Consider the following 1,125,980-nt stretch of genomic DNA (forward strand, 5'->3'; position numbering starts at 1 on the left):
TTTATTATTTTAGATAATTAAATTGATTGCTAGGGAGTTTGAACATCTTTTTATACACTTCTATTGGGAATTCATAGCTTTGGTCTATTTCATATTAGGTTGTTTTATATATTCTGGGCATTGACGTTTTTAAGTATGTTTATTAAAATGACTCAGTTTTGGCTTGCCTACTATTTTGTTTATTATTATTTTGCTTCTTAAGAAATATTTATGTATTAATTTATTCATGAGAGACACACAGAGAGAAAGAGGCGAGACATAGACAGAGGGAGAAGCAGGCTCTTCGCAGGGAGCCTGATGTGGGACTCAATCCTGGATCCTGGGATCACGCCCTGAGCCGAAGGCAGACGCTCAACCACTGAGCCACCCAGGCGACCTTATTTTGCTTTTTTTGCACACAAGTTTTATATTTTAACTTATCCATCTCTTAGTTACAGATTCTGATTTTTTTCATATTGTTTAAGAAATATTTCCTTACCCCCTAGGTCAAAAAGATTCTTCCTTAGATTTTCTTCTAATACTTACAGCTTCATCCCCAGAGTTTGGTCTTCGGTGTGCCTGAAGCTTATTTTTTCCAGAGACGTGAGCTGCTGACACAGGCTTTGCTCCTGTGCATAGCCAGCGGCCCCAGCCACCTGCTGGACCGTCTCCTTCCCTCTGACCTGTTATCACCACCTCCGCCGTCTCTCACATTCTGTAAATACGAGTGTCAATTTCCAGACTATTGATTTATGTTTTTAATCCAGCTCGGGACTGATTGCAACAACGTTGTCTCTTAGGCAGGAGATGAAATGGGAGGTGTTTGCTGATGATCCCAGACAGGGACCTAAGTTGAAGAGGCAGGAAAGAAGCACATAATTATGGCAACGACATGTTTACGTAGCTAAAAGGGTATGGGCACCCATGTGGGGCTATGCACAGCTAGACATAGCGCAGCGGGCCGGTGGTAAGGATAAATCAGTTCTCCTTAGCTCATTTCCACTATTTTCTTGGAGAAGGAGCAAGGTCATTGACTGTGAGCATGGAGAGCGTTGGAAGTAGGAAGAGAGATTGAGTGGTCGGGAGGAGCGCAGAACTTCGGGTTGGTGGTGATGGTTCTCTTGAGAGTTATAAACCTTATGTGTTTGTACCTACTGGCTTTTACTTCCAGGTCACCCTTCATCCAGCCCCATTTGTGGGCCTACAGGTCCCTTGAGATTTCACTATTTCACCCTCTGTTTTACTTTCCTACAAAAAAAGAGGTGGGATTTGTGAATGGTGATGGCTTTCTGACCTCAGCCTGTAGCTTTCCTTTTCTCAGAAATACCAAAAAATAAATACAGATCTTCCTGGACTCATGGTGGGATTACCTCTCGATAAACCCATCCTAAATCGAAAATACAGTAAGTCGAAAATGCAGTAATACACCTAACCTACCACACGTCACAGCCTAGCCTGGCCTGCCCTAAACACGCTCAGAATACTCCCGTTAGCCTTGGGCTGCGCAGAGTCATCTCGCACGAAGCCTGTTTGCTGACAGAGTATTGACTGTCTCTCAGAATTCATTGAATACTGTCCTGAAAGTGAGAGACAGAATGGTTGTACGGGTGCAGGGTGGTGGCGCACGTACTGGGTGTTTACGCTTGTGGCGGCGTGGCAGGCAGGGAGCAAGCACTACCGGCATCATGAGAGAGGATCAGACCTCACATCTCTAACCCAGGAAGAGAGCCAAATTCAAAATTCAATGCATCCAGTGCCTACTGAATGAATAAGGCTTCTGCACCATCGTAAAGTCCAAAGATCCTAAGTCAAACCATCATAAATGAGGGACTGTGTATTGTGCCCAAATCCCTGCGCCTCTTCGGGGATCACATGGCCTGCCTTCTCGTATCAGAACAGGAAAAACAAGCCCGACTCTGCTCGTGTCCAGCACATGAGAAAACCTGATGGGTCACTAGGGGCTCTTATCTCTGTACTTCATAAAGTGCGTATAGGCTTCCTGGCCCCTCATGGTGCTTTCTGGGCCATATCTGTGGGGCTGGCTGGGTGTTGGGTGAGTGGAAAGCCCTCCGTCCTACAACTAAGAGCCACCCTGGCTCAGAATCGCACTTTGGTAGACGGCCAAGAAGTAGAGGAGGGGATCCGTGTGCCGTTCAGCCTGGATATGAAACAAAGGGCCAACAACGTATCTCCCACTGGTCTTCGTCTCCAAAACTCCCTTTCATTAGTATTAAGAGTCAACATATGGCCTCACCCAGAATGCTATCGTCCTTAACTGTCGTGTGTCATAAGAGATCCAAACAGTTCTGAAGACCCCGTGGATGTCAATACGTGATGGCTAGTGCTGGGCGAGACCCAGAGACGGTGAGGTCCGTTCCTTCTCTAGATTACACACCCCTTCCACTGAGTCACCACTGACTTCGCCTGTGGGCACATGTTGGCCTCAAGTACCCCGTGGTCCCCACAATGAGAGTTTCCACTAGCCGTAACCAAAAAGTTGTGGTACGAGGTAACCAGGACTCTTCTGGGATCATGTGCTGCATGTTTTACGTTTCCAGTAAATGCTCTATTAGAGGTGACACATTTGTTATCACACTTCTACATACATGCTAAAGAAATATTTTGCTACTCCTTGGTCTTCAGAATAACTGCCTTTCAGATGTTGCTGAGAAGGTGAATAATCTGAGATTTATTTTGAGCATGATATGCAATAATTTTAAGTTGTGTGCCAAACCGTCTCTTCCTATTGACAAACTATAATCAGCCTTCAAAATAAATAAGGGTACACACCTGGACAATGAAGTGAGATGCAAAGCCTTAATTTCCCACAGCTAGTGGGGAATGGAATCTTGCTCGGATATGAATAGGGAAGCAGCAGGGCCATTAAATCTATATATTTAGCTCAGAGGAACGTAGAAAAAATTGCCGTGCAAGATAACCGCCCTTCTCATTTCCCACCTGCATTTGCCAGTCCCTTTCCCATTAATGGGGAAGAAAAAACATTAATAAATATGTTTCTGCAATCTGTATACAAAGTTCTGAAGTCTTCAAAATTCACTTACAGCGCGCACTATCAGAGAAATGTGAGCGTGAAAAGTAATGGAATGACATCGTGCTATCAGATGGCCATGTGGCGGCGGATGCTAGGGTGGGGGACGCAGGGGCGGGTGAGATCCCCGAGGAGGCTGCTGCTCCTCTCCCCCAGCCCTGAGCAACGGGGAAGGTGGGACCTACGAGGAGCCCCTGGCTGCTCATCTCCATCCTCCCCTCTTCCTTCGCATCACTCCGATTAAGACAAAATCCTCTCTGAGAAAGCCTGTCCCCCAGGACCTGCCATTCCCCTGGAGGAATTAATCAGGGATTGCAAGCGCTCTGCAAATAATCATCATTCAAAGAGACTAATGGCCAATCGGCGAGCCCTGCAGTCAACACCGGCCCCGTTTTATCCCTCTGCAGTGCCTGGTAGGGAACGTAGGGATGTTATGTAACCTTGTTGGAAAATTCAAGACTGTGTTCGCTTAGTGGATCACCTTGGGGTTGAATTCACAAATGCACACACACAAAAATCCCTCACTCGGTCCCTGGCACACCTCTGCAAGGGCTAATGTCACACCCAGTGTCACCCCTCTTGCCGCTTCTCCACGTGCAAGAGCCCTTTCGGATTTGGAGGCATTTATCTCTCTGGGAAACACTGTCTTCTCTTCCAAAGTAGGCCCTCAACACAAGACACGCCATTTTCACACTCACCAAAGTGACAATCCCAGACCCTTTTATGCATTTATTGTTTAACATACACAAGTTTTGTTTCCGATAAAGGAAAGGTCACTTGCACATAAACAGTTTATGTACAGAGAATAATGGAATGAGGGATAAAGCCAAGAGGGAGATGGGCTTTTTGCTGCCACTTCCCTGCAAGGTAACGAGACACATTAAAAATGCATTTGGTCCTGATAGGTTGAATTCATTTTAACTGGCATAAATAGGACAGATGAGCTATTCAAATGTCTGAAGAGCACCATATAATGAAATATTGATCATCTTCTCATGGCTCCAGCAGGAGGGGCCCATCATTTGTTCCCTCTCAGCACTGGTATTTGGTGGCACCAATAATGAATTATATATCGCGGGCTCATATCCTGGACCCGGCTGTATTTACCTATCCAGTCCAAAGTCTTATTTATCAAAGTTGAGATGGGGGGAAAGGCTATAGCTTTAAATTCATCATCTTTAATAAACTCTGAGCCAATAATATGTATATTCTTTGGGTACTGGTGAGTAGAACCTATGTTTGAGTCTTCTAGGATTACCGATCATAAATAATGTTTATTTGTAGTACATCTTTTGTTTTTTAAAATCAGAGATATATGGAGCCTGGCCGCTCTTACCATTTACCTCTCAAGTAGATTGTGGAGCGCTCAGGCCGGCCTCGGCAGGTGCGGCCCTGGGGTGGGTCCGGGCCAGTGGGAATCAGCGAGCGCCCGTCCTGTGCAGAAGGCACACCTGTCGCTGGGGACTTCACTTCCTGGGGTTCCGTCTGAAACCCAACTTCAGAAGGTTTCTCTTTCACTTCAAACCAGAGGAAACACATCTTCGGGCGATGGATGCTCCCCATCTCCAAAATGTAACATGCGGATGTGCCCGGACTTTGTTGTTTTCTACTCTGGAGAACTCTGACGCTCTGGATTTTCAGCTCACATAAGAGTGAACCCCTCAGTGAAGGGATCAAAGCCTCAGCTGGGGCCCCATATCTCTGCCCCTCTGGTGGCTCCTCTCCAAAGACACGCCTCCCCCAGGTCTTTGGGAGGCTCCCTCCATGGTCCTATCCCCTCAACCATGTGACTCTTACCCTCTCGAATATTCTCTTTTTCTGTCCCCTGCTGCTGCTGCTGCTGCTGCTGCTGCTGCTGTGGGGCCAGCACCCCCCAGGCACCGCTGCCTTCATCCTGTCCGCACTTCAACCGTATCAGTCAGATGAAAGGGTCGTCCTCTAACTCCCCTCGATGATTCCCACAGTTGAAAGTCCTCCCCATGGCACACGGGCCTGCCTGTCCAACTGTCTGTCTCCAGTTCCTCCAATGAGCCATGAATGCATTCCTTCCAGCACACCTGTTCCCCTGAGGCTTCCATCATTCCTGCTCATCCTCGTTCCACATAACCCTCACCTCCTCAGGGAGGCAGGTCTTCTCCAGAGCACTTAGCACGCCCCGCCCTAAGCTCTGCAGGGTGCTGGACCCTACTACTGGCATTTCTGTGCACCAGATGAGTACCGATTCTCCTCTTTGCTCCAGCAGCTCCATGCTCAGGGACAGGGCCCGGCCGTTCAGAGCTGAGCTGTCCCCCCTCTTAGGGCAACACCAGGTATACGCTCAGGGCCCCACTGCCAATGTGATAAACATACCGACTTTACACTGACCTCTGCTTCTTCCATCCTCAAAAAGAATCTAAATGAACATAAATACCTTATTAGACATCTGCTAAAATTCAATTTTTGGCCCAAATACATGTTCAAAATAATCTAAAATCCACCAAGAGTGATTTTTCTCCAAAGAGCTATATAAACAAGCCACCAGTTGAAGAAAGAGTGGGCACATAGTAAAGAGAAGAATAAAGGATTTTTTTTCACCCAGAGATAGCCCACAGATATTTAAAGAAATGTGCTGATTTACAGACAGGACCCACTCGAGGATAGTTGAACTGCCACTAAGACCCCTCCTGTCTGCTCTCAGCCGTTCCCTTACTACCCCTTCCAAGTCTGCCTGTGAAACCACTCAGCACATTTTTCATTTAACTTGCTGAAATCTTTAAAGTCTTCAGCCTGAAAATGCTCCCAAGCTCCTCCTTCACACAGGAGTGTTGATTTCGTCTCATGATTTTATAGCTCATTGTTTACCTGGGTGTTTTCTGTTGTGATAGCAAGTCCAAGAGACATTCTATCGTCTCTGTTCAGCATCCATAGCTCGCCACTTCATCCGGTGCTTAGGGGTCAATGCTAGGAGTCAACAGGGAAAGTTCCAGGCAGACGGTTTGACTTGTAAGGAAGTGAAGACTTTTGGGGGAGCAGAAACACAGGAGGGAAGATGCCACGAGATCCCTCTGGGAGGTGCACCCGGAGATGCAGACAAGGACCACGGCCCCAAGGGCCCTGGGGCCATAGAAACACTGTGGGTTTTGCCCTGGTGTCAGTGGGGCCCATGAAGAGTGAGAGCAAAAAGAGTAACATGATCCTATATGTATTTCGAGAAGATGATTGTAGCTGGGGTGCCTGGGTCCCCAGTGGGCTAAGTGTTGGGCTCTTGACTCAGGTCTCCATCTCAGTGTCGTGAGTTCAAGTCCCACATTGGAATCCATGCTGGGCATGGAGCTTACATAAGAAGAAAAAAAAAATAGAAAGTTGACTGCGGTCAAAATATACAGAAAGAATTTTGAGAGATGAGGATAAACGCATGAAAACCAGTGCAGAAGCTTGTGCATTCAGTCATAAAATGTTAGGATGTTTGTCTCTCTCTCTCTCTCTCTTCTCTCTCTCTCAAATGGATAAATAAAAAATCTTTTTAAAAAATTTAAAAGGGGCACCTGGGTGGCTTAGTTGGTAAAGCATCTGCATTGACCTCAGGTCATGAGCCCAGGGTCCTGGGATCGAGCCCCACATCGGGGTCCCTGCTCAGCAGAGAGTCTGCTTCACTCTCTCCCTCTGCCACTCCCCTTGCTTATGCTCTCTCTCTCTCATAAATAAATAAATAAATAAATAAATAAATAAATAAATAAATAAATATTTAAAAGCAAATTTGAAAAGTGTTGGGATGTTGGGATGCTGGACAGGGGTGGTACGGTGATGGAGGTGTAGGGAGATGGCCCATTCCAGAGATGACCCCAACACAGATGACAAGGAGGGTAAAATTGTCATCACCAGCATCACCATCCTCATCACCCGTAGCTGGTACTTCCCGAGCACTCACTCAGTGCCAGGCGCTATTTACATTCAAGATGATTTTCAGATTTCTGGCTTCTGCATTAAGTGCACAGCAATACTGGGATTTGTGGGGACAAGGACAAATTGGGGGCTGTGGGCTCTGGGCTTGGTTGGGCAACAGGAAGTTTGAGACACCTTGAGCCTTGTAAACAAGTGAGTATTCAGGTAAGATTTTGAGAATCATCAGTATATGGAGGGAGGTTGAACCCGTGAAAGCAGGTGACATGATGATGCACCCCGAGTCCTGGCGAGGAGCCACGTGGCATCACAGGAGGTGACACATCCTTCACATGTGCAGGAAGTTGGAGCCAGACCACCCCTGGCTCAAATCCCAGCCCTCCGTCTAATTTTTTCATGTGACATCAGAGAGCTCACCTTCCCTTTCTAAGCCAAATACATGTGTTTATCTGTGAAATGGGAGCGATAGTATCATGAGCATGACCATCTGTGGAGCACAGAGTCTCCCAGGGCTCTGTATGATGTAAGGTTATGTCAATCCCCCACTGACTCCGAGCATCAGGTACTCTTGTCCCCAGTACACAGATGAGGAAACTAAGGCTCGAGGTAGGACTGGAGCCAAAGCCTAGTTTGAGGCTGTTGCTGACTGAAGCCCCTGCTCCTAGCTTCCATGTGATGCTGCCTCAGTGACTTAACCAAAGGAAAAGTAGGATCCAGCAACCCACTCAGAACAATGTAATATCCAGTTGCCTGAGCCAAAATACTGGTTTTGTAGGGTTGCTGAGAGGTCCAAGAATACAATGCTGAGCGCAGTGACTAGCATACAGTAGGTGTGCAATAGCTGATGGTCACCGTCATTACTCAAATCAAGGATTTTAACGGCAAGCTCAGTAAAATCCAGTGATTTAATTGAGAAGGCTGGGTCAGGACTGGAATTCATCATTTCCTAATATTGGCAGGAAAAGCCAGGAAGGAATAAGCTTTTCCTGGAGCGGAGTCTTTCCAAATGCAGGAAGTGAGAGGTGAGAAGTCAGACCACCGTCCTGTGGTCTCTACCCAGTCCCGACCCACAGAAGCGGAGCGTGGGCCGCGGCGAGCAGAGAGCACGGGGTGGACTCGCTGGGCGTCCGTACTGACTGCAGGAGGCTCTGCAGACCATCCCGACTTTAGGATGATCATCAGGACTTTACAGAAGAAGCACCCTCCAGGCCTCCAAAAGATGCCGGTGAAAACACGACAGACAGAATCCACCCATGCCCTGGTAAGGGATGGCTTGTTGCTACGGTAACAAGTCTGGTGTTTTCTTTGGTGTTTTGCAGGTTTTGCAGGTTTGGTGTTTTCTTCTTCTTTGTGGAAGCCAACCCAGCTGGGTTTTCCCTACTGACCGGGGCAGACTGGGTTTCTAGCCGCAGGATGGGCAGGCAGAGGGAAGTGAGCTGATGCCGCCTGGCGCGCACCTGCATCCCCCGGAGGGGGACACTGAGGTCAGGTGTCTATCGACTCAGTGCACAAACCCTGGATGTGCTTGTGCTGCGGCGGCACGTTCTCTGGCCTCAGCCACCCTGGCCGCCATGCAAAGTGGGTGACAGTGAGTTTTAGCTCATTTCCTTCTCTTCCAGATGACAGGGTGGGTCAGAGCCCATGTCCGGGCCAGAATCCAGTCTTCTTCCCTAACGATGATTCCTTATATTAAGAGTAAAAACTCAGATTACCTACTGAGTAGCTCCCAAGTTAGTAATCATGACATTTTTTTTTCTTTTACCGTTTTACTTTGCAATGTGAGACATAAAAGTCAGTGAAAGGCTGATATTTTAATAGAAGGACCGAATGCACATCTCCACACGCCATGTCGTTTTTATCTTGCTTGTGTAAAGTGTAAGTGCACAACCATTAATAAAACATGTCACGAATGAAGGGCTCATAAAGAATAGAGTTTGCTGTAAGGCTAGGGACGAGCTCCCACTTTCACGTAACCCGGCACCTTGAACGAATCTCGCATCTTCTTTCTTTATAAAACGGTTTCCTCTGGTGGGGGAGGGGCATCGGATGCACCAGGCCTTCCTTCCCGGTCTTGGGCTGGTGGTTGAGAATTAGTTCTCCGAGGTCGGGAGGGTCGTGATGGCCCTGTCGTTGCCCCTGGCCCGTCCTTCCCTTGGGACCCCTCCTTCCTCTGTCACCTGGCAGTGGTACCTGTCCCCTAAGTGGGCTTTCCAGAACGTTCCCAAGTGAAAAAGGGCAAAAACTTCAGCCGGAGTCCCAGCAGATGGCACTGTTCCCTCTGACTTGCACCAGCCCAGAAGAGGGGCCTGGTGGGAGGTCAGCGGACTCCCTGGGGTCCGCCTGGGGTCTAGTGGCCTTGGGCTCTGCCAGCAGAGGCAGGTGCATGCATACGGCAGCAGGGTAGAGAGCTGGGGACTACCGTATGCTCCCCGGCATGACTCTTGCAGGTTGAACGACGCTGTGGTGTCCCGCGTATATTGCCAACAAAGATCAGAAATTTTGCCCAGGGGCAGAAAAGAGAACCTTCAGCAAAGCCTTCATGTGCATCCATGATTTTCTGGAAGATCAACCATATTAGGTGAGACAGCTTCTCAGGAAAATCCGGATGGTGGCCACGTGATCTAGCGCTGCGCCGCTCTTGCCGTTGTTACGATCGTGGTTACTCTATTCCTTCACGCACATGCCCGGGGTTTGCTATGGGTGCCAGGCTCTGGAGAAGCCCGAGGAGTCACACACGCTTTCGGGATGTGGATGGTCTCTAACTTCAGGGAATATACAAGTGATTTTTGTTGTTGGGGGGGGAAGACAAATAGAACAAAAGCATCAAAATGGCACAATGAGTAAATACCAAGTGACGGATGCAGGCAGTACTCCTCCAGGGCTGAGGGGCAGGGGAGGCTGGGAAGCCAGAGCAACGAAGCCAGAAAAAGGAAGGAGGAGAATTTACCTAACGTGTAGAGAGGAGTAAGAAGGGCCCGTGTGACTGGGACAGAGACAGGGGATGTGAAGTGGGAGTGCCTCCAAGGGAGTGAGGCTCCAGGTGTGCCTCGGACCCGCCACGGGGGCTCTGAGCCACCCCAAGGCCACGCACTCTCTGGGCAGGACAGTCCTTGTAACCTTGGCCGCCCCGGCCCATCCCGTGGAGGCTTGAGAGCAACGCAGCCCCCTCCACCGAGACAGCGTCCCCACCCCTCGCTCTGCTCACCAGTGAAAGCCGACTTCTCCAGGTTTCACACCAGTCCTGCTGGAGAGGGTCCTGCTCCACCAGGAGGAAGGGGACTGGCCCCTGGGGGGGCCGCAGTGGGGGCTGATGTGAGAGCTTGTTCGCCGCCTGCACCTCTGCTGCTGAACCAGCTTCAGCCTCATCCTCGGGTCGGGGCCGGAGACACGCAGAAGGGCGGCAGGGAGGGGGCTCGGGGCCGTGGGTCAGGGGGACCCCGAGGAGGCCGGGGAGGGGTGTAGTCTTGCGGGGCAGACTGGCCACAGGCGGGACCAGGACGGGACACAAACAAGACATCGGAGAAGTACAAAGTACAAGTGGATTCTTCGTCACCAAGAGGCTCCGAGTCAAGACACAAGAGTCCGAGATGACTCCGAGCCACCGGCTCCTCCCCGGGGTCTGCTTGTGAAGGCCTGTGGTGCTGCGCGCCTCCCTGCACGCTGGCCTGGAGCAGCACCACACCGGCTGTCATGACGCCCTGGTGGCACCAGAGCTTGGGCAGCGGGACGTCCCCAAGGTGTGCCTTCCCCACCCGGCCGCCGCCCGACAGCCTCATTTAGTGAAACATTTTCTTTCTTTCTCTTTTATTTTTGTGCTCTTCCAAAGATGGCTATTGTGGACATTGCTGCTATGAACATTTTCTTTAACTCAACCTTCCATTGAATATTTTAAAAATATTTAATATTTAAAGATATTTTTTAAAAGTAGCCTTATCTTGGGGCGCCTGGGTGGCTCAGTCAATTAAGCATCTTCCTCCGGCTCAGGTCATGACCCCGCAGTCCTGAGATCGATTCCCACGTCGGGCTCCCTGCTCAGCGGGGGCGTCCGCTTCTCCCTCTGCTTCTGCCCCTGCTTCTGCCCCTGCTTGTGCTCGCTCTCTCTTTGTCTCTCTCTCCAATAAATAAATAAAATCTTTTAAAAAATAGCCTTGCCTTGATAAATAATAAACCTAAAATAGTGAATTTGGTAATAACAGGTAAAGCATCTTTCTAATACACATTATAATTGATACGTATCTCATTAAAAATTACTTTCTCACGGGCCACCTCCCCCCCTCCACAAAAAAAAAAAAAAAAAAAAAAAGACAAAAACAAAAGAGACAGACCTCTAGCAATCCGTATCCCAGACACAGGGAGACAACAGGACACAAGACAGGAGGCCAGAGTTCACCTTTGTTTTTCGTGTCTATGGGGATGAGCAGTCAGGATGTTTACACTGTAGCAGAACAAACACAACCTCACCTTGTGGCTCGACGGCTCCTAGAGATGACTCTGTTTACCGCTGTGGCTCACCGTGATCTCTCACAGCTTGTTTTGCTCACTGACCTCCTTGTTCATAAGGTTCCAGACTCCCAGGGTCCAGACCCCAACTGCCTTCCCCAGACCCTCTGGGTTGGAGCGTGTCCCACTGGCTGCAGTTTGCGGTCGGGTCAGGAGCCCCAGGTCCAGGGCACGTGCGGGGTATCGTCTGCCAGGGGAGAACCACCTTGCCTGCGTCTGGGCCCGAAGGACCATCCCAACCCAGCCGCCACCCGCTCTCACCTCTTAGCCTTAGAGCAGGAGACTGTCCTCAAACTAGAAATATTTTTAAAATAACAGTTGCAGGTAGAAATCTTCAGACTATGGAAAAACAAGTCGAAGAAGCCTTCATTTCACATTTTGAGAGACCTGAACCCAGGCTGGGGTCACACGGCTCACCGCGCAGGGAAAGTGTTTAATCCCAGCCTCTGCGTTGAAGTCACTCTAATTATAAAGAACTGCACTTAGAGGCCACTGTATAAAAATAGCTTATATTAAAAAAATAAATAAAATGGTAACTCCCCAGTGCTACTAAGGCTGCAGTGAAATGAGTTTACTCCTTCACCGTAAACATAGAATAAGCCCTTTGGAAAGAAATGGGCTCTCCCGACCAACAACTCTCAGGATTATCAGAACCTTTGATGCAGAAATTCCACTTCTCAAAAATTACACACCATAAATAATTCAACAGACCAAAAAAAAAATTTACACAAAATCATTCACTGCAGCGATGTCTTTAAAGGTAAAAATTACGAATAACTGGAATTTTTAGGAGAATACTTTCAGAAACTATACCCATTTCAAAATGAGAGGATGTACTCTGTCCATTAACCGGACCATTATAAAAACTATAAAAAAGCAGAAATGCAAGACGGCATGCCTGTACTGAAAAGCATGCATTCACCGATTGCCATAGAGCCAGAACTGATGACAAAATATCCAAGAGCAGAGACTCCATTGGATGGAGTCTGTTCTGTCAGTTGGATGGGCAGCAGACAACCTGTGAGAATAAAAGAACAATGTTGATGGTGGAACCGGTTGATGGTGGAACCGGTTGACCACAAATCACCAATGAAGTAAAACAGGCCACACCCACTTGTAAGGAAAATGTGCATGCATGCGTGCAGTCAGAGCTGTATGCTCGACTCCCAGAGACGAGGCTTGTTAATGTGTAGGGTGCTTCTCTTTTTTTTCTCCTCCGCATGTGTTTAATTATCTCTGAATCAAGCCCATGATTATAAAAATATTTTAAAAAATAAACTGCAGTGAGAAAATGGTGATAGCTACTTATCTTTTAAAATACACATGCACCTAAATCCCAAGATTGGAAATGAAAATATTTGTGCTAATGTGATTTTTTTTAAAAAAATGGGAATAGTAGATTTAATATTGCTTTTTAACTTGTATTTTTAATTAAAAGTAAAAAATGGATTATATGCATTGTCTTCCCTCTTAAAAAAAATAGAAAGCCTTCCTAGGAGTTCAGATTATGCATAAACAGTGTATGTGGGTACATGTGAAGTGCAGATAATTTTATTTGAATTAATGTAGTTAGGAAGCTTCTTTCACAAACAGCTATCACACCATAGTGGAAACATTTAGAGCATAAATGGCATAAATAAGCAAAATGAAAAAAATATTATTGTACTGTTTACCAACAGATCTATAATTACAAAATAAATTAACCATGAAATGAAACACTTTGGGTTTTCTGCAATATTGTTATGAGAGATTGGGTGTGTGCATGTGTGTGTGTTTTCAAATTTATTCTGGTAAAGCTTAAAAGTGAAATATTGCAAAGAGTATTACGATTTTTTTTAACATACCAGCAGATATCAGTGCTGTTTAGAGAGGTACATTTTCATTTGCAGAGTCAAAACTGCAGGCCGGGTGGTGGCTCTGAAGAAGAGGCTGGGAGGGCACGAGAGGAAGCATTTGCAGGAATGCAGAGTCCCAGCTGTCTGCAGGTGACAGATCAAGGTTTGAAGAGCATCGCCTTCTTATTCTCCTGTGAAGCCAGAACCCGAAACCTCAGCTCGGTTCCATGGAAACAAGAAGGCTCACCTGCTCCTTTTTGAACCAAATTCCAGCATCCAGCCAACTGACAAGGAGTCGGCCATGGGGAGCAGGGCAGGAGCCTTTGGGGGAGTTTATGAGATGCAGCGAAGGTGCTCCCCCGTCCACCCGCCCCCCAGGAAACGCAGAAGGGAAACATGTGGCACCTGTGGCTTTGTTTCCAAGAAGAAAAGACACAAAAACAAAATTTCATAGGGAAAGAAAATGCAACCTCCTCTCTGAGAACTCTCAATGCCTGCTATGGAATTTGTCACTTAAATCCGTTCAGTGTTGGCCTTTTTCTCCTCTTCGCCTACGTAGATTTTCGCTTTTATTTGGTGCTAAGCTTTTGGCATTACTACGCACGTGGTTTTGATTGTAAGCAGAATGTGCCTGAAACCCCCTTGAACCTGCTGTTAGGAAGAAAATCAATCTGTGGAGGATGCTCTTACTTATTAAGGTGGCAGGAGCCCGGCCGGGAGCTCAGCTCCAAGGAAGCGCCGTCCTTTACAGAAGGGTGTTGGAAGGGCTCGCCATAGACACCCCTGCGGAGGCTGCAGGTAGCGGCTGCATAGCAGTCGACGCAGATCTTGAAGTGCTTCTCTGCCCAGCGCTGAGCCAAGTGCTCCTTCTACACCTTCCTGCTTAATTCCTCTGAAAGCTGGGAGACAAGTCCTACCTGGCACTTGCTCCCTTAGGTGACAATGTAAGAAGGGACAGGGGGCACTTGTTGGGATGAGCACTGGGTGTTATACTATACGTTGGCAATTCGAACTCCAATAAAAAAAAATATAGATGAACAAAATAAAAATAAATAAATAAATAAATAAATAAACAATTGTGAAGATAAAAAAAAGAAGGGACAGTTGCAAGTAGATTAATTGGGAACGTCAGTAAAATGAGAACTCACTAAAAATTATGCCATCTAAAAATATTTGTTTTAATGTGAAACATGCAAATGCACATTATTTTAGCCAATCTTTTGAAATGAAGACCAAAGTCTTTTCTTTAAGTATGGTAGCCCTGATTGCACTTACACGCTTCGCTTCCACAAACCTCTAACCACCATCGAAATGCGTGGTTAATTTGTACAATCCAGTTTCTTTCTGGCAGAGCGATAACTTAAACGCACATGCAAATCAACCAGAGCGCACATCCTTCTTTTTAATGCACGTCCCCCAATCTTTGACAGCTTTTGCTTCCATGCCTGATTTGACAGCACTTTCTCTTTGGCAACTCACTTTCCAAAACATTTAACTTAGTTTTCATAAAAACAACCCTCTTTTTGCATTCTCATTTCATTGGCTCACACGGTATTTAGTCAAATCACATAATTGTGATAAGATGTACAATTGCATAAATTGATTTGGGAGCACACTCAAGTGAGCCCGTGAAGCAGACACTGGAGGAAGCTGAAGCGCTTGGATGACTGGAGCATGGACTGCTGGCCGGGGGCATCCAGGTGGGGCTCTGTCCCTGTGTTTACAGGGAGGAGGATGGTGGAGTCACCTGGCACATCAGGTAAGGAAGAGCAGACTCCCTCCTGCATCTCCCCCTGCAGCAAAACCCAGGTTGGAACCCAAAGAACCCCAATCCGCTGTACCTACTCCACCAAGCTGGCAGCTGCTGGCCATTGTGTACCTCACATTTTTCTAGGTTACCCGAACCAACCCTCCAACCACACAGCACCAGAGGCCCCGCTGCCCTGGTCACCACCGCATCCAGTGCATCTTGGGAGGCAGTAATGGATTTTGAATAACAAGTGGCTCTGTGGTCATTTTTTGCCTCAGCCTGAGCCTTTTCTATGTTCCCCAAAATTCATGTGTTGAACCCCTGACCCTCAGCACCTCAGAATGTGACTATATTTGGAGATAAGGTCTTTAAAGAGGTGATTATGGTGGTGGTGCCTGGGTGGCTTAGTGTGTTAAGCATCTGCCTTTGCCTCAGTTCAGATTCCCAGAGTCCTGGGATAGAGTCCTGCATTGGGCTCCCTGCTCAGTGGGGGATCTGCTTCTCCTGCTCCCTCTGCCCCTCCCCTCTGTTTGTGCACATGCTTTCTCTCTCCCTCTCCCCAATAAATAAATAAATAAAATCTTTTAAAATATTTAATAAAATAAAAATAAAGAGGTGATTACATTCCAATGCAATGAGCCCAAATGAGGTCTGACTGTCATCCTTATGAGGAGCTTAGGACACAGACACCAGGGTGGGAAGATTGTGTAGGATACTATGGGAAGGCAGTCATCTGCAAGCCAAGGGGAGAGACTCCAGAAGAAACTAAACCTGCCACCACCTTCATCTGGGACTTTTAGTCTCCAGGACCATAGGAAGGGAATTTCTGTCCTTGAAGATCCCAGACTGGGCTATTTTGATAGGAAGCCCTCCCAAACTAATCCTCCCTGTTAACCTGCCTTCAGACCAGTCTTCAAGGGCTCTCACCTAGATTTTAGGGCCCTACCTCCCAGCTCAATAGGCGTGAGAAGTGGGGTTGCTGAGAAGAGAGTCCTCACGCCTTCCTGAGTGGGAATCACCTGGGGTGATGGTTGAAAAATGCAGATTCCTGAACCTGATTTCTGGAAGGGTACATAGGACTGCTCATTGTTGGAACCTTGTTACACGACTGTTGGGGCATCAAAGTCTGAGAACCGAGTCAGCACCCTCCAATACCCACTCTTCTATCTCCAGCTAGATCTGTGGAGTCAGATCCCATCTCTTGCATGTACCTCCCTCACTGAGTCTGCCTCAGCTGCATGCAGATGCCAATTCTGGGACTCACCAGCCAGGTGACCTTAGGGAGCTTTGTGACCTTTCTCTGTCTCAGTTTTCTAATTAAGAAAGAAATAATATCAACCCGATGTGCAGAGTGAAAATGGAATCCATGAAAAGCACTAGCAGAATTCCTGGCACTCAATAGGCACCTGATAAATAAACAGATATGATTGGATTCTGTGTTATAAAAACACAGTGATTGCCAGACTTGATACTGGCATAAGGAGAATAATGTAAAATATAAATAGCTTAGCAATAAACCTTAGTATACATAAAATATCTTACTTGATAGTAGTAACTGTTAAATCTGTACAGAAAAGGACAGTCTGGAATAAAAGACTAATTGCAGGGGACAACATGCAGCACACCCTCATTTTCACCAAAGATGCCCCAGGGGGAGTAAAAAGTAGAGGCAGAAAACCATTACACAGCTGTAGAAATTATGAGGTGTGCACGTCTGCTTGGGCCACGCAGAATGCTCGGAGCAGACCAACCGTGTCACTGGAATCGACTATAAACACTGCATGGAAGTTTTTAAACAGAAGGAAGGAAGAAGGAAGGGAAAGAGGGAGAGAGGGAAGGGAGGAAAGAAATTTGACAGCAACAGAAACAACCAGAACTTCAAACACCAAGACAGCTGGACGCACACCGTGGGGAGCCTCTCACTGGCCTTCGCTGCTTCTAGAGTCTTTGCTAGCGGCAGATACTGCAGGGCAGGAAGCCACAGAGACTGAGGCTGGAGGACTCTGCAGGCAAGTTTCCTTCAGGATGTTTATCAATTCAATTCCTTCTGGAGGTAGGAGAGGACACTCCCAGAAGCTGGTTGGAAAGCAGCAGCTTAGAAGCTAAAAAGTCCAGCAGAGTTTCTGATAGTCTCGCAGCTCTGGGAAGAAGTGGAAATGCAGGGCCCACCATGTTTTGGAGACCCTGCTAATCTGTGCCAAGCACACACAAAGACATATATGTGATATGCTTATATGGCTATGATACGATGTATGCATATATGTACACACACACATGTATGGGCAGACCAAAGCCACAGATTACTATCTGGTGAAAATATAATTGCTCACTTATAGTTTTAGACTACACATTACGTACATAGATGGCAGAAGGAAGATTAGCCAATGGTGCCAGCCCCTGTGGTCTCCATCCCTCACATGAATCTGGGTGACACCAAGAGCCAAGGGGCCAAATATCATGGGTAGAGTGTGGGATGGTCCAGTGTTGATGAAGATGGGGCTATAAATCAATAACAAGGAAATAACTGGAAAGTTACCAAATATTTGGTGAAAAAATTAAAAATAATATCAACAAGTCATTTGTTCACAAAGATATCACAGTAGACTTTATAAAATATTTTGATCTGAATACTGCTAAAAAATTTGCATACCAGATCTGAAATGCAACTAAAGCTGTGCATAGAGAAAAATGTATAATGTTAGGTATATGTATTAGAAAAAGGAGATCCCTGGGTAGCTCAGCAGTTTGGTGCCTGCCTTTGGCCCAGGGCGTGATCCTGGGGTCCCGGGATCGAGTCCCACATTGGGGTCCCTGCATGGAGCCTGCTTCTCCCTCTGCCTGTGTCTCTGCTTCTCTCTCTTTCTCTGTCTCTCATGAATAAATTTTAAAAAATTCTTAAAATAAAGAAAAGAAGAATTGAATTGAATTGAATTGAATTGAATTGAACTGAATTGAAGAACTGAATCTGAAAGTTAAGAATTTAAGTTTCTATCTGAAGCAGCTAGGGAAAAAACACCAACTTAAGATAGAGAAAGAAAAAGTGAAAATAGGAATTACTACCAATGAGATAGAAAAAAAAAGTTAGAGAAAATCTTGATAAAGTTAAAAGTTGATTAAAGAGATTAATAAAACTGTATCATGAATAAAACTGATATATCATTACTCAGACAGTTCCAGGAAAACATAAGGTAATCAGAACTGAAAGAGGGACATGATCACAGCATCTATAGGCACTATAGATTGTATGAACAATTTCTTGATAATAAAATTGAAAATGCTTACAGACTGCAGCTTAATTAAAATTGACACAAGAAGAAATAGAAAATCTGAATAATCCATCATATATTAAGTAAATACAACCTATCATTTAAAATCTTCTGTAAAAGAAAGCTCTAGAATGTTTTCATCAGTTTATGCTATCACATCAGTCATAATAAATTCTTGATAATGCATTATGGACTAGCACAAACTTCATATAAAACTTGACAAGCAGATTGCAATAAAAGAAAATTACAGACTAGTTAATTTCATGAACCTAAAGGCAGCATTCTAAACAAATCACTAGCTAGTTGAATCCATGATTTATTTCAGTAATAAAAAATATTGGTTTTACATTCAAAAACCAATTACTAGCAGCAAAAGTTGGAGGAAGGGAAAACTATGTTATCTCAATAGATGTCAAAAAAGTATTCAAAAAGTATCACCACCCACTCATGATAAATATTTCTGTAAACTAGCAAGAGGAGAACTTCCTTCATCTGATAAAAAAGTATCTTTTTAAAAACCATGTAAAAAATCATATTGGGTGGTGAAATACCAAAATCAGGAACAAGTAACAATACTCATTGTTGTGATTATTATTCGCAATGCACTGAAGTTACCAGTGATGCAATAAAGTGAGGGCATAAATTGGTAAAACCACTTTGAAAGCTGGGAGTATTTACTAAAGCTGAACACGGGCATATTGGTCTGTGTCCCAACCAACGTATGTACGTGTTTGTACAACAGTAGTACACACAAGACTGTTGAAGTCGGTACTGTTCATTACAGTAAACAACTGGGAACCATCTAAATGATCGCTATCAGTGGAAAAGTTCAAAGTGGCCAGTATACTCATGTAGCAGAACAGTACAACACAAAGTCAATTAATTTCTTCTAAACATGGTCAAATTTTAGTTTTTGTGAGCCAGTAGGCAAAACCAATGATAACAAAGCTACAAAAAATAATCACTTATTAATATAAAAATATTTTTAGTTCGTGGGCCATATAGAAACAGATGGTGGACCAGATCTGGCCCCTGGGCCATAGCTCGCCAAACCCTGCTGCAGAATAATAAGAAATTGCCCTGTTACGTATAACAGTATGGGGAAATTTCACAGACGTGGTCTTTAGTGATAGATGCCAGATGCAAGAGATTATGTGTATGACTCCATTATATGAAGCTCAAAGCAGGCAGCACAAATCTATGGTGGAAAAGTAGGAGAACGGGATATTTTGAGGGGTCATCAGTCCATGGGGGGACAAGACGGGCTTCTGAAGCAACAGTAATACTCTAGAGTGAGCGGTGGTTACGCAGGTATATTCATTTGTACAAATTCATCAGATGCTAAAAACAAAGGTGGTGCATTTCTTTGCATGCATATTTAACTTCAGTTGGAAGGTTCACTGTAGAAATCACAGGTGAATATTTGTTTGTATATTAAGAACAGGCTTCGTAAGCATAGAAGAAAAGGAAGAAAATGCGAAGTAAGAGACTCCTCCTTGCATTCTGTTACCAGGCTACCGCCATGGAGACACAGGCACAGGTCCCCCCCCCCCCCCCCCCCCGCCGTCAGGCATTACGTAACAGGTAACTGTTTCAACATCAAATAACACAGAAATGGGAAGAAACTTAGATGCGCCCAAACTTGAGTATTATTAGTGGTATGTGCATATGATGGGATATCATACTCGCGTTAGAAACAATGCCACGAAGAAGGTTAATTAACCATGTGGGAGAGTTTTTACATTGGAAAACACCACAATGTCAGCTACGGCTACCTCTGCACGAGAGAATCACCGGTAATCTGCCTCTGGTTTTCTTCTTAAAAGAAGAAACACTCTCCCGTGTTTCTTTTTTCCTGATTTTTACAATAATATGGCATCGATAGCCTGGAGAAAAAGAACAATATTTGTAAAGAGACCAGATTAAGGCGAACTTTAAAAATTACTATGATGATTTATAGGCTTTGCCTTCGGAAATACACTGTTTCACACCCTGAGAGAGAAATGCAACCATCCTGACTTCCTTTTAGAAGAATGAATTTTAAAAACAGATTTTCAACAGCCTCGTGCATAGGATAACACTTCTTATCGCTACGTCATGACTGGACAAAAAATCTGGAGGCTATCAGTATAGACATGTACAGTGAATACGATAGATATGCTGATAAACATTTTTATGGTAGACATTCTTTCAATAAATACACTGGCACCTGTGCTGTGCCTGTCACTTATAGGCGGCAGGTATAAGGGTTGAATAGATGTAGCTAGTCACACCCTAGAGGATCATACAGACTAGCAGGAGATATAAACATAATCAGATAATCACATAAATAAAACTCCTATTCTGATACCTGCTGCAAATGAGAGGAGAGCAGGTCTTAGAGCACAAACAACAGGCTTCCAGCCATTTACCTAAATCCACAAAGCCATCTTTGAAGTGTCTTGTACACCTGCCGCCTAGCCTATAAATCTGACACATGTGTTTTACACCTGGCCAATTCCCCTATGTCTAGCTGCATTGTGTTGGGGAATGGATATAATCACCTAGGTTTTAGAGCTGTTGGACTCCAGACCAGTGCTCTGCACCTGCCAGGGGCTCATAAGGGATGGATTATTTTCCTTTATTATTGGAAAATGAGGGCCCAAGGCCAGAATTCAAGAGTAATTGTCTCCATCTTCATGGGGCCCAAGGGTGGGGGCAAGGCTAGAGCACCAAGCAGAGGGCACCGGTAGCATTAAAGCCCTCTGTCAGAGAACAGCCAGCCAACTGATAGTATTGACACTGACTCTGGGTCCGGTAGGTAAACTGGTGCATACGCTTGGTCTCATTAATTCATTGGTTCAAATATGTGGGGCATAATGCCATAATGCAGGGTGCATCCTTATGGCTCTCGTGGTTTAGAGAGAAAGACCTTCAGAGTCACAGTAGGATGGCAGTGATCCATAGATAGGGGTGGGTCATGAGCCAGAGGGACAGCCACTCCTACGTGGGTGGCAGGGGCAGGTCAGAGAGGCCGTGAGCCTTGAGGAGTAAAGGAGGGTGGAATGGAGAAGTCGGTCATCAGCCTCCACTGCGTGAGGTCCTGAAGCCTGAAGCCGGAAAGCCAGGAAGCCTTGAAGCCCTGATGTCATGAAGCCATGAAGCCTTGAAGCCATGAAGCTATGAAGCCATGAAACCATGAAGCCCTGAAGCCATGAAGCTATGAAGCCATGAAACCATGAAGCCCTGAAGCCATGAAGCTATGAAGCCATGAAACCATGAAGCCCTGAAGCCATGAAGCTATGAAGCCATGAATCCTTGAAGCCATGAAGTCATGAAGCCATGAAGCCCTGGAGCCATGCAGCCATGAAGCCCTGAAGCCATGAAGCCCTCAAGCCATGAAGGCCTGAAGCCATGAAGCCATGAAGCCACAAAGCCAGGCTTGAGCACAACCCCCTGGGCCTTGGGGAAGCACAGTTGATCATGCTCTATTGCACGAGGTCTACAGCACGGCTTTAGAAATGAACTCTGATTAGCAAGGCCAGTTTCAGAAGCCACGGGAGGTGGCGAGGAGGGCAGCAACACGGCCCATCATGGTCGGTGCATGGGGAGAGACGTGGGCATTAACCCCTTGGAAGCAGTGCTTTCTTGGAGGCCTGGCCTGGTCCCAGTCTCGGGTATGGCCGCTCATTCCCAGGTGGAGGTTACCTGAGAGACTCGGCCTCCCTGCACATGCCCTCCGGGTCTCTGCCTGGGGACAGGACGACTCCCACCATCCTCCTGCGAGCCTGAAGCCCTCTCTTTGACCACGGCATCTCCCGAGTCTTCAGACACACCACCCCCTCCCCAAGCCACAGGCGTGCCCCGCATGTCAAGTCACCGGTGACCATCACCCCGTGGCACAGGCCAGAGAAGACACCAGAACGGGTTTTGTCCATTAATGTAACTTCCACGCCAGTGACTCTGGACCTCTGTGTGCATTGGGAGGGAAGTGTGTGACATGCCGCGTTCCCGGGAATCGTCCCTGTTGGCAACACAGAACAGAAGGTGACAAAATTGGAGGTAAATTATTCAGTTTCTTCTCCTGGCCTCTGAGAGGGCTTCTGTGCTGCGTGGGAGCTCAGGGCACTTGTCCTGAATCACTCGCCCCAGGCTGCCACCGCGGGCCGACTGACAGCCTCTGACAGAGCCTGATGATGTGGAGAGGCAGCAGGCACCAAGCCCAGCGTCGACAAGCGGACTTTGATCCGGCGTCGGCTGATGTATTCTGAGGCTCCTCCAGGGCTCAGGCCAGGCGGACCTTTCCTGGCAGCCGCTGAGGCCGCCCCCGGTCCTGTGAGCTGCTCAGGTGGGCTCGCGTGCACACATGCACACACTTGCACACACATACACACACATGCACACACGCACACACATGCACACACGTGCACACCCGGCATTTGTGAGGGCACCCCATTGCCAGCGAGCGGTAGGGAGGTGCAGATCACATATAGAAAAGTAAGTGAGTGCTCCCTTCGGCAGCACATGTACAAAAAAAAAAAAAAAAAAAGAAAGAAAAGTAAGTGAAAGGGATCATTTTGAATATTAAACTCAGCTGTTCTTAAAAGCCCCTGATCCATCCTCCTCCACCTCCTTCACAGGCTGCTCTTCCGCTGGGCTCTCCTGAGCCCCCACAACCTCCTGCATTGCTGATGCAGAGCAGAAGCTTCTGCCGACGGCACCTAGGGCCGAGCTGTGATACTCACACTCTACTGGGACACGAGCCAACAGCCTCGGAAGGTGCGAAGGACCAGACGACGGGCCCTGCGCCCCGGGGAACAGCGGCGGGCCCCGGCCTTGGACACCCCGACGCCTTCCCGGAGAGAGCAGTCCTGCAGCCTGGGGGGGCGTCGGGGCCTCAGGGCAGCGCTGCTGGCACCGCCTGGTGCTCTGGGGTCTGCATCCCCCTGAGCCCGGCGCACCTTGGGCCCGGCAGTGGCGGCGACTGGGGAGGGGCGGAGGGACAAGGCTGAGCTGGGTGGCACACGCCGGGCCACGGGCTGCTCTCGTGACAGTGGCAGAGGCCTGAGCCACTCCACACCACCGACGGCTGGCCAGGGCGAGGCTGGCTCAGAGGCAGCCGGCCGTGCTCTTACCTGGAGGCTCTTACCTGGGCGCTCTCCAACCGGGCAGGCCTGAGCCTCCCTGCATCACGTGCTAACACCCCCTGGCCCCGGCCTCAGGCGGCAGCTCAGCCGGCCGTGAAGCCAGCACCCTCCTGAGCGCATCGGCGCCCCACAAGGCAGCCTCCCATTTCCTGACGGCTCGACTGCTCCCTCCACTCAGGACTTGGATGCACAGGCCGGGCGCCTCCTGGGATTCACAGGTGCCCACGGCTGGAGCGCAGGTGTGAGAATCTGTCCTAGTTAGGCTTTTGAAACTGCTGCCAGAATCAGTGATTCTCTTATATAAAAACCCCGGGAATGACAGTAGGTGGACATAGACTCGGGTCCCTTGCATGAGGCTCTCAGGTGCTCTGGCCCCACGTCCCTCAGCAGGTGCACGGACAGGCAGGAGGAAACACAGACGCCGCCTCGGGGGCCGCCTTGAGGGTTGCGTGGTGACCGGCTGCAGGAAGGCCGGGCCGGCTCGTGAGGGGCACAGTGGGCTGCCCGCTGCCCCTCAACCTTGCTTCCCTCCCTCTGATCTCTGTATAAAACACAAAGCTCCTCCTGGTTAACCTGCAGCCCTGCGCCACCAATCCTGCTTTCCGTTTCGCCCACTCCAGCCCACTGTCAGGGGCGCATTTTCTCTAGAGGGGTCGCTATGGAAACCTCAGGAAAAAGTAACTCGGAAGGATTTTCACAGCATGGAGAGTCACTTAATTTTTTCCCCTCAACGGGGCTCTCGTACGTTCAGAATAGCCCTTGGGTAAAAGCCCAGATTTGTTTCCTTAAGATGAATAAGTTCCAGAGACAAACGTGAATGAGAAGCGTGATGGAAAAGGTGGCAAGGCCTCCAGGTGGCTCCACCTGCCTAAAGGTGTCCCCTTCCATCTGTCAGAGGACCCAGGGCTCCCACTTCGCTGCATCATCCCTACCCGCTGGCTCCTGATGAAAAGCAAACGTCCCTGACTCTATTGCCCCCTTAATGGAAAACAGGGCTCCTCCAGGACAGGTGAGCTTGTCGGGAGCAGGTGCAGAGGACAGGTGCGCCCCAGACGGAGGGCAGCCAGCCCGGGGACCGGCATCGTGAGCTCACCGGATACTCGGAGGAAGAGAACTCTCTGGAAAACCAGTACGGTGAATGTCCGTGGGGTCTGCTCCCTACGTGTCTGGAACTGTGCTGAGGCTTGGCATTTACTGACTCACGCCATTCGCCCGCTGGCACACGCCAGTCCTGTCGTCATCTGAACTGTGTAGACGAGGGGGCGTGGGGAGTGCTGACGGTGGCCGCAGCCCGAGCCAGGGCACTGGATGGCGAAGCCCAGATCTGCACACAGTGTGCCCTTGAAAGCAAGGATACTGCACACAGTGGGGAGCATTCTAGATAATTTTTTTTTTAATCAACCTCGAGTTTATTCAAAGTAACTGCAAGTTACAGGTCGCAGAGGGCAGCTCGGAAGCAAAATGTCCCCAGCGGCTGTTGAAGCGCGTGTTGTAATGTCTGGTCCGAACAATACAGTCCACGTGAAACGCTGCCTTAGACCGGCCGTTCCTAACCCCAAGAAGTGCTAACAGCAGACAACAGCGCGACTGTGGAATTTAAAGTGTCCGAGGCTCCCTTTCCGGAGAGGAAGCCTCTGTGCCTGCCACTCCCTCGGGATACCCTAGTCACTGCGCCTTGAAGACATTCTGGTCTTAAAGTCTTCCCATTAAATTACAAATGTCCCAGGGAAGGATCCCGGTTTATGCCCCGTCGCTTAATAAGATCAGTGAAACCTCTTAGGGAGGATGACAAAGCCAGGTGTGCAAATGTCACCTGTGCGCCCTTGGGGATAACGCAGTCCTCCCGGTAAGCTTCCCACCAAAGCTTGTCACCGTCTCTGTCACTTCTCATTCACGGTCGTCTCTGGAACCCATTCTTCCTAAGGAAGCAAGCCTGGGCTTTTACCCAAGGGCTGTTCTGGACCCACGCCCGCCCGTCGAGGAGCAAACGGTCTCACAGCCATTCAGTTACCTTCTTCCTTGGGGTGAGGCTCCATCTCCGGTGGCTGCAGGAACGAATTACACCAGCCTTAAGCTACGCACGTTCCTCGCTGTGCTGTTCTGGAGCCCAGAGTCTGGAACGGGTACCCCGGGCTACAGCCAAGGTGTTGGCGGGGCTCTGTGCGCCGGGGAGCTCCAGGGGACGATCCGTTCTGCGGCTCCTGGGGGGCCTCACCCGCCCTGATCGCGGTGCCTCCTCCATGGTCCAAGTCAAGGCGGCTCCACCTGGTCCCACATTGCATAGCTTTGACCTCTTCCCTCTTATAAGGACCCTCAGGGGACGTCGGACCCACTTGGGTGATCCAGGATAATCTCCTACCTCGAGGTCTTTAACTGAATCTCATCTGCAGCCCCTGTTGCCTCGTCGGATAATATTCTCACCGGTTCTGGGGACTCCGGTGTGCACATCATTGGGAAACCATCATCCTTCCACCTTGGAGGATTTTATAGTCGTGGGTATGGGTGTGTGGGGGGGTGATATTGAGGTAGAGATTACATTCTTTACCTTAGGATTATTTACTATTAGAATTTATATAATCTTGGATTTGGCCGGGCTCCTGCTGGTGGACTCGAAGAAAAACTCTACGTCCTGAATGGTACCCTTGGGCCAACCATCTGGGAGACCCTGGCCCGCTTCCTATTAATTTGATGCTGATTCTCGTCCATAGCGAAGACCCGAGAGTCCAGTAGATGACGTGAGCTGTGAATGTGGTGTGAAGTCTAATTAGTTTTACCTGAGACCCCAGTATTGCTCATCACGGGGTGGGTGTGAACCGGAGGGGAGAGGTGAGAACCTGCCCAACAGCTGCTTTAGGAGATGCACGTGGGATGTCACCTTAGCCACATGTGTCTGAGTGCACCGTCCGAGGCCAGAGCACCTCCTGGATTCTGAGACAAGTGCTCCATGGATGCCTGTCCCTGGGGGCGGTCGGGACGCATTTGGGGACTACAGCCCGACCACTAGGGGCCACGCTGGTTCTCCTGAACAACATCCTGACATTTAGCAGGAACTGACAGGGATAGAATTCAGAATTGGTCCAGAGAGACGAAAAGAGGGAGGCAGAAGGCTGGAGAGGAGGAGGGAGAACGAAGGAAGGTGTTTGCATGGGCAGCGAGCGCTCTACTCAGTGACGACACCAGCTCTGCCTCCCGACAAGTCAACTCAGGGCACAGCCAGCCCCTGAGAGCTTCCCAAACGGAGCCTTTTAGCCGGGAGGCAGATGGCAGCGTCCTGGAGACCCTCTGCTCCCTTGGACGGCGGGTGTGTTGATGCAATCCTGCCAAGCTCTCTGCTCTCCGAGGACCCACGCTCCAGGCACAGCCTTTGCATTGTTTGGGGAAGGTGCTCAGTACAAGCGCATACACTCCGGCCGGCCAGATACCGCTTGTTCACTCAACAAACCTAGAGCGGAAACAAGTTCTCTGCTACGTAGGCATGATTTCACCCCCGACCTCACTGAACGTCTCTTCTTTTAATATTTCTATGACACGTACTGCGATTTAAGGAGCTTCTTTTTGTGGGCTTCTTTTGTGAGCTTCTTTTGTGAGCGATTTAAGGAGCTTCTCCCACAATTGTTTGGGTGTTTTCTCTCTTAAGCATTTTCTCCAAATGTTTCTAGTTAGAATGATTGTTTAGATCATTATGGACTGAGGCAAACAGTAATAAAATGATTTTTTTGCCCTTTTTCTTTTCAAAAAATTTTTTTTCTTTATAAGAACACAGTGTTATAGTTTTACAGGGATTCCATAAAGACCATCTTTCATGTTGTTAAAAAACTCACATATAAATCATGACAATGGAATTTGTCCCCTCCTCAAGCCCTGGAGGACCTAAAGAAATTCAAATGTTTAATTCCAAGACTATGGGGATCCCTGAGTGGCTCAGTGGTTTGGCGCCTGCCTTTGGCCCAGGGCGTGATCCTGGGGTCCCAGGATCAAGTCCCACGTCAGGCTTCTGCATGGAGCCTGCTTCTCCCTCTGCCTGTGTCCCCCCCCCCCCTCTGTGTTTCATGAATAAATAAATAAAATCTTTTTTAAAAAATTCCAAGACTATGAAAGAAGAGAGGAAGGTCTCACTTCCTTCAGAAGATCATGCAAAACATTTTACCAGGCTTTAGACTCCTGTAAGTGCCTCAGTGAAATCCTGCTAAAAATACTGCAGATGCAACACAAATTGCAATCAACCAATATCATTTGCATAATTTTATTAAAATATGCATTTAAAATAATGCTTTAACAATAGGAATTCTGACATGCAATTAGCATCCAGCTGGCCCAGTTTGAATTCACCACCGTTGGACATCAGGGGCCGGGGCACCAGCGGGAGCCTCACAGGCGTGGATGCTGCTGTCACTGACGTGTCCAGAGGGACGGCCGCTCAGTGCGAGCGCAGCCAGCCGGCTGGAAGCTGGGCCACCCACCTCCCCACCTAATCTCCAGCAGTGCGTCTGGGCACCAGAGGATGTAGCAGCTCTGATCCTCTCAATTACTTTTCTCAAGCAGACCTGGTTCTCTGCTTTCATCCTGTGCACATTTTCACTGCTTCTGAAAGCCGGTCTCCAGATTCCAGGAATCCATTTAAGAAGCTGCTTTCAGGTACACCTGGGGGGCTCAGCCGTTAAGCATCTGCCTTTGGCTCAGGGCATGACTCTGGAGTCCCGGGATCAAGTCCCGCATCAGGGGTCCCTGCAGGGAGCCTGCTTCTCCCTCTGCCTGTGTGTCTCTGCCTCTCTCTGTGTGTCTCAGGAATAAATAAATAAAATATATATATTTTTAAAGAAGCTGATTTCAATATTTCAACAGTGAAACTGAGTCAAGTGGTGGGAACCGGCCTGCAGCCAGAAGCTGCCTGCTGAGCCACACCCCGGGAACAGGGGGCCTCCACGGAGCAGGACTCTGGACCTCCGACCCCTCCGACCCCTCTGACGGCCTGGTAGGGACGGCGACCCCGGTCCGAGCCTGCACTTGCTCAGCCCCGCACCTCCCTTCCAGCCGGCCCCCCGTGAATAGCAAATAGGCCACCAGGTCCACACCCACAGGACCCTCGTGCTTCTGTTCTCGAATGGTGGGACCCCAGCCCGGTGCCAGGTGGCTTGACGTCTCCGCAGAGAGTGACGTGTGGCAGAGCCAATTACCTCAAGGATGTAGCTGCACAGCCTGATGTCAGCCAAGAGCCTTGTTGGGGTCTCAGGGGCCCGCCCGATGCCTCTTCTCCGTCTCCAGAAGCCACGCCACCTGGGCATCCTTGAGGCGCAAGGACAGGAAGAAGCCAGGGAAGAGCCAAGTTTCCCATGGCCCGGGAGAAGGTCACGGGGAGTCTGGCGAGGCCAACGGAGCCAAAGGGGCCTGCGGTTTGCGCGTGGAAGGAGCGGGACAGCCTGGTGGGGGGCACCGGGGCCACAGAGGGTGCCCGACGCCTGATGGGGGGGGTGGCATGGGGCAACGCAGATAGAGCCCAAGAAGGCACATGGAGTCCACTGGGACACATTCCGAGGTCCCCCGGGGAAAGAGATTAACCCTGAGGTGAGGAAGAGAGAGGAACCTGAGGGGGTGCCGGGAGCTTGGAACGTGACTGGCTTTAATCCGGAATTAACTGACACGTTACATTATTGGATAAAACCCATTTATAAGTGACTCCATTAATTTTCTGTTATTAGGAAAATGTGGGCTTATGATAGATTCAAATTGAGTTAGGCAAAATGTAATAAAGTTAAACTTTTGCACACCCACGTTCTATAAAGTTCTTGACTGAGTAAAATTCCTATCCACCACACACCTGACTGGCATATCCTCAAAGCTCTCAGCCTTACGTACCTGAAAATTTAAGGGTTTACAGAGGAGTGAGGGGTTCCCCCCGGGGAAACCAACACTTCTCAGGATAAGCATCAAAGTGATTCTCGTTTTAGACCGGGTCTCCGGTGAAGTAGGTGCAAGCACCTGCTCAGAGGGCGAGTTGCGGGAGCCGGGTCTCCGCTTCCTAGGAGTCACACCAGAGCTGACAAATGCTCTTTTCAAATGATTGATTCCCCAACATGTGAGAATCTGAGTTAAATCTGGGCCTCAGAGCACAAGTTCAGAGCCCAAGATAAAGAGCTTACATCGACGCCCCGCCTGGCCTTCTGCCTGGGTTTGAGACGGTCTAGTCTCCGGTCCAGAGCTGGCTTTGTGGACCCAGAGAAGCAAAGGATGGTCTTCTGGCAGCTCACCCAGTGGCGATGGGCCCTGTAACCATTGAGATAAATGATGTTTATGAGCTATTTTAGCCTCAAAGTGCTTTCCAAAGTGGCAACCCACCCATTCGAAAACAGCCCTCTCAGAGGAAGAGATCGGCCAGCAGCCCCAACCAAAGGCATCACCTTACCCACAGCTCAAGGAGGGCCTCAGGGAATCTCCTAAGAACCACATGATGGGCTGAGATGCAAGTATGTTCAGGAAAAGTTTATGATCTTAAATCCTGTACTTCTTATTTCAGGTAGTGAATGCTCTGTGACTCGAGTATCGAAGGAAATCATCCCAAATTGGCCTCTGTAGGGGCAGCTACAGGCCTCCCGGAGGAACATCCGTGCAGCAAGTTCACGCCTCTGCAGCAACTCTGTGGCCAGAATCGAAATGATCTGGCCACGTTCTCCATCGTCCCCTTCTCCTTAATTCATTTGGATTTCTAGTTTACAAACAAAGTGCATGAAGCATTAGCGTGAGGAGCAGAAATGTTAAATGGAGCTGTTGAGAAGGGGAAGAGGTGGCAAGTATTCCTGGACCAGAGACATGCTGTGGGGCCTGACTTGCAAACACGGTTGTGATGTTTTCTTGATGTCGATGATCCGCTGTCGGGAGAAGACCCGCTCGTGAGTCCTATAGACTGACGTACAATCAGCCAGGACAGTCGGTCTATCGCCTGAGCATGTCACACGGAGCTTCGGCCAATCACTTGGAACTTTCCCCAGAGAATGAACAGTTCACGGGGAAAAGCGTCCTCTGTTTGGAATCATATAAAACACTGTCTCAATACTGGGCCGTCATCAGGAACAATTTGGGTTGATTCCTCCCCATTCTTGGCCAATATTCCCCACATGTATCTTCAAAGATTTTAGGGTCAGAGAGCATTTAGCCGATTACCTCGAGGTGGTGCAAATGAACAGGAAGGACCCCCGCAGCCCTAGGACTCAGCCGCCCCACTCTGACCAGCCCTAAAGGCCTCCTGGACGACGCACCTTCCACAGCAAGTAATGGAGCTGCGCCCTGCCTTGCTGGGGCTGGGAGGACAGATGCCAGGACATGTGTCCTCAGGAATCCACACGCTTCCTGCAGTGAAGCACATAGTTGCACAACTGCAGTGTGGCTTCCCGGACCTGTATGGGTTTGAGGCAGGGGCTCCAGCTCCAGCGTAGAGGAGTAAGGCTCAGGTTGATCTCAGGGAGAGGACCCAACTCAGAATAAAAGGCTGGGAAGGCTCTGTGATGCTGTGCCAACCGTGTCATAATCAGTCTTCTTAGAGAGTGGTTTCCCGAATGCAGGCTGGTGCCACTGTGGAGCTTGGGCTCCCTAACCCGGGGCCCATGGGGACCAGACCACGCCTTACCTAGAGCAGGTAGGTGCCTAGTGATGACATGCTGGATGGACTCATGTACATGCATCCCAGGGCACACTCTCCTTCCACAAACCCTAGACTCTTTCAAGATAACTCCACTGTTGTTAAGCAGCTTGAGCATTAGAAAATCCTTCTCTAGATCCAACAAAAATAAAAACCCACAAGGGGCAAAGGATGGACCAATTATTTCTACTGAGCAGAAACTAAGAATTAAATACTAATGTTATTGCTCTAAATGGTAAGAAATGCTCATAGACCTTTCGTTTCTAAGGAAAGTGTGCCGAAGGTCACTGCATCCTTTCCGAGTGAAGCCATATTTCTGTGCAGGAAAAAGAATAACATATATAAGGTCCTTGCTTTTGTTGGGAAGTCTTTCCAGTTCAGCCTGGAGGTCACATTTATTTAAAGAGAAGACCGGCTCCATGTCTTGGGCTAATAGGATTTGCCTACGGGAAGACGTTGGCAGGGTAAGGTATAATGTGGTGGCTCTCAGGCCTGGCTGCTCATTAAAATCACCTGGCAACCAGTTTGGTTGCATGCCAAGGGCTCATTCCAGAACGACTAAACTAGCATCTCTGTAGGCAAGGTCTGGGCATCTGTGTGCTTTAAAGTTTCTCAGGTGATCAAGGGCTAGCAGGGCTGAGAGCCATTGTCCTAATGGAAGGGAGCATTGGGGGAAGTTGTGAGTTAATTTTGTCTCCAGCGCTGCCTTTGGAAATTTTGGAGTAGATGGAGAGCTGGGGATGCATTCAGCTGGAGAACAGACCTCGTCCCCTCTGTGGATGACTCCTCGCACGGTGAGTCACAGCTGCTCGGGCTCAGGACCACTCACGCAGTCCAAGTTCCCAACGCCGGACAGAAGGCTGGGGTTATGTGGACAGAATCTAAATGTGATCAAATGCTCATTCAGAAAGGAGCCAAAGAGAGTATGATATCTTTATGGATCTTCAATTCTTGATGCCCTGAAATGTTCGTGTTATGTTAAACAGAACTAGGGTGTGGCCTACAGAAGAGAGTAGGGGTCATCCCTGGTTTTGAGAGATTCCAAAACTCAACTGACCATCAAAATGTCCACATAAAGCACTCCCTTGGATCCCATATAACCTGTTCCTCCTCCTGAAGTCTCTCTCAGAAGATGGTGCCATGCTGATCTTCACAAAGAAGCTGGGACCCGCTCCTCGCCTCCCAAATGTAGCCTCTATCCTTTCCCCAGATCTCCCCTTTCTCCTGCATCCCCCCACCATATCCTACTTCTTGGGTGCCCCTTTGCCCCTTGTCCTGCCCCCGAGGCCAGCATCACATTAGGGAAAAATACATCGCCTCTGTCACTGCCAACTGAAAATGCTTCCAGACTTTCTAGGTAATGAAAATCCCCTGGGGTGCTCATTAACAGTTCGGATTCTTTGGCCTCAACATAGACCTACTGAATCAGAATCTCCAGGGAGGGTGTCTGGAAATCTGACTTTTTGTTTTCACCCTGCCCCAGGTAATCTCATAACCATGCTTCTTGAGGAACTGTGTCATGAATGACAGGCCAGAGGAGGTGACCCACAGAAGCAGACATGGGACGACGGGGGGCCATGTCAGCTTCTCTGCAACTTCTACCTCTCCTCCCTGGATTCCCACACATAACAGGTGTTTGGCTAGATAGTTGTTCAATGAGTTAATAAATGAATCACAATTTGTGGTCCAGCAACGTGGATCTATTTATATTTCTCCATATAATCTTTTTTTTTTAATCTTCGCACTCATAATTTTTTCTCTGTATTTCATGCATTCCTAGCAACCATACTTGGATTATGCTTCCTCTGTGCTCTCATAGTATATGAGCTGCCTCCGTGCTAACTGGTTATGTGACCGCTCATGTGACATTTCCCATTTAAATGAGCTTCCTCCAGACAGGAGCTGTCGCCCTCATTTGTCCTAGCACAGTCCCTGGCACACAATAGATGACCCTAAACACATGCTTTAATGGGTGGATATCCAGCACATGCCCAGCCAGTTCGCCCATGCCCATGCTTCCAGTGGAAACTATAGCCCAAACTGGTTAAAATGACTTGCCAGATGTGACACCACAGAGGAAAAGAATAACCAGCATTCAACAAACAAGAACAAAAAAAGTGGGATCTTTTGTGCTTTCAAGAGGCTCCCAGGATTCCTAGCAGAAAAGACAATGGCGTATAAATAACTCATGACAAAATGGCAGACCCTGGGCCGTAGGTCCAGTTACCAGGCACAAACACCAGCAGAGAGAGAGGGCTTTCCTCCTACTGAGAGCGAGAGGCTGGGCCAGCAAGCCACGAACGCCCTCCGCCTCCACTTACCAAGGTGGGCCGATCGCCTCTGCCAGACGCTGGTCCTCCAGAGCCACAAGGCCTGCATCCTCCTGCAGACAGCTCATGGCTTGCCCAGCCCACGGCTCATCATGCAAGACAGGAGCCCGTGAGAAAAGGAAAGGGGACTGGGGATTTTCAAAATATCTCCAGGTTAATAACAGCAAAACCAGCTTAAAATTTTAAGGGTTTATAGTGTTAAAGCATGATAGGAAAAGCTGGTTAGGACCCGCACATATATGTGTATGTGTATAGGTGTATATATTACATGTGTTATATAGAGAGATATAAATTATTAATTGAGTGTATATATAATATAAATGTAATTACTAAATAATGTAGAATATATTGACATAATTATCAAATAATTGTATATTGATAATAAAATATTACTATATATTGTATGTATAATAATAAGTAATATATTTATATATAATTATATATACATTTGTGTATATATAATTATACATAAACTCAATTAAAATATATATCATACATATGCATATATAGCCCTATTGATATATATTATGTACTACTATAATATTAATATTATTAATATAATCATATCTTATTATACATTACTATATATATTGCTTATTAAGCACTTGCCATGTACCTGGTACTATAATCAACACATAAGGGTCATTAATTTAATCACTAGAATAAGCCCCTTCAGAAAGGTGTTATATGCTATTTCATGGAGAAACTGAGGATAAACTTGCCTAAGATCTCACTACTACTGTGCAGTGAACCTGAGATTTAAACCCGAATGTGTCAGAGTTCAAAGCCCGACCTCTTACCCATACCATCATCAGTGTGATGGTGATGATAGTGACAGTGATGATAATGATGTTCCACTGATGACGATGACAGTAATGATGTTCCACTGATGTGATGGGACAGTGATGCTGGTGATGGTGGTGATGGTGATGATGACAATGGTGATGGTGATGGTGGTGATGGTGGTGGTGATGGTGGTGATAGTGATGGTAATGATGATGACGTTGGCAATGATAATGATGATGATTATAACTAACATCTATTAAGCACTTATTTTGTATTGGGCACCATTCTAAGCATTTTAAATGTAATAACTCATTCAATCCTCATAGTGACTTATTTTTGTTCCCAATTAGACATGAGGAAACTGAGGCACAAAGCATCGATAACTTGCCAAGTTTGCATAGCTGGTGAGTGGCAGAGCAGGTATTTAAGCCTAGGTTGCCTAGCTCCAATGCTTGGCTCAAATGTTGTGCTGCATTCCATCTCACAATTTGAATGTAAACTAACAAGTGATAGGAAAAAAATAAACTTAAAACACCCTAATAGAAACAAAACAGGGAAGAAGTTCTTTCATGTCGGTCTTGGCAATGATTTTTTTTTTTTTGGAAAGGACACCAAAAGCACAGGCAAAACAAGAAAAAAAGATCAACGTGTGGGACTACATCAAACTAAAAAGCTTCTGCACAGCAAAAGAAACAATCAACAAAATGGAGAAATCAACCTAGAGAATGGGAGAAAATACTAGCAAACTATGTACTAGGTAAGGGCTTATTATCCAAAATACGGAAAGAACTCTTACAACCCAAGAGCAAAAAACCATATGATCCAATTTTAAAAAAATGGGCAGAGGCTCTTAATAGACATTTTCCCAAAGAAGACATCCAAATAAATGGCTAATGGGTGCATGAAAAGATCCTCAACATCACTCATCATCAGGGAAACACAAACGAAAACCACAATGAGATATCCCCTCACAACTGTCAGAATGGCTACTGTCAAAAAGACAAAGGATAACAAGTATTGGAGAGGATGTGAAGAAAATATAAGACTGGTGCACTATGAACCAATGTAAATTGGTTCATAGAGTATGAAAATATGGAGATTCCTGAAAATCTTAAAAATAGAATGACCGTAGGATCTAGCAATTCGACTTCTGGGTATACATTCAGAGGAAATTAATATAGGCCATTGAAGAGACATGTGCACTCCCATGTCCACTGCAGCATTATTCACAGCAGCCACGACGTGGAAAGAGCCAAGTGTGCATCATGGATGAACAGGTAAAGACCATGTGGTGTATATATACAATGGAATATTGCTCAGCCATGAGAAAAGGAAATCTTACCATTTGTGGTAACCTGGATGGATCTCATGGGCACGATCTAAGTGAGATAAGTCAGAGAAAGACAAATACTGTGCAGCATCACTCAGATGTGGAATCTAGAAAAGCTGAACTCCGGAAACAGATTGTAGAATGGTGGTTACTGGGGACTCGTGGGCGGACGAATTGGGGAGATGCTGTTTAAGGGTACACAGTTGGAACGAGAAGATGGACTCAGACATCCGATGCACCGCATAATTATTATTGTCAACAATACTGTATTATAAACTTTGAAGTTGCTAAGAGACTAGATCCTAATTGCAATTGTTCTCACCACAAAAAAGAAATGATAATTATGTGATGTGATAGAGATGTTAGCTCACACTGTGGTGGTAATTATATTGCAATATATAAATGTATCACATCAACACGTGACACACCTTAAACTCACACAGTGTTATGTGTCAATTAGATATTGATGTAAAAAATCCCTGATAAAATGTATATGGATGAAACAATGTCTGGTACTGAGACCAACCTTTCCAAACCATAAGAGAGGGTCCAAACTCGGAGAGCTCACACCTGGTGGTAGGGATCTTCCAAGAGAAGCTGGAGTCTGTGATGACTGCCTCCCAAAGAACCCTGTGGGCCAAATGAGAAAGGACTGGGAAGAGCTGGTAGACAGAAAGGAAGTTGTTCTGTTCCTCTGCTCCTTCCAAAGTGGCTTTTGTGGTAACGTCCAAGTTGGAGCATTTTTTCCCTACAAAGCCTTGCACTTGGGTCTATGTGTGCTCTGTTTAGGGATGGGCAGTGACCGCGCAGGCTCTGCGGCTTCTGAGGCAGCAGGTATTCTGGGGGGCCCAGGCTGGTGGCTGTCCACTCTACGTACCCCTGGAATCCCAGATCCTTACCCCTGTGGAGATGATGGAGCCCAGGCTCCAGCTCAAGGACTAGGCACAGGGAGGAACAAGAAAGGAAGGGAGAGTGTCCATAGCAACCACTGCCATCATGTCTGATCACTGTGCTGACCAAGGCTGGCAGGACAAACTCGGGCACCTGCCAGGGCCCTTCTCCAGGTGACAACTTGTTGCTTGTGAGGCTTGGACTGGAGGAAGCGCTGGGATGTGGGCACATGCATGCATGCCGTGTGCAGGTGTATACATGCAATGTGTATGTGCCACATGCCCTGGGACACACACAAGCAGCTTCCTAAATGGGAGTCTACAAAGACTTTTCACATGGCCTCCAGCTTTACAGAAGGTCAGAAAAAAAAATTAATATTCTGATTAACCTGGAGTTTGAGGGCTAAGGTATGGAATTTGCTGGTAGAAGAAATCTCTTTAAAATGATGGTTATATACTACTGAATGTTTCTTGGCCTCTATGGTATTTTAAACACAGTAAAGATCTCATGGGCACGATGTTAAGTGAGATAAGTCAGAAAGTGAAATATGGTTAATAAACACATCTCAGAAGAACAAAAAAAGGAAGAAGATAAGAATGTAGGAAAAGAGGAAAGAACAGCAGGGAAAGAAAAACAATGAAAAGAAAAATGCGAAACTAAGCGCGCGGCCGGAAGGGTCCCAGGCATTGGGTATTTTCTCTTCCTGTTTGTATTTTGTTTGGTTTGGTTGAACAACGGTCGCAACCAGCACGGATATACAACTTCGCAACAGGTTCCTTTCATTAACACACTGCAAGTATTTTCTAAGATGTTATATGCTCCATAAATATTATTTTAGTACATTCTATCTTTTCATTATTATACACGTAATTGCTTATTAACTCTAGAGAAAATAGGAAAATGTTTAGCAAAAGGAAAAAATACAATTGAATTATAATGTCAACACTTAAAAGTAAATGCTATTACTGTTTCTGCATGTTTCATTTAGTATGGGGAGAGGGGGGCTAAGATAAAGACACATACACGGCCGCAGACGTAGGCACGGGTTTTACCGTTGAGTGTGTTTGCTGGATGGGCAAAATGAAGCCATAAGTTATACACTATCTTCATCCTATTAAAACATCATTAAATGTTGATTTTTGTTTAATGGCTAACTCCACTTCTGTTTCTATCAGAGGAAGACAAAATACGAATAAGGGATTAAAGAGTGGCTCATTTGCTCTATCATGTATCATCTATCCATCTATCCACCTATCATCTATCCATCTATCATCTGTCTGTCCATCCATCCATCCATCATCTATCCATCATCTATCTATATCTATCCATCTATCTATCCATCCATCATCTATTTATCCATATTATCTATCTATCTATCTATCTATCTATCTATCTATCTATCATCTATCTATCTATCTATATCATCTATCCATCTATCATTTATCTATATATCTATCCATCCACCCATCCAACTATCCATACTATCTATCTATCCATCCTTCTATCACCTATCCATCAATCCATATTATCTATCTATCCATCAATCTATCCTCCATCCATCCTTACTAGCTATCTATATATCTATCATCCATCTACCCATCTATCATCTATGTATCCATCCATTCATTCATCCATCCATCTATTCATCCATTTGTATTATCTATTTATCTATCTATCTATCATCTATCTATCTATCTATCTATCTATCTATCTATCTATCATCTATCCATCCATCCAAATCTCCTCAGGCTCCAGCGTTTTTATTTTATCGATTCTCTTCCACCCCATGCAAGAGATAAAGAAAGACAAAAGCCCTAACTTCTGTTTAGAAGCCTTCACACGTGCAGCATATTGACTCTGCTTTCAGTGTGTCCCCAGCTCACACCTCTTGGGAGGCAGATGTGAAATCTGAAGTCACCATAGGTGAGGACCCTGTCCTGGGTCACTTGGCCTGGCAGTGGCCAAGCTAGAGTTGATTTATTTAAAAGGTCAATTTCACTTCCAAACCGTTCTTTCCCCATGAGCCCACTCTGCTTCTCCATTATTCTCTTTATCCAGTCTGTTCACGGAGGGGAAGGTGTATGGAGGGTGTGCTCTGTGTTCCACACTCAGAAGATGAAATAACAGATATCTGAACTTTGGGTTTTGCCCATCAGTTCTTTTTATCTCATCTTTTGATGGATAAGTACTTGACATTGGAATTTACAATGTAAATAACTGATGAAGTATTCATATGTGGAATACAGAGGAAACTCTAGCAAATCAGCAAGAGAAGGGAGAGAAGACCAGTAAAGAAACAGACAAATGTTAGGAAAGCACCAATGAAGAATAAGCCCTGGCTGACAGGGATCAAAAGGCTGGGACACACTAGTGAAGAAAGGAACCCTGACACAGTGTGGGATCAGTGTGGGATCCCACGTCGGCCCAACTGGCAGAAACGAGAAGTCACGTGACAAGGGCTTGGAGGAGCCCTATCAGCTGCCCGGCGGTGAAGATCGTTGCCCCTTTCACGGACACAGCCAGTGACATTGAGAATGTCCCTCCAGACCCAGACTCAACCCCTGTGTCTGCTTTCACAGAGATGCAAACAGCAAATAACCACAGGGATGTCCACTCGCAGTGAGTTTGGTGACTATGAGAAGAAGCCTTCTTGGCAGCTGTTAGGAGAGGAGGGATGAGCCAAGTGTGGAAGAGACGAGCAGCCGGATGTTCTGTGCCAGGGAGGAGGAGGTGCGTGGGGCATGGATCAATGCGGAGGAAAGCAGGGGAAGCAGGATGAAGTGCACGATGACATGCGTTGGATGATATTTAAACGGGAGCAGAGGAGCCTCTTTGGAAGGAATCTGGGATTGAGGGCAGAAGATCAAGAGATGAGGGTAAAAGCTGGTCCTTGCATGGTGGCAGTGCTGTGTCACACACTGGGGATGGTAATCAATCCAGTCCTGTGTATCTAAGCATCAGGGACGGGGATCAATATTTGATATGAATTTGCTGCCTCTTTCCTCGCCTCTAGCTAGGAAAGCCCATATGCTCCTGGGGGAGGCGGGTGGGGAGTCCCGATCCATCACCTGCTCCTGAGTGAGGAATTCTGCTCAATTGACATTTCTCTGCCTTTCTCAACAATTGCATTTGAAGTTTCAACTTAACCTATTATGTTTCCAAAAGAACAAAAAAGAATAATAAATGCCAGACTAAATTGCAAGGAGCTCCCTCAACTTCTGTCTGGGCGCTCGCTGCAAAGACTCTGAGGCATCCATTTGAAAAGAGTACCAGGAGCTAATGACTATGATTTGATCCTGCCTTTGCAGGGCCTCGTTATTGGAAGGATTCATCATGCATAGAAATTATTTGGGCTTTCGCTGGAGGCCAAATGCTCTGCACTCAGCGCTCGGCAAGAAGCACACGGACGCCATTTCTACTCACTTACCCAGGAAATAAATGGCGGCATTACTGGGACAGATGCAGTCTGTTTGCTGCCTCCCATCTGGTTTTTAAATCACTCAAAGAAAGCTCTAAAGACATGTTTTTAGGCTGCATAAAACACACAGAGCAGGAAAGGGGCTTGGGCTTCACACATTTGTTATTTTAGTATTTGTGTTGCCTTCATAAGAGAAAAATCACGAAGGCATTTCCCAATTCTTTTGACCTCTGAACATTCATTGCAACCTCTTACATCTGATGTCTTCTTCCTGAATGTCCTCTCTGAAATTGCCCGATAAGTCACTCTCCACGAAGCTCTGACAGGGAATGGGAGCATTTCTGCTCCAAAGGGCTCGGGGTGGCTGAGGAGGGAACGCGTGACAACAGGCACTGAATCCGTTTTGAGAAGAAAATGCAGGGCTCCCGGCTAGCCCCGTGCAGCCCACAATGACTCTCCTCCCAGTGAGGGTGGAGAAGGCATGGCTGCGTGCTCGTTCCCGGGCCCCGTGGCCTTCACCCCAGCTCTTCCCTAAGTCTGGCCCTCCTCCCACTGCCGCACCCTTTGGCCCAGCCAACCGCTCTGTTTGGGTCAGCCCACAGCTATGGGGATCCAGCTCTGAGCAAAGCCCCCTTCCGGGGCTCTGCGTCTCGTGTTTACCTCTCGGAGGGCGAGACACCAAGAGAAAACGAATAAACTAGTGAACAAGATAATCAGCATTAGCGATCATGCTCTAAGAGAATGAAGAAGCCTATGTGACTTATGGTGGCAATTGGGAGACAAGAAGCAAGAAGCGATCAGGTGGTCAGGCACGGCCTCTGTGAGCCACAGATATCTGAACTAGGGCCTCACAGATGACAAGAACCCACATGTGCAAACACATGGGAGAAAGTGGATTCAGGTAGAGTGAACAGCAAGTGCAAAGGCCCTGAGGTGGAACCAGCTGGTCACAATCAAGAGACAAGAAGGCCAAAGAGGCTGAGGTGTCGAGTCACGAGTCCTCCAGCCTCCCGGGTCTAGGCGCTCCCCCCTCCCCTTGAGTGGTTTGCTGAGAATAATAAAAATCGCTGACACAGTGGAGCAGGTGCTGTGTGCCCCATGCTGTGCCCGAAACATCATTTTCTCCTCTGATCCTCCCTATCACTACTCTGTCAAAGATGAACAAAAACCAGAAAAAAACAAGTAATTGGTTCAACGCCACATGACTCAGGGGCTGGCATGTTTTCCTGACTCCTAAGGGCGGGCGCTTGACTCCTACACCTCACATTGGGAAGCATCGTGGTGTCCCCGTGGTGGGGGGGAGGCTGGGAAGCAGCCAGGGTCAACTGGGGGATGGAGAAGAATGATCTAGAACTTGCTTCTCAGCATCTATAGACAGCTAGCTTGCACTTGGCTCCTGGTCCTAGGGGTCTGGGTCCCTTGAAACACCAGGTCCCTGGGCCCTTGGGGCAGATGGGGGGGCTGGCGGGGCACATCCTTCACAGCCGAGCCCACAGTCTTCACCCTGATGGCAGAGAAGTTTGTTGTGGGGAGGAGGGGTGCTCTGGGAAGCCCTCGGCAAGTTTCCGCCCACGATCCGCCCACGTCTTCACCCCTCTGAGCGCCCCCTCCTCATCTGCCCCTTGGTCCCCCCACCCCCCGAGTCCGGGAGGCAGAACTAGAACCCCGCAGCTGTGCACCAGCCTTCGCTGCCCCACCGTGATTCCTCCCGCCCATCGAGGACTCAGAGGCCCGACCAAGGCTTTTTATTTTGCTTTTCTGCAGAGGACCGAGAAAGAGGAAGGACGATAGCAAACAGCAAAGCCCAGTAGTAGTAACGATAAACAATTTGGGCTTTGCATGTCCTCTAGCCTCTATTGGAGCTGCTCAGTGCTGCTGCTGCGGCGTGAAGGCCGCCATGGACAACACGCACCTGGACACACCTGACGCACTTGAACGGCACCTGGACGCACCTGGATGTGTGACTGCTTCCTGTACCACCTGGCGTGTGTGGACTTGCTGTGGGAGGGATGCGACTCTCAGGCCTCAGCGGTCCGACCCGGGCCCTGCAGCAGGTGTCGTCCCCATAGAGAATGAGCCCGGACTCCCTAGTTACCTTGTGGAACGCCACCTTCCCAACACCTGCAGGGTAAGAAATCACTTTCTTGGGGTTAAGACCCTGAGATTTGCTATGGAACACATCCAGTCTTAACCAGGACTGTTTACTCTCAGAAGCCCCGTTACACTGTTTGATAGCTTTTTATTTTCCTTCACACACACACACACACACACACACACACACTTTTATTAGTTTCATTCCTTGGGATCTATTATTTGCTGAAAGAGGAGTTTCCATTTTAAACAGCCACCTTCTTAGAAAACCCTTGATCACCAGAACTTTCCAAGAGTGAGAAAATGAGCCGCCTTCTTCTGCATTCTTCCTGCATCAGCCGACACCGTCCCATATGCTCCCCCCTCTGAAACCCCCGTGTTTTTCAATGATATCATGCACAGTAACATTATTATAATTAGGACTGAAGAATAAAAAACATGGTTCCAACTTTAATTAAATTTGAATTAAATGAGTTTGTTTTTTGCTGAACTGTTCATTTCTGCAAAGGGTGGGGGAGTTTCTGATATACCAAACTAATGAGCACCCAGGGAGTCAGCAGGGAAGATCCTCTGATGATATGGGACCATTTCCACCAGCCATAAATACGTCTCCTGGCTTAAGAAGTAAGTGATAGTTCTCGGGGGACCCCAGGATGCCTCAGGTAGGAAATGCGCTTCCATCAGCAAAATCGACCAACTGCAGAAGATCTATCATTTTCCTCATTCTCCAACTCAACCCCCAGAAGAGACGTGCAATTTACACCCACTCAAATGCTGGGGCCCACGGGGGCTTATGGAGAAAAAGAGAAGCTGAGTAGAAGAACACAACGTGAGCGCTTGCAGGAAATGATGCCTGTGTGCTGCTTCCACGTGGCCTCTGAGCCTGGGACTTCGGGGCTCACTGGTTTTCCCACGAATCCCTGCAGAACCCACCCAGGTGCAGAGACACAGCATGCCTGCTTCAAAGACTGCAGCTTCTTGCTGCAAGTTGTTTTGTGTCTTTTGCAAAGCACATGGCTATGGCCTCTCTCCTCCCTGTTTTTTCTCTCCTCCCTGCTGCCTATGGTGGGGATCCTCTGCGTGGGCCCTAAATGCTATCATACGTGTCCGTACAAGTCAGACACGCAGAGGAGAAGACAACATGAAGACAGAGGCAGAGGACTGGAGGTGAGGCTCACCCTGAACCAGTGAGCACCTGTAGCCATTGGAGGCTGGAAGCGGCAGGAAGGATCCTCCTCTAGTGCCTTCAGAAGGAGCACGGCCCTCCTGACACCTTGGTTTTAGACTTCTGGCCTCCACACTCTGAGAGAATAAACATCTGTTGCTTTAAGCCGCCCCTTTTGGGCTTACACTTATAGCAGCTCCCAGAAAAAATGCACTCGCACCCACCCCCCAAGTACAGAAAATTGCAATTATTCAATCAATAAATGCGTTGCTTCCACTGCTCCCAACAGGCCTTGCTCCATGCTGAGCGCCTCCCTCAGAGCTTCCCGACTGCATGTAACCCTTCCCAGTGTAAGAGCGGCTGGCACCCCCATTCCACAGCCCAGGAACAGAATTCAGAAAGTGGAGGAGTAGCTCAACGTCACATGGCGGAACCAGTGTTCACGTCAAAGCTGGCCTCTCTCCAAAACCCCATCCTCCCCACCACACGGCAGCTCTGCACCCACACTAGGCTCCGAGCTGTGGGTCTCCAGGATGCGGTTCGGAGAACTTGCGCCCTGGCTGGAGCTGGACTCAAGCACCCATCGGGCTGGTCCCTTCTCCTCTAGTGTGCACCCTGCCTGGTTTAAAGGGCTCCTATGGAGCCCAAACAGACACTCTAGAAATGCCTACTGTGGACATAAAAGACGAGGATGGTAGAGATGGTCTCTATCAATCCACTGTTCCTCCCTCCTCTTTTTATCAAGTGTCTTCTGCCTCTTGGATTTTTTCTGCCTGGTCAAGAGTCACATTACAGAAAAAGACTCAGCAATTGCTCCCACTATTGTGGGTGTCTGTGGATAATGTCAGGGTAAAAATTCAAGGAGGCTTTAGCGCTCACTGGTCCAGTCCCTTCCTGTGAGCTGGAGTCCCAGGGGCTGGTGAGGAAAGGAACGTGGGCATCACAGAGGAAACACACAGGCTCTGGGTGAAGGTCCCCACTGCATCCCACAGCTTGGCTAGGTGACCTTCATCAGCTTCAACAAAATAGGAACAGAACTAACATCACGTATACCAAACGGTGGTGTGCATCTCATGAGAAAACTTGTGGGAATACCCCACAACTTCAGGCACAGTGAGTGGTTAAGAAGCATAAGTTTCTTTCTCCTCTGGACTCCTAGAGAATCTAATTAATGTCACTGACATTTTTCATTGAATTTTAAGGGATCTGTATCCATTAAAAGGTGACCAGCTCTGATTCTTGAAATCATGCCTGGGTGACGGGGGTTGGGGGGGGGAATCTCATGGGAACAGAGACATCCCCAGATCGTTGATTCTCCTCTAGTTGTCATGGCAACTGAGAGTACCATGGTCCTCTCTACAAATGCACAAGCAAACTTTGGTAAGTATGTAAAATTAACCAGATGCACCTTTTTAGAGCAATATCCATTGAGCAGTATTGAGCTGAAGGGTCAGGTTATATGCATATAGTGATGCTCAAATTGCTGTGAGCAAGAGCTAATCAATCACAAGAGAACCATTAAGCAGGCACCACAGAAAGATGGAATGTAGAAAACTGTCTGATGAGTACATAAAAAAGCACAGTCAGGGAAGTTAATAATTCTGTTCAAACAGCAATAATACCGAACGCCTTTCAGTCCAAAGCTCAGTGCTGGTATAGACCATGTGAGGCATTGTGGTGGCATGGTCAAGATCTCACTGAGTACTTGTTGACTTCTTTCATGAGGCTTTGAGATTTTCTTTTTTTTTTTTTTTGAGATTTCTTTTTTTTTTTTTTTTACTTTTTTTATTGGAGTTCAATTTGCCAACATTTAGCATGACACCCAGTGCTCATCCCACCAAATGCCCTCCTCAGTGCCCATCACCCAGTCACCCCAACCCCCCACCCAACCCCCCTTCCACTACGCCTTGTTCATTTCCCAGAGTTAGGTGTCTCTCATGTTTTGTCACCCTCACTGATATTTTCACTCATTTTCTCTCCTTTCCCTTTATTCCCTTTCACTAATTTTTATAGTCCCCAAATGAATGAGACCATATCATGTTTGTCCTTTTCCGGTTGGCTTTGAGATTTCAATTTCTTCCCTTGAAGATACCAAAACTTCCAGTCCCCTGAAAGTCCTGAGGGGAAACTCTTTGAAAACATTTAGATTTTGTATCACCTGAGCTGAGGGAGAATTTTCTCTGGCCATGTGCCAGCAGGACACATGGAAGTGCTCAGATGTGCTGTCTGTAAGGGGGATGGAGTGGGTGATCCCCTAAGAAATGCCTAATGTGCTACTTGAATTAAATGTCTATTTGTTCATTCAAGAGAAAGAAAGAAAGAAAGAAAGAAAGAAAGAAAGAAAGAAAGAAAGAAAGAAAGAAAGAAAGAAAGAAAAAAGCAAGCCCCCTTGCATGGGACGGGGGCTGAGGTTGGGGGGTTATAAATGAGAAACAAGATGATCTTGCTCATAGAGTCCCTCCAAACAACTCAATTACAAAGAATTTGACATGTAGGCTCAGAAGGTATCCTGCATAATGACATGAACAAAATTTCCTTAATATTTTTGGGTCAGACCAGTCTGTTTTCCAGATTAAATCTCATGGCCTTGAAGAGGATCCTCTCATCTATTCAGAGTAGCTGACTACAATTTGTAGGGGAGGGAAAAGAATTTATCTATCACAAAAAAAGGAACATGACCTAGAAGAGTATCCTGAGCAAGAGTAGTAGCGCTGAGCTCTAAGAACACGCTATCTCCACTGGCTGTCGTGGCCGTTACTGAACACCGATGGTAATCGTAGATGGTGCTTGGGTGGTTCAGTGGTTGAATGTCTGCCTTTGGCTCAGGGCATGATCCCGGGGTCCTGAGATCGAGTCTTTCATCAGGCTTCCTGCAGGAAGCCTGCTTCTCCCCACTTCCTGTGTCTTTGCCTCTCTCTCTGTCTCATGAATAAATAAATAAAATCTTAAAAAATAATTGTATGCTGAAGATGGTGATGGGATGGTGATGATGATGGTGATGGGATGGTGATGTTGATGATGGTGATAGGATGGTAATGGTGGTGATGAAGTTGTTGCAGCCATTGATGATGACGATAATAAGATGATAATGGAACAATGATGATGTGACGATGATGATGGCGGTGGTGATGGTGGTGATGGTGATGATGATGATGATGATGGTGATAATACGAAGCTAAAGTCCATGTGATGCTGCCTGTAGAGTAGGTTGTTGGTAATCTATGGCCCATGGACCAAATCTGGCTCACTTCCCATTTATGCAAATAAACTTTTATTCTCACACAGCCATGCCCATCGTTTTACATATTGTTTTTATCTATCTTCAGACTACAACGGTAAAGTAGTTGCGATACAGACTGTATGACCCACAAAGCCTAGAATATTTACTATTTGACTCTTTGCAAAAGAAGACAACTCCTGCTGTAAAAGGAAGGAACATTAGACTCCGTGTATTCATCAACATTGTTTTCCTCAATTTAGTGCCCTTGAGAGCCGCTTAGGGGTCTCCTTATGATCAGGCTCCCGGGCAGGTGGTCTGTAGGCAAGTCATTGATAAACACTTCACGGGGTCCAGATACAGGTCTTCCAAAACCAGACATGATTTCAAGACTGCTTTAAGCATCTCTAATCCTGTAGTCTATTAAGTGAGGATTATATTTGATCTGGAGGTGTTGGGAAGTAAACTGATAAAAAGTATAAAGTTTCAACATTACATAAATTTGAGCAGAATTAAGCCAGTTCAATCCTCCCTAACAAATAAACATCTTCAAGCTTCCTGCACAGAACATGATATGGTCTTTTAAGTTTGTCAGTCGTTAAGTAGACCCACTGGAGAAAATTTTGCTTTGCCTTTAAGTGATTTATTGCTGTGATTTTGGGGAGAGCTTAAGTGCTCACTATTGTCTTGGGCAGCTAATGCTCTGATTCTGAAACTCATTCTCTCAAAGAACTACTATTTTCAGTTTGTGGTGTTTTTTTTTTTTCTGGGATTTTTCTAAGAAGATAAAGCTAAATTAAATTCTTCTTCATACCATCCAACATGAGTTATGGTCTCAGTCTAATTTAGCAACTTTGCCCATTTATCACCATTAAAAATGGTCTAAAAGGGCTTAATTTGGGTAATAGTTTCCTTTGCTTTAGCATCTGCTCCCTCGCGATTTGAACTTCTTCTCATGCCACAGAAAGACACAGGGTCTCCCTGAAACAGATATTACTGATTCCCAAATAATGCTCCTGATGTCTGAGTGGCTTTTTCGTGAAATGAGACAGATGCACGGAGCTAACACCAGCCACCTGTGATGGCTTCAGATCCGCATTTTAAACGAGAGAGGGGAAATGTTAGGCAGAAATCCCTCACCATTCTCTGGGAAAGAGGAATTTTGGCCACGAAGGCTATCCCATCCACTTTTCCGGGCTTCTGTTACCACCACGTCCACGGGCAAAGGCGAGACAGCATTCTTGGATTAGTCGGCAGTAAATGCAGAGATAATGAGACGGGCGTAAGACCAGAAAAGGTTGGTTTTGATACTTCTATCAGAGTTGACAGGTGCTGAAAGATGGCAGACGTGCTTGTGGAGAACACAGCTCGATTGGATGAGCAGCTTTATGGAAAACAACTTCAGGGTTTGAGAAGATAAACACGGTGCAGAAGAGCCGGGCTCCCCGGAAGGTTCACTTGCTCTGTTTTCTGCTCATATGCCCATCGGTGTGTCCTGTTGCCTCAATGTGGTCTTCCTGGTAATATTTAGAGATTTATTTTCATGTAAAACGTGTCATTTTTGTATAAGATCAAGGTGTTTACTGAATACAAAAAGTCATAAAAAAGAAAGTAGGTATATCCCCGAGTCCTGAAACACAGCTGTGACCATGTAAATTTTTCATTTCTACACCCCTTTTTTCTGTTTTCTGTGTACAAATAAATACCTAGATGGGGATGCACACAGATTACCAAATTAGATCTCATGCTTCTTCACAATTTACTTTTTATCTGAATAATATTTTGTGAAAGCAGTTTCTAATCACTAAGTATAGACCTTCATGATCATTTCTGAATGGTGACATGTCATATTAGATAAACAACGTCTAATTTATATGATCAATTGCTTATCTGGGACACTTTAGATGTTTCCAAGTCTTTTGTTTTTGTGAGTAAAGCACTGATGAGCCACCTGACACGCGCACTTGGAATCTTTGCCCCATCCTGCCCTTGTTCTAAACGTCCTAAACCTCCGTCAGAGTGAGGTCACTGCTGTCTCCAGCGCTCGCCCTTCCCTTCCAGCCCCACCGCCAGGTGCAGGCTCGTTGCTTCTGCACAAGGAGGGGGCACACCGAGCAAGTTAGCCCCCATCCTGCTTGGCTTGCCTGTGTCTTTAGCACATTGCTCCAGAGTAGGGGAGGTTCCAACTCTTCCTCAGTTTACCTCCAATCCTGGCTACCTCCTGAAGCCTCTTTCTTCCACTTGATCCTATCTGCATGTCCTTTATGAGAAATGCTGCACACTGGGTGTGTAAGAGCACTCTCAGCAACTCTGTGAGTCGGTTGTGGGGAGGGGGCTGCCTGTCTACAGGCATGGGGCCACGTGGCTTGCTAACATCACACCTTTAGGCGGAAAAACTGTAATGTAAGGTGTGAGAGCTCGTGACTCAGTTCCCAAATGGCTGCCAAGGTGTGACTGCTGAACTCCCCATGAAGGAGAGCAGGTGACCTCTGGCTGACACTGGGAGCCTAAGGTACCCAGGACTCTTTCTGTTCAGGCCTCCATCCTTCCAGCATTCTGGCCGTTCTCCAAAGAGATGCCATGGAGCACTTCAGGATGCAATTTCCCCTTTGGTTTTCAGTTTTAGACACAAATAAGAGAACAGCAGTTGGTGGTTTAGGCTTTCGACTATGGTGTGAGCTCATATTTAGGGAAGACGTGGAGGCCCCAAGCAGAACAGTGGACGGTGCTGTTTGACCTGATTTAAGAAGGCAGCCTGAGAACTTTAAAATTAAGTCCTTTACAAATGACCCAAGTACAATCATGGAGGTGGGATGATGGGCACAGGGGGATCATTAAACTATTCTCTCTATACTTTTCTGTGTATTTTATGTTTTCCATACTAAGAAGTTAACCAAAAAGTAATCCAAATAAACTTAGCTTTAAGAATGTAAGTGCCCTAATGGATTTAAGAACAATTCTACTTTAAAACACACACACACACACACACACACACACACACACATCCAGTTTCAAATCGCATCTTAAAGCATGTGAACATTAATTTCTGTTCTCCATTTCATCCCAAATTATTCAAAATTTTGCGTTGCAATTTCCTTCTCCCCCTGGAGAATGCGGCTCAGTGGAGGAAAGCTCATTCTATCCTCGGTGCAGGGAACTAGGATTTTCTGCAGTTGGTCGTGTTTCCTGGAGAGAGGGAGAGACAGCACTCTTCACTTTCATGTCCCAGACAAAGCTGGGGAGCAGCAGAGAAGGGCGGTGGACGCGGGCCAGAAACACAGGTGTCCCTTCCTGGGGGCGGGGGGACCCCAGCAGACCCAGCCGGCACATTTCTCCTCCCTTGCAAACTGTTCTCACACTGAGGTCATTAAAATGCTCCTGATTTATGGCCAGTTCATGGTAACTTTACTGAGGCTTCACAAAGAGTCGCATCTGTGATGGTTTCAGCAGAGCGCGTACCAGGGAACCACGCGGCTGGGCCTCCGCGAGCGGCTGCTCCCCAGCTCCGCAACTTGCTGAAAGATGGATTATACGGGAACTGCTGTGGTTTCACAGCAGGGTCGAGAGTGGGCCGTGGCCAAGGCGGCTGCAATCCAGAGCTGCTTTATGAGACAGCGTCTGCACACCAGGCGGCCTCCGCTCCGTTCAGCTGGAAACCAGGGAGCTGGGAGCCTGCGGAGCTGAGGGCTCCCGAGCCCGTCGGCCTCCTCTGTGCTCATCAACAGCCTCAACACTGTCCATCGCTGGCTTTCCTGGGGTAGGTGATATTTTTGACTCACCCCACAGGGGATCCCCTCCCAGATCGCATGCTGGAAATACATCGCTAAGTCCCAGTTGTTTCAAAGGTGGGCTTCAAATGCACACCTGCATTATTTGGAAGGAAGGTGGAGAAGAGGTGTGCGTGGGAGGAAGGGAGCAGCCCTCGCTGTGCACGATGTGATGAGGCATTTTCATCCAAAAGAAAGATGGATTGCTAACCAAGCACCAGCATCTGACATGCAATTACGTCTATGCACCTGCAGCTTGCCCCATATGCAAAATCCACAGGTGCAAACCTAGAGTCCAAAGACAGCCCTCTAAATCACCCTGCTCCAAATTAGCTGGTGGTTCCTGCTGGAGCAGGGAGCCGCTCCCAGGGAAAGTGCGTGAGAGACGCCTTCCTGATGCTCCTCACACATTGTTGTGTTTCCTTCACCTGGGAGACTTTTCGGTGCAGAGAGATTCCAAGTCCTTCCCTGGATCACTTCTACAGCCTGTTCTCCCTCCCGACCAGGGTGAGAGGAGGTGTGTTTGTTTTCTGGGGGTTGTTTTGAACGTCGGATTCCAAAGAGAGAAGCTGCGCTGTGTTATCAGACTTCTCTGACGCTCACACCCCAGCCGCAGCCCTCCTGCATCTGCTTTCTGGGGCCTTGGTAAGGGGGCCTTCAAAACACACACACTCTCCATATGCCCACCAGACTCTCCACTGGCTTTTCCCTCTGTCCTCCCAGCAGATTCACGTGCAGCCTCGCCCGGGGTGGGGGGTCATCCTGCCTCTCTGCCCCATGTCTCTCCCTGCTGTTCCCACCCCCTCCTGCACTCCTGGCCTCACCCTGCTGCCGTTGGACCCCAATTGTACTGTGTCTTTCTTTGTCACTTTCTTCAGCTGGCCACGTAGCGTGGGTAATGGTGCACTTCTCTCACCCACGTGATTAAGGATGAGGTTAGTGGATTGAGCCCCCAGATGAGCCCCTGTGCCACGTCTTCACGTCTTGCTCAATTCGCTTCTCATGAAAATCCTGAGTCACAAGTGCTGTCATTTATCCCGCTTTGCAGATGAGGAAACAGGCTTAGAAAGATTTATACTTTCATTGAACAAATATACCTTGGGTCCCTGCAAGGAGTCAGATTCTGTCTCAGGTGCTGGAGGCCCAAAGATCAAACAAAACGAACATGATGCTGCCCTCATGGAGGATGCGGTCCGCTGGGAGGAGAGAAGCTGGCCGCAAAGGAACAAGTGACCAAGATGATTCCAGATGACAGCAGGTGCTATAAAGTAATAAAATACATAAACATGATAGAGAATCACGGGGCGGGGAGGAGGCCCCGGGGGGCAGGGCAGGGAAGCGGCAATGTTTGAGCTGAGACCTGAAGGGTAAGAACGAGCCATTTGAAGATGAGTCGGGGAGAAGAAGGGGTGAAGGCAAGGATCAGAAGACCAGAGGAAAGGGAAGGTGAGGGCGAGGGGAGCCGAGTGAGCCAGGGAGAGGCAGGAGGTCACAGGAGGTGGGAGGGGTGAGCGGGCCCCGGATCCCATAGACCCCCGTGGCGACATCCACATGCACATGGGTGATCAGTTAGGGCCACAGGCCTGATATTCCAGTGCCCGGTGACTACCTCTGCAACATCTCCCATGGCTCAATAAGGTCCAACAGCCTTGGGGGCTCATGCTATTGGAGCACTGGCTCCTGGAGTCCTCAGGACAACCCCACAAGGTGGTCATTCTGCACACAGCGATCCAGGACGTGACCCCACGCAGTCTGGCTTGCTCCTGACTGCGCCTCTGCGGTCGGAGGCAGTGGCGTGCAGGTCACTAATTCCTGAGACATGTGTAGCTGGCATCGCCCACCTAGAGATGCTCTTCTCCACCAGCAGCTCCATCCCGGAGCACTGTTTCCAGAAAGTCGCCTATGAGGGGCCGCTACAGTGAGAACTGGCACATCGGTGCCGCGAGCATGGAACGCCTTGACCAAGTGCAGTATTTCTTCCCAGAACTCCACGGCTGTGTTCCACAACCAAGCGGGGGGCCTCACAGCCCACGCTGACGCCCTGCAGACCCCGGCCCCAGACAATTCACTTAGCTCTTATGAACTGCACGATGATGCTGTGTCATCCCTGCATTAGCATCCTCCGTCTCTGGGTGGCCCCAGCTGTCATCGGTAATAGGTACCGCCATGTCGGCAGGGGCAAGGGGTGAGAACTCTGCATGTTTTTAAAAAGATTTTGTTTTCCTGAGACTCTTCAAAAATGAGATGCCCCCGTCACTCCCGACAACGGGAGACGGTGTGCCACACAATTATTAGGTTTTATTTATGAGACAAGCATCTGAGTTTTCTGAAAGCTGTCACTCTGCAGGTGTAAACTGACAGAGGGGTCTATCCACGTCCACCCTGGAGATGTCCAGCCAGAAAATTACAGCAACGTTGCTTCCGTCAGGACTTTAAAAATCAAAATAAAGTGATCGACAGAGAAGGTGCTTCCAGGCTCTAACTCCTACCTAGTGTCAGCTTTAAATGTTTGAGAAAATATCATTCAGTGCATAAAAAAAGAGCTAGGAGGATATATACCCGACAATGTGTCAATATGAGCAATGAGGGATTCTAGGTGGCTATTGTTTATTCCTCTTTTAAAAAAAAATCAATCTGTGCATACTAAAATTCATGACAGGAGTGTAAACACACACACGATAAACAGAAGTCTGTGGAGCACAGCCATGCAGGAAAATCCCCACTATGCCTGTGTCAGGATGTCCTCATGCCCGGGATGGGAGGGGTCACGCCAGGCACCAGCCTCCACAGCAGCTCGTCTGTGCGTTGGCAGCCATTGCACAGGCATATGGCGTTCTGGGTGCTTCTTTGGCTGCCTATTAAATTCTGGTGACAATACTTCCAAATCCTTTTGGAGATTTCCTGAGTTTAGTGAGGTAGGACTGGGACCCATGTACCTTGCTCTCTCTGACCACAGGTTCCCGCAGGAAGTCTGCGCAGGGCCGGTCGCAGGCTCCCAGCCTAGCGTGTGGCTTACAAGAAGAGGCATGAGACGGCAGGAAAGGCTAAATGTTATAATTAAGAATCATTGGAGTATAATAAGTATGGAGATACATAGTTTTTTTGAGTTAGGGGCACCTGCGTTCCAGCAGGGTCTCTCAGACGGGGCTGTTAGTTGGCTCCTGCCAGCAGGTTCCTCCGGAACAGAAGGTTGGCCCCCTTCCCCTGGCCATTCTGTACTTTCCTTTGCCCTCCCAAGTTCCTCCACATTTTCCCAAAGATTTCCTTCCTGGCTTGATTCAACCTGTGCTGTTGACAAGCAAAGGTCCCTGCATGATACTACCACCTGGTGTGATTCCAGGCTCCCAGGAAGTTATAGACGTAGCACAGGGAGTCCCTTGAACTCCTCCCCCAGTGCTGGCATCCTATACAACTGCAGCACAACATCAAACCAAAACTTGACCCTAGTGCAATGCTATCAACTACGTCACAGACCTCATTCTGTTTAGTTGTCACCAGTCGTTACGTGAACTCTGTTGTTTGGTCTCTGCCACGATCCTATCATGAAGACAGACCCCACTCTATTATCCCAGTTTATGCATGAAGAATCCAAGGTCCCAAAAAGCCTGACAAATGGGGCTGATGTTCAATTTCCTTTGACGTAGGTAAAAGACAGAGTGCGTCCCGTCCACACAGACACAATTACACCGAGCGGGAGTTGGGTCAGCAAGCTTGCGTCCGTGCAGGGAGCCAGCTGTGAACGAATCTTCCATTAGGATGAGGGCATGGTTAGGTCTAGCAGATATCTCATCCGTAACTCCAATTCCAAGGAGAATTTTCAACCTCCAGCCCTCCATGCTACTCTGGAAACACTGGCCATGAGTCCTTTTGCTTTGCAAGTGCAAATAGTTGGTAACACCTGCCCCCAATACATTCTGAACATTGCCTATGAGAGTGGGACAATGGTAGATGAGTCTTAACGGGTGTCTTGGCCCTCCGTAGGACCAAGCCACAGGCCTGTTTCAGATGTACCTCTACACAAGGACAAGGGATGTGTATCTGTATAGTGCTTCTCAGACTTCAATGAGCTCTCAAATCACCTGCACGTGAATCACCTGAATTAAAATTCAGATGCTGATTCTGTAGATCTGGGTGGGGTCGGGGCTTGAGAATCAGTATTTACATTAAGAGCTCAGACTCTGCTGCTGCTGCTGCTGTTGAGAGACTATACTTTAAAAGCCAACTCTGGGAAACGAACTAGGGGTGGTAGAAGGGGAGGAAGGCGGGGGGTGGGAGTGAATGGGTGACGGGCACTGGGGGTTATTCTGTATGTTAGTAAATTGAACACCAATAAAAAATAAATTAAAAAAAAAAGCCAAGAGCCTAGGTCATATTATTATAGCTGATCTTTCTTTGAAAACTTAGTCCAAATGAGAGGAGGATATTCAAACTAAGCCATAAAGGAAACTGACTCTTCCCTTATCCAATGGAATCAAGAGACTCAGACCCTCATATAACCTTGAGTAAGTTACTTCACCCTTCTGTGCCTCAGTTTCTTTATCAATGAAATGGAGGCAATAATAGCACTTACCTTGTACCAGAATTATGAGGTCCACTCTGAGCAGAATGTCCTACTCAGACTATTCCCTGAATGCCAGCTGACGGGATGACCCCTGAGAAGAAAGATGTTGGTGATGACAGAGGTGGAGAGGGACGTTGGTGGTGGTGGTGTGTCTGGTTATGATGGTGTAAGGTTGATGGTGACCGTGATGATGGTGGACTTTCTCTCTATTCAGTGGAAAGGGATGTCACCAGAGAGGAGTGAAAGATTCCATCACCGGCATCAAAGAAGAAGCGATTGGCGATGGCCTTGCTGGGGAAGGAAAGGTAGAGGCCACCAGACAAAGGAATGGAGTAAAGGAATCAGTCAAGGCAAAGAGAACAGTCTTCACACTTAACAGAGTTGCACAAAGCCTGTGTTTGGGTGGTACGACAGGAACTTGTCACTCTTAAGGGTGCAGACCCCTTGCCCTTGGCTCGTTGATTGGACCCGACGAAGGCTGAGCTCTCGTTGCAGCCAGGTCTGTGGTTGGCGGCCTTGCTGCAGCGGCCTGGAGAGAAGCCTGCTGCCGGAGCCTCTGAGGAAGAAGGGGATAAGCCTGAGATTTCTCTCCGGAGCTGTTGAGCTTGATTTATTGGTTTGGCTCTTTGCGTACATTTCTCGGAGTTGATTTATTGAAGGTTATTTGTTCTCCTTTGTCACAGAAGTCACCTCGCACCAGCCCTTCCTTCCAAGTCAGGTGGGACATTCGGGCTTTGCTGACACACACAGCCCTGCAGAAATACTATTCCTAGAAGCGCAGGCTTTAAATAACATGGGTGGGGCTGTTTGGGAACTCAACTCATTTTTGTTCTAACCAAGTACACTTTTGGATTAAAAAAGAAATGCATTTCTTTTATAGAAATGAAAAATTTTAAGAGATTTTATTTATTTATTCATGAGAGACACACACAGAGAGAGAGAGAGAGAGAGGCAGAGACACAGGCAAGGGGAGGAGCAGGACCCATGCAGGGAGCCCGACATGGGACTTGATCCCAGGACTCCAGGATCATGCCCTGGGGTGAAGGCAGGCGCTAAGCCATTGAGCCACCCAGGCATCCCTATAGAAATGAAAATTAAAGAAATCACACAAAAATTACTACAAGACTCAAACACTAAAACAAAATAAAACTCTCACCTGAGGGCTACAGCAAAGTGAGGTTAATATGTATTACAACTACTTTATCCCATTAATGGCGAGATAGCGCTCAAAACCTACACAGTATTGTTCAGAAAGGGAAAAAATTGGGAGAAACTTTGTCAGTAAGAAATTGACTAAATTAACACCAGTCTATTTTTTTCAGTGGAAGACCACATGCAATTCAAAATGAAAGAACAGCATCCATCCTTTAGCAGGGATGGGTCTCTAAACATCACACAGAGTACAAGGTGGGGGGGGGGGTGTTCAGATTGATTCAGATTGATTAAAGTATGTATTTTTCTATGCAAATACATAATGTATATAAAATATTTTTAAACCTTAAGAAATACAGCGGTTTTAGTTTTATTCGGAAGATCCTCTTTCTCTCTCTCTGCAAGAGAATTTATGCATTTCCTATTTGTGTAATTAATTTTTTTGAGTACCCAACCTGTAGCTGAAATGTGTGATCATTTCAATAGAAAATGATCCTCTTCTAAAAAAAAAGAAAGAAAGAAAGAAAGAAAGAAAGAAAGAAAGAAAGAAAGAAAGAAAGAAAATGATCCTCTTCTGTAACCAGCTCTCCTTGGAGGCAGCAAGGAGGCATCTTGCCGTTTCAAGTAGGTGACGTGGCTCAGCCACTTGAGTACCTCTGTGAGGTGACCAGACACATCTAGACAAGACACCAGCATCCAGAGAAGAGAAGCTGGCCTTGAGTAAAACAGAGAAAACTGAAATATGTGCCTTAAGGCCTTCCACACGAAGCAGAGCCCACCCTCTGTGATCCCTGCCCCCCAGCTCTGCTGTTACCTCCACAGGCACTCGAAGGAACTCTTCCAATTTTCAATTCTCTAAGAGCCTTATAGGTGGAAGTGCTAGCTAAAATATCACTGCCTAATCCAGGACCCTTTCAGACACACATTCAGATATTGATGGATGATGTATGTTATGAACTGAATTGTGTCCCCCTTCCCCCAAATTCATCTGTTGAAACCCAAATGTCCAGCATGTCTATATTTAGAGATGGGACCTTTAGGGAAATAATGAAGGTTAAGTGAGGCCCTAAGGGTGGGCCCCTAACCCAATGGGACTGATGTCCTTATCAGGAAAGAGAGACAGCAGGGAGGCATGAGCACTGAGAAGGAGCATGTGACACACAGCAGGGAGGTGGCCATCTGCAAGGCAAAGAGACACGGCTCAGAAGCAGCCAAACCTGAAGCTGTGTGTGATAAGGCTTCCGAACGGGATATCACCTTGGGTGGCTCCATTGCCTCACTGCTCTGGAGGTTGGAAGTCAAGATCAAGGTGTGGGCAGGGTGAGTTCTTTCTGAGGGCTTCACAAAGTATCTATTCTATGACTGTCCCCAGCCTTCTGGCGATCTGCAGTGTTCCTTGACTTGTAGATGCGCCTCCATCTGGATCCCTGCCTCCACCATCACATGGCTTTCTCCCTGCAGGCGTGTCTGCATTCACATTTCCTTTTTTCATGAGGACACCAGTCATATTGGATTGGGGCCCATTCTGGTCCAATATGGCCTCTTCCTAATGAATTACATCTGCAGTGACCCCCATTACCAAATAATGTCACATTCCAAGGTACTGGAGGCTAGGATTCCAACATAGGGCTTCCAGGGAGACATAATTCCATCTGTAACAGATGGCTTTTCAGAACATTCCACATCCAGTGGAGTATAATCTCCAGGAAATCATGCTTCATGCACTCCAGTGACACCGGTAACTTGCACCAAATATCCGTTAAATAAAATAACAAGCACAAATCACACATAAAATACACATACACAAATCACACATAAAAATATGTCATCTATCATTCATAAACATATTGGGGATCTACTGAGTTCTTATAATTTGCCAGCCAGAATCAAGTGCTAGAAATGCACAAAAGACAACATGAGCTTGTTCAGCATCTCTGGGAGCTTTTAGCAAGAGGAGAAAATAATTAAATAAGTAAACACAATGAGATGTTATCAGTGACCTGATACTGAAAACCTGAGGATACCAGGTTTGAAATGGGGACACTGACTGTTTTCGAAATGCAAACCCTACTCAATAATCTATTTCCAGCCGGATTCCTAAGATCGATTTTTTTGAGGGAAAACCAAACAGAATATTTTCAAATTTCACTGGGAAGAATAAACGTCAGGAATAGAAATGCTAAAAGAAAAAGATAATAAAGCGTCTTATCGGATCTATTTGAACATAAAAGCATGGGAAAGTTTTTGTAGATGAGTGGCGGTAATCATCCTACAACCGAGTGACCTACTTAACGCCTCTCACCTGTGCATTGTAAAAAGGTTAAGGTGGGGGTGCCTCGGTGGCTCAGTCAGTTAAACGACCAACTCTTGGTTTCAACTCAGGTCATGATCTCAGGGTCCTGGGATAGAGTCTTGTGACAGGCTCCATGCTCAGCTCAGAATCTGCTTGAGACTCTCTCTCTCTCTCCATCTCTCTCGCACTAAAATCAATCTATCGATCTTTAAAAAATAAAAATAAGATACAGTAAAATGGTTAAGATGACAAATGTTATATGCACTTTGCCACAATAAAAACAAAATTGTGTTGGGCAGCCCGGGTGGCTCAGCAGTTTAGCGCCGCCTTCGGCCCAGGGCGTGATCCCGGAGACCCTGGATCGAGTCCCACGTCAGGCTCCCTGCATGGAGCCTGCTTCTCCCTCTGCCTGTGTCTCTGCCTCTCTCTCTCTGTGTCTCTCATGAATAAATAAATAAAATCTTTTTTAAAAATTGTGGCAAAGGTATCAAAATATATGGATCAATGGAACAAGATCTCCTTGCATATTGGAAGGGTTTAGTGTCTGGCTTAGCAGCCATGTTAATGGAGGAGGTATCATCATGTAAATGATGATGGGATTAATCAAGTTTTGGGAAATAAATAAAATTACTTCAAAATCTCATTCTTTACATCAAATTAATCCAGATACATGAAAACTTTAATGTAAAAAAGAATTATCAAATAGCTAGAAGAAAATTTAGTTTTAAAGTATGCAGTCTTGCCAGAAGAAGATATTATTCTCAGCATGACATTAGAAATCCTAAATACAAAATACCGATAGAGTTGACAAAACCAAAGCATTGTATCACACACATAGGCGTAAAAATGCTTCAAGTTAAACGACCAATTTGGAACTTATTTGCATTGTATATGACAAATGCAAACACTTGTTTGACAAAAGAGGAAATGCATTAATCAGTATTAATCAAGAACCCATTAATCAGTATTAATCAAGAAAATGTAACTTCAAACAAAGTGAGGAAACTTTTTTAACTCATCAGATTGGAAAAATCAACAGGGAATGAAAATAAGCCTGCAACTTTCTTTGAATGTGGTTTTGTAAAATGTTATCGATGTCTAAAAACATGCATTTATTTAAATAATGTCACTGCCCGTGGCCACGATGGGGACAAAAATGCGCAGAGATTAAAAGTAAGGAATGGAAGCAATCCGAAAGAACATATGGCATTTTGCTCCAAAGGTTCTAATGTCCCTGAAGACTTCTCACCAAGAGAAAATTTTTTTTTCCTGCGTGTGCTTGTTTTCACAAACACACACTTGTCCTCTCAACTTGCTCACGAGAAGACACAGAAAGAACCCCTCTTGTGCTCCTTTCTGTCCTGATTTCCTTTGAACCCCCGAGAGCTTCCCTCTGTGCAGCGCATTCTCAAAGACTGATTTCCATGAAACAAACCTAAATCACACAGCGCACCGTTCCTGCAGGAATTTCAGAGTGATCTCCGCCACTGCTTCTCTACCCTCTGTTCCATTTATTTCTGCTCTAATTTTTTTTTTTTTTAGGAAGAAAATCAAATTTTATTTTTTTATTATTTTTTATTTTTTTAATAAATTAATTTTTTATTGGTGTTCAGTTTACCAACATACAGAATAATACCCAGTGCTCATCCCGTCAAGTGCCCCCCTCAGTGCCCGTCACCCATTCACCCCTACCCCCCGCCCTCCTCCCCTTCCACCACCCCTAGTTCGTTTCCCAGAGTTAGGAGTCTTTATGTCCTGTCTCCCTTTCTGATATTTCCCACACATTTCTTCTCCCTTCCCTTATATTCCCTTTCACTATTATTTATATTCCCCAAATGGATGAGAACTTACACTGTTTGTCCTCCTTCCCTCTGCTGGCTCTGAGCTTGCCTTGCTCTGCTTTCTCTAGCTTCTTCAGGTGGAAGGTTAGGTTGTTGACCGAAGATCTTTTTTCTTTAAAAACTTTTAAGAACTGTGCTGTGTTTTGCTTTCATTCATTTCAAAGTGTTTTCTAATCCCCCCCTCGAAAGGTCTTCTCTGACCCACTGGTTATACGGAAGTGTGTGGTTTAATTTCCATGTGCGGGCAAATTTCCCAAATTTCCTTTCGTAATTAATTTTTGTCATCTCCGTTGTGGTCAGAGAGCCTGCTTTGAATGACTTCAGCCCTTTAAAATTGATTAAATCCTGCTTTCTGGCCCATGATATGGTCTACCCTGGAGAAGGTCCCATGGCTCTGGAATGTGCTCTGCGGGTTTACGTGAGGGTCTCACTGGTGTATGGTATTGAGACTCTCTCTGTTTCCTCCTCAGTCTTCAGCCCATTAAGGTTGTCCCCGGGAGGCTGCACGGATCGCTGCATCGCCTATTTCTTGCCTCGATTCCCTATATCCTTCGTGTATTTTGAGACCCGATTGTGAAGTGTATATATGCATTTAATCATGATTCCTTTCTGGTCAACTGACCCTCTCAGCACGATAAAATATACCTCTTTGTCTCTAGTAACAACTTTATATTTATTTATTTATTTATTCCTTTTTTGCATTTTGGTGAATTTTGAGTGATATTAGCAGAGCCACCCCAGCTCTGGTTTGGTTACTGTTTGCATGTTAGTAATTTGCCATCCTGTGTCTTCCATTCTGCTTATGGCTTTGAATCTTCAGTAGTGTCTCATGTAGACAGCATATGCTGGATCTGACTTTGTCTATTTGGCCTCTGGATTTGGATTGAAGTGTTTAATCCATTTAAATTTAAATTCAGGGCAGCCCGGGTGGCTCAGCAGTTTAGCGCCGCCTTCGGCCCAGGGCGTGATCCTGGAGACCCGGGATCGAGTCCCACGTCAGGCTCTCTGCATGGAGCCTGCTTCTCCCTCTGCCTGTGTCTCTGCCTCTCTCTTTCTGTGTGTCTCTCATGAATAAATAAATAAAATCTTAAAAAAATAATAAAAAATAAAAAATAAATAAAAATAAATTTAAATTCAGTCTAATTACTGATAAGGTATAATTTGCCATCTGCCATCTTGCTATTCATTTCCTATATGTCTTACGTCTTTTTATTCCTCTGTCCTGTCTTTATTGACTTCTTTAGAGCTAAATATATATATATATTTCCTAGCATAATATTTTAATATCCCTACTATTTCTTCTACCGTATTTTAAAATTATTTTCTTAGTGCTTTTCCTTCCGAGTATAATTAGCATCTTAATTTAAAATAGTCTACTTTGGGGGCAGCTGGGAGGCTCAGCCAGTTGGGCATCTGCCCTCGGCTCAGGTCACGTTCCCAGGGCCCTGGGATCGAGTCCTGCGCTGGGCTCTCTGCTCAGTGGGGAGTCTACCTCTCCCTCTCCCTCTGCCTGCAGCTTTCCTTGCTCGTGCTGACTCTCTGCCAAATAAATAAATAAAATATTTAAAAACAATAATCTACTTTGAGTTAGAGCCGAGTTATTTTCAGTGGTACTCAGAAACTTTGCTTTATTCTCTTCCCCCTCTTTGCACGGTTATTGTCATACAAATTATATTTGATACATTATACCCATCAACACAATTTCACAATCATTGCTTTTTTTTTTTTTAAGTTGTCCTTTAAATTAGATCAGAGATCTTAGAGGGAAAGCTTTTAGTCCTTGACATTGAACATGATGCTTCTCACTGTGGGTTTTCACATATGGCTTTTATTATGTTGAGGCAATTTCTTTCTCTTCCTAGTTTCTTGAGGGTTATTTTTTTTCTTTTTATCATGAAAGGGTGTTGAATTTTTGTCAAATGCTTTTTCTGCATCAATTTTGATGACCATGTGGGTTTTTCATCCATTCTTTTAATGTGGTGTATTACTTTGATTGATTTTCATCTGTTACAACATCCTGGCGTTCTAGGAATAAATCCCACCTGGTTGTGGTGTATAATGCTTTTAATATGCTGCTGAATTAAGTTTGACAGTGTTCTGTTGAGTATTTTTGCATCAATGTCCATGAGGGACATTGGTCTGCAGTGTTTTTGGTTTTTTTCTGTTAGTGTCTTTGCTGACCTCATACAATTAGTTAGAAAATATTTCCTCCTCTTCAATTTTTTGGGAAACCTTGAGAAGCATAGGTAGTAGTTCTTTAAATGTTTGGTTAGAATTCACCAGTGAAGCCATCTGGTCGAAAGCCTTCCTTTTCTTTCTCTTTTTAAGTGAAGTATGGTTAACATCCAGCGTGATAGGAGTTTCAGGTGTACAACAGAGGGACTCAACAGTTGTATATGTGACTCAGTGCTCATCCTGACAGATGCATTCTTCATCCCTGTCCCCTCTTCCCCCATCCCTAACCCACCTCCCCTCCGGTGACCAGCAGTGTGTTCTCTGTATTAAGAGTCTGCTTTTCGGGATCCCTGGGTGGCGCAGCGGTTTGGCGCCTGCCTTTGGCCCAGGGCGCGATCCTGGAGACCCAGGATCGAATCCCACGTCAGGCTCCCGGTGCATGGAGCCTGCTTCTCCCTCTGCCTGTGTCTCTGCCTCTGTCTCTCTCTCTGTGTGCGACTATCATAAATAAATTTAAAAAAAAAAAGAGTCTGCTTTTCATAAGTCTCTTTTATTTATTTCCTAAATTTCTTCTTGGGAGATTTTTGATTATGATTAAAATCATAATCCTAATGAGTTCTAGGTCTTTTCAGATTTTCTACTTCTTTATGGGTTAGTGTTGGTGGGTCTCATGTTTGTAGGTAGCTGCTCCTCTCACTTAGGGTATCCAAATGCTTGGCACACCGTTGTCATCGTAGTCTCAGAATAGTTTTCATTTCTGTAGAATGGTTAGGAATGTCTCCATTCCCACTGCCAATCGCGGTAATTTGAATTTCTCCTTTTGTTTAGTGCGTCTAAGGAGAGGCTTGCCAATTTGTTTGATCTGTTCAAAGAACCAATCTTCAGTTGCATTAATCGGTGTTTTTCTTGTCCCTATGTCTCGTCCCTCTTGCCTCATCTTCATTATTTCCTTCCTTCTGCTGGCTCTGGGTTTCGTTTGCTCTCCTTATTCTAGGTCAGGCGGTTGGTTTGAGACCTGTGCTATTGTAGTGTGAGCATGGGTCGCTGTACGCTCCCCCCTTGCTGCTGCTCTGCTGCACCGGCCAGTTTCAGCCTCTTGTGTTTCATTTTCATTGTTTCAAGGCATTTTCTACCTCTTCTTTGCTCCTGCACTTCTCCCGTGGTTGATCGGCTGTTTCAGAGTCTGTTGTTTGATCTCCACAAATTTGTCAGTTTTCTGGCTTTCTCTTCTGCTGCTGATTTCTGACTTCATCTCGTTGCGGTCAGAGGAGAGACTTTGTATGAGATTTATCTTTTAAAATGTATTTCCTTAACTTGAGTCCTAACCTATGATCTGTGGTGCAGAATGTCACGTGCCCTGGAGAAGCGTGTGTGTGTTGTCATAGTTGAGTGGCGTGTTCTGTGCGTGTCTTTTGGGCCAGTCCGTGAGCTGTGCTGCTCAAACTCTCTATATTTACACTTTTCCTTCACATCTCCTGCCTGGGGGTTCCCTCCGTTACTAGGAGTGGGGAACTCACGTCTCCAACTATTAGTGGAGATCTCCTTCCCCCCTCAATTCTGTAAGTCTTTGTGTCATATATCTTGCTGGTCTGTTCTTGGGTGCGTAAATGTTGATAACTGTTATATCTTCCTGCTGTGTTGCCATAAACCTCACCTGGGTCCCACCGAGACGTGACTTCCCATGCCCATGACCCTCATTCAGGAAAGTCGGATATCCAAAGGCTTTGACCACCATGCCCCAGGACATCCCTGTTTGGAATTTAAGGGATGAGTCCTGGGCCCATTGCTCCACAGGAAGTGGAGACAGAAGCTCAGGAATCTGCCAGGAGCCATGGGATTGTTTCCACCAAGAAAGAATCAGCCTACAACTATTAAAAATAGTTTGTTCACAAAACACTACAAAATAGCTCTTCATCTACAAAATCGCCATGGCAAATATCACCCCAGTGAATTAGGTGTTTGTGTGTTTTGCTGAAAACGGTATCTTTTCTGAAAGACCGCTACCTAAATAAGAATGCTCTGGAGATCCTAACACGAAAATAAAAGGATGGTTCTGTCAACGTTGGTGTCTCTTTTAAGGAAGAGAAATGCGATGCTCTGTGCTGTCTGCCCCCCACCACCTCTCTCTCTCTCTCTTTCTCTCTCTCTCTCTCTCTCCTGCTCCTCTTCCCTCCCTCTTCCTCGCTCTCACATTGTTTCCAGTGCTCAAACTGTCAGAAAATCCTCAGATCTGAGCAATCAGCCTGGAGAGCTCCAGGCTGTGCATTCTACATGAGGTTGTGACATATTTACATATTTTAAGGGGACGGCGCCACAAGGGTTCTCAATGGGGACCTGGTGGGGCTTTTAGCTTTCCAAGTCAACCTCCCCTGTTCCCGGAAACAGTTGGAGTTTTTCACAACAGCCCTCATGCACGCTCAGCAATGACAGGAAAATGACAGGGAACAGCCGGTGGCTCTGTCGTCTTAGTCACCGTGGACAGTGGGAGAAGGTGGACTAACCACCAGGGTGAACACCTCCAAGGGGCTCACATCAGGAAGCGGCCAGCCAGGCCTTCACGAAGATGGACAAAGCCCTAGGAAGGCAATGTTGTGAGATGAGCTTCACGTATTAATTGTGTGGTGTTGGCGAGACGGACCAGCCTGACCTGCCCCGTCCTGCGTCCAGGCCGCGCTGAATGCAGTGTAGCAGGTTAGGAAACAGCGGGGTTTTGTTTTTGTGTTTGGAGGCAGGCACGTTCTGTGGTTGTGACACGTGCAATGAAGTCCAACCAACATTCCCCTTCTGTGCCATGCGCAGTAAGGGTGACATATGTTGTGGTTTTGGCAAGATGGGCCGGAGAGTTTGGGAAGCTGGAGCCCCTCCCGAGGGCTCATGCAGGCTCTCGGGCTGGGTGACAGCCGGGTGCCAAGCACTGTGCCAGATCCTCCGTGAGCATTATTTCTTGGCCTTTCCACAACCCAACAGTTGAGAAGGATGATGAACTTGGAACTGGAGGAGTCATTTTTAACTGTGCTTTTATTAATTATTATCTTACTTTCGTCTCAAAGCCAAACAGCTGGTGGGTGGCGGAGCTGGGAGATGAGGCCAAGTCTCCCTGGCTCCAGAAGCTTCTTCCACAATGAAGTGGTATCTCAAGCACGGGAATGCACCTGCACCAACTCTGCAGGATGCCCCACGTCCCACTCCAGACATCAGCGTCCTGTGGAGCCCTGCATCGTGCAAGAGGGTCCCCAGCCCATTAGCCGGCTCTCAAACAGCGTGTAGCAAAGTGAATGATTAATTGTCACCTGTGTCAGAAACTGAGAGCTCAGCGTGGGCGGCACTGTGTTACTGGCTGAGCCTGCATGTCACCCCATGAGTGGGTGCTACTCCTTTAGAGGTGGAAAGAGTGGTCCTTTCCCATCTGTCCGGGCCCTTGGCTCCCAGGAGCTTCCCAAGGTGCTAAGTGGATGCTGCTGTTATGAGTTCCATGGGACTTCCACTTGCCCTGAACCTTGCCCTCCTGGCTTCACCTGCACACATGTGGCTGACCTGTCCCTCCCTCTGCCCTGCCTGACCCTGGCTGATTGCAGCCAGCTATCTACCCCTGCTCACATCCCAACTAATACTCGCTCTCCACGTACCATTTTTCTGGCCCCAACTCAGACCCACATTCCGGCTTCTTTGCCAAAGAAAATACAAATCTCACAGAAGTTGGTAGAGATAATGAATTCATAGAACAGTTCTAATATAGCTGGAAATGCCTCAGAGCTGCACCCACAAGTGTACTCAAGGCTGAAACCCAGATTTCTCACCTCCAGAGCCAGGAGGAGTCAATGCCTACACGGAGATTATTGGAGAAGCCTTTGCCAAAGAGACAACATCTAATCCAACAGCCAAAGGGTGAGAAGGAGCTGGGGTGGTGAAGGCGATTCCAGGCAGAGTGAACTCCAACACTGAAGACTCTGCGGTGGGGGAGGAGCAGCGTGGTGCGTCAGGTTGAGGAGGAGCCGTGGTGGGGTTAAGCCTCTGAGGGTGGGCAGGTGGAGGAGTGGGTGGGATGAGGGTGATCAAGAGCCAGGGACATGTAATGACCATCCAGGGAAGGGACTGCACGGGGAAAGATAAGGAGCGATGGCTTCATCCAAGGTGCTAAGTTGGTGGTCATAGGAAGATGTCTAATACTAGTACTAAAAACATTCATTACTTGCTTATTGGATCATTTTCTATCTTTCCCAGTAGACTGAAGACTTCAGGAAGGCAAGGATATTTTCCTCATGGTCCACCTCACTAGTTATCAAATGAGGAAGTGAAAAGAGTGAATTATCTGAACATACCTTGACGCCTAAATGATTGCTGGTAAACGGATCGATCTCAAAATTAAGGCACGTGGGCTGGTTTACGGGGAGAATGTGGGGTGGGGAAGATCATACTGGAATCAAGCTTCCCTAATCCCGCAGTTCTTCCCATTCAGATATGGCCCTTTCTTGACCAAGAGGAACGAGGGGGCAGTTAATGTGTGGGGTTTCTCCTCCTCTTCTTGCCTTCCTGAGTATCTTCAATAATTTAGAGCTATCTTGCTCTTATTAGTGTAAGTTATATATGACAAAGTCATTATCCAAACAGCTCACTACATTTGGGGGCATGGCATGCCGTGAATGCCTAATTCTCTCTGCGTGGAAATTATCTGCATGCATATCGTTTCCAGAGGCATTTGGCACAAAGCCGCACCTGGTGGTTATCCGTCCACAGGTCGTTTGCGAGCATGTGTGGTGTCCCACGGGGAGGAGTTAGGTGGTGTCTTCAATGCCTTCTGGCCCTAGGTTTTGACCTAGGGCAGCGTCCAGCACAGAATAGACATTTAACAAACCTACGGGAAATGAAAAAGGGGATTTACTAACGACATGTTTTCTGTCAGATGCTTCCCTGGGCCAGGGACTTTGGAGCTGAGTATGGCCAGCTGAGGGCCTCCAGGTGGGTAGCGCATCACTAGGAGAGGGTAAGGCAAACGCACGTGCCTGAAAACACCAAGCAGAGCACGCTTTGTGTCACACAGAAAGGTAAGAGCAGCGCCACCACAGAGGAGAAATCTTGAGCATCCTGAGAACCTTGTCTCGTTGTTCTTTGCTCTGTTCTCAGAGCTGGAAAAATAATCAAAATTTACATCTTTCAGGAAAATCTATCTGGCCTTGAGCAATCTCTATCTTGAGTATTCGAAATAGAGAATTTTTTTTTTTTACATAGCAGACTTTATATTTTAGAGTAGTTTCAGATTTACAGAGAAATTGAGAAGAATAGTACAGAGAGTTCCCATATGCGTTATATCTAGTTTTCTTTCTGATTAACCATCTGAGATTACTATGGTACCTTTGTCCCAATTCGTGAGCCAATGTTGGTGCACCATTAACGACAGCCTATGCTTTATTCAGATCTCCTTAGCTTCCACATAATATCCCCCCACACACACTTCTTCTGCTCCAGGATTTCATCTGGAAATGACATTGAATTTAGTCATCATGGTTCCTTAGGCTCCGCTTGGCTGTGACAATGTCTCCAACTTCCCTCGTTTTCAATGACTTTAGCAATTTTGAGGAGTATTGGTCAGGTGTGTTGTAGGATGCCCTCTCTTGGGATTTGTGTGATGTCTTTCTCTCAGTTTCACTGGGGTGATGGGTTTTGGAAGAGTGCAGAAGTAAAGCGCTACTCCCATCAGATCCCAGGAAGGATCTACAATGTTGGCATGACGCGTCCCTATCTGGGCCGAGCTGATCACCTGGCTGAGGCCGTGTTCGTCAAAGTTCTCTGCTGAAAAGTTACTGTTTCTCTCCCTTTCTGTTCTGTGCCTTTTGGATGGAAGTGCTGGGCACAGCTAACACCGAGGCAGTGGAGAGTTACGATCTTACTCACAAAGACCCAGAGCATCTACATAAACTGCTTGGAATTCTGCGCGGGAGATTTGTCTCTTCTCTTTTATTCATTGATTCCTTTATTTAATCATTAATTTATATCCTTACAGACTAATGGACCTTTATTCTATAACTTGTGTTTTAGTCCAATATTCCCTTATGCATTTTCTTGCTCATATTGTTCCAGCTTCGGCCACTGGGAGCTTTTCAGCTGACTCCTGTGCTCTTCCACACACTTCATCAATGAGTCGTTTTGTTTGTTTGCTTGTCTGAGCACTTCCTTTCTTTCCTGCATGACAAGATGCTCCAGGCACATCCCCAGAATAAGCCATTCTCCCAAGGAGAATAGTACTGGGCACTAAGCTGCATACTAGGGATGCTCACTTCTAATAGAGTGCATGGTTTCCGGGTCTTCCCAGCTGACCGAGGAAAAAAATAGATGTTCATATTACTAATTCGTGTGTCTGCACGTATCTGTAGATATCTCTAAATGCACGCCTCTGCTTCTATGTGAAGCTAAACATGGGTTCACACTGTGCCTCCAACCCTAATCCATAACCACATGGGTCATGCAATCCTGCTTCTCAGGAGTCTCCACCCTCGCAGTGGGAACCTGAATCCCTCCATCTGACACCCATTTGTTTAGGCGGTTAACTCTCAGTGTAGATGTATAGTGATATCAGGATTATAATCCCACATCCCCACGGAGTGGGGGAACTTTATTCACTAGGGAACAGTGCTCATGTCCAAATCCTCTGCCTTTGGTCCTACAAACTCCCGTTACTTAGCTCAGCACCTTGTCGCATCCCCTCCAGGGAGGTCGTTCTACGCCGCTGGTACACAGTGAGATTCTCTTTATTTCTTCCTGGGATCCTTCAACCTCTTAATGATTCTTAAACATTTGCATATTAAGGCTGAATCTTTGTTCTGTTAAGTTTTTATGGCTTTTGACAAATTCATAATGTCACGTATCCAACATTACAGTACCACGCAGAGCAGTTATATTCCCCAAAATACCCTGACTTCATCTGTTCCCGCCCCCTCCTCCTTAGCCCCTGGCAACCGCAGGTGGATATACTGTCAATAGGTGCCTTTTGCCTTTTACCAAAATGTCATGTAATTGGAATCATACAGTACGCAGACTTTTCAGACTGATTCCTTTCACTTAGCGATGCATCTAAGTCTCCTCTTTGGCTTTTCCTGGCTTGACACCTTATTTATTTTTATTACTGAATAATATTCCACCAGATGCCACAATTTGTTTGTCCCTTCACCTACTGAGGCATGTCTGGGTTACTTCCAGTTTTCAAAGACTGTGCATGAAGCTTCTGTAAACATTTATGTGCAGATTTTCTCGTGAACAGTTTCCCAACAGTTGGATAAATACCTAGGGGTACAATCACCGGGTCATGGAGCGGAACTTGCTTTGACGACCCCGGCGTCTTCCAGGGTGGCTGTACATTTTGCATTTCCACCAGGGGTGAGCGAGAGGTCATTGCTCGGCATCCTTACCGTGCTTATTGGTGTCTGTTATTTTCAAGTCTGGTCATTTTAACAGGTGTGTGGTGGTATCTCATTGTTTTGACTTATAATTAGCTGGTGAAAAATGACACTGAGCACGGTATTTTTACATGTTTATTTGCCACCTAGATATCTTTACTTGTGAGGTATCTGTTATGATCTTTTATTCATTTTTTTAAAATAATTTTTATTTATTTATGATAGTCACAGAGAGAGAGAGAGAGAGAGGCAGAGACACAGGCAGAGGGAGAAGCAGGCTCCATGCACCGGGAGCCCGACGTGGGATTCAATCCCAGGTCTCCAGGATTGCGCCCTGGGCCAAAGGCAGGTGCCAAACTGCTGCGCCACCCAGGGATCCCTTTTATTCATTTTTGATTCAGTTATTTTCTTATTGTTCTAAGGGCTTTTACACATTTTGGGTACATACATTGATGAGATATATGGTTTGCAAATGTCTCTCCCAGCATGTGCCTGTCTTTTCACTATCTTCACAGTTGGTTTCACAGAGCATGTGGGGGGCGGAGTTTGAAGATTTTATTTACTTAGAGAGAGAGAGAAAGAGAGAAAGTGAGCACAAGCGGGGGTGGGGGCAGAGGGAGAGAGAGGATCTCAAACAGACTCCCCCACTGAGCTGAAATCAAGACTCAGAGGCTTAACTGGCACCACACAGGTGCCCCAGAGCACGTGGTTTTAAAGAAAGTTGTTGCTATGTCGAAACCCATCACCACACCTCACGATGATGAAAACCAGAGTTTTCTCCTATGTTTTCTTCTGGTTTCTAAGTTTCGTAGTATTTTATTTCATTTTTATTTTAATCCACTTTATTTTTTAGATCTGTGATCCATCTTGAGTTAATTTTTGCGAAAGCTCTAAGGTCTGTGTCTACATTGATCGATTGTTTGATTGGTTGATTTCTCACATGTGGACATCCAACTGTGCCAGCCCCATCTGTTGGAGGAAAAAGACCATCCTTTTTCCATTAAATTGCCTTTAATTTTTTGCGAAAGGTCAGTTGACCATATTTCAGTGGGTCTATTTCTTGGCTGTCTATTCTATTCCATCAACCCACACACCTACTCTTTCATCAATACTATTCTGTCTTGATTACTGTAGCTCTATGGTAAGTCTTGAAGTTGGGTAGTGTCAGTCTTCCTGCTTTGTTCTTCCCTGGTATTGAATTGGCTGTTCTAGGTGTTTCGCTTTTCATATGAAGCTTAAAATCAGTTTGTCAATTTTTAAAAAATAAAGAAATATAAATCAATGATTAAGACAAGAAAAAAGGAACGAATGAAGGAAAGACAGATGCTCTGTGTAGAAGAATTTTTTAAATATATGTGTTGATATTCCGCCCTCAAGTGAGTGGAGCGCAACTCCCCACCACTTAGGTGTGAACTGTGCATAGCAACTCTTCCAAAGACTATGAAAACCTGGAGACAAACAACACCTCAGCCGGGTGATCAAGGTCAACACAGACAGTGATCAGTCCTGTCAGTAGCATGTACCCTTGATGTGCTGTGAGGAGAGAGGCAATTTACCTCTGCAGTCTTCCTTCCAAAAACCATAACCCCCGGGTAAACCTGTGAAAACAAAATAGCAGACAGACCTAAGTTGAAGGCTGTCCTACGAAATGCTGGAGTAGAATTTCTAAAAACCGCCTTGTCAATCAGAATCCAGAGAAGCCTAAGAAACCATCTGTCTCTCGGAGTCTAAGGAGACATGATGAGTGAACGTAAGGCGTTACCCTGGGTGGGATCTATGAGGCAGAAGGAAGGGCATTGGTTAAAATCTGAATAAAGTACAGACTTTAGTTAATAAGAACGGATCGATTTCAGTCCACGGGTTGTGACACGGGCAGCCGACTCCTGTAAGATGTTAACTGCATGTGGGATATATGGGAGCGTCCTACTGTCCTGGTCACTCTTCTGGAAATAGAGTGCTGTCACAGAGTGAAGAGTTTATTTAAAAATCAGTGTGTGAGCAGCTGGGACTCATTCCAGCAGAAAACCCCGGGATGCAGCAGTGAGCACACCTGGGGATGACCTCACCTGCGGGGCTAGGAAACTGGGACCCTTATCCCCAGGCACAAGTGTCTGTGGCGAGGGGCTGCCCAGCACCTGCAGCCTACCCCCCCCCATGTGGGCTGAGAGAGAAGGCTGCTCCCCGAGTGCCGAGCGCCAGTGCCGGGCATGGGCACCTGGAGGGGCTCAGCATCTCAGCACGAGAGCTCACCTGGAGGGGCCCTGGCTCCTCCCTACTCCCCCCTTACGGAGCAGCACTGCCGTTTCTGAAATCTCCAACAGGAAGAATTTTCTGAGGCTGTTTTTGTTTCTTTTTAAGCAGCACATCCGGAGCAAAGGTGGCCCAAATTACATCTAGGTTTGTGGAAACTTTCTTGTCGTGATAATTTCAAACCCACACTGTTCAACTTTGTCCTAGGAATTTGAAACAACTCTTATGCCCCCTTAGCAGACAAGTGGCCCTCCCACCCCCAGCTGGGGACTTGGGGAGGGGGAGCCCTCCAGCACATGGGCATCGCCCTAGGGAGCAGGGCTCCCCGCCCCAGGCCACCTGGAGTGTTTATGGATTCAAGCAGGAGAGGCACCGGGACTTCCCACACTAATCAGCACCTGGCTCCCCGGTTGGCCCGTTACAATGTGGAGAGCAGGTGCCGTGTCAGTCCTGCTGATGTTTTACACGAGTACAACTGACTGGCTTGTTTTGGAGCAAATCGCAGCACGGCCGTGGTTAAAAGGGCATCCTTCCACTCTTTAGGGAACATAATTGGGGCGGGAAGAACAGCCTCGTTCCCAGGAAAATGTCAAGTGACTATTCTGAAAGGAAAATGGAAGCAAATCTTAATTCTCAGGAAAACGAGAGGTTCAGGATAGAAGTGCCCTAGTCTTTAGGGTGTAGGTGAGACTTTCCCCGTGAAACCCTACTCCACCTGTGTATGGAAGCAAAATGACCCACAAGCCTGGCTCTCCAGCCACCCGAAGCCACTCCCCCAGACTCTCACTTTCTTTTTTTTTTTTTTTTTTTAATTTATTTAGGATAGTCACAGAGAGAGAGAGAGAGAGAGAGGCAGAGACACAGGCAGAGGGAGAAGCAGGCTCCGCACCGGGAGCCCGACGTGAGACTCGATCCCGGGTGTCCAGGATCGTGCCCTGGGCCAAAGGCAGGCACCAAACCGCTGCGCCACCCAGGGATCCCAGACTCTCTCTTTCTGACCCACTTTTAATCTTTCTAACTTCACCTGTCTTCTCCAACTCATTCTGAATTCATGCTCCAAGGTCCCCAAATCTCTGCTCACCTGACCCCTCCTTCAGGCTACCCACTTTGTCTCAAAGTCATGTTTTCTGGTTCAAATTGCTCCAGTCTTGGCCAATCGGAGCTCTTTCACCCGCTGCCTGCATCCCTTTGACTTATCCCCATCACTGGGGGTGGGGGGTGGGGGGTGGAGTTGAGCATATCTTTGCTGTCTAGTGCCTCAAGATGCTACAGGTTCATCTTGAATATCCCCCGTTCTGGTCCTGGAACAGATTTGAGGAATCCCGGTGCCTGTTGCTGGAGACTGCTGGCAGAGGCCAACAACAGGTGGCAGAGATGCTCCCCATTCCCGAGGTGTCACCGCATCTAGGACCCTCAGGTGACAGCACAAGGACATTTTGTGCGAATACCACATTGACGACGTATATTCACGCCCCCTCAAGTACTTCTCCAGGCGTGCGTCTACATCGACAGGAACTCAACACGAGCTCACACGGCGTCTGTCCTGTAACTCACCACCACAAGGATTGTTCCAGCCTCCTCCCCTCGCTTACCTGTAATCTCCCACCCCAACAGGGAGCCACCCAGCGTCACCACCTGCCATGCACGTGGGTACAGACACAATTCCAGAGAACACGCACAGCGGTCTCAGAATTGCAAGACAGTGTATCTGGGGGCTTGAGATAGTTTCTAGGGCACCTCTCATTCCTAAAGATGACCTGGAGTCCTCGGTCTGGATCCTGGTTCTAACCTGTCCCTTCAGGCTTCTCTGCCCTCTCCGGGGGCTGGTTGGGGCAGGGCCTCTGGAGGGTTTCCTCGGTGCGGTTGGCTCTTTGGCTGTCACTTGGTTATGCTGCAGGTTCACAGCCACATTCCTCATTTCTTCCCCTGGACATAAGTCCTCCAGAGCACCATACCATCAGCCCCTTAGTTGCCTGGAAGCAGCTCCTGACTTCCTCACCGTGTCTTGACTCTCCTGCTGAGCTCCCATGTTTTCCCTCATCAGCTCCAACTGCACACACTACCCCCCTGAACTGCACAATCCGTGACACATCTGGACCTCTCTCTGCTCCCTGCGCCCTTTCTCCCACCCTCAGCGGCTGCTCACCCCTACGGAAAACCCTGCCCTCCCTGCCACCCAAGTGCACCTGCTGTCTCTCCAGGCTCAGCGGCAGCCTTCTCTAACCAGCACTCCTCCCCACAGTAATTCTTGTCCTCCAAGGGTCTACAGAACCGATTGGGCACCAAAAGTCTTGGCGCTCGATGACCCTCTACTTCATGAATGTGATGCTGAACGAGTGCAGATAAGTATGTTGAAAATTCTGAGGTTGCCCTGGGCTTCCCGGCATCAGTTAGAGGACCGCTAGAGGGTGAGCAGTAGGATCCGTGGCGGGCATTCCTGGCCTCTCTGGTCCACTTGTTCATGTGCCCCTCAGTCTTGACCTCTTGTGAGCCAGACAGTTTGGTCATTCTACCCTACACCTTGTCCTCCTCCTTTGTGTCTATGTGACTCATCAATCTAAACGTAGGCTCACTAATCTGAACCTAAAACTGAATGATGGGGTTCAAATTCATGCCTATTTCGGGAGCTCGTGGACCAACACTGCCATACACATTATACACATTTGATCAGCTGAAAATGGGCCTGTGTCGGGTGGAAGCGTGTGGATGGTGATGCATGTGACCCGATATGCAGGACGTTAAGCCATTTCCCATTCTGGTCTTCGCACACTCTGCTACATAAACCTTCCTCTTGTGCCATATCACATTTTATTATCCACCTTCTACCCAATTTTCTTTAAAATCACGAAATAAATCAAGAGGGAATGGGCATGTGCACTTGATTCTTTGGGGACATGACCAGAATTGTCCTGGTAATATATGAATGGAAGTTGTCATTTGTACACTTGACTAAACCCAGCAGCAGCAGTGGTCAATGACATTTGATTTTATATATATATATATATATATATATATATATATATATATATATATTCGAATAAAATGCAACTGATTGCATGCTTTACTTAAAGGAAGATTTCAGTGAAGAAAAAAAAATCCAACATGTTCTTAAAGCCTTTACTAAACTTGTATTGTGGTTTGTGAAAATGTGATCTATGATGATGTATTAAGTATATATTAAGTATATATACCAATATATGATTTAATCCAAACTTATAGGATAGCTTTGCTTAATCTACTGCCTATCATACAATTTCTTTTCTTTTTTTTTTTTAAGATTTTATCTATTCATTCATGAGAGACACAGAGAGAAGCAGAGACACAGGGAGAGGGAGAAGCAGGCTCCCCTCGGGGAGCCCGATGTGAGACTCCATCCCGGGTCTCCAGGATCATGCCCTGGGCTGAAGGCGGCGCTAAACCGCTGAGCTACATGGGCTGCCCTACAATTTCCTTTCTAGATAGCTCTTAGCATGCTGCAGAAATAACACAGTGGTGCCCCCAGACTTCCACCGTCTTGCCCAGTCTGCTGTCAAAGATGAATTGGCCAACACTGTATTCCCCGTAGTTTGGGTCCCTCTCTCTTTCTTTCATCTTCCCTTCACCTGGGCTACCTTCAATTCCATCATGACTCCATGGGTTCAAGCATGGCAGCCGGAGGCATTTTTGAGAGTCAGGATCTGGGTTTGACGTGACCTTGAGCACTTTCTGGGTGGCGAAAGGGTAAGTTCTTGTCAAGGGCACGTTCCGAGGACCATTCAGGGCAACAGCATCAGGGAAAGGAAAAGCTAGCGCCCTTCCTCTTGCCTCTTCAAGACTCTCACCTTCAGTAGTCAACAGTGGGGCTACTAAATTCAGTTTCTTTTCAGATTCCCCTGAAGCGGATCCACCCATCATGTTCCTGGGTGGGTGGAGGACAGAGGCGCAACTCGAGGGTTCTGTCCATCGGGGAATTTACTGACGGTGTTGACTTGAAATTTTCCTCGTAGCAGAAAGGCACTAAAACATTGGAAGCCCAAAGTCTCCCTGGCCAAGGAGACATTCTTATCCACTTGGACAACTTGGTAGAAGCTGCTGGGAGGAGGAGACAGGCCCCTAGGCCAGTCCTGGAGGAGCAGGTCTTTGGTAACCTGCTGCATGAGAGGGGACATTTCTGGACAGCCAGGAAGGGGCTGCCTCCTTCTTCCTTGCCCACTCAGTGCTCAGAGGACCTGGCAATGTGAACCAGAGGGGAGATAGAGGGGCAATCCCCATCCCTTTCACAGGTGCTGGAGGGAGTGGACACACAGCAGGGAGGAGAGGCGGAGGTGGCGAAATCAGCAGGTGTTCTCTGCCTGGGGACTTAAGGAGATACCTTCTGGGTCCACCGCAGACCAGCTAAGTCATAATCCTTGGGAAGGTGAGAGAAACAAAGGTAGAAGGTAGAACCAGGCCCATCTCAAGGCCAAGGGATGTGGGGATGACGAGGAGGCAGGGAGGGCTTCATGCAGCATCTGGAAGAGGCCGCCCGCAGTAGAGCGAGCCTCCACCTTCCCAGGTCCTTTAACTGAGGCTCCGCAGGAGAATCTCCACCCCGAGCTCTCCAGAACGGGGAGAAGACACGTGGTCCGGGCTGACCTCTGTCCCCGGGCCCTCTCCTTGCAAATTCATCCTCTCACACAGAGTCCACAGCATTTCCTGAGCACCCACTGCATGCGATGCCAGCACTGAGATGACCCTGCAGGTTTGGGCCAGCACCTGCCCTGCGCTCTTGCTGTTGACAAGCCTACAGGGAAACAGAGTCAAATGGGTAAGGGCCCCCTTGATGAGCGTTCCCAGAGAGGGTAGTAAGTATGATGGCGCTGAGGCTCCAGGCACACTGAGCCTGACCCCCAAGGGAGAGAGGGCACAGAACCAGTAGGAGGGTCCTCAAGAGGTGGACAGGGCCCGGGGACCGCCCTGAGTGAGAGTGCGCTGTGGCCTGGAGGAACGAAAGGAGCCAGCGTGACTGGGGCCCTGCCCAGAGGGTGCCACGGCCTCCAGAGGGCACGTCCCCCCACCTGAGGACCATGGGAGAGGCCAGTCGAGGCGCCCCTGGTGCAGCAAGGAAATGAGCACAAGGAGAGTTGGGGAGGCTGCAGGGAGGAAGAGAGGAGCGGAGCCGGCTGGTGCAGGCCGAGCCCCTCCTGGAGCCTGAGGACCGGACCTCAGCCCGTCCCTGCAGCAGCCCCTCCTCAAGTCTGTCCGTGCAGCCGGCGGTCAGCTTCCTGATGCCCTCTTCACTCCGACCCCTCCTCCGTCCGCCGGTGCTACCCACCTACCCTGACTGCGTCTCCGTTGCTGTTTCCTCCAAAAGCAGAAGGGACTTGCCAGGCTCAGGACGCTAAATACAGGATCGGAGGCAGATGAGTAACTGGCTCCCTTCCAGGAGCCTGAAAATGCCACTTGTTTTTGTTTTGGTTTGGTCTGGTTCCTGTTTTCCTTCCCGTTCGGGAAGCAGTGCTGTTCTAGGAACCTTCTCTTGCTTTTTCCGGCTGAGTGTAGCTCCGCGATCGCAGGCACGGCCTGTGGGCCCGATGGTCCGGCCCTGGTTCGGCTCGCCACTCGCTGGCCGTGACGTCGGCTGAGGGACTCAAGCTTCGGTGTCTGCACCCATGCAGTTTGGGCGTCACGGTGACTCCTCCCTTCACAAAGACTATAGGGGAGTCAGGAGCCTGAACCCAAACACCGCTTACAGTACCGCCCGGCGCACAATCTGTGCCCGCAATCCCTGCTTTCACGCGCGCGAGGAACCCAGTGCTGAGGTCTCCGCATCCTCCACGCCAAGTAGGGCACGTGAGGCACCCGGGGTCCACCTGCCGCATGGGACGAAGCAGAGTTGAGCGGACCCCCGGCCCCGCCAGCCCCAGAGCACACTCTCGTCGAGGAGACGATGCCTGGGGCATCTGGGGTGAGGTCCAGGTCCTGCCACCCGGCGCCCCTTCCGACAGAGGACCCCGGAAACGGGTCAGGGGCACATGTCGTAAAGCAAATCATGGTTAGACTTCTTACTTTTCTCCTCCCCAGAGCTGGTTCTCCCCCAAACCCCCTTTTTCTTCCTCTTTGGACTCATTGATATCGTCGAAGACGTAAGACAGGCCAGGACGCAGGGAGCGCGCTGGGCGGGCTCTTCTCTGTGACCTGCACATGTTGGGGACCACCCGCAGGCCAGCTGTTGGGCCAAGGTGCTGCTTTGGCTTCTGTCTTTCCTCAGACTGTATTTCCCACCCATATTCCCGAAAGGACCGTGAATCATGAGCTTCCTGATGGAACAGGACGCTCCTCCAGCGCTGATGTGAAGCAGGAAAACAGAGAATGAAGGCGTCAGAGAAGTCAAAGGAGGGAGGAAGTCGTAGGTGCCAGGAGGACGTCATCGCGGCCGGCGAGCGCTCCATGCACCCCGCACGAGGCTCAAGTGTCATTAACCTTCCACGGGCAACTCAGGAGTAACAGTTTAGTTCATCCTGGAACCCCGTCCTCACCACGGAAGGGCCTAGGACACGCTTTCCATGCACGGCTGACCCGCAGCGGTTCACAGTCCCGACCCCGGCCGCCCTCGGAGGCTTCCACCCACAGGTGTGCGGGGACCCGGCGAAGCACCGCCCACGCGGCTCTGCTGCTTGACTCTCCAGTGGAGTTTGGAGCGAGAAACGCGTGGGAAGGTGCTTTGCTGGCCCGGACTGCACCTCTTCCTGCCGCCCCAGGTGCGCGGCCTCGGCGGAGAGGAGTGCGCATTGCCCCGTGCCGAGGAGTGCATGGGGTGAGAGGTCAGCGAGCCTCGGGCCTCACTACTTCCTTTCTGTTTTTTTAAGGCTCATTTATTCTTGAGAGACACAGAGAGAGGCAGAGACCCAGGCAGAGGGAGAAGCAGGCTCCCTGCAGGAGCCCAGTGCAGGACTCGATCCCAGGACCCCGGGGTCACGCCCTGAGCCAAAGGCAGACTCTCATCCACGGAGCCACCCAGGCACCCAGTCCTCACTATTTTCTAGTTACCTTCTGTGGGTTCCCAAGACCTCAGGCACCGGCTGGACGGTTGGCATCTGGAGACGCAGAGGAAGAAAGCAGATCCCTGCCTCAGGATTGCTGTGGCCTCTGAAGAGGAGCCCCCACCCAGTGATGATGTCGTGGGGCTGAAGGGAAAGGATGTGGCTCCCATCCGGGGACGAGGAGCGAGACGAGGCCGAGTGACAGCCCCAAGCCTGGGGCAGGAATAAGACAGGCAGGGATAGAGAGCGGGTTCACGGGCCGTAGGTGGCTTGTGCCAAGGCACAGTCAGGATGAGGATGAGAGACGTGTAGGGGTCTGGACTCCATGTGCGTGGCTGGGACACAGGGTGCAGTTGGGGGTGTTCAGAGGGGAAGAGGGCAGCATTTGGAGGACCAGGCAGGGAGCGGACGCTGAAGATGTTGCAGTGGGGCCGGTGGGATCAGACTTTATCCCCAGAGCTTCCCCGCATGAGGCATCTACACCGGATTGTCTTCTCCAATGATGTCCCCAAATGTCCTTTGTTGCAGCCCCAACCTCCCACGTGGCTGGAGGTCATTAGAGTCACATGAGGTCACAGGGGTGGGACCCTCATCGGAGCACTGGAGACCATGAAACAAGAGGAGACACAGGGATGTGTGTGCAGAGGGACAACCACGTGAGGACCAGCGAGAAGACGTCTGTCTGAGACCCGGAGAGAGGCCTTGGGAGCCACTGGCCCCGCCGGGACCCTGACCTTGGACTTCCAGCCTCCAGGACAATGAGAAGTATCTGCGCCGCCACCCCCCCCCCCCCAGACTGGCTCCTAAGAAGACCCTTGAAGACTTTATGTGCAGAAGTGATGTGAGATGCACACTAGAATCCATCTGGTGACCTTAAGGAGAGGGGGGTTATGGGGAAAACGAGGCAGGGGGCTCTCCACGGAGCTTATTAATGGATTTCGATCAAGGAGGGGATGAGCACGCAGGGAAATGGCCTGGGGTCCGGACCCGTTTCCAGAGCTCGGGGTCCCCACACTGTCTGCAAGGATCCCGGCTCCCTGACGGTCACCCCAACCCTGCGGGGCAGGCAAGCGGGGACCCAGCCTGCAGATACGGAGGCCACGTGAGCGCCGGCCAGCCGTCTGCAGAGCCAGGGATCGACCCCCTGACTGCGGGGTGGCTGGGAGTGTCACCGAGGAGCCTGATACATGAAATCCCATGACCATCAGCGACGTTGGTCCTGTGTTTTGAATACATGCTAACAAGAGCAGAGGCAAAAATGCAAACCGTGACAACCATGCCTTCAAGAAACCTTCTGGGGTAAAGAGGACGGGAAGCCAGGCTGCATGCTCTGCATTCCCCTTCCCGGGGCGCCTGCCTCCCCGCCTGAGCAGTCCCCTCCACACGCTCTCGCAGGGGAGTGCTGAAAATCGTAAAGGATCAGCTTTGCAGTGACAGAAATGTCTATGGCACCTGCTTCTCTCCTGAGCTTCCTGGAAAAAAATACCTTACAGCAAAGAGATCCAAATTTGGGTAATTACCCAAGAAGCCAAAGGGTGTCCTCTGGCACATCCAGCTCTGACTTGTAAAAGAGGCCACGGCGGAGACAGTCAGGACTCCTCCGTCCCTTGGTCCCTTGTAGCTTGAGTGAACGAAACCGGCCAGGAGGTGGCCCCTCCCTCCCCACGTCCCCTCCAGCCCCCGACAGCGACCCCGGCACCACCATCCTGAGCCACTACCATGTTTTCACTAAAGGCCCTGCACGTCGTGCCGATCACCCGCGTCGTGGATTCAGCCACAGGTACGGGGAAGGTGCTCTTAGGTCACATGCCTACACGGCCGACCAGCCGAAATTCTAACCAGGTTTCCAAACCTACCCAGAGGCGTGATTTTGCGACTGCTGGAATCCACCCACCATGACGGAGAGAGTGTGGCCCTGGCCTGGCCCGAGGGAGGGGACGCTCCGCACGACGCAGCTGGGCTGCAGAAAGGCTGGCGACGCTCGCGGGCAGGCCAGCGAACGGTCGGCTCCCAGCACCTCGGCAAAGGCCTGGCCAAGGGCGCCGAGTGTCCCGTCCTGCCGTGAACATCCCAGCCTGGGCTTCGAGATCCAGAGACCCGGCTCGCGCCTTGTCCCGGGCCGTCCACGATGCTGATCCTCGCGAGGTCCTTGACCCAGCCTGCCCCTTGTGAGGACTTCATCCTGGATCCCATCCACCGGGGAGCGGGGATCCCCGCAGCATCATCATGGCAGCAGGACATGAGAAACGAGAAACGGGGCCGATTGCAAGATGAGGGCTGGCGAGGGCATGGCGTGCCGGGGTGGCCACGAAGCGAGGTGTTGACCCGGGTGGCTCTCCGGGCAGGGTCTGACCTGTGGAAGTGGTTTAAAGAGAGGCAGAGACTACCATGCATTTCTAGAAGGAATTGCAAAAACAAAGGAAAGCTCCTGATGGGCTTTAAATAAAGGCCAAGAGGAAGAGGATAAAGGGAAGAGGATTTGGGCCTGGTGGGCCGGGGCGGGGCAGGGCGGGGCGGCCCCAGGGACTCGCTCTTTCTGCACACGTGTGCTTCCTGGAAGCGTCTGCCGTTGTGACTCGTGGGGCCGTGACCTGTTCATCGCGTGTCTTCCTCTGTCGTCATGAAACAACGGTGCAGTAGCCCAATGAGGCGACTCTCATCATTTTGACTTGTGCCCCACGTGCATCCTCACACGTGGGCAGCCCTCATCGGCCTGGGGGTGCGGGACCAGCGGGCTCCATCCCACACCCGCCGCTCTCGCTCCTGCTGCTCCCATGCTCCAATCTCTTCCTCGGATCCTGCCCTGGGATGCTCTTCCCCGCTGGCTTATGTCAAGCCCTAGATACCTGGTCAGCAGCCAAGTCCCCTGCCCGGGCGAGGACACCTGCTCAGAGCAGGAGGGGGAGCTCAGGAGGAAACATCGGATCACCTTCCCTCCACTTTGATGTTAAATTCTATGCCTGACTGTCTAGAAGGGTCACCTGACATTTCCAGTGCTCCCCATCCTGACCCACAGCACGCCCGCTATGGGGACATGAGAGCGAGCCCCTGGGCTTTAAAGCCAAGACGCTCCCCTTGTCACTTTGCAAAGCTCTCATCTCCAGACGATTTACTTTTCAACCATGTCCAGCAGTTCAATATGAACCCAGTTTTATACTTGCCTTGATGGTCAAGATCACTTTTTCAAACACTCTGTGCCAATTGCAGAATGGAGGCCTCTGCAAAAGTGAAATAAAAAAAAAAAAAAAAAAAAAAAAAAACAACTTTGATGGAAAAGCAGCATCCAGAGAAGAGCAAAGGAAGGGACGTCCCTGAGTTAGAGAAGGCTCCCTGACACCGCATCCACCGCGCCCAGTGTGCCTTCCACGGGGCGTCCCTGCAGGACCCGCAGATCCGTACCTCCCGTGAGCCCCAGGGAGGCTCGGGTGACACATCAGCTCCACCTTTGCACAAGCCGTCCTGTCTGAGGGCCCTGTTCGTTCCTCTGACATGGCTGTGCTGCCAGCAGTCAGGAGAAGGGGGGCAGGCAAACGAGAGAAGCGCAGGAAGGATGTCAGCTGGTGTTACCCTCTGCTTGTGGACAAACTGGACGTTCCCCAAACCTGCCAAGGGTTCCCAGAAATGCAAAAGAAAAAAATGCACCCCTTCCCAACATGCGTCTCCTCCATTCACCTCGACGGGACAGCGGAAGGGAAGTGGTCAGAGGGAAGGAAAATGAGAACTGCTTTTGGAGTAGAAATGAGTTGCTCGAAACCTTCTCTTTATTTCCCAGGTAAGCGGCCCGGACGTGGAGGCTGCCAGATCACCCGGCGCTGGAGGGAGCTGAGAGGGAGCAGAAGCCCGCTGCCCGGCCAATCGCTGCCTTCACCTCGCTGATCCTGTTCCCTCCAGCTCTAGCTGGCTTAACTGCAAAAATCATTAAATTCAAAACCGCCGTATATACTTACTCGGTACCTGCCGATAGCCGCGGGCAGAGCTAATCAAATGCGCTGCACATTTCATGCAATTTCACACAATTATGAATCTCACAAGGATGCAAATAAAGAGAAAGCCAGGAGCCTAGGGGGTGAGTTGGGGGGAGGGCCTCAGAGGGCCGGGAGGTCTCTGGCTCTGCCTAAGCTCCTTGAAACCACAGGAAACGTGCCAACGGCCCCCCAGCGTCCCCTCCACGAGCGAGCGTGTGCAACGGGAGAAATCCCTGAGGTGCGTTCAGAAGCAAGTGACCCGGCGTCAAGAGGCATCTGGAGGTGACAGCGGGACCCTGCCTGATTCTTGGAGCCCCTGCAACGTGCCCCCCCACCGCCCTTTCCCCACTCCGTGGCATTTACTGAGCACCAAAGGTGGTCCTGAAGGCGGAGCTGCTGAACGCCTCTCGCTGTGACGTGCTCGCTGCCGTATTTCTGCAAAGGGCCAGACAGTCGGGACTTTAGGCGCTGCTGGCCAGGTGTCCCCACCGGGAGCACTCACTTCTGCTGTCGCCGCCATAGATAATGCGTGTCCAAGTGGGTGCGGCTCTTTCAATAAAACCCTGTTTACCAAAACGGGTCTAAGGAGCATCATTTGCCAAGCCCTGGCCTAGGGAGGCATTGGGAGAGTGTTTTAGAAACACTGGACCATTGTGCTTTTGAGTTGTGTTTCCCACAATGAGATCCCACCTCACACCAGTGAGAATGGTGAACATTAAGAAGACAGGAAACAACAAATGTTGGAGACGATGTGGAGAAAGGGGAACCCTCCTGCACTGTTGGTGGGAATGTGAGCTGGTGCAGCCACTCTGGAAAACTGGGTGGAGCTTCCTCAAAGAGTTCAAAATAGAGCTGCCGTGCGACCCAGCAATTCCACTGCTGGGGATTTACCCCAAAGATATGGATGCAGTGAAACGCCGGGACACCTGCACCCCGATGATTATAGCGGCAACGTCCACAATAGCCACACTGTGGAAGGAGCCTCGGTGTCCATCGAAAGATGAATGGATGAAGAAGATGTGGTCTACCTATGCAATGGAGTATTACTCAGCCAATAGAAACGACAAATACCCACTATTTGCTTCGACGTGGAGGGACCTAGAGGGTATTATGTTGAGTGAAATAAGTCAATGGGAGGAGGACAAACATTATATGGTCTCATTCATTTGGGGAATATAAAAATTAATGAAAAGGAATAAAGGGAAAGGAAAGAAAATGAGTGAAAATATCGGTGAGGGTGACAAAACATGAGAGACACCTAACTCTGGGAAATGAACAAGGGGTAGTGGAAGGGGAAGTGAGTGGGGGGTTTGGGTGACTGGGTGATTGGAACTGAGGGGAGCACTTGGTGGGATGAGCACTGGGTGTTATGCTATATGACAGCAAACTGAACTCCAATAAAAAATATCTTAAAAAAAAAAAAGGAAGAAACACTTGACCACATTGACTGGGGGGAGGCGGAGTCAAATTGCAAAAAACACAACATCCCAATGGCGACATCAATGGACCAGTGGGGTAGTTAAGGGGTCTGGAACAAAAGGCCATCTTGTGAGGACTGCTCATGGGGTTGGCGAGCCAGCTCTGGCGCAACCGCCACCCACATCCAGGGGCCCGCGATGGGTAGGGGGGGACGCATCAGTTAGTGGGAGAGACTCATGGAAGCATGAATGTCAGGTGCTCCCCTGGACGGTGAGCTTCAGGGGATCCCTGGCAACGGCGCTGTGCGGTTCTGCTGTGCTCTGAGCCTCCCGTATGTCTGCGGGGTTTTTTTGTTTTTGTTTTTCTGGAACATAAAGTGATTATTCCACCGCAAGACCATCGTTGTGAGCCAGCGTCACCAAAGCCACAAGGTCTGTGTCTTCCTTCCTTCAGCAAGCAGAGCTTTCATGAGCTCACAAGAGCAATTGAGTCAGAAGGCAAATATTGCTGTGAGCGCGGAGTGAGAGCCCCGAGGGACTGCACGACCTGCGGGGCCAGGAAATGAGGTTCAGCCATTACCAGGGGCGCTTAGAGCAAGACCCAGCACTCAGCTTCATTTGCCCTGGAGGGATAAACGCCCAGCCACGGACGCGTCCACTCCATCCCACACAGGGGCATTCACTCCTGGGAGCCCTGGTCCTCATCTAGACCATGGACTTAGTCTTGGCAAATAGATTTTGCTTCCATGACCAGCTGAAAGAAGCACTGTTTCTGTTGCCGTCTAATCAATGCACATATGGATCGCTTATTCGATAAAAGAAACCAAGTAGGAGATATTTAAGGAGCTAAGAAGTGGCCAGAACTATAAAGCAAAAATGATTTCACTGCAACCCACTGGCATATAGTTCTTGAGGCAGGCAGTTAAGGGAAAATTCTACAGTAATTATGTCGATGGATGGGAGTTCCATGTTGAGCCGCTTCACTGGCGAAGCCTAAGGATTTTTCTACTGTTCTTGCCCAACATCACACAATTCTTGGTTGGAGCTGATTTATATGATGAAGTGTCAGACATTTCTTGTTGGACTGATGTCTCCTTACTGGTAGAAATCCGACAGATTGTTTCGTTCAGCAGGTGTGTTTCCCAGCTGACTTCAGTGACCACAGCCAGTCTGTGGCTGAAAGGGGGGGGGGGGTGGAGGGCTTGGACAGTGCAGGTCCTGGTCAAACTCAGACCAGTTTCCTGCTTCACAAGGTGGGGATCACCATCGTTTGACCTGTAGCTTCAGTTTCCACACTCCCACTCCACAATCACAGGCTACTTTTGGTGTGAGCCTTCTGCTCTGACTGGCCTGGTTTCCCCATCCCAACACCCCAGTGCTTCAACACTCCCTTCCCCCACCCCCCATTGCCTCATCACCCCATTGCCCCATCACTCCATCTCTATCACTTGGCTCCTAGCCCAGAGCACCCCAATCACCCAACCCTAGACCCCATCACCCCATCATCACATCACCCCAATGCCCCATCTCCATCCCCCATTGTCCCATCACCACATTGCCCAGCTTCTAGCCCCCATCACCCCCATCACCCCAATGCCCCATCTCCATCCCCCATTGCCCCATCACCACATTGCCCAGATCCTAGCCCCCATCACCCCCATCACCCCCATCATTCATCCCCCATCACCCCAATGCCCCATCTCTATCCCCCATTGCCCCATCACCCCATTGCCCTATCACTCCATTGCCCGGCTCCTAGCCCCCATCACCCCCATCACACATCATGCCCTGCTCACACCTGCCCTTCTCAGGTGGACCCACTTTCACCATCTTCTCTCCCAGTCTCCCTTCCATACCCAGTGCAAGCCCCACCTCTCTCAAGTGGACCCTCCTAACCACATAAAACTCCATCTCCTTTTTATTGGTGCCCATTTTCAACAAATTATGTCTTTAATTCTCTCTCTGAATACATTGGTGTTGGCTTTTCAAAACAAACACAGGACCCCTGGGCAGGGACGGGATTCTATATGTCTTCCACAAGTACTTACTAAGTAACCAACAGGAGTCGTTCATTATCTGGTAGTGTAAATAGTATGAGATCTATTGGTGTAATTAAATCTCCATCATTGCGCCTGTGCACCAATAGCAATGATCAGACAGGAATTATTTACCCTAAACATAACGTGGAGGACAGAGTTGGAAGTGGCCACCACCAGGGTCTTCGTTTGGGGAGGTGCCTGCCACACCATTGCTATTATCCTAAACTAAACTGGATGTGGCTCTTCATCTGGAATTTTGGGAAAGTGTTAGCTGCAGCATTGGAAGTCCCCATTTCTACCAATACTCCCAACTGTGTTTATCAGGCTGTGCAATTCCTCCTGTACCCTCTCTTTCTCTCCACGTCAATACATAAGACAAATAAGAGCAGCAAAATAAAAATGTAAGTGGACACTTCACCCCAAAAGATGTGCAAATGGGAGGCAAGGGCATGAAAGGTGCCCGACATCCATAGTCTCTAGGGAAATGCAAAGGAAAACCGCACGGAGATGCGACTACCTCCCATGAGAATGGTCAAGTGAAACACTAGCCAGCAGACAGTACCAAGTGCTGACAAGAGCGTGGCACACGGGGACTCTCACTGGCCCAGGGAGATGGAGAGTGGCCCAGCCACTCTGGACAGCATTTGGGAGTTTCCAATAAAGTTAAACTTGCCTAACAACCCACAGTACCAGCCCTAGGAACTTAGCAGAGTAAAATGAAACTCTCTGTCACAGAGCAACTGTATTCAAGTATCGGTGGCTGCTTCGATTTAAAAATCACCAAACCTCTCCTCCCACAAGAACCAGGTGCTTGGGTGGCTCAGCCCATGCAGCATCTGCCTTGGGCTGGGGTCATGATCTCAGGGTCCTGGGATCGAGTCTCTGTGTTGGGCTCCCTGCTCAGTGAGGTGACTGCTTCTCCCTCTCCCTCCGCTCCAGCCCCTGGTCATGCTCTCCTTCTCTCCCTTTCTTTTAAATGAATAAACAAAATCTTAAAAAAAAAAAGAAATCCCACAAAATCCAAATGTCCCTTAGCTGGGGAATGGGTAGGCAAATTGATGGAAAACCAATCAGCAATAAAAGGAAGGAACTCTTGACACGCTCAACAATATGGATGAATCGCAAATGCTCCTTGAAAGAAGCCAGTTTCAAAACACTGGATACTATATGATTCAATCTATAGGACATTCCAAAAAGCAAAACTACAAGGACAGGGAATAGATCAGTGGTTGCCAACAGCTGGGGGTTGGGGAAGGAATGTTCTATCATTTGATGTTGGTTGTCGTTACGTGATGGTATGCATTTGCCCAAACTCACAGAACTGCGGACTAAAAAGGTAGAATTTTACTGTATCTAAATTATATCTTTAAAAAAAAAATTAAGCCAGCAGTTCTGATTTCAGTTGGGTTTGGAATCTATCCCTCCCTGGTGTCCCTGAGCGGCTCCAGGCAGGTTTTGAGTCGCCCTGGGGAAGCTCAGATCCCTCAGCACAGCTTGGAGTCTGCAAGCCGGACCCTCACTGGGCTCCTCCGTGCTCCCCCTTGTCGGTCATCCCTGGGACACTCACAGCGGGTGCATGGCGCAGACTCTCTGAAAACCTGCCTGCAAGTGCCGTGACTTTCAGCAGCAAAACCATTTTCTAACTACATCTATGTCCAACAGCCAACTCCCCAGCCGGGACCAGGCGCTCGGCAGGATGAGTCCCAGCTCCACTGCCCTGCAGGACCAGTCTGAAGGGAAGGACATGCATGAGCTTGTCCTGCTTCTTGTCCAGGAGAGCACAGCTCCCTATTGGAGGTAGGGGCAGAATTTCCCAAAATGTCACCCCGATAGTGCACATTTGTGGAAGTCAGAGCTCAGACATCTTCCTCCACAATAGTACTGCCTTAAAATAAAAATGAATCCTGAGCACAAAACACAAAGCCAATGATTATGGTCCCTCAGAATTTGTTTTTTCCTTTTTTTTTTCCCCCTTCTCTCTAGCACAGGGCAGCATTGTCTTTAAAGTCATCAGCTGGTATAGCTGAGTTTCTATTTTCCAGGCAACACACAGATATATTCCTACCTGGAAGGAGGGCAGTATCTATGGCAACAGTGTGCAAAGGCCCCAGCACCTCATACTCTGCCCGCCAGATGAGGAGCTATGTCTGTGGCTTGTTCTTCAGGGCTGGCTAATTGGAGAGCTTGCAACAGACTCTGGGGGGTGGGGGTAGGGTCCCTGAAACACTGTGAGCTAGGACCGTATCCATTCCTGGAGGGAAGAGAATGGAGTGGAGGTGATCCAGCAACGCCAGGCCTCAGAGGCAGACTGCATTGATCTGACTCCAGACGCCCTCATTCACAGTTGTAGGACGCTGGGCAGACACTTAACTCCTTTAGGCTCATCTCAGTAAAGTGTGGATTGTAGCACTTGCCCTTAACTGTGTCAAAATGATTCCACATGATGTGAGTATAGCGCTCAATGCCCTGCCAGCCCCATGATGAGGACTCAGTCGAGGGTCGTTCTGTAATAACACATCGATGCCCACCGGGGTCATCTGAATGGCTGCCGCCACTGGCTGAGGTGGGCTGCACACTTCTCCTGCCTTCCCCACATACAGAGCACCTTGGATACCTGGATGAGTGGGGGAAGGGACCCTGGAAAAGGCACTTTAGGAAGGTGGCAAGGAGACAAAGTGAACGAAGGAAACCTGGTAGGTACGCATGTGTGGATGGATGGACAGATGGATGGATGGATGAGGATGGATGGATGATGGATAGGTGGATGGGTAGATGAATGGATAATGGATGGATGGACAGATGCATGGATGGATGATGAATGGATAGACAATGAATAGGTAGATGGATGGACGGATGGGTGGATGGATGGATGGATGGATAACGGATGGGTGGATGGTGGATCAGTGGGTGGATGGATGGGTGGATTGGATAGAAAGGTGGGCCTAGATGGAGTTGGAGGGTGAATGGATTAATAGATGAATGGGTGGGTAGGCTGACGGAGAGGCTATGGTTATGCCGATGGCTTAGTCAGAAGGAGGAGACGCTGCTCACCTAAAGCTTTCATCTTCCTGCTAAAATGCCTCAAAGTTGTTGTGCTGCCAGTCATCACAACAAATGCAAATTCATTTTATTGCCTGTACAGGACTTCATCTTTATGGGGAAAAGAGGACATCCTTGGCTTCACTCACAAAGATCCTCAAGACAGGCTGCCCAGCAGCTGTTCCACACCTTCAGTTCAATCAGGCCCTTGGAGCCGAGCAGTGGGAGCAGCCCCTGAGCAATGTGGTTATTTCTAATGCCCGCTCTCCCTGCCTGTGCTCACTGAGCTTTTATCTTTGTAATTACACTGGGACACATTTCTCATTACAGGCACCGGGAGAAACCATGAGCGAGCAAGCGGCTGGTTAAGCAAGAAAGAGAAAAGCAAAGATTGACCTAGTTTGGATAAAATGGGATCTTACCTGAACCTTTCCCAGACGGAAATCTCACTAAACGTGAGTTCTCTGTGGCTCAGCATAGGCATATTGTTTTCCTTCACTCTTTTTTTTTTATTATTATTATTACAATGATTTTATGAGTTTCGTTCTTTTTTTGAATTGAGTCGAATTACAAAGGATGAAAATAACTGTGAAAATCTTAATGTTCAGCATGAACAAAGCCTGAGGCGTTCTTGGAGCCTCTACTCATAGGTGCGGGCAACATATGAACATCTCCGGAGCGGACGGAGCCCAGAGCTGGGCACGGGGAGGCTGAGCATGTCCACAAAGCTCCTGTCGCCCTGTGACCGCCGCTGTGGTGTCGGCTGTGGGCAGGGTCCCCAGCTGGAAGGGAGCCGTTAGGGAAGGAGAAGCTCAAAACACAGGCAGGAGATATTGAAAGGATGAGTAAAAAGGCTCATTTGACAGGAACAGGTGTTTATCTACTTGAAGAGCAGTAAGGTGAGGGAGACTGGCTCTGCGTGACGTCAGAGCCCAGAACTCAGACTAATTGATAAAAATGTCATTGAGGGACAGGTGCAAGGTCCAAGCTAAAATCCGAAGTTATCACACCCTGTGTAGACATGCCTTTTCCCTTACTATGTTGGATCCAGTATAAATATTGTTGACTTGGGGGAGACTTCCCTGACCAACCTGGCTGAGGACGACTCCCAGAATCACTCTTTGACGTAATAATCACCAGGTTTTATTTAGTTTGGGTTCTTGCCATTCTCTAAAAGTAACTTTTGCATTTGTCTGAGGACAGGGCTGTATCTCTCATACAGGCCACGGCAGAGCGCCTGGCTCACAGAAGGCGCTCAGCCAGCACATTTTAAGTGAACGCATGAACGTGCAAAGGGATGAGACCCTCTGTGGGGTCAGAGCAGTTCTCTCCCACAATCTAGAAATCGAAGGGCCTTCATGCACAAGGAGCGCATCTCTCCCACAAAGGAGACGGGGATTCTCCGGCACACTTCCAAGCTTGAGCCACTTCTCCAGCCTGGAGGGCCACAGAAGCCCAATGCTGTTCATTTCAATCATTCCTTTGTTTTTGAAAATCCTGAGATTTCTGGCAATTTTGTTATTATTTGATGCATCAAACAATAGTCAATATCTCTCTTTAGGGCAGTTTTAGACATGACTGTATCTTAACCTATTTTCTTTAAACATGCATTTTCTCTGGACTGAAAATCCATAGTGTTTCTAAATTCAGACCTCTCGGGTTCCATGCTTACAAAACCCTACAAAGTCTAATTAACCATGAGTTGATAAAGTGATAAGCATCTGGCCATCTTGGGTGGGCCCAAGTAAGCACTTCTCCCACGGGGTCTGGGTTGTGCCCTGCTGCGCTCGAGGCCACCAAGTGGACAAGGCCTGTCTTCAATTTTACTCCAGTGTTGGAAGGAGAGGAAGAAAGAGCTTATTTAGTGGGTAAGTACTTAAAATATTATTTTTGTATTAAGACAAATACAAACCCGTAGAGTAAATTCACTAGATATTTGAAGCTAAAACTTCCATTTTCAAGGAATTCCACAACGAGGTGGGTCACTTTCATGCTCTATTTAACCTTCCACAAATCCATGGAGCTCAGCACAACCATATGACATAACTCTTGCCAGGGAGCTTTGCCCGGAGGTCCATAAAAAGGATGTCACTTCTTGAATGAAACATCAAAGCCGTATCGTCCCCGGAAGGCGGAATGTGCCCACAAGAACAACAGCCGTCTTTCCCCCAGGAAGATGGAAATCACATATGAGGAGAGAGAAGCAGGAAGACTGAAGGGCCCTGGGTCCCATATGTCATTGGCCTCACACCACCAGCCCAAGACCTTCCATCCTTGACCTTCTACAACATGAGAAAAGCAAACCGTTACTTGATTAAGGCATGAGAGTAGAGTTTTCCATTACTGAGAATTGAATGCAATTCTAAATACAAGCTTCTGATTTGGCCTCCTGAACAGAAGATATGGCAACGAGCAGTCGGTCACCTTTATCCTGTAAACCAGCACCAGCCACCAACTCTTCCAGGAATCTTCCATGCTCGGGGCAGTTGGAGCATCACGCACATGACAGAGGCCAGGACAGATTTGGCTTTGAGGAGAAAATGTTCCATTTTACCTGAGCCTTGAGCTTTGGGAAAACAACAGCAGTAAAAGAAACTCCCAGCTTCTGTGTTCCAGGAAACAGCTCACGACTTAGTCAAGGCTCCTGGGTGCCCCCCGTATGCCTATGATGGATCAGACACGGACCTTCCAAAGTCCCATTCTTGGTCCTATAAAAGATTAGCCAGACTGGTCTAAGCAGGCCTCCTCCCCACATTACAGTGGTCTTTTCAAATAAAAGCTCCTGAGTCCAAGATTTGTTTTTCTTTAGCAGAAGAAACAAACACACAGCGAGGAAGCCTGGCTCTTGACACCTCTGAGCTGGAAGCGTGATCAGAAGTTATCAGAAGTTAGAGGTCCAACCTCTTTCATCGGTTGCAAGTAAATGCAGTCCAGAGGAGACGAAGTGATTTTTCCCAAAGCTACATAGTCATAGAGGTGGGTTCCAGGCCAGATCTGACCCCCACTTCTCTGACCTTTGCAGAGCATCCCCACCTCTGAGGGCGGTCTCAGGTGAGTCCTGTGCTCACCTGCTGATGCAGACACACCCCACATACACACAGCACCGCACGTGTGCATACACATGAATGAGAAAGTGCACATACCCGTATCCCCCTCTCCCGGTCAATCTGAGAAAGAGTAAGTTTTGCTTTCTTGACACCCTCCTATAGCTAGGTTGACAGATCAAAATGAAAATTAATCAGGAGCCTGCAGCCACGAACGTGCCCAGCCATGCACAAAATCACCAGGCCCTGCAGAGCGTTCCTGGTCTTGTGCCCCTCGTTCCTGGAGAGTCCTGCTCCTTCCGCATGGCCACGGCCGCCCCTGGCCGCCCTGGTCCTGCTCTGTTCCGCCAGCAAGGACGGTAATGGCAGTGGCCACCGAGAGGGCGGTGGAAGCACCAGCTGTCCCTGTAGGAAGGGACAAAGGGACTTGTTCCAAGGACATTTTAGTGTTCCTAATGCAACTCTTCTCCTCCTGCAACTCAAGTTAACAAACAGTGACTGAAGACTCACTTTGGGCCAGACCCTGTGCCAGACATCGGAGACGTAGCTCCACCTCCCAGAACCTCGCAGAAATCACAACAGCAATGGCATAAATGAAAATGCGTAATTTGCGTACGTGCACACACAATAGACACACGGGTATGCACACATAAACACACAGATATAGGTAACAGTTGTGCAAGTGGTTGTATATGTCCATACACGTCACACACGTATATTTTCACATGTGTGATTTACATAGAGAGAAATGCGTGTGATATTTACAGGCCTGATGGCGCAGAAGCCGCGGGCAGCCCCGCCAGCCCCCTTTTACAAGCGAGGAGACTGAGGCATAAAGACGCCAAGCGGAGTGACTCGAGCGGCAAATGGAGCCCACAACCGAACGCCTCAGAATCGAGCTGTAGCTGTCTTATTCCAGACCCAGAAGTACCAATCAGCTCCCTGCACGGAAGACAGGTGCCTAAATTACCAATTCCGGGAGAAGGAAAATGGCTTTGAAGATTCATACAGACCCTAAGTCCATCCCGAAAGGTTTGCTTTGAAACCCAGTGGCTCCCGAATGTGGGCTCGTCTGAGGCATCGCAGTCGGAACAGTGCGAGTTTTGCAATCTCAGCTGTGAACTGGACGGGAGATGTCATGCGTGCTCAGTCCATTTTGCACTTGGGAAATCTGATGGTATCACTTGTAAACAATGAAGCCGGAGGTGACTTTGCACAAAGGATCACGTGCTGCGAAGCCTCCGCTGCTGTTCCTGGATTTTATTTTTATTTTTTATTTTTTTTATTTTTTTTATAATAAATTTATTTTTTATTGGTGTTCAATAGCAGCAATGTCCACAATAGCCAAACTGTGGAAGGAGCCTCGGTGTCCATCGAAAGATGAATGGATAAAGAAGATGTTCCTGGATTTTAAAGAGCTCTTCCTAGAAGGAGGCAAGCCGGAGCCACGTCAGCCTGACTCGAAGGCCAGGGCGAGGGGACTAGAGCTTTATGAGGCAGGAAACCCGAGTTCTCCCTTTACGTCCGCATTCAGTGTGTTGTGAGATGTTACTTCCTGGGAAATGTATGAAAAAAATGTAGCTTCACGTAGACATTCGTTTGGAAAAGGGAGCTGTATTTTAATGGTCTTTTCAGAAAATCGCGGGCCTTCTTTTGATACTGAAAACAACAGGTAGTTTCATGCAGCGTAGACGCAGTTCTCAGCCGAAGGTCCATCCACGGGCCCCCCATACTCCGGGAAAAGCCACCCGTCTACCTCGACCTTTAGGTGAATCTCTCACCCGTGCGTGATTTGGTTACATCCCACTGGTGTGAATTGGGAAACAATGATTCCAAATGTCATGCATAATTTTCACGATAAAACATTTCGAAAAATCGCATTTGTGAATATCATCGGCTTTCATCAGAAGTTAAGCTTCTGGGAGGCTTCCAGGCTCAGGAGTGTCAAGACGAGTTTTCCAAAATTCTAATTTGAACCTGGAAGCTCAAATCTTGTCACTGGCAACAAATACCATCAGTTATTCTCCTTGAAGTGACAGGCTCACTGGTTCATACACTTAAATAAACTTTTCTATTTTATGAAAGTTTTAGATTTACAGAAAAAATTGTCAAGAGAGTGCCGAGGCCCCCTGTACTCCGCGCCCAGTCTCCCCAGTAACATTTGACGTTCTCCATGGTCCTTTTGGTACAACTGACGGGCGAGTATTGATACATTATTATTAACAGAAGTCCCCATACTTTTTTGAATGTTCTTAATTTTTACCAAATGCCCTTTTTCTGTACCAGGACAGCACACTGCATTTAGTTGTCCTGTCTCCTTAGGGTTATCAGAAACTTGCAAGAAGCTCCCAACTTGTTGTCCAGCGTGGCCGGGCCACCCTCTGTCTCACTGGGAATGAGCGAGAGTCCCCGGGTGCCGCCTTCTTGTCCACATTGCATACTATCTGCGCGTTTCTCAGACTTTCCTCGTTTTGCGTGACCTTGACAGTTGTTTGGATGACCTTGACAGTTTGGATGACCTTGACAGTTTCGACGAGCACGGGTCAGGTGTTCTGTAGAATGTCCTTCAACTGGGACTTGTCTGACACTTTTTTTTTCTCACGATTAGACTGGGATTATGGGTTTTTGGAACGAAGACCAGAGAGGTTAATTAGCGACTCCATCACATCGCACCCACATACTAGACCTGTGGATGCTGACTTGGATCCCCTGATTGAAGGAGCTTCCTCACCGGATAGCTGCCGCCTTCTGTCCCCGGCCACACTGTGCCCTTGGGAAGGAGCAGCCTCCCCACAGCCCGCGCGTCGTGCGGGGGCTGAGGCATCTGCCTTCAATGTCTCGAGTTCTTCTCCACAGGAGATCCGACTCAGTTCACTCGGGGGAAGATCTCTGCAAAACACCCAGGTCTGAGTAACCCTCGTTTACCCGGCCGACACCCCTCCTTTCACGTAAGCCTGCTGCTTGGAAACCGAGGATAAGTCATCCCAGCCATCCAAACCCCACTGAGCTTCTCCCTGAGACGACCCTCCTACTTTGGTAGGTAGGAGTGCTCCACGCCTCTTTCCCGTGTCATCACACAAGATATTTGCTAAAGAGCACTCAAAGGTCAGGATTTAATAAAAATTAACTCATTTGACCACCGCAGCAAGGAAACTCTTAAGTGCACTCTGCGCACTTCCACTTCGGCGAAGTACGTGGATGTGAAGACTACGGTAGCCGCCAGCGCCACGCAGCCCTTGAAGGAGCCAGGGGGTCCCCGAGAGAGCTGCGGGTGCAAGATGACCGGGTAGCTGCCCCCCGACAGCGGCCTGCTGTTCCCCACATCCCTACTGAGCCTCCCCGCCCGGCTCCGGCCCAGCTGCTCCCCCCGGGGGAGCCTTCCCGTCCCGGGCCGCGGGTCCACAGGGGCCGGGCCCAGTCCACCTCCGCGTTCCCAACTCAGGAAGTCCCACTGTCCTCCTCTCGATCCTTTTGTATAAATTGCTCCCATATTTCGAAAATGTGTCTGCCTCATTATTTATTAATCCCTGAAACATGTATTAAGCACCCGGATGAGCCAGGCCCTGGGCTACTTAGCTGCGGTGGGTGCCCTCTTCTTTAGCACGGAGACGATGCATCCAGCCATCCGGGGCAAGCAAAAAAAAAACCTTTTTTTTAAATTAACCCTTTGCCGTGAGTCTCAAAATTTTTATTTGAAGCCAGAGTTTATTTATTAGCCAACATAAGCCTAGTCATTAATCATGTTATTTCTAATTAAGGAAATAGTTTTCCAAGGTCAAGTTTCCAACTGAAGCTTCCAGGCAGTTGGCCCAAGTAAGTGCTTCATTAAGAACCAAGGCAAAAATCAAAAGAATGCAGGGAGCTCAATGGGGAGAAGGAGTTGCCTGGGGAGGGTGGAGTAGCCGAGCTCCCCTGAGCTCAGGCTCCCAGCCTTGACTCACTCTTTCGTGCTCCCAGACGCCGAACGCCATCACTGTGGATGCAGAGGGGCCCGCTCCGAAGGAATCTCCATCGTGCTTCTCTCCAGCTGTGAGCACAGAAGTGATTCTGGGAGAGAGGCTGCCTGGCTAGAGAAGAAAGGTTGGCTTGTGTGATTTTACACGCGATCATCCCCTGCAACGAGGAGTCTGGAAGGCAAGCCCCAGGAGCCATGCAGAGGTCCACCAAGGACCCAGCCTCTTCCTCTGCTGTCTCTGCATCTTTGGCAGGTTGGCAGCTGGTCCTGCCTGGGTTTGCTGCTCTGTGTTTTCACAGTTTCGAGTGACCCATCCCCCCACAACCATGTTTACACAGGGTCGGCATCCTTGTTGAGGGCACTGGGGTCTCGCTCCTCGTTGTACACTGTGGGCTGCAAGTCAGTTTGTAGCCTCCGCCAGGCCCAGCTGTAGCAAAGGGGAATGATGATGCCAGGATGGGAACGCTTGGCTCACCGAGGGCCCATCTTCCTGGATGCATCGTTGCTGGAACAAGAGTGGGGGTGTCTGAACTGGGAAGGGGCGTTACAGTGACCACGGGAAGGCAGGCAGTGGCGCACAGCTCCATTGCACCAGGTGGTGGCTTGTGTGGCAGCATCAGGCTCCCCGGGTGCTGCTGTCGGGAGCTGCGCCCTGGGGTCCACAGTCCTCGTGTCTCCTGCCCGTGAGGGGCTGCTTGCCGCTCCCCCCAGCAGGTGAAGAGGTTCCAGAGCAGCAAAGAGACTTTCCTCCATCACAAGCCAAGGTTCAAAGCCTGGTCCTCCTGGAACCAACACCCACGCTCGTAGCCCTTCCTCTTCCTCTGACGATGTCATGGAGACGACAGAATGGGGGCCATAGGCTGCCCATCCCTTAAATGGGTTGGTCCCAGCCCTGAAATTTGGTGACTACCCAAGCTCCGTGACACAAAATTACAAAATACAAAAATTCACTGGTCTTGTTGGGTCGCTCAGCTGGGTCTGCGGACGCAGATGGCACCAGCCAGGCACGGGCTCACGAGCCTGAACGGCAAGAGTAGCGTTCAGGGGGAAGGCCCGGTGCCAGCTCCCCGGGAGGGGGTTCCTCAGGTCAGCTCATTAGGAAGGTTCTAGGTCACTTCCAACAGCTGCCAACGCGGTTTGAAAAGCCAAGAATACGGAGACGCATGTGAGTGAAGGTTGTGATGGGCAAAACCCCGCTGGAGGAGCCCCAGCTGCGGGAGCCCCACCAGCCTGAGGCCAGACACCCGCACGTTTGCAGACGGAGCTGCCCCCAGAGGGGCCGCCGCCAGGACATGGCCCTCTCGTCCAGGCTCTGCTGGCGCGGGAGGAACCGACTCCAAGCTCTTTAGCAAATCGCTGCTCGAGAAGGGCAGGAAAAAAGACAGTGAAATCAGAAGTGTTAGCTCCTGTGGCTTCAGAAGCCACTCAGGAGACAGCAAACGTTCCCGGCTGATGGCACAATTAATGATTTCTGGGGTGTTGCTTGCGTAGAAATGGAAGGGTAGCGAGAGAGGCGGAGGACCCCACAGGAATCTTATATTCCCACCTCATGTATTTTTATTCTCCAGCATTCACACTTCGCCCCAAGTGAGAAATTCTTGGAAATATTGGCCTTTTGTTTTGCTTCCCTTGAAGCACGGTCCTCGCCCCACTCGGAGCCCGGGCGCCCCGCCTCTGCCCCGACCCCCTGGCGGCGCCCCTGCTCTGCATCCGGGGACACCAGGCTCCTCGAAGGATGTTCGGTTAAACGTTATTCCCTTATTCCCAGGGGTGTCTGGGGGGAGCTTTAGAAAGAGATTAGCATTTGCGTTGGGGCCTCATCCAACCCACCAGAGGCCCCAGAAGAACCAAAGCCTGGAGGAAGGAGGTTTGCTTCTGCTGCCTGACGTGAGCAGGGGTGCCGCTCACCTCGTGCCCTCGGGCTGGGACCACCCGCCCTGCGGTGCTCAGGGCTCCAGGCTCAGACTGAGCTCCCCCTCCCCCCTGGGTCTCCGGCTTGTAGAACGGAGGGTGTGCAACTTCTTGGCTTCCCTAATTGCGTGAGCCGGGTCCTTATGACAAATCTCTTTATATATAAACCTCATATGTATATATCTTGTCCATAAATCCCATAGGTAGAAATATATTTGCGAATAACAGACACCTGCATGTGGTAGGGTTCTGTGTCTGGGGAACCTCCCTGCTGGGCTCCACCGCCGCACCTGCGAGAAGGTGGGGCCGCCCTGCAGGCTTTCTGGGATGGCCCCCCTTCCTGGACAGCAAAGCCTTAGAATGACCGTATCACCAACCTCATCACTGCAAGTGGCACCTGTCACCCGCTGGTGTTGTCAGCGGACCCAGAGCACAGCAAGGGCATCGGCTCCCTGCAGCAGGATTCAAAGGTGACCGCAGGGCATCAGGCCCTTCCCTCCAGTGTGGTGGATAACCGACACCGACACCGGGTCCCCCGCAGCCACACGGGATCGGCCGGGTGGATGCAGTGGTTCTCAGAGCCTGGTGCTCAGACCAGCAGCAGCCGCACCCGCCCCCGGGCCTGCTGAACCGGGGCCCCTGCGTGCGGGGCCTGCAATCTGTATTTAAGCAAACCCTCCAGGTGACCCTGAGGCAGGCTTACGTGTGAGAACCACTCTTCAAAGTCGCAGGCGGGGATCCCTGTGGGAGTCAGCGGTTTGGCACCTGCCTTTGGCCCAGGGCATGATCCTGGGGTCCTGGGATCAAGTCCTGCATTGGGCTCCCTGCAGGGAGCCTGCTTCTCCCTCTGCCTGTGTCTCTGCCTCTGTCTCTCTCTGTGCCTCTCATGAATAAATAAATAAAACCTTAAAAAAAAAGAAAGAAAGAAAGAAAGAAAGAAAGAAAGAAAGAAAGAAAGAAAGAAAGAAAGAAAGAAAGCCGCAGGCGATGAGAACCTGGGCCAGACCCACTTAGGCACCCAATAGGGAGTTGACCAGTTTGACTAATAGAAAAATGCAGAGAGATGCTGGCTTCAGGCTCAAGGAGATCCAGGTGCTCAGTGCCGTTCACTCACTGACGGACTGGCCAGGGTAAGGACAGATGCTCACCAGGACCTGTGAGCAGGTCATTTGTCATTCCTGCCCCGCAGCAGGTGCATGTAAGCAGGGGCTCGAGCCAGCTCAGTCAGTTCCTCTGGAATTACAGGTGAGTGTGGGGAGGAGGGGCTTCCACAGGCTGTGCTTGCCACCTGCACTGAGGGCCCCAGGTCAAGGCCAGCGGCCAGGCTCCCAATCCTCACCTAATGAGGAGACTTCGGGACAAGCATCCGTCCTCTTCAGCCAACCCTGTGCAGCTTTGGGGGCCCCACGACCTATTTCCTCGCTGGACGTCTATGCCTGCATGTGGCTGTTGGCTTCCCAAGGGGAGCAGAGGAGCTCCTTGCACCAGCACCCGGGACCTGGGAGTAGCCTCCCCACGGCGCTCCCTCGGGGCCAGGACCAGGGCTGGGGGGCCTTTTTCGGGAGCAGCCCCGAAATCAGCATTTCCAGGCGAATCCATCATATCCAGGCTTTCATCCATCTCAGGAGAGGAAGGGAGGATCCTTAATGAAGGTGGCGATTTTCATAATAAAGAGGTTCTCGGGAGCAGGTGTAGGGGGGCTCTCCAAAGGCAGGGCGGAGATGAGATTTGGGCAAAGTAACTCACTTGCAACGTGAGGACCGAAGCCAATTAATGCCACGGCAGCTCAGGGGCTACCACACGGCCCCAAACCGAAGCATCAGCAAATTCCGTGTAACTTGTTAAGATAAAGGATCTACATTTAAGGCTGGAGAAGACTTTTTCCTCTCCTGGTCTCAGATTCTCTACAGATACGATCATTTTCTAAAAGCCAGTAATAAGAAGAAAAAAAAGAAAGTTTTTCCTAGGCTCTCCTCCCCGCAATGCACCCAGTGACTCAGTATAAAAAAAAGACATATTCAAAGACAGATACAATAAGGAGCCTCAAATATTTTTAGACACTATGCCATGCCGGGAAGTGGGAGTGTTGAGAGAAGAAACTGTTTCACGATAAACCCCAAGAAACATCCCCCTTCAAACAAGAAGTCAAGCCGGAGTTCTGCTGAGGTCTGGAAATATCTGGAAAACACGCCGAATGAAACCAATCTGTGCGGGGCGCGCCCAAAATGTCCATTAGGAAGTGACGAAGCATCTGATTCAAAGGCTCATGTTTCAACTTTTCGGGGGGAAAACTGGGATCTGTTTTATCGGTTTGCTCTTCCCGGTGAATTTGGGGAGCAGGTGAAATGCAGCCCAGGTGGCTCAGTGCTTTAGCGCTGCCTTCGGCCCAGGGCGTGATCCTGGGGTCCCGGGATCGAGTCCCGCGTCGGGCTCCCTGCATGGAGCCTGCTTCTCCCTCTGCCTGTGTCCCTGACTCTCTTTCTCTCTCTCAGTCTCTCATGAATAAATAAATAAAATCTTAAAAAAAAAAAAAAAGAAAATTCTCCACCTCGTTCTGCTGTTATGTTTGGATTCTGGCCCTCAGAAGAGAGAGACAATTACTCTTTATTGGGAAATCATCTCTTGCGAAGACGTTTATTACAGAAACAAGACAGACCCACTGTATTTCTATTGCTAAGCAGAGCACACAGATCCTTAAGTAGTGTTTACACGGCGGGAAGCAGGCCGGGTGCTCCCGGGCACGTTGCGGTCTGCCCGTGTCTGTAGGAGGTTTGCGGTTATGATTTTTCCAAATGTTAGAAAACTTCGTAAGGAGCGGCCGCCCTTCTCCATCCAGGTGCGAGATGCACGTGTACACACACACTCGAGCCGTGCGGTTGTGTTCTCCTTTCACGATTTGATTTCATGTGCAAAGTGATGTGTAAACACTAACACCTCCGATTTCTTCTTTCTTTCTTTTTTCTTTTCTTTTTTCTTTCTTTCCGATTTCTTGTGAGTCGTCTTGAACGCTGCACTTCACTTCAAAAACCAAAATTACAGAACACTCGCTCGGTTCCAGCTTTCTGCACTTTCTGCACTTCATTATCAGCAGGGGCCAACCTCCCCCTCTCCGCCCCTGGTTCTCGTGGAAGGATTAGAGAATGGAGTGAATGGAGCGTCCCCCCAAGCCCTGCAGCCTCCAGCAGCTCCCCGGCGCCACCCCCACCGCACCCTGTCTGCAAGGCCTTCTTCAGGGAGGCACGGGGGTGGCTTCTGCACACACATCACGCTGGCAGGTGAAGTCGATAATGCTGGTTTTCCTCCAACATGCACTTACTTTTCCCGATGCAGAGATGCACCTGGATGTTGGGGTGTAGAATGATCTTCCCAAGAAACAAACAGGTGCTGCAGACGGAGGCGGCGACACCAGCGCCCGGCAGACCCGCCTGGAGCGCCCACCGCCGCCTCTTCGGCCTGCGAACAGCTTCCACCCCAAGGCAGAGACCGCAGACCTCGTGCCTTCGCTCTGCACTTAAATATTAATGCACGTTCTCTGAAGGAATGGTCGATGAAGTATAGATGCTGGAATGAAATGGGAATTCCTCGCCGCTTCAAAAATGACGGGCCGATCCCAGATCGGACCGACCGCTTGATTTATTCGTTCAGCTTTTGAGAAAATAACCGTCAAGGCTGATTGATATCTGGGATGAAAATACGGCCCAAGGAGGGCATGACAACGAATCGCTAACTGAGATCAAAATGGGGGTGTTCAGTGTGGCCAGTTAGTTGTATTGGAAGTGTGTGTGTGTGTGTGTGTGTGTGTGTGTGAGAAGGAAGCTTTTGTGCAAAGGTGGAAATCTGTACATCTTAATATTCTTTATTTTTGGTAGAAGTCTCACTGTAGCGATGCTCCTGGTTAACTCTGTGGTTGCAGGGACAGAAACAGAAGGAGTCATTGGCTCATAAACCTTGAAGATGGAGGGATGGACCCACCTTCAGGTATAGCTGGATCCAGGGGCTGCACCACTGGCATGCTCTCCCCTCTGCATATCTCAGCTCAAGTCTTGCTTCCTGCAGGCTCTCAGGCTTCTGACGTAGGGGACACAGTAAAAACAGCAGCCCAAGTCAGCAACCTCCCCGGATCGGCCCCGGCAGGAAGTGCAGCCTCCGCTCCCAGCTGAGGGAAGATGCCCCATCCGTGGTCTTCAGCAGGGTGGCAAGGCCCTCAGAGGCATCTTGCATCACAATAGTTGGAGGGGGCTTCCGGCGTTGGCAGGGGCAGGGGGATGTGAGGATGCCCGATGTGTTCAGGGAGCACCCTTAACCACAGAGACCTGCGCCCGTCACCTCATTTAACCTCCCGCCAGACAATCATGTAGAAAGAAGTTTGCTAATAGCCATCTGAGCCTAGAGTCCTAGTGTGTTTTCAGATAACACACAACATGTGTGATACATGCATAACCTTCCAGGGACATCCCCTCCATTTGAACGTCGGGGAAGATGCAACGGGGGCCAAGGCTGCACCAGGAGCCATCGCTAGCTTGCAGGGTCCCATCCTTGATAGCAGCACACGGCCTGTGGCTTTGAGTTGCCAGAAACGAGTCTGCACCTGTTTCTGCCTTTTTTTAAAAGATTTTATTTATTTATTCATGAGATACACACAGAGAGAGAGAGAGAGAGAGAGGCAGAGACACAGGCAGAGGGAGAAGCAGGCTCCATGCAGGGAGCCTGATGTGGGACTCGATCCCAGGTCTCCAGGATCAGGCCCGGGGCTAAAGGCAGTGCTAAGCCGCTGAGCCAACAGGGCTGCCCCGTATCTGCCTCTTTTTAGGGGCTGTCTTCCACCCTGGGAAGAACCTTAACTATTCGCTCCTCCCCAACATTTACATTTTAGCATACGTACTTTGTTATAAATAGCTTTCTCTTCCATTGACCTTTATAGTACAGCTAGGGCATCAAATTGATTGTTTATTAAATTATGTGTGTAGGTAGGTTCTATTATTTCATGTTGGGAGTAACATATCCTTGACTAATCGCCATGGCATGATGCTGATGGGACATGATGGAAGCCCCGCCCCCAAACCACAGTGAGTGGAAGGTGGTTCGGTCTCCCACAGAAGGAATCCTGCCTGGCAAAAACAACAATTAAAATAAAAAGGCCACCCTGTCTACTACACACGGTCAGATAAAATATGATAAAAGACGGAAGCATATCCTGATATCAGTGTGGGTCTAAAAAATTAATACATGTGTATTAGCCAGAGTTCTCCAGAGAAACAGAACCTACAGGACGTGACCATATAGCGAAAGAGATTTATTATAAGGAGTTGGCTCTCACGGTTTTGGAGGCTGGAAGTCTCATGATTGCAGTTGATGAGCTCGGGACCCAGGGGGACAAACAGTGTGGTTCCAGCCTGAGAGCCGGCTGGCCAGACCCCCCCAAGAAGAACTGATCCGTCTGCTTGAGACCAAAGGCCAGAAGAATGATGTCCTAGTTTGAAAGCAGTCAGACAAGGGGAGCTCCCTCTGTTTAGATGCAAGTTCAGCTGTTCTGCTCCTCCCAACCTTCAACTGATTGGACGAGGCCCACCCACACGGGGAGGGCAACCTGCTTCACTCAGCTCTGCATCACTCTGCTTCCACCACTCCAAAGCTTGATCTTATCTGAAATCCCCTCACAGACACACCGGGGACGTGTTCGACGACTATCTGGGTGCCCTGTGACCTGGGCAAATGGACACGTAAGATCAACCCTCCCAACGTGTAAAAGTCATGGAGTGTGTCGATGGGGGAGAAAAACTTCCCTTTATGAAAGTCTGTGCAATTGAACAGCAAGACCCACTGCGGCGTCATCGGGGAATGTGGTTCTCCAACTCGGCTTTGCACAAGATCTTCCCGGGGGTTAGTGTTGAGGAATAAAATGTGCCAGGAGAACCTCTGCTCAGTAAAGTGGCTGGAGATCGATTTTGTCTAACGGGATGGGGACGTTCCCACAATCACGTCTGTCACGCTGTAAATCCGTGAGCTCCCAGCGGTCAGCACTCCTAGTGACACTTTGCAGCAGATGATGCCTGGCCGTGGGAGCTGTCCTGTGGTCCGGAGGGGCTTTAGCAGCATCCCTGGTCGCCCCTCTATGTGCCGGTCACCCCCGTTGTAACAAACAAAGTCTGCAGACACCGACACGTGTCCTCTGGGAGACAAACAGCTCCCTGACGGGCTGAGGCCAAGTGCCAATAAGGGAGCACAAGAACCCACACAGCGCTGCCTTCTGACTTTGCGTTTAATTGAACGGGGACGATGGGCGGTTGTGCGGCTAGAGACGGGAAGGCTTTCCAGCTCCTCCGTGCAGAGACCCATGTGCATGCTGTCACCCCATTCATCATCCTGCGGGGAGAGGGGGGCACGCCTCGGCTGGGGGGTAAGAGCAGCACCTGGTCCCACACTGCTTGGCACCAGCTGAAGGGTGAGGGTCGGAGGTGGTTGACGAGGTCGCTTCTCAGGGCAAAGAGACACGCACCCCTTTAAGCCCACCTGACGATGGTGCAGAGCAGGAATGACAGAGTGAGAGATTTAAGACTCATGAGCAAATTGGATCCCATTAAAGATTAATATAAAATTAGATTCAAAAATAGCTTTAAAGGACCTTTACATTCAAAAGAGTTAAGCAGGGATTCAAAAGTGGACTTTGCTCCAAGGCACAGAGAGAGCACTCCTTTTGTTCCTTCTGGGCCAGGAAGTGCCCAGCTCGGCCGCGAGAGCCTCTGATCAAGAATGAGCACTTCCAACTGCTGCAGCCACCCTGGAAAACAGTGCGGAGGGTCCTCTAGAAGTTAAAAATCCGTCCCAGCAACTGCACTGCTGGGAATCTACCCCAAAGATACCGACGTAGTGAAACGACAGGACTCCTGCACCCCAATGTTCACAGCGGCAATGTCCACAACAGCCACACTGTGGGAGGAGCCTCGGTGTCCATCGACGGATGATGGACAGAGAAGATGTGGCCCATATATACAGCGGAATATCCCTCAGCCATCAGGAAGGACGAACACCCACCATTTACATCAACGTGGATGGAACTGGAGGGTAGGATGCTGAGTGAAGTAAGTCAATCGGAGAAGGACAATCATCACATGATCTCACTCATACGGGGAATATAAGAAATAGTGAAAGGGATTATAGGGGAAAGGAGGGGAACTGAATGGGGAAAATTAGAGAGGGAGACAAACCATGAGAGACTCCTGACTCTGAGAAACGAACAAAGGGTTGCAGAAGGAGAGGTGGGGGGGTTGGGGTGACTGGCTGACGGGCACTGAGGGAGACTCCTGATGGGATGAGCACTGGGTCTTATACTATATGTTGGCAAATGGAAGTTAAATTTAAAAATGTAATAAACAAAACAAAACAAAAATGGTGCTTCCTCTGAGCCGTGCGTGGAGAGTAAAGAGAAGATGCCAAAGGACAAAACAGGACAAAGCATCTTTCCCAAGGTGTGGCTGGGAGCTCCTCATGAAAGGCGTTTCTCTGTGAGGCCCGGGCACCGAGGGCTCGGGGGTCCAGCTCTTCCTCTGCTTCCCCCCACTCGTCATGCTCAAGCGCAGAGCCGTCTTACATGGGAAGCCCTTCGTGTTAGCGACGCTGCTCACGGGGACCCTGTTGGCCAGGGACTTGGCTCACCGCCTTCTTTAGGTGGTTGCATTTAAATCTCAGAAGACCCGCCCAAGGGTTGGGTCCTTTGCCCCTTCTGCAGGGGAGGACACAGCAAGGGGACATGCATTGTGCCCAGGTGACATGACCCAGGGAGGAGCACATGACCGGACACCTGGCTCAGGAGAGCACACCTTCACCAGCTTACCTGGGGGGCCCTGTCCGTTGCTCACCCCCGACACTTGCTGTCCAGAGGTGTCCCCAAGACGAGGAGGTTCACTTTTCCTTCCCAAATCTATACTGGACAGGACTGCCCCCCAAAGCCTAGACTGAGGGTCTTACAGCAGGGAACTCTGACATCTTCACAAACACATCCTGAGCACCATGCCTTCTTTCCCTCCTCGTTTTCCAAAATATAAACCAGTTTGCACAGCGCCGCTGCTCAGAACCCACCAGGGACTAAAAGTAAAACACCGACCTGGGATGGAACCCACGATCTTAGCTTCCACCCTGAGAAGCTAGAAAACAGAAAAAAAAAAAAAAAAAAGGAACCCAAAGCAATCAGAGAAAGGAAATAACAGAGATGAGAGCAAAACCCAGGAAGACAAAACAAGTTTTTAAAACTGTTCATGAAATGAATATAGTTCTGGCTATGAGGAAGACAATAAAGAAAATTAAAATTACCTGTAAGATCATCAGTAGGACTCTGCGGTCATGAAATGAGAAGGAGACGTTATGAACGAATAAAGGCCAATTGTAAGCAGAGACAAAACGACAAATTCTTGAAGCAAGTGACTCATCAGGACTTAATCCAAGAACACATGGAAACTGACTTCAGCAGAAATATATAAATCCCAAAGTCTTGTGTCTTTTGAAGAAGCTGAATCTGTTATTCAGAAAGGTTCCCACGAAGGAAAGTCCAGGCTGGGGTGTCACGTCCCGGTCCCCCGCCACCCGCTATGGTCTCCCCTCTGCTCAGCGGTGATGTGTGCCCATTAGCGTAACGCATCCCAGGGCCACCGAGGCTCCACCTGTCATCTGCGACGTCCCTCTCCTGACCACCAGCCAGCCCGTGACCGGGCTTACAATCCTTTAGTCTGTTTGCTGGCGGGGGGAGGTCATTCCTGGTATCAGTTGTCACAGGTAAGCGTCCCTCGATGGGAGACGGGCATCTCCCTAGATGGGAGGGAGAAATCGCTGCTGTGGGAGAGCCAGGAGGTGGGAGTGACGAGGGCAGAGGCCAGCTGGGGTGCAGCCACCCCCCGGGGCCACAGCCAGGCTCTGCAAAGCCCTCCCACACTCAGGCCAAGATCCCAGCGCTGGGCCCCCGGGTGCCCGAGGGCGGAGGGGAAGGCCAGCTGCCCGGCCAAGAGCCGCCGCCACGAGGGCTCCCAGCACCCCGGGAGCGAGTGCTGCTTTCCCTCAGGGGAAGATCGGGAGGTGCGTCTTGCCGTCCGCGGCTGCCCATACGCACAAATCCACAGAGCGCTCATGCCTGAGCGGCAAACCGTGCGTGACAAATTATTTTTAAAATACCGTTTATATCATAGCTTCAGAAAACATAAAAAGCCAAGGCACAGATTTGATTAAGGTGCAAGAACTCTACCCCCCAACTGGAAAACATCGCAGAGAGGCAACAGCAGACTTACATAAACGGGACGTTGAGTCAAGGGCATGGGGAGGACTCAGTACGTGCATCCCTCCGGGTTGACTGCAGCCCATGCGATTCTTGCGGAAACCCTCGCCTGCCGTTTTGGAGAAACTGAGGCTGATCGGGAAATGCATACGGAGGTGCAAGAACCCGAAAGAGCCAAGACGGCTAAGAAGGAACAACTCTGGAAGTCTCAGTGTGTCTGTCCCCTTCACGTTTAGTATCCTGGAGAAACCATGACGGCGTGGAATGTGCGAAAAGGGGAAAACCATATCTGGGGGCATCACAATGCCAGATTTCAGGTCATGCTACGAAGCTGTGATCATCAAGACAGTGTGGTCCTGGCACAAAAACAGACACATAGATCAATGGAATAGAATAGAGAACCCAGAAGTGGACCCTCAACTTTATGGTCAACTAATATTCGACAAAGGAAGAAAGACTATCCACTGGAAGAAAGTCTCTTCAATAAACGGTGCTGGGAAAATTGGACATCCACATGCAGAAGAATGAAACTAGACCATTCTCTTGCACCAGACACAAAGATAAACTCAAAATGGATGAAAGATCTAAATGTGAGACAAGATTCCATCAAACTCCTAGAGGAGAACACAGGCAACACCCTTTTTGAACTCGGCCATAGTAACTTCTTGCAAGATACATCCACGAAGGCAAAAGAAACAAAAGCAAAAATGAACTATTGGGACTTCATCGAGATAAGAAGCTTTTGCACAGCAAAGGATACAGTCAACAAAACTCAAAGACAACCTACAGAATGGGAGAAGGTATTTGCAAATGACATATCAGATAAAGGGCTAGTTTCCAAGATCTATAAAGAACTTATTAAACTCAACACCAAAGAAACAAACAATCCAATCATGAAATGGGCAAAAGACATGAAGAGAAATCTCACAGAGGAAGACACAGACATGGCCAAGATGCATGTGAGAAGATGCTCCGCATCACTTGCCATCAGGGAAACACAAATCAAAACCACCATGAGATACCACCTCACACCAGTGAGAATGGGGAAAATTAACAAGGCAGGAAACCACAAATGTTCGCGAGGATGCGGAGAAAGGGGAACCCTCTTACACTGTTGGTGGGACTGTGAACTGGTGCAGCCACTCTGGAAAACTGTGTGGAGGTTCCTCAAAGAGTTAAAAATAGACCTACCCTACGACCCAGCAATTGCACTGCAGGGGATTTACCCCAAAGATGCAGATGCAATGAAACGCCGGGACACCTGCACCCCGATGTTTCTAGCAGCAATGTCCACAATAGCCAAACTGTGGAAGGAGCCTCGGTGTCCATTGAAAGATGAATGGATAAAGAAGATGTGGTTTATGGATACAATGGGATGTTCCTCAGCCATTAGAAATAACAAATACCCACCATTTGCTTCGACGTGGACGGAACTGGAGGGTATTATGCTGAGTGAAGTGAGTCAATCGGAGAAGGACAAACATTATATGGTCTCATTCATTTGGGGAATATAAAAAATAGTGAAAGGGAATAAAGGGGAAAGGAGAGAAAAATGAGTGGGAAATATCAGAAAAGGAGACAGAACATGGAAAACTCCTAACTCTGGGAAACAAACTAGGGGTGGTGGAAGGGGAGGAGGGCGGGGAGTGGGGGTGACTGGGTGACAGGCACTGAGGAGGGCACTTGACGGGATGAGCACTGGGTGTTATGCTATATGTTGGCAAATTGAACTCCAATAAAAAAATAGAATAACAATTTTTTTACAAAGGGGGGTGGGGAGAATAGATTAATGGGAGAGAATAGAGACCGGAAATAGGCCCACCCGTGTGGACAGAATAGAATGGATTCTTTTTTTTTTTTTTTTTTTTTTTAACAAAAGTGTCAAGATAATTCCTTTGGGAAAAACTCCTTTCTGCTGCCGGTACCAGAATAACTGGATATAAAGGCTCATCCTCATCCTCATCATCACGCTACCCTCATCTCAACCCCCGCCTCACACCATACACAAAAATCCCCAGGAGACAGACCACACACTAATCACAGATGCTAAATCTATGAAATTTCTAGAGGAACACAGCAGAGATGAACTGTGTGAACCCGGGAAAAAGGGCCGATTTCCTCAACAACCAGGGAGCATCACGATAATGAATAAAGAAGCACTTCTGCTCTTTAAAAGAAATCACAGCAAAAGCGAAAAAGATGAGCTAAAGACCGGTTCAGAAATATTCATAGCACGCAGCTCTGAGAAAAAGCCTGTACAGATAAAAACAAAACAAAACGAAAAAAACCCTCTAAATCAATAATAAATAGACAAACAGCTCAAGTCTTATAAACAGGTAAAGACTTGAATAAGCATTTCTTTTTTTTAATCTTTTTTTTTAAGATGTTATTTATTCATGAGAGACACAGAGAGAGGGGGGCAGAGACACAGGCAGAGGGAGACGCAGGCTCCATGCAGGGAGCCTGACGCAGGATTCGATCCCAGGACTCCAGGGTCACGCCGTGGGCCGAAGGCAGATGCTCAACCGCTGAGCCACCCTGGCGTCCCTTGAATAAGTGTTTCACGAAAGGAGACACACAACTGTCCTGCTGCACAGGAAAGGGGGCTCCGAGTAGTGAGTGGTCGGGGAGAAACACATTAGGTCCACACCGAAAGCCGGTTCCCACCCCCGGGACCGGGGCTCTTCGGTGTTGGGCACGTGTGGTGCGGCCCCAAGTGCCACACTGTGGGTGGAAACACACAACGGCAACAGCAGCCCTTGAAACACACTCTGGCAGCTTTTGCAAGTTCAGAAAGAGGATCCCGTCACCCAACTCTTCGATGTCACCGCAGAGAACTGCAGACATATGTCCACAGGACTTGCCCTCTCCATCGCTAGGCTCTGGAGGCGACCCAGGTGTCGGCAGGTGAAGGGACCACACAGGGAAGCCGCTGCACCCACAGAACGGGCCGCCGTCTGGCACCCGCGGCAAACGGAAGCAACCAGGAACCAGCGTGTGCAAGCTGCCCGGCCCGGTGACACCTGCTGTCCCACGTGCGTGAGATCCCGAACCGCGGAGCCCTCCGCCGTGACAATAGGAAGCAGGCCTGGGTCCTCACGCGGTGGGGGCCGCGGACGGTTGTGGAGGCGCGCGAGGCAAATTCTGCAGAGATAGAGACCTTCTGGGTCTCGCCGAGAGTGTCCGTGTTTTGCCGAAGCGCGTGCGACTGCTCCCTTGAAATCTGTGCCTTTTGTGGTGTGTAAACCATACCTCAACCACGGTGATGAAACTATGAGCATTCGAGGGGGAGCATTAGTGGCAACCAAGACGCGGGATTGCCTAGTGGGTAAAGATGCTCCCTTGGGGCCCGGCTTCTTGCCCTGGCTTCCCATTCCTCAGCCTGGCCCTCCGCGGCTGCACGGTCTCTCTGCCGGTGGCTCCTCTGGGACGTGGGTGAGACGGCGGTGCTACCTGGTGGCGGGAGGCTTGTAGGAGTCGGGCGCTACACATAAAGCACGTCCAGCAGCAACCACGCGCGTCCTGTGTCCAGGGGCCACTCGATGTTGGCCTTGCCGAGGCTGTGGTCCTAACAGCACATCAGCAGGATTCGAGGTGATGACGGTGAAGTCGGGGCGAGGTGACTACGGCCCTTCGGGCAGCCTCAGGAACGTTGCGGCCGTGCCCTGGCCCTTCTCCGCACCTGTCGAGTGAGGTCGAGCAGCAACCTTCACGCACCACTTTCTCCGCCCTTTGCCTTTGCCCGTGGAACACGTTATTTTATTATTCGCGGAATATTTTCCTTTAAGCCAACTTGCTCTCTTAAACTTGAGTATATCTAGCCTCGTCCTAAGTTATAATATGAATCAAATTAAGGGTCTGATTTATTAATTGACTTTTTTTTCTAAGATGTTTTAAGAAGTCATTTTTTTTAAGAAGCCATTATTTGACCCCTGGGGGATGGGAACACACAAATATCTGTGTGTGGGCTCCTTAAAATCCTTCTGGGTGCCTCCAGCTGTATGCACATTGATACAGACAGGCTGAGTGGTGCATGGACCCTCCCCTGCTTGAGCTCCCGGACCCAAGCCTGGCTGTGCTGGGAAGGAACAGCCACCCACGCAGCCCCACGAGGCAGCTGTGGGTCAGGACGCCCAGCCTCTGGGTGGTGATGAGGATGGGGTCTCCACGGGAGATGCTAGGGAGACGTAGAGGGAGCAAGAAAGATAGTCTGCGTGGATTTCCTGTTCAGGACACCGTGTCCTCTCCATCAAGGTGTTGCCTGCGATTGCTCAGTATTTCCACTGGGGAAAAACTATGGGAATCGCAACTCGGGGCCCGACTTTTCCCATGAGTGGTCATCACAATGCACGGCTATTAAGCTAAATCCAAATTGGCAGAGAGGCCACAAACGGAGGCTCCCTGAAATAGGTATGGCACAGCCGTGGCCTTGCCTCCTGAGCCAAAAGCGCGGCCCGATCACCTTTACCCCAGTAGGCAAAGTGCTCCTCCCAGGTGGAACACCCTCGCCCCAAAACTGCACACCTCGTTCCAAGACGTTGGCATCTCTGTGCGGGTTACTGAGCTCTCAGCTAAGCTTGAGGGTAACGTGGTGTGAGGTCGGAGGGAGGGGTGAGCGCGGGCTCATCTAGAATGGAAGTCGGCAACCTTTTTTCTGTAAAGAGCCAGGAAGGGGATATTTCCATCTTTGGGCGCCACGGGGCCTCTGTCACGACCGCTCACTCCGAAAGCAGCCACGGACAACGTGGGAAGGGGGGCGTATCTGGCTCCCAGTTAGCCTGGAGTGGGGCCGTGGGAGCCCATCCTGTGATCCCGCAGCACAGCATGCGAGGCCACTGCCTGCGGACGGACCCAGGCCTCGGGGGCTGGGGGACCTGGTCCTCGATGAATGGAATGGGCCCCAAAATGAGGGAGCAAAATGCTGCCTAAGCTGCCGTCGACTTTGCTTTTCTGGCCCTTGCACCCGGACCTGTTCCACACTCAAAACCTAGAGCTCCGGGGCACACGGGCCCCGTCCCGCTTCGTCCCTGTATCTCCCACCCGCCCCCGCCCCCCCATTTGTAGCCCGGTGCTCCGTGAAATTTCGCAACTTCTCGGTGAGACGTGACATCGTTTTCAAACCTTGCGGATACACAGTCAAGGAACAATGTCGTCTTGCTCCTCTGTGACCCCGGATGTAACGCTGGTCGCGGCCTCCGTGAACACTGCGGCTCTCACACGGCAGTGCCGCCCGGCAAGGGACACCCCCCCTCCAGCTTTAAGTCGGATTTGCTCAGCTAGCAACAGGCCCGTGCCGCAGACGCAGCCCCAGACCCTGCTCGCTCTTAAAACACGACGGCGATGATGATGCGTAACGAGGGCGCAGATGCCAAGCGGGTGTAGGGCCCCAGGGCCCGTGGTGGCTCGTCTGAGCGAAAGCCCTTCAGCGCGTCATTGTGTGCATCTCCGATTTGCAGCTTTTCAAAAGGTAACTGAAGTCTAGACCAGCTGTTTGGGCTGCAAGTACAGGCGGAAACAGAAAGGCGTTGGGGTTTCCAAACGTTTCCCAAAGTCCGCGGCCCCCTCTGGAATCACATCGCGGCGTCACCAGACCTTTTAAAGTAAAAACCAAAACCAAAAAAGTCGAAACACCCCCCTACACACACGTAAGGAGCTGGCTGTCGAAGACGCTTCTCCGCATCCGTTTCTTGTGCAAAGAGACGCCCCGAAATCTGTCCGTCCTCCAGGTCAGACTCGGGGCTCAGCCTCTGCCGTTCTTTATGTCACCTCAGCCTGAGTTTCCATTTGCCTTCTGCGTCGTGATCGAAATGTGGGTCCGTCTGTTCGGGGGGGGGGGGCGTCCTTCGTCTGGAGAGAGCATCAGCGGGACACCAGCCGAGAGCTGAGGCCGGGCACCGGGTCCCCGGACCGTGGGGCGTCCCCCCTCCGTGTGCCCGCGCCCAGGACTGGTTGGACTCCGGGTCACACTGAACACCTGCTGGGACTCAGAACAGCCTTGAATTGGGCATAAGCGTTGTGGCTCAGGTGGCGGGGCCCGGGGGGAAGGGTAGCGGCGGGGGTGGGGGGGGTCCGGCCCCTATGAGGGATGTAGAGCCAGGACTGGGCGCGACGGTGCGGGGCCAGGGCCAGGGATACAGCCGCGGCCTCTGTCGTGCAGTCGCATGCCTTCGGGGTCACGGGAGCCCACTGCTGGCTTGATGCCCGCGTCACGGGCAGGTCCACACGTGCCCGGCTCACCCCAGGTGCTTTGCTCTCAGAGGACAAACGCTTTCCCCCCCGGAAGCTCCTTTCCCCGACCAACAGGTCCTGGCCCTCAGGCCACAGCGAATGCCCAGGACGGCCGGGGACCCGTGCTGGGCCGAAGGGAGCCCTGCCAAGACCTGTGCGCAGTGCCGGGGAGCCAAGGCCACCTTTCTCCATAGGGCGCTCCGTGCACACGCCCCACGTGAAGCTCCTGCCCGTCCCGTCTGGGGACATTGGCCGCATGTGGCCTTAGTGGCATTTCACCGCCACCCGGTGTCCCTCCTACTTTCTCTCCAGAAGGTCCCAGCCGGAGCCACGCTTCTCGCTCCCGTGGCCTCCGGTGATTCAGGCGGGGGCTGAGCAGTCCCCTCTGCTGGGCCTGGCCCTCGGGAGCACTGCAGCCCCCGGGTTCAGAGAGGGGCCCCCAGACTTCCACCAGACGTCGGCTCAGAGAGGGGACCACCCGACGTCACGGCTACGGAGGCCTGTGGCCCCGGGGAGAGTGTGACTGAGGATGGAGCCCACCCGTGGGACACAGCTGCGTGCGGTGGGGCATCCTGTGGCCCGAGCTGCTTTCCCCGTGTGGACGTGCCAGTCATAGGTGCCTACACACGCCTGCGGTTCCGACCCAGGCAGCACTGGAAGGGCCCTGTCTGGTCTCCGGCTCGGCTGTCCCGCAGCTTTGAGTCACATGGTGTCCCCGTAGGGACCTGCCAGCCGTCTGCCTCAGAGAAGAGGGGACGTGGCTGCCCACGGTCTGGACACTTGCGACGAGGGACAGGGCCAAGCCCACAGAGCATCAGCCTCCGCCCCCACCCTGCAGGCGAGGCCGAGGGGCCCCATCCCCCCCAGGCCGGGGGGCAGGGGCAGGGGTCAGGGGCAGCTGCTGACTCACGCCGGCCAAGCGTGACTGGACGGTGCCCCCGGCCTTTCCAGGTGGCCGCCTGCCCAGCCGGCGACAATCGGGTGGGCTTTAGCCGCCTCTGCTAGAAAACCAGGGACACGCCTCCGTCGCTTCTGAAACAGGCTGAGGTTCAACCTAGAAAACACGACCTCAGACGCCTTCGCGTCCCCTGTGGGGCCGACTCCCTGCAGCTGGAGACGCGGAGCCGGTCGGGGTGAGGACGGGCGGGCGCGGGGCGGGCGGGGGCGGCCTGTCAGCCTGCCTTGTCGCGTGGGGCCTGGCGCACTGCCTCCCAGGAAATGTCAAGAGACAACACCACACGAGAAGAACGCTATGTTTTATTCATTTTCTGGAACCTTCTCGGGAACGTCAGTGAACTGCCAGTAGCCGCCACACCTCAGCTTGGAATGAGGAGTGAGATCCTGCAGGGCCGCTAATAGGGCCTCACCCAGTGAGATGGAGCCCCATGTCACCTGTCATCACCCCCGGTTCAGGCCTACGTCTCCATGATCCCCAGTGACCCCACCGGGGGCGGGGGCATCACCATACATCAGTGTCAGGCGTCCCCAGCCCCCAGAAGATCCCCGGGCCCCCTCCAGGCCACTGCCACTGTGCTTCGTGTCTCTGTAGACGGGCCGTCGCTGCACATCCCAAACGACGGACTCGTGCCACACGTGGTCCTGGCGTGGCCTCCCTCACCTTCCATAACTGGTTCGAGCTCATCCGGGCATCGGAACTTCATTCCTGTTTACGAAAGAATCATCTTCCCTTGCAGGGATGCGAGACATTTTGTCCGCACATTCAGCCCTGGGAGCTGTTTGGGTTGTTTCCCGTGGGGCTTGTTGTAAGTCTGTAAGCACGGCTACGTGTAGACAGGTTCCTGTTGCTCTGGAACAGAAACCAAAGACTGGGGTCGCCAAATGGGTCACAAAAACAAGGGGCCAGGTCTTCCTACTAAGAGTCCCTGTGGTGTGCACGGGGCCAGGGTCTCCCTGCTAGGAGTCCCCATGGTGTGCACGAGGCCGGGGTCTCCCTGCTAGCAGTCCCCGCAGTGTGCACGGGGCCGGGTCTCCCTGCTAGCAGTCCCCGTGGTGTGCACGGGGCTGGGTCTTCCTACTAGATGTCCCCGTGGTGTGCACAGGGCTGGGGTCTCCCTGCTAGATGTCCCCTTAGCGTGCATGGGGCCAGGGTCTCCCTGCTAGATGTCCCTGTGGTGTGCACAGGGCCAGGGTCTCCCTGCTAGGAGTCCCCACGGTGTGCACAGTTCTGAGCCGACATTCTCGGTCTGAGGCCTGGCTCAGCCACTTTCAAGCAGGTCTCAGCTCAAGCAAGTCCTCTACACCCTCTGCACCCCAGCGGCCTCATCTGTCAGGTGGGGTGATAGCAGGGCCCTCAGTTGAGGTTCCTCGTGCACAGAACAGGGGATGAGCACACCTCAGCGCCCAGCACCTGTCCCCATGGCAAGCACCCAGAGCCAGAGCCCATCACGATGACCAGCCACTCCAGGGAGGGGAGGTATGGACGGCAGGGGACTGTGTCCACACCTCCATCTTCAGCCTTTGGAACCTTCCATGGAGTTCCACTAAACCCACAGCCGTAACGGAAGCGAGCTGCCCAGCGGGTCAGGGGAGGTGGGCATCCACCCTGGGCTCGGCTTTACCCTCTGAGTGAGAGCTCACGGTCCTGGTGTGCTCATCATGGACAGGTTCCTGCCTCTCTCTGGGACGTGTGTCTCGGGGAACCCCGGCCGCACTCATCCCTCGCCACCCTCTCACCTGGCTCTGCCTGTGGCTCCTTGGGCTCCAGGTTCATCCTCGGTTTCTCCAGCAGGAGCCCCTTTGTCTGCTGTCACTTGTCTCTTTGCATGATTTCCTCCCTCTGCTAACACCCAGCTTGTGTTCTGAGCGACTTCTGGAAAAGAGCCCTGTTTCTGTTTGCAGCCGTTTCCCCTGCTGTTTTGTCTTCTGCCAAAGAACGCCTGGCTTTCTTTTTTGTTTGTTTGTTTGTTTGTTTGTTTTAATTCTAAGTAACTGAATCTCAACCTCTATCTGGTGTCAAAATTAACACTTCTTAAAAAGCCAATATACTTAGATCTTAAAATTTAACATTCCAAATCCACTTGATGGAGCTGACCCCCAGACAGTAGAAGGGAAGAGCCGATAAATGGGGACATTGAGTCGAGAAGCTTTCCTTGAGTCTAAACTCTGAATTCTTAGACTCACAACAATGTGTTTTCAGTCCCAGGTAAACCAGAAGCCTCTTCTTATTTTTCAGCAACAACAGGAAAAAAAGCTGGTGTGCCACGCGCGGTTCTAAGCCCTGCCTTCATCTGCACAGTCATCCTCCAGCACATTATCACCTCCGTGGTACAGATGGAGACCCCAAGGCCATGGAGGATGAAGTGTCTGCCCAAAGTCACACAGCTCACGGCCCAGCGTCCTGACCCGCGGCCCACAGGCCTCACCCCTCGGGCTCCTACCCCCGAGGTCTGCAAACACAGAAGCCTATGGACCTTTCTATCAACTGGAATCCTGCAAACACTCCAAACACCCACAGGCTGGTAGTCTCACTCCTGCCAAACAGGAAATGTTAGCTTTACCAGAGAGTCATTTATTCTATAAGTTTTTCACTTAGACTATTTTCTCGTCTTGATTGAAAGCACCCGTATAAAATAAGTACCACATTGGACAGACCAAACGTCACTGCACAATACATGCGTATTCAATCAGAAACTGTCATTTCACGCTGAGATTAATTGCAGAACACTCAAAGCGGAACCAGGAACTCGGCTCCGAGGGAACCACCACTTGTCCCGTCTGTCCTCCTGCTGACGGATGCTTCCGGGAACGTTCTTTGTGCCGGAGCTGTGTTATTCCTGGGTCAGCTCTGAAGTCAATGCCAATATCAGGATCCCTTTCAGAAAGAAGATGTCGAAACCCAGTGGGGAGCTTGGGTTTGCGTCGGACACTTGGGATCAGGGGCTATAGGCTCAAGGTCACCCCGTCACACAGCCGAGCCCCTGCACGGGGGCGGGCACCTCCTCTGCCAACATCTGCTCCCTCGGCACAGCTTTCCCCACTTCCCACAGGAGCTGGCGTGTTGCTGGGGGTGAGTCGTGGACGGCCGACACCCCCCGGGCCCCCGCGGGCTCTGCACGGTGCCGGGGGAGCCTGCGCATCCCACGGGTGCCTGTGTGGGCCGAGGCTGGATGGATGACAGTGTTGGTGGCTGGCAGGCCTGAGGGAGGAAGGGAGGGTGAGCTGGGAAGCAGATGGGGGGAACTGGGGTTTGGGTGAGTAAGGAGGGTAGGGTGGGGTGAAACGGGCTGGAAAGATTTGGAGCCTTGCCAGAAACCACCACCAACGCCTCCACTCCACCTCCAGTTACCCTGATCTTGAATCCTGGATTCAAGGCTGTTCTTCCAAACCCTGCACACGTCGCAGCCCCGGCCCAGAGTCCTGGGACGACGCCCCACTGACCCTCAGAGTCCTCACTGCTCATGCAACGCCCAGTCCCCCGCCCCCTTGCTCCCCACCCAGCTGTCCCCCATCCCCTAAATGTATACTCTGTATTTCCCACATTTTGCAAGTGCTGGGCATGGTGACCGGCGCAAGCAGACGGCCCCTGCCCGTCACCACACAAACTGACGCCCGATGTCACAGAGACAGGAGCTGAGAGAGAAGGTGCCAGCGCCCTGGCAGGGGCACAGCAGAGGCAGGACTGACCCGGCCAAACACCATCGCCTCCCACCTCACACCCTGCCCCAGAGAAGCGGGGCTGCATCCCCCACACGCCTTCTGCTTTTCTCCTCCATGTTCCGCCCGCGATCACAGGCCTGCTCAGGGCTGCCCGCAGCTCCCATTAGGTGGTAGTTCTTTACTCTCCTGAAAACCCATCATGATTGATAGTATCCATCTGGGAGCCCTAGGGATGTCACAATCACATGTCTGAGATGGGTGACCTTGGGCTAGGAGCAGCATCCCTCTGAAACTCCATTTCCTTATCTATAAAATGGAAAAAGCAGTAGAAACCATCCCTCTGAATTGCTGTGATAAAAATTAAAAGGGTAACACATATCAGTTGTTTGGCACAGAGCGGGCGCTCAAAGGACGTTCCCTCTTATTGTTTATTATCATCCCGTCCCTTGTGCAGAGCATACTCAGGGCTGACCCCTTCAGAGGTGTGTTTATTTTGTGAGGGGGGAGACTCGGGGGCAGGTGCCCTGATGGAATCCAGCCTGTAAGGGAAGCCGTTGGGCCCAGAGCCGGGGTCCTAGGCTGTGGAAGCTGTGGACAGGCCGCTTTCCCGTGGGAGGTGGGCCATCTGGACCTCGGGTGCCGGCTGACCCGGTGTGACCCAGTTCACCGAGTCTCGCCCTCACACAGGCTCCCACTGACGGAAGTAGAATTAGCTACCCCCGACTTACAGAGGGAAAGCGGCCCTGCATTAGTTAGGTCTTCTTCAGCAGATCGTGATGCTTCCTGCAGGGACAGAGAGCTCGGGGAAAAGCGCATTGCAGTTCCCTTCCGTATCTGTCCGCCAGCCAGAACAGGTGTTGCCTCCCTCCCGGGGGGAACCCAACGAAGCTGGACTCCCTCATAAGCCCCCGAAGCTTGTGGTCAGAGGGGCGTCTGTGGCCTGATTAGAGGGCAAGGCACATGGGGGGCAAGGACTGAGCAGAAACGACAGAGTCCCATCCACCACCTCCCGGGGTGCGTGTGCCCACAGTTAACGCATGCTCCATGCTGGCAGTCAGCACTCAGGTCAGCGTAAACACATCTGATATCATTCACGCTCAGGACCTCACGGACGGGCAGAGCACTTTGCAATCCATCACTTGGACAGTTGATCTCATTCGGTATCTGACTGGCTACGTGGTGCCCAGATTGAACATTGTACTGGGTGTCGGTGAGGATGGCTCCCAGAGAGATTAGAATTGGAACTGGGGGACTCAGGAGAGGAGATGGCCCTCTCAGTGTGAGTGGGCCCCATCCCTTCCACAGAGGGCCCGGGCGGGACAGGAGGTGGAGAGGGGAGCTCCCTCTTGCAGCCTGCAGGACTCCCCAGCTTCCACAATCATGTGAACCAATTCCTTGCCATAAATCTCTTAGATGATAGATAGATAGATAGATAGATAGATAGATAGAAGGTCAATTGATCCTATTGGCTCTGTTTCTCTGGAGAACCATGACTAATATAGTCCTCACCTTACATTCAGCTTTTCCTCCATAATTCCATCCATCTATCCACCCATTCGTTCATCCATCCATCCATCCATCCATCCATCCATCCATCCAACCATCCTTCCAACCAGCCAGCCAACTAGCCATCTATCCATCCATCCATCCATCCATCCATCCATCCATCCATCCATCCAACCATCCAACCAACCATCCATCTATCCATCTGATCTTCCATCCAACCATCCATCCAACCATCAATCCACCATCTATCCATCCAACCTTCCCATCCATCCATCCATCCATCCAACCATCCAACCATCCATCCAACCATCCACCCATCCACTCATCCATCCAAAAATAGTCAGAGTTGCCTGTTATGTGTTCAATTCTGCAAAAAGATGGAGATAAAATGTGAAGAAACATCAGACTCAAATTCTGCCCTCACACAGCAGACAACTTAGACGGGGAAGAAAAACATGAGTGCAACAAGCAAAAGACACAATGACTATGACTAGAGATACCAGGGAGAGGGACTTGGAGCCCTAAGGACATGATATGGGGACTTGACCTAGTCAAGGAGGTTAGGGAAGGCTTCTTGGAGGAAATGGCATTCGATTTGAGATTTGAAGAATCAGAAGGCTTGAGCAGGTGAAAAGAAGAAGGAACAGTCCCTGAGGGAACACTTATTCAAAGACCCTGCAGCAGGAGTAAAGGAGGGGCTGACCAAATCCGTGGCTAGAGGGGGGGCCTCCTTCTGGAGCCATGGTCTAGCGACCTAGGCACTACACATAGTTTTTGCTCCTTTAATTCTCTCCCTTTGGCCTAGATCATCCCTGCAAATTCCCCAAATCATCCTTGTCTGTGGTCTTGCAATGGCACGTGCAGAATAATTCCAAAAGCGAGAAGCATTAGGTATCCCCCACCAATGTACATGGGGATGAGTGAGTGTGAAGCGGGGGTCACAGTGAGAGCCTTAAACGTGACCTTGCAGCTTCATGTGGCTTCTGGAGCTTTAAGGGAGAAGTAATACCTTCTCTAAGGTACGGGAGTCAGCTCCAGCTTCAGCCTTCCTGGATCACAGTGGTCAGGCTGCCCAGAGAACCAGGTCCAGGGCTGACCCATCCCGTCACACAGACACTCATGCCTTCAGCAAAACCTTTCCTGTGCCCCTACCATGTGTTAGGCCCTGTTCAAGGCACCAGAATTACAGAAGTCAACAAACCTAATAGGAAGTCCTGTCCTGTTGGGACTCATGGTTTCAGAGGAGGCGCCCACAAGAAACCCAGTGAGTAGGTTGAATACATGATGCACAGGACAGTAGGAAGCCCCAGGCAGGAGCTCGGGCAGGCGGGCTGGGGCAGGCACGGAGGGCCTCACTGCGAGGATGAGCGTGTGTCCAACGGGATTGTTTCCCCACATACCACAATTTCCAGCAAGAATCACATGTGGGCAATGGGAGAGGACAGTGTATGAGAAATGCTAACTTCATCCGTTCTAACACTTCTGAAGCACCTCTTTGTTCTAGGTACTTAAGATCCATCAGTGGTCAAAGCAAAGACCCCTGAGTCTCACATCTTCTGTTCAGACGGACAGACAGGAAGCCATAGGCATAGTCAGCAACATCCCCAGGAAGCAAGGTGATGCATGGCATAGATGAAGAGCAGGGACAGGTACACGGAGGGTCCAGGGTGGGCAGGGGCTGGGCGAGGAGGCCTCTTTCCAAGATGGTAGTTGAGCAAAATTCTGGAGGAGAGGGAGATAGGCACGTGGGCATCTGGGGAGGGAGGTTCTGGGCAGAGGACAGAGCTGGTGGATGGGCTGCTGGTGTCCCGCGTGCTGTGGATTAACCACAGAGCCGGAGAGATGGGGCAAAGCGGGAAGGTCCTGGCGGCAGACAGGAGGTGTGGCCACCTGCAGTCCTCAGACGCCAAGCTCAGGGCGCTGAAACGGTGACCTCTGAGCTTCAGTGACCCCTTCCCACCAGGATCCCAGGCTGGAGTGGACTGTCTTTCAACCCTCGTAAAAGTAGATTAATGCACCGGACAGTGACTGAAGTTTACAGGGCAGGCTTGTGTATTTGAAAGTTGCTTAGAGATTAGGTCCTAAAACTTCTCATCTCAAGAGGAAAAGATGTTACCTGTGGGGCGCCCGGGTGGTGCAGTCAGTTAAGCATCTTGGTTTCGGCTCAGGCTCAGGTCATGATCTCAGGGTCGTGAGATCGAGCCCGTCTGGCTCGGCACTCAGCAGGGAGTCTGCTTACAATTCTCTCTCTCTCTCTGTCTCTGTCTGTATGTCTCTCTCTAAAATAAATAAATCTTTAAAAATAAAAGATATAACTATGTATGAGGTGATAGATTTTTTTCTATTATTCTTTTATTAATATAGGATTTTTTTAAAAGATTTTATTTATTCACGAGAGACACAGAGAGAGGCAGAGACCCAGGCAGAGGGAGAAGGAGGCTCCATGCAGGGAGCCTGATGTGGGACTCGATCCCAGGACCCCGGGGGCCTGACCTGAGCCGAAGGCAGATGCTCGACCACTGAGCCACCCAGGTGTTCCTAGTGTCCTAAGATTAAGGTGTACATTCTTGAGCTATTATAGTCTAACCTTTTCTTTAGTTCAGTATTTTACAAAATGAAGGAGTCTCACATGTGTATACATCCTCCTGTAGCTACTCCCTTTCCACACCTTGTGGGGTCCCTGCCATATGGATACACGCCCTCACGAAACGCATTACGGCACCATCCTGAAATCCATGCACGTCCCCACCACCACGCGTACACCTGAAACGCTCACCCTGTTATATGTCAGTCACAGCACAAAAGTAGGGGGAAGGAAGATGAATCTTTGGACTCACTTTACGGATGAGGAAACTGAGACTCGGGTTACGTGTCCCAGTTGGGTTTTCACAGACGGCGGGAGCGTAGCCGACTCTGGGCACGTGGGGAAGTCCCCGTCACAGCCTGGGTGCCAGTCCCCAGGCGGGCCTGGCCTCCGTGGTTGCACGGCCTGTTCCTTGGGCCCCAGAGAGCTGGAGCAACACCAGTCTAAGCACATAACACAGCCTGGCAGGGTGGCTTGGCTCCCGTCGGGAAGGTGATCCCATTGACCCCGGGCCCCCCTGGCAGGAGGCAGGCAGGGAGGGCAGGCGACGCCCGGGCCTCCGACGGGAGAGGCCTGTCTATCAGCCCACTGCCTGCTGGAGGATTTTATCTCTAAAATATAGTGTTCCTGTGAGAAGGTACACATTTTCACATCTATTAAATTGCTTTGCATGAAAGTGTACTTTCCCGGTACCATAGCAACCGTGCTTCCTAATCTGATTTAAATTTTTTACCTTGTGCTGCAGAAGCTAACGCCACGCTTTCTGAAGTCGGCGGCTCTGACACGCACATGATGTACAATTTTTAGAAAAGAAAAATAATCTTAGGCTCAAAATCCCCCCCCACCCCCCACGCCCCGCTGGCGGGCGTCCCACACTAATGGTTACAGATGGGACACCGGCACCCCCTCCCCGCCCCGGGCCGGGCGCCCTGAGCCGGTCACCGGAGCTTCCTCACCGCCGGCTTCTTCCTCTGGAAATCGGGACTGTAACGTGCTACCCCACAGGGTGTTGGGGGGATTAAATGACACAAAGCGTGTAGGACCCGAGCTCCGCGTCTGGCACTGACTAGCGCTCGCCTCACTCCAGGCTCTTCCCTCGTTGGTGGTGACGAGTGAGCCCCAGGGTGCTCCCCGTGGCTGCTGCCAGGTGCTCTTGCACCCACAGCCTGTCCCCTTCACTGTGAGCGTCCACGTGGGGGCTCAGCTGCTCCTGGGAGAGACGCCAGGGCAAGACCACCTCCCCCGGCCCCCTGCGGCTCCTCCTGGAGTCAGCCCCGCGGCTTCAACGGCACCGCCCAGCTGCGGTCCTCCCTCCCGGGAGAGCAGCCCCAGGTCAGGGAAATGCTCGGGACACGGTCCCCCGGGACCTCATAACTCCATCCCTCAGGCTCACAAGCAGCTTAGAGCCACAGGCCTCTGCGGCTGTAGGGACGGGGCCTGGAGCTGTGGGCCCCTCCCACGGGGACCCAGAGCAAGGGCTCCCGGGTTCTTGACCCACAGGGTGCACCAGATTCCCGGGGAGGCGTGTTAAATGCAATCCCAGGACTCAGGCCGCAAATTCCCACGTGGTGGGGTCAGCGTGGGGCCTCGGGGGCAGCGCTTCTGTCCATCGCCCCGCCGTCCCCCACCGTCCCCCGCCGTCCCCCGGAGAGCCGCGCTGCCCTAGGGAATTACGCTTACTTTAGAAAGTGTCCTGGAGGGATCCCTGGGGGTTTCGGCGGTTCAGCGCCTGCCTTTGGCCCAGGGTGTGACCCCGGGGTCCTGGGATCCAGTCCCACGTCGGGCTCCTTGCAGGGAGCCTGCCTCTCCCACTGCTTGTGTCTCTGCCTCTCTCTGTGTGTCTCTCATGAATAAATAAATAAAATCTTAAAAAAAAAAAAAAAAAGTGTCCTGGATTTGGAAGCCCTTAAGGAGGACGTGTGGTGGTGTCCGTGGCACACCTCCTCTACCGCAGGGGGAGGCGAAGCGAGCGTGGGACGGCAGAGGATCGTTTGGGGACCTCTGGGTGGTAGTTCGTGATACTATTTACTCTTCTGTGTGTTTGAAATTTTTCATCATAAAAATGCTATTATAAGCTCGAGATCTGAGAGACTTGGAAATCCCTCCGGCTCTTCCCGTCTTCAGCTCCAGCCAGAGACTCCAAGTGTTAAAATATCAGTGTTCACCTTCTTTTATACATAAAGAAAATTCTGTTTCTAGGAAGTCTCACTTCCTCAATCCTGAGCAGTCATGGGGGTCTTGCTCTTCCTTCTCCTTCCCGCGGACCCACTGGGGCGACGCCCCCCCCCCCCCGGGGTGAGGCCTGGTCAAGAGACGTGGCAGGTGCGGCCCAAGGTCACCTGCGATTTAGCAGCTGGGGATTCTGAGGGTCTCTCCCCGCTTCTCTCTCTAAGCTGTGGTTTCCGGCCCCTCAGGGAGGATCTGAAGGAGGAAACTGGCCTTTCCCAAGGGATATGTGCAATGAAACTGCAACTTCACACAGCACAGTCGGGGCCTTCGTCCCACCTACACCGGCGGCCGGGTGACCCCCTTGACCTGAGGCCTCCCCGTCTCGTGGGTCGCAGACGGCACCTCCCCCCAGAGTCGAGCAGCAGGTACAGGCGACAGATCTCCTCGTGTCCCTGCTGACCCGAGAGCTGCCCTCCACGTGACGACAAAGCCCCTCCGAAAAGTCCTCCAGGAGGGAAAAGAAGCACAGATCCGAGTCCAGTGGACTTAAATATTTTAATGCCTGAAGATTTAAGGCCCGAATCGGGAGTCACGGTAAGGAGATGGGGGGACTGCCACCAGCCTGGCCCCCCGCTCCACCACTCACTGTGCACAGCCTGGAAGGGGCTTCCTTCTGTGTGTGAATCTCAGTTTCCCCTTTTGTAAACTGGGGTGTGTGTGTGATAATTTTAGGGATACTTTTGGGGGTTCAAATGAGAAAAGCCACGTGAAGCATTGACCTGGCACGTAACTAGCATTCGGTAAACGTAATAATTATTTCTGCATATTCATGCACATGCAGATGCATCAACCATGAGGCGCCCCCCGGGGACCCCGAGCCCAGGGACCAGACAAATGCACTCACAGAAATAGAAACCATAGAATTTTAAGCTGAGAGGGGCCCCAGGGGCACTAGGTGTCGGCACACACACACTGGCACATGGGCACACTCTCGCACAAGCACACACATGTGTTCTCACACGTGCACACACGTATGCACATGCACACAAATGCAATACTCACACACGCACACGAATGCACATACTCACAAACATGAACACACGCACACACTCACACACGCACACGAATGCACATACTCACACAGATGCACACACTCTCGCACATGCACACACACGTTCACACATATGCACATGTACACAAATACATATACTCACACACATGCACACTCGCACATGAACACATATGCACACTCTCACACATGTGCACACCCACATTTCCTTCCTTACCAGTTTCCAGAGGCTTCCCGTGGCACCTTGCTGGGTCTGGCCCCGCCCACCTCCTGCCCTCAGGTAGACTTCAATCCCACCTGCTCATGGCCTTCCAGCCACCCTGGGTCCCGGATCCCCCCGCACCCAGTGAGGGCCTGAGCCTCTGCCACAATGCCGCTGCCCCAGCCCGGCCCTGCCCTGCCCCCCAGCCGGGAGGACCACACACTGGAGGACCCCCCACACCTCATGTGACCTCCTCTGTAGGCTCTTCCAGCCCCACATTCTAGCCCCACCCCACTGCACCTGCCCCTCTATTGTCATGCCCGCACTGATTTCCTGCTCCCTTGCCCCAAGGCTCTGAGCTTCTCGGGAGCCACGAGAAAGGTGGCTCACCTGTCTGGGCCTGGGACTTGTCATCCTTTGGCAAATAAGGAGGGTTCCCAGAGGCCCTGCTTACCTGTAATAGTCTCATCTTTCTGATTCTGAGTTTCTTTATCTTTAGAACCTTAATCCATTTGTGTTATGAAGATGTTTGGGTTACTCATAGGAAGAAGCAGAGCTCACAGCCTCCGGGACCCACTACCTGGCGTTAATGCCCTGCCTAGAAACACAGACGTGAATCGGAGCTCGGTATCTGCCGGCAGTGGCTTGTTTCGGCCTGGACCACACGTCTCCATCTCCGCAGCCTGCCCAGCAGGTCCCTCACAGGGGGTCTCAGCAAACTCACCCCACCCTCCAGGTGCTTCCCGGCTTCAGTGGCTTTGGGCTCACCCTCTGGCCGGCGAGTCCCAGGATCTGAGACTGGGCTGGGACCTGCAAAGTGACCCGTCCAAGGTGGGCAGTCAGGCCACAGCAGGGATTTGGGGGTCACTCTGTCCTCCATCCTGGCGTGCACTGAGCACTCAGTAAAACCTGGATTGACTTCGAATCTAAATCTTGGGTGATAAGACCCACGTACGCTTTGCTTTTTGGAAAACCGCAGGGAATTTAGTCCTGGGACATCGTTCCTCATTCCTTGTTGTGAACTACGACTCAAACACCTGCCTTCCACTCAAGAGCTAAGTCCTGGAGGATGCAAACAGTGCCTACCCTGTTCATGCTCCTTCCTGAGGAAAGGAGAAGAGAGAGAGAAAACAACTACCGACTGGCGGGAGAGTGGGTGGCCACCGTGCCCAGAGCACCTGCAGTGTTCCAGGCCCACACTAGGGGCTTTGGGACAGAACCCTGGTAAACATTCACGGTGAAAATTTTAGCAAACACCACAGAAGAGAGGATAGCATGATAAATCTCCGCAGACCACTTCGATTTAACGATTATTACTATTTAGCCATATTTGCTCAACTGCTTTCTGTTCAAGCATCTTAAAAATGAATTACAGGCAGCATGACATTTTGTCTGTACTTCAATCCTTCTGTGCACATCCCTTAAAGACACAGGCGTTTGCTTATCACAACGCCATTATTAGCCTTAACAAAATAAGCATCCTTCCTTCATCTCATCTAAATCACAACCGATCTTGTTCATATGTCCCCAAACCTCCCCCCCTCCACCAAAAAAAATCTTCCTACCGTTGGCCTGTTCAAATCGAACTCAGACAACATGCACCACAGATATACTTGGCTGCTATGTCGCTTGGGCATCTTCTACTCCAGAAAAGCCCGTCCCTTTCTATCTGTGTCACTGGCTGGGAGGACAGGTCTCATTGTCATCTGTAACCTACCGTAATTACAACCCTACCGTAATTACAACCCTACCATAATTACAGCCCTCTCCAATGAGAGAACCAACCAAGGAGAAAATCAAGTCTCCAGTTGCTCACAGGGCTCTCGAAGCACCTGCTGATGATACAGAGTCATTGGCTTTAAACACGAGATATGTTTTCATCCCAAAACCGTGCTCTTTCTGCCACTGTGTCCGTGTGAAAGGAGGAGCAGATACTAAAAGTTTTCCTTTAAATGTTAAAAGCACCTTTAATATTGACTTTCAACACATTTTTGACAGAGCTTGGCTATTTCTGTGAAAGAAAGAAGACTGGCAAAGGGAACTGTGAGGATCCTACCCCAAGGGATAGGGAGTGATATTTTCTGCGGCTGGCAGAAACTATCTAGTAGATAAGTAAATAAAACTCCAAGGTTTTATCTCAAAAGTGTGGGGGTTTTCAGCCTCCTCGAACAACCAAAGACTGGACCAGCTTCACTATTTACAAACGGAACATCTAATAAGTGATTTGCAAAAATGACCTCGCTCCCTCGGGTTCCTTTAATATGCAAAGGCATGTTTCTGCTTCTCTACCTCTTTGCTCCTTCCAAAGGGCATGTGCTGGAGAACTCTTTAATAACACAGGGAAATCAGGGAAATTGCCACCAGGTGAATTAGGGTTTACAAGGGCTCTTCCTTCCTGCAATTTCTTTCAGGCAAGGCTGCTTTGCAGAGAGAGATTTGTAGAGCAGTTGCTCTAGAAGCCCGTACTGGCTGATAAAAGCTCAGTAGCTCTGAGGTTTACAGGCCCCCTTTGTAAGCATGTGCCAAGGGGGCAACTGAGCTTCCAAATTGTATTTCTTCCACATTGCCAGAACTCAGGAGTTCATGTCGGAAACCCTGATGCCTGATGAATGCATTTTTAAAATATATGTTCCCAGAATATCTCCTGGGTATTAAATAGCAGATAGGCAAACTCCAGATGTCTGAATGCTTCCTTTTAAGACCTAGCAGACTCTGACAGTGCACTGGGGGAGATCACCCATAAAGGGGGTCTTCCAGGAGGACGTCTGGACAGAAGAAGCAGGACCCCAGACGTGGGTACCAACGAGGAGCACACACGTGCTCAGGAACCTCAGAAATCTGAAGCACATTGTGTGGATCCTGTGAACACGGAGTCGAAGGCTACCTCAGAAACGAGGCACAAAATTCCAAAATCTCCCTGCTCAAAGGATTGTGTAAAAAGCAATCCTTCAATCTTTAGTTCACATTTTCAAAGTTCTCCCAACGAACATTTGCTTTTATAAGTAGACACTAGGAAATGGCATGAGAATCTGTTTAATAAAAATATAGGAGACAGAAAAAAAAATGTGTTGGAAGCCGGTGCAAGTCTAATAACCACCAATGACTGGGCGTGGAAGGGCTTGCAGACCAAAGCCCGCGAGAATCTGCAGGTTGGTTTTCCCCTGTAAAGGGAGAGATGCACTTTGCCTGGTGATGCTGCACCCATGCACCTGCTAGCGGGAGGGCGAGTCTCTGTTACAGCGGGCAGACCTGTTTCGTTCTCCTCCAATTTTACAACACAACCCATTTCCAAACAGGACCCAAAGACTAATATTCCCTGACAACAGTCTAAGAAGTCCAACCAGAGCAGTTCTCAGGGTCAGAATCCCAGAAAAGCTGAATCGACCCTTTCAACACCCTGAGGCTCTTCCAGTTTTTCCCAGCACTCAGTCCACGTGGTACGGAATGCTCACATGTTAGAATTTTTCACTCACGGGTCTTTGGTATGCAATGGGATAATTTTGAGCTAAATCAATGAACAATCATAATACAGAAAATGCTTTATGGATGCCGTCTTTCCAGAGAGCCCTAACGTCATGGTCAAGCATGACCTCGCCCTTGCCCACCCCGTCCCCGCCGTCCTTCCCTCCGCGGCAGTCAGTCGCACCAACAACAATCGGTCAGCCCTGATAGTGAGCCGCTGTCACAGAGAGTGACCCCGCGGGTCTCCAATATTGGCAAAGTGGTTCCTTTGCACCGCATCCCCAGCCTGAAGACCTATCGCTGAAAATGCAGCCTCAGATTCGTCCGTGGGGAAATCAATAACAAATCAAGCAGCCATTCACTCAGATTTATTGGCATAACCAGGTGAGGCAGCCCAAAATCTCCAAGAGTGGGTTGTTGATTACAAGTCAGGCGGTGGGAAACAAGCTAGTGCTGGGTTTCATGCTGGTGTGATAAATTCACCCACTGCCATGGATCGGACAAGTGGTAAGTCAAACGGATGGTTCCTGAAGATGCAAAGGCATATTTCATTTCACTTACAGCTTGATGCAGCTAATCAGTCTTAACCTCGGCATAACTCACGAGTCCAGGAGAGCCTTCTGGAAGGCACAGGTATGATGCTCCTTTTGAACGGGCTCATAATTTCTGTGCACTAACATCCTGTGGGGAGTTTGAAAAGTGGTTCATTTCCAGGATATTTTTATGGACTCTCGTAACGATACTCCAGCAATTAGCATCCAGGTTGCTGCCACTGGCACTTTGGGTGCTTATCGGAGCTGAATGAAGGCACAGAACGGCTCTGAGGTTTAGATGCTCAGAAATCCGGGAATTGGAGAAAGTGGTCTGATGAGAGCTAACAATATGCTGCCTTTACAGATGCTAACATTTATTTTCATCTCAAACATTCCGATTTCGAAAAAGAATACACAGAAATAATGACAATTAAATTCTTTTCTTTTCTTTCCTCAAGATTCTATATTCTCCTTCTACAGAATCACCAGGGCACTTTGGGTCACATCATCACTTTAGGACAAATGCCATCTGCTCGATGGACATTACTTTTGTTTTTGTTTTTTGTTTGTTACTTTTTTTTTAAAGATTTTTATTTATTTATTCATAGAAATGCAGAGAGAGAGAGAGGCAGAGACACAGGCAGAGGGAGAAGCAGGCTCCATGCAGAGAGCCTGACGTGGGACTCGATCCAGGGTCTCCAGGATCACGCCCCGGGCTGCAGGCAGCGCTAAACCGCTGCGCCACCGGGGCTGCCCTGGACATCCTTTTGAACGGAGAAAAGAACCATCCCCTTCTCCCAGGTTTTACGTTTCCCTAACCACTTTTACAGGTGCACTCGTGTATTGACAATTATCTGAAAGTGGCGAAAGCCAGTCAAACTTGACGCCGCTGTGGCTCTGCGGGCCCTGCCGCCAACTGTGTGAATGGGGAACGTCCGAGAGCGCATCGCTGGGGAACGCTCAAATTCTCTCAACACAAAGCGCGTTTCAGAGAGCAATCCAAGGAACCTGAATTGTCCTTGATTCCGAGAAAAATAGGAAATAATTCCAAACAGCTGCTTCTTAACAAGTAGCACCACTTTAACGAGAAGTACAGAGTTCACGCTCTGAGGATGAAATCTGATGTTTGCCTCAAGCAAGTGCCCCGCACAGAAAACGCCCACGGTGAGGGGGATCGCCCGACGGCGCCTCTTGGGAGGTCGGGGTTGAGGTCGGCGTGAACAGCAGAGGGGCCCGTGTGACAGTGGCTCGCAGTGAAGCCTAGTGGCGGACAGTTCGCAAAGATGGCCCCACTCGGTGCGGCAAGGATGCTCTTTGCCTGGTGACTTTGCAGCCCCGCCGTGCCAGGTGGGACCTACATCCTTGGCCAGCGACAGTGGACGGGACTGGTGGCTGGCGGGGGCCAACCGAAGGTCTGCTCCGACGGCTTACAAGCCCTAGGGCCTCTGCTCTCCTGGAACCCTGCCCTGGCCCCGGGAGCAAGCTTGCTGGCCTGCTGGAGGAGGGAGCCCAGGTGTGTCCCCCTGGACCCCTGCGGGAGGACAGCCCAGCTGACACCACCCAAGCCGCCCAGCTGAGCAGCCCAACCACTAAGCCTCAGAATCCAGAACCGGCTAAATGGTTTTAAGCCTCTGAGCCAATCGGGGATTTTTCTTTAAGAAAAAAAAAAAATTTTCACCCAACCCTTTCCCTCCTCCCCCTCTGGCAACCACCAATTTGTTCTCTGTATAGAAGAGTCTGGGATTTTTGTTTTGTGTTGTTTGTCTTTTTTATTTGTTCATTTGTTTTGTTTCTTATAACTACACGTGTGTGAAATCATATGGTATTTGTCTTTGATTTATTTCACTTAGCATTATACCCTCTAGATCCATCCGTGTTGTAAATGGCAAGACTTCGTTCTTTTTATTGCTGAGTAATATTCCAATATAATATAATATTCAAATATATATGTGTATATATTTAATATTCATATATTAAATTCTCATATATTTACCACATATATATACCAAATATATATGTGTATATGTATAATATTCATATATTAAATTCAAATAAATATATAATATTCATATATTAAATTCTCATATATATGAGAGCTAGAGATACAGGGATATATATATATATACCACATCCTCTTTATCCATAAATCACTCGATGGATACCTGAGGTCTTTCTGTAATTTGGTTATTGTTGATAATTATGCCATAAATATCAAGGTGCATTTATCTTTTTGAATTAGTGCTTTCATTTTCTTTGAGTAAATACCTAGTAGTGGAACTACTGGATCACATGGTAATTCTATTTATTTTTATAGTCAGAGTATTTTTTATTTATTTTATTCATTTTACATTTTTTAACTTAAATTCAATTTGCCAACATATAGTATAACACCCAGGGTTCCTCCCATCAAGTGCCCTCCTCATTGCCCATCACCCAGTAATTCTATTTTTAATTTTTTGAGGCCCCTCCACACTGTTTTCCTGAGCAGCTGCTCCAGGGTGTATTCCCACGAGCAGTGCATGAGGGTTCCTTCTTCTCTGCCAGCACTTGTTTCTTATTTTGTTGATGTTAGCCATTCTTACAGGTGTGCAGTGGTATTGCTGTGGTTTTGATTTGTATCTCCCTGATGATGAGCAATGTTAACCATGTGTTCATGTGTCTCTTGGCATTTCTTTGGGGAAATGGCTATTTGGGATTTCAGCCCCACTTTTCAATCATCTGAGGCAGTTGTTTTAAACCATTAAGTAAGTGTCAGAATGGTTTATTGCATGGGAAGGGTTAACTAGGGCAGACCCCGTAACAGCCCCCAGATCTCTCTGCCTCATCTCTGTCTCTCTCTCACTGCCTCTGTCTCCACGGTTCTCATCCTCATCTATATCTCTCTCTATCCCTGTATCTCTAGCTCTCCACACAGCATCCTAGAGCCAGCGAGCCCCTGGTCTGCTCCTGCACCTCTAGGGAGAGAGCACATGATATCTGGACACTTTAGGTCACATTTGCAAACCTTATAGTCCGAGTCTTTTTCACTCTTAAAATTGGCAAGAACTCCAAAGAGCTTCTGCTTGTGTCGATCAGTATTTACCATATTAGATGTTAAAACTGAGAAAAGTAAAACATGAGAAAATGCAAGCACACATGCCCTTAACCGTCAGGGTGACGATGTCATCTGAGCTGACGAGTCCCCCAGAAAACTTCACCATACACTCAAAAAAAAAAAAAAAATGCGAGACAGGCAGATGACCTTTGGTGTCGTCATGAAGGTAAGTTTGTCCTCACCGATCCTGAGCATCTGTGATCTAGACCGTTGACACAGATGTCCCCAAGATCCCACATTGCTCTACAACTCAGTCCGCATGATTTTGCTTATGAGCATAATAATCGGAATACAAACACTAGAAGCCTAGCTCACTGGAAGGCTTAGGGCTCTATCACACAATGGTGAGTGCATATGGTTACAAAGCGTTCATATAGAGTAAACAGTCTAAAATTATTATAATCATTGCATCTCCATGGTAATATTTATTTATAATGAATTATAGGCTTATAGGAGAGTTTATTGAGCTACATGGAGAACTAATTATGGGAAGCATATTCAGATCTCAAATAAAGTAGCTTCTGCTCTTTCTAAGTGATTCTTGTCTGAAGAGCTTCCATTCGTTCTTCCTTCTGGCCAAGCTACATGGCCAGTTATCTTTCCCAGGAGGTCCCACGGGGTGGGGAGGGTGTCTCTTTCATGTTCATCTAGCACTTTGAACCTCTTCCTCCACTGCCCCCCGTCCCATCTCCTGCAGTTCAGACAGACCACACCCAATGAATCCATGCTCTGTTCCACCTGCCTTTCCATAGGTCGTGGCACTGATGCTTCACCAAACCTGTGATTTGGACATTGTCATCGCCCTTGACAAATCAAAGCTGTTGAACAACCTGCTCGAAATCGGGCAATTAGAACAAAAGACCAAGAAGATGTCATTTTTTTTCATGTAGTCACTCCCTGATGAGGACTGTGTTGCTTACCTGTCTGTCCTGCCAGGCAGCAGCTTGCAGGTGGGGGCAGGAGCCGGCCAGGGGGGAGAAGCTGACCTATGAGGAGGATCTCGTCGGTGTGTGGTGGGTGTCCTACAGAGACGAGCGCCGGGTCTCCCGGGAGCCCCGAGAAGGCGCAGTCATCTGGCTGTGGAGGAGGGTGAGGCTTCGTGGAGGAGTGCGGCAGATGGTACTTTCCAAAACTGGCTGCGATGATATCTCCACATGCTCCTCTCATAAGGTGACTTGGAGGCTCTTACCAGCGAGTAGGAGGGTCTGTGTTTCCTCCCTCTGAATCTGGGTGGATTGGTGACAACCGGGGAAGGGATGCTTTGTGACTCTCGAGGCCAGGCCACAGAAAGCGAGGCCGTTTCCACCCCCTCTTGGAAGCTGGCCGCCATGCTGGGAGGGGGCCCAAGTCACCCTGCGGAGACCCAGGGGCAGGAGGCAGCACCCAGTGCAGCTCGCCCGTGACGAGATCAGCCGTCTTAGAAGTGAGTCCCCTTGCCTGGGTCACGCCACCTCCGCTGATGCCATGTGCAGCAGGGATGAGCTGTCCTCTCTGGGTGCTTCCCAAATCGAAAGTTCATGAACGAAATAAACAAGTGGCATCATCCAGAGCCCTCAGATCCAGGCTGGGGGTGGGGGGGTGCTGTACAGAAGTGGGTAACTGGCAGGAACTCAACCAGGCCTTGGAGGATGAGGAGTTAGCCGGGCGTGGGACGGGTCAGGAGGCCCCTGGGGCAGGGGGAGCCACGCGCACAAAGGCAGGCCGGCAGCCGGGGCAGCGCTGGCGGGACGTGTTGGGGCGCAGCCACAGGCCCGGGGTACCATGAGCGCCGCTAGGTAGCTTAGACGGTACCGTTCTGGGTCAGCAGTCCCCAAATATTGTTCTCAGGGTGTGAAACCTGGACCCCAAAGTCAGGGCTATTTGCAGTTACAACATTATTTATTTGCCTTTGCAGATAGCAGCGGTGTTTGCACTGGCGATGCGGAAGCTGCCGGTTTGCTCGCGCGTCTTTGTAAGCACACACCTGTGCCGCTTAGGAAGAAATGTCAATTGTACTTTTAAAAGTCCTGGATGAAGCAGGAAAAAATATTAGTTTTATTAAACCTGAGCCCCTGAGTACATGTCTTCATTTTTTTTTTTTTTTGTCTTAGAAATTAGGCTTGTTTCTTCATGGAAACAACAACAAACGTTATATTAAACTGTACTGAGCTTTTTACTTTATTTTTAAATAAATATTCTTAGGGTGTCTGAGTGGCTCAATCGGTGAAGCATCTGCCTCGGCTTAGATCATGATCTCAGGGTCCTGGGATCGAGTCCCGCATCTCGCTCCCTGCTCAGCGGGGAGTCTGCTTCTCCCTGTGCCTGAGGCTCCCCTCACTCATGTGCTCTCTCTTTCTCTCTCTCTCTCTCTCTCTCTCATAAATAAAATCTTTAAAAAAATATTTTTAAATGCCACTACTTTAACTTATAATATGATAAACATCAAAAAATATAATCCATATAAACTGAGAAAAACATAGAACCCACATAAACAAAGTCTCTCTGGGTCTTAAATAATTCCTGCGAGTGTATGTGGGTCCTGAGACAGAAGTGTCGAAACCAGTGCTCTGTGCTACCTGGAGCGTCAGAAGGTTGTAAACACAGAACCCAGATGTTCTGGGATTTGGAGGAAATCATGTCAGTGTCCAGTGTCCATCCTGGGTGGTTTCCCGGGGGGATGGTTTTGTGCAGGATGTAACTGGAGACAGAACTGAGCTTTTTAAGAGACTCGAGCAATCCAGCAGGTGGGTTAAGAATTAGGGATGTCGGGCAGCCCCAGTGGCTCAGCGGTTTGGTGCCGCCTTTGGCTCAGGGCCTGCTCCTGGAGTCCCGGGATCGAGTCCCACATCGGGCTCCCTGCATGGAGCCTGCTTCTCCCTCTGCCTGGGTCTCTGCCCCTCTCTCTCTCTCTCCCCCCCTGTGTCTCTCATGAATAAATAATAAAATCTTAAAAAAAAAAGAATTAGGGATATTGAGGGGCACCTGGGTGGCTCATTAGTTGGGCTCCTGACTCTTGATTTCAGCTCAGGTCATGGTCTCAGGGTCATGGGATCGAGCCCCATATCAGACTCCGTGCTGGGCATGAAGCCTACTTGGGATTCTCTCTCTCTCTCTCTCTCTCCCTCTGACCCTCCCCATACCCTGCTCTCTCTCTCTCTCTCCCCCTCTCTCTCTAAAAATAAGGAAAAAAGAATTAGGGATGTTGAATCAGCTTTAATGCCTAGCCACACACATGCACACACAAACACCTGAACATGCATGTACACACAGGAACATATGAACACTCACACCCAAGGGTGTACACACACATGCACACGCACACCCAAGCATGCACACACACACATGAGCATGCACACACACATGCACACACACACACCCCTGAGCATGCACATACACAGGCACATACACACCTGACCATGCACACTCACACACACGAACATATGCACACACATACCTGGGCATGCACACACAGGAACATAGCTTCTGGCTGAGAGAGAGGGAGGGTGACCCTGGTCCTGGAGGGGGAGCTGACCCTGCCCAGGAAGACCCGTGTGAATCCTGTGGAGCAGAGCAAGAAGACAGGAGGGCGGGAGCAGATGACCATAGATTTGGGAGCTCGAGAGGTTGAATCAGGTTTCCTCGGAGGGCCTACAAGTTTTTCTGAATTTCACTGAAAAGTAACAGTGGGAGGTGCCCTCTGCCACGACCTTCCCACCTGAGTGCCCCATAAGCATCTGCTCCTGGACCCTGGCAGGTAAAGTGGTACTAACCTCCACCACCCTCTCTGGTTGGATTTTCTCCTCCTGAGTGACGAGGGCCTGACGATACTGATGACCTTGGTCAAACAACACCATCCACCTCCTCACCTGCTTTTCTGAGCTGCTGTCTGGGGTCTGTTTGAACCCCTTACACCCAGCAGGTGTGGGCATCCTCTCCACCATGGACAACTGAGCTTGCCTCTGGGAAACCAACTCTCGAAAGCCACCGGGCAGTGCCATCAGGTGGAAAGAAAGAGTGTCTGGACTCCTCTCCAGAATAAGCAGGAGCCAAGCTACACGCCTGGGTGGGAAGGTGGCGGCGCCCGTGGGGCATCCTCCAGGGTCCTGGAGGTGACGTGGAGTAGAACCCAGAGCAGATGAGAGGGGGAGCCCCGAGGGAGGGCTGGGAAGGAGGAGTCCCAGAGAGGGAAGGGGAGAGTCCAGTGCCCTGGCGGGAGCATCGTGCTTGCATGAGGAACAGCCCGGAGGCCAGGGGTGCTGGTGGAGGAGGGAGGGGGAGCCGGGGACGTGCAGAGGGAGCAGGATCAGCCCCTCAGGGCCTTGTACTCTCTATCCTGGACTTGGAACAGGGTAGGCCCACCGGGGCCTGTGCAGAGCAGAGACGTGGCCAAAGCAGCCAGCTCTGTAGTCATCACAGTATATTTATGAGCTAAAAATCAGTGTGAGAGAAAGAACACCTCTAGGTCTCTATTTTTCCTGGGGAAGTTTTATTCAGGCAAATGAACTTACCCACCTTCAGATTTAGGATCTTATCTTAACACCAGTTAGCCATGTGGTCAATGATCAAACAGTCTCAGAATTAATTTGTATACTAATTACATTCACAGAATAGAGCCAAATGCCGTATTAATTAAAAACTAGGACCCAAGTGTTCAGGGGACTTGGGTTTAAAACATGACACGGCCTCTTCCCAACCTCATCGACCCGGGTTTCCTTCGTCGTAAGGTTGTTCTGATCTTATAGGAGGTTCCTTACGTGAGCACTCAAGGCACAGTGGGTGCCCCAAAGAGGGAAAGACAGACAATCATCCTCATCAACATCTCTGCTGAAATTTTACTCCTGAGAAAATATCGTCGATTTAGGATTATGTCCCCAGAGAAAAAATACTGTTCTTGAAATAATAGGAACTGAATGGCCCCTTTGCTCCCTCACCGCCGACCCCCGAGACATTGATGACATTAATGGCTTTGCTAAAACACCGAATCTGGGGCACTGATCCTCACTGGAGGGGGGTCCAATTTCCTGCTGGTTCTGTAAACAGGACAGAAAGTTCATAGTTCCAGAGTTCATTTAATTACAGCTGTAAATAATTTGGACGTTAGAAATCCATTTATACCATTGGCTTTTATGGTGGATTTTTATACTCCCCCCCCCCGTCCCCTTTTCAATTAAGAAATTTCAAGTTTTACAATAGATCAATGGGTGGGTAGCACACCATTAATTTAATGGGAGAGTTTATATGAGCTGGAAATCTCTTTGTCAAGCCCTCTCCTTTAATTTGTAAAACTATTAGGAAAAAGGTAAAATTCAAATAGAGATAGAACACTTAAAAATATGAAGAATAAAACCGTATAGATTGAATACACACACATACAAACAAGTGAGCGAGACAGGCAAGCGCGGGAAAGATGTGGAAAGATGGGTGGATCGTATCCACGAGGGTATCTTGGCTGTGATCTCGTACTGTGATCGTGCAAAGTGGTACCATGGGGGAGACGAGCGAGGGGAGTGTGGGATCTCTTGGTGTTACTTCTTAGCCTGCACATGAATGCATTTAAAAAAAATACAAAGCAGGGCACATTCTTTTTTGCAAAATATCAAATCTTTGATAAGATAGAACTAATAATAATTTTTAAAATTGGGGGGAAATGCAGACTTTCTTTTTTTTTTTTTTTTTTTTCCCAAATTAAGTCAATTAGATGGCCACGCGTTCTAAACACTCCCCTTTACCCTCCCGCTATCCTGGACTGGATGGATTCAGTTCTCGTATGCCTCCCGAATCAGGACCCTGGGTTGGCTTCCTCTTTCAGGAAGCTCAGCATCCTCCTCTCTAGGAGCCAGAAGCCCAAGGCTGTCCGCCTGTCTCCCTCCCCCAGGCCCCGTGACAAATCCCAAGTCAGTCTTCCGCACCTTCGCCCGTGCGGGTGCCCTGCAGGTGCCCACTTCTGGCTCACACCCACCCACCCACCCACCAGGCTGAGACCACCTCCTCCCCAGAGGCGTCTCCTGCTTCCACTCGGTGCTCCCTTAGCTCTCAGGAGCCAGGACCATCGTTTTTTAAAAGTAAAAATCTGGCCACATCCCCTCCGCGCCAGAAGCATGCATTCCCGTGCTGTTTATTTATTATGATTTTTAATGTACATTCGGTTAGTTAACATACACAGTAGCTTTAGTTTCAGGGGCAGAGTTCCAGCGATGCATCGGGTGCAAGTACAGGCTCTTCACCAGAGCCCTGGAGGGTCAAAGTCGGCCCCGCTGGCTCCGTTCCCTCCAGCAGACATGCCAACCTTCCCTGTGCAGGCCGCTAGACGCTTCCCCTCCCCGGGCGCCTGGCCCTGTTGCTGCCCAGCCCTTCCTCCCGCGCTCGGGGACGGCGGGCCGGATGCCCTGCTGCACACTCCAGGGGCACACTCCTTTCCCCCCCAAAATGCCACCACTGTACGTTCGTCTATGTGCCTCTCCTTTTAATCGAGGTACATCGTACGCATTAAAATGTGTCCCACTCGCTAAGTTTTGATCATTGTGTGCACCCATAAAGCCACCACCCCGAACAAGCCCTGGGAGGACTTTGTCACCCGGAAAGCTTCCTATTTCCAGACTAGGCCCCGCCCCCGACAGCAGCTGGCACCCTGACTCCTCTCCCCACCGATCCCTTTACCGATTCCCAAATTCCGTATAAATGGGGCCACGCGTGATTTGCCCGCCTGCCCCGGTGCTGCTGCAGGTGCTGGTGGCTTCTGCTCGTGAGTGGCGGGGCCGCTCCGTGGGCGCACAGCAGGATCCATTCTCCAGCTGCCACGTCAGTTTGTCCCTCGCTCCTGGCTGCCAGGAACGCTGCTCTGGAAATTGCTGCACAAGTTATTCCGGGGACGCATGTTTTCATTCCTCTTGGGTAAATATCTAAAAGTGAAATTGCTGGGTCACAGGGTTGACACACATTTAACTCTACAAGAAACTGCCAAACTGTCCTCCGAGGGGCCGTAGGAGTCTGCACTCCTACCAGCAGCGCGTGAGACTTCCCATTTGCTCCACGCCGTCACCGGATCAGGGTCTTCTGTTTCTTTCACTCGAAGCTTCGGACACATGTGCCGTTGCAGCTCATTGTGGTTTTAATCTGCATTTTCCTGATGACTAACGATATTGAACACCTATTCTGCGCTTATTAGCTATTTATACAGCTCTTTCCATGAAGTTACTATTAAAATGTTTTGCCCGTTTTTATTAGGTTGTTTTCCTTGTGATTGTTGATTTACAAAAGTTCTATATATAGTGTGGATATTAGTCCTTTGTCAAGTGGAGATACTGCAAATGTTTTTCTCTGTTAGTGACCTACCTAATTTTTACCTTAACAGTATCTTTTGATAGGCATCTTTTTTCACTTTGATGAAATCCTTAAAAATCAAGTCTTTCTTTCATGGTCGATGCTTTTTCAGTGTCCTGCTTAAAGAATCTTTGCCTACCCACTTTCTGAGGATTTTCTCCCGTGTTTTCTCTAGAACCGTGCTATCCAATGTGCTGGCCACTAGCCACATGTCACTGTTCAGCACTGGTGTCCCAAAGTTAGTTGCTTAAGACAACCATTACATTTTTTTAAAAGATTTAATTTTATTTATTTATGATAGATTCACACACAGAGAGAGAGAGAGAGAGAGAGAGAGGCAGAGACACGGGCAGAGGGAGGAGCAGGCTCCATGCGGGGAGCCCGATGCAGGACTCGATCCCGGGACTCCAGGATCGCACCCTGGGCCAAAGGCAAGCGCAAAACCACTGAGCCACCCAGGGATCCCCCAACCATTACATTTTACTCGTGGTTTTGTATACCACAAATTGAAGAAGGGTTTAACTGGATGATTTTATCTCTGATCTACATGGTAGCAGCTTGAGAGTCTCACACATTTGGCATTTGGGGACTCCTTCGCATCCCTTCTCTCTTTCTCTGGCTCCATAGCATGACGTCCTCTGGTGCCTTCTATATATGGTATGGTCTTCTCACAACATGGGTCTCAGGGTGCCCGGCCTTTTGATGGTGGTTGGACACCCCAGTCCCCCCAGAGAGAGCACTCTTCTTATGATCTAGCCCCAGGATATCATTTCCATTTTATTTTATTGGCCAAGCAAACCACTAAGGCCAAGCTAGATTCAAGGATGGGGAGCAATAGACTTTACCTCTTAGCAGGGTCAGTTAGGAGGAAAGACATTGATAGTGGCCACATCTCAGAACAAGAACAAGGGCCCCACATTGACCTTGTATCCTGGGCTGCATTAACCCACATACCAGTGTTAGTAGTAACTCTTTTTTTTATTTTTTATTTTTTTAGTTGTAACTCTTGCAGTCATATTGTTTTGGATGTACACAATCGTGTCAACTGCAAATAGCAACACCTTCTTCATTTTCATTCTGTGTACCTTGCATTTCTTTTTCTTGCCTTATTACACTGGCTAGGACTTCCAGTAGAATATTCAATAGAAGTGGCAAGGAGGACACACCTTGTTCCTGATCATAAAGGGAAAGTATTTGATGTTCATTTGTATGACTGTCTGATTAATAATTGACTCCACTAGGCTGAAAAGCCTTAGAACTATAAGAACCGTGCTAATTTTGGCTCCTCTTTGTATCTCCAGAGCCTAGATCAAAGTCTATCCACAGTAAACACTCAAAATACGTGTGCTGAATAAAAGAACTGAATGTTATCTTGGTCTAATACTAAAATGCTAGTCAAGTTATTTAACTCTCAGTTAATACCCTCAGAGGTTTTAGTGTTTTTTATCTATAGATTAGGACTTTGGATAGCTTGTGTTTCTATAGCACAAAAATGAAAAAGAAATATTGCATATACTCCAAATGGTTTATGTTTTTCCACTTGAGAGGAGACATCTACGACTTTTTCCCATGCTCTGACCTCCTGCTGAGGAGTATAAATGGTACGTCCCACTTCTACTATGTCTAAATACCAGCCACGGTGGAGTCCCTTCTACTGTGAAGATAGATGTCTTTCTGCCTGCCACCATGTGGAGACAGGCACTCATCTTCCTAGGTAGGCATTACAGGCAATGAGACTTCCCAATTCATCAGCTGGAAGTATAGCTCACACCAGGTTCACTCCAGCCCAGAAGCCAAACCAAATGAGCTTTGAAGGATGATTGAGGACTCTGCTTTTTCCTGATTGTTTTTTTGTGTGTGTGTGATGAATTTATAGTTGACAATATGAAAATAAGTCAGACCATAGACTATGAGACTCCTGCAAAGTGGGCACAAGACACTCTTACCCTGGCAGCCTTGGGTCTCTGGGCCTGGGCGATCTCCTCATGAAGCACATCTGGAGAGTGGCAGTGAAGTATGTGGGTAGGAGTATGAGCTAGGACTTCCTGAAGTTCGGAGTTTGAAGCCCACGTTCAGCACTTGGTAACGTGAATTACCTGATTTACGTAACTAATTCACTTGCGTGAATTTAGGGACCTCTCTGAGCCTCCATTTCTTTAAATTAAAATGAGGACAATTACTGCGAATTGAGTGGATTTTTGAGGGATGAAATGCTGTTGCCTTTTTTTTTTTAAGATTTTATTTATTTATTCACATAGAGAAAGGCAGAGACATAGCCTGATGCGAGACTCAATCCCAGGACCCCAGGATCATGCCCTGAGCCAAAGGCAGATGCTCAACTACTAAGCCATCCAAGCATCCCTTCTGTTGCCTTCTTTAAAAAAAAAATTATCATGTTCCACACATAGCAGGTACTTGAAAAAGGGCAGTTTGTGCTCTTACTGTCATTACTGTTGTGAATTACTACGAGGCAGATACTGATGTCCCTTACTAGGATTGTGTTTTGTTCCTTCTCCTTCCAAAATCTCTCTGATTAGGAGAGATGGGTGGTCTGCTCTGGACCCTGAATGCACTATTACCGCCCCCTCGTGTTTATGTACCTCCTTGAATTGTTCATGATGGTTCACGTCCCTTCTCTGATTTGCCCTGATCCGCAGCACAGGTGGCCCACGGGTTCACTGGGGGAGGAGTCGTTCAAGCCTGCTGAGCTAAGAGCCAGGGAGCTGCCCCCAAGTCCTGACCTTGGATTCGGCTTCTCCCCCATCAGCCCAACAGGAAAGCCAACTTCCCAAAGGGTGTTAGCAAACACTCTTCCCCTTTTCACCTGGGTTTCCTTTTTATTACTATTTGCAGGAAATTTCCTGTCCTCTCCAGAGAGCCTGCCTCTCAATTGTGAAAATATGGGCTCAACAAATGGAAAATAGACATCATAAACACAAACACATTCTAACTAACTGGCTGCCTGTGGTCAGGGCTACAGCTTTTGCTTAGAGGCTTTGCTGGGGCCAGTGGCAGGTCAGCAAAGCCACAGAGTGTGTGGTCTCTGCCCTCTGAGCTCTGCAGGGGAGGCCTTGTGGGCATTTGGGGGGGTAATCCTCCCTTAGGCACAGAGCAGAATGCTGAGCACCCGTGCTGTCAAAGGTAGCACCTGCCCAAGCCACCACGAGGACATTTGCAAACACCCTCGAGTGAGTGAGGGCCACCCCCTGGGGGGTCCCTGCTGAGGGCAAATGTGTTTTCCTTTTTGACATATTCCTCACCTTTACTATGTCCTTTTTTCCCCTCAATCTTGTCTTTTGTCTTTTAAGGAGATAACTGACTAATTATTCTATGTATGCTCTGGAAGTATGATAAGCCAGCTTTCAAGTCACGCAGTGAATCCACTCGCTCGCCCCTGAAGTGCGCTTGAGCGCCAGCTGCGTTCTCCGGGAAGGACACTCAGCCTCACAGGCCTCCTGGCCAGCCTTGGAAAACAATGCAAACGCCAGTCCCGGTCACCCAGCAGCCAAGGTTAATCACCTTCTGTGCAAAATCAGGTAACAACGTAGGGCAGGCAACAAGGAGGAAGGTCCCGCAAATACTGCCGAGGAACGTGCTTCCCTTTCCAAGTGATGCACACCAACGCCTCCCGCGTGGGAACGTTTGCCAACCAGCTGGCACAGCCTCTGAAGCTGATCCCCAGAGTCCCCAGGAGCTCCCTGTCATGAGCACCTTCCTGAGTCTTCCAAAAAGGGATGCCCAGGAGAGCACTGTGCATGGCCCCAGGGGGACCCCGCCCTGCCCTGGGTTTCTCCCCACTTGGTAAGCAGCCCAGAGCTCCCTGTAGCCCCAGTGAGGACTTCCCAGCTCTCCACAGTCCAGCCCTGCTCGCCGGCGGTGCCTTCAGGATGCCAGGTGCCCCGTGCTCCCCGCCGGGTCAGCGAGGCAGGGATGCCAAGATGCCTCACCGGCTGAGGCATTTTTATGAGGGTTTAGCGATGTGTGTCTTCTGAGAGCTCTGCTCCTTATCAGAGAGATAACTTTGAATCGCATCTGCCTTTTAAATATTTTACAGTCCTGCCAGCCGCCCCGTCAGATCCCCAGAGACCTCTCTGCCGGCCCCCTGTGCCCACACTTCGCTGGCAGACGCTGCCCCTAAAAGATTTGTTGTACGATATAACTCAGTCAGAGGACATTGCTTATCGGCCACCGGACAGCTACAAAGTTGGCCCAAATCGTCACACGTCAGCCCGATTTTCTCTGAGGTTATAACCTGTTTATATCTAGATCTTTCACCTTGACGGCTGGCTGCTGCACTCGGTGGGACTGCAGGGTAGGGGGCACTCTGTGGGCTGGGGTACAGGGCACGTCCTTCTTTCGGAGAAGGCAGTGAAGGTGCCTCCGCACCCTGACAGCTGCTGGTTGGGAGCACCTCTAAACCACCCTGGAGCTAAGCCTGCCAGATGAGCACATTACATACAAGACACCTGGTTAAATCTCAAGTTCAAGTGGATGACACAGACTTTTTCAGGGATAATATGTTCCAGACGCAACCCTTCCAGAGCCAAGGCCCAAGGATCCCCGTGCAAATTTAGAGCATCCGTTAGAGCCATACCTGCCTTACCCCCTCCCCATGCTGCCGCCAGAGACAGGGAAAGCTTTCTTTCTTCGGAATGTTCCAGGCTGGTGCAATAACTAATAGTAATAACACCCATAAAACACCCATGGGCACCCGCCCATCTTAGCTCTGCTCACAGCGTCTCCTCTGAGAAGAAGCTAGCAGTCGAATCTTCGTGTTTTTCATTCTCTTCTTCCGCTTCTTAACTTTACTACCTCTACGTGGACCTGTCAGTGTTAACTTAGTCTGTGTGTCATTGAACTTGCTATTGAGAAGACATGTTGTCATTTCTTGGGCCACTTGCTGTCCCCAACAGCGTCTTTCCGGTGGTCAGCCGTGTGGCTGGGACAGCCGTGGGTCACCCGTCTGCACTGGAAGCCTCCCCATGGTGCTGGCGGACGTTGGGGCCATCCTCAGGTTTCTGCTATTACCAGGAACGTGGCTCTCCAGGGGATGGTACCTCTCCTGCTCCATGTAAGCAAGTGTTTCTCCAGGTGTTCGCATAGGAATGGAGATTCAGAGTCACAGGTGGGTGTTTGACTTTACCAGGTGGCACTAAACTGTTTCCAAAGGGGTCATTCCCGCTTACATTCCAGCCAGCTGTATGTGAGGACACCGGTTGTGACACAGCCTGGCCAAAATGATCTGTCACTGCCATGGGTAGTCGGGAAAGGGGATGTGAAATTAGATTTCATGGTCGTCTTACTCTGCATTTCTTTTTGATCTATTTTTTTTTAGGACTAGATCCTTTTCCAGGCGTTCTTCCAATTTTTAAAATTTCAAAAAGATTAAAAAATCTGCTCTATGAAAGACAGTAAGATCGATGAAGAAAAAAGGAGCACAATGAGATTGTTAACAATATTAACATTAAATTAATTAAACAGGAGACAGAGCTAGAAGTACAATATAAGTTGGAAAGATAATAAGAAAGTAGTGCAGTGGCCCCATCCTGATGCATCTGAGCCCCAAAATCACCTGGGATGGAGTATGGCCAGGATTCTCCGTGGTCCTCTCCTTGCATTCCCTCTATGCAGAGCCGAGCCCAGGACACGCATCTCCCTGGATGAAGCGAGTTCTTGTTTGGTCTCCTGTGTGAGGACGTTATTTTCCAGTGTCTGACGTTAGGCTGAGTGCCCCAGCTGACATGGCTATTCTGGGGGTGTGAAATGGGTGCATGTCCCCTTTGCCGGGGTCCTCCCCTCAGGACTCTGGGCTGCAGGGGCAGGTGTAGTCCGAGGGGAAAGCGGGCTCAGGATTCACTTACCTCTCAGGATTGCTCTGTTGTTGTGCTTTCTGGCATCCACAGGTTTCCCTAATTTCCCCACTAATACCAGGACACTGAAGAGGTTTTTTGGATATAAACTATTTCCTTTGATTTACTCTGTAACACCTTTTTCATGCTAGCAAAAGCTTTTCATCATTTAAAAAACATGAAATGCAGAATCCAGAAGAGCTAAAAACAATCTTGCAAAACCAGCATAAAGTGGGAGGATTCACTACTCACTATTAAGACTCACTACAAAGCTGTAGTAATCCAGACTCTATGGTTTTGGCAGCAGAACAGACACACCCAGATCAATGGAATGGAAAAGGGAGCCCCGTAGAAGACCCATTTAAATGTTCCCAAATGGGGTTTCGAAAAAGGTACAAATACAATTCAATGGAGGAAGGATGATCTTTCCAGCAAGTGATGCCACAGCAACTGGACACCTCAGGCAAACACAGAGGCTTGACCTGAGCCCACACCATGTGCACAGATCAACTCCGGTGAATCGCAGACGTCAGTGCAGAACATCAAAGTAGGAAGATTAGAAAAAACAACGTGTAGGGAGGCTTCAGGACCTAAGGTTAGGTGAAGTGTTTTTAGACTTGACACCAAAGCACATTCCACAAAAGCATAAATGGATAACTTGGATCTCAACAAAATTTGCTCTAGGAAAGTCCTCATGAAGGTGACGGAGTGACAGGCTATGGAGTAGAAGAGGACTTCTATCCAGAAAGTACAAATAAGTCAAAATTCAAGAGTAAAACACACACACGCGTGCGCGCACGCACACACATACACACAAACCAACTGTGTTCGGCATCACTGACCATCAAGGAGATGCTGATTACAGCCACAGTGAGATATGACTACCTATCTATCAGAAGGGCTACTATAAAAAAATAATGATGCTAATATCAAAAGCTGGTGAGGACGTGGAGAAGCTGGATCTCCCATCCATTGCTGGTGGAAGTGTAAAATGGGTTAGCCTCTCTGGAAAACACTTTGGGTTTTGTTTTTTTACAGAACTAACCATGTTCTCTATCGTAGGACCCCACAATTGCATCCTTAGACATTTATCCCAGAAAAATGAAAATTTAAGCTCACACAAAAATGCATACATCAATTTTCAAAGGAGCTTTAGACACGATACCCCCGAATTGAAACAACCTCCAGGTCGTTCACGAGTGAATGGTTGAGCAGACTGAGAATACATAGATCCATGGAATACTACTCAGCAATTAAAAGGAGTGGAAGGTTGACGCAGTCAACAACTTGGATGAATCTCAAGGGAATTTGGTAAGTGAAAAAATGTCAGTCCCAAAAGTTTACCTATTGCCTGATTCTATCTATAAAGCTTTCTTGAAATGACAAAATTATAGGGATGGACAACAGAGTAGTGGTTGCTAGAGATTCTGGAAGAGGAGGGAGGGATTTTCGACTATAAAAAACTAGCACTGGGAATCCCCGTGATGGACTGCTCTGTTCTTGACTGTGATAAAACTGCAAAAATATAAACATGCGCATGCACACTTACATCTGTGCATCAAAACTAGTGAAATCTGAATAAGGATCTATCAACACCAATATTCTGACATGACCTAGTTTTGCAAGATGGTCTCATTGGGAAAACTGGGTGAAGGGCACGTGGAATCCCTTACGACGACATCTGAATCTATAATTACTTCAAAATTAAGTTAAATGAAAACATGAGCTATCACCCAGAAGATTATCATTAGCATCTTGACTGTTTCCCTCCCCTCTTCCAGACAGAAGGATGAATTTTTTTTTTTAATGAAATGAAACATTTCACACACTATTTTGAAATCATGGAGTCAGAGCATCCTTCCTCTACCCTACCCACATCATTTCCTGTTTGTCTCCATTACAAAAGGTGCCTGTGATTCCACCTGCCAGCGCATCCATGATGCCTCCCTTCAGATGAAGCCACTGGTTTATTCCTGACACGTGCTTGTTGTCAATGGGTACCATGTCCTCAAGAAGTTTAAAATATTAAAAAAAAAGGAAGTTTAAAATAAAAAGCTTGACAAATAGGTGGAAGTTTGAGGATGGACTGCTCTGTGGGATGTCTGGGCTGCTTCCTTTTAGATGGGAGACAAGCGTTCCGTGTGTGTCGCAAATACTCACAGAGACAGTCTTATTGATACGCTCTTTGGCAGGTGACTGCGCTGATGGATAGGCCTCAAGTGGGCGCCATCTTTGTTCAATTTCCAATATCTTCTTGGAGGCTCTGGAGAGGTGGATATGGGAAAAAACACAACATAGAATTAGCACAGAATTTATAGTTCATAAAGAATGAAATGTTGGAGCACTTGGCTGCACATCCAGGCCAAGGGAACAGGGAAATGGTTAGATGCCTTTTCTCACTCTGGCGCAAGAGCACAGACAGACTAGCTAAAGAGAGACAGTCGCCAGAGGCCAACGCGTCCTTCCCTGTTCTCCTTGAGGGACCAAGTGACCAAGGGAGAGGATAGAAGGGAAAGACAGGCAAGAGAGTTGGAAGGACAAAAGGATACGACCCTTGTGTGGAATCCTGAAGTTGTCTAGCAATGGTTCCCGTACAAAATATGAAATGTTTAATAATTTAAAACATGCTTTGCTCATTCACACAATCTTTATTTCAGGCTTTATTATAGTGAACTGATTTTTTTAATGAAATTAAAATTAAAATAAGATGTTTTTGCAAGCAACTGACTGCCTAATTCTAGGATCTGTCTGGAGCATAATAAACAAGGAGGAATCTAGGTCCAGATGGTTGGGAATACATGCACGCTCGAATGCAGACTATCTCCTCTACCATCAAACTTGCTAGACCCGTACCTTACCCTTAACTTTGACTTCATTCCATTTAATTCTCAAACAGGGGCTCTCAGGTTCCATCACCACCCCCCATTTACAGACAGAAACAGAAAAATGATTCAGAGGAAAGATTAGTGACAGTTCACTTGGAGGAGAGTGGAGAGCCTGGGTCATTGACCTTCTTGGGAGCAGCTTTTCTGGATCTGACGTGCACCTGCAGGTGCTGTAGAATCAGCCCAACCAGGGGGAAATAAAGGAGAGGATGTGAGGCAACAAAATCAGGAGCTCTCCCAGCAGAGAGAGGAGGAGCCTGGGTTTTAACCGAGTAAGGGGTTGAATGAGAATTTCCTCCGTTCTCATGGCAGGCCCAATTTGCAGGAGCCAGTGTCCTAAGCCGACATGACACTCCCACTTGGTGTGATTCTCTGAGACCAGCCAAGATGCCATCTGGGACTCAGACACAGGCTCCGGGGTATGCAGCAAGCATACAACAGAACCAGCAAGCAAGGCCCATGGGAGCACAGGCTCAAACGCAGAGCTTGGAAACTCATCTTAGGGCTCTCTTGGTGGATGTTGAGCCACGTGGCTGGTAGGGGACAGATATTGAGGTGAAGTTGATCATCTACTAACAAGGAGCAAGATTCCATTTCCACTCGGCATCTCTCGCTGGGTACTCACGCACCAGTGCCGACATCCTCACCGGCAGGCACTCACTCCTGGGTATCACTCTGACGGTGCACACTCTCGAGGGGGGAGCTTTGGGAGGAATCCCATGGAATTTCATACCCTCGGCTGATGGAGAAATTGAATCCCCTATGCTGACCCTGAATGTTGTTCCTGGCTTTGTTTTAAAAACCAGGAAAATAGCACATCCCATGACAATGCCTATTCTCAGAGGCTGCAGTTTTATTTATTGGTGAATGCCACACCATCTATTTCTTTTTCTCTCTTTTTCCTTTTTTAAAAGGAATTTAACCTTGTGCTCTTAGTCTCTCTGTAAAATCCCGTAACAAAGAATTGCAGCTGTATTTCGTTCTTTTATCTGCACTTAAGTGCTTTTGATCTGTTACCTTGGAGGGGTTATTTATCCACCACCGTAGGCTCCTCGAAGGGAGAACAGTCCAAGGAGGGTGACCTGGAACTTCCTGTACCTTCTGGAGGAGCCCGGCTCCCATCCCACCCCCCTGAACAATTTGCATTTTCTTTATCTTTCACGCTGTGGCTAAATGGTATTTCATAAAACTGTTAGCTTTTCACATTTTATCTCCAGAGAGATTACTCATCTTCTGGGCTTCTGGTACCTTCTGTCCTCCAACTTTGGAATGAACAGGATGTAATTTCTTTCCTAGCGGCAAGCAGGGCCAGCCCCTACCTCCAGAAGATGAAGAAGATGAGGCAGCGGTCTTAGTGTCCTGGGACCTTGGCAAATGGCAGTTCCTGGGTTCCGTCCCCAGTTGGGGCACGTTGCTCCAGCGAGTGCTTCTGGGGTGGGGCCAGAAGCAGCCTTATTAGCAGCTCCCGGGGCGTCTGGTGGAGCTGATGCAGGTGGTGAGTGCATCAGTGAATCCCTTCTAGTGGCTCTGGTCTACACCCCTCTGATGGGAACATGCCCGCTCTGTGTGTATCACCAAGAATTCTTTCTTCACCTGCTATTACTGAACTATCACCGGTAAATAACCCCTGAACGCCTGTCTGGAATCAAGCCCTGGAGCAAGTCACATGGGTCTGACGTATATAAATCTCACACGCATTGACACTAACTTTGGGAGGCCTCAGCCTGTGGAGTTAGACCGTGGGCTCAGGGGTTGGCCAGTGTAAGTTTGTATCTTGAAGCCTGCACTTGCCAGCTGCAAAATTCTTCAAGAGGTGACTTCATCTCCCTGGGCCTCAGTTTTGGCATCCGTGAAGTGGGTGATAGGACAGCACCTGTCTCGTGGGGCTGCTGTAGTGCGACGAACAGGAGACAGGAATCACTGGGCACTTGACACGGCACAGCTGTTGGCATTGGCCCGGTGCTGCTTCCACGGCTTTGCAGCACAGGGAAGTTCAAAGTCGTGGAGTCGGGCAACCCCCCTGAGTGCTTTGCAGTGTGCGGCCGTGTCCACCCACGGAAGGAGGCCCCTCGCCGGGCATAGAGAAGATTGGGGCGCCTCTGCAGGCTCCAGGCTGGAAGCCCGTGATGGCCCCAGGGCACAGGCAGGCTTTGAGAAGGGACATGCTCTGAGCTTCCTCCGCCCCCTCCCGGGGCGCAGCAGCCTCGGCTGGGCCTGCCAGATAAGGCGTGGAGTTGGCAAGACGTCTCTTTTGTACTTTTCCCCATTTCCACCTATCTGATCTCCCAGATGATTCAAACCCAAGGGGCGTCACCTTTTAGCACGAAGACAGCAAGACCGCAGCAATCCTGCCAGGAGGGCAGAGACAACCGCCCCTCGCCGCTCCCCGCCCAGACACAGGTTCACCAGACACCCGGGGCCCGGGGTGACCAGGTGGGCCCCACCTACACGGGAAGGAGAGCGGGACCCAGGACATCATTTGCTAACCTGGCACCTCTGGGGGTATGTTCGTCTCCAAGAGCTTCCAAACCAAAAATGCCACAAACCGGGTGGCTTAAAGGAATAGAAATGAGTTCTGGGGAGCAGCAGTCTGGGGAGCAGAAGTCTGAAGTCAGGGTGGCACAGAGCTGTTTCCCTCCAGTGGCTCCAGGGGAGGGTCCTTCCCATCTCTTCCAGCTTCCAGTGGCTGGCAGTGTTCATTGGCCTGGGGTTCATCCCTCCCACTGCTGCCTCTACCCCCACATGGCTTCCCTCCATGTGTCTCTCCTCTTCTGTCCTCCATAAGGACACTAGTTATTGGATTTAGGGTTCACCTGGTTAATCCAGAATGACCTTATCCTGAGATCTTTCATGTAATCACATCTGCTCGCATCTTTTTGGGCGACGGGCACCGTCCCCCCAACAGAGGGCTGCCTCACCTCTAGGAGCCTCAGTTTCTGTATTCCAAGAGCGGAAGCAATCACGATGCTCTCCTCACCGAGTCTGCCAAAGTCTCTAAGAGATCTTGTTTGTAAAGCCCTAGAACATCATTCTCCAAAGTATGGAAGACAAGGAGGTTCTGCATCACCTGAGAGCTCGTTAGGAGGACAAACCTTCAACCAGCCCCAGACGTGCCCAATCACAACCTCCATCCTAATGAGGTGCCGGGAGGCTCTCGTGAACCCCGAGCAGTGTGCGGGCACCTGGTGAGCCCTCACATCGGTGGCTTCTGTGCTACGACAGTTCCATAAGGGATTCTAGTCATCGTGGAGATTCTCCACTTAATAGAAGCCAACTGACGTGTCCACCCTCCCAACATGAAGCTACCAGAATGGATTCTTCTACAGCTGTCCATATTTTTGTGGAAACAAACTCAACTACTTGTAAAAGTTCTCCAAAAGAAGAACTTATTCTGAGTTACCTCGTTTGTAAGGGCTAAAAAGATGTATTTATTTGCTTTTATTTCTTATCAAATACTTTCTGCTTTGAAAGTATCCCTTCAGCAGTGGATGAGTTGTCTGGCACGAGCATCCCTTCCCATAGGGGAGACCTTCTCCATGAAGAAAATCACATTCTCCCTAGTGGGTGTGTTCTGGGCTTGGGCGACCTGTAGGCAGGTGAGACCCACCCTGTACCTGGGAGAGATGCATCTGAGGGCTTCTCCTAAAGGCCTGGAGCGAAATAGGCCAACGCATCTTTAGACTCAGAGCCAGCCATCTGGTCAACCTGATTAAGTAAGAAAGTTTTAAAAGAATTGGCATATTATCCCTAACCCCCCAATTACTTCCATCATTAAATGTGTTATACTCAGACCTGAAGTTATTTAAGTATTTTGGTTGCTGTTGGAACGCTTTATACTGTCAACAATAAAAAGCTGAGATTTTTTCACTACCTACATCATTTGTCTCTTGATAAAAATTTCCAGCCTTTATCTCCTTCTCAAAGGAACATAATTTAAATATGAATAATGAAAAATACTTCCAGACACATAAACCCAATAATGCTTTCTGAGGTGCAAAGTTGGATACAACACAAAAGAACTGAATGTTAGCAAATTGTGCTTTCTAACTTGGCAAGTGATAAAATCCTCAATGGGCCTGGCGTGCAGCCGCGGGAGGGACGGTGCAGATGAAGGGAAGCGTGCTTTTTAGGCTACCGGTGAGGGCGAGCGCGGGCAAGATGTTCTGGCAAGGCTTTGGAATCAAAATGGCAATGCTAAATACCTTTTAATGGCATGTTTAATATTATACACATGCTTACTCTTTTTATGGAGATGAATTTTCAGAGAGAACCAAGAAGCCGAAGTGTAAATTTATTCCTTTGCTATAAAAAAAAAAAATTTAACTTGCATATAAGTTATTTATGGGGAAATAAGGAAATTCTAATCTAACTTAGGCATTTGGGTCTCAGATGACACTTTGTATGTCTCTCTCTCTCCCTCTCCCTCCCTTCTAAAATAATAAACATGCGTGTGCTTTCCAGGCATGGGATTTAATTCTGCATAAAACTGAATAGTGCAGTGATTTATAAAGTCTTTTGTTGGTTTGTTTTGCTGGGGTTACAAAGCAGCTGTGATAGAAACCTTCTGGGTCGGGGCGCCTGGGGGGCTCAGTGGTTGAGCGTCTGCCTTTGGCTTAGATCGTGATCCCGGGGTCCTGGGATCGGGTCCCGCATCGGGCTCCCTGCATGGAGCCTGCTTCTCCCTCTGCCTGTGTCTCTGCCTCTCTCTCTGTGTGTGTCTCTCATGAATAAATAAATAAGATCTTTAAAAACAAAAAAAAAGGAAGAAGGGTTCTGGGTCATTTGCCCCCGGGGTCTTGGACGGCTCGCCCTCGCCATGCTGGGGTTCTGCTGTCCTTCCTCCCACTCACACTGAAGGCAAATAAGCCTGGACTGGAGCCTTCGAAATCCACTCATCAAAATATGTTTGCCATCTCTGCTTTCTGAATTCAAGCAAAGAGGAGAAAATGCACACTCGACCTAAGAAGGTGATTGTCGTGGACACAAGTGGCGGAGCAGAAGCCCTAAGAGCTTTGCTGTTAACAAACCCGCGTTCCCCCCTGCACGGTCTCCGGGGGCCCGCGTTCCTCCCCACGCGGTTTCCCAGGGCTTCGTGTATCCCGCCTTAGAGTTAATCCCATTGTTTATGCAACAGTTATGAGAGCGAGGATTCGCTTAGTGCTAAGTGTTTCACACCTTGGGTAAGGCGGTTCATGTTCAAATTCTATTTGGGGCTTTATTTATGAATTTGCAGCTTTCAAAGGGTTTGGGGGTATGAGAGACAGCTGTGTGCCTCTTTTTAACAAGGCAAGTCTCCGTCGCCGGGGACGCTCGTTGAGCAGCCCGTGATGGACTGTGTGCCTTCCGACGAGGAGCGGCGCAGCTAACCGCGCCGCAGACGCACGGTTCTTTCTCCCAGCAACACGCAGACATTTGCAGCTGGTACAGAACGTTGGCTCAGAAGATGGATTCAACGTGAGATGTAATGACGGAGTCGAAACAGCATCGACAAGTTAGGAAGAGTCCAACCCTCCTCGCGCCGCGGAAGGAAGCCAGGGTCTCTGCTCCGCAGGATGGCAGCCGCCTGGGTGATGGGGTGCATCCCCCTGCAGGAGCTGCTCTGCGAGCCCCCAGCTCCTGCAGGCTCGGAGGTGCACGGGATCTAATCAAACGAAAGCTCAGCCTTTTCCAGGCCTGTCTCCAATCCCCAGGATCCTGCAAAGAACACAGGGGTTTTAGGAGGAGCAAAGGGGTTGGAGAGACCCCTCCCTGGGCTTCAGACTCTGCTGGCCATGGCTGTCGAAGCGAGTGAATGAAAGCCTGGGCACCCCTGCCTCTGAGCCACATGGATGACAGGTACGATGACCCAAGATGGGAGCCACCAAACCAGGGACCTCCCTCCACCACCAAGCCTCAGCCGCCACTACCGTCCTCGAGCTATGGCCCAGGACGCCCAGGCCTGCGGCCCTTCCTCCCTCCCTCTGTGTCTCTCTACCATCTCCCTGCCCTTCCCTCTCCGACCTCCTCCCCCCACCCTCTGGTGACAGCTCTGTCCCCTCCTCTCTGGGCCACTCCTTGCAGAACCTTAGAAGCTGCTCAGGCTTTCATGCTGAGTCCGAAACAAAATGGTCTTCAGACTCTTTGTGCTTGCAGGCCTGCAGGTGCGGCTGGAGAAGGAGACACACGGGCCTGACCCCGTCCTCGGGCCTGTCAATGCGATGTCCACGTGAAGTCAATGTCCGACGAGCCGAGGACCACCAGGCACACCTGTCGGGAGCATCTTCCAAGGGACACCGGACCCTGGGGAGCCAGGACACTGCCGTGAGAAGGTGACCAGAAGACCCTGCCACGGGGCTGGGAGCCCGTGGGGGTCTAAGGAAGGGGTCTTGCTCGGGACTGGGTGCAGTCACAAAGGGGGCGAGTCTCCGGCTGGCAACCCGGAGCAACAGCATCCGCGGGTAGGAAGATCAGGATGAGGATGAAGCTCGGCCTGCAGGGTGGCTGCCGGGTGCGTGCGGGCACAGGGCACGTGGGCAGGGACCGCCGGGGCTGTTTGCGCTCCGTGGGGCAGGAGAGCACGGCGGTTCCATGTTCCCAGTGCGTCAACCTGCCGTGACACTGAGGTCAGGTCGGTCCCAGCACCTCGGCAGCTGCCGCTTCTGCAGATGCAAGAAGGGAAATTTTAAAGACCGGAAGCACCGCTTAACGTCCCCCTACAGTCTCCTGCGGCATCTACTCTGTTAGCCACTTTGTAGGTTGAGGAGAGTGACTGTCCCCCCAAGTCCCATCCTTGTTTTTACGCCACAGAACGTTCAAGAGCAGGAAGACCAAGTGGCTCCTTGGCTGTCAGGGGCAGAGCTCCAGGGAGCCTGGCAGCAGGCAGCACCCAGGTCTGCCCGGGCCCCACGGCCTCGGACCGTCCCCCCATCCCATGGGTGATTGGGAGCCCGAGCTGACCCCCACACCCTCATCAGCACCTTCGGTCTGGGATGTTAGGGACCCATGCCGCAACCTCTGCCTGACTCTTTCCGGACTTTTCTGTTGAAAACACCAACAAGGGCTGAAAAGGACAGAGACAAGGACATATACTGACCTACAGGCGCATCATGGGGAGGAGGTGACATGGGAAAGGATCCGGAGGGGCAGGGGAAGGAAAGAAGGCAGACAGACACAGAGATCCCGTTGGCCAACAAGGGCATCTCCATTGCGTGGGGGGTTGGAAGCTCCCTGTGACTTGGGATCGGAGGCCAAGGAGATCTACCACCAGAATCAACGAGGCGCCCGCCGCCCCCCTGGCAGGTCCGACTGCAGAGACAGGTGCAACCAGGCGAGCGTGGACTTCTACGGGGATCTTCCACGGCACCCTTTCTAACCTGGGGGGAAACAGAGTCAAGGCTGTTCGGGGCACTTCCAAACCAGGCTGTGCGTGTCTATCTAATCAGGTCCGTGTCCCGTCTGCTTCCACCGCAGGGACGGCCGGTCATAACTGCAGCAATCCATGGGGTCGTACAGAGTTACTACGGCAACACCGTAGCCCACCCAGGCCGGCACCCTCATCCTCGTCCCTGCTTACAGTGGACCCCGTGGGCGCCTCCGGCCTTCGAGGGACGTTCACGGAGGGGAAGGATCAGGACCACACTTGGTGGAAACGATTTCGGGTTTTAGGACAGTATATTCACCTCTGGGGTTACTCTGTTGCTTTGTCCACGTGACAGTTAAAATGCAAATGTGTCCCAGGGAGGCAGGGGGGACGGTGAGAAGCTGCTTTTAATTTTGATTTTCTGTCTCACATCGACAGACCTTTATTTCCCTGCCTCCTTGCGTCTTCATTCCCAACCAGAAGTGTTTCTGTTCCGGACTGAATTCCCTCCGTGTCCTTGTGCTTCCCAAGTGGACTGATCATGAGACGTGCCCGTGCCCGGAGCTAAATGCACTCACTCCCAGGGGCGCCCTAGACCCCCTTGTCGGGGCCCATGGGGAGGGGGTCCCGGAGTGCACATCCTGACGGCTCCCTCCGCCCGCTGGAGGGGCAGCAAGCGCTGCGACGCAGGGAGAAGCCGTCTACTCATCACCCAGTGGAATTTTTAGCCAGAGGAAATATTAACTGGGTGGATTCTCCACGGAATTAAGGGTAGAGGGTCGTGTATTTGCCACTTGAAGCCACAGCCTTAAATGGTAATTGGGTGAGAACTCCGGGCCAGCTCTGGTCACAGGGGTGGCTGCGGGATTTTGTCAAGCACTTTTCCCGCATTTTTTGTTCTTCAGCCCTTTGATACGATGGGTTCCGTTAATTGGTTTTGAACTGCGTCCCTGAGCTCCATGTCCCTCCGTCATGTGCATAATTCTTTTTATACCTTGTTGGATTCAACTGGCTCACACTTGGTCGAGAATTGTCGCGTCTGTGATCATGACAGATGTCGACCGTCGGTTTTCCTGGGCCGTAACGCCTTTATTTGGTTTTGGAATTAGGGTAATGCTGGCCACACAGCGTGAGTTGGGACGCGTTCCCTCTGCTTCTACAAGAGATCGTGGAGAATTGGTACCATTTCTTCCTTAAGTATTTGGCAGCGTTCGTGCATGGACCCACGTCCGCCTGGGGCGCTTTTTTTTTTTTTTTTTTTGAAAAGTCAAGTATGGATTCAGTTCCTTTTATACGTAGAAGCCTATTCACATCATCTCTTCCCCCTCGCGTGAGTTTTGGTTAGTTGTGGGTCTCGAGCAAGCGGCCAGTGTCCTCTGAACTATCAAATCTGTGGGCAGCGTCGTTCATAGCATCTTTTCAGTGTCCGCGGGACCAGTGACGGGGCCCCTCCCTTCTTGCTGACGTGCGTCCCTTGTGACTGCATCTGCAGCATGGCAGCCTGGCTACAGATTGATCTGTTCTGGTCACCTTTTCAAAGAAACAGCTTTGGGTTTTATGGATTTTCTCCATCAGTGTTCTGCTTTGAATTTTACTCAGATCTGCTCTAGAACTTATTATTCACCTTCTGCTGCTTGCTTGAAGCTGATGGTGCTCTTTTGATCTCCCTTCTTAGGATGGAAGCCTCGATGACCGATTTCCAAACTCCCTTCTTTCCCGGCACACGCTGGCACCTGCACGAACTGCCCCGAGGGAGGCACCTGCACTTCCCCGGGCACTGTGGGCCCGCCTCCCCTCGCAGCGGCGACAGCCCAGGTCCGCCCTTGGGGGTCGGTCCGCTGCCCAGGGGGGACCTGGGCTCTCCGGGACGGCATGAAGCCCTGTGAGCCAGTGTCCACCCCCTGCCCCAGCTTCTGTTTGGAGTCTCCTGTCAAAAACACTGGGGTTGAACTGCAAGGTTGTTTGTTTAAACCTGGTTGGGAAAAAGGCCAAATCAGAGTTGATTTATTCCTCAACAATAAGAGAACTGCATCGAGCCAGCGCATTGATATGTGCATATTCCTCCCGGCTGGGCGAGCTCCAGGTCAATAAAGCAAACCTGGAGTCTGAAAAGACAAAATGTCTACACACAGGCTCATATGAGGAGGGGACGCATCCGCTTCTGCTCGGTGCAGTCCAGCCCCCCCACCCCCATCCCGCGCCGGGCACAATGTCTCGGCATTCAGACGCCCTTTCAAGTCCAAGGCCCGCCGGGAGCCCAGACCCACAGTTTGGCAGCAGGCCCAGGGGGCTGGAGTCTGGGGAGAGGCGGCCACCCTCCCGAGGGGCACGGCCCACCCCTGGCTCAACACACCACCATCCTGAAGGTCAGGACGCAGGGACACAGAGGGAGGAGGGGGAGTGGTCCTGCTGCGGGCAAGCGGGCTGGTCCACTGGACACGCGTTCACTGCACATCTCAGGCCCACTGAACTCTGCACCTGTGAGTCTGAGCCTCGCTCTGACGCCGAGACATCCCCACCCCAGGTGCACAGCACACATTCGCTCCGTGAGCCATAGCAGGACCTGCTGCAGACGGTAGTGGTGGGAGCATCGGATGCGATGGTTCACATAGAGCACAGCTGTGAGCTCCTTAGTGCCCCCAAATCCCTGCACGGGAATCCCAGCTCCCAGCACCCCACGAATCGGCTGTATATGAGGTGGGGCCAGGTGATGAGGTCCGACAAGGTCACTAGCATGGGCCCTAATGCAGTAGGACTGGTGTCCTCACAAGCAGGGGAGACAGGACATAGACACACGCAGAGGGAAGACCATGCGGGGGAAGCACACGGTGGTCTATGCGCCCAGCAGAGAGGCGGCAGGAGAGGCACCCCGGCCGACACCCTGCTCGTGGCCCTCCAGCCTCCAGACCGTGAGACAGGGTCGGTTGCTGAGGCTGCCCGTCTGCGCTCTGTGTCTCCGCATCCCCCGCCGACCGGGCCCGGGCGCCCCCGAGCACCCAGCACGGTGCCTGGTGCAGAACAGCTCCAGGGCCGGCTGGGGACGCGGCCCCTACCCATCCCGAGCAGGATCCGTCCGTCCTCCCGGCCGCCCAGCCACGCCTGTTAGTGTCCTTCCGTACTTCCGCACGGTCCCCTGTGGACAAAGGCCCATGGCCCGTTCTCCGAGGCAGGGCTGGTGCTCTGCTGTGATGGATGCCTTCCATCCTTCATTCCAGAGATGTTTGCCGAGCACCCAGCAAGCACCACACCTGCTCCAGGCCCCGGGACACCTGCTGCAAACCGAGACTGCTCACAGGAGGGACAAGTGACATGAACAAGCCCTGCCGGCCGTGCTCGGAGCAGAAAGGGTTATTCCTGACACCTGCCAGGGCACTGGCTCTGCCCCTGGGCCCTAACCCCACATGAACAGAAGGGGCCCCTCTTGTTTGAATCTAGTCCTGGGAATACTTTGTGTCCTTGGATGCTTTCTCTCATCTAAAAACAAGAACTCGGTACCGTAGCTGCTGGAAACCCAGCGGCCTGGGTTCTCCCGTGGTCGTCTGCTTGCCTCAGGGCCCAGCCTGCAGCCCTACGGCCTCCCTGCCTCCATCCTGACCAGTCTCCTCTCTTCTGGCGCTGGGTGAAGCCATCATGCACCCAGGGCCTCCAGGGGCTGACGGATGTGTCAGCTGCATGGGAATCACACCCGCGGCCCTTGGGGCTACGTCTGGGCTGAGATGAGCATCCGTCCTGCAGAGTGACCACGACACGACGCCCTGCCTGGGAGGCCGAGCGTGTGGGGAGGAGGTGCCAGCCCCAGCTCTGTGGACACGTTGGTTGTGTTCACTACTCTTGTGTGGCTCACGTTCCTCCAATGGGCCAGACCTGAAGGAGGACACGCTGTGTCGTGGGGACAGACTCCGGGCACCCTCCTGGAGCTCAGAGCAGACAGAGGACGGAGGGAGTGACAACAGGGCAGGGCGAGGGCTATGCAGGGGGAGCCAGCAGCAGGGGCCCCCCACACAGCTTTGGTGGATCAGGAAACACCAGGGCCCCACCAGGACCCCAGGGAGGGAGGACACGGGCAGGTTTGAACCCAGCTATAAAACTGGGATAAGAAGCTGATTGTGCACAAGAGGCTCTGCAGATGTTTGCTGGGGAGACAGCGGACTAGGTGCCCCCATCCTGGTGGGGTGCCCAGGAAGCTGCATTTCCCTCTATCTTGGGCTTCGCTGCAGGGTCGCAAGAGACCAACAGGGATTCAAAGTCCTTCTCCCTGGCTGAGGCTCATAGAGGTCACACCAAAGTGGGTTTCCTGCTCTATCCCTGGCACCAACGCCAAGGTCTGGGGGCCCAGCCAGGCTCCTGCTCGCTTCCACGTGAAGCTTGCACAAGATCCGATCACAAACTTGCTCCTGAAAGGCTTGTGAAGGGGGGTGGGGGGCAAGACGGGGGCCGGGAGGGTGGCAGGGAGCCCAGGGCCGTGGAGGCCTGGGGCGCCGGGAGGAAGGGCAGGCCGCCCACGGGCAAGGGCTGTCCCCCAGCCTCCCGCTGCTGCTGTGTGCCCCGAATAGCACTTCTCTGCTCCTTCACATCACAGGGCAAGATTGGAAAGACCCCTGCCTGCCTGAGGGGCCCCATTGCTCAGCCCTGGACGCGCGGGCATCTCGAAGGAAGTGGAAGGCTTCCCTGACTGCTGACAGGTGATCGCGGCAGGTGGCAGCGGCCCACGGACGGCCCCTGTGCCCCCGGCAGTGCAGTCAGCGCCCCCGTCACACAAGGGGGTAAAGCTGCTGTCTGAGCCCCCAGGCCCCCCGGCAGCCCAGCCTCCCTGGGGTGCCGCCTCCCGATCCCCGCAGGCCCTCCCCACCACCCTGTCCCAGCTCCCTGCTGTCCAGCTGCCGAGCAACTCCTGGGCGTCCAGGGTATCGGGATGTCAGCTCCCCGCCCCCAGGGCCATGCAGCAGGCTCTCCTCCCCTCGACACTGCTGGCCTTTGGGGGAGGGCAGCTCCCCGTGTGGGGCTGTACTGTGTGCTGCATAGACTGTGGCAGGATCCCCGGCCTCTGTGACACCCCGCAGCCGGGATGCTAAGAATGACCCCAGACATTTCCAGATGTCCCCTGGGGGCCCCGTTCCCCGAGTGAGATCCACTCCACTGTGTGATCGGGGTGCCTCTTCCAGAGCATGTGTATTAGGTGCTGGGGACAGAGCCCTGCAGACACCCCTGGGAGCCATCCGCACGCGCATTTCCAAAAGGCTCCACAGGGGAGCACACGGGGGGCCGCGATGCTTCAGGAGGTGGAGGTGGAGGGTGGAGGAAAGAGCCGTGGCCCTGAAGCTGGGCTCTGTGGGGCGCAGGGGTGGGGCCAGCCTGGGTGGAGCAGAGGGGACCTGGCGGGGGCAGGGTCCCCTAACTCGCCTTGCCCCTCCTGCTGCATGTGCCCGTCGGCACTGAGCTGGCCCAGGGCTGTCCCTCCCCAGGTGGTGGCCCCCCACGCGGTCCCGTGAGCCCCGGCTGACCACTGAGGGTTACCGTAGGTGTACGTTAGGTGCCACACTAAGACCGCTCTGTGCAGGAATCTCAGAATAACCCGTTCCCACCCCTGCTTCAGTGACGGGTCTTGCCAAGGACGGCATTCCCTAACAAACTGGAACTATCCACATGGTGCTCTGAGGATGCGCGACACAGCAGACGGCATCCCGTGCCCCAGCTGCCCCCCGCCCCAGCTGCCCCCCGCCCCACCTGCCCCACCTCACGGGGCGGCAGGAAGCCGGCTGGTTCTGAGCATTGCTCAGCAATGGGCTCCTGTGCGCCTTCGACCCCACGGGGACAGCCCGAAGACCGGGCAGGACAATCCAGGAGTGGGGCATCCGGTGTGCCCCGTCTGCCCGCAGCTGTCCACTTACCCATCACAGGGAATGGCTGCTCAGCCCAGCCTAGAAAGCGGATGGGGCCCATACGTCCCGGGCAGCGGGACCCATCTGGGGGCAGGTGTGCCCGGGAGCCCTGAGGAGGATCAGGGCAGACCTGCCAGCTGGGCGGCTGGGAGCTGCGGCCTCCTGGGCCATTGCACCCAAACTGAGGGGAGAATCCAGCCATGCTGGGGAGGCCCAGACGGGAGAGCTGGAGCCGGGGCTGACTGGCAAGGACACCTGAATGCATGGGTCCTACTGCACCCAGGTACCTGAACGACCAGGTACTGACCCCACGTACAGCTCCCAGGTACCTGAGCAACCAGGTACTGATCCCAGGTACCTAAATGACTAGGTACTGACCCCAGGTACAGATCCCAGGTACCTGAGCAACCAGGTACTGATCCCAGGTATCTGAGTGACCAGGTACTGACCCCAGGTACAGATCCCAGGTACCTGAGCAACCAGGTACTGATCCCAGGTATCTGAGTGACCAGGTACTGACCCCAGGTACAGATCCCAGGTACCTGAGCAATCAGGTACTGATCTCAGGTACCTGAGTGACCAGGTACAGATACCAGGTACCTGAGCAACCAGGTGGAGATCCCAAGTACCTGAGCAACCAGGTACAGACCCCAGATACCTGAGTAACCAGGTAGAGATCCCAAGTACCTGAGCAACCAGGTACAGACCCCAGATACCTGAGTAACCAGGTAGAGATCCCAAGTACCTGAGCAACCAGGTACAGACCCCAGGTTCAGATCCCAGGTACCTGAGTGGCCAGGTACAGACCCCAGGTTCAGATCCCAGGTATCTGAGCAAAGAAGTACAGACCCCAGGTACAGACCCCAGGTACCTGAGTGACCAGGTATAGACCACAGGTTCAGATCCCAGGTACAGACCCCAGGTACCTGAGCAACCAGGTACAGACCCCAGGTTCAGATCCCAGGTACCTGAGTGACCAGGTATAGACCCCAAGTACCTGAGCGACCAGGTACAGACCCCAGATACCTGAGTAACTAGTTACAGACCCCAGGTACCTGAGCGACCAGGTACAGACCCCAGGTATGTGATCAACACAATGCACTTCAGACACAGAGCTCATGATTTGGGTTTTTTCCTTCTACACATGAGCACCCATTTTTGTGGCAAAAGGCAGATCTCTTCTCAAAATCTCTCATCCTCTGTGCTACCAGCCAGGACAAGCCCCACGTCGTGTTTCCCACCAGTCAGTGCAGCAGGGAGGTCTACAGGGAGGGCCCTGGGACCAGCGAGCTGGGTGCTGGGAGGACGCCGAGCACCTGGCAGACATGGAGTGAACAAAGGGAGGAACGAACGAGGCACCCTCCCCCGTTCATGGAGCGCCTCCCTCCGCGGCCCTGCCACTCCCCGCAGCCCCACATCCAAGAGCCTGTTCGGAGACACAGTTTTGCTCGGCGTGTCCACGGCCACACGTGTCCTAGGCAACAGAGACCGCTAGAGACCCTGAGGCCCCTCGGACCGTGCGCATCACCAAGCTCCCAGCACGATGCTTGGCCCAGAGGAGCCCTCAGGAAATCTCTCTCCGTGTGGGACCCGGCTTCCCCCTGGGACTGTGGAGACGCCCCCGGCAGCCCCGTTGGAAGGTGAGGACCACAGATGGTGTCAGGCGCAGGTCCTGGGGCGGCGGCTTTCTGGCACGTTCTCCCAGAAGCCGTGTTTGGCAGGTCGGGATGGGGCCGGGGCCTACATGCACCCGAATATTCCCTGTGTGACAGCAGCTGCATCCGGGGTGGGGGGCAGAGCTAGAAAAATGGAGGTGCCCTAAGGGGCTTGGCGGCCGTCCTGCTTACTGAAGGCTGTCCCTAGAGCACACCTCGAGGCGCCACCCGCCCTGTCCCCGTCCCCTGCCGCTTGCCTGGGTGCGGACTCTGAAGGAGTGCTCGTCGCATTCGTGAGCAAAGCAAGTGTGAGAGGGGTGGTGACTCAGCACCACACAAGCAAACACATCGTCCGACAGGCCGATGGCGAACAGAAACGGTGGGAGGGTCTGAGTGTAAGCCTGAAAACTCCCAGGCAGCCAGGAGCAAAAAAAAAGAATTTGTGGCCAAGGATCAATGTTGGAGAAGCATCTTCAGAGCCTCATTCAAGTCACCAATACGATGCGGCTGCCAGAAAATTAATTAATGGGTGCTGGGCTGCCATCAACAGACGCATGAGCTTGGGGAAGCTGGAGATCAGGGGGACGGAGCGCTCGCTGAAACCCCTGAGAACGCTCCACAAATATCCAAGCAAGACGATCCTCATGATGCCACCGACTGGCCAGTGGCCTACCTGGCATGCCCGGGGCAGCAAGGGGACTGGGGTCGTGTTATAAGGAGCAGTAGGAGGGAGTGGGGGTTGCCTGCAGGAAAGTCTCTATGGGAGAAGTAGGGGACTCTTCAGGAGGCAGGAAGGGGGCTGGCGCAGGTCGCTCGAGGGAACAGCGTTGAGGTCAACGAGGGGGAAAGAACGTCAGAACGTATTCGGCCCCGGGTGCTCCCGGCAGACGGTGCCCTCCCCTTGCTAGAGCTGTTCGTGTAGAGCTGGGGGCTGCCAGGCAGCGTCAGCGTCAGAAAAGGGGCATCTGGGGACATCCCGCAGATTGACCGTCACAGAGCGTGTCTGCAAGCGGGCGTGAGAAATGGATTTCTTGGTGAATGACCTCCCTTGGGACACGCGGCCTCCTGTGCTCTCCCTGGAAGATTCGAGCTGCACCTGTCAGCTTGAGAGAGGCTCTGGGAAGTCCTGCCACCATCGCCTCTGCCTTCCTCCGCTTGCACTCCCAAATACATCTGACCAAAACACTTTTTATTTTTATTATTTTATTATTTCTATTATTTATTTTTTTTATATTTATTTATTTATTTATTTATTTATTTATTTATTTAGTGTGTGTGTGTGTGTGTGTGCGAGACTGAGAAAGAGAGGGAGGATGCAAGCAGGGGGCGGAGCAGAGGGAGAGAGACAAAGACTCCACACTGGGTGTGGGTCCATCACGGGGCTCGATCCCACAACCCTGAGATCCTTGTCTCAGCCAAAATCAAGAGTCGGGCATTTAACCAACGGGGACCCACCAGGGCCCCCTGAGCAAAACACTGTTTAAGAAAAGACGTATGCGTCCTATGCAACTCGAAACCCTGGTGACTGCAGCATCCTCTTGGACCGCGGCGTTTGCAGGGAGCGACCAGGCATTGGGGCCATGAAGGGACGCAGGATGCCATCCTCAGGCCCAGCGCGACCCCATGCACAGGCCCACCTGCTGCAACCGGGGCACTTCAGCCCATCTCCAGACACGCACACCCAGGGAGGGCACACCTGCCCCCCAACCATAAACCGCACAAGGCTGGCCAGCACAGCTCACCCTCCAGCACCAAGCTGAGCGTAAAATTTAAAAATCTATATATTTGCTTAAAGAAGAACGGGGAGACCAGGGGGCAGGCAAGTCAGCGCTGCACCTGGTCCTTGAGAGGCTGCACAGCCTCGTTCTGGGGATGCTTCTTATCACCAGCGACATGGGGGGGGGGGGGAGTTTCATGTGAGGTTTCCGGAGCCCCTTTTGCACAGCGCGGAATATCCTAGAGGAGCGCCTCCAGCCACGGAGGGGGCTGGCTATCCGTGAATGTTTTTCAGCAGAGCCGTGGCTCTTGCCTTCGGTCCCAGGAGACCCTGGCAATTTAAAGAGGCAATTGCTTCTGGGGCTCACCCTGCGAAATTGGAACTAATAGAGCCACGGTCTCCATCGAGAGAGCTCCGGGGACCTGGATACGATCCAAGAAAGACTTATTCCGGACAACATCAATATTTGTCCCATTAAAAAGTGTAGTGTAAAAATCAGTTACGTTGTTGACAATGCTCTTCAGGTCCTCCCCGGGCTAATCCGGTTATGAGACCTGGTTCTTCTCTCTGGCCCAACGGCTCGGCAAAGGAGCCTCACAAAGGAGCCCCGGCCCCTGGCCCGGGATCCCCTTCTGGGGTTCCGCTTAGAGGCCCCAAAATGACAGCGTGTGCATCCCACCCTGCTTCATCCTTTTCTCCCCCAGGACCCCGCCTTCCTGACACTCTCACCAAATGCAAATTACCCACTTAAGTTCTCACACAAAGTCCAATTGCCAATTTGTCTTTTTATTTCTTACACTTAAAAGTAATTTGCCCTCAAATAATCCACGATGAATTGTTCGTTTTACTACCACAGCGAGCCATCCACCCGTCCAGGGAGCCACTCGTTCCGAGACGCCTGGCCAAGAACCTGCTCTGGGCCGAGAGAGTCCTCAGGGGGCTGGTGGCCGGGCCGTGCAGCAGTGACCCGGAGCCCCGTGCCTGGAGTCGTCAGCTGGCCTTAATAGGGTCGCTGGCACGCCGACCCAGGTGGGTTTGGGCTTTGGAATCCCTCGTGGCCGACGTGCATGAGTTTCGGGGGAAGGCGGTGGCCCGGTGGAGAAGCAGCGCCCCGTCCTGATCCACGTGACCCCCCACCCGTCCCTGTCCTGCCCGTCTGCATGTGGATCCTGCAGGAGGGTGGCAGGCCCAGCTCCCAGCGAGCCCTCTGCAGGCCGCAGGAGCCTCGACCTCGCCCTTCACGAGGGGTCCACGCCTGGCTTTCCTGCACCGCAGCAATGGGAGAAATGCAAGGCCTCAGAATCCCAGCCTCTGCCTGGAGGTGGGGCTGCCCGGCTCAGCAGGCTGGAAAAGCAGCCCCCCTGGGCTCCAGGACACGGTGCCTCACGGGGACACCTGTCTGGCCCCTGCTCTGTCTCCGGGAAGCTCAGGGGGCATGACCCGCCCCACCAGCCACCGAAGCCCTCAGCTGGGAGGACGCTGGGGAGGGCGGACGCTGGGCGAGGGGTTCCTGGGCTGGAAAGCACCTGGAAACTTCTGGGCAAGGCGCTCCGCCCCGCCCCCGCCCACAGAGTCCAGCCGGCCATCTCGCCACCGTCTTCCAGGGACAGAAACCTGGCTGGAGTTCTGGAAGCAGGTGACGTGGGGCAGCGGGGCCACCGGGAGCCACAAGGATGGAGCCGGCGGGGACCTCACATGGACACGGGGACGCTCAGAAGCACCATGCATTATTTATTGTCATAAAAGGCAAGACTGAAGTTTTATCATAAAATGTATGTCTGCATAAAAGAATCTGACAGGGCAAATCAATAAGCAGGGCGATGGCTTGTCTGGAATGGCCTTTTCGATTGTTTTTGTTTATCAGAATAAAGCTGAAGAAAGAATGATGAGCCCCGAGCTGGCAGGTCAGGGGAGGCTCGGACGTGGGTCTGGCTCGCTCAAACTACAATATACAGTAGGAGCCCGGCCACCCGGCCGGCCGGCAACGAGGAAGCAGGAGCGGGAGGGGGTGTCTGGTTCCGCGCGGGTGTCGGCAGCGCTGGGGGTAAGAAGGGGGGTGCATGTCAGCCTGTGGACCTGCTGCGGCCTGGGAGCCCGTATCCCCACACGTCCCCCCCAAACCAGAAAGGCACACGCTTCCCTGCAACCATCTGGGCCCTGTCCTTGGCTCAGTTTCCGGAGGCTTCACGTCAGCGTCGCTTCACCAAATCTTCATAGAGGTTCCTTGGGGTGAGAGCATGACACCCACCCCACTGAGACCACACGGCCCCTGGGGACACCTCCTCACCCTTGCTATGGGCACCAGAGGGGACACGGTCTCTTCGCCCGGGACATCGTGGGATGGGGCAGTTTCGATGGAGAAACTAGGCCGAGCCCTGCGGCCGCCCCGACGTGACCAGCAGAACGAGACCGCCTTGCTCGGGTGTTCGCCTCCCCCAGCACCGGCCGCCTGCGTGCTGCAGCCTTAGCCCTGTTCCCTGATTTGCAGAAAGGCCAGGGGTGCTCCCTGGGATGCAGGAGGCGGGGGCAGAACCTCACGCTCAGCAGGGCCAGGCACGTGGTGGGCGTCCCGCGGGCTCTCGGCAGCCCGGCCTGGTCCACTGCCCACACAGGCCTCTGCTGGCCGCCCTGCTGAAGGAGCCAGGCCCCACCCCTCAGCATCACCCACGCCGGGACCCCGTCCTTCCCTTTCCTGGGGCTTTCCACAAATACCTTTATTTCCCAGTGTTCCTTGACCTCCCCCCACGCGGTTTCACCGCCAACGAGTGAAGGAAGCTGCAGATGAGCAGCAGGTGTGTTACCAGCACTCATTGAATGAGTGAATGGATGAATGAATGAATGCATGCACGCAAGCCCTGTGTCAGACCATGCGCTGGGGACAGGGCCGGGAGGAGACGCCTGAGCCCGTAAGGACCGCATGCATGACGAAGGGGACCGTCGGGGTCTGATGGAGAACGTGGGCGCAGGCGCAGGAGGAAGGCGGCCTGCGGGCGCGGCGATGCCCGAGCGGGTGCGGACGAGCAGCGGGCGAGGCTGGGGCGGCAGGAGCTTCACGTCAGGCTGCAGAGCTAGGTCGCGGGGGCTCCGCCATCTGTGGCCAGGCCGGGTCGTGTCGCCGGGGCGGGGCCCCCTCCGCCAGCCCCCCACCCCGGCTCGCGGCCCGCGGGGGCGTCGGCGCTGCCGTGGGGATCCAGGCCCCGCGCCCCAGCCGGGAAGCGGCGCCAGGGATTTTGACAGTTGGGCGGCATCTTCAGCCTGAGGAGGCCGCAGCCGGAAAGCCTCAGCGGTCTGTCACTAATGATCATTTAATACTGTTTGGTACCCGTGTGTGTACACACTCGCGGGCAGAGTCAACGGCATGTGGGTGTTTACACTGAAGGAGCGTTTCTAGGTTCTAATTGATAGAACTTTAATTTCCATGTGGTCTCAACAGTAAACATGCAAATGGCTCTTCTCGGCGCTACCGAGCCTTCGTTATTTTTAGGGAAGCAAAATGTTTTACTTTGGCCCCCGGACTGAAATAGAATGAAAAGCAAATGCAGATCGGACGAGAACTGCAGACACGGGGCTCGCGTCTCCCTCTGCTCCTGCCCGGCCCCCCGGAAGCCTGACCCGCGGCCGCGGCCGATGCGGGGACACCTGTGCTGATCCTCCGTCACATCAGTAAGAGTGAGCTCGGCTCCCTGTCGGGGAGAGAGGAGCTTTGTCTCCTGCAGGGGGATCCAGGACATGGGCCTGAGGGCCCACGAGGCGCCAGAGGTCTCTCCTAACACCTCCGAGTTCACCCAGGAGGGAGGCAGGGGTGGAGTGAGGCCACAGCTCCGCACCTGCGGCCTGAGCTCAGGGTCCCTGGCTGCTTTGCTTGCACCCAGTTAGTAGAGGGAGTGGGACCCCCCCAGCCCTGCTGTTGGCTGTCACAAGAGTGAGAAAGGGTGATGCCTTCGAACCAGCCAGACCGGCGCTTCTCCTTGGGGGGGGGGTTTGCCCCCCGAGGACACGTAGCACCATCCAGAGACCTCTTCGGGGTCACTGCAGGGCACAGGCCAGGGGTGCTGCTGCTTGTCCTACCATGCACGGGCAGGACAGCCCCCAGCAGCAAATGTATGTACCGTGGCAGGAAACTGCCCTGGAGAGCACAGCGGTGAGCCGGGCCCCCATCGGGTGCCCCGTGGAGACACACAGAGCTCCTGGCCCCCAGGCGGAGGCTGGAGCTCCCTGCAGACTCAGCCTCTCAATCTACTGAGCCAAACATGTTCTGCTGGTCTATCCACACCATGACATGGAAAAGTTGGGGCGCGTGGCTCCCCAACACAGGAGGCAATCAAGAAATTAGTTAACTGTTCTCAAGACCTCACTGCCCCCAGGTGTCACGGGGGCATGACACTCTCCGAGAGCTCGATCGTAAGGACAGCAGAGATGTCTGCACCCACTGAGGGCCTGGTGCGGACTCTTCTCCACATCCCTCGGGGAGAGGACAGTCGCCACCGCATCCCACGGTGGAAACTGAGGCCTAGAGAGACCCCACGGCTTGTCCAGGGTCAGGCAGGCCCGCACAGACCTGAAAATAACTGGTCCCTCCAAGGTCTCAACTGAAGAAACAAGGGCATGGCTAGCCCGGTGTCCCAACCAAAGGCCAGCGTCCCCTACCCCGGCTTCTCTTGCTCTCAGATGCACACTGGGAGCCGAATCCAAGGACGCCCCTGGTGTGGCTGGGGCTGAGTATTACTCACGGGCCAGCACGCTGAGCAGTCTTAGAGCTGGGGACGGGGCAGCGGGGACAGGCTCGCATCTGGGGCAGCCCGCCTGCAGGACAGGCCCGGGGCCCCACAGAGCCTGGGGGAAATGCTTCTCAGTCCCCCGTGCAAGCCTGCCTGCTGGCCACATTGCTGGGACGGGAAGGGGCCCGAGGCAGACCGTGTTCCTGGGGTTCTCAAGCAAGGACCACTCCTCAGGGGCCCCAGGGAACGGGCTGCCCCCGACGCAACAGCTTCAGCGCCAGGAGGATTAGTAACGACACATCCAGGCCTTGACTCTGCAGAGCGGGAACTAGGAACCCCACCAGAATGTGTTGGCACAAGGCCCCGGTGGCTGCACTGGGAAGGTCGCTGGATCAGCCAAGGGCCCCGTGGGACCTCGACCTGCCAGGAGGAGTCGCCGCCACCTGGCCATGAGGACGGCCACCGAGGGAGCCGGCTATTGGGAAAGAGCCACAGAGGTTCTCTGCTTGGCGCCTTGGGCCAGCAGGTGCGAGGGGCTGTGGCAGGAACCCGGCCCCCCCTCAGACGGAGCACCGCGGCCCTGAGCCTGCTCTCTGAATAGGGCTGGAGAGGGAGACACGAACCCCTGAAGGACCGGGGCCGCTGACGCGGTGGCCCTCACTTGCCATCTTGGGAAAGGCAGAAAAGGAAAGAAGGGGTGGAGGCCGGGGCAGGACACCAGCGCGCAGCTGTCATCATTTACCCACGGGGTACGGCGCTCGGAGGGGGCAGCCTGGCGTGGGCCCCATCTCAGGGGAGCTGGAATCCGCGGGGAATGCAAGGAAAACGCACATAAACTGGGATCATCGATGAGGCGGCCTCCAATATCATCTTCCTAAAAATCGGGAGAGCAGACCGTGAGAGCTCGGCCCCCGGTCTCATCTGTGCGGTGGAGCTAATGATGGTGAACGTCGTGGGACAGCGCTGACCCTTCCCTTCTTGGGAGGACCTTCTCCTCCCCCCTCTCATGAGGCTAAGGGTGCCGTGATGGGGAGACAGAGCGGCCGGGGGACCTGGGTCTCCTTATCTCCCCAAGTCCCTGCGTAGGGGCAAAGGAATCCCAGGGAAGCATCCTCGAGGGGAGCAGACCTCCTGCCCGCTCCAACCAGGAGAGTCCTGGGCTGGAGGGGGCCAGGGGGCAGGGAACGTGCGAGAAGCTGAGAGCCCGCTCCCCCGCAGAACCGCAGTGCAACGTGAGATGGACTTTGCAGCGGCCGCGCTAAAATAGTAACAAAAACAGACAATATTAATTTTAATACTGGGTTGTATCTAACCCGGTGTATCCGAAATGCTATGGCTTCAACATAGAATCAATGCAAAAATAGTAATGAGATGCCTTACACGTTCTTTTCTGCACTGAGTCTTCAATGTCTGGCGTGTGCTTTACACTCAGAGCATCTCTCAATGCGGACGAGCCACGTCCCAAGTGTCGCCCAGTTGCCCGTGAGTGAGCATTGGCCACCGTAGAGGTGGCTCAGGCGTGTGCCGCACCCAGGATCCCACCTGCCGGCCAAGTACACAGCTGAGGCGCCAGGGGCCCCCGGGGGCCTGGGTCTCCCGTAGGAATCACCACCTCCTGGGAGTCCGTGGGATCCTGCCACCAGACTCTCTCTGCTCCAGGTTCCATTTGGAGTCACGGGGAGACGTTCCAACGTCCTTGTTCCACGGGCAAAGGTCACACAGAGTGGTTTAAAACTTTCTGTGGAACCGTTAACGTTTTTAACATATCTGCAGTGAACTTTAATGGGATTCCATAAAAATGGAACAGACCTCGGAACTAAGCTGGAAGAGTCCGTGAGTGACCTTGGTGTTTTTAATTAAATCCAAAGTGAGATTCAAGATTGTGGGGGTTTTATGTGGCCAGCTAGTCAGAAGCAGTCAGGACCACGTCAGATGGGACAAGGTGAAGGACTGGGCCCTTCCTCCTGCCAGCTGACTCCGGGCTGATCTGGACCGGTTCGTTCCCAAGTGTGGGGTCAAGTAATATTTCAGTGTGTGATGCCCTAAGAGCTAAAGAATTTTCCAGAAAAGCTGAAAGTACTTCTTCTGGACGACACCCCCTTGACCTTCATGCTAGTCCTCAGAGATCTTTTCTTGTTCATGACAGCAGAGCCCACACATGCCGTCATCATCGTCTGTTAGGACACCCGTAACCCCTGTGGAACCGCGGGCCCAGGTGAGCTAGGTGTGTTTGTGGGGGGCGGTGGGGGCAGAAGGCTCTCCGCGAGGAACCGCTGGTCCCCGGGTGGCAATCACGTATGTGAATGGCCTATTTCATGGTAGGACCCAGCCTGAGTTATAAAAAGTCACAAACGGTTCGCGGATTCCTTCTTTTTATTTTTTTATTTTATTTTATTTTATTTATTTATTTATTTTATTATTATTATTATTTTTTTTTTTTTTTTTTGCTGATTCCTTCTTGTTAGTAAATCAGACTCTGCAATCCCTCCACCCAGGAAACATCCAGAAACCCTCACCCATCAGCCACGGGGCATCAGTCGGAACAACTGTGTGCACCAGATGCAGCCCCCGTGCGGCCCCCCAGGGCTCCCGGCCCCAGCAGGGATGTGCGCTCGGCTCTTTGAACCTGCTGGTTGTGTTTTCCCAACCTTTTCAGCCACGTGTTACAAATATGGGGCGTGATGATGCCGCGTGTGCTTGTATCCTCCCTCCTGCCGGGTTAGACGTTGAACCCGTGTCTTTCCAGTTCCTTGCCTTTCTATCTCCCAAAGTCCCCGGTGCACAGCCTTAAGCGAAGGAGAAATTCAAAACCACTTGTTGAAAGGATGAGCGGGTGCCCTTGAGCACCTGTCCCCACAGCGTGGCCCCGACCCCGTCACCTGTTTCGTTGGAGTCCCTTGGGCTGGGTGGTCCCCCTCCTTCCCATCCCCTCTTACATTTTCTTTACTGGTTTTGCAAGAACCACAACGGAAAGTCTCAAATAACTGCTTGGCTTGGGCAAGATGTTCCAGTTAAGTAAGTGAACAAATGATTAAAGGTAACTGGAGAGTAATCAGCAAACATTTTTCCGGTTGCTTCTGAAAATCCCCATTGTCGATCATATTTCTAAATATAGAAGGGCCCATCTGTCTACGGAACAGTCACGGAAGGAACATAGCTGAACTGCCGCGTGTTGGTTAAAGATCGTTCTCTGATCTTTATTTCCGGTGACAGGTGGTTCTCCGGGCTGTCCCACCTGCCCGCCCCGTGTCATCGGTGCCCACCTCCTTGCAAACGTCTTCTCCTAAAGACTGCATGGCTGTCGGGCACTTCTCATCCTAAATGTAAGTCAACAGGACCTTTCCCACTTTAATCCGAAGCTCTCTGACAATGTGCCAAATGAAGGACCAAAAAAAAAAAAAAAGTCTATAAAATTTACTTTGTAAAAACCCCCAAAGAAATGGACAGGTCCTGGGGCACCGGGATGGCTCAGTGGGTGAGCATCTGCCTCCGGCTCAGGTCGTGATCCCGGGGTCCTGGGATCAGGTCCCACCTCGGGCTTCTCTGCATGGAGCCTGCTTCTCCCTCTGCCTGTGTCTCTGCCTCTCTCTCTCTCTGTCTCTCATGAATAAATAAAATCTTTTTTTAAAAAAAGAAAAAAACAGGTACTACGGACCTGGATACACCCCCCATCTCTTCCAAACCTATTTTGTTCATGGATCAAGTGACCACGTAGTTTAGAAGAGCGGGGGGCCACTCGCCAGCCCCAGGGAGGCAATAAATCTTGATCGGTTAAACCAGTCCTCTTGGCCGTGATCAGTTTGGGTGATCCTAAAACGATTGCCATGCGACGACCACACAAATCAGGATTGAGGCATGAAGGGCAGTCGTCAGCTGAGGGGCTCCTGGAGAAGGTTTCCTACCTCTTAAGAGGAGGCACAAGACTATTCTTTCTTTCTGCCCTGGGGTGATGTCAAAGGATGAGAAGGTTGGTGCTGTAGCAACCAGGGTGCAACCGTCGGGGGCAGATCCGGGAACTGAAGCCAACAGCGCGGTGGAAGAGAAGGATGCGAGAGAGTCTTGTCCCTAAGTACACCACTGGTCGCTAGATCCGCCGTCCTGAAATCTCTAGAATGTTCCATTTTGATTCAGGTTACTAAGTCAGTCCTCCTATGACTTAGGACTCAAATCTTCGATGATTTGCAAGACCCTTCCCCCTTTCTGGTCTCCAAGTGAAGGGTAGCAGAAAATAAGAAAAACACAGTCTGGTTAATTAGACACGCTACATGGCCTGGCTCTGGGTAATCACAATTTCATTTTATAGTTTTAACCTTTTTTTTTTTTTTTTTTAATCTTGTAGGGGAATTTTGCAACTCTGGTTTCTAACCTGCAGGAACCCACCCACACTGCCTTAAGGGGGCTTCTGTCTCAGCCTGTTTTCCTCACCCCAAGAGCCTCCACGCGGAAAGGTCGACCTTAGAACCTCACACCTACACCCTGCACAAGCACATGCATCCGCCCCGACCTCTGCTTTCATCATGAGGGGTAATTCCGTGCCAAGTGTAAATAAACATCTGAACAATCTCAGGGCCCGCTAGACAACCTAGCGGGTTGGCGATACCCGAGCAACCAGGAGGCTCCTACCCAAGCATGGAAGTCAGTACTGGTCACTCTGCTTAAGCGGAAGGGGTTGGAAATCTAACGAACCGTTAGAAACATTTTTTTTCCTCTATCTTCCTCTAGTTTAAAATTTTCATTTGAATTTATATACCGTAAAATTCACGTCTTTAGGTGTACAATTCAACGGGCCTCCCCACATGCACGGCTTCTGCAGCCGCCCTGACAGTCAGTACGGGCCGTCCACACCCGCGTGCCTGGATCTACATTTCGTTCCTATAGCTTTGCCTTTCTAAGAATGCCACACGAGGGGTACCCTATGCACGGAGTGTCTTGTGTCTGGCTTCTTCCACTCACCGCGACGCAGTGAGACTCCCCCTGGCTGCTGCTGCACCAGGAGTTCGAGCCTTCCTGCCGCCGAGCCGCGCTCCCCTGCGTGCTGAGTCACGGTGGGTTCATCCAGTCGGTGCTCCCGGAAGAGTGTTCAGGCTGTTTCTAGTTTGGGGTGATCGTGAAGAACCCGGCTGTAAACCCCCATGTGCAGGTTTTACGCAAACATTAGCTTTTATTTGTGCTGGGCGGTGCCAAGAAATAGAGGAGTCCAGCAAACCAGCGTCTCTGACGTGCCTCGTCCTCGCCAACACTTGCTACTGTCAGTATTTTTTCATCCTGCCCGTTCGAATAGATTTTTTTTTTTGAATAGATATTTTGAATGATGTTGTATGATGGCTTTGATTTGCTTTTCCCTCCCGGCTCTTGCCGTGTGCTTTTACCTTCCACAGATGTCCGTGATGCGTCTGTTCAAGCGGCCTGCAGGAACTTCGACCCTCTTGTCATCCTCCAAGGTCATCCTTCGTGACCTCGCCTGGACCGGAAGCGCCTGCCTGTGATCTGAGCTCTCTTTGATCCCGGAGCGGAGCCTCGGGGCTCCCCAAATGCCCCTGGAGGACTTCTGTAAGCATCCCGTCCATGTGATTGATGGCTGGGCGCCCCCGGGGGACACAGGGAGACCTTAACGGCAAACTCCGGTGCAGTGGGAAAGGCTCAGGAAATTCCTACACTGCCGTGTTAGGTGCTGTAAATGGGAAGGTAGCAGGAGAAGGTGAACACCCCCACCTTTGGGGGGAAGGTTCCAGGGCAGCCTCACCCTCCCGACGATGTGCCCACCCCTGGTCATGGCACATGGGACTGAGGTTGTCGTAGCAACAGGAAGACCTGCCCTGTGAGGCCACCGTGAAGAGGTTGCCATGGGAGAAGGTTGGTTGTTTTTTTCTCTTTTTTTCAACCTTCATAGGTTTTTGCCAAATCTCTTTGGCTTGAGGAAAGCTCATTCCCTGCACGATGGGGGAAAATGCAATTTCAAAAAAAAAAAATAATGATAATAAAACTGATTACATCTGATTATTCATTTTAAAAGTGGATGAATTAATCTCCACTGTGGATGTTTTTAATTTAGGAAATGTTGTAAATGGACCTGTTCGCTGTGAAAGGAAAGGCCCAGGACTGTCTCAGTGGAGAGGCTGAGACAAACGGGCATCCCGTTGTTCCTAAAAGGCTGTCAAGGGTCAGGGCCTCTTGGCCACTGACAAGGAGTGTGTGTGTCCTGGAACCCAAGAGGAAGGGAAGGTGGGAGGAGGGTCCTGATGGGCAGAGGCCCAACAATGCGGGCCTGGAGGCTGGAGGGAGAGGCGGGCGGGAGGCCGGGTGGGAGTCAAGGCCCAGGCAGCCTGGTGGCAGGAACGCAGAGCACGGACTCCACTTGCCGGGCCTGGGCTGCAGCTCCCAAGCTACCATGATGACTTGGCTCTGGTTACGGTGTTTCAGGAATGGGTGTGCGTGAGCTGGGGTAAGTGTGGCAGTGACGGAGGTGGAGGTGGGTGCAGGAGTGCAAGGGAGGAGACTGGCCTCGGCAGGGGTCTCGCAGAGGTGGGGAGCACTGCCGTACCCAGCCTAAGTTAGAATTTTCCACAATGCTGGACTCACTGATGAGGAAGGGGCAGGGAAGGGGCAGAGGAGGGGGCAGGGAGGGGGCAGGAGAGGGGAGGGAGGGGGCAGGGAGGGGGGAAGGGGTGGCAGGGAGGGGGCAGGGGGGGCAGGGAGGACACAGGCTGCTGGTGTGCGCCCCGATCATCAACCAGAGGGCAGGGTCCGGGACACATCACCCTGGCTGTGAGCACCACCCCCAAGGAGTCCCCCCGACTCGAAGCCTGAACCAGCCTGTGGTCCCCACCCCCCGCTACCACCCCCACCCCCCACCAGGCCCCTCCAGGAGACACTGGCTTTTCTGGAACAGGACTCTGATGGGAACAAGTCACAACCCACCCCCAGGTCCACTCCAGAAAGCACATCCTTCCAGGGCTACGTGGCCGCCGGGGTGTCACTGCAGACGCTGGCCCCCGGCCCCACCTGAGGCCTCTGCAGGCCCCTGGGCTCCGTCACACGTGACAACCCAGGGCCGGGGGGTTAGGCCCTCGTCCACCTCACAGACCCGCGGGGCCACACCGGGATGCCAGGTCAGGGGCCCGGGCCATGTCCTCGGCCCTTTCCATTGAGCCAGGACACTGGCTGGGACACAGAGGGGACCAGGGGAAGGATACAGGGGCCGAGAGCTCTTGGATCTGTCCTGGAGCCCAGATGCACGTGCGCTGACCACACTTCCACCCAACACCCACAGGGCTCGCGGGCGCACACGGGGACAGGCACACACGTTGGCACACGTGCACACGCCTCCTGTCCCCCGGGCCCAAGCAGGGCAGACCTCTCAGAGCCCAGCAAGCCTGCCACGAGCAGAGAAGGGCAGCGTGTCACCCGAGTCTATCACTGGCCGCCCTGCCCTGTTCCGGGATGTGTGGCATCCAGGCTCCGGGGCCCCCAAGGTTGGCTGAGGCCAGGGCCTGGGGTCCTGGGTACAGCTCTCTTCACTGCTGGTGGTTGTCCCCCGGCTCCCCGACCCCGGGAGGTCACCAACCTGCAAGGACACGCATACTTCACCAAACAGAGAGCCTGTACCCCGGCCTCAGAACGTGCCCCTGCCTCAACCAGCCGCCCCCGAAGAGCCAGGGGCACCTGCGGCAATGGTGAGGCCATGACAGGCACAGGGGACATCATGCCCTCATGGCACAAGGGGCTCAGAAAAGGTGCACACAGTGGTATTCCTGAGGAATGATGGTGCCAGGTTGCCAAAGCGTGTGCCCCACACCCCAAACCCCGCATCCAGGAAGCAGTGATGCCCGCTCACGGATCCGACGAGGCCCCGAGTGTGGGCCGCAGACGCTCCCTGGAATCCGGGGCCCAGCTCCACCGGCCTCACGAGGGCAAGTCTGGTCCCGACACCAGGCTCCACGGGCCTCCAACCCCACGGGCCTCGCCTGAAACATCGGGGCCGACTCTCGCTCGTGCACGTGACAATCCAGACCTCCGGGCCCGGGGCAGCCCCCCAGTCTCTCTGCGGCTCAGAGCCCGGCGACTCGGCCGCATCAGGAACGGGCCCACTGCCGGCCGAGAGGAAATAACGCCACGTGGCTTACGTGAAAGACAAGAGGGCAGGTGTGGGGGGGGGGGGGGGCGCTGAGGGACCGCTTGCCAGCTGGGCTCCAGGCTGGGCTCAGAGACGCCAGCGGACCTGGCTGTCCCACCTGCTCACGTCCCTTCCTCCTCGGGCGCACCTGCGGGCCGGGCAGCTCCAGGCTCACCTGCCCTAGGTAAACCCCCCTGTGAAAACAAACACGAGAGCAAGAGCATCTCGTTCTGGGATCCAAGCAAAACCTCGTGTGGCTGGCTCCGGTGAGGTCACGTCATCACCCTGATGAGCCACCATGTCCGGGGACTGTTTCCTCAGAGGTGTGGCAGCCAGTGCCCGAGATCTAGTCCCAGAAGGGGAAGGCGGTAAAGGGAGGAGAGGCCCCAGGGGAGCCCCTGTCCCCCGTCTCTCCGGCAGCCCGAGCGGGTATAAGCCCCAGCTCGGGGCAGGTGTCCCCCGGGCAGCCTCTCCACTCTGGGTCAGCTCAGCAGCGCACCGCCCTCGCGGCGGGGACCACGACCAGGAGCTGCTGTCCCGCCCCCGGGCGCTCACTGCGGGCGGCCAGGCCCCTCTGCACCCCGAGATGCGCCCCGAGGTGAGCCCGGCCCTCCCGCCCACGTCCTACCTGGAGCCCCCGGCCGCCCTGGATCTCCGCGAGGGCCCGTTTCTCGTGCTCAGAGGAAGGCGGCGCCCTGGACCCCGCAGACCCCCGGGCGTCAAAAATAGAAGATGTGTGGTCCATGAGGAGCTGTTTGCAGCGGGAGAGCTCTGGCTCCGCCCCGCCGGCTCTCGCGGCTTCATTACTGTCATCAGAGTGTGGTTCACAAGGGACGTGGCAGCCTCGAGGCGCGTCGACCTGCCCTCGTGTCGCAGGCGTTCAGAGAGGACTGCCCGCCTCCCCCTCCCAGGCCGTATCGGGGACCGTCAGCCCATCGCTCGCAGCCCCCCAGCATGGATGCACCCGGGCCGCGTGGTTGATCATCACACCCTAACCAGGCGCCCAGAAGGGGAAAGTCGGGGCCCCGGGGGGAGGGGGGTCCTCCTGCAGCCCGCGGGGCAACCATCTGTCTTCACATCCACGTCCCTTGTGCTTCTGCTTTCTCGGGGCCCGTTTTTTGTCCTCAATTAATTACAGTCGATGAGACGATGCACAGAACGACTTTGCCGAGTACCGAGTGGACCTCCTCGCGGCGGGGCAGTTGCCGCAGGTCAGCGGCCCGCTTTCGCCTCCGCCGCGGAGACCCCGGGTGCAGGGGGGATGCGGGGGCCGCGACGCCTTCGCCCTCGGCCTCCGGTTTCTAGACGGGGCGTCCTGAGCCCAAGCAGGAAAGCTCTTGCAGCGGGCGGACGGTCCACAGACGGGGGTTCCCAGGCCCCGGCGGGAGAACCTGAGCCAAACTCCGAATGGCCGGGAAGACGGAGGAAGAGGGAGGCCCGAGTTTCAAGGAACCAGCTCTGCCCGCATCGTTTTTGCCTCAGTTACGTGTCCTGTGTTACGTCTCTAGGAATACTCCCTTGAAACAAAACGGGGAAATCCACTGAAACCTCATTAGGATTCATTCTTCCAGTGAGCACTTAGTGAGCACCTGCTGTATGCACAGAGCTGCAGGAGGGGCCCCAGGGGCTGGGGATGGGGAAGGACCGGAGGACCCGTTCGGTTGACAGGACAGTGGGTACGGAACAGTCTGGAGTGGAACTCATGGTCCTTGCATCTGGGCAGGGCAGCCATGCCTCAGTTTCCTCATCTGTGCCTCACATGGTTGTGAGGACTCCATGGGATCATCTTGCACCTGAGAATCCAGGACGGTGGTGCGAAGAGAGGTTCCGATAACACAGTTCTCAGGGGCGACCGGCAGCTAGAAATGCAGATTCCCGGGCCCCGTTCCAGGCCGGCAGGTTGAGGAACCCCGCAGCAGGCCCAGAGCCAGTGTTTCCGCAGCCCTCGGGGCTGGGCGGCCTGCTACACCCTCGCACTTGGCACCCCCGTGACCGCGGGCCGCCGGGGGTGGAAGCAGGGCGTCTGCAGACGGCGGAGCCAGCAGGGGAGCTGCGGGAAAGGGGGCCTGGAGGCTCCGAGACAGAGATACGCCAGGTTTGTGTCCGAGTGTGTGACGTTCCGGGCGGGAGCCCCGAGGGGAAGGTGGTGTGATGCTCCCGCGCTCCTGACGCTCCGCGGCGGGGTCCCGTCCGTCTGTCTTGCCTGCAGGGCGCGAGCCCGCTGGGGACAGCCTCAGAGACTGCGTCCGTTCCGTGGCTGCCGTGACAGCTTAGCACGGGCAGCAGGCTCCAGCCACGCACATTCACTGTCCCCTGGGCGGAAGTCAGGGGTGGGCAGGGCTGTCCTGCTGGAGGCTCGGGGGTGGGCTCGGGGGTCCGTTCCCTTTTCAGTTTAGGGCTCTCTTCCTCATCAGAGCCCCAGCGTTGGTGGGTCTCGGGGGTCTTTATCTCCCTGACTTCCTCCTGCGGCCCCTCCTGCCCCCTCCTCCCTTTTCAGGGCGCTCAGGATTCCCCTAGGCCCACCCGGGAAATCCAGGACCACCTCTCCATCTCCAGCTCAGAGGACCAGCAGCCTTGCCCATTGCTGTGTGATGGAGCATGTTCGCGGGGTCTGGCCCTGGGACGTGGGCATCCTTGGGGAGCCATCATTGTGACAGCCGCAGGACAGCCTGTGTCTCTCCATCTGTCCCCCTGAGACCCCACAGCATAGCCAGCAGTTAAGAGCAACAGGAAGACCTGGGTTCAGTTCCTGGCTCTCCTGCTCTCTCTGCCGTGTGACCAGGGACAAGTTCCTAAATCTCTGTGGGATTCCATATGGGCTCCTCTGGAACCAGCAATGGTAACAGCACCCCGAGCACAGAGACGTCGGTGCCGAAAGGGCTCTCACACCTATTCCTGCCCCTGAACCACGGTCACGTCTTCACCGATATGACCGCTGCGGTCACTGTACCGTTGGCAGGACAAGGAGAGCTCTGAGCCTGCTCACTGTGCCATCACGGCCTCGTCTCCGGTGGACACGGATGGGCTGTGGCCCTCTCGCTACACCACCCACGCTCCCCTGGGAAATGTGTGGCGGCTGAGCTCTGAGGTGAGCCGATCAGCAGACCCCAGACCTCTGTCCACAGGGACCGTCCCAGGTGGGATCACAAATATGCCCTGGGGCCCGGGGAGCAGAGGAGGTATTACGGAGGCCCTGCTGCAAGGGGACACCAACCTTGGGCTTCCAGCCTCCAGAGTGTGAGAAGGAAATACCTGTTGCTTACAAGGTCCCTGCCTGCAGTCCAGAAGGATGGACTACTCTGCTCTCCCACAGGTGTGGAGTCCTCCACAGGTGGTTCTGGGGTGTGAGCCCCCACATGGAGCCTCACAGAGCTGAACACAGCACATCCTGTGGCTTGAGCGGCAAGTCCGGCCGACACCCAGCTACGTCCAGGTGTGAAGCCACGGCCCTGAGGTCGATGGATGCTGGGCTGGTGGTGGGGGTGGGGACTCTAGTAAAGAGGGCTCTGTTCTTGCAACTATATGACACTATTCCCTACTGAAGACTCTGGGACCACAGGTGAGCCACAGATGAAGCACAGGTGAGCCACTGTGGGTGAAGCACAGGTGAGCCACAGGTGAAGCACAGGTGAGCTACAGGTGAAGCACAGGTGAAGCACAGGTGAAGCACAGGTGAGCCACAGGAGCCACTGTGGGTGAACCACAAGTGAGCCACAGATAAACCACAGGTGAAAGCACAAATAAACCATGGGTGAGCCACAAGTGAAGCACAACCGAGCCACTGATGAGACACTATGGGTGAACCATAGGTGAGCCACAGATGACCCACCAGTGATGCACAAGTGAGCCACAGGTGAACCACTGTGGGTGAACCACAGATGAACCATAGGTGAGCCATAGGTGAAGCACAGGTGAGCTATAGATAAACCACAGGTGAACCACAGATGAACCACAGATGAGCCACAGGTGAACCACAGATGGACCACAGGTGAGCTACAGGTGAGCCACAGGTGAGCCACTGTGGGTGAACCACAGATGAACCACGGATGAACCATAGATGAAACACAGGTGAGCCACAGGTGAGCCACAGATGAGCCACTACCAGGGGCAGGCAGGCGCCATGTAATCACATTCTTTCTGGTCAGCACTCCTGGGTGACCTATGGCAGTGACCAGGCTGCTGAGTTGACAAAGTGCTTGGTCAGCGAGGTATCAGCTTGCATTTCTCAAAGTGAGGCCCCCTCACCACCTGCCCCTGGCCCTAGGGGCCCAGTGCCACCTGCTGAGTGTCTCTTGGGCCCACCTCACACCGTGCAGACCAGAGCTTACACCTGCCTGGAGAGGCCAGGGTCGTCTCCAAGCAATACCTTGTGTCCAGGTGCCGAGCCTCTTGGAGCCTCCATCCTGGCGCCAGAACACACAGGTGAGACGCGCCATCTCACGGCCCGCTGCGGTCAGAGCGAAGTGGGACTTCACCTGTCTATGTGTCACCTGGCCCAAGGTCAAGCAAGGTTACTCTCAACCTGGCCCCTTCTTTCTTGAAGTAGCGAGGGGAAACTTCTGGCAAAATGGGGCAGGGGGGTTCTTTTTGTTGTTTTTATCCGAACCAGTAATGCACACGTGTGGTGAAGCATGACAATTCCCGAGCCCATCTGGGTGGGTCCCCAGGCCGTGTTCCTGACCAACCACCTCGGCTGCTTCTGGACTGAGGTCTCGGCCTGCCCGGGGGCCCCGGGGCCGACACGAGGCGGACACAGAGCTTAAATTGCATGACTTCCCTTCCAGACTCTTCTGAGCGGCTGCCTCCTGAGGGGCCCAGAGCAGCTGGAGCAACCGTGGGGACCAGATGGCCCTGAACAGGTTGCAGGTCTGCAAACATTCCCCCTCCCCTCGGGGCCCGCAGGGTGCCCGGCCCCGCTACGGCGGGGCTTGTGCGCGCCACTTGTTTAGGCTGAAGGGGCGTAAGCAGAGACAGTGAGGCCCCCGGGCGAGCCGTGGAGGCGGCTGGCACGTCCTCGTGGTCTGTTGCCCGATGACCCCTCGTTCAAGGGGGACAGGAAAGCAGAACTCAAGCAAGCTGCAGCCTGCCTCCCCCGCCAGGGAGCCACACTACTCACCTGTTGACTCAGGTGAGAAGGGAACCCTTCCTGCTCCCAGCCTCTGGGGTGGGGGAGGTTGTTACTCAGCACTAGTACAGCAGCTGCTGACGGACACAGGCCGGTCTCAGCCTTTTTATCCCGTCGCGTTTTTCCAGGGTAACCCTTTACATTAAAAGCAATTTATATTATTTAAAAAAAAAAAAAAAAGCAATTTAATATTTTCCTGCTATGTTTCAACTTTTGTAACTCTCTCCGCCCTCTGTCACGTTTCTCATCAGATTTCCCCTTTGTGTGCTTTTGTCGTAAGGGCTTACTTCCTCCCCCCCTCAGCACACGCTTTGAACTTAAAAACCCGAAAACCGTGTTATTCGGAACAAAAGAATCTGGAGTGTCACACATTTGTCGGCGCATGGGTTGCTCCTCGTGTTTTGCTTTCATTTCTCAGAACGACTGTTTATGAACGGGGCCCCCATGTCTTCGAGCGCGGGCTGGTCTCTGGATCCACTCTCCGCGTGAAGTGGGAACCGCCTGACAGCACAGGTGGCACACGGCAGGCGGAGACGACGTCACGGACTGGAGCGTGACTGCCGCGACCCAGACTTTGGCATCCTTCATCCGCTCCTGGAGCCCGGGAGCCCCCGGGAGCCCCCGGGAGCCTTACTGCGGAGCACACGAGGGGCGCCGGAGGGCTGCGGGGTGGGCTCCCGGGCCGAGGCCGCAGGGTCGGACACAGCGTGTGAAATCCAAACCTGACGCCGCTCTGCAGCGCCACGCACGTGCACGAAGCAGAACGGATTGCTTTTTGGTTTTATTCAGTGGTGTCTTGTGTTGTCCTGCCCCCTCTGTCACCGCACGGGAGGAACAGTATTTCAAAACACAGGTTGGGGGCCCCCAGGTGGCTCAGCGGTTGAGCATCTCCCTTCGGCTCAGAGCGTGACCCTGGGGTCCCGGGATCGAGTCCCGCGTCGGGCTCCCTGCGTGGAGCTTGCTTCTCTCTCTGCCTGTGTCTCTGCCTCTCTCTCTCTCTCTCTGTCTCTCGTGAATAAATAAATAAAATATTTTAAAATAAAATAAAGTAAAGTAAAACAAAAGCACAGGTTAGCATTTCTCAGGGGACTGGCAGGCTGGGTTGGGGATCTGCGAAAAGCTGGGGAGCAGCTGGCGGACCAACCAGCGGGAATCAGCGCTGCCCAGCCAGCCTCAGGGGACCGCGGTGTGGGATCCAAGTCTGCTCGAGAGCCCCAGCTCTGGCCTTTGACCGACTGCCTCTCAACTTCTCCTTTTGACCTTTGATAAGTCACTTAACTGACTAGAGCCTCAACTTACGCCAAGAAACAAAAGAGTGCATGTTATGGTTTTTTATTCCAATTGAACCACTCAGCGCATCCAGGAGGCCAGCAAAGGGGACCCCAGGGAGGGGAGTGGGTGCAGGCTGACGCCCGGGCATGAGTGCTCATGAAGTCCACAGACACCCTCATATTCTCAGGGTCACTACATGGTCTTCCAGGCCTCCCCAGGGGGCGCAGGGGGGGCAACCGCCCATTTCACAGAAACCAAAACCAAGGCGTAAGGAGTTTCCAAGAAGCTCCAGGTCACCCAGCTGGAAGCACCAAGGTAATGGTTCAGACCCAGGTCTCCAGACTCAGGCCCTGGGCCCTGCACCCTGGGCCCTGACCAGAGCATCAGCTGACCCTGGAGGACGGTGCAGTGGGGCGAGGGCGGGATGTGACCCCTCCTGGGAGGCTCATTGGCCAAAGAGGGAGGGAACCAGGGAGGCAGTTGTCCTCTTCCCACCCCCCTGGTTGCACTGGGGATCCCCTTCTGCCCCTGGCATCCTTCTTTACCATTTCTAGGGCCCGCGGTGGCTGAGACTGTGGGCCGCCCGCACGGGAGGCCTTGCACTGCCACCCACTCACAGCCACCGTGAGGGAATAATCCTCCCGGCTGTACGCAGAATTCAAGGACGATAATTGGGTCTGCTTCAAAACAGTAATCCCCACAGCCTTAAAACATGCAAAATAAAAATAAATTAATCACCCCCATCAGCATTTCACGGTACGTTTATAATTTTTTATTTAAATGCTTAATATCATAAAACAAGCTTGGCACGCAAGGGAAACTGTTGATTGCATCAGAAGAAATTTCTCTCTTTTAAGTGAAAGTAAATACTAATTAGGGCATCCCCAGAGAGGAAATTAAGATGAAGGAAGCAGGTCCCAAGTTGGCCAAACTGGGCAATTATTCCCTCAAAGGTGGCAACGCGTCATGATAAAGCCTAACGATTCCCGAAGTGATCCGTGGGACTGATTTATGGGCCAAAGCAAACACGTCGTCCCCCAGGAGGCCTGCAGGTTAGAGACGCCTGGGAGTGCGGAGGAGAGAGCAGATGGAGGGAGGCTCTGGGGTCCTCAGGAGCCCAGGAGCCCTTCCTCGGATGCGCCTCCTCCTAACGATGGATTTTCACCTACAACCCTTCCTCGGACCCCTCCTCGGCCACGCGCTCCACGGGAGGGACGGGCTGCCCACGAAGACCCATTGTTCCGACTCTGAAACGAGAGAAAGGGAAGCAATTAACATCTTGGCAGTGGGCAGACTCAACCACGCGTGACCACTTTCATTTAACTTCTCCCCCAAATGCAAGACTGAAAGACATTTATTAGTTCACACAAAGGGCATCTCTGAACAGCAAACATTCAATTATTTCAATGTTTACTGTTGCGAAAACTGCAAGAGAAAATGTACGTTCAGCAGACACACTCTGAAAGGTCTTCTGAAAATGAGGTTTTTCCACCATTTCGAAGGCACATCCTATAATTTTGTTTGTTAATCACTGCAACTCACTGGATGCAATATTAGATTTTTTTGTTTCTGTTCCTGCAGGCTCCCCCTCCACCCACGCGCCCCCCACCCCGTAGGTCCTGGCCGTCTGGTCTGGGCTGGTGTCTCACAGTCTACGTTGCAATGCCTCACCACCACTGTCCCCAAATTAGGTATCAAAGCACCTCTGGGCAGGATGAGGCTCAATGACAAATGGAATTTGTGGAATATCTTCCAATTCGGAGCCCTTTTCTCCAAGAACACATGATAAAGCAGTTGCCTTAACAGCCGGCTTGGTGGCCTCCTTGCGCTCTCTGCGTCCTCTGCCCCACAACCTGGTGTTCCCACCAACTCACTCAGGGCTGGGCCAGGTGACTCGCTTTGGCCACTGAGATGCCAACAACTGTGATTCAAGCCAAAACTTGAGAAATTTCAAGCATTTCCCTTCACTCTTTGACCCTGGCCACCACCTTGAGCAAATATCCCAGGGTTTCCTACCAGGAAAAAACACGAAAGACTCCTAGGGAGACACTCCTGTCCAGCAGCACTGCCCCCCACCCCCAAGCATCCCACGGCTGACTACAGACAGGACTCCCCCCCCCCGACAGCTGAGCCTGCCTTGGATCAGCATCACAGCCCAACAACTCACACACTCATAATGCACATTAGTTCCCTCCAGTTCTCAGGAGTTGGGACGGTTTGTTACACGGTGTCAAGGCTGCAGGTAGCTGAGACAAACATAACACACTGACCGATCATCAGGCACATGTGTCAGCCGTGGTGCCTGGTGCTTTACTGGCTTGGCCCTGGTCTGCCCAGTGACACCAAGATGCAGGTGTCATGACTCATATTTTCATAGACAAGGTACCTTACACGGTAGAGCTCGTGAACAGGAAAAACTGAGTTTGAACCCAGAGCAGCCTGTCCCCCAAGTCCCTCCCCACAGGCCACCAGCCTCCACACAGCCAGGCACTCCCCCTAAGCATAAACGGGTTGGCCAGTCTCCATCCATTCAGCTCCGCAGGCTCTGAACCATGCCTCTGAATCACTGCCACGTCACGCCCTGGAAATGTTCCCTGGAAATGCTCTAGGAACAAAACCACCTTGAGTGTCTAAAAGCAGACATGCGAGCTCGGCTATCGGTAGCGGCCCACCCGTGCTTCATCGTGTCGGCTCATCCTCCCATTATGTCGTGTAATAGGATCTCTCCAAACAGCCCCACGCACCAGATACCAAATCCCCCCACTCATCCTTCGGGATTACAGGATCCCCGACTGTGGGGGAGTGGCTGTCGCCCTCCATTGCTAGTCTCCAAGCTGCAGTCACCCGCCTTGGGGCATACACAGAACGTGCCTGGGACGGATCGGATTCATCCAGTTGCTTTTGTTCTGAGTCGCTTCCCAGGCGGAGGCCGGCTACTTTGAGCTGAGCATGAACGTGGCTGCACTTGCCATGTTTCCCGACGGGGGGATGAGCTGGAAGCCATGCCAGGGCCGGCAGCTGGGCAGCCGCTCGGGGACCTTATCGGGCGTGGTAATAGATATGGTAAGTAAATACCTGTTGATGAACGAATAAAAACACGTATGTACGGGGAGATTCTAAGCACACATTTGCGTTTACCAGCGCTTCTCCACGTGGGCCGCCTATTAGAGTCATCCGGGGTGTCCAGAAAAATACAAATGACCAGACTCCATCCTGGACCTATTAAGCAGAGGAGCTTTAAGCCCAGCTCTTCGCTGACACCCGTGATGTGATGATGTCATCTCCCCCGGGGAGGTCTTGTATGGAGTCTCCACCGGAGGGTTCACCAAATGTCCTGTGAGTGGAAGTGAAGCCCCAGCCCCACCTGCCAACCACCAAGCTAAGTTCTGTTTTCCCTGCAGCTGTTCACACATATAAGGACGTTAGGGTGACAAATGAGCCGGGATCACTTAGACACGGCTTGAGGAGGGGCCTTCCCAACCCCTGTCGCAGCTGGAGACTGTTCCCCTGCAGGTCACACATTGACTCGGCTTCTCGCCAGCCCCGAAGCACACCTCAAGGGCCTGGCTTGTGCACTCCCAAGCACAGGGGCCACCAGCCCCGCCCAGCCGGCCTCAGCAAGCTTGTAGGACCATTAGTCTCTGAGCAAAGCCACAGCCGGCAGGACACACCCACCCCCGACAGCCCGTAGATTGTGAATGTTGTCCCTTTCAGCCCAGTTAATGAAGCGTCCGCGTGATGCCAGCTTTCATCTGTCAGATAAACACCAGCAAGCAGGGTAGAGAGGCCAAGCCAAACTCTTGCTTTGAAGCATGAACTTCATGTAAATCAGGAAACAAGAATTGGTAGCTTTCTCTAGTGCAGACTCAATATGAAATCAGCTGACACTTGGTCCAAGCATCAGGGCCACTTTCATCAAATCAGAGATAGATGCATGGCTGTGCCCCCGACCAAGAGGCCAGAGGCTTCTACAGACATTGGGTGGCCGACCCCACCTGTGCCCAGGCAATCCGGCTGCTTGTCTCCCACACCGTGTGAACCAGCCAACAAGCAGCCATGTTAAACCACTAAAACAGCAATTTCCTGTGTTTCTGCATAAATAGGAGAAAGGCTAGTCTGTTTTACTGGAAGTATCTTCCTTGGTTGGGTGTCCAGGGACCCAGCTTCTAGGCCCACCTTTGCCATTAACTTCCTCTAGGTCTGTTTGGTCACTGAAAATCCATGTCACGTTAGCTATCTGACCCATTTCCTCTCTGGGAAAAGAGGCATTGGGCTGCCAATCGCCCACATCTCTGAGTATTTACCATTTCGTGGATATAAGCAATTATCAGCGCTGCACAACCCTAGAAGGTACAGACTATCATTACTCCATTTATCAGTTAAGGACACTGGGGGCAGAGGAACGAACCATGCAACGTACAAGTGGAGACTCCAGGTCTGGAAGGATTGCCCAGGACTCCATCATTCCGCCTCCCTCCAAAAGCAGAAGACTCCTTCCAGCCGTAGGGCGCTATGACTCTGCCGTTGACAATCTGTCGTCTTACAACCTGCTCACTGTAGATGGCTCCTCTTCAGTGGCATTTGTACAAAGTAACATCTGAGCTGCCTCCCAGCCCACAAAGGCCTGCCTGTCACCAGACATACATAGAAGGACGGCCACTTGCTTCATTACATCCAAGGTCTTCTTTTTTTTTTTCCCAAGGTCTTCTTTATTCCCTGCAAGTTTTTTAATCTCCTCCTGCCGGCTGGATGAGGCCAATTGGCACTTAGCATCTATGTGCTCCTCCTTCTTGAGCCTTCTTGTCCTGCCAAGGTTGACAAGCTGAAAACTATGTTTCCCAGAATCCATACTATAGGGACCTGATGCTCAGGTGGCCTCCAAGGACCCCTTGAGGGTGCAACAGCCCAGAGGAATGAATTCCAGCAATTAAGTAAGCTTGGAAGCAGGTCCTTCCCCAGGTGAGCTTGCAGATGAGACCCAGGCCCTGGCTGGAAACCAAGCCAAGCCCACCAGGATGAACCCCAGATCTACAGGAACTGTGAGCTACTTTGATAAAAGCAGCAACAGGAATGAATTCACCTCGCATCCAGAGTGGCAGATGAGATCCAGTCCTGCCGATTGGACGCTCTCATGGAGATGTGGAAGAAAGAAGGGAGGTCGTCTTCTGGCTTCCCTCGGCTGGCTTCAGCCAGCACCTGTGTCAGGTCACCAGCTTGCCATTGCAGTGATGGTGGCAGTCAGGACATAGTCTGAGTATCCTCTTGGTTACAACAGTGTCAGCAGATTCCTGAGCACCGATGCCCCAACCAAGAGATCACAGTTCCCACGTGTTGTTGGGATCACTAGCCCTGTGGTGGCCTCCCAATTTCCCACCTTCTCGAGGGTAGAAGAAGCGGCAGCTGCCCAGCAGCTCACATCTGCAGAACATGCTATGCTGTCCGTGCAGGCTGGCAGCTCTGCGAATCTCTAGTGCCCACCTCTCCCACCATCCAGAGCTTTCACAAGACCCGCTTCCCCGTGTTAGGTCACTTTATGCTTTCACCACCTTGAGAAGTTTCTGTTTCTTTCCCTGAGCCCTAACAGATCCCCCTGGCATCTGGAGTGTTTCTTGGAAAGTGAAAAGAGCCCTTCAACTTTCTTGCCATGTACCTGAATGCTTCTTCTCCATGTAAATTCAAGATACTGTGACTCTTGGCCATATACGAATTAGACGACATAATCCTACCTCAAGTACATATGGAGCCTTGTAGTTTACCAAGCTGTCCTAGAGAAATAACTTCCTTCACACCTCACAACAGCTCCCTGAGGCGGGTGGACACCCCTCACCTTGCCACATGCTAGAGACGAGGAAACCGACACTCGGAGGCAACACACGTGCCAGCCAGAATCAGAAGTAGCAGAGCCAGGACTCCAGACTCGGCACCAGCATAGCCCTTTCCTCCATATGATGGCATTTCCTATTATTTATTATTCTTGTGACTTGCTGAATTAGGCCACACTTAAAGCATCCAGTTTCTACAAACACGGACTGCAAGGTGAAAATGTCCATTAGATCATTCCCTTAAATCCATTCCCACGGGGCTTGCATGCCTGCCCAGTGAGTAAAACCCTAATGTGCTCATCCATTTGCTAATTTCTGGAACGTGAGTGCCCATTATTGGCAAGTTCGGGGACCATCCAAAGACCTTGACCAGTGGAGAGAATGAGAGTTGAAAGATACCCACACTCTCTTGCTTACCTCCTCTTTGCACAAAAATGTCCGTTAGCTCAGCCTTATGCTTGTGGATCTGTGAGCACCCAGAAGTGCCTGTCCCTGTTTATCCAGATGAATGTTCTTGTCTACTTTGTACCAAGGCTACTGTATCAGTCAGTGACAGCCCTGCCCAAGCTGGGGTACAGATATGAACAGGATCTTTTGGAGGCCATAGAGGTATGTTGCCGTCTTGGCAACAAGAAGGCTTCCCAACGTCATGAAAGGTCAAGGTCAAATGAAAGTAACAAACTCAAACACTGACTCTGGAAGAGAGTTTATTCATAATCCAAGTGTTGTAGAGACCAGAGCTAGGAGCAATGAGTGGAAATGTCTGGGAGACCGATATCGGGTACTATTCAGTCCTCTGCAAAGTCCTTACCCTAAAATTAATAAAGCCCCTGTCTCTAGAGGTGACCAGGTCACTCGGACCACCTGATGTCAGCTATGACCTCTATAGGAAGCAGAATCTTAGCATTGATGACATGGGATCCTTCTAAGCCCCCCTTCCTTGACCCTTAGTACCACTTGCAGTCCCAGTGACCACTGATAGAGCAGACTTTCTGGATTAATTGTCCTCGTTTCCACCCATTCCACTGTGGAGGCATACAGCATGATGTACTAAAGCCGAGCTCCTAGGCCACCGACGTCCCCTTACTGCCGATCTGTGCTGGGAGGCAGGTAGGCCCAGAGACATCTTTTCCTTACAACCAGGCAAACGTGAATAGCAAAGATGGGAAAGAGATTCATTTTTAAAGCAAAAGCTACATAGGAACATATCATGAACATTTTGGAAGCCAGTAGAACGTAATTGGGTTTTCTAACCACCTTGCCATCTCATCTGCCTCAGCCTTGGAGGGACAATGCAGATGGATGTGAAATAAAAACCAGCCGTGCCCCGGAGCCCAAGCCTAGTGCAAGCAAACAAGCCTAATTACCTGCCGGAGCTAATTGTTCCCATTCGAGCTGGCTTCTGGACCTCTCCACGAAGGCCTTGGGAAGAGACGCATCAGAGACTCACAGGCCAGAGCCCAGGGAAGCAAGATGCACTCACACAAGCAGTGCACGGGCAAGAAGGCTTTTTAAGTAACTTCTCTTTGAGCTGCTCCAAACGAGGCAGCCAGAGCGAGAGGGCTGCTTCCTCTGAAGGTGCCCGGAACAGCTCAGAATCTCGTTCAAAGTGGCAAGAGGAAAACAGACCCGGATAACATGATGCACACACGCACTTTGATCTCAATCAAGGCGCTCTGCGAGGAGCGCCCTGGTGTCGATGCTCCGAGAAGCTGACACCTGGAAAGACAACCCCTGCCTCAGAAGAGAGTGCCCCCGCCTCTCCTCCTCCCTGCAGATGCTGCAGAGAACTGGTGTCTAAGGGGCCACATCTACACATCGGCAGCGTCCATGGGTCACAGTCTGTATCCCCAAGGGACACCTTGAATTGTGACAGCTCCTCTTAGCAACGTGAGCCGGCCTCCCTCCTCTCGCTCCCTGCCACTCTCCCCGGTTCCGGTCTCCAGGAGATCTCACTTTGTCTGGGGAGAGCTGCGCTCAGCAGGGTTTGGAATCTCTGAGGCATAGGATGCTGGATGAAAGGAAATGGGTCCCAGCTGCACAGCAAAGCTCCCCAAGTCAGCATTGGTGATTCTCTTTCCCCACACTCACCTCCAACTTAGCAGCCAATCTGGTCAGCACTGTCTGTGAAGTATATGGAGAATTCAAGCTTTTCACCTCACTTGCACCATCACTTCCTGGGCCCAGGCACCCAACACCCTTGGCCAAGCCAACTACAGTCAGGGTTACAGAAAGTCTTTCATGGGCTCTAATCAATCATGCATGCCTTTATGAGCATTCCATTATATCTATCTATCTATCTATCTATCTATCTATCTATCTATTGATCGATCGATCTATCCATCCATCCATGTGTATCATCTGTCTATCCATCTAGCCATTTACCATTCATCCACCATCCATCCATCTATCCATCCACCATCCATCCATCTATCCATCCACCATCCATCCATCTATCCATCCACTCATCCATCCATCTATCCATCCACCATCCATCCATCTATCCATCCACCATCCATCCATCTATCCATCCACTCATCCATCCATCTATCCATCCACCATCCATCCATCTATCCATCCACCATCCATCCATCTATCCATCCACCATCCATCCATCTATCCATCCACCATCCATCCATCTATCCATCCACTCATCCATCCATCTGTATCATCTATCTAATCTACCTACCTACCTACCTCCCCATTCAACCACTCCCCTTCCTAAGATCAGTTGATCATCTACCTAAGTATCTATCTATAAAAACAGTTGTTAAAAATTTTACATATATAGATACATATCATAACCTATATCAAATATGTAACACTCATTAAAATATTTTATATATGACATATTTTATATATCACAAAAACTCAGTCATTAAAATTGTACATATGTGTGTGTGTGTGTGTGTGTGTATGTGTGTGTATGTCTTGTGTTGGTATAAAGACAAAACTGTTGGCATAAAGAAAGAATAATGGGGGCACCTGGGTGGCTCAATTGGTTCAGCATCCAACTCTTGATTTCAGCTCAGGTCATGATCTCAGGGTCATGAGATCGAATCCTGAGTCAGGCTGAGCTCAGCAGGGAGTCTGCTCCTCTCCCTCTCCCTCTGCTCCTCCCCCTGCTCACACTGTCTCTGTCTCTCTCTTAAAGGAAGGAAGGAAGGAAGGAAGGAAGGAAGGAAGGAAGGAAGGAAGGAAAGAAGGAAGGAAGGAAGGAAGGGAGGGAGGGAAATAAAGAGAAGCAGTCCCTCAACTCCCTGAAACTGATGCCAGGGCTGAACAGGAGGCAGATCCCAGCTCCCAGGACGTAAGTGTGCAGAGATGTTCAGGACAGAACCACGGCGCTGAGACGGGACAAGCGGGTGTGAGGAAACCTAACCAATTGATTGACTCTGCAGGGAGATTTAGCTGGGTCAAGTTTCCCAGGGGTGGGTTCTCTGCCAGCCTTGGATTGGGGTTTTAGGTCCACTCTGCACGAGTGCCTCTGGGGAGTCCCAGGGCAGGACTTCTCCTTGGCTTCTGGTGACCAGGCTGGGCCCCGCACAGCTTTCCCAGCGCACAGGCACATTGCCCTCATTCTGCAGCAAAAACGTCAGCTCCCCACTGTGCTGTGGCCGCGGGCCAGGACACCTCGTTCCCTTCCTTATGTTTAACCCAGTGGCTTCCCCGCCCCGTGCATCACACCTGCTGCTGGCCGTGGAGCAGGTGACATCACGTGGCACTTTGGGGCAGGCACGGCCGCCGCCCTGCCGGGAGGGTCTTCCCACCAGCCACTCCTGGATGCTCGGCGCTCTGGACCGCTTGGTTGCTTGGTAACAATTTTCACGGCTGCATTATAAGGAGATTTCTGAACAGAGGATTGCTTAAGACCTGACAGCAATTACAGAGAAGCCAGACCGCGGCTTTCATTCCAGAAACCAACACGCACACGGGCCTTCCATTCAGATAGTGGTTTTATTATCATTTAAGTGGGCTTCCCGTGCCCCTCGACGTGGCTGATTCCACACCCCGCGCTTGCGAGCATCTCACAGAAGCAACGGCAGTCACGGACGAGAGGGGGTCCCTCCCAACACTTTTCTGACTTACTCTTGGCTTCAGAGCTTGTGGTGAGTGGGAAGCAGCCACCCCACCAGCAGGTCACGGCCCCAACGCAGAAGCGCCACCCCCCGAGGCCTTGCCCCAGCCCCTGCCCCTCTGCTCTCAGCCACCAGCGCACCCATAACCTGCTGCCGTGGTGGGCCCACCTAGGCTGATCATGACGCTTTAAAGGAGGCAATATTGGGGCGATCACCTCTCCAGGAAGCCCTGTGATGTCCCGGGCCCAGAAACCACTCTCAGTTCATGTCCCTCTGTTCATGCCGATTGGTTCTCATGGGCAGAGGTGGCTCATAACTTTAATTTCTCCCTGTCGGATGGGACGTCTTGATGACGAGATCGAGCTTGCAGAGACATGTGGGCGTGCCAGGCTTGAAACCAAAAAATCCCCCACCCATTTCCATGCTCCTCTGTTTGCTCAAACTGCACACGGTAAGGCTATAGAATTATGCTGCAGGGACACCTGGGTGGCTCAGGGGTTGAGGATCTGCTTTCAGCTCACGGTGTGACCCCGGGGTCCGGGGATCAAATCCTGCATCGGACTTCTTGCATGGAGCCTGCTTCTCCCTCTGCCTGTGTTTCTGCCTCTCTCTGTGTCTCTCGTGAATAAATAAATAAAATCTTAAAAAAAAAAAAAAGAATTCTGCTGCACCCATGCCTCTTAGGGCGCCCACGAGCACACGTGCGTGCGTGCGTGCGTGTGTGTGTGTGTGAGATGGGATCTACAGGAACCTGCCTGTATCCTGAGTTAGTCAGTAGACTACTGAGTTTGCAGATCTGCCCACACTGCTTTGCCCACATCAACCGTGGCTGCTAGTCCAGACTCCGTTCCCTCCCCTAGTGATGAATACTTTGTTTTCCCCAGGATTTCCCTCCGCGCTGACAAAGCTGCCGGGGACAGACCCTCAGCCACCCTGCAGGTGGATGGGCACAAACTCCTCCGCAGGGTAGGTGTCAGGTGTGGAAACGCCGGGTGCACGTTCGTGTTTCTTCAGTTTTCGTAGGTGTCCTCAAGCTGCCAACTCTTCCAAGGAGTGAGAGCCCTGCCCGGCGGGACGCCCCACATCCTCGCCTTCACGTGGCCCTCTCACACTTTTTCTTTTTTGCTGTTTGCAAGTCTGATTGGTATAAAATGCTGTTCTGTTTCTGTTTCCGTGGTATTTCCCAAGATTCTAATGTAGTCGAGTGTCCTTCTGTCTGTTCGCTGATTTCCGAATACTGATGGCATCGCCCGATGCCCCTCACCCCCTCCTTCAAGCCCCCCAAAACATGCATTGACGACAGGACCAGGAGAGTCCAGGGACCGCCTCGGTTGTCCCCCACCCCCAACACAATACTAGAAGAGGATAAAATCACCGTCACTGACGTACGTGGTACATATTAATCTCTGCCTTTGGTGCCGGGGTGGTTTACAAAGATACGAGGCTGAAAATGGAAGAAATCCGTCGCTGCTGGATTGGTTCCACTGGTTCCACACTGACAGTTTGGTTCCCTGCTCTTTTATGAAGCAACGAGAAAAGTAACAAACCATCGGCGTTGTTTTCCTGTGTGTTTTTTTAAAGGAATAAATAAAGAAAAAAATGAACAAAAGAAAGAAGAAGAAAAGGCAAGAAGCAAGCCACTGTCTCCCACTGGCGCCCGCCGCCCTGCCAGCCCCGCTTCCCCGCGTCACCTCCCGCGATGCCTGGGCCACCTCCCGGCAAAGCAGCACGGCCCCGTCATTGATTGGCGAGTCATCGAACACTGGTCAGGGGCCTTTCTTCCTCTGTTTTCATTCCCTCCGTCTCCCGTGGGGCCTAACTATTCCTTATAGAACTGAAGGTCGCCTCCGAGGTGAAGACTGTCTTCATCCTCTGGTCCTCCCTCCCTCCCTGGGTCATCACGTGCCCACGACCCCCCAGGCAGCCGTTTATCAGGGGTCCCCGGGCAGAGACGGACACAGAGCACAGGGCCCCAGCCTCAGCCAGCACCCCAGGTGCCTGGAGGGCTTCTTCAACCACAGATGCTGGTGGGCTCACCCCAGACTTTCGGATTCAGGAGGTCTCGTGTGGGGTCTGATCATTTGCATCTTCTAAGAAACCCCCTGGCCATGCTAGCCCATGCTTGAGAACCCCGGATGACCTATTAACGGCTCCTCTGCCTCCTGAAGCTGAGGGCTTCGGATCCAGGGGAGGGCGAGAGCGGCGAGGCCTCCACTGTGTCTTCTGCCCACACGCTCCCTGGGACCACCCTGCATCCCTGCAGCCCCGGCTCCTCACACCTCCCACAGCTCCTGTGGTTTTGAGATGCAGGAAACTAATAACTAATAAAAATGGTAACATCCAACGTTGACAGCTCACTACCTGTGAAGAACTAGAAGGTTCCAGTAGCTATCATAGTAATAGCCACATAAATAACAGTAATGATCCAAACCTTGTATCCCGCCTTTGGGCCAACACCAAGCTCAGCGAGTTGGACGTGTCTTCTGATTCATTCGCACAAAGCTCTTGGTGGCTGCGCCCTGTTTATTAGAAGAGAGGAAGTAACTGGCCCAGGGCCACGCTGCAGCTGTTCCCGGAGGTGAAAGTCTAGTCCAGGGCCCTCCGAAGGCAGGACCAGAGCACCGAGGGGCCACCCGGCCAGTGCAAGGAGCAGACCCGAGGGAGGCTGGGGGTCCTGATGCACGCTCCAAGCAGCATCAAGGCCATCCTACTTCCCCTTCACCCCAGGGACCAGCAGGTGCATGAGATCCCGGGCAGAGAAACTTCTGCTGCTCCCAGGGAGAAACAGCTCCAGCCTCCCCGTGTCCCGCCTCATTTCCCTCTTACACCTAACGCCCCACAAAATCTCGCTTACCCACCCAGTACCCAGACTTTTGAGTCAGCAGAGAAGTGGAAGAGAAAACAGAGCCCGGCTGCCACATAGCAAGGTGTGCTGCAAGGACGTGCCCAGCCCGACCAACTCCTTCCTTCCCTCTCGGCACAGAGGAGCCCATTTGTGGGGCCCTAAGGGAAGCCTTCCGGTGCTGCCCCCTCCCTTGTCTCGGTGAGAGAAAAGGAGCCCCTGATCTAAGGCAATACTCCAGCAACAGGACAAACGGACTTCCTCTTGGTCTTGCCCAAGCTACTTACTGTCAACTCCTCAGCCGGTCAGAACCGACCTGGGCAGCTCAGCAGGGCTTGTCGGCTCGCGTGTCCACAGGAGAGTCCCCAAAACTCTCCCATTGGGGCTCTCTCTTCTTCTTTGCTTATTTTGAAAGGAATATGTTTCTCCCAGGAAGTTGGCAATACTCGTTAAAGTACGATTCCTCAGCTTGGGGTCTAGTTACAAGCAGTACCTTCTAGAACTTGAGGAACAGAGATGGGCACGTGGAGTTGTCCAGGGGCTGTATAAAGGGAGACCAAGGGCCCGTAACGTAAGGAGGCACTCCCAAGATGGTCTAAGCGCAGGCGGCCTTCGGGAGGAGCATCTCCTGGCCCGGAGCCGGAGAGGTGGCTGGGTGACAAAGCTGGGACAGTAAAGGTGCAGGCCTCAGCATCGGCTGTGAGTTTGCAGCTACCTGGGCTGATGGACAGGAGCAGAGCCAGTTTATCCAACGTAGATGCAAACCCACCTGTCCCGGGCACTGGGGAGCCGTGTAGACCCTGGCTCTGCCCTGGGCGTCTGCTCAGCCAGGGAGGGCGGGTGCAGGAGACTGAGGCCGAAGAAAACCCTGGTGAGTCCTGCAAACCTGGAGAAACGCTGAGTGCGGCTGGGATGTTCAGCATCATTTTCTCTCAAACTGTTTTTTTCACCAGCTTTATTGGGGTGTAATTTACCACATGATTCACCTTCTTAAGTGTGTGGCTCCATGACTTTTATTAAACACGCCGGGTCGCCCAACCATCATCCCAACCTAACTTTACAGCATTTCCATCACCCCCAGGAAGAGCCACTCCCACCCCAGACCCAGGCACCTCCTCAAGTCCTTGAAATGGAAAAATCACAGTTCATAGTTACAGACTTGAGGAAGAGCAGATTGCACCTGGTTTTTGTTTTTTTTTTTGTTTTTTTGTTTTTTTTTTTAATGCCCAACCAAGAATTGCTGCCATTTCTTAGACAAGGGACAGTACTGATGTTTTTTTCAAATCCACCTACCTCCATTCAAGAAGGGGCAACATGCTTGGCTTGGTTGAAGGCCAAGCCCACCTCCCCTTTTTCTTTCTGGCGCCTTTACCATCCCTGGAGACGTGGGGTGCCCAGGAGCCTGGGGGAACTGAAAGTCTGAGGACTCTCACTTGCACGGCCACTTCCAGGGCCCCACGAGGAACCCTGGCAATACGTTCATACACTCCATCATCTTTGTAGAATTTGCAAAAATGAGGCAAACCACCTCTGACCAGTGGTGGTTTAAGCTGTTCCTTCCCTCCGGTTAAGTCACCACCAGCCATTCCAGTGTAGGCTGTCTTTTGGGAATATTTGTCCTCCCCCATATCAACCCATCCAACATTTTGACCCAATGTGGCAAACCCAGGAGGGATAGCGCGATAGAAACAACCGCTCTGGGCAACTCGAGTGGCTCAGAATTTAGCTCCGCCTTCAGCCCAGGGCCTGATCCTGGAGACTGGGATCGAGTCCCACGTCGGGCTCCCCCATGGAGCCTGCTTCTCCCTCTGCCTGTGTCTCTGCCTCTCTCTGTGTCTCTCATGAATAAATAAATAAAATCTTAAAAAAAAAGAAGAAGAAGAAGAAACAACCGCTCTGGCTCTGGACACCAGGAGCCCAGGGCCCATGGAGGAGAATGTGGAGGAGTCAGAAGCTGGTCTGTGGAAAGTTCTTCCAAATCTTACAGTTCGTATAGGAAATAAACTCGATGAAATACCTCCCAAATTTGAAAATGATCCAAAAGCAGTATGTGACATTAATAAGAACATTTTGTGATGTGAGATGAGACTTCCTAGCTATTAATAATAGAATATCAAGTTTTGATTGATGAGCATAGATTAAAGGCTGAATTCCCTTCGGCCCATCTGTCCATCGGCTCCTGTAGGATGAGCTCCTCGCTGACTGCGGTTCTGCCAAAGGACGCCGGGGGCGTGGGGCTGCTCGCGGACTCGATGGCCCCGGGTCAGCAGGGGGTTGTCATCCCCCTCATCGTCGTTATTAACAACCTGAAATCGTACTCGCTAACTTCCAGCTTCTGGAACATGATGGTCACCCAGCTGACCGTGGGAATTACCTAACTCCGCGTGAGTGAGTTGCAGGTGTCGCCGTGGGTGGGGAGGTGTTCCTAAGTGCAGGTGTGGCGACGAAGACAGGCAGGGCCCGCCTTTTCCTTTCCTTTCTGCGGGAGGTACGTCTTCCCCGTTATGTTCTGTCCACCTCATTCCTCCCAGGAACTGTGCTCAGAGACCGCCCTGGGGTTGCTGGTGCTTCCCGGGTCCCCCGTCCCCGGCCACATGCCCTTCCGGGCCCGGGTCCTCTCCCAGGACCAGCCGTGGGCCCCGGGCACCCGTCGGTTCCTCCACCGGCTTCCCCAGGAACACAAGGGAGGGAAGGTGCACCTGCCCCGGGGCCCTTCCCCCGTCCCGGGGGACGCTCTCCCGAAGCTGAGTTAGGCGGCAACCGTTGCGCCTCCGCGGCAGCTTCTCTGCGCACCCGGCCTTCCCACGGCACCGCTCATTTCTGTCGCAGAGAATTCATTATCTGGACTTGCCAGAAAGAGCCTTAGACCTCTCGGCGGTTACTCCCACCCATTACTGAGAAAGTGGCTGCAGCCTTCCTCTCTGGAATTATTTGTGTGACGAGGTCAAGGATGGCAAGAGGAATGAATAGCCATTTGCGTTGGCGCCATTAGTACACTTTGTAGATAATTATACAATGTTTCAAGTATTCCTGGGGATTCACTTCAACTGCCCAATCTTATGAGTGAACTTTGACAGCGGAAAATTGTGGGTAATCTCTGTTTGTTTGAGTACCGTTTCTATAGCAATAAAAGTAATTATTAATAAAGGAAGAAAGTTGTGCTATGGATTTCAGTCAATAAATAGCCCTATTTTTTTTTCTTTTTTCTAAAAAGTGCTCACAATAGAGATCTAAAGCAGAAAGAAACAAGTAAAGGGCATCTAATAGCCTCCCTCTCTCTTTCTCTCTCTCCCTCCCTTTTTTTTTTTTCTGACTTATCTTGCAGGTGAGATATTCTCAATTTAATTAAAGTCACAAAGAACAACTGCAAGGCTATATTTCTAGCCGCAATCCCAAATGCCGAGGAGCTTGCGGATTTCTCTAGCAAAAGAAGAGGAAAGATCACCCTTGTGTGTGTTTTAAAGACAAGTGTCTACCTTTGTCCCCGTCCGTTTCCGCCGGTCTGTAAGGCCCGTGAAGGGCTCGGCACATCGCACACCATCGTGGGGGGAAGAGACAGTCTACTGCGTCTCTGACAGCCAAACAACCAGGGGCATGAGGCCCCCCCGAGCCAGTGGCCCCCAGAGGACAACCGACATGTTTGCGTTCGCGGGCTGACTGAGCAGCCTGCCTGCCTCCACTCACTGTGCATTTACTGAAGCCTGCTGCGTGCCAGGGAGCGGGCTGCAGACGGACGATGCCACCATTAACGTAGTAGGCGAAACCCTTGACGAAGCCCTGCAGAGCCCACACACCCAGTGGGGTAGGCGTGCGAACTACAACCATATGACAAGGGACTCTGCCTTCATTTAGGTTCCCCAGAAGCAGAGCCTGAAGCAAGGATTCAAGGGTAAAGAAGCTTATGCAGGAGGGAAGCCCAAGAAAGCCCAGCAAGGGAGTGGAGAAGTGAAACAGGGAAGGCAGACAGTGAAGACGAGTCACGAAGCCAGCTGCTGCCACATGGGATGGTGGAGCTAATCCCACAGGGGACACCCCCGCCAAGAGCCAGCAGAGAGCTTGCACCTCGGAGACATACCGCCTGAAGGAATGTTTCTGACCAGTCTCCCCAGCTGGACCGATTGAGGGCTGCTCCTGCACAGCACTACTTCTCTGGCTCTTCGGGTCTCTGGGCTGTGCAGCTAGAGGAGGCTCTGGGCACAGAGATGCTGATGCTGGTGCAGGTGGATCAGGCTACCGGCAAAGAGGAAATGCAGACATAGTGCCACCAATGTCCATTCCAGTCTCCAAAGGGGGACCGGGAGTTGGGGCGCCGTGGGGACAGAGCAGGGAAGGTTTCCTAGTAAAGGGAAGGGATGTCTGTGCTGAGCCTGGAAAGGTAGGTGGGCATGCTCCAGGGAGGTGGGCTGTGTTCGCAGAGGCCCGGGAGGGTGACCCCAGGAGGGTGACGACAGGGAGTGTCATCTCACCAGGGGTAAGGTTGAGAGGGAGGGAGGCAGGGAGATGATGCAGAGAGCTGCACCTGGGTCCCAATACAGGAGGGGCCTGTAACCAACAGGGTGCTGGGGAGGAATTTTAAGAAAGGGAATGACAGGGTCCAATGCAATGCTTTGAAAGAACCTCTGACCAACAGACACAGGAAATAATGCTCCACATCACTCGGCATCAGGGAAATATAAATCAAAACCACCATGAGATCCCACCTCACACCAGTCACAATGAGTAAAATTAACAAGTCAGGAAAAAACAAATATTGGAGAGGATGGGGAGAAAGGGGAATCCTCTTACACTGTTAGTGGAAATGCAAGCTGGTGCAGCCACTCTGGAAAACGGTATGGAAGTTCCTGAGAAAGTTAAAAATGGAGCTACCTTGTGACCCAGCAATTGCACTACTGAGTATTTACCCCAAAGATAGAAAGGTAGTGATCAGAAGGGGTACCTACACCCAGTGTCCATAGCAGCAATGTTGACAAGGGCCAAACTATGGGAAGAGCCCAGATGTCCATCGACAGATGAAAGGATTAGGAAGATGTGGTCTAGGGACACCCGGTGGCTCAGCGGTTTAGCACCTGCCTTCAGCCCAGGGTGTCATCCTGGGGTCCCGGGATCGAATCCTGCATCAGGCTCCCTGCATGGAGCCTGTTTCTCCCTCTACCTGTGTCTCTGTGTCTCTCATGAATAAATAAAGAAAATCTTTAAAAAAAAAAAAGAAGAAGAAGAAGCGGTCTATATATACAATGGAATATTACTCAGCCTTCAAAAAATGAAATCTTGCCATTTGCAACCATGTGGATGGAACTAGAGGGTATTATGCTGAGTGAAATAAAGACAATTATCATGTGATCTCACTCATGTGAAATTTAAGAATCAAAACAGAGGCTCATAGGGGAAGAGAGGGAAAAATAAAACAAGGCAAAATCAGAGAGGGAAACAAACGATGAGAGACTCTTAGGAAACACACTGAGGGTTGTTAGAGAGGAGGGGTTGGGGGAGGGGGTCACCAGGTGACGGGCATGAAGGAGGGCAGGTGATGGGATGAGCACTGGGCGTTCTATGCAGCTGATGAATCACCCAACTCCACCCCTGAAAGTACTAATACTCTATATGTTAATTAACTGATTTTAAATTAAAAAGGAAGAAAAGGAAAGAACCTCTCTATGTCCAGTGAAGGGCAGCCTGCTGCCGAGAAGCCACACGGGTTGCTGTGGCTGCAGCTCCGGAGACAGTGGGGCGGTGGCAGTGAGGCCCAGGGAAGGTGCTGGGTCCGCAGAGAAGATGGGTCGTCGTCAGGGTCCTTTCTCGGGGCGGGGGCGGCAGCTGAGTCAGGTCAGATGGATTCCCAGCTGCACCTGGGAAGGAGGGTTGAGGCTAGCCAGACCCGGGGACCGGGGACCGGGGACTGGGGACCTGTTCGGCCGAGGTGTCGGGCCGCCGCCCTCCCAGGCCCGGGCTCTCCTGTAAGACGCGGCGGAGCCGACGCCGCAGATGAGACCGAGAAGCTCCACTTTCACGCCTCCCTTCAAAAGCAACCATCTGACGACGAGGCTTAGCTGCTAATCCGTCTTCCCTGCATGTTCGCCGACTCTCAAAGGCAGCTGCCAGCTTGGTCTCAGCCAAACTCACCTCCCAGACACCAATTTTATTTTTAAAATGACAGTTGGAATAGGATCCGGCCTAGCGGCTTTGTTCATGTCGCTTCTTTTCCCCTCCCCGTCGGCAGAAGTTCAACCACCAAGTCCTCCCGTGAAACAAGCCCAACGTCTTCTTTCCTGTCTGTGCAACCATCGGGGAACTAGCCCAGAGCGCTTCCCCGAAGCCCTCTGACCAGACACGAGCCCAGAGCTTACGGGTGCCCGAACCGATCCCCCGGACGGCCCGTGGGAAACATCAGGTGCTCGTCTGGCCACCGCCGGCCACCAGCCCGCCTACCGCAGCGGTCACCCCGGGAGACACAATAACAGCAACACGACGCACGACATTCAGGGAGCTACGCGTTGCTCGGTCACGTGTAGGATTTTCTCCTGCTCCTGATGATGCTTATTTAACACCCGTCACTGGGGGAGGATCGGGTGAGCAAGTCTCAGGTGCGTTGGTTCAGCTCGACTGAGGGATCTATGACCCGGTCCCTCGTCCCAGGCGGAGCTCTCCGGTTGTCACGCAAACCCCGGAAGGGAGGGCGGCCCGCCCAGCCGTCTTTTCCAAAATTACGGGAAGAGGGTTGGAGTTTCTCAAGAGGCTCTGTGCTGACTCAGAGCGCGAGCGGGAGAGAAAAGCCCGTGACTGGGTCCCAGAACAGAAACGCGGGCTGAGCTGGGACCTGGAGCTGGGGCCGGTGGGTGTCTCGGTGTTTCTGCACCTCGTTTGTGGGGGACCCTCGGCCTTTCCACCTGCAGAAAGACTCACCCTACGCCGGCCTCTCCGGGGTCACCAGACGGCACCTCCACCCCATCCCGGCCCCTGCTCCCTGTCCTGCTCGCTCTCTTGTCCTCCGGGCCCAGCACAGAGCCCAGCGTGCACGGGCCCCACCCGAACCCATAGTCGCTGAATAAAAGATTGAAACATCCCAGTGGATTGTGTACATTAGAGGAGACGTGACCTTCGGCATCACTGATCTTGGTGTTTGTTTGGTGAGACGAGGGGAAGACGATTCAAGAAAGAATTATTTACAAGTTTCTTGTTTTCATTCAAAATGAAAAAATATATATAGAAATTTTATTGAAATGCATGGATGCAACATATACTTCACACCGGGGTTACCTACATTTTCGTCTAGAGAAGGATTTGGCAATCCGTGGCCCGCTGGCAACATTCGGCAGCCCCGTGGTTTTTGCGAATTATGAGTTTTTGTGGGCAGATGAGCACAGGGTTTGTTGATGGTCAGGCCTGCTTTCACCCCAGGGCGGGGTGGACCTGCTGGACACGGGCCTCCGGGCCTCCAGACGGAGCGTATTTGCTACCTGGTCCTTGAAGGGGCCAAGTCAGCCACAGAAAGGAACCGATGGTGGACACGTGACTGTGACTTAGCGTCTGGACAGTGTGAGATCCAAGCACAGCCTCGGGGAGGTGGGGAGGGAGGGAGGAGCCCGAGCACCGCTGGCAAGTGCCCTTAGCCTGGAGCAGACACACGCCCCCCTCCCCCCGACCCCGCCCCGGGCCCCAAGGGGCTCAGTTCCTCCCCAGGCCCCCTGAGGGGGCGCTCAGCACTGCCACCCAGGCCTTCCTTCTAACCCCAGATCCTCGTAGCTGCCACCCAAGCAGCTCGCCAACCTCGTCGGGGCCTCGGCGTCCCCATCTGAAAAGTCAAGACGTTAATATCGGCTGCTCAGACTGAGGCCCTTGGTGGGATTAAAGGTAACCGTATCTGTGAGAAGCAAGCACGGTGCCTGCCTGTAGGAGGCACCCCGAGGAGTAGTTTCATACGTCATCACATCCCCAAAGTCCATAACATGTTGGTAATTGTTTAACAAGGAGATTTCTGGGGGATGGTGGGGGGCTAAGCTCTGATTATTGCTGTGGCGCCAATGCCCCAGGCGTGGCCATGTCGACCACGGGACGTCCCGCAGCGCCCAGAGCGGAGGAGAAGCTGGCCCTCGGATCTCCTGAGTGGTTTCGGCCACTGGCAACACTTCCCTTGTAGGCGAAAACACCCCCATTTCCTGGGGTCCCTCTCGTTCGCTGTCACCCCGCGGCCTCCATACGACGCTGCCCCAGCAGCACAGATGGCAGCTTCCGTGCCTCTTTGTGCCCCATCGCGGCCGGGACCCCATCGCCTACATCTCCGGGCTGCACTGGGCTTATTTTCTGCAGATTTGGAAGGAGACAACCTAAGAAGTGACTTATTCCATGGATATTTTACATCAGTCCAGCTCCGTGGCCTCAGCTTCGGGTTTGGGGCGTTCGGTCCCAGTCTCAGATGCAGCCTGCTGGGTGCCAGCACCCTCCCTCCTGGTCGCTCCCAGGGCGCCGGGCGCCCATCCCAGGCTTGTGACCCCAGGTATTTCCCACTTATTTTTTTCTCTTTTCCCCTTTATTCCCTTTCACTATTGTTTATATTCCCCAAATGAATGAGACCATATAATGCTTGTGACCCCAGGTATTTTCCAGGGAGGCCGCGTACGGCATCTCTGTGGCGCTCACTCCAAACGGCCATACGCTACCTCTGAGAACCCGGCTCGGCTAATGTACAGTTGATTTTAATTTTTTTAAGGAATAAGAATAATACCTGGTAGGGTACGAGTTACACCGTTCTTCCCCCCGCCCCCCACCCTCTACAATCTGCATGTACCGCATTTTTCATCCATTCAAAGAATTCAAATAAAAATCATGCAGCATACCTGGGATAATTATGTCCATCAAAGAACACTCGCGGGTGTCCAGAGCCCGGGAGCCCTGCGCGGACTCTTTGTTTAGAAGCGCAGGGAAGGGAGGGGGTCTGTGGGGGAGCGGCGTGCGGGAACTCAAACACTCCCGTATTTCCCGGTAATGGCCCATTAGAGAAATAGCAGTTTGATTTTCAATCACGCTTAATGATACCTTTTGTGCAACCGGCACCCTCCCTCTGTCCCTAATGCCCACCAGGCCGACGTGTTGGAACAGGACCCTCACAGGTGGAGGCACGGGGTGGGGAGGGGTGAGGCGGGTGGGGCCACCTCCCAGGCGGCTCGGAGGAGCACCTCGCGGTCACAGCCGTGACAGAAAGGGCCGCTGCTGCTTCAGATCGCTCCGTGGGTCTCGAAGCCACCGTCGGGCAGTGGGGGAAGGGGAAGCGCCAGACAATGGGCGACCAAGGCCAACAGGCCAGCTTCTCGGTCACTGTCGCGCGCCGTGTGCCGGTGAGACCTCTCCCAAGATGCGGGAGCGCACGAGGGGGCCCGTGTGTGGTCCTGGCAGGGGACGTGGAAGCACAGGCCATCCCGCCTCCCAGCGGAGCCCAGCGCCCTGTCCCCCCGCAGAACTTGTCGTTGAGACGGAGGAAGAAGTCCCGCTGCCAGCGGTTTGGTCCTCCGGGGACGCCGTGTTGGTCTGGTTCCCGGGAGAAGCAAAGCATCGGAGCCAGGGGATGGGATGGAGAAGCCCGGGTCCCCGTGAGCCCCCCTCCCTGGCTGCACCCCCACGAGACGTCGCACTTCCCCTTCTCGGCTTCTGTAGTATCTTCCTGGATCCGCATCGTGGATTCCCCTTCTTCCCTGAGCCACGGGCTGCAGGGGACCCCTACCTGAGCGACCCGTCCCCATCCTGGGGAAGCAAGTCTTCAAAATGTAAGTCCCAGGAAACACACCTTCTAACCAAGATCCTCTGCCCCGAGCTTTGGGGTCACGTCCTGCCCGACTGTCTCACCCTGAACAGCTGGTGTCCCTGGGGGGCCTGGGATCCCCCTCCCTGTGTCACACGCAGTGAACCAGGTGGCGACGCTGGGCTTGCACCTGCAGCGCTGGGGGTCTTCCTCTTCGTGACGGACTGTAAGTGACTTTGCTGAGACTGTCCCAGCCTCTGTCCTCAACTCTCTCCCAGTCTAGTCGGGGAAAGACACAGCATGAAGCCAGAGGAGAAAAACCAGCATTTTGAATGATACAGGTATCACTTTGGATCATTTTTTTTTTCCCTCCCAGTTAGAAATGGATAGTGGCATGGGACGTCCGGGTGGCTCAGTGGTGGAGCACCTGCCTTTGGCTCAGGGCGTGATCCTGGTCCTGGGATCGAGTCCCGCATTGGGCTTCCTATAAGGATCCTGCTTCTCCCTCTGCCTATGTCTCTTTCTCTGTGTGCCCCTCATGAATAAGTAAATAAAATCTTTAAAAAAATAAAAGCAAGAAATGGACAGTGCCATTCCCAGCCTGTCCTGTCTGGGTTGACATCTCTAAAAATGCTTCCTTTAATTTGGAAGCTAGCGTCGCCCTCATCCTGACGGGAGGGTCTGAGACCAAAGGCAGCCACGAACTGTCCAGAAATCCTGCCTCTCCGCCCCACCTCATTTGTGGGCTACGCCCCGATGCCCCCCCGCAGCCAGGAGCGAGACCCCACCCAGAGCGGGGTGGCACCTGCCCAAGCAGGGGGTTCAGGCAGCGTTCCCCGGAGCCTGGTCCCTGAGCCCAGAAGCACAGCCAACGTCCCTCCATCTAGAGCGTTGGTAGATTTACCCCAGAGGACGAGGCTGGAGACGTGCGTACAGGATGTGCCTTACAGCGCGGTTGATCACAGTTAACTAGCGCCAAAATGTCCTACAGTAAGAGACCAGGTGTAAAAAAAATTCGTGCAACAGCCACATGATGGAATGTGCCACAGTTAACAAATTCCTTCCCAACAAATATTTTGGGAGGGTGGGAAATGCTCTTGCTATGTGAATACGAGAGAAAGGGTGAGACAGAAATTCGTGAGTAAAGGATTATCTCACACACACGCAGACACACATGAGCGACCGTAATATTGGTGGGAGCCGCTGAAAGGAGGCCCGCGGGAGGGCGGGGATTGCCAGACACTTTAATTTTCATCTGAAGAATTCCCTGTATTTTCCAAAATGTATAGACAAACGTGTATTTCCTTTGTAATTAGAAAAGACATTGGATGGGGATCCCTGGGTGACTCAGCAGTGTGGCGCCTGCCTTCGGCCCAGGGAGTGATCCTGGAGTCCGGGGGTCGAGTCCCACCTTAGGCTCCCTGCAGGGAGCCTGCTTCTCCCTCTGCCTGTGTCTCTGCCTCTCTCTCTCTCTCTCTGTGTCTCTCATGAATAAATAAATAATATATTTTTTAAAAAAAGAAAAAGAAAAGACATTGAGGCCCCTGGGTGGCTCAGCGGTTTGGCACCTGCCTTCGGCCCAGGGCGTGATCCTGGAGTCCCGGGATCGAGTGCCACATCGGCTCCCTGCATGGAGCCTGCTTCTCCCTCTACTTGTGTCTCTGCCTCTCTCTGTGTCTCTCATGAATAAATAAATAAAATCTTTAAAGAAAAAAAGAAAAGACATTGGGGCCCCTGGGTGGCTCAGGGGTTGAGCGTCTGCCTTCGGCCCAGGACATGATCTTGGGGTCTGGGATTGAGTCCCGCATCAGGCTCCCTGCAGGGAGCCTGCTTCTCCCTCTGCTTGTGTCTCTGCCTCTCTCTCTCTCTTGTCTTTTATGAATAAGTAAAATCTTAAAGAAAAAATTTTAAAAATCATATTTTTATAACTAAATAAAAAATAGGAAGTCCAGCATGGCATGGAAGGCCAGGCCGTCAGGAGATTCGGACATGCTTCAGGGTTGCCAGGAGGGGCACCTGCCACGGCACCAAAATCACATCTTGGAAATCCACGTGCAGAGCTCACACATTTCAAACCCAAGGGAAACCTTAAATCAGTGGTCTTTCCCCAAACATGCTCTCACTTCCTGGCGTGGACGGCTGCCTGTCCCCCAGGATGAGGCTCGTCCATCTGGAGGGTGAGCTCCAGGTGTCCACCCCAGGGCTCCCTGAGGACGAGCCTGGGGACCTCGGGGTCCCCACCTTAAGGGGAGGTCAGGGGTAAGAGTGCCTCAGGTGCAGTGCAGGGTCTACTCGCCAAGGCCATGACCCATCGCGTGGCTCCACCCTGGGGACGGGGGCCTCCGCTGGTGGACAGAAGGGGACAGAGGGTCCGAGATATTCTAAGCTTTGGATGACACACGAAGGCTGCCTCCATCACGGCATGCGGTGCTTCCTCGTTATGCCTAACCGATGTAATAAGGAAAACCAAGAAGGGAGCAGGTTTGGGGAAAACATTTTTAAAAATGTAATATCTCCACAATTTAAAATGTTTCTCTGACTCCGACTTAAGAGACACATATATATATTTTTTCCTTACGGGTTCTGGTACTCCTTAACGGAGCCACCGTCTCACACAGAATTGGGTTCTTCTTGGATTAATATCTTTGAAAATTAAGTTGATTTATAACCAATTTTCTCCTCATTTAAACAGCGACCCCCAAGGGTTCCTCTGGGGAACCCACAGGATCCGAGAAATGATGGGTTGCCAGGAAAGCTCAGTGAAGCTTTGCAAACGTGTACATATGGCGGTGGGTGCTTAGGGGAGCAAAATAATGTATTTCCGTGTTTTGCAGTCCTGCCTTGATTTTGGAGTCACAACATGCACTTTGCTGGGGACAGGGAAGCACTAACCGAACAATTACCCAACAACCCCATCGGAGGCCCCACTCTCAACAGAAACCATTCGAGTTTCTCCCCGTCCTCGGGGTACACGTGGGTCAGCGTCCTCAGAACGTTGGGGAGACTCCCCGTCCTTCTCCGCGCAGCCCGGGACGCACCACCTCCACCCGGAGTTTGGAAGGACGCAGGGGTCCCCGCTCCATGGTCAACGTTGAAAGGTGGGATGTGCGGAGGGTGGGCGGCCGGATGCTGCCGACGGATGCAGGAAACACAAACATTGGTGGAGCGGCACCCTCCTCCCCTCTGCTGGGAAAACACCGCACTGTGTTATTTTGCTATCGTTTGGGGTAAAACGCGCTCAGTGTGTGTGCCCCACAAACGCGGCAGGGACGAAAACGGGTGGATGATAACCGGGTGCGGCGGAGTATGAGCGTGGGCCGTGTGCCAGGCCCCGGCCAATGTGTGCCATCCCGCAGACCCCCACCCCGTGTCCGCAGGCGAGGGCGCAGAGACTCGGGGTGCAGGTGCCTGAAGGGTCAGCGGAGCAGCCCCACGGTTGTCTTTGTTTTTCCATTCACGCGGCCCCCGATGGAATCTGTATTATTTACGCAGCTCACCGTCCCCCCCGAGTCCTGCCAAGGCAACACGAATTTCTCTGGCTGTTCACGGGGTGTCCCGGTCCCCAGGCCGAAGCCGCGCTCCACGAATCCCTGCTCTGGGAAGGAATGCACGCGAGCTCCCTCAAGCATCGTAGGCCACCTGGAGTAGGTCATTCCCGCCCCGCGGACGCTTCCCAAACCGAGAAACGACTTTCCAGAAGTATTTTAACCCAGCCGCCAAGCGTCCCGGCTCGGTTTGCTGCAGTCAGCAGCGCTGTGCTCAGATTTCCTGCCTTAAAGACTCTGCTGGATTCTGGGGCGCCCCGGCCACCGTGGCCAGAGCCACCGCGGCCGGTTGTGGAGCTGCTCTGCAAACCATCGTGAGGGCTGCTACCTTCCCGGGGCCCCCGGAGAGCAGCACGTCGAGGTCCAGGAGTAGCTCCAGCGGGTGGAGCCAGACGGCTCGGACCCACAGATATCCAGGACGCGTTATGGGGACGAGCCGCGACCCTGAACTCCTCCAGGGTCCCCTCCCCAGCTCCGGGTTGATAACCAGAAGGAAAGAGCAATTTGGAAATAATTTAGGCCCGCGGTAATTGCGTTGTCCTGTGGGTAAGACGCAGAGGCCTCCTCCGCCCAGAGGACGCAGCCCCGCGATGAGAGCCGGAACCTGTGCTCTAGGCAGAGAGGAGACCCCGCTCAGTTCCCGGGGCTCGGGGTGAGCCTCGACCCCACTGCCAGCCGGGCCCCAAACAGCCTGTGGCAGGAGGGGCCCATGCGCCCTGGCCTGGGCAGAGCCTGGGTGGCCCCGACACCGTCCCGCTGGGCCGAGCTGCCCTGGAGCAAGGCCCGGCCCCCCCGCTGCCCTAGGCCTGACCCGCACCCCGGCTTGGACCATGAGGACGCAGGCACTGGGCCGGCAGGCAGCGCACCCGCGTGTCCTCCACAGAACCCAGCACCCACAGGAGCCGCTCTCCAGCCCAAACTGCACTGGCCAGCAGAGCCTCATTTTAAATGAGGAGAAAATTGATTATAAATCAACTTAATTTTCAAAGATATTAATCCAAGAAGAACCCAATTCTGTGTGCACCTTCTTCACTCCCCGGAGCTCGCAGCTTGCCCTGGCGTAGGGACCATCGGTGACTCAGGATGCAGGACCCGCCTTGCTATGTGCCCACCAGCGACCCGGGCTCACCAGGGACATTTCCAGGGACCCAGGTCTGAGTGCAAAGCCCTTCCAGCCTCCCCTGCACCCTCTTGCAGGGGCCTCTGGGGGGCCCCTGCCTACCTGCCTGGTTCTGCAGGACCAAGGGGCCGGGGCCGCCCCAGGGCCTCACGAGCCCGTCCATGCCCCCTTTACTGGGCGGTCACAGGACAGCACTCTCTGCCCCCAGGGGGCAGGAAGCCCTCTGTGCCCAGGGCCTCATGCTCAGCAGGGCCTGCGATCCCCGAATGTGAGTGGGGCCCCACCGGGAAGCCATCCTCTGGGGCTCTGCACCCCGACAGTGCTGGCTCCGTTCTGGTCCCCACGTCACCACCGAGCCACAGGGTCCTCCCCGGGTGCACAGAGAAAGCAGCGGCCTCCCACCTGCAACCCCACAGAGCCGCCGGGAGAGGCCAGGACAGGGTGAGAGCCTCGGGGGGTGGCGCAGTCTGAGGCGCCGTGCACAGGCAGGGGCAGGACCCTGAAGCAAGCTCGGTCGACACCAGAGTTTTTCCAGAAGACCCTCCCCTGCTACTCAAGATCGTGGCATTGAGTCGGACAGCCCCAAACCAGAAACATCCACCCCAAGGTAAAGGGCGCCTGCTTCCTGGTAAAGACGTTTCTCTCTCCCCTACTTGAATGCCTCGACCGACCTGGGACTCACGACTCCACGGGGCACGCTGTCCCATCTGCAGCCAGCTCTTCTTCTTGTGAAGTTGACATCCACAAATTCTGTGGTGACACGCGGGAGGAAGAGGCGTAGTTGGGGTTGAAACCTTGAAGCCTCAGCTCTGGGGTCGAACTTGGTGGAATTCGGAGAACACGTGTGACCTCCCTCTGTTCCCGTCTCCTCGCTTTAAAGTGGAGAAGCTTCAATGCTCTAAGCGTCACATCTGTTTCGATACTTTGTATTAGAAGAAATAAAGGCTAAGTCTTGGCTTACGGGGGTGGGTCTGGTTTCAGGTCCGGTTTGATCCAGGACACGAACAACGCCCAGCTCCTGCGTCCCCCAGCTCCGTGGCCACCTGGGTGCTGGCCAGATCCTCCAGCCGCTGCTCACTTCTGGCAGCAAAGTGACCATAGGCCCCTCAGATCTCGCATCTGCGGGCCTCACGTCCTGGCACGCACATTCTCCACCTGCCCTTGTGTCCGAGGTGGGGCCAGTCGGACCCACCACTGGCTGAGCATCAGAGAGAGGCGCTCCCCAGGAAGAGTCGGGATCTGCAGAATGAACAAGTTGCTAAGCTTGAGCGGGAGGCACTAAATGGTCGTCAGGAATGAACATTAACACACCTTCTCCCATTTCCCTAATCGTCCTATGAGATCCACACAGTTGCCTGGGGGAGTTTAGAACAGCCACCGCCACAGCCCACGCTCCCCCGGGGGAGCCCGTAGCCGTCTCTCAGATCCCCCCCCGCCCATCCTGAGGGTCGGCCCCGGTGGACCCCAAAGGCCCAGGCCTCTCCAGGTGCCTGAAATGACGTGAATGGTGCGAGGCCACGGAGACCCAGCGAGCGATCCACGGCGATCACGCCGGAGAAGCCGGCACCGCTACCGGCGGGGATAACGTGCAGCTGAGCGGATGCGCTTGACGGAAACGTTTAGGTTGTTGGGCTCGGCCCCGGGCGCCCGTAGGATAGCACATCCCGCTGTGCTGGGCCGAGGAGGGAAAACTCGGGGAGAAGGGGCGCACTGGAGCCCGGCTTCCCGGCTCGGGGGTGGGGAGAGGGCACAGACGCGCTTTATTCCCTTGGTTTTATTTCTCCTTGATGTAGGTCAAGTGACATCACCGACCCGATGTGGCCAAGAGTCTGGCTCTCCCTGGGGACTCAGCCGGACGCTGTGTGTCCATCGACAAATAGTCACGGAGCGACGGCTACGGGCTCGGCACGTGGCACTGGGCAGGGTCGGGCGGGAAAGGGGGACACTCTGCAGCAAATAGACCGAGTCTCTGCTCTCCAGGGGTCCCGGGCTTCTGGAAAGCCCAGCACACACGCCCGGCCTCTCACGTGGCCAAATGGGCAGCTGGAACCAGTAAGGCCGGGCGGGGAGGCCTGGGGACACGTGTGCCGCCCCCTCTGCTGGCCGCACGTCTCCCGGGCCTGCTGCGCCGTCGGATGGACAGGCTTCTGCTGCCCCGGCTCGGGGGGCCAGGGGCACGAGGTCGGGGTGTCAGGGGGTGAGCTGCTGAGGCTCTGGAGAAGAGTCCAGCCGTGCATCGTCCCCGCGCTCCTCAGGGGCAGTCGCCTCACCTTCAAGGCCGCCTCCCAGTGATCCCGGTGACCCGACCCTCCTGCCAGCCCCTCGTGACCGTCTGTGCCGGTGTCCGGGCCTCCGGGGCTCCGGGGACGCCTCCCGCTCCAGGGCCCTTGCTCCATCCCATCTGCAAAATCCCTGCGGCAGGCGACGGAGGCTCAGGTTCCAGGGACTGGGACGGGCCCCGGACTCAGCCAACCACACACCGGAGAGAACCCTCTCTCTCTGCTCAACGGAGATTTCACATCTGGAAATACCATGATGTGCACACACTTCCGCTCCCCCTGTGGCAGGAAGAAGCACATTATTCAGGGAGTTTGTTGTTCGCCTTGCTAAAAAGTCAAAAAAAAAAAAAAAAAAAAAAGCAACGGCTTAAGATTTGCTTGTTTTCACAACAGGGAGAATGGATACCTTCAAGTGGCTGCACTTAGTCTGGGTCTTTCGAAGTTGGTGAATCCTTTTGGGTTTAGAACTTTCTAGGGCCTTCTCTCCAGGAAGGTTTTCCGACACAGATTGCTTTGACAAGGGTCACCTGCTGGGGTCTGGGGGGAGGACGGATGCGAGTTTACTTTGCATGTGTCATCACTGATCAAGAGTGATCACCAGGAAAGCCCACCTTGTTTACCCCGTCTCCATGGGAACGGCCTGCACCCCCTCGGCTTCGCCTCTGGGAACTGGAGACATTTTCACAAACTGCCGTTAACCTGTTCGCAGTTTGATGTGCTGCCGAGTGGGGAAAAGCAGCAGCTGCCGAGGTGCAGGGAGAGCCAGGAGGGAGGCCGGGAGGCGGGGAGGCGGGCAGGGGGACAATCTCTCTGATGGGAACTCGGGAGCTGGCCGGAGGGGAAGGAGCAGCGCCGATGCCCCCCCCCACCCCGTGTCCCCACTGTGCCCACAGGTCCCTCCTACGACCCTCCAGCCCAGAGGTCAGAAGTGACAAGTTGTGAAAAGAAAACCCCATACAGGCCAGATGGGCCACGGTGCCACCGTCTCTGACCAGCGCCCTTGAGAGTGGCCGTCACCGGCTGTGGCAGCGGCCTGGCTTCAGGGGATGCGGAGTGGAGCCCGTCTGGACCGCGCCAGGTGACACAGAGACCTCAGGAGCTGAGGGTCAGGTCAGGGCAGTGGAGGACACCAGGCTGACCCTCCCTAGGCCCCTGGGGGTACAGGGGACACCGGGCTGACCCTCCCTAGCCCTCTGGGGGTGCAGAGGACACGGGGCTGCCCCTCCCTACCCTGGGGGTGCAGAGGACACCGGGCTGACTCTTCCTAGCCCTGAGGTGCAGGGGACACCGGGCTGACCCTCCCTAGCCCTCTGGGGGTGCAGAGGACACCGGGCTGCCCCTCCCTAGCCCTGGGGGTGCAGAGGACACCAGGCTGACTCTCCCTAGCCCTGAGGTGCAGGGGACACCAGGATGACCCTCCCTAGCCCCCTGGGGGTGCAGAGGACACCGGGCTGCCCCTCCCTAGCCCTGGGGTGCAGGGGACACCAGGCTGACTCTCCCCAGCCCCCAGGGGCAGACCCAGCGTGCAGGAGGAGCAAAGCTGAGCCTCGTGTCTAGTGGTCACCCAGGAGACTCACCAAGGTGCATCTGGCCCCAGAGGCTATGCTGCTCCGAGCTTGGACTGGAGAGAGCGCCCCACATCCTGCCCCTGCGTCCCTCCCCGGGGGTGGCTGCACCTCCTCCCTGCCCTTCTTTCCCGTGGACTCTCACAAGCCCATCTGAGCTGGGGGCCAAGGGTCTGTTTCCCTTCAGGGAGCTGCTCTCTCTCCTCTCGTCCCTTGTCCTGCGGCCTCCGGAGGCAACTTCTTACTCTTCTGGCCTCTGGCCCAGACTGTCCTCTGTCGGTCATTCCCTGTGCGCAGCACAAAGAGGGGCGCTGGGGCTCCAGGGGCTGCCTCTACGGAAGTGCGTAGAGCTGGGCGGGTGCCCCCGGCCCCGGGCCTGTGCCCTTCTGTGCTGCAGAAGGCCAAGCCTCAGGGGGCCCCACAGCTCACCTCCCCCGGGAAGGAAAGAGCAATTGCCAGCAGGAACCCAGGTTGGGGCCTGGATGTCCGAGGTGGAGGCCGCAGCGGGGCAGGAGCCTCCCGAGGACCCGGGCGGGGAATCTGCGCCAGCCTCTCGCGCTGGAGTCTGGTGGCGGCTTCGCTGTCACTCATACATGTGCATCCTGCTCCCTCCCCCACTTCACATGGGGCTCCCCCTGCGTGCCCATCTGGGGCCAAATCCCCCTTTCAACAAGGACGTGCCGGATGAGGCCCACCTAGTGACCCCCGCCTAGCTGGACCCGTCTGTAAAGACCCGGCCTCCAAATAAGGTCCCGTTCTGGTGCTGGGGCCAGGAGTCCCGCGTACGAGATGGGCTGGGGCAGGGGGGACCCAGTTGGCCTCATAACCATAATAAGCAAAATCTTACTTAATCCTCAAAACCCGACAGTATCATTGTCTCCAACTGACAAATTTTAAAGGAAGGCTTCAAAAGATTAAATAATTTGCCCAGGGCCGTGTGCCTTGTGAACGGGGGAGGCGGGACCCAGCCCCGGCCCCCTGGGAGCCCCCGTGTGCCTAAACACCCACTGCGGTCCCCTTCGCGTCAGAACACGGACTCCCACCCAACCTGGGCTCCTGGAGAGCAGCCGTGTGTCCGGGCTGGGGGAGTGGGGGAGCGCCGGGAGCTGCACCCGCCAGCCGCCTGCCCGGGGTTCCCCAGAGCATCCCCTCCAGCCCCGCATCGAGGCTGCGTGTCCGGGATTTAAGACTCAGAACATGGTTGAAAGCAGAGACTCCACTTATCGACGTCCTCAGGGAGCTCGCGGGGGATGTCGACGTGTTTCTGCCTGTGCTCCAACGACAGAAGGGGAGTAATTAGGATTTTTGTGGTTGCACAAAACAGAGAGGACCCCGGTTGGGCCTAAGCCAGAAGAGGGAGGACTCGTCCTGAGAATCCCGGGTCTCCTGGGCCCCGGTCCGAGGCTGCGGCAGGGCTCTGGCTTCGATGTGTGGCGCCGTGCCCCCTGCACGCTTCCGGCGACCCACACCTGGGCCCCAGCTGACACCTTCTTGCATTGGAGAGACACTCACACAAGAGTCTCTGGAGTCCAGGGCCCCAGCACGCGGATTCTGATTGCCCAGCTCGGGCGAGGGTCCGTCCACGGCAGGGCTCATGCAGCCACGGCCGCGCGTGAGGTCACGAGGACGGGCCCTGGTGGCCAGGTCCAGGCGGGCTGCGGGGGGAGGGTTGAGGGAAGGGGCCGTGTGCGGTGAGCAAAGACCCCACCGCCACCCGCCCAGAGAGCCTTCCTCCCCAAGGGCCAACGCAACAGCGTCCGGGTTTAGGTTTCACCCTTTTCCGGGGACTGGGTTTAGAAATAAGGGGACCGTGATAAGAAATTGTAGACATCTTCTTTGTTTAAACAAAAAACTGGGTGTGGGGAGAAGGAGCTACGCTCTCCACAAATCAAGCACTGCAAACTCCACGGCGTGCGGCATTTCCTCAGTCGGCTCTAAATGGGGCCGCCTGCTTCTGTACTGGTTTCTTAGCAACTAAATACCTGACTAATATTCAATTTTTCCAGGGCTTTAAGAGCTGCAAGATATTAATTCCAAACAAGACATCTAAATTGTTACTCTGGAAACTTGCGTACGCAACCCTTCATGGATTAGGTGATGAAATGCCATGTTAGAAATCTCCTCGATCATTTCTCGAGCTTCCCCACTAAGTGGGATCCTAAGCCCCCATCCACCCCCCTCCCCCGGCCGCCGTGTGGCCCCCACACCGCTCCACGTGGCCACTGCAGGAAGGGAGTCCATCAGGGGTCTTGCGCTCAGGCTGCAAACTCCTGCACAGCCTGCTTGGAGCTCCAGGTGACCTTGAAGCATCCAGAAGCTTCTCCAAGGCTCCATTTGCTCCTCTGGAAACTGGGATTACAGTAGCGCATTCCCACGGCGCTGAGTCGGGGATGCCACATGGTCGGAGACTGAGGATGGTTACCCACAAGGGACAGTGAGGGACAAAGGGAACGCGGCCCCGTCAGGATGTGGCCGTTTGTCCAAGGGGTGCCTGCGGCCAGGAGCACAGCTTCACATGCATTTATTGGGGGGAAAAAATTAAACCAAAGAGCCACTGTTTTCTGATTCCACATGTAAGGAGCTTGGAGGTTGCCACACCCACCCAACAAGTGAAAAGCTGAACAGAGAAAATCAGCAATTCTTCTTGGCTTCACAAGAGACGGGTGGGGACGTCTGGGGGGCCGAGTCGGTGAAGCGTCTGCCTCTGGCTCAAGTCATGACCCTGGGGATCCTGGGGTCGAGCCCCGTGTCGGGCTCCCTGCTCAGCAGGGCGTCTGCTTCTCCCTCTCCCTCTGCCGCTCCCCCTGCTTATGCCCTCAATCTCTCCCAAATAAATAAATAAAATCTTTAAAAAAAAAAAAAAAAAAGAGAGAGGGTCACACAGGGCAAGCCACTGACCCGGAGACTGGAGACAGGCAGGCAGACGAGGGACGAGAGGAGAGAACTAGGATCTTCTTGTTATTAGAAGCCACATACTATCTGTGCAGCAGGACGGTGTCATTTCAAAGCGGACCTAAATTAGTCGACTCGTCACCGTCAGGATGGCAGCCCTCCCAGCCTGAGCTGCGGATTCCCCGCAGGCCCAGCCACGCTCCCCGCCAGTTACCTCATGGATATTGACAGATGATAACGCGCGTGGAGAGGACGGAAAAGACCCAGGGCGGCCACCGCGGTACAGAGAAGAGTTGGAGGGTGGGATCGAGCCCCTGCCCGCCCTGGGGCTTCCTGCAGAGTCACAGCGATCACGACAGCGCATCCCGGATGAAGAGACGGACAGGCCGGTGCAGCAGAACAGAGCCCCGAGATAGGCCCCGCGAATACGGTCGACTGACGTTTTGTTTTTCCACTTTATTTATTTATTTATTTGAGAGAGAAAGAGAGTCTTCAGCAGACTCCCTGCTGAGCGCAGAGCCCGACCAGGGGCTCGATCCCATGACCCTGAGATCATGACCCAAGCGAAAACCCAGAGTCTGATGCTCAACCAACTGAGCCACCCAAGCATCCCAAGAAACATCTGAGAAAGGGCCGTCGTCCAAAATACAGAAGAACTCCTAACACGCAGCAACAAAAACACAAACAACCCGATTAAAAAAAGGGCCAAAGCCCTGACCGGCCCCTCACCACAGAGGACCCGCAGGCGAGCCCCTGAACTCACGCCCCTCGGCCTGTGTCACCAGGAAATGCCGACGACGAGGACCAGCGAGACGCCCGCACGCCCGTCAGAAGGGCCCAAGCCCACCGCGCCCACGACGCCAAGCGCAGGCGGGGACGTGGGCCAGCAGGGCTCCCTGCGGGGCCGGCGGGAAGGCGGGACGGCGCGGCCACCTGGGAGACCCTCTGGAGGGCGACGCTGACAAGCCCGAGCCCCCTCCTACCCTGCGCCCCAGCGCCCGGGCGCCCTGGGATTTGCCCGCAGGAGCTGAGAGCCCACGTCCACGATCCCGCTCACGGATGTCCACGCGGCTCTGCCCGGAACCGCCCACACTGGGAAGCGGGCAAGGCGCCCCTGGGCAGGGGGGATGAGTCCGGGGCGGTCCGTCCAGACGACGGGCTGTCACTCGGGCTGACGTGAGAAGACGCGGAGGACGCGTGTCCCCAAGCGAAGGAAGCGCACGCGGCGTGACTCCGACCCCGTGACCTTCTGGAAGAGGCGCAAGTACGGAGACGTGGACCGACCGGTGGGCGCTGGGGCGGCGGGAGGCGGGGTGTGGGCAGGGGGAGACGAGCGCGTGGCGCGGGGGGACTCAGGGCAGGGAGACGGCCCTGCGTGATGCGCTACCGCCGATGCCCGTCACTGGATGTCTGTGCAAACCCGCGGCGCGCGGCGCCCAGAGGGACCCGAGGGCCAACCGCGGACTGTGGGTAATGACGACATGAGTGTGTGGACTCATCCTGGCAAAACCAACACGACTGTGGTGAGTGATGAGGACAACGGGGAGGCCGTGGGGGTGGGTGCAGAGAACCTCCGAGCCTCCCTCCCCGTTCCCTTGTCGACCGACAACTGCTCTAAAACATAAAGTATTTTTTAAAGCAAAGAATTACGCTTTTAGCTCAAAAAATGAGGAACACCTCAGGCCTAAACTGCTTCGAGCCCTCGCTCCTGGCCAGATGTGTCCGGCGTGGTTTCCTGCAGCCCTCGGGATGGCTGCTTGAGCTCGGGGCTCGTCACCCCCATTTCCAGCCACGGGAAGCGGGGCTCCAGGTCACTGCTGACCTACTGGGGCCCCTCGGCAGAGCGAGGGAGCAGGGGGCGCACAGGGCAGCGGGTGCAGGGCCCGTCTCCACGACCTTGCCCCGGGATCCTCCCCAGATGCAACCCCAAAGGATGGGAAGCCACCACAGCTGTAAAAGAAGAGAAATAACAAAATAAAGAAGCAGAAGTCAGAGTTGACCGGTACAATCCCAGCTTATGTTGGGGCGGTGTCCACGCTCCGAGCATCCTTCCTGGCGCCCCGTTGGCCCTCACTCCCCCCACATAGCTGGACCCTCACGGCCCTGTCGCCAATGGTGTCTTTGGACCGGAAGGGCCCGGCCCCAACCCAGCAAGAAATCATGGAAAGAAACAATGAGATAGGATGGCAAAGGTCAGGCTCGTTCTCTAAAAATCACAAATGTGGGATCCCTGGGTGGCGCAGCGGTTTGGCGCCTGCCTTTGGCCCAGGGCGTGATCCTGGGGTCCCGGGATCGAGTCCCACGTCGGGCTCCCGGCATGGAGCCTGCTTCTCCCTCTGTCTGTGTCTCTGCCTCTCTCTCCCTCGCTCTCTATCATAAATTAATTAATTAATCAATCTTTAAAAAATAAAAATCACAAATGTGTATTTCTTAAAAACAGAGTAAGATGCAAGCATGAGGAACAGAAAGCCGGACATAAGAAACGAAGGTCCTCAGTTCCCAGCGCAGCCAGCGTGCTCCCTGTGGCCTCTGGGGCTTCCCCAGGGGTGGGCCCGGGCGACGTCCCAGGGGTGTCGGGGTTGAGAGGCTGCCCGTGAGGGGCTGGGTCCCCCGAGCATGGAGCCAGCAGGAGGAGACACACCACTGGGCCCCCTCGGGGGCTTTGGTCTGGGCAGGCCGGGGGCTGGGACGCCGGGGAGCCGCTGGCCTCCAGCTGGAGAAACCACACAGAGGCCGGGGACCCAGAGCCCCCCACGCCCACCCGGCTGCTCGTGCTGAGCCCCCACCTCCTGAGGCCTCACAGGGGGCGAACGCGCGAGACGGGGGCCGCAGCTGGCAGCCGCTCCGGGATGCTTGTCCAATGATCCTTCGGGTAGAAATAGGGAGTCACACGCCTTTCGGGGCGGCCGGGCCCTGGGTACAGTAAAGCTGCTTACTTTGGCGTTTTGTCAACTGGAAATCCTTATTAACTAAGGATCGTACAATACGGTGATAATTGATATTCACAAGGAACTTAATTGAAATTAGGTTTAAAATAGCTCTAGTGTTAAGTGTATTTTATTCTAATTTCTTGAAAATTGGCGATGAGTGCAGTAGACGAGGTATCGAGAACTCTTGCATACTCCGACCGCTCAGCTCTGACCCTCCCCGACGCCGAGCTCTCCCGGGGGAAGAAGAGAGGCTCCGCCGAGCAGGGTCAGCCCCACCGCCCGCCCCGCACGCCGGGGAAGCTGCCCCCCTCCAGACTCCCCCCTCCACGGCGGGTCCTGGTACTGTTCCCCCGATGCACCTCATCACCGCAGCCAGCGGTCCCCACCCAGCTTAGGGGTCGAGAGTGGGCCCGAAATACGTCCAAATCCTGACCCTCAGAACCTGGCAATGGGACTTTATTTGAAAATAGGGTCTTGGCAGGTGTGATCAAATCAAGGATCTTGAAGTGGATCCTCCTGGATTTAGGGCCATCCTACATAATGAATAAGAAGAGCGGACACTGAGAGACACGCAGGTCAGTCAGGAGACACCACGTGAAGACGGAGAACAGGGCATGGAGGGACAAGGCCACAAGCCCACGAACACATGGAGCCCCCAGAAGCTGAGAGGCAGGAAGGACCCTCCTCTTGATGCTACTGGAGGGAGGAGAGCGTCGCCCGGCCACCTCTGGGCTTCAGATCTCTGGTTCTGGAGCTGAGAGAGTCCCTTTCTAGGAGGCCACGGTCTGCAGAGCTCTGTTGCGGCAGCCGGGAGAGACCGACCCAGGGTCTACAGTCCAATGGTCTTTAGGCCTCAGGATGAGTGACCGACGTCACTACGGTGGCCCTCTGCACGCATGACTCCCTGCACCACCACTTTCACTCCTGAATTCTTTGTTCATTCAATCATTCACAACCCCATGGGGCTACCCTCGGTGTCACACACTGGGCCAGGCTCTGGGCACCTGTTGTGAACTCGGCAGGGCTGATTCGGGCCCCTGAGGACCACTCCCCTGGATGGAGCTCCTGATGGGGACAGACCATAAGCTGCCCCAGGTGCTGGAAGACCAAGGAGGTACATGCACGTGTCTGCTCCAGCACACCTGGGCACCCCATCGGGTGACCTCCCACAGGTGTGTGAGTGGACGGCAGGGGCCTGGGAGCTTGAAGGCTGCCTTTGTGCACACGTGAGCAAAGCCCACGGCCCTGGGCAGAGCCAGCAGCCCCCACGATCGCAGGCCGCAGGCAGGAATCCACCTCTGCTCCGTCCTTCCCCTAGACCCTGACCACGTCAGGGGACCCGAGGAATTCAAACACGGCTGTGAGTGACCAGCCCTACAGTTTTAGAAATACACGTGAAATGTGCCCACGTTCTCAGCCGCCGCACAAGCGCCAACCGAGAACGTAGCCCAGGAGAACAGCCTTCCCATGACCTTCAAAGTTTAGCAGCAGAGGTCCCGAAATGTGTTCCCGACCCCACCCCACTCCTGCCCCCAGCACCCCGAGGTCCAGCCCTGCGGGATCAACGCGGCCCCCCTGAGGACAGGTGCAAGCACACCCCAAACCAGCCAGTCTAATTATCTGGGAAGCCCATGTGGAAACTCAGCTTGCATATTGAAAATATGACAGGGCAGGGAGGGGGCGCGCTGGCATTTCTCTACCTGCCGGTGTCATCTTCCGACGGCATCACAAGGCACTCTCCTAATGTAGTAATAAAAACAATGTGAAATTTAAAACCACCCAACGACATGTTTAAATGGCACCATCTCCTCTCTCTCTCTCTCTCTCTGCAGTGAAATTACAGGAATGGCTCAGAAAACACAGACCACAGAGCGCCCCCGAGGGACCCACCACCACAATCCCACCCTGCGGCTACTGCCTGGCCGCCACCCCGCCGGAACCTGGGATGCTCCCCGTCATCGTAGCAACTTCCGTGTTCTAACCCCTTGGTTACCTGGTAAACTCCTACAAACTTTTAGCTGCTCAAGTCAATGTGCAGATTACTGATATAAAATCTGCTGTGCTCATTTTATCCTCAAAAAAAAAAATGTTTAACTAAAATATGTGCAACTGTGAAGACAGCCAGGTGCTAGAGGGAGACTTTCCTTAAACAAAGACACATCCTCCAGCTACTGCTCTATTTACTGCATGCGTGTTTATATGTGGACGCCACATGGCACTCTGCAGGCAACAACGCGGCTTCTAAGGAAAGTGCACAGTCGAGGAAACCGGCTCACGGGACTCTTCAAAGCCAATGCCGTGGCTCACAGCTGTCCCTTCCGGGGGAGGGAGGCGGGAAGAGGAGGGTCCCTGTGGTTGGGCCTGGAGGAGAGCTTTTCCTGGGCCTCCCCCCGCCACCATGGGCAGTGTTCCTCATCCCCCGACCCCCCTGGGTACTCTGAGCTGCTGCCCCTGCGTCATACTCATGTGCTCTCGGCCCCAGTCTCGGGGCGCTGCTAGGGACAGCCTGGCTGATGTGAAGTCACCCCTGAGAAGCAAATGCACGCTGGGGAGGGAGGGGCTTTGAGGCGGTTTCCAACCGTGTCTACACACAAATCTTGCTTTTAGGTACAATTTATCTATTTTTTTATGGGGTGGCACAGTTTATTCTCCTTCATGATACCATGTTGAATTCTCACGGTGGGAATGAGCATCCTTGTGTGGCTCCTGACTGTCCCTCGCAGCATCCCAAGACTGGGGCCGAGAGCAGGTGAGTATGACGCAGGTGCAGGAAGGCTTCAGTTTTTACTGTTCAATATGGTGTCGGTTGTAGGCTTTTCATAAATGGCAACTATTTCGCGGTGGCAATCTCTTCTGCCTCCATTTTAAGATGTTTCGAAGATAAAAGCGTGTTGGATTCTGTCAAATGGTTTTAATCATCAAAGGAAAGGATGCTGTACACCCAATCCTTTACTCTGTCAAAACTCGGGGTCCCGTTTACGATCTGGGCATATTGAAGGTACCATTTAAATGCTTGTCTCAAAGGCCCTGGGGAGGGGGTCCTCCTTGCCGGGCTTGAGGACCTCCTTGGCTCCTCTTCCTTCCCGTCTCCAGTGGTTTTGCACGGCTGGGCTCCACCAGCTGGAGATGCATCGCTGCAAGGTCAGTGCCCGGAGATGTGTCCCGGAGCACCCAGCCACAGCAGCCACCCATCACCGGAGTCACCCGACTCTCAGAGCCTTGGGCACCTGACTCTGCTTTGTCCACAGAACTGCTCTGCAAGACTGTACTTTGTTGCCTGAAGCACGTATCATCCATCTAGGCCCCTCGCCAACACCGCGATGCTAAGTCCACACGGTGAGGACCATGCAGTCCCCCTCCTGGCCTCTCCTGCTAGCACACAAGCACGCGGAGAGCTCCCTGGATCTGCACTGAACAAGCCAATGACTGTGCTCACACCGTTGGGAACCCAAGATGGGGAAAAAGGCGCTCTTGGGAACTGTGCCCCTTCCAGGGAGAGAGCCCTGGTCCTGTCTCCCGGGGCCCAACATCAGCCGTGGTCGATTCATTGCTCCAGAGCAGGCTTCAGATCTCCAAGGCCCCCCTATAAGCGTGTGCTGACCCAGAGACCAAGGCTTAGGTGGTCAAGGCCTGCTCTGTTCTCCGGTCTATCCGCTAGCCTAGCAAGCTTCCTATGATCATGATTTTAAAGAGAGGGTGACAGGATTCCCCCAAGTGATGGACAGCAGGCTTGGAATGCCCCATGGAGGCCAAATGGGCAGCATGGAAAATTCATACATCTTGGTAGTGAAGCCAGAACTTGGATGGTGTTGCTGAGCATCGAACTGAAGGTAGGAATGCGCAAACATTGACTGAGCTCTCATTGTGCTCTGGGCCCTCTGGCACAGGGTCCCGCTTCATTCCTAGGATAATCCAATGAAATATGCATGGGCCTCCCAACAGTACAGCATTTTCCCAGGCTCAATTTCCAGCCTGCAAGTCAATCCTTTCTCTCCCCTCCTAAGAATCAAATCCATGAATGAAGAGGAGCTGGAAAGTCCAGTGAAAAACGCACCGGGAGGGGAAATCCACCCAACCATTCACAATGTGTGCATTCACGATACGCGCACCACGCCTAACGCTCAAAACACCCAGGATGCTGTTATTTTTCCCCATCATTGAGAAATCCCCTCAAAGGCTGCTGAAACCAGCAGCAACTGGAATTGCTACACGTTCTATTAGCAGTTAAGAGAAACGCATTTTTAGCACATAGGTAATCCACCCCATTGATACGTGTGCAAACCGATTTCAGTGAATCGAATGATGTGAGATTTCAGGAATTTAATCCTGCAGCAAATTGTGCATTCGGTGGATTGACTGACCACGAGTTAGTTCCGCCAGCCAACACCTTAGGTGTGAAGCTTATCACCTCCTGCACCGCCCCACCCCCACCCCAGCTGCAGACCCTCTGGACCATGTGGTTCTTCCGCAAGGAGCCGGCCTTCTGCTGTCTGCGGACACGGGAAGTTCTCCTCCGACCCTCATTTCATTGCTTTGACTTTTCCAACCGTGGGCTGCCCACGTGAACGACCGCTGAGCATTGTTTCCAACACTCCGGGGTTTAGGAAGATGTGGTCAAGGAGTCAGGGCTTCCTCTCTTCCTGATGAGACATGAAATGCGCTGGTCCAAAAAAAAAAAAAATGCGCTGGGTCGCCCTGTCCCTCTTCTCTCCACCATGAGGGTTCGCCATCAGACGTGGTTTTTCCTACCGCGCTGTAGAAACTTGGATCCGTGTTTGGCTGCTGACAGCTGTTTTTCCGCCAGAGTTCACAGCCCGTCCACCCTCTGTGCCCATACAGATGTGATTTAGGGCATCGCAAATCAATCACCACTTTTGGAATTCTAGCTAGCAGATGTCCTCTTTAGGGATTCTAATGTTGTTAACCCACAGATTTCTTTGGCTTCTTTAATTTTTTTTTTTTTTAAGATGTATCAGTTGTCTGTGAAGACGCCAAACGGCATGAACACGATTTGGACATTGGACTTATGGACAGGTCTTCCTTGAGTGAAATAAATGCATCTTAGGGAAGGACGTGGGTGAGGGCGTGCAGCAGAACCCTGAATCCAGCTTGCTCCGGGCACAGCAGGCGGCTAACAGATGCACCACAGAGCATCAGAAATTAATCACTGCTGTTGGCATTTTAATAAACAGCTGTTTTTGAGAACGTTTTGGAACGAGCACGGTCGTGACCACCAAATCTTCCTGAAAGAGGATCGGGGGTTGTAAAGCTGCCTGCCGCGTAAGCCAGGCGAGAAGAACTGGAACATCATCGTCAACCAGCCTCCTCCAGGCGTGAGCCGCTGGGAAGTGGACCTGGATGGGGCTGCAGCAGACGCCGAGCAGCAGGATCCATCCTGCGGCCGCACAGGCTTGCCCCGTGACCTTGAGGGCACCCTGCGGGGGCTGCTTCCTCTTCCACCAAGTGGGGGTGCAGCTTGCACACTCCCCCGGGCTTCTGCACTGCTGAGGAGTTGGGGGGCGAGGCCGTCCTCCAGGTGTCGGCTCGCGTCCATGCCCACTCACTCGTGTCTTTCCAGAACAGGAGGGAAGCCGCTCCTGAGGCAGGGTGAAGGGGAATCTAGCAAAAATAAACCCGTCTTTCTGTGGCCACGTACCTGGGATACGCTCCCAGCACACCGTGCCACATCCCCATGGTGACAATTAGAAGGTTGGAAATGACTCAGTGCGACAGGAAGATCCGCTGGCTGGCTGGCCTTCCTGGGTTCCCTCCGTGCTGGGAAAGCGCTCGAGGGGACGGCGAGGACAGAGCTCTGCGGGGCCAGGACCTGCGCCCACGTTCCCTCTCCGTGCCTGCCCCACCGCCCCTGCCACAGGTTCCCCCTTTCACTGCCATCTCTGTTGCTTGAGCTTGTTTCCCGCAGACAAGGACGACAAAGACCACGCTCACCCGGCAGGGCTCCCAGTCCCCGGGACGGTCCCCTCCCAGGTCCAAACAGGAAGACCCGAGAGGGAGAATGTGGCTTCGGGTGCGGGTTCCCTGCAGGCTCAGAGGAAGGGAGGCTGCCAGGCTGTCCCGTGCCCCAGGGCCACCGTCTCTGCTGGGGCACAAGGCCGAGGTCACTCCAACAGGCTTGGCCGCAGCAGCCGGGAAGGGAGATGCTCCGATGCACCCGGCCACCGCGGGAAACCCGCCCACCTGAACACCCCGTGTGCTCCCCGGGGCCTCACCTCCCCTTGCGGGGGCCGGACCGGGCCCGCAGCCCCTTTCCCTCTGAAGGAGCAGCCCTGGCCTTTGTCGCTTTGGCTCATCCCACGGACGGAGAGGCCGCCGTGCCCACGGCACTGGCCACTGCCTCCGGGGCTGAAAGCATCGGGCGCCGTGCTAGAGACGCGAAGACCTCTGCTGGACCCCTGCCCCAGCGTGCCCGTGTCAGGGGACGCCTGTGGGTGGGGACAGACGCACTGCTGGTCGGGGAGCGGCCCCCTGCGAGGAGGGAACGGTTGGCCGACTTGGGGGGACGGGCATTCGGTCTGACCGTGCTAACGTCCCCGACAAAACCTGCTTCCCGTGCGTGAGCCTCTTCTATTCCTACAGAGCAACCAAACAAGTTGCCCAAACAGGAAAAGCCAGAACCTATTAATTAGCTTAAATGTAAGTTTTAAACTGTAATGTTAGCAACATTGAATTCGAAAGTTCACAGGCCAGAAAGAAAATAATATCTCAGAGGCTAAAATGCTGATATTTATCAAAGTCCGGACAAAATCCAGCATCTGACATTTGCTTTCAGGGATCCAGGGAGGGAGGGCTGGGGCGGGGGGGGCGGCAGGAGACGGCCAGGCATCCGCGATTACGGAATCCAGGGACGCCTGTGGGGCGCGCCTGTCACCATTCTCTCCATCTGTGTGTGGTAGAAATGTTCGATAGTCTAAGGGTTTTTCCTTTGTTTTTGTTTTAATCTCTGCAGGCACCCCGCTCCAGGCCTTTTGTGCTTCTAGAAGTCAGGTGTTAAAGAACGGTTTAGGAACAGGTGCGATCAGTCAGGGGACAGTAACAGGGAACCCGGCCATGCCTTCTGGAACCATCCGCCACTGTTGCGGACGTGAGCCTCCTGCTGACCAGCTCTCACCGCCAGGGCAGGGGTCGAGGTCGGCCTCACGGTGCCCTACATGGGCTCGCACAGCCTCGCTCTCCGTCTGTCTGGCCTCCAGGGGACTCTCAGGATGGGAAGGACTTGGTCACCAATGAACCCAGGACGACCCTGCCTTTCCAGCCGGGGCAGCCCGGGATCCAGCAGCGCCCTTCCAGCCCTTCCCCGCCGGGAGCAGGCCCAAGGCCGGTGCTGTGGCAGCCGTCTTGAGTCCAGGAGGGAGGAGGGCCCCCGTAGAGGAGAGATCAGCCCGTGGACGAGCCCTGAGATGCCCTGTCCAGTCCGCCGACCCCTGAGCCCTGCGCGAGTGGCACACACCCCTCTTTGGGTAATTCTCCTCTGGGCGAGTGTTTGCTCCCCAGGGACACAGTTGAACGATTGCCCTGAACCCTCCTGTGAGTCCCCAGGCATCTGTCCCACGAGCATCAGCTTTGTCCCTCAGTCACCTGGTGGGCTCCAAGGTCGTCCCCCGTCGCCAGGGCACCCGCGTGGCCGCCCACGCCAACCCCCACATGGAGCACCCGGGGGCCGGCGACAAGATCCAGTGTTTCTCACCATTGGGACTGGGCGCCTACGCTAAGGCTTTTGTTTCCACAGACAGGCTGTTCTAGGACAGAAGAGGCCCCTCGCGGGTCCACCCCCACCAGGGAAGGCGCCAGCGGCCGCCTCTGTCGCCGGCCGGCCGCTCCCTCCGGTGGCAGCGCCCTCCCCAGGACACGGGGTGCTGGCGCCCCATGGAACCCGGGCATTTACCCAGCCGCGCCTGCCATCAAAGGTGTAATTCAGCGCCGCCTTGGATAAAAAGGAATTTCAAAGGCAGCTTTCTGTCGCTGACTCCTTTGAATCCGCGTATAAAAAAAAAAAAAAAATCAGAACTTGATTCCAAGCTTGTTCTCGGGGACAGCAAATTAATGAACTGTCCTCGTGTCTCTAAAGACTCGGCTCAGAACTCAGGTTACCAGGCGGGTTGGTTTTTATTAGTCGCCGTATTCTGGGCTCTTTGCAATTCCAGTCTTTTATTGTTGCGCCGGAGGGTGTTGTATGAGGCTGATGAGTGTTTGCTGCGCAACGCGGAAGGAGAATCAGGGATGCGTGGCTGGTTCCTCCCCGCTCCTCTCCTCTTCTTCCACAGTCAAAGGCTCCGGGAAGCAGAATTCAAGGGAAAACCAAGCGGTGCATAATTCTTAAATGCGAGAGTTAAACGCCCATAATAAGTACAGCAGCGATTAGACCAGTGCTTTCCACAAAAGGATCAGATGCTTGTCTGCCTTTGAAAGGATCTGCTCCTTGAAACCTGACTTCAGGGATATTCAATCAGCATGAATATCTCCCCCAGTGACGCTCCCCGTAAGCTAGCTGTCAACTCTTCGGAACAAAGCGCGCCGTTTACAATATATTTACGCGGGAGTCCACGTGGAGAGCCCCTGAATACGTGCATTGTGTCCCCTTCAAAGTGGAGTGATGAGGAATCAGAAGATGTTTTATAAAGCGGGAAGAAGGCAATCTCGCCTTCATGTGACACCTTTCAGGCTCAGAGGATCCCAACAGAGAGACACTTAGGAAGAGGAGGTGCTCACGGCCGCGGGTGATGCGGTGGGAGCGAGGCTGGGGTGGGAGGGAGGGACTCACGCAGGGCAGGGCGGAGGGCCGGCCTCCACGACCTCCACGGCCTCCACGGCCTCCACGGGGCCTGTTCAGACATTTGGGGCGGCCCCAGGGAAGCCCCCCCCCCCGGAGCGGCTCTGCTTCGCGAGAGCCCTGCGGCCCTGTGGGCTTCCTCGGACTCCCGGCCTGCCGCCTGTTTGATGAACTTGAAGGTCTGTTTCCTTTTCCTTTACTCACGTTTTAACTTCATCCGTCAAACACAATTAAGACGATATTAACTTGTCCTTTGCGGTCTCGGTGGCAGTCTCACTGCTACTGTCCTTCCGGGATTCCCTTTCGATCCTGATTCGTAAGGATCCAGAATTCTGCTCCACCACGTCGCTGGCTGGGGTAGGATTCAGGTAGGATGCCGTGTTCGGGCCCTCACGAAGCCCCCGCTCCTGCCTTGGCCTGGGGAGCAGCCCAGGCATCACAACGGGGTCTTGCGGCCGCCGTGTCGACGACAGACAATGGGGCGGCTCTGAATTTTTGTTGGTCAGGCAACTTCCTCCTTGGGGGAGATTCCTGGGAGCTGTGATTTATTGTGTCTGAGGTTGTTTGTATTTTTGTGGTTATTTTTCAGAGAATACAACTATTTTCTTAAGGAGCTACACCTGTTCATACTGCCCTCGGCAATTTGCGATTCTAGTGCATGGCATCCCCGTGAAATGATTATGGGTTTCTTAACGCGTTACTTTAACAGAAAATTTTTAAGTTCTATTAATTTATTGGAGAGAGAGCACGAACGAGGAGAGGGGCAGAAGGATAGAGAGACTCTCCAGTGGACTCCCCACTGAGCACGGAGCCCGACATGGGGCTCGATCCCACAACTCGTGAGATCACGACCTGAGCAAAACCAAGAGCTGATCTCCTAACTGACTGAGCCACCCAGGCAGCCTTTAAGGTAACAGGTTTTAATACCACTTCTCATTATTTTGCTCAACCTTAGGGAGGTCGTTCCATCCTTACCCACGTGATGATGGTGTGTGTGTGGGACTCAGCCATTCGCAATTCTTGTCCATTTCCCCAAACAACCATGAGCTCATTTCTTTAAGAGAGGGTTGTCCGAAGTAGCAGGAACCTGGCTAAATTGGAATTTCACATAAATAGCGAATAAACTTTTAGATTCGTGTGTCTTGTGCAATATTTGGCACAGTTATCCTGAAAAGTTATTGGTTGTCTTTCAGCAATTCAAATTTCACTGGGCTTTCTATATTTCATTAAGATGCCCAACCTAAAAGAGTGTCTAGGACAGATTTTCCACATACCAGGCGCTGTCCCAGGTTCCAGGGATGCAAAAAAGTGCCACCCCCTTGACGTTCACCCTTCACGTGGTCACGTGCCACCCTTCACGTGGGTCTCCTCTGTCTTCCAGGACGCTGTTCCTTTACCTTCTGTTGGAGTTATTTCTTATGATATGAGAGATTTTAACTTGTGATTGATTTTTTTCCACTTAGTTTCTCTTATCTTTTATTTCTAAGTTAGGAAGACATAGCACCTCCCACAAGGTGACTCTCAAACATCCGTCCGTGGGTCTGGTGACACCTGCCAGTATGTTTCCTGGACCACACACACTCGACTGTCCCTATGATTCCCAGTTCTGAGAGGCACAGCTTGTCAGACAGACTGACGTCCTTCAGACTCAGTAGGAACGTTTCCTCCGAAAACCCACCCTCATCCCCGCACGTCATCCAGTTTCCAGCACAGCAACTGAGAAGGGAAAGCTTGGGCGCCTTTGTTGAGCTCATACTGAGGACCAGGGCTGTGGGCGGCGTTTCCCGTGAACCAATGACCTTCCCCACCCTACGCCTCTCAGTGGCCCCACGAGGGAGAAGTGACAGATGTGTCACAGGAGGCTCAGAGAAGTCATAAAACTCAAAGAAAAGCAAAAGTGAAGCTCTGTCCATTGTAGACCAGGCTTGGCTGCGAGGGCTCCTGAGATTGGAACTGGACTTTGTAGCTGCCATGAGATGCACTGGACGTGATCACAGTGAATGCACCACACCTAAGCTGCGACCACATTCCTAACTAAGGCACCCAGCCTCATAGGGGTTATGGGAACGAAAACGTACATGAAACCTAGGGAGCTTCATCGGTGGTACACGTGGTCACCTTGTGCTTTATCAGTGGGTACATGTGGTCACTTTGTGCTTTATTGGCAGGTACACAAGGTCAGTTTGTGCTTTATTGGTGGGTAGACATGGTCACCTTGTGCTTTATCAGTGGGGACATGTGGTCACCTTGTGCTTTATCAGTGGGGACTTGTGGTCACCTTGTGCTTCATCAGTGGGTACACGTGGTCACCTTGTGCTTTATCAGCAGGTACACGTGGTCACCTTGTGCTTTATCAGTGGGTACACGTGGTCACTTTGTGCTTTATCAGTGGGGACATGTGGTCACCTTGTGCTTCATCAGTAGGTACACATGGTCACCTTGTGCTTTATCAGTGGGTACACGTGGTCACCTTGTGCTTTATCAGTGGGTACACGTGGTCACCTTGTGCTTTATCAGTTGGTACACGTGGTCACCTTGTGCTTTATCAATGGGTACATGTGATCACTTTGTGCTTTATTGGCAGGTACACAAAGCCATTTTGTACTTAGTAAAGAAACGTGTGTGGATGTACAGAGGTTTGAAACCCCTTTTTGAAAGGCCTGTGCTACAGGACCAGGTGATCTGCAATGTGTGTGTTTCACGGACTCCCTTTAGAAAACACACCACAATCAGCTAAAACTTTCCTTCCTGTTCTCTGTCATCCACTGACACTACTCTTATAGAAAATGTGACCACTGTGCCATTCTTTCTTTTAATTAAAGGATGTGTGTACAAATGAGAAAGTTGGGTCTGAGGTTAACTTTCATGACAGTGCAATGCATACTCACGTCGCTGATCTCAATGAGATATATGGACGTATAGACAGGAAGAGTTCCACACTCCGTGTATTTAGTGACACAAGGGTCTGAAGCCACTGGAAACTGGATCTGGTCATTTTACTTTCTGCTGCTGATTAAATGGCTGCTTATTTGTAATGAAAATAAATATTGTGTGCCTTCAACACATGGCACAGGTAAGACTGGGTGTCCACGTGCAAAAGAGTGAAGTTGAACCCCTACCTCACAACATATATAGCAATTAACCCAAAATGGATCAAAGATCTAAACACAAGAGCTAAAAATCATAAAACTCTTAGATTAAAACATAGGGATAGATCTTGAAATCCTGGGGTTTGGTATTGATATCTTTAATATGATGCCAAAAATAAGTAACAAAAGAAAAAATAGACAAATTGGATTTAATCAAAATTTAAAATCTTGTGCATCAAAGGAGAGTATCAAGAATGTGAAATGAGGGGCACCTGGGTGGCTCAATGGTTGAGCATCTGCCTTTGGCTCAAGTCTTGATCCCGGGGTCCTGGGATCGAGTCCCACATCGGGTTCCCTGCAGGGAGCCTGCTTCTCCCTCTGCCTGTGTCTCTGCCTCTGTGTGTGTGTGTCTCTCATGAAAAAATAAATAAAATCTTAAAAAAAAAAAGGTGAAATGACAACCCATTGAATGGAAGAGAATATTTGCAAATCATGTATCTGACATGAGTCTGGTATCCAGGATAGATAAAGAGCTATGATCCAATGGATACTCGGAGTGAAATGTTGATAGGTCTTTGATGTCTCCAATAATCGATTTGATTTCAACAAGAAGGAGATCCTTTGTGTTGCCTTGCCTGTCACATTGGCAAATATCCAACAATTGATCATATCCGTTTAGGAAGAAACAGGAGAAATGGATATTTTCCGGCATCGGACTGAAGAATGTAAATCGGTAAAGACTTCTAGAAGGAACTCATTGGCGCGGATGTAAACACTTAAAAATATTTAAGACTTCTGAAGCTCTTCCGGGAATTTATTCACAAGAAACGATCAGAGAGAGTCAAACAAAAATTTGTTTCTAAGCAAATCCATCACAGCATCACGTATAATTGCAAAATACTTTAAATAATTTAAATATTAAAATTTGGTTAAGTAAAGTATGGAGCACTGATAGGATAGAATAACATCCAGCCACCTAAAAACACAGCTTCAGAGAGCATTTCATAATAGGACGAGACTTTGATGAATGAACAGTGGGCTACGAAGCCTGGTGCCGTATAACAGCGGGATGTATTATGTATAATACCAACGCTGTAAAAACAAGGTAAAGACATTAGGACTCAGTATCAATTCCCAAAAGCACGGTTACCATCAGTCAGCATAGCCCAGCCTCTCGCTGACGTGCTCGGTTGAACAGAAAGATTCAACGGTTCCTCAGAAAGGGAGCAGAAACCCACATAAAGAGACAGGGCTGGGGGCACCCGGGGGGCTCAGCGGTTTAGCATCTGCCTTCAGCCCAGGGCGTGATCCTGGAGGCCCGGGATCGAGTCCCACGTCGGGCTCCCCGCATGGAGCCTGCTTCTCCCTCTGCCTGTGTCTCTGCCTCTCTCTCCGGGTCTCTCATGAATAAATAAATAAAATATTAAAAAAAAAAAAGTTTGCTTAAAAGAGAAGGTGCATTCTGTTTTGGCTGCTCGAACAAAATACTGAGGCTGGGTGGTCCCAGGAGAGCCCCACGCGGAGCCAGGCAGTGCAGGGAACCACTCACCTGGCTGCACCCCGAGAACCTGGGGCAGCAGAGGCTTGGGGCGAAGGTAATCGGGTCGCCTACATCTCTGAATGGACGACTATGTGAGCCGATGGGGGAGGCTGGTGTGTGCAGATCCCGAGGAGCTGCTGCCATCGTCCAGATGAGCAGCGACGGGTGACAGGGGAGGACACGCTCCACAAAGCGAAGAAGTCTGTGCCTCCAGGGCCCAGTGGTCGGGGTGCCAGGCACGGCCCGAGGAGAACCCCTGGAGATGACCGTCCACACATTGCGTGGCTGGAGGCACGCAGGGCTCCGGTCCTGTGGCCCCACATTCCCAGGTGAAAGCTCTTGGACTCTATTCCAAAGGTGGTGGGAATCCATCACCAGATTATAGGAGACAGTTGACACGATCAGATTTAACGCTTAGACACTTCACCCTCTAGGCTGGGGGGCGGGCAGGGGGGTGAGCTGGCAGGTTTCTCAAGGCTTCTATAAAAATGAATGTGTCAAATCAGTTTCTTCATCTTTAAAATGATGTTAAAAATAACTCATTTGGGGCTTGGGGAGCATATAAAATAACTATCGTAATATCTATCATTCACAGCTTGCTTAGGCATCATGCCAAAGGCTTCATCTACAAAATCTCATTTAATTTAATCTTCAAAACAACCTGCAAGATAGATGTGATTGCCTGCCTTTCACGGATGAGAACATTAAGTATCAGAGTTTGAACATTTGCCTAAGACCATCCAGCTATTAGGGCCGAGCGGGGTTCCGAACCCTCTTCAACTCCTCACGCCCTAAGACACGTGAGGACAGTGACTTCGGAGCCCGAGCAGGGTCCCCTCACATGTCACAGATGAGATGCTGGGACTCAGAAATTCGGCAACCTTACCAGCCCCGGGAGAGCTGCTCCTAGCCCCAAATTTGTAGACATACGTCCGAAAGCGAGACGCAGGTGATTCTTATGGCACCATCGCCTATGACGTCCCAGGTCCTGCGAGTTTCTTCTGACCCGGGTGCTGCTGAGAGGCTTCCAGTCCTTGGCGACCGGCAGCGATGCTGGAGCCGGCCAGACCCTTTGCCTCCTACAAGTGCACGGACGCACGTGCAAGGGGACCCACGGCTCTGAGACATGAGTCTTCCCGGTCAGCCTCCCTCGTGGCAGCCTCCTTGCTCCTGCCACGTGGTAATGTGTGTTTCCAGAAGAACCAAAGCAATTTATTTGGGAGATGAATCCAAACCCTTGAAAGGGGACGCCTGGGTGGCTCAGCGGAGGAGCATCTGCCTTTGGCTCAGGGCATGACCCTGGGGTCCTGGGATCGAGTCCTGCGTCAGGCTCCCTGCAGGAAGCCTGCTTCTCCCTCTGCCTGTGTCTCTGCCTCTCTCTGTGTCTCTCGTGAATAAGTAAAATCTTAAAAAAAAAAAAAAAAAAACTTTGAACGCACCACCCAGAAAGCAGAAACAAGACAGCTGATGGAAGTTCCTGGAAGTCCCTACATCTGGAGCTCTGGCCTGTCCCACAGGTAAGGGGAGAGAGCCCAAGCCTTTGCCTTTGCAACCAGACACCCCACCCCACCCTACAGCTGTTCACCCACCCCTCCCTTGCAGGGTAGGGTAAGAGGAGCTCGTGGCCTGGCCAGAAACAAGGAGACCCCAGCTGGTTTCCCCCTTCCCCTGTAAGCTCTCACCAGGGAACTGCAGGCCACACTGTGTGCCGCCCCCAGCTGACCCGGGTCGCAGTGAGGACGCTTTTTCCCACTATTGCGCTAAACCACCGAGGGGACATAACTGCTCCTCAGCCCTTTGCCACTAAGAACTGCAAACAAGACGTTGTAAACTCCAAACAACCTCCAGGGGAGGGGCGCTGTATTTATTATACAGTTTTACTTTTATGGCACAGCCCAGTTTCAGGAAAACATAAAAAAGAAAAATGTGGATCTTTGAATCAAGCCTAAGGGATTTGCCCAAAAGAGCATTGCGTCAACATTTTTCAATAACGCCTTGGAGAGATCCTTAAATAATCCCAAGGCCTTTTTCTTGAGTTTTCACCTTAATTTGGCTACAGAACACTTTTCAAGGGGTGGAGCAGAAGAGGAGGCGGGTCCCGGGCAGGGCTGGGGAAGGCAGGGGTCCTGCCTGCAGACTGCGGGACCCCAGCCGGAGGCCGAGCCCCGATCCTACAAAGCTGCTCTTCTCTCTGGGTTTTCTTCCGGGGTCTCTCTTCCAGATCGTCACACCCAAACTGGCAGCAAACCTACGTGGAAGGCAGTGGAGACCATCCCTTTGTTGTTGTGCACATTCTGTTATGTTTCCCTCTGCCTGGCTGCCCGACTTACTCTGACCTACTCGGCTTCTCTGAGGATCCCATGCCATGAGCTGGAGTGTTGGGTGCGTCAGTCCCACACATGTTAGTCAGATGCTGTATTTCAAGGTGCTGGGGGTGGATCACAACCTCGTAACCCGGCCTTGGCCCCATAGGACGTCAGCCTGGTGGGAGGACCAGGCACTCAGGGGTTGGCTAGGACCCCAGGGGGGCAGATGGCATACGAGTGGGTCAGAGAACTGCCCTGGGGCAGGAACAGCCCGGGTGGACGCGAGAGGCCAGGGGGCCACGGTGGGGAGCAGTCCGGGCCCGTCACGAACGACACGGACAGAGGGAAAGTGCCTGCGAGCAGGCGAACATGACGGGAAGGACTCGGAGATGAGAATCGGGCAGGTGTCTTCTGGCGGAGAGCAGACGCTGCGGGATGTCGCATGATTACAGAGGGTGATCTGGGCCACGTCGGGCAGGGTTGGATTTGATGCTTCTGAATCCAGCAGTGGGTGTGAGGACTCCACCCCGTAACTGGGGAAGCACTCAGGGGGGATTTCAGAGAGGGAGGTGGTATGATGGTTGTTAAGCTGGCCCGGGAGGGGCGGTGGGAGCAGGGCCTTCGCGGCCCACGTGGGAGGCCGGCCTGGGGAGCCAGGGGTGCTGAGTGGGCGGCAGAGGGATGGAGAGAAAGCGCAGGTGCCCGTGCTGGAGCCCCTCCAGGAGGTGTGCTGGGGGGCTCCTGAACGAGGTGGGCTGAGGACGTCGCACGAGGACAGACGGGCCTGAGGACAGCCTTGGCCGGAGACGGGAAGATTCTTGAATCCACCGGTCACCGGCTGAGCATCCTCAGCTTCCCGGCTGATAACACGGACACACTCGAAGCGGGTGAGCCCCTGGGTGCGGGTGGGAGCACTGCACATGAGACATCAGAGCCTTTTTTGTGCAGAGTCCAGTGAACGGGCCGCATCGCTGAGGGTACGCACCCCAACACCCCCAGGGGGGCATCAAGGAAGAGGGCTTATCTTCTAGAACCTGCATCACGGCTAACAATCTTCGCGGTTGGTGGAGCCCCAGAAAGTTGTGGAGAGATCCCATAGCATCAGATTTAAGAGTCACACCTAAAAGACGAGACCGATGGATATAAGGGGTGAAGCATCATGTGAAGTTATGTCAAGCTGCCAAAACAAAACTGAAAGACACAACGATTCTTAGGAGAAAACACAGCATAGCAAGAAAAGAGAGCTTCTAGGATTGACCAGCCCCGTGGACGGGGGGGGGGGGGGGGGGGTGCGGGGGAGGGTCCGACTCTTGATTTCAGCTCAGGTCATGATAGAGTCGTGAGATCAAGCCCTGCGTTGGGCTCTACACCGGGTGTGGAGTCTGCTTAAGATTCTCTCTCCCTAAAAAAAAAAAAAAAAAAAAAAGATTCTCTTTCTCTCTCCCTCTCCTTCTGCCCCTCACTTCTCTCCCTCTCTTTCCAAATAAATAAATAAATAAATAAATAAATAAATAAATAAATGCAAAGAACTTCCAGTTAAGGTGAGCAGGAAAGGGGTTACAGTTGCTAGAACCCTTGCTCCTCAAAGAAACCCCTGTTCTGATGCCCGTAACTTATGCATGGATCACCTCACACGGTAAACGGGTGGGGTTACGTGAGGGATTTCAGATGGGAGATCATCCCGGGGAATCACCCGGCCGGGCGTTCTCACAAAGTGCCTGTAGGAGGGAGGCTGGAGGCCAGAGTCTGAGCAGGTGATGTGAGGACAGAAGCAGAGGTTGGGGCCAATGGATGCAGGTGACCCTAAACGGTGGAGAGGCCAGGGGGCGGACTCCCACTAGGAGCTCCAGAAGGACCCAGCCCTGACCATGCCCTGACTTCAGCACATAAAACCCAGTTTGGACTTCCGACCTCCAGAGCTGTCAGATGACAGGTTTATGTTACTGTAAGGCCCTGCTTATGGACACATTGCGACATTGGGGATAGCAGGATAGGAATGCAGGGTCCTGCTGAGGATGTCAGCTGGACGCTGGAGAACCAGGCTCTGGGCGCAGAAGGAAAGCAAGTGCCCCTGTCCTCATCACCAGAACCGCCACCCCAGGACCCTCATTCCAGGGGCCTCTGTCCCCCCAGCTCCTGACAACAGTCCTTAGACCCCGGACTCCCACCCTCCCGGCAGCTGCCCCAAACACCCCCCGACGGACCCCAGGCCATTGTGGTCTCTGCCAGGAGTTCACACCCTGGGCAGAAGCCTCTCACCGGCCTGGGCTCGGGGCTCCTGGGGCCAGGTCAGGGGGGAAGGGGCCTCTCCCCTCCCTGCAGGGCTGAGACCCCTACTGTCCACCTGCTCCCGATTCCAAGAGTGGGAAGGTCCTCCACATGCTCACAAGACAAAAGAGCAGTTTCAAGAGCTGGGTGGTTTCACTTCACCGTCTCCCCACGCCAAGAAGTATTTTCCTACGACGTAATTTCCCTTAAGCTCCTCGATGCAGATGAAACATTGAGGTTGACACCACTTCCTCTGTCGTTGTGTTAGTCAACACTACAAGGAACATATGTCTAGCTAAATCTTGGGGCACATCCGTGATGGTTTCTTTCAGGTAAAATATTCACAATTAAATATCCAGACCCGCCCACAGTGTTGCAAAAACCTGAAGGCTTTTTTGTTGTTGTTGTACGCATGGCAAAGCCCGCGTGGTTGACCTGCAGACGGCGTCCAAGGTTCCCGCAGCCAGGATACCTCCGCGGGAAAGGTGGACACTTAACAATTTTATGTGCGGCAGCAAACGTTAAAATAAAAGGCTTGATTTATTAAACATAGTGTTTCTTCTGGCTACATGGTGGCATCTGTGGCTCTGCATTCCGTCTTCATTTTAGAGACACAGAGTACAGGAAATTGAAATAGCAATTTCACACTCCGGTGTTGGTATCAAGAAAGGTTATTATCTCAGTGATAAATACTAAATGTTCGAGCATTTCTTTGGTGTAGCACATGCATTCGCCGGCACCTTAATGGGCCTCCGAGTCCATATTGGAAGCACGTGGTCAGGGTATGAGGGGTCCCATTTCTTGTTTGCTCTCCGTGGTCCCGTGGTGGGGCCGGAGAGTCCCAGCGCTCTCCTTGACACAATGCACACGTACACAGGAACAGGTTAGAGTTTCAAGCCTGTGCATTCCCGATTAAAATATTTTCCATCCGTCGTGCAATGCGGGGCAGGTGAAAGTCCTGGGCCCACCCACCAGATGTTGGCAGTGGTCAAGTGTTCGTGCAATTTCTTCACCGCGGATATATTCCCTTCCTTGGTCCATTTACACCATCTATTTGCTCAAAGACAGCATCTCCTTCCTTTCTGCGTGACTTTTCAACTCTTACCCAGGCGACTTTCCTAATTAATAAGAGGGTAAGGAGCCATACAGCTAATACACGGGGACCTCAAAGGGGGAGGTTTTGTAATCGATTAAAAAAATTCGACCTGAATTAGTATTAGATTTTTCCTTATGTTTAATTAAGTCTAATTAAACAACGCTGACATCTTCTTGGCACCTGTGGTGCGATTATGTTAAATATTTAATGCTTGTGAAGGATTAGGCTGCTCTTCTAATCTATAGCTAACAATCTGTTCCCTCTCTGGAGTATTTTTTATTTAGTTCTGCTTTTGTATAATGAGTTACATTTCAAAGGAAGTTGCGGAACGTTCCGGCATGGCCGAGCCAGGTTGGCGCCTGGCGAAGGGGAGAGCGAGGCGCCCGGCCAGACCACCTCGGTGGCATCCCCGGGCTCGGCTGGACCACAGCGGAGCCGCCCCAAGATGACGGGAGGAAGGGAAAGGCACCCCGAGGCTCCTGGAGGGTCTTTGGACCCCGCGCCACCCCGGATTGAGGACTCGGAGCATGAGGACGCCAAGTCCACCGTGAAACACCCCAGACCCTCTCGCATGGGTCACAGCGGCGTGTTCCCCTCTTTCGCTGCCCAAAGGGCTGTCACCTGTACAGTGACAAATGGATTTGGATGTTTTTACCCCTTTTTGCTCCCCCCCCACACCCTCCAGAACACACACAGCCATCCTCCTGTGGAAATACAGCCCTCTGCAGAGCTGAGCACCATTTCAAAGAACTCATTTCAAAGAAAAGGCCATGGATATTTTTGGAAGCAAAACTGTAAATGCTGAGTAAGGGTGTTTATAGAATGTCATGCTTCTCCTCCAAAGGGAAACCGGTCCCTCATTATTCATCTTGGCCTGAAATGCTTCTCGTAGAAGAAATTCAGCGTTCTTTGCCCATGAAATAATTGGTACAGAGACTCTTGAAACTTGAAGCTCCATTTCATTCCCCTAATGATTCCTGATATTTTTAACATATTTAGGAACAAAAGACAGATTTATGTAATTAGTTTTCAATTGGCTGAATCTGTGTCATCAATTTCTCGGGGTTTTTAAAGCTTCTCCCTCCCCAGCAGAGCATGGCGGCGAGTGGATACTCCTCACTTGCAAGTTGGGAAGGAGATCGAGGAACTCCATTTGTTAAAGCAAGTGGACTCAAAAAGATTAAATTAGCACAGCTGATGCAAGCTCCGGTGGCGAGCGAATGACATGCAACACTTTGGGGCAGAGATGAAAATCAACCCCGTTCCTCGCAGCTCAAGCTCCAGGGCCTCTGCACGAGGCTGGAACACGACTCCCGCAAAGGACGGCTGCCCCTCGGGGCCTGCAACCATCACTCGGCATCCCTCCTCAGGCAGATGAGAGGGAGGGGGCAGCCGGGAGCCAGGTGGCACGTGGTCCACAAGCCAGCTTCGTCCAGCGACAAGAGATGCTCGTTCGGCCGCATGTCGTGGTTGAGGCGTGGCAGCTGCTGGGATCTGCAGGTCCATCCGTAGATTGTTGACCTACCAAAGCGGCGCCGTGCTCTGGAGCGGGCGGGCACAGCGGGATTTTGAGAGTTAGCGGCGTGGGGAACCTCCACTCTCATAAAATTGCCACCCAGATGAGAACGGGGCGGTACCCTGGGCAGCAGCGACAGGAATCAGGAGACTGCCCTGTGCCACCTGTTGAGAAGGCCAGATCATGTATATTCAGGAGCACAACTGGATTTTCAAAAGTAACGCTACTCTTATGTAAAATTAATAGGGTGTTCATTATAAAATCCACGCGGCATCTTATTAACGCTTCTTGTCACTGGAAGCAGAAGGTGGAGGTTCCTTAAGCTGGGGTTCTGTTGCCCTCTAGTGAAAGAGGTCAGCATTATGCATGCAAAATTATTGTGATCACTGCATAATTAATGTTTACGAGGGTAGGAAAAGGACACTCGGGCCCCAGCCGGCCCGGGAGTGCCAAGTGTGTGTGTATATGTACTTGTGCGTGCGTGCGTGCGTGCGTGCGTGCATGCATGTCTGTGTGTGTGCTTCCCCACACCCCCCCCAGACAACCCCCACCCCCAACTTGACTCAGTGAGCATATGGAACCCATTTCTCCTTTCCTGCCACTTTTATTTTTTGGCATGGAAGTTTAGTTTTATATGGCTATCAACAGGCAAAGATCCAAGCATAAAGAATAAATCAACAGAGCTGATCTGAGACACAGAGCTTTAATGCATAAGTATATATTTAATGTGTCTGCTGAAAGAATGTCTAATTACCCTGTCATTGAACAAAGCACATGTTCAACTGTGATAAATTATGCCATCCTTTACTTCTGCACAACATATTGAGATTCGGGAAAGCTGCAGCAGAACCACTCACCACCTACCCGACAGAACGAGCCGGGCCCGGCCCATCACGGCAGCAGAGGACGGAGCAGCGAGGCGAGTGGCGGCGACCCCAACGCTCGGCCTTAAACCCGGGCTTCGGTCCGAGCGGCGTCCCTCGGATGTCCGCTGCCCCTCTGTCGGGCTCCCACGTCACCAACTCGTGGTGTCTGTGACCTGCCGTGCTGAATTCCGTCCTGCATCCAGCATCCGAAGAGAAGCCAGGGTACGCTTCAACGGAAGGAAACGGGTGGCCACCTGCCGGGCACCTCGGCCTCTTACCATATGAGGCTGGATCTAAACCGCATCCCTAAGAATTTCGGCCCCCAAAGGGCAATCAATATTGTCAATCAATAAGACAGTGATGTGCTCCTCGGAACTGCCCAGGCCTCGTCAATTTGGGGGAGGGATGAAGCGGGGAGTTAATCGTGGGTTATAAGAGACACGGGGAGCATCTCACTGGCGTATGTAGACCCTCATAGGCGGGGATGCGGCCAAGGGGGGGACACCTGGGGAGCGCTCTGGAGCAGGTGCCGGGCAGGCGCCTGCTGCTAGCGTTCCTCTACCCTGGGCTCATCCCACTGAGCAGGTGCCCGCTTTGCACGCCCGCCTCCGTCCCCCCCACCGCCCACCGGCTCTCACCCCGCCAGTCTCGGCGCCGACGCCTGTGCCCCTCTCCCCCACGGGCTGGTCATCACTGGCCCCGGATGCTCCTGCTCCGAAAGCCCGAGAGGAGTTGTGGCTGAGAGTCCCGCGAGTCAGCACTTTATGATGCAACGGCAGAGCGGAAAGCGATTTGTGCTGCGCCCGGGCCCACGGACACAGAAGCACCGGGTTTCTATTTATGTCAGCAAGAGACATAACAAACCAGGGAGAGGAAAATATAAATGAATCCCGCGCCGGTATCTGTTCTTTCCCGAGAGAATGCCCAGGGTAGCAGTCTGTTTCCTCAATGGCGATTATATTTATTTCTTTGATTACCTCCTGTAATAGTATTCTTTTATTTACTGACATATAAGAGGAGGCTTTACCGTGATGTCTTCATCATGTGTAAAATATGGAGCCGGTAACATCAGCCCTTTTATTTGCTTTACTGAATTGTGATCTATAGACCGAGGGGCACATGAAAAATAGAGATAAAAAATCTATTTCTGATACCATATTGGCTCTAAAATGTCAAAGTTTTCTTTACTGCTTTAGGAGATTTGTATCCTTATTTATCTTTCTTGGTTTGTTTTCAAAGGCTGCTGTCTCCGCATTGTAGGGCTGGATGCTGCGCGCGCACAATCAGGGCCCTCACTTGCTGCCTCCCCGTATTTCCTCCCGGCCTCCTGAGGCAGCTGAGGAAGACGAGCCAAGGGACGCAGGCCAGCCGGAGATGACAGGCCGGATGGCGGGCTTGTCGCGCGGCCAGCCCTGGGCCACGTGCACGCGGGGTGAGCTCGCTTTAGTAAGTCGGGGGAACCTGCTGGCCACTCAGAATCTGCACGCGGAGAAAGGGGCAGACACACCGACTGCGTCCTTGGGAGGGGACGTCTGGAGTCGGGCTGATTCGCCGGAGTGAGTGGCCCGAGCTGTGCCCCCCGCGGGGACGCCGCTGAAGGAGCCAACCTCCCGGGCTCGCGGTCAGAGTGGGCACCAGCCACCACGTCACCGCCGGCAAGTTGGCTGCCACCCGGGTCCTCAGATTCCACGTGAGAAAATGTGGCTGACGGTCCCCGGCAGTAGGTCTCGGGAGCGGGGTTCGGGGCCCGGGGTGTAGCAGGTGTTTACGCCTGCCCAGCCCGCCCGGGGCCTCACTCCCACGTGCCTGGTCCGCCGCTCCCCGTCTGTTCCAGGTCCCGATTTCAGAGCTGCAACATCAGACCAACGGTTCCAAGCCTCGAAATCGCCTTTCTGGCTCCTGCCGCTCGCCGATTCGGGGAGCAGCCGGGAACAGGGCTCTGGGTGCACCCTTGCTCGCAGTGATGTGTGGTGAGTTGGCGGTAACCTGCGGAGGTGACGACCCTCTGCCCCACGGGCAGCCCGGGACTTCACGGCCCACACAGGGCACTGGAGCCCTGACCTCTTTCCTTTAAAATCTTTATTCTTGTGCAAAATGCACGAACTCCGGCTGGCTTATCCAGCCAATATCATGATCACTTGCTGACAGACTAGATGCTGCTGCTGCTGCTGCTGCAAGAACATGCTGGAGCCTGATCCTCAACATCAGACAAAGGGAACCCCAGCCCGCGGTGGGGGGGCCTACACGCATCCGGCAATATTAGCACGATGTACGTCTCTGCACAGGTGAACCACCTGGGTGATGACTGAGCTTCGGTGAGGCGCCCAACATTTTATAGTAATCAGTGTCCGGCCCAACCATCCAGCCAAGAGACCTCTTAGTTGTTGGCGATCGATCGAGTACACAGCTGCAGCCCCTCACTTCACCCCTGCCGGGGACAAGGAATGAGGCGTCCAGCATCTTCCCGGGAAGGATGTCACACAGATCCAAGTCCCTAGCAACCGGGTCTATTGATAGAACAACTGGATGGGATTTCAGCGTCGAATGATCACAATAAACTACCCTTGGCATTTTTCTCTCATTGAGTAATATTCATGGGATCACATTTACATTTTCTATGTAATAAATCAAAAGCAAGATACCACGGTTCCTAATTTATCTTGTAGACTGCTCCAGTGATATCTTGCTGCTGTGAATATTGCTAATATTTCTTTAAAAATCATAAGATAAACGGGTTCTGAATGTTGAATGTGGCAGTTACCTTCGCGCCCTAAAACTTTATTTCGAGAGGGCTGCATTCTTTACTTTTCCGTTCCTAAAGCAAGTAATATACAAATGATGTCAAGCGAGCATTAACTGTCGACATTAAAATATTGACTTTGCTCAAACCCTGTCTTACAAAGAGAGAACGTTAACAATTGAGGTCATAAGTAGACCCAGCATGCCGAGCATATGAATTATGAATCAAAAGACAAAAATGTGAGATTTTTTTTTTTTTTTACTTTCTGCATAGACCTAGGACAGGATATTATAAGCCTAAGGGAAAATAAATGTTTGTGCTCTAGAAGCATTTTACCTGTTTATTCAGCAAAATGAATGTCCCCTCATTTGTTCTTCCTCTGAGTATGCAGCACACAGAACAGAGCCAGCAAAGAGTGACCGATTCGTTGACCGATAATAACTCTAATTGCAGGAAATTGTCATTAATTTGGACTCTGCTACTTTAGAATTTGTGATGCCGGCAGGCTTTGGGCTTAAAAATATATATCTTTATAATCTTTATGAAAAAAAAATTCGATTTAGTAGAGAAGCCTGAGTACAAATACGATTACGAGGGACATGTGGACCATGCTTTAGAGCACATGCTATTTCTAAGCAGGTTTGGGACATTCGTTTCCCTGTGAATTCTTATTATACGCTAATTATAAACCATATTAACCTGGGTTTAATTTCTATTATGAAATAATGTAGTTTCTTATAATAAGAAACTAGTTCCAAAGTATGTGAAATAAAACGTGAAATGTTCTCTCATTGTCCTTCTGAGACGGTGAGCATGGCTTTCCGCTGTCCCCGCCTGTTTTAGTAACTGGATTCCGAGAGGCACTTTCCTCTTGGCCGAACTCAATCTGAGGTCAACTTGGAAGTGATACAGCTGTTTTAAAATAAGTGTTCAGAAAAAATAAATAAATAAATAAATAAATAAATAAATAAATAAATAATAAAATAAAATAAATAAATAAAATAAAATAAATAAAATAAAATAAAATAAAATAAAATAAAATAAAATAAAATAAAATAAGTGTTCAGTAATTCAGCACCTCGGATACAATGAGAGGCTGGTCGTCTGCCTGATTATGCTCTTCTGCGGAGCCCTCCTGCGCTTTAGCCATGTCACTGGAAGCCCACACCTTTGGGAAAGGACAGGATTTGGGAGACGGCACTCTGCGTTGTCTTCTTGCTTCCTGAGAGGGCCTGTGTGGCCCTTGCCCCAAAGCCAGGCCCAAGGGAGGAGCAGCATGGGGAGCACCAGAAGCCAGGAGTGAGGAGAGCCCGCGTCACCGAGGAACCCCAGAGGGGATGAGAAAGAAGTGATGCCTTTGAAGTGGAAAAATCCAGGCAGACAAGGAGAGGGGGAGGCCCACACCTGGAAGGACGGACGCCCGCAGATTCCTGGGCCATCAGGAGGGTCTGTGTCTTGCTCTAACATGAGTCGTGGCCACAGTGATGCTCCTGGGAGGCCGGAACCCAGACAGTGGAGATCCCAGTGCAGAGATGCACATCCGTGAGCTCGGGGTGGAAGTGCAGAGAGCCTCGCTTCTGGGGACCAAGGCCCCCGGACGAAGGTGCCTGCACAGGGACGTGGAGGGGCCTCCCCGGCTGAGCCCTGCAAGGCCCCCCCACTACCCGTTGCCAGTGACTTGGCGTGTAGGTGGAGCCTCTGTAATGACACCGTTGAATTTCCCACCATGAGGGCTTGTGTTCCTCGTGGTTCTCCAGAGAAATAGAACCAATATTGGGGAGAGAGAAGGAGAGAGAGATTTATTACAGGGAATCGGCTCACATGACAAGAGAGGCCAGGCAGTCCCAAGATCTACAGCTGGCAAGCTGGAGACCTAGAAGAGCTGATGCTCCAGTTCAAGTCTAGAAGCAGGAAAACCAGGGTCCCTGCTGGGCAGTCAGGCAGGAGGCCTCCAACGCGGCCTTTCTGCTCTTTCAGGCCTTCGACTGCTTGGGCGAGGCCCACCCTCACTGAGGAGACAATCTGCTCTCCGAAGTCTGCCAATTTAAATGTTTATCTCACGAGGAAACAGCCTCACAGACACACCCAGAATCCTGTTTTTACCAAGCGTCTGGGCACGCCACGGCCCATCAAGTGGACACATAAAATTAACCAGCACAGAGCTCACTCCTAGTTTCCCGTGTCTCGGTACAGGATATGCTGCATTTCACCTGCCCTCGTTCAGGTGGAGGAGAATGAGCCTTTCCCAGCAGCCGTAGGTGTGCAGGTGCGCGGCCCGCTTCCTCGCCCGTCACCTGTGCCACGCCTTCCCCCCGTGTGCACCTGTCCTTCGCGCAGTCCATCCCCTGGGATCCGCTCTACTGTAGAAGGCGACAGTAACCAAACAGCCTTGCGCTTTGTGAATCACCGAGCCCGGGATGCTGCGGCGTGTTTAGCCCACAGCTTGCTCAAATTCTGACCATAAATCATCTGCTCTTTGTAAGAATCCTAAGCATAACACAGGTCTGCTCGTGAGATGATTGGAGCTGCCGGCCGGAGTGCTAGATCACTCTCTATTGGTGACCGTTATCGGCAGGGCACTGAGCTGGCCTGATGGAAGGCCAGAGGCTTCCCTTTCATTTCCGGACACTCTCTGCAGGGCGCAAGAGCGGATCTAGGAAGGAGGGGCCCGAAGAGCCATGTGCCACCTTGTCCACCCGCCCACTAATGAAATCGTTCGCTTACTCAGTGATTGTTCGCTAACAGAGGTGCTCCAGACGTGCCTGGCACCGGGCAGCTTGAACAAAAGCAAACACGTCTTTGCCCCTGGGAGCTAATGACCATGTCCCGGCGATCCAGCCGGGAGCTGCTCCAAGCCCAGATGTTGGGGTCCGGGCCTTCTTCCCTGTAACCTTGGGGTCCCTCTTCCATGCATCTAGAAAGCCCCAGGGCCCAGTGTGTGCTCACAGGACTTGTGTGGAGTAGGAGCAACGGGCTCCCCACAATACCCCCTGGACTGGAACTTCTCCTGAGAGGGGGCCTGGTCCCCAGTTAGACTTGTAGACGATCAGAAGTTCCCGTGGGGTCCGTTCTTGCCGCCGCACCTACGGGGACTGTGGTTCCCCCCAACCTGTCCCAACTGGGGGCCAAGTGTCCCCTGCTGGCATCTGGGACGGGGTCTTCGGAACTTCTCTCTGTGTGTCCAGCCCAGGCCCCCAACACACAGGCAGTCCATGCTCCACACCTGCCACCAGAGTGGTCTGGTGGTGACAAATTCTGACCGTCGGCCACCCCTGCCCTGTGTCTGCGCAACACACTGAGGCAGAGTGGCCGCTGGTTCTCGTCTTTCCACCCCCGGCCCCTTCTGTCTCAGGGGGCCTCCCCGTCCTTGCAGCAGACTGACCTTGGGTCACTCCACACGATCCCTTTAGGGAATGGGAACCACGGAGATGACTGTGGGGTGGTCCTTCCCAGCGTGTGCACAGGATCAGTTTTGCAAGATGAAGGCTCTACCGAAGAGACTACGGGTGTCCCAACGGCCACTCACTGCCACACCCTAGCCTGGAAGTCCCGAAGCACGGGGACCACCAGACCTGCTCTGAGCAGTAAGCGCCTACTGTCACACCCTCAGGTGCCATGTGCCTGGGGATGCTCCAAATGCATCCATCAGTACAAGAAAATGCCTATGTTAACGGCTGTTCTGTTAAAAGCCACCTCAGGGACACCAGGTGGCTCAGCGGTGGAGCATCTGCCTTTGGCTCAGGGCATGACCCCGGGGTCCTGGGATCAAGTCCCGCTTTGGGCTCCCTGCATGGACCCTGCTTCTCCCTCTGCCTGTGTCTCTGCCTCTCTCTGTGTCTCTCATGAATAAATAAATAAAATCTTCAAAATGAAATAAAAGCCAGCTCAGCTCATGTACAAAACTGTGAGGGGTAAAGTTTTGGGGACAGGATGCAGTCCAAGGGAATCAGGCCCCCCAATACACACTTCTTTGCAAGCCACTGCACCCCTCGGACAAGCCCGGGGTCGGGGCCCAGGCTCCAGGTGGCTGGGGGTATGCATCTTCCCAGCTGGCCACAAGCACAGGCCAAAGAACGGAGTGTGGACAGATCTTGCCTTTAACTGGACCCATCGAAAGCACTTCACTCTCCTACAGGGAGCACCTAATTCCCGGCTTCTGCGCGGGACGCTGTTGGTCTGAGCACAGAACCCCCGCATCTACTGGGAGGGAGGAAATGAAGCTGTCTCCTTCATAAACACTGTCTCCTCCGTAATTAAAATGAAGAAGTGGCCTGGCCGCCTGTCAGGCCCTGCTGTCGGGGAGCAGGTCTAAGCACCAGGCTGAGGCAAGGCCCTGAATAGCCAATAAATCACCCCAGGGACGATGATTACCATGATTAACGAAAAGGGATCCTAATTAAAGTGTGCACTTTGGCGAGAGCAGCGTCCAAAGTGTCTGAAAGTACCCTGCCCACCAACGACACAGATGTGCCGGTGCTGCCGCCCGGCAGGTGGCGGGGGATGCACAAGTGGTTGGCGGGGAGGCCCCCACCTCCGGGCTGGGCGAGGGCAGGGGCCGAAGACACTGGCTCTCGAGTCTCAGGTGCCTGGAGAGCAGGTGCCTTTGGGAGCGAAGGCCGGGTCCGTCCGGAAGGGAGGCTGCAGGGCTGAAACAGCCCCCAGGCCGTGAGGTCACTCTCCGCGGGCATTGGCTTTGCCACCTGCCTCCCCCGTGGGATGACGGCGCCGTCTTCCTTTGGAAAACCACATTCCCCTTTCTCCATCTCTTTGGCTTAAAACAACGGGAATTTTACTCTTTCACAGTCGAGGTGCTAGAAATCTGAATCTAGGTGTTGACAGGCCATCTCCCTCCAGAGCTCTGGAAGAATCTGCTCGCTCCTCCCCGGCCTTCCCACGTGGCCCCAGAGCTGCTGGTGCTCCCGTGCGCGTCCCCGAGGCCCCTCCTCCTCTGTCCATCTGACCTCCCTGCCTCCCTCCTGCAAGGCACCTGTTGTGGGATTTAGACTCCTGCCCCCTGGTAATCCAGGATGACCCCTCACCTGCCCAGACCCTCCTCCCAATCAGGTCACGGCCACGGCTGCCGGGGGCACCAAAATCTCAACCCATCAGAATGGCTTGGTACAAAGTCCCTCTTTATCCTTTTTTTTTTTTAAAAAAAAGATTTTATTTATTTATTTCATCTTCTTTTTTTTAATTTTTTTATTTATTTATGATAGTCACAGAGAGAAAGAGAGAGAGGCAGAGACACAGGCAGAGGGAGAAGCAGGCTCCATGCACCGGGAGCCCGATGTGGGATTTGATCCCAGGTCTCCAGGATCGCGCCCTGGGCCAAAGGCAGGCGCCAAACCGCTGCGCCACCCAGGGATCCCTTATTTATTTATTTCAGAGAGAGACTGGGATAGGGACAGAGAGCACGAGCGCCAGGAGGGTCAGAGAGAGGGAGAAGCAGATGCCCCGCTGAGCAGGGAGCCTGACGTGGGGGCTCGACCCCAGGACCCCGGGATCAGGACCTGAGCCCAAGGCAGATGTTTCACCCACTGAGCCACCCGGGTGCCACCCCGGTATCTTTGTCCCCATTGTTGTTCTGGCTTCGCTTTAGAAAACCCAAGGACGATGGGAAAGTGCTTCTCCCGCCGGTGGGCTGCCGAGGGCTCTCCTTCGTACGTACGGATGGCGTGCTATCGGCTGCGTGTAAGTTCTACACCGTGTGCACACCCGCCAGGCCTCCACACGTCTACAGCACACGGCGATAGCATCACAGGTAAGTACGTAGAACGTATTACGTATAAACCATCTGGATACACGTAGTGGTAAAACAGAGACAACGTAAAACGTTCCCCCGGGACGGCGCGCGAGTCAGCGGCATCAGGTGCCCTCGTGACACTGTCCGATGTCACCACCACTCGTTCCCGAGATGCCCCAGCTTGTCACTCATCCTCAGCATTGACATCTTGGTGGAAATGCCCCTTTGTGAAGCCCCCTCCCCCATCCTGGGCCCTGTGTCCGTGTGTCGCATGTCAAGGACTGAACGCTCAGAGCCACCCGGAGCGCATCGCTCACCTGGGTGTTTATGCCGCGGGGGCCGAGGCAGCGTCCGCTCCGGGCCAGGCTCCCGGGGCCCAGCACGGCGTCCCACCTCCACTTGGTGCCCGAACTTGGGCTCAGGACTGCGTCTTCAGTGAGTCGAGTCCCGCCAAGGTTTCAGCCTGGCGCTCAGCAACCTGCAAGGACACAGTGTCATCCCTTTGTCACTTCTAGGCTCTTAAATTGTTCTGCTTCTGTTGAGCCTTTGGCCGGTGAGCAATGGAGATTGCACTTGAGCCCACCTGGGTGCAGGTTCTGTGCAGGGAAATTGCAAAGAAGGCCACGCACGAGGAATCCCAAGGAGATGGAGGTGCCAAGGCTGAGAGGCCGGCTCTCGCGGGGCTCTCGGGAGCTTGGCCTTGAGTCTGGACGGCTCGCCCCCACGTGCAGCCCCAGAAACTGCTCGGCTGCAGGCCGGGCCCCAGTTCCTCCCGCAGCACTTCCGCTGGCCGACCCGATCTGTGTTCCTGGTTGAACGTGCAAGCAGGAGGCTCGCTGGCTCTGTGTGCAAGCCGGGCACATGGGGTTTGTGTCTGACTCGGCCAAGGATTGGAGGCTCCTTGGCCAAGGACCCATCGGCGTGGCTGAGAGAGGCAGGCTCACGGGGCCCCAACGTCCCTGCTGCCCCCTCGGCTCTGGGTGGCAGGCCAGGCATTGCACACTCGCCTTTAAATAGGGAAGCAGGACTGCTGCTCACGGGCGGGCTGACCTCTTCCTAAGCCGCACGCCCAGTGCTGGGCTGGTGCAGAGATGATGGATTTCTAGGAGAGGAGAGCCAGCTGCTCCCCCTTCCAGGGGCCAAAGGTCCTGGGGGGAGCGTGTTCTCCCCAACTGAGGCGAGGCAGGTGCGGCCCTGGTGGAGGCCCCGATGGAGGAGCCAGGCGTCTGTACCCGAGCCCAGCCCTGCAGGCGGTCCCGGGAGCCAGAGGAGCAGATCTTGCAGCTGCAGACCTAGAGGACAAGACTGCTTTGCTTGCAAATGTGTTGACTCTGCAAAATGGAGAGAAACAGTCGGGAGGTGTCGGGGAGTGACAACATCTGGGCCTCGGTGGTGTGTGTTGGAAACAGCGCTGACGGGCCGCCCTCCCCTGCTCCCCAGCTGCTGGGCCGGGGCGCCGAGGACGGTCAGCAGGACTCCTGGGAGCACAACAGGCTCTGGCTCCCTGTGGGCAGGACCTCTTCAAACTCACAGGAGGCCACGTAGGACAGACCCAGGGGAAGGGCTCACCCCCGGAGGGGATGTGCTCACCCACTGGCACTGGTGGGGGCCTCCCCAGCGCTGCCTCCCTGGAGCGGCCTCCAGGTTTACAGCACCTTGAGAAAGGTCAAAGGACTTCCACGCTCAGGACCGTCCACTGATTTCAACCTTCGGTGTCCCTCACCCCAGCCCCCCCAGAGGATTCGAGAGCCGGCACCGTGACGTCCACCTGAAGCTTCAGTACCACATAGACACGTGCCCATGCTGTTAACACAGCTCACCAGAACCCAGGGGAGAGGGTTCCTGCTGCAGGACCGGAGCACCTGCAGGGTGAGCGTGGGCTCAGCCCTCATTGGCCACTCGTGCAGCCACCAGAGGTGTGCAAGTGTGTGCGGCACCGTGAGGCCAGGCACCCTGGAACAACTAAGGTGATGGTGCAGGTGAATCTTTACTTCACGGACTCTATTGAGAGAAGGAAATTGAAGCAATTATCCTTAAGGTAAATCAGAGCTGGGATCCCTGGGTGGCTCAGCAGGTGAGCATCTGCCTTCGGCTCAGGGCGTGACCCTGGGGTCCTGGGATGGAGTCCCGCATCGGGCTCCCTGCAAAGAGCCTGCTTCTCCCTCTGCCTGTGTCTCTGCCTCTCTGTATCATGAATAAATTTTAAAACTCTTAAAAAAAAAAAAAGATAAATCAGTGCTGTGCAGAGGGCCAGAGGGTATGTACTTAGAAACAGAAGAGTGGCCGTGGCTGCCGCGGGAGCTGCAGGGAAACCAGATGCTGCGTGGACCTTGTTACCTCGGGGGCTTGTCTATGCGGAAGGTCCAGCACGTCTGCCACACGGACAACAAGGCGGCATCACCTCCGCGCCCCCACCGAAGAGGAAGCGACCCCACTAGGAGCTGAAACGCGCCTCCCCTTCCACGTAGCCGTTCCACTCGCCCGTTTCCCATTTCCGGGAGACACACGTGAGCAGGTGCACGAGGCAGCCCTCGGAGGAGTGCTCAGAGCCGAGGGTACGGAATCAGCAGTGACGTTAAAGTCCAAGTCAGGGGCCACTCCTGCGTGCACACCCCAAGCAACTGACAACAGGAACCCAGACAGTTGCGCACAAATGTTCGTGCAGCATCATTCACATCAGGCAAACCCCGGGAACGACCCGGAGGTCCATCGGCAGGTGAGCAGAGAAACTAAATGGGGTCTATCCCGGACGCTGCAACGTGACGCGGCCACTGCAAGCCGTGGAATCCTGACCCCTGCTACCTCCTGGACGAGCCTCGAGGACGTGCTGAGTGACAGGAAGCAGGCACAAAACAACAAGCGCTGCATGGCTGCACTCACGGCAGGTACCTGGCATAAGGACACTCGGAGAGAGCAACAGGGGAGAGGCTGCCAGCGGCCGGGCCGGGGCGCGGGAGGGGCTTATTGGCATTATTGGTGAGCTGAGGTCTGTGATGAGCAGGTTCTGGAAGTAGTGTGCTGGTCCCCCCACGCCGGGGGGGGGTGCGTCATACAGAGGCCTGCGCCCTGACAACAGTGAAAACGGCAAGTTTTGCATGATGTGTTTTACCACAATTAACAAAATGAGCTCGGAACAGCCCAGAAAGTTCCCCAGGAGGGAACGTGCTGTTACGTTCTGGGACGTCTAGACCAGGAGTCGGCACGCGCTTCCTGTAAAGGCCACGTTCAGTGTTGTGGGCCATTGGGTTTGGGGCTCATATTCTTGTTTGTATTTTTTTTTTTTTTACAACCATTTAAAATGTAAGCGTCGTTCTCGGCTCTCAGGCTGCGCAAGAGTGGGCGGTTCGCCAGGTTCAGCCTTTGGGCTGCCGTTTGCCAAACTCCTGGTCTACATGATGCAACACTACACGGATCACCGAGAATTCAGTGCTTTTGTTTAAGTACTTCTATTGACACCGAGAGACTTCAAAATGTATCACAATAAAAACAATTTGCAAGTGTGACATGAGTATATTTACAGAAAAAAAGAAAATCGTGTGTTTCTATGTGTGCGGATCTGCTTGTAAGAACACGGAAGTCTGGGGAGATGCAAAGCCATGGACGGTGGTGACCTTGGAAGGGGGCATGAGTGAAGGTCAAGGGAACTTTGCATTACCTTTAGTTTTGAAAACTTTTTTTTATTAAGATTTTATTTATGTATTCATGAGAGACACAGAGAGAGAGAGGCAGAGACACAGAGACCCAAGCAGAGGGAGAAGCAGGCTCCCTGCAGGCAGCCCGACGTGGGACTCGATCCCAGGACCCCGGGGTCACGCCCTGAGCCATAGGCAGACGCTCAACTGCTGAGCCACCTAGCTGGCCCTAAAAATTTTTTAATGAGCATATATTTACTGGTGAAATTCAAAATAATATTCACAAATAACACCAAAGAGGGGATCAAGGTGTTTCCCACACCCCAAACTCACACCATAATCATTCTTTTCTGCTTAAGAAACTCTGAAATCTCTGGTCACCCCCTAAGACGCCAACACTCCCCCAGGACAAATCTTTCCCACCCCAGGACGTGCCCAGAGAGTCGGGAGGTGACAGCAGCGAGGGCTCTAAGACCTTAGGAAAGCCCCGCAGACCCCGCTTCCGCATCCTCCGCTCAGACTCGGAAGGACGATGTGCAGGGACAGTCCGGGGTACCGCTGCCGAGCGCTGGGACACCCGAGGGTGCGGGGGCTCCACCCAGCAAAGGCCCCAGCTGACCACGTGCCCTCGTGTGCTGAGGCCGGGGTGTCCGGTGAACAGTTTCACAGCCAGTTTGAGCCACGGGCGGAAGGGCAGGTGGAGGTCTCACCGGTCTCCCAGCGGGGGACACTCCCCCTGGGAGGCCCCCCCAGGCCGAGGTGCCTCTGACCGTGTGCCCTGCGCCGACGGGCCACCTTCACCAGCCATCGGTCCCTGTGGGCAGGGGAGAGTCCCCTCGCCCGCCGCCCTGGTGGACAGCCCTGTGCCCGCGCTCCTGGCCTCCAGGCCTCCCGCCCATCCCGGCCTCAGCGCACACCTGAGCCCCGGAAATTCTCCGCAGAGAGCTGTGGCACACGGGACAGGGGGTGAGGGCCCGATCCCTGCTCTGAGTCGCAGACCAGTGACTGTGAGCCTGCTGGGTCCTGGGCCGGTCACCAGGAGACTCCGGAGTGGTCACCGTAGGGGCCGTGGCCTTTCGGAGTCCAGCATCTTCACACTTGACTCTCCTTGGGACCGCCCAGGGCCCTGCGACGAGAGTCACTGTCCCCATTCAACAGAGCACAAAGCAAAGGCTGGGCATTTCTGCACCTGCACGAAGCCACGGAGAGGGCGGAGGGGGCCCCGCGGTCAGCTTTTCCTTGGGCCGAGCTCCGTCTATGGCGGGCAGAGGGCACCACGGCAGGAGGGCGCAGCTCCAGGATTACCTGCCAACAGGCCGATTTCCATGAACAAGTCTGCGCTGCTCTGTTTCCTGCCTTCACTCATAAATTCCTGATAATAATATCTCCTCAAACTGTTTTACTGAAGATTTGGTGAGCACTTCCCAAACGCCCATGACCATTGCTAAGGAGATGATAGTTATTATTACAGTTATTATCACAGAGTCTAAATTCCTGTCACCTTTTTGCAAACTAAAGGACACTTAGGAGCCGTGCCCAGCCTGTTCTCTGCGTCGGCTTCTATGCCGGCAGATCTTCCCGCGTGTAGCAATGTCATTGTCCAAGGGAGTCTGGCAAAACACTGCCACCTCCTTCCAGAAAGAACCCACAGCGGTGCTCGGCGGAGCTTGGCCAGGCACACCGCGCGGGGGAACCCGACGGAACGGTCACTCGCTCTCCCTCACGGGGCGTGTCGCAGACTTTGCCTCCACTCCGGGACGCCCGTGCACTTTCTGTTTCCTGGTGTTGTCGGGTCCGGTTGTTTGCATTTATTACAAAGTAATCCGTGTCACCTGTGGTAAATGCAGACCACATGGAGCACGTACCGTGAACACCCCACCTGCGTGAAATACCACCTACAGAAGTAACATCAGAAAATTGACACATGTGTGGTCTTCGGACATATTTTGATGTGTGCATACACACTTGCACACATGGGTGCACACGGCCATACGTGCACACACATACACGTACAGAGAGATACACACACATGCACACATGAGTGCACAGCCATACGTACACACAGAGAGACACACACACATGCACACATGCACACATGAGTGCATACCCATATGTGCACAGACATACACATGTGCACACAGGAGTGCACACGGCCATACATGCACACACATACACACAAAGAGACATACACACATGCACACACGAGTGCATGGCCATACGTGCACACACATACACACAAACATGCGCACATACACACATATTTGCTCACAGAGAGACACACACCCTCACACATACATAGGAAATTAGGTTTTCTTTTTTTTGTTGTTTTTTCAAAATTAGGATTCTACAACCACATCATCCAAATTTGCCTTCCACACCTAATACACTCGGGCCCTTCCCACGTCCGCACGGAGTAACGACCACGTTCTTCCCACGGCTGCTTCCTACTCCGTTCCTGACCGCACCACCCGGGATCTGCACTCCCGTACACGGAGCTGCGGACTCTCAATGGTTTCCTCGTGCCAGCGACGCTGCAGTGAGCCTGCTTTTTGGTCCAACGTCGCACACTCATGCTGCTTTTCTGCAGAATGGAGCTGATCCCTGAATGTAAGGAATGAGTGCCAGGATAAGAGCAAACATCGAAAACTCATAGCATGGGAGAAACAAAGTGTTCCCTTCACTCTGCATTAAATTCTTCTGGATAAATGGGCACGGGGAGCCAGAGCATGCACGGACCCGCGTGGACCTGCGAGGTTCCCACAGGCCGTCACCGGTCGTCAGCCTCAACGGGTAATTGTTTGACAAGCCACATGTTGCCATCATCGCCTCCATACTTTGGGAGCAGGTGACATAATATTGTGACAATGTACTGTAGCACTTATGAAATCTTAATAACCGGTGCACGGCGAAGGTCGTGAATTCCCAGCCAAGCCCAAGCCCCGCACGTGGCCGCATCTCTGCCGGAGATAGATTGCCTCCCCTCAGGTGCAGCTGCAGTTTTAAGCAAGACACTAAATCACGTTGCTTCCCACCTTGCCGCATTTGTGAACAGGATGGCATGTTCTTGCCTTTGAAATATCCAATTAGAAATAGAGAGGGGGGGGGATTAAAGCTGGATTTCCCAAAAGCTAGATGATTCCCCCTCCTCTCTTTAAGGAATAAAATATTCCAATTAAGACTTGGCAACTAAATAACATTGCCTAAGGAACCGTGCATGAGCTTACCCTTCACGATGACAAAATGTGCTCTGACCCTTAGCGGAGAGCATCGCTCGAACTCTCAAAGACAGGGTTACACTTATTTCCTTGCAACCCCCTCGGCACCGGATCCACGCATGGGAAGCTTGATATATTTTGCAAAGTGAGTGTCATCCACAGCCTGAAGTGTTTAAAAATCACTCATTCCGTTTAATTAGATCTTCAGTAGCTCTGAAAATTAATATCACGCCGATTGTGACACTAATGAGCTCTGTGATCTTGGGAGTGATGGAGACAAGGGTCTTTGCAGGCACTTTGGGATCCGGACATTCGTGTGGTTTCGTGATACGGCTTTGTCTCGGCCTCATTTCTGTGACTTAATCCGGGAACAAGTAGCCCATTTTAACAAGACCACATGGCGTCCGTGTGTATGGTTATTGAGCCTGCTGCATGGGAGAAGGAAAAGGAAAAAATATATAACCAGCTATGATTTAACGGAACTGACATGCCATTTTTTTTCGACTTTTTTCAAAACCCCATTTTTGCAGCATCGACCTCATTAAAAAGCCTCTAAGCAGGATGAGGATCTGGGTCCTGTATATATTAATAAAATCATCGATTTTCCCCGAGCCAACTTTTCACTGGCACCGAGACACCTCGCAACACTGCGAAAACATCGCTCACGTCAATTTCCAGTGTACCGCTGTTAATATCCAATTTCAAGAGCACATCTTTTATTTGTAAAAGCAAATTGCTAGAAAAAGCAATTGCCACTGGCATCCCATGTTTCTCGTTCCAGCACGTATCTTCATGGAAAATTTATAGGAAATAGTTTCTAAATTTCTCCAATCCTATATAGTACGGGTGTTTATCATACATTTAGATACCTATGTGACCTGATTATTTTTTTTAAATGACAACCCATATGAATTTAAAATGAGGTTACTTTAGGGTGCATAAATTAGAGTAAGTCGCACTGAAGGATTAAAAATAAAAGGCAAGAAAGAGGAGAAGCTACAGACCTACTGAAAAGCCCAAGCTTAGATCATCTCTCGCATTTCGAACGAGTCCCGCTCAACCACTGTCGGAAGTGGTGAGGTTGCAACCTTACTGGATCGGGGAGTTAATACACATGACTCTGGGAATTACAGCAAGGTAATTAAGGGCATTTGTGAGAGAGCTCAGGGAAACCAATTGTTCTCTGGCATTATTGATTGAGTGATAAGTCAAGTAATGTTAGCATCAGGTAGAGAGTGCAGACCAGACCAGTAAATAAAAGGGCCATACATTTTAAATGCAATTGTTGCAAAGGGCACTTTGCTTGGTGCCGAGTGCATTCAAAGCTCTAATATGTCTCTGTGTTTGCATAAAGTAGAGCAAGACAGGAAAAAAAAAAAAAAAGCCCAAGTAGAATAATAACCTGCGCTATATAAACTGAGGTAAGCGGTCCAATCAGGCTGCTGATAGGAACGTGTGGGTGACAACAGACCACGAGGCAAAGCCATAAACTGGGTGACTAGACATAGACATAAAAACACAGAGAAAATGTGGGAACGTAACAGCTGTGATGCCCCTAATAGGTGCTCAGGGTACTTAGCCTGCCGAGGACACACTTCAAGGTGGTGCGTAGACCTGGCCTGCCCTCAGGGCCGAGGCCATCCTTCGCCGGTATGCATGGGCTGCCCTTTGGTTTCACTTGGCTTTTGCAGTGCCTTTCATTTTGCCTTTGGAAAATGACCTGCCAATATTTAAGACTTGGGAAGTTCCACCCAAAAAGTCGGATTCCTGGCATCTCGTGAAAAATTAAGACCTGACAGCCTTGCGGCCACCTTTGCACATAATTGAGAATTTGTCCTAGCTGCAGGGATGAAGAAGAGGGAGTTTCTCTCCCCACTCGGCACGCGCCCTGCCCAGCCCCAGCCACGTGTGGTCCCGTCACGCATGGGTATGAGCTGAGTCTTCTCCCCTAACAGACCAGGCTGACGTCCAGTGCCACGGGGTTCCGGAGGTAGAGAATACAGGCTGCCCTGGTCCTCACGGGTTTATATGCAGCTGTGGCCTTCTCCATACATCACCGTAGAGATCATATAAAGATTATAAGAGTTCGTGTGCTCCATGCTGTACGGGGAGAAAATCAATTTCTCATTCTTCCAAAAGGCTCACAATGCGACTGGAATTTTACCTGAACCAAGTAAACAGAATTGTCATCTAACATGAACGGGGGGAGAAAGGTGTTAGAAAAAGACTTTATTGTTCTATTTTCAACTCTCCTGTTATTATCAAGGTTCAACCGATTTTTTTCCCAGGAATGGGATTGTTAGGGGTCAACTTTACGATGAACCCTACAGAAACCATGCCTTGGGCTTTATAATAGAAACATTTTAACATTTAAATCATTGGTGAGAGATTGAAGCCTTGCAGCTAGGAAGATGTGATTTTTTTTTTTGTGCCATTTATTTTCCTCGAAAAGTACAGCCTGACTCAGCGTCGGCTCCTAGCCTGTCTCATTGCAGGCCAATGAAGCAATTGAAAAACAAATGAGTGACCTTGGGCTTGCAAAGGTCGTGGTAACGAGCCTTCTGTCCCCCTGGGTATAGACCTAGGACAGAATACAGAAGATGCTCCCGGGAGGGAGGAGCAAGCTTCTTACACTTGAAGCTGAGGACAGCATCGCAAGGTGGCCTGGAGCCTATCTCTGCTATAATGAGACCCCTCAGAAGACTCTTCTACATCTGGGAGAAAACAGGCTTCAGAAGCCACCTCCTCAGCCATGATCACTCTAGGTCCCTGATGTGCAATGGACATGACACACTCAAGTCATCCTGAGCATTCAGGGGTGGTGACACTCCACACAGCGCGCTTAACGCAGTGTCTAGCACAGAGCAAATGATGGATGCATGCTGGCTCTTGGTGCTGAGAGTCTGGAGGATCAGTTAACAGTCAAGGGGTGAGGAGTTCAAATCCTGGTGTCCCCTCTTGTTGCTGGGAAAGTTATTTGATTGCTAATCCTCATCTATAAAAATCAGAATAATAACTCCTACTTTGTAGGAATTCCATAAAGTAACATGAAAAATATAGCTCAAGGTGAGCAGATATATTATTAATTATCGCTATAGATGACCTACGTTGTTCCTAGGACCCGTATTTCAGGAGCAGATTGGACACGGCCAAATGAATCAGACAGCGATTGGAACTCGCACCAATACCTGACAACGACATTTCTCAAACAGTGATCTGGGAAATGAGCGGCATGCAAAGTAGTGTGTATTGTGTGTGCAATGCATCACCCAGTCCTAAGTGCCCTCTTGGGTGTGCTCACAATAGGAGCATAAAGCCCAGTACTTGTCCCCGCGTGTGCCCACCATGATCTTAGGAGACCGATGGCTTATTGCACATTCTTCGCTCATGTGCTCTTTACTCCAGGCAGACGAAGCTTTTCCTGATTCATGCAGTCTCGTAGACCTTCGTTTCCTTCACACAGACCTGGCTGTTATGATCATCCGTACTCTTGAGGAAGGAAACATGAATTTCACTAAGTTAATGAAGACAGCAGCACAGTAATAAGCCCGCTGTCCCCCTGGGTATAGACTAGGGCGGAAGACAGAAGATGCTCCCAGGAGGGAGGCGCGGCTCAGGCGATGTCAGGAGGATACGATGATGGCCTGTGTTTTCTTGGTATTTGCCATCAAGATCCACAGGAGCCACAGTTCGGAGTCATCGTGCCCAGTTGACAACATTGTCGTGAACTCGCACACCATTTCGGGCAGGCCAGCAATTAAGTGCAAGCCCTGCTGGAGCTGTTGGGGTCTCCTTTGCGACCAACTATGGGTCATTAACAAGACCACCTGGTGCACTAAATAATCAGAATGTTGGGGGAGCTGCAGGGGCACCAAGCAGTGGAGGCATGTGCATGGGGGCTCCTGGCTAACTCCGGGTGCAGGAACGAGCTCTGGCTCTCTGTTTGGGACTCAAGGCATACAGCATCCAGAGGGAAGCTGAGATCCGGCTCTTGTTAAATGACATCCACACGCTTCTGAGCACCCCACTTGTACATCCTAAATCCACCAAACGCAGGGAGAAGCAAGCCTTCATTTTAGAGAAGAGCTTGCCCGTGGGACTCACCACTCACATCTCCAGGCAAACAGCCGCCCACCCAAGCTTGGCACGCTCGACAGCGTGCATTTTGCCCTCACACTTCTCCTTCTCATCAACAAGTGTTGAGGACTCCTCTGGTTGTCTGGCACAATGAGGTTTTGATCCGGTTTTCCATCTGATGACTTCATCCTTGCAGAGGGAACACTAACTGCTTTGAGCTTTTCTGGAAGTTGCTTCGAGTGGAAAGCGAGAACGTATATGTTAAAGCAACAAAAGTTCATGTCGTGAGTTATTGCTTTCTCAGTGTATTTGAGAAATACCCTTTCATCTGAAGTCTAGGATTTTTCTCTTGATCAGCAAGGAGTTGGCGACCAGCTTCTGGGCAAACGGTGTCCTGCTCAGCTGGATGCTACGAGGCCGCTCCCTCCCCCCCACCCCTGCAAGCTCTTTTGTGACTTTTTCTTGTTTTTACAAAGACTCACCACCTGCTTCCAGACAGTCCAAGGGGACAGCCCGTGTCTTCTGGGTGTTTATCACATGTGTGCCACTTCTGTGAGTGCAGAAGGACTTTGAAGGTTGCCAAGTCTACCTTCTTCGTTCTCAGTGTATGAAAAATTCACTGAAGTTGCTATTTCTCAAGAGACTGTAAGGATTGCCTCTGATTTGCCTCAATTCATGCTTGCATCCCAACACCCATCTCGGAAACCTACAGTCTCTGTTGCTTCAACCCTGTGTCCAACTTCTCTTTCTTCTCAAAACTACACTGTCTACCATTTATCGTCTAAGAATAGAAAAAATGTCACTGCATTTGGCTCTCCGTCTATACAAGGATCGTGTAACTAACGGGAGGGGGCATAATTTTTGCCAGCGGAACTTTATTGTAGCACTTTTGGCTGTAATCTCAGAAGGATAAAAGGCAGTCTGCTACTCAGGATGCTGTTTACATCTTCACAAAATGCATTTGGGCGTGCGATGGTCGTGAGAGCCGTGCAGAATTTGCCTGGTTCAGCCTGTCCCCGTGCAGTATCTGAACACACACATCGCTCCACGGTCGTGCAGCCGAGAGTCACTTGGTCTGATAGCCAAACCCAAAATCCACGGGTGGTTTTGGGTTTTTTCCTCTCTTTTTAGCATTTTGGGTTTTTTAAATCATTATTCGTTTTCATTTTGCTTCTCCACTGCCTGGAAAATTCTGTCTTCGAGTCCATAATAATTGTCTTAAATCCTCCCTCGTTGGTAGAAGCAATCGAGACTCTCACTACAACCAGGCAGGCGTCAGAACAGCTTCTTGCCAGAGAGCTTGAAGTCTCCTTGTCATTGAAATCTCAAACTCCATCACCGTAAAAAGGCAAAATAAAAAGGAACTGGCATATCCATTTCCATCTGTTTTACCCTTTCATTATACCTTGTTATTTAAAGAGAACATGATCAAGTCACGTGACTGGAGCCTAACAGTAAAACTGCACAAGCGAAGCCCCTACCCAGACACCTTGAATAAAGAAGATGATTCCTGGTAAGGTGTTGCGTTGTCTGCACAGAGCTGCACGGTTCTAATGTCACCCACAGAGTTAAGGGAGTGATTAAGGGGTTAAGCAGGACCCACCCTGTTAGTGACATCTGTCAGCCAACACTAGGGAACCCGGGCCATGGGAGGGGCCCCTTTCCTCCCAGGTCAGGCCACCCCTGTCTGTCAGACAAATACAATAGGAATTACTTAATTTAACACCGTTTCGGTTCTAATTGAATTCCATTTTCTAAATCCTGAATAAATACATTACAACTGCCGCTTCGGTCAAACGGAGAGAAAGAGCCATCTTTTAATGACTCCCCTGTGGGTTTAATGCCTATTCTATCCTGAGAATAATGACTCCGACAGCCCTGGAATACATTGAAGGGATAATGGTTATTTAAACATGTCAAGTCTTTACAGAGCAGATAAGTATTTTAATTTGCATTTATGAAAATCAAAAAGTAAGCACGGGAAACAGGTGCCAGTTTATCTACTTCCTAAGCCACAGAAAACACGGAGCTGCAGAATCAGGAAGTGAGAGGGGAGGACCGTCCACCCTACTTCCATCCTTTCCTGAGGGGACCTGCCGCCAGCCAGCATCCCGAGCACGGCGTTCTCGTGAGTGTTCGTTACAACAGCACATCTGATCACACACCTGCCTGGCTTTACACCTTCAGGGCTGCCTGTTGCTCTACCATCAAGACCAACAGAGCCAAGAGGAGGGTCAGGGCCCTGCTCAGCCTGTGAGGCTCTGCACGACCACATCCTTGGCACGCTTCAATTTCCAGCCCCAGCTACTCACTGCTTCCCCCAGGACCTTTGCACATGCTATACTCTGTAAACCTCACACTCACATACACCATAATTTGTAATTATCTAATTATTTATGTCATCGCCGGATTAATGTGTGTCTCCAGATAGGCAGTAAACTAGCGGCCTTATCTAATTTGTTCAAGATCATAACCCCAGGCACATTTTGCTGAGCACACAATACACTCTCCACAAGTTTCTGATTGAATAAATGGGTAAATCAATCAATTGACATCTTACTTGTGGCGCCTAAAAATAAATAAGCAACTTAGTCGAGGTATTTCTTGATTACTCCCATAATCCAGCACTTCTTAGATTCCGAGTTATTTCATGTTCATTCATTTCCATATTCTTTCCTCTAATCTCCTTTTATTCCATCCCTTAAAATTGTCAAGTGGGCTACCCCATCACAGTGTACCCAGGAGACCCTGGACTTGGTCCACTACTTGGGCCGGCGCCCCTTCATTTTCTGGGTCTGTTTCTTTTCCTGGGGCTGCTCTGAAAGCAGCGTAGCTCTGTCTCCCTCCCAGGTCCTGCCCGTCCCAGGCAAGGACGAGCCAGCCTAAGACATAGCACAGATAGGCCCCTCTCTGCAGGCGTGCCTCGCTCCCTCCCTGTCTGCCCCTCCCAGGACTCTCTGAGGACATGGCCATGGATGGCCCTTGCCTGCCTGAGCAGGCAATAGACTACATGGAAACTCCCCCTCCAAAGGCCGGCCTCCTCCTTCAGCCAGCAGCTCACCTTGCACCTGGTGGAGGCTTCAGGGGCAGAGAGAGCTGGTGATGGGCTGGTAACTGTTCAGCAACCAGCTTTAGGAGAAAAGGGTGGGAAGGTCCTGACTTGTAGCCCCTGCCAATTTCCCTGGTGCAAATACTTTCAGTGCAGCTGATTGCAAGTCACCAGGATGATGTGCAAGAATGAAGGTACAGGGAGGTGTGCTTGAAGAAGCCTGGGCTAGCTACCCAACGTTGTGAGTTTGGTTAACAGCTTTTATTTCCTCCTTTAGTGGAAGGTGGTCCCATCTCCAGCTGCCAGCACCTGCAGGAGGGACAGGAATGAGCCTCTTTCCCAAGTGCTCATGAGCCTATGTTCTTCCCGGAGGTCTTTGCCAGTACATGGAAATACCTACCTAACTGTTACAATGCCTAATGAAATGGATTTTAAAAGCCCGCACAATTACTTCAGATATTTTATAGACGACATCCCTGCAGTTTTAAAAACTTGAATTTGAAACATAAGCAAAATTCTAGAATATCTGCCTGAAAATAATTTCCTAAAATAAGAATAACGGTAAAATGTACAAATGTAAGAAGAGGGGTATAAACATGTGTGAAGCCTCAAATTTCAAGTGTTTGCCACTGTTCACCTGGGGGCCTTGTGAACCTGACTCCTCTGCCTTCAAGGGCAGGGAGCCGGCTTTGCCATTTGCCTTGGGTTTTGCCTTGAAGAGCAGAACAAAAGGGCTTGGTTGCTGGTGGAAGGGAGAGGATCCTGCATTTTGTTATGGGGATGTGTGCAAGTCAGACAGGAGAGGGGAGATAGAGAAGTGAGAGACAGAGAGAGAGCAGAGGCAGAGAGAGAGAGAGTCCCAGTTACGGGTGGGGAAGAACAGCGTCTTTGTCTGATGAGCTATAATCCAAATGTGGGCAGCAGCAGAGCTCGGAGCACAGCTGGTTCTACAAATCTACATCTCAGACATTTGAGTCAGAGGTCAAGTGCGGCCAGCAGAATCATGCACAACAAGGACAAAACAGCTCCCTTCCCGAGATCCCTCACAGCTGAGCATCTCCGCTCACCACCATCTCTGACACTCGGCACCCCGGCACCCTCGTGTGAGGTGCTGGAGCAGATGTGGGGCCCCTGCCCGACCATGTGTGCAATAGTCTGGAAATAGAACTCTCCTTGACAGTGGTAATTCCTACTTGTCACTTTACAAATTGAGCTACTTTTTAAATGCATGATTTAACCACCCTCCCCTTCTCTGCATGGATCTCTTAGGACCTGTCCACATGGCCACTGGCCCCAAACGCTGTACTCTTAAGATGATAGGTCAGAAGCAGCGGGATTGTCAGCCCTGCTATCTTTGCTTTGTTGCTGAGGGTGTGGGTAATGAGCCCTCTCGCTGACTGTTGATAGTGTATCTATGGAACACCTTCATGTTGTTTTCTGTTTGTTTAGTCTTATTTTTTTTAATTTTGGGGGGCAGTCGGACAACACCATTTAGAAATTAAATGTGCATAACCCTTGACCTAATTTCACTTCTAAATCTATCTATAAAAATAATAGCACGAAGATGTACATATATGGATAATCATCATGAATAACAGTGAGAAATTAGAAACAACATGAACACTTACCTAGAGTGTTCTGTTAATTTGGGGACATCCATATAATGGCATGCTCTGTGAGTACCTCTAGACCTCAGTGTTCCTGTAGGCTTGGTGTGTGTGAAATTGCTGTTAGAAACAGTGCCGAGCACATGGCAGTGTTGTCTACTGTAATTTGTCTCTCAAGTCTGATCCCCTTTTCCACAATGTAAAACCCCATTCATTCATTGATATGGCCAATATTCACTATGTGCCTACTATGGGCTGATGGCAAGACATCAGCTAGTTGTAGTGAACAGAGCAAGCTCGGGTCAGGGATCAGAGAGAGGTGTGATGTGGAGGTGCAGGTGCCATGGGGCAAGCCATGACTCCATTCCAGGAACAGCATTTTGGCTAAGAGTGGAGAACAGCTAGAGGTAGCAGCTCCAGGTGGCGCACAGTTTGAACAAAAGGATGATGGTAGTTTTGGAAGGAAAGGTAGTAACTCTGGATTCACTGAGGAAGATAAGTTTTAGAGATGAACTGAATTTGAGGGTGGAGGAGAAAGAAGCACCAGGAATAGTTCCTAGATTTTGAGCTTCAACATCTGGCAGATGGTGGGATTTCAGTATGGTATGTGGGACACTGGACCAGGAATGGCTGTGTCTTGTGGGAAGGGGTGATGGAGATGTGGCCTTTCTGGGATGACAGGGGATTTGGTATCTCATGGATGCCCAGTGAAGAATTTTTCCTAAAGAAACAAATGGCCTTGAGGCTTTCATTGAGTTATTCAATACTGATTATTTAATAGAAGTAACTATACAAGATAAAGCAAAATGATGGCTACATCGTTTGTCATGTATCTGAAAGGAGTGATGCATAATTATACATCGTGATCAACCCTCTTCAAGACCTAGAGAGATCGAGAAAGTTGACTTTTTGATCCAACCAGAAGTGGTGGCACGTGAATTTGAACCCAAGTCTGCCTGATTCCAGGTGTTTTTGCCATTCTAAGGGCACCTTGCAAGATTCCAGAGAATTCTTCTGTGGAGATTAAAAGAGAGAAATTTTGAAAGTAAGGAAAACGTGAGATAACACCTTGCAGATTTCCAGTGTGAGATACAACTGGCAGGTGTTCACAAGCCTTGGCAGGCACTCAGATAGTTTCTTAGAAGATGCACCAGCCAGATAGCCAGATAAGATCAAGTTTCTATAATGGAACTTTTGTACACGGAGAGAGAATGAAATACAATTTAAGCAAAGTGGAGTCAAAGACTTCAGATTTTTTACTTCAGTGATGGAGAGTCCTGGAGAGATTATTGCTTCCACCTTTACAACAAGTAAAGAACCAGACAAACTGCAAGCCACTGACTTTTCTTGAACCCACTGAAGATCTAAGGTTGCAGAGCAAACAACAACAACAAAAAAACAAACCTGGGGAGAAACAGATGTTTACAGGGAAAAAGAAGACCCAAGCATTTGCTTACACGGGGCAGCTGTTACCTGATTGCACATGCACCGGCAGGAACTTTCATCTGTAAACTGTTGACTAGTTGATAAAGGCCACGTGAGGGCCAGCAGGAGAGTCGAGCGCACGGGGATTACCACCCAGGTAGAGGTTTGCATCCTCTCCAAACACACCAGGTGTTGTGTGTGGAGAGCAGATGTGCCCATGGGATGTATGTCAACCATGGCATGAAGGATGGGGGGGGGAATTAGGAAGTTCTTGTCAGCCCTTACCCAACATGTGAGGCAGTATGATATTAACTGAAGGTGAACTTGGGTTTTTTTCATGTATATTTTGTAAATACTAAGGAAAACACTTAAAAATTAAGAGGTATAAATAATTAATAGAAGAAATAAAGTAGGATCATAAAATGGTCACTTGTGCCTAGGAAAGGCACAGCAGAAAGAGGGGGAATTTTTAGAAAAATAAAATAGAAAACAGCTAACAGAACGATGAAGTTTAATCCAATTACATCACTTATCACCTTAAATGTGAATGGTCTCAACACAACAGTTAAAAGACAGAGATTGTCAGGTTGGATTCAGAAAGAGGAAGGCTCAGCTGTATGTGGTCTAGGGGAAATCAATTTTAAATATAAAAACATACAGGCATTACAAGTAAAAGGATGGTGAATGCTATGCCATGCAGACACAAATGATAGAAAGCTGGAAGAAGTCTACCCATTTCATACAAAGCAGAATTTGGAACAAGGAATATTATCAGAGAGAAAGAGGGATATTGCAGAATGATAAATGCATCAATTCTCCAAGAAGAGGTAGTGCTCTTAAATATTTATGCAACCAACACCACAGCTTCAAAATACTTGAAGCAAAAGAACTGATTCATCCAACGGAAGACGGAAAAATATATAATTAGAGCTGGAGACTTCAACACGTCTCTCTCAGTCACTGCTATCACAAGTAGGCAGAAATCAGTTAGGATCCAGGCAACCTAAACACCACTGGCACCATGTGACCTGATTGACATTTATAGAACACCCCACGCAACAAAGGCGAGATACGAACTTTCTTCTAAGTTGTCCGTGCAATATTCACCAGGGGAGACCAGGCTCTAGACCATGAGACAACCCTTAATAAATTTAAGAGAACAGAAATCACGTATTTCACTGGACAAAGACTGAACTAAACTAGAAAATCGATAACAAATATATCCGGAAAATCTCTACATATTCGGAAATTAAATAATATATTTCTCAATAAGACACGAGGGAAAAAGGAATTCTCTGAGGGAATTAAAATGATTCTGAGACAAACGACAATAAAAATACAACATAACAAAATGTGTGGGATGCAGGTAAGGCAGAGGTTAGAGGACAATTTGTAATGTGACATAATTAAAAGAAGAAGAGGAAGAAGGAGGAGAAGGGGAGGAGGAGAAGGAGAAGGGGGAGGAGGAAGAGGAGAAAGGGAGGAGGAGGAGAAGGAAGAGGAGGAAAAGGGGGAGGAGGGGAAGGAAGAGGAGAAGGAGGAGGAGAAGGAGGAGGAGACTGGGGAGGAGGAGAAGGAGGAAGAGAAGGAGAAGGAGGAGAAGGAGAAGGAGGAGAAGGAAGAGGAGGAAAAGGGGGAGGAGGAGAAGGAAAAGGAGAAGGAGGAGGAGAAGGAAGAGGAGGAGGAGACTGGGAGGAGAAGGAGGAAGAGAAGGAGAAGGAGGAGGAGAAGGAGGAGGAGAAGGAGGAGGAGAAGGAGGAGGAGAAGGAGAAGGAGGAGGAGAAGGAGAAGGAGAAGGAGGAGGAGAAGGAGAAGGAGAAGGAGGAGGAGGAGAAGAAGATTTAGAATCAATAACCCAAGCTTCCACTCTGAGGAATTAGAGCTGGAATGCCAGTTAAGCCCGAGGCAAACAGCAGGAAAGAAACAATAAAATTTAGAAAGGAAATCAATAAACGTGAAAGCAGAAAAACAATAGACAAAACCAGAAACCAAAAGCTGGTTCTTACAGAAGATCCGTAAAATTCATAAACCTATAGCCAGGCAGACCCGGAAAAAAGAATGAATCCCATTTTATCGGCATCAACAATGACAGCGTCATCACTCCTGGTCCCCCAGATACTGAGGACAGTAAGGAAAGTTTACGGCCCAACGTCAGCAGTGCAGTGGGATGCACCAACTGCTTGAAAGACACAAACTCCAGAAACATACTCAGGACGTAGACAGCCTGCGTGGGCTCATGTGTATTAAAGAGATTAAATTAATTAAAAATCTTCTAGAAGAGAAACCTCCAGGTCCTGGTAACTTCACTGGAAACTTCATGAAACATGTAAGAAAGAAACAATAGAACATCTGTACAAGATCTTCTAGAAAATCTGGAAAAGCGAAGACTTCTCAATTTACGTAATGAGGCCAGGTTCGTTTTCCTACCGGTGCCAGCCGAAGACATTATGAAAGAAGAGAGAGAAAGAGAGAGAGAAGGAAGGGGAAAGGAAGAAAGAGCCAGACCAGGAGGAAGAAGCAGATGTTTATTCCTCATAAACATAAATGCAGAAATTCTCAACAAAATAAAGCAGCCTGAATCCAGCAACATGTGAGAAAGTTCGTCCGTCGTGGTTAAATTAGGGTCTATCCGAGGGATGCAAGTCTGGTTCAGTAAAGTAAAATAATAGAATTGGCCGTATTAATAATGTAAATAAGAAAAAAGTAAGGACGTAGGTACAGAAAAAAGAATCAGATAAAATGTAACACTAATTCGTGATGAGGGATGTTGGCAAACTGGGAACAGAAGGCACCGTCCTTGACCGAATAAAGGGGCATCGGCAGGAAACAGCACACGGGACAGCGCGAGGCCGGGGACGCCGGGCCATGGGCCAGGACCGGGACCCTCGGCCACCTGGGGCCACCCCACGCAGGGGCCCTGCCACCGCCCGGCCGGGCAGGTAAGCAGCTGAGAGGCGCGGGGGTAAAAGGGAGCAAGTGAAGCTGTGCCCCTCGGGTGGCGGGATTGTCCACGTGGGAAATCTTAAGGATCCCCGAGAAGGCTCCAGAACCGGGGGCTGTGGTGGATCCTTCACCTCGGGGAGGCCAAGGAGCACCAGCAGCGTCCCCCCGACACATGAACGCACACCTGTCCCTGCACGTGTGTCCCTGCACTCACCCACACTCGGGCACACAGGGCACAGGCGCTCGCGTGCACGCGCGCTCCCACACCCACGCATCCTGCTCGGGCACACAGCCAACACGGGGGCGGCGAGGATGGGAGGGAGCAGGGGCGGGCGGGGGGGATCCTGTGGCACCAGCCAGCCCGGGCCCTTCGCCCCACTCCACGGAGCACACCTGACCTCCCGCAAGCTCCCGCCGGGACCGGCCACCAAGAGGCCAGAACGTGTCTCCATGGTGACCTTCTGGTGATCAAGGCCTTTGCTGGTCACCAAGGTCGCTGCCAGCACCTCGGCCTCCGCACCCCAGGGGGCCACCACCCCCAGCCTCTCCTGGGGGAAAACGAGCTACGTGTTCAGGTTGCGGGAAGGGGCGTTTGCTGCTCGCTCTCCCGGACGGATGCCAGCACGGGGCGGGCACCCTGGTCCCCGGGCTCCCCCGAGAGCCTGTCACTGCACTCGGATGGGCCCCGAGGGCCTGCGAGGACCCCGGCGGGAAGGTGAGGCCGGGCACTGTCACACCCCCAGCCGCCTCCCTCCAACCGGGAGCCAGCCCGGGGCACACTGCCCGCCGACAGCCGTCCCCTCATAGGCTCTCACGTGGGTGTCTGTTGCCAACATTTTGAAATTCGTTGTTCAGCTTCTTTATGCTCGAGGCGAAACACTTGACGGGAGACGACGACAGCGTGTTCTTGAAACCACGCTGATAAATTCTACCGAGACGTAATCCCCCCGTGGGCTGCAAGGAACCTGCGCACACCTATACCGGAGCTTGGCAAGTGCACGATCTCAAGGACCGTATAGTTTACCGAGTTTGGAGCCCCCAGGGATGCCCCAGCACCTAGCGCCGCACACCACGTCTTCGGGGCAGACCGGCCCCGCTGCTGATCAAACCCCGGATGTGGGGGCCGCGGGGCACCTCCTGTGCAGAGCTCGCTGGGCCCACCTTGCCCCCTTTGTGGGCACCGCCAAGTGGGGTTCCGCAGGTCCCCCTGGGATCCCGCTGGGGCAGGTGTGCTCCAGGAAACAGGCCCCGCTGCAGCCCCGGGGATAAGGAAGTGCGGGCGTCGGAGGCCCTGGCACGGATTGCTTTTATCTGGAGGCAAATCCAGCACGCTGAGCGAGTTAACCGCCTTCCAGGGAGCCCCGCAGAATTTGGAGACGTGGGCGGGTGTGAGCAGACACTCACCAGCTCCGCACACCCCGGGGCAGGGGTTCACACCACCAGGGAGCCTGCGCTCCGGTGAGGTCCTCTCACTCGGCCCCTGCTCTGCTCTTAGTGACCTCCCTGAGCTCTGCTCTCCTCACCCCTGCAACACAGGTCGCTCCCTCCCTGGGGTTGAAGATGAAATGAGGTCAGCAAAATGCCCGCATGAAAATCAGCTCTGTCTCTCCGCGGGGACATTTGACGCCTAGCAGCTCAGGTCCCGTGGAGCACGCAGGCCTTTCTGGAACGAAGCAGAAGCAAAATTAACAGTTCACCTCCCACCAAAATCGTCTACGTCCAGAGGGAGTCCGCCTTCCGTGGTCGCGTGAAGAAAGGCCCCAGCAGTTCGAAGTCCCGGGGTCCCGTTCTCAACGGGAGCAGCTGAGGGAAACTGCAGGCCACGCGCTGGAAAGCTCTCGGGCTTACCCTCGGACCTAAAACCCTCGGGGAAATTAGTTCTCCTGAGCCATCAGGAGGATGAAGGGGGCTCTCAGCCTGGCAGCTCCGAGTCCTGCCCTGGAGCGTGGGCCGGGGTCTAGGTCCCCGCCTCGCAGAGCATCCCAGCTCCTGCTCCTCCCGCGTCCTCTCCCGCTGCACCAGCTTATTCCAGGAGGCAGCTACGCCCTCCTCCCCTCATTAAAAGCAGCTGTTTTATTTCTGATTGACTCTCTTTTGAGCAAATCTTCCAGAATCAAGTTGCTTGAAGGGTAATTGTTTCTGACAAACATCTTGTTTCTTCCTCTCCACAGCTGTGGCTCTTCAATGGCTGGAATACCATCTATTGACTGGCGTATTTATGGCTTGACTTTTTTCTCTCCTTTTATTGTGGTTCTGTGTTGTTTAGTCCTCTTAGTTTGGGGGGATTGTGCTCTTTAGGTTTCGGGGGGAGTTATTTTTTTTTTTTGCTTTAGTGTGCTCCTAACAAATAGCATAAAAATTTTTGTTTTTTATTTATTTTTATTATTATCATGTTTTTAAGTAGGCTCCATGCCTCGCATGGAGTCCAATGCAGGGCTTGAACTCGTGATCCTGAGATCGAGACCTGAGTTGAGATCAAGAGTTGGATGCTTAACTGACTGAGCCCCCGAGACACCCCTGTTTTTAAATTATTTTACATAGAAATATCTCTGGGAGGCCTGGGTGGCTCAGTGGTTGAGGGTCTGCTTTTGGCTCAGGGTGTGACCCCGAAGGTCCTGGGATCGAGTCCCGCATCGGGCTCCCTGCACGGAGCCTGCTTCTCCCTCTGCCTGGGTCTCTGCCTCTCTCTCTCTCTCTGTCTCTCATAAATAAATAAATAAAATCTTTAAAAATAAATAATGAAATGTCTCAATAAAACATCCTAAAACGTGGGCATGAGTCCATTAACTGACAAAAATCTGCGTTTCAAAGAGAAGCTGATCAGTCTCAAATGTTCAAAGATCACCTTTACAAACCCCGGAACCGCGTGTCAACCCGTTCCATGGAACTCAGGGGATACGTTTCACACTCACCTGCATATTTAATCCCTCATCAAAACCGTCTAGGAGGAAGCTATGGTCCCCTTGAACATGTCTAGGGATAGAATTTCTGTCATCTGACATGAGTCATGAAGACTCCCGGGGCTTCCCTCTGGATCCCCTGACCTCTAAACATCCTTGTGTGGGGGGGCAAAGCCCTTTGAAGGGAGGGGTCCCCCACACGGAGCCTAACAGAACCAGGAGGCCTCCATCAGGCTGAGGCACGGATGGGGTGGGGGCGGATGGAAGGCACTGGCCATCTGCCCAGGCGCCTGTGACTGCAGACCACCATGTCTCTGGTGGGGTCATCGGCTCCTCAACCACAGTCCTGTCCTAGAGAAGCTGCCCCCATTCTGCCCTGTAGGACCTCCCACGGGCATGAGGGTGACCTCATGCTCACCATAGGTGGTGGGGCCACGGGTTCAGAAAGCAGTACCTGGGTGGGTGAGAGTGAGTGTCAGGGACACGGCTTCCCAGCTATTTCTGCTCGGAGCCAGGGTCCAGCCACGTGTCACTCAGGAGCTCCCTACTCATTGTTCGCATTTGGGGGCGTCCCCTCTCTGGATTATAAACTCTGCGAGGTCTAGCCTGTGCCTGTCCTGTTCAGCATTGGTCCTCAGGACACAGCTCCATGCCTGGAACGAAGGGCTTCTGGAAGAAACAACGAGTGCGCTTTGGGTCAAGAAAGGAGTAGACCAGGTCAACAAGGTGACCACAGCACAGTGGTCGATGGCCCGTGTAGGAATTATAATTACAGGGAACAGGTAGGCAACCATATTAAAGGCAAAAAAATAAATAAATAAATAAATAAACAAACAAACAAAAGAAACCCTTTTTAATATTAGAATATAATGTGTTTAATAGATGTGATTATTAAAACTCATGGTGTGATCATTAAATTGTGAACTCCTGTTTTAAACAATAAGTACTCTCCTCATGCTGTCACCAAGGAGCCATTGGGATTCACGCAGGGCACCCTGACACATCCAGGTTTTGATCTTGAAAACTAGTCTTCCATGAGAGGAATCCGAGCTCCTCAGAGAGGAATTGATTTGATGTCCAGGGAAGAGCAAAGTCAAGATGATCCTGGAATATCTGATTGCCAGAAAGTGAGAATCCTTTCTAAAAATGTTTGGGAACAGTATCAAAAGGACAAAAAAAAAAAAAAAAAAGCTAACCAAAGTGGCTCCCAGTGGACACTGTGACAATGTAACCATCACCAGGAAAGTGATAATTAACAGGTAGTAGGAACGACCCGATTCAATGAAAAACCACTGGCCGATAACGACACTCCAAATGGGGAAAGAGGACGGAAAGTCTTCAAAACCTTCTGTGCAAGATTGATGGGGTGTTGATGACGTGTGGGTCCAGATTACAACCCCGCAGGCTGCTTGCTGGTTAATGGGAGAAAATGTAATTACACATTGGGAGGATCTACGATGCCCCTTTGCAACCCAATGACAAAACCTGTCGTCGCCAACGTCACGTGAAGTACGCGGCGTCCCTACCTGTTCCCACCAGTCAGCCCCTCGTTCAGGCCTCTCAGTTTTGAACCCTTTATTGTTTAACCCAATCTGAGTTGATTTTTTCATGAGTCAGGTAAGAAGCAGCCGGTAACTAAAGAGCCAAGTACACAGCTGGGGACTCCAGAGGAGGCTCATCCTCCCATCTTCCTGGTAGTGAGGAAACTCTGCGAGCGTCCACCTCCTGGGACTCCGATCAAAACCCGCCTAAGAGAGCTGGGTTGTCTGAACCTTTAGCAAACATGGGGTTACTTCTCGGGTTGGCTTTACCCACAGGGATGGGAAACCAGTTGGGTGCCGCCATTTTGGTCCAGGGCAGGATGGCACAGGAAGGGATGCTGTTGGCCATTGGGCCTTCCTTTTGTCTTGGCTGATTTTCCAGGCAGGTTTCCCATTCTTTGAAATTCCTCAGGGATGTGTCTGGGATCTCAGCATCTAAATCCTCAGCTCATCCCTGTGCAACTCCCCTTGACTGATTCCCAGGGTGTCACCTCACTTCTCAAACCTTAAAATGTCTGGCACAACACCATGTGTCACTCGGAATGGAATGATTTGCCGGACCAGTGGAATTTGTCATTATCTTGGTACCTTGGATGATGGATTCCCCCGGGACTCGCATTGCAACTGTTGGTGGGAATCATGGCATCACCATCTCTCAACGATAGCAACATTTTATCTGCTAAGAGGGAGTGAGGAGGTTATTTCATTAATCTCTCAATCTGCGTCCTAGATGCCAGATTGGCTGTGACCAGTGGGGCAGTTCCCTGCACCGGTTACTTGGGGCACCTCTTCCTCCTGTGCTGGACCTCCTTGCTCGGCGTTCCCCAAAAAGCTCAGTTTTATCAAAGATTTCTCTCCACCACCTCCACAGTATTCAAGGGACCGAGACACGCATGTCAAATATTTCAAGCCATTTGCAAAGGTGTGGAGATTGCCTAATGCTAAACTAGCAGAGTGAGGCTGTGGATGGCAAAATTACCCGTTGCACACAGTCATTCGACGCTTGTCTATCACCCGCGTGAGACACAGTGGAGGGAGGACCGGCTGATTGAGCTACTCAATGGATGCATCCAGAAATACGGCTCAGAATTAGTATTTATTTTCCGTAGCAAAGAACAACCGCGCTGTTTCCTGCTGGGAAATTTACTATGCCTTTATTCTGTTTAACCAATAATACCTTATGGGCTCTTGAAAATTATATTCACTTAAAGATCAAGCAGCCATTTTCATCTGTCCTGACGGGAAAGGGAAAATTGCAATTGGGTCTACGAAGCTCAGGTTCAGTCCATGATTTGCTGGAGTGACTTCTGCGCAACCACAGCCACGGCTGCTCACACTTGCCTTTGTCACATCTCCCGAGGACGCGCGCTCACAAGGGAAGACACTCCTGGGAAGACTCTGCTCCTTCCTCGATCATGTCCAGTCTTGCTCGTCTTCATGCGTGTCTTCCCAGACTCACGTCTGCACTGACCCCCCCTCCCCACAGCCCTCGTGGCAGATGGAGCAATTGGCCTTCCTTCCCACCTCCCCCAAAGCCGAGCTCCTGTCGCGTGGCTTTTCAGCCGCTGTCCCTAACAAAGGGGCCACTGGCATGCCACCAGGCTGCACGTGTGGGCAGGGTGGGTGTCCATTCCGGACACTGGGAAGCGGGCAGGGGGGACAACTCACTAGTTTCCAGCCAAGGACAGGAGTTTAGAACTGCCAAGCGGAGCCGACGCAGAACGCGTACACCCGCCCCGTCCACACCCAGACACGGGAGAAATAAATGCTTATTCTACACACAGCTGAGATTTTGTGGTCTGACGTAGCAACACCTGACTGTACGACCTCCTACGGCATATTTTCATGGAGCCGAGTGAGTGTGGCAGGTAGGAAACTCAGCCAGCTGATACACAGTGTTAACACGAAATTTTCTTCATTTATTTAAAACTCAAAAAAAAATAAAAAATAAAAAAATAAAACTCAGCTCAGGGCAGCCTGGGTGGCTCAGCGTTTTAGCGCCGCCTTCAGCCCAGGGCGTGATCCTGGAGACCCGGGATCGAGTCCCACATCGGGCTCCCTGCATGGAGCCTGCTTCTCCCTCTGCCTGTGTCTCTGCCTCTCTCTTTCTCTGTCTCTCATGAATGAATGAATGAATGAATAAATAAATAAATAAATAAATAAATAAATAAATAACTCAGCTCTTCCCCCAGCTCCATCCTCCGGGGGTGGAGAGAAACCAACCCCAGCCCATCTAGTGGTGAACACCTCCTTTCCCCATGGACGTGGCTAAGTTCTACCCGTTGGCCCAGTCGGGGGACAGAGAGGAGGCAAGGGTCCGCATGCTTCTCAACGTGGGGCCGACAGCCTGCTACATAAGTGTCCCCGTCACGGTCCCTGAGGCCCCCTGCAGACACCTCCTCACACGGCCACTCATCACGTGGGCCACTGTTCGGTTCCCGCCACGGGCTAGGATCTGGGATGCCCTGCAGGGTACCCTTGGGCCTTTTCTCAGCCCCAGAGCTCCCACATTCTTTCTAAGGCATCCCCAGAAGGAGGACATGGTTTCTCCCTATTCTGAGACCCAACCAGCTTCTCCGGGCTCGGCTTCCTTTCCTGGTGCTCGGTTCAGGAAGCCACGGTGCCCGCTGGTGACTGTCCCGTCAGACTGTTCATCTCCCCACCCGGGGATGCCCATCTCCTCTGAGGACAGCAGAGTCTGTCCTTGGTTTCCTCCCAAATTTACCAACGATTCCCAAGTCTTTTGTTTATCTAGGGACCTATGCTTTTGAATGCAAAAGCTAGGAAGAGACGCCATGGTTCCGTACGTTCTGATGTCATTTTTCTCGTTTTGGTCCAGACCCCCAGACAACCTTAGTGAGTGTTGGAGAGGGACAGAAGAATCAGTCCGTGTCTGTGTGCTGGTTTACGGAGCTTATGATCCAGTCCAGCAGCAACAAAAGACAAATAAGAAGCAATTCATTAATTAGCACAAAAAGACATTATATAGTTATTCAACTATATTTCATGTGTTAAAAAAACATTCTGTAGAGATGTAGAAACTGTAGAGGTGACCTGGAAGCTCTTGAAAATGCCACCCTGAACGCCTAAATCGGAATCTCCAGGAATGGGTCCAGCTATAAGGAGATTTTCGAAAGCTGCTCTGGGGAGTTGAGTTGAGAAATGCCGTTCTAACAAAACCCTGGCATGCCCCAAAGTCTCCCAGCTTTGCAAAGACCCCTCATCCACCTCCAAGGAATTCCTTCCAGTTTAAGAATCGGTTAGCCAAGATCCCTCTAAAGGAGAAAGGGGGACCCGTGGCCTCTGTGAACCCTCCCCACACAGAGCCCTGGCGCATCATGAGGAGAAGGGCTAGCAAAATGACAGTCCCCAACGGCAGCAAAATAGAGCAAACAACACATCCCAGATCCTGGAGAAATGTGCGCCGTGACCGTGGTCTGTCTCCGTGGTGCATGAACACGGAGTGATTTCCGTGCAACCGGATAGAGTGTGCCGGGTTTCAAAACATCCCCAAGAGCCAGCTCTCTTCATTTCTGGCTGGAAGGCGCTCACTCTCACCCTGCTGAGCACCTGGTAGGACTCGGAGCTGTTTCCAACAGACACTTAAGAAACACTTGCTGGATGGGTGTAAGATGGGTGATACATGGCAAGTTGTCTCGTAAACAGACCTGGTTCCAATCACAGGCACAGACACACACAAAATCACAGGTGCTGGCTGGTACGTAGAGGGTCTCCTCACTGTGGAGCTCTGCAAACACCCCAGTGCTTGGATGCCACCCACACCATTGAAGTCGGAATGCCTGGCAACTGCCTCAGGGCACAGGTTTTTGTTTTTGTTTTGTTTTGTTTTTTTAGAAATATTCCAAGTGGTTTTGGCAAGCAGCTGAACCATCATAGGGGGCACGGGGCTAATGTTGGTGGTGCTATGGGTGTGGGGGTTTATATAACCACAGATTTCTTTTTCTTTTCAAGATGTATTTATTTAAGGCAGGAGAGGGAAGGACAGAAGGAAAAGGAGAAACAGAGTGTCTCCAGCAGACGCCCCACTGAGCGTGAGCCTGTCGTGGGGCTCGATCTCACGACCCGAAGATCAAGACTGGAGACAAAACTAAGAGTCAGATGCTTAACCGACTGAGTCCCCCTGCCCCAGGCCCCCCGGAGTAACAAGGGATTTCATTCCATCGTTGACTCGGGGAGAAAGCCGTGGTTCAGTGTTGGTAGGACTGGGGACACGCACCTCCGCCACGTGGGCCTCCAGCTCGAGCCTGGGAGGCTCGTGGTGTCTTCTCCACATGTAATAATGTTTTCCTGGTTCACTCAGGCTCCCAGCGGCTCCCAGACTCACAGAGTTGGAAGAGGCAAGGCTAAGACTCAGGCCTTGGTCTGTCTGGCTCCAAAGACATTATCATACACACGTCTTGACAGGAGTAAAAAGGCGGCGTAACGGTGCGACTCACAGGGAACGGGATGCGCATCGTGTGGCCTTGAGGTGTAAGGAAGGTTCCACAGAGGAGGCATATGGGAGGTGAACCTCGAGGATGGAACCGTGGGCACAAGGGACATGTCTTTCAAGCAGAAAGATCGGAAAGTAAAATGTCAGTGTTTAGACGTGGCGGGGTTGGCACGCAGAGTAGAGGGTGGTCCCAGCAAGAGGTGGGATAGATGAGTCCACCTAGTACCCGTGGTACTGATCCAGAGATGAAGTGGTGCCAAGGGAAGATTTTATTAGAAGGGATTGTTTTAGGATTCCCCGGGGGAAACACAACCAATGGGATGTATACACCCATGAAAAGAGATGTATTAGAAGCGCAGGCAGGCCCGACACCCAGGAGAGGCACTGGGGCAGATGAGGCCACTTGCTGGAGAATTTTTCTGTTACATGGGAGACGGTCCATCTTTTGGTTCTCTAATGGGCCTTCAACTGATTGGATGAGGCCCACCCTCATTGGGAAGAGCAATCTACCAACTGAAATGTTACCCTTTCCGGAAACAAAAATGTCACCCTCACAGAAAACACCCAGAAAAGCGTTTGACCAAATATCTGGGTACCTGTGACCCATCAAGTTGACTCGTAAAGTTAACCTTCACAGGAGTGTTCAGATCAGACCTTCATTTTGGCTTCAAGAAGCTTCTGGATGCCACTGGAGAAGGGATTCAGAAAAGAGAGTCTATAGGTATCCACGAAAGGATATCTGGGATGTGAGTGTAAAGAATCACAAAACATCAAGTGCTCCAGGTCCCAGCAACAGCTTAAGAAAAGAACAAACAGACCTATTAACGTCGGAGCCACTGGAGACCCCCCTCATTCTCCCAACTTCCCCCACCAGTACCCTCTCCCCCGGCTCTTTCCCCCCAGAAGTAACCCCTGACTTGTGCTCTTGTTTTCTTGCATAAATATTTATGCAATCTTATGCAAACTCCAAGCAATCTTCTCCCCTTTCTCACGTTTTAAGTTTTCCACATGTTAAACGTTCCAGGAGCCAAACGCACCATGTGCATCGGTCTCTAGCTTGTTGGTTGGCCACACAGCACACCCCCCGGCTTCGTCCGGCTCATGCCCGCAGCCGTGAGTTGTCCTCTCTCACGCTGCACGATGTCCCGCTCACGAGCACACCGCGCATAGCTTCTCCATTCCACTGTGGTGGCTTCGGGCCATTGTCTCCTTCTCCCTGCATCACACATAACGCCTCTGTGAACGTGCGCGTCCACACCTCTTGCTACTGTGGGTGCAGAGCTCCTCTGGGATGAACCCCTGGGGGACGTGCTATGCCAGAGGATGTGTGTGCCTCCCCCCAAAGCTGTTCCTAATGCAGAATACTTTCCCGGAGCCTTAGTGTCAGGAACGCTGCCTCCACTTGCTGCCCGTCGTCCCACATCCTCCCATCCCCGGCCGAGCCCAAGGCTCTGTCCTTGCTGGAGCTGTCGTCGGATGGGCTGTTGCCCACAATTCCCAGCACTCTCCTTGCACCAATTGGCATTCAAAACTCCTCTCCTGTAAGGTCTTTTCAAGCTGTGGCACCCACCCTTTATTGGGTTACCTTTACTTTATCGAAAAATATATTGTGAGACTTATTTATATATTGTAAATACTTAACCTTTCTGAATGATGTGTTGTGAATACCGTCTCCCATGTGGAAGCTGGTTTGGCGGGGGGGGGGCGGTTGTTATGATTGGGTTGCCCAACGCTTTCCACATCACAGTCCATGGGGGAAATTGTATCACCCAGATGTCCATGTACCTCCCTGGGCGCGCTACGTCCGATAGTCATAGACACGTGGTCTTTTCAAGGACGCATAGAACATTTATGCAGAGTGACCTAAACACTGAGACGTAAGCTCCGCTGAGGATATTTCGTATTGAAATACATTGAGGGCACATCCTTAATGCATTCCAAAGGACGAGTACCACACGGATCAAATTTATCTCTGATGAAAATGGGAATTGGTCATTTTTAAAAGATAACTAAAAATTTCATACGTTCACACATTTCTGAAAACATATGATTCACTGATGGGATGAAGGATAAATCAGGCTAAAATTTCAAAAGCGTTTCGAACTGAATGGTGACAAGGATCCTACGTGTCAAAACCCGTAAGATGCAGCACAGCAACATTTGAGAGAAAAATCTGTAGCCTTAAACTGTCACGCTAGAAGAGAAGGCAGGTTGAAAATAAATGAACTATCATGCACATTATCAGAAGATTACAGATGCAAGCAAAACTCAGTAGAAGGAAGGAAGGAAGAACAGAAAGAGGAGCAGAAATTGATGAAATAAAATAGGAAACTACCCTCGAACAGAAAGAATCAACATGGGAAGAACTAATAAATATGAAAGGTTTGAAAACAAAACTATCAATAATTGTGAGTAGAATTTCCAGATAAATTACTTGAAGTAATAAGACAGTTTATTAAAAGATCCAGGAGGAAAAAAGAAAAAAACAGAAGTACTTCCACAAAATTAATTTCGTATCACTCCACCAGCAACAAACAGAAATGAAAATTGAAAGCACGTTCGTTACACAGGCACCCGAACACTGAAACCTGGGAATAATCTAACAAGAGCTCTGCGACACCTGGGGGAGGTAAAATTATTCAGTTTTACTGGTGCACGTAGAAAGTTCCAGTAACTAAGAAAGTGTACGACGTTAATTATTTTTTTTATTTTTTAAAGATTTTATTTATTGACGTTAATTAATCCGAAGATTCACTGTTTCAAGATACGTTGATTCTCTCCAAACGGATAGATCGATTCAGTGCGATGGCAGCAATTCCAACCGGTTCCCCGATGGAGCAAAAGTGCGGGTGTGACGTGACAAGCTCCTCGACCACTTAAACAGTTGTGCAAAAGCTCAAGAGGCAATACATGGGGAAGAAGTGAGGAGGGAGAGCTTTTCCTACAGTAATTAAGGGGCCTGAGAACCACCCAGGAAACCTACGACCTGGGAGAGAACCAGAACCAGAACCAGAACCAGAGCCAGAACTAGGGTCCATGGAAGCTTCATCGGTGACCAAGGTGGCATGGCAGCGGCGGGGGGCGGGGGGGGGGGGGCTCAATGGATGGGGATGAACAGTGGGGTTTCCTGCACAAAAAAATAAATCATGCAGGGCAGCCCCAGTGGTGCAGCGGTTTAGCGCCGCCTGCAGCCCAGGGCGTGATCCTGGAGACCCGGGATCGAGGCCCACGTCAGGCTCCCCGCACGGAGCCTGCTTCTCCCTCTGCCTGTGCCTCTGCCTCTCTCTCTCTCTCACTGTGTGTCTCTCATGAATAAATAAATAAAATTTAAAAAAATAAATCATGCAGCAACCCTTTCAACGCGGATTAAAGAAGTAAATGTCAGGGGCGCCTGGGTGGCCCAGTCGGCTGAGCGTCTGACTCTTGGTTTTGGGTCAGGTCACGATCTCAGGGTCGTGAGATCGCACCTGTGTCGGGCTCCACGCTCCACAGGGAGGCTGCTTGAGATTCCCTCTCTTTTCCTCTGCCCCTCCTGCCCCTGCTCTCTCTCTAAAGTAAATAAATCTTAAAAAAAAAAAAGAAAGAAAGAAATGTGGGAGGCAGTTCCTTTTGTAGATTGTAGGAAACTGTGGAGACTATGTATAGTCCCCGTTGATAAGCCGGTTAATTGCGTATCTAATCGTCATAAACCCGGAGCGGCCCCTCTTTTCCTTCTGGTTGCTTGAAGACGCCGTCTTATTTTTAGCTTCCTGCAGTTTCACCAAAACGTGTCTAGATGTGTGAGTTTGTTTGGGGCGGGGAGGGTATTTATTTGCCTATTTATTTACATTCTGCTTATGATTACTCGAGCTTCCCGGATCTGTGAACTGGAGTCTTTCATCAGTTCTGGAAAGTTCTAGCCTTAGTACATATGTGTCCTTGTGGGTTTACGACCGTTGAGCGAACTTCGGTTTCCTTGTCGCTTCACCTGTGGGAAGTCCCTGGGATCTCTGTTGATGGCGAGGTTATCTCCTTCTGCAGATTTCTAAGAACATTATGGACAAGGATGGCTTTAAACTCTGCGTCAGGTTTTGCAGGCTGGGTTGTAATGTAAATTCGGGACACAACAGTGAATTCTCGGATTATCAATTTCAGGGTAGATTTTCCATGTCCAATCTGCCTCGAGGACTGAAAGGACAGTGTCCGTGCAGCCCTTGAGGCTGGATTTGCTTCCACTTCCCCTTATATTGGGGGGAGCCCTTTGGGGGGCCCAGCTTCAAGGGGGAGGAACCCCCGGCAGACTTGGCACCTTGGACAGACCTGAGCTTTGCTTTGTCTCCCTGCACCTGCAGACCGTGAAGCTGAAGCCCGACATACCTGGCTGTCGGATGCCCTCGTCCCTGCTCTTATCACCTCTCTGGGCTCCCAGTAATAGCCAATTGCTGGACGCCAAGGTTCATTTACTTTCTTGCCAGCCCATCACACATTTTATAGGTGTGTTTTTTGTTTTCAATCCAGCATTTTTGGTTGGTGTCCGCGGGGGAGTTTGTTGTATCTATCCCACCACTCTGCCAGAAGGCATTCTTTTTAATAGTTGCATAAAATCCCACATCATAAACATCCCACTTTTTAATCATGAATGGAGAGTCGGTTTTCTGAATGTTTTGTTTGTTTCTGATGCACAGTGTTGAAAGCGTGCATCTCTACGCGTGTGCTCTCATCTCTGCAGGACGGGATCAAAGTTTCGGAGTAGCTGCGTTCCCATGTGTGCGTTTACAGATACACAGATTGATGGATTCACAAATGTACCTCCTTTGTCTCAGAGTGGGCACATTTGCCCCTTCTTCCCCCCCCCCGACTTTTTATTTTGAAAAATAAATAGTTGCAAACCTTGTACAAAGGGCACATGCATGCACACACAGGCGGAGGGTGATCCATATGCTGAAATACGCCCGGTTTTATTGCACCATTTGACTCGAGCAGCCAGCAGGACGCTTCATTACTAAATGTATCAACAGGTGTTTCCAAAAACAGCAACATTCTGCTACAATATGGTTCTCAGACGCAGGAAGTGCAACACTGATATAATTTTATTATCTAAAATAACTGTTCAGGGACACCTGGGTGGCTCAATGGCTTAGCACCTGGCTCCGGCCCGAGGTCCTGGAATTGAGTCCCGCATCAGGCACCGTGCATGGAGCCTGCTTCGCTCTCTGCCTCTCTCTCTCTGTCTCTTATGAATAAATAAAAATTTTTAAAAATACTGTTCATAGTCATATTTCTCCAATTATCCCAATAACGCCTCTTAGCATTGTTTTACTTTTTAACCCAGAAAAAAAAAAAAAACAGAATCTAATAAGGATCACAAATTGCCTTTAGCTGCAAAATTCCCTTAATCCCTGGAAAGGGGGACCTGGAAAGGTCCCCCCGACTTTATTTTTATTTTTGTCTTTCATGGCGTGGGTCTTTTTCATGAGTCCAGGGAAGTCATTTTGCAGAGCCTCCCTGGGAGGTGTGTATCTGACCACTCCTTCATGATTGGGTTCAGCATAATCACTTCTGGAGGGAACACTCCGCGGGAAACGTCTCCCTCCTGGGACATCACATCAGGGGGCACGTGGAGTCACTTCTTCCCATCATCGCCGTATCAAGTCTCAGCTCTGGGTTCAGTTTGGGTGAAGTGAAGTCTGCTGGGTTCCCTCTTGTCATCATTTGCCCCTAGAGATAAACGAGCACTTCGTGATCCTAGACGTTGAGGCAACGTGGGCACCCTCTTTGCCAAGAGCTTCCATCCGGCGATCTCGTAGCCGGTGCTGATTCTCGCCCGACTCGGTCATTATTACCGTGACCGTCAAGGGATGGCTCCCTGTTCTATTCCTCTACATTTAGTTATTGATATTTCTCTGGAAAGAAGAGCTTTCTCGTGGACCCTCACTTTTAAGACAACCGTTCAGTCCCTTCTGCATATGAGTGTGGATTCGTGGGGTCTTATTTTTTTTCTCTTATGCATGTGCTGACGCTCACTCCTGTCATTTCTGTTTTGATGCTGAGGTTTCCCTGGGCCAGGCCGGTGGGAGCCCTCAGGCCACAGGGCTCTTTCGCTCCGTCTCCGGCCACAATGCCTGATGTGGGCCCGAGAGGCTGCAGCCATCTCCCCCGGCTGGCCCAGCCCTCGGGCCCACAGGGTTCCGCACGATGGGATCTGGGATCTGGACGCCAGCGGCCTGCCCTTCCACTCTGAGCCTGTGCTCCCCTGACTTCCTGCCCTATCCCCCCACCCCCACCCCCAGCACTGCTCCCGCCTCTGAGCGCACCTTGAATGCATCTCTTTGACGCTGCTCCTTCCCTTGACACCAACACAATTCTCTTCCCGTCTCTCCAGGGATGACTCCCCCACTCCCAAGGCTCCAGTGATCGGTCATGCTGTCACTTCTGTGCCACCACTTCCCGGGGAGCCATCTCCCGAGCGCCAGCCCGCCAGTTACAACTGCACACCCTGCTGAGCGTCCGTGCCCCATGGGCACCTCAACCTCGCTGCACGTTCACTCACACACGGCGGCACGGCCCGTCCCCCGGACCCAAACAAGCCGCCGTCTTTCTCAGTCACCCAGTTTCTCCAGCCACCGGATTGCGCCAGTGGACCACCGAGGCGCCGTGCACACTGCCTTCTCCCTGCCACCCCAGCGCCGTGTAGACCGCAGCTCCTGCTGACCTACCGACTCGCACTCTGCAGCTCCTCCCTCTCGCCTGACTTTTTTTTTTTTAAGATTTTTTTATTTATTCATGAGAGACAGAGAGAGAGAGAGAAAGAGAGACGGGGGCAGAGAGAGAAGCAGAGGAGAAGCAGGCTCCATGCCGGGAGCCCAACGTGGGACTCGATCCTGGGTCTCCAGGATCAGGCCCTGGCCTAAAGCAGCTGAGCCACCTGCCCTTTCACCTGACTTCTTTTTTTTTTAAGCCTTTTTTTAATAATAAATTTATTTTTTATTGGTGTTCAATTTGCCAACATACAGAATAACACCCAGTGCTCATCCCGTCAAGTGCCCCCCTCAGTGCCCGTCACCCATTCACCCCCACCCCCGCCCTCCTCCCCTTCCATCACCCCTAGTTCGTTTCCCAGAGTTAGGCGTCTTCATGTTCTGTCTCCCTTTCTGATATTTCCCACACATTTCTTCTCCCTTCCCTTATATCCCCTTTCACTATTATTTATATTCCCCAAATGAATGAGAACATACACTGTTTGTCCTTCTCTGATTGACTTACTTCACTCAGCATAATACCCTCCAGCTGACTTCTTGCTCCTGACTTCTTGCTCCAGATTTCCTCCCCGAGCGGTGAGGCAGCCCGGGCGGCACGCCCCCTCCAGCAGGTCCCCCTCCCTTCCTCGGGAAGCCCCGACGTCTGTCGGCACAGAGAGCCCCCGGCCGCCCGCCTGGCTGGGTTCTCTAATGGGACTAGAGAAGGTGTGCGGTGGGACTTGGATGACAGCTGGCGCCCCGACGGCCTTCCTCCCCTGCCCACCTCCAGCTCAGTCTGTGGGCAGCTGCATCATCACCATCCGGAGCAGGAGCTGGTCTGCAAGAAGAAAACCCTGTTCTGGCTTGACGGGCAGAAGGACGGGAGTCAGAATCCCAGATGACCCTGTGGGACACTCTCCTACCCCACCCAGCTCATACCTGGAAGCTTTCAACTTTGATTTTCTCTGAACCACTGCTCTGGGCCGAGGAGGTGCTTCCTCTTATCAGCAGGTGTCCCTAATCCAGCTGACAACACACTACAGCTCATCGCCTTGGGGATTAGCCTCCCATTGGCCTTAGAATCAGCTGCGAAGCCTTCATCAAGTTACCTGGCTGCCTGCAGATTCTTCTCCTCCACCAGCCATGCCCCTTTCTATTCCCTTCAGTGGCCTTTTCCATCCCGCTCCAGTCTGGGTGCTCCTCGTGTTATGCATCTGGTACAGATATGGTTGCAAGCATGTGTTCATTGGAAAAAGTTGCATCTTTAGGGTCTATATTCTCTGTTATCTGTTTATGTGCATATAGATGATGGAGATGGAGGCACAGGTGCGGGATAGGTGTGGGTGTAGGTGTAAGTAGAGAAGTAGATGTAGCTGTGGTGTAGATACAGGTGGGTGTAGGTGTCAGTGTAGATTAAGTGCAGGCGCAGGAGTACCTGCAGGTGTACATGCAGGTGTGTGTGCGGGTGTGCATGCAGGTGCAGGTATGTGCATGTGTGTACAGGTGTGCATGTGCGTGCATGTGCAGGTACAGGCATAGGTGCAGGTGTGGGTATAAGTAGAAAAGTAGAAGTAGATGTAGTATAGGTATGGGTGGATGTAGGTGTCAGTGTAGATTAGGTGCAGGTGTGGGTGCAGGTGTGCATGCACTGCAGGTGTAAATGTAGGTACAGGTGTGGGTGTACTGCAGGTGCAGGTATATGTGCGGGTGCAGGTGGAAGTGTAGGTGCAGGCGTAGGTGCAGATGGAGGGGTATGTGCAAGTGCAGTGTAGGTGTATATACGTGTGTGGAGGTAGACAGGTGAAGAAATAGATGTGGATGTAATCACGACCCCAACCACCTCAGGCAGAATCAGCACTCGGTTCACATCCCTGGTGTTTTACACCTTCCATACCTACCTGGGACTTCCCGGCAGCCCCGCAGGCCAGTAAGCACCTGCATCCCCAGGTCCAGCCACATGGGAATACACAAGAAGCACTCAATGAGTGTTCATAGACACGCTAGTGAACTGGAATTCTCTCTGCACACACGTGTATTTTGGGCCCTTAAGAAATGACTTCCGCATGCCTAATTCCAAATGCATATGATCATACTTCCTTTATTTAGTCTAAGACAATTTTCTGAGATTGTACAAAAATACCTCCTGAATTTGGGGATTGGGATTTGGAAAACAAACTCTTCTGTCTCCTTCCTCTTCATTCCCTTCATGACTGAATACATTTAATTCACGTCCCCTTGACCTTTCCATTTGGAAAATGACTCATCCTTTGGGCCTGGATTCTGTAGCTGTCCCTCCCTCTGCTCCATCTCAGAGTAACTGCTTCATACACTCCCTGAGCCCAGCGGGTCTGCACTGCAGACAGCTTCCGGGGGTAGAGACCACCACCTTCCCAGATACCAGGAGAAGAGAGGAGGCAAAGACCCAATGTGTTTTAGAGTAAAATGTGTTGGTCTTATGTAACAATTATGGGAATGTTTTCAGGTTTAGCAAAAAAAAAAAAAAAAAAAGACAGCTAGTGATTTTGAATGTCAGATAATCAAATGATTTTTTGGTATATGGATGTCTTGTGTAATAAATAATTTTTTGGTATTAGTAAGTCACAAATATTATAGGAAACATATTAGAAAATCTTTCATTGCTCATCTGAAATTCAAAGTTAATTGAGTGCTTTGTGTTTATGGGGCAACCAGAGAACACAGTGCATTTTGCCTAAATTGTCGTCTGCGATGGAAAATGCTGTCTTGGATAATAACATTCCACTTACTCCTCACAAAAGTCCACTGAGGTAGGCAGAGCAAATGTCATTAGCTGCACTGAAATTAAGATATTTAACAAAACTCACAATGTCAGGTGGTGAAACTTTAAGATCTTAACCATCTGGCTTTTATTTTACCCATCCTAGCTTTACTGATGGGACAGGTGGCCCTTCCCACAGAAGAAGGGGACTCGTGACTCGTGCCTGCTTCCCTCAGTTTATCATCAGGGCACCACTTGTCCTTAGGGGGGGGCACCCTGCCCAATCTGGAGTCCATGTGTTTGGGTGAGATTGATCCCAGACCCCGGCAGGGAGGATCTGCAGAGCCCATCCCTTTGGCCATATCAGCTCCTTGCACACACCCAAGACAGACCCATGAGACACAATCACAGGACTTTGGCTGGAAATTAATTACTGGCAAAGAGCACTCTCTTTTGGGTAGGCTCCAACTTGGGAGGCCATCATAAAGGAAAGAAAAAAAGAGCACGAGAAAGCAAATCCTGAAAAGTAATTTGAGCACCTGGGTCATGGTGCCCAAAGTCTAATGGCCCTAGACTCTGCACCTGCATATGAGTCAATGCATTTTCTTTTTTGTTCAACCTGGGTTTAGTTGGATCTCTGCCACTTGCCAATAAAAGGGTCTTGAGCACCTACTTTCACATTTACATTTCGGTCTTTTGAAATCTGTCCTGGACCGGAATCTGACAGTTATTTATTGAGCACTTGCTATATCTTGGCACTATGTCAAGCACAGAGACCCAGCATGGACAAAGTAAGCATGACCCCTGCTCTCACACAGCTGATTTTGATGGTCAAATCCTCAACCTGCCACGGCCATCCAGTGCTGCTCAGTCCGAGGGGACGTTCCCAAAGCTGTATCAGATGCGCTTGTACCAAACGTCTGAAACCCAAAGAGCCAATTCCTCAGGTGGCCTCGGTAATTCTCTGGTCAGAGATCAGGGCACACCGCCTTGTGCTCTGTTAGAATCCTGCCACGTTCCCCCCTGCTCCTGTTAGCGCTCACACCGTCCTCAGGCACCACCCGCGGATCTGCCCATTCTCCAGCCGCCTACTCGATGAATAAACCATCTTGTTAAAATGCATAAATGCCAGTACTAAGACCCCAGAAGGCAGTGACTCCTACCTATTCCCAAGATTTACATTCTGAGTGTGAAAGTCAATAAAAACTAATTAGATGTTTACCTCATTTCCTTGGTAATGACCCTTACATGGCACTGATTGTTGAACTGAATCCATCTGCGGGCACTACCTCTATTGGGGTCAGGACTAATTTCTGCATACACCAAGAAACATCACTGCAGTTATTTATACCTGGGGCCGGTATGTACTGTGCAGATGCTCATCAGCTCATTTCCATAGGAGGAGGAGCTGAAGCCAAGATTTTAGCGCACCGAGCAGGGAATTAGGTATGCAACAACCATTAACAATAATGAGAGTTATGCACCTAATTCCCCAGCATCGTTTTAAAATTTGTTTTATTAAATAATGCTGTAATGTTATGGTAAGTAATGCAATGTTAAGTAACATTGACTTCAGCCTCATTAAATCATCTCCTTAACTATCATAGTGGAAAACGAGTATCATTAAACAAATGTGGTTTGTCATCGGCCATGATGTCATTGTTGCAGAAGGTTCTCTGCAAAGGAATTCATTAATAAACAAGGCACCGCATATATAGGGCCACTAAAGGGGTGCAAAGTCGAAAGCGAACGGGTCGGGAAGATACCTTCGGAGAGAGAATTCATAACCCAAGTAAAGAAGGAAGAAGAAGAACCCGTCCCCGCCGTCCTTGGGTGGCTCCCCTCTGTGCCTGGGGGAGGGACGTGAGCTGATGCGCTGTTGGGGAAAGAAGAAGAAGAGAGGAAACGAGCCTCTGGAGGTTTACCAGTCGACCTTCCAGAGCGCAAGGGAAAATCTCAACATCTCTGCCTCCCCTTGTCGGGACTCCATTTCACAATGAAAGCCGCAGGACTGTAAAGGGAAACATTGGGATTTGTGTGCGTCTTTTGCTATATGTTATTCTCAGTTGTGGTCAGTAGAGTAACTGCCCCACGTCCTGATGCCCCAAGCCCATGAATCTGTGAGATTATGCAGCACCGGGATGGACTAGAGCTGGCTAATCAGCTGACCCTAAGATAAGGAGCTTGCCCTGGATTGTCTGGTGGCCCCAGTGTCATCACAATGATCTTGGAAGTAGAGGGGGAGACAGAAGGGAGAGGTCAAAGACAGAGGAAGGGAGTTAAGGAGCAGAGGCCAACCCTCTGGGTGCAGAGTGTGCTCCGGGGCCCTTCCATCGGCCAGCTCTCTGTGCGTGCCCGGGCTTAATGTTGAAGAAGGTTTTGTTTGACTTCAGGGCTGAGAAAATGACTAGTTAGCTGGTTAGATACAGGCTCAGAGCCTTTCTTGGTGAGAACCCTCAAGAGCAGGATGTGATCCCCAAGCCACATTCTACCCACTGTCCCACAGCACCTACAGCCCTGATGCCAGTAAGCAGCTGTCGCTTAGAGGTGATCAGAAGGTCGGTCTTCTGGATGGGAAACATCTGCCTCAACTTGTGGTTTGTTTCTTACATTATCCCTGTTAATGGGTCTTTCCCAAAGAGATCTTGAATTTATATCAAAAATTTATCTCTGGGACAGAAGAATAAGCACGAGGGCACTGTATCACTTTGCCAGGCTCATGGTTGTGAAGGGTTACTAATGATGTAAAGCTGAGAGGCACTCTGGGGTTTTATTTATTTATTATTTATTTATTTATTTAGATTTTTAAAATTTATTTATTCATGAGAGACACAGAGGCAGAGACACAGGCAGAGGGAGAAGCAGGCTCCATGCAGGGAGCCTGATGTGGGATTTGATCCCAGGACTCCAGGATCACGCCCTGGGCCAAAGGCAGGCGCTAAACCGCTGAGCCACCCAGGGATCCCCTGCCTTGGGGTTTTAAATCAGGCTTTGCCACCCGACAGTGTGCAACCCACTCATTACCCAGTGACCCACAGCTCTCACCCCTGGGAGCCCTCGGCCAGGTCTTGTGTGCACTCTGTAACAAAAGCCAACAGTGGTATTTACATATGAGACATTCTCCCCTGCGTTGGCAATTGCCCACTTTATTACACTTGTGTAAGATAGAAGTGCAAAGATTCCAAAAGAAGATAAAAGGGCACGGCCGGGGGGTTAGCTCTCAGTGTCCAGTAGGGTTTTCTGTGCGGCTGGCCATGTTCTGGAGCTATTCTGTGCAATAAGGTAGACTCTAGTGACACGCGGCCACTGAGCACTGTTAAGGTGGCTCATGCAACCGGTGAACTGACTCTTGGAGTTTAGTTCATTTTAATAAACCTAAATGTAAGCATCCACAACTGGCTGGTGGCTCTTGTCTTGAATGGTACAGAGTTGAAGGAAAATTGTTGAATGTGTCCATGACACTCTGGTAGCCATTGGCCTTGGAATGGTCAGCCATGTGGACAGGTGCGTCCCAGCCTCCAGGACCTAGAAATATAATCCCTCCGTGGAAAGTCATGCTGGCTCATCCATCATCCTGCCGTTTTTTAAAAAGACCTTTAGTCTGCACGTCTTGTATCTATTTCTTTGGTTACCGTACCTATCAATTTATGTTTCACATCGTCCCTCGACCGAAATGCATGCCCTGGAGGGGCTCACTCTTGGTGCTTTTTTATTACACATGCAGAATTAATAAGGGACTAATTATTCCCATCAATTAAAAATGGAGCTCATAATAAAAAATACCCTTGAACTTTTTGGAGTTAACAAAACCACATGTAGACGGTTGTCATGCTGGGGAGACGGCCCTGGGTGTGCTGCCCAGACCCCTCGCTGGGAGGACTGGCTCCTCCAGGTCACCCGCAGAACCCACTGAGGAAAGGGCCTCACGGCCTTGCCATTTGGGCCCGAAAAAGCCCAATGGAGACTCAGATGTTCCCACTTCCCTTCAGCACTCCGGCATCTCCTGATGCCTCAGAACACCCAGACCACGATCCAGATTGAACGGCCTTGTTAAATGAGGAAAACAAGATTTATAGATTAACTTGCCAGTTTCAGCATTTTGATCCTCACAGTAAAAACTGGGCATCTGACAAGTGTTATTGAGGACACTGTCTGAGTGGGCTTCGCGGGAAATGACAGCCGCAGTCCCCGGCCCCAGCGCGGGGTCACTGCCGTCAGCCAGGCCCCCGGCAGCGCCCAGGGGATCTCGCCGGTTCCGTGAAGTGGCTCCAGTGCCCCCTGGGGACCGGGGGTCCTGTGGCATCGTGAGCGGCAGCGCGAAATATTAGTTCGGCTCAGGCCGCCTCTGCTCTGAAGGCCAGTTAAAGGGCCCAGGGTGAGCCCATGGCCGGTCCCACAGGCTCCCGGGGCCTCGGAAGGCAACCAGGGGCTGCTGCCCGAGGCCGGGAGGCCACTCCCTGCGAGTCAGGGGCGCCAGGACGTCAGCAGTTATCACTCCCGAGGGAAAACAGAGAAACAACACGAATTCTCACTTTCCACAGGCGCGTACATTTACCTACAAACGCCGGTTCCCAATGTGGGTTCCTGGGCACGTTGCTGTGGCCCCTAGGGTTCCGTATTCACAAGTTAGCAGATGCTGAGTCCAACTATAGAAATGAAAAAAATGAGGGGGCGTGTTTTGGTTTTGTTTTGTTTCTTGAGTAGTCTCAACCCTGGCTGTATGTTAGAATCACCTTGGAAATTTCGTAAAAAAATTCCAATGCCTGGATCACACGGTTCAGTTAAATGATATTTTCTGGGTGTGGGCTGGCAGGAATCAGGCTTTTATTAAAAAAAAAAAAAAAAAGAGAAAACAAAAAAAAACCTCCCTGGGGGATTTGAACATGCAGCAGTGTTGGACACCATGACTGGCGATCTAGGAAGTTCCAGGTCGGAAGTGGCTGGAGGAGCAGCTCAGGCAAGGGAGCCCCTAACAGCTGTGGGGGTGGCTCCCCTCCGCGGAGACAGCTCCCCACCTGCTCTCCACTGCCGCAAACCAGAGGCTCCAAGGTCAGCATGTCTACACAGCACGTTGACTGCCCCCCCCACCCCAGCAGCCCTGCTCCAGTGGAGAAATGAGGCAGCCGTCGTCCTCCGCCCAGATCCCTGACGGGGCAGGTGCCGGTGCCACCTCCCGCTGCTGCTCCCCAGCAGGAAGCCAGACAAGGACCCAGGATGGCCCCACCACCGTCTCCTCTGGGTAGCAACAGGTGTGTGCTACGGGGTGGAAACAACAGCTGTTAGTCAGTCTGCAGGTAAGAAACAAATGCAACCTTCTCGAATGCAGAAGAAGATATGCTTCATTTTTTTCCATGAAGTACTTTAGGTCACCAAAGCCACTGTCCCCATCATGTTTTTTTTTTTTTTTTCTCTACTGGTTTAATCGTTTTTAAAAATACAACTCAGTAGCATTCAGTGCATCAGGCTGTTTGGCAACAGCAGCTCCATCTAATCCCGGAACGGGCCGGTCACCCAGAGGGTGATCCTGCCCCCAGGAAGCGGTCACTGCCTGTCCCCAGCCCCCAGCCCCGGCAACGACTGGTCTGCCTGGGTCTCTGTGGACTCCCCAGTCCTGTGCGCTTCCTGTCCAGGGAAGCCACAAGGCCTGGCCTTTGCGTCTGGCTTTTCTCACTTGGTGTCGTGTTTGCATGCGCATCCACCGCAAAGCCAATGTCCATGCTCCCATCCCTTGTACGTGGATAAACAAGCGCGGTATGTCCGTACGGTGGGGGATAAAACTCACCCAGGTTTTCTTTAGAGCATCTTGCAGGAGTCGTGGGCATGACACTCAGGTTTCCAAAGCTGGAGACAGGGAAACAGACCAAGCACACTTTACACGACTAGCAGCAGAGGCAGGGGCCCGAGTTCCCCTCGTCCCTAAAGCCCTGAGTGTCACTAGCAGCTCCCTGGCGGTCAGCGGCCTGGCCTGGCGTGTGCTTTCCCTGCTTCAGGGGTCCTCAGCCCCGCACTCCCAGGAAGTGAGCGAGTTTCCCAAAGGAAACCCCCGTGTGGCGCCAGGGGGAAGGGCCAGAGATGTGGGGCAGGCACAGACGGAGACGCTTTGCAGACACGAAAGTGTCCCCGCTGGGGGCTCAGAGACCTTGGGCCCTCTGTCTAGGGCTGGCGGCCTGATATTTTGGGAACCGTGACAATAACAAAGCACCTGCTTACTATGCCCCGGGTGCCAGACGCTCTTCAAAGCGCTTCCTTGGCCTCATTCAAGCCACATGGGAACAGAGAGAGACGCATGTCGAGGGGGCCCGCTTCAACGCCTGTGCAGCTCAGGAAAACAGCTCTGCCCGTCTCGCCAGAGCCCCGGGCCACACGGAGCTGGGGAGCTCCTGAAAGGCGGCTGTCGGAGTCGAGCCGAGCTGGGCCGTGAGGGTACAACACACGTCAGCTCAATGGCTTTATGTGAGAAAAGGCACAGAATGTGCCTACTTGATAGTATTTGTATCGATTATATGTTGCAATGATAATATTTTGTATATATGTCGTTAGAGTCCATTTCACCTGGTGTCGGCTTGAAAATTTCAAATTTCACACCAGGCTCTGGGCACCTGGGTGGCTTAGTGAGTTGAGCAGCTGCCTTTGGCTCAGGTCATGGTCCCAGGATCCTGGGATCGAGTCCCGACCTAGCAGGGAGTCTGCTTCTCCCTCTCCTCCTGCCCTTCCTTTCTTCCCCCCACCCGCAGCTAGCTTGTGCTTGCTCTCTGTCTCTCTCTCTCTCTCTAATAAATAAATAAAATATTTTTAAAAATCTCACATGTTGCCCTTGTTAACATTTTAATTGGACAGCGATGGTCTAAAATGTGGGCTGTGCATACAAGGTAAGCACCACGGAGCTGAGAGGTGGAGCTCGCTCTCAGCCTTGCGTCCAGCCTGGCTTTACCACGTGCGAGCTGGGCTTCCTGAGACAGATCACTTAATACCTCTGGGCCTCACCTGCCTCCCCTTTCAATGGACGACAAATCTTAGCAGACCCATGGCGTGATGGGACAGTCCGTGTCTGCAGGGACCAAGCCCAGGAACCGGCACGCAGGCAGGTGCCGGGCATCACTGCTGCTGCTTCTGTGACACCATCCTTCCCTCCAGGCGTGGGAGAAGTGGGTGGGAAAGGCAGAGAGAAATAAAGCTGCAGAAGGTCCCTTCACAGAGTCCCAAGTTGAATCTCTCCATCACCAGGAAACTACAAATCTTGTCCTTTTGATCCTTATTTACAGAATGTGTATCACAGCCAAGCCCCACACAAGACTCCAGGAGCCCGGGAGCGCCGATCTCAGGAGGGCGGACGCATCACGGAGCATCCATCCATTTCCCCAGGACACCGGCCATTCCTTCCCGGGCTCCTTTGTCTCTTGAAGTTAGTGGGTGACTTGTTTACCTTTAGAAGTCGTGGCCTCATATTTGGGTTCCGCCAAAGTCAGGGTAGATCATGGGGGGCAATGCGTGTGTTCCCTGCTGGGTGATGAGCTTGTGGGGGAGAGGAGAAGGGAGTCCGGTTGCAGTGGGTCCCGTCCCCTTCACACACCTGCTGTCTGAGCACAGACAAATCTCACGTAGGAGACGGGGATGCTTCCCACGTCACGGGCTGGTTGGGAGGCTAATTAAGTTAATGAACTCACAGGGTGCAGGCGGTGAACATATGCGTCCATCTTGATTACCAACATGTCGCGCGTCCTACCGCAAGGTCTAGCCATGGAACAAGTGCTAAGTAAATTATGGGAGAACAGTAAGCTGAATCGCTTTCATTGTTGCAAGGAATACCTTTTACCCTTTTTTATTGTTGCAAAATGTCACGCAATTAAAGCTAAAACAATTCATTAGTGACAGTTTGGGTGGCTGCATGTGTGTCTGGGTGTACGTGCATGTCTGCACGTGTCTGCACGTGCGTGCATGTGTGCGTGTGCAGGGGAGAGGGGATTCAGCACTATGTGCACGTGTGTGTGTGTGTGTGTGTGTGTGCATGAAAGAGGCTCCTTCCCCGCCTCTCCTCTGCCGCTCCCGGCAGGCCCAGCCCTTCCCGCAGCCTTCTCGCCTCCACAGCCCTCGAGCCAGCGTGCTCTGGCGTGACGGAGTGTGGGACACGGCATCGTCGCCGGCTGGCTGAGCACGGAGCTGGCGTGGGGGGAAGGCCACCGGGCCTCGGCTCAGCAGAACCACCGGGCGCCCCCAGCCGGAAGCCACGCCCAGGCGAAGGGGTTACCAAGTCTCAGCTGCAGTGGGTTCGCGTCCACCTCGCCCCTCCCCTGCCCTCCACTCACCAGGCCGCGCTGTTTACTGCTCAGAACACGCTCAGGATCCACGCGGCAGTTTCTGTTTAAAATCTATCTCACATGCTCAGAGCAAATTAAATCGGATGGAGCAGAAATCGCCTTGAAGGAAGTGAATGCGGTGACTAACTCCCCGGTTAACGTGTCTGGGTTCCTGCCACACTTCACCTGTCATCCGGGGCAGGCCCGGGGGGCAAGCCGCTGGCCCCTTGGGTGTCCTCCGGGATCCGGCCCTGGGAGGTCCCACTCACCCCGTAGCTCTGGATTTCGATTCACGGTAGAGGTTGGCTGCTCGTGGAAATAAGGCGGCGTCTTGTTTCGAGTGGGTGGATGGATGAGGTTAGGATATTGCCTGTTCAGGATGGGAAAAATGCACACGGTGTTTGGGGAGCATGTGAAACAGAAGCAGCCACTTCTGGGCTAGAAATCGGAAGACGCTCAGAAGCCAGTGGGAAGGGATGAGGGGGCCATTTGGGCAACGTGGAGAGGAAGTGAAGTTGCCCTAGGAAATGATGATGGGCTTGTGCGGGGACCCAGGGCCGCTACAGGCTCTTGCGGTCAGTAGGGCAAGGCCCCCCCGGGGGTCGGCCTCCTCATGGCCCAAACCTGGGAACCCGGGACCTTCCATGCCAGAAGGGACTTTGCGGCTGTGATTATGGTTATGAACCTTCAGAGGGGGGATTTCCCTGGATTATCTGGGTGAGGCCAATTTAACCACACGGGTCCTTAAAAGCAGAGGGCCTTCCCCACCTATGGTCGGAGAGAGGCACACACGTGTGGGAGACGGATCTGAGACCTGACCTGCCGTCACTGGCTCCGAGGATGGAGGAAGGGGCATGAACCGAGCACCTGCAGATGCTGGGAAAGGCACCAAGGGGATTCTCACCTGGAGTCTCTGAAGGGAGCACAGCCCTGTGGGGCCCAGGGAGACCCAGTGCAGGCTTCTAACCTCCGGAACCGTGAGGCGATGCACGCGTACTGTGTAAGCCACGAAGTCTGCGCCACTCGGCTACCGCCGCCCCACAAAGCTCGGGCTGCCCGCTCACAATCACTCCCCGAGCCCCAGGCAACTTCTGCAAAGTGGGAGCATCAGCAGACCCACCCCACGCAAGGGCTTTAGGGGTCAAATACGGTTCTGAGGGGAGAAGTACTTGCCCCTTGCCCGTACTCCACGGTTGTGAGCCTAAGTTGGAGTAAAGAAAGGAAGGGGCCGTGTGCCACGAAATGCGAAATTTAGAATTCGTAATGATGGCAAGGGATACGAGGCATGATCCTGTAGCTAGGAGGCTTCTTGCAGCATGTTTTTAACAGTTGCAGAGAGTCACTCTGCTTGTAAGTGGGTGGGATGACTTGCAGGTGCCTCCCCTTCACGCACCCACAGCTCCAGCAGCCTCGTGGGCCCTGGGTGCTGCCCCCGGGGTGGGGGCCTGGGGACACACATCTTGCCGAGCTGCATACGGTCCCCCCGCAGGGGCTCGGCGGATGGGGGAGACCCTAAGTACATGGAGGAACCAGACTCGGGCCTCGGGTCCAGCTTAGCCCTCCGCAGTCTCGACGACGCTGGGAACTGTGGCCGCTGCTCTGTGACTCCAACAGCAAGGAGGCCTCGTTCCCGCACGCCTGGGCTTCCTGAAATGGGAACTGGTCTATTTTCTTCTTACTTCCCAGGGAGAAAACCAAAGGCTTTTTATTCCCGCCACACAATCTCAGTACTTTATTCTCCCTGTAAGTAAATTCCTGCCTCTTTCCAGCTTCCCAGCAGCTCCCGCCCCCCCCAACCCCCACCCCCACCCCACCCCCGGGCCCTGCCTTGGGCACCTCCCTGCATCTTCTTTTCCCTCCTGAGCATGTCCCCGCCCTCCCTGCCGGCTGGGCCCAGGGAAGAATCAGATCACTCACTGATCAGATCTACCTGAATTACCCCCACGGGAAACTCTCCTCCCCCAACCGCGGGGGGCCTGCCCCCCACCCCAGGCCCCTCGCCCCACAGGAGGCCCAGCCGTGCACAGCGCCGCTTAGTGGCTGCGAGCCACAGGCGCACCCTGCTGGGAGCCGGCGAGACTTGGGGTGATGGGGAAAATCAGGGTTTTATGAAAATCATCTTTTCACTCTGTCCCCAGAACTCTGTGTGGATCTGAGAGCCGGGTAGGGATTTGCAGACAGTGGCAAACTATGAATGAAAGGGAATGTAAGACCGCACGCGGGTGTGAGGGTGAATTCAGCAGAACCATATGACGCGGGGAACGATCCGGCGTTCAACCTCATGTTTGTGCGTGGGGACCTGGGGACAAAAGTGAGATCTGTCATCACCTATCTATCTTCCAACCACCTACGTATCATCTGTCATCTGTCTATCTACCTTCGTCTATTTTCATACATAGACACATTTCACAGAAATACGGATCATGTGTTTCAGGAAAAGTACTAGAACTACCCTCTCCTGAGCTTCAAGAGGGAGCGCTGGACCCGGGGGCCGGGCGAAGTATTGTGCTGAGAGCCTCGCTGCGTGGATTTTCCCACTTAGGACACGTCTGCAGAGTGAGTGCTGAGAGCCCGAGCGGCTGAAGACAACGCGAGGTGCCACAGGGGTGGGGCGGGGACGTCCCTTCGCTGTGGGGACTCAGCAACAGCCAAGGACGTGGTGGCCGATGGACGTGGATGCGGTTAGTCGTGAGCGTGGGGCTGATGGCGGCCACCAGCCTTCTAACGAGGCGCTCCCGGCCCTAGATTTGACCATCGGCCCTGCTCTCCTCTCCCATCGATGCCAGGCTCCTGCTCTCTCTGCTTCCCTCCCAGTCACCCCTTGTCCACACAGGACAGATGGGCTGCCCCACGCCCACCGCATGTCCTACAGGGTCCCCAGCCACCGGCCACTGGCGCTGGTCTCTTCCAGACCCTGTGGGAGATCACGACGACTGCTCCAGCCAACGGGAATGTCCCCGCAGGTCACATGGCCAGGAGAGTGGGCCCCGTCCCCCAACAGGCCAGCGCAGGCCTTGGCCCTGGGCACCCCTCGTGCCCGCGGTGCTCTGAGTGTCCTCCTCGGGGGCCTCCCCGCTACGTGCCAGACGCACTGTAGGCACAAGTGGCGTCTGTCCAACCGCGGCGAGGCTCTGGGGGAGTGGGGCCCTCGCTGCCGGGTGCCTGGAGGGACAGGCGGGGAGGACGGCTTCCCTCCGGGCTGTCGCAGGAGGTGCGGAAGCTATCCCAGCTCCAAGCACTTCCACCCACCGAGGCTGGCCGCACATGTGCTGTTCGCCAGCATTGCCCACACTCCCCACTCTGGCATTTGCAGCCCAGTGAGTCTCTCTAGTGGGGCCGTGCGGGGACTGGAGGCTGTCCAGCAGCACACGATGCCGCTAGCATCCCCAGCGTGCCTACCCTCGCCCCGTGGTGACAACAGATACACCCGAGATGTTGCCGAATGTCCCCGGGGGCAAACTCACCACTGCCTCCCCTGTATCGAATTCTCCATCCTCGCCATCTGCCTGCCAGGGGGCCATGATCATTTCCTTACAGAACAGGAAGTTGAGCTCTGAGATGTTGACACACTTGCTCAAGGTCACACAGCCAGTAAGTCAAGGCGTAGAAAATTGAACTCATACGCTAGCCTTTCTGGAAGTCTCCAGAACGGCATCTATTGTCCTTTACCCCTGTGGAAAACACTATCACTGAGCACTCGGTGTCTCAACCATGGGAGCTGGGATGACCCACACCCAGTCAGCAAGTACCAAGTCCAGATAGGAAGTTACCTTGATGCTGAGAGTCGCTGCCGCGCTGCAGGCCCAGATCAGCAAGCAAGCAGGGGAGCACGGGTCTCTGGTGAGTGGGGTTGGAGCCTGGCTCCTGCCTCCCTGAGAACCTCCTTCTGCCCTCATCAGAGATTCACAGTGTGCAGGGGAGGGGAGCTGCATGACCAAATGGGCTCATCATTTCTCATTAATTTGGGGGCAGGTGTTAGCAGGCCCAGGACTAGGGTGAGGTGCACCAGGCACCTAAGGGCTGACCCCTACTTGCCCAGCCTTGAGAGTGATGCTGCTGCATACCTGCACCCTGGGGGCCTCTTGTGCACTCCCTGCACACATGCCCCAGCACCTCCTGTGCCCTGACTGGTTCCAGTTCTGGCTCTTCGTCTTGCCCTCATGGCCCTTAGATTCATATTTGTCCCAGTGACCATGGTGGACCCCTCAACGTCTCCCATACCCTCTCCAAAAGCTTTCCCAGTGTGTTCAGAGGAGGGTGTGTAGCCCCCTGGCAATCCTTCCAGCAAGAAAGACTCATCCTACAAGACACTTTGTCAAGGGAGCCTAGCCTGGGGTGAGCCATCAAATGTAGGCCAAAGCAGGCCAACCCCAGGCCAGCTCAGGTCAACCCAGGTCAGTCCAGGTCAGCAGAGATCTACTGGGGCAGCCCAGGCCCAGTCCAGACCCAACCCAGGCCCAACCCAGGTCAACCCAGGCCCAACCCAGGTCAACACAGACCCAACCCAGGCCCAGCCCGGGTTAACCCAGGTCAACCCAGGTCAACCTAGGCCCAACCTAGGCCCAACTCAGGCCCAACTCAGGTCAACCCAGGCCCAATCCAGGCCCAACCCAGGCCCGACCAAAGTCAACCCAGGCCCAACCAGGTTCGCTCACCTCAGGCCAACCCAGGCCAGTCCAGGTCAGCAGAGATCTACTGGGGCAACCCAGGCCCAATCCAGGCCCAACCCAGGCCCAACCCAGGCCCAACCCAGGTCAACCCAGGCCCAACCCAGGTCAACCCAGGTCAACCTAGGCCCAACCCAGGTCAACCTAGGCCCAACCTAGACCCAACTCAGGCCCAACTCAGGTCAACCCAGGCCAGTACAGGTCAGCAGACATCTACTGGGGCAACCCAGACCCAATCCAGGCCCAACCCAGGCCCAACCCAGGTCAACCCAGGCCCAACCCAGGTCAACCCAGGTCAACCTAGGCCCAACCCAGGTCAACCTAGGCCCAACCTAGACCCAACTCAGGCCCAACTCAGGTCAACCCAGGCCAGTACAGGTCAGCAGACATCTACTGGGGCAACCCAGACCCAATCCAGGACCAACCCAGGCCCAACCCAGGTCAACCCAAGCCCGACCCAGACCCAACCCAGGTCAACCCAGGCCCAATCCAGGCCCAACCCAGGTGAACCAAAGTCAACCCAGGCCCAACCCAGGCTCAACTCAGGCCAACCCAGGCCAGTCCAGGTCAGCAGAGATCTACTGGGGCAAACCAGGCCCAATCCAGGCCCAACCCAGGCCCAATCCAGGCTCAACTCAGGCCAGGCCACACCTAGCTCAGTGGACTCCACTCTCAGAGAAATAGGTTGCTGATGTCCAAACGCAGAAGAAGTGGAAGTTTTGGCCCAATTCTACCCCATCCCAGGGTCTCTGAAGGCTGATAAAAGGCACAGCTTTCCTGATGAAACACTGCCTACAAAACGGCCCGACAGACATTAGCATCCGGGAGCCGCCCAAACAAAAGCCCTGCCAGGTCCGGCACCCGGAGCTCAGCTGTTTGACAGCATGTGCTGCCGCCGAGGCACAGAGCTGCTAGCTCCTTGACATCACTTTCAAACCACTGCTTTATTTCAATAATTATAAAGCTTCCTGGCCTCTGACAAATAAACGGAAAGCCTTCCCACGTGCGGGAAGAGCCGGCAAAGGGAATGGTATCAGAGCTGGGCCTCGCCCTCCCCTGTGGGGTCTGTTCTTCCTAATTTGTGTTTGCCCAGAGCAATGGGGATTCCAGAGGCTGGCAGGCTTGTTACTCACTTTCCACCCCCGTCAATCTCAGTGAGGTTTTACATTATTGGATAGGAGTTTGGGGTGAATTATTCAGGTTTCAAATTTTGATGAATGGAGGGGAAAATGCCTGTAGAGAACACAGAACTCTGTCAAACAGGCACAGGTGTGTGTGTGTGTGTGTGTGTGTGTGTGTGTGTGTGTGTGTTGAGAAAACAAACATCACCTTTGCCAATCCCCACTTGTCCTTCCTGTAAAGCCTTCCCTGCGCATCCCGCAGGCCTGGGAGCAGAGCACCGGGCGGTGGGGGCCCTGTCTGCGAGCCCACTGGGGGCCGCTCGCCCATTTCCCCGGGCATCCGCTGTGTGTGTGTCAGTAATAGTAACGATCTACGTGCCGTCGGGCACTGGGCCGACCACAGTGTGCCATGCCCTCGCCCAGGGAGCCGGCACCAACTGCGCATGGCCTGGGGGACCGTCTGCAGTAACGCACGGTACCCCGAGAGACCGGGGCCCAGGGAGTGCGCCGTCACTGTGCCCCCCACGAGCACCTCTGGGACGCTCTTGCCGGCAGCTTGGCAGCGGGTGGTGTGGCTATTTCTGTGTGAGAGCCAAGGGTCACCAAGCTGCCCCACGGCCACCTCGAATAAATTGGGAAATTTGCCTGATGGTACCGTCCCTGCGTCACCTGTCAGTAAGAGGCGCCCCTGGTTTCGTGAAAGCCTCCTCGGAAGGAAGGCGGGACGTGGAGGAGCCGCAAAGCGCTGTGACGGAGCCATGTGCTTCTGCACGGTCATGACCGTGACCCGCGGCCTCCCGGAGGCACTTGCGGGCCGATCGCCTGGGCACGGCCGCCAGGTCAGCGGGCGGGGCGCCGCAGCTGGGTGCACACCTCCCTGCTTGAAAGCTGATCTCTGGTCTCCGAGCTTAGCTGGCTTCGGTGATGTGTTATTACGACACCTCCTCCACCTCGTATTATTAATTTCATTTATAGCAGAACCAATAACTCATACATTCAAGGCAGTTTGTCATGCATACCTGTAAATAGATTGAAAGTTTACTGAAGCATGCTGGGTAAACACGAATCTGGTGTCTGCTCGTCTCCTGGCCCCGCGCCAAGTTCTTTAGATTCGGGCCATATTTTTTATAATGCATATGAATCTATGCCACAAAGACAGCCTCGCCACCCCCAGCCCCTGCCACCATCACCCCTGAAATTCCATTTAGTTTCAATTTTACTGCTCAAAGCGGCTCTGTTGGAGCTGCATCCTCTGAAGGTGATATGTCGCTGCGTCATCGTCGTATTGATTTAGAGGAGCCGCCTGCAAGCGCCCGGGCTCCTATCACTGGGCAGGACCCACCTCACCCCTCACGAGGTGAGTAAACAGAGGCAGGGGTCCCCCGGAAGAGGGGCCGCCGGCAGCAGGGGCGCAGGACCGGCCCGGCAGGCTGGACCCCAAGGCGGCCTGGAGTCCCTGACAGGGGTCCCGGTGCAGGCCGTCTGAATAATTAAAGAGGCAAGCTGCTTGCATAGAGCAAACCTTCTATTTCCCCTTAAGGCTGCAGCTAAAGAACGTAAAATGGGATGTGCGAATATTACCAGTCTATGGACCTTTTTTTTTTTTTTTTTAAATTTTTACTTATTTATGATAGTCACAGAGAGAGAGAGAGAGAGAGAGAGAGAGGCAGACACACAGGCAGAGGGAGAAGCAGGCTCCATGCACCGGGAGCCCGATGTGGGATTCGATCCCGGGTCTCCAGGATCGCGCCCTGGGCCAAAGGCAGGCGCCAAACCACTGTGCCACCCAGGGATCCCCAGTCTATGGACCTTTTGACGATCATTTCCCGAAATTTGTCCTAGAGGGCCACCGGCATATGTGCTCACGGATGACACATGTTCAAGGTAAGGAGTGCCCTGGGCTCTGGGGGCAGGACCCCAGGCCCAGGCTGCAGAGCTGGGCTCAGTTTAACCCGTTTCATGGAGCTCTGTGTTCGCTGCCTTCCGAGCACCCACCCCTCAGAGTTCTCGGCAGGAGCGGGGGCGGGGGGACATTCCACTCCCTCATCAGGGAGGCAGGGTGACTGACTGCTCCCCCCCATGTGGGCAGGCATGTGACCCAGGCATGGCCAATCCGAGCACTGGGTCACCCTGGCACAGAGACTAGTTCAGAGGGCTACAAGGACCAGGCTGGCCCAACGAGGCTCCTTCCAGGACTTGTACTCAGATGACTGATGAGCCAGGTCTCCTGTTGCTTGCGTTCCTGACAAGGAAGGGCATAAAAGTGCTGCCAGTGGCCGTTTTCCTAGTAGAAGGAGAACCCTGATTCATCATGAAGCTAATATGTGCGATACAGAAGGGGACAAGGGCTGGGGTCAAAAGAAATCTATTCAGCACCTGGATCCAGCCGTGCCTGAAGACAAAGTATGTCTTGCCTTTTGAGTGACCCGAGCCGATATACATTATTCTATTTTCTTTAGCAGAAGCCAGCGTGAGGTGGAATTTACTCTCTTCTAACTGGCAAACAATATCCTGGTGATGCAACTTAGACCCCGCGAAGAGTAGCGCGAAGAGCCAGTGTCTCCCCATCCCTTCCTGCAATTGTTTGGCTTTCCTTGCAACCGCAAGAGTCTGATTCCAAGCTAATGGTAGTCTTTGAATTCCTTCAAGTGCTATCCTTTGTAAAAGCAATCTCTCAGGCTGTCAGAGTGCGAAGTGATCCGATTGTGTGCAGGAAATGTATCATTTTAAAATGAAAACGGAAAGGCGGGTTTTCTCTAAGGTCTTTTCTTTGAAACCGTGTGTCACCTATTCCAGCATTTTCAGTCCCCTCCCCGCTGCTTTACTGCTTTAGAGGCAACCAGATATTCCTCCAGCGTCCAGCCAGCCTTGCCCCCAGCTACGTCGAACTCCAGTCCCCGGATTCGGACTCTGCGTGCGAGCTGCCCTGAAAGCCACTGACCGAGCCCTTGGCCCAGCTGCCTGCCACCGGGTCCCCTCTCCCAGGGGCCACGAATGATGCCCGTGAATATGCTGGACTTCAGTTGAACTATTAATTTTACTGTACAAAGCCGGGGTCAACGGCATTTGGAACACAGCAGGAAAATCTACGTAAATGAACACACACAAGTATGCAGAAGGCTCTGCAAACACATGTCCCCGGAGGTGGCCGGGCTGCCACCGAACCGTGTCACACAGGTGGCCCGAGTCCTGATTTCATTCCCGACCTCAGGGAAACAGCCAAAGCTCCGACAATCCTTGGGTTTCTGATTACAACGGAAACACTGTCTGCGCTGGAGACCCCGTGTCTCCCGTTGCGTGCGAGCTTCCCCGGACTCAGATGGTGCCGGAAGGGCGGGAAAGGCCCAATGTCAGCTGCAAGGTTCGAAGCCAGGGCTTGGTTTCTGATTTTATGTAAATGTGGGTAAAACTTTCTGCCCGCCTTCTGCCTAGATGCCATGTTTTCCGTGACTTTCAGGGAGGAAAACAGAGTTTTCCAGGTTCTGTGGTGTGGTTGTGCCAGACGTGGGGCCAGTCTCTCCGGGTGTGGGGATGCTTCCGGGAGGAGGTCCCGTCTGAAAATCCACTGGGTCCCTGGCCTGAAAGTCGGGCCTGACACAGCCGTGGCTGCACACAGTCCACCGAGGGATTCTCAACTGCTTTCTGCATGTGGACTTTTTATCCTGCAACTTTTACTTTGTGTGTGTGTGTGTGTGTGTGTGTGTGTGTGTGTGTGTGTGATCTCTAGACTTTTCTACATATAAGATCATGTCATCTGCCAACAGATAATTTTACTCTTTTCTTCCACTTTGGGTGACTTTATCTCTTTGTTTGGCCAGTTGCTCTGGCTCGGGCTCCCCGTGCCATGTTGGGTAGGAGCAGTGGCGGGAGCGGGCGTCCTTGCCTTCTCTGTTTTCTACCACTGAGTGTGATGTGAGTTGTGGGTTTGGCATGTGCAGCCTTTGTTGTGTTCAGGGACATTTCTTTCCATTTCTGGTCTGCTGAGAGTTTTCTCTGATGAAGGGACTTGAATTTTGTCAAATGTTTTTTTCCCAAGTTTATTAGGATGATCATATGACCTCAACTGTGAATGCGATGTGTCACATCACCCGCTGTCTGTATGCCAAACCATCCCTGCATCCCAGAGACAAACCCCACTTGGTCGTGGTGTCCTGTCCGACCCTCTCAATGTGTTGTTGTATTCGGTTTGCTAATCCGCATTTGTCAGGGATACTGCCTGATGAAAATAACTTCCCTGTGTTTTTCTCTGGTTTTGCTGTCAGGGTAACGCTGGCCTCATACAGCGAGTTTGGAAGTGTTCCGATCTCTTTGGAGAGGTTTAAGAAGGATTTGGAACTGATTTTCCTTTAAACATTTAGTGGAATTCACCAGTAAAGCCGTCTGGTCGGGCGCTTTTCTTTGTCGGGAGATCTTTGATTGATCAATCTCCTTAGTCACGATCGATGTCTTCAGATTTCTTCTTTCTCCCTGATTTGGTCTTGGTGGGATGTACGTTTCTAGGAATCTAGCCATTTCTTCTAGGTCGTCCTATCTGCCGGCATAAAATTGTGTGTAGTCTCTAATGATCCTTGGTTTTCTATGGAATCAGTTGCAATAGCTCCTCTTTCTAATCTTGAGTCTTTTTGTTGCTTAATCTAACTGAAGTTTTGTCGATTTTGTTTATATTTCAGAAAACAATTCTGTTTTGTACGGGTTTTTTTTTTTTCAATTTTTAAAAAATTCTCTTATCTCATGTATTTCTGCTCCAATCTTTACTATTTCCTTCCTTCTGCCAACTGTGGGTTCAGTTTGTTTTTCTTTTAGTTCCTGGAGGTGTAAAGTCAGGTTGTTTATTTGAGATCTTCCTTCCTTTCTATGGTAGGCGTTTATCACTACAAACTTCTCTCTTGGCACTGCTTTTGCTGCATCCTATCATTTTATGTTCTGTTTTTGCTTTCATTTGTCTCAAGACATTTTCTAAAATCCTCTTTCATTTCTGCTGATTGTCCAAGAATGTGTTAATTTCCACGTATTTGTGAATTTTCCCGTATTTCTTCCGCTATTTTATTTGCAGTTTCATTCAGTTGTGATGAGAAACGATACCTGATATGATCTCAGTCTTCTCAAATGTATTAAGACTAGTTTGATGACCTAATAGGTGATCTATCTTGAGGAATTCTCCACGTGTGCTTGAGAAGAACGTATACACACTCCTATCTTCATTGCAGTGTTATTCACAGCAGCCAAGAGGTGGAAAAAATCCTCAGTGCCCATTGATGGGTGGATGGATAAATAAAATGTGGTGTATGCAAACCATAGAACATTATTCGGTTTTGAGCAGAAGGAAAAACTGCCATTGGCAACAACGTGGATGAACCCGGAGGATATCGTGCTGAGTGAATATGCCAGACACAGAAGGACAAAACGTGGATAATTTCAGTTATGTGAAAGGAGCTAAAATAGACTCTAAGAAACAGAGCATAGACACTTGGTGGTTTCCAAGGGCTTGGGGAGGGGAAGTGGGGAGCTGTCCTTCGATGGGAATAAAGTTTGAGTAAGTTCTAGGGATGCTGTACGACTTGGGGACCATAGTCAACAATACCTTACTGCGCACCTACGATTTTGCAAAGAGGGTAGAACTCATGTTAACTGTTCTTATCACAGTAAAAGGATAAATGAATGAATGAATGTTCACTCATAAGAAAATACGATGCTCTCAGGAGTAGGGAGACGGGGAGGATGGAGGGTGCTTTACCAGCTGCTTACTGACCAGGCACCTGGAGCTCCATGCAGAAAGTCACTTTTCAATGTTATATTTCTGCCCTACGGTTGGGTCACTTTGCTCTCCGATTACCTGAGAGATTGGTTTTACCAACGATAGGAACGGGGGTCCTCATCTACTAACTCCCACCCACCACTGGTTGCAGGGAATGACCCTGTCCTCCCTGTGTGTGTGCACATGCACATATGTACACACCCCTTGGGTTTGGCTTGTGCAGGGGTGAGGCATGCTCGAGAGGCAGAAGGAGGTACTTCCAGGGCCTCAGGTAGGCAGCCACCTGGTTGCTCAGCACACCTTAGTGATGTGATCTACCTGGAGCAACAGCTTCATTGCAGAGCCTGCCCTGGGGCCCCCAGATTACCCTGGCCTGGGCTGTAGAGGGGTTTCAGCTACTCCAGGGTCTGGGGCTGCATTTGGCAAACTGCACATCCCGAATGTCACTTGCAAGATGAGCTTGTGGAGCAGGGCCTATGTGGGAAGAACCTCTCCTGCCTGCTGCTTGTGGGACAAGCTACCTCCACCAAGTATACTTGTTCTGGCCTCAGCTGTGCATTATCCCCAGCCCCCCCTTGCTCTGTGGGCTCTTCATGTGCAGCTGGATGATCAAAGAGTGAGCCTCACAGAGGCCCCGCTCCAATACAGTGTCACTCAGCAGAGGCCCCGGGCTGGAGTCATCATGCCTGGCCTCTGATGTCAGTGGGACCAGGGAGATGTAGAATGACAGAAGCACATCACACATTTACCATCTTAGAGGCAGTTTATATCCACTTCCCCTGCCTACCCTCCTGGGGAGCTCTGTTCACACAGGCGACAAATGTCCCCCAGTGCCCTTTGCATGATCACCGAGAACCCAACGCACACACAGCTGAGCCCACCTGAAAAGAACCCTCCAGCCACAGCCCAAACTGCTCAGCCTGAGGAAGGACAGGTAACCTGTGTTCAGTCTCTGGAAATGCATTGTTTTGCTCGTTTTCTTTTGTTTTCTCTCTTTCTGCTTCCCCTGCCTCTTTCTGACATTGGAGAAAATAGGACTTGAGATGCACAGTGCCTGTCTTGCCTTCCCCCTGCAAACCGAAATGTGAGCAGAATAACGCAGTCCATGTGTGAAGGGAGGGTGTGGAAGGGGCTTGCATGCTGAGCCAGGGCCTCGTGGGGCTGCTCCTTCCTTCCAGCTGCGTGAGAGAAGCAAACCTCTTAGGACGGGGTTGGGATTTTCAGCTCCAAGTTCTGTGTGTAAGGCTGGAGTCAACTAGACATTGGGCCAAATCAACTGGCTGGGATTGGCTGTTCCCCGTGAGCTGCTGGAAGAACACCCACCTCCCCCTGACCCTACAAGACCAAAGGGCTGCCGGGATAGCTCACCAGCATCAGGGACAGGCTTCCTCCCTGTGTCTTCACCATGACTTGCTAAGCGAGCAGGCTTCGGAAACAATTATGTGGGTCTGAATCCACACTACCTCTTAGGCTGGGCTATGCTACAGTTCGTTATCTATTGCCGTGTAACAAATTTTCCCGTAACTTAGTGTCATAAAACATCCACTTCCAGTTGTATCTCAGTTTTATGGGTCAGGAATTTGGACAGGACTCAGCTGGGTGAGTTCTCCACAGACGTCAGTGGAGGAGACTCGGTGGTCCTCAGTGGTGGGTGGGCTGGTCTGGAGAGTCCTGGAGAGCTTTGCTCACAAGGCAGCATGCGGCAATGACAGCGCAAGGCACCCTGCACCTGGCCACTCTGGCATGGTGGCCTCAGGGTGGTCAGATAGTGCACAGGGCAGCTCAGGGGCCCAGCGAGGATGCTTCAAGAGGTGCCCTGGGGGCTGCAAGGCTTCCTATGACCTAGTCTCAGAGAGCCAAACATCCGTTCTATCACATTTGGCCACTAAGGCCAGCCCAGATTCCAGAGAGGGCAACGCGTGTCACCTCTTGGCGGGAACGGCAGCAAAGAACCTGCTGCCACTCCGATTCTACCCCAGGCCAAGCTGCTGCTTCTGACACAGGTCTTGATTCTTCCTGAGTGAATGGCAGTAGTCACGGGCCTGACTTTGGAAAATGGGCGTGAGGATAAAGTGGGGTGATGCGCAGAAGCTCTCTGTCTTTGGCCCTTGAATAGGGTCTGTGGGGAAGGTGGCTCCTCTTTCCTCGGTTCATCCCAGACAGAAGCTTCCTGACCACATGCGCCGGGGCTGCCCACCCACGACGCCAGCCCTCTGCCTCCCAGTTGCGCCATCTCCCCGGCTCTTGTACCACATTCCTCCCCACACTGCCTCTCAAGTGCGATAAACCGGCTCCTGCGTAGCGAAGGCTGTGGCGCTCGGCGAAGATCATTATCTCTTAAGAGCAATGAGTATTTGTTGAGAATATGCCTTCCCCAGCAATAATTTATAAATGAAAGAGAGAACAATCATAATAGTCATTGAAATCCCAAAAAGAAGGAGACTATTTATAAATGCAGAGTGCTTCATCCTTGCCAATTCCCGAATCTTAAGTACCTAAGTGGGAGAGAGTGAGGGCAACTTTGTTAATTGGCATCTAAAAATCTGTGTTGTGAAAGGTGCTCACCAGGACTCAGAAGAGATGAGAGTGCTGCCAGCAGGCTCCGGGGCAGCGTGGCTCAGCCGGGGCGCAGGCGTTGTGGGCACGGAGGCGGCGGCGGCGGTGGGAGGGAGGTGCCGGGGAGCGACACCCCTGGGCCCACCCTCAGCTCACTGCCAAGAGGCCGGGGGCCTGGGCTGGAGGCCCCGAGGTTGGGACCCCGGGTGCCAAGAACCCTGGAAGGCAGGAGAGAGACTTACTCAGGATTCATCTAGGGGACGAGCCTATAGTCTTCACTGTCTGAAAACCCAGGGCTTTCGGGAAGCAAATGAGATGTCCTTAAATAGGGGGCTGGATAAACAAACTGGGGTACATCTGCACAATGGAACGTTAGTCGGTGCTAAAAACACGGCGGGGGGGGATCAGGGCACATGGCGAAGTGAGAGAAGCACCCTGAACAGGCGACACACCGTGCGGTTCCAACTATATGACCTTCTGGCAGAGGCAGAGCTGTGGAGGTTAAAAAGCGCCGTGCCTGCCAGGGGTTGGGGAGCCCAGGATGGGCAGGGGAGCACCTGGGACTTTGGGGCAGCACAAGCCGCGTTCCTACCACAGTGAGCTGGTGGGTGCATTTGTCAGAACAGCCCATGGTTGGCCTCACCCTGGAACAACAGCCCCCGGGGCCTGGGTGCAGGGGCTCTGGAGGAGAAGGTGCCCATCTTCAAACCCCACAGCCCAAAGTGGTGGCTTTTCTCACCTGTGCATTGTGGCAGCTGCTGCCTGTCCCTCCTCCGGAGCCGGGGTATGGTCGGGATGAGCCCAACACCAGGCAGACACACATGGGACACTGCTGCCCCCCACCTTGGGGGGCCTCCCCACCCTGGTCCTGCACTGTTGTCCTAGGTCTACTCTCCCCACTGACGGTGAGACCCATGGGGGGAACACAGCACAGCGCTTGCTCAGGGTGGCAGCCCCCGAGTGGATCCTGGATCTGGGCACATGAGACCCAGCCCACTAGGCAGGGACGCAAGCTGCTGAATCAGACTTGCCCGCCTCACCTTTGGCTCAGGAGATGGCTCTCTGGGGACCCATACGGTCTCTGACCTAGATTAGACCCCCAGTTTCTCGCCGCTTCTTCCTCAGTTTGGGAATGCTCCAGAAGAAACGGCTTTCTGTGGAGCTTTCAACTGTGGAGCTGAAATGCCCCCCAGGGAGGAGCCGGGCTGACTGACCTGCGCTCATCTCCTGGCTCTGTTTGAGGAGCTGCACCCGTCAGAGCAAGCCACGTCCCTCTCAGAGCCTCGTTGAAATGCGGTTGTGGCGAGTGGGCCCGGGTCCGCGCTCGTGAGTCTAGAGTCCACGCGACCCTCCCAGCAAGCAGCTCCCAAGTGCTCCAGGCTCGCGCCTTCAGCTGGAGACCTTCCCAGGGACCCGGGGCCTGCCTTCCGCAGCACGAGGCACGAGGCCTCTGGCACCCACTGGGCTCTTCTGAGCCCTCCCCCTGCCTCCTCCATGTCTCGGCACCTGCCTCCACTCTTGCATCCGGGACTCCCCTCTCCTGCAGCCGGAGACCCAGGCCTAGGCCATTTGCTACGGCAGGAACCTTGTTCCTAGGAATCAATTCTATAGGTTTTAGCTTGACAGCCGGGTCGCCTGTGGAGTAGACTGGGCGGCCACGTAGCATGCCCACTTCTGTCTTCTGGGCTCTCCTTCCCACACGCAGCGCCCAGCAGCCTTGAGGCCCCTGGCAGCTGTCCCGAGAATCCCGCTCTCGTGCCCCACCTGGACATCACTGCCACTCTGACCGCCTGCCACATGTCCCTCCATCAAACCAGACGTGTGTTTGCCCAATGCACGTTGGGAAAGATACAAAAAATGAAGTCACAATAGGACACCCAAGATGGGAGTGTTTGGAAGTGGTTTAATGCCTTAACCGCTGGTGTGCATTCTAAGTCACCTGGGGAATGCTGAGAACACAATTGCTCAGGCCCTGATATTTGCTGAACCTGAATCTACGCGGCTGGGCTGGGGTCCAAGAATCCCTATTTTTAAGATGTTTGTCAGGTGGTCCTGTTGCACAGCTAAAGTTTGAGAATCCCGGCCTTATCCCAAAGAAGGCAATCGCTAACGGGGGCGGGAGGGGGGGTGTCATATTTTTAGGCAGGTGGCTTCATCCATCTGCCTCTGAGTCTTCTTTCCCATTACAGCGTCAGCCTCAGACCCAGAAAGCAGAAGGAGGCTGGGCTCGGAGGGCACCCCGAGGGCTTGCTTCTTGAAGACAGGCGGGCATCTCTGGCCCCCGCGCTCAGCAGAGTGCCGAGCTTCGGCCTGCACCGCACATCTGCCCCCCGCACCCCAGCAGCCTTCACGGGGCTGGAGCTCCAGCCACTCCCAGTGCCCCGGGACCCCGTCCTGGAGAAGGGGATCGGCGCTAATCCCCCACAGTTTGATAGCACCACAGGCTATGGGTAACTTGAAAGGATCCAGGCAGCCCCTCAGCAGGTGCAAGCGTCTCCCCCAGGGGCCCCCAGGGGTGCTAAAGCCCAGCGCAGTGTCCCAGCGCAGGTAAAGCCCGCGTTCACCTGCTTTCCATTTCCCTGGTCTCTGTTGCTCTGCTTACCTTCCAACGTCCCCCCTTTCCTGCTCTCCCTCCCTTAAATCTAATATTATCTATTTTACTCTATAAACTGTTTTCATCGCCCTCCTTGCAGACCCCTGCCCCACCTTCCGAGCATCCTTGGTCCCACTGGAGCAGCCTCCTCTGGCCCCAGTGCTCCTGTTCCTGCCCTTGGAGATTAAGAGCAAAGGGAAGAGAAGCCGCCGGCGGGTGTGGGCAAGGAAGGGTTCAGGTGGGCAGAGCGTTGCAGGGCGAGGTTGAGTTTCAGAGACCCGCCTCGTGTCCTGCCCGCTTTCCTGTTCATCTGCTCGGTGCTGGGCCTGGTGCCCCGAGGGAGAGCGAGCAGTGGGTTGGTAGAGCTGTCCCTGCCCCATGCAGATGTTAGATGAGCCGAGAAGCAGAGTGACAGGTGCGAAAGGTCCTGGCTGAGTGGGAGGTGTGTGAGCAGCCTCGTGGGGGGTCTGGTGGGGCCTCTCTCATCAGGAGCCTGCATGCTGAGCCGCAGTCAGCCATGCAAAGACCTGGGGATAGAATGTTTGGAACAGCAAGTGCGGAGACCCAGATGCAGGAAGCAGCTGAGGAGCGAGGCCAATGGGAGTGGGGTGGGGGGGGGGGTTTGGCGTCTCTGTGGGGGCCAGATGGCGTAGATCCTTGTGGACCATCATCGAGGTCCAAGAGGGTCCAATCTGAGGGCTTGAAGCAGAGGCATGATGTCACATTCTCTGATTCACATTTCTAATGGGCCTGGTTTGCGGGGAGAACAGAGGGGGGGAGGTGGCTGTAGGGGTCCAAGTGGGAGATGAGGAGCTTCAGACCCCAGGGGGAGGGAAGTATTTGCATATGCAATACGCTTTGCCAGAAGAACCAACAGAAAAAGAAAAAAACAAAGTAAATGGATAAAAAGATCACTTCTCTGCTCCCATCCTGATGCTACGGGGACACAGGGCACCCATGATACAGATGGACACAGCTCCAGCCCAGGTGAGGAGGTCCCAGGGAGCAGGAGCACAGGGCACCGCCACGTTCCTGGGACCGGGGCCCGTGCGCCCCCCGGAGACGCGCTAACAGGGTGCCCTGGCGCTCTCTCGCTGACATTTCCTCGTCCGCCCGCGCCAGCCGAGGTCACCCTGACCTCTTTCCTCCCTCTGTCAGCTGCTTCTAAGAACCAGCCAACGACAAGTCGGACATCATGCAAGGTCGTGAGTGAGCACTCTGTTATTGGCGTCCTTGTGACATGTGTCCCTGCTCCCAACACGGGGGCTCCCCCTCCTTGTAAAGCAGACAGGAAACAAATGAGCGAAGCAGCAACGCAGAACAAGAAACCCCTGGGATCCGAGGCGGCCCATCTCCTCCTTCTGTTGCCAAAATGCGTCTTCTTTCTCCAGCGGGTCCTAGGCCCTGGGTTGTCACCCGGCTGCCCCGTACTTTTCTCGATCCTTCTGAGCTGCACCTCCTGCTTTATACAACACCTCCCCTTTATACAAAGGGCCCACCTGAACCCTTGCCCACACCCGCCGGCGGCTTCTCTTCCCTTTGCTCTTAATCTCCAAGGCCAGGAGCGGGAGCACTGGGGCCAGAGGAGGCTGCTCCAGCGGGACCAAGCCGGGGACAGGATGCTCGGAAGGCGGGGCAGGGGTCTGCAAGGAGGTCGATGAAAACAGTTTATAGAGTAAAATAGATAATATTAGATTTAAGGGAGGGAGAGCAGGAAAGGGGGGACGTTGGAAGGTAAGCAGAGCAACAGAGACCAGGGAAATGGAAAGCGTCAAAGTCCCTGCCTCCCACCCCAGTCCCGGAGGAGCAGCACCCGAGAACATAGAACCATAGCAGAGCCTTGGCTTCCTCCAAACACGTGGGCGTGGCCAGGCTCTTTGGGGTGCTGGCCCAGGTAAGGGTGTGGGCCTGGACCCAGGCAGCCCTGGATCTGGGAGGAGCGTTGGAGTGCAGCCCAGAGGGCCGTAAGCTGCCCTGAGAGCCATCACTGTGGCCACAGCTCTGCCCACCCATCCCCCGGACACAGGGCTCCCGGCTCTGCAAACGGGCGCATGTGCTGTGCCCCTGCCAACAGGGCTCTCAGAGTGTCCAGGGGCAGGTGCAAGGCAGCGGGATGGTGTGAAGACAGAGGTGGGCAGGACATCCTAGGGCCGCCAGACCAGGCCGCTGCCCCTGAAGAAAGGGAGGCATGAGCACCCCGACAGAGGAGCACCCCGTCCCATGCAAAGGCAGCGTGTGTCCTGGCAGGGGGGTGCGGACACACAGGAGCCGGGAGGGATACGTGTGCACCTGCTGGGATCAGAGGTCAGACTCCCCGGGGGCCGGGTGTGGAGGGTAGGCCTGCCCCCTGGGTCTCTGCACTGGAGCCTGGAGGTGCCCCCCAGGCCCCCCACCAGGCTGCCTTGTGCACCGGCACTGCGCTCCCCCCCCACCCCGGCCTGTCTTCTGTCCCCCAGAAACACCCCCTTCTTCCTACACGGCCATGACGAGATAAGGATCGGAAGAGCTTTAAGGCAGGGCCTGCCCCATAGTAATATCAGCAAATGTTAAAAAGGGAACAATGATATTGTGGAAAACAAAAGCAGTCGTTCAGCTTCATGGCTGAGCATCACTGGAACTGAAGGCAGAGAAATACTTGTGCTGGCCTCTCTCTCTCTCTCTCTCTCTTGCTTTTTCCTTCAAGATTGTTCTCTGCTCCACACAAGAAGGGTTCCTTTGAGCCTGGTGTCAGGATGATTTTTTTCACTTCTGCTTTGCCTTGAATATCTTCGACTGCCCACAAAGATTCCGTTACGTTCTGGGAAGACACCTTTTACTAACATCTCCTTGCTTTCTTTACAAAACAGCTTTTATCTAACACTGAAGTGTCTAAAACGTAATGATGAGTGGGGAAAGCAAATTAACATCAGCTGAAAAGGCAGGGAAATGGAGCCCCGACACCAGCATGTGATTTGCTTCTAGACATGAGCCCCTTCCCAGACTCACCTCTGCGAGTGGGAGAAGCCGGAAGTCGACCGCGCTCGGCAAACATCTGCGGACCACTTACAGTCAACAGTTTACAGGTGTCGAGAGGAACAGCTACTCACATGCTACCCTCCCAAAAGAGTTTTCTTAATCTCTCTTAGAAACAAAAGCACACTCTCCTCTAGTGCTCTTTATCTAGCAGGCGGAGAGCACAACTCCTCCTCCAGGTGGGCTGGGGCCCGGGGAGGCTGGGCAGAGCAGGGCTGGCTGGGGTCCTCCCTCCAGCCCGTGCCTGCGTCGGGGTCTGACCCACGTCTCATGCTGATTCCCAGGCCCTGCCCCCCAGAGGTCCAGATTCAGTAGATCCAAGGCAGGGGCCAGGAACTAGCATTTTTATGAAGCTCTCGGGAGCTGCTTATTAGCTACAGGATAGACCAATCGTTCTCAAACACTAGCATCTACCCAAGAGGTTGTTAAGAGGCCAGGTCCCAGGCCCTAGACCCCAAAGCCCCCCGTCATCAGGTCTCAGGTGGCGCCCAGGAATCTGAATTTCTTGGGAGCCTCTCTAGGATTCTGCAGCAGAGGATGTGAGGACAGAGGTAGAGTGGAAGGAGAGGCGGTTCACACGCAGATCCCCATACTGTAGGTCTGGGGTGTGGCCCAACGTTCTGCATTTTAAACAAACTCCCAAGGGGTGTTGATGCTGCGGGTTTGGGGTCGTATATCATGCGACCTAGCTGCAGACCATCTTTTGCACTCCGCTGCTATGTATTTCAGATCATATTTCTGCTTCCTCTCCAAATGCATCCTCACTGCTTCGTTCACAGCAAGCGTGATAAACCAATGCTCCCTACTGGACTTGCCTCAGTTACTGCAGTGCTTCTGAAACCACACTCCTGAAAATGTGCGTTCCCATAAGACATCAGACACTGTGTCAAAAGGCTTCCTCCAGCAAACGAGTTTGGGAAGTGCTACCTGCCAGGGTGGCCGGGGGCCTGGGTGAAAGACAGGCTGGCCCTGCAGGCCGAGCCGGGGCCTGCTGTCTGCATAGCTCCCCTCGCTGAGCTGAGCAATGTGGATGTTAACGGAGCCCACTTATGGAGTGAGGACGCCTCTGTGAGTTCATTTACCCAAAGCTCCTGCATCTGTGCCTGGCTCAAGGCTGGACGTTCTCAGAACGCATGTAGCCTGTCTGGAAGTCACGCTGCGCTTCCATAGCATCCAGACTCTGAGGCACTCAACCGTCTGAGACGGGGAGATGTGTCATCCAGCGTTTGGGCCTCAGGACCCCCACCCAACGCCACCATTTTTGTTGTTCAACTTGCCATGCGTGTTTGCAGTCCAGCGGGTTATGGAGCACAGTAGAGCAAATGCTGAGTTCTGGAACACATCCCCTAGGAACAGTTTGCATTATGCTCTGGCCTTCTGAAGACAAAGGCAGGTCCCAGCAATGGACAGTTGAGGACCGCCTGTGTGAGCTCTCCAGACAGTGCTGGAATACACTGAGTAAGGGGGCGGGAAGCAGCGGGGGTCTTTCCGCGGTGTGAGCTCAGGGCTGAGGAATGCAGTCCCCCCCACCCCCGCCCCCCCGTGTGGATTTCGGGTGGATTCGTCCCTGAAACCTCACTGGCTACGCAGGACCTCTGTGCAAGTGTGAACATGATGAGCCCGGCACATTCGGCCATGTAAACCTGTAACCTGTTACTCTCCTACCAGGTCAGGAATGTTCCGAGATGCAGGGCGAGGTGTGGCAGGCTGCTGCAGATGTGCGCTTCTGTTTACTAGTCGCACACACTTGCTTTCCGGACGAGAGGCCGCAGGAAACCTCACGGGTTTGCATATAGATCTTACCGCGCTCTTCCTGCCTTATCAGATGACCTGAGGTCCAAGGCAGCTGGGGAGCTAAGCTGCAGACCGCCCTGCCCAGGTGGGAGGGGGCTGGGGGGGGAAGCAAAGCCCTTGGGCAGGTCTTCTGCCCTCCCGCCCAACCTGACTCTGACCTTGGAGCCCAACACTCGCACTCCATCCTCTTCCCCCTCCTTTGCAGAGCGTTTCTTAAACCAGAACTAATGTATTCTGGACACAGAGCTCCTCCAAACCGAGACAAAGAAATTTCAAATATCTGAGCAAACAACATCACTTTTTCCTAAATCTCCGAGCCGAAAGGAAACGTGCAAACACATTTACTCACTTTCCAGGCTGTACATATTTTTCAGTTGATGATCCCTTAACGAAGTGCTCCCCGCCCCCCCCCCCAACCCCATCCACCCACCCACCCAGTTCAGAAATCCCCCAAGCAGAGCAAATGGAGCCGGGGCCTGGGCAGCCTGCGCGCTGCTGACATTCCTGACAGCTCTTCTGTGGGGGGGTGAGGGGTGGATAATTTCTTCCTTTCCTTTCCCGGGGCCTCTAATTTCTTTCTTGGCTTCTCTCGGGCCTGAGTGTGAGTGCATTCTGATGCACGAACGAACGGGGATCAGTCGGGTCCCCAGCCCCCGGGGTGCGCCGCGGCCGGGACTGCGCGGGTGGGGGTCTGCCCGGGGACCTCCCGCGGGGCCGGCTCTGGGGCTGAGTCTGGGGCGGGCGCCCACCGTGCGCGCAAGGCCTCGCTCCCGGGGCGGAGGGGGCGGTGCGAGGACACCCCGGCGCAGGGAGCAGGAGGGGGCGCCCCCGCCGAGGGCCGCGCAGGAAGTTGGCCCGAGCAGGGGGTCCCCATCCAGAGGGGGCGCACGGGGGCGGGGCCTCCCCCACCCCGCGCCCCGGGGTCCGGGCCGGTCGGTGCTCCGGGGTGGGGGCGCGGGGCGCGGGGCGCGGGGCGCGGGGGGCGGCGCGGCGCCTTTAAGGCCCGCGTCAGGCCGAGCGAGCGAGCGCAGGGGCCGGGCTCGGGGCGGGGCCTCGGCGGGCGGCCGCGCGGCTTCACCTGCAGCTCGGAGCGCGCGGAGACAGGCGCGGGCGGCTGCGAGGCCCGCGGACGCACCGGCCCGAGGAGCGCGCCGCGGCCCCTTGGCCTGGCTCCGGAGCCGGGCGGCGACCTCGGGGCGCGGGGGGCTGCGGGCGCGGGGCCCGGCCGGGCGGCGGCGGCCTCGGGGCGGCGCGATCCGGCGGCGGCGGCGGGCGCGGGAGCGGGAGCGGGCGCGGGATCCCGGCTGCGGGCTGCGGGCTGCGGGCTGCGGGCTGCGGGCTGCGGGCGGCGCGGCGGGAAGATGACGGCGGGCTCCGGCGTGCTCCTCGTGCTGCTCTCGCTCTCGCTCTCCGGCGCGCTCCGGGTAAGTTGCCGCCCGGCGTCCCGGCCGCTCGGAAGCCCGGGGCCGGCGGGGCGCGCGCTCTCCCCGAGGGGCTCCCGGCTGCTCCCGCCGCCTCTGGAGGGACCCGGGGCCGCCCGGCGGGGGCGGGGCGGGGCGGGGCGGGGGCCGGGACCGGGACCGGGACCGCCGAGCATCCCCGGCCGCGGCTCGCAGCCCGCGCCCCCCCCCCCCCCCCGCGCCCGGCCCGGCCCGGCTGCCCGCTGGTGGAGCCGGTGCGCCCTCCGCCGCCGGGAGCCGCGACCTCCGGAGTTGGCGAGCCCAGCGCGGGCCGGGGCTGCGGGCGGGGGTCTGGCCTGGGTGCCCCGGGGTGGCCGCCGAGCCCCCTGCGCGGCCGGAGCTGGGCTGGACCGCGGCGAGGGGCGAGGGGCGAGGGGCGACCCCCCCCGGTGAGCCGGGCCCCAGGCCGGGGGCGGGCGGGGCCGCGGGACTTGCAGGAACCCCCTCTCGTGGCCGCTCGGCCTCGCTGCTGCTCCGGGCAGCGCCGCTGGAACCGCGGAGGGAACCGAGCGCGGCGCCCCGGGCCGGCTGCAGGCTGCGGGGCGCTCGGCGGCGCTGGCCGCTCCCCCGGGGCCGAAACTTTGCGGGGCGAGTCCGGCTCCGGGGCCGCGGGCGCGTGTCCTGCCCGGATCCCGAGCAGCGGCGCCGCGGCGGGGACCGTCCCGGAACGCGCCCTGCCCCGGGCCCCCCCCGCGCCCTGCCCCGCGCCCCCCCGGGGCCCCCCCAGGGACCCCCCTCCCCGCGCCCTGCCCCCGCCCCCCCCGGACCCCCCGGGACCCCCCCCCGGGACCCCCCCGGCGTCGGAGAGCGGAGTCCGGGCTGCGTCCCCGCCCCGCGCGCGCCGCCGGGGAGCCCTCCCGGGATGCGCGGCCGCCGGGCTCGGCGTCTCTCCCCGCGGGCCTGCGGCGGGCGGTCCCCTGGACGTTGCCCACCCCGAGGCCGAGCCGGGGGGCCCCTTGCGCCGGGCCGCACCCCAGGGCGCCCCAGGACAGGCGCGCACCCACCCGCTCCGGTCGCCCGCGGGGCTGCAGGCCGGGCTCCCAGGGCGGACCAGCTCAGCCCAGTGGCGGAGGGAGGACGGGAGGCTGGAGCCCCATCTTCAGGAAGCCTGTGTCCTTGCCAGGCGCTGAGCCGCTGCCGCCCCTGGGAGCACCTCCCTTCTTGCCCTGGCCCCTCCTCCCTCCCTGGGGACCCACAGAGAGGACGGAAGCCCGCCCGCCCTGTGCACCCTGTGCACCCAGAGCCCAGCTCGGGGCCCCGAGGGTGCCCTGGCTGCACCTCCCTCCTGTCTGTGGCTTCCCTGGCGGCCTGGCAGCGCTCCTCACTCCTCAGGTGTGGCCCCGCCAGAGAGGCGGTCCCCACCCACCGCCAGGCCCCGGGGCCAGTGCAGCGGTGCCCTCTTATCCCCTGGGCTTCCGTCTCCCCGGAGCCACCAGCGAGGCTGGGTCAGAAGGTCAGGTGCACCCTGGTGCTGCGTCACCTGCCCTTGTCGCTCCTGTCACTTCATCCCATCACCCGGGCATCTCCTCACGTCCCCTTGTCACAGGAGGGTGAGCGCAGGACAGGAGGTGTTTGCAGAGCGAGAGGCCACGTTCACACAAGTTGTACGGCTGCGCATTGTGACAGCTGTCCTGGGTCACAGGGAGTTCCTAACGCTCCCCGGCTGTGCCCGGTCCATCGGTTACACTTGACTGCGTGTGTGTGTGTGTGTGTGTGTGTGAGGGAGAGCACCCGGGGCGTGCAGGGTGTGGCACTGCCCCCGGCTTCGGGCATCCACGGGGCCTGGGGCGCTGCTGAACCAGGTGCGGCCATGAGAGCTCAGGAGCAGCAGAGCAGCGGGTTTGGGTGGCGGCTGTGGCTCCGGTGTTTGTGTCATAGCCGGAGGCAAGACCCGGCCTGCAGCAGCCCCTAGTAAACATGGGTTTTGGATTAAATTGTGTCAACTTCACATTTGTTCCAACCTCTTTTCTTTCTGTTCTCAGGCCCATAATGGGGATCTTACAGCCAGAGAGACCTGCAAGGCCGGATTCTCTGAAGAAGACTACACGGCATTAATCTCGGAGAATATTCTGGAAGGAGAGAGGCTACTCAAAGGTAGGGGGCCGCGGCGGGTGGGGAGAAATGGCACACGGTACTCTGGACAGGGGAGACGTTTCCAGGAACAGGCGAGGCGGGGCTTGGGGCTTGTCTTGGAGGCAGGCTCTTTGCAAAATGATGGCCGTGAGGTCAATGAGATGCGGATCTGTGGACCTCGAAGGCATGTTTGCATCACAGGTGAATGATTCAGAATGCCTGTCATTTTTGAGTGAGGTGAATCATTTCCTGGGCAACAAATTGGAATTCGGATGTAACGTCACCCAAATAATGTGCAGGGAGAGACTTTCTTGCTAAGTATTTTTATGTATGAAATTCTGGATTCTTAAATTATCCCTGCTTTGAAATGCATGATAAAGCAGACGATGTTGTTGGAAATGCGGTAAATAAGCCCACAGACGTTCTGTTCACAAATGTGGCATTCATTTTCATTACTGCCCCACTGACAACACGAAAACACACATGCAGGAGGGAACTACCAATTAGCTTTATCGTAATTGTAGGATTATATCCACATTTGTGATGGGAACGTCAGAGGCAGCCTCAAAAGTCAAGTGACAGTAGATCATTCTGCATGTTGATCTGTTTCCCTTCTGAGACAAACTAATTAAACTTTCCATTTGCTTGGGAGGGGAAATAAATCAGCTCTTCCTTCTGAGGATTCCAAATCCTACCACGAGCACGGTGGCTGTGCGCCTTCCCAGAAGTAGCAGCTTTTAGCTGATTTCGGAGTGATGGAGGGAACAAAGTTTGGATAAAGCTTCAGAGCTAAATTTCAGCACTTGCGACTAAATAGTCCTCGTACCGCTGACTTTCTCCCCAGTTTTGTGTTTTAGGGAATCTAGGATTTTCCCCTAAGAGCTGACAACAGCTTCTTTGGCGGTATGTGTGTGTGTGTGTAACACACACATATCATGATGTGATTTTCAGATCCTCTTCCTTGGGGATGGAGCTTGTTGACTTCTCTTGTTTGTTCTTGGTTCTATAAATCAGGATTTTGACTTGGTATTTAGTCCAGCTTTTCTTATTTGTTTTCTGCATTGACTGCTTAAGGGTATGACACTAGTGAATCTTTCATTGATTACCAAAAAAAGTTAAAAATAAAAAAATCCCCAGCAGTTGACCAGAAGCAGGAGGGGTGTGTTGCATGAGTCGTCATATATGGCGAGAGTTTTCAGGAGATGCTCAGTGAATTGCACCGTGCATGTCATTTTAGAGGATCTCTCAGGATGTATTAGGCTGCCTCGCATACTTGTGTGCTCAGGGAAGGCCTGGAAGATTCTTCGATTCTCAGTGTGTTGTACTGTCGCACAGAGTAGGGGACGCAGTGCGGCACCCCTGCTTGCTTGTCTGGAAGCTGGCATCCTGCGCCTCTCTGGGTACGAGCTACACTTGTGAAGACCTTGGATTATCAATTTTACTCAGAAATGTAAGAAAAAGTGTCTCTATTCCAGGAATGACAAGTGCTACCGACTGTGGAAGAGAATAGCAGGTTCTCGTACCTTTTATGATGAGATGTGGGTTTTCTAAGGGACTCTGGTCTCCCACCTGGTGGGGGTGTGGGTCCAGGCGGCACTGGCCACTCTGCTCTTGGCCAGGGTTGTGGGGAGGTCTCGATCGCTGGCTGAACGCTGGCCTGCCCCATGAGCCCAGCGGCATTCACCCAGTGTGGGGTGAAAAAGGTGAACTCAGACTTGGGGTTGCATGACCCATTTTCTGGGCACTTATACCTGAGATGATGCCCAGCCCAGGTTGAGGGGAGCATCGCAGGAGTCTCCCAAGCATTGGGACCCTGCTCGTCCCCTCCTCTGGGGTGGGCTAGAGCAGCATTGCTTCTCCTGCACCTGCGTGCCCACCCACCTCCCCGCACACACAGAGCTTTTGGAAACAAAGATCTTTTACATCTTAGAAGTAATTTTACACATATGAAAGCAAAAGCCAATGCTGACACACGCTGAAACCAGGGCAGGTAAAAAAAAAATCCCCCTTTTTGTGTACAAACTCTGTGAACCACAAGACCACGGTGAAGATGTGCGCGTCCACAACAAAAGCCGCGATATTTCTGTTACTCTGGTAGGAATCGACTTAAATAGATAATGACTATTTATAATTGACTTTTTCCAACAGAGAGAGCTTAACCTTAATTTGACAAGTGCGGCTCCACAGAGTCACCGTTTTATTATAAGTGCCCCGAAAGCCATTAACGACTGCTTGGTGGCTCCTTCGCCTGAGTCCGCTTACCAGCCGCCCCAAACATCCAGATTCCAGAAGGAGTGATTTGTTACCCAGTAATTAACTTATTTATGATAAATGGATGGAAGAAATGTCGTGGCATTTTGTTTTATGTCTAAACGAAAAGCATTTGCATTCTAAAAAATTTCATGCTAATTAGGCTTAAAATAGTTCTCCCCAACAGGGTGGCACATGCGAACCTTCCGCGCAGCGATGCGGGGCGCCCGGCCGGCCGAGCCCTGGCGTTCCCAGATCCCCTCCGCGCCGTGCCTCCCCTGTGTGCTCTTCCTGGCCGCCAGGTGAATGCGCTCACGTCCTCTTCGTCTTGTTTTCAGGATAATTCGCTTATGGCCATGATCTCTGGTGCGTGGTAATATCCAAAGGAGGATGGCTAAGCCGTTTTCCTTAGGCCAAGATGGAACGTTCTGTGAGCCATAGTTTAGCGTGGGGCAGTTGCTGAGCTGGTGTCTTTTTCTCAGCTTTGTTAATAATTAACGGTCAGCCCGGCAGCTGATGCAGTGACCTGCATTGCTCTCTTGTGGCGGGCAGAGTTCTGGAAAACCCAGACCAGCTTCACCACAAACCCTCCCCCTGCCAAGGATGGGAGAGCGGTAGGCTGTGCAGTGGGCGCCCAGGCCGCGTGGGTCCCAGCTCCCCCCGGGGGCCCGGAGAGGAGGCGGCGTGTGAGTAGAAATGTCTGCTGGGGGCAGGACAGAGTGGGGTCTGGGCGTCACCTGAGGGAGGTGACCTCGACTGATAAGAGAGGAGCCTTGTCTCTGATGATGACGGCTTCAGAAGAGCTCCCATGCTGCGTTCGCTGCGGGCCCTCGGGTGCACCCCCAGCCACGCTGCTCCCTCCTCGGGGAACTTTTGTTCTCTGGGCGATCATCCCTCTTACCTTAAACCCTAAGGCTCATGAGGGCAGCAGCTCCCGCACGCTGCTCTACTATTTTAGATCATTTCAGGATGCGCTCAGCTGACAGGATAAAACCCGATCACCAGGATCTTAAATGAAGGGGGGTCAGTTTTTCTCACCTGACAGTGAAGCGCGAGATGGTGGTGGTGGCGGGGGCGTGGCTGAGACCGCCCCTGAGCGCCAGCATCACTTGCCTGGTCTTTATTCTATCCTCTGTCTCTAACTGGTCAGCCCCGTGAATTGCCTCATCGTTGTAAACTGGCTGCCGCGGCTCCCGCCCTTGCATTTGAGTTTGGAGCAGCATAAAGGAAGCGCCGTCTGCAGCCCTTCCCTGTATGGGGAAAGCCAGCACTTCCTCAGGATGCTGGCAGTTCTCCTGGGCTAGAACTAGGTCACAGGCACTCCCTGCCTCCGAGAGGGACGGGGAGGCTGAGAGGCGGGAGCTGCGTTGTCGTATTTGGGTTAGAGCTATTATGATCCGCCACCTGGTCGATGCATATCCTGGGAGCCAGTAGGATTCCGGTCTGGGAAGGAGGGAGGGAGGCATGGGTGCAGAGGGGACCCGCCTGGCATCTGGCCCCTCAGGCTGCTGCTCCCAGCTCCCTCCCGGAATGCACGGGGGCATGAGTGCCTCATTTGCATATAAGGCTCCGTCCCCTGGGGAGGTAGGTGCGAGTCGGGGTAAGAATGGCCCGTGGTATAGTGGATGCAACCCTCTGCGCTCGCAGTGTGGCCTGACCCTGCGCTGCATGGACGGGTCACTGTTACCGGGGCCGAAGGCGCATCCCTGGCCGCAGGGCACGGGGCTAAACCAGGCCCGCCACCCACCCGGCGCCCGTCACTGCGTCTAACTCGCTAACTCGCGGTGTGGTCGCTGCACAGTGACAATCCCACGTGAAGCCCCGAGTGTGCCCGACAGCGCTGCATGGGCTGCAGGAGCTGCTGGGAATGCTCGGGTAGGTGGCACGCTGATGATCAGTGTGGACGAGGCAGGCGCGGTCGGCGGCCCCTCCCAGGTCATCCTCCGTCCTCCCCCTCTTCCTCGCCGTCAGGTCTTCTGGGCTGGCCCATCTGGCATAGGCTGAGTCCCGTTTCAGACGCTCACACATCACGTCTGGGGCAACATGGCCCCGTTGTGGTTAGTGGGATCTAATCAGGTTATTTTGTTAGATGAGGCTCCTGGGAAAGATGTTTTTTTTTCTTTCTTCCTGGTAGAGAGGAATCTATTCTGCTGGTCATGCCTTGTGCCCTTTCCCCTTACCGCTTCCTCCCGCCTGGAAGACAGACGTGATGTCTGAGGCAGAGCAGCCGTCTTGTGACGATGAGAATGGTGCAGCCGGAACTGGATCCTGCTTGAATGACATCCACATAACCTCTGGGCTCCTTGTCCCCCTAAGCGATGAGAAAAACAAAGCTAAAATGCCACAGTTGAGTTTCTTGTCTGCAGGCCATTGTGACCCCTGACTTGGGAAGCAAGCTCTGTGCACGTCAGCAAGATGTGCCTGTCCTTCCCTCTGGAAGCTCGGAGCGCATTCCAGCCTCTCACGGGAGCCCAGTTTTTCTCCCCATCCTTTGTTCCGTGGGCCTTGGCCTTTCTCTTGCTTTAGTAGCCTCTGCTCCTCGTGGACTAGAGTCCACGTCCAGCACCCGGGATGGCAGAGTGCGCGCTGTGGGCGCTCCGTATTTGCCGAGTGGAGGAGATAAACAGTCACCGCATCCGAGTCCGGGCCAGAGTGTGGATGAATCATTAACTGTATGAATCCGGGCTGCGTGTCCGCCCCGCCCGTCGTGGAGGGTGCGTGCAGGGTCTGCTGGCTCCCTCAGCCGTCCTCCTCCAGGAAGCCAGGAGAGCAGGCCCGGTTGGGACTTTGTCCGCAGGACTGACTGGCCTGGGAAGCCGTGGTCTGTCTGCGCAAGAGGTGGAGGGAGGGGCAGCCATGCAGGACGGCGTGTTCCCTGCTCTGGAAGCCGGGGGAAGGCTCCCCTTGGGGCGCCACGACCTCCACGGGCTCTCCCGGCAGCCGCCTCTGGGGTCCCCCAGGAGAAGCACCCAGAGCCCGCCATGCAGGCCTCGCTGCAGGCCGTGATGCCCCTCTGGCTGTCTTTGGGGCCACCCTTGACTTTTCAGCCTTGCCCCACGCTCATTTTGCCTGGTGGCTGAGGTAGGAGGTTTAGAAGGGAGGTTTCTAGCTAGGGACGGCGGCTTCAGGCGGAAGCAGGGTCCGCCTGGGAAGGCGCCACTGCCCGTGTTGTCCGCAGAGACAGGGTCCCGGTGGCCAGAAGGAGGCAGACGGCTACAGCCCTGCGGCCCACATGGCCCGAGGGCGTGCTGGTAGCCACGGGGCCCCTGTGGCCGTGTGTTGGGCCCCACCCCCTGCATCTTCCCGCTTCTGCCCCATGTGTCACCTGTCACCACCCCAAAATCCTCGCTGCAGAGAGCTCACACGCCAGTCAGACAGGAGCACGACAGACTCATCGGTGCCCTGGCTTAAAGATGAAGATTTTTGCATTTCAGAGCCGCGCCTTTTCACGGCGCCTCAGGATGCAGAAACGCGAGGCCTCGTGTGATTGTCGCGGCCGCGCTGCCTGGCCGCCCTCTGCGGACACCGCCTGTGTGGTCTCACGAGGCTTGGCCGGCGAGGTAGGACCGGTCCGGACGCACGGCTCAGAGGCTGATGTCGGACGGGGAAGTGGAGCGATTGGCCGGAATGCGTCGACTCGCTCTACCTTCCCTGTTCGTCCAGACTCGCGCTTGTAGCTCATTTACGTCTCCCACGTGCTGCGAGCGAAGATGGTTTCCGAGCACCGAGATCACGTGCACGCAGGATACCCCAGATGCTCAGGGCACCGTCATAAGATTAGCAATTAGCAAGCATTTGGACGTGCTAATTGTCTCTCGTCTTGGACGTTTGCAACCAGCAGAGGCCCGGCGTGTCAAGAGGCGCCTGATGGCCGTCAGTGATGCGTGAGGGCTCATCTGAAGTGGGTCCAAACTCTGTGGACACCTTGGGTTTGCAAAACCGGCCCTGGGATCACAAGAGCCAGCATTCTGTGATGCCAACAGGAATTTGCAATTCTGGGCATAGAAGCGGATGGTCCAGAGCGCGTTCCTGGCTCCCAGGCTCCACCAGCGCGGGGGAGGCCTGTGCTCCGGGAGTCGGCACGCCTGTGATGCAAGCACGTGAGGCCATGAGAAGGCCCGGGATCGGGGGCCCCGAGAGGAGTCGGCGACTCTGCCTGATGGAGGCTCCTGGCACCCTCTCGCGGCGCCGTGTGCGTGTCCCCCGTCTGTCCCGGGTCTGGGGGCCTGGGTGTCTCCAGGGGCCCCTGATAGGTTTGCAGGCCTGCTCCCTCGCTCCCTCCCTCTCTCTGCATCTTTGAAGCACACGTAAGTCGATGCCAGAACTAATCACCAACTGAGAACAAGTAAACGTGCGAGCGTTCCTCTTTCCGAAGGATGGACTGATTATCCTGAATCCCACTGTGAAAAAAATACCATAATGTGCTGCGTTCCTGCGCATCGAGGGGGGTGGAGTTCTCTCCCGTGTGTTCTCGCAGAACCTCGTGGCACGCTGCTCCTTGCTTTTCGTCCTGGGGAGGGATTGAGGCGTGTTGTAAGCTGGTCCGGTCAATCGTTCGCTTTTGTCAGAAGGCTCAGAATTTGGGTGGCTCTCGGCTGCCGTCTCCTGCTGTTTCAGGCTGGCTCCCTGACTCCTACGCGGAAGCAAAAGAACAAAACAAAGCAAATCTACTTAATTATCTGTGACCAGTGTGTCCTTTCTTCCAAAGCCTGCCCCCCTTCCCGCCTCCACCAGGGCACACACTGTGTTTTGGGACCTTCCGGGTGCTCGTACGGCCGCTCCCTCCAGGCCTCCCAGGCACCTGCGGGCTCGGGGCGCTCGTGGGTGGGACTGCAGCCTCGCTGGCTCTGCACAGAGCTCTCTGACTTTCCATGGCCCGCACGCCTTCTGCAGGGAGGAGCTCGCTTGGACCATGGACCGGGTTAGTGTTTCCCTGTTGTCCAGTGGCCTGCATGGTTAGGGGCTTAGAAGACCCAAATTCATCTCCTCCTCACTGCTCTGCACACCGACATCCAGTGTGGGCCGGCCCTGCAGGCTGAGTCGTCCTGGAGGCCCCAGGGCAGAGTCCAGGCCCTTGCCGGCTCAGCGTCACGCGGCGCCCTGTTTCCCCAGGCTTGCAGCCCCGGGCTCGTCCTCACCGCCACTCCAGTGCTCCTGCCCACGCCTCCCCGGTGCTCACACGGCCACCGCCAACTGGCCACCTTCCCTTTCCAGTTACGAGGACCCCTGAGATGGCACTGGGCCCACCTGGCTAATCCGGCCGGCTGTAACCTCGGGCTCCTTGCCTTGGTCACTTCTGCAGAGGCCTCTGTGCCCGCCAGGTGATGCTCACAGGCATCCCTGGGGTGTGGGGTAGGGGCTCCCTCAAGCCTGTGCTGTCGGCCCCCACGTGCTGAGGACGGGCAGCATCTTGGGCCCCTCGCCGTGTTCTTCATTCAGTTCCTGGGGGTGCTCAGCAGGTCACACAGACACGCCCCTTCCCTGTGGGAGGAACAGGGGCCCGGAGCCACTGAGAACCCCGTGGAGTCAGGGTCCGGAAGCGCCAGCACTCAGGCACCGAGCAGCTCGTCCAGGCCCAGCCTTGTTCCTGGAGCCCCCGCCCGCCGTGGCCTGTGTCTGTAGTGGGGGGGGGGGGAGGGGGGGACTCTGGCCGGCAGCTCCTTCATGGGTCCTGAGATGTGATTTGCCGCTTGAGAGTCTGAGGCTGAACGGAGGCCGTAAAGCCCACGGCAGCTTCCGATCCGGCTGCTTCGAACGTAGCCTTGTTTGGCTTCACTGTTTTCCTGCTGACAGCGTGTGGGGATTTAGGAGGGATTAAGGTAAGCCTCAGCGACAGATAAATATCCACAGGCACGAGAGTGCCACCCCTGCCTCGTCTGCCGGAGGATGGTCCTCGTGGAAGGACGGGCGCTTCCCTGCCCAGCGAGAGGCCCCCGGAGAAGCCACCCTGCGGGGGGAGGGAGGCGTCCTTGGCCCGGGTGCATCTTCCATTTGGAATACAGTTGAATAAAGTTCCAGCCCCAGGGTGGGGGCCACAGACCCATGTCTGTCCTGGAAGGAGCTCTCTCTCTCTCTCTCTCTCTCTCTTTGAACAGGACGGAGGAGGGCGGCTCACCTCCTGGGTCCTCCCTCAGGACTGTGCGCCTCTGCTTGTCCACGCGACTTGGAAAACTGTTGGATTATTGTCTTGCATTGGGTTTTGCTGCCCGAATGGAAGTTTGAACATTGTTGACGTTGATCTGCCTGGAAAGCTGCGGGGAAGTGAGGCCTCGGTGTACATGTTTGCTAAGCACGCGGTCCCCCGGCTTCCGCTTCCAGCAGGGCTGAGGGAGAAGTGCAGGCTCAGAGCCAGGGGATTCAGGGGCTGGGGGGGCCCGACTGGCCTGTCCTCCTTCCTGCGGGCCTCCGATTCCTTATGTGAAGAGCAGAGGCATAGCACATCCAACGGGGGTGGAGGGACTGCCTGCCTGGGGGACACTTGGGAACCCTGGCAGGCCCCCGGTCCCCTCCCAGACCTACTGTCCTGGGTCGAATGGTGAGCCCCAAAAGTTACATCTACCTGGACCCTGTGACTGTGACATGGTGTGGAAAAGGGGTCTTGCAGGCATAATTCAGTGAAGACATGGAGGTGAGATGATCCTGGATTATCCAGGCGGGCTCTGAGTCTAGTGACAGGTGTCCTTAAAAGAAACAGAAGAGCAGAGACAGACACAGGGGAGAAGCCATGGGAAGGGGGACAGACGGGGAGATGGAGCCATGAGGCCAGGGTGGAACCAAACAGGCAGGAAGGCCCAGCCCTGGAGCCCCCGGGGGCAGCACAGCCCTTCCCACACCTCGACTTCAGACTCTGCCTCCTAGAACTTCAAGAGAATACATTCTTGTCATTTTAAGCCACCAAGTTCGCGGTCGTCTGTTACAGGTGCCCCGGGACACCCAGACCCAGTGCATCAGATATCCTGGGGCTGTGGCCGGGGACACTGCCTGATGGACCCGCGTCCCCGGGAGGCTGGTGCTCGTAAAGCTGAGGACCCTGGGTCTGGAGGACTTTTAGCTTCAGAGTCCTGGGGTCAGCATCCGTCCTGAGGAACCGTGTTATTCCTGATGGTGACGGCATCTGCCGGGCGGTTGCCGGCGGCGGAAAGTGCGCCTCGGGGGCGGGGGATGGGGGGGACGGGTTGGGGGGCGGTGCTGGGAGCGTCCACCTCCCCGGAACGGCGGGCCAGGCCCTTTGCTGCAGAAACACGGTGTTCTCATGTGTAAAGCGTGACACGGAACAATGTCATCGGAACTAAAACGTGCGTGGAGCATTTGCTCTCCTCCCATTATCTTCCCTTGTCAAATGCCATCTTAACAAGGATTATAGCTCAGATGATACCACGTAGACACGTTGTAAATATTGTGTTAATCCGGAGGTCTGCATTTGGGCCTGGCTCGTGGAACTGCTGCCTCCAGAGGAGGAGAGGCTCGCTCCCCCTGCTGCCCAGATGTGGAGGCACGCGGGAAGGCGCGGGGCGCGCAGGCAGGGAGGCATTTATAGAACGTGCCTCTTCTCTCCCCAAAACTGCTTTGCCGTGCAAATGCAAAAAAGGCATTATTTCTGGCTCCAAGTGTCAAGTTTCTTGTGTTTTGAGCAGCCGCGTTTTTGCTGCCTGGCTGCTCAGCTCCTCCGAAAGCAGAGGTTAGCATGCTTGCTGCGGGGAGCAGCTGCTCAGCTGTTTCCAGGGACCCGTCCCTGTCGCTGCCACTTCTTGACCGTTGGGGGCGGCCTCATGTATCCCTGGGGACAGCCACGGCCCTGTCCGTGGGTGCACAGTTGCCGGGGAGCCCTGGGCACCCCGTGGGAATCTGCTGCCCCGGGTCCCGCAGCCCGGGCATCCTGACTTCCTGGGCGGGATGGGCAGCCCTGGGCCGGCGCTGGGGTGAGAATTCCTGTCCCTGCCAGAGGCCTGTTGCCGCTGGGCTCAGGATGCCCCAGTCCCCAGGCACCGCTCCAGCTGGGCCGCCTGCCCACTCCCCACGAGTGCCTGTGACAGCCGGGCCGGGTGGGGAGGGGCCCCTCGGGGGAGCTGCCAGGTGAGCTCTCCCTTGCTTCGTCCCGATGCTCAGCTGGTTTGCACTCCGTGGGGATTTCAAGGAGAAAGACACCCCTCTTTCCTTCCTTTCTTTTTTTTCTTCGATGATACAGTGACAGAGGGCCTTGGCAGGCTCGTCAGAGGGGCACCTCTGATTAATGAGCGCCGTGGGGAGGACGAGCTGCACGTGCAGCCACCTTTGGCGAGCACCAGAACCCCACAGGAAGCCCCGTGCCAGTCCTGGCGCCCGGCCCTAATCCAGAAGCTGGTAGGACAGTCATTCTAGTCTGTTGAGATTCTTCTGTGCTGGGCACTGTGCTAGGTGCCTCACCGGTGCCAACTGGACTCATCTGCACAAGCACCCTGTGAGGTAGGTGCATTATTAATCCCCCTTACCAAGCGGGGGGTGCTGATGTGCGACGCTCTAGGGCCCCTTGTTCATGCTCCTGCACCAGTGCTGGTAGAGCCTGGGGGTGAGGGGCAGCCTGTCATCTGAGGCCATCCCGCTTGCCCTGTTCACCGAAGCTTCGGATTTTCCCGATAGACACTGGGCACCCTGAGGGCCAGGTCCAATCAGCTTCCAGGGGTCCAGACCCAATGCCCTGTCATCTGCTGCATGATAGCAGGCGCGTGTCGTGACCTGCATGACCTTCTGTAGCACCCTCCATAGGAGGTGATGAGCATTCCGATTGCAGGGGCGGGCCTGGAGGCCCGGCAGGATGATGCATGAAGCTGTACCTGGCCTGTTGAAGGCGTGGCCACTGCTCGCTCGCCCTGGGTCACCGTTGATGCTGCCGCTCGTGAATGCAGCAGGCCCCACTCAGCCAAGTGGAGCCCGGGCCTGCAGCATCTCTTTCCTGGAAGCTTTGGGGATGTGAAGCCCATGCTGCATTCCTGATGCATGACCGGGACACCCATGGCTGCGGGCACCTCTCTTTCCACGCAGCCCTGGTTGTCGGTGGATGACCTCAGACAGTCCTCTTGAGAGTCTGGCCCTGGGGCACGGGGAGCAGGCCTTTGAGGTAGTCATTTTTCTGTTAGACGGCAGCTCAATTTAATAGGTTTTTATGGTTTTGTTTGGGAACTTCTCCCTTCTTGGCTTTTCCATTCTTATGTGTGGCCAGAGACCTTTTAGCAAAAGGAGTGTTCTTAAAATTGAGCAAATAAATTATGGAATGGCTTCTTTAAAGCTCTGTAGGCTCATGGAGAGGCACACACGAATGTAAGTTATTCACTATGGTTATTTATGAACAGGGCTCTGGTGTGGTTGGATTATGTCGCCGCGTTTTAACGCCGGGGAGGGAAGCTTCAGTGAGGTCGGAAGCTGGCTGAGCGAGGTGGCCGGGCTGCATGCTCTCCCCTGTGTAAAACGGGATGTTTGTTTCCTAAACTACTCTCTTTCCCACCTTCCCTCAATATGAAGAAGAAATTACACCACTCGTCTTACCTAGTCCTTAATACTTTATAATAAAAACAGGAAGGGTTTGAAGGTGATAAAATTGTGATGAAAAGTCTGTAAAATTATAGAACCTATGTATTCCTGAGAACAGGGAGGCCTCGCGATGACTTTTTTTTTTCCCCCTTAAAGGAGCTGGACAGCTTCAGGATTGATCTGCAGAGAAGTGTAAGATATACTTCCATGTGGGAAAAAAAAAATACTTACATGCTTGAAAGGTTAATGGCTGGTAAACGTCAATTTTCTACAATCCTGGCTAATAAAAATACCTTATAAGACATAAAATGTCATGCTGCCAAAATTACAGGGGCCTTTGAAATCCATTTGAAGTCTCGGATCCTTTCAAAATGATTGGGGGTAAGGGGGGGGGGGGTGTGGAGTGTGAGCTTCAAGTATTTTCCTTCATGGTTGAGTGATGGCACCTTTGCAGGAAGGTATAAGCATCTCCAAAGAGGTGGAGTCTTTTTCTCGGATATTTTTGGTGGAAACACTGAACAAGTGCTCTGGATTCCTAGTCCTAGAAACCGCAGGCGGCTCTTTCCTTAGTCCTGTCCACCTCGATAAACCTGCCCTGCATTTGTGGGTCTTTGAGAGGGCCCTGCTCTGGGGATTTGCATTTGAAACACTGTAAGCGTGATATTCCCTGAAAGTCTCTGGTTTTTTAAACATGATGACAGCGACAGCCTTTTGTGGCAGCCCCTAAAATTAGAATGGGCTTGTCTGCACTCTGTGGGTAGGAATTCCAGGGCACAGAGATTCTGGAACTTTCTAGAGTCTCACAGAGATAACTTGGGGGGGGGGTGCTGGGGAATAGCCTCTCCACCTTCCCTGTCTTGAGTGTGCAGGGCAGATGTGTGAGTACCTAGCGAAAACCCTAAGGGCCTCGTGGCGGGTTACCGTCCCGGTGCCCTTAGGATCCACGTCTGCTGTATTAAATCGAGCCCCTGGACCAGGGTGCCCCTTCTAATGAAGTGATGGAAGACAGCCCTCACGTCCAGCCTGGATGAATCAGCATGACGGAGGGGCCAGTGGGCTCCCTTCCTGACTTCTTTGTGAGTGGGATTACATTCCCTTCGGGCTGGCGCGGGGCATGGACTTGGCTCCAGCATCTCATGAGGCTGCAGCAAAAAAGGCTCACGTGTCTGCGTTTAGATTCTGAAAAATCTCCCGTGCTCACCTGATGCTGCACCGGTGCTTCCCCCCCTGTTCTCCTCACACGGTACGTGAGGCTGTGTGAACCCAAAATAGGGATCTGATTTCCCAGCAGGATGAGCCCAGAGGTCACGCCTCCCACCAGGGATGTGAGAGAAGGTGCCACTGATGGGACGGGTCTATCACGACATAAGAGAATCTTACTTTTGCCATTTCCCAGTCGAAACATTAAAATAGGGGGCAGCTGGGGTCTCACAGCAACGTGCCACAGTTTGAGTGGGGGCAGGCTGGGTCTCTGGGACCGGCCCGATGGGTTGGCCGGGGCTGACTGGGTGCGGGCAGAGGGAGAGCGAGAGCGCGGGGACGCGGGAGCAGGACGCCAGGCTCCTACTCGCTTGCTTCCCTTCCCTTGGAATTCTGCCCTGAGTGGTGTCTCCTCCCCTTACAGAAGGGGCACCGAGAAGACAGTTCTTTCTAAGCCAGACCTCCGTCCTCCGGGAGCCCTGGCGCGGGTGCTGGGGACTGCTGGAGACGTGCCCCATTGTTGGGCTCTAAAAGGAGGATTCTGGAAGGATACAATTCTGTGACGTGCACATAAAAGTCCCCCAGTGGCTTCCTAAGGTCGCCGCCGCAAAAAGGCACTAATTAATCACTTCCTGCAACCGCAGTGGGGCAGGGGCTGCTCCCGAGACCAGGAGGCTGCCGTCTGTGCTCTGTTTCTCGATGCGGGCAGAAAAATCACATTGTTTCCTCACTTTGAAAGGTGGTTATTTCATCAGAAGCCATCCTCTCCCTGCAGTTATCTAGGAATTGTCTTATTGCATTTCTCCCTTATCACTTTCGAAATAATATTATTTCCTTCTTGTTTAAATGCCACGGGGGTTCAAACTTTCGTTGTTGGAAATGGCACCATGGATGATGGCCTTGTTTATTGCCAGAGTTCCCGGTCACTCTGGAGGAGGGCGGCTGTGACGGGAAGGCCGCATGCGGCTCCGGACGCTCGTCTGTGTCTTCCCGCAAGAGTCCCGAGTTCTGAGTGTCAAGCAGTAGCTGTGGAGGCAAACGCTTATCTATTTATTTCCGAACATATTGTGCCGTTAATCTCCACTCACCGTCTCCCAGTGGAACTGCTCTTCATGAGACTGTAGCCTCTCTCCAGAAAGTTATTTGATTTTTGATGTAAGGAAAGGATTAATGCAGTTGGATTTTGATAAGGCTGGCCGTCTAGTGTGGCACAGACACGCTCGTCCTGCGCGTATCGCTGACAGTTGGTTCGTTACGCGGGAGCACTGCAGAGCGGCGATACAGGGCGTGCAGAGATAATTGTAGTTTTGCTATTTAAAAAAAAAATAAGTCTAGTGCTTTACAATGTTAAAATGATAACCCGTTTAGGGGAACTCACAGTGCCTGTCTTTTGGCACAGGAAAACCTCTTCTAGCAGCTTGACTTGGATCCTATTAATCTATTTTTATTTTCCTAAGCATAAATTAAAGCCTCATTTTTACTTGAACTTTGAAGCTAGAATGTGGGGCCAGAGGTGCGTGTCTGCAGTTTTGAACTGAACATATTTCCAGGACTCTACACCAAGACGAGCATGTGCCTTTGCTTTTAAATGATCTCCACTGTTGAGGTGAGATGTACTTGGTTACACTCGACATTAAGTAGCTTGATCTGTGGGGGATGCTCCTGACCCAGGTGCTCATCTTGATGCTGCACGTGGGAATTGGGGGAGAGAGGGCTAAGTGGCTGCACTTGTACATTGGGTCAGTGTGATCCCATATTCCTGCCATCCCCCTCTCCCCAGAGGATGATGACAGGGCTGGTGTTCACACCCGCTCGCTCACACTGCTGTTTCCCACGTGGCCGCGTTTGATGTTTCTATGGGATGGACGTTTGTGGAGGTCCCGATGGTGGTTCAGGGATGCTGTTGTTCTGTTACGGTGGCTCTGAGAAGGCCACAGGGTCAGAGGCTGCTGGACAGAGAAAGGCATGGGGGCCCCAAGACGCCGCACATCATTGATACATCAAATTGTTCATTTTGCCATCAGTGGTGATGTCTTGCTTCAGAAACGTGTGAATCTTTGGCTCCCCAGATACCAGAGCAGCTGCACTGCTCTTTGGCCCATGAGCCACTGGTCCTGAGGGTCAGGCCCTCCAGGCCATGGTCCCCGGGCTCCATTCCCTTTTTCCCCACGCCACGCCCACTCCTTCCAGGGGCCAGCCCTTCCTTCCTGCTCTGCTCCTTTGTTTTGGCTGCACCTGCCCCACCCCCCAGCTGCCCTTTGATCCATAGGAATCTTCTAGGGCCTCCTGCCTCAAATCCCATTTCTCTGTGGAGCTCCTTCTGCCGCCTTCTCCCATCGTCCTGCCTGCATTAAGTGAGATTAATTACTTCCATCTCCATTGTCTCAGCTTTATTAAAGTATGTGATGATGTGGGTGTTTATTATGTTGTTCCTCCTGTCTGCCCAAGTCGTGGTCATACCGTGTGAGTGCGTGTGACTGTATGTGTGACTGTGTGTGTCTCTATGTATGTGTGTGTATGACTATGGGTGTGTGTATGTGTGACTGTGTGTGTGACTGTGTGTATCTCTATGGTTGTGTATGTGTGTGTGAGACTGTAGGTGTGTGTGTGTCACTTGTGAGTATGTGTGAGTTGTGTGAGTGTGTGTGTGACTGCATGGCTGTGTGACTATGTCTTTGTGTGTGTGTGACTGTGAGGGTGTCTGTGTCAGCGTGTGGGACTGTGTGTGAGTGAGCATGTATGAGCGACTATATGTGTGTGACTGTGTGTGTGAGTGCATGTGTGACTGTGAGGATGTCTGTGTGACTGTGTATGTGTGTAACTGAATGTATGCATGAGTGTGAGTGTGTGGACGGTGTGTGTGAGTGTGGTTTTGTGAGTATGGCAGGGTGTGTGACTGTGAGGGTGTCTGTGTGACTGTGTGTATGTGTGTAACTGAGTGTATGTGTGAGTGTGGCTATGTGTGTGAGTGTGCGACTGTGAGTGTGTGTGGCATTATTGCTTGAGTGCCGCAGGAGGATGTGTGCAAGGGAGCTGGAGGGTGAGGCCGATGCCCGGGGTCACCCGCGCAGCCTCCATCCCAGGAAGGCATCTTTGCAGGGAAAGGAGATGAGCTCGCTCCCCGCTCTTGGAGGGGCAGAGGCTGGAACTGACAAGCAGGGAGACATGAAAGCGTGATAATTAGGGAAGGATGGGCACAAAGTGGAAAAGTCACAGTAGTTTTCATTTTGCACCTCTGCATTAGGGCTTACTCAGCTTATTTATTAAGCTGTTATCAAAGCAAAGGAAGACAAGTGGGTCTTACTGTAATGAAATTGTCTCTCCGTGGGCTGTGCTGGCTTCAGGTGTCCAGAGCGTAATTGGATGACATTGGTGATTATTGCATGAGCCCTAGGGCCGGCAGCCCCTCCGTTTGTGCGCTGTCCACACCGCACAGCTCACGGCTGTCCTGGGGGAGGAGGGGCGGGGCTGATGCTCCGGGTTCCAACCAGGACCTGCAGGGTGGGTGCCGGCCAAGCCTGATAGAGTCTTCACATTTCAGCCCCCAGCGCCATTCCGCAACTCGGGGCCTATATTACAACCCAGCTGAAAAGCACATGGGCTGCCATTTGGTAAACTTTCCCTCCTGGGGTATTTGGCCGGCCCAGGCATCGGCAAGCGGGCAGTTCCTTATCGGGTGTCAGGGAGCCGAGGAGGCCTACCTGTTAATTTCTGATTTATTTATTTAACTGTCTGACTTTTTCTCTGTCCCTGCCACCACCGCCCTTCACCACATAGCACCGTCTGCCGGTGTCACTTCCCTGCTGATCGTTAGCTCTACAGCATCCTGTTGCTCTCAGGGAGTGGAGGCCTGGAGACGCCCATGTGCCTGAATGTGCACAAGTCAAGCTGGTTGGCTGATGGGTTTATTGATTATCCTCTCCTCTCCTGGCCTTGCCAAGCTGGGGGCCTCCCTGGATGAGTTGGGGACGTTTAGGTGCTGTGGACATGCTCATGCTAGATACTGAAATGTGTTCCTCGTACACCAAGGATGTGCGTGTGGTCACTGCCTGCAGTTACCGCCGGGTCAGCGGGGCAGCGCCTATCCTGGTGCTCAGCCCTCAGGGAGACGCCCGGTGCTTACTCATTGTTCCCAGAGGATGAGTTCAGAATGTGCGAGAGCCAGGCAATTTGGAGGGGAGCAGGGGTGCCATGAAGTATGTTGTCTCCTTTGGAAGCACGGAATCGAGGCTTTACTGGGTGTCTGATGATGGGCCTGTGGGGTGCCACAGACCTCCGAGGATGGCAGCGCCTGGGCCCTCACGGTCAATGATCAACACTGAGTTGATGAACTTCACTTCCCAAGTGAAGATCCCAGAGGCAGGGATGCGTCCTTACTGGCAGAGGTTGGATATCACTGGTAGAGCCTCTGCAGCTTTCCTGTGAGCAGCAGAAACACTGTGACTCACGAGAGCCAAGGGCCTGAGGCCAGGACGGGGACCTCCCTGCCCCCCTCCCAGGGCACCTGCATTCCTTTACTCCTAGGGTGAGAAGCCATGTGGCTGTGACTGCCGTTCCCAAGAGTTGTCCCTCTAAAATAGAGACTGCAGCCAGAGGCACTTTCAGGAACATTCTAGGAGGTGGGCAAGGGCTGGCACAGGTGAGCACATCCTCCCAGCGGATGGCGTGGTCCTCACAGCATCTTGCTGCCTGCACGCTCTCACTCTCAAATGCATCCTTTGCTGAGACACCAGATCGAGTTTCAGAGGCAGACTGGTGTGGGGCTCAGCACATTGAGGCCACCACAGGGCCTTGCACACTCCTCACCCTGCTCTGCCAGACTGCAAAACCGAGTGCCTGGTGCTTTCCGGTTTCTTGCTTCATATTGTGCTGGGGCCTCTGCTGGGGCTGCTTCCTCAGCTGAGCACCCTCTGCCTCTGCTCAGAGCTGTGCTCCCTCCATGTCCCCTGCTTGTACTGGGGGACCGCTGTCCAGAGCCGCCAGTGACGTCCCCTCGCCCATTACCCTTCCTCCACTGCGACGTGGCTCCCAGAGTGCACAGACTGCTTCCTGCATTGCCCCCTGGCCTGGAGCAGTCCAGGCCTCCAGGGAGGGCCAGTCAGAGCCAACTGCTGAGCAGGTGATGGGGCATGTCCTCCCCAGGGGGTCTGTGTGACTGTCACAGCTTCCCTGACTCCCTCTGGCCTGCTCGGCTGGAATTGCTTGGGCCTTCATCCCATGTCTCTGCTCTTTTTTTTTTTTTTTTTTTTAAATTTTTTTTTAATTTTTATTTATTTATGATAGTCACAGAGAGAGAGAGAGGCAGAGACACAGGCAGAGGGAGAAGCAGGCTCCATGCACCGGGAGCCCGACGTGGGATTCGATCCCGGGTCTCCAGGATCGCGCCCTGGGCCAAAGGCAGGCGCCAAACCGCTGCGCCACCCAGGGATCCCGTCTCTGCTCTTTCTTGGCTAGTTCCCACCTCTTATTTCCTCCTCATCTTGGGGGCAAGTCTCCTCCAGAGCCCCGCCCCCCACTAGCAGCCAGGATCCCTTCCAGGCTCCCGTGGAGAGGGTGCTCCTGCTGTCGTGGGGCTGCCGTGGGGCTCAGCATGGGGCCGTCAGCAGCCGGCTCCTCTTTCTCCCCATTGAGCGCCTGCAGGGGCCGGCCACCCGAGGGTGGAGGGAGACAGTGGGAGGGTCTGAGAACCGGGGAGCCTCTCCTCCTCTGAGGCTGGCACCCTTGCCTAAGCCCCGTGGGAACACAAACTTGGCCTGTACTCCCAGTGCCCGAGAAACGTGGGCAGTCAGAACCCTGATGTGAAAACCTCTAGTTTTGTGAAGTTCTGTGAGTCAAGCACACAGCAGGTCACTGGGCTGATTTCCAGGCCTCCATGCATGATTGTGGGCTTGGCTCTGTTTCAAGTAGCAAGGCGGCCGTGTGGAGGCCAGCACTAATGGGAGGCTCTGACGCTCTTCTTGAAGACAGGTAACTGGAAGGAAGGGGACATCTTAGGCAGGGCCCATGGTTGCAAGGAAGAAACCCCCCTCCAGGAGGTAAACCCCCCTCCAGGCCTGGGGTTGTAGAATAGTCCTCCATGCCGGTCGGTAGCCCCAGCAGGGCCCTGAGCCAGGAGGCAGGTCTGGGGATGTCCCCGCCCTCTGCTATCCATGAGCCTTGGCCTTGACTGCTGGGGCTGGGTGGGGTGGGGGGGCTGTTCCGGGGGCTGAGTATGAGAAGGGGGTGAGTGTGAGACGCTAAGCACAAGAAGGGGCAGGGGCTGTGGTGCAGGTGACCAGTGTGAGATGGAGCCTCACCCCACGAAGGTGGGAGTGGGTTTTAACTGCACTTTGTTCAAACACAGGCTGTCAGCGCCAGAAGACCCCCAGAGCATCAGGCCCCGCGTTGCTTCCTGCAGTGCATGTGGAGGATGGTCGGGGTTCCCATGGCACACATGGTGCTAGGGATGGGGTCCTCCAGGGACAGAGACACCCTGTCTTTCTTCCCAGCATCAGGGCCTCAGGATGGCACCCCGATGTCTTGCTTCTTGCAAATCTGGATTTTTCAGAGAAAGCAAGCACCAGGTGTGAGGCAAAGATTTAATCGCATTATTTTGCTTTTCCTGTGCTTATTTATAAGCAGAGGTTTAGGCATTGATATAAAATCCCCTGTTAAGCGCATGTATTCCCATAAGTTGAAGGCGTCCGTTAAGACAGAAGCAGAGGTCTGACCTGGGAGGGGGACGTGGAGAGACCGCAGCGCCTGGCGGCCGTGTGCGAAGGCCTGGTGACCTTCACAGGAGCCCACCTTGCTTCATCTCGCTGTTCCCCGAAGCGAGGGCTGGGCGGGCAGCAGCGTCCAGACAGGCTCGTGGCACTGTCCTGTCTCCATCGCTCGCGGTGGTCAGTATCCCTGGCTGTCTTCTCCCCGGTGGTGAACCGCTTCCCCTGCAAGTCCCGAGTTTCATAGAGAATCGGAGGGATGATGGCACCGAGGGTCTGCAGGTGGGGCGGGGCCTCAGCTGGGATCAAGGGCGCACACTGTCCTCTCCTCTCAGACACGTGGCTCGGAGCCGTCCACGTGTTCTGACCTGGTTTATGGTGGGTGGGGCTCTCCCTTGCACCCCTGCTTCCAGGCAGCGGCGGCGGGCAGGCCTGTGTGTGCCCGTCACCCCCTCCAGGATGGCACCGTAAACCACGGTGGGGTGTCCACGCAGCCAACACCAAGGGGGCCACCTGCTTGTAATCCGTGCCAGGGGACGGACCCCAGGCCTGTGCATTCTTCTTGGGGGCCCCAGGCAACTCCGCTGCCCTGACTGCCAGCGTGGTAAACACGGGAGGACACCCTGCACCTGCAGATTGAGTAGGCTCTGTCCACACCTCCCATGTATCTGAGTGTGTCTTTGAAAACCCCAGCTGCTCGGGAGAGAGGCAGTGGAGCAGAAGAGGCAGTTGGTGTAGACGCTAATCAGGAGCATAATTAATGAGGAAACAAAGCAAGAATTAACCTTTGGGAACACACATTACATAAGGTAGTTTCTTTTCAAAACATATCATTCATCTGTCCCTTTTGTATTAATATAACATTTTGTATTTTTACGATGCCAAAAAAATTGTTTGAAGATTTGAAATTAGAAAAATACAAAAAAAAAATTCAGTATGATTTTATCTACCTCCCCTGAAGAAACCATGGTTAATCATTTGTCGTGTTATTTGTGTCTGTGTGTGTGTATGTGCGTGTGCATGTATGTAGCGTGTACACAAACTTGGCATAGGTTGGCTGTGTTATAATGTAGGTGCACATGCGTGCTGTGTGTGCAAGCGTGCACGTGACTCTGATGTGTGTTCTCGTTTCCACATGTAGCATGTGCACGAACACATGTACAATCTAATGCAGACGTGTTCATACCCACACATATGTGCTTCATGCATGGCTGTGCACGTGTGGGTACGTGGGTTTGAATGTTAGTGTATGTGCAAGGATGTGGGTGCTGTGTGTAGTTCACACAAGCATGTGTACCTGTGGTGTGGTTGAGTGTGTGCACACACGTGGCTGTGCTCCATGGACACATGTCATGCGTGTGCTGGGACAGGATATTTCCAGTGCTTGGCGACTGACTGGCAGTGACGGCGTGATGAAGATCCTTGTAAACCCAGCTTTTGGTACTTCTCATTATTTCTTCATGATGAATCATTAGGAGCAGAATTCAGAATTTCTGGTTCAGAGGTTGTGTTTGTTACGCAGTCCTGGATCCACTTGTCCAAAGGATGTTTCAGAGGGTGGTGCTGATTGATGTTCCAGGTGAGGACATTGGGGATGTGCATGTCCCCATGCCTCACGGTGCGGAGGTACTAACGAGGCCATGACGGGGAAGGTGGCGTCATCTGACCTGCGTTTATTCATTCGGTGGAGAGGCTGGGCATTTAAAAAAAACATCTATTTTTCCCTCTTCTTTTTTCTTTTGCAAAATTGCGTGTTCGAGTGTGCTCGTGTGTCTCCTCGGGGTGATGGGCGCGGCCGACACACATGTAGAGATGCATTTGGGGAAATCTCACATCTGTCCTTAGCTGTCAAACACGCTCGCGCGTCTGTGCCCGGTTGCTGTTGAAATCCCTCAGGGAAGTTTTGTGATTATCTTTCAGGTAGTTTTGTGCATTTTTAGTACTTACCATGTGCTAACGTGTGCAGAGCGTGTACTCAGCACGGAGGTGCTGAGATGTGTGGTTGATGGGATCTGTTTTCTCCAGGGACCATTTGTTTGTGTTGATAAGTAAGCAGAAGCCTTCCAAGAAGGTCTGAGATTTCCGAGGCCTGCAGCCGGGGGTTTAAACAGCCGCCAGGACCCGGGCAGCCCGTGTGTTCGCTAGAGGGCCTGGTCATCATTATTTCAGGCTCTGCAGGCCAGATGTTGGCGGGACCTACTCGACTGCCCTCATAGCAGAAGAGTGGCCGTGGACGGTTGCTAAGGAAGGGGTGGCTCTGTGCCAGTAGGACTTTATCCACAACCCCAGGCCACGGGCCGGATTTGCCATGACGCGGCCCCCCCACTGCCCTGCGCCTTCTTTGCCGGATTCTCCCGTTGTTGCCTTCAGCCAACCCGTGCCCTGAGTGCATCCGTCTTTGGTCTTCACAGCAGCCATCCGCAGCTTGTTCACAGTCCCATTCAACAGATGAAGAAGCGGAGACCGGCAAGCTGGGAGGACACAGCCAAGGTCACGGGGAACCCATGGCTGCCCGTGGAAAGTGCAGCTCACGGTGGGGTCCGGCTTCGGGGCCAGAGGCCACAGCGTGTGTCCCCGAGGCCGAGCGGGCTGGAGGGGCCCAGAGGACATGAGGACACGAGCCGCCGCCGCGAGCCCGGCCCTCCAGCCCTGCCTCGGAGCACTTTGTGCCGGGCAGATGATAATGACGCCCATAACGGCGGCCGTAACGAGGAGAGAGAGAGGAAATGGAACATTATTAACCGCTGATGGATAGTGTATTCAGTTTTCAATTTAATGATCTGCAACTGCAAATCTAGGGTTAAGGATGAACCAATTTCTCACTTCCTTTTTGCTCTGTTCATCCCAGATAAGGAAATGAAAGGATTACTCCGCAGACGTGCAATCCAAATGTCAATGTTCTGCCTCATTAGAGAAACTGGCACGACTCCCCCGAAAGCCGGCGCGGTTGGGGTGACGGCGCGCCGCTCACCGGCTCAGAGGGCGCCGAGGGCCCCGCGGGCCTTTCCAGGCCGTTGTTCCTGGGCCCTGGGAGCCTCTCCAGTGCCCTTGCCCCTCTGTTCGGAGCCTCCCTCCGCGGCCGCGCACCTGCCTATCACTTCCACCCCGGCCAGCGGGGTGCAGGCGGCCGTCCGGAGCCCCTGGGGGTGGGTTCCCACCTGTTCCCGCCATCCTGGCAGGGTGCTGAGGCACCAGGAGGCAAGCATCCGAGTTGACGGCTTGTCGACCAAATTGCTGCAGTTCGGTTGCCTCCTTCCCAGCGCTCCTGCGCGGAGAGCAAACGGGAGGCCGCCTGAGCTCGGTTCCACCGGGCGCCCCCTTCCAGAGCCAGGACTCCAGCGGCACCGCGGGGGGGGGCAGGGGCTGGGGACGCCACGGCCCCCGGCCCCGCAGCACCACGTGCCCGTCCCACGGCTGTACTTGACAACGCCGGTGTTTTCAGTTCTGCACAGAACTTGATAGAACCTTCCAGATCAAGTGTTCTTTTCACATGACTTGAGATGGGGTGGGCGGGGGCTGCTGGTTACAGTTCAGAAGCCAAGAGTGTTTGGTAGCTAATGCTTTGACTCAAGGAGAGAAATTATGAGCAAACACTTCTGCTCGGCAACTTTGTGAAAACAAACATATGACAGCGTAAACGCTTCTTAACAGCCCTGCATATTGGTCTGGTTCACAAGACACTGAAAACCGAAAATAAAACAATGAGAAAGGATGTGTGTGCCAGCTTGCAGAGAAGAATCCCCGAATAGCTGACGGGTTCGTTTTCACTGGTTTATGGGCAGATTTCAGAGCTGCATCTGTTATTTCTTTGTGAACACTCAGACGTCCTCTGGGCTTGTTTCCTCGGATGCTTTGTGAGCGACATCTGCCCAGGAGTCGCCGTCAAGTGGCCCCGTTGGAAGGAGGAAGAGTCACCGCCAGAAAGGCTGGCCCCCATCGTTTTGAATGCGTCTGATGTCACACTCCTTGACGGTGCTTCTTGAAACGTTGGGTTTGTTGTAGAGCCGTCATTCCACATGGGACACAGAACCCCCCCCGTGTGCGACGGATGTGGGGCACCCGCTCCCTGCTCCCCGCTCCTCGGCCCTGACACCGAGACCCTCCATGGCATGCCTTCTCGGGAGTCCCGGCAGCCTCGGCGTCCAGAAGTGAACGGCGTGTGTGCGCGCCACTGACCTGGCCACGCACCCAGCAGGCATCAGGTGGTCATCACTCAGCCCATGGCAGCTCTTCTTGAAAATGAAGACCATAAAGGGCGCTGCTGGGGGCGGTGAGCCCTGAGCCCTGCTCGTTTTCCATAGCGGCATGTGGTCCCGGGGATGCCCAGCGCACTCCTGCTCCCTTTTGGGGCATCCGGCGAGTGTCAGAGCTTAGAGTCCAGTGGACAGTCACGGGCTTAATTCCCAGGCTTCTTAGGAACCTGCCCTGCCTGCACATTCTCCCCGTGCTCACTGGGCGGCTGCTGGAACTGTGCGTCGGGTACCCGGGCATGCCTCTGGGCCTGCATGTTAGTGTCCTCGTGTCCAGCCGCCTGGCTCCGCGGTGGATGAGGCTTGTTGGGTAAACCCACACCACGGCGGCCCATGAGGGAAGCGTGACCGTGAAGCAGGCTCCTTTGGTTTCCGGGGTGGCTCAGAAGGATGGTTCAGAAGCTGAGATGCTGAGGCCCAGGCACCCGGTTGGACAGGTGACGTGGCCTTGAGCTGTGTCCGTCGGGAAACAAGTGCGTGTTTGCTCCTCCAGCTATGGTGAAGCTCCGTTTGGGCGCCACCTGTTTTCAGTGAAATTGAGTTTCCCAGGATGAAGAGAATCACAGCCAATAGGATTTGGGAGGACAGGGATCAGCCTTTTAAAAAAAAATCTTTTTATCCAAATGCGTTTGTTGAAAGAAGCCTCCGGCATATTTTCATTCTCATGATTTTGTTTTTCCCAAGTAGAATGCAGTCCTCAGTGGAGTTCTCTGGTTACGTGTTCCCAGGAAAGTCCCCTTGCATGGAATGACCATAGTTCCTGGCCGATCCATAAAAATGGGATTTTCCGATCTTTGGTTCAGGCCCTGAAAGTTGAACTGTGTAATGTGTTTTAGTGGAAAGAATCACATTTGTCCTTCTTGATTGACAGCCTCATTCTCTTGCCCACCAGTGTCTGAGGATGTGGCCATGCACTATGGGGCGACCGGGGTGACCTGCAGGCACTGAGACAACTCTCCCCGGGGCCTGGGCCTGGGGCTGGGGAGGTGGGCAGGCGGGGGCTTGCTTGCCGATGGCATCCTGGGCACAGAGCTGCAGTGGCAAGCCCCTGTCCCAGGGTGGGTGGGTGGACGCAAGCCGGCATCTAATTAATGATCCTGCCTGTCCAGCAGGCCCAAGGCACGGCTGGCAGGTGGAGCTGTGGTTTCCATGGGCCCCGGTGGCAGGAAGAGGTGACACCGTCCTCGGAAGCGCCGTCAGAGGTGGTGGCAGCCACGGCCGGCCGCGCCACAGGTGAGGGCGTAGAGCCCCGAGCACGCCCGCCCGGCGCTCACGGTCTCGGGGCCGCCCCACGTGGGAAGCAGGGCGCCCGGCACCACCGGGATAAGCAGCTTCAGCTTCGGTCTGTGTTGCAGGTTCAAGGGTGTCCGTTGTCTCCAGGCGGTAATAAAGTCATCGTGTTCTGAGGCGAGAGTCAGAGACTCGGGCTCCTTGCAAGTACGCTGCAGCTTTGAGGGAAATGGCTTATCCAGATCCTATTAGGAGAGGACCAGAAACGTTTTAAAAAGCCGGGAACCCGTTTTTTCTCTCCAGCACAAGAAACGGGCGAGTGGTGTAGGGAACATGCTCCTTTTGAAGGGGTGGCAGTTATTTTTGCTCCCAGGCCAAATGGGGACTTCACGGGAGCTCCCGTGCACAGTGCTGGGGTGATGGGGGAGCGAGGAGGGGGGTGGCTCCCTGCGCGCTGTCCTGCGTGGCCGGCCCGCTCCCGTCCTAGCAGCAGCTGGTCCTAGTGGTGGCCTGAGCATACCAAGCAGCGAGCGTGCCAGTGGCCGCCCTGTCCTTGCCTGCGCACAGCCAGGGCTTGGGGCTGGCGACTCTGCTCTGGGGGGATGACTCTGGCTGAGCTCTCCATCCTCTCCAGGGCAGGCTCATTCTGAGCCTCTTTGCCTGTTTTTCTGCCCGTGTACTCCCACAGCATGGGGCACAGGAGTCTTCCCAGCCAGCAGTGCTTTGGGGTTGTGGGGGGTCGGGGTGCATTCCCTGCCTTTGCCTTCATGGGACGGCTGAGGCTTGCGTGGTGATGTCCTGTCAAACAGGAAGTGACACCAGAATGTCCCCTAGCCAGCGGGGTCCCACGTGGCCCTGTACTTCCACGGACCGCTTGGCCCATCTTTCTAAGTGCTCTGTGGGGAATCACTGCCCTTACTCCCATTAGCTGCCTGCCGCACCCCTTTTGTGAGTGGGTGATGTGGTCTGGAGAGGCTGTGGAACCTTCCCAAGGGGGTAGACCACATACTCACACTCTAGATGCTCCCTACTCCTGGGACCACTGCACACAGAAGGACGTTTCAGGCTAAGTTGAAGGATGAGTGGATGAAATGAATGGATGGTGGGTGGGTGGGTGGGTGGATGGGTGGGTATATGAAATGGATAGTAGGTAGGTAGATGGAGGGGAGAAGGGTGGGTAGATGGGATGGATGGATGGGTAAGTAGGTGGGTGGATGGGATGGATGGATAGGTAGATGGGATGGGTGGAGAGGGGGATGGATGGATGGATGGATGGATGGATGGATGGATGGATGGGTAAGTAAATGGGTGGGTGGGTGAATGGGATGGATGGACAGGTAGATGGGATAGGTGGATGGAGGATGGATGGATGGGTAAGTAAGTGGGTGGGTGGGTGGATGGGATGGGTAGATGGGTGAATAGGGGAATGGATGGATAGGTAGATGGGATACATGGATGGGGGAATGGGGGGATGGATGGACAGGTGGGTCAGTATGTGGTGAGGGGATGAAGGGACGGATGGACAGGTAAATGGGGAGATGGGTAGATGAATGGGGGTAGAGGGTGGGAGGGTGGATGGAGAAAGGATGGATGAGGAGGTGGTAGAGAGAAGGAGGCAGAGAGAAGCGGGGTGGGATGGGTTAATTGGAGTTTCTTCATAATGGCTATTACTCAGCAGATTCTTCTGGAGCTGTTGGGTGTGACAGGCTGGGGCACTGAATTAAGCGAGCAGGCCCGGGAAGCCCACCTGAACTTCGGCTGGATCCTCTTTGTTTTCCACGTAGGGTACTCGGGGTTTCTAATGAGAGTCTTTCTCTTGAAAAAATCACAGAAAAGCACGGGCCTCGCATTGTGAGGAATGTCCTGTGTTGTGCGTAAAACAGCGCCGTGGACGGAGGGCTCGCTCACTGTGAAGCATCACTTGTAAGGTGGTGCTCGGCGATCAGGCTGGGGCGTTGAGCAGATGCGTGTGATCCCACGGACGGGCCAGCCCTGGGGGTGGGGGTGGGGGTTTGTCTGCCCCGGTCACGGCGTTCCCGGCGCCAAGGGCAGTGCCTGGTGCGCAGCAGACACCTGAGCCTCCTGCTCCCGCCAAGGCCAGATCCTGGAAGCCCCGCGGCACGTTTTCCGTCGGGTCTTTCTCGCGTGTGATAGAGACATTAGTGCACGTCAGACCCTTCACCGGGGCTTTCCCATTGTTTTAAGCGTGTTCCTTTAATCTAGTGCGTTCGCGCCCTCGGCTGAACTTTCATGAGTCTGCGGGGAGACCGGGAGTGCTTCGTCGTGCTGTGGTTTGAATGACAATCAGGAGGTGCTTCTCCTGGCTGTGGAGGCTCTTTGCAGCGGCTCCATCTCCTTCTGGGTCTGGGGTGTCAGGCCAGCTCCGGGGGCCCATCGTCCCACCCACGGATGCCCACCCAGGAATCCCAAGAAGGCTTTGGCTCTCGCGAGGTGGCGTGTGTGCGGTGACTCCAGGAGCCCCGGGCCTCCCTGGAGCACCCTCCGCCTGTGCGTGGAGACGTGGCAGCGGGGTGGTCTGTCCCAGCGCCGTGCTCCTGGCCCGTGTCGGGCAGCTGCCTGGCCTGGGACACCCGCGCAGAAGGGTCTCGACCCTGGGCCACCGCAGGCCTCCCCGCTGCCGGCTCCGAACGGGCAGGGAGATCGATGAAGCGAACTGTGCGTGAGTGACAAGGATTAGAAGCGAGCCCGGGGCTTTATGGATCAGCTGCCCTCGAGAGTCAGCGCTCCCCCGGGGAACTGCGGAGCCACAGCCCAGCCCAGGCCCGGGCTCACCTCTCTCCCTCGCCCCTTCCTCGCCGACCTCCCCATTCCCCTCACCCCTGGGCTTGTTTCTGGAGCCTTCTTGTGCACCGGCTCCTCTGCAGCCCCAGGAATCCTGCACGATGCCACGCCCTGTCTGCAGTTACTACAGCCCGACCGAGGATCTGGGTCCGGTGCTTACCACGTCTCCTTTGAAAAGTCACTTTTATCTATGGCAAATGCTGTGAGCCTCTGGCAACTACATTGCCCTCGAATCCTGCAGTAATCATCATCCCTTTCTGTTGCCAAAAAAAAAAAAAAACCCAATTAATTAAAAATACATTTAAAAGTACGTGTATTAAAGGAAATCATTAACAAGCCAAGCTGCAGAGGAGTCAGAAAAGTGAGAGCTGGTGAGAGTCTCCTGTGTTCATGGTAACGAGAGAGCAAGTGTGGCTGCGTGTCTGTGTGTGTGCTAAACAGAACAGTCTGCCTAAATTCTGGGGTGAAAAATGCTTTAAAAGAACCAAGTTGGTTCTGACGACAGAAATTGGAATGAGAACCTCGCCGAGTGTAGAGGGTTGAGCAGAGCCTCCCGGGAAGATATGTTACAGGCCTCACCTCCCGTGAGCGCAGCTGTGTCGGGGCGAGGGACGGGGTCTTTGCAAATTTACGTAGGCAAGAGGAGGTCATGCTGGATGCGGACGGCGGTTCTGGGAAGCCTTCCCAGTACGTCCCTGAAGGGGCTTCGTGCAGCAGACCCTGTGCCCGGGGGGAAGTGGCCCGCTCACTCCACGCCGGAGCCGGGCAGCGCCGTCCCAGATGCAGGCTCACTGTCAGGGGCCTGCGTCTCGGCGAGCGGCGCAGTATTCCCCAGAGCCCCTCGGACCCTCGCAGCACCCCGTCCTGCAGGAAGCTCATAAATCCCCGGTCTGCGAGCGAGGACTGAAGCCCACGATGGCAGCTCGGGGAAAGTGCCCAAGCCCTTTGAAATCAGCCATAAGACCGGCCGCACCGTCCTATGGGGGCTTGACCTGCAGCGAGCATCCGGGGCAGGCTGTTTGACTGTGGGAATATTTGACATATTCAGCTCTTAGGAGGACCAGCTTTGGGGCTGGTTTGTACAAAGGGACATTAGTAAAAATGATTTTTTTCTTAATGTGTGTCCGTTCGCTAAACAAGCACAGCATGCTGTCGGTCCTGACAGCGGGTGCCCAGACGGGGGCGTCGGTTCCTGCCTGCTTGGAGCATACCCCACCCCCGTGGGGAAGGGAGGGTCGAGAAGCCATGCATCGGTGAGATCCAGGTCATGCTTGCAAGTGCAGTAAGTTACAGAACATAACATGCACTTGCCGTAATAATATCTCAATATGGAAAAAAGAAAAAAATAAAAAACTCCCAGGGAAAGGATCTGTTGCTCCAAAGGTAGACAACAGGTGACGTTGGAGTTGGAAGGCGCCTGTTGGGTGAAGTGACATTAAGGGGACACCTGCGTGATGAGGAGGAGAGAGGCCAACCACATCTAAGGGGAGAGAATCGCACGTGCAAAGGCCCTGAGGCAGGAGGCCCCCGGGGTGGAGGTGGACAGAGCCCCTAACTGCGGACCCCTGCAGGTGGGGACAGCTGAACCCCAGGCCTGCTCTGCCCAGACCCGGCCGGCCGTCGGCCTGTAGCTGGGAGCTCTCAGCAAGCTCCTGAGAGCCGGGGCACCTTGGGGCTGATTGGGCCGCGGCTGGGCTCCGGCCCCCGTGGGTTCTCTCCATGGTGATGCCTGCCTGGGAGGGGAGAATGCTCAGCTCTCAGCCTGGTCTGAGGCCCCCGGCTTCCCCCACAACCCACAGATCCCCCGCAGGGGCGAGGCCGGCTGCCTTCCAGTGCCCAGATGTCATTTCTTTTAGGTGGAAATGCCCTGCTTTCCTGGGACCTTGTCCCAGGGCATCAATTTTCCTCTTCGTGTCCTTATTCTAGAACGTTCTCTGGCTGACCGATGGCCGGGCACTCCCACCTGTGCACGTAGCTGCAGGGAAGCCCCAGATCCTTCCAGCTCCTGACTGGTTGGACCCCCCGGAAGGTTTCCACAGCGAGGGGGGGGACCTCCGTGCGGCCTCATCGTGGCCGTGGGTTGTGCCAAGGGCTGTGTGTGCAATGTTTCACGGAAGGGTCCCAGGCCCGCTGCCGCCAGCCCGCCTTCCGGATGGGGGAGCCCCGACCCCGCTGTGCCCACGAGAACGTGAAGGCGCACCATGGAGCCCGTCGAGGATCATGTGTCCACGATCCCGTAACTGCTGTGGGCTCACTGTGCGCTCTGGGGATTGAGGAGGAAGCAGCGGTGCCGTTATGGGTGTTCAAGGTCACCGGCGTCCCCGCACTTGGAGCACGTCGACTGTCCCACTTGGGAGCAGAGCCGCGGCATCCGGACACGCGTGTCCGTAGAATTCAGCTGGGGCTGCTGCTGCCCCTGCCCAGGTGCGCCAGCTGCCGACGCCGGGGTCCGACCCCGTGGCCGCGTCCGTGCCGCCCCGGCCGCCCCTCGCCGTGGGCGCCCGACCCCCAGGGAGTTCTGTTGCCTCTTTGGTTCTTTCCAGGGATTATTCTCAGACAATAAACCTCATCTCTAAAAATAGGTCACATAAAAGGCTCGAGTATTTTTCTAATTAGTGCGAGAATTTATTGAATATACATCACACGTATAGATCACAATATTATTAAAATTACTATTAAGACTTTACACATCAAAATATTTCAGGCGACGGGGACACGGGAAGCCTGATGCTCCCTGAGAATCATATCTGCATTAGCAAGATAAAGGACAATTTAGGACGATTACAAAAGCAATGATTTAGCGTACAACATAAAACTCTGCTGAGAACTAACTCCTAATGCCAGCTGCTGCTAAGCTGCTTAATCTTTATCTAGTTCAATTAAAATCTGAATGTTTGGGATTTCATTAACAACGAGGGGTTTGGAAATTACATGCACTTTTACGCTGGATTCCATTGCTGATGCCCGGTATTGGAAGTTTCCCAAGGCGTCTTCAGGTAGATTTAGGTAGAATTAAAACTCGCGTAAAGGATAACGCAGAGGTAAGAGAAGACTCGTTGAGTTTTTCCGTCAGATCCAGCTGACAGGAGTAGGACCGCACCCAAACCGGCGCAGAGGGCCCGGGCCGGGCGGCCGCTGGCCACGGACGGGTTGACGGAGGGGGACGGCGTGGGCCACCCCGGCTGCGCGTGCGGCTCCGGCCTGATCTCCGCTGCAGGGTCTCTCGGTTCATTACGAGTTTCCCGGCTTTGCAAGCGGGTCTTTGTAAAATTCGACCAACGAGGGCGATGTCTGCACGATACCCGGAGATCAGAACCTGCCGGGGCGGATGCTTCATGGGCACGTCCGCCCCCCACCCCCACTGGGCGGCAGGTCTGGTGTCGCCGGCCCTATGCTTACCCCGAGGACCCGAGGACCCTTGGAGGCTCTGACGGAGCGAGGGGTGGGACCCGGAATCTGTTCGTCCTGCCCCCCCCCCTCCGCAGTCATGCCCCACGCACCCTGACCAAGAGCTCACGGTCTGGGGGGACACGCCTGCTGCCGCACTAGCTCGGCTGCCTGTCGGGGGAGGCTGGATGATGGGCGCAAAGACGTCCATGCCCTGCTCCCCGGAGCCCGGATTCAGTCACCTCATGGGGCAGATGGGACTCGGTCATGGACCCGGTGGTGGGACAGAGGGAGGAGGGCCCGAGGTGGGCGGTGTGTGCCAGCGGCCGCAGAGGCTGGATTGTGCAGGAGGGGCCGCGTGGGGTGCAGGTGCCCCCGGAAGCTGGAAGAGGCGAGGAACAGCTTCTCCCCCGGAGCCCCCGGTGGGCGAGAGTGTGCGCCACGGCGGCCCCGGGGGCCCGACGGGCTGTGTGTCCTGAGCAAAGCCGCCGTGTCCTCACCCCGCTGCGTCTCCCTGTGTCCCCGGGAGGCGCCTGGTTCCCCGGGGCAGAAACAGAGCCCAGGCCAGTTGTCCCATGATCTGGGGGTCAGGTCCCTGCTTCCTGGCACCCTGGGCAGCTGCAGGCACTGGCTACCTAATGTCCTTCCCATCTGTCCATCTGAGGTCCCCTGTCCCCTGCCCTCCTCGTCCTGGTGCGGCTCCCTAAGGGGGTGCCCAGGAGCTGAGGGGGTGGGGGCTCCCTGCGCAGCGCTGTGCACACCTGGGCACACCCAGGCCAGGGAGGCCCCCGGAGGGCCATGACGGGTGTTGTGTTCTACTTCTGGATGGGGCCAGAGGCTTCCTAGAAGTGGGCATTTTGGATGAAGAGTAACCAGCTCCGTGTCTTGGGTGAGGACGCGCCTGTGATAACTCCCCTGGGTCATCGGGGAACTGTTCAGTATTCATCACTTTACATGATTCTGAAACTGGTTTTCTGTGACATTTCCTTATCTCAGATTTGCATCTTCCTGCTTCCTTGTCTTCTCTCGAAACTATGAGTTCCTGGAGGGCAGGAGGCGCGCGTGTGTGTTGCGTGTGCAGGTGTGTGTGTGATGTGGGCGTGTTTGTATGCATCTTCTAGGACCCCCGACGTGGAGCCTGACAACCCAGGAGTACGTGTCATGTGTTTTGTGTGTAAACTTGTCTTTTCATTTGTGATGTTCCCCCCACCCCCCCGGGGCGAGAGAGCAGCACTGTATCTGTTACCCCTGCTGCCGTGCTGGGGCAACTGGGACATCTGCAGCCACAATCTTACTTTCTTCGGCCTTTGGGAATTTAAAGTGTCCACAGATCATATCAGAATCGGGTTAAAATGCTGGTTCTGACTCGGAGGGTCTGGGCTGGGGCGTGAGGTCTGCACCGCCTGCCGCCGCCGTTGCACTGGGGACCACACCGTATGGAGCAGGGATCTCGAAGGCTCCACCCTCACACGTGAACCCCCTGGCGTGTTCCGAATCCCTGCGCCAATTCCTGGGACCGTAAATGCAGCCCGATGCCTCCGATTCTCCTGCCTTCTCTTTTCGGCAGCTTTCCTCTTCCCCTTGGTCTGAGGGCATTCGCACGCACCTCGAATGGCCGTCTGATGGCTCGGGACCCACCATGTGGCAGGGGGCACGACAGGTTAGAATGAGCCACCGTGATTTGGTATCGTCACATCCACTTGTCAAGAAGAAGGCAGAAATAAATAAATGACGGGTGTGCCCACGTCCCAAGTGGGTTTGGTGCACGTTTCAGCAGGGAGGTGCATGGGAGCTCGGAGCTGAAGGGTCTTCCCTTCATTGCTTAGGTTTCATGGCGCCTGTTGATTTGCAGAGTCTTTCAGAGGTTGTTGGCAAGGATGATGATTGTGCATCTGGATGCGACAAGCCACCTTAGCGTATCGTAGGCAAAGCATCCCAGGTTCCTTGGAAACTCGCATCTGCCAGAAGTGGTCGATTTGCTGTGTGGCCGTGATGTCATTAAGGGTTTGAAACATTTGACCCATGGATCACTACACACAAAATTTAAAAAAAAAAAAAAAAAAAAGGCCATGAGTCCTGAGTGTCCAGGTGACAAAACCTCTCTGGCTGAGCACCAAGGTGTCAAGGGGCCAAGTGGGACCCCCTCCCCGCCCCTGCCTCCAGCCTTTCTCTAGGGTTTTCCCACCTGGCAACCTCCGTGTTGCCTGTTTTGAACTTCAGGTCACTGGAGCCCATGGCCTGTACTCTCCTGTGTCCAGCTCCTTTGGTCCCGCTCCGGATCATTCAGGCAGTGGCTCTTGCATGCTCCGGGTGCCCCCTCCTCACGTGGAGCCTGCCTTCCTGCAGAGGCACCATGCTTTGCTGGCCCCGTCTACACGGATGGTGCCGTGGCAGGTGCATCACGTGGGGCCCACAGCCTCGTGCCATGCCTCTGCAGTGGCCTTTGGGAATCCCTTCCTTGTGTTCGAGGAATGACCAGAATCTTGAAAGCACAGTGCAAGTTGCACCAGTGGAGGGTGTCAGTGTTGAGCTCAGTGGCCAGGGGAAAATGCAGACATCATTGTATGTTTCCATTGGTGCCACGTGAGCCTCTTGGTTTTAAATGTATGTAGCATAGGACGGCACTTGATGGGATGAGCACTGGGTGTTCTACTATATGTTGGCAAATTGAATTTAAATTTAAAAAAAAATGAAAAAAAAATAAATGTATGTAGCATAGTCTCCCATAGGCTTGGACCACGCCGGGGGCGTGTGGTTTTCCAGGGTTCTGCAGATGGGTTCTTTAGTGTTAAATACTATATGTGTACACGCTCAACCAAAGCTGTCACAAAAATCCTCGAGCCGCAGGCCTGGGTGGGTGGTTTTGTGGAGACTGAATTAGTGGGACCCAGTGTCCTTTGTGGGGAGGGGAGGCGGGGGACGGTGACATCAGTGGCACCCTCCTTCCCACCCCATTATGCAGTAAAGCTGCGCAATTAATCTTTGTCCACCTGCAAATCCTGGCAAAAGTCAGACACGCCAGCAGTGTCTGGGATTTTTCTGCTGCTTTTATTCATTGGAATAATTGCGAGCCGGGGGCTGGGTGGCGGTGGGGAGAGCCAGGGCTCACCATTTGGCACGAGCCAGACAAAATGTGCAGCCCATCCCGTTAGCCGGTGCCTGGGCTTGCATTGCCTAGCGGGAACCAGTTTGGGCAGCTCCCCAAGGTCTTGCCTTAAAAGTGCATTTGATGATTGCTGGTGGAGGAGAGGCTGGTGCTCTGACTTCTGGAGGTTAGACTTTGCTGCCAGGAACCTGTCCCTGTGCCTGAAATAGCCCCTCTGCACATCTGAGGCCTCTCAGAGCCTGATCAGAGGCTGGGCCGTGCAGCGGGCTTGCAGCCCGCAGTTGGCGGGAGAACTGATCCCTGCTGGATCTGGATTCCAGCAGGTGAGCGGGTACCTGGACTGCTCCCCTCTGGCAGCCCTTGGCTGGGGCAGGATGGGCTGCACGTTGGTGGGTCCGGGGATAAATTGGGGTCCCTACTTATAAAATTGTGAAGAGTTTCAAGATGACGGAGCCTTGAACCAAGCACAGCGCCGAGGACTGTACACCCCAAGCCCGGCCATATGCAGGCCAGCTGGGGCCCAGGAGACCCTGTGCTTCCCTTGGATCTTCTGGCTGGGTGCTGGGGTGCAGGGGAGCTCAGGGGAGCATCGCCAGCACATCTCCTGATCCCTGAGATGTGGGTGTGGGGCTCCCAGCACTGGCCACACAGTGCAGGGCCCTTGTCGCCCCTTTCCCGGTGCCGTGGGGGTGGGCACCGCCTCGCTCTCCTCTGGACCTTTATTTGAGGTGCCTTCAGGAAGGGTGGGCAGGCTGTCATGGACAAGACAGCAATTTGGAGGCAAGATAAAGCAAAACAAAGAAATGTGACAGAGAGGAAAGGAAGTGAAACCATTGTGGACACCGCAGAACATCCGGACCATTTCCCCCAAATGGTCCTACCTCTCGCTCCAGCACGTGACCCCAGTGATAGTATTTGGAAGATCCCAATAGAAAGATTAATTTGTAGATTGCCTTGTTCATTCATTCCACAAGTACGTCCCGAACACATGCCAAGTGCCAGGCCCCGAGTGTGGCAGTGAACACGACAAAGTCCAAGAAAGATCTTTAGTCACGAAGCGCACGTTATGTGGGCATCTCAGGGCTGATCGTGGCTTTTCAGAGGCCTTTGGAAAGAAGAGAAGGGGGCTGACGTGTGGAAGGGAGGTCCTGCGAAGGGCCAGGTCAGCGTGGCTGGAGCCAGCCCCGGCTCTCCGCCTCCCCACCACCCAGGCTGCACCTGCCCTTCCGGGAAGACTGTCTGCAGGGCTTCTTGGCCACAGGGAGGACTGAACTCCCTGTCCCAGGCCTGCCCTGCAAAGATCCCGAGGCTCATGCCAGTCGGATGGCTTAGGTCACTGCCCACGTCCAACTGTCCATGGAGTACAGCCTGCAGGACAGCTCCGGCCTCCAGCCAGCGGGGCCCAGAGTGTTGGGGGGCGGCGGTAGCCCTGGGGCTGCAGCCACTCGGAGCTCTTCGCTAGGGAGGCAGGTTCACGTCCTACAAGCCAGATGAGGAGTCTGCTCAGGCTGCCGGAACAGGGGAGCACAGACGACGGGCTTACACAATAGGAACGTTTCCCCCGCAGTCTGGAGGCTGCATGTCTAAAACCAAGGTGCGGGGATCCCTGGGTGGCGCAGCGGTTTGGCGCCTGCCTTTGGCCCAGGGTGCGATCCTGGAGACCCGGGATCGAATCCCACGTCGGGCTCCCGGTGCATGGAGCCTGCTTCTCCCTCTGCCTGTGTCTCTGCCTCTTTCTCTCTCTCTGTGTGACTATCATAAATAAATAAAAAAATTAAAAAAAAATAAAAATAAAACCAAGCTGCGGGCAGGGCTGGTCTCTCCCTGGCGTGTAGATGGCCGTCTTCTCCGTGCACGTCTGTGTCCTGAGCTCTTCTTATAAGAACACTTGTCACGTTGGATTAATATCCATTGCTATGACCATTTTATCTAAATTACTTATTTTTAAAGGTCCACTTTCTAAATAGAGTCCCAGGTGCTGAGGCTTAGGACTTGAATGAGGATTTTATCGGGGGTGGGGGAAGGAGGGACAACTCAGCCCCTAATGGTTCTCCTGCCTCCCACCAGGGGATGGGAAAGAGCCTGCCCCCTTCACAGCTGGGGCTGGGCGTGTTCTTGTCCATCCTCTTGTGTCCCTCAGACTCACCCTGTGGTGGCTCAGGGCCAGATGCGTATTTAGTGGACTTGCACGTGGGTCATCAGACACTTAAAGGTGGCCCTCTAAGAAAACAGAACCTGGGAAGTTGGAGGGAGGGATGCGTGTTTGTCTACACTCTGAATGGGGATGGCAAATGCTTGCTGAATAGCAAAGCCTGGGATGAAATCAGAAAGAAAAAATGGTTGGATATGGAAAAAAATACAGATGGGGGAAAAAAGAAAAACACCCTTCGATGAAAAAAATATTTTCACATCGAAAGGCAAACAGAAAAAAAAAAAAAAAAAAGAAAGGCAAACAGATCCGGGAAAAGAATCGTGATAAATATGACGGGGAATTTCTCACCTTTAAATACAAAGAGGTGACGTGGGTCGGTGGGAAGAGTGCCCGTGAGAGGCGCGGCCAAGCAGGAAGAGGAAACGGACAGAAAGCAGGTATTGACTAAGGGGGGGGGGGGGGGGTGCGGTCCTGCTGGTAACCAAGGGAATGAAAATGGTAAGTGTCCCCTTTTGCCGTAGCAGTTGAACAAACTTTCTCTTCCCGTCGTGAGTGACGCTACTTAGAGCCGACCAAGCACCTGGTGAGTCGGCACTTTTACCCGGTCTGCAGAGATTCAAGTGAGATACAGAGGAACCCACGGAATATGTCAAGCGCCAGAGAAACGGGTGTGCGCCTTGGCTCCCGGCTTCCAGATCCAGGCCCTCCTAAAAGGAGAAATCGGGAATGCGGGCCGGGCTGGTGCGGGCGGGCCGGGCGGCGGGCTCGGCGCTGCACTGGGCGACTGCGCCCACCGGCGGCCTCTCCTGCGCCCCAGCCCGGCCGGGCCGGCAGCTGGTGGTCTTTCCCACCCACCTGGTTCCCCCGTGTTCGTGTCTCCCCTCTGACCGCGTGGACACTGGGACTGAATGAAGGCAGGGCCTGTGCGCACCGGACGCGACTCTCGTCACGGGTGGGGGAAAGCCGTGTCACAGGCTGGCCTGCTCGGGATGGCTTTCGAGTGCCGGCTCTTCGAGGCGCGGTGGTGTTTAAGGTCGGTTTACTTCACCCTGGTTAATCCCGTGTACTGCACGGGGCCTGGTGCAGCCCGAGGGGCAGATGAGGGCCCTGCTGAGGCCTCATGGTGCCTGGGGCCCCCCGGAGCGGCAGCAGGGGCCCCAGGGCCGGGCCGGGAGCGGGTGGATGCAGATGCCTCTGCCTCCATCACGGGCCCCTTCCCTCCGACTTGCTAGCTCGCCCCTGGACTGCCCTCGGCTCACTGGTTTCAGTGTAGACAGACCCCGTGGGGCAGCCACCAGCCCCTCCTCACGGTGCCTACACCTCCATGTGATTATGTTTTGAGAGCCAGAGACAGAGGGAGCTCTTAATTTCATGCACAAATTAAGGGAGCGCTGGTGGCAGCCGCGAGATGAGCCGGGACTGTCCACCCACCAGGGCCGTGAGATGTCCGGGAGGCGGTTTCCTCTTCTTTTTTCTTTTTAAGTAGAGGAGCCTTTTTCTTCCAGACAGAAGTGATGAGTGGCAGCCGACCACTCGTGCCGGGAGCCCCAGCACGATTCCAGGCTCTGGCCAACCTACGTCTCTGGCTTTCTCTGGCTGATTAGAAAGACCACAGGGGGAGGGAGCCAAGAGATATGGATGCTCCCGTACTCGGGCCCCCCGAAAAGCAACGAGTTTACCTCTTGGACCTCAAGGAATCTGAGTGCTGTCTGGAAAAACAGGAGTTAGTTTGTCCCTTACCCATTTGCTGACCTTTTCCTCGACTTGTGTCAGAGGAAAGTACCCCCTGCCCACAGCCCGTGTGGTCTGTGGAGGGTCCCCCCCGGCTCAGGTGCTCGTGGGGCCAATGGGACACCACCTGGTGCAGCAGCACCTGTGTTTCTGGGACCATGGGGGTTGCACGAGGCCCATGACCGGCTCCAGCTGCCCCGATGCCTGGGCAGGAAGCTCCTGCTGGAGTCTGGGGTCCAGGAGCAGGGAGGCCCCTGCAAGTGGTCCTCTCGGGGAGCTCAGAGCCGTGAAAGTAAGCTGGTCCCGGGGACAGGTGGTCACAGCAGACAGGCCAGCCTGACTTGGGTTCGCAGAAGCTTACCGTGTCGCTGAAGCCAGCTGGAATCTGGTTTCCCATCTCGTTTGCAGAAACAGCGAGCAAGGAAGTATTAGCAGCAGCTGCCCCGGGCCGGGCAGCGGGAGCCGGGCCTGGAATCTAGGGCGCCGGGGTCGGCCCTTGGGGAAGGCCGAGCGTGTCTGCGGAAAGGGGCTCTTCCAGAGGCGGCAGGCGGCGAGGGGTCCTCGCAGGTGGCGGGCGGCACACTGCTCCTCGCGCCCCCTCCCTCCTGGGTGCCAGCCAGGGCCCTGTGGGTGGGGACGGGCGCGTTGCAGGGAAGCCGTGAAACGAGAAACAGAAGCTCGGCTTCCACACGGAAGGGTGTTTTCGGATAGGTTTTTTGATGCATCTGCATTTTTTCAAAATCCATTCCATCAGGAGAGGTTAAGAAGAGGAAAATCTAATTTTCTGGAACATCGGAGATGGAGAAGACCCTGCTCCTCGCAGATGGAGGCTGTGCTTCACTAGGTCTATAATTTGAAGGCACTAAGGAGTTTGAGGAAGTCCACTTGTCCCCCTAAATCAGGTTCAGGCAGCAAAACAAATGTGTTGCTCCAGAGGGGATGGAATAGACCTTTGGCTGGAAGGGGGAGTAAGCCGTCAGCTCAGTTTTACCGGGTTTCCGCCTCCCCCCCCCCCCCCCGTGAGTGTCCACCGTGCGCCGCGTCTTCTCAGGGGGACCGCGTGGTCTGAGAAAGGAAAAGTGGACACTTTTCGGTGCAGTTAATTCCGTGGGCCCCAAATGCCGCGGACTGCTGGGAGCGGGTCTGATCAAACAGATGGGTCCGTCGGTGCCTCGCCAGCGCTGACCGTGTTATGGGGGCGGAGAGGGGCTGTCCCGACGGCCTGAGCTGGGCTGAGAGGAGCTGCTGCCCAGCCTGGACCCACCGTCCACCTGCTTCTTTCACGGCCGCTGCCCCGCGGGCCAGGGGGTCACGGCGGCCCTGCCGGGCCTGGACGCCGGGCCTCGGGGCCCCTGGGTGGGCACGGGCCACCTGCACCCCACAGCTGGCCTCCGGGCACCTGCACCGTGCATCCTGTCAAGTCCTGCTTCAACTGGAGTGTTTGCAAGGCCTGCCCCCAGGCCTGATGGAGGGGGGCCCAGAACCGCCCACGTGCCCAGAACCCTCCGTCTTTGCTCGAGACCAGGTTTCTCAAGCTGGGGGTGCTGGACGGCTCTGGCTGGGGGTGTGTCTCTGTAGGATGCTCCGCAGCAGCTCCGCTTGCTCCATGCCAGTGGCCACCCCTTCCCCAGCCATCACAACCAAAAGTGCCTGCAGATGTCACCCAGCGTCCCCTGGGGGCAGGAGGTCCCCTGGTCAAGAACCACGGCTCTACGCAGAGGGCCCGTGTTGGTTCGGAAGCCGACCCCGTCCATGGAAAGCAAGGAAAGCGCAGGTAGGTGGCGGGTTAATAAGCACGGGGACTTCCTTGCGAGGCCCGCGTGGGCTGCAGGGAGACGAGAACCTGAGGTTTACAGAGAGGCCTCAACGAGACCTGGTCTCAGGGCCGCACGCTCTGTCCAGGTGGAGGCCCTGCAAAGGCTTCCAGGGGTGGGCAGGGTGGGCCAAGCCCCCTCCCAGGGAGGGGACGGTGAGCAGCCTCCAATGCCCCGGGCCGGGGGGCAGCGGGCGGGTGACGACCCTGGGTGAGCTCCTTGAGACGGGGAGGGGAGGGGAGGGGACTTCCCGTGTCTGCTCGTGGCTCCGTCCAGCCAGGCAGGGGTGCATTTGCTTGTTTTCTGTGAGGGGCTGTGTCTGAAAGTGCCATCAAAGTGGAATGCCCCATGGCCTTTGGGAAAAGGAACAATCCAGCCGTCCTCGCAAGGGGTGGTGTTGCAAGCACTTGGCTGGCTGGCCGGCTCCCTGCGAGCCTAAAAGGACCGGGGCTGCCCCGCGGGAGTCGCACGCTCTTAGCTGCGGACAGTTTTTACCTAGACCTTGCGTGTGGGATGAGGGCTCCCGCGCCCTGCTCCCTGGGTCTGCACGACCTCTGCTCTTGCGGACCTGGGTGGGGGGCCGTGGCCAACGGGCGAGGCCAAGCACACTGAGAGAGGCTACGTAGAACACAGGACCCCGCAACCTGCCTTCTGAAGCTGCCTGAGGCAGAGCCAGTGATGCTTGGCTCCTGTTGACATGGTCGCGTCTCCCGGGGCCCGACACCCCGTGCCCGGCGGCGGCAGCGATTTGCCGAAGCAGCCAGTGTGCACGTGGGTCGAGCCGCCGACTCCATTAAGCAGCCTGAGCTCGTTCTGGGTTCCTGAGCCGATACTGTGGGGTCACGTGGACTGTGGGTGCCTTTGGGTCACGGTCCCCACAGGAGGCTCCGGCACTAGGAGTGGTTCGCCCGTCGCATAAGTAACAGGACGCCGTGACCTTTGGGACGTGCAGACCATTCACAGACCTTTGGAGTGCGTCAGACAGGCTTATTGCAATCAACTCCTCCCTTTGGGCAAATAATGAACTCAGGACGTTGAGGCAGAGAGAGGAGACGATCACGTGACCTACCCCCAGACAAGGCCTGCGTTTCTGAGATTATGGGACGACGGGCGCTCTGACGTCGGCGCATCGAGGGGAGATCGCAGGGGCCGTTTCCAGCAGGCTGGAGCCTCTTGCCTGCCTCTTACTCCACTCACCTTCGTGGGAAAGTCCATCTGTCTGTCCTCGTTGGCTGCCGGGTACCTGTGAGAGTGCGAGGCTCTGGGTAGGCGTCCAGGGGTCCCAGTGTGACCCTGGCCCGCAGGCGCCGGTCCCGGGGCGGTTGTGCACGGTGGCTTGTGGGGACTGTGATGGGGGCTCTCTCTGTGCCGTAGGCCCAGGAGGCCTTCCTGGAGGAGTGTGGCATGGAGACCGATTGCCTGAGTGTCCTCAGGCTGCCGTGACCAATTACCATGAATTGGGTGGCTCTGGGGGGCAGATGCTTTCTGTCTCCGAGCTCTGGGGGCCAGACGTCAGAAATCAAGATGTGGGCAGGGCCGCCGTCCCTCTGCTGGTTGCGGGGGAAGATCTTCCTTGCCTCTTCAGCTCTGGGTCCGCCGGAGGCCCTGGCACCCCTCGGCCTGGTGACCAGCCCTCTGCTCCCTGCCTCCCTCATCACCCGACCTGTGTCTGAGAGGATGCTGCGTGCAGACTTCCCTCCTCTCCCGGGGGCACCGGTCACTGGAATAGGGCCACCCTAAGCCCATTGTGGCCTCGTCTCTATTCAGTTCCGTCTGCAAAGACTATTTCCAGAGGGGGGACGTCCTGAGTTTGCAGGCGGGCGGACAGGAGTTTGGGGGGGGATGTTGACCCAGCGCCCTGACCCTCAGCGCTCGTGAAAGAGGAGCAGCGGGAGAGAGGTTAGCACCCAGAGAGGGTGCTCGGTTCGTCCTTGAGGCCAGCGGCCATGAGGCACCTGGATGAAACAGTGGCCTTGCACCTGTGGGCAGAGCCCTGGGACGTGGGACCCTCCGGGGCGCCCTCAAACGAGCAGGTGCAGGACCATCACTGAGCTTTTCTCTTAAACCTAGAGCAAGCACCGTGGTGAGTCCTGGCTCCGGCCACGGTGCTCCCGGGATGCAGGGCAGGGGCAGAGCCTGCCGGGGCCGCAGGAGCACCGTCCCCCCCACCCCCCCACCCCCGCCCAGGCTTCTGCGGAAGTTGAAGGAGAAGCGCACAGCAGGTGCTTCACCCGGTGCCTGGCGGACAGTCGGCTGTCAGAAAAGGCGATAGTGGGTCTTTGGCATTTTTTTGGCTTTTGTAACATCTTTCCTTACTGTCCTGGGTGGGTCGTCAATAAGCGATCATTGAGAATAGAGGTCTCAGCTTTCATGCTCCTTCGTGGGGCAAGTCTCCCCCATGAAGCTCTTCGGGGGAACCTGACATTCCCAGATTTTGCCTCAAAGCCCCAATGAGGAAAATCCAGTGACATCCTTCCCTGTCAAGCGTGGAGGTGCTGTGTTAAATTCTGTGACGTTCCCTTGCCTGTAGGCAGCGGGGCCTCGAGGTTTCTCACTTGTCAGAGAAGAGGTGATAGAGGAGTAAGACCCGTATCAGGCTGCGGCGGTGTCAGAACGGGAGGAGGCGTGCATTTGGGGACCGAGAGGACGGAGAGGACGTTCCGGGGGAACGTGGAGGGAGCGAGTGTGTGCTCCTCGGAGTAAGTGCGAAGGCCCAGGAGCGGTGCTCCGGGATGGGGTGCGGAGCGTGGGCCCGGGCAGGCGGGTCGCGTGTTCTCTTCTCCGCACGGTTCTTCCCGCAAGGATTCCGTGGCCGTGGACTCTGCCTCCAAGAGCATCAACGGTCCTGGTCGGGAAATTATCAGAAACCCTGGACAAGCTCTGTGCTGCTGTGACAGCTGCCTGATCGGGCGGGTTGGATCTCTGCCACCGGGTCATCCTCGTCAGCACGGTGTCCCGTCCCCGCGTGTCCCCGTGCCGGTGCTGGTGGCACCGTCGCCCACCTGTCAGGGTATGAGACGCAGCCGTCCTGGACGTACAGACAGATCCCGGAGAGAAGCTAAGTCGAGGGGAGCTCGCTGTGACTCCGCGGTCCCCTTCTGTTTCCAGACACTGACTTTAGGGGACAGATAGAGTGAAGGGATGAGGTCACCCCTTTGCATTCCCCTCTTCTTAGAATCTCTATTTAGGCAGGTAATTAGTACTCCTTTCCAGACTCCTCACTTAAGTGACTTGTTTTAGGAAGGGCTTCGCCCAAAGTTGAGCGCGTGGAAGGTTTCCATGAATATATATCGAAGGAAGAAATGAATGAGTGACATGTTTTGAACTATATTGGCTCACTTGTACAAAACTGCATGCATAACAGGAAGCTGGCTGCGGGGGGAAAAAAAAGGATTATTCTTGTGAAATACACAATTATCTCTCCAACGTGCCGTGTGGTTTGAGAACCCCGAGGAAATGCAAGCACATTTGTTGTCTGGCCCGGTTGGGACGGGTGGGGGCACGACGGGCGTGTCACAATATGTCAAGGAGATGACCGTCTTCCTGAGATTCCGTATGAGGGAATATAATTAGGGTTAGAATCGCACTGTCTATGAAACACGTCTGCTGGGTCCAGAAGGCTCATATTCCGGAAGGTGCCGGGACCGCCTGCGGGGGACGGGCTGCAGACCCGGTGCGGCTGCACACGGCGCGGGGCACACGTGCTTCCCGGGAGCATTTCGGGGTGAGATTCCACAGGACAGAGGCTTTTCTGTATTAGGTCACGTGAACCTGGCAGCAAAAAAAAAAAAAAAAAAAAAAAAAAAAAAGCGGCTTTTCATGTCGTGGGAGGAAAACTATTTGGTTTTCAGTGGCGAGAAAGCCCCGCTCCACGCATGACATGTTGCTTCTTAGGACTTTTCGTCTCGGTCATCCGGGAGCATCTGGAGGCCTGGGCCGCGGCCAGCCGTGGAGGGCCTGGGAAACACGGCAGAGCCAGTCCTGGGTCGCCTCCCTGTGTGTCATTTCCCGACAACTGGTTTGTCGGGCACAGTTTTACTGGCTGGAAGGCTTAGGATTGGCCTCCCCCGGGCGAGAATGGGCTGTCCTGCTCCTCCTCTCCCCCTGAGGGGTCCTGCGGCAGAGAGAGGAAACGGGGAGCGGGGCGGGGAGGGGGCTGGGGCCCTGTGGGTGCCGCCTGCCGTGGTCCACTGCAAACCTCATATTTTATCTGAAAAATTCATGTGCCCAGGAGCCATGTGAGAACAGACAGTTATGTTTGATTGTGTAACAATTAAAGTTCCTGACTGTCGAGAGCGTATCGTTTAAATTTTACAGAAAAGAACGGACACCCAGGGAAAACAAGTCTTTACCATATCTGACGGTTCTTTTATTTTTTTTTATTTTTTTAAAAGATTTATTTATTTACTTATTTATTTATTTATTTATTTATTTATTTATTTATTTATTTATTTATGAGAGAGAGAGAGAGAGAGAGGCAGAGACACAGGCAGAGGGAGAAGCAGGCTCCATGCAGGGAGCCCGACGCGGGACTTGATCCCGGGACTCCAGGATCGCGCCCTGGGCCAAAAGCAGGTGCAAACCGCTGAGCCACCCAGGGATACCCTGACAGTTCTTTTAATAAGTAAAGAGCTTTTAAAACTCAATGAGAGGTGACCGGGGGCTCATACTGGTGCTGATAGGTGGGGAGTTGAAGAAGCCATGGCCAGGTTATGTGAACGCCCAGTTCACGGGAAAGGACTTTCAGAAGGTGCTCAGGTTCACGGCCGTGCGGCACGGAAACCGTGGCCACCTCCTCACTGATTAGGTTGGCAGGGATGGAACGGTGGCGCCCGGGGCTAGCAGGGGTGGCGGCTTCGGGCCTCGTGCAGGCCGCTGCTGGGGGATTGATAGTCAGCATTTGGAGGGTTTTTTGACAGCACCCGGTACGATGGAGTGGACGCGCCCCTTGACCCAGCCGTCCCACCTGCAGAAACGGAGTCCGTAGCGTGCTCCGGGGTCTGAAGAGTCGTCTCTACTGGGAACCGGTCTACACTGGCCAGATTGTCGGCCTCAGCCAACACCGAGCAGGAAACCAGGCAGCCGTCGTAAGGGCTGAGGTCCGATTCCGTGAGCGGCCATGGAATTCTAATAGTTGATCTTACGTGAAAAAGCAAATTCACCAGGTAGCGTGTGTGCTGGGGACTCTGCGTTCGATAACATCTGCGCTTAGGTAAATAGTCACAGAACGTTTTTAGAGGCGGGTAAGGAGAAGCTGACATTCCCACGCGGCGTGGGCGTGGGGAGCAGGGCGGGACGGGGGTTTTTACCTCTTCTTGTGGGATATTGACGGTGGCCTTCAGATGCGTTTAAATAAAATCGCTAGGGGTGGTGGACGGGGAGGTGGGCAGGGGGTGGGGGTGACTGGGTGACGGGCACGGGGGGGGCACTTGACGGGATGAGCACTGGGTGTTATTCTATATGTTGGCAAATTGAACACCAATAAAAAATAAATTCATAAAAAATTTATTAAACAACAGGAAAGAAAATATAAATTAAATAAATAAATAAATAAATAAATAAATAAATAAATAAATAAATAAATAAATAAAATCGCTAATTTAAGCGACAGTTTGCTGGAGGAGGAAGGCGGCCTTTTCTCTTAGGTGCCAGCGATGATGAGAGTTCCCCTTACGCTTTGTAAGTGACAGTAACAGTCGCGTGCCTGGAGCGTTCGGATTCACGCTGTGTCCGTGCGTGTCACAGCGTGTCGGTGGGTGGCCCAGAGCTCGGGGGTGGGCGGACGCCTGGTCCCTGGTGCGTGCACGGCTCCTGGGCCCTAGGACTGGGCGTAGGTGGCAGTGAGGCGGCGATGAGACGGGAGGACCCCTCTCTCTCCTACACCCACTCTCAGTGCTGGCTCCTCCGAAGGCATCGGAAGGTGGGGGTGCGCTCACCTGCTGGACGTCGTCCACTCACATCGCACACACCCTGGACGGTCAGAGCAGCCTGAGCTTCGGCTGAATGAGCTCCGGGCTGCAGGGGCAGGTCCCGTCAGAAAAAGCACCGATGGCGCAGCCCCGCCTGCCTGCCCCTGGGCAGTGGCACCTGCTGCCGGGGGTGGGGCCCGGGGGTTGGGCTGCGGGCCTGTGGCGCTGCTTGGACAACCGCGTGTGCGTGACACAAACACGCCCCACAATCGTGGTCACCACGTGCAACGCCTTGTGAATTTGCTTTTTTTCACTTAAGATTAGTTATTGATCAGGGGGCACCTGGGTGGCTCAGGGGTTGAGCATCTCCCCTTAGCTCAGGGCGTGACCCTGGGGTCCCTGGATCGAGTCCCGCATCGGGGTCCCCGCAGGGAGCTGCTTCTCCCTCTGCCTGTGTCTCTGCCTCTCTCTCTCTCTCTCTGTGTCTCTCATGAATAAATAAGTAAAATATTAAAAAAAGATCAGGGATCAGTTATTGATCAGTGTTCCACGGCCGTTCATAGGCTTGTGCCCTGCTCTCTTCAGTAGCTCCTGCTCCATCGAGCTCTGTATCTGGCCCCAGCGGCTCCCACCGGAGCGGGGCTTGTTGTTATTAGTTTCCTGGAGGAAATGACCCTGTCAAGTCGCAGAATCGGAATGGCTGGCTCCAAGGGTGTGCTCTCCGTCTTGGTGGATGTTGCCCGTGGGCATGGAAAGCGTCACGTGGTTCACCCTCCCGACCCTCGTGGTGGGAGAGTCTCTGCCAGAGGGGCCGTGGGGAGGGCTCGGGGTTCGTCGGGGTGCACCTGCCGTGGCTGCTTCCACACCACCTCCAGGACTGACCTCCTCTTTGTCTCCCCCTCCCCTGGGGCGGCCACATGCCCCTCAGCACATCCCTCCTGCCCCCCCCCCAGTCCATTGCCTGCAGACGTCCAGGGGGCATCACCTGCTGCTCTGCTCGGCCAACGCGGGCGCACGTTCACCGTCTGGCCTGGCCCTGGCAGGCTGCCCCCGCGTCCCTGTGTGCCGGCCACCTGGTCCTGTCAATTCCTCACACTTGTCCAGCTTGTCCCCAGGAACTGGAATGTTCTCCGCAACCCTGGCCGCAGCTGGCCCTGGGCGTTCGTGTCTCAGCCCACGCCTCACCCCACATGAGACCAGGGGTTCGTCCTCTGTCCACCTGTTTTTATTTTTTTCACAGTACACGCCCCTGCGTGGAACCGTCGGGCTTAATTAATCTCTCTCGTCCCCCTGGCCCGAGAGCCCGGGCTGTCGTCCTTGGCGCCGAGCCGTGCCCGGCTCTGGGACCACGGGTGAGCATTTGTCCAGGGCGTGAAAAAACTCTTCCAAGAGAGGCGAGACTGTGAGCCCCGCGTGGGGTGGTGCTATGGTCTGTCCGCGTTCCTGCCGCGGATTGGCGGCGCCAACACCAGGGCCAGGCACAGGGTGGCCCCGAGTGCTCCTGACCGGTGGGCACGGGCGGGTCCCCGATGGGAACATAGACACCCACGTTACGCCATCTGTGTAATAACAGGGGCGAGAGCCTTCCGGCCACCCACCGTCCCGCGGGGCCGTCTCCGTGACCTTCCGATCGCGGCAGAGCCTGCGGGAACGTCGGCGCGTCTTGGGGCTTCCCTGCAGCCAGGTCTGGGGCGGGCAGGCCTGACGTAGGGAGGTGCTAGAGGAAGGCCCCACAGTTCCAGGGCGGCAGGGGGTTTCCATGTGCCTGTGGGATCAGAGGCGCAGGGTCCAGCTGTGGGTTCTTCTGTAAAGAATCCAAAACCCTCCTGCGATGCTGGCCCGCCCGGCAGGGTTCCTGACCCGGGTGCTTCCGCCCCTGCCTGGGCAGGGGGAGAGTGCAGAGCACCCAGACCACCCGCGTGGGGTCAGCCGGGCCACCGTCCCCTCCCCAAGCCATGGGGCAGCCTTGCTCTTGGCTCGCTGGCCACTCGTGCATCTTGCGGCGAGACGTGTGCCGCCTTGGGGGGGGGTCGCTGCCCCTCCGCCCGGCGGCCCCACCCTCCCGGGCCCCACCCTGTGGCTCAGACACCCAGCTGTTTGGAGACAGGCCTGTGATCTCCGCGCTCCTCGCCACAGATCTGAGGCCCCTGCCGTCCTGCGACCGCCGGCCCGGCCTCACCCTGAAACAAAGCCTCAGCCTCTCTCTCCGCGCCAGGGAGTCTTTATTTTTGGAACCGGCCAGACCTGTATGTGGAAAGGGCGGTGCCGTCCTCGGGAGCCCGCCGGGGGCGGGAGCGGGGGGGCCTGCCGGGTGGCCTCTTCAGAGCAGGGGTTAATTTTTAGGGGCATTTCAGCAGCTCTGATAAAGAGAAGAAACAAGAGCAGCTGTGACCGCCACACAGTGTGAGCTGTGGTCCCTCGGGGGGGACGCTGCAGGCGTGTGGCTGTCGGGACCGCGTGCTCCGGGACCCGCGTCATGAACCCCCGGCCGTGGCCTGTGCACCACTCGGGCGGTGGACCAAGCAGGCCGGGCCCCCTCGCCTGGCGACGGGAGACGGACGGGGTGCGACGCCTGAGAAGCGGCTCGTGCAGGTGGCCGCGTGTGCAGCCCCGTGCCGGTGGCGGCAGGACGGGGACGCGGGGCCGCCTTCCGTGATTCCAGACGCCTGGCACGTCTGCCAAAGCCCCAGGTCGACACTCGAGGCGAAGTGTGTAATAATGTAGAGTTTATTGCCCCAGCACCAGAGTGGCTCAGAATTAAAGTCTGTGCCGTGTGCGCGGCCTGCTGTGACAATGCCCTCCGAGCGGCTCCGGTGCCACCATTGAGCTCACACTGCCCCAAGGCCTGTGGACCCTCGGCGACGGGGGCCGTGTGAGGTGACCGGGTGGCGGGGGCATCCAGCTCGGTGAGGACAGCGGGGGTGATGGGTGAGCCTGACCCCTGCTCAGCCCTCCTGCTGCCCAACCAAATGGGGCTTGGGTTCACTCAGCCCAGCTCGGGGCGGGGGTGCCCTGCTGGGAGCTTGGGCTGTTTGGCCAATTGTTTGGGTTTTGGGGAATTCAAGGAGGCAGGCCTCCCACCCATCCCTCGCCGATAGAATGTTCTTGCCTTTGTTGTCGTCAAACCTGCTCTGTTCCTCTGTTGCCTCCTCCTGGAATGCCGCCCACAGCCATCGGCCCTCCCGCTAGCCCCTCCTGATCCCCAGACCCTTGCACCTGCAGGCAGGGCACCTGTCCTTGGCCCCAGAGCAGTTGCTATGGTTACCCTTTCCTCCCCGGGGTCCTCTTCCCCCGGATGGCCCGAGCCGGGGGCGGGCACCTTGCCTGCTCTGTCCTGCAGGTGCTCCCAGAGCCCAGAAGCTGCGGACGGACGTGGTGTTGGGTATTGAGTGGGTGGAGGCGGGCCTGCTGCTGCGGCGGATGGCAGCCTGGTCGTCACTGCCCCGGGCCCAGGGCCCACAGAGCTTCCGCGACTGGAGGACACGGGCTGCCCAGCTTGGCCAGGGGGAGGAGCAGCCTGGCTCGGGCGTGGGGCTGCGGCTCAGGGCACAGGTGAGCACAGAGGGAGGGTGGGGCAGAGGAAGCAGAGGAGTTCCAGGGACACCCCCCACCCCGGGCCCCCCAGCAGGCCTGACCCCAGGATGCCCTCCAGGCTGTGCCTTCTAGGGGCCCATCTGAGCCTTTCTCCAGCCAGCCCGGCCCAGCCTCCCTCCTGCTGCTACCACTTCTTGAAACCATGTCCTGTTCATGATAAAAACTCATCTGGCTCCATAGCGGGGCTTTTCAAGTCCTGGCTGTGTCACATGTCATCTTAGGCAAGACTTGCCAACCCGAATGACAGGCACAGTGGCCGTCCCTACTCTGCGGGTGACGTCCAGGCTCCCAGGGCCCCACGGGTGAGGGAGTGGCATGTGGGCCTGGTGCAGCTCGGCGGGCAGGTGCAGGGCACACTGCACGGTGGGTGGGGAAGGCACCTGGTGCCCAGGGCTCCGTGTGAGGAGAGAGAACAGCATCCGCTAACTGCATCTGTATAGAGTACACGTGTCAGTGACACTACGTTGGCTGCATTGGGCAAAATCAGAGTAGTGACGTAATCCCACCTCTTCAGCTTTAGTACCTTTTAACTTGGTGCTGAAGCATTTAGGACCGTGCACGAGGTTGGTGCTGTCTCTGCTGCTGCACCTGATGGGCCAGGCTCAAGGGGGACCTGCCTCAGATGCCTGCAGGTGCGACCCTCCCTCTGAGAGCCTTGGGGCTGGTGAGCGCTCCGTTTCCCTCTGCCTCTCAGTTCCCCCTTCTCTGCTGGGGTGCCCCTACCGTGTCTTTATGCCCTCCCTGCCTGGCAGCACCCCTGAGCTCCCCAGCCTGGCTCTGCACCTGAGGTCCAGCCATCGTGTCCTATATGCCATGGGCTGTTTAGGGCAAGGCTTGGCTGACCCGACAGCTCATTCACCTGGCCCGTCATGGACAGAAGGGGGCCTGGGGGCATGCCCTAGCCCCAGACCATCTCCTGTCACCCGCAGGATGGCACATGGCTCCCATGCTGGGCTGCACTTGACAAGCCAACAACATGGACTCCAGGACCCTCACAGACCCTCTGGGTTAGAACTCATCAAGGATGGATCTGGGTGTGTGTGGGCACATGTGTATGTGTGTGCATATCTGTGTACATGTGTGTATGATAGGCACCCGTGTGTGCATCTGTGTATGTGTATATATCTGTATTCGTGTGTGCATGTGTGTGCATGTGTCTATGTGCATGCATGTGCACATGTGAATTGTGTGTATGCATGTACTTGTGTGTGCACGTACACACAGACACACACACAGACACACACACACACACCTAATCTCCCCTAGAGTTGCTGATCTGGGCTAGGGACCCAGTGGGCCCACAGCCTCCGGCTCCCACTAGCCCACACGTAAGAACCTGGTTGCCCGGGTGCTGTCCCTTTGCCTCACCCCATGACAAACTTCCAAAATGTGTTTGAGGGTCACACCATTGGCCCTTTGTTTCCAGACTGAAAGGCAGGACTCTGAGCAGGGGTCTGGCCCCATATGCACCACCCGAAGCCAGTCTCCACCCAGCAGCCAGAGCTCCAGGGCTTCCTAAGGGTAAATCAAGAGGCACCTGCGACCCCTGTATGCACCCAAGACAAGGAAGCCCCGTGAACATGGAGACTTGCACACGGTGCTCATAACATCATGGGAGGAAACCACCCAGATGCTGTCAGCGGGTGCACAGGTAGACAAAATGCTATGAATCCACACAAGGGAACACCATTTGGTCATAAAAAGGGGTCAATCCTGACACGCACCATAGCATGGGTCAAGTGTGAAAACATGCTCAGTGAAGTCAGGCCATTCATAGGCATGATGTGGGGTTCCTATGTAGCCTATGATGTAGGGTCCCATTCCCATGAAAGGTCCAAAACAGGAGAGTCTGTAGAAAAAGAAGATAGGGAAAAAAAAAGAGAGAGAGAGAAAGAATATAGATCAGTGCTGACCAGCAAGGGGGTGTGGGGAGATGGGGAGCTACTGTAATGGGACAGTGGAATGTTCCAGAATTAGGTAGTGATGATGGTGGCACAGCTCTGTAAATGACCTAAAAACTACTGTAGCGTACACTTCTTCCTTAAGATTTATTTATTTATCTTAGAGAAAGAGAGAATGTGTGGCAGGGAAGGGCAGAGGGAGGAGAGAGAGTGTTAAGTAGACTCCGCTAAGCTCAGAGCCTGATGAGGGGTTTGAACTCACGACCCTGAGATCATGGCCGGAGCCGAAATCAAGAATCAGACGCTTAAGTGACTGCAGCACCCGGGTGCCCCGGTGGTGTGTGCTTTCAAAGGGTGAGCTTTATGGTATATAAGTTCTATTTCGGTTCAGCTATTAGGAAGAAGGCCTGGTGGCCAGGCCCCCGGCTCCCACCACACGGCAGCGGGGCCCGCAGGCCCCCTCAAGTGCACCGTCTCACCCCTGCTCCCCCGCCCCCTTGCCCGTGCAGTGAGTTGCCATGCCCAGGGGTTCTGCATGGCCCCCGCGTGCCCTTCCACTGACCTCCCCGAGCTGATGGCCTCTTGGGTCTCAGCTGAGAAGCCGCCTCTCCGGTATCAGTTGTCTGAGCCCCTGCACCTGTTCTGCTCCTGCACAGATGTTCTTCCTGAGGCTGCGGAGCACTCACCAGCCTCTGAAACCGTCCTCTTGTTGGTATGTTTGTTTGTTGTCTGTTTTCCTCCCTGAGAAGGGGTGCTCTGTAGCAGGGAGGCATCCGTGGGCCTGTGGGCTTGCTTCTCCGTGCTCAGCGCCTGGCACGTAGCAGGCCCCCAGACCTTGCTGGATGAATAGGCCTTGAGTGGCAGCATGATTCCCTGGGCTTGCCCCACCTCGTCTTGTCCGGGACTCTGGAGCTTGAAATGATCATGAAGGGGACGCCACCCACAGGGCATTTACCTTGAGGTGTGGAAAGGAGACATGCCTTCCAGGTGCACGGCGAAGGGCTGTACAGTACCCAGGAAACACTCCCAGAAGGACAATGAGGATGGACCCCCAGACCGCCCTTCCTGCTCGAAGCAGGTGCCGGAGCCGCCTGAGCCTTCAATCACCATTAAGCCTCAAAGACTTCTCAGTAGACGCAAGAGGCATTGCACGTCTTATTAATAAGCGTGGTGGCGGCGATAATGCTGCTACAGGAAGCTAATGAGATAAAACGTATCTGACAATTCCCTCTCCCGTTGGGTCTGTTGTTTATCACGAGCACCTTCGCAAAGACGGTGAGCAGAGGCTGCGTGGCTGTGGACAAATGTCAACGTATTTATATTGATTCTCTCCCTAACGGCCCAACCAGTTTGGGAACGTGGGTGGGGCCGCGTCAGCGATCTTGTCTGTGGTCCACATAATAGATACAGTTGCCACTATCTGGTCTGAGGGAGATCGAAGGTAATTATATTCACTTTGTTCAAAAACTTAGGACTAAGCCGCCTGAAAAGCTCTTTAAGATTCCAGACAGATCGATTTGATATTTAGGAATTTTAATTGCACCTTTTCTGCCATTCACAAGGTGTGATTTCTGGAGCGCACGGGGGTCTCCCCTGAGCATCGTCCTGGTCCTGGCCCAGGAGCCAGAGGTTCGCGGTGTCCTCCTGGCGGCATTTGGGAACAAGGTGTAAGGGGTTCCTGCCTCCCTGTCTGGGCTGTTGCGGGCACTTACAGGGTGACTTTGGTAGAAGCTGGTCGCCCGCTGCTGTCTGTACCTGCTGGTGACTCGTCTCTATTTCTCTAATTTGATTAGCGTCGCTGAGCCAGATGCGAGTGTCTGTTGTTGACAAGCGGCCCCTACCTCGTCAGTCTGCTGATGAAACCAGAAACGCCATCCCTCTGTGCCACGGTGGCCCCTTAGCTCCTGCCTGCCCATGAGGGTCTCAGGCTTTTCCTCCTTCTCTGGCCCAGTTCTGATGCTGTCCTAGAAGAAGTTGCTGCTCTGATGTCTCCCCGGCCAGGAGCGTCTCCTTTTTGGGGTGCCTTCCCCATCCTTGCCTATCTGAATCCCATGAGACCCAAATGGACCCCCTTCCTGGCTGTGAGGTCCAGAGGACCAGTTAGCTCACTGGGCCTCGCCTCTCTTATCTGCCCAGCAGGGATCACAGCAGATCCACCCCACCCGAGGGTTAGCTTGAGGATGCAGCGTGATGATGTCTGTGTAAAGCAGGGCACTGTGCCCAGCGCATAGTAGGTGTGCTTCCTCCTCCACCGTCAGCGGTGGTGTTCTTAAATCCAAGCGTGTCACCAGTTCTCCTCAGGGGCCTGTTATCTCCTGGCACCTGTTCCCCAGCACAGCACCTGGTCTTTCTTCTATGCCTTCGCCCCCTTCCACAAAGGCCTTTTCACGGGACTCTTCTAGTCTCCCTTGGTCAGTGGCAATCCTGTGTGCACAGTAGGTCCTCAGTAAGTATTTGAGGGGAGGAGGCCAGTGCCTCCCAGGATTCTGCACATGCAGAGACCAGCTTCTTTTTAACCCAAACCAAGGGAGGTCATTGGGCTAGAATCTCCAGTCCTTCCTGCAGAGGGCAGGGGGTCCACGTCACTGACACTCAGCTGACTCTGTGGTCCTGGGGCCTGTTTGCCCTGTGTTCACTGTGGGACCTTATAGGTGAGGGGTCTCTCTTTCCTCCCCATCTCTTCTGTGGCAACAACACCCCTTAGAAGCGAATCCACTCACATGTGGAGCAGTGAGGACAGGTAGTCTGGGCGGTACTGAGATTTTGGCCTCAGTCAGGCTGATAGGAAATAGCCAGGCTCCTTCTCTCTGTGAGGCTTGAGAAAATGGGTGAGGGGTAGAATCCCGGCTCAGCTCCTCTTGCTCCGGGTGAGCCACTGTTGCTCTCTGAGTGGCGGAGCCTTCACTGTGCAGTGGGGGTAGTCCAGGCAGATACTGCCCAGGGGTGCCAGGGCCTGATGAGTTGTTCTCCTGATATGGCTGGCAGAGTGCTTTGTTAGGTGTTGATGGTGATGGTCATGATGAAGATGGCGATAATGAAGATGGTGGTGATAATGATGATGGTGGTGATAATGATGATAGTGGTGATGGCGGTGATTAAGACGAAGATGGTGATGGTGGTGATGATGGTGGTGGTGCTGGTGATGGTGGTGATGAAGATGAAAATGGTGATGAAGATGGTGGTGTTGATGATAATGATGATGGTAATGATGGTGGTGCTAGTGATTGTGGTGATGGTGATGATGTTGATGGTGGTGATGAAGATGGTGATGATGATAGTGGTGATGGTGGTGATGGCAGTGATGAAAATGAAGATGGTGAGGATGAAGATGAATATCGTGATGATGATGACACTGGTGATAATGATGGTAGTGATGATGGTGGTGATGAAGATGAAGATGGTGATAGTAATGATGCTAGTGATGATGATGATGATGATGGTGATGGTAGTGATGCTAGTGATGAAGATGAAGATGATGGTGATGATGACAATGTACAGATACCCCCTGGGTCTAACCTTGAATTTTCTCCCATGTTTCAAGAGTCCAGAGTCTGTCCCCTAAGGGTGCCCCCCACTCCTTCACACCACATTGCCCTTGCTCCATGTTTGGGAGGTTTGACATCCCGTTCTGTGACCTCTGTCATCTTTAATATTTCTATTTCTTTGACCTGTGATTTTTCCCTTTCTGTATGTGCTTTTTCTTATTCTCTAAACCCATGCTGCACTGATGATTTGCACTGCTGTGAAGATAGAAATGGCGCTTCCTTCCTTCCTTCCTCTGGTAATTTTGAAATGTGTGAGTTTCTGCCCTGGAGTTTTTAGTTTTCTCAAACTGCAGGGGGCTAATTAGTTTGGTTATTTCACAATGGCCTTTACTGTTTTGTTATTAACCGGGCAGATATCCAAGGACTCCTACTCCTCTTTGGGGGCTTTTGCGAGGTTTCAGTCGTAGGGCTGGGTGGGAGAGTGATAGGGCTTGCAGAGAAGCCAGGACAAGGAGAGAGTTGATTGCTGGAATCAACTCTAGCTGTCCCCAAGAAAGCCACAGGGCTAGGTTTGCCTTTTTGGTTTGACCAAGTTGAGAAACACCAGCCATTTTGTAGAGCAGTGGTTCAACCCTTGATTTTCTACACACTTTGCTTCAAAACTCTCTAAAAAGATATTTTAAGAAAGGATGTTGGGGTAAGGTTGAAGATAAGAAAATCAGAGGTTTAGAACCAGAAAAAAGGATGCTTTTCCTGCATCTAGGACCTCAAAGGAGGGCGTTTTGTCTTGGCAGAATGAATGGTTGTAAATAAGACTTGAGCAAAAAGAGAAGCAGGAGAATGAGGAAGGTGTGTTTTCTCTCTGGAAGACATGCTCTCCAGAAGAATGAGAACCAGAGGATTGGCCAGGCTCTGCTGGGCTCCCAGGCTGGGCTCTAACTGTTTGATTTGCCTTCCCTCTTGGCCTGGGTTCATCTGCTCTTCTCTCGGGAGTCATCCATGACCCTCCGCACTCACTGACCATTGCCATTAATTTTTAATAATCCTCTCAAGATTTTTTCAGTGCAAAGGTTTTAGTTGTAATTGAAGGGAGAATTTTTTTTTAATTATACTAATGGTTCTCCAGAAAGTGTTTATTTTTTCATCGTTTCATCATCCTTAAGGCCAAGATAACATCATCAGGAGACTGAGAATCAAAGAGAAAGTCTCATCCTTCATTTTATGTACATGGAAGTCCTAAAGTGAATTTGGTGTTTCTATGTATATTCCCTGGAGACATTCTTGAACGTGTCCCCAAGGAGAACACACACAAGGATATTTACTGCCGTATTATTCAAAATGGGGGGAAAAAACCCGAAGCAAACGAAAGAAAACCAAAATGTCCAGTAATGGGAGAATAAATATGAAAATTGTGGTATATTCCAACAGTGTGATTCTGTGATAAACCATATATCCGTATCCCCGTGGATAAACATCTAACGTAATAGTATACAAGAATTGCAGAGTGATACTTACTAAATGGTACCATTTAGATGATGTTTCAAAATATTCTCAGATACGATATTTTGTTTATGTGTCCGTGTGGAATGAAAGCAGGAGAATGAAGAGAGAAGGCACACAAACCATTTCCAAGTAGTGGTTTCTGCTATGCAGGAAAAGGCCAGGATGGAGGAGGGTGAGCCAAGGGAGTTTCCATTGCGACACGTGATGGTTCCTGAAGATCCGAAGCGGATACGGTGTGTGCCCTCATTTGTGCAATTTTGGTAATGTGTGTGTGTGTGTGTGTGATTATTTTTTGTAGGTTTTTTAAAATTTTTGTTTATTTATGATAGTCACACAGGGAGAGAGAGAGAGGCAGAGACACAGGCAGAGGGAGAAGCAGGCTCCATGCACCGGGAGCCCGACGTGGGATTTGATTCCGGGTCTCCAGGATCGTGCCCTGGGCCAAAGGCAGGCGCCAAACCGCTGCGCCACTCAGGGATCCCTGTAGGTTTTGAAATATTTCTTAGTTATATGTTACAGACTTGATGAAAAGATTTTACATAATTATTCTTAAACGAGGTCCTCTCAGCAGAGGTGGAATTTGGGGTTCTAGCTAAAATCTGGGTCATGTTGAACTCTGTACGAGAGACTGTGGGATTTTAGAAAGGATTCCCAAGAGGATGTACCCCATCTAGAGCAGCCAATTTAGGATGTTTGAAGGGAAAAGCCCTCAGAATTAGTCACAACCTTTAAAGAGTTACTTGCTTGCAGATTTTAAATGCCATCTCATTGCTTCCGAGTTCATTTTATGAATATAAAGAGTATTACTGAGTTTAAGAAGATGAGTTAATTAAGAAATCATAATTCCCAGAAAGCCTCTTTGACATAATTTAGAATCCCAGGTAAGTGTAATCCCATCATTAAAACCTGAAATTGAATGGGAGACTGGAAAATACTATGTGACTGCACAATATGAGTAATCCCAACAAGAGGGTCCAGAGGTGGGGAAGAAGGGTGAGCAGGGGTGGGAGACCAGCTGTCTGGAGGATGCAGGTGGTTGGAGGAGGAGACTCGTTCTGGCCCGGCAGTCATGGAGACCAGTGGCTGACTAATGTCCAGGAGATGGTTTTCTGTGAACACAGAGACGAGTCACTCACCCCAGAGCCTCCCAGTGTGGACCAGCTGCCAATGCCCCTGTTTACCACATAAGGGAGTCAGTCGTGGGCAAGGAGACCAAGGCTAGGTCCCGTCTGTTGGGGATATTGCCAAAGGGGTCTGCCCACGGGACGGCATTTTGGATTTTCTAGATCTGATTCTATGATGACGTAATAAAGTCGCTCATCCTAAAATCATTGTTGGGCCAAGAATAGAGTATGCCATAAAAAGCCCCATGGTTTCTCATCCTTTTTGGTTATGTTTGCTGCCTCTTTGTTCTAAAGCCATGCACAATGGGTACAGATCGTCCTGTCTAGCCTAGCATTTGGCCCAGGGAGGGCTAACCTGGCCAAAGCTCCGCGATCAAGTTTAGACTGTGAACTCCAAGATGCTTCCTTGTGTCTTCCATGGAACGGTTTCCCATTGGGCAGCAGCAGCAGGTGGCAGCGGCTCGAGGAGGTCCTGTGAGGAGGCGTAGCATCAAACCCCAGGTCGGTCCATCCCCTCCTCCGAAAGGCAGGGTCCCGCGCTTCTGTGCTCAGGGTGATGAAGGCGAAACACCGGGCGAGAGCCCTCCGTCGAGTGGCGGGCGTCGCAGGCACCTCTGTGAATCTGCCCACGGTTCCCAGGAGGAGCCCGCGCTGGTGGGGTGCTGCCGTTGGCGGTGACCACGGGCGGGGGCGGCGCTCCGCGTGGAACGGGGCACATCCCTCGCCCCCCAGAAACGTCAGTTGTTGTTGTTGTTGTTACTTTTATTGACCTTCCACTTCAGCTGAGTAAACTCGGGGCAGAAATGAATGACTCCAGTGACAAAGAAAACAATCTTGTGGCTTAATATTGACCAAATCGGGGAGCTGGGAAGTAGCCCAAACGTGGCATTACCGGTGTTTGCTGAACTGCCAGGAGAAGGTTGCATGCGCTACTGTGTGTACATATTTATTTAACATAAACTTAGGTGGAGGAAGGAGCTCGGATCATGAATGCCAGCAGTCTTGGAAACCGGCAGATGAGTGCATTGGCAGATCCATCATCCGCAGCCGAAGCTCGCTCTTCTGCAATGGTGAACCCCGTGGCTGGCTAATCCCTGTGTGCTATTAATAGGGAGCTGAGTAATTGGAAGGGACTGGCCGAGGGCTTGTAAACCCATCTGTCAGCCACATTTTCATGACTGTTTTTGGTACACGGCATCTCGGAGGCGAGAGGTGGGGGCTTGCCTGGTGACAGACCAGAGAGCCAGTGTGCAGGGCTTGGACGGGCCCACGTCCCTCGCCGGCCCCGGGAGAAGTAGTTCCTAAGATCCGCAGCCTTCTCCTGCCTGGGGCTCTGGTGGAAAGCGGGTTGCACACCGAAGCCTGGTTGTGTAAGCCGAGGGTCTAGGGCTCATGACATTCTGTACAACGCAGAGGCCGCAGTCTGTAAGGCCCGCTGGCCGCGGTGACACCAGGGCAGGATTACGGATGACGGCCCACTCTGGGCCTCGGGCCTGGAAGACAGGGAGCGTCAGCTTCTCGGGAGGCCACGGACTGTAACGACTGGGCGTTTCATAACCGCTCGCTTGGGAGTGGGGAGGGCCCCCCACGACCGCCCCTCTGGTCAGCTCCGGCCTTGAACGTGCTTCCCTCAGAACCACCGGGCCTGGGGGTGCCTGATGAGGCATGGCGGGTGAGTTCCTGGATGAACAGTCCGGGGTTTATAATTCTGTGAAAGTTACCCAAATGTACAGTAGCCTTTTTTTTTTTTTTTTTTTTTTTTTAAGAAATTAAAGAATCCAGGGATCCCTGGATGGATCCGCGGTTTAGCACCACCTTCAGCCCACGGCATGATCCTGGAGTCTCGGGATCGAGTCCCACATCAGGCTCCCTGCATGGAGCCTGCTTCTCTCTCTGCCTCTCTCTCTCTCTCTCTCTTGAATAAATAAATAAATAAAAATATTTTAAAAATTTATTTTAAAAAAAGAATTAAAGAATCCTAAATATTTGAAATCATGCAGCCGTGTCCTGATGCTATCAAATTTGCATCTCCTCTGAGCCTCATGGATGACCACACGGGTCACTAAGGAAGTGATCGCACTGCCTCTGGGGTCCCGTAGGTACTGGTTTGTGCTGTCACCCCCAGCTCCGCGGGAAAGGCAGGGCGCCCTCGAGTAGGCCTTTGCTGTGGAACGTGTTGTGTTCCTGAGAGTTTTCACTCTGCAAGTGCGATGTGGAAAAGTAGATGGTATCTGGTCTAGGCCGGAACACGAGACAGAAAAACGGTTATGAATTAAGGTGAAAGAAACTTCAGGTTAGTAGTCTTTGCCAAAAAATAATTTTCATTGAGATTTCAATCAAGAGATTGGGAGCCACGTCCATAAAAGAACAGTATTTAGCTAGAACTCTTAAACAGTTACGCGGGAAAGCACGTACGCGGGCACGTGTACATGTACGTCGTGTGTCTGTGTCAGAACCCAGAGGGATCTCAACCAACAGGTGGGATGTGTTCACGGAATGGGAGTGTGTGTGGAAGATCCTGCAGCCAGAACCTGCATCATTATTCCCCAGCGCCCCTGCTTCCTGCACCCCCGTTCCAGCGTAAAACCTGCCGGCTGTTCTGATACGAGTCGGCATCAGTATCAGTCACTTCTGGTTGCAGTAACAAATGACCCCAGGCTCTCAGTGCTTATGAAAAGGTGTCCGTCTTACAAACCAGTTGCCGTGGGCCGGGCTCGTGTCTTCTCTATTCTGTTGTCTTGGCTGAACACGTTTTTTTCTGGTAGCTGTGCCTTTCAAAGGATTGATTTCCTTTTAAGATTTATTTATTTTAGAGATTGAGAGAGAGTGTGTGTGTGCATGCACACACATGTGTGAGGGAGGGAATCGCTAGCAGACTCCCTGCTGAGCACGGAGCCCAATGCAGGGCTCGATCTCACGGCCCCAAGATTATGACCTGAGCTGAAACCAAGAGTCAGACGCTCAACTGATTGAGCCGCCCAGGCGCCCTGTCAAAGGATTGATTTTTGATGCACGATTTCTAGGCTTTACGCCCCAAGAAGGCATGGGCCCTTGGGTCTGCATCATGCGGCAGAGTGCCCGTCACAGCAATGACGGTCGGTCACCTCAGTGGGAAGAATCCCTGAGGCTGGACTCTGTAGGGGCAGCGGTGAAAAATACGCCAACCCCGAGAGGCTCCCTGAAACACAGACTTGACGTAGATGTCGAGTATTATATCCGTGTGAGGAGTGAGGAGAGCATAGTCCAGGCAGAAGGAGGAGAAAGAACTCTGGATGAAGCCACGGAGATGTAATAACAGACCTTAGCAGGCGCCCAGGACTGCCCGGAAGTTGTACGAGAACAGCAGGAGGGCCTGATGGAGGGTGGGGAGGCACGCTGGCCTCGTAGGTCGGGTAGGACGGTGGCGTGCCTTGCTCTTTGCTCCAAGGCAAGGACCACTCGGAGCAAGAATCCAATCGTGCCCTCAGTTTACGTGCTGGTCCTGGGATTGCTTGGCGAGTCTGTTGGGTTTTCCATATTTGTTTATCATTCTTCTGTCTACATTCTGAAAGGATTTGAGGTAATTTGCAACAAAACAGATATACGTTAAGGTTCTTAAAATGGAAAGCCAGAGAGCGGAACTCAGTGAAATTTTTTTTTTAATTTTTTTTTTAATTTTTATTTATTTATGATAGTCACAGAGAGAGAGAGAGAGAGAGGCAGAGACATAGGCAGAGGGAGAAGCAGGCTCCATGCACCGGGAGCCTGATGTGGGATTCGATCCCGGGTCTCCAGGATCGCGCCCTGGGCCAAAGGCAGGCGCCAAACCGCTGCGCCACCCAGAGATCCCAACTCAGTGAAATTTTACGTCTGTTCTTTTCTTGTGAACGTCCTCCGGTATCCTTGGTTTTGGGTTTGCCGTTTTTCCCAGTGACAAGGTAGCCAGAGGGCCACATGGCCAGTTCACGAAGAAGGAAGGGGTTGCTTTTCCCTGTTGCCCGTTAATTTGTAAAGTTCCATACTTTCTGACATTTCTTTTTTTTTTTTTTTTTTTTTTTTTTTTTTTTTTTTTGACATTTCTTATATTAAGTTTTCACTCTGTCATTTTTGGCTGAATCTTGTTTCCTAGGGTCTGGGATTTGACATTTGTATTCTGATTTTTTTGGTGATAACTGTAATGTTAACACAAATTCACAGACACATGCTCAGAGTAAGACCTTCCTGAGTCTAGAATTGGTTAAGTCAAGGTTAACATCGCCAGCACTGCGGAACTTCATCACTGGATGTCGAGATGCGGGGTAGAGAGGGCAGCAAGGAGTCCGGGTGCCGTTCTTGGAAGGTCTCAGGCAGCAGCATGCCATCGATCGGGATTTGGACAACCCCCTGCTGCCCATGGAGGGTGGGTTATAGGAGCGGGAGTGGAGCGGGAGCCAGGCTCGCCAGCTGAGTCTCACCCAGGCGGGAAGCCACGTGCGCTGCGTTGGGATAGGATGTGAGTCCTGTTCAGTCCGTAGCCAGGTGCCTGGCCCGTCCCCCTCATCTCCATCCACATCCCAGATGGTGTCATTCAGCAGCTTTCCTTGTTCCCCGAAAGCATGGCACCTGCATCCAATAAACCGCATATCACATGGTCTCATACTTTGCTGCCAACATCAGGAGCCATGATTTTCCTCACGTTTCATCCCCAGGACTCCCTTGAGGCCCTGACCTCACAGTCAGAACCCACAGCACCCCTGACTCACTCCTGTTCCAATAAGGGACCTGACACTCAGGGGGCCAACCCTAAAACTTCATCCCCTGGGTGGCCCTGACACCCTCTTGCGGGCAAACCCCTCCTGACCTGCCAGCACCTCGGTGGGCATGCCTCATCGGTGCCGATGGAGTTTGCGTGCGACGCTTACCTGTTTTTACCGGAATACATGCCATCAGGTGAGCAGCCTTCTCTTTTAGATTGTTCTAAATGTTCTCACTTGGATTTTGCTTAAAGGCAAAAAAAAAAAAATACCCCAACTATCAACACATTTTTCCCTTTTCATACTTTACCAAATGTAACAGGATATTGACTCCCACGATTTTTCCTGGGGTGACTCAGTATAAATATCTATGACAAATCGCAGAAGGGATTCTTAATGGCAGCTGTCAGTGTTTATTTAAAATGAATTAGAGCTTTCCAGTTCTCTGCAATAATCAGGTCTGCGAGAGACGCTGGAGGCCGCTCCCGTTGCTCGTGCACCTGGAGGTCCACCACCCAGCGAGGTCGGGAATCACAGGCGCTTGCAGAGCAAACCGAGCCCACCGTGGGGGTTCGTGAAACGTCAGCTCGCCTCGCGTCATCTTCGCACAATTGTGTGTGTTGTGCAAACCCAGGCTGCGTTTTCTTGGTTTGGAACAGGCCATCGGCCTCCTAGACTGCAGCTGATGTGGCCGATCGGGACTTTGGACTGGATGTCTGGGGTGTGCAAACACGGGCGCTCACGTTGTATGGTGGCCGGACTGTCCCGTAGCCCTCCCGTCGTTAGAGATGACCGTGATCAAGGGAAGTCTGGAAACCCACGCGTGTGCTTCTCATGGAAAAAGCTCCCGTGTGCACACCAGATCCTGGAGTTTGGTGACTTCCCATGGGCCCGTTTTGCAAGGGGTGATGCTAAATATTTCTGCATTCAGAGCAAGCGAGTCAGGAGAGAGCAGAAGCCTGCTGGTGTTCTCCGCAAAGGAGTTATTGCCAGCAGTTCTCTTTGGCAAAAATGTAGGAAGATTGAATTCCGCCCAGACTTTCTCTAACCTTAAAACCGAACTTCCAGTGAGAACATCGTTTTTTTGTTCTCTTTAGTTTCCTTCTATTTCCCGTGTTTAGATAATCCAGAACCCATTTATACTTCGTGGTGTCCTTTGGCTAAATCTCTCCAAATGGCTTGGAGCCTGGCTCCCCGGGCGGGGTGGACGAGTGTGGGAAGAGACGTCAGGGAGCACGGGAGGACGTGTCATTTCAGAGGTGACTCGCGCGGGCTTGGAATAAGCCATCAGATGACGGCGAGTGACTGCTTCTCGCCTCTGGAATGAAAGAGAGAGAAAACCGTTTGGTTCTTTTGATGTAATTGACGCAGCGCCTTAAAAACGCTTCTGTTTTGCTTTTTCTTTGTGTTTTCAAGCTGCATTTTTGGAAAAAGAGTACAGGGATGCCCTGCCTGCCTCTGGCTCCCCAGGAGGGACACAGCCGCAGTCCTTTCTTGGCCGCCCGGGCCTTCCGTGGACGGGGAGGCAGGCAGGAAGCAGGGCCACACTGTATCACCGTCTTTCTATTACGTGTTTGATGCTGTGTGGCCCTGGCATCCGGGATTTTGTGTACGGAAGTCGTACTCTGGGGTGGGACCGAGTGCCTCTCTATGCTGAACATGGACCAAATCTCGAGCCGGGTGGGTCTAGAGGGACAAACCGTTGTCATCAGGAGAAGGTAGCAGGGAGCCCAGTGCCCCGCCTGTCCCCCACCAGGGGCTGCCTGCTACGGGGGGAGCTGGTGGTTCTCAGGAGAAAGGACAGAAGCCACATGCACCCCACCTGTCCTCAGAGCAGGGCTTTGTCCGGCTCCCGCGTGGGTGGGGTGTACTGTGTCTACCGTGGTAGCTAGCGGTCGTCTTGAGTGCTGGCTAATGGTTGCTGTGAATCGAATCACAGGGAAGAAACACCCACTTGAGGTGTGAGCCAGTTAATTTACACGGTAGGTGAGGAAAAATCCCTCTGGGCCACGTGGAGGCTGAGCAGAGCGATGTCCTGCTGTGTCCCACCTCTCCGTTGGCCGTGCCAGGATCCGCGGCGCTGGCTGGGTGCTGGGCTGGGGGCGCGGGTGTAGACTTGGGGCGCAGACCCCTCCGTGGGGGCTTGTGGGGTAGAGGACTGTGGCTCTCCAGAGCTCTGTCCCGTTTGAGCCTCTTGTCCCGCGGTGAATGGGGAGCCCTGCTCTGAGCAATAAGTTACCTCTGTAAACAGCATCGTGGGGGAAGGCCTTGCCGGTTCCCCTGAGCAGGGAGGGAGGCCCCCCAGAATGAAGCACCTGCTAAGGTGGGCGGGGACCTCATCAGGGCACTTGCAGAGGACGCAGGATGCACGGGCCAGCTGAGCCCTCAGCAGGCCCCGGGGGACCCCAGTGCTCAGAGCCCACCCGACCACCTCCCTGCCCTGCGTGGGGGCCGTCGTCTAAGAGGCGAGGAGATGCCCCACTGGGAGGAGACCTCTGACCCGGGACAGCCAGGCCCCGTCCTCCCCCAGCCAAGGTCATGGAGCCTGTCCCTGGCCACCGGCCTTGGCCTCTGCTGAGCTGCCCCCTTCACATGGCCTCAGGAGAGCCTGTGTCTTGAGCCAGGAAACCGGGGTCCTCATAAGGGACGTGAAACTGGGGACCAACTTGTAGCTTTTCTTTATTTTCTGGAGATACTTGTGGAAGGAAACTCCGTACAAACCAGGGAGTGAGTCAGGAGGACGGCGCTCACACTCCAGGCCCAGGTGGGCCCGACACAGGCCACGTTCCCACAGGAGACACCGTGCTTGGACAGGGTCACCTCTGCCGTCGGGGCGGCTCTGATGGTGGATGGGCCCCAGGGCCCATGCGGGGAAGCCTGTCCGCCCCCTCCATCCTGGTGGATGGGCCCCAGGGCCCACATGGGGAAGCCTGTCCTCTCCCTCCATCCCGGTGGACGGGCCCCAGGGCCCACGCGGGGAAGCCTGTCCACCCCCTCTGTCCTCGGACCAGCCCCATAGCACAGCTGGGGTCACGTCTCTTTCAGACCTGGGGGCCGGGCCTGTCTGCCCACCACCCAGGTCACCGTGCCCTGCCCATCCACACGACGGGGCCCTGGCTCTGGCCGTCCTCCGCGGCGCGGGCTGCGTAGCCGCCTCTCGACGGCTTGCTATAAAACTATGCACAGTCACTTCAGGCCCCGCGGAAGACAGATGTAGAGCGGGGCTGTCAGGAGTTTCTGGACATTCTTAGAAATGACATCTCTTCCATCTCATCTAACGCGTGACTAAAATTTCTTTAAAAAGAAAAAGAAACAGCCCACAATTTAAATGAGACCCAAAATGGGTGCCGATCAGCCATTTGTGGCCTGAGTTCAGCAACACCTCCCTGGCCGGTGTCAGGGCACAACACGTGTCCTTTCAGGGAGGCTCCATCCGGAAGGATGACCCGCGACCCCTCAAAAGGGGATGGCACACAGGACATTTCATAATTCTGTTCTCTCTCTCTCCTACCCCGTAAGTCCTATGGGAATGCATTGCCATTGTCAAAGTCCAGTCCAGCAAACCCCGAGGGTCCCCATCAGCCCCCCACTCCCCTTGGCACCTTTCTGGGTGTTTCCATGGATATGCAAATGTAGGTAAATATTTTAGCACAAATGGAATTGATTTTATATATATATTTTTGTTCAACTTGCTTCTTAAATCTCATATGCCCTGGAGTACATGCGTTATAGGAACACGCGGGTTTACTCACTTTAAAAAATTACAGAGTATCCCATAGACTGGACGTCCCACTGATTGGTTTAATTAGTATTGATGACACATAGGTCGTGGCGTGTGTTGCCGCTCATTACAGCACGTGTTTTTCTACACTGTGGTGAAGTCATCCAAACGTGGGAAAGACATTAAGTTGCCTTTAAAAATGACTTTACTCATTTAAATCCCCACCAAGAGTGTGCGCATTCTGGGCAGCCTCTCTAGTACTTGGTATTTTCAGTACCAATTGGGGGTGAAATTTCTGACCATCTGGTAATTAAAACATTATATTCTTAAAAATTTTTTTAATTTCCCTGATAACTAGTAGAGTTGAACGTATCATGTTTTATAGGGACCATTTGTATATCTGCATAGAAGACTATATTCTTTAAGGTATTTGGCTTTTTCTTATTGATTCATAGGAGCTCTTTATATATGTGGCACATTAATTCTTTTATTTGCTGCATGCACATCTTTCGGGCAGCGTGCCGCCTGGTGCTTTTTTCTGCTCTTCTGAGTTCTTCTGAACAGCTCAGCAAGTAACCTGACACCCTATGAATGTGTGAAATACCGAGGGCAAGGAATGGGGTCTGTTTCCCACTCAGGGACACGGGTCCGAGGACTCTGGAAGCCTCCAAACTTCCAAGTACAATGTGCCGAGGAGATCGGTTCGGTCCACGTGTGTCCTGCTGGGCTGCCAGGGCCCCGGGTGGGAATCAGGCCCTGGGGACCCCAACGGTGTCTTCTTGCCCTCCCACCACCTCAGGGGCAGGGCGCTGCCTTTCCTTGCCCGACTCTGACACTCTTGGCTCCTCTGCTTCTTGAACCGCCTGAGACTCTCTGTTTTACTTGCCCCACAGAGCTCCACATCTGGACTCTGCTCCGATGCCTCATGGGCTTCTGGAGCCCGTTATGATGAATTGGCTTCTTCCACCCCCAGAGGCAAAGCTTGGTGGGCAGGGCTGGGGCCTCGGGGTTGGGGATGTGGCTCCTGGCGGTGTGTCCTCGACTGTGTGGCCGCCGGGTCCTCTGAAGCTAACGTGCTTCCTCCATTTGACATAATTCCTGCCGCCCTGGCTATGTGCCGAGTCATCACAGATTGCGTGACACCGGCCACCTTGGCCCGTAAATTCATGTCTCCACCGTGAACTCACTCATCACCTTGTAAACGGCCTTAATATACTGAGGCCCCATGGATGGGTCTTCGTGGGAAGCCAGATTTTACTCGGCAGCGGTGGGCGCGGGCCCGTTCCCGACACCCGTCCTCCTGCGGCCGGCCTCGCATCCAGGCCCCCTCCACTCCCTTCTTATTTTCTCTCTTCTTTACTCGCTTTCTTTTCTTTATGATTTGCCCGTAGAAGGGGCTGATTAGTTCACGTTCCTGCGGACAGGCGGCACTGCACACGGGACCCTGCGAGGGGCCGCTCTGCAAACAGCTGAGAAACAAAGTTGTGTTGTAGCTCGGCGGCTTCAGTGGCGCTGACCTCCGAGCACGAGAGAGAGCAGGGATCTCTCCACCCCCTCAGCCCCGCCTCGTGTGGAGAGGCTTATTTTCAGCTTTACTCTTGGAAGACTTTGTTTTTCTGCTTTCACGTGTGGAGAGCGAAGAATTTTCGGCCACGGCGGTAGCTCACAAGATTGTGTGATGCTGGTTTTCACCTGCGGGTGATCGTGTCCCCGAGGGACACTCAGTGACGTCCGGGGATATTCTCGGTTGTCATGACCATGGAGGGGGCTGCTAGCCGCAGCGCACAGAAGCTGCAGTGCCACCAAGCATCTTCCAGGGCTCGAGACAGCCCCCCGGCCAAGGCCCCCGGACCAGCGGACCAGGGCTGAGCAAGGCTGCCCTGCGGAGCTGGGCTGTTCTCCAGGTGGTGGTGGGGCGTGAGAGCACAGACTCTGCAGGAGGGTGCTCCCCCAGACTCGGAGTGGAGAGGGTGCTCCCCCGGACTCAGGGCAGAGAAGTTGCTCCCCCAGACTTGGGGTGGAGGGTGTGCTCCCTAGGACTCGGGGTGGAGAGGATGCTCCCCAGGACTCAGGGCAGAGATGATGCTCCCATGGACTCGGGCAGAGTATGCTCCCCAGGACTCAGGGTGGAGAGGGTACTCCCCAGGACTCGGGGCAGAGACGGTGCTCCCATGGACTCGGGGCAAAGAGTGTGCTCCCCAGGACTCGTGGTGGGGGCCACATACTTGTGCTTGAGCTCCCAGCCTGCCCTCTTATGAGTATCTTCGTCCCCCTGAGACCACCCCCGAGTGCTGCCAGGAGGTGAGTACCCCTAGGATGGATCTTCGTGGGTGGTGGTCCAGTCTGGCTGTGGAGCAGGTGCCTGCACGCGGCAGGTGCCCAGAGCATGGCTGCTGCTGCCGCTGTTGGTAGAAACCAGAGAGCAGAGTCCAGAGAAGAGATGAGGGAGCTTTCAGACCCACCCTGCCCCAGGCCCCAGATGTGACGCACCGTCTGCTGCATCCTAGTGCTCATCTGCCTCTGGCCAGCCTCCACCTTCCCTCCTGGCCTGGCCGCAAGTGGCCAGTGGCCCTGGGTGGGCTCCCCACGGTGGCCTCGTCCCATGCCCGTGCAGGCCTTCCTGGCCATGTCAGCCCCCACCCCATGTTTGCCCCCCACACTCCTGGTCTCAGGGGAGCTTGCCACAGGTGCGCAGGCTGGGGGTGAGGACGGCTGGGGGGCCCGGGCCACAGCCCCTCACTGGCCATCAGGTCTGGCTCCCACACCTACGCGGGCCCTGTTAATTAGGCACTGTTGGCCACACTGGGAGTGACGCGTTAACATTTTATAGGCCATTTTCTCATAAAGAAAAGCAAAGCCGATGTAATTCTTGCTGGCTTTGAGGTTTTGGCTTCACAGTCAGCACATCTGATGCAGCCACTGTGGGAATAAAACCCCTCCAATCATCGTCCGCGTCGTTGAGGAGCGAGGAAAACACTCCATTTTAGTTCTTTGAGCAAAGACCCTGAAATCCTTTAATGTCCAGGCAATAAACAGTGAGCACATCTTCCCTGCAGCCTGCAGACCCTGAACTGAGGTCTGAGTCAGGAGATCACCAGCAAAACAGAAGTTTGGAAAGGCTGGAGCGGGGACTATGCTCGGTCTGCCTCTGCCAACCTAAGGAGCGTGTGTTTGGAGGGAAGCACGCTCCCGTCAGCCCTCGTGCAGGCTTTCCATACCCTCAGGGCTCAAAGGGACCTCTGTGGGACCAAGGGGGTTGGGGTGGGGTGCACATACATCTTCCTCTTGCAGAGATGTCTGGATCTGAGACAAACACCAAAAAATGCAGAACACATGCATCCAGAATGGAGATGACAGTCTGTCCTGAGCTCTTGCACGGGCCTCACCACCACCACACCATTGCACATACTCCAGCTCTCTGATTTAAGAGAAGAAACATGGAGACTGATCAAGATGTGACTATGGAGAACACTGAGGAATAGTAGCTGATAGCTAAGACAGGGGGAAAGCATGTAGACGTGTACACGTGTGTGTGAGCACACCTATGTTCTGCACATGTGTCTTCTATCTACGCATCTACCTGTACGTTATATGTGTATGTATGTATCTGTCTTCCACCTCTGTCTACCTATCCAGCCAGCCAGCCAGCCATCCAGTCATCCATCCATCCATCCATCCATATCTGCATCTGTCGATCCACCCAATCATCCATCCATCCACCCATCTATGCATCTATTGATCCATCCAGTCATGCATACATCCAACTATCCATCTATGCATCTGTCGATCCACCCAATCATCCATCCAGCCATCCATCTACGCATCTATCAATCCATCCAGTCATCCATCCATCTAATCATCCATCCATCCATCCATCCATCCATCCATCCATCCATCCATGCATCTGTCAATCCATCCAATCATCCATCCATCCATCCAGCCAGCCAGCCATCCATCTATGCATTTACCAATCCATCCAATCAGCCAGCCAGCCATCTATCTATGCATCTACCATTCCATCCAATCATCCATCCATCTGTCCATATGTGCATCCGTCCAGCCATCCATCTATGCATCTGTCATTCCATCCATCCATCCATCCATCCATCCATCCATCCATGCATCCAGCTATCCATCTATGCATCTGTCGATCAGTCCAATCATCTGTCCATCCATCCGTCCGTCCGTCCATCCATCCATCCATGTATGTGTCAGTAAATACACATACATGCACATACATAGAGCAGTCATAAGAACTGAAAACCATCAGGAAGTTTGGAAAATCCCCTGCATTCCTCACAGCCCATAAGGACATTGACATCTATGGAATTAGACACCAATGGGTTATTCTGGAAATGACCAGGTGTCAGAAGAGCATCCTGGTGTTTTGGAAGGGATAAAGTTTATCATGCACTTGCTAAAAGTTCGTTTCCAGAATGGTCATACTTTTTTCCACAATGCTTTTCCTTCAAGAATTTGTCTTTGCCTAGGTGCGCTGCTGAGGGAGATTGATAAAATACAGCAATGACATTTATAGAGCATCCGTTGTGTGCCCAGTGGTGAGCTAAGACTTGTGCGTGCATTCTCACACTGGGATTTATCACTATTCCCACCAGACTGATGGGGAGCTCGTCTAGGTAGAGGGTTTAGCACTTTGCCTATGGTCCTGCAGCTGGAAGGTGACACATCTGGGGCCTCACGTGTTGTTTTGTTAGGGCGCCTACCCGCTCCCACCTGCTGGCACAGCCATTCCCTGAGCTGAGAGCCACTGTTTCCCAGGAGACCTGGGGAAATGAGGTCTTTGGCATTAACCCCAGCCCCGCTCAGCCAAGAGCCCCAAGAGTCTTTACGCCCAATTGTTTATGAGTTCAGCCAAGCAGAGAAACACCATGCCCCCTACCTGCTTTAATCCCCTCACCATTAATTGTCTGGCTGCATTTTCTTCAAGAGGTAACAAAGAGTAAAATCCATGCAGTTGCTTTTCTGTTTAGTTGGTTGTAAATATTCAGCCAGAATTTGAGTGACAGTGCAATCTTATGTTTCCCCAAAGCTTGTGCCGTATGTGAATATTTTAATTAGGATTGTAACAAGCTATTGAGAAAGTTTGAGCTAAATTGGTTCAGCTGTTTTTGCATTAGTGAAGCATGAAAAGAAATTTTTTTCATCTATTAGAAAAATATCCCTTAAAAAAAAAAAAAAAAAAACAAGCCAAACCAACTGAAAATCAGCCAGTTCAGGATACTTCAAAGTCAGCAGATTGGATCTCGGTTGGGATTAACTGTACACTTTCAAAAAATGTGAAATTTAGTTCAAAAAGGTTGTCCGTGTTTCGCCTCTTCCCCTCGGCAGCTGCTTGGGAGGGAGAGATGGTTCTGATGAGGACCACGTGTTTCTAAGAAAGGAGGAAATTACTGGCAGGTCCAGATTCCTCAAGCTGTCTCAGCTTAGGGTGCACCATGAAGGTGATGTGCTCCCCCCTCAGCGAGGTGCTGGGGTACGTGCTTCCCCCTCGGGTGCTGGGGTGCCCCTTCAGCACGTGACCCTACCTCCACCAAACAGCTGGCTGTGCAGGGTGCACGTGGGGGAGCTGGGGGCATGGCCCAGGCTCCCCTCTTGGGCTGCTCTGTTAGAAACTCCGCCCGTATTGAGCGGTGACCTGCCTGCTTGGCGCTTTCTCTCATGCCCTGCGTCTCCTTGGACGTGGAGCATCTCTCTCAGCTCCATCAGAGAGCTGGAGGGGGACGGGAAGGCGGGGGTGGCTGGCTAAGGTCTGGCGACATCTTGCCCGCTGCCACCCCTGCTGCGGGCCCCATGTGCGCGTAGGTGTCCACCCTGCTGGCGAGGGCCTCTCTGGGTCTTACCCATTCGCTGTGGTCCTGTGTTCCCGTTCCTACAGTTCAAATGTGTGCTGACACACAGCGCAGACCACACACGGCAGCTCCGTCCCCAGCAGGACTGTAAGCCCACCCGTCATTCCTGACCTTGAGTTCATGATCCCCAAGGGCGGGAACCGGGGCTTCCTGTTGGTTTGGGTTTTGTTTTGTTTTTTGTTTTTAACCCCCCGGGACCCCCTACAGCACCTACGTAACTGACCACTTGGTAGTTGTTTTTAAATAATTCTTTGTGAGAAAAAAAAAAGTCTGATTTTGTAGGTTCAAAATCCAGAACAGATTTACCGGGTGCTTGGTTTCTCCCAAATGTATGTGCTTTAATTGCCAGTTGCAATAAGATGCGTTAATAATTGTGACTTGGGGGATCCCTGGGTGGTGCAATGGTTTGGCGCCTGCCTTTGGCCCAGGGCGCGATCCTGGAGACCCAGGATCAAATCCCACATCGGGCTCCCGGTGCCTGGAGCCTGCTTCTCCGTCTGCCTGTGTCTCTGCCTCTCTCTCTCTCTCTCTGTGACTATCATAATTAAATAAAAAAATTTAAAAAAAACTTAAATAAATAAATAAATAAATAAATAAATAAATAAATAAATAAATGTGACTTGTCCTCACTGTCTTCCGTGTGGATGAGAGAAGTGTGAGCCCAGCTAGGAGGAGTGTTTCCCACGTGGAGGCCTCGAAACTACTGGAAGGGTCTCCTCGGCCGGCGCGCTGGGATGATGAGCCATGTCTGCTGCCCTCCGCACAGCCCGCCGTGCACCGAGGCGAGCTCAGCAGGGTCCGAGCCCTTCGTCCCGGGGCAGCAGGCCTGCAGCTGGCTCCCAGGGACACCGGTCCGGCGGTCCCCACGGCCTGAGGCTGTTTCCGGTTCGCTGCGGGCTCCGGGCGCGCAGCCCCAGCCCCACGGTTTCCCTGCCCCGCTGCCTCCCGAGGGGCCGGAGCAAACAGTCCATAAATCCTGGCGAACAAAGGCGGAATGAGCGGTGGCTTTCTCGCCAGCTCCCTTCCAGTTTCCTTGCCGCTAAGCAAAGGCATTTTTAATCAGCCTCATTATGCTGTTAATGAGGAGAACCTGAAGCCCAGCCCCTTGCGAACAGGCGCCCCTGTGTTCCTGCAGGAGACAGGGGGACCCACGGCCCTTCCCAGCTCTCTGCGCAGACCTGTCCCCCGGGGGTTTGCAGGCCGGGGTGCCAGAGGCTACGGCGACGGGGGGCCTGGCCTGGGACCGAGACAGTCCTTCTCACCGGAGGGAACCATCCCATTAACGCGGGAGCTGAAGGAGAGGAAGACACATAAAACCATACAAAACCGTTTGCCCGGCAGGGAGTCGTCCTGCCAAATGCTCTTGTAGATCTCTGCGCGGGGTGGCGGGAGGGAGACGGCTTCCTCTGTAGTGCACCGAGCCCCGGACGGCAGGGCGCCCCGCCTTCGGACGTGGGGCAGGGGGTGTTTCTAATCCGAAAGTTCCACACGGATGTCCCTAAACCTGTCAAGGTCAGGAGGGGAAGCCAGGACGTGGAGGCAGCGAGGCAGAGGTGCCGGGCATCAGCCGGCAAGGAAGCACGCCCGTATTTTACTTGCTGGCAGCCCGAGTTCATTAATTCCAAGGGAAGTTTCTGGGTCAGTGAGTTCTCATCTTGGCTTTCTTTTCCTAAAGAAACAATGGACTCACACATCGCTACCAGGGGACGGGCCCTCCTGAGCCTGCCGAGTGACGGACTCTGAGTCTCGCGGGCACTTCCCAGGGGGGAGGGGGGTGCTCGTTGCCAGGGTCACTCCAGCACATGCCCCCAAACTGCGTGCCCACGCGTGTGCACCCGAGGGTCCGCGTACATGTGCTTCTCCCCCCCTTTCCTGGGAAAACCAGCAGTAAGATGAGCACAGGCCCCAGTGCCAGGGTCATTCTAGAAACACTGGCCTGGAGAAGCCCTAGTTCCCAGCACGCGGATGGCCCGTCAGCTGAGGCTGCTGTGTTTTGGCCGCCCCGGCGCTAGGTTCCAAGGGCTCCGGGGCCTGGGCTGGGGTCTTGGTTCTGTCCCACAAAGCGGTAAATGAGGTGTGCAGCCCGTGTCCCCGGTGGAGCAGAGCCCCGGTGCCTTCCTGGGGGGGGGGGGGGGGCGGGCGGCGGGGGATCCAGAGCCACCACGGCCTTTCCCCACATGCTTCATCTCTGGGCTTTGGAGAGAAAGGCGAAAGGGAAGGAGGAATCCAGAGGCTTCGATTTGCACTAACTGCTCCCGTCAGAGTCTGCGGCGCGTCCTGATGAAAGCTGGGCTCTGATGGAGCGGAATCAAAAGAGGCAGACAGCGACTTCGCCCCCACGAGATGACACTTTAAAGGGAAAGGCCCAGGAAGGAAGTTCTTTATTGAGTAATTAGCCATAATAAGCTCAGATAAGACAACAGATCAAACAAATCCTCGGAAGGAAAGTGAACAGAGACGATGCCTTTCTGGAAGGAATAACAAATAATATCCCCACCCCGAAATCTGGGACTCTTGGCAAGATGCCGGTTCCAAATGGAAGTAGCCGCCACACGCGGCTCTCTCTTCTCACTGAACCCAAGTCATAACCAGAGTCGTCAGAGCCCGAGCCAGGCCGCCCGTGGGGCCGGCTCTCTGCGCGCCGCTACCTTGCAGAGGCGATCTCAGCCAGACCTTCATCAGAAAGGGTGGCGGAGGCTCACGTGCACCCCGAGTGTGCAGAGCCTGTGCCGGGCACCCCCGGGGCTATGCCGTGGGGAACAGAGGAGTTCCTTATTTCTGAGGGGCTTTCGGAGAGGAGAGCGCTGGGTGGGAATGAGGACGCGGAGTGGGGGGCCGGCGGGTGGCAGGGACGGGGCTGGCGAGAGCTGCGGCCAGCGTCTCGGGGCTGCTTCTCAGCTGGGACTCCGCTCCTTCCGTCAGCCGCTCGTTCCCAGGGGTTGCCATTTGTTCGTGTCCCCCAGGAGCCAGGCAGAGGGCCCTGCCTAGGAGCTCACAGTCAAAGCCACCAGGATTCAGAGCAGCGTGTTGGCGAACACGGTGACAAAGGTCCAGGCGGGATGTTCCTGGGGTGGAGAGAGGCCACTAGGGAGGGTTTCCAGGAGGAGGGAAGTCAAGGCACAGAGATGCTCTTAGGGCCCAGTTGTGGACCAGGTACCGGAGCCTGCAAATCATGAAAGTTTCTGAACTTAACACAAAATAGAAAAAAAAAAAAAAAAAAAACTTTATAGAATCTGTTGACAAACAGCCAGAATGATCAAAGGCGTAGAAACCCAATTTTGAGACGGTGATCCCGATGCGTACGGGCTGTGTACACGTGAGCCGATGCTCCAAGCCTCAGGAGTGTCGGCTGGCCGCTCCCATCTCCGCGGAGGTCCCAGCGGAGGGCGCGGCATCACAGTGCCCCAGGAGGAGTTTGGGGAAAGACTTGGGGGACCTCGGATCCCAGGAACGGGAGCCCCGCTCTAACGACTTAGGTCGGATACTTGGGGAACACGGGCTGGAGAAGCAGCGGGCGTCGGAGAGTTCGGGAGGCGCAGCGTTGAGACCGCAGCTCTGCCTGGGGGTCCGGGGGTGCTGGTCCCGCTGCTGAGTTAGAGCCAGGAGGCCGCGGAGCACTTACATCTCCGTCCGCGTGGAGCGTGGGGCTGCGCTCTGGAAGCCTTCTAGAGCCTTCTAGGCTCCTCCGGCCACGAGTGTGGATGCGTCCGTTTGCCAGGACATGTGCGCTCCCGTGATCTTCTGGGCAGGGTGCGGCGGGGGAGAAAAATCATTCCTTAGCTCTTGTGATGACGTGTGTTGGAAAGAGAAAAGCAAACCTGGGGAAACGGGTACACGAGCGAGGCAGCTGCCTCCTCGGCGAGGACGTGTGCCCCGCGGCCAGGTGTGGTCTCCCGGGGCAGGTGCACGAGCCGTGGCGAGCCCGGCCCATGCGGCAGATGCGCGGCTCGGGCCTCGTCCTTCTAATCTGCTCAGTGCCTGTCGTTTCCAGAAGGAAGATGCTCCCGCTAGGATTTGGTTTGTGACGATCGTGTGTGCGGGACCCCAGCGCGGATTCCTTCCAGGGGTGCACATGTGCCAAAGAGCAGGCGACAGAGCCAACACTGCGAGGGTGGAGCAAGGAGTCGGAGCCAGCGGCCAGGACAGGGAGATGGTGCAGGTGTGAGGTCGGGATGGGGACGTCCCTGTGCCGAGGCAGCCGGCTCCCAGCGCCCCAGGCCAGTGCTCAGGGTGGGCAGAGGGGGCACCGTGATGTCAGGCCGGCCGGCCCGGCTCCTGACTACCCCCTCACGGCCCCAGCCCTGGTCCCGGGGCGGGGAGGGGTTTGTTTTTCCCACGTGGCGGGGGAGCCGAGCTCCGACTTTCATGGAGGCCACAGTCTTCAGGGCACACAGGTGACCAGCAGTCCGTGTCTCACCAGCAGGAGTGGCTCGGGATGGGTCTGGACGGTGGAGCCCAGGGGCTGAGGTTGGCAGGCGCCCCGTGGGATGCCCAGGGCCACGCGGCGGGGAGGACGGGTGGGATCACGAGGTCGTGTTGGCCCAAGGACACGACCCAGCAGCTGGCCGCAGGACGAAGTTCCAGAGAACGCGCACGGTAGCCCATGGAGCAGATTCCAGCTCGTTGAAGAGCCGCCAGGAAGGAAGGCGTTTTACGTGCCTCCCGCGTGTCCCTTTGCCGGTCACGCAGCGGATGGACGGCCTCAGTGAGTGGAGGCGAGCCCGGGGGCGCTGCCACTCTCACCTGTGAAGTGGGGCAGCGGCGGCCCCCCCTCCCCGCCCTCCAGCCCCAACGCTCGGGTCACGTGTACACGCCTGTGCCGCGAGCCCTGCCTGGGGCCGTGTGACCTGCGCGTGCAAGCTGACCGTCTCCTCCTCCCCCGCTGCCCACCCGCACGTCCATTCATTAGCTCGCTCATTCATTGCTTCATCACACAGATCTAGCTGGGCGTCTGGTGTTTGCCGAGTGCTGGGCTGGGTGATGGGGATGCACCGGCCAAACAGACAGATGGGCCCCGCCTGCCGGGTTTCCATCGCTCGAGAAGCATCGGAGATCTCCCTCCCTCGCACACATGCACGCACGCAGACACGCACACGCGGGCGCAGATAACATTCTGACACACGTGATGAAGAGGTCCCGGGCCCGCCGGCGGTAAGCGGGGGTTTCGGGCCCAGCCTGGCCGGTCACGGGGGCCCCCGGGCGGGGAGAGCCGGGGATGGAGGCCAGGCCGGGCCCAGGGCCCAGGAGCTCCGTGCTGGTGCCCGAGGCGGCTCAGAGAGGGAGGCAGCGCGGAGGGAGGCGTGAGCAGACGCGCCGTGCCAAGGTGTGGGGAGAGGGAGCCACAGTGCCCAGATCTAGAAAATCTACCGTGGCTTCCGAGTTGCCCGTGGCGGGCATTTCCACCCATCATCGTACCCTCACCGGGAACAATCCAGCAGGTCCCGCCTGGAGCAGGGCTGGGACAGGGGCCCTGACTCCGCCGCCGCCCCTCTGCCTGGTTCGCAGGGGTCTCCTGACCAGCTCCCCACCCCCACCCCCCAAGTGCCTTGTCCCAGGAAGGCCTGTGGCAGCAGGCGAGGTGGCAGGTCCCCGGAGCTGCTCCCGCCGGCCCTTCTGATGCCTCTGAGCCGCCTCCCTGAGCACCTGGCCACCTTCCGTGAGGCTCGGGACTGTTCACGGTGCCCCTGGCACTCCGGGCACCTTGCGGCCTGGCCTCCCGGGAGGCTGGCTTGGCCCCTTCTGCCTCGGGGTGCGCTCAGGGGCTCAGCCGGATGGGGTACAACCCGTGTGCGGGCGGAAGGGCTCCCGGGGAGCTCGGGGCCAGCAGGCTTACATGGTCATCCCCGTGGCACACGTGCCAGCCGTGAACATGTGCACGGACAGGAGAAAAGGTGTTGCTTTTTAATTATTTATTTTTTTAAAGGATTTATTTATTATTTTTAAAGGATTATTTATTATTTATTATGAGAGACACAGAGAGAATGAGAGGCAGAGACCTAGGCAGAGGGAGAAGCAGGCTCCCTGCACAGAGCCCAATGTGGGACTCGATCCCAGGACCCCGGGGTCACGGCCTGGGCCGAAGGCAGATGCTCCACCGCTGAACCCCCCAGGCGTCCCAACTGTTGCTTTTGTAAAATCCCAGGATTTTCACCTGGCCTGTGTCTTGCTTCTAGCTGAGTGGACTTGGAATGAGGGACTCTGGTTCAAGGCCAGGCCACGGTGAGGCTGATGATGAGATGGTGAGAGGCAGGGAGGGTCCTAGGGGCCCTGTGCTTCTGAGCGTGGCCCCAGACCACTGTCACCAGCACCCCCTGTTGGGAGCTCAGATTCCTGGGGGGACTCCACCGAGGCAGGTACTCGTGGAGCGGGGACCAGGAGTGGGGTGTTAGCAAGCCGTCGGGGGATTCTGAGGCCCACTGATGGGTGGGGGGCCACCGCCCTTGCCCCTGCAGGGCTGCCGCCCATGTAGCTCAGGGGACAGGCTGGCAGCCTTCTCTCTTCTATGGGGTCGTGTTCTGTGTTTTTACTTTACGTATTTATATGTTTTACTTTTTTTTTCCCCTGAGATAGTTTCTAAACCTATGAAATATCAACACAAGCACGTATGTTTTAAGAGATGGAACAGTAAGCTCCCAACGTTAAGACAGAACCTTCCGGTCGTGGAAGGGGCGTGGATGCCCCTGTGCACCCTGCCCCGTCACACACCCACCCGCCCCTCACCGGTCATCGCTCCCCTGAATTTTTGTGCTTAGCGTTTCCTGTAACACATGGTTTTGTTTTGCTCGTTGATTGAGCTTTGTAGAAATGGGAGACCGTACCCTGTGCCCCCTGAACTGGCTCCTTTCACTGAGTTGAGAACCAGCCTAGACAAAGGGTTAACGACGTCGACCCCAACCCAGCTCTGCCACCGCAGCCTGGAGCCAACCCGTCAAGATCTCTGTGCCCGAGCCTCTGAGCCTGGAAAACGTAGACTTTCTTGGTGTCTCTCCAAAGCATCGAGCCCGGTAACGTGCATCTGGTTGTGCACGCGGATTTTTAACGTTAAAAAATAAGATGTGCGTCTGTGACGCATTCACGTTGCTGCTCGCGGCTGCGGCGTCTCGCTGGTCCCCGACGCAGATGGTTCTGTTGTATGACTAGAGCGTCACGTATGCACCTGCCGTGCACGGGCCTCGATTGGTTCCCAGGTTCCTCCTTCCGTGACTGGTACCCCTGTGAACTTGCTTATTTAACTGTTTCTGGTGTCGATGAGCACGAGCTTCCCGAGTGTTCAGGTCCACGTGAACTTGCTGGCGTGGGGAGGAGGACCCCTCGTGTCACCCTTCCTGGAAAATGTCACTAGTTGACATTCCCACCAGTGATGTCTAAGAATTCCTATGGCTTCAAATAGTTGCCAGGGGTTCGGGTCAGATTTTTTAAAAAAAAAGTCTTTTACCTTGCCGTTGTGATTTTTATGTCCGTTTCGAAATTTCTCGACGACGTTGAGCATCATTTCACGTGTTTGCTTGACGTTCTTTTATTTCTGTGGTTTAGGGGTCATTTGGATCTTTTACCTGTTTTGCTGTGAAGTTGCTATCTTCTCGCCGAGCTGTAAGGGTCACCTATATGCTCTAGACACTTGTTCTTTCTTAGATTTGAATGTGGCAAATAGTTCCTCCTAATTAACGTCTTGTCCAACTTTCCTCGTGACGTCTTTTGGCAAACACAGGCTCCTTACTGCCTGCCAGGAGGTGATCAATTGTTTTCTATGTATATTGATTTTTCACGTGTCTCACAAAAAGAAACACTTCCTTAACCGAAGATCATGCAAGGACTCTGCTACGTTTGCTGCTAAAATTCTTCTAAAGTCCCCGTTGAAGCCCTTCGACCTTTGGGGCCTGCTTGCGTAACTGATGTGAGATCGAAATACAATTTCACTTCATTTATTCTCCGCAGAAGTAAATGTGATTCTTCAGATGGTTCAGCGGGTAACTAACTGTTCGACTCCCTGCTGGTTTCCAACGCCGGTTCTTCGTATGGAAATTTCTCACACGTGTGGTGGGTGTGTTTTGGGATTTTCCATTTCTCAAAACCCGCAGCACTGCCCTGCGTTGATGTGGGCTTGGTTCTGAGTCTGGGGCGTCCGTCGGGCAGTTTGCCACCGTGTTCTCATCAAGACACTCTTGCCTGTTCGTGATCCTTTCTTCTCCCATATACACTTGGAAGGCATTTGCCTTCCACAAAAATATTCTGAAATTTTGATCGGAATTCTTTTGAACCCAGTGCCCAACTAGGTGAGAACAGATATATTTGCCCTAAAGATGTATTTCTCCGTTATGCAAGTATTTAATGTCTTCCTATAATATAAAATTTTCTCCAGAAACTCTTTGCACATTTGTTAGAGTTACTTATAGGTACTTCATATTTTTTGTGTGATCAGAAATGTCATCTCCTGGGACACCTGGGGGGCTCAGCAGTTGAGCATCTGCCTTTGGCTCAGGTCGTGATCCCGGGGTCCCGGGATCGAGTCCTGCATCGGGCTCCCCGCAGGGAGCCTGCTTCTCCCTTTGCCTGTGTCTCTGCCTCTCTGTGTCTCTCATGAATAAATAAATAAAATATTTTTAAAAAGGAAATGTCATCTCTTAGTAAACTCCATGGTCTTTACAGTCTAGAGTATTGAAACGCAGTGGACATTTGTAAATTTATCTGGTATCTAGCAATCTGTTCAGTTTCTAATTTCTAATAAATTACAGATTCTTTGAGGCTCTTCCATGTGGATAATCATGTCATCTATGAATAATGTTATTTTAAGTCATTTCTTTGTACCTTGGATTCTTCTTTCTTGTTAATCAGTCATTGTTAAATAGAGATGCTAATAGCAGATAACTCTGTTCCTCATTTACAAGGCAGTGGCTCTAATGATTCGCCACTAAGAACGAGGTTTGCTGTAGATTTAAAAGATACTCTTTATGAGGTCTAGAAAGTTCTCTTTCATTGCTAGTTTGCTGTGACTTCGCGTTGCAGTTTTTTCTTCTGCTGAGACAGTCTTATCATCTTCCTCTTTAATCTGTTCTCATAGGAAATTGTGTCAGTAAACAAACTTGCGTGGCGAATAAACTTTGCTGGGTCGTGAGAGACAACCTCATTACACCTTGCTGGATTTATTTGACCAATGTTTATCATCAGTAATTTTTAGCTCTTCAGAAGTGAGATCACCTGTAATTTTTCCTTGTGCTTTTCTGGCTCTTGATTTTGGAATTAAGGTCATGCTAGTTTCATAAACCAAATTGGGGAGCGGTGGTCCTTGTTTTTCTGTCCTCTGGGAGAAAATACACAAAATTAAAACCATCTCTTGACTGGTTGATAGAACTTACCTGTACGTGTCCCAGGCCGTGTGTGTGCACGCGGGCATGTGGGCACTCGCGTGTGTAAATGTGTGTGCGTGTGTGCACACACGTGTGTACAGGCATGTACGAACGTCGTAGGCGACTCTGCTGTTTACTTAGGGGATTAGAGAACCTGTAGGGTGTCCTACTTATTATCAAGTTGATTTTGATAGTTCATGTACTTTTTATTTTTTTAATTAATTAATTTTTTAATAAATTTATTTTTTATTGGTGTTCAATTTGTCAACATACAGAATGACACCCAGTGCTCATCCCGTCAAGTGCCCCCGCCCAGTGCCCGTCACCCATTCACCCCCACACCCCGCCCTCCTCCCCTTCCACCACCCCTAGTTCGTTTCCCAGAGTTAGGAGTCTTCATGTTCTGTCTCCCTTTCTGGTATGTACATTTTAAAGGAGAAATCTTTGCTTTTCACACGGTCAGCCAAACCACAGGCTGAGCTTCAGTTTCTTTCCCCAGACATCCCGCTTCCTGGGTGACGTGTGCGATCTCCGCACCACAGTAACGCCCCTCCGCCCCGTGACGGCAGGCCCCGGCCCCACGTGGACGCAGTCTGCATTCGTGAGGTGCTCACCGTGTCTGGACACGTGTGTGGCAAGGCAAGGAGCTGTGGCCCAGGAACTACCTGAAGCCACATCCTTCAGGAGGAATGAGAGTGCAGCTGCTGGTCCACTAGGACCTGTAACTCACTTACCGGTCATGAGCAATTGTGGGTTTCTTTCTTTTTCTTTTTCTTTTTTTATTTTTTATTTTTATCATTTTCATGACTGTTAAACCCTGTCATGATCCAGGATGATCTTCTCATGCACCATATTTGACCTAAAGTCTCCATAATTATTACTTTCTTCCAGCACCTTAGGTAAATCCACTATGCTGAGACCCAGATACCAAGCAATTAGACCTTGGCAATTGCAGTCACCCCATAACTGTCCCCAGGTTCTCCTTGCTCACTTGGCAGCCTGAGGGATGTGAGAAAATATGAACCAGGTCGTGACGGCTTGAAGTCTTTCCTCTGAACCCCAGGCTGGAGGAGGGCATGGCCTCCGCTGGGCACAGTGTCCACTAAGTCTCAGCTTCACAGTCTTTTAAACTTGTAAATCCACGGGCCACTTTCCTGCCCCAGGACCTTTGCACATACAGTTTTGGCCGCCCAGGACGTTCTCCTCTCTTTAAACGCCAGCACCATCTCATCCCTCAGCTGTGGTAAAAACGTCACTTCTTCGGACAGACCTGCACTGACCACTTGCTTGTGGTCGGTCCCCCCGCCCCTCCCACTAAGGTCTCCACTTCTTGTTTCCATCTGAGCACTGCCACGGTTGATAAGGATTTCGATCCTTTGTCTTCTCCACCGAGTGTAGCTGTGCAGTAATGGGACCCACTGGCCTTGCTCACCCTGGCATCCCTCCCCAGCTCAGCATAGAGTAGGTGCTTAGTGAATACCGAGGAATGCCGTGGAGCCACTTACTGTGCTGCACGTCCTCCTTCAGACCTGCCAGCAGCCTCAGAAGCTTGAGGTCCCCAGCCCGGCCCTGCCCTGGATGTGGCTTGTGAGGCGGTGCCCCTGGTCCTATTGTCCTCCCATTGGGCACCTTATCCGCCCCTCCTGCTGCCAAGTCCCTTCCCTTCCTCTGAGTTCCAGCAGCGTCCGGACAGGCAACCGTGTACTGGGGCTCCAGTCCTGGCCCGGCCGCGAGGGTCTCCCAAGCTTCCTATCTGCAGAGGGGGCTTAATGCCATCCTCCACCTCTGGGTGGGGGAGCTGCCAGGATAACGGGTCAGTGAGAGCCAGCGCATGCTCAATCCTGGGCATCCAGGCTCCCTGGGGACACTCTGTCCTCCTCCTCCACACTCACTCCCTCTGCACTGCAGTGTCCTCCAGCCTGAGGATGGCTTCTTCGTCTCTGGGCCCTTTGGGCAGGATTCGCAATTTTTCTGTGGATGATCTCAATAATCCTCATCCCATCTGGGTCCTTGGCAGGGCTTGGCACCTGCTTGTGATTGTGTGCAACTGTTGGGAAGCGTTCAAGGGCAGGATGGTGGTGGGTCCGGCCGGGAAGTAGACAGTCCCTGCCCACAGGTCCCTCCCGAGGGTGATGAGGGAGGACTGGAGTTGGGGGAGCAAGAAGGAGCCATGGGGAGGGAAGCAGCCCTGGACCCCACGTGGCCCCATATGTCTGGGAAGATGAGCCCTACCCAATGCAGTGATGTCCAGAGTGTCTGCGAGGCCGAGGCTCCCAGACGCTGCTGCGCTCTGGGCGTGCCTGCACCACTTTGTAGAGGACGGTTGTCAGGCTCCTGCATGTGGCTTTTGAGACCCATCAGATCAGAACTCAGCCCTCAGGATCTGCAGGCATCATATCCCTGCTTATTGGCTGCATCCTTGCATCCAGAGAGATGTGAGCCTTTCTCTCCCTGCTGCAACGCACCCCCATGGTGGTTCCCCTTGCATAAAGCCTTTCTTACCACCTTTAACGGGCATCAGAATACTTTTTTATTTAGCAGATCCAAGACAGACCCCAAATAAGTAAGCAGGACAGGAATGCTACTGAGCTGGAGGGATTAGGATGCTGTTTCCTGTGACTGTGCACGCATGAGCTGGAATAAGGCTGGAACCGGCAAGCTGCCCTAATGCAGAACTCGTGTAGGCACGTAGGCATGAGCCCGGGTGTCAGAGATCCAGATAAGAGGGTTTCTCATGGTTCCCAGCTTCCCTGACATTGCAGCATGGGGTGGGGGGTGGGGGGACGGGAAGCATTGACTCCCTGTGGGGCAAGATCGTCTGAATTGGAGCACTAGCTTTGCTGGGGAAATGCTTGTCTCTGCACTTTGCAATCCTCCAGGTTTGAAAGCTGAACCTCCAAAGAGATGTTACTGAGCTCCTGCATTTAGTTGGCTTCTAGCTGGTCTCTGCAGCACTGGGGGGCTGTCTTAGCTTAGGATGCCCTGAAAGTAGATCCTGCCGGGGTGGGGTGCCAGCAGCTTATTTGGGGAATGATGCCGGGAGACCTGTGGAGAGAGAACAAGGTAAAGAGGAAAACCAAAAAGAGGGGCTTGTTAAGGGGGATACGGCCTCAGGCTACCACAGCTCAGCCCCTCAGGGGATCCCCCTGCGGGACCACGTAGGACCCACTGTGAGGAAGGAGGAGGCGTGTGTGCTCCAATCAGCGCCCCCCCACACACACTGGCTGGGGTCCACGGCACCGTGCACGTCGCCAGGGAGAGCTGCATACGCAGGAACTGCTCATCAAGGCCACCAGCCACCCCCGTGGCCCAGGAGCTGTGGGCAGGGCAGCAAAGTGTCGACCAGGGTCCTCGGAACACCTGCTCCCTTGGGCTCACCATATCCCGGTACATCTGATACTTGTCTCTGGCTAAGTGCTTGCTCTGTACCAGACGCTTGGAGCTGAGGACACAGCAGTATTGAAGCCGACAGTGAGACACGGTGTAGGAAGTAAGGAGAGACCCATGAGGAAGCCTCAGAATTCAAGTTCTCAGTGACAAGAACAGCAGCGTAGACAGGGGGAGCCCTGCCATGATGGGGACATGGCAGAGAGACACAGGACCCAGCCTGACGGGCCCCTACCCACCCAATCCAGGGAAATGCCAGAATTGGGAAAAAAGACGATGGTAGTGATAGTAGCCTATGGAATAAAGTAAGAATTTTGAAGTCCACGCTGGCACAAACAATAGGACTGGGAAGGGCGGGGCCTCCTTCCAGCAGAACGGCCCCTGACACGTGAGGCATCTGCAGTGGAGCCAGAGAAGCACCATTCCTCAGGCAGCGCTGATGAGGGTTGGTCCAGGCGAGAAGCACTGTAGGTACCGCAGCTAGTGGGGAAGAGTTAAGGCGCGATGCGATAGATAGCCTCGGAATATCCTCCTAAGGAGTCTTAATAATTGCCAAGGTGGAAGTAAAGCTGATTTTATGCACAGAGATTATGGTGGACACATCCTTGTGAAGCCTCCAAAGCCACTCCACCTCCGGTCATGGGGCGCGTGGATGCCGCGTGCCTGCTCATGGACCCTCGGCCCTGAGAGGACGCAGCATCGGCTCTGATTGCCCGAGTACCCGGGGTCTGTTGGCGGGGAAACATCAGAGAGACCCAGACTTCAGAGCTGCCTACAGTAACCAGCCTGGCCTCCAAAAATGCCGCAAGTCACACAACACGGGAAGCAATTCAAGACAACTTGAGAGCGGATGACAGGTTCCTGCAGACGACCTGGGGACTACTTCTGCACAAGATGTTCTAGGGACAGGTGGCGAAATCTGGGAAGTCCCTAGGTTAGGTCGGGGGCATCGTGCAGCGTTATCATCCTGATCTTTGAATTCAAACTGGGATTCGTAGGAGGAGGTCTTTGGCTTTGGAAAATAAGTATTAGGGTATTTATCAGCAATCGAGAAAATGGGGTCAAGGGAACGTACACGAAGGGAACGCAGGCATGTGTCATGTTCTTGCAACTTTTCTGCGAGTCTGGGATCATATTAAAATAAGAGTAGCAAGACAAACAAGCAGCATAAGACCAAGAGAAGGGACGGTCCAGGGGGCACATGTGGAGGCGGAGCAGGTGGGAAGCTCAGAGGTGACCCTGCTCTTCCATGGGGAGCACCGGGGTCGCTGTGGGCAGGGGGAGGGCCATGCTGGACACCTCTCTGCGCCCTCAGGGAGCTCGTGGCTCCGAGATGAAATACAGATGGTGGCGCATGTGGCGTAACCCACCCCGCCTTCGCCAACACCCCGGCTGCTATCTCCTCCCTCTGACTGCCGGGCCCCTGGCCTCACGGGGTCATCGTGTCCCCCACAACGGGGGATCTTCCCCCTCAGAGGACAGACCGCCGCTCGGTTCTAAGTCCTGGAAAGGGCTGCGCGGCCGCTGCCAGCCAGGGCTTGGGGCTGTCCGCCAAAGACCGATCCTTCCAGTGGGAGTGTAAGTACTGATTACATCTCCTGCTTTGTAAATAACTCAATGGTAAATTTTTACAATTTTGTTTTTACAGAGACCCGTAATGAGAAGGCTGTTTTTCCCCCTGTCACTTGGATATTAAGCTCTTTAATGGAAGTACACAAAATGACTCCATAAAACTTGGTACGGAGCAGGCTGCCGTGGGCTCGGCGCGGTGGAGAGTGGAGGGGCTCCGGCCCCCGACGGGTGAGCCCCCTGGCAGTGCGGGAAGCCGGCGGTGCCCACAGGACGGGTCCTCGCTCCCTCTCTGGGGTCCGGTCCCTCCCTGCTGCGTGGGCGGCGGTCACCCCGCGGCCTTCTCGGAGTGGGCGGGAAGGCGCAGCCTGGGGATTTTTGTGATCTGGGAGCCTGCCTACTTTTTAATTGGCCTCGGTGTTAATGAATGGCTCCGCTGTGTGTGGAGCGAGCAGGGCTGGGCGCTGGAGCGTGGAATCTGATTGCAGCCTGTGCTCTGAGCCCCGCGGAAGCCTCTGGAGCCGCCCGGATTGGTTTGGCTCCGGGCTGCACAGTGCTTGGCAGCAATGGGGCGGGAGAGGGTGGAGGGGGAGAGAAGGCGGGCGCCCCCGCGCTGGCGGGCCTCCGCGCTGGGTCTCAGGTCGTGGGAGCCATTTGTCATCGTCGCCCAGGCAGGCCAGCTCCGGGGCCCTGCCCGCGGTCCCCAGGGGCAGACGGGGACGTGGGGACTCTCCCCGGGAGGCGGCCTCCCTCCCGCTCGGGACCCGGGAGAGGACGCGTGCTCATCCTGCCATCCTGCCAGCTCTCGCCCGGCGGGAAAGGCCGACAAGCTGGTGGTCCCGTAGCCGCCCACCTGCCTGTTCTCCAGCCACGGTTGTCTTGCTGCGGCTCCCGGCGCGCCGGCTCCCGTGCCCCCCAGCACCGGAGGGCCGGCCAGGGCTTTGCCGTCCTTCGCCGCCACCGTGTCACTGGATGCAGGCCCGGAGAGGGACCGCCAGCTCCCCTGAGACCCCGGGGTCGGGCCCAGAGCCGCGCGGAGCCGAGCCGGGCTGAAGACGCAGCAGAGCGGGAAGCGGGTTCACCCGAGGTGCTGGGCGCACCCTGGAGGCAGGTCTCGAATCCGGAACGCGCTCCCACGGGGCCGAGGCCGTCCCTCCTGCTCGTACCCCTGCCCCTCGCCCCGGCCGGGCACGTGTTGCTGTGGCTCGGGGAGCTCGTCCCAAGCCCAGGCTCGTGAGGACGACGCGGAGGTGGTGTTTGGTGGAGCCGCAGGCAGCGGCCCGTGTCTGCAAACGCCGCGCCCGTTCCAGGTTCAGGAAATGCTGGTCTAAGTGAATCCGCGTTTTCAGGATTCGGCTTTCGTGGTTGAACTCGATACGTTTGTTCCGCGTCCGTGACCCCGTCTCTCCCTCTGCCCCTTCTTGCCGGGCGGGCAGCTAAGCACCAGAGTAAGCACGTGGGTGCCCGGCCAACCCGGAGGGCCAAGAGCCACATCCTTCCCTGGCCCGTCGCTCATGGGTGACTCAGCCACTGGTCCTGATGTCACGTGTTGGCCTGGGCCCCACACAGATGCAGACCCGGCGGCGGCAGCATAAGTACTGGGGGCCCCAGGCCTTCCCACCCCGCGTGACATCTAGAGGAAACCAGGGCACGCATCTCCAAGCGTGCACTCTGCCCATCATGCTCATGCAGCGCGTCCCCGTGGGGCTGCAGGGCTCCGTCCTGTGGCCTCTAGTCCACAACATCTGCTTGTGGGTGCACCATGCTGGCTTCCTGGGACCAGCGGTTGGGGGTTCCTCGTCCATAAAGGAGCAGCCCCCAAGCTGGCCGGGCCTCTGGCACCCCCGGGGGCACTCATGGGTCCCTCCACACGGGAGGTGGCAGTGAGAGGCTGCAGAGGGGACCTCGGGGGACCCACGCCGGCTGCCCCATCCCACCCACCGACCAGCCAGGGGCCGGTTTTGCCTCAGGTGAGGAGGAGTAGCTGTGTCTCCCCCGCTTACGCTCACCCAGGTAGAGGCGTGGCCACGTCAGTAGCAGTAGAACATGCTCACCTGGGGCACCTGGGGGCTCAGCGGTTCAGCGTCCACCTTCAGCCCAGGGCGTGACCCCAGGGTCCAGGGATCGAGTCCCACATCGGGCTCCCTGCAGGAAGCCTGCTTCTCCCTCTGCCTGTGTCTCTGCCTCTCTCTGTGTCTCTCATGAATAAATAAATAAAATCTCTAAAAAAAAGGACACACTCCCCAGCTTAGAGGTTCAGTCCCCACTATAGGAGGCCAGAGCGTGCGCGGTCACGCTGGGGACTGAGGCTAACGGGGTTGAGCCTGCAGCACAGGGACGGTCATAAACGAGCCCAAGGCCTGATCCTACCACGCATGACGCTCCAGACCTCTGTTTTTACACTGAGTTGTCACTGCTTAATCTTATTTTTCATAAATAGCATGACTTCTGCCTTGTTTCCTAACAAACTGGAGGCTTTGGCTGCCCGGGGCCCATGCTGCAGGCACGTGCTCTGAGTCACCCGCGTTCCCGCCGGGGCCCCCCAGCCTGTCTTTCCCGCCGGCCCTGGAGCCCGAGGGTTCAGCAGAACCCACAGCCCCGTGTGGGGCCCAGGACGCTTCCCAGCTCCCAGCCCACGGCCGCACGGATCCGCCGCGGGGGCAGGTGCCATCCCGCACGGGACATGCGAGATGGGCTGTGCCTTCTCGCTGCTCACTTGGAGTTGCTGGCGACTCACTCAAGGCTCCCTTCATCGCTCTGGAAACAGCGACGGTGTTCTCCGGTCACCGCAGATACCGTGGCGGGGGGGGGGGGTTGGGGGTTCTCCTGCTTCATCCCTTGTAATGAAGGCCGTCCTGGGCCTCTCAGGACCACTGGGCCCTAACGGAGGAAGAGCAGCAGACACAACTAGAGAAATCTCTCGCTGTCGCTGACCTCCCCGTAAAGCAGGAGCAGGAACCGGGGCCGTAAGCTCCACCACTCACACCTCAACTGTCGCGTGGCCCGGGCCGGTTGTGTGGGGTCGCTGGGGCTGTTTTGTCAGTTGTGCAATCATAGTGATGATTCCTCATTTCTGGGCACCGTTGGGTGTGCTGGTGGACACGCTGTACAGTGACCTGAAAACGCCGAGGGTCACAAAAAGGCCAAGCGACTTGAAGAAACAGAAAGGTGTGTATCTGCGTGAACTCTGGACTGGCTCACACCCAACGTCTGGGGCACTCTGTTCCCTTCGGAGACGATGGAGAGGGCACGGAAGCTGCTAGGCACAGAGCAGGAGGGGTCCCTGGGCGCGGGGGTGCCGGCGTGTGTGGGCCGGGTGCACGTGTGGCTGGGAGAGAGTTTGCACGGAGCTCCTTGATGGTAGTGAGTCAACAAGCTTTGACAGATCAGCCACTCTGAGTTTTAAAATATTCGTCAAACACCCATCAGGGATCAGTCACGGAGCTCGGGTCTGGTGGGGAAACAGCAGTAAAATATGGTCGCTCCTGAGGGGCTCATGTCTCAACAGGGAGGAAGGTGTAGGAAGGTGAGCACAGCGCATGTGACGCGGAGGACACGGATCATCCCCTGTGCAGGGAATCTGGGAAGGCTGCACAGCGGAGGTGATGGCCAGGGTAGGGAGGGGATGAGACAGGAGATTGACCAGGGCATCCCTTCATGTCTGGCGTGTACGTGTGGCATACCTAGGGGGTTCCCAGGAGGCCTGCGAAGCATGTGGGGGCAGTCTGGGATGTGTTTAAGAGAGTTGACGCAAGTCAGACCGCCTGGGCTTAGGTCCTGGCTCCTCTATGTGGGTCCCTGTGGCCTTGGGCAAATTGCTTAAGTTTTCTGGGCCTTAGTTTTCTCAGCTATAAAATGGGATAACAACACTATCTACTTCAGAGGGGCTTTATAAGGCTGGGAAGAGTGCTTAGAAGAGTGTTAGGTACCTACTAAGTGCTCGGTAAAGTTAGATGATGATGGTGGTGGTGGTGATGGCAGTAGTGGTAGTGTTGGTGGTGACGGTACTGGTTGTGGGGTGATGGTCACCATCGTGTTGGTGGCGGTGGTGATCATGATAGTGGCGGTGATGGTGATGATGGTAGTTGTGATGATAATGCTGGTGGTGATGGCAGGGATTATAGTGATAAGGATGATGCAGGTGATAACAGTAATGATGATGGTTGAGATGTGATGGTGGTGGTGGTGGTTGTGGTGATGATGATGGTTGAGATGTGATGCTGGCGGTGGTGGTGGCGGCGGTGGCGGTAGTAGGGTGGTGGCGGTGGGAAATGTGGAAGCAATGGTAGTAGTGCCGGCGGCATCAGCAGTGACATCTATAGCGCGGACAGTACAGAGGGTGGTGATGCCTGCCGTCTGTTCCCCCTTAGTGTCGGTGAGATGAGCACGGATCGTGTGACGTGAGGAAGTGGCCGAGGAGTGGATCACCCGGGAATGCTGTGCTGAGGATTGTGGTTGCTACTGGAAGGGAGCACAGGGGAGGGAGCGCAGGGGCAGCTGGGCTTCTGTCGGCGGAAGCCAGGCTTGGAGCAGCTTCCCAGCTTAGAGAAATGGCAGCGGCACAGCCGTGGAAGCGGGAGAAGCCCGGGGCAGGTTCCTCCCAGAGTCGCTGGAGGGCCCTGGAAGGGGTGCTCCTGTTTCCATCTCACAGGTGAAGCACGTGAGCTCGGGGATGTGGCAGGACCACTCAGGGTCACCCGGGCGGAGGCAGCGAAGCCAGGATCGCAGGCGGCACGTGGCCCCACTCACACCCGCTCTGCCCCGGCAGGTCACCGGGCAGGTAGCCTGTCCACAATCTGCTGGTCATCCTAGCACAAGGGGCCTGTCTCTTGCGGCAAAAGCCTAATCGCGTGCCTTTAGGGCCACCTCTCTCGTCCCCACAGCGGGCCCTCGCAGGGCAAGCTTGGAACTACGGGGTGGTGGGATACCAATGCGCTCCCACCACTGATACGTGATGGGAGGCTGTCGTTCACGTCTGCGTTGCCAAGGTAACAGGGGATTTGGAAGGGACGGCCCAGCGACACATTTTGCAAGCAGTACTCTGGGTTATTGAAGACTTGGTGGCTCGGGCTAGCACTGCGGAGGTCGGGAGCGCGGAGGCCCCAGGAGCACGGCCATCTTCCGTGATGGGCGAGGAGCTCCAACCCCTTGGAAAAAGCTGCTCTGGGGGCTCCTGGCCGGTGGCAGATTGGGGTCCCCTGCCGTGTCGGGGCATCCGCTATGGCTGAGGTGCCTGTGGTTGCACGGCCGGGGGTTTGTGCCAGGTGTCCCTCCCGGTCTGCGCCCTCCATCCTCTCTCCCACTTCCGTCCCCGGTCCGAGTGCAAAACCCTCTATCACCAAGACAGCCCCGCATGGCCCGAGTGACAAGTGTCACCAGGACTCAGGAGTTTTGGGATCCGCTGCCGGCACTCGGCCCAGGGACCCCTCCCACCTCCACCCCAGCCTGCCCGGCCACCCTGCAGGCAGGCGCTGCGTCACCTGCATGGGGACCTTGCTTCGCTCCTTTGTGCATGTGGAGAGTGACTGCAACCCCGTCTGCATTCCCCGGCCCCGTGAGGGTTTGGGAAAACCTGACGTTGTGCAGAATCTGAACACGAGTGTCTGGAACGAAGAGAAGCTGGTCTGGCTTCTCGACTCAGACACGAGCCCAAACCCCCCGCCGGACGGTCCCTGCAGTCCCCCGATCGTGTTGGCTTGGAAGCAACCTCCGCGTCTTTCATACGGTCCAAAGGCGCGACCGGGATGCCCAGGGAGGCCGTGGGCGTCGGGCTCAGGGCTGGTCCCTTTCAGAGCCAGGCGCAGCCCAGGCCGCTACCGCATCAGAATCGCGTTCAGAGCAACCCTTTGGCGTGACGTGAATGGGCTCCGCGGCCGCCCCCTGTTTTTTACTTCATAAGGTTTCTGGACCTTGCGAGGGCAGCTCCTGTGATTGACTGAGCAGTAGATGGATGGGCCCTCGTGACGCGTTCCAGGCAGTTCCAACATCCTTCGGCGTCCCCCAGAGAGAGGGAGTAACGTGACCTCCGGAGCCTTTTAGGTTTCTTAGCGTTGTGTTGGTGTTGCTTGACCTAAATAAACATATTCAGGAAGAGGCGTTTTAAAGGCTTCGTTGGGATATGGATTTGGTTCCTTTAAAAGTTGGAGAGTAGTGTTTTGGGGTCATGTGGCTACTTGAACAAACGGGTCTGAAATCGAAATGTCGGGCAGGGCTGTGTCCGCGCTGGAGGCGTCGGGGGCGGTGGGGGGAGCCTTCCTGCCTCCTCCAGCTCCTGGCAGCCGTGGCCGCCCCTTGGCCTGTGGCTGTGTCTCTCCAGCCTCCTCCCCCACCTTCACGTCCCTGCCTCTCCCCGCGCTCGCTCTCCCCTCTTCTTCTAAGGACACTGGTCACTGGATTTAGGGCCCAACCGGATAATCCGGGATGATCTCTTTATCTCAAGATTCCTAATTACTTCTGCAAATATTCTTTCTCCAAACAGGCTGACATACACAAGTTCTAGGGATTTGGCATGGACTTATCTTTTTTGGGGTCACCATTCCAGCTTCTTTGTATAGCTCTGTATGGTTTAGCATGATTTACAAACTTTTTGCTTTGAACATAGGTTGATAAGGAGTTGGCGGAGATAGTACACACAGGTCCCTTGGCCCCGTCCCCTCCTGGTGTCACACCTAGCGAAGTGATGTTGATACAATCCACAGATTTTAGACATCATTTTCTTTTTTTTTAAGGTATTTATTTATTTATTTATTATTCATTCATTCATTCATTCATTCACTCATGAGAGATGCAGGCAGAGGGAGAAGCAGGCTCCATGCAGGGAACGCGACATGGGACTTGATCCCGGGTCTCCAGGATCACGCCCTGGGCCGAAAGGCAGTGCTAAACCACTGAGCCACCCGGGCTGCCCTAGGCATCATTTTCTTTTGAGGATCTAATTTCAAGTCAGAGAGAGGTGTGTGTACACCGCAGACCCCCTCCCTTTTTTTTAATTTATTTATTTTTTATTTATTTATGATAGTCACACAGAGAGAGAGAGAGAGAGAGGCAGAGACACAGGCAGAGGGAGAAGCAGGCTCCATGCACCGGGAGCCCGACGTGGGACTCGATCCCGGGTCTCCAGGATCGCGCCCTGGGCCAAAGGCAGGCGCTAAACCGCTGCGCCACCCAGGGATCCCGCGCAGACCCCCTTCCTAGCTGGGGGACTTCGTGCAAGCTTCTCACCATCCCCAGCCCAGGGCTCTTCCTTCCACCAGGGAAAGGGGCGCCTGAGAGCCACAGACGTGGGGGTCCAGAAGGTGGGTGGCCTGCGCCCACATGGTGAGCGCTGCTCCCTTCAGTAGACTAAAGCTGCAGCTCGGACACAGGATGCGCTTCCAGGTTTGCTCCTTGGAAGGGTCTGGAGAGCAGACTTGGAACATGCACGGGTCTTAAAAAAAAAAAAAAAAAAGGAACATGCACGGGGCTTGGAGTGAGCTCCCCAGCAGGGTCTGCGCTCCCGAGCACCGACGGCCGAGCCCGCGGCCCAGAGCAGCTGTCACTGGCCGGCAGCCACGCAAGGTAACCCGGTACTTCTCGCCGTGAATGCCAAGCGGACGGGATAGTTAGCGCCGTGGTTTTTATCGTTCTGGGAGCTAACCCAGCGTTCGAATCCGAGTAGGAAAATCATGCACGAGTCGTTAAGAAATGCGGAGCCTCGTCTTCCTGACGGAGAAGGCAGTGGTCGTGGTGCGTCGAGTGTCGGCGCTGCAGTCTCCAGCCTGCTGCTCCCCTGTGACGGGACGGCCATCAGGTTCCGTGACCTAAAAGGGAGGGGAGGGCTGTCCCTCCTCACACACACACACACCCCACCGGTGAGGTTTCCAGAATGCATCATTTAAATGCACTGAGTCGATTAAGAATCCTTCGAGGAGCAGCAGAAAAATCACGGCAACACCCCGTCCTGTCCCCAGCGCTTGACCAACCCCACTCACCGCCCCTGTGCTTGATCATTAAGTTCCGACTGCAAGTTTGGGGAGTGAAATGTCAACTTCAGGAGTGTGGAGCAGAAAGGAGAGTCCGTGGGCATCGTTGTTTGAACCGGGGACAAATCATTCAACGAATATCAGATGGTAATTGGCCTTTGTTTAAAGTGGAGCGTCATGCAGGTAAGGACTGTAGATAATTTTGTTGCAGATCTCTTTTTTTTTTTAAATTATTATTACGCAGACTAATTTGATATTGTCCTGGGAAGCCGTCCCTTTGAATATTCAACAAAAGCAACAATGCGCCGGAGAGATGATAATTTATGCTCGGTGACAGCTATCACCTGCTACCCTTCATCACACGTTTACGGGGAGACGCTCGACGCTTCCAATCTCATTAAGCTATTTATTCATTGTAATGAATGATTTTAATGTACTGCATTAAGGTTATGCCACACTGAACTGTTAAGAAAATCCATCTTACTGTACACATGTTAATGTTTGCAGTTAAATTAATGCCTTTATCGCCGCCTCGCCGGTCGAACGGACACCACGTGCGGAGTGATCACACCCGTCTTCCCCCCGCCGTCCCGTCCCGGGTCACTTCTCCATACAGCTGCGGCCACCTCGCCGGCGCGGTGTCCGTGGACAGAAGCGCCACCTGTCTCGCATGAGCTCATGCATCGCGGGGGCTGCTCGCCGCAGCACCCCCTTCTGCACCAGCCACCACGGGGCTGCCGGCACAGCCTCCCGGGCTGCATGCCACCCGTCCGTGCCCCTCCCTGGATCCTTCAAGATGCTGTTGGCACGTTGCAAAGACAGGAAGATAATATCTTTCCTGACGATGGAAGGCAGCTCTAATAAAAAGCTGTCATTCACAAATCCAGATCCACTGTCACACGATATGCATTTTAAAGACCATATGAACTGTTAAGTGGCTCAATATGGACAGCCCGCATGGTTATTACAACTCGGAGATTTTTAGTGGTGAGAGAAGGGGGTGTGGGGCCCGCTACAGCTTTTGGCAAAGGAAAAGTTTGGGGTTCTGCAAAGAAACACGGCACCTGCGCTCTGTGACATCCCAGTTGTCTATCCTACACCTGCTTGAGGGGGCCTCGCTGAGGAGGGTGGGACGTGGGCAGGGGGTGCATGCAGCCACAGCCCCGGACGGTCGTCCTCAACCATCTAGCAAATACTTGAAAGCTGCAAGCTGCACCGGGTGACAAAGTCCCCATCTGAAGGCAGCAGATGGGAATTCAGAATGGCACTTTGCAAGGGGAAGGTTAGGTGGGGCTTGGCATGTAGCATCGTAGATTCGGAGAGGAGGAGGAGGAGGAGAGACCCGCTCACACCAGGGCCAGGGTGAGGTCTGGGACGCCAGCACCCTCCCCAGTCCGTCTGTCCGAGAAGCTGCCAGCGTTCTGCCCCGTAAGATCGCTGGGACGTTTGTGATTGACATTTGCTTCGAGCGCCTGCTTATTTTACAGATGATATCACCAGGGCCCAATCAGGGACGCGGGCTTTGAAATTTAAGGAAGAAAAATACGTTCTTTGGGAGAAAGCAAATGCAGAAAATTGTAGACAATTATTCTGGGCTTCTTTTAGACCGTGCGGAAATAATTAGCCCATCGCACTCAACCCAGCAGTTTACGATAAACGAAAACATCCACTTAGCGAGAATTTTTAGTTTTAGAAGAGAAGGAATAATGTGGGGAGAGAGTGTGCCACCCTGTCCCCACCCACCCCCCAGGCGTGTTTGGTTTCCCGAGAAAGAAAATAGCCAGAGATCATTCTCGAGGAGGGTGCAAGTGGACATGCCGTGACCCCCCGTGCATGCACGCATGGCGGGCGGCACATGAGGGTGGCGTCCGCCGGGAGGCTGGAGGCGGCGAGCCTCCCTTCCCTCTGCCTCGTCCTCGGGGCGCAGTGCTTGGCGTCTCCGGTCGGTCGGGGTCGTCTATCCCTCACACTCGTCCGCACGTGGCCCCATCTGTGTCCCGGTGAGCGCTTAGGGCTCTGCACAAGTTGTAAGCGGCTGTTTGTCCCCTTGAGGGAGCAGGCTCGTCTCTACCTTGCCTGAGTCCAGTGCCTGGCACGTAGCAGGCGGTTCACAAATGTTCATGGAATGAATATCTGACCTGGTTTGAGGAACACGTGGAGGGCACTTTGGCAGAGTCTCTGGCAGCGTGCGAGCGACTGTGGTTGCAAACATCGACCTGGGTGCGGGGGACACGGAGCCCACGGGTTGGGGGGTGCTGCTGAACATCCTGCAGCGCCAGGGCGGCCCCCACGGCAGAAGACGGTCCGGCCCAAGATGTGGGGCGTGCCACGTTTGAGAAACCCCAGTCGAGATCGTGAGATCTCAGGTCATCTCTCTTCCTTTCCATTGTAACGATTTCCCAAATTCTCTGAAGTCGTTTTGTAATTAAAAATTACTTATTAAAGAGGTATTTTTAATTAGGACCAACGGGGGAATTAAAGAAGCCGTGGCTGTCAGGACTGGCGTGGTCACAGCACGCTGTTGCCACCTGCTAGTTTTCATCCCTGAGGAAATTTCTGGGGCCAGTTTGCATACCTGCACATGCCCTCAGGCCTCAGAATCCCTGGAAGCTCAGAGAATATTCTAGAGAACACCCTTGAGATATGCCCACTCTGCGATCTGCCGGGTAAGTGAGCCCACAGAAGCAGCAATTTACCCAAATGGACGGAGTCAGCACCATTTAGGGGCAGAGGGGCCGAGCCGCTGTGCTGCTGCGTTGCAAGGCATGGACGGCGTCGGCTGCACCGGTCGGGGCCTGGTGTGCGGCCAGGACGCACTGAACATGATGCTGGCAGTGGACGGAGGTCTGGGCCGGCCGGTTCCTACTGGTGCCCCGTCACCCCAGGCATTCTTGTCGTGCACCATCGGCCTGGCTGACACGCTGCACGGGCTGAGGGATGTGCACGGAGCAGCATGTGCAGCCCCGTCTCCATAAATGCTGTTCCTACAGCCTTTTGGGGAACCCCCACTTGGCGTACAGGGCTCTGGGATTGCCTGAGCCAAGGCTCTGCGACGGTAAGAGGTGTGAGTACTGCCCATCGGGGTACGTCCTGGGACTCTCCCTGGCCCTGGCATGTTTGTGCGTGGGGAGCAAGACTAGCTGACCCAACTTCCTTCCTCTCTCCCTTAGGTAATAGAAGCAGAATGATCCTTAGGTTAAAAAAAAAAATTGGGAAACCATATTTCTGCATTGGCACGTTGTCCTCTGAGGACACCGTCTGTCCCTAATTACCAGTCCTGCTTCCAATTTGCCCTGGCTGGGCAGCCTTCCCGAGGCGTGCCCTTGGGTGCACCGCGCCGGCAGCAGGGGAAGGCCGTCGGCTGCCGCCCTCGGGGAGTTCTTTCCTGCCGGGCTCCTCTCCCTCTCCGGGCGCTGAGCAGAAGGTGACGATGAGCCAGGGGAGGGAAACCGCTCTCGGTGACCAGTGCGGAGGCAGCGACGGTCAACGGGGACCTGGGGAGGGCTGGCGGGGTCGCCTTTCCCAGGCCTGGCAGGTGAGGAAGCCGCTGTGAGAACGTCTCATGTGCACTGGGGCCCAGCGCGAGGTCCCGGCTCAGCACGGCTTTCAGCGTCACCCTGGGCTTTTGTAAAATGTCCCATTTCCTCTGGGGGGTGAGCACCTCATGCTGCAGGAGGTGGACGGGGGGACTTTATGCTGCATAAAACTGGCCTTGCATTCCCAAGGGATTGGGAAATTCCCCTTTGTCTGGTGTAGAGTCAGCGGCCTGGCGTGCTCCCCGTGGGCTGGGGGCCGAGGGCGCCGGAGCTGGTGCTCCCAGGTCCACCCTGCGTGCTGGTGCGCAGGTGCTCCCTGGCCCCCCGGCCTGCGAGGCACAGGGGCGGGGACGGTCCGTGCCCCCCTGACGTTCTTTCCAGGGAAGTGAGTTCCTTGGGCACGAAAATTAGCCTCCTTTAATGACAAAAATGATATAGTCCATTGAAGTAGGGCTGGATTTATCTCATGACGGCGCCTGCCACGGCCTGGAGTATTTATTGAGCAGTTTCAAAGTTCATTAAGTGCCAGAGATTAGAGGCTGCCCCGCGCGGTGCCCCGTACAGGGGACGTAAGGCCCTATTACTTGGTAAAATGTTTGCTCTGTTGTTAATTCAACTCCCCTGACTTCTCATCTTCGGACTCAAAAGACATTTTCCCGTGCTGTTAAATTTGACATTTTCAAAGGACCCGGGACTGTTGTTCACAGCACTCACCAGAAGCCCGCGACAGCACATTTATTTCATGGGGGAGGAATGCTCGCCCCCCACCGCTCTCTCAAATGTCAAACGCATTAGCCCTGCCTTTTCCCCACACGCTCTCCTGGGTCCCCTGACTCAGCCCGAGCCGCTGACCGCCAGCACGGCTCCCCGGCAGGAGGGAAGTGCAGGTGGACCCTGCTCCCCGCAGCGGCTGGGCCCCGCCCCTCCGACCCGCCGTGCCCTCGGCACCCACCCGACGACGGCAGGGCAGGACACGTGGGGACAGGGCCCCGTCCGCGTTTCATGCTGTGTGTTTCACTTCCGATTTCCTTCCGAGCCCGTTCCCGCTGAATCTCCACAGGAAAAGACGTTTTAAGAGCTCATGTGACCGAGGGCCTCTGTTTGCTGGATTGTGCAGCGAGGTCCTGCTGGCACCGACCACACTGGGCAATGGGTCCTCCCGTGAGCTGGCCCGGGACGCGGACGTGAAGACGGCGGACGGTGGAGCCCGTCTGCGGTCCTGGAGAGAAGAGCAGGACAGGCCTTTGGTCTCCCCCCAAGAAGGAGGGGGCCGCGGGTGGGCCGTTTGATGCGCGGATAGACAGCCGCCCGCCGTCTGATTTGGGGCCCCCGGCCCTGGCACGTCTAAACCTGGAAGCTTTCGTTGGCAGCATGAAGGAACTTCCTTCATGTTCTCGAGACGAGATGAGATGTTCTCAGGAAAGTAATTCTGAATTACCGCCCGGCCCGGGAGTGTCTACGGAGCACACCCGTCACGCAGAGGACACTTCGAGCGCAGCTACTGCAGCCGCGCAGCGCGGATCGCTGAGGGCCTCCCGGCGGCGTGGCCGGTCACTCCAGGCCTCAGACTCCCTCCGTCCGATCAGGGGAGTAAGAGTGTGTGGCTTGCTTGCCGCCTTCTCCTGAGGATTAAATAAGATCACGCCGGGGATAAGAGCTCAATGATTAATAATAATAATCAACACCACCCACGGAAAATGCCAATATTTATTAAATCCTTGCATGTCCCGGGCACGGATCCAAGCAGCACGTGTCTGGTACCCGCACATACAGTGTTCAGAGCAGTGGAGCGACTCCCACCGGGTGCACAACAGGAGAACGGTGGGCCCAGAGAGGTGATGTGACTTGCCCAAGGATACACAGCTGAGAGGCAGCCGAGCTCGGATTCAAAACTAGCCTGTCTAAACCTGGGGATTGCGCGGCTGACCGTCACAGCACGGTGTTAGCGGCTTCCCACGGGATGTGGGTGTGTAATGCACCTGGCGGACTCAGCCAGCCACCGTCACACGCGTGGTCGTCACCGCGGGAAGAGTGATTGCCTGTGTCTCACTGCATCGGTATCGTCTCTAGTGTTGGTCCTCGTGGGTGTATCACGTACAGAACAGAAAATACCGAAGTCACCGCATGGTCATCACGCTCAATGGCCTAGGACGGTGCTGGGCGTTGGACACCCGTGAGGCAGGAGGGGGCCGTCCCACCTGGAGGTACTCAGAGGTCATGTGGGTGTGTGTCTCGAGGGAGCCAGCGCCTCCTCGGATCCCCCACCCCACCCCGAGCGTTCCGCCTGATTCCCCTCCACCGTCGGAGGTGCCTGGCTCCCCTGACGGCCTCTTTGTCCGCGTCAAGGCCCAGCTCCAGCATTTACTCCCCGCCGCCGAGGGTGTCCCGCCCCCACCTGCCGTCTCCGGAGAGGGAGGGACGAGCCCAGGTCTGGGGGTGTAAGGGAGGACTTTGCCCCGAGCCCTGGAGTGACTTGCCCCGGTCCATGCTGGGACCTGGATGGAGACAGATGCAGAGGACGGGATGTTCCTGTGCTCTAAACGCTGCAGAAGGAGCCGGGTGCCTGGAAGCAGTTATGGGAAGATAGGGGGTGGTGGCTGTGCACCCCATCTCAACGGCCAGGCCCTGCCCCCCAGCGGGCCATTGAGCCAGACCTACCACGCCTGCCAGCTTCTCAGGAGCCCGATCCAGATTTTCATGTGAGAGCTTCCCATTTTTAAATGTTGGAAGCTTCATATTAAAATACAAAGAAAGCTCCGAGCTGCCATGTAGGCCAAATCAGACGCTTACGTGGTTGGACATCTCTGTGGCCGCTGCACGATGAACACCCGCACCCCCACCTCGGGCCTTCCTGTGCGCTCACCATGTTCTAGAGCCTCTCCTGGGCCCGTCATGAGATCTGCCCGCTAGGCCCCAGCCACCTGCCTGGTTGTCGGCCACCGACCCCAAGCTCGGGGGGCGGACCTCCCGAGAGCTCTAGATCGGATGCTGGCTCTCCTCTTTGGCGACTGGGCCTTTTGGGGGATCCCTGGGGGGGTCCTCCTCCTGCTTCTCAGGCCCTCGCCCCTTCCGAGGCCAGAAATCTCCAGGCTTTGTAATAGTTTCTGGGGAACTCATCACTGGATCAGTGGTTCCAAACCCCCGAGAAAAAGATTTGGCCACTTAATCCCAGAAGATCGACATTTGTCATCCAATGAATCATATATGAGAGCCACCGTGTTACTTAGTGTGTGTTACTGAGTGAAAACACACAATGAGTATGTTAAAAGGTGAGAAAAAAATAAACGTTGACTTATTAGCAGCACAGGAACGTCTGTGCTCGTGTATATGGCATTATTGTACGTGTGTGGTGTTATTCGTGATGTTACTAATTCTAAACACTGAATTTTAAAAGCTAACTGTGCTGTCAAGGCACAGCAACCACTTAGACTGAGCTCCATCCCTCATGAGAGTGTGCGTAGATATTTCATAGTCTTACTAATTTCAGAAATTTTGGGTGATTTCATCAGATCTACCTACGTCCTCTGTGGCCTTTGACCTCATAGGGTGACTGACAGCTTGGATTAGGGCTAGAAGTACTGCCTCCACCTCTGGCCCTTTGCTTGTTTTTGTAAATAAAGTTTTATAAGAACACAGCTACACCTACGTGTCCTTCGCAGAGCTGACTGGTTGAGCCAGAAACCATACATGGCCCCCAAAGCCGGAGATATCTGCTAGCTGGGCCTTCCCAGAAACGGCAGTGATTCCCAAACACAAGAGGCGCCGTCCCTGAACCGCCAGGGGCCTTTGTCGGAGATCCAGATCCTCGAAGATCCACATCCTCAGCTCCTCCTCCGGAGATCCAGCAGGCAGGGATCCAGAGCCTGTATTTTCATGAGCTCCTCGGGTCATTGTCATGGGCAAGAGCAGGCTGAGGAAGAATCTAGAAAACAGCTCTGCTCTCTCGATTACATACGCCCAACGGTAATAATGGCCAGTGAGCTCTCAGACCTGTGAGGCCGCGGGCTGAGAGACCGTGTCTCAGGCCCACCGGGCCGGCGTTCCTCTGGGTTCCTCGTAGACCATCTGTGTGGGGCCGTCCACTCACCCGCGGCGCTCGCAGGAGGGGCACATTCCGCCCCTCACCCCACACCCATCCTGTTGTGGGATCTGAGCCATGGACAGGCCGTGGGCAAGTGTCCACACCACCCGCAGAGTTGGAACCACCTGCTTTCTTGCTGGCTCCCTCCGCAGCCTCAGTGCTTCCACGTTTCCCAGGCTCAGAGCCCTGAGGTCTCGGCAGAGGCACCTGTGCCCCCACGTCGGCCCTGGGACGGGACTGGATGCCCCCAATGGCTCAGAAACAGGTGTCAGATATTTGGCGGTTTTTGTCATACACTTTTTAGAACTACTTAAATCCTTATGGGAAAATTATTTCAATAAAAACATTTATATAAATATGAAATAAGTATAAAGTCTATAAAAATGAGGCCTCTTCTGGGGGTGTTTCCTCTGGGAGGAGGGGTGGTCCTAGGAGGCTGTCGGGATCCTTCTCTCTAGCCAAGTGGTGGTTTTGATGGTGGGCTCGCTTTGTGAGAATCCATCAAACTGTACGCTAGTGACTTCTGGGCTTTTCTGCGAGATGCTATGGATTGTATGCTTTCCTAAACACGTATATTTTTCTTTTTTTAATATGTTTTTCAAGATTTTATTTATTCATGAGAGACACACAGAGAGAGAGAGAGGCAGAGACACAGGCAGAGGGAGAAGCAGGCTCCCTCGTGGGAGACTGATGTGGGACTCGATCCCCAGACTGGGATCACGCCCTGAGCCGAAGGCAGATGCTCAACCGCTGAGCCACCCAGGGGGCCCAACACACTTATTTCTAAGTACGGGCCTTCGCGGACTGGCCCGAGGTGACCCACAGTCACCTGAAGGGCTGACGAGGTGGACCTCGAAGTGTGTGTGTCCCGTGCCTGGGGGAGGCCACTGGGCTGCGAACCACTGCTCCTCATAAATCCTGCCACTTTCTTCAGAATGATGTCGCCACGTGGCTTTGTATTGGTTACCTGTTTGCTGAAAGTGTCGGCATGAGATAGAACCAGTTAAGTTACATTAGAGTTTTCGTTAGAAAACTAAACAACATTCTGCCTGGGTAGGGACCCCATGGCTTTCCTGGCGTCTGTGTCGTCCTCGCCGGGCATGGCACCTGCACGCGCCCCGGGAACGGAAGGAGCCGTGAGCAGGGGCTCACCTGTGCACTGGAGAAGGCGGGGCCGAGTGTGGGGCACGGGAACCGTGTGGCAAGCTGTGCACACCGCGCACCCACGCCGAAGGCAGGTCATCGGGGGCGCGAGCTCCCGGCGTCTCTGCGGGACCCACTTGCTGCTCTCATTCACAGAGACTCCCGTGCTCACGGTGGCACCAGAGGAGCGCTGCGGTGTATCGGTCTTGGCTCCGTCTTGGAGCTGATGATGTACCTTGAAAGATGTGGAGCTTTAAGTATTTACGGGGGCCTGATGCTACAGGAGGGTGGATTTGCGCTCTGGGCGTTTCCGACCTCGGAAGAGAAGAGATGATGTTCTTACGGGGGCCATTTGTACATACAGAAGAAGGAGAGGACCCAGAAGAGAATAACGTTGGGACTTACCACCTCCTAGGGGCTCGGGAGCGGGCTGGACCTTGCGTAGTCGTGGTTGGCGGGCGGCGAGCAGAACCGGTAGGTCGTGTGTGTTCTGGGGGAGACGTGCTTTCGGGAAACGGCTCACAGGCTCGCGGGGCTGGCAAGTCTGAAACCCTGAAACCTGCGGAGCGGGCCACAGGCTGGAGACCCAGGGCCAAGCTGGAAGGCAGTCTGCGGGCACAGGCCTCTCTTCTCCGGGGCCCCTCAGTCTTTCCCTTAGGATTTCAAGTGATGAGATGCGGCCCACCCAGATGATGGAGCGTGATCTCCTTTGCTCAGAGTCTGCAGGCTTCAATGTTAACAGCATCCCCAGAGGAAATACCTCCAGCCACCCGCAGGTTGGCCTTGGACCTTCTGGGCCGCAGGGGCTACGTGAGTTGACACATAACATTGACCTTCACACACCCGGCGACCTCTCAGGCCTCGCTGATGGGCCCCCTTCCCCAGCAGGCTTCTCTGGAGAGAGGCAGGCGGTGCTGCTGTCCAGGAGCCGCGGCGACTCGAGGTAGCGGAGCGCGTGTTACCCGCTGGGTCGGGAGGCAGCTGAACTTGCCCCTCAGGACCGTCTGTTTCTCCGTGGAGAGTAAGCGACGGCAGCCAGAGGGGTGCAGAGGCCCTTCCTCCCCTGGCCCCGCGTCCTCTGGCGACTGATGTGCTTTGAGCCTCCCGCAGGAGGCCCGGCACCGAGGAGTGCCCGCATGCCCCCGGCGGCCTTGCGCTGAGAAACATGCCCCCGCCGCGGCCGGAAGCCCCCTGCCTCGGGCCAGCAGAAGCAGCCGAGGGGAGATTTATTCTGACATATTTCTGGGGCATCGTACATTCTGTCCCGATGTACTCAGACACAGGTTCCAGGAACACAGAGGATTTGGACGTGTTCCCGATTCGCGTTCCTGCCAGATGACGTCCCGCGCTTGGACAGGTTTGGAAGCTGTCCATCTTCTGGTTTGGTTTTCTCGTCATGAACTTGTTGCACATACTTTTCTCTGCAAGGGAGCCGCGGGGCTGTGGCCGCCGTTCCTGAGCGTGATGGCTCTGGGTTGGTGGAGCCAAGTGCTCTGAGTCTCACGGCGAGGCTGTTCTTGACGGTCTCTCGCTCCCTCTGGGCCCTAACTGGACCACCTCAGGGCAGCTGTCAGCCTCCCAAGAGAGCCGTAGGAGAACGGGGTCCCCTGTGGGACTCTGACCCTATCCCTTCCCCTTGCCTCCAACCACTGACTCCTTTCTGAACAGGGGACAGCGGCCACACGTGTGTCCAGTCATGGTAGCCTTGTGCACAAAGGGAGAAACCTCTCCCCTCTCCACGGCTCCCTTGTTTCTGGGAAGAATATTTTATGTGCATCATCTGTGGGTGTCCCTCCAGGCTCTCCAACAGTTGTGAGCAGCGTGTCTGGGATGGAGCACAAACCCGTGGACCCATAGCCAAGTGCACACCCGCAGACACACAGCTGAGCGAGTTCCCCGCAGACCCAGAACTTAGGGTGCACCCGTGGACCCACAGTGGAGCGTGCACTTGGGGACCCACAGCGGAGAAGGCAGCGTGTATGTCCCTTCTGGCTTCCCTGGCCTACCCGGCCTCTGCTTCTGGGGGCGTCACACTGTGCTCTACTGCCTTGACTTTGTTGCCCACTGACCCCGAAATCCTCACTCACAGTAACTCCTTCGAAGACCAGACTCTTCAAACAGTATCTTCAATGATTTTTTTTTATAAATTTTTATTTATTTATGATAGTCTCACAGAGAGAGAGAGAGAGAGAGAGAGGCAGAGACACAGGCAGAGGGAGAAGCAGGCTCCATGCACCGGGAGCCCGACGTGGGACTCGATCCCGGGTCTCCAGGATCGCGCCCTGGGCCAAAGGCAGGCGTCAAACCGCTGCGCCACCCAGGGATCCCAGTATCTTCAATGATTTTAAAGAAAGAACCTGTCGTTTCATAAAAGATTACTCACGGAGAATTCCAAGCACAGGGAACAGCGTCCCCAAGCCCCGGGCCCCTCTTCTACTGTCTCTCCACCCACGTGGGTTCTTCTGCGTCCCAGGCAGCCTGTCATCCTTCACAAGAGGAAGGGGTGTCCCTGTGGGAATGGGGAGGGCCAGCGTGCCCGTCACCCACATCTGACATCCAGCACTAAGTGTCGCCAGCTTGTAAGCACGTTTTTTAATTGCCCTTTTGTGTAGGACGTGCTTACCTGTGTGCCGTTGTGTTGGGGAGACTGAACCTGCCCTCCGGGCGCCTGGACGGGGAGGGGGTGGCCTTCCAGGCAGGGGTGGAGGGCTGGGCTCACAGGTCACCTGTGCCGCTCAGGGTGCAGGAGCCACAAGCACGCGGGGCATCCCCCGAGCTCAGCGGGTGTCATGCAGCTCATTCTCTGGGGACCTCCCTGGATGGCTGCTTTTAGAGATGAAGGGTGGGGCGGGGGTTTGCAGGCCCATCTCACCTACGCGGCCAGAAGTCGCCCCGAATGTCTGCCCTGGTTACTTGGCTCTTGCCTGCAGGATGGATGTTTAGCGTGGTGAGCATTTGCAGAGAGCTTCAGTTGTCGTACCTGGAGGGTTGGACCAGTTAACGCACGAAGACGGAAGGCCCAGCGAGGTTCCCAGTGCTCACCACGGTGGAATCTGTGGTAGAAAATCCTTTTTTTCCCCTTTCTCCCTTAATTACCGAGCTACCAATTTACTCAGGACAAAGTCTCCTGAACAAAAGCTCATTTGTCAGACTCCCTTGCAGCTAGGTGTCACCCCGCAACTAAGTTCTGACCCAGTGCATTTACGTGGGATTATTTGAGGGACTTCTAGATTTTTTTTTTTTTTTGGTGCAAACTTTCCCTTCTGCCTCCCCGTCAACCTTCTTCCCTCCTCCTTTTTCCTGTGTGGAACATAGAAGTGATGACTGGAGGTCCAGCAGCTACCTTGGACCACGAGGTGACCTTGAAGGTAGAAGCCACAGATGCACAGACCAGAGAAGTAGAAACAGGCCGGGTCTGTGCCCCTCTGCCCACCACCGTGGCCCTTCTGGACTGCCACCCTGGGCTTCGTGACGTGAGCAAATATCTTTATGAGTTCGAGGGAGGCTCTGCATGAATGGTTGATCCTAAACCTAATGCAGCTTTTCACGATGCATGACTTTTCTTCTCTTTGGACGTACTGGGAGTGTGTGTAGGGGCGTGGGTCCTGGCTCCCAGTCGTGGCCTCGCGCATCAGGCTGCTGTCTTACTCTGAGGTGTGTGGCCACCTCCCCAGAAGTCAGGACACTCAGGAAGGTGACCACCTGCTGCCCCCACCTCCCTGTGGGTACAGAGCCTCCTAACTCATCATCTCATGGAAAACATGTAAGGTGCAGTCAGAGGGCGGGAAGGGCCCCTTGCACCCCGCTTAGCTGGGCCCGTACCCCAGAGTGTGTCCTTCTCTGAGTTAGTCTCCTGGCAGCCGTGTGCCCACGTGGGCTGTGTTCACGACGCACGTTCCCGCGTCCACATCTTCGTGCCGTCAACCCACGCCCACGCTCCTGCTGCCTCACGGGACGCTTCTCTACGTACACAGACCCTACTTTGTCTTTATTCCTAAAGCCAAAGGGCAAACGGGAAAGCACCATCTCTGGCTTTGGAAAGCTTCCCGCTTTGTCCAGATATAGCAACAGGGAGTCTGGCTGGACACGGATTATCAGGAAAAATCTAGAAACCGCAGTGTGTGATTTCCGGCTCATGTAAATATCTCCACATGTTATTCTTAATTAATTATGTTTTATTGAAGCAATTAGGTGACTGACAACCTCAGTTAAGTGGTAACAAGAAGACCATGTCTTTTCACAGCTGCTGATCAGACGCTGCGGCTGGGCAGCCCTGGGGCTGGCGGTGGGTGAGGCCACAGGCGGGGCTCTGGGCCGTGTCCCCCCACCCCCGCCTCCGCCCCTCGCCGAGGAGAAGAGGCCCCTGCACCCCGTCCCTCCACTTCCCTTCTCTTTCTTTTAGTTTCCAGAAACAGTGAGGACAGCTGCTCCAATCCCAACCGTGGGGCTTCTCCGGGAAGTTGGGTTAATCTGTCTAATTTTACACCTTTCACGCCGCTCCGCGTGGTCAGAGCATCAGATAAATCTCATGCTTCTTGCCTTTTCGGAAACGGCCAGTGGCGTTCCAAGCAGCCAGCGCACCTGGCTCAGACCCGGGGCTTCGGGACGTACCGGGGATTGTGCCAGCAGGTGGGGTGGGTGTTCCCGCCGTGGCTCATGCAGAGAAGCAGAGACCACCCGGGCAGGGGCTCCGGTGGACACGGCACTGGCTTTATTTCAATCAGATTTCCCCTTAATTGGAGCCATGTCTTCGGGAAAATGCCAAACGTCCGGGGGCTTTAGAGATTAGGAGGCAGGTGGCCGTTTCGTGCTTCAGAGGAAGCACATTGTACGGGATGTGGTCAGTACACCCTCAGGGCCGGGTTTGTATGTGGGGCCTGGAGATGATGCTGAAAGCGGTCAGGTCAGCCACGCTGTCTCCTCGCCCCTGCCGTCCTAGGTCTCAGAGGCCAAGGCCAGCCTCCTGGTCCTTCTGCCCCCCGCCGCCAGGCCACCATGTCCCTTGCTGTGTCCCATGAGCTACGGCCCATGTGCTGGGACCCGCTCCAGAAACCACTTGACTCCCCTGCACTGATGCTTCACAGCTCCTCATCCATGAGCTGGACCCCAAGGCCGCTTACAGTCTTGGGGCCGGGCTCCCTCGTGTTCATCTTAAGAAGAAACCAGGGACGCCCAGGTGGCTCAGTGGTTGAGCATCTGCCTTCAGCTCAGGGCATGACCCCGGGGTCCTGGGATCGAGTCCCACATCCCCGCAGGGAGTCTGCTTCTCCCTCTGCCTGTGTCTCTCATGAATAAATAAATAAAATCTTTAAAGAAGAAGAAGGAGGAGGAGGAAGAGGGGGAGGGGGGAGGGGAAGGAGGAGGAGGAGGACCACCGCTCACGGAGTCAGTGTAGTAGAACCACGCACGGTCCAGCCTCGGCCCTGATCCCCCGCATTCACGTTCATGTAGTCGGTGTCCTCACATCGGCAACAAAGAGGAAAATAAAGCCACGGCTGCAAGAGGAGTTTAATCCAAGGGTCTCAGCAACAGATCCTTTCCCTGATACGTATTTAGACGAGACGCCGCAGCAAGTAAAGTTGCGCCCTTGACCACTTGTCAACTTGCCGCTTAAATCCCGCCCTGGGTTCACAGCAAATCTTGCCATTCTTCATCTGGAGAAGAGACCTTGCACTTTTGCCTCTAGGGCTTCAAGTTCTCAGGAAGGGTTTTAGGAGTTTCCAGACACTGGGATGTGGTTCCCTTGGCCGTGGGGAGCGCACAGAGGAAGTGGGTTGGTTCCTGGACTCGTGCAGGTGCTGCACTGGGGACCCTGCGGTGCCGTGGCCGAGGGGGGCCTGCCTCGGGCTGGAGCCGGCGACCTGGGGACACACATGCCAACAAACGTGCTGCATGGGACACAGCCCTGAGAACGTTGACACAGGGTGGTGGGGTCACTGTGCATTATGGGGGCCACAGCCAGCCTCCCTGCTCAGGAGAAATTTGGGCTGAGACTGGACAATGCGCAGGACCCAGGCTGCAGGAGACAGCAGAGGAACATTCCAGCAAAGGGATAGGAAGGAGTGCTGCAGGCACAGTGTCAGCCCCAGCTGCTCTAAGACAGACCAGGCTGGAAGCCGCAATCAGGGCGCCAGCCTGTGTGGTTCCTGGGGAGGACCTGCTCCCAGCCTGTGGCTGTGTCCTTGCATGGTGGTGGGGGGTGGCGTCTTCCTCTGCTTGGAAGGGCACTCATCCCATCACGGGATCCCATCCCCATGACCTCATGTCACCCTAATTATCTCCCCCAGACCCTACCCCTTTACCATCGCTGGACCCTCAGCAGGAGATGTGTTGGGGACACACACATTCAGTCCTCGGCCGCCAGGCTCAGACACCCGCCTGGTCTGCCGATAATATCCTGTTTGATCCCGGCCCCCGGCCCCTCTGCCTGGACTCAGCACCCATGAGACAGACACAACCCACTGCGCTCACTCCCAAAGGGGTGCCCCTCCCAGGCATCCGTGAGGTCCCGTGCAGACGCCCAGGCCAAAAGGTAGTCACCATCACCAACTACTTCTCCCTCTTTCCAGAAGGTTCTACCCCCAGTGCCTCACAGGGCTGGCTCAGCCCCACTCTGTGAGGACGCCCCTGGAACTCCAGCTCCGTGAGAGGCCATCCCCGTGTGTCCGCCTGGTGTGAGGGCACCTGGCCTCCCCACGGGCTCCGCCTCGCGCCTAGCTCCCGCGCTCTCCACACCCTGCCCCTTCACGCGGCGGCCGGCGGCCCCTCAAGAGCGGACGCCCAGCTGCCCCGGCTCGGCACGGGGAGGGCGTGCGAGGACCGCTGTGGCTCACGGCTCGGGAACAGCGGTAGGACTGTGCACAACCGCTCCGGACAACGGTCTGCTCTCTTTTCATAAAGCTAGACATGAACTTGCTTATGAGGTCTCCAGAAGCTCGACCCCTGGAGATGTTCGCAAGAGAAATGAGTGCTTATGTCACAACAACAACAAAAATAATAAAAAACGTGCAGGAATGTTCATAGGAGCTCTGCGCTTTCTGGCTCCAAATCGGAAGCTGCCTGAGTGTGTAGACGTAGGAAAATGGGTGAAGAGGCCACACACGCTCCTGCGGGGTGACGGGCACGGTGATGGTGGGAAGGAGCCGGCGCCGTGTAGACGACTGTCACAGACATTAGGTTGTGCACAAGGAGCCAGATGCACAAGGGTGCACGCCGTGCCCGTCCGCCTCTGGGAGGCTTGTGAATGGGCCAGGCTAACCGTCGGCTTCTTACAGCTGCTGTAACAAATTAGCCCGCACCGAGGGGCTTAAACGACACACATGTACTCTGGCAGTCCTGGAGGTGCGGTGTCCGCACAGGCCAGCAGGGTCGTGTCCCTCTGGGCACCACGGGGAGCCTCCGTTTCCCGGCCGTTCGCAGCTTCCGGAGGCGCCCACACTCCCTGCCGTGGCCCCACATCACGCTGTCCTCTGCTGCCACCAGCCCGTGTCCTCCTCTGATGCTGACCCTCCGGCCTCCCTCTTACAAGGGCCCTGAGACAACCCGGGCCCCCCAGAACCCTGGATACCTTCCCCCCTCCACGCCCTAATGGCCTCTGCAAAGCCCCTTGGTCAGGAAGCCTCGTCTGTACAGAATCAGGGGATTGGGACGCAGTGGACGTCTCGGGGGATCGTTGCTCTGCCCACCGCACTGATGACGGGAGAATGTGGGCTCCCCGGGGGGTATCGGCTGTGAATGGACGTGGGGAGTATTGCGGGGTGCCGGCGGTGCTGTCGACCTGCACGTCCGTGCCGTTCACACGGGCGTGCACCTACTGAAGAGCTCCTCGGGCTGCAGCCGGAGGGTCCACCTTGGCACCAATTCCGAAAAGAAGACAGAAGTTAAGTCAGCCCTGGGCCTGGGGGGCGAACAAGGAGCCAACACGTCTGGTGATCGTTCCCAGCACGGCCGCATCTTAGCACCTCGAGGGGGCCTGGGGACGGGGCACAGGGCGGGTGGCAAGACCATGCAGAATGGCCCCCGGGCTCCATGCGTGTGGTGCGCGTGGAAGGAGCCCGCGCCAGGAGACACGTGTAACTCAGTCAACAGGCCCCTGACAGTCTACACAGCGAGCAGGCCTCCTACGCGGGTCTGGAACCGAAGCTCTCGGCCTGCGATCCTCGGTGCCCCAGGCCCTTGCCGGTCTTCATGAAGCCCAGCCAGTGGTCGCCAGGGCGATGGGCCCGTGGGACCAGGGTTCCACACACAGGCCCGAGTTCTTCTGGAGACGTGGACTCTCATAGGCTTTTGCACTCGAAGGCTCTGGAAATTGAATAGTTTAGAAAACTGCCAATAATTTTGCCAAAAGGAAAGCACCGGCATTTTCAAGATGCTTTTTCCGTCCGTGGCCCAGCGTGGAGGACTGCCCAGCTCCATCCGTGGCTTGGACGGCGCTGCGGCCCCTGCCGCCATGGGGGGTGCGGTCGGGGGGCCTCGTCCCGGACCTTGGGCTGCTCCCTCATTTGGTCCCAGAATCAGAACTACCCAAGAAACGTCGAAACAGCTGGGACTCGCAGAGAGACGCGCTACGCCCCCGTAACGCTCTTTAAATAACTACAACGTTAAAAGGGGTTCCCTCCCTCTCCAGAAGGAACTAAAATGTGTTCTTCACAGATAAATACTTCAGACTAGACCAACTCATCTGGAGCAAATGTTACCTTTTTAAAGATGCAAATTGAAAATTAAACATCAAAACCCGCGGGTTCACTGGGGCCACCAGGAGGGGCTGGGGTGCTCTCAGAGCTGGTACACGTTGGAAATCGGGCTCACAGCCCCTACCGACCTGCAGGATCTGACTTTGTACCGTTGTTTCACTTTGTGTGTTTTTGGATTATTTTAAAGAGGAAATAGGATAAGAACTATCAGGCATATCATCAGCAGGTGGAAGCTGCTGTGCATGAGAGAAGTGAGTCCCCAAGATCATTCTAGAAAGATTTTGGCACTGTTGTTCCCTGCAACTTCACTGTGGCCCTAAAATGTCATTTATTTTTTAATGTTCCCAATTTGGAAACTCTGAAAGGGGATCAGTCACAGCTGCCAAAGAGATAGCATTCGGTGGCTAAGAATACCCAGTGTTTCAGAAAACTGATAATCATCATTAATGTTCAGGGGCTCACAGCACCACACGCCGTCCCTTATCCCAACCGATGGACGCAGTGGGTGCAATTTCATCTCCTTTCTCGGATGAGAACTAGGGAGCTCAGGGGAGGGAAGTGACTTGCTCGAAGGTGCACAGCTCAGGGCTCAGCGGGGATCTGAACCAGTCTGGCCAAGTCCTGAGAACGGCCAGCTGTACCTCAGGAGTGTTGGCTTTTTACGTGGAGGCTGGAGTTGTGGGAAAGCCCAGTGGCGCTTTAGGGCCTTTCCTGTAAGTTATTAGGGAAAAGAAGAATATCTTGTGATCATCCATCCATCCATCCACTCATCCAAGCATCCACACATCCATCCATCATATATCCATCCATCCATCTGTCCATCCATCCACTCATCCACCCATCCTCCCATCCACCCACCCATCCATGCACCCATGCACCATCTGCTCACCCACTCCTCCATCTGTCCATCTATCCATCTACCTACCCGTGCATGCACCCATCCGTCCTTCCTAGGTTTGAGGATTCTGGGACCAGCAAAGCTGATGAGAGCCCTGCTGTCATGGATCCGATGTTCTTCTTCACCATCCTATACTGTCATCAAGATAAGGAGCCACATCATGCCCTCATCAGGCCCCCGGAGCTCCCACCTCTGGGCTCGTGTAGCGAGACTGATTTCAGAACTGCATCAGTCACGCCCATGCAAGGAAAGGCTGCATTTATAGATGTGAAGACCTCAACAGAGACTGTGCCCGGGTAATTGCCTGGCACAACCTCGAGTGAGACCCTCTTTATTTTAGTTTTCAAACGGGCAGCGTTCCCACGGGGCCAGACGGCCCAGCTTCCACAGGGAGGTTCAGCCGCCGCCGGGCTGCACGGTGTCACCCGCCTCAGAGATGCCTCCGCAGCCATGTCTTAGGCATGGCCCGCCATCTGCTCTGCAGCTACACTGAGCAGCTCATTTCATTGAGCTCTGCCTCATACGGAGCAAGTTTTGAGCTCAAAGAAATAAAAATACAAATGAGCAATGAGTGCCAGAAGGGAAGGCGTGTGTGCATGTTGGGGGACGTGTGGGGAAGGGATGTGTCAGCACCGTGGGCAGACCACAGCAGGCAGCCCGCCGGTGTGGACAGGCTGGACAGCAGCCTCAGTCCCGCAGGATATGTGGCCGTCGGCATGCTCGCTGTCGGCTCGCTGGGCCCCCTGCCCCATCCTGGCACACAGTAGGTCCTCGGCGCGGTCCTGCAGGGGGACCACGGTCTGCCACTTCACCCCCTGAGCCTCCCGCCTCATCCAGAAACAGGTGACTGCGGTGTCCCTGCCCTTCCGGCAGAGGAGCCTGGCTCTGGTGGACCTTGGCTGGCCTCTCCTTCCCTTTCACTCCACCCCACAGAGCAGATGAAGGGTGCCTTTCGGTCACTGATATAATTCACTGTCCCCTGCAGAAAGCAGCCCCTTTCTCTCCTGGGGCTGCCCCAGGTCTGGTCCTTCATCCCCGAAAGTAGATGAATGTCTCTGTCTTCAGCAGAGTCTACACCGACACAAACCAAGGGGAATCTCAGTGAGTGTCGATAAGAAATCCGGGCTCCCGGGCATGACCCAGGCCGGCTGGAGCTGGCTCCTAACCGCTCCCCAGCGCCAACTGTGCCGTCCTGCCCCCGACGGTGTGGGCACTAATGGGCGTCCTCCACGGATGCTCCCAATGGCCTGTGGGGGCTTGAGAGTGGCCGTAGAAACTGGGAAATGCTGCAGGTTGGCCTCCGTCCCGGAGAGCTGGTGTTTAATGTTCACCAGCACCCCACGGGCTTGCACTCCTGAAGTCTAGATTCCTAGCACGGCGTTCAAGGCCCTCCTTTTCTCTAACTCAGCTCAGAGTGCCTTGAGAACAGGAAAGAGGGGGACGCCTGGGTGGCTCAGGGGTTGAGCACCTGCCTTGGGCCCAGCGCGTGATCCTGGAGACCCGGGGTCGAGTCCCACGTCGGGCTCCCTGCGTAGAGCCTGCTTCTCTCTATGCCTATGTCTCTGCCTCTCTCTCTCTCTCTCTCTGTCTCTTGTGAATAAATATAATCTTTAAAAAAAAAAAAAAAACAGGAAAGAGGGGCAGGGGAGGGGATTTGTTCACTGGCATGCCCGGCGTTCCCATGGCACATCGTGGCAGAGATACATCCAAGGACTCCGACTGTGCCCTCGGACTAGGCCGGCCCCTCCCCGCCTGCCTTCTCAGCTCTGACCTTGCCCACGGCGTAGCCCACGGCAAACTTGGAGAAATGGCTTTTCCTGGCTCGGAACTTGAGCAAGAGCTTGGGGGCTGCATCTCGTTGGCTTGCTCTACCTCTTTGTTTCCCCTCGAACCAGCCCATCTAAATGGAATGTTCTGGTTGAAGGAAGGCAGGGAGGGAGGGATGCAGGCGGGGGGGAGGGGCAGAGGGATGGGGGACAGGGCAGGGGGCTCAGGTGCAGAGGACAGAGAGGGAAGGCGGGGTGCTGTGGTCCCCTTTGAGCTGGAGGGGCGACGCAGCCCCGTCAAACCTCAGGGGCAGAAAGAGGCTGGGGCCTGATCCTGAGGACCCGGAGTGGGTGCTGGGCAGGCCAGGCGTGGGCTCTGTGACGTTTCTCCCCCACCCCCCAGCCCCGCGGCCCCCGCGGCCCCGCAGCTGCGTGGAACCCACCCCTTCTCATTCCTGTGCTCCTGGCTGCTGGTCTCTCCGGGACTTCTGTGCAGCATGCGCTCCGGTGTTGGCCGTGGTCTGAAAGCACCATTCCCAAGCGCCTTCCCCATCTGTCCTCTGCACCTGAGCCCCCTGCCCCGTCCCCCTGCCCTGCAGCACCCCCCCCCCACCTGCATCCCTTCCTCCCTGCCTTCCTTCTGCCAGACTGTGAGCACCTGTGGAGTTGTTGGACTTGCCCCGTGCCCCCTGGCCCAGCTGCCCCCCAGCCCAGCTGCCAGCACAGGCCGTCGTCCCGGGTGGGAGCGGGAGCGGGAACCAGGCACCTGCTCTTCGTGCGCCGAGGCAGCCCCGTGCTGGCGGGAGGCGGCCTCTCCTCACTCTCCTGGCCGCCTCACTCAGCCTGGGGCTGTGGGGCCCGCGTCCTCGCAGATACCAGCACCACAGCAGCGCTTGGAGGGATGCACGCCTGCGCAGTAGCAGGGCCCGGACCATGGCTGTCACCACCGAGAGGATGTGAGTCATGTGGGATCACGGCCTGGCACACAGTAGGTGCTCAGACCGTGTGCCTCCCTGCCCCAGGGACTGCCCCCCACAGGTTCTCCCCTAGGTCACTCGTTGGTGAAAGGTGACGGGGTGTCTCCCCGTTGGCACCCCAGGCAGTGCTCGCTCCCAAGCAGCTCTCGGCGGGTCATCCCGGTGCCCGTCCTGTGCTGTGCGGCTCCGGCCGGGGTGACATGGAGCACGGAGGGGGCAGCATCAGCGACACCCATGCATGCGTCTCTCACGGCCTGGACGCTGGAGGTCCGAGAGCACGGCGTGGGCAGGTTGGTTCTCCTGCGGCCTCGCTCCTTGGCTCGCACATGGTCCCCTCCTCCCTGTGTCCACATGGTCGTCCCCCCATATGTCTGTCCTGGTCTCTTCTTATAAAGACACCTGTCAGACTGGATGGGGGCCCACACGGGTGGCCTCATTTTAGCTTGATCACCTCTTTAAAGACCCTGTCTCCAAATCCAGTCCCATTCCGAGGTCCTGGGGGTGAGAAGTCCAACCTAGGAAATGTGAGCAGACCCAGGTCAGCCTGTCACACTTCCCATCGGCCTGTGGGTGCAGACGTGTCCCCAGGCGTGAAGGCACCATGCTGCCGGAGTGCGCGGGCCTGACGCCAGCAGGTGGGGAGCACCCCCGAGTGCTCCCCCACCCCCCCGGCCTCGGTCAGCTCACGCTGCCGGCTGCTTCGGCTGCGCCGTCCCAGGAGGGGCGGGAAGCTGTGGCCACCGCGGAGGCCCGACCTGCCGCTGCTCAGCGCGCTCTCGGCGAAGGAGCCTTGCACCATCCTTGAGCAATTTGATGGCACTGACGGTGCCCTTGCAAGCGCAAGAGTAAGGGGCAGAACGTAGGGCCCGTTCCCAGAACTGGGATTCCCATTAGAGCCACAGTCGGGCATCGCCCTGGCGGGGAGGGGTGGCGACGCCCTTCAGACAGCCGGGGACCGTCCTCTTGCTGGAGGCAGCTCGTCTCCTGTGGACCCGCACCGCCCATGCGCCCTGGTGCTCAGGCGTCTTCCGGCGGCCCCGGGGCAGGTGGCGGTTCCCGTGTCCCTCACTGCAGCTCCGCAGGCTCAACCGGACACAGGCTGGGCCCTCTGCCGCGCCCCCTCGGCAGTGGCTCTCAAGGCGGGGTCTCCAGACCAGTGGCATCAGCATCTCCCCGGAAAATGGGGGAGGCACGTCATCAGCCCCACCCCAGACCTGGGGACACACACACGTGCGTTTAGAGCTGCAGAGCTGGCTGGCCAGCCGAAAATGCTGCCGGCCGCAGGGAGTGGGTTTTTTGTTTTGTTTTTTAATTTTTTTTTATTTTTGCAGGGAGTGTTAAGTAGTCTCGTAGCCACGTTGAAAAGTACAAAGAGGGATCCCTGGGTGGTGCAGCGGTTTGGCGCCTGCCTTTGGTCCAGGGCGCGATTCTGGAGATCCGGGATCGAATCCCACATTGGGCTCCCGGTGCATGGAGCCTGCTTCTCCCTCTGCCTGTGTCTCTGCCTCTCTCTCTCTCTGTGTGACTATCATAAATAAATTAAAAAAAAATTAAAAAAAAAAAAGTACAAAGAGGGACGCCCAGGGGGGCTCAGCCAGTTAAGCGCCCGACTCTTGGTTTTGGCTCCGGTCCTGATCTCAGGGTTGTGGGATCGAGCCCCATGTCGGGCTCCACACTGAGCCCTCGAGGAGTCTGCCTTGGGAACTCTCTCCCTCTGCCCCTGCTCGTGCACGCTCTTGCTCTCTCGTAAATAAATCTTTTTGTTGTTGTTGTTTAAGTGCAAAGGAAAAGCTAAGGTTGATTCTTTAACGTGGTAAATATACGTGACATAAAATAAAATAAAATAAAATAAAATAAAATAAAATAAAATAAAATAAAAAAATAAAATAAAATAAAATAAAATAAAATAAAATAAAATAAAATAAATAAAATAAATAAAATAAAATAAAATAAAATATAATATATATATACGTGACATAAAATTTATCGGCCTAAACCGTTTTTATGTGTACGGTTCTGCGGCATCCAGAACACTCCCATCGTTGTGCACTGTCCACCTCCAGAATTGCCTCACTTTCCCGCAATGAGATGATGTCATGAATCCCTCCTTCCCTTCCCCAGCCGGATAGCCACCATTCAACTCTCTGTCCCTGGAAGGCGACGGCTCGGGGTCCCTCGTGTGAGTGGACTCGTGCACGATGTCTTCCAGTGCCTGGCTCGTTCCACTCAGCAAGGTGCCCTCCAGGTCCACCTGTGCGGTATCAGGTGTCACATGTCCTTCCTTTTTAAGGCTGCGTCTCATTCTGTCGTGCGGCTGGACGATTTCCTTGACCCATTCATGTGGTGATGCACACCCAGGTTCTCTGCGCGTCTTGGCTGTTGAGAATAACGCCGCAGTGAACACGGAGTGCAGATGTCTCTTGGAGACCCTGTTTTTGTGCTTTTGGATATATACCAAGAAGTGGGATTGCTGGATCGTGTGGTAGTTCTGTTTTTAATTTTTTGAGGAAGCTCCTTCTGCTTTCCACGGTGGCTGCACCGGTGTGCGTCCCCACCCACGGGGCGCGGGATTCCCTTCTCTGCAAATCCTCACCAGCATTTGTTCTGTGCTGTCTTCTTGATGATGGTCATTCTGACGGGTGTGAGCCGACATCTTCTTGTGGTTTTGATTTGCGTTTCCCTGATGATGAGTGATGTTGAGCATCTTTGTGTGCACCTGTCGGCCATCTGCATATCTTCCTTAGAAAAATGTCTATTCAGGGACACCTGTGTGGCTCAGCGGTTGAGTGTCTGCCTTCAGCTCAGGGCGTGATCCTGGGGACCCGGGATCGAGTCCCACATTGGGCTCCCTGCATGGAGCCTGCTTCTCCCTCTGCCTGTGTCTCTCTGCCTCTCTCTGTGTGTCTCTCATGAATAAATAAATAAAATCTTAAAAAAAAAAAGAAAAATGTCAAAAAAAAAAAAAAGAAAAATGTCTATTCAGATCCTCTGCCCGTTTTTTAATTGGATTGTTCAAGGGGATTTTTTTGCTTTTGAGTTGTATGAGTTCCTTATATATTTTGGACATCACCCCCTCATCAGATCGATGGTTTGCACATATTTTCTCTTAATCCTGTAGGATGTCTTTTCATTTTGTTGATGGTGTCCTTTGCTGTGCAGAAACTTTTTAGTTTGATGTGGTCTCACTTGTTTACTTTTGCTTTTGGTGACAAAAAAAAAAAATCATTGCAAAGGCTGATGTCAGGATGCTTACCATCTGTGTTTCCTTCTAGGACTTTCATGTTTTCAGGTCTTATGTTCGAGTCTTTAATCTCTTCTGAGATGATTTTTGTGGATGGCGTAAGATAGAGAACCAATTTCATTCTTCTGCATGAGGCTGTCCAGATTTCTCAACGCCAAAGAGACTGTTCTTTCCTCATTGAATATTCTTGGTTCCTTTGTCATAAATAACTGGCCATATAAGTGTGGGTGTATTTCTGGGGTCTCTAATTCTGTTCTCCTCTAATATCTGCCTATTTTTATGATGCCGGGACCACACTGCTTTGATAGCTGTAGCATTGTAATGTAGTTGGAAATCAGGACATCTGATCCCTTCAACTTTGTTCTTCTTTCTCAAGACTGCTTTGGCCATTTGGTGTACTTTGGGGTTTCATATAAATTTTAGGGTGTTTTTTTTTCTATTTCTGTGAAAAATGCCTTTGGGGTTTGATAGGGATTATTACACTGATCCATAGATTGCTTTGGGGAGTGTGGATGTTTTAACAGTATGAATTCTCTGGGGATCCCCGGGTGGCTCAGCAGTTTGGCACCTGCCTTTGGCCCACGGCAAGATCCTGGAGTCCCGGGATCGAGTCCCACGTCGGGCTCCCTGCATGGAGCCTGCTTCTCCCTCTGCCTGTGTCTCTGCCTCTCTCTCTCTCTCTCTCTCTCTCTCTCTCATGAATGAATTTTTATTTTTTTATTCTTTTCATGAATAAATTTTTTAAAAACCATATGAATTCTCCCAATCCATGAACGTGGAACGTCTTTCCATATGTTTGTGTCATCTTCAGTTTCTTTCACGGATGAATCGTGATTTTCAGTGTGCAGGTCTTCACCTCCTTGGTTAAATGTATTATAGACATTTTATTGACTTTGTTGCAGTTTTGAATGGGATCGTTGTCTTAATTTGTCTTTCTGATAGTTTAACAGTGTATAAAATCATAACATACTTTTTGTGTATTGATTTTGTGACCTACAACTTTACTTGAATTCATTTATCCTAAGTTTTTTCATGAAATCTTCAGGGTTCTCTATGTGTAATTTCGTGTCATCTGCTAATAGAGACAGTCTTACACACCTTCTTTTCCAATTTGGGCGCTTTTTAGTTCTTTTTCTTGCCTCCTTGCTTTGGCCAGAACTTCAGGTACTGTGTGGAGTAGGAGTAGGGAGAGTGGGCATCTTGTTCCTGATCTTAGGGGAAGCTCTCTATCTTCCACCACCGAGCGTGATGGCAGCTGTGGCCTATATTGTGCTCTGGTGTGTTCTCTCCATGCCCAGTTTGTTGAGAGTTTTTATCATGAATGGATGTTAGACACAAACTTCGCGGAGTGTGATTTTAGGGACTGTGGGCTTATCCATTTTAATAAAAGGCAGTTTTTCTGAGACGGGAATGTCTCTCGACAATTTTTTCCTGACTCACTGCCCTTGGGGAGCATTGGACGTCTGTACACAGACATGGGGTACGTGTCTTCGGGCCTGGCCCAGGTGTTGGTTGGATGGGTGTTTAGACCCCAGGAGGGGCTGAATCGGGGAGAATGCAGCAGGACTGGCCCGGCCTTAGTTCTTAATAGAATAACATCGCCGGCGGAGCTGACCAGGAGTGCTCCAGATGAGACCCAGACTCTGCGGCCTATGTCCTTCTCCGGAAAAGGCCTGTGTTGGGGGCCACGCAGTTCGGGTGCCCAGAGACTTTCTCTCTGTTTCTTAGTCTCATGTGTTCTCCTCCCTCTCCCCTTCCCCCATCTCTTCCCCTCCCCCTCCCTCATCCTTCCTCCCTCTCCCATCCCCTCCCCTCCCTCCCTCTCTACCTGCACACCTGCTGCGGTTGCCTCTTCTACCTTGAGCCAGCTGTGGGATGTGGGACACACACACACCAAAGTGCCAGCTGTTACCTCTAAAAATATCACCAGCATGCGCCAGCACCTTCAGGTGCCAGGAGTCAGGCCATCAGAACATTTCCCCCTCTGAGTTGATTATTATCAACACCTGTCAGCACACCCCAGGCCCGTTTCAGGCCAGAGTGCCTGTATATATTGATTGCTCACTGCGCTATAGATTAGCACCGGGGTTGGGGAGGAAGCTTCCAGCAGTGCGCGTCTCAGAATGTTCACTTTGCATTTAATGGATGCATCACCTGCATCCTCCAGGGCAGCAGGACAGAGGGTACCCACAGTGACCCGACTTGGTCCCGGAGTCCAGACTCGGGTCAGACGCAGAGAACCTCGGTTCTGAGGACGCAGCGGGGTGTTACCTTCCTGCGCGCCCGAGACAGCCAGGCCCTTTCTGTCCCAGCGCATGTGGGGAAGGAACACCGTGGACCCGTTAGGTTTCCTGCCTGGACACAACGGCCGCAGGTGGCACTGGGTCCCCAGGAGGCCTCAGAAGTGGGAGAGCCGCGTCTGCTCACAGCGCGTGGAGGACTCCTCTTACTGCGGTTTTGCTGTTAAATAATAAATGCTGATCGGGAAAATGAAGATGCCATTGGCTTCAGGCGGGCCCTTTGGTGACGCACATCTGAAGGTGTCGGATAAGAGTGACGTGGTTCAAGCTTAAACTCCTGCTTTTTTTCCTACTAAGTGAAGTTGTTAGATAACCCTATTCGGTTCCCTGATCCTCTAATTTCCAGTCTGTAAAGTGGGCCCAGAACAGCACGTGTGTTACCGCCACGTGAAGTCACGAGTGGACGGGGCCGTCTCCCCATGTTGCCATCGGCAAGTGCCACACGCTGGGGGTGTTAGCATCACTGGATATGGTTCCTCGCAGTCTGGGAGCCTGGACGCCCCGTCGGGGTATCCACAGGGCCGGCTCCTTCCGCAGGGGTGAGGGAAGCCGTGCCTGGACTGCCGACGACCTTGGGGGACCTCTGCTCGAGGACATGTGATGCCCGTCCCTGCTCAGCCGTCACGTGGACCTGTGGGCGCCTCTCCCCTTCACTTCTCCTGTCACCGTGTTTAGGGCCCCACCTAATCAGGGGCCCACATCCTTAATCACATCTGCAAAGACCCCTTTTCCAAATAAGGTCACCTTCACAGCCCCGTGGACCTGCCTTTGGGGGGACGCCATCCCGACCTCTCCAGCGGGCCCACACTCTGTCAGTGCAGAAGGGCCTCGTGTGCAGCCTGGGGGGCTGCTGGTCACCACGAGGGCTCAGTACCGGGTGCCTCGAGCTCGCACCCCCATCCCATGTGGCAGGATGTCTGATACCACCTTTTTCCCTGAGGGTAGCGCCTTGATGGGCTGGTTCTTTTTTCTTTAAGATTTATTTATTTATTTTAGAGAAAGGGGGGCAGGAGCACATGCACGCACGCAGGGCTGAGGGAGAGAGACTGTCTAGCAGACTCCATGCTGAGTGCGGAGCCCCATGCAAAGCCGTCTCACCACCCAGGATCACGACCTGATCTGACACCGAGAGGTGGACGCTCAGCCGACTGCACCTCCCAGGCGCCCACGGGCTGGTTCTTATCTTTACCTGCTCATTTCTGGTTTCTCCTGTGCCGAGTGAGCGCTCCCCTGTGTCTGGCTGATTGCCGCTGACGCGTCATCCTGTGGAGGTCTTCCCTTCACCTGGTGCCCGATAAATGCCCTACTGTGTGTTCTGCACATACTGTGCATGATCAGGCTCTGAACTACACAGCCATGGTGTCACCCACCCCGTGGTGAGGGTGTCATTGTCCGCAGCTTCATGACAAGCACCCAGCAGGCAGGAGGCTCATGCTGAGGATGCTGTATGCAAAGCCTGAGTTGCATATTCTCAGATTCTAACCATAACCCTCTGAGGGGGTGTCCATGAGCCCCATTTTACCAAAAGAATGTGGACAGGTGAAGGGTTGTCTGGACCCGCTGTTGGGGAGAAGGTGTCAGGCTCTCACCCAGGAGCGTCTGATGCTGAATCCAGGAGCACCAGCCTCGGCCTGCGTGGGTCACAGGAGTACAGGAGGCCACAGGAATCCTAGCTCCTCTTGCAGCACAGGGACCTGTGGGACCCAAGGCCTAGTGGTGGCTACAGGGGCTGGAGCTGAAAGTGATGGGAGCCAGAGGAGAGACAGTGACTGTTGGCAGGTGCCCCTCACCCGGGAGGCATGACGTCACCAAGCACCATGGAATGAGAAGTCTCAGCAGAGAGAGAGGTCATCTCTGTCCTGACAGAGATGTACCAGACTGTAGGGCACCAGACTGTAGGGTAGCCGACCCTGCATGGGATGCGAGAAGGCAGGAGGAGCTCAATGCTATTTCTATTTACAATTTCTTTTTGCCATGGAAAATAAAATAAATGGCCCAAATCATTTCGGAAGATTCTGCAGCAGGTCTTTTAAAGCTGGACATAAAAAAAATAAAAATAAAAAAAATAAAGCTGGACATAATGCATTCCCTGTGGCCCAGCTGCTCCGCTCATAAGATGATGCCCAATGTTAATGCACAATGTGTATCTAGAAGGTTCTAGAAGGTTCATGGCAGTCCAAAGTTGGGAATGACCCAGATGTCCATCCACAGCGGGATAGGTAAATGAATTGGGGTGTATTCACACAGTGAAGTGTACACAGGAGAGTGAAGAATGTGCTGCCCCAGCCTGGAGTCTGGATGAGCATCAACACGACGCTCCCGAGCGCCGCCAGCTGCAAGAGCAGGTCCTCGTCCTCCCATCATCGGGAGCTCAGAATGGGAGAATGGGACAAACCCCAAGTCCACTGTGAGGGGACTCGCTACACTCCTATTTTGGGAATGGCTGCCTGGAAGGGACGCGGGGGCTCCTCGCATACCAGAAATCCTCCCCCCTGGACTGGCTGGTGGTTACATGGGTTGTGGTTGAGAAAGGCCGTCAGCCTGTTCTTCACTCTGAATATGTTCCACTCAATTTTGGGAAATTACCATGGAAATCACCAGGAAGACTTTATTTGATGCAATAACAGGAAAGACTTCACAATCCTGGACAAAATAGGAGCCGAGAGGGACCCAAAAGGGATGTAGATGAAGCGTGGAGATGTTCTTTTGATGAACGCAGCCAGATACCTGAGGGAACATTCTGGATGCTTCCACTGATACGAAACACTGAGTGAGGTGGAACTCGTCTACACTGCCGGAAGCCAAGGCAGTGGTTCACTCTGGGGTGAATGGTGTTTCAGGATGAAAGGGAATCAAGCAGGGGTTTTGGGGTGCTGGTCACACGCAAGTCAGTGGTGCAAACCCAGGAGGCTTGTACACTCATGATGCACAAGCGTCCTCTGGAGAAGGAGCCAGAAAGAAGACACTGGGTGTGACTGGTGTTTACGGCAGGGACTGGGGAGGACCGTCCCCCTGTGCCTGGGTCCGCAGGAGGCGAGAGGTGGTGGCAGGGAGAAGAGACGGGGCTCATTGGGGTGGCATGAGGTTAAGTGGGCTTATGCATTATTAACTAATTTTAACTCCACTCGCCTTCACAAGATAGACAGATGGCAGGGAGGCCCCGGGCTGGAGACGGTCCTCACCCCTCAAGCATTAAGCCAACAAGAAGACTGCCAACTGCCCCCTCCCGCCCGTGGGCCGGGCCTTTTGCCAACCCACATCAGAGGCTCGAAGGCCAAAACAAACAATCTGATGATCTAATGACATCCGGGAGAGGCCGAACAGTCCCGCGGGGTGACCAGAGGACGTTTTGGGTGTAAATCCGCACGCACCGTCGTGGGAGACGAGATGGCTCCCCGCGCCCGCCGTGCCTCGGGGCTCCCCCGACGGCGGGGGCACATTTACAGACGCGCGTATCTCTGCGGTGGGGCCGCGGGCCGCGCGGTCCCCCTGCTGTAGGGGCGCCCACTCCGAGGTCCGAGACCTCTCAGCTGCGAGGGCTTCCCCGGCTGCAAGTTCCAAATTCGGACGGCAGCTGCGGCGGGTGCCAGCGGGAGCTGCTGCCCGGGGCCCCTCACATCCTGCACGAGCCCCTCCTGCTGCCGCGGGCCCTGCATCCGCGCCGCGCTTCACGCCGCCTTGCTTCCCGAGTGCAGAGCGCACAGTGAAGGTGACAGGGACCCGGCCTCTCCTTCTCTGGTTTGGAAATGACTCCGTGGCCTTAGCATCTCTCTCCCTCTCTGCATTTGTGAAGCAGTAGCTTCTCTGCCCATAACGTGTGGTGTCCCTTCTGTTACTCGGCAGGTACATTTGTCATCTGCTTTTTTCCCCCCATTTTGAGATAAACACCCTCAGACCCTCTGATTTCAGCACCATTATGGTGCTTTCCTTGCTCCTAATGAGATGTGTCCTTACCTGTCTCTGCATCCCAGCCGTCGCTAAGGGATGGGCCTCTTGTAACTGGGTTCAGGCTTCCTGCGTATCTTCTCACACCTCCACCTCCTGGCCTCTGCCTGCGTCCTCAGCTTCATCACTCCCTGCACACACGTACACACGCGTGCACAGATGAACATATGGGTGCATACACCACGCATCTCCATATGCACACATCACAGGTGCTCGTGTGCATACCTCTATGTGTGAGCACACAAACGCACGTACAAACCACGGTGTGTGTGCACAGGCACAAGGATGCACATGTCAGCCTCATACATACGTGCACGTGTGTGCCCAGATTACCCTGCGGCTCTCAGCTGCAGCCGCCCCCTGTGGCCCCCATGGGCTCCTCCTCCCCCAGCCTCCCACAGCTGCTCCTGGGCCAGGCAGGCCCTCGGTCCACAGCTCTCCCTTCTGCACTTGGGGCCTGATCGGCCCCCTGGGCCTCAGTGGCAGGCCACCTCTCAGACCCTTCCCTGACCCCTGTTCTCCAGGGCGCAGGCCTGGCCACGTCCTGACTCAGGCCCCAGGCATCTGTGTGCTATGGGTGCTCCCCCCGCCCAGGGAGAGCCCCATGTCTGCCCTTGTTGGGTCCTGGCACAGGACCCCAGGCATCTTGCGAGTGTGCAGGGTTGGCAGGGCCACTGCAATCTGTCCACCTGAGGCCAAGCTGGAACCTGACCCACCACCTGAAGCCCAGGGAGCCCACTGCGGGAGAGGAGGCTGCAGCCTCGGAGTCTCACCTGGGCCGGCTCATCCGAGGCAGAGTTGCAGAGGGGTGGCCCTGTGCCAGGCCCTGGGCACCAGAATCAGACACCCCTGCGAGAGATGGATGCTCAAAGAGATCCCCACAATAGGATAAGGCCCCGCAGGGCTGGAGAACCAGGCTGGCTCCTGGGGGCCCAGCACAGCAGGCTGGAGACGGGGAGGGTCTGGAAGAGGGCCCTGCCCGCTGCGCCCCGAGTTGAGATCTGCCGGCGGGAGGTGCGGGATGGGAGACAGGGTCACAGGTGGGCGGACACAGCAGAGGTTGGGGGCAGGGAACGCCAAGGGTGGACCTGGGCTGCTCTCCCTCCTTGGGGCGCTCATTGCTGCGACTGCTCCCCCCGCCATGCAGGCGAGCGCCCTGGCGCACCCAGCACAGCCTGGCACAGCCCCCCGCTGTGGTCCTGCAGGCGTCCCTGCTTAGCCCTGAGGTCTGGGCAGCCAGCGTGCACAGCGCGGCACCCCCTGCAGGCGGGTAGAGGCCCGGGAGGGGCGTCTGGGAGCCGGGGTCAGGGGGCCTGGGCAGAGCACCCAGGGCGGGGCAGGGAGCAGCTCAGGGTGCCTGAGGGCAGGGGTGGGGGTCCCCTGTGAATGCGGGGCAGGTAGCAGAACCCGCCCTGCAGCTGGCACCTGAGTGTGATGCGGTCACTGAGGTCAGGCCAGGGGCGGGCCCGGCGACCTGGACGACACTGGACGACACTGCCGCGGTTGCCTGGGCGGTGACGGAGGCCTCGCTGCCAGAGGCGCCTTTGGGGAGAGCGGGAGAGCCGAGGAAGCAGGTGACACCGGGAAACCTCTCGGGCAGGGCCCTTAGCACAGGGGCCCACCCAGGGCGGGACTGAGACGTGGTGGCCTCGGGCCATCCCTAAGGAGGCAGGTGCACATCCTCCATCTGCTAATGCAGGGAAATGACCCCACGGATAATTAGCCGCGGGTCCCTCTGGAGAGAGAGCGCAGGGGGATTTCACTCTGCTGTTAAACAGGTGATGAAGAGGTATTCATTTTATGGGGGAAAAGCAATAAAATAAATAGGACAGAGGAATGCATAATATATTTAGTGGAGGTGGCTCACGTTGGGTCTTTTTTAATCTGACATTTGAAGCAATGATCCCATTTTTTTGACAGAGCAGGGTGTTGTAATCAAGCTGTGATCATGGTTTTGCTCGGAAAATACTCCAGCTCCAGGTACGAAGATGAGAAAGACAGGAAAACTATCACAAGCGGTGTCCTGTGACGTGTTATCTGTGACTCACGCACACTGTCATCATGTGACCGAAGCTCGGTGTGTGTACATTTGCACGGCGCTGGCGGGATCGTGGGCGGCGTGGAATCTGCTGTTCTAGGCAGAGGCCGGCGGACCCGGTGTCGTCCTCAGTTCTGGGCGCCGGAGGCTGCAGGGCGTGTTTGCCTGTTGGCCAGCCCTGTCCCTGTCCCTGTCCCTGTCCCCTGCGTCTGTGGTCTGTGTGTGAGGGACCGTAGCCCCTGCAGTGATTGCCGTGGCGTGTGGGGCAGGTGGAGCCTCCCACGGCATCCGAGGCCACGCGGTGCCTCACTGTCCGGGTGACCTGGGTCTTTGGCCCCAGTGCACGTGATGGAGGGCGATTCCCCAGGAGGACTGAGGCCGGAGCCTGTCTCCCTCCGCGTTATCTTTCCGGATGGTCTCAGGGTACAGGATGCGTGTGCAGGGCTCTGTTTTGGGCAGTCAGGATTTCAAAATAAAGATTCTTCTGAACAAAGACCTTGCTTGTGACCTTTTATGTGAAGCCAGCACAGAGTCCGGGCTAATTGTTAGTAATTTTTCTCGGATCCGTTACTGTGTTCCTGACGGATGGTGTTTTCTTTCACAATGTTTGTGTCACTCACTTATAACTAAAGTGAGCAGCGTATGTACCACGGCAGCTCCCGGTCTAATTAGGGAGGAGAAAAGTCAGAAAGTGATTGACGGGCTGGCGTCTTTGGAACAAGCAATTAAAAGCCACCTCGAAGCCTAGTGCGTGGCTTCCCGCTGCATGTTTCATACTGAGGCTGCAACACACGTGTTTGCTGAGCTCTTCTTCATGGCTCTGTGTCCCCAGTGCCAAGCGTGTAAGGGGCGCTGGTTGTGCACGGTGGCGGCCGACCGTGCTCCGTGGGGCTCTGTCTGTCGCAGGCTGATGGGGCCTGGCAGCCACTTTCTCAGCAGGCCAGGATGGAGGATGGGTTTTCTTCCAGTACAAACAGATCCAAGGCCAAAGGCATGAACAGTTTTCCTGCGGGGATTTTAAGGTCTGTTGCATGGAACTGGAAGGCTGTCTTCTCTGATCCCGATTTCCGGGCCCTGGGTTCGTGAGAGCGGTCCCTCTCCACCACAACGGAGCAGCTCCTTCTGCTTTCCCAAGCAGGGTCCCGTATGTGGAGCCTCTGGGGTGTGCAGCCTGTGCTCTGCCTTCTGCCTGGAATGCCACCTGCAGATGCCAAATTTTCACGAGAGTCATTGTTCACGTCTCTGCTAGCAGCTCTCCCCACCCACCCCCACGCCAGGCTGTCATTCCACACACTCGGACCGGGACTCTGGTTCCCTTAAAGCAAATGGCTGGGATCAGACCAACTCTGGAATGGAAGCTGCCTTAGGTCGGAAGCAGGGAGGGAGGAGGGACAGGAAAAAACAGAGAAGGAAGGAAGGAAGGAAGGAAGGAAGGAAGGAAGGAAGGAAGGAAGGAAGGAAGATAGGTTAGTCTTGAAACATCAGGAAACAACCAAAGCAGCTAGGCCTTGAGGGCCAAACCTCAGAGAAAAGAGACCTGCTGACAACGGAGGCCAGTGTCCCCTGCGGTGGGGTCGCTGGAGTGGGTGCTGACCTCTTGGCTGCAGGTTCTCAGGCAGGACAAGACAAGAGCCTGCTCAGGGGCTGAGAAGTGGGGCAGAGCGGGGATTCTCACCACTGGGGACTCTGGCTATTTAAGGCTTGTCTGAAGGGGAACCTCTGATGCTGCCCCATTGGCAGAGATGAGCAGCCCCTGGGACCCTGACTCGCTGCTGGTGGGGATGTAAACTGGCCTGGACGTTAGGAAAACTGTGAGCAGCTGCTGCCAAAGCTGAATGTGTGCACGTCCAAGTCCCAGGAATTCCGCCCTGAGATGGATCCCCGACGGAGACACAGACAGGTGGGCACCAGGAGACAACATCGCTGGTCACATACCCCGAACTAGAAGCCATCCAAATACCCAGCGATAGTAGCATGGACAAGTAAATCATGGGCTACCCATAAAGAACGCGCTGCTACCTTCACAACAAGCATGACCGCCATAGATAGGATGTCAGAAGATGGAGTACCTTTGGGGGTGGGCCCTGGGTTGGCGCATGAGGGAAGCTTCTCTGGTCCTGGTGATGGTCTCATCCCAGTCTGGATACTGGTCACGCGGTGGGGATGTTCACTGGAAATCCATCAAGCTGTACACTTAGGATTTGTACATTTTGTCATAGGTATACTTTGTTTTTAAAGATTTATTTATTTGAGAGAGAGTGTGTGCATGTGCATGAGCAGAGGCAGGGTCGGAGGGAAAGGGAGAGAGAGAATCTCAAGGAGACTCCCCACTGAGCGCAGAGCACAAAGCGGGGCTCAATCTCATGGAATCCAAGATCATAACCTAAGCTGAAACCAGGAGTCAGATGCTCAGCTAACTGAGCCACCGAGGCGCCTCGACCGTATGCGTATTTTAACATAAATCTTAGCTAAGTAGATGGAGGATGGACGAGCAGGTAGGTAGGTGGGGACAGAGAGAGAATATGAATGAATAAAAATGGTGACTTACGATGTGTGTGTTCTGGGGACAGTCTTCACACACAGATCCGTTTCTCCCATGTTCTCAGCCTGTTTATATTCTTCTGTCCCTTCTAAAAAATTATTTTATATTGTACTTGTTTGCATTTTCCAGACTATGGGTTTCTTGTTCTCAGGGGTGACAATAAAATGATGATAATGATGGCCGCTTATATTTGACTGCTCACTGTTTTCAGATACTGGTCTCCATTTATTAACTCATTTAATCTTTACAAACAACCCTCGAGGTAGAGACCATTACTATCGCTGTCTCACAGATCCAACAAAATTGAGCCTCAGAGAGCCGATTCAGCTTCCCACAGTCGCATAGCTAGTCAGTGGCAGGAGCGGCATTCCCAGCCTCCAGCACCCACGCGTGCTCCAGCTGTCAGGCTCTCTTGCCTCTCCTAGTGATGAAGGTGTCCGTTTGTGTAACATGACTATGCGCTAGAGACATACGGAGCTCAGCACCCAGTACAGCCTCTCATCTTTGTGTGTCCAATATGAGGCAGTGTCTAGTATTTGTCTGTTGGGTGGATGGACGGATGGATGGATGGATGGATGGATGGATGGATGGATGAATGGATGGGTGGACAGATGGATAGATGAATGGACAGATGGATGGACAAATGGATGGATGGATGGATGGATGGATGGATGGATGGATGGATGGATAGATGGTTGGGTGGATGGGTGGACAGATGGATGGATGGGATAAATGGATATGTGGATGAATGGATGGATGGATGGATGGATGGATGAGTGGTTGGATGGATGAGTGGATAGATGGATGTAACAGATGTGTAGATGGATGGGTGATTAGATGAATGGACAGATGTGTCGATGGATGGGGTAGATGGATGAATGACGGATGTGTGGGTAGATGGGTGGGTGAGTGGGTGGATGGATGGGTGGGTAGATGAATGGGATTTTCAAAAAGTATGCCCTCAGAAAATTCCCTCTGAGTCTTTGTGGTGTCTGGTCTGTAGGTAAGCGATTCCCAAGATAAGCACGAGAGGCACAAGCAAGCTTGGAACTAGGCTTCTACCTGGAGGTGCCCCATTAATACAGATTCCTGGCCCCACCCGCATAGATTATGAGTCAGTAGGTCCCCAGTCGGTCTCGGGACCCTGAATTTCCAGCAGACTCCCAGGACGTGCTGCTCTGCTGGGCTGCGGGCCCCACAGGCGAGGCCGGGCTGTGAAGCGTCTCCGGTGGCCTGGTGCCGTGTTTCTTGCAATGACGCTGAAGACTATTTCCCTAAGCCCTCTGTTAATTGGACTAAGCAGAGATAACGAGAGAATGATTTCTAGGGCATGTCTTCAGGGCTCTGCAGACTGGGTGTGTGCATGCGGGGAAGGGGGCGATAGGGTTTTCCGCAGCTTCCCCCGAACGTGAGTCTGCACTCAGCTTTGAAGCCCGCTCATCAGTGTGCCAGGCGGCCTTCTGCCTCGAGGCCATTTATAGTGCCGAAGCTTGTGAAGCTAAAACAGTTTGATGTGTAATTGCAGGAGGAAATGGGAAACCTGCTGAGCATGGCAGGATATAGTGCCTTATCACCCTTTATGTGCAGCGGCTGCTTGCCGGAATTGCCAGCAGATCCGCACCATCGACAGAACGGTGACATTTTTCATGGGCCGCCGTGTTCTGAATCAACACTGCAATGGTGTGATTAGAGCAGGACGGGAAGGGAACAATCGCCGTGGCCCTGGTGACAGATCAGTCGCAAGCCCTGCCTCCTCCTTATTACCTGCTGTCTGGTGTGATATGCAAAGCAGCTTCTCCAGACGCATTACACCTTCACATTACCTGAAAATTGAATTTTATTTGGTGGCCTGCATATAATTTATAGCACTCCTGCAATACACTTCAGTTCTCATTTAGCTGAAAGTGTATTCTTTATTTCCTACTGGCCGAGAGACCGAGAAAGGAGCCTGGGTGCCCGGGTGCCCGGGTACCTACAGCCCCCCGGCCGCCCGCGGAACGGGGGTTTCAAGCTGCGTTGGCAGCTCATGGACGAGGGTTGCCCACGCTCCGCGGTGCCTGAGACACCCTCCTCCTGAAGACGTGCCGCTGTCAGCGTGGCTCGAGGGGTGCTCTGCAGCCGTGGGTCCCTGCCTGGCCGGAGGCCGCCCCCGTGTCCTGAGGCCGTGCCGGACACGCGCCGGGAACCCCCGTGCCAGGGGAAGCGTGTCAGTAACGGATGGACTGGATTTTAGCTCCGAGGGGTTGCCGGAACTCCCCTTACCCCCCATTTCAAGTCATAAACATTCTGTGGGGAAGATCTATGTGACAAACCTTGGCTTCTGGGGTTCCCGTGCAGGACAACATCTCACATGGTCACAATTGCTTTTTTTTTTTTTTGATTGAGTTTATCAGGGCTCAGATTTACATACAGTAAAGCGTACCCCCTTTAACGTGTACATTCCCATGAGTTTTTTTTTTAATTTTTTTTTTAATTTTTATTTATTTATGATAGTCACAGAGAGAGAAAGAGAGAGAGGCAGAGACACAGGCAGAGGGAGAAGCAGGCTCCATGCACCGGGAGCCTGATGTGGGATTCGATCCCGGGTCTCCAGGATCGCGCCCTGGGCCAAAGGCAGGCGCCAAACCACTGCGCCACCCAGGGATCCCCATTCCCATGAGTTTTGACAGATAACTACACTCACGAGACCACCATCATCGCAAGATTCAGAGCGTCTGCCTCCCCTAAAAAGCGTTCTCTGCCTCTGTGCAGTCAACCCTTGTCACCCCAACCTCTGGCAGTGGTCCCTGCATGTCAGCGTCCCATCCCTGGGGGCGACGTGGCATTCTCCACAGCTCTCCAGAAATGGGATCATGGGCCACATGGTCTCCTGGCTTCTTTGCCCACGTTACCGTGCACACGTGTGGCCCCTTGCTCTTGCTCTGTAGCATTCCACTGAACGGGACACACGTTTTGCATATCATTCACCTGTTGATGGGCATTTCGGATCATTTCTAGGTTGCTGGGACAAAGCTGCCATAACCACTTGTGCCTACGTCCTTGCACGTCTCACCTGCCCGGGGTGAGCGCCTAGGAGAGGAATGGCAGTGTGCGAGGCAGCTGTTGAACGTGCTAAGACATTGCCTGGTGGTTTTCCAAACCAGCCGCATGAGCATTCCACCCCGGCCCACAGGCGGGGTGTCCAGCCCTTGGGGTCGTGGCCACCGGGGTGAGTGCGCAGCGGGGCCTCGCTGTGGCTTACTCCCCCTTTCCCTACAGACCGATGGCGTTGGGCGGCTTTACACATTCTCATTGCTTGTTCACGTGTCTTCTGTGAAGTGTCTGTTGAAATCCTTTATCTGTTCTTAGATAGTATTGTTTATCCCATTACTGCATCTTCATATACCCTGCACGTAGGGTACCCTACACGTAGGTGACCTTCATATACCCTCCACGTAAGGCTTCCCCAGACAGATAGATTGAAAATCTCCTCTGCCAGCCAGTGACCTGCTGCTTTGCTTGGGTCTTTCAAAGAGCAAAAGTTGTAATTGTGATAGAATCCAGTTTGCCAACGTTTCCCCTTACGGGCCACACCTTCTATTTCTATCTAAGACCATCTTTCCTCATCCAGAGTCTCGGCCGTGTTTCCCCTGTGTCTTTGGCACGTTGTAGAGCTTTCGCCCCCGCGTTCAGATCTGGGATCTGTTCTGAGTTAACCTCTGTGAACGGAGCGAGTTAAGGGTCAGGGTCTGTTGGCCACGCGGATGCCCAGTTACGCCAGCACCACTTGTTGGAGAGACTTTTCTTTTCCTGTTAAATTATCCTGGCAGTTTTGTCAGATTCCAGTTGACCCTCTCTCTGTGTGTGGTTCTCAGTTTTCCATTCCATGCGTGGCTCTGGATGCTATTCGTCTACCAGCAGCAGCGATTCCTGTCCCTTCATAGTAAATCTTGAAATCCAGTCGCTACGTCACTGACTTACTCCTTTCAGAATTACGTCGCCTCTTCAGAGATGTTGCATTTTCATGTACGTTTTTTAAAAACCCTGCTGGATTTTTTTTTAAAGATGTTATTTGTTTATTCATGAGAGACACAGAGACATAGGCAGAGGGAGAGGGAGAAGCAGGGTCCATGCAGGGAGCCCGATGTGGGACTCGATCCCCGGACCCCAGGATCACGCCCTGGGCTGAAGGCAGATGCTCAACCGCTGAGCCACCTGGGCGTTCCCCAATCCTGCTGGAATTTTGATTGGGATTGCCAAAATCCCTCTGGAAGATCACTTAAATGGGCTCTCAAATGCAAGAGTTTGGGTGCGTGGCCCTGGGCATGTGTGGTTCTCATGCCTATAGAAGCACTTGGGCCGGGGAGGTGGGAAGGAGAAGGCTGTGGTGCCCTCGTGCAAACCCCTGTGCACCCCGAGGAGTGAGCAGCAGAGGGAGTGGGCTCTGGGGCGTCCTGCGGGGCACGCAGCACCACCTCCCTGGTGATCCTCGTCAACTTTGATATGTGCAGAAAGAGCTGTTTGCTGTTGAGAGGATTGAATGAAACCTGGCGGCTCGTGCATGAGCTGCACGTGTGTGGACTTCAGTCTCCACCCAGCTCTGTCCACCCAGCCACCCAGCCACCTGTCCCAGTTGGTATTTCCAGCAGCGGCTTTCTTGTGTCCTGGCCGTCACTGCCGTGACCCGCGGGGCGGGGGTGGTTGTACCCTGTGCAACATGCCGCTCCGGCGACTTCCATGTAGAGGCCAACGCTACAGAGCTACTCTTTGGAGACTTCTGCCTCCAAAGATCAGGGGGCAGGGCGGCCAGGAGCTCACGGGACTGACACGCCAGTGACATTTGATCCCTGGGTAACTGCCCAATTAAGAGTTGGCTGGCGGTTCGTAGCTGCCCTGGTTCCATCGTTTTTGTGAATGATCCTCGTTAGGCTTTGCATGATCTGATTTAGCCCGGCTCTGTGAAAGCGCCGTGCAAGCCCAGCCCCTCTCTCTCCCTCTCTGCTATTTGAGAGAATAATAGATCCATAGGAGAATTCATTTGTAACTCTAAGCCCCCAGTTAAAGACGTCTCGGGGGATAAACGTGGGTGATTTGTAGAACATTGCGATGCATTTATGAGATAGATTGCACGTTCGCTGCACACAGCGGGGCCAGATGCATGGGAGGCGTCAGGCTCTTCCCTACCTCATGTGGCTCTCCTTTGGGGAGAGAACGCAAGCTTTACTGAGTGCTAAGTGTGAAAAGCCGCCGTGGAAGTGGCTTCTGTGGCAGTGGTCCTGGGAGCAAGTACCTGCTTGCTGCTCTTCCAAGCGCATCGGGGAACCCTGAGGAGTGAAGTGCTTCCCGCTGAGCTGAGTTCCGGGCCCTGCCCCACCGCCTCCGCTGTCACGGGGAGGTGGTGAGTGTGACATGGGCGGGAGGGCGGTGCTACACCGAGGCAGCGTGTCGACAGCCCGTGCCCTGGGTGCTGGTGCCCCCCACCCTGCTGCCCATCGCCCATCACACCCCGGGGTCCTGTTTTCCGCTCCTCCCACCCCTCTCTCCCTAACGCTTGATCCTTAGGGACTCTGCTACTTTATCCCCGCCGCCGCCGCCACCGTGGCAGAAAGTAGACGACAGCCCTAGCTCTCTCTTCTCTTCTCTTGTTCTCTGTGCTCGCATCTCGGGCAGCCTCACCCCCGCGTACAAAACCCAATTAACTGGCTCTCTGCTCAAGCCAGGCTGTGTAGACAAACTTGGTTTTCCTTCTAAGACTGTAAGCCACGGGACTCATGTCGATCGGCTTTGCGGTTACTGGGACCTACTGTGTCTGCAGGAATCTGTGACTCTGCAGCACACCCAGGGGCTTGGATTCTATCTTGTGCCATTTACCGGGGGCAGAGGCCCTAAGGGGCAGTGTGACCTGCCCCCATGACAGGTGTCAGACGGGGAGGAGGGAGGAGAGCTATCTCCGGCCCGAGCTGTTGCAGGGAATTCATTTGCGAGGCTGCTGCAGGGTGGAGATGGCCAGTAGGCTGCGCTGGGCCCCCTGGCTCTCCCAGGATGGGCAGCCTCTTGGGTAGCCCTGCCCGCGGGCAGAGGGGTGCAGAGGTGCAGGCCAGAAAGTGGGTTTTCAAGCCAGAGTGGAGGGGACGTGAGAACAAGGAGCCCGGGAGGGAACCGGTGCCGGGAGTTGCCTGCAGCTGACCGTGCGCCAAGTCCTCACCACACGTGCCCGCCGAGCCCTGCCACCTGGGCTGCCCTTCCCTCCGGTGGTCAGGTGTGAGGCCTGCTCCTTCACCCCCAGTCTCACCACAGGACCTTTGCACGAGCTGTTCCTTGGCCTCTTTAGCCTTGAGACCTGGAGGAAGCCACCCCCAGCCTCCTTGGCCACATCAGGCCCTCCGAGCCTCAGCTCTGTCCCACCCGTTCCTGTCTTAGAGTCACTCTGAGATTCACACAGGTCCGTGTGGATTCCACTTCAACTCAGCCCCGTCCCACGCCCGCCAGGGCTTCTGTAATTCAACCCTGACATTGGCTACACGGTGCAAGCTCAGACCTCACGGGCTAACGGCACATTCCTCACAACACTGCCCCCACTTCAGACCCCAGCCACAGGTCTCGGGGTCCCCAGACCCCCGTGCTTCTGACCAATAGGTTACAGATTCCAGGTTTCCTGTGATGCTCCTGCCCCTCCCCTTCCCATCCCCAATTCGGTATTTTGGGAGAAAGGCCACACTTGTGATTATAGTGTTACTATAGGCGTCAGGGCCCCGGGGTGGGACGCTCCAGGCACACCCGTGTGTCACCAACCAGGAAGCTCTGATATCTTTCTGCGTGCAGAGCTTTTCCTGGGGGTTGGTCACGAGGCACGGTGGGTTACGGCTTGGCTGTGTGACGGCCCTCCTGTCCCTGTCCCTGGCGGAGCAGGCTGGCTCGCTCCCCGCCGGCGTCTGCACCCGCTGCATCTTCACGCCCGGCACCCAGCCTAGGACACGGGGTAGGGGCTCCCCAAAGAGCAGAGATTGAGGGAGGGGTCGGCCTGATGCGGGTGTGCTTGGGAGGAGGCTGGAGCAGCCCGCCGCAGCCTCACCAGGCGCGAGGACAGAGCACAGGCCCGTGCCCCCGCGCCTTCCCCGCCTCCGGCTCCGCGTACCTGGTCCTGCAGGAGCCGCGGCTCTCGTGGCACATCCCAGACTCACGGGAGGACGCTGTTTATTGACCTTGGGTCCTCTCGGCTCTCGCAGGGTGGTGCGCGACACAGGCGCTCAGCTGCTGCAGGGCAGCTTGCTTCGGGCTGGGAGAGCCGAGACCCTGCTCCCTGGCTGCATGCGGGGGCGGGGGGCACTGGCTCAGCCTGCAGAGCCGCTGGCGTCAGAGCTTCTGCTGCGGGGACCACACCGGGTCGTCCGTGCGCTCGGGGAACAGGGAAGCGAGGGCTTTCCTTTTGCTCCCAGCGTCACTGCCTGGGGGCTTCCGCCCTGCGACAGAAGACCAATTAAGTGACCAGGATCCCCGATGGCTGCTGTCCTATCACAGGTCATGGTGCTGACACCCCCCCCAAGACTGGCAGGAGAGCCCACCAGGCCCACACTCGTCCCCCCAGACAGCGGACGCCATCGGCGAGCAAGGCTCCGGGTCCTGCAAGGGTCCTGCTACCTGGACTGAGAATGGAATTGACAGGAGCAGAGAAACAGCAGAGGAGCAAACTTAATTTCCTACAGAGGGGAATCCACACAGACAGAAATTTCCAAGATGGTCGGTGAAAATGAGGCGACTGGGACATCCCGAACGACGGGGACGGCGTCGGGGACGAGGTCTGGGCCCGAGAGCGGAGGAACGCAGTTCACAGGGCGCCACGGAGAGCGGGGCTCCGTAACTAGACGTCTGTCCCCCACGGAGGGGCCGCTCGGATCAAGTCTGTCTCTGCGAGTAACCCCCGTCCTGGGAAAGGCTCCCAGTTTAGGTGCTTGTGTGGAGATGCGGGAGGGGCCGGAGTTTCTCTGGAGCCTGCAGCTCCGAGTCACCTTCATGCCAAGTGGCCATCTCGGGGTGACCTGCCCTCGGCCCCTACGGAGCCACACAGACAATCCCAAAGGGACCGGCCATGGTCAGCCACTCGGATGTTACGTGTGTTGTCGAGGGCCAGGCACGGAGGGTCCTCGGCGTGGTGCTCCGCCCTTCACGGAACCCACTCCGCTCTGCCCTCAGAGCAGGAAAGCCTCCACGATGAGCGGTCTGGACCCCAGCAGCATTTCCTCTTCCCAGACAGGAGGGCCCCCCCTGGCCTGGGGCTGTAGGGCACCACCACCCAAGCCCAGCCAGACAGGATGTACCCCACATCTCTCTAATCGATGGATCAAATGTGACCAATTATGCCTCGAACGAACGAAAGGTCCAGCATGCGAGGAGTTTTACTGTTTTTAAACATTTATGTTATCTTAAAAATAACATACCCATCAGTAGGAAATGCAGCTTCCATGAAGAATTTACATTAGGAAATATGAAAATCCATACCCCGTACCATTTGAGTGTTTTTTTTTTTTTTAGAGAAACCAAGGTACCTTTCTGACTTCAGTTTTGTAGTGTGTGTTTTGTTCTCCTTGAGAGGACCTCATAAATCAATTGGACACATTTTGCTCTAAAAGAAATATTTTATGTGTGAAGTACTTTCTTCAAGATTTTCTCTTTTATCAGGGGTTTGTAAAAGTGCAAAATGACACGTGGGTATAATTGGTTGGCCGTAGTCCTTAACTGTGGGCATCGTATATCTCTGCTTATGCAAAATTTATTTGAGTGTCAGAACTTTATTTAAGTGTATAAAGTGGGGAAACGCTTCCCTGAAGACATTGCATATGAAAAAGAAGATTCTGTGCTTCAAAAAACTTCTGGCAAAACTCCGCAACCCCGTACTGATAGGACTCTACCCACAGCGTCCTAAAGCGTGTCCTTGGCAGAAACCAAATCTTAAACATTTTATTTAATCAGTACTATTCCCCAGGAATCCTTGGGAAGAAGCCCAGTTCATTTTCAGTGTCCTACACAGTAAAAATTAGTACAAAGATTTAACTCACTTTGAAAACATCCAAAAAACCTCCCAAAATTTCCATTGTTATGTTTGCCGTGAAAACACTAGGCGCCTTGTGTCAACGCTTCTTTTATTTTTCCTCTCAGTGACGCACATGTCTTCTGTGTTGACTGCTCTGACTGAATATATTTTTAACTTTTAAAAGACTTGTCTCTTCACTGAAAAATAGTTTGACTTTTTGTCAAAATGGTCAAAACAATCTGGGTGTTTGAAGTCGTGTTATTTGAAGACGCGGGCCTGTCTTTGAGAAGCCAGCCCCCGAGGAGAGTGTTGACATGCATGCTTCAGTTGTCTGTGACTGCGTGACCACCCCCCACACTCAGAGGTGGAGGACACCAGTGCATTAGCATCTCCTCGGTTCTGCAGACATGTGGATGGGCTCAGCTGGGCGGTTCATTCAGGGGTCTCCCATGCACCTGTGCTCAGGTGGTAGTTGGGGTTGGAGTCATCCCAGGCCACGAGTCGCCTGGATATCCAAGATGGCGCACTCATGTGGTGGCTGGCAGTGGATGCTGGCCATCAGCTGGGAGGTTGGCAGGGATGGCAGGTAGGACATGATTCAGGCTTGTCATAGGTTCTGAGTTTCACTAGGTTCACTAGGTTCTGAGGCCTATGTCCCAAAAGAGAGCATTCTCAGGACCCACGTGAAAGCCAGAGGGTTGGTGACCCACCAGTGGACGTCCCAGAATGTCTGTCCCGCTGCGATCTGTTAGTCAGTATGGTCAGTAGCTGGTCCACATTCGAGGAGAGGGGATTGGCATCTCCTGTAGTGGGAAGCAGAGCCTCTAAGGAATATTCCTCAGCCATTAGAAACGACAAATACCCACATTTGCTTCGACGTGGATGGAACTGGAGGGTGTTATGCTGAGTGAAATGAGTCAATCGGAGAAGGACAAACATTATATGTTCTCATTCATTTGGAGAATATAAATAATAGTGAAAGGGAATATAAGGGAAGGGAGAAGAAATGTGTGGGAAATATCAGAAAGGGAGACAGAACATGAAAGACTCCTAATTCTGGGAAACGAACTAGGGGTGGGGGTGACTGGGTGATGGGCACTGGGTGTGATTCTATATGTTGGCAAATTGAACACCAATAAAAAATAAATTTATAAAAAAAAATAAGTGCAGAGAAAGAAGGAATCAATGAGACCATCGTTGGAGACCACCCAGTGCAGCCGTCCTGCTGTAGCTCTCTGAGTCACCCCTACTGTGCGCCTGTGCACAGACCGTGCATGCGGTGAGTTTCCAGTAAAACCTGCCTCTCTGCTCATCGCTCATCGCTCAGCCCTCTCATCTCTGCTGGACACACCACGGCTTTTTAGATCGCTCTTCGCTGATCGTCCAGTGTTGCAAATGGCCCATAGTAAACCCCAAATGCGGTGTAAAATGATCGCCGAGTGGGAGTGCAGATAATGCAAAAATACAGCATTTCATGAAGATGATGAGCATCTTTCTGGAAAACCGCAGAAGTTGCACTCACGGTTGTTGACGAGTGAGGAGGTGGCGCTCCTGCAGGTAACCATCGAAGAGGCAAAACTCAGCTTTTCGCCAGTGATAATATATGTTCACCTAAGAGAGTCATTAAAACAATAAATAATTAAGAGAGCATCTCCTGGGAATTCATGGAACCCTAGACTTTTTTTTTTTTTTTATAAAAATCACTCTCTGAGAAAGGGGCTCTGAAAGTGTGAGCTGCCACGGATTTTGTTAGCGAGCAGCGCTGCAGGTGCCAATTTCCGACATCAGTCTTCCACTGAAAAGCCAGGCGTATAGTTGCAATTAGAACTGATATTTTATTCAGTGTTAGATAAAATAGATGTATTTTCAATTGGTTTTAGTTTTGTTCTTCTATATAAAGTGTTAATCAAATAATTTGATGTGCGTTGTTCACTGTAAAATGTTGACCTCGGTGTTCAGTGGATTTACTTTGTCTCTTGGAGAGTTTGGACTGCCTCGTGTGACAGAGGTCTCCTGGGGTTTGGATCCAGGTGATCAGGGCTGGGATTCCAGGTTTCCGCTCACCAGTGTCGGCACCCTCCGACAGGTGTCCTAGTGTCCCCGTGGCCATGGTGCGTTGCTGACATGGGGTGAAGAGCGGAGAGGTCTGGTGTCCGTGTGGGGAGGCTAAGCACCGCTCTTAACAAGGGTGGAGTGACCAGGAAGGGCCTAGGTGCTCAGACCTGCCAGCAGGTCGTCCGCGTGCCGGCGTTGGAGCCATCCGCACCGAGACCTGGCTCTGAGACAGAAGTTTCCATTGAGTTCAAATAGAACTTCAAAGACATCTCATTTCTCTAGCTTCATTCTTAGGGCGACAGAGATACAGTTCTTCTTCCCACGTTTCTGAATCAGGAGCGACTTCTTTGAGCCTGCGAGCCTGTGCTCTGCGCGACTCAGACTTGCAATGCCGCATCAAAGCTGCCGCCCGCGGTGGTCCTGCCCGCCGCAGGGGCCATTCTCTGGGCAGAGTCAAAAGAGATAGGACTAAGTTTTAGAAAGGGGAGTTTTAGAAGGAAAGGAGGACCAAGGGACGCCCCCCCCCCCCCCCCCGCCATGCACATACCTGCCGCACCAGCCTCCTACTCTAGGGTGGGCGTGGTGACCCAGTGGGCCGGGCCACACCGCCAGCCAGGCCGAAGGCAGTGAGGCCCTGGGCCCGTGACCACAGCCCCTGGCACCAGCCGTGCCCACTGGAGCTGTTTGCCCCCATTTGGTCCACGAGAAAGAAGAGTCATGCAGAACCATTCACTTTGCAAGGTGTAGTCACTCAAACCTGGTGTCCTTCTTAACAAAGCTCAAGCTCCATGCGGTAGAAATTCCTGCAAGAATTTTCAAAACCCACGTTTGTGAATCTGCGCATCCTCCTGGATGACGCAGCGAGCGTGAATGTGACATGAAGACCGCCGAGACGCAAGGGCAGCAGCCCGGGCTTCCAGGACCAGTTACTCTCGCCTTCACTGCTGACGGCTAGCAGGAGGGGGGCCATCGGGCTCGCCAGACGCAGCAAGTACTCGAGGTTGCTCCCAGCTGTAACCTGTAGTTTCGCAGGAAAAGGCCGCGTGCGGGCCGCCGAAGCTCCGTCACTGCGAGCGAGCTGGGGCCAGGCCTCCCCGATGCGGAGACCCTCAGACATGCCATGTTTAGAGCATATTTTTAAACAAACATCATCATTGTCAGGTCGATGAAACAGCTCTGTCCTTTATGCTTATCACCCTGCTGTGAAAATGTTTATGGCAAAAAAAATAATAATAACAGATTTTGAGGGACGCCTGGGTGGCTCAGCAGTTGAGCATCTGCCTTCGGCTCAGGTGGTGATCCTGGAGACCCGGGATCGAGTCCCGCATCAGGCTCCCTGCCTGGAGCCTGCTTCTCCCTCTGCCTGTGTCTCTGCCTCTCTCTCGGTGTGTGTCTCTCATGAATAAATAAATAAATCTTTAAAAAAAAATTTAAAAAAAATAACAGATTTTGAGAACTCCGATAAAATTACTGCCTAACTAGACACCATTTTAAGTAAAAGTGGTATTTCTAACCGGCCCACTGGGGTGTGTCAGGGCTTCACGTGGGAGCTAAACTCCACTCCAGGTACCCACAGCCTGCGGTCGAGAGCAGGTGTTTGCTTTCTGGGGAATGAGATATAAAATGTTAGACACTGACCCGCGTTCACAGGAGCCCCAGCGACCGTGGTGACTTCCAGACCGAAGTCAGGGTGTCCAGAGGCTCCAAGAATCTGCAGATGGAGCTGCTTTGATTAAATAAGTAACAAAGATGATTTTTAACCCTCTTTTTGCTGACTGGGGAAAAAAATGTACATTCGTAAGTATACATTTCTTTGGCTTGAGCCCTGGTCCCCAGAAACAGTGCAGTTTCTAAACGTTGGCGCCGCTGACATCGGAGCCAGATGGTCTTCTGTGGTGAGGACATCCTGGGCACGAGGATGTCCGGCAGCAGCCCTGACCACACCCACGGGCACCCTCCTTCCCCCACCTGTCCAGTTAGCACAATCAAAAGTGTCTCCAGACTTTGCCAACTGTCTCCTGAAGACCCAACGGCCCCTGAGTAGGAACCACTGCCTTAGTAATATGCTTTAAAAAAAAAAAAAGTGCTAGATGCCGTGAGCCATGTCCAAAGCACCTGTGTGCAGAGCCTCACGGTTTGCCTGGAAAGCTCTTTGCATTTAAACATCGGTGCCCGGGACTCTTGCTTGCCCCAGGAGCTGTTAATGCTGCTTAATTGATGCAGTAAATATTCCAGAGTCTTCCTTATTCCGCCAGAGTCATTTGGAAACCGGCTTTGGAACGCGGCTGCTATTTTAGGGATCGTCACACATCATCTGCTGTTTGGTGTCAAACCCGGAGTCGCTGTTATTTAACACTGATTAATAAATGGCAGGTTGTCAGTACCGGATGTGAAGAGACTTCAAGGCGCCATTGTTCTTTTAAATTAAAACATTTAAACATTTAAATCCAGGGCTGGTTCTGGTGGCTCATTTTAATTATTCCTTTTGTCTTAGCATACCTTTCTTCTGATCACGCAGCTGTCACGCCAGCAGTACCTGGCGTCGGAGCACATGACACCCTCTCCCTATTAACTGCCATTATTTTTATAAGGAAAGCTGGAAGCCACTGGAGCAGATATTAATTTCGAGAGAAGACCGCTGGCTAAGTTATTAAAATGGATGTATCTGAAAGCTACAACTCATTTCATTTATATCATGGGCGGGCCGCAGGGCTGGGCCGTGCGTGCACGTGTGTGGCGGGGGGGGGGGCATTTTGCACCGGGAGTGCTCCCCCCGCTGTGGTCCTGCCGTCCCTTCTCTGCTCCCGACTGCAACAATCACAGCCCAGCTCCGCCCATCCCTAGCAAGCAGGAGTGTGTGCAAAGACCGTCGATCCCCGCATTGACGGGCAGTCGGACAATCAGGTGGGGAGCAAGGGGGGGCCCTGTCTGGAGCCTTACGTTGTGCCCCCAACCCTCCCACACAGGCACCAGCATCCGTGGGCAAGACTCCATCTCTGGAGGAAGGGTCCGGTTGGCCGACCCCAAGTTGAGCCCTGCCTTCCCAAGTCAGCGGGCTCGGGGACCGTGGCGATGGTGCTCTTCACTCTATAGAGATGCGGTTTTCTCACCAACTTTCAATCCACCTGGTTGGTGTTATATTTAGCTGTAAAGGGTGGGGAGCCATTGCAGAAATCAAACTCCTGCAAAACACAGGACAGTTTCCCTCCCTCGCAGGATGGATATTCCCCGGGTCCTGGGTTAAAGCCACAGGTTCTCAATTTGGCGTGCGGGTGGGATGCCTGGCCCTGCCCCTCATCCCCCGCGGAGGGCATCTGGGCAAATGCGGGCGTCTTTCTCCTCCAGAACCCTGACCCCACACATATGGTTCCCTCTGGTTCCCACTGGCTCCGGTGACTGTTCATGGTACCACGGACGGGCGGGTAGTAAAAACCCAGAGGGAACCTCTGGCAGCTCATTTAGACGTGCTGGGTCCTGCCTCGGGGTCGACTCCCCGACAGACCGTTAACTCTTTACATATCTGCAAGTATATGTGTCAGTTATTCCCAGTTGCTTCTCAGATCTTTTTCTTTTTTTTTTAATTTTTTAAATTTATTTATGATAGTCACAAAGAGAGAGAGAGAGAGAGAGAGGCAGAGACACAGGCAGAGGGAGAAGCAGGCTCCATGCACCGGGAGCCCGACGTGGGATTCGATCCCGGGTCTCCAGGATCGCGCCCTGGGCCAAAGGCAGGTGCCAAACCGCTGTGCCACCCAGGGATCCCCTCAGATCTTTTTCAATAAAAGGTAACAAATACTAAAACCAGTAAAACCCACGTGTCTAAATAAAATATATTTAAAAAAGACAGTGGGACAGATACAGATACTGCAGTTCTCTGGGTTGCATTCTGGGTCCTAAGGAGGAAAGACCAGGAGCGAAATGAAAGCTGACAAACTCTCAGACTTTTTTAACGATGCAGTCCATCTTCCCCACGTAAAGATGATCACCGTGTAAAGTCTTTTTAGATCGGGAAAGTAATTTTCATAGGCAAAGCAATTAATCAGACGCTGACGTTCAGGACACACACGCTTTCCATAGTAAGTACACCCAAAAAGACCAGAAGGAGTGGGTGATCCTTGTGAAGGACGAGTTTTTACTGAGATTATCTTTTTTTAAAAAAAAAGAGAGATTTATTTATTCATAAGAGATGCAGAGAGAGAGAGAGGGGGGCAGAGACATAGGCAGAGGGAGAAGCAGGCTCCTCGCAGGGAGCCTGATGCGGGACTTGATCCCGGATCCCGGGGTCACGCCCTGAGCCGAAGGCAGGCGCCCAACCCTGAGCCACCCGGGCGGCCCTACAGAGAGCATCTTGAAGCCCAGACAACTGCAACCTGGTGGGAAGGAGAAGAGGGGTTGCCACATGCCAGGCACCAGCGGCCAAAGATGGTCATTTAAAATCCACTTTCCAGACCAAGCAGCCGACTGCAAGTGTTCTACAAACCTCGTTTCCGTGAATCTACCCTGGAGTCAACTCCATGCTTGGAAGGAAGTAGGAGCCCAAACCTTAACGCTACGCAAGTGAACGTTTGATTAATTGTTCTGCCTCTGAAAGTTCCCTTCCAGTACAAAACGACGCCTCAGCCGTAGCCCTACCTGCAGGGACAACAGTTATGCACCGAATCGGCGGTCACGCTTCTAAGCACTTCCACGCCGCTCGCCTCACGCACACGCCTCCCCGCCGCCAGGAGTTCGTGGCTACGGAAATATCCATCGTTGGGATGATTATTGTTCAACCAGGACGCCTCGTGGACACGTGCGCTCAATTGCCTTTTTCTCGTTCCCGACAATGGCACGGACAGGGGCACCCGAGCGCGTGTGTCCCTCCTGCGCTTCTGATCATCACCTTCGGGGTGAGTCAGAATTAAAGATTTAGAACATTCTGGAAAAGGCTTTTGGACACACTGCTAAGGTGCCCTAGGAAGCTCCCCGCCCCACCGCTGCCCCGCATGCCGGGTTGCACATTCCCTGGTGGCAGGAATCCACAGGCCAGGCGGCCGCCCCGTAAGCCAGCACCAGGTGAGGGCGGGCGGGTGGACGTTGACACGTGTGCACTGGCAGGTGTCATTTATTGAGCATTTGCTTTTCCTTTGTAAGTGCATTATCTGTGGGGGGTTACTTGCTGGTTTGCTTACTTTTATCCACCGAAATGCTTGCCTTTTCCTGTTTGCTGCATAAGAAGGCCTCGCGTGCGTGGGGACCTCCATGCGGCCACACTCTCTGCAGACATGTTCCCCCCGCCCCGTCTGTCTTTTGCCTTCGGCCTTATCCGTGGTGTTTCCCAACTTGAGGATTCGCGCTCAGTGTTGTGACAACGTCTGTCTCGCCCCCAGCGTGCATGTTTTCCCCTCGCGATCTGCTGCCTTCCTCTCTGACCCACTCACCTCACTTCCTCCCGCGTGTTTCCCCGATTAGGCCTCTTCCTTCCTGCGTCTTCCTCCCTCGTCATGGTGACACGGGCACGGTGAACTCACAGACGTCCCCAGCTGCCTGCGCGTCTGTGGCCCGCACTCCCCTCCCGCCTGGGACCCCCAGTCCCCTCCCGGAGCAGTTTAGGGACAGACATGAGGATCTAACGTGGGCTGGTGGCGGGGCGAGCTGGCTGGGCCTCCAGGAGCCGCCACCCCGGGAAGCTGGCGACCGATACCTCTGTGTCCCCGGTGCCGTGGGTGCCCAGCGACTCGTCTTACCTTCTGCTGACTATAAAAAAGATGCTTTTATAGTTTCCATTAGAGATTTTTTTATTAAGCAAACTTGCACCCTGCCAGACCGGAAAGGTATTATGTGAACGTTTTATGAGCAGAATGTAGAAATTAATGGAGAAAAAAATATTAGAAATTGGGATTGTTTAGCGTTGCTTGCTGCCCGCACCTGATGGAATATGGTTAATCGTACATCACATTGCAGGTTCCTCTAATCTCCTCCGTAATGTGTTTTTTATTTCCATTTGTGTTGGGGGTTTTTGTAAAATAAACACATATTGTGTTCTCTGGAGAGATAATGGACGCCTTTAAACGGACAAAGACGGGCCCGATTCCGTGGGCTCTGAGCTGTGCGAGGCGGGGAGGGGGGCTTCGTGTCCTGTCTTATCACACTCTGCCGTAGGAAACGGCTTACACGGACCCGGCCTCGGAAGCTGCAATTGTGTTGAAAGGCGTTGCGGTGAACCTCGTGCGTGGACGCGCGGTTCCATATAATGAATCTACAAATAGGCACCCCCGCGCATCCGAGGGTTTCTTTCTGATACTCTGAAAAAGCTATTCTTTTTTTTTTTTTTTTTTTTTAGGCCAATCTTCGAGTTCAGTGATGGAGAAATAGCAGTAATAACGGCACACACACAAAAACAAAATCAAAATGCCCTGAAAATATTTAAATTTGCATCAGGAGACAGCATGGTGATGTGATTCTATGCAGCAGGTCGTCGGGTGAAGGGGCCACTCGGTGGTCACTGTGCCGTGGTTTTCTCTGCCATCTTTAAAACCTGGGTTCTCGTTAATGCTGTCACATCATGCACAGTCCCTGGGACATGCTTGGGGATGGGGATGGGGATTGGGGTGCAGCTGCCTCCTGTGGGCTGCGTGGTGGGGGGTGGCCAGGGGACCCCAGCTGTCCTGGGAGGCCCGCAGCATGGTGCCCGCATCTCCTCGGCAGCAGGGGTCAGTGTAGACGACTGGGCAGGGGGACATTCAAGCCAGTCTTCCCATATCTCCCAGTTTTCTCACCTGCTCTGCGCAGGACTGGTCCTCACTCTCTGTCATGAGATTGGGGACATCATTTCATTGACCCTATAGCCCATCTTGCTGAAACGATCCTTTTGCACAGCCCCCCGATAGGGGCAAAGGAAAGGATTTCAACAAGTTTTACTGCTTTCTAAAATGTATTTTAAGTGTTTGTTGATGGCGGAAGATTTTCATGGGAATGGGTAAAAATTAACATAAAATTACCCCTGTTACTATTTTGATCTATAAATATCCCTTCTAGTCTTTTTTTTTATTATTATTAAGCCTGCAAAAGTGAAATTATGCCGAATAATTTTGGTTTGCCCTCAACTTCCCCATCTCCGGTGGCTACTTCCCGTGTTCCGCGTGGCTTCCTGTACCGTTCCCAGAGTTGTGCTGGTTCTGTGGTGCTCCGGAGTAGTTCGCACAGCTTTTTCACAGGCAGTTCCGAGTGTGCTTGGTCTCCATTTTCCTGTCACTTAAGGGAAAGCAGTTCCAGCAGGAGATGCTTACGTTCTATTTGCGGGGACGGGCTGGTCTCTGCCCCCGTGACTGACCCCAACTCTGACCCAGAAGGGGAAATGAGTGTGTGTTAGTTTCTACAGTGTTGACAGTGATCGCGGGATGGTCAGAGCTGTCTTGGGGGATTCCTGGATGATCCTCCGAGTGCCCGGTTAGTGGACGTTAAACCCCATCTGTGGCTCAGGGCTGCGTCTGGATGAGCCCCTTCACAGGGACATCTTCTTCTAGGACGGGCCTGGGTGGGACCCTGAGCTGCAGGCTTCGGGACCAGCTGGGGACAGGGAATGATGCCTCCCAGGGGGCTGATGACCCGGAGGCAGGAGGCTCACACACGTGCAGTACCCATGGACCCTAGACACCCCGGGCGGAGGACCGAGGGCTGGGTCTTCTCCCAAACTGCCCTCGAAGCTCTTTCACAGCGGTCTCCCCTGCACCGAGGGCAGGATGCCACGTGGGTTACATGGGCTTCTGACCTCTGGAAGCTCGATTTGTGTCAGCCAAGCCAGCCAGCTTCCAATCAGGAAGCTGATTCTTCACTTGGCAGAGGATGGGCCGGGAGGGCTTCAGACACACAGTCTGCTTTTATACCAAAATATGGTTTCAAATGTGAAAGTGTGTCTAGGAGCCCAAACACGTCCATTACTGTTAACACCTCAGCACCTTCACTCTTGTCCCACACTGCCATGGTGTCTCAGGCACCTGGCTGGAAGCACCCAGGCCCCGCTGTCCAGAGCAGCGGCCCTTGGCTACACCAACACCTCCCTCCATCTGAAGGACTGCGGGCATGCATGGCTCCTCCCCTAGACCCGGAGTGGGCGCCCTGCAGTGGGGTCCTCCCCGCATTGCCCCGGTGTCTTCACTGCCACCCAGCCCTGGGAAGGAATCGTGGCTCTGTGAGCCCAGCCCCCAAGGGGTGCTGGACAGCCCTGCACCTGTATTAAATCCCACATGGCCAACTCAGGAGAGATTCTACGTGTTAGGGCCACAAGCTCCCGTAGAGAGGGGACTACAGTGGTCAGGAGAGACTTGGCATGTCCTCGGCGGTGCTTCCCTCCCTCCTCCCCTCACCCCACCCTGCTTGTCTTTTGCTGTGTCCTTGCCCACTCCACGTGGAGGGAGCGTGTGCTCCGTGCTAGGTGGGTATCACACATGATCCTGCCTTTGAAGGCTGCAGATTCAGGACGACAGCCGTAGAGAGGGTGCCTCTGAGCCACATCAGAGCATCTCAACCATCTGTGCCCCAGGACATGACTAAGATCCCAATATGACCACTTAGCTGAGGCCAAGCCACACAATCCTTACCAAGCCCTGGTTTTCTGATCTGCACAAAAGGTGTAATAACAGTTCCTGGGATGCAGGGGAGCTAACAGGTGCAGTGAGCACACACACCTGCAGTCCAGCCTGAAGCCACGGCGCTTCTCTCGCCCATCTTCCCTGGTTTGTGGGGAGGGAGAAGCCAGGGCCCCGTGGCCCCAGCTGGATGTGGAGGCAGGAGGGTCACCCTGAGCATTGAGAGGCTGAGAGGACTTCTTCGAGGAAGGATCTGGAAGGTGGGAGGGGCAGGGCAAAGGGAGAAGAGGGCCCTGGGAGGTGGTGTCTGGGCAAAAAGGCCTGCCTGAGCCTGAGCCTGGCTCCTGAAGCTTGATGGGATGCCATGCTGAGACCATGTCACCCGGAGGACAGCTAGGTGGGGACAGGGCCCGGGCAGACGCGTCAGCCGGCTCCTGGCCACAAGATTGTTGTCATCGCTGCTCTCTGTTGTTGGACGTAAACCAGCACCAGAACAGTGTTGCTTCCCCAGCAGACAGAGTCACAGAGTTCACTCAGGTCCCGTACCCGTGAGGTGTGAGGCCGGGATTGGCCCCTGACCCCGTCCCCATGCAAGGGGCCGTGGAAGGAGTCTCCTGAGGTTGGTCAGGGCCTGGACGTCTGTGGACATGGAGACAGATGGCCTGGACCTGGGGGACGGTTATACATTGTAGACCTGGACCCATCTACCTGGACAGGGAGGTGACAAGTACAGGTAGGCGAGGAACCCAGAGCTTCCATCAGGTTTGTTTTGTGTGGTTCCTGCAGCATCTGTAGAGACAAAGTGACTGCCCACCTTCAACCATCATGAGACTTCACGTCAAAATCGAGGTATTCCCCACTGTCCAGAAGTCAGGGGGGTCTGGGCTCTGGCATAGCAGAGAAGTGAGTCCACCCCTTGGAGGGAGGACAGCAGCACAGTGGCCACTGGGTTCTCACAGGTCCCCGATGCCCGCCAACCTGAGGCCCAGCGTTCCGGCCATCTGTCCCACCTGCAGCCCTGATGTTCTGAGATGTGCACCCTCGTAGCTCCTCACCCTTCCCTCTGTCCCCTGCCAGGCTCCTGCTCCAGGCCTAGGGTGCAGAGGCCTGTGGGATGTGGGCAGGGGGTCAGGACAGAATGACCCAGAGGGCATGCAGGGAGAAGGCAGGCTCCTGCAGGAGGGAAGGCCCCTCGGCCCCCGGGCCTACCTGAGGTGAGGCCTCCACACGAGGTTGCTCTGGTCCATCAATAAAACTAGCAAGGGCCCAGAATGAGTGTTTTCCACGTAAACACCACCCCTGTGTGGGCCTTGGAGGCGGTGGTGTTCCCACCTGCCATTTGCAGGCTGATAATGAGAGGGTCACAGAGACGGACGGGACCCTTGCCCAAGACCTCACAGCAAGGCTAGGACCCTCCACAAGCCAGATCTGGCCTGGGCCCACCCTTCCCCTCGAGAGCACGTTCTCCCCATCGGCACTCAGCTGTGACATGAGCGTCCCCCACCCAGGCCCATCCGCCCTGAGCCACCTGCGCTCGTCTGCCCAAACAGAAGGCAGTTCACGCGTTGGCGTGAGCAGGGTTTCTCGGCCACGTGCGTCTGCGGATGGGGCTCACCCGTAGTAAATGATCGCACGCTACGGTGTGTTTCTGGACCAGCTCAGCCCAGATTCACAGGGAGGTCAGACTTCTCCCCCAGCTTCTCCCTCATTTGTGGGCATTTAGATGATTTAGGCAGAAACCATTTGAAAATTAACTATCCAGATAATTGCCAGCCACTTAGGTTCACTTTAGAAAATGCCAGCCTGACGGTAAGTCAGCCCCACTCATCTCGTGTCCTCCGTCGGGGACGCAGCTCTGGTCCTGGCCTCGGACCCGGGCGCTCCGGCCTCTCCTGCGGTCGGTTTGTGGATCGCGAGCTCTGTGGCTTCACATGTTGTGCGGCTGCCATCAAATCCAGGTTGGGCCCTGCAGAAACAGGTGGCAGGTTTACAGGTGGAGCTCCAGGCCACTTCAGAGTTACTCTTAGGTGTCAAAACATTATTTGAGACGATGCCCGTCTCCACCGGCCCGTAATGGATCTTAGTCCTTCACTTAAAGATTTCCCTGCCCCGCCTGGTGGGGAAGAAAAGCCCACGTGAAGTAGCTCTATACACGTCGCTTGATTTCTGAAAAGATTGCTAATCCCGGTGGGAATTTATGTAAAAGCATTCAGACCCCGCAGAACAGCCAAGGCTTCCATATTTATCAAGCTTCGCTCTTCTCGTGTGAATAATGCATCCTGGGCCAGGCGCAGCCAATTGCCTTCGTTAATGAATTTCAAAGGTAGAGACGGTTGTTGAAGCGTCTTATCTGGTGGGCTTGCTGGTGGAGTTTTGTGATTTATTCAGTTTTTAAATTTCCGTTGATTGTTGAAGAGTTTTCCAACATTTTGTAAGAAGGAAGACAGGGAAAGCAAGAGATATGTTATTTGATTTTTTTTTTTTCAGTTAATCCTCTGGATGCATTCGCTGGTACAAGCCAAGGCCTCGTCGTGCACAAGTCCTGGTGGGGGAGGGGGACACGGAAAGAGAAGACCCATGACAGTTACCCTGTTCCTCACCTTTCTTCCCCCCCCCACCTGACCACCCCCCGGCCCCGGGTCCACCTGGCACACCTGCTGAGACGACACCCTTTGGGCAGCGTAGCTGGCATTTCGTTTAGCCTTACAGTTTCTTCCACGGCAGACTCATGGCGGGTCTCCTCCCAAGCTCACCGTGTAGTAAAAGGTTTTCATAAGAAGCAGATGAGGAGATGAAAATCAAACATCCAGGAACTAATTACACTAGTTTAGGATAAAGCCAGAAGAACTCTGAAAGGAAGGGGGAGAAAGCCAGTGAGGGCGCATATGGAGGGTATTAAATTGATTTTAATGTCGTCGTTTGATATCTGGGAACACGAACAATTTATGGTTCTCAGAGCTGTCAAATGGAAGCATTTGTCTTCCCGTGGTGGGGCGGCGGTGCTCATGAGGATCAGGACCCAGTGCCCCAGGAAAGAGCTCGAATTTCATTCTGGAAATGCAGGTGCCCGAGGTGTCCGGGCTCGCACGTCCCCTCCTGGCTCTCCGCAAGGCCCTGGGCACACGGCTGGTCCTCTGCAGGTGGGTCCGCGTGCTGTCCCCGCTCACAGGAGCATGCGAGCAGCACTGACTCCCGGCTCGTCGGGCACGTGTGGAGCATGCTCCGTGCACGTGGGCCAGATCTCGCGAGGTGCTCAGCAGCATGGAGAAAAGGAGGTGTGGGCGGCAGATTTGTTTGTTTTTGTTTAAAACCCAAACCTTTTGCGTGTCTTCCTTAATGGGATTACAGTACAGGTCTGGAACGCCTAGCGAGCCTCAATGCCGCACATGCGGTCCCATGACCTTCATGAAGACCCCTTGAGGTAGAGCAGGGCCTGTGGGGCCTCAGGTCTACCACGTGGGGCCCTTGAAGCCAAGGGCCTGCTTCCCTGCCCCACACAGGCCAGTGGCCTTTGCAGAAACACACTCGTCTTCAGGACCCCACATCCCCTTGGTTGGCCTGGCCCGGGGCGACCGTGCGCTCAAAGCCTCAGCTCCCCGGGGACCCCCATCCCCCTGGGGGTCAGGCACCCGTTCAGGATCTCCACCAAATGTGAATCAGCAGCGACCTCCTCCCAGCGACGCTGAGATTTTATCCAGACTTTGGGCTTCACCAGCACGTGAGCACACATGTGCTGTCCCAGAGCCGGGGCCACAGTGTCACCATGGTCCACAAATGGTCCTCAGGTGAGAGGGCGTGTCTGCTGTGGGGCCACCCAGCCGTGACACCCAGGCGGGGAGGGGGAGCAGAAGGTGGAGGGCACCTCGGAGGCCCGTGTTCAGCCCTGGAGGCAGCTGCTCTCTCAAGCCTGGTCATACTTAGAGACGTGTCTTTTCTGTAACTGGAGGTGGCAGATGTGCTCAATATGCATTGCAGGCCTTCCCGTCACTCCCCCAAGGAAACTCTGTGTCCAGCAGGGAGGCCTCTTCTAGGGAGCGGCGGCCTGCGTGCAGCCCCTGACCCTGCCCAGGCGGCCCACACCTCGCTGCCTGCCAGGCCCTCTCCCGAGCTGGGCGCCTGCCTGATGGTCTTCCTTGCCCTCTTTGTCTGCAGATGTCATGTTGTCAGGCCCCGGGGTCACAGGCCTTCTCTAAGCTTCGGTAACGCGTTGCCTGTGGCCATGGAGAGCGCTCATGCCTCCTTCAGATGTTTGCAAAAGAGCATCCACTGGCGGAAAACGTGGTGCCGGCTGCTTGGGAGGCGGAGGAGGCAGCGGCCTGTTCGCCCGGAGCTCACGGTCTTGGGGGGCAGTGTTCCCTTCTAGCATGATGAGTGCTCGAAGGAACCAAGTGGGGTGGGGGGCTGCAGGGCAGAGGAGGGTGCCCGCCGCTCCCTCTGGGGGGATGGGCGCTCTGTTCTGGATGGCACCCCTCACTCTGCACAATCACAGTTATCACATCCCTTATCCTGTGTGATGCTTTGTACACGTCTAGACGGCGAGCACCATGCAGGCCGGGGCACACCCGTGGGACATCCTCACAAGGCTTTTGTCAAATGCAGAGAGAATGAGAGAAGCGGCTCACTGTGATCTGTTTTCTGCCCCACACAGCACCTCTGACATGGTTTGGACTGGTGGGGGTGAGAGCCGACGGCCAAGGAAGAAATCTTGGGCTGTTTTTTGGTGCAATAAAGGTATTTTTATTAAAGCATGCAGACAGGACCCTGGGCAGAAAGAGCTGCTCTGGGGTTGTGAGGAGCAAATGATGAGACACTTTGGTGTCGGGGAGTGAAAGACAAAGGGAAGTTTCCAAAAAGGACTTTCAGATTCTAAAGGAGGCTCACAGGATCCTGGAGGCCTGGCTCTTGTCAAGCTAAGGCTGTTTTCCCCTCTAGCAAAGCATTAACACAAAGACAGTTGGGAGTTTCTGGAGGAATGTCAAACTCTGCCTATCTCAAGTATTTGCCGGTGGGCTACGGGGTTATAAGGAAATTTTATTTTATCTACATTTCCTTCTTGCCTTTCTTCGGCACGTCACCTCCAGCCAATGAGAAAATGCCTCTCTTTGCAGGAAACATTGGTAACACCCCTGCTGCGTCCTGAAATGGAACCAGAGATAATAGAAGGACCTAGACAGACGCTCGTTTGACTCTATCTTGCAGGTGTCACGAGTCCCAGAGAGTTGCAGAAAGCCATGTACAGAGAGGTCCTGTCCACCCTCACCTACTTCCTCCGGTGGTGACATCGTAGGACAGTGTCACGGCCCACAATGTGGCCTTGGTACAGCGCACAAGCCCCACTCCCACGTCGGCAGTTGGCCCTGCCCGTGTGCGCACACGCATGTGGCTCCATGCAGTTCTCTAAGTGTTTGAGCATTTACGTACCACAAGCTGTCGCAACCAATCTGTTCTTCACTTAATTCCTAATAGCTCCTCCTCATCAGCCTGTAGGGAGGTGCCGTGCCCTCTGCTGCCAATCAGAAATACCTTCCTCCAGCCACCCAACAGGGGGCCACTGAGGTCTCAGCAGGTGGTCACTGAGGACTCCCCTTTCTTCCAGCCTCTGGGCTGGCTGCTGTGGACATAAAGGTGACCAAGGTGGAGACAGTTCCTGTTCTCATGGAGTTTATGGCCCAGAGCGGGAGTGGGCAAGGGAAACAGGCTGTTCAAACCAATGGCGGAGGCTGTGATGGGAGCGTGCTGCCGGCCTGTGCACAGGGAGGGTGCAGGTCGGGGCAGAGCAGGGGCTCGCTGGGCATGGGTGGAGGGAGGGGCGTTCAGGCCACTCAGGGGTCCACGGCACGGTCAAGGCTGCTTGGGTGACCCCCCACCCCGTGACTGGGGGCAGTTGCTCAGGAGTGTGCAGGGGCAGGTTCCACTTCAGGAAGCCTATGTGCAAGGCAGGAAGCTTGGACTTCACTGGAATTGTAGCTGGGACCCATTTGCGCACTGAACAGCTTTATTGAGGTAAAATTCACACACCATACAGTTCAGTCTTCTAATGCAGTTCAGCGGTGTTTGGTTGACTCAGACTTACGCAACCGTCGCCACCGCCCAAAAAAGTTCTTTGTAATTTTATCTCATGTAGATTCGTTTTACCCCCACAATCCAAGTCGCAGACTGTTTAACCTTGATAAGCATATGCCTAAAAAATCCCTACATGGTGTCACCATAACATCAAGGAAGATGAGAAGGATGGCCCCCACAAAGCATAGGATTTTCGCACCCAGGCAGGACTCTGCTAGAAAACCCGGCCAGGGCTTGTGGCTTGTTGGTGGGGCCTCTGGGAGGGTGGCAGCTGCGGCGTTGGACACAGCTTAGATTACTGACTCGAGTGCCTCAGGCCAGTGTTGCAGCTGGGGATATAATTCCCCAAAATGGTGAAGAGCTCTTGGAAGGTGCTGAGCAACATGAAGGACAACACTCTTTCTCTTTATGTGATAATTTCACTCCTGGAAAAATTCATTGTGGATTAAAATCCTGCAATAAGGTGATATTTCTACATAAAGCAAAATTAAGATCTGGGCTAAAACAATTCTAAACCTATAGGATGAGCTGGTGGGCCGTGTCAGCTGGACGCACACGGAACTTCTAATGCTTTGCAGGATGACTTGGCATCCCTGGCCCTTGTCCACAAGATGCTAATGGCACTGGGGCATTGTGATAATAAAAATGTACTTTGCCTTATTTTCAAAACTGCCCCTTGGGGTAGTACCACCCCCACGAAAGCCACTATGCTTGACTATGAGTTTCTCATGGACCCAATAGCTAGTCCTTATATTTCGCCTGTTTTACGGGGCCTAGCAGATATGAAGTAGCCAAATAAACATGGATGCATGGAGAGAGAAATGGATGGGGTGGATGAAGAGATGAATGGATAGGTGGATGGATGAATAGATGGAGAGAGATGGATGGGTGGATGGATGGATGGATGGATGGATAGATGGAGAGAGATGGATGGGTGGATGGATGGATGGATGGATGGATGGATAGATGGAGAGAGATGGATGGATGGATGGATGGATGGATGGATGGATGGAGAGAGATGGATGGGTGGATGGATGGATGGATGGATGGATAGATGGAGAGAGATGGATGGATGGATGGATAGATGGAGAGAGATGGATGGATGGATGGATGGATGGATGGAGAGGGATGGATGGATGGATGGATGGATGGATGGAGAGAGATGGATGGATGGATGGATGGATGGATGGATGGATGGAGAGGGATGGATGGATGGAGAGAGATGGATGGATGGATGGAGAGCGATGGATGGATGGATGGATGGATGGATGGAGAGAAATGGATGGATGGAGACATGGGTGGATGGATGGCTCTGGAATATCACTATACTTGAAAAACCCTCAGGAGCCTGCTGTCCAGCATATGTGCTAAGTTCACCATCTCTGTCCTTGGACATGATTGGGCCTCTACTCTGAAGTAGCATATGGTGGTAACTCAGTGCGTGAGAATCATATTTGGCTGCTCTAAGAACACTCAGTTATGTAAGAATCTGAGATTTTACGGTAAGTCCATGATTCTCAACAGCTGAATTTGATTTTGCCCCAGGAATCATTTAGTAATACCTGGGAACGTCTTTGGTTGTCACAACTTCAGACAGTATGGTGGCATTTCGTGGGTAGAGGCCAGGGATGCTGCTCAGCCTCCTAATGCGCAGGACAGCCCCTGTGACAGAGAAGGACTCAGGCAGATTGTCAGAAGTGCTAGGGCTGAGAAACTCTGCCACAGGGGATCAGCTATACTATTTTTAAGGCACCGTAATGTGAGTCCATTGAATTTGGGAATACTAAAGATGGCCTTGAACAAAATGGATGCAGAAAGAGCTCATGCACGTATGGAAGACAGGAGGCAGGGGGGAGGCAGCTCCAGAGACGAGCTCTGCCAGGGCTTTCCTCCAGGTGTCTTTAGAGCAAGGAGTGTGCCCTGTATGTTGGACGTATCATTAGTGTGATTATATATACTTATGTGAAGACACAGTTGTTCTATAAACGCAGCGATGCTTCTGAGAATAATAGGAAAACTTCTCCTGGGGGTGAGCAAGTTAACAGACGGAGAACGAGAAGCCTGGATTCACAATGGGGTGATAAATGGAAACTTGCTGCACAAAGGAAACTCGGTGTTTTAATTTGTCAGAAAATTACTGACTGGCAAGAGGTGCTTTGTACCAGAGCTCTCCCTTCAGAGTGTGAATTTTCCTTAAAAGAGAGCAAACCTCTGTTTACTGTCTCTGTTGAACAGAGTCATTTGGAAACAATGAGGACCTACATGGGGTTCACGGACCAGCCGCCGTGTTGCGGTAACCACACGGGCCATTCTGGAGACAATTAGTTGTTGCCGACATCTGCTGCTGTGGCTGCTACAGCCGGTTTCTCTACGTACCTTGGAGGTTGGCAAAAGCTCCAATTAGTTTCCTTGTTCACTGGAGCTTCACATCTCCCTGGGCCATCTCTGGAGTGAAGGAGTGACTTGCTTTATCCTCCTTCAAGGAAGTCTGTTAAGGGTAACCCCAGTGTAAAGAGAGCCAGAGACATTAGGATACGGAGCTATCCTGGGAAAGTTGACCAGCAAAGCAGCCAAAATTTGGTGATGTAATGGTGTTGACGACTGTTATCTGATGATGAAAGTGGCTGTGATGGTAATGGTGGTGGTGATGGAGATGATGGTGATGGTGGTGACGGCGGTGATGGTGATGGTGATGGTGGTGACGGTGGTGATGGTGGTGACGGTGGTGCTGATGATGGTGGTGACAGCGGTGATGGTGATGGTGGTGACGGTGGTGATGGTGATGGTGGAGATGGTGGTGATGGTGATGGTGGAGACGGTGGTGATGGAGATGGTGGTGGCAGTGGTGATGGAGATGGTGGCGATGATGGTGATGATGGCAGTCATGACAGTGGCAGTGACATACGGTGGTAATAGTGATGGCCCAACCCTGGCAGGGTTAGCAGAACTGGCCTCTGGCCCTGCTTGCCCCATCCGTGATCTGCACACACCCCTTGGCCTCAGCTCCTGCCGCTCCTCCCCTATTCCTCCTGCCTCTGAGCTCTGGCCATTCCCATAGTTCATCCATCCTAGGGTCCAGCAAGCTTGGCCCAGCACCTGGGACTTTCCAGTTTCTGTTCCCTCTGGAAGTTTTCTCCTTTGAGTGTGCAGCTCAAACCATCCCCTGGAGCCCTGGAGGGGCCTTCCCTGATGTCCCGTTGCCATCTCAGTGTCCTCCTGGGCTTCTGTCGTCTGATGGACAGGTTTCACTTCTCTCTCTGGCCAGGTCAGCTGTCACCTTCTCTAGAAGGTCGGTCTCATGAGAGCAGGTGCTGGCACTGGGCATCACTGTACCCCAGTTCCTGGCCTATGGGGGTCCAACAGGAAGTCACCATGGAGAATCCCTGATGCAGAGCTTTCTGTGCACCTGTGGGATGGGGTCAAAGTTTGGGGGGCTGTTAGGTCTCTAGCTGGGAACGGGCACCATAAAACAACAGTCCGAGGACACCACCCTGGAAGTCCATAACAGAGACCGTGTTGTGCACGTGCCAGAAATCACGTCTTTGAACTTCACACCACCAAGGTGGGGAAAGGGGCACAGAGGACCCCAGGGGCCTCCCAAAGATTTCAGCATCGTCACAGCCCATACTGACCCCAGGGCCCAGTGGGGGAGGGGTCTCCAGGCCAGCAACCACCTGCAATGGCTGGAAGCGCCGCGCAAGTGGAGGCCAGGAAGTTACCCCTGTGTCAAGCCGGTGGCTGGCGCCAGAGTCTGGGACCACACTTTGCCAATCAGTCAATATTCTCTGTTAGTAGAAAGTCAATCAATGTTTGCTAAATGAATGTGCACAGGTGTAAAACTCAAGGAGAAAAGGTGTGAGGAGCGTGTCACCCACGCTGGCACGTAATAAGCCCCGAGCAACCACGTGCCCTGCTACTAGCACCGTCATTGCTTCCCGGCACCCAGCTCTGTTACCGACAAAGGGAAGCCTGTGATCAGTGTGACGCCTCCTCCTGCCGTCATTGTCGTTCTGTAGCAGAGAGCGGGTGCTCTTCCCCTTCAGGGAGCAGAGGTGTGCAGGTGATTGGATGTGAGACCTGCTGCCCTCACCTGGGCCTGAGAACCGGCTATTCCATTCTTTTGATGCCTGGCCTTAGAAGCGTGGCTAGGAGACTCGGGCACCAGTTTCGCTCTGAAAGGGACTGTCGGAGGTCCCAGAACCCTGGACTCACCTGCTCTTGGGGGGACCTGGCTTCCCAGGGACCTGCACATACGGTTTGGGACTATAGTGGCAGCAGGGCACCTACCTGCATCCAGGTTTGAACGGAACAGGTGGTGAGGCAGCACCCGTAGGTGGGAAGCGTGTTGAGTGGGTGTCCCTGGGGCCCTTGAGGGGCGGCACAGCTGGCTGGCTATCCTGAGGGGGTGGATCTTGCCGTGGGGAAGGGGCAGTGGGTGCTGGACTTGGCTTCCAGGGTCTGGGGGTACCGATGAGGCCCTTACAGGCATTGCCCAGCCCCACGAATGGCACTGACCACTGTTTACTGTTACCATGAATAACAGCACCGTTATCCGTGCCGGCCTGCTTGGCAGCAGGGGGCATCGGCTCCAGCTCTCCCAAGGCCCCCAGGGGACCCCTGCACCTAGGTGGCCCCCTGGCAGCAGTGGCCTGCACCAATCTGTTTGCACCTTTTCCAAGAGGCATTACTAGTGCAAATTGCAGGGGACCGGGTTCCTAATGCAGAACTGGGCCGTGTTTATAGATCCTGAACTTTAAAAAGTTGTGGGTGCCTGGGTGGCTTGGTCGGTTGGTTGGGCTTCTGACTCTCGATTTCAGCTCAGGTCATGATCTCAGGGTCGTGGGATCGAGCCCCGCATCGGGCTCCACACTCAGCACCGAGTCTGCTTGAGTTTCCCTCTCCCTGTTCCTCTGCCCCTCTCCCCGCCCCCACGCGAGCTCTCTCTCTCTCTCTCTCTCGCTCTCTTTCTTTCAAATAAGTAAATATTTTTTAAAAAGTGAATGTTGTATCACCCCCTCTTTCCTCCAATTTCATGCCAATTATTGTAAAGGGAGTATTGGCAATCTCAGAAGCAAATTGGATTAAAAACTGCAAAATCCCTAAGCTGGAGCTTCCGCAGGGAGGCCAGCCGTGCCTCCAGCCCCTTCCACGTTTCCTGCAATTAAGAAGGGCATTAAGGAGGGCGGCACTTCTCGAGCACTCTCTTAATTGTCAGCTGTGCGGGGTTAATGAACTACATTAGTTCACCGAAAAGTAACGTACGGCTGGGCTGTCAGCACCTGACGCATCGGCAGTGGGAAGGAGCCTTCGGAGACTATCTTTGGAGAAACTGCAAGTGACTTGCCTCCCTCGGAAGGATGAGGAGACCGGAGGCCGTGCGGCGAGGCAGGTCCACACCGGCTTCCTGGATGCAGCCGGCTCCGGGAGGGAAGGTGCTCACTCCTGCGGCCGCGGGCACCGGGAGGGGGGGGGGGTGCAGAGGTGTCTGGGCGGGGGTGGGGGAGGCACCTGCCGTGGGGGCGGGGGTTTGGTGACCTTTTTCCCAAACTGCCGCTCCCTGGAAGTGGTGTCTCGTCCTCCTGTGTCATTTCTGCATTTGCGAGGTGGTTCACTTAACCTGTGTGCCGACCTGGAATCGTCCCCGCCGGGGGTGCGTGCTGTTTGCAGAAGAATCTTATTGAACAAACACAGACTCTTTACACTTGACTAGCAGGTGCCTTGGGAGGGGTTAGGCGGCGCTCGGCTGCCCAGGGCCCTGGAAGGCCCGTGGGTTCCCAGGGCCGAGGAGTCGGCGTGAAACCCGGGGGCAAATCCATGAAAAATTAAGACGCCCATTAAAAATTGAGTTGACAAAAGGATTGTCGCGCTCGGCACTCCCGGCTCGGGCCCAGCGTGGCCTTGCACGCACGAGAGATCCTTACGCGCCAGTTAGACTCTTTGACCAGGAAATTGTCGGGGGCACCGTGTGCGCCGGATTCCTGATCAAATGCCAGGATTAACCCAGGACTTGGGGTGCTGTGGCCTCGCGAGGCTGCAGATGGGGTCCGTGGTGGGAAGGATGTGCGAGGCTCCTGCTGGCGGGAACGCTGCCGGGGCTCTGTGGGAGCTGCTCATTAGCCAAGGCCAGGCTCGCCCCTGATGAGGGGACGGCGATGGAGCGCTGGAGGGGAGTCTTCAGAGGAGGAGAATCAGGGGGTGAGCACTTCCTGGGGGGCAGGGGGCACCAAAGTCAGAACCGAGGTCGGTGAGAATCCCTGTGCCCAGGCCCCCGCCCCTGGACTGTGCTCAGGATCCTGGGAAGCCGGGGGTGCTGACCAAGCTCCTCCAGAGCCCTGGGCTCACCGCTGGCTCCGGCCAATCAGTCAGGAGCAAAGACAGGCGTCCAGGGTGCACACCTGGGCTCCCAGGTGACAAGTCTGAGGGCCCAGCCAGGAGTCCTGTCTGAGTCACGGCCCCAGGATTGTAAAAGAAACACCACGGGTGGCAAGGGGGACTCCCGCACACTGTAGGGGGACGAGAGTGAACCTAATTCTGCTGAAGCCAAAGGTGGGGGGCTCTAGTCGGGTGAGCACGAGATGGGGGGGAGGGGGCTCTAGTCCTGGTGAGCTCAAGGAGAGGGATGGGGGGGAGGGGGCTCTAGCTCAGCTGGGGTGAGCAGGAGGAGAGGGGCTGGAATTGAGCCGCCTGGCGGGAAGCCACGGCAGGTGGGCCTCTCCTCGGCCGTGGATTTCCACCCGTAAGGCCGCCGCTGCCCACAAGCTTTATGACGGCTGCTTCTCATAAAACTTGCTGGCTCAGGACACATCAGTTTTTGGGAAACTTGGTGTGTGGGAGCCTTGGTTGGAAAGAAAGTGCCAGAAGGGCAGGGTAAGCCCTGCTGCAGTCAGAGACCAGTAGGAAATTAATACTACGCCAGAATATCGAATTGTTCAACAGTCCCGCAGGTGTGTTACCAAGTGTCATTATCATAGATGTGATCGTCCGAACCCCCACTCGGAACCCAGAACGAACGCGAGGGGTGAGCGTTTGGCGTATGTTCGGGGCTGTTTTCGGGCTGTAGGAGGAGAGACGGTAAAGCCACCCCTGGAATCTAGTTGAGAAATGACAGTGCGGCGCTGGGCTGTTGACCAGAACATCCTCGTGTGTTATTACCTCCGAGGGCCCGGCCCGATGACGGGCCAAGACATCGTTTTGCTTTCGCACGCAGAATGTTGTCCCGAGTGGTGGATAATACCGGAGAAGGTTAATTGATTTGGGCAAATTTGGACACAAACAGCCTCCCTGGATCTTGGAGTGGAGGTTGGAGCCGCCAGCTGGACCAAGAGGACTCTCGGATGGGCTTTATTAACAGTCCAATAACGAACTTGGACATGTCTGTTGTCCTCGGGGTGAGAAGCAAATCAATCTTCACGCGCGCCGAGCCCGGGTCCCCTCCCGCGCACGCGGGCGCTCGTGCCAGCACCCACGGCTCGCTGTGGACTCAGAGCTGCTACCAAACTCATTTCCACTAGAACAAAGAAGCCGCTTCAAACCCAGGGGCTCCGCGCAAAGGACGGCTCTTTTATCCAGGTCACGCATCTTACGTTTTCCCTGTTCAACAAGCTAAAAGTCTGAAAATGTCGCATTTGGATCCTTTACGACGCGGGTCCTGCGAGCGCGCACAGGCCGTCACAGGCGTGTGTGAGTGTTACATGCCTACAAATTGGAAAGGTGTGTTTGAACATCCCAGGTGACCGTCGGTGGGGACTTGGAACAGGCGTGCCGAATGCTAAAAGGAGCAGCATATCGTGTGTTTTTCTCTGTCCCTCTGGGAACGGGAAAGGGGTTTGTCGGAGAATTTGCTGGAGATTCTGGGTTTTGATTATGTGAGAATAGCTAATCTGCTGCTTTCCTATTTTTATCAGAGCAGCCAGGAAGACTGGGACTTCTGTCGGAATTACGTACTAGAAAAAACTCGTCCAGGGAGATATGATAATGGGGAGGGACAGGTGGGGAGCAAACCGGGGGTTTTTTTTTTTTTAAGATTTTATTTTTTATTCATGAGAAACAGAGAGAGAGAGAGAGGCAGAGACACAGGCCGAGGGAGAAGCAGGCTCCATGCAGGGAGCCCGACGCGGGACTTGATCCCGGGACTCCAGGATCAGGCCCTGGGCTGAAGGCAGGTGCTAAACCACTGAGCCACCCGGGCTGCCCATTTTTTTAAAAAAACCTCTCCTATTCCCTCTCAATACAAACACAGTAAATATATCCTAGCAGCACGTACTCAAGATAACGAAGTTACGCTTTCATCATCTTAAAAATGACAATTCTTGGCATGGCGAGGCCCTGACGGTTGACCTCCGGCACCTCTCGCCAGAGGGTGTGCATGTGCCGATTGTGCAGAGACACCTGGATGCGTCTGAAGCGCGTTGCATCTTGGTGGATGTGTTTTTTTTTTTTTCTTTCTTTTTTGAGCTGTTGCCGGTAATGAAGTAAAATGGCTAAACGTTAATTTTGAATATTTATCTCCTGGCTTTTGTTTTTGTCCATCCTTGCCGTTTTTAAATTTCATTTTCATGTGTGTTTGTAAAGATTGCATTCAATTCTGACCCTAGGGAATGATTAAAAACTATAAACCGGAGAAACAGATTCTCGAATCCGGTATATCTGTTTACAGGGCTATAAAATACAGCCTTCCTTTTTTTTTTTTTTGCTTTTTTTTGTTTTTGTTTTTGGACAAATTTTGACTTTGCCTTGTTCCCCAGAGATTACTTTCCAAATTACTTTGCCGGCGTGAGCTCACGGACGAGGGAAGCATTTCGGGGGCCGTCTGAGAAAGAAGATCCAATCTCCCCTGGTAACGGGCTTCAATTATGAGAGTGCATCCAATTGAGCTCGGTGTGCGGGTCGCGTGCCGCGCGTCCCGTCCACCAAAGGAGACCTGAACTTGCGTGTCTCTCTCTGTCGCTCTCCTGGCTGCCCTCCCGAAAAGGAAAGAGGTAGACATTGGCTCAGGAGAGGCGGCCTCTATGCATGTAGGCCCCAACGTCAGGCGGCTTGAGTCAAGTGGGGTTTTTTGTATGCTTCTCTCCAGATGTTTGACAATATGTGAACACAGCTGTATTATCTTTACCAAAATAGTAGATTTTGCTGCAGTCCTGTTAGATGACGTTCCCTCTCCATCTTCTGTTTTGTTTCATTCTAAAATACAGCTAAGACGGAGGACGCGGGGTTGTAGGGAGGGACCCCGGCGGGAGCGTGCCGCGGGGCTGGAAGACGCTTGCCCGAGGGAGGACTCGGGATGGCCCAGGATCACCGCGGGGACCGGGGACCCCGACCGGCACAGAGGACATGTTGCAGGGCCCGGCTGTGGGGTGAGGGCCTGAGGGTTAGCCCTAGTCCAGTTGGCGCGGCCCCGGGGGGCTCACGGGTCACCCTGTCCTTCCTTAGTAGTGGCTGCAAACATGCATGCGAGCCTGAGTCCCATCCCGCCCCCTTGTCTCCCCCTAAGCAGTGATGTTCGCGGTGATTTCAATAACCTGTGCCGGTCGGAGGGTGCACGACGCACCAGGCTCATCTGTAAGTCGCTCGAGCTGCTTCCCGCAGCCGGCCTCCTGCCCAAGGGCACACTCACTCCATCAGGGATTCCCCAAGCCCCTGCCCCGCCCCCCGTTTTACCTCAGTTGGGCCCAACCCAGACCACAGAGTGCGTCTCCTCCGCTTTACCTCGCCGAGCTGACATCTGTGAAACCCTAGGACCGGCCTCCCGTCTCAGCGGATTCTTTTTGAGAGCTTGCGTTTGTGAGCTCTTGGTTCTCCACACTCGCTGACCTCGTGGGGACTCAGCGGCTGAGTCTCCGGGCCTCGGAGCAGCCCCGGCTCTGCCCTGACCACGTGCGGCCCCCCGAGCGCCACGTGGCATCCCCGCCAGCCGGGCCGACCACACACATGACCACAAGGTGGACAGGCCTCTAGAGCACCCACCCTCCCCAGCCCCCCCCCCCCCCGGGGTTTGCTCACTTGCTAGGATGCACAGGACTGAAGCCCATCAGAGTGATGCTCAAGGCTCCTTATGGCGAAAGGACACAGGTTAGGATCAATGAAGGGAGGGGACGCATGGGGGTGTCCAGGTGAGACCGTGTGGGTGGTGTCTTCTGTCCTCTCCCTGTGGGGCTTGTGTGACACACGTGGAGTGCCACCAACCAGGGAGCCTCCCTCGAACCCTTCCCGAGTCTTGGTGAGGCCTCCGCCACCAAGGCACCGCCCCCACCCCTCGGGTGGCCGACTGCCAACAGGGCCCCAGCCCCCCCGCCCTCCCCCCACGGGGCTCCTGGTCCACCCCAGACCCCAGCAGAGAGGGACGCTCCCATCAGGCAGGACGTCCCATGGGCCTCAAGGTCACCCCTGGAGCAGAGGGCCAAGGCCACGCTCTGGACGAGGCAAACTTGTGACCACACAGCTCGGCTGCCAGAACTGACCGGGGGCTTCCCAGGCTGACGCTGGCCACTCCAGGGGCAGTGGTCGGTGCCGAGTCGTTCTGTGAAGCGTCCGGCATCGACTCTGGAGTCTGTTCCGCAGATGCATCCCCCCACCCCTGGGTGGTACTTTCCCAGGAAGCAGAACTGAACACGTGGGTGGGTGCGTGACGCTCCCCCGTGGATCCCCTTTGGCGTGTGCTGGAGAAGAGGCTTGGCTGGTTCCCGCCACGTTAGGTCACGTGGAAAAAGTTTTCACTTAACGTCCTTCCGGGGAGAGAGTACGATGCGCTGCCACACGGGCGAGCTGAGTGCACCTGACGCCGGGTCCTGACGTCGTGGGACGGGGGTGGGGGGCACAGAGTCCCCGCCCGGCGTTCGCCGGTTACTGGGGTGCATCCCGGGGTCTGTTTCAGGCTCTGGACGTGGAGCTGGAAGGGATGCGTGTTTGTGCTCCTGGATCCGAGAGACCTCGTAACCCGCGGGTTCGTGTGAGCAGGATGCAGCGAGATCATCAGGAAGTGAGAAATTTTGAGGATTCGGTGCCCACGTGCTCATCATGACTTTATGCCTCCTGGTTTTTAACCGTGGCTGTGTTTACCAGCAGGCTGACACCGGTGTCCTGGATATTTAGCAGCGGGCTCTGTCGGGTGGGTAGGAGTCCGCAGCGGCCGTGGGGGCTGTGGTCAGGGCGCCCGCCAGCCCCTCCTGTGAGGAGCCCTGCGCCTCCCTGTCTCATCTCTGCCGGCACGTTTTTTCCATTCCAGGGTCTTTATTTCCAGAAATAACCTATTTTAGGAGCTCATGTTTGGACCAGTGGGCCCTGTAACTTGATTCATAAGCAGAAAGTTGAGCTGGTGACCAGCTCTGAGCACGTGGCCGCACCCCGTGTCCCGTTGTTGGCCCCTGGTCCCCTGTAGGCCGGGTGGTGTTTTCACGCTGCACCCATGGATTCTGCTGCCAGAAGCGCCGCCGAGTATTGGACGCTGGGGATCCCGGTCGAGATCCAGGCTGCTCTGCGGAGGGTCCCGGGCAGGAGGGGGGGCGTGTTTCCAGCTTCCTCCACCTCCTGGATCTTCAGGAAACATCCTCCCGGCGAGGTGCTCCTGTGTCGCGGAACAGTACGTTATCGTGGGTGTTCCTGGACACGGAAAAAGTGCAGCGCCTTAGGGCTGCGAGGTATCCTCGGGTCCCGCAGTGGGAGAGATGCCGCAAGATTTTCTAGATTATTCAGAAGCCTCCGGTACCTAAGATGCAGAGGGAGAGGAGTTTCATAACCACTGTGCCCCGGGTGACGTGGGTGAAGCAATCAAATCCTCTCTTTAAGACATAATTATGATTACTTCCAACGTTCTTTTTTCTGGAAATATCCTCTCTTTCTTCTTTTTTGCTTTTTTTTTTCTTTTGATACTGCCTGGGGCATTTTTATATGTTCTATTAAGAAAATTCCTGCTGTGGCGGAAGCTTCCAGCAAATACTCTAGAGCCTCTGTTGTTTCTGCCTCAGACGAGGTTTTACGGCATCACTGAGCCCTGCAGAGCATCCCGCCAGGAGTGCAGGCCGCGGGGTCCGGGTGTCAGCGCAGGGGCCCTCGTTGCCAGCCTAGGACCCTGGTTCCAAGCGTGACTTGTTGCCTGAATCTCTGAAATATCAGACACCCAAGGCCCGTGCTGCACGAGCAGGTCTCTGGTCACCTTTCCTGGGCGATGCCTTCGGGTGAGGGGAAGCCCGCGTCATCACCGAGGGGCTTTAGTTGCGGAGCCTGCGGTGGACGAAGCAGCTGGAGGCTCGCAGAGCCGGGCACGTGCGTGCGTGATCGGGCCGTGCGAGTGAGAACGCGGGGCCTGCCGACTGGCGACCTGCAGAGAAGGCCAGCTGCACCCCAGGGTGGCATGAGACCTGCCCCGGCTCCCCCGACTCCCACGCCTCCCATGCCCTCAGGCATCCATGCACCTGCCCCGGCTCCCCCAACTCCCACACCCAGGCACCCATGTGCCTTCCCCGACTCCCCCGACTCCCACTCAGGCACCCACACCCACCCCAGCTCCCCCAGCTCCCACACCCAGGCACCCATGCACCTGCCCCGGCTCCCCTGACTCCCACGCCCTGGGGCACCCACACACCGCCCTGGCTCCCCTGACTCCCATGCCCTTGGGCACACTACCCCAGCTCCCCTGACTCCCATGCACCTGCCCCACCTGGCCCCCGACTCCCACACCCCCAGGCGCCCACGTCGGAAAGCTGAAATCCCGCTCCACCTAAATGACTGTGCAGAAACATGACTTCCAATCTGTGCCCTCAGGGGTCTGCCCCCGGCCCCTCCCATCTTCCCCTTTTGTCTCCCTCCCTCCTCCTCCCTCTCCTCCCCACCGCTTCCTTTCTCTCCCCTGAAGCCCCCTGCCTCACCGTAAACCTCACTCACCCCTGCTTTCCTGACCGGCTAGACGTGTTTGCGCACTGGCTATCGTACGGCAGACGACCATCAAACACCACGAGATAGAATTGCAATGTGTTAGTTTGGTGACTTTGCAAGAAGCCTTCATTCCCCGGCAGCACGGTTCGCCTTTGCCCCTGAGTGTCGTGGCCCAGGACAGGCTCGCAGGTATCAGGAGCATCGGCGCAGGCACAGCACGCGTCCTCCGGGCGGGAGCGGTCCTGGTGGTGTCGCCACGAGAACAAGGACTCCGGCGACGGCTAGGTTTTACCATTTTGTTGGGGTTTCCTTGAGTTCTCCTGTTCCACACATTTCACAGATTTCAGCCCCGTGTCGAGTCCTGGGCTATGAAAGTCCCGGGGGAGCGGGGAGCTGAGCGCTGGCCCCCACCCTGGGGAGGACAGAGACGGAGACAGAGCGACCGTGTGTGCGTCCCAACAAGCATCCTAAGCATGCACGTGCGTCCGGGTGTTCCTGGGCATAGACACACTACACATGTGTGTACACGTGTGCGTCTTACCCCCGCAGCAGGGCCGCAGGGCGGGTTCCGTGCCGTCCCCATGCACAGCGGGCAGAGCGGAGGCTCGGGTCATGTCCTCTGCCAGGGAGACGCGGACACTGGCGGCCACTCTCACCCCACCCAGCGGCCACCAGCCCTGCCCAAACCCCACCCTGCGGGGCTCCGCGCGGTGAGGGCTCCAATGAGGCGCTGGGCTGGGGAGGCCGACCGGGGAATTTCAACTGCTGTGTGTATTTGGAAGCTTTTCCAAAGCAAAACAAGATTTCAGGACGTGGTTGAGGAGATGCAGCTGGGGACAGATCAGGTCTGTGCACTGGCACGGACGGGACCTGGCTCTGCCCCCTGGCACGGACGGGACCTCAGGCCACTGAGATGAGGTCATGGGCTCAGCTCAGCTGAGGTCATAGTACCGCGGGGCCCTCCTTGCAGGTGGTTAGTGAGGAACTTGGGCTCAGGTGTTGGGAGACCTGAGCGGCACCAAGGAAGCAGAGGTCCAGCCAGAGATGCATGAAGGTGGAAGACGCACCTGTTCTCAGCAGGAGGATAGGGCCCAGGGCCGGGCAGCCTGGGGGCCTGAGGAAGGGGAGAGGTGTCCTGGCTGCTGCCCCCACGCCTCCTCCCACTGGCCGAGGCAGGTAGGCCAGCAGTCTGACCAGTGCTCGCAGGGGCAGGTCCTTGCACAACTGTCCAGGGCAAGGGGGTGGGTGAGGCCACAGGGCAGACGGGCAGATGCAGCACGGAGGAACAGTAAGAATCTGGCTTCACTTTGATGATGGGGACATGGGCCAGGCTCCACGAGGTTGAGTAGAGGGAGGGAGAGGAGACAAGAGGACGGTGGTCTGGGGGAGCAGTGCCAGGGACATGAGGGCTGTGCTTGGTGCTGGGAGGGGGTGAGTGTGGGTCAGAGGGCCAGAGGCCAGAGCAGGGGTTGGAGGGATGGAGGCCAAAGCAAGGGTTGGGGGGATGGAGGCCAGAGCATGGGTCAGGGGGATGGAGGATAGAGCGAAGGTCGGGGGACAGAGGCCAGAGCAGGGGTCGGGGGATGGAGGCCAGAGTGGAGGTCAGGGGGATGGAGGCCAGAGCACGGGTGAGAGACACAGGACACAGGGACAGAGGACAGAGGGGCGAGGAGCGTGTTCGGAGGGTGGGGGAACCCGCTCTGTCCTGAGGCCGATGGCAAGGAGGCCCCTGTGACAGCCAAAGTGCTCAGGAGCGGGAGTCTCCGGAGACAGATCCACACCTGATGCCGGGTGACCCCCAGCACTCCTGACCTCCCCTGTGTCCGAGACACAACCAGTAGCCACGTGGAGATGTGGGAATTTAAGTGAACTAAACTCAAACACAAGGAAACTGTCGGTGCCTTAGTCATGTTTCCGGTGCTCCGTGTGCATGCGTGGCTGGGGCTGCAGGACCGCTTGGGGCACGTGCATAACGCCCCTGTCCCCGCGGAAGGCTCTGGTGGACAGGACGCCACCGAGGTCCCTCGTTCTCCCTGCTGGCTCGGGAGGAGTGGCGCGGTGCAGACGTCTTTGGTCAATAGTTACGTTCGATGCTCTTCCGCTGGGAGGACGTTTCTACTATAGAAACAGGATTTCCGGCAATCTCGCTTCCTGGTATTTACCCAGAGGAGGTTGAAAACTTAGTGTCCGCCGCACAAAGCCTGCGCACAGATGTTTGCAGCAGCTTTATCCATAATCGTCAAAACTTGGAAGCAAGCAGGGTGTCCCCCCGGTAGGGGGTGGATAAACAAGCCGGCCCATCCAGACCGTGCAGCACCGTTCAGCGGCAACAAGAAATGAGCTATCAAGCCATAAAAAGGCGTGGGGGAAACTTAAATTCAAATCACTAAGTGAAAGAAGCCAGTCTGGAAAGGCTACACACTGTGCGATTCCAACCATATGACTTTCTGGAAAAGGCAAAATGACAGAGCCCGGGAACAGATCAGTGGCTGCCCGGGGGGTGGCACGGAGGACTTCTAGGGCTGGGAATCTAGCGGGGTGGCGCTCTGTGGGTGGATCGCATCGCTGTCCGTTTGTCCAGCCCCGTAGGATGCACAGCACCGAGAGTGAACTGAAGGTAGACTGTGGATTTGGGGCGGTGAGGACGTGTCCACATAGCTTCATGGATTGTGGCGAATGCTCGGCTCGGGCAGGGTGTTCGCAGCAGGGAGGTGTGTGTGCGTGTAGGGCGGCGGGTGTGCAGGAATCTCTGTACCTTCCCCTCAATTTTACTGTGAACCTACAGCTGCTTAAAAAAAAAAAAAAAAGCCCTATTAGGACACCTGGGTGGCTCAGCAGTTGAGCACCTGCTCAGGGCGTGATCCTAGGGTCCCGGGATCGAGTCCCACATCGGGCTCCCCGCATGGAGCCTGCTTCTCCCTCTGCCTGTGTCTCTGCCTCTCTCTGTGTCTCTCATGAATAAATAAGTAAAATCTTTTTTTAAAAAATGCCCTATTAAAAAGAAAAAAAAAAGGATTTCAAGTTTAGCCCTTCTCCAGGTTGGCCCTCACCTAGTCTTCTGTAAGCAGTTTACCACTTTTGGGGGGAACGTGGAGCGAGACCTGCAGACACTGGTGCTCACGCTGCGACTCTGCCCTTGGACCCCGCGTGGTTTCCCGGTGGGTCCCGAGTGACCCTGCGGTTCACACACAACGAACCACGGACCTGAACAGGCCGGAGGGAGGCTCGGCTCTCCCCAGGCCCACCCTGCCAGGAGCAGCCCTCCCCACCCTGTCCAGCCCACTGCTCCCCACGAAGACTACGTGTCCCCCGCACCCCGCAAGGAAGGATGACCCCCTCCTGGAGCCTGCTGCTGGGCGGAGGCTTTAAAGGGTCATCCTCTCCAACAGAACCCTTCCACCCTGTAGAAGGTTCCGTGGACTGGGAAATAATTCCTCTCTCCCACCTTACACACAGACACAGAGCTTTCGTTGTTTAAAATAAAACACCAACATCGTTTATGGGATGTAAATAGAACTTCTGTAAGATGAGGAGCCGAAGCTGTCTGTAATTGTGCGAGCAGTGACATTTCCTTCCGTCTATTGGCAGGGATCGTGGCTGTTCTGAGTACAAAAATATGCCTCTAAATCGGGAACTGTAACTGGCGCCCCAGACAACAGGGAGGCTCGCCCAGAGCTCCGGGGTCCCAGATGCTGCCCACCCTGCTGGACCGCGAGCACCCAGGTGCCCAGAGGTGCAGCCGGGAGGGGACAGGGCGCCAGCAGCTGCCGTCTGTGCTGGGACGGGAAAGTCCAGGCAGCCAAGCCAGGCCAGGCCTGAGTGTCCCATCTGCAAAACCAGTGCCCGAGTGGCCCCTGGTTTGGGGACAGCTGCAGGCAGGCACACGGGAGCAGTGAGGACTCTGCTATGTTTCAAGTGTGACCTAATTTGCATTCCCAAGAGCAGACCTCCCTTTCCGCGTGTCAGAGTGTGTTTGAGCTGCTAGCACAGCCTGGGGCTCCGATAACAGTCACGCCTCACAGTTCTGGGGGTGGGGAGCCCAAGACCACGGCTGGCGAGGGCTGTCCTCCCGGCTTGCAGGTGGCCACCTTCTGGCTGCGTCCTCACTCGGCGGACATGAGAAGCTCAAGTGTCTCTTCCTGTTCCGGCGTCTCTTCCCGTTCTGCTGAGGACACTAACCCCATCATGGGGCCTCCACCCTCGTGACTCCTCTACCCCTCATCACCTCCCAAAGGCCCAGATCACAGGGGTGGTTAGGGCTTCAGCATGCGTGGGGGACACACGCATTGGACCCATAGCAATATGATGAGTACCCAGGGCTGCATCTGGTTGCCATCCAGCAGATGACCCAGGTGTGACACAACTTACCGTGGTGCCGCAGGAGGCACACGTAGCCCTATAACAAGCGTACATTAATGCATCCAGCGTGTATTAAGTGCTTGTTGCATGCTAGGTATCCTGTGTGTCCTGAGGGGACAAAATGAATACACATTACTTTCCTCTGTCGGGGGGTCAAAGACCAGAACGTAGCAGGCAGGGAGGCAAACGACCTCTGAGATGCGATGCACGTGTGACGGAGATTACCTGCGATTCCTTTACCGCTTCACAGAGCTGAGCCGAGCAGAGCGTTCTCTGCTGGCAGCCGTCTCTGGAGCTTGCGATTCCCTTGCGTAGGACCCGACTTCCACCTGCTGGCATTCTCCTGCCTGGAAGATCTCTCACAGGCCTGATGGGACAGCTCTGCTGGTGATGAATTCTCTCAGCTTTTGTATTTTTGAGAAAGATTTTATTTTGCTGGACATTTTTTTTTTCCTCTTAAGGGATAGTTTTGCTGGGTATAGAATTCTGGGTTTGAGGGCTTGGGGGTTTTAGTTTGTTTTGTCTTTCACTTATTTTAAATATACGTTGCAAGGGTTTTCTGGCTTGTATCATTTCTCAGACGAAATCCACTGCCCCCCTTATCTTTGTTCATCCGTAGGTCGTGGAAACCCCCACCCCTCCCAGCTCTGGCTGCTTTTAAGATTTTCTTTGTATCACTGGTTTTAACCAGTTTGATCATAAACTGTGTTGGCCTGGCTTTCTTGAAGTGTCTCTTGTTTGGGGTTCTTTTGTCGAGTCTTCGGATTTATAGTTTTTGTCAGACTTGGAAAATTCCAGTCATTATTTCTTCAAATACTTTTGCTCCCCTGCCCCCATCTCCTGTGGAAGTTCTAATGATGTATCTAACGAGCTGCTACAAGGCATCCAACAAGTCACTAATGCTTTGTTCTTTTAAATTATTTCTTCTGTGTATTTTCGTCTGGATGCTTCCTGTCAGCGTGTCTGCAAGTTTGATGGTTTCCTTCCCCCTGCGATGTCTGGTCTGCTACCAGGCCCCGTGCACTCCCCATCTCAGACTCTGTGGCTTTCACCTGTGGAAGTGTGATGCAGGACACGCTGCTGCTTCCCCGCCCCTGTGAATGTGTGGAATAGAGCTGTAATACCTCCCTACTGTCCTTGCCGGCTAATTATCTCCTTCTGATCTTTTTTTTAATCAATCACTATTTTTCATTATGGGTCACATTTCTCTGCAACTTTGTGTGCCTGGTATTTTTTATGAGATGCCAGATGCTGCGGATTTTGTTTCCGTGTGTGTAGGCATGTTTGCATCAAGATATTCTTGATCTTTGTTCTAGGACCCAGGTAAGTGAGTTGGCAACAGTTTGATCCATTTGGATCTCACTCTTCAGTTTCAGTGAAGGAGGACCAGGGCAGTGTTCAGCCTGGGGGCTAAGTGTGTAAGTGTGTCCCACTACTGAGGCAGTTTTCATTTGATTGTTTTGAGCTATCTGGTCAGTGCACCATGAATGATGAAACCTGCCCCCCCCCCCCCCGGTGCAGACACAAACATTTCCAGCCCTAGGTGAGTTCCCCTGAGGCCTTCAGGGGGTCCTGCTAGATGAGGGTGGTTTCTCACATGCGTTCTCTGATCATGTTCAGCCCATGACTGAAGGAAGCCCCTCCACACACCTCTATGTCTCTCTCTTGTGTGTATATTGCACCTTATTACTTTAAGCTCCTTCCCTGCTGACACCCTCACCCCATCTCAGCCCAGGGCACCCTTGGGCTCAGCCTGGTTCCCACAATGGAGCCGCACCCATCCTCGGTCTAGAACCCCAGTGGCTTGATGGCAGCCTGAGTCCCTTATGCCCTGGCCTCCCTGCACGGAAATGTGCCCTGGTAGCACTGGGCATAGTCAGGGGGCATTCACCATCACCGCTCAGGCAGGAGGCAGCATGCTGCAGGATCCCCGGGGTGAGGGAAGCTGCTAACACCCTGCAGTACCCACGGCAGCCCCACATGTCAGGGCTTGTACATGAGTGCAAAGCCCTTACTCAGCATTCCACAGGTCTGGAAACACTAGAGGGTGCAACCCGGTGCTTGTCGTCACAACCCCCTTCCCCACCTTTGTCCCACATGTCTACGGAGAATGCATCTCTTCAACCCCCCTCTGTCATCTGCACACTCACAGAGGCGAATTCGAGCACAGACCTCTCCAGGGGTCCTGCAGGGCCTGGGGGAAAACAGGAACTTCCCTCCAGAGGCGTGTCTCCCTCCCTGCAAGCCCAGACCCTGCATGGAGCACTAGTTTGGTGTTAAAATGCAGAAACAACGTAAAAGAGGGCTCTCTCTGTCTCCCATTCCAGCTCTTTGTCCTTCTCTGTGTATCAAAGCATCAGAATATGTGAAGTTTTTTTTTCCCCAGGAACCAAACCACTTCAGCAAATGGTTTTCAAATACAGTAAAATTCTTCCAAATGTTTACTTATGAGACATCCCATATGATATTTTTTCTCAGTTCCATACATATCCATGGACTTTCTGTTTCTCCTCTATGAGGGCTTTGTTTCTCTCCCCTCTTCCTCTCGAGGTTCAGCTAAGCTGGGCCCGAACAAGAGGCCTGCAGCTTCACCTTCCTAGAAAATGTGCCTGCTGCTCCTGAGAGCCAGCACGTGGGGGTTCTGCTCTCCTTCGGCCCCAGCGCTGCTGCTCGTTCCGGTGGCGTGAGTTCTCTGCAAGGTGCAGATTAACCAAGCAGTGGTTCTGCAGGGCCCCGGACGTGCCAGGTGTCATCAGAGATCTGGCAACGGGATGATGCCGACGTGCATGCGAACCAACATTTTCCGAAATATGTGTATCTGTCTGTCCCCAGTTTGTGTTTCTTTTATTCATACGGAGCTGCTTATGAAAACAATCGCCCCATTTCATCAGCACAGATTGCAGTCAGAGCTGCTTCTGTGCGTTCTGGCGGCGGGAGGGGTGTCGTGGCTGATTTCTCCGCCAGGCCCAAGCTCTGCTCCCTGGGGGCCTCTCAGGTTCAACCCGCCCTTCTGCTGGCAGGGCCTAGACGTTGCTCAGCTGCCTCCCACCTTGGGGGGGGTGGTGCATGTCGTGTGACCTGGAGCCGGCCAATCAGTGTGTTCATTGCCCTGACACCTCTCCCTGTAGGGAAGGACCGTTGCCCACATGCTTGATGCAAGAATGCCAACGGCAGTAGCACCAATGCAGCACTTATCCCATGCCAGACACTGTCCCCATGTCCACCCATGAGACAAGTCATGCCATGTCTGGCATTCTACAGATAAAGAAACTGAGGCACAGAGCTTCAACCGCTAGGGAATGGTGGGGCTGGGATCTGAACCCGTGTCCATCAGCCCGGACATGGAGCTGGTCCAAAGCACTCCTTCCTGCTGCCATAAACTTGTAGGAGAGAGAGGCCTTCTTTCTTCTGGGTCTCTTCAGCCCACTGCTGGGGGTCAGCCAGGTAGCAAGGTAACAGGGCTCCAAGCTTAGGCCGAGGAAGGCAGAGCTGAGAGCCGAAGAGTGAGACCTTGATCTTGGATTAGTTCCGTGCCTGGACCCAGCTGTACCTGAAGGGGGACGCCCAGACATGACATTGTAGCTGAAGCCAGGCCCACTGCATTTGTGACTTTTCCACCAGACTCCTCTAATCTAATCTGATCTGCTCTAACCATACAACCTCAAGGCCATGGGCATTGTCCACGCCTGTCCTTACCTCTGCCCCCAGGAGTCCTCACACCTCTGCACACGCTCCTGGGTATGACAGTGATGGTGCTCCTTCCAGGGGCCGGCCTTGGCCAGGTGACCTGCTTTAGCTCACGAGATGTTGGTGCATGTGCCAGGAACAGAGGTGTGGGCCGCGCCTGGGAGCCGGGTCTCTTTGGCTGGGGTCAGGACCTAAGCTCAGGATGTGAGCCCGTGCTGGGTGGAGGCCTGGGGAAGGAGAACCTGGGCAGCCCACCAATGGGTATGTGCCGCCCAGCAGCCAGGTGCATGGTGGCTTCTCAGCTGACCCCAGGCGAAACTTGCCCAAGGCCCATCCAGATTGCTGGCCCACAGGTATCCTGTGGAGCAAACCAAGCAGATCAAAACGTCTGCATCCTGGCCTTGTCCCACCACGTCCTGTTTCTACCCACTTGGCCTTTCCAGTCTTTCTGGTGCCCTGCTCACCCCATGGCTGACCACACTCAGGTACGTCCCTCCCCTGGCCTCCTCCTTGTTCCAGACCTGCTTCCGATGCTTCTCCTTCTGTGCTGCAGACACATTTTTCCTAAATCACGACCTTCACCTTGCCCTTCCCTGTGGGTCCTCCCGGCCTCTGGGACGCGGGGCCAGGTGCCTGACCACACTCGGGGTCCCAGAGCCCAGGCTTGCATGGCCTCTCCAGACTTGCCACCCACCGGGCCCCCATTTGCATCCTCCCCTAGAGGAAAAAGGTGCCATCGTGCCATGTTCATTCCCACAGTTTTCTCTTTTGCCCCAATACTCCTCAAAATTGTACACTTTTGTCTTTCCTGAGCCTACCAATTCTTGAAGACCTGCTTCCACTCCCAGCTCCTCCACGAGGCCTTCGAAGAGCACAGGGCACCTCCCACGTTCTGAGTGTGCCCCGGCCGGGAGCGCGTCCTCATTTCTCCATCCTGCCCACCTCGGCATCCGTACCCCTGGTCTCCTCTCATTTGCCACCTCAGACACGTAGCAACCTCTGGCTCTTGTTCCTTTTATCACCACGACCGGGTGATAAGCGGCCCGAGAGCCAGAGCAGCTTTGCCCATAACAGGACCGAGCTTTGGAAGGCTGCGTGTGCAGAGCAAGCCGGCCCTGGCAGGCGTCCTGGGCCCGTGTGCGTCCCTTCTGGTCAGTTCCCTGAGGCTCCACGGTGTGGGAGGAGCTGGAATGGTCCCCTTCCCCTGAAGCACAGAGAGGGGCAAAGTGACTCGCCGAGTCACACGGTGGGGTTTGAACCCGTGGCCTAGGTGTGTGGAGCCCGCCCTGAGCACTCGCCCACCTGCCTCCCCATGAGTGTTTTTATCCTGTTTTCAGAGCAGGTGTGATAAGATGGGAGCGTGAAGCTGTCCGAGCCTCCCCCGGGGCTGAGAAGAAAGCCCTGCTGCGGAGCACGTGTGCTTTGGGGACGGGTGGCCGTGCAGCAGGTCCTGCTGAGAAGCAGGAAGGCCGACCCCTCCTGCCGGCGGACTCCGTTCTCCAAATGAACTGGCACACGGGCTTCGTTTTGATGATGTTGGCAGAGGAGCCGGGCTCTTCAGAACGGAAGTCAGCACCCCTGTTCCGCGGTGGGATGTGGTTGGCAGCCCCGGGCTTCCACGCATCTCCCTGGTAGACGATTGTATTCAATTTACTTTTTTTAATGTCACGATAGGGTGGCAGGGAGGCCTGCCCGACTGGTGCGCTACTCTCCACGCTCCGACACGTTCCTCCAGGCTGGATTCCGGGGGGTGCTGTGCTGGGTCCCAGCACCACATTGTCTCCCAGAATATTGCACGTCCTGCAAGGGGGTTGCAGGTGATGTAGATTTAGGGATCCGGGCGGCAAACGGGCACTGAGCCCGGCCACCTGGCCAGGGTGGTGTTAGATCCTGGGGACGTGCAGCTGCTGGAGACAGACCCCAGGCTTCGCAGAGCGGCCGCCCTGAGGGAGATCTCCACGGCGGGCTGCCAGACACGGGCCAGGTGAGCACCTGGGGACATCCAGGGTGCCGGTGGCAGGGCCGTGGGCCTCCCCGTGGCCTCCGTCAAGCGTCCTCGCGACGATAATCAGGGATGCTCCTGCCCCTGCGAAGGGCAGAGGGACTGGCATGAACTAGCACCAGCTGCGTACCCCTGCCCCGCTGGCGGCCAGACAGCTGTCCGGGCCTCGGTGCCCGGGACGCGTTTCAGCCGACACCCAGCCTCCTGCCAGCTGGGCCGCTGGGAGTGGACGCTGCATCACGTCACTCGAGTCCCGGTCCCCACGCTCCTCCCGGTTCTCCCCGACACAGGCAGCCAGCACGCGTTTCCCCTCCTACACCTCCCTCCCTCTGAGCCGAGACCAACAAACCAACGTGTGCACCACTCACACGCTTAAATAATGATCTTCACGGGTTTGGAGTGCCAGGGAGCCAGGATAGGCCATCCGACAAATAAGGACAGAGTGGGCAGCGTTCGCCTCCACGGGTGAGCAATGCTTTTCTTTTTCCTTCATGTCTGAGATATGGTGGACTGGAGAAATCCATAAACACACAAAGAAACTCCACTAAAGGCAGAATGCCTGATTCTGCTGGGGTTTTAAAAATATTTTATTTATTTATTCCTGAGAGACACAGAGAGAGGCAGAGACACAGGCAGAGGGAGAAGCAGGCTCCATGCAGGGAGGACTCGATCCCAGGACCCCGGGGTCACGCCCTGAGCCAGAGGCAGATGCTCAACCGCTGAGCCCCCCAGGTCCCCCCTGCGGGGTTTTGCCCCATGGGGCCACCCGGATCCTGCCGTGAACCTCAGGCGCCCCGGAAGTGTGGGCCGTGACACGGGCAGGTGCTCGGGCCCCGCAGCGCGACGGCCGTGGTCGGGCTTGTGAGCGCCAAGGGGCTGAGGGGTCAGTGCCCACCGGGCGGGAGGACGTCACCGTCCCGGGGTCCCAGGCAAGAACACGCGCTGCCTGATGAGTGTGTGGCTCTGGCGTCACGTACCGGCGTCGCGGCTCCGGCCGTCGCTGGAAGTCAGTACCGGACGGGGCTCCCTCTCTGTAGAGATCTGCTTTCTGAGATAAACGTTTATTCCCCGGAGCATCACAGTGCTTGGATCGGGCAGAATCAGACTAACGGGGAGCGGGGGTGGGTGCTTGAGGTGCATTTGGAGACAGAGTCACCCCCTCCTGTGGTGGATCCGGGGAGACGCCCCGACCGGTGCTGCTTGCTGGGCAGCAGTGTGTTCAAGGGCAGGGAATCGGGCAGGATAGACAGTGCGTCATGGGGCCGGGGACATCAAGGTCCCTGCGGGGTCCCCGGGGGGTCACATACATGCTGGAGCTGGGAGAGAGGCCGGGCGCAGAAGAGCGTGGCCTGCATCGCCCATGGGGCGCTGGGTGTCGGGGCGCCGGCATCGGGCATCGGGAAGGGCTGGCTGCAGCGGAGGCATGGGGTCGGGCAGGACACCTACGTACCCGAGGGCCGCTGCCCATCGGTCCCCCTCCCGCCCCGACGCTCAGTAGCCCGGGGACAGGGAAGGGTACAGGAAGGGGCGCCGTCACCGGGCTGCGCAGGCTGTGGCCGCCCGTCCTCACCCCGCCTTTGCAAGAACGATCTGGCCCCTCCGAGCCGTGGACGGACTCAGTCCTTCCCTCCTCCCCGTAGTCGCCCCACTGCGCCCTGCACGGAGCCCGGCACACGCGCAACACCGGCCGCCGTCACGGGGGCTCATGCTTTTGTAATGGAGCAGAGCCACTTTCAATTTCATAAGAGAACATTCTAGATTAACTCGTTTGTTGAGAGCCTCCATAAACAAACGCCTGGAATTCACGCGGAGCCCCGTGGAATGATCCTTCTAGTGGCTTCGGCTAAAAGACATCCCGCGGTGCTGATTGCTCCACGATTGTTTCCGTTGGAGTGAATTATACTTGTGGTAGGGTTTGTACCGGGCTGATTTATTTTAAATTGTAGGATAAGTTCTAAAGCACAAGAAGTACCTACTCTATAAAAAAGTGTCGTGGGGCCCGACTGGCAGCCAGAGAACTGAGTGATAAGAGGCAAAAGCAGGAGTCGGGCTCGGGCGCCGTCGATATTTGGTGACCCTGACTCCTTGCTTTCCCGAGTCTGAAGGTGGAAAGGGTTTTTGATGACATCTTTAGAAATCAGCGGCCGTTCTCCTGCCGGCTGTCCTCTGTTCCTGGCGCATCCTCTAAAAGACCGTGCGGACTCGCAGGGGCACACAGAACCCTAAGCGTGGCCCTCGCCTTCCACGCACGCCGTGTCCTCGGAGCAGCTTGACCTAGAAGCGTCTCTCGTGTTCAAAGATGCAAAGACAGGGAATCGGGACGTCCAGCGGTTCTGTGTCAGGCAAGTGTGTGTTTTTTGTTCGTCAGTTTGGAAAGAGAGCCTCTGCTCACGTTGTGCTTTTGTGCGTTGCCTCGCGATCATCCCTCGGTGTCTGTACCATGCGGGATCGGGACTTCCCATTTCCTCGTCTGGAGGCTTCTTCTGGGTGTCCATGTCCTGTCCTCCCCTTCCAGCCTCACGAACGTGTCACCTCTCATCAGGAGATGGAGAAGGGTGTCCTGCGTGCTCTAGACCTGCCCTTCTCTGCATCTCCGGCAGCTTGACAGCCACACTGTGCAGCGCCCGACATCTCCTGTGTACGTAGCGGGACCCGGGGCAAAACCCAGGCCCGGCCAACGGACCACTGGTCTCATAAACAAAGTCGTGACAGAGTGGCGTTAAACTAGAAGTGAATTGACTTGTCCCTCGCCGCTCCCCCAGGGCCGAGCTCTCCACCGGGGGTCCACGCAACAGGCCGGTTGGTCCTGATCCCAGTAGCCAAGCCGGGTCCGTGCTTCCTGCCCTCCACGCTACGTGCTGCACGCATACAAAGCTGTTTCATCTTCTCCGCAACCCCGGGCACAATCGCTGCCGTGACTTCCATTACGGGTTGACGCACTGTGCAGGGTGGTTGAGCAACTGGCTTTTGGGACCGGACCCGTTTGGTCTCGGAGTCAAAACCCAGTGATCTCCAAATGTAGCCCCCGAGCAGCACTATTGGGGGAAATTCCTGGAAAATGCAGCTCCCTCGGCCCCCTCATGGAGGTTCTGAGTCGGTAGTTGAAGGGTCCAGGAATGTGCATTTTAAAAGTTCTCCTCAGATTGTAATGATGGACCACATTTGGGGATCTGCTATTTTAGATCACGGATTTCTCACTGGCGACAGTCACATTATTTGATTTCAAGAAAGAAAATCAGGGGCCCCTGGGTGGCTCAGTTAAGCATCTGCCTTCGGCTCTGGTCATGATCCCAAGGTCCTGAGATCGAGTCCCCACATCAGGCTCCCCGCTCAGCGGGGAGTCTGCTTCTCCTCTCCCCCTGCCCCTCCTCCCTGCTCATGCACTCATGCTCTCTCTCTCTCTCTCTCTCTCTCTGTCAACTAAATAAAATCTTTTAAAAATTTGTTTTTAAACTTAAAAAAAAAATAAAGTCAAACCCATGCTCACCCTACAGCTCAGTTCTCCCCTCCCAGATGTTATCTAAGGGAAATGAGAGACTTGTACTGAGTGTTCAAAGCAGCTTTGTTCACAACAGAAACCAAGGCAGCCCAGGCGACCGACAGCCGACAGGTGCATCGTGCAGTGGGATTCTGTTCAGCAACGGGAAGGAGCACACCGCTAACACCTATGGCAACGGGTGAATCCAGAAAGCGTGTGCAGTGAGAAAAGACTCACGCAGCGGAATACTTACTGTACCATTCTGTTTATGTGACATTCTAGAACGAAGCTAATCGATGGTTTGAAAATATTGTCACGGCGTCTGCTTCTGGCAGTGGTGGAGGAGTCAGGGTGAGAGTGGGGGTGAGGGGACAACACCCACGATCTCGATAAGGGCCGTCCTGCAGAGTATGCCTGTGTCACAGCTGAGATCTTTGCATTTCATGCCACGTACATCTCACATGAAAGGAAAAAAAAGAAAACCTAAGTGAGTTTTGCCCTCTGCTAATGACATGCACGGTGACATGTTTGTGGGTGAGTTATTCTCACGTCTGTAGCTTGCTTTGGCGTGTTGCAGAATGACATGGCCTGGTGGAGGAACGAGGGACGGGTAGATATGTGGCACAACAGACACAGGCTGTGATTCAGGAGCTTTCAGGCTGTCCTGTGATGCGGGGATGAAGGGCCTTCCCTCCCGTGGAGCGGCCCTGAGATGCAAGATGGTCACTATGGTTACCTGCCTGCTGAAAGTCTGACAGATGCTCTCGGACCAGGAGCCATCTTCCGTAGCTTCTGGCATCGCTAAGATACAGGAGCTCGGTGGGGATCAGAGGGACCACTTCATCCCCCGTGAGGCTGGCCTGGAAAGTGGGGCCATCTGCCTTCCCCTTGTAGCCCGGACGTGGGTGCAGGCAGGATGCTGCAAGATGGTGGGGTGGCTCTAGAGTTTTCCCAGATCCACGTGGCAGGTGCCAGAGAGATAGGAGGCCCCGGGACACTTTGGCCTACAGCATGTGGTTGGTTCAGGACAGTGAACTGGCCCCAGCAACACGGCCCAGGGAGCAGCCCACTTTTCCTCCAGTCCCAGTCGAGTCCTCCCATTGAGGGAAGCACGTCAGCACCGTCCTTGCAACAGGAACACCTCCAAAATGGCTTATTCCCAGGGCGGGGGCGTGGAGGGAAGTCGTCACTGACCCTCCCACGAAGACTGGCTGTAACGTGGACTTACTTCACTTGAGGTCCACGTCTGAGGTGTGAATACAACCGTTTAGCAACAACAAAAGAAGATGGTGGGAGGCGGGAGTGGGTCTGGGCGGTGGGCACAGGACTCAAGCTCACCGGCTCCACGTGGCCACTCTCATGCGTGCTCACTGGGCCCATCCAGCTCCCGTGTGCTGCTGCCCCGGGGAGAGCTGCTGCCACTTTGTAATCATAGCAATTTCAACCAACAGGGATGACTGGTTTTATCTGAGTAGGTCGCTGTGGCGTGGAAATTACCTGCTAGCAGACTCCCCTGTGCTTATCCTAGAAGTGTTTCTTGGTGGCTCCTTAGTGCCCACACTTGCACAGCACACCTTGCAGCCACGTGGAGCAGGCGCCAATGCCCACTGTGTCCGGGCTCAGGTGACACTCGTGTGCCCACTTCTTACAAGGAGCGCCGGACTTGCCGTGCCCCCCTCAAAGAGTGAGGTGTATCTGATGTAGGTTCACTTACTGATGACACTCGAGGAGAGCCGCTGGGTGACATCAGGGGGATTATGGTTTGGGAGACGAGTCTTTGGGAGAACGTTCTTTACTTGTCAGATAAGAACTCAGGGCTGTCAGTGACTGAAGCCGTCTGGTCTAGAAGGAGCCCTTTGGGCTGGATGTTGTCATCACCCGGGGATAAGCGCAATGAAAATCCTGGTACACTTTCTTCCAACGCTGTGGACTGTGTCTACACTCGTTACATGAATCATGAATCTATGCTTGTTCTTGTTTACATTGGCAATAGTGAGCTCACGCTCTCGGGCGTTTCTTGACCAAGGAGCCCTTTCCATGCCTACTGCACGTAATTGTCACGTAACATCCAACATGAGGATCTTAAAATACCCCCTGGATTGTTAAAGAAATATAAAATGATATTCAGGATATCGAAGTGCTAACAAGGATGGTTGACTGTACTTTAATGGTCCGACGATGGGCAATTCATGTAAGATCTGTATGGTTGCACTCGAGATATGTTTCAGTAGTCAGAAATCTTTCCCTGTGCTGCATGACTGTTTACCAAACTCCTACTGTCTCAAATCATGGGGAACGAAGTGCCTTGTAGAAGAATAACATAATTTTATTGGCGGCTCCTTTGAAGTACAACATATGGCGCATGAGATGACCAACTGCATGTTAACCTCACAGCATTTTTACGCAGGGTTTCCCAACCACGGTGTGTGCATCCTGTGAATAAGCCCAGAGCTAGCATGTCAGTTTTTAGGAGTTTGCTGTGTGACCAAGTAGACCATGGTGGCTCAGCCCCAGCACAGCCGGTCCTATATGGGGCACTGTAGTGCCCTAAACTTGGTCCTTAGGGTTCTCACTTGCACAGCAAGGGGAACCATCTAGATCTCCTGCCTCCAAACCTCTTGTAGGACAGGTGGCTCTGAGTAGCATGTGTGTGACTCTCGTGATGCTGGCAAACTTCACCACCAAACACTGATGAAAAGCAGAAGACACAAAAAAGAGGGACAACACAGAATGACTTAGGTGACTGTGTGTCATGTGGGGCTTAGGTAGTGGATAGAATCTTGAAGGTCCATAAAAACTGTGATTTGGTTGTAAAGAACAGAGAAAGAATTTCCTTTAGGGCAATTTTAAGACAAGTGCACATTTTTTTAATTTTGACCCCACGTGTATGTATTTTTTTCCGTTGTGTTGGCAGTGTTGATGTTGATGGTGGTGGCATTAGCGTGTTGGTGATGGTGGTATTGATACTGGTTGCTGTGGTGTTGCTGGCAGTAGTGGCTTTGGTGGTGTCATATTGGCAGTGTTGATATCAATGGTGGTGGTGGTGGTGGTGGTGGTGGTGGTGGTGGTACTGTTGGTATTGGTAGTGGTTAGTGTTAACAGTAGTGTGGGTGTTGGTGGTAGTGATGGTGTTGATTGGGTTGATGCTAGTCTTGGTGGTGGTGTTGGTGGTGGTAATATTGGTATTGGTGGTTAGTGTTGCTGACAATGGTGTTGGTGTGGATGGTGGTGGTGGTGATGGTATTGATTGTGATGTTGGTGTTGGTGGTGATGGCATTGGTGGTGGGTGTCAATGTGGTGGCGGTGGTGGTATTAGTATTGGTGGTAGTGTTGCCAACAGTGGTGTTGGTAGTAGTGGTGTTGATGGTATTTGTGTCAATGGTAGTGTTAGTGGTGGGTAGTGGTGGTGGTGGTGGTGCTGATTGGGTTGATGGTAGTGGTGGTTGTGGTATCGGTGGTGGTGGTATTAATGGTGGTGATGGTATTGATTGTGATGTTGGTGTTGGTGGTAATGGTGGTGGTGGTGATGGTGTTGATGGTAATTAGCGTTGCTGACAGTGGTGTTGATAGTGGTGGTATTGATGGTGTTGATGGTGTTGAGGACGGTGTTGGTATTGGTGGTTAGTGTTGGTATTGATGGGCCTCTTTGTGAGTTCTTGCCTTCCCAGTGGAAGGCTCTGTAGAGAGATGGCTACCTACCGAAGCATCACTGGGACTGGAGATGCCGAGGCAAAGAGGTGAGACAAGATGCCTGTCCTCGTGCAGCTCACCCGCCATCTGAGCAGCGCAGGCGCATGATGACCAAGTCAACACCCAGTGATGATATCAGAAAGCAAGTAGTGCTGTGGACACAGTAAAAATAGTAAACATAGATCAGCGGAGAGCTGGGCTCCTTTAAACTGAGTGACAGGACAGGTGACTGAGGCACAGGGACAAGCGAAGCAGCTGGAGGCTGCATCGGGACCACGTCCATGCTGAGTGCAGGGGCAGGAAGGCACGGGGCTCTGGTGGACGGGTGTGGAGCGTCATGTCTGGCGTGGAGCGGCCACAGTCACCCGCCAGGGGGTCATCCAGTGGCTTGGATTCAGCCCTGTGTGGGGGGCCCTGCAGGAGGAATGAAGTATGTGAATTCACCTCGGGACTCAAGCAAATCACTCAAACCCACGTGCTTTTAGCTCAGACGCTTTCCTGGAAATCCAGCAGAGCGGATCTTTCCCTCTCTGGACCTCTTTCTGGAAGAAGCTGAAGGTGAGTCCGCTCCGGACCAGCCGCACACCTTCAGCGTGGACCTTCCAGCGCCCACGGTCCACAAGACGGGCCGCGCTCAGTTTAGGGTCTGTCTTCCCCACTCCCGCCTGATACTCAGAAGTAACCCCGTGGTTCTCCGCATTTTTCTGCCTCTCACAGAGCAATCTTCCCTTCTGTGGCTCGTTGCCTCTGTTGCCCATAAAAATATATTTTGGAAAAACAAGCTGCATATTGAGTGCTGCTGAGCTGCCGTAGGAAAGGCCTTGGTGGCCACAGCCCTGCGCGCCACGTCACCGGTTCTCCTTCATGACGGCAGAGGTGTGGCCGGAGCAGATGGCACGGAGCACCTTTGTGCCTCCCTGCGAGCGGTGCTCCCACAGGTGGCATCACGGTGTGGAGGCTGCGTCCCCACCCCGTCCACGGAGAGGCTGGTGGTCTAGCAGGTTCTGCTGGTCCTCCCTTCCCCCATAAGCCCAGTCCTCACCCAGTCTCGTTGGGTGTCAACTCTCTGGCCAGAGTCATGGCCCCTCCCACCCCACCCCCTCCAGGGAGAGAGCGGATCCTGCATGTGTCCTGCAAGGAGGGAAAGCAGAGAAGCCCAGCGGGTGGGCTCTGGAGGCAGAGGCGGCCCTGCCAACCCTGCTCTGGGGCCTCTGTGGTGCCCGGGCTCTCCCCCGAAACAAGACCTAAAAACCAGCAAAGTGAGACCCCAGGTTCTTGTTGCTGAGAATGTGCACCCGCTAAATTCCCCGCGTGAAACACAGGGTGGGAGGGAAGCGTGCATCTGGCTGAGCTCATCGCCCACAGCCACGGAGGAGCCTGTCAGAGGTGTCAGTGAGGCCCGCCGTGGCGGGAAAGTCCCCACGGACTCTGCGCACCAGCCCCCAGGGGCCCCAGAGCCGCCCTCCCAGCTCCCGATTGTTTAAAACATTATTACTTATGTTCATCCTGAAAGTTTAGAGATTTGCATAAAATGCTGCCTTCATCTTCCTTGTTTTTTTTTCTAAACTTGATAACGAAATCTCCGTCTCTGCCCTCACATGCTGTGTGCAAATCACTAAAATCTATAAACCTTGAATAGATTTAGAAAATCATATGCTGCTATGAAAGAAACCCATAAATGAGTCTTTGTATTTGAAGTTCTGTCATTTAACAAATGCATTGTTATCCATTATCCCTTCAATACTTAATAAACAGCTCGTAATGAAATACAGAGGGGCACGATGGGAAGGGCTTTCTTCCCTTCCTTTTTTTCAAAAACAGCTATTTCCTTGCAGGTAGTAATTTTGTTTTAAGAAGAGCGATGTTTAGCACCAGGCCTTTTAATAAAGTATGTGTGAGAGAATAATTCTCCTAAAACATTCTGTATCTACAGAAATCTATATGTGGGAGAACTTGAATTATTCTCTAATAGATTTTATTACATAGCAGTTAAGAATTTGTCTAAGAGACATCTAGTCAGAGGCATCTATCTTGGCTAACGAGGCGCGGGAGAGAAAGGAACTTACTGGAAACTGGTGTCATTCCCTACTCGGGAGAATTCTTTGCCTGCTCCGGGCTGCCCTTTCCTTCTGGAGGATCGAGCGCTCCAGGCCGCCGATTGCTGGAGCATGGGGCGTGTGCGCACACCGAACACGATAAGCCGCAAATAAGGGAATCAGCACGTGTTGGCTGAATCCACACTTTCTGGGGGTGTGCTGGCTGCCAGTGCGGAGTCTGCCCCGGGGAGACCGAGGCACCCAGAGGCCTGTCCTCAGGGAGCCCACCTGAACGGCAGGACCAGCAGGCAGAGCCTCGGTCTCAGGAGCCAAGGGTGGAGGCCCAGGTAGGGGCACACCTGCTATGTTAATAAATTAACACCCGCGTGGAGCGTCTGTTAGGAAACTGATGGAAGGTGAGAGGGGACGCGAGGGAGCCAGAGGCGGAGAGCGGGAGAGGGAGGGACACCCCCAGACCCCTGCGGCGTGGGCGAGAGCCACGGCAGGATTCTCGCCCAGTATTCATCGTGAAATCTTTCGGACTTACAAAAGAGCTGGGCGTGGAACACCTGGACACCCCCGTGTAAATCCTGCCCTTCATGTGCTGCCGCGCGTGCTCCGTCCCACGCCCACCCCTACATCACCGTCCTTGTCCCGGTTCCAGAACGGCAGTGGGGGTGCCAGCTGGCTGCACCCGGACACCCCAGCAGGATTTGCTGACATTTTTGAGGCAGACGGTCACAGAGAGAAAAACACACACGTTCTAAGTTCAACAAACACATACACGTGCGCAACCAAAACTCCTATCAAGGCACAGAACATTCCAGAAAGTCCTCTTGTGCCCTGGTCAGCGCTCCCCACACACCTGGCCCCAGAGGCAGGTGCTGCTCTGACGTCTCTGAGTTGCCCGCCTGTGTGCGTCCGCCCGCAGCGCACCTGTCCGGGCTGTACCGCGGCTTCGGTTTGGGTTTGGGTTTGGGTTTTGCCGCCCACCAGACGGCGGCGCTGCCCGCGTGCGGCTGTTACGAATGAAGCCATCGCAACCACCTGTAAACGCCCCGCCGGGGCAGGTGTTCCCGCTTCTCCTTGGTGACCGCTCTCGGCCGCGGTCCCTTCATCTGGCATCAGAGCGGCGGCCCCGGCGCCTACCGTCCGCGCAGTGCCCCCCGCCCGTGTCAGGTGTCTCCGTGGACCGCGTGTTCGGGTCCCGCCTGATGTTCGTCTGTGTTTTCTGTTCCTGCCCTGGAAGGGGAACGTGTGTGGTCCCTCCAGGTTTATTATTGACGCAGTTGGAGTCGGATCTCCCCCTTGATGTTTGTGGTTTTGTCTCCCTTTGTGACCTCTCTCTCTCTCTCTCTCTCTCTCTCTCTCATCTTTCTTTTTATTTCAATTGATGCCTTTTTTTTTCTTTTAGAATTTTGAGTTATTTATTGGAGTCTTACTTCTGCCCTTTAAGTTAGTTTAGGGTTGTTGTAGGGATTGCGGTGGACACCACAGCCCACTTGAGGCTTCATTCGGGGAGAAGCCGAGGCAGAGCCGTGGGAGGGCGGGCGGCGGGGGCCAGCCCGTCTGCAGTGCAGCGAAGGAGGATGTTCAGAGTGTCTGGCACGGGCGACCACAAACGTACGCTCACGCTCTCCTTACCGTGTAAATATCGATGCTTTAATAATTGATTGTAAGCAAACTCAGGGGATGGCATGGCTCCAGTTTTTATTACCTCTTTGAAGATAATTCAATTTAATAACTGCTGGATTTCTAAATCCCCTTACTATTTATAGTAAGCATTGAGTGTTAAGATCAACTCCCGAGAACCAAACAGCCACGGTGGGTCTCGTCACCTGCCCCCCCTCTGCAGGTGAGTCGAGGACGGTCACAGGAGGACCATCCCAAAAATGGACATGGTTTTTTGACCCAGGATCAGTGGAAACTCTGTCCTACTGGCTCTGTCTCCCCTGTGAGGAGGAATTAAGCTGAGTGAGGGCCCCAGGGCTGTCTGGTCCTCAGGAGGAGCCTCCTCCAGGGTGTGCATGGAATCCTGTGGGCCGGGAGCCTGGGGCAGAAGAGGTGGACGTGTGGTTGAGCGAGGATCCGACTCGGAGCCAAGTGTCGGGCTGTGCAGGGAAGGTTTCTCAGCCCACCCTGTGTGGCTGGAGGGTGCCTGGCTGGAGGGCAGCCTGCCGTCCCACAGGCCTGCATGTGCAGGGACCCCATGGGGGCAGTGGTTTGGAGTGAGGCCCCAGGGCCAGACGCCTCTGATTGATCCTGGTTCCCCCAACACCTCCAAGCCTCATGTGCTCATCCCCAGATTGGGCAGGGGGGACAGATCTGTGTCTGGGAGGGTCAGTGGGGTCATGCACCCAAAGCTCTTAGAAGAGCACCAGCCCATCCCAAGTGTCACGGAGTCATCACTGGGCCATTATAACTATTATTATTAATTTTATGATGGCTCTTGTTGCCGTGACAATGGCCCTCAGTGTGAGGACCACCGCTTTCCTGTTGGGAGCCACCGGGGTGTCCTCCTCGGATGTGGGGTCGCCCGGCTGTGCATGGCCTCCTCTGGCCTCAGCATGGGGGGAGCGGTCAGTCGTTCATCTATATTACCGCCGGGTTTGTCAGGTAATGAAGACAGCACGGGCTGCGCTGGGAAATGGAAATGAAATTTTTAATAGCATCTCCAGCAGTGACGAAGAAAGGAGGGCACAGGAAGCCCCAGCTCAGCGGCCACAGATTACAGAGTTGTTACTCACACTTGCCTTTGGAGGCACGAAGTGCATTAAGATGCTGCCTTGGGAGTGAGCTCACACTCAGGACTCGCTTGTGAAAACCGCACATTGTCCGAGCCGAGGGCAGTGCACACACGCTGCCCGACAGGGTCAGGGCCCGCCCCGCCCGAGCATCAGGTGCCGCCTCAGACCACGACCCAGCTCACCCCCAAGGGATGTGCGGCCTGTGTGAGCTTGTGAAGGAGAGAAAGTTAGAATGAGAGGAGACCAGTGGCTGCAGTTGTATTTGTGTTCTTGCCCCTGGAGGTGTTCGGAGGCCCAGATGGCGGGAGCTCCTGCAGCCGCCTGCCGTGGGCAGGTGTTGTGATGAGATGTGACCCTGGTTGCCAGGGTGACCGCTGGATGGGTCGCCATAGGGTGAGTGGGAGCAGTTCCTACAAATGTTCGTGGTTCGTCTCTGTGAGCTGTGTTGAGTCTGTTGGCCAGTCGAGCGCCTGTCCTTCGGCCCCGTGACCCGGGATCCCCAGAGAGCCTGGGTGCAGGAGGCTCACTGGGAGTTTCAGGCCCCTCGTGGGCACAGGCAGGTGTTCCTATGATCCCTCTTGCCACAGAGTCAGGAAATGCAAACTCATTATGTTTGAAGATCTGGAACGGTTACCGCTCTGCAGCAATCCACCGAGCGTGACTCTCCAGGAAACTAATGCACTCAGGGAAGAAAGAACTTTCTTCTCCCGTAGATAGCAGATGATCTCCATTTTTTGTAGAGCCCTAGACTGGTCATACCTGGTCACGCTTGGAGCAAGAGGAAAGCCCGAGTGGGGAGGCGGCACCACATTCCAGCATCCTCACTCGAGCTGCTTCTCTGTATTGGATGCTAAAGCTCCAAAGTTTCAGGGTCAATGACTCCTTCCCCCAAAAAATAAATAAATAAATAACTCCGTCCTTCCCGTGAGCAGCTGAGCGTAATTTGGACACTGTTTGGCCTCTCTGCAGAAGAGCTGATGCAGCTGGATGGAGGAGGAGGACCCAGGGAAACTGAGAGAAACAGAGTGTGGCCCCTAGGAAATGCCCCTGGTTATTGCTACTTACCTGGCTCCCTGTTCAGGGCGTTGAGACTCAAGAATGATTTTATTAGGTGAGCGGTGCAGTCAGGAAGAGCCGTGGTCCAGACGTCAGGAGCCTCCTTCAGCCTGCTGACCCCACTACTTCTGAGGGCACCTGTCTCCACGACCTGGAGACGCCACTCTGGTTGCCCGACTTGGGAGGGGCTCAGTAGTGGGTGGAGGAGCGTGTTCCAGAAAGTGTGCCGCGCCGTGTGGACTAACGGGGTTCCAGGGTACTTGTGGGGATAACCAGAGTCCACCTGTCGCTGTCACCACCATCGTTAGGGAGCCAGAGGGGAACGCAGCTAGACCCCACTAATGAAGCTTCTCTGTTCTCTTCTTCCTAGGTAAGTGATCCCGCCGCCGAGCTGGACGCGCGTGCCCGTGACACACCCGCCTGCCTGCGAGAACGTGTCTCCGCTCCCCTGGTTTCCCCGGGGTGCTGAGCAGAGGGCCCGTGTGAACTGGGAGGATTGGTGAGCGCATCCGCCGCTCCAGCCGCGTGCGAGCGACACTGGTCACACCTCGGGGTCTGTGATGCGCCGCTAACGTGCACGTGAGGAAGGGGCGGAGATGAGGTGGCCAAGCAGCGAACCAGTTTCTCTCTAATTTGAGAAACCAGCATAGAAAACAGTTAACCTCGGGGGCGCCTGGGTGGCTCGGGCGGTTGAGCCTCTGGCTCTCGGTTTCCACTCAGGTCGTGATCTCAGGGTCGTGGGATCGAGCCCCACGTCGGGCTCGGCGCTCAGAGGAGAGTCTGCTTGGGATTCTCTCCCCCTCTCCCCCTGCACCCTGCACTCATGTGCTCTCTCTCTCTCTCAAATACATAAATCTTAAAAAGGAAGAAGGTGGTTAGACTCCACGGGGATGCGATCCGCAAGGCCCAGGTGATGCAGAGCACAGGATTCCCGCGTGAGCTTCAGGCCTAGCAGCCTGGTGGTGGTCGGTCTGTCCATCTTGTTGCGTGTGACCTGAGAGCACAGACACTTGCCGGGAGTCCGTTTCCTGCTTCTCCGGAGTGTCCGCAGGTTGGCTCTTTTGAGGCTAAGGTGGTTCTTTTGGTTTGTGGCAACCAGTTCAGAGGTGTTTTCAGGTTTTTTTAAAAAAATTAACAATAAGTCGCTAATGGTCTGTCCTGCTCACTGGGAGGCAGCGTTAGGTACACGTACATCGGCGTGATCAGGAGATGCAGCGGCTGACCTGAGCTGTGCAGGGAAGTCCTGCCCCGGCCCTGAGTGGCGGACCTGTCCCTCCCCTGAGCTCATCTGGAACCGTACCCGTGCTGCTCTTCCACAAAGAGAACAGCAACGCTGAGCCGTGAGCTCTCCCAGGCCGGCCGTGCCGTGTGTTCGTACACTCCCACCTCGTGTCGCGTTGGGTCGGACGTGGGGGGAGCTCAGGAAACCAAGGGATGCCGGGAGCCAGGGTGATGGTCGTCCCTGCCTGAGCGCGCCCGGCCCGCCTGCTGGGGGGGCTCCCCGAGCGCTACAGGGAGCCCCTCCCCCTTGGCGTGAGCTTCCCGGTGTCCGGGGAGTGGAGGGAAGTGGGACATCAGGAGAGAGAAGCCGTCCTCCTCCTGTGTCGTCCCTGGTGGCAGCTACTGTGGTCAGGAGACCAGCAATACCCCCGTCCGTACCGGCGGGTCCTAGCGGACGACAGTCCCAATGTGCTGAGACAAAACACCCGGAAGGTTCTGTGTGGTTGTTTGGCCAATTCACTTATTAAGACAGTGGGGTGACGTTGAAGTTAAACTCACGGACTTCCTCTAGGCCGCAGATGATTTGGCCTCGGGAAAATTCTCAGTGGCCGGGCGGGACCCAGGGAGAAGGCAGCCGGGAACAGCGTGGGCGGTACGTGCCCCGGGGAGCGCGGGGGAGGACGGGGCAGTCGTGTTGCATGAGCCCGGGCAGCCAGACCCCCGGGGTGTTCGCTCTGCGTGGAGGAACCGGGTCAGGAAACGGGGCGCGCCGTGGGGCGGAGGCCCTCTGGGGAGAAGCAGCGGCTCGCCGCGGCCTGGGGGGGTGGGCATCGCTCTGCGTGGTCTCGGAGCGTGGCGAGGCGGCCCCAGTGCACACACCCGATTGTGAACGTGAGGGACTGTCTTTTAAAACGACCAAGGAAATAGGGGAAAAGGTCACAAGATAAAGACTGGTTTCCCTAAAAGGGAACCCAAACCCTCCTTTGGAAACGCAGCCGGGTTGTCTTTGTGGGTTCGAGGGAGCGTGAAGGGGGGCGTGTTCTGCAGGTTCTGGGTCGGGCGGGGGGAGCCGGCCTCGCCCTGACTCCGGCGTCTGCAGGAGGACTTGGGTCACAGGCCATGTGAGGACGCAGGTCAGAGTCCCCTTGAGTCCCAGGCCCGCCTCTGGCCGGAGGATGCCGATCCAGGGGTGGAAGTAACCACGTTGTGAGCGAATTGGCCGACCTTCCGTGTCATCGGCCTCATGGTGCCCAGCCCGGCAGGTGAGTCTGTGGGTAAAATGCGCGGCGCTCCCCGTTCGCTGTGAGGAGGGCCACTTAGCCCCACACGGAACTGTGTGTCTTTGGCAAGAGACTTTCCCTGGACGTGCCCCTTCCTTGCTCGCTGCTCCGCTCCGGGCCGGGTCCTCTGGCTCAGTGTGGCCGCAGCGAGGGCCGCTCCTTTTGTCCTCCCTCGGATCAGGGCACCGCCGCCTCTGGGACGGGGACCTCACTACTGACAGGTGTCCTCAGGGCTCTCAAGTCCCTGGGCTCGGCGTTCGATGCCCCAGGCGGCGCCCCGCACGCGGCGCTGCAGAACACCCACTGCTCCGTGGGGTCACTCCGTGGCTGGACACCGGTGGGGCCAGGACACGTGACCCTCCTGGGACACCCAGGCCTTCATTCGTCCCGAGCCCGGCTTGGTCTGGGGTTCAGGAGGCCAGGTCGGCCTTTCGGAATCCAGTTGTAGAGCCGTGTTTCCAGCTTCACCTCTAGAGACGTGTTTGCTGCTGAAATGAGGCTCAGCATCGGTGAGTCCGCGGGAGGACTTCCGCCCCCGGGCTGTTTGGCAGCACCCGTAGCTCAGGGGCTCCCGGCCGGGGTGGCCCACGCCCAGGAGGTGTTGGGCAGTGTCTGGAGGCATTTTGGTTGTCGCCACGCCCCGGGGGGAGGCATCCACTGGCGTCTGCAGGGGACAGTCAGGGGCGTGGCTAGACGTCGCATGGGACAGCCCCCAACGCAGACACGTCCTGCCCCAGGCATCACCGGGGGCCAAGGTTGAGAGACCCTGACGTCACCAGTGACCAGAATGTCAAAAGAATTAACGTTAACACCACAGGAACATTAATTTAAGGCATATTAACGCGACAGTTGAAACAGATGGTGTGCAAAGGGGATGCGCCATGTCATTCTCGAGCCTGTGAGGTCCGCGGGGTGCTTACGCCCCCCTTGTAGATGGGGACAGAGCCCCGAGGAGCCGGGCAGCGGCCAGGCCTACAGCGCGTCGCCGACAAAGCCGCCTGGAGCCGCCCCTGCAGCAGCGCCGTGTCCTCGGCCGTGCTGTCCACTCAGCAGGGGTCGGGCCGTGGGGCCTCCCCGCCGCCAACACTCGTGGAGCCAAACCCCAGGCCCCAGGCCCCCGCCCGGTACCTGGCCTCCCTGCGTGCCTGCCGCATCCTTGCCACGTGCCAGTCTGACCGATGACCTAATTGGTGCCAGAAACACGGTCACAGCGATTCTTTCCCCGCAGCTCTGCGTGGCGACGTTCACCTCGATCTGGGCCCCGAGTCCGGGGGAAGGAGGCGCACGCCCCCCTCGTCCCCACACACCTGCTCATCGCTTTCCCGGCTCCACCCCGAGGGCTTGACTTAGAAGAAGTGTCTGGTTTGATGGGGGGAAGAAAAGACGAAACCACAAAGTGGGCGTACGAAGCACCGCGCGCGGGGAAGGTGTTCCTCTTCCAGGCACAGCTCAGCACCCCCGCCTTCACTGTTGAACATTTGGCTGAAGATACAGGGCTTGAGGCTATTTTTCTTGCAGAAATTGTTTTTGATTCCACTTCTGCTTTCATTCACGGCTTGGAAGGAAGGCCTGGGATGTGAGGTGTGCGGGGCGTGCCAGCGGCTGCCGCAGGTGGGGGTGAAATGCGAGGGGAAGGCAGACAGGGCTGGGCAGGGCCAGGGGCAGGGGGAGGGCAGGGCCAGGGCCAGGGCCAGGGCTAGGGCCAGGGCAGGGGCAAGGCCAGGGGCAGGGCAGGGGCAGGAGCAGGGCAGGAGCAGGGCAGGGCCAGGGGCAGGGCAGGGGCAGGGCAGGGGCAAGGGCAAGATCAGGGGCAGGGCAGGGGCAGGGCAGGGGCAGGGCAGGGGCAAGGGCAAGATCAGGGGCAGGGCCAGGGCCAGGGGCACGGCAGGGGCAAGGGCAGGGGCAGGGCCAGGAGCAGGGGCAGGGCAGGGGCAGGAGCAGGGCAGGGGCAGGGGCAGGAGCAGGACAGGGGCAGGAGCAGGGCCAGGGCAGTGGCAGGAGCAGGGGTAGGGCCAGGGGCAGGCCAGGGGCAGGAGCAGGGCAGGGCCAGGGGCAGGGCAGGGGCAAGGGCAGAGGCATGGCCAGGGGCAGGGGCAGGGCCAGGGGCAGGAGCAGGGCCAAGGGCAGGGCAGTGCCAGGGGCAGGGGCAGGGGCAGGGGCAGGAGCAGGGCAGGGGTAAGGGCAGGGGCGGGGCAGGGCCAGGGCCAAGGCCAGGGCCGCCGTCGGGACTGTTACCGGGCTGCCTGGGGCAGGGAGGCTCTAAGTCGGTCCCCCCGGCTCGCCGGGGGTGCGTTGTCCCCGCACACAGGGTAGCGGCTCTGGGATCCCGTACGCCATCCGGGAGGCAAGTGTATTGAAGAAGTAATTCGGTATTTGTGTGCCTTGCGGCCCGAGCACGTGCGCTCGCCCACAGGTTTGGGGCAGGGAGGGCAGCCTCGCATGTGGCCAGGCCTGTGGTCTGCAGAAGGCCCCGGGGGGTCCAGGTGAGGATGCCCGTCCGCCAGCCCCTCAGCCCGCGGGGAGCTGCTCTTCTCAGTGGGGGGACCTGCTGCAGGGCGGCTGTGCGTCCCGGGGCCTTCGGGTCACCCAGAGAGCGGGCCAGCCACGCGGACGCAAGGCCACGGCCCGACTCGGTGGCCCGCCACCACCCGTTCCCCCCCCCACACTGCGGCTTTAGTGACCCGCACCCCGCTTTCAGGGCGTTGGCTTTTCTCGTTTGGCCGGGTGAGTTCGCAACATGTTGTGTGAGTTTTTCAGTAGAATATAGTTTCTTAAGTCAGATGCAACAACTAAAAATAAATATATGTACACACACATACACAGACATTTATAAATACAGGCATTTTCTCCAAAGGTAATTTTTCTAAAAGCCAGAATAGCTTTTGGGACCACATCTAATTAGGAGATTGTAGAACAACGCAGAGCCATCTTGATTATAATAACCGTCTTCAGATAATGCGGTGTTAAATTAGCTCACTCAACATCTATTTTGTAAGTAGATTTGGTTTATTTTAGTTCTTATTTGAAGCCAGGAATCCAAATGGAGGCGAAGGGTTTCAGCGAGCGAGCGTGTGAGACCAAGGGGAAGGCGCCCGCGGGGCCGGGCCTGGCGGCTCCTCCACCAAGCTCCGTGCTTCTCGGGAGGAAGTTTGAAGAAGAGGCGCCGTCGGTGCGGGCAGGGCTCGCTCGGCCTCAGAGACGAGCTTCCACGCGAAGGAAAGCAAGTGGCGGACGCTCAACACCGGCGGCGCGCCCTGCACGCGTGCGAGCGCGGCCCTCAAGTTGCCAAGGTCGACGACAACAAGGGGAAACCGGAGGCCCGCCCTCACCTGTTGGAAGCTGGTCCGACGGGCCTCGCGCTGGCGGGTGGCTGAGGACGGGTGGCACAGTAGTTACTGCTGATTAAGGAGCCACTGCGTCTTGAAGACGCGGCTCCGGCGTTCAGTTAATCTTCCAAAGCCGACACCGGAGCGTTCTCTAAAGTGATTGCTCCTAAAATGCTTTTCGGCCCCCCTCACCCTCTGCATCTCCTTCTGATGACCTACTAGGGGCCTCCGCTCCCCGCCCTCGCGGAACTGGGTCACGCGGGGAGGCGGGCGTCGTGATGTATGTTCCCGTAGCCTCAGCCACTTAACCTGCCGCTCCGCCGGGCCGGAGACGACAGGAAGCTGATTATTCACAGCGCAAGCAGGCGGCGGCTGGGGCAGAGGATGGTCAATTTAAACGATCGGGGCTCGTTTCTCCCTGTGTTTGAGAATCTCTGTGGCAGGCCTGGCGGAAAAAACCCACCCACCGGGTCTTCGGAGTTCACACACTCACTCACGCACGCACGCACAGCCCAGCTGCCACCGAGGGGACGTGCGACAGCGGAGATCTGACGATCGTAGATCGGCGACAGCCTCGGACACCCAGCTACCCGGGTGCGGCGCCGAGCCAGGCCCTGATTAGGACTGTGCCATCGCTCGGGGACCGCGGGGCCTGATGACAAACCCAGGGTCGGCGGAAACGAGACTTTTTTTTTTTTTTTCCGATGCAAACACACGAGGGAACGAGTCTATTTCAATGCAGACGAAGGGTGCCTTGGTGAACGTGCAGCTTCCCAGCGCACCCGCGTGGCAGCTCTCAAGGGCATAAGAAGAGAACTCACTCTCCGTAGGCATCCTATCAGGAATGGGGAAATTTTGCAGGTACTTACCCTGCAGTATATCCGTGAGGGGGGGAAAAATAAAATTGAGTTGCACAGCTAGCGTGTTGGAGGGCTTCACAGTCAAGGCATGGAAGTAGAGGGTAGCGGAGGAACAGAAGGAAGGGTGAGGTGTCCTGTAGGCTGGGTCCCCGGATGTGGATTTGTAGGCTCTGCCTCGGAAAACGGCAGCGTGTGGTGTAGACCCGGGCTGGGTATGGGGTCTCTGCACCCCGAGGCGATTCCAGCACCTGCCCACCCGCCAGCCGCAGCCCAGCTCCACAATAACCCTGGAGGCGGAAACTTCCAGCTCAGTCGCTGACACCTGCCGCTGCCTCCCGCCTCGCCCTCCCGAGCACACAGGTTGCGCACACTGTGGTTCGTAATCCCCCGGACGGTCCAGTGACCACGACAGATATCCAATCCCATGGCGGAGATGGGGCCGGCCACCCCCTGCGCCCCCGCACCAGGCAGCAGGACGCCCCCCGTCCCTGCGGGGGGAAGTCACCGGCCCACCTGGCAGGCCAGCGCATTCAGATAATAAACGTGCACCGTCGCCCGCCTTGGACGGCAGTGACGCCCCACGTCCGTGCCAACCCCCTGAACCAGGCCTCGTGCCTTCGCTCACAGTCCCCCAGGGGCGATCGGGGCCCCGCGGAATGCACGGCCGCGGCCCGTCCAGGAGCACACCCCATGCGCCAAGCACGCCGCGCCCGGAGATGTCCTTCTGCTAAACACCCCTCAAAAGAAGCACCCGAGAGTATAGACGCCGGCAGATTCCAAATCACTAAATTTCTGGGTTGAAGATCTTTCTGATCAGATTTTCAAACAACTTTAAATGAATAACACTCCACTGAAAAACACACACAAAGCTATACAGGCTTCAATAAGGAAATTTCAAACGCTGAATATAGATGCAGCTGATATTTACAATGATTTCCAAATGATGTTAACCCAGCCATTAGCGCAGTTTACAATTGATTTTAATGAGAACCTTCACCATATGGAAAAATCCCCCCGCCCCCTCTCTCTCTCTCTCCCTCCTTTCTTACCCCTAAAATACGACGCTCGCTCCGTTAACATCCTGAGATACCAGCTGCGTGCGAAAATCTCGCTATCAGCATCTGGGAAGGGTAACATGATGTCCTTACCTCTGAAGTGCGAGATGTGATGCTGCGGTGGGGGGCGGGGCCCGGCCCTTCCCCTTCCCCATCCCCTTCCCCATCCCCTTCCCCATCTCCTTCCCCATCTCCTTCCCCATCTCCTTCCCCATCTCCTTCCCCATCTCCTTCCCCTTCCCCATCCTCTTCCCCTTCCCCCATCCCCTTCCCCTTCCCCATCTCCTTCCACATCCCCTTCCCCTTCCCCATCTCCTTCCACATCCCCTTCCCCTTCCCCATCTCCTTCCCCATCTCTTTCCCCTTCCTCATCCTCTTCCCCTTCCCCATCCCCATCTCCTTCCCCATCTCCTTCCCCTTCCCCTTCCCCATCCCCTTCCCCAACCCATTCCCCTTCCCCATCTCCTTCCCCTTCCCCATCCCCATCTCCTTCACCTTCCCCTTCCCCATCCCCATATCCTTCCCCTTCCTCATCTCCTTCCCCATCTCCTTCCCCATCTCCTTCCCCATCCCCATCTCCTTCCTCATCCCCATCCCCATCTCCTTCCCCATCCCCTTCCCCATCTCCTTCACCATCCGCATCCCCATCTCCTTCCCCATCCCCATCCCCATCCCCATCTCCTTCCCCATCCCCATCCCCATCTCCTTCCCCATCCCCATCCCCATCCCCTTCCCCTTCCCCTTCCCCATCCCCTTCCCCATCTCCTTCCCCATCTCCTTCCCCATCCCTTTCCCCTTCCCCTTCCCCATCCCCATCTCCTTCCCCATCTCCTTCCCCATCTCCTTCCCCATCTCCTTCCCCATCCCCATCTCCTTCCCCATCTCCTTCCCCTTCCCCATCTCCTTCCCCATCCCCATCTCCTTCCCCTTCCCCTTCCCCATCCCCTTCCCCATCCCCTTCCCCAACCCATTCCCCTTCCCCATCCTCTTCCCCTTCCCCATCCCCTTCCCCATCCCCATCTCCTTCCTCATCTCCTTCCCCATCTCCTTCCCCATCCCCATCCCCTTCCCCTTCCCCATCCCACCACCCCCTCCTTCCTGGCCCCGGTACCCCCTGCACCCTGCTGTCCCCCCTCCTGCCTTCCTGGCCCCTGGTGCCTGTCACTCACATCTCCCCTTAAAGCCAACCTCAATAGCCACCTCCTCCAGGAAGCCACAGGTGATTATAGTTCCCTTCCCCGCACATATAGCTGAATCTCAGGTCAGCCTCCGTGCCTCCCTCATGTGTCACTTGAATCACAGCAACTGCCGTGCGGCCCCCTGCACGAATCTTCCCTCCGTGCGGCTTCCTCCAGGCAGGAGGCAGAGCCTGGGAGCTGGTCTGCGGCCGGGGGGCAGCACTGGTGGGCGTCTGTGAGGACGGCTGCCCCACCCCGCTCACCCCTCTGCCCCCGGCTCCACCCGCCTCCATCCGAGCAGGGGCAAGGGCATTAACTGAGTGACCAGATTTTTACTGAGGCCGCGTCTTCACGGGGCCTGGAGTTGGCTGGTGATGTATCGACACGGTCCTCAGCAGGGGAGCCGCGTTAGGAGCGACAGGTTGATTTAGCCTCGGAAAACACAGATGGAAGCTTGGCTCAAATATTCATCATCTCAAGAGCAGCTCTGGAATCGTGGTCCAGAGGATTTAGGGGGTCGTAAAGAGGACATCAGGAAGGGCTGGCCTCACGGAGGCCTCCAGACAGCTGGCCTCGAGCCCGGGGCGAGGGGCTGGTTCACAGCCCGGGCGACCCTTCACCTGGAGACCAGGTGCCGTCGTCCCTGCGCCTCCCTCCACGGCGCAGCACAGGTTCAGAATCGTGTGTTGAGATGAGAGAGCTGTTCAATGTGGCATTTTCTTACTTTTACATCCGGCAGCCCACGGGAAGGTTTAAAACCTCAGGTGGCCCAGCGCCCCATCCCCCTCGGCTTGCACCGCGCTATTAGACGGGAACGGGGTTTCCTGGCTCCCTGTCCGGCGTCCCTCTTGACGACGTGATTGAGCCGTGGGCTCCGTCACAGGGACTGTCACCCTGCGTGGAAATTCGAGGAGCAAATGCGCGGCGAGTGCCCGGCTTCCGTGCCCCAGTGCAGTCCGCCCACCGTAGGGCACGATCCCTCTCTTAACTACAGCCAGGAGCGGAGAGCACTGTGCACGGTTACAGGCAAAGACAAAACAACTGCATCTGACTTTTTTTGTCTTCTCAGAAGGCTCATCTCAGTGCCTCCCCCCTCTCCTCCCTCTCCCTGGGGCTGGTCCAGTTTTCACACAGACTCCCTCCCCTGCACCTGCTCCCGGGCGAGCCCCAGAGCCCCTGTGCCTGTCAGCCAGGCCCTGACCCTCCATCTGCAAGCCGCCCCCTTGCTCGGATGCTCCCCATCATGGGACCATGCACTGGTGTCGGGAGGAATGGGGGCCCCCACTCTGGCAGCCAGCCTCTGGGCCACGGGCTGGAGAGTGGACACGGGCCCCCTCTTCCCACAGCCCTGGGGCCTCAGTCCGGCAGGGACAGGCCCACAGACCTGCACATCCCGCCCTAATGGAGTGGCCTGTTCAGCCCCTCCCCTGCCCTGCCCTGCCCTGCAGTTGCTCCCCAGGACGACTGTCATTTATGGAACCTGCATCGGACACTATGTGACCGTCCCATCCCTCATCTCTTGGACCCCTCGAAACTATAACCTTGAGGTCGATACGATAACACCTTCTGATTTACAGAAGGGGAAACCAAGGCACGGTGCCTGAGCTGCATCACACGCGGGAGGCAGGATCTGTGCTCTCGCCACCCCGGATACGAGCCACAGCACCACGGAACATAGTTCACAAGCTCATCCAGCAGACGGCTCGGCAGCTGGGCTGTTTCAAAGCACAGTGTCAGCTGGTGGAGAGCCCGGCTGGTGGTAACAGCACAGAGCCCGTGCTGGCTTGGGAGGAAATGTCAGGCCACCGTCTTGCCAAGAGAGGTCACCACAAATAACCGCGCACTGTTCCCAGGTCAGGAAGAGTGAGGTTGGCGCTCACGCCCAGCTCCTTTGCAGAAACTTGCCTTCAGCATGCCTGCCTCCCCGTCCAGAGCACCTCGTCCTGGTCAGGACACCAGGCAGGGCTCCTTTCAAAACCTACAACCACTCCTGTTTTTATAACTCAGGCCTTCCTCCCTTTATTGAGATATACCACCCCGAAGATGCACAGGTGACAGCACCCAGCCGGGTGACTGTTCACAGACAAGACCCCAGTGTAGCCAGCACCCAGGTCAGGTCACCCAGAGCTCTGATCCCACTATCCCGAAGGGTGGCCAAATTCCCAAACTCAACCTTTTTGACTAGTTTGCCGGACTCTGAATGTGAGGTACACACAGTCTCTTGTGGCTTGAACCTTGAGTGGGGCAAGAGGCTTGGAGTCCGTCCGCGGTGTCATGTGCAGCCCAGCGGGTCCATCGTGCATTTGCTTTTCCTCTGCAGACGGAGACCAGGATTGTTGACCCATCGCCGGCTGACAGCGCTGGGGAGATGTCCAGGATCAGGAGACAGGGCTGTGGGGACTCCCGGGCTCGGGCATTGCCGGGGCCTGGCCAGGTGTGTGCCCCGCCTCAGTGGAGCCCTGCAAATGGCCTTCCAGGGGCGCTGGCCCACAGCCCTGGGGCCGCCTAGGAGCCCCCAGTGTGACTTGCTCCTCGGCCACTCCTGACCCCGGAGCTTGTTGAGTGGCTAAGCCCCTCGGGCTACAGGGGGAGGGTGACGCCCGTGCCACCCTCACAGGATTGTGGAAGGAATTGAACGAGCGGGTAATGACGCCAGAGTGCTGGGAACGGGACCGCCGGAATTGGGTTCCCTCTTACTCCCCTCACCCCGTGTTTCATCCCAAGCAGCCCGCTCGCTGCCAGCCCGGGATCCCCCCTCAGAGCCCGCAGGCCGCTCCCGTTTCACCCACTGTCGCTTCAGGTATCTGCACATGGAGTCCAAATCCTGTGTGCCTTTCAAGGTCTCTTCTCCCTAAATGCACAGGTGTGGCTGCACAGCTTCAGGGGGACTTCCCGTGGTCGGGACCCCCGGTCACCAGGAGGGTGTGGCGTGCGTCACCTGTTCACTCTCAGGGACCATGTCCTTTTACTCATCAGATACAGCCCTTGGGTTCCAAAAGAACTTTTAAGAAGTAATGATTGTGGGGATCCCTGGGTAGCTCAGCGGTTTAATGCCGCCTTCAGCCCAAGGCGTGATCCTGGAGTCCCAGGATCGAGTCCCACATCGGGCTCCCTGCATGGAGCCTGCTTCTCCCTCTGCCCGTGTCTCTGCCCGCCCCCCGACCCCCGTCTCTCATGAATAAGTAAATAAAATCTTAAAAAACAAAGAAAGTAATGATTGTTACTGCAGGGGTCTAGCCCTCCCTCCCTCATGTGTCCCAGGCACTGGGCAGGTACTCATGCCACCATCATCCCTGTATTGACTATCCCTAGTTCCCAAACCCAGGAAGCCCGTGTGGCCTCCACAGCCAGCCTGGAGGGCTGCTGTTGTTCCCATTTTAAGAGCAACCCAAGGTGCAGGGGAGGGTCCCTAACCACAGCCTATGCTAACTCTGCCCCCCACCTCCCCAATAGGAAGAGTACCCTTGAAGGACAGACTGGAATCTGGACAGAACTAGATTCCCTAAAATGGTGGGGCTACATCTATCCGCTTCTCTACTTATCCACCCACCCATCCATCTATCCATCCGTCCACCTGTCCATCTATCCATCTGTCCACCTGTCTACTTATGTATCCATCCATCCGTCTGTCCATCCACTCCTCTACCTCCATCCATCCATCCATCCATCCATCATTCATTCATTCACTCACTATCATGGGGCCATCCATTCATCCATCCATCCACCTGTCCATCTATCCATCCGTCCACCTGTCTACTTATGTATCCATCCATCCGTCCGTCCATCCACTCCTCTACCTCCATCCATCCATCCATCCATCCATCATTCATTCATTCACTCACTATCATGGGGCCATCCATTCATCCATCCATCCATCCGCTCATGTGATGCAAGCTCCCGGGACCCCATCGTTGGGGTGATGCCACCTCTTGCTGGACTTTCTAGAAGCTGAGTGTGAGCATCACCCGTCATGTGACTTAACCGGTGAAGGTGTCCTGTTGCACTGGAGGCACCACCGCAAGATTCTGGGCTCTTGGACCTTCTTTCACTTTCCTTAGTGGAAAGGGCTTCGTGTTTAGTGACATTCGGCACTGTCATAGGTTGGCATGCTCCTCTGTCTTTGAAAGGTGACTTCAGCTCACTCTTATCAACACTTGGTGACTCTTTGGAAAACGCGATGCTTCCATTCTGGACACAGAGCCGATGTCTCTAAGCGATCGCCACTGTTTCTCGCCTCCGGGGCTTTGATTCCATTCCCCGGGATAATGGTCCAGTGGCTGGTGCTGGGAGATGGGCAACCGCAGGGAGGCCTGTTGGTCATTCTTGGCAAGAGCCTTTGTGACCAAGGGGCGGGTGCAGGGCGGTCGCAGCTGCTCTCACGCTCCCCGAGCAGGTCTTCACGAGGGCATCTCCGAAAGGCTTCTCGGCTCCCATTGAGAGGACACACCATCCTGCTGCGCTGCCCGCCGCCCCTCCCTGGGAGACCCAGGCCCATTTGTGAGATCCCTCGAGACCCTGACAACGTGAAGGCGCAGGGGCACAGTTGCTATACTGTGGAGCATCAAGACAAGCGTGCACACGGCCCACAGATGCATCCACACACTTCTGCCGAGCATCTTCTTCAGTTATTCCGCTGGAGGCTTGCGAGTGGAAATAGTGGAGACACTGACGTGACCCCTGCCCCCCCCCTCCTGCTGCAGAAAGGGGTGATGATGGGGCCTGACCCCCTGGGCGGTCGGGTGGGATCCGCCCCAGTGAGCGTTAGGAGCCTGACCCTGAGCCCGTGGCCAACCCCTGATGTCTGTGTGGCCTCAGGAAGTCGCTCTACCTCTCTGGGCTCCGTGTCCTCAGCTGCGCATGGCTTTGTCCACGTCCACGTAGACTTGTCTACGCAGAGCGCTCAGGACGACGCACAGCACAGAACGGGCACCGCGCACATGCCGCCCGTCACCGTGATTCCCTGCGGAGTTGGCGGGTCAGCCGGGCCCTTCTCACGGGTCAGGCCCCGAGATCAGCGTTCAGCCTTCGCTTTCTTCTTTAATCCTCCGCCCAGCCCTGTGAAGGGGTCGCCGACGTTTGCCACCTTCCCCGGTTCAGAGCTGAGCGGCGAAGCAGAGCGCACACCCAGGCCTCCCCGGCCCCGGAGGGGCTTCAGGACTCCTCCGTTGTGCGGGTTAGAAGTCATTAACTTGAAGGAGCTTTCAGCCTCGTTGGGAAAATAGGATTATAATCACCCAAACTGTGGCACGAAAATGAAGAGGATAATTAAGTGTTCAGATGGGCGATGGACACGCTCACCTGTGCCGGAGGTCGACGAGACTCCGTGGACAGCTTCCACGGGGCCTTGCGGGGAGCGTGGAACAGACGCCGCGCTGGGGACGCAGGAGGATCCTTCAGGCCAGGAAGGGCATGTGCCCTCGTCAGGAATTAGACGTGGCTCTTACACGTTTACAGGATGGTTCCTTTGCCGTCGTTGATGTGAGGAAGGACTTCCGATCCACCAAAGCCAGGCTCGGCCCTCCGCTCCCTGCGGTTCCCCCGGCCCCGGCACCGTGGGCAGCCCGCGCACGTCTGCACATCCCGCCGGACTCTGGGCTCCTGCGGGACGAGGACAGCCGGGCCCATCTGTGTCCGTGGGTGCCACGTACAGTGCGATGCTAAACAGCCTCCGAAATGAGGGCACTCAGGGCAGCATGACCAGGTCAGACACATCTCTTGGGAAATGTGCTGGGGGAGGAGGCGACAGGCGGAGGGGCAGGAACAAAGCAGGAGAGGCATCGGCACCACTCCCGTGCCCTCGACACCGTCCGAGCTGAGTGTCAGGCAGGCGCATCCCCGAGACGGGTGTCGGCACACACGCCACACACACTCGCTCGCTGGTCTCGGGCGGACCTCTGGCTGCGAGCACCGTCCCCACATCGCAGAGGGAGAGACCCAGGCACAGAAGAGCAAACCCGCCAGGTCTTGGAGGGACCAGGGCTCAGACCAGGGGTACCTAGTTGCTCAGCTCAGCCCCTGACCCCCTCTCTACCCGGTTGAGCCAGGTTCCCCGGGTTGACCTGACTCAGTTCCCCGAGAGCAACTCCAGGCCCAGACCCTTGCCGTGCAGGAGCACAGCAGCACCCTGGCCCCTTGGAGCATCCTGGGAGTTCAGCTTCCTGGGAATGGGGAGCACAGATCTTGGTACGACCGGCTTAAGGCCAGTCCCTTAGCTTTTATCCTTTCCCCGAGACGGAGCAAAGCCACGTGTTCTGGGTGCGTGTTGGGCTTCTCGAGTCTGTGTGCGAATTTGACCCGAGTCCCAGGAGCGGGGGCGGGGGGTGCTGAGGAGTTCCGGGCCTTTCCTGCCCAGCCTAGGTCTCGTCCCGGCAGAGGCCATCCTGCTTCTCAGCATGTGTGCTCCCTGCCTGCCCGTTCACCTCCCTCCCTGCACCCCTGGACCAGGGGGGCCCACGCTGCCACCCCTGCCCCACCCGAGCCCCCATGCAGGGAGTGGGCGTCTTCCCACCCAGTGATGAGGGAGCAGGAGCTGGTCAGGCCTGGGGCGGTGCTCCCAGGCTGCAGGGGGAGGAGCCAGGCGAGCTGGGCTGCAGGACCAGGCTCCCCCCACCAACACCCCTCCCCGCCGCCTCCGGAAAGTTGATGCAGGTGGGACCACAGTCTGTGAACTCCGTGAAAACGTGAGAGAGGGGCCCCGCCGCTCCTGACACCAAATGTTGCGCACATTAAAGTTTAATTCGATCTTTTTTAATATCACATTAAAACGTTTCCATCCAGGAATGGAATGGTTATAGCGCATATAAATCTGCCATACACACAGTGTTTCATTTATATTAGCTTTTATTTAACTTGGTAAAAGGTAATTTGCTTTTATTAATTGATTCCTTCTCCTCCTCCGGTCTGGCAGGCCGTGGGGACCCTGGGTGGGGACGCATGCGGGGCAGCTCCCCCCGGCCCCCAGGGCTGCCCCTCACCTGGTGCCAGTGCTCGTCTTGCAAGGACGCTGCGGGACGGCCAGGGCGCCTGCTTCCCCCACAAGGCCTCACCTCAGGGCGCCCTGGCCGGTACTGACCGCTCAGGGGGGTCGGAGCCCTTGTCAGCCTCCTGCCTTAGGGGGGCACGTAGAAAACGACCCCCATGCAACTGCTGACTCGTGGGCACACCTGGGCAGCGGTGCTGGCATCTGGGATGCGTGGCCTGCGTCAGGCTGGCCGCCTCCGTCGGCCGCTGGTGCCCCGAAGAGACTCGGTGTAACGAGCCCCTGCCTGAGCTGTGTCCTGATGGTCCCTCGGCCCACCTGCCTGTGTCCGTGACCCAGCTCCCCCGCGCTGGCTGGCACCGTGCATTCACCCACCTTCCTCCGCCCATCTCTCTACCCTCAGAAGTGTGGGTCCCGCTCTGTGCTGGGACCGTGCCTCAGTTTCCTCATTTGTGCTGGGACCTTTGAGCCGCTGTCGGGTCACAGTCTGGTGCATCCCCAGGTGAATTTCTGGGTAGGTTGACACGCGGGGCAGTACGGAGGCCGCCAGGTTCATCTAGAGCCCATCCTCTGCACCGCGTCCCCGTCCTGACGCACGCAGAGCGCCCCGGCACGGATGGAAGGCTGCCTCCAGGCTGAGAGCTGTCATCGTCAGCAGACTCCGCTCTAGAAACGCCTCGGCATGTCGCAGGTGCCACGGGCGGCGGGCCGCAGACCGGGTGCCAGGCGGCTTCAGGACGGGCGGCTGGGGTGGGATCGGCAAGCGAGGGTCCGCCTTCCATCCCGGGAAGAGACAGCATCCGCGTGGCCCCTGGGTCACCGGCACCCGCGCTGCCCCCGTCACCTGCAAGCAGTGGGCTGCTCGCAGGACTGGGAAGAGCCATAGTCCCTTCCCCCACGGAACCTTCGTGCCAACTTCACTTTGCTACAAAAGTAATATTGAAAATGGCTGATGTTGGGGAAAAGGTATTTATGACAAGAGCCAAGAGCTACTGGCGGACGCGTGCCTGGCGTTTTCCCACGGGAAAGGCGACACTAGGCCTACCTGCCGAAGGAAGAGCAAGGAGCTCTCGGCTCACGGTTCGAGACGCGCCGTCTCCGTGGGGCCGGGGGGCGCGGGTCGCTCTGCAGACAGACGCGGGCTTTGTAATGACTTAACCGCGCAAAGACCGCATAATTGCAATTGGGACAAATTGTTTTCCGTGGTTTGGATGATGATGCTTCGTATGTGTGCAGTGCTTTAAACCCTTCTCCAAGCTGTTTCATACCCACTCTGCCATGTCCTCCGCCTAACTGAGCTTGAATTGGAACAAAGAAACACACTGATAAATTAACTAAATCCTGCCCTTTTATGGGGGGCAGGAGGGGCGAGAAACACAGCTGCGTCACAGTTGGTTTGTGGGTGCCCATGAAGAAACGTGGAAAAAAATAAGGGGGAAACGTTATGCTCTGCACCCCTCCCTGGCTCAGAAATAGGGAAAAAAAAAAACCACCAGGAAATCAATCGGATTCATTTTTTTAATATGAAATATTTGAGATGAGATACTTGTTCCTTGTTCTCCTGTTCTTTTCTCTGACCCTCCCATCACCGCTGCTCAGAACACGTGTATTTCTGAAAGTTTCACAATTGGAATTTTTGGTAAGAAGCCGTGACGGGAAGAAACCGTTCAGTAGGAGGGTCAGAGACACAAAGCGTCGGGGGGTCTCCCCCTGGGAGAGACGGACGGCGGAGCCAGAGCGGCTCTGCCGCAGGCTGTGCCGCACATCGTGGGATGCAGCGTCCCTGGCTTCGCCCACTCGATGTCACATCCAGAAATGTCACCCGGCATGGACTGCCCAGGGCCCCTGGGGTGGGCGTGGGCTGGACAAACTGCCCCCGGGTTGAGAACGGCTCGTAAAGAAGCCCCATTGCTGTGAAGCAACAGACCTGTCTGCAGGAAAGCCTCGCGCGGAGGACTCATCCGGGAATCAGGCACCGCGTCCGCAGGGCCGGCTTGGGCCAGAGTGACGGGCCGTCCCCTGGATCTTCGTGTCCCCTCGTGACCACTGAGGGCCACCTCTGTTGTCAGCAGGGAAATGGAGCTGGTGCTCCCAAGGGCAGGGACGATGCTTCGCTTCAGGCAGGCCTTCATCTTCCCCAAGTTCTCAGCATCTGAAGAAGAAAACCAGGATATTGGAGGAATGACAACTAAGGAAACATCTAGAAATTGCTTCTCAGTTTGCACTGTGAGGTTTGTCTGCCAGACCTCCTCCCCGCCTGCCCCGCCTCCTCCACTGGAGACGCTGTGTGGCCCCCAAACAAGGAGCTGTCGGGCGGTGAGCCAGCCTCCTCCTCTGCTGCGTGTCCCTGGGGGGCAGGAGGGGAAGGACTTTCAACCATTTTCAGGAGATGGCTCCGAGGGGCCAGAGGTCCGCCCCAGGGACACGGAGACCAGGGCTCTCCTTTCAGGGGAGGCCGGGGCAGAAAGAGCCCTCCCTCCCGGCTGTGGCCCAGAGCAGGGACACCTGGGGAGGTGTGTCCCATGCATGGTCTCAGGGAAGCCGCAGAGAAGCCAGCGCCGCAGCCGGGACGCAGACTGGGCGCATGAGGACAGCTGATGGGCGCTCTGCCTGCCGTCTGCGCGTGGAGCAACTGCAGAGGCACCGAGCATCCGCGCTTCGGGCCCTGGACCAGAGGGAGGGGTGCCCTCGGTCTGTCTGTACCTGCGGAGCCCCGTTACGGAGCGAGTCCACTGAGCATCCCCACGGCTCCAGGGAAGGGTTTAGGCATGCACGTGAACAGGAACACGCCCATGCCCACACACACGGTGCACTCATATGCTGGTATGCATGCATGCATGCACACACCTGCACACACCTGCATGCAGGAGTGCATGCGGTGTACTCACGCAACTGCCCTCTAGTCTGCATAAATGCATTGTGCATGCACGCACACAGACATGTGCATACAGTGTGCACACATACGTGCACCACACATATGTGCCTTCACACACAGATGCACACTGTGTACTCACATGAGCTCACACACACGAGTTTTCTTTCACATGGACTCTTCGGCAGATCCTGCAAGGTATAGAATCATTTCGTTTCTGATGGTGGCAGGTGTTACAATGCTGAGGGACCAGGGGAGTTCGGGGATGGGCCTCTGCTTTATCAAGAGCCCAGGAAGCCCCCTGAGGACCCCCCGCAGCTGGTGGAGCTGCCGAGTCCTGGAGGCAGAGGGGAGCAGGCGAAGGCACAGGCCAGGGGACCCCGGTTACCGTGTGGATTGTGTGGTCCTACTTGTTTTCCGGAACTCGCACCAAAGTTTCTGGAGAGCTCTTCTCCCCAGCAAATGCAGCACTCCCAGAAGGCAGCCCCCTGCCTCCCAGGGCAAAGCTCTGAGAAGCTGGTGGGGAAGCAGGAAGGGCCGGGGACCCGTGCAGCTCAGCGGTGCTGGGGAGAAGGTGCCATCCGCTTCCTCCCCTGAGGGGGGCCGGGCCCTGCCGGGGGACCCTCCCTGGAGGCTGGTGCTGGGGGCGTTCCCGGGCGGTGTGTCCCTCCTGGTGCCGGCATGGGGCACCGTGTGCTCTCGGGGTGAACGAGGGGCTTCCCCAAGCCCGGCAACTGTGCGTCAGTCCGAATCTCAGCACCCACCTCCACCGTTCTTAGCGCCGTCGATCACAGCTGTGGGAGGAAACAAGCCAAACTCCAATAGCTCGTTTCTCAATGCGCTACCCCCTGTTTACGTGCTGGGGTTAGGATCTCGCTGGGCGAGAGCCGTGTTCCCTCCCGCCTGCCTGGGAAGGAACACGTTCACCCTGGAGTCTAAAACGAGGGTGTGGGGAATGGCGTTATCCAAATGCGGCCTGTGCCCGGGGCCCCAGCGTCGTGCCGACGTCACGTTCCCGCTCTTGATCGCGGACTTGGGTTATGTAAGCCGTTGTCGTCGGGGAGCCTGGGGGAGGAATCCTCGGGAACTCTGCCTAATTTTGCAACTGCTGTGAGTCGCAAACTCTTTCAAACTTAAAATTAAAAAACCCCATCTCCATAGCATTCAGTTCTCAGCCATCAGCAGATACCTCCGTTATCAGATATCTTGAGTTGAACAACAAACACATTCTCCAACCCATGCTTTAACAATAAAGAAGGCAGACTCTTGAGCACAAAGTGGCTCCTCTTCGCCTCTCCTCATCCTCTCCACCCCCAACACCCTTCGTTAAAAAAAAAAAAAAAATCCTCCTTTCTAATGTGAACACTGAAATGTGCATTAAGATCACAAGGCTGGTCTCAGCGCTGGCTTCTTGTTCCCAGATCAGAACCGCCTTAGGGCGATCACTCTCTGAAAGATAGTTCTGTCCTTGCAAAGCTCCAATGGCACCTTGCGCAGACCTCAAGGGGGTGAATCCCTGGTCTCAGCCTGTGCCCATTTGCTCGGCCGTCCCCCATGGACTGTAACGCGATCGGAAGCTGGAAGAGCAGACGTTTGGCTGGGGGTGTGGAGCAGCCACAGCTGTGTTTCAGCTGAGCTTTCCCGGGAGATGGAGTGAGTTTTGTGGGAGTGAGAAGGCTGGAGGGCTCGCTTCCTTCACCCCAGTCTGGGGCTTGCATGGTGCACCCCGGATGCTTCCCATTGCTCGGGGCCCGCACACCTGCCCCGGATGCGAGGCTGTGGCCATCCCCGGGAGGCTCCTCGGGAGATACTGAGGATGCATCGTGAGGTGTCTGCAGGCTGCCCAGAAATGGCTGTGCCCCCCAGAGGAATGTCCTCTGCACCCAAGATCTGCTTCTGCAAAAACCCCTCCACATGCAGGAGCTAGCAACGTGCTTAGAAGGAAGAGGGAGGGAGGGAAGGAGGGAGGGAGGGAGACAAACATCTGTGGCATCTCTGCTCTGTGCCTGGCGCCACGTGATGGCCAGCCCTGCATCTCACCTTCTCCGCACGGTGGCTGCTGTGGCTCCCAAGGTCTCCACGTGTCCCTTCCTTGCTCAGGTCACGGACCACGGCAGGTGTCCCCCACCGACTCTCATTCAGAGACGAAGGCCGTCTGCCTTCAGCTTCCAGTTCCTCTGAGTCCTCAGGCCCTCTCCACCCAACCGTGGGCCTGTGAGAGACGAGGAAAGACTCATCCGTCTGCCTACACGCAGAGGGGAGGTTCCAAGGCCCGCCCAGGGGAAGCCGTCCCCGTGGGCGTCTGCTCCCCGGCAGCCACCTGTTCCCGTGGACAGGCGCGCGTGTTCGGTGTTAGCTTTCAGGTTTTGCCATGACGTTAGTGCTTTTATTACCCCCTTTACACAGATGAGGGACCAGAAGGTTCAAGGACTGAGCTGAATTGCTCACGAGCATGTGGCTCATCGACGGGAGCGGGGACTGGGCCCCAGCCACCACTCCCAAGGTCTCCTTGTGTCCCTCCGCCCGCCCCCCCTTTCTGGCAGTCGCTGCCCGGGTGCTTCTGTTCTGGCTTTTCGGGCGTCCCCAATGAACACGACACGGGCAGAAGGAGGAAAATCTTCCTTTTCTAAGCTTCCGTGTCAGGGAGGGCCTAGCAGGGCTGTGTTGTGACGTAGGAAGCAAAGACCTTTCTAGAACCCGTGTCCTGTGGTCTGGATTCCCTGGCACTCCTCTCAGAGCAGGCTCCTCCTTGGCACCCTAAATGACTCCCCGGAGTTGGGAGCGCTCCTTGCATGATGGACGCATCTTTTAAAAGTCTAGATAAAGCCTGCAGCCCGGTGTTATGGGAAAAGATGGTTTGCTTTGTGATTCTCAGATGTGAACGATGGAGAGAGTGCTCTCAATCTCATTATTGCAGTTGTCATATTTCAGAACTCCCTAAATTTAGCTGTATTTAAAAAAAAATGCCTACAGTCTTACATCAAGATAAAAAGGTTTCTGTCAAAATCAAATGACATGTCAATTTTAATGAGCAACTGAAAAATTAACAAATGTAACGTTCTAATCTAATTATGTTCTTCCGGAAAGCTCCTTGAAAGTTGACTCCAGTCTGATTGGCAAGTGCTCTGCCGCCGGGGCAGCAGCGACCATGTGTGGGAACCCCCTGGCGTGTGCAGAGGGGTTTGCCCCTCACGGCATTTCCAAAGCTTCGGGGTCGTTGGCTCACATGCTCACGCTTGTCGTGGACTACGACGTACACACAGAAAAGCAAACAAAGTGTACGCGTGTCTCTCTCAATTTTCCCAAGAGAGTCACAACCACATAGCCAGCACTGCAGATGCTCCCCTAGGGCCCCTCCCAAGTCACTGTCTCCCCACGATTTTTAATAAACAGCAGCTGTTTTTAGAAGGAGGGGATCTGGCCTCTCGGCTCCCGAAGCCTCACCGTATAATTGGTGCACAGAATGCTGCTCAGAGTTAACGTGCGCGGTTTGCTCAGTTTGGACCTATGTGTAGAGTCATGTGACCGTCATCATCATTCAGGTAGTAAACCTTCCATGGCCTCCAAAAGCTTCCCCTCCGTCCCTTTATTGTTTTGTGGGGTGGGGAGAAGGTAACAACACTAATATGAGCTCTACCCTTGCAAAGATTTTCAAAGTCCATGAGACCTTACTGTTAACTCTGGGCACCAGGCTGCAAGCGGAGCTCGAGAATACAGTAACCCTGTGCCCATTAAACATCCCCGTCCCCTCCGCCGGCCTCTCGTGACCGCCTTCTGCTTCTACATCCTCGATGTCCTTCGGTCCTCACGGAAGAATCCGAGCTTTTCAAGCAGGGATCTGTGCTTCCCTTCCCAGAGGACAGGTGGCTGTGTGCAGTGAGGGAGGAGAAACGGTGACATTTGTGCATCCCCTCTCCTGCCCAGCGTCCCTCGTGGTTTGAGAATCCCACATGCTGCTCTGTGTGTTTCTGGGGAAGGACGCGGAAAGACCTCTGCCCTGTTGTCTCCAGTGAGTGAGAGCTTTGACGAGATGTGGCTGTGCTTTCCAGCTCCCACCCTTACAGAAGGGATTTTATTTCACTTCCCAGAGCGTAGGGTGCTGCGTCAGTAGGACGTGACCTTTTATCACGGGCGTGGACCTGGGCGGAAGAGCATCATGAGCTAATAACTAGAACTGGCTCAGCAAATGCCTCCCTTCCCTTGTCTTGCTTTTATTTGGTGGCACGTTGGGTGTGGGAGAGAGTGATGGCGTCTCTTCATGCCGTCCAGCTGGACACTCCCCAGAGCGTCATTCTGGGAGCTGGAGACAGTGGAGACCGGAGTCGGCCCTTTCTCAAGGACGTATTGATTAGCTGGGAACAGGGCACACCCAAAAACAAGCAGTGGGGAGGGCAGCAGGTGCTAAGTACCAATGTGGGAGGGAAGAGGAGGCCAGAGATGGGAGATCAAGAGATGGGAGGCAGGTTATCTGGACGATGTAGAAGTCACCTGACGCAAAGCCAGGATACAGGCAGGACAGGTGATGCGGGCAACACAAGGCTGGTCTACCTTCATCTCCTCTTTTTTAAAAAGGAAATTAAGGGGGGATCCCCGGGTGGTTTAGCGGTTTAGCACCTGCCTTTGGCCCAGGGCACGATCCTGGAGTCCCAGGATCGAGTCCCACGTCGGGCTCCCGGCATGGAACCTGCTTCTCCCTCCTCCTGTGTCTCTGCCTCTCTCTCTCTCTCTCTCTCTCTCTGTGTCTATAATAAATAAATAAATAAATAAATAAATAAATAAATAAATAAATAAATCTTTTTTTAAAAAAAAGGAAATTAGGTTGGCCTTGTTTTTTTATTTGTTTTCTTTGCATTTTTTTACAAATGCATGATCTCGATCCTTGGTTATTAACGATTGTGTATGTCCACATAGTGTACTTAGTAAAGCAGAAAATTAGACGTTTTAGAAAGATTTCCACCAGAGGCCAAAGTAAAAGTAGTTTTCTAGTTTTCAGTTTCAGTTAGATAAAATATCCTATCCCTAATAAAGATTTAATCCTGTAGACTTTGGATTTCATATCCCAAGAATGGAATGGCCATTTCCATGGTGAGACATTCATATTTGATTCCTGAGACCCAAAGCCACATTTTTAACCTTTTATTGAGATCCTTTCTGACCGTATAATCTTAGGAGATCTGGAGATCTTAGATATCAGGAAGATAAATTTACATAGACCTATACCATAATTCTTGTTCTTCATATATTTTATATTGCATCATTTACATATGCTTTAAATATCCAATGAATTGTAATAAATGGGAACTCATAATAAAACTGGTAATAAAATGGATTATTCAGGTAATGCTGTTTTATTACAGTCTCATTATGATTATATAATCCTTATTAAAATCTGGATCAAAGATGAATTTCTCACTGGAGGCATTTCACAAGTACTTTAATAAATTCTATTTATTGCACAATCCCGGGGTGAATATTGGTTTTTATAATCTCATACAAATGTGTTGTAACATGACATGGAATCCATCTACAGGAAATCTGCAGCATGATTCCTTGATAATTTGTAGCTTAGTTTCAGAACTTCTTGTTCTTACTCTAGATTCTTTCATTAGAAGCAATGTTTGCTGGGTGGAATGTATTCATAGCATTATTTTTCATCTTTAGCTGCTATGGAAGTTGCCCCCAAGTGGCCCTTTTCTTAGAATCTTATTCTGACAGCATCTGGGGTCGTCTGGTGCTGATTAAAGCTGCACATGGCAGACGGAATCAGGCTGAGCGAGCGCCATCCGTGTGGTGAGCCCTATCCTTGTGGTGGGGGGTGCAGCCATTTACTAACAGGAGCCTACACATCTGGGAACTGGCAAAGCAGCCCCTTGCCCCGGCATCTCCAGAAAGATCTTTGAAGGCTGGACGAGAGCCAAAACAAGACAGCAAGAATGATCAAGGGAAAGGCATGGAGCCTCTCCGAAAAGACTGGCAGCGAGAATGCTTTGGCTGGGAAGAGACAACACTGGGAGTATTTAATGTCATGAAATAGTCAGATCTGTTCCACCAGACTCGGAAGGCAGGGCCCAGGAGCATATGCGCCCGGTCTAAGAACCAGTGAAGGGAGTCCAGCTTTCAGCCTGATCTAACAGGTAGAGACAAATACTGGAAACATCCTGTGACTTTGTCATCTTTGGTATCTACAGGTGGGGCCTGGTGCTGTCCACCTGGGGGTGCTGAACGTGTGCCTGAAGATGGAGCTGCTCTGACATCCTTCAGACGCAGATGCAGCACCCCCTTGGTGGACAGCACGGGGCGGACACATGCGCTTAAGGGTTCGTTTCCAGAACCCCACATGCGTGGGTCAAGGAAGAAATAGGACTGACCTATCTTAACATCACTGGAATTCACTACCCACAGCTGCTGCCTCGGAAGACCCTGGGCCAGACCTCTGTGTCCACTCTGGTCTCCTTCCTCTGGAGTCTGCTTCCCCATCTGTACAACAGGCAGCGCAAGGATCTACCATGATGTTGTTACAGGGATAAAAGAACCCATGTTAAAATCATAGCGTATCTGGTACATGAAGATGTGTATTGTAAAAATGTTTGCTAAATTAAATAGATTTTTTTTCTGAATGGGTCTCATAGGCCATCCTGGAGGGTGAGGTCATGGGTGGGGGGCGGGTAGGGAGTGAATCCTATGCATAAGAAACCGAGACACCTCCTCATTCTTCTAGGCGTGCCAGGTGTGGACAGTGGAGGCAGCACTCGCCGAGTCCCAGGTTGTGGGGACCAAGGATCTGTTTGAGATGAGGCAGCGCAACGGGCCTTCAGGCCTGGGTGCAGAGCCCAGGGGTTAACACCCTCTGAATGCAGACTGGAAATTGGATGTGGAAACTCGATTTTACCAGCATCAGTTGGGGAAGCACAATTTTAAAAGCAGGATTTAGATAAAACTGCTTATTAGTAAAGTGAGGATTATCCAGGATTTAAAAGTTTGGTCTTATCTTCCGCACCGCTCAAGTGTGGGAACTTGAGGGGATTTTGGCCCCTGGCCGGGGATCTTCAGCTGTAAAAGTGTCAGACAGTCTTGAAAAAGTGACACCTGCTGCTGGTCCTGAGGTTTCCTGCCATCCCGGGGGGTGGGGGGTGATGCTGATAAATACGTGTGTGAGCAAAACCCAAGCACGTGGCCGACCGACTCCGGGTCCTTGATGGCAGAAAGCCCTTGACACCATAAGCATCTGGGACCATCCACGGAGCACAGACCCCACGGAAGGTTCCACTTGAGAGACGATCCGGTGCCACCAGCACCACAGCGTGGTGGGCCTTTCTCTCCGCCTGCCACCTGCAGGCAGGACGGCACCCAGACAACCATGGGCCGGCTTCCCTGTTCTTTCCAGACCTTAACACGTTAAGGACGTTCCATAAGTTGTTCTGATGGGCCCTGGCAGCCTGACAAACAAGGGCTATCACCAAAAAAGACGCACGTAGTCTGGGCCAGGAATTACGATGGATCCCTAAACCTCAGAGCTCCCCCAGCCTCTGCCAAATGCAGCTCATCTTTCGAAGGACCTGCTTCACGTACAGATCAGTAAGGGAAAAACCACTCAAGAGAAACGAAATGGGAAAGTGGGCAAAGACATAAATGGGAAGAGACAGAGACGGTGGTAAACAGACATACAGAAATATTGCACCTGCTAGTGGTCAATTTAAGACAAACCAAAGGGCAAATCAAAGGGCCACCCTTGCTCGTCTGATTAGCAGAATCTGAAAGTTGGCAGTTGAGGCCCTGGGGACGTGGGGTCCTGCAACATGTGCATGTGGGAATGGCGCACGGTTGGCTCCTGTGTTAGTTTTCTGTTGGTTTAGCCAGGTGTCCGCTGGGGCTGCACCCTGTCCTCACCTAGGGCCTCGCCCGGGCTCCCCAGGTGCAGCAGAATGAGTTCCTTCTGCTTCCCACGCAGCTTCCTCCACAAGGAAGGCCGCCCGGCAGGTGGGGTGAAGGAGAGACAGTCCCCGGGGCGAGGACCCTGGAGATCGTGGAGGGTGGGCTGCCAGGAGGTGCGGTCTGGGGGCACTGTCACTGAGCTCAAGGGAAGAGAGTTTAAGGAGGTGGAGGCTCTGCAGCAGCAAACTCCGCAAAGCAGCCAAAGAACATGAGGGCAGGGGTGACATAGGGCAGGTTGGGGCCCGCAGGGCAAGAGGCTGCTGTGGGAGGAGGAGGGAGCCACCCCGGGGCTGCCCGCTGCTTCCGGCAGTGGTGAGAACACGGTCACCAAGAGTGCCAGCACCCTGCGGCAGGGACAGTTCAGCAGGCTGTGCCCTGGTGAGGATGCTGTTGTCCCCCGGGTGTGGGAAGACCCAGGGACCTGCAGGGCCGGCTCCAGGTGGGGGGCCCTGGCCGCTCCCTCGTTTCCGCCGCCTTTCTCTGCAATTAGAGATGCCTCGTGTGCAGGGACCATTAACGCTGCGTCTCCTGCTGCATTATTGAGCAGGCGTCCCGAGGGGCCGGAGCCGGTTCCCACTCTTCAAAGGGAATAAATAGGGTGAGGACGTGACTGTGGGTGTTAACTGTGGGGAGCGTGGGCTCTGCAGACCTGGAATGTGCCAGGCCTAATTACCCTCTGCACTTGTGGAGAGGCAAGGAGCCTCACCAGGCCTTCGGACCTGCAGGGATGAAACCGAGGATGCTTCCGGAAAATTAACCCCAAGTCTCCTTGACGGGGGAGGACAAGCCACAGCCGGCCTCCCAACACCCAAATAAGCCTCTGGCTGGGCAGTATTTCTTCCAGAATGTACCCTGGGAGGTGTTTCTCACCATCCTTTTGCTTTTCAGACAGGAATCCCCACCTCTTTCTGTTTCGGGAGATAAATTGACTGAATGCTAACAAATTTGTTCCATTAACATATTCAGCGGTAGGCAGGCATGAGATAATATAACTCAATTTCTATCTTAAATCATTGTTTTAATCTTGCACTTGAATATCATCATTTAATTTGTACATCCAGCTGGAAATATTGATTTTCAGAGGCATTTATTCTGTGCATTATGTAAAATTCTATTTGCACTCTGCTATAGAAATATTACTTTGTGGCTTAAAATATTATTGAGATTGTTCCTTTTTTTTTTCTCATTTCCCACCTGCATCATATGCAGACAGGGCATTTGAGGGCCTAACCGGGGCGTCGGGAGGGGAAAGGAGCTCATTGAACCGCGTGGGACTGACTGACTGTGGCCTAGGGGAGAGACGGGGGAAAATTGTGTGTGTTCCCTTGGTTTCTAGGACTGTGCGTGTGCCTCGGTGTATGTATCCTATGTTAGTACAATTGTTTAAAAGCTGGTGGATAGCAAACGGCAGGCTCCCAGACTTAACCCAAGGCCAGGCACCCAGCCAAGCTCCAGGCCAGCTGCCTGTGGGTCAGCGAGGGGAGCCCCCAAGGCTGTTGTTGGGTTGGGCTCCGGGGCTGGAGCTGCAGAAGCAGCCCCTCTGCTTGCACACTGATCAGGTTCTGCTGCTTTTGAGATCTCTCCCTAAACTTGTGCTTGCTCTCGTGTCCCAAGGCCTCTCTCACTGAGACACCCTAGAGAAAACATTGGTAGCCTCCAGCGTGGCTGTGGCAGGAAGGGAATGTTCATCCCAGATGCATCCAGAAGTCGGCCAGTCGAAGGCATGAATCCCATCCACCCTCGTGATGCAAACAGCCACAGCCTTATGCATTCAGAGCTTCTGACCTTTAGAACTGAGCATCCGCGGCTCACGTTGTGGAAACCCACACCATAGCTGATCTCCCGGATACCCGCTGACCCGGGCCGGGCGGTTATAATTATTCCCATTTCACAGATGAGGACGCCGAGGCTCAGAAGTGTGATCTCACAATTCACTGACTTCAGTGGCAAAATAGTGGCAGGTAGACAAGAAAGATCCCAGGCGGCTCACCGGGATCTCCGGCAGCCCGCAGAGGGGGGCGCGGGTCAGACGGGGACTCTGGCCATGGGGACGCCCCTGCCCGTAGGGCTCAATCGTGTGTGTTTAGGATCCATCCACGAGCCCGTGAAACAGGACCGCAGGTGCATTTGCTGATCTCTGCTAACTCAGAGAAGACAGAAGTAGATTTAAACTAATGGTCGTTATATCAGGCTTAGGGAAAAAAATCAATACGTAGTTGTCCAAAAAAACCTTTTAAGGAAAATGTTTTAGGAATAGATTCTATGTAGGGGAAGTCTAGAACGGGCGACATAATTTGTGGGGCTCAGTGCAGAACAAGAACACTGGGCCCCTTGTTCAGAAAGTATGAAGAATTTCAGGACCATGACAGAGAGCAGTGCCCGCGGGATGGGGCCCCTCTGAGCGGCGAGCAAGGTTGCGGCTGAGCGGGCCCAGGTGGAGTGCATGGGGCAGCTGGGGAAGAGCTCCTGGAAGTCCTGCCCTTGGCCTTGCACCTGCCACTGGTCAGACGACCCTGAGAGTTCAGTGCTGGGAGGCAGGCCGATCCCTGCCAGGAGGCTGAGTCACTCCTGAAGGACTGGAGTATCTCCACCTCGAAGGACCCCCATGAATGCTTCCACTTTCTCCTTATTCCCTGGAGAGACGGTGCAGCAGACCCTCCCTCCCACGGGAGCCTGGAAATCACAGCAGCTTCCCAGGAAGTGGCCTGGGCTCCCCATGGGTACAGACCGCCAGACCGGCCAGAGCCAGAACTGGACCAGGAGGGGAGTCCTGCTTAGAGCATCCTTCATGCCAGTCTTCATTCATTCATTCATTCATTCATTCATGGGATGTAGGCTCCCCTGGGGGGACCCCCGCACAGAGCCCTCCTCCATCGTGGGGGCGGCTGGGCTGGCACAGGGCCTGCAGCCAGGGCACAGCTTCCCTGAGACGGTGGCTCCTGCAGGAGAGAGGAGGGCGAGCAGGCTGGCAGGGAGGAAGGGCTCTGCACGGGCGGCCCACAAAGATCACCCCTCAAATACCCTCTCCTCCTCCTCCCTGAGGTCTGTGCCTAAATTCAGTAGGGAAACAGCAAACCTCCTTGGTGAACTCCATTAAAAAAATAAATAAGATAAATTGAAATATCTAACCGCTAACACCCGTAAGGATGCCCGTTGTCATAGGCATGCACACGGGCGCAGGTGTACACACACGTACATACACATACAGGGGACGCTTGGTGCACCCAGGAGGGTCCCGCCGGCACCGAGTGGGTGGGCGTCAGGGGCACTGCCAGGCGCAGCCCGCACGCCCGTGAAGGGGAGAATTTGCCAGAATTGCATAGGGCAGAGGCTGATGGGCTTTGCTGAGCTATGGGCCTCCCCCCTGCCCCCCCACCCTGCCCCCCCTCCCTGAAGGCTTCTCCTGTACCTGCACAGAGGTGAGCTCGAGCCCCTCCCCTGACAGGAACTCCAAGCCAGAGCCTCGTGGGGAGAAACCAGCCGGGCCCTTGACAGCACAGGATGAAAGACGGCCTCCCGGAGGGCGAGGCCAGGGCAGCTCTGGACTTGGATTCGGAGGGAGTATCCCCCGTGAGTGACCGCGACGTCCCCGCGCCATGAAGGGGACAGTGCCCTCCAGGCCAGACCTGCCAGTTCGCCCCAGTCCTCCGGAGCCGCCGTCGGCCCCCCACTGGCCTGCCCCCGGCCCTTCCCGGGGCGCCCACCTCACCACGTGGCTCCGAAGGCCGAGCCCGCCCCCCAGCCGGGGTCACACACAGAGGGGCCCTGGCGCCCAGCTGACAGCTGAGGGTGAAGGGGCCGCGTGCAGGTGGCGTCGAGCGGCGTGGCCGGGTGTCGCGTAAACCCAGGAAGGCCAGCTCGTGCACATATCAGGCACCACGTGGGCTCCCCGCTTTCCCGCGAGGAACCTCTCCTCGCTCTGGCAGCCTTCTCGAGGGCAGGTGGCTTTAGCCTAGTTCCCTTCACCCCTGCCCCCCTCAGCCCTACCTGTGCACCTGAGAGAAGGACACGCGCCACGTGCACTCCGCCCCCCCCCAGGGAGGCCAGCGGGCAACGGGGCTCGGGCATTTGTCCACAGACACACCGGGCTTTGTTCTGCGCTGGTGTGAATTATTACGTCTGAGCCCCAGCCTGGAGGCCGCAGCCCACGAGAGGCCCTGAATTTGCCCAGTGGGCGTGGGGTGGGCGCCGTGACGCCGCGGCTTCCTGCCAGGGGTGGGGTGCCTGGCCCTCGCCGTCATGAAGTCCACACCTGTGCAAATGCTGTTGGGGCGGGAGGAAGACCCGAGAAGGTCCGGGGCTCAGGTGGGTTGCCGTCCGGGCTCCTGGTCCGCATGGCCTGGGCCGTGCACCCCCGGCCCGGGGCGTACCCCCCCTCCCTGGGTCTTCAGTTCACCTTTCTCCCCAGACCCAGGCCTCACCTGCCAGCGCTCACTTCCCACATGGGCTGCGGCGGCTGCAAGAGCCAGGTATCTGCACCCCGGGGCGGCTTGAACAGCAGACCCTTACCCCTCGGGGTCGGGAGGCTGCAAGTCCAAGAGGAGGTGTTGGCAGGTTGGTTCCTCCTGGGGCCTCCCTCCTGGGCACATGGCTGCCGTCCTGTCCCGTGTCCTCACCTGGTCATCCCTCTGTGTGCGAGGACACAGTCCTATGGGATCGGGGCCACCCTACAACCCTTGTAAAGAGCCTGTTTCCAAATACAGTCAGATTCTGTGCAACTGGGGGTCAGGACTTCAACATACGAATTTGGGGGGACACAGTTCAGCCCATAACTGTGGGGCGTATCCCGGGTCTGGAGCTGCCTCCTGGTTCCTGGGGGTTTCCGTCCTGCTCCTCGTCCCACAGCGGGTACCTGTGGCTGTCCTGCTTTTAACCACCATCCCCTCTGCACACATCTCATGGGCTGCGGCCCTTCCAGGTCACACCTGGTTCCAGGGGCTGGAGGTGGGAGGGGGACAGTCAGTCATATTCGCCTGGAGACCAAGGGGAACAGCGCCCGGAGAGCAGCCCCAGGGCTCAGCACCAGGCCCGCCCTTTCATCTGCTGCCCCTCCTGCCCTCGCCCCGAAGTCCCCAGCAGCCCTGGCCGAGGAGGGAGGCTAGTGGGGTTGTGGTCAGATGTGAACGTGAGGATAGACACAGGGCAGGTAACAGGCCGGGCAGGACCTCAGAGGCCCGCTCACCACGTGCTGCGCAGGTCAGGTCGCCCCCAACGTGCGGGCACCTCCCAGGGGCCTCCCAGGGCAGGTGCGCAGGAAGTGGGTGGGACACGCGTGAACAGCAGCATATTGCTTCTCCGGTTTTAGAAACGGCGGTTAGAAAGATCTTGCATGTGGCAGCACATTTAAGAAATTGACTTTATTGAAAGGCAAAGAGTTCTATGAAAAGATGTAGGAAACCCAGCAAACACACACACACACACACATCCGTTAATAGGGTGCTTGTGCTCTGGAAATTGGGAAGCATCGAGAAATATTCATGAAGCCACCAAGGGCCGTGTTTGAAACAGCTTACAGGGGAGTGAATATCCCAGATTTTGACGTCTGACTCGCGGAAGATTCCCCCCACCCCCACCCCGCCACTGCGATCGGTGACACAAGCCAATGTGCCTCCCGGCACGTAACCTGCAGCATCTGGTCTTGGGGCTCCGGTCTTCCTAAACCCTTACTGGGGGGTGTTCGGCGCACCTGCTAAAATGCTGGGTGCCGTGGGTGCCAGCAGGGATGCTGGGCGGGAAGGTCTTACAAGCCACCAGTAGTGAGAGATGACGATGCAGAGGGACCGTGGCTCTCCATAGGCCTTTCCATTCCTGAATCTGACTCTGGCATGAAGTTTGTTTTTTTTAATTTTTATTTATTTATGATAGTCACACAGAGAGAGAGAGAGAGGCAGAGACACAGGCAGAGGGAGAAGCAGGCTCCATGCAGGGAACCCGACGTGGGATTCAATCCTGGGTCTCCAGGATCACGCCCTGGGCCAAAGGCAGGCGCCAAACCGCTGCGCCACCCAGGGATCCCCTGGCATGAAGTTTCCCAGGACTTTGATGGAATCCACGTGGTACAGATGGGTGCCGGCGTGTCCCAGGTACCTTCAGGGCCAGGGGCAGCGTTAGGAACCTTGGTTCCTTTGGCAGCGTCTGATGAGCCAGAAGCTGGTGGTTTCCGACGATGCCGCGGCCCCGAGCTGTTCCACTAAGGCGGTCGTCCCGCAAACGGGCACGCAGGTGGAAGCCCCCGCCGCACACTCCACAGGCGCCCAAGCTCAGCACACCCTGGGATTTCTCTCTCAACGTGTTGGGCACAGACTGTCGAAGACGGGAGGACGGGTGGGAGGACGAGTTTGGCGATTCCCCGTCGCTGCCTAAAATATGCGTGTTCGCTGCCCTCTTACCCATGTGCCCAGAAGGGGTCTCAAGGGAAGCGGAATGTCTTTTCCGTCTTCCCCCAGAAAATAATTAAATACCGCGGTCATCGTTCATTCTGTATGTATTTGCTCAGGTTATTCATCAAAATACGGAATTCTCGATCATCTGCCGCCGTCGTCATACCAGTGGAGTGGATACGTCACGCGGGTGAGCTAACGTGTCCCGAGTGTGTGTCAAGTGATGTACGTGGGGAGGTCACCCCTGGAATCAGCGGCAAGGCTCTGGGGTTCGCCGGCGTCACAGGAGCCCGGCCACCGTCGCCCTCTGCTGCTGCTTTGTGCGTCGCCACGTGGGATGCGTCTCCCTGTTTTCAATACGCATATTCCTTAGTTTCGTATCTTTAAAAAAAAAAAAAATCTACAAAGCACTGAGAAGTACAGACGACCTAGTGAACACTGAGGTGTCCGCCACGCAGGATTGACAGACGTTACTAGACTCTTACAGAAATGAGAGCGTTGGGATCCCTGGGTGGCCCAGCGGTTTGGCGCCTGCCTTTGGCCCAGGGCGCGATCCTGGAGACCCGGGATCGAGTCCCACGTCGGGCTCCCGGTGCATGGAGCCTGCTTCTCCCTCTGCCTGTGTCTCTGCCTCTCTCTCTCTCTCTCTGTGACTATCATAAATAAATAAAAATTAAAAAAAAAAATAAATGAGAGTGTTATATAAAAGGTGACCTCCCCTTCCGTACCCAGAAGCAATGCTATCGAGGGCGGCGTCTCTGCATCTGTGTGTTGTGCCTTTTCTGTACGGTGTGTAGAATGGTACAGAAATCATGCTAAATTTTGCACAGACTTATCTTTCTTTTTTTATTATTTTTTTATTTTTTTATAATAAATTTATTTTTTATTGGTGTTCAATTTGCCAACATACAGAATAACACCCAGTGCTCATCCCGTCAAGTGCCCCCCTCAGTGCCCATCACCCAGTCACCCCCACCCCCCGCCCTCCTCCCCTTCCACCACCCCTAGTTCGTGTCCCAGAGTTGGGAGTCTTTATGTTCTGCACAGACTTATCTAAAACGTGTGCAAACGGGATCGTGCTGTGTTGTCCCGGAACTGGCCTTGTTTTACTTAATACCATTTTGCGGTCTCTCTTCACTGGCACGTATTAATCTAGTGCGTTTTAGCCGCTGCCCGCCCACGAATGCGCCACAAGATGTTCCCTGTGCTCGTAAGGAGGTCGGGCGTGGGGTCATTGCTACGTCCCCCTTCCCGCCCCCCACGTCTCACCCCTGCTCCCTGCAGGGCACCTGGGAGGGTTGCTCCTCAGGTGAGGTATAGCCGCGCTGCTTGCTTTGGGCAATGAGATGTGAGTGGGAGCGGCGTGAGCCACCAAAGGTCAAAACATGTGACCGCCCAGGGGAGGTGACTCGGGACCCTCTTTGTCATCTGGAAATCCATCCAATCAAAGCGGCTTGGGGCGCTGAGCCAACACCGCAGGGCAGCGGGCAGCGGCCTGGAGGGTTACCTGGGCGGGGAATAGAGTGATACTGGGTTAAGCGACTGAGGTTTGGGGCCTGGCTGTTACTGCAGCAGAACAACATCCCATCCTGACTAAAGAGGCCGGATCTGGTGTTGTGCCATCATGAGCAGTGCAGCAACGTACAGCATCATGTGCATCTCCTCAACTGCCTGGATCCGCTGGGTCCGGGGGCAGCTGTGCTTTTAACTTGGTGTTGCCGACTTATTCTCCAAAAAGGCTGCTCCAGCTCGCAGCCCCGCCCGTGGCGAGAGAGTCCTTCCCTCCACCCCCAGCGCTTTTGAGACGTTGCACATTTGCCAGGCTGAGGAGTGTGAAATTAATTATTTCACTGCTTTAATCTGCGGCAGGTGCTCTCTTTATAGATGTAGTGTTAGTTATGGGGCTCTAAAGTATTATATTCCATGATAATCAACGTAACAACCCTTTTAATGAAAAATTCATATTTTGCACAATATTGGGGCATTTTCCATGTGGGCATCAGTGAAAAAACAGCCGTCACCAACGGAGTGGACTCTTGGAACCACATAGGGAGTATTTTATGAGCAGAAAGGGTTTTTCTGTTCCTTTTAATAAACAGCTCTGGCACTAGGAAGGGTGTGTGCTGGTGGTGACGAACATCAGAAGGTGGCCCGGCCCCCCTGGAACTGTTTGCAGGAACCTGTGAACCATCTTTCAGGTTCCTGTGACGTGGAAAGGCGACAGTTTCTTTTGTTAGTGAAAGTTTGGCTGGCAGTGTTTGGTTGAGCAATAAAAACGTTGCTAAATCCGCGAATGTCACTTAGCTCTGCTAATTTCTCAACCATGATAGGTTTCGTTTGTCACTTACGACATTGCCAAGCGGAGCGATTTTTTTTTTTCTTTCTTTCTAACTTTGGTTACAAAAATTTGTGAAAAGCAGAAAGTCGACGGCACATCTGGGACGTGTGGGTGCTGAGACGTGAGACGTGTGCCCAGGTGACCGCACACCACGCGGCGGAAGCGCCCTCCTAAACCTTGCGTTGATTACGAGTGATTTTGCGAGTGTAAATGGGCCTTTGTGATGTTTGTTTGACAGAGTTGGTACCTTCCTTGCCCTAACACCGCCGCCGCCGCCACCCAGGGATGGCAAATAGAAATCCGTTTATCCGGGCCGGAGCTGCTAACAGAACAGCTCTCCAGTAACTTCCCCGACCCTGGGGAGCGGAGCGTCTCACTCCAAGCCCCACTGCTGGCCTGTGTCTCTGCAGACAGGGGGATCCCCCAGGGGACTCTGCTCATTGCCTCCCCAAGGCCATGGATGACATTTGGGGACTGCTTTTGTCCTGCTCGCCCAGACGGTGGGCACATGCCTTCTGCTGTTGGCTCCGTGAACATTCTGCCATGTTCTGGGAGACAGGACACCAGATCTTGGAAGGAAAGCATGTGGGATGCACGTCCATCCAGATGGATGGGTCACGGGGTCTCTGTGCTGACAGCGGGGTGACCCACGTCAATGACGGGACTCCGCGGGGACAGGCCGCCCGCTGACCCCCGGCTCCCACTGCCAGCACCTGACCGAACTCTCACCTTCTCCCACCGGGGAGATGCCAGCTTGGGAGCGTGTTGGAGGAGGACGCTGGAGAACAACGTGCGTGACTGAGCCGTGGCCGTGGGCTGCCATCCCTGCTCCCGGGAGCGTGCTTGTGAGATGGGCCAGCCTCTCTGCTCCTGAGGAAGGAGGGCTTTATGAATTATGGAACTCAAGTCTTACATTTAGGGAAAGGACGTAACTGCTGGGATCTTGGGATTTGGCAAATACAGTCTCTGGGTAAAGTCAAGTCAATGTGAGGAAGAAATCAAACGTGCTGATGCGTCATTTGGGCCCGTTAGGGAAGGATTCGTGGGCAGGCCCGAGGTGGGTGCCGGCGGACACGCAGCCTGCGCCCCTGACCTCGGCTGTCCCAGAAGAGGGGGGTGCGGCCACACAGCCCGTCTCGGGGGGTCTGTCCCGGTGGGCGGCGCCTGGGGCCACCTCCGGAGCTGGCGGGGTGAGCCAGGTAGGAGACCCCGCTGCAGGGAGCAGCACACTTTGGGGACAGCGTGGCACCTACTGTTCCCACGGCAGCCGACGCAGCTCTTCTGAAAGGCCAAACAGCTCTGTGCCTTGAAAAATTACCTTTAAGAGGCTAACGTTGTGGCCGTGTCCAACGAGCATACGTTAGGGAAGTGGCAGTAAGTTATGGGACATTTCAAAACGCTGCCCGAAGCACCCAAAAACCGACGGCGAGGCACGACGATTAGGTGTCCTCTTGCTTTGGGGTCACGGTGTCGGGCTGTCACGAGCACATGCTCATGGACTTCCCACGTGGGCTCCACGCCCCGGCATCTAGTGTGAGAACATCCATGTGGCACCCCCGGCCCCCTCCCTGGCCTCCCACTGTCTCATAAAACCCAGCTGGTGACCAGGTTTGCTTTGCACAATCACGGCACAAATTCTCTTCTCATCATCCTCCACCGTCCAGCTGTGGGAGCCCCCGGCAGCGCCCTCGGAGACCATGGGCCTAAAGGCAGGCGTTCACGTGTGTATGTGTGTAGTCTGGTGTGTATGTGTGTGGCCTGATGCATGTGCACGTGTGTGTGGTGTGTGGTATGCATGTGGCCTGGTTCGTGTGCACATGTATATGGTGTGGTGTGTGTGTGGCCTGGTGCATGTGCACATGTGTGATGCGTGTGTGTGTGATGCATGTGTGTGGCCTGGCATGTGTGTTACACACGGGATGTCTGTATTACATATGAACCCAGGAGGCACGCACGCTGTGTTGTCCGCGTGCCAGGGACTCCCAGCGCCTGCACCCCCTGTGACCTGCAGTGTCGGCCACGTTCTTAGGCGTCCCCCGTCCAGTGCTGGGTCAGCAGCTAACTAACGGGCTGCAGGTGTGTATTTCTCGGGGGGTTCACCCCAGAGTCTAGGTAGGCAGGGTGTGTCTCCGGCTCTGCTGCAACAGCAAAGGAACACACTGCACGTGTGATCGCCGAGCTGCTGGCCTGATTTGCCTGGAGGCCCGTCCTGAGCGGGCTAAGTCAGCCTGTCCAGGAGATGAGAGACGCGGAGTTGGGCAGCAGGCCCCCCGGCACCTGTCCTGCAGGAGGGGTGCAGCTGGAGCGTGTGGCCTGGCCCCGCCAGGGAGCGCACAGCCCAGAGACGCGCCCCAAAGCTTGGAGTCCGGGCAGCCGTCCGAAGGCTTAGAGCGGGAGGCACGGGGCTCGGAGGTGGCAGCCGGGCACCTGCTAGGACGCCGCTGCTCCCCGCGCCCCCCAAACACACAGCCGTCCTAGGTTAGCAGAGTTCTCATCTGCTCGTGGAATTATTGCCGCAGGCGGCGTCTCCGAGGCTCCCAGCCAGGCCACAGCAGGGCGACACGCTCGCCACCCGGGAGCACCTGTTGTCCCTGCCAGGTCGGGTGAGGGAAGTCCCAGCGCTCGAGCCCCCAGTGCTAATGGCCCGTCACTCGCACGCTGGATGCGCCCGGTGGACACAGTGTAGTGTGTGTCGCTGTGGGGTGGGCAGGGACAGCCCCTCTGTGTCTGCGTCCCAGGGCTGGCATCTCAGAGGCTGGGGACAGTTGCAGGTGCCCCCCCCCCCCCCCCCCCGCCGACAGCCAGGCAGCCAGGCAGCCAGCCAGCCGCTCACCGAGTCTGCGGACGGGCCCCCGTGGCCCTCGGTTCTCACGTGAGCAGCTGGAACCTTCTCACGGGCTGGTGGCCTGGAGGGGAGCCTCTGCAGGGTGGCTGGGGGGGGGCTGTGTCAGCGCTCGCAGGGTGGCGGCTCTGGACGGCTCCAGGGAAAATGCCGGACGCAGGACGAAAGCCATGAACCTGTTACACCTGCAAACACGACCAGCAGGAGAGAAGCCCGACTGTGGGTAAACGGCCGGGCCACAGGCGGGGTGAGGGGCGGACGGCGGCACCCGGTGCCCCCAGCCTGGCTCTGGCTTCCGAAGCCCACGGCCCCTCGAAGATCCCGCTCTGCCTTCTCGGGGTGAGCTGTTGCTGCAGAGACCCGGTGGCGGGATCCCAGCGCCAGGGCGGCCAGCACGAGGGGCACGGGCCCCGCTCCCCACCCACCCGAGGGCTCCGCGGGACAGAAGGGCACCCAGTTGGCGCCTCTCCCGTCTCAGCCCCTCTCAGCCCGCAGGCACTTGCAGGCTGGTCTCCTGCTGTCGGGCCAGGGGATGTTCACTCTGAACCTGGGGTTCGAGCTCAGGGTCCTGCCACGGGGGCTCCGTCAGGGAGAAGGTGATCTTCCCCTGCGCCCCCTCCCGCAGGCCCGCCGGTCGGGGACATCTGGCCCCGCTCCTCATTGGGATCTTCTCCTTGACAGCCGGGGGTGCCCTGGGGGGAGCTCCCTCCTCCACCCGCTGTGGATCCCGAGCTGTCGGTGGGGGGGTGGGGGATGCACCTGCCAGGGAGTCTTGGTGACTCATGGGGACGAGGCAGCTGCAGCAGGCCTGGCCCCGTGAATCCGGCATCGGTCCTCAGGCTGTTCTCCTGTCGAATGAGAGAAGACCACGATTTCGCTTCTCCATGCCGGTCTGCGTGCAGAACCTAAGAAGAAGGCACCCCCTTCCTGTGTCCGCCCTTCAATCCCCCTGCCAGCCCACCTCGCAGCGCTTGGGTCCCAGGAGGGCCCGGGGGCCAGTGCAGGACCACGACCAGGAGGCTGGCGGCGTCTGGGGCCTGGCGCAGCCACTCCGGGGGGGCGGCCCTGGGGCATCCTTGTGGTCCTGGGGCTCGAGCCACCTCCCTCACACACGGGCCCGCACGCAGTTGTTCAAGGCCTATGTGCATGTCTGTGCGTGTGCACGTACCTAAGCTCCATGGGTTCACAGATGTGAATGTGTGCACACACGTGCATGTGTATGTGCACCTGGACACGTGTGCACAGGTGAACGACTCGATCTGTGTGCGCATGTGTGCATTGCGTACGTGTTTCTACATACAGGTATTTACCAGACGTGTACCTGAACGCAAACACATGCATATACTTATGTGTGCACACGTCTGTGCACACACACATAGGCATGGAGACGTGTTTGTGTTTTGTTACACATGCACTCGTGTGCACACAGTAACATGTATGTGTGTTTGTGCATGCACAGGGATGCATATGCGTGTGTGCACATGTGTGCACGCTTACACAGATGGACTTGTACCTTGTATTTGTGCAGAGAAGAGGAGCACAGGTGCCCGACAGGGAGGGAGGGCTCGGGAGGGATCCGCTGACGTCTGCTGTGCTGCCAAGCCGGGGCCCTGCACCAGGCAGAGGCGAGGCTCCGGGGATGCCAATTTAAAGCCGTCCCCTTAGCTTACGTGATACGCCCCGAGGTGGGTGCTCTGGGGTGGACCGTCCTGTCAGGTACACGGACAGAGGGGGTGGACCAGAAGCAGCAGTGATGAAGTGTGAGGGGCCCCAGGGCAGGGGTGCCCCCGGGCAGGGGTCCAGCGATAAGCTGGCCTTTCCAGCACAGACAACCTCAGAGTCTGCAGAGAGACCCTGGTGCTGACACACTTACTAAATAGGCTCCTATTTGAAAAGCTTTCCCAACAGTGCCCTGGCTCGCGGTAAGCTCTGTATACACACAATTGGTAAAGTAAATAAAAAATAAAATACGGTCTGCCATTCGCGTTCGGGGGGGCGGGAGGGAGGCCTCGCTTCCTGGGTCGCCACCTGCGGGCGGGCTTCCTGGTCTGCGTGAGGCCCTCGGGCGGGAGCCGATCATGTGGGGGGTTACGACGCCATGAGCCCCGCGGGCTCCCAGAGCTGGGGTGGTCCGTCCACACCTGCCGGCCTCACGTCGGTCTGCTTCCCGGCATTTCCACGAGCGCGTGCAGCTGACCTCCGGGGAGCCGGTGGGCTGTGTCGGCGGTGGGCCGCCGGGGGCCAGCAGGTAGCCGGCCAGCTGCAGGCAGCCTGGGGTCGGGAGCCTGGGCTTGTGGGGCGTCCTAAGCTCGGATCCCTGTCCGGCAGCAGCGGGGCCCACGGGACGTGGTTCTCTCTTACTGGAAGGACCGGGTGATGCGCCTGCAAGCTCTGGAGGTGGCGAAGCAGAAGCATGAGCGTGCAGAGTGGGGTGGGACCCCCTCCAGCCCCAAAATGTGCCACCTTTTGCTCAGAAGGAGATTGAGCACCGCCGGTTAGGACTGCGGGCCCCAGATCCCTTTGGACCGGTTATTGCAGAGGACCGAGGGGCGGCTGGACGTCATAATCAGACCCCTTTCCTGGGAGGTAAGCGGAGAGTTTAGGCAGACGGCACCGCCTCCAGCGCTTGGTCTTTCCCGTGTGGCCCTGGCCGGGGCTGTGCCCAGGGCCGTGCTGCATCCCACGCTGCTCTCTGCTCACAGAGGGCACATGCTGTGGAGACATGTGGGAAAGTGGATTTTTAAAGTCGTCGTGATGGTTAACCGGGCATCGGGTAGGAGCACGGTACCTGCTGATTCCCACAGGGCTGCTCAGAGGCGTGCGACCTGCTTCCTCACTGGCTCCGGGTCGTCCGGCGAGAGCTGCAGGCGTCGGGAACTGGGCGTGGGCCTGGGAGTCCGGGGCCCTGCCCAGCCTGGCTGAGCCATCAGCGGGGCCGTCTGAAGAGGCCGGGTGCCCTCGCTGAACGTTCCTTCTGGCCAGGCTCACGGCCAGCTCCAGGGCACCGCGGTCAGCACGGCCAGCTCGCGTGGCCAAGCACAGTTTGTGGGGAGGGCGGTCCCCAAACGGCACCGGCTAGAGGTCACTGGTTCTGCTCGGGGCCGCTGCAGGTGTGGGCTCGGGGGCCCTCACCCTGGCTTCCCTGGCCCCCGCCTGGGCCCCGCACGGAGGGCCCGCCGGAAGCCTGCCTTGAGGAGGAGCGTTGCACACGGGAAGGAACCATGCAGCTTCCGTGCACACCCGTCTTGAGCCCTCGGTGGTGCTCTCCGCCCGCGCCCCTGCACCTCACAGCTTCAGGCCCTGCCTGACCTGGGGCCTGGGCCAGCGGCTCTCGGGGCTCGACCTGCGTCCGGGTCAGACCCTCTGCACTGTTTCCCTCCTGGCTCCCCCGCCCTTCCGGGGACACGGCTGAGCCGGTGCAGGCACGCTGACCCAGCCTGCGGCCGTGTGCCCTGCCGTGGGTGCCGGGTCGGTCCCCTCGCGAGGTGGGAGGCCATGGGCTGGGAGTTGCAGGTGACTTCCCTGCTCTTCCCGACAGTGACCGCGCGTGACTTCGGGGCAGTGAGTCCAGAGGGGCAGACCTGAGGCCCCCCGCCAGTGCCTGGCCTGACCTCTACCCCCTTTTATCGTGGAAACTAGCAGCCACGTGCAGGAGGACGGAGGGGCGTGGGAGCAGGAGCTGTCGCCGCAAGGGCCAGCCCGGTTTCTCCCGCCGCCTCGGTCTGGATAACCAACCACACTGCCGTCCGCCTGGAGGACTCGCAGTTGTTCCCTGATGTCTGCAACTGGCAGGGAGCGTCCAGGTGCCCCGGGGTCTCAGATGACGGCATCTTTAAAATTGGTTGGTTTGAGAGGCACCCAGGTGGCTCAGCAGGTGAGCATCTGCCTTCAGCCCAGGTCATGACCCTGGGGTCCCGGGATCAAGTCCTGCACCAGGCTCCCTGCATGGAGCCTGCTTCTCCCTCTGCCTGTGTCTCTGCCTCTCTTTCTTTGTGTCTCTCATGAATAAAAAAAATAAAATCTTTTAAGAAAAAAATGTTTGAGTTAGGATCCGGATGGAGCCACAGTTTGCAATCAGCTGATGTGCTGAGTGTCTTCTGACCTGTGGGTTCCCCTCGTCTTCCCCGTCTGCTGGTGAGGAAGCAGTGGTCAGGCCTCAAGGGCCTCTACCTGGATTTGCATCTGGTACCGGGTGGGGTGTAACAGGGCCGCAGAGATCGGACCCACGCAGATTCATGGGCCACTTGGTTTTGGTTTTTTTTGGGGGGGGGGAGGGGAGGGTTGTTTTGTAGAGAAGTCACACTTTCTGAGGAAGCCGGGTCTAGTCCCTCACGCACTCTGAAAACGAGAAGATGGGCCGAGCGTGCTGGGCCATGGGGGCGATTCAGGTGCACGGCCAGAGGCTGGGCTTCACTGCTTCCAGAGCTCAGGCCCAGGCGCAGCGGGTCCCGGGAGGCACAGGCAGAGGCTCTGGCCGGAGGTGGAGGAAGTGGGTACATCACCAGGAGGCCCAGCAGACGGGGGACGTGTTTGCCAAGACGTTGACATCAGTCTGGCCCCATTTTATTTATTTTTTTATTTTTATTTTTTTTTAATTTTTTTTATTTATTGATGATAGTCACACACAGAGAGAGAGAGAGAGAGAGGCAGAGACACAGGCAGAGGGAGAAGCAGGCTCCATGCACCGGGAGCCTGATGTGGGATTCGATCCCGGGTCTCCAGGATCGCGCCCTGGGCCAAAGGCAGGTGCCAAACCGCTGCGCCACCCAGGGATCCCAGTCCGGCCCCATTTTAAAATTCAATTTTTTTGAGCGATTTGGCCATGTTCTTGGGGCAACAGTTTATTCAGATTGGTTGCATTTTAGTGACTTGAAACCTCTATTAAAAAATCAAAGCATGTTTATAGAAATTCAAGTTCTTAGGGTGCCGCAAATAAATTGCCTCTAGGAGTGCCCGTTTTTTGGCAATTCAAAGAGAAATGTTGGAAAGTAGCCCCTTCTGATGGCACAGCCCCACCCTGCAAGGTCTGCCCCACGACGCCCGTCCTGAAGAGGAGTATCCGAGGAAGGAGCGACCGGCAGGTGATTGGGTATCGTCCTCGACCCGCTGGGAAGAGGGGGCGCATCCGGAGGGCTGGGGAGCACGGCGGGTCTCGTTCCGGGACGTCCCACGCAGCCTCGGCTCCTGGGCGCGGGATGGAGATCCGGGGCTAGGTGGACACACGGGCAGGGGGACGGGGACGAGCAGCGAGCTCCTCACTGTCCCACTGCTCAGACCCCAAGGTAGAGCCGCCGGGAGCCGCGGGTGTGAGCAGCAGGCGTCCGTGGGCACGGGGTGGGTGACGCAGGGGGCCCCGTTGCCCCGCCACCCGCTCAACCGCAGACGCCCCCAGGGTTGGGGGACTTCAAGCCCTCGCCATCCCCAAACAGGAGCGTCAGGAAGGCTCTCGGGAACCACAGGCTTCTTCCAGCGTCTGTCGGGGACACCCTCCAAGCTCGAGGACCGCTCTCTGAAAACCTTTGGAAATGCACACGGGGGCAATCCCTTAAAAAAAAAAAAAACTGGGTGATGGACACTGAGGGGGCACTTGGAGGGATGAGCACTGGGTGTTATTCTATATGTTGGCAAATTGAACTCCCAATTAAAAAAAAAAAAAAAAAAAAAACAACGCTCCAGTGCTCTGAAGGACGGCGGCGCGGGCTCTACGGGACGTGCCCGACTACAGTTTGCCGTCGTCCTGGACAACCTCGTAAATGCAGAACTCCGGTCACGTGTGTAAAGGATACGCGGCCCTCCGACCCCACCCCGCGTCGCCGCGAGGACGTCATCCGCATCCCGAGCCCCTGGACGATGCGGAGAGGATGTGGGGGGCGGGCGCCGGCCCCTCGTGACTCACCCAGGACGTGGGAAGGTGACGGCTGGGACCACAGCCTTTGGCAGCAGGCTGACGTAGGTTCAAATCACGGCCTTGGTGCTCCGGTGCTGTGTGGTCTGGGCTGGTGGCTCTGCCTCCCTGAGCCCAGCCCCTCATCGGTCACGAGAGCCCCTGCCTCCTTCGTGAGCGCGCTCAGGTTCTGGAAAGATGTTCCGCGGTGCGTCAGCCTCCCGCTTGCCCCGCGGCGCTTTCTCCCTCGCTGTGGTGCCCCTCCTGGGGGAGACTGTCCCGCTCCTCACCCTGGCTGCGATGCTGCACCGCTGCCGCCCCATCGCATCCAGTGGGGACAGCGGGGGCCCCCAGACATGGTCCCTCCAGGGTGAGTCCCGGAGCCGTGGTCTCTGAGCTGACGCTGGGCCACGGCGGCGATGCTCCGCACGGTAGGAGCCCCCGTCCACCCCTGTGGGAGCTGGGGGGCCCTGAGGGGTGCTCAGTTGTTTCAGGTCCCTGAAGGAGCCCCGTGCACGCCCCTCCCCAGCACAGGGGCCACCCCCCCCCAACCTCATCCATTGCTCGGAACAGCCCGGCCCATCTCCATCTCAGTCTCCGGAGTCCTCTGTGTGCGTGGCTGCCCCTCGGGAGAGACGCCCCCTCCTTTCCGGTGCCCCAGTGGTTTGCTCGAGCCCCCATCTCCTTCGGATGCGCATCTTCGCTGGACGCCTGCCCCCAGGGTGATCGGCTCTGAGACCCGGGCGTGGCCGGCAGCCGGGAGCCACGCAGCAGCATGTCCACGCCGGCGGCACCCAGGGACCTGCGGTGTGTGTGTGTGTGCACGTGAGGACGTGTGCATGCGGCAGTGCATGTGGAGAGCTCTTCCTGTAGGGGCTGTGTGTGCAAACACGTGTAGGTGGGTTCGTGTGCAGGTGTGTGTTCCTGTGTGTGACCCACACATGTGCAGGTGCCCTTTCAGTACGAGCTGTGAGTATGGGTGTGCGCACCTCGCACCTGCGTGCGCTCAGGGCACCCTGATCTAAGCGGCTCCTTCGTTGGCTCCTTCCCGAGCCCCAGGCAGCCTCGGGGTGAGCGACCCCCGTGAGCGTGCACGGAGGTCAGTCCGCGAAGCTGTGTGGATCCTTCATGGGGTGAGGAATGCGGGCCCGTGAGTCCCCGTCCACGCGTGTGGGCGCCAGAGCCGTGGGGCACGTGGACGGGGTCCGGCCCTCCTCATGGCGGGTCCTGGGGCGGGTATCTGGGCGCGCCCCTGCCCGGGGACCTCGGGCGCTGGAGCCGCTGACCTGCTGCGCCCCGCGGCTGGGCTCGGCCTCCCGTCCCCTCCTGGTCCCCGCCCGGCCCACCCCGGACGGCCAGCAGCCCAGCGCTCTCCCTGATGACATTCACCCCTGCAGCCATTTGTGCAGAAACTAAAGCGGATTTGATGTGATGAATCACAAAATCGCACCCTTTATTCAGAAACCCCGCATAAATGGCCGTTCTGTTTGGGATGAATGGGGCCCGTGCGGTGAGTTATGGGCTCATTAGAGGAGCAGAGCACATTCCTTTATCATATTAGGTTTATTTAAATCACACAGAACGTTCGTTTTTAGAAACAATTCCCTCCCACCTCAAGGAGCCATCAGCATTGCTCCAGGAAATATGACACCATCCCCTTCCGCACGGGACGCACACGGCTCGCGATTGTGCGGAACTTGATTCCATTACGCCTTCCCCGTGGGGACAGCCCATGAAGATGGATTATACGTTACAAATGCTATTAGAGAGCGACACAGCCTGAGTCTCCTCCTGCCTGTGGCTCAGAGGTCCCCACCGCGGCGGGCTCGCCCTCGCACCCCAGCCCCAGGGAGCCGCACGGTCCTCCCGTCTCGGGAAGAGCGCGTGTGACCCCAGCAGCCCAGCCGGGAAGGCTTGGGCTTTGGTGGCGAGAGTGTGTATTTGGGTTTCACGGAGTCTAAAAAGTTTGAGTAGGTCCAGAATGACCCGGGCAGAAGGCAGCGGTGCCCTCGTACAGGACCACCAGGATCCAGAAAGCGGAGAAGAGCCCCTCACACGTCCTTATGACGGACAAGAAGGGACTCGTGGAGAGAGGGTCTCCGGGGGACGGGCTGTGTCCAGTCCTCCATGCAGAGAGACGGTCGTTGTCACCATCAGGCCCCCGGGCACCCCCCGTCCCCACCCCTACCCCCGCCGCCGCCGTGGACCTTTTTTTTAAACACGAGGAGAGCCCTGACGGTGACGCGGCCAGAGTCCAGCCTGAACCTGAATGTCTTCTTCACCGAGCCCCAGTGGTGAGCACAAGGACCCCAGCACACAGCACGGCGGCCGTCGTTGGGGGGTAGCGCCCCGGCTACGAACGTGCGGTCTGCGGCTTGCCCACCGCGCCACGGTTCCCGGCCTCCGGGGCTGCACACGCCTCGGGTGTCTGCGCTGGGACGAGCGGGTGGCGGCTTGGCTCTGCTCCCGGGGCGGGGGGGGGGGGGGGGGGAGTCACAGACCCTCAGAGGCAGCGCGCGCCGGGGCCGCGGCCGGCCCGTCTGGGCGGCGACATCCTCCTCGTGCTCTTCTGCCTCAATCTGGGGCCTGATGAATAGAAATGTCACTGGAAATTGATTTTCCATTTAATCAAAAGAGGAATTTATTTCTGGGTCTCTCCCGATGTAAGGTCATCCTTTGAGGAGTCACTGAGCATTTTATTAAGTTTTAACCTTCCTGTTGCGCGTCTCTGGGTGCTGTGTCCACGGGTCAGCGGGCGCCCTGCGAGCCGTAAGCTAATACCTGCAAAGGTCACAGCTGCCCTGCGAGGGCACCGGGCCGGCGGGCTCGCTGGCAGAGGCGGCGCGTGCCCCTTCCGATTGCCGGGCAGCCGGCTCCGGGTGAGGGGGGCCCTGTGGTCTGAGATGGGGCAGAGATTCTTTCTGTAAAAGGGCCAGATGGGTGGGGGGAGCACGTTGGGCTCTGTGGCCGCGGAGGCCCCGGGGCAGCATCACCTCGTGGGCGGTGAGTGACCGCCTCCCCCAGAACCACCAGCGGGACCGGGGACAGGTCTCCAGGGCCGCAGCTCCACGACCTCTGCCCTGACACACCCCTAGGCCGGCGGGACCTCATGGAGTCAGCCCCGGGGCGTGCAAAGCGGGCTCCTCCTGCCGGGCTGAGTTCGGGTGCTGGGACCCCACGGCCCGCTGACCACAGACGTGCATTAGGTGCTGGAGCTTCCGGACGTCGCGGCTGCAGGTCCTGCGGCTCAGAAGGCGCGAGACCGGAGGGAACTCGTGGAAATCCATGGTCTTCCACGTCGGGCGTCTGCCTCCACGGGATGCCCACGCGTTGGGGTATTGGGGCGCACCCGGAGCCCCGGGTCGCGGGGGGCCCCGTGGGATCCGCGGGGGCCGCACTTGCTGGATGGACGGCCCTGCTGGAATCTGCAAAGTCTTGTTAACGACATTAATGTGCAGCTACCTGCGTTTTAATCACGGAGACACAAACCCGGGCCGTTCCTTTCTGGTGGAGCATCACTAATTCCAGCCACACGGTAACTGTGCGGCGCCGGGTTCTAGAAATTAGGCCTCCGAGATCCATTAGCTGTGTGGTGCGCCGTGGCTAAGTGAAGGGCTGTATTATTATCAAGGTAATTCAAAACAAATTTCAAGCTGTGACAACAAAACGGTTCTTGTAGTAGGTTGGGGTTTGTACAGCAATTGCCGGCTAGACGAGGACGGTTATGTTGCCGAGTTGGGATTTTGGCGGGCCCATCTTACTTGCTCGTTTGCAAACAGAATTTTCCCGATGCGGTGCGGGCGGGCCCGTGGTGAACTGGCACCTCTCTCGCTCCGTGTAGCTGGTGGGGGGGGGGGGTTGGCGTGAGATTGCTCCGTGCCCACGAGAGACAGGAATTCGCAGCAGGAATCCTGGCCCCGGGAAGGGTTGCCCCGAATCTGGGACGGTCTTTTGGGGAGGGTCACGCGGGCTGAGCCTTGCTCCCAAAGCCCTCTTTCCGTTCCTCTGGCCCATTTTCAATGCAAACAGTGCCCTGGAGAAGTTAACTTCGGGGGCCGAGTGGGGGCACTTAGGTTCCCTCCTAGATCCTCTCTCTGCTCTAAGGCTAAAGGGGCAGGAGCAGGCGTGTTACAGGCCATGGCCCTAGGACCGTCCCCTGGCCCCCCCACGGGCTGTAACCCTGGGGTCTGCTGGCTGTTCCTCCCTCCGCGCTGCGCACCGCGTAGTAGATGCTCAGTAAATCTGTGCCGTGGGGATGAGGGTCCCACAGTGCTTGTGAGGGCGCGCCGTGGCGACAGGACCCCCCAACAACATGGGGAGAGCGGAGGCACCGTTGGCTGTAATGGTGCTCAGAGAAATCCACCCTGACCTGCAAGCCGTGCAGGTTCCCTGCCACGTGCACCGCTGTGTCCCTCCCACCCCAGGCTTGGCTGAGGGCAAGGGATCCCCAGGGAGAGAGTGGGGCCTCCGGAGAGAGGGGGGTCCCTAGGGAGATGGTGGGAGATCCCCAGGGAGAAGATGAGGTCCCCAGGGAGAGGGCAAGGGTCCTGGGGAGTGCGACAGTGCCATGGCAGGGTGACCGCAGCCTGGTGGCCCTTGGCTGCCAGCTGGCCCGGCCTCACGGTCCCCTCACTGGTGAGTCACCAGCTGTGCCAAGTGGCTTTAGAGATTCGCTCCTTCTCCCGTCGGGTGGCTGGGAGCTCAGGGGGACCAAGCGTGGCTGCTCCTGGGACACTGACCATCTGACCTGTGCGGGGCGAGGACCCTGCGTGTCACCAGCAAGAACCAGATGCAGTGGGGGTTGGGGGGGCGTCACCGCCGTCGCTCCAGCAGCTGAGGGCCGCCCGTAGTCGCCCGTGCACACGGCGCGTAGCCGGCTGCCGGTCCTCCCCGGCCACGGCGCCGCTGGGAGAGCCGAGACCCCCGCACACGCGCGTCTGAACCACGGCACCTTCGCCCGGTGGCGCCAGCTGATCCGCTTCCCGGAGAGCGGCTCGCGGACCGGCTGCCTTCGCTGTTCCCCCGGGGCCTCCGGGAGGAGCTGCCCGGGCCTCACGCCGCGGACACATCCCTTCTCCCGTGGCTTCTGGTTACCTTTACAGGTTTATTTTTTTTTTTAATTTTTATTTATTTATGATAGTCACACAGAGAGAGAGAGAGAGAGAGGCAGAGACACAGGCAGAGGGAGAAGCAGGCTCCATGCAAGGAGCCCGATGCGGGACTCGATTCCGGGTCTCCAGGATGGTGCCCTGAGCTGAAGGCGGTGCTAAACCACTGCGCCACCCAGGGATCCCACCTTTACAGGTTTAAAGGGCAGGTGCCTTTTTAAAAAATACGTTTCGGGAGCAACTCTTAATGGATGCGGCACTTTTGAAAGTTGGTGAGCGCACCTGACGGCGGTAGCAGTCGCTCCGTAGGTGTTTCCAGATGTCCTATGTCCGAGCGGTCGAGAGCGGTGGCCCCACCGTCTGGGTCCGGGCTGCCGCCCACCGCTGTCCCTTCCGTGCGTCGGAGGAAGGCGGCAACGTCGCCGCCCTGTGGGGCTGGAGGGCCCGCGGCCTTTGTCCTTCCCCACCTCAGGTCCCCGTCCAGGGGAATCGCTCCAGCACCTGAGCATTTCAAGAACAAACAACACTTCCCTTCACTTCTGGACTCGGCTGCGCCTCCGCCTGGGACCCTGGGTGCAGACAGACCCACAGACGAGGGAGACTATCTCTCTGGCGTGAAATAGGACAGTAAATGAGAGTCTCGTCCTCGGGACCTGGCGGCCGGCACAGACCACACCTGCGCCGCGGGGATGGAGACGAAACCTGCTAAGTGCTCGGCCAGGCTTAGGCCCCCGCAGCCCCACGAGGAGCCGCATGTCATCCCCACGTTACGGATGAGGCGCCAAAGCACAGGGCAGGTGTGCGGCGGCCTCAGGGCCACACAGCTGGCGGGATGCAAACCCGGGGGAGCCGTGGCCGTGGCCGCGTCCTCCCGGACTCTCCGGCCTGCCGACCCCGCTCCGACAACGTGGACAGAGCGCGGAGCAAACAGCGACGGGTGCCGTCTCCGGAGTCAGCCGGCCGCGCTCCCCCTGCCGAGCCCCCTCCCTCCGGGAAGCGGCCGTGCCACCTCCTCGGGGTGCGGCCTGCGGAGCCGAGAGCCGCCGCGCAGGCCTCGTGTGCAGGAACGCACCTCCCCGAGCTACTCCCACCTTGCCGTGGGAACGGTCCTGTGATTTATTATTTTAATTAAGGGCTTTTAAGCTTTAATTTAAAAAGTTAAATAAGCTGTCTTTTTATGTAAATTGCGGCTGAGCGAATGATCACCCAGGAGCCCTGTGGGCTCTCACCTGCGGAGATAACCGTCTCCTGGCAGGACCCCAGGCGTGGATCCCAGGCGCCCACGGAGTAAGTCTGCACACGGGGATCTCGGCTCCGGGCGGGGGTGCCTTCCCTGGGGGCAGCCGGGCCGTCTGCTTGGTGACAGCCGTGTCCCCCTGCCCCGGGCACAGCCTTTATTGCTGCCCTGTGACATCTGGCCGAGAACCCGTGGGATCCCACGCCTGGCATCGCCTCGTGCCAGCTCTTTACTACCAACACCCTCTTGCTGCCCCAGGAAGGCGACATGCAAGCCGCTGTTTTCAAAAGGCAGACACATGTGGAGCCACAAGTTCGCTTCCCACCAGGAAGGAGGTCCCCGTGGGTGCAGCTGCCACAGCAGGGGCGAGGCTGCCCAGTGCAGCCTCCCGCTCTCCTGCCTCCCCCCTGATGTGCCCCAGAGCTGTCAGCATGGAGGAAACATTTGCTCCCGTGGTTCTCTGCCCTTTGGGTAGAGGGGTGCAGGCTTGGGGGAGGGGGCTGTGCCCTGGGGCTCAGCGGTGCCCCCACGCAATCCCCACAGCCCAGCCGCCCTGCCCTGTGTGCAAGCAGTGCTCCCCACGTCCAGGGGGCAGTGGCAGTGCAGCCGCCCACACAGGGCCACGTTCCAGGCCCGTGATGACCTGCATCTAAAGCGCTTTGCATCCGCGGCCTGGGCAGGTGGGAAGCAGGCCGGGCAGGTTCAGCACCTGTGGACAGTCTGCTGGCAGCCCAGCCGGTTGTGCACTGAGCTCCAGCACCTTCAGCAGTGCCCCCACCTGCCCTCATCCCCTTCCCCCTCCGTGTGTGGCCACCTGTGCCCACGGCCTCGGAGAGGCCCCATGTCCATCTCCAGGTCTCCCCTTCCCGGACACTGGGTTTAGGGCTGCTCTGATCCAGGCAACCTCATCCTGGGACCCTTGACTCGAGCCCCTCTGTGAAGACCCTGACCCCAAACAGGGTCACGTTCTAAGGCTTCCAGATGTGCCTGCAGTCGGGGGACACTTTTCACCCCTTACACCTACTTGTAACGATGCCTCAGAGAGCTTCGGAGCTGCACTCAGGAAGGCAGGTCCGGGGCAGACACAGCATCACTGGAAGTGCACCTGGGAGTGGGCACCTGGCTCACTGCTGGTATGCACCTGGGGGTGGACACCTGGGAGTGGGCACCTGGGAGGGGACACCTGGCTCACTGCTGGTATGTACCTGGGGGTGGACACCTGGGAGTGGGCACCTGGGAGCGGAAACCTGGGAGTGGGCACCTGGGAGGGGACACCTGGCTCACAGTTGAGGTGCACCTGGGAGTGGGCACTTGGGGGCAGGCACCTGAGTCACAGTGAGGCACACCTGATGGTGGACTCCTGGGAGTAGGCACCTGGGAATGGGCATCTGGCTCACTCCTGGTGCACACCTGGGAGTGGACACCTGGGAGCAGGCACCTGGCTCACAGCAAGGCACACCTGGGAGCGGGCACCTGGGGGCAGGCACCTGGGAGTGGGCACCTGGGGGCAGGCACCTGGCTCATGGTGAGGCACACCTGGGAGCGGGCACCTGGGAGCAGGCACCTGGCCCACAGTGGGTCTTGCCACACCTCTGCTGGGCCCGCCGCCACTCCTGCTCTCATTCCCACGTTGTCCCACGTTGACATGCCGTTGCTCTTGCACCAAGCAGACCCGCGTAACAGCCTTGGGGAGGATGAAGCTCTTCGGCACGTGCTCAGTGCCCCCAAGGGCTGGCATCTCCTGAGACCGCTGGGCGCCCGTCCGACCGGCCCACAGCCCTGGCTGCCTGGGGGGGGACCTGCCCATGACCCCCGGCCAAGGTGAGGGAGGGCCACACGCAACAGACCCGCTGCCCTGTTGGTCCCACCGTATTTGACCTAGACTCTCCTCTCTAGGGAAGAATTTCACCTCTGAGTTATTTTTGGTTCTTCCAAAGATCTTGAAAGAAGTCGAAAAATAGCCTTATTTCCTTACGATTCATTCTGCGCCGATGCTGAAGAATAGGATTAAAAATTGACTATAAACCGACAGAGTCAATACCCACCTGTTTACCCAGCGGGCAAACCGTGGCAGTTGCCAGCGCGCGATGCTGTATCGCATTTAACCACGTCGCCCTGCGTGGAGACGGGTGGGCGCCAGGCGTGCGTGTGCGCCGCGGGAGGGCTCTGTCCCTGCAGGGTGAGGTCTGCAGTGCCCACGCATGCTGTCCGGAGGGCCTGGCCCGTGGGGAGCCGTGCGCACCCCTGCACCCTGCGGGGTTGAGGTTGGGGCCCACCGGTTCCATGAGTCCGGCCGCAAGTGGCGTATTTCCAACACCCAGAAAAAGCACGGAAGCCAACAGCAGGCGGTGTGTGGGCGCTGTCTTCAAGGACACCCCCGCGGCCCCCGGCGGTGGGGAGGGAGGAAGGCAGAGGGAAAGCAGGCTGCAGGCACGTGAGGCTGTGCACAAATCTGCATTTTTCATGGAAGTCACTGGAGAGATGAAGTAACACAATGAACGGTACCTTGTAAATAAATACTCGACGTAGGAATAGAAAAAGTCCACGAGCGGCCGTCAGAGTCTCCTCGGAAACGGAATGAGCCCTTCCTGCCGAGATACAGTGCTGTGGGTCCGAGCGGACACAAGGATCATCTTCCTTCTCATGTCTCCTGGAGGAGACCGTGACGGACTCTCGCTGGTTTACAGACATCCCCGCCGAGCTCCTGCCTCAGGGCCTTTGCACCTGCTGCTCCTGCTGCCAGGAGCGCTCTTCTCCACACAGCTTGCTCCCGCACTTCTTCAGGTCTTGGCCCAGACCTCACCCGCCTCATGGTGAGTGAGGCCTCCCTGCCCCCTTACTTGGACTTGAACCCCATCGTCTGCCAAGATAAGTTCACACTTAGGAGTTACAAGAGTAGTGCAGAGCCGGATTTTCCTATTTTCGACACCCAATTTTGCCGCCACGTGTGTAGGGGTGGAGGGGGGGTTGCTCTGCTTCAATCTACCTATAGATCTATTACTTATTACCTGTCTATCACCTATGCGTTATCTATCGATCATCTGTCTACCTGTCACCTATCTTTTGTGTGTTTGATCTGTCATCTGTACATCGATCTGTCATCCATCTAGATACACACACGCCGAGTTTTTCCTGAACCCTTTGGGTTTTTTGTTGTTTGTTTGTTTGTCTTAAAGATTTTATTTATTCATGAGAGACACAGAGCGAGAGAGAAACAGAGACACAGGCAGAGGAAGAAGCAGGCTCCATGCAGGGAGCCCGACGTGGGACTCGATCCCAGGACTCCAGGATCGTGCCCTGGGCTGAAGGCAGATGCTCAACTGCTAAGCCACCCAAGTGCCCCTTTGCTGAACCCTTTGAAAACCAGTTGTTGACATCACACCCTCTTACCCCGAAATACTTGGGTGTGTGCGTCCCAGGAAGGAGGATGCTCTCTTAGCTAACGTGGTTATAAACGCAGACGCTTACCAACAATCCTGCAGGTTCTACAGAGCATGTTCCAGGTCTGCCAACAGTCCCGACGGTGTTCTCTCGCCCCCGGCCTGGCCACAGCTGGCCGTCGTCCCTGCAGGGATCGCTCCCTGCGTGTGGTTTTCTTGTCCCCTGAGTCTGCCACAGCTCTGGGCCTGCTTCGCCCCTCCCGACACAGGCTGCCTGGCTTATAGGATGCCCTGGATGTGGACTCATCCGATGTCCCTTGATGAAGCTGGTACCATTTGCTGCTGCTGCGAGAGCAGCATCACAAAGTCGGGGGTCTCCTTACAGCAGAAGGTGAAGATCAGTTTTTTGGGTAGAAGAGGAGCAGCTGAGCTGAGCTGAGCATCTTAGCTCCATGCCCTTGTGCGTCCTATTGCTCTCAAGCAGTGGACGCAGGGCCTGTGCTGCTGAAATGCATGGGGCGTTGCTGGAGGAATAGGCTGCTCGCCTGAGACGAGTGCAGCAAAACATGGAGAAATGTCTGGGGCCTGCCACGGGGGGGCCTCGTAAGGGCTCGGGGGAGGCATCGTGGGACCGCGACTCTTCTCTGACCAGCTGGGCTCCATGCAATCCGTGGGGCAGCACCAGAGGACGCTCACAGACACAGGTGTGTCTTACATAAAACTCAGGAAGAGAGTCTGCAGGTGCCAGGATCACCCGTGAGGGGCGAGCGATGCCCAGCCAGGCCCCATCCCAGGCCCGACGGGAGGGACCGCTCCCATCGCAGTCCGATCGCAGTCCGAACGCATAGACGGCAAGAGGCCATGCATTTGGGGTCTGGGCGTCGAGTCTCGCCAGCACGGATGCCTCGCCCCCTCGGGGGGGGTGGTGTGCCCGGGAACGTGACGATTTTGCTTCTAACGACGGTGGCGGGCAGCTGCTCCGGACCTCACGTCGCCGAGGAAAGCAGTGCTGGCATAGAATGGGAATGCTTAATTGAAGTGGAAAACATGCGGGAGTAGAGTCTCTTGAACTGCGGTTTGTGGAGATGCTGCTGTAATAATGCTAATTACCTTCCCTGCCGCCCGTGGGGCCGCGGGCGCTCCCCTCCTCCTCCGAGTGCCTGGCGTTGGGATGTGTAGTGGCTGTTAAGAAGTTTAAAAAAAAAAAAAAAGAAGAAGTTTGACAAGCTTCTCCTAGGAAGACATCAGGCCTGGGTACTTAAGTGGGTCCGTGTGCTGGTGCGGGTGCAGGGAGACGTGCGCCGTGTGGCCGGAGGCTCGGCCGCTTTGTGTGCGAGGGTGCAGGGCGAGGGCGGCATCCCCGGGGGGAACCCCCTGCCCGGTGCCGTCCCTCCGGGGTAAAGGCTCGAGGGGTGCGTTTGCCGGCAGGTTCCTACTGCGTAAGCTTCGCGTGTGGACCCCAGTCCCTCAGCGGGACCCCAGGCCGCAGGGGCTGCGACCGCTGTTGGCTCGGGGATATTTGTCGTGAGCCGAGGGATGGATGGTGCTGGCATTCCTTTGCCTTTTGCGCTCACCTCCCAGATGGTCAGGAAAGCTGCCGGGCTTGTCCGGGGCAGAAAGGCTGGCGGCCGGCGGGGGCTCCTGGGCTGGGGGGTGAGCGCAGGCCCGGGGGTTCGCTCATGTTCCTGCAGGAGCCGGGACATGCAGGCCGGGGGTCCGCCCTTGACAGGCCGGCACCCGCACCCTCTCCCAGGGGCTCCTAAGGGATGGCACGGTGGTCTTTACCCAGGCACGGGGCTCAGCTGACGTGTGGGGTCCGGGCTGAGCCCCAGTGGGGTGCGGATGCCCCCTGTCCCTGCGGTAGCTGAGGACTAGGCTTTAGGAGCTGGAATGAGACCCAAAGACGCGGGCTCAGGGGAGATAGTGCCTAAAACACATGCGAAGGGGGGGGGGGGTCTGGTGAAAAGATCCCTCGTAAAAAGTATACACGTGTTGCTCCATTTACAGCTGAACAGATAAAGCAACGTGTGGTATGACTCCGCCTTAAGGAGGAAGGACATCCTGACTCCTGCTGCCACACGCGTGAACCGTGAGGACGTGCTCAGTGAGCTGAGCCCGACGATGAAGGACGCATACTGTGACTGCCCTCACAGAGCAGCCAGGTGTCGACGGGGGCCAGGCCTGGCGGGGGAGGGCTCAGTGGGTACAGACGTCCAGTTTTGCAGGATGAGAAGGTTCTAGAGACCAGTCCCACCACACTCAGGATGGTAAACCGTGTGTTACGTGTTCCGCGATGGTTTTTAAAGCCCCGTGGTAGACAGATGGTTGGCAGGCGGGGCAGCCGGCGTGGCGGGAACACCCTTTGCAGGTCTGCGCCTTTGCACATAGTCAGGGGCAGCGAGCTGGTCCAGGGGAGGGTTTCCAGTTTCGGCTGAGCTCCGGGCCCCAGGGAGCCAGAAGCCACCAGAGGGGAGCCCAGGGGGACGCCACCCGGCCACCAGCAAGGAGGAGGTGAAAGTCCCCATCGCTGCAAAATCCCAGACTCGTCAGTGCTCATGACTCATTTTGGCGTTTGCCTTGAGATTTGTTCATTCCAGAAGCAAACAAACAAAAAGTTGAGCATTTGGAGGTTCTTGTGGAAATGTCACCTGCTGTGGGGCCTCTTGGGAGGGAGAGAGCATCCCTGTTCTCAGACCCGACACCACGGATGAGAGCTGGGGCTTAGGTCTGGAGGTGCCTCGGCATGCTCGAGGGGCTCCCGGAGTGTGACCTCAACCCTGTGGGGTGGCGGGGGTGTGGTCCTGTCCTGCCACAGACGGGGAGCAGGTGGGTGCAGCCCCCGCGTGCTGGGGGCAGTGGTGAGCACCTCCAGGAGCAGGGAGGGAGCCCGAGCACGCACCGTTCAGGGCCGCGGGTGTTCCCCAAGCTGGGAGCCGGAGCGGGAGGCAGCCCACGGCACGCCCCACGTCCGTTCACTCGTTCACGCGATCCTTCCATTAGCAGCAGAGAGGCAGCGGCAGAGGCCGCGCGTCCCGGGGCGTCACATGGAGAAGCAGCCGAGGCCGGACACGCAAACTGCACAGAGACACGGCCTCGATAAACTCAGATCCCGCGCACGTGGGAGGGAAGGCGGTACGCGGGCAGCACCCCGAGCGCCGACGGCACCCCAAGGCCGCCAGCAGCCCCGCCTCCCCGCGGCGTCCTCGCTCTGGAAAAGCAGCAGGTGCAGGTTTAACGGCTGCAGCCGTGGGGGGCTCAGGGCGCACGGGGAGCCGGCGGCGGCAGCTGGACGTCACAGCCCGTTACTACCACCGCCCGGGCCGTGCTCCAGGATCCGGTTCTCGGCAGCCCGCCCCGCAGGCCCCCGTGGCCTGGCACCCCTCGCCAGCTGCCCGTGGGCTCCGAGCTCTCCTGGCGGCGGCCGCAGAGGTGGTGGGAGCCCAGCCCACGCGTTAGATTCCAGAGAGCATCTCGTGGCTTGTAACCGCGCCAAGGTCGATATTTTCACTGGGGATCTCGTGCGGGCGGCGAGCATGTGAGCCGGCAAGCGCCACGTCTTCCCCACGCAAGGCCGTGCCGGAGAGGAGGCACGTGAGCCCCGAGTCGCGGATAGACCGAAGGTGGATGCAGGCATTTCAGTGCGGTGGGGGGACCACGGGGCACGCGGGAGGGGCAGGAGGGGCGGCCGCTGGATCGCTGCCCGGAGCTACGTGCACACGCGCTTCACGTGCCCAGGTTCAGCCCGGCCGGCCGCCCCCCCCTTCCCTTCCCCTGCCCTTCTTCCCCATTGTGAATACCACTGAAATCGTGCATCCTCTTCCATCGTAGAGAAAAAAATAATTTTCAGTTGATGTAAACGTGCACACCTATTTCAGAGCTCCAGCCACTGAACCGCACCAGAGGAGAGTAAATTCCGCTCAGGTGAGGCACGGGGCGAGGTAGGCGTGAATGACGCCCGGCTCCTCGCTGAGGGGCGTGTTCACCTCGGTGTTTCAGAGCTAGATCGTGTGCTCCTCTCGGCGGGCTCTGGCCTCGCCCAGACAGGGGGGCCGCGTCCAGGACGCTTAGACATGTGCCAACCGCCATGCGCTCTGGGCGGCCTTCCAGAGAGGGGTGCGCTCACGTGGCGGAGCCTCAGCTGGGGGAAGATCTTCCCGGGATCGGGGAGGGGGCAACCTTAGCAGCTCGTACACTTAGCGCTGAACTCCCGGGGAGTTCTGCACGTTACAAAATGGGGCCCTGGAAAAGCATTGCAATGGGGTCAGGGCTTTGGTTTTTTTATTAAGCAAGTTCTTCATTTAGGACTCTTTCGGTTGCAAGGGGCCACATGGACCCCCAAAGGCTATCACACACACACACACACACACACACACACACACACACACACACACACACAAATGTTAAGTAACAGAGAAATCCAGGTGACAGCTTCAGGTATGGCTTGATCCAGGGGCTGAAGCTGTGATCGTATGATCCCCTCCGCCTCCAGGAAGGCTCCCTTCATCAGGGCTCTCCCCTCATGGGAAGCAAGCTGGCAGCAGTCGGTACAGGCCTGCATGTTTGCAAGTTTGAGTACAGGGCGAAGGAGAGAGGATTTTCCTGGTGGTGTTAACCAGGATGCACACTTCCGGGCTGCCGGGCCCAGGGCCACATTACAGACGCGTTTATCGGGGGGGGTGGGGGGGCTGTGACGGTGGTAGAAGGACGCAAATGTGTACCCCTGGAGTTTAAATCTGTTAGTGAGAGACAGACAGTCATAGAATCTTGGAATGAGGGAAGGAGAGCGAGGAGAGAGGAACGTGAGTTTGTAGGGCGGGGGTCTGCACACCGCGGTCCTCTGCCTGTTTTGTCAAGTCTTCTCGGAACTCAGCCAGGCCTGTCCATTTGCACACCGTCCGTTCTGCCCTCACGGGCCAGCAGCTGAGGGATGGCCGTCGCGACCGTCCGCGCGCCCCACAGACCTCAAGGACTTACTCTCTGGCCCTTTACAGGGAGGGTTTGCTGATCCCCGTGGAGCCTGTGATAAAGGAAGTGCCCCTGGTGGGCCGGGGTTGGAGGATGCTGCGGGCTCCCCGGGGCTTTTGCCCTGGGACCTCAGGCATGAGGGGGATCTAACCCCGAGAAGGGCTGGGGCAGGGGCGAGGCGCGGAGGTGGGACGGGGCTGGGAGGGGAGTAGGGGTGAGGGGTTTGGGCTGTGAGACTCAGTGTCCCTCTCAGGACGGGGGGGGGGGGGGCAGAAGAGGAAAGAGGGAGGGAGAAGGGCCGGAGGAGGAGGTGGCCCACTCCGGGGAGCCCGGCCTCTCCCCGCGGCTTTTCTCTCTTTGTTGTTCATGCGTGTGGCCAGGAAGCAGCTTCTTCCTGCGGCAAGGCGGCGCCTCAGACTCGTCCTCACCGGTCCCGGGCCGGTGGTGTTCTCCGTGGCCGCTCGAGGTCCTGAGACAGCACAGAACACCTTGGTGCAGGGGTGCTGAGCCCAGGTCGCCCCGGCCAACTCCCGGCCAGCGCTGCGCGGGGACGGGGACCCAGCTGGGGCGTGTGCACATCCAGGCCGCCGGCTGCACGCGAGGAGGCTCAGAGCCCCAGAGCCCGTCCGTCCCCGCGGGCGGCGTGTGGCCAGCGTCAGCACCGGGAGCGCCCGGGCCACCCCAGCCCGGAGCGCAGGGCTCATGGGCGCGCCCCGACGTGGCCCCACAGCCCGCGCGCCCCTGAGCCTCCACGGGAAGGCTGGAAACACAAATGCACAATTAGCTTCACTGAGTCCGGGGGCCCGGGGGTCTCGGGAGGTGCATTTATTTTTAATGCAGACGAGGATGTCGTTGCGAGGGCCGTACAGCGGGCTCGGGTATTAAAAATCACCACGGAAAAGGCTGCATCTGCTGCGAGAAGCAGGTGAGCGCAGTCGCCTGCGCCGTCCACGCCGGTGTCTCGCGTGTGGACGGATCTGGGCCCTGAAGGTACTTTATCATCGTCCACAGGGGCTGAGCTGAGTCTCTCACCTCCTTGGATGTGGCCCCGGGCCTGGGGTCTGGGTCTGGGTCCGGGTCTGGGTCCCGGGGAGTCGGTGGTCTTGGCCCTTTGAAAAGCAGCCTATTGTTCTAGCACATTCTGCCCACGAGGATGGTGGTTGGAGGCACCTGCGGCGTTGATGAAACCTTCCTGGTGGTGGCCCTGGGCGCCCCGCGGGGGCGGACAAGAAGATGCTCAGGAGAGGCGTGTGTCTCGACATAATTAACATTTCTGATCACTGTCTTCCCTCCCAGCGAGCTAGCCTGAGGGGAAGCTGCAGGAAGGCAAAGCAGGGCCTCCTCCCTCTCCCCACTCCCCCCTCCTAACCTCCTCCCTCCCTCCAGCGCCTCTCCCCACCCACCGGGTGCTGCACGGCCTCCCCCTGCGCCGGGGCCCCTGGACGGGGGTCCTCCCTCCGCCTCCCGCCCCCGACTCTGCTCAGACCAAGACACTGCCCCCTCCACTGTGTCGCCCGGGTGGGGGGTGACACATGCCACGTGCCCGACACCCGCACAGGGGACCCGCCCGCAGCCAGACGCTGTCCCGGGGTGTGTGGGGCACCGGGCGGGCGGGGGAAGACCTTCACTGCTGTGCAGCGGCTCCGAGCAGACCCCGGTTCTCGGGAGGGATGTCATTCGTGGCTTTGTCAGGAGTTCCCTGTGCTCGGCTCGTGGGATTTCACGGGCGGCGGCCGGGCTGCTCCAAATTAACGCTAAATAACTGGGATGTTCTCCTTCCCACTGGTTGAACTAGGAGCGCGATGAACGGCACCCAGGGGCCCTTTGCAGCCATCAAGGGAGGAAATTCCTGCGGCTGAGAACCTGCCGCGGTGCCAGGACCTCGGGAGGCGGCGTGCGTGCTCAGGACGGCCTCCTGGGACCCTCCCGGGGCGCCCCCTCCGCCCCCCCAGGCAGGCCGCTCCCCTGCCGCAGCCTGTGCTCATCTTGCGGTGCAGCTGGAAGTCTGGGGTGGGAGGGACCCAAAGCCAAACTCCAAGTCGGTTCACAATCGAGGACGTCACCAAAAATAGACTTTCTCTCCTTCTCCCCGTTACAGTGTATTTCCAGCCATCCCTTTGGGGTTCCACATGCTTGTCCCTGGGGGAATCTGCAGGACGACGGTGGCCGTCCCTCCCAGCCAGGGGGAGACAGGACAGCGCCTCCCGCAGGCGCTTCTCTTTCCCCGGATCCCTTGACCAGGCCTGAGTCCGGGCCCAGAACCACAGGGCGGCTGCAGGGCGGGCGGTGCTCCCCAGCCCCGACATTGGGGTGGGTGTGTCCCCGGCGGGGGTGTCAGCCCCGCTCTAACCCCAGCCCCCACACAGTGGGGTGGGCACTTCCCAGGGGGGGCACAAGTCCTCACAAATACGCACTCCCCCCGGGACTCTTCAGACTCGGGTTTATAGGACCCCCGTTCTGGGTCCCCGGGTCCCCTGGAGCCACCAGGAGGGTGCACGTTGGCTAGCAGCTCCGGGCGTCATGTCCCGATCTCTCCGGACGACGCGGGCGGTAACGTCCATCCTTCCCGGGGGCGAGGTCTCAGCCGGGTCCCAGCAGAGCAGAGCCTGCACGTGGCCCAGTCCCCACGAGCCTGACGCGGACACGGGGAGCCCCGGGGAGGCACCTCGCCAGTGCAGGCCGAGCCGAGCCGAGCCACGGACCTCCACGCCCACCAGGGACCTTTGCCGACCTGTGGCAACGTCGGGGAAATCAGAGAGCGGGCCCGGGGCGGCGCGTCACGAATGCAAATGGCCCTGCGTATTAGGAGTTATTCAGAAGCTCTTAGAGCCAAAATGTACCTTTTTTTTTTTTTTTTGGTGAAATAAAATGGCTGATTAAATTGCATGCACTTTCTGAATATAAAGAAAACTATAAAATAAACATCTGTGCACTTGAGGTTCATGGAGCGCCTTCCGTTCGCGTGGCGTCTCCGTCAGCCAGCAAACAGCTAATTGGCGGCAGCACAGCCTTTCGGGTCGTAACGCAGCCCAGGGTAAAGGCCTTGATTTACAGACTCTTATGTTGGTATCAAAAGGAAAAAGGAATCCGTGTGAAGTCAAGGCAAGCTCTATTTAAAAAAAAAAAAAGAAAGAAAACAAAATTTGCCTGCATTTTCTGGAGCACTCCACGAGCACGTGCCCCCCAGACCTGGTGCCCCCCAAACGGCGCGTGCGCGGCCCGCTGCAGCTGCTTCAGGGGCCCTGAAGGAGACGTGGACTGGGAGCTCGGCAGTCGGGAGCGGAGATCGGTCCCCGTGTCTTCGCCAAGATGCCTCGTGGCGGGGAGACTCCGCGCCTTCGTTTGCAGACCTTCGTCTGCGGAAGGTGGGGGGCATGCAAGAGCAGGGAAGACCCCTAGCGGGCAATCATGGGCTGAGCCCTGGCCCTCCCGACCCCCCACTTTTGTTCATGCCTCACTGAGCCCCGAACCTCCGTATGTGACCCGAGGGCCCAGGGCACGGGTCCCAGGCCTGGCGTCTCTCGGGAGCCATCCTCACGCCTGTGGCCAGTGAACGTGCCCAGAAGCAAGCTGAGCCCGGGTTCCTGCTGCCCTGGGCTGGAATTCGGGGGCAGAGGGGAAGGGGGGCCGTCTGGCCGTCCTACTGGCCTGGTTTGCAGAAGAGACAGGACAGTCAGAGCGCAGGGGGGCCGTGGAGGCTGTCGCGGGGCCCAGCCCCACACCCCCCGAGCAGATGCGTCGTGTGCATGTCCGTTTCCTGTTGCCGCTGTGACAAACGACACCTGGGAGGCTAACGTGGCAGACGTAAGCTCAGAGTCGGGAGGTCAGAATCGCACGTCGGCAGGGCCGGTTCCCGCTGGGGGCTCCAGGGAAGAGCCCCTTCCTTCCTCTTCCGGCTGCTGGAGGCCACACGCCCTCCTGAGCTTGTGGCCTGTCCCCATCTTCCAGCCGCAGCGTGTTCAGACCGCCTGCTGCCCCCGCTGGCACGTCTCCTCCAGCCTCCCGCCTCCCTCTTATGGGGACCTCCGTGGTGACGCAGCCTGCCTGGGTGACCCAGGGCCCTCACCCATCGAGTGTCCCGTCCATCACGTAAGGTCACATATTCACACTCCAGGACTCGAACGTGGACAGCTTTGGGGCTGCTGTCGGCCTCGTGCATCGTGACCTCCCGTGATGCCGGAGTTGCTGGGAGGATCGTCAGGAAGGCGGGAGGTCAGGGGGTCAGGTTGCCCTTCACGGTGGATGGTTTGCCTGAGTTCCTACGGTGTCAGCAGTGTGGTGAGCCCAGGGCAGGGACCCTGGTGGCCTCCCTGGCCTCCACCCCTCATCTGTATGTGTGTAAATCAGCACACGCACACGCACACATTGCCAGGCCCCGTCTGCAGGCAGGCCTTCCCCAGCCGTCGTTTGGGGAGAACCAGTGTCCCCACCTCCCGCCAGCCTGCCGCAGGGAAGCCCACTCCCCCGTTTGGTTTGCTCACGGCATTTATCTCTGGCTGCACGTCCTGTTCGCCGACCTGGTGCATTCGCCCAGTTGTCCCTACTCACCTGTTCCCCCTGGGCCGGGAGCCAAGCAGGCAGGACCTGTCACCTCTGGTGTCAGGCTCCTCGATCGGTGCTCCGTGAACTTGGCTGGAGGGGGGCCCGGAGGCTGGTCCCCTGTCGGAGGGACAACCTTCCAAGTCACTCCTTGGGACCCCAGAGAGCTGCTGTGTGAGCGGCGACCCATCGCGGACACGACCTTCACCCGGGACGTGAGAGTCTGGGCTGTTGGGTGATGCCAGGCTCCCCTGCTGTACGTTGGGAAGTCGTCCGAGAATCAGCTCCAGCGTCAAAGCCCACACCGGCCCAGCCTGGCTAAGTTAAGCTTGGAATCCGAGAGGAAAGAGCACCCTCCACATGACCCTTGGTACCCCTCCCCTGGATAGTTAGCACCAGGGACGTCAGCTTTCCCGGGGCGGTGGCCAGCAGGTGCCACATCCCAGCCACGCGCCCGCCCTGCCCTGCAGAGCTTGTGCCCGGCGTCCAGTGGTGACGCAGACACCTTCCAGGAGGCTGGGCCTAGGAGCACCCTGGCAGGAGGGGGGACAAGCGAGGGGGCCGGGGACACGGGGCCTCCGTGACTCCTTACTCCTAGAGCCACGCTGGGCTCATCGCGATACCGCCGCTACCTTCCCGTGCACCTTCACTGTCTCACACAGAAAGCTGAGATCGGCACTTTGGGGACGATGTGTGCGTGGGGGAGCTCACCTGGGGGGCGGACCTTCCCCCGTGACGTGGGTGCTAATTGAACAGCGTCCACCCTGCTCCCCTGAGGGCTCTGGTCTCCGAGGACGTCGGGCAGGCTGCTGGAAACATCTCACAGAGAACAAAACATATGTCCCCATTCCTGGCCACCCCACCTGGCCAGCGAGGTGTTCTAGAATCCTCCTGGAGCCGGCGTCAACCCTGAGGCTGCCATTGTCAGCATCGCCCTTGCTGCCTCTAAACCTCCGCGCGCCTCTAGGCTGTGCCGTGCGTGCTCTGCGGTTCGGTTCCTCAGAGATGCCCGAGGGGAGCGTGGGGGGCGCACACACCCCGGGTGCCCCCGGGGCCTGGCGTCTCAGTGTCCACATCAGGACGGTTCACCTGACGGAGAGCCGCGTCCCCTCCCGCCGGGCCTAACCCTACAGCCTCGTGCCCCTGTCACTTTCCCAAACCGGCGCCTGCACCCAGAGCCTCAGCCCAAACACAAGCAAGCGAGGTTCTGTTTTTCAGAAGTTCTGCCCCGGTCGTGGTCCGACCCCACTGTGGGTGCCCCTCTGCTCCGTCCTCCTTTCCCAGCCTCACATGTGACACAAAATGACCGTATAGCCGCACAGGCCTCGGAAATAATGGAGTGGCCTTTTAAATATGCATCAGGTCTCGATGCGCCTCTGCTTACACCCTTCCAGCAGCTTCCTTGGTGCTCCCGGAATAAAACCCTCACTCTTCGTCGGGACTCTACATGGGTGGCCCCGGCCAGGCCTTGAGCCAGCCTTCCTGGGCCTGGAACATTCTGTCCTGGGCTCTGGGCACCCACGGGTGCACCTGCCCCTGCAGGTCTCCGCTGAGCAGCTCTCAGAGCGGCCTCGCTGTCCACCCCCCGGGCTGCATTGCCCGCCCCATCACCCCGCGTGTTCATTTATTTGCTCCCGCGCTCTGCTCACGCTCCGTAATTGTCTACTCTATTAGCGGATTGATTTAGAGACTGTTTCTCCTGCTCGGGTGCCCACTCGGGGAGTGACAGCTCCTGTCTCACCCTGGGTTCTGTCTCCAGTGATAGCACGTGGCCTGCCCACTGCAGTGGGAAGGTGCTAGGCTAACACCTCTGGATAGATGCACTGATGGATTTTCACCATCAGTGATAGCGAAATGCGGGATAAGCCAGAGATGCCTGTGGGAATGTGTGTGGGTGTAGGGGTGGGGCCCTCGGACTTCGGGGGGCTGCGGGAATGCATTTGGGAACACAACCCCAAGACAGTGGAGGCCGTGACCCAGAGCCTGCACAGCCACCACCTCCAGACAGCCGCACCCCAGGAGCCAGTGCCCTGAGGCAGAGAGCACAGCGCGGCTCTGCCCCCACCTCCAGCTCTGGCACTTGCCTGCCACCGGATCACCAGGTCACCGTGAGACTTGATGAGAAGAGCACGGAGGAGCAAGACTGGCACTTCCCCATAAGGAGTGACGGCGCTTCCCTGGGAGGTGGCCTCGGAGCTCCCCCTGTCCCCTCCACTCACCTGCGGGCGGGATCCCAGCACTGCGAGCTCCCACAGGCCGGCACTGGGCACCCTCGCTCCTCCGCCTGCACAGCGCAGATAAGAAAAAGGGCCTGGAGCTCAGGAATCTTGGCTTAGGGTGGCCAGCGTGGTAAGCGGCGGGGCTGGAGCCCAGCCACAGGTCTGCTCTGAAACATTCCAACAAAACGATTCTGCTGGAAAACACCATCTGCCTGAGCCAGTGCTGTGGGAGCAGCAAAGGCCCACAACCTGGGCCTGAGTCCCGAGTCCCGTTAGCCAGCTCCCCTTTGACCTTGCAGAAGTGCCCCTGCCCTGGGTCTCCCCGCCCACCCACGCCGCACCCCCCCCCCCGCCCCCTTCTCTTTCCACCCTGGCCCTTGTGAACCACCATCAAAATCACTTCTGGATTTTAGGCTCTTGTTTTGGTGCAGGCTTCTTTTTTATTGCAAGGGCGTTTATGTTTTACAAAATCTATGTTACTGGGATCCCTGGGTGGCGCAGCGGTTTGGCGCCTGCCTTTGGCCCAGGGCGCAATCCTGGAGACCCGGGATCGAATCCCACGTCGGGCTCCCAGTGCATGGAGCCTGCTTCTCCCTCTGCCTGTGTCTCTGCCTCTCTCTCTCTCACTGTGTGCCTATCATAAATAAATAAAAAAAAATTAAAACAAAAAAAAACAAAATCTATGTTACTTAGGTATCATTTCCCCCTTAATTTTCAAGCTTTATATTCGGGGCATCTTTTACCTTTCTGATCATTTGGTCAAATTCAATTCAATAGTAGTTTATCAAAGATCAAGTACAGGATCCTCCTGGAAATTGGTGGAACATTTGAGATATTGGTAATGATGGTGATAATGATGTTGCTGATAGTGATGGTGACGGTGATGTAATGGTGGTGGTGATGGTGGTGGTGATGGTGATGTGATGGTGGCAGTGGCAGTGATGATGGTGATGTGATGGTGACAATAATAGTAATGGTGACGATGGTGATGGTGGTGACGATGGTGATGGTGGTGACGATGCAGTACATGATGAAGACTGCGGCTAACCCCCTTCAGCACTGATGGATTCCATGGCCCACTCCGAAGCCCTTCACACACATTAATTCATCTGATGCTCACGGGAGCCTTATGAAACGTCTTCCTTCTGAGACACGGAACCAGAGACATGGGAAGCTGGAGTGACTTTCCAGAGATGCCCAGCCAGTGCTTGGCAGCCCTGGAATCAGAACCCAGGCTGCCTGGGACCACAGGTCATGCTCTATACCGCCGTCATCCCCACTACTGCACAACTCACCAGGTGGTGAGAGATAAGACACACAGAAAACAATGAATTAAGAGTTCTAAAATTATCTGCTCTGCCGCATTAATTCACTTATTTGTCGAGCAAACCTCAGAGTGCCTACTGTGTGGTAATGACCCTGGGGATGACAGTGGACAAAGCAGGCATCCCCCGTGGAACTTGATCGCAGGAGGGACCACCCAGTCTCTCTCTCTCTCTCTCTCTCTCTCTCTCTGTCCTGGGTGCCCCACGACCAAGGAGGGAGGTGCAGGGAGGGGGGAAGGTGGACATGGCTTCTGGGCATCAGGGTCTTCATCTGATTGCTGAAGGAAGACTGATAATCGAAGATGGTGGAGGGGGGACAGGGAGGGGAGGCACCCCTGGGGAGACCTGGATACTTGGCTCCTGGGAGGGCGGAATGAGACATCCCCGAGGAAGGTGAGGGAGGCCAGGCAGCCTGAAAGGGGCACCAGACACCTGGCGGCACTAGGCAGGTGCACCTCACGCTGCCCCTTTTATTGCTGCCCTCGTCTCCTCTGCAGAGCCCCACGGATGCCTGTCCCAGCGGGCGCAGTGCCTCCTCTGCTGGACTTTTACATTGATCTCCAAATCGGTTCAGCCAAGATGACATCGACCCCGAGGCCTGGGCCGAAGACTCCCATCGTGTGACCAGAGTGAGCGCTGGCAGGGAGCGAGGGAGCCGAGGGCCGCCCGCGGGCGCTTCTGCTTCCGTCCATCTCCTTTCCCCGCCCCCAGCCGGTGGCCCTGAGCCGGTGCCTGGTGTGGGAGACACGGCCCCGCGGGGCCCCGAAGGTGGACGGCCTCACAGCCCCCCACCCCCGGTTCTTACCACCTTTTCTGAAGGAAGATTAAGCAGCAGAAAGCAGCTGCTTTCATTGATATTTATTGTTTTAAATTCATTTTTAATTGCACAGGTAACACATGAGTGATCTCCCATTGCTGAGCAGTGGAACTGTGCCGTTCAGCCCACAGCCCCCGCCACCCACCCAGGCGCGAGCGATGCTCCCCCGGAGCCCACCAGCCTTTGCAGCTTTGTGTGCCCGCTTCCCTGTGCAGTTAAAAATACACGTAAGGGTGTACAGATTTGTTTTTCATTTTAGGACCCTAAGTGATGTAGCAGCGCTGTTAATGCAAAACTGGCTTTTCTCACTTGGCAGTACGCATTGGGCGTCCTCCCGGGATGTGGTGTGCGAGAAGCGCCGAGCCACGCGCCCGCCGAGCTGCGGCCATCCTGCAAGCGTGACGTTTTGTTCTATTAATTGCAGCCAAAATCGGGAGGGAGGCCGAACCAGGAAACGGGGGAAGTTCCAGGCTTTTAGATGGGTTTCCGAGATGGTCTAGCCTGGTTCACGGTGACTCGCTGGGAGGAGGACAGAGCTCTTCGTGCGGCCGCCGTGGTCTCAGGCCCACGGTCAGGAATTCCAGAAGCAGGGCCTGGGCAGAAAGCAGGGGGCAGTGGCCGGGCAGCAGGTGACTCTGGCCCTGGTGCTTGGCGTCCACGCAGAGGACCAGCCGGCGGTACTCAGGGCGGGGGACACAAACAGCAGACGGCATGAACTCCGGGAGGAGCGGCCCATTCCGGATGCGAGTGGCTCAGTGTATAAACCTGCGCGGCGCACGTTCTCTGCAGGGGAAACTGAGTCATCTGGCCTGCACCCAGCGCCAGCGCCCTCTCTCCCTCCCGGCTCCGGGCGCTGGCGTCTCTCATCCCGCTCTCCCCTTCATCACCCTGGTCCACGGCAGCTTCAGTCACTTGGCCCCCGCCTTGCCTTCGCCGGTTCTGCGTTTCCCCGGAAAAGCCAACAAAACCTTGCACCTCATAAATTTTAACAGGCCTTTCAGCTGATGTATTTCATGTCTGGATTGTTTTATCTGTCTCACTTTGATTGTGCGCCCCGAGGGCTGAGACCTCGTCCCGTTTCATCTTTTGTGCGGCTCCGAGCACACTCTTGGCATCCGGCTCTAAAATCACACGAGAAGATAAATATATGCAAACATCTATAATTGTTTTATTTAGCGCGTTTGACAATAGATCAGAGGTGAGCGCGCGCCCGCACGTCTGAGACTTGAACGTAATTTCATCGCTCGCCTTAATCTGTTCCTTGGGTATTAGTAATTTGTAAAACATGATTTATTCGCTTAGAATTTTTCTTCATAACTTTAAGTGTGTGCGTAACATAAAGGAAAACGTAATCTCCGATTTCTGATTAACTTTTGCCGCACAGGCTTCCTAGAGTTACCTGTGCTTACGAGGAGACATAAATAAGACTCAGGGCATGTCGCAAAGACACACGTCTTCCTTCTGCCCAAGCGGTAAGTGATGTTAAAACAAAGAGGTTCAAATTGGATTTAAGACAGATTCAAGTCCATCGGGAATGATTTCTCCGTCTGAGTTTTCAAACGTTTGCGGAAGGGAGGTGCTCTCGCTGGCTTGTGTTATCCCATTCGTTTCACCCTGTTTCTAACGCGTAAGCTCTCAGGTTCTTTCTTCTGCCGGGAAAGTGCTCTTCGTGAAAATAATACACCTGTGGCGGATGTAACTCGGTACGTGACGTACAGAAACGAAGGGGAGCCCGCTGGAATAATCGGGAACTCACTTCGTTCTTTCAGAGCTATCCGTGGAATGCCAAGTAAGGTGCTGGAATACAAGAATTTGGGAAAGACAGGGTTTCCAGCCACAGGGGCTCCCGGCCTTTAGCAGGGAGGTGGAGCACAGGCCAGGCAACTCCGTGCAGAGAAACCGCGGCCCCCAGAGCTGAGACGGCCGTGGGGGGCGCAGGAGGCGGGAGAGCTGGCCTGCGAGCTGGGACTGCGGGCCTCGGGCAGGGGGGAGGCAGGTGCAGAGGGGCGGGCGGGAGCTCTCCGGGCTCCTGGAGGACACCGGGGTGAGGCACAGGCCCGAGGGGCGATGAGCAGCGGAGGCTTCTGTGCCGGGAGCAGTTACCTCAGTGATTTGATGATTGTGAGGATTGTGGTCGCTCTGGCTGCTGCAGGAGACAGGTGTGGAGAGAGCGCAGGGAAGCGGGGAGGCCGCCCCATTCCAGGAGAGCCGCAGACGTGAGGATGGGTTGGGAGTCCTGAGCGGGGTGCCCCGAAGGCTTGCGTGTGATCACAGGAGCAGTGTCGCCCGTGGGCAGGAGGGTGAGGGGCCTCCACTCACACCCTGAGGAGAGGCTCTTCAACCCCATCGTCCACGGTCGCTCGGGGATCCAGCTGCAGGGACTCAGGGCAGCCCCTCCACCCTCTGGACTCGGTTCACCTTATTCCTTGGGGGGCAGGGGAGAGTGCTCCACCTTCTGCTCAGGGCAGAAGCTCTGGTTAACATGCCACCCGCCACCCTGCCGAGGTTGGGTCAGGATGTTGGGATACTGTTCAAATACTTAATCTTTAAAAATGCAGCATTTTCAATAAATCGGTGTGTCCTGAGCCCTGTCTGAGGCCTGACAGCCAGGGGTCTCGGGGTCTCCAGGCCCCAGTCTGGGGACCAGGGCTGGTCATGGAGGACCATCAAGGTCTGCCCTGCCCGTGCTGAACACAGAAGTGCTCCAGGACAGCATCCTCCAGAGTCCCAAGGATGTGGCTCCTTTGTTCGGAGGGGGACATGGCACAGAGAAGGCCTGTCCCTCCTTTCCCGTCTATGCTCGCTCGCTCAGCAAACTGTGCCTGCTGCCCTTCCGGGACCCCTCCCTCTCTCCCTTCCCGCCCAGCCGTGTCTGTGACCTTGCTTGCACTGGACACCTGCTCACACTTGTCCCCTGCTTGCACTGGACGCTTGCTCACACCTGTCCCCTGCTTGCACCTGATGCCTGCTCACATCTGTGCCCTGCTTGCTCCTGATGCCTGCTCACACCTGTCCCCTACTTGCACCTGATGCCTGCTCACATCTGTGCCCTGCTTGCACCTGACGCCTGCTCACACCTGTCCCCTGCTTGCATCTGATGCCTGCTCACATCTGTGCCCTGCTTACACCTCACACCTGCTCACACCTGTCCCCTGCTTGCACCTGACACCTACTCACACCTGTGTGCCTCCAAGCAGCCGGGGCAGGGTGGCCGCTAGTAAAGCTCAGCCCAGGCCTGGCCCCTGCTCTTATCAGGCTTCCACTGCTTCTCCCTCTGCTGAGGACAAAAGCTGGAGTCCTCCCAGGGGCCTCAAGCTGTGTCCCACAGGCACCCCCTCACCTGCCCACTGGCTGCCCTACTGCTCCAGCCTGGTGTCTCTCGTGTGGCTCATCAGCATCTGAAGGTCTAAATGGCCCCTGTTTGTTCACTTTCTGCCCTCCTCCTGCAAGAGCCTGTGCTGGGCCCTATGTACTCGTGTTCCCCAGGGGCGCCCGGCACAGCCCTTGCTCACCAAAGGATCATTCAGATCCAGTGGCTGCACAGGGGTCTTCCGTGCTCCTGTGCTGGTGCTGGGGTGGGGAGCTGGGTGTCAGCAGAGTCCCTCACTCCCTGCCTTCCCGGAGCCTGCAGTTTGAGAGGGATATTAAGCAAATGGCCCCACTCTGCAAACTGCAGGGAGAATGAGCACAAGGAGGCCGCCACAGGTGCTGGGAGGGCTCACTGTCCTGGGGAGACGCCCATGGGAAGCAGCATGAGATCTGAAGGAAGGGAAGGCTTTGGCAAAACAAAGAGCTTCCATGTCAAGGAAAACAGCCTGTAGGGAAGACTGAGATGAGCAAGGGGGTGTGTTCCAGGAGCAGAAAGAACCAGAAAGGTTCTGGGAGAGCCCATGAGTGCCAGTAGGGAGCTGGCTGGAAACCCAAGTGAGAGCCCTCTCCAGGGCAGGCGGGAGTCAGAGAGCAGGGCTATAGGGGCAGAGGGAGAGGGAGGGGACAGGGGCAGGGAAGAGGGGGGATGAGGCAGGAGCAGGGAGCTACACACGTAGACTCACTGGAGCCCTGCGGGGAGCTGAGTCTGAGCTGCCCTTATAACTCAGGGGCCCTGAGTCCCAAGAGGCCGGGAGGGAGCAGCAAGGACCCCGAGCTGGCTGGGACCCAGGAGCAGGGCAGAGGAGGGGGGACAGCTTTGGCATCATTGTCGTGGCAGCAGGTGGCCCTGGTGTGCAGGAAAGTGACACAATCGAGGAATGTTCTGGAAGGATGGTTCTGGCAGCCCAGAGACAAGTGCCTGAGAGGAACACACTGAACTCGATCCCTCACCACCTTGTATGTGTCCAACAGCACAGAGCCACAGGGAACAGCCGGCTCCCGGAGGAAGGTGGTCCTGCAGGATGCTTTCTGACCACGCATAGGCCTGTCGCCCCACAGCCCTTCTCTGGGACGTGAGGGATTGGCTCACCTGTCAGAGCAATGGCTCCAGGAAGGTGCTAGAGTGGGACCTGCAGGCAGGCTCTCGGCACCATCTCGCTCCTGAGCATACTTTCTACTCACTAGATGTAGGTCCCTTCATGTCATTCTAAGGTCTGTTCATGATCCAGCTTCAGGAGGTTGGCTGTTTCCAGGAACATACCCATTTCCTCCAGGTAATCCCCTTTGTCGGTCATCGTGTTCTCTTTCTCCCCTTTTTATTCCTGTGACACCAATGCTAACACCCCCTTCCCACGTCTAAGTCTAGGTATGGGTGTCTTTTCTCTTGTTATTCTTGGCCCAGCTCAGGAGAGGTCACTACAGAAAAAAAACAAAAAAAAACAAAAAAACAAAAAAACAGGAAAACACAAAAGAAAGAAGCAAGAGAGGGGAGGAGAGCCCAAAAGCTCTACGACATCCAGAAAACAGTGAACAAAATGGCACCTGTAAGTCCTTCCCCATCAGTAGTTATCTCAGTGTGAACGGATCAAACTCCCCAGTTAGAAGCCATGGGTTGACTGAGTGAGTAAAACCAAAGGAGACACCAGAATCCAGCTGCGTGACGTCTCTAGAGGACTCACGAAGATCTGAGACGCCTGGTTTTTGTACCAACCTGTTTAGATCCTAGTTTGCTCCAGAGACCTTTCCCTTGTAGTTACTATCTCAGTTGCATAAAACCTCACAAAGTCTTAACAATGTAATTTAAACTGATAAGAACTGAACCTCAGGCACATTAAAAACTCCTTTACATCTCCATCCCCCACTTTATGCGGCCATGGCACAAATTACCTCTTTGTATATTGCATGCCCGTTAGCATGTGTAATCACCATGTAGGCTTTTATTGTTTTTTTTTTTTTTAATACTATGCTAGAATTGAAAGGGACCTGTGTGCCTGCATTACAGTATTACGGGTTTCTTCGTTTGTCTATATGTGTACCCCTCTCAGGTAGTTCTGTATCTCCATGTGGTTTTGTATTACCGTTGAGCCTCTTTTTGTTTCAACTTGAAGGACTCCCTCCAGTGCTTCTTGCCAGACAGGTCTAGTGGTGATGAACTCCCTCAGCTTTTGTTTATCTGATAAAGTCTTCATTTTTCCTTCGTTTTTAAAGGGCGGTGTAGCCAGATAATAGTTTTCTTGGTTAAACAGGCAGGTTTTTTTCCTCTGTCACTTAGAATATGTCACACCCCTCCTTTCCCGTCTGCAGTGATAATCTTATGGGGCCTCCTTATGGGCAACAAATCACTTTTCTCTTCTTACCTTTAAGATTGTGGCATTTGAGTGTGATTACGACATGCTTCAGTATAGGGCTCTTCAGGACTCATCCTAGTTGGAGTTCGTGAAGCTTCTTGAATGTGCCTGTCCATCACCTCCTCAGATTTGGGAGGTTTTCAGCCCTCGTCTCTTCAGATCGACTCTCTGCCCATTTCCCTCTCATTTCTCATCCTGGGGCTCCCATAACACATCCATTGTTCCACTTGATGATGTCCTATAAGTCCCTTAGGCTCCTTCACTTTTCTGCATTCTATTTTATTTCCATTCTCCTGGTTGATAATTTTGAATATCCTGTCTTTAAGTTCACAGATTCTTTCTCCTGTCCTTCTGAAGATTAATGCTGAACTGCTCCAATGAAATTTTCAGTTCAGTTATTGTATTTGTCAGCTCCAGAATCTCTGTTTCTTCTTTGGTATTTCTGTCTCTGTTGATATTTCATTTTTCTCATGCATCATTTTCCTGCTTCCATTTAGTTGTCCTTTCATGCTGTCTTTAGTATTAACTAATTAACATTAATTACTTAATATTACTGATTATTTAGTAATTAAGTATTATTAATGATACTTAATGATGGTGTTATTTTGCATTCTTTGTCTGGTAGTTTATATATTTCCAGTTCTTAAAGGGTAATTTTCAGAGATTTAATTTATTCCTTCTATTGAGCCATTTTTCTCTCTGTTTCTGTCTCTCTTTCTCTCTCTCTCTCTCTGTTTGTTTTGTTATCGTCTTTGAGACTTGAGCATTTGGGGGAGAAGCTACCTTTCCCAGTCTTTACAGTCTAGCTAAGTACACAAAGACCTTCACCAATGTAGGTTGGTAGAGAGATTCTGGAGACCTCTCAAACTTATTCTGAAACAGCATCTTCTCTGGACTTGCACATGCAATTTCCTAGTTGAATTTTGCTTGTTCCTACTTAGGATCTCCCCAAAATTTCTGTCTGTGGCACTTGAGCCTTTCTGGTACTGGACTGACATGGGATCTGTTTCCATCTCAGTGGCTTCCAGCCTGGCTCCCATACCTGTCAGGATTTAGAGTCAGGTGAGACAGAAACCAGTCTCTCAGTCCATGCACCCCAAAGTCAGAACATTGGACTATGTTCCATTCTTCTTTTTCCCTCCCAGGGAGAACCAAGAGTTGACAGTTTTCCTCCCATCACATTGCTCTGTGCCATGGGTAGTAAGTGTCATGAATTTTCCTACCACTTTTGATGTGGTTCTTCTTGAGTCATCTGGGATGCAGGAACTTCTTATCTTTACTGGTTTCTGGATTTTCCTCAAAGGCAGTTTATCTATGTACTGTCTGTAAAGTCATTGTCACCAAGAGGAAAGTAGTATCTGGGGTATCCTATTATACCACCTTGCTACACTCACTCCCAAAAATAGGAGTTTTGAACACACTATGCATGAGGGATGAAATCACCTTCTGACAGATCTCCCAGCCTTCACACTCATCCCCATGCACAATACCTGGGATCCACAGACTTGTCTCATCAAAGGCTAGATAATAAATATATTCACCTTCGGTGCCCATACCATTCTGTTGTAGCTACTCAGAAGCATCATTGTAATGTGAAGCGCCCATAGACAATAATGTAAATGAATGAGTGTGGCTGTATTCCATTAAAACTTTATAAAATCAGATGGTGAGCAGGCCAGAGTTTGCAGTCCTTGCCCCATGTGGCAGACTGAAGGATCCTACCAAAGCCCAAGCCAGGTTACATTACTGGTCAGCCCCAGTACTGCAGAGTGTCCACATTTCACTCAAAGCAGAGTGTGGTCTTTGTAGCAGCCTCCACTCACTGCATATCCTGCCCCCTGTTCTTGCCATCGCTCTGTCCTAGCCACCTTTCTGGATCTGTGGCTTAGTCACATGAGCTGTTCCCACGTTAGAGTCTTTGCCTTCAGTATTCCTACTGCCTGAAATACTTTTCCTCATATCTACCTGCTTAACTTCTTCACTCCCTTTGAACACTCTGTGACTCTCCCTGTATCACTCTGCTCAGGTCCCCTTAACAGACTAGGGGCCTAAATGACAGAGGTGAGTTCTCTTACCAGCAGGAGGCTGGAAGTCCAAGATCAAGGTGTGGGCAGGTTTGTTCCTCCAGGTATGTAGATGGCCATCTCCCTCCTATGTCCTCATGTGGTTGTCTCTCTGTGTATACCCGTGTCCTAATCTCTACCTTTTTTTAAGATTTTATTTATTTATTCATGAGAAACACAGAGAAAAGGCAGAGGCAGAGGCAGAGAGAGAAGCAGACTCCTTGCAGGGACCCCGATGTGGGACTCGATTCCAGGACCCCGGGATCACACCCTGAGCCAAAGGCAGATATTTAGCTGCTAAGCCACCCAGGTGTCCCCTAATCTCCACTTCTTATAAGGATACCAGTCATTTGTATTAGGGCTGACCCATATGACTTCATTTAACCTTAATCACCTCTGTAGAAGCCCTGTTTCCAAACACAATCACATGTTATGATCCTGGAGGTCAGGGCTCTAACATATGGACTTAAAGGGACACGCTTCAGCCCACAGCACTCCCTCTGAGCCCGTGCTAACTGTCCTGTTTAAATGACAGCCCATCTCCTCACCCCAGTGCCCTGGATGCTCTCGTTCTGCTCTTTTCCCACTTAGCACCATCTCTACTAATATCCCACAAGACAAACCAACACTTGCACAACATTCTCTTCTCTGGGATCCTTTATATTCTTAAAAATCATGGAAGATCCAAAGAGCTTTTGTGTAGAAGGGTGAAATTTTTATATTTCCCATAGTAGACGTTAAAACTAAGACATTTGAGAACTAGTTATTAATTCATTTAAAAATAATAATAAACCATTTACATGCTAACTAACATACATAGTGTATTTTATGAAAACTAACCACATTTTTCAAAAAACAAAACCATTTTAATGAGAAGAGTGGCAGTATTTTACATTTTTACAAATCTCTTTATTGTCAGGTTTCTGCATCTACTCTGTTGTGATATGTTGTTCAGGATGAAACATAAAAAAAAAAAAAAAAAATCAGCCTCACCCAGATGTGTAAGTGGAAAAGGAGAGGCATTCTAATACACTTTTCAAATAATGATGGATCCTTTTCTTTGATATTATACCAAAAGTTAACAGGTGTTAGTTTCCTAAAGGTCAGTTACAATGTGGAAGCTAAAACCATTTCATTATACTTTTCATACTTTGTTCAATTAAAATCCATTGATTTATCTTGTACTTTGAATGGATCTTTAAGGCATGCATAATTTTGTAACATCATGGATTAGTCTTCTGAAATTATTGATTTTATGTGTTATATATGTCTTCCATTTTATATTTTAAAAATCCTACTTGTTAAATATCACCACCAGTCTCATAAGAAAAACATGTAATTGTTGGGAAGCTGTCAAGCTCACAATGGCACACATGAGTTTCCAAAACTCTAATTTTTACTTGAAAGCTCTAATTTTATCATTGGCAATAAATATTGTCAGTTGTTTTCCTTGAAGTGACAGACTCACTTTGTTAATTTTCAAGCAAATGTCTGCCAAACATTCAAATGTGACTAACTATGGTATGTCTGTCAGTTGTTCTTTTAAGTAAAAATAATTTTCCATGAAAAAAAGTGGCTAGTTCAGCTTGCAACTCACAGTCTCACAAGTGCCTTGCATCTAGACCCACCTTACTCAGGTATGTGCTTTATCTCTGCTTCCCCTTTCCTCATACCAAATAATGAAAAGAAATGTGTTTGAGTCAAAATTTAATAAGATAATTTCTGCTGGTTGTTTCATTAAGGGCATTCTTTAGAGAAATGATTTTCCTCCATAATAAAGGCTTGGTGATAAAGAAGTACTGAGTTCTAATTACTGTTTGGGGCCCCTGCCTGGGTTATGCCACAGCACCCACCATTCTGCCACTAGTGCAAAGACATCATGGTGAAAACAGCAAATAACATCTTTTTATCAGCTTATTGCAGTAAAATTCACATACCAGAAAATTTGCCTTTTCAAAATGTAAAATTCATAGTTTTTAGTATATTCAGAGTTGTGCAACCATCATCAATACAACTTTAGAACCTTTCATCACTCCAAAATAAGCCCAATTCCCATTGGCAGCTGCTCCCCATTCCCCTTCTAACCACCCCCTCACCACATGTGCACACACGTACACATATGCACCCTACACGACCACCAGCGTGTTTTCTGCCTCTGTATATTTGCCTATTCCAGAATCATAAAATAGTGGTCTTCTGTGCCTGGCGTCTTTCAGTTAGCATACTGCCTTCAAGGTTCATACACGTTGAAGCACGTGTCAGTGCTTCCTTCTGTTTTACTGATGACATGTAGCAGCAGAATAATGGCCTCCCAAGGAGGTCCACATTCTAACGCCCAGAACCTGTGTGTGTGTGACCTCACATGGTGAAAGGGATTTTGCAGATGTGATTAAGCTGAGGACCCGGAGATGGGGAGATGATCCTGGATTATCCTCATATAAGAAGGAGCCTGAAGGTCAGAGTCAGAGAGTCAGAGAGAGAGAGGACAGTGCAAGCAGCAGTCAGGAGGGTATGAGCACACAGACACAGGTGACCTCTACAAGCTGGAAAGGCAAGGACAGATTGTCCCCTGGAGCCTCCAGAAGGAACCAGCCCTGCTGACCTATTTCAGACTTCTGACCTACAGAACTAGACTCAGTTTGTGGTCACTTGTTAGGGCAGCCATACAAAACTAACGCATGTGGCCATCTCCCGTCTTGCTTATCCACTCACCCCTGGATGGACATCCAGGTTGCTTCCAGTGTTTGGCTACTACGAGGAGTGCTGCTAGGAATGTACAATGGGTTTGTGTGGACATATGTTTCCAATTCTTTGGGGCAGACACCTAGGAGCAAAACTGCTGAGTCATATGGTAACTCCATGTTTAACATTTTGAAGAACTGCCAAATTATCTTCCAAAGCAGCTGCACCGTTTTACAGTCCACTAGAAATATATTAGGGTTCTAATTCATCTGCATAGTCACCAACACTTGTCATTTTCTGGGTCTTTTATTATTATTATTATTATTACTATATCCATTCCTCACAGGTGTGAAGTAGTATCTCGTGGTTTTGATTTGCTTTGGTTTTAATTAGTCCATAATGACTGAGGACAATGAGCATCTCTCCATGTGTTTATTGGCCATTCGGATATCTTCTTCGCAGAAATATCTATCCAAGTCCTTGGCCCTTTTTAAATTGGGTTATTTATCTTTTATTGCTGGAATGTAAGAACTCTTTATACATTCTAGACACAAGTCCCTTATCAGATATGTCATCTGCAGATATCTTCTGATATCTTCTCCCTGTGGCCTGCGTGGTGGTGAGGAGGGAGCCCAGCCCTCCAGCCACACTGGCCACGAACAGCACTTCTGCGGCACAGAGTATGGGGGTGGGGAGTGAGAAATGCTGGGGCCCCACTCGCCTGCCCCCCAAACCAGGAGCTGAAGCAAGGGAGCCCCACCTCCTTGGCCTTACCCAAAGCAGAATCTTCCTCACACTGACCTGGGGGTTGGGGAGGGTGGAGCGGGTCTTGGCTCAAATGCCCGGACTCATCTTGCTGATATTTAGTACGTTTCCCTGAACGAGCATTTCTCCACTTGTTTTGTGTTCTTGGGACAGTTTCCAGAGATGTTAAAGGGTTGTTTTTTAAATAATCCTTATCCACTGTGTTTGTCTCGCTGGGAAGGGATCCATGGCTCATCTGGAGCCTCCATTCCAGAAGTCCCTCGGTGCAACGTCTTGGTATGATTGTAAAAATCGTTGGCCGAGCAGAGCCCCTGAGCCATCTTGGGGGCCCCCAGGGCCTGTGGCCCCGCTGAGCCCCAGTGTTGAAGACATTGCAAATGGCATGCAGATGCTCATGGGTCTCCCGTCTGGATACATCCCCAGCACGCAGCAGACACTCGGGCTTTACTGAAGGAAGGCGCTAAATGTGCAGATGGCACTTGGAAATGCAAGGTCAGGGGTCAGAAGCATGGGCTGAGCTGTGCATGCCACGCAGGGCCTCGTGCTGGCTCCACGTGACCTCCCACCCCATCCTCTCCAGCTTCAGGGACCCAAAGCCATGGTCAGCCTGAACGCATTCCCGCCTTATCCCAGGTCCAGGTGTGCCCCCACCTAGCTGTGCCTGCCACACTGTGCACGTGGGGAGGGTGAGACTCTGGGCAGCATTCACAGACGGCCTCGGCCTGGACCCCAGTGTGGAGGCTCCCAAAAGCCACGGGAAGCTCCCTGAGCGGGTTTGCTCACCCCGAGTGTGCACTGAGTGTGCACAGGGCTGTCTTTCTCAAGGCTTCCCGAGCTGCCTGCATGTGTCCTTCACCTTCGGTGCCCATACTGAGAACTACACGAGAGTTAGTCCTCCTTTATCAGGAAGATCTTTTTATCAATCTTCTGTAGTGTTTAAGAAACGCTGGATGAGGCACGCGTAGAAAGGGAGAAGCAGAGCCTCATTGGGATTCCAACGGCGTCCCGTCTGTCTGACCTGCGTGGTGTATTATACACAACAGAGCTGTACCATGTGGATTAATTCTGCGGACTCCATTTGAGGAGCGTGTTGGTGGGAAAGATTGAACATTTGAGGACCCGGCTCAGCCTCTGACTTGAGAAGTCGACCGTGGGCTGGTTTGTTATGAATGTCCCCATAACGGCTTCCCATAAAACCCTCCCCCGTATAACGTCTGCTCATAAAAATCCAATCTCCATTGGCCCAGGGCAAGGAGAGGCCAGGCGTTCCCGACCCGAATGCGTGAGCTGGCGGGGAATGGTCCCTGGGGAACACGCGCCTCTCCATCACAAAGGACAGCCGCCGAGCAGACACATCCCGCCGGTGGGGTTGGGCTGAGAAATCTGCGGGAACAGAATGGCTCTAAGCACCGGGACAAAGTAGTTTTGACCTCAGCCCCTAAATTGCTCTTTCCGTTCCCCCAGACTACTTACTTCCCACCACCACAAGCAGGGGAATAGAAGGAGTGTGCATGGACTCGGGAGTGTGTGCTTCGCAGGAGGGGGGCCGGCGCGTGCTCGGGGCCTGTCCAGGACGTGTGCTGTGCTCCTGGGGCCCCGGAGACCGATGCCCCCACTCCGGGCTTGCTGAGATGGGGGTGGGGGGCAGCTGGGTGTGCGAGAGGTTCAAGGCTCGTGTGCAGGTGGAAGGCGACCAGTCTCGGGAGCTGCACACAGGGTCTCACAAGGGAAGCTGGTCTGACCGATCGTCTCTGAGCCTGAGTGTCAGTAAGGAAGGGGTGGTTGGACGGGGGGTGGGGGGGACATAACAGTGCTGGCTGTAATAAAACCAGTGGCTAACGTTTAATTAAAGTCATTTAACATTTAACTTGAGAATTAAAGTCATAAACATTTCTTGGGTCTTGAGCACCACCAGCTCTGGTGTGGGTTGGGGGACACAGTCGTGAGCTCCATGGAACAGGTGCCAGGAACTCCCACGCTTAGTAATAATGATGCAGAACAACACTGGGTGGGGATGTGACTCCCCGCGGGGCCCGCCGGGCTCCCCGCACACTGCGTCCTCGGCACTCCACACCCCGGCTTCTGCGCCTCTGGTTCTGAGGCTGCCCTGTGCCCCTGACCCTGTGGGGCAGGCGATACAGCCTGAGCCGGTGACAGAGCAGGGCCTTCAAATGCATAAAATCAGATACATTGAGTCACAAGGGTCCCTAATCATATTGGAATGTAGTCACCAAAACGTTGCAAAATCCATGACGAAGTGTGTTTTTGTTAATGTGCTAAGTAACAAGGTCCGGGGTGGCCTAAGCAATGCTGAATTCCCAGGGGCGCTGACTCAGTGGTCTCTCAGGCTCTCCTCAACCACCCTGAGGGGTGAGGGGTCGCGGGCCGTGCCACGTGGCTCCCCCAGCACCCACCCCATGACGGGTGCACCCCTGTCACCTCGGGCGCTCCTGCGGAGGTCATGCACCCCAAAACTCTCCTGCCACAAGACCTCATTTCTCCCATCCTGGGGCGGCCTCCTGCCTGAGGCCTCGACATCTCCCGCTTAGAGGGCAGGGGGTGGGCCGGGTGGCCACAAGGGCTGGACGGCTCCTGCAGCCGCTGGGCAGTGAGGCGGGAGGTCCCACGGAGACTCGGGTCAGCAGGTGTGCCTCCACCCGGCACCCACGTTGGGTGTCACAGAGCATGGGGCGGGGTCAGCCCCCGAGTGACTCAGGCGTGTGTGAGCTGTGCCGAGCATGCGGCGGGATAGCCCAGGCGTGTGAGCAAACTCCTGCACTCCTTCCCCGTTTGCCCAAGATCCGCTGTGCCGACGGGCTGGAGCTGAAAGACTTGGTTTTCTGAGAGTCCTGCATCGGGCGCTGACCTCTGGTGCCAGATGGCCTGTGCGGGTGACCCGTGGCCAGCGTCCTCCCGGGGAAGGGGGGGTTGCAGGGTGGCCCTGCCTATCCTGGCCCCTGGCACTGGCTGTTCTTGGGGACCTGCACCTCTGGTGTCACTGTGAAGGTTAGGACACACCGTGGGGCCCCCGCAGCACACATGTGGAGCCCGCTGGGGACGGGGAGAAGCTTAGGGACATGTGAGTGTGCCCGTGTGCACTGCAGCTGCTGTGGCCGTGCTGTCCTCTTTCCTCTTGTTCCCATCTGCCCCTCCTCGTCAGCGTGACCCGCCCGCGGTGCCCTCAGAGCTGCTGCATAAGAACCAGCTCCCCTCCTGCCTCCTCCTTGGCTTTTCCAGGGAGGGGGGACCCTTAAGGACGATGCCATTCATCCCGGGGCCTCGCAGGAGAGTAGAACATGGTTGCATCCTGAGCTCAGTGGCAGTGGCTGGGGAACCCGATGCACCAGGTGAGGGGACAGCTGTGCTGGGTGTGCAGCTGTGGTTCCCCTTCTCTTGGGGGCATGGGGTGGCCCGTGGGCGGCAGGGGGGTAGTGGGCAGGTGCATCGCCGGGCGGGCAGGTGTCTGTGCAGGGATGCTGGGCCCTGGGCCCTCCCCTTCCCTCTGGTGCTGTGCAAATCACTGTTTGAATTAATCCATCAGTGCCCTGCGCTGTGCACCCAGCAGGTGCATGATTAGTGCTTTTTAAAGCCCCCCGTCCTGATTCTTCTGTGCCGAGCAGCAATGTGTTAAATAGAAACTCAACCGGAGCCTGCAGCCCCCTCTCATCCCCGCCCGGGCAGGGGAGAGGCACAGCTCTGCTGGGGGGCGGGGGGGCCGCTCTCAGAAACCGCGGAGCACAGCCTCACCAGGGCACCCACCCATGGGACACCTGCTGACCCCGTGTCCCTAAGACAAGAGACTCCTGTGAACACGACAGCCCCGTGACAAATACCAGGAGAAGCATCTAGAATCTTTTCCCTACCTCCCTTCCCCCTAAAGGCTCCCAGTCTCCCCCCTTGCCCCCACCGCCTCCTCCTTTTCTCCCGATGACACTCTGCCCCTGATCCTGGCTGAAGCGGAGACAGGCCTGTGTTCACCACGCATAACCCCGGAGCCGTCTCGCACCGCTGTGCTCGTTGCTTAAAAAATAAAGGCAGAGCCTTCGCCACGGGATCGAGGAGCAGCCTCTCCCAAGAGATGCTACTGGTTCCTGAGTCGAAGTGACAGGTACACCGTTTTAATGACGGGGAAAGTGTGAAGGGTTTATTATAAGTTGAGAAGGCTTGTCACGCGCACAGACTGGCGACGCGGCGGCGCTGCTCGGGAGCGGCCGGTGCCCGGATGCCAGGGCCGGTGCGACGGGTCAGGCTGTGGAATGAGCCCGGGCCCGGGCGCCCACCCACCAGCGCGGCCGAGAGCAGGGCGCCGAGCGGCAGTGGCGTGAATCCACGGGGGCTACGTCATTGAATTTCTGGAAGGGACGTTCCGGTGAAAGAAGGTGACAGGCTCGGCCATGGGTCCTGGATTCCAGCTCTCGAACTGCAGAGGCTCCCGTGGCTCAGGGCGGGAGGACGGGACTTCGGGGTGCACACGTGTAGTGATGGGGGCGCAGGCCCCGGTGCCTCCACCTGGCTCGTGAGCCGAGCCTCAGTTTCCCTGTCGCCGGCATGGGAAGCCCAGAGCTCCATGCCCCCGGGCTGCTGTGAGAGTCCAGTGCAGGAATGCCCCGGAGCACCCAGCGTGGGCCCCGCACGGAGAGGCTCGCAGCCCCCACGTGTACCTTCCTGCACTTGCTCTTAACCCTGCTTGAGGCTCACCCGGCCACACCCGCCTCCCCGAGCGCCCGCTGCCCCCACACGCCCCTGATGTGACCCTGACATCTGTCCTGTCCCCCGAGGCACCTCCAGGGCCTGGGCCGAGCTCACGGCCGGTGCTTTTGGTGCAGACCACGGGAGGTGACCGGGTCGTGCTCTTGCCCGGCCTGTGCAGAGGCAGCCCCCCTGCCGCCCGCCCCCCTGCACTTCCCCAGGGACCCTCACCCCTGCCCCACCACAGACGCAGCCGCGGGGGGCGGGGTGAGGGCAGAGACCCACCTCTTAGGGGCATCTCCCTGGTGGGAGTGGATTTCCACCAGTTTGTGGGCTGTGTTCCACTTACCGCAGGGAACTTATCCGCGTTCACCTGCCTAGTCCCGGGGCCTGCTGTGCCCACGGCAGCCAGGAACCCGCTCCTCAGGCTCGGGGAGGGGACTGAGCCGGTGACTTGGAAACACTTTTGCAGAAAGCTCAGACTTCAATATTAGATACGAGAGCCGATCCTGCCCCCAGCCTCTCCCCCCAGGAGGTCCCTGTGCCCCCAAAACCCTCCCTCCAGGAGGTCCCACCCCAACCCCCCAGGAGGTCCCAGGCCCTCCCTCCAGGAGGTCCCACCCCCAACCCCCCAGGAGATCCTTGTCCCCCCCAAACCCCTCCCCAAAGAGTTCCCTGTCCCCCCCAGCCCCTCCCCACAAGAGGTGCTGTCACACAGCCCCTCCCCCCAGGAGGTCCCTGTCCCCCCCAAGCCCCTCCTCCAGGAAGGTCCCGCCCCCCAACACCCATCAGGGGGTCTGTACTCCCCCAAACCCTCCGTGTCCCCATGCCCCCAAGGCAGAGCTCTGAGTGTGTCAGGTACATAGGGCACCATGAGACCTCCCAGGAGAGAGGACAGTGGAGCGGGGCCAGGAAGCCCACCGAGGAACTCTCCAGCCGGAGGAGTGAAGAACTCAGGTCCCATAACCACCTGGAGACTTGAATCAGGCGACGACACAAGAAAAGCGCTGAGTCCATCGTAAGCCGCAGGGCGTGTTTGCATATACGTGTGGTTATGCAGCACCTGCACGTTCGCACGTGGGCACAGGCATCCACACGTGTGTGCCGGAGCCTTCCCTGAACACCAGCCCCCCGTGCCCGCCCGAGGCCTCCGCTCCCCCACCTGCTAGTGGAGCCTGTTCCCCCTCCACGTGCTGTCGTTCCTTTCTTCCCAACGACCTCTGTGTCTGAAGCCAAGGGTACAGGACGTGTAAGCCGGGGCTGGATGGGGGGAGCACCCCGAGACGGCCGGCCCGTGTGGAGGATGAGATGTGGAGTTCACGCCTGCTGCCCGGGCGGCCTAGTGAGCCCTCCTGGACCTTCACGCTGATCTCCAGGAGTTACTGAACGGGACCCGCGAGGGGGAACATTTGGCCGCTGAAGATGTGCTTTTCTGGCCTCCCCCTCGGACGTGTTCCTGGGCAGAAGGCCACTGGACAGCGATAGGGGTTCTCATGGGGCGTTTCCAGCTTTGGGTCCAATAGCAAGTCTTCCCTGCCCGGGGCAGGGGGCAGGGGGAGGAGCCTAGGCCGTCCAGTTTGCACCCCCTCCCTGCATGTCCTTGAGAGCGCACGTGTGCGTGCACCCCCAGCACACATGTGTGTATTTTTATTACCGTTTTCTGGATGAGGCATTTCACAAATGTGCTGCTTCTCAATCCAGCAGCTTGCAGTAATGGCCTAATTACGAAGCTCCTGGTGAGCGTTGCTATGGGCATCACTTGGGGAGAAATGGAAGTAAACAAGGGGTCCTCGTGTGATCTGGGGGGATTGGGCAGTGGGAGAGAGAGGTCTGGCCCTGGAAGGGCAGACCCCACCGCCACCCCCACCTCCGCCAGCCGGGCCTGGGTGCAGGCTCGTGGGTTCTGGTGAGGTTCAGAGCGCTCTGTGCCGGAGAATTCTGGCGTGAACCATGTGGAAGGCTGCGGCGGGCCTGCTGCCTATTTTCACTTCTCCATGAAATGCAATTCCACACGGTTGGGAAGATGTCAGCCTTCGGGTCAGGTGATGAGCTTGAGTTACTGTTATTGGAAGTAATGAGTCCTGCCTGCCACTGGGCATGGGTAGGCAGCGAGGCGCCTGCCACTGAGCAAAGTCGGCTTTTGATGGAGGCCCCCGGGGCGCAGGCAACCAAGGCCCCTCCACGAAGGAAGGCATGAGGCTCTGCTGCCACCTGGATGGCATGAGCTGGTGTTAGTCTCTGCCCCTGCCCTGCCTCCCGCCGTCCTCCTGCTGTGCCTCTCCCTCCCTCCACCCCACACACATGCACACAGGTGTGCGTGCATGCACACGGCCATACTTGCACACATGCACATGCCCATGTGTGCACTCATGCACACACCCATGTATGCACGTGTGCACACAAAAATACACACATGCACACACTCCTAGGTGCACTCATGCCGTGCACACATACATACATACATGCACACGTGCATGCACACATGTGTACACCCATGCATGCACCCATGTGTGCATCCATACACACGTGCACACATACATGCACATACACATGCATGCACGTATGCATGCACACATAGTACACACATGCACACATGCACACACCCATGAGTGCACACATACATACATGCATGCACACACCCATTGTGCACACATACATTCACACATACTCATATGCGTGTACGTATAGTACACATATGCACACATACACACATGCACACACCCATTGTGCACACATACGTGCACACATAATACACACATGCACACATCCACTGTACACATACATACACACAGGCATGCACACATCCACACACACGCACACACTCATGCACACGTTTCTCCCATCTGTCTTCTCCCTATTCCTAGTAGAACTATCACACAGGATACAGCTTTTGTGCACAAATAAAGCATCATTGCACCATCTTGACGATCCCTATTCAGAAGGAATCAGCATGTGAGGTGAAAACAAATGCCCGAGCAGGGGCAACACCATGGAGATAAAGCAGCAAGTGGGGCAGAGGGCAGGGGGGCTGGTGACGCCCAGGACTTGGGCCTGACCTGCCATCCAGAACGAAAAGGCCCTGGCACCCCGGGCCCTGGGACCAGACCTACCTCTTGTTAGGAGAGAGGAGTCTGGCTATGGCAGTGCCACTGGCGCCAGGACAGGAGGGCCGTTTGGAACCCACTGAGGCCAGTGCTGCCGGGTGCAAGGTAGAAACGGACGCACCCCCACCAGCCAGCGGCAGGACCCCAGTGGCTTGAGCCAGCCTCACACCCAGTGCAGTGCCGAAGCTGCGCGTGGCCCTCTGTGGCTCAGAGCCCATCTGCTCTGTGTGTCACCCGCCACCCCGATCCCTGGTGCGCCGGCAGGAGGGTCCCGCACGGACACTTGTAAGATGCGGAAACCAGCCCTGGAGATACGGCCACAGGGCAGCAGAGCACAGCGCCTTGGCCTGCGTGCTGCCTCCCAGCCTGTGAGGGGCACGAGCCAGCGAGTCCCCGGTTGCGGACGGGCAGCCTGTGGCACAGATCCCGGAGCAGCTCCGCCAGAGTCACACGGCGGCAAAGGTCTGGGGCAGGATCCGAGCCTGTGCCCCGAGCTCAGCTCCTCTTACAAAGCTGGCTGCTGCCCCCGTGGCTCGTGGGCTCCCACGCGTCCGGGTCTGGCTGCATTCGGAGGGCTCTCTGCCGCCGTGAGGCTCCCGTGTGTACTGAGGAAGAGACGTGATGCATCGGGGAGTGGGTGCACCCGCTGCGTCCCGGGCCCTCTCGGTGGGGACAGCCTGGCCGCGCTCCTCCTCGCCCGTCGCCCACGCACACGTCCAGTGTCCTATCTGTGCCCCGCGTGTCGGGAATGGAGAGAAATGAATTTCCAACCGAGTGCAGCTGGGTGACCCCGGTGACCTTCCCTGAGGAGCCGTGCGGGGAAGGGGATGCGCCCGGATGCCGGCCGGCCCTGCCTCAGCGGCCTGAGGGCCCCTGTGATTGTGGGGGGCCCGCTGCCAGGGTCTATCCTCTGCTGGCCGCCAGAACCGGGCCCAGAGCGGGCTGAGACCGGAGGCAGGACGGGGACGGGGACGGCGCGGCGGTGATTCGCCCGTTTCCTGGTCCGTTAGCCTTTACGATCTCGTCCTACCACGGTTGCCTTCCACTCTGCCTTCGCCGCCGACCTGAAGCCCAGATGCGCAGCCAAGTGGGCAGGCGCCACGGAAGACAAACGCGCCCCTCGGCCGAGGCCCGAGTGGGCCTTTACACGTCCGTCCGTCCGTCCGTATCCGAAGGTGGGATTTTCGTCCGGGCCGACAACGCACTAACCGAGATCGTTTCCTTGTGAATGTTTGTTTGCTTTTTTCCCTTTCATCAAAGCGCTAAGTAATACCATGACCTTCTGGGACGCCGGAAGATTTTTTTAAAAATCCAAAAAGCTTTTTGATTCCATTTAAGAAGAAAAGGCACTACTTTGAAAACACGTTTGATGGCCTACACCCATTATTTATGATTTTCTCATAAATTATTTTTGTCATAGACTTTTTAAAAATGGACTGGGTGACGGGCACCGAGGGGGGCACTTGATGGGATGAGCACTGGGTGTTATGCTATATGTTGGCAAACTGAGCTCCAATAAGAAAATAAAAATAAATAAAAAATAAAAATGGACATAAAACCTAACACAGCAGTGCAACAGGGGGGAGTAACACACACAAGATGGTTGGCAGCCCTGAGATCAGTGCGGATGTAATAAGATGGGCCAGAAACATGTGGCTTGTTTAAAGGGGTTTGGGGGCACGTGGACCCTGGTCAGCCCCTGCAAGGCCCGAGCTGCAGGGCATCAGCCTTTGGGCCGTGTCTGCGGCCGGAGCTCTCTCACCTGGGCCGGCTGCCGTCGAGCCGCGCCAGCTCCTGGCCAGCTCTGGCCTGCTTTTCACTCTGGCCACAAACAGGTCAGTTTGGGGGGATTTTTGTTAAGAGTCAGGAAGGGTTCCTCTGGCAGGTAGCTGGTGTGGTGTGTTCCTCTCACGGCCAGCTTGGGGCCCCCAGACGGGCTGGTTCTGTCCCGGTCTGACGTGCTGGGTCTCTCCGCCTCTCCCAACCCCAGCCCCGGAGCTACCCCTGCTCCATCCTCCTTCCCTCCTACTGCTGCTCCTCATTCAAGGACCTCTTCTTCCCTTGCAAGGCTTCAGACTCCCCCTTGAAGATGAATTTCTTAAAAATGAGCCTTCCCCTCCTGGGTCCCTCCATCCCCCTCCTCCCCAAGGATGCTGGGGGTGTGAAGGTCCCGGGCCACAGCACAGGGATCCAGCCCAGATGCGCGTGCAGCTTGCTAGAATGCCAGATGTTCAGTCCAACCAGCGTGCATAATTTGGGTGAGGACGGGTTTCTTTTTAAGCCACATGGGTGACAGGTCATTGTCTTGATCACATCTGGGAAGTGCTAACAGGAAATTTGCCCAGTGGCTTTGGTCAAATGGGAAGTTGTTGCTGTCATCCTGAGAACAAGGAGAATCCTGTCAGTGGACACGACCCCTGGAGACCCTCCCTGGCCAACACGCGGGCCCTGTGACCGTCCAGATGGGGCGCCCTGGCCCCCAGTCGGTGGTCGCCGGCACCTAATGTTGCAGCTTGGAGCCAGCAGCACCGTGAACAGAGTCCCTGGACCCCGCAGCCTGGAGCTGCGGCCTGACTCTGGGGCACATTGTCCTTTGCTCCGTATTCTCACAGTTTTGATCTGTGGTCTAGGAACGTTGGACACGGCCCCAGACATGGCCTGTGGCAGCTTCCCTCACTTCCTCTTATTTTATTCAGAGAATTGATTCTGCAGACCTGGGTGCCAGACGGGCCGCTCTCCCAGCCACAGATCCAACACCTGCACTTACTCGTTGTTCTGTGGCAGCTGGTTGTGGTTGGCAGGTCCCAGGATGACCACTGAGGGCATCTGGAAGGACCAGCCAGTGAAGCCATCACACACCCAGCCAAACTGGGGTACAGGCGTGACCCCTAGTTCGGAGAGCAGATGTCCATGTTCCACACAGTCCAAGGCTGTAGCATTCGCTCTGCGGCACCTCTGGGACGGTGTGCCCGTGGGGGGCAGGCTGCACACCGCACTTCTCAGGGCAGCGCCGATTTCCAGAGCCATGTCCAGCTCCTTTCATCAACATCCAAATCCCCAGCCAGCCCCCACTCTCAGGCTTCAGGGCACGCGTCCAGGGCATGCAGCTATGGCTTACCATTAGTCCCGTCAGGCCTCTACAGGGAGGACGTGTCGTTCTGTCTTCCTTAATTATTACTATTAAAACAGGGCATGAAATAAGCAACCCAATGGCCAGATGTGGTTACGTCTTGGTCTCCTTTTGTTTTGTGAGTATTTTCCTGAATTCACGTCGTTTCGCATGCCTTAGTTACTGTTGGAATTACCTTAACTGGATTCTCTCCACTCATATCCTTTGCAATCTTTAAAAAAAAAAAAAAATTATCTTCTTGCCTTTTTCTTGTGGTTTTGCAAAAAAAAAAAAAAAAAAGGTTGTTTTTTTTTTTGTTGTTGTTTTGTTTTTCATTTTTTTGGCTATCATACACATTGCTGATTTTGCTAGATGGACTGTCTCCACCCCGGCACTTTTAGGGTGACTTTGCAAATTAGGGACTTGATGCAGTGGAAATCCTTTGCTCCAGGGCCATGGTTTAGAGTCTTGGGTCCTATTTAAAGAATCTGGCACTACCCCCTTTACTAACAGCCCCCTACGTCGTCCATCAGCGCTGTGGTTTTACACATGGCCCTGAGGGCTACAACCTGTGAGGACCCTGCTTTTGTGTGTGGTGTGAGGTAGGGATTGCACACTCATGGGTCTGTTTCCGGAGACTCACTTGCCCCCACGGGTCTCTGGCCCTTGGCCAGTCTCTTCTGCCTAATTTCTACTGCAGAGAACTCAGTGCTCAAGGACCTCCACCGCCACGTCTGTGCTGCGTGCAGAGCAGAAGATGACGTGGAAACAGCCCACACACCTCTAGGAGGGCGGGAGAAGGTGCAGCCCAGAGAGAGCAGGTGCTCGCCACTTCTCCTTCATCTCATCTCACCTCCCAGCGCTTCCTTGACAAAAACCAAATGGGTTTTTCTTCTCTCTCTCTCCCCACCATGCTCTGTCTCCCCGTCCCCGCCTCCGCTGCTTCAGAAAGCACACGCGCCTGTGGAGGGAGCCGGCGTAGACACAGGGCTGCCCTCCAGGCAGAGCGAGCCCGAGGCTCTATTCCGACTACCAGAGCAGCTCCCCTAGAAGCGGTGCGGACCTTCTCCCCTCGTGACGGATCCGACCAGACAGCCTTTGCGTGTGTCAGTCAGTGGGAGAACCTCCAGGGCAATGTAGCAGTGTTCTCACCCCTTAATATTTCCCTAGAAACGTGCTGCCTCCGTGCTGAACACACATTTCTTTTCATCACCTCCACACTGCTGTGAGTAATAGTCATTTATAAACTGTCCTTCTCTGAGCAGAATCCAGGATGTGATACTTAAAAAAAAGAAATCTGAAAGGAAGGGCTTCAAAAGAAAATAAATCTAGTGAACTGGATACCTAAACCACCAGGGAAATAATTAATTCCGAGAGATTAAACGAAGGAGAGGAAAGCTTGTACGGGGGTGTCTTTAGCCGGGGCTGCCTTCATCCCCCGCTCGCCGCACATCTTGGGCCTCATCCACAGGCTGGCGGTCAGCATGCTCCTGGGAGCAGCGGGCTCCGTGGCCTTGTGCCCTCTGCACGAAGATGTTTGTTCCCGGCATCCTTGAAGCTCAGATTAGTGGCTTCGGGAGCTTGTTTGTTTCCCCGAGGCGGTTGCTGGTGCTTTTCCAGATGTGCTGCGGCTTTGGCGAGGGCTTGTTTTCGGGTCCCCTTGATGGCTGAGGTGACCGAGCCTCCTGTGCATCTGCTCCTCCTGCAGGGCCGGGGTGCGCGGGGAGGTGGGCGGAGGCAGCTGAGAGGGGCGGCATTGCAAGAAGGACCGTATTCCTCTTTGTCTCCTACGGCTCCTGCAATTTCCTGGGTGACAGGAGGTGTGCGTTGCTCAGCGCGAGCCTTTTCCACCACCACCCAGCTAGTGGGTGTGACTCGTAGGGTCCCTCGACAGCCTCCGGAGGGGGCTGGTCCCCAGGAAGAGGCAGGGACCCCAGGGTGGAACCTGCAGCCCCACCGGCCAGCCTCCGGGAAGGGGACAGGATGAGGCTCGAGAGCAAACTCTGTGAAGACTCCCGGACAGTGAGACTTGGGGGCTGCCGGGCTGTGCGCTCAGGAGGTGCCGGGAGGAAGGGGTGCGCCCACCCCGTCACCCCGCGCGGCTCCCATATGGCTGCTCCCGAGTCGTAGCCGTTATAATAAACCATAAACGTAAGGGAGCTAAGCGTTCTCCTGACTCCTGTGAGCCATTCTGGCAAAGTATTGAACCTGAGGAGGGGGCCGTGGGATCCCCTGATCTGCAGCCAGGAGATGAGGAGTACGGGGGACACCCTGGGGTTGGTGACTGGAGGCTGAAGAGGGCGCAGGCTCGCGGGACGGAGCCCTTCCCCCGTGGGGCCTGCGTGAACGCCGGCTGCTTAGCGCCCCCCGACTGATTGGCTAGGGATCCGGATCCAGTGTCGGAGATTTGGAGAACCAGCCGGTGCCAGACAAAACGCCCAGAGGATGTCAGCAAAAAGCAGCAGAAAAACCAAGACCTCTTGTTTTTGTGGGTGACCAGAGCTAAACACTGGGTCCTGACATTTCAGTGAGGGAGCTCGTGGCACCTTCCTGCCCCCAGCCCCCCTCACCGCAGGAGCTGCTGCACCCCTGCTGCACCGCGCTATACCCTGCTGTATCCTGCTGCACCCACTGCACCTGCTGCACCCCCACTGCACCCCGCTGCACCTCCTGCACCTCGCTGTACCTCGCTACACCCACACTGCACCCCTGCTGCACCCCACTGTACCCTGCTGCATGCCGGCTGCACCCCGCTGCACCCACACTGCACCTGCTGCACCCCCTGTACCCTGCTGCACCTCCTGCACCCTGCTGTACCTTGCTATACCCACACTGCAACCCTGCTGCACACCACTGCACCCTGCTGCACCTTTTGCACTCGCACTGCACCCCTGCTGCACCCCACTGTACCCCACTGCACCTGCTGCACCCTGCTGCACCCACACTGTACCTGCTACACCCCCACTGCACCTCGCTCCACCTGCTGCACCCCCACTGCACCCCGCTCCACCTCGATGCACCCACCGCACCCCACTGTATCCTGCTGCACCTCCCTGTACCGCGCTGCAACCCCACTGCACCTACTGCACCCGCTGCACCCTGATGCACCCCACTGTGCCCTGCTGCGTCTGCTGCACCCCCACTGCACCTTACTGCACCCTGCTACACCTTCTGCACCACCGCTGCACCCCTGCTGCCTATGCAGGGATGGGCCTGGGGGAACCCGGGCGAATCCTGCCCGCCCCGAGGGTGCCAGAAGCTGGAAGCACCTGGCCCCAAGGTTGCATTTCTGGCTCTGCTGGAACTTATACCCTTGAAATGTGGACACATCGTGCACATGGGTTTTTCTGAGTGAGCGGCTTCAATTTCCCATGATGAAAAACATTTATATTCACTTAAACCTCAAAGTGATTGTGTGTAGGTTATTTAGGAACTTTTAAGTCTGGCATTAATGACACTTAGAGAAAAATAAATCCACGGATAGCGGGTGGTTGGAAACTTTGTGTTAAGCACACTGCTGTTGACTCCGATGATTCACGATTTGGCATTTGCTCTCTGCCGTTCGTCACTCTGTAGCGTCTTCAGGACAACGCATGTATCTGGACCCAGCTCGCTCCGTGTCGACCCACAGACCTCGTAATTATTAATGCAGGGATTTGAGAGTGAGCAGAATTAAGGATTTCTGTAAAAACCAGCATATACGAAGCGAGGGCACCCAAATCCTGCATTTCTAGGCCTAGGCCGACGGTGAGGCAGGCGCGGACAGTTCATCCGCAGGAGCCTGCTTCTCCCTCTCCTCCCCGCCCGTGCTGTCTCGTTGCCATCTCAGGCGCTCTCTCTCTCTCAAATAAATAAATACAAGTCTTTACAAAGGAGGGGCGGTTTCCATCCGGAGGTTCACACGCAGCAAGGCTACGGCGCCGGCTCCTTCCACTCAGCTCTTCCGCCGCAGGAAGTTTGCCCCCGAGCGGCGCTAACCCTGCGGCGCTAACCCTGCGGCCGTAACCCTGCGGCACTCGCCTGTATCCCAGAGCGCACTCCGCTGGCGGGGCTGCCCCGTCAGGGCCTCTGCACAAAGACCCAGGCCCCAGACGCATCTCTGTGGCGGCCTTAGCCAGGCGTCCGGGGCAGCAGGGGCCCCGCTGCGTGTCCGTGGCCTCTTCCCATCTCCCTGGAGGACTGGGGCCCGGACAGCTGCCGGAGGGCAGCGAAGAAACCCGGTCAAGTAGCTGAGTGGGGAGAAGGCACAAGGTGAAGGCATTTCGGTGGGAGGCGCAGGTGTGCCTCTGCCCTGGGTCCGTGGGCTGGATAAACACCACCTGTGACTCAGAAGAACTAGCACACTGATACGTCTCTTAAGAGCAGAAAAGGTGAACTTCAGGACGTAACACCTGTTTCTTCATTTTCTTCCAACCAAGCCCTCCAGCTGCGCTGAGATGAGGCTTCAGGACTTGGCTGATGTCACCGAGCCCCATCACTTCCCCGACGGAGACCGGGGTGTCCCAAGTCTGTGACCCGGGGTGGACATCTCTGTCCTCAGGCACAGAGTGAACCTTAGTCCTCAGGAAGGGGCAGCCTCTGCGCATGTTGGGTGACCCACCATGGTCCTGGACTCCTGTGCATCACTTGCTGTGCAACAGAACGTCCACCTGGGAGGGATTGGACTTTGGGGTGGTGGGTGGGAGGGAGGCATGTCAAGGGCTTTGGCTGGAGCGGACGACCCAGGCACAGGACAGCTGAGAACATCATGGGTGTGCAGGGGCGGAGGGTGGTGTTTCCTCAGTTAAGTAGACCAGCCATGCTGGGCGTCTGGGGCACATGGTCCTTTGTCTCCTGAGGACTGAGCCTTCTGTGTGCACGGTGAACTGCAGGGAGGGAACAGACACCAGGGGACCAGCCGAGCCCCCCAGCCTTCCTCCATCCCCGGCATCTGGGCCAGGAGCGTGTGCACTGGCTCCAGACGCACACTCCTCGGGTGGCAGGGGTGCAGGTAACTCTACGGAGAGAGTGTAGGTTGGGGTGGGGCCTGGGCTCACACGCCCTCTTCAGTATGAGCAGTAAATGCACACCGTGGCCCCTCATTAGCTCATGATGGGCTTAAACCAGCCGGCCTGGCCCGGTGTGTGTGAGGCGCTGCCACTGTCACCTTGTCCTGCACAGACAGGAAGGGAAGTGTGTGCTGGTTTACCCCCATCACCAGACACTCGCGGCAAGAACTGACACCCCGTAGTGCCCGTTCCTCTCCCACCCCCACGTCCCCCCCTCCCAGCACCTCCCAGGCTGCCATGTTTCCTGCTTTAGCTTTGGCCTCTCCAAAAGTCAGACGGTATCTGTCAAGTAAACGCTTTCTTGAAGTCGTGTCCAGCTCATAGAGTCTACTTTTGTAAAAACCCAAATGTTTATTTTTCATTACCAAAACTGTCTCTAAAAACAAAATGATGATTATAACTCTCTGGGTTCACCCCACAGTGGAAGCTTTACCAAATACTGACAACTCACTGTGGGTCCCAGGCCGTGCTTCACACCTACTCAGTGCTCTACCTTGGTTTTGAGAACATAGCAACATCCGTGTGGACCCAGGCCAGCCTGCGGAGACTCTTTGAATCTCAAGGGGCACAGGGTCCCACACCAGGTTCTAGTGCTTTATTGTGAATGTGTCCTATTTGTGATCTGTGCCACAACTATGGCCTTACTGCACAGGGTGGCATCTTGCATTTGAGGTTACAGGGGTGCACTGGACAGGAGGGCTTTCAGGGACTCAGGGGGGCATTCATCCCACACAGCCAAGGGAGGACTGTGCCCAGGGAGGACACTGCCATAGGTGCTGGATGACAGCATGCAGTGAGGTGCTGGAGTGTGGCTGCGGCAGAACATGCTGGCAGCACCCAAGTGGGGTGTATTGGCCCCTGGGCTCCTGGGAGACACCTGGTAGAAGGGGGACTGCAGCTGGTGGTGTCTCTAGCCCAGAATTCAGGAGGAGCTAGACAGGGGTTCACAACTGCCCTCAGTGCATGTCTTCCCAAGCTTCCTCGTGGCTGAGTCAACTCAGAAAGGCAGGGTCAAGAGGGCATCCTCATGGGCATGGGTGTATAGTGCTTTGTGCCATGATTACATTAGGATGGATGGATGGATGGATGGATGGATGGATGGATGACAGGTTGAAGGGTGGATGGTAAGTGGGTGGGTGAGTGGTTGGATGGATGGATGGATGGATGGATGGATGGTGGATGGATGGTGGATGGATGGGTAGATGGTAGATGGATAATGGTGAGTGGATGGATGGTGGGTAGGTGGTTGGTTGGATGCTGGGTGGATGGATGGTGGATGGATGAATGGATGGATGGATGGTAGACGGATAGATTGAAGGGCGGATGGTAAGTGGGTGGGTGGGTGGATGGATAGATGAGTGGATAGTTGATGGATAGATGGTGGATGGATGGTGGATGGGGGATGAATGAATGGTAGCTAGATAGATGAATGGATGAGTGGATGGATGGATGGACAGATGTACAAATCTTCAACAATATACAGTATCTATCACAGATCTAGCCTGTTGAAGATTTGTACACATAGAAAGTATAGCTGGAAGACTACAGGTGAGATTGCTATTTAACAATGCGTTCCATAATTCACTAACAGAAATGTTTATTTTTAAGTTTAGTTCACTTAATTGATACAACTTCTTTCCTTTCCCATTAGGCCCCCTGGAGAGAGGTGTTTGTTTATCTGTTTGCAGAGAGTGGCCTTCAGTGTCATAATAAGGATCAGATACAAAATTAGTGGGGATCCCTGGGTGGCGCAGCGGTTTGGCGCCTGCCTTTGGCCCAGGGCGGGATCCTGGAGACCCGGGATCGAGTCCTGCGTCGGGCTCCCTGCATGGAGCCTGCTTCTCCCTCCTCCTATATCTATGCCTCTCTGCCTCTCTCTCTCTCTCTCTCTCTTTCTGTCTATCATAAATAAATAAATATCTTTTAGAAAAAAGATACAAAATTAGAGCATCTTCCTGGACATGCGATCCCGGTTTATCAAACAGGAATGTCAAGCCTATTTCCCCAACTGTGTCCTCCTGGGGACAGAGCCCTTCCCCCGCAGTGGAGGGTTCAGCTTCCCTGCGTCTCCGGGTTCATCCCGGCCCCGTGCGGTCACTGCATCACATCTGTGGGTTTGTGGAGATCGCTCGGTAAGTGTAATTGTTTGCAAGAGTTCAAGGGATCCTCAGCATCTGTTTCTGTTTCCAACCGCCCTGTTCATATTTGCTTTTGTGAGTTTCCTAAAATGGCACCACCCAGGTTCTTTAGTGAGAGGTCAGGGTTGGGAACTGGGGTTGGTGTAGAAAGCCCACCATCAAGTGGAGTTTGACCCCAAGAAGGAAACTCTGGAAAGGACCACATCCCGGGCTGGGGAGCTGGGTTCCGGGGTGGCCTCGGGTCCTCCTGCGCGGCCCCGCCTGCCCCACTGCGCGGAACAGGCCGCCGGGCCCTGCTGACATTCTGCAGCTCTTCCTCAGACAACAGCCTGTCTCCTCTGCTGACAGGGAACATGCCTCAAATGAAAGTTCATTAGTCTATTGAAACATTTCAGTTAATTGCAAAGCTGGTACCCAGAATTGTCAAGTTCATATTTCCATCTGTGCATGAGCACAGTAATAAAGAATTGTTTTGGACAGGTTAATTTGCCTAAAATACCGTGCAGTCAATCAGAGTAACAAAGTTGTTGATGCCCGCATCTGTCAAACGGGGCTTCATCACGGCCGTCCTCCGGCTTGCACGAGCCGGCGGGAGGACAGTGAGCCGGCGTGGCAGCTGGACGGGGGGAGCGTCATTCAGCGTGTGACACCCAACAGCTGGGCGCGGCACGGGGAAGGGTGGCTGATGGTTCAGGGTCTTTTTTGAAAGTAATTCATAGTCATCGGGGTACAAGATGGCTCTGATACTTAATTCGGATCCTTGATGGTATCTACATTCACTAATTGTGTATTTTACTTAATCTGCCACAGATGAAAACCCACTTTGAAATGGAACATGTGTGCTTCTGTCTAAGGACCCCTCACACACGAAGGTGTTTAATTTAAAAACAGGGCAAGTGTTTGAACTGTCATTCTTGAAATAGGCTTCCCATCAAAGCCCGCCTTGCTTCCGCGAAGGAAGGGTGCTGTCGGTTACCGGCCGGCTGTTAACTGGCGACCGTGGGCCTCACACGCGGGGCTCCCACTCCCGTGCCTCAGTCGGTCCTCACGCACACAGCACCACGCGGTGAAAGCCAGGATTGCACCAGGTATCGAACAGGAAGAGGAAAAACTCAGTCGTGCTGCTACAAAGCCGGAAAGCTGGGAAGCAGGTCCTGACGGCGTTTCTGGGTCAGCGTGGCCGCTCCCACAGATGCCACAGCTCCGGAGGCCGGACGTCCGAGAGGTGAGCTGCAGGTGCGCGGGGCCGGTCGTCCGGGGTTCATGAGCCGCCCGGCGCACGGGAGGAACCTGCCCGACGAAGCACATTACCTGGTCATCAGACCGGAGAGGCACACCCATGACGGTCACGCAGGGTGACCGTGCAGGACACCTGGAGCGCCGAGGTCAGAGCTTGGACTCGGCTGCAGGAGCCGCGGGTTCCAACTCTGATGCTGCTGTGCGCCTGCTGGGTGGCGGCGAGGAGGTTATCCAAGGGCCTTCTGAGACTCAGTTTCTCCGTCTGCAAAATGGAGCTGAGGGCGGCTCCTCCTTGGTTGAGGTGAGGGTCGCGGGTCCTGCACACAGCGGAGCGTTCGGGATGTCCCGTCGGCGGCAGCCAGCAGCTGTGCTCTGCCCCCACCTCCAGGGAGAGGCCCGGCCACTTCCTGCCCCCGTCGCCTTTCTCTGTCCCACGTGGAGCCCCCTCCCCTGCAGGGCAGAGAGCGACCGTGCCTATTTCACTTACATCTGCTTCGTACAGACTATACCTTCGTGAACACTTTCAGAAGTACCTGACCAGAGGAGCAAGCAATTTCTAGAACAAACTGGACACCTAAAACAGCACAACGGCACAGCTAATTAAACCATTCGAGGGGAGCCCGGAGGACCGATCGGAGCACAGCCGGCGGCCACACTGTCTTTTGTGTACAGCAGGGTCATTTGTTGAAAGCACGTCATTCCCGGTCTTTAGGGAGATGCTGACGTGTCACCGTGCATCCCTGGGGACCAGCCATCAACGGTAAACGCCCTCTTAGCAAGTCACCGGGCACAGAGTATATTTGCAAACAGAAAGCAAGGTTCGCTCTGCATCTGAGCAGAGAGAGGCCTGAAGACCACCCCCTGGGAGAAATCCGAGCCTGGCGGGGCCAGCCTGAGGCGCCATCCCCGCCCCAGCTCAGATGGCCAGAGTTCACGCCTGGACTCCACACGCCTCACTCCGGGCCTGCGGACGAGCAGCTTATTCTTCCTGGGGCTGCATCCCGTCATCTGTAAAACGAGGGTGGCCGCAGTTCCCTCCCGGGGAGGGTTGTTGGAAGATCAGCCAGATGCCCCGCGCGTCCAGCAGGTGTTCCGCGAAGACAACCTGCTAGGCAGGTGGACCGATAGCCGTGCTCGCGGAGGTGACCTCACCCCCGGAAGAGCCCTGCAGCGTGCAGGGTGCACACAGAGCACGGGGCGTATCGCACGGGCGCCTGGAGGAGCCTGCCCGCACCCCTCCAGCGCCAGCCTGGCTGTGAGCCTGCGGGGCCTGCAGCGGCTGAGGCCAGGAGGCCGGCCAGGTGCCCAGCGCCATGCAGCTAATGACTAGAGAGTCGAGTCTAACTACCTGTCGCTGCAGATCAGCTGTGAGGCTCAGAATCCGGGTAGAGGGAGCTTTTGTGTCCGAGTCATGGAGACCTTCCTGGGACCCTCACAATGAGGTGACGTATCATGGCCGAGAAGCCTACAAATGCCCATAACGAGACCCACGGGAGCAGGGCCGGGGGAAGTGTCCCTGGGGGGTGGCGCCGGGAGCCTCCGCCAGGATTCTCCTGATGGCTCCAGGAGGCCGGGTGGCATCCAAACCCCGCATGGAAACATTCTGTTCACCCGACGGGGAAGGGAGGGCCATTTTGAGCAAGTGTGTGTTGCTCTGAGTATTTAATTAATATATTTATTCCAAATTCAAATATTTAATGAGAACTCTTCCCTCCCCCCCATGACATCAGAAATCTCTGACATTTGCTGAACCAACTTGGCATCTTTATTAAGGATTTGCGTGTGAGGCATCCACGGTTTTGAGCAGCCTGTGTGGTGGTTTGTTACAAAACGACGGCGTGGGAGGACGAAGCATGAGAAACACGGGGCTATATTAGGGTCAGGAATAATGATCATCTACTCATTGTGAGAACCAAATATCAGCAGATCAAGGAAAACAAATCTGAAAGCAGTGAAAACAACATTTTTAAAGAGAAAAAAAAAAAAAAACAAGGATTTTGTTTGTTTTTCGGGGATTTTTTTAGACTTGGCTGTATAGGCAGACACTGTTGAGACGCTCGGGACCTTTGTACCTCAAAACGGATGATGTAACAGGCTGCGGCGCGCATCCTGGCTGCTCCCCTCCTAGCCCCGGGCTCACCCTGGAGCAGGGAAGCTTTAGGATCATCACCCCCACCTTTCAGATAAGGAAATCAAGACTCCAGGAGATTGTGAGCTATGTGGTCCTGGGCAGAGCTGCGGCTCGGCCCGGGTCTTCCGATCACAAGTCCCGCGGCCCTGACGTCTGTTCCCACCTCGTAGGGAGGATCCAACAGCACCGTGTGCGTGGAAGCCACTCGGTGGGTCAGAAAGCATCATGCAAACGGCGCACCTGCGATGCACGGCCCCACCTTCAGTGCTCGGCGGCCCGCTCTCTGGGGGCAGGATGGTCCTGCAGCCCCCGCACCCCGAGGGCCATCCCTCCCTGCAGCAGGTGTTTGGGGCGCTTACAGGGTTCCAGGTGCAGGCGGTGGAGTGGGGGGCGGGAGGGGCGCTGATCCTTGCCCTTGGGAAGTGGCCGCGGGAGAGCTGGACACAGTGGGTCTCCTCAGGGTGGCAGGGAATCAGGGCTGAGGGAAATCGTAGGGTGGCCGGGGAGGGGTTCCCGGTAAGCAGAGTGGTCGGAGCAGAGGACACGGGTGCAGGGAACGTCCACTCCCTTGGGAGCCATCCGGATTGAAGATGCCAGCTCCCTTCGTTTGATGGACTCTTCATATATTTTTTGTTTTGCTTTGACGTGCGATGTGGGCTCATGAGCCGAGCATGCGTGCAGGTGTGTGCACATGCGTGTGCGTTACACGCTCTGGGGTGCTGGAAACGCGGGACGGATGGACACCCAGCTGGCTTGCAGGGGTCCAGCCACGCTGGTCCCTTCCGACTGGCCGAGAGCCCCGCCATGCAGCTCTCGGCTGTTGGAACATCGCCTTCGTGGGCAGGAAGGACCCGCAGCCCCCCCCGCCCCCCACCCCCACCCCGGGCTCTGTTGGCCGCAGACCCTGCCATGGCTCCTATTAAGGGAACAAGAAAGAATATGTGACCCGTTGCCCTTACCCTATGTATAAAACTATAGGAAGGCCAGCATTTTTAGAGTGTTCTGGATTTTTTTTTTTAAATTGCACTTGAAGAAAAATTAAATTCCGGGCAGGAAATGAGTATGTATCCTAGAAAGACACGCTGTTTGCAAACCTCTCTGCCTAGACGGGTGAGACCCCTGAAGTCGGGGTTCTGAATCCTCCTCACGCCTCCAGGGGAGGAGAGGCTGCACCCCTACACTGGTCCACGGGGTGGGGGGTGCTCAGCACCGATTAGCAAAACTAGGCACGCCTTCGGGGGAACCGGTGGGAACAGGCAGGCGCCTGGCGGCTTTGGGAGGAGGGCGGGCGGGCCCGCAGCAGCACCGAACCAGGGGTGGCCTCCCACCCGGGCCGGGCGCTCCGCACCACGGCGCTGGGACAGGGCTGTGCCATCTCGGGGAGCGGCCCACCCGGGGTGGTGCGAACCTCAGGGGTGCTCTGGGCTGGGACACCCCATGCCCCTCCCCCGGCTCCCCGCCCCGCCCCTCCTGCCAGTGCCCCTGTTCAAAGCTGCGTCATTTGCTGGAGAGAATTTCAAGGAGACAAACCAGTTTCTCTACACGATAAGGAAATTCAGTCCGCCGTCGACGCTGGATACGGGAGGTGTCCAGGTGCCCCCTGCCCCCCGCAGGTGTCACTTCTCCTGTGGGAGCTGCCTTCACATCCGTCCCCAGGGCAGGGGTCACAGGCTTGTTACTTGACTCTGTTTTTCGAGATATGCCCGGGCCCTGGGCCCTGCTTGTTCATCAGCCCCTCCTGCCTTCCCCTGCCCGCTTCCCTCCTCCTCCTTCCCCCATACACGGGTCCAGGCATGTCTGGGCCCTGCGAGCCCTGCGAGCCCAGCATTTGGCAGTGTCCTGGGGCAGCTGGGGGTTCCTGGGGGCAGCACCGCCGGCCATGGGGGGACATGCTGTCCCGGGGCACCTGGGGGAGGCCTGGGGGTGCAGTACCACCAGCCGTGGGGGGAGATGCTCTACTGGGGCAGCTGGGGGGGCCTGGGGGCAACACCGCCGACCATGGGGTGAGATGCTGTCCTGGGGCAGCTGGGGCAGCCTGGGGGCAACACCACCGGCCATGGGGGAGATGCTGTCCTGGGGCAGCTGGGGGAAGCCTGGGGGTCAGTACCGACAGCTATGGAGGGACCTGCTGTCCTGGAGCACCTGGGGGGCCTGGGGGCAGCACCGCCAGCCATGGGGGGAGATGCTGTCCTAGGGCAGCTGGGGGAGGTCATGGGGGCAGCACCGCTGGCCATGGGGGAGATGCTGTCCCGGGGCATCTGGGGGAGGCCTGGGGGGCAGCACCCTCGGCCGTGGCTGTTTGCAGGGTTCTCCCCAGTGCTCTCCCTCTCGTCAGTGCCCCCCAGAGACCTGCCTCTTCCCTCACGGCCCTTGAGGCCCATGGCCTCCGAGGCTCTCCTCACCCCCCACCCCAGGGTCTCTGTACCCCCTCCCTACCCCCTCCCCCCTCCCCCTGCTGCACAAAGTGGGAATTCTCAGCCCACTTCTGTGGCCCTGGGGTGCCGAGCTTCCCCGAGGCCCTTCCCAGGGACCCCGACCCCTCACATGCCCCACGCGTCCCTGTCACATGCACTGCACCCTCTGCCGGGACCTCTGACCACCCTGGCAGATTGCCGGTGCCCACAGGCTCCGCGCCCCTGTCACCCTTCACACGCCCCCCTACCCCCAGCACCCATGGAATTGGGCACCACCCCTGGGAACCCTGGGGGCTTGCTCAGCTGCGTCTGCCTCCGCCTCAGACTTCAGGCCCCATCGCATGCCCCCTTGCCCCCCGGCCCCGACTCAGGCTTCAGGATTCCGCGTCCCACCGCATTCACTACGGGCGGGGAGCTCCCCCGAGTGCTCCTGCCCGGGGCCGGGGGATCCTCAGGGACAGAGTGCTTCCAGCCCCCTGCCCGCCAGGCTGGCCTGGCCCCGGGGGGCCCGCCGCCCCGCCAGCTGGTCTGCAGGGCTGGCACCGGGCGTTCACACCGAGCACACTCGTGCCCGAGAAGCAGAGCTGAGACAAGGGGGCACCCTGGGGAGGCGTCCGTGAGCCTCGCCGTGCTGGGCCCATAGCGGGCCCCGTGGACAGGTGTGCGGTGCAGTCGGGAGCGGGAGGGATCGGGACTTCGCCCATCCCTCCAGCATTGTCTCGGGTGATGCACTGCATACAGTGGGGCTCCATAAATGCTTGATGAGCGTGCACCTGCGTGTGCCTCTCAGCCGCGGCACCTCACAGACAAGCCTGGGCTGTGTCTGGGGCGCCTCTGCTCCCGAGCCAGCGGGCGGAGTCCCTTCTCTGCAGATGCCGGGGCAGAGGGCGCCCCCCACAGTACCGGGCCGCGGGTGGGAGGGGCGCTGCTCAGTGCGGGAAGGGGGCCGGCGGCGGCCACGGGGACGGCAGGAGCGCCCTGGCTGCCGGCCACCCAGCCTGCCCGAGGCTCTGACCTCTGGCCGACGTCCCTCGGAGCCGCCCCGGCCAGGGGGAGCAGACGGGAGGCCCTGGGCACCCAGCGATGCCGGACATGAAATTAAAACAAATAATTCAGAGCTTGGCCTCCAGGGTCTGGGGAGTGAGTCCCCCGAGGCGGGGTGGGGGGGGGGCTTATCTGTCCTCCGCACCCGCTGCCACGGCACATGCGGTTCGATTAAAGCGTTAATCATTGATGTTTCTTTTTAAGTTAAGGATGAATTTGAGACAGCTCCGAACTTGGAAGGTTTATCTTCCAATTACAGGGAGTCCTGGTCATAACGACCACTGGCGATGGCCGCGGAAGCCGAGGGGGAGAAGCAGGGGTGCCGAGGCCCTGCCGCAGCCGGCCACACCGTCCACCCGGGTCCTGCCCTGCGAGGGTGCTGGTCCCCGAGTCCCCTTCCTCCTCACAGCCACGTGGGCCCTCCGGGCTTCTCCGTTACGAGGTCTCCGGTCTCTGGACGGGACGCTGCTCCTCTAGTTGGGCAGACGAGGGCAGGGGTTAGGGTCATGGGCACCGGTGGTTGCCCCAGCGTGGAATCAGGGACATGCAGACCCGTGGGGTAGGGGCTCCGAGGCGGGCAAGAGGCTCTGGTGAAGTTCCTGGCGCCCACGGAGGCCTAGGAGGGGCGGCCCGGCCCCGGGTTCTCCCCAGACCCTGGGGAAGCCTGGCCACCGTCCCCGACCCAGAACTTTCTGTGCCCCCACCAGGCGCCCGCTGTTGCACCTCGGCGTTTGCACGGCGAGCCCTGGCTTCTCCCAACGTGCCGGGGCCTCACGCCGTGCCCGGGACACGAGCCCGCCGGAACTGGGAGAGGTGGCCCAGGCGCCCCGCCGCCCCCGCTGCTTTGCTCCAGACTGCGGGCCGAGCCGCGGCGGAGGGAGCGCCTGGAGCAAAGACCAGGAAGCCCTTGGGGTCGGGGCCGGTGCTGCCTCGTGGTGGCCCTCCAGGGGGCCTGGCTCCCCAAGACGCCCCAGTGCACCTCAGGGCCTGCCTGGGGGCTCCAGGGCCCTCCACTGGGTGGCACCCGCCCCGGGGCCTCAGGGCCCTGTCGTCTCCGCGTTTGGCTGAACCTAAGTGTATATCATGATTTAAAATTCCTCGAGACCCCATGACTTTCCAGGATCCAGGTCGGCACGGGCCAGACCCAGCTTAGGCATCCCAGTCCTGCGGCCGGCACCTGTACTCCGCAAAGCCCGCTCGAAACGCTACGGCTGCAAACCACGTCCAGTTCAGTTATCCTCTTAGACAAACGCTTGTGCTCCCAGCCTGCCGGCGTCGAGCCAGTCGTCGGGGGTAGAGCACGGAGCCGGTCCCTGTGCTTCGTGTCCGTGGGGAGGCGGGTGGATGAGGCCCTGACACACAATGAGGCCAGCGGGGCTAAGCAGGAAACGGGCAGGGGCTCAGGAAAGCCTGGAGGCCCTCCCTGAGGAGGTGGCAGCTGAGCCGCACCAGGTAATGAGGACGCGGCCGTCGTCCTATCTGTGGACACCTGCTGTGCGCCCCACACTCCGCCAGGGCCTGGGGACGAACACACACGTAAGGTAGCCCCTCAGCGCCGGGAGCCTCTGGTTCTCCTTCGGCCCTCTATGCGGATGTGCGCAGAAGCCAAGTGTTTGGGCACATGGGACCCTCCCTGCTGAGCGGAGAAACCGAGGGCAGGAGCCTCGGTTCCAAGTTCCTGGCGCCCGATGCCTGCCCGGGGGGGCGTGTGCGCCCGGGGGCACCCGGGGCTCTGATGCTCAGCAGCCCCCTGGGCCCTCGGCCGGCTCGTCTCTCTGCTGCCCGGCACCTGCTCCCGGCGCACAGCCCGGCGGCACCCACACGCCCGCGAGTCTCCCCCGCTGCCCCGGCTGCTCAGCGCGGCCTGTCGCCCACGGCCCTGGGGTCCTGATCGCCGTCTCGTGTCATCCCCAGCCTGAGGACCTCGGATGCGCCCTCTCCTTGAAGCTCAGGCCTCGCCTCGCCGAGGCCCCGGGTCGCCCCGGACTGAGACACGGCGAAATCCAAACCTTAGTGTGAAAAGGCAAGAAGCAGGTTTCTAGTTACTCTTGGAGGATGTGACGCGAACCATTAAAAATAAGAAAGTTTCTGTTTTAGGGAGAGACCTGCTAGGGCCTTTATCACACTGATAAGCCTCGTGCGGTGTTTTAAACGAGGATCTTTGCTTGAATAATTAATTTTCTCATCTGCCACCTGACACGGAAGCTCGGTGGGGATGCCCCCCCTCCCCGCACCGTCCACGGCGCATCCTGGGCCCTCAGACCAGGGACCCCTGGTCTCCCTGTGGCTCCGGGGCCTCGTGTGCTTGTCTTGACTTGTTTTGCTTGTGTTGCTTTTTTTTTCTTCTTGTTCCAAGTTTGTATTTCAAAATGAATTCGTGGGAAGCGGCAAGGATGGCACGGAGGGGTCCCGTGGGCCCTGGCCCCCCCCACTCCCGTGGTTACGTCCTCCAGGACTGTGAGCAGAGTCACGGCCAGGACGCTGGCCCAGTTCCCTGCCGCGTGGGGATCCCACCAGCCGCCCCCCTCCCCGTGGAGCCACAGAGCCCAGCAAGGCCACCACAACCTGACCCTTGGTGCCCCCGGGAGCCACCCGCCCTCTGTCCCGAGGCTGCCGTGGGCCATGCAGGGTGCACAGGGGCCACTGGTCCCTCTTGGATCCCCTGGGGCAGCGTCCACTGAGTGCTGTCCCCATGTCCCATGCTCTCCTGGGAGCTCCTGTCCCCCCACCTTGACCATGCCCCCAGCCTGACTGTCCCCCCACCCTGACCATCTCCCCATCCTGACCGTCCCCTGCCCTAACCCTCTCCCCCATCCTGACCATCCTCTGCCCTGACCATCCCCCTACCCTGACCGTCCCCCCCGACCATCCCCCCATCCTGACCGTCTCCCTCCCTGATCATCCCCCGCCTTGCCGTCCCCCCCATCCTGACTGTGCCCCTTATCCTGACCATCCCCCCATTCTGACCATCCCCCTCCCTGACCATCTCCCCATCTTGACCAGCCCCCCGCCCTGACCATCCCCCCATCCTGACCGTCCCCCTGCCCCGACTGCCCCCACCCAACCAGCCCCCAGTCCTGACCATCCCCCTCCCTGACCATCCCCTGCACCCCGACCGTGCCCCGCATCCTGACAGCCCCCGCCCCGACTGTCCCCCTCCCTGACCATCTCCCCATCCCGACCAGCCCCCCATCCTGCCCGTCCCCCCATCCTGACCATCCCCCCGCCCCCGCCGACTGTTAGCGGGAATCAGAAGCTGCCCGGCTGTGCAGCTCGGTGCTGACTGGCCTGCTCCTCCTCCCGCGTCTGTCCTCCCACTCGCCTCCCTGTGTCCCAGCCCTCGAGGAACCTTGTCATCGGCCAGCTTTGTCCTCCCTCCCTCGGCTGAAGGCTTCCGTGGCACCGGAAGAAAGCGACACAATAAGAAGGAGCCCACTGGGTGGGTTTGCGCCCCGTGCAGGGAGGAGCTGGGCGGACCCTGCAGGGGGGCAGCCCCCCCACGGCACAGCCGTCAACCCGGCGGTGCCCCCACCACGTCCCCCGCCGCCCGGGCCCCTGAAGCACGTGTCTGGGGAGACACAGCATGAGGTCGCTGTTGGGCAGACGCTAACTTAGGGTTGTTTTTTCCCAGTTTGGATTGTGGGCACTTGTGTTGCTTTTTTTCACTGAAAGCTGATTTCGGGGAGTCTGGACGGTGCCCCCTTCCCGTCCCCGAGCTTGGGGCCCTCCTGAGAACCGAGACTCCACCCGAGCCCTTCCCTGGTCTCTGCCCCCCCTCCCCCCCGCCCCAGACTCCAGGGCTCGCTCGGTCCTTGCTTTGCTGGCTTCCTGGGGCCTCCGTCGGGACGCAGCCCGGGTCGAGCTGCAGCTGCAAGAGCTCGCACGATGCGTTCTCCGGTGTAGCCCCGCGGGGTCCTGGGGGCCACGGGCCATGTGAACACTCGGGGGCCCACCGAGTGGATCATCTCTCCCGGCGCCGTCAGCCCGCCCCCCCCAGGCCGCCCTGTGCTGCCAGCCTGGCGCCCCCGCTCACGGGCCAGCTTGGCCACGAGGGGAGCGTCGTTGCTGCAGACGCGGCGCCCAAGGAACGGTGCCGTCCACGCGCTCGGCTCGCCGCACGCTGGGCTTGTGAAGAGAGGGTTCTGGAACGTGTCCATCCGCAGCTCTTGCTCCGTCCCATGGGGCCAGCCTCCCCCCACCCCCCCGCCAGCGGCAGCCCTGCTGGCCTTTGTCGCTAACCTCCTCATCCCCTTGGGCTGCCTCACTAGCGAACCTCTGAGTAGGATCTTCAAGGCGCCTGTCAAGTGCGGCACACGGAACCCAAGGCGGCTTCACTCAGGAGGTCGGCAAGGGGAGGACAGCGCCAAGGTCCCAGAAGCTTCCAGAAGAGGGCTCCCTGCGTCCCGGCTGGGGGCGGGGTGTGTGTGACTCCTTGGGAGGTGGACTGGGAGTCCAGCGGCAGGCAGAGGTGCCTGGGGGCTGCGCCTGGTGGGCCCGGAGCCTTCCCAGGGACACAGTTACAGACGAGGCCACGGAGGTGGCCGGAGACCTAATCACTGAGGGCCTCCGAGACCGTGGAGGGTGGAGAAGGACCCTGCACCTAAGGATGGCGCAGGGATGGCTGGGTGGATGGGCAGGTGGGTGGGACAAGGTGAGGGGTCCCACCGGAGGCTGGAGGCTGGGGGACGGAAGGCTGCAGGACAGAAGCACGTCCCCCAGGGGTGAATGGAAGGGGCGAGCCCCCTCCGGGGAGGTGTTGACCGCAGGCCCCCCCCGGCCCCCACCTGACCCTGCTCCTGGCCTCGTGCCGCCCAGCTCCACGCCCACCAATCTCCGGAAGAGAACGAGCCACACAGGGGAAAGGAGGGCTGAAGCTCTCCTGGGAGACCGTGTGCACGTACGCAGGGAGCCTCGTGCTCTGCGGGGCCTCCGGGGCTCTGCAGGTGGCAAGCAGGCCTGGTGTGGACGCGGAGGAGATCCGCGGGGGAGGAGGTGATGGGGACGCAGGATCTAGGACGGGGACGTCAAGGTGGGGGACATGGGCTGTCCGGAGACTACGTGCAGCCCGGGGGGGTATCGGCCGAGGGATCTGGGGAAGCCCAGAGGGGCCTCACGATCGTGAAACAGGAAGCGTCCCCTGGCAGCGTGGTGGACACGGACGGGACGTGCAGCCACCTGGCCCGAGACCTGCCGCACACGGTTCCTGCGGGCCGGACGGACGCCGCAAGTACCACCGCCGGTGAGAAGGGACAGGGGTAAATCAAGGCCGTGCTTGTCCACCAATGTCCCACCACCCTGCGAAGTTCTAGAGGGAAGGGTTGTTTTCTGGAAAGATCCATCTCTGTCTCCTCGGGCCATTTATATTCTGAACGCAGAAGCTGAAGGCGTGAGCGGCATCTCTATTTCTTGGTGGACCCCAGGTCAGCTGGCCAATTATTTTATGTTTTTTTTTTTTCATATTAAGGATACCGTGGTGCCCAGAGAACAGTCTGGTTATCTGGCGATGAAAATGCCCATCTTTGTCATCTCAGAGCCTCTTTGTCAGATGCCGAATGAACCCGAACGCAGTTCTGTTTTGTCATAAATTGCCTTCTGTTGGGTTTTGGAGTAATTACTTTCTTGCAGGAGCTTTTGTTGTGTTATCTTAGCGGATAGTCCACTCGGGAGAGCTGATGGGAGAAAGAGGGCCATAGATCACGCTTCCCCCGTGAAACTTAGTCGCTTTGATGTTTAGCGGTAGATTTGGGTAGAAAATCCCAGAGAAAATAACAAGATCTCCCTGTAGTGGAAGGAAGGCACACGGTCAAAATCGTTCACTTTCCTGGGTCTCTGGGACATCCCAACGGGACAGCCGGGTCCGCCTCCCTGCACCGAGGAGCCTGCACCAGCTCCTCCGGGGCACGAATGATGAGCTCACGGGTGTCTCTGTGGCCGAGCTCACCGCGACCCAGATGGCCCCACTCCCGTCCAGGGGGTGCGGGGTCCTGCCCCGGGGGGTGCGTGGGAGCGCGCTGCAGACGGGTGCAGAGACAACTCAGAAGACACGCGTGCAGCGAGCCAGGTACTGCGGGTCGGCCAGCGCCCGGCCCCGGGCCGCCACCGTCCAGGGGACCACCAGTGAGTTTAGACGAGTGTGCCGGCCGCCATACGATGCAAACAAGCCTCTAGGTGTGAGCCCCGGTCACGCCCCGTGGGGAGGAGGCAAGAGAGGCATCAAGACTCGGGGGGATGGGAGATGGATCTTCAAGGGTCGGCAGGAATTCGCCAGCAGAGAATTATAGAAGAGCCTTGAACCTATACATGTTTTTCCTACTGATAGAAAATTCCGCTTTCATCACCCAGCAAGCTCAGCAAAGATTAATTAAACATGAGGCATTGATTAATGTTTGAAGAGAACTGGGAGTCCGGGCTACGCTGTTGGCCTGTCTCTGGACGACCCTCGGGCCCTTTCTGCCAACGGCTCCTCACGCCGCAAGTTCCAGCCCCGACTCAGCAGACGCACGTGGCCGCCCAGGTTGGGTGCTGGGCACGCTCAGGGCACGCCCAGGGCACGCCGGGTCTGTGTTTCTGTGTACACGGGAAGGCCGGGGGGTGGCCTTGGGTTTGCCAGCCGACTCGTGGCTTGCAGGCTGAACCATCAGGCCCTGGTCCGCGCCGTGGGATAACCAGTGCTCTGCTGTCCCTGCCGCTCTCTGGGCCCGCGCGGGCTGTCAGGACCAGAGATGGGCCCCTGGCAGTGGCCGTGGCAGGAGGCGTGGCTCTCCTGTGTGTCCGAGGCCCTGCGTGGGGTCCAGGAGTTCTGCAGGATCAGAGGGATGCCCTAGAAGGAGGGGCAGGGAAGACAATGACAAGAGGGTCTGGGGGAAGAGCAGGGCCTCCTGTGGTTTGGGGGAGAGTTCTGGCTTTTTCCCATTTCGTGCCTGGTGTTCCCTGGTTGTCACTGATGGCAGCAGAGGCTCTTTCTCCTTTTTCAGTGCTGCCATGTCTGGGTGGCTGTCCAGGCAAAGCTGGGGAAGCCCTAGCAGAGGGAGAAAGGAGCTCGGTTCAACCACAGGCCTTCCATGTGGTGGGACTCTTCCTGCAGCCATGTCGCCATGTCATCACCATCACCCCCAGGAGGGCCGTCACCCCCAGGAGGACCGTCACCCCCAGGAGGGCCATCACCCCCAGGAGGACCGTCACCCCCCAGTAGGGCCATCACCCCCAGGAGGACCGTCACCCCTAATAGGGCTGTCACCCCCAGGAGGAACATCACCCCCAGGAGGGCCATCACCCCCAGTAGGGTCATCACCCCCCAGGAGGACCGTCACCCCCAGGAGGGCCATCACCCCCAGGAGGACCGTCACCCCCAGGAGGGCCATCACCCCCAGGAGGACCGTCACCCCCAGGAGGGCCATCACCCCCAGGAGGACTGTCACCCCCCAGTAGGGCCATCACCCCCAGGAGGACCGTCACCCCTAATAAGGCTGTCACCCCCAGGAGGAACATCACCCCCAGGAGGGCCATCACCCCCAGGAGGACTGTCACCCCCAGTAGGGCCGTCACCCCCAGGAGGACTGTCACCCCCAGTAGGGTCATCACCCCCAGGAGGACCATCACCCCCAGGAGGGTCATCACCCCCAGGAGGACCATCACCCCCAGGAGGGCCGTCACCCCCAGGAGGACCGTCACCCCCAGGAGGGCCATCACTTCCAGGAGGACCATCACCCCCAGGAGGACCATCACCCCCAGTAGGGCCATCACCCCCAGGAAGACCGTCACCCCCAGGAGGGCCATTACCCCCAGGAGGACCATCACCCCTAATTGGGTTAGATTATACCTTCTTCCTTTTCAGAACCCCAGCAGGCTGAGCACACTTTGTGGTATTTGCCCTGAGAAGTTGGCTTGGTGTTACACTATATGTTGGCAAATTTAAATTTTTTTAAAAATGTAAAAGAAATAGAGAGAGAGAGAATTTGGCTCATTAGAGAAATAGTCACCTAAAGGAGAGCCATCCTCACCCTGCTGCACACCATCTGTCCCCAGACGGGACTTAACTCACCAATAAACGGGTGTCCTGCCGCTGACACACAGGACCATTTGGGCACGTGTGTTCGTTCCACCGCAGGGGCTCAGCATGGAGTTGGGAGCCCGGGCGGGCATCTTCATGCCATGGCCCAGCCATCCTGTGAGGCCGCCACAAGGAGGACCAGGGTGTGGTGACAGCAGTGTGGGCGTCGGCATCGGACCCACCTGGGCTCACCTGTCCAAGTTTCAGAGACACGGGCTCGCCGTGGACGCGTGAGGAATGTAGTGACGCAGGTGTCTGAGCCGGGTGGCTCACTACCTGGCAGACGCAGCCCAGGGCTCAGCGTCCCGACTATGCAGAGCCCTCCCCCGCCCCGCCACCCCGCCCCCCCGCCACCCAGCCAAGGTCAGGAAGCAGCCACCGCCTGTCCCTGGGCAGGTCATCATCGATTCATTAAGGCCGACAGCACTATAAAAATCTGCAAAAGCATTTCAGCCAAGGGCCATGAATTAAATTAGGGAAGAAAAGCATTTTTACAGATTTAGAGGCACATCCAGCCTTAAACACTATGCTGGAACATTCTCCGATTCTGAATTGCTGGAAGAGTTATTAACTCCCGTTGGCTCAGAACTGCAGATGGGGTTACAGAGGCGTCTGTTACTGGGAAGGTGAAGTCTCCGTGCGGTGAGATCTCCTTGGTGGCCCCAGCAGACCCTGTTGTTCTTGGCAATTATGCGACACTGAATCCGGGGGGCTCTGGGGTGGGGGGGTGGGTGACACCGCCTGCAGCTGCCACCCAGCCTGTCCTTGCTGTCCACGGGGATGTGGAGCAAGGGAGGGGCCTCATCAGTGCCAGCATAGCCCTGGGACATGTCCCCGAGCAGGCGTCTCCCCTGATAAACTCCCTGCAGGTCCAGCTCAGCCTTGGGGTGCCGGCCAGGGTCTGACTCCACCTGTCATTACATCCTGAGCCACCAGAGCGCCCCAGGTCATGTCCTTGGCTTCACGTGGCACCTTGGTCATCCGCCCGGACACGTGTCCTCATGCTGAGCCCTAACACAGCCTCCTTTCTCTGGCACAAAATATTCATTCCAAATCTGCTGTGTCAGCAAAGCGGGAGTTCTGGAAACATGACTCCCACGAAACGGTAGAAAGTCAAGTCAAAGGGCTGATTTGCAAAGTAAAATGAAAACTGTCAAATGCCAGGAGTGCAGGCTCTGTGTTTTTTACCTCAAAGTGACAGAGTAAAGGCATTTAACAGGAAAAAAGCATGTGCGCCCATGCACACACACATGCCTGTGCACACACATGCACACACACGCACACGTCGGTGCATACCCATGCACATAACACATGCACATGTCTGCGTGCACACATGCCTATGCACACACACACCCATGCACACATCTGTGCATGCACACACGCATACACAGCACTGCGTTGCTTGGGGCATCACAGGGAATCAACCACTTCCCCCCACAGCTGTCGTTCCAGGACAGGCGTTGGCCCAGGACACCTCACCATCTGGCCAGAACCGTGGACCGCGCCCCAGTGCACAATTAAGCGGGAGACCAGGCATGTCCCACCACTGTCGTGGCCACACCACTGACTGGGCTGCACTAGCACCTGCCCGCAGAGGGTGCTGGGCCCCGCCACCTGCTGAGCATGTATGGGTGGGGCCACGCCACCAGTTAACTAGCGGCTCAGGTAACACAGAAGGGAAATGACCTGTCCCGTACTCGTCCACCCTCCGGGTCCTTCTGACCATGTGGGAGCAGGAGTGGACTTTCAGAAGGGGGACGATGTCCCCCTCCACGGGCTCTGGGGGAAGGAGCAGGGTCAGCGGGCGTTGTCACAGCCTGCTCTGGGGGCACTGTGCTGGAAGCACCCTCCTCCTCCGCCCGATTTGGCGCCGACCTTAGGCCCAGTCTGGCAGGGGGACTGGCAGGGCTGCGTTCGAATCCTAGCACTCTCGCTCTGCATCCTGGTCTGTAAAGTAGGGGCGGGGCTGACGCCACCAGGCGGGTTGCTGTGGGGCAAGAATGCTAGAAACTCCTGTTTCTCGTTCCTTCTTAGTCTCCATTTAGGCGAGTATCTCGTTTTGCCTTTACAACTAGGGAGCGAGGGGCGGGGATGAGGGCCGGGGGGGTAGCCCCCGTAGAAGGGTAGCTACAGACCCACTCCCAGGGTTCGGGTCCAACCACCTGCCGGTGTCTCAGCACCTGCGGATGGGTCGTAAGAGTGACCTCTCCCAGGGTTGTGGCCAAGAGCAGGCGAGTTACCACGTGAAGTGCTTGGGATCGGTGTTTGCCGTTCTCGGTGTTTCCAGGGAAAGGCCCTTCGGGAAGGAGCTCGCCCTGAGCGTGGGGCCTCTCTCCCCTCTAGGGCCACCCGAGTATAACCTGAGCCATAGCGTGGCTGCCTCTGCGACCAGACCTTGGCCTCCTGCGTTCCACCTCCGTCCCCGCAGCAGGGCCCAGGGTCCAGGAGAGAGGAGGGCGGGGAGGCCGAGTCGCGCGGTCCAGCGGGCGAGGGGCGCCGCCTGGAGTCCATTCTATATCCTTTAGCTTCCTTTCGAGCTTCTTGTTTAAAAATCCTCCTCTGCGTGCTACTTCGTTGAACTGATGTTTGACAGTCTGGAAGCTGAACATCCAGGTCACAGTGCAGAAGCTGTCATAAAACTTCGCTTCGGGAGTGCAGGGCTGACACTCCTGCCTGCAGTGGGGCGAGGAACCGAGGAGCTGTGCACCCATCACCCGCACTGCTTCCCGCCGGGAGAGGCGGGCGGCTTGCACCTGCCAGGAAGGGCTCAGGCCTCAGCTCCCGCAGGTGCAGCCGGACAGGGGACCCTGGGTGTTTGGGAACCGTGGGGTAACTTGGAGGGGGCGTCTGGGCTTGCGATTAGTTTTCAAGGACGGCACAGGGGCCGTAAGCAGCCGCTGTGACCCCTTGTCCCCAGGACGCTCCGGTTAGTGACGCCCGGGAGAGGAATGGCCGAGGGCCTGGGCTGGCCGAGGACGGCCGGGTGGAGGGAGGGCACACGGCGTCACGGGCGTGTCCCGGCCGCGAAAGTCACGGCGGAGGGCGCCTCCTCCTGCCCGAGCTGCCCCAGCTGACCGTCCTCAGTTTATCTCCAGACTCAACGCTGATACGGATCCCAGGTCTCCAGGGCCACAGCTCACACGCCCACAGCACCCTCTGGGTGCTTGCCCCGTCCTGCCACCCCCGCCTCACCTCACCGGCCCGCTCTCCTCTCTCCTTCTGGTCGGTTCTGCTCCTGCAGCTGCCAGACCGGGCAGTATCATTAGATGGTGGCACCGCCTCGCCCAGGGCCCATCGCGGGCTGTGCCGCGCGGAAGGTGCGGTGGGAACTCCTCCGTGAGGACGCTGCTCCTGGGGCCGCCCTCCCCTGGGCCCTGCATTTGGGCCTCAGGAGACCTGGGCACGCCGCGTGCTCGCCCGCCCGAGTCCAGGGCTCGCTGCTACTCGAATGCTCCTGTCCCTGCGCTTCCCCCGGCGGGCAGCTCTCCCACCTTCTGGAAGGTCGCCGGTGTGAATGCGAGCCCCCCGCCCCCCCCCCCACCATCCGATCTTCTCTCGCTGCCTGGGCCTTTCCCCTACGTGTTCTGTTCAAGATGAATGTCCCCAGCAGACTATGGGCCGCATGAGGACAGGGACTGTGTTGGTTTGCAGCTGAATTCCTAATGCTTGCAGGGGACACCGAGGCACAGTCGGCGACCGAGAGCTACGATACATACCAGGGTGAATGCTGTGTCTCTGTGATTAAATGTCAGCCTTTTTCTCCCCCCGAAACACTTAAACTGAGCGTCTCCTGCATGTCAGGCACCGTACGAAGCCGCAGGCTATAGTCTCGAATAAGACCAGTTCTCATCTTTAGAAAAACTCTTTCAGCCTCAGCGTACGAGCACCTATATAGGCTTTACTTACGCTGCATCTTAAATGATTTATTTCCGTACTCAAAGGTAATAATAATTACAGGTTTTTGGTGCTGCTAATTCAGAAATAAGCAGTACTTTGTTAGTTTTTCCAAGAGCTAACAATTAGCTCAGCCTCTCTGACTGGTGTGAAATGTATTTCAGTTAGGCCGTAGCAAGGGTTTTAATCAACACATCCACACACGGGCTGTCCATGTAATTATGTTCCTAAATGGTCCTCACATGGATTTCTGCCCACGGCTACCACGATACCCTCACTGGAGGAGGTTTTAAGACCAGTAACGCACAGCACAGGGGACGTTTGGTCCTCCCCTGCCGTGGCGGTCACTTCTGACTGTAGAGTCTTCGCCTCTAGGGGGGCAGCAGGCACCTCCCAAACTTACCGGTTTGCGTCTTGCACGGGCTTCCCAAGGGCAAGCGTCCCAGACCCGTGTGGAGAATGCTCGGCCTCCCAAGAACAGGTGGGTGTGTCCAGAACCCGTTCGTTCCTTCATGGGGCTCCCCCGACACATCCCTAATGACCAGCAACTTATGGATCAGGAGCCCCGCGAGCAGCCAGCCCCTCACCTGGAGGGCGGGGCACCCTGGTCGGCACGTGGGCTTGGGTTCACACCTGCGCCAGAGCCCTGTGACCTGGGCCCGGCTGCCCCACCCCTCAGGTGAGCTAAAGGCCATCCCGTCAACCCTCTGTAGGGAAATCCCACCAACCACTTTTTCTCCAAATTAAAGCACCCTCAAGGGACGCCTGGGTGCCTCAGCGGTTGAGCATCTGCCTTTGGCCCGGGGCATGATTCGGGGATCCGGGATCGAGTCCCGCATCTGGCTCCCTGCATGGAGCCTGCTTCTCCCTCTGCCTATGTCTCTGCCTCTCTCTGTGTGTCTCTCATTTGTAAATAAATAAAATCTTTAAAAAAAAATATTAAGCTTAAAAAAATAAATAAAGCACCCTCAATTTTATTTTTAATCTATGCTCATTGATTTTCCAATGATTTTAGTGATTCGAGTACCTTCCTCAGGCTCCTCATGCTTCCTTGGTCTTAAACACTAAACACAATTGTAAAAAATAAACGGTGTTAGAGCTGAGCATATGGGTAGTCCGGTTGCTGTTTCTCACCTAAACAAGTCACTAAATTAAACTAATCCATTAAGAGTCTACTGAATGTAATTCCGGAATTCTTCTAATTATAAAAACATCTGAGTATTTTTATTTTGGTAAATGAAAAAAGAAATAAAATAAAAAAATAAATGGTGTTTTTCTTCTCAGATTCACTCGACTCTGAGGTTGCCGGTGGTAGGCGTCCAGAGCATTGGGTGCCCAGGGCAGAGACCTCGGCTCCGGGGTGAGAAACAGGCCCCTGTTACTGTCCTGCTACCAAGCCGATGCTCTGCGCAGAGAGGAGCCCCGCCGGGAGGAAGGAGCCGTGGGGGCCGGGGGGCAAACACGACAGTTGTCTTCCAGTGTGTACTTCGCGGGTGTCCCTGGTTAGGACCGCAGCTGTAGTCTGAGAGCGGGCTGGATAGCATGGGGCTCGAATCAGTGTCAGCATCCCTTCAGCCTTTCCAGAGTAGCTAATAGGGACGCCTGCGGGGCTCAGCGGTTGGGCACCCGCCTTCAGGCCAGGATGTGATCCTGGGGTCCCGGGATCGAGTCCCACATCGGGCTCCCTGCGTGGGGCCTGCTTCTCCCTCTGCCTGTGTCTCTGCCTCTCTCTCTGTGTCTCTCATGAATAAATAAATAAAATCTTAAAAAAAAAAACCCCACCAAAGTAGCTAATACACATTCATGGCAGAAAAAAGAAAGTGCAAAAAGGAAAGAAAGGGTTGCAGAGCCCATTATCCATGCAGAATTACTGTGCCGCTTCACCCACTTCCTTCCACGCGGCTTCCCGCTGGTAGATGCGGGTAAGCGGGACTGTGCTCGCCTCAAGGGCAGGGTGCGTGGCTACTTAGGAACCTGCACACGTGTCCGTGTTATAAATTACACCATGTAAAGTGACTGAAGTCACCATTACGGGGAACCTCTAACCTAACCAGTGCTCTGGGACTGATGTTTGTGTCCCTTCTAATTTCCAATATTATAAATAATATTGATGATGATGATTCTCTTAATTATTTTTGCATTTGCCTGTGACATCCTTAGGATAAATGCTATAAAAAAAAAATAGGTCGTGATGGGTGGTCACCTCTATGCCTTTACTAAATAGTGCCATGTTGTACTTCAGAAAAAAATTGATTATATGCATCCCCACCATTAGTGCTGGGGAAAAGTCTATTCAGATCCGTGGAATCTTGAAATTTAATTTTACCTGATTATTATCCCCAGGGTAATGCTTGGGACGTTAACTCATGAAGAGATTTTTTTTTTAATTGGGGGCAAAAAACACCCCACTTCCTATAATCATGCCAAATAAAGTTCAACAATTCTAAAGAAATTTTGTTAATTATTTGTGTATTTATGTTGTATGGGAAGCCATGTATATTTTCTTAAAAACGGTCATATGCAGAATCATTTGATACTCTTACTTTGGTTTTTATAATTTATTTGGTTTTATTCATTGGAGGCGTCTTAATCCATTTCTGAGATTCATTTGGCATCGATGACACTAAAAATATTTGCAAAAACAGTTCAATGACCTGAAGCGGTATAAAATGAGGTTTAAGCAATAAAAGCTGTATATGAAATTTGTGGGGGCGGAGGTGTGATCTCAGCATTCGGTAAACCTTGAGGAGGGCGCCCGGCAAACAGGAGGACGGAACTCTAGATGTTTGCACAGGGAGGTTGTGCAAAGAGGCGCTCATCCTGGGGGTGCAGACCATGCACGGTCCACGCAGAGACACGCACCCACCACCCGGGGTGGGGGGGGGGAAGGCTACGTGTTGGCGGGGGCGGAGGGCTAGGTGGGGAACCAGGACACCAGGGTGGACTATCATGTTCATTCCATATATTTCTGTTGTGCTCGTTTCCTTAGCAAGAAAGAATATTACACTTGTGGTTATATTCAAAGTGTGTGTGTGTGTGCAGAGGTGCTGCCTATTTGCACAGAGGGTGTGTGTGTGCGGAGGTGTGTGCATATTTGTGCAATGTGTGTGTGCGCACGCGTGGGGGTACATGCATACTCGCGCAGAGAAAAGGCCAGCAGCAAACGTGAAAACACAGCGGAGTCTCCTTGGGGTTGGTGCGCCTCACGGTGGATGTGCCCTTTATCTCTTAGTAGCTACGTCGGTTCCTTAACAGAAGACACGTATACGTGGGACCAGTCCCATAAGTACGCGCACGCACCACTCTTTCATTTGGGCTTTTTGGAGAGGGAGCTGGCTGCTGGTCCAGGCACCGCCTGGCCTCCTTGACCCAGGGACGTGTCCCCTGACTCGGGAGGAGCAGCCACATCCCGCTGGCCCAGCTTCAGCAGGAGGGAAGCCCCTGGCCAAGCAGATCACGGCCCTTTGTCATCAGGTACCCGGTCCGTTCCTTTAGCGTGTCCCCTCTGATGGCAGGTCCCATCTGCTGGCTCACGCCCTCCCTCCTTCGGGCGCCCGGCTCTGTCCTGGACACAGGAGCGCCTGGACCAACAGGCAGTAGGGCCCTGGGGCCTGGGCAGCCAGCTCGGTCCCTGGCGCATGCTGGGTGCATGCACGGCCCGGGAGAACGCAGTGTGGCTGATGGAGAGCCACCAGGACGGCAAGACGCAGCTGGCAATGACCGTGCCGTGGACGCCTGGAGGCACGAGGACGAAGCTTCGGAGTCGTGGACCAGCGCCGAAGACAGGGAAGCTGCCACCAAGCCAGGGCACCCGGAGGAGCGGCGCTCGGAGCTCAGCCCTGCCGCGGTGGAGGCCTCGCCCAGGGGTGAAGGACGGGCTCGCTGGCGTGGCCCCAAGCGCCCCCTGACCTGCTCCCAGGACGGGGCTCCCACAGCAGGCCTGGAACGGGGCCGGTCCGGGTAGACGGTGCCGGTGGGCGGGGGGCAGGTGCCCTGATGGTGGCTGGGTCCGGGTGCCGCCGGGTGTCTCCAGCCTCCACCTCCGAGGTCTTGGGGCACCCGCAGCCCCGCTCCTGGGTGCACGCCGAGGTCACTGGAGAGACGGCCCCAGCCCTGGAACGTTCTCGGGCCAGAGCAGGGCCGGCCTCAGGTCGCGGCGTCCTGCAGGATCCTCCACGCGAGGCCGAGGGAGAGCGGCAGGTGCCTGGGTGTCCAGCCCTGCGGGGGTCTTGGCAGAGGTAAATCCCCGCTGTTGGTGGCGAGGGTCGGCGCGGGCGGCTCTGAGCCGTGGAGGGGGAGGTGCTGCTGCCCACACAGGCCCCCCAGCGGCCTTGGCCCGGGCGCTTTTTGTGGGTCCGATCCTGAGTGATTTCCAGGGCCCAGGGTTGTAGGCTAGATCCACGGGACGCCTGAGCGCCTGTCTCACACTATCGGTTTCACGACCTTTTATTCTTGCTTATCCAGAAGCTTCCCCAGTGCTTCTGGTGAGGCAGATAGGATGATTTCCAGTTCCCCAGGTTAGGAGAACGCGGGGCCCGGGTTCCCCAGACGCGTGCAAGGTCGCCGACAAGGGAAAACAGAGCCGCTCTCGGGAAGGAGCCGCAGAAAGACCCCGTTGTCTTGCCTCTGGGTTTGACCCTGGGCGCTCTGTTTCGCTGAAGGAACATTGATCAGAGGGTCTCGGGATGCAGACACTTGCAGAAGGCTTAATACCATAAACAGGGCGTGCACCTTGCGGTGAAACCTGGCACCGCGGGATTGGACATAGACCAAAAATCAACAGCGGGCAATCCGCGCTGGCGGAGGAAGGTGATGCTGGAGGAACGGTGCCGAGGCGCCTGTTTGTGGCCGCCCCAGCGTGCGTGGCCGCGGGGGGACCCGCCGGCGGGTCGAGGGGAGAGACGGCCGCCCCCACGCGAGCCTCTGACGAGCCCCCGGGGGCTGCCGCTGGTCCTGACATTGCCTCCAGAGCCGCCCCCGTCCATAAGCTGGGAGCTCCCTCGAGAGTTAGGCCGCGGACCTAACTCTCGAGGGAGCTCCCAGCCCAGGGCTCGGCTCGCAGCAGGAGGACGCAGTCTCGTCTCGCATCGGGGGACCCCCTGACCTCACCTGTGTCTCTGGGTGCTGGATCCGCACACACGACCCCAGATGGGTGGCCACCCAGGGCGGGGCCTGCCGAGCCGGATGCAGGACCTCCCGGCGCAGATGGCGGTGGAGGCGACGGGGCCCCGGGAGAGGGCTCGGGAGCCACAGGGGGGCTGTGAAGGGAAAACCAGCTCCTTCGGGACAGAGGCGAGCAGAGGGTGACCGTGGCCAGGCCAGCGGCGGAGCGTGGAGAGGAAGAGCCACCCCCTGGGGTTCTGTGTCCAGCAAAAGTCCCCTTCAGAGGGGAAGGGAAGCGACGACGGTCAGGCACACCCGCCGGGACAACCGGTCGCCAGTAGACGTGCCTCGCGGGTTCTTCACGAGAAGGAAAACGATACGAAGGTCAGAGAAGGAACCGATGAAGCGAAAACAAGCTCTTTTATTTTCTCCGTCTTGATGGATTTGCTACAAGACTTTGTCCAAAGTGTTAGCAGCGACCCGGAGCTCTTGCTTGCCCGGAAGACTTGGTTTTCTGAGTGGCCGCCCGCATTTACGGTCCGTGGCTTCCCCCGGCAGCGCCCAGCCCGCGGGCCTCGTGGCCTCTGCGAGCCTGCCCCGGGCCAACCCCGGCCACGTCCTCCTCCCGTTCTGCTCCCATCGCCTGTGAGCGGAGCCCCAAAATCCGAAGGTGAATTCTGAAAACTCTGAGAGCGATTTTTAAAGATGCTGCCAAAGAGGAGACAAGGGTGGGGTGGAGCCGAGGACGGGGTCGGGCGGGACGGGGGCACCAGGTCCGCGGGGAGGCAGCCTGGGGGCAGCGAGTGCGTGGTTCCCCCAAGACGGGTGGGCCTGGGGTCTCGCGGGGTCACCGGCCCGGGGACAGGGCAGCCGGTCGGGAAAGCCCGGCCTCACGAGCCTCGAGGGTTCCAGTTAGCGTGTGCAAGTGAGGACACCGTCAGGCCTCACGGACCAGAGGGAGAGAAGCCGCACACATCGAAGTCCCGTGTTAGGACAAAATGACGCTCTTTGGTGAGGCCTCCAGCCACCCGGGCTTCTGCTGTGTCTTCTGATACGTTTACAAGTATCAGAGTTGGGTCTAGGAAGAAATCCTCCGTCAGTCGCCGGAGAGAGGACCAGGCCTGGCACCGCGTCCGTCACGGCTGTGACCCCACCTGTACCCCCGGGTCAATTTCCTACCCGTCGGGGCGTCTTAGGAGCCTTTGGTGTTTGTCCGTCCTGGAGCGCGTTACGGCACAGACGTTCCAGCCACAGAACACGCCTCTGCCTCGGGCCTGTACTGACCGAGTCCCAGGGTCAGCCAGCTGTCTACGGAACCCTGGTTCAGCTCTGCCGGGAGCCCGGCTCTTTGGCCGACACCACGCGGTGGACGCCCCTTATCCTCATTCCCAGTTACAGGGTCTGATTTGTTTGCGACTGACCTGCTGTGGCCTAAGCTCAACTATCGTAGGAAATTGGGCGAACGGTACCCGGAACGTCTCTTACTGTCCTTGGCAACTTCTCGTGAATCTATAAATGATCTCGAAGTCAAAACCTTTCAAAAATAAGATGGACGGCAGCCCGGGGGGTGCGGGGGGCTCAGCGGTATAGCACCTGCTTTCGGCCCAGGGCGTGATCCTGGAGACCCGGGATCGAGTCCTGCTCGGGCTCCCTGCATGGAGCCTGCTTCTCCCTCTGCCTGTGTCTCTGCCTCTCTCTCTCTCTCTCTCTCTCTTTAAAAAATTAAAATAAAATAAAATCTTTAAAAAATTAAAAAAATAAAATAAAATCTTTAAAAAATTAAAAAAAAATAAGATGGAGCCAGTGCACCCCCAGGTGTGTTGGAACATCACATCCTGTGAGCCTTACCCAGCTGGGTGCCCCCGGGACTCACCTCCAAGAAATGCTCCTCCCCGAATGGCCCCCAACACACATGCACGGACACGTACGCGTGGGTACAAGCACACGTACACGTCCCCGCTCCCCAGAGCTCCCTGTCTTCCCCTGTGCAGAGCCGTGTCCGTCTGTCCTGTCCTGGGTCTCCTCTACCAGGAGCTCCCAGGAGGACACCGGCCACTTCCCGCCATTATCCTGGAGTCCCCTGTGGGCCTCTGCTCTGTGGTCCGTGCTGGCACACGGTGGGTGAGTGACTCTGCCGACATGCCGGCTGGGGACAGATGCCCGGGGGGGAGGAGGGCCGCCCCACGGATCCACGTGGAGATGTGTGAGTCCTCACCGCACGAAGCCCGGGGGGTGCACCCTGGAGGAGCTCCAGACCCTGAGCCACACCCAGCGGTGAACGGGGTCCTACCGGCCGGCCGACCACCTGCGCACTCGGGTGCCGGAGCGCTCCCCAGAGGCGTGCAGGGCACATCTCCCTTGACTCACCCTGGGGCCACGTCCTGAAAAAGTTGAGAAGTTGAGAATGTGGTAAGTCGAAAATGCATCAAGGCGCCTAACCTACCACGCGTCAGAGCTCGGCCCGGCCTGCCATGAACGTGCAAGAACTTAGCCTCAGCTCCGCAGAAGCCTCGCGCACCGAGCCTGTGCTGTGATCGAGTGTGGACTGTGCCGGGTCGTGTACTGCGTCCTGGACACCGAAAGTGAGAGACAGAAGGGACGTCTGGGTACAGGGTGACCGTGCGTACCCTCGTGGTTTCACCAGCCTGGTCACCTGCTGGCTGGGAGCTGCCACCGCCCAGCATCATGAGAAAGGGTCAGACCGTGTAGCGCCAACCTGGGAAACCATCTAAACTCAAAATTCAAAGCAGTTTCTACTGAGCACGTATGGCTTTTGCACCGTCGTTAAGTCAAAAATCGTGTTGAACTGTTATTGGTCAGGGACTGTCTGTATTTAGCACCTTGGGGTGCCTGAGTCCTTAGCAGAGGTGCTTGGTTCTTAGTACTTAGGGTGCCTAACTACTGGCGTAGGTGCTCCGTACTTAGTACTTAGGGGTGCCTGCATGGTTGGCTAGGGTGCTTGGTACTCAATACCTAGGATGCTGAGTACTTGGTGCTTCAAGTACCCGGTGCTCAGTACTTCACCCTTCGGGTGCCTGAGAACCTAGCAGAGGTGCTCAGCATTCCCGTCACACCCCTTCCTCCCCGCTCTGCCCCTCCTGTGACTGCCGGTCCACGGGGGCTTTTGCAGGTCCGGGGAGGGGAGCCTGCACCGTCCCCACTGCCGGCGTGGGAACCGCAGAGGGCTCGGCACAGGGCACGGCGGGTGCACAGGCAGAGGAGCCGCCCACGGCCTGCGGAAGTCCTCAGAGCCTGTAAATGGGGCCTCGCCATAAATAAAACAGCACCCGCCTCCCAGCCGGGGCTGGTTTTGATGTTTCATTCAGGAGCCGGCCGCTCGGTTCGGGGCGTGGTAACGCGCTTCACTCTGCACGCTCTGCTGCGAGCTCCCTGCACACAGGCCTGAGAGGCAGCCGTAACAGAGCTGGAAAAACAGCCACAAAAAAAAAAAAAAAAAAACCTTAAGTCTTGAGCTCCGTGTTTCCTGGCCAGGCAGCCTTTGTCGCCAGGCTCAGGCAAGGCCAGGCCCTCGGGGTCAGGGGTGCGGAGCCGCCCACTCAGCACCCAGGCTCCCTGGGAACGATGCCTGGATCACTGCAGGTGGTGGAGTGTGTACCTGCCACAGCCACCCTGTTGGGCGTTTGATGTTCTGGGACGTGATGCGGGGGCTCCTGAATCTGGAGCCTCCAGCCCCTCGGAGAAGTGCCATCGGGAGACCAAATGCCTCTTCCCACTCCCAGATCTGCCCCTGGGCCACGGTGAGATTAGGGGCTGCAGGCAGCGGGGGTCCCAGCTTGCCCCCACCCCGCCCCCACCCCAGCACAGGTGTTTGCAGAGCGTCCCAGGAGGGTTAACTGCGAGCAGCTCAGGAACCCAGAAGTTCCAGAACCACCGTGACCCCCAGGGCACACACGGCCCTCCGGGTCCAGGCAGGTGGCCCTTGGACAAGGACATGGGCGGGGCGGGGGGGGCGTACAGGGAGGGGGATGCAGGGGCACAGGGACTGCATTAAAAAGCCACATCACACGGGAGGAAGACGTTTTCTGTTTAAGGCTCTTGCATCTGTTCCGACAACATCGGGAGAAAATGCCAGTTCCCAGCCCGCGTCCGGGGCGCCCCCGTGGCTCTCGTGCAACAAGAACAGACCTCAGGGTGGATCGGCAGCCAGGGGAGGTCTCGGTAGAGGGACTCTCTCTGCCAGACACCCCTCTAAGCCCTTTGGGGACAAACCCACATACCCACCTGACCCGATGACCCGGGTTTTTTATTACTTGCATTTCATAGACAGAGAGACGGAGGCACAGATGGGCGTCACTTGCCCAAGATCCCACAGCAGAAAATCCCCAGAGTGGACTCCAGTGTGAACCCGTCGGGCCTGCCTCCGAGCACTCTGCCCAGCGCACTGGAACATGCCTTTACCGTGCGCACATGCCTGCAAACGTGCATACGTGTATGGACACATACGTGTGCACACGCGTACATGGGGGGCGCACGTGTAAATGTGCATGGACGGTGATATACTGAGTCGGTTTAAAGAAAAATAATATGCAGGTGGTGTTGGCTGATTTAACATGGTGAAGTGCTGAGCCGTCTGAGGGGTTAAGAAATCTTTCCAGAAATTTCCACGGCCGCCCCTGTTCCCATGGGCCCCCGGGGAAAGTACAGAGACGGGGTTTCTGGTGGGTCAGGGGCACCACGTCGGAGTGCGTCCCTCTCGGGCCTGGGCGGGTGGAGAGCGGAGCGTGGGCCCAGCCCCTGAGCCAGCCCCGAGCAGCCCCAGGAGGCTGGCGGACATGCCCCGACCCCGACCCCGGCCCGTGCCCCCGCTGTCCGTGAGAGCAGGTCCGTCAGGCGGGCTTCAGGGTGTGCGCCCACCGAGCCGACGGGGTGCCTTCCACCCTAGAATTCTCGGCACTTGTCTTCAGGGAAGTTGTGAAAACAAGGCTTCTTCCAAATCAGACCTGATGCAAATTGCCTGTTTCGCTGGCGTGGAAATGACTGGTGGTTAAGGCGTGCGCTGGGCACCTTCCAGAGCTCGCCGCCGGCGTCCCCCGCCACACAAGGTAACGCCTGTCAGCAGGTGATTGAAAATGTCCAGGCTGTGCTCCTCAATTAATTATGAAGCAATCTGTTGTCAGCATTCCCAGCACCGCGTGCAGCCCGCCACTCGGGGAGGAGGCGGCGGTGCGGCTGCAGGAGGACCGGGAGGGAGGAGCCCGCGCCGTGGCAGGTGCACACGCAGGGGCCTGGCGCGGGCTCAGCGGGGAGGGACCGCGGTCAGGCCTGGGGCTGGCCTTGCAGGGCACAAGGAGGGGACCGGGAACCTCTCCCCTCTCCCCTCGGAACGTCCCCTCAGCCACCACATTAACTCTGCAGAGGGAGGCGGACAGTGTTGCGATCCAGGGGCCATCCCGGAGCGCGCCTGCACCCCGAGGAGCCGACTTGGGGTCACGTGCTCGGGCAGCCCCTGGGGCCTCGTCTCCGTGGCCGTGTTCAGACGGGAACGCGCACCTGTCTAGGGATCCGCCGCCTCCTCCAGGAAGCCCGCCGCCAGCCAGCGTGCAGTAGAGCCCTGTCCCCGACTCACCCCCACGCGACGCAGACTGCCACACGCCCGCACAGGCAGCGTAGACACGCGGGGCTGCTCCCCCAAGATGTGAACTCATGAGAGACCTGAATGCCGCCCCCCGACGCGCAGGGCCGGTGTTGGGTGGCGGCCCCCAGACGATGGTGCGCCCGGCGAGTCCACGCGGAGGAAACGAGCTTCCCCGCCCGGGCCGCCCGTGGGGTGGGAGGCGGCCTCCCAGGGTCGTGACCGTGCTCGGGAAGCTGACTGGGCCGCGTGGGAGTGAAAACCCCGAGAGGCGGGAGGCGGCGGCCGCGGCTCAGGCGTGGGGGCGCTGTCGCTGTGAGCGCGGGGAAGCCACTGGCGCCACCGGCCCCGGCCTCTGTCCGCGGCTGTCTGGCCACCCGGGAGGCCGGCGGGGAGACTGGCTGTCCTCCAGGTGGCACCGACGGGGGCCTGGACGCACCACTGTGTCTGGAGATGGTGAGGCGGGGAGGGCCTAGCAGACCCGCCAGCCGTGCAGAGGAGGCCGCCCAGCCCCGGACCGCCCCGGACTCCCGGCTGAGCTGCTGGGCGCTGTGGGCACCGCTGGACACGGGCGCTGTGGGCACCGCTGGACACAGGCGGAACTAGCCACTGTCCCCCGGGTCCTCCCCCTCCCACCCTGGGCCCTCCCCGCTGCTCCCACCCTGGGTCCTCCCCCATCCCACCCTGGGTCTTCCCCCCCACCCTGGGTCCTCCCCGCCCACCCTGGGCCCTCCCCCCTGCTCCCACCCTGGGTCTTCCCTCCGCCCCCCCCCCCGTCCTCACCCCCGCCCTGGGCCCTCCCCCACCCTCCTCCCACCTAGGGTCCTCCCCCACCCTGGGTCCTCACCCCCGCCCTGGGTCCCCCACCCCCCTCCCACCCTGGGTCCTCCCACTGCACTGCCGACCACGCCCTGAGCCTGTCCCATGTTCACGGTCTAGGTCCAGAGGCGTCCAAGCCCCTCCCCCAAGGCTCCCCTGCAGGGCTCACCAGACCAGGGGGACACTGGTCAGGGAAATGGGGACACTGATGCGGGGGAGGTCCCACACCCCAGCCACGGGCCCTGACCCGTCTGCCTCTCCCTTTACTGAGAGACCAGCCCTCGCTCACCCAGAGCCTCCTCAGCGATCTAGCACCCACGACGCCCACAGCTCCAGGGGGCTCCTCCTACCCAGTGGTCAGATCAGGGCCCTGCAGGGTGACTGCTGACCCAGGAAGCCCCGGCCCCCACAACCCTCAACCATGAACCGGGCCCGTCAGAGTACAGACCTCACGGGTGCACCTGGCATGAGCCGGAGCAGGACGCGGGCGTGGAGCACTGGCGCGGGGGCGAGGGGTGCTCCCCAGGGGCCAGCAGGGTCCTGTCTGGAGCAGAGCGGCCGTCCTGAGCGTGCGGTTCCTCCCGACCCAGCACCACAGGGCCTCTGCCCAGGGGACGGATGCTCGTTAACTGCCCCACCCCACGCTCCCCCCCGCCACCGAGGACGGCCCCTGGTGGGAGAGCAGGGCCCAGGGGGGACCCTCATCTGTCCACCTTCCCTCCCGGAGCTGTGCCCCCTCTTCCTCTTGACATCCAGCGGTATTTCAGCCAGAGGTCTCTCGGGGGCGGGGGGTCTCCTGCACGCCCCAGCCCCTGTTCCTTTATTCCAGAGGACGCTGCCTGCTGGGAAACCCAGCAGACACTCATAAATCCAGCATCTTTTTGTTGCAGCACCACCGAGGGCTGCATCCCACAATTAAGACTCCTTTTTTTGAAGCGCTTGGTCTGAAGACAAAAGCAGCGTGAACTAAATGAAGTTTCTTGAAATTAACAGTCGTCATCACATCTGAACAAAAATGCTACCCAGAAAATAAGCTCAATAATTGAAATTATTTCTGCCAGCCCGTCAGTCTGGGGTTGAGTAAATAAAAACCTCTGGTTGCTAAGAAATGGAGACGGCCGGGGAGAGACACCGCGGGCGCTGGGGGTGGCTGTTCGCGGGGGCGACGTGTGTTCCGGGTAGTCCTGGCCGGGGCCAAGCGCGTGAGGGCCTGAAGGCTCACGCTCAGGTGAGCCGATAGGGACGTCTGGTCCCCCGTGAAGGGACGGGCAGGAGCTGCCCTCTGGCTTCCAAGCCGACCGCGGCCCACACAGCAGCACGTGCCCTAACCCGGGCAGGTGCTCCTGCCACTCGCCGGCCTGGCCGGGACGGGAATGCTCACCCCCATACGGCACCACAACTGTTTGATCGGGGATCCGTTAAATGAGACTAAAAGAAAAAAAAAACAAACCAAAAAAAACGGCCTGGATTTTCAGCTGTGGGAGAAAAACCTGATTGCAAGGAGACGGGGTGACTTCGCCTCGGGTGTTCACCTGTGTGCGTTCAGTGGGTCCCCGCCCCCGGGTTCTGTGTCCGCCTCCTCCTAGACGCAGGATCCCCGCCAGACCCGCTTACTGAGTGACAAATGCCCCCACAGAGCGTGCATCCCCAGGGCTCGGGGGTCCGGAGAGATCCGAGGCCATCCCTCAGCATCACAGGGTGGTGACCCCAGGTGGGTCGTGCTCAGTCCCCTTTGATGGGGTGTGTGCTGAGCCAGGGGCGGCCGCGCTGTCTGATGGCCCCGCCGGGGCATGTGACACCCAAGTTACCTCCGACCCCTGCGTGTGATGTGCGGGCCGTGGCCCGGCTGCCCTGCCCGTCGGCACATCTGGGCATCTGGGCTGCCGATGGGGGACAGGCAACGGCGGCGGGAGCGAGGGGGTCCCCGGCGGCCGCACACGGAGGAAGCAGAGAGGCGGGGAGCCTTGTCATGCGGGAGACAGGCCTGCCCAGCCCAGGGCCCCCCAGCGTGGGCAGCGAGAAGCCCCGTCCTAACCGTCCTACCGCGGCTGCCGGCTTCCAGGCAGGGTGGCCGTCTCCACCCTCCGGGGCACGCTGTTCTCGGTCCCCTCTCCAGAACGGGGGTGGTCCCCAGGACACGTTGTCCCCAGGGCTCGGTGTCCCAGCGAGGACCGCGGCCTGGGAGCCGGGGGCCGCCTCGTGCACCGACCCGAAACCCATCCTGAGGAGACCAGCCGCCTGCACGCGCCCCGCGGCCTCACCCCACGGGCCCCGAGAAACTCGGTTCTGTCCTCGGAGGCAGGACCGACCGTGTCTGCGGTGCACGAGCCCTGGTGCTGTGACATCCCCCCAAATGCCTGTCAGCTCTGGTGAGCGCACCACAGGGGACAGGGCACGGGCGGGCCGCCACGGCGCCTGCTGTGCACAGCTCGGGGTTACATGGTCGGGGTGACACATGGAACTTGGAGCTGGCTTGACGTCCCTGCACCCCTGCTCCCGGCCCTCCGGCCTCACCCCCAGGTCCTGAGCAGACATGTCAGAGCAGGAGCAGGAGTGCGTGAGGGGGCGCGGGAGGGAGTGCACGTCTCAGGAGGGAGCTGGGGACCGGGGAGCAGGGCGGGAGGACGCCACATCCCAGTGTGCCGTCAGGAGTCTGCACGGCCTCTCCGTCACAGGGCTGGGCTCACAGCCAGGCACACGCGTGTACTGGGGCGTGCGGTCGTGTCAGGGCACCTGGGCCTCCGTGTTCAGGGGAGGCTGCCACAGTCTGCGGGGGAAGAAGAAGAGCCAGAGGTCGGAGAGGCCGGGTCCAGCAGGTCCCCCCAGGACATGTAGTTGGAGACCGGGGAGTTGGCCGGTCCCGTGGATCACAGCCGGGCCGGCGGCTCATGAGGAAGGCACAGCGAGTGCAAAGACCCGGTGCAGGACAAGGCTTGGCATGTGCCAGCGCCGAGAGGTCCGCTGGCCCCGCGACAGGAGGGGTTCTGCAAGAATCCCACTTGAGCCACGGACACAGCAGACCTTGGAGGCCGTGATGCGAACCGTGGGTTCCCTCTACGACCACTGGTGGCCACTGAGGGTTCCGGCAGAGGATGGAGTGTAGAGTCCACCGAGCCACCGTGTCCTGTGCTCAGGCCCAGAGGAAGTGAGGAGCAGTGAGAGAGCCCGGAGCAGGTGGCCCAGATCCCCACCGCAAAGCTGCCCCACGCGTTCTGTTCCCAGAGGGAAGCTCTTTCCCAGAATCTGAATCTCCTGCTAGCCAAAGTGATCATTTTCCCATTAAATGCCCTTCCTTTTGCATTGCAACGAGTGCCCTCCCTCTTTCTCCTTCCCCCCTCAGCCACAAAAGGCTTTAATGAAAATAACTTCTGGCAGCTGTGTTTATAAGAGCCTGCTGTAGGATGGATGTGACATTTTAGTATAAATAAAATGTACAAATCCGTGCAGGACATGGCTCTAGCTACAGAATAGGGGTGCCTGGTCCCACTCCGGCAAGGCCACTGGTACACCTTGGCCGTGGGAGCAGAGTGGCCTGAGCTGGTCACCGGGAGAGGCCAGCGCCACTCAGCTTGGGACAGCTCGGGGAGATCCTGCGCACCCCACTGCAGCGTCAAAGCCCTTTCTAGGAGGAACTGATGATAATGAGGATTATCCCAACTTAAGCTGTGGTCCTTGCCCTTGGAGAATTACAGATACCTATCGAATCCTGACATACAGTCATACTCAAATTGCATTCAGTATAGGAAAGGGTGGGTGGGTGGGTGGGTGGATGGATGGATGGACAGATGGACGGATGGATGGATGGATGGTTGGATGGATGGAGTGAATGGTTGACTGGGTGGGTCAGTGAATGAATGAGTGAATAATAGATGGATGGATGGGTGGACAGATAAGTGGATGGACGGATCAGTGAGTGGGTGGATGGGTAGGTGGATGGGTAGATAGGTGGATGGGTGAACAGATGGATGGGTGAGTGAATGGTTGGGTGCATGATTGGGTGGGTAGATGGATGGATGGATGGATGGATGGATGGATGGATGGATGGATGGAAGGAAGGAATATCCATCCTAGAGCTTCCTGATGGCTCTGTATGTGGATGTGTACCCTGGTCTGTGTCTGAACTGGGATTCCAAGATGAATTAAACAGGGCCCGCTCCTTTATGGCACCCTTCCCAAATCAGCCACATAACCCCCAGGCAGGTGCCAATACTTTGCACGAGAGGACATCTGCCTCCATAATGTCTTCACAGGTGTCACTTCAGCATCCAGCACTGTGTCCCAGAAGGTGGTAGGGCCTGCTGAGAATCCAGGCCGAGAGACTGTGCCCCGTGACCCTGTGAGCCGGCTGGCTTCTCCAGCCATGCACAGCAGCCTTGAGGGCGAGCCGAGAACGGAAGTAAGGTGGCTCAGGTGTGGCAGGTGAGGGGGCCCAAGGAAGTGAGCGTGCAGCCAGCCATCGGCCCTGGCAGAGGACGGAGGACCTGAGAAACACAGGGGACTCTGAAGGAACGGGAAGGTCACCCACTTTGCAGAGAGAATGGGCTTCCCCGTCGGGGCATCCGCCTGAAACTGGGCGTGACCCAAATGCCACCCCAGTGTGGCATCCAGACTCTTCAAGCCTAAGGAGGCACGTGTGGTGGACAGAACAGCGGCCCTCGCAGGCGTCCAGTCCTGCTCCCCAGCGCTCGTGAACATGTCGCCTTACGTGCAAAAAGGACTTTGCAGATGTGAGCCAGTCAAGGACCTGGGGGGCGGGGGGCGACGGTGATGATCTGGGCGGGCCCTAAACACAACCAGGGGCGTCCGGGTACAGGAGGAGGGGGGCAGGGGGCCTGGATGGGAGAAGAAGGCAGCAGAGGCCGGAGAGGCAGGTGTGAGCTGCCGGCCTCGAACGTGGAGGGCGGGGCCGGAGCAGAGGAAGGCCAGGCCGGCGGCCTCGGGGACGCAGCCCACCCACACCTTGCCTGGGGCCCAGGGAGGCCAGCGAGGCCTCCACCCTGCAGAACCGTGAGGTGATGCGTCTGCGTCCCTGTGGGCCGCCAGGGCGCAGTCCTGTGTCCGGGGCCCTCGGCACCTGTTGGTCCCCGGCCCAGCCCTCCGGGGGGGGGGTCTCTAACCTTGAAGAAACGACGACAAACAGCTCCAAACCAGCCTCCCCTTCTCCAGCCCTTTCCACTGTATCCTTTGCAACTTTCCAAGGGAAGGGTGGGCGGGGAGGCCCCGGTCGCCCCCGCCGTGCAGGCCGGAGCTTCTGCATTTGGGTCTCGACCCCGTGCGCCTGGAGAGAGGCGGCTTGAAGAAGCTTGACGAATCCACCCGGCGTGACGCGTCTGCTCCGATACTCCACGTGGACGGACACCTGCATCTTCCTTAAGGTCTCATTATCCCAAGAACACGCGGCCGGGCCCAGAAGAACCCTGCTTTGTAATATCTGCCCGTCTTCCCCGGCCTCTCGCGGGAGGGGGAGTCTGGGCCAGCGCGGAGCTCGTCCTCTGGATTCAGCGCGTCCCGGGTCCTCGGTGCTTTCAAGAGACATCGTGAAATAAAGTCAGGACGGGTTACAGAGATGCCCACAGAGCAAAGAACACGCGCACATTACGTTGCTGCTAAGGGGGAGCTAAGTCACGTGTCTGTTCCAGACAAGGTGACGGGTCGGCAGGAGTCCTTCAGAAGTCGGGGCACTCGCCTTCGGCCTCACGTGAAGCCCCCCTCAGACGGGCCCGGTTCCAGGAGCCTGGTTCTCAGACCTCACGTCTTAGTAGAAGCGGGAGGAAGAGCTCCGAGGGCTGGACAAAGGCACAGACTCGTTTCTCATGCCCCTGGAAGGACCGTCGCGCGGCTGGGCCTGTGAGCATTGCCGACTCCATCGCCTCGCCTGCAGCCTCCGGATCGTTCCGCGAACACCCCCCGAGCTTTCCAGGCGCGGTGCAGGGAACGAAGAGGTCCCCACCCTCGGGGTGTGAGCGCGGGCACCCGGCCGAAGCAGGGAGGGTGTGGAAGGTTGAGGTTGCACCCCAGGAGGTTGGGGTGCAACCTCCTGCAAGGGCAGGAGCGGCGGGCGTCTGCCGGGGTAGGGGGCGCAGGGGGGAGCCTGTGACAGCCACGGGGAGCGGGAGCTGCAGGCCACCGCCCGGGTCTCAGGGGCAGCATCCTCAGGGCAGAGCCGACCCCGGGGCTTGGGGGGCGGGGGGCCTAGGTCAGAGCCGTCCCGTGGAAACAGAAGGGCAGCCGACAGGCAGGTCGCCTCTGCCGTTTTAAACTTTCGAGTGACTACATTTGTTTTTTTTTAATAAATTTATTTTTTATTGGTGTTCAATTTGCCAACGTGACTACGTTTGAAAAGTAAAAATAAGCAGGTGAAATCAATTATGATCTACATCTCATTGAACCCGACACACCCGAAATAGCATCTCAAATGTGGGCAATACAAAAGTTTGTTAATGAGAAACCTCTCATTCTTTTTTGGTGCTAATTCCTCGAAGTCCAGCGTGGGTTTTACGTTGATTGCTCAGCTCAGTTCCCACCGGCCATGTTTCCAGTGCTCCGTGGCCACACGTGGCCAGTGGCTGTCGCACCGGGCAGCGTGGCCCCAGGCCCTGGGCCAGGTCAGCCCACGGGGGTCCTTGAGCCAAACCTGGCCCCCCTGCCCGTTTTTGTAAATAAAGTATTATTGGCACACACGCCCGTCATTTCCACCCGGCCTGTGTCTGTCCCCCACTCTGATGACCTGGGTGAGTAGTCGCGAAAGGGACCCCGCGACCCACCAAGCCCAAAATATTTACTCGCCAACCCTTTATAGAAAACACCGCTGAGTGGCTGCAGAGGGAGCCCGGTGTCACCCATTTGCTGGCCACCAGGCAGCCCCCGTAAAGCTCCGAGAAGGAAACGAAGCGCCGTGGGATAGCGTGGCCCCCGAGGGGGGTGGAGCGCATTCGGAGCCGGGTCTTCTGAGGCATGTGCCTTTACCCAAGAAGGAACTGCTACAGAGGCTTGGAAGGTGGCGGGAGGGGACCACGGATGGTGGGGGCCCGCGGGTGCCTCCTCCCGGGACGGACCCCCTTCCAGACAGTGTGGGGGGCAGAGGAGCAACTGCTTGGGGGAGGCCTGAGCCGCGTCGTCTGCTCCGAGGCCCGGGGCTAGGCTGTCCCGCTGCCCCGGACTGGCTGTTGGTGTAACGGGGCCCAGGGGGTGTGCCCGGCACTGTTCTAGATCCTTCCACGTGCCCTGAAGCAGCAAGCAAACGTGTCCCTGTGCCCCGGGGTCCTGCGTGTCCGGGAGCCGAGTGGAGCCGCGTGCCAAGCCCCACTGTCGGAGGAGGACAGCAGGAGGCCCCGGGACAGGAGGGGCGGAGGACAGAGTGAGCAGTCTGGGGGGCACCGGGGGACACATCACACTGGAGGCCCTGCCACCAGGGCAAGGACTGCGACGGTCTGGGTGTGGACGCGCCCGGAGGAGGCCCTGCTGGTGTAGAACCACTGGATCGGAGCCGGCTGCGGCAGAGGACAGACTCGGGGGGCCTCGGTTACGGGGAACGGACCTCAGCCCGCCTCAGCTGACAGCCGTTCCAGGCACGGCGGCCACGGTGCCGGCAGCGGAGGTGCCCGGTGCCCAGCACCAGCGCAGGGGGCGGCGCAGAGCCCGGGGCCTCCTCGTGGGGATGCTCCCGGCCGGACTCCTCCTTGACGTCCGGTCCACCTGGAGGCCCCGTCGATGCTCAGACTCGGACGTCACGAAACTGCCTGACTTTAAGGAGAAGCTCAACAGGGCTTCACACTCAGGCTTGCTCACTAGTTGAGACCCTCCTTTCCCAACGGACCCCGCCCCCGCCAGATCTGAGGTAAGCGGGGTGAGCACGATCAACCCTAGGACAAAGGAGACGGGACGATGGACGGACAGGCAGGCAGGCATGATTTTCTGAAGATGTTGATTGTGTAAAGATGCTGATGCCAGAGCCATAAGCAACACAGATGGGCATCCAAGGGCGCGGACCCGTGGCGGGCGCCTTGGCGTCCAGGAGCTAGAGGAGCCCACCACTCCACCCGCCAGGTGCCCCTTGGGGTCTGCAGGAGTTTCTGGGCTGCCGTGCAAATTACTACAAATTCAATGACTTCCACACCAGAAGTTTCTTCTCTCTTTGCTCTGGAGGCCAAAAGAGTCTGGAATCGAGGTGTCTCTGGGCAGGTTCCTCCGGGGGCCCAGCCTCTCCCCCTGGCTTCTGATCACCCCCAGTCTTCGTGTCCCTGACTTGGGGGCACCACCCGACTCCTGCCTCCACCCCGGGTGGCCTGTTCTCTGTCTCGTGCAAGGACATGTCCTGGGATGCAGGGCCCATCTACTCCCCAACCGGCTCATCTCCAGCCTCACCCTAGTTATTCTCCTCCAAGTCCCATTTCCAAATAAGGTCACATTCTGGGGCTCCGGATGGACGTGAATGTGGGGCACACCGTTCAACCCACTTTGCTGCCCAAGGGAGCAAGCAACTTCACTATTTGTCCTGTGGATTGGCCAGGCGTTCTCGAAGCTTCCCAAGGAGACGTCGCTGTGCACCATGTTCCCGCCACACCCTGTCCCGGAACGGCGGCCCCGATGGGCTGGACTTGTGGGCATGACCTGGCCCGGGGCCTCAGTGGACGATCAGTGTTCTCCTCCTGCCTCTTCTCGGGGTCCCCTGTGCCCACGTCTCAGCTGATGCTCCAAGGCCACACACCGTTCTCCTCCAGGCTGAGGGACCTTGGCACCAAACGGGGTCTGGAGGCCTCCTTCTGCAGGTGACGCCGGGCCTAGTGCGGTCAAGGCCGGTGTCCGGTCCTGCATCGAGTCCAGGCCTCCCCTGGCACAGCAAGGGATGGGACGGAGACGCGTCCCAGACGCGGGAGCCGCGGGCCCATGGCTCCAGGCTGTCGTACAGAGCAGCCAGGGGGAAGCGCCTCCCTGCAGGCAGAAGCCGTAAAACCAGGAGGAAAGAGGCAGAGACAGTGGGGGACAGGCGGGTGGCTGAGGGGGGGCGTGGACAGGTGATCGTCCACACCGTGTCTGCTCACGCCGGCGGTCATCAGGGCGCCACAAGGGGCGTCAGACACGATCTGAAAGCCCCGTGATCTCAGTCTGGAGGTATCCCTGGTGCCGGCAGCAGAATGTGGATGCCCAGGTGATGCCGTCCTCCCGCGACGCACAGCGTGTGAGACGGTGCCAGCGAGAGCCCTGGACCCCTGCCCTGTGGGTGAGTCCTCTCGTGGCCCCTTCCCGTCCCGTGTCCTCCGAGGGCCAGCTGCGGGGAGGCCACCTCTCTCCCGGAGGGACAGTCCCTGCCAGGGAGACTCAGCAGTTACTTCTGCAGGGCCAGGACCCTCTGTGTCCGACCCACTCCTTGGGGGAACACAAGTGGGTCATTTTCCAGAAAGAAAAACAGGTTCAAAGTGAAGTGGCTTCCCTGATGCCCGTTCAGTCTGCGCAGCTACTAGCACATGATGTGACCAAAGCGAGGGAATGCGGGTCCTCTGATACCATTCGGGACTTTGCAGCGAGGGGGAGACACCCACCCGCACACCCGCGCTCCTTTCTTCCCTCTTTCAACCACACGCAGGTAAATTTGAGACATAATTTGATGTGAATTATCTACAAATTGTATACAGTACTTCACAACGAAGTGGCTTTTTGCAGGGCTCGGTATGAATTTTCTCTTTTGTCCAAATCATACAAAATACCGTCTGTGAATTGTTACGATTTTCTGTCGTGCATAAAAATAGGGCTTAAGTCACCCAAAAGGTAGCAAAAAAAAAAAAAAATGCGTCAGACAATTCTTGGGACTTTGTAACTGCGTACACACTTGAAGGAGTCTGTTATTTCCCAGGGCCTTGTTCCCAGAGAGCGGTGAGAAAATGGGGCATTCGCCAGGGTCGGGAGGAAAATCCAAGTCCTCCTCGGGAGCCCAGGACCCTTTCGCAGGGCTCTGGTTTTGCAGACCCCCCCCCCAAAAAAAGAGCTTCCCAGGCATTAGGAAAGTCGGGGTGCTCTCTGCAGCTGCCGGTGGGGTGCATTTGGAGCTCCGGCCATAGGAAGCTCTGTGTCTGCATTTGCTCGTGATCTCGTAGTCACTGTACCTTTGGTTTCCTGGTTAGGGAGCGGGCTGCCGGCTGCGCCGTGTGTCTGGAGGGTGTGTGAGCTTGCGTCTGGGCAGGGAGACTGAGTAGAAAATAATGGGATGCCCCAGCCTGGGACTGCGGCCCTGTGTCCCCGCTGTAAGGGGCTGCACGTCCCAGGATCTGCTCGGCATGGGCGTGAGCCGTTGGCAGTGACCTGCACAGAGGGGCTGAGGACCGGGCCTGCAAATCCCCACCGGCACCCGCCCCCAAGGCCCCAAAACACAGGTAAACACGAGAGAAGGGCAGCGTTCCTGCCTAAAACCATCAGGCCAGCCACACCTCCGTGGGACTATGGGACACAGAAAGGGCACCAAGAACACCTTGTCTCAGAGGCATTAGGACTGGGGCCCCATACCGGGCATCAGGCTCCCCTGGGGCTTGGTTAGAACCCAGATTTGGGGGCACCATCCCTAGGTTCTGGGTTAGTGGGTCTGCAAGTTTCCCCCGTGAGTCCCGAGTGTGTCAGCCTGCTGTGGCTGCTGTGATTTAGGGCCCAAAGACTCGGCCACCTGGCGGTGCTGGAGGTCAGGAGTCCGCAGCGGGGCTCCGGGGGCTGAGATCTCCGTGTTCCTCCTGGAGGCTCTCGCAGCTCCCAGGGGCACCCATGGCCCTGGGCTCCTGGCCCTTCCTACACCCTGAAGCCGCCAGTGCGGCGTCTGCCCATCTCTCTCACTCTGACCTCCTACCCCTTCGAAGAACCCTGTGATGGCATCAGGCCCCTCCGATAGTCCAGGACCATCCTCAGTCTCAAGACCCTTAACCAATCACATCCCCAAAGTCCCTCTGGCCACGGGTAGGGACTTATTCACGGGTTTGGGGAATCAGAACATTGACATTTTCGTGGGGCTTTTTAGATTCTGCTGCTCACACCAACTGCTGCTGCTGCTGCTGGTGGTCAGGGACCCCACTGAGCCCAGAAGGACCCCAAGGGTGTGATGCTGTCCCATCCTCGTTTTGTTTCTGGCCATCTGCCCAGCTCACTGGTCAGGCCACCGTGCACGTGGAGCGTCCAGACCCATCCCTGCACCCCCCGCCCCCACCGTCTGCATTAGCTTGACTCCACAGCTGCCGCTCCCCGCACACACGTGCTCTCCACGGGCTACCTTCATTCACTTTAGACACAGATCTGCGGCCTTAAGGTGTGGGGTGGTGCGGTCTGGTCTGGCACGTCACGGCTGCCTCTGGACACGGCTCTGCTGTGGCGAGTTTCTCTAACAGCAGCAGCGTGGGATCACCCGGATTACAAGGCCGGCCACCGCAAGTCCACCCCCAAGTCTGAGCCACAGCCCCCATGAGGCAGGAAAGCTAGATGCCTGAGCCCCCTGCAAGACAAAGGCGGGTCAAGGGGTGTGGGATGGAAAAGTGTCAGTCATCCAACCCCATGCTCCGATGGCACCACTCAGTGCCCGTCCCAGTTTGAGCAAGTCCCCGAGCCAACCCGATCCTCCTGGTTTCTGTCACTTCAGGGTGCCCTCGGGGGCAGTTCACCTCCTCAGCAAACCCCACGTCTGTCCGGCTTCCTTGCTGACTCCTGGAGGACTGAGGAAATGAGGAATCAGAGCAGTTTGGAAGCAGAGTGTGAAAGGCACGCAGGCACAGGGAGGCGGGAAATGGGCCAGTGGGTTCCAGCTGCTGGCGGAGCCCTGGTGGTTTTGGTTCTGCCGGCAACACGCAACTGCTGAGCACCTGCCTCCATTCTGACATCTGGGCGGGTCCCTATCCTTACAGCACTTACCTTCAGTGGGTGTAAGAAGGTGGATGAATGGACGGATAGATGGACAGACAGATGGGTGGGTGGGTAGATGGATGGACAGATGGATGGATGAATGGATGGATGGGTGGGTAGATGGATGGACAGATGGATGGATGAATGGATGGATGGGTGGGTAGATGGATGGACGGATGAATAGAGGGAAGGGTGGATAGATGGTTGGTTTGATGAATAGATGGATGGATGGATGGATGGATGGATGGATGGATGGATGGATGACAGAAGGAAAGGTGGATAGATGGATTGATGAATAGATGGATGGATGGATGGATGGATGGATGGATGGATGGATGGACAGATGGACAGAAGGAAGGGTGGATAGGTGGTTGGATGGATGGATGGATGGATGGATGGATGGATGGATGGATGCATGGATGGATGGATGGATGAATGGATGGACAGATGGATGGACAGATGGATGGGTGGATGAACAAATGAATAGATAGGTGGATGGATTGACAGACAAATGGATGAGTGAGTGGGTGGATGCATGGATGAATGAATAGATGGATAGGCAGGTAGATAGATGGACAGATGGAAGGAAAAGAAGGAGAGAATCAGACATTAAAGTTTCATTAAGAATAAAACCATGAGGGCAGCCCGGTGGCTCACGCTTTAGCGCCGCCTTCAGCCCAGGGCATGATCCTGGAGTCCCGGGATCGAGTCCCACGTCGGGCTCCCTGCATGGAGCCTGCTTCTCCCTCCTCCTGTGTCTCTGCCTCTCTCTCTCTCTCTCTCTCTCTCTCTCTCTCCTCTCTGTGTATTCCCATAAATAAATAAAATCTTTAAAAAGAAAAAGAGGGATCCCTGGGTGGCGCAGCGGTTTGGCGCCTGCCTTTGGCCCAGGGCGCGATCCTGGAGATCCGGGATCGAATCCCACGTCGGGTTTCCGGTGCATGAAGCCTGCTTCTCCCTCTGCCTGTGTCTCTGCCTCTCTCTCTCTCTCTCACTGTGTGCCTATCATAAATAAATAAAAAATTAAAAATAAATAAATAAATAAAAAATAAAAAAATAAATAAAAAGAAAAAGAATAAAACCATGGCTGGTTGAAGTGTGGATTTTAGCCCCCCAGCGAGTGCCTGATGTTTCTGGTGTTGTGAAGAGGAACCTCGCAAAATTTCCGATGATTCTAATCTGTGTAACACCGTATTCAAGTTTGTAGGTTTATGGCATTTGTCAAGAGAACTTATTTTACTCGTAGGTCAATATGCCCATAAGCAAATATCCTGAAAGTAGGTATTCGCTGCTCACGTGTCCAGGTCTACGCTTTCTTTAGGAAAATGCGTTGAGTGGAAGAAAAAAAAAATGCATTGAGAACGAATTGTGAATGGTGCTCTCCTGGCTGCTTTTCTAAAAATTTAGCGTCTTTTTATGAGGATGGAAATGACAGACCAGAGTCTATTAAAACAAACGTAAAGTCACCGCGCCATTCAGGGCTGGCAACTGGACTTCGCGCGCACGATTTTGTTAGACTGTTTTCTCCCTGGAATGTGTTTGTGTGAATTTATATTCTGAGTATAAACGTGCAGAATATGAACAAGTACACACAGCTGCATTTCCCACGTCTGTGTGGTATGAGGCATATGATAAATCTTGAGATCCATATGTTTGTCTTGTGCAGTCCTGATCCTTGAAAGTAGTGAGCAGGAGACATCAGGGCGGCAGAGGGGAACACGGTCGCGGGAGGCAGCTCTCCACCCCGGAGGCTGTTTCTGCTCCACAAAAGAAGTATCTGGCGAGATTTCTCTCCCGCCCGGCGCTGCGCAGCCTGTGCTGGCTTTCTTGGAGCTGTCCCCGCGCATCCTGGTGCCCCCCAGCCCGGGGCCCCTGGGGGCCGGGGGGCAGCTGGACGAGCCAACACCTGCCCGCACGGAGAGCGTGGTCAGCTTCCTCCGCGGACGGGCGCCACTTCTGAACCCTGCTTGTGGCGTGTCGGGTGCCGGTGTCGTGAACCCACACTGTAGGTCAGGAAGTCTAATGTGCCGATCAAATATTTGAATGCGTTTGCTCGCGCACAGTGGGTCTGTCTATGGGAGACCGACCGCGGGGGACCAGCTCCCACTCTGGGCCTCTCGCTCTGGGCAGGGGCCCTGCGCCGATAAACCATCCGGATTTAAAGCCCTGTTGTCACGAGAGGCTTTTCCGGACGTGGGATTACCCCCTGCCCACAGTGGGAGTCACACGCACACACCTGGCTCCGTCGGCTGTGGAGCGAGTCAGGTGGGCCAGCTCTTCCTGGCGTGGGCACCTGGGAGGCGGGGCGCCTGGGGACGTTGGCCGCGGCGGGAAATGTTCACAGCTCACGCCCTGTCCGAGGATTTAACAAGGGTGACTGACCCCCAGCGTGGGGCAGGGATGTAGCCCATCCAGAGCAGGCCCTGCTCTGAAGGCTCAGAACATTCCAGAAACCACCAAACAAATGAACCAATGTACTGACTTTTTTTTTTTTTTAATTTTTTTTTTCAATTTTTTTTTTTATTTATTTATGATAGTCACAGAGAGAGAGAGAGAGAGAGAGAGAGGCAGAGACACAGACCGAGGGAGAAGCAGGCTCCATGCACCGGGAGCCCTATGTGGGATTCGATCCCGGGTCTCCAGGATTGCGCCCTGACTTTAGAAAAAGGAATTGCATCAGGTGGGGACTGCCCAGGAGGGGACGGGGGCAGGGGCCAGCACCCCCTGGAGATGTCTCTGCCTGATGGAACTTTCCAGTTAGGGGAAGAGCAAGCCTGCACCCCGTGTGGCTCAGTCCAGCGGATCAGGTGGGTCAGATACGATGTGTGTGGGCTGCGGGGGGGGGGGGGAGGTCTCAGACCCTGTCGGACAAGATGTTTTATACAAGACACTTCATCACCCCAAAGGGGGCTCTGACAGGCGCTGGTGTGCCCCCTGCCCCTCCGTCCCGGCGGTCTGCCTCCTCTGGACCCTTCCCGTGGCTGGGTCACCACTGCCTTCCTCCACTTGGCCACTAAAACGCTGCATTTTAGCGTCTTCTTTAGCTTCTACCGTTTCGTTGAGAGCCGTTCGTGTATTGTCCCGGCGTCAAAACCTGCCTCCACTCGCTCATCTCTGCGGGCTCCGCCATCCGCCCCGTGTAGGAACCCGCGCCGCGTGGGATCGAGCGAGCAGCCTGTGCGCCCTCCCCCCCCGCCCCGGGCTGCCTCGTGACGAACATGCCGCGCAGGACCCGTGGGTCCCAGAAGCCTCCTGGAGGCGGCCGGGGCCTGGCCCTCGCCCCTGGGCTGAGGCGGCCCTCCCCATCACCAGCGCGGGCACTGAGCAGCCGGCCCCGGCCCCGGCGCCCTTCCACCATCCTGACGTGGGGCACCTCTTGGAGCACCAGGGTCCCAGCCCTTATCCCCCCCGCCCCCGCCCCCGCCACCTTCAGAAGCCCGGAAAGTGCCGGCCGCCTGAACCTACCCATTACCGCGGGCGGCACAGAGCAGCCCCCGGATCCCCACGGATGGCGCCCACCTGCCTTTGACACTCGGGTCAAGAGGGAAAAGCGTTTCCTTCCCGACCCCTTCCCCCCTTTATCAGAGGACATTTTTGCAATTCTGGAAGATTCCAATAAATACAGAAGGCAAAAATAAGATCCATTCTAGCACTAGCCGACGTGGTGATATTTTTTTTTCCCCAGTGAAAATAGACCAGTGGCATCTGTACCGATCATTTTACATATTTTTCTGCCAAGAGAATGGGGTCTTGCCAGCTTTTCCTAAAAGAATCAGAATTTCCGTGAAAGTCCTGGAGCTGCACAAACTGTTCACGCATTTGGCGGCAGGTGGTGCACCGCAGAGCCGGGTCCCCAGCTACGTGCTCGCCTGTCCCACGCCTCCGGGGACCTGTGAGCTTGCTCTAGACAGAGGTCTCCGTCCCCAGGAATGCAGTGCTATGTCCTAACCACAGGGTGATGGTGTTAGGATGGGGGTCCCTAGGAGGCGATGGGGTCCTGAGAGCAGGGACCCCACGGAAGAGACCCCAGAGAGCTCACCCCCCACCCCCCCGCCCTGTGAGGGCCCAGGGGGAAGACGCCGTGGATGAGCCAGGGGGCAGGTCTCACCGAATCCTTGGTGCTGGGCTTGCAGCCTCCTGAGCTGTGAGAAACAGGCCCGAGGTAGGGCCAAGGTAGGGTATGGCTGCCCGAGCGGACCAACAGCCCAGGTTCCCGCGGTCCCTGGAGACGCAGGAGCCCCGTGAGCGTGAGGGTGTGCACGTGTGTGTTTGTGCGCGCATGTGCACCACAGGGGTGATTCACTTCTCCCCGAACCCCCGCCTCGAGCCAGCCTGCAGCCTACCTCGGGGCCCCCGGACCCTCTTCCCCCCGACAAGGGGTCCCTTGGTCCTAGCACGCTATCACCCCAAGCACACAGCGGGCAGCGCCCTCCCCGGGATCCCCTGTCAGGGGTCCCCCCGCCACCTGCCCCGGCCAGCCCTGTCCCCCTCAGCGGGCGAACCCGAAGGGAGGCTGCTCTTCTGCAGGCTCCTGTCCTCGGCTTCCCTGACCCCAGACCGGCCCCGCTGGACAGGACTGCTCAGGGTCTTGGGCCCTGTGCAGGGGATTCGTTACAAACAGGGTCCCCCGGTCGGTAATGTCTGCACGTGGAGCACCTGCAGACATGCAGAATGTGGGCGTGGCCGCCAGGTGCACAGGTGCAGGCGAGCATCCCCGGGGCGCCTCCATCCTTGCCCGGCACAGGGGACGTGGTACAGGGGACACGCTGGCTCCGGCCACCCTGCAGTCAGTGAGTTTGCTCCAATTCTGCACAACGGGCCAGGAGACAGTTCTAGAACTCTATTCAAAAATGGATTTGACTATGGAGCAGGCGGGACTTCGGGGCAGCAAGCTCACTGGAGCCCTGGGAGTCCCCTCTCCCTCAACGCCCGGGCAGAGGGGGCAGCGCTAACCCGGACACCTGCCCTTCAGCAAGCACCTGCTGAGGCCGCATTGATCTGGAAACATGGAAATGCTCCTGTGGTGCCGAGCGTCTGTGTCTGTCCGAGCATGAGTGTGTCCCCCAGAGAACGGGGCGGGGGGGCAGGGGGGCTCGTGTTTCCAGTAGCTACGATTTAGCTCTATATTGTCAAAGGATCACTGAGAGGATATGTAAGTTCAAGATCCCAGTTCCCTCCACCCGCCCTGCACCCGCCCTGCACCCTCCCTGCACCCACTCTGCACCTGCCCTACACCCACCCTGCACCCACCCTGCACCCACCCTTCACCCTCCTTGCACCCGCCTACACCCTCCCTGCACCCACCCTGCACCTGCCCTTCACCCTCCCTGCACCCACCCTGCACCCTCCCTGCACCCACCCTGCACCTGCCCTTCACCCTCCCTGCACCCGCCCTGCACCCTCCCTGCACCCGCCCTGTACCCTCCCTGCACCTGCCCTGCACCCGCCCTGCACCCACCCTCACCCTCCCTGCACCTGCCCTGCACCTGCCCTGCACCCACCCTGCACCCTCCCTGAACATTCCCTGCACTCTCCCTGCACCCTCCATGCACCCACCCTGCACCCACCCTCACCCTCCCTGCACCTGCCCTGCACCTGCCCTGCACCCACCCTACACCCTCCCTGCATCCTCCCTGCACCCGCCCTGCATCCTCCCTGCACCTGCCCTGCACCCTCCCTAAACATTCCCTGCACTCTCCCTGCACCTACCCTGCACCTGCCCTGCACCCCACCCTGCACCCTCCCTGAACATTCCTTGCACTCTCCCTGCACCCTCCCAGCACCCACCCTGCACCCACCCTGCACCCTCCCTGCACCTGCCCTGCATCCACCCTCACCCTCCCTGCACCTGCCCTGCACCTGCCCTGCACCCACCCTGTACCCTCCCTGAACATTCCCTGCACTCTCCCTGCACCCTCCATGCACATGCCCTCCACCCTCCTTGAGCCCACCCTGCACCTGCCCTCCACCCGCCCTCCACTGCCCTGTAGCCCCTGGGAGCTGTGTTGCGTCTCCAAGGCTGCACTATTGCCTTAGCCTGTTGACATGACCCAGCGCAGTCTTATTCCACCGGCCGTCGCCCCACCAGCGCCAGATGAAGCCTTGTTGTACTCGTAGTTGCCAAACCAGGTCAAAGGGACCTCTCTCTCCAGCCCTCCCTCCCCTCCACCAAGGGACCCTGAGGAATCACTTAGTGCTTTTACTTATGTCTGCCTGTACCTGCATTTTCTGACACACAGGAGGTCAGACCTGGGTTTTGGTGGCATCGTGGGGAAGGGCCCCCGTGACCTTAGCCACTTAGGAGAGCCCCTGGGAGTTACCTGGTGCTCCTCCGAGACCTTATCTCTTGCATGGAGTAAAAACATACATGAATATGATGTGTTCATCTTTCAAGGTTAAAATCTGGGGCATCTGGGTGGCTCAGTGGTTGAGCATCTGCCTTGGGCTCAGGGCATGACCCCGGGGTCCTGGGATCGAGTCCCACATCGGGCTCCCCGCAGGGAGCCTGCTCCTCCCTCTGCCTGTGTCTCTGCCTCTCTCTGTGTGTCTCTCATGAATAAATAAAATCTTTAAAAAAAAAACTAAACTCCCACTGGATGTACCCTGCCACCCCAGAGGGACTGGGGCAGACTGACACTGTGTCTGCGGAGTCTCACGGGGGCTGTGACTGACTCACACAGCCTGGTCAAGGCACCAGGGTATCACACGAACCCCGCTGGACGAGGATGGTGGCTGGTGGCTGGGCGAGCAGCGTGGGAGCAGATGGTCCGTGCGGGGCCCAGGCATCACCTGTGCCTGATTCCTGGAAGGCTTCCCAGAGGCGGTGCCGCTGTGTGTGACCAGCCTGGCCAGGGGTGGTGCGCTCCAGACCAGCGCCTGGCATGTGGCCTTAGCCCCAGGGGCAGAAGGGGGCACAGGCGAGGGTCAAGGAGGGACCATTATGTCCACTCGGGGGCTCGTGTCCACCTGCCCGGGCCGTTTCTCTGCGTGGATCGCTGTATTTCATTGTCAAGCGGGTCTGCTGCATCTCCGGGCACTTGTTCCAAGCCGTGGCGCTGAGCCTGGCCGGGGAGCACAGAGAGAAGAGCCCCGATACCACCACCGACCACCCATCCCTCGGGGCCTGCTCCTGCAATGGACGGCGACGACCTGAGCGCTGGAGTTTGGTGTCAGCAGGTCTGGCCCTGCAGAAGAGTCAGGCAAGTGGCTGCAGGTGTCCCGGGGTCTGTGGGGGTTTAGGGAAAGCCCGGGCCCAGGGGTGGGGTTCACTCGGATTCTGGGAGTGGATGCCGTCCCGAGGCCTCGCGCACAGGCTCGCGGGGTGCCATGGGCCCAGCCTGTCGGGCTTTCCAGAACCCAGCCCTTCCTCCCAGAGATGGACCTCCTGAGCGACGTTTAGCCTTGGTGACCATCTCCCCCCGGCCCCTGACAACAGCTGCGGAGAGTGGAAGGACCTGTCCTGATGGACCCCGGGCTTTCCCTCCCCTACAGCCTCCCCGCTGCTGCCCTCTGCCCTCTGCTCTGTGACCTCACCTGCACCTGCCCGGACTCCAGTCTGGGTCGGAGAGGGGAAGGAAGACGTGCGTGCGCGCGGATGCAAATATATAAATTCTCGAACCATACAGCCTTCCTAGCGTTTCTATCTAAGTATTATGAGAATCGGCAAGGACCTAAACCCCTTTGTTTCTGCCAAGGAAAATGCTTCACCTTGTCTTGGTGCAAAGAAATCTCTGGGCACGCGGGGAAACGAGGTGCACAGGGGGGTGCAGATGTGTGTGTGTGACTTCTCTGGTTTTCACAGCCTGTATCCTCACATTTCATCAAGGAATTCATCAGAGGAATATTTATTTATTTCCAGAACCATCAAAGGCATTTTATTTTCCTTCTGGTCCACATATTCCTAAAAGGATCTGTTTTAAATAGATAGGATGACCTCACGCTAATCTCCCCTTCGGCTTAAAAGAGAAAGAATAAGGAGAGGAAAAGACTCAGCATCTATGTAACATCACACACATTGCTCTGCGTGGGTATGTTTTATGCCACGTTTCCTAATAAACATTTATTGATTGAACCAGGAAATTTTCTCAGATGTGCACCCGCGCCAACAAATCCCCGAGCGCTGGAGTGTGATGGGGCAGGGGGCAAATTTATAACAACTTTACACCATCGCAAAAACCCATCTGTGCTCCGTATGACTCAATTTGCTGCCACTTATACACATTTCTGCAGCAATTGATCAGAAAAATTGATTTAGATTCTATTTTAATGCTCTATTTTCTACCAGCAAGGTAGTCATTTGCTTTTTTTTTTATTTCTTATTGGTTTTTTTTTTTTTTTTTTTTTGCAAATGCTGGATAGGGCCTCAGAAATGCCCATGTGGATATTGGTCAAAAGCTATCACATATTCCTGAAAGCCTTTAAGCTAACACTGTCAGGAGGATATGAAAGAAGTTGTTTCTTTCTTTCTTTTTTTTTTTTTTTTTTTTAGTTATCCAATTAAAATGATCCATGGAGACAGCCAGCCCAGGATGGAGACTAGGACAAATGGCATTTGGGGTTTTGAATGGCTAGTTTGGGATCTAGAAGAACTCTATTAACCCTTCACCAGATCGGCCTCAACTTGACCTGATAACTGCCCGGCGGACAGTCACATGCTGGCCCAGCGAGCACCGGGGGATGCTTCCCCGCAGGGCCTGTACCCCGGTCATTCTTTTGTTCCCATATTTTGTTGATTGCTTGCCATGCACCATGTTGGAAACTCGCTGGAGGCCCAGAGGGTGAGCAGGATGGGAAGCCAGAGAGGTGGCTCATCCCGTACCCAGGGGAAGCTCTTCAGGTGTCCTGATGGCACTGCTTGTTGGCCCTCGGAGCGGGGGCAGCTTCACTGGGGTGGCGGGCGGCCACGTGCACACTCGCCAGGTCCCCTGCGTGTGAAGGTGTCTGGCAATTTCCTTCTCGGCCACTCGGAGCACCTGCCCCGAGGCAGCCCTGGCCCAGCCACCTGCTGCGTCCGTCCACTCCTCTGCTTCCTTTTCCCACACGTCACTCTCTGGAGCTGCGTGCGTTCATTTATGTGGGATCTTCGGCCTCTCCATCTAGAATGTTCAAGAGTGATGGCTTTGCCCTGTGTGTGTCGGTGCCCCACACCTAGAACCGAACCGACGTGCGGGAGGCGACCCCGACCAAGTGACGGGTGTCCCCTAAGTGCACGTGGATGGCAGGGTTCAGCGTCATTTGTGAGAAACTGATCCTGACCCTAGATGCCCCCTGCCCCCCCCCCCCGGCCTGAAAACACCTCTCGGGCACTCACGAGGGCATTCTTTTGTCAACCTGCAAAGGGGTGGAAAGACACGCAGAGGGGAGGACGGACTGCCTCATTCCTGGTGCGGTTTTTAGGGGCGGTCATGAGGGCCGTGCTGTCTCCCCTTTTGTTTTTTTTAAGATTTTTTTTTTTATTGGAGTTTAATTTGCCAACATATAGCATAACACCCAGTGATCCCTTGGCGAGGAGCTCGGCGTGCTCGTGTCAGTCCCGGGGGCCTGTCGCCTCCCAGCCTCCCTTCTCATTCAGGGCGACGTGAAAATATAGCCACGCGCCTTCCAGGGAAATGAGGTTCGCGCGTGTCGACGGTCCTTCCTGGATGATTTGTGAATTGTGATTTCAAAGCGGAGAATGAGAATGTTCTCCGCGGGCTGTGCTCCCGGGGGGCGCCCAGGCACCACCCCCCCAAGATAAGGAGCGCACGGGGCCGGGGCTCAGCCGGGATGCAGGCCGGGGCTCTCGGAGGGGGCACCCCTGCGAGATCAGTGTGCGGGAGCCGCCGTCAGAAGTCCCCACCGTGCCGGGCACCGCGGAGACTGCTGACAGAAGCTAAAGTGAAATGTCATACTTTGAGATCCGCCGCAGCAGAGGAGCGGGAATGCGGCCTGTTGTGCCTTCAGAGACTAGACAGCTAAATCTTTCATTCTTTCAGCTCCCAACATATGGCATGAAGTAGGGTGTGAAAGATAGATTTCTTTGGATAGGTGCAGAAAATATGTGCCGCGTTTTTCCTGCTTGGCTGCATAGAAAGATCAAAACAGCCGTGTTTTCGGAGAGCAGAATGTTAATGCTCCGAAGCCATGCGTCCAGGGTGGTAACGTTGGAACAGACCTGCTCGCGGTCATCAGCAGTGCGTGCGGCAGGCCCGGGACCGCGGCCGTGGGGCTTGGCTCTAGACACGCGCCCTGGCCCACGGGGCCGCCCTCCCGGGGGGCTTGGCCATCGGGGTTTTGTTCTGCGGTTCGTGGACCTGATGTACCGATGGTGCGGGCAGAGGGGGGACCCCGCAAGCATGCCCGAGCCCCGGCTGCTGCACTCGCCCCGGGCTCCAGTGGTGTGGGAGCCGTGGATGGTGGGGGGCCGCCCGCCCTCCCGCCTGGCACTCCTGGTGGCCGGGAGGAGGGCACCCGAGACCGTGGTGGTCACGGAGCCGCCGCGGGAGGCGCGGGAGCAGGCCTGGAGCCGCAGCCCCAGAGGGCAGAGCTTGGGAAACACTAACCCCCGCCGCTCAGCCCCCGGGGAGCTACGTGCCTCACACCCCGCACCGACCTCGTCCACGCTTCCACCAGGGGACAGAGGGTGCCGCCCCTCCCCGCCGGGCCCCAGGCTCAGGCTGGCCCCCCGACCCTCGACCCTGGGCTCCGGGCCAGCCCAGCTTTCAGCGGGAAGGAAGGCAGTTCAGCCTGAGACAAGGCTTCCCCGAGCTCTTCAGCCTGCTTGACGCACACAGAGGGAAAGCCGGGGCCCGAAGGTAAGGCAGGCGCAGGCACAGGAGGGTCGCTCGGAAGCCTGCACGGTGTGCGGTGGTGGATGGACTTGCCCTGGAGACGCGGGGACCGAAGGGGCCGTGCAGTGCGGGGTGGACACCAGCCCATCCCGTGGCCGTCTCCTCCACGCTGCCCTGCAGGGAGGACTGTCACCGGCTCCCCTCCCAGTGGGAGCTCAGCCAAGAGGCGGGGATGCCAGGAGCCCAGTTACAGAGAGGTTGAGTGAGGTTTGAGCCTGGGCACAGCAGCCTGAGTCCGTCCCCTGACCCACTGCCCTCCCCGGGCCATAGACCTGGCCCCCAGGACCTCCTAGCAGGCACGGCCTCAGGGATGGGGTGGGTTGCGGTGGCTGAATGCAGGCCCCAATGTATGTCCAAGGCCCTGACCCCCCTGCACCTTCCCTGGAAAAGGAGTCTTGACCTGAGGATCTGTAGGTGAGGTCATCCTGGAGTATCCATGTGGGCCCTGAATGCCGAGACAAGTGTCCTGCACAGACGCGCAGAGGAGAGGGTGGCGTGGCCCTGGGGGCGGGGGTGGACGCAGCCATAAGCCCAGGAGCGCCGGGAGCCTCCTCCCCTGGGGCCTCCCAGGGAGCGCACCCTCCCCTGCCCCCCTGCCCCCCAGATTCTGGTCTCCAGAACAGCCAGAGAATGGATTTCTGTTGTAAACCACAGGCTGGAGTCCTTTATTCCGGGAACCGCAGCAAAGGGACACGGGGCGACACCTGATTCCAGAAACGCTGGCGTGTGGTGAAGGCTTCCAGGGTGCCGGAGGGCTCAGTCCTCTGAGTCGGGCCCCGCGGGGGCTGGGACCCCCATACCAGGAGCACCGTGGCCCCGACGCTGGGGGCAGTTTCCCATCACCAGAGCCCGGTGCCCCAGAGCCCGTGCCCCCCGCACAGCTCCCTGCTGCCAGCCTCTGAGACCGAACACCCTTCCCTGCCCCGTCCTTGCTGGGCCTTGAGTCCGACGGTGCATCCCTGCCCCACACCTGCTGGCAGGCCCCTGCCCTCGCTCGCGCGTGTCTCCCCAAGGCCCAAGGCATGTGCTGCTGTTTGGCTGAATGAGCACCTTCCCTGGGGAGCCGGCGACGGGCAGTGCAGCGCCAGCCCCCCCAGGACACCCACGTGTGCACTGGCCGCGTTGCCTTGCGCGTGTCAGTGACCTTCCAGCCGTGTGAACTGACCCGGGTTGTGTGGGGCCACACCGCCCAAGACGTGGCCTCAGCCGCGTGTGGCTCCATGCCTCCCGTGGCCCTGGGCTGCCTGCTGGACGTGGGTCTGCGTGTCCCCACCCTCGCACACGGTTCCCTGGGCAGGTTCCTCGGGCCTCACTCCTGCCCCGCGAGCCCAGCAGAAGGCCGCAGGGCGCCCGCCGATGCCCCGGCCAGGCCGGCTTCTGCCCCCGGTCCCAGCGGGTACAGCTGGGGACACGGAGTTGAGACTCCCAGTATTTATTCTAAGGTGGTTCAATTTCTTTAAATGTTTTTTTTTTTCCTTTTGGTTTTCCTGGTGTTTTGGAGAACCCGCCCGCAGAACGGTGCCGGGCACCCGGAGAACCGTAGCCCCGAAGCAGAGCCTGGCGCCGCCTCCTCAGGGCGTCCCGGGAGTGGGAGTGGACGGCGTCAGCGAGCCCAGAGCAGAGAGGACGGGGGTCCTGTGTCCTCAGAGCTGGTCCCCTGACCGCAGGGACCTTGGCGCTGGGACTGGACCGTGGGGTCCCGAGGCTGCGTTTCCAGAACACACAGGGCACGTTTCTCAGCCTGGGGCCGCAGACCCTGGTCATGGGGGCCGGGCGGGGGGTGCAGCACGTCCAGCAGCACCGTGGGGTCTGCACCCGTTAGGTGTGACCAGTTCTGCCCCCGATCGTGACAGAAACGCCTGTAGACCCCGAGCTGGGGCCTGAGCAGGGGAGGAGGGGCGGGCCCTCCGCGCGCCAAGCCTCTGTGTCCGCGACGCTGGTCCGTGTTGGTGCCGAGCGCTCGGTCACCAGCTGTCCAGCCCGGGCTGTGCGCTGGCGGGAAGCGCTCCACCAGAACACGCCTCGGCGGCGTGGAGGCTTCCAGGGCCGCGGCCCGCCAGGCGGGAATGGCCACCGTGTCCCGCCGTGGAACGTGTTTACCTGGCTGGTCCTCACCTGGAGAAAGAGGACTTTCCATCCTCGCTGTGGCGGTGGCTCCGCCCTCCCCGTCTGGCTGGTCATGCAGCCCTTGCGTAAAGGTCAGGGTGGCTGAGGATGCCCGCTGGGCACGGGTTTGGGGCAGAGGCCTGCCACCGCGGCCAACACCCGCGTGCCCGAGCCACGGCAAACCCCGCGCAGGGCTTGTCCTCGGGCTTCTCTCTGGCTCCGGGATCAGGTCTTCCTTGACACAAGGACAGCAGGTGCCAGGAACCTGCTTTACTCCCACCTGCGAGCCGAGTTCCCCGCTGAAGGCGAGCTCCCGAGGGCCCAGGGCGGCCAGCCAGCGCACACCTGCCCCCGCCAGTCCCGCTGCACGCTTGCTGAATGAGAGAACACCGCAGCCCGGGCCAGCCCCTCTCGGCTGGGGTCTCAGCTGGGGTCCCGTCTGTCGCCTTCCCGGCTGCATGGCCCGGACCCAGCGCAGCACCGCCCGCACGCCGCACGGGTCCGGGGCATGTGAGCTCGTCCTTAAAGCCGCGGCTCTTCGTCTGGACAGAGAACCAGCGCCCTCCGCTCCCTCGTTTGTAAAACACTTCCAAAGGCCGAGTTGGTTTCCCAGCGCAGCTGCAACAAAGGACCACAAACGGGTGGTTTAAACACGGGAAGTGAGCCGTCGGGGTTCCGGAGGCTGGAAGTCCGAGGTCCCCGTGTGGCCGGGGTCGGTTCCCTCCGAGGGCGTGAGGAGCCTGCAGACCCCGTCATCTCCCCGGGGCTCGCTCTGTGCACGTCTGTCTCTGTACCCACGTGTCCCCTGGTGATCAGGACACCAGTGGTGTGGTGAGCTCCCGCGTGCCGTGCTCAGCTGAGCAAAAACAGAACAAGAGCAGGATGCGTCAACACACAGGCCAGGCCTCCCGCACACGGATCCTGGGTCCCGCCTGGCCCAAGGAGCTGCCTTTTCGGAGCTGGCCCTGTCCTGGCCCATGCAGACAAGCCAGCCGCTGGCAAGGCTTTTCCAGACGCGGAATATCCCAGGGACCCTGGAACAGGGTTGTCCTCAGCCAGAGGAACCCGCCTTCCCGGGGTGCAAGCTTGGTGTTATCACAAGGGAATGGGTGTTGCTCAAGCAAAATAGAAGCTCATCCAAGCCAAGAAGCCTTGTCCTCCTCGTCCAGGCCCGCTGGTCCACGGGCAGCGGCAGGGGAGGCCCAGGCCACGGCGAGGCCCGGAGAAGTCCTGAGGCGAATTCTGCGAGACAGCAGTGGGACCGTGGGAAGGAAGGGTCCTTGTCATTGTCGTCTCCACCGTCCCGCCAGCTCCGTCAGCGTCGTTGGTCGGAGAGTGTGCCGAGGAGCAGGTGGTGATGCTCGGCTGCCCCCCATAAAACCCCACGGCCCTCTCGTGGGACCCTCTCGTGGGAACATAGGTGTTCTTGGGAACCATGCAACGATGGCCTGTTATCACCATTCTCTGCGGAATCGCCGCCCAGGGTGGGAGCTGTTTGCAAGGCAGGTGCGGGCGGGGTTCAGCAGGGCAGGAACGGTGCACGTGGGTCGCTCTGCCCACCGGGAATGTTCCAGACAAAACCCACAGGCACTTGTTTTGTGGAAGGAAAGCGAGGACCACCCTCCCCTGCGCAGCCAAAGTAGCTAATTCTGGTGAGAGTGCCTTGTTTGCATTTTGTGCGTTGTTGCAAATCCTTGCAGCACTTCAGTGTGCAGCTAATTGCTCCAGTGTCCACAGAATTGATCGTGACCTTGATTCAGGGCCGTCGGAGTCAAAGCAAAGCAGAATGGCTGTTAGGAATACACGCTTTTTGGCTTTTTGTTTCTCTGAATATGCATCTTCAAATCACAACGACCTTGTGTTTGAGCTTTGGGTTCCCGGGTGCCCTGGAAACCCCGTGGTGGGCAGTGCCGCCCACGGAAGAAGAGGCACAGCGTGTGTAGGGCTAGTTTACCAGGTTGGGTTCTGCAAAGCGATTTGCAGGACTTTGCAGCTAATCTCCTGTTTTCATTTGATAGAAATGCAGATCTCTTCATCTACACCTGTCACTTTACTACAAAGCACACAGGGCCTGCGTGCCCGACAGCCTACGTGCCGCGTGAGGAGGGTCCCATGGGTGTGCGCTGGCTGGGAAAGCGGGTGCGCGTGTCTCACGTGGAGGATGTTCAGCATTTTCCTCGGCCAACATGTATTTGTCACGGTCCTGGTCCCGTGGGCCGAGCCGTGTTTGAGGGTGGAGCGTGAACACTCAGAGGTCATGCCCTCTGCTGGATTTGCAGTCAAGTGGTGCAAGGGCTCGCCGAACTCCCGGGCCCCTTGGGTGCCATAAATACCGCAGAGGCCGAGTCGATCATCAAAGCTGGGCCCCCTGAGCAGGCTTGGCACGTGAGCCCTTGGCCATCCGTCTTCACCTTCTCTGAGTGGGTGTGAGCCCCTCCTTCATGCAGGCGCTGCTCTCTGCACGGGGCGGGGGGACCCTGACACCTGGTTCCTTCCTGGTTTGAGGAGTCAGTCAACAGAAGAGCGTCGGCCGCGTGGGAGGTGACTGCAGTGTTGCAGAGCAGTGGGCACGACGACGTGCACGGATGGGGTTGCTATCTGAGGGGTCCATGGTGGGGAATTCCAGAGGGAGGAGCTGCGGGCCCAGGGGGCCAGCTGTGACCTTGCAGACGTCCAGCCTAGTCCTGAAACGGTGTCATCGGTCCACACCCACGAGTTGGTGGGGTAGGAGCGAGGTGAGGGCGTGGGAATCAAAGCCCCTGTGCCCTCTCTGTGGGTCCCTTCCCCGGGCCACCTCCTCCCCGTGTCTCCATGAACCTGCGAAGGGCCCAGCAGGCATCTGCATGCAGCCACCTGGTCTACCTCGAGAGTGTGCATGTGTCCCCTGTGGGCCCTACATGGCGCTCCTCTAGGCCCCGGGGTGGGGGGACCGTCTTCGCTCGTGCCAGGCTGTGTCCCAGTTGGCCTCCCTTCCCCTGATCTTGTCCTCTTTGTTTTCATTTTAAGCACACTGGGTCGGCTCTGGGCTTAAACAGTATTTACTCAGAGCTCTTTACCTTGTATTTTTCATTTGGAAATATTAATTGTGACCTTTCAGAACTCCCAATTAAACTTTTCCAATAAAGTGAAAAGGTTGAAGAGCAGGAGCGGGGCGGGGCGGGGCGGGAGTGGGGACAGGAGGACGGACTCGCTGCCTCTGCAAGTGGCCAGGCAGGCAGCCAAGCCCGTGAGCTGGGGAGGCCCGGTCTCCGGCACAAGTGGGGAGACAGGCTGTGTCCGGGCCCGACCTCCAGGCTCCTGCAAAACCATGCGGTGAGGCCTCTTAGCTCCCCCCTCGGAAGCCGCTGGGATCAGGAGTCAGTGGGTGGAAATAATTTCTGTGGCGTCAGAAGTGTGTCCCGGAGCCCCTGGTTCTCCCTGTGTGGGCACCTTGCTGCTCGGGTCTCCACAGGCACCGGGAAGGATATTAACTCGACGGGGTCCCCGTCTCCTTTTCAACAGGAACCTCTGTGGGGCACGGTCCTCACTCCGGGAGGGGTTTGGAATAAAGGGACCCCGAGTCCACCAGCAATGTGGGGACGCCTGCCTGCCTTCCTTCCAGGGCAGGGCCAGCTTTCCCGGATGCCTCGCCCGTGCACCCTCCGAGAGGACAGCAGCTTGCTCTCAGGCACAGCCACCTGGACGCCGGCCGGCGGCACGTGGCGCCCAGCAGCCTCCGTGTCAGGGCACGTGAGGTCAAGCCAAGAGGCAGGCAGGAGGGGCAGCCCCACGGCCATGAGTGGAGGGAACGCGACCCTCCGAGTGGAGGTGATCACATCTCACGGCTGACGGCGCCGTACAGAGGGCTGCATGTCACCGGGTCTTCTGAATTTTCCTGATAAGCTGAAAATCTGCATTTTTGTAAATGTGAAATTTCCCAGTAGCTAATATCTGCAGCCTAGACTGGGGTCTCTCTGCGTCTCGGCACGTTGCCAGGGCGGGCCAGTCGGCTGTTGGTGGTGAGGGCCGGGCCTGGGCATTGACGGACAGTCAGCACCCTGGCCTCTGCCCGCCAGATGCCGGTGAGGAGCTCTTCTCCCCCGTTGTGGCACCTGAAGACATCTCCCGACGGTGCCACCTGTCCCCGGGGGGCCAACGTCACCCCCGGGGGAGAACTCGGATCCAGACTGAGCCTCTGTAGCAAATTCTGCAAAAGACTGACCCGGAAGACCGTCGAGCAAACAGCTGAGCCCACACGTGCCCAGGGTCTCACAGCCTCCCTTACACACCTGCGGCTCCTGCGGCTCCTGCGCTCAGGTCGCCGCCCCGGCATCCCCTTCGCCTTGCCTGCAGCCGGGCCACCTGGAGTGCATGGGCCCCTGCAGCAGCCGACCAGCTCCCCCAAACCGCACTTGCTGGCGAGCTTTGGGAAGGGCCTCAGGGAAATGTGTGCTCCCATCCTCGGGAAGGCGCCCGCACCCCTCGCAGATCCTCGAGTTGTGCTGTTGTTACGAATTACCTGGGAGGAGCAGAATGTCACTCAGGGCCCCGGGAGGCCAGCGGGGACACGGTGGGTCATGGCCAGTATGGGGGGACCCGCAGTGTGAACACTCAGCCCTTGAGCTCCGGCTTTTGCGGGTTGGTTCCCAGGTGCCCCTGGGCTGCCCCCGCGGCATGGCAGGGAGCATGGCACTCAGGACATCCCGGCACCATCTCTCCCGGTCGCGGTGCCCATGGCCGGTGGCCACTCACGGAAGCCACAGCCGTGACCTCTTCCTGCCGCTTCAGAGAGACCCTCCATCGGGAGATACCTCCTGGGCTTGCTCCAAGCCCGCGGGTCAGGAGGATGAAGAGTGTCGCCTGGCCGTCCGCCCCGACCAGGCTCGCCCTGGCATCTGCTCCTCTCTGGTGGCAGACGCTTCGCTGGAGTTCTAAATTAGGCAGAAGCCTGCAGAATGGCCCCAAGGCTCCGTTTGCGAGGGGTTGGCTGGGCTCTTCTGCACACATATGTGTCAACAATGAAAAATCGCATCACTGACGGCCAAATCAAATACCCCCATTGTGTCAAGTGTCCCCAGACGTGATGTGCAGAGCTCAGAGCTCCCTGTAAACCTGTCGCTTCCTCCCCTTAAAGGCGCCGCCACCCCCACCGACATCTGAGAGTCAGTCCCTCTCCACTCAGGCAGAGAGCGAGCGCCCCACACCGGCTCGCACGGGGGCGATGGGGAGGGAGGGAGGCCCACCCCCTGCCCCCCAGCTCCTCGTGGGGGCCCCGGGCCCCGTCTCAGGGAGCTGGACAGGCCGCTCTTGAAGGAGGCAGGCAGGCAGGCCAACGCCACGGGGGCCCACGCGGGGATCGCGGCCCAGGGGGATCACCAGGGGCCCAGACACCCTACCCAGCCGCCCGGGCACTGCACCGGGAGCCCTGACAGTTGGCAGAGAGTGGAGAGATCCACTTCCCTTAACGCATGTGGAGAGTTTTTATAGATACGACAAAGGGGAAGGTTTCAGGAGCCACGTGCGGCCGCAAACAGAGTCCAGGGGAGGAGGGACGGACAGAAAGACAGGCCCAGGCGGAAGTGTCACTCACAGCAGCCTGTGTGGAAAGGTAGCCCGTGAAAGGGCGAACATGAAGCAAGGGCCAGTGGCATCTTCTGGGTTCCCGGAGCTGGGCGCTGGGAGGAGCTGCGACCCCCGAAGCAGACAGGGCGGGGTGGGTCCAGCTGCGGGGCTGCTGCGCTGGGGCTTTGCAGAAGGCAGCCCCGTCTCTGAGCGGCTGCCTGGAGGGGCTGCGGGGACCCGCGGGGCCAGGCGGAGCGTCCGTGCTCCCTGGGACGCGCCTGCCCGTGGAGGCAGCCAGGCTGTGAGCTCCCGCCCCCACCCCAGGAGGCAGAGGGATCCAGAAATAAGGGCCCACATTCCGGTCGCGTCTACGGAGCCTTCTTCGCACCCACTGCCGCCCACAGCCTCCCCTTGCTCCACAGCAACCTCAGCTCAGGAGGCTCCCGCCAGGCACCAAGGTGCCCCCAGAAGGTGCCGGAGCCCAGGCCGAGCCCACACCCTCCGTGTCCAGCTCTGCGGCCGTGTTTCTCCCGCCCCCACGGGTGCACATCCCGGCGCCGAGGGGCCTCTGCCGCAGGAAAGGACCACAAGCGTCACCTGCCTCTACTTTGAAGGCCGTGGGCTCGGACTGCAGATAAGGCTCGGAGGAGGCAGCCCGAGCTGCTCAGAGCCCCCGACGCCCAGAGACCCCCAGGCTGCCCTCGGGGACCCTTGTGGCCTCCCAGCTCCCAGACCGCCGGGACCCCCAGCCCGCTCCCGCCCCCTTGACTCCCTCCCAGAACACGAGGACCTTCTCCCTCTCTGGCAGCTCCCTTGGAAAAGCCGAGGTCTTCCCTGACGGCACCTGCTCCCGCTGCTCCATCTGCGAGCACCCTGGAGGGTCTGGGGCTCAGCCCCTCAGTTCCTGAGAGCTGGAGGAGTTGCAGGGCACGGGGTGCCGCAGGGGCTGGATCCCTCTGTGGTGATGGGTGTGGCTCCCGGGACACGGGTCTGGGCTGTCCTCAGCGGCACCCAGCCCCGAGGCCCCAGCCTCTGCCCTATGCACACCCTCCCCTCCACTGCTCTGAGCCCCCTGTGCACTGCTCTCCTCCGCCAACTCCTCTTTCCCAGAACATCCTCACCGCCTTCAGGTCCGCCAGCCGCCCCGAGGAAACCACAGGGACACACCAGCCGTGCCCAGCGCACTCCTCCGTGGCTCCATGCTTCCGTCCACGTCTGCAGAGACGCCCCTGACGGCCAGGCCCACACCAGGAGTGGAGGAGCCCGTGTGCTCCCTGCCCTAGTCCTTTAGCACGGGAGAGCCAGGAGTTATTCATGGAATTCTAAGTCCACAGAAAGCTGGAGAAAAAAAGGCAGATCTTTATTTCAGTTAAAATGAGATGTGTGTGTAATAGAAGGTCCTAACCTTGTCTGGAACGCCGTGCTTGTGCCCAGGAGGGACGCATCGCGATGACGATTTCATTTATCAGCAGAACTGATTCTCACTAGGACGCTAGTGGTTGATAGGGGGGTTGTGTTATCCCCCCGGGAGAAGGTGTTTTCAGAGGATTACACCTGAAATCATGTCATTACTTTAAATCACAGGGTCTGGTCACCACCGTAAGCTTCCAGACAGTTCAGTAGGACAGTGGCTACGCTGGTGTTGAGATGGGAACACGGGACCCTCGGTGAGTGAGACGGGGCACTGCGTTATGGAATGCCCAGAGGCCTGCCTGCAGGAGGCGGTCCATGAAGGAGCCCCGTGGGCGTCCAGAACGGAGCCAGGCTGCAGGAGACCCTAACGTCAGGCCAGGCGTTGGCCTCGGTCGTAGGGGTCCTGGGACAGGGGGAGGCCAGGGAAAGGGATGAGCCTGCCTGGCGTGCATGGATGGACTTGTCTTTGGCTGGTCCTTGGGGACACCCTCCGTTTTCCCCTGAGGGTCAGAGTAGCTAGGTCTGTCCCCGGGGCCCCAGCCAGCTCTCACGGTGGCATCCACAACACCCCCCGCACCCCGCCGACCCAGCTCTGGCAACTTTCCCAAAACATGGATGGAAAACTATTTAAACAGAAGTGCTTTCAAGGGAGAAGCCCGGAAGGTACCGCGTGGCCATGGCTCTGGGACGGCCGGGAACCATGTGGGAGGCTGGTTGCCCCCCGGCCTCGACTGGCAGGTGCTGCCTTTCTTGGACGAGACCCCCCGGCGCTCTCAGGCCATCTCATCGTGCGGTTCTGTGGACGCGTCTCAGCCTGCTGCGTGCCGTGGGGATGGTGACCAGAGGCAAGAGGCGTGCTGTCTGGGAGAGGGGGAGGGGAGGTCCCCGCACCGAGTGTTTCCATCATCTCAGAGGAGAGCGGAAGCTTCGTTCTCAGGCACGTGGAGGGGCCGGCTCTTACCCTTTCCTACTCAGAGCCTGACACAGCCCCTTCTCAGCCAGCCGGCTTTCCTTCTCATGAGAAGTGCCCACGACGTAGTGCGGTGCCGCCCTAACCAAAGTAACAAATCCCCCCCAAACGTGGTGGCTCCCCGAACACGGAACGGATCCCTGCACGACTCCACGGCTCTTGAGAGCAGCTTAGTGAGGTGGTTCTGGCTCAGGGCCCCTCGTGTGGCTGCAGCCAGGCCGGTCCCCAGGGGCTTGGGGGAGCTCAGGGATCTGCTTCGGCATGGCTGGCTGGCACGCCGCTGGCACGAGCCCTCAGCATCCTACCAGGTAGACTCTCTACAGGGCTGCTAAGGTGACCCCACAGCATGGTAGCCGTTCCCCAGACCGAGCCACCAGAGAGAAAGCAAGGTGGAAGCCCCACGTGCTTATGGCCCAGCCTTGGAGATCACATGTGTTCGTTTCTGCTATATCTCTCGTGGCTAAGGGGTCAGCCCTATTCCATGTGGGAGGAGTGTCCACAAGGACTGCCGTCGTCTCAGGGTTGGCTGCCCCGGTGGGTCGGTGGGATTGGACGAGCACCACCAGAGATGTGTCTGCCATCATGGTCCTGGGGACCAGCAGGTAGGAGATTCTCTTTCACTCTCGTGCCTCCTCTGAGGGTCCCATCCGTGCCCTCACCCTAACGCCTCAGCCCCAACGCCAGAAGGCCCTGTGCACACCCTGATCTGAGCTCAGGGACACGCTTGCTGTGTTTACCCCCACTGTGGTGATCCCGGACATTAGGCAAGAGGACACCCAGGCAGGATTTGTGAAGGGCCCAGGTTCTGGATGAAGGGACCTGGCCTGGGGGGCGGACAGTGGGGTTTGCACTCTGTGCTGCCCGGGGAGCCAGTCCGCTCCATCTAGATCACGGTAGCTGTCTAGCAAGTCTAAAATCAGGTAGTGCCAGTCCGCTGACGGTTCTTCATCACCCTGGTGGCTACGCCGGCTCTTTTGCCTCCTCTCCACGTAAACGTTAGAATCAGGTTGTGTGTCCCCACAGAATAGCTTCCTGGGATTTTTACAGGGACTGTGGTGAATCTGTAGATCAAGTTGGGAAGAGCTGATATCTTGACAAGATCGAGTCTTCCTATCCATGAACATGGACTATCCCTCCCTTTATTCCGTTCTTCTGTGACTTAGTTCATCAGAGTTTGGGGGTTTTCCTCATACAGATCTCATGTACATTTTGCTGGATTTATACTTAAGTGTTTCGTTTTGGGGAGGTGCTAAAGGGAATGGTACCGTTTCTCATTTAATTTCCGCTCATCCCCTGCTGGCGTACAGGAAAGCAATAAGCTCTTTGTGTATTAACCTTGTTTCCTGCAACGTTGCTGTAATCACTTGTCCCAGTTTTGCGAAGACAATCTTACTTCTTCCGTCCCGAGCAGCACATCTTTGGCTTCATTTTCTTGCCTTATCACATCAGCGAGGACTTTGCCTGTGTTGTTGAAAAGCAGCGCGGAGAGGGGACATCCCTGCCTTGCTCCTGATCTTAGTGAGAATGTTCAAGTTTCTCACCAGGAAGTGTGATGTGGACTGTGGGGTTTCCGTGGGTCGCCTTGATCGGGTTGAGGCTATAACCCCTATTCCCAGCTTACTGAGAGTTTTCTTATCGTGAATGGGCGTCGGATTTTGCCAACTGCTCCTTCTGCGTCAGTCGATGGGACCCTGTGACTTCCCTTTCCAGCCCGTTGATGGAATTACTGTAATTGATTTTCAGATGTGGAACCAGCCACTGCAGCTGGATGAAACCCACTTAGTCATCACGGCCTACGTTTTTTTGTACGTTGTCAGATTTTATTGCTGATATGTTGTTGAAGATTTTTGTATCACTGTTCAAGGGTGTCAATCTTCATCCCAAACCAGACATGCCAAACACTCCGCTGACCCAGGCATCCCTTTCCCGCTCTCAGGCTGCTGTAAGCTCAGCCCTCTCGGCCTCCTCAGCACGTTGGAATGCCACTGCCCTGTCCCCTGTGCCCCGGCCTGGGCTGAAGCCACCATCATCCCCCACCAGGGTGACAGCAGTGCCCAGAGCCCTGCAACAGTCAGGGGGCCAGTCTCCCTACCTGGCACCCTGGGCACTCACAGCCTCACAGCTCCTCACCTGGGTACCCCTGCCTTGCACAACATTTGCAGACTCTCGTCTGCCTGGAGCTACTGCCTTGGGTGTTTGCAGCCCACCCTTTCCCATCCTTTGGGTCTCGTTGAAATGTTGCCTCCTTCAGGAAGCCACCCCCTAGGATCCCCTGGCCGAGGGCACCCTGTTCTTGCCCCCGGCGGCGTGACTCTGTCCTCCCGGCCCTCACATGGGGCATGCTGCCTTTGCTGTGGGCTCTTCTCAGAGCGGGATCACGGTCGGACCCTGACTGGACCGTTTGTTACAGACCAGGGCCAGGTACACGCAGACATCGAGCGTGAGCGTTTGGAAACTTGCACCAACGTCTTGCCTGCAATCTTTTCCTGGTAACTCTTTATATTTTATGAAAGCATCAGTGTGTGATGGAGAGTTGATTAAAAAGCAGAATGCTGGTCTTCCAGCAGATGGACTGGATGCTCAGGTGGGTCCCTCGCCCAGGGCCTGCCCTCTGGCTGAACGCAGGCTCCGTGGGACAGGCCAGCCGGGCTGACCCCACTACCAGGACTGCACCTGCCTGGCGGTCAGGGAGCGCGTGGAGCTAACAGAGAACCCCAGGGCCCCGGTACCCACCTCCCCCCACCTGCACCAGATCACGCGGCCGGCCGGCGGCCCGAGTCATGCGGCCAGAGAGCACCTGCCCCTGTGTCCAGGAGGGCATGAGCAAATGTGTGACGCTGGCCAGGCCAGCAGGGCCTCTTCCGGAAGGTGGCAGGGCGGCTGTGCATCTCTTGGGTAAACGAGAGCACAGGGCGCCGCAGACTGAGACGACACGGGCGGTGCTCCTCCCGGGACCCGCAAGGCAGCGCTCCCTCTCCCCGGAGCCAGAAATAGCGGGCACAGCGGGCGGGGAGGGCGCTTCTGCTTTTTCCTCCCTTCACAGATGGCGCAAGCTAATCATTCTCATTTGTGTAGCACCTTACACCTCTGTAGATTTTTTCCAAAATGTTGGAAAACAGATGATCACGTCTGTTTTTGTAGCCGTGTGAGAGATTTTCATGAACGGGATCGGGGAGGACCATCTGGGTATTTAGTGGAAAGTTTGCCACCAGCAGCGAGTTCAGAACCCGAGACGGTGGCGGAGGGGGCAGGTCTCACCCGTCTGCAGGCTGCCTGGGGGGCCTGGGGGACGCGGCGTCCGGGAGGCCGGGCTGCAGCCCCCAGAGCCGCTCGGCCAGCTCCCCCGCCTCCCCGATTTCCCCCAGCCCCGACTGACGGTAACCGAGCAGAGAACTTTCCAGAGAAACTGGGAGCCAGAACTGTCTCTCTGCTGCCAGCTGGCTGTGCATCTCAGACGCGTCAGCTCACCTCTCGGAGCCCCGGCATGCTGCAGGCGTCGGGGCTGCTGGGCTGTCAGGGCGCCCGGTCCTACGAGGGCACTTGGCTCCCACGGAAGGTCCCGGGGGATGCGCCGCAGCACAGTCTGGAGCAGGACAGACCCTCTGGCTTCACACTGCTTGTGAGTCATCTCTCCTGCGGCGGAGCCCCCTCCTGGCAAGCCTCGGGTGTGTATTTATGCAATTTGTAATTAAAGCAATGCAAATCGATGAGCGGGAGGGACGTTGCCAACTGCGCTGCACCACCCCCGCCTCTGGGGCTCTCGGGCTGCTAAGGTGGCAGCCAGAGGAGGGGCTGGCGGGCCCGGCGAGGACGGGCAGGGCTCCGTGCGGAGCCAGCGCGGGTGCAGAGCCTCGTTCATGGACGGACGCGGACGCAGCGCCGTCGGCGAGGTCAGCTCCTGTGGGTCACGCTCATTCGCTCACTCAGCAAACACTCACTGCGTGCCACCTCCACACCCGGCTCTGTTCTAGGGTCTGGGATGCAGGGGACTGGGGTGGCAGGCCCGCCTGCCAGGGAGGGGGCGTCCCAGGGCCGCTGTAACAAAGAACCACAAACTCAGTGGCTTAAAAAATGGAAATGTGTCACCTTACAGTCCACCTGCTCACCTGCGTCTGACCTGCCCCCACCCCCCCGCCCTGGCCAAGCTCCAGCTCTGACCTCCTGCCTCTGTCTTGTAGGACCCTTTGATTGCAGCTGCGGCCACCCAGCCAGTCCAGAACCCCATCTCCAGACCCCTCTCTGAATCGCGTCTGCAAAGCCCCTTTTGCCAGGGAAGGTGGGGGTGGGCCTGGGCCTCTGTGAGGGGCTGTCACCCTGCCCACGCAGAGGGAGACAAGCCACCCTCCTGCACGCTTGTGTAGGCCAGTGCGTGCTGGACCCGGACATTCAGGGAGGTGCGGCAGGGAGGGTGGGGACAGGGTGTCAGGAGAGGAGTCTCTGCAGAAGCAACACCCAGGGAGGCAGGCAGAGGGGCAGCCAGCCATGGCACCTGGGGCCCAGTCTGTGCCAACGTCCTGGACGCCCAGGAAGGATAGTTACACCCCAAGATGAGCAACGGGGAGGCTGGGGCCACACAGACTTACCCATCCGTGAGGGGCTGCACAGGAGGATGGGGGGCCAATGGCCAGATGCAGGCTGACGCTGCAGAGCTGTGGAAGGGGTGCAGGGGGCAGGGACGGGGGGCTTCAAGTGTATGGCGGCCGGGGAGGCTGGGAGAGGCTGATGAGGCTGCTGATGAGGCCAGGTGGGGTGCAAAGCCTCGGTCCTAGTGAGGGAGCCCTCCAGGGCAGTGGGCAGCGGGGTCCAGCCTTGGGGTTGGAGAAGGACCCTGGGCCCTGGGGAGTGAGGGTCAGCCTGGAGCCCGGGAGGCAGCAGGAGGGGGAAGGGTGCCTGCCTGGCCACGGAGGGAGGGCAGCGAGCGGCTCAGAGGTGCAGCGGGTGCCGGGAGAGGGTGCTGGGAGCCCATGCAGGCCGGGCAGGGCGGCAGCGTCCAGAGCGGGCCTGGCGGCGGGCAGGCTGGCGGCCCAGGTAGTAGGTGGGGTGTCTGTTCTCATCCGCGTTAGGAAGCTACCCCACCCCTACTCCTCATCCCTTCTCCCCGCGCCCCTCCTCACCTGCAGCCTGCGTCAGCACCCGCGTGTGCAGAGAACAGTCCCGTGGCCTCTCGCGGGGACAGCCCATGAGCACGGCGCGGGTCTGGGCAGCCAGAGGGGCAGCAGCGGGGGGAAGTGAGACGGGACGTGAAGGAGGAGGTGGCCCCATGACCGAAGGGCTCCTCGCGTCCAGGCTGTGCTGGGCCCAGGCCGCCGGCCACGGGAGCCTCTGCAGTGGCCGGAGCTCCTCCTTGAGTGGGCAGGAATCACATTTTTTCATGTTCCTGAACTAATGGAAACAAATCACAGAACCGTTCCTGACCCACCAGGGATGCCCTGCGGCGTGAGACTGGGCGATTAAGGCCAAGGGAGGCTCCAGAAGCTTCCGTGCCGCCAGGGGCAGTGGAACAGGGTTGTTTTCCTCCAAGCCAGCCCTGGACCCCTTTACTCACCCCGACGTTTCGGAGGAACCCAGTCTTTACGCTCTCTGGGCAAATGCACAAAATATGCACACGCACAGGAAAGATGCTTTGAATGAGCTCAGCGCAGGCCTGTGTCTCTGCCTCCAGACGTTTGCGGGTTTGATGAGCTGGGGCCACCCTGCTGCCAAGGAGCAGGAGGGTGTTCCTGCCCTGAGCCAAGTGTTGGTGAAGAATCACCAAGTCCTGCTGGGGGCTCAGGGGAGAAGGACTGTGCGCCAGGCTCTGTGGAGGCGCCGGCCTGCACCTTCCCCAAACCCTATGTGTGTCCCCTTCTCTGGGGCCACGCTCCTGTCCTGGTCTTTCCTACAAGGCAGAGCCACAGAAACAGCTCCTGCCCTCTGGGTGCCAGAGGTCACGACTGGGGTCACCCCAGGGGTAGCCAGAGGAGCATCTCCACCCCACCCAGACCCCACATTGAGGGCGGCACCCCGGCTGCCTCACCCCGGATCCTGGTCTGTGCGCTGGGACTCCCCACCCCAGCCGCCACACCTCGGGGGGCACAGCCAGCGCCCCGGGGACCCTTGCAGAACGTTCACATTCATGTGAAGAGTGGCGGTGCCAAGCAGTCCGTCCACGTGCCACCCCTGCTGCCCCTCCCTGCACGCTGACATGCACCCTGGCCCTGGCGGACGTCGCCCCGTGAATGCTGGGGCTCCTGGCAGCCACTCGCTCTCAGACTCGGTGATCCACAGTGCAAGGTCGAAGACAGACTCCGTCTCTATCCCCAGGGCGGTGGTTAGTGGGTGCAGCCACAGCCGCCCCGGGGATGGGGGCCCCCGGCTGCCCTGAAGCACATAAACCGTGCACACAGCGGCCATGCGGGACGCCCAGCGTGGAGGGGGCCCTCCTGCCTCGGTGGGCCGGGCAGAGCACAGGCAGAGGCAGGGGATCAAAACTGCATCCAACTTCTTCACGTTACCTGCAGCCAAAGGGCTTTGCCTCTGAGAGCAGCGCATTGCCATGAGCTTCCGCAGCTCTATTCAGAGACTTCTGCGTGGGCAGTTTTTGTTCGTGGCCAACACGGGGCAAGACCCAGCACACCGAGCCATGGCTACACGTACGGGAGCACGTCCGAGCCAGGTAGCCGGGTAGCCCAGCCTCGGGGTCGGACAAGGTAGCAGCAGCCACGGAGGCCCGGGAGGTTTTCATTTTTTTTTTTTTTTTTTTTTATTGGTGTTCAATTTACTAACATACAGAATAACACCCAGTGCCCGTCACCCATTCACTCCCACCCCCCGCCCTCCTCCCCTTCTACCACCCCTAGTTCGTTTCCCAGAGTTAGCAGTCTTTACGTTCTGTCTCCCTTTCTGATATTTCCCACACATTTCTTCCCCGGGAGGTTTTCATTCCCTGCTTTCAAAAACACAAGCTGTCCCCCCCCCTCCGCCCGGAAGAGCACGTAATGTGCGAAAACATTAGGGATATTGCAAAATGGTTGCGTGACATAACTGTGGAAATATTTCACCAAAGCATTAACCTTCCCTCGCTTCCTTCCCTCCCGACCCCAAAGAGATAATTTCTCCCAGTCTTTATCTTGTTCCTCCGTGTAATTGCTGCTTTAAATCACAAAGCCTTGAGAGTTACGAGTGCAGGATGCAGAGCTGTGTCGAGGGCGCGCGCACCCTCAGAGCCGCCCCCTCCATCCCGCCCAGAAGAGGGGCGGCGGGCAGGTGCCGGGGAGTCAGGACTCGCGTCCCCCAAGTGTGCGCGAACACGGCGCTGATGCTGTGAGACGAGAAGGGCCTGTGGCTTTCCGTGGACGCCTTTGTTCTTTCCTTCTGAAGAACGGGTGATTCCTGGGAGCGCGTGTTTCACTCGTAATTGTTTTTTAAATTAAGTTACACTTTGCAGCCCTGACTGCTGAGATAAAGTCGCGGCTGGCGGGGAAGCACCTTGCTTTCGTTAAAGGAACGAGGGTGATAAGACGTTGCCCTGTGCTCACTTGCAGAGCTTAAACCTCCCCACGGCCACTCTGCATCTTCTTATTGGGAGAGTCGTGTGTTCTGTGGGCTCCGGCCAGGGCGGTCCGAGGGGGCGGGAAGGTGCGCCCCTCTGCTCCCCACTGCCTGCAGGCCGGGCAGGGGGTTCGCCCCTCGGCCTCTGAATGCCAGGCCTCGTGCAGGGCTTGTGCTCCTGCGGTGTCTCATTTAATTGTGGCAAACACCCTTGCAGGCAGAGCTTGATCTCCGAGAGCGGCCGTTAGCTTGGCAACTCCCTCACTGCGGCGGGCCCGGGAATCTGACTGTGGGCCGCGGGCTCGGGCCGCGTGGGTCAGATAAGGTGCTCAGAGACGTTTGCAGGCTCTCCAAGGCCACACAGCTCACCCCGCCGGCTCCCAGACTTTAGCTCTTGGCAAGGCGGCACACGGCGTGCTTTGGCACCTTGGTGCACGTTGTAGGTGCTCGTCACCATTGTAGGGACTCAGCGAGACGGACGGACTCGGCACGGATCTCCCAGCAGCCAAAGGAGTCTGGTCCGAAGGCTGCCTTCTCTGGCGGATGTCTCTTCTCTCCAGGGAACATGCGGGAACCCTCTTTCACCATCTTGGAATGTGCACCCAGCAGGAGCGAGGCCCCCTGGGCACGGACCAGGTGAGGTTGGCCAGGTGGGCAGGCCAGGCCTCTGCAGGGCAAAAGCTGGAGCGGGCGTGGGTGATCCTGGGGCTCACCCCCTGCCTCCAGCATCCTCAGTTCTCATGTCTAAATTATCTGAAAAAAAAAAAAATCATTCCTGCTTCATTGACCTTTCTGCAAATTTTAATTTACACCCAGGAGTAAAATGTCACATGACTTTTATGCATCTGCCGGAGCTTCTTCACCGGTATATTAAAAAAGAAAAAAAAAAGATTCTTTATCAAGATTTTGTGTCGAACTTGTAATTGCCTTGGGATAAACAGCTCACGTGCACGGGGCTCCGCGCGGGGCTCCCTTCAGGGGCGAGGTCTTGGACTGCTGCGTTTCTCCGTGAGGGGACGCGGATGAGGCCGGGGCATCGGGTCGAGGACCGAGGGAGGCCAGGATCCGCTGCCTCCACGTTGGCTTTGTCCGCTGGCTGTCTCTCCTGCCGGGGCAGAATCACCAAAGCGTGGCCGAGACGGGCAGGAGCCTGCAGCACGCTCTCCCCCGGCGAGGGGCGGTCACGGCGGGGAAGCGGGGCGTGTGGCGGCGTGGGTGACCCTGCAAGAGCATCGCTCCGCCGCTCGGGGTAGGAAGTGGGAACCCGCGCAGCCCGTGCCTTCGGGAGCCTGGAGAGCCTTTGCAGGGCCCCCCGCGGCCCCGTGTGCCCCCCACCCCGGATGCACCAGCAGCGGGTCTTGGAGGCAATTGTTTCCGCAGATGCAGGACTTGCTTTGGGTGTTAAGGTCTCCAAGCGCCGTCGTACTTACGCTAGCGAGGAAATCCTAGTTCCGGGGGCGCAGCGATGCTTCTCCGGGTCGTGGTGGGAACAACAAGCAGAGCCGACGGTCACACGAGCAGCCCTCGTGCACCTTGCTGGGCCCACAGTAGATACTGGTGGCACGGGGTCACCCTCCGTCCTCGGGACACACGGCAGGGCTCGCTTCCTCACGACTTTGCGGTGAGGGCTGACGGCGAGACGTGCTGTGGCAGCGCGGCGGGGGCAGAGGAAGTCTGTCCGTCCCTCCCAAGAGGGGCCAAACGGCCAGTGAGGGCTCCCTCGGCCCCGTGTCGTGGGATTCGGGAACCATCTGTCACTTCGGCGAACCCGAGCCTCGTGCTGAGGACCTGCCCTGAATCACCAACATGCATGAGGTACACGGGTCGCCGGGCCTTCCAGGACTCCCCGGGCCCGGCCCTGCTCTCACCGCCCTGGGAATGCCCCAGACGGACACAGAGTGACCACGTTCGCGACCTGAAACCACATCCCCCCGCCGCCCCCCGCTCGGCTTGGGCCCACGTTCCTCAGACATTCCTCGGACAGTGACGCGACGCATGACGACTGCGTGGCCAGGACGCCCGCCCGGCTCGGTCGGTAGAACACGACACTCTCGATCCCGAGGTTGTGGGTTCCAGCCCCACAGTGGGGGCGGTGGATCGCATTAAGGAAAAATTTTTTTTAAATAAAAGGAGCCCACGTCCTTCAGGCTCTTGGGGAACAGGGTGTGGACGGGGACCCGCCCAGCAGATGTGCGAGGCCTTGGCGTCCCTGGGGGTGGGGGGAAGGGGGGAGGATGCTGCCAAAGGACCGCTTCTGTCTGTGCTGGAAGAGAAGGCACTGCTCAGCACGGAGCCTTCCCCGTCGTGAGTCTGGGAAGTGTGTCCCCAAGTCCCCGTCACTCCCGAAGCCCGAAGTGCGGTCAGAGGCCCATCCTGGAAGGAGCTCAGAGACACGCAGTGACACCCCGGGGCAGAGCTCCATGTGGGCCGGGGCAAGGGGACGCGGTCTCTAGGGGACTGTCCCAGCGCGGTTGGACTGGCTGCGGCTCCCCGGCCAGGCTCCTGCTCCATCGGGCCCTTCCCGCCCCCCCAAGCTCTGCTAGCACCACGAAGCCCCCAACAGGCCGCACGCGACCTGCACATACCTGCCCGGCTGCTGAGCGTGTCGGCCCCTGCCCTGCCCTGCCCTCGGGCTCCCGCGAGCACCTCCGCACCTGGCCGGCGCCCGGCCCAGCCCCGGGGAGCAGGGGCGTTGAGGGCGGACCCCAGACACCAGCAGCTTCTACCCTTGGTGCACACAAGGGCCTGCTCACCTCGGGGCGGGGAGGGGGATCCCCAGACACCCACGGGCCCGGTGACGTGAGACCCAGAGACCGGGTCCGGGCTGTCGGTGTGATGGAGAGAGGGGGCGTGCTTGCCTTTCCCAGGTCCTTCTTGTTTACTGTAGAGGCACGGCTGGCAGGCGGCCCGGGTGTATTTACGGCTCAGGTTCGGGGCCAGGTGTAGGTTCATCCCCAGCAGACCAAAGCTGAGGAGGTGCCAGGTGAGGGGGCCGCCGGCGCCAGGCGGGTGGGCCCATCCCAGCGCCACCAGGTGTGCACCTCATGCGTCCGAGCCACACAGCCCCACAGACGCCCAGACACCCTCGTCCTGCCCAGGCCCCGCCAAGGCTCCCTCCGAACCCGGGAGACAGGACTTGTGAGCTCACAGGCCCTGGCAGCCGTCCTCAGGCTCCCGGCCCCGGGGTGCCCACCGGAGGCGCTCGTCCACCTGCAGCCCCGCACCGTCTTCCTGAGCCGCAGCGGTGGCCCTGACGCAGTCCTGGGCGTCCCTCCCGTCACGGAGCAGGTGGGCTCGACCCACGCCGCGGGGCCTGGTAGCCAGTGCAAGCTGGAACCCCCCTGAGGGTTCCGGGTCGAGGCTCCCCCCTCGTGTGTCCGTCTCCAGTCAAGGGCGGAGGGTAAAGCATGTTTTTGTTTATTTGTGTGTCTTTAACTTAAACAGTTGCTGGTTCAGTGTTAGGAGGCCCCGAAGGAAACATTTGTTAGCACCTCTGGGGCGCCGACGACCCAGGGAGGGGTGCTGCTCCCGTCTGTGCCGTCCGCCCCTGCAGACGCCCGGCTCAGGAGGGGCCCCGTCTGTGCAGGCCGTGGGGGCTGGCGGGGAGCTCGTGCGTGCACATGTGAACACGCCGCTCCCTAGGGGTGTGCCCGCGCGAGCGACCCCTGCCACCGCCCCGTGCTCACAGCCAGGAGCCCGCTCCTGATCACGGAGTCCCAGAGCCCCCCTGACCGTCCCTGCCCCACCAAGCCCCATCGGCCTTGCTCTTCTCCGTAGCTCCGAGAGGCCCCCACGCCGTCCCGCAACGTCCCCGTCTCCTGTCCCCTCCACTGGGACGCGGCACCGTGACTGCCGGCCCTTGGCGTTGCCCACTCTGGGGAACAGAGGCTCCCCAAGGAGGTAGCAGGGGAGGGCAAGCCAGGCCAGTCAGTAGGTGGAGGGACATGGTGGATGGACGGGCGGACGCGTCCATGGCTTTGCTCCTTCCCCCACGGGATGCTGAGCCCATGAGGGGCCTTGGTGGTCACAGGCCTCCGCAGGCTCCAGGAGGACGGGGTCGCAGCAGGCCGCGGATCCCACCGTCAGAGCAGGGCTCCCTCTGGGCCGGTCGGCGGGGACCGCCTTCCCAGACCTCCCCGGGGCCCCAAAACCCATGTGGTCCTCAGTGTCTGCAACAGCTCACTGGGAACTGGGAAGGAACTAGAGCGGGTGAGTGTCCCCAGCAGGGACGCTGCCAAACAGCCCCACCCTGTCCTTGGGGCGACATGGAGTAAAGTCATGAGCAGGTGTGGAGGCCAGGTCCTCTGTGGGGGCGAGAACTGCCCCCTCTGGTGGCTCCCCCCACAGAGGACCTGGTGGGGGGGACGGGGGCGCAGGGTGGAGAGGTGACCCTGGGGACAGGCAAGAGCCATGTCTCTCCTGGGCCTTAATCACGAGCGACCTCATTAGCTTGGTCCTGACAAGAAGACGCTGATGAGAGGGAGGCAGGCGGCTCTAAAAATAGCCAGTCCTGCTTCCTGGGCTGCGGGGGGCACCCCCGGGCCTGGCTCCCCTGAGCCCTCGCTGCAGCTGCTGCACCCACCACAGGCTCTGCCCAAGGGACGCCATGACACAGACACCCACCGAGGCCCCCAGCCGCAGGCCGTGTGGGCCCGGCCACCCGCTCCCTGTGTCCCAGGCGAGCCGTCCATGGGTGGGGAGGAGATGAGCCGTCTGTCCTGGGGGGTGAGCCATTCATTGTCGGGGAGCAAGCCGTCCATCCTGGGGGGAGAGTCGTCTGTCGTAGGAGGATGAGCTGTCCATTGTGGGGGCAGTGGGTCGTCCATCGTGGGGGCTGAGTGGTCCATTATCCGGAGAGAGTTGTCCATCGTGGAGGGACAAGCTGTCCACCATCAGGGGGCAAGCTGTCCACCGTGGGGGCGAGCCATCCGTCATCAGGGAGAGCCTTCCATCGTCCGGGGGGAGCCGTCCATCATCAGGGGACGAGCTGTCCGTCATCGGGGGGAGCCGTCCATCATCAGGAGATGAGCTGTCCATTGTCAGGGGGGAGCCTTCCAGCATCAGGGCAAGCCGCCCATCGTCAGGGGATGAGGTGTCCATTGTCGGGGGGAGCCGTCCATCATCAGGGCGAGCCGTCTGGCAAGCCCTGCCTGGGCTGTGTCACCTGCACCGCAAAGCCCTGGGAACGGGTGTCGGAGACGCTGCTCAGCTGACCGTCCTGAAGGCAGATACCGACCGGAGTCTGTCTCCCCGTGGGCCCCTCTGTGTGCGGGGTGACAGCCGTGGCTGCGTAGCCACTGGGCGAGGGGGATGGTCTGGGCGCTGAGCCTGGCACGTTTCCTGGCAGGTGTACGAACTCTGTATGCAGAAGCTGCCGCTATGGTCACAATGACGTCCTCTGGTCCGTCACAGGCTGGCCAGGGACGTGTGAGCTCGCACGGCCCCAAATACAAACGGTCACTCTTCCCGACGGCCTCCGTGCTGGGCCTGCACCATGGGGCATGCAGGGGGCCTCTGGATGCTGCTTCCAGGAGAAGGGGGTGTGCTCTGAGCTCACGCCCCCCTCCTCCCCTTGGCCGGCCGGGAAGGACCCCGAGCTGGTCCTTTGTCTCTTCCTCAGCAGCATCACGGGAGAGCCGGGGAGCTTTGCGCTCGCAAGTGTGCTGCGTGGTGGCTGTGACCGTCTGCTGTGGATGGACGCCCGGGGTGGTTTTCACGCGGGAGCTCGTCACAGCAAGACACAGGAAGAGGGCAGGATAGAATGAGCTACAGCCTGGAACCCCGGCAGCCACCCCCCCCCCGGCCCGCTCTGTCCCCAGGGACAACCACACTTGTGTAGGGAGTGGCAGGGAAGGGGGTGCTCCTGGTGGCACAGGCCTGGGGGTCCGGGAGGCAGCAAGGCCGGGAGCCCCGTCAGCACCCGCCCTGCCCCTCGCGGGCCGTGGACCTCGGGGCTCAGTGAACCTCTCCGTTTCTTCAGCTTCCTGGGGAAGCACGTCCCTCCGCGGCCACCTTTCCAGCGTGGGGACAGCCGCAGTCAAGGCCGCGGAGGACAGCGTCCTCGGGGAGCTGCCTGGGGCGTCCCCAGCAGGCGGGACGTGCCCATCGGGTCCTCCTTGCGCCCCTGCCAGCGTGCGAGGGCGGGTTTCACCCGGTTTGTCACCCGGTTCCGAGTCTGCGCGCTCCGTGCCGAGGGGCATCCACGCGGTTCGCTACCGAGGCGGGTAGGACTGCCGCTCGGGAAAGAACGTGCCCTCAGCAGCCCTCCTTGGACCCCGAGTCCTTCCCCGCCGCCCCATCGCTGCGTCTCCAACACACCTGCACCTTTGTCTTCTCGAGCGAAGCACCGTTAATTAGCACCAGAGCCCAGAGACTTCGCGGTCCGTGCGTGAGCCCGGGGCCGTTCCCAGACTGGTCTCACGCTTGGGGCCCCAGGTGGGGGCCGCACACGCGCCTCCCGGCAGGTGCCTCCACCTGCCACGCGGCCCCGTAAATACTGAGTAAGGTCAGCAAGAGTCTCCGGGGGCCGTGGGAGGGAGGGGAGGGCACGTGCCGGAAGGAAGACACAGGCCACTCAGACGAGGGCACACGTGAGTCGCCACTTTGGCTGATTGTTCTTGGACGCGAAGGATGTCCTGGGAGAGACGAAGCCGGTGACGGCTGGAGCGTGGCGTCGGTTCATTAGGAAGACACCCAGAGGGAGAAGCGGGTTTTACGCTCCCTGCCATAAATGAAATGGCACGAGAGAGGTTTCAATGTTTTGCTTTCAAATGGGATTTTTAACATTTCTGAAACTGCGTGTTTTTCTCTGGAGAAGGAATGTCTGACGGATAACGAATATCCGTTTTTTAATAGATTTTTTTTTAAGCAATTTTAGGTTTATGGGGAAAGAGAGCAGAAAGTGCAGGGAGTGCCCACCCCCGCCCCACGACTCCCCCACCGTTGGCACCGACGAGCTGGTGTTGAGAGACGATTATTAACGGAAGCCTCTAGTGTGTGTTGGAGTCGCTCCTGATGCTGTTATTTTCTGTGGGTTTGGACAAATGCATCATGACGTGAACCCACTGTGGTAGCGTCACCGGAGCATCTTCGCCTCCCAGGCACCGGCCCCGCTGCCCCCGCTGCCCTCGCTCCCCAGCCCCCGGCAACCGCCGGTCGTCTGTGTCTCCACGGCCGCACCTTTTCCAGAACGCCGCAGGGTGGGAGTCCCCCGGGGAGCGGCCTGTTCAGGTGTGCTTCCTCCACCTAGCCACCTGCATCTCGGTTCCCCCCGCGTCTTCTCGGGGCTCCTCAGTTCACCCACTACTCACATTTTTTTTTTTTAAGATTTTTATTTATTTATTCCTGAGAGACAGAGAGAGAGAGAGAGAGGCAGAGACACAGGCAGAGGGAGAAGCAGGCTCCATGCAGGGAGCCCGACATGAGACTCGATCCCAGGACCCTGGGGTCACACCCTGAGCCCAAGGCAGATGCTCACCTGCTGAGCCCCCCAGGCGCCCCCAACACTAAGGGAAATGGAACGTGTGCATCTCCCCCCACCCGCGGCCCTCAAGCACCTGCTGGTAGGAGCCAGAGTCCCAGTGAGGCGTGGAGGCCCAGACTGGAGGCCGTGGTCAGAGCCACGATGAAGCAGGCAGGGCGCCAGCCTCGGGGAGCACTAACGACCGCCCCCAACAAGCTGCGGGGCCGGGCAGGAGCGAACAGCCCCGTGCACAGCGTGGAGCCAAGCACGTGGTATATACACGTCGTGGGGAGAAACGGGTGTGGGCTGCTGAGCCGAGGGCCTCGGGGAAGGGGGGACAAGCGGGGCAGCCTGTGTGGAGCCCTGAGAGTGCGCCCCCACCTTCCCCCGCGAGGTGCTGGGAGGCAGGTGCACGTGCATACTCTGCACGGGAGAGACTGGGCGGTGGTGGCCAGGCTCAGACACGAAGAAGCACTGAGCCGATGTAGAATGAATTAGGGCAGCTCCGTGTCACGGCCACCGCTGGTTTGGAGACAAGGGACGGGGAGGGGCCCGTGCGTGTGGTCTGAGGTTTGCAGAGGAGGCGGCACCGAAGGGGTGGGGCGGTGCAGGCGGCGGACAATGGGTGGAAGGGTCGCCGGTGCCCACGCAGGGGCTCGGAACCCCTAAGCGCGGGGCTGGGGCACCTCGAGGCCGCGCTGGAAGGGTCGCCTTTGGATTGGAGGCACATGCGGTCACAGTGTTGGTGTGTGACATACCGTCCAGGCGCGGGCTCTCCTGGTCCCTGCGAGCGCAGCCGTGGACCCTGCCCGGCCCCCGACCCCGGCGGCACGAGGAGCGTGCCCTGGTCCGTGCTTCGGGAACCCGTGCCGAGCACAAGGATGGCAGAGGACACTGGAGGCGGCACCGGGTCCCCAGGTCTCGTCCTGGCCCCAGAGGCACCGTCGCGCGGCCCCGCTCGGGCTAACCGCTCCCGGGCACCAGCCCCACGGGGCAGCCCCTCCCCAGTGTGTGAGCAGGGGACATGCGCAGTCTCCACGGCCCGGCCTCCTGCGCCCCGCAAGCAGGACTGCTGGTTCTGGAGTGGCTGTGGCCGTGGGCAGACGTCCGGCCGTAGGACCACGTGGAGGAGACACACGCAGGGCAGCGTGTTTGTGTTCAAATCACAGGCCGGGAAACAGCGCGGGGGAACGTGCAAGGGTCCGGGCGGCCTGAGGTTCCAGGCAGGGGGGCAGCGGGCGTGAGGCCTGTGACCCAGCCCCCCGAGGGGCCGCACGAGCACCGCCAGCACGCCTGGCCACGTAATGAAACCCGCCGGACAGCCATCCGCTGTTCATGATCACCGCCTCCCGGCATCTCTCAAGATGCCCGAGACGAGGGGGCCGCTGCTGCCCAGCACTGTGCCCCCGGCCCCCGGGAAGCCACTGGACAAATGAGCTGGGGGGTGGGGGTTCTCAGCTGAGATGAATGCTGGAAGGCTCCTCGGAGGAGGTGCACGTGCTCCTGAAGGGTGAAGGGTGTTACAGGCAACGGGAGCCACGTGTGTGGACGCCGAGCGCTCGACCAACAGGGAAGGGATAGGCCGTCGGGGGTGAGAGCAGCCCTGGGCACCCAGCTGCTGACCTTCTGGCTGCCCCGGGGGCAGGGCCCTAAGCGGGAAGACGTGGTGAAAGCCGTCCCAGCAGGACCAGTGGTGGCCACCTGGCCGGCCTCACTGACCCTTCAGCTCCAGCCTCGGGCTCTCGTCCCTGAGACTTGGGCCCTTGCGGGGGGTCTCACTGTGGAGAATCAGGGAGAAGAGGCATCGCTGAGGTCACTCAGCACAGGGTGTGCCCCCAGGGCCCCTGCTCATCACCTCCCTCCAACCTGATCTTCACTCCAAGTTCCTGCTGCCCAGGGCTGCCCCGACCCCCTCCGGCTCCCCAGCACCTGGAAGGTGCCTGGAGTGTAGGATGGATGGGTAAGGGGCCGTGGAGGGAGGGAGGGAGTGGGGGGAGGAGGGTGTGGAGGGAGGGAGGGAGGGAGGGAGGGAGGACGGACGGATGCAAGGAGGGAGGGAGGCTGGACGGAGGGATGGACAGTGGACGGGGGAAGGATGGACGGGTGGAGGGATGGATGGGTGGACAGAGGGATGGACCGATGGAGGGATGGACAGGTAGATGGAGGGAGGGAGGGACAGTGGATGGAGGGAGGAATGGATGGGTGGATGGAGGGACGGATGAAGGAAGGATGGAGATGAACAGGAAGAAGGATGGACGGATGAAAGGAAGGAGGAGGGATGGCTGGAAGGAGGAGGAAGGAGGAAGTCCGGCCGACTCCTTGCCGAACTCACCCTGGGCACGGCCCCAGCTACGAGCTCACCTCGGGCTCGTTTGTCCTTCTCAGTTCACCCAAAAAGAAAAATAACAAAAAGGCATGTTTCATAACCGCGGCGCAACTCCCAGGAGGAGACACAGCCGGCGCCCCGTCACTGTCAGGCAGGTGCTGCCGTGAGGACGCGGATCCGCGCCCCTGGCCCTCCGCTCCCCGCGCCGGCGCCCACCTCGCTCCTCCCACTGGGGAGCACGGCCGGCGAGGGGGCTGCCGTGTGTCCCCTCCCGGGACGTGGATGTGGCCCCGCGCGCCGCGGACGGGCACGGCTGCACAGGCCTGTCGCCAGCCCGCAGCGAGCCAGCAAGGCCCGGGCCAAGGCGGGGACAAGGTTTTAAGCGAGTTTTTTGTTCGTTTTCCATCCTGGAGAAATGAAAGAAGCTGCACACGGCGAGTATCAAATCGTTACGATCTCCGGATTTCAGAACTGACCGGAGGCCGGAGCCCGAGCCCCACATTCCAGCGCTTGGAACGGACAGTTTCCACACGTGAAATTGGCACCAGCTACCAACGTTGTGCGTGCGCGAAATTCTAAGAAAAATGTGATAGTCTGGCTCGCTGCGCGCTTTGCATTTGGGGCATCAATTAACTAAATATTAAAAGTGCCCAGGGCCCGTATGGAGAAGGTTGGCTTCCATCACGACGCTGGGCCCCGCAGGTTTCGGGGGCTCAGGGAGGGCTTGTGGAATCACCCGAATAAATGAACGTGCTCCCGAACGTGATTAATGGTCTCCCTGCGAGTTCAGTTCGCTTCTCTGTACGGCGAGGGGCTGGAGTAGCTCGTTTCTGCGGTGCCTCCGGGCCCGACATTCTGGGGTTTTGTGACCTTCCTGGGAAATTCTGGAGACTCCTGGAGCCATGAGGCCGTCTGGGTGCCGGGCAGGTGTCCCGCCCACGGACCACGGATGTTTGCGGAATGATGACCTGCGGGACCTTGGCCGAGAGCCGTGGCTCCCCGGGGCCTGTCCCCGTATGCGCCAGGCCGGGCAAGGCTGGTCCTGGCCACAGCGGGGACGCGCAGGACGCTCAGAGAGGCGGCAGCTTGTCAAGCACAGACCTGGGTGCAAGCCGTACCCCAGAGGGCCCTGGGCCGCGTGGCATGGCCGCAGTGCCCCCCCCATGCACACACACGCAGGCAGGGACGGACGGTGCAGTGGCGTCGGCCGTCACTGGCGATGCGGTCGGGGTCCCGGGGCCCCGGGGCCGGTGCTCGGGCACGCAGACTGCACGAGGCCTGCCCACGGAGCGGCTCCCCGGCCCCCACGCTGGCTGCGCCGCCGCGCCCAGGGAACAGAGGCAGCGGGGCCGCCGCTGTGTGTACTTAAATGATTGGATTTCGTGTCTCTCAGGACTCCTGTCTCTTGTCAAGTTTGTTTAAAACTAATGGAAGTAATTAGCAAGCCCCGGAGCCGCGTGCAGCAGGAGCGCCGCCACCCCGCGTCGCGGCCCCGGACCCGGAGGCAGCTCGGCCGGCCTCCTTCGGGGGAGCCCAGCTGGGGGGCGCCCCCCGCCAGCACCTACCCCACCGAGCGACTTCCACTCCCGGGGCTGCTGACGGCCTGCCCGCCTCACCGGGGCCTGGGGCGCCGAGCCTCAGACCGGGCGCGGGTTCCACCGGGGCTGCTTTCTCCAAACAGCAGCACAAGGTTCCCTCTCGAGACGGAGATGCACACAGAGCTGACGTAGGAGAGTCTCCCTGGGGCGCCGGGGCGCAGTCGGTTAAGCATCCAAACTTGGTTTGGGCTCAGGTCATGATCTCAGGGTCGTGGGATCGAGCCCCACGTGGGGCTCCGTGCTGGGTGTGGCGTCAGCTTGGGGTTCTCTCCCTCTCCCTCTGCCCCTTCCGCTCACACTCTCTCTTTCTAAAATAAATAAATTGGGGCCCCTGAGGGGCTCAGGGGTGGAGCGTCTGCCCTCCACTCAGGCAGTGACCCCGGGGTCCTGGGATCAAGTCCCGCATCGGGCTCCCTGCACGGAGCCTGCTTCTCCCTCTGCCTGTGTCTCTGCCTCTCTCTCTGTGTCTCTCAGGAATAAATAAGTAAAATCTTTAAAAATAAAATAAATTCATAAAATCTTTTTTAAAAAAAGGAGAGTCCCCCTGGCAGCTCGGCATGGCATCAGGGGCCTGCAGCACCCCACCTCCAGCTCTCACCAGCTTCAGGAAGGTGCTAAGAGTTTCTGGGACTCAATTTCCTCACCTGCAGACCAAAGAGGCCGCTGCCCACCAGCTGCGCCTAGTGGGGCGCCCGGGGCCTGGGAGGGGGGTCGCTTCCCCCGGAGCCAGGCTTGGAGGCAGGAGAGATGCACAACCTGAATTTAATCAGGGCAGGAGCTTCTCCGCATTTGCTGGTTTCATGTGAAACATTGAGGGAAGCGTTTCTTCTAGAATCTCATGGGACTTTAATTTTTTCTGAAAACTAAGGGAGAAACGAGATCAAAAACGAGCACATCAAGGGAAGTATTGACTGAACATGTTAATACTGGGCTGCTGGCCTTCGCAGCCTGGGATGCTCTGTCCCGCCCTGCCCGGCTCCTGCAGACCCCGCGGCCCCCCCAGGGCTGGGGGAGATGGTGCGCCCGGGGTGGGCCACATCCCGCCGTCCCCTCACGGCCCGGAGCTCCAGGTGGGGGCATCGTGGGGAGGCCTCGCCTCCTTCCGTAGTGACTGTTTGCCGGCGCCATCCTCGGCCCTGGGGGCCACGGTGGGACGCAGGACAGCGGCCGTGCACTCACGCGCGGCGGTGCAGGCGGACACAGGCAGGGAGCAGAGGATGCCAGACAGGTGCAGGGATGCAGCGCGAGAGGCGGCGCACAGGGCCGGCGGGGCCTTGGGGTCCCACTGCTTCCCAGGAAGCTGACCACAGCTGCCATCGCGCGGCCCCGGGTCCTGTCCCACGCGGGGTGGAGGCCGTTCTCAGGCCCCGGGCCAGCCTGGCCTGCGCAGGAGCTCGTGGGTGCTCGGTGCCCACAGCACCCTGGCCTAGGCCGGGCAGGAGAAGCAGGTGCTCTGGGCCGCTCGGAGCCGGCTTCCCAGAACCCTGAGACCTGCATGGCCCCACGCACCCTGTTGGTTGGCCGACCCCTTCCTCAGAACATGCCAGGTGACAAATGGCCATGGGGCTTCTCATGTGTCCAAACGGGTCCCCAGGGGGAGAGGCGGCCTCCCCAGGGCCTACCCCGTTGGGTCTGGCCAGGTCCCTGCCTTTCAGAATGGAAAGACGCCGACTTTTTTTTTTTTTTTTAAGATTTTCTTTATTTATTCATGAGAGACACAGAGAGAGAGAGAAAGAGAGAGAGAGAGGCAGAGACACAGGCAGAGAGAGAAGCAGGTTCCGTGCAGGGAGCCCGATGCGGGACTCGATCCCGGGTCTCCAGGATCAGGCCCCGGGCTGAAGGCGGCACTAAACCGCGGAGCCACCCGGGCTGCCCGGACGCCGACTTTTAAAGCCCGCGAAGGTCTTGTGGACACCCGTGTGGGGAAGCGCTCGCTTTACCCCAAGGGCGTGATTGGTGACAGGTTGGGCGTCATCGCACGTTCGATGGCACCATCCCCGCTGTCCTGGCAGGTGTCCCCCGCCCCCTGGGATGTGCGTCATCTGAGGGTCCCTGTGGACGGCGCCGCACCTTCCCTGCCGGGGCCACACCACCGCCTCCTCAGACGTCACCAAACCCTGTGACTACGGCGGCGTCTACGTTTAATCTTCATGGGACGCAAGCCCTCCCGCCGCTGTCCAAGGCCGTTAGTGTTACTAGAAATTTGCGGTTAGACAACAAAGGAGCTTATTTATGTATTTTGTGCTCATCTCCCAACATCCCCCAAACCGTCGTGTTTATCTTTCTCCGTGACAGTTAGGTGTCAGGAATGATTGATCTGCTCAGTTTGTTGCTGATTTTAATTCGCTTGCCGTCGGGGCGAGTCGTACAGTGAGAGCAGCGTGGGATTTTCTTGTCACTTGAAAGGAAATGCAATTATTCCCTCGTCGGCGGGGGGTGTATTTCCAGGGAACCTCGACCCGCCCGAGCCCCAGGTGCCCTCAGTGTCCGAGGACCGGGTCTGTGCACGCGGTGGGGGCGGGGGGCAGGGAGTGGCGCTCCCTCCTCTCAGGCCGGACAGGGCGGAAACGCCGAGCGTCCTCACGTTTGAAAACATTTCTACACCAAACCCTCGAGTGGGAGGCGCTGGTAACCGGGAGACGCCTGCAGTGAAGTATGTGAGATGCGGGACGTACGCGTCGTTTATTATTTCAAGGCAAGCAACAATAAAAGGTGAACACAGGGGAAAAAAACACTTCATCAAATGTAACAGTGAAGCACTTTTTTTAGTTTCTGGAATAAATAGTAATTAAATCATGTAAGCTGTGACAGTGAAATTGCTTAAAAAAGCAATCCTCCCACCGTAATTGCTGAGATACCCACACTTTTATAAATACTAGGTAACTTTATCTATCGTTTCTATCAGCGGAATGTGACACCGGCTGCTGGCGCCTTCTCATTTTACCGTGGCGTTGGCGACAGCTGCAAAAGCACTTGTGTCAAAAACACACTGATGTGGTCCCGGTGAGCTCGCGGCTCCTGAGGTGTCTTTCCCAGCCCAGGGGTTGCAAGTGGCCGGACAGCAGAGTCATTAGGAGGGGCTGGCGATGCGGTGCCTAATTCATGCACGGGGGGCAAAGCTCTGCACGCACCAGAGGGTCGGGAACCCCGCTGCCTGACCCACCCCGTGTCCGGTCCCCGGGAAGGCCCTCGATGACCCCGGGTCCCGCCCAGCCTGCCCCGACAGAGCCTGCGGGCATCAGGTTGGGTCCTTGAGTAATAAAATGCACCAGAGAGCACAGCAGATTCCCACTCGGAACACCGAACGCTGCCTTCCCGGCTCCTTCCACGCACTTAACCTTCTTGGGGTGGAAACAGATCCGTGGGGGCATTGGGGCATGAGGCCTGCAGGGGCTCGGGGGCTCGGGCCAGGGTCGTTTGCAGGCAGAGCAGAGTGCACCCGCCGTGCAACCCACAGACTCGGGTTGGATTCGGGGATACGGGGACGGGGAGGAGGGCATGCGGAGATGCCGAGCAGCCAGCCGCGGGGTTTTTTATGTCCTTCTGCGAAGGCCAATAACTAATTCCCTGAACGTGGGAGATAAAACACAATACCTGAAGGTCAAAAAATCAGTTAAATCGTTATTTTCCCCGTGTTGCTCCTTCGGAGATCAAGAACCCGCAGCTGAAATCAACCACGCGAGCACCTGCGCCACCCTTCGCCCACAGGCCGGTCCTGACCCTGTCTCCTTTTCCACTTGCAGTCACGTTCAGCAGCTGTCTGGGGACCAAGGGGACGCAGTATGAGACCAACAGCGTGGACTTCAAAGTAGAGGCGGATGGGACGGTCTTTGCCACTCGTGAGTTGCGGATCCCCTCGGAGCAGGTGGCGTTCACCGTGACCGCGTGGGACCGCCAGACAGCCAGGCGATGGGATGCCATGGTGCGGCTGCTGGTGGCCCAGCCCTCGTCAGCCCGCTCCGCACACAAGGTAAGATGTGACCACATGCAGGGGTTTGGGGAGGATCCTTCCTCCCTTAGGTCCATGACCCTCAACGGGCTGTGCTGGCCCCAGAGGACCTCTGACCTGCCAGCTTCCTGAGGCCCCATCCCCGGTTTAATGCACAATCTTGACTGTCTTAATTGTTCTTTCCCGTTTCTCCCTGGGCACCCCAAATTCTGTAACCTCTCCTGCCTGAGGCTTTGGCCTCGGGTGTGGGGCTGGCAGGTTAGCAGGAAATTGCAGCCCTGTTTGTCCTCATGACCAGTCCCAGCTGCTCACTGCCCCCTGCCTGGGGGTCAGCCCGTGGGGAAGCAGAAAACCTTGCAGCGAACAGGGGGCCTCGGGACCCTCAGAATTACTGTGATGTGAGGTGCATCAGGTCAGCAAAGAGAATGCACCGCGAGAAGCAATGCCTTCTACAGCATTCCCGGGCATTCCTCCGAAAAGACCCTGGGAAGCAAAGGGTTAGACCAGGTTGGTCAGATTCCTTCCTGCACATTTACCCAGCGCCTCACACAATTACGGTGCCTCATGAACCGCAGGGGCAGACAGTCTGCAAGTTTCCCAAGCCGGCGGATCAGGGAACCCTCTTCGGGGCTTCCAAGGAATCCCCTTTGGGAGAACAGGGACCTGTATTTTGTGTTATCTTGTTTTTAAACAAAACAGAGGTGGTTTAGGTTAGAGAAGAGAAAGTGGTGACTCTGGTGGGTAGCTTTCCCCTCTGGCAATGAGTTGATCCACCCAGGAAGGACGTCAAGTGCCCTCATGGCTATGTTGACCCAGGCCTCAAAGCCCATTTCCCTTAGCAGAGCCGCAGTATGTTGCGAGTCTCTCCATGTGGGTGCTGAGACCCTAGGACAGATGGAGGGTCCCATGGTGGTTTCCATTCTTTCCTGGGTGATGATGATGGGCCACGAGCTGGTGAGAAGGCAATGAGCAAGGTGGGCCCTGGGGTGGCTGGGACATGGGCCATGGGGGGACCCCTTCCCTCAGGTGCAGGGCCAGGGGCTGACAGGCTGGCCCCCAGTGTTAAGGCTTATATCCCTGATTGCAGTGGAGAAAATACGCGTCTCAGAGCAGAGGGTAGAGGTCCTTAAAGCCTGTGGAAGTCCTCAGATAAAAGGTACTAATTGAAAACATAATGACACCTTTTGTTAGGCATGTTAATGAAGCGATTTCTGATGCAGTTAATCCCCTGATCCTCTTGGAAGGTGATTGCAATTAGTCCTCAGTACAAGTGCCTCTCCAGCCCCACGTCAGGCTGGCCCAACAAGCACCCAAGGGGCAAAAGGAGAGGCGAGGAATCTGCATCCCAGACTCAGGCCATCCTGGCAAGTCTAGATGCGGGGTACTGTGGGGCCACATGCCTGCGTGCATGAAAGGTGGCGGGCAGAGTCTCTGCAGCCCGCCCAACCCAGCCCTTCTCTATTCATTTCAGGTCACCTGATGACTCCCTGTGTCTTCTTACTTTCAAACTCAGAATTCCTTGTCCTGACTTTTTAGGACCCTGCCTAGGCCTTGTCCTAGGAGGTATCCACCCCTCTGGCTCTCAAAACATCTGTAAGTGGCTCCTCTCATTGTCCCCACTTTACAGTTAGGGACAGAGTCACGGGACCACAGCCCCTATGCTGAATGGAAGAATCAGTGTTCTAGAGAGGAGTGAAAACTGGCTTTCTAGGTATGACTGAGCCCAGCACCATAAAGCAGCCTGGCTGCCCTGGGTTACAGTTTAAATTAAATCTTCTTTAATTTACTGTCTGATGCTTTGGGACATGTCACTTGACCACACCAAGATTTACTGATATGGAAAATAGGATAACAGTGGGGTTGTCACAGGTATTATATGAGGTTATGTGTCATACAGATTGTAGACTCACAAGAGCCCTGCTGCAAGGATGCAGCTCTTACTACTGCCATCAGCATGGTCCCTACCCTCAGTCTTGTGCCCATCACAGCCACTGGACCCTCCCCAGGGTGGTTCCTGGGGACAGGAAGGAGGGTCTGTGTGAGACAGAGTCACTTAGTTGGTTTGTCCTTACAAAGACCAATGCCAACCTTTGAATAATGTCGCTCTCTATAAATGGTTTAATGTAATACCATACTGTTGACATCCCCGACCACCTGCCAGAATCAAATGTCAATCTTCTCCAGTGGAAAGTACCTCACTAGGCCTTGAATTATACCCGTCTTCTCTTATAAACAATGCCTAGCACTCAGCAGAAAATAACTGGGCACACAGTAGCTACAGGTAATGGAGTTATCAGACATAGGAATTATAATATCTATGCTTACAGTGTTTAAGCTTACTGAATACAAGATTTTTAAAGAAGAGTAGAAAGGAATTGCACAATTTTAAGATGGAAAAATGCAACAAACAAAAGAGCTCAATGGGTAGATATATGTGCAGATTAGATGCAGTTGAAGAGAGATTTAGTGAAGCAGAAAATGTCAGAAGAAATATTCAGGCTAAATGACAAGGAGAAGGAAAATACAGAAGGAAGAGTAAGCTGGAGAAGTAGCAAGAGGTCCCCAAAAATGTATGTTTGGAATATGAGGGGGGGATAAAATGGAGCCAAAGTAATAATTGAAAAGATAATGACAGAAGACATCCAGGCATCATTTCAACGTGCCCCGTGGATTCTACGTGGGATAATATGAAGAAAGTTGCACTTAGGCTCAGTCTTCACACATTCAGGCTGCTGGAAGGAAACACTGTAGGCTGGGCAGCTTGTAAACAACAGGCATGGATTCCTTGAATTCTGGAGGCGGGAAGTCTGTGACCAGAGTGGCAATGTGGTCAGGTCCCCGAGAGGGCCTCCTGCCGACTGCTGCCTTTGATGTCTTAAATCCTCACCTGGCAGCAAGCAGACACTCGAGTGTCACTCATGGGCACCAATCCCATCTGGCATGACCTCCTCTGATCCTAATCACCCTGCAAGGCTGCACCTCCTGACACCATCACCCTGAGGCACAAGTTCCAGCATACGAATTTGAGGCCACATGCATTCAGTCCACAACAGACATTTTATGGTAAAATGTCTGAACACCAAAGTCACACAGAAGATCTGAAATCCAACAGAAGCCAGCTCCAGGGAAGGCACAACGATGATAGGGGAGCTGGCTTCTCGAAGGGGTGAAGGGACGATGGGCACCAGAAGGTGGTGGGTGGTGACAGACACAGGATTTTGTTACCCAGTGAAAGTCTCCTTCAGGAACCACCACAAGAGACTCTGCTATAGGTTATGTTCTTCAGGCAGAAATAGGACGCTTTGAGATGAAAGCTTAGAGTGAAAAGCCATGAAAAGAATAAGTAGATACAAATAATTGTGAGCAAGGCGGGTGAGATGCTACGTGAGGTGTAAGCTACAGGACAGACGAGAAAGCATGCATGGAGCCAGAGGATCATGGAGCCAGAGAATCCAGGATGCTCACATGCCCTGGAAGATGATGGAAATGGAATTAATACACTACTCGGATAAGACAAAGACCCCTGTACAAGGTCTTGGAAAATCACCATCAGGTCACAGTGGTAGACACGATCAATTTGAGATGCACAAGGAGCCCTGGCCAAGGTAGATGGCATTTCAAGTCATAAGTAAATCTGAACTTGAGGAGTGACCTAAAGGCCTTGTACTAACGTGATAAAAAGATATCTATCATAATACCGTCTTTATTTTCCCATGGGATTCTCACAGGACTCTAACGTGATTGCAAAGGAAGCATTATGCTCTCACCGGGTAACTTAATAATGACCCAGCACCGTGCAAAGGAGAGCTAAGCCCTCCTGCCTCCTGGGTGCACGTCCTGTTCAAATGTTTTCACCTCTTCTAGTCTGCAGATTTAGGCAATATTTTTTTAAAGTGCCTTTAAAAATATGCTTTGTGTAAAGATGGAGAAAAGTTCAGAGTAAAAAGACGCGGGGAAAACACCATGCAATTCTCATCAGAGGGGAGCTGGGCATTCTGTTAATGTACGAGTCCTAAATTTGTGTGCACCTGATAATCCAGCTTCAAAATACTTAGGCAAAAACTGGTAGGACTAAAAGGAGAAATAAACAAATATTCCATGAAAGGTTAAAATTAGCACACACACCTCTGAGTCCCCGATAGAGCCGGCAGACGGAGAGCCAGCAAGGAAATCGAAGTCTCGGCCCACAGATTTAATGAGTCTGGCCTCCCCTCCGAAACCCAGAACCAAGCACGGCTGCGAACACGTGACCTTCAGGGATGCCCAGCACCTTCGCGACACGTGGCTGCAGGCTCAATCTCCAGCCTCAGGCTTAGAATCAGAGCAAGGAAGGAGGAAGGTAACCGAAAAGCCCCCGTAGATTTGGAAGTCGAGTGAAGAGCCTCCTGCCCGGGCCTCACAGGAAGGAAACCGCATGCAGGGTGCACAGTGTTCTGAGCAGAGCGCGCTCAATCAAAATCATAGGATTCCCAAGGACAGCAGCTGAGCCTCTGAACTCCCGAGCCGATCAGAGGGAGCAAGGAACCGCCGTGATCCGAATCGGAAGGGACAACAGGGCGTGATGAGCAGCCTCGCGGTCGGTTGCCGTGCGTGGCGGACGGTCAATGCCGACGCACTTGGGAACATACCCGAAGTGACAAGGTTCTGGGAATATGCCGCTCACCAAGACCAACAGGAGCAGAAAACCTCAACTGTTCCGTTATCACGAACACCTTTCAATTCAGACCCGCGCCCCACGGCCACGGCCACGCGTGAAGCGCTACCCCAACTGTAGGGAGGACTTAAAGCTCATCCCGAGAAACTTGTCCAGAGAGGCGAACAGGCGCCCAGCCAGAACCGGCGAGAACTCCGAAGGGGCAGGAGGGGAGCGGGTTGCCGTGCACCAGGCTGCTCTTAAATCGATGAAAACAACACCCGAGCAAAATACTAACAAGCTCAAGTGCACCCGTGTCTGCAAAGGACAAACCGTGGCTGCACGGGTCCGTTCCGAGAGCAGAAGACTGCTCTAACTCCTGGAAGCGGATACCTGTGATTCAACACAAAATAAGGGGCAGACACCACGTGACCACCTGAATATCGGTTGTTAAATGTAACTTCATTCAGGATGAAATATTCAGCAAATTAGGAAAAGAAGGGACCACCCCTACCCTCGTCAAGGGCGTGCAGCACACCGCCAGGGTGCGATGGGGATACTCGGAGCCTCCCTTGACATCCGAAATAGCACGAGGCTGCTCTTATGTCACATGCCAGAGCTTCAAGCCGCTGAGGTCAGGGGAGAAAAGGAGTCAGAATAAACAGACCCGGCGGTGTGCGTAGTTTATAGGATTGTGAATGTCAAGAACCCGAAATAATGTGCCGAGAACCTGTTGGGCTGGGTGAGTGAGGTTAGTTAGCAAGAGTGCTCGGTGCAAAAGCAATTGCACCTCCACGCACCAGGAATAAATAGCTAGAAAATGAAATTTGAGCCGGATGCCAATGACAATCGCATTTAAAATGATCATACAGCCAGGAATAAATCTGGCGAAACCTTTATAAGACCCTTACGTGTTGTTGAGAACAATTAAAGACCCTGAAAACCAGAACTTCTGCTCATAGCTCAGAAAGCTTGGTGCCGTGGTGACGCCAGTTCCACCCAGAGGTCCCTGGAGACTCAACGGTCCAACACGAATGACAATCACAGCATGTTTTGCTTGTCTACTAGTTTATAGAAGGGCAGAGAGATGACTTTAACCTTTTTTAAAGATTTATTTATTTATTTGAGAGAGAGAGAGAAGGGGGGGAGGTCAGAGAGAGAGAGTGAGAGAGAGAATCTCCAGCAGATCCCCCGCTGAGCATGACGCAGAGCTCGATCCTACAACCCCAAGATCATGACCTGAGCCAAAATCAAGAGTTGGATGCTTAACCAGCTGGGCCACCCAGCTGCCCCTAGATGACTTTAAATGTTTAAATGAAAATGCAAAGGCCCAAGAATAGCCCATAACAGCACGAAGATTGGTATTTGGGACGTGGTGAGGTCTATGTGCAAACCAGAGCAGTTTCTTGACCTCAGCACTGCTGGCATTCGGGCCAGACCATCCTCCATGGTGGGGTGGTCCTGCACGCTGTATGACGTCCACCCAGCAGCATCCCCGGCCCCTACCCCTACACCCCCATTGCCACCAGAGCTCTCTCCAGTCTTTGCAAAATGTTTCCAGGGACTAAAGTCTCCCCCATTTGAGAACCATTAACTGCAGTAATTAAAATGGGTGGTTTAGGGGCGCCTGGGTGACTCAGTGGTTGAGCATCTGCCTTCCGCCCAGGGCATGATCCTGGGGTCCTGGGATCAAGTCCTACATCGGGCTTCCTGCATGGAGCCTGCTTCTCCCTCTGCCTATGTCTCTGCCTCTCTCTCCATGTCACTCATGAAAAAATAAAATAAAATAAAATATAAAATAAAATAGGGTGGCTAAGGAGCAAAGGTGATCAGATAGACAAATGGAGCAGAATGGCAAGCAAAGAAAAAAACATTTCATGTTTTTTAAAAATCATCCTCAGGGAGGAGTAGCTTTTACACAGTAGAATTCACTCGCTTCACGTATACGGCCTGATAAACCCCGTCAGTGCACATGGTGCAGGCGCTTGATTTTTATAAGAGCAGCGCTCTGTGGCCAAGGTCAGTACACTAGAGCCCACGGCCAGATCTGACCTGCCACCTGCCACCCGCCTTTTGATGGCCTGCAAGCTAAGCATGGTTTCTATATTTTTAAATGGTTGTATAAGTATCTATATTAATACCTTTGATTTCACTTCTTGGCCTGTGATGCCTAAAATATTGAACTATCTGACCCCCTTAACAAAAAGTTTGCCGGGCCCTACCTAGGATAACGGAGGAAGGACGATCTTTTCAGTAGATGATGCTTAAGGAATAAAGGTGGAATGACCCCTAGCCCACCCCACCGCCCAAAATCAATTCTGGGCAGAATTTTTTTCTATAATGCATGCTGAGGGCTTCCCGGCTGAGTTTGGGGACGGTGGGGAGTTCAGATGGGGACACAGTGAGCAGAGGTGCAGCTGGCAAAAGGTTCTGGACACAGAAAGCACCCTTTCCAAGGGAGCAGTGTGCAGGATGGAAAGTCCCGGGAAGCTCTTGCCAAAAGGAGCTTTGAAGTACATCCCCCAAGGACCAGCGTGCGGGGTCCCCCTAATTTCCCGGTTCCGTGAATCCTCTTTCTCCAAGTGCAGCCTCCCTGCCTGGTGTTTTGGGCGACTCGGTGGAGCTGGACAAAACTGACAGCTCCCTGGTGAGACGAGCCATAAAAATCTGGCAAGTTTTCCCCTTCCTGTTTCCTCTCTTAGCAACTATTCAAAGGCAGCCTTTCTGTGGGTAATACCAGCCATGCTGGAATCTGGAATAACATTTTTTTGTGCAGTCTTGCAGGAAAGCTGATAGCAATTCAATTAGAAAATGCAAATGAGGTCACATATTTCCCACAGGAGTGCTGGATCGCCCCCGAGGAATCGGAGCAATATTCTGGCCTAACAGTAAATACTGAAGATAAAGGTTCGCGCATGGTTGTCAGCTGACGGGCTGCGCTCGCACTCGAACGTGGCAATGGGACCTGTGGGTATAGTTTGCAAAAAAGAAACTGTTGTTTATGAAACTAATCCTGGCTCTTAACGCGCACGTCAGCATTTATGAAAGATACACTCAGGCGAGCGGCACCCACGCCCGGCCGGCCCCGGGGCGGACATGGTCTCCCCACGCGTTCCTGTGTCCCCGCCTTGGACGGGCCGAAAGCGTCCCCCGGGGAGCATCTGCGGGGTGCTAACCTGCGCTCACTCGGAATGGGGGAGTTTGTCGGAAGGCCTCGCAGACACGCAGGTCAGGCCGGTGTGCTGACACCGCGGGGAAATCTGGACACAGACACGCATGCAGGGGGGACTCCGCAGGTGAAGTCGGGGAGCAGGGCGACGCTTCCACAGCCAAGGACGGTGGAGACGGCCAGCCGGCCCCCGGAGTAGAGGACAGAGGCCCCGAGTGGACTCTCCCCACGGCCCCAGAGGGAACTGCCCCCGCCCCCCCCGCCCCGACACCTTGACCTCAGACTTCCGCTGTCACCACGCCCCGGGCTCTGGTGCTTTGGCTCAGCGGCCCCAGGACGCTGTCTCACCAGGCATGTGGCCTCCCCGCCTGTGGCTGAGCGGACTGCAGACAGACCTCGTGTAGGCCCCCAAACGTGGGCTGTGGGTCCCGAGCCGGGGTCCCGCCCAGGCCTCCAGACGCCCCCAGGTCCCCGCATGCCGCCACGCAGTCCCCAGGACAGCAAGAACAGGTCTGGCCAAGACCCCTATGGCGAGGCCCTGCCGTCCGTCTGCACCCGCCCACAGTTCGTCACCCCTCCATCCCGAGAGCAGGCAGGAGCCCGTCGCCTCCATCACCAAGGACCCCCAGGGGGGTCACGACACGGTGCGCTGGAGACGGCCCGCTAAGGACCCGTTCCTGCCGTCCACCTGCCCACCCGAGAGGTGAGACCCCTCAGGCAAGGCCGGCCGAGGCGGGAAGGCCCCCAAGTGAGCACCGGAGGGCCGGTGCGCCTGGGCCTGCACCCAGACACCGCAGATTCAGAGGTTTTGACTGAAAGGGGCCCCGTGGGGCTTTCCGCGCAAGGTGGTGCCTTGGGAAGGCACCCAGGTCAGAGGTGCTGCCCGAGGGATGGAGTGTGTGACTTCAGACAGTGGCAAGACGGCTCTTTCATCTCTTCCCAGAAGACGGATGGCCTCGTGCGAGCGATCAGCCATCGTGGGCGAGGTGTAGACGTGTCCGCGCCCATGCCCCGTGGGGGCGGCCTCCTGCAGCCCTAATGCGTGTTCGCCCCCCCCCCCACCACAGGGCTGCTCCAGGCACACGCCGGACTGCCCACACCCCACAAGCCCTATATCCCTGCACGTCAGGGCCCCGCAGCCCCGCACCCCCACACCGCTGGGTCCCCAGGGATGAGCGGAACTCCTCAAACTCACGGCGGCTGTTAACTGTTGGCGCGCAGGGTGTGAGTGGTGGTTGTACCTGGTCGGAGGGGCCTCTTGGCTTCCTTGTCTACGGTTTTGGAGAACGGCCCTCGGGCGACGCGTCCACCCGACTGTCCTCTCCTGGCCCCGGGTGAGCAGGACGTGCCCGGCGGGAAAGCTAAACGCTGACACTATTTCAGGCTGCAAAGGGCCCCGCACACCCGGGTGCCGGGGTTGACCCGCCCGCCCTCTTGCGGGGCGGAGGTGACGGGTCACCGGCACAGCCCGGGGGGCCTCACGACTCTGGCCGGCACTGTCCCAGTGAGACCGGCCGGGCGGGAGCCGAGTCAGGCAGGAGCGGCAGCTCGCTGATGCTTGGCACCCGGGCGGAGACCAAAGGGACGAGGACGAGCGTCGCTGCCAGGCAAGGAAGCTTCCGGCATGTCAGCCGGGGCAGACAGGCCGCACGGGTCCCTGCAGTCTCCAGGAGCACGATCTCGAGGTGGACATGATGGGCAGGGCACCCTCAGAGGATTCTGGGGTCCCCTGGGTCAGAAAGCTCCCAAGTCCCTCTCTTGGTTCCCTGGGGGAGTGACGACCGAGCACGGCTGTGTCCCTGCCCGACGCGCCCTGCGGCAGCCTCTGTGTCCCCATACCCCGGGAACTGGGAGCGGGCCCTGAGCAGGGGGCAGAGGCTGCCGCCGTGTCCAGGGTCAGAAAGGCGACATTAGGAGCCAAGGCCTAAAGCATGAGAGAAGACAGAGGCCACCTCCAGCCCGGCCTCTCCCGTCCTTGGGCGAGATCCCGTCTCAGCCCATCCGAGTCTGGGCCTGGGGGGCCGGGCGGCCAGCGCCGGAGGACACTTCTCTGCATGCAGCCTCCTGGGCGCGTAGTGAGCGGAGACGGCACGGGTGCGTGTGTGCACGAGAGCTGTGAGCACTGCAGACGTGCTTGTGCCCTTGGGCTGTTGCTCACCCACCCCCGGGGCCTGTAGCCCCTGATGGGGGCTGGCGTGTGCGTGTGCATGCACGCGAGTGAGGCAGCGTGGGTGCAGGCTGCCCTCCGGTAGGTGTTTCTGGTGAAAATCAAGCAGGTGTGTCCAGACGCACACAGGTTGGTGGTTCTCTCCAGGCCGTGGCTCCCACCGGATGTTTGGTGAAGTATAAAATCCTTCTTGTTCCTGAAGATGTTTCTGGAAACAACAGAGAGGCGGTCGTGGGCGCTTCTGCTTTGAGAAGAAGCCCCAGCGAGGTCACCTGTGAGCCTGAGCCCCGCCACCTGGCGTACACGCGGCCTGGAGCCCATCCTGCGGGCCCCACGTCCTCGGTGGACAGCAGAACCGACTACGGGGCTGAACATCCCCGGGGCGCCTTCCGGAAGGAAATGAGACTGGAAGTCTGGTTGAGTTAAGGCTCTCAGGCCGACCCTGATCACGTCCTCTTTGAAGCCTTCCAGAGCCATCAACGCTGACAAAACTGACGATATTTCTCACTAATTGACACCAATGTGAAAGATTCATTTGGTTCCACCGCTAACAACTCCGGGAAAAAAGTAACACAGTGTGGCTTAACTTGCTAATTTAATTTAATTTAATTTTTTTTTTTTTTTTGCTGCGATTGTTCCCCCCCCCCCCCCCGTAAAATGAAGAGTAGTTTCGTTTAAAATGTTTCTAGACAAGTATGATTTTCTTGATTCTCTCGAGCAAGTTCCCCACCAGGGCGTGCAGAGGAGCCTAGAGACACTTTGGGTTGTCACAACTGGGGGTGGGGGCGGCAGGTAGGGGAGTTTCTGGCATCAAGTAGGTGGGGGCCACGGACGCCTGGCAAATGCCCAGGAGGCCACACCCCGGAGAGCAGTCTAGTTCCTAATGTCGGCAGTGCCGAGGCGCAGAGGCCCTGGGCTGGAGACAGGTGTTCAACCGCCGGGGCCCTGGGGGTCCTGGGTGAGCTGGGGAGGCCTGGACGGCTGAGCAACCCGGCTGGACGCGTGGTGTGAGCCTCGTGCACGCACACCCACACCCACACCCACACCCACACGGGGGGGGGGGCTCGTCGGGATGGGGCGGGGTCTCCCGTCCTGCCCTCTGTGCTTGGATCCTGGGCCTCACCGCGGCCCCTGAGCCTGCCGTCTGCACACGCATGCTGCCCTGCAGGGTGCACCCTGCCCTGCCTGCACTGGGTGCTGTGCCGACCGCATCCTCATTTTTGGGGAGAGAGAAGGCGAAGGAGGACAGGGGGTGACCTTTGAGGTATTCAAGAGAAAGGTGGTTCTGACGCCAATAGGAACAGCATGACACCTTCCCAACCAGGAGCCCCCGGCTGGTAAAAGTGCCTGAGCAGCCCCGACTGAAGTCTTTCCACGGGGGCGGCTCAGTTTCCGGACCTGGGTCCCCCTGCTTGGCCCGGGTGGGACAGGGTGTCAGGAGCGCTCACGCTAACCAGCCGCAGGGCAGAGAGGAGCCGTGCGCCAGCTCGGGGGACGTGACCGGTCACTGCACCTGCCAGGGCCTCACCTGCCCAGGTGTGTGCGGGGACGACAGCAGCCCCTCCCTCCCCGATGCCCTGGGTGTGAGTGAGCAACGAAGACGCTCTCCCACGGGGATACAGGAGGGAATAACCAAGCCAGGAATGATTTCCATGGGAATTTGCAAACCCGCCTGCCCTTCCTAGAAGAGATCAGGAGTCAGAAATAGCGTAGTGCTGTGGGGGGAAGATCACACCTGCGTCCATCTGCTCAGGGGCCATGCGCACGTCGGAAAATCCGCTCGGCGCCTCTCAGAACCAAACTCATGCAAATGTTTATTTAGAACGGCTCGCATGTTCTATTTGCTGAGGAACAGAGATGTTTCCCCGTTGTTTTATTTTGTGTTTGTTAAATACCATTTTACTCTGTCCGTCCTTAGCTGCCATGGAAACCAGCCAGAAGGCTGCAGATAGCAGCCTAGTTAAATATTTTAAATATACATGCTTGCAGGCAAACAAAATGTACCATTTTTCAAATGCATATTGAAAGGGGAGTAGGAGGCAGAGAAATGAACTATCAGGACAGACTTTAGTGCTTCTTTTGTTTTTAAGATTCTGATTATCTTCAGTGAAAATCAGCACCAGGTTTGACATGGGGGGTAGAGGAGGCGGTATTTCCTTTACGGAAGCACGTGTCACCCAAAGCCGTAAGGAAGCAGTGGAAACAGGAGGAGACAGAGGAGAGGCATAAGTGACACCCGTGTTCGGGGAATAAAGCACGACCGACCACCTCGGTCAGGTCACAGTGCACGAGGGCCGTGGCCTCCCGCACGTCCCCCTGACCACAGACCCCTGTGCCATCAGTGATCTTTGAGCACCAGGCCCTTCGTCGTGTTTTTGCGTCTGAGATGGGCCACTTACTTCCCCAGCTGTTAGGGCCGTTCAGGAACGGGCAGGTGGGACGATGGACACAGGTCAGTGGTCACTGTGCGCGTGTGAATCACAGGTGCCTCCGAGCCCGGGCGGGACCCGGCAGGGAGGCTAAAGGAACGAGGTACCGGCTGCATTCACTGGCACCTGCTCGGTGTCACGAAGGACGGGGAGCGGGGGAGAAGGGCTGCTTTATTCGTGGGAGTGGAGAAAACGAAGCTTGTGGCCTCCCAGGGCCCCCAGAACCTTCCGTCCTCCAAGCGCAGATCCCCCCGTGCGGGGAGGCCGGCGCTCAGCCGCGCACTGACCGCACAGAGAAGGGTGTGCACCGCCCGGCCCGGAAGGCGGGAGAACAGGCCCAGGGAGGTTAGAGCCCAGCGTCGCCCTCTCCCGCCCCCAGCCCTTCCTCATCGTCTGCCCGGCGCCCGCCCGAGGAAGCCGTGTCCGGGCATCGGGGTCCGCAGGCCTGCAGTGCCGGTCGCGGGAGTCGGCCCCCCAGGGACGCCGAGGGGAGGGGCCTGGGTGCACATGTGAAGCCCACCCGGAGCCCCGTGGTGAAGGAGAAGCCTTGAGCATCAGCAGACACGGTGCCCGCGTGGCATGTCCCACCGGGAACAAAGTGGAGATTTTTCCATAGATTCTTTTATCAAATCAGATGGATTCGGGTCCAGGCCACTTTCTCAAAAGTGGAAGGAATTTGAGAGGCTAAGGAAGGAAGCGTCCAGCAGGTCAGCCCCGGACCTGAGGATGGCGGGGAGGGCCTGTCGGGGCGTCAGGCTGTCATCTGTGACATCTTTGGGGGGTCAGGGCTGCTGGGCACACCTTAGAAATGCACCCCTTGGGGTCTGGCACGTGGGCATCTTGAGGCAGTTTCCATATTAGTTGCGTCTGCTGAGAGGGCGACTCTGAGCATCCCACCCCATCCCCACTCCCCGGAGGATAGCCGACTCCCTTTACCCACCGCGCTTTGCAGAAGCGCCAAGTGTCCCTGGTCTAATGACTGTGCTGGGAGCCTGGTGCCGCTCCCGCCCCCCTTCTTGCTCCCGCCCCCTCTGCACCCCCCTCCCTCTGCCCCCCTCTGCCCCCCTTCTGCCCTCCCTCTGCTCCCCCTCTGCTCCCACCCCTGGGTTTCCACGGGGCTGCCCCTACCTTGGCCCGCGACACTCTTCACTTGGCCTTGCCCAGGCTCTGCCCTTCTTCTCGGTCCCTTTGCACCTGGGAGGCATTTCTAGAGCAGGTGCTTGGCTCCAACCCCCTGGAGCCTGTCCACCATGCGGGTGGACTGGGGCTGGGCCTCCCCCCTCCCTGCTCCACAGCACCTGATACGTTGGGTCAGGAAGGGGTGCAGCGGGACCTGTCGCCTGCATCCCTATCACGAGGAAATAGGGACATAGTCACCCAGGAAGCAGCAGATGCCCACCCCCGACCAAGATGGCAGGAAGGGCCCGAGGGAAGCCACCCGAGCTCCGTGGCCTCTGATTATTTATGCTTCCTATTTACCTTCACCTCTGATGCTTGACAAGTCAGCCCATTTAACAGCCAGTGCTCACACTTGGCTCTTAATAACTCTGTGTCCCTTACAGGTGAACAGTTAGATAATAGAAAATATGATGAATTAGAACTTTTTGCATGTAGATGGGAGGAGGTGCGTATGATCATAGCCTTCCCGACACTATTTTTCTTCCACCACCACCCCCCCCCCCGCTTTTTTCCAAAAAAAAAAAAAAAAAGGCGATAATTTAAATCCTGCCTCGGGTCAGTTTTGCATTATTCATCTTTCCCTGGTGAATTGATGATGGAGGGAAATGACCCGGCTTCTTCCTCATCTGTGGCGTCCCTGAAGACCTCACCTGGAAGTCACACTCAATTACACTCATAATCAGACACACAGAACAATCCTCTGGTACAGGGAGAGCAAGACCGGGCGGCACAGAGCTGCCGGGAGCCGACGAAAATAATGTGCCGAGCGGGGGCCGCGGGGGCAGCGCCCGCAGATGGCTGTGGGGTGCAGGTTCGGACCGGCAGGGGCCGGCGGTGGACTCGCGGCTTCTTCCACAGCTTGCCCGTGAACCGCGGCCTCGGTCTCGGTGAGCCGGAGGGCTGTCGTCATTGCTGCGCCGTCGTCCTGTCCTCGGGCCCCTCACCTCCCAACTCTTTGCCTAAAATAACAACCTGCGAGCCCAGTGCGGGGGCTTCACCACGTTATCCCTGGAAGAGGGGACGCTTGCCCTTGAGCCCGGCCCAGAGAGCCTGCCGGGGGACAGCTGCCAGGGCCAGACGAGAAGTCCGGAAGGACCTTAAGGCCACCTGTCCTGGGCCCCGCAGGTGCCCAGGTGCCACAGACGGTCTGTCTGCAGAGGGACCAGCCGTCAGCCCGGGGAGGCCCCAGATGCCGTTTTGTCTTTGCGAAGTCGACGTCCTTCGATGCGGTGACTCCAGACTCCCACCCGGCAGTGAGATTACCCTCCCCAATTGTGGGGGGAAGCTGACCCTCGGGCTGGTACCCCAGCCCACTGCTCACACCCCAGCTGTCCAGGTCGCCCAATGCCCAGAGCTCACGCAGCCCCTTGAGCGGGGAGACTGAGGCCCAGAGACAGTTAGAGGCACACCTGAGGTCCTGCTCCTGGCTCTGGGACCCCGGCTCTGGGACCCCTACTCTGGGATCCCCTCTCTGGAACCCCCGCTCTGGGACCCCCACTCTGGGACCACCCTCTGGGACCCCGGCTCTGGGACCTCTGCTCTGGGACCCACTCTGGGGACCCCCACTCTGGGGACCCCCACTCTGGGATCCCCTCTCTGGGGACCCCAGCTCTGTGAACCCGGCTCTGGGACCTCCCACTCTGGGACCCTCACTCTGGGATCCCCTCTCTGGAACCCCCACTCTGGGACCCCAGCTCTGTGAACCCGGCTCTGGGATCCCCTCTCTAGGACCCCCGGCTCTGGGGACCCCCGCTCTGGGCCCCTGGCCTCACGAGGTCCCCTGGCTATTCGCTGTCCCAGAGCACCGTCGGCAGTGACTCCGGCCCGGAGCGCCGCGGAGGGAGAGGCAGCTGAAACAAGAAACGCTTTGCAAATAAAAGCTGCTGAAGAAGCAGATCTAGGACTTTGCAAGTGAGAGTGGCCCGTGTGGTCTGCACCGGGGGCCGCTCCACACCCTCATCTGCCCCTTTGGGGAAGTGCCCCCGGTCAGTGCACTGGGCGGTGCGGGCTGCGTCTGGGGTACCTGGGCACCCAGGTGTGTCCAGGTAGGACCGGCTCACGGGCAGCCCTGACCCAGGGCACGACTGGGGTGTGTGGAGGGGACGAGAGGGGTGGGGCAGGGTGGGGTGGGGGCAGGTGTCCCTTGTGGCCCGAGACACCTGAGCCCGAGGTTGTGGGGGGACTGGTGGGAACCCCTCCCACCCCATTGCTCCCTAGTCCAGGACAGCGAGCCCATCCCTCCTGCAGCCCCAGGTAGTGCCCTGCCCTTCTTGGGGGGAGGCCACCACGGCCGGGGGGACACCCGGTGCAGCCGCCAGGGTGGAATCCCGGCTGTCTGCCCATGGCCGGAGGGGGGCCCATCCCAGGGGACAGCTAACCCTGCCTCGAGCATCCAGGAGGGAACCCACGTCTCCTCCCGGGGAGCACCTCCCCCTGCACCACCCCTGGCTAACCCCTCCCCCACCAGCCAGGCAAATTCCTTCCTCCTTGTGCCTCAGTTCCCTCACCTGAGCTATGAGGCTGTAGGACACCCCGAAGCCCCCCGTCCCTCTGAACACCTGGGGCTCATTCTAGGCCAGGCCACCACCCCCTGGTGTCCTGGCAAAAGCCCCCGACCCCTTCCCTCTGCACCCCTGGTTGTCCAGCCTGCAGGACCCCCTCCAGGGTGACTCTTCTCGAGTTTCTCCCCACTGTGAACCGGAAATGGGGCTGAAACCCCCGACCATCTGCCCAGTGCCCCAACATCACCCCCGCTACCTCCCCATAAGGGTCTCCTCGCTCCACACAGAGGAGCCACGGCTTGGGGGTGCGGGGGGCAAAACAAGCCTCACCAGGCCAGTAAAGAGCAGCCTGTGTCAGACCAGCTCTGCCCACCGGGGAGCCTGGGATGCTCCCCCTCTTCTTCTAGGCCCCAAACGTCCCTTTAGTTTAATACGGGTTCTGGAGGCACCCATGCTGTCCTGCTTCCACGTCGCCCCTTCCTGGCCACTCCTTCCCAGCCTCGTCCCCCAACCCACCCCCGACAAGCTCCTCTTCACCCCTCAGTACCCTGCCCAGGTGTAAATACCCCATGAAGCGTGTCGCCCGTCCCAGACGGATTGAATGGCATGTAACTGGCTGCTGGTTTGAACCCTGCCTGGTCCTGGCTCGGTGCTGGTCGCTGCCCCACGGAACAGCGGCCGTCCTGAAGAGTAAAGCAGAGGATACCCCGGCCACTGGCTGCCCTGTGCCCCCGTCTTCACTGCCCTTGGACTCCTGGCCGGCCACTCCACACGAGCACTTTTGAGGGCAGAGCCTGAGGGTCCCTTGATTTCTGGTGCTCAGGAAATGTGTGCAACCCCGCATTTAAGTCTGCCCACTGTGCGTGCCCTGCGCCGAGTGGGCGGCCAGAAGGAGGCCTCGGCCCCCAGGGCAGGGCGGGAGGTGCCCTCCCTGGGCAGGGACAGGGGGACGTGGAGGTCCTCAGGCCTGGTGCCCGAGCCGACCCATCCCAGGACCTGAGGGCACAGGCCACGCTCTGGGAGGCTTGTTCCAGCTGCCGTGTGCCCAGGGCTTCCCAGGGGACATGCGTGGGCCAGGGAGTCCAGTGGGGAGGCTGGTGGAAGATGGGAAACGAGACCTGAGCCCCGGCAGGCCATAAGGGCACCGACGAGGAGTGCATCCAGTGGCAAGCAGGCGGGGGTCAGGAGCAGGGCACAGCCCGGGTGGCAGCCCGGCCTCCGTGTGGACGGCATGGCCAGTCCTTGACCCCGAAGCACAGGACGAGGGGTGGTTATGGGCGCAGAGCCCAGATCTGGCCGTGCTCAGGTTGGGGGCTCCATGCAGCATCCTCGTGTCCACAGCTCCAGGAGGGTGACCTCTTAACCACATCTTCCCGGATGTCCAGGAAGAGGATGGCGGGACCAGGTGCCCGCCTCAGGGCTCCCTGCCCTGTAGTTCTGCAGCTGTGAGCTCGCTTGGCCCCAAAGGCCAGTCCAGCAGCCAGGAGCCCCCCGACTCCCACCAAGAATGAGGCCTCTGGCCTGGATGAAGCCGTCTAGGGTGAGCCAGTGATGGGCTTTGGCTAGCCCGTCACGGTGCCGGGCTTTCGGTTTTGAGAAAAGTGTGGCATGTTATGAACATGCACAGAGATGTGCAGACACTACACTCCTGCACACATGCATGCATGTGTGCCCACCTGTACATCCCTGTGTGCACACACGTACGTGTTAGCAACGGGGCACAGAGGTCAGGTTCGTATCATTAGCCAACACTCAGCCACCCTCAACTCTGCAACATTCAGGGACGCCTGGGGAATTCAGCAGGTGTCGTCCCTCAGGAAGTCCGGAGCACCTGCAAGTAACGCACGCAGGGCTGAGAACTCGTGTCATCGCGCATCCGCGTCGGGCGCCGCGCGCAGAGTGGGCCTGGCGCTGCTGCGTGTCCAGAGCGACGTGCTCGCTCCATCGCCGTAACCGATGACCCGCACGGACATTTCTCCACCAGAGAAGCGGGTGCCTCTTGCAGGCCGAGGCTGCACGGCTCTGGCACTGATTTTCACCAGATTTTGTTATTACATGTGTCTCACAGCTTTAAAATAGTGGCAAATATGTGCAATTTATTTAAGCAACACTAGGGAAATTAACGCCGCGCAGGCTCATCCGAAGCAAATGAAGATAAAGCAAAAAACAAAAATGGCTTAATGAGAACGCTTTAGGGTCCTGAGCCTGGAATGCTGGGAGCGCAGGTGAGCGTCTGCTGGCGCCGGAGCATTACCGGGTCAGGGTCAGGGTTGGGGGCAGACCTGTGTGTCCGCACCCCCTCTGGGGGGGCATCGGGGAAGCCACAGGTGACCAGTACCCCCTCCCTGAGGCTGTGCTTGTGGCGGGGGCTCCTGGCATCTCGTGCAAGGTCCCCAAGTCCGGCTGGCTGCCCTCAGGCACACACTACCCCAGCCCTTCTCCTGGGCCGGGTACCTGGGGACAGGTGAACTACCTACCTGTGGGTGGGGAGCCCCGGGCCGGGATAGCAGCCCACATCCGTCTCCTGGAGGCTCCCTCATCCAGCCTGCAGGCCGCACTCTCACCTCCCAACGGTAATGCTCATTGTGCCCAGCCCTCCCCACGCCTAACTTGAGGACAGGTAAAGGGGGGTGTGATGTCACAGGCAAAGACCCAGCAGTGAGGGGTGGTGCTCAGCCAGGTGCTCCGGCCCTGAGGTCTGACTCCCGGCATTCAGATCCCTGCCTCTGCCCCCGGAGCTGCGTGACCTTCGGAAGCCTCCTGAGGCATCAGCGAGAGGGGTGTAGGCAGAGGCCGTGTGGAGCGCCCAGTGCCCCGGGGCGGGGAAGGCGGTCATCCCCTCGCTGGCAGTGGGGGGACAGCGTGCGGCCAGGACTGTCCTAAATGTAGTTCCGTGAAGCCCATCGAGGAACCTAGAGATGTGACCCCATTGCTGTGTCACCATTAGACCCTGAAGAGGAGTCCCAGTACCTGCAGCCTGACTTGAACAGGAGTGGGTGTCATGTCCCCTTCCGTAGACGTCGGGGCCACGGGCTGGCTCCCCTCGCGTGGCTGCTTTGTGACGCAGGCTGGGGCGGCCTGTGAGAGGCATTGGGGTTTAGATGCCACAGATGCCTTTTACTGCAGAGACTCAAGGCCGCACCAGCTGGGACCCTGGTGCAGAAAGTCCCCGTGGGGGTCCCTCCTTCCAGGAGCTTGTCTGGGTGGGTTTTCCCATTGATTCGGGCACTGGGGAGCAGATAGGAGGTCTTATTTTTTTTCATCAACTAGGCGGTTTTCTCTGTATTTAACGTGCTTCTATTCAGCTTTTTTGCCAGAAGGAGTGGGCAAGGTTCTGTGCCCACGGAGGGCAATAGTAAGCCCACCTGGGGCCACCTTGCTGGAGGGACCCCGAGCTCAGGCCAAGGAGGGAACCGCTGCGGTTGGTGTGGAGTAGACTGTGGCCAGGTGCCATGGGCTGTCCCCATCCAGGCCTCTTGTTGTCGTGTGAGCCCTGATGGGCCGCATGTCCGTGAGGTCAGTGCAGGTGCCATAGTGTCCCTGGGATCCATGCAGGTGCCGTACATGGCCGTGGGGTCAGTGCAGGTGCCTTGCGTGTCTATGGGGTCCATGCAGGTGCCTTGCATGGCCATGGAAGTCTGCTGGTTCCCTTAATTATAGAAAGTCATGTATGTTGTAACATTCAGAAACACAGGACGGTAAAAAAGTAAAGTAAAATAAAACAGCATAAAGCTCACTGGTGATCAGAGAAAACCAGAGTTGACATTTTCATGTATTTCCTTTCGATCTTTTTTCTGTCCTTACAAAGGGGGGGGGGGGTATGGCTATGTGTACACTTTGGTGCCATTCTCCACTTACCATTATTTTCGAGGCATTTCTCCAGATCCTGGTCTTCAAACAGGAGTTTTCCGTGACTGTACTATCCCAAAATATGAACACACATAATGCATTTAGCTCATATTTACTGCTGTCAGCTCTCCGGAGGTTTTTTTCCTGGTGTTTTTATTATTTTATATGTGCATCATATTATTATAGAAACACCTGTAATGACCATGTGTATAGGAAGAGCTTCCCTTACATAAAGTTTCTGTGGGACAGCTGTGGAGCTATTGGGTCCAAAGCCAGGACCTTTTAAAAAAAAAATTTTTTTTCAGTTGACAGCAAGGATGATTTTTGAGGCTCTGGATGGTCACTGTCACACGCAGCTGGCCAAGGGCTGTGGTCAGCACCCAGAAGTGGTGAGTGCCATCGCCGTCCAGTCCCAGCAGCTGCCCGATAGGCAGGGGCTCTCATCAGTTTAATTGCCATCGCAACCCTGTGAATTCAGGGCTATTATTACCAGCCCCGTTTTATAACAGAAGCAGCTGGAGTTCAGAGAGATGAAGCCACTTGCCCGGAGTCAGTGAACCTTCGGATGCACATAAATACAAGACACCAGGTCTGCTCAACCCCAGGCCCCCACATCCTCTACCATCACTTCTGCTGGCTACCCCGACACACTCCACCATCCCGAGGATCCATTTGTTTAGTCCTGTCGGTTTGACAGCTGAAGAGGATTTATTACTTCAATTTGCATTATTTGATTACAGGAAGATGTGTACATTTTTAATAAGCCTACTGAGTTTTATTTTTCTGTTGATTTCTATTCATGGCCTTTTCCTGTTATCAAAAAGATCTCGTGTTTCTATTGATTTGTAAGAACTCTTTGTATAGTGAGGCTGTTAACCCTTTGGCAGATTGGTTGTAAATCATGTTTGCCAAAGTCGTCAACGGTCTTTAGCCTATGTTTTCATGCACAAGAGCCTTAAATTAAAATGTGTTTTCCTTTATGATCTTTTTACCCCATCCTTCAGGGATTTAAAAGCTGTAGTTCACTCTGCGACGTATTCTTCTGTTTTTACGGTTTCTTTCCCTCACCGTGTAATTACGTAATCCATTTTGTTACATGGGTATCTTGCTTGATTCTTTTTTTTCTCCAAGCACTTAGCCACTTCCCCAGGCATCATCCAGTCTTTCTCTGTTGGTGGAGGACAGAACAGATTCTCTGAACAGATGCCTTTTCCTCTGTGCAGAACTTAACCAGACTTCTTTGGCTCTTCTCTCCCCCCTCTGGCTAATACCACAGAAAGGAAAGCAGAATGGCGCTCTGGATGCCTCGCAGCCTCCCAACGACATGCTATTGCCGTGGCCCCAGCACCAGAACACCAACGGGCTGAGGAGACAGAAACGGGACTGGGTCATCCCACCCATCAACGTGCCAGAGAACTCCCGTGGGCCCTTCCCACAGCAGCTCGTGCGGGTAAGTGGAGCCCCTCCTGCCGGCTGGGAAGGGTCTGGGCCCAGCGCCCCTCTCCTCCCTCTCCTCGGGGATCTGGCAAGTCAGTGGCGGGCTTGTCGGGAAGCGGGAGCAAGGGACACTCTGCACTTGGCGCCTGGACCTATTCAGTCACGAGGTGGCACAAGACAGAGAAAGATCAGGAGGGCCGTCGCGTCCTCGGGAAGGCGGTCCTGCTGGACGTGGGTCATCTGGCCCCTGCCGATGGAGGGGGGCAGGGCGGCGACTTGGGGCCTTTGAGCTCTGACACCTTTCTGTGCTCGCGCTCTTTTCCAACAACGACTGAGACGGCGGGTCTGTGATGGTGGCCGTGATACTGGCGAGAAGCCAGAAGCCTTGGGATGAGGCTGTGACCCCAAATCCGGCACGTTGGCGTCTGGCCTGTGGGTTCCTCCCGTGCACCTGCTCCCAGCCCCCTCCACGAGGGTGCTATCCCAGGGAGAAGGGGAGGATTGGTTTTACAGATCTGTATTTCAAAAATCCAGACCATCAACTAGCATTTCCTTCTTCCCTTTGAAGAAAATTGCAACCCAATCTGGGCAATAATTTGATAAAATGATGGTGAGGATCCCATCCGGTAATCTCCCGTGCATCGTGGACGCCTCGCCCCACTCGGCGGAAGTGAGGGTCGCTGGGGCAGCGCGAAGGGCTTGCTTTCCTTCCTCGGGCTGATTAGCCTGTTTTGTTCCCCACTCGGCTCCACGGGAAGCTGGGGTGTGATTCAAAATGCAGAGATGGGGTGGCAGCTGGGGGGCTCCGGGGGGCTCAGTGGGTTGAGCGTCTGCCTTCAGCTCAGGTCCTGATCTCGGGGTCCTGGGTCGAGCCCCGCGTCAGGCTCCCTGCTCAGCGGGGAACCTGCTTCTCCTCCCTGGGCTGGCAGCTCCCCGTGCTCCAGCTGTCCTGCGCGCTCGCTCATTCTCAAATAAATAAATAAAATCTTTAAAAAATAAAAGGCAAAGACGGAGCAGAACAAAGCAGTGGGGTCCGTGTCAGACGCCCCACCGCACCCACCACACCCATGGTGACCGGCCACAAACCTGCAACTGCGGGCACTGACTGTGACAAGGTGAAGGGCCACAGGAAGCCCCAGTGGGTGGCCCTCCCCAAGCCCCAGGGAGCCCTGAAAACCTTTGGAATTTCCCCAGAGTGGAAAGCTCTGGAGCTGTCTTGTGTTATGTTAATGAAGTGGCTTTTGGAAAGTCCCCTGAGGAGGGGGGCTGGCTGCCTGTTGCCGGGGAACCAACCCGAGGATTAGGGGCTTGCAGCCCCGCCCCCCAACACTGGGTGGAGATTGAGTCCGACCCCAGTGGCCGATGGCCAGCAATCTGATCAATGGAGCCTCCTGTCTCCACGGGGAAGCTTCCAGGAGACCGAGGTTTGGGGAGCTTCAGGCTGGGGCGCTGGAGGGGGCGCGGGAGCTCGGCGCCCTTCCCGCTCCTCGTCCTGCTGTTGCGTCGTGTGTTCTTTGTAACAAACTGAGAATCTGTGGAGTAAACGTGTCCTGTGTCCTGTGGCTGCTCCAGCGGATGAGCGGAGTTCTAAGGAGGGTCGTGGGAACCTCGGACTTGCAGCCCGACGGTGGGAGGCACAGGCGACAGCTGGACTTTGGGTGGGTGCCTGAGTGGTGGCTGCCTTGTGGGTCTGAGCCCTTTCCTGGAGGGACTGGGTCTCCCGCAGCTGGTGTCCGAATAGAATATAGTGCGACCGTAGGCTCCCGGCAGGTGTCCCAGAATTGCTTACTAGGGGAACCCCTCTGCTCTGGTGTCAGGAGCCATGGGAGCATAAGAGAGTCTCAGACTCGCCAGAGGGAGGCCGGCCTCTGACCTTATTCCCCCTGAGAGGGGCAGCTCCCCAGGGTACCCCCTGCCTGGCCTGACTGCTTAGAGGTTCGCTGTGACGTGGACACAGACTGGAGCAAAGCACTCAAGGCGTGACCCGACCTCGGAGTAGATCCCCAGGAATCCCATGTTGGGGGCCCGCCCGCCAGCCCCATGCCACCGACAGGATGAGGGTTCTGCGGCCCCCACTGCACGCACCCACCGCATTTGTCATTTGTCATTTGCCTGATGTGTCTCGCTAGTGATTCACTGTTAATATAGATAAATGTGTCTTAAGAGGAGGCTTGTACTAGCTCACAGTGGCTGCCTACAATAGAGGCTGGCAGAGGAGCTAAGGCCGAGAAAGCAGTGCTGCTGCCTGGCTGTGTGATTGTCCACACCCAGAGCCTGAGGGCTGCCGGGGACCTGTTACAGGGGAAGCGAGGACCAAGTGTCAGAGTGTCCCAAAGACGCCCTGGGACCAGAGGCTCCCTCTTGAATGTCATTAGGATCAAAAGCAAATTGGAAAGGGAGTGAGTTTTTCATTGTGTGAGTCGGTCTTATTCAAAGGCTCGTGCTCGTACTAGTCAAAAATCAGCTTTGGTAGAAAATTGTTGCTCTAGCTCGGGAAGCGGCTGGGCGGCTGGCTTTTTCTGTAAAGGGCCAGACAGTATTTTTCTGCAGCCGACCGGCCTCCGTGGCAAATCCTCAACTCCTTATAGTGCGAACGCTGCTGCTAGCAACCCATAAACTACTGCTGTGTCCGTGTTCCAATAAAACTTTATTTGCAAAAACGGGCAGTGGGCCACATGTAGCCCGTGGGCCCTAGCGTGACACGTGCAGATCCAGCGCATTTCCCAACCTCGGGAGGGTCTGCCCCAGTCAGCCTTGCCGGCACTTGGCAGGAGCGTTGAATTGAGTGCGCGAGCTTGAAAGGAATACCCGAGGGTTCTCGCGTGCGCACACACCGCCAGGGACACATGGGACCTCGGGCGGGCACCCTCGCATCACTAGAATATTCTGCTGTCCTGGCTTTCGGACTTTCTTAGCTTAGCGATCCTAGTACAGACACAGGAAACTTTCCCCATCCGTGTCCATCCGCACACGGGCCCGTAAAGTGCCAGGAGGGGACGCCGTGGCGGCGCAGCCCCCGACCCTCGAGGACTCTGAGTCCGTCTCCTTCCTGCCGATGATGGAGCATAGGAGGCTTCTGTACCTTCTGCCCGAGGGACCTGCCGAGGTCTCAGGGCTGATAGGTGGAAGCTGGAGGCGAATCCGACCGAGCACAGAGCCTCCCCGACCAGCCCCAGGGACACGTTGATGGGGGTGTCACGGGGGCATCTGCGTGCTCTCGTGGGGGCTGTGCTGCGTTTCCAGCTGAATGGCTGTGAAGCAGGAAAATCTGTCCCCTCCCTTGGCGACCCTGGCTGCGGAGAGCAGCAGAAGGCATGTCTGGAGGCCCTGCCAATACGGGTCCCGAAGACCCCCCTTGCCGCTGACGTGGGTAGCCGGGACCCCGGGGATCGGGAACCTCGGCCGTCGGGTGAGAAAGTGGCAGCACCAGCAGCAGTCCAGCCTGGCAGCGGCCCTCGGGTTTTCCGCTCTGCCCCGAGGCTGCGTCGGGAGCACATCCGACCTCCCTCCGCTCCTCAGCCCACTGGCGTGTCCAGCCCGCCCTGCGGGGACGCCCCTCCTCGCCACGAGCAGGGCGCGTGGGCCCAGTTGGCCGGCTGCTGTGAACGACGGCCGGGAACCTCACACCCGGCCACAACAGAGGCTGCCGCCGGCTCCCGTGAAGGTCGTTTGTGGGAGGGAGGGCTCCGTACGTGGCGGTCACTCGGGGTCCTGGCATGAGGGCTGCAGGACTGGCTAGGCTGAACGGGGCGGCCGTGGCCGTGCCTGGTGCAGAGGGACGCCGGGCAGCGCGGTCCAGCTCCGCCAGGAGGGGGGAGGGGGTGTGTGTGGACAGGGGCTGGTCTCTGCCCCAGCAGGTTCCCCGAGATGAGAACAGGCGTGTCCCTTCGTCTCCGATGGCCCAGAAGCGCCAGGGCCTGGGGTGGCCGTGCGGGGTGGCAGGTAGCCCTGATGGCCAGCCGCCCCCAAGCCTGGCCTTCCTCTGCCCGCTGCCCGGCTTCGCTTCCCGCGCAGCACTTAGTACCTCTGACTCGGTGCTTATGACTCGCGCATCTGAGAACAGGTCTCCTGTCTGTAGTGCCGTAAACAGTAGGCACTACGTTTGTTGAATGAGAGATTGAGGCGAGCCCCAGGTGGGTGCTACCTGGGTGCCCAACGGCTCGCACGCCCGAGTGACCCGGGCCGCTGAGCCCCGCTTGCTTGGCTCTCAGAGTTTCTCCGATGGGAGATGGAGCACGTTCCGGGAGCCTCCCCGTCCGCTTCCCCCCCACGCGGGGCTTCCGAGCCGAGCCGGATGCTTAGGGGGAGATGTATCTTCAGATTTATCTTTTCCAAACAGACTCCCACTGATCGCGTAAGGACTCAGCACAGAAACACGGATGCACACGCATGTGCACACGGGCACACGCCATCCCACTTCATAGGCACGCACATGTACCCACGTTCTCCCGGGTTTCGGGGGGCTTTTCTGCCAAGCATCTGTCTGCAGGATGTTCCTGCCAGTTGGGGGGGGGGGTTCTCCTGGAAGGAGCCCGACCCTCAGCGAATGTGAATATAACTTGATGGGGATGGGGAGCTGAGTGGGGAGCACTTAGAGGTTCAGCTGGGATCAGCTGCAATTCTGTGCTCATTAAAGCATTTCATTCTGATAAAATATGTTAAATGAAAAAAATGGGCGGGAGAGAACATTCTTCCCAAAAAGCCTCCGTTAATTACAGGCTTTTTCCTTGGAAGGAATATCACGTCCCTCCGTAGGCATCGGTGAGTTCCACGGTGCGGGGAGAACGGGCCACCGCCTCAGGTGGAGCACCCCAAACAAAGGCTGGCCGTGTGGCTGGGCTGCGGGAGCCCCGTGTGTCTGTGACGCAGCAGGGAAGCTCTCCCACGGGTGTGCCCAGCGGAGTCAGGCCACGGCCTAAGTAACGTGGGGAGCACGGAGATACAGCCCCTCGCAGAGGCAGCCCTCAGAAGCTCCAGGTGGTGCCTCCTTCCAAACAGAGGGGCCGATCCCCTGGGAAGCTGGAAGGAGGCCCTTTGTCATGGGAGGTGGCAGGGCAGGACCCCCCCTGCTCCTGAATCAGCTCTGGGCTCTGGTGTGGGGGCATCCAAGGGTGCCAAGCACTGTGCTGGCGCCAGAGGTTCGGAGTGGGGAGGACTGGCATCCTTCTACAGCCTCGAGGCCTCCAGGCAGCCGGCCTGCTGCTTGTCATTCAGAATTTGGTCCCTCCGCTACCGAGGTCAGGATTCCTTCACGTGTACATTAGTGGAAGGTTTTGAAAAAGCCACTTGCTTTTTCTAGCACGTGTGTTAGGTTTGACTTCCGGCAAGATTCAGAGTGAGGATAAAATCAAACTTTTAAAAAGGTCTAATAAAAATTCAGAATTTGTTAACTTGAGAGGTTGTCCAGGGCAACTGTAGGAATCGGCTCAAGATGATGAGGAAGAGTGTCGTGCCACTGGGAGACAAGCCCTTTAATTTTGGAAGTTGGTATTTTAACAGACAGGAACTCATGCAAACCTGTCCTCAGAGCGAGGCCTGGAAAAGGAGCTCTGAATGTCAGGCTCTGGAAGGAGATGGTTACATAATCGCTTAGCATCAAGGGTGGCCACGTGGCCCAGATGAGCAGGAGGCCGTTTCTAGAGGAGGGAGCTCACGAGAGCACAGCTGCAGGGGGCTCGGGAGGACTGCGAAAATCAGCTTCTCACCTCACAAGGCCAAGTGAGCTCAAAATGACTGAAATCAGAGCCTTTTTTCACATTTCCTTGATAAGTTTGGCTCCCGTTTTGTGCACATGTGCTACGTCGCATCCTATCCAGCCACAAATATTTGCCGACCTTCTGTGTGGACACGGAGGGGTGGGGTCTTTGGGGCACGGGCTCCGGAGCTCGGCGAGCAATGAGATGTGTCCCGGGTCAGGGTCGGCACAGTGACATGTGTGACGGTGAGTCATCCTGCATCTGGCCCAGGGTAGACTCTCCACAGATATCAATCAGGTGTTTGAATACATTTGATGGACCCAGCTGAGTTGGAGCTCACTGTTATCCTATGGAATGTTTGCTGGGTGACCTCGTGGTACGAGCATCCTAGCGTCCACCTAGGAACCTGGTCTCTGACTCGGTGCTTATGACTCGCGCATCTGAGAACAGGCCTCCTGTCTCTAGTGCCGTAAACAGTAGGCACTACGTTTGTTGAATGAGAGATTGAGGCGAGCCCCAGGTGGGTGCTACCTGGGTGCCCGACGGCCCACACGCCGTCTCTGAAGGCATCCACTCATGTGTGAATGACCAAGCAGTCCTCATTCACCATCTCGGGGAAGCCAGGTGACCTTTTGAAGTGTAATATTCGTGTTTTTCCCCTTCTTTGTTTCCTCGCCATCTCCAGGGCAGGGTCTCACTCCTTAGCACGTCACAGAGGCCCTCGGGATCTGACGCTGCCCCTTGGCACAACAAACTCCAGCCATGCCAGGCTACTGCAGCTGCTGGCTGATCACACCCTCGGGTGCCTGGAGTCCTGCGTACTAGTTCTTCCCTCAGCCTGGACTGTTATCTCACAGCCCCAGCCTGGCCACTCCCCACCTCCTCTGAAAAGGCCCCTGCCTCTCCGAAGAGGTGGAGGCCCTCCCGCCCTCCCGTGGGGAGCGTGGCACCCCATTGCCTGCCACTGTGACAGTTTTTGATACTGTTTTGTCAGTGATTATTGATCTGTCTTCCCCAGTAAATATAAAGGTCCTTGAGAGACAGTCCACCTGTCAAGCAAAACAACACCAGGGATAAAGTGGAGCCATTAAGTACTTATCAAATGAACGAATGACACGGCACTTGTGACATATCTGCTGGGTCAGCCTTTCATGATTATTTCGAAGATTGTTAAGTCAATTACATAATACTTGAAAGTAATTACATTGTAAGTTCTATTTCTGATAAATAGAGTCATTTCTATCAGACTACCATTTCTGAAATAACAATTATAAACAATGCAGGAAAATTTCTTTAACTATTTGAAGCTGCTGGAGAGTGGCCAGTAGTAGACAGGAACTGCTGTGGACTCAACCCTTGAGAGAAGGAAACAGCACTGGATGCAGTGTGTTTATATGGCTTTCCCTGTGAGAACACTCATCCTGCCATCAGCAGGTAGCCAGATCTCATGCAGAAAACCACAGTCTCACTCGTTAAAGGACTTGGAAGACAGATTTTAGAACCGACAAAGCGGCAGAATGTGAGGGAATAAATCCAATAAAATACGGAGCCCCAGGTGGAGACTTCCACATCTGCTTCCAGCCTCTGCCCAGTCAGGGAGCTATGCATATACAAGGGAGACTCCAGAGAACCCAGTGAAAAGCAACTGTAAGAAGATTGAAAGAACTGAGCAGACGTTTCAGCTGCTGCCTACTGCAAGGGAAACAGATTTAGATTTGGGTGTAGCCAACTTAACTCCCTGCCTTAACAAAAATCCACACCCTTCAGGGAAAGATAACAGAACCCGTGCCTGCAATATAGCATTCACAATGATCGATACACAACAAAAATTACTAGACATGCCCCCAGGATAAAAGGAAAAATAACAAAATGTGAGCCACAACTAAGAGGGACAAACCACCCACAGAACCTAACTCTGAGATTAGCTTAGATGGCAAAATTACCAGCAAGACCTTTGAAATATCCCTTTTAAATATGTTCAGGGACTCAAAGGAAAACATGGTCAGAAAGAATGAATACACGTGGAATCACAGCCGACAAGGGAAGCTAGTAATATGACCAATTGGAAGAGGTAAAACTGAAACGTACAGCATCTCTAATAAAGAACTCCCTAGGCAGGCTTCCAAGTCGATTGCAGAAGGTGGAAGAGTCACTGCACTTAGAGATAGGCTGGTATAAATCGTCTAACTGAAGAATGGCAGAGGAGAACTGAAACACGAAATTTCAGCTGGATGAGAGAAACAAGCTTACAGACCCAAGAAATTTATTGAGCCACAAGTGGGATAAATACAAAGAAAACCAAACCTTGATTATCATCAAAATGATGAAATTCAAAAAAAAAAGAGAGAAATCTTGAATGCAGAGGAAAAGATACAGTACATCACGGGACAACATTGACGAGGGCCAGCTTCTCTTTAGGAGGCCCCGGGCAGGGGATCCCTGGGTGGCACAGCGGTTTGGCACCTGCCTTTGGCCCAGGGCGTGATCCTGGAGACCCGGGATCAAATCCCACATCGGGCTCCTGGTGCATGGAGCCTGCTTCTCCCTCTGCCTGTGTCTCTGCCTCTCTCTCTCTGTGTGACTATCATAAATAAATAAAGAAAAAAATATTTTAAAAAGGAGGCCCTGGGCAATGGAATGTCATTTTCAAATTGCTGAATGGGAAAAAAAAAACTATCAATTCAGAATTCTATATCCAGAAAAAATGTCCTTCAAAATTGAAGGTGAAATAAAGACCTTTCTAAGCAAACTGAGGGAAACCATAGCCAGCAGACCCACAAGAAGTGATAAAGGATGTTCTTTAGACTGAAAAGGAAGGATTCCGGTTGGAAGTTTAGATCTACAGAAAGGGATGAAGAGCACAAGAAAAGATGAATTTGAGGATTAACGTAAAAGATTATATTTTCTCGGGATCCCTGGGTGGCGCAGCAGTTTGGCGCCTGCCTTTGGCCCAGGGCGCGATCCTGGAGACCCAGGATCGAATCCCACGTCGGGCTTCCGGTGCATGGAGCCTGCTTCTCCCTCTGCCTGTGTCTCTGCCTCTCTCTCTCTCTCTGTGTGACTATCATAAATAAATAAAAATTAAAAAAAAAGATTATATTTTCTCAACTTACTGAAAAGATAGCTTACTATTTAAAGAAAGATAAAATGTTGTATTGCAGGGTTTATCATTCATAAGGTCTAAAGAGATCATGGAGATGCCACCTCCATGTGGCCCGCTGCTTTCATGGTCACCGGAATGGAAGGAACCACTCCAGGACCGATTGAAGACGTTCTGAGTGTCCTCAGCTCATCCCCAATGGAAACACACCTCCTTAGGGAAAAAGTTCTTAATTATAGAGTAACATTTTCATAGAAACTACAGGACTTCCTCCCCAGTGAGTCCGGGTGGCACGGCTACTTGCCCACCACCTGCAAGGTGGACTCTGCCTCTTTCTGTGGGGATGGGATCAGGTACTACCCACCCCAGCGTGGGTCCCGAAAGTGCGGCCCCAACATAAATGCACCATTCAAGATCTTCCGCAGCATCTGCCAGGCCTCCCTGTAATTAGACGTTGTGTGGAGACCTGGAGGGAATTTATATCATCCTTGCTAAAGCCAGAGGGACATGAAGAGAGCAGTCATTCGCCGATTCAGCTGCCTTGGCTTCTGCGATTTCATCAATCATGTGAAAGAAATGTGCAGATCCTTTGTGTTTACCGTTCCCTCATCGGAGCAGAAAATGTTCCCTTTCTTGAATTGCTTTAATGGCTATATTTATGCAGCTGAAAGTTCCTTAAGAAATGAAAGTTGAATCAAATTGCTGCAAATGCTCAGATAATTTATCGGAGAATATTCAATTAGAATATATTAATATTTTAGATTTCCATCATTAATTTAATATTCAGAGATTTAATGTAGCCATTGAATCAGTGTAGTGCCGTGTGGGTGGGTGTTCAGAACGGGTGCTCCGTGCACCTGCCACGAATGGCCAGCTCACAGCGGTGCTCCCACCCACAACTCCCCCCGCCCCCCCCCCCGCCGTATAATTTCTGCAGTGGCCACCAGGCCTCGGGTCTGCAGATCAGATGGGCATGGGCTGGGAGTTCCGCTAGGCCTCACTGTGGAGGCCAGGGGGGACAGAGGTCAGGCTGGTCAAGGCTGGAATATTCTGGAGCTTGAAGAGCACTGGCCAGCAATCATGAGAGGAGATGGCAGTGAGGAGATGGCTGGCAGGCCTAGTTCATCGTTCTTCTCATCCTAACTCACCTCTGGGATAATGTGGGTGTTACCAGGGAAACCGACCTCCTGCCCCTGTGGTTCCCCTGGGTCTACTGTAGGGTTAGGCTGGCCTTTGGACAAGTTGCAAGAGGATGGAGAGTCCTCAGGGTCGGTTGGGGTGAGGTTGCCAGTGGCCCCCTCCTGGAAAGGGGTGTCCTCCTTTCTGTAATGTGGCCTCCTTTCTTGTAGGAAGTGATGGTAACAGGAGGTCGAGGTGAAGGTTATGTGTTCAGTCATCACTCACTCCTCAAGCCTTTATGAACAGTCAGAGCACCCACCCTGTGCTGTTCCAGGTACAGAAGATACACAGAGAGCAGATGACCCAGAGTCCAGCTCTCCCAGAGTTTGGGTTTGGGGGAAGGAGATAAGTAAACCACTAAATACCTGTTAGGGGTCAGAGCGTGTGGGGTGCGTGAAGGTCCCTGCCACATGAGGTGGCTCCGGAGGTCACCTCTGGGGCAAGAGCACATGCAGTAGCAGAAAAACTATAGTGATGTAGACGAGAAGAGCATTTGGGCAAAGGGAATGGCACGGTTTTGGAGGAAGAACCTAGAGGCCACAGGAAGAACCTGGCTGCCTGGAGACAGAGAGAGACAGAGAGAGGGGAGGGTGGTGAGCCGGTTGGGAGACCACAAAGCCAGGTCATGCGTGAGGGGACGTGTGGCCATGGCGAGGACTGGCTTCACTCTGATATCCAGGAGGTGATGACACGAGGCTTAGACCCACCTAGTGCAGAGGCTTCTGCTGTGACGAGCGTCGGGGGCGTTGTGTTAATGCCCTTGCTCGGCACAGTAACAACGTTGAAAACCTCGACAAATCCCTGCTTCCTTTGTTAGGTTTCCTTCTCAGCAAAATCCATGATTTGGGTTCTGCTGCTGCTTCGGGACTTGCAAGGCCCTTGGGTTCTCCCCTCTCTGAACCTGGGGAGGGTCCTTGGGCTCTGAAGCCACCCCGTGCCACCCTGCACCCTGCACCCATCCCTCCCCGACCGCCAAGAGCAGCAAAGGGCACCCCGGGCCCAGCCTGCAGCATGTAGACCAGCGGTTGAAACCTGGTCGGCCTGCAGATGCGTTTGCCGTGACCGACGCAGAGTTCCACAGGTGTGGACACATTCCTGACACTTAAATCAAGAAATGTCCACCTCCCTAGGGAAAAGCCACGTGCACAAGTATGTCCTAGAGTGGTGCAGGCCGCTGATGTCAAGGGGCCAGTCCCGGGTGCGGGCTGCAGACGGGCGTGAGCTGTGCGGGGCCACGGTTGCCACCAGCCGCCGGCATCACTTGGAGCCCGGGGAGCACGTGGTCGTATCCCTGGGAGTGTCAGGAGGGGGCTGCTGAGGCCAACCGGCAGGGGTGAGGCACCAGGCTTTAGGTTTGGAATTGGGGGGCTGTGGGGAAACTGCTCTGGAGGGCCCCACGCGGGCCTCTGCTTCCGGGCGGGGTGTGCAATGTAGGCCAGCGGCCGCGCTGCCGGACTCTTCGTGGCGTGCGGCCAACCCTGCAGGGCAGCTCCGCGGGGGCAGCTCCGGGCCAACCCCCAGCTCCTTGCAAGTCAAGTTGGGGTCGGCACCCAGTGGTGGGGAGATGGACAAGAGGCAAGTCTGCTCCTCGCGTGGCTCGATTTCGGGGGCGTGACAGGGAAGGGAGAGGGCTCGACCGGGATGCTTGTGACCCTCAGGGTTGTGAGAGGCTCCCGTGGCCTCGGGGTCATGGAGCTTCGGACTCCTGCATGTGTGCGTGTGACGTGAGAAGCTGCAGAGCACCCACCAGAGAGGCAGGGCCCTCCGGGGTGGCCCCTGCTGGCCTGAGGCAGGGAGGCCGTGCCCGCAGCTTGCTCCCTCCAGGATGTCCCTGTGCTTGGAAGGGAGTGGACAGCAGACGCACCGGCTGCAGGTAAAAACCCGTTTTCCCGGGCCCACCTCTCTGGTCCCAGCTGGCACCCAGACACGGGGTCGGGAGGTGCCTGGGTGCCTGGAGCAGGTGCTGCCTGGAGCCAGGGAGGAGACGGGCTGCAGGCCATGTGCCTTCCTGGGCGGCGACGGCAAGTCCCGGCCGGCGGTTCCCCCCGACAGCTACAGTCCTGCGGGAGACCCGATGATATTGGGTGTTTCTGGTAATTTCTTCCAAACCAGTCTTCCATGTTGAAGCCTCCTTCTTCCGAACTGTAGAGAGCCGGGGTGGGGAGTGAGGGACACCCGCCTTCTCAAAGCTCTCAGCTTAGAAACGAGCGTCCCCCTCCCTAACACCGGGGCACAGAGACACGGGCTCAGATGCAAAGCCAAGGAGGGCGGACGGCGTCCAAGGAGGGGTCGTGTTCAGGGAACCAGACTGTCTCCAGGCCTCAGAAGACAGAGGTAACAGTGTGCTGCTTCCCGCCCCCCTAGTGGTGCTGGGACAGCCTGACTTCTGTCCTCGAGTGACTCTGGGGGAAGGGGCCGTGCGGGGGATGCCGCCGGGACCAAACTGTTCTGTGCTTGCGGTGCCTCTGGCTGCCGGCCCCTCGTGACAGTGCCGGCTCTCAGGCCACACGGCCCAGGGCTCGGGGACATCGCTGTCCGGGCCGTCGGGGAGCGGCCTCATGTCCTGAAGGCCCAGAGACGCACCTGCACCAAGGGGTTCGGCCTTCCAGCTGCTGTTCGATTGAGCTACGTGTGAGGTTTGGGCCTTGAGGCCTCATGAGCTGTCATGCTTTGGTTGAGAAGCTCATTTCATTTTCCCAAAATGTGGAGTAATGAAAACAAGAAAAGCCCTGGGTCCTTTGCGTCTGTTAAAAGCAAAACTAAGCAGACAACTAAGCATCCTGTCTGAAGAGGCCAGAGCCCTGCAGGCCCTCCAGGCCGGGGAGGCGGGGTCCTGCGGCCGCGCCCCACGCGCCGCTCGTCTCCCCCACAGCCCATCACCAGGACGAAGCCGGGGTGTTTACAGGCATCAAGTCCAGTCGGAACTGAGGTACAGCGGCGGCTTCGTGGTCACGGTCGCGGCCTGTCCTTCCGCACGGACGCACTGGTGGTGCAGACCGACAAGAGGAAAGTGTCACAATAAGGAAGGAACGATGGAAAAAATCCAAGGCCGAGATGAGACGGGCAGGGCCGGCAGGTCAGGGAGGCAGCAGGTGCTCCAGGTGGGGCTTGCTGGTGAAAGCCTCTCCGGGAAGCCACCGTTGAACTCCCGCAGGATTAGGAGCCGTGTGTGCCAAGACCAGGCAGAGAAAAACTGCAAGTGCCCCGATCCTGGGGTGGGAACAAGCCCAACGCATCCAAGGAATGGAGAAGTCTTTGCAGCAAGAATATGGGGAACAAAGAGAGATGGGAGGGCAGGCCAGGGGGAGGCAGGCCAGGGGGGAGCGCAGGGACCGAGCCCCTCAGGGCCTCTGGACCAAGCAGGAGATCCAGCTCTCGCCCCCCACCCACGTTGAGAAGCCTTGAAAAACACCTTGTGTCATGGTCTGCGAGGTGCCTTGGGCTGCGTGGGGCGGGTTGGAGGGTGGACGGTGAGGGGCCAGAGCTGCCCCAGAGTCCCAGGCTGCAGGAGGCGGCCCAGGGGAGCAGCGGCGTGGGCAGGACGGCACGGGAGGGGTGCCTGGTGGGGGCTGCAGTGCCCGGAGCCCAGAGAGGCTGCTGTGGATGCGGCCCGGGCCCTGCTCCTAACTGTGCGAGGCAGAGCGGGAGGTGCTGAGGCCTCTGCATCCCCAGCCGTGTCGTGCCGGCTTCGTGCCTCCGAGGAGCAGCACAGTGCGCAGCTGCGGTGCCCGGGAGGCCCAGATGGGTGACGGATTCCCTGTCACGTCATAAGTCGTCCGAGCTCTGGCCCTGGAGCGCTGGGCCGCTGGCCGCTGCCTGGTTCTAGTAGCTTGCTGTCTCCCGCTCCTGGGGAGTCACGAAGCAGTGCCCGGGGCCATCGGCCTGACGGGACTGGACATCGGGGCCCCCCCGTCCCCTCCCTCCCTAGGTGGACCCGGCCAGCTGCTCCCCAGGTGGGAGGCCAGCAGCTCACCACCAGCTCTGCTGAGCCTGGCTCCCGCCGGACCCCAAGCACAGCCTCCCCAAGACCAGCAAAGCCCCGCTGCACACGCGCGTGCACACAGCCTGGATTTCCGCCTTGTCCCCAACACGCTGCTATGCCAGCCCGTGACAAGGAGCGTACCATTTGGCCACCACGGGAGGCTCAGAGAGGATGAGTGACTCACCCATGGCCACACGGCCGGGAAACAACAGAGCGCCCTGTCCAGGTGACCCGACAGCCCCGGGCCGCCCCTCCTGGCCTGTGGAGGAGGCCCCGTTGTGGCCCGGCCCACTGTCACCTGATGCTCGCAGCCTGGGGCTGCCCGGGGGGTGGGGGGCCAGCTTGGGCTCGGCACTCCGCTCCCCATGAGCCCACCCCAGGCTCTTGCCTCCTGTTTCCCGGGAGAGAGATCCTGCAGGAACCGACGAGGTCCCGCTGCCGTCTTCCTGGGCCCTGCTTGCGAGGGAGGACCGGGGGCGCTGGGACACCTCAGGGCTCCTTGGTGGCCAGACGGGCCGGGGTCAGCCTGAGCACCTGAGCGGTGGGCTGGGTCTCGGGCTGCGGGGGTGCGGGAGCCTGTGCGCCGCTGAACGCGGAGACAAGTGCTCGAGACCCAGAGGAGGACGGGAAAAAATAGCACCGCCAAGCACAAGCCGCTCGCAGGGGCCGTGCTAAAGTGGAAAATGTTCCTCTTCACCGAGAAATTGAGTTTCACACTCTCCCAACGGTGACAAGCCGCACGCCTGTTCCGACTTGCCGCGCGAGCACCATATGGTACCAGCTTTAGCAACTCGACGTGACGTCCCCGACGGGAGGGCCGCCTCCCCCGGCTGCGGGGAGAACGGGGCCCAGCCAAGGGCTCGAGGGGCCGCCAGTGCGTCCTCTGCAGGGCTGACCCCAGGCCCGCAGCCAGAAGGCCAGTCGGACAAGAGCCACACGAGTCCCTCCGCTGGGAGCTGCAAGGACGCCGAGTGCACGTCAGCCCAGTTCCTCCTGGACGGTGGCAGCGCCCGGGCAGGAGCGGCGAGAAGGAGGCCTGCCCTCCACCACCTTCGACCTTCGCGGCAGGCAGGTGCGCGCAGCGGGGCTGGGGTGGCTCCTGGGGGCTGGACACAAGTGATGTGGCCTCACAGAGCCCAGGTTGTGCAGCGGGAAGGTCGGGTGGGGCCCCAGAAGCCACTGCGTCCACAGGCCCCCTGGTGGGTGAGCCACGATGCAGGCCCCTCACGCTTGGACCAGGCCGCTTACCTTAGGCCCAGTGACTGTGGACGACCCTCTGGCTCGCTGTCTGCCAGGGCAGCCCCGGGACGCACCCCTTAATCACTGTCCCCCCCAGGCCAGGGTCCTCAGGGCAGCCCCGGATGCGCCCCCTTATCACTGCCCCCCCAGGTCAGGATCCTCAGGGCAGCCCCGGGATGCACCCCTTTATCACTGTCCCCCCCAGGCCAGGATCCTCAGGGCAGCCCCGGGATGCACCCCTTTATCACTACCCCCTCCAGGCCAGGATCCTCAGGGCAGCCCCAGGATGCACCCCTTTATCACTGCCCCCCCAGGTCAGGGTCCTCAGGGCAGCCCCGGGATGCACCCCTTTATCACTGCCCCCCTAGGTCAGGGTCCTCAGGGCAGCCCCGGGATGCACCCCTTTATCACTGCCCCCCCAGGTCAGGATCCTCAGGGCAGCCCTGGGATGCACCCCTTTATCACTGCCCCCCCAGGTCAGGGTCCTCAGGGCAGTCCTGGGATGCACCCCTTTATCACTGCCCCCCCAGGTCAGGATCCTCAGGGCAGCCCCGGGACGCACCCCTTAATCACTGTCCCCCCCAGGCCAGGGTCCTCAGGGCAGCCCCGGATGCGCCCCCTTATCACTGCCCCCCCAGGTCAGGATCCTCAGGGCAGCCCCAGGATGCACCCCTTTATCACTGTCCCCCCCAGGCCAGGATCCTCAGGGCAGCCCCGGGATGCACCCCTTTATCACTACCCCCTCCAGGCCAGGATCCTCAGGGCAGCCCCGGGATGCACCCCTTTATCACTGCCCCCCCAGGTCAGGGTCCTCAGGGCAGCCCCGGGATGCACCCCTTTATCACTGCCCCCCTAGGTCAGGGTCCTCAGGGCAGCCCCGGGATGCACCCCTTTATCACTGCCCCCCCAGGTCAGGATCCTCAGGGCAGCCCTGGGATGCACCCCTTTATCACTGCCCCCCCCAGGTCAGGATCCTCAGGGCAGCCCCGGGATGCACCCCTTTATCACTGTCCCCCCCAGGCCAGGATCCTCAGGGCAGCCCCAGGATGCACCCCTTTATCACTGCCCCCCCAGGTCAGGGTCCTCAGGGCAGCCCCGGGATGCACCCCTTTATCACTGCCCCCCCAGGTCAGGGTCCTCAGGGCAGCCCCGGGATGCACCCCTTTATCACTGCCCCCCCAGGTCAGGATCCTCAGGGCAGCCCCGGGATGCACCCCTTTATCACTGCCCCCCCAGGTCAGGGTCCTCAGAGCAGCCCCGGGATGCACCCCTTTATCACTGCCCCCCCAGGTCAGGATCCTCAGGGCAGTCCTGGGATGCACCCCTTTATCACTGCCCCCCCAGGTCAGGGTCCTCAGGGCAGTCCCGGGATGCACCCCTTTATCACTGCCCCCCCAGGTCAGGATCCTCAGGGCAGCCCTGGGATGCACCCCTTTATCACTGCCCCCCCAGGTCAGGATCCTCAGGGCAGCCCCGGGATGCACCCCTTTATCACTGCCCCCCCAGGTCAGGGTCCTCAGAGCAGCCCCGGGATGCACCCCTTTATCACTGCCCCCCCAGGTCAGGATCCTCAGGGCAGTCCTGGGATGCACCCCTTTATCACTGCCCCCCCAGGTCAGGGTCCTCAGGGCAGTCCTGGGATGCACCCCTTTATCACTGCCCCCCCAGGTCAGGGTCCTCAGGGCAGCCCCGGGATGCACCCCTTTATTACTCTGCACACCCCGAGGCACATGGTTCATAAGTGTCCTGTGGGATCTCAGCTCGAACGGTGCCACGCCCAAGCCAGCAGCTGGGCCCATCTGGGCCGTGGGTACCTGCGGCCGAGGGTGTGGGCCCTGCAGAGACACCTGTGCATGGTCCCCCCCGCCCGGGACCTCCCCCTGGGGGATCAGGGAGCGGGTGAGGACAGTGCGCCGTGGGTCCTGCCTCGCCCTCACCCTCTGCTCCCCGCTGTGGGGTGAGTTCCTCGCTGGCCTCCATCCCCACTGAACACGCAGGTCCCCACACCTGTCACCACAGACAACCAGGAATGGGGACGGGCCAAGGTCCTCATCCTGTCCAGGCCCCACTGCTCCTCCTCCCTGTGATTCTGCAGCAACAGGCCACAGAGCTCCAGGCGCCCCGTACCCACCGCACTGAGTCCCTCCAGCGGCCGTGGGTTCCCCAGGAAAAAAAATGGCTCGTCGGAAGGCGGTGGTGCTGGGGGGAACCTTCTGGAATCAGGCTGGATGGCACCACACACACCAAAGCCCTTCATTCACTCAGGCTCCTTGCTCCGGAGCGTGGGGATTCATGGACACAGGCAGGCTGGACTGCGGGCCGGGAGGCTGCCGGGGCCCCAGGGGCCCTGGACCACCTGCTTCCTCCCCCTTGCAGAGGACAGGCCTGGCCGGACGGGGCGGCGCGGGCTCCTGAGGCCGGGGGTGCGGGCGGCAGTCTCCCAGGGTCGTGGCCGTGATTCCGGGTCTGTCACCACACGGGGCCGGGACCCGCCGCCTCCGCTTGCCGTTGACGACTGCGCGTGCTTCCTCTCGAAGCCTCTCAAGGGCAGTTAGCCCTGTGACCCTGGCTGAGGCCAAGGCTGATAACCGCTCCGTCCCAGGCAAGGGTCCCCGAGACGGCTCCAGGCTCCGGGCCGTCCCCAGAGACCGCGCCCCCCTCTAGGACCTCCTGATGCAAATTCGTAAAGCTTTTCACGCGTGTGCGATGTTTACCAGCTTCCGGCCAGAGCTGTGCTGTTGAGGATGAATTTTATAGTTGCTACATTTCTGATCAACTGTTACTTATAATTAGCTCCTATAAATATTTCTAAATGATCAGATACTGTTTAAATAGCTTCAATAAACTACGGAACTGCCTTCTTGCTCCTACCCAGGAATTACATGTAAATTGCTCTAAACCCGGAGCTTCACAGGAGCAGGGCCGCGTCTGGCTGGTTTAAGTGTGGTTTGGTTGACACCCGGCTGGTGCCTGGGGGCGGGGGGGCAGGGGGGCTAAATGTGCTTCGGAATCCAAAAGGATTATTGTACCTACTCCCATGAACCTCAGGAGGATTCGAGTGGGCTACGGCGTTCTGGGTGGGAATTCCCGGGAGGATCCTGCGCCCCGCACCCCGTCCTGCGTCTCCTGTTGCTGCGCGGCCCCGTGTGGTTTCTGGAGGGCGGGCGGCCAGCTCGCGTCCTCGGGAGGCCTCCGGGCTGCGGAGTAAGCGGAGGCTGGGGCGCAGGGCTCAGAAGGTTCTGGCCCAGCCCTGGGCTTGGCGGCTGAGGGTACGCGTGGTCTCACGACGCCGAGGGACAGGTCTGCTGGAATCTCCTGCCTCGTCTTGCCCGATCGCTGAGCCGGTGGAGGACCCTAGGCCTCAGAACCTTCTGGTGCATGGAGGCCTCACTGCTCACAGGTGTCCCCTCTGTGGCATCTGTGCCCCAGGCCCTGCTCTGGCCCGCACACATCCCTCCCGGGGCAGCCAGGTACTGATTGCCTCGTGTCACTCGGGCGCTCTAGGTGCTGGGGTGTTGGGCTTCATCATCACCCGGGGCTGGAAACCCCAAGTTGTGATGTGAGGTCGGGCCTTGGGGCCGCTGCACCAGCGGACGTGGTGGACGCTGAAGCCTTGCTTCCCGGGGCTCAGATGCTGCAGCCTCAAAGCTCAGCAGACAGCCGAGAGAACCCCAATACCTGGAGATGGGGGGCGGGAGGCAGGCAGCCCTGGGCCAGGGTTGGGAATGTCTGCTCCAAGCCACAGCAGGTGCAGTCTGAGCCCTCGGAGCCCTCGGAGGCCTGACAACTGAACCCCGCTGTACATCTCTGAAACCCAGAGCAGGGCTCCCCTGGGGCTGCTTTAGTTTGCTGAGGCTGCGGCAAGAGACCACCGCAAACCCAGTGGCTTTAAACAGCCCCCGTCGCTGGTGTGCAGAGGCACCTCTGGCTCCCGGCACTGACTTCACATCCTGCCGCTTTGCTGAATTCCTCTATCAGTTCCAGCAATTTCTGGTGGAGCCTTTTGGGTTTTCTACCCAGAGAATCCTGTCGTGTGCAGAGTGAGAGGCCGACTTCTTTGCCGATCCAGAAGCTTTTATTCCCTTTTGTCGTCTGATGGCGAGGACTTGCAGGGCCGTGGTGAACGGCAGCGGTGAGAGTGGACGCCCCTGTCGGGTCCATGACCTGAGGGGGGACGCTCTCAGGTTTCTCCTCCGTCGAGAATGATATTCCCTGTGGGTCTTTCATAAATGGCTTTGATGGTATTGGGGTGTGTTTCCTGTGTCCCGATGAGCTCACTCCTATGTGAAGTTAAGGAACGAAACAGAAGGTCATGGGGGAAGGGAGGTCAGAATAAAGGAAGAGGGAGACAAAGCATGAGAGACGCTGAGCTCCAGGGAACAAGCTGAGGGTCGCTGCAGGTGGGGGTGACGTGACGGGGTGAGCCCTGGGTGTCACGTGCAACTGATGAGTCGCCGACCTCTACCTCTGAAACTAATTTTAAAAAAATTAAGAACAGATTTAAAAAAAAAAAAAAACCCGCATTTCCTCTCTGACAGCTCTGGAGGCCAGAAGCCTGAACTCTTGTTTCTATGGGTCAAAATCCGGGTGTCGGCAGGGCGGTGGTGTCCCCACGGGTTTGCCCGGCTCCTCTGGCTTCTGAAGGCACCTGAGGCCTCGACTCGCGGCGTCGGACGCCAGGTAGAGGCGTCTCCCGGTCACTGCAGGGTGTCCACGGCCCCCGCCACTGGAGCCAGAGCCCCTCCTGCCGTGTCGCAGGGTGTGATGGCATCCAGGGCCGCGGTCAGCCGGGCGTCCTCTCCCGTCTCATCTTGCTCAGCCTTCGCTGGTCTCCGCCTCGTAAGGCGACGTGCACGGGTTGTAGAGGCTGCTGGAGGCGGAGCGAGATGGAGGTTCAGGTCTGTCCCCGCCCCGTCCCCACCGATGCCGTCCTTCACCTTCTCTCCTGAAGGAGGGATGCTAACGACCCCAACATTTATCAGCCCTTGAAGGAGCCAGAGCCATACAGGTACACCCCCGGCCCCGCGCAGTCCCCCGCAGCCCTGCAGGAGGGGAGCGTACTCCTGCCTGCCTCTGGCCGATGAGGGGACCAGGCTTAGAGAGTCTGGGGAGTGCTGAGCTTTGAACCCTAAAGAGCCCGCCCTACAGCCCCCTGCCGCATGTGACCGAGGAGCTCCCTGAGTCGACATGCCCGGCAAACTGTGCAGGGGAACCAGCCCCCTGAGGTCACAGGTGCGGCCCCCTCATCCCTGCTTCCATGGCTCCGAGTTACTTGTAAAGAATTGGATTTCCTGTGCGGGAAACTGCTTTGAAGGAGAACTTACTTGGGGGAAGAAGACCAGCCTCTCTGCGGAGGGGACTGGAGCCTGGGGATCCGCGCTGGCGTTTGCCGCTGGCTGTCCCCGGTCATCAGCTCCAGGACGGCTGCGAACTGCCAGCGATGGAGGAGAAGCAGTGAGTCTGCGGAGGCGTCTGCGCCCGAGGGCGGCACAGGAGGTGAGAACCCCCGCAGGACCCGGACGCCACGTGGGCGTGGAGGGGGTGCAAGGGGCCGGCCCTCGGAGCACCAGCATGGCTCTGGGGGCGGCGGGGGCCACCGCGCGCCCTGCTCACCCCGGGGGGGTTGGGCTTGCAGCGCGGGGCTCCTGCTGATGCACTCCTGCTGTTTCTTCCCCACCCCGTGTCCATCCGGGTCTGGCGCCCTCGCGTGTGGCAACTGGGGCAGGGGGGTCACTACCAGGGTCCGCCTCTCTGGACGGCACGGACCCTCCTCCCGTCTCCACTGCCTGCATCCCACAGGCACCTCCGGCGCCCATCCACTGAGCCGCCACCCATAGGGGAGCCGTCGGTCTCTCCGGTGAGGCGTCCACCGGCGCCAGCCTCACCTGGTGCCCACGGAGGGCTTCGGGGTCCCTGCGAGGTGGCTCCACACAGGCCCCGCCTCCATCCCGATGCTCCAGGGCCAGTGAGTGAGGCGCTGGCTGGTCCTTGGCACGCTCACGGCGACCCATCCAAGCGAGCGATTAGCGGTGCCACATGGAGACGCACGCAGCCAGTCTGTCCAAACCAATTTCCCTGGGCTGGTTATTGCAAAGTCTAAAAATCCCTAATTCCTGGAGGCAGGCGGGATTTAAATTTAAGTTTGGATCCCAAATGAGATCTTTCCATCCGACTGTTCATCTGTCCTTGGAAACGCGAGGCGGTACCTCGATTACCCGTCAGGGCGCTGGCTGGGCTGGTAGCTGCGCCTGTGGCTCGGAGCTTGTCCGCTGCTGATGGAATCCACCCAGATCGGGAATTGGGCTCCGCTGCTGCCTGGCCCGGGCGTCCTGGGCGCTGGCTCCGCGGGTTCCCCGAGGGGTGACACCCTCAGGCCACGACGTGGCTCCGCAGCTGCGTCCGCCAGGGTCCTGACGGGGCCACCTGCCGGCTCCTTGCTTTGCCCCCAAAGAGGATCCATCCCGAATCTCGCAGCTTCCATCCAATCCTTTGCTTATTAAACCATCAGAACAGATATCCATCCTGAGAAAAGCCTCCGTTTCCAGCGGCTCTGCAGCTCAGGGAGGGACTGCTCAAAACCCCGAGGAGGGGCCTCGTCCACGAGGGAGGGTCCGCTCTGCCCGTGTCTCCAGGAGGCATCACGGAGGCGGACAGATCCAAGGAATTGCAAACGACGGAAACCTTTTGTTTTTAACACAAATCCCTTAGCAGAGAAGTGGCCAAAGTGGTGAATTGTCGTGTGAAGCAGAAGCACACACTCTCCAAACAGGTTTTTACTCGTGGGGTCGGCGGGGGCGAGAGCAGATATGGGGGGGCTTGTTCATGCCACAGCCAGCAAACCCCGCAGCCCGCCCCAGGGGCTCCGCTCAGGCCCCGGTGAGCCCTGGACCCACCGAAGGCCGGGCCCCGCGAAGATGCCTCCTCGCGTTGCCCCGTCTTGTCCCCGCCGGCCGCCCAGCGCAGGTGAGAGGACAGCACCCAGGATGGCACCCAGGACGGCACCCAGGACGGCCGCGTGGGCGAGAGGCAGGTGCTGCCCCTGCAGGGTCACGGCTCGCACTCTGGACCGCCCAGCCCCGCCTCCCGTGTTCTGGCCTCTGCCCTGGCCTCCAGCCTCACGCCTGCCTACCGACTCCGTGGAGGGACCGGAGACCCAGGGGCTAGTTGCACCGGTGGCCGGCTCTGCCCTTCCCTCCCAGACGCCCCCGGCGCCCCTTCCTTTTTGAAGTCCCCAGACCCCATCTCTCCTGACGCGCGTTCCTAGCTCAACACCCCTCGCGTCTCCTTCTCCGACCTGCCCGCCTCTCACTGGAGGCAGGTTCAGCTTCAGGTGTGTTGGGTTTGAGTCACAGGGGGCCCAGAGCGGGGACCCAGTGAGTGAGCCACAGCCTCAGAAGTGCAGGGAAAGTCCTGAGGGGAGCGTGCCCCCCGTGAAACATGCCGCCATCTAAGAAACCACAAGGACAGCCCACGGGGGATGTCGCCGTAGAAGAGTCAGGGCTCTGCCGCTGCCCGGGGAGGCGTCAGCTCTCAAAGGCAGGTTTACAGTGCGTGTGACACAGACACAGGTGTGTCGGTTTCAGGCACAGCAGGATCCAGGAGCTCAGATAGCATCTGTGTTATCAGACGGCTTTGTCCCCGTCCTGGAGACCGCGGTCTTGCATGTCAGCCCTTCCCGGCCGAGCCCCCAGCATCAGGCCCTGCGCAGCACGGAGCTTACACCCCAGCCCAGCTCTGGAGAGAGCGGTCCTCTCCTCCGAGGAGTTCCAGCAGAGCTCATACGGCTGCCTGGAGGCCGCGCCGGGCGAAGATGTACCGCACGGGCCCGGGGCACGTGACCGCTGTGAGCTCCATCCCTCCCTGCAGACAGGAATAGCGGAGGGGCAGCTCCCCGCGGGCACTGGGGGTCCTCCCTACGGCAGCACAGTCAGAAATAGGTCTTCGCCGCAGTTCCTGACTCAGGGCTCCTAAGACCTTTGTGTTCCCCGAGGGGTAGGGACCCAGAGGGGCTCCTCGACAGCCTGGGGGATGGGGTACCAGAGGCACCTTCAGGGTTAGGACTTTGACGTCAAGGTCTCCAAGGGCCGATGAGGTGATGACCGTGGCCACGAAGGCCCCTACATGACGGGGGCTCACGGACCTTTCAGGGTGATGCATGTGTCCACCTGCTGAGAGGGTGTCACACCCCAGCTCCGTGAGGACAGAAGCTCCCGCAGTCGGGACCTTGCCCGACCTCGCCCTGTGCACCTGTTCCCCTGGCTGTGCCCCCATGGGTGTCGCTTATCATAAACTGGTCGTCGTGGGTACAGCGTTTCTCCAAGTCCTGTGCGCCCTTACGGCGAGGGATTCAACGTGAGGAGGGGTCGTGGAAGCCCCGGAGCTCATGTGACACCCGAAGTGGGGGCAGACTGGGGGACGGGGCCCTTGCCCGTGGGCCTGTGCTGACGCCGGGAACTCACTGTCAGAATTGCACCCACTTGGTGTCCAGAGAGCTGGGGAACTGGTTGGTGTGGAAACAGATGAGACGCTTCCCCGACGGAAGGACACAGTCAGCAGACAGACAGACGTCCATTCAGGCTGAGAGGATGAGCAGTGTGGGCACAGGGTGGCTGGACACAGGCCACGTCCCCTCGGCGAGGCAGGCTCAGGGTGGGGGAAGGGGGTCAGCCAGGACCGGACCACCCGTGGAGGCGTCCCCGAAAGTGCGGTCATCGTGGGTCCAGGCCAGTGCACCCTCTGCCCGGCCCAGACGCCGTCCTGTGAGGAACAGGAGAACCCGCCCCGTGGGTGCAGACCCAGCTCCCCCCCACCCGAACCACTGGGGATGTTTCCGCGCCCGGTGCCACTGCCCTACCAGGTCGCAGTGTGTTTAAACTCCTCCAGGGACGGCTGGGCGCGTGAACGGATGTCCTGAGAGAGGCTCGAGCTCGGGGGTCATCTGGGAACACGCGCAGGGGGCCGGTGCCGCCCGGGCCAGGAGGGGGACCGTCCAGCCCGCCAGCGCGCAGACTCATTGGCACCTGGAGGCAACTTGGTGGCACCTGGGAAAGTGCGCGTGTACTCCTACTGCTCAGCAGAGGCTGGTCGGGGGACCTGCGCCCACCGACACCCGGGGCTCTGCTGCAGGTCGCGGGGAGCTTCCAGGTGCAGGCGGTGGTCCTGGGCTGCGCTGCAGGGGCCGCTGGGGCACCCGTCGTGCGGCTGGGACGCCATGGCCTAGGGGAAGGCCCCCACACGCGGGTCTGCGTTCTGCGCAACAAGCTGGTGGGTGGGACAGGGGAGCCCTGACCTCCGGAGCTCGAGAGCCCTTGCGCCTTCCAGACCTCGGAGCCTTGACCTGGCGCCAGCCCGTGACCAGCAGTGTCACCACGGCCCACCCCGGGGTCTGGCCAGGCAGCCGCGCCCCCCACACCGTGCGCACAGGACAGAGGGAACCGGGGCGGCCGGGGAGCCTGTTGGCACAGCTGCCTTTGGCGCTTTGCATCTGAAGTTGAAGGTACCGCGGGCACGGCCAGGCGTAGATGGGATTCCTTCCAGGACACGGGATGTGGGGGCTTGTTCGGCTCATCTTGTGCTCCTTTGTGTCTTTAAAATCTTTCCCCCAAAAGAATTGTCATGGAAAACAAGCAGGCAGGCAGAGCGGAGCGGGAGCAGCTGGTGGGGCTTGACGAGGAGGGGCAGGTGGCAGGTGAGGAGGCGGGAGCGCAGGAGGAAGCCTCCAGGCCCAGGGAGCAGCGCTGGGCCCGAGGGGGTGGGCAGAGGGCGCTGGCCCAGGGTCAGGAGCCCGCAGGTCAGGGAGCTGCCAGCTGACCCCGGGAGCAGCAGGAGGACACTAGCCTCCCGGGGGGACCGTGGGGACCCACCTGCCCTGACCCCCGAGGCCGTGCTGTAGTAGGGGTTCGGCCCCGCTGCCCAGAGGGCTGAGTTTGGGAGGATAAAGCCTGCAGCTGGGCCCGTCTGAGACCACCTGCCGGGACCCACCCCACGGACAAGGGACGAGAAGTCGTTCCTGCAGGAGACCAGCAGGCGCCCGCGCGGAACTGGAGCCCTGTGCGTGGTTATTCATACCTGAGAAGAAAGCCTGGATATCTTTGACAGTATTTTTCTAGGAAGCGGCCAGATGAGCTGCAGCTCCTTGAGGTTCAATAAATAAAGGGGAGCTCCTGCCGGCCGCCGCTCGTGCACCTGCCTCCGCCGCTCTCGGCACGTGGTTCATTGAGGGGACGGGCGGGCTTGGTGTCTCAAGGGGGCCCCTCTGCAGGAGTGACCCCCTTTGTTCTTTCAGAGACCCCATGCGTGCCTGTTCCCTTTGCAGAGACGAGGACGGCGGCTTGAGCCGCCAAAGAAACGTGCCCCAGATCTCACGCCCAGGACCCACAGGCCAGGCTCCCGCAGAGTTAGCAAAGCGGGGGGAGGATGCTGCTGTGAAGTAGGGCAGCACGGGGCTGGGGGGTGCAGGGGGAGATGAGAGCCGGGGGGAGTCGCAGACCCCCGCCCCGGAGAAGCCCACCCCCCCCCCCAGCACCGTGAGAGCCGCGGGGCGCTCCTGTGGCAGGTTCGAGGCCACTGCAGCGTCTCAATGCAAATCAGACTTGAGAGCTGCGGGAGGAACCGTCGGGGGCGGGAGTGTGGGAATGCGGGTGGAAACCTCTAGGCCAGTGGAGGCCGCTGGGAGGCGACACTGCGTCCCCCGCCTCTGAGTCCTTGCTCCTCGGGCCGGGCTGGGCGGGCAGGGCCGCAGCCCTCGGCGCCTGCTCCTGTCCCTGGGAGGCATGTGGCCGCTGTGCCGGCCCCGGGGACGTGGGCAAGCGCCGCATGTTCGCCCAGGTGACACCCGACGCCCGGCTGACACATTTGGTCTCCTCTAAACCACAACCCCACTTTCAAGAGAAGATCTTTTTTTAACTACCAAGAGGCCCTCTAATAATGGGTTGCTAAGAAACCGCCACAGTAGATGATTTTGAAAACGTCTCGCTCGTCCCTGGTGTAAGAGTTCCCAGGGCCATGCAAACAACCCACCTCCCACCCCCCAACCCCCGCCCCCAGCTGGAGTGCAGCCTGGGAGGGCTCAGGGGGGGCGCAGGGGAGGGGGGCTGGTGGGACCGGCCGGATCGTGGGGCGAGCCGCCCTGGGGACGTGCCAGTCATGTTGGACGAGGGAGCAGCTGCTGCCAAAGCCACGGTCACTGTGGCAGGAGGCCCGGCAGGTGCCTTCAGGGGGCCTGGGGCCGTCTGGGCCGTGGACCGCGCTGTAGCATCCGATAACAGGGTGTCTGGATACCTAGGGTGACACCTACGGCGTCTGCGTTTGAGGCAGTTGGAGCTAGATCCCCCCAGGCCCTGTCTGTCCCCTTCCTCCCCTCGGGGAATCGGCGGTCCCGCCCCCTGTGCCGGTTGAGGTTCAGCCGTGGAGGGAAGGCAGCCACAGGCAGGTCTCACAGGCTGTGATAATTTGCGTGAAGCAGCTACCTAGTAATGCCCAAGAAGCATTCGGGAAAACAAAAGGATGCAAGAGGACAAGTGAGAAGGTCCTGGGGCCTTCAGGCTCCAAGGACACCATGGGACAAAGCCCCCGGGGGAGGGCCCTGTGTCGGGAGAATGGCCAGATATCCCCTGGGGATCGGGAGCCCCAGAGAGGGGGGCGGTGGGGAGTTTGGTCTGCATGTAGTGTTGATCAGCCCTCGGGACGTCTCGAGCGGCGCAGCCACAGAGCTCGCAGCCACTAATGTCATCTGTCATCCTGGTAAATAACATCCACCCCGCGGTGGGCTCACAAGCATGGCCAGGGCGCAGGCACCGCGGCTCCAGACCTCGCTGGGCAGGCTGGGCTGGGCACCCGCCCCAGGAGCAGCGAGCCTGGCCTGGACAGGTGTCCAGTGTGAAAATGGCCAGCACACCCCAGCCCCGAACTGCAGTGAGGTCGAGCCTGGCATATGCCATGGGGTGTTCTCCTGCCGAGCTCGTATGGAATCCGTCTCACTGGACGTTGGGTCCACACGTGGGTTGTGAGCTGCAGTGGTTAGAAACCAGGCCTGAGGGGACCCCTGGGTGGCTCAGCGGTTTAGAGCCTGCCTTCAGCCCAGGGTGTGATCCTGGAGACCCAGGATCGAGTCCCACGTCGGGCTCCCTGCATGGAGCCTGCTTCTCCCTCTGCCTGTGTCTCTGCCTCTCTCTCTATGTCTCTCATAAATAAATAAAATCTTTAATAAAAAAAAGAAAAGAAAAGAAACCAGGCCCAAGCAAGGAGACAGGTGCCAACGTGGGGGGACACACAGATGCAAGGGCTCCCATCCCCGCAAAGCTCTGGGTTCGAGAACACAGTCTCCACCGGGACCCCAGGAATCTGTATTTTCAGGATCTGGACTTTGATTTGGAACCTAATAGACACATCGCCTGTTGTTCTGGTCTTGTTTCAAATGTAGCAACGCCAGCTGCAAAAAAAAATATATAGCTAAGGCTCGGTGCAAAGACACATTTATAACCACTATACCCTATAGTTAGGAAAAAAAAAAAAAGCCTCCATTTAGACCTCATTTCGAAGCTATGGACACATTAAGGACCAACCCTAGATCTTAATGATGTGTAGGGTTTTCTGCAGTCCCGGCTCGGCCCCTCCTAGCTCTCACTGTGTCTCAGAACATTAAGGAGAATATATGCAAAATTCATTCCTAATGTGATTTGCAACAGAAGAGCAATCCCGCACTGCACCTCCAAGCAGCTCCGGCGTTATCACGTCCCCCTCCTGTCTGCCTCTCAAACGTGGAAGGCGTCGCCGACACACTTCCCTGCTTATGGCCAGCGCCCTGACGGGGTCAAGCTGGCCCCGGGCGAGTCCTTTGTGACCCCCACCTTTGCACTCCCTGCATTTGGTTGGACACTGTTCATGCTGTTGTTTAAATCAATTCCCTTTTTTTAATTTTTTTTTATTTATTTATGATAGTCACATAGAGAGAGAGAGAGAGAGAGAGGCAGAGACACAGGCAGAGGGAGAAGCAGGCTCCATGCACCAGGAGCCCGACGTGGGATTCGATCCCGGGTCTCCAGGGTCATGCCCTGGGCCAAAGGCAGGCGCCAAACTGCTGCGCCACCCAGGGGTCCCTCAATTCCCATTTTAAATTAAATATGTTTACCGTAGGAACATTTCACGTGGCCATTGTTTAATGGGAAAGCCCCCATCGCTAAGCCTAAAGAGAATGGGGCTCCCCAAAGGGGCAGCAAAATGACGTGCTTGTGTAAAGTAAACCTGTGTCCATCCCCCATCAAAAACCATCTCGGGCCCCAGCGAGGAGGCACCCGTCACAGATTGGAAAAAGCCGGGGAGACCGACTTACCTGCCATCTTTCCAGTTCACGTAATGAAAACCAATCCCCCATTTGGAGAAACCAGAAAACAAGTGACACCTCGTTAGAAATTGAAGCCCCAGCAACCTACGATTAGGTGTCATCATATCCGTACACGCGTGACACCAGGACTAATTAGCGTTCGCACTCGGGGGAGGGCATGTGCGGAGGTGTCACGGCTCCCATTGGGGATGATGGATGAGGAAACCAAAGCCGGGACTCGTGTTCGCTAACCTGGGGGCGCTGCTCGTCGCTGGCTGGCTGGTCCACTCGGGCAGAGCCGGGAACGCTCGCCAGCATCACAACCAACACACACCCAACTCGGGACAGGCGTCTGGGGGCGAGGGCAGCAGGGTGGCGGAGGGGAGCTCCCGGGCAGGGCCACGGAGGAGGCTGTGGATGCTGTTCTGAGTCTGACGGGGCTGCTGGAGGTTCCATCAGGGGCGCGACTGACCCGGGTCTCCTTTGGAAAGGTCACCGGGTCCCCCCTACACCAGACCTGGAGCACGGGCACCAGTGTGATGCAGGATGTCATTGCTTCTGCGCGGGGGCATCGATCACACCGATGTCCCCCGCTCCCTGGCCAAGCAAGGCAGTGGCCGGCCCTGAGGAAGTGGGGAGAGCAGTGGACACGTGGATACGGGGACACACTCAGGGGTCCTTGGGATCTCGCTGTTGTCAGGGGCGGAAGGGAGCATCATGGCCAACACTACGGATGCCGGCCTGCTGCAGGGGCTGGAGTGGTTTCCCCGCACGCAGGCCACCGCTCCCTTTCCGGCCCATCCTGACCCCGCACCCTTTCTGGCCCATCCTGAACCCAGCCAAGGAGGGGGGACAGAGGGGCTCATTAGTGCTCAGGGGACGCCACATTTCAGTTTTGCAAGATGGAAAAGTTCTAGAGCTCTGTTGCACAAAATGTAAATCCACTCGCCACTGAACTGTATTCGTAAAAATGGTAAAGATGGTAAATTTAACACTATGTGTTTTTTAGCACCATCAAAAAGAATTACTATGCAAAGCTGGCTGGGCTCAAAATAAAATCTAAAACCCTTTATTTAAAAAAAAAAAAAAAAAGAGAGAATTTTGTCTTTTAAATAGGAAATACTGAGCCAGACATGAAGCTTTCTCTATAACTTGCATGTTTATCTAGAACATAATTCACCATAATTCTGAATTATAGCGACTTAGACTTTAGACCTAAACCTGTTCCTTACGTGAAAGTAATGAAGGGGCACACCACAGTCCTAATTGAGGTTGTAATTAAATATAAATTTCGGGGCTCCTGGGTGGCTCAGTGGTTGAGCATCTGCCTTTGGCTCAGGGTATGACCCCGGGATCCTGGGATCGAGTCCTGCATCGGGGTCCCCACAGGGAGCCTGCTTCTCCCTCTGCCTGTGTCTCTGCCTCTCTCTCTGTGTCTCATGAATAAATAAAATGTATAAAAATAAAAGAAAAAATACAAATTTAATACGTAATTTTTTATCATGTTCCCCCAAAAACACCTGACCTGGGGCATGTTCCTGGCTGTTTCTCAAGACCCTCTGTTCACTGCATGTGGGATTTATCAGAGATCATGAAAAGTGGGCCACAGCCGCTCGAGGTCAGAGTCTGGGTGCCCCACCCCGGTTCCCCCCGCCCCATTCTCCTTCATCTCCGCCAAGCCCCCCACGAGCCCCCGACAAGCTCGGAGCAACACCGAAAACTATAAGCGTATCCGAAGTAATGGGTTCTCTGCCGTCAGGGCAGAACCAAGTGGGGCCTCCTGGAGACCGCCCCAACCCCAGGGGGCCTGCATCACCCCCGGGGTCTCGGAGCTTCTGGGCCGGAACCTGGGCGCCTGTGCGGCCCTTGCAGTGTCTGGGCCGAGCAGCCAGGGCCGGAGAGCCTGACGTTATCCTGCAAACCAGGCCGCGTTTGTCGCGGGAGCGGGACGGAGCCCATCACGTGAGCTCAGCGCCTCACCCCTGCGCAAGTAGCGGGACGTGCTGACAGCTGCTTCATCAGCAGCCTCGTCGCCGCCTGTCAGACGTGCTGTTCTAGAAGAACACAACAGAAATCGCATAAACACACACACAAACATCCCCAAACTCTTAGGGAAAAAAACAACCAACCCACCACAGTGTCTGCTACGGACGTGATGCAGGTGGACCAGGGTGAGATCCCGCGGACTCAGGCTGAAGGGCGGGGTGGTCGTGAGCCACGAGACCCGGCCGGCGTCCCAGGACGGCCTCGGGTGACGCGCCTGGAAGGGACAGCGCTGACCCTTATCCACCCGCGATAGAGATGGAGCTTCTGACCATCTGGAGCGAGGACAAACCAAGGAACAGCTTTCGTGCCTTCGCCATGAGAACGGGACGCTCGCTCACAGCCATGAGCAAAGCGAGTGAAAGCAACTAGTTGGAATGGGAGAAGCCGCTGAGGCATGGGCGCTGCTGGCCCGGCCACGGGGTCCTGGGGTCCCCGGTGCCCCGGCTCCCCCGCGTGGCTGGCGCCCATGCCACGCAGCTGCCTGTACAGGCCGTTCCCCGCAGCCTGCGGCCCGGCCACCCCTCCTGAGGGCCTGTCCCTGAAGCCCCGGGGGGTTTGCATCCACCCCACCTTCGCATTTTCAGGGGACCCCCCTCCCGACTAGGGAAGTTAGGTGCTCCCCACAGCCGGCGACCACGGCCTGCGGCCCAGCTCCCCCACCGCGGCTCCAGGGGCCGGCCGAGAGCCCGTCCTGGCTCGTTCCCTTCGCTGCCCGGCTGGCGGGGCTCCTGTTGGCCGAGGGCAGCTCCGAAGCAGGGGGCAGCTGCGAGCCCCGCGGACTGTCCTCCCGGTGTGGTACGTGGTGGCCGCCACTGACCCCCGCCGCAGCCCGTGCCGCACCCTGCACAGGGATGGCCGCGGGGCGTCTCCCCAGCCCCAGGACCCAAGCCCACGTGGAGCCGGGGCCCGGGGCTTGTTTGGTGAAGGACGGCTCCGCATCTGTCCCCACTCCCGGGGCTGCAGACCACAGCCCAGGCTCAAACAGGAACCCGTGGGACCCAGCACCGCCCACCCCCCCGCCTGACCCCACAAGCGTGGTCCAGGGGCTCTTTGCTCTTCAGTGCACAAGGCTTTCGAGTGCCCGGGCGTGCAAGCACCAGCATGGACACAGAGGCAGCTTCTGCGATGGCGTTTCTTCCCGTCTGTGAACTGAGGACGCCCTGCCTGGTTTTGCAGCAGCCTGGGGCCTCGGAACGTGCTGAAGACGGCCCTCAAAATCAGAAAACTGCACCCTGAGTGCACTCCAGTTCCCTCCGATTATTATTACGGCGCAAGGTGTGCCGGGGGCACGGGTGCACAGGGTGGATCAGCCCTGCCCCACCTGCCACCCCGGACAGGCTGCAGTGACTCCAGGTCACGGCCCCCGAGGTAACGGGGCCGGGGTCATGCACATGTGGCCGTGAAGTGTTTGTCCAGGCCCAGTAATGGCCCCTGGGTAACTCCAGCAAGTTCTGTACTCGTGAGCCGTGAGCCGTGAGAGAGGGTGGCCCTCGGCTGTTCGCCCAACAATAGGAGCTCCCGGCCTGGCCTTGACCCCTGGCCACCTGTGTCCAGGGAGTCTCCAAGGTACAGCAGGAAGTCCAACCTCACACTCAGACCTCGATCGGGGGGAGTTAAGCCCCTTGGCCCTCAGGAGCCCAGGAGACCCCCGGTGGGCCCCCCAAAGTGGGAGCCTGCTTCGCTGCAATCCGTCCTTCGGCAGAGGCGGCGGGGGTGCGGGGGAGCCTCGTAAAGGCTTTGGGATTCCGCGCTCAGGGCTCCAGAGGCCACAGCCGGGAAATTCTGAGCTCGAATGGAAATAAACCCAAGGAACACTGCTCTTCTGATTTTAAATCTTTGAAATTTAATCCTAGATTATCGAATGCAAAGTACACCCGAGCCAGAAGTGCAAAGCTCAGGACAGCTGAGGTTTGGGGCAGGGAACCGGGTTCTCTGTCCTCAGCTGTCCACGCTGCTTCTGATGCCCGTTCTGTATTAGCCCCTGCACTTCCCTCCACTCACAAAAGAGGGTTTAAGGAGACGCAATCTCACGTGGCCTTGGCACAGAGGGGCTTAAAGTCCCCCTAAAACCCGGGGGTACTCGGGCACTTGCATCCCGGGAGCAAACTGGGGGCTTTGCAAGGCGACTCCCTTGTGTGGGGACCCCCCCGCCAAAGATGCTCACGCAGCTGGATGGGCTCCAGAGCAAACGTCCCACAAAAGAAAGGGCTGCCGGGCTCCCCGAGCTGTGAGCGGGAAGCTTGTCCCCGCAGCCGCCTTGGAAGGAAGGAAAACGGGGGAGAGGGGAGGTGACGCGGGAGGGCGCGTCTCTCCCAACCTAAAACCCCACTGAACACCGTTGTTTGTTTTCCCCATCATCTACCCCATAACGTATTTCCCTAATGTTCACGGGGATAAAATGCACGCAACATTGAGCAGCTTTCTCAATTGCTCCCTGATATTCTAAATACAGAGGTAACAATTCCGATGGCAGAGTTCAGCCCAGATTCTTATGGAAAATTCCATTTTCCACTTCTTTAAACACCAAATTTATTTCCTCTTATCTTACGAGATGTTAATTTTTGTAATAACAGAGGCCATGGTTTTGCCAACCGGAGACATAAACCGGCCGTGAAAAGTAGGGATTCTAGATTCAAATGGCTGCTTGAGCCCGAACACCACCTCTTGGCTTTCTGCAGTCGGGGAGCCACTGGTGAAAGCCAGAAATCTGTCCCCAGCGGGTAGGGATCAGGATGGGGTGGGGGAGTCTGGAAGGATCGCAGGCATGACCGGGGCTGCCTCCACTTTGCCAACAGGACAGAAGTTGCCCTAACAGACCACACGGGGTCAGCTGGCGGAGCAGCAGGTGCACTGCGATCCCCCGGGATGCCCCCGCTCCCCTGCCCCCCTGTTCCCACGCGGAGTCGGGCTCTCGGGGGTCACATGCTCCTTCCTGGCCCCGCGTCTGCCGCCCACACTCATTCCCACACTGACCGGAGCCTTGGAGCCGCGGCTTGTCCCCAAGAGGTGCCAGCGAAGGCCACACGGCAGGCTGGGCTCGGGCGAAAGGCTGGCCTGCACCAGAAGAGCGTCTGTTCCAGTTCCAACGCGAGGACGGCTGCCTGGGTGACTCACACCGATGCTTCTGCACTTGGTCTGACCTCTGTCTGACCAGCCCCCCCGCGGGCTTTTGCAGAATTCCCCCAGGGGCCCCCTCCCCTGCTGGGCGCCCGGGAGACCCTTAAAATGGAGAGGCTTACCTGTGCCCTGGGAGCTGGTGGTTCCGTGGGGGCGAGGAGGAGAGACTGTGCAGGGGCCCTAGTTGTTAGGAAGCGGAGAGCTTTGTCAAGCAGAGGGGGCTTCTTGGAGGAGGACGGCTCCAGAGGCAGTTTGAAAACAAAAACCAGAGAAGTGGACGGTCCTTGCTCTCGCCCTGCACTGAGTGTGTTTCCTAAGTCGTGTCCTGCGCTCCGCACGAGGAGCCCCAGCGGTTAGGACCGTCCTCCTCCTAATCTTGCGGGGAGAGAGGAGGTTGGCCCAGAGAGGTCATAAAGCAGATGGCGGGGGACCAGGCAGCCTGATTCTTGAGTCTGAGCCTCAAATTCCTCATTTGTGTGAGCTCCTGGGGGAGCAAGATTGGGGCCCCAGAGCAGGGGAGCATCCCCGACACGTCAGCAGGAAAGTCTCTGTGTCGGGAATTCGAGGAACGTGTGGGTGAAGCAGATACCAGGGCCTTTAATGAGTCCCCTGGAGACAGCCTGTCCTCTGCGGAGGCTGCGTAAGGGGCAGGACAGTCCCAGCCCACCCCGCCCAGAATCAGGCCTAACGCGTCGGCTGACATGACCTGCTCTCCCGCGCCCAGGCCCGCAGCTGCACCCGCATCGTGGTCGGCGGCTTCTCCCTCTGCCTGGGATGCCCCGTCCACTGTGCTCACCAGACGGCCTTGCTTGAGCGGCCAGCAGGGCTGGGCAGCGTCCAGGGAGTCTCCCAGGCCCCTGCCTGCGCCAGCGGGGCCTCTGGGGCTGTCCCTCCGTCCCCGGCCTGCCTGTAGCCAGCAGGTATGGCCACCTGCTAACCCCGTCTCTCTCTCCGTCTCCTGCGCTGGCCGGTGAGCTCTCAAGGTCACAGATGAGCCCCCAGAGTTCATCAGGCCCCAGCGCACGGCCACAGGCAGAGGCTGCCCGGCTGGACAGTCCGTTCTCAGCCGCAGAGAACAGGCCGGGCCACCTAGAGCTAGGGCTTGACCTGCAAGTCAGATCGGAGAGTGGGTGAGGGACGCCCGTGGATGTCTGGACGATCCCCCCGGAGGCACAGAGAGCCAGCGAGGGCTCTTGAGCTGCGGAAGAGCTCCTGTGAGCTCCCTGTCGGGACTCGTGACCTTCAGGGACCCACAGGTTTCAGCCACAGCCTTAAACCATCAGAGGCCCCCTCCCCCCGACATATACACACACGGATGGCGGGAAGGCCTGCCTGAGCCCAGGCTCCAGCCTCAGGCCTCCCCGAGGGCCAGGGTCCTGTCTTCCCCAGCCGGCCCCATCTCCAGGCGTTAGTCTGTGAGGACCACCCTCAGGGCCCAGGGCCCAGTGACCAGCTCTGGGAAGTCGCCTTCGGGTCCTGTGTGGGGACCAGGAACCTGCAGGTGCGCGGCCCCACCCCTGGCTCTCCGGGCAGCCTCCCTCACGTCTGCATCCCCCGAAAACCCAAGCAGAAGCCTTCTGTGCCATCCTAATCGATGACACCAATTAGCAGTGGGCTCTCGGAAACTTCTACTGGTCACTCTTTGTGACCCTGGCCCGTGGGGCTGCCCACAAGCAGCAGAGAGCTGCCGGAGGGGGCCTGCTGGATCTTTCTGAGGTTGGCATCGTTGCAGGAACCCCATGGCTGTGCCCTTGGACATCCTTCTCAGAAAGGGCCCTCTCCAGCTGGCCTCTGGGTCCCCTCCTCCATTCTCAGCCCCACCCCCACGGTCCGGGGACTTTGGCCCCTGACGGCCTGGTCCCCCCTCTCCAGGGAGGCCGGCCCGGGTTGGGGAGGGGGGCCGCGGAGCAAGATAAGCAGGCATGAGGGAGCGTCAGAGGCGTCCGCTGGGCAACAGGGTTGGACTTGACACTGTCCCCGGCCAGAAGAGGGGACCCAGGGACGGAACAGGAGCCTATCGATATTTGCATCCGCGGATCGTTTTCAGATTCACTTACAGCACATCGTTCATTTCTCTGGAGGAAACTTCCAGATGCGTTTGTGTTCTGCAGCCCCCTTAACCCTGTGACTTATGGCGTCTCCTCCACATACATCATCAGGACGATCATAGGTGCTTATGAAGGCGGCTGAGCTGGGACCCGCCCTCACCTTACGATGACGCCCACACACACCGTTTGGCCGGGATCGGCCGCGTGTGTACGTCCGTCAGGAGAAAGCATCGCTTCTGATATCCTCGTGGGTTCTTTCCCCTGTGCCGCTGATTGGGATAATTTATAGGAAGGCTCTAGGGCCGGGCCGGGCTGGGACCACTTGCGGAGCCCGTATAGTTACCAACCCTCCTTCCCAGCTCTGTGCGCTGTGTGGAGGAAAGACGCCTCTGAAGGATCTAGTCTAGTCGTAGGGATGAAATGCATGTTCATTTGGGGAGGGGGGCTCAGTTATTTACAGGTGAGCGCAAGGCCCGCCGGGCTCTGGGGGACTCAACGAGCCGGGGCAGACTCGACGAGCAGGGGCAGACAGCAGGGGCAGGGGTGGAGGGTCCTCGTGACCCGCTTCACCCTGTGACCTCGAGCTGGTTGCTTTCAGAGGCCTTGGGCCGAACTCTGCGGGCACAGACTCCCGGGATCTGGGGTTGCGTCTCCTTCCTCCCACGGGACTGTTTCTCTCTGGGGACGGTCTCTGGCCTCCCTCCTCCTGCCACCGTCTCCCGGGCCGCCCCCTGGATGGTAGCACCAGGTGCTGCTGGGCATTCACCACCGCGGCCACGGTGCCTTGGTCCCAAGCCCAGTGTCCTCGGGCCAGGCTGACGACGTGGCCCGGGCAGGTCTGGGCTCCCGTCCCACCCACGAGTGTTCCCGTCAGAATCCGGCCAGACCGATGTGGCCCCGGGGTCCTCGGCAGCCGCGTGTCCGCAGCCACTTATGTGCGTTAATGCTCACTCACGCCTCCCACGGTGGGGACGCTGCCTGGAGCGCGGCTGCCCTGCTCACCACCAAGCGTGGGGCGGGTGGCCCTGGCCACAGTCACCCCGGGGGCCCAACAGGGACAGCGGGAGTCGAGGCGTAAAGGTGGCTGCGCTCCGGCTCCTGGTCCAGGGCGAGCGGTCGGCAAAGGCCGGGCTGGGGTCCGTCCCGGCGGCAGCTCAGTGGGCAGGGAAGCCCCGCGCCTGAACCCACTGCGAGCCGCGCTCAGTCCAGCCCCGCGAAGGAGCCCGAACCCGACTCGAGGGGCCCGGGTCAGCGATCACACTGGAGCCTCCGAGCGCCTCCGGGTGCCTGACCTGCCCACGGACGGGGAGAAGCGCCTGGAGCGCTCGGGGCCCCCCATGCCCCTCGGTGAGGGACGGCGTCCCGCTGGCAAGGTTCCGGCGAGGCGGTGCTTTTGCTAAACACACACATTCCGTGGGCTTTTTTAAATACAGAAAAACAAGGTAAGAAAAGAAACACGGTTGTTGCCCTCAGTCTCGTCGCCGTCACCCACCTTTGTCTCGGGTAGAGCGCGTGAACTCGCTTAGAGCCCCCCTTGCTTTCCTGTGGCCTAGAGCCTCCCCCTCCACGTGCCCGTAGCCTGCTCTGACGTTTCTCGCAGCAGAATTAGCTGTCGGGGCTGCGCACGCCCGGCTGCCACGAGGGAGAGCCGGGGTCTGTGGGCACCGCCCTGCGCAGCCCCCCCTCCCTCCAGCCTCCACCACCCTGAGTGCGTCGCTCCCCGGGGGCCTGGGGAGAGGCCCGGCGGAAGCCCTACGCGGTAGCCAGAGCTGCAGGCTGGCACAGCTGCGCCCCCCAGGTGACAGGGCTCCCCGCAGCGCCCCCAGGTCCCAGCGCCCAGGACCCCCTGCCCCAAGGCGTCGCCCCCAGACCTGCACCCAGGACGGAAGCAGGTGTTCCCTTCCCTCCTCCTGTTCAGCCATTCCCCTTCTCCCATTCCAAGGGGACCCACGGGGGGCTCGGCACACTGTGTCCACCGTGGACGTGGGCCCTGTGGCTGGTCTCCCTCAGGGAGCCCCCTGCCTCGTGGCAAGAAGACCCTGCGCCTCTGCATCCCTGAAGCCACTCCCCGTGCAAGGAACAGAGCACCAGCCTGTAGCGGCCTGAGCACTGGGGTCTTTTTTTTTTCTTTTTTTTTTTTTATGATAGTCACACAGAGAGAGAGAGAGAGAGGCAGAGACACAGGCAGAGGGAGAAGCAGGCTCCATGCACCGGGAGCCCGACGTGGGATTCGATCCCGGGTTTCCAGGATCGCGCCCTGGGCCAAAGGCAGGGGCTAAACCGCTGCGCCACCAGGGATCCCGCACTGGGGTCTTTATTTCATGTTCTGAGAAGGAGAGAAAGTGGGTGATGGGTCACGGGCTGGGCAATGCTCGAGGACCCAAACCCTCTATTGCTGACTCCACCCCCCTTAGCTGTTGGCTCTGTGTCCTCGTGGTTGCAAGAAGGCTGCCAAGTGCCCCTGCCATCTCGTCCGCCTCGAGTAGTGACAGCGATGACTCTTTCCCTGCTTGTCATCAGGAAAGCGAAAATACGCCGGGATCCCTTCCCGGCCGCAGACCTTGGCTTCCGCCTCGCCCCTCGGGGATTGTTCGCAGACCGCCCCGAGCTGCAAGGGAGGCGTGACTGTAGCCTCCTTGGTGGGCGACAGGAGCAGGAGGGAGCTCGGCTCACCGCGGCATCCATCACGCCAGGCAGGGAAGCTCCCCGGTGGGTCCCTTCCCGGCTCCTTGGGCTTCCGTAGTCACTAGATATTTTTCCTTCTTTAGGGAGGAAGGTGGGGCTCTGTGATTATATTTTTAGATATCATCTCATTAATAATTCACTTATTTACCGTGACTGTGCCTTTAGACTCCGAGGTCGGCGCTCTAATACGTTGGTGAATTATGTGTTCATTACTCGAGTACCGCATAAAAAGCATCTTGATGCCTAGAAAAATCACTCGTGTGATAAAACCCTTTGTCATTTATTCATTTTAATACAATAACTATCCCGTCTGGTGTTGTGAGTGTTGTGGAGTCTCCGATGACAGCAATAACCCGAGGAGGCAGTCGTTTTTATAGAGCAGAGTTATTGCCGTGTTTAGATTTCAGCACTTTTATTAGGGCGCTAAAATGAGGGCTGATAAGTGGGGATGCCGGCCGACGCGCCTGTAACCCGCGGGGCCCGTGAGACCCGGGGCTGGTCCCGCCGTCCCTCGCCGCGGCGTTGGGTGGCGCCTCCTTCACGGCCAACGGAAGGAGCCGGTGGCCGAAGGGTCGCCGCAGAAGCACTAGAGGGTATGTCCCCCCTCCCCCCGCCCCCGGCCGAGGTCCCCACGGAGGGTGTTGCCCGTCGCCGGTGGGAAGAGAACAGGTGCTTTCCTTGGGCTTCTCCGGAGAAACAGGACCGGGAGGCTTGGGAGGAGCTGCGGGCTGGGGACTCGGGAAGGCTGATGTGCAGACCCCCCGCACTGGTTTGGAGGGGCCCGTCTCTCTGTTCTACGTGGGGCTCGGCTGCTGTGAGGAGGCTTCCCACTTTAGGGAGGACCATCGGCTTTGCCCAGAGTCCCCTGATTCAAGTGCCCTTTTCTCCCAGAAACACCCAGAAGGATGTTGGACCAAACACCTGGGCGCCTCGGGGCTCAGACGAGCTGACAAAGAAAATTGACCATTAAACGTGGGGGTCACAATCCCAGGCTTCTGGCAAGCGGGTCCAGTGGCCTGCCCTGGGCCCCTCATCCCTGCCGCGTCCCAGAAGCCTGCATCATGCCGACTGTCTCACAGGGTGGCAGCACCCAAGTAAAACACACTCGGGGTTTTGACACGGCTCTGCCGTGTGCCAGGGAAACTGGACATCACCAGAGACTGCGTTAACAAAGGCATGAGGTCCAGAATGAAGGAGGTGAGAGTCCCGACAGCTCACACCTGGCACATCCTGCTGAGGTCTGCACAAGCGTGGCGCACGTCAGAGAATTCCAGTAAGCTGAGGGGGTTTGGAAGGGCTTGCACAGGATGGAGGGGGAATGAAAACGAAGCCATAAAAGGTCAGTGGTGGAAGTGGAAGGGAGACGGGGTCACCAGACACCATCTGCACCATCTGACGGGCCGTTGGCAGGGAGGGAGTGGAGGACGACGCTCTGACAGTTGGGCCGTCCGTGGAAGCAAAAGGCTGACCTTAGGGACCGGGTGGGGTACACAGGCCCCCCGTAGCAGAGACGCCGTCCAGGGTGTGTGCGCAGGGCAGGAGTCGAGTGCACCCACCAAGGCCTCGCAGCCCGGCCGTCCCCGGTGCTCTGCACACACGCTCTCCGCCTCCCTGTCTGAGGCTCGAACCATCACAGCTGACGGCCCTGGAGGGGACAACCTCCCGTGGATCCTCCAAACTTGAGCCACAGCAGAGCTAGAGCAGCGGTGGTTCTGTTCGCACGCGACCTGTGATGGCTCGAAGCTGCCCCCGGGGGTCCCGGTCCCGGCCGGCGAGCTCCCACAAGGCCAGCCTCCCTCACACAAACAGCCACCCATCTGGGGTTCCACCGGGGGCACCGAGACACGGAGTGGGGGTCCTGGGGGAGCCGGGGCGGCCGCGGGCTTCCTGCCGCAGGGTCAGGTGCCTGGAGCCGGTCCAGGTGTGAGACAACTGGGTGTCGTGGGGACCACAGCGGACAAGGCAGCAAGCGCCCCCCTGAAAGAGGAGACGGTCTCAGGCTCCCCGAAGGCTGCCACGCGCCCAGCGTGAACAGATGTCCCAGGTTTTCAAAGAGCAGCCAAAAACCCGCCAGTGGGGCAGACGAGCCGCGGAACTGCCCGTGGCCCGGGGCCGCCGGGCCTCTGCCTCCGCAGCAGGGAAACGGGTGCTTCCCACCGGAGCGCGGGCTTCGCTGGAACCAAGTGCCATGCGTCAGCATCGTCTTGCTCGGCGCCGACCTTCCCGAGCCCACGGCTGTGTCTCCCTCGTCCCCTGTCCCCGCATCTCACGCTCCCGGCACGGTACCCGCCACGTACCACAGAGTCTCTGTGCCCACCTGGCTCCTGGCGCAGACCCCGGGGACAAAGGCAGCTGTGCCCTGAGGCCGAGTTCAGGCCTTCGCAGCGCTGCCCTCCTCGAGGTGGGGGACAGACGGGCCGCCGCCATCCCCCTCGGACACGCCTTGACTCACAGGCCAGTGTCTGCCCAACTTGCCGTTGGGTGTCAGGAGTCCAGCACGGTCACACGGCCGTTCTCTGTCCTTGTTTCCTCACTGCCCCCCCAGAGGGGGAGTGGAGCCCTTTCTCCGTGACACGGGTGGAATTACGGCCGGCCGTCTGAGTTAAAGCCAGTGAAGGTCACTCCCGATTACACTGTCACTTGGATAGCGGGAGAAATAAAGCAGGTCTTAAAACTTTCTGCGTCGGAAACATGCACTTGCCACTGAGACGCATCAATTTCTGTTTTCCCCAAATTTGCATTTTGTGTCATCATAAAGGCAGACTTCAGAGGCAGGAGAGGCGTTTCAGAAATTGTTTGGTCCAAACCCTCACTTTACACGCAAAGAAATGAAGGGCCCCCAAGGTGAGCAGACTTGCCTTGGACACATGTTAGCGGGTGAGCATCGTGCCCTTGGACTCTGGCCCATAGGGCCTCCTGTGGGGTCCCAGGCACATTCTGAGCCCCTTGCCACTTGTATGAGGTCCTGTTGACATGAGCAAGAGCTGCCGGGCACCCAGACCGGGGCTGAGCTCAGCACTGAGCCCCTGGGGAATCCCTCCGCTGGACCACCCGGCACCCTCCTAGAGGCAAACATGCTGGCCTCCAGGTACTAAGTAAAGAAAATTCTAATTCATCGCAGGAGGGCTACACACCCACCACTTGTGATAGCAGATGCTGTCTGGAATCTTTGAGAACTGCAAAATCTGAAGCTCTGAAAATATTCAGATGCTCTGAGCTGCCCCACACGGCCTCTTGGATTCGTCTATTTCTGAGTTTCATTTGTTTTATTCGGCGTGGTTAGGTGACGCATTTATTGTGTCTGTTACTGTCCCTCCTTTCAGGCAAGTGAGCTCCTCGTACTATGATGCTGGTGGTGGTGCAGGTGGTGCTGGTAGTGGTGATGGTGACGATGGTGGTGGTAGTGAGAGTGGTGCTGGTGGTGATGATGATGATGGTAGTAGTGATGGTGATGGTGATGGTGGCGATGATGGTGGCCGTGATAATAGCGATGGTGAGGATGGTGAGGATGGTGGTGAAGTCGATGATGGTGGTGACAGTGATGACGGTCACAGAAGAGGAAGAAGTTGCAACTGCCATATCTTGAGCACTTTCTGAGTCTTCTAAGTTATAAGCATCTTTGTTTTGATCCTCTTGACAATTTTTATGCAGTAGGTCTCACCATCCCTGTATAGATGAGGAGGCTAAGTTACGAAGGTCAGACTTATCCACGGGGGCACCAGCAAGTGGCAGGGTGAGGGTTTGAACCCAAAACTATTTGCTTCCCGAACTCATGCTTATCATCGTTGATACAATGTCCTCAACATGAGTTTGTGGATTCTGTACTCAGTTGAATTGCTAAATCCCTTGACGTCTGCTGAAATATTTGGCAGCAAAGAGTAAATGCCCATAACACATTTATGTCGCCAGTTCATGTAAACTCTTCAAAAAATAAGGCATGCTTTTCTCCACTGAGTAAATTCTACACCGAAGCATGCTCAGTCAATAAATACTCCGCAGTAAAGCCATGTTGTGGGCCAGCTTTCATAGGTGTAGAAACTGTGTTTTATTGAGAAGTTTGCAAGAGATGATGTCTGTAGGGCAGGGAAGAAATTGCTGGAGGAAAGCAAGTCTCTAAGGACCATTATTCCATTTGCCATAGTTAAACACATCAGCTTCTTTTCTTTTTTCATTATAATTTTCCCCCAGATATCTGGAGCAATAGCTCCCCCAGGGAGAGAATCCCATTGTCCTCCAGAGCTCCGAGATTAGGGCTCTACTCCATGCCAGCTTTCCTTTGCACCTCGGGGTGGCCCCATCAAGCATAGCTCTGCAAAGGCGTCTCCACTGCTGCCTTGCTAAATACGGGCTGCTGGGGGGTAGCTGGATTCATGGGTAACGGATATGACTTGAAATGAGTAGTGGCCATTGAATCTTACAGAGATGGATAAGAATACAGAAAAGATGGTCTCCCTCTCCGTGTCCCCACAGCAGGCACTAAGTGAGTTGATGATGGTAGAGAGGCAGGACAGAACCAAAACAGAGAGACCCCTGGAGACGATCATTATAGGTCTCACCTAAGGAGGCAAAAGTCCTATCATTTTCTTCCCTACGCGGAGCTCTCTGCCTGTTATGAGAACCCGTGTGGGCACGTGTTCATCTTTCTAATAGTGACCTCATTATTTTAGTTGGAATTAACCAGCATGAAAACTTGGGAGAAAAGAGGTCTTGATAAGAAATAGTAAGCCGGTGCCAAACAAGAGATCCAGGTCAGATTTAACTCAATTGTAGGGATATTTAGAAGGGGAAAAGAGTCCTTTTTCCTTTTATTTGAAGGCTCTTTGATCTACGGTCTTCTTCCCACTTATGCTTATAAAGGAACCATTACGTTGTGGGATGACACTGGGGCCATGTACATTATAAGAAAAGGCCGAACCCTCCTTAGATCACAAGTGGAGTTAGGCAGCTTAACTTCTGAGCGTAGGCAGCTTAACCACAACGCTTCTTCATGCAGGATGTTTAAAGGTTGGGTCTCTCCAAGCCCTACCTTCTGCTAGAACACTGTGGCCATTTTCATATCCAACAGCCACAGTCACAGTGTTTGAATTTATGGCATAACAGCTGGTTTTTCTCACTTGACTTGCAGATCCTATAGTCGGTGAATCCTTTTTCCTTTCCTCCCTCATTTATTCCTTTACCCCATGACTTGCCCCAAAACTCTATAAAATGACACTAACATTAGAAGTTATAGATCCGCACTTGATGGGATGAGCACTGGGTGTTATGCTATATGTTGGCAAATTGAACTCCAATAAAAAGAAATTTAAAAAAAAAGAAGTTATAGATCCATGCTCTGAGTCTCACCTCAACACCAGGCTCACGCATAAGAATTTTATTGAGCAAAAAAATAAAAATAAAATAAAAATAATAATAATAATAATAAAAAGAATTTTATTGAGCACTTACTGTGGACAAGGCGCCATTTAAGCGCTTCACATACAAGACCTATTTGAAATTCACCCAAACTTTGGAGGTCGGTACTATATGTATCTCTGTTTTACCAATGGGGAAACGGAGGCTGAGAAGTTAAGTAACCTGCCCAAGATCAGAAGGTAGAAAATAGCATTTAAATCCAATTGATTTGAGCTCAGAGTTGACTCTTATGCAACTTGCTCTGTGGCATCTCCTTTATATTGTCAGCTGCTCACTTGGTTCTCTAACATATTTCTACTATTATCATGATTATCAGTATCACCATCACCATTACCACCATCATCACCATCACCACCATCAGCAACAGCACCATCACCATCATCACTACCATCACCATCATCACCATCATCATCACCATCACCACCACCACCACCATCATAAGTAATAAACAGGGTAAGTAAAGCACCATTTCTATGGCTCTTCTTCTGTCTGGAGGAAAAGGAATTGGTCTACCTTCCCATTGTTATGCACAGCTGCCAGCACAAAGATTTGATTTTTTAAAATAGCTTATGAAAAGCAGCACTACAAGCAATTCTCAGCTATTTGAAAGAATCAGATAACCTGAAAACATGAATAAGGAAAAACACATATACATTGGATTTAGGATTCCACTGTGCTGATTTTTAATAGACCATTTTTTATGAAAGCTTATTTCACAAGTGCTTATCCCAAAGACTGCCCCATGAAGCAACCATGGTATGATAATGGCTGTTTTGGTGGGGCCAGCGGGATGTTGACAGGTCAGATTGCTTTGGCAGATGCTGGGTTGACCGAAGTGAAGCAGGTGCCCCTCCTGTGGGACTTCTCAGGGCTGTAGCACGCTAACACGCTCCCACCTAGTGTGCAGCTCTGAGATGTCTGGGAGGAGTGAAGGAAGGGGAGCGTGGTAAAAGCCTGGGGGAGAAGGCCTGGTAGGGCATCCACAGAGGCTGGGGAACAGAGCTCCTCGCTGTAGGCTGGGCAGCAAGTCCGGGAAGCAGACCTGGCGTCGGGTCCAGGGCAAGAAGGCCTTCGCTGAGAGTCTCAGGTCTGCCCACCTCCTCCCAGCCAGCACAGACTCTCACAGCCAACAAGGCCCAAGAGCCCTGGAGCAGGGAGCAAGTTCCCATGGGCCAGGGCCAAGGGCCAGCCCCAGAACCAGAGCTGGCCTGAGGCAGCCAGCGGGAGGCAGCCCCTCTCTGCCTGACTGCAGAGGCTGGGGCGCCTTGGGGCCGCCCGGAAATGCAGCCTGGCTGATTCCTGGCAGAGGCCCGGGTTCTTCCTCTCTCATGTCCATGACCTAGCAAACCATGTGAAACCATCCAGAAATAGGACCGTTATTTCTAGAAGTCAGTCTCCTTCTCCCAATTCAGGTCAAGGCCATCATTGCTAATGATCCTCTGTTAATCACCCACCGTATGTTGTTTCTGAGCTTAGAATAAACTCGGATTAAAGGGGAAACACCCAAGAGGGCTCCACAGTGCCAGTCCTTGCAGGCACTTCTGATGTCACCCCTCTGACCCCGACTCCAAGCTGCAGTGGCCCCTTCCCCACCAGGACCTCTCCTTGTAGCAAACAACCCGTCAAGTACTCCAGGAATCCCTCCTTCTCATCTGGTGGAACTTTTTTTAAAAGACATGAAAGAAGAGCGTACTTAAAAGTTCTCTCTGCCTGGCTACATAAATTATAGTGTAATCAAGCAATGAAATGCTGTGTGCTTCTTGAAAGAATAAGGCCCTAGGAATTTATGCAGAAAAAGCCTCAATAAGCTGCAGAATGACACAAAGAGTGTGGCCTCGTCTGTTTAAAATAACTACAAAGGCTCTGTACCTACCTTTGTACTGGTATCTATGCCTCTACCTACCTGACCTGAATCTACACCTACACCTGGACCTATAACCACCTGTACCTACACCTGTGCCTCTGTCTGTACCTGTACCTACACCTGTACCTGTGTCTATACCTATACCTACACCTATACCTCTATCTCAACCTGTATCTACACCTGTACTTCTGTCTGCACCTGTATCTACACTTGTACCTGTGCCTATACCTACACCTGTACCTATACCTATACCTGTGCCTGCACCTATACCTACCCCTATACCTCTATCTCAACCTGTATCTACACCTGTACTTCTGTCTGCACCTGTATCTACACTTGTATCTGCACCTATACCTACACCTGTACCTACACCTGTACCTGTGTCTGAACCTATACCTACACCTGTAACTCTGTCTGCACCTGTATCTATACCTATACCTATGTCTACACCTGTACCTACACCTATACCTCTATCTCAACCTGTATCTACACCTATACTTCTATCTGCACCAGTATCTACACTTGTATCTACACCTATACCTACAGTTGTACCTATACCTGTGTCTGCACCTATACCTACACCTGTACCTCTGTCTGCACCCGTACCTACACCTGTACCTCTGTCTGCACCTGTACCTACAGCTCTACCCATAATTCCACCTGTACTTACACTGTACCTATAACCACCTGTACCTATACCTATACTTACCCTGTACCTGTTCTTACACCTGTGCCTGTCCCTATCTAGGCCTGGCTTGGGCTGAGGTCCGCAGTAGAGACTTCACTGCCCAGAGCCCCCTGCAGCCCTTGAGGAAGCAGCCCACAGGAGGTTCTGCACAGGAGGGTCCTCCGGGTGGGGTGCTGAGCAGTGGGCCCCACCAGCTCCGCCCAGAACGAAGCTTCGAGTGCCAAGGCCAGTCCCCACTCCCCAGGGAGGCTTGGAGCCTGGCATCAGCCAGACGCGTGTGTTTTCTTGATCTGAGCAAATTAAATCCTCCCTGAACTGCAAAATTGCCTCCCCTGGAATAAAGACCATGGACGGGTAAGTAGGGAGAAGCATAAAAGGATGCGTTCTGTTTGCAGGAAGATGGGCTGCTGGCATCCCCGCATGCCAGCGGTGAGTTGGGGCAGGAAGGGAGGGGGAGCTGTTAGAATGGTGGGGGCCCCCTTTAATTGGCTGGGGCCAAGGTGAGGAACCTGCTCACTTGTGGTTTTCTAAGGAGCAGGAGCTGGTCTGCACGTGTGGGCTGTACCTGCTGCTTCCTCTGTCTTTGGGGGGACCAAGAAAGACAGTTCAGCAACCCCTGGCCGTTGAGCCCATGGGCTTCCAGAAGCAGCTTTGGGATAGCCCCCTTCCTCCCCTCCAGCTCCTCGGGGGCCCCGAGTAAGACGAGAAAGGAGGTGCTTCTGGGCCCTTCCTTCCTCCCCTCCAGGTAGAGCCAGGTGAGCTTGTACAAAATGAGCTAAACCGGGAGTTCTCAACAAGGCATATCTGCCCCAGGGACACGCGGCCTTGTCCAGAGCCACATTTAGTTGTCACTCCTCGGGGTGGGGGTGCCACCAGCACCTAGTGGGCAGAAGCCAGGGATGCTGCTCAGCACCCTAAATGCCCAGGACGGTACCCCATCACGGAGAACGATCCAGTGCCAAGGTTGGTAAGTTCTGGTCTAAAAGGGAGGTCGTACAAGCTCCCTGGGGGCATTCGTGGTCTCGGTCACGCAGCCCCTTGTTGCCTTGAATCAAGAGACATTGAACCAGAATCTGGGTCCTTGTCACCATCCCATCAGGTCCCCACGGCCTGTGGCATGGCAGGTGACACGGGGCCAGGCTGCCCCCTGGTCCTTAGTAAGCAAACAATGGGGATGCCCAGGTTCGCAGCAGCCGGTCGGCCTGTGCCAGGACCTCAGGCCGCCTCCCCCGTCCTGCTCACGGGCCTCCTGTGTCCAGCGGTTTGGAGACTTGTACATGGATCAGGATGCTGTGCTGGAACTTTCACTGGCTTCTGTGGCCAAACCCCCCTCTTCTATTGGGGTAAAACACACAGCGTAAAATCTACCCTTCGTGGCATTTAGTACATGCACAATGCCATGCACCATCACGTCCACCTGGTTCCAGAACGTTCCATCATCCTGTAAGCACCCAGCCCCCACTCCCCTCCCCCAGCCCCTGGCATCCACGAACACACTTTCTTCTCTACGGATTTGCCCATTCGGGTCATTTTGTGCAAGTGGCAGGACAGGATACGTGGGCTCCTGTGTCCAGCACCACGGTTGGGAGATCCGTCCACGTTACAGCACGAATCAAAGCTTCATTCCTCTGACAGGCAAAGAATATTCCATCGTGTGGAGGGGCCGCATCTTGTTCATCCTTTCATCTGGGTCTGGACAGCGGGGCTGTGACCGCCTTCGGCCCTGGGCACAGTGCTGCTGCGAGCACTGTCTTCGGGTCTCTGGGCCGTACGCCCAGTGGAACTGCGGGGTCGCGTGGTGACCCTTTCACTTTTGAGGAGATGCCAGGCTGGCTTCCAGGTAGCCTGTGGGCCTCCCGCTGAGGTGGCCAGCGGGCGAGGGCTTCCCCGCCAAGCATGTCCCGTGAACGAGCCACTGGGGTGGGCCTGGGCTCCAGGAGCCCCAAGGAAGCACCCCCGGTGCCGACAGCCATTGGCAGGACACACTGCTGGGGGAGAGGGGCGCCTTGCTCCTGCTGCGAGGGTGGCCAGGCGCTCGGGTTTGGGGGTTGACGGCCCTGCGTCCCAGTGGCCCCGCACGACCCTCCCCCTGCATCCAGTCCTGTGGGACCAGGGGCAGAGCCCACTTTCTCTGCAGGCCTCAGCTGGGGTGGGGGAGACACGGTCCCCGGGCTGCATGGCGGGTGCAGGGGCCCTGGGGCAGTTCAGTGTGTTCAGCAAAAACCAAAGGCCCCGTGAGATGCTCGCGGGAACCTTGAGTCCTTAAGCTCATGCAGAGCAGGAGCTGCCGGCACCCTGAGCCACTCCCGTGTGTTGGCGGGATCGGCGGGCTTAGGGCACCCGCTACAGGGAGGGGGTATAAGGGTGCCTAAGGCATGAGCCCTCTCGGAATATGAATATGAATCAGGGACTCAGGCACAGGGACCCCCACTCCTAAGCGACCAGCATGTTGACCACCTGCTCCCCGAGAACATGCTTGGACGCTGGGCACCTTTGCTCTTGGATGGAGACGTCAGGGCTCCTGGGGGCCCTTCGAGCAGGAAGGACGGGGCCGCGGGGAAGTCTTGGCCACATGTTCCTCCGGGCACAGGAGGGTTTGCGTCACTCACTCTGGCCATCCCGCCCCGGGGGCCCTCAGGCTCCTCGCCGACGCTCCTGCCGAGCGCAGGTCCAGGGAACCCGTGTCTGCCAACAGGCGTGTCACCAGGGACCCTCAGTGTCTTCATCTAGGGCGGGGCTGGCACCGTCTCTCCTGGGGCTGCCGCAGGGGTCAGTGAGGTGGGGCGCGCTGAAGCGCCCAGGGCGGTCACCCGAGTGCCGCAGAGACAAGAGAAGCAGCAGCAGGTGTGGACGGCAGCGGCGCCGGGGGACGGCACCTGCTTCTCTGTCGCAGGGACTGGGGCTCTGGGGGCCAGTGGAGGGGGAAGGGGGCCTCCGTGGCCCTCTTCACCACCCGCTCCTGTGCCCTTCGGAGCACTTACGGCCTCGGGAGCTCTCCCAGGCTGGGGACACACATTAGGCACCCGCGGGGCGGGCGGGCGGGCGCACGCTCCAGGTGGTAATGAGCGTTCAGAGAGGATCCTAAAGGAGGCACCTGAGTCCAGCGACTCTCCTCCGGGCGGGGCAGTCAGGGAGGGCTGCCTGGGGCGGCGGTGGTGGTGCCGCTGGGGACCAGAAGGCTTTGAGGGGTAGGAAGGGGAGGAGCACTTGGAAGAAGGTGGAGTCCTCAGCTTTCTGGAGCCGCTGCTGTCCCCATCACGGGGACCCTCCCTCCCCGGCCCCTGCCAGGCCTCCGGGTGCAGCGCCCTTGAGTCACCCCACAGACGTGGCCACGGCCGCTGCTTTCCTCACCGTGCTGCCCAGCACCGCCCCCCGAGGACTGTGCAGCCCTCCTGCAATTGAGGATAAAGAGAAAGTGGGGTTTCAATGAAAAGGCTGAATCTTGGTGATGGATTTCTCCTAGTGACGGTAGAGACACGGCCTCGGTTTCAGGCCCACTCCCGAGTCACAGCCGTGTCTTTTAAAGGCTGGCAGTTCTCGGGGGCAGTAAAAACTCGGGGGGAGAGTCCCAGGGAAGCTGCTTCCAGCACCTCTGCTCAAATCCCTGGGTCTAGGAGGCTCCCCCTTTCTGGAAATGCCTGCCCCGTCCCAGAGCAGAGTAAGGCGCTGTGCCTGCAGCCAGGCCTGCCGCCCGCGCGTGGGCTGTGACGGCCGAGCACCGCGGGGCTGCCAGCGTGGCACAGGGGCTCCGAGTCCCTGTGCTCGTCACACGGGGGCACCCGCCAGCAGTGCGCTGCCCTCCCCGGGGCCCCGGCCCACCTGGTAACCCCCGCCACTGCCCAGCGTGGCCCCTCTCTGGGTCCCTGGAGCAAAGCAAGAGCTCAGTACTGTGTGACCATGGAAGTGGGAGGGACCAGGAACAGAGAGGGCCTGGGAGTCCCAGTACGTGCTGGGAGCATCGCTTGAGCTGCGACAAAGCACAATACTTAGCCCTCGTTAGTGACTCAGCACAGTACTGAGGAATCGTAGTACCCACTCAGTACTGACCAAACACGGTACTTAGTACTGGACAAGCACAGTACTCTACTTGGTACTGACTAAGCACCATGTAAGAAGCTGAATAATCATAGCACTCAGCCCTCAGTACTGAGGAAGCACAGTACTTAATCGTCATCAGAGTCCCGTTTCCAGGTGAGGACAAGAAAACAGGAGGACTCGCGACTTGACTTGACCGAGGTGGGGAGCTGGGGGGCCTCTCCGGTGTCCCGGGGAGCCGGGCCGGAGGAACAGGGTACGCAGAATAGGGAGGACATGTTGGTGCCAGCAGGGTCACTCCCGTGAGTGTGTGGGCAGGGCCCCCCAGCCGCAGGCAGGGAACACGCGCTAACCCGGACCCGGGCTCCTCGCCTGGAACACCAGACTGACCACCAGCGAGGTGTGATGACGAGTGTGGGGAAGCGCTCAGCCCGCAGGTTCTCGTGTCCTGTCATCCGTCCCGCTGACCCCCGACTTGATGGGACTGAGGCGGTGGCCCCGAGAAGAGCTTGGCTCCCCCGTGGCCGTGGGCTCCCGACAGACCAGGGTATTCCTCGCGGGAGTCATGGGAAGGGGCGGCCTCCCGGCTCTGGCTCCGTGCACACGACGGTGCTCGTAGTGAGGCGGGAGCGGCCCCCGAAGCCCCGGATCTGCCCCCACCTGCTCTGCTTGGAGCCGCTTCCTCTTCCAGGAGGCCCTCCAGGCACCTGCGCTTGCCCCAACGCCCCTCCCCTCCGGCCAGCTGCTGGGAGTCCCCGAGTGACCCTCTCTCCTGCGCGGATGGCCGAGCGGCACACAGAAGGCCGTCAACCACAAGAAAAGAAAAAGCTGGTGACGGCGAGGGCGGTGTAGACAGCTGAGCAGGTGTGGCCAGCAGCGCTGGTGATGCTCAGACCCCCGCGGGCCCCCGCCCTCGCCTCCTGCGCTGGGTCTCGCCAACGGTGCACAGACGCCCCCACGGAGGTCAGACCAGGCCACAGGGGAGACGCCCGCCCCCGCCCTGGACCGGCCCACTAAAACCAGCCCCCTTGTCCCGAGGCTGGGCTCCCTCCGCTGCAGGTCACACGCCACGACCACGCCCCCCCGCCCCCCCTGTGGGATGAGGTGAGCCAGACCCCGGCTGACACCACGTCTCTCTTCGCTCTTGCCCCTTCTCCTCTTCCCAGTCATCGCTACATAAGCATCCTTGTCTCGGTCTCCGCCATAGGGAACCCCGCGCGGACACCAGGATCGAGAGGTCAGGCTCGAGGAGGAGGTACCGTAGGCTAAGGCCCGAGCCCCCCGGGGACCTCACCTCTGCTTAGCACTTACCTGCCCGGGGCTAAGGGGTCAGATGGAGTCTTGACCCTAAGGCCTCAGGGAACCATCCAGCTTCTAAAGCAGGAAGAGCAGGCCGGGAGGCTCCCGGGCGGCCAAGGGCTGGAGGGAAGGCAGGCCAACCGGTGGCCCCCAGCGGCCTGACAGGGAGATGGCACCGTAGTGGAGGGGCCCCCATCACATCTCCCACCCCGACTCATTCTTGATTCCGATCCACGTTGGAGGGGGCGCCTGGGTGGCTCACTGGGTTGGCGTCCGACTCTCCGACTCTTGGTTTCGGCTCGGGTCATGATCTCAGGGCTGTGGGATGGAGCCCCAGGTCGGGTCGGGCCCTGTGCTCGGTGGGGAGTCTGCAGGAGACCCTCTGCCTCTGCCTCTGCCCTCCCCCTGACTCGTGCTCATGCTCTCTCCACCTCTCTCTTTCTCTCTAAAATAAGTAAGTTTTTAAAAATTCTTAAAAAAAAAAAAAAAAAGATCCACGTTTAGGAAAGAGAAGCTGATTGTCCCACCTGGCCGGTGGGCCTGCCTGTTGGCTGGGGGGAGGGCAGGGCGTGTTGACCGTCCCCCTGAGACCGCACACGCACGATGGGGAACGATGACCCCCCAGAGGACGCCAGGCCTCTGTTACCAGAAGAGGCAGGAGGGGACCCCGCGTCGCCCCATTGCTAGCAGTACTATCTTCTCTAACGCGAATTAAGTAGCTACCTGTCTTTATTAATTTGGTGCAACCTGGAGGGCATTTTTGAGAAGCATCTAATTCACTCTTCCCCACCAGGCGAATTTTGTAAGAACATATTCATGGCTTTCATTAGCATTCGTATGGCTTTGAGGATTCTTTTCGTGATTTGTAAAACTCAAAGTAATTGTGAATGGTAATGTGTAATAGTGTCGATGCCACACAACAAATGCCTTTTCCTATCACAGTCTGGGTTTTTCTGTTCATTACAAGAACCTAATTGAAAATAATTGAAGGCTGGATTTTATCACACATGAAAATACTCGATAAAATGCAAGAAAGGCAAACAGCTTCGAGCCTCGTGATGTTGGGGAGTCAAGGAAGAGTCGAGGGAAGGGAGGATCCCTTACTTGCCTGCGCCCCAAGTTGGTCCTGTTAATCTGATGAGGAGAGTTTGATCATGGCCAGGCCCGGCATCCTCCCCAGCGCGGCGGCCGAGGGCTCTGGTTAGACGCGGCGGGAGCTGCTTGCAAGAGCAGCCCAAGGGAAGCTCTCCGCCCAGATTCCCCCGCCCAGACTCCCCCGCGCCTTCCAGAGTCCCCGCACCCCGAGGCGGCAGCCAGGAGCGTGGCACCGGTGTCCCGGAGATGTCCGGGCGGGCCCCGCGTCCTCGGCGTCCCCAGCTGCGTTCAGAGCCTCCTCAGGAAGGCCCGTGACTCCATCTCCGTCCCCAGTTCCTTGTGGAGCTTTGTCCAACCCCTTGGCCCCTCGGGTCCTCCGTGCCCGGTAGGGAGAACGGACGGACAAGGTGGTCTGGTGGGCCCGACATTGTGGGATCCCCCTTTGGTGACCCCCGGGAAGCTCTGGGATGGGGAGGAAGTTCCTTCAGAGCTGACGGGGAGGCTTCGCGGGCAGAAGGAGGGTAGGAGGAAGCCCTCGTCTGGGCAGAGGCCCAAGAGGAACACAGTCGGGACTGGGTTGAGGACGGGCCATCCCACTGCCAGCCCCATCCTGCCACCCCAATGGGGCACGGGGGGAGCATGCCCTGCTGTGTGCCAGCCCCTGCAAGGGCAGGACAGGGGCCAGCAGGGCTTCCTGGGGAAAGGGGCACCCCCCTTCTCTCTGGGCTCCACTCTGGGGGAGGTGGGGGGTGACCAGACCTTGCTGCTCTGCCTGGCTCCCCTCCCTCTCTCATTTCTCTGCTCTTTTTCCTTCCTCTCTCATCCAGCTGTGAAGCCTCCAGGTGGACCTCTCTCTCTCCCTCTCCCTCTCTCCCTCCCTCCCCCTCTCTCCCTCCCTCCTCCTCTCCCGCCCCCCAGCAACCTTGCACTGCCCCCGCACCCCTCCCTGATGCCCCCTCAGGCCTCACTCCCCACACCTCTCTGCACGCTTCCTTCCTCATCCTCTGGGCTCAGAAAAGCCGGTTCCTCTAGGAAGCCCTTCCTGCCACCGCCCACCTGCCACGGCCTTGGTCTTCCTTACGGCCCCTGGCGGTGACCCTGGCCACCTGTGTGCCCATCCCTCTGCCCCCTGCCTCCAGGCAGTATGCCCTGGTGTCCTGTGCTCATGCAGGGTTCAGTGAGCATCACTGTGTGCGTGGTGCCAGGTGCGCACGCTGTCCCGGGAGACAGAGCCTGTCCTGTTTGTGTTCCTCAGGCCAGGCCGGGGAAGAGTGCTGACCGCCCTTAGTGCTCACCTGGGCAGGGGGGCAGGGAGGGGAGGAGGAGGGGGGAGGAGGGAGAGGAGGGAGAGGAGGGAGGGGGAGCATTCACAGGAAGCAGACAGGACAGTAGACACATAAAGCCTGAGGTGACCCTGATTCTCTGTCGCCTGAAAATCAAGAAGCCCCAGCAGTCAGAGCTGGGGCTCCGCTGCGGCCACATGGGGGCTACAGATGCATCTAGTGAAACAGTTCTCCTACCCCTGGACTCTACTCTGGTGGGAGTCAAGTTTTTAAAAGACAGTGGCCTCTCCTGGGTGCCTGCAGCCGAGGCCGAGCGCAGATCCGCCTGCGTCCCGCGTGGTCCGGGGCCGGGGGGCGGGTGCGCAGCTGCTGTCATGACTCAAGCATCTGAGGCGGGGAGGAGTGAGGACCACTGCAGTCAGAAGTCCCAACAGGTAACGAAAACGAGGGTGTGCAATCTGTTTCCCTGGGAAAGTCTCCAGGTTTAATCCCAATTGAGGAGAAAGAGCTGGAACACTTCACTGAAGATTTACATCCTCACGGAAGAGCTTCATCCTAAGGACTTGGAAGCAGCTTCGAAATGTTAGGGCAGGAGCGCCGGGGAGGCCACGTAACGGCCCAGCGAAGCCCTGAGGGCATGGAACCGGCACCTTCCAGGACGCCGGGAGCCAGAGGGGAGAGGAGATCCAGCCGTGTGTGTGTGTGTGTGTGTGTGTGAGTGTGTGTGTGTGTGTGCAGGTGTGTCCATGTGTGCATGCATGTCTGTGTGTGCATGCTTGCAAGTGTGCGTGCGTGTGTCCAAGGTGTGAGTCTTCGTGTGTAGGTGGTGGGTGCGTGCATGTGTGCAAGGTGTGCAAGGTGTGCGTGCCCCTAACCGTACGAGGCAGCGGACGAGACCAAACATTCCATGTGAAACTTGCCCCACGTCATCCCCCTGGAGCCTCTTTTCCCTACTCCTGCTCCAACAATCTTTATCACAATTTTTCTCTGTGGACTTAAGAGGGCATCGCTTCTCTCGGTGCCCGGGGTCCCGCAGGCACGCGCCGAGGGAGGGCAGGGCAGTGTCCACGGCGCGGTGAGGGTGATGTTGGGGGGCCTCGGGCCAGCCGGGGGGCAGGGCCCGGGGCCGCAGCCGGGAGCCCCGAGTCCTCCCCGCAGCGGGCGCCCTCATCTCCTGGCGTGGGGCCTTCCCTGCTGGGGTCTGGCCGTGATTCTCTCCCCTTCGATGCTCCGGGAATAAACCTCCAAGGTGTTTGCGATTCACAACCACACGCAGCGACTTTTCTCGGTTTCAAGTTCATTTGCGATTAGGCAAATACCTCGTCCTTGGGGAAGCCTCTGCCAGAAGCCTTGTCTCGTCCAGCCTTTCCTAAGGACGCGGGCCGGCCTTCCGGGCACGAGCCCCCGGGTGAACACCAGCGCCCGGCGCTGTAAGTTACTTTAATGCAGGCGTCACTTTAAACTAACCTTTTACCATCTGTTCTGTCCTTTAATAACAAATGCAAAAGAGCATAACTCTCCGTGGTGTCGTAAAAGTGAGGTGGGTGATGGAGATGCCTGTCTGTGTTCTTTATTCATGGCCCTATCATATGCTGCTGTGATGTTTTTCTCATTTTCCAGACACAAATCACGGGGAAACTGCTCTCCCCCGATCTGGTGAATTCATTTGTACAGTATTTCTTCTTAATGTGGGAACCCGTGGGGGAGCTCAGAGCATCCCGAGCCGGCGCGAGCCCCGGACGCGCCCGCAGAGTGGCACGTGGGGGATTCGGCAGAGGCACCCAGTGGTCAAAATGTAATGAGATTTCTTTGCAAAAAAAATAAAACCTCTTTAAATATGAGGCGGGTTCTTTTCAGTGGTTTTATAATTAAATTTCCCCGTGAAGGGTGGGCTGTGCCCCCGGCTGCTGCAGCCCCCGCCTCGACTGCTGCCCCCCACCGGGGACCTGCTCAGTCCAGCGCAGCCCAGCCCCTCGGCCGCGGCCTGGTGCGTCCTCGAGTGCCGAGCTCACCGCCCTCTCTAGAACCTTCCTCGCTCCCAGAGGCAGCCGGTGCTTCAAGGGCAGCTAGCCTCGAGTTTTTGACAGTAATCGGGCAGCTCCCGTCTCCGCCACCGGGTCTTACCTGCTGCACTGGGTTCCCCACACCCCGAGCAGGAGCGCAGGTGCAGGTGGCAGGAGGGGGCTCCCTCTCGGGGACCCAGATTGGTCGCCGCTGCCCCACCTCCCCAGCGGCCACAAACTCCCGTGGGGAGAAGAGGCAGTGCTCAGCCACGGACCACGAAGGGCTGCCCTCCTGTGAACCACAGGGATGGAGCCAGGTGGCCGGAAGGAGCACCTGCCCTCGGACGCTCAGATGGGGCTGTTGTGCCTGAAGGACGCCTCCTGATGGGCAGCCGAGGGACGGCTGATGAGGACGGGGTGGACTCCGGCCCTGGGGCGCCCGGCCCGGGACCCAGCGTGTCATCGCCTGCAGGAGGCCGGGGCGGCCAGCTTGGCGGGACGTGTGCCCTCAGCCCCAGCCCCTGCCATTCTTTCAGTGGCCTTGCAGGTGACCCTGCTGGGGGTGTGCTGCTCAGGGCAGAGCCAGGGAGAGCCGGGAGGTGGGAGATGGGAGCAGAGGTGGTCCTCGCCACCTGGGGGAGGAGCAGGTGGGGAGGGGGAGGGGGATGGCATGCGGTGGGGGTGGGGAAGGGGGTGCATCTCCAAAGCATCACCCAAGACGTCCACTCAACATGTGTCACCTACGTGGGTACAAAAAAACACTTGTTGTGATGAGAACTTCGGGGACGTGCGGTCAGCAGGTTGCAGAGAGCAGTGGGGGGGGGGAGCTGCCGTCACTGTGCTGTCCGGCTCGTCCCGTGACCCACTTAATGCAGACTGGGATGTGTGCCCCGTGGGCCGCCCCCACTCGGGGTGCCCGCCCCGCACCTCCAGTCCTCCATGCCATGAGCTCGGGGTGGGGGGCGGCAGGGGGAGGGGGTCTTCATTCAGTTTTCACTGCGGTCTCGTAATAAAACGTCCCGGCCAGCCCTGCTCTGTAGAACTGGAGCCTTTCACCGCCATCCTCTGCCTTATAAAACGTGGTCATGGCTCCGGGGCTTGATTGACAAAAAAAAGCTGTTGACCCCTGAAGGATGCAGGGTCGTCTGAGCCCGACCCGGGCACAGCCAGAAATCCGCATACTGACTTCTGACTCCCCAAAAACCTAAGTGCCAGCCGCCCAGTCGAGCAGAAGCCTTACCGGCAAGGTAAACAGGCGGCGAGCACTTAGCGCGTGTGCTACGTGTTTCACGTACTGTTTGTACGCTCGCCGCAAGGTCACCTGGAGAAGGGACGGTGGCGTCACGGACGCCACAAGGCAGCGGAAACGCGCTGCGGGCCCGGGCCGTCCTCATCGAGCCATCCTCGTAGAAGTGGACCAGCGCGGCCCAGAGCCGCGACCAAGAGTCAGCCGTGTTCAACGCCGAGTTCCAGTCTGTTCTCTTGGCCTTCCCAACCGCCCTCTGCAGTTCATTATCCCACGGCCCAGAGAAGCCGGTTACCTTCCGCTCCCGTCGGGCGCCCCTCATCGCTAGAGCTCTCGCTTCCTCCAGGCGGAAGGGGCGCATCCTATTTTTATTTTCTGCATTTTCCGTTGAAGTCGAGTTCACGTGCAGAATTACACTAACCGCAGGCGTGCACCGCACACCTGGACGCCGGGTGACTCGGCAACTATCTGCCTTACGGAGTGCTGCCCACAAGGAGTGCCGTCGCCAACTGTCGCCACGCCGTACGCCTTAGTTTTAGTTCTGCCAGTGTCCCTTCTGGCCCCCCGGCCCCCTGGGCCCTGCAGCGCGCGGGGCTGTGCGCCACCCCTGCCCTCCCACAGTCCGACCTCGCTCACGGACTCGATGCGGGAGCCACGGAAACGTTATGTCTTTTCAGCGACGCCCAGCTTCTCTGTGAAAACACCTCTGCCATCCCGACGACAGGCTTCAGGGTGAAACCCGGGCCTCTCTGCCCCAGCCCCGCCTGGACGTCCTCCCCTCAGGGACCGGATCCTGTCCTCTGGTGCCTCCATCGAAGGAGCGAGAAGACAGGGACACAGATGAAGACTCGGGGTGTCAGCGTGCTGCGTCCCCACCTTTCTTCCCTCTGGACTCTGCAGCGGCCGCTCCGCGTCCCTCCTTCCTCGTTCCCCACGCGATGGTGGACGCGAGGAGCGTCTGCGTCAGGGCCCGGGCCACCTCGCACCGCGTTCCCTGCCTTCCTCTGCGGTGCTGTCGGTCTCCGCCCCGTGTCCCTCGCTCCTGGCACAGATTTGAACTTGGAATACCGTGTCTCGTCTTTCCCCATGACCTCGCGGGCCCCGGGAAGTGTGGTTGGTGGCATCCGTAACTCCTGCCCACCGACTGCCCTGCCGGTTCCCAAAGCGGACAAGGCATTAGCTGTGCTCCCAGAGCGCCTCGGGCGGGCCCGGGGCCAGGACATCAGGGGCTGGATGAGGGTACGTTTAAGACGCGTGGCCCCTGCTCCCCGCTGCAGGCTGACGCTCCTCTCCTTTCGCTCCTCCTTCCAGATCCGCTCCGACAAAGACAACGACATCCCCATCCGCTACAGCATCACGGGCGTGGGCGCCGACCAGCCCCCCATGGAGGTCTTCAGCATCGACTCCATGTCCGGCCGGATGTACGTCACTCGGCCCATGGACCGGGAGGAGCGAGCCTCCTACCACGTGAGTACCTCGGGCCCTGGGCTCCTACCTTGGGGGGAACGCGGGCACCAGCCTGTACCGGAATTACCCACGTGGCTGGCACCTCCTGGGGCTTCTCACTCGGTGCACTCAGGGCGGGCGCAAGAGTTCGCACCTCTCACACGGTCCCGGGCCAGCACGGTCTGGGGCCACGCTGGAAGGACGCCTGGTCTAGAAGAAGCCCTGGTCCACGTGTGCTCCGAGAGCTGGTTAGTCCTGTGGGGGAGATTCCCGTGGCCGCCGGGCACACTCGGGCCCTATCAGCACCCCCATCCTCCCCAGCCCTGGGGTAACGCTCCTACAGCAGCTCCATCTCAGAGCTGGGCCTGCAGAGAGAAACTCAGGTAAAAATCTAGGGGCACCTCGACGGCTCAGTGGCTGAGCGTCTGCCTTCAGCCCAGTGCATGACCCCAGGGTCCCGGGATCAAGTCCCGCATCAGGCTCCCTGCATGGAGCCTACATCTCCCTCTGCCTGTGTCTCTGTCTCTCTCTCTCTGTGTCTCTCATGAATAAATACAATCTTAAAAAAAAAAAAAAAAAAAGTAAAAATCCAGGTTGCAGATCAGCACCCGGAGGCTCCTGGCTGCTCCCCTGCCGGGGCTCCCTGATGTGGCGGCTCGGGGGAGAGGGATCCCGGAGCTCAGGTGGAGGCGGCAGGTGTCTTCCACCCTCACGGCCAGTCCCTCGTCCAGACCCTGCCTCCTCGTCTGCTGGATGCAGGTTTGCACCAGCTGGAGGCAGCACGAGCCCAAGGCAGAGGTGAGGACCACAGCCTCCTCACCAGGCGGGGGGACTCGGGGATTAACCTGCGTGAAGCATGGAGAACAGGGCCCAGCGCACAGTGGGGCCAGAGTGCATGTTTGTAGTTGTCATCGTGATACCCGAACACCCAGGCATCAGCTGTAGTCTGGAAGTGAGCCATCATCTGAGAGGATCAGATTCTCAGCTTCTTGCCCCAATGCGACTGCCATCAGCCAAATCTCACTTGGCTTCAGCCCACCGCGCTGACTGGCCCAACACGGCTGCTGCTGTCTGGTCATCTGCGCGGGGCCCATTATGTACGGGTCCTGGCAGGAGGGCTCCGCGTGGTATCCGCGTGGCCATACCACCTCCCAGGGCCAAGAACAGAGCCTGGGCCTCAGGGCGTGTGCACCAACCAACTACAGAGGGAGGGAGCTGGTGGGAGAGGATGACTCTGTCGTTGACAACTGGTGGCCTCCCCTGAGGGACCCCTGACACCCCACCAGAGGCTGGGTGCTAGGCTGACTGGACCTGGGGAACTCTGGGTTAGGAGGCTGGTCCACCCTCTCTTAGTCACAAGGGTTTCCTGTCTCAGACTGGTTGCCCAAGTCCCGAGTGGGTTCAGCTGCACAGAGGCTAATTGACATGGATGAGGAGCTCCAGCCCTATGGTTTTCTCCAAGGAGTAGCGACACGGGTGTGGAATCAAAGTCAGGCTCACAGCTCCAGAAATCCCCAGTTCACTAGTCCCAGACATCCCTCTACAGAGCAGCTTCTAGGAGAAACTATGACTCATTCACCCAGACTCTTCCCTCTTGTGTATCCCACTTCATCCCTCATCCATCCATCCATCCATCCATCCATCCATCCATCCATCCATTCTTCCATCCATGCCTTCCTTCATCCTTGCATTCTTCCATCTGTCTATGCCTCATCCATCTACTCATCCATATGTTCATCCATCATCCATCCATCCATCCATCCATCCATCCCATCCATACATCTGCCCATCCATCCATTGATCCATCCATCCATCCATCTGTGCATCCATCCATCTACTCATCCCTCCATCCATCCCTCCCTCCATCCATCCCTCATCCATCTGCTCATCATCCCTCCATCCCTGCATCCCTCCATCCATCCCTCCATCCATTCTGTCCACACATCTGCCCATCCATCCATCTACCCACCCACTCATTCATCCATCCATCCATTCTTCCACCCATGCCTTCCTTCATCCATCCATCCATCCATCCATTCTTCCATCTATCTACTCATCCATCCATCCACCCATCCATTTCTCCATCCATCCATCCCTTCCTTCATCCATGCATTCCTCCATCTATCTATGCCTCCATCCATCTACTCATCCATTTGTCCATCCATCATCCATCCATCTATCCATCCATCCATCCATCCATCCATCCATTACATCCACACATCTGCCCATCCATCCATTGATCCATCCATTCAACCCTTCCTTCATCTATCCATTCCTCCATCCATCTATGCATCCATCCATCTACTCATCTCTCTGTCCATCCCTCCCTCCATCCATCCCTTATCCATCTGCTCATCATCCATCCATCCCTCCATCCATCCCTCCATCCATCCATTGCGTCCACACATCTGCCCATCCATCCATCTACCCATCCACTCATCCATCCATCCACTGATCCAGGGAACATTTCCCAAGCACCCAGTATGTGTCAGGCCCTGTGCTCGGCAGGAGGCCTGCAATGACAACATGAGTAAACACAGCCCCACTCAGGGAGAGCTTACCCTGTGGTGGGATTAAGAGGCATCAAAGCCTTTTGTTCTGAAGCCCCTAAGAAAGGCTGTGTCCCCAGATTCTTCAGACCACAGGCCTTGAGAACAGTGGATGTGGGCACTGACGTGCGTCTGCGTCCTGCCCCAGAGACGCCGCTGGAAATGGGCATGTGGGTGCTGTCCTGGCTGCCCCTCAAACGGTGGGGGCCAGGGTCAGAGAGAAGGGATATAAGGGAAATGGATGGTCTTGTTAGCTGGTTGGAAAAAGAGCTTCCTCCCTTGGATGCCTGAGTATCTGAAAGAAAATCATCGTATCTTTTCTGAGCCAGACTGATGATTTTGTTCACGGCCCAGGGAATGTGGAGGAAAACACGCAGACATAGGCCCCAGAAGCAGGTGGCACTGACACTCAGGCACACTTGGCCGCTGGCTTCTGGGCAGGCAATTTCAGGGGTGCCTTCCCCCCTTGGAAGGGGCTCCCCGGCCTCCTCTGAGGCACTGGGGAAATGAGGTGTGGTTGTTCCCAGAGCAAACCCTTGCTCGGGGCCAGACACTGGGGATGCACCGTCCCTCCCCCTGCCCCTCCTCCCCTGTCCTGCCTCCTTGCCCCTCTGCCTCCTCCCTGCCCCTCCTCCTCCTCCCTCCCTCTCCTCCTCCCCCTCCTCCTCTCCATCCTCCTCCCCCTTTTCCCCTACCCCTACTCCCTGTTCCTCTCCCTCCTCCTCCCCCTCCCCCTCCTCCTCCTCCCCTCCCCCTTCTTCCCCTCTCTGCCTCTCCCCCTCCTCCCTGCCTCTCCTCCTCTTCCTCCTCCCCTTCCTCCTCCTCCCTGCTGTCTGTCTACCCTGCATTTGTGTCCTGGAGTCTAAAGGGAGCAAATGTTTCCAGAAGAGAAGGAAGGGGTGCTGCTCCCTGGCCGCACAGCCCACCTGCTCGGGTGCCCCTGTGCCGTTTGTCCCTGGTTAGCCCGTGACCTGCAGAGCCTCCTCCACCGTGGAGAGCTTTGTGTCCAGACGGCCCCACAGGGAGGCCACTTGCTGATGATCATGTTCACCTCGTTTGAGATTAGACAGATTTGTCGTTAATTACCGCGGCCGCTTAGAGCCGTCCTCCTGGGCCGAGGAGCGCAGCCTCTGCCTCTCCGGGGCCCTGACAGCGGGGCTGGCCCGGCTCCTGTTGGACGTGCGCTGGAGTGCCAGGCCGGGCTTGGCGGCTTGGGACGGGGCGCTCTCGGGCCGGCACCGCTCCTGCCTTCCCTGGGGCTCCAGCGACCCCTGCCGTCCCTGCAGGTGTCTTCTCTGGCTTCCAGACTGGGAGGCTGCCCCGCAGGCCGGTGAGCCTGGCGGGGAGAGGCCGCCCCGGGGAGGCCCCGCTCAGCCCAACGTCCAGGCCGCCTACGGCTTCCGGCTGTGGGTGCAAGGTGAAGTGGGAGCCCCCATCTGGGCCAAGGATTGCGGGGCCGTCCAGGCCCCGGTGCACACAGCCCCAGAGCCACTGCACGCCAACGGCCACTCCTGGAGGCTCCCGGCTCCTGGGCCCCCCGAGATGGCGGCTCGGTGTTGACGGCACCTCACCCCCCGCCCACCTTCGTGCTGACACCCCAGGCCCAGCGCTGGGACAGCAGGAGCCCGGCTTTGGGGAGTGGAGGTGGAGCGCCTCCCACGTGAGCCACACGGCGGCAGGTCGCTGAACCAACAAGCCAGCCGCACGGTGCTCCGGCAGCCAGAGACGCGCCCTCCCCACCGGCGGCGGGCTCCCACCCGGCGGCACGGGCCGTCCACTCACGTCTGCGGCGCCGCTGGGGACGGAGAGGCAGCTCCCGGGTCGGCCCCCACTGCGGCAAGACTCTGAGACGGACAAAGGGACAGAGACAGCGCCAGAGAGAGAATCACAGGGAGATGAGACGGAGCAGAGACACGGCAGAGAGCGCGGCGGCCGTGGGGGCGGGGAGGCACGGCCCCGGGGGGGGGGGGCAGACGGGGGTGCGTGTCCCTCGGGTTCTCACGGTGGCCAAGCCGGCGGGGAAGCGGCCCCTCCTGGGCACCGCAGTGTGCAGCCTGGGCAGCCGTGCCCGCGGGTGCGTGAGGCGGGGCGTCGGGCCTGCGCGCTGGGCTCTCGGCCAAGCCGGCCTCGGAGGACGCGGCCCTTGCACCTGCGGACCGCAGCCCACCCGACGGCGCCCACGCAGGGGGGGGGGCGGGCAGGCTCTCCTTGCATCCGCTTTCGTTGCTTTGGAAACCCTGAGCTCACAGGCAGACCTGCCTTTGGTGTTTCCGGCTAATGGTCCCTCCTCGGCATTTCTCACCGGACTCGGCGCTGGAGGTGCCGGCTCCCCGGGAACCGTGTGGCCTGGCCTCCTGCCGCGCCCAAGCTGCTGGTGCCACCGCCCAGCAGAGACTCAGGGCCCTGGGGTGACCTGCCGCCCACTCACGGCTCGGCCCGGAGGACACGAAGGAGCGTCTGACAGCCGAGGCCACGCCAGGGAGCGAGTGTCGCCTGCCACCTTGCTCAAGGCGGGATGTCGACCCACCAAGTGCCGAGGCGGCAGCTGACGTCGTGCAGAGGAGCCCAGGCCGTGCACCGCGCACACGCACCCCCCCCCCCCGTCCATTCCGTGTGTCTGACGTGGCTCCGAAGCCTCGCCCCGCCCGGCTCTGCCCAGGAGACGCGCGGCATCTGCAGCCGGATGGCTCTGCAACAGGCCCCCTCGGAAAAGCCAGGGCTCGGGCCGCAGTCCCCGGGGATCCGGGGTCACATGCTGCCCCAGAGGGGAGGCCCCGGTCCTCCCCAACCACCTCTGTCCCCTGCAGGCGCCGGCCCCTCCTCACCCAAGCCGGCCAGGGAGGAAGCAGAGAACATCAAGGGGACACTGTCCACCTGTCCCTGCACACTCGGCTCGCGTCTGGGCCTCTGGGTGACGTGCTCATCTTGACACTTGGCCCACGTTCTCTTGTTCTCCCACGACGTCCTGAGGTTCCCTCCTGGGAGATGGGAAATCCAGCCACGTATTGCGTGTCTCCTGCTCGTCATAAACCAGCAAATGAGCTCTGCAGGGCTGCCCCCTCCACCTCCTCGGGCCCACCTCAGAGTGAGGCATGTCTCCCGGAGCCACCGCCGGCTGCGGCCTGCAGAGCATCACCCCTAGCCCCTCCCCACCCCCCTGGAGTGACAAGTCAGCAGGAAACCATGGGACCCAGATCAGAGGAGCCACCAGTGCCATTTGCCGAATTCTGGATTGAAAGCTCATGTTCGGTTCTCCAGCTCGGGACCCCCAGGGCTGGGAAGCCCCTCCAGGCGGGCCTCACCCTCCTCGTAAGACTCCAGCACGACCCCGTCTCAGGATGTGCACCTCACAGGACGCCCACCAGAGCCTTTGGGGTGGCAGTGCCAGCCCCCAGGCATGCAAGCTGTCTACACTGCAGAACAAGCCAGCACAAACCTACTGGCTTAAAATAACACCCATTTCCTGGCTCGCATTCTGGAGGTCAGAAGCCGGTGGGCTCTGCCTCAGGGTCTCACAAGGTGGAAGTCGAGGTGATGCCTACCTGGGTTGTCGGTCCTGCTCGTCGAGGTTGTGGCAGGTCAGATCCCCACCTCCTCACTGTGTGGACCGGGGCCCCGCTCACCCCTAAGGACGCCTGCAGGCCTCGGCACGTGGCCCCCTCCACTTTCAAGCCAGCAGCCGAGCACTGAACTTGCCTTCGCTTCGAGGCTCTGACGCCCGCCGGCCGCCGGCTCCTACCCAGACGTTCCCCCTTCTACAGGTCAGCCCTGCCACGGGATGCGGCCTGCTCTCAGAGCGACCCCCCATTGCACCCACATCTGGGGATCCACCCCCCGCAGCCTCAGGCGCCTCAGACCCATCTCCCTGCTGAGAGCAAACTGATGAGCTGTGGACACCGTCACCCTGGGACAAACGCACAAAATGAAGACTGGCCCTGTTTGCTTTGCAGGATGATTCTCTAGAAGGTTCTTTTGAGGGTTCCATAAACAAGACCTGCTACTGAGTCCTGCCACTACTCTCATCTCGGGCAAACCTCCTCATCTCCCTGAGTCTCGCTCCCCATCTGTCAAACAGAGGTCAGGACAGGACTGGTCTCTCGGGTCCTAGTGAAAGCTGAGGCGGGTCACGCAGGCGGGCTTGGGGCCCTTGCCCAGCCCTGAGCAGCCGCTTGCTCGGTGCCGGCGACGGCAGGAAGGCTCTGGCGCCCGCAGGTGCGTCCAGGGCCCGCGTGGAGTGTTCCACGGCCCGTGCTCCAGGAGGAGGCCAGCGGCCTGCAGTTAAAACACGGAGCACAGCGAGCCCCCACGAGGCGGCAGGTGCACCCCGGTTCCTCCCCCTCCGGCCCCCACAGGGACCCGACCCCCGGCCCCCAGCCCATGCGTTCGTGCTCCACCGTCTCCGTCCCATGGTGAGAAGGGACAACTGTCCTGCTCACGGCATCACAGGGCAGGAACTTCCCTTCTCATGAGCTGCTCAGGTTGGCAGGTAGCAGAAGGCGCCATCGGATGACGGGACCCCCCAGGCCCACAGCGCAGGCCCAGCCCAAGGCAGATGGCAGGGGCGGGCCTTACAGACTCCCCACAGAAGCCACAAATGTCACAAAAAGTGTGGGGGTGCAGTGGGGTGAGGCAGGAGGACCCCCGGCCCTCACCCCCTCACCGCCAGGCTGCCGCTGCCACTACGGACCACGCCAAAGCCAGTTGTGCCTTAGAAGACTCTACCTGTCATCGCAGCTCAAGGACCTGGATTCAGCGGCTCCTCGACCTCGACTCGGCACGCGGCCACCTGGCTGCATTTGACACGGTGAGGGGTCACCTGGCTGCCGCCGGAGGAGCGTCCCTGCAGGACGGGGCACAGGGCTCGGCCTAAACCACAAGCGGCGCCTCACGACCCTTCCATGCAGTGCTCGGAGCCGAGGCACCAAGTGCGCCGTCACGTGTGGCCCCACGGGCTGCGGCCCCAGGACTCGGGCCTGACCTGCATCTGTGCAACAATACAGGCCACCTCCCGGCAGACACCAGCCTCCAGCTGCTCCTTACACCCCCCATGTTAAGGGTACGATTCCGCTGTCAGGACCAAACCCAAGCCGCGGGGCTGGAGAGGACCGCGTGGCTGCCCAGCCTGGAGACACGTCGCACCCACAGGCCTCAAGCGCTTGGCATGGCGCCGTCCTGTCGCAGAGACATGGAGCTGCCGTGTGAACGGCTCACAGGGACGGGTGTCGGCAGACAGCGGCGCAGCAGTCCCAGCCCTGGTGGGGGACCTCGCAGAGCGCCTCACCCCGTTCTCCCCGCACAGCCTCCCCACCCCCGCCTCAGCCGCTCCATGTCCCCCGTGGGGCCCTCCAGGCCTGCTCTTCTCCCCATTCCCTTCATCCAGCCCCAGCTCAAACGTCACCTCCTCCAAGAGGCCTGCCTGGCCTCCCCCCAGCCCCAGCCGGTCGCTGCCAGTTCCTGGGGTACCTGTGTCTGTCCCCTCCTGGTGTCCGTCTCCCTTCTCGGTGAGCAGCCCCAGGGCTGGGCCACGGCTGGGCCACTGAGCAACGGCTAGGGCCCGACCGGTGCCTGCTACACGGAAGCCCTTGACAGGTATTGGTTCAGTGAATGAATGAATGAATGGTGAATGAATGAATGAATGAATGAATGAATGAATGAATGAAAAATTTAAAAAATGAGGTGCCCGGTGGTTCATTCAGTTGAGCATCTGACTCCGGGTTTCAGTTCAGGTCATGACCTCAGGGTCCTGGGTTTGAGCCCCGAGTCAGGGTCCACGCTCAACGAGGAGTCTGCTTCTCCCTCTCCCTCTGCTTCACCCCTGCTCACATTCTATTCTCTCTCTCTCTTTCTCAGATAGATAAATAAAATCTTTTTTAAAAAATTCTAAAAGTTGTGCATCCCTGGGGTGCTCAGCGGTTTGGCACCTGCCTTCAGCTCAGGGCGTGATCCTGGAGTCCCAGGATCGAGTTCTACATCGGGCTCCCTGCATGGAGCCTGCTTCTCCCTCTGCCTGTGTCTCTGCCTCTCTTTCTGCGTCTTTCATGAATAAATAGATAAAATCTTTAAAAAAAAAAAATCCAAAACCTGAGGTTCCTCTAAGAGGCCTTCCCCATTTCTGCAGCAGAGAGCACCGAGGCTCAGAGGAGTTTGTGACGTGCCCCGGGCTGACCCCCGCCCAGACCGTCCCCGAGGGGCCCAGGCCCTCTGTCACCCCCAGCCCAGAGCAGTGGGCCAGCCATGCCGGCGGCCGTCCCCAAGGCTGACGGTGTCTGTGCTGCTTTCCAGCTCAGAGCCCACGCAGTGGACATGAACGGCAACAAGGTGGAGAACCCCATCGACCTGTACATCTACGTCATCGACATGAACGACAACCGTCCCGAGTTCATCAACCAGGTCTACAACGGCTCCGTGGACGAGGGCTCCAAGCCAGGTGAGCCAGTGGACGAGGAGGCCCCAGGATCTGGGAGCCCCGACGGCCCTCAGCCTCCCCCACTGATGCATTTTTTAGCAGGCGTGTGACCTGGGAGCAGGGCCCCTCCTTCACGGGCTCCATGGTGCAGAGGGGGCGTTGCAGATAAGAGACGGGCTAAGACCAGCGTGTAATGCCACTGTGCTGAGGGTCAGGCTCAGAAGGAACCCAAGGGACACAGAGCACCGTGAAGGGGCCTGTCAATCAGGGAGGGGCCCTCTGTGGAGGTGGCCTGTAGGCAGAGGGCTGAGGTGTGCCACGAAGCCACTCGGAGATAAGGGCTGTTGGGGTGTGTTGGAAGGGAGCCTGAGGAAGGAAAAGGCATAGGCAAAGGTCCTGGGGCAGGAGATGAGGTCAGAGAGAAGACCCGCCCTCCCAGGTCTCTGCACCACACTCTCCCTTTATTCCGAGCCCCCAGGGAAGCCCATGAAGAGGCCAGACTCCCGCAGCCCCAAGACACGAGCCGTGTGCCCGCCGTCCCCTGGAGGGCTGACCCAAGGGCCGATCTGCCCAGACTTCCATTTGGCATTCGTGGTGTTGACCACGGGGGATCATGTGCCACGGCCTTGCCAAGCACGTGTCAGAACCCCTGAGTCCCAAGACGTGGGCACCCTCCCTCTCCCCGCAGCAAAGACAAGGCGCAAGGTCGGAGGAGGTGAAGCAAGCGGCCCAGCCCCCTGGGTGCGGATGGGCCAGGATCCCCGCCGACGCTAGCCCTTGCCCAGGGACCAGCAGGGCACCTGGCGTGGGTTGGAAGTGCCCACCGCACCCCCCGGTCAGTCTCCGTGGGGGGGCCCGGGCTGTGGGCAGACAAGCCCCCGGGGTGGGTTCCGTGCACTGCAGCCTGCGCTGGGGTCTCCTGCGGGGCCGGGCAGGGGCTCATCCTGGGGACAACCGTGTGGCCGGGGTTGGGCCGGCGGAGCTGAGCCAGGCACTCCGGGGCCGCCGGGAGTAGCCATGGAGAAGCACGACGCCAGCTGCACTGGAAGGCAGGGGACAGCTATTCCTACGCGCACCCGTGCGGCCGGCAGCACCCGGCGTGGCTGGGGGACAGCGCGCCTGCGGATGCGAACCCCGTGTACCGGGCGTCGGTGCTCAAGCGGGCGATCTGCCCCGGCGGGCGGGCGGGTCCCTGGGCCCGGGAGGGGGGCCTCTGGGCTCCCGGGGAGGCCGGTGGCTCTGGGCAAACGAGAGCCCCAGCACCAGGAGCCGGGAGCGGCGCCCGGGGGTCAGCGCACGGCCCGCACAGCGCGAGGCCAAGCATTTATCATCGCGTCTCCGCCCGGAGGAGGTTGTCAGAGCCCCGTCTCCAGGGGCTGCTTCTTCAACAAGGTGAATTGTGTTTCCGATTGATTGTCTCAGAATCACAGACGCAGGCCAGCCCGGTGCCGGTGAGGGGCCGGGATGTGACATTATTTCTGGCGGGCCTCCCTGTCCGCGACCCACACCACCCTGCAGAGGCGCCTGGATGTCAGGAATCAAACCTCCCGCGTCTCATTTTAAAACAAATCGATGGAGAAAGTCTTCCCAAACGTGCTTTGCTCATTAGCATGACAAAAGCAGCAAATTGCTGTGTCTCCTCCTCAAAATCCTGATGAGCCTTTAAGCCTGGAGATTGGAGCCCCCACCCCCACCCCATGGCCCCAGCTCCACCGTTGCTTGGGATGCGCGGCCTGGAAGCCCCGACGGCTGCGCCCCAGGACTGAGCCCCTCTCCCCCTCACTCCTGTGCCTTTCATGGACAGTTTGCACTATGTGTGGACTGACTTTCAGGGTCCCTAGGGGACCCCACGTCTGACTGTGATCCCGGAACAGCCCTCAGAGGGGAACGGGGACCCCACGGCTTTGTGCCAAGCCCAGGACGAGCCGTACCAGGCTGCCGTTGGACGCCCTGACCCCGCATGGGGCTGGTCGAGGCCGAGTAGACGCCAAAGCATCGCCCTGCATCCCGGGGGCCGGCGGGCAGCTCCAGGCCCCGAAATAGTCTCCGTGGGGTCCTCCCGTGCGCCGGCGAGTCCCCACAACAAAGGGCATCACATGGCGCCCTTGCGGGGTGAGGAGACCCCGCCCCAGAAGTTAGTGGTTATTCTCTGGCGTGAGGGGCGAGGGAAGGGTCACACGTGCACGTTCTAAGGGGGAAACACGGAAAGATGTATCAAATACTGACTCACACAGACAAGTCTCTTAAGGTTTGGGTAGTTCATTTTGGGGCCACCAGCAGAGTGACTCTTGACTGGGGTCCCAGGCGGAGCCCACGTGCACCCCACGATCTGGCCCCGGTGCCCCTCCACGGCGTGAAATCCCCGGTGGCGCTGGACCGGACAGGCTCGGAGGGTGTGGTAGTCCCGGGGTGGCCTGTCCTGCTTGGTGTGGCAGCGGTCATTGTGGTTTGGGGCCAAGAGCGTCCTCCACTCCCACCTCAGCTGTGAGACGTCCGGGTCTTCGACAGCCCCCCTGGAAAAGGGAGCGCACTGGCCCACGTAACTGCGGGGTGCAGAGGCGGGTGGCAGCCTCAGGGGCCGTGGCCAGAGTGGGACCAGCCAGGGCCTTGCCAGCCGCGGCCACCCTCCCGTCCCGGTGCTGGCTCCTTCTCAGGGAGGCCTCTCTGCCTGCGGACAAGACGCTCCAGCAGCCGCAGACTCGGCTGCGCCCCGAGAGGGACCACCTCCTGCTGGCGGCCGCGGATCTCTGGGATCTGGCTTGGGTGCGGGGGAGACGTGCCCAGCCTGAGGGCGTCCCCTCGGCCGGGCGAGGACTGTGAGCACCCTTCAGGCACCCACAGAGTCCGGGTCTAGCCCCTCCCAGTCCTACAGCCTGAGCATGCGGCCCGCATGGATTCACCAAAGGAAACCGGATCGTTGCTCCAGAAGAGGGAGCCGGATGCCAGCTAGGTGCCAACACACGCGGGTGTAAGACATGAGACGCCCCGCAAACCTTCACCGCTTCCCCCAGTGGCAACGGTATGCAGAACCGTCATGCGTGATCATGCCGGGACGCTGACCCCAGGGCCGTCCCCGGGCCTCAGGACACCGACCCCGGGGCCATCTGTCCCTGGGCCTCAGGGCCCTGACCCTGGGGCAATCCTCGGACCTCGCTCAGGTGTCGGCAGGTTCACCTGCGTGTGCACAGGCACGTGTGTGCGTACGTGCACACACTTCCATGCAGCTTCACCACGTGTGTCGATTCCTGTGACCACAGCCAGGTGGCTGAACAGCTGCATCGTGAGGTCACCCGTCCTGGATTTTGGAATGGCCACTGCCCGCCGTCCCTCCCCACTGCTTGGCTCTGCTCGGAGCCCTCATTCCACCCCGCGGTGGCCCTACGGGGTAGGCACGTCCATTTTCCCCACTCTGGAGATGAGGGAACGAAGGAGTGGAAAGGTAAGCAGGGACGTGCAGCTGGTAGCAGGTGGAGGCAGGACGGGAGCCCCGGCGTCCAACTCCCGAGTCACGGTGCCAACCAACCGTTGTACAAACTGCTTCCCCGCCCCCGTCTGTGTGGAGTGCTCGTGACCTCAAGCCACTGAAAACCCGGCTCGTACCCATAAGGGCTTGGGGGACGGCTTGACACGGTCCATGCGTCCCCTGCTCGTTGCTCAGCTCGTGGAGCAGAGGCCGCTGCTCCTCCAAGCATCGCATCCACTATCGGGCAGAAGGAAGAAAGGGGAGAAGGAGCACACCCGTGGTGGAATCCAAACAGATCCCGGCCTTACAAGTGGAACATTTCCAGAACTTAATCCATGAGCACTGGATATTGAAAAGAAAACCGAAACAAAACGAGACCCAACCCTACACTTTGGTTTGTCATGGTGTCAGCGCAGCAGCCTACAACTAAGTTCCTAAAATCCCACTTTGGACTAATTTTTAAAAGAATCCCAGTTTTTACTTTTACTCGATGGTGAAATTGGTTGCTCTTGTATTTTATGAAAAAAAAAATGATTTTTTTAACCTTCATACATAGAATCAAAAATACTTTAACTGCTGTAAACCTTCAAAAGTTAATAGAAATGAGATCATACTGGTTTGTTTCTTATTTTGATTGGAGAAAAATTAAATTGCTGCATTTCGCAGTGACCCATTTAAAAAAAAAAAAAAACTCTCCCGCCCTGGGAGAGCACATGTGATGTGAGAGCGCCTTCTCCAGGATAGGGAAATATAAACCCCACCCTCAAGGAGCCCATCGTTCAGCTGAGGAAGCCAGAAATCCGTGTGCTGCACACCTGCTAACGCCTGGTACAGACGCACACCTGGGCAAAGGCAGAGGAGCAAACATCCCCGGCCTTCGGGAGAGGAAAGCCTTTTCCTGCCTCAGGACCTTTGCACATGCGGTGCCCTTGGCCTGGATGTCCCCCCCGCCCCACTGGCCCCTGGGACGCCGGCCCCTCTTCCTCCCTCGGCTCTCCTATGGCTCCTCCTCGGTGCTGCATTAACACTGCGCTACTCGCTGACTTAGTTTCCCAGCTTGTAGCCGCTTGCAGCAAGGCTGTTCTCTGCACCCGCACGAGGGCGAGACTCAGCGAACCCAGTCCTAGCCTGACCCCCTGGAGGCCACTTGGTGCTGCGTCCTGGAGCTCGGGGCTGCTCGGCCCTCGGTCCTACGCGGCAGGCTCCTCCAGCCTCGCAAGGAAAGAGTAATAATCCACAGTGATTATCTTTTAACTAACAAAAAAAAAAAAAAAAGACTTTAATTGGAACTCCTGATCTCCCCAACCCCCTTGTAACCGTGTGAGGGCCTGTATTATAAATTTTGAAATTAATGTCGCCTTAAAATATTAAATAGCAAAGAAATCTATATGCTGAAAATGAAGTCAAAGAAACCTTCATCTAGATAACGCCGAGTTTTTTTGCTTAAATAGATTATTCTATTAGTGGCCCGTTTATTTATTTATTTTATTTCTGTGCCGGCGGAGGTCTCCCCGAGATGAGTGCCACGGACTGATGCACAGATGGTGCCAGATACTTGAAAGTCATCTGAATATTAAGAATTTAAATCTTTAGCCTCAGTGATTTGAGCAGAAAGCCAATTATGGGGCTGAATTAGTTTTCAAATTAAACTGCAGTTTAAGGCTTGTGAAATTAATCCTTTAAGGCGGAGGCAGAGCTGGTACACGGATTCCGCGCGAGAGCCGACCCCCCGGCTTCCTCCCGTTTCCTGCGGGTGCGATGATGATCGGCAGACACGGCCGCGCCCCGGGGCGGCAGGCAGCGTCCCCCCTGAGATGAAAACACGAGCCGGATGTTCTGTTTCGCTTGCCAAGGAGAACGGAAGCCTGGCTCCTGGCGAGAGCGGCCGGAGGAGGCGCGCAGAGAAAGCCCTGGAAGGATGAAAGCTCTGCTCCCCGTCACCCGGACGCGCCCTCATGCCCTGTCGCTGCAGATGTGGGCGGCCGGCGGGAGCGCTGCCTCCCCGGGGCCCGGGACCGCGGCCACGTGGCTTCCACGGACACGCCGGGTGGCACCTGTGGCCGTTCCGTGTGACTGGGGCCGCTGGGGCGCAGAGGGGGCAGGAGGGCCAGGGACACAGCCCGCAGGCCGGGCCACATCGCCCAGACACCGGCCCCAGGCACCAGCTCGCGGGCAGCTCCTGGGCGCCCCCCCACCCTGGGTGCCCCCCAGGGCACATCCGGCTTCCAGAAGAGGACCCACAGTTTCCAGGAGCTCAGGGACGCTGCAGGACCAGGCCCGGGAGCGGCAGCGGGGTCTGATCCGGGCTGCACACACACTGCCAGTCCCACCCTGAGCCCGGCGGGGCCGCAGACGCGACCCCAGGCCCCAGGAAGGCGTCCGGTTGGAGGGGTCTCTCTTCTCGTGCCTCGTTAGCGGGGGTCAGCCGGGACCGCGGTGAGCCGCCCAGCTCAGCCCCAGCTTAGCCCTGTACCGGGTGGAGCGGTGCCCGCCGCCCCGACGGGGCTCCACCCAGACCCTCGGGATGCGGCCTTGCTGGGAAACGGGACCGTCAACGTGATTGGTCTAGACGAGCTCCCGGCCACTAGGACTGGTGTCCCTTCTAGGAAGAGGCGATCGGGAGCGGGGCACGGGGGAGGCCGGTGACAGCGGCCGCAGAGGCGGGAAGGGCCCCTCCGCTCCCGGCGCCGCCAGAGAGCGCGTGGCCCGCTGACGCCGTGGTGCTGGGCTTCTAGCCTCCAGACCCCGGAGCTCATGACGCTGCCCCGCTTCAAGCCGTCCCCGTCGCCTGGCGCAGCTTCCCTGCACCTGCCCCTTCCCTGTGCCCCAGGGAGACCGTCCACCGGCCCCGCCCGAGCCCTGTGGGAGGGCGTGAGGTCAAGGCCGTCTGCCGCCACCTGTGGGGGGCCACCTCTAGGGCCAGGCCTGGGGTCTGTCCACCCAGACCCCAGGACAGAAGGACACGGAGGAGGCCACAGTGTCCACTGCAGGCCGTGAGGACCGCCAGGCCTCAGAGGGAGGAGCCATGACCAGGGTCAGAGCAGGGGTCAGAACAGGAAGCAGACGGCGGCACAGGGGCCCGCGGCTCAGGGCCCAGGTTAGAGCCCGGCCCCGGGTCAGCGGGTCAGCACACGTGGGGTCTCGGCCATGCGCAGGCAGGACGGAGGCCGCCTCCCCCGGGGGGCCCTCCGGGCTCTCAGGAGCTCCTCCTGCCTCTTCCCACCTCCCTGGCCCCGGCTCATGTCCGCTGTCCCGCGGCGCCCCCGTCACGCTGGGGCCGAGCGCTCAGGCCGCCTGACCGTGGAGGGGCGACCCCGCTGGGCTTGCCGAGTCTGCTTCCTGGGAGACACCGAGGCTCTAGGCTCTAAACACGAAGTCACAGCTTCTGTTGCTCAGTTGCCTTATTTCTTTTTCTATTTTCTTTTTTTTTTTAATTAACATTTTACTTTCTGACAATCGAGTGATAGACTTTGAAGGAACCGTGGACGATCCAGAGAAACCACAAAGGAGAAACCAAAATCGCAGGGGGCACCACGCTCCGAGACGGCTGTCGAGGCGTCCGCCCCACGCCCCCTGGCCTCCCCTCCTTTGCACAAACACGTGGTCATTTCAGAGGCTGGGGTCACACCGAGCAGTCCGGGGACCCCTGCAAGCCGCACGGATGTCATGGAAATCTCAAATATCATTAAGTGTCCTTCTGCGACGTTCTAGTGGCCTCACGCTGCTCCATCATCGCGAAGTTCGAGTAACATCACCATTTGTTTAACCAGCGCCCTGCCGTCCTGCGGTTAATAGCATTTATTATGGGTGATGCTCGTGGCTTGTCTGCACCCCCAGACGGGAGCCTCACGGGTCAGGGGTCTCTCCCACTTGGACTTTGTGTCCGGGATCCACACGCAGCGTGCCGCCGAGACGGGGTCCCCACGTCCTCCACCCGGTTCCCCCGACGGCAACGTGGAAATACGCGAAGCCCACCCCACGGGAGCAGCACAGGCTGTTTGTCCAGAGCCGGCCGGCACCGGGGCGTCGGGCAGAGACCCCGAGGGGCCGGCGGCACGGAGAGCTTCGCAGTGGGAAGGGGCCGCTCAGGGCGGGGGTCCCTGATGGGGCCGTGGGCCCGGGGAATGGGAGGTGGGCATCGCGTGTCGTTGGCTGGGGGCTGGCCTCTCCGGCTGGCCCTGGGCCAGAAGCCAGGACAAAAGCTGGGGGAGCCGTCATCCTAGATCAAGTGCCCCCCGTTCTGGGCCCATTGGTACCGGGTGGCTGTTGGGCTCCCTGGACGGTTACAAGACAGGGTCTGGTTCCGCCCAAGTCTGAGCTGCAGCGAGTGCTGCCTCCTGCGCTGGTTCCCAAGGACAGCGGGTCACCTCCCCTGCTGGTTCCCTTGGGCTCTGGGTGCCCCCCCAGGGCTGGTTCCCTCGGGCTCTGGGTGCCCCCCCCAGGGCTGATTCCCTCAGGCTCTGGGTGCCCCCACAGGGCTGGTTCCCTCGGGCTCTGGGTGCCCCCCCCAGGGCTGATTCCCTCAGGCTCTGGGTGCCCCCACAGGGCTGGTTCCCTCGGGCTCTGGGTGCCCCCCCGGGGGGGCTGGTTCCCTCAGGCTCTGGGTGCCCCCCCGGGGGGGCTGGTTCCCTCGGGCTCTGGGTGCCCCCCCAGGGCTGGTTCCTTTGGGCTCTGGGTGCCCCCCCCAGGGGGGCTGGTTCCCTCGGGCTCTGGGTACCCCCCTGGGGCTGGTTCCCAAGGATGGTGGGTGCCCCCCAAGGCTGGTTCCCGGGGGCGGTGAAGGGCCCCCCCACTGTGTCACCGTGTCGGGGTGGCTGTCCTTCCCCATGTGTTCCGTCTGTCAGTCGTGTCTTGGCATAACCACAGCACGATACCACAGCCAGGGTATTGGGGCTGACACAGAAGTTACGGAACATTCCATCCCTAGGAGGATCCTCGTGTTGGGGATTTAACAGCCGCAGCCCCTCCTGTGCACCAGGGATTTTGTGGATCTGTTTTCTCACGGACCCGCAAGGCCGAACGTGGTGCTTGGCACCCAGTGGGTGTTTAGTCATATTCGTTGAGGGTTTCGTGCTTCCTATCGGGAGCGGCGTGAGCACGGGCCGCGGGGCACGGATCAATCAGCTGTGATGTTTTTTCCTGAAGACAAATTCCTAGAAGTGGATTTGTGAACTGGACACATTTTAAAGGCATTTTGGGTACAGACGGCCAAACTGCCTCCAGAAGCTGAGGCCGTCGGCGCCCGGACCCCGGGGAGGGGGTGGGCGGAGTGCCCGTCCCTGTATCTTTGTAAAGACTGTTTGCCTTTTGGGCGCGAGAAACATGCCTCCCTTTCATTTCTTTGATCAGTAATAAAGGTGATTTTTTTTTTCCAAAAAGGAGGAGCCGAAAGCATCTCAGCGATAAAGATTTGAAATTCAGGCTCCTTGACTGGAGACGAAGCCAAGGGGCCACGGCGGGTGTGTCGGGCGGCGGGGTCACCGGCCGGCTTATCCCACGTTGTACCTTCTGGTATTTTCCCGTGAAAAGGCGCTGGTTTCCGTGGGCGGGTTTTATCTTTGCCCACGGCAGGGACACCGAGGGAGCTGCGGGTGCCGCCCTCAGAAGGCGGCTCAGCCCTGCACGCGGTCGGGGAGGCGGGCACCGAGAAGGGGCAGAGGGGGCAGCTCCCCAGCCCCTCGGGCCTGGGAGGCCCGCACCCCAGCACGTCCACCGCCCGCGCGGGCTCCTCTCAGCCCATTTCCCGTGTGACCCCCAGCGCCGGCTCCTTGCCTCCTGCAGAACCGGGCCTGGCCCTTCTCCGTGCGCCTCCAAGTGCCCCCGCGGCACCTGCCACACTCGGCGTGAGACACGGGGAGCCGAGGCCTGGACCGTCTGGCCCGGGGGGGTGGGGGGAGCGCTGGGTGGGAGCTGGGTCTGCAGCCCCCCTGCTGCTCCTCCTCTCTGGGCCCCAGTCCCCCCACTGCCCGCCACCACGAGGGGAGGTCAGAGCCCATGGGTCGCAGGACACTTGCGGTCCCAAAGGAATCCTTCAGAGGTTCCTGGCAGGGACGTGGGGCAGCAGTTTGCTTTCTGGCACCGCCTCTGACGACGGGCAGGCCTCTGGCACGCGGCGTGGGGGAGGATGTGCGGCTGCCCCCGTGTCCACAGGGATCCGCCTGGTGTGGCCGCAGACGCCGCGCATCATTTCCACCGAGATGCTTTCTCTGTCTCCCAGGCACCTACGTGATGACAGTCACGGCCAATGACGCGGACGACGGCACCACGGCCAACGGGATGGTGCGGTACCGGATCGTGACGCAGACGCCGCAGAGCCCGTCCCAGAACATGTTCACCATCAACAGCGAGACGGGGGACATCGTGACCGTGGCCGCCGGCCTGGACCGGGAGGTGAGGCGGGCGTCGTGGGGCGGGGGGAGCGTGGCCCCCAGGGGGCCCGTGTCCTGTCGCGCCCGGCTGGGAGCAAAGGTCCCAGCGAGGCGGTGCCTCGGAGTTGGCCGCCGCCCTTGGAGCGCATCCGGGAGCCCGTCCCGCATGAGGTTTCCGGGCAGGCCCGAGGGGAGAGCTGCTCTGGCTGCAGCCACGGCCGGGCCGCGGGGGCGGGGGCGCCTGACCACCGTCTCGAGCGTCTGCACCCACACCTGCCTGGAGCACCCGTCCTGTGCCCGACCCTGGCGTCCCCTCCCTGACGCAGAGGGGCACACAGGAGGGGCGGCACCCCCCGCTCAGCCCAGGAAGGATCGGAGCCAAACTGGCTTATTCTCACCTTCCCGACCCTGTGTGACCCCAGGAAGCCCGCACCCCTGCTGGACCCCATAGTCCACCCGCCGCCCAGGGCCAGACCCCAGAAGGAGGCTGCGTCCAGAGAGGGTGGGACAAGGCGGCTTTGCTGCGGCCGCCACTGGAGAGGCTTTTTCCCAGTGAGTACAGGGCGTCTCCAGGCACTGGGCCACGTGTCCCCATCTGGGTAGATGACACTGTCCCGGTCACCTACCTCCGGGTTCCCTGGAGGAGTCATTAGCCGCTCCCAGCTGAAAGCCCCGGCTGGCGGCACCGAGTACTCTCAGCTCCCTGCCTGAGCGTCATCGTCTCCTGCCTCTGGGCCTCCACCACTGCCTCCTGCTTGCTCTGTGACCAGAGGCCAGCATTTCCTCTAGAGGATACGTGACTCGGTTTACCCTCGAAAGCATGTGGCTCCCGGGACAGGGAGGAGACCCTGACTGAGCTCAGAGTAAACAGGATGAGCTTCTCACTCCTTGCTGGGGGCTTGTTTGCAGAGCCTGGACCAGCTGCGTCCTCGCTGGGGGCTTGTTTGCAGAGCCTGGACCAGCTGCGTCCTCGCTGGGGGCTTGTTTGCAGAGCCTGGACCAGCTGCGTCCTCGCTGGGGGCTTGTTTGCAGAGCCTGTAGCCACACTTGTCCTGATGGCCTCTGGCTCCCCCTCCCAGAAAGCCTGTGGGCTCACCGTCCGGGTCCAGGGCTCACCTTGGTCTGGGGGCACTGAGCCAGGGGCCGTGCTGGGTGTGGATTTTCGGGGCTACGTTGCAGCAGGTTCTATCCCCCCCAGGCTGATTCCCGTGCCTGGTGGTCCCGGCAGCTTTGAGGGGGGCGCCAAACTCCCCGAGTGTAGCCCTCACCCCTGGCAATGCTGCCGGAACACGTCCAGCCACTCTGCCCGACCTGCGCCTTCCAAATCAATAAATGCCCGGTGGCAGCTTGGGAAGTGTCCCCCACCCACCCCGAGAAGGGCACGTGGAGCTCCCCTTGGCATTCCTCCATGGTACCCGGGTGGTGGGCTGGGGCGGAGGGGCATGCGAGAAGTAGCCTACGTGACCTCGTGGTGGCGCAGCCATGAGCACGTTAGGGGACACGTCTGAGCCCCACGGCGATGCCAGCCTGGCAGGCCAGCAGGGAGGCTGGGCCCGGGTGGGGGGCGAGGACTGGTGGGGAGGCTTCAGATGCAGGGGTTCAGACGTCCTCTGGGCCCCATGTTGGGGGGCACGTGTGGCAGGAGAGGTGGACAGGCCCTCAGGACTCCGTGGGCGCACTGCGGGGGGATCTGTTGGGGCCCCACCGCCCTCGCAGGGACCAGGGAAGGCGCCCCGTCCATGCGGACCAGGCCCTGGAGTCAGGGATCAGGACAAGGGGCTGCTCCTCCTGGCTCCGGAGAGCTGCTGCCGTTCTCTGGGGAGGTGGACAGCAGGCCGTGACAGTGACCCCTGGGGAAGGCCACCGGACAGGTCCACACAGGGACAAACATTTGTTTTTTCCTTCCTTGTTTAGAAAATTCAGACAAAGGTGCTGTGGGTAAGGCACAGGGCATGGAGCGCTTGTTAGATGGATGGCTGCCCCCCCGAGGTCCCAGGGGGGCTGTAGGGGGTGGGGAGCAGAACCTGAATGAATGTGCTGCAGGGGGTGCAGGGGGGCACACAAAGGGTCATGTACCGACGAGATGCGCTCACGATGGAGAAATCAGGGGAGGCTTCTCCGAGGAGGTGGCCTTGCTCTGAACCTTGGGGGCTGGTAGGCTCCGTCGTACACTCTGCTCTTTGGGACGGACGACCAGCACCCACTTTTCCAACCGCTGTGCATCACACATCTGACGTGTCGCGAGCACCCACAGAGCCACTCCGCGGGGTCCTTCTTTCACTCAGAGGCGTGAGCTAAGCAGCTGGGCGCCCGCGGCCTGAGCTGCACCCTGGACCCACCCTCGATCGCCCGGCGTCCGCGGGCAGGTGGTGGGGGCCCCAGAGACGCAGGTGCCCGTCGGCTGCCCCAACCCGGGGTGCAGAGTTAGGCGCAGGGGTGCAGGGAGGGCACCAGAGGCCGCACCCCAGATCTCACTGGAACCGAGAGCAGGCAAGGCGGACAGAGCACATCCAGGGGCCACGTCCAGCCCCGGGCCGCGCTGGGCACCCCCAAAGCCTGCCGGGGCGGCCAGCACTGTCGGCCTTGAGCAAGCGGGCTTTCCTCCCCGGGGGTGGGGACCCGAGGGCTCCCCGGGGGAGGCGTGCGCTGCCCTGACACGGGCTCCCCAGCCGCTTTCCAGGGGGAGACGCTCCTGAGCCGAGTGGAGGGGCCGCGCTCCACCCTGCAGACACCGCACAGGTCGGGGGGGATTTGAGCTCCAGGCAAGCCACGGCTATCGTAAGTACGTCCCCAGTGTCGCGTGGGGCATACTTACACTAAAAATTATTTGGCGTTTGTCTGAAGTTCAAAACTAAGTGGGTGGCACGTCCCTGTTTGTATTTGCTCCATCTGGCACGCCTCCCCGGAGGTCCCCGGCCACCCACCCAGAACCCCGGTCCGGGCCCAGGGCCGGGGGCAGAGCCGGCTGGTGTTGAGATCCGTTGGGCAGGTCTCTGAGGAGCCCGCGCCTGCACCCGCTCCCCGACGGCGTCACGGGACACCCGGCAGATGGAACTGGGGTGGCCGTGGCGGGCGGCAGGGTGCTCGAGAGGGGGGCTTTGCCGATAGGAGGGCGGGACAGGTAGGGGACGAGACACCCAAGGGCACGACCCCAACCCGAGGCCATGGGGTCTGAGCAGCAGACCACCCCCGACACGTCCCGCGCCCTCGCGTGGGGGCCTTCCCTGGGCCGCAGGGGGGTCCTGGCACCTGCCTCTGAGGACCCCCGCCTCCTGGAAGACGTGAAGGACCCCGTCCATGGGCTGATGCGGTCTATGCACCCACACCTAAGGGGACAGCAGCCAAACCAACCGGTGTCGGGTGCTGAAAAGTCTGTCCTCGGAGATGCCTCCTCCAGGCCGCCTACCAGCACTGCACGCCCCATCAGCCAGCCCCCACCCACTGCCCCACTGCGCGCCCCCGTGCACCTAGTGCTTGCTTTTCCTGTTACAGGACGTAGTGGCCACTGGAGGCTTTGGGAGGATTTGGGCTCATCGTGGGGGGCTCAAGTCATTAACCTCCACAGAAGCATCTGACCAGGACACCCCGGGGGTGACCCCTTGTACCCAGGGGGGCCGAGGCCCAGGGGGCTTCGTGGGGGTGGGCGCCCTTCCCCGGACACAGGCGGGGAGCTGCAGGGCAGGGGCCGGCAAGAGAGGCCCCCGGGGTACCTCCGCTGGGCAGCACAATGAGCCCTGATGCCCCGAGTCTCTGGTCCCTCCTCGCCCACACCGAGGCCCTCCTGGCCTCTTTCTCACTTGGGACAAAATGCAGAGCCGTCCCCACGGCCCCGGAGCCCGCTCCGTCCCCGTTCGCTCAGCCGGGCTCTGCCCACGCGTGTCCCTGACCACTGGCCGCCTCGCCTGGGCCGCACCAGCCTGTGAGCCACGTCCTCACGTCCCCTGGCCCATCCTCAGCCCCGGAGCCCACTCCGTCGGGGTTGATGGCAACAGAATCCCCTCCGGGGGCGAATCCACGCACCTGAGTGGAGACCACCCGCCCAGGGACCCTCCTGGCCCGGCCCGGCCCCTGCGTCACCACGTGCCCCGCACCCCGCACCCCTGGCGTAGGAGGGGCCGCCACGGGCCCCGCAGTCCGGCCTCTGCCCCCGTTCTCAGAACCCCGGGATGCACCAGGCGGCAGCTCGCGCAGCCTGGAGGGCGCCGGCCTCCGCCCCCCGGCTCTGTCCCCGCTGGGGGCCTGGCCTCTGCGTCGGGGCCGCGGCCTCGGGGGCTGCTCGGCGGCCAAGGCCCCTCCTCCCCTCCGCCCAGAGCGGGCGGTCTCGGGCTCTTGAGCGCGCCGAGTGGAATCATCACACACGGGCCGTCGGCACGTCCGGACCACGCGCCGCGAGGGCCCTGAGCAGCTGGCGGACACTCCTGCCACCCCCCGCGTCTCGTGCCGGGCCTGCGGGGAGCCCCGCGGGGTGGCCAGGTCCCGGGACAGAAGGGGTGTCGGGGAGTCTGCAGGTGGGAGCCGGTGCCTGAGATGCACCACGTGCCCCGGCGCCTCGGGGCCCACGCCGCCCACGGTCCCGCGGGCTCCCCGCTCCTCCGGGGCTGAGGCCGGCCCTCGCCCTCCACGCCTCTCCGGGCCCGGGTCTTCCCGGCTCAGCAGGAATGTGGGGAAAGGCCGGAGGGGTGGACGGACGCGCGAGGGCCCCAGAGCTGTGACCTCTGCCCCCGAGGCCGGGCAGCGTGTCCCACAGCCCTCAGAGCCCCGCCCCGCCCATCCTGCTCTGGGACTGACCAGGCTTTGGGTGTGTGTGACCCCGCCTGGTTCTTACCAAGGAGAACTACTGTGCCCTCCCGCTGCAACTCCAGGGGATCAGCGTCTGCTGCGATTACTTGTTTTGTTGTGTTTCTCAGCCTCCGAGCGCCGCCCCCCCCAGGTGTCCTGGCTCTTGGGGCCTTTCTTACTAGATTGCTGCAGTCCCTGCCAGGTGATGCCCTAAATCTTATACTACAGTGTGAGTAGTTGATAGAGGCGGGACAAGGTGGCATTTGCACCGTATCAGAGAGTAGAGCCTGGAGCTGCAAGACGGACGCTCCAAGGATCTCAAGATTTGGGGGGGGGGGGGGTCTCTTCCCCTGGGAGCTGATTCGGCACAAGCAGAGAGTGCTCACCCCTGACGGGAGATTGCTACTGCCCTCACGGCGTTCAGGGGGCCCTGCACAGAGCGAGGCAGCGCCCTGCCAGGTGCCCGGGGAAGGGGAGCTGAGGGCCCGCCATGGACCCCGCACCGGGTCCCCTTCCCACGTTGCTCACAGGCACCCCCACCGTGTCCGCCTTTGAACTTCGGGGAGAGGAAACGAGAGAGCGGTGGGGGCGGATGTGAGCGAGGGAGCACCCCCGCTGGCTCACCCCGAGTTACCCAGACACCCCTGGGTGAGGCCACTCAGTGCAAACATGACAGCAAGGGCGCCCCCACCCCGTAAAACCTGCGGGGCGGCCACTGGCAGGGGGTGGAGGCCCCAGGAGACATGCCAGTCCTGCCCAGCCTGGTGCCCATCACTGCCCAGCCAGGTGCCCAGTCGCAGCCCAGCTGGATGCCCACTCAATGCCCCAGCCAGGTGCCCACTGACTGCCCAGCCGGGTGCCCAGTTGCTGCCCATCCAGGTGCCTACTCGATGCCGCAGCCGGATGCCCAGTCACTGCCCAGCCGGGTGCCCAGTCACTGCCCATCTGGGTGCCCAGTCACTGCCCATCTGGGTGCCCAGTCGCTGCCCAGCTGGGTGCCCAGTTGCTGCCCAGCTGGATGCCCACCCACTGCCCATCTGGGTGCCCACATGCTGCCCAGCCGGGTGGCCACTCACTGCCTATCCAGGTGCCCACTTGCTGCCCAGCCAGGTGCCCACTCGATGCCCAGTAGGGTGTCCACACTGCCCAGCTGGGTGCCCACTCCCTGACACCACCCCAGAGACAGGCGGGCACTCAGGCCCACCCGACCCAGGTGCCAGAGCTTCGCCCCCGCAGGAAGGTCACGTGAGCCGGTTTCTCCACGAGGCTCCTCCCCAAATCTGCCTTCCCCCTCCTCTCCCTGTGGGAATATTGATCCTCGCCCTGGGAAGCGCAGCATCTTTGGGGGAGAAACACCGCAGACCCTCCTCGAGCCAGCTTCCCGTTCGGCAGAGCGAGAGCCGTCTTTATGAGGGGAAAATCCACGGACGTCACTGCCACCGTGTCTAATTAGGCAGAGCTGTGTAAATTGAGCGTTTTTACATGATTAAAATGTCAGGAGGGGCCTCATAAGATGTGAGAGGCTCGCGTGTCTCCTGCGTGCCCGGCCGGGGCGCCCCTGCTGCTGACGTGGGTGGCCGGCCGCTCGGGGCCCAGGTAAACGTGCCCCTGGCCCAGGTGAACGTGCCCCCGGCCTGTTCTGCAGGTGCGGGTGGCGGCTGCCCCAGGGCTGTGCTGGGCCACCAACGTCCTCAGACCCACTCCGCCCACGCCGGGGCGAGGTGGCTGCGTCACGGGCCCCACCCAGGCTCCCCGTCCCTGGGGACGCTGACCATCACCTGTCACCCTCATCAGGCTGCAGTGTCCCCCACACGTGGCTGGGCCACGGCCCCTCGCAGTCTTACGGGTCTTTAGGGAGCCAAAACCCGCACCTTCCTATAGTTCCAAGCCCGCAGCCCCGTCCCCTGGCGGCTCAGGTACTGACCCAGAGAGCGGGAGCACCCCAGCCTCGGCCAGGGAGGAGGGGCGCTGGGAGGGCCTGAGTTGCAGTGTGGACGCCGGGCTCTCAGCTTCAATCTCCACCGCATCCCGGCCGCCAGCCCACGACAGACGGCTCGTATGGGAGGGGAGACTCGGGCCCCGGAGCTGCGGACACCATTCTCAGGCTGGGGGGGTGCGGCTCCAGCAGCCTGTGGGGGGCCACGCCGCGGGCCCGATGCAGGCCGGGATGCAGGCCTGGCGGCCGGTGTGGGGACGGGGACGCGGGGCCTGCAGGAGGCTTTGATGCTCTTCTAGGGCGGGTCAGCGACTGCATTATTGATGGATGTTCTGCAAAATTTAAACGCTGAGCTTTGGGGAGGTAGGCAAAGACCCCGGGGACCACCCCCTTGTGGCTTTCTTCCTTCTCTTCAACTTGGAAATGGCCAGATCACATTTTAATGAGTTCATCCCCGCACCGCTGCTGATGCGGCCGAGTGGGAGGAGACGCTGGGCAGCAGGGGGCGGGGGGCGCGGGGGCACCTGCGTCCGGGTGGGAGCAGCCGTGGCCAGCTGGCCTCCAGCGGACGAGCCCCCAGAGGCACCTGCAGGCCCACTCCCCACCCAGCCACCTCCCTCCAGCTGCACTGGAGACCCCGTGGGTCCAGAGCTGGGTCCGGGGTCATCTCTGTGTCCCCGTAGAGCCGGGCCCCAGGCACACGGCCCATCACAAAGTAGGAGGGTGGCACCCCTGCACCCCAGGGCCGCGGGGAGGTAGGAGTGCTGCAGCGGGTCTGCTCCGTGGGGTCGCCAGCGGGAGGTGCTACAACGGCCAACAGCTCATCAGGCCAGAGCCCCCCCAGGTGACGGCGGGACAGTCGCACCAGGGGATCTGTGTCCAGGGACGCCAGGTAACGGCCACCCCCTCAGCCTCCAGTGCCGTTCCAGAAGGGGATTTGGCAGAAGAGCAAAGGGTGACAGCTCCTGGGTCTGAAGAGCCTACTTTGTAAAGCAGAAGCGACAGCCCAGAAGCCCAGGGGCTCCACCAGGATGCAAATCCCTGATCAGGGCCACGAAGCCGGATCTCAGAGGCCCCCCCTACGGGAGGCACAGCCTCTGGGACCCCACCCACCCTTCCTGTGGCTGGGAGATCGCCCCCCACAGGGGCCCGGGAAGCCCCCACCCGGCCTCCAAAAGCAAGACGGGCACACCTTCCAGTGGTGGTGGGCTGTGCACACGTGTGTACATGCAGGCGTGGGCGTGCACACAGGTACAGACACGCACACACGGGTGTCCACATGCGTACACTCACGGATGTACACAAGGACCCGTACACATGCACGCATGTACACATTACACACACGAACACACCTGCACGCACGTACACACTCACACACCCACACACACGCATGAGCCTGCACGCAGGCACCTGCGCATACACCCGTGTGTCCCTGTGTCTCCAAGGGCAGTAGCCACGGGGTCCCGGGGAGAGGCTGTGCGTCGGTGATAAGGGGGAAGGAAGGTTTGTGACTCCACCTTCCAGCCACACGTTCCTTCTCTGGCTAAATCCGTCTCCCCGGGTCGGCCTGTGCCCTCTCCTGCCTTCTGCTCCAGCCCTGGGCGTGGGGGCTGGTCCTGGGAGGCCAGGTGGGGCGTGAGGTTGGGTGGCTCCCTCCGCCCCGGTCCCCGTCCTTCCCACCCAGTGATCAGACAGGCTGAGCCCCAACGGCAGGGCCCCCCGGGTCCCGGTGAAGCCTCCCCGAGTGGGGCCCTGCCATGGGCCTGGAGCAAGGTGGGCACAGGGGCAGGGGCGTCGCGACACCCGGGTTCCCTCCAGCAGCACCAGGAAGGGGCCCCACCAAGGCCCTTAGGAGGCTCCTGGGGCAGCCCCCACCACTGTCATCACAGCACGGAAATGCAGTCTCACGGTCTGGGGCCTCCACCTCGGGGCTGCAGCCATGGAGGCTGAGCCGTGTGGGTGCCCGGCCGTGGGCCCCTCAGGCCTGCAGAGCCAACGCCGACCCATCCCAGACACCCGCTCCCCCTTGTGCCTGCTGTGCTGTCCTCTGGCGGCTCCAGAGACGCCTCCGTGGCTGGGCCTGTGGGTGGGTCAGCCTGAGGGGCGTCCCCAGTGTCCACCCCCGTCCTGTGCCCAGCTCCTGCAGGATGGAGCCATCCACACCGCGCCCCATCCCCGCCACTGTCCTCAACCCGGGCCAATGCTCGGCACATCTGGAAAGAGAGTGCAAGTGCCTGTGGCTCAGAGCTGTGCCCATGGACAGTCACCCCCTGTGCCCGAGGAGGGTGACACTGCCCCTGAGTCACGTTCTGGACGGCAGAGAGGGGGCGAGCGTGACGCCCTGGGCTCTGGGGGCCCTGCCTGTGGGGCATCAGCAGGCAGCGAGCAGGCAGGCCACGCGGACGCTGAGAAGAAAAGCAGAGTCCAGGGAAGAGCAGGTGTGGGAGGGAGAGCCAGGGGCGGGGGGGGGCGGGGGGACTGGCATTCCACTGTGGAAGGGGTCGGCCTGCCCGTGAGGGGACAGACAGAATGGCCCTCAGCTGCCCTGCGTGGGAATGTGCTTGAGGAGCAGCCACGTAGGGGAGGGGAGGAGAGAGGGAGGCCAGATAGGTGGGCGGGTGGAGGAATGGGTGGGGGGATGCAGGGATGGATAGGGGGACAGAGGGACAGAGGGATGGGCAGGGGGACGGAAGGATGGATGAGGGGACAGACGGATGGGAAGGGAACGGAGGGATGGAGGGATGGGCGGGGGACAGAGAGATGGGTGGGGGGATGGAGGGATGGATGGGGGGACAGAGGGATGGGCGGGGTGTTAGAGGGGCGGATAGAGGGATGGAGGGGGGCGGGGGAGGCGGAGGATGGGGCGGGGAGGGACAGAGGGCCGGATGAGGGGAGGGGTGAGGAGAGGGATGGGTGGGTGCGTGGGCAGAGGGATGACAGAGGAAGAAGGGAAGAAGGTAAAGGCTAATCTTCTGAGAGAAAACCTGAAACCCGACGCCGCACCCAAGCAGACAGACGCAAGCTCTTTCCATTATTTTTTCCATGTCTCCTGGGTCCTCCCCACTTTCACAGCTGTTTTACTCAGTTCCCTTAAGCTGCGGGAGCAACCGGCGCGCAAGCCCTGGGCTGGAGCCCAGCACACGGCATGTCACAGCGGGGACCGGGTGACCCCCGCCCACCCTCGACCACCGCCCCGCACGGGTGGGACAGAACGAGTGGAGGCAGGAGGCCCCCGAGCCCTAGTCCCCCCCACCCCCCGGCCGGGCCCAGGCAGGCTGCCCAAGCTCTGGTCCCACCCCCGTGGCCGCCGGGCCGCACCCCCACTCCCGCGGAAGGCTCCCCGGCTCCCCCCGCCCCGGCTCCCCGAGGAGCTTGCAGCATCCCCCCTCCCCCCCCAGCCTGCCTGGAGCCACCTGCCCAGCGTCGGGCCCAGGGCCGGTGACGGGCCACACGGAACAGGTTTCGGGCTTTAGGGCCGCGGGAGCTCTGCCGCAGGCGGACACGGCTCCAGACGTCGGCTTGGCCCGCGGCCCAGGGTTGACCGGCCGACCGCCGTCCGCATGCGCGGGATCCAGGGACTCCACAGCCCCTCAGAGACCCTGAGCCGCCTGCAGGTGTCCGGGCGCCGCACGGGGCACCGGGGGCCTCGGTGGACAAGCTCGCCGTGCGTCGGCCTGTCTGAGTCAGCGACGTCACTCCACGGGAGCGGAGAACGTCTGGGGCAGCGCAGGGGGCTGGCCCGTCCGTGGGGTCGTCCCTGTCTCAAGGGGTTCATCCTGGTTTGCCAAACCCCCGCAGCACGGTGCCCTCCCTTCAGGCTCGGCCCCACACAGCCCTGCAGCCCCGAGGCCAGGCCCTGACGTGGACGCAGCCAGGCGTGTGCGGGAAGCACGGGAAGGGACCGTCCTTCCAGCCCGGGGGACGGGGACGCCGAGAGCTCCCGGGGGCCCCGCAGCCCCTCCCACCCGCGGGGACCGGACCACAGCTGCTAACGCCGCCTCGGGGAGCGCATGTGGGTGAAGAAGCCCGTAATCCCAGCCCCAGACTGACGTGTGTCCTTCCCACCCCGTCCCTCCCAGAAAGTCCAGCAGTACACGGTCATCGTTCAGGCCACAGACATGGAGGGGAATCTCAACTACGGCCTGTCCAACACGGCCACGGCCATCATCACGGTGACCGACGTGAACGACAACCCGCCGGAGTTCACCGCCAGCACCGTGAGTGTCGCGCCCCGGCAGCGGGCTGCCCTCGGAGGGAGCTGGGCAGAGGGCGGTGCCGCCGCGGTCCAGGCAGCAGGAGGCTGGGGGGCCCCCAGGTGTCTGCAGCAGGGGGAGGCCGGAGGGGGTGGCCTCGGGGTGGGGGCGGCGGCAGCAGGTGCCCCGATCCGGCTCGAGGAGGCGCCACACAGAGGGACGGGGACGCCTCAGAGGCGCCCAGGACAGGGTGGGCTGCACACTCCCTGAATGCGGTGCTATTGGGGCTCAGTAACTGTTGGAGGGATGCGTGGTCGTGTGCGCGGTGGGGGGAGTGGCCTGCTTGGGGATGCCCAGGTGGGGCCCCGCCCGGGGCAGGCCGTCCCTGCAGGTGCAGCTGAGCTCCCCTCCACAGCAGAGCGCAGCCTGGAGGCCGGGAACACGCTGCGAGCCCTTCCCCCAGGCTTGGCTGCTGGCTGCCAGCCCCCCAGGCTGCTCCCCACCGAGGGCCCGAGTCCCTTTGGGGACGAGTCTAGAACCCGAGGCATGGGCGCCCCCCCACAGGGAACGTCCTAGCGGCAGAGCCCTGAGGCCACAGATTGCAGCAGAGCGTCACCGCCACGAGGTTCCTCCGCATTCAGCGTCCACATGCTCGATGGCCCCTCGGGGCCGCCCCACGGTCTGCAGGGCCGGCCTCTGCTCTCTCCGCTCTCAGCACCGGGCACCCTCCCATGATGCCTCCCCCAGGCCTCGGGGGTGCCGACAGCTGGGGGCACGGCCCTCCCTGCAGGTGCCCACCCTCTAGTGCAGCGGGTGAAAGGGCTAGGGCGGGAGAAGGGGGGGGTCAGCGAGGGCTCCCAGGGCGCCGCTGGCAGGTTGCAGCTGCCCCGTGGATCTCCCGACGGCCTCTCGGAGCCGCCCCCCGAGGTCCAGGCCACTGCGGGGCCAAGGGGACGAGGGTGTGACAGCAATAGGCACATCACAGGGCACGCTGGGGAGCGCCCCTGCCAGGCCGTAAGCCCCCCGCCCCCTGTGAGGGTCAGGGCCCGCGATGTGGCAAAGCCCGAGGCTCAGAGAGGCCAAGTTCCAGCCCAAACCCACTGGGCCAGCCCCTAAGTGGGAGCAGCTGGATTGAACCCCAGAAGCCTGGCTGATTCTGCAGCAAGCAGGGGGCGGGGAGGAGGGAGGTGGGGAGAGGGAGAGGAGCCCCCCTCCTCCTCCCCAGAGCCCTCAGCCCAGGCAGGCACCTCACAGGCCAGAGTCCTGGGGTCGCCCCACCCCGGCGTCCGAGCGTGCCCCCGTCCTGCACCCCCGTGCCTCCACGCCCCGAGTGCTCCTGTCCCAGAATCAGAGACCCCAGATCCCACCCCCTGCACCCCTGCGCCCTGCAGCCCGCCCCCCCACGGCCCCCAGCCGGACCTCGCCCGTGAGGACAGGGCGCCATCTAGCGGGCAGACGGCGGATGGCGTGCAGGGGCCCCACCTGGTGAGGGGCTCGGGGCGGCTGCTCCCACTTGCACTCCTGGGCCAAGGAGCCCAGGTGGTTGGACGCGGTGAGGCAGCCCCCTAGGGAGCTGGGAGGAGAGTGGTGCCCAGGCCCCGGGCCCCAGCAGGGCCTCACCCACACTGGCCCAGCAGCCCCGGCCGCCCTTCCTGCTTCCCCCTGCGCCTCTCCCTATGATGACAGATGTCCCTAGGACACGCCGGCCTGTGCTGGTGCAGGAGGGCCGCGCTCCCGGGTGAGCACCAGCGCAGGACACGTCCCGTGGGCAACGTGAGGACTGGAGCCGGGACCAGGCCAGCACCTGGCGGTTGTGGGGCAGGGCGGGGGGCACCTGAGGATCCTCAGAACCCACCGGCTGAGTCAGGGTCTCGGATGGCCCACGGCAGGTGCCCGGGCGAGAGGTCACCCAGGCTCACGTTCTGGTCCTGGTTCCAGCCTGCAAATGCTAGTTGCCTGGGGAGGTGTGGCAGCGGCCGCGGCCCTCCGGACCCCAGGACCCCCAGGACCCCCAGGAAACAGCCTCGGGACCCCCGCTGTCACCATGGAGACCAAGCCGATCGTCCCTGGTGGGACTAAAGGATGTGCTTCCTGGCGCGAGGCACCGTGGTGACCTGAGAAGGTGGAGGACTGAGCCCGGCCCTGCCGGTCACCTCTGCCCCACCGGGCGCTGACGCTCTATACCCTGAGTGTCAGGGAGACTTGCCGCATCCGCACATCCTGAGCGGCCCTGGGATCGTCTTCAGCGCCTGTTGGAGTAACGTCAAGCCCACGGGGACGTTGCCAGAGCGGGAATGAGACCAGCCCCCCGTTCTGTGGGCCGCGGCGCCTGCGGAACGCCGCTCACCGTGGCAGGGAGCTGTGTGCGGCGTGGCCCTCGCGTCTAGAGGCTTCTGTGCATTTCCTAAGAGGTCTTCCCTGACGTGGCCACTGCCCCTTTGTCCACCAGAGACAATGGAGGCCCAGGAGGCGAGTTCCGGGGGCCCCAGGCCACATAGAGTCTAACCCAGACGGCCTGCTCGGACCCCACCATTGGTGCCTCACGGCTGACCTTGCAGACCCTGAGGGTGTCTTCTCTCCCCTTCTGGGGCGGGGCACCTTCCCTTCTGCAGCCCCAGCAAGGGGCCTGGGCTGCCCGACCCCTGCTCCCACAGGGCGGGCCTGCAGGGGGCCTCTCCCGCCCCCCGTCCCAGCCCCCGTCCAGCGGTGACACTTGCGCTCTGAGTCTGAACGCTGTCTTCCCTTCTGCATGGCAGCCACCCCAAAAACACCCGTAGGTCCCCCAGAAACGCCCATCCTGGGAGGGCCCATGACGGAGCGAGGACCGGAGGGCTGTGTGAAGCACGAGGGGGTGGGCGACCCCGATGCACACACACCCCTGAGACGTGGGCGCCGCGGGAGCCACACGGGGATCCTGGGGAGGAGCATCGGACCCCGAAGGTGGCTGGGAGGGCGCCCTGGGGCGGATTCCTGCCCCGCAGCCGGTGGCGGGCACAGCCTGGCCCCCGGGACGTGCCGCTGCCCCTCTGCCTGGGGCGGCCTCCCGGCCTGGAGCGGCCCAGGTCAGAAGAGCCCGCGGGCGAAGGCTGGGGGCGGCTGCGGCCCCGCGGATGGATCCTGACGTCGGACCCGCGGCCGCTGGGGTGGGACCAGTCTCCGTCTCGCCCCCGGGTGACTGGGCCATGGTCATGGGTTCCCCCCGGGGGGCAGGGGGCACGCTGGCCACATCCCTGCTCACAGCCCGGCTATTTTTACCAAAGCCTAATCAGGAACAATCAGCAGAAGCTGAGGAGATGAGGGGATTTGCATGATCCGGTTCCTATTCTTACATGGTAATTAAAAGTTGTTTTCCCCTTGCCTGGGCCGCTCGCGGGGTCCTCCGCAGCCGCCGAGGGGCCGCCCACTTGCACTCTCGGGCTGGGGGCGCGGGCCCGGGACGCGACGTGCACTCTGCCCCCGGGGCCTCCGGTGGGCCTTGTCCTGGGACCCCGGGCCCTCACACGCCCACGCGAGCGTCTCCTGGAGTCAGGAAGCCCCTCACGGACCCCGCCTTGGTCCCTCCTCGCTGTGAGCCCGTGGGCCGATGGCTGGACCCCCCTCAAGTGTCATTCGGTCCCAGGGTGACGTCAGGAGCATCCGCTGCTCTCCGTGAGCATCGGTGCCCGTACGATGCCGTGCTGTGCTCCGCGGGCCTCGACGGTAGCCAGCCCTCCACCCCGGGCGCGCAGGGGCCTGTGCTCAGGCCTCCGCACCCCTGGGGTCCTGCCCCCGCTTGGACTTCGGGCGAGGGGCGCACAGCCAAATTGCCAAATGGTCTGATCTGAGCGCAGCCTCCTCATCTGGGGGGGAGGGCAGGAGCCATCAGGTCCAGCGTCTTCGCTGAGGCTGTAGCGATGCGACGCGCTCCCCTCCACCGCCCGCTTTGACGGCTCGGCCCGCGCCCCATCCCGAGGAGGCATGGATAAAATTACCTGTTAAGAAATTTGTTTTAGTTAAATTAACATTCAAGTAAATGTCCCAAACCGAAGGAGAACGACCGTGGGCTCCCTGGGGTGGACGGGAGGACCACGAGTGGGCGCGGAGGCTGCGCTGACCCACGGCAAGCTCAGCCCCCGCGGCAAACCCGTCACCCTCGGAGGCGCTGAACCGATTTGCCGGAGGCGGGGCTGTGACCCGGGAGCCCTGGGCCTGTGGGGCTGGCACCCCCACGGTTTTATGGTTTTTCTTGGGGTAACACTTGAAGTTGCGTCCTTGGGGCTGCCTGTCTGGCCGGGTGGAGAGGCGGCCGCGGCTCTGGGCCTGGCTCGTGGCGGCCCCGGGCGGCTCCTACCCTGGCTGCTGGCGCCTCTGGCCCAGGCCCGGGCAGTCCCACTTGCTCGGCTCTTCCACTGACACCCACGGACCTGGGGGGAGATTTTGACTCAGCCTGAGTTCCGGAGACGAAGTAACCGGCATCTCAAAACTGGAACGGACGCCTCGCCCTTAACTGTGCTCGGGCCCCCGGCGCCACCCTCTGCAGTAACGCATCGAAACAGCTCTGAGCAGCGAGGAGGTGCAGGCCAGAGCGCCTGGCCCGCCTCACGTCACATCCCGTCACGTGGACCCTGAGCCCTTCCTGCCAGCCCGGTGTCCACGTCCCACAGATGACCGTCCCCCGACCCTCTGGCCCCCCGCCGGCCAAGCTGCACGCAGAGGCGGGCCCCGGCTCCTCCCCGGCCAGGTGCCAACCTCAGGCGAGTCCCTGCACCTTGGCCTCGTCCCCTGGAGTTGGGGGCACCTGCCGACGGGTGCACACCTGCAGGCAGGCTGGGAGCCGGGGGCCGGAGCACAGGAGGCTTGGCAAGGAGACAAGGAGCGTGGCTGTCGCCGTGCCGCTGGGGGCGGTTAGGTCCGCAGCATGTTCGTCCTCGGGCGGAGGCCGGCTGCTTGAACCCGCGGCCCGACCGTGCTAGGACCGGCCAGCAAACCCCGTCTGCAAACCGAAATGCTGAGGGGTGGGAGGAGTCCGAGATCTATCTTCAGCTGATTGCTGGGTCCTTCCCCCGGGCTGTCCCTGGAAGGAGCCCTTCCCCGTGTGTCCTCTCCCCTCTCTGGTGACAGCTCCGCGGGCTGGGGACAGAGGCTCAGAGGGGCCCCCAGACCTCAGTCCCTCCCCCGTGACATGCAGGGTCAAGGAAGACCCCGCCTAGACATGGCTCCTGGTTCGACACGGACCCTCCAATCCGATTCTGACCCTGAACTCAGAACCCAGAAGAAATCGTCATTGGTTCACTGGACAGGAAAGTTCAATTTCAAGAAGCAAAACCCCTCAATGTGCAGAGGCGCATCCACGCACTTTCCCACAGCAGCCACGGACGCTCGAAGGCACGGCGCTGGCATGTCCCCAGTGAGGTTCCGTGGGGACCCCTCCCCAGGCGCCCCTGCAGCCCCCGGAAGCCCCTCTGGCTCCGGGCCCCACGGAGGCACAGCCAACACCCCGGCCAGACGGGCCCCGGGCCGACTCCCCCTCTGCTAAGGACAGCGATGAGCCCTGGGCTCCCGGTCAGGGAGGGCGCCCCCTCCCAGTGAGATGCCCCCACCCGCGCAGGGGCCGCGGGCCAAGGGGAGGGGCTGCCCACCCGGAGGGCGGCTAGGGAGGCTCAGGTCCTCCGGCCCAAGCATGGGTAGGCTCGCTCAGAACAGAAACAGAAGCGCAGCCTCAGAGGTCACGGCGTCACTCGAGGTGCATGGCGAGGGTGCCCGGAGGACCCGCGGTCCCGCGCGTGGACAGGCTGTCATTCTTGTCCTCCTGGATCCTGCTTGGGCTTCGCTGTTCTCACCCTAATCCTCCTCTATGCTAATGTGACCTTCCCCCGGGAGCCCTGGATTTGGGCCTCGGAGCTGGGTTTGTGCTGGATGAAATCCCTGTCCCTCGGGACGGGGTGACATTTGAATTCGGGACCTCCATCTAGGCGAGGCACTCCGTTCCAACGACCTTAAAATTCCATCTTCTGCCAATATCTGCCTTTGCCTCCCGGGAGGCATGAGCGAGGCTCACCCTGTGCCTGAAGGTCTGAAAAAATTAAATTAAAAACTCATTATGGCCAAGGGAAAGTTAATAAGAAAATCCTAAGCCAGATTTATCAGCTTAAGACCCTTCTTTGTGAACCTTTATTAAACTCGCATGAATTAAAACAGACGCTTGGAATAACTTCACCCGGAGCCTGCAAAGGTTGGGCTCCGGGACCCACAGGTCTCCCCTGCGCCGTGAAGCTCCGGGGCGGCCAGACTGGGTGGAGGCGCCCAGCAGCCCGGGCCGGAGCCCCTCGGAGGCCCACCCGAGGCTCGGCGCTCACGCAGCAACCCTGGGACCCACCCCGTCGTCGAATCCAAGGGTGATGCTGCCAGAGGATGTGAGTGGTCACGAAGCCTGAGGCCACGTGTGTCGGCACGGAGGCTCATGGGGCACCCCTCCTGTCGCCGGGACCCGGCGTAAGGACCAGAGCCCCTTGTCCCGCGCCGGGCAGGGCGCGGCCACCTGCAGGCGCCAAAGCACAAGGCCTCTGCCTCACTGCTGACCAGCAGGCCCGAGGTCACCTGACCAGCTTGTGGCTGTACGGGAGGCTGAGAAAGCAAGTTCTGGAAAATAAAGGGAATTCAGGCAGGCAGCCTAACAGATATGCACAAACTGACCGTGGCAACTTAGAAAGAAAACTCTTCATGTCTCAGGAGCTGGAAACTAAACACGGACTTCAGGCACAGCTGGATCCAGGCACCAGTGGCCACCAGGAGCCTCCCTAAGCCGTGCTTCCCCTGGGCTGGCTGCAGTCCTGAGCTCAGGCACAGCTGGATCCAGGCGCCAGCGGCCACCAGGAGCCTCCCTGAGCTGTGCTTCCTCTGGGCTGGCTGCAGTCTCAGGTGTGCACGGCACCCCCACCCCACCCAACACCTTCAAGCAGGTGTGGGCACACCTAGGCCGGGACAGCGGGCACCAGGACTAAGCCACAGGTCCGTTTCTGAATTCCTGCAGGGGGCGAGTACAGGGGTCTGGAGCAGGGATCCAGGCTTGCCTGTAAAGGGCGTGTAGGAATTATTTTCACGTCTGGCACCATCCGCTCCCTGTCACACTCACTCAACCCTGCCACAGATAAGATATAAATGAGGACATGGCTGTGTGCCAATCAGTTTATTAACAAAACAGGCGACGCCCTGAACTTGGCCCTGGAGGGGGCCAGCGCCTGTGCTGGCCTGCGTTCCCCCCAAGCCGCTGAGAGTCGGGGGTGCTGCAGCCCCAGGACCAAGGATAGTGATCCTGGTCACACACACCCCGAATTCCCAAGGAGTCTGGAGCGAGCTCACGCACTGCTGGCCGCCTCCTCCTGCCGTCCGGGGAGGTGGACGCAGGTGCCCCTGGCCCGGGCCTTCAGCTGAGGAAACAGGCCCAGAGAGGCTTAGGAACCCCCAAAGGTCGCACAGCTGCTTGAGGCCAGGCCAGACCTGAGGCCGCCTGGACAGGCTCACCTGCCGGGGGACGTGGCTTTGTCACTCATGGCGAGCTGGGCCCTGGCCGGGCTTGTCCCTCCCTCTGCGGCCAGGAAGCTGTGCTCTGGGGCCGGGAGCCTGGCCAGGCCCTGTGTGTCCCTCACAGAAGCCCTGACACGTGCCGGGAGCTTTGTGTGCATTGTGCTCCATCCCCAGGCCCTTGGGGACATGCTGTGCCCATTTTGTGGATGACAAAACCAATTCTCATTCAGCACAGGTCGCACAGCCCCTGAGTGGCACCGGCCTCCTGCTATGGGGATATGTGATGCCCCAGCAGAGGGAATGGCCCTGGTGCGGCAGGCGGGGAGGGCCCGGGCAGGTGGGCGCCAGCAGGAGGCGGGTCTCCAGGAGGGCTCAAGGGACAGCAGGGCAGCGGGGAGCCTGCCTCTCCCGTCCCTCTGCCTGCCGCTCCCCCTGCTTGTGCGCTCTCTCTCCTTCACTGTCTGTCAAATAAATTAAATCCTAAAAAAAAAAAAAAACAAGTTTCAAGACAGTGAGAGCAGAGCATTGACCAAGTCCAGGCCTTCTGTGCAGGCCACACACCGGGGGCGGGGGGGGGGGGCCTGGGCGGGATCCTCACCCGGAGGGGTGCTCGGGTTTCTGGCAGCGCCACACACGGACACACACACGGCGTCTCAGCCACGAGGACCACACTCTGACGGGAGGGGCTCGCAGTAGCAAAGGCTCGGTGTTGGGTCACCCCCTGTCTGCAGCCGCTGACCCCAGCACGTTGGCGGGACCTCAGGGTGGTGGGACTGCAGACAGGACTCTCCATGCACCACCGCCTAGCTCCCGCCCCGCGAGTGTAGCCTACGGTCTCTCGTGCATCCCGGCTGTTGCTCTGGCCTCCAGGGCCAGGGAGGGAGAGGCGTGAGGGGGTTTAGGAGGGGGGCCGGGTGCGTGCACGTGTGTGTGTGTCCACACGTGCAGGGGAGGTCGGTCTGGAGGCGGTGGGTGGGTGCAGCGTGCAGCCGCGGGCCTGCTGGGGGAGCACAGCCCTCTGCAGGTGCCCGCGTGCCCAGGGAATGGGCCCCGTGGGAACCCGGGGTGCAGGGGCGGCGGGAGGCGGGGCCCCCCGGGGGCAGGTAGAGAGCCCCTCCCGACCTCCCCGGGCTTCCTCGCACGTTCTGAGCACTGTCTGTCCTTATGTCCGCAGTACTCGGGGGAGGTGCCCGAAAACCAGGTGGAGGTGGTGGTCGCGAACCTCACGGTGATGGACCGGGACCAGCCCCACTCGCCCAACTGGAATGCCTTCTACAGGATCATCAGCGGGGACCCCTCAGGACACTTCAGCATCCGCACGGACCCCGTCACCAACGAGGGCATGGTCACCGTGGTGAAGGTGGGTACGCCCCCGCTCCCCGCCGGCCGCCGTGACTTCGCCCCCATCACAGAGCAGAAGCGATGCCCGGGTAAGCGCGAGCCACCCCGACGCTCAGGGCCAAAGGGCGGCTCCCACCCGCTTGTGCCAGGGGCAGGCGCCGCGGGGACCTGGCCGCGGGGCCCCCAGGGACTCGGCGGCCTGAGCTGTGCCCTCCCGCCACCCGGAGGGCCGATGCCGTGCTCGAGCAGGGGTAGAACACCTGCGTTCCCGGGTAAGGCCGCCCAGCCGGGAAGGGCCACGGCCCCTAACGCCGCGCACCTTGCCTCTAACACCTGAGGAGTCGGCCTGTTTCCCGGAGCAGCAGGAAGGCCTGTGCCTCCGCCTCCCCGTGCGGTCCTGCCCTGGACGCGGTGTCGCGATTACGGATGCGGCTCAAGATGCGTGCGGGGGATGCAGGCGCGATGACGAGGGGCCGCTGAGGGGCTTGGGGGACCCCGACCTCCCCGGCGTGGCGGTGGAGACAGGGCTCTGTGAACCTGTCACGAATCACAGGTGAATCCCACTCTCTGTGAATTTAAAACTGGGTTTTACAACCTCCGGGCTGAGAGCAGAGGCAGCAGCGCCGTCCCCCCGAGCCTGGACCGCGTGCCTGGGCACGATCCTCAGCTGGCGCCACACGTTCCCCATTTTTCCTTTTTTTTTCTTATTATTTGCACACGGCACCTTTCTCCAAACTCTCCACTTAAAGTCTGTTTAAGGCAGCGGCCTCATCTTAGCATTTCCAGGTTAATTTTGCATCGTCCGGTGGAGACGCGGTGCTTTCCGGCATTCTCTGCAGGGGGGCGGCCGGGACGGGCATGGGAGGCGCGATCCGCCGCGCGGGGTTCGGGGGGCCGTTCTGGATTCCCACTGGCTCCTGGCTCACTCACGGCCGGCGCGGGCCAGCCCCCTCTCCAGGCCGCGCCCGGGGCCCGACGCCCAGGTCTGTGGCTCCCGGGGCAGCGGGCCCTGCAGGTGGAGGGTCCGGACCGCGCCCGGCAATGCGAGGACCATTCCGGCCCCGTGGAGGAGAGGCGCGTGGTCAGCCGGCGTCCGGCCATCGCGCAGGCCCCCACTGTGGCGTGTGGCCCAGGCAGGGCCCAGTGGCCTGGGGGGCCTTCCCGCCCCTGCGCTGCCCCCCGCAGCCCCCGCCCCCCTGGCTCATCCTGCCTCCTCCCGGGCTGCAGCCGAGCTGGGCCACAGCACCTCTGCCCACAGACCCCCAGCCCCACTGGGCACCTGTCACCGTCGCCAGCATCCTCGGGAGCCCCCTCTGCCTCTTCCCACAATCTCCTCCAATGAGGAAACCGCAGGCTCAGACCAATCAGCCCTGTTCTCCTGCCTACACCCAGACCTCCCCTTTTGAAGCGGAAAAGCCAAGAACTGGCCCCTTCTGCTCTCCCCTCCCCAACCCGCCCAGCTGTAAGGCTTGCAGAGGCAGTGGGCGAGCTCTGCCCAGACGCTGAAGCAGGGCCGGGGGGGCAGGAGGGCCGGGGGGCAGGGGCCCAGGGTGCAGCCCCCACGGGCCCTCCCTCCACCAGCCCCCGGGCCTGCAGGCAACAGCTCCCCGAGCAGCAGGGCACGGAAGCGCCTGCCCCCCGCCCCTCCCCCTGTGCCCCCCGCGCGCCCCACACTGGGCAGCTTCCCCTCAGGCCACAGGCCCAGCTCCCGGCCTCTCAGGAGAGGGTCCTTGCCGGTCTGGGGAGGCAGCCAGGCCGAGCCCCAGCAGTACATCCAGCCAGTCTAATTGAAACTGGTGGGCCAAATTACCTATCGATTTCTCCATTACAAATATGTTTTATTTCACCCTCCTATGGACGTTTATCGGCCATAATAGTCTTTCTGGAAGGCATTCGCACTCAGGCTGGTGACACGATCTTAATGCATGACACGCGATGCTCTTCATGTCCCCCAGGGACGTGAACCAGTAAACAGGGAGAGAGATTTCTTCCTTTGGGTGGTTTGTTCAGAGACAAAACCACCACAGTTTTATGAAACCACTGAAATGGCGCAGCCCCTCCCAGACTGTCCGAGGGTCCTGGCGGAGGGGCTGGAGCCATTGGCAGCTGCTGGACTCCGCGTGGGTGCGGGGGGTGCACCCTGTGGGTCTGGAACCGTCCAGAGCCTGGGACGGAGGAAGCAGTCCGCACCGGGGGGCAGAAGCCCTGGGCCGTATCTCTCAGGTGAGGGCTTCCAGGTTATTCTGCACTGGGAGCCTCATCCGACCCCTGCCCGCAAGGCCATTGAGGGTCCTGCCGGGGTGGAATCTGGGCGCGTGGCCCCCCACAGATGCGCCTGAGCTGCACCCGGCATCGGGCTAGGTGACGGGCCTCGGGGGTGGACAAGGGAGGTGTCGCGTCCCCCTGCCTGCCCCAGGCTGACCCACAATGGCACCAACGCCTCCTCAAGGGGCCGGCGGGGCAGCGGAAGGCATCAGAGCGACAGGGCGTGTGCCACCGAAGGACATGGTATCTCATGGCAGGGCTCCAAGGGCCTGCGGGGACCACCCTGCCCCCCGGCAGACAAGGACATCCCGCCTGGAGAGGACGATGGGGCTCAGCCCAGAGCCGCCCTCTCTGGAGGGTATTGGCCTCCAGACCCCCTCGAAGGGCCAGCTTCGGGCTTCCAGAACCCCCGGGCCCCGCCTCTGCTCTGATTTAGCTTTCAAAGCCCTTTTCGGATCTACTGCTCACCTGCAGCGGGAGCTGAGAAGGCAAGGGTTTGATGCACCAGGCATAAGATACTTTTTTTTTTTTTAAGATTTTTCTTTATTTGAGAGAGAATATGAGAGCATGCACAAGCAGGGGGAGCAGCAGACGGAGAGGGAGAAGCAGGCTTCCCGCCGAGCAGGGGCCCCGATGTGGGACTCGATCCCAGGACCCCAGGATTGTCACCGGAACCCTGGGGGCCCCCCGGGCACCCCCAGGTGTAGGATTTCTAATGCTCCCTGAGTCAAAGGCTGAGCCGCTGGGGGACCCGGGGGGGCTGGCTTGGGTCAGGTCAGCGGAGGCGCCGCCAGCCGCGAGCACAGGCTCCTGACCCTGGCGCTCTTCTGTTCACGGCGAAGATCTCCGGGCGCCCCGACATGCCGGGACTGGTCTCTCCTGGCCCTGCAGTCGGGCCCTCGCTTGCCCCCCACCGCCTCATCGCCGATCTCGCTCAGAGAGGTTTGTAACTCCTGAGGTCGGGATGCGTCACCCTCAGAAGTAGGCTTTGCGTCCACGCCCACGCCCGTCACACCTGCACACGCCTGACAAGGCAGCCGGCTTCCCTTCGCGTTCTCCAGTTCGAGTCTGTCTTCAGTTTCCCTTAATTTTCCCAAAAGTGACTCTGCTGTGGCTTTTCAGATCTGGATCTGAACAGGGTCCCCACCCCCACCCCCCGCCATGCATTTGGTTGTAACATGTCTTGAATCTCTCATGGCCTAGAACATTCCACCCACCATTGGCCTGCATGGACGCCGGGCCAGCTGGCCGATGCAAGGCCCCACGTGCCGCGCCGTCCGACCACTTCCTCGCGGGTTCTTGTTCCTCGTTCTCCCTCCCGCGCTGCCGGCAACCTGGGATTTAGATCTGCGGGGGCCCGTCCGTGGGGAGGAGCTCGCGGCTGAGGCTGGGTCACGTCGCAAAGCCCATGGTGCCCGGTGGTCCCGCTCCGGTCACCTGCACCCGACGGGTGGGCTCCGGGGTGCAGCCTGTTCCCGTCGTCCCCCCGCAGTCGGCCTTTCCCGGCCGCAGCGTGATGCTTGTAGCTGCACCTGCGCGGCCCCCCAGCCTCCACCTGCTGGTTCCTCGTCTAACCGTGATCCTTGGCCACGCGACGTCCTTTGTGAGTGAGCACGAGGTGGTGCTCCTCAGATTGTCATTCCTGGGCTAGACTTAGCACAAAAGGGCGTCCCCTCGTCGACAGGAGCCCCCCGGCGTGCCTGTGAGCGGGGCATGGAGGTCATAGAGGGACCGCAGGGCGCTGCGCTGCTGCTCCGGGGGGGGCGGGGGGGCCGAGAGTGCAGGTTGCCTCGAGGAGCTGCGAGAGGCCAGCCCTGCCCTGGGGACCTCAGCCTAGGGACGCTGACTTATGACCTCCAACCTCCGGAGCCGTAAGACAGCGAGGTTGTGTGGCTCCAAGCCACCTCGTCGGAACAGGGACCTCGCACAGAGTCCAGCAGCAAAGGCGGACGGAGGCTTCGGGACGGCCACGCTGCCTGCTGCCACCCCGAAGGTCCCCCCGTGATATTTTGGGCCACCTGGGTCATCCCGGGCCATCTCCCGCTGCAAGACCCCGACCATCAGGCTCACAAAGCCCCCGTGCCCCGGAGGGCGACACGGTCACAAATGCCAGATGTTTGGACCCGATGTCTTTGGAGGCCATCGATCGTTCCACCAGAGCAATAAGCAAACTCATGAGCGTGTGTGGGTGTGTGGGTGTGTTTCCACGTCCTCGGTACCGTTAAGACTGCACGGATTTGTACGTATCCGTATCGGGTGTGCTTAGTCAGCCGCTGTCGTTGCCGACCTTGCCCCCGGCGAGTGGGAGCCCACCCACCCCCCCACCCCGCCCCGGCCGGTCCCGGGGTCCTTCCTGGGTCCTTCCGCCACCAGCCTGTTCCCGAGCGCTTCCGTGCACTGTGGCCCAACCGGGGGAGGCGCCTGCCTCACATCGGAGCCCCCATGGGCACCGCCGCCCTCCATGTGGCTGGCCCCTCGGCCCCCGAGGGAAGCAGGGAGGCTTCCCCCCCCAGCACTGCCCATCCTCACTGTCTCCCCGTGTCTTCCACTGATTCAAACGGCCGTTTCATTCTAACCTAACAGCGGAGGATTTTTACTTAAATTCAGTGACTCCATACTTCTGTCTCCTTCCTCTTACACTGAAAAATCTGACTTCGGAACCACGTTGTCACAAGCGCTGATTCACTTTTCCCTGCAACATGCATAAAAGGGCGCTCAGAATAACGAGCCCAAGTCATGACCAACCGTGCGAAGACCAAGGGAGCTTAAGGCTTCTGTGCAACGACCGTTGTCCTTAAAATCGATCCCATCAGGAACTGCCATCTAGACGCTGCGCTGGGCACCTGAAATCGCTCTGCTCCGGGGAGTCATGCTGCCAGCTGGTACATAGTCTCCCTTTACTCCAGTTTGCCTGCGGTTTTCAGAGGTCACGTTGCATATATATAATTTTATTTGTGACGTGACTCACAGCTCCGTGCCGCAGCCCTGCCCCCCACCCCGTGCCGCCCCTCTGCAGGCAGGGGACCATCCTCACGCGTTTTCTGGTTCACTCGTGTGGTCTTGGTCTTCCTCTCTGCAAATAGGAACAAATACAAATTCCGGTTCCTGTCCCTCTACACCGAAGGCCGCACGCTGCGTATCTACCGCTCATCGGCAGATCCTGGAGGTCTGTGCACCTCGCTCAGTGGGTCTTCCCCGCCCTTTCTGTCCTCACAGCTGCAAACTTCCAGCCGCCCTGGGCTTCGGGGCTGTCTCCTGTGCGCATCCTCCAGGAGGACACAGCGATCCCGCCGGGAACCTTCCTGCGCAGAAGTTCCCTTGCGTGTGTGGCAGCCTGGTCTTTGAGTCGCTACGTGTGGCTCCGCATCTCAGGGCCCCAAGTGCCTCCGTGCAACTTCCCTCCCTCCCCAGAGTGTGGGGAGCACCGCAGACCATAGAACTGTTGTAGCGTTTGTCATTCGGGGTCCTGGCACCCCAAGAGGGTGTAGCAGGGGATCACGTTAGTGCAGGAGCCACGTGCAGGTGAAGAGCGCCCACAGGCCAGTGTCTGAGTGTCCTGGGGCCGCCATGACAAATTACCAGAAACAGGGGCTGGGGGTTAACACAACAGGAGAGAAGGCCCGCTGCACCCAGGAGGGCACCCTCGACAAACAGCCCTGGAGGCCTCGACCTGCTGAGAGCTCGGGCCGTGAACGGCTGCCCCCCGGGAGCTGGGGCCCCCAGGAGCCCGGCTATGGCCAGGCCCTGGCATGATGGGAAGGCACGTTGGGGGGGCCTTTACCCCACAGGAAGCCAGAGACGAAGCAGTCTGCACACGGCTTCCCTTGGGACCGGTGTCCTGGGCAGGGAGCCGGGTGGCAGGAGCAGGAGGGGACCGGGGAGGCAGGTGCACGCCAGGCAGCCACGGCCACCGCCCCCGAGCCGGCCCCCAGGCACCTGCGCCAGCTCACCCCCTTGGGCCTCTCGTTGCAGGCGGTCGACTACGAGCTGAACCGAGCGTTCATGCTGACTGTGATGGTGTCCAACCAGGCGCCCCTGGCCAGTGGGATCCAGATGTCCTTCCAGTCCACGGCAGGGGTGACCATCTCAGTCGTGGACGTCAACGAGGCGCCCTACTTCCCCTCGAACCACAAGCTGATCCGCCTGGAGGAGGGCGTGCCCAGCGGCACCGTGCTGACCACGTTCTCTGCCGTGGACCCTGACCGCTTCATGCAGCAGGCCGTGAGGTGAGTCTGCAGAGCACGACCTCCCCCCACGCCCCGCCCTCGGGCCTCGGAAGGGGCCTCCCCCCCCGGGCTCCCTCGCTGCCCATACGGAGGAGCCGCCTAGCACCCAGTGAACCCTGCAACCCGGAGGGTCTCTGGTGAGCTCTCAGCGGTGTCCCCGACCCATGTCGTCTCTCCAGCGTTGCCAGGGGCTCCACCCCAGAAGGTGGAGAAAGCTTTCGGGACCCAGGACCCCGTACTGGGCTGGGGGGAAGCTCCCCGGCGTCCATGCAGGCTGGGGGACCAGGGGCGGGGCTGGGGCTCGGGCCACCCTCCCTTCACCTCCTCACCTCCTCCCTCCTCAGATACTCGAAGCTGTCGGACCCAGCCAACTGGCTGCACATTAACGCCACCAACGGTCAGATCACCACGGCAGCCGTCCTGGACCGCGAGTCCCTCTACATCAAGAACAACGTCTATGAGGCCACCTTCCTGGCAGCTGACAACGGTGCGCCCCGCTCCAGGGGGTGACTGTGGGTGGGGGGCCCGCCCAGCACTGGAGAAGGTGGAGGGGTGAGGCTGGGAGGCCCCCGTGGTGCCAGGTGCCCCGTGCAGTGCCGCAAGCTGCCCCTCGTCCCCCAGTGCCCCCAGGCCGCCCCCTCTCTGCATCCGGGGCTCAGCTCATCGCCGCCTCCAGGCAGATACACGCCCCTCCGCTCTCCTGCGGGGCGCCCTCGTGGGCACCGGGGGAGCCGGGCCGGCAGCAGGGGGCCAAGCTGCGTCCAGCCTGGTCTCGGTGGAACATGACCTGAGCAGTTTTTGAGTTCCCATGGGGTAGACTGAGGGCAGCTGAATGACACACGCTTTGGCAGAACGGCCCGGTCGTGCCGACTACAGGCCAGGATAGGTGGGGGCGGGCCTCCCCCAAGCAGCCCCTGGGGTGCCGGCCCCGGGGCTCCGAGCACCCACTGTCCAGGCCCTCGCAGCCCTCAGGGAGCAGGGGCCCCGCGGAGCTCAGAGTCGGGCAGGCACCGTGTGAAGCCGCACACGGCAGCCGGAGCCCTGGGGCTGGCAGACGGTGATGGTGAGACCCCCCGCCCGAGCCAGGATGAGGAGCCCCAGGAGCTGGGGTCGCAGGGTGAAGGTGACCCCGGCAGGGGTGAGGCGGGCTGGGCAGAGGCACTGGGGCCTTCAAGGGAGGCAGACAGTGCCTCACGGCCGGGCACTGGACTCCCAGCCCCGAGGCCACCGCTCCCTGGACCCAGGGACCCAGGAGGCGGCGAGGCCCCCAGCCCCGTACCCAGCCCACTCTGCATGGGAGGGGAGAGGCAGTGAGGGAGAAGGAGGATTCTAGAGCCAGGGATCAGTGCCAGCACCACTGAGGGGTGGGAAGAGACCTGACCGCTCCGTGCCTCGGTTTCCTCCTCTGTAGAATGGGGATGAGCCCCCCTCTCTCCTGCAGCTGCGAGGATTAGGTGCGCCGGTGTCCTCAGAGCCCTGGGAGCCGTCGGCCAGGAGCCACATTTTACTGCAAGGGAGGTTGGGAAATGCGGCCCAACAGCTGGGCAGGGTGACCTCAGATAAAATCTCGGGGCTCCGGTTCTTCTATCAACGTCAAAAGTGGGGAATGGATATTGGGGGACAGCTCAGCAATCTCTTGCCCCAGTGAGATGAATGAGAAACAAGTCCACCAGACACTTTCAGGGAGTAGGTTCTGGAAGAAAACAAAGCAGGGCGAGGGAGGGAGGGGCCGGCATTTGCAGCTGTGCTCCTGGGGAGCTGACTGCGGACCAGAGGGAACAAGCCAGGGGGAAACAGCGCAGAGAGGAGACCCAGAGTTTGGAAGCAGCCCGCGCAAAGGCCCTGAGGCCGACCTGTGGAGGTCCGCTCGGGCAGGTTCTAGGTCAGGGGTGCAGCCCAGGCCCCGGAGCAAGCGGAGCCCTTGCACAAAGGCTCGTTCTGCGGCAATGAAAGCCGGGGCCCGGTAGCCACCCGCCAGCCTCCTCCCTGCCTTCCCTGACCTACGGGACCCAGAAAAGCCGAGGCCTGGCTGTGGCCGTGAGGTGCACCAGCCCTGGTTGCGGGGAGCAGCGTCTCCTCCAGAGGCTCAAGTGGCTGCATTAGGAGGTGGTTTTGAACAAACCCGGGGCCGACGCAGCAGAAAGCCGAGAGGACGGCGAGACTGTGAGCAGGGTGCATGCAGGCTGTGGGGTCCCTGGTCCCCCCCACCGTGCTGGCCGGCACCCACGCCATAGCGGCCTCCATGGCCAGGCCCAGCTGCGCCCTGGCCCGGTGCTCTCATGGGTTCCTGAGACCGTGAAGACACGTGCTGGGCCATATGTCATAGGTGCCTGCCTCGGCTTTGCCACCAAGGGGTACTGCAGCCGGAAGATCTCTGACCCCAAGCCTGGGGCATCTGTGTCGCACGCACCCACGTGCACGCGGCCCTGGGCCAGACCTGGGGGCTCAGGGAACCGACGGGGCCCTGGGGTGCTCTGGGTGTGCAGAGCAGGTCCGCACCGAGGCCTGCAGGCCGGGAGCCCCGGAGGCCCGCTCGCTGGGCTGGGGAGGCACCCAGGGTCCGCATGTGGCTCAGGGCTCCTGGCCTCAGGCGCCTGCAGGGTGGGGCCAGGGAGACACGGGGGCGTGGACAGGGTCGCGGGCTATGGAGAGACGGGGAAGTGGGTGCCGGCCCCACAGGGCAGGGGTGTGGGTGCCTAGTGCTGGGCATGGTGGGCACCATCTTCTGTAGCTGTGCACCAGTACAGCTCCATGTGAGTGCTCTATGTGGGGGCGGCTGTGTGTGTATGTGCATGTGTGCATTGTGGGGGTGTATGCACATGGGTGCTGTATATGTACATGTGTGTGCGTCTGTGCATGCCTGTGTAGGGGTGTGTATGTGCACATGGGTGCTATGTGGGTGTGCATGGGTGTGCATGTCTGTGTATATGTGTGTGCCTGTGTATGCGGGCATGTGTGTGCACGTGTGTGTACGTGTCTGCGCCTATGTACATGGGTGTGTGCACATGCATGCATGTGTGTATGTGTGTGTACACCTGTGTGCCTGTGTGTGCATGTGTGTGCCCATGTGTATTGTGTGTGCATGTGTGTACATGTATGCATGCCCATGTGTGCATGTGTCTGTGTGTCTGCATGTGTGTGTGCACCTATGTGCATGTGCATGCTTATGTTGCATGTGCGTGTGTGTCTATGCCTGTGTGTATGCCTCTTTATGTGCATGTGCGTGCATGTCCACCTCTGTGCATGTGCATATGTGTCTATGCCTGTGTGTACATGCATGTGTGTGTCTGTGTGCATGTCCCCATGTGTGTGCATGTATGTGTGTGTCTGCACCTGTGTGTGTGCCTGTGCGTGCATGTGCATGTGTCTATGCCTGTGTGTGCATGCATATGTGTGCGTGTGCATGTGTGTATGCCCCCATGTGTGTGCATATCTCTGTCTGTGTGCATGTGCATCCATCCATGTGCACCTGTGTGTGCATGCCTGTGCATTCATGTTCGTGTGTCTATGCCTCTGTGTGTGTGTGTGTGTGCGCCTTGGTGCATGTTTGTGTGTCTATGCCTGTGTGCGCATATATGTGCATGTGCATGTGTGCATGCCTCCATGTGTGCATGTGTCTTGTACACATGCATGTGTGTGCACCTGTGTGTGCATGCCTGTGCGTGCGTGTGCATCTGCCTGTGTGCCTGTGTGCATGCATGTGTGTGCGTGTGTCTATGCCTGTGCGTGTGTCTGTGTGTGTGCGTGCATGTGCATGCATGTGTATGTGTGTCTATTCCTGTGTGTGTATGCCCCTGTGTGTGCATGCGTGTCTGTGTATGTGTATGTGCGTGTGTATGCCTATTCCTGTGTGTACGTGCATGTGTGTGCAAGTGTCTATGCCTGTGCATGTGTGTGCATGTGTCTATGCCTGTGTGTGTGCGTGCATGTGTGTGCATGTGTGTCTATGCCTGTGCGTGCATGTGCATGTACCTATGCCTGTGTGTATGTGCATGCGTGTGCCCACTCACAGCTGTGGGTCTGGTGGCGGCTGCACATCTGAGGCCGTGTCCTGTGTGCAGCTGAGTGGCCATGTGTCTGACGGTGGGTGTTGGTGCAGGTCCGGGACTCTTGGGGGCCATGGCCGTGGTGTGTCCCGTGCAGACCTGTCATCTGTCCCCGGGGCCCTGGGGCTGGCGTTGGCCTGCTGCGTGTCATCGTGTGCCCGTGGCCGTGGGGCACACAGAGCAGCCCTGTAGGGTCACCTGCATCTGTCCCACAGGGATCCCCCCGGCCAGTGGCACCGGGACGCTGCAGATCTACCTAATCGACATCAACGACAACGCCCCTGAGCTGCTGCCCAAGGAGGCGCAGATCTGCGAGAGGCCCGGCCTGAACGCCATCAACATCACCGCGGCCGACGCCGACGTCGACCCCAACATCGGCCCCTACGTCTTCGAGCTGCCCTTCGTGCCCGCCGCCGTGCGGAAGAACTGGACCATCACCCGCTTAAACGGTGAGCCCGCCCCGGGCACCGGGACAACTGGACACGTCTGGGGTGTGGACACATCTGGGGCGCAGCCCACAAGCCGGGACCCGTGGGAGAGCGAGCAGTGGAGACGGGCCGTCCCCCCACCGGAGCCCCTGGGGACTGTCCCCTGAGGGGCCTTGAGGACAGTCCCGGTCCCGCCGCTGTAACGAGCTCACCCGTAGTCCCCGCGCCCTGCGCCCGGCCCCATGGGTGGGGCCCCGGCCCATCTCTCTCCTCTAGGTGCGGGCCTGTTGTATGAAAGGGCCTCCAGGTCCTACAGTTTCCTAGCACTGTGAGGATGCACCTAGAAAGGTCACGCCAGTGCCTCGCGTGTCTGGGGGTACAGGAGCACACCTGTGACCCAAGCCCTCACCAACACTGAATGTCATTTTTTAAAAAAAGCATTTTTCCAGTGTTTTAGCCAAAATCATGGTTTCCATTCACATCTCTCAACCATGCGCGTTTTTTTCCCCATTTATTTATTGGCCGTTTGCGGTTCTTCTGTGAATTGCCTGTGCCATGCCCTTGCCTGTTTATCTTTGAGAAGGTCTTTTTCTAATTGATTTGGTAGAACTCTTTATATATTAAGGAAACAATTTCTTCAACATGTTGCAATTGCTCCTTCTGGAATCACCAGTGTCTCCTCACTTTATGGAGTGGTCTGGCGTGCATGTGCCCGTGCGTGTGCCTGAGCGCGTGTGCACATGTATATGAACCAAACAGGTACTTTAGATTGTCATGCTGTCAGACTCCGTCGTCCCCTTCAGACGTCCCGCTCTAACGGGGTGCTGGCTGCAGACTGAAGGCAGCCTGTCCTGTCACCCCGCACCAGGTGACTACGCCCAGCTGAGCTTGCGCATCCTGTACTTGGAGGCTGGGATGTACGATGTCCCCATCACCGTCACCGACTCTGGGAATCCCCCGCTGTCCAACACGTCCATCATCAAGGTCAAGGTGTGCCCGTGCGATGAGAACGGGGACTGCACCACCATCGGCGCCGTGGCGGCGGCCGGCCTGGGCACCAGCGCCATCGTGGCGATCCTCATCTGCATCGTCATCCTGCTCAGTGAGTACAGCTGAGCCACGCGTGCAGACCCGTGCCCCCACGCAAAGACCCGTGCCCATGCGCATACACCCATGCCCACATGCGCACACCCGTGCCCACGCACACAGACCCATGCCGGCACATGCAGACCCATGCCCATGCACACAGACCCATGCCGGCACACGCAGACCCGTGCCCACGCACACACACCCGTGCCCTTCCATGCAGAACTGTGCCCACATATGCACTGACCCATGCCCATGCGTACACACCCGTGCCCATGCACACAGACCTGTGCCGACATACACAGACCCGTGCCCACGCACACAGAACCATGCCCACACACTCGCAGACCCGTGCCCACGCGCACCCACACCCCGCTCACGGTGCGGCCCCGCCCCCGCAGCCATGGTCCTGCTGTTCGTCGTGTGGATGAAGCGCAGGGAGAAGGAGCGCCACACCAAGCAGCTGCTCATCGACCCCGAGGACGACGTTCGTGACAACATCCTCAAGTACGACGAGGAGGGCGGCGGTGAGGAGGACCAGGTGAGGCTCCGCTCCAGCGTCCGCCAGCGTCAGGGCCGCTCTCTGCCCTCAGCCCAGGACCCAGCCCGCAGCCTCGCACCCCCCGGGGGCCGCTAGGTGACCAGACGGCCGTGCACGGGGCGCCCCGGGGGAGCTCCAGGGAGCTGCCTGGCTGCACCCGGGTCGCTTCGCCATCAGGGGCCTCGGGCAGCTCCTTCCACCACGTGCTCGTGCCCCCCCGGAGCACGGCGACAGTGACCCCAGCCCCAGGCTCTCCCAGGGAAACCAAGGCATGTGCACAGGAGCTGCCGGGGTCCCAGGTGCGGAGCCCCAGACCACGAGGGCAGCCCGGGGGGCAGGACTGGGAGGACCTGGGGAGTGGGGGGCAGAGTGGGGGGGCAGAGCAGTGCGGCAACAGCTGGGACCTCAGGCGTCTGGGCCCCCGGTGACGGCCCCCACGGCCCGCCTCTCGCGCCCAGGACTACGACCTGAGCCAGCTGCAGCAGCCCGAGGCCATGGAGCACGTGCTGAGCAAAGCCCCGGGAGTGCGGCGGGTGGACGAGCGGCCCGTGGGCGCCGAGCCCCAGTACCCGGTCAGGCCCGTGGTGCCCCACCCGGGGGACATCGGGGACTTCATCAGCGAGGTGCGTGCTCCGGGGGCGCGAGGCCGGGTGGGGGCGGGGGGTTAGTGCCGGTGCGAGCAGAAGCAGGGGGCGAGGGCGTGGGGGCCTCTGGGCACACAGCAGGTGTCGTGGGGTCAGTGGACACGATGACGTCAGACGTCCAGGTCCTGGTCCTCGGGCTCACCCCCCATTGCAGGGACACGGGCTGTGGACCGTCCTGTGCACCTGCCGCGGCCCCGCTCTGCTGTTGGGCCACATGGGCACCTCAGCCCCTGGTCATAGACCCCGACCCCCCCTCCCCTGGTTCCCTGACGGCCCCTCAGTCAACCGCAGGGAGCGCTTGCGGAGCACCTACTGTGTGCAGGGCCCAGCGACGTCCCCTCCCGGCCGCTTCCCCAGCTCCCCTCCTGGGCCTAACCCTGCGCCTCTGACCCCAGGGCCTGCGCGCCGCGGACAACGACCCCACGGCGCCCCCCTACGACTCCCTGCTGGTCTTCGACTACGAGGGCAGCGGCTCCACCGCAGGCTCCGTCAGCTCCCTGAACTCGTCCAGCTCCGGGGACCAGGACTACGACTACCTGAACGACTGGGGGCCCAGGTTCAAGAAGCTGGCGGATATGTACGGCGGCGGCGAGGAGGACTGAGCGGCCTGGCCCCGGGCGCCGGCGGAGCGGGACTGCTGGAGGCGCCGGGCTCCCCGACTCCCCGCGGCCGTGTCACTTAGTGGTGTGTTAGGGGGTCCCTCCCCGCCCCAGCCCCCCCAACAGTGAGCTGTCTGGCATGAGCCCTTCTCGCCCCGCGGCGCGCCACCCGCCGCAGTAGCTGGCTAGCACGGAGAGCAGCGAGAGGCACTCTGTCTTAACTTGAATTTCTTAGAACAGAAGCACTGTTTTTAAAAAAAAAAAAAAAAAAAATGAAAGTGCCTTTTGGTACATGTATCAGATTCCCTCAAACTCAGGAGTGACGAAAAGCAAGCAGACAGACCACGTACGTCCCCCCAACCCCAGTCCTGAGCGCCCCCGACCCCAGCTAGCCCCAGCTCTGAAGGCGCCAATTAAGGAATCGGGGAGAACCTGTCTCTCTCTCTCTCTCTCTCTCTCTCTCTCTTTCTCCCTCTCTCTTTCTTTTTTGGGTCTTTTATTAAGAAAAACAGTGGGTGATTTGCTTAACAAAATTGACAAAGAAATCGTTGGGGTTCAAACCCCAAAAGCCCATCTGAGTCCTCAAGCTTTGCTGGACACGGTCAGGGTTTCCTGGGCCTTTGGCGCCCCCCCCCCCCGATCCCCCCCCCCCCCCCGAGGCAGGGGGCAGGCCGGGGGCCGGCAGGGGGCAGGTCGGGGGCAGGCAGGGGGCAGGTCGGGGGCAGGCAGGGGGCAGGCCTGGGGCAGGTCGGGGGCAGGTCGGGGGCAGGCAGGGGGCAGGCCGGGGGCAGGTCGGGGGCAGGCAGGGGGCAGGCCGGGGGCAGGTCGGGGGCAGGCAGGGGGCAGGTCGGGCGCAGGTCAGGGGCAGGCAGGGGGCAGTGGGGGGACAGGCCAGGAGAGCCCCCAGGGCGGGCCCAGCCCATCTACCAAAGGCACGTGTGCGCCCTCGGCTCGCACCGAGTTTCTGGCTGCCCCGGCTCCCGACACCGTGCACAGGTGGCAGTGGGGCTCCAGGGGGCTTCCCCGACACTCACCATCTCTGCCCTTTGGCCCCCCAACCACGAGGCCTGCCCGAGAGACAGCTGTCCCCCCCGAAATGCCACGCAGGCCCCCGATGCCTTCGGTCCAGAAGGCTGCACCTCCCAAGAAGCCGCAGCCCAATCGAGCGAGCATCCCCGAACACCTGACACGAGCCCCCCGCCCCCGCCAGCGGGTTCCTGGAGGCCCCCGTGCAAGGCCCCGCTGGCGACACCCGGACGCCCCCAGCCCCTCGGAGGCCCTTGCGGACGGCAGAGAGCGCGGACACCTGCACGTGCCTCGGCAGCCTCTCCCCCCGGACTCGCAACCTGACGTGGACAGTGAGGCTCTGCTCCGAGTGGCCGGGACAGCCCGCCGTTGCCCTGCCGTTGGCCTCAGATGCATCTGGACGGCACCCACCTGACGCAGTGACCCAAGTCCTCTCCTGGGGACCCAGGGCAGCACCGAGCAGCCGCTCAGACTCCCGGGGATGCCGCTGCCCTTTGCACGGGGCTGTCTGACGTGCCAGCCTGACTGGAGTTTGCCAAGGGACAGCAAGAGACGCTCTGTGCGTCGCAGGGACCCGCCGGGGAGACCCGCTGCGTTGGTTTCCCTGGGTGATAAAAGGCCACGCAGGCCCTGGTGGGACACGACCCCTCCTGGGAGCACCCTGGAAAGGGGGTGAGGGGTGCCCTGGCCCTGGGCGGGCCTTGGCGTTGGGGGGGCCCGTGGCGAGCAGGCAGGCCTCGTGCCCATCCTGGAGCCCTGGGTCGGGGGAGAGCTCAGCCTGGTCCCCATGCTCCCGGCCTGAGGCCTTGGATGCTCCCCCCGTGGCGACGGTCACCCTCTTTTCCAAACAGCTTTGGCCTCAGAGGCGTGTGTGCAGCAGGCAGGGTGGTGTCCCCGCGGGGTGTCAGGGCTCCTCCCCAGGCCACACTCACCACCTCCGCCACTGTCCCCGGGCCGGGCTGGGGCCCTGGCCTGCGGCCTGATGGCTGTAGGGCTCCGTCCCCGACCCCGTCCCTGCTGCCTGGCGGGGGGACGAAGGAGGTGCCCGTGCCCCCCGCTGGATGCGCCTCTGCAGACGCCTCTCTCTCTGCGTCAGGGGTGGGTGGCCCGCCTGGGGGGAGGGACCGGGATCGCTCAGGGCCAGACGAAGACTGTCCGGCGTCTGGGGGCGCCGCCATCTGGGGACTGCTGGTGGGGTCAGGGCTGGCAGGACGTGAGCTGGCATCTTCTGTGTTTTGTTTGTTTTTGGAACGTTTATCCTCCTGTCGAACTTCTCGGCACAAACATGTTCTGGGAGCCGAGGCAGCTGTGGACGCTTCTCTGAAATCTCGAGACCCCCGGGTGCCCAGGGCCCTGGGCTGTGCTCGGGGACGGCCGTGCGGAGCCCAGCCCAGGACGCACCCACCCCGTGGCGCCCGGCGCCCCACCGCCCCACCCCACCGCCAGGGCCCCGACGCACCTCGCCTGGATCACGCAGGCTGAGGCTGGGCCACGCCGGGGGCCACGCGTGCCCTCCACACAGTCCCCGGGGGCCGGGGGGGCTCGCGTGCCCCCACACCCACTTCACTGCGCACTCGGTTCTGAGGTCGAGCTGGGCGTGCCAGCAGCGTCACGCCTCCCGCAGCCTGTAGACCCACCGTGCCCGAGACCCGGGGCCCGGCCGCGGGGGCCCAGACTCCGCGCTGGCAAAGCCCTAGGGCGCACCTTCGTTTCTGTAGGGGATTTTGTTCTGTGAACAGGAGAAACCCGCGGGGGTGGCGCGGCGAGGACGCGGCCGTGGTCGGGGGCGCCCAGCCGAGGACCCCCGTGTCCGTCTGTCCTCACACCCCGCGCCTTTGCTTTCCCGTGTCTCTCAGCACAAGTGCTGGGCCTCCGGCCACCACAGCGTCAGGGTAACGGCCACACGTCAGTTCCCCGAGATGCCTCAGTTTCCCTAGCGTGAGCACCGGCCGACACACACACACACACACACACACACACACACACACGGTCCTTTGAGAGGTAAAAGGTTAGGGGAGGGGAGTCTCAATTTTTGTCAATGCTGAAAAGAGCACCAAAAACCCCGCACAAACTCTCCCATGCACAGAGCGTGCCGTGAAGCAGCTCGCGCAGCGCGGTGCACGTGACAGGTCCTGCTCGGCGCGGCCCGCGGGGAGCCGCCTCTGTGTATAATTGGAACGCGTTTCTTCTTTTCCTTTCCTCTCCTTTTTCCATTCTGATCTTTTTTTTTTTTTCCTTTTCTGCATGTTTCTTTTTTGAAAATGGACAAAATGTGTAGCAGCCCGCATGACTGTGGTTGTTTTGGGGAAAGACACTGGAGTATGATGTGTTCACACTGCAACTCCGAGCATTGTGCAGTTAGGCAAAAGTCCCAACTTTTTTTGTAATCGTCAACAGCACAACTATTTTGTATTGTTGTTTGTATCATTTTGTACCAAAAAAGAAAAAAAAAAAGGAAAAAAAAAAAAAGGGAAGAGCGTCGATGTTTTCTCAATGTGTTTTTAGTGCCAGGAGGTCTTGGTTCCAAACTGAGTAGCAGCTTTGCCGAGTTGTCGTGTACCGGGGCGGCGTCGGGGCACCGGCGCGCTGCTCCAGAGGAGTTAATAAAGCCCCCCTTTTAAATAGTCGGCCTCCACCTGCTTGTGTTTCTCCGGACCTTCGAGAAGCCGACGGGCTCACGGACGGCACCGGACAGACGCGGGGTTCGGTGTTGAGATGGGAGCGGCGCCCCCGATGGGCATTTCCCGAGCCCCCGCCTTGTCCCAGACGCAGCCCTGGGCCCCCGCAGCACGGACGGCGCACAAAACCAGGCCCGCCCCTGCCCCCCGACGGGGGCCCGCGTGCCAGAGGCCTGACCGGGCCCAGGTGCTCACACGTCGCACGTCAGGCCGGCAGGTTCCCCTCCTGCCCTCACGCTGCCGTGGAAGGATTCTCACTCGCCACCCCCCCCACTTATCTCGGGGGCCCAGCAGCTCTTCGTGTGGTGGGAGGGCAGCACCAGCAGGCCTCGGCCCCAGAGACACGGGGTCCACCCAGCCAGGCCCCGCAGCCCCAGAAGCTCCCTCAGGCCCGGCCTGGTCACCTGACCCAGCGCCCCCTGGCCCCGGGCCTGAGCCTGAGCAGGACAGGCCTCTGCGCGGTGCTGGCGGGGAGACCACAGGCCCAGGCCCACCCCGCTGGACCGCAGAGGCCCTGCCCCCGCCCCGAGTGGACCACGTTCACTGAGGCTGAGGGGCTGCCCTCTGGCCCGGCGACTAAGGACCTGAGCCCCAAGGAGGGGGTCCCTGCACCCCAGCCAGAGCCGGGTCCTCCAACCTCCGCCCCCCACCGACAGACCCCCCAGCCAAGCCTTTGCTAGCGCAGATCTGCATCCACAATAACACGCATAACAAAAAGTCACTCACTCGGTTAATTACGGGTGCAGCTGATAATTACAGGCACAATTAGCCGCTCGCTAATTTTGAGGGTGCCGAGCAGCTAATTACGTGCATAATTAGGCGACTGCTCGGGCCTGAGACAGGCAGTGGGGGGCGGGGGGAGCAGGAAGTCCTGTAATCAGCCCCCCGGGGTGAGGCTCTGCTTCGGGACACCCTCCCACACCCAGACCCGCAGCGGCTTGTCCCACCGGGAGGGAAACCACGAAGTCCAGCTGGGGCCTCGGAGCAGCCAGGACGCCCCCTCGAGGGTGATCCACCCGGCCGGGCCAGCGCTCTGTGCGTTCCAAGAGGGACCGCAGGCCCAGGAGGGGCATTCAGCCCGTCAGGCCACGGGGCCTCGGCTCCTCCTCCTTGAGGTGACGACCCACCCTAAGGGCCCAGGAGGCCTGGTCCTGCCCCCGGACCCCTCCCGTGTCACAACCACAGGGTCAGATCCCCCAGGAATCCAAAGCCCACCCTCCTGGCCACCTGGTCAAGGCCAGGCTCACCGGGGCCACATGGGGGGGCGGGCAGCCGCCCTGAGAAAGACCCTTTGGTCGTCAAGGTAGAAAGAGCCAGGGCTTGCAAAGGGACAGAGGCAGGACGGGGGGCAGGTAGCACTGAGCAGGGAGGGCAGACCCGGGGCAGGGCAGGGGGGCAGACTGCAGGGGGCAGGGCTGGGAGGACCTGACCCTGCCACTGGCCGTGCTGTGACGCAGCCACACATGGGTGACCAGGGGACACCAGCCACGGCCTGGAGCCCTAGACGAGGCCCGGAGGGGCGGGTCTGGCCGGGAGTGGGCGCTGCGGGAGGGCGTTTTAAGGGAGGACGGAGAGCACGTGAGATGCAGGATCCAGCGAGAAACTGCCGCGTCCCGGGTCAAGCTGCTACGAGCCATCGCCCTTCAGGGACCGTCCTGCTGCTGGACAGGCGCGTGGTGGGGGGCACCGTGACCTCAGTCCTGGAACGTCCCCCTTGGAGAGAAGGAACCTCCACTCTGAACCTGGCTTATCAGGTGGACGCAGACGGCGGTGCCTCATGGGAGCCAGGCGGGGTACCCGCCTCCTCCCCCCTCTGGGCCCAGGCCCTGAGCATCCTGAGAGGGGCCCCCACCCCCCACCCCACCCGGCCGCTGATCAGGCTGCGGGGACACAGGACTCCCGCCTCCCTGGAGGACAAGGACGACTTCCCGAGACCTAAGGACATGCCAAGCTCCGCCTCCCCCCCCACCGTGCCCCCCGGTGTCCAGGGCGTGAGGGGAGCCCGGCCCTCACAGGCAGCCCTTCCTGGGAGCAGGGGCGCCAGCCAGCCAGTGTCTGCGCCTCGAGCCCGGGCAGGTGCGTGGACACCGACGGCCGTCCCTCGAGACCCTCTGGGCTGGGGGGGGCCGGGGCCACGGCGGGCGGCAGGGTGAGCCCACCCCCTGCACACGTGGGACCCGGGCCAGAGGCCACACGGAGGGAGGCCCGTGCCCACACCGCACGCCTGCTGCCCTGCCCCGGGGACGCCTGAGGCCTGGGTGGCCATGACCGTGTCCCAACACAGGCCCTCGGGGGGCGTCTCTGGGCACTGATGGCCGCATAAGCATGACGTTCAGGTCCCCCCGACTGACAGGGTGACAGGGAGCTCGGCCCCGGATGCCCAGCCGAGGGCAGAGGGACTGGAACTGGCCGGGTCTGCGTCGCTGGCTCCCCCCAACACACATGCCCCGTCGTCCACCCTGAAACGCCCACCCGCTCCCCACTGCACCCTGGGCCCCCCGACGACGCCGACCCCCAGCGGCCGCGCTGCCCCCTGTGGCTGCAGGAAATGCCCGCGGGAACGGTTTACCGCAGAGAGCACCGTGGGGCGGCGGGAGGTCCCTGCGGAGCCGGGCAGCGGCTCGGGAAGGCCCGCGTGGTCCCGAATCTCGGGGCCCTCCGTCCAGGAGCCTCCTGAGGCCTCGCGGTCTCTCCTCTGGGTCTGCACCTGGCAGCGCGCTGGGAGCGGCCACCAGCCAGGTCCCCGGCCTCCGGGCAGCAGCGGGTGTGGCCCCAGCTGGCTCCTCACGACCAGGCTCCGGTCCAGCTCAGTCACTCTCGAGGCTCGTGACCTTGGGCGACCCGAAGGTCTCGGGGCAGCACCTGCTGCGCTGAGGGCGCTGGGAAGGCGAAGTGAGCTGAGCCGGAGGCCGCGTGCCCCAGAGCTGTGGGCGGCCCAGGGGCGGGTGGGCCTCGGGGGCCCCGGGTGCAGGCCAGGCCTCCGGGCCGTGTGCTGCGGTTCCCAAACACGCAGCGCGCCAAGCAGGGTGAGGTGTGTGCACGGAGCGTGCCCCGTGCCCCGTCCCCCTCCACCCAGGGACCAGGGGCAGGCGGCTCCGGGCAGGGAGGCTGCTGCCAGGGGGGCGCCCTCGTTGGCTGAGGCCTCCGCCCACCGCCCACCGCCAGGAAGGAGGCCCCGGCACCGCTCTCCAGATGCAGAAGCCGTCCCAGCATTTTCAGGGAAGTCACAGCAACGGGCTCGGGTGGTGACGGCACCTATTAGCTCAGCGGGTGCAGGCTGGCGCTGACTTCTCACCAGCACCCACCCAAACTGTCCCCCCCTTCATACGGCCACCGAGGCACCCACAGTGGCCCCCAGACCTGCACCCCACAGTGACCTCGTCTCCCCACCTGCAGCACGAGGCCACAGACACCTCACGGGGCTGCCAGGGTCCCGGGTCCACCTGGAGGCAGGGGTGGGGAAGGGCTCTGGTGGGGGGCACCGGGCAGGGAGGGGCCAGGCCTGTGCCTGCGCCGGCGCCGACTTGCCTTTTCCTCCCTTTTAAATTTCTGGAACGGTTGTCATGGAGACTACGAGGCCGGTGGCCAGGGCACAGGTCAGCGGGGCCTGCGGGAGGGCCAGGCAGGGACTGTCACTGACCGCTGGACATCCTTTCTGCCCCCGCCATCCGGCCTGCGCCCTGACCAGCCACACAAAGCCCTGATCCTCGGGGGCCTACGACGCCCGCGTGGCCGAGGTCACAGTGAGAAAGGGGTCATGTCAGAGACGGAGACGATGACGGAAGCGCCAGCTGGGGCGGAGGGGCCCCGGCAGCGCTCAGGACCCCGAGCCACCCTTGGGAGGGTCAGCGCCCGGCAGCCGGGTCGACCTGCCGTAACACGCGGAGCCAACTTGGCGCTGGGGTCCCGTGGCTGCCGTAACAAAGGACATCGGATTTTTGCTCTCGGACCTGGGGCCAGCATGCAGGATGGTATCTGCCGGCTGAAATCCCGCTGCGGGCAGGGCCCGGCCCCCTCCGAGGCCCCGGGGAGCGTCCTTCTTGCCCTTCCCGCTCCCGCCGGCCCAGGCGTCCTGGGCTTGAGGCCACGTCGCTCCACCTGGGCCTCGCCCTCATGTGGCTTCTCTAACTCCCTCTAACAAGGACGCCCTCTTGTAAGGACGCGTCACTAGACTGAGGGCCACCCGGGTAAGCCAGGATGGCCTCATCTCTGTAGAGGTCCTTGGTGACCTCTACAAACACCCTTCCTCCAAATAAGGTCACATTTACAGGCTCTGCGGATTGGGACCTGGTTTTGTTTTTTTGATATTTTATTTATTTCAGAGAGAGCAAAGAGGGAGAGGGAGAAGCAGACGCCCCGCTGGGCAGGGAGCCCGACGTGGGGCTCGATCCCAGGACCCCCAGGTCGTGGCCTAAGCAGAAGGCAGATGCCTCACCACTGAGCGTCCCCAGCGACCCCTGCCAGCCTCCAGGCTGCGAGGGACGCTGTGCTTCCGGACACTCCCGTGGCAGCTCACACTCGCACTCACGCGGAGACTCCGCAGGGACTGAGCGTGCCCACGGCCCACTCCTCGCTGCTGCGGGCGGCGCTGGGCAAACCCACCAGGTCAGCCGCTCACCTGTACACGGACAACAGGGGGGGCTTTCCCAGGTCCTCGCTGTTTCCCACAAAGCTGCCGTGAGCACCTGTGTACACACCCCTGCGTGGCCGAATCTTGCACTTGTGGGACCGTGTCCGGGAACATGTGGACGGGGTGGACAGGGTGACGCACGCCCCACGTCTGTAGGGACCGCCGCGGGCTGCACGGCCTCCACCCCGCGGCCTCTGCTGGTGCAGCCTGCTGGCATCCCACCGTGCACCTGACTCCCACGCAAGCGCACGACGGCTGCTCCCGCCTTCCTCCCCTGACGCACCCGAGTGCACTCTGCCCCGGGCTTGCCCGCCACCGCTGCCCAGGCCACTCCTCCCGGCAGAGCCCTGCCTGGTGTCCTTGGGGGACTGTGCCTTCCTGCACCCTCCGGGCCCGGGAAAGGCATCCTGTGAGGGAAAGGTGCTCGCTGACACTCGCTAAATACGTGTATTTTAGGAAAAAAGATGATTGTGTGCCCATTCTCCTAAAAAATACAGGAATCCTGGCAAGTAGGACAAAGCCTGAAGCAGCGGCCTGAAAGAGCAATTAGACTCTTGGAAAACGGTGTGATTTGTGTCTTAAGGAGAAGACGTAAGTGCCTTGGCCGGTCTTCCCCGGGAAGCGCGGCCCCGAGTGGCCCAGAGGAGGGGAGCGGCTGCCAGCCGGCGCTGGAAAGGCCACCCCGGACCGTGGCCTACCCGCAGGGACAGCACGCACGGGGCTGAGGATGCGGAGGCTGCAGACGGGTCCCCAGAGCTCTGAGATGGAGCATGAGGCCAGAACAGGTGCCCTGCAGCCTCCGCTGTCCAGGCTGGGGGCAGGCCAGGCCCGAGGGTGGTGATGAAGGACGGCCAGGGAGAACTTTTTTTTTTTAAGACAAAAAAGACATTTGGAGACCACCGTCTGATAGGAGGAAAAACTAGTTAACACTCAACTAGTTAACCAGTGACGCTGGACAATCCCGTGAAGATCACTTATCCCAAGACACCCGCCTCCTCTCAATTGTCCCCAGGTCTCGTGGGGCCGGGTACCTGCCCAGGCAGAGGTGATATCACGCTGGGGGTTCCGAGGCTGAGCTCTGGGCCTTCCCCAGGTTTTACTGAGGTACGTCTCCTAGATGCTGAAACGCACGGACCTCACCTGCCGGCCTGTTCACAGGTGCACACACCCAGGGGACCACCACCCAGATGGAGACAGAACATTCCCATCGGCCACCCTGGGAGGTAACCAACCGCGTGGGCTCCCGCTGCCACCACCAGGGGGGCGTGGGGGCCTCTGGGCCTGGCTTCTCCGTGATTCTGTAGAGATTCGTCTACATCACCGAGTGAATCGGCAGCATATCCCTTTCCATCCCTGGGCGGTGGCATCGAGGTGTCCGCCCACCACCCGAGGGACGGGTGGGCCGATCCCGTTTGGGGCCATCGGTGCCCAGCACCGCTGTGAACATTTCCGGACGGCCTCTTTGGCGGACAAAGGCCATTGCTGTCTCACGTAGGCACAGGGGAGACACACGCACTTTGCTTTCTTAAAAGTGCAACAGTTTCCCAGAGTGGCCGGACGGCTCCCCAAGGGCCACCGCCACGCGCTCTCCGTCGGCCTCGGTCTCTCCGGCGGGCGTGCAGCAGGCTCTCATCACAGGTTTTCTCTGATGACCAATCATGACGGGCAACCCTTCCATTTGCTTCCGGGCCCCCGGTAGGTCTTGCGTACGCATCTAGCAGTGGAGTCTCTCCCTATGTGGCCTGCGGGTCCCGTCGGGGTTCTATGAGCACGCGGTCCCTCCCGGCCCGTGGCTTCCCTTCTGCTCTCCCCGGGCACCTCTGGATCTGCACAAATTTCAAGTGCACTTGGCCGTTTTTTCTTTACGGCTTGTGCCCGCCCTCCCCAAGGTCGTGAACACCTTCTCTGATGTTTTCGTCTAGAGGCTTTGGACTCTTGGCTTCCACTTCCAGGCCTGTGATCCATCTCTAGTTAACCTGTGTGTGTGTGTGAACGTGGGGAAAGACTCGCTCTCCACCCACAGGCCGCCCAGCTCCACCAGCAGCTTCGCCGCGTCGGCGTCTCTGTCCAAAGTCTAGTGGCCATGACATTCGGTTCCGCTGCCGGACGCTCCGTGGCGTTCACTGGCTGTGCCTGCCCTCACGCCAGGCCACGCCATCTGGGCCGCGGCTTCGGCTTCCGCAAGTCCTGAAATCTGGGAGTGTGAATGCTCCACGTGCGGTCCAGGCCGTGTGAGCCGCCCGCGACATCCCGGCTTCCTACGAGTCCCTGGGATCCGACTGTCAGTTTCAGCGCCAGCCCCGCGGGGACGGCGAGGGCGCACGGGGTCCACGCAGACGGCACCGCCACCGTCCAGCACCCGGCCCAGCCTGAGCGCAGCGTGTGCTCCACTCAGGCCTCCTCGTTTCTCCCGTTTCAGCGGGGGGCTCGTCCGTGCCGCTCCTCGGGCGTACGCCCGGTACCCCGACGTCCGGGTCCTACTGTCAATGACCCCCGCATTCCCTTTCTGGCTGCTGGCGGCTGGAACACAGAATCACATGTCATTTTGGATCCTGACCCTGTTCCCTACAATTTCACAACATTCAGGCCTCTGTCAGTCACGGGTTTGTGGAGTCTTTCGGACTTTCTGTGCACGGTGGCATCATCTGTGATTTCTTTCTTCGCCTTCGTCCTTTCCGAACTTCACGCAACTTTCGGCCTCGTGTCTTGTTCTTATTTGCTTAGAAACACGGCCATCTGGGGAACACGGTGGAGAGAGCGGACGTGCCGGGCAACACCATCCCACCCTCTACCTCCAAGCCCACCCAAGTTCCCAAACCTGACATCAGACAAGTAATACCGTGTCGTGCGGGGACATTGAACAGCGGTTAACGGTCTCGTGAGACAAGAACAACGGACAAACCTGTGCCTCGGGTCTGCAGGCAATGCTTCGGCCGGGTGTGGTCTCCCGTTGGCGTCGGGGCTGTGCCTTGGCCACGACTGTCCTCAGTGGATCAACGGGACCCAGTAGGACATAGAGAAGCTGAAATTAAATCAGTCACACCTGCCAAAATCCAAGTACGCGTGTCCTCTACCGACTGACCTGATTTATCTCAGGCCAAGAACTTCGTGAAAACCAAGTAGTCACGGTTAGAAAGTCCACGGGTGACGTAATCACTGAATTACTGGGGCCTTTCACACGGACGGGAACCTGGAAACCACACCTCAAGTGCCTCCTGCTGAGGCTCCGTCCTCCGCCGTCACAGGTGCTACAGTGAGGGTGATCCCTGCCCCCAAAGATCACCTCAGAACGTGACCTGACTTGGAGACGGGGCCTTGCTGGCACCCTAATCCATGGTATGACCACTGTCCTGGGGCCGTCCAAGGTGCCAGCCAGCACCGGAGCCGGGGGACAGGCCTGGAACAGACCCCCCGTGGCCTCGAGGGCACAGACCCCGCTGAGCCCAGACCTCAGACTTCCGGCCTCCAGATCAGGAAAACGGGCCTCCACTGCCGAGGGCCCCGGTCTGTGGTGCGGACAGCAGCCCCAGAGGCGATGCAGCAGGCTCCCTGACGAGAGTGGTGTTTCCCGGTGTAACTTGTAAGGAAGCCCACACATTCCTGGGCATGGTCCACCTGAAATCAATGTGAAAACTAGACACCACCTCCGAGCACGCCGACCCACCTACGATACCGACCACGGACAGCGTGCCAGAGGCAGGGTGCGGATGTGCCCGCAACACTAGGGGGTAGCGCGGGGGCAGGGCCTCCTGGAGACCCCATCTGTCTCCAGCACTGGGAAGTTCTCATTGGGGCTGGGGTCATCGCCAGGGCACGTGTCCATGCACGGACCCCCGGGGCCACCGGGGCCTTACCTTGCCTGTCCCCAGGGTGCCCCAGCTGCGAGCACAGGTGCCCCAGCACACCTGTGTCCAGGGTGGGGCGGCCCCTGCAAAGGGACACAGGCAAGGTGGCCCAGACGGCCCAAGCATGCGAGGAGCAAGCTCCACCTCGGGGCCTCACCCTGCAGCACACAGCTCCTGTTCTTGGAGGCAAGGTTATTTCTACTAGAGTCGCTGGGGTTTAGATACTGATGCTAACAAGTAGTAGTTCATAAATAAACACTGTTCCACTCAGTGGAACCAGAGCTCAGTCTCTGGCAGCAGAATCTACAACTGAAAAAAAACGGGAAAAATAGGCAAAACAGATACAGATAAATTTGTTTTTAATAAAGGAGTTAATTTTCTTTCAATCCTATATAAAACAATAGCAATTAAAAACTTCATTTTTGAAAGTAAAATATTTACATATGAACAAGTAACTGTGCAAAATTTACATGAAAAAATGGAAAGACAGGGATTTCCTAAAAGACAAAATAAAAGGTGTAACAGTTTTCAGGTGTTGATAAAAATACTGATCAGCATTCGGTTCACACTCGCGCGAAGTAAAGTCTGACGTGAGGATCCACACAGAGAAAGCCAAAGTATTTACAGTCATAAAAGTACTATCAATAGACAATTTAATACAATAACCTCTGAAAATATAAAGAACCAATTAGTATATTTGTAATAAAAAAATAGGTACAAAGAAGGGGCTTTGCTCTGGACATCTGTAAAGTTGGCCCACAGCTTGCTTACAGTCTCTTAGCAAAATAATTATAGTTTACATAGCCATTTTCATGTTATGTGCCAAAAATTATGTACAATTACTGACAAAATACACCAACCATTTTTCAACACTTGATTCACACTGAGAAACAGTCTTTTGATGATTCTTCTCAACTTTGATTTTATTTCATCTAAGTTTCCACTTTTAGCTAAAAAACACAGTGCAAGTAAAATATATTTATGCTGAAAAGGTTTTCATTTCTTTTAACTTTACAGCTTTACAAACTATAGCAAATAAAATGCGTCTGTACAGATGCCGACCACACACTCGGAAGGAGCCGCCGCGCGGCCTCTCCCGAGCAGAAAGGTGACCACGCTCCGGGCGAGCGCGCGATGAGCTCCGTGCTCCTCGGGGACTCCGGCGAGGGAGAGGACAGGGACATAAATAGTCTAAAACATCAGTTTGCTTTGCCAACTGACTAATACAAAAATAAAATAAATGAAATGAGGTCATTGCTGTAGACACACACCTACGCAGTAAGTTGGGTTGAATAAACCAAAATGCACAAATAATGTAGAAACCGCTACGAGGTGACAGAGGGCAGCTAATTATTTGCTAAACGATTCCATCAGTTTTTATATATGGCTTGTTTGGCAAGAAGGCCACTCAATCAAAGATGAGTTAAGAGTTAATTGTCCGTTCAGAGTGCCCACGGGCCTCTGTGTTCTCTGTTACAGAAACGTGTTTTCTTCCATACTGAAGAGTTGACTTAGAAACAGGAATATAAAACTGTTCCATTGTAAAGAGGTGGCTGTTTTTTAAACAATATCCCATTTGCTTGTTACAAAAGGCGTAATCTGCAAATATATAAAAACGTCCCAGGCGTCTCCATCCGCGATGCCACGCCCGCCCTGTGCTACTTAAGGAATGCTTTGTAGAGCAACAGTGAATGGCTTGTCTCACGCTCATTCTCTAAACAAAATATGAGGTCCCTGAGGTTGACCCGCGTGATCCTTTGTCGCGTGAACTGTCTGGGGGTTCCAACGCCGGAGCTGCCTGGGACCGCCGAGCCTGGGCCCGACCCCTGGTGACGAGAAAGGAGAAGACAGCCGGGTTAGTGGTGTGCACGGGTGGGCAGGACCCACGGCGCTGGAAGGAAGGGGCAGAACCAGGTGTGGGCCCCTGGTCCACATGCCTGCGGCCACTCATGCCCCCCTACAGGTGTCCCAAGGAACCCGGATGCTAGAGGCAGCCAGGCTCCTTCCCACAGGCCTGCCCCGTGAGCTGAAGTGCTTTGTGAGTCCCTAACGGGAAGGGAGTGCGAGAAGGCACAGCCCCCATACCGACTTCCAGGACCGGTGCTCAAGCACACAGGTGAGTGTTACCCCCCCGCGATTCCCAAAGAGCCCGGACTCCAGCCCCTACAGAAGGAACGGGTGGTGGCTCCCATCCCAAGGGGGTAGGATTCCTCTGGGGCTCAAAGCCGGCGTCCCCGATCTCACGTGTCCAGGAGGTCCAGTGGGACGAATGCCACACCTGGGCCAACTGTGTCGTCCCCACTTCGCTGACAAAGGCACAGTCCCCACACCACAAAGTCTAAACTCCTGGACTTCGTGGGCTGGCGGTCACCCGGTCAGCAGGTCAGGCCGTAGCACTCCGGCCACCGCGGTTATCCGCGGCCAAGGGGACGCCCTGGTCCCCACTGCTGTCTCCGGCTGACAGCAGCACCAGGGAACAGCCAAGTTCCTCTGAGTCTCTGGCGCCTGCTCATGACACGGAGTTGCTGTGGTGGTTTTCCTGGAAGCATCGTGGCCACCCAGCCGCAGCGTCCTGTGGTCCCAGCACCGTGTCTCCATCCGACGCTCCGAGGGCACATTCGGAATGAAAACTAAGTGTCTGTATTCTGATGGTTAAAGTTGCTCAAGTGGGTTTCAGGGGCAAACAATACAACGGTATTTTTACAGCTTGTTCTCAAGTTTAAAGAAAGTGGGAAGAATCCGGCCGGCGCCAGAGCGCTGCCCAGACAGCCGCAGTTCCAGGAGCCGGGCAGCAGGTGGCAGGCGAGGACCACGGCTCCGCTCGGCGCACCCGGCCCCTCGCCAGGCCCCCTACGCCAGGCCGGCAGGCTGCTCCTGTCCCTGCACACACGCGCCTCCGACCTCAGTCACACTACTTTACACCTCCTCAGGACCCTCTCCTGCTGAGCCCTCCTCCGAGCTAGTTCCTGCAGTGGCTACTTTTCCTTGTTTGAAAGAATGATTCAGGTTTTCTCAGCATTTCCTGAGGCTCCGTAAGAACCCTAAAGTGTTCCAGGCAAGAGACAAACAGCCACCTCTGCAAAGGTGTGTGATGAAAACAGTCTGCAGGAACAGAAGGAACAGCAGGAGCACGGTGGCCATCCTGGGACCCACAACTCTGGACCCCGTCACCACAGGGAGGCCCCAACAGGCCCAAGCAGAGGCCAGTTTCTGGAAAGAAAGCTGCTCAACAGTAGCCTTCCTTCCCTACCTGCCCTGCAGACGCCACCCCTGACCTCAAGGCTCTTGGGGACAGATGCAGCCACGGAGAGAGAACACAAAGGCACTAGCTTACGCACAGATCCAAGTACCTCTGTGACACTCGTGACCGATTCTGGACCACATCTGATGTTTCTACTTTCCAAATAGCTCAACAGCCAAAACAGCTGGGACAAGGGTAGGTACACACTTCAGGAGCAAACTAACAGCTGCTAAAAGTCGTAAATCAAAATAATTAACACTTTATTGCAATATATTTTAGAAATCAAAGCTAGTGTCAAAGAATTCTGATGGGCAAGTGTCAGCATGGCCCAGGACGGCCGGCTGAGCGCCTCCCACAGGCCCAGGCAACGTGCTCTGAAGGACAGCGAAAAACTGCCATTTCTCGTGGTTCTATGGACTTTTACAAAAAGCCTATGTTCAAAGATATCCTACTTGATACTCAAATTACTTCTACTTATGTGGGATGAGCACTGCCTCTTCCATTTCACACCAAAATGGAAGGACATGCATTCAGGGTCTCGCCTCCAGGGTCATGGTCATCTGCTCTGCGGGCTGCAGAAGGGGGTCACAGGAGCCCAGAGCCCAGCCGGCAGGGCGGGGAGAGCCTGTGGGAGGTCCTGAGCCGCCCCGCCACTGCAGCCTGCCGGCACCGCGCCCCGACCCGGAGTAACAGAGCACTCTGCCGGGTAAGGGCCAACGTCGGGCCCGGGAGGCGGCGGTCAGCAGGACCAACTTCAGCAGCTTGCACACCCATCAAAGGGCTGTTTAGTTCGCTCTGTCTTTGCAGGCACTGGGGCTAAAAACACAGTGACCTTGGACACAGCACTTACGCTCTTGTGCAAGGTGCTTCCACTTCTGAAAACAGAGAATACCATCACCCTGTCACAGGACCACTGGAAACACTGACAAAAGGAAGCCATTTCTTCCGAAGGCAGCCTTTTCCATCGTCAAACTGCCACAATCAGGCAGCTCAGCGGTTTAGCGCCGCCTTCAGCCCAGGGCATGATCCTGAAGTCCTGGGATCGAGTCCCGCATCGGGCTCCCTGCATGGAGCCTGCTTCTCCCTCTGCCTGTGTCTCTGCCTGTGTCTCTGTCTCTCTCTGTCTCTCTATGTCTCTCATGCATAAATAAATTTTTAAAAATCTTAAAAAAAGAACTGCCACAATCAATCTGACAGCCAATAAACACTTGATGTAACACCAAATGGAAAGAAAAAACACCTTCCATCCAAATCCCACCTGGCTCGTGGGCCACCTCATGCGGGAGAGCCCACTGTGGAGAGGGGAGGCGCCACATCACTCACTGGGGGAGAAGCTCCTGGCCCAGCTCTGAGCTTCCCACAAGGGCCAAGAACATGAGGCCCTGCCCATGGGCCCCTCGGGAACTGCCTCAGGGAATATCCACATGGGGGGGCCGAGAGGTGGCCAGAAGCACAGCAGGCAGCTCTCGGGCGAGGCTCTCAAGGCTGCTCCCACACCCCAGGCCTCAGCTGGACAACCAGCAATTTGGGGTGAAACGCCAAGAGAACCAAATGGCACAGGCTCCGCCTGCCCCACTCGGCTGGCCCTGGAGATGGCACACTCCCCAAAGGGGGGGTAAGCTCTCACTGCCCAAAACAGAGCACACCTGCGCAGACAGGTACCTCGAAGACCCCCAGCCACGGTAAAGACACCCAGGTACTCATCCCGGGGGGATGCACGGCACTCACAGGAGGATGAAGACAGCGCATGGCTGGCGAGTCACCTGGCGGCTCCCGGCTCACCCCAGAAAACAACTCAGAACCAGAAGGGAAACACCAGTCTATACAGAGATCACTCCATCAGTGAAGCAGGGAGCACTGTGCTCCAAAAGGGCCCCAAATGAGCAGAACCGGCCCCTCCTCAGTGCGGTGCCCCAGCACCCACAAGGCTACATGGCAAAGACAGACGGGAGACGGCGGGGGCCCATGTCCGGCCAAAGCCAGCCCAGAGTGGCCACTGGTCCACCTGTCTGAGCGCCCAGAGCACCAACAGGAGGGGGGGGCTGGGGGGGCAGAGTCCTCGGAGCACAGGGCCTCGGAGAAAGGCCGCAAAACCAGGCGGTGGACAGGAGAGGAGAGGGAAGTTCCCGACGCTGGCAGAAGAGGGCGCCATCGGACCACGAGTCCTGCGAGCGCCCCCCCCCCCCCCCCCCATAACCATAAAAGTGAACTCGAGGAAGATCAGCAGGTCCACGAGGTCCCGCTGCCAAAGGTCAGAAAGTGGAATTCCACGCACATCAGAGACAAATGCCGTCTGGAAAACAAGAACGCTGTAGGGCAGCCCCTTCAGCCACAAACAACGTACCTAAGTTTTCAAGGACATGAAAACTGCTCCAGATCAGAACCTGAAATATTGGGCAGCCTCGGCGGCTCAGCAGTTTAGTGCCGCCTTCAGCCCAGGGCGCGACCCTGGGGTCCCAGGATCGAGTCCCACGTCGGGCTCCCTGCATGGAGCCTGTGCTTCTCCCTCTGCCTGTGTCTCTGCCTCTCTCTCTCTCTCTCTCTGTGTCTCTCATGAATAAATAAATAATTTTCAAAAAAAAAAACCTGAAATATTAACAAAGAACTGGATTAAGAAACAGAAAGAGGGGCGCCCGGGTGGCACAGTCAGTTGAGCATCCAACTCTTGGTTTCCGCTCAGGTCGTGATCTCAAGGTCGTGAGATAGAGCCCCGTGCTGTGCCCCACACTCAGTGTGGAGTCTGCTTGGTATTCTCTCCCTCTGCCTCTGCCTCCCCCACCCCATCGCTCACTCCCTCTAAAATAAATAAGTAAAATCTTAACAACAAAGGAGTAAGAATTGACTGGATGCAGGAAAAAAATGAAAAAAAAAATCCAATCAGAAATGAGTCAGTTAGCAGTTAGCTATGAGGTGCCGAGGCGGGGAGCAGCGAAGTAGGGGGGCCCAGCAAGGGGCACACGCGAGGACGGGCGCTGCGGCATTAGAGCCTCCAAAGAAGCGAAACAGACAACGTAGCACAAGAGGCACCGAGGCCAAAATCCAAGAGAAAGTTCTGGGAAACAGAGACCAAAATCTGCACTCTATCAACCCTGACGTCTCCTCATAAAACTATTACTTTCAAAGAGACAGATGAGGCCTCTAGGGAAAAAGGGAAAATAAATTACAAAGCTAAGACAATCCGCCTGACATCAGCTTTTCAAAACCAACTCACAAAAATGAGGCGACCACGGACGAGCATTCACAAAATTACTGAAAGAACATGTGAACCAAGGGTTCTCCGTCCCGCCACACTGTCCTCCCTGCCCATGCCACAGAGGAACTGCTTTCCACACACAAACGTCAGGGGACCCTGCACCGAGGCCCTCGTGGGGGCTCTGCCCCAGGAGAGGTGGGGTCAGGCCGCGGCCATGAGACGGGTCAGCACCCACGGAAACATGCACCTGATACCACAGCGGACGCAGGGCGGGCAGAAGGTCACGTGTGGTGACAGGACGCAGACAGCCGGGGGGCGGGGGGGACGGGCCAGGCTGGCGGCAAGAGCCTGGCACCAACGGGGACCAGTTCCATAAAAACCAAGGACTGGAGGCCTTTCGTGAGGTTTATGTGCAAACATGACCACCAGAAAGTAATCATAAACCTTCCTGAGTACAAACAGAACGTTTTCCTTAAAGAGCAAAGAATATACACTTTAGAGAATCCCAGCAAACACAAAATATGTGTAATTGTAAAATATCACGAGAGAGAAAAGACCAGGCATGCTGGTCGCATCAATAACGGGGAACGGACTTTTTTCATTCACACATTAAAATAAAGCTTTTTGGGGGGATCCCTGGGTGGCTCAGTGGTTTAGCATCTGCCTTTGGCCCAGGGTGCGATCCTGGGGTCCTGGGATCGAGTCCCGCGTCGGGTTCCCTGCATGGAGCCTGCTTCTCCTTCCTCCTGTGTCTCTGCCTCTCTCTCTCTCTCTCTCATAAATAAAATAAATCTTTAAAAAATTAAAAAATAAAAAATAAATAAAATAAAGCTTTTTGGTGTGCCAGGGGGGCTCAGCCAGGGAAGCGTCATGCCTTCAGCTCCAGTCATGATCTCAGGATCCTGGGATCGAGCCCCGGGTCGGGCTCCCTGCTCAGTGGGGAGTCTGCTTCCCCCTCTCCAACCTGCTCGTGCTCTCTATTGCTGTCTCTCTAATGAAGAAGTAAAATCCTGAAAACAAAGAAAGAAAAGAAAAGCTTTTTGACTTGACTCTGAAAAAAAAGACCAAGCCATTGTGCTACTGACTGGAGACATGCCCAACATCAGGAAGGCTAAAACAGGTGGGGGAACAGAGGTGTTCTACACGGAGGGAAGCAAGGAGAATGGGTGACGGTCCCAACTCAGGACACAGAACTCAAGCCCACTGGACAAAACGGGTATTTTTTTAACACCGAAAGTGACAACTCACAGAAGCTGTAACGCTTATCAATACTTACGTGTCAAATAACAGGGCACACACACAGCCCCTCGCTACAAAGCAAAAACTGCAGGAAACATAGGAGGTAAAAATAGAATCGCGCTAGTAACAGTCACCACACTCAGGACAAAACACATCAAATGGACAAAAATAAGCAAGGACTCAGAAAATTGGTCAGCATAATCAGCAAGGTAGGCATCATGGACATCTATTAAGCTCTCCACCCTCTCGGGAGAATATGCCTGTCCTCAAGCACCCACTGCACATCATGGAAACCGATGACCTGTATCACCCGTCAGACTGGCAAAATCTAAGACGAGGACAACACCTGGCGCTGGTGAGCGTGGGGAGCCCTCTCCCACGCCACAGGGGGACACAACGTGGCATGATCTTCCAGAGGGGAGCCCAGCCACTGCGAACAAAACTACCTGTGCCCTTAACCACCCTCAACGATACCCCCGCAAGGCGAAGATGCTCGTGCACATGGTATCTAAGGCCGCATCACCTGTGCACGAGGAGAGACGGCGACGGTTCCGAAGGCACCGCATTGCTATAAAACAGAATGAGGAGGATCTTTCTGAAATGAAATCAAGTTCCAGGATGTATTAGTGAGAATGGCACGCTGCCAAAGGGTGCCTTGCCTGCACCTCAAGGAAGGTGAAAGAGGGAAAGAAAACACGCACAGGTGCACTGAGTGGACATGGACTGCGGGGGTGGGGGGCGGGACTCATGATGGGCACCCTCTGTCTGCAGGGCTCTCCGCACTTCTGATCCCTGGAGCCCTGGCCACGCTCCGCCCACCAAACTAAACAATTAAAATCAACCGAAAAGTAGGGGAATCCAACATGGAATACAGGCAGCAGCAGGAGAGCCTAAAGCTGCGCTGCGCTGCGCTACGGAGTAAGGACTAGAGCCGCGGTGAAAGCAGTGGCAGGAAGGAAGAAGCCCACCCGAGCAGCTTCGAAATGCAACATTCTGACCGGATGTTGTGATGCTAAGTACAACAAGAACGGTGCAGAAATATTCCACACAGCTTAGCAACTCTGAAACGTCTTTATACTTCAGGATCAAACAAAAATAAGTACACGTGGAACAACAAACCAGGTCTCCCACATGAGACACCAGGCACGGCCAGGAGGAGCCCTGTGGCAGCAGAAGAGAAGCTGAGGTCCACGTACAAGCGCCTGTTTCCAGCAGAGACAGAGGGACAGAAACAAAGCAAGTGTGGCGGAGCGCGTGTGGCCCTCGAGGAGGGCTGGACACAGGACACCCAGGAGCACGGCCAACAGAAGGAGCCTGCGCTGATTCCATGGTTATGGCAGGAATACCATAAGCTAAGTCTGGAACATTCTGCAATGTGAGAAAGGAAGAAGTCTTCAAAAAGTGAGGGGTCATGAGAGGTCATAGGAGCTGGCCGAGGCCGAGGCCACGTGGGCGTCCAAACATGGACAGCGGTGACGGAGGGTCACCCACGGTACAAGCCAAGTGTACACACTAACATGGGTAAGTCACTGAACGAGCAAGCAGGAGGGGGAACAGGGCAGAGGCGACAGCTCCCTTTACAGCAGAACCACAGTTAACACACGCGTGGGGCCAGAAAGAGAAAACCAGTCCCAGGCAGAGAGCACAGCCGCCACTGCAGAGACAACTGCTTGGGGACGCAGGAGCCCGCGGCACAGTCAGCCGGCAGATGCCACCTGAACCCAGTGGTCGAGGTGATCACGTGATGCACGGACAAGGGCACCCTACCAGCTTTTTGACATTCTAGCCAAAATTACGGAGCCTGGATCTAGTCATGAAGAAACCTAAGAGGAACCCAAATTAAGGGACTTTGTACAAAATACGTGACACACACACTTCACAAGTGTCAATATTAGGAAAGACAAGGACTGGGAAAGACACCAAGTCAGGAACCACAAGGTCCCGGGTGAGGTCCTGCAACACAAAGACATCACCAGTGGGAAAATAGGGCACTCACACGTGGAAAAAATATTCGCAAAAGAAACATCTGCTCGTGGACTATCACCCACTCTGCAAAGAACTCACAAAACAAGAGTAAACAACCTGAATAAAACTGGGCCGGGGGCAGCCCTGGTGGCGCAGCGGTTTAGTGCCGCCTGCAACCCAGGGTGTGATCCTGGAGACCCTGGATCGAGTCCCACGTCAGGCTCTCTGTATGACGCCTGCTTCTCCCCCTGCCTCTCTCTCTCTCTCTCTCTCTCCCTGAATAAATAAATCAAATCTTTAAAAAAAAAAAAAAAAAAAAACTGTGCCGGGCAGCCCGGGTGGCTCAGCCATTTAGCACCTGCCTTCAGTCCAGGGCATGATCCTGAAGACCCGGGATCGGGTCCTGCATCGGGCTCCCTGCATGGAGCCTGCTTCTCCCTCTGCCTGTGTCTCTGCCTCTGTCTCTCTTTCTTTCTCTGTGTCTCACATGAATAAATAAATAATAAATAAATAAATAAATCTTTAAAAAAAAAAAGGGGCCAAAGCCCTGACCGGCCCCTCACCACAGAGGACCCGCAGGCGAGCCCCTGAACTCACGCCCCTCGGCCTGTGTCACCAGGAAATGCCGACGAGGACCAGCGAGACGCCCGCACGCCCGTCAGAAGGGCCCAAGACCACCGCGCCCACGACGCCAAGCGCAGGCGGGGACGTGGGCCAGCAGGGCTCCCTGCGGGGCCGGCGGGAAGGCGGGACGGCGCGGCCACCTGGGAGACCCTCTGGAGGGCGACGCTGACAAGCCCGAGCCCCCTCCTACCCTGCGCCCCAGCGCCCGGGCGCCCTGGGATTTGCCCGCAGGAGCTGAGAGCCCACGTCCACGATCCCGCTCATGGATGTCCACGCGGCTCTGCCCAGAACCGCCCACACTGGGAAGCGGGCAAGGCGCCCCTGGGCAGGGGGGATGAGTCCGGGGCGGTCCGTCCAGACGACGGGCTGTCACTCGGGCTGACGTGAGAAGACACGGAGGACGCGTGTCCCCAAGCGAAGGAAGCGCACGCGGCGTGACTCCGACCCCGTGACCTTCTGGAAGAGGCGCAAGTACGGAGACGTGGACCGACCGGTGGGCCCTGGGGCGGCGGGAGGCGGGGTGCGGGCAGGGGGAGACGAGCGCGTGGCGCGGGGGGACTCAGGGCAGGGAGACGGCCCTGCGTGATGCGCTACAGCCGATGCCCGTCACTGGACGTCTGTGCAAACCCGCGGCGCGCGGCGCCCAGAGGGACCCGAGGGCCAACCGTGGACTGTGGGTAATGACGATGTGAGTGTGTGGACTCATCCTGGCAAAACCAACACGACTGTGGTGAGTGATGAGGACAACGGGGAGGCCGTGGGGGTGGGTGCAGAGAACCTCCGAGCCTCCCTCCCCATTCCCTTGTCGACCGACAACTGCTCTAAAACAAAAGTTTATTATACTTCTAAAAAATTAAATTCTGAAAAACAAAATCAGATAAAGTCTTGTAACAGCCTATGGCACCAATGACTCATACTGGGGGGAAGCTGAGTGAGGGGTACACAGAAACACTCGTTTCCCTACTTTTCCATGCATCTAAAATCAGTTCAAAATGAATGGTTTTTTAAAAGATGTATCCCAAGGAATTGCTCCTAAACTCAAAAAAAGAAAAGGATCAGAGTACTACTACTACCTCTGATGAAGGAAGGCACAAAGCAGAGACTCGGTGGTAACCGCTCTGTATGTAACACACAAGCATCCCCCCAAAGCCCCAAAACAGGCAAAAGCAACAACATACGAAAGAACTCCCCAGAACAGCCTCTGGTGACCTGCTTCCTTCCGTGTCGCTCCGGGTCCCCGTGCTTTCACTGCCAGCTGCTGCCTCGCGGCCGGCTCCCCCCGTGGGTTTGGAAGCACACACTTTTCCTAGTCCCCAGCACAGACTCTGGACGTACCTTAACACCTGAGTCAAAGTTAATCAATATGCTTTACCCCCTCCTGCCCCTCCCGGCACGGGGACCCCAGCAGCCAGCGTGGCTGGGACCAAACACAGGGAATAACGGGAACTCGATCTCTCACGGAGAAGGACTCATAGGCAAGGAGAGGGCGAAGGCTGGGCAGCAGCCCTGCGTGCAGACTACGATCCGGGTGTTCGCAGGAACGAGACGGGTGTTTCAGACACAGAAAGCGCCACACACGCATCTGCACTTGCATGAACGCCCCTGGGCCTGGAAGGAGCCGTGCAGCGAACAGCACACACAGAGCTCTGACCCTGGCCTCCACGCACCATCCCCGCCGCCACCCCCTACCCCTGGAGGGCACCAGGGCTCCTGGCGAAGCACCGGAGGGGCGGGGAAGCACCAGAGGCCCCGGGATGCCTCTCGCCAGTAAAACCGTGATGCTTCAAGAACGAGGGAGATACTTCAAAAGGATATAGAAACCAGCTTGAAGGAGCTTCCACTGCCCAAATCTAGAAATAATGAGAGTATTGATTACAACCCACGGAATACACAGGCGTCCATGGTCCCTGCCACGGTGATGAGCGAACAAACAAATGGAGCATGAACGGAGGAGGGAAAGCTCTCCTTACAGCAGAAGGCAACTAGCAAACGTGGAAGGTGCAACGGACAAAGGTCCTCACAACCGGCACCTGTGACGGCCGCCGAGAGGCAGGCGGGTGTGAGCAGTGGATGCCGAGGCTGGTGGCGGTCTGAGGAAGGACGGCCTCCGCATCGCCCTGAACAGCTCCTTACTAAATGCCAACACACACGGAGTCACGGGGATCACACTGCGGAAACACGGCTGAGCCGACGAACCGGGGAGCAACGTGCAGGTCAGCAGGAAGGTCTCCACACGGGCCTCCGGATGCGACAGACCCAACAGCCTGCCCATCGAGATGGGGGCGCCCCTGCCAGTCACCCCACACACAAGCCCCGGCCTCTTCAGTACCATCCAGAACGGGGAGATTCAGAGCAGGCTCATGTGGCGTGCCAGCTGGATGCCACACGTCCCTGCACAGAGCAACAGAGACGCTGCCGGGCCGCTAGCAAGGTGGGGGCAGGTGGGAGCAGGTGGGAGGGCGGGCGGACTTCCTGCCTGGGACTGGGAGGCTGTGGGGCACTGGGGGGCGCGGGACATCCCATCACAGGAAGACTATGCAGGTCCATACAGGCAGTGCACACGCACACACTGAGACACACAGACACCGGGATGAGGTGCGTGTGATGCAATGTTCAGAACTGAGAACTCAGACTAACGGAGTTCTATGTGCTGCTACTACAACTTTTCAGTAGGTTGAAACTATTTTCAATTTTTTAAAAAGTTGTATTAAAAAAAAAATAAATCACTATACCCTGGGAAGACAGCCACAGGGGCAGCTGTTTCTTGGTCTTCCCAAAGGCCCACGTAGACTTATGGCAACTAGATGACAAAACCTAAAACCAGCAGACGACACAGCAAAGCCAGGGGAGGTGAGCCGCGGGCAGCCACAGGCCGGATGGTACCACAAAACCGTGCGGCACAAACTAGAGCAACACCAGTGGGCACTAGCAGGCCTGGAAACCCCAGGAGCCCGTGGGTCCTCAGAAATGGAGACAGCCGCTGAGCCTGGGGCTGGGCCTGCCCTGGGCCCAACAGCACAGGGCCTCACACAGATGAGACCAGGGGATGGGAAACTGAAGACGAGGAAGACAGGGGCAGTGGAGACCAGGGCAGCCCGAGAGCACGGCGGGTGGACACCGGGGGCCCGGGGAGAGCAAGCAGCCGCACCTCCATCACCGCACGAAGACCACATCAGAGGGGCTCGAGAGGTTCGCAGACTACCTCAGACACCATCTCCTCTTAGAAGTTTAAGAAAACTAAATTCATAGGAAAGGAGAACCGGAAAACACAGAGGCCAAATCCCACATGAGTCGGGACAAGGGAAAAAGGAGAGAAAGAGGATGAATGACATCTCTACCACGAGAAACACCATGAACACATAATAATAAACAGACCGGAACTGTCACGTTCTACCTTCAAACAAGCTAGAAGACACGAAGAACATGGTCGCAGTCGGGAGAGAACAGAAGCTGGATCTGCAAACTGTAGAAACGAGGTGCCAGAGGCAAGAAAAATTAGAAAGGGAAGTTGTGAACGAAAGCCAAACCACAAGAACGGAGCCGTGAGCCCGAAAGAGGCCGCCAGAGGGAGGAGCGGGCAGGCAAGGGGCAGGCGAGGGGCAGGCGAGGGCGGCGTGAAGGCCGAGGCAAGGGCGACATGACCCCACCACCGGGACGTCTGCAGAGGAAGCTGGGCAAACCCACCGAGAGAGAAGGTGTTCCCGAATAAAACAGATCTGAAACTGCCTGTGAAGGACTCAACCCAAGAATGCCAACACAAGATAACTAATTCCAAGTACAATTAAAGGCTCTTTAAAAAAAAAAAAAAATCCTTTGGGCAAAAAGAACACATGACATACAAGAGAAATAAAATTAGACCATCATCAGGCTTGAAGAGCAACACTGTACGCCGGGAATAAACGTCCAGGGTAACACGTGTAAGGTTCTCAAGGAAAGAAAACGGGAGCCATGGATTTCGGCTACGGAAATGGACCTTTAGGAACACAGGACACGGACTGTCATCCGTGTGGATGACCTCGGGGATGTCGTCCCCACGAACAATCCCAGACTGTGGCACAGAATGAGACTCTGCATAGACACCACCAGTACTGCAGGATGGTGAGCCGGGGGAGGGTGAAAGGGACAGAGGCGAAGACATGACACCCAGACAACGCACTACGTCAGTGGAGTCAAGAGTGTGTGCACGCATGACAGGCCTCGCTGGAACCCAGCCCACGTGCGCGAAGACCTCCCTCCCACCGCGGCCCCCAGCCGAGACATCGCAGGGCCTTTCCCCGGGAGGACAACTTACTCCCTAGGGTAAGAGCCACCCTGACAAAGCCTAGAACCAAACGTGGACAGGGAAGGCGGAGTGTGCAGGGGCGTCCCACAGGCCCGTACTGACCCCAAAGTGAAACCCAAAGCACACGAGTCAGGGTGAACCGCCTGCTAAAGCAAGAGTCAGCAGTCTCCAAAGGAAGACAAAACCCAGTCTCTCAACCTGTCACCCACCATATCCAGCATCGAGCAACAATCACGAGACGTGCAAAGAAACAGGAATGCATGACCCACCGTTGAGGAGAAAAGCAGTGAACGGAGTGAAGCTGAGGAGCCCAGATGCTGGCCCTGCAAACACATCAAAGCAGCTTTGACAAAGAGGCCAGAGGCATGATGTCCCGGGAGCTGTGCTCTTTCTCAGGACGTGAGCAGACAGGGAATCTCAGCAGAGTCAGAAACCCTAAGAAAGACCGGCGGGAAACCCCACAGGCACAAATACATCAGCACGTGAGAGCTGCCCTGGGTGGGCTTCACGGCCACCTGCCGATGACACAATCGACGCAGTCAGGGAACCTGGAGACTGCGATCAGAAGAAATCGTGCTGAGGACAAGAGAAGATGAAAGACAACTGAACAGTGCCTGAGACCCAAGGGCAACATCATCAGGTCTGACATATGTGTAACTGGAAACCCCACAAGAAAAAAAAAAGACCAGCAGAAAAAAATTTTGAAGAAATAAAGGTCACAATGTCACAATGTCTCAAATTGGAGGAAAAACACTGACCTACAGATCTAAGAGCCCTGACCAGGCTGAATGTCAAGAGAACCAAGTCTAAAGACAACCCAGACAAACATCTAAAAATTAAGACAATAACCTCAAAGCACCAAGGAGGGAGACAGCAGGCGGAGACCTCGGTGGGCCCAAGAAGGCAACCGAGCCGCCCCTTTTACAGGACCGCGCCGGGCATGGACCTATCACAGCCAGGCATCAGGTTTATGAATGAGAGTTTTGCAATTTGGGGACACACACTAGGAAAACTCCCACCTTTTTTGTGACCCGGAACAAGACAGCACAGCACTGACGCGGGAATGTCCTTGCAGGCGTGCAAGACGCCAGCTGTCAGGTAGAGGGGCCCAGGGAACAGGGCAGGGGGCACGGTGCAAAGGGTGCCTGGTCCTGGGGCACAAGTATCCCTCTTGGTGGGTCCTTTCTGAAAGTTAGATGACATCCATCCGGATATGCTCCGCATATCCAAGAATGTAGAAGAAAATAAATCTTAAATGAAAAAAACACTGTCAACCCAGAATTTTATATTCAGGTAAAATATCATTCGAAATTGAGGGAGAAACATCGCCTCTTTCACGTACACAGAAGCCGAGAGAACCCGTCGTCAGCACACCACACAAGAAACGCTGGTGCTGCCCTGCGGGCCCAGGGAACTGCTGCCAGCGCAAGCCCGGCCGCCACCACCACCAGAAGCCGTAGGGAAAGGCCAGGCTTGCTTTCTTCCTGTAATTTACTCAAAAAACAAGTCACAGTGTAAACAAAAGTAGCAATACCCTAAAGTTAGGTTTATAACTACATGAAGGTATCACCACAAATAAAACAAAAAACTAACAAAATCTGAACAGAAACCAGCACGGGCTGCTTTCCCTCACGCCAGGCCCCATGGCCCCGTCCGTCCTCCTCCAGGCCTGCGTCACGCACGCTGCTCAGGAGCGGGCGCCCCTGGAAGGCGCTCCAGCAGTTAGCGTCACCCTGCGCTCCCTGCACAGGCCATCTAACCTCACGGCATCCAATCACAGCCCTCACTTCCTCACAGAAAGAACTTCCATCCACAAGTCGACGGGACACAGAAATTCCAAGGGAGATGGCCACATGTAAGGCCAATTCTCACATGTGTCTGCCGACAGAGAGGTGCCCCCGAGGCCCCCACCAGCCCTCGATCGCTGTCGTGCTACGTACTTCTGTCCCCGACCCCGGTCCTGGAGAATCCACTTTCCTCTTTTTCCTGGGCCCGATGGCGGCGAGTGCTGTGAGGTTGGCATCGCGCTGCCTCATCTGTGCCAGCTCTTGTTGCTGCATCTTTGTTTTGAAGAGGAAACGAGGACTGTCATTTCATGCACATGACTTTTGCTTATCACAAAAGTAACAGAGACATCAAAGATCTTCAGAAACTGTCTAAATTAAAATTTCTTTACTGTTTTGACTGTAATGGTAGGTTTATCCTGCGATCAGAAAAATCATAAAGCAAAAATACGTTCATCTTTAGAAGCTCAGAGAATATAACAAACTGTGTAAATATAAAGACTGAAGAGACCCCATGAGAAATTACTGTTCCATCTAAAAGCAGAACACACAGTTGCCCTCTGCAAACATCTTACATAGCCTCATCACAGAGATGCCACCACTTTCTTCCCCTTTCTTTAGTTGGACGATTAGGTTACATAAGAATCTATTTTCAAATGTATAGTAAAGATTTTTTATTAAAAGAGCTTACCTCTAAAAAAAAAAAAAAAAAAAGAGCTTACCTCTTTTGCCTTCTGTTTCAACCTTAATTGTTCTGGATCTTCTTGTCTGGATCGAGACTATTTTTTTTAAAAAGTAAAAAAAAAAAAAAAATAATGAGCGAACTATCATCTAACAAAAGACAAAAATATAGCCTGCACATCATGGAAAAAAAACAAACTCTTAATCCGAAGAAAATCAGGCCCACTGGAGAAGCGCTCAGAGGCGGTCATCATCCCGCCCACCGGTCACAGGAGCCTGACAGATGGCATGCCAGGACGGCCCGCAGGGCTCTGGACGCAGGTCCACGTCCCACCTGCAGCCCTCTCCTAAATCACACGCATCACGTCTTCTGCAGGGCCAGCCCCCAACACAGGGCCAGCCTCCCACAGCCCTGAGCGCGTGCGCGGGTGCTCAGGACCCAGGCCAAGAGCAGCCCCAAGTGCGGTACTTGCCTTGGCTGCTCGCATAAGGATTTCTCTCTCCTGCTCATCCTTCCTCTGCTTTTCAATTTGATCGAGCTGCTCAAAAAATTTAAGCTGAGCCCGGACGTCACTTGCCTGCTCATATCTATCATCATCCTACAAAAAGGTAAAAACACGGTCATAAATTTGGGGCCTAGGCTGGACAGGCTGCACATCATCCCACCTCCCAAAGCAAGTCCTACATAACTTCCACACCTGACCCCTCATCCCCAGATGGCCTGTGTGTGACATGCTCTGCGGGTTAACACACACACAAGTGAGTCTCAGGCAAGCTGTGCTGGGGCTCGCGGGGGTTTCCACTCTGCACACTTTGTTACTGTTCCTTTATTCTAACTGCCGCTCTGACGGCACCGGCCTCACACCGTCGGCCCCTCTGGGTACTGCTCATGTGAGGGAGGGAGGAGGAAGGCGGATCCCACCCTGCAGCCTGCCCCCGGAGGCTGGGCTTTAGCACAGGTGACCCTCCACGAATCCAAACAGAGCAGTGGTCCAAGTCACGGGAGCAGGCGTGGGCCAGAGCCCTGAAGGTCTGCAGGAGCGAGGGTAAAACCAGAGGAGGCTCCCCGAGCTCCAAAGTGGGGGAGGTCACCTCCATCCCAGACCCAGCCCAGGCTAGACCCCTGACGTGCACCCTCATGCAGACCCATCCTACTTCCCAGCCAGGGCACACAGAGCCTGAGGCCACCATGGGCTAATGAGGTGGCCTCGTCCCCAAAACGTAGCTCCATGAAACACTCAAAACCAGTGTGCCACCCCCACGTCTGGTGCAGGAAGAGGCTTCCTAGCACCACTGACCAGGAGTCCACAGCAAGTGCAGCCTCTTTGGGAAGCCAGTGAGTTACCTTATAAGAGAAGTTCTTCTGCTGAGCAGTTTCTGATATCTTTTCTACAAGGTTCTGTAGCCTCTGCTGCGTAGCATGGGATACGTAACTCACTACGTCTGGATGCAACTCCGTGATGCCGTGTTTTTTACCTGGGGGTAGGCAACACTTTACAAATGTCGCTGTTCTGTCGTCCATGACTCACCGCTTGGAGCAACGTGAGGACGGCCCCCGCAGGCCTTCGGGGCGGGAGGGGTTGGTCTACACCCGCTGCAACTACCTGAGGACCACTGGCATCAGCCATGTAGGACACGGGCAAAAGGCGGGACAAGGCACCAGGCGTGTTCGCGGAGGCCCACGTGCCCCGCCAGGAGCTGCCGGCAGACGGCAGCTCCACTCGGAAGACTAAGCCACACGGGCACACCAGCAGTCCTGGGGATGGCTGCGGGGCTCCAACGTACCTATTTCTAAGATTCTTCTTTGTAAAGGCGCTGGTAAGAGGAAGGTTTCATCCTTACAGGACCGTGTCAGGGTGCCCACTAATTCAGAGTTCGTGGCTAATATTCGTGCACTTTCTTCTGACAGGTTCACTCCCGCCATCGAGGCCACATCATTGATGTCATCATCATCCCTTCGGAGAAGAAGATAATGCTGACTGAGCGAGGGGCGCGTCAGGAGGTGCACTTGGGGGGCCTGACCCAGTGGGACCCCGTGTAGAAAGCACGCCGATGCCCTCTAGGTGTGCGTCCGCCAGCTCCCTCCTGTACCGCGCTGTCACCTGAACGAGGAAGGCTAGTGGTTCTTTGAAAATGAATCTGTTCTTTTAAACGAAGGCCCGATGGAGCTTAAAGCCACACAAGCGTCCTGGCGTGAGGACGTGTGCAGAGGGCCCCCCCAGTGAGGGCTAAGTTGAGGGAGCAAAACCCAGCAACACTGTCCTCACTGCTTCAAGGAGTTTGTTCCAAGTGAAACCTTTCTTTAAAAAGTCAAAGAGCATTAATTTATTCTTAAAACAGTAGCAGTTACAGAAAAACCGGAGTCCAGGGTGTGGGACTCTTTCTTTCCCTTCACCCGCAGGAAAGCTGCCAACCCGAACCCCCCTCCTCCACCCTGTGCTCCCTGCACCCAAGGGCGTCCCTGCATGGCTCTCCAGCCTCCTTAGCCTGGAATGTTCCTCAGCCTTGCTCTGGTTCTTGTGCCTGTGACACCTGCAAGGCCACAGGCCAGGAGTCTTGCTGCACGTCTGTGTCCATCTGATGTGTCATCCCCACCCCACCCTCAGCTCGAGACAAGAATGTCACACAAGCTCCGCAGAGGGCTGGGTCTCCTTGGTCCCTTCCTGACGTGCTGCGAGCTCCAGCCCTCGGGGGTCCCGGCCCACATCCCCCTTCCCCATAAGTTTCCCATTCATTCTCACAGGCTCGTGCTTTCCCGTCTCATCCAGTGGGCACAGTCCATTCCTACAAACATGGGCAGTGAGGAGGCCCTAACTAGGCAACTCCTGTTGATTCTGATGGTGTCCGTCCACCCCAACACTGCTTTCTGACCTATCAAGATGCACCAGCTCCCCCTGTGAAGACCCCAGAACCAGCCTTTCTAAGGTGTCTGGGTCACAAGAGCAGAACAGCTTTTAGAAGACATAGTCTGAGCACTGGGTGTGCTGGCCGCCACGCCGGGGCGCCCCCGGTGCACAGAGCAAGGGGCTTCGTCCAGTTCCCCCTACGTGTGTAGACACTGAACCCCGAGCTAACTCAGCCCCACGGGGGCCGTTCTAGCTCACTCTTCTGCACTTCTAACTCCCTCCCCTGGCAGGAAGACACCAGGGTTCCCAGTGACCCTTTCTCTCTTACTACTCTGACCTGCCAGCAGACCCCCTTTCCTCATGGATGTCCTCCCCGCCCCACCAGGCGCTGGCCCTCCATGCCAAGGCCCCCAGGCTCAACACCCTCCTCACCCCACTTGGGTGCAGATGAGGCTAGGGCCACCAAGGCTCAGCACTGCTGATGCTAACTCCGTTCCACCAGCCAACAGCTTCAGGGATGACTTCTGGGAGGGAGCAGCCCCGTGAACACCCCTGAGATGCAGGACCTCTCCTGCTGCTTCACCATCACCCACGTCAGCACTACAGCCTCTATCCCATGATTCCCTGACACGTAGTCCCTCGCCCGGCTGCTCATCAAGAGCCCATGGTACAGCGTTTCCACAAGTTTTAAAGTTAAAAGAAGGGCAGGTGAAGCGTCCTGCACTACAGCCATGATGCACTCACAACACTGAGACGGAACATCATAGCGACGGGTTTTCTATTCATTCATATACCAAAAAGCGCTGCTTAGTTCCTGCTACGAGTCTGAGGCACACCTCCCTGCACAAACTTTGCGGAAAAGGTGCACACAAAGGTCAAAATGAAGCGGGGGAAGAACGCAGCGTCAAAGCTGTAGTCGTGGGTGCCACGGGGCGGCCCTCTCCTTACCGAAACGAGCCTCCCCCAGGCTCCTTGAGTTTGTTTTTCTGCGCAGCAGCTGCTTGAGCCGAGACAGCAGAGAGAGCTTTGGTTCCAGGTAGCACGGCGGGCTTCACCACGGGGACTGCAACACAAGACACCAACGGTATACCCACCAACAGGCCGTGGGCACACTCCGTGGAAGCCCCCGCCACTGCTCTGGAGCCTGGTGGCCCGAGGGGCAGGCATCGCCGCGGACCTGCCACGATGAAGCTGGTAGAAACTCCGGGATCCCAACCCGAAAGTACAGGCAAAAGCGTAGCGCGCCCCCCAAGCACTTACTCCTCTGAAACCCATCGCCCTCTGGCAAGTGCGAGAGAGGCTGGGAGTGGAGCAATCAGCTGCGCTGACTGGATCTGACTCCCACACCCGCCCCCCACGGAGGTGACGGCCACACGGTGCTGCCCAGGCAGCTCACGGCACCGAACGGGGGCCCTCACCTGGCTGCAGCTGGTTCAGCTGGATCTGCTGGGGTGCGGTGAGCACGATGCGGCTGTGAGGCTGCCGGAGCGCGACCATGGGTGTCTGCGTCAGCGTCACCTGTGGCGGGCGGATCAGCGCTCCGGGCTTAGGCGGCTGCTGGATCACCTGAGGCAAAGCCGCGGGCCCATCAGCACACCCCCCGGAGCTGCCAGCACCCGTCCCCGGCCAGGGCCCTGCCAGGACCGGGACACCTGTGTCAGGTGCCACAACAGAGACAAGCCCTTGGGGCAGATCTGCACAGGGGGCCTGAGGTCCTGAGGTCGGAGCCGGAAGGAGGCAGGCTGACTTGGCGGGCTGGCGTGGAACACAGGCCTTCCCCCGTAATTTCAAATTACGGTTGCTGAGGGCTGCAAGCCCACTTTCCCTCCTCCACGGGGTCTCTAAGAGGTGCGCTGCCTTTTTTACACTGGGGGGAGGGGGAGGTCAGATTTCCCAAGTCCTGCCCTGAACTTGGCCCTTAAGGAAGAGCCTCTCCGACGGCCTCCCCATCGGGGCCTGCCTACACTCACCACCCCAGGCTGAGCCCAACCCTGGGCATGTCCCTGCTGCCCCCTTATCACAGGCCCACAGGGCACGGTGCTGCCCTGCCTAGAGCTGTCAGCTGGAGCCCGCTCCCACCTCGGCCTTCACCTGGCTCAGCCCCTGTGCCCGGCCTGGCGCCGTGCCCCGCACACAGCGGCGCCCCACAGGCCTGCAGGGCCGAGCCCTCTCTGGGGCCAAATGCTTCAGGACTTTATCTCAATGTTACAAAGGTGACCAGCTGCATATGCCCTGGACTACAGGGCAGCCGCTGAGGGACAGGGCAGTGCCCTGCGACCAAACGGTCTCCATGACAAACCTATGAAAAATCACACATAAAGAAGAATAAAGATAACTATTGCCTCAAACTGGTTCACGTCAGGTTTTGCCATAAACTCAGGGAAAAGCCTCAGGTGTGCGTCTCTACAGGCTTCAAGGCAGGCAGGGAATGGGCCAGGCTTGGGCCTAAGCGCACTGCTGTCCCCCCGCCAACAGGCACACCACATCCAGCAGGACCAGGGAAGTAAAACGCAGAACTGACCCTGCCAGCCAAGACTGCCTCTGACTGCAAACCACAGACAGCATCAGGTTGTTCACCTTTCAAGGACGGACGACTACCCACCCATTTCTCTTCAAGAGAATTCTCCTTTGGCGTAAATTAGGCCCAGTGGTTTGGGGAGTCCCGTACATACAAATCTCTGCCCCTCAGCGTGACTCATGCACACCTTTGGCCCCCTGTCCCGAAGCTCCCAGTCCCGTAGGCCAGATGCTCTGACCCACTGTGAGCATGAGTCCCTCACCACCCGTCCACACAAAGACAGAAGCTGTCCCCTGAGCAGGTGGGAAAACAGCCTGATGGACTCTGGTCGCTCACTCGGTTATGAAGTGGCTGCTACAATAAAACACGTTCTACAACCTGCTACCAAGTCACAAGGCAGCCTGCACTGCGGAGGTTTTTTAACTGTGTGTAAGGAACAAAATCCCCTTCAAAGTTGAAAAAAATCAACTGCCTTTCTACGTCTGGGGAGCCCAGCTGTCTATGGGAGCACATTTAAAGTACAATTCTTCCCAGCAGAGATCTCCCTTCTCCAGCTGCAGAACTCAGAAAACTGGACCCACATTGTAAATCAGCGATCGGTAGCCTGGAACTTTATCTCACCAGGGCCCAAACCACGGCTGCAGAGCCGGGTTCAAGGCCGTGAGACAAGAGACCCACCGCCATCTGCCTGACGTATCGTCACCAGGCACACACAGTTTCCGGTCTTGGGGTCATTATGTCCAATCGAAGGTCACGTCCCACTAAAATTCACGGCAAACACACCGTGATCCTTTAAACCATGAATACCTCCCCCAAACAATATGGATAACAGACCAGTGGGGTTAAGAGCCAACATGCTTATTTCATGTTCCTGAGCAAGAAATCACAAACTTGCAGGGCTGAGGCCTCTAGCTCCTGCTCGAACTACTCAGGCAGCAGCACCCAAGCTTGTCCCTGGCAGCAGCCTTCCCGCCTGCTGGAGGGAGGCTTCCTGAGCCGGGGCCGACTGTGGGGGGCAGCGGGCAGCGAGGGGATGGGCAAGGCTCTCGCCTTCATACCAGTGGCGTGGGCTGCCCCTGCTTGCCAACGCCAACCTGTGTGGGCTGCGTGAGGCTGATGACAGGGGGCTGCAGAGCGCCGGTCACGGTGGCTGCCGTCTTCCCGGCCGTGCGCTGGGCTGAGCTGCTCAGCACCACGGCCGTGAGCGCGGTGGTGGCCTGCGAGGCGGGCGGCGGCTGCTGCTGGCTCTGCTGGATGAAGGCCGCGGAGTCGGGGGTCAGCTGTCTCAAGGCGGGCAAGCTCCTCTGGGCGGAAAGACAGACACGGGGTCGGCGGCAGCACAGGCACCAGGTTCCTTCCTCACAAACCCGGAAACCTCCAGCTCTGAGAAACAGGCCTCCAGCTCCACCATGTAGGATTTAGAGCCTTAGGGCCTCTGCCTCTGGATGTTGGGATCAGCATCCAGCACTCACGAGCCCTGAAACCGCCCCCGCCCCTCCCCCCGTCACCCAGCAGGATTATTCTCCGTGAGAACCAGCTAAAATGTTTAGAGGAGAGACAAGAACGGTATTTTTACATCACAGTGTCAAGGGTTACTTAGGAGGGCCGCCCTGATGCCCTGAGCCCTGGCTCCTCACTGTGAGCCCCGCCTGTCAGCTTCTCTGCTGGGGCTCAGTCCTCGGCCCGGGTGCTGCACATCAGCAGCTGCAGCGTCGGGGGATTCACAACATACAGGAGAGCCGCCGGACGGGAAACTTAACAGGTCCTCGAGCCTAGCGGGGGCACCTGCACACCCCTCCTCCCCTCCTGCAGGCCTGCTGCAACCTGCCAGCATGCAGGGCTGCACGGGGGTCCTCATGATTACCTTCAGGAAAGGCACAAGGTAAGGTTGAGGTGAAGAATTAAGTTCCCGGTATAATCTACTAGTGAAATCTTCTGCTTCAATTTTTCCATCCTTAAAAACAAAAAGCACAACAAAATTCTCCTGTGAATAGAAGTCAAAACACATCTCTACTCAACATGCACTGGCATCCTGTTTGGGAATCAGTGTTCTTTCTGCCAGGTCTTGCATGGGACAGAGGAGACAGCATAGAAGTCAGGCACGCCGTCACAAAGAGATAGTGACCGACACCAAAGACTCACAGAAGACCCTAGGAGGATGCCCTGGGAAGGCAGGGACGCGAGTGCCCAGACAAGAAGGGGCACAACTCCGTCCTGGAAACCAAAGCAAGTATGGTCTGAGGGTAGGGAGGCTAAGAGAGGTGGGTAAGAACGGGACATCACGGGCCATCCCCCAGAGGAGATCCTGAGAGGGGAGACCCTCAGCCAGGCCTGCTGACACCTGGGGTCCCCACAGGAGAACATAAGCTTCTGCTCAACCTGTGCCCTCTTGTTTGGGGTATTAGCAACAGACCAACCCAGAGCTAACTCATGCTAAGTTCAAAGAGGGAACAGCCAGCAGTGTCCACAGTGCCAAGAGGTCTGGTGGGAAGGGTGGAACAGGGGTCCTGGTGCGCTGACGAGAGCACAGCGGGAAGATGAGGGTGCAGTGTCGGATCATCTACGGAGCAAGGGATGGCGAGACCCAGCCAGCTCCTTGGTGTGGGGAGGACCACAGACAAGGGACCGTGGGGATGAAAGAGAAAGGCATTTATTTCAACAGAAATTTTCATTAGAAGGTAAGGATTGTTAAAATAAAAAGCCAGGAGTCCTTGCTTCTCGTGGGAGGCGAGATCACTTTTCAATCTCTAAGTTCCCTGAAAATATTTAAGTACGTGGTCTGAAACAATCGCCCGTTTGCACTTCCTTCCTTTCTAGACCAAAACCAGCATGGCCTGCGAGCAGGGCACAGAGCCAGCCCCCGGAGGAGGATGCGGCATCTCTGAGAGAGGCTGTCCCGCAGCCCATCACCCCAGCGTAAGGGACTCCTCTCTGCTGCCCACTCTCAGCTGCCTGCACTGGGAAGGCACGCCCAGAGATCCAAGAACCTGAGCCGAAAACCCCAGGAGCAGAAAGACAGAAGCCCAGACACCAAACTACCAGATTTCCTCAGTAAAGGAAATCCAAAGGCAAGAGAAGAGCAAAGAGGGACATGAGGCCAAAGGAGACAGAGCGTCCGCTGCAGTGCCTGCTGAGAGCTTAGCCCCGGCTTGAACAAGCCGTAAGCAGCCCAGGAGGGGGCCGGGACCATGCGTTGCGTGGCATGGCTACATTTGCAGGCTGACCAGGCGTAGTCGCGGTCTTTAACAAGTGCCCTTCTGTGCCGAAATATGTACGGGACTGGGGAGGAGAGGGGGAGGCAGTGGTGGGGCGCAGCAGCCACAAGATTGGGTGTGACTCGGACCCTGGAGAAGCTCGGAGATGGGGCGCAGGGCTTCACCAGACTCCGTTTTTCACTTCTGACAGGTTTAAAATTCTCCATTACAGAAGGTAAAGCAAAGACATGAGAGCAATCCTGTCAAATGTGCTCCGTTGGGTGTGTCTAAAATGCTTCTGGAGCCAACAGGACACTTCCAAGTGGCAATCAACAGGGCCGGCTCTCTTCATGTGGATGCCCTGGGATGCGGCCAGGCTGGCACACGGCGAGGCCGCAAAGGGCGCCGGCCTCCACGTGGTACAGGGCAGGGCGTCCATGGCAGCCTCTCTACGAAGTCCCCAGAAGGCTGCCCCAGGCCCGGCACCCGTCTGGGCCATGCACACCTGTGGCAGGACGTCCCCTCCCCGACGGACTCCGCGCATCCCACAGATGCTCTCAGGCCAAGGGGCTCTGGGTCACGCTCTTACCAGTAGGCTCTGTACAAGTTCTTTCACGTTAGCAGCTGTCTCTGTGGACTGTTTACCGGATGAAGCCAGCTTTATTAACGTAGACAGAAAATTTTTACATTTCTTCACGTTTTCCATTGTTTCCTGGAATTAAGTTAAAAAGATTCAAGTGAAAACATGTTACGGCCGATTTCCATCACAGGGTCTGGGTCAATGGAAATGCGCATTTGTATATAAGAAGCCTGCACTTCTCCTCTAAGTGTACAATAAAATGAATTAAATTATGACATAGCTACTGAAGATGAGGGAAAGCCCTGAGCAAGGAAACGAGAAGAGGAGTCCAAATAAAGTCTGATCCGGGGGCTGAGAGATGCACACGTGCACAGGAAGCTACTGCGCATCCAACAGGGACGTGGTCCTGGTCCACGGACAGCAGCTTCTGTACGACCCACGGGCCATGTCCTCAAAGGCCACTGTCTGGGCTCCTGTCGTGGTGGACTTCTGTGCAGCCTCAAAGCCCCGAGCAGGGGCCAGGGCCGCTGCCCTCACACCCCACCTCAGAGAGGCCAAGGTCCCCGGCCCTGGAGGAAGGGAGGCTGCGGGCAGGTGGGCGGAGGGCAACAGGGCACCTCGAGGCGCCTCTCATCCACCCCCACGGGGGGCACTCACCGTGGCAGCTGTGGAGGTGGTGGTGGCCCCTGGGACCGTTCGCTGAGGTGTCCCCGTCTGAACAGCTGTCGCCGTCCCGAGGGAAGTTGTCTGGGCAGCGCCACCCAGAACCAGCTGAGGCTATGAGAGCCCAAAATGAAAGGTGACCACAGGCTCCGCAGAGATGACCCTCATGTCCCCCAGAAGGAAACAAGACTCCACAGCAGGTGGAGCTGCAGACTAAGGCACCAGGGCCATGGTCCTGAGTGCCAAGGGACACAGGATGGCCCACCTGGCCAGAGACCACAAGCCCGGAAGCGCCATGCAGGGCCCAGCCTGGCATCAGAGTCCCAGGGTGGCCACCGTAAATCAGCTCTCCTCCAGAAACCAGATGCAAAACAGAAACACCACAGCTGAAACACGTCACCTGGCTTGTGCAGAGGCTGGAGACAGGGAAGGCTGGGGCATGAGGTCGTCACTAGTCACCCGGGGGGCGGGGGGCGGGCTGCGCCTCCGCCACCACGCAGACCCTTCTCTGCTCTCCACAGGCAGGTCACAGAGAGACCTCATGGCACGGGGGTTTCAGAGCAGATTCATGCGTGAGTGTGAGTGGGGAGGGGCCGCTTCACTGAACACGGGTGCCGGGCCCGCGGGGTGGGACCCCGGTGACATACCCAGGGACATCTCCAGGCCTCGGGGAGGCCCGAGGTTTCATTCCACGTGAACCATCACGACAGACTGGCCGGTTTCTCACACCAGATGCTTCCAATTTATAAATCTAGCCTTCGATGTCTCTCCAACCTTCCAAACGTTACTTTCCAGCGGCTCGGGCGCAGGGACAGCAGCCCAGAGCAGGGCGTCCGTTCAGCCTCGGCCGCCCAAGCCAGCGCCAGGCGAGTCGTCTCCGGCACCAGCAACCCCCAGCTGCGGACCCCGGGCCCCTGCCGGCCCGCGTCCTCTCCCAGGACGTCCTCACGCACCATGCCGCAACCAGAGCCGGCAAGTGTCTCGGGCAGCCGGGGGACAGCGGGGCTGCTGCAGCCGCCAGCAGGAGCCAGGGCACCTCAAGACGCCCCGTGCCCGCTCCCGAGGCCCAACGGACGCACGCTTCCCCACGTGACCCAAGACCGGGAGCCGATGCGGGTAAATTCGCCACCATACGTGATGCGGGAAAAGTGGCCTTTCCCTGTAACTGGGACTCAGGCGCGCCCACCGGACTGAGCTCGGTACACAGAGAGCGTCCCAGGAAAGCCACCCTGTCCTGGGTGCACCCCAGTCGCGCCAAGCCCACCGCGGGGCTCCGGGTGCCCCTCCCGCTGCTTCAGAGAGCAGCGTCACCCACACGTGGCGCCACGTGAAGGCCAGGTGCCGCCAGGGGGGGTGGGAGCCCCCCCGGGGGGGGTGGGGGCGGCTCCGGGATGCCCCCCGCTGTCCTGCCCCTCTCTTCTGCCTCCGTTTCCCCCTTCGGGAAATGGGAACAGCGCCTACCCCGCAGCCCCGCAGTGGGGCTTACACACAATCAGCAACGATGTAAGCACAGTCGCAGCACCCCCCAGAGGCCCAACACAAAGCGGCCAACGCCGTAAAACCCGCACTGGTGACCCACACTGGTGATGGACACACGTAAACACGTTAAGAACAGAACAGCTCTGAAACCACTTTGCTTCCGGCTGCCTCGAGCCAGCTGCTGCCCTGACCACGGGTCTCCTCCCCATTAGAGAAGGAGCCAGCCCAGCCTGGGCGCTGCCCCCTCCCCTCCTCGGCTTTCCCGACCAGAGGCTGACCCGCTGGCACCGTCCACGCTAACCCAAGAGGGTTCAGCGCCTGCTCCAGAGCACTCGCCTACCCACAGCTTAAAAGCGTTTTAACAACAAACACACACCAACCCCACAGGCCGACGGGGAACGTCTCTGGAACTGGACTTCACTCCTGGCAAAGGGCACAGGCCACGAGGGAGGCAGGCCAGCCAGGTGGCCAACACACAGGCCCTGCGGCCACTTCCGGAAGCCCCGACCCTCACTCGTCTGTGCCTCACCAGGAAGAGGGGCCGAGAATCACACCCACTGGCACACACAAGCATTGAGAGCGCCATTCTCAGATGGGACCCCCATCCTCGCCCCAACAGGTGCCACACCCGCACGTCCACCCCATAGATTCCTCTGCCTTTCGATCAAGTATCAACAGAGTGACATTTCGGGACACCTGGGTGGCCCAGCGGTTAAGCACCTGCCTTTGGCTCAAGGCATGATCCCGGGGTCCTGGGATTGGGCTCCCCACAGGGAGCTTGCTTCTCCCTCTGCCTGTGTCTCTGCCTCTCTCTCTCTCATGAGTAAATAAATAAAATATTTAAAAAAAAAAAACAAAAACAAGTGATGTTTCTAATTCTACTTCCAGCATAGCAGGAAGCTTTTAAACATGTTGCTGGTATGAAAATCCATGTGGCTTTAAAGGAAAGGAAGCCTGACCTGTCCCGGGTCAGCAGTCAGAGAAAAACACAGTCTTCAGGACACCTTCCTCCCGAAGCTCAGCTTAGCACCCAGCACCCCAGCCCGCACCCACAGCCACCTCACCTGCACTCCGGGTGAGCGCTGCAGCGCCGTGTTGGGCTGTACCGTCGTCTGGGCCTGAGACACTTGCTTGATTATGGTCGTTGGGGTCACCTGCCGTGCAATAATAGGGGTCCCAGGTGCCTGAAAAACAAGCAAGCATCATCTAAAAGGAGCAACAAGTGACAGTATTTCCCCGCCACCCGATGCAGCACAATCAACCCTTGAGGACAGAACCGGGGCACCCCGGTGCGTCCAGCCTCAAGCTACAGTCATCAACAAAGCCACCCAAATTCTAAACTTTTCTTACCAGAGGGAAAGTGTATGATCAAAATATGTATGTGCTGTAATCAAGCTACCGCTAGGCTCCTTCGCCCGAGTCTACCAAACACGGTCTTTAAAGAACGCGAATATCTGGGAAACCGCTCTGTGCTCCCGTTCACAAGCACTAACACAGGAAGGGTGCGTCCCTGGGTCTAAGGATGGGTCACAGTGCTGCAGAAGAGGAAGTAAAGGAGTGACCAGGTGGCCCCGACACCTCAACCCGATGGAAAGACGGCACGAGTCCCAAGCACGTTGGCGCTGACGTGGGCTGAAAGCAATGGCGCTGGCAGTCAGACGGCAACTTGCACAAGTGACAGTGACACCACAGGTGTCCTCCGCCTGCATCTTACTTCACACAGCCCCACGGGCCTTGAGCTCGCTGCTCTGAGCTGTCCCTCGATCACGGGGCACCCTGTGGGTCTCCCAGCACTGCCAAGGCCTCCGTCCACAGCGCGGGCCTCCACCTCCACAGGGGACACGGCTGACTCCACAGGAACGTCAAGCCCCTGCCAGTCTCCACCTCAGTTACTAACAGGCCACCCAGCAGGCAGGGCCCCGAGCAGAGTTATGACCCCGAGCAAAAAGGCACCAGGAGACAGAGGAGACGCGGGTAGCATGCTGGCACGCACTCGATCGGAGTCAGGATGTGGACAAGACACGCCAGCACTGGGGAACCCGGTCCCCCACCGATCTCCAGGCTCAGGGCACTTACCCCCAAAGGCCTAACCACACATGTGGAGGGCACGGGTGCCGTTTCACGCCACCTCCTAACGCTCCCACACGCCTCCCTGACACCTACAGGTAACGCACGCAGGGTTCACTTTGTACAAGAGGAGACTGAGGCACGGGAGGTGGAGTCAGGGACAGCAGGGAAGAGACAGGACAGAGTCCAGGCCACCATGCCAGAGTTTCGCAGAGCGTGGACGCAGAGCCAGCTCCTCAGAGCCTCCCGATGGTGGACGGCGCATGGCCGCCCCTCTCCGCCCTCGCAGGACACCTGCAAGACGCCCCACGGGCTGCCACCACCCGGCGCGCATGCACTCACCTGTACGGTAGAGATCTGGACGGGAGGGGCACTTGTGGGGGTTGCAGGGCGGGGCGCCATGGTGGTCTGAGGCTGGGTCTGCACGTGGGCCTGGGCCTGCATCTGGGCCAAGGCCTGCTGAGGAATCATTAACAACTGCCCGTTCTCGCTCCGCACGAGGACCATACCTGGGGATAAAGGAGACCTGGTGTCAGGTGACGTACCCCGCATACACACGGCTGGTGAAGGTGCTGACCCTATCAGAGGGGAGCCTGACGGCCCTGAGAAGGAAGGAAAGGTGTGAGAGACACCCAGAGTCCCTGAACTCGAAACACACCTGCCAATAAAGGTGACATGCAAGATGGGAACGTGCACAAGGTTTTCTCCACCAGATTCACGCCGCAGGTGAGTCTTCCTTTCAGAAGTCAGGCCACCGGCACGGGCCTGCAGGGAGGGCCTGGCGCCCCTCTGGGGAGGACGCCGGGCACAGGGCCCCACGGCCCCAAGGCCACACACTGTGCCCACAAGGCTGTCAAGCACTCACACCACTGCTCCTGGCCGTGGCCAGGCTCCTAGGGCAGCGGGAACGTGTAGAGGCAGCAGCCAGGCGTTCAGCTGCCGAGCCCACTCCTTGTCTGGGGCAGTGGGCAGCCTGGCCTCTCCACCGCGGGGCTGGGACCTCGGAGATACAGCCCAGCCACGGCCTGGGGTCCTGTGGAGCCGAAGCAAGCACTGCTCCTGGGAACCTGACTCCCGTGAAGCCCTGTCACCTCACCCCTCTCAGATGTGGGGGGAACGCTGGGCCTGTGGCTAACCTGGGCGCCCCCACACAGCCACAAAGACAGGGACGGCCACTCACGTCATGACGCTGGAGCTAAATCACTGGAAAGGCAGTCCCATCAGTCAGATTTGGCATTAATTTTAGATTCAAGAACCAGCAACCAATTATGTCAGTGATTCTACTAGAAATAATCTATTTTACTGCTTAACTCTCACATTTCCCAGGACAAAGTGAGTAACAAACAGCACACTCCTGCTCACACCAGACCCCAGCAGAAGCCCAGTGCCGCGATGCTCCAGCGGGAAAGGAGGCACCTCCACCGCACACGTACCAGCCTCCCACAGTGTGGACTGAGGATGATACTCTCCAGGAAGAAAAGGCTGCCCTGGAGCCTCCTGTTAGCCCCACAAGAAGCAACGTCAAGGCTTTCCTTCCTGAACCAAACAAGAGCTTCAGTGACTCCCTAGTCTGCGAGGAGCCCCTGAACCTCTGGGTCCTGCCTCCTTCGACAGCCAGCGTGACATCAAGAAACAACAGCCCCTCCCTGGGCTCACAGCTACAACCCCTGATTCAAAAGAACCACATTCGTGCCCAGTAAGTAAGCTTCCCTCCAAACATCCCTTTTACAATAAACCATGCTGAAATTTAAAAACAAAACAAAACAAATACCAGCTGCTGCAAATAACTCACTCTGCTAAAATCTGCCAGACCCAGGAGCCCATGAGCACACCGGGGACCCCACGAGAGGAAACAGGGCCAACTCCTCCTGATGCCAATCCCTCGAGCCCACTACCCCCTCGTCACCAGTCCCCCTTCCATCAGGAAACCCCGCTCCTTCCTCGTTAGGAGGCGTGAGGAGGGACAGCAAGGCATCAGTGCCTTAGTGCCCCAACTTCAAGCTTGTTAATACGACAGTGGATGAACGTGCCTGAACTATCAGGTGCTTTTCTGCGTAAAGCATTCCTTCAACAGAAACCTAAAGGAAGATTTAAATAATAAACACTCATGAAATAGTGAATGAAGCAGCAGCGCACTGTGCACACTGGGCGCCACAGAAGTGTGAAATGGTGCCGCCCGCTGTGCCGCGTGCCCGTGGCTACAAGTCAGAGAAGGAACTGCAAACGTTGCCAAGAAGTGACCCTGGGACTCTAAGCAGGTAACTTTACCTCACAGAGACACTCGGAATACGTCCAAGTCGGTACATAAGGGGACAAGTGAGAATGACAGATGGAACTGGGAAGAAGGGAAGTGGGCCCCCAGTGACCGTGACCCCAAGAACAGCCTCGTGGCTCCGGAGGCCGAGGGAGGGCGGTGTGCACACGGGAGTGGGCGCCGTCCTGGGGACACGCTTCCCCCCAGTGTCCCCGGCCACGATGCGTTACAGTCACTGATCACGCAGAAAGCACAGAGCCCCAGGATAATCACGACGCTGACAGCTGCATCAAGTGCCACATTTTAATGACATTATCACAGTCTTGGATCTCGGAAACTCTCACTGTAACCACTCACTTCAAACAGATAACCTGTACAGCGCCTGTTCTTGCACAGACCAAGAAACACAACTCTGTCTCCAAGTCAGCTCCCCTCTGCAGGTGCAACATGGGCTCAGGGAAGGGGCCCTGCGGGTGCGGTCCACTGCCCCTTACACACGGGGCCACCTGGCACACCACAGTGCCCTCCTTCCCAAACGCATCCAAAGCCCACTCCGCACACACGCGCCCTGGCAAGCGAGAGGAGGACTGCACACGCTGGCCTTAACCGTCTGACCCCTGACACAGAAAATACGTCTTCTGTTTCCAAAGACCCTTCGGCTCCTGCCCAGCCGAGGTGGCCAGTCCTCGAAGGCAGTTCACAGGCAAGGTCAGGAGCCATGGACGGGCCTCCCTCCGCCTCCCCCAGGAGCCGCTGCCTCTGCTCAGGACGCACAGAAGCCAAAACCAGCCTGTCTGCCCAAGAAACAACCCTGCCCAAGCAGACAGTACTTCAGATGTTCTTTTTTTAATAATTGTAACACTTTGCTGAAAATAGTGAGTCTGTGCAGCAAACAAGCAATGCAGAGACATACAAAGCAAACAGAAATCTGAAATCCCACGTCCTCTGGTCACCATGCACATGGAGGACATGCGTTTCGACGGCGGTGATGAGAAGCAGTCCGTGGCATTTCCTTCCTCTCACCGCTTCTATCGCAAGTCATTTCCGTGTCACTGAACATTCTTCAAAAACACAGTTTTCAGGAACTACATAATACTTCATCCAAAATGTACGTATAACTTCTTTATTGCTTAGGATATTGGGCTATTTTCTGGTTTTCATGGCTGTGAAAGCTCAGATTTTAAAATTACAATGCACAGCACCAATGCCCTGCCAGCAGTTCCACAGGCCGCACCGTCTGGCAGAGCCTGGGCTCCCGCGCTCACCCACGCAAGCCCCGGCGCACCTGCGTGGGAGGCCAGGCCACCGCCCGCGGGCCGTCCCTGCTGCTCAGCATCGCGTGGACCGCCAGCTCTTTAGAGAGAATCCTATCCTTCCGCCAGCACCAGAGCTCAAGATAAACTCAAGGTTTTTACCCAATGTTACAGTTTCCATGATCCTTTTCATACCAACTTTTACTGTATTTTTAACCAAAATGTAGGTCAGCCAAAGCTACGCTACAGATTAAACAGGCATTTTTGGACTCGCCTGGGAACCTCCACCTGGGCGGCATCCCTTCTGGGGAGGCTCCTCCGCACAACCTCCTGTGGGCTCCGTACCACCCCCGCCTGGCCCATCACAGCCCTTCAAGCGGGGCTCCCTCGGGGCCATGGCTGGGGCTGTAAGGCTGTAATGACAGGAGCAGGGCACAGGGAAGGGTTGCTGGGCCAGGGGGACCAGACCTCCAGCCACACCCTCCCTACCACGAGGGTCTCCAGTGCTGTCACCTGTCAGAGTACGAGTCCACAAAGACTCAAAAGGCAAAGCCATCTACCATTAAACACGTGCAAAAAGAAACTGCGCCCCGAACCCCGATGCCAATGCCAAAGAAGCCAGAATTGGGACCAGAGCCGAGAAAAGGGGCAGAGCTCAGTGTGAAACACAGCCGAGACTTGGTTCCTGAGTGGCTGCCCACCACGCTGCGAGCCGGAACCATGAGCTGGAACCACGAGCAAGAGCCTGGGGAAGGAGAAGAGGACCTGGGACCTGCTGGCCCCAGGCTGTGGCCTGAGAAAGAGCAGGGCTGTCCCCAGGGCCCAGGACCCAGAGTAAGAGGTCCCAGGTCCTCCTGCCACACAGCCGCTGATGCGGACACGGGCAAAGCTCACATCAACTACGGCCCAGGTGTTCCTTTCACTCTTGTGGCTTGCTGCTGGGGTACCATGACTCCGGAAAGTGGGGGCGCGGGGCTCCAACACGTGTGTGGGCGGGGCCCCCGGGGCCTGGCACCACACCCACCTCACAGGTCTAAGTGTAGAGGGGACGGCACGCACCAACTGTACCCAACCGTGCCGCTGCTGCGGTGCTGGCTCCGAAGGGCCCGATGCACACGAGGCCTGACCCAGGCCCTGGTCCCAGGGTTTTGGTCCTCTGAGAGCCGCTGCTCCATGCCGCAGTCTCCCCGCATTTTGGCAGCTCTGCTCCCCACACTTGTCCACAAACTGCACAAAGCTGACCATCATTTCTGGGAAAACTGCCCCTAGGCTCCTGAAGGGCCAACCAGACAGTGGTGTAGGACCCACTAGTGGGCTGGGACACGAGCTCGGGCAGAAGGTCCTCCCCAGAATCCGGTGCTCTGTTCTCCTGGACAGCTCATCCTGTTCCCTTAAGGAGGCATCTGTGCTGTTACAGTATGCACAGTGGGCATCGTTCTTTCAAAACCTGTTTACTGCGATCCCTGGGTGGCGCAGTGGTTTGGCGCCAGCCTTTGGCCCAGGGCGCGATCCTGGAGACCCGGGATCGAATCCCACATCGGGCTCCCGGTGCATGGAGCCTGCTTCTCCCTCTGCCTATGTCTCTGCCTCTCTCTCTCTCTCTCTAACTATCATTATAAAAAAAAAAAAAAAAACAAAAAACCTGTTTACTATTTACTGTTGTAAAGCTAAATGTTTTCGTTCTCATGTGTACAGGGGGCAATTCAATGCTCAAAGCAAGAATGGGGGGAAATGCTGTTGCTCAAGGGTGAAGAGCAATGACATTATTCCATTTCTGAATAGTTAAAGATGAAGCTTCTGACCCAATTCATGTTCCAGCACGTGCAGCTGCCTGCACAACATAAATGCTGTTACCACAAACTTTAACTCATCCCAGCATAACACTAAAAACTACAAACACGGCTGAGAACCGTGAAGAGAGATGTAAAGCGAAGAGCTTCACCAGGCCTCGCTCACGGGTCGGGGAAGCCAGTGGCTAAGATGCCAACTCTCCTCAAATGCACCTGCAGATGTAGTGTAATCCACCCAAAATCCCAGCAGCCCTTTGTGTGCAAATGGACAAGATGATTCTAAAATTTGTATACAGAGGCTCTCTGGGTGGCTCAGCGGTTTTAGCATCTACCTTTGGCCCAGGGTGTGATCCTGGAGTCCCGGGATCAAGTCCCACATCGGGCTCCCTCTAGGGAGCCTGTTTTTCCCTCTGCCTGTGTCTCTGCCTGTGTGTGTGTGTGCGTGTGTGTGTGTGTGTGTGTGTGTCTCATGAATAAATAAATAAAATCTTTAAAAAAATAAAGACTTTATTCATGAGAGACAGAGAGAGAGAGAGAGAGAGGCAGAGACACAGGCAGAGGGAGAAGGAGGCTCCAGAAGCAGCCTGATGTGGGACTCGATCCCGGGACTCCAGGATCACGCCCTGGGCTGAAGGAGGCGCCAAACCGCTGAGCCACCCGGGCTGCCCTAAATAAAATCTTTAGGGGATCCTGGGGTGGCTCAGCAGTTTGGCGCCTGCCTTCGGCCCAGGGCATGATCCTGGAGACCCAAGATCAAGTCCCACGTCAGGCTCCCAGCATGGAGCCTGCTTCTCCCTCTGCCTGTGTGTGTGTCTGTGTGTGTGTCTCTCCCTCTCTCTCTTTTATAAATGAATAAATTTTTTAAAATCTTAATAAAATATTTTTAAAAATAGAATAAAATAAAATTTGTATACAAACACAAGGTCGTAGAGCAACCAAACAACCATGAGAAAGAATGAAGTTGAGGCTAACGCTACCCATTTCCCAGTGCGCTCAAAGCTGCAGGACAGCGCTGGTGCAAAGTTGGAATAGATTGATGGAGTAGAACGGAGTCCAGAAATGGGCATGGACAACTAATAATTCTTGGCAAAGGCACAAAGGCAATTCAATGGGAAAAGATAGTCTTTCAACAAATGGGGAATAAGTGAACATCCACAGGCAAAAAGCATTGACTTGGATCCCTGCCTCACACCGTATATCAAAACCGACTCAAAATGGATCCCAGACCCAAATGTATTAAGCCCTAGAACTCTAAATTTCTCGAAGAAGGGACCCCTGGGTGGCTCAGCAGTTGAGTGTCTGCCTTTGGCTCAGGTTGTGATCCGGGGTCCTGGGATCAAGTCCTGCACTGGGCTTCCCGCGGGGAGCCTATTCTCCCTCTGCCTGTGTCTCTGCCTCTCTCTGTGTCTCTCATGAGTACATAAATAACATCTTTAAAAAATAATAATAATAAATTTCTGGAAGAAAATATGGGGGAAAATCTTTGTGACCTTGGATTAGGCAAAGATATTCTATTTTCTTTTAATATTTTATTTATTTATTCATGAGAATATACAGAGAGGAGAGAGAGAGGCAGAGACACAGGCAGAGAGAGAAGCAGGCTCCATGCAGGGAGCCCGATGCGGGACTTGATCCCCGGTCTCCAGGATCATGCCCTGGGCTGAAGGCGGCCCTAAACCGCTGAGCCACCTGGGCTGCCCAAGCAAAGATATTCTAGATACGACACCAGAAATACAACCCTAGAAAGAACAAGTTGGTAACATGGACTTTATTAAAATTAAACACTTCTGCTCTTCAAAAAACACTACTAAAGGAAACAAAGATAGGCCAGAAGAGGAAAGGAAGTCCTCGCGAGGCACATCTCCAAGAAAAGGCTAGCATCTGTAACATGGAATTCTCAAAACTCACTGAAAAGAAACAACCCAATACAAAAAATGGGCAGCAGACTCAAAGAGACGCTTCCCCAAAGACAGACAGACGGCAAAGCAGCACATGTGAAGATGTTCCACACTGGGCATTAGAGAACACATATCAGATCCCCCGTGTGACACCTCGCCACGGTCGCCGCACGAGCAAAAGCAGGACACTGACCATCCCAAGTGCTCACATGGGTGTGGAGCGACCAGGGTTCCCAGACACCGCTGGCGTGAACGCATCCTGCAGCTCCCTGCAAAGTCCCACATGCCCTGTCACAGGACCTATCCCTTCCACCTCGAGGCACTCACCCGAGAAAAGGAAGAGCAGACCCTTACAAAGACTTACACCCAAGTGATTCGTAGCAGCTTTATGTGTAAGAGCCAAAAACAGGGAACAACCCATAGGTTTACCAGCAGATAAAAGGACAAGCCATGCTGGCATTACCTGCAAAACAGAGAAGTAGAGATGACAAGTGATGAGCTGCCGATACACCACAGCATGACCAATGACCAACCTCCCTTCACCTGGAGTGATGGTTCGGCGGAAACCCTCCTGCCCAACAGCTTTCCATAGTTCCCCACAGCTCTAGGGACACAGGTGGGCTCCATAGCAGGCTCCCTCAGCAGCCTCATCTCAAAGACACTAGCCACAGAGCCCCTGCCTACCCCAGGGCCTCCTGGCCTCATTCTAGAACATTCCTTCTTCCCTGCTGCCTCTGGAGCAGCTCAAGGCCTGCATCCTCAGAACCCGCCCACACCTCCTCAGGCTGTGCCCCAGTGTCTGTGGCCCCAGGAGGCTGTGTCCCCTCAGTGTAAGCTCCCTGGGGACAGGACCCGGCCTGCGCAGGCCGCCCTCACATGTCTGCACGAGGAGGCAGGGAGGAGAACAATGGCTTCAAGCCGCACTCCACAGGCCAGCCGCAAACAAGTCCAGCCAGCGTAAGGGCCACCAGCCAAGAAAAATAAAATCAGTGGCTAGTGTCCTCTCTGGCCGACGCGCACAGAAAAAAACTGTTTTTCTACGCTGTCAATGCTTTCAAATGCTAAAGATTAGAAAAAATATCTGAAACATCTGAATAAAACAAACACTACACCTGGGGTGAGCACAGCGTGACAGAGCTGCCAATCACTCTGCTGAGCACCTGAAACGAACAGAACACTGTGCGCCAACTACACGTCCGTGAAAAGAGAAACAGAACAGCCCCAGGGCAGGCGGGTCACCCCACGCCTGGAAACACCCGTTCAGGGGTACAAGCCGACCATGACCCGCGGCTCAGTCAGGAGCCCACACATCACATTCACCTCCCCCTGCATCGTCCCGACGAAGCTCAGGATAGCAACGGTTTTAAGGCAGTTTGTCCCCTAGAACTCTTCAGATGCTGTGTTTACAAACTTCACCCATATGTGCACACACACGTGTGCATACGCACAGGCACAAAGGCCACCAGAACTGTTTGCTGCTGGATGGGCCGGTGGAGGAGACGCAGATGGGGGACGGAGTGGGGTCCTCCCTTACAGCAAACATGTCCATACAGGTTGAACTTTTGTAATGAACAGAATTTTGTCCAAAAAAGATGACTAACTTGCCTATAACCACAATAGTTTTATCTACTTTAAAAAGTGGCCAAGGGCACCCAGCTGGAACATGCAACTCTTGATCTTTGGGTCATGAGTTTGAGCCTATGTTGGGTGTGGAGATTACTTAAAGACAAAAATCTCAAAGTTTTTGTTTTTTTTTTTTAAATAAAAAGTGGCCAAAAAAATACATCAAGTGATTCCATAGTTTCCCACAGCTCTAGGGACACAGGTGGGCTCCATGGCAGGCTCCCACAACACAAGGGCCAAAGAGCAAAGATGCTCAGCCTCACCAATAAGCAAAGACAGGCAAATTACAAGATGACCCTGTTCACCTCATCATGGCACGGGGTGGGCACAGGGCATACAATTCTGGGCCAGGATCTCTTCAGACAGTACCAATACTGTAACGCACGTCCCCTGACCCAGAGACTGCAGTCATGGGCCTGTGCACAGTAAGACACTCGCCCAGCAGGGGACAGGTGCAGCCGGCTGGCCATGTCCACCCTGAGACAACACGCACCATCTAGAGGAATGCATTCCAACTGTGCACTGGCGGGGATGCGTGTCCTTGATGTGCAACATGAAAAGACAACTGCAGGGCAACACATGGGACCAGCTCCTGCGACAGGCCCCGGGCGTGTTTAGCTACGTACTTAAGAGATAAACAACTACAGTCACCATGCACCTCGGGGTGTTTATGTCTCAGAAGACGCGCAGGGCTCCACTGTCCGCCGTTCTCCACATCAGCACTAGAAACACTGTCACGTAAAACCATCAAAAGAAAAACAGTGACAACAAGTGATGGGTGGCCAGCTGCCAGGAGAGCTGTGGTCCCCTCAGCCCTCTGGGGCCACCTGTACCGCTCTATCACCCTGGGCTCCCAGTGCCGCCTGAGGGCCCACGCACTGTCCCTATCCCTATGGCCCCGTCGCAGACCCCCAGAGCCGAGGCGTCCTCTCCCATGGACATCTGCCCACGCCAAGTCTCGGACGCTCCATAGTGCTTCATCTGTCCTGGGGTGGCGGGGCCTTACACCGAACGGACACTTACTAAACACCAAAGAGTAACTCGGTGGCCCCACTCTGTGGCTCTAGCAGCATCCCACACAGATGTCACCACTCTTCTGGAAGGTGTAGAGGAAACATGGGCCCCAGAAAAGACACAGCCGGCTCCCCTGACAACGGGGCAGGATGGTGACGCAGCCTCCTCACGGAGGGCCGGGCTCTCCTCCAGCGTCACAGCCTCGGCCCTCCTCACTCCTGCGGAGCCAGCAGCCTCGTCCTTCCTGGGAGGCTCGCATCTGCCCAGCTCTCTGCCCTACGCCCTCGGCCCTGCCCGCTAGTGTGCACGGTGAGGGAACGGCGTCGTGAGCTCCAGCGGGCTGGTCAGCCAGTACCACTTTCTCATCTCCCTACTTCTTCAAAACCCCTGAAATCCAGGGGCCTCAGGGGCATCCCTGCATTCCTGCTCCGGGAGCCCCAGGTAAACCCCCCTCAACTTTCCTAAACTCTTAGGATCAAGACTGAGTGCATTTAGCTCCAATTTTTCAGTCTGAAATCCTAAAGGCCCCGCACTGACCAAGAAGCTCTCCCCACACGCACATCACTGTGCTCTCCTTCATCTGCAGATTCAGGCACTAGGGTAGTGCCCCCTCGGCCTTGACCCAAGGAGGCTCTGATCTCCATCTGTGCCCCCCCAACCTCCACCCCACCCAAAGCAAGGTCGCCCAGGGTCACTTCTGCCCTAGCCCCAGGTACACTCGGCCTTCCTTCATTTCCCCGCCCCTGATATTCTCTTCTTCTATTAGGGGTACTTCTGTTATACACCATAAGTTCTTTCTAGTGTGAAATGTGTATAAATAAACAAAGAATAAACAAATAAATGCTCCCAGCAAAACCTGAATGCAGCCACAAAGCAGGAGTGCAGAGCCACCGGCAGGCAGGTGCCTGAAGGACCCACTTCCCCCTCCAGAGCTGGGCTTACGTCCAGGGGCCCACGAGCAGCTCTACAAAGAGAGGACAGGAGGCTCTGCAGGATCACTAAGGCAGAGAATACACAAGATGCTTTGGAAGAACACTCTGGATCTTTGTCAAAATCAATACGCAAAGCGAAACGATGGTCTGCTTCCTGGGATCATCAGGATCATCTTCTGTAATCTCAAATCCCAAGCCCGTCCACCCCGAGACTAGCGTCTGTGCTCTCTGTGTTTAGCTGGCTACTGAGCCAGTGGGAGCCAGAGAGGCCAGAGAAGAGTGGCTAATCTGGAAGCGTCAAAGGCGTGGTAAGACGAGCAGCTCGCTGCGCCAGACAGAGCTGTCCACAACACAGGATGAGGCCCAGAGGGCCCGGCTGGAGGTCCATCCAGGGCCTGGGTCTGCAGCAGCTAAACCACTGAGGGCATCCTGCTTGTCGTGAAAAAGCTGTAGACAGAGCTAACACAGCACAAGTTCGAGGAAACTGAGCTCAGGAGGCAGATGCTGTGCACTTTACATGATTTATAGCAAAACTCCAGCTCTCCAGAACTCAGCCCCCGGGCAAGCTCCCTTCTCGGACCACTGAAGAGGCCAAACACGGGCTCTGAGCAGCCGAGCTATACCCACTCGCTTGGCCAGCCAGCAAATACCCACCGAGGCCCTACTAAGTGCCAGGATGTGCCAGGCACCGACAAAAACAAGAAACACAGCCACAGCACACACTCCTGGAACTCCCTTCACAGTGGAGAAGGCAGGGACTGGCCAACAACCTCACCCTATCTGATCGATGCTACGGTCAATCGGTGCTATGGAGAGGAGCTGCTCAGCACTGGAAGAGCATGCAACCTGGGGACCTTCTGGGCCTTGTCTGAGGGGCCTAAGCAGATTCAAGGACGAAGTGGCACCATAGCAACACAGAAAGGAGTGGGGCCCAGCTGCAAGGAAGGTGAAGGAGAATGCACCTCATCTCAGCAACACGGGCAAGGACACGGCAAGGGTCAGTGGGGAAGAGCAGAGAATGGGGACCCAGGAGGCTGAGATCCAAGCACAGGTCAGCGAGGCCCCCAGGTCCTAGGCAGGTACTGGGGTTGCCAGCGTGGATACTCCCTACAAAGTGTGGGGTACGGCTGGAAAAGCGAGAGGACAAGGAAAGAGACCGCAGGTGGGAGGGAGAGGGTGCTGACAAGCAACACTGTTCAGTTTTAAGTAACATGAAGGCAAATCCCACAGTTGGCAGAAAAAGCATCTGATAAACTCAACATCCACTCATGACTACAGAATAAATATCCCCGCCAAAAAAAGCAAACAACTTCGGGAAATTAGCAATGGGAAGGAGCTTCCTTGACTTGATGAAGGGAATCTACAAACCATAGTCTCCAATGGCTGATCTTTACAGCATTTCCTTTGAAATGAGGAGTAATTCACAGATGCCAGTCATCACCCGTTCTACCCAAGACCCCAGCAAGCCCACAGCCCAGAAGACAGGCCAAGGAGCTGGGAGCATAAGAAACTGTCATTAATTGTCAGAATAGGACTCTCCGTGTAGAACATCCAAAAATATTGCACACACATTTTTTAATGAAAGTATGTAAGCATGTAATAAGATTGCTAGACACGATCAACACCCAGAATTCAGCTACAGGGCCCCTGGCAATCAAGCATCTGCCTTCGGCTCAGGTCATGAACCCAGAGGGTCCTGGGATCAAGTCTCACATCGGGCTCCCTGATCTGCTTCTCTCTCACACACTCTCCCTCTGTGCCTTCCCTCCATCTCCTTCCCACAAATAAATAAAACCTAACAAAACAAAACAAAACAAAATTCAACTACAATTCAACATACCATCAACAAAAATTAGAAAATGTTAACTCCTTTTTTTTTAAGTAGGCCCCACCCCACCCACAGTGTGCCAGCGTGGAGCCCGACACGGGGCTTGAACTCATGACCTTGAGATCAAGACCTGAGCTGATGGGACGCCTGGTCAGCTCAGTGGTTGAGCATCTGTCTGCCTTTGGCTCAGGCCATGATCTGGGGTCCTAGGGTTGAAACCCATATCAGACTCCCTGCATGGACTTTGCTTCTCCCTCTGCCTGCATCTCTGCCTCTCTCTCTGTGTGTGTCTCTCATGAATAAATAAAATCTTAAAAAAAAAAAAAAAAGACCTGAGCTGAGATCAAAAGTCAGATGCTTAACCAACTGAGCCACCCAGGCACTCAGAAAATGTAATTTTTAAAAACTACTATTTACAGGTCTGGAATGACTAACAAAGCACATGCAAGACCTAGATGGGAAAAAAATACATACGCTTGATTGAGAGATGTGATAAAAGATCCACACCGAGTGATTAACCATACTCGCAAATACGCAGACACTATACCACAGATGTCGCTCCTCCCCAAGCTGACCCACAGATCAGTACAATCCCAATCAAAGCAACTACAGGAACCCTCACGGGCCTCAAACAATTGACTGACAAATGCATAAGCAAGACAAAAATGCCAAGATGAACACAGACAATTCTCAGGAAGAAGCAAGTAGGGTCTTGCCCTAGAGTTAACACAACGCCACACTATGGACACGGTGGCACCAGCGGAAAAGCACACAGACAAGCCACTGAGAGCCCAGAAACAGACCCCTATGTCATATAAAACTTGAAATGTTGCAGAGGGGATGCACAGGTCAGTGAGATGAGGACGGCCCATTCAAAGAAAGAGTGCTGGGTGACCATCTGCCGGAGAAGGGGCAGCAAGTGGCCCGAGCTCCCCTGCACCTGACACAGCCTGATTCCAGGGGATGGAAGACACCAGAGTGGAAGCACACTAAGATGTCAGAAGAAAATACAGGATACTATCCCTATGAGCTTGGGGTTAGAAAGAGCATATTAATCATGACCCAAAAAGGCGTTTGCCATAAAGACAGATCAGTGCACCTACATGAGAAAGGAGAACCCCGCTCCGCAGACGAAGCCAGAGACAGGCTGGCCGTGGCCACACACACACACACACACACACACACACACAGCCTCTAAGGAATCGTAACCACAATAGAGATTAACTCTCAGACTGGTAAGAGAACACTCAGAGCACGGCCAGCATAGAGCCAGCCGACGGCACGCACGGCACGCCACCACGACGACTCAGCGGCATGTTGCTGTGTGAAGGACGCCAGGCTCACAAGAGCACCGCTGTGCACGTTCACGTCTACACAGCTCTAGAGGCAAGATCCCGGTCACTGGGTGATGGGGCGGATGGGTGGCTGCCAAGGAGCTCGGGGAGGGGTCTACACCCCGAGTGCAGTGACAGTCACACAACGTACGTGTTCGTTAAAACTCACGAACTATACACTCACCAGCGTCAATGTTGCGGCACGCAGACTACACCCCCGAAAGGGGACGGTGAAGGTAAAGCCGTGGGGTGCCACTGCACACCCACCAGCAGTCAGGCTGCACGAAGCTGACCCTGTGCCCCACAGACGATGAGGACATTCCCAACGACCACTTAGGAAAAGTGTGGTGGCTTCTGAGGAGCCTGAGCACCACTTGCCCCGTGACTCAGCAGTTCCATCCTAACACCCATGAGAGAAGAACGTGCACACGGACGTCCACACGCAGCCTGGCCCAGTAATGCTCAGGACAAGGCTTCGCTCCTACCGCCCCCACTGGGAAACCCAACTGTGGGCGCCCTGGGCGCGGACTTACTGACACGGGGGTGCGACAACGGGGGTGAACTCCACACCGTGTGGAGAAGCCAGCCATGATCGCCACGTGCAATACCATTTCTGTGAAGCTTTAGGAGGGCAACCAAACGGCAGACCCAGAGCGCACTGTCTGCCTGGCCCAGGTGTCCTGTCAACAAGGGGGCACGGGAGGCTCTCGGGGTGAATGGAACATCTGCAGCTGGGGCGTGATGCTGGGCAGACAGGTGCACACACTTCTTACAGCTTACTCTGCACGCTCCAAACGGGTGCCTCTTGTGGTCTGTGCTTTATGCACACACACCCCCCCCCCGAAAACTTTCACGTGTGCTGAGCTCTATTTAAAGGCGAGCCTCCTCAACCCTCAGATCCCATGGACTCGGCTGGCACAGCGCCAGGAGGCTGAGTCACCCCGCTGACAGCACGGCAGGCCGGGGCAGCCAGGCCGGGATCCCTCTCACCTCCGCAGGGAAGGAGCGCCCCGCCGCCCCCTCCTGCAGCCCGAGCTCCCTGGCTCGGCTGGCTGGGCCCGAACATGCGCTCCTCCTGCGTAACTGTCGTGTCTTTGCTGGACTCTATTATCTCCGTCAAATCTTCTAGGGGATCCCTGGGTGGCGCAGCGGTTTAGCACCTGCCTTTGGCCCAGGGCGCGATCCTGGAGACCTGGGATCAAATCCCACGTCGGGCTCCCAGTGCATGGAGCCTGCTTCTCCCTCTGCCTATGTCTCTGCCTCTCTCTCTCTCTCTCTCTCTCTCTCTCTCTGTGTGACTATCATAAGTAAAAAAAAAATCTTCTATGATGAGCACGTATCACAGCCGTGCCCTCTCCCCCGAGGTCCCAGGGACGGGGTCCCCCATGCGAGAAGCCGAGGAGCCTCCCCCGGCGCACGGTCAGAAGGTCAGGTCACCCTCGCACTGCATCACCCACCCGCGTCCTCACATCACTACATCCCATCGTCCCCTCATCACAGGAGGGTGAGCACAGGACAGGAGGTGTTTTCAGAGTGAGAGGCCACGTTCACACAACTTGTATGGCTGCGCGTTGTGACAGCCGTCCTGGGTCATCGGGAGTTCCTGATGCTCCCTGGCTGTGCCCGGTGCAGGTGTGTGTGTGTGTGTGTGTGTGTGTGTGTGTGTGTGTGAGAGAGAGCACCCGGGACGTGCAGGGTGTGGCACTGCCCCCGGCTTCGGGCGTCCACGGCGCCTGGGATGATGCCCCCAGATGGGGGAGACTGTACCCCCTAAGGGCTACTATGAAGCAGGCAGGCCTGAAGGAAGCTGAGACACATCCACGGGGTCAAGCGCACGGCCAGCCCAAAGGACACTCCACGCTCTCCACTGAAGACGAGACGGATGCCTCCATCGGAACAGAACCCAGAAGGGCGGGCCTCGGGTGGTCCCTGGGTGGGGCAGTGGCCCTTCTCCAGGCACAGCCAACAACCTCTCCTCGCCTCACACGGACGCCTCCAAGTGCTCTACTGTCGTAAGAAAAGTGAGACTCCAGTAGCAGACCTAACCAGCCATCAGTGAAGCCGTTTCAAATACACCCCCGAACGCCTATCCCAGCTTTTGCTCCCCTGCACCCCGCTCTCAGAGACATGAATGACAACTCCCACCACAGCTCACAACCCTTCATCTCCTGAAACGGTGGGCAGCACCATGGCAGGCAGGAAAAGAGGCACCGAACTTTTTCCTGAAATCTAGTTTACAAGGAATGAAGTCCACCCATTTTAAGCACACAATCAGAGTCTGAGCAAATAGGCACAGTTGTGTGTTAGTCTCTACCGCAACTAAGACTCGAAACATTTCCATCAATTTACAAAGCCCACTGGCACCTCGCCTGGGGCAGGCGACCACGTGGTTACCCTGAGCTCCTCCTGGGGTCACAGGAAGGGAGTCGTGCACCAGGCGCTCCCGTGCCTGGCTTCTTGCACCTGACAGACACGGCTGTAGGTGCCAGGCCTCTGGTCCTTGCATCACCGAGCCCGGACAGACCACATGCCACACACGTGACAGATATTATGGTGATTTCCAATTTGGACTCTGTAAACTAGGCTGCTACAAGTGCCCGCAACGAGTTCCGTGGGGATGGACGTCGCATTTCTCTTGGAGCAGGACTGCGGGACACCGCCATGCTCCCTCCTCCTGCCGGGCGCTCGCCCCCTCCGGCCAGCGGGCTCCATGACCCCCATATCCACCAGCAGGAGGTGCGGCCAGTCCTCCTGGCTCTGGCCACGACCGTGGGCATGGAAGCGATGGAGTATCCCACCGGGGCTGTCATTTGCACTTCTCTGATAACCAAGGATGTCAGCATCTTTTCACTAAGGGCCATGTGACCCCTCTTCTGTGTCTATTCCAACCTTCCGCCCATCTTAACAGACAGAGCTGTGTCCTCTGCTGTCCTCTGCTCTCGACACAAGTTCTCAGATACATCGCCCCACCCCAAACCTGCCTTCTAGTTTCTTAACATCTGTCAACTAGCAAAAGTTTTCTTTGCATTCTTAAGTTCAGTGTCCTGATCTTTTCCGCTGCGGTTCAGGTGCTCTGCATCCTAGGGAATCTTGTACTAACCTGCGACGTCGTGCAGGTGGGACACGCTGCCACTTCTAGGGACTCTGCGGCCAGTGTCTGGCGTCCCACAGCAGATGACCCCAGAGCCCATGCTCTACTTCTGCTGACATCCTTCTTCTCCAGGGCGCCAAGCCACGGTCTGATGGAGCAGGCATGGAGAGCCGGGGACGATGTGCTCCCACCTGCAGGTCTAGGACACACGCAGCAGAGACGCACTGTGCTTGCCTTAGTCTCCTCCCCCTGACACAGAAACCCTACCCAGAAGAGGGCAACTGCAAACTAACCAAAGCAATGCAGGACAATGTCTCTGTTGGACTCTGTTTGAAAACCAGACCCAGAGAGAACGCGAGGGGCACAGTCTCATTCTGACAAAACTGACTTAGAAGCAGGGGTGGTAAATCTTATGGAAGGGACACCTGCCCAGGACGCTTTAACACTTAGCAGAGCACTCGTGCTGCCCAACCCTAAGTCAGGCTTTGCCATGAGAAAAGCGAGCCCTGATTCCCATGGTAAGAGCACAACAGACGACGAACCTATGCTATTACCTTTCAATCATATGGAAAGTGACACAGTCAGGGGAGCCAGAGGTCTCTGGTCAGTCCTCACCTGGACACGCAAACATGGGAGCTGCCGGATTCACAAGCATCACCCTGACCCTGTTCCCTCAGATCCCCTACATCTAGGACTGCCCCCAGGCCTTTTCTCTTCCTACCTCTATCCTTCTGCCAAGACTCATCCCTCACCAACCCAGCCACCCCGACGTGCACGTCCCTTGTCACCACAACCGTGTTTTGCCACCATGCCCACTCTATCCCACACTGAGATGTCCCCTTGTTGGAGAGGGTCACTTTCCAACACAAGTACCAAAAATCACCCCTGAAAGTCCCCTAAAGCCCCTGGAGGTACTGGCTGAGCCAGTCCCCTCTGGGAGGACCGTGGCCAACTCCTCCCAGGTACTGGAGCACACTGGTGCCTGTGCATCTGAACCCCAGACCAAAGACGGCACTTGCCTTTGGGGAGCCTGGTGTATCAAAAATGCTTTTCTAAAAACACTGACTGGGGATCCCAGGGTGGCGCAGGGGTTTGGTGCCTGCCTTTGGTCCAGGGCGCGATCCTGGAGACCCGGGATCGAATCCCATGTCAGGCTCCCGGTGCATGGAGCCTGCTTTTCCCTCGGCCTGTGTTTCTGCCTCTCTCTCTTTCTCTCTCTGTGACTATCATAAATAAATAAACATTTAAAAAAATTTAAAAAAAAATTAAAAAAAAATAAAAACACTGACTGCATGCTCAGGGGCTGAGAAGAGTGCACTTCGCTCCTCTGGAGCACACCTCCCCATCCTCCCGAGGGGCACTGCCAACTGACCATGTTATGACTCTGAGAGCTAACACTCAAGGGTTGAGGGGACCTGAACAGCTAGTCAGCAGCGGACCCCGGCTCTCACAGGAGTCCCGCTGGCGGCTGTCACCACCGGGGGCCCTGACCAACCTTGGCTCAGGAGGACAGCTACACGCAGAAGCCCCTGTAGAGTCAGAGTGGACCTCCCCTCCCTCCCAGGGCTCATCCCCCTCCGGCCCTCCCCTTCCCAGGCAGCCAGCTTTTTGGCCCTCACAGAAGCCCCACCCACTCCCCTGGGCCTCTGACCCCCCACCTGCCTCACCTGTGCCACCCCCCAGGCCCCATCTCCAGGCACAGCAGTGCTGACACATGCCCCCACTGGGCCATCATCCTGACTGGTCTCCAGGCCAGGGAGGGGCAAGTGGGCCCAGGGTCTCCGAGTGGCCCTAGGTAACGTGCCTCACCAACCTGAACCTCGGCTACCTGTCTGCAAGAGGGCAGCCAGGAGAGCAGGAGACTTGGCTCACTGTCCCACCCCCAGGCACCCTTTCAGGTTCCATCTTATCCTCTACCTCCTCCTACCATCTGTCCCCTGGTCCGTCACCTGCCCTCATACAGGTGATATTTCTTACTCCCCCCTCATTTCCGCCTGACTGGACCAAGTCACATTTCCTGAGACCTGGATATGGCAGGAGTCTCCTGAGGCTTTCCCTGCATGGCTCGCTCCTTTGACCTCCCTGCTCACTGATGGCACTTTCAAAATACCCCCATTCATGATAAAAACTCTCAGTAAGCCAAGAAAAAAGGGCAACTCCCTCATCCTATGGATAAAGATGATCCACAAAAAACCTACAGCTCATATCCTACTTACCGGTAAGAAACTCAAAGCTTTCCTACTAAGATGAAAAACACGGCAAGGAGGTTTCTTTAGCTGCCAATCCTCCACATGGCACTGGGAGTTCTAGCTGATGCCACACAGAGGACAAAGTAAAAGATGTATAGACCGGAAAGGAAAAAGCAAAACACTGCATTTGTTCATAAATCACAAGACTGTCCAGGTAGAAAACCCGAAAAAAATGACAAAAGAAATCCCTGCAACTAAACAACGGTTATAATGAAGTTGCAGGATACAAAGTTAGTTTACAAAGGCCAATCATTCTCCTACGCCAACAACGAATAGAATAGAATCTGAAATTAAAACACGTTGTCGGGCAGCCCGGGTGGCTCAGCGGTTTAGCGCCGCCTGCAGCACGGGGTCTGATCCTGGAGACCCGGGATCGAGTCCCGCATCAGGCTCCCTGCATGGAGCCTGCTTCTCCCTCTGCCTGTGTCTCTACCTCTCTCTCTGTGTCTCTCATGAATAAATTAAAAAAATCTTTAAAAACAAACAAAAAAACACGTTGTCAAACTAACACCCAAAAAACACAAAATACTTAGATATAAACCTAACAAAATACGTATTAAGATCTCCGTAAAGTCAACTAAAATCTCTGATGAATTGAATCACAGAACTAAATAAATAGGGATCTCTGGGTGGCTCGGCGGTTTGGCGCCTGCCTTAGGCCCAGGGCACGATCCTGGGGTCCCGGGATCGAGTCCCACATCGGGCTCCCTGCATGAAGCCTGCTTCTCTCTCCGCCTATGTCTCTGCCTCTCTCTTTCTCTCTCTCTGTGTCTCTCATGAATAAATAAATAAATCTTAAAAAAAAAAAACTAAATAAATGGTCATGAATAGGACTCGATACTGTCAGGATGACAGTTCTTCCCAACTTGATCTATGGATTCATTTTCATCCCAGCCAAACTCCCAGCAAGTTACTTTAGGGATACTGACAAAGAAATTCTAAAGCTCACATGGAGGGGGCGCCTGCGCGGCTCAGTCCCTGAGCGTCTGCCTTCAGCTCAGGTCAGGATCTCAGGGTCCTGGGATCGAGTCCCACGTCGGGCTCCCTGCCCAGCAGTGAGTCTGCTTCTCCCTCTCCCTCTGCCCCTCCCCTTGCTCGTGCTCTATCAAATACATAAAATCTTAAAAAAAAAAAAAAAAGAAAAAGAAAAAAGAGCAGAGCCCTGAAACAGGCCCCACGAATACAGTCAACTGATGTTTGACAAAGGAATGAAGGCAACACGACGGAGCAGAGACCGGCTCTTCCACAGTCGGTGCTGAGCCCCCACGGACGTCCACCTGCGGAAAAACAAATCTACACACAGACCTACACCCTTCAGGGAAAATCACTCCAAGTGGGTCACAGACTTAAATGTACCGTGTAAACTATCAACTCCTCGGGGATAACCCAGGAAGCAACCCAGGTGACCTCGGGGATGGCAATGACCTTTTAGACACAACACCAAGTCAGGGTCCGTGAAAGAGAGAGCCGACAGGCTGGTGCGCGTGAGAATTAAAAACGTCTGCTCCCCGAAAGACAACACCACGAGAGTGAGAACACAAGCCACAGACCGGGAGGAAACACTGGCCAGAGAAACAGCTGAGAAAGGGCCGTCGTCCAAAATACAGAAGAACTCCTAACACGCAGCAACAAAAACACAAACAACCCGATTAAAAAAAGGGCCAAAGCCCTGACCGGCCCCTCACCACAGAGGACCCGCAGGCGAGCCCCTGAACTCACGCCCCTCGGCCTGTGTCACCAGGAAATGCCGACGACAACGAGCGAGACGCCCGCACGCCCATCAGAAGGGCCCAAGCCCACCACGCCCACGACGCCAAGCGCTGGCTGAGATGTGGGCCAGCAGGCACTTTCATGGGGTGCTGGTGGGAATGCAAGATGGCACAGCCTCTTTGGAAGGTAGTTTGGTGTTTTGTTGCAAAACTAAACATATTCTTATCCTATGATCCAGAAATTGTTTCTTGGTATTTACCCAATCTATTTCTCGTGAAAACTTATGTCCACACAAAGAGTTGCACACAGATGCTTACAGCAGCTTTATTCATAATTGCCAAAACTTGTAAGCAACCAAGATGCTCTTCAGTAAATGATGGATGATGCACTGAGGAAGGGGATCCCTGGGTGGCTCGGTGGTTGAGCATTTGCCTTCGGCTCAGGGTGTGATCCTGGGGTCCCGGGATCAAGTCCCACATCAGGCTCCCTTCGAGGAGCCTGCTTCTCCCTCTGCCTGTGTCTCTGCCCCTCTCTCTCTCTCTCTCTATCTCTGTGTGTGTGTGTCTCTCATGAATAAATAAATAAAATCTTAAAAAAAAAATAACACACTGTGGCAGACCCAGAAAACGGAACGTTAATCAGTGATAAAAAGGAATAACCTCTCAACAGTGAAATGGCAGGGCAGAGACACAAATGTACATCACCAGGTGAAAGAAGCCAACGTGAAAGGCCACACACTGTGTATGCCAACTATATGACACTCTGGAGAAGGAACAACGGCAGCAGGGGTCGGGGTCAGGAGGTGGGGGGTGAACAAGAGGACCACAAAAGGTTTTAAGGGCAATGAGAATACTCGGTACAATACCGGTAACAGATAGATGTCTTTATGTATTTGTCCAAACCCATAGAACCTACACGCAGAGATGAACCTAATGCAAGGACCCTGGGTGATGATCAGATGTCAAGTGCTGGTTCACGGATCCTAACACATGTACCCTCTGCTGGGAGATGGACAGTGGGGAGGTTGCACATGTGTGGGGGCCGGTCACATATTGAGAAATCTCTATTTTCCTCTTAATTTTGCTGCGACCTTTACTCTAAAAAATTAAGTTCTTTACAACACAAAAACACATGATCCCTTTTAGTGGTACCTGGAGACTCCAGGGAAGTACCCCAAACCCCCTCAAAAAGTAGCCTGTGGGGGCACCTGGGTGGCTCAGTTGGTTCAGCTCAGGTCATGATCCTGGGGTCTTGGGATTGAGCCCATTGCGGGGGGGGGGGGGGGGGTGTCCGTGCTCAGCGGGGAGCCTGCTTCTACCTCTCTCTGCCAGCCACTCCCCCTGCTCGGGCACTGTCCAATAAATAAATCAAATCCCCCCAAAAAGTAGCAGCCCACGGATAGCTGGCTAGCCAGCAGAATTATCTATTGCCCACACCTCTTCCCCCACCAAGAGCCCACTAAGCCAAGAGTGAAGGAAGGGACCCCCAAAGGTCAGGGCAGGATATCCAAGCTCTAGGCAGAACTAATAGCCACAAGATCCTTTCCTAAAAAAGAGAGGACATTCTGGCATCAAGAAGTCCCCGTCTAGTCCCACCTGACCACCACGAGACGAGGGGTGCCAAGGGGGCACGACGGCTCTCCCTCCCTCCTCTGTGCCACGCTCCCACCGGCCAGGACCAGCAGACACTCCATAAAAGGCTCAACAAGACAGAGACCTCTGCACCTACTGCATGCCCAGCACCGTCCTGGGCGCGAGGCGTCAGTGGAGCTCCCCTCTCAAGAAGCCACCCGGGAAGAGCACAAACGGTAGGGCGCCCGAGACAGGGGAGGACACATGCCAACAAGCCACCCAGACACAAGAAAATGTTCCCGACAAATCAAAAGGAATTTCAGAAAGAGAACAGGCAGGTAATTATTTTAGAAGGGAGCACACTGCCCTCCACCTGGAGGCACCGCAACATTGCGGCGGGCAGCGCCTCCGCAGGGCCTGCTCTCCGGCCACTCCCGGCCAGGCCACGCGCGCATCGGGCTCCGGGCCGGGGGCCACGAGTTCGCCACCCGCGGTCCTCCAGGCGTGACTCGAGGGCACTCGGGCAGACAGCAGCACCAAGGACGAAGCTGGGGCTGGCCCAGGGGCTGGGAGAGCTGTGCCCCCAGCCCCCACATTGCCAGAACCAGCCGCTTACAGGGCCGTACGGCTCCGCTATCCCAGCCCGCCCCCACCCCCACGCGGAGCAGTGACCTTCATCCCAGATAACAGTCTACACCTAACCCTCCAGCCTCGCAGGCCGACTGCACCCTGCAAACCACCTCTGCACAGCGACCCGCTCTCCGGACAGGGTGCACCTCTTCCAAGGGAACCCTACTTCTGGTTTGATGGAGGACACTGATTTCTCGTGATGACATAGTGCTTCGTGGCAGTCAGGCCACAGTGCCCGCCGCCCCACATAAAGCCTGGGGACAGCCGCCTGCCTCCCTGCTGGTCCCAAGGAAGGACCACCGCCTCTCATGTCCCCTCCCTGCCCCCAGCAGGGTAAGCTCTTTCTCTCACCCCCCGGGGAGGTGGGGCTGGCCACTTCAGCCCCTTACCCTCCCTCACCCAAGAGGCTGGTCGCAGGAACTCGGTGACACAGCCCTCTCAGGACTCAGGGTCCCTCCACCCCAGCTCCTGCCCTCTCTGCCACCTTCTCCGAGGCCTAACCAGACACCCTGCAACTCACAGCAGCTGGGACCAGCCTCCCTGTCTGCAGCCTGCCGGCTGCCCTGTCCTGTGGCCCTGGGCCCTGGCCCCCCACTTTCTCCCTCTCTCAGCCTCTGGAGCAATTGCTGACTCGTCTGTAAATACATCTGGAGTAACCACGAGCCACGGGCAGCCACCAAGCACCTGAGTGAGCTGTTTGCAGGTGCAGCCATAGGAAACAGGGTGCTCATGGCTCAGGACGACATGCATAAGGAACGGCACGTCAACCTGGCAACACCTAGACACAAGGGGTTAAATAAGATACATTCTCATCACCGACTTCATCTTGTTGAACTTTCACATTTCTTGTCCTTTTATTTTCTTTTTAATGTTTTTCTGGTTTCTGGTCCTTTTAAACATGCTACCAGAAACTTTAAAATCTATACATGGCCTGTGTCACATTCCTCCTGGAGAACATGGGTCTAAAATCTCCAATCTTCAGAAAAAAAAGTCCAGAAACAACAAAAGAAACGGTCCTTACATTCCATTCACATGGCCCCATACCCCCTCTGAAACGAGTGTCTCTAAACGGTATCTGAACACCCCAAGATCACTTCCCCACCTTCCACTGAGGACTGGCCTGTTCCAGCCTCTGGGAGCCACTGGGGGCCATACCCAAAGCAGCTCCTTCCTCATCTCCCTAACTGGCCACCAACACATAACAGGTGAAGACACCTTCTTGATACACGCCTGGCCCCATGACCTGACAACCCTGGGGGCCCCCCAGGGGCTCTCCTGTGGGCTCTCCTGGGGGTTCCCCTGGAGGCTCCCCCTTGCCTCACCTGTTCTCCTCCCCAGCATCCTTTGCTAGCTCCTCCTCTGTTCCACCTCTAGGTGTCAGAATGTCCCAGAACAGGTCTCTGGCCTGTGTTCTTCTCTCCCTGGCTATACTGCACCTCCTCCAAACTTGGTGAGCACACTGCCCTCATGGTTTAAAATAACATCAGTCTCTTTTTCTTTTTTTTTTTTTTTAAGATTTATTTATTTACTTATTTGTCTTGAAAAGAGGGAAAACACATGCAAGGGAGTGCACACGCACGCGGCCAGGGTGTGGGGAGGACAGAGGGAGAGAGAATGTGAAGCCGACTTTGTGCAGAATGGGGAGCCTGATGCAGAGCTCAATCTTACAACCCTGAGATCATGACCTGAGCCGAAACCAAGAATCGGATGCTCAACTGACTGTGTCGCCCAGGCCCACGGCCATCCCCTTCCCCCACAACTTTTTAAAGTAAGCTCTACACCCAGTGTGGGGCATTAACCCACTACCTGGAGATCAAGGGTCCCATGCTCCTTACAGTTGAGCCAGCCGGGTGCTCCTAAAATATCATGTCTTTTAGGGACCATCCCCCCCAACTCCCAACCCTGAACCCACTTCTGAATTTCAGACTCACATCTCAATTCCCCCCAGCCGCCCCCCTTGAATGGTTGGACAGCCCACACTACACATCTAGAACCAAGAACCTGAGTCTTCATAAACAGACCCAGACCGTTCTCAGAACCTCTCCCGCGTGTGGCCCTGTCGACAACAGCCTGCCAGCATCTCGTGAGCTGACCACTCCTCCCAAGGCAGGAGCCCTGGGCACAGCGTGAGGGCCCTACTGGCAAACAACACAAGAGGGGATGAAGAAGCCCTGGTGTCTCCGTGGAGCAAAATACCACACAGCACAGGATGGAAGAATCGCTTAAAGCAAAGACCCCACAGCCCGGCACCCTTCCTACAAACTTAAAACTCAGATAAAACACCTATTGAACGACGCTTAAGAAGAGGCCATGAGCAAGTTGGAAACAAAAAAACCATGGGGTCAGGACGACAGTGGCCACAGGCTAGGGGAGGTGGGGGCTGGACGGTCGTGTGGGATGCTGGCAGGGCCCAGCCCTTCTGCAGGTGGTGCCTGCAGGTGCTCGTAAGCTATTTAAATGACCACATGAAACAGCCCCTGCAGGGACCAAAGACTGTGACCAACCCAGTTCTACGCAACTAAGATCCAAAAACATATCCTGTTCCCCACTAGTCTTCCATCTCAATTAATGGCCTTTCAAACTCATGGCGTGTCTACCAGGCGGACAGACCACAAACACCTCCAGACGACGCCCTGACTCACGCCACGGGCATCCCTGCCACGCGAGTGCCACACTGACGCACAAGTTCAGAGAACGCGGCACAAGCTGTGGCTCTCTGCCCGCAGGGGCTCCTGCCTCGCCAGCTGGGTGAGGCGGCCGAGAGCCCCCACCCCGGACTGGCTCTGCACCGCCTGCCCCACTGCCAGGGCCTCCTGGGACAGGCCTCAGCGGGCCACGCACCTGTCCCGAAGAAGCACCTTGCTCTGCTGAGGAGCCACAAAGACCAGCGTCCCGAAGCAATGTGGGAGCCTGGGCCTGAATGATGAGCAGAAGCACCCAGAAAATAACATCCTTTGCAATGGGAAGAGCAGCTGTGACCCAGTGGGTGCCCCGGGAGCAGGTGGCGAGGCTGTGAACCCCCCGCGGTCAGGCCACCATCAGCCCAACGAAGGGCCTTATGCAGCTAACAGGTAGCACAACACTGTGGGGAGGTGGGGCATCCAAGGGACCGAGACCCTTGACACTGCACTGGGCATCTACTGCTTGACAAGTTCTAACTAAAGCACACACAATTACAAGAGAGAACACTCCAGGCGTCTACCCCTCAAAACAAGTGGTTGTTAAGTATTATCATAACAGTTTCGGGTCTCTCTAGGAAAAATAAAATATGCAGAGAAAGTCAAGGTCCCAACCCCAGGCTCATCCCACCATCCCAGGGAGTCAGAGTGCACCCTCTGGCGCCCTCCCACACCAGGACACACGCATGCTCACCACTCATGGACCCGAACGGTGTGCACCCTTTCACAGCCACGGCCATGGCTCATAGCACGCCTCGTCCCCAAGCCACCTTCCACACACGGGGCACCTCTGCCGTCCAGCATGCCAACGCCAAGCAGAGAGAGGGCTCCCGCACGCTGTCACACACCGCACAGCCACTCATATGACCGTGTCTCCACGGGCCTAAGGCTGGCGGCCTCACAAAGCCAGGCCAGCGGCCTCCCACTTGGGGTACAACAATCTCCTAGAGGCCGGCAGCCCCACCCACTCCAGGACACTCTGCCAGGACCCTCACGGTCACCCCGCCAGCCTCGTCCACAAGCATGGTCAGAGACCCACACGGAAGTACGTCTGGACCGTGAAACCCCCAACGCTGGGGGGGCGGGGAGGATGAGGCAGGCTCCACCATCCGGGATCACGATCCTAGAGAGCACCCAGTAAGGAGTGTCCAAACCTCCCAGCATGAAATGAAAGCCAGGGTTGGCCCCCTGAGCATCAGGCCCAGAGCGGCCAGGACCCTTGCCTGGACACACAGGCTCCCAGTGGGCTCCAGTTGTGGGCTCCTGCGGCCCATCTGCGGGCTGTGTTGACCGAGTCACTCTAGAGCTCTGGGAGACATTCTGAACAAAGTTTCTCAACTGTTCGACACGTAACGAGGTGGCACCAACCCTGATTATCTAATCAGTCCAAAGCAGCAGAGAAAACTCTCGAGTGTCCAACACGGACTACAACAGACAGAGGCCTATCTTGAGCTGGGCTCTCGTGTGAAACAGCCTGGCCCCTGTGCGTGCGCTGCCTCGAGCGGGCGGCAGTGCAGGAGACGCAGCGGGAAGGAGCAAAGGCGCCTCAGGGCCCCCGCCCTCTCAGTGAAACGGCTGAGGGTCTTGGAAAAGCCACTCACCTCTGCGGGTCTCGCTGTCATCGGGACCACCTGGCTGTGGAGCCCTCCAACGCCCGAATCTGTCCATCAGCACACAGCAGGGAGCCCAGGGCGACACACGCCTCGGCGAAGCCACCGGGGTGTCAGCTCAAGCCCCGCGTCAGAGGACAGGATGCCCATCCCAAGCCGTTGCCACACATAAAAAGGCCAAGAAGCCAGGAGATGTTTGCTGCCTTAATGACACATGCTCTGCTTTATAAAAAGCTCTTAAAACAAGAGCTGCCCTGTGTCCGCCTCCCTGGAGGGCTGGTAGCGCTCAGCGTCGCCCCTTCCCCGCAGCGGGCTCCCTGCTCTCGGCCACCTCCCTCCTCCCCGCCCCTCTCCCCTGGACAGAGTGGCCCAGGCGGTAGCCTTGCTGTTCTTCTAGGCAGAGACTCCCTTGGGGGCCTCACTCTCATGGCCAAAAGCTCCATCATACGCCATGTGACTCCCAAATTCAGACCTCCAGTGGCCTTCCCCCCCCCCCCCCCGCCAGGCCCCCGCCTCATACTCAGCTACCTCTGGGACACTTGCTCAGAGGTGGCATCACAAACTTCACGTTCCAGACAGGCACGCGGTCACCCGGCCCACTCCTCCTTCACTGCAGTACCCGGACTGGGTCACCCCAGAACTCTCAGTTCCCTACCGCCACACCCTGCTGCCCGCCCTGCCCCTCACCACCCACCCCTGCCATCCACGGGCCACAGACACGAAAGAGATCTCAAAACACAATTCAGGTTCTACTGGCGCCCTGCCTAAAACCCTCCAGCGGCTTCCCACCAAACCTGGGATAAAGTCAACCCCGTGGCACACCTGGATACAACGGCTCTGTGACCGAGCCCCACGCATGTCCCAGGGCCCACGCTCGGGCCTGTGCACCTGACCTGCCATCTCCTCTGCCTGGAACCTGGGCCCCGGCTGCGCACACAAACCCTCTTCTCATCGTCTTCGTGTCCAGGTGACAGCTCCATGCCAGCTGCTCAGAAAGGCGTCCCGGCCCAACCAGCAGTACCCTCGGTCACTCACTCTCTGTGCGCTGTTTATTCCTGCATCACATTCGCCACGATGACAAAATGTGCTCACAGTGACATTGCCAACCGCCCACCCCCAACCCAACTCAAGCACCCCAAGAGCAGGGGCTCTGTTGGCCTCGGGACTCCTGGGCTGGACCCCAGCACCCACATCCGCCTTGCTCACTGGGTCAATGCACACCCTAAAACTAATGGGCCACAGTCTTGATCAACATCTGTGGAGAAAGGTTTAACCTCATTTAGTCAAAGAAATACACCTTAAAAGCAGATAAAACCTTCCAAGGAATCCTTCAGAATGGTATCGATTTCTAAAAAGTCCTATTTTGGCCATGGTTCTAAAAACCATGACGTGAAAGTGGAAATGGTTGAGCCTTCAAGAAGGCAATTTGTATCAAAGGCCTGAAACGCTCAACCCACCAGATGCACGCAGAGCTTTGCACAAAGACGCTCACCTGAGGGTCACTTACAACAGACGAGGGGCCGCGAGTCCCGGCAGCCCAGCACGGGGGCCTGCGGGGAAGCCTCGGCCTGCGGTGGTGGGGGGCGGCCCAACAGGGGCGCTTCAAAGACCACCAGGGGCGGGGCACTCGCCACACAGGCCGGGGCGGGTCGCACGCGGGACCACGGGGATGGGACTGCGGACCAGTCGGAAGTCCCTCCGCACCAAACACAGGCTGGGAGGACGAGCACCAGACCGAGCCCGGAGCCCGACTGCCCGGCTGCCCGGCTGCACAGGCAGGGGCCAGGAGTGACTTTCTTTCCTTCTTCGTGGTTCTCTTTCCTTCCCCAACTTCCCACAGTGAATAAAACTAATTTTAAATCAGAAGAAAAAAGGTGGGAAAAGAAGTCCCTTTCAAGTGACTAATAGTTCTCCAACACTTTGTAGCGCCACTGAAACATCAATCAACAGCGCCCTCCCCTTCTCCTCCCCGATGTGGGGGCGCGGGCGACGCCGCTGCTCAGGCTCCCACACCACCAAACTCCACGCCAAGAAGGCCCGGCCCGTTACCCGCTGTTGCACTAACCCGCGGCGTCTGTCTACGTAAATCCGATACGGATTATATTAAAAACCACCCCGACAAAGCTCCTGTGTGAAAGGCGTGACAATTCCTTGGAAAGCTCTCCTCACACACCGGCCCCGTGCACTTTAGCACAAAGGTTAAGAGTGGAAAGGCCGCCTTCCCTCCTCTTCCAGCCCTGATGGTAACACAAGACCGTCCACACGGTATGGCCACCCCACGTCCCCAGCACCTCCCTCCCTTCCTGAAGCCCTGGGTCTCACCGGCTGACCCCACCAGGCCTTTCGGTGCCCTCTGCGGAGCATCCAGGCCAACACCTGCCGCTCTGACCACAGGGCACAGGCCTGGCAGGCGGCGCACAGCACCGAGGAGGAGGGCTCAGCTGTCCTGGCTCCTAGTGTCCCGCTCTGTCCGCTCGCCGTCCGCTCAGGCCGCCAGCCGCCCTGAACACGTCACTGCAGAGCTACAGAACCTCCTAGCTGCTTTGCTCCTCGGTTCTAAAATCTAACGTCCAATTCAATGCGGTCATAAAGAACTGTTTTAGGATTTCCCCAACCTCTGGAGCTGGAAAACGATTCAAAATATGCCCCTTGGGATGGGAGCTTCCCAATATTGCTGAGGATGTCCCACATTACCTGGTCACACCCTCCTCATGAGATTAATGGTCAAAGAAGCACTCTCGACCTCCCCCACCCCGGGCCACAGAGAAGAGGCAGAGAGGTCCCATTAGACTCTGGCTTCAGGCTGAAAGAAGGCCTGCAGAGCGGCCGAGGGGCTCTGAGCCTCCGGCCCCTCCACGCCAGGCTCGCCCACCTGCACCCAGAAGGCCTCCATCCACCAGGCAGGCGGCCACAGAAGAAATCAAGACACGAAGGAGAGAGAACCCGCACGCTTGTCAAATTGGAGGGGGGGCAAATGTGGTCAATGTCGGCATCTCTGTGTTTTGAAGGTTTTTAATCTCTTAGCCTAGATGTTTAAGGACATGTAAAAACAAAAAGTTGTCATCGAAAGTGTTCATGGCCCTCCCGTAGAAAACATAAAGCTCTCAATTTTGAAACAGAACTTCACCTACCGCACAGGGTTTAGTTAAGCAGCGTTTATCGTGACCTTACAGCACGGGGGTCACGTGTTCATGATTCACAGTGCCCCCACCCACAGCCACCTCGGGCCCAGCTGGCAACAACTGTCCCTCGCCCACGGTGCCCGGCACCCGGGACAGAGGCTCCCGCTGCAAAACTCACCTCTCTCCTCTGGTTTTCCTATCACAGGCCCGATGAAATAAAAGGCTGCCAAGCTCCAGCCTAAGAAGTCTAAGAGGAGAGCCCTAAACAGTAACTGTTTCCCAGGACAACCAAGAAAACCTGAGACTCCTGCTTATCGGCACACGAGGAAGAGTAAAAGTGCTTCTGATTCTGAGAACTTTGCAAATTCCCCAAACCTAAGGCGAGTTTCTCCAGAGTCCTCTTAAATCTCTGCTTCAAGATTTTCAAAAACAGTTGTTAATTATGTCTTAATCAACTCACACATGACGAGCTATTTATAAAAAAGCTGTCTTCAAATGTATCATTTCAGATGAGGAAAGCTCACATCTATGTACTGAAACGGGCCGAAGCATACCCGGAACGGCCTCTATTTTGATTTCGCGGGAACAGACGCGGGTGCCCCTGCTGCTCTGCCCCGCTGGGCTGAGCCACTTCATTCCCAGGGCAGGGTCCGAACTGGGTCGGTCCCGTTCTGATCCAACGCCGCTGCCGGACGGGACCCGGTGCCCACTAGTCAGCAACTCTGAGCAGGGGTAAGGGCAACTTCCGCAGCACAAGTGGGAGCCTGGGCACTTGCCCACCACGGCCCAGGGGCAACAGAACAATCCTGGGGGCCGCGCCCCTCGGCCCCTCGGTTCACACTGTTCCTCCACGGCCCAGGTAGCAAAGATGCCCCTTTCCTAACCAATTCCTGACAAATGTGCGTCCACCCCACACCCCTCACGTGGCAAACATAAAGGACCTGGAAAGTCCTCGACTTTTCAAACTCCAGCGATTCTGCCGTAAGCACACAGCACACGCTGCCCTCAAGTACGGAAAGCAGCAAGAGAGAACAGATACCCCAGGCGGGTCGGAGGGACCCCTTCCCCCGTTACTGCCCAAAGATAAGAACCACCAGCCCCAAAAGACACCCACGTATGCCTAAAACACCATCCCCACCCCACCCCCCAGTCACCAAGACGGCTTTGTCCACCCTTAAGATGATGGGGACAGTCACGGGCAAAGCCCAGACAGGGTGTGAGGAGGAACGGCCTCCCCTCCGGGCCAGCAACGCGCAGAAGCGAGCGCTCAGGGAAGCTAGCTCTGTCCTGCGCTACGCAGGGCTGTCCGGTGCTGGTCGTGTACCGCTCCCAGAGAGTTCTTTTTCTTTTCCTTACAAACGTCACTTACCGAAGCACATCAAAAGGCAAACTCTAAGGCCTGTGGCCCAAAGCGAGCCCACACCCAGGCACACTCCCTCTGCAGGCAGCTGCGCCCGCTGCCCCCATGGCTGTGGGACACGTCCCCCACATCTACGATGTTCCTGTGACAGCGCTGGCAACGTTCTCACTCACGGAACCAGAGTCAGCCACCGCACCAGACTCCCCAGTGGCCCAGAACATGTCCAAGTTTGGTGCAGTTTTGATGGAGAATCGAGCAGTCTTTAGACTTCACTGCATCTACAGCAACATGACGCTTGAAAACCAGCGAAAAATGGAATGTGACTGGGATAGTACGTGCACAATAAACGCTCCGTGATAGCACTGTGTCCCGTTCATCCCCGTCAGTTCTACAGTGCTCCATGAAATGGTCAACCCTGCTTCCTAGCAGGCCAACTGAGGCTCAAAGAAAAAAGCCCAGAGCATCCTCGAGTAACAAAATCTAAACTTCTAAACACATCCCTCCTGCCACAGCACCAGCTGCCAAAGCCGGCCCGTAACTTCAATGCCGGGTTCCCCACGTCCTACTGCCCGGCTTGGGGCCAGCCCTCCTGGAACCAGACCGGACCCAAACAGTATAGGGTCACCACCACTGGGCTGTTCCTTTCCCCACCGACAGATACCCGCACTCATCACGTGTGGGAATCAGCGCCCCGGGCACCCGTCCTTACAAACAAGGATACTAGCTAGCATCGAGAGTATTCACCTTAAAGAAGGAGCAAGCCCATGTTCCCAGGCCGAAGCGTCGACGGTAGGAACGGTGCTCTGTCCTGGAATGAGAACCTACACCGTGGCCAGACCTCAGAGTGATAGGAGGACAAACTCATGTACGCTGCAGAAGATTGCTCATCTGCCAGGGCAAAAGATCACCTTCAGAAACGAGCATCTGTAATGAAGCATCTCTCTGAAAAGATCTCTTAAAACCATTTATGCACATGCTAATTTGGGTGTCATATCACTTTTTTCTTCTTTCAACTATAATCATAATATTACTTCGATGTTACGACTTCCAAGCTGTATGACACTGGTGCTTTCCAGAGTTCTTGGGACAGCTGCCTTTGCAGGAAAAATCCCTTATCCATTTTTGTCATTCCCACGACAGATAAAATTTAGACTCTGGTACCTTCAAACAAGCAAATTAACTATAGTAACATAAACACTTCTTTACAAAACCGTCCCGACAGAGCACATTAAGACAGATTTTGGTAAAACCAAAGTCCACAGAGGCTCACAGCGCGCAGTGAGAGTGGAGCATGAAGGCCCAGGGCTGGCCTCAGGCCCTGGGGAGACCACGGTCCCTCCTCTGCCCAACCTGGAGCCCCGGCCTGCAGGAAGGCCAGGTCCTGAGGGGCAAGACTCTTTCACACACTCCAGCTGCCAGCAGTCCGTGAGCTCACTTGACACCTGTGTGCAGCCTGGAAAACCCTGCCCGCCCCTAATCCCCTCCTCCCAAGTGTTTGCATCTCTGAGTTGTAACAAGAATGAGCTGTTAGCCAAGCATAGTTATTTTTACAAGTCACTTCCACCTCCTCTTTATACGTCGTATGATGAAAGACTGCAATGAAGAGAGGACATCGACTAGTAGAATTCAGTATTTCCTGACCAATTATATAACTAGAATATTCACAATCTGTCGTCTCAGTTTACAGAATCATACTATTTAAAAGAAAGAACTTTGTTCCCGGGTAATAATTTTAACCATGGGTTTTTTTTTTTTTTTTTGCTTTTGCTGTTACAGAAATGAGATGATGTGAGAGAAATCAAGAGTTCCCAATTGGCGGGGGTCAGAGGGTGGGGGGCAATGGAGACATGGATATAATCTTTCCTATTCTAGAGGACATCTGTTGCCCAAATGTCAACACGGGCGGCTCTGTGCTCTTAAATACGGGGGGCTTAACGCAAACACTCGTGACAACTCTTGCAAAGAGTCAGCAGTTTACAGCTTTTTTCAAGCGGCCGTCTACTAGTCACACAAAGACATCTCTAATGGTGACATTAGAACAGAAGATAAAAGGGAGTCCAGGGTCAACATGACAAAGATGGCAGAGATGCCCCTTCCCAACCACGGCTTCCACCCCGTGCCCCCCCCCCCCAGCAGAAATAAGGAGGGGGCTTCACTGGAGCCAAGGCTCAGACCCGGGATCCGGCCAGCCCCAAACTGCCACACCTACAGGCCCAGCGAGCCAGGCCAAGCGCCTGCCCTGCCGCACCGACTGCTGAGGAGCTCACACCAGGTTTAAATAACAAAAGTACAGCACAGGGGAAGGCCTTTGCTCGGAGTCAGGCAAGTGCTGAACGTGTGGGACCACCCGAAAGGCGCTTCTGTAGACAGGTAAGGAGTGTCCTGACGTCACGACCTGACGTACCACAACCACAAATTCCCTCCTCTAAAGGTCACTAGAGATCAGCCCTATTGGCGGCCGAACAGTCAAAATACACATAAGGAGCAAAACAGACACTTCAATCAACAGCACCACGACTTCAAAAAGGAAACCAAGTGTGTCGTAGGGGGCATCTCAGCCCCTCTCCAGCATCACCTTTCTCCCTAAGAGCGAGGCAAACCCCCCCAGCCCCAAAATGCGGGTGGGGGCTGCAAGCTTTCCCTACTCCTGCCCATATAAAAACACCCCCGTCAGCTTTGGCCCCAGTCGGGTGCTCACAGGCTCTGACAAGGAAACCTCTCCTTAAGATGCTGAAATTCTGTCAAGGTGACCAACGGCTCTTTCCAGAGCGCACGCGGGGACAGGGGAGGTGCTGTTTCTACTACTCCTGCCACGGCGGCGGCCGCTCCACCAGCACATGTTACTACACGGCAAGGGAGGAGCTCTCCAGAAGCTCAGCACTGGCAGTCCACGCAGGCGAGGTGCAGAGGATGCAAGGGAAACAGGGGCGCCTCCACCGCTAAACTTTCTCTCTGCCTGGGAATCCCCAAACAAAGCAGCATGACCTGGGATGCTGGGGAGGCCCTTCCGCGGTCAGGCCTGAGGGACCCTCACCAACGGCCCAAGCGACGCGGGAGACGAAGGACACGCACGGGTGGGGACCCCACAGCTCCGTGTCAGCAGGCGTTGCCTGTACCTCTGAGAGACCCGCTGCTGTCACCGGATGGTACCAACGGAGGCAACCGGGCACCCTTTAACCAGCACACTACGCTGCGGGCCACTGTGGCCACAGGAAGTGCACAGCACAGCGCAGAGGCAAGGACGTGGACCAGGAAGGGTGTGTGCCCGAGGATCCCTCCAGGGCTCACCTGGGATCCCTGCCATCCTAGGGTTAGCAGGGAAGCGGAAGCTTTCCATGCAGGCTTGCCCAGCCACAAGGAAGGAGTGTCACTACTGTGCCTGACCTCACGGATGGGGGGGGGGGGGGGCAACTCTCCATCCCAGCCCAGGATAACAGAGCAGCAGCAGCAGAGTTCAGTGAGGACACAGGCCAGACACAAGTGCTCCCCAGAAGCAGGAGGGGAAGCACCAAGTGCAGGGGCCGCATGGACCGGCTCCTCCATCACCCCTCGCCCTGCTGCCCCCTCGGCCTCCGCCGCGGGGGGGGGGGGGGAGGGGCGGGGGAAGGGGGCGGGGCGGGCAGGGGCACACGCGGCCGCGGTGGGAGCCCAGAAACTTTGCAATGCAAGGAGCCAGCACACAAGCACACATGAAGCGCGGCCGCAGGGCAGGGACCCCCGCTGCCCCGGCACCCCAGGCGCGCGCACACGCGGACACACGCGCGCACACACACGCACACGCACACGCACACGCACTCTCTGTCCCCGAGGGCAGCAGCCCGGCTGGTCGGCCGCAGGCCCGCGCACCCCCGTGACCCCAGCGCCCTGCCAGCCCCACAGCTCCCCGGCCTCCCGCCCGGCGCGGCCACTCACCTGGGGGCAGCTGGAAGTTCTGGATGTTGGTCGGGTTCTGGGGCGGCTGCGGCAGGCGGGGGGCGAGGACCGTGGGCGTCAGCGTGGCCCGGATCCCGCCGCTGGTGGCCGAGGGCGTCCTGGGCAGGCTCTGGGGCGCCGCGCCGGCCGAGCCCTTGGGCAGCCCGCCGGGGGTGCCGGGGGTGCCGGGGGTGCCGGGGGTGCCGGGGGCCGGCGGCGGCGGCGGCGGCAGTCCGGCGGCGGCGGGCAGCGCCCCTTGCATAGTTGGCCCGAGGATCATGCCGGCCCCCGCGCCGGCCGGGCAGCTGGTCGCCAGGGCCTGCGGCGGCGCGGGCGCCGGCTGCACCGCCGTCTTGGGCGAGTCGGCCTTGGCCACCTGCGCGGGCGCGGCGGCGGCGGCGGCGGCGGCGGCGGCGGGCCCGGGCTGACTGTTGGCGGCGGGCGGCGGGGCGGGCGCGGGCGCGGGGGCCGGGGCGGGCGCGGGGGCCGGGGCCGGGGCCGGGGCCGGGGCGGGGGCGGGGGCGGGCGCGGGCGCGGGGGCGGGGGCCGGGGCCGGGGCGGGCGCGAGGGCGAGGGCGGGCGCGGGCGCGGCGCTGCCCCCGTTCTGCGCGGCCGCCGGGGCCGGGGCCGGGGCCGGGGCCGGGGCCGGGGCCGGGGCTGCGGCCGGGGGGCCGGGCGGCCGGGCCAGGCTGGCGGCGGCGGGCGGCGGCGGCGGCGGCGGGGCGGCGGCGGCGGCGGCGGCGGCGGCGCTGGCGGGGGCCGCGGGGGCCGCGGCGGGGGGCGCGGGGGGCGCGGGCGGCGAGGGGGCGCGGGGCGCGGGCGCGGCGGGGGCGCCGAGGAAGGGCGGCGTCTGGATGACAGTGGCGGCGGCGGCGGCGGCGTTGGGCTTGGGCGGCGGCGCGGGCGCGGGCCCGTTGTGGAGCAGGCTGACAGCAGGTGCGGCGGCGGCGGCGCGGAGCGAGGTCCCCAGCGCGGCGCTCCCATTCAAAGTTTGCGCGGCTCCGGGGCCGCCGGGCGGGCCGTTGCGGGCGGCGGGCTGGGCGGCGGGCTGGGCGGCGGGCGCGGCCCCGGGCGCGCAGGCCCCGGCCCCGGCCCCGGCCCCGGCCCCGGCCCCGGCCCCCGCGCCGGCCTCGAGCGCGCTCAGCTTGGCGGCGGGCCCTGCGGGGACAAGCGGGGCGGCGCGGTGAGGACGCGGGCCCGGCCGGCGCCCGCCCGCGCTCAGGCCGCGCCGCGCTCTACCTGCGGGGGGCGGCTCCGGCGCCGCTGCGGGCGCGCCCTCGGCCGGCACGGCCGCTCCGGCTCCGACATGGTTCCCGAGCGCGCCGGCGGCCGCGGTCCGCGCCTCGGGCGCGCGGGGCGCCAGGTGGTGGTGGTGGGCCGCGCTGGCCGCCAGCTGCGACTCGAGCGAGCCCACCAGGTCGCTCACCACTTTCTCGTCCACCTCGCTGTTGAAGAAGACCTCGTCCAGCAGATCCGAGCCCGCCGCCATCTTTCCTCCTCGGCCCGCCGCCGCCGCCGCTCGCCGGCGCTGGGCGGGGAGGAGGCTCCGCGCGGGCGGGCGGGCGGGCGGGCGGGCGGGCGCGGGCGGGGGGCGGCGCGCGCCTGCGGGGCGGGGGCGGCGGCCGGGCGGGCGGGGGGCGGCCGGCTGGGGGGGGAGGGCGGCGGCGGCGCAGTGCGCAGGCGCGGCGGCACGCCCGCCCCCGCCCGCCGCCCGGCGCGCTCCCATTGGCCGCGGCGCCCCCCGCCCGGCCGCCCGGCGCCCCGCGATTGGCCGCGGCGCGCGCTTAAAAGGCGCGGCCAATGGCTGCGAGCGGCAGAGGCCGGGGCGCGGGCGGGCGGCCTGGGCGCGGGGGGCGAGCGGGGGGCCCCGGGCGGGCGGGCGCGGCGGGCGCGGCGGCCGGGCGGGCCGGGGTCGCGGCCGGGGCCGGGCAGGGCGCGGGGGGCGCGGCGGGGGCCCGCTGGGGGACGGCCCCGGGGCTCGGTCTTTGTCTGCGGTCGCTCCAAAATGGCTGCGGCCGGAGCTGACGGGAGCGCCGGGCGGGCGAGGGAGGGACGCCGTGCTCCGAGGCCCCTCCGCGCCGCCGCCGCCATAGCGGGGCCGGGGAGGGCGAGCCGGCGGCGGAGGCCGGCGCGCCCCGGGTCCCCGTGCGTGCGGCGGCGGCGGCGGCTGCGGCCCGAGCGTCCCCGGCGGCGCCTGCCTCGGGCGGCCCGGCCCCGCGCGGGGCCCATAAATCACGGGGGGGCGGACAGGCCCGCGGCGCGGCAGCCGGGTCGGAGCGGCCCGCGGGGACGGCCTCTGCTCTTCCTGTTTCCTCTCCTCCCGCCGACCGGCAGCGTGACCCAGAGGCCGCAGGACGGGTCAGGTACGGTCCCCTGCGGGCGCGGTGCGCGGACGGGCGGGGCGGGGCGGGGAGGGGGCAGGGAGGGGGAGGGGCGGGGGACTGGGCGGAGGGGGGCCGGGACCCACCGAGCTCTCCGCGGGCGGGGCTGCTGCTCAGCCGAGCAGAAACGGGGAATTACGTGTAAAATCAGAGTCTGTAAACCTTGACGACTAATTGGACAATTTGAAGTAAACCACGTACAAGCATCGGCAGGCTGCCTCCCGGCCCCCCCCGCGTGACGACGTCGGTCGTGGCCCCGCGACGTCTGCACCCTCGGAGCGCCCGGACTGGAGTGCGGGTGGCAAGCGGGCCCAGGGTCGGTCCCCACTGTCGGGTCGCCCCCTGCACGGGGAAGCCTCCCCAAAGGGAGCTCGGCGGTGCCACCTCGGGGCGCCCCCCCCCTCACCGCACCCGTGGGTGCATGCCGCCTCCACTCCTGCCTGCACCAGGCCTGCTCCCACCTGGGTGCTGACCTCACCCCAGGGTGCTGCGGGGCAGCGTCCAGTCCAGCAGGAGGTCTGCACCCCCTCCCACCTCACCCCGGGGAAGAGGGGAGCTGCCCACCTTGAGAGGGAACAGGGCAGCCCTGGAGCTCCTGCCCTCCTCCTAAGGGGGGACCCCCCCCTCCCGCTGCCGACCTGCCCACCTTGCTCACTCACCCTGAGGACTTGGGGAATTTTCTTGAATATCTGTGTGGCTTTACCTGTGGCCACAAAGAGTTATGACTTATGCAGCTGGAAAGAGACCTCCCACCTCACATAAAGGAAAAAGGGACAATGAAAATGAGTCTAACTATAAAGACCAGGTTTAAACACGGGAACACATTTGCTGTGACAACGGCAGAACCCAAAATGCAGTCCTGCTGCCTGCCAAGCCGAAAATGTGCAAAACCATGGGTGGAAGGAAAGGCAGCTCCCCAGGCCAGCAGCCATGCAGGCCTTAGTTTATTAAACAGTATATGGTCTTTTCAATAAAAAAGAGAAAGCATCACTCGCTTAAATATAAAAATAAACATAACCAAAACCACACTTTCCGTGTTGCTCCAGTTTATGTGCAAGATAGGCAGTGTCCAATGTATTATCTAAGCTTTCGTTGTCCACGTCAACTACTACATAATAAAACAAGACCTGCAGCTAGCTGGCAGCTGGTGGCCTGGGCCTGGCTGCCAGAGTCCCATCTGACAGGTGACTTCCCCACCCAAGCTGACAGTGCTCCTCAGCACGTCGGACCTAGCAGAGGATGCCCGCCAACAAGAATGGCTGCACATCCCACAGTCAAGCTCATGAACACATAACTGATCTGTAGATGCAGGCTCATTCGTGTCTTAGGGTCATCAACATTATAAACAGCAACTTATAGAGAAACAATAGAAATTTATTCACTCACAGCTCTAGAAGCCGCTTCTGTTGGCCCCTGGGGTCCTGGGCTTGCCCCACATCCCTCCAGTCTGTGCCTCTATGGTCACATGGCTTCTCTATGGCCTTTCATCTTTTGATGACACCAGTCACTGGATGTAGGGCCCACCTACTTCAAAATGGTTTCGTCTCAAAAAAGGATTTCATTTCAACACAATTCAATTAACTGTGCAAAGACACCATTTCCTAACTGTCACACACTGAGGTTCTGGGTCGATGTGAATTTTGGGGAGACACCAACCCAATACAACATATGACCAGTCTGTCCACTTATGGAGACAAGACGCACAGATAAATCAGAAGGCAGCCATCTGCCTCATCAGCCCCTTTGCCCCAGAACAGTAGCCTGAGGCCTGAGTCTGGAGTGGAACCCACCAGTCAAGGCTGCCCCTCCCGCTGCTGCCTGGGAAAGAAGGTGCAGTGGCCGAACTCTGGCCACCAGTGAGAGGCAAACTGGTGCACTGAGCTCTCTACGCGGGCCAAGCCCGTGTGGCAGGTGAGGTCCAAGCTTGGGAAGGTTGTCAGCAGCCCAGGGTCTCTCACGTTGGAGACAGAAACCTGGAACTCGGACCCTAACGCTGACGGACGCAGGCAGGCCTCCTGTCAGGCTGCCAGCACTGACCAAGCCCTCGGTACGCCAATCAGATGTCCGCTCCTAAGTTAGAGTCGGAGGCAGGCCTGCCTCCTCCGAGACTGACCCAGATCTGCTGGATGCGGGCTGTCTGCAAACTCTCGAATGACTCATTTACAACAGTTTCTTGGCTGACTCCCACAAATAGCTAACTACGGCTATCACGGATGGCTTCTACTGGTTTAGCTCAGAGAGGAGCTTACTGCAAAGTTCAGGTGGGAACTCTGAGGTCAGCCTTCCTGTGACATCTCCCTCGACACCCGAAAGTACAAGCAAGAAACAGCCTTCCTCTCAGAGGGGCCTGATGGCCTCCTGAGTCCCCCTTACTCCGAGGGGTACGAGGCTGCCAAGCTCCATTCTCTAGGCATCACGCCCATCAGACGGTTCTCTTCAGGTAGAATCGCTTATTGCTTTGGTTGATTCCTAACAGAATTTGCCCCTCGCTCAGCTTTTTTTTTTCTAATTTTTATTTATGATAGTCACACACAGAGAGAGAGAGAGGCAGAGACACAGGCAGAGGGAGAAGCAGGCTCCATGCACCGGGAGCCCGACGCGGGATTCGATCCCGGGTCTCCAGGATCGCGCCCTGGGCCAAAGGCAGGCGCCAAACTGCTGCGCCACCCAGGGATCCCCTCGCTCAGCTTAAATGTCCAGTTTAAAAAGCCCAAGCCTCAATCCCTGAAATCCTACCTTCTCGAAAACCTTAGCTTCGTTGCAGGTGCTGTGGGAGGTGCACCAAACCATACATCTTGTCATTAGAAACGCTTATTTCATTAGCATTAATTGTTTGGACAAGATCCATAAAGCTAAGATTTTAGGCACTGACCATTAATGCTAGGTAGGATGTAAAAAAAATAATAATATTTACAAAAGCATCAAACAACCAAATACCTCCAAATAAAACAGAGCACAAGACCAATGGACAGAAAGTTGTAAAACCCGATTGAGAGAAATTTTAGGAAAAATAAGTAAGTAGAAGGATACATGGAGTTTAAGAATTGGAAGGCTCATTATCATAAAACTGTCATTTCTTCCCAAAATGATCTACAGATTTTATACAAAGCAGGTTTTAAGATCCCAGTAGGGTTTTTCCACAGAAATTGAAGGCTGGGCTTCCATTTCCAGTACAGTAGAGTAGCCTCCTGGTGAACTAGCCTCCCCCCAGCACTGTGAACTGTGCACGAAATACAAAAGACCACTTACTGGAGTCATCAGCGTGAGCACGGGCAGGCAGACGCTGCAGAAGTGAGCTGCCCGTTTCACTGCTTCCAGCCTAAGGGCAGGCTGCAGTCTGTACCACCCGGGGTAGACACGACATGGGAGTCCTTCTGTCCTGAGGAGCTGGGAGACCGAGCTGGGCAGCGACAGCCTCTGGGAAGTACCGGGGCATCCCAGAGGTGAGGGAGCGAGAGAAGGGGAGGCCCAAATTCTGCTTATAAACTGCGCCTAAATTTCCAGGTGACACTGGAGCACAGGCATGTGGCAGACTGCAAGCAACTAGGCTAGAAATAAAAGAACCAAGATGAGGGACACCTGGGGGGCTCAGCAGTTGAGCACCTGCATTCAGACTAGGGCGTGATCCCGGGGTCCCAGGATCGAGTTCTGCATCGGGCTCCCTGCATGGAGCCTGCTTCTCCCTCTGCCTATGTCTGTGGCGCTCTCTCTCTCTGTGTCTCTCATGAATAAATAAATAAAATCTTCAAAAAAAGAAATGAAGTCTAGCACGAGATCAGAGCTGCTATCCATGGGACAGGGTTTGTAGCCTGAGCCTGGCCAAGTCTTAGCCTGACACCAACACAAACACGAAATAACAAGACCAGCTCTGGAGATATGTGTGTATGAGTCCAAAGTCCACAGAAAATAGCACTCAACCCGTCCAGGAGACAATTCAAAATTAATATTGATATAAAAAGAAAAGGAGAGTGTTAGCCATTCTCAAACAAAAACAGGTAAGTAATAGAGATTGATCTCTGATGTGACCCAGGTAATAGTATTAGCAAACAAGGATTTAAAAGTAACTATTTTAACTATAATCACTGATGGAAAGGAAAATATGTTTTCAATGAGTGAAAAGATTTTTTGAAAACCACAACAGAGGGAATCCCTGGGTGGCTCAGCAGTTTGGCGCCTGCTTTCCGCCTGGGGGTTGATCATGGAGTCCCGGGATCGAGTCCCACATCGGGATCCCTGCATGGAGCCTGCTTCTCCCTCTGCCTGTGTCTCTGCCTCTCTGTGTGTCTCTCATGAATAAACAAATAAAACCTTAAAAAAGAAAAGAAAACAACAATAACTAGAACTAGAAACAATATTTAAAAAGTGGAAATTCTACGACTGAAAATTAAAATATCATACAGTTAACTGAGGGACGCCTGGGTGGCTGGCTCAGTGGTTGAGCATCTGCCTTTGGCTCAGGTCATGAACCCTGGGGTCCTGGGATCAAGTCCTTCATCGGGCTCCTCACAGGGAGCCTGCTTCTCCCTCTGCCTGTGTCTTGGCCTGTCTTTCTGTGCTCTCATGAATGAATGAATAAATAAATAAATAAATAAATAGAATCTTTTTAAAAATAGAATTTATTCAATTTAAAAAAGAGTGGGAATAAATAAAAGCCCAAGGATCTGTGGAACAATTTTAAAAGATCTACATATGTGTAATTGAAATTAAAATGAGAAGTGAAAGAATGCAAGAAAAAGTATTTGAAAAAATAATTCCTAGCATTTTCTGTATTTGGTAAAAGATATGAATCTACATACTTGAAGAAGTTCCACGATCCAATACTCACGTAAGATAAATTCAAAGAAAACCATGCATAGGCACATCATAGTCAAACTGCTAGAAGCGAAATATAAAAAGAACAATCTTAAGGTAGTCTAGAAAGATGACACTTGTCATCCAAGGAACAATACATTGATTTTAATGACTTCTCATCAGAAACTATGGAGGCCAGAAGAGAATGGAACAACATCATTAAAAAACTGAAATTGGGACTCCTGGGTGGCTCAATGGTTGAGCATCTGCCTTTCGCTCAGGTCATATTCCCGGGTCTGGGGATCGAGTGCTGCATTGGGCTCCCTGCAAGGAGCTTGCTTCTCCCTCTGCCTACGTCCCTGCCTCTCACTCTGTGCTTTTCATGAATAGATAAATAATATATTAAAAAAAAAAAGAACTGAAATAAAGTCTGTCATCACGTTTGTAGAATGTCAAACCAGCTTTCTTTTTTTTTTTAATTTTTATTTATGATAGTCATAGAGAGAGAGAGAGAATGAGACAGAGACACAGGCAGAGGGAGAAGCAGGCTCCATGCACCGGGAGCCCGACGTGGGATTCGATCCCGGGTCTCCAGGATCGCGCCCTGGGCCAAAGGCAGGCGCCAAACCGCTGCGCCACCCAGGGATCCCTCAAACCAGCTTTCAAGAATGAAAGTAAGTAAATATATTTTAACATGAAAGAAAATTTTTAAAAATTCTTACCATCAGACCCATATTACAGGAAACGCAAAATAGGGCATTCTTCAGGCTGAAGGAAAATAATACCAGATAGAAACTCAATCCTTAAAAAAAAACAAACAAACAAACAAAAAAAAAACCCTCAATCATCAGCAAAGAAGGAAGAATATCAGAAATGATCCATACCTGAATAAATATAAAAGGGTACTTTCCTCTGAATTCCTCTCAAATCCACACATCTGTGCAACAGTTCTAACATTGAACATTGTGGGGTTCTTCCTATACATAGATGTAATACACACAACTCTAGCAGGTAACACACCTATGACATTGAAAGGCTCTACAATTGGTGGGCTTCAAGACTATATTAACTCACACAAGACCATGTGCTGTGATCCCTAAAGCAATCGCTAAAAACACACTAAGGAGTAGACCTAGAGGGGCAGCCCCGGTAGCTTAGTGGTTTAGCGCCGCCTTCAGCCCAGGGTGTGATCGTGGAGACCCTGGATCAAGTCCCACGTCAGGCTCCTTGCATGGAGCCTGCTTCTCCCTCTGCCTGTGTCTCTGCCTCTCTCTCTGTGTGTCTCTTATGAATAAATAAATAAAAATTTAAAAAAAGGAAAAGGAGTAGACCTAGAAATACAATAAATAAAACGGAATAATAAAAAAAAATAATGACCCAAACGAAAGCAAGAGGACATTTTTTAAAGGAGCAAATGTAAAATTATAGCCCTAAATCCCACTAAATCAATCATCATATCAAGTATTAAGCATTGAGTACCTCAATTAAAAGGACATAATGCCATAATGGCCTCATAGTACGAGAAACAAAAATTGATAGAATTAAAGAAATAGATAATTCAGAATCATTTTTGGAGATTTTAACACTGATCTCTCAGCACCGCATAGAACAGATGAACAAAAAAACTCAGGACACAAATGACCTGAACACCATGAGCTGTCTTGACGTCATCTTAATCCAACACACCCAACACATTCTTTTCTATTGTATACAGTAGGTTGTATACAGCAAGATAAACCAAATGCTGACCTATAAAACAAGTCTCAATAAATTTAAAAGGACTGAAATCACATAGAAGATGTTCTCTAATTACACTAGAATTAAATTAAAACCAATAACAACAAGATAGCTATGAAAACCCCTAATATTTGGAAACACCTCACTAACCCCTGGGTCAAAAAAAAAAAATCACAGGGGAAATTTGAAGATATTTTTGGACTAAAAGCTACTGGAAATACAACATATCAAAATGTGTGGGCTGCAAACCAAAGCAACGCTTAGAGGGAGTTTTCATTTATAATGCTCATATTAGAAATTGACACATTAATTCCAAAATTCATACAGAAATGTAAAAGGTCAAACATAAAAAAAAAAAAAAAAAAAAAAAGGTCAAACATAGCCAAGGTAATCTCAAAGAAGAGCAAAGGTGGAGGATTTACACTAGCGCACACCCAACCACTGTGGTAATTAAGACAGTAGAGCATTGGTACGATGGATAAATAGACCATTTGAATAGAATAGATGATGCAAGAAAAAAAAACACATATAGTCAGCCGACTTATGACAAAGTGGACAATGGCATGGTGAGGAAAAGACTGTGTTGTTGTTTTCAGTGATTGGTGGTTAGTCAATCAGCTGCCCATAAGGATGAAAAATGAATTTTGACCCAAACCTCACACCAGATGGAAAAATCAATTCCAGCTGAATTGAAGATCTAAATGTAAAAGGTAAAATATTAAACCTCTGGAAGGAAACATGTCTATAATCTTGGAGTAAGGTTTTTCTTTTTCTTTTTTTTTTTTTTAATGAATTAACACAAAAGGCCCTAAATCCTATAGAGTAAAGATTGATTGATCAGACTGCATTAAGAACTTGTTATCAAAAAAAAAAAAAAAAAAAAAAAGAACTTGTTATCAAGAGGCGCCCGGGTGGCTCAGTGGTTGAGCATCTGCCTTTGGCTCAGGGCATGACCGTGGGGTCCCAGGATCAAGTCCCACATCAGGCTCCCTGTGAGGAGCTTGCATCTCCCTCTGCCTGTGTCTCTGCCTCTCTCTGTGTCTCTCATGAAGAAGTAAATAAAATCTTAAAAAAAAAAAAGAACGTCTCATTAAAAGACACCATTAGAAGATCAGAAAGTGGCTCACCCAGTGGGAGAGGTTGTGAACAGTAAGGGCAAGTGGTTGGAAGACTGGAGAGGCACATCACCCCTGATAGTGAGAGGATGACTGGGGTGGGCGAGGTGCGTGGCCTCCTCGGTCACCAGGGAAATGCAAAATAAGCCCACTACAGACCCCATCCCACCAACAAAGACCAAACTCAAAAGGGCTGACACCCTCACCTACATAGCTGGTGAGGAGGAGGAGCAACTGCTGATGCAAAGCTGCTGGCAATTTCCACAGAGCTCTGTGGCGGCCCACCCGGCCCAGCGGGCCCAGCGGGTCTCCTCCGCACGTGCCCCACAGGACAGGTCCTGTGTGCGGCAGCGGACGCGCTACAATGGCCATAGCGGCACTGCTCATAGTCACCCCAGGCTGGAAACAACCCAAACTTCCAACAACAGTAAAATGGATAAAGAAATGGCGGCCTATTCACACAACCGCATTATATGGGTGTGTTTGGTTTGAGAGAATGTGTTGATGTGTGTGGTTTTTTTGTAAATGTCACACTTGAGTGAAAGTCAATGGGCGAATGTATCAGACTCATCTGTGCACACTCAGCTTTCTGAGCCGGAAGGCCTGAAACAAACCCCTCACCCCGTAAGAGAAGGACCCCTGAGCTCAGAGATCACAAGTGATGGGGCTAAGGCCACCAGAACGGGAGAGCAGGGACCAAAACCCAGGTTTCCTGAGTTCCCAGCCAGGGCTCCCCCTGGTACAGCAAGCTGCTCCATCAACATCCTCTTTTTTTTTTTTTTTTTTTTTGTCTTTTCTGGTTTTGCTTAAAACAATAACAACAACAAACACCATAAAATTTATCATCTTCACACTTTAAAGTATACGACTCAGTACTGTTAAGAATGATTTGCATTGTGCGACAGATCTTCAGAATGTTTCCACTTTTTCAAACTGAAATCCTATACCCATTAAACGGCTCCCCGTTTCCCTCCCCGCCGTCCCTGGGAACCACCGCTCTCCCTCCCGTCTGCCTGACGGACTCCTCTAGGTCTCTGATAGAGGGGACTCCCGCAGTATGTGTCTTTTCTGTGACCGGCTTATTCCACTGGCACAACGTCTTCAAGGTCCGCCCCTGTTACGGCAGGTGTAACAAAGCCCTTCCTTTCGAAGGCTGAATATGCTCCAGCGTACGATGGCCCACGCGCTGTTTATCCACTCATCCATCAGCGGGTGCCTGGGGTTCTTCCACACAGACCCCTGGGCTGCTGTGAACTTGGGCACGCTCCCCTTGAGACCCTGTTCTGGTTCTTTGGGGTGTATTCCCAGAAGTGGTCTTGTCAACATTCTTATGTTATTCACTTATATGAGAGAGAGAGCAGGGGAGGGGAGAAGCAGACTCCTCAGCAGAGAAGGGAGCCAGAGGCGGGGCTCGATCTCAGAACCCCGGGATCACGACCTGAGCCAAAAGCAGAGACTTAACCATCTGAGCCACCCAGGTGTCCCCTTACGTTATTTTATACTTGTAGGTTTTACCCCTTCAACTAAACTGTGAAGTCCTAGAAGCCAGGGGTCAACTATCCAGGTGTGGGTGAATGTTTCATAACCATCTTCCTAAGTGGATGGGGGAGCCTTGATTTGTGATATTTGCCAAATTCCTTGGTGTACAGACCAAGAAGACACCCGGTGCTGGAAACTGGGCACTGTTTGAAAGTGTCCGGGGCAGGCTGACCCTGGGTTGCCACCCCATCCCATGCAGCCAGGCAACCCCACCCCCTCCCCTGGGAAACCAAAACCAAAGACACCCAGACTCAGGGGCAGGAGCCGAGCAAGGCAGGGGTGGAAGTGGACTGAGCAAACGTCTCTCCATAGAAGGACACCATTAGCGGTGTCTGGTAACCGGCACTCGGGGGCGCTGGTCAAACTCTACTTCTGAAAGGGCACCTGGGTGGCTCAGTGGTTGAGCTCAGAGCGTGATCCCGGGGTCCCGAGATCGAGTCCCGCATCGTGCTCCCTGCAGGGACCCTGCTTCTCTCTCTGCCTGTGTCTCTGCCTCTCTGTGTGTGTCTCATGAATAAATAAATAAACTTTTTTTAATTTTTTTTTTTTACTTATGATAGTCACAGAGAGAGAGAGGCAGAGACACAGGCAGAGGGAGAAGCAGGCTCCATGTACCGGGAGCCCAATGTGGGATTCGATCCCGGGTCTCCAGGATCACGCCCTGGGCCAAAGGCAGGCGCTAAACCGCTGCGCCACCCAGGGATCCAATAAATAAACCTTTTTAAAAATAAAAATACATGAACTCTACTTCTTAGGTTGGATGGTGAGCACATGAGACATTTAGCATTTAAAATGTAAGACAGAAACACACCAGACCCATGTGGTGCATACACCTGCGCAGGTGTGCCCTCAGGTGCTCCCCGCCTCGCTCTGGGAGTTCTGTCCGCGGGATTTGGAGAGACCCAGCTGCCTGCCTTCTGAGAAGCCGGTGGCGATGATCCCTCCATCCACTGGGGTTGTTAAGACTCACTGCTCCAACACAAAAGATGCCCCCACTTGTAATCTTTTCCCCCTGGATTCCTACAATTAGGGAGTGATTGGAATGAGCCAGTTGCTCTTCTCTTGGGAAGCCCAAGTGAGCAGCACGTGTCCGCAGTGTGAGGTGGGAAGTAAGTCACAGGCCGGCGAGTCTCCTCTTTAGGGGAGGAAGGCTTGTGTCACACATTAGTGGCTTTCCCCAAATCCATGCCGATGTGCATTTTGACATTCCCTATCCAAGCGGGCCATGCGACTCAGACACCGCAAAGTTAACAGCCTGCCCCGGACACGCACATGCTCTCTCCAGATCTCAGCAGATGGAGGCCCAGCTCGGCAGCGGATGGGGTGCGCGGCCTCATTATGAACCCTACAGCCCCCCCCACCCCCCGACCCTCCGTGGTGAGCCTGGTTTGTGCGAGAAGGAACCAAAGCACATTTGAGACGTCAGAGGACCTGGAGACCTTGCGGGAATGCCCACCTCAAGCTCTGACCTCGGGGTCGCCAGGACCAAGGGCACTTTATCCTCCAGAAAGCGAGCAGAGCGGGCGTTGTCAGGTGCCGGCCGCCACCCACCGCCCGGGCCCAGGCTCCCAGGACACGGCTGGGGAGGCAGAGGCCGGGAAGGCGCGGGCCGACCGCAAGCGCCGTGCCGACGGGGTTGCCTCTCTCTTAATGCTTTTTCTGCAATTTTCAATTTTTTTTCAATGAACGCATTACCTTTTATAATTAAAAAAAAGAAGCGTGGTGTGGTTTTGCATCTTTCAACTTCCTCCTGTAAAACACACGCGTTGAGAAGCGCACAACCCCGTGAGGTTCCTCAAACTGAACACACTCGTGCCACCAACAGCGGAGGAGACACAGAACGTGCCCTGCATCCCCGGGACCCTGGGAGCCCCTCCTGCTCACTGCCCCGAGGGGGCCCACCCCTGGCTTCCAACACCGCCAATGCCCGTCGCCGGGCGTGGGACTTCGCGTCAGAGCAACTGCTCTCTTTTTTCCCAATGTTTTATTTTCCTAGAGGGTTAGTTTTTGTTTTGTGATAAAATGCGCCATCGCGGCTGTATTAAAGCGTGCAACTTAGTGGTGTTGGGTACATTCATGCTGCTCTGCAGCTGCCTGCTCTGTCGAGTTCCAGAACATTCCATGACCCCAAAAGGAGACTTGGAACAGTCGGTCCTTTCCCCTCTGGCTCCCTGGTGTCTGGCAACCATGAGGCCACTTTCTGTGTCTCTGTCTCTGGATTTTCCCATAATGGGATCAAACGACGTGAGTCCTTATGTATAGGCCCCTCTGTTCCGCGTCTTCAGGGCTCCCACCCACGCCGGGGAGGGAGCACCTGAGCCCACCCCGCGTGCAGGGACCCAGTGATACTCGGCGGGGTGGACGGGCCGCACCCGGGGAGCCCACTCAGCCGCCCACAGACGTTGGCTCCTTTTCCTTTGGGGAACAGTGTTGCCCGTTCGTGCGCGGGGCCTGGCGTGGACACAGGTCGTCCTCTCCCCTGGGCACACACCCCTCGGAGGGGAACCTCGGGCTCCAATGGCGATGCCGGGTCTAGTTTTGTCGGGCCCCCTTCCCTGGGCAGGAGGTGAGGCCTGTGTGCCCCCCAAGCCTGCAGGTGGTTCTGGCCGCGGTTCCCGGGCCGAATGTGCACCGCCTGTGTAGCCGCTCCTCAGGTGGTGGGGCCACGGCCAGGGAGGCCGCTCCCAACATTCCGCGCTGGACCGTGGTGGCGGAAACACGCTCCTCCTGGGAATACCAACTGTTCACACACAGGCACGCACGCCCCTCCCGGGGCTTTCCCGCTCCGTGCCCGAGCCCCCCTCACCGTTGACCCTCCCCCCAAGGCCTGGGGCAGGGACCACCAGGGGTTTCTGAGGCCGATGGGGGGAAGAGGGAAATGGGTCCAAGGACAGACTCCGGGCAGGGGCTCCACCCACACATGGGCATCTCCTTCGACAACGTGGGGAGGGGATTGAGGTCCTTGATTGCTTGGCAGATGCCTCTTGGCCATCACTGTGGCCCTGACCTGTGCTAGGCTCTGGGGACACGTGCTGGCAGGAGAGGGTGACTGGAAATACGGGAGGCCATGAATCAGGAAGCAGTGCCTGAGTGGCACAAGAACAGTCAGCAGGGTGATACAGAAGTGCTGCTTTGGAAAGGGGGCCAGGAAGGCTTCCTGGAGGCAGTGTCGTGGGAGCAGGCCTAGTTAGGCAGGGCGAGGTGACTGCCCAGCAGGGAGCTCTGATCCTGCAAAGGCAGGGCAGCTGGGCACTGGGTATTACCCGTGCTGGGCCGGTTTCCTCCACGTCTCACTGGCTAGTGGTGCAGACACAGGGTCGGGCAGGTGATGGTTACCCAGAATGGCTTTGGTCCTTCCTTGGTCCCCTCCTGCTGTATGGCCTCAGGCTGGCCCTGGGGTTCAGGTTTCTCAGCTCTGTGTCCTTCAAAGGGCGTGCAAGGGCCAGGGCGTGGGGAAGGCGGGCCAGCCGGGCCTGATCCACAGGGGAGGAGGCACACGAGCAAAGAGAAGAGGAGGCTGTGTGGGACGGCTGTGCAAATGTCATCAGTGGCACGGCCAAGGACAAGGCGCCTGAGGACACACAACCCCGCAGTGTGTGGGGCTGGGGCTCCCCCAGGCCGACTGGGAGCTCCTCCGTCCTCCTGTCAGGAGAGTGAGAACGTCCCATCAGCAAGGACAGAGCTAGGCCTGTGCCTGCCGCAGCTGGTGACCCGGCGTGGGTCCTGTTTCCGTGCCGGCTGCACCCCAGCCCCCAGCAAGGGTCTCGCCTGGGAAGTGGAAGGCGCTCAGGGGATGCCTGGGGCATAAGCGCATGGGTGACCGGGGTTCCTCGGGCCAGCACTCAGGGAGTGGCTCCGTGGTTGGTGGTCTGAGGGCCCGGGGCCGCCGGCTGTGACGGCGTCGTGCGGGCCATCCTCACCTCCTGTCCTGTCTGGACGGCATAGCCTGCCCGCCCCCGGACGCCCTGTCAGCACTGCCCTCGTTCAGACACACGGGGTGCTGTCCTGCACCGGGGCACAGTGCAGGCAGGCCGGGGCACATCCTCCCAATTCTTCCAGAATCTGGAACAAAGTGGGGTTTAAGGAAGCACAGCTCCCCCCTGCAGCGTCTTCCTGCCCCAGCAGGACCCCGTCTCCAGCCTGCCTTTAGCAACCTCCCAGTGTTTACTTACTGAGCTTGCACACGAATGTGGGGGCCTGCCCCTTCCCAGGGCCCTCTGCCCCCTGTTTCCTCCACTGGCCAGCCGAGGGTATGTGTCCCTGTGCTCCAAGGCCTGGGGACCCCATCCCCCAGCGCTCCTGGTGGCAGTGAAGTTTCCACATGCTTGGCTTCCCTGCATCCCTGCACCTCTCAGGTGTATCCCTCCCCCGGGGTCCCCTGCCCACTCTCTGAGCATCCTCCAGCAGGTGCTCAGGGCCCTAGTCACCTGAGGTGGCTTTATGTGGCCCTCTTGGGAGATGCACCACACAGAGCTTCTGGGACAAAGAGCAGCATCCCTAGAACATCGAAGGCCATGCTGCTGTCACCTGCATCCTTGTGTGGCTGCCAGTCAGATCCCTGGCTCTTCACACAGGACCCGGCCCGCTCTCTGGACGCTTTAAGAGTCAGCTTTATACCCCCTGGTTCTGGAAATTTCATGACACTGTGCCTGGGGTGGGTTTTCACTCCCTCAGCCTGGAGCCTCACATCCTCCTGTTTAGGAACATTTTCTGGCAGATGATTTGCTTGGTGGCGCTCTCCCTTCTGTATTTTCCTAACTCACTAACTGCACGTCAGACTGTGTCTAAACCAGTGGTCTAATTTTATGCTTTCTCTTGTATTTTTCATTTCGTTTCTTTCTAATTTATGGGACTTTAAAAAAAATATTTATTTATTCATTGGAGAGAGAGAGAGAGCACGAGCAGGAGGGGCAGAGGAGAGGAAGAGAGAATCTCGAGCAGACAGACTCCTTGCTGAGCATGGGGCCTGACGTGGGGCTCCATCCTGCGACCCAGGGATCACAAGCAAGAGCTAGACAGCTAACTGACTAGGCCACCCAGGGGCCCCGTGGCACCTTTATCTTTGCATTTTTGCCCTTGCTGTTTTTTTTTTCTTTCTTAATTTTAAAAAAAGAGCTCTTCCTTAGTCTCTGCCTGTTTCTTTTTTTACAGTATCTTGTTCTTAGGTCCTGGGTGTGATATTTTCACTTATCGCTCTGAGAGATTTTGCTCTCCTTTTTTCCTAAAGATTTTATTCATTTATTCATGAGAGACACAGAGAGAGAGAAGCAGAGACACAGGCAGAGGGAGAAGCAGGCTCCCTGTGGGTAGCCTGACGTGGGACTAAATCCTGGGACCCCCGGACCATGACCTGAGCCAAAGGCAGATGCAAAATCGCTGAGCCACTCAGGCTGCCCGAGATTTTGTTCTCTTTTCTACTATCTTTTGCTCTTCCCAACTGTCTCCTTTGGGCTTCTTTATTTTGGTAGGTACCCTGCAGGACCTTCCTGAGAGGCATGCAGTGCTGATGGGAGCAGCGTGCCTGGATGGGGTGAGGCTGGAGCACTGAGGTGAAGCATCAGGGTCCAGGCACGTGGCAGGATGTGTTGGGAAGCTAGGCCAATTCTGCAGAACCCCCAGGTTTCCCACGAGGCAGACGAGCCCGGCTGTCAGCATTCTGGGAATTAGCAGAGTCACAGTCAAGGTCATCTCTCCAGAGGTGCCCGGGTGCCGTCTCCCTGATCCTCCCGGGCTGGCGTGCATGGGGCTGGGCTGGGGCCCCTGAGGCCAGAGCCTCCTGGCCTGCACCCCCAAGAGTGAGCCTGAGGCCTCCAGCCTCCGCCAGCCTGTGTGTCTGGAGCCTAACCGCTCCTTTAAAAGTCTCGTAACTGCTGTTCCCGTCCTCACCCCCACTCCGTGCCCCACCCTCAGAGCACCTGGCCTCCTGGATTTGGAGCCTCTCTGGTTTTCCCTGGTCTGAACGTCAGGGCCACCCCAGCACCTGTCTTCCAGCTGAGGGAGAGGAGATGGCACAGAGTCCCACTGTGGTCCTTCCCTGGGACCTTAGCTCCCTAAACTGGGTTGGATTGGAAGTCACCCCCTTACGTTTGGGTTTGTCTGAAAGGCATTTTTGGGAGGAGATCGTACTATCGCTATTTCTCATCTCCTACTGCCACCATCAGTACCTCCGATCACTCAGCAGAAGCACTGGCCAGAGGGGACAAAGTCTGGAAACATCAAGAAATGTCACCTGGGGGCACCTGGGGGGCTCAGTCGGGTAAGCCTGTGACTCTTGACCTTGGCTCAGGTCATGATCTCAGGGTCAGGAGTGCAAGCCCCATGTTGGGCTCCATGCTGGGCGTGGAGCCTACTTAAAAAAAAAAGTCACCCAAATGCCTGCCTGCAAAAGAGGAAGAAGAAAAGCCATGCATGTCTGAGCCAAGAGCTGAAACCTGGGGGTTGTGGTGAAGGGGCCCAGAGCACCCACCATCCCCTCCTCACCTCAGGAAGGATCCTGGCACAGCGTCATAGGACGATTGAATGAGGTGCCAACAGATAAACTCAGATTTCTCATAAAATCCAGATTTCTAGCTCCCCTTAAACATGTTGGGTCTGATAGTACAGGTCACAGCAATGTCCAGGGCACTTAAAGCCATGTGTTCTTGACAAGCTGCTGAATCTTCCTGACTTTCTATGTATTTATCTGTAAAAGAAAAACTTACTTATAATAATTTCTGAAAAACAGTCTCTGGAGCAACAGCTGTCCCTCTCACCCAGGAAACACGCTGTCCAAACCCTGCCGTCCCCACACCCTCCCCACCCGGGAGCCTGGGAGCCCTGGGCCTGGACAATTAGGATGGTGGTGGGCAGGACCAGGGACCTTGCCGTCCCCTCCACCAGCCAAGGTGACCTTGAGCAGGGGCCCTGGCGGTAGATTGCCCAGCACACCTGGACCAGGAGTTCACACCGACTGTAGGTGCTGGGGGCCAAGGCTGTCCTCCAGAGCTGGAGCTGGCATCCTGGGGGTGCTGGGGGGCAGAGCCGAAGCACACAGGTTAGGGGGTGCGGGGTATGCCGGGGCTGCTTTGCCCCTTCCACAGGGTGGCTGGTGGCGGCAGACGGCCTGTCAGATTGGATGACATCAGAACAGAGAAGACAGGAGGGCTGGGCCGTAAGATGCCCGGAGGAAGAACATCCAGGCAGTGGGACAGCAAATCAAAGTCCTCCCTGACATTTTGAGCCCCTAGAGCCCAGTCAGGAGGAGGAGTCATGGCCCAGTTGGCAAGAGGACGTGGGGCTGCTGGCTGGGGGGACACGTGTGGAATTCAGGGCTCTCTGGCGCCGTGGTGCCCCCCCAGGCCTGTGATATGCCCGCACGGTGCCACCACCCGGCCTGAGAAGACGGTGACCAGGGCTCAGCTCCTCCGGAATGAGGATGGGGTCACACCCCCAGGACCACCCCCCAGGCCTGCAGAGGTGACAGCAGAAGGTAAGAGCAGAGGGGAGGAGGGGAGGAATGAGCCCCTGCTGAGCCCCGACAGTGGCTGTGATACTTGGGGTCCCCCCGGGAAGGGTGGCTGGGGAGCCCGGGACGAGGCCCCTGATGCAGGGGAGATGACCTGTGACCACAGAGCCCAACTGTGAGGGAGGCTGAGGCTGTGACTCAGACTTTGCTGAGAGCCGTGAGGTGGCGGAGGCAGTGGCACCAGCGCCTGGCCCTCTCTGCCCCGCGGGGGGCTCCCCCACAGCTCCCTACCCCCCCGCAGCTCCCGCCGGGGGGCAGACTTGGCCACGCACAGTGGCTGCCGGCCCACGCGAGCTGCCCCCGGTGATCACACTATCCCGGGCACCTGCTTCAGCGGGGCCCGCAGGCCGGGGCGGTGCGGCCACACGGGGCAGAGGGAGGGCTCGGCCACTCACCCCGCAGCGTGGGCTGGCGCTCCGGCTCCGCGGCTGCTGGGCACGTCCTCACGGGCCTGGGCCGCAGCGTCCTGTCTGTAAATCCCACGCTGGAGCGTCGCTGCCCACTCGACACCGACACTGCGAACCTCAACTGCCACGACTTTCCCGTCGAGGGCCCATCTCCAGGAACGTGCCGTCCGGGCCTGACCTCTGCCCAGAACCTAGAACGCGTGGCCGGCAAGTATCAGGGCAGCGGAGGGAACATGGGCCTGTGGACTCGCAGCAGCAGCTCGGGGTCCGTGGGCTGCGCGCCGCGTCCCCTGAGCCGCACGACGGGCCGGGCAGTTCCCCCTTGGGCAACTGCTGGACACTTGGTGCCAAGGCACTCCCGAGCAGGGAAAGGACCATCCTCGCTGAGACACAACACCCCATCCCCAGATAAGTCCAGGGCGGCCGGTCCACCTCACACGTTGCTGTGGGAACGTAAGGTGGTGCCGCCACTTTGGAAGACAGTCTGGCAGTTTCTCACCATGTTAAATACAAAATTACCCTATGACCAAGCAATTCTACTCCCAGGTGTATGCCCGGGGGAAATAAAAACGGACGACCACACAAGAACCTGTACAGGAACGTTCACGGCAGCCGTGGTCCTAGTAACTGAAAAGGAGAAACCGCCCAAACGCCCATCAGCTGAGTACGCACACTCGGTGGAACGTTATCCAGCCATAAGGAAGGAAGGATTGACCAACTCTGCAATGTGGACAAGCCTTGAGAACATCCTAATGTGTGCAAGGGAAAGAAGCCAGTCACCTGAGACCATATAGCACAGGGTTTCATTGGGGTGAGATTTCTAGGACCAGTAAACCCACAGCAGTTGCCTGGAGCTCAGGGGAGAGGGGAGTGTGGAGTGACTACTAGAGTGTAGGGGTTTTGGGGTGGGGATGAAATGATGCCGAATTATATGGTGATGGCGGCACAGCTCCAGTGCTATGCTAAACGCCACTGGACTGTAACACTTTAAATGGGCGAATGTCATGGTACTTTCTAGCTCGATAAAATCTTTAACCAAAGAGTAAGGCATGAATTCCAGTCCAGCCCATGGTGGAGAGATCAGACCCCGGAGCCCTGGCCCTGAGGTCAGCTGTGGGTGCGGAGTGCTGTTTGTGACACTCTGCCCCCAAACCCAGCAAGAGTCCCAAGGCAAACGTTGGCTCTCCTGTCCCGGTGCTTGAGAAAGACAAATAGGTATCCACGTATGTCTACGATTGGCCGATTGGCCGTAGGAACAAGGAGAGCCACGGTACGTGTCTCGGGCATGCACTCCCCGTCCAGCTGCTGGGCCTGCTGGCGAAGCTGGAAGCAGCTCTGTACCGAGAAGCTGACCTGCGGGAGCGCAGCGCTCTCCCCCGCCCGGCCCACGTGCTGCCCCGTGGCCGCCTGGGTACCTCGGGGCTCCCGATGCACACTAGTTCTTGCCACCCAGCGCATGACCCCAGCCTCTGCATTCAGGGTGGCTAAGGCAGCAGCAGAAGGGAAGGTTTATGGTATTACTGCCTCAGACCTCAACGTGAGTAAAAATGCCCACATGCCCAGCAGAATGCCAGCCTTTTATTGGGCCGTGAGCATGTCTTAGTAAGCGTTCCAGGGGCCCTCGGGTGGCTCACGGAGCACTGTTAGGTGAGTTCAGGCTTTGGGAGCTCGGACCGTCTCTCCCAGCCTCTGCCACGGCTTCTCTATTTGCAGGACTGCATTCTCGGGGCTGCAGGTCTGCCCCCCCAGCACAAAGACAAGTGCCCAGCCTTGGAGTGGACTTGGAGCTGGCATCCTAGGGCTCTCCTGGGGAAGCCTGTGGGTTACCGTGGCAACTCCCTCGGCTGTGTCCCGCATCCTTTGCATGGGGTCAGGAGAGGACAGGGCCCTGAAGGAGTAACCGATTTCCCCAATGCCCAGCTCCAGCCTCCAGGGCAGTGTGTGTCTGGGGACCTTCGGAGGGTGAGCTCCTCGAGCACAGACATCACTTCTGGCGCCTCTCCCCCAAGGCTGAACGCTGCAGGGCAGGGGTGCCCAGGTCAGCAGCCCGAGCCGCCTGTCTGAACCCCAGCCCTGCTGCTTGCTGTGCGGCCCTGGGCCCTGGCTGAGCACCTCCCCCAGGTTGCTTGCCTCACCTCTGAAGGTGGAGGAGCACAGCTCGGAGGACCGGGCCTGGGTCAGGGGAGGAGAGTGCGCGGCCGGGCGGGCGCTCATAGGAGCACGGGGCAGGCAGCTCGGTAAACACTGGCTGTTGTGGGCACTTAGTAGAAGCGTGACGGATCGCCCTGGAACAAGGCTCTCCGTATTTACTTCCTCTCCAAGTATAACAGACACGTGCACAAAAGTGCTCAGGTGTTCAGATCTACGCATGTCTACGAATGGAACGCACCTGTGTAACCAGCACCCACGGCGGGCCGGCTCCCAAAAGCCACCCAGGGCCCTTCCAGCCTTGATGCCTCATGCCACCCCGACAGCACGTGAGCGCTTGCCCACCGTATGTGCAGGGCATTGGGCCACTGTTCTCTGGGTCTCTTTCTCTTGCCACCCTGTCTGTGCTCACACTTGGTGCCCCAGAAGCTTCCAGCAGAACAGGCTGCCATCAGAGATCCAATCTCCTGCTGGCGGGCCTGGCGGTTTCTGGTTTCACTGTGAAAACATTCCGGTGCACGTTCACTGGTGAACAGACACACGCACCACCACTGGGTCCTTCGAATTATCTTTTATTCAGAAATAAAGAGAACTGCCAAGTGCATGGGCCCTTACGTCCCCCTTTCCCGTTTCCACATCCTCAGCTGTGGCTTCGGTGACTCGGTCTCACTCTCGTTCTCCCCTTGGGAAGTGCACAGAGGCCAGGTCCTGGGGGCCGGCAGGCGGCAGCCTGGGCACAGTCCCTGCCCCGGGCTGTCTCCCAGCCCCCAGCCGCCGGCCTGATGGAGCCTCCCGGGAAAACAGCCATCTAGGGCCCAGGGCAGAGGAAGTGGATTCCAGCAGGACTCACAGAGAGCAGGTCAGACCTCAGGGAGTATTCCTGGCTATGCAAGAACTAGGCGCCACCTTCCTCTGGCCTTTACTCCCCAGACACATGGGTTGGCCCTGAACACACCCTCCCTGTGCCCCTTTTCTCGTCTAGAAGGTCTTAGTAAGCAACACCTTCAAAGCCAGCCCGGACTTCCCCACCCAGCCCACCTGTAACCCCTGGGCTCCCTCCCAGCTCCACTATCTGCAGGTGGGCAAGGGCTCTCCCAAACAGGTGAGCATCTGCCCTCCCTTATGCAGGACAGGAGAGGGTGGAAGAGGTCCTGCCTCGCTGGCATGCTCCCACACTTCAGGCTGCTGACTTTTGCTCTGTGGACCGCCTATTATCGACCTTTGAATCAACTCACCTGTTGTGTTTTGCTCCTGGTAAGCAATGATACCCACGCCTCCAATGGCCACGAGGCTCATTCTTGCTCAGGTGGACATCAGAGGCACAATGATGTTCTGCGGTGAAGGGTCCTTCCTACAGCAGGATCTGCCGGACTGTGATGGAACCCAGGACAGCGTCCCGTGTCCACATATTCACACCTGTCTGTATCAGGGACCACTTCACTCCCCCTAGACACACAGTAGGTACTTAGTAAGTGGCTCTTTTTTTTTTTTTTTTTTTTTTAAGTGGCTCTTTTTTGCAGGGGAAAACTCGCTAGCTCCCTCTGTGGTCCTTGGCACATGCAGCCTCCTACTGGGTAGGCCTGGGCTCCTGGCCCCTGTCAGGTCCTTGCAACCACCAATGAGATGGGCAGGAGAGCTATCGTCTCCATTGGAGCAAATGAGAAACTGAGGGAGTCTGAACTGCTCAGAATATCCCAGCTTCTCAGCTGTCTCTCTGTCCTTGGGCTCAGCGATGTAAGGCTTGGTGGGTAGGCACTGTGAAAAGCTGTTTCGGGTGGAGGTGCTGAATGAGTGCACCCCAGCCCGGGGTACAAACCACACTGATGGCCTCCTGAGTCAAGTCTAGGTCCCACCACAACTGCTCCCCTTCTTGAACCTTTTGCAAGTGCCCTCCACTTCGGGCAAGACACCAAGGAATGTGCGGTAGGGCTGGCATTCTTGGACCTGTGCACCCTGTATATATTTAGCCTCCGCCCTGCCTGGGCATTTGCCCCATGGCTAATGTCCTCAGGGAACCACCTAGCTGCACACCAAGGGTCTGGCAGGCTCTCAGAAGTCTCTGGAAACTGCGCCCCACCCTGGTCCTAAGGCTTGGAACCTCTCTTTTCCAAGGCAGGCCCATCTCTCAGTTGACGAGTACATTCCCACCCAGCTGGGGATGGAGACACACAGAAGCTTGTGGCTCAGAAACCAGAATCTGGGAAGCAGAGAATCTGTGACATTGGACAAGTCCTATGCTAGACCCAGAACATGGGGGGGGAGGGGGACGATCAGGAAGTTGGGGTGGAGGGGGGCAGCAACTCAGGACAGGTGTGCCCCTGGGAAAGGCTGTGCTAAAGGGCAAGTCCCACCCCACTTCTAGGAGCAGGACACCCCAGCCCCAGAGAGCTCTCCTAGTGGGGCTAGACCAATTCCATGGCTGTGCTGTCCCCGTTCTCAGCTTTCCCATGTGCCAAGAATCAATTCTAGAACATACAGGTAAGCCTCGGCAGGTACATTCTCAAGACTTTCCACCTCCTCTTCTGCTTCCTTCCTGTTCCCTTTCCTCAAAGCCACGGCTCCCTGGTCCTAGATGTCGCTGGGTGCTGGTGGGAGCAGGATGTCTCATGTGCAGCAGGAGCTGCCTCTCTGGCCTACAGCCCCGGTCCCGTGCTGGGTCTCAGTCCTCCTCTGCAAGACGAGGGCCGTCAGATGCCTAATCTGCGCTGTGGGTTAAGCTCTTGTCCCCAGTGGTTTCCGTTCTTTAGTTTGGCACTCGGGGTAAGAAACGGGTTTGACATCTTGACCCAGTACCCACGGGAACACTCACGTACTAAGTGGCCTGAACACAAAGCCATACTCTATGGGAGATGCTCGGGGACTTTCTATTTTACTGTTTTATTTTTATAAAATGCTGTCACCATCCACGTAGCGCCTTCCAGGACCCTGTCGGGGCGGCCAGGACCCAGACAATAAAGCTGCGCACACGTGCAGGCCCCGGGGCGGCGGGCGGGCGCTGCGGGGACGAGGGAGCCCCGAGGTCGAGGTCGAGGTCGAGGCCACCCGGCCGGAGGGCTGGGCTGGAGCCGGCGGGCCGGGCGGGGCAGGGAGGCGCTGGTGGCCGCGGGGTTTATTTTAAGGGACGCGAAGCTACCGCAGGTTTGGGGGAGGGGAGGGGAGGGGAGGGGACGGATTAAAGGAGAACATGCGCTCAGCACTTTATATTTAGCGGCTGACGCGCCGGAAGCGCTCGTCACCCGCAGCTGCCGCTGCGCCCAGGGCAGCCCCCACCCCGCGCGGCTGGGGATCCCCGGCCCCGCACCCCGCCCTCGCTCGGCAGGACCGGCACTCACGGCCCTCTGCCCACGGGGACCCTCGAGCCCGCCCCCTCCCGGGACCGGGAACCCCGAACCCCGCCTCCTCCTCCGGGAAAGGGATCCCCCAACCCCGCCTCCACCTCCCGGGCGGGACAGGGATCCCCGAACCCCGCCTCCACCTCCGGGGACAGGGATCCACCCGAACCCCGCCTCCCCCTCCCCGGACAGGGATCCCCCCAACCCCGCCTCCACCTCCGGGGACAGGGATCCCCGAACCCCGCCTCCCCCTCCCCGGACAAGGATCCCCCAACCCCACCTCCCCCTCCCGGGACAGGGATCCCCGAACCCCGCCCCCTCTCCCGGGACTGGGATCCCCCAACCCCGCCTCCCCCTCCGGGGACAGGGATCCCCCCAACCCCGCCTCCCCCTCCCGGGACAGGGATCCCTGAACCCCGCCCCCTCTCCCGGGACAGGGATCCCCCAACCCCGCCTCCCCCTCCCGGGACAGGGATCCCCGAACCCCGCCCCCTCTCCCGGGACAGGGATCCCCCAACCCCGCCACCCCCTCCGGAGACAGGGATCCCCGAACCCCGCCTCCCCCTCCCCGGACAGGGATCCCCGAACCCCGCCCCCTCTCCCGGGACAGGGATCCTCCAACCCCGCCTCCACCTCCGGGGACAGGGATCCACCGAACCCCGCCTCCTCCTCCCGGGACAGGGACCCTCGCCCTTGCCTCCGCCCCCCGGGGCAGGGACTCCGCCCCACCCGGCCTGGAGAAGGGGAGGGCCCGGGCGCCCGCGGACCGCGCGGCCTCGCAGCCTGGAGCTGGGGAAGCCGCCCGGCCGCTCCTGGAGAGCGGATGCTCGCACGCTCGCGGCCCCGGCGCCCGGGCCCAGGCAGCCGAGCCCCGCCCCGGCCCCGGCCCCGCCCCCGGCCCCGCCCCCGCATTCCCACCCCTCCCCCTCCGCCCGGGGCGGCCCGCGGGGTCTCGTGCTCTCGCCCCGCGCGGGGCCCGCCGGGACTTGGCTGAGGAGGGGGCGGAGCGCGGGGAAAGCCCGCCCGGGCCCGCGGCGCCGTCTGCGCAGGCGCGGAGCGCGGGCCCGCCCCCCGGCCGGCGGCGCGGCCATATTTAAAGGGAGGCCGGCGCGCGGGCCAATGGGCGGCGGGCGTGCGGGGGCGGGGCGTGGCGGCGCGAGGCCCCGGATGTGGCTGCGGCGGCCCCTCCTCCCCCGCGCTCCCCTCAGACCCCCGGCCGCGCGCCGCCGCTCGCTCGCTGGTCCCCGCGCAGGCCGGTCGGGCGGCGGTGAGGAGGCGCCGAGGCGGCGGGGCGGGCGGCGGCGGCGGCGAGGCGACCGCGCGGAGGCGGGCGGGCGGGCGGCGCCATGAGCGGCTCGTCGGGCACCCCGTACCTGGGCAGCAAGATCAGCCTCATCTCCAAGGCGCAGATCCGCTACGAGGGCATCCTCTACACCATCGACACCGACAACTCCACCGTGGCGCTCGCCAAAGGTAGCGCCCGCCGCCCCCGCCGCCCCCGCCGGCCCCGCCGCCCCAACCGCCCGGCCCCGCCCGCCAACAGCCCGCGCCCCGCCCGCCCCGCGCCCGCCCGCACAATGGGCTCCGGGCCCGCGGCGGCTCATTGTGCGCGGCCCGCGGGGGGGGGCGGGGGCGCGGGCGCGGGGGGCGAGCCGGCCCCCTCCCCTCCCTCCTCCCCCCTCCCCCCGCCCCGCGCACCTCTGCAGGTGGGGCCGCCGCGGCCGGGGGCGGGGCCAGGGGCCTCCCGAACTCGGCCCCTGCGAGCCCTTCTGGAACCCATTAAGCAGCTGGGGCCCGGAGCCTGAACAAACACCGCCGGAATGGAACCTCCCGCCCCGGGGGCAGCGCCGCCCGCCCCGGGGGCCCCGCCTGAAGCGCCGTCCTGCCCCGCTGCACCCGCGGCCGCCCGCCTCCCCCCGGCGCGGGAGCCACCCGCCACCCCGCACCCCGCCCCCGGCCCCGGAGCAGCCCAGAACCTTCGCCCGCCCAGTCGAGGCAGGAGGTGGCCGCAAAGTTTCTTTGTCCTCATGATCCAGGGAAGATGGCGAGTGTCCTTCCCCTGAGCGCAGCCCGGTCCGCAGGGTGTCGGCGGGCCTCGAAGGGTCCAGCTCAGCCTGCGCCGTCAGAGGGAGCTCGGCCTCCAGGCCTGGACGACGCAGCCATTCCAGACTGGGGGGGGGGGGGGGGGTCCGTCCCAAAGCCCGGCGCCCGGGTTCCAGGGCAGCCCGGGAGGATTCGGGACCGCGTACAAGGCCGCGTGCTGACGTGGACTCTTGGCACCCACTGTGTCGGGCTTGAGGTCCCCGTTGGGGAAACTGAGGCCCAGAGCCTGTGGTCTTCAGCAGGGCTGGTAGTTAGGTCAGATGGAGGCTTCGTCAAGAGATGCAGGAGGATGGACTTGGAGAGCCCTCCAGACCCGCACCCCGCCCCAGAAGGCACCCGGTGCTTGCAGGCTGGGACTGTGGATCCAGGTCCTGGGCCTGCTCCTCCGGCTGCTCTTAGTAGCTCTTCCCCAGGCAGGTTGCAGGAGGGCGAGGGGAGCAGCCTCCCGGCTTCTCTCCTGACAAACTCCCCAGGATGACGGACGTGGGGTGAGGTTTCAGGCTGTTTAATCTAGAAGTGGGGTGTAAACAGCGCTGCTCTGCCAAGCTGACCTGGTTTGCTGGGGGGGAGGGGCGCTGGGCCTCCTGTGTTCACACTTGAGAACGTTCAACTTCACGGGGCGTCAGGCCGACGAGCCATTAACGTGTCTTTGTGACCTAGAACCTTTTGGAGCAGTGCCAGCCGGGGTTTTGTGGGTATTGTCCCCTGGAAGCTGGGGGCGGGGGTACCGTGCCGCGGATGGTGTGCAGGGCAGGCCAGTCGCGGAGCACTTGAGAGCTGCAGTGCAAGAGGATGGGTGGATGGAGCGCCCTTGGCCGAGGACGGCAACCTAATGCTGCTTTCTCTCAACTCCAAAGTGAGGTCTTTTGGTACCGAAGACCGTCCCACAGATAGGCCGGCCCCCCCGAGAGAGGAAATTTATGAGTACATCATTTTCCGGGGAAGCGATATCAAGGATATTACCGTGTGTGAACCCCCGAAAGCTCAGCACACCCTCCCTCAGGATCCTGCTATTGTTCAAGTAAGTGTGTTGCTCTGCTTCACTGTGGGCACGGTTTCCAGAGGCGCTGGTTTCCAAATGGAACTTGGTGTCATCTGTTTGGCGGGAGCGCTCAACTCGAGGAATAGCCTTTTAGTGAGAAGTGGTTTAATTTGTGTCCAGGCTGTTGGTGTTCCTGCGAAAGGTCTTAACCTCAGCAGGCGCTAGCATGTACTGTAAAGTGAGACTCTCTGTCTTGTGAGAAGGGGGTGGTGTTCTAGTCTTGTCTGGGGTGCTTGGGGAATCCACGTTTGTCCTTAGTGTTTGGGTTGGGACAGCAGGACTTGCTCTCTTGACACGGTCCAGATTTTACATGCCAGTGTTGTGGGACATTGAGTTTGCAATTCTTACACCATACACCTGCTCGGTCTATTAAGGCATGACTTTAAAAAAGTCTTTATTGTTTTCTAAGATTTGAGAGAGGGAGTGTGTGCGTGCACCAGAGAGTGCATGAGAGGGGAGGGGTGTAGAAGCAGACTCCCCACTGAGCAGGGAGTCCTGATGAGATGGTGGGGCTCCGGGCTGGATGGGGCTGGATGAGATGTGGAGCTTGATCCCAGGACCCGGGTGACCATGACCTGAGCCTAAGGCAGACACTTAACTGAGCCACCCAGGTGCTCCCATTTAGGCATAATTTGCCCTGGATGACCAGGGAGTCTAGGTTAATGGTCTCTTGATTTGCAAATTTAAATAGTCAGGGGCTTCTCTGTGGGAGATAGGAGTGTGCCCTGGGGGTGCTCTGGGGACAGGTGGAGGAACTCTGGGCCAGACTTAGGAAAGGTTTGAAGGGAAAGTTCCTGGGGACTTAAGAAGAGCCAGGCCTTGAGAGACAAAGGGGCCTGCCTTTTGGGAGCAACAGAGGCAGCAGTGTCCCTGAAGACGGGACCAGAGAAACGATGCTTATGCTCATCTGGGAACCCCACAGCTATGCTCTTGCCTGTTACGGGCAGGGCCTAATTGAGGATGGTGTGACCATCCTCTTACAGAGGCTAAACTACTTGATGACAGTGGAGTGCCATTAGAGGGGTTGAGTTCTGGGAAATTCAGGTTTGAGTTACCTGAACAGGTGGCACTGGGTATAGAATGTGGGAAAGGCATCTTTGAACTCCCTTAGATTATCTTGGAAGCGTCCCCTGTGCCCCCCAGTCTCCAAGAACTTAGGCTGACAAACCATGCTGCCTTTCCCTGTCTGAGCAGCACTTTCCAGGTGGGTGAGGGGAGGGCCTTGCGCTGCTCTCATCTGTGTGTCTCCTTGCTCAGTCTTCCCTGGGCTCGGGCTCGGCCTCCTCCTTCCAGCCACACGTGCCTTACAGCCCCTTCAGAGGGATGCCACCCTACAGCCAGCTGGCTGCCAGCTCTCTGCTCAGCCAGCAGTACGCTGCTTCCTTGGGTCTAGGTGAGTAACCTGTTTCTCTCTGGTAAAGTACTTTTGCTGTGACCTCCAGGAGGCGGGGCCACGGACCCTGCTAGTGGGGACACTCTGTTCTTGGGATACTCAGTTTGTATCGCACGCTTTGTACATTACTCAGTGCAACCTGAGCTAGTTAGAACGCTTAGTATCTACTCAGTGGAGAGAGGAGGAAGCAGGCTGAATCTTGGAACAGAGAATCCAATCAAAATTATTTGAAACGTTGGTTTGGGCGGAAGTCATGGTACATTTGCTTCAGTAAGAAGCAAGTGTTAGGTCTGATTACAGTTGAGTTCTAAGTATTGGCACATTTGTAAGCCTACAAATAAAAAAAGCTAATACGTATTATATTCATTCATTTTGTTGTCCATGCTTTGCTCAAAAGTTTTCCTGAAGATGGACTAACTCTGGAATGAGGTTCTCTTCTGCACCTGTAGAGTGAGAGTCTACCTGGCCTTGGATGCAGCTTTGTGAAGTGTTCAGACCCCGGAGTTGGCAGGCTCACACTCCAGCGCAGGGCTGTGAGCAGGCCCTGTGACAGTTCTTGGTCACTTTTTTAAATCAAGTCCTCTTGATTGCTGTTCTTAGCGTGGGTGCCCTTCTCAGCCTGGCTCACTGCGTTTCTAGAATAGGTTTGTGTGAGCCACGTGTCCTACGAGAGATTGCTTGACTCTTTCCAAGCTTGCTGGACACAGGGTGAGTGGCTCATTACTTATTTGTGTGCTTTCTCTTTTGCTCTTCTCTCCTCTGTCTTCTTTTAGAGAAGCTGGTGAGCCCTCCAGCCTCGGCCGCAGCTTCCAGCCCTAGTTCTTCTCCATCTCCACAGCCCGCCTCAGAGCTTGACATGTCCTCAGAGCCACATCAGCTCACTTCCAAGGGTAACCGCAGTTTGGGAGAGCTGCATGCTGTCTTGCCATCCTGAGAGCAAGGGGGTAAACCAGTAGCCCAGAGTGACAGTAGCTGTAGCAGATAATTTGCCCAGCCCACGGGTCAATTAAGCTGCTTCCGTTTGGTTCAATATGTAGTCATGATTTATTAATTAACTTGCCCAGTTTTAAAGAAGTGATTGGAAAGAACTGACCAAACACTTGTTCACTCTTCCTGGGTCCAGGGTCTGTGTTGACCTGTACCGAGACTACCAAATATGTGAATTTTGCCTCTGCATGGAAAGCCTTTCCCTGGGGGTTTCTGCTGTTCCCATGTGTGTTCTAGATTGCTGGGTGTGAGACTGCAGGAGAGAGTCACTAAGAAACTCACGTTGTTTTGGGATCTGTGCGCCACATTTGTTGCCCGTCCAAGGGGCCGCAGGTGTCTTCTTAACATGAAGCCCCTTTAAAATCGAGAGACTCGATCGAGCCGTTGACCAGGTGAAGGGTGTGGGCCTAATGGCCAGCTTGTTAATGCTGGTGTGTACCACCTGCCTCAGCTGGGCTGTGGCATCTCTTGGGGTTTCTTGACCTTTCCTGGTGTTCTTATTTCATTGGAGAGCTGAGACTCCTATGCCCGACTGTTCAAGGTAGAGCACAGGTGCTGTGCCCTCCCCACCTCAGAGGCTCGGTCCAAGATCGCACCTGGAGCTTCCATCCACTGTGACACACAACTACTGTCTGTTATGTGCTCCTGCGTGGATGCCAATGTGTCCAAGCTATATAGAAGCAGTCCTGTTTTTTTTTTTTTTTTTTAAAGATTTTATTTATTTATTCATGAGAAACAGGCAGAGACACAGGCAGAGGGAGAAGCAGGCTCCATGCAGGGAGCCCGACATGGGACTTGATCCTGGGTTTCCAGGACTAGGCTCTGGGCCGAAGGCGGCGCCAAACCGCTGAGCCACCCGGGCTGCCCAGAAGCAGTCCTGTTTTTGTTTTTTTCTGGTTAAAGTTTACATTAGATAATTGGTTGTTCTTTGGGTTGTTTGCATAAAACTGCTCGTAAGGCAAGATAGTTTAGCTGGTTTGGTTTTATCATAAGCACATGAGCCTGGGAGTCATGCCCCATGGAGTTAGAGTGTAGCAGGAGCAGTCCGGCTGCGTCTCTGGGAACACCCTGCTGGGCAAGGTGGCAGGCCGGGGAGGGGGCTGTTCTAATGTGGTGCCTGTCGTGGAGCTAACCGCCAGATGCCAGTATGCAAGGCCACGAGCACTTTCCGTGCTGGTCATAAGGGATTTTTCGCAGTAAATCCCTTAGTGTGGTGTGCCACGAGGAAAACAAGAAAGGTGAAAGAGCCAAATTTCACACATAATGAGCTGAATCTCATCATAGCTACCTCTGTGGTTAGAGTCAGTTTTTGTGTCTCGAAGCTCTGGACCTCCACCCAGCACCGCACCGCCCCCCCCACCTTTAGACTATAGGGAGGGGAGGAGAGGACGTGGGCCAGTGTGGGTGGCATGCCCTCTCCCTGCTTCTTCAGAGGACACCTCAGGAGCTGGGGCCTCTGCTGAGGCTCGGCCTCTGGGCTTGGAGCTGCTGTGCTCCGGGATGGGGCTGCAGTGTTGTGGGAACAGACTTCACATGGCCGCCTCCAGAGGCAGCTTGGGAGCCTTGGCTTCTTCCAGCTGTATTACTTTTCTATAGTCGGGTCTTACTACGGCATCCTTTCTGTTGTGCATCAAGCAGAAACAACAGTGTTCTAGAATTTAAGGAGTGACCACTGCATATGCTGGAAGATCGGACTGAGATGGTTCTTGTCCAGCATGGACTGGAACAAAATTCCGTGAATTTGCCAGCATCTTGGAATCCACAGAGCCCCCTTGGTGTTAGAATTTATGTGGTTTTGGAAAGCTTTGTTCGTTTGTTTTTTGCATCCCATTCCCCATCCTGGAAAGCTGTTTCTAAACTACCTGGGAGGTATTGGTTTTTGGCAGGGTGTTTTTTCTCCTCCAGGCTTGGGGATCCTGGGGCTCGGGGCTCCTGGATGAACTGGCCTTGTTGCTGCCTATTAGACTTGGGGTGGGGTGGGGGTCCATCTGGGAGGCTTTGCCAGGATTGGGAGAGTCTCCAGGTGGTTACCTACAGCTGCCTGACAGGCCACCCAGGAGTGGCTGGAGGGGCGTGAGGTTTTCTCCTCCCTGGTTTTCAGCCCTCCTTCCCTTCTTGTCTCAGGAGCTGGTTTTCCATCCGTCCCCGTCGGCAAGAGCCCCATGGTGGAGCAGGCTGTCCAGACTGGTTCTGTTGATAACCTGAGCACCAAAAAGCTGTTACCTGGCAAGGGCCCTGTGGGGATGCAGCTCAACGGGCGCCCCGCCCAGCCAAGCAGCAAGACCACCAGCGGTACTTGACCCCTTCACTCTGGAGTTTGCTTCATGTTCTCAAAGCGGCATGCTGCTTCCTGGGGTTCTTTTTTCCTTTCTCCTTTTTTTTTTTTTTTTTTTTTTTTGATTAAAAAACACTGCCCTCTGCCCCCTCATCCTAAATACTATGTGCTTTTGCAGGGTCTCCCCTTGCTGCATGTCCCCCGTGGTGGTGCCACCCTCCTTCCATCGCTGGGCTCTGCTATTGTAGGCGCTTGCCTTACTCTTACCTTTTGCGCCTTAGATGTAGTTCAGCCGGCAGCTGTGCAAAGTCAAGGGCAGGTGAATGACGAGAACAGAAGACCTCAGAGGAGGAGATCAGGTAACAGCTGTTGCCACTTGAGTTCTGGGGAGCTGCGAACCATCCAGGTGTGCTCTGCTTGACCCCCCATCTCTGGGTGACAGTTTCAGGGGGTGCTGGGGCTCAGTGTCTGCTTCAGTGTGCTCTGTTCCCTCTCTGTCGTCTGTCTCACGCTGAGTGACATCATATTGGTGGCTCACCAGCCGTGGCTTCCTTTCTTACAGGGAACAGACGAACGAGGAACCGTTCCAGGGGGCAGAACCGCCCACCTAACGTCAAGGAAAACACAATCAAGTTTGAAGGCGACTTTGATTTTGAGAGTGCCAATGCCCAGTTCAACAGAGAGGAGCTGGACAAAGAGTTTAAGAAGAAACTGAATTTTAAAGGTGTTTGTCGTTATTCAGAAATTGCCCTCTTGGCCCAGGGGCTCAGGAGTATCTGCAGAAGCAGGTCACAGGAAGATGGGTGGAGAGGCAGGGCAGTTGGGTCTGGGGGGTCCCAGCGTGGAAGGTGGTGCCCTCTAAGTAGTTGCTGAATGAGGGAGGAGAAGCCCTGGGGCACTGCGGAGACACTGGGGAGGAGGCTGTAGACCACGTGGCCCCGGGGCGGCCAGGACTGTGGTTAGGATTTAGAGGAGGGGTTTCCTCGAACCCCAGAGACCCCCTGAAGCACTTCCAGGTGTGAGGACGGCTGCCAGGTAGAACGGGTACTCTGTTTGCTTCCCGGCATCCCATGTGTTCTCCGTGCAGATGACAAAGCTGAGAAAGGGGACGAGAAGGACCCAGCACTGGTGACTCAGAGTGATGAGGCTCCTGCTGACGAAGACCACCTGGGGCCTAACTGCTACTATGACAAGTCCAAGTCCTTCTTTGACAACATCTCCTCGGAGCTCAAGACCAGGTCAGAGGTCCCGGGTGAGGGCACCGGGCTCGGGGCTGGCGAGGGCTGGATGAGCTGGCAGGAAGACGCTCGTTCTGCCTCAGGTCTCTGGAGATATGCTCTCCTGAAGACCAGACTCAGATCTAAGTTCCTACTCACATCTTTGCCTTGTGGATATATCTGTCCCGGTGGCACCAGCAGATGACAGTGTGGGAACCCCCGGCGGTCACAGGCCCCTAAGGGGTCTGACCAGGGTCCAGCCCAGACTTCCGTCTTGGCTTTGCTACCTCTTATTCTCTTAAGGCTGGGCTTGGCGCTGCCCTCCCCAGCTGAGTGGCTGCATCATTCAAGTCTACACCACTTGGTCCTGGCCTGTTCTGGGTTCCCCATTGACCCCGGGGGCCTGAGGGCCTCGGTCTTTGCAGCAGCTGGCCCGCGTGTTCTGTTGGGGTGTTCTTTCACCTGATTGCTGGAGACTGGGGACCCTATCGTGCATTCTTAGAGCCTCGCAGCTGGTACTCCGATGCCACCATGTGAAAAAGCTGGACGATAAATGGAATCTCTACAGAGGGCAGAGCGTAGATCTCCAGATCCATTTGTTTTGTACACAGAGGGCCAGACACACTGCTGGGCATCGAGGGCGCAGCACAGAACAGGCTACTTCCCCACGTTCGTATCCCGGCAGGGGAAAACATACACACACGCCCACATGAGAGAGATGCCCCAGCGAACAAGAGGGAGGAGGCCGGGCAGCGGGAGGGTGAAGGTAAATGGAGTGTGGAGGTCTCCCGCCGTGCGCTGTGGGGGAATGAAGACAGGCTGCCGGGGCGAGCCGGCCGGTGTGCGTCTCCCACCCGCCAGAGCAGAGTCCGAGGGAGTTGGTCTGGGCTGAAGGGGACACGTGCATGGGGCTTATTAGGTCACGGTGACGACCAGCTCGTGTGCCGAGAGTCCTGGGCAGCTGTCCGGGTCGGAGCCAGGGAGCCAGGCCGTCTGACGCCTCCGCGGTGTCTGTCGAGTGTACTGAAGGGAGACAAGGGTTGAGGCCGGGTGCCCGTCTGGCTTCTGCGGTAATCTGGGTGTTTGGGGAGAGGGTGGGGCTGGGGCTAGAGGAGAGAGTGGGGCTTCTGAACCGGCTTTGAAAGGGGAGCAGACGAGGTTTGCGGACAGGGCGTGGGGAGAACCAGAGCGACTCTCTGGGTGGTTGGCCTGGGCAGTCGAAGGGTGCAGCTGCTCATTCTTTAAGTGAGGCCTGCGGGGGGCTCGGCGCTGGGTTGTGGTGCCTGCGAGCTGCCTGTAAACGGACACGGGGGTCCTTGCCTGAGCTACACGGGCGGGTGCTGGGGCAGCGTGCAGTGTTGCGGCCCTGTCCCCGCTGCCCCTGGAGCACAAGCATCCTATTCCTAGAGACCCTGCTCCACCTACACCAACTCCCTCCTCATGCACTAAACTTAGCTGACGGGGTCCGTGTCTCAGAACCCAGGTGGGCACTGCCCAGTGTCATGTGTTTGCCGTAGTTGCTAAAGGCGTGACAGTCCATGCTCAGCAGCCAAGTCCAGTGACAAACAGACTCCCCTGGTCGGTGGGGTATCTGGGAGCTCCCGCAGTGTCGGTTCTGTGGCTGCCGGGTCCCGACGGGGTCACCTGCTCTGCTGGCTCCAGCAGCACTAACCACCTGCCTGCCTTCCCTTCCTCCTGGGCTGGGAGGCCGGGCTCTGGCTCGGAGCCGTGAGCTGGCACTGCTGCACTTGGTCTCACGTACCTGTCTGTGCTTCAGTTCCAGGCGGACTACGTGGGCTGAGGAGCGGAAGCTCAACACAGAGACCTTTGGGGTGTCGGGAAGGTTTCTTCGTGGCCGTAGCTTCAGGGGTGGATTTCGAGGGGGCAGGGGCAATGGGACAACCCGCCGCAACCCAACTTCCCACCGAGCGGGGACTGGCAGGGTGTAAGGACGCAGCCCCAGGTGAGTGAGGGAAGGAGGCTGCTGGGCCCTTGGGGGGGCGGGCATCGGGGTGGGAGTTCCCCGATGGGCAGCCTCTGCGGGGGGAGCGGGGAGCAGCTGGCTGGGCTTCCAGTAAGAAGGGATGCCTCCAGAATCCAGGCCACGAGGAGGGCCCTGACCCTCCGAACCGCCCAGAGGGCTCCCAGGGACGCAGGCCCAGTGTTGTCGGAGAGTTGCAAGCCTGTCGCCCCACAGGGACCCCGAGACAGGTGTGTCCCGGGGCTGACCCGCCCCAGCTGGGTGGGACCTGGAGCTTGTACTCCCTGTCCCCAGTACGTACAAAGATGATTTTCATTGTTGGTTGTGATTGGAAAGTCCGGGGAGCCCTGGCCTGATCGGGGTGTCCTCCCTGGGAGTCTGCGTGCCTGGCTCATGCCGGGTGGCGCCTAGTGGAATGGAACGTGCTCACTGGGTGTCCTGTCCCCGTCTTGCAGGCACCTGCGGAGGCAGCACAGAAGTGGAGCTGGGTCTGAGGCTGTTGGAAATCGCTGCACTTACTGGGGAGACGTGGGTCACTTTGTTTACTGAGTTTGGAAAATTTGCGCACTACTACTTAGGTTTCGGACTTAATTGAACTTGGACATGGTCTGAGTTAGAACCACTTGTTTTGGGGGGAAGTATTCATGGGTAACCTCTTTGAGGTATCTTGGCCTGTCTTTCCTCTTTAGTTGCGCACAGCCTGATTCTAAGGTCTTGGTATTTTGGGAAAAGGTTTCTAGAGCAAAAGCTTGATCCTCACTTTGTGACTTTTTTGTGACAGCTTTGACTTTTTTAAAGTGGAACCAAATCTCATTTGGCAAATGTGACAGCCAAGCGTATCTCTGTAACCCAGCTGGCCTCTGGTGCTGCTGGCCTGGCACTCCCATTGCCACAGGTGGGGTCTCAGGAGCCAGGCAGGGCCAGCATGGGAGCGTGTGGGGGTGGGGGGCCCAGGGCAGGGAAAGTGGGGTGTCCCACGGATCATGTTGTATAAGCAAACCAGACAACCCTTACATCCCGAGTGGCGATGTCAAGGTTGAGGGCTGGTGGGGTTGGGGGGGAGGGGCGGGGAGACGGGGGAATCTTGGTGGCTTAGGAAGGGGGTCCTGAACGTGAGCTAGGCACTGTTGCTCAGAGCCTGGCTTCCACAGGAACCGGGTGGGGGCCAACGTCCAGGGTCAGCCCCCCCACGGGCTCCCCAGCCTTCCCGCCCTGCCATCCCCTGACCCAGGCCAGTCAGTGTTGGACTCTGGCCACTGTTCAGTGTCTCATCCACTTGGAAATGAGCCAGTCTTTTTTGCAAAGTCGGTTGACCGAGAACCTTTTTCTTCTCAACTGTAAATAGTTGTGTTTTTGTTTTACATTGGGTGGAGGGAGGGTGGGGAATATAAATTTGTTGCATGAGTAAATGGGTCAGACCTTTAGTGTAAGCATGCGCCCTTCTGCCAGAGAGGGCATCGTGTTGAACATAAGCACCTTGGTAACTAAACCCCTTTACATAGCTATAAAGGTTTTAGTTCTGTATTGATTCAGTTACTGTAAAAGCTTGGGTTTATTTTTGTAGGACTTAATGGCTAAGAATTAGAACATAGCAGTGGGCTGCTCTGTTGGAGTAATGTAAATTGTAATTATAAATAAACATGCAAACCTTTAAAACTTTTTTCTTCTCTGCTCTGAAAGTAAATAGCTGTGTTGATTGTGCTGCTTCACATGCCCGTCGTGAGGCAGGGGCGGCTGAGGCCTCACGCTGGTAGGGTCTTGGGAGACCGACCCGGCTGGCCTGGAGAAAGGGTGTGGGCCAGTCTCCGGGTCGAGGGCTCTGCTTTCCAGACACTTGGGACACAAGCTAGTCTTAGAAATTCAGTTCACAGATAAACCTGCTTTAGAAGTGGTCCTTCCGTTGCTTCACCGCAGCCTCCAGAAGCTCCCCAGAGCTGGCCTGGCACAGGCTGCACCCCAGCACCGTGCGTAGAAGCAGCCCGTTCCAACTGTAGGGGTTTCTGGCGGACTTTGAAAAAGCAGAGTCCGAGACCTAAGGCTCGTCTCCCTCCGTGTCTGCCCAGGACTCCGTCGGGCCCGGAGCAGGACCAGGCAGCAGGGACTCGGCCCACAGTGTCAGGGCCCCTTCAGTTTCAAAATGTCAACACGTTTTTGGGGACCTTCCTTTTGGGGGGCAGGGGAGGGCACAGACCAACATCCTTGGCCAGTGAGAAGTTAAAATCTTCCGTAGTGTACGTGCTATATGCAGGTAGCCAGGGCGCTAATTCTAACCTGAGTTAGGTGACTCAGCAGCTGCGCTAGACAGGTATTTCTGTCAGCCAGCCTAAATATAGTCAAGTCCCTTTACCACTATGATGACTAATTGTGCTATTAAGATTGTAAACTGGCATTTTGACAGTACACATTTTATGAAACAGCTTAAAACCTACCTGGGCCTTTTTCATCCTTTTTAGAAGACGGTATGTATGTGCCATTCAAGGAGAGCCAAGCAAGAGACGCTGTAGGCTGAGGTGGGAAGCAGAGCCCTGGAATCCTTTTTTTTTTTTTTAAAGACTTTTATTCCTGAGAGACCGAGAGAGAAAGGCAGAGACACAGGCAGAAGCAGGCTCTGCACAGGGAGCCCGACGTGGGACTTGATCCCAGGTCTCTAGGATCACGCCCTGGGCTGAAGGTGGCACTAAACCGCTGAGCCACCCCAGCTGCCCGAGCCCTGGAATCCTAACAGCATGGCTGGAAGGGGCAACTGGCCTGAGGGTGGTCCAAGGGTCCCCCAAAGACCCATCTGTGCTATGCCCCTGGGGGACTGTCAGCAGGCAGGCCTGGTAGCAGAGCCTCCCGTGAAGCAGCTTTTAGACGAATGGTTCGAGTCTCCTCTAGAGACCCAGGGCCGTCTCTGGCCAGAGCAAGAGCAAGCCGGGAGCAGTGGGCACCAGGATCTTGGGGAGAGGACAAACTTTAAGACCTGATCTACGGGGACGCCTGGGGGTCTCAGTGGTTGAGCGTCTGCCTTTGGCTCAGGTCGTGACCCCGGGGTCCTGGGATCCAGGCCTGCATCGGGCTTCCCGCAGGGAGCCTGCATCTCCCTGTCATGTATCTGCTTCTGTCTTTGATGAATAAAATAAAATCTTAAAAAAAAAAAGGGGGGGGGGGAGACTTGATCCTGCTACAAATACAGGGCTTGTTCTCAACACAGCTGCTGCTCTGCAGAATTCTGAATTTAAACACTGAAATGAGTGCTCTCTGTGCTGTGTCCGTGATGTTCTGTGATTAGGAACTTGAGTGAAGATCGAGGAAGGAACAAGGTCAGGCTGCTTAGAACCCCTACAGGAAACACACTTGGGAGTTTCCTGTGTCCGTGTGAAGTGCCACACACCTGTACACCCGTCACAGTGCGTGCTGTCCTAGAGCTGCTTGGACTCCCCTGCCCGCCACCACGGCCTGGGGCCTTGGAGCCTGGAGACAACACGGGCTCCTGCTGAGGACAGCACTCCGAGATGCAGAGATGCAGAGCGAGGGGAAGACTCCGGAGCTGTCACGATTGCACCGACACACAGACGCTCTTAGGAAAAGGTCAACAAACAAATTTATTGCAGGACACACGGACAGTAAATGGAATGGAAATGCCTACATATCATTTTTGAGAATCTTCCATGATCTGAATTTAAAAATCACTACAAGATTCCATCATCATGATGCTTTCTTTTGTTTCTTTTTTTCATTTTCTTCTTTTTCTTTTTCAATTTCAGCAACATATTTTTCAATTTCTTCAGGATTTAAAATCTACCAAAGAAAGTTTACGGTTAGCTCCCCTCCAAGCCACACAAGTGCCCCAGAGCACCAGCGCCACCCTCGGGAGGGAGCTCCTGGGCTGCAGCCAGCCTGCACCTCCCAGCTGCTGCTACAGGGAAACCAGGACGGCAGCCTGTAGGCAGCCCCTGTAGGCAGCTGAAGGGCAGGAGCCAGTGTGCAGGGCTGCAGTGCCGGGAGAGCCTCTCCCCTAGCACTCGGGCCACAGGACCAGGGTCCCTGCACCCCCACCCCCAGGAATGCTCCAGAGCCAAAGATAGCAAATAAACTCCGTGGTTACCTTGAGGGGTTGATCTCGCCTCATAACAGCCAGTTCAATGTTTTTGCCACCAGACTGAACCACCTTGGAAGGAAGAAGACATCAGACACCTCCCTCAAGGCCATGCAGCTCTGGCAAATGCCTCAAACACTGCCCCTTGAGGGGAGGGAGCAGGTCACCCTGAGGGCCCAGCCCCTGAAGCTTCCTGTGTGGCAATCCCTGCCTGCCAACCGCAGACCCTTCTTCCACAGAGCAGCTGTGCTCACAGCCCGCCCCACACTGAGCCCCGACAGCTGGACCCCAGCCTGGCCTTCTGGCTCCCCGTCTGCCTCTCTGGCTTTACCCACCAGCACCTCTGCAGTGCTGACAAAGCCCAAGGCACCTCACGACTCCCGGCCCCAGGACTCCCTAATTCCCCAACCTTGGCAGCAGCAGGAGCCTCAGCAAGGCCGAGTGAGGGGAGTGAGGGCTGTGAGCGGCAGAGTGCACCCAGTGGTTCCCGTCCTGCCTCTGCTGCTGCTCATCTGCGCTCTCAGACGAGCTCTGAGACCCGGTCCTGGATTGCTCTGGCTGCACGGAGGAGCTGATACAGCACTGCAGCAGCGCCCAGCCAGAGCAAGCCCACAATGCCCAGTACCCCGCGCATGCCCTCAGCGCCTCCCTTCCGGTGGCCTGTACACCAGCTGCCCACTCCTGTTCTCCCCAGCCCAAGGACCGGATTTCAAATGCAAACGCACTTCCAGGAGGGCCTTGATAACCAGCTTAATGGTCAGGTCATCAGTCTCAATGGCTTCATCAGTGTAATTCTTCTCCAGAAATTCACGCACTGACTTGGCACCCCGACCTATGGCATTGGCCTGAAACAGAAATTTGTGACATGGTACAAGGCACGACAATCCAGAGACAGCCCAAGAACATGGCCATCAGAGCGCCTGGGTGGCTCAGGGGTTGAGCATCTGCCTTTGGCTCAGGGCGTGATCCCAGAGTTCTGATCGGGCTCTCCCCACTGGAGCCTGCTTCTCCCTCTGCCCACACCCCCCCTTATGAATAAATAAAATTTAAAAAAACAAAAACAAAACACTCATCACTTGGGTGACATAGCTTAAAAAAAAAAAAAAAAAAAAAAAAAAAAAAAAAAGGCCACAGCCATGGCTGCAGGGGCCTAGTCCTGTGTCACAGTGTGAGGCAGCCTGGCAGCAGGTGGTGCGAGATCCCAGGCCCCACCTCATGGCTTCCTTTCCCAAAGGGCTTTTTGGAAGTGGTGCTGATCCTTACCAGGAGTGGCATCCTTTTTCATCACTGAAAAAATATGGGTAATCTTACTTTGCACCATGTATCCCCATACCTCACTCTCCTCAAATTTTGTCTCAAACAGCAACTTTAATGACTTCTCTGCTCCCACATCAGCAGAAATATCGTGGAACAAACTGTGTACCTGTGAGCCACCAAAGGCCCAGTACCTTCCAATAGCCTCCACAACCTCTTTTACTGGCAAAACCACCCAAAGACCCTCTGTTTTATCAGGGACTCACCTTCCAGGCATGGTATGTCCCCGAGGGGTCAGTCTGATAGAGTCTGGGCGTGCCATCAAAGTCGAAACCCACAATAAGGGCAGAGATGCCAAACGGCCTACGCCCATTGCTCTGCGTGTAGCGCTGGTGGGAAAAAGAACAGGTCAGTGCTGTCGTCTTAGCACAAAAGGCCCCCGGAACCCACCCTAACACACACGATGTTCAGAACAGCTGTGCTTTCACCGAGGGGATGGAGATGCTCTCCGGTATCTGCAATGCAAGTGATGAGTGAGCCCAGTCCAGAGCCTGTGCGTCTTTCTCTTGAAAAGATCTGAAAGGTAGACCTGTGACCACAAGTCATCACAGAGTGCAACTGGGGCCGCTGGAACTACTCTGACAACAGACAACAGACGCGCCTCTGGCTACATGGTTGCTTTTAAAACGACTAGTGTTTCACAACAGGGCTGGGGTGGCTTTCAGCTCCTCCCAAGTGCTAGATAACCAGTCACACAGCACATCAAGACAAAAACTACCATTTCCCTCCAGAAACACGAATTTGGACTGTCCCGTGCCACCAAAGCGGATAAGCTATATGAAGTTATGCTCGTACGAATAAAGATCGGGACTGTGTGTGAAATCAGTGCAGTTTTGACTCCATTAAAGTGGCACATGCAGACATCTACACGCGGTAACAGGACACTTTGTGTGACACAGCAGTGACTGCTCTGTAACCAGAGCCCAGCCACAGGCAGGGGACCGCCACCTGCTTCAGACTGGCGATGTAGCGGGTGATGTACTCCACGGTGACTGGGTCCTCCACGGTCAGCCGGTGGCTCTGGCACTCCACTCGGGCCCTGTTGATGACTATCCTCGCGTCAGCAGTGAGCCCTGCAACAGCAGACAGAAAGCTGCCTGACCCACGACTCATCTGCTCCAATCGAGCATGACCCAGGTCAGATGACCAGATAGGAGCTGTCCTCAAACCATTCCTCTGACCCCCAGCTCTGAGCTCGTCTGGGTGGGTGACACGGGAATGATCCTCTGTGAGCTTCTCAGACAAAGCAAGTCATTCTCTAGCGTAGCTCAGGTGAACTGAGACCTTCCTAAAGTGGACGTGCAGGGAGGGGTATAGGAAGCCATGTGACTAGTGAGAGCACACCGCACACCCCCACAACAGGGTGCCACAGCCGTGGAAAGCAGATCAGACCCAAGACTGTAACTACGATCCAGTCATGTGCTGGCAACAGCATGGCCCTTTGGCCCAGAAGGCACCCCACCAAGAAAGCATGGTGAAGCTTTTCCTTAGAGATCTAAACACTGCTTTTAAAGGATTTTAGTTTACCCAGTTTGCATATCTTTCAAGAGCAAACCCACCAAGACAGCCTCCAAGGGACTGATCTTTACTGACTTTGAGAAGTACGGCACTAGCCCCAGACGCACCTGCAAATGCCATGCAGACATTGTCATCCAACGCACAGATCTTGCGCACGGTTCTCTCATCCTGCAGTTTGGCCACTGACTTCTTCTCCACGCCCAGAACAACAATGTCCTTTCCTCGCACGCCAACCTTCGGTAAAAATTGACACGGTACGAGGTTTTGCCAGCAGGCACAGAGCACTAAGCAGATGGTAATGGGATCCTGCAAACACCCTTAGGGTGGACACCTCACCCTGTAGATCACAGATACTGGTCCACTGCTGGCAGAGCTAGCCCAGGTGTCATGAATGACCAGGGTGCCCAGTCCTGTGCCCTGGACATACTAATACACAATTTTCTTTAATATGCAATTCCATAACTAACTATAGTATCAAAGAATCACTATACAAGGATTTTAAGCCGGAAACCCTGATATTCAAGTCAGGTACTCTGAAAGCAATGTCTCTGTAGTTGTGAAATTATTTTAAAGCCCACCCCGCTCCCTCCCGCACTGTGACACACAGATGTGCACAGCTGTGAAGACGACCTGATTGGCTATCAGGTAAAGACAACTGTATCCACTATTCCTCGGAAGCCAACTGCTGTGTATAGCTGATACTGTAGAGGAGGAGGATGTACTGAAAACATGGAAAAATCCCCAGTGGCCAGTTAACCACCACCCCACCCACCCCTGGGTAAGGGCAGGAGCAAATACAAACGGGACAACACTTGGAGACCAACAAGATTTCTCAGCCGCATACTATGGGCACTGGGACCCACGGGTCCCTCCACGTGGGGCTGCCCTGCCCGCCTCTACCCCTAGAGGTCAGCCAGTAGCACCTCACAGTCTCCCGCAGAGACAACTGTCTCCACCCTCTGCCAAATGCCCCTTGGGGTGCAAAATCTGCACCCCCTGCACGGTTGAGAAATACCGGTCTGCGGGGTTTCAGACTTTGAGGCTTGTTCTCCCGTCTTAAATGATGCTGGAATCTCCCCCCGACCCGGGGTGGGGGTGGGGGGTAGAGATGCGGGGGGACCAGGCCCTGAAACCCTGGGAGGATCAAGCCAAGCCAACCGCCCTGGCCGGCCTGAGGGAGGGCCGGGGGCTGGCGGGGGTCCAGGCAGCTCCTCCTCCAGAGCTCTTTAACCTAAGTGAGCTCACGAGATGCATTTTGGACTTTAATTCCAGGAGAGACTCAGGAAACGAAAACGCTTCGCAATTCAGAGTTGTGCACCTTCTCTGCTCTGCCTCAAATCTCCGAAACTACAGGCGATAAAAAAGAAATACGGCAAAAAAAAAAAGAAAAGAAAAAAAAAAACCGCACACCGCCACACGCTTTGACCAATAAGCAAATCGGCAGGTGTCGCAAAGGCAGCTCCAATTTAAATTTCGAACCGTGGCCCAAAGGCCATCGGGGAGATGCGGCGGGGCGGAGGGTCGGGGGGCGCGGGGCGCACGGCGGGACCTGACCCCGGGGCCGGGGAGGGAGGGGGAGGGGGGGCAAAATGGCCGTCCTCGGGGCCGCTCGCCCGGAACCGCCGCCCGCCGCCCCGCCCCGGCCTCCCCCGCGCCGCTGTGCCCCCTCCCCCCGCCCCCCGCCCCCGCTGTGCCCCCGCTGTGCCCCCGCTGTGCCCCCCGCGCCCCGCCCCGGCCCCCCGCCCCCCCCACGACGGGCCCCGCCGGGCGCGCTCACCGCGGTCGAGCCCTTCTTCACGGCCTCCTGCGCGTACTCCACCTGGAAGAGGTGGCCGTCGGGCGAGAAGACGGTGATGGCGCGGTCGTAGCTCATGCCGGCGGCGGCGGCGGGCGGGGGCCCGAGGAAAGCGCACACTCACGGCCGCTCGGCCCGCGCACCTCGACGCCGCCGCGCCCCGCCCCGCGCCCTCCCCCGCCGCGCACGGCGCCCCCGGCGTACGTGCCCACGCACGGCGTCAGCGTCGGGGCGCCGGCGGACGCGCGCGCGCGGGGGGCGGGGCCGGGCCGAACCACCGGCGGCGGGCGCGGGGGGGCCGGCGCGGGGCGGGCGCGGGGCGGGGCGGGGCGGGGCGGCCGTCCGGGGCGCGGCCCCCGGGACCCGGCCGCGGGGGCGGGGGCGCGCGGGGGCGGCGGCGCGGCGGGCCCGCGGGCGGCGCGGGGGGCGGCGGGGCGGGCGAGCCCACGAGGCGGCCCCCCCCGCGCCCCGGCCCCGCCCCCCCGCCCCCTGCGACTGCGGAGAATGAGCGCCCGGGGCCGCCGAGCGCCGCCGGAGCCCCAGCCCCGAGGACCCCGGGCTCTCCCCGCGCGCGACCATGTCAGTGGCCTTCGCGTCCGCCCGGCCGCGGGGCAAAGGGGAGGTCACGCAGCAGACCATCCAGAAGGTGGGCCGGGCCGGGCGCGGGGCCGGGGCGCGGGGCCGGGGCGCGGGGCGCGAACAAAGCCGGGGCGCCCCCGCCGCCGCGCCCGCTCGGGGGGGCGCCTGCCCGGAGTCGGGGGCCCCGCGGGGGCGCAGGGGGCGCGTCGGCCCCGGACACCGCCCCGCCCGCCGCCCGCCGCCCGCCGCCCTGGCGCGTCCGGGGGTCTCGGGGGTCTCGGGGGTCTCGGCGCCGCCGCAGCGTCCGCCCAACACGAACTTTGCCGCTGCGCCCTCCGGCCGGGAAGCCTGGCGGCCCCGGACACCGCGCCCCGGACACCGCGCCCCGGACACCGCGCTCCGGCCGGGGCCCCTGCCCGCCTTGCGAGCTCCCTGCTTCCCTTTAGGAGGCGAGTCCGCGGGGAGGTCGGTGTCCGCCGACCCGCCGGGTCCTCGCCGCGCCCTGGGGCTGCCCCCTCGGCCCTCGGCCGTCGGCCCCACTAGCTGCCTGTCTCCCGGGGGCTCGGCCTGATGACCGCGGCCCCCTCCCTAGCGGCCCGCCGGGACCGGACCTGGCGCTCAGGGGCTCCTGTGCCCCGAGACCTCCGCTGCGCCGCAGGCTGTGAACCGGGGAGAGGGCCCGAGCGCAGGCGGAGACGGCGGAGAAGTGCGCGGAGCCTTCGCCCAGTGAGCGCTCGCGGCCGCTGCAGGCCAGGCACCGCTCCAGGGGCTCTGCAGGCCTTAGGTCAGTTAGTTCTGTGCGGCAGCTGCAGCCGCGCCTGTTTCGCAGGCCGGGAAACCGAGGCACGTGGAAGTTCAGTGCTTTGCAGGGAGACGGGCCCAGACGGTGGCTCCAGGGTCTTCCGTAGCCAAGACTTGACCTGGGAAAGCTTGGCAAGGCGGAGGGTCCGGCGACCGGCCCAGAGGCACGCTTTGGCACCCCCAGGGGGTCCCCTGGCACCTTGACTTTCTGGAGCTCCCGTGCGGTGAACACAGTGATGTTCCGAAGCCGCCTTTGGCCCAGTGGCATCTAGCTCCTTGTACTTCGTGCTCACCCCCCGCTAAAGCTTCCCGAAGTCTCCGAGCAGGAGCGTGCGTGTTAGAGCTCTGCTCCCAGACGGCGGAGCAGAAAGGGAAGCCTGCCGACCGCTGACAACGGGTCTCCGTTTGGGCCCGGACGGGTCCACGGTGCGTGTACTTGCCTCGCTGCGTCGGCAGCAAGGAGATGTAGCCGGGCCTCCTGCGGGTCCGCGAGGGGCTGACAGGTGCGTATCTCACGCTCATGCTCAGAGGGTCGAGAGAAGCCAGGGCTTCCTCAGGAGCTGGCTTGGTGGTGACGGAGCAGGAGGTATGCGGCTTGTCCTTGGGGCCTACCTGAGCAGGAGGTGGACTTAACTTCCACGCGGCCTCCAAGGTCCGCTCGGGTGTCCCCTCCCTCATTCTCTCTTAGCTGGAATGTGGCGAACGCGGCGCTTTGACACGCTGTTTGGGTTCCTAAGTGTGCGAGTCACAGCGCCAGGCCGTGAGTGCTCCGTACGTACTAGAGCATCGATGCCGCTCGTCCTGGCAGCAGAAATGTCTGGGAGAGGCAGATGTACGAGTTTCCTGTGGCTGCCAGAACGTTTTCATAAACTTGGTGGTTTAAGTCACCAGAAGTGGTTTAAAACAGCAGAAATTATTTTCTCGGGATCTGGAGGCCAGATGTCCAAAGTTAAGGTGTGGGCAGAGTTGGTGATTCTCTGGGGCTCTGGGGAGGGGGGTTCTGCTCTATGTGTCTGAGCTCCTCTTGCTGCCGGCTTGTTGACCCATTACCCCCGCCTCTGCCTTGCTCTTCCCGCGGTGTTCCCTGCGCGCCTCTCCTCTCGGGGATGCTGGTCCTGGTGCTTATAGCTCGCCCTTCAGCCTGACCTCACCTTAACTTGATCGTGTCTGCAAAGACCATTATCTCCTAATAAGGCCACATGCGCAGGTACTGGGGATTCGGATTGGAGCGGGACGGCTTGAGGAGCACACCCTGACCCATAACAGGGCAGGTGCGGGGCGGATACTCCAGACAAGGAAAACCAAGGAGCAAGGACAGGGGGTCTAGAAGATTGAGGGGGTTGCAGGTGGTCCCCCACGTGGCCAGCGCAGAAGGGTGTGGAAGGCTGGAGGGGAGTCGAGGGTGGTCCCGCCGGTGGTCTGGGTGGAGCAGAACACGGGATCCAGACTGGAGGGGAGGGAGAGCCAGCCTGATCTGGGGGGCCTGGGGTGCAGTGACGTGGTTTCTCTCCGAGTGACCAAACCGGGTTTCGGCGCAGTGGGCGGCATAGGCAGGGCTGCATTTCCGTGAGGACCGCGGGGAAGGAGACCTTGCCGGACCCTGAGGTGGCAGTGGGCAGCAGTCTGGCAAATTCCCGTGGCCCCCGTACCCGGCTGGGCGGCCTGCAGGCTGGGGCTCCCAGAGGCTCCCCGCCGGCCCCACGCTGTCCCCCCTGCCATGGGAGGCGTGGGACTGCAGTCTGCCCGGCCGTGTGGCACACCAGGACCTGGCTGGCAGGCAGGCACCTCCTTGCTGCTTGGCACACACGTGGTTGCTAAATAAATGTCACTTTTATTGTTATTGTTCCGTGTTGGTTTTCTTAATTTGTTTTCTTGGCTGGAGGCGGGTGACGGTGTCATCTCTGTAGCCCCAGCTCGCTGTGCTGGGGGAGACAGGCTGTGCGGGGCTGGACGGAGCTGGTGGATGTTCGGGCACCGGGTACCTGCCTGGGGTCTGAGTCGAGGGGTGGTCAGGATCAAAGCAGCCCTGCGCCGCTGCCGCCTGGGGGCACGGAGGTGAGGGATGGCCGTCCAGCTGGGGGTGGGGGCCGAGTGCTCCCTCTGACCTGGAATTTGTCCTGAAGAGCGTGGGCTAACTTGGTCAGGAAGGTAAATTGGCTACAGCTGCCGACGGCTTGCGGGTGCCGAGCCCTTGACTTGGTCACGGACGTTGGAGGCAGGCGTTACGACGGCCTTTCCCTCCCCGGGGACAGGAGGGGCTGGGGCCGTGGGAGCACAGCCCTGAGCCACGTGGACCCTGCGGAGCGGCCGGGGAGGCAAGGCCTGGGGCGCTGTTGCTGGGCCATGGGTGACGGTGATGCTCCATGAGGCCCCGAGTGCCATCCCCGTGTTGGAGCGTGAGGAAGCACATGCTCAGGAAGGGAACAGCGCGGCCGGGCCTGTGCCCTCCTGCCCTGCGCTGCTGCCCGGCCCCGCAGAGCCCTCAGGCCTGGAGGAGGAGGGAGCGCCCGGGTGCAGTGCAGCGGTCACGGCGTGCATTGGTTCTCTCACAGTAGCTGTGTCGGCAGCCCGCAGATGGAGGGAGGAGCAGCAGCCGGGGTGTCCCACGTGACACGAGCGGGTGGTCCCCACTGGCATTCTTGGGGCTCTGGCCCTCTGTCCCTAACCTGTTCCCCGGCCAGCAGGTCAGGGCCCTAGCACCGGCCACGGGTGCCCTGGGATCCCCGGGCTGGGAGTGAGGAGCTGGCCCAGCCCAGCCCCCAGGTGCAGGAGTTGGGGGGTGGCACTGACGTCCCCAAGTCCTGCGGGACTGTGAAGCGGTGGCGCCGGTGTGTCCTGCCGCATCTGCAGTGGCACCTCTGATGGCATCTGCTGATAAGGTGACTGCTCACCCTGCCGCAAGAACCTGACAGAAGTTGAAAGGTTCTGGGGAGAAGGTGCTAGATGTTGGTGCAAAGAAGGCTCCTGTAACTGGGCCCCACACCACTTGGCCAACACGGCTCCTGTGCAGAACGCACAACCTTGGGGAGTGGTTCTGTTCCTTTTCAGCCGGAGGTTGCTGGGAGGTGGGGGAGCCGTCGGCCCTCGGGTTGGGGGCGGTGGGAGCCAGGGGGCTGTGGGGTGCATGGGAGCATCCTGGGCTCAGATCCTTCTTCAGCTGATTGGTACCCAGGCTCAACCGTCGTGTACCTCGGTTTCTTGGTGGAAACATGGGCGAAGGGAGCTCCTCGCAGGCTACGTTTTTGGCGAAGCAAGGTGACCTGGTCCCGGAAGGCGCTTGGCGTCCCAACTGCGGGTCTTCAGCCTCTGGAGCAGACACTGGACCGGATGTATCAGTGGCGACAAGGGTGTGAGAGGTTCACCCCAAATGGCGGTGACCGCGGGGAGTGCAGGGTCCTATGTGGAGGAACACGCGGCGGCTGCGTGGGCTCTCGAGACACGAGTCAGCGCCCCACCTTGGAGGGAGCACGCGCCTCTTCCCTCCACACGGGAGCCCAGTGGCCTCAGTGCCCGTGACTGGCCTCTGTGAGCGCTTCCAGCACGGAACCCAGGGAGCGACTCCCGCAGGCCCCGGGGAAGACAGACGCGTGTTTGCTGGAGCGCCAACGTTAAGCATGTGTTCCTGTGTCCTTAGTTTCTGGAAATTGGGCACGTGCGTCAAACACGGAGGTGGTAGCACCACGAGGCAGGGACCAGCTCCTCCCAAGGACGCTTTGTGTTTGGGGTTTGTGGTCTTGAAACCCACACCTCACTCACGTGCTCGGCAGCTAGCTCCCCTGGGCGCTCCTCGGGGGAGCCTGATGCCACGGGCCGACCTCCCGCGCCTCCCCGGCGGCTGCCTGCGTGCCCCGGGCGCAGTGGGCAGAGGCCGAGGCCCAAGTGCAGGTGCAGCCCCCGTGACGCGCAGCCAGCTCTCCGGCCAGCCCGCGCTCTTCCCCGCACCTCAGGCTGCTCCTAGGAACCTCCCCGCGCCCGCCCTCCTTGTGTGGGAGGCGAGCTTCGTGGTCCTGTTTGTGGCCGCGAAAGGCGCGAGGCCGCGTGACGCCCACGTGGAATTCGGAAACAGGAGCTTCGGGAAGAGCGAGGTGGGGTCTCCTGGGCCGACGTAGAAGGATCTCCAAGACTCCAGAAGAGAAGGGACCCCCGTAGGCCAGAGGGAGGAAACTGTTCCACCTGTGTGCACGGACGGGGGCTCACCCCCGCGGCTGCGAGTGGGAAGAGCCGAGGGGCAGATTCGGGAGAGCCCCCAAGACGAGGCTCTCCCCGCCACTCCCGGCCACAGCTCGATGTTGACCTTTGGCCCCTCCAGGTGGTATTGCCAACCTTTTAGGTCATCTCTCCTCAGGAAGGCCCCCTCTGGAGTGGGTCGTCCCTCCTCGAAGTCTCGCTTGGGTTCGGTCACGTCTCCTCAGGAAGCCTCCCCCGGGCTCGGGCTGTTGCTCTCCACCGTCCGCCAACCTGTGCCCCGTGGAGCAGCTCCGTGCCGGGCTTTTTCAGTCTGTTCGTTGTTCGGATCTCGCCTTGTCCTGGCGTCTTGGCGAGCTGGCCCCTTGGAGAACGTTCTGATCTGGAAATTCATGCCCTTCGGTTTTGAGAAAACATGTTGAACAATTTTTCGGATGATTTTTCTCCCTGTGTTTTCTTTCTGGAAGTCCGGGAAGCATTGTTTCTTGCCACTTGGATCATTTTTCTAATTTTACTGTTTTCTGTTTTCTACCTTAGTGTTTTCAGTCTGTTCTCTGGGAGTTTTCCTCAACCGCATGTTCCAACTCTCCGTTGACTGGTTGGCGCCGGTCAGCACGCGGCGCCTCGGGCTTTGCTCTCCGCAGTGTCCGGCGGCCTTTCCTGACCCGCTTTCCTGGCTCTTCGGGGTGGTCGGGGCTCTCGTGCGTCGCTTTGTAAGTTCCTTTCGGGGGAGATCACGTCTCCCCCGGGGCAGGGCTCCCTGGCTCGGCGCTTGGGGTCGGCCTGCGGCGCCACGGATGCCTGCGGCTCTTCCTCACCCCGTCCGCCCCCCTGAGCGCCGCGCGCCCGGCTTCTGGGGGCCCCGCGGGGCCGTCTCCGCGCCTGCGCGCTGGGCTCTCACGTGTTGGCCGCCCTCGGGTTCTAGAACCCTGCCCACGGCCCCGACGCGCCCTTACTCGCCGCGTCCCTGCCCGCCGTGGCTGGCCCCGTCCTGGGTGTTTTCCGCCCACTGGGCCAGTGCCCGGCCTCGCCGCGTCCTCTCCTCACCCGATGGCGGACGATCGTGCCGTCTCGCGCTCAGAAAAGCCCCAGGCTGGTGACGGCCGGTGCTGCTGCACTTCCGGTGAGCGTCTGGCTCCTCCCCGTGCTTGAGCGGCACCCGCGGGGCTGAGGCGACCTGAGCCAGACCTGAGCCCCAGACCTGAGTGTGCTGTGCCTCCCGCCGCGGCGGCCCAAGGTCCCAGTTCTTCCCTCTCTGGGCGCCGCGGCCTCAGCCAGCCCCCGGCCCCTGCAGCCCCCGGCCCCTGCAGCCCCCAGCATCAGCCAGCCCCTGGCCCCTGCAGCCCCCGGCCCCTGCAGCCCCCGGCCCCTGCAGCCCCCAACCCCTCCAGCCCCGTGCCAGGGCAGCATCTCTGCCCAGCGGACGCTGCTGTGGCTGGCGGGGTCAGGCCGGGCCACCGGCTCTGCGGGAGTGGAACCCTGAGGTCAGGATGCAGCGAGGGGTACCCTCGGCCGGTGGCCCGTGACCCTTGGAGCCGAGCCCCCCACAAGGACGTGTGCCCTGGCGGTCGGCGCCGTTCGTCGCTGGCCAAGGCGCGGCTGTTCCTTTGGCGCGAGGCTCTGAACGAAGGCCCCCGCAGAAAGCGGTGCTTGCCTTGGGCCTCCCTCCGCTCCTCCTTCCAGAGCAGGAAGCTGGGCACATGTGCGGCTGCAGGAAGAGCCAGAACCTTCTCTTCGCAGCCAGGGGGAGGACGCTGGCGCTGTGCCCGCCTAGCCGCCCCGGATGCCTGCGGACCCTGGGCCTGTCCCCCCGCCCCCCCGCTGCTCCCACTCCCCCGGCCTCCCTCCCTCGCCCCCCTCGGGTCTCCCCAGGCCATCCCGGGCGCTGTCCCCCTTCGAGGTCGTGGTGGTGCTCCACAGGGCCCGTCTCCCGGGAGGCACCGCCATGTGGCCCTGAGGCGGGGGGCTCCAGTCCAGCGTCCCGCACGTGGACTCCGCAGCCCCCTAGCTGGGCACACACGCTGTGGTCAAGGGCCCTAGACGGCGGGGAGGCCTGTGGGCCGTGGGTTTGCCTCCACCACGTGACAGACCTCGGAACCTGTCCCTGGGTTCGTGGGGGACTGACCGTGGCGCACGGAGGGCCGCGCTCAGCACAGCCCCGGGAGGCCGGTCCTGCTGGGGGGGTTGAGGTACGCCCGCACGCCGGCGACGGCGCTGTGCACCTGCTGGAGGGACGCCAGCCGTGCTCACTGTGCTTCTCTGCAGATGCTGGATGAGAACCACCACCTGATACAGTGTATCCTGGACTACCAGAGCAAGGGCAAGACGGCCGAGTGCACCCAGTAAGTGGCCGAGCGGCAGCGGCGGTCCCGCCCAGAGGATGGCCTCGCCCCCTGGTCACTGCCCAAGGAGCGGGAGGTTTGCGGGGAGATGGAAGCATGGGAGGCGGGCCGGCTGCTGGACACACAGGGGACAGTGCGCTCCTCCAGCTAGGACCTCGTGTGGCCCCCGGGCCTGGCTGCAGCGGCCTGTCAGAGCCCCCGGGGGCCGGTGGCGGCAGCAGCCCCGTGTGCCTGAGGGTTTTCTCTGCTTCGGGGAGCCGGCCTCTCCAGGGGTGCAGACGTATCGAGTCAGCCTGGTGTCGGGGTCAGATGGAGGAGGCCTTGTTGTGCGGAGTCTGCTTGGGCGTCTGCCTCAGCCTCTGTCCTCTGCCCCCCTGTGATCTCTCCTCCACCCCCTCCTGTTCTCTGAACAGACCTGGTGGCCCCTCCCCTTGGCCCCCGTTTTGGGGTCTTTCCGCATGCTGTCATCAGATGGGATCCTGCTCAGGACTCAGGCTGGGGCCCGTTCCCTGCCTTGCCCTGTCTGACCACAGAGCATCTGGTGTCCGGCCTGTCCTTGGGCATCGCCTGCGCTCAGCATCCCCTTGGGGCTTGGCTGCAAGGCAAGGCTGTCCCCGGTAGACGTCTTCGGATTGGCCTCCCGGCTCCTCTGCCTCACCGTGCGCCCTCACCCGCAGGTACCAGCAGATCCTGCACCGGAACCTGGTCTACCTGGCCACGATCGCGGACTCCAACCAGAACATGCAGTCCCTGCTCCCCGCTGTGAGTGCTTGCAGAGGGGGGGACGGTGGGGCCCCGTCCTTGCCCAGCGCTATCAGGCGCTGCTTTGAACTGCTGGTTCGGAGAGCAGACGTCTGAGCGCGTTACCTGGAGTAACCAGGTAACAGGAGCATGGAAAGAGAGTGGGAAGCCAGTCAGAGTCTGAAGTGGACTGGTCAGAATTGTGACACCCGTTTCTTAAGCAAAGGGAGGTGACCCAAAGGAACCAAACCTCTAAATGGCAGGAGGCGGGTCTTGGGAGAGCAGGGAGTGCCAGTGGCACACAGGATTCTTGCTCTTTATCGTGAGCCCTTCTGAGCGATTGGAAAAACGGTAGCCTGGGAACATATGCTGCTCTGATTCAGCAAAACTGCAGAAGCGCCCGGTGCAGTGAAGGCTGTAAACACCAGTGTTAATTTTTTAAAATTTTTTGCTTAATTTTTTAAAAGTCTTTTTCCCAAAATCAAATTATTGCCGCAAAAGCAAGACCTAGTGGCGGCTGCCTCCTCCACAATAAACAGGAAGGCACGGCCTCAGGAGGGCCTGGCCCTTGCGGGACCAATGGGCAAGGAGGTTCCAGGACAAACCTGCCACCGGGAAGGGCTTCCTGCTGCCCCTAGTCCCTTGGAAGTGACTTTCTAAGTGCCGGCATGTGTTTTGCTGACAAAATCATTGCACCAGCCTTGATTGGCCTATGAGATTGGGACTCCTCAGCCTGGAGGTACCAGTGGATCCTGCTGGGAACTTTGTTTTCTCGGCCAGGTTAGGCAGCATATGGGTCCAAACCTTTGGAGGTGCTCTTTGATTTGGATTGAGGACATGAGATGCAGGGGTCACTCCATCCCGTTGCCCTCTATATCCTGATCAGAGGTGGGCTGGCAGCAGGGCAGGGCACACACAGAAGAGGAGCGACAGGAATGCCAGTGCTAAGGCACGGGGCAGTCTCTGCGAAGGCCCTGGGGCATGGAGTGGTGTGGATGAGGACATAGAACCCTGGCGAGCTGAGGGGCAAGGGTGTGGAGTAAGTTGAGGTAGATGCAGTCTGGGGTGCTGTATCCCCGGTAAAGAGGACGCATCTTTGAACTTCTAAGGATGTGTTGATAAGCTTGGAAATCATTTAAGTTCTGAATGTTCACACAAGAATGCTTGGTGTATTATCTTGGCCTAAAAGGCTTGGGCCTAGTGATCCACCATCGTCTGATCAAGTATGAGAGCAGCAGTTGGTTCTAGACATTTGCCAGGTGGCCATGAGACAGGTGGATCTCACGGGCCACCAAATCTCTGGAGGGCTTCAGGTGGTTATTCTCTGGGTTAACCATCCTCCCTGTTACCTCCCTGTTGCCTGCAGCCGCCAACGCAAAACATGAACCTGGGCCCCGGAGCACTGTCCCAGAGTGGCTCCAGCCAGGGCCTGCACTCCCAGGGCAGCCTCAGTGATGCTATTGGCACGGGCCTGCCCCCGTCCTCCCTCATGCAGGGCCAGATCGGCAACGGTGAGTAGCTTTGAGCACCTCGGGGTTGGGGCTGGCTACTGGCAACCACGTCACCAACTCGGGCTCCCGGGTGACCACTGTCTCAGCAGGGTACCCCATGCCCCACAGAGCTGAGTGTGGGACCGCCCTCCTCCCAGAGGTCCTGGCTCCAGGTCGGCTGCTGTGCGCGGGCACACGTGTACCGGGAGTAACAGGCAAAGGGAATCCAGCACTTCCGATCCCGTGCTCTGCTTTGACGCTCTAATTGTGGCCATTTCACATTGTCGTGTGGGGTTCTGTGTGGATTTTTAAAATGAGAACAGAAAGGTTATCTTTGGAGCAAGAACTGTCCATAGCCATTGGGAGCTCTGACGATGATAACGGGCGAGTCCTCTACTTGGTCAGCACGTGTGTTTGTTTCTAATGACTTAACTGTTTACTTCATCTGTGGCGCTGTTGACCACAGGTTAGCCTCCCTCCCCACAGTCGCTGAAGGAACTCGGGTGTCTAGAGCAAGGCCAGGCCTGCCATCAGAGGTCGTCTTCGATGGGTTTCAGGCCCCCTCCCTGTGCTCCTGGCAGGTCCAAACCATGTGATGCAGCAGACAGCACAGAGCACGCTGCCCACCACCTCCATGAGTATGTCGGGCAGTGGCCACGGCACGGGGCCTGGCTACAGCCACTCGGGACCCGCCTCGCAGAGTGTGCCCCTGCAGGGCCAGGGCGCCATCGGCAACTACGTGTCACGGGCCAACATCAACATGCAGTCCAATCCAGGTACTGCTCTGCTCAGCCCTGGGGCGCCCCCTGCCCCCCTTCTACCCAACCCCAGGACAGTCCCCGAGCCCTACGAAATGTGTGCAGGCTGCACATTGTAGTCCTGTAGGGCTTCTGAGATGGCGGGAGACCCTGGGACCAGACCATCTGGGGTCTGGCTTTGTGGAAGGGTTTCCACTGTTCCCTGTGGTAGCTTGGGGGAAGGTTCTGCTAGGGGGTGGGAGGGAACTAAATCAGACTAACACAGGATGGGGGGCAGTGTAGCCAGACTGCAGAAGTAGGCAGGGTGCAGGGCTACAGACCCCCGCGGGCCAGGCATGGGGCTCTGAGCACTGGGTAGCATCAGGTCCAAATCACTGTGGGACAGTGTCAGGCACTGGATTTCAGAGATATGATAGAGAAAGGGAGAACATGTAGTGTCTACTTAGTTTATTTTTACTATTAATTATATACTGAAAATGAGGGTATTTTGAATATATCAAGTCAAACAAGGTGTATTACTAAAATAGATCTCACCTGTTTGCTTCTATTTTTGGCACGGCTCCCATCCCATCCCTTCCCATCCCATCCCATCAGATAGGGCTGCTCTAATGGGTTTTGAAGGCCAGGGGGCAGCGGCCATCCACCAGGAACCTTAGAAGCCCAAGTCTCAGGGCTGGGCACAGGCATGGCTCCTCTGGGACCTGTCTTAGGAATTCGGGAAGACAGGACATGTGTTTCTCTCATGCATGGAGGTGGCCCAGGAAATTCTTAAATCTTAAATTGGGAGAAAGGTGCCTGGGGTGAGGGGTGAGGACACCCGCCCGGGGAGCTTCTCGGGGTTATTTGGGTCTGTCGTGTCGCCCAGTGTCCATGATGCACCAGCAGGCAGCCTCGTCCCACTACAACTCGGCACAGGGCGGGAGCCAGCATTACCAGGGCCAGTCGTCCATCGCCATGATGGGCCAGAGCGGGCAGGGGAGCAGCATGATGGGGCAGCGGCCCATGGCGCCCTACCGGCCCTCCCAGCAAGGTAAGGCCCGTGCCGGGTCTTTGTCCTGAGAAGCTGGAGGGCGTGAGGCTTTGCACGTTCCTTAGGGTTGAACCAGGATGTCGGGGGTGTGGAGCCTTGTGGGGCTAAGGAAACATGGAAGGTTGTAAGCCAGTGCTGCTTCTGGAAGCAGACGAGGCTTGAGCCGGCATAGGGGTTGGAGTCGGGCGCAGGGCCCGAAGCAGGGACAGGGCTGTTGTGTTTGTAAGTACCAAGTCCGGGGTACCCGGGCTGGATGTGGGGAGAATGCTTGGGTGGCCTGGGGGGTGTCCTCTGATCCGAGGCCCACGGGGGGGTTGCTCCCATAACGGAAGAATGTCCTGAGTTAATGACCCATGTGCACTGTCCGCCTCCAGGGTCCTCCCAGCAGTACCTGGGCCAGGAAGAGTACTACGGCGGCGAGCAGTATGGCCACAGCCAGGCCGCCTCGGAGCCCATGAGCCAGCAGTACTACCCTGATGGTGAGGCCCGCAGCCACACTGTCGGGCAGCCGCGGGGGACCGTGTGGCTGCTGACTGCCGCTCTCTGTCCTAGCCCTGACCTCCGCCAGCAGAGCACCCAGAGGCCCCTTGCTGGAGTGTGTTTGGGGATGAGAGTGAGGGCTTGTCTGCCAGTGGGCCGAGTCTGGTCTCCATGGAGAAGCTTCCGGCACAGGCCACAGCTACCCACGTACTGGAGGCTCTCCGTCTCCCTTCCCAAAAGGCAGTAGGGGCTACAGCTGGGATGAATAGGTGCATGTAGCTGTTCTAGAAGAAGGACACAGGTGTCATTGTGAAGTGCCTTCAGGAAGGTGACAAACCTGACCTGGCCGTTTGATCTGCTGCTCAGTTACAGTCTCTGCAGATTATTTTTCCTTCAGTGCTCAAGTAGGGTGATCCTTTGCATCTTAAAGGAGGGAATGGAGGCCAGGAGGCAGTAGGAAGCTCCTTCCTGGGTTTAGTGCAGGGAAAACAGATCCAGGTCCATGTCTGGCCGCTCCTGATCTGACGGCTTTGCCCAGTTCACAGTGTCTGCGCCCTGCGATCCGGGGGTCTCGGCCTCCGCTGACTGCATGTCATCTGTTTGCCTGCAGGACATGGTGACTACGCCTACCAGCAGTCATCCTACACGGAGCAGAGTTATGACCGGTCCTTCGAGGAATCCACGCAGCACTACTACGAGGGCGGTAAGGAGCGCAGGGGCCGCACAGCCAGCTCCGCAGCGTAAGCTGCCGCACAGCTTGGAGTCTGACCCACACCTGCAGCAGGTGGTGCAGGGCTCTGTGAGGCACTGCATCCCCGTTCACGATGCAGGTGGGTGGAGGGGGCTTGGCTGGCCGTGTAGGGGTTGCAGGGGCACAGACTCCACCATGCGGCTCAGCTGACCAGCTTGGGGCCTGAGAGCTCAGTGGAACACGCTCCGGAGTTACGGACTCAGCCGGGGAGGTTCTAACACCCATGCCCCTCCTGAGTCAGTGGGCAACGTGTGTGGCTTCGGCCTGGGCATTTCTTCAAATACCAGCTGACCAGATAAAGCATGGCTTGGGCTAGGGGCCTGTGCAGCCCCCACCCCGGCATTCCCCCATGGTGCTGCCCTGGGGGCTGTTCATCGGAGGTGGGGTGAGGCAGTGATGAATGAAGCTGGCTTTATTGACAAAAACCCAATGACCAGCACACACCCGTTTCCCTGCTGCAAATACTCCCACCCGTGCTGATGTCCAGCCACCAGCATGACGTCACCACACACAGAACTGGGAAGAAATCTGCACAATTGCTTCTCGGCGGGGCCCCCATAGAGTGAAGGTACTTCCTGCCCTTGGGAGACCCCAAGAGAAGAGAAAACCATAAAGTCACCGGGCAACGGGACATCAGCCGGCTTAGCCCAGGCTTCCTGGCCCGGGTGTCAGAAGTGGAGACAATGTGAGGGTTGGTAGCAGGGCCCCTGGGGAAGGAAACCCCAGCAATAAACGTGAAATGGGCAGCTTGTGAATCCAGATGTTTTTGGTGGCTTTTTAAAAGAAATATACTAAAAATACAACAGAACTTACTATTTGAACCATTTCTGAGTATGTGGTTGAGTGGCACGAAGTGCATTCACATCGTTGTGCAGCTGTCCCCGCCGTCCGTCTCCAGATCTCGCTCCTCTTCCCAGACTGACTTCCCGCCCCTGTCAGCACTAGCTCCCCAGTTCCCGCCCCCGCACGGCCGCCGTGCCACCCTGTATCTCTGCGCGTGACGACTCTAGGTCCTTCATGGAAGTAGGATCCTTCAGTGTTGGTCTTTCTGACTGGCCGGTCTCCCCAAGCATGACAGCCTCAAGGTTCAGGTGTGTGGTGGCTGGTGGCAGGTGGCAGGAGTCCCTTCTTAAGGCCACATTGTGTTCTGCTGCATGGATGCTGCACGGTTTACTCATCCCTTCAACTGTCGATGGACACTTTCAGTTGCTTCTGTCTCTTGGCTGTTGTGAATCCTGCTGCTGTGAATGTGGGTGTGCAAATAGCTCTTTGAATCCTTTGCGTTTATACCCAGAAGTAGAATAATGGATCATAGAGTGATTCTGTGTTTAACTTTTTGAAGAACTGCCACATTGTTTTCCACACAGTTTTGTCTTTTAGTTTTAGTTACAATGTTAGGAGATTATCAGACATATGGAGACTACGGGAGAGTCGCAGGAAAGTCTGTGCTGTGGTCAGTTACAAGTGTTTCCCCGTAGTGGCTTCCTGTGTCTATACGTTTGGGTACCACTTACCAACGTGGCTCAGACCCAGCCTTCTTGGCCCGAGGAGTCTGGCTCCTGAGACCCCGAGATGGGTGGTGCCTGGTGTAGTCACCCAGTCAGGCAGGTCTTCACCCCAACCCCAGTGGCTGCCCGCATGGGCCCCTCCTGCTCCCAAAGCAGGTGCAATGACCTGGTTATCACCCCTGGCTGGATTTGAAACTTGATGATGGATATAGAAGGAGAGAACCAAAGCATCCCGACCATCTCAAAGGAAACTATTTATGAGTAACTCGATGTTGCCTATTATTTTTAGGAACCGGTTAAGTGTTGCTGAGCAGGTAACACTTTTATCCTGCTTTCTCTGTCACCACGACTGCCCCTGGCCTTGCCTTCTGTTATGACCACAGTAAACTCATCTGTGATCCACTGTGACCACCTTGGCCGTCCCCTCATCCACGCACTTGCCCTAGGTACTGTTCTCCAGTCAAACCTAGGCTGCTTTTTGTCTTAGCTTCCGCTGTCGAAGACAGGCGTCGGTGAGCATTCTCTGTGTGCATCATACCTCCTCACCTTGGGCCATTCGTGAGAATAAATCCCTGAGACAGGGCCCTGGCCTAGGAGCAGCTTTGCAGGCTCTTGACTGTGGTGGCCAGTCAGTGTCACTGGCACGAGTATGGCCGGTTCAGGGATCGCAGGCTGACCGGGCAGCAGCACGCAGGCAGCCTCACTGGGTGGTGCTTGGACAGGGTCCGTGAGGGGGTGCCCCTTGCAGTGGGAGACCTGCAGAGAGGCTGGGACCAGGCCACACTCCAGGGGGAGGTCCCGGGGGAAGTGCTCCTGTGTCCAGGTGGCAGCACTCAGCTCGGCTCCAGCCCAGAAGCCCATCATTACAGGGCATTGACCTGCCTGTAGGTAGCAGGTACACCAAGCAGGTGGGCCCCGCGTGGCTAAAAACCTGCATGTTTGGGCCATTTAAAAAACAATTCAATGTGTATAAGGTAGGGTTCGTGCCTGCACTACTGGGTCTCAGCCTGCCAGGAAGAGGTGCACCCCCCGGGACCTCTGGAACTTATCCCTCCCTGCAGGTGCGCCTCCGTCAGCCCTGCCCTCCTTCACCTCCTGGGATGCCAGTGCTCAGTCTTCACCGCTGGAGGGGCCTCTGCTTCCTGCCAGCACTGCTTTGTCCAAGTGAGGGTCCTAGGAGGAAGGAGCCTCCTGGCGGAGACAGTTACCCCAAAGACACACCAGGATGTGCTGCTCAACCTTTTGAACTTCAAAGTGCACACTTTTATGCCTTCGTGTTTGGGTTACATGTTCTCACTTTCCATAATTGATGGAAACTGTGCTAAAACGCTTAGTAGCTTCGTTTAAGGCGAATGTGGCAGATGGCATGGTTTCCTCCTGAACCTGGAAGCGTTTTGTTCCATCTTGTTAATTGGAGCCCTACCTGGGACTCCACGTTCTTGTGCTAAAGAGGACAATGTCACCCCATAGTGGGCGGCATTGCCAGGTCTTGTGTGAGAGGCAGATGGTGTTTTGCTTTGAGAAGGCAGGGATGTACACAAGTGGCATGTGGCTCCACGAAGGTGGAGGGTATCAAGTGGATGCAATGAGGGGGGTAGACTGAAGCCAAAATAAAGAAGTTTCTGGTAATTACATTTATCCCACAGCAGGATGAGGAGCCTTGTAGAGCACAGGTGGCCGGTCTTGGGGTTTTCATGGGAAGTGGCATCTGACAGGAGCCCTGTGTGGTCCCACTGATGTGCAGAGGACCAGCGCTGGGGAGGGCCCAGCGCTCACTAGGCCAAGCCAGGCAGGATAAGGGGATAAGGGGCCGACAGAGCCAGGCAGACAGGCCGCCACTGGGGCACCACCGCAGCTTTGAAGTCCTATTGCACTTCATCACTGTGAAGACATTTGAAGTAGCAAGGACCGGATGGAGCTCGTGCCCGGCGTGACATGTCCACTGGGAACTGTGTCAGTTAAAAGAAGCGAAGCTCCCTGTAGGCTCCTGTGGCAGGTTCTCCTGGGCTGTGCCAGGTGCTGAGGACCAGGGTGTCAGGGGTGCCATCCTCTGTGTAAGACCGCACGTTTGCACATCCCCCCACTAAACAAACCCTGAAAAGATAGCCAGGACAGCAATCCAGGTGAGTGGAGGACAGGGCCGGGGACCTGGCAGGGCTGGAGGTGACCTTCTTCCCTGAACCTCTTGAAGGGGGTGTGTGTTCACTTTTACATTTCTGAATCACACGAACGTATCTTCTTGTGCAGAAGTTAAAATTTAAAATATGAAACATTACTGGCTGTCACTGAAAATCAAAACAGCCTGACCTTGCAGCCCTCTGGACCCGTCCCTACCCCCGAGACCCGTGGTCACAGCGCCGTCGTCTTGGGTGTCCCTACAGAGACCAGTGCTCCACCTGTGGGTGGACATTCAGAACAGCAGGGATGGTGGCTCCTTTGGGCTTGTCCCGCAGGTGTCCCCAAGGCACATCCTTGTTTCCATAGGTAGTTTTGTGTAGTTTTTGTTGAACGTATCAGTGAGCTGATGGGCTGCTGGTTCCCAGTGGCTATCTTGTGTCCGGATTCATCAGGCGGGCCCCTTTTCTACCGGGTTGGACTCCGGCCAAGGGAAGGTTTTCCGTGGTACAAGGGAGCAGAGCTGTGGTTGTCAGAGGCATCCCCGCTGACGTTTATTGCACACCTGCTGTGTGCCAGGCCGCAGCTGGCCAGGTGCATGTGAATGCACCCCTTTATTGATTACCATAAAAAGAGCAAAGGGGCTATAAGGCTGAGAATGCTCAGACTGGACGTCTGAAGCCCAGGAGAACCCCACTGCATCTCCACCGTGCTTGTCAGGGTGTGATTGGCACAGTGCGCTGGAGTCTGCGCGGTCCTTCCCCGGTTAGCTCCAGCTGGCAGGAAGGAGCCCACAGAGCTTAGGGCCTCTCTGAGGGGCTAGGAGCAACTGTGGACACCCCATGGGCGTGTAGGGTCCTCAGGGAGGACTCGCCCTGGAGTCAAAGCAGGTGCACCTGCCGTTCCTTGTGGCTACGGTTCAGGTTCCCGCCGAGGGCTGCAGCCCTTCTTTACAGCGGCCGGCAGCTCTCCATAAGGCTGCTACTTAAAACATCAGTTTCCAGGATCTGGTTTTTATTTGTTTTTATTTTTCTAAAGGCTTCTTTTTTCTATTCATTTGAGAGAAGAAAAAGCATGAGTGGGGAGAGGAGCAGAGGGAGAAGCAGGGAGCCCAACGGGGTCTCCATCTCAGGACCCTGGGACCGTGACTGAGCTGAAGGCAGATGCTTCACTGACTGAGCCCCCCCAGGTGCCCTGGACATGTTTTGATTTAAAATAAAAAGCCAATTATAGTAGTCCCCTCCCCATCCACAGTCTTGCTTCCCACGGTCCCAGTGATGAGGTTCCCCGCGCGGGAAGCCGAGGAGCCTCCCCCGGCGCACGGTCAGAAGGTCAGGTCACTCTCACGCTGCATCACCCGCCCGCATCCTCACGTCACTTCATCCCATCGTCCCCTCGTCACAGGAGGGTGAGCACAGGACAGGAGGGGTTTCCAGAGCAAGAGGCCATATTCACACAAGTTGTATGGCCACGCGTTGTGACAGCTGTCCTGGGTCACCGGGAGTTCCTGACGCTCCCTGGCTGTGCCCGGTCCATCAGTTACACTTGACTGCGGGGGTGTGTGTGTGTGTGTGTGTGTGTGTGTGAGGGAGAGCACCCGGGGCGTGCAGGGTGTGGCACTGCCCCCGGCTTCGGGCGTCCACGGGGCCTGGGATGATGCCCCCAGAGAAGGAGGCTGTTGTGCCCTGCTGGGCCAGCTGTTCATCTGCTGGCGGGTGCTGCGGGCGAGTGAAGCCCCCAGTTCCCTCTGCGCCCCTCCTGCTGAAGAGCTGGGTCTTGCACAGATTCGGGACTGAACTTACTACAAATTAAAGGCTGTGCACTCAGCACTTTTTTTTTTTTTTAAGGTTTTTTTTTTTTTTAATTTATTCATGATAGACGTAGAGAGAGAGAGAAGCAGAGACACAGGCAGAGGGAGAAGCAGGCTCCATGCAAGGAGCCCGATGCGGGACTCGATTCCGGGACTCCAGGATCGTGCCCTGAGCCAAAGGCAGGCACCAAACTGCTGAGCCACCGAGGGATCCCCCTCAGCACGGTTTTGAAGAACAAAGTCCTATTCAAAAGAAATGAAACTAGACTTAACTTGGTATTTTTGTAAAGGTATTTTGAAAACCACAGGTGGAACTTAATGTCCACACGGCATCTAAAACAGGAGCACTTAGACCTTGTGGGAGGAGTTTGCAGTGGTTGTTAGAACTGCCCCAACTCTCAGGAATTGTGCGGCGATGCCCTCGCTGCTCCTCAACCATGTTTCTTACCTTAAGCTTTCTTCCAAAATGAAGCTTTGGGCATGGAGTGTGGCTGGCTAGATTTTTGAAAATAGGAATTAAGGCATTTTGGGGGGCATCTTACCGGCTCAGTCAGTTGGGCATGTGGCTATTGATCTCAGGGCCATGACTTCGAGCCCCTTGTTGGGTGTAGAGATGACCTAAATAAACTTTTAAAACATATGTAGATAAATATCTGCCTTTTAAAAAAAAAGTTCTCTGTGGCACTGGTTTCCTAATATCCAGGCGAGGGGTCTGAGCTGGAACTGCATACCCTGCCTTGCATGTTTGCCACTAAAACGAGGGTGTCATTAAACCTCCAGAGTCCTTCCGAGCTGTGTGGACGCACAAACTTAGATTAAGTGGTCTGGGAAGCATCCTGGTAGCTGCGGCTCAGCTCAGCATGTCCGGCAGCCACGGACGGGGAGGTCCCTGAGCTTCCCTTCTTTGCTCTCTGGAGGCCCGGGGGCCATCCGTGGCTGCTGGCTCCTGCGCTGCTGGGCGGTGCGCCTCCGTCCCCATCTGCACAACGGGCGCACAGTAGTGCTTCTCTCACAACGGTAAGGGAAGTACGTGGGGTACTTGTCACCCGCTGGGGATGCACGGTGGCCTGTGGTCACGTTCCAAACACCGCAGCTATGGTTTTCCTTAGCAGTGAGAGTATTTCTCACCAACTGACCTACTAGCCTAGCGTTGGGATAAATTGTAGGAGTAAACACCAACAGGAGCACACGCATGGAACGTACCGTGGGTCACTGACCCCTACGGACTCCGTCCGGGCCTAAGGATGTCTCTGTTTCCTCTAGCACACTGAACCTCGTAGCTCCGTTTCACTGGTGTGTTTTCAGGTTCTCCTACTGTGTTCTTTTCACAAGCAAAACCACAGTTGACCAGGGCTGAACCGTGCTTGCTTCACAGTCGCTGGTTCTGCCGTGCTTCCGGCTCTCCTGGCACCTAGGGCTGCTGTGGGGAAGTGCCACCGGCCAGGGGCGCTGAGCACAGCCAAGGTCACCCTCTCAGTTCTGGAGGCCAGAGGTAGGAGATCCAAGAGTCGGCAGGGGTGGTCCTTCGGGGGCTCCCCTCTCCCAGCTTCTGGCAGCTCCAGCAGTCCTGGTGTCCTTGGCTTGTAGTCCCATCACTCCACTCTCCGCTTCTGTTGTCACGTGGCTTTTTCCCTGTCTGTGTCCAAATGTCCCTCTTATAAGGACACCAGTCCTTGGATCAGGGCTCATTCTAGTCCAGCACATATGCCCTTAGCTATTTACATCTGCAAACACCCTATTCCAGATAAGACCACGTGCACAGGTACGTGAGGTGGAGACGTCAGCGTACCTTTCTGGGGCACACAGTTCGATCCCAAACACTAGCATCAGCCTTTGCCTTGAATTGTATTAGCTGTTTCTTTTTGGCCATATATCCATATTCTTATAAAATAACAAAAAAAATGTAATAAAAATATTCAAACTTGTGGAAAAGAGAAGATACTGAAGCAATCGAGTTGGTCCAGGGGTTTTCCAAGGTGCCCACATCGTGAGTGGTGGGAGGAGCTGCCTCTGTCTGCAGAAACGCACCGTGTGTCTCCTTCCCTCCACAGGAAACTCACAGTACAGCCAGCAGCAGGCGGGGTACCAGCAGGGCGCAGCCCAGCAGCAGGCGGGGTACCAGCAGCAGTACCCCAACCAGCAGAGCTACCCCGGGCAGCAGCAAGGCTACGGTAAGGGGGAGGCGGCGCCTTCCCGCACAGGCCCCACACACGGTCACGCTGCCGTTCATTCAGGGGATGCTTAGTACACTTCACTTTGGAAGAGTTTTAGATTTCCAGCAAAGCTGTGTGGACAGTATGGAGAGTTCCTCTCTGTTCACCTCGTGCCACCACTGCGACCGTCACAACTCAGAAGCTAACACGGGTACACTGCCATGGCCTGAACCCACGGTTTACTCAGATCTCACTTGTGTTCCCCGAGTGTCCCTTCCTGTCCCACAACCCATCCGGAATCCCCCATGACACTTAGTCTCATGTCTCCCTCTGCTCCCCTGGGCTGGGACCCCATCTGGGAAATCCTTGTCCTTCTGGACTTTGGCTGTCATGAGCATGACCGACTGGGCAGGTGCTCTGTGGGGCATCCTCAGGTTGGGCTTGTCTGAGGTTTTCCTCAGGATGAGACTGGGCCGTGGGCTTTGGGAAGACAGCATGGGGGGAGTGTCCTTCTCATTTCACATCAACAGGATTTGCCTCTGATGCTGACCCTGGCCACTGGCCCCCCTACCACCAAGTTATCCCTCCTTCACCCTTCCCTAATCTTTAGATGGAAGGAAGCCACTGAGTCCAGCCCACACACAAGCAGGAACTGTTCCATAGACTGAAATTCCTCTGTAAGGCAGAGTTAGTTAGTTGTCCTAGAATAGAGGCAGAGTAATTAATTGATTAGTTATTAGTCATTTAATATATATTTATGAATATTAATTCCAGGACATCTCTGTGTGGTTCACGTTGTCTGGCTCTGCCTTTTGGGAGCTCTTCCAATCCCTTTGACATGCTCTCATCCTTTGGTTTTGGTTTTGTTTTTTTTTTAAAAAAGATTTTATTTATTCATGAGAGACGCAGAGAGAGAGGCAGAGACACAGGCAGAGGGAGAAACAGCCTCCATGCAAGGAGCCCAATCAGGGACTCGACCTGGGAGTCTGGAATTGCGCCGAGCCAAAGGCAGACGTTCAACTGCTGAGCCACGCAGGTGGCCCCCATCCTTTGGTTTTCAAGCATTTCCTTACTCTCTGGGACCACGGTACTCTCCCTGCTGTAGCCCTAGAAGCAGCCATGTCTCACGGGAGCTCTGGGTCCTCCAACAGGAAAACGGTGTTAGGAGCCAGGAACCAGGAGCAGGTGGGCATTTTCTGAGCCACTCCCCCAGTCACCTGAGATGGTCCACATGTGGGTTAGTCTGGCAACAGCTTTCAGAAGCGCCCACTCACCGGCTTTTGTTCACCCCACAAAGGTGGGGTGATTCCCTAAAGTAGAAGGGGCCAGCGGGTCTTCCCAGAGCCTGCCAACAAGCATCGTTCTCCAGGCCCGCTGGATGGAAAAGGGGACGGAGGGAGCTTTTTTGAGCTACAGCAACAAAGGGAGACACCCCAACCACTGGGGGTCAGCTTAGCGCAGGCTCAGTCTCCCTGGGGTCGGGCTGCCCGACACAGCAGAGGGCCGTCCTGCCTGGTAGCAATCTGCACACCTGCCCAGTCCTCTGCCGGCCCCGTCCCCTCGGGCAGGTCCCCCCGACACAGTGCAGCCCTGGCCCCCAGCCTGCAGGTCATGTCTGCCAAGAGCCTAGACCGCACAAGGCTCTCCCTGAGTCCTAACCCGCTCCTGAGAGGCGCGTGGGCTGTGCTCCCCAGAACCCAGGGTGCGGGGGACCTTTGTGCTTCCAGGGGCTGCTGTCCTAGGAGGACAGCTCCCTAACGATGCCACCACGTGCTGGCCCAGCAAACTGTCAGCTTTCAAAATGCACGGTGGAAGCCGCCCTCATGACCTGAACGAGTAGGTGATTAGTGCACCAAAGAGTGAGTCCCGTGAGTGTTCACAGAAGATCCACGTGTCTGTACCTGACACATCTTAGTTTAATGTGAACACACACAGCTCCATTCGCTCGCCCAGGCACGGCCCTGTGCCTTCCATACGCCAGGCAGCCCTCTGCGGGGGCTGCACCTTGGGACCACGAGGAGGCTTATAAACAAGGTGGCAGGCTGGGCCCCCTCGAGACCTGCCTTCCTGAGCTCACCGGTGACAGTGGTACACGGGGAGGAAAGAAAGCCACAGTCGAAGATTCTTGTTCGGCCTGTGGCAGCCATGACTCATTAAATAGCATTTTTTGAAAAATGACTTGGCCTTTATCAGTTCTTTCCAAAGGCTTCACCGTAGTTTCCCCGGGAATGCCCACCGCCCCTCTCGCGCAGGCGAGCCGCCTATGCTGTGATACTTGACTCGCGGGTTTGCGACCCCGTGGTGGCCGTGCTCCCCGCGTGGACCACGGGTGGAGGAAGGCGGGGAAGGTGCTTCAGGCACTCCTGGAAGGCGGGGGGCGGCTGTTCTCACGGCGCTGTGTGTCCTCAGGGCCCGCCCAGGGAGCCGCGTCGCAGTACTCCGGCTACCAGCAAGGACAAGGCCAGCAGTACGGAAGCTACAGAGCGTCTCAGACGGGCCCGTCCGCCCAGCAGCAGCGGCCTTACGGCTATGAGCAGGCAAGAGCCCTGGCGTGTGCGGAGGCCTGGCCGAGGCTTCTGTCGTGGTCATGCGGAACCGTGCGGCTGCCGGGGTCCCTTCCAGAATGTTGATTCTCTGAGCCCGGGAGGTGTTTAGAAGTTACCTCTACACGTGTGCTCACCCGGGTCAGACACAGCTGAGTGTGTCTGGGCTGAGTGGCGCTGCATCGGGGTCCCAGCCCGCGTTTGCGTCCAGCCCTGCTGCTGACCCCTTGGGGGGCCTTCCCGGGGAGAGCTGGTGGGGCTCCTCGCTGAGCTGATGTCAGTCACCAGCCATAGGCTTGGACGGATGGCTTCAGAAAGCCAGCAGCTGCCCCGCGCGTAGAGGCAGAGAGAGGCTCTCTCTAGGCGGAGAGCTGTGTGCTTGCACGCTTTGAAGACCTCCCCCCATCCCTAGTCCTGGCTGTGGGCCGTGGGCAGGTGTGTCTTACGCTTTTACTCGGGACTGTGGAAGTATAACGTGTGTTTTGGTCTCTTGCAGGGCCAGTATGGAAATTACCAGCAGTAAGGGGCAAGCGTTCTTGTTAGAGCCTCGCAGTGGCACGTCCCTCCCGGGATGGTCGGGCTGGTGGCAGTTCTGATGAACTATGACCTCTTGGTTGCCCTTCCGCCCCACGCAGCGTCTGCATGTGAAGCGTGCACATTTCATGCTGGGTATGACGCCAAGCATGCACCGCTGGCGGGAGACAGCGCTTGGATGGTGTGACATATTTGGTGCTGTGTATAGTATTGTACGTCCATACAACGGGGAGGTTGTCTCTTTTTTGTCCCCCCACCCTTGATGTTTCTAGCTAGCTTTAGGGGTCCTCTTGTCATCAGAGTATTCTGTGCCCAGGAATGGGCCACAGCTACAAGATGCCATAGTCCATGTGTTCACATAAACGGGCCTCAGGTCTGGCTCTCCTCATGCACTTGTCGTAATGTGGGTTGTAAACTTGTCTTTCACTGACTACGCCGCAGCTGGACACACGCCACAGCCCCTGGATGGCAGCCTCTTCCTGTGCCTCGATGGGGGGGGGGGGCATCTTCTATGTTTTGGGTCAGTTTCTGTTACACAATGAGAAGGATAAAATGCTTCATTCAGAGAGGCTGCGAATGGTCTTTCCCAGAGCTCACGCATTACCTGTGTCTCTCACCAATTGTGTTTATCCAAGACGTCTTATGTTTTTGTTTTAAAAAGTAAAGAGGGATCAATGCGTATATTCCAAATAAATGTACAGCTAGCCTAGCCCAGGTTAGGAAGGAGGGTAGTTCCTGAAGGACAGAGGGCAGTTCTCTAAAATGCCTGGCATTGGCCCTTTGTTCATTGGCTGGTCATTTCTGGGATTTGGATATTTGATATGCCCAGTTCTAAATTGATAACTTAAAAATATTTATACCAAATTTTCCAAACAGTTGGCAAGTTGTTTGTTTCATTTATATTATTTCTTCCAGGACCTACTTGTTCAGTTCTCCAAGCAAGCGTTCCTTTTCTTGTAGAGACATCTGAAAGTTACATCTTATTTTTAAAAAGAACCTTACAAATTTTACTGTGTTCTTCCTAATGAAAAGGAAAGGTTTTCTATGGGAAAATTTGAGTAGATTTTACATTCCTAGGACATTAAATCCCATTTAAATTCTACGCAGACATTAAAGACAGCTCACTTGACAAAGTAGAGTCAAAGGAAAAACCCTCTATTTCATTAATTAGTAATACCGATATTGTATTATCTTTTACCTGGACTGTAATACCCACATGAATACTTTAAAAACATCTTTGGATAAATACTGATGTACTTGTAAGAACAACCAAAAGAATAGAAAAAATATCCAATTCTCGCTACATCGGGTCTACTGAAGGTGATGTTTTTAAATTGGTAAGTTTCAGAAATGTCTTAAAACTCTAAAGTAGTTCTTTATCCAGAGCTGTTGAACGGTTTACAGTTTACAAGGCGTTTTATGTTGTTTTCGTTTTGTCTTGTTTTGTTGCTTGAATGAATCCTGACAGTCCACACTGGGAAATACGGGGGCAATTACTGTTCCCATTAGACGTATGAAGAACAGAGGCGCAGATTAAAGATTGCCCCAGACGAGTACCAGTCCTATTCTGGGATATTTTCCCCTCTTCTGTGGGGACAGACTCACACATGCACTGGGATAGGAGTGTTTATCTTAGAGGCATATGGGTTTTAAAAACTCTTGACACTGGTAAGGGCTTAAAAATACATATCTATATTAAATGACTGGAATGAGAGTTCTTAATTGCTAAATGACACAGACATTAGCAATTTCGTTTAGGGAGGTGTCTCCCTCGCTTTTGTTCTGTTCGTTCTTGGCAGTTTTCACAGAACTAATTTGCAGACTCAATCGGGGATTGAAATTTCCCACTGAAAATGTTAAACATCTTAGGCAACTGTGAACGTAGTTTTATTTTTATTCCTTGCCAATCTGCGAATATGCCTTTTATGTGTGTGTGTGTGTGTGTGTGTGTGTGTGTGTGTGTGTGGTTTTTTTAAGTGGTGTATTAATACTTTTTGAAAGAAAAGGACACTTAAACTTATCCCAAAACTTCAATCTGAAATGTCTTACATTAAGAATTTCTTGAATGTTGTGTATATATTTTAAAAAGCACTTTGTGAAATAGTTTGTACATTTATTTCCTAATTTATACATGATTTTTGGTATTAATATATTTAACGATTAATAACAGAATGTTTATTTAACGTGTTGTCCATTTTTATGTAATATTGTGGGGGGAAGGTGATGCCAGCAGTTGTTTTTCATTAAATGTATTATATCTTCTCTTCCGTGATGTGTTCGCAAAGCTTAGGCTAACGTGAGTTGTTTGTGCAGTGTGGTCGATGGTGCTTTGTTTCTTACGACGGCTTCCACGCAAGGCCAGTGGACAGGCAGGGACGGACCACCTGGACCTCGGCGCTCATTCTCCCGCAGTGTCCCTGCCCCCGGCAGGTGCTGGATTCCAGACGTGCCCACGGTGTCCAGAAGTCTGACCAAGTCGCGGGGCCGCAGAGCCTCGGAGCTCCTCCGCCCGTGCTCCGGCCCCCAGCTGTGCCCGTGTTGGTGCGAGCAGGTGCGCCGCGTGTGGCTCCGCTGGGCCGTTCCCCCGGGATTTGTGGGGCTCTTCCTTCATTTCTAGTCATTGAACAGGTCGGATTCGTCTCACTCGTGAGCACAGTCCATTTTCTGGAGAACATCCTATCCCTTCACTTTTTTCCAGAGTCCGGCGCCCATTAAATTGCTTATGATTTGGTGTAATGTGTGAATAAACTGGTTCTTCAAAAGCAGCCTACCCGGGAGCTTCCGTGCTCTGTTCGGACCGGCAGACGGGCACCTGGACCGGAGGGGCGGCGGCCTCGGTCCGACGGGGGAGGCGGCCGTCTGTGGGAGGAGGCGGGTGTCTGTCACACAGGACAGCCAGCGTCTGAGGGGGGGGGCGGGGGGGCAGGTGTCTGTCACACAGGGACAACCGGTGTCTGACGGGGGGGCTGGGGGAGGCAGGTGTCTGTCACATGGAGACAACCAGTGTCTGACGGGGGAGGCAGGTGTCTGTCACATGGAGACAGCCAGCGTCTGACGGGGGGGGGGGGGGGTGGTGGTGTGTCAGGTGTCTGTCTGACGGGGGAGGCAGGTGTCTGTCACACGGAGACAACCAGTGTCTGACGGGGGAGGCGGCTGTCTGACAGGGGAGGCAGGTGTCTGTCACGGAGACAGCCAGCGTCTGACGCGGGAGGCGGCTGTCTGACGGCGGAGGCTGGTGGCTGTCTGACGGGGGAGGCGGGTGTCTGTCACATGGAGACAGCCAGCGTCTGACGGGGGGGGGGGGGGGTGTCAGGTGTCTGACGGGGGAGGCAGGTGTCCGTCACACGGAGACAGCCAGTGTCTGACGGGGGAGGCGGGTGTCTGTCACACGGAGACAGCCGGTGTCTGATGGGGGAGGCGGCTGTCTGACGGCGGAGGCTGGTGCCTGTCTGACCGGGGAGGCGGCGGGCGTCTGACCCGCCCCCTCGCGACGGCAGCGGAGTCCCCCCGCCCCCCCCGCCTGAAAGGCGTGGGCGGGGCTTGGCCGCCTCTTCCGCTCACGCGCGCCGGCTGGGAAGGCCCTGCGCAGGCGCGGCCGTGCCGGGAGGGGCGGGGGCTGCCCCGGAAGTGGTCTCGCGGCCCAGGACCAGGCGCCGGATGTGACGTATCCTTCCGAAGCGGTGAGTGCGGCCGCGGGAGGTCTGATGGCGGCGGTCGGGGCGCGGTCGGGGCGCGGGGGGAGCCGGGGCCGCGGCCGTGGGAGCGCAGGGGCGCCGGGGGCCCCGGGGCGGCGGCGTGGAGCGCGGGCCGCGGGCGCCGCCGTGTCCTCCGCGCGGGGGCGCACGTTCGGAGGAGCGTGTCCGTGGGCGCCGCGCGGGCGAGGCGGGCTGGCTCCCGGCGGCGCGGGCGCGGGGGCGCGGGGTCCTGCCTCCGCCGCGGTCTGGGCGGCGCGCCCCGCCCCGAGGCCCCCACGCTGGCGCCCGCCCTTAGCCCGTCGTGGCAGGTGTGCGGGGCCCCGCGCCCCCCCCGCGCCCCCCGCGGACCCGCAGGACGGGGCTCGGCATCTTCCGCGCGCCGAGCGCCTTCCAGCGTTTTCACCTGTTAGCGCCGTTTATCATAAGTCGGCTGCGCCCCGGCGTGGAGCCCGCCCCGCGGCCTGAACTCACGACCCTGACCTCAGGAGCGGGTGCTCAAGCGGCCGGGCCACCGGGGCCCCCTCCAGCGCCTCTGCAGGCCCCGCTGCCGTGGCGACGTCCCCCGGGCCCCAGCCCTGCGCCCCGGCCCGCCGTCACCCCTCCCGCCTGCACCTGCTGCGCGCCAGGACGCGGACGCTCCCAGGAGGGACTTGAGCTCACTTTCCTGAGTTCCCGCGGTGTAGACCAGCGCTGTCCAGTAGGACCTTGTGCGGCGGCTGCTGTCACTGTGGGACGGGGTATTGGCATCGTCACATCCTTACGTAATGTAAGCTCAGGAGCCACACGGGGCTAGTGGCCGCCTCGGGGGACAGTGCACGGATGGCCTTCGAAGGAACACAGCCCGGGGATCCCGGGGGCTCAGCGGTTTGGCGCCGCCTTCGGCCCAGGGCGTGATCCTGGGGTCCCGGGATCGAGTCCCGCATCGGGCTCTGCATGGAGCCTGCTTCTCCCTCCGCCTGTGTCTCTGCCTCTCTCTCTCTCTCTCTCTGTCTCTCATGAATAAATAAACAAAATCTTAAAAAAAAAATAGAACACAGACCAGACAGCGGCGTGAATCAAAGTCGGACGTGTTTGCTGTGCAAGGGAGGGCCCAGTCACCTTTGCAGGGTGTTCAGCCCGCTTTTCCACGCACGGTTGGAAGGGCGGGAAGAAGCAGCACTCCCAGTTAGGCAGGAGTCAGACCTCAGGTCTCTGGCCGGCTCTGCAGCAGATGACCTTCTTGCGAGGGACCTCGGGGTCTCGCCACCGGTTCCCTGTGCCTGGTGTCCACGCCGCTGGGTGCAGGTGCGGCTCTGCAGCGGGCTTGGCCCTGGGTGTGCTGGTGGCCGCGATGGCGGAGTGGTGGTCTCCCTTCACCTGTTTCATACTCTGCTCTTGTCTCATTCTCTGCTCCTGCCGCCTCCCGCCTGATAGCTCAGACCACGGGGGAGTCCCTTCACCTCTTCATCTGCAGAACGGGAGAAATAAAACGACTTCCTTTACACGGTTGTTAGGAGGACCAGACGAGGTGATCCCTGGAAATACTCAGATCGTTATTCTGCGGGTAACGAGGTAAAGGTCTTGAGTGTTTACTGTTCAACTTATTTCTAGGTAGGTTTTGTATGTGCTGCTCCTTACTGCAAGTGAGATCGCTTTCTTTTTTGTAAGATTTTATTTATTTATTCATGATAGACATAGAGAGGCAGAGACACAGGCAGAGGGAGAAGCAGGCTCCATGCAGGGAGCCCGACGTGGGACTCGATCCCGGGTCTCCAGGATCGCGCCCTGGGCCAAAGGCAGGCGCCAAACCACTGAGCCACCCAGGGATCCCCGTGAGATCGCTTTCTTAATTTCACTTTCTAGTTGTTTGCTGTGAGTATATGAGAACTTAAGTGGGTTTTGTGTATTAACCTTGTGACCTGCAACCTTGGTTAATCCATTTAATAATTTTAATCATCACTTTATAAATTTTCCTGGGATTTTTGTGGAAATAATCATATCACCTGTCTACCCCCACTTTAAAAAAATATTGCAGTGTGTACAAGACAGGGTTGCATAGAAAGAAGTGGGGAGTATGGCAGTTCTTTCTCCATCTGGGGGTAACAGCCCTGTGTCCGGGCCGTGTGACGGCAGTGTCGGCCTTGTGTAGATGCCCCGTGTCAGTGTGGAGATGTCCCCGCCTGCTCTTCACTGCTGCAGCATGTCATTTCCCTGATCGTGAGTGGCTGTTGGCTCCCGTCAGCCGTATGCGGTTGCCAGCAGGGAGTGGGTCGCACCTGAGAACGCCTGCGGTCCAGGAGTCTTCTGCTTGGCCCTAGCGTGACGCAGGCTCACCCAGGCGCTATGTTGTGAAGGACTCTGCATCTGTGGTTGCAGCACGAGGGATGTTGGACTGATTTTCTTTGGCGGCAATATCAGGTTTCAGTGTGGGTTCTCAGGCCTTATCCAGGGAGTTGGGTAGTGACCTTACTTCCATTTTCTGAATAAGTTTCTGTAAGATTACTGCTATTTTTTCCTTAAATGCTCTTCAGAATCTATGGGGGAAATGGTGTGAGTCCAGAGTCTTGTTTTAGGGAATGTTCTAAGAAGTCTCACTTTTCTGGTAGATACACAGCTACTTAGGTTTTCTATTTCTTCTTGTGTTTTTTTATTGGGTAAGTTTTGTTTTTCAAGAAATCTGTCCATTCCACGTAGGTTGTTGAATTCGTTGGCAAAAAGTTACTCACGGCGTCCTCTTATGCTTTTCACATCTGCACAGTTTGTTCTGACGTCGGTGATGTGTGCTCACTGTTGCCTTGGTCAGCCTGACTCGGGCATCAGCTCCGTGTATCTTTTCAGTGAGACTTTTCCGTGTTGTTAGTGTTCGGGCCTGTTTCTTTCTGCTCTTTATTATTTCCCTCCTTCTGCTCACTTTGCTCTTTGCTTTCTAGTGTCCTGATCTCAGTTCCCTGAGTTAGGTCTTCCTTCTTGGCCGATGTGCCCGCAGCCCTGAGGGTCCCGGAGACTGGCACATGGTGCTCTCCTTATCGTGCTGTCCAGGATGTTCTCTGGTTTCTTTCTTGATGTCTATTACGCACTAGATTATTTTAGAACCGTATTGTTTAATTTCCAGGTAGTTGGGGTTTCCTTAGGGTCTTGATCCTTACGACTGCAGTCCTGCTGTCATTAGAGGACATGCTCTGTGATCTCCGTCCTCGCACCTGGCAGTGATGTGTGTCCTACACTTGCTGGGTGGACTGTTTGTGAATGTCACATCGATACTGTGGGTAAGATGGTTCAGACTTTCTGCATCTTTGCTGCTGTAGGTTGTTTGGTTGTTCAGTTTTCAACTACTTTTTTCATCAAGTCCCGAGAGAGCGGTACTAAAGTCCCCTCCTACTGTCCTTGTGAAATGATCTGTTTCTCCCTTTTTTTTTTTTTTAAAGATCTTATTTATCTATTCATGAGAGGCACAGAGAGAGAGAGGCACAGACACAGGCAGAGGGAGAAGAAGGTTCCACGCAGGGAGCCCGATGCGGGACTCGATCCCGGGTCTCCAGGATCATGCCCTGGGCTGAAAGCGGCGCTAAACCGCTGAGCCCCCCGGGCTGCCCTGTTTCTCCCTTTAATTCTGTCAGATTTTGCTTGATGTATTTTGAAGCGCATCTGCAGCTGCTCGGTCCTCCTCATGAGCTGCTGTTGTATCAGATGTCTTCCCTCACCCGGTTAGGCTAGAGTCCACTCCTGTGCTATTTGTTTTCTGTTCTGTTCCCCTGTCCTTCTGAATGGAGTGGTTTCTGAGCATCCTCCGTCCTCTGTTCATTGGCTCTCTGGCTGTCTCAGTATCGCGTGTCAGCGACAGCTCTAGAACTTACAGAGCACATGCCCGGCCTGTCCTCGGCTGCTGAGTGCTGAGACCGCACCACCGCACGGAGATGCAGGCCACTCTCACTCACAGGGTCCCCTCAATCTCCTCCTGATCTTAGGTTTCCAGGTGTAGGACCTCTGCCTGCATTGACCCACTGGCCAATATGATAAATCAGTCTTTCTTGCTACATTTTCCATATTTAAAAATTCTTGGGGTGCCCAAGTGGCTCAGTTAGTTACACATCCAACCCTTGATTTCAGCTCAGGTTGTGATCTCAGGGTCATGGGATTGGGCCTCACATCAAACTCGTCTCTCAGCAGGGAGTCTGCTGGAGATTCTCTCTCTCTCTCTCTCTCTGCCCCTCCCGCTGCAGAGGTATGTGCACGCACTCTCCCTGTCTCTCAAATCTTTTAAAAAACAAATTCTTGTAAGAAAACAGGTGGTGGTGTATGTTTGACGTTTCTGTTGCCGCCATCCATTGCTGAAGATGTGGGTTCCCTCTGGTGCCATTTTCCTTCCCCGAGACCTTTCTCAAGCATTTCTCATAGAGCAGATAGATTGGTGGTAAAGTCTGCTTTTTTGTCCTCTGAGCTGGGCTTGTTTGGCCTCCCGTCCTGAAGGGTATTCTCACTGGGGTGTAATGTTGGGCAGAGGGCTTCTGACGGCCAGGACTAAAGTTGGCGTTGCAGGACAGCCTCATGCAGTGTGGGATCTGGGATCTGGCTCTGGAAGAGAAGACGTTAGTGTGGAAACTGGTGAAATCCAAACGCCCACTGGAGTTTAATGAATGATTAGGTACCAAAGTTGGTTTTTTTAGTTTCGACAAAAGTACCCAGGTCCTGTAAGATGCTCATATTAGGGGAAACTGGCTAAGAGGTATATGGGAGTACCTTTCACCTTTTTTGTAAGTAGGGGCACCTGGGTGGCTCAGTCAGGCAAGCGTCTGACACCTGGTTTCATCTCAGGTCCTTGTCTCTGGGTCTTGAGATCAAGTCCTGTGTCAGGCTCCAGGCTGGTCATGGAGCCTGCTTGGGATTCTCTCCTTCTGCTCCTGCCCCTGCACACATACACACTCTCTCTCTCTCAAAAATAAATTAATTCCCAAATAAAAGCATATCTTAAAAACAACACGTTTACAGAAAGATAACGGGAGTATCCCCCCAAGAGGGGCACCCAGCATAGGTGTGGTAGGGGGAGAACACTGTGGGGGAAGGTTTGGCTGTTGTGGGGATTGAGCCAATAAACATGTCAAAGATGTTGGAAGCCAGAGTTCTAGCAGTCAGAACGGGGTTGTCAAGATAGAAAATGAACGTGAGTCCTATGGTGTGGAATTGGGTACATAGGTTTGAACTCATGGTTTTCAGCAGATGCTGCTATCTAGCTGTGGGTGGATGGGCCGAGCAGTGATATGGGGGTGAATGTTGGGCGGTGCACCTCTGCCTGCCCTCGGGTGCCTCCTGAGCCTGCCAGCAGCGACGCCCCAGGAGCCCGGGGCATGACCAGCGTGCAGAGGGGCTTCTGCATCCCATTCTCCCAAAGCTACCAAGGCTTCTTGAGTAAAGGCTGATCTCAGGGTCGCCTGAGGACAGTATGAAGTGAGCCCGGAACATTTTGTGTCATGAAGTGGGGAAGTCCTCTTAAGATTGATGGGCTGCCAGTGACCAAACTGGAAACCATTTGAACATCAAAAATAAATAACAGAGTGGGACTCAGTAAAAATAGGAAAGCATGAGCCCATGACAGTGAATGAACAGGAAGCTTATGGGGAAGTGGGTTGGGACACCCGAGGGCTGGAGCTCGGAGCATGTCAGGAAGGAAACCCAGCCATCTGTGGGGCTTGTGTGACATTTTTGTCCCAAGGAGAGGGGATGTCAGACACAGACGTGCTGCAAGACGCCTGGCCTGTGGCCTTGCAGGCGTCCCGGGCACGAGAGCCAGGGCTACGGAGGCCGGAGAGCCATGCAGGAGGGCTGTGAGGGTGACGGGGGGCCTGCTTGCAAAGGTTGCCCAGCTCCAGAGGGGTCACCCATGGGGGGGGTCAGGTTGGCAGCTTCCCTGCAGGTGATTCTGGAAGGAAAAAGAGTCCTTCACCCTGGACTCTGGCTTTTGGCTTTTCGTTAACTGTTTCCAAGTGAGACGCAGAACTTGCCGAGAGAAGACTTCCCACAAAGGACATTTCCCTTCCAGGCAGAGCCCAGGATGTGGAGCGGGAGACACGTGAGAGGCTTCTAAGGAAAAAGCAAATTCTGCTTTCTCTCCCACTGTCTTATACACATGGTGGCTTCATAATTATTTTTTAAATGTTAATGTGCATTTCACACCTAGAGATGGGAGGAAAGCCTCTTTCTCTTTTTTTTTTTTTTTTTAAGATTTTATTTATTTATGAGAGACAAAGAGAGGCAGAGACACAGAGGGGGAGCAGGCTCCCTGTGGGGACCCCCAAGCAGGACTCAATCCCGGGACTCCAGGATCACACCCTGGGCTGAAGGCAGAGAGGCTCGACTGCTGAGCCCCCCAGGGATCCCCCATACCTCATTTCCTTTTATGTGGCACATGTGCGTCCACACAGCAGGGACATCGGAGAGTGGGTGGTATCAGGCACTCACGGCAAAGGGAGAGGGGGCTGTCACCACCTGGAGGGCCAGGTCCCACACCGCCTCATGTTTACCTTGGCATCTGGCATCTGCAGGATGTGTAGCTGTTATTGAATGAACAGGTAACCGTGTGAGCAGCTGCTAGTTAGGGAGAAGTGACCCACGTTCACCGATCACGCACGTGGGCGGCCTGTTGATGGGGGTTAAGTCACCCGTCCTCCCAGCCCAGTCCCTTTGACGGACGCGCAGAGTAGAGCTGCACGGGGAAGGGCGCCCTGGCTCAGACCTCCAACAAGGGGCAAGGGGACGTACCCACCACACTCCGTACTCTGCATTCTCACTGTGTTCCATTTGGACTAGTTTTAAATGGCACGAATTCACTAACATTTGTGTACTTGAGTGTTTTATTTTTAAGAAGTTATTTGATCCTTAGATTCTGTTAATGTTTTCATTGATCAGATATTTGAAAACCTGCAGAGGAGGACGTCCAGTGTTGGAGATTTAATGGTTCCAATTCTCTGTACACACAAATCTTGCTCTAAGTGACGCAGCTCGATGCGGGCAAGTGAGCCTTCCTGGCTCAGAGCAGAAAGTGGTGAGTGACGAAAGTCCCGGTCATTGGTCCGAGCGCGTGGTTTCAAAGCCAGACCTGGAGACAGCGCTGTGCGTGGACCCTGTTTTGGGGCTTCCGTTTGCAGGTTTAAACCAGGTGTCTGATTTTGCCAATTTGATTTTTTGTTAGGGAGCCATGGTGCCTTCGAGGCTTCTTTCAGTAGGACCGCGGCCCTTGCTTGGGAGCGTGTGGCGCTGGACTCAGGTCGGGCTGCTCTCGGCCAGCTGTGCAGACTGCGCCAAGCACCAGGAGCCCCCTAGGAAGAAACTGCTCTCCGAGAAAAAACTGGTGAGGTTTCTGACCTTGAAGGGCACTGCCCCGGTTCCTCTTCCGAAGGTGCAGACACTGTGTTGAGTTCTCAGTATCTTGTTCATTCATTCTGTGTGTTCTAGAAAGGACACATGTAGCTCTGTGAAAGTGATGGGCTGGGGTGAAGGCCTGTGTGCACTGGGCCCTGAGCTCTCGTAAAAACTGCAAAGACCAGGGAGGGTGCCCGGGGCTCCAGAAGCACCAGCCTCGTTCCTTCCCTTTAGCTGGGCCGGGTGTGTGGGTGCTTCTTCATCACTTGCCCGCGTGTCTGACGTGGGTGCTACACTCTTAAGTATGTATGACTACTTCTTAATTTAAAACATCCGGGTGGAGGGGAGGGGCTAGACCTTTAGTTTCATAGTTCTTTAAGCCTTAGTGGGTTTTCATTCTGTTTACCAAAACCTTGAATTGAAAACATGAATGATCTTTGATTAAAGTCAAGAAAATAAGTGTTTATGATCCACTTCATTTCCCCCAAATGGGAGGGAGGGTGTCTGGATAAGCATCCTTGGGACAAACAGTATCTCATATGGACACCTCAGGTGGCAGCATTTGCCCAGCCCCACGGCTCAGCATTCCATAGGGTGTGGTTTCCCCCAGAAGGTAAAAATCCAATCCAAGTTTTACCTCCCCTAGAATGCTCATCAGCTGTGCTTTTTTCCCACCAGATTGATGTCGATGATGTTGACTTATAGCAAAATTGGACATGAGTTTTTGAAATAGTAATTCATGGTGTTTCCATGTGGTGGTGCCAGAGAATCCTAAAATTCTTGTGTATTTAAAAAAAAAAAAACAAGATCTGCTTATGGAGTGACAGAAATGCAGACGTGCTGGGTCCCAGCAGAGAGGCTGTGCGTGCACACGCATGCAGCAGGCAGGTGGTGACACCCTGGCCCCTGTACCCTGGTGCCTCGGGGAGCTGATCTTCTAGGATAAGCTAATGTTTATTAAACGTCAACCTCATTAGTCCTCATTCTGTAGCGAGATTGCGCCTCCCTGAGAGGCCCAGAGAAAAACTTCCTCCCAGACCAGGAGTTGTGTCTGCTGCTTTGGTCAGGCTGCAGAAAACACTCCTGAGTCGGAAGCCTGGTAGCCCACCCAGGACTCACATTCGTTATTTCATCTTTCCTGTGATGAAGACCTGGTATTTCAGCAATGTCTTCCTATTTGAAAAAAAGATGGAAAGATGCATTTTTTAAGGAATATTTCCAGAACAACTCTTGTTTTCTTTAGGTTGGAAATGTTGCCTTTCTTACCCAAGTGGGTATTCCATACTGACCACCCTTTACACCCACTTGCTGCCTGGCCTTTGCCTACAAATAGTAGTGCCTTGTGGGAACTCTTTCTTACATTTGCATCGTAGGTGAGATGAGAATTTAATACCATCGACTTCTTGTTTTAAAACCTGTCATAGATACAAAAGGTACATTTTGTGTGGCTGCTTGGTCCCTGAGAGGACTGGCACATGAGTAATGACCGGGCTCGCTGTGCTCTCTGCAGAAAAAACATTTTGTGGACCATCGCCGAGTGCTCGTCCGAGGGGGCCGTGGCGGCGACGGGGCGAGCTGCTTCCACAGTGAGCCCCGGAAGGAGTTCGGAGGCCCCGACGGTGGTGACGGAGGCAGCGGTGGCCACGTGGTCCTGAGAGGCACGTGGCTCTAGGGGCTGATGGAGGGGCAGAGTGCTGGGTCTGCTGGTCTTTGGGGCAGGGACTTCCAGCTTCTCTTGCTTGTGGGAATTTGAATCCAAAAATCGATGTACAGACATCATTTTTATTAATTTGGATGTTCCCATTTAAATAATGCCCCTAAACCAACTTCAAGGGTGAGGTTTTTTTTAATTTGAGGAACACGAAGCTCACATGTGCTCAGGGGCAATAGCCTTACAGTCAGGTGTGCAAAGGACCAGCGGGCCCGAGCCCCGGAAGGCCACTGGGCACATCGAACACTTGAGGCACAAGTGCCGCCGAACCCGCACATGTAGGCAGCATTCACAGCAAGAGCAAGTGGAGCTGTTGTTAAATTGATGATAGGCATTATGGGTGATGTGGGCTTTTTCAGAAATTGTATTTTCTTAAAGAAAATGAGAATTTAGCTTTCTAAAAAAATCACGTTGCCAGTTGGGTCACTTGTGCTATGACCCCACGCTGGGTTTCCCTGCGCATCCATGATGTCCTTAAAGTGTGTGCAGACGCTTCTGCTTTTAGCCCAAGGAAGGTGAAGGTCCTTGCTCTAACTCTAGCTGACCAGCAAGTCAAGTCGCTGTCCTCAGTGCTGTCGAGGTACCAGGGTTCCCACGGAGAGGCTGGCGGCAGGAAGAACTGCTCTGGACGGAGCGGCACTCTCCTCTACGTCCCGGTGAGCCCAGGGCTGCAGAGCCCACCCCTGCGTGCTTCCTGGGCACCCCCCCAACCTTGACCGCACAGCCCCCCTCTGTGAAGCAAACCCCCCAGGCCCTGAGTCGGTACTCATTTTATCCCACCTGCCTATGTGAGCTGTTCAAAACTTACAAAATTATTGTATTTAAAAAGTGGGACCCCAGGGGCCTCCTGCCCCTCTGTCCAACCCTCCTGGGCCATTTCCTCTGAGAGCAGAGACTTCTCCCAGGTTATCCGAGTGTTTTCCAGATGCTTCCATCCACCGTGTTTTATTTATTTGTTTTTAAGATTTTATTTATTCATGAGAGACACAGAGAGAGAGGCAGAGACACAGGCAGAGGGAGAAGCAGGCTCTGTGCAGGGAGCCCGATGCAGGACTCGATCCGGGATCCCGGGATCACAACCTGAGCCAAAGGCAGTCGCTCAACCACTGAGCTCCCAGGCGTCCCATCCACCCTGTTTTAGAAACACGATTTGAAAAAGCCATGGTTGTAGTTTGCAGGGAGCGTCACAGCCGCATAGAGTCCCTTCGAAGGCCAGGACCTTTCTCCTGATGCTTCATAGCCCTGTGAACAGGGAGCCTCGTGATGCCCCCCACCCCACCCCACCCCACCCCACCCCTGAGCAGGGATATGAGTGCTGGGCCCGGTCTGCTCCACGTGTCTGTTCTTCTAAGCACTGTATTATTTCCAGGTCCCTGTGGGCACATTAGTGAAGGAGGGAAACAAAGTCGTGGCCGACCTGTCATGCCCGGGCGATGAGTACGTCGCTGCTCTGGGCGGGGCAGGAGGAAAGGGGAACCGCTTTTTCCTGGCCAATGACAACCGCGCACCTGTGACGTGCACCCCCGGACAGCCCGGGCAGGAGCGTGTTCTCTTCCTGGAACTCAAGATGGTGGCCCACGCTGGGATGGTGGGTGTCACCTGGAGGCAGGAGGAGGTGGAAGGGGCAGGGAGGAGGTGGCATTTCTACAGCCGAGTTATAGAAAAATCCGTCCCTGGTGCTGGAGTATGTCTCAGGCTGGACGGGAACAGCAGCTTGGGTCTCCTCCAGGGAGGCCCCTGTGCACATGCTGGAGCCCGGACTCCCGTGTCCCCACCTCCCAGCCTCGGCCAGGCACAGAGCCCCGAGGTGACGCGGCGTGTTAACGTTTCCTCCAGGTTGGGTTTCCCAATGCAGGGAAGTCCTCGCTTCTCCGGGCCATTTCGAATGCGAGACCCACCGTGGCTTCCTACCCGTTCACCACCTTAAAGCCCCACGTCGGGATTGTTCACTGTGAGGACCACCAACAAATAGCAGGTAGAAATGGCGTGATTCCCTCGGGAGGTTGGCCTGAGATGGTTTCGAGTGCTTCAGAACAGGGATTATGTAACTTGCAGAGCTTCCCACCCAAAATGTAGCGTTGTCTTTCCTAATTTAAACAGTTGTAGTTCTCCATCAAAATTAGGTTCTAGAGTCGCTTCCCACCCCGTCCCCAGGCCTCTGTTGGCTGGGTTCAGGAACCGATGTGTCGGCTTCAAACCTGAGGAAGTCCTGCCTCCTCTGGTTTTCTCCCTCTCCCAGCATCAGTCGTGGAGACGACATGTGACTTGAAAAGCTTCCCTGTACCATTTTGAGAGAAGAAAACTTTTTCCCAGAAGATAATGTACCCATTAAAAATAGTAAGCCTGCTGCTGATGTTATTCGTATAGCACTTTATGTTTGCAGAGTACTCTGTAATAATTTCCATCAGTAATCCAATTCTTAAGTTTACAGGAAGCCATGTTCCCCTTTTCTGAATCATTTTTAAAAGCCAGAGGCCAGCCTGTGTTAAATGTTCCTTATCGGGCCGGCCCACCAGCAAGCCTGTCCCCATATCCTTCAGAGCCTCTGCGGAGGTGCCCGGGGCGTCACTGAGGCGTGGTGCGGAACGAGTCCCCGTCCAGGCGCTCGTCCAGGCGCTCGGCGCCCGGGGCCCCCGGAGGGGGCTGGCCTGCCCTCCCAGCCCCAGCGCCCTGTCTCCCCTGCAGTGGCCGACATCCCGGGCATCATCCGGGGCGCGCACCAGAACAGGGGCCTGGGAAGCACCTTCCTCAGGCACATCGAGCGCTGCCGCTTCCTCTTGTTCATCGTGGATCTTTCGGAGCCAGAGCCGTGGACCCAGGTGGAGGACCTGAAGTTCGAGCTGGAGAAGTATGAAGCGGGCCTGTCCAAGCGACCCCATGTGGTCGTGGCGAATAAGATCGACCTCCCTCAGGCCAGAGCTGCTCTGCCCCAGCTGCGGGCCCGCCTGGGACCAAGCACCGTCATTGCCCTGTCGGCGGCCACCGGGGAGAACCTGGAGGAGCTGCTGCTGTGCCTGCAGGAGCTCCATGGCCGGCACGTGGCCGCCGAGCTCAGGTGGTAGCAGCCAGGCTGCCACCAAGGGCGACCGACCCAGCGTCACGGGCTCTGAGCAGAAAGTAGCCTTAAAGGATCAGCAGCGTCACTGCTTTGCCTCCCACCGTCCCTGGGGCTCGCCCGCCAGCAAACGTCCCAGGACCTCGGATGACGCACCACCGACAGCCTGCTCCCTGGTGCCTCCCACCCTCAGTCAGCCCCCCGATGGGCGAGGGCCCCGCAGCCACCACGTTGCGGCTGAGCGGGCCCGACCTGGGTGAGCCGAATAGGAGTCCGCACCCGGGACCCCGAGGGGAGGCGCAGGCTCCCTGACGCCAGAACCTCCAGTGCTGGCCACTGCAGAGGTCAGCCCGCCCTCCGGAGGGTCGTGAGGGTCGTGAGTGTGCGGGCACAGGGAGCGAGAAAAGCAGGGGCGACGCCTCCTCCTGTTCCCAGACTGCCGTCCTCGGGAGCCGCTGGCTTCACGACTGAATGCACCCAATATCCGACCCGGGCCGCGTGCGGTTATTAACTGAGGGCGCAGACTTGTGCTTCCCCCACATGAAGTCTGAGGCTTTGGGCACATCCCTGGGGGCCCTTAAGGGACGAGGTGGCTGGGGACCTGGGGCAAGCCGGGGAAGGGACTCTGGGCCCCTTGGGGCTTAGTCCCGGGGCCTGGCCACGGGAGGCGCCGGGGGCCGGGCCTGCCTCCGACGAGCTTGCGCCTGAGCTTTCGGGAGCAATTCTGTTTTGATCTACCGTCAAATCTGCAACTACAACAAGAGTCCTTTGCCTGAAGCTTTATTTTAATGCCTTATAATTTCCGAGGTCCTTGTGTTCTGGAAACCAGAGATGGGTTTTGCAATCTCTTTGCTCTCTCCGGGGCCGCCACAAAGGATTTCGGAGAGCCGGTTAATTATCCTGGCCTTTCATCTCCCGCCGCCCCACACCGCTGCGCGCAGGGACGACACTGGGTGTCTCCCTGCGTCTGCCCTGCGCTCGGCTGTGCCCCGGCGGCCTCAGGACCTGACCCAGAAGAGGTTCTGGGAAATATTGCTGGAATGAAGAAAGGAATGGTGTCCGAGGCTGTGTACGTGTTGTTTCTTTTAGTTTGAAAATACCTTTAAAAGGCACGATGGCAGAAAGTTGCTGAGCGGCTGAGCCCCCGTGCCACCTCCCCTCCCCGCCCCGCCGGGCCGCAGACGTGTCCCCAGGCACTGCCCTGACCACCAGGCTGTTCAGCCGTGATTTCACCTACTGGCTTGGCCCCCACCTGTTGACACCGCCCCGCGGACGGGGACTCCACTCGCTCGCGCCGCCACGCCGGCCATCTGGGACCCACGTGTCGGGCTGACAGCGGGCGCTGTAGCGCGTGGCGCACGACCCTCTGTCCAGCCCCTCACCTTCTTGCTGCTGACGTTCCTCCTGGATCTCCCTGCCTCGTTCTCTCCGCCCCTGGATGTTTGTATCTGTCCCAACGTCTGTCCCTCCCCGTTGGTTCCAGTTCACAGCTGTTCCAGTGGCCAGCTTCCCTCTGCCCTGAGGATTTCCTCCCCCGTGCCCTCTGGCGTCCTGTTCTCACATGGCCCATGCAGGCTCCCCACCCCTGCCACGTCTCCCCTTGCTTGACTCCCTCCCTCCGAGGTGGCTGTCACCTGCTTCCTCGGGGCCTTTCCGGGAGTGGATCTGAAGATGGGGGCCTGAACTTCAGGATGCAGATGTCCCACGTTCCCTCATTTTTAGTCCTAAGGCCTGGCACCCCCGTTTCCAGAACTCCTGCATCTGCTTGCTCCAGAGAACAACACTCCAGGGTTGCCCCCGAGGAGAGGGGGACCCTGGGGTGCATTCACCAGCCCTGTCCTCGGCCCCACTGTGCCGGCCTCCCTTGATCTTTTCAGGGGCTCATCCCCTCGTGCCTTGCCTAGTATGGCAGTGGGGCTCCTGGCAGGAGCACGTGGGCACCACTCTGTGCAGGTGCAGTCAAGGCCTGGGAAAACGGGCGCACTGCCCACTCTGAACCAGAAACCGAATGCAAACAGCAGGTGTAGATCCTGCAACAAGCAGAAGCCGGGACGGCTGGTTGTGTGACCGCAGACGACCCCAGCTCTGTGCTGCCGGCCTGCGTGTCCCGTTAGAGGTCGAGTCCATCCCTGCCTCCAGCCTGGCCCGCCGGGTGCTTTCCCCCGGCCCCGTCGACCCCGCCAGCGCCCGGCACGGGACCAAGCCCCAGCTGCACACTAGCGGGCAACAGGTCCTGCCGAGGCAGAAACCAACCACCCACACCACCCACCCCAGGGTCCGAGCTGCACACTGGTTGCTTCACCTCAGAAAGGTGGGACGGGTCCGCGCTGGTGTGTAGTTGAGGTGCGGAGCGAGCCCTCCGTGGGGCTTGAGACACTGATCTCGGGGGGCTGCTCGGGTCAGGACCCCCCCCCCGCCATGTGCCTGGCCCCACCACCGTGGGGCGACAGCCTTGGGCTCCGCGACAAGCAGCCCAGACGCGGGGGCTCCACTGGGCCACGCAGCGCCACCTCGGGAACCGGCTGGGGCACTGTGGGAAGGGTTAGTGTGTCTGCTTTGAAGATAGGTTTTATCACATGTGTGTTAGTCAACTCAGGTTGCCGTGACCGAGTCCACACGCTGGGAGCTGAAAACAAAGGACGTGATTCTATCCCAGCTCTGGAGGCCGGAAGTCGGACCCGACGTCGCCGTGTGGACTGGGTCATGCCCCCTCTGGAGGCCTAGGGTCACATCCCGTCTGCCCCTCCCGATGGCCCCAGGCACCCTGGGCTTGCAGCACATCTCTCCGGTCGGCCTCCGTGGTCACAGCTCCTGCTCTGTGTCTCTCTGTCCCCTCTTACAAGGACCCCAGTCATGGACTTAGGACCCACACTAAGCCAGGCGACCTCATTATGAGATCTGGAATTCCATCTGCAAAGACCCTATTTCCAAGTAGGATCCTGTCCTGAGGTCCTGGTGTATGTGAATCAGGGAAGGGGGGCAGTTACACCGGTAGAGCACCTTTTTTAATTCTGACCTTATGTATGTTTTATAATGTGCCCCGTTCCCCTCATCTTCCCTGTCCATCAGGGATCCCCCTCTGCCCCCCTCAGCCACCCTCTCCCTCGAGCAAAGCCCCCGTCCTCACCTGGCCTGGCCACTCGCACCACCCGTCCCTCTGCTCCAGCTGGGTGTCCGCCACACTCAGGACACTCCAGATGCTGGGCTTTTGTGGTGCGGCTCTCTCTGATCCTAGTGCCCTTCCCCAGGTACCCCATTAACGTGCGTCCCCATCACGAAACTGGAGAGGCCGTCCCGCCCCCCTGATCAAAGCCCGCACCCCACACGGGGCCCACCGTGGGCCTTGCCAGCTGGTCTCCGGTCACGTGGCCACTGGCGTTGTGCAGCCGCCCCGCCTCACTTCCTTGACAACAGACGCCTCGTTGGTCTGGGCCGGGTCGTGGCCAGGTGGGACCAGCACCCCGAGGCCTGAGGGCACACACGCTGGGGCGTGCTGGCTCAGGCAAACACCAGTGCTGGGGCCCGCGTGGAAGCCTGTCACGGACAGCCCTGCTCAGCGACATGGGCTGCCCCCTCCTCGGGGCCGTGGGCGGGCTTGCACTTCCACGCGCCCCTGCAGACCCCTGGAGGCGGGCGGGCCGGCGTCGCTCAGGGCTCCGAGGCCGGCACGGGGGCCCCTGTGGCAGCTGTCCTGCGTCTCGGCCATGATCCCACAAATCTATACAGGCCGTAAAATCTCAAAAACCCGAATGCTTGATGGGCGACAACCTTCAGTTTGGGAAAATGAGAGAGTGGCGGAGCTGGATGGTGGCGGCGGGTGTGCCACGTGAGTGTGCGTAGTGCCGCCAAGCCACACACTGAAAAATGGGTAAAAGGGTAAATTTTATGTGTATTTGACCACAGAATTAACTAGGCCCAACCGTACCTGCGCACACACATGCAGTTGCACGCCAGCGCACACGCGGGCATCGGCAAGCCGGGCTGCAGCCGCCGTGTGGCCCCCCCACCCCAGCAGCCCTGCGCAGCCCCGCCATCTCTCCACGTTGTTAACACAACTGCACGTGCGAACCCGCGGCAACCCCAAAGGGGGTCGAAAGCAGAAAAGACACTGGAGAAGGGATCATTGGGTGGCTCAGCGGTTTGGTGCCCGCCTTCAGCCCAGGGCATGATCCTGGAGTCCCAGGATCGAGTCCCACATCGGGCTCCCTGCATGGAGCCTGCTTCTCCCTCTGCCCGTGACTCTGCCCCTCTCTCTGTGTGTCTCTCATGAATAAATACATAAAATCTTTAAAAAAAAAAAAAAGACACTGGAGAAGCCGCGGCTCTCAAGGGATCCCTGTGGAGACGGGCCTGCGTCGCCCGTGTGCTCCCAGGACGGTCCCCAGCCCGGCACTCCTGATGAATGTCTGTTGGCAGCAGACACATGTAAGGTGGCAAGAGCCGGGAGGAGTGGGTCCAGCCCGCCCCCCGCGGCGGCAGGCTCCCGCAGGGACTGTCCTTCCCAAATCCAAGGCGCCACAGGCCGCAGCGGGTCATGCAGGGCGTCCTCGGCCCAACCCGGCTGCTGCCACCTGGGCCCTGCCTGCCGGCCCCACCCACGGCTCCTCCTGAAAGGGCTGTAGGGGGCGGGGGACCCGCAGGCCACCTGGCCCAGTGCTCACGGTGCCACACGGGCTGCGGGGAGTCACAGTGGCCTCGCCCACACGTACCTGCTGATCCCACAATCCGCAGGCCTCCCTGGGGCTCACTGGGCACAGCCAGGCCTGCCTGGGGGCCACGGGGCCAGATGGGCTACTGGGGTGGTCTCCGTTTTGCAATCATTTGGTTCCTTAGAGAAAAAATCGGTCAAAAAGTGATGGGTACCAGGCAGCCCCGGTGGCGCAGCAGTTTAGCCCGCCTTCGGCCCGGGGCGTGATCCTGGAGATCCGGGATCAAGTCCCACGTCGGGCTCCCCGCATGGAGCCTGCTTCTCCCTCTGCCTGTGTCTCTGACTCTCTCTCTGTGTCTCTCATGAATAAATAAATAAAATCTTAAAAAAAAAAAAAATCGACAGGTACCGACAGTCCCCACAGCCGGGACTGTTACTGTACCCAACACTCAGCCCTGGGGGGTGACGCCCCATGGGGGGAGTTACCCCAGCCCAAGTTCCCTCATCTGTGCCGGAGGGGGGGCGGGGGGGTACAGAACGCCCCGGGGAGCAGGATCGCCGCTGGCCTGGCCTGGGCTCTGAAACTGGTTCACTTCAGCCCCAGCCGGGGGACCCAGGGCGCACCCCTCCAGCCCCGCACCCAGCCGCGCAGCGCTTTCCAGAGCTGGGGGGCTCCTTAGAGCCGAGGCCTCCCTCCGTGCCCACCCACGTCCCACCCACCGTGCGGGGAGAAGGGCAGGGAGGGTTGCCAGATGTGATTTGAATTTCAGATCCGCAGCAAAGAACTCTGTGGGCTTCCGTGAGAGCATTGTTTGTTGGGAATCAGATAACAGGACTCCTGCCTTTTATCTGTGCCCCAAGAGAAGGGGTGTGGCGAGGGGGCTGGGGAGGCCTGGGGGAAGGGCAGGAGGGGGGCCAGGCTGGGGGTGACCCCTGCAGCCTCCCCAACCCCCTGGCCAAGGATGCTTCCTTCTTCCTGCACCTAGGGGGACGCCCCTGGCAGGCGGAGGTGACAGCAGGCCTGTGGATGGGGCCAGAGGGAGGTGCAGACCCTCCCAGCCCCCCACGCCGTGCCCCCTACCCCACACTGCCCACCCTGGCTGAGACCCACCAAGCTCATGCTCTGCTGTCCCACCGTGGGGTCAGGCAGGCTCCCTCCTGCACCGGCTGCCCGGCACGTCCATCGGGGAGTCCCCTTGCAGCCCTGGGGACAGGCTCTCCGCTGTCAGAGGCTGGGGCAGCCCCCCAGGGAGGGTGGCCAAGAGCTCCTCCCAGAAGCACACGTTCTTACTTACTTCCCCACCACACCCACGTCAGGACAACCCCAGCTGGCCACTTCCAACCCAGTGTCCTTGGGGTGGCCTCAGCAGCAGCGACCCCTCCCAGAGAGAGTGGACGCCTTCCCAGCTGACTGGGGAGCCACCCTGGGCCTGCCCAGTGCCCGCTGAGCTGACCCGGGGGCCCAGGTCTGATCCCAGGAAACATCCCTGTGACCCCTATATGTCCCCGTAGCCTGGTGGCCCCTGCAGAACCACTACCCTGCCCAGGGGGGCTTTGTCCGAGGGCTCTGACCTCCCAGTGCATAGATCTGGAGCCCTCGGTGAAGTCAGTGTCGGGTTCAAGGCCCAGCAGGTGCTCAAGAAAGTTCGCTGACTCTGTCTGTCCTGTCTGCGATGCGTGCGTTAGGATCGACTCCCCTGGATTTAGAGGTTGCCCTCTGCTGAAATGCCCCCGGAACTAAGTCCATCCTTCAGTATGACTTCATGGTGGGCGGGACGGAGCGGACGGAGCAGGACTGAGCGGAGCCTCAGCGACGAGGAAGCTTATGGGCCCTGGGGGCACCGGGAAGGGCCCGGGAGGAGGCGGCTGGCCCACCTGCCCACCCTCTGGCTTCCCAGGAGCACGTGCTGGCGCCAAGCCGGGAGCCAGCAGGAGACAGGTGCCCGCCGTCCACCGAGCGGGTCCAGCTCCTACACTGCAGCGAGGAGTGTGTTTGCTGAACTCTTCAAAGATCATCAGCATTTAAAGTAGAAGCATTTAAAGATCACGAAATTTGTCATGTTTGAATTTGGAACCTGGTGTGACTTTGGAGTGTCACGGATGCGTGTTCAGCCCAGTGCCGTTCGCCACCTCCTCTCCTCACGCCCAAAAGCGTCTTCTCCTTTCTCCTTTCTCTTTTTCTTTTGAAGGGTAGAGCCGTGTCCCCTCCCCCGAGGTCCCGGGGACAGGGTCCCCCGCGCGGGAAGCCGAGGAGCCTCCCCCGGCTCACGGTCAGAAGGTCAGGTCACCCTCACGCTGCGTCACCCGCCCGCATCCTCACGTCACTTCATCCCATTGTCCCCTCGTCACAGGAGGGTGAGCACAGGACAGGAAGGTGTTCTCAGAGCGAGAGGCCACGTTCACACAACTTGTATGGCCACGCGTTGTGACAGCCGTCCTGGGTCACCGGGAGGTCCTGACACTCCCTGGCTGTGCCCGGTCCATCGGTTACACTTGACCTCGTGCGTACACGCGTGTGTGTGTGCGCGTGTGTGTGTGAGGGAGAGCACCCGGGGCGTGCAGGGTGTGGCACTGCCCCCGGCTTCGGGCATCCACGGGGCCTGGGATGATGCCCCCAGAGAAGGGGACGCTCCTGTATTTTTGTGCCCCTCCGAGAAACTCCCATCAGATCTTACAGGGAGCTGCCTGCCTCCCTGGGGACTGAGTGCCGTCCGGGAGGCCCTGGGCAATAGGCCCAAGGCCGGGTGCCGGGTCGGGTCCCCGTGTGGCACCTGTGGACACGAAGGGCGTCACAGGCACGTGGCCGAGGCTTCTGACTTTCCTACCCAAGTGTTAAAAGACTGCTTTCCTACCCATAACCATTACAGACAACTAGTTATTATTTTACTAAGTAATTAATTCACTTCCCCCATTTTTTATTAGTCGGAGACACAGGCCTCCCACGGGCAGGAACGACCGGTTGCCCCCGAGCCGGGGGGATGCCGGCCTGGGCCGGGTATTGCTGGACAAGACCTCTTCCATGCGCTGCACAACCTCTTCTTGTGCCAGCTGTAGGAAGGAAAGGGCGTTCGGTGACTCATGAACAGAAAGGTCCAGGCGCTAGCTTTAGGCAGGGCTGGATCCAGGCGCTCAGACGACGGCACCAGGAAGCTGCCTCCTCTCAGCCTTGGATTAGCCCTTCCTCCGCCTTGGCCGCGTCAGCCGTGCTCCCTCCTGAGGGGGGCTCAGCGAGGACCGCCTCGGAGGCCACCAGCCAGCACCCCAGCTGCAGGGGACACCAGCTTCCCAGATCCCAGCCCGAGCCCCAGGCCGGCACAGCCCTCCGGCTGGGCTGGGCACGCACACCGCCCCCACCTACCGCGGTGGTTCTGAGCGAACCCGCTGGACTGAGGGGTAGTGGTTCCCCAAAGAAGAAGGGGCAGCGCGGTCAGACTCCCTGGACATCGTCAGGAGCGTGCGTGCGCCTTCCGAGGGGGCAGGAGCCCGGGCGGTGGGCTGGGGCCGCACCGGGAAGGTGGTCCCGCGGGCTGAGGCTTGGGAAGGTGGTCACGGGAGGAAACCAGCACCCACTCAGCCACTCACAGCTGTGTGACCTCGGGCCACTCACTCGGCCTCTCTGTGTCCCAGTGTCCTCACCTGTAAAAGGGCAGGAGTGCCACACGCGCGTGAGGCCCCGTGAGCGCAGATGAGAAGCGGGTTCACAGGCGCCTGGGGTGCAGCGAGTGCGAAACGCGGGGAGCCGGTCCAGTTCAGCCTGAGCACGCCCCTGGGCCGGGCACCGTGGCCACCCTCCTTCGTGGCCTCTCCAGCCTCCGGCCTGCCCCTTCCCCGGTCCTGCCGGGCTGGAGTCAGAGTTCCTGCCTCCGTCCACCCGCCACTCGCCCTCACGTGTCCTCCAGACGAAACTCTGGCCCCTCTGGGGCTTGCCTGACCCTCCACCCCAAGCCCTGCTCTGGGATGGTCCCATGCAGCTCTGGTCACCAGACGGGCCAGAGGCCTGGAGGGCCAGTCCCCCGGGTGTCAGGCGCCAAGTGTCCTCCATCCTCTGCGGCCCTGGGCAGGGGCGGGGGGCCAGTCCTAGCCAGCCTCCGATCCTGGGCTGCTTTCCCCTCTGAGGAAGGAAGGGAGGGAGGGAGGGAGGGAGGGCAGGGAACAGGGTGAGCCCTCCAGGTCCCAGGGCGGCGGCGCCTGCAGCCAGCACCTTGCTGTGGGGGGCGGGAGGCCCAGGCCAGCACAGCGCTGCCCACCGGGGGCACCGGGCGTTCCTGTAACAACGGGCGGGCAGAGCCAGTGCCCCGGCAGGGCCTCAGCGATGTCTGCTCCTGCATCGCCCCCTGCCCCCCGCGCCGGGACTGACCCCATTCTGCAGAGGAAGAAACTGAGGCCCAGGAGCCGCTGCCTGGCCCCTCAGACCGACTGGACAGGAAGGAGGGTGGGCGAGGTGCCCCGATGGGTCCCTGGCTTCAGTCCCAGCCTCCACACAGACCTGCTGGGCGAGCCATGGCGGTCCCTGCCCCCGGCCTCAGTTTCTCCTCCAAACCCACTTCCTGCCTTCCTGCCTGCCCCGGGCAATTGGGCATGGGGCCCCCCCACCTCCACAGCCCAGCTCGTCTCCCCCCCCTTCTCTCCTCTGCTTGCTGGCTCCGCAGGGGTGACTTTTCCCGGCTGCTTGCACACCGCACAGCAGAGAGCCACCGACTGAGGCCCGGGCCCCAGGCTCCCGGAACCCCTTCCCGACAGCACGGTCCCCGCGGTGCCCGGGGGGATCCCAGAGGAAGGGGGAGATGGACTCCTGGCCCCCCCGCCCACTGGGTTCGGGGCCTGGGGTGTCGCCCGGCCCCTGGAGCCCTGGCCCCTGCACCTGCAGAGCTGGATGCGCCCCCCCCCCCCCCCGCCCGTGGGCCAGCTGCGAGGACTGAGCGTGCTCCAGCACACGGTGGAAAGGCTCTTGGCAGCCACGGGTGTAAGCACGGGGCGGGGGCGGCGGAGGACAGACGGCCACGCGGCTCCCCCACACGTCAGGGCTCCAGAGCCCGGCCTCAGCGCCCCAGCTGTCGTGGCCCTGGCTGCCCCAAGGAAACATGGGGCGACCTGCCTTCTGTAGAAAGGTGGGGGTTGCCGGCACAGCACCCTAAAAATGCAAGGTCTTCACCGCAGCCTGGGAGGGACCCCCACCCAGCACATGCCCAGAGCCAGTTCCGGGGCCACCCCTTACCCTGCACGCTCTGCCTTCGACCCGCGGCCTCTTGGGGAGCGCCCCTTGGGGTCAGAGTGTTCAGGAGACCAATGAGTGACACAGGGTCCCCGCCCACCGCCCGCAGGGCCTCCCCCCCGCCCATCCCCATCGGTGTCCTGCAGTCCTCGTTCCGCGGGAGTGGCCCCGCTTGTCCGCAGGCTGTTGATGGGCGGCCCAGCGGCCCAGCACCCCCTCGGCCCGGCACACAGTAGGTGCTCAACAAACAGCAGCGGCTGGCGTGGGCGACCTCGCGGAGCCCCCCCCCTCCCGCCGGCGCCGGCTCCCCGCCCCCCTCCACCCGCGCGGCCCTCGGAGGAGAAAGGCCCCTTGGCGTGTTTGTTTGCTGCAGGACTCAGGCCCAATAGACTCGGTGGCTTTCTTCTCTCCTCCTCCGTCCTCACGCAGGAGCTCGGGAGCAGCGGTTTCCAGAGATTGAAGACAAAATTGCTTGAAAGCCTGCGCTTTTATCTCCAATTTGTAGCCATTTAGCAGGGCCGGGCGGAGGGGCGGCCAGGGCTCCGGCTGTGCTGCTGGCGCGGAGGACGGGGTCCTCGGCCTTCCCCAGGGGGCTCCGAGCGGTGGCGACGGTCGCCCGCGGGGTGGGGGCGGGGGCCAGCCCGCGCTCTGGGCCCCGCAGACGGCGGCACCCACGGTCCCTGCCACCCCGTCCCCTGCTGCGCCCGCCCCAACCTGTGCCCCCGAGGGCGGCCCCCGGGCTCGGCCCTCCCGCTGGCCACTGAGGGGGACCACGGGGCACCCTGCCTCGGCCACGGGGGCCCCTGGCGGCGGAGGGAGATAGTGCAGGGAAGGGGGCCCGACGAGGATCCGAGGGAGTTTTCTGGGGCGTTTGGAAAATGAAGGTGCAGACACAGCTGTGGGGTGAGAGGGGTCGGGAGGAGGAAGGCTTTGAAATGTTGCTGCGAACAGCTTCGCTCTGCAGCGGCGAGAATGAGAGTTTGCTGACCTGCATCTGGGGGCTGGAGAGGGCCCCGCGGCATCTGCTGTCAGAGCGTCACGAGACAGGCTCTGTCTGCCGTGGGACCCGAGGCTGTGGTCAGAATCCTGCGGAAGCAGTTCCAACGTGGGGGGAGAGAACCTGCCGCCAGGGGAGGGAGGGCTCTAGTGCTGGAAAGGAAGGAAGGCTTCCCGGAGGAGGTGGCTTCTGGCCCACCCAAGTTAGTGTCTCCCCTAAGCTGTGCTGCTCTTGTCCCCTTCCTGCACGGACTCTGAGCACCTGGGCTGGGAGCAGTGTCTGCCCCCTCCGTGGAGCCTGCAGGGACTGACCGTTGGACTGTGCTCACGCCCTCCCACCCAAGGGGCCTCCCCTCCTTGGGTCCATCCCTTCCTCTCCCCCCCGTTGAACTCTGCTCCAGTCCTCACGCCTCCTGGCGGCTCCCCAGGTGGAAGATCATGGCCAAGACAGATGAGAACCCAGTTCCTGGGGGGTGGGCAGGCTGCACGGGGTGGGGGGGCCCTCCTAGCACCAGGTCACCTGCCTGAACAGGGGTGCGTGGGGGTGCACTGCTGGGAGGGGCGCCGGCCCCGGATCCGAATCAAACCTTGTATGACAGGCCAGGTGGCCCTTCCTCCCCACCTGCTCCTCATGCCCTGCTGGGTGGTCCCGTGTCTCCCTGAAGTACAGGAGTGCAGCCCGCCCCCCAAGGAATCCTCAGGAATCAGCACCAATAAAAAAATACACTTTACTGTGACCTCGAAGTCTGCAGGGCAGCGCAGCGGGCACGCGGGGAGCGGAGCATGCAGAGCGCCGACGGGGTGCACAGGACGTGGCGAACGAACGGCCCCTCCACTGGGCACGCCCCGGGGACCCCGGTCTCCTCGGGCTGCCCTGCAGAAGCCTCGGGACCCTCGGGACATGGCCAGTCCCCCTCCCACCCCTCAGCCCAAGGAAGCTGGTCGAGCAGGTAGGGCGGGAGGGGCAGCCTCTGGACAAGCAGGCGTCCGGGACTCCGGCCGCTCTCGGAGCCGCCAGTCAGGGCTCAGCACCCCGAGCCCGGGGGCGGGGTGGGCAGAAGCAGCTGGCGCAGCTCAGCCGGAAGCAGCAGCGCGAGGAAGGAGGGCGTGGGAGCCCACACCTGCCAATCCAGCCCTGAGCTCCTCAGCAATTTTGTCTCTCTTGATTAAACAGCCAAGGAACATGGAGTTCACGGACGTGTTTTCTTCTTCATCTTCCTGAAACACCCAGAATGGAAGAGCAGAGAACGGCCGCGAGGTTCCCGGGGGGCACTCGACACTTTGGGGGCAGAGGGGGTCGGAGGCGGAGGGATGAAGTTGCTGGTGCCTGGGCTTGAGCAGGGGACACACAGCAGCGGAGCCAACGGCCCAGGCTTGTTTGGGGGGGGACAGTGTGCAGGTGTGCGCACGTGCGGGGGCAGACGCTGCGTCACTTGCTTCGGGAAGGACACCAAGCGGTAACTGTGCAAACGGTGGACACTGGCCGCCAGACCGTCTGTGGAGGGTGGGCAGCAGGGCGGGGATTGCTCCCCCTGGGGGGCAGCTAGCGTCTGGGGGCAGGGGAGGCGTCCACATTCCCATTCAGGCACAAGGGCCACCCTGGCCAGCCCGCCAAGCTGCCTCCACCGCAGGCAGATGGTCTAAGAGATGCTGCGCGGCATTTAGGGTGCGCTGCAGACAAGGTGTGGCCCCCTGGGGTGGCCGATGGCCAGGGGCCCGACCAGGAGACCAGAGCTGGGGGCGTGGCAGTGGGAGGGCCCCCCCGGCGGCCCCCCTGGCCGTGAAGGGCCGCTCACTTCCAGCAGCGCTCCAGGGAGCCGTGGGGCTGGATCTTGAGCTTCTGGGGGCAGAGCAGCTTGGTGAAGGCTCGTCGGAAACTGTAGTGGCAGAGGGGGTAGAGGACCGGGTTGACGGCCGAGTTGGCCCACAGCAGCCAGAAGGACGTCTCGTACCAGTAGTCAGGGACGCAGTGGCCGTGGCAGGCGGCCCGAATGATCATCAGGAGCGTGTACGGGGCCCAGCAGAGCCCGAAGATGCTCACGATGACGGCCAGCGACTTGGCCACCTTCTTGTCCCGCGACAGCCGGAAGCGCTGGGTGATGCTCTGGGACACCATCTTCATGCGCTTCTCCAGCGACGCGGAGGACGCCGACGGCTTGGAGCCCCGCTTGAGCGAGCGCGGCCGCTCTGCGCCCCGGGAGGAGCTGCCAGAGCTGGAGGTGGGTGAGGCCGCGGCGCCCCCGCCGCTGCCGCCCCCCAGGGCCGCCTCCCCGGCCTCGGCGCCGGGGGCTGCCTCGCCCACCCCGACCCCGTACCTGTGCAGCGGCACGGCCTCCCCTCGCCCCTTGTGCCAACAGCCCCAGCAGCCGGGCGCGGCCGGCGGCGGGGAGGGCTGGGCCTCGGGCGCGGGCTCGGGGTCACGCGCCCCGTCCAGCCGGACGCGGGTGCGCCTCTGGATGTTCAGGTAGATGCTCAGGTTGAAGAACGTGACGCTGAGGAAGGGCGTGAAGAACTCCAGCGTGGAGGCCGTGATGAGGAAGTACCAGTTGTAGAAGAACTCGGCGTAGCAGTGGCCCTCGGGGATGGAGCTGCCGCCGGACAGGTGCTCCCAGCTCAGGATGGCCGGGCCGTACAGCAGGAAGGCCAGCACCCACACCAGCACCATCTTCTGCACCGCCCGCCGGGTGTCGCCCTGCTGGGCCCGGTAGGACACCTGCCATGGGACAGGCTGGGTCAGGAGGGAAGGGCACCAGGCTCTGCCGCAGCCACGGGGGCTGGGAGCGCCCCCCCTCCCCACGTCTCCCCCCCAGCAGCCTCTGGGCCTCTGTGCAGGGCCTGCCTCTCCTGCCCACACGGATCCTGGGCTGGCCGATGCCCAGCACGCTCTCCTGCAGCCGGAGAGCCTCCCTCAGATCAACCCCAAACGCGACCCTTGGGCCAGGCTGCCTGGGTACGCCCCCAGCAGCTGTGAGCTCCCGAGAGTGTCTTGCCATTGTCCCCTGTGCCCTGAGTGCCCACCGGGGGCCAGGCTCTGTGCTGACCTCCTTTTGGATGTCTCAGCATCTCTGTTACTGTCCTCACTTTCCTGGTGGCTCAGGGAGGGAGGCGGAGACTGCAGGTGGATTGGCTCAAGGGGACAGAGCTGGGACGTGACCCCCACCCCACGCTCTGCCCTCTGTCCCATGGCCTCTCTAGACTAGGACACATGTGGCCCCCAGCAGAGGGCGCTCAGAGTGACCGTTAGAGCCACCAAGGAGGAGATGAGAGGGCAAAGGGGAGACCAGTGCTCCCATGGCTGCTGCCCTCGTGCCCCCATGGCTCTGACGTGGGAGGGCCGGGCAGTCCAGCGTCCCTAACTCAGGGTCACCACTCACACCAAGGGAAGCTTATGGGGCCAGAAGCTGATGCCTGACTTCCTGGTGTACCCTCGTGCACACACGCACATGCACACGTGTGTGTGTGGGGGTGCCACCAAAGGGCTCTGGCCCAGATCCTCCCTCAGCTCTCAGAGCTTTGGACCTGCTCCAGAGTAGAGGCTGAATCGTCCCCCTTCCTTCGGGAACAGCCGATGCCAGGTCCAGACAGCCCTCCTGCCTGTCCCCGGCTACTGAGTGGGCAGCTGGCCATAGAGGACCCAGTACATCAGGTGTGAGGCCAGCAAGCTCACCTGGCACCGCCCACAGCTAGGATATGGCCATCCTCTGTTGTGGCCACTCCCTGACCCCCCTCCCGTCCCCCCAGGACTGAGCAAGGGCAGCGGCATCCCAGACTCACAGCACGGGTGACCGACAGGAAGCGGTCGTAGCTGATGAGCACAATGTTGAAGACAGAGGAGGTGCACAGCAGATAGTCCACCACCAGCCACAGCTTGCAGAGACCCCGGCTAAAGGGCCAGCGGCCGGTCAGCACATAGGGCACATAGAGTGGGATGCAGAAGGCCCCTGCGGGAGAGGAGGGCCAGGGTGAGCCTGGGCTGGACGGGCGCCGGGGGTGAGCCGCACCGCGGCGGAGAGACGGGCAGGACCTGGGGGTCGCACAGTGGCCGCGTTCCTGGGACTCGTGACCCTTCCCTTGCCCTGCCCTCTGCCCTGTGCCTTAGGCGCAGCCTCTGCCCTGATACCGGCCCCCAAGCCCTGCCTAGCCTCGGGTCCCACTGGCATCCCTTGGACTCGGGGGCAGGAGGGAAGGCCCCGGGGTGGGGACCTCTGGGCACCGGACCTCCAGACTTCCGCCCGGTCCTCCCAGGCCCCAAAGGGGGGAAGGAGGATTTCCTCCCTCTCCTGCCCGCGGGACCCCAGCCCCATCCCCGCCTTTGGAGAGCCCTTGGGCGGCAGATCAGAAGCCGCACGAGCCTTCCTCCCGGCTCAGGGGGCACGTGGCTGCCGCGCCAGCCGCTCCCACCGCCCAGCGTCTGGCAGACGCACCTAGCAGCCCCAACAGGTGTCTGGCGCTCGGCCCCTCCGCGCCCCGCCCCCAGGCCGGCAGCCGCGCGCGGACACGTGAGAGCGCGCTCCTGCGAGCATCCCCCCGCCCCCCCCTCCGAGGACTCCCCTCCCCGTCCCCGTCCCCTCCCCCACGCCTCCCCCGGCGCCCTCCGCACGTCCCGAGTCCGCCAGCAGCCTTTGTTTGGCTCCGGCGCAGGAGCCGGCGGCACCGGGGCCGCTGCGCCCCGCGCCCCCCGCGCCCCCGCCCGCCGCCCGCCCCTCCCGAGGGCCGTCCCCGCCCGCCCGTCCCGCCGCGAGGCCGCGAACTCGGCCCGCGCCCCCGCCCCGCGCCCCGGCGCCCCCTCCCCAGCGGGGCCCCCCGGCGGGGCGTGCGCCCGAGCGGACGCGCCCCGGTCCACGCCCGGTGCCTGCCGGCCGCGCCGCGGGGGGGCTTTACCCACGAGGAAGTCGGAGATGGCGAGGTTGAGCAGGAAGAAGTTGTTCTGGGTGCGGAGGCTCGAGTCGGCCACGAAGGCGAGCATGACCAGCGCGTTGCCGAGCACCGTGGCCACGATGAGCAGCGCCATGAGCGCGGCCAGCACCGCGGTCCAGGCGGCCGAGAAGCCGCGCGCCCCGCCCGCAGCCGCCGCCTCGCCCGCCAGCGCCCCCGACGCGTTCAGCGGCCCGTCGGGCGGCGCGCGCTCCATGGCTCAGGCGGCGCCGGGGCGCGGGGCAGGGCGGCCGGGAGGGGCCCCGGCCCGGGAGCCTGGCGTCCGCGGGCCCTCGGCCCGGCCGGCTGCCCCGGGGGGTGCCCGGCGCATGGTCCGCGGACGCGGCCGGGGCGGGGCCGGGCACGGGGCGGGCGGCCCGGCGGCCCTGGAGCGGGGCGGGAGCGCGAGCGGCCGCCAGAGCGCCGGTGCGCCCCGAGTGCCGCGCGCAGCCGAGTGCGCCCCGCGCCCAGCCCGCCGCCCCCCGCCCCGCGCAGCGCCCCCGCCATTGGCTGCCGCCCGCGCCCCGCCCCCGGCCCGCCCCCGCCCCCGCCCCGCCCGGCGCCGGCAGCACCACGGACAGCGCCGCGTGCCCGCCCGGCCGCCGAGCCCAGCCCGGAGCGCACGGGGCTGGCGGGGGGCCCGGCCGGGCGGGCGCGGGGCGCGGGGCGCGGGGCGGGGGCGGGGGCGCGGGGGGCGGGGCGCGCCTGCTGCCCCGGGGCCGCTCGGCCCGCCCCGGCCTCGGCCCCGGCGACGCCTGCGGGCGGGCTGGGGCGCGGGGCGGCGGCGGGACCCGGCGGGGGGGCGCCTGCACCGCGCGGGGGAGCGCGCCCCGCGAGCCCCCTCCTCCTGTCGAGCTCAGCCCGGCGGCTCGCGGCTCCGGCTCTGGGGGAGGAGAAAGGATGGGAGGGGTCTCCGAGGGCGGCAGCCCCGCGCCCGCTGCGGCCCCAGGCGCGCGGGGCTCTGGGTGTCAGCCTCCCCGCCGGCAGGGCCCGCGCGGGGTCTCGGGTGACCTGCAAGGCGCAGACAGTTGTGGAGTTACATAAGGGAAGATGGGGCGCCAGTGGACCCGGCCGGGAAGCCAGCGCGCCCCCCTCGGCTCCCGCGGCCCCAGGTCGGCGGCCAGAGGCCAGGGGTCCAGAGCTGGGCCCCGGGTCCCCTCCCCCCGGCCGCCAGCGCAGCGGGGCGGTCACTGCTGCAGGGACAGACGAGGTCACTGCGCTGAGGGCGCAGCCAAGGCAGCAGCTGCCGCGGCTGCGTTAGCGCCTGCAGGAGGGGGTGGGGGAGGAGAGGCGGCGGGAGGGAGCACCCCCTCCCCCCCAGACACACGCGGAGAGAGACAGGGTCAAGGACGGATTCGGCAGGAGACATTCACAGCGAGAGAGACAGATGCGCCCACACTCAGACACACAGACACCCACAGCCCGGGGAAACAGCCACCCAGCGTCAGGCTGGGGACCCACCGGCAGTTAGACACACAGGCAGACAGCAGACAGCCAGGGAACAGCGCCCGGGGGAGAGGAAAGCAGCGACTGCTCTGTCTCCAGCGGCGCACATCTGCGGAAGCCTCCAGGAGGACGGCGATGGGCGAGTGTGCATGGGGGTCGGGCAGCGAGGCCTGGGGAAGGGGCTGCCGTCCGGACGCCAGGCGCTGGCACAGGCGGGCGCCCCCGTGGCGTCCTGATGGTGCGAGGACCCAGCCCTTTCCCGGGCCCCAGGAGGTACTTAGGAAACTTTGGGAAGTGGGGGAGGCAGGTGCCCTCTAACCCTTCCCCGGAGCTGGTTGCTGCAGGAGACCCCAGGCCTTGGCCCCCCGGGACCCACTGTTCACGGCTTCTCGCAGCTCATCCTCCCCGAAGCCCTCCCTGCGCACCTGGCTGTACCCCTCCCCTCCAGAAGTGAGCCCACTCCCCCTCACAGGCTCCCAGCCGACCCCGACCACACCCCAGTGAGCCTGGTGGGCAGCGCAGTGCAGGACCGGGCAGCTAGCTGGTGGGGACACAAGCCGTGTGGAGAGTTTCTGGAGCAGCCGGGCACCGCTGGACCCCATGGCTCCCATCAGCCAGGTTCTCCTGCACCTTCGGTCCTGGGTCAGGACTCAGTGTCCCCCACACTCAGCCGGCAGCTCCCTGCTGAGTGGACCCCCCCCCCAGCCCTGTTCTTCCCCAACTACTCAAGGCAGGCTCTGGCCCGAGCGCTGTGTGGATGCCCTCACCCCTGGCCTTGGGAGATGGCATTTGGTGGGGGTGCTGACGGGGGGCTCTGGCCCTCTCTCACTAGCTGGGACCTCCTTTCCAGCCTCGGTGTCCCCATCTTGGAATGGGGACTGTGTGTTGCTTATCGTACAAGATGGAGGGCCAGGCCAAGGGCAAGTGTGCATAGAGGGCAGCCCCTCTGAAGTCTCTGTGAACCTGGCCACGGTTGTCCTTGTGGCCGGCAGTATTCCAGAGCCTTCCCTGGAGGTCTTTGGCCCCACAGCAGCTGGAGGGCGCATGGACTCAGTTCAGACCCTGGCACCGGGGGGCCAGCTGTATCACCCAAAAGAGTTATGTTTTTCTGAGTGTGGAGATCTTCCTTGGTAAGTTGAGGCCATCAGGAGACAGAAGGCCAGGGGGACCAAGTTTGAGGGTGACCATGGCCAAGGCTGGTGAGCGCCTCCTACTGGCATTTACATGCATGACCTCACTAACTCCCATCTGCCCTCAAAGGTGGGTAGGCTCGGAGGTCCCTTTGTAGAGCAGAGAAGCCACCTACCCAAGGTCACATGAGGCCACAGGCCCCTCACTCAATGGCCACACTCTTGGTCCAGCTCTAAGGTCAAGGCCCCTGAGGTCAGCCTTGACGTTGGCTGGACACATGCCTGATGTCCCCTGAGCTGGGCCCAACTTGGCCAAGGCAGTTTGGGGTGAATGAGGCAGGTCACCGTATGGCTATCACAGGATATCTTGCCTTGGGGGCTCTATCCCAAGAAGTGAGTACCTGGGTGCCTGGATGGCGGAGAACTTCCAAGACGCTGGGAAAGGCTGGCAAGGGCTGGGGACAAGCGTGCCCCTACTCCGGGCCCACCAAGGCCCTCGCAGAGTGGCTCGGGGCCCCAGTATCCATATTTGTTGAAACAGCTGGCGTTTGACGTGCCCGATGTCCACTCCAACGAAGAGACCATTGAGCAAACGCCGCATCCACGCAAACTCCAGGCAGATTAGCAAAACCAGATCCCCTGCAAACCCCTCACATAGGAGGTAGTTCACCCACTGATGGGCTGACTTGTTCATTCATCCACTCGACAAGGTTTGGCTGAGCACCTAGGAGATATCAGGCACGATACCAAGCTGTCCTAATGGAGGGAGGCCGGCCCCACACAGGATGCTCATGCGTGCGTCCGACAGTTGTCAGAAATGAAGCAGGGCGGGGGTGGAGAGTGTTGCACCCCCAGCCCTGGGGGTGCCACCCAGCTCTCCTTTCGAGAGAGTGTGGTGCAGGGGCAATACTGTTTGGATCCGCTGCTGACTCGGAGCTGAGGTGAGGCCCACGCCTTCCCGATGGGTGGGGCTCCCGGCAGCGGGTGGGACGTGTTGTGTGAGCCAGAACATGGCCCAGATGAGAACATCTAGATTCGGTGGCCGTGCCCAAATCGGAGGCTGGCTGGGGACCTGACCCATAAGGGCCAGAGGTGGAGACAAGGGCTCTGGGCTGCAGCCATGGGGATGGTCGAGTGACTGTGGGCCCCGATGTGAAGGGTCTTGTATCCCCAGAAGTGGCGTGACAGCACCGAGTGGTCACATCAGAGGCCATGTGTGGGCCAGGAGCATGGACTCCCGTCAGTCCAGGACCACCCGGCTCCTGCCACCTCCCAATGTGTGACCTGCCAGCAACAGAGACCGAGGCTGAGCCCCCAAATAGCACGTTCTTTGTGGATTACAAATTGGCACCTGGCGGCGGGCGGGCTACATTGGGCCCCCTCTGCACTGAAGGGTCTTCACAAACCTGCCCAGGTGTGGGCTTGTCCCCATGATCCAGGGCCTCACACAAGCCCGGTCCAGGAAAGGGAAGCCCGCCCAGCATGGCACCAGCCCAGGACCACCTCCCAGCCCGGGCCCCACTGGCTGCATTGCGCGCTGCACCATCGCTTCACAGGGCACGGGGACAGCAGGGCAATGCCCGCGAGGATGGGCGCCGCCCCCAGGACGCAGCCTAGTGCATTGGAGGGTTTTACACGGCGCTGGGTTCCCAACGGGAGAAGAATGAGTGCGTGGACCCAGGGGCCCCCTGAGGAATTCGTGCCCCCCAGGCTCTGCGGGGTTCCAGGTCCCTCCCCCAAGGGCCCACTCTCAGCGGCAGACACGTGGAGAGCCCACTGGACTCAGCGTCCACTGCCCGGGGAGCAGCAGACGGTCGGCAGGAGGACCTGGGGCTGCTGGTACTCCGAGCTGCAGGGGGGACACGTGTGGAATTCAGGGCCCTCTGGTGCCGTGGTGCCCCCCGCGGGCCTGCAATGTGCCCTCACGGAGCCGCCACCCGGCCTGAGAAGGCAGTGACCAGGGCTCAGCCCCTCCGGAATGAGGATCGGGTCACACCCCCAGGCGGCCCCCAAGACCTGCAGAGGTGACAGCAGAGGGTAAGAGCACAGGGGAGGAGGGGAGGGATGAGCCCCTGCTGAGCCCCGACAGTGGCTGTGATGCCGGGGCTGGTGTGCCTCCCCCCTTGGGGGTCCCCCTGGGAAGGGTGGCTGGAGAGCCCCGGACGAGGTCCTTGGTGCAGGGGAGACGACCAGCAGCACTCGGAGGGGTGCCACTCAGCTGTCCCTGCCCCAGAAAACCGAGGAGGGCAGGGCGGTGTCACAGCCCCGGCTGCTGCAACAGCGGGGACTCTAGGACAGCCTGGCGCTGGGCTCCGTGGGCGGCTGGGCTGCTGGGGCAGCCGGGTCTGCACCCTGTCCTGTGGCCCACACCGCAGTCTGGGAGCCCCTCACCTGCTCCCGTTCCCCATCTTTCACGGGTGTCCCCACTCATCTCACGACCCTGAGTCCCATCTCTGTGTCTGCTCCCTGGACAACACAGGTCAACACAGGCCAGGTTCCAACTGGGAGAGGGCGGCCAGTGAGTCTCCACCGAGAAGGGCACACGTGAGTGAAGACCCACGGGAGGGGGCAGGGAGGTCGCCGCTGGGTGGGCTTCTGGACGGAACAGTGTCCTGGGCAGAGGGGCTGCAGGAGTATGGGACAGGGAGTGGGAGCTGGGGACAGGGAGTGGGAGCTGGGGACAGGGAGTGGGAGCGCGTGTCTGCGGCTGGAGCCCAGAGAGGGGAGGGTGTGGGGAGAGGCACATGTGCCACCCAGGATGGTGCTGGGGGACACCGTGGTGACACCCACCCCTGCTTCGGTGCAGAGGGCGTCCGGCGGGTTGAGGGCAGAGGCCAAGGGGCAGGGGTGGGGAGGCCGAAGTCCTCCAGGCGAGGCGGTGGAGGCCGGCCGGGTGGCAGGGGAGCAGGGAGACCTGGTGGGATTCTGGGTGCCTCAGGCAGCTGCCCCACGAGGTGTGCGACAGAAAGGCCGAGGTCAAGGCTGACGTCAGGTCTTGGGTTCTGGTGGCTTGGAGGAGGGCGCGCAGCAGGGTGTGGGGGTGTGCAGGAAGAGCAGGCTGGGTGTGGTGGGGTGCTCTGACACCCGGCTGTGCCCCCGCTCCGGGCATCTGGAGGAGAGGTCCTCAGCCCCCTCGCCCGCCCGGCCCCAGCCCCGACCCTGCAGCCTGGCCCCGCGGCAGCCCGCCCGCCCCTCCTGAGTCTCGGGGTCAGAGGAGCTCCGTGCTGGGGAAACAAAGTTGGGTGCTGTCGGCGTCACACCAGCAGGACGCTGTCCCTTGTGTCCTGTGCTGTCACGGGGCAGCCTGGCTCTGCCATTAGCCACCCTCGCTGTGCTAGAAAACCCTTTCTCCTTCAACCAACTGCGTGCCCGGCGCTGTTCCTGCAGAGCTCGGCCCCGCGCGGGACGCGGCCCACTAATGAGGAATAATGAGCGAGCAGAGCCGCCGAGGTCCAGCTGCAGGGCAGTTGTCCTGCTAGTTCCGGCCCAGGCACATTTGCCAGCGCGCTTGTCAGGGCTCTGGGTCCGGTGCTGTGACACGTCTTCAGAGGAGCCACTGCTGTTTGCTTTCTCCTCCCGCAGGAGCTCATTTGAATATGGGAATGCAGATTTTTCTTTTTTTGTTCCTTGTCTTTTTTTTTTTTTCCTGGTGACATTCTGAGCCAGCTCCTAGTGCGTCCTGATGAGTTCAGGGCCCGGGTGTGATCAGAGGGTGGCTCTGGAGGCCACCAATTTGGAATAAATGCTGAGTCTGATTTCCCTCCCTTTAGGGACAGAGCTGAATTGGGCCCAGGTGGCAGGAAGGAGAGAGAGGACAGGAGAACCAGGGATTGTAGCTGCTGTAGTTTGGCTGCAGATGACAAAACCAGCTCAAAAAGGACGAAGGGAAAGGGGTGTTTATTGTTGCCTGTGATTGAAAAGTCCAGAGAGTAGGATTCAGACACAGCTGTATCCAGGAGCTCAGCAAACACCTGCTTCTGTCCATCCGTCCCTTCCGTGTATTCACTATTCCCAGCAGGCGGTGTCTCCCTGAGATCTCGCCCCGCTCAGGCTGCCGTCCTGTGCGCTCATTAACTCCGCGGGACCGAGGAGGGGCTGCCCACAGAAGCCCAGAAGGAGCCCCACTGGCCTGGCCCCGGGCAGCGTCGGCGGTAGCGCCTGACCTCGCAGCAGCTTGGGTCGGCACAGTTGGAACCCCGCCCCTGTGGACGGTAGAGGAAGAATGGGGGGGGGGGGGGGAGCGTGGTGGGCAGGGAAGTGAAGTCGCCCCCTGCAGCTGCCCCAGGGTCGGGGGCCAGGACCGGGGGGTGCCTCGGGCCCTTCCCCCGGTAGGGCCCCTGTCGCCAGTGCCCAAGGAGCCCAGGCGCGGTCCTGGGGGCAGGTGGGCCCCAAGAGCTCAGTGGGAGGCCCCCGGAGACCAAGCCCCTGGCGGGTTGGGGTCCTCGGCGGCAGCTGGGACCGCAGACGGAGCCTTCTCCCCGGGCACCGGGCATCGGCTGTGCGCACAGGGTGCAGATGGAGAAGAGGGAGCAGGGCCGTGAGGTGAGGGTGGCTCCGCTCCAGCAGCCCCAGCAGCCCCAGCAGACCGCGCAGAGCCGGGCAGGTCTGCTCTGGGGACGCCTCCGGCTCGGCCTGCGGCCCTTCCTGGCCTACTTCTTGCTCGTCTGCAGCCTGCGCTGCCCGCTGAGGGGCTGGGTCACCCCAGCCCGCAGCCTGGTCAGCCGCCCCCAGGCACGCTCACGCCTCCGAGCCCCTCCTGCCTCAGCCTTCCTGGGGAGCCCCCTGCAGGGCCTTGGTCTCCCCTGGGGGAGCAGAGAAGCCGAGGGCGCGAGGACGCGCACATGCAGATGTTCAGAGGCTGCAGAGAAGCCGCGGGTGTGCAGGGCTGGAGGGAGCGGGCCCTGACCCGGCCTCTGAAATGTCCTCACCGTGTGCTCTTTCCTCCGAGGAAGCAGCCTGGGTGGATGTCAGACACGACCGGAGGGTAACGTCAGGAGGGCTCCCTGGAGGGGGTGCAGCCCGGAAGAGGTGGTCCCGGGGGCGTGTGGACGGCTGAGGGCAGAGGGGTAACAAACGCTCTCCTCTGAGGAGAGGGGCGCCCCACCTCCCCGGGAGGTGTCTGGATGTGCCCACCTCCCCGGGCTGGCTCGTAAGTAGCTGCCGAACCTGTGCAGGTTCCCTCTGGGGGCAAAAAAGGAATACGTGGTGGAGAAAATAGAAAATACAACTCAGACCGCGTCCACTGTGCCTCCTCTGGGGCCCTGGGTCGGGCTCCCCGTGGGCTGGCGTGGGGCCTTGGGACAGTCTGGAGGGCTCTGAATATGAATCTGGCCCCAAGAGTATTGGGCGGGGCCTCCGTGGTCGTGACCCAGCACAGGTCACACAGGCCACAGGTCATCTGGGCCTGGGGACCTGGACTAAGCACGCGCCACGACTCCCCAGCCAGCACCGCCCCAGGGCCTTTGGACCGGAGCTCACTCCATCAGGCCCCAGTGGCAAACGTCAACCCCTGGGGTCGTCAGCCCGACAGAGGTGGGATCACAGCTCCGACCCAGGGCCCGGCTCTAGGCCTGTGCAGTGGGCCAGTTGGGGGGAGGGGAGCGTGCTGGGATGGTGCCCTGGGTCCTCTCCCGCGGCGGCAGCGGCACCCCGACCCCAGAGCTCCCTGCCCAGGACCTGCCCCCCCCTCTGCCCTGAGCCATGCCCTTGCCTGGCCTGCTGGCTGGCAGCTGGTCACTTGCTGGCTGCCGCCTGCCTGTCTTGGCAGGAGCATGGCTCTGCTCCACTCTCTCTGCCCAGCAGCGCCACCCTTGCAGTGCATCAGGTCCTGCCGAGGCATCTGGGGCTGACTGTCCCCACCGGCCCCACACCGGTCCCGTCCTGTGACGATCAGCTGGGGGGGGCTGGTGACCGCGGCCCATCTGCAGACCCTGGGCCTGGGGTTCACGGCTGGGCGGGCAGGGCTGGCACCTGCGCTGCACATGTTTTCCCGGAGGGCACAGCTGAGGTCAGCAGGTGTGGGGGGCAGACAGGGTGACCCCTGGGCTGGGCCCTGGGGCTCTGGGGCCACTTCCCCTGACTGGCTGCTGCCCTGCTCCCCTCGAGGGGTGAGGCTGAGATGCCCAGGGTCCCCTGAGCACAGGCCTGGCCCTGGAACCTAAAGCCTGGCCAAGCTGCTGTTCCCACCCCCCGGCCCCATCACCTCCCTGTATGGGTCCCCAGGCTGCCCTCCGAGCCTGAAGCCTTCAGGGTCAGTCCGGCCCCTCGTCTTTTTTTTTTTTTTTTTTAAGATTTTATGTATTTATTCATGACAGACAGAGAGAGAGAGAAGCAGAGACACAGGCAGAGGGAGAAGCAGGCTCCACGCAGGGAGCCCGGGATCAGGCCCTGGGCCAAAGGCAGGCGCTAAACTGCTGGGCCCTCCGGGTGCCCCTGCCCCTCGTCTTGCCTCTGCTATTCCCAGACCACTGACGGGGCCCCGAGGACGTGTGTCCACACGTGCACGTGCAGGGGTGGTGTGAGCACAGTCTCCCCCTGCAGCAAACCTGACCCTGTGCAGAGACCTGCACCCCACTTCCCTCCTGAGCTAGCGTTCAGGGAGCCCTGTTGGGCCTGAGGGGGCGCCCACAATGCCTGGAGCCTGCCTGGCGAGGCCCCCAGGAAGACACCGAGTGCGCCAGCCCCACACCGGCTGGGGGAGCCAGGTCCAGGTAATAAGGTCCCTGCGGGACACTGGTTTCAACACACGTGCCACCAAGGCTACCAGCGGAAAGCACCCGAGCCGGCTGTGAGCCACGATGACGGCCCCGTCCCCAGAACCAGGCCAGGGACTTGCCTTCTGTGGGGGTGCAGTGGGGCCACCTGCCCTCTTCCCCCACCCCTGCCCTCTCTGCACCCTCCTGCCCCTGCCCTCTTCACCCCCCTGCCCCTGCCCTCTCCCCCTCCCTGCCCCTGCCCTCTCCACCCCCCCTGCCCCTGCCCCTGCCCTCTCATAACCTCTGCATAATCGTCTCACATTTTCTAAATTTGCTCTGCTGATGTAGGCAGAGCCGGACACAGGCATGTGGTGAGTAACAGCCCTTCCCTGGCTCTAGTTTCCCATCTGTACAATGGTGCAATACTGGATAAACCGGTGGCTAAGACCTCCTGAAACTGGGGGCTCCCAGGAGCCTGTCCCTGGGGCCTCGTCTGTGCACCACCCGAGAGGCTGGCCCAGCCTGGGTGCCCCGATGGGCAGAGCAGGGCTCCAGGGGCCCGGGTCCCTGTGCAGAGCGGCCGTGGGGGCTTCCCGTCAGAGCCTGGGTGCCCACCGCCGGGCTCGGCCCCGCTCCCCGCTCCCCGCACAACGCATAGCCCGTGACCCAGCCTGGGGCTGCCTGATGGTCTCCAAGTGATGCCGTGAGGTCCAGGTCCCATCAGGTGCCCTGCCTGCCTCGGGAGGCTACGGGCTGCTCCTAGGCGCGGGGCGGACGCTGGGGACAGCGCCAGCTGCTCAGCTCGGGGGTGACGCCCGCGCCCTCTGCCTCCACGGGTGCTTTTGCGCACCCTGGTCTCCTCTGGGTGCCGCTAAGGCCCGAAGAACAGGCGCAGAGGGACCCCCTATTCACAAGCGGCACGGGCTCCATCCGAAGCCCCAGCTATCCGCCCGGACCACCTGCACCCCCCTCCTGCCAGCATCGGGGCATTTATTGAGCACCTACTGTGTGTGGCGGGGCTAGGAGCCCGGCAAGCAGTGCAACCCCTGAGGCCGGGGAGCGGGTGCGGGCGCGGCTTGGGCTCTGGTGGTGCCGGGGCTGTGGGACCCCTGGGCGGACCGCCTTCCCGACCTGGGGCAGCTCTGCCAAAGCACCTGGCAAGTCGCTGCTCATCGGGGCCTTCGCCTCTTCCCCAGAACAAACCGGGCCTGCTCGCCCAGACTGCCACCCCACCGGGGCTGGGGGTGGGGGACAGAGCTACCCAGCCGGCTGCCTGCAACTCCGCAGCCCCGGAACCGGAGGGCAGCACCCTGTGCGCTCTGGTTCCTCTACTGAGCCCCCAGTTAGGGCAGCTGCCGGGTCTGTGGGCCCTGGTGCGAAGTACAAATACATTCCGCACGCCCCGCCCCCGAAATGAAGAATGTCGAGGTGGGAACTGCAGAGCGGTGAGTCGGGCACGGAGCCTCACGTGACTGCAGGATTGTACACCTGTGAACGATGACGCCCCCCCGGGCACCCGCCGGCCTGCTGGGGCCACCGCCTGGCCCTCTAGAGTGAGATGCCTGGCACATGGGTGCTGGCTGTGGCCTCCTCTCCTCCTGGGGACAGCATGGGGGGAGCACGCTGACCCCCGAGAGAGCCCCAGATGCCCCAGCGTTTCCTACCCAACCCCCAACCCCACCTGCTGGAGCAAGAGGATGGTGGGGGGAACGTTGGCGGCACCCCAGCCCCCAGGCTGCTCAAGCGCTGGCCCTCTCACCCCCCAGCCGGCGGCTCCCCTGACAAGGCCTCAGCAGCCCAAGCTGCCCTCCCCCTGCTTCTGCGCACCCTACTGCTTCCCGCACAGTAGGCGCTCCTCGGTCCTGCCCAAGGTCAGGGCGCAGCAGGAAGGGGCAGCACTTGGGCGTCCAGGGACAATGCTGAGCGACCGCCAGGCGCAGGGCACAACCCGCGTGCAGGGCGTCGGGGGCTGGTGCCCAGAGCTCTCCCTTGGGTCCGGTGCTGCCCCTTCATCCCAGAGCCCATCCCAGGAGGGATGCCCATGCCTCTGCCCCTGCGCTGGCCGGAGCTGGATGAGACCCGGGTGGACTCAGGGGTCTCCCTTCAGAGAGGCCAGCAGGCAGGTCCTCTGACAAGTGCCTGCCCATAATCCTCTCCCCCGGGTCCTCTATTTTGTTCAGGCTGGCAATGCACTCAGCTTGAAATGCTGTCCCACCAAGAATGCCATGGGATGCGGTTCTGGGCGGTGGGACGTGAGTGCACGTGCCTGGTGCTGTCAGGGACAGATCCTCAAAGGGAGCTGACTCACCTGGCAGGCAGGGCCGCACTTCTCTGCTTCCTCTCTCTCTGCCTCCTTCCTCCTGGCCAAGCATGCATGAGATGGCTGGAGTGCCAGCAGTCATCTTGGGCCATGAGGTGAATGTGAGGATGGAGCTTGTTCTGGAAAAGTGGCACAACAGGGTAGAAAGTAGGTCCTTGATGATGCAAGGCCCCCTGCCAGCCCTGGACAGCCTGCGCTTGTGTCATGTGAGACAAAAGTACATTTCTATCTTGTGGAAGGCTCTATTATTCTGAGTTGCTATATATGCAGCTGCAACTAATCCTGAAGGGCAGGCAGCCAAGTTGGTCCGAATGTCCCCCCAGCAAGGTAGGAGGTCACTCCAGGATTGGGCGAGACACTATATGGGAACAAGTTTCCCAGTTCCAATGAATCCCGGGGCTGCGGCTGGGCCTTCTGTCTCTGGGAGGCTCACACCGACACCGGAACGAGAAGGGCCCGGGATGCCCTGCGTTTGTTGGCTTCATTTAAATGGTTGTCCCAAACCTACTGGACCCTGGAACCCTTTGCTCCAGGAATACCTGCTAGCAGTCAGAAAGGCCTCAGGATCCCGTGGCACCCGGTTGGGGAAGGTGCATTCGCAGATGCTCAGCCCACCGCTGGGTACACAAGAAGTGCTCAATAAATGTACAGGCTGCCACTAAAGCTGGAAATGGGGCCCGTGTCAACTCTATGAGCACGGAAGTCAGGGCCCCACCTGCCCCCTCAGGCCCGCCTGTTCTGGGGCTCTCGCCTCAGCCCCGGCGGCGGCCCACGCCTGCCCACTCCGTCCTGGGGCCCACGGAGCTCAGGGCCGCCCTCCTGCCTGGGAGCCAGAGCCGGGCCAGGCCGCTGCTCACTCAGGCGGGCCGCGGGGCCAGCGGAGGCGGAGCCGCAGCCGTGAGGAAGCCGCGGGGTAAAAAGTTGATAAAGAGAAATGCATTTCTTTTTCTTTTGGGAGAATTCAACGGGTGCAGATTGCTCAGGTCCCAAAGCCATGGGGAAAAAAAAGAAAAAGCCCTTTGCCGCTGCTATTGATAACTTGTCTCTCTTCACGTGGTGGGTTCAAAACTAAAAATACTCTCCTCCGACGATGGGGAAGCCGAGTGCTGTCACGTTGCAGAGGAGATGAGAAAGTTGCATGGGGAAGGCTCTGCTTGGGCCACGTGAGGGCCGGGCTGGGCCTTGGTGGCCAGTGCTCTCAGGCCGCGGAGGCTGCATCCCTGCGTCCCGAGAGGAGGTCCCCTGCATTCCGCAGTCGAGAGTGGAGAATGGCCTCTCCAAAGGCCTGGGGAGTGGGGGTGCAGGGAAAGGACTCAGCTCGGGCCGCGCCCCTGCAGGGCAAAGGCCAGGCCGGCCACGCGGGGCGCCCAGCACCCCTGGGCACCCAGCACCCTTGGGCACCCAGCCGTGTCGGGCTCCCGGGGCAGCTCTGGCTGCGGCCCTGTCCTGCACGGGACAGGTTGCTCCACTCCCTGAGCCTCAGAGTCCCTCACCTCTGCTCTGCCTCCGCCAGGTGAGAGATGGAAGGAGGACGAGGCTCGTGCTTCCTGAGGGCAAAGCAAGGGCATGTGTTCCCACACAGTTGGGGCTCTGGCCCCAGCACACAAGGCTTCGTGCCCACGGGGCTCTTGGGTCATGGTATCAGTTATTCCCCATGTGAGTTGCGACAGGGAGGATCCAATTCTGGGGCGGTGAGTGACAGGCAGACGCGACCGTAGGGTCTGCCCTTGGGCCTGGCCAGGTCCGAGAGCAGTTCCCGTGGGAGCAGACACCCCGAAAGTTATCTCCTAGCCCAGCACTTCTCAAAGTGCTGAAAGCACACTCGTGGATGGACCCCCTCCAGAGAGGACTCCCCAGGCCTTCGTGCTCCGGACGCAGGAGACTCCGACCAGCCCCCTCCACCCGGCAGGGAATGAGTCAGTTGATGTCATGACCCACGAACCCCCCAGAGGTCCCAGCACCCAGGAACACCTGAGCGTCTTATTCAGGTGCAGACTCCAGGTGGAGAGGTCTGGGCAGGCCCCTGGCTTTCCGACAAGCTCCTGGACCTCTGCTGCCTGACCACGCGGTGCCTGGGCCACTTCCTCACCGCAGGCCTGAGGGGAGTCACTTTCCCTGCCCGAGGCTCAGTCTGCTCATCTGCACCGTGGAGATGACACCCGGTATCTACTTGATTGGCTGGTGCACACGTGCAGCTGGACGAGACCCGGAAGCCACTGCGCCCTGGAGAAGGCCAGCTGTCGTCACCACCACCATCGCTGCATGGCCCCAAAGGCCCTGTCTCCTCTCCTGCTGCTGTCTTCCATTTCATTCTTAGAGAATTTTCCCTCTGGAATCAGCCTCTTGACCTAGTGAAGATCATGAAAACTGCTCCTGATTGCGTCCCATGCACTGCCCTTCAGCCATCAACCGAGAGGGGATCCCCCCTCAATCCTGGCCACGACGACCAGGAAGGACCGGTGGCTGGTCCTTGGAGTTCCATTTATTGCATCTGCTAAAAGGGGGTGAACTGATATTTCAGCTACAGGACCCACTTGGGGTCAGACCCTACCCAACCCCAAGGCCAGCAGAGAGGTGGTCGAGCTCCACCGCGGGGTGGTCCGTGGGCAGACAGGAGACTGTCCGCTCCACTCTCTCCTCTCATGCTGCACTCGCCCCAGAGGTCATGGCTGAGGGGTGGGCCAGTAGGTTGAACCCCTCGGGGCATGTCCTTTGCATTAGGTCAGAGTCTTGGAGACTCGGCAGGGTGACCCATGGTGGTGGTTTTGGGACCCTGTGCTGGACTTGGGCCAGGCCCACAAGGGAAGCTTTGGAGCATCTCCATGGCAACAGGCCTTGTCCTTGTCCTGGCTTGGGGGCCTGCACACACCTCCCTCGCCTGCTGGGGTCGGTTTCTTCAGGGGTAACCATGGCAACGCCTTTGTTTCTGAGGCCTGGCCCCACCCCCTCCCGGTTTCTCTCTACAGCAGAGGTTGGGAGAGCTCCTTTTCAGTCCCAGCACGCCAGCGGCACTGCTGACAAGGCCCACCAGTGAGCCCGGCCAGCCTCTAGGACGGGGGAGGACAGGCTTTCTGTGCCCAGAAATGCAGCTTGCCTCCCTCCAGGGACCCCATCCACTTCCTCATGACCTCATCTTTAGGGGGCAGCCAAGATCTGCTGCCCCGGCCCTCAGGGCACCCTTGGTCCCGCCGGGGGCAACCTGTCAGTCCCTCCACCTTGCCAGAAATGAGGAATCACCTTCTGATGAGGGAGTGCAGAGGCTCCAAAGGGCCCGGCTTTGTGGAAGAGACACAATGAGCAGGACCATTTCAATGTGCCACATGGGCACGAGGGCTCTATCAGTACTCTTGGGGTTGCAGGGCCCCAGGACTCCTTCAGGCTCACACAGGCTTAAGCAGAAAATACAGTAGCTCAGATAACTAAAAAGTCTAGGACAGAGCTTGCTTCAGGTGTAGCTGCTCCAGGTGACCCAGGATATCTGCTCTTGCTTCACTCCCTCCCCTCCCCGTGGCAAGATGCACAGTAGGAGTTGCAGATGGGCATCCCTGTCTTAGCCAGCCCAGTTCTGGAGAGGTCTGTGGGGAGAGGGGAGACTCATGGGACTCACCCTTCCCTGTGGCCTGAGCTCTCTGACCCCCAGGGCTGACCCGCATTGGCCAGGACACCGTCTCTTGCTCACCCCTGAGTCAGACCAGACGCTTGATTCAAATGGGATGAGCTTAGGAAAAAATCCGGTTTGCAAATCTGGGTGCTCAGAGATGTTACTAACTTGCCCCAAGCCACAAAGCTGATAAGGATGCGAGTCTGACTCCAGAGCTTCTGGGCTCAATCACGGAGCCCAGATCAGTGGGTTTTATTTAGTTATTTAAGATTTTATTTATTTATTCACGAGAGACACACAGAGAGAGGCAGAGACACAGGCAGAGGGAGAAGCGGGCTCCCTGCGGGGAGCTCGATCCCAGGACCCCGGGGTCACGACGCTCAACCCCTGAGCCCCCCAGGGCGCCCCATCAGTTTTAACCCGGGGAGTGAAGTGTCAGGGATGCAGCCAGAGGGTAAACCGGTGCCGGGTTTCGGCGAGCGATGAACGGCATGCCAAGGAGGGCGGACGCTGGGGAGCCCCGTAAGATGCCTGAGCTGAAGGAGCGCTTTGAGAGGCTGCCTCCCGCCTCCGCCCGGCCCGGAACCCGCCTGGGAACCGCGGCCCCCCGCACCTGCCGGCCGAGCGCCCCCGCCACCTGACTCGCTGTTTGTAAACTCAACTCGCCCGGCCACGCCCCTTCCTCCCTCTCTCCCGCCCCTTTGGGGTCAATATCTGCATAACCCCGCCTCCCCCTGCTGTGACTGGCTGCTCGTGGCGTCACTCCTCCGTGTGGGCGGGACTCCCGAGGGGCGAAGGGGGTTGCCGCTCCGGGGACATGATTAGCATAGTCCCGCCTCCCGGCGCGGCCCTCGGGCCGGGCGCTGATTGGGCAGGCGGCGTCTGACGCTCTGGCGCCGGGCGCTGCGAGTGGCGGGCGCGGGCTGTCAGTCTGCCTGGCGGCCGGCCGCACTTCCGCCTCGGTGTCAGCGGGTCGCGGGCCTGCGGGGCGGGGGCGGGGTGGGCGGCGAGGCTCGGCCGGCACCGGAGGGACCGCGGTCCAGGTGAGCGGCCCGGGACCCGGCCCCGCGTCGGCGGGGGGCGGCGGGCGGGGGGCGGCGGGGCCGGGCGGGGCCGGGCGTGGGGGAGGGGAGCCGGGCCCCGGGCGCAGCGCCCGCCCGCCGGCCCGGCCCCCGAGCCCCTCCGCTCCCTCGGCCCGACCCCCGCCCGCCCGCCCGCGGCCCGCGGCCCCCGGGAAACTCGGGAGGAAAGTTGGCGGCGGCGGGGGCGGGGGCGGGGGGCGGCGGCGGGGGTGGGGGCGCGCGTCGCCGGGCAACTGCGGCGCCGGAAGCCGGGCGGGCGGGAGGCCGGGGCGCTGCGGGGCGGGGGCGGGGGCGGGGGCGGGGGCGGGGGGCGGGCCGCGCGGACGACCACCTGTGCGAGGGCCCGCGCCGCGTCCCTCCGTCCCTCCGTCCCTCCGTCCGTGTGTCCGCCGCGCCGCCGCAGCTCGGCAGCCGCGCGCGCTCCTGGCCCGCTGCGCTGTCCCCGACCTAGACGCGAGGGGCGGGGGGCGGGGGGGGAGCGCCGGCCCGGTGCCCCGGGGCCCTGCTCACGGCCGCGATCCGGGACCCCGAATGTCCGTCCGGGACCGGCTGGCGGCCGAGCCAGCAGCTGCAGCTTAGCCCCTTTCCGGGACCGCTGGGCGCATCTGGAGACCTGGCCTCGTTCAGTTCAGGGGGTCCCGGGGCGGCTGGGCCATGTGCCCTGTCTGCCCGCTGCCTGCGGCCTGAGCCCTGGGCCTGACCCCTGCAGCCTGACCCCTGGAACTGACCCCCGTGACCCGAGCCCCGCGGCCTGACCCCCGCGGCCTGAGCCCTGGGCCTGACCCCTGCAGCCTGACCCCTGCTGCCTGAGCCTTGTGGCCTGAGCCCTGGGCCTGACCCCTGGGCCTGAGCCCTGCAGCCTGACCCCTGGAACTGACCCCCGTGACCCAAGCCCCGCGGCCTGACCCCCGCGGCCTGAGCCCTGGGCCTGACCCCTGCAGCCTGACCCCTGCTGCCTGAGCCTTGTGGCCTGAGCCCTGGGCCTGACCCCTGGGCCTGAACCCTGCAGCCTGACCCCTGGAACTGACCCCCGTGACCTGAGCCCCGCGGCCTGACCCCTGTGGCCTGAGCCCTGGGCCTGACCCCTGCAGCCTGGCCCCTGCTGCCTGAGCCCTGTGGCCTGAGCCCTGGGCCTGACCCCCGCGGCCTGAGCCCTGGGCCTGACCCCTGCGGCCTGGCCCCTGCTGCCTGAGCCCTGTGGCCTGAGCCCTGGGCCTGACCCCCGCGGCCTGAGCCCTGGGCCTGACCCCTGCAGCCTGGCCCCTGCAGCCTGGCCCCTGCTGCCTGAGCCCTGTGGCCTGAGCCCTGGGCCTGACCCCTGTGGCCTGACCCCTGGGCCTGACCCCTGCGGCCTGACCCTTGCTGCCTGAGCCCTGCGGCCTGAGTCCTGCAGCCTGACCCCTGCGGCCTGAGCCCTGGGCCTGACCCCTGCGGCTTGAGTCCTGCAGCCTGACCCCTGTGGCCTGAGCCCTGGGCCTGACCCCTGCGGCCTGAGTCCTGCAGCCTGACCCCTGGGCTTGACCCCTGCGGCCTGACCCCTGTGGCCTGAGCCCCGCGGCCTGAGCCCTGGGCCCGACCCCTGCAGCCTGACCCCTGCGGCCTGAGCCCTGCAGCCTGACACCTGCTGCCTGAGCCCCGGGACCTGAGCCCTGTGACCTGAGCCCTGGGCCTGACCCCTGCTGCCTGAGCCCTGTGACCTGAGCCCTAGGCCTGACCCCTGCAACCTGAGCCCCGCAGCCTGACCCCTGTGGCCTGGCCTCTGTGGCTGCGTGGGGATGGTGGGAGGACATAGCCCTGGGCGGCAGGGGGGACCCAGGTCCTCGTGGCTAATATTGGGCAGCAGGGTGGGAGGCCCTTCCTGACTTTTGTCCCCTGGCCAGAGTTCCATGCGGCTGTGACTTGTGTCATTTACCTGCAGGGCTGATGAGCAGATAACCCCGTGTAGGGCGGCCCCACCCCCGCCCCTGCACACAGTAGGCGCTCCAGATGGTTCCTTCCGTTCCTCTTGTTGCAGACAGGAACCTTCTGGGCTGTACTTCCTCCTTGTCCAGCACGGAGCCTGGCACGCTGTTGTCACTGAGAACATGACAGTGCACGGATGACTGAGTCTCCTTGGTAGAATTTGCTTTTCTTGTTTGCATCACGTATGCTCCTGTTAATAACAGCTCTTAACTCAGGTGGTGATAATATGTAACACTTGTTTTCCCAGGACTGCTGTGAGCACACTGCATTGACTTCACTCATGTGGCGCCGACATCCTCAGGGTTCATGAGGAAGCAGAGATTAGGTGACTTACCCTCTGTCACACAGTAGTAGTAGTAGGTGAGGGAGCAGGGATTTGAACCCAAGCAGGCTGGGCTTCAGAGTTTACACTCTTAAATACCCTCCATATTGCCTCTTTAAACCAAAATTATTATTGACCGTCTCCTCTTCACATCTTCTTTTGGAATATTCTAATTGCGTTGTGTTACTCTGTGTCGGAATTGTATTTCTTGCAGCATATCTATCTGATGTTCATTTTTTGTGAGCCCAAGCGTTTATAAAAACAATTTTATTTTTTCTAAAATGAAGGAATTCTCCATCTGGCTTATCCCAGATTTTGCAGAAATAGTCTCCGTGCCGCCCTGCTCCTTGGTCAGCAGCGAGCCGGCTGAGGCTCACTGTGCGGAAGGCCGAGGTGGAGGAACAGGGTGATGACAGACACACACAAGTACGAGGCCGTGGCCACGAGCTCAGCTCCGAGCAGACTTCCTGCGGTTGGGGGGGTCACACTGCTGTGCCGTGTGACACTGATGAGCTGTACTATTGTCATGTCTTGCAGGTACCCCTTGTCTTTCACCCTCGTGCCCCTTAGCCGTGCCCTCTGCCCTCCAGGAAATGCTGGCCACCGAGTCTTGGACATGTACTTAAAGCTTGCTCAACTCTTAGGATTTTATTACACCCAGCCGATCACAAATGTGACATTTGGTTTCTCGGTGAGAAAGTTTTTGAAACCAGGACAGCCCCACGTGCTCCTGGTCAGCGCTGTGCTTTGCGCTGCGGGCGGGCACTGGGCTGAGTGTCTGGCACACATTGTCGAGCATGTAGCTTAAATCTGAGCTTGGAGCACTGGTTTGTAGCTTATTGAGACTGAGAAGGAGTTAGCGTTCGAACACGGCTGATGAATAAAAACTACTTACGTCCTCAGAGTTAGTATCTTAAGTGCTAGTTTGACGCTGTAAGTGCAGGTTCCACGTACAGTGGTTGATCCGTGTCTGCTGTAAGTCTTGCTCTTTCCAAGTGTTTGGTGTTGCAGCACATGGCACTCGGGTTGGGGTCAAGCCCTGACGCAGAAACACGGTGTGGGGTGCGGCCCATCCCCGCAGCTCTGCAACGTGAGCGTGTGACGGGAGCCACCTAGACATGCCTGAGAACTCTATGGCGTTTCTTCCTTTTCTTTCCAAACCCAGAAAACTACTTGAGTTCCTCTGGCAGAATTTCAAATCCCCGTTCGTTGAACTGGATCTTCAGGTTATACAAATACTGTAATCTTTGTGTTGAGCTAAATGGTGGAAGTAAGCCCGTACGGAGCACTGTCTTGGGGCACCTGGCCGGCTCAGTCGCTAGAGCGTGTGATTCGTGGGGTGATGAGTTCCAAGCCCCACGTTAGGTGGAGATTACTCTAACAAAAAAAATCTCAACAAAAAATAGAAAGGATTGTCTTGAAGAAGCAGGTGTTGGGAGACCCTGGCCTGCCGTGTGTCTTTGTATCAAGGCAGTGCCTGCAAGGATTGTTTTGAGACAGACTCTGGGGTCAGTCCTGGCAGAGCTGGCCTGACCGAGTGGTAGGGGAGCAGGGGCCGTGTGCCTGGTGCTCTTCTGGGCAGCATCCCACCAAGCCTGATGCTCTGTTCCAGGAACCCCAGGTCCCTGGGTGCCCGGGGTTTCGGGTTGTCCCCAGGGCTGAGGGCTGTCAGCAGTGGGAACCATCTGGGTGGACAGGCCTGTCTGACTGCCCATTTCATACCTTTACGAGGGGTTCAGAGGTGCTGAGTAAGGCTTGTTCCAGGCTTGTGCCGGGGTTCTTGGGAGAGAGCATTGTGTACACGAGAATGGTCTGTAGGGAAGTGGTACTGAATCCAGATTCTAGAAAAAAACTATGGCAGCCACAGGGCAGGGACGGCTGTGTGCTTTACTGAACAAATGAAGACTGATCAGAGGCTGCTCATGAGAAAAGATGAGCCATGATCTGACACCTTGAGCCACCTGTGTGGCTGGAAAGTGCTACTGATGAAAACCAGAGGGACTATGTGAGTTCACGTCCAAACTGGACAGCTGTGGAGTGGAAAGAAGCACCAGGCAGATTGATGGTGGAGGCAGATGTAGTGAGGGCCCGCGGTCACTCTGCGGATGCTGGGGAGGGAGAGGATTGGGGCCATCTCGTCCCTGACCCTGTATGAGTTAGGTACCGAGCACTTGTAGTCCAGGAGTCGTTGGCCGGAGGTGGAGCAGGGCAGGTCACGGGAGGGACAGAGGCAGGTGGGGTCCCTGTGGTGCCAGCTCCCTGAGCGGTGCCGTGGCTCTGTCTCTGCGGTGCCTGTGCTATGGGGTGAATGCTGATGCCTGTTGGGTTAGAAGGCTCCTGGGTTAACATCGAAGGGTTTTGAAACCTAGCTTCTCATCAGAAAAACCTAGGTAATTTTGTAAGAAATGTAGGTTCAAGGCCCAGCCCCAGATCTAGTGGATCTGGGCTTCCGGGATGTGTGCAGCTTGCTCCTGTTATTCTGGTGCTCCTGGGGTGCTCACTGGTACTTGGGGCCCACGGTGGGGTCCTAGCTCAGTTTCGGATCAAGGGCCTTTTTGAAAACTGAGTGGAGAGTCCAAGTCACCTTCCTGAAGGGGAAAAAAAAAAAAAAAAAGAACACAAATGGAATTTTGCCATTTGTTTCTTTTTATTTATTTCTCATATTTGGGGTACTGGTTAGAAATTCATCCCTGAGACTCCTGTCCCGGCACTGGTGCTCAGGAAGTACAACTGGGAGTGCCTGGGATGGCTCTGATATTAGGAGGATAGACTCAGCACAGTGAAACCAGCCAGCGGCTGATTGAGTTGTACCTGGAGGTGACAGGGAAGGACACCGGATGGGAAAGGGCAGCAGGCATGGCAAACTGGACTGTGAGCATGGTTCCGGGCCCCCGTCACTGCTTCTGCGCTGCACCCAGCATGTCCTGGCCATCCCACTGCCACCCGCTGGTCCAGGGTGTTTGGCTCTGTTGGTCGGAGACGGCCTGCCGTCGGGGTGCTGCCCAGGGATGCTCAGGGCCCCGCACCGCGCACCCGCTGGCGTGGTGGCTGCTCGCCGGTTTCCGTGAGCAGGGCCGTAGGCCGTGGCCAGAGCTCCCTGTCCAGATCATCGTCACGCCTTTGCTCGGCTGCGAGTTGGGCCCCTTTTTTCTGTGTCACAGGATGATGAGGTGATTAAAACAAACGCGTGTGTGAAAGGGCTTGCCGTCCTCCTGTGCACGCTGGGAGGCCCTCCGTGCTGGATTCGGAGCCCCCGGTCCTCGACGTGCATGACGGGTCCTGGCGCTCGCCATTGAACCCTAGGCTGGTGGAGCCGGAGGCAGTTTGTCGGGGGGGGGGGGGGGGGTGCCCCGCTCCCTCGGGCTGAGCCGCCGCCCAGGCCCCAGCAGGAGGTGCGGCTCCCGCGCTGCTGGCCGCCCAGCCCGCTCCTGGGTCTGCCCTCTGCCTGCCCCCAAGGCCCCCCGGTTGGCATGGGGAGCAGTAAGTAAGCCGCGACTAACACGAACATTCGTTTACATAGTGCGATAGGTTCGTTTACCTTCCTGAAGCCTAGAAGCGCTGTGCGTGGACGCCTCACCCCGGAAACCGGCTCGGCTGGCCTGGGGTGCGGCCGTGCCGTCCTGCGGGGCTGCTCCCTGGCGTGCTGGAAGGCAGAGCTCAAATCTGCCCAAATCCGCCCGCCGTGCGGGGCTGGGAGTTCGCGCAGGGTCAGGCAGCTGATGTCTGTGATGATTGCACACCCGGGGAGGCACACAGGGCCGCGCAGCTCCCTGTACCCCGAGACGGCACCTGGATGCACCTGGATGGAGCCACGTCTCACCCAGGTCTCCGGGAGCCGGGGCCAGAGGGTCAGCGCCCGCTCCTGCCCGTCTTCGCTGAGCCCCGGGCGTGAGAGGCGCCCCGTGGGTGCGAGGCAGACAGCCACGCGGAGCCCACCGTGTGGAGGAGGCCGTGTGCGCACGGCAGGTTGTGCACCTGGCTCCACCGCAGGCTCGGAGGGCTGCGGGAGTGGGCAGGCCTGGTCTTTCCCCAGCGGGTGGCAGCAGCACGTTTCAGTGAGGGCGAGGGGAGCAGTCCAAGGTGCTTGGAAATCAGAATAAGCAGCAGGCTGGCCCGGTGTCCTTACTGTGGCGCATCTGACAGGTGGGCCTTGGGAAGGCTGCTGCGCTGGGGCCGGCCCGTGGCTCCCGCCCCTCCCTGCTCTGCTGGCCGCCTCCCTTCCACAGGACTCCCTCCCTGTGGCAGGACCACTGGAGAGCTTTCTAGGGCTGCGGCGCTCAGCGTGAAAAGTGACCTATGGTCCCATGAGACCCTGGAGCGCTGGGTCCAGGATGGATGCTTAAGTGGAAGGAATTCAGTTCATTTAGCATTGCATAAAAGTAAGCACTCCCTTGGGTACCCAGCTACATTTCAGGTGCTCAGAGTCACCTGCAGCCAGTGGCTCCTGCGCCAGACCGAGCAGACGCGTCATCCCCAGCCCGGCTGGAGCTTCTGCTGCCGGGCTCTGGAGCCAGTGCAGGTTGAGTCCTTGTTTCCGTTAACTTGTGTTTTACGAAAGAAAGACACTGGGAACTGTGGCGTGGTGGGTGTCAGTAGGGCGACAGTGTCTAGGCATCTAGGTGACAGGTGGGTCTAGAATACTAACACATGAGTGACCACCAGGGCCGTGGGGCCAGGGAGCACTGTCTGCCCACAGTAGTGGTGTTGGGGGGGGCGAGGTCTCGGGAGACACGGGGACAGGTGGCCCCCGGCCCTTCTCTGCTGCCTGGTGGAGAGAGGCGGCGGGCTGGGGCCACCGCAGGGCCGGCCTTCCCCTTGGGATGTTAGCATCCTCCAGCGGCCTTGGCTTCACTCGTCCTGAACTTCTCCATCTCTGTCCTTCTGTTCTTTAGTTCCCACCCATGGCTAACTGTGGCCCATCGTGTTTTGAGCTCTGGCTCGCACTCGGAAGTGGCGGTGTTTCCTGTTCTGGGTGGGCCACGGTGGTAACGTTTCCGCGTGGCTGGAGCACCTTTCCAGGGCTCTGACGGCCACGCTGCTCCCGGGAGGGAGGAGAGGCCCCGCGGGGATGCCGTGGGGACTCTGATCTGCTCCATCACTAGCCACCTGAGGTCAGCGTGTTCCCCGCACGGACGACGTGCAGGGGTGTCCAGAAATGTTTGGCCGTGACCTTAAGGGGCGCGGGGCACCAAGAGCCTCCGATGCGCTGTGCTCCGGATGGCGCGGCCCGTTTCCGCGGGGCGCCAGCCCGGCGTCCCTGGGCTGCTCTCCTTGGGCCTCTGGGGTCTCCCTGGCGCCCCCTTTGGGAAGGCCTCTCCTGTGACCGCCCTGTGGGGGGGCTCTGGGGCGGCCGCTGGCGTCCTCTCCCCGCCCGGGGTTCCGCGCCCCGCTCCCCGCACCCCGGCCCAGCTCACTGCCCGATGTCGTGGCCTCACGGCGCTTCCGTGGCGTTTCCGTGCCAGTGAGCCAGGGACTTTCTGCTCCGTGACTTTGAACAGTTGGGAGGAGACACAGCCTCCGAAACTGGAGTGTGAGATGAGGTTTTGGGGTCCCTTCTTAGAATCCCATCGTTGGTAATAACGGGACCTTTTCCCTTTCAGCGTAACGCCGTCTGAGCGCAGCGCCTGGTGTGTTTGAGCTCCTTGCGTTGTCCCGTATTTCTCGTCTGTACCGCCTGATTCTGTATTTTTTCCAATTGTTAAAGTTCTGGGGGGATCTCTGGTGGCCCAGGGCGTGATCCTGGAGACCCGGGATCGAGTCCCGCATCAGGCTCCCTCCTGGTGCCTGCCTCTTCCTCTGCCTGTGTGTCTGCCTCTCTCTCTCTCTCTTTCTCTCTCATGAATGAACACAATCTTAAAAAAAAAAGTTGTGGTAAAATATACCTGACTTAAAATTACCATCTTAACCATTTTTTTTTAAGATTGTATTTATTCATTCATGAGAGACACAGAGAGAGGCAGAGACACAGGCAGAGGCAGAAGCAGGCTCCATGCAGGGAGCCCGATGCGGGACTCGATCCCAGGACCCCGGGGTCACGCCTTGAGCCGAAGGCAGACGCTCAGCTGCTGAGCCACCCAGGGATCCCATCTTAACCATTTTTTAAAAAATTTTTTATTTATTTATGATAGTCACACACACACACACACACAGAGAGGGGCAGAGACACAGGCAGAGGGAGAAGCAGGCTCCATGCACCGGAAGCCCGACGTAGGATTCGATCCCGGGTCTCCAGGATCGCGCCCTGGGCCAAAGGCAGGCGCTAAACCGCTGCGCCACCCAGGGATCCCATCTTAACCATTTTTTAAAAGCACTATTTTATTTTTAAGTAGGTTCTATCCACATCGTGGGGCTCAAACTCACAACTCTGAGCGCCAGAGTCACACGCTCTACCGACTGAGCTGGCCGGGCACTCCCCACCTTAGCCACGTCTAAGTGTGGGTTTCATTCGTATGAAATCATTTATAACATGTGCACCCGTCATCACCATCCATCTCTGGCACTGTTTTCATCTTGTAAAATTGAAACTCTGTCCCCAGTAAACAGTAACCCCTCCCCCAGCCCCTGGCAGCCACCCTCGTGCTGTCTATGAATTTGAACTCACGTAAGTGGAATCAGATTGTTTTTGTCCTTTCGTGGCTGGCATATTCCACTGAGCACAGTGCCCTCGAGGTTCGTTCTTGTGGTAGCAGGTGTCAGGTTTTCCCTCCTTTCCAAGGCTGAATAATAGTCCATTGTTCGTGTAGATCACATTTTGTTTGTCCGTTGGTCCCCCAGCAGTCGCTGGGTTGCTTCCGTGTTTCAGCTATTGTGACTCATTCTGCTGTGAACATGGGTGTGCAAATAGGACCTTGAGGACCTTGCTCTCCATTCTTTTGGGCATATACCCAAGGGGGAATTGCTGGGTCATATGGTAATTCTGTTTTTATTTCTTGAGGAACTGCCATCCTTTCCTTACTCCTGATCTTAGAGGAAGAGCTTTCAGTTTTTCACCGTTGACTATATTTGCTGTGTTGTGGTAAGGTCCTTCTGTTGCTCGTTTGTTAGTGTTTTTATCATGAAAGAGGATTGAATTTTGTCAAGTGAATTTTGTGTAGCAGTTGAGATGATCGTGTGTTTTCCCGTCATTCTGTTGATGTGCATTTTATACCCATTTTCATATGTTGGCCCATCCTTGCATTCCAGGAAGAAATCCCACTTGGTGATGGTGTCTGGTCCTTTCAGTGTGTTCCTCTCATCAGTGTTTCGTTGAGGACCTTGGCCTCTATCCTTAGGGGATGTTGGAGAGCAGCTTTCTCTTCCTGTGGGGTCTTTATGTGGCCTTGCCTCAGGATCATGCTGAAGCTTGTAGAATGAGTTTGGAAATGTTCCCTCCTCTTCAGTTTTTTGGGAAAGTTTGAGAATTGGTGTTAGTTTCTCCTCAAGTGTTCAGTAGAATTCACCAGTGAAGCCATCAGGCCCAGGGCTTTTCTTCGCTGAGAGATATTTGATCACTGATTCAATCTCCTTGCTAGTCAGAAGTTTTCTGTTTCTCTGTGAGTTGGTCTTGGTGGGTCTTGTGTTTCTGGAAGGCTGCCTGTTTAATCGACGGTATCCGGTTCGTTGGCGTGCCATCGCTCACGGCATCTCATACATTCCTGTGTGTTTACGTAGCGTCGGTAGTAACGTCCAATTGTAGCTGAGTATTCTCTCCTTTCTTCTTAGTCTACGTGGCTGTGGGTGACCAACTTTGTTGATCTTATCAGAGAACCAAGTTTTGGTTTCATTGATTTTCTCTGTTTTTCTATTCTTATTCCCTTCTTTCTGCTAATCTTGGTATTTGTTCTTTTTGTTAGGTTGTAGAGTCAGGTTGTTGAATTGAGATTTTTCTCTTTTTTTTTTTTTTTTTTAAAGATTTTATTTATTTATTCATGAGAGAGACACACACACAGAGAGAGGCAGAGACACAGGCAGAGAGAGAAGCAGGCTCCATGCGGAGAGCCTGATGTGGGACTCGATCCAGGGTCTCCAGGATCATGCCCTGGGTTGCAGGCGGCAGTAAACCGCTGCGCCACCGGGGCTGCCCTCATTTTTTGATATTGATGTTGGTTCATCAAATTCTCCTCAGCACTGCTTTCGTGGCATCTCCTAAATTTGTGTAAGTTATCTTTTCATTTTCATTTGCTCTTGAGTATTTTCAAATTTCCCTTGTGATTTCTTCTTTGATCCCTTGCTTAAGGGCCCACCATTTAATTTCCACAGTTTTGTGAATATTCCAGTTTTCCTTCTGATTCCTAACTCATCGCTTTGTGGGCAAAGGAGATGCCTTGTGCGAGGTCCATTTTGTAAAATCTATTGAGATGTAATTTGTGGCCTAACATCCGCTCTCTGCTGGACACTGCGCGTGTGTGCTTGAGAACGTGTGTCTGCTGATGCTGTTGGGTGGTACGTTCTATGTGTCATAGATCTGCTTGCTCTGTGGTGTAAAGTTCTCTGTTTCCTCATTTACCTTCTGTCTGGTTGATGCTTGCCAATGCACTTTTGAATTATTAAATAGAATTTATATTATTTTGAACAATTTAAATTCAGAATTGATATTTAACTGCAAAAGTAGTGTTAGAGTTTTCATATTACCAGTGTCCTTTTCTTTCTTGTGAAGATCACACCTAGGTTGCCTTGTCTGTTTTTTATAGAGAAGTTCTCCTCTTTCGTAAATTGACTGTGAAGACTAACCTCTGGGTCCCTTAGGCAGCCACTTATTCCTATGTGAGTAGATCTGTTTTTCTAATAAAATCATGCAGATGGATTTGAAAGACTTGAATGGTATTTGTACAAGTGGTGGTGGGACATTTTGCATTTGGAGCCAGGGTTCTGGATGTACGCACGGCAGTCAGAGTGTACATCTTAACGAGAGCTGGATGGGGCTCTTCTCAAGGGAGCGGGAAACTGGAAGGAATGGTGGGGTGTCCTGGGCTGGTGGCCACCTGAAGAGGCTGGGAGTGAGGATTCAGGGCAGCCCGTGGCGGGAGGTCCCTACGTGAAGGGATCAAGACCTCTGCCTCCGCCTGTTCCCTCTGGGAGGCCAGGTCGGCCCCGTGGTATCGCGTTCAGGCCCAAAGTCAGTGCAGAAGGAGGCCAGCTAAGATGTACAGGACAGGCTTAGTTTCCTGGGTTTTCTCTGCAGTTAAAAGAGGGGATAGTTGATCGGAAAGAGCTAATTAAAAAAAAAAAAAGTGCTTTCCTGAAACACTGTCTTCGTGGATGTCTTCTGAATGCACAATAAAATCTGCGTGAAGGAGGGCATACGCAGGAAGTACTAAGTGCTGCCTTCTCGTTGATGCTGTTTCTTGAACAGTTGACTTTCCGTACGTCCCTGTACCTTGGTAGGGGGCTGAGTTACCAAGCCTGAGTGTCCCTCAGTTCCGTAGCCTTCTTGCTGGGTAGGGGCGCTTTATGCACACGGCCCTTCACTCCCCTCTGCAGGGTGTTTTGGCAGGATTTGGGGGTAGGAGACCCGTGTCCAGGGCCCCAGGCTGCTCAGACGACCAAATGCTGCAGGGCCCGGGATGGTGGGGGTTCGGAGGGGTCGGGGAGCTCTAATGTGAGGAGGTCAGGTGGGCAGGCAGGTCTGTGAAGGACCCCGGGCTGGAACGCTTGCAGAAGCCTGCCCCGCAGAGGCCTCCCAGAGCCCCCCAGGCCTGACCCAGTGGCAGGCAGCGGATGCTAGTGGAGGGCATGAGGGAGATCTCTGTGTGGTGCTGATGGCCTGTGGCAGTGGGGAGTTCCACGGCCCAGGCAAAATGAAGAGAACAGCTCTTCCAGGAATTCCCTCGAGACTGTTGGAATTAATTACTGAACTTGTGAAATGGGAGCCAGCCTGCGGGGTGCTGTGCAAATTTATCGTTGAGCTTGTGGATGTTCCTGTGGGGTTGGTGGGCGAGGCCTTCCCGGCAGGGCCCGCTCCTTGGGGTGGCCCGGCGCTCAGCCCGGCCTTCAGCGTTGTCCAGCCTGACGTCTTAGACCCTCATTTTAAAGATTTCCATCCATTTTGATTGATTTACTTTTAACCTTAGGACTTCTGTTATGGGTGGGGAAGCATGTAAAAAGGGAAACATCATGGCTCTTAACGTCCCTCTTATCACGGGAGATTTTCCATGTGGGGGAAGGCAGGCGGCAGAGCATGAGGCCCCCGTGCGCCCGCCCTGGCTCGGGCCAGCTCCCCCACCCGCTCCTTCCGTGTCACTTGGAAGAAGAGCCCCGATGTACCGTGTCCCGTCCACACGGACCACAGCTGCAGCTCTGCAGTTAAGGCCTCTTGGGGAGAGCGCAGTCAGAACACCTGTGCCTTTTTTAAGACACATTTGACTTGAGGTTTAATTGACATGCAGTGGAGTCCCCGGATTTGAACTGTACAGTGCATTTTGACCTATGCATCCACCCACGACACGGTCCCCTCCGTGAGGATCGCGGGCTGCGCCTGGGTCCTGTGCCCGTCTGCCCCTCCTGTGGCTGGACGTGTGGCTGGCGGGCCGCGCACCCGGGGGGCCCCCTCCTGGCGCCCTCTCCAGCCTTTGTGATTTGCTGCCGAAGAAGCTGGAAGTCCTGCAGCCTTCCCCAGGGGAAGGATCCTGCCGTCCCTGTCATTGGAGCGGAGTGCGGCGTGTTTCTGTGTTGTCTGCGCGGCTCGAGTTTGGGGCATGACAGCGGAGGGGGGCACGCGGCGCCGCTGGCAGTGGGCAGCCACACGACGCGGTCCCTTGTCCGTGTCACGCGGCAGCGCCACGCACACACCTTCCCGCCTCGTCCCGCGGCTCCCCTGTCATTAGGCCAGACGGCGGCAGCACCGAGAGCCCGAGAGCCCGTGCAGGAAAGACGGGATGGAGGCCTGGCGGCCCCCGCTTGGCGGCTGGCTTCAGAAGTGCGTGCTGGTGTCCCCCGGGTGACCCGTCACCTCCCTCCCAGTCTGTGTGAGCTCGGGGCCTTGCTGTGTCCCGTGCATCAGGGTCTCTTGCTGCACGTTGGTGCTCCGACGACATCCCTGGTTGCAGCGGGAGCCTCTGTGGGCTCATCCTGAGCCCTGTGACGCGGCCCCCTGGCTTCCTGCGGCCCTCCAGGGATCCCCGTTCTGGATCCAGCCACTTCTAAGTCTCCAGGGACCCTGGTTCCTTTAAGTGGCTTCCAGAGGGACAGAGCAAGTCGCTACATGTCATAGGTAGGACAGGTCATGTCGGAGAGGAGCTAGAGTAGGTAGCAACGTCTCTAGTGTGCGCAGGCAACGAGTCCTGGACTGGTGAGTGAGGCTCGGTACGGGTGTTTCCAGAAGCTGCCTGGTGCCTGGTTCTGCATGGTGGGAAAGAAAGGGATCTCAGAGAGCCTTTCAGGGCAGAAGAATGGAGTAGCTTCATGCCAGTTTGTTTTACAGCATAGGGCCAGAGATGAGCCGCCTTGGAGGTGTCCCCCAGCTCTGTGTCGCCACTACAAGGGCAGAGGGCACGTCCCTCCCTCGGGACCGTCTCTGCCTTTGCTGCCATCAGAACTGCGAGGAAGGCTCTGGGCCCCACGTCTGTGCTACTCACACAGACGTAAACTCAGCTTATTTTTATTAAAGTCGAACCTTTTGGGACAAAGGAAACTGCGATGGAAACTTGGTTTAAAGTTGTTGTGACACAAGTACTCGAACAACATTGTGCACTTGCTTGTGACTGTCTGTCGGAGCTTCCATGAGGTTGGCAGCCACCGTCAGCAGGAGGCTCTTGGGCGTGTTTGAGCCCCGGACCCGTGAGCACCTCACCGCAACTGACCTGCTTTTCCACCTGTCCCCCAACTTCCCCCACATCAATAATTTCCTTGTTTTCTTTTTTTTTTTTTTTTTTTAAAGAGAGCGAGTGAGCGTGTGTAGAGGTGGGAGGGGCAGAGAGATAGGTAATCTTTTTTTTTTTTTTTAAGATTTCATTTATTTGTTCATGAGAGACACACACAGAGAGAGAGGCAGAGACACAGGCAGAGGGAGAAGCAGGCTCCATGGGGGAGCTCGACGTGGGACTCGATCCCGGGACCCCAGGATCAGGCCCTGGGCTGAAGGCGGTGCTAAACCGCTGAGCCACCCTGGCTGCCCGAGAGAGAGGGAATCTTAAATGGCTTCCACACCCAGCACAGAGCCCAGCTTGGGACTTGATCTCACGACCCTGAGATCATGACCTGAGCTGAAATCAAGAGTCTGATGCTTAATGGGGACCTGCATTGTTTTCTTTTTAAAAATCTGTTACTATTTTTAAAAATGGGAGTATAGTTGACATAATGTTCCATTAATCTCAGGTATACAGCAGGTGATGCTGAGCTCACCAGTGTAGCTGCCACCTGTCACCACACCCCGCTCTCACGGCGCCATCGATGACGTCCCCATGCTGTGCCTCTGATTGTGACCATTCATTCTACAGCTGGGCGCTTGGGCCTCCCCTCCCCCTCCCCACTGGCAACAGTCTGTTCTCTGTATTTGCAAGTCTGTCTCTGCCTTTTGTTTCTTTGTTTATTCATTTGTTTTTATATTCCACAAGTAAGTGAAATCATATGGTATTTATCTTTCTCTGACTTATTTCACTTAGCTTAATACCCTCTAGGTTTATTCATGTTGCAAATGGCAAGATTTCATCCTTTTTATGGCTGAGTAATATTCCATCACAGACCCCACAACATCTTGGTCCTTGGACAGTTGCTTCCCTATCTTGGCTACTGTAAATGTTGCTGCAGTGAACATAGGGTGCATTTATCTCTGAGAATTAGTGTTTTTGTTTTCTTTGGGTAAATACCCAGCTGTGGGATTACTGGATCAAGTGCTAATTCTACGCTTAGTTTTTGAGAAACCTCTGTACTATTTTCCACAGTGACTGCACTGGTTTGCATTCCCACCAACAGTGCACGAGGCTTCCTTTTTCTCCACATCCTCACCAACACCTGTTTCTTGTGTTCTTGATTCTAGTGTTTATCATTTTCTTATACAACTGTAGATAATGATTCTTTCAAAGATTTTACTTGTCAGGGAGAGAGAGAGAGAGAGCATGAGCAGGAGGAGCGGCAGGCAGAGGGAGAAACAGACTCCCCACTGAGTAAGGAGCCCAATGTGTGGGGCTTGATCCTAGGACCCCGCGGGGTCATGACCTGCGTCAAGGGCAGATGCCTAACTGACTGAACCACCCAGGCGCCCTTAGATAGTGATTTTTAAAAATAACTTCAATTATTGATTACTTGTTAATCTATTTTTCTTTGATGGATATTTGTATTATGAATGTTTCTCATATATTTTGAAATCATGCATTTGTCAGATCATTTTATTTCTTTGCTTAAAATTGTGATTGAGATTGATGTCAAGAATGGTGAATGGGTATTTTTAAAGTGTTTCTAAACCATGAAACTGGGCAGCCCGGGTGGCTCAGCGGTTTAGTACCACCTTCAGCCCAGGGCGTGACCCTGGAGACCCGGGATCGAGTCCCACGTCGGGCTCCCTGCATGGAGCCTGCTTCTCTCTCTGCCTCTCTCCCTGTGTCTCTCATGAATAAATAAATAAAATTAAAAAAAATAAACCATAAAACTTTTGAAAGCTAAGTATGTGGAAATGCTTTTCCCCTTAGAGCTCCAGTGCCTGTTGGATTTTTGCCAAAATGTAAGTTGACAGCAAACAATTCCTTACACATCGATGTAGGTCCAGTACGATGACGCCATAGAAGAGCCGAGACTGGGTGGCGAGGGAGCCTGGCTACCGAAGGATGAACGGCGAGGAGGAATTCTTTGATGCCGTCACAGGTGAGCAGGGCAGGAACTGACTCAGAGGCCGTGGTGCGGGCGCGAGACCTCGGGCCGGGTCCCAGACTTGGCCTGGGGGGTGTGAGAAGGCCTGGGAAGGCGAGCAGGTGGAGGTGGGACCCATTCCCATCACTGACACTCAGCAGAAGCCTGCGGGGGAGGCTGTGGGCCACGGGCGGTAACGAGAAAGGACAAGAGTTGCCCTGGAGCGTAGACACTTTTATTTGGATCCCCAAGTGAGGTGGTCAGTTTTCTTATGTTATTTGTACTTCCTGATCCAAGCCTTGCTGTCTTAACGTTGGGACTAGATCTGGTTTGGCGCCACGTGGAGTACAAACCCGAAGTAGAGGGGGTCTGTGCCGACAAAGCTGCTCCCGCTGGTACGGAGTGCAGCGGGCCTCCCTTCTCCCGGGACCGTTTGCGGGACCCGTACGCAGCCTGTGGTCCGGCCTCCTGCAGATGACAGGGGAGCCCAATGGGAAATAGTGCGTGGAGGGCCTGTGTGCGCGGGGGCGGGCAGGCCGGGGCGGGCAGGCTGGGCGGCCTTGCCATGGCCTCTTCCCCCGGCGCTAGAAGAAGCCCCTTGTACCTGAGCGAGCAAGTGAGTGGTGACCGTGTGGTCCTGAAGGCTCCTCGAGTTCAAGACGCCCCTCACAGTCAACACTTGTGATGTCGTCGTCGTCTGCCAAGGATTGTTGGTGGAAAGGGCTTCAGGAGCCCCTCGAGTCCAGCTCTCCCATCCTTAGGTAGAGGAATACAGTAGCAACTTTGAACTATTTCTCTGGGCCACGGGTTTAGTGGCAGACTTTCAGGTCAGAGGGGCTCCTTCTGCCAGCAATTGCTGTGGCTGTCCCCTCTGGGCCAGAGTGTCTGTCCCCCGGAGCCCTGGCAGAGCTTGGGGCCTCGGTCACTCACGGGCCATGCTCTTCCTTCCAGACCAGAGGTCGTGGGCCCGGTGACTGGCAGCCCGAGACTGTTGATGTCTCTGAAGCTTAAGAAGCAGGAGGCGCTGAGCTCCCTATGGTTTTCAGAGGCTAAACTACTAAGTCCTCTTCCATGATCTCATAGCTGCAGTGCTCCTCGTAGATGTGCTCCTAGGACACTGTCCGCCCAACCTGCTCGCTCCTCAGCAACCACTCGGTTATTCCTGTTGAGTGCAGTGGTCTTCAGGGGCTCGTGCCCTTGGATCACCTGGCCCTTGTGGGACCACTGGGCCTGTAACCAGAGGTGCGCCCCTCCCTTTGGGGCCTCATGGGACGTTTCCTCTTGCCAGGGACCCTGCACCCAGATTCCTGAACATCTGTGAACTTTGCCTGGAGATTTTTCTCTGGGGAGGACTTGAGCTTTGTGCAGCGTGCCGTCTAGAGAACCTCTGTCTCTGCCTCTGCGCATGGCGACACTCTTCTGCGTGTCCCTGAGAGAGAGGTGGAGGGGGCAGCTGTCAGGGGACAGCACTTTCTCACCTCAGTCCTTCCATTCCAAACCAAATAACAGCAGAAAAGCACCAAGTCTCCCAGTGCGATGATGCACGTGAGACGGGCGGAGTGCTGACCGCTTCACCGTGTAGACTAGTCTGACTTTGTAACTGAGGAAAAAGTAGGAAAGAGAATCGAAGCCTGGCGCTTACTAGATGAATGGTCTGGTAGGCGGTACTTCGTCCAAGAACCGACACTATTAAAGGGAAAGGTTTAAGGTACATGGAAAACACATACGGGAACAGACTGATCTGGTAAACGTGTGTGACTCGGGCACCTGTGGGCCTCGGTCAGTGAGGCGTCTGCCTTCGGCTCAGGTCAGGGTCCTGGGATCGAGTCCTGCATTGGGCCCCCTGCTCAGCGGGGAGTCTGCTTCTCGCTGTCCCTCTGCCTGCTGCTCCCCCTGCTTGTGTGTGTGTGCAAGTTCTCTCTCAGTCAAATAAATAAAATCTTAAAAAAAAGTGTGTGTGCCTCCGAGTGATCAGATTACAGGTGATTTCAAGTTTCTCCTGTGCTTATCAGTCTTTTCTGTTTCTTACAACATATGTCGCATATGAAAGCATGTAACCCGTTCACACAGTGCTGTGTTAGTCCGAGAAGAGATGTCAGCATGATCGTCAGCGATGTGTTGCCTTGTTTCCTGGGTGCGTGTTCAGGCAGGACCTCCTAGTGTCGGGGGACCCGAGGGGACAGGGGTATTTGGGGGAAGGTGGTTGGGCGGGTCCAGCAGGAAAGGAGCAAGGGGCACCTGGGGGGGCTCAGTCAGTGAAGCATCTGCCTTCAGCTCAGGTCATGACCCCTGGGTCCTGGGATTGAGCCCCACGCAGGGAGCCTGCTTCTCCCTCTGCCTGCCGCTCCCCCCTCTCCTGCTTGTGCTCTCGGGCACATGTGCTCTCTTCTCTCTCTTTCTCAAATAAGAAGTAAATAAATACATTTTTTAAAAAAAGCAAAGTTTAGACTGAGGATTAAGTAGATGTTGCAGTTGGGTGGGTAAGAAGATGAGAGGTGGCAGGCTGTTTTAGGAAATATTGATCCTTTAAGAGGCTCATTCTGGACGTACCTTTCAAAGCCAGCGTGTGGTGAACATCGGTGCTGCATCTTGTGAACCTGTCAGCACGCAGGAGTAGCAGAGAGGGTTCTTTTCGCGTCTTCTCAGGAAAGTGTAGCAGCAGATTTGTTGATGTTTCGGGTCTGACAGCACTTCCCCACCTGGCCTTATGCCCTCGCCTTCGTCTGCGCAGTGAGGGGCGGCAGGAACTCGGCTCCCGGTGGGTCTTGTGTCCCCCCTGCAGTGGTCACGGTCATGCCGAGTACCGCAGGCCCGGAGCACCTCCCCCCCCGGGTGGGCCTGCTGCCTGGCAGCCGCGGCTCGGTGCCCAGCGTGCCTGGGAGCAGGAGGCGTGTGCCACAGTGAGCTGTGCCAGCCGATGCGAGAGGAGCGGGCCTCCTTTTCCCTGTAGGGGCTGTTCCTTTGGGAGAGGGCTCTCCAGGTGGGACAGGGCCGCGGCCCGGGGCGGGCCAGCCACATCCCACACCGGCCCTCAGGAACCCACTGCCCACGCTTTTGGTCGACGTGGGATGCTTGCTGAGCTCCAGCTGCTCGTTCCACACTCAGGTTCTTGCTCACGAGCATGAGAGTCTGGCAGAGCGTTTGGCACACGTTCCTCTTCCGTAGAAGCTACTGCCGTGGCTTGTGTTCTAGAACTGGAGGCAGAACTTGACTGCGGAGCGTGTGCAGAGACCGAGTTTGCTGTAGCCTCAGCTGGCCTGGCTGCCGTCGGGGCGCCCGCCCCACAGGGAGTGAGGCCTGACCGAAGCAGGGACAGACTGCTCCCTGCCTGCCCCCGGGCCTCGGGTGGGGGCCGGGTCTCAGCGGCTCCTGGGAAGGCCCGGGAGAGCAAGCCTGCCCATGTCCCTGCCTCCACCTGGGGCTCTTGGGGAGTAGAGCTCGCTGCTGCCAACCGTGTCTGTTAGAAACAATGTGGAGCTCAGGCATGGTCAGAACTCTTGGAGGTGGGCTGTTACAGCTTCCCAGTCCCCGAGGATGACCATTCTGCTTGTTGCGTGCAGGCTTTGATTCTGAGAACTCTTCCGGGGAATTTTCAGAGGCAGATCCGAGAGTTGCTGGAGTGATGTGCGTGGACACCGGTAGAAGTAACGGGATTGGAAAGGTCGGGGAGAGGCCCCCCCGAGAGAATGGGATTCAGAAACACAGGTATGTTGTCCTACATGTGTGTTTTAGAATCTTCCGCTGTATCTGTGGCCGCCCCACACCGTGCTGCAGGGCGCCCCTTCAGCGCTCCGGAGGCCTGAGTGGGAGGAGCGACCCCACCCGTGGCACCTGATAGGGGACTATAAGGTCACCCTCCTCTTGAGATGAGGACTGGCCCTGCTCCTCTGGCTTCGGCCCCTGTCCCGTTGTCCCTGGTCCCAGCCGACTGAGGCCTCTTTGCAGTCCTTAGGTGGCCCGGGCCTTTCTCACGGCAGAGCTCTGCTGCGGCCACGGCTCTCTCCTCCGTGTCTCTTTAGTTCTGGCTTTTCCCTCCTGACTCACACAAGGCTCACCTCAGTGCCCCGCCCCTCCCCGTGGCACCCCTCAGTTTGCACTTGCCCTGCTGTGGCCGCTCCCAGTGTTCCCAGAACCCAGAGGGGGGGGGCAGAGCCAGTGTGGGGTACTGGCAGCCTGCCGTGCGATGCTCGTAAATGTTTTCTTTCCCGTTTCATCCCCAGCGGCCTGCTTCTCCTCCCCTCTCACCCCTGACATAAGCAGTGTGCCCTAAGCCGGCTGCCCCCTAATGGGATATCCCCAGGGACAGGCATGCCCTCCTGCCTGGGCCAGCGCACCTGCTGTCATTGTTCTGCAGCTCAGAGCCATCAGGTGGGGGTGGGGGTGTCTGAGCCAGGAGCCCCTGCTGTGGGTGTAGTTGGACCTTACCCAGAGCCAGAAGCCAGTGGGAAGTGCAGGGCAGGACCCCGGGACCCCGGTGGTACCTTCGAGGGCCCCCCAAGCTGTGGCTGCCTGCCGACGGGCTCTGTCTTCAGTGCGTGGGCCCAGCGTGCTTCCCCCCAATCTGGATTCACAGCCCACTTGGACACCCCGTTTCCAGGCAGAGAGAGCATCTCCTCCAGCCCCAGATTCCCAGGAGGGAGACTGCCGGGTTTCCCCTGGCAGCTGGCAGGAAGAGGGCCTGAAAAGAAACTATACCTCAGGAGAACAAACTCATATTTGAAAAGGGCTTATGGCCCGCTTCTGGAAAGGTGTTAATTCGCTTCCCACTTGTGTCCTCCTGCCCGTGGGTCTGCGGCTGCTCCAGGGGAAGGGGCGCCCCATCCCCCACTCTGTGGAGGGAGAGGAAAGTTGTCTGTGTGGTCACGACCATTTCCTGGGAGACCCTCCAAAGCACCTGTGCAGAAACCTGTCTTCGGGACTTAACAACCCTAGCTGCTGCCAGAGCCCACAAATGCGGTGTTTGCATCTAAAAACTAAAAAAACTGGTCACTGAGCAAAATCATCGACTGAACTCGAATCTTCTGCTGGAGGAATAAATATGTGTTTCTCTGGTCGATTCTTTACAGGACGTCATTGCCCGCCCCGATGTTTACCAGAAGTGATTTCAGTGTGTGGAGTATATTAAAGAAATGCATCGGCTTGGTAAGTTCACATGGACTCACCTTGGGGCTTCAAGCTGAAACTTTTTTTTAAGATTTTATTTATTTATTCATGAGAGATACAGAGAGAAAGGCAGAGGGAGAAGCAGGCTCCCTCTGGGGAGCCCGATGCAGGACTCGATTCACTGACCTGGAATCACGACCTGAGCCAAAGGCAGATGCTTAGCCACTGAGCCACCCGGGCATCCCTGAAACATTTTTATTTCCCATGAATTTGTTGCTCGGCTGGTAGTTGAAGAAGATGTGCTCTGCATATTTATAGTGACATGAAATGAGGGTAATAAAATAGGAAAGGGACAGAGACAGAGGAGAAGAGGAGAGAAAGGCCCAAGTGTTTGCAGACAGCAGGAAAACAATCCCGCAGGCAGACTCTGGATGTAGGGAGCATCACAAGGGTTTAGGTTCGACCTTGGTGTTCTGTGACAGGCTCCTCGCTGGCTGGTTGTGGACAGTCTGCAGGACTGGGGAGCTTCGGTGGGTTCCCTGATGCACGCTGAGGCCAAGCCGTGGGTGCCATGGTGTGCAGGATGTGGTCACCGTCCCCCAGCCCCGTGCCGGGCTGCAGGCAGAGCTGAGGTGCTCTGGGTTTGCAACAGAACAGTTAGTTGGATGATTGGTGTCCTGGAGCCACAGACTTTTCTTCTCATGGTATCTTTGCCTGTCTCAACCGGCCGCGGGAATGTGAGCTGTGTCCCCTTGGGAGGGACGAGCGCCCCCATGGGCCGTGGGGCGACTCAGACTCCAGTGAGTGTTGTACCAACAGACATGTGGCCCTGTCCCCGGTGCTCCTCGCATGCGTGCTGCTGCATTTGTTTCTGCCCTCAGCTGTTTATCAGCCTTTTTCCAAGAGGAAACTACATCTTTTCTCCCGCTTTTTTTTTTTTAAAGATTTTTTATTTATTCATAGAGACAGAGAGACAGAGGGAGAGAGGGGCAGAGACACAGGCAGAGGGAGAATCAGGCTCCATACAGGAAGCCCGATGTGGGACTCAATCCCAGGTCTCCAGGATCACACCCCGGGCTGCAGGCGGTGCTAAACTGCTGCGCCACCGGGGCTGCCCACCGCTTTTTATTTTGAAATAATTTTGGACTTCTACAAGATTGCAGAGGCACATTGAGCTGCGTTTGCCCTTCATGCAGCTGCCTGTGGTGGTGACCTCTCACATAGTAGCCAGAGCCCAGTGAGTGACACAAGGGGATTCCTGTTGGAGCGTCACTGGTCACCTCACGGGGGACTTGCTTTCATACTTTCTCCCCTGCTGCCCTGCTGGAGGGCGGTGTTTAGACATCACGACCCTATGCTGGATGTGCTCGCCACTCCTGGGGTGTCACTGCCCCAGGCCTCTCGCAGACACAGCTGGGAAACCTGAGTATGTGTTATGACCCTGCTTGCACACCTACATATTTTTGTACCTACTTATCTTTTATTTCTTTCTTATGATTTGGTTTTTTGAAAAGATTTTTAAGTAATCTCTACAGCCAATGTGGGACTCGAACTCACAACCTTGAGATCAAAAGTTGCAGGCTCCTTTGACTAAGCCAGCCAGGTGCCCTGCATGTCTCTTCTGTTTTAAAATGGCAAAAAAAAAAAAACAACAAAAAAAAAAACTCTAAACAAAACATAAAAGATAAAATAAAATGGCACATTTGGGATTCTTTTCTCTTAGCAGTGTTCTCGCCTACGTTTTTCACTGTGTGAGTGGGTCAGGTCTGGACAGCTGTGTCTGTCCGAGGTTGGGTGATAAACTTGACTAGCTCCTTGATCTCGAAGCTTGTTCAAGATCCCTTGTCATAAAGGGACACCGTTACCTTGCATTCTTCAAGGAATCAACCTTGGATGGATTCAAATAGAAGCTGAACAAAACGTGGGTCGTGGGCGGCATGTTCCCAGGGCTGCACCTGCTCAGCATCCATGGGCTTTGCCTCTGAAGTGGTGATACTGCCCTCTTTGTACTGCTTTGGCCACTGAGCAGTGGCGACACAGTGGCCCACGTGGGCTATCTGAAGCACACCCAGCAGCAAGCAGAGCTGCGTAATCCCCTGGCTCACCGCAGCAGCCAGGGCTCATCACACCCCAGCCACACCTCATTGCTTCCCACACCCCTAGTATTTTTTTTTTTAAGATTTTATTTATTTATTCATAGGCATAGAGAGACACAGGCAGAGACACAGGCAGAGGGAGAAGCAGGCTCCATGCAGGGAGCCCGATGTGGGACTTGATCCCGGGTCTCCAGGATCACACCCCAGGCTGCAGGCGGCGCCAAACCGCTGCGCCACTGGGGCTGCCCCACTCCCCTAGTATTTTTTTTTTTTTTAATAAATTTTTATTTATTTATGATAGTCACACAGAGAGAGAGAGAGAGAGGCAGAGACACAGGCAGAGGGAGAAGCCGGCTCCATGCACCGGGAGCCCGACGTGGGACTCGATCCCGGGTCTCCAGGATCGCCCCCTGGGCCAAAGGCAGGCACCAAACCGCTGCGCCACCCAGGGATCCCTCCCCTAGTATTTTGAAGCGAATTCCACTTGTGAATATTTCTTGTATCGCTAAAGGATACAGATTACGGTTTTTTTTTTTTTTTTAAGGTTTTATTTATTTATTCATTAGAGACAGGGAGAGAGGCAGAGACACAGGCAGAAAAGCAGGGAGCCCGATGCAGGACTCGATCCTGGGACCCCAGGATCACGCCCTGAGCCAAAGGCCGACGCTCAACTTCCTGAGCCACCCAGGCGTCCCCAGATTACTTTTTAAAAAAATTTTTATTTATTTGAGAGAGAGAGTAGGAGGGAGAGGGAGAGAGAATCTGAAACAGACTCACTGCTGAGCTCAGAGCCTGACATGGAGCTCGATCCCAGGACCCTGAGATCATGAACTGAGCTGAAACCGAGGGTTGGACACTTACCTGACTGAGCCACCCAGGTGCCCCAGATTGTTTTAACACAACCACAGTCCTGATACCGTAATATGTTTATGCCGTCAAATTCAGGGGCACCTGGGTGGCTCAGCGGTTGAGCATCTGCCTTCGGCTCAGGGCGTGATCCCAGGGTCCTGGGACTCGGCTCCCTGTATGGAGCCTGCTTTTCCCTCTGTCTGTGTCTCTGCCTCTCTCTTTCTGTCTCTCATAAATGAATGAATAAAATTAAAAAAAAAAAAGAGGAAATATCAAATTCTCCATTGTCTCGAATGCCATTCCCGAGTCTGTGCTGCTCAGGCTGTGTGGACACCTCTCTGTTACTCCTCTCCTGACTTTGAGCCCCGATGCCTAGTGTGTGAGCTGCGCCAGCGGCATCGCTCTTCCTTTATTTCCTGGGACACTTGTGTGCCAAGCACGTGCCCTTCCACTGCTGTGAGTGCGGTTTGCATAAGAAAGTCAGGGTCAGTGGGTGATTCTTTATCACAGTTGTCAAGTGACGGATTTGGTTCAGTAGCCTTACCCAGCATGACCAGTATAACCAGCTAGTTTGTCTTCTATTGTTTTTTAAACTCACAGAGTTGAAGCTCCATGCTGTGTTCTGGTCCCCGAGCTGCTCTGTCTGTGGCTGGTACTGGGGTCTTCAGGTTGGCTGTAACCTTTTACAGAAGATGCTCTGGCTCATTCTGTACCTTTCTTGTTCAGGATCTGGAATCAGCTCCTTGTCCAGGGAGAGAGGACTCAGGACCACAGCTGGGCCCCGGGGAGGCTACAGGTTGCTTTTTCTAGGTCTTTCCCAAAGGAGCTGTTTTGATTTGTGTCAAAGGTGCTTTAGATTTGGGATGGCAGGACTAATGCAATCTCTGTCTCACTGTGTCTGTGCCTCTTTTCTTCCACACCGATAATCCCAGTGTTTAACAACGCTGGAGATGACCGGTTTAGGTGAACACGTAATGAGTGACTCACCTGCTCTGTCCCACACGCAGAACAGTTTTGGAGAACAGGACCAGCTCTGCGGCCAACAGCACGTTTACTGAAATGTGCGAGTGCACTGGCTTTTGTGGTTCATTTCGTCCTTAGGGTGTATCTCAAGTCACCGTGGTCCTTCTATGGGTGGCTACGCCCGAGGGGCTTGTGTGTGTTCATTTGTTTCATCATATTCTTGGTGTTTGGAGGTTGCTTTTCTAAATTAATTTTGTTTCAAAATTGTAAACCCAAAGTCACATCTTTCAGACAAGATTCCAGGGTATATTCCAAGAATTTAGCTTCCTGTCCCTGGCCTCCGTGTGTCCATCCCCTTCCCCTGGAGGGGACCACTTCACAGCTTTCGGGTCCATCTTCCCATGCCTCAGAAAGCTGATTGCGTGTTTAGACAAACTAGAGGCTGTTCTGCCTTTTCCCTGGTGCGATACAGCCATAGCCACGTGGGGCTACTGCTTATGCCATTGGTCACTGCGTTGTGCTGTGTCCTCTGGCTGCCCACACCAGCTGGGGCCCCGTGGGGACGTTTGAGTGACATCTGGTCTCTGGCTGTTTGCCAGAGGATCTGTGGGATGGGCTCCTGGAAATGGGACCACCAGGCCGAAGGGTAGGTGTGCATGTAGTTGTGCTCCTGCGGCCAGGCCCGCTCTGCATGGCTGTACCACTTTGCACCCCTACCAGCAAAGGGGGGCGTCTTCCCCCCAGCCTTGCCCACAAGTGGGTTTGGAGTGTTGCCACGTGAGCAGGTGAGTAGTAGAGCCTCCACATGGTTTACCTTCTTTCTCTGGATGAGTAAGGCGAACATCTTCCCTGCCCTCAGAGCAGAGTGGGCGTGGGGCTTGGGTTCCAGGGGAGAGCCCCTGCGTGACAAGTCTTCTTGCTCCTTCTAGGAGCTTTCCAAGATCACCATGCCCATCGCCTTCAACGAGCCTCTGAGTTTCCTCCAGCGGATCACAGAGTACATGGAGCACGTGTACCTCATTCACAGAGCCTCGTGCCAGCCCCAGGCCCTGGAGAGGATGCAGGTGGGTGCTGGGCTCCCCTCAGGGGGCAGCAGACATTGAGCTTGGGTGGGTGTCGGATCGTAGTTCTTGGGAACATGACAGTGTCTGATGAGCACGTCGTGGTAGGGCCCAGGCACCTCGTCAGGGGACGCTTGGGGGAAGGGCCCACACGTCTGGGTGCTGTCCCGCTCAGCCACTCTGAGGTGTTGTGCAGCCTGAGCTCCACGGTGGTGGTGGCAGGTGTGGCGCCCCAGCTCCTCCTGGCTCCTTTGGGGACCAGCACCCCGTGTGCATGCGGGTGCGCCCGCCAGGCCAACCAGCCCTGCCCGGGACCTCAAGGCTGGGCTGGGCTGGGCTGGGGGGTGAAGCCGCACACAGTTCTGCATGTGTGGCTTTGAGGAAGTGCTTGTGATGAAGGGTATTTCTCCGGAAGTTCTGTAATCTCAAAACATGTGACAAGCGGGAGACTGAGGTTGCCGGGCACGCGTCCCGGCACCGAGAAGCTGCGTGCCTACGGTGCCCCGGGGGCCCTCGCTCACCGTCGTGTGCGTTCCTCCCAGTGCGTGGCAGCCTTCGCGGTGTCTGCAGTGGCTTCCCAGTGGGAGAGGACCGGCAAGCCCTTCAACCCCCTCCTGGGGGAGACCTACGAGCTGATCAGGTAAGGGCCCCGGGCTGTCGGGCCGCTTGGGCTGGCTGGAGGGCTGGGGACAGGGAGGCCGGGGTTACGGCCGAGGTGCAGCGCGCATCACAGCGCCAGCGGGGGCGGGGGGGGGGTGGCAGTGAGGAAAAGGCAGCCTGTGTCACCAGGGCGTCTTGGTAAATGTCACGGAGGGGCACCTGGAGCTGCAGGGGCAGTAGGCACAGGGGGCGTGCTGCAGCCTCCCGAGGCCTGGGGGGGGGGGCGGGTGACTGACATCCCTGCGGGTGGAGTTTGTCTCAGCAGCTCCCCAGCCCGCCCCCCAGCTCTGACCCGGCCCCGCTCACCCCGCCCCCCAGGATCAGTGGTGGCGGTCCTGGCGGGGCCCCGGGGGGAAGGGCTGGGCCAGTTTGGGCAGCTCTTCCCTGGCCCCGCTGCCCGTGCCAGGTGCCCACCCAGACCAACACGAGCACAAGCTAACGGCAGCGTTGTCTTTTTCCGTCGTGGGCTCAGCGGGTGAGGAGCAGCCCTCCGGCCTGGGCCGTGGCTCCTCTGCAGGCCACTGGGGGACGGCCAGCGTAGTTTGTCACCTAGCCCTGTGTCCTGTGGACAGTTTCTCGGGATGTTTTACTAGTTAAGAGTTTGTTTTCCATTATAAGATCATGTCTTTTGTAGAAAATATATAAACTGAGCAATGTGAAAGACGAGTCAGACGTAACCCCATAGAAGACAGAGTTCATGTTTTGGGCTGTGTGTGTGTGTGTTCACACGATGCGGTCGTGTTCACATGTATCGCTTGTCACATAGCATCGTACCATCCTCAGTCCCCACGGCACGCGAAGCTTGTGCTGAGTCACGCTGCTCTGTTGTGTCTGATGTGTGTGCGTCGTGCTGTGGCGCGTGGCGCTGCTTCTGTCACGAAGTCAGTAGTGGTGCATTGTGTGGTCACCGGCAGGTTGGGGTCAGCCCTCGGGCCGTGCTTCTTGGGCTCTTTGTTGCCCTTAATGATGTGGTTCTTAATGATCACGAGTTCTTCAAAGGTGAGTAAATGGCTGTGGGAACGGGGTGTCCGTCTGCTTGAGTCAGCGCCCGGGCGTGTGCCGGGTGTGTGTCAGCTCGGGTTTCAGAGCTCTGCGGAGGGGTGTCACCTGGAGCCCGCGCCTCTCCAGGTGGGCCCGCGCCTCTCCACGTGGCTCTCTCAGCGGCTGGGGAAGCGACGCAGACGTCTGGGGCCCGGCTCTCCCTGTCTGTGGGGGCCCGGGGGCAGCGGCCCCCCCTTCCAATGGACCGACAGGCCTGCGGCCCCGCGTGCTGACACCTCTCCGATTGCGTTACCTCGAGGAGGCTGCCGTGGGGTGTGCTCATGGCGACAGGAGGCAGCGGGGCTCTGTGTGACGATGGCACATCCCTGCTCCTTCGGTTCAGACACAGGGAAACTGAGGCCCACATGAAGGGAAGTCCTGTCCTGAGAGTCAATCTTCAGGGAAACTTTTATTCTGAATTCATGTGGAGCGTTCTTTTTTTCTCTAGAATTACCGTCTTGAGCAGGAATGACCTCCCTGCAGTCAGAGTGCCAGGTGCCGGGGTTCGAGCCTCTGACCTTGTCTAGTTCTGAGGAGATTGGTAGCATTTTTGTTTATTCAAAAGCACTGGGCAGCCCGGGTGGCTCAGCGGTTTAGCGCCACCTTCAGCCCAGGGTGTGATCCTGGAGACCCGGGATCGAGTCCCACGTCGGGCTCCGTGCATGGAGCCTGCTTCTCCCTCCGCCTGTGTCTCTGCCTCTCTCTCTGTCTCTGTGTCTCTCATGAATAAATAAATAAAATCTTTAAAAAAAAACCCCCAAAAGCACCATTAACGGATCTTGAAAAGAGAAAGGAAAGCATAATAATACAAAGGAAGTTCTAAAAAAAAAAAAAAATACAAAGGAAGTTCTAGACAATGGGGAGATAATACAGATTAAAAGCCCATGAACAACCCCAAGGTGCTGGAGACAGTGTGACAGGCCCGCGTGTTTGTCTTTTCTAGGAAATTAACTTGGGGGTTGAGGGTTGAGCCAAAGTTTCAGATGGGCAGAGAAACGAACATTCTTCTAAACTTGCAGACACTACGCATGTCGTGTCCTGGTGTCCAGGTCGTGCGTGTGGCCGTCGTGTCTGCTGCAGGCCGGGCCCTGAGGGGTCTTCCTGTTTCAAGAGCTACGTATCTGAACCAAGTCATGCTCCATGTCTTTTTCCTGCAGATTGCTCCTGGATAGCCCAAAATAGCACTTGCTTTTCTTAGACAAGTATTCATTTTGTAAATTACATACCTGGGTAGGCAACCTTTTAAAATCTAATTTTTCAACTTTCCTTCCTCTGTAATGATTGGAAATTCTGATTCCAGTTAAGTTAGTAATTATGTGGTTTAGCTTTTATAATTTTTAATGACTACAACTGTAGGTGTATTCACAGTTCCGGAACAATTAAAAACTGACATTTTTATTGAAAAGGAGTGTGTACTAAAAATCCGGCTTCCTGGCCAAGAGTATCTTGGGGCATCAGACATTCCATCATAAAACTTCCAGGAGCCTTAGAAAAAGGCTAGAGAAGAACTCCCTTCAGAAAGGCTGCGAACTAAAAAAAAAACAAAAACAAAACAAAAGGCTGCGCACTCACCCCTGTTTTGGCTCATTAGGTGCTGGGTGTCCCTCTGGACGAAGGGGCAGTTTGGTATCGGGGCGTCTCGGTCACTGGTTCTAGGAGGTGCAGCAAGACCCGCTTGTGCTGGGGAGCCTCAGGGTAGAGGCTCTGCACTAATAGGCCCCTCTGCACTATTTCTCGTTCCATGTAGCGTTCAGCTTTGCCCCAGGGGCACGGTGTTCGTGTGCAGGCAAGTGTGTGTACAGGGTGTCAGCGTCAGGCCATGTGCGAAGTCAGAGCACAAGTGTGGGATATTCCTGCCACTCAGAGTGGCATGGCACCCGTTCCCCAGGGCCCCTCCCGGCCACAAGGGTGCGGTGAGCCGGCCGTGCGGGGGGCCAAGGGGCTCCACCAAGAGGGCCGCTGAGCCCACCTTTGTCAGATTTTGCTGTGTCTAATGTGGCTGTCCCCCCTCTTGTTTCTGTGCCTAGGGAAGATCTAGGATTCAGATTTATATCGGAGCAGGTCAGCCACCACCCCCCCATCAGTGCATTTTATTCAGAAGGCCTCAATCAGGACTTCCTGTTTCACGGCTCCATCTACCCGAAGCTGAAGTTCTGGGGCAAGAGCGTGGAGGCCGAGCCCCGGGGGACCATCACGCTGGAGCTGCTCAAGTGAGTGCGGGCGGCGCGGGCCCAGCCTTCCGGTGAAAGGGCCGCAGCCTTCTCTGTTCAGGCGCTTCCAACCGCAGAAACTCTTTCAAAGAGGAACTCCGCGTCAGACCTCACCTGGACGGGTGGGATTCCCACGCCTGCTGGCGGGACAGCTCTCCCTCCGCGTGACCCGGGGAGCTTTAGTCACTGCCACTCGCAACTCTTCTGCTCGCTGATGGCCCCAAGCGCAGCAGCCTGAAACGGCCACCGTTTGCTCCCCCACATGGTTTCTGGGACCGGGGAGCAACATAGCAGGCTGCCCTGGCTCGGGGTCCCTGGAGGTGGCAGGCAGGACGTGAGCCACCTGCATCCCGAAGGTGGCCGGTGGAGCATCTGTTCCTGGGCTCACTTCCATGGCAGTTGGCAGGAAACCTCTGTCACTCGCTGTGGCCTCTCCATGGGGATATCTGTGCACAGCGTGGTGCCGGCATCCCTGGGAGCTGAGGACCCAAGGGGGGAGGAGCCACCAAGACAGAAGGCGTGGTGTCTTTTACAACCTCATGTTAGAAGTGACCCTTACCTTAAACCCCTGTTGGTCACACAGAGGGCGGGAGGGAGACGAGGGATAACCCCAGGACATAGGGAACGTGGACGTCCTAGAGGCTGCTCACACGCCCGTTAAATCTCAGTCCAGATGCTCCCCAGTGCGGCGTTGATCAGACACCTCATGAAGCAAAACCTGCATCTCTGGCGACCACCTGGATGCTAGAGGACCGGCGTAGGCAGTCCCGGCCGTGGCATGCCTCTGTTCTCGGGGGCGCGAGTCCTGCCAGGGGTAGCCTGCTGGAACCAGGCGTTTGGTACCATTTTTGCTTTGTGCCGGCCCAGCCTGGCTGGTTGCCAGAGAATACCAGCCCCTGAGCCCCGTGCGTCCCAGGGCCGACGAGGTCACCGGGCCCAGTGAGGGCACCCCTTTGCCAGGAAGCGTGCCTGTCTGGTGGTGGTCTTTGCTTTCTTGGGGTGAGGCGTGCAGAATTGAAAAGTGGCAGACGTTACTGATTAATGCGTGTGGGTTCCCCCTGGAAATTTGAGGGGTTCCAGATATTTGTCCTGAAATACTTCTGCTTCGAGCTTATCTCTGCCCTTTATGCCTCATTATGGCTTTTGACACGGCCTCTCTCGAGACGCGGGTCAGGTGATCTTGCTTCACATTCGCGGGGGTTTCTCCTTGGTCAGGCCGTTTGGGAAGGGTGAGGGATAAATGCAGAGGCATTTGGAACATTGTTCCAACAGTCGGTGCACCCCAGCATACCTGCCACGGAGCGACTCCCCGGCCCCCTGGGCCGGTGCGGGACGAGCAAGTCCTGCTGGCAAAGGGGCTGTTGTGTGACAGCTTCCCAGGACAGCCGTGTCCCTGTCTCGGTGGTCTCCTCTTGCTTATTAACTTGTCTTGACATTTAAGTAGAAAGCTTTGTTGATGCTACAAAGGAAAGCAGAAATAAATTTCAAACAAATGCTAAATAAATCACCACCGTTGGAGCCAGTTCAAAGCAGTGTTCTGCTCTTGTACAGATTTTAAGGCAATTATGGTTTAATTCTGTCTGGTATTTTGCTTTTTAGGTCACGCAGTGTCTCTCTCCTTGCTGGCCTCTGACTTGCTTGTTTTCTGGCATGTTTCACAGACACAATGAAGCCTACACCTGGACCAACCCCACCTGCTGTGTACATAACGTAATCATCGGGAAGCTCTGGATAGAGCAGTATGGAACCGTGGAGATTTTAAACCACAGGTAATAGCGCCCGTGGTTGAGTGGTGGTCAGACCGGGCGGATGTGCAGACGCGCCGTGTCCTCGAGGGGCGTCCCCGCCCTGCCCACGGCCGCGGCGTCCTGGGGCTGCCTCGCCTGCAGGGAGGGCCGCGCCGGGTGCGGGGGGGCTGGCCGGCGTGGACGCTGCTCGGCGCTCCCACTGTCTTTGGTGCCCCTTGTTGCTTCGTGTTTTGGTTTTAGTCAAAATAGTGAATTTGTTTTGAGCTTCTAAACTCTGAGGAAGAATGGCGTGATCCCGGATGAAAGTCCCAGCCCTCCTCGGATGCTACCTGCTGTCCGTACCTTCTTCCTGGGAATTCATGGCCTGTCAGCTCTGTTCTCCAGCAGCTTTCTCGAGATACTCGCATATCCTAAGATTGACCCGTTGAAAGTGGAAACTTCAGTGATCTTTAGCGTGTTTACTGAAGTGTGCAGCCATCAGCACCGGGCAGTGTGGGACGTTTCTGTCACAGCAGCAGGGTTCCCCTGCCCCCCCCCCCCGGCCCCCGCCGCCTCTGTGTCCCCACGCGTCTCCCCCAGACATTGCACGTCACACAACAGAAGCCTGTGTGTGTTTTCCCCACAGGACTGGAGACAAGTGTGTGCTTCATTTCAAACCTTGTGGATTGTTTGGAAAAGAACTTCACAAAGTGGAGGGGCACATTCAAGACAAAAAGTAGGTCTACACGGGCGCCTCAGCGGGGCTCCTCCGGCACGTGCGCCTTGCTAGTGGTGCAGTGATGCCAGTGACATCTGTTCGCGGTAGAAAAAATGATGGTCCTGTGTTGTTTAGAAAAGACATTTCCTTGTTGAGTCTGCAAGGAGACGAAGGCTTAGTTTTAAGTGTCGTTTCCAGGTGGTGACTGGTGAGGGTCTGTCTCTCCCTCTCTTGAGGATGAAAGATCTGAGTCTGTTTTCTTTGGGTAAAGCAGATGTGAGGAAATGAGGTGTCCCCACAGAGAGCTAATACTCTGGTTTTGCAGCCGGAACTGAGGTTGGAAACGTGAGCGCGTCGCCTCCTCTTAGCGCCTGCATGGGTCGTTGAGCACAACTCAGACCCTAGCCCGTGTGAGCCTCCCTCTCAGCGGCTGGTTCTTTCTAGCCTCTAAGCGAGGGACTTTTAAAGTATTTGTGAGCAGAGAGACGAGTTCACAACAGACCTTCCGGGGTTTTCTGTCCTTCGGGCTAGTTACCTTATGTTTTTTATCTCAGATTTCTCATTTTTTTTTTCCCTGGTAAGGAATTTGGGTCTTATATAACGTCAGGAAGCTCCTTCCATCTCCAAAAGCTATACATTTTCTTTTTTTCTTTTCGCCTCTTTTTTTAAAAAGTAGTCTCCATGCCCAACGTGGGGCTTGAACTCACCACCCCGAGATCAAGGGTCACATGCTCCACTCACTGAGCCAGCCCGGTGCCCCCTACACATTTTTAATTAGAAACAAGTTTTCAGTATAAAGCAGTGGATGCTTCCTCTCCTTCCTACTCTTTGGGTACCAGAAAGTCACCCATTCACACAGCCTGCAAGGTGCTTTCAGGCATTAGACTCTGAGCATCTTGCCGGTTGAAGTAGGTCAGGACTCAGCCCGCAGACGTGCAGGGACAGCAGCCCTCTTCACAACAAGAGCACTGGCCAGCGCCTGCGTGGCCTCTCCCTGGTGGTGGAAACAACCCAGGCGGAGACCGTGGTCAGCTCACCTGCAGACACGGGGCCATAGGAGCCGAGTCCCTGCCACGCCTCGAGGCCACGCTCACCAGCCCTTGGGGGCTGCAAACCCTTTTCTGATTTCCTGGTTTTCTGTCCTAAATTGGAGTGAGCTCTTCCTAATGCTGTGCCTCTCGGATGCAGACTGTGCCAGCCAAGGTGTCTGCCAAGTATGACTGGTCAAGTGTCCCCTCACCAGTGCCTGCATGCCAGCTTTCCAGGCTGAGCCTTGGAGACAGGGGCCGGGGAGCAGCAAGGATGCCACGTGCCCAGCAGAGTAGCATTTCCAGAGCGCACATGGCCGCTGTGCTTTCCCCGCAGGAGGATGTAAAAAAGAAAAGCAAAAACGGCCCAGCGCTCTTGGCATTCCTTTTGGAATCAGGCGGAGTGCTCTGGTGGTTGATCTGGAAAGTCTCCAGAGATTGTTACTAAACAAAAATCGCAGGCAAGCGATGACGTGGGCATCCAATGTGTGGTTAGAAAGAGCAAACCATGTCACTGGAATTGGAAGGGCTGTTGATGTGATTTATAGGGAAGAGGGGAGGACACAGTGCGTGGAAGTTCGTGCGTTTCAGGGACAGTGACCAGACCAGCACGCAGGCGCAAATGACACCAGACGCCCTCGTTTCTCACCTCCTCTTGTCGGCAGGGCCCTGCCAGCGACCCTTTGGGGCTTTGTGTCCTTATCTTCTTCACTTTGCTTTGGCAAATCAGGCCCAAGGAGGGATCCTAAAATGCAGGTTTTCCTCTTTGCACCTATGTCCAGAGAAGTCCTAACATTGATAAGGAGACAAGTGAGAACAGAGGTTGATCCCATGGTCAGAAGTAACATACTGCATGTTTAGATGAATGATTTATGATTAAAATTCCCTTTGATGGGGCGCCTGGCTGGCTCAGTTGGAAGAACATGTGACTCTTGATCTCGAGGTGGTGAGTTGGGTGTAGAGATTATGGAGAAAGATAAAGTTTAAAAAAACAAAAATAAAAATTTCCTTTGACTACAGCAAAAAGAAGCTCTTTATGATCTATGGAAAATGGACAGAGTGTTTGTGGGGCATAGACCCTGCTGCGTATGAGTCCTACAAGAAACGGGAGAGGAGGGGTGACCCCCTGAGCAAGGCACAGCCGGTAAGTGCTGCCCCCTGCACTGCCCCTCCCCGGGGGGGAGCAGACCCGATGGGTGGGCCCCGGCTTCCGGCTGCTGGAGACGAGTGCTGGGAATCAGCCGTCCCTCTGCTCCCTGTCTGTGGAGCCCCAGCTGGGGAGGAGGAAGGCCTGCAATCTGCCTGTCAGAGCGAGACTGCTTGTCTGTCTGGGTGCTACACGGGGCGGAGCGTGTGTTTGCATTTCGAGTGTGCGGAGGCTGCTGTTGTCAGCTGGGCTGGGGTCTCGGTGCCCCCGTGTTCCCCCAAGCAGAATCCAGTGCACCTGTGTTTCTTCCTGGGAACCCTAGGCACTGGGTGCTTCTTCATAAACCTCCTGTCTTCCTGCACCTTGCTAGCTTAGACCCTATTAAAAAATCAAGAGAACGTCATGTCTGTGTTTTTAGTTCTGAGAACCAGATAATATATTCCACAGTCAAAAAGTTTTGGCAACAATACTTTTTCCCTGGAGCTTTGGAATACTGATTATCTTAGGGCTAATTATTCTTGAGCTTAAAACTAGAAATGAGGATGGCTCAGGTCACGATCCCAATGTCCTGGGATTGAGCCCCACGTTGGGCTTTCTGCTCAGGGAGGAGCCTGCTTCTCCCTCTGCCCCCTCCCTGGTTGTGCTCTCTTGCACACGCGTGCTCTCTGTCTCTCTCAAATAAATAAAATCTTAAAAAAAAAACAACAATAAGCAATCCAGAACTAGAAGTGGTAGTTCAAAAGAAGTGTCCAGTTTTTTGAGGTAAGAAGTCATGGGCCAAACCCAAGTGTTCAACGGTTATTTCACAAAGGTGTTCGGCCTCCCCTGGGGTTTCAGTGTCTGGCACTGTGGCGTCCCGTGGGTGCCGTCAGATGGTTCTTCTAATGGTGCTCTTTTACTTGAAAAAAAGGAAAGTTGCATTTGAAGACCACACAGACTCAGAATATGGAACCCATTGAGGATTGGCTTTTAATGCCTTAGCTTGGCTTTGTTGTCCTTTGGGTAACCTAGATGTGAGAGAGAGTTTTATGTGAACACACATTGCCAAGCGGCCTTTATTTAGCCTCTGGCACCAAACCCCATCGAAGTCGGCTCAGGTCGGGGGTCCTGAGGCCACCCGGTCCCACTCAGGCATTCTCCTGTGACCACTGCAGGGCTGCCCACTTCTTTCTCCAGGCCCCACTGATTTTGAAAAGTCAGGTCGTAGTTGTATCTTTTGCTTTCAATGTGGTCTCCAGTTGGGGTTCAGGCTAGAAGCGCTAGGTAACCGTGAAATCGCCACACAGGAGCCAGTTCTTGACTGTGGGCAGGGCTGCAGCGTGAGGACTGTCTCCAGCCCAGGAGCCGCCCTTAGCAAGAACCGTACGAGCTTTTCTAGAAGGTGTCGCCCCCCTTTAATGGTGAGCAGACTCGCTCGAGTGTCGTTTTGTGCTGCAGGTGCCTCTCCCTGCAGGAAAGCCCTGCCTTGCTGCTGACATCCTGCCCTCCCTCTGGGGAGCCCCCCAGCAAAGAGAACATGACGATGTCCTCTCCTCACTAGAGAGCCCATCTTGCTGTGTGCCCAGCGCTGACACTGGCCTGACAGTAGCTCAGGGGTACTGTCCGTCCAGGCTGGCCGTCCCAAGGTGTTCTGTGTTTCAGGACGACAGCTCCCAGAAAGCTGATGGCGACGTGCTAGACGCCGTGCCCGAGGCTCAGGAGACTGTGCATGTCATTCCCGGCAGCAAGCTACTCTGGAGGGTCAACACTCGGCCCCCCAACTCTGCCCAGGTTCGTCTGCCCCCTGCCATGCCTGCCACCCACCCCCCTCAAGTCTAGGCCTCTCCGTGGCCCCCAGTGCCCCCGACCCCTGGCCAGGCCCCACAGCTGTGCCTTGGTCCCGTGTCCACGCTGTGGCCCAGAGCCGAGGGCCCTCTGTCACTGGGTTGCACCCTGCGTGGGCCCCCTGGCCTCCCCGCAGCAAATGCAGTGCTCTCCCCACCTTGCGTGTGAGGTGGTGACCCGGGCCGCACGCAGTATGACAGGTGCCTGGTCTAGCAACCTGCACCAGCTGAGCCTTACGAAGGGGCTTCCGCGGCGGTTGTGAGAGATTATTTTTCTGACTTGTCAGTTTAGAGGCTTAGTGCGTTTTGGTATATATTTTTGAAAGTTGCACTTATAATTTATGTTGCATATAATAAGCTTGTATTATGTACAATAACGTACAACATATAACTAATAGATACAATAACGTGTGATAAACTTATTTTAACAATTATTTTGTTTATACATAAATTATATATACAACATATTATGTAATCTATCGTGTCATTACGTCCTGTTAACATAGCAGAACATGTAAAATAACTAGAAGGAAATAAAACATCCACCTATGCACATATTACGTGGCACAGCCACTGCCCCTCTCGGCTGAATGTAAAATAGTACAATGACAGAACAAGAGGCAGATTTCTCTTGAGGGAACACCTTTTACAAATAGGGTTCCTCCCTCCATCCTTTGGGGTGTGTGGGGAGCTGCCCTGCCCGCCAACATGGGGGGCGTCAGGCCCCAGGAGCAGAGCTGGAGCACAGGGTGGGCACCGCCCCCCTGCCCCCACCCCTGTGCCTGTGGAGGTGCTGGTGACACAGGCAGCCTTGTCCCACTGGTGGGGCCGCATCCGGGCGGGTGGATCTGCAGGGCAGGCCCCCAGGGCAGGTGACACTCAGCTGATCCCAGTGGCTGCTGGCCGTGAGTGGTGACAGAAAGCAGTGCCATTTGGACTAACAGCTTCCGTCCTTCCTCTCCCAGATGTACAATTTCACCAGTTTCACCGTCAGCCTCAACGAGCTGCAGAGCGGCATGGAGAAGACCCTGGCCCCCACGGACTGCCGCCTGCGCCCCGACATCCGCGGCATGGAGAACGGCGACATGGGTGCGCTTGCAGGCTGGTGGGGGAGGGGCGCGGGCTGCAGGTGGACGGACGGGGACACCTGGGACAGTGCTTCTCGTGCTCTCCATGCTAGAAGAGTTTTTAGAATTGTAGCCAGTTGTAGACACAATTAGGCTACATGAAAAATGAAATGAAACAGGATACACGCAAAATACAAGTCCCCCAGATTTTATTATTAGTGTCAACAGACATTAGGGTGACATTCCAAAGATGATATGTGTTGTTCTTTAAAGGTCAGCATAGGGCAGCCCAGGTGGCTCAGCGGTTTAGTGCTGCCTTCGGCCCAGGGTGTGATCCTGGAGACCTGGGATCGAGTCCCACGTCAGGCTCCCTGCATGGAGCCTGCTTCTCCCTCTGCCTGTGTCTCTGCCTCTCTCTCTCTCTCTCATGAATAAATAAATCAAAATAAAAAAAAAATTAAAAAAAAAGCAAAGGCCCCATGTCCCAGGCTCAGCCGCTCACATGCTGAGGATGTGTCCATGTGAGGAGGGAACTGGCCGCCTGCTGGCTGCCTGGGTCAGGGCAGTGGCCCGTGACTCCCCGGAAGTCCGTCCGAAGTGGCCCTGGGTGTTGTTTACACCGTTGGCGTTGAGTGGAGAGACTGCACAGGGCGGAGTGGGTGGGCAGCCCCTGCTCCCTCGACAACCAGCCTCTGGGTTCGCACTCACAACCGGGCAGCAGCCCTTGGGTGCCTCGTGCCGACTGAGCCTGAGGTTCAGGTCCCTGGGACCGTCTTCTGCAGAAGAGGCTCCTGCTGCCCCTGCCCCCCTGGGGGCTGCCCGTGAGCCTCACGGCGCCCTTGCCTGTGCCGGCCCGCAAGCTCGGCCGCCCTTCCCTGTGTGGTGGGAGCACGCGGCCTCTCCCCACGGCCCTGCTGGTGTCGGGGCGCCGCCGTGCACTCGAGGCCAAGTTTGGTTTGCAGAGATGGCATTTTAGCCAGTGTGACTTCTCGTCTGGGCCTGGAGGTGGGGGCGTCCCGGCATCTGCTTCCTTGAGCGCTCACCTCTGCTTCACCGTCCACCCTGACTCCTGACCCCCACCGTGTGCTTGTCCCCAGATCTGGCGAGCCAGGAGAAGGAGCGGCTCGAGGAGAAGCAGAGGGAGGCCCGGAGGGAGCGAGCCACTCAGGAGGCCGAGTGGCAGACGAGGTGAGGCCCGGTGGCGGGAGGGGCGGTGGCGAGGGCCCCCGTGTGCCCATGATGGAGCAGAAGCAGTGCCGGGTCCCGTCAACACGGGCTCAGGAGCACCGACAGGCCGCGCCCCCAGAAGGCGAGCACTTACCCCTGCCCGCAGCGTCTGACGCTGAGGGCTCCTCTCGTGAGGGCCTATTTTAAAGGGACGCTGGGTGGCTCGGCGGTTTAGTGCCTGCCTTCAGCTCGGGGCGTGACCCCGGGGTCCTGGGATCGAGTCCTGCGCTGGGCTCCTGCAGGGAGCCTGCTTCTCCCTCTGCCTGGGTCTCTGCCTCTCTCTGTGTCTGTCATGAATAAACACATAAAATCTTTAAAAAAATAATAATAAAGGGAACATAGTTGGAACCAAGCTGTGGAGGGAAGGAAAACAGCTTTCAGACAGGTGACACTGCGGAAGAAATAGTGTGTTTAGCCATCACCCTGTGGCACTGCCGCCTGCAGGCTGCCTCTCGCATCACCTGCCATGAGGCACAGGTGGCCTGAGGGGCCACGGCTGGTGACGGGAGCGCGGATGGGGAGGGTGGGAGCCCTGTGTGCCTGGGGGTGCCTGCAGGTCAGCCACACCTGTGTTCAGACCAGGTGAGAGGGAGATTCAGAGAGACAGTTATGCAGAGAGACACAGATGCAGAGACACAGACACAGAGGCAGAGAGACAGTCACAGACAGAGACATAAAGACACAGGCAGACACAGAGATGCAGAGAGACAGACGGGGAGCAGACACCACTGGCCCTGGGCCGCCTCCTGCTTTCTCACGGGAATTGTGGCGAGTGTGGTTTGTCTGTAATCATAATGGAGAATAACCCATTGGATGAGGATTCAATCAGGTAAGTGCTGTAATGTTTCAGCATAATTGAAAATACGTATCTGTTAAAATGTTAGTCCTGCAGAAATCTTCGGGTGGTCTTGAGCCGTTTAGTTAGTGTTTCTTCCAGTCATCCTTCATACTTCGTAGTAATTGTCCTCAAGGCTCCATACAGTCGCCTCCAGTGGCGGTCATATGACCAACATATTTAAATCTATTCTTCAGGCTTGGGCTCCCAATTTGATTTGATATTATGCCTTCAGTAGTTTGATACTTAGAATTGGCTTCATTCCAAAAAAAGCTTGAAAAGAGTTAAACTTCCTTCATTGTTTTTAAGTAGTCGATTTAAAAAATACATTGTGGAAATAATGATATTTTTGTCCTAAGGTGATTACTTCCACTTTGTGAGTCCCCCACATCCACTCTATGATAACTTGCAGGCATCCTTTGTTGCCTTCACTTCGTGCAACAGAAGTAGGGGGATGGGGGTCCATGAGGGGAAGGGGGAGGGGTTTAGGGGGGAGGCTGCAGGGACACGGGGTGGAGGGGTGCAGGGGTGCAGAGGGAGAGGGTAGGGAGGAGTGCAAGGGGAGAGGATGGAGGGCTGTAGGAGCGAGGTCATGGGGAAGGGGGATGAGGTACGTGGGGGGGAGGTAGGGGCCACAGGGAGTGGGGCGTGAAGGGGCTGGGGGGTGGCTACAGGAGTAGGGCCACGGGGGCAATGTGAGGGGTGAGGGGACGGGTGCAAGGGGAGGGGGGCTGTAGGAGTGAGGACATGGGGGCGGTACGGGGCTACGGGGGCATGAGGTGCAGGGTGGGGGCCTCAGCGGGGCATGGGGGGGCACGGGTGCAGGGGCGCAGGTGCCCCAGGGGAGCCAGTGGGGCTTCCTCAGGCGCACGCCAGAACCGCAGCCGGTGGCAGCCCGCGGTGTCCCTCTGGCCCCAGCCCCCCCGCCCAGGTAGATGCCGGCCCTGGGGAGCGCCGCGCTGTAGAGGCGCAGGTGCTGTTGAGCCGACCGCCACCGGGCTCGCTGATGGCCCGGCGTGTTTCCTGTTGAATCCGTGAGGTTTGGCCGGGAAGTGGACAGCGGCCTGGTGGGTACGGGAGAGCCCCCGAGGGAGAAGGTGATTGAGCCCTGGCTGGGCAGGGACGCAGGGCCGCGGGGCCGCGTGTTGCCGTGGGAACCCGTCACCCTCGGAGGGAGTGGGCCCTGACTGCGCCGCCTCCTGAGCGCCGCCTCTGTGTTGCAGGTGGTTCCACCAGGGCAGCAACCCGCACACGGGAACTCCCGACTGGTTGTACACAGGGGGTTACTTTGAGCGGAATTTCTCACGCTGCCCGGATATCTACTGAGGGGCTGGAGGGCCCCGGGCCCGGGACCGGAGGCTGGACTCCATCACGTGGCTGCTCCGAGCCCCGCTCACAGCAGAGACCAGCTTTTCCAGCGACTGTGTTCGTGGCGACAGCACCGTCCCCGGTGGAGGATTTTATTCTAATTAACTTTTGATTGCCAAACATTTTACTACTGTTGCAGCCTCTTCATAAAGCTTCACTTGGGATCATCATGTGCTCGTTAAGGGTGGAAAGGAAAATCCTTTGCGGTCCCCTCACGTGATGGGCCTGGGCTGGGCGTGTGTGGCTTACCGCACCCTCCTCCTCCTCCGTTCATGATGCAGTGACCAGAGGGGCTCCTGTAGTCCTAGACCCCTCCATGTCCTCCTTGTAACGCGGGCACAGGCTTTCTGAGACTGATGTGAATTTGAACAGTAACAGGGGAAGACGGATCTTGAGAAAAGTCCTTCGAAGAGTTTTGTACAGGCCAGGAGTTGCCTCCTGAATTATGGTTAATACGGGAGTGAAGATTTTCAAAGCATCAGATTGAATGAAATGAAAAGTTGTCAGATTCTGTATTTTTTACCAATCTTCAATAATGTAAAGATTACTTTTAAAATATTTAAGTTAAAAGTACTTGAATAGTATTTTGCCGAAAAGCAAGATATGCATTAATCACCAATTGTATACTGTCCCAAATGAAGCATTACCGTGACCCCTAGGGCGGCCAGGAGCCTTGAGGGCTGTTGACAGAACTCCCCAGGCTCTGGCCCCGTCTGCTCCTCTCGCACCGGGGCTTCGTAGTCCCTGCGGGCCACGCCCGGTCGCAGAGTGGGAGCCACTGCTTGCAGCCTTCCGCCTGGGCCCGCGGCGCTGTCCCGTCCCCGTCTCCCCAGCATGCACGTCACGGCGGGTGTGCGCCGCGGGAGGGTCCGAAGCAGAGTCTGCTCACAGCCCGGAATTAAAGCTATTTAACAAAAAATAGGCGTATGTCCATTTTAGCAAACACCTTGTCAAGTGACTGTGGTCTTTCTGTAGAAACGTCGCCGCCACAGACGGCAGAGCTGAGCGCGCGGGCACACTTGCACACTCAGGCACACGCGCGAGGTCGGACGTATGGAGGGGTGGGTTCTCCGTGAGAGGGTGTCTCAGTGCGTGCCCGGGCTTCAGCATCACATTTGTAATTAAACCACTTTTAAAAGCGAGTACCTGTTCCGAAGGCTTGACTTTGTAGCTTTGGAAACCCGAAGCCAAGGTGTTCAGTGGAACCGAGAGCATCTGCTCGGCGGGGACAGAGTGGAGCCAGACGAGATCATGGCGCATCCGGGGGTCTGGAGGGGGAACCCCGTGGCCGTGCCCGTGACCGGCTCATTGTCCACGAGGGAGGGCAAGCTGAAAATGCTGGAGGCCACAGCCTGGGGCACATTTTAAATGACAGTATTTAGGGCATTTTAACAACTTCTGTTGAAACGAGTCTGTTTCTCGGTGGCACCAGTGGCTGGCCAGCGAGGTTTGTGCTCGTGGGTCCGCCAGTGAGGCCGGGGTTCCGGGGCTGCTCCACAGGCGCCCGACCGCCACCGCCAGACGGGCACGTTTGCCAGGCCCTTGTCACTCGGCTTAGCAGGTTTTAAACTGTTTTTGCAGATGCTAACACGTAAAGTTACTGCCTCCACTTGGTCTCCCTTCTCATCTCAGATGTCAGATGCTGGCCTGTAAGAGAGAGTCTTTCAGTAGAAAATGCATTTTAAAAACACACACCTGCTACCTACGGGTTTGACCCTTGCAGAATGCTATGGCCTTCTCGGCCACGTGATGTCATCATGGCTTTGCCACAAGGGCCCAGGAGCTTTTTAGAGTAATATTGTGGCTTAGAACGCCCACAGAGAATGAAAAGTCAAGCACACTCTCCCCCCAAAACTTGATATTTTGGTTTTGGTCCCCTTTAAAGTTAGGATTCATTGACACGTCCCTTGACTCGGTGCACATTTGTGAAGAGCCACTGGAGGTTTAGCCATGGACAGACAGATGCTGTCTTGAAGTCTGTCTCATGTACAGTGTAAACTAATGTCACGGGGCCCCGTGGCGCTGACCACACTTCACAGGCCGCCTCATGTTGGGGACCGACGGTCGTATCTGGGTCCCAGGGCTGGCACAGTCTGTCCTGGAGTGGCCAGGCTCAGGGCATCACCAGCACCGGCTCGGCCATGGCTCGTGCTCAGGAGAAGGCCGTGGAGAAGCGGGCCCTGGTCCTTCAGGGACGCCACCATATTTTGTCACACGACGCTGCCACCGAATCCATAACCAGCCAAAGCACTTGCGTCTCTGCAGGGTCCAGAGGGCCCCTCCTTGCAGACACGGTGCCTTGGGAAGGTGGCGGCCACGTGGGAGTGTTGGCACAGCCCTCCCAACGAGGTGGCAGCCCGAGTGGCCGCAGGCAGGGCGCCCCTGAGGAGCAGCTCCCAGGGCTCCCGTGTTCTCGGCCGCCACATCCCCTTCAGACCCCACCCGCGAGGCTCACGATGCCCGTGCTTGTGGGAGGGCCGGCCCAGGAGCTGCCAGATGCACATCTGGTGTGGGGCCCGGTGTGGGGCCCGATGTCAGACCCCGCGGGCGCAGCAGCCGAGGGGTCAGGGGCGGCCCTGGCGGCCTTGTGTCTGAGCGTGGAGCCCCCCTCCCTGGAAGGCGTTCGCGGTGGCTGTGGAGGACATGCCATCTGCTTGCTGCGTCCTGGTGGGTCCCTGGGGGTCAGGCAGTCAGACCAGAATGAGAGACACTGGGAGATGGTGACTTCCTGGCTGTACCAGTCGCCAGCGTCCACGGAGCACGGAGGGGCCAGGGAGGTGGTGGGCCCGGGGCAGAGTCAGCACCGACCTCCCGCCTGGCCTGGTTTCTCCGGGCGCAACGTCCAGACCTTCCGACGTCTTCCAGAGGACTTTCCGGGTCCGCTGTGGGTGCGAAGCGCGGCGTCCCCGATCAGAGGGCGCTACTCAGGGACTCGCTGGCCTCTGCATTCTCAGCGTGAGGGTTTTGCAAAGTGAAAAGAGCATTTTTGATGTCTTGCTGAGTTTCCTGGACGGTCCGTCCTTGCGTGGTTGTACCGTTCCTTTGCCGCTTTGGGAACCAGACGGTCCTGGGTCACACCGCTGGTAGAGGGCCACGGCGTCCCCGCAGCGGGCAGCGGCTCAGACACCGGCCCCCCTTCCTGCCGAGCGTGTGCGCGGCCGGTCCTCAGCACTGTTTATCCTGTCGGTGCCGCGTGGAAATGTCAGGCAAGAACATGCGCTAGTGAGATGCATTTATTTTTATAATATGTAATAACTGGCAGCGCCCATCTGTATAAACAGAATCAACCACTCTTAGATTGTTTGGGGGGGACTGGTGCGGCTCTCTGAAGGTAAATGTTAAACTCTAGCTCCAAATACACATCTCTTTGAAAATGAGTTGTAGCTGACATTTGCTTTGCACTGAACAATTTTTCACTGTCTCAGCTGTTCTGGCCTCTCTGAAAAGGGTTGCAGATCGGCTACAGACGAGTCCCCGGGCTCTGTAGGATTGGCCCAGCAAATGGATTGTCCCAGAAAACTGCTGGTCATGGTGGACAGGGGGCTCGGGAACACTTGTGACACCATTGGGCAGGCACACGGGATGGGTGAAGGGGCCCGTGTTCTCCGAGCAGTGGGGAGCCCTGAGCGACCATCTCTCTCCTCTCCCGGGGATCAGAGCCAATTGCTGAAAGCATTGAAATGCCCGGAACACCGTGTGTGTTTGCCTCGAAGTCCTTGCTGCCTGGCTGCCGTCCTGGGTGCCCAGCAGCTACATACTTCCCGGGAGGATGAGCTGAGCGGAGACAGTCCTCCATCCGACAGCTGCTGCGGTGGCTCTGGTCCACGAGACGGCAAAGCCCCCAGGGTGCACAGGCTCCCCCACAGCTGCCGTGTCTGATGCCGGGACCGCGGGGCCCTCGGCGCTGCCGGAGCCAGACCTCCTGTCTGGGGGGCTTACCACCCAGTCCAACCAGCAGAGGAGGAAAAGGGGGTGCAGGAAGGTGAGCTTGCCCCCGGTTTCACGCAGGTAAATGGAGGAAGTGGGATTGGCCCTTGTTTGTGGTGAAGCTTACCCTGTGTGCACTTGACGGAGTTCCTATACTGTGAGATGACGGGGATGTCAACAACATTGGAGGGGGAAAGGACAGTGTCTTCAACAGATAGTGCTGGGGGACCCAGACCCCGACCTCACACCTCCTACGACATTAACTCCACGTGGGTCAAAGGCCTAAAACCGTAAAACTCTTAGAAGAAAGTGCAGGGCACAAGCTTAGCAACGTTGGACTTGGCAGTGATTTCTGGGGTAGGACACCGAAGGCACAGGCGGAAACTTAATGTTGGTGCATCAGACGCTATCATCGGGTAAAAAAATGCAACCCATAGAATGGGAGAAAATACACCTTTGACGTCTGGTAGGGGACTGACCTCGAGGATAGGCAGAGAAACTCTAAAACTAAACAGAAACGAACCTGATCCAAGAAGAGGCCGAAGGCTCCAGCAGGCATTTCTGCACAGAAGATGCACACAGGGCCCACAAGCCCCTGAAAAGATGCTTGGCATCGCTAACCACGTGGGAAATGCAAATCAAAGCTACAGTGAGATCCCACCTGACACCCACGAGGATGGCAAGTGTGGAAAACAAGCAAACCCAGGAGCTGGCGGGAGTGTGGATGCATTGGAACCCTGTGCAGCGCTGCTGGAACCTCAAAGGGCGCAGCTGCTGTGGGAAACGGGGTGGCAGTTCCGCACAACATTACAAATAGAATTACCCGATGAGCCAGTAATTCCACTGTGGGCTTTTTTTTTTTTTTAAGATTTTATTTATTTATTCATGAGCAACACAGAGAGGCAGAGACATAGGCAGAGGAAGAAGCAGGCTCCCTGTGGGGAGCCCAATGCAGGACTCGATCCCGGGACCCCAGGACCTCGCCCTGGGCCGAAGGCAGACGCTCAACCGCTGGGCCCCCCAGGGGTTCCCTCCACTGTGGTTCTGTGCCCGAGAGAGTGGAAAGCAAAGTCCTGAAGACGCACTTCCAGGTTGACGGCCACGTCCTCCACCGTGGCTGAATCACAGGAGCCACCCAGGGGTCCGCCGGGGGGGTGAGTGTGATCTCGGCCTACGAGGGGCTACTGCTCAGCCTGGAGGACGGGCATCGGGGACCCGCGGCCGCACGGGCACATCCCGAGGACGTCGTGCTGGGTGACACGGCAGCCCAGGGGCCGGCGCTGCGGGCTTCCACTTACAGCACGTGGGCGGGGGGACGGGGCTGGGGGCAGACGGGGCTGGGGGCGGCTCTGTGCCAGGTGACGGGGCTCTGCAGGCGGACGGTGGCGCCGCTGCACGTCGCGGCGTCTTTGCCACCAGCACATGGCACGCTCCACGAGGGTTAAGGTGGTCACGCTCATGTCGTGTATATTTTACCACAATAAAAAAAAATGGAAAGAAGTTCTCTGCCGTTGCGGGGGGGGGGGGGGGGGGGGGCGGGGCGGGGCAGGGCACTCCTGCGACGCTGGAGCGGTGGGGGCAGGGGTGGGGCGGGGGCGGGCCCCCCAGGCAGCAGGTCCTCGGGCTGTGAGCGTGCGCCCGCCCGCTGGGTGCTGACGGCCGGAGGGGTGCGTGTGCCCAGCCACGGGGCAGTTCTCGCCCTTGCTGTGCCTCCGATTCCCCCCAAGAAGAAAGGATCACTGACAGGAAAGAGACAAGGAAAGACAGACAGACGCAAAACCCGCCTGCCGGGGCACGTGGAGGCTCCGCCGGCGAAGCGTCTGCCTCCGGCCCAGCTCGTGATCCGGGGGTCCTGGGATCGCGTCCGCGTGGGCTCCCGGCTCAGGCTCTCGGTCTCCGTCAAATAAAATCTTTAAAGAAGCAAAACCTGCCTCCAAACCGTGTCGTCAGGTGGCTGTGCCGCTGTGTCCCCAGCACCCAGCACTGTCACGTTCTGTCCCCAGCCTTCTCGTCACGTTTCAATTTGCCTTCTCCTAGGAATAGTGGCGTGGGCTCTTCTCCCGTGCCTCCCGCGGCTGTACCCCTTTGGTGCCGCGTCTGGGCACGTGTCCTGCGCCCGTCCAGTTGCGCCCGTGGTCCCCGTGCCCTGCCCGCCGCCCCGCAGCCGGAGGTGGGCGCACCCGGGGGCCACGGCCACCTGTCTGCCTGTGGCCACTGTCCTGGCCGGACATCTGTGGGGGGCCGGCCTCAGACGCGGGCCCCCGGCTGGAGGAGAGGGGTGCTTGGGGGGCCTGCAGGCCGCGGGCTGGGCCGGGAGCTCACTCCCAGGGTCTGCAGAGCTGGTTTCCCGCGGCCTCCTGGGGCAGCGTTCTAACTTCCCCTGACGTTGAAGTGCCACCCGCCTGCTGGCCCGTGTTCAGGCGGCCACTGGACTTCCCGGAGCGTGGGGCACCGGGGGCTCGCTGTCACGGGCTCTGGGACCCGGGGTCTCAGGAATGAGCCGGGCCCCGCGGAGCTCGTGTGTCTGGGTCTGCCCTGCGGGTGTTTACCTTCCTGGGAAATGAAGAAGAGTCAGCGCACCTCATGCCACCTCATTACTTATTAACATAAACAACAGTTTTAATGAAAAACAGCAATGTTTTCTAGCACAAAGCGACACTGGTGATTCTTTAGATCACAAGGCAACGGCTACAGAACCTGGGCGCTGAGCGGGGGCAGCTGGCTCTGGTTTCAGGCTCAGGTCCGGCCCAGCAGGGCCCGCTTGGGGCTCCCTCTCCCTCAGGCCCTCCCCTGCCCCGTGCTCTCTCGCGCCCTAAAATAAATAATAAATCTTAAAAAAAAAAAAAGTGGTTGCGCTTCAAACTAGGTACAGAACATTATGTGGAAATTAAATGCATCAGCCCCACGTGTTACCAGCCCCAGTAAGTCTTCCAAATAGAAACTACCTTCCACTTGGATGCTTTCTACGGGAAGGGTCCCGCCAAGGGGTCACGCCAAGGTTTACGCCTGCGGAAGGGCGCAGATGGTACTGGCAGGCGGCGGGGGCGGGCGCCTGGTGGCCTTGCCTCTGGAGGGGCTGGCTGTGCCCACCTGGTGCCTGCGAGAACTAGCAGCAGGGGCAGGACGGACCCGGGGGCTCAGCAGCCAGGGCTCCAGGCCTCCTGGCCAACACCTGGCGGGGCTTCACCCACCGCTCCGCTTCCTCCCACGCGGAGCACACATGAGCCTTGGGGGCCTCACACCAGCACTGTCCCCCTGGGAGGAGATGGGAGGAGAGAGGGAGGGGGACCCCGGGGGAGATGGGGGGAGGGGGACCCCGGGAGGAGAGGGGGAGGGGGACCCCGGGGGAGATGGAGGGGGGAGGGGACCCCGGGGGAGAGGGGGGAGGGGACCCCGGGGGAGAGCGGGCAGGGCCCCCACACTGGGGGGGGAGGGGAATGGGGGAGGGGAACTCTGGGGAAGATGGAGGAGGGGGCCCCTGGGAGGAGATGGGGAGGGGGACCCCCGGGAGGAGGTGGGGGAGGGGTCCCCCGGGAGGAGAGCGGGGAGGGGACCCCGGGAGGAGAGGGAGGGGACCCCGGGGGAGGGGGGGGACCCCGGGAGGAGAGGGGGAGTGGACCCCGGGGGAGAGCGGGCAGGGCCCCTACACTCCAGGGGGGAAGGGAATGGGGGAGGGGGACCCCGGGGAAGATGGAGGAGGGGGTCCCTGGGAGGAGATGGGGAGAGGGGACCCCGGGAGGAGGTGGGGGAGGGGACCCCCGGGAGAGCAGGGAGGGGACCCTGGGAGGAGAGGGGGAGGGGACCCCGGGGTAGATGGAGGGGGACCCCGGGGGAGAGGGGGGAGGGGACCCCGGGGGAGATGGAGGGGGACCCCGGGGGAGAGGGGGGAGGGGACCCCGGGGGAGATGGAGGGGGACCCCGGGGGGAGAGGGGGGAGGGGCCCCCGGGGGAGAGCGCGGGGCCGCCCCGCAGCGCTGCCGTCTCGGGGTCGGGGTCGGGGTCGGGGTCGGGGGCAGGGGCAGCACTTCTGTCCCCGAGTCCAGGGCCCCGGGGACCTCAGATCCCGGCCCCGCCCCGGGCGCCGTCCCCGGAAGTCTCGGGACCTGCCGCGCCCGCTGTTCGTGGGCCTGGGACGCCCCTCGCGGCCCGCGGCGCCCCCGCGGCGCCCCCGCCCCCCGCGGCGCTGGGGGAGCGACTCCGACGCCCACCGCTCGGTCGGCGGCCGCCCGGCTGTTCCAGGCGCCGCCGCCAGGGGCCGCCGCCGCGCCCCTATGACACAGCAACAATAGGAGCCGCTCTGGGCCGCGCGCCGCCCGCCCGCGCTTCCGCCGGAAGGGAGCGCGGGCGCGGGGCGGGCCGAGGCGGGCCGATGGACGGCTGCCCCGTCCAATCGCCGGCGGCCCCGCGGCGGCCCCGCCCCCGAGCCTGCCCAGTCGGCGGCGAGAGCGGCGGGAGGGGCGGGGCGAGGGCGCACTTCCGGCGGGGCCCGGCAGGCGCTGAGGAGGAAGAGCGAGCCCGGACGGCGCCTCTCGGCCGAGTCGCGGCGCGGGCAGGTGCGGGGGCGGCGGGGCGGCGGGGCGGGGCTGCGCGGTCGGGGTCCCGGAGCGGGGTCTGGCCCGCGGGGGGGCGGCTCCAGGCGGCCCTCGGGCGGTGGGGTCCGCCGCGGCCGTGCCGGCCCGTCCGCCCAGCGCGACGCCTGGGGCCGCGGGCGGGGGCGCGTCGGCGGGGGCGGCCTCGGTGCCTCGGTGCCTCGGTGCCCCCCGCGCCCCTGCCCTGCCCGGCGAGCGAGGCCCCGTCCCGCGCCGCCCGACTTGGTGAAGTTGTCGGGCCCGGGCCGGGCAGCCGGCGTGCGGGGGGGCGGGGGTGCTGGGGGGACGCGGGGGGCGGGGCGGGGGGACCGGGGGGTGGTCCTGGGCCGGGCCGGGCGGGGGCGGGCGGGGGCGCGGGCCCTGACCCTGACCCTGACCCTGACCGCCTTGCTCGCCGCCGCTCCTGCAGGATGACGACCTCAGGCGCGCTCTTTCCAAGCCTGGTGCCCGGCTCCCGCGGGTCCTCAAACAAGTACTTGGTGGAGTTTCGTGCGGGAAAAATGTCACTCAAAGGAACTACCGTCACCCCAGATAAGCGGAAAGGGCTGGTGTACATTCAGCAGACGGATGACTCCCTCATCCACTTCTGCTGGAAAGACAGGACGTCGGGGAACGTGGAGGACGTGAGTGTCGCGGCGGCGGCGCGGCAGGTGGTGGCGGAGCCGAGCCGGGGCTGCACGTGGAGCGCGTCCGTGGGATGCCTGGTGCCCCCGTCTGCGCTTTGCCGAGCTAAGGGTGTTGGGAGGCTCCGTGCACCCGAGACTGAGGAGCGGGCGCCGGGGGTGCTGCCTGGGCCGGTCCCCGAGCGGCTGTTTTGTTCCACGGTCTTTGTTCTGCAGACTCACCTGTTAGTCAAGAGCAGGGCAGAGTCAACTTCTAACTCGTTTTTGAGCATCGTTCCCAAGACGTTTCTTAAAAACGCTTGGAAAGCTGCACGCCCGCCTTCCCTGCTGGGCCCTGTGAGCCCCTCGCCCGGCCTGCAGGGCTGTGGTGGGCGCATCAGCCCCGGCTTCCCCGGCCCTGCGCCCGGTGCACCCCCCGGACCTGGGAGCCAGCGTGTTTCCTGGGGGGCTCGGGGCTCAGCGGCGTGCGCGTCTGTGACTCTAACTGCGTCTTCACGTGTGGCTCTTGGCAGGACCTGATCATCTTCCCTGACGACTGTGAGTTCAAGCGCGTGCCACAGTGCCCCAGCGGGAGGGTGTACGTGCTCAAGTTCAAGGCAGGGTCCAAACGGCTGTTCTTCTGGATGCAGGTACATAAGACGTCTTATTTGCATTCTGCATTTTCTCGTCGTAAAGTCAGATGAGAAGGGGAGCCTGGGGGGCTCAGTCCCTCGAGCATCTGCTTCAGCTCAGGTCATGATCCCGGGGTCCTGGGACGGAGCCCTGCGTCGGGCTCCCTGCTTAGCAGGAGTCTGCTTCTCTCTCTGCCTCTGCCACATCCCATGCTTGTGTTCTGACTCTCTCTCAAATAAAATATTAAAAAATAAAATCAGGTGAGAAAGAAGCTCCCTGGTTGGTGGAATTCGTTTTCACGAGACGTGGATGCCGTCGGAGCGTGATTGTCCCAGACCCTGAGAATTCCGGTGTCTCCTGGTGGGGGGGGCTTGGGGGCCCCTCCCAGAGTCCACACACTTGTGGCTGCGCTCCTGGTGCCCGTGTAGGATCCAGAATTCCTGGCAGACCAATGAGAGTGACTTGTGGGTGGGACCCAGTGTGGCTGAGTCGGTGGGTGCAGAGCGTCTGCTGTGCTGGTCTCTCAGCCCCCCTCCCCCACCCTGGGCCACGAGCACCTGCGAGCAAAAGCAGGGGTGACTGTGTGTGGTGTTCTTGGTGTGTTTTTTTTTACAGAAATGGAGTGTTCTCTCCCAAATGTTTCTGAGCTTTGCCTTTCCTCCACCCCAGTTGTGTGCTTTGGGGGGTCTCCAGGGATCAGTGCACCAGGGCTCCCTGGTGCCCACAGCTGCAGTCAAGTGTGCCTTCTCCGGGGTTGGACTTGTTTCCATCCCCATTTGTCATTTTGTTGCAGGCAGCGTGTTGAAGAGTAACTTTATGCCAAGGCTGCAGGGGAATCTCTGTGTTAAAACCCAGAAGTGACTTGTTAGAAGTGGGCATACGTGGGCATGTCGTGGGCATGTTGCAGTTCTGACAGTGGTTCTGGAGCGAGGCAGAAAAGTTTTTTCTCCGGGGGCAGGGCAGGACGCTTGCCTCTGCCCACGCTGCCCAGTAGCGTGCGAGCCGCCTAGACAGGAGTAAGGATCTTGCAGCTGCCGTCCAATAAAACTTCATTTGCAAACAGACCGGGGGCGGGGCGGGGGGAGGGGGGGCATGAGTTTTTTCTCCAAGGTTTTGCCGGGCAATGTTCCACTGGCCCTTCATTTTTTCTTCCTGATTTTGCTCATCATTAGCCTTGCCCTGGGGTGGGGGACTCTGTTCGGTCCCCCTGCTGTGTCTGTGGCCCCCAGCAGACCCACGGGGTGTGCTCAGTCACGGGCGCTTTGTCTCGTGGTTCTGGGGCCACCTACAGCACACTGCCTGACGAGCCCACACCCCGAGGTGCTAGAGTTGCGTGCCTGCCAGGGGCTTTCTTGAGTTTCCAACTAACGCTGAAGGGCCGGGTGGGGGCTGGTTCGTGGGCAGTGCTGTGATAAAAGGGTCCCAGGAAGGCTTCCTGGCTTTTAGACTGTTGTGTGAAGAAGCAGATTCTGGAGGCCCAGGAGGCGTTGCTGTGTGCAGACTGGGTGCTCGGTGCCTTCATCTCCCCATCCTCACACCGAGCGTTGCCCCAGCATCGGTGACATGGTCGGGCTGCTGTTCCCGTCAGCCCTGCGGGGCCCGCTGGGTGCTGTGTGGCTGTGGACAGGGAAGCACCTGTCAGCCTCGCCGGTCTGTTAGCTACTTCAGTGGCGGTGGGCTGCTCTCGGCTGCAGCTGTGGTCCTGTCCTCCCCCCGCAGGAGCCCAAGACGGATCAGGACGAGGAGCATTGCCGGAAGGTCAACGAGTATCTGAACAACCCTCCCATGCCTGGAGCCTTGGGGACCAGCGGGAGTGGCGGCCATGAGCTTTCTGCACTGGGCGGTAATGATCACCTTCCAGAATGTGCTGGCATGTCCGTAGATGTCAATGACGTGGACCCCTGAATGTGCAGTCTGGTTGTTTGGTTTTTCATTTCTTTATTAAGATTCTGTTTATTTATGAAGAGCACATGTAATGGGGGAGGGGCAGAGGGTAGAGGAGGAAGCAAATCCCCTCCTGAGCCTGGAGCTGGATGTGGGGCTCCATCCTGGGACCTTGACCTGAGCCACCCAGGTGTCCCCAGCCTGGTTGTTTTTAAGTGGAAATGGAGGCTTCTAAGGTAGAAGTTTCTTATCACTTCCAAGTCAGGCCCCCCGCCCCCACCCGCCCATCTCTTGGTGATAGAGCAGTGTCTGAGCTCTACCCTGTTGGCTCCTTTCAGGCGCTACGTACCAGGGGTGTGTGTGTGTGTGTGCGTGTGTGCGCGTGTGCGCGCGCGTACACGTGCGCACTGTCTCATCAGAAGTCCCCAGAATCCCTGTGCTCCCTGCAGGTGTTGACCCGAGCACCAAGCCCCAAGTCTGAGCACCTTCTGTCTTACAGGTGAGGGCGGTTTGCAGAGCCTGCTGGGAAACATGAGCCACAGCCAGCTCATGCAGCTGATTGGACCTGCTGGCCTTGGAGGACTGGGTAAGTGCACGCGCCCTTGCGGGCCTGTTAGAGTGGATGGCCTTCAGTTAGATTGCTTGGGGATTTGAATTTTTCCTCTTAAGCTTCTCGTTGGCTCTGAGTGACCCCTGTCCTCAGGCCTGTGGGTAGGGGGAGCACAGCTGGCCTGGGAGTGAGGCTCCTGCCTGGGGCCCTCCGGTTCACTCTGGGGGTCCTGCCCGCCACCACCTGCTGTTGGGCCGGGAGGGGTGTGTTTCTTGGGCGGAAGGAAAACACTCGGCACTCTCCCAGGTTTGGACCACGTGTCACTTTGGACCTCAGTGTGTCATTAGTGATCTTACTTACAAAATAAGCTTCCAGAATGCTGAGGTGTGAGCAGTCACTACTCCAGCACCGCAGCCCACTGTGGTCACCACTCGTCCCTGTTCGTCCCTTGGTTTTAGCACAGGGTGTTCAGCAGGGAGAGGGTGTGGCATCTGAACTCCTGTCTCCTTGCAGGTGGGCTGGGGGCCCTGACCGGGCCAGGCCTGGCCAGCTTACTGGGGAGTGGAGGGCCTCCAGCAAGCAGCTCTTCATCCAGGTGAGCCTCGTATTCTGCCCCCCACCACGCCTGGGTGCCCCCAGGCCTCCCCTCCTCCAGGGAGACTGGACACAGGAGGTATGGAAGGACAAAAAAGACCTCTGGGGAGGGTCCTTTTCGGGGTCTAGACCGTTCCTGGATTCCTGGCAACACAAGGACCTTGGCAGCGGGACCGACGTGCTCTGTGGGCGCCTTTAGGGTGCGTGGCCGCTCCATGGCTGCCCTCCCTCTTCCCAGCTCCCGGAGCCAGTCGGCAGCAGTCACCCCATCCTCCACCACCTCTTCTACCCGAGCCACCCCAGCCCCCTCTGCTCCAGCAGCTGCCTCGGTGACCAGCCCGAGCCCCGCACCCAGTTCAGGTAATGGAACCAGCACGGCGGCCAGCCCAACCCAGCCCATCCAGCTGAGCGACCTTCAGAGCATTCTAGCTACTATGAACGTGCCGGCCGGGCCTGGAGGCGGCCAGCAAGGTAACACGTGCTGCTCGGCTCCAGGCTGGGGGGTGAAGGTGCCTGCTGCCCCCTTCCTGCTCGCTCGCTGGCTTTCCAAGGCATGGGGCCAAGCATGTCCCTGGCTGAGCCGCTGCCCTGCACGTATGTCACCTCTGCTCCCCTCACCTTGCCACACCTCAGGGCTTGGGTGTCCGTGGCTGGCCTCCTGCGTGGGTGTCTGTGTGGGCCTCGAGCCGCTGATGGCTGTGTGCTTGTGCCTTAGTTGACCTGGCCAGTGTTCTGACGCCCGAGATCATGGCACCTATCCTTGCCAACGCGGACGTCCAGGAGCGCCTGCTGCCCTACCTGCCCTCTGGGGAGTCACTGCCGCAGACAGCAGAGGAGATCCAGAACACTCTGACCTCGCCCCAGTTCCAGCAGGTAGAGGCTATGGCCTGGGTGCCCTGCCTTCAGCGTGGTTCCTTGTCACTGAGCGTCCCTGCCCCTGCGACTGGCCCCCGCACCTCCTTCTCCCCTGGGGCTCAGGCCTGTCTGGCTTTCCTTTGCAGGCCCTGGGCATGTTCAGCGCAGCGTTGGCCTCGGGGCAGCTGGGCCCCCTCATGTGCCAGTTTGGGCTGCCTGCAGAGGCCGTGGAGGCAGCCAACAAGGGCGGTGAGTGCGCCCCCCCCCCCCCACACACACACACACACACCAAGGCCGAGTTTGTCTTAATCCTTATAGTTCAAAGGCCTCCCCTGTTTGCACAGCCTGGGGCTGGCCACCCGGGCGTGGGGTCTCGGTGGTCCTGGGCCTTAATTTGGTCAGCGGTTCCAGGCCAGGGTCTAGAAAGGTCACTTCTTGTTTTTAAACGCGTTTTAGATGTGGAAGCATTTGCCAAAGCTATGCAGAACAGTGCCAGATCCGAGCAGGAGGGTGACGGGAAGGACAAAAAGGACGAAGAGGAAGACATGAGCTTAGATTAATTGTCTGCTGTCCCCAAGGGGTTGGGATTCGCGGCTGGCGACCTCAGTGATGGGGCTGGTGGCGCACGCCCTCACCTCCATTCCAGCTTGCTGAGAAATAAAGGTCTTGTCTTTTACCTGCCAATTCTGGTTTTGCTGTGTGCCCAGGAGGGGAGCTGCTGAGGGGAGCGCCCTGGGCACGTCCGGGGTCGCGCTCTGCCTGTGAACGCTCTACTTTCACATCTAACGTCAACACCCAGTTAAACAGAAGTTACTTTTTAATTTTTTAGAAGCGGGGCAGATTCTCATATTATTAAAAATTGGAGGGGGAATCTCATAATGAAATTGAAAGATAAAAAATATTAAAAACCCCGGTTGAAAAAAACCATTTCCAGAAAGAAGACTCATCACCTGTAGAATCTAGAGTCCAGATAAATAGACACAGACTTCAGCTGAAGGGGGCAGGAGGCCCCGAGAGGTGGGAGCCGGCCTGCCTGGGGCGGCCCTCCAGTGGATGCCCAGCCAGGGCCCCTGGGCGCTCTGCTGCGTGGTTGGAGGGGCAGCCGCTGGCCCCCACTGCACCCTGGACGCCCACAGAGCGAGGCCAGGTGACGGGGGACCGGTTCAGCACCAGGTTCCTCATGCAGCCGCGGTAGGCTAGAGGCCCCGCCTGAGCGTTCAGGGGCCCTGGGGGAGCAAGGGACGAGGGGGAGACGGGTTGGAGCAGCGGCCAGTGCCCCCCTGGCCGCGCCCTCAGGAGGGTGGGGTGAAAGTGGGGCGGCCCCCACCCCCAGGCTGAGACCGCGCTCACCAGGCAGGCCCCCGAGGTGCAGGGGTGGTCTGGCATCTGCTGAGGCTGCCAGCGCGGGGCCCACGGTGTGGTTGCTCTGCGTGTCCACCTTCAGCTGGAGCACGTTCCCACTTCTGGTCACTGTGGGCACAGGTTCCATGTGATGGGGAGGGCTGGGGGCCCCACAGCTGCACCCCCAAGGCCCCCCAGGCACTCCACTCCGCGGAAAAGCAGGGGTGAGAGAGGGGGCCAACTCACCCGCCAGGCGGTGCCACTGCCCATCACACAAGGCTGCGGGGCACGTCACCCACGTGGAGAATTCCCCTGCGCCATCGTCGGCCCGCAGCAGGACCTGGGGGCGGGGGGAGGTCAGGAGGGGAGCCCCTGTCCCGCACCCCCCCCCTCCCGTTTCCCCTTCCCCCACGGGCCCACCACTTACCTGCTTCTCCAGCACCTGCAGCTGCAGGTAGGGCGGTGCCTGCACCCGGCCCAGGTGGAAGACCAGGCCACTGGCTGTCTGAGGCCGGACCTCCAGCTCCAGGGTCTCGAGAGCGGCCCCCAGGGTGTCTGTGGGGAGGGGTGGTGAGGAAGGCCCGGGCGCCCCCCCTCCCTGCCTGGCCCAGGGCACAGCCACGCCCTACAGACCTAGGGTGACGACACCCCCGCTGTCCGCGAAGAACAGGCCCTCCTCCAGGGGCCTTGAGAAGCACGGCGTGACCCCTGTCACCCGTGTGGGGGCCCCCAGGGGCTGTCCGTCCAGCCGCAGTCTCCTCACGCAGCCGCTGAAGCTGCCGACGGCCACCTGTGGGGACAGAGGGGCTGCTGTGGCGGCAGGTCCCAGGGGCCGGGGAGGGCGGGTCAGTGAGGAGGGGGTGCGGCCCGAGGTGCTTCTCACTGGCAGCCGGGGGCTGAAGCCACTGGCAGGGAGGCCCCCCACGAACAGAGTGTGGGGCCGGGGGCTCCCTGCCGCCTGGTGCTGCTGGCCGGGTCCCTCCTGGTCCCGGGCCCGGAACCCATTGATCGTCAGCTGGATCCGCGTCTTCTCCCACCGCACAGACACCTGCGGGCCGGAAGGGACGTCAGAATGGGAGCGCCCAGGACCCGGCCCTTGTCCCCCACCCCCAGCTCCTCACCGTGTGCCACCGGTTGGTCCGTGAACGCTGGCGGCTCCGCACTCGGAGCTGGGGCCCGGGGCCTTCTGTCTGCGCGACAAAGTATCCGTGGCTCAGGAAGAGGACCAGGGAGGGGCTGCCATCTGCGAGGGGGGCCGCGAGGAGCAGGAGTCCTCGCGGGAGGTGGGGGCGCACCAGCATCGACATGTGGAACCTGGAAGCCGAGCAAGGCCGTCAGCCAGGGCGGCCACCCCGCGCCCCCCCACCTGACCCCGCCTTACCCGTTCCTGGGGGTGGCCGGCACGCGGGTGAACTCCAGGTGACCAGACAGGGGGCCCCCAAACTGGTAGGCGTCTTGGATGGCGCTGAGGGGCCAGGGTGAGGAGCACGCAGGGTCCTGGGGGGGCTGGCGGCTGTGTCGGCCGGCCTGGGGGGCGGAAGGAAGCAGGAAGGTGGGGGGCTGCCTTCCGACCCCCACCCACCGCTCCGCCCACCCCAGCCTCCAGGTGCCCCACCTTCTGGGCGGCCCGCAGTCCTCGAGGCCCCTGCCCCTGGGGCTGGGTGCGTGGTGCAGGGGCGCAGCCTGAGGTCACGTTCACGTTGTCCCAGCCCTGCTGCAGGTCAAACACGCGCTGCGGCCCCAGCGGCCTGAGGAGGGTGGCGGGGTCAGCCCGGGGGCGAGGGTGGGGGCACCCCGGCACCTGCCCGCCCGCCCCCCCGTGCTGCCCACGGCTCAGGCTCACCGCAGCAGGAATACGTTGCTGATGCAGCCAGTGAAGCTGACCGCGTCGCCGGTTGTGGAACCGCCCCCCAGATAGAGCCGAGGGGGGTGCTGAGGCTGCAGCCCGGGGGGCGGGCCCTGGTGGGGCTTCATCTGCTGCAGCTGGTCGTCCACGTAGAGCCAGACCCTGCGGGGAGAGCAGTGTTTCTCCCGCCCAGTGCCCCCCACCCTCCCTGGACGTCGCTGCCGGAGCCCCGGCGGCGCAGGCTCACCCCGTGTTGTTGCCGTAGAAGGCCACGTAGTGGGGGGCGCCGTCGGCAAAGCTCCTTTGAGTTTTCACCTCCATCCTCACCAGCCGGAGCGTCACACGGCCCTGCTGCAGGGACACCTGGCATGGCCCCTCCTGGGGACCGCGGCCGGGTCAGCAGAGCAGGCGGGGGCCCGGGCGCCAGCCCTCCGCCCCCACACCCCGCGCGGCCGCTGCTCGGGGTCGGGGTGCACGCACCAGGAGCGCTTGGTGGTAGAGCAGACCGTCGTCCCGGGTGCTGCGGAAGCCTAAGCCGGAGTAGATGTGGGTCACGACGGGCGGGACGTCAGGGAGCTCGTGGGACAGGTAGCCGTCGCCGTGGAAAGTCATGGCCCGTCCCACCTACGGGAGGGTGCTGGTGAGGGGCCTGCCGCACGGCCCACGGGGGCGCCGGCCGGGCGGGGGTGCTCACCAGCAGGTCGGCAGTGCAGCCCGAGCTGACGCCGGTGGTGTTCAGCCTCTTGAGATCCACGTACTTGCCCTGCGCCTTGATGCCCTTGACGCAGCCGCGGATCGAGCCTCCGGAGGGGAAGAGCTGCCGCAGGCTGCGGGGGGCGAGCGTCAGGGCGGCCGCCCAGAGCCCCCCGCCCCCCGCCAACCCTGGCACCGCCCGCGCACCTCGGGGGCAGCTGGTCGGGCGGCACGCCCCCCAGGTAGTAGGAGTCGGCCAGCTCCAGGGTGCTGTTGTGCTCCACGCTGAACACGTTGATCCTCTCCACGCGCACCAGCACCCGGCTGACGCGGTTTTGAGTGCCCCGCAGCAGGAACACCTGGATCTGTGAGGCGCCGGGTGCAGGCCTTGAGGGTGAGGCGTGCGCCTGCGGGCCCTCCCGCTGCCCGCCAGCCCTCCCCGAGCCCAGCCTCACCGCCTTGCTGGCCGTGCCCAGGGCTAGCAGTCTCTGCACCTCCTCGTGCTGCGTGTGCTGCGGGGAGGCCTTCTGCAGGCCGGTGCCCAAGTCATAGAGGAGCAGGAGGCTGCCGTTCTGCACGGCCAGGCACAGGAACTGGTCCTGGGGTGGGGGGCAGGGTCAGCATGGGGGGGGAGCAGGGTCGGGGTGGGGGGGGGCAGAGTCGGCATGGGGTGGGGTTGGGAGGCAGGGTTGGCATGGGGAAGGTGTGGGGACAGGGTCAGCATTGGGGGGCAGAGTCGGGATGGGGTAGGGGGGCAGGGTCGGCATGGGGTGGGGAGCAGGGTCAGCATGGGGTGGGGGCCAGGGGTGTGTGCACCCGGCTGGGCCTGCGTGCCTGGTGCTGCATGAAGAAGATGATGCCGCTGGAGGACACGAGGCGCAGCTCCTGCTCAAAGCGTTTGTAAGAGCCCATCTGAGCCTCCACGCCGATGCGAGCGAAGCCGGAGCCGTCCAGGTAGGAGCCGTCAGTGAGCCAGGGGTCCCCGGTCGACTTGGAGCTACAGGCCAGAGGTCAGAGGTCAGCCAAGAGCAGCCGAGGGGGGATGCGGGCCTGGCCCTGGCGGCACGTACCGGGCACAAGGTCTGTCCACGGCCGTGTCCAGCCCGAAGATGTCCTCGAAGTTATAGAGGCTGAGCACCTCCTCGTTGAGCGTGTCCATCTCAATGCAACCCAGGTAGCCAGGAAGGCGGAGGGGCTCGGGGGGCTGCGGGCACAGGGCACGGTCAGGGCTCCTTGCCCCCAGCCCCGGCGCAGGCGCCGAGAGCGCAGGTGGACGCGGAGTGGGGTGTGTAGGACGGGCGTGCAGGGCCGCCCCCGCCCCAGCCAGGCGCACCGTGAAGTTGCTGGGGTAGCTCCCCACGTAGAAGACAAAGTCGTCGGGCTGCAAGCTGAGCAGCCCCTCGGGCCCCGGGGCCACCGTGTCACCCTTGGTCTCATGGAGCATCTGCTTCTCCACCGTGATGGACATGTGGCCATATTGGAGGGTCCTGTGGGCAGAGGCGGGGTGAGGGGCGGGCTGGGGGGGGCGGCAGGGGGAGCGCAGGGGGCCGGGCCACCCACCGGTCAATGCTAACTGCTGCGAACTGCTCCCCGATATCTTCGTCGACGCTGAGGACAGCGTGGCCCGCCTCCCCCAGGCGGTACACCCACTGCACCTTCTGGTTCCGCAGAGCCACACCCATGTAGTCCCCGACGGCCTGTGGCGACAGGAGTCAGCGGGGTGGGGACGCGGCGCAGCCCGCCCGCTCCCAGCCGGCGCCCGCACGGCCCAGCCCGGCCCGAACCTGGCGGCTGCCCATGTAGAGCACAAAGCGGTCCCTGGTGACCCGGCCCGGCTCCTGCTCCGGGCTCTGGAGGTAGAACTTGAGAGCGGTGTAGGCGGCGAGGTCGGAGAGGTCCCGAGGGGCCCGCAGCTGCACCCCTGAGCGCCCGTTGAACTTCATGGACACCTTCACCTGTTGGGGGGGGGCTCCTCAGTGTCCGCCCCAGATCCTCGGGCGCCTGTCCCCGGGCCCCCGCACCCACCTTGCTGGCGGCTCCTCGGGCTTGCGCGATGAGCTCCCGCACTCGGCCGATGCTGGCCGACAGGGCCAGGCTGGCGTTGTGCACCCCACGGTTTTCCAGGAGGCTCAGCTTGGCCAGCAGCTGAGGCAGCGTCTTCTCCAGGGTGGACACTGCGGGGGGCAGACAGGGTGACGTGACAGCCTGGCCACCCCGCCCCCACGCCCCGCCGTCGGGGGCACTGCGCCCGGGGCCCACCTGAGCGGCCTGCGTCCAGCACCGCCTGGCCCAGGTCCTGGTTCCGCAGGCCTCCGTACTGGCCCTGCCACTGCTCCAGGTTCCTCTGCATGTCCTGAATCCGAGACTGCACGCGGGCGGCCGTGGCCTGGGCTTCGGTGGCCACAGCTTTGGCGTGAGCAATCTTCTGGCTCGCCTCATCTGTGGCGGGCACGGCACAGGCTAGGACGCTCCAGCTTCACGTCCCCTTGGGGGGGACCACCCACTCCTCCCTGACGAGGTCCCACAACAGGGGCGCCCACCCCCCACGGATCCCACGAAAGCCCCAAGAACCACCCTCTGTGTCCTCCCTCCACCATGGAGCTCCCGGTGTCAGCTTCTCAGGCCACACCTGCGTCAGCTCAGCCCTGTGCCCCCACGGCCCCCATCATCCATCCCACGGCCCTGCCTCAGCCCCTGCAGCCCCACACCCAAGCCTGCTGGGACATCCTACCCTCGAGTTGGTGGCTGCACGGGTTGGACCTGGGTCAGGCGCATCACCCGTTGCCCAGAGGCCTCCCCTGGGTCCTTGGCTCCAGCCACATGGCCTCCGGGCTCCCATCTCTACCTCATGCCCTCCGACCAACTGTACCCTCCCTTGGACATCCTACCTGGGAGCCAGGTCATGCCCAATGCCCCCAACCTCTGAGGATGAAACGTCCCTGCTGCACGCTCTCCGTGCCCCCCCAAACCCATTTTATTTCTCTCCTGTTCCCTTCCCGTCTTCACCGGCTCCTTGGAACTACCTTGGTGTTTCCTGAGCAGAGGCAGGTCCCCAGGGCGGGGGCCGCTCACTGCTCTGGACGGCGCGGGTGCAAACACGTCCCCCCTCAGAGCCCGCTGGAGAGCCCTGGCGGGCACGATGGCCGTGGAGCGGAGCTGTCCACCCCGGGACGGGCCAAGGGCAGGGGCGAGGACCGACCTACCGGTGTCCATGGCCAGCATGGCCTGCACCGCCTGCACTCGGGCCACCAGCTGCTCCTTCTTGGCCTGGGCGTCTCGGAGCTGGGTCCCAGTGCCCTGGAGGGTAGCCCACGCTGCGGGGGGAGGCAGCCTCAGCCCCAGGAACCCCAGTGCGGCCCACGCCAACAGCCCGCCTCCGCCCACCTCACCAGGAAGGAAGGCCAAAGCCAACAGCACACAGACGGGGGCCCCCGGACGCGAGGGCCCTGGGCTTGGGGAGGCCCCCAGAGCGACAGGCTCCTGCAGCCGCCCGGTCCCACGGCAGATGGTCACCCCCCCACCCCACAGGTAACACAAGGGAGCCTCAGAGGAGCCAGGCCACTGCCCAGGGGCCGCCCGCACCGACGCTCTAGCAGCAGAGCGTGTGCCCTTTGACCCCGGCCCGCACTTTCTCATCCATCGGGCTCCAGTCAGGACAGCAGGAGAGACCCCTCTCGGCCTCTCTGGAGCCCCGGGGTCCCCCACAAGGCCAGGGTGGGCGGCAGGTCTTTGCCGAGCTCCCTGGGCCACACGCCGAGCAGGTGGTGAGCAGGACTCCCACGTGGGGCAGCCGTCACCCTCAGTCGCCGACCACCGCGCCCCCAAATGCGACCGGAGCCGGGGCTCCCCGGCACTCACCACGGCCCAGCCTCTGCTGCTCCCTGAGCGCGGCCTCCGCCAGGGCACTGCTGTTGGCCAGCAGCTCTCGGGCTCGGGGCGCCAGGCCCCGCTGCACCACCACCTGCAGACATGGGGGCAGGATGCGGCTCAGACCCGCCTGGCGGGCACCAGGGGCCGGGGCGTGAGGGGGCTCGCGCTGGGCTGCGGGCAGGGTCAGGGCCTCACCGCCCACGCGTGGCTCGCCTGCTGCAGGGCCTGGCCGGCGGCCCCCTCGGCGGCCTGCACAGCTTGTAGAATGCTGCCGTAGGCGTGCGCCGCCTCGAGGGCGCGCTGGATGAAGCGGTCCTGGTTGACGCCACGGATGATGCTGCGTGCGGGCGGGTGGGGGACACGGGGCAGGTCAGTGGCCTGCAGGCCAGACCCTCAGGCTCTCCTGCCTCACCGCTGCCGGGCCAACCTGCCCGCCCGCTCCAGCCCCTGCCCCGCTGCCCGCCAGGCGGGCCTCTCTGATCCCGTGAAGCCAATGCGGGCCGGGACTTCTGCTGGGACCTTCCTCCGAGAGCCCTCCCAGACCGCCTGCGCCCCCGGGCACTCTGCAGGCCTCGCACCTGGACAGGTTGAGGGCCAGCTGGTGCAGCTGCTGCGCATGGGCCTCCGCGGCCTCCACCAAGTCCACCTTGCTGCTTGCTGGGGAGAAGGCCCGCATCTTCTCGAGCAGTGGCGTCCGGGCCCCGTCCAGGTTGGCAGCAAGGTGCTCATACTCCTGGGTGGGGGCGGGTGGGGCCTTAAGCGGGACCCTCAACCCCCTTACTAGTCTCCCTGCATCCGGGAACCCAGAGTCTGTGTTCTGGCCAGCGGCCCACATAGCCTGGAGAACGCGAGCCCCCGTGGGAACCTGCCTCGGTGCCCCCAGGAGGGGCAGCACTCACCTCCCTGGCCTGGTCCATACCCCGCAGGAGCTCAGACAGCCGGGCCAGGATGTCGCTGGCGGCCTGCAGAGTGGCCCTCACAGTGGTGTTGTCCCGGGACAGCTCCTGCCTCCGCCGCTGGAGTCCGTGGGGGAAGCACAGGGGGACAGGAACGGAAGCATGACGGGGCGGTGACAAGAAGCCACAGGATAGGAGCGGGAGTGGGCAGGGGGAGAGGGCCCCTCACCAGGGCGTCCTCCAGGCGCTCCTGGTTCCGGCTGTTGAGCTCCTCAGCCTCCCGAGTGGTGCCCACCGCCCGGTTCAGGGCCCCTCGAAGGTCCATGAGGCCAGCCTCGTGCTGGGCCAGCTGGTCTCGGGCACGTGCGGCCAGCGCCTGGTTCTGCTCCCAGCGGCCGGTCAGCTGCTCCTGCACACGGGCCAGCACTGCGCCCAGGTGGGGACGGTGGTTTGGGTGAGGATCCGGGTTCCCCCCTTCCCTGGGCCTGCCCAGCCCCCGTCTGGCCCAGCTCAAGCCACTTGCAGCCACTCACATCTCTGGGCCTCCTCCAGCTCGGCCTCAGCCGCGGCCCTCGGGGCTCCCAGGTCTCGGGCCCGCATCGCCCCCAGCAGCCGCTCCACCTCGGCCAGGGTCCGGCGCACGTGCTCGCCCGACGGGGCGGAGGCATTGGCCGGGAACAGCAGGTCCGTCTGGGACTCGAGCTCTGTTGGGGGCGGGGGAGGGCTGTCGGGCCGGCCTGCTGCCCAGGCGGACCTCTGCACACTCACTCGCACGCCCGAGACCGCAGCCGAGCACTCTCGGGGCCCCAGCACGCTGCCCGGCCCCCTGGCCCTCCCCAGCCCCACCCCAGCACCCCGCGGCCTCCTCTCCGCCAGCCCCTGCCCCAGGTCAGCCGCCATCCCACCTCCTCCCTGCCCCCCCGTCTCTTCTCTTCACAACAGACCTGTTTGTAACTAAGCAGATTTTCCCACAGAGCAGAGTACCCCCAAGGGGGGCAGGGGATCCCCAAGGAGGGCACTGGCATGCCCACGGCGCCCACCTGCCCCTGGTCTGGCCGTACCCGCACCCTCTCCTGCCTCCCACGCTGCCCTGCTGTTCCCTCGGCCACGTAGCAACAGCCAAACCCTGCCGGTCCCTCAAAGCCTGCGGACCCGGAGCACCACGCGGCTTGCCCTCATCCCCTGCCCGGCCGGGCTGGCCCCTACCACTCAGGACGCGGTCCACAGCCCGGATGGCCACCAGCAGCGTCTGTGCCCGGCCCAGCGAGGACTCAGTGCTGTCCAGCAGCCGGCTGGCCTGGGCCAGGGCTCTCGTGGCCTGTGGACACAGCATCCCATCAGGCCACAGCCTGAACCAAGGATCTGTGGCCCTGGGAGAGGGACGATCTGTGGCCCTGAGAGAGGAGCCTCTGGGGGTGCAGTCTCTGATGGGGAGGGTTCCAGGGGAAGGGGCTTTCGATGGGAGGGGCCTCCCGGGCGGGGGTCCCCAGGGCCTGCCTGGCTGTCCAGCCTCTGCACATCCTGCCCGAGGCTCGAGCTCTGTTGGTCCAGGGCCTCTAGCTGCTGCGCTGTCTCGTGGCGGACGCCCACGGGGCTCTGGAGCTGCCTCTGGGGAGGAGAGCAGGTGAGAGCCCGCAACCTGAGAGGACAGTCAGGAAGGCCAGACGGACAGGTACCTACCTGCAAGGTGGCAATGGAGGCGTTCAGCTTGTGCAGCCGGGCCCAGGCGACAGAGCTGGCGTTGATGCCGCGCAACTGCTCCCGGATGGCAGGGAGGAGGGCGCCCGCCTGCTCCAGGTCGTCGAGGAGCAGGACCACACAGTGGTCACACACTGCGGGCAGCACAGGTGGGTCAGTGCGGGGCAGGGGCTGGCGCGAGGGCAGGGAAGGACCCCTGTGGGGTCAGCGTGGTGGGGATGGGTCAGCCCAGGGTCGTGGAGCTGGCCCGGGAATATGGAGCCGGGCCGAAGGGGATGAGATTGGTGAGGGTCAGAAGGAAGCATGGGGCTTTTAGGACCAGTTGAAAAGTCAGCACAGGGATCAAGAGGTCTCTAAACATGGGGCAAGTGCCAGGAAGTCAGTACAAGCTCAAGGGATTCCAGGCTGGCCAGGGGCCAGGGCTGGTAGGGATCAAAAGGCGGGAGTGTGGCCAGCACGGAGTCCAGGGGTCCCTTGGAAAACTGAGAGGGGGGCGGGGGTCACAAGGCTTTTCTGGAAATGGAGAGAGACATAGGGGCCACCAGGTGGTGAGGGGCAGGGGCCCCTCGTGGACCTGGAGGAGCTGGGGAGACAGGAGTGGCCGTCGAGCAGGCCTGCAGTGCAGGGACACACCTTCACAGTGGACGCCATGGCCCCCGGGCCCGTCTGGCACCAGCACCTGGTGTTGCTGGCTGCAGGTGTCACAGCGCTCCCCGCTGAGCCCAGGGGGGCATGTGCAGCGGCCTGTGTGCACGTCACAGTGGCCCCCCTGGCACTGGCAGCCTAGGTGGGGAGGGGCAGGGTGAGTGGCGGGCAAAGGATCCTGGGGCGCCAGCTACCCCCCAGCACCCACCCACCCACTGTACTCACGCCTGCAGCCCTGCTCGGGCACCCCCCAGTGGCCGGGGGCGCACTCACGGCACTGAGGCCCTCCAGCCCCCGGCCGGCAGTGGCACTGCCCACTCTGGGGGTGGCACTCAGAGCCCTCCGCGGCGGGTCCGCAGGCGCACGGGCGGCAGCCCCCACAGTCCTGGAAGCCGAAGTATCCTTCCTGCGGTACAGGCTGCGGTCAGGCTGGGGGGGGCTCATATCTGCCCCCTGCAGGCCCCGCCCCCCAGCCAAGGGCCGCCCCACCTGCAGGCCCCGCCCCCACAGGCCCTGCCCTCAGCCACAGGCCCCGCCCCCAGCCGAGTCGCCACATGCAAGCCCCGCCCCTGCCCTTAGGCCCCGCCCCCAACAAGAACCACACCGGCAGGCCCCGCCCCCAACCAAGAACTGCCCCACCAGCAGGCCCCGCCCCTACCCCAGGCCCCGCCCCCAACAAGAACCACACCACAGGCCCCGCCCCCAGGCAAGAGCCACACCAGCAGGCCCCGCCCCCGCCAAGCCCCCTGCAGGCCCCGCCCCTAGGCCCCGCCCCCAGCAAAGGCTCGCACCTGCAGGCCCCGCCCCCACAGGCCCTGCCCTCACCACAGGCCCCGCCCCCAGCCGAGTCGCCACATGCAAGCCCCGCCCCTGCCCTTAGGCCCCGCCCCCAACAAGAACCACACCGGCAGGCCCCGCCCCCAACCAAGAACTGCCCCACCAGCAGGCCCCGCCCCCACCCCAGGCCCCGCCCCAACCAAGAACCACACCACAGGCCCCGCCCCTAGCCAAGCCCCCTGCAGGCCCCGCCCCCAGCAAAGGCTCGCACCACCTGCAGGCCCCGCCCCCACAGGCCCTGCCCTCACCACAGGCCCCGCCCCCAGCCGAGTCGCCACATGCAAGCCCCGCCCCTGCCCTTAGGCCCCGCCCCCAACAAGAACCACACTGGCAGGCCCCGCCCCCAACCAAGAACTGCCCCACCAGCAGGCCCCGCCCCTACCCCAAGCCCCGCCCCCAACCAAGACCCACACCACAGGCCCCGCCCCTAGCCAAGCCCCCTGCAGGCCCCGCCCCTAGGCCCCGCCCCCAGCCAAGGCCCGCCCCACCTGCAGGCCCCGCCCCCACAGGCCCTGCCCTCACCACAGGCCCCGCCCCCAGCCGAGTCACCACATGCAAGCCCCGCCCCTGCCCTTAGGCCCCGCCCCAAGCGAGAACCGCCCCACCAGCAGGCCCCGCCCCACCAGCAGGCCCCGCCCCGCCCCAGGCCCCGCCCCCGGCAGCCCCACCTGACAGCGGTCACAGCGCGGCCCCGTCACTCCCGTCTTGCACACGCAGCGCCCGGTGTGGGGGTCGCAGGCCTCTGTCCCGCACGCCGCGCAGTCACACCCTGCAGAGGCCGTGCTGTAGCCGCCGCCTGGCCCCGGCCTCCCTGCGCCCCAGCCCGCCCGGGCCTCTCCGGCCTGGGCCCCTCACTCCCGCCGCCGGCTCGCCCCGCTCCGGGTGGGCTGCCCCGCGCCCCGCCGCCCCCACGAGCCCCTCCGGGTTGGGCCCGCCTACGGGTGCAGTTGCCCGGCACCAGGGCGTCGCCGTAGAAGCCGGGGGCGCAGCTCTCGCAGCGGGGCCCCGCGGTGTGGCGCAGGCAGCCGCGGCAGGCACCGGTCAGGGGGTCGCAGTCGCTGAAGAGCAGGTTGGGGTCACCGTTGCCGCTGCAGTCGCACGGCCGGCAGGAGCTGCCCAGCACCAGCGGGTTCCCGAAGAAGCCGGGTGCGCACCTGCGACGCGGGTGGGGTCAGCGGCCTGTGTCCCTCCCTGGCCCCCCGCCCGCAGGTCCACCCGCCCACCCTGCGGCCCCCAGGTCTGTCCATCCGCCCGCCTGCCCCCCTGCCCGCACACCCCACCGCTCACCGCTCGCAGGAGGCACCCGCATAGCCGGGTTTGCAGAGACACTGTGTGCGGCCCCCTCGCAGGACACAGCCCACGGCAAAGCTGCAGGCACAGAGGGGGTTCTCTCGCCGCTGCACACCACCAGGGGCCCCATCTGGCCAGCGCACCCCAGCTGCCCCCGCCTCCAGAGGGCGGTGCTGACCCAACCAGGTAGGGGATGGCGACCTTCCCTACCGGGGCCGTGAAGGCGTAGGCCCCCACGCGACGGTCGGGCCCCTGGATGGGCTGACCCCACTTACTTGTTGGAAGGCACCGAGAGGGGGCAGGGGCAGCTGACACAGGGGGCCGTGGGGTCCTCCGACCCACTGCGCACGAAGCCGGCCAGGCAATGCTCACAGTGGTCACCTTCGGTGTTGTGCTGGCAGCCCTGGGGCGGGAGGGCAGGTGAGCGCCGGGGGCGGAGGCTCTGCTTCCCAGCAGCAGGGTCTAATCAGCTCTCACCCCAACCCAGCTCGCACCCCAGGGGCTCTATGCCCAAGGCCAGCCAGGGCCCGTCCGTGGCACCTCCCTTCCCCCGGGCTTCCCCCAGTGCACCCCAAGCACCGACCCAAGGCCCCCACCTTCCCCGGTCTGTCTCGGGTGGCTGCCCTGCCTTTGCTGGACCCTGCTCACCATGCAGACTCCCGAGCCAGGGAGGCAGCGGTCTGAGTGGCCGTGGCACTGACAGGGGACACAGCGACCCAAGAAGAGACCTTTGGTGTCTCGGTAATAGCCGGGGGCACACTCCTGGGGGAGGGGCACCAGCGGTCAGGAAAGGAAGCGCGGCCACCCCCAGGGCCAGAGGACGGACCGCGCTCGCAGACCCCGCGGGGTCCTCCCCTGACTCGCTCCACACGTGAAGTCAGAGCCCCCAAAGCCACGTGGACACCCTGGCTCAGCTGAGCAGCCCTGCCACATGGGCTGGGGCCACCTCCTTGTAACCCACACATCTCTTCTGACGGGGTCCCAAAGGCCCTCAGATGAACAAGCAAGTGGGCAGGTGGGAATGCGTGACAGAGAGGGACGGCGGGGTGTGGGCAGGGGGCCCCTGCCGCGGTGGACCGGACGACGGGTGGACGGGGCAGTGAAGGGACCAGGGAAGCCGTGTGCACGGAGGGCCGGGCAGGGACAGAGGTGACAGTGGGGTGGCAGATGGGTCAGCCCGGCCCGTGGCAGGAAGGCAGGGCAGCGGGGACGGCAGTGCCCAGCGGGTGGGGGCGAAGTGGGCAGAGCCGGGGGTGCCCATGCCCGCCGCCTCACCTGGCACGAATCTCCACGGTAGTTGGCCGGGCACATGCACAGCTCCACGTTGCTGGCCGGAGGCCCCCCGCCCACCTCGCCGGCCACCTCGAGCGCCACGCGGCGCAGGGAGACGGCCGAGGAGGTCTGGGAGAAGAGGGCGCGGATGTGCAGCTGCTCCAGGCCCGCCAGCACCATCATGAGCTCCTCGCGGGACACGGCGTTGTGGGTCTCCGTGTGTCGGAAGTTCCCCTGTGGGCACAGCAGCTCGGTGGGACCCCGACCACACACCCAGACCACGGGCACGGCGGCTCGGCAGGCAGCCAAACCAGCCCGCCCCGCGGGGGGAGCCGCCCGGCCGCCCACCCTGCGCAAACGCCAGCTCCGGACGCGGGTACTTCTGATCTCAGAGAGACGAGCCCTTCCTTAAATAAGACGCAAAAACCCCAACCACGCAGGAAAATTGATAAATCGGAGCACAGTAAACACCTCAACTTCCAGTCACCGAGACACCTAAGACCCGGTGCGGGAGGAGCCGCTGCTCCCAAGGCGGGCGCGGGAGGCGGCAGGAACGACGACGCACAACCTCCCCAAGCGGGGGAGAAGCCCAGGAGCTGAAAGAATCCGAGCGGGAGGGAGCGCCGGGCCCCGGGCAGCGGGCGGCGGGACGGGAGGAGCCTGCACCCGCGCCCGGGCCCGTCTCCTGTCCTGGGGGCCCCTGGGCCTCCCCCGGGGTCAAGGGACCTGGGCGCCCGGGCCGGCTGCGCTCACCTCCACCAGCTGCAGCTGTCCCTGGTGAACGTGGCCGGGCGCCGGGTACACCGGCTCCAGGAACGTGATGCTCATCTGGTTGCCCTGGGAGGTGCGGGGGCAGGTGAGGGCTGCACCTGGGCCGACCCGCTCCTGCCCACTGTGCCCGCCCGCCCAGCCAGCCACGTCCACCCCGTCGGTCACCTGCAGCACCACGTCCGGCCTGCTTTCCCTGGGGATGAACACATCTCCGCGCTGGGTCTCCGAGTGCAGCTCATAGCGGAGGGTTCCACCATAGGATGACACCTGGAGGTGGGGCAGAGGGATGGGACCCGGCCGGACCCCGACCACATGCCCAGAGTTGACAGCAAGGTCCTGGGCACCCCTGGGGCTAGGCCCCGGCACCCTCACGGAAGGCGCATCCCTCCCTGGACATGGGCGGCCCCACTGCCGTCCTCCCCCCTCCAGGGCGGCCCAGACACCCTCACGGCGCCTTCCCCAGGGCCCGCCTGGCCCGCTCACCCTGTCCCCCAGGTAGGAGGGTGGGGCCTGCCAGTACAGCTCAGGGAAGGCCTCGAACCCGCGCCGCAAGTCAGCGTAGAGCAGCTCTGCCTCCGCGCGCAGCTCGTGGGGAACCACCTGCCGGTCACTGCTGAGCAGCGTCCAGCCCTCCATGTCCACCAGCTGCGGGCGCACGGGAGGGACCCGGAGCTGAGCACCGTCCCGCGGCCCGGGGCCTCGTCCCACACCGGGGCACGCCGTGGGGCAGGGTGGTACGCGTCCCCTCCCCGAGTCTCGCGGGCCGCACACCTCCCGACGGGCGAGGGCCGAGCTCCGGCAGCGCTCCGTGGCCCCGAAGCAGAAGCAGCGGGTACAGCCTTTTGGGTTGGTGGCATCGAGGGAGAAGGTCCCGAGGCGGCACTGGTCACACCGTGGGCCCTGCACGTTCTCCTGGGGGAGGGGGGGAGGGTCAGTCGGCCTCATGCAGCAGTGCCCGACCCGCCCTGGCTCGTTGTCACCCCCTTGCCCGTGGGCTGACTCTCCCCAAAGCGCCCAGGAAGCCCCGGAGGGGTTCAGCTGGCAGCGCGGGAGGCGGGGGCGGCTGACACCCCCACCCGGGCCCCGCTTGTCCTCACACCTTGCAGTGGCACTGGCCCGTGAGGGGGTCGCACACGCTGGGCATGGAGCCCGCTTCGTGGCAGTCGCAGGGACGGCAGCTGGGGTAGCCGTGGAAGCCGGGGGCACAGGTGTCACAGCGGCGTCCGGCCACGTTGGGTCTGCACCTGCCGAGGGGTTCAGAGGCTGGCTGAGCCTCCCCCCACCCCACCTCTCCTGCTGAACTGAGACCGCAGCAGCCCCAGGGGGCGGCGACCCCCCAAGGCGAACCCCTCCCCGCCCGGAGCCGGAGGGAGTGTGCTCCGTGGCAACGCCACCCGGACCCGAGACCAGCCGGGGCACGGGACAGCCCTCCCGCCCTGCTCACTTGCACTGGCCACTGTCCACGTCACAGGTGGGGTCCGTGAGCTCCTGGACACCGGGCCCCGAGCAGTTACACTCCTCACAGCCCACCAGGGGGTGGCAGCCGAAGGTCTGGGGCTGGCACACGACGCAGTCGGGCGGGACGGTGCGTGGCGGGCACACACAGTGGCCCGTGAGCTCGTCGCACAGACGGCCTCGGCACTCACAGGCTGTGGGGAGCGCACGCGTGGTGAGCCCCCGCCCCGCCGGCCCGTGTCACCCAGCTCCGGGCCCCACGCCTCAGGCAGATCCCGACGTGGGGGGCCAGTTGCCCGGAACTGCCGCCCGGTCCCCGGAACCCGACAGAGGGCAGGGCCCAGGCCACAAGCTGCCCGAGGCTCCAGAACGTCCTCCTGCCCCTGTAGCCACGTGTCCCTCCGCCGGGAAGCCCCTTTGGGTTAGAGCCCACCCCTGGCCGGCGCTCCGGGCTGCAGTACTCACGCCTGCAGCTGGGGAAGCCCCAGTAGCCGGTGGCACAGCGGGAGCAGTCCCGGCCGATGACGTGGGCTCGGCAGGGACACTGGCCCCCAAAGGGCTCGCACGTGGGGCCCGTGGCGCCCATCTCGTGGCAGCCGCAAGGCCGAGCCCCGTTGTTATAGTAGAGAGACAGGGAAGAGGCAGCCTCGCGACAGAACTGGGACGAGCTGGAGGGGCTGTGGCGAGAAGCTGGTGGTGAGGCCCAGAGCCCTCGCCCGCCCCTCCCTACCCGATGCCTCCCCCCTGCTCTGGCTCCCGGCCCCACCCAGCCCTGCCCCCGAGCCTGGCCCTGCCCCCACACCGAGCCCCTGCCCCCAAGCCCCTGGTCCTCCCAGCCCCTCCCCTGTCCCCCAAGCCCCCACCCTCCCCCTGAGCCTCCCACCCTGCCCCCAGAGCCCCAGCACTGCCCCCGAGCCCCCAGCCCTAACCCCAGGCCCCGCCTTGCCCCCCAGCCCCGTCTTCCGAGGCCCCGGCCCTGCTCCCCGAGCAGCCCCGCTCTGCCCCCCAACCCCAGTCCCCCACCCTGACCCTCCCAAGCCCAGCCCTGGCCCCCAGCCCGGCCCACCTGATGTGGTACCCATGGGTGGCACACTGGCTGATGAAGTCATAGGATTTGTCCAGGGGCTCCTCTCGGAGATAGCTGGAGCTGTAGGCCTCCTCGGGGACCACCAGCACATACTCCTGGGGATCGGGGCTCCGTCACCTTCCCGCGGACCCGGAGAGCACCCGGGCTGGGGAAGGGTACCAGTGCCTGCCAGCGGGTCACCGGGGGTCTCTGTGACTGGCCAGCGGCCCGCAGGGCAACTGAGGTGGTAGCGGCAGCGTCACAGGCCAGCCCTGGGCCCCAGCAAGGCTGGCAGGGGCGGGAGGAGGTCGGCTTCCGTGGCCTGATGGAGCCCTGGGGGCCGTGGGAGGCCCGCCAAGGGGAAGCGCCCGGCCCCCCATGCCCCTCCTGTCCAGGCCTCCATCTCCAGGAAGGCCGCCCCGACCAGCAGGGCCCCAGGGGCTGGCGGACGCATCTCGGCTCTGAAGATCCTCGCCCTGCACCGTAGCCTCACACTATGGCCTGGATGCCGGGGGCTGCTGCTCCCTGGCACCTGGCGTGGGGCTGGGCCAAGGCAGACGGAGGACGCACCCCGGCTGAGAGGCCAGTGGCCCCCGAACAGGTTCAGGACGTCTGCACCCAGAGATGCTAGCCCCACCCGGCCTGCGACACGGCAGCCTTGGACTCACCAACCAGAGCCACCGGCCCTCGGGCACACGCAGGGTCACGGTGAGCTCGCTGTCGGTCACGTCCAGCACCGTCTGGCCTTCGCAGACCACCAGGGTGCGGCAGCCGTAGCCGTGTGGGCAGAAGCTGGCGTTGGCATGGCCTGGAGGGGAAGGAAAGGCAGGTCCGTGTGCCCTCCACACCCCACGGACCAGCTCTGGCCCACGGCCTCATCCCAGGGGCGCTCCTGGAGTCACCAGAGAGGAAGAGACGCCCACGGGACGGGGCCATGCCCGCCGAGGACGGTGCATCTGTGTCACGACGCGCACACGTGACCCGCCTGAGGCCACGCAGAGGCCTGCTAGGTGCAGCTCCCTGAGCTCGGCCCAGCGAAAACAACACACGTACGTGAGAACACAAGGACCATCAACGTCACATGACAGGGTGAGCCGCGGCTCACATAAGGGAATCGAGTGGGAGCTGGGACGGGGCCGGGAGGCTGGGGCTGCCGTCCGCACTGGGCCCCGGGCACCCCACTTGGGAACTGGCCTCTAGGACGGATCCGTCCACGTCTCGTGACGACCACACCGTGGGGCTGAGGACACCACAGCAGGCCCTCAGCTGGGGCCCGCCTGCACCGCGCCCCACGGCCACTCACCCTGCCAGACTCGGCCGCCGCTGACGAGGACCTCCACGGGGAAGGTGGGGTGGTCCGGCTGGTAGCCGTGCAGCAGGAAGGCGTAGCGACCCAGGGCCGGCACGTGCGTGGTGAGGACCACAGTGCCCTGCGGGGGACGCTCCGGTCAGCAGGCGCAGGGCTGGGCCCACGGCCAGGGTGGAGCGCACGCGGCGGCCCTCCTGGCCAGGCCCTCACCTGGGGGTGGCGCAGCAGAGTGGGTTCTGCCTCGGGGTCCGCGGCCGTGGGGGGCCGAGGCTGGGGCCCCTCCGGGGGCGCGCCAGGCGTCAGGTCCTGCGAGTGGGTCAGCGGGAGGCCGGGTGGCAGCGGCAGCACCTGGCAGTCCCTGAGGATGATGGGCCGGGGCGGCTTCGGGAAGCGAGACAGCAGGCAGGAGGCCCTGGGGACGAGCGAAGAGGTGAGTCCTGCGAGCCGCACCCCCGCCGCACCCCCCCCCAGCCCCCCCAGCCCCCCACCTGCTGGGACTGAAGGTGCCGTGAGCGCTGACACAGTGGACCCGGGGCTGCACGAACTCCACGCTGAACGTCTCCACAGGCACCAGGGTGACGCTGTGCTGCGGACGGAGGACGGGGCGTGACGAGGACACACACGGGGCCGCCCAGCCTCTACGTCCCACGGCGGCCCGTCTGTGCCCCAAGTCCCTGCCCCCTGCCCCCCGGCCCCGCCGGCTGCACGAGCCCCAGCCCTGCTCCGCGGTCTCCAGGCCAGGAGCACCACTCGGCTCTCCTCGCGGGCTCCAGCCTGTCGCCCCCTGCGGTGATTCGGCTGCACGTGGGCCACGGGCCTCCCCCTCAGCTTCAGTGACAGGGACCCTGTGCAGACGAGCACTCAGCTGAGCGGCCCTCGGGCCCGTGCTGCCCAGCACCACGCAGGTCTGGGTGCGGCAAACAGCCAAACGTGAGGCCTGGAAGCCGTCTGCACGTGCCCCACAGCAGAGGCCTGGACGCCGTGTGGCCACGGTGACACCGGGGACCCATCTCTGACCCGTGTCCACTGTGGTTTGGGTTACGCACCCCAGGACAGGCGGATGAGGTGGCTGTCAGAGCCGGGGGGCGGCCACCAGGGCTGCGGGGTGTCTGGGGCAGGGCCTGCGGCTTCCCGGCCTGGGTGCTGGGTGCTGGGTGCTGGGGCACATGCCGGGCATGCCCAGGACGTGGCTCTGTGGACACCTTGCAATGACCTGGCTCCCCGCCATGGGGCTGAAGGGAGCGTGGACTGCACGTGCCCCGCCGCCAGCAGGCTGGGCCGAAGGGACGTGGTCCGTGCCCTTGAGCACCGCGGGCCGAGCCAGCGCGGCGGGCGGCCACGGGGTCCTCCACTCTGCAAGTCTCTCGTCAACACTTGACGCACTTACTAGAACATGTGCACGACTGATACGTTTTCTAAAGACCAGGACCAAGGAAACACGGTAAGAGTGCAACGCTCCGACGGCTCCTGTGTCCAGCTGACACCCACTCGGTTCTGGGCGTCAGAGCGACGGTTAACACCACGCGGGGCTTCGTGGTCGCAGACGGGTGTGCAGAGGCCCGCGTCACCGTGACTCAGTCCTCAGAGCACCGAGGAGGTGTCTCCCTTCCAGCTCCAACCCATCACAGGCCCCCCGCCCCGTGTGGCCGCAGGAATGCTCTCTAAACAAGTATATATTTGTGGCCACGGGAAAAAAATACCCAAATCCTGAATATTCCAGAAGAAACGTGACTGGGTGCCCACGGTCGGTGGTGCTGGTGATGGCCCCTGGGCTCAGCACTCCCCTACTTTGATGCTGCTTAGTGTCTTCTGAAAGGCCTGAAGCCACAGGGGGGGCCTGGGGCCCGTGCAGGGGAGGGGTCAGGGCCTTACCAGGAAGAAGCGGGCCTGCTCGGCCGTGAGCCGGACGCTGGCCTCCGTGTCCAGGTGGAAGACCGCCAGGTGGTGCTGGGCGTCCAGGGCTGTGGCCCGGCACAGGGCGCTGCGGGAGGGGCAGCGGCAGTCAGCAGGGGGTCGGGGGGGGCCTGGGGCCCAAGCCTTCCCACACGGCTCCCCCAGACCTGAATCCTCTCCCCTCCCTGCGCACCTGTAAGGGCAGGGGTGGAAAGTGAGTGCTCCCTGCTGGGGGGCCCGCTGGGGCGTGTGCACGGCTGCGCCCACCTCCTGGGGGGCGTCCTCATTGGCATACTCCACCACCAGGGCGTAGCGGCCTGGCTGTGGCACTGCCAGCTGGAGCTGGACGTCCACCTGGGGGGACAAAGTGATCAGAGGCCCCACCCCAGGCCCCACATGGGGAACGAGCCTCCGCATCCTCCCTGGACACTGCTGCACACAGCCCTTCCCACCCTCTGCTCCCACAGCCTCCGCTCTCTGACCCCAGAGTCTGTGCACCTGTTGTCCTCGCTGCCTGGGGCAGCCCGCCAGGACACCCCATGGCCACCTGGCCTTCCAGCCTCTGCTCTCTCCCACCCTCCCCTGCCTCCCCAAGGCCCACTGGCCTCAGCACTGGTGAGGGCCTGCTGCCCAGAGCCCAGCCTGGGTCTCAGAGGTAACAAATACCTGCTGCCTCCTCATGATAAGCCAGAGGTGGGGGTCACTGATACCCCGCCTACAGTTGGCCCCAAAGGTGTCCTGATGCCCCAGGTCAAACTTGTGTCCTGTCACTGCACCACAGACCAGACCGCCCCCTCCCCCAGACAAGGGCACGCCCTCCCCAGGTCCTGACCACCCCCCACTCCTCCATGGGGTCCCAGGGACACGCACGTCACTGCCCAGGCAGGCGGCCAGTGGTGGATGTGAGGGGCTGAGTTGCTCCGTGGGGCAAGGCCGGGGTAGGCTGTTGTCGTGACGACACAAGGCCTCGGGTCCCGCCGCTGAGGGGAAGCCATCCAGGGGCAGGTGGGTGTAGAGGAGGCAGCTGGGGGGACACGACGGCAGTCAGCAGGGGTGGGCGGCCTGAGCACAGGGAGGCCCGGCCCCCCACCCCGCCAGGCGAGCCCTCACTTGTTCCCGGAGCGCTGGGCGGCAGGCCGGAACGTGCAGGCGTCGGCCACACGCAGCTGCAGGAGGGCTGCCTCGTAGTACGTGCTGGGCAGCAGCACCACGTAGTCCTGGCGGGCAGGGCGAGAGGTGGGTACTCCAGCCCCCTCCCTGGGCCCCGTTCCAGCCCGCTCAGCCCCCGCCTCACCAGGAGAACCCCTTCAGCCTCCACGACCAGAGCCCAGGTGCCAGGGTTCAGCACGAAGGGCTCCCCGAAGCCCCTCTGGGGCACGGTGACAAAGGCAGGCTCCGTGCTGGGCGGGAAGGTGACGAGCTGGCTCTGCTCTGTGCCTGGGGATGTGGACGGGGAGACCCCTAGACTCAGCCCATGGGCCACGCCAGGCTGCAGCGCCCCCAGGGCCAGGGCACAGGCTGGCTCCCACCCCCGCTGGGGCCCCAGGTGGGGCGGAGGGAGGGGGGCAAAGGGGAAGGGGGCAAAGGGGAAGGAGTGGGCCAGGAGCAGCTGGGGCAGGGCTGGGGCAGGGCTGGGGCAGGCCGGGCAGTGGGGGAGCTGGGAGCCCCCCAGGTACTCACAGTTGGTACACGTGGCAAACTTGCCCTCCTCTTGCACCGACACTCGCCCACTCACACTCACGGGCCCCCGGTTGACGTAGCGGAAGACCAGCCGGAAGAGGTCAGGGGAGGTCACGTTCAGCTTTGCCACGATCCTGGGCTGGGGGGGGCATGGAGAATCGGGGTGGCCGGTGCCCTGGCCCCAAGGGCCCCTCTCCTCCCCACCAACCAGGGGGAACCCGCAGCCCCCGTCGGGGAGGCGCGGCCCCTCGCCCACCTGGATGGGCGTCATCTGGGCGTAGCCCCTCCAGCTGAAGCTCTCGAACTCCAGGGGGTTGAAGCCGAAGCGCACGGTGTGGCCCTGGGGCGTGGTCGCCTCCTCCAGCTCCAGACGCATGTCGTGCAGGTCAGGCAGGTAGTGGTCTCGCGCCGGCCTGGCCACGGCAGGGAGGTCAGAGGCAGGCCTCGGGGTCCGCTGCCTCACCAGCCCCCTGCCCCCCGGGGCCGCGCAGGGGGTCACCCACTCGCTGCAGGTGAGGCCCTGGGTGTTGGGGCGGCACCGGCAGGCGCCGGTCCTCGGGTCGCAGCCCTGGCCCAGCGCACCGCCAACGTCGCACCGGCAGCCTGCAGCGGGAGGGAGCAAGGTCAGGGCTGCCTGGGCCCCGCCCGGCCGCCAGCTGTGGAGGCCACGGGCGCCGAGAACCCAGCTCACACTGACCCCCGGGGGTGGCCCGCAGCTTGGACAGTAACGGGGCACCGGGACCAGCTAGGGAGGTGTGTCAGGGGTGCAGCACTGCAGACCCCTGTCCCTCCCTGCCTCCTGGCCGGAGCAACCAGGAGCAGCCCCACGTGTCCCTCCCTTGCCCCCCCCCAACGTGGGCTGAGGGCCGAGGGGGCGCTCACTGCGGCAGCCGAAGTAGTCAGCCCGGTCCAGCCGGAAGAAGCCGTCCTGGCAGGCCGCGCAGGTCTGGCCGCACACGTGAGGCTTGCAAGAGCACTGGCCGTCGCCCTGTGGCCGAGGGGCAAGGTGAGACCCAGCCGTGGGGGGGTCTGGACGTGCCTGCCCCACAGCCCCTGGGCCCCTGGGCCCTGGGCAGCTCGGCCCTCAGACTCACCGGCTGGCACTCGGTAAGTCCGCCCAGCGTGCCCCGAGGATCACAGTCGCAGCCTGGCGGAGAGGAGAGCGGGCCTGGACTCCAAGGGGCCAGCCCTCACCGCCCTGCGCGGCCCTCCCCCAGCGTCTGCCCAGCCCCCGCACACCCTGAACCCACAGACTCACGGGTGCAGCCCTCGGGGTTCTCGGGACTCAGCCCCCAGAACCCGGGTTTACAACGATCGCAGCTCGGCCCCTCCACGTGGGCCCGGCACGTACAGGGCACCTGCGCCTGGGAGGAGGTGAGACGGAGGGTTCGGGCGGGCCCTGCCTTCTTACCCACAACCCGCAGCCCCCCAGCCCCAACCCGGCCCCATCTCTGGCCTGTCCCCGCATCAGGGACAGAGGACCAGCCAGGGGACAAACGGGCCCCGAGGATGCCGAAGCGACGGAGCACGTGATCACAGTGACGGTCTCCCCGGCAGCGATGGGCTGGCCCCACCAAAGGCGGCCTGGGACCTACCTCGGGAAGGCGGTGGCCAGCCGGGGCCAGGCCAGCAGGGTGGCAGGAGCCAGCTGTGGAGAGACCCGGCCCATCGTCACCTGTCGGTCACTGACTCCGAGGGTGCCTGGGACCCGAGGCTGCGTGGGAGCCGCACCCATGCCTCCCACCCGGGTGAGCAGGCGTGAAAACATGTGCGTGCCTGCTGGCTCTGGTCCCACAAGGGCCCACGCCCCCCACGGCCACAGACAGCGGTTAGAACACGCCCCAGGGCCGCCGGCACGGACACGCGTGTGAATGCGTGCTGTGCACGGGCGGCTCTGTGAGGGCACGCTTGCACAAAGCACGGACCACAGGCAGCCCAACCCGCCCGCCCCGGATCACGTGAGAGCACGCATGCGCACACGGTACGTGGGCAGTCGTGGGCACGAGGGCGACAGCGCAGGGAGGCCACACGCGGCACGTGCCACACACCCTGCACTAGGCTCACCTTCGCAGTAGGGGAAGTTGTAGGCGCCAGGCACACACATGTCACATCGCAGCCCCGTCACACTGGGCCGGCAGCTGCACTGCCCGCTGCGGGGGTCACAGGATGCGTGCAGGGACCCCTCGGCGGAGCAGTTGCAGGCTAGGTGAGGAAGGCAGGATGTGGGCATGCGGGAGGGACGTGCCCGCCCTCCGCACCCTGCATCCCCTGCAGCCACACTCACGGGTGCAGTCGGGGAAGCCGTGGAAACCGGGGCTGCACTCCTGGCAGGCGGCGCCCGTGTAGCCAGCACGGCAGTGGCACGTCCCGCCTGCCCCGCACAGCTGATCCAGGGCACCCCGTGGGTCGCAGGTGCAGGCTGCAGGTGACACGGGGTCAGGCCCTGGGCATTCGTGGGTGGTCCTCCGGCTCCACCCGGGCCCCACCCCAGACCTCCGCTCACCGCGACAGTCGGGGTAGCCGTGGTGGCCCGGGCGGCAGCGGTCACAGTGAGGGCCGTCGAACTCCGGCCGGCAGGGGCAGCGGCCAGCCTCGTCACAGCCCTCGGGCAGGGTCCCCGCAGGGCTGCAGCCACACACTGGGGAGCGAAGCAGCACGCGGAGGCCCCCTGAGCCAGGCAGGCCGTGCCCCGAGCCCCCCACCCACCCACGCCCGCGGGGGAGGCCCCACTCACGCTGGCAGAGAGGGAAGTGGAAGTAGCCCGGCGCACAGCGGTCGCACGCGGCGCCCTCGAAGCCCTCCCGGCAGGTGCACCGGCCCGAGTCCCGGTCACAGTCCCCGTCCGCCACTCCGGGGCTGGAACACTGGCACGCTGCAGGGAGGGAACGTGGTGTCAGTCGGGGAGGGGACGGGCCCCCAGGGTCCACGCGAGGGCAGTCGGGGCCACACTCACGCTGGCAGCCGGGGCCGTAGAAGCCCGGGGCGCAGAGCTCGCAGTGGACGCCCTGGAAGCCGGGTTTGCACACGCAGCGTCCCAGCCGCGGGTCCTGGCGGCAGGCGTTGCCCTGGGTCCCGGCGGCGCTGCAGTCACAGTCTGGGGGGAAAGGGAGGGGAGGGGGCCTCAGGGGCCTGCAGACCCCAGGCCTCCGCAGGACACTGCCCGCCTCAAACTCGTCTCCTCACACTGCTGTGCTGCACTCACACAACTAAACGACCAAAATGGCCAGAAGGCAGAGCCGAAGCCTCTGGAAAAGCGCCTGCAATGAATCAGGGCGCTCGGAGGACATGCAATTAGTTGTTTATAATGTAGCTACGAAGTCAACTGCAGGCGTCGATACAACCAGACAAGATGTAAAAACAAAACCATAACGAGGCAAAAAAGCGGTCATCTTTATAAATAATTGTGCGGTTAGAAAAGAGGAGAAAAATACGTGCTGAACGCCTTAACTGATGCACAAAAAGAGCTCATGGATGCTGTTATTTATAGAAAATGATGGTTTGATGTTTGTCACAAACGTAAGGGCGACCCCAGGCCCGACCAGCAGAGAGAAACAGAACTCGCAAACCCTCCGGGAAGGAAGCACAAATCACCAAACCCCGGAACACGTCCTGTTGCCCAGCAGAACGCGGGTGGCAAACACCTGCGCAGGAGGATCAATGACACAGAAAGAGCAGGAGCAAGCCCTGCCTGACGGCCACGGCCCTGCCCGCGCCCCGGCTACTCTCACGAGGCAGAACCAGAGGCCTCCGTTTGGCTCTTGAAGGAAAATCAACTCACGTCCTCTTGAAAAGATGCTCCCTGAACCACGGACCCAGACGGGCCACGGAGAGCTTCGTGAAGGGACAGCACGGCGCAGAGACGGTGAGCAGAGCGTGGAGACCCCAGAACATTCCGGAGAACCCAAAGCCACAAGCATTGGTGGGACAACAGGGAGCCGCTGCAGGGAAGGGGGCCTGGCCCGCCGGAGCTGCAGGAAGCCCCATGCACTCAGAGCAGGACCACGGGGTCACCAGGTGCATAGGGCCAAACTGCTCAGCTGGAAGGTTCTGGCAAAACCATTGCCCTGGACAGAAAGGCTGAAGATACTGGCCTCAGAGGCTGATGAGGACAGAGAAGAGACAGTGTGGATTTAAAGGGCATATTGAAAGAAAATTAAAAAATAAAAAAAAAAAATAAAGGGCATATTGAACACGTGTGGATGTATACGGGGACCTGCGCCCCGCACAGCACATGTGGCCCCTTTGTATGGCCGTGGAACATTCTCGAAGGGGTCACGTTCTAAGTGAGAAGCGAAGAAAATCTCCAATTCCAAACACAAAGAGCAGAAACTGCAGGCTAGCGGATCTGACCGCGATGCAGAGCCATCAGACAGGGCGGGAAAGGACGAGGGACCGTCCTCTGGGCAGGGCGGGCTGCAAGGAAAGGGGAGACCGAAGTGCTCCACAGCCTGGGCCGCAGCCGTCGGGGGGGCCCAGCCACACAGCAACCCGGGCCCGGCCTGGACGCCGCTGCTCGCGCCCTGGGCCAGGTGACGGCCAGCACCCCCCCACCGCGTGCGAGGCCACCCCCTCCGTCACGACAGCCACGCCGTCTGCAGACACCTTCCTGGTTGACAAGCCACACTTTGCACCGTTTTGTCAACAACGAAGACAGAGTGGAGCTACTGGGCCCGGGAAGCCGGGAAAGCGGTGAGGAAACGGCGGGAAGCAGAAAGAGACAAGCGCGCGTGACCTCACTGACGTGGGGAACCCAGCGCTGACACGAAACACCGAGCTCACGGAAAGAGAACCCGCTGGTGGCCGCGGGGCCGGCGGTGGAGACCCGGGGGCACAGACGTGCAGGCGTGAGACGCGTAGTTCGCGTGGCCGTGACCGGGCGAGGCGCCTGGACGCAACCACAGCCCAGGGCGGGTCTGGAAGTTGCTAAGAGGCCTTCAAAGTTCTCATCACAGGGAAAAGTGAGTCTGTAACTGTGTGGTGACAAGGGTTAACCGGCTGCCGTGGTGACCGCTCTGCAGCGTGCCCGATCCTCAAGTCACGACGCCGCGCACCCGGAGCTAGCACGATGCCGAGTACCTAGCACCCCTCGACTCCTTAAGAAAGAAGCAGATGGATCTAAAGGTTTTAGTTCAACATTTTCTTTTCTTTCTTTTTTTTTTTTTTTAAGTTCAACATTTTCTATGTTAAGAAGTAAAATCTCTCCCCCAAAGGAAAAAGAGAAAAACCCCAGTAGCTCTCATAGATGGGATACTCTTAAGCCGTATTTTGAAAACCCCGATAAACCCGTCAACCTTCCGACAGGTCTGATAAAGGGAGGAAACGAAAGAAAGAAACGAAAACAGATGATAAGAGAAACGTACAGCTCACGATGGAATGCTGCGCGTGACTTTACACCCATACGTTTCGAATCCAAAGGACACAATCTGCTAGGAAATAAAAATGACTGAAACGGACTGAGCCGAGCTAGGGAACGAACAGACACAACAAGCATGGAAGGGACGAGAACCGTAACCCAAGATCTCCACTGAACACGTGTCAGGGCCAGACGCCCTTCTAAGCTCTATCAAACTTTTAAGAAACGGGTGATTCAGAGACACCCGGGGGGCTCGGGGGTTGAGCGCCTGCCTTGGGCTCAGGGCGTGACCCCGGGGTCCCAGGATCGAATCCCACGTCAGGCTCCCCGCATGGAGCCTGCGTCTCCCTCTGCCTGTGTCTCTGCCTCCCTCTCTGTATCTCTCATGAATAAATAAAATCTTTAAAAAAGAAAAGAAAAAAGAAACGGGTGATTCCTGTGATTTTTAAACCACTGTGGAGTGTGACCAAGTACGGGTCATTTTCCAAGTATTTTCAAGGTGAATCACAAAACCAAAACAAGACGGCACGCACCCAAGAACCCCACCGAGAGGGCTTTCAACCGGGCTCCGTCACCAACGCAGACACACGGGTGCAGTTAGCGTAGAAGTCCCGGTACGATCAGCGCGGCCGTGGGCCGTTCTGGGCGCCGACCCTGGGCCGCGGGGGGGACGGGGCCCCTCGGCACTGAGGCCCGGCATCAGCACACCACAGTCCCGGGCTCCTCTGGCTGCTTTGTTATGTTTTTTTAGATTTATTTTATTTATTTATTTATGATAGACATAGAGAGAGAGAGAGAGAGAGAGGCAGAGACATAGGAGGAGGGAGAAGCAGGCTCCATGCAGGGAGCCCGACGTGGGACTCATCCCGGGTCTCCAGGATCGCGCCCTGGGCCAAAGGCAGGCGTGAAACCGCTGAGCCACCCAGGGATCCCCTCCTCTGGCTGCTTTGTAAATAAAGTTTTATCGAAACATGGCCAGGCCCGTGCACGTCCACGCAGTCGATGCCACTCGGCAGCTACAGCGCGACGGCAGAGCTCGAGAGCCAAGGCAGGACGCCTGGTCCTCAGCGTGGGAAGCAAGCAAGCGCCATCTGGCCCTTTCTGGAACAAGCCTGCCCACCCCCATCGATGCCACCGATGAAAAGCCGATGATTACAGGCAGAGAAGAGACCGTCGAAGGCCGGCAGGCGGGAGACTGAGTTCGGGGCGCGCCACCTCCGTACGACTGAGTCAGGGGCAAGCACGCCCTCAACAGAACCACACAAGAGGGTTAAAACACCGGCACGGAAGAGAAGAGCCCTGAAGACATGGGGCCGGGAGAGGCGGGCGCGGACAGACGCGTGGGCGAACACCCCGACAACCGGGTCCCCGGGAAAACAGCCGAAAGGTCAAGAGACACTTGAAAGAAGATCCAACCTTACAGATGCGTCAAAGAAACGCTCAAGATGCCAAACGTCAAATGCCGTCTAACCAGGACACCGCCAGCTGTCGAACGCACGGTTACGCCCTTAGGAAGGGACACCGCCTGCCCCTCGGACTGACACAACGTCCCCTGAAACACGAGCCCGGTTCCAGAAACACGGGGCGGGGGTGAGGGGGTGAGCATCCTGCCAGCTCAGCCAACAGTCCGTGGGAGGTGCCCACGGCGAGGACATCTGCGCCTGCCGATGCCGCGGACGTCACTACGCTGCACGCTATTTCTCTCTTTTGAGAGATTTGGCAACTTACGGCCACAAATGTCCCCAAACACGCACATCTTGTGACTCAGAACCTTCTAGGAAATTGTTCTACAGAAATTATTGAGAATTTATGGAAAGTTTGAGCTGCAAGGATGTTTACTGTAGCGGTTTTTTTTTTAAGTTGGAAAGAACTTAAATTTCCAACAACTGGGGGTGACTGATGAGATACTGCATCTGTGCGATGACACGGACCATGAGGTGACGTGTTTACAGGACCGGGGCGGGCGGAAGCACAAAGCAGTGACCACGGCACCCACCCACCACGTTGGCCCAAAACCGTGTGCAGCACACGGAAGGTCCCAGCTGTGGGGAGAGCCATCGCTTGAAAGCGGCGCAACTCCGGGCACCTTTCTGTTCCGCTCTATGCTCACCCGTCCTCTCGGAGGGTTCCTAGCACCGATACGCGGGATTTGCAGAAAAACACTAGAACCGAAACTAGAGTAACCGCGACAAATCCTCCCTCTCTGCGGGGCCTTCGTGGGGCCCCCCCAGCCACTGCTCTCGTGGAGTCCAGGGCAGGACGGGGGCCTCGGGGACACTTACTCACGATCTGTCCGGCCGGCAGCACCTGCTCCCCGGTGTCGTTGGGGGAGAAGGAGGGCACCGCTGAGGGAGGAGACAGCACGCGTCAGCAGGCCCGAAGGCCCCCCCGGACTCACCCCCAGGTCCCCCCAGGCCGATGCCCTCACGGTAGCAGTGCGGGAAGCCAGTGAAGCCCTCGGCGCACGCATCACAACGCTCCCCCGTGAAGTTGGGGCGGCAGTAGCAGCGGCCGGTCAGGTCCTCGCACGTCCCGTCCGTGAAGTCCGACTCGCAGTTGCAGCCTGGGCAGGGGCCGGGGAGTCGTGAGACCCCGAGCCCAGGGCCCCAGGAAAGGGCAGGGGCATGAGAGCCAGGCGGGGCCTCCCAGAGCCGCGCGAGGGCCCCCGGGGCACGGGAAGCTGGAGCCTCGGGACACCCCATGGCCCCACCCGGGCCGACCCCACTCACGGCGGCAAGCGTGGGGAGAGTCGAGGGGGTGGTCCGGGGCCCGGTAGAAGCCGGGCAGGCAGCGTTCACAGTTGATGCCGGTGGTGTGATGCTGGGGGGCACAGGACGGGTGAGCGCGGGACGGCGGCCTGCACCTGGGGCCCTGCCCCGGCCCCCCAGCCCCCCAGCCCCCTCCCCACCTGGCAGTCGATGCACACGCCACCGCCCTGGTACACGTTGTCCTGGTTCTGGCTGGCGTTGCGCCGGTCCACCTCGGGGTCATAGAAGCAGTCGTGGGCGTGGCCGTGGCAGTTGCAGGCTGGAGAGAAGGGGGCAGATGTTCAGGGGCCCCCGGGACCCCGCCTCGCCAGGACCCGGGGCACGACTCACGAACCACAGGGACCCCGGGCGTGGCAACACCAGATGGCCAGAACGGGCCCGGGCGAGCCGCGTGCGGGCACTCACACTGGCACTCGTTGGCACTGTCGGTGGTGGCCGGCTTCCACGGCCGCTGGTTGAAGCCGGGGCAGCAGCGGTCACAGGAGCCCCCACACGTGTTGTGCTGACAGGCACACTGAAGCCTGTGGGGACAACGGGACGGGAGGGGCTCCGCTGTGGACCCAGAGGGGCACCATGGGCCACGCACGGCCTCCCCAGGGCTGGGGGATGGGACGGGACACATGCCGGCGGGCAGGGCAGGGCTGGGGCAGGGGCCCTGGGTGGTCAGCCTGCAGCCCCGGGTCCCCGAGCTGGAGCGGATCCCTCCTCGCCCCGGCTCCCTGGGCCAGCTCCAAGGGCCGGCTCACGTAGCAGCACGAGCTCAGCCAGACGCCCCCGGGCGTCCAGGGCGCCTCCTTAGGGGCCAGGGGCCAGGGGCCAGGAACTGCTTCCCCTTGCAGTGGGGCGGACGCCAGTCGGAGGGCCCGGATCCTGCCTGCCGTCCTGGAGAGCGGCTGCGGCCGGCTTGGGGTCGGGGGCCAGCGGGCCGCAGCTGAGGACCGAGGCTGCAGCCACCTACCGCTGGGAGCCCCCACCCGCCACACGCCTCCACAAGCACCCGGGGCCAGCACCCAGCTATGGCGCTGGGCGTGCCCTGAGCCGGGCCCCGAAGCCAGCCCATGGAGACCCAGGCCCCAGAGCACATGGCTCGAGCCCTGTCCCCCCCCCAGGGTCTGCGGGGCCTTGGGAGTCCACGCTGCTGCCCTGCAAGCGGTGCCTTGAAGGCCCCCAGGGCAGAGGAGGCAGGGGCGGCGGCCCCGGGAGCAGGCCCATCTTCACCCCAGCTCAGCCTGTGCCACTGGGTCGCCGCGTCTGGCTCTGCCGTCCACGTAGTCAGGGCACAAGAAATACCCCGAGCGGGGCCAGGCTGCGGGACCCTACAGTGGGCAGCAGAGGCCCCCGCGAGTGACCGTCCCCAGCCAGGCCACAGACGAGGGGCGGCTAAGGTGGTGGGGCCACGGGCGGCCAGGCCCGCCAACACGATGGTCAGCAGGACCCAACCCCAGGAGCTTGGGAGCAAGCAGTAGAAACTGTAAAATAAGAATGTTTAAGGCGTCTAAAACCTCAAAAATGTGTTGCTCTAAAATACAGGGAGGTGTGGCCAAGGAACCAATGGGAACTTGGATAAACGAAGATAAAATCACTGGAATTAAAGGCAGCAGTCGGGCTACACTGAGCTGGAGGATCTGTGACCGGAGTGCTGGTCCCGAGGCAGCTCAGGAGATGGGGAGGGGGACGCAGGAGCAGCTCGGGGGGCACAGGAAACCGCAGGAAGGTCCCGTCCATGGAACGGGATTCCGGAAGAAAAGAGGTACAAGGGGGAGCCGACAGGCAGAGCTGATGGCCCGGAAAGGGCCTGAGTTCACGACACACACTCTCAGAGTCAAAGTCCTGAGCAACAGAAAACGCGTCCGCTCCCCGACGCCGCAGAGTAAACGTGCGGAGCACCAAGGGAAGCTCCTAGAACCCTCCAGAAGGGGCAGGCAAGCCAGTTAGGTCCTTGACTCCCCCGCCCAGGGTCCTGGCTTCGCCGGGACAGGAGAGGCAGCCGGCTGGGGCCCGGCCCAGGGCGGCCCTGAGCTGGGAAGGGGATGAGGACAGGCAGGGGGCGGGGCCTCACCGGAAGGGGTCTGCGGGGTCCTGGGCATCGCACACGTCCGCGTGGCCGTGGCACACACAGCGGCCGCCGATGCTGATGTCCTTGATGCTGTAATAGTACTGCACCCGCGGCCGGTGAGCGCCGCGCCCCCCCCAGCCCAGCCCGCCTCCCCGCGCCCACCGGCCGGTGGCTCACCCGGCGGGTGACGGTGGGGTCCCGCAGGGCCTTGCCCATGAGGTGGCCCAGCAGCGTGTTGGTGCGCAGGAAGCGCAGGCGGATGTTGGTGGCTTTGGTGAAGTCTCGCAGCAGCGGCGAGTAGGAGAAGTTCATGGCCCCAGGGCGCCCGTTCACCAGGGACACCACGATCTGCGTGGGCCAGAGGGTCGGGCGGAGGGTCAGGCCAGGGAGTGGCCGGCGCGGCACTAGCAGGCCCCGCCCCGCCCCCGTGCCGCCCCGGGGCCCACCTCGCCATTCTCCAGGGGCACGATCCGGGAGTACTCGGTGGAGCAGATGACGTGGTCGTCCCGCGTGATGCGCTCCAGCGTCTGTGGCCCGAACCGCTCCAAGCAGTCCCTCTTGGAGGCTGCGGGAACCGGGCGGAGGGTGAGGGTGCAGGGCCCCGGGAAGGCTCTCGAACATCGCCGCACCCCCATGGGCCGCCCCACCGACCCCACAGGGTTTTGTTGCAAAAAGAGTGAGGCTCCTGGCCGAAGGAGAGGCCACCCCCGGAGGGCATGGCGGGGTGCAGGCAGGAGCCCCAGAGCCCGGCAGGTCTGAACGTGGCCGCCCCACACGGACGGACCCTCCCGGCTTCGCCACACCCGCCCTCTCTGCCGAGAACGGGCGCCCCCACCCCCCGATGGCCCTCCTCATCCCCGACCTTGGGGGACCGTTTCCGACTCCCCTTTAGAGGGCTGCCCCACCCCCACCCTTGCCCATGCAGTTTTCGGGGACGTGTGACCCAGGCTCCCCATCACCGTGATAGGTCACGGAGGTCCCGCCGCCCACCCGGCTCCCTCTGCTGCCGCAGAAGCAGCCGGACCACAAAGCCGGCCTGGAGGGAGCCACGGGGCGGCCCCGGAGCCTCCTGCGCCACCAGCCCCTGGGCCCAGCTGTGCCCCACGTCACGACAGGCACCTGCCTCTAGGAACGCATGCGGGAGGCGGGCGTGCAGGGGGACCGGCCGGGCCGGCGGGGACCCTGAGAGCCTGGTGACGGCCGCCCACCCCAGGGACGCCCCTGGCCGGCCCCTGCCGCAGACTCACAGGCGAAGAACTGCCACGGCTGGTAGGTGCGGCCGAAGTCCGTGGACCGCTCCAGCACCCAGAGGTCCGGCCGAGGCGAGTTGGCGAACTTGATGAGCACGTAGGCCACGTGGAAGACCTGCGGGGCGGAGAGGGGTCGGCCGCGCTGGGCAGAGGGGCCGCCCGCCCCGTGGCTGGGCTCTCCTCGCCCTCTCGGCCATCCGTGGGCTTGGCCTCCTGGGGCCCGGCCGGCTCAGGGAGCAGCCCCCGCTCACTCAGACCCGGGGCTGCTGAGGCCCGCACCGGGGACCCCACCCCCCCGGGCCTGGGGGTGCCTCCCTCCACCCCTGCCCCAGAGGCGCAGGGGTCCCTCAGGCCGGCAGGCCTGGGATGGAAGGGGCAGCTGGGGGTAGCCTGTCCGGTGTCCACCGCAGGTGCCCCACTGCCCCTGAAGCTCTGGTGGCCGGCCCGGGCAGCGGCCAGACGCTGGCCCCAGCTCCCAGGGGAGCCTGGCCTCCGCACACAGCCGGCAGCTCCCAGGATGGGGTCCCCGCCCCAGCCGTACCCCGGTCACCCCCCTCATCGTCCTCGGGGCTGACTCAGGACCTGCCCCCTCTCCCCCTGACCGGCCCCCGGCCACCGAGGCCCCCTGCGGTAGACACACTGGGGAATGAGCCCCCTCAGAGCTGGGCCGGGGGGAGCCTGCCAGCCCAGGAGCTGGAGGCTGGAGCATCGCAGGCAGAGGGCACGTCGGGGTAGCCCCAGGCATGGGAGGGCGAAGCTGCGTCCTGTCCCTGGCCCCAGGGGGTGCTCATGGCTGCCTCTCACCTCCTCCTGCCCAGAGGTCAGCATCCCCGACACCCCTCTGACTTGTGCCCAGGGGGCTTGGTGAGGTCCCTCCTCAGTCGACCGTCCCCCGGCCCTGCAACCTAGCAGGCCTTAGCCTCGGCCCCCCAGCCCTATCGGGCAGTCTCCTCATGGAAGCCCCGACTATAGCCCATCCACACTGCATGCGCGGAGGGGTAATTAAGGGGCCCTTCCAAGAGGCGGCTGCCCCCCAGAGGCTGGAGCACCCTCCCAGGCGCCAGAACTGGGCTCTCACTGCCAAAGGTACCCCTCATCCAGCTCCCTGGGGATGTGGCACACGGCCAGGGGTTCTCCCATCAGCGCCCAGAGCCCCCAGCCCTGGGCCACAGATCCCAGGAGGGGCCCCAGGTCACTGGGAACAGTCCACCGTCTGGACGACGAGGCCGGCGGCTGGGAGGCCCACCCTCACACGGCCAGTCGTGCGTGTCTGCTGTGCCCTGCACGCACACTTCCGGGGGTGGCATCCCAGCACCCACCCCAGCCTCAGCCTCCGGACACGATGACCTCAGGGGAGGGACGGTGGTTTCCAGGCCCTGCAGCCCTGAGGGCCTGTGAGTGCTGCCCCCGCCCCCAGCCCTCTGCCCCGAAGCCAAGAGAACAAAGCAGGCAGGCCACCGTCCAGGCTGGGCCCGTTTGGGCTCCAAGGAAACCAGACAGGGAAGACAGCGGGGTTTGGGACACCCCCGGTCTGCACTGGGAGGGCTCTCAGAAGGAGTGGGAGGTCCCGGACATGGGCACACACAGCGGGCCGATGTGCCACCTCGGGGCCAGGGAGGGGCGCCCACACCCCCGCCCCGCTCCCAGGGGCACCCCCAGGTGGGCAGTGAAGTGTGCACCAGCCTCAAGGGTGACATCAGGCTCCAAGCCCCCACTGCACCCTCCGTGGGGCCCCACCGGCCCCAGGTACAGGTCCTCTCTGGCACCTGCTGCCCCAGACCAGCTGGGCCGATCCCAGAGCATTGGGGCCTCTTCAGGGCTGCCCGAGGCCCACAGTCAACCCCCAGCCCCCCTCAACCTGAGGCCTCTGTGGTCATCCCAGGAGAGAAGGCGAGAATGGGGTGCGGGGGAGGGAAGGTCCCGAGCCCCTGACACGCCCGTTCTGAGTCCTGCCCTTCCCAGAAGGCCTGGCGTCTGCAGAGACAGGCCCAATTCAAGCCAAGAGCCGCCTCTGGGGGAGCCTGGGGGGGCACAAGCTTATTCACCCACAGCCAGGCTCTGAGGTCATCATCTATGTAGCCCTGCCCATCGGGGGAGGGGCTTCAGGGCCTGGGGTTATGGACCCTACACCCAGCCTGGCACCCTGGCCACCCCTCAGGCACTACCGGGAGCCCCGGGGACCGCAAGGGGCCCATATGCCAGGACGGGTGTTTAGGGGCGCACAGCAGGGCAGGGCCTGGGCGTGTGCGAGACGCCCACAGGCTGCTGGGGGGGGGGCGCAGTGGTTAGGCCCCCGCCAAAGCCCCGAGGAAATGAAAGGTTCCCGCCAAGCCCCCGGGGACCCGCCCCCGCCTTTCCCCGAGCGAGGCCACCGGGCTGCCCCTCCGCTGGCCAGCGCTGTCCCTCCCCGGGTCGGCGGCTGGTCGCATTTTTCCCAGCTGAGAGCACTTGCACAAATATTGATTTGAACGCACTGATAGGGCAGCACCAGGGCGGCAGGGAAACGTCCGCCCCCGTGCACAGCACCCTGGGACGCTTGGAGGGAAGGCCCTGCGTCCACCTGTCTGCCACCCAGGCACCGGTCTGTCACAGAGGGGCCCGACACGGCCACCCCCACGCACCCGGCGGTCCCCCGTGTCCCGCGGTCCCGGCTGCCAGGACCGCACGGCCGCCCTGGACGTGACCTGGGGCGCGGAGCGGCCCCCGGCCTCCTGGACTCGGCCCTCCCCCACCGGCCCGCCTGCTCAGCTCCGCTGCCAACTGGGGCTGACCTTTCCCGCTGCTACAAAGTTCTGTGCAGCAGGAAAAAAATGTCTTTTAAAGCAAAAGCCAAACAAAAGCCTCTCGAGTTATTTTTAAAAATCTGGCTATTTTGGGGGCCGGCACGTCTCCAGCACAGCAGCCGGACCTGCCTCTCGGCCACCGCACCCCCGGCCCCCACACCCAGCCTGGCCACGGAGGGTCAGGCCTCCCCGGGAGGGGGACAGGCCCCGGAGACCGCTGCCTGATGGGGGCTGGGGCCAGGGCAGGAGGCCCAGAGGGCGGGGGGCTGGTTCCCAGGCATCAAGGGGGCTGTGTGGTCCTGGGCAGTCACTTCCCCTCCTGGGACAGAGGCAGAAGGAAGACAAACAGCAGAGGTGTGTGGCTCAGGGACAGTGCCTCTCAAGGTGGTGGGATGGCTCCAAGGGCCCCCAGCAGGCGGACACCACCTACCCCGGGGGGGAGGGCAGCCACCCAGCAGGGGTGCCGCAGAGGCCCCGAAGCCACCCCGCACAGTGTGCAGGGCCAGGGCCGGGTTCTGGACGAGGGGAGAGCCCACGAAGAAGACTGGTGCCACGGGCCCCGTGGGGGTCTCTGACGCCCCCAGGGATGGGAAGGGGGCAGGGGGGGCAGCTGGTCAGCAACCTCGTGGCCTCAGGCGCCCATATCACCAAGGGCGGGGCCGTGATGGGCACACCCCGCCCTGGCCCACCTCGGGGCTGGGGAGACCCGGGCCGGCCCTCGTGCCCCGGTCCCGGGGGAGGAGGGAGCCCGCCCCCTCCGCCGGGCTGGGCGGTGTGAATCACCGGGCAGTCTGTGACTCAGCCCTGGCCCCACAGGAAGCAGGGCCCGTGCCGATTCCCGGGCCGGGCCAGGGTCCCAGGCTGCGGCCGGGCGGAGGCAGGAAGCCCCTCCTAGACAGGCGTCCGGGCTTCCCCTTGGAGTGAGCCCCGGGGGCACCCAGACCTCCTGGGTTCCCCCCAGACTGTGGGACCACCCTCAGGGCCCCCGGCCCCATGTCTGCCCACCTCCCAGCACAGACCCCATCTGGAAACCCGGGCAGTGACGAAGACAAATCGGCCGGCGGGGCCGGGGCAGGCGCGTGTCCTCCAGCCCCCCGCTGCCTAAACAAGCACAGCCGGCCGCACGCCGAGACGGGATGACGGGATCCGCACGACGGGATCGGGGCCCTGAGCACAGGCTCCTCGTGGACCGGCGCCAGGAGGGGCAGGGGGTGGGAAGCCACCGCGGGCAGGAAGGCACAACTGGGACATGCGGAGGATGCTCGGTGGCTTCAGGGCTCGCTCTGCTGGTCGGGGTGCCCGGCGCACGGGTGTGCACAGCAGGGTGGAGAGGTGGCGGGGACCATGGGGGGCCTCCGACAGGTGTGTAGGAGCCCACTGGGCAGAGTGGAAGACAAGTGTCCTGCACGGCTTAGCACCTCGCCAGCGCTGGGCCGGGGGCCATTCAGGGACACACACCCCCACCCCCCACCCTCCAAGGGCTGTCTCAGGCCTCCAGCATTGAAGGTTTCAGGCCCGGCCCCAGCCCCGAGCTCCCTGCCCTGTCCCCTCCTCCCTGCAGCCTGGCCCAGGTCAGACCAGATGGTCAATCCTGGGCCACAGGAAGTAGAGTTTATCCCAGGGGGAGCCCCCAAACCTAAACAATTTAGTCTCAGTGAGTGACCCTACGGGAGACCAACGCGTGGGGATTGAAACCCAGAAAACAGGAGGCTCTGGGGGCTGCTAGGGCCTGGCGGGGACACAGGAGGTGGCAGGGAGGTGTGCGTGCCCAGGGTGAGGAGAGACGCTGGGACGGCCGCGTGCAAGCGTCGCACAGAGGAGCCACGCAGGGCAGGGGACAAACGGCCCCCAGGCCTGGACACGGGTGGCCCCTCTGGCCCCTTGTCTTCTAAGCAAAGGGTCTTGCTCATTTTCATGAGAAGTGGGCCTGACCTGGGGACGTCTACCCCAGGGACGCCACCAGGACCCCCAGCGTCCTCCCCCAGGGAGCCCAGCTCAAGGGCCCACGTCCGGTCCAGCCCCCGCACCTGTCCTGGCTCCAGAGGCTGCGTAACCAGAGCCTGGCCAGCCTGGGCCAGACTTCCTGCCACTTCCCTTGAACAACCCCGCTGACGCTGCCAGGGTGGTGGCCACATGGCCGCGTGCCCAGCTGGGCCAGGACGCCAGGCCAGCGGCCGCAGCCTCCTAAGCCGGCAGGCCCGCAGGCACACCGGGACCCGGAGGCCTGCCCAGGGAGCCCCGAGCCGGCCGGCGTCCGAGGGCGAGCCGCCTAGACCCGGGGCGGGCAGGGCAGGGCTGCACGGGGATCCTAAGAGCCCGGCAGCCAGTGCGCTCTGGGGCCCTGGCCAAGGCATGTCGCCCACACGCAGGGGCTCTCGTCCCCGCGTCCACAGGAGGCACAGCTCACACGTCCGGGCCGTGGCCAAGCCCAACCCGGGGTCTTGGTCCTCCACACCGGCTCAGTTTCCCCAAGTGCCGGGGGGGGGCTCACCCACTGCCCACGGTCAGCAGCTGTGCCCAAGCTTTGCTCCCCGGCACCCCCATCTGGTGTCCTGTCTCCCTGCTGCCCCCCCAAGCAGGGCACAGACTCCTGAGCCTGGCACTTCTAGTCCTCAACCACCCCGGCCTACCCCCCGATGCAGGGGCCCGGTCCCCCTCCGCCCTGCTCCCCTGCCATACCTTGCCTCTCAGGGCTAAGACTTAGGGCCGCCCTGCCCTATCGCAGGGGAAGAACAGCTGGGGGGGTCAGCACTCCCCACCTGAAGCCAGATGTGGGCAGTGTGCCTACGGCGGGCAGGTAAGGGAGGGGACCGCCGGGGAGAGTCCCTCCTCCATGGCCAGGCCCCAGGGGACGTCTGCCAAGGGACAGAGCCCCCACCCCACAGCAAGCCCAAGCTAGCTCTGCCCAGCTCCTTAAGACCCCTGGGCAGGGGGCAGCCCCGGTGGCGCAGCGGTTTAGCCCCGCCTGCAGCCCAGGGTGTGATCCTGGAGACCCGGGATCGAAGTCCCATGTCAGGCTCCTTGCATGGAGCCTGCTTCTCCCTCTGCCTGTGTCTCTGCCTCTCTCTCTCTCTGTGATATCATAAATAAATAAAAATTAAAAAAAAAAAAAAAAGACCCCTGGGCAGGGGGAGCGGGGGAGGAGGGGGCTGGGACCCCATGGCCAAGCCCCTGGTCGGGGCAGCTCTCATGAGCCAGGATCTACCCCGGGCGGTTAGAGACGACACCCGCCTTGCCCCGGGTACAGGGAAGGGGAGGCTCAGGCTGGCAGGAGGACCCAGGAGGACCCCCCGGCAGGTCCCTGGGACTCCGTGTGGGGCCCCTCCTGCACCCCTGAAGGAGACCCACTTCTGGGGCTGGCACCCAGCAGTGTCCGGCCAACAGCCTGGTTCTCTCAGGTCTGAGGGTTCCCGGCCAAAGTCCACAGACAAGCAGGGCAGGGAGCCAAGGCCCGGGGCTCCCCATTGCCCGTCCCAGCCAGGACTTTGTCCGGAGCCTCAGTTTCTCCATCTGCAAAATGGGAAGGAAGGCGGTTCCACCGTCCCCCGCCTACCATAAGACGGAAAAGACCACAGGGGACAAGAGGTGACTCAGGGCAAGAGGGAGCAGGCTCCTCGGGGCCCCCACACCCCAGGCAGATGGACACCTCGGGGACCAAGCCCCACCCTCCCGGTGCCCACTCATCAGGCACGAGCTGGGAGCTGTCACGCAGCCCACCTGCCCCCTTTCTGTTCTCCTGGGGGCAGGAAGGCCCCCTGATGCCCAGTGCCAGCTGCCTCCTCCCCCTTCCCGGGGAATCCGCTCCAGATCCCAGAACAAAGGCTGCTGGCTGCCCGCCACAGGGGGTGTGCCCAGACCCACTGCCCGCTCAGCCTCGCTTCCTGACTGAAGCCCAGCCCCACCCCAGGACCATGCCTCAGAGGACTGCCTGGCCCCAAAGTAGGAAAACCCCGTACGCGGCCAGGATCCCAGGCTCTGGCCCTTGGGCCGTGCTGGCCTGGCCAGGCCCCCCTGGCTCAGCCTGTCACCCTGTCTGCACCAGGAAGTGGGCTCACGGGTCCTGCCCTGGGGCCATCCTCAGGACACCACCAGACAAAGGGGTCCTGAGGGCTCAGACCCGGTCGCTACAAGGGCCACATTCTAGGCCCCCAAACACATTCTCTGGTGCTCCAGCCCCAGTGGTCTCTACTGCCCAGAACCTTCCCTGGTCCTCTTCCTACCCTATGTGGGGCTTCTCTACTCCCCAACAGGGCACCAATGGACCCGGTTTCCATCCCCAACCCCAGCAAGCAGGTGCACCCTGAAGGGACCTGTCGTTCCTCGGTGGCTCAGCTCAGAGGCTACGAGCTCCCTTTCCACGGGGGTGAGGAGCATGTGGAAAATCCTCTGGGAGCCCGTCTCGGCAGGAAACATGCCCAGGAAGATTTCTGTCACCCACAGAGCTCGAAACTGGGTCCATCTGCCCTGCCCGACCCCACAGCACATCGGCGGGCAGGGGCTGTCCTCCCTCGTCCCCCAGCCCCATCCAAGCGGCCCCTGGAGAGGAGGCAGGGAGGGATGGGGGTGGAAAGAGACTCCAGTGGGCAGAAAAAAGGAAGGAGGGGTGGGGGAGGGAGAGGAGGGGGGGGAGGGAGAGGTGTGTGGGTAAGTCGCTCTCCCTCCAACACGGCTGGAAAGGACCCGTCTCCCCTCCAAGTCCTTTCACAGTTGGGGTTGCCTCCATCCAGGTGAACCACCCGGTGGGCGTCTGCCGTTGCTGAACCTCCATCCCGCTGTCGCCCTGATGGCGTTAGGAGAGGTGGGGACGTTGCTGGAAGGACGGGCCCGTGGGCAGATTTGGGGACTCCCTGCCCCTCCAGCCTGGGGCCACAGGCCTGGTGGGGAGAAGGTGGGTGGTGAGGGGAGTGGGCTCAGATCCCGGCAGGTGGCCTGGACCCAGGATTGGCTGTTGTGCCCTAGGGAGAGGCAGCCAAAGTGCAGGGGGAAGGAGCTGGGGGGCGGGGGGCTCCCTGCCCATGGGTCCCCAGCTGGTGGCAGTAGCAGGCCAGTGAGGGGGTTCACGGCACCCGGTCCTGACTCAAACTCAGTGAGGCACCGCAGGTCACCGGGACGGGAGGGTCCTGCAGGCCTGGTGGTGGCCACTCCCCGGCTCGGCCTCCTCGACCTGCCCCCACCGCAGCCCGGCGGCAGCGTGACTGCTGGCCCGTCCCTGGAGGGGCCCGGAGGCCACTGGGAGCAGGACGGAGGCCACTGGGAGCAGGACGTAGCCTGAGGGAGTCCGACCTCGGCCACATCCAACACGCCGGCTCCTCGGTCACTGAGAACCGCCTGCCCCCTCCCCCTGCCCAGGGCGTCAAGGGCCAAGGGGCACACAGAGCCCAGGCCTCCCCAGGCGCACCTAACCCCAAGGTGCCCCCCCAGCGCAGGTATTCCAGGAATGTCCACTTCCAAGGCCGCCTCGTTCCTGGGGCCCCTCCCACGGCCGCCAGGCAGCGCCAGGCTCTTCGCGAAGGAATTCCTCCAAGTAAACACCGGCCGGCCTCCCGCAGCCGCCGCCCCTCTCCCTAACCCCCTCCGCAACCCACCAGCCACCCCTCTCCCTAACCCCCACCCGGTGCGCCGCTCCGCCCTCCTCTCCCCTGCACGCAGCAGGGGGAGCTCCGGCCGCAGGGGCGAGGACCCTACCTGGCCCAGGTCCAGCGTGACGTTGACCTCGTTGTACTCCAGTCCCCGGGACAGTGGCGGGCTCTGCCACCAGCGCTCCGTGCCGTCGATGGCATTGCTCACGGGGTGCGCCCTGTTGCTGTTCGCGGCTGTGCAGATGTCGCAGTACTGGCCCTGGGGGGGTCGGATGGTCCAGGGTCACCCTCCCACCACCACACGGGCCTCCACCGCCCCCCCTCGCCCACCGCTCCCCCGTTTGCTCAGCAAGCACGCGTCGAGGGCCCACTACATTTTGGACTCAGGGGATACGGCTCGTGGGAAAGACGGCCACAGGCCTCGTGGGGGAAACGGGGAGTAGGGAAGAAGGGGAGCACCCTCTTTCAGTGGGAAAATCCCTGCGGGCCTCTCGGAGGAGGTGGCATCTGAGACCTACACTGCAAGTGGAGGGTGTGCTCCAGGCAGATGGGTTACCCCTGCGGGCCCGGGGCCGGGAAGAAGCGAGGAGCACACCCCACACAGGCCAGTGGCACCGCGAGGGACAGGGCCGCTCCAGGGGGACGTCACACTCCTGCACGGAAGGCCCAGGAGCACCAGGGTGGGAGCACCAGGCAGGGAGGGGCGCAGGTGGCTAGGACGGCAGGCCCCCTCCCCCACAACCCTGGTGGCAGGCTCCCACCCAGAGCCTGGATTAGGGCCTCCAGAGAGTCGGAATTAAGCCGTTCCGGCAGCCTGTGGGGAGAGGCCCCTGAGTGGAGGCTGCCCAGGCGAGGCCTGGACCTCCCGGCTCTGGCGCTTCCGAGCCCTGGGACCAGGCCAAGTCACGGCTCGATGAGCCTCAGTGTCCCCATCCGAAGAGTGGGGGTAACGCTGACACCTGCCTTGGCCACAGCAAGATGAACGGATCCCACACGGGGCCTGGCAGCTGCTTCTGTCACGGACCAGCCACCTGCTGGAGGCCTGTCCCTAGCAGGGAGGAGCAGGTGCTGGGAGCCCGGGGGCGTGGGGGGCAGCGGGGGGTGGGTGGGCAGAGCTGGGCCCTGGCCGCCCGCCGAGCAGAGGCCCAACCCCCACCCCGGAGGAAACCAGACCTGCCATCCCTCTGCACACAAAGGCAGCCCTCTGGGACTTGGCATTGACGGAGGCCCCAGAGGCCGCGTCTGGGAAATGTGGCTGCCCCACCCCTCCCGACTTCCCAGGGGGCCAGACCTCGTCCTAGGAGTTGGAGGTGGGAGCGTGGGAGATCCCTTGCTCCCCCACTCCCAGGCCTGGTGGCCACGGACACCCCACAACTGCACGAAGGCGGGTCTGCCCGGTGAGACCACATGCGCCGGCCCCGGGCACCCAGCCGCCCACGCAGCAGGCTCCCAGGACCCCTTGTGCTAGGTGCTCTGGGTCGCCCTGTCTCAGACCTTGTTCCTGCCAGCGGGCTTTGGGCTCTCGTCTGCTGTCCTGTCTCAGCTCAGATGTCACCTCCTGCGCGGGGGCCCAGAGCTCTAGACCACCCAGGCAGCTAACCCGCCGACCCCCACGCATCACCCTCCTTTCTTTATCCTATCACAGACCTGAAATTCTCCAGTTCTTAGTGATTCTCAATTTACCACCCCCCCCAGGGGCCTAGAGCTCGGGGGGCTGCCCCCCCTTTACCTTGCCCCCCCCCCCGAAGCTGCCACACCTGGGGAGTGGAGCCGGGAAAGGAGCATACTCCGCGCAGGCTCCACTGCCTAGCTCAAACGTGACCCCCAGACCGGAAGCCGGGCTCTGGCTCCCAGGATAAACAGAGGAGGAGCCCAAGGGATTGCTGGAAGCACCACAAACATGGGTGTGAGCCATCAGGGGCCTGGGGGGCCGAGGGTGGTAGCAGACCTTACAGGACTTACAGGACGTGGGCCTTCCAGAAAACGCCGCCTGTGGTCAGACCCCTGACCCCCCAAGCAAGCCCAGGCGGAAGCTGGGTGCACGGGCCCAGGAAACTTTCTGCTCGGGCCCACCCAGAGACTCAAGGAGAAGTGACTCTAGTCCCCATGAAAGGTGACAGTGGGCATCTCTTGGTGACATGGGCCTCCCGGCCGGCTGTCACCCTGACCTAGATCACAGTGGACAGTGCTGGGGGAACCAAGCTCCCTCCACCCTCCGCCGCAGAGGGTCCTGCCAGGAACAGAGTAAGGAAATAGGGAGCAACGGTAAGGACGTCCCCTCCCCGTGAGTCACCAGGCCGGTAGCTGAGCCCCCGACTTCCCCTGCAGGGCGCAGGGCCAGCCCGGAATTCCTGCAGTGCCCACCTGAGGTCACGGCGCTGCAATGTCCCCGGGGCCCTCTGTCTGCTCCGGGGCCCACAGGACCACTTCGCCCAAACAGCAGGCCCCACATGGGACACCCCGCTAGCCTCTGCCCCCTTCTTCCGGGGGCCCGGGGAGCTGCTAGCCCCTCTGCTCAGGCCCCACATCCTCTGAGACCCCAGGCCCGTGCTAGCCCAAGACTGAGCTCCTGGGACACAGAGGACGTGGGCGTCACCTCCCCGGCCCCTCCTGCCCCAGCCCCTCGGCTCCAGCTGGGGCCTGGCGGCAGCGCCTTAAAGGCCAAGACAGTGAGCAGGTCCTCTGTCCCCCGGGGCCACGCGGCTGTCCAGCTAGTGTCCAGCAGCTAGTGCCCATCCTTGCACACCTGGCGGCCTCCGGATGAGGGCCACAGTGGAAGCTTCCGGCTCTCCCCTCTCCTGCCCAACCCTGAGCTGTGGGGGCAGGGGTGCTGGTGCTCCAGGGCTCACTCAGGAGCACCCTCCCCCGTGCTCCCTCCCCTGTGACACCATGTTTGTCAGCGTCAGTCACTGGGTCAGTCGCTGCATAGCCCGTGGCTTCCCGGCTCCTCAGCCCAAGCTCACGGCCTCAGGTGATGCGGGCTCTCGCACTGTGCCCATTTTGCAGGTGAGGAGCCGCACCCGTAGGGCGAAGCACAGGAAAGGGGCTCTGGCCCCGGGGCCCCAGGCTGCTCCTCTAAACACAGTAAGGAAGCCCGCAGGGATCCAGGCGGCGGCGCTGGTGCGAGCTCAGAGAGGGCCCAGAGAGCTGGGAAGACGGGCATCCAGGGCCCGGCCGGCCCCCCGTGCGGCAGCTCTGGACACCCCCACCCACACAAGCTCCTTCCCACCACCCAGACCCTCTGGTGGCAGCTGGGTCAGGCTGTCACCACTTGCCCCAGCCGGCTCCTGGCCTGGCTGTGGGGGTTGCAGCAGGTGTCCACAGTGCAGCTTTCTGAGCCTCAGTTTCCCTATCTGAAATGTGGGCTTGAACGTCCAGCTGCGCTGGGCTCAGATGGAGCACACAGGTGAGCCCATGGGCGGCACGGCTCTGTGGCGCCAGCTCCCTGCTGGGCTCCGCTCCTCCCCACGTGGCGGGGCCCAGGGCAGCGGCGGGCAGGCAGTGCAGGGGGTCCAGCTGAGGCTCCTCCAGCTGAGGCTCCTCCGGTAGTCACCCACCCTGGCTAATCCGCCTCCAAGTGCCCTCCTCCCCTTCCCCTGCCTCTTCAATAGGAGGGTGATGACTCAGGTTACAATTGCCTTGGGGCCCCCATTCTTCCTAAGGTTCGGCAGGGGTGGGGCGATGGGCCTAGTATGGGTGTGAAGGAGCCCCTGGCGCCGACCCTGCCCCCCTCCAAGGGTAACCTAGGAGGCCTCACCAGCCAAGGGGCCTCACGGGATCCCACACTCAACCGAAGTCCAGAGGGTCTTCACAGCCCTGCTGTTGGTCAGGTGTCCCTGCCAGGTGATGCCACCTAACCCACTCGCACCTACAGACTCATGGCCGGGTGGGCCCGCCTTCCGGGGGCCTGCAGGGGTTGCAACCCCATCTCCCCAGGGAGACTGAGGCCCACAGAACCCCCCCCCCCCCCCCGCCCTCGCACCTGTGGGGCAGAGCTGCTGCCTGGGTTTGCATCTGCTCCCACCCCGGTTAAAAACACCCCTGCTGGCCGCCACCCCGCACACCTGGAGGGTGCGTCACCCCAGACGCGGAGGAGCCACTTCACCCTCTGCTGGGGCGGGAGAGCCTGCAGGTCTGGCCCCAGACTCGAGGAACGCCCGCCCCGCGCCCTCCGCCCGGCAGGTCCCGGCCCGTCCCGGGCAAGGCGGAGCGGGCGCCCCCTCCCCCGCCGGGGTCCTTCACCGGGGGGCGCGCGCCTCCCTCGCGGAGCCGCCAGGCCGAGCCGAGCCGGGTCCCCTCCGCGTCCCGAAGCGCGGGCCCGGGCCGGTCCGCACCTGGGCGCCCGGCCAGGCCCCCGCCCCGCGCCCCCGCCCCCCCCGCCCGGGCCGCGCTCACCTGGATGGTCTGGTTGGGGTCCCCGCCGGCCACCGGGCCGCCCACCAGCTTGCAGTAGAGGTCCTCGGTGGGGCGCGGGGCGCCGCGCGCCGAGGCCTCCTCCCCGCAGGTGGCCGACGCGGAGATGCGGGCGCCCTCCGCCAGGTTGAAGTAGGGCGGGTGCAGGCTGAGGTCGCCGCCCGCCGCCGCCCGCGCCCGCGCCGCGCCCAGCAGCGCCAGGCCCGCCAGCAGCAGCGCGCCCCCGCCCCGTGCGCCCCCGGCCCGCGCGCCCCCCGCGCCCCCCGCGCCCCGCCGCGCGCCCGGCCTCGCCATCTTCGCTCCCGGGACCTCGGCGCCGCGGGAGCCCGGCGGGAGTGCGGCGGCCGCTCGGCTCGCCCCGCCCGCGGACGCCAGGCCCCGCCCCGGCCCGCCCGGGCGCCCGAGCCCCGCGCCCCGGGGAGGGGCGGCCGCGGGCCTTAACCCTTCGGACCCCGGCGCGCCGGCCCGGGAAGGGGCACCTGCTG

At 57.1% G+C, this 1,125,980-nt stretch overlaps 10 protein-coding genes and 17 long non-coding RNA genes across 52 annotated transcripts; 10 read left to right on the forward strand and 17 right to left on the reverse strand.

The window, feature by feature from the left end:
- Positions 1-27,665: 27,665 nt before the first annotated feature.
- LOC144298636 (uncharacterized) lies at positions 27,666-33,665 on the reverse strand. The gene is made up of 3 exons (XR_013365588.1): positions 29,785-33,665; positions 29,522-29,645; positions 27,666-28,667 (listed from the first exon to the last, which is right to left on the reverse strand). It is a non-coding gene; the product is annotated as an uncharacterized LOC144298636 (long non-coding RNA).
- LOC144298635 (uncharacterized) lies at positions 30,918-42,334 on the forward strand. 2 transcript variants are annotated; one of them, XR_013365587.1, is made up of 5 exons: positions 30,918-31,011; positions 31,741-31,808; positions 32,498-32,646; positions 41,534-41,897; positions 42,114-42,334. It is a non-coding gene; the product is annotated as an uncharacterized LOC144298635 (long non-coding RNA). The 2 variants fall into 2 exon arrangements; XR_013365586.1 differs by lacking the exon at positions 31,741-31,808.
- Positions 42,335-46,953: 4,619 nt separating this feature from the next.
- Positions 46,954-51,415, reverse strand: LOC144298878 (uncharacterized). Its single transcript, XR_013365752.1, has 2 exons — positions 51,107-51,415; positions 46,954-47,759 (listed from the first exon to the last, which is right to left on the reverse strand). It is a non-coding gene; the product is annotated as an uncharacterized LOC144298878 (long non-coding RNA).
- A 63,354-nt stretch (positions 51,416-114,769) lies between these two features.
- Positions 114,770-133,889, reverse strand: LOC144298879 (uncharacterized). 2 transcript variants are annotated; one of them, XR_013365753.1, is made up of 3 exons: positions 133,685-133,889; positions 116,223-116,358; positions 114,770-115,335 (listed from the first exon to the last, which is right to left on the reverse strand). It is a non-coding gene; the product is annotated as an uncharacterized LOC144298879 (long non-coding RNA). The 2 variants fall into 2 exon arrangements; XR_013365754.1 differs by lacking the exon at positions 133,685-133,889 and adding an exon at positions 123,916-124,057.
- A 51,475-nt stretch (positions 133,890-185,364) lies between these two features.
- On the reverse strand, positions 185,365-189,476 carry LOC144298637 (uncharacterized). Its single transcript, XR_013365589.1, has 2 exons — positions 189,036-189,476; positions 185,365-185,862 (listed from the first exon to the last, which is right to left on the reverse strand). It is a non-coding gene; the product is annotated as an uncharacterized LOC144298637 (long non-coding RNA).
- Positions 189,477-194,375: 4,899 nt separating this feature from the next.
- On the reverse strand, positions 194,376-214,262 carry LOC144298638 (uncharacterized). 2 transcript variants are annotated; one of them, XR_013365591.1, is made up of 3 exons: positions 212,425-214,262; positions 196,948-197,035; positions 194,376-196,079 (listed from the first exon to the last, which is right to left on the reverse strand). It is a non-coding gene; the product is annotated as an uncharacterized LOC144298638 (long non-coding RNA). The 2 variants fall into 2 exon arrangements; XR_013365590.1 differs by lacking the exon at positions 212,425-214,262 and adding an exon at positions 197,375-197,441.
- Positions 214,263-320,759: 106,497 nt separating this feature from the next.
- Positions 320,760-829,702, forward strand: CDH4 (cadherin 4). Of its 4 annotated transcripts, none has more exons than XM_077873791.1 (16): positions 320,760-320,882; positions 322,901-323,012; positions 696,698-696,924; positions 718,107-718,280; positions 776,917-777,072; positions 785,883-786,027; positions 795,687-795,859; positions 806,632-806,769; positions 815,423-815,608; positions 821,827-822,080; positions 822,425-822,567; positions 826,342-826,575; positions 827,423-827,656; positions 828,042-828,181; positions 828,640-828,804; positions 829,221-829,702. In XM_077873791.1, the coding sequence occupies exons 1-16, from the start codon at positions 320,820-320,822 to the stop codon at positions 829,425-829,427; spliced, it is 2,751 nt and encodes a 916-aa protein (XP_077729917.1). In that variant the 5' UTR covers positions 320,760-320,819; the 3' UTR covers positions 829,428-829,702. The 4 variants fall into 4 exon arrangements, with proteins under 4 accessions (XP_077729917.1, XP_077729919.1, XP_077729918.1 ...); XM_077873793.1 differs by lacking the exons at positions 320,760-320,882; positions 322,901-323,012 and adding exons at positions 325,825-325,927; positions 514,343-514,471; XM_077873792.1 differs by lacking the exons at positions 320,760-320,882; positions 322,901-323,012 and adding exons at positions 399,958-400,088; positions 514,343-514,471.
- On the reverse strand, positions 424,617-427,173 carry LOC144298642 (uncharacterized). The gene is made up of 2 exons (XR_013365594.1): positions 426,364-427,173; positions 424,617-426,273 (listed from the first exon to the last, which is right to left on the reverse strand). It is a non-coding gene; the product is annotated as an uncharacterized LOC144298642 (long non-coding RNA).
- Positions 449,608-459,612, reverse strand: LOC144298641 (uncharacterized). The gene is made up of 4 exons (XR_013365593.1): positions 459,473-459,612; positions 452,365-452,446; positions 451,886-451,986; positions 449,608-451,017 (listed from the first exon to the last, which is right to left on the reverse strand). It is a non-coding gene; the product is annotated as an uncharacterized LOC144298641 (long non-coding RNA).
- LOC144298640 (uncharacterized) lies at positions 531,372-533,760 on the reverse strand. Its single transcript, XR_013365592.1, has 3 exons — positions 533,508-533,760; positions 532,886-532,934; positions 531,372-532,023 (listed from the first exon to the last, which is right to left on the reverse strand). It is a non-coding gene; the product is annotated as an uncharacterized LOC144298640 (long non-coding RNA).
- On the reverse strand, positions 672,995-679,832 carry LOC144298643 (uncharacterized). Its single transcript, XR_013365595.1, has 2 exons — positions 679,153-679,832; positions 672,995-678,073 (listed from the first exon to the last, which is right to left on the reverse strand). It is a non-coding gene; the product is annotated as an uncharacterized LOC144298643 (long non-coding RNA).
- Positions 829,703-841,945: 12,243 nt separating the features above from the next.
- TAF4 (TATA-box binding protein associated factor 4) lies at positions 841,946-909,322 on the reverse strand. The gene is given in 18 exon segments (XM_077873796.1): positions 841,946-843,429; positions 858,088-858,207; positions 858,654-858,710; positions 859,086-859,211; positions 859,958-860,088; positions 860,398-860,567; positions 862,407-862,521; positions 862,877-863,024; positions 865,035-865,280; positions 865,841-865,930; positions 867,760-867,882; positions 868,408-868,527; positions 870,957-871,076; positions 872,302-872,468; positions 907,819-908,301; positions 908,410-908,841; positions 908,844-908,967; positions 908,969-909,322. Coding segments are annotated over 18 exon segments (3,279 nt in total). The 5' UTR covers positions 909,308-909,322; the 3' UTR covers positions 841,946-843,261.
- Positions 909,323-909,978: 656 nt separating this feature from the next.
- LOC144298645 (uncharacterized) lies at positions 909,979-911,227 on the forward strand. The gene is made up of 2 exons (XR_013365596.1): positions 909,979-910,181; positions 910,351-911,227. It is a non-coding gene; the product is annotated as an uncharacterized LOC144298645 (long non-coding RNA).
- A 13,288-nt stretch (positions 911,228-924,515) lies between these two features.
- LOC144298651 (uncharacterized) lies at positions 924,516-928,634 on the reverse strand. Its single transcript, XR_013365599.1, has 4 exons — positions 927,281-928,634; positions 926,309-926,388; positions 925,862-926,063; positions 924,516-925,037 (listed from the first exon to the last, which is right to left on the reverse strand). It is a non-coding gene; the product is annotated as an uncharacterized LOC144298651 (long non-coding RNA).
- A 1,362-nt stretch (positions 928,635-929,996) lies between these two features.
- LOC144298650 (uncharacterized) lies at positions 929,997-934,305 on the reverse strand. 2 transcript variants are annotated; one of them, XR_013365598.1, is made up of 4 exons: positions 934,146-934,305; positions 932,341-932,569; positions 931,917-932,110; positions 929,997-930,886 (listed from the first exon to the last, which is right to left on the reverse strand). It is a non-coding gene; the product is annotated as an uncharacterized LOC144298650 (long non-coding RNA). The 2 variants fall into 2 exon arrangements; XR_013365597.1 differs by having other exon boundaries at positions 929,997-932,110.
- LSM14B (LSM family member 14B) lies at positions 934,084-945,430 on the forward strand. Of its 7 annotated transcripts, none has more exons than XM_077873797.1 (11): positions 934,086-934,245; positions 935,733-935,896; positions 937,175-937,310; positions 938,084-938,200; positions 940,422-940,589; positions 940,854-940,931; positions 941,135-941,296; positions 941,660-941,810; positions 942,401-942,555; positions 943,567-943,752; positions 944,226-945,430. In XM_077873797.1, exons 1-11 carry the CDS (start codon positions 934,119-934,121, stop codon positions 944,363-944,365), a joined length of 1,584 nt encoding a protein of 527 aa, XP_077729923.1. In that variant the 5' UTR covers positions 934,086-934,118; the 3' UTR covers positions 944,366-945,430. The 7 variants fall into 7 exon arrangements, with proteins under 7 accessions (XP_077729924.1, XP_077729925.1, XP_077729923.1 ...); XM_077873802.1 differs by lacking the exon at positions 934,086-934,245 and adding an exon at positions 935,212-935,363; XM_077873798.1 differs by lacking the exon at positions 940,854-940,931 and having other exon boundaries at positions 934,084-934,245.
- Positions 945,431-947,330: 1,900 nt separating this feature from the next.
- On the reverse strand, positions 947,331-952,651 carry PSMA7 (proteasome 20S subunit alpha 7). The gene is made up of 7 exons (XM_077873805.1): positions 952,458-952,651; positions 950,788-950,914; positions 950,111-950,235; positions 949,369-949,491; positions 948,574-948,693; positions 947,858-947,920; positions 947,331-947,550 (listed from the first exon to the last, which is right to left on the reverse strand). The coding sequence occupies exons 1-7, from the start codon at positions 952,551-952,553 to the stop codon at positions 947,458-947,460; spliced, it is 747 nt and encodes a 248-aa protein (XP_077729931.1). The 5' UTR covers positions 952,554-952,651; the 3' UTR covers positions 947,331-947,457.
- Positions 952,652-952,969: 318 nt separating this feature from the next.
- Positions 952,970-979,060, forward strand: SS18L1 (SS18L1 subunit of BAF chromatin remodeling complex). 3 transcript variants are annotated; one of them, XM_077873806.1, is made up of 11 exons: positions 952,970-953,121; positions 960,306-960,382; positions 961,060-961,144; positions 962,490-962,634; positions 963,195-963,389; positions 964,237-964,401; positions 964,776-964,880; positions 965,492-965,584; positions 973,117-973,236; positions 975,628-975,755; positions 976,258-979,060. In XM_077873806.1, exons 1-11 carry the CDS (start codon positions 953,053-953,055, stop codon positions 976,282-976,284), a joined length of 1,209 nt encoding a protein of 402 aa, XP_077729932.1. In that variant the 5' UTR covers positions 952,970-953,052; the 3' UTR covers positions 976,285-979,060. The 3 variants fall into 3 exon arrangements, with proteins under 3 accessions (XP_077729932.1, XP_077729933.1, XP_077729934.1); XM_077873807.1 differs by lacking the exons at positions 973,117-973,236; positions 975,628-975,755; positions 976,258-979,060 and adding an exon at positions 966,120-966,387; XM_077873808.1 differs by lacking the exons at positions 973,117-973,236; positions 975,628-975,755; positions 976,258-979,060 and adding an exon at positions 966,147-966,387.
- Positions 953,375-955,695, forward strand: LOC144298652 (uncharacterized). The gene is made up of 2 exons (XR_013365600.1): positions 953,375-955,062; positions 955,394-955,695. It is a non-coding gene; the product is annotated as an uncharacterized LOC144298652 (long non-coding RNA).
- A 939-nt stretch (positions 979,061-979,999) lies between the features above and the next one.
- Positions 980,000-993,151, forward strand: MTG2 (mitochondrial ribosome associated GTPase 2). Its single transcript, XM_077874061.1, has 8 exons — positions 980,000-980,233; positions 980,286-980,756; positions 987,153-987,311; positions 988,833-988,980; positions 989,574-989,689; positions 990,403-990,621; positions 990,870-991,008; positions 991,719-993,151. The coding sequence occupies exons 1-8, from the start codon at positions 980,000-980,002 to the stop codon at positions 992,093-992,095; spliced, it is 1,863 nt and encodes a 620-aa protein (XP_077730187.1). The 3' UTR covers positions 992,096-993,151.
- Positions 993,152-1,003,648: 10,497 nt separating this feature from the next.
- HRH3 (histamine receptor H3) lies at positions 1,003,649-1,008,090 on the reverse strand. 2 transcript variants are annotated; one of them, XM_077873810.1, is made up of 4 exons: positions 1,007,826-1,008,090; positions 1,006,719-1,006,885; positions 1,005,260-1,005,657; positions 1,003,649-1,005,157 (listed from the first exon to the last, which is right to left on the reverse strand). In XM_077873810.1, exons 1-4 carry the CDS (start codon positions 1,008,073-1,008,075, stop codon positions 1,004,737-1,004,739), a joined length of 1,236 nt encoding a protein of 411 aa, XP_077729936.1. In that variant the 5' UTR covers positions 1,008,076-1,008,090; the 3' UTR covers positions 1,003,649-1,004,736. The 2 variants fall into 2 exon arrangements, with proteins under 2 accessions (XP_077729936.1, XP_077729935.1); XM_077873809.1 differs by having other exon boundaries at positions 1,003,649-1,005,657.
- Positions 1,008,091-1,008,758: 668 nt separating this feature from the next.
- LOC144298655 (uncharacterized) lies at positions 1,008,759-1,014,654 on the forward strand. Of its 2 annotated transcripts, none has more exons than XR_013365604.1 (3): positions 1,008,759-1,012,471; positions 1,012,914-1,012,978; positions 1,014,450-1,014,654. It is a non-coding gene; the product is annotated as an uncharacterized LOC144298655 (long non-coding RNA). The 2 variants fall into 2 exon arrangements; XR_013365603.1 differs by having other exon boundaries at positions 1,014,453-1,014,654.
- Positions 1,014,655-1,023,957: 9,303 nt separating this feature from the next.
- OSBPL2 (oxysterol binding protein like 2) lies at positions 1,023,958-1,065,267 on the forward strand. 8 transcript variants are annotated; one of them, XM_077873811.1, is made up of 15 exons: positions 1,023,958-1,024,093; positions 1,040,089-1,040,189; positions 1,042,225-1,042,308; positions 1,043,735-1,043,879; positions 1,045,241-1,045,316; positions 1,050,115-1,050,249; positions 1,050,789-1,050,886; positions 1,053,975-1,054,157; positions 1,055,819-1,055,926; positions 1,056,531-1,056,620; positions 1,058,651-1,058,774; positions 1,060,419-1,060,547; positions 1,061,566-1,061,689; positions 1,062,765-1,062,855; positions 1,064,953-1,065,267. In XM_077873811.1, the coding sequence occupies exons 2-15, from the start codon at positions 1,040,153-1,040,155 to the stop codon at positions 1,065,053-1,065,055; spliced, it is 1,527 nt and encodes a 508-aa protein (XP_077729937.1). In that variant the 5' UTR covers positions 1,023,958-1,024,093; positions 1,040,089-1,040,152; the 3' UTR covers positions 1,065,056-1,065,267. The 8 variants fall into 8 exon arrangements, with proteins under 8 accessions (XP_077729937.1, XP_077729939.1, XP_077729942.1 ...); XM_077873813.1 differs by having other exon boundaries at positions 1,043,771-1,043,879; XM_077873812.1 differs by lacking the exon at positions 1,023,958-1,024,093 and adding an exon at positions 1,038,736-1,038,945.
- A 5,304-nt stretch (positions 1,065,268-1,070,571) lies between these two features.
- On the reverse strand, positions 1,070,572-1,072,327 carry LOC144298658 (uncharacterized). Its single transcript, XR_013365606.1, has 3 exons — positions 1,071,970-1,072,327; positions 1,071,222-1,071,577; positions 1,070,572-1,071,057 (listed from the first exon to the last, which is right to left on the reverse strand). It is a non-coding gene; the product is annotated as an uncharacterized LOC144298658 (long non-coding RNA).
- Positions 1,072,328-1,073,416: 1,089 nt separating this feature from the next.
- ADRM1 (ADRM1 26S proteasome ubiquitin receptor) lies at positions 1,073,417-1,079,415 on the forward strand. Of its 2 annotated transcripts, none has more exons than XM_077873819.1 (10): positions 1,073,417-1,073,577; positions 1,074,023-1,074,236; positions 1,074,749-1,074,865; positions 1,076,568-1,076,691; positions 1,077,232-1,077,318; positions 1,077,796-1,077,877; positions 1,078,115-1,078,347; positions 1,078,592-1,078,749; positions 1,078,878-1,078,980; positions 1,079,188-1,079,415. In XM_077873819.1, exons 2-10 carry the CDS (start codon positions 1,074,024-1,074,026, stop codon positions 1,079,289-1,079,291), a joined length of 1,221 nt encoding a protein of 406 aa, XP_077729945.1. In that variant the 5' UTR covers positions 1,073,417-1,073,577; position 1,074,023; the 3' UTR covers positions 1,079,292-1,079,415. The 2 variants fall into 2 exon arrangements, with proteins under 2 accessions (XP_077729945.1, XP_077729946.1); XM_077873820.1 differs by having other exon boundaries at positions 1,078,115-1,078,236.
- LOC144298660 (uncharacterized) lies at positions 1,074,061-1,075,928 on the reverse strand. The gene is made up of 2 exons (XR_013365607.1): positions 1,074,658-1,075,928; positions 1,074,061-1,074,458 (listed from the first exon to the last, which is right to left on the reverse strand). It is a non-coding gene; the product is annotated as an uncharacterized LOC144298660 (long non-coding RNA).
- A 115-nt stretch (positions 1,079,416-1,079,530) lies between the features above and the next one.
- On the reverse strand, positions 1,079,531-1,125,789 carry LAMA5 (laminin subunit alpha 5). The gene is made up of 80 exons (XM_077874062.1): positions 1,125,478-1,125,789; positions 1,121,189-1,121,341; positions 1,112,718-1,112,835; positions 1,111,917-1,112,035; positions 1,111,648-1,111,818; positions 1,111,474-1,111,571; positions 1,109,820-1,109,935; positions 1,109,555-1,109,673; positions 1,109,376-1,109,466; positions 1,109,075-1,109,209; positions 1,108,929-1,108,991; positions 1,104,247-1,104,387; positions 1,104,028-1,104,165; positions 1,103,797-1,103,931; positions 1,103,578-1,103,712; positions 1,103,358-1,103,495; positions 1,102,889-1,102,941; positions 1,102,552-1,102,657; positions 1,102,388-1,102,440; positions 1,102,176-1,102,281; positions 1,101,797-1,101,896; positions 1,101,550-1,101,706; positions 1,101,294-1,101,432; positions 1,100,908-1,101,050; positions 1,100,724-1,100,830; positions 1,100,484-1,100,637; positions 1,099,807-1,099,967; positions 1,099,593-1,099,701; positions 1,098,209-1,098,306; positions 1,097,931-1,098,132; positions 1,097,715-1,097,841; positions 1,097,080-1,097,219; positions 1,096,412-1,096,527; positions 1,095,811-1,096,022; positions 1,095,335-1,095,539; positions 1,094,990-1,095,134; positions 1,094,662-1,094,802; positions 1,094,374-1,094,535; positions 1,094,056-1,094,157; positions 1,093,873-1,093,956; positions 1,093,123-1,093,353; positions 1,092,496-1,092,609; positions 1,092,123-1,092,250; positions 1,091,845-1,091,925; positions 1,091,497-1,091,711; positions 1,091,226-1,091,326; positions 1,089,946-1,090,126; positions 1,089,709-1,089,858; positions 1,089,058-1,089,209; positions 1,088,875-1,088,985; positions 1,088,584-1,088,695; positions 1,087,911-1,088,081; positions 1,087,607-1,087,803; positions 1,087,381-1,087,497; positions 1,087,060-1,087,214; positions 1,086,677-1,086,818; positions 1,086,470-1,086,572; positions 1,085,815-1,085,925; positions 1,084,871-1,085,050; positions 1,084,637-1,084,785; positions 1,084,396-1,084,566; positions 1,084,172-1,084,308; positions 1,083,945-1,084,098; positions 1,083,682-1,083,815; positions 1,083,446-1,083,608; positions 1,083,067-1,083,210; positions 1,082,819-1,082,976; positions 1,082,613-1,082,745; positions 1,082,399-1,082,542; positions 1,082,166-1,082,296; positions 1,081,916-1,082,080; positions 1,081,688-1,081,820; positions 1,081,454-1,081,599; positions 1,081,194-1,081,386; positions 1,080,956-1,081,120; positions 1,080,706-1,080,862; positions 1,080,500-1,080,627; positions 1,080,319-1,080,412; positions 1,080,082-1,080,201; positions 1,079,531-1,079,957 (listed from the first exon to the last, which is right to left on the reverse strand). Exons 1-80 carry the CDS (start codon positions 1,125,787-1,125,789, stop codon positions 1,079,719-1,079,721), a joined length of 11,214 nt encoding a protein of 3,737 aa, XP_077730188.1. The 3' UTR covers positions 1,079,531-1,079,718.
- Between the last annotated feature and the right edge of the window lie 191 nt (positions 1,125,790-1,125,980).

This window comes from Canis aureus, chromosome 26 (genome assembly GCF_053574225.1).
Source record: "Canis aureus isolate CA01 chromosome 26, VMU_Caureus_v.1.0, whole genome shotgun sequence".
Classification (NCBI taxonomy): domain Eukaryota; kingdom Metazoa; phylum Chordata; class Mammalia; order Carnivora; family Canidae; genus Canis; species Canis aureus.

Bases quoted from the DNA above. Each gene is read 5' to 3' on its own strand.
- HRH3 (XM_077873809.1), bottom strand. From the start codon at position 1,008,075: ATGGAGCGCGCGCCGCCCGACGGGCCGCTGAACGCGTCGGGGGCGCTG. The intron at 1,006,886-1,007,825 runs GTAAAGCCCCCC...CCTCTCCCGCAG, and splicing joins CATCTCCGACTTCCTCGTGG to GGGCCTTCTGCATCCCACTC. The intron at 1,005,658-1,006,718 runs GTGAGTCTGGGA...GTCCCATGGCAG, and splicing joins TCCTGTCGGTCACCCGTGCT to GTGTCCTACCGGGCCCAGCA.
- CDH4 (XM_077873791.1), top strand. From the start codon at position 320,820: ATGACGGCGGGCTCCGGCGTGCTCCTCGTGCTGCTCTCGCTCTCGCTC. The intron at 777,073-785,882 runs GTGAGTACCTCG...GCTGCTTTCCAG, and splicing joins AGGAGCGAGCCTCCTACCAC to CTCAGAGCCCACGCAGTGGA. The intron at 828,182-828,639 runs GTGAGGCTCCGC...TCTCGCGCCCAG, and splicing joins GCGGCGGTGAGGAGGACCAG to GACTACGACCTGAGCCAGCT.
- SS18L1 (XM_077873806.1), top strand. From the start codon at position 953,053: ATGTCAGTGGCCTTCGCGTCCGCCCGGCCGCGGGGCAAAGGGGAGGTC. The intron at 963,390-964,236 runs GTACTGCTCTGC...CGTGTCGCCCAG, and splicing joins CAACATGCAGTCCAATCCAG to TGTCCATGATGCACCAGCAG. The intron at 964,402-964,775 runs GTAAGGCCCGTG...GTCCGCCTCCAG, and splicing joins CTACCGGCCCTCCCAGCAAG to GGTCCTCCCAGCAGTACCTG.
- OSBPL2 (XM_077873811.1), top strand. From the start codon at position 1,040,153: ATGAACGGCGAGGAGGAATTCTTTGATGCCGTCACAG. The intron at 1,040,190-1,042,224 runs GTGAGCAGGGCA...CGCATATGAAAG, and splicing joins ATTCTTTGATGCCGTCACAG to CATGTAACCCGTTCACACAG. The intron at 1,050,887-1,053,974 runs GTAAGGGCCCCG...TTCTGTGCCTAG, and splicing joins GAGACCTACGAGCTGATCAG to GGAAGATCTAGGATTCAGAT.
- LSM14B (XM_077873797.1), top strand. From the start codon at position 934,119: ATGAGCGGCTCGTCGGGCACCCCGTACCTGGGCAGCAAGATCAGCCTC. The intron at 940,590-940,853 runs GTACTTGACCCC...TTTGCGCCTTAG, and splicing joins AAGCAGCAAGACCACCAGCG to ATGTAGTTCAGCCGGCAGCT. The intron at 941,297-941,659 runs GTGTTTGTCGTT...TTCTCCGTGCAG, and splicing joins GAAGAAACTGAATTTTAAAG to ATGACAAAGCTGAGAAAGGG.
- PSMA7 (XM_077873805.1), bottom strand. From the start codon at position 952,553: ATGAGCTACGACCGCGCCATCACCGTCTTCTCGCCCGACGGCCACCTC. The intron at 950,236-950,787 runs GTGCGTCTGGGG...CTGCTGTTGCAG, and splicing joins TGTCTGCATGGCATTTGCAG to GGCTCACTGCTGACGCGAGG. The intron at 949,492-950,110 runs GTGGCGGTCCCC...TTTTCCCACCAG, and splicing joins ACATCGCCAGTCTGAAGCAG to CGCTACACGCAGAGCAATGG.
- MTG2 (XM_077874061.1), top strand. From the start codon at position 980,000: ATGGCGGCGGTCGGGGCGCGGTCGGGGCGCGGGGGGAGCCGGGGCCGC. The intron at 987,312-988,832 runs GTGAGGTTTCTG...TGCTCTCTGCAG, and splicing joins TGCTCTCCGAGAAAAAACTG to AAAAAACATTTTGTGGACCA. The intron at 988,981-989,573 runs GCACGTGGCTCT...CTCTAACTCTAG, and splicing joins TGGCCACGTGGTCCTGAGAG to CTGACCAGCAAGTCAAGTCG.
- ADRM1 (XM_077873819.1), top strand. From the start codon at position 1,074,024: ATGACGACCTCAGGCGCGCTCTTTCCAAGCCTGGTGCCCGGCTCCCGC. The intron at 1,078,348-1,078,591 runs GTAACACGTGCT...CTTGTGCCTTAG, and splicing joins GCCTGGAGGCGGCCAGCAAG to TTGACCTGGCCAGTGTTCTG. The intron at 1,078,750-1,078,877 runs GTAGAGGCTATG...TTTCCTTTGCAG, and splicing joins CCTCGCCCCAGTTCCAGCAG to GCCCTGGGCATGTTCAGCGC.
- LAMA5 (XM_077874062.1), bottom strand. From the start codon at position 1,125,789: ATGGCGAGGCCGGGCGCGCGGCGGGGCGCGGGGGGCGCGGGGGGCGCG. The intron at 1,103,932-1,104,027 runs GTGAGTGGGGCC...TTCGCTCCCCAG, and splicing joins CCACTTCCCTCTCTGCCAGC to TGTGTGGCTGCAGCCCTGCG. The intron at 1,101,707-1,101,796 runs GTGGGTGACCCC...TGCCGTGGCCAG, and splicing joins CAGGGCCTCACCTGCAGCGA to GCCGGCGCGAGACCACTACC.